We start from the raw sequence: 1,153,433 nt of genomic DNA on the forward strand, positions 1-1,153,433 counted from the left end.
AAGTGAGCCATATTGCTTGGGGGACATTGTGCTGGTTGTGTTGTATAGGTGACTTCCAAGTCAGCCATATTGCATGGGGGACATTGTGCTGGTGGCCATGTTCTATAGGTGACTGCCAAGTCAGGCATATTGCATTTGGGACATTGTGCTGGTTGTCTTGTATAGGTGACTTCCAAGTCAGCCATATTGCATGGTGGACATTGTGCTGGTTGCCATGTTGTATAGGTGACTTCCAAGTCAGCCATATTGCATGGGGGACATTGTGCTGGTTGCCATGTTGTATAGGTGACTTACAAGTCAGCCATATTGCATTGGGGACATTGTGCTGGTTGCCATGTCCTATAGGTGACTTCCAAGTCAGCCATATTGCATGGGGGAAATTGTGCTGGTTGTCATGTTGTATAGGTGACTTCCAAGTCAGCCATATTGCTTGGGGGACATTGTGCTGGTTGCCATGTTGTATAGGTGACTTCCAAGTCAGCCATATTGCATGGGGGACATTGTGCTGGTGGCCATGTTCTGTAGTTGACTTCCAAGTCAGCCATATTGCATGGGGGACATTGTGCTGGTTGTCTTGTATTGGTGACTTCCAAGTCAGCCATATTGCATGGGGGACATTGTGCTGGTTGTGTTGTATAGGTGACTTCCAAATCAGCCATATTGCATGGGGGACATTGTGCTGGTTGTATTGTATAGGTGACTTCCAAGTCAGCCATATTGCATGGGGGACATTGTGCTGGTTGTATTGTATAGGTGACTTCCAAGTCAGCCATATTGCATGGGGGACATTGTGCTGGTTGTATTGTATAGGTGACTTCCAAGTCAGCCATATTGCATGGGGGACATTGTGCTGGTGGCCATGTCCTATAGGTGACTTCCAAGTCAGCCATATTGCATGGGGGACATTGTGCTGGTTGTCTTGTATAGGTGACTTCCAAGTCAGCCATATTGCTTAGGGGACATTGTGCTGGTTGTATGTTGTATAGGTGACTTCCAAGTCAGCCATATTGCATGGGGGACATTGTGCTGGTGGCAATGTTCTATAGGTGACTTCCAAGTCAGCCATATTGCATTTGGGACATTGTGCTGGTTGTCTTGTATAGGTGACTTCCAAGTCAGCCATATTGCTTGGGGGACATTGTGCTGGTTGCCATGTCCTATAGGTGACTTCCAAGTCAGCCATATTGCATGGGGGACATTGTGCTGGTTGTCTTGTATAGGTGACTTCCAAGTAAGCCATATTGCATGGGGGACATTGTGCTGGTTGCCATGTTGTATAGGTGACTTACAAGTCAGCCATATTGCATGGGGGACATTGTGCTGGTTGTATTGTTTAGGTGACTTCCAAGTCAGCCATATTGCATGGGGGACATTGTGCTGGTTGTATTGTATAGGTGACTTCCAAGTCAGCCATATTGCATGCGGGACATTGTGCTGGTTGCCATGTCCTATAGGTGACTTCCAAGTCAGCCATATTGCATGGGGGACATTGTGCTGGTTGTCTTGTATAGGTGACTTCCAAGTCAGCCATATTGCTAGGGGGACATTGTGCTGGTTGCCATGTTCTATAGGTGACTTCCAAGTCAGCCATATTGCTTGGGGGACATTGTGCTGGTGGCCATGTTCTATTAGGTGACTTCCAAGTCAGCCATATTGCTTGGGGGACATTGTGCTGGTTGCCATGTTGTATAGGTGACTTCCATATTGCATGGGGGACATTGTGCTGGTGGCCATGTTCTATAGGTGACTTCCAAGTCAGCCATATTGCATGGGGGACATTGTGCTGGTGGCCATGTTCTATAGGTGACTTCCAAATCAGCCATATTGCTTGGGGGACATTGTGCTGGTTGTATTGTATAGGTGACTTCCAAGTCAGCCATATTGCATGGGGGACATTGTGCTGGTGGCCATGTTGTATAGGTGACTTCCAAGTGAGCCATATTGCTTGGGGGACATTGTGCTGGTTGTGTTGTATAGGTGACTTCCAAGTCAGCCATATTGCATGGGGGACATTGTGCTGGTGGCCATGTTCTATAGGTGACTGCCAAGTCAGGCATATTGCATTTGGGACATTGTGCTGGTTGTCTTGTATAGGTGACTTCCAAGTCAGCCATATTGCATCGGGGACATTGTGCTGGTTGCCATGTTGTATAGGTGACTTCCAAGTCAGCCATATTGCATGGGGGACATTGTGCTGGTTGCCATGTTGTATAGGTGACTTACAAGTCAGCCATATTGCATGGGGGACATTGTGCTGGTTGCCATGTCCTATAGGTGACTTCCAAGTCAGCCATATTGCATGGGGGAAATTGTGCTGGTTGTCATGTTGTATAGGTGACTTCCAAGTCAGCCATATTGCTTGGGGGACATTGTGCTGGTTGCCATGTTGTATAGGTGACTTCCAAGTCAGCCATATTGCATGGGGGACATTGTGCTGGTGGCCATGTTCTATAGTTGACTTCCAATTCAGCCATATTGCATGGGGGACATTGTGCTGGTTGTCTTGTATTGGTGACTTCCAAGTCAGCCATATTGCATGGGGGACATTGTGCTGGTTGTGTTGTATAGGTGACTTCCAAATCAGCCATATTGCATGGGGGACATTGTGCTGGTTGTATTGTATAGGTGACTTCCAAGTCAGCCATATTGCATGGGGGACATTGTGCTGGTGGCCATGTCCTATAGGTGACTTCCAAGTCAGCCATATTGCATGGTGGACATTGTGCTGGTTGTCTTGTATAGGTGACTTCCAAGTCAGCGATATTGCATGGGGGACATTGTGCTGGTGGCCATGTTCTATAGGTGACTTCCAAGTCAGCCATATTGCATTTGGGACATTGTGCTGGTTGTCTTGTATAGGTGACTTCCAAGTCAGCCATATTGCATGGGGGACATTGTGCTGGTTGCCATGTCCTATAGGTGACTTCCAAGTCAGCCATATTGCATGGGGGAAATTGTGCTGGTTGTCATGTTGTATAGGTGACTTCCAAGTCAGCCATATTGCTTGGGGGACATTGTGCTGGTTGCCATGTTGTATAGGTGACTTCCAAGTCAGCCATATTGCATGGGGGACATTGTGCTGGTGGCCATGTTCTATAGGTGACTTCCAAGTCAGCCATATTGCATGGGGGACATTGTGCTGGTTGTCTTGTATTGGTGACTTCCAAGTCAGCCATATTGCATGGGTGACATTGTGCTGGTTGTGTTGTATAGGTGACTTCCAAATCAGCCATATTGCATGGGGGACATTGTGCTGGTTGTATTTTATAGGTGACTTCCAAGTCAGCCATATTGCATGGGGGACATTGTGCTGGTGGCCATGTCCTATAGGTGACTTCCAAGTCAGCCATATTGCATGGGGGACATTGTGCTGGTTGTCTTGTATAGGTGACTTCCAAGTCAGCCATATTGCATGGGGGACATTGTGCTGGTGGCCATGTTCTATAGGTGACTTCCAAGTCAGCCATATTGCATTTGGGACATTGTGCTGGTTGTCTTGTATAGGTGATTTCCAAGTCAGCCATATTGCATGGGGGACATTGTGCTGGTTGTGTTTTATAGTGACTTCCAAATCAGCCATATTGCATGGGGGACATTGTGCTGGTTGTATTGTATAGGTGACTTCCAAGTCAGCCATATTGCATGGGGGACATTGTGCTGGTTGTATTGTATAGGTGACTTCCAAGTCAGCCATATTGCATGGGGGACATTGTGCTGGTGGCCATGTCCTATAGGTGACTTCCAAGTCAGCCATATTGCATGGGGGACATTGTGCTGGTTGTCTTGTATAGGTGACTTCCAAGTCAGCCATATTGCTTAGGGGACATTGTGCTGGTTGTATGTTGTATAGGTGACTTCCAAGTCAGCCATATTGCATGGGGGACATTGTGCTGGTGGCCATGTTCTATAGGTGAATTCCAAGTCAGCCATATTGCATTTGGGACATTGTGCTGGTTGTCTTGTATAGGTGACTTCCAAGTCAGCCATATTGCTTGGGGGACATTGTGCTGGTTGCCATGTCCTATAGGTGACTTCCAAGTCAGCCATATTGCATGGGGGACATTGTGCTGGTTGTCTTGTATAGGTGACTTCCAAGTCAGCCATATTGCATGGGGGACATTGTGCTGGTTGCCATGTTGTATAGGTGACTTCCAAGTCAGCCATATTGCATGGGGGACATTGTGCTGGTTGTATTGTATAAGTGACTTCCAAGTCAGCCATATTGCATGGGGGACATTGTGCTGGTTGTATTGTATAGGTGACTTCCAAGTCAGCCATATTGCATGGGGGACATTGTGCTGGTTGTATTGTATAGGTGACTTCCAAGTCAGCCATATTGCATGGGGGACATTGTGCTGGTTGTATTGTATAGGTGACTTCCAAGTCAGCCATATTGCATGCGGGACATTGTGCTGGTTGCCATGTCCTATAGGTGACTTCCAAGTCAGCCATATTGCATGGGGGACATTGTGCTGGTTGTCTTGTATAGGTGACTTCCAAGTCAGCCATATTGCTTGGGGGACATTGTGCTGGTTGCCATGTTCTATAGGTGACTTCCAAGTCAGCCATATTGCTTGGGGGACATTGTGCTGGTGGCCATGTTCTATTAGGTGACTTCCAAGTCAGCCATATTGCTTGGGGGACATTGTGCTGGTTGCCATGTTGTATAGGTGACTTCCATATTGCATGGGGGACATTGTGCTGGTGGCCATGTTCTATAGGTGACTTCCAAGTCAGCCATATTGCTTGGGGGACATTGTGCTGGTTGCCATGTTGTATAGGTGACTTCCATATTGCATGGGGGACATTGTGCTGGTGGCCATGTTCTATAGGTGACTTCCAAGTCAGCCATATTGCATGGGGGACATTGTGCTGGTGGCCATGTTGTATAGGTGACTTCCAAGTGAGCCATATTGCTTGGGGGACATTGTGCTGGTTGTGTTGTATAGGTGACTTCCAAGTCAGCCATATTGCATGGGGGACATTGTGCTGGTGGCCATGTTCTATAGGTGACTGCCAAGTCAGGCATATTGCATTTGGGACATTGTGCTGGTTGTCTTGTATAGGTGACTTCCAAGTCAGCCATATTGCATGGGGGACATTGTGCTGGTTGCCATGTTGTATAGGTGACTTCCAAGTCAGCCATATTGCATGGGGGACATTGTGCTGGTTGCCATGTTGTATAGGTGACTTACAAGTCAGCCATATTGCATGGGGGACATTGTGCTGGTTGCCATGTCCTATAGGTGACTTCCAAGTCAGCCATATTGCATGGGGGAAATTGTGCTGGTTGTCATGTTGTATAGGTGACTTCCAAGTCAGCCATATTGCTTGGGGGACATTGTGCTGGTTGCAATGTTGTATAGGTGACTTCCAAGTCAGCCATATTGCATGGGGGACATTGTGCTGGTGGCCATGTTCTATAGTTGACTTCCAAGTCAGCCATATTGCATGGGGGACATTGTGCTGGTTGTCTTGTATTGGTGACTTCCAAGTCAGCCATATTGCATGGGGGACATTGTGCTGGTTGTGTTGTATAGGTGACTTCCAAATCAGCCATATTGCATGGGGGACATTGTGCTGGTTGTATTGTATAGGTGACTTCCAAGTCAGCCATATTGCATGGGGGACATTGTGCTGGTGGCCATGTCCTATAGGTGACTTCCAAGTCAGCCATATTGCATGGTGGACATTGTGGTGGTTGTCTTGTATAGGTGACTTCCAAGTCAGCCATATTGCATGGGGGACATTGTGCTGGTGGCCATGTTCTATAGGTGACTTCCAAGTCAGCCATATTGCATTTGGGACATTGTGCTGGTTGTCTTGTATAGGTGACTTCCAAGTCAGCCATATTGCATGGGGGACATTGTGCTGGTTGCCATGTCCTATAGGTGACTTCCAAGTCAGCCATATTGCATGGGGGAAATTGTGCTGGTTGTCATGTTGTATAGGTGACTTCCAAGTCAGCCATATTGCTTGGGGGACATTGTGCTGGTTGCCATGTTGTATAGGTGACTTCCAAGTCAGCCATATTGCATGGGGGACATTGTGCTGGTGGCCATGTTCTATAGGTGACTTCCAAGTCAGCCATATTGCATGGGGGACATTGTGCTGGTTGTCTTGTATTGGTGACTTCCAAGTCAGCCATATTGCATGGGTGACATTGTGCTGGTTGTGTTGTATAGGTGACTTCCAAATCAGCCATATTGCATGGGGGACATTGTGCTGGTTGTATTGTATAGGTGACTTCCAAGTCAGCCATATTGCATGGGGGACATTGTGCTGGTGGCCATGTCCTATAGGTGACTTCCAAGTCAGCCATATTGCATGGGGGACATTGTGCTGGTTGTCTTGTATAGGTGACTTCCAAGTCAGCCATATTGCATGGGGGACATTGTGCTGGTGGCCATGTTCTATAGGTGACTTCCAAGTCAGCCATATTGCATTTGGGACATTGTGCTGGTTGTCTTGTATAGGTGATTTCCAAGTCAGCCATATTGCATGGGGGACATTGTGCTGGTTGTGTTTTATAGGTGACTTCCAAATCAGCCATATTGCATGGGGGACATTGTGCTGGTTGTATTGTATAGGTGACTTCCAAGTCAGCCATATTGCATGGGGGACATTGTGCTGGTTGTATTGTATAGGTGACTTCCAAGTCAGCCATATTGCATGGGGGACATTGTGCTGGTGGCCATGTCCTATAGGTGACTTCCAAGTCAGCCATATTGCATGGGGGACATTGTGCTGGTGGCCATGTTCTATAGGTGACTTCCAAATCAGCCATATTGCTTGGGGGACATTGTGCTGGTTGTATTGTATAGGTGACATCCAAGTCAGCCATATTGCATGGGGGACATTGTGCTGGTGGCCATGTTGTATAGGTGACTTCCAAGTGAGCCATATTGCTTGGGGGACATTGTGCTGGTTGTGTTGTATAGGTGACTTCCAAGTCAGCCATATTGCATGGGGGACATTGTGCTGGTGGCCATGTTCTATAGGTGACTGCCAAGTCAGGCATATTGCATTTGGGACATTGTGCTGGTTGTCTTGTATAGGTGACTTCCAAGTCAGCCATATTGCATGGGGGACATTGTGCTGGTTGCCATATTGTATAGGTGACTTCCAAGTCAGCCATATTGCATGGGGGACATTGTGCTGGTTGCCATGTTGTATAGGTGACTTACAAGTCAGCCATATTGCATGGGGGACATTGTGCTGGTTGCCATGTCCTATAGGTGACTTCCAAGTCAGCCATATTGCATGGGGGAAATTGTGCTGGTTGTCATGTTGTATAGGTGACTTCCAAGTCAGCCATATTGCTTGGGGGACATTGTGCTGGTTGCCATGTTGTATAGGTGACTTCCAAGTCAGCCATCTTGCATGGGGGACATTGTGCTGGTGGCCATATTCTATAGGTGACTTCCAAGTCAGCCATATTGCATGGGGGACATTGTGCTGGTTGTCTTGTATTGGTGACTTCCAAGTCAGCCATATTGCATGGGGGACATTGTGCTGGTTGTGTTGTATAGGTGACTTCCAAATCAGCCATATTGCATGGGGGACATTGTGCTGGTTGTATTGTATAGGTGACTTCCAAGTCAGCCATATTGCATGGGGGACATTGTGCTGGTGGCCATGTTCTATAGGTGACTTCCAAGTCAGCCATATTGCATGGTGGACATTGTGCTGGTTGTCTTGTATAGGTGACTTCCAAGTCAGCCATATTGCATATGGGACATTGTGCTGGTGGCCATGTTCTATAGGTGACTTCCAAGTCAGCCATATTGCATTTGGGACATTGTGCTGGTTGTCTTGTATAGGTGACTTCCAAGTCAGCCATATTGCATGGGGGACATTGTGCTGGTTGCCATGTCCTATAGGTGACTTCCAAGTCAGCCATATTGCATGGGGGAAATTGTGCTGGTTGTCATGTTGTATAGGTGACTTCCAAGTCAGCCATATTGCTTGGGGGACATTGTGCTGGTTGCCATGTTGTATAGGTGACTTCCAAGTCAGCCATATTGCATGGGGGACATTTTCCTGGTGGCCATGTTCTTTAGGTGACTTCCAAGTCAGCCATATTGCATGGGGGACATTGTGCTGGTTGTCTTGTATTGGTGACTTCCAAGTCAGCCATATTGCATGGGGGACATTGTGCTGGTTGTGTTGTATAGGTGACTTCCAAATCAGCCATATTGCATGGGGGACATTGTGCTGGTTGTATTGTATAGGTGACTTCCAAGTCAGCCATATTGCATGGGGGAAATTGTGCTGGTGGCCATGTCCTATAGGTGACTTCCAAGTCAGCCATATTGCATGGGGGACATTGTGCTGGTGGCCATGTTCTATAGGTGACTTCCAAGTCAGCCATATTGCATGGGGGACATTGTGCTGGTTGTGTTGTATAGGTGACTTCCAAATCAGCCATATTGCATGGGGGACATTGTGCTGGTTGCCATATTGTATAGGTGACTTCCAAGTCAGCCATATTGCATAGGGGACATTGTGCTGGTTGCCATGTTGTATAGGTGACTTACAAGTCAGCCATATTGCATGGGGGACATTGTGCTGGTTGCCATGTCCTATAGGTGACTTCCAAGTCAGCCATATTGCATGGGGGAAATTGTGCTGGTTGTCATGTTGTATAGGTGACTTCCAAGTCAGCCATATTGCTTGGGGGACATTGTGCTGGTTGCCATGTTATATAGGTGACTTCCAAGTCAGCCATATTGCATGGGGGACATTGTGCTGGTGGCCATATTCTATAGGTGACTTCCAAGTCAGCCATATTGCATGGGGGACATTGTGCTGGTTGTCTTGTATTGGTGACTTCCAAGTCAGCCATATTGCATGGGGGACATTGTGCTGGTTGTGTTGTATAGGTGACTTCCAAATCAGCCATATTGCATGGGGGACATTGTGCTGGTTGTATTGTATAGGTGACTTCCAAGTCAGCCATATTGCATGGGGGACATTGTGCTGGTGGCCATGTTCTATAGGTGACTTCCAAGTCAGCCATATTGCATGGTGGACATTGTGCTGGTTGTCTTGTATAGGTGACTTCCAAGTCAGCCATATTGCATGGGGGACATTGTGCTGGTGGCCATGTTCTATAGGTGACTTCCAAGTCAGCCATATTGCATTTGGGACATTGTGCTGGTTGTCTTGTATAGGTGACTTCCAAGTCAGCCATATTGCATGGGGGACATTGTGCTGGTTGCCATGTCCTATAGGTGACTTCCAAGTCAGCCATATTGCATGGGGGAAATTGTGCTGGTTGTCATGTTGTATAGGTGACTTCCAAGTCAGCCATATTGCTTGGGGGACATTGTGCTGGTTGCCATGTTGTATAGGTGACTTCCAAGTCAGCCATATTGCATGGGGGACATTTTCCTGGTGGCCATGTTCTTTAGGTGACTTCCAAGTCAGCCATATTGCATGGGGGACATTGTGCTGGTTGTCTTGTATTGGTGACTTCCAAGTCAGCCATATTGCATGGGGGACATTGTGCTGGTTGTGTTGTATAGGTGACTTCCAAATCAGCCATATTGCATGGGGGACATTGTGCTGGTTGTATTGTATAGGTGACTTCCAAGTCAGCCATATTGCATGGGGGAAATTGTGCTGGTGGCCATGTCCTATAGGTGACTTCCAAGTCAGCCATATTGCATGGGGGACATTGTGCTGGTGGCCATGTTCTATAGGTGACTGCCAAGTCAGGCATATTGCATTTGGGACATTGTGCTGGTTGTCTTGTATAGGTGACTTCCAAGTCAGCCATATTGCATGGGGGACATTGTGCTGGTTGCCATATTGTATAGGTGACTTCCAAGTCAGCCATATTGCATGGGGGACATTGTGCTGGTTGCCATGTTGTATAGGTGACTTACAAGTCAGCCATATTGCATGGGGGACATTGTGCTGGTTGCCATGTCCTATAGGTGACTTCCAAGTCAGCCATATTGCATGGGGGAAATTGTGCTGGTTGTCATGTTGTATAGGTGACTTCCAAGTCAGCCATATTGCTTGGGGGACATTGTGCTGGTTGCCATGTTGTATAGGTGACTTCCAAGTCAGCCATATTGCATGGGGGACATTGTGCTGGTGGCCATGTTCTATAGGTGACTTCCAAGTCAGCCATATTGCATGGGGGACATTGTGCTGGTTGTCTTGTATTGGTGACTTCCAAGTCAGCCATATTGCATGGGGGACATTGTGCTGGTTGTGTTGTATAGGTGACTTCCAAATCAGCCATATTGCATGGGGGACATTGTGCTGGTTGTATTGTATAGGTGACTTCCAAGTCAGCCATATTGCATGGGGGACATTGTGCTGGTGGCCATGTTCTATAGGTGACTTCCAAGTCAGCCATATTGCATGGTGGACATTGTGCTGGTTGTCTTGTATAGGTGACTTCCAAGTCAGCCATATTGCATGGGGGACATTGTGCTGGTGGCCATGTTCTATAGGTGACTTCCAAGTCAGCCATATTGCATTTGGGACATTGTGCTGGTTGTCTTGTATAGGTGACTTCCAAGTCAGCCATATTGCATGGGGGACATTGTGCTGGTTGCCATGTCCTATAGGTGACTTCCAAGTCAGCCATATTGCATGGAGGAAATTGTGCTGGTTGTCATGTTGTATAGGTGACTTCCAAGTCAGCCATATTGCTTGGGGGACATTGTGCTGGTTGCCATGTTGTATAGGTGACTTCCAAGTCAGCCATATTGCATGGGGGACATTGTGCTGGTGGCCATGTTCTTTAGGTGACTTCCAAGTCAGCCATATTGCATGGGGGACATTGTGCTGGTTGTCTTGTATTGGTGACTTCCAAGTCAGCCATATTGCATGGGAGACATTGTGCTGGTTGTGTTGTATAGGTGACTTCCAAATCAGCCATATTGCATGGGGGACATTGTGCTGGTTGTATTGTATAGGTGACTTCCAAGTCAGCCATATTGCATGGGGGACATTGTGCTGGTGGCCATGTCCTATAGGTGACTTCCAAGTCAGCCATATTGCATGGTGGACATTGTGCTGGTTGTCTTGTATAGGTGACTTCCAAGTCAGCCATATTGCATGGGGGACATTGTGCTGGTTGTCTTGTATAGGTGACTTCCAAGTCAGCCATATTGCTTGGGGGACATTGTGCTGGTTGTATGTTGTATAGGTGACTTCCAAGTCAGCCATTTTGCATGGGGGACATTGTGCTGGTGGCCATGTTCTATAGGTGACTTCCAAGTCAGCCATATTGCATTTGGGACATTGTGCTGGTTGTCTTGTATAGGTGACTTCCAAGTCAGCCATATTGCTTGGGGGACATTGTGCTGGTTGCCATGTCCTATAGGTGACATCCAAGTCAGCCATATTGCATGGGGGACATTGTGCTGGTTGTCTTGTATAGGTGACTTCCAAGTCAGGCATATTGCATGGGGGACATTGTGCTGGTTGCCATGTTGTATAGGTAACTTCCAAGTCAGCCATATTGCATGGGGGACATTGTGCTGGTTGCCATGTTGTATAGGTGACTTCCAAGTGAGCCATATTGCTTGGGGGACATTGTGCTGGTTGCCATGTTGTATAGGTGACTTCCAAGTCAGCCATATTGCATGGGGGACATTGTGCTGGTTGTCTTGTAAAGGTGACTTCCAAGTCAGCCGTGTTGCATGGGGGACATTGTGCTGGTTGCCAAGTTGTATAGGTTACTTCCAAGTCAGCCATATTGCATGGGGGACATTGTGCTGGTGGCCATGTTCTATAGGTGACTTCCAAGTCAGCCACATTGCATGGGGGACATTGTGCTTGTTTCTTGTATAGGTGACTTCCAAGTCAGCCATATTGCATGGGGGACATTGTGCTGGTTGCCATGTTGTATAGGTGACTTCCAAGTCAGCCATATTGCATGGGGGACATTGTGCTGGTTGCCATGTTGTATAGGTGACTTACAAGTCAGCCATATTGCATGGGGGACATTGTGCTGGTTGCCATGTCCTATAGGTGACTTCCAAGTCAGCCATATTGCATGGGGGAAATTGTGCTGGTTGTCATGTTGTATAGGTGACTTCCAAGTCAGCCATATTGCTTGGGGGACATTGTGGTGGTTGCCATGTTGTATAGGTGACTTCCAAGTCAGCCATATTGCATGGAGGACATTGTGCTGGTGGCCATGTTCTATAGGTGACTTCCAAGTCAGCCATATTGCATGGGGGACATTGTGCTGGTTGTCTTGTATTGGTGACTTCCAAGTCAGCCATATTGCATGGGGGACATTGTGCTGGTTGTGTTGTATAGGTGACTTCCAAATCAGCCATATTGCATGGGGGACATTGTGCTGGTTGTATTGTATAGGTGACTTCCAAGTCAGCCATATTGCATGGGGGACATTGTGCTGGTGGCCATGTTCTATAGGTGACTTCCAAGTCAGCCATATTGCATGGTGGACATTGTGCTGGTTGTCTTGTATAGGTGACTTCCAAGTCAGCCATATTGCATGGGGGACATTGTGCTGGTTGTCTTGTATAGGTGACTTCCAAGTCAGCCATATTGCTTGGGGGACATTGTGCTGGTTGTATGTTGTATAGGTGACTTCCAAGTCAGCCATTTTGCATGGGGGACATTGTGCTGGTGGCCATGTTCTATAGGTGACTTCCAAGTCAGCCATATTGCATTTGGGACATTGTGCTGGTTGTCTTGTATAGGTGACTTCCAAGTCAGCCATATTGCTTGGGGGACATTGTGCTGGTTGCCATGTCCTATAGGTGACATCCAAGTCAGCCATATTGCATGGGGGACATTGTGCTGGTTGTCTTGTATAGGTGACTTCCAAGTCAGGCATATTGCATGGGGGACATTGTGCTGGTTGCCATGTTGTATAGGTAACTTCCAAGTCAGCCATATTGCATGGGGGACATTGTGCTGGTTGCCATGTTGTATAGGTGACTTCCAAGTGAGCCATATTGCTTGGGGGACATTGTGCTGGTTGCCATGTTGTATAGGTGACTTCCAAGTCAGCCATATTGCATGGGGGACATTGTGCTGGTTGTCTTGTAAAGGTGACTTCCAAGTCAGCCGTGTTGCATGGGGGACATTGTGCTGGTTGCCAAGTTGTATAGGTTACTTCCAAGTCAGCCATATTGCATGGGGGACATTGTGCTGGTGGCCATGTTCTATAGGTGACTTCCAAGTCAGCCACATTGCATGGGGGACATTGTGCTTGTTTCTTGTATAGGTGACTTCCAAGTCAGCCATATTGCATGGGGGACATTGTGCTGGTTGCCATGTTGTATAGGTGACTTCCAAGTCAGCCATATTGCATGGCGGACATTGTGCTGGTTGCCATGTTGTATAGGTGACTTACAAGTCAGCCATATTGCATGGGGGACATTGTGCTGGTTGCCATGTCCTATAGGTGACTTCCAAGTCAGCCATATTGCATGGGGGACATTGTGCTGGTTGTCTTGTATTGGTGACTTCCAAGTCAGCCATATTGCATGGGGGACATTGTGCTGGTTGTGTTGTATAGGTGACTTCCAAATCAGCCATATTGCATGGGGGACATTGTGCTGGTTGTATTGTATAGGTGACTTCCAAGTCAGCCATATTGCATGGGGGACATTGTGCTGGTGGCCATGTTCTATAGGTGACTTCCAAGTCAGCCATATTGCATGGTGGACATTGTGCTGGTTGTCTTGTATAGGTGACTTCCAAGTCAGCCATATTGCATGGGGGACATTGTGCTGGTGGCCATGTTCTATAGGTGACTTCCAAGTCAGCCATATTGCATTTGGGACATTGTGCTGGTTGTCTTGTATAGGTGACTTCCAAGTCAGCCATATTGCATGGGGGACATTGTGCTGGTTGCCATGTCCTATAGGTGACTTCCAAGTCAGCCATATTGCATGGGGGAAATTGTGCTGGTTGTCATGTTGTATAGGTGACTTCCAAGTCAGCCATATTGCTTGGGGGACATTGTGCTGGTTGCCATGTTGTATAGGTGACTTCCAAGTCAGCCATATTGCATGGGGGACATTGTGCTGGTGGCCATGTTCTTTAGGTGACTTCCAAGTCAGCCATATTGCATGGGGGACATTGTGCTGGTTGTCTTGTATTGGTGACTTCCAAGTCAGCCATATTGCATGGGGGACATTGTGCTGGTTGTGTTGTATAGGTGACTTCCAAATCAGCCATATTGCATGGGGGACATTGTGCTGGTTGTATTGTATAGGTGACTTCCAAGTCAGCCATATTGCATGGGGGACATTGTGCTGGTGGCCATGTCCTATAGGTGACTTCCAAGTCAGCCATATTGCATGGTGGACATTGTGCTGGTTGTCTTGTATAGGTGACTTCCAAGTCAGCCATATTGCATGGGGGACATTGTGCTGGTTGTCTTGTATAGGTGACTTCCAAGTCAGCCATATTGCTTGGGGGACATTGTGCTGGTTGTATGTTGTATAGGTGACTTCCAAGTCAGCCATTTTGCATGGGGGACATTGTGCTGGTGGCCATGTTCTATAGGTGACTTCCAAGTCAGCCATATTGCATTTGGGACATTGTGCTGGTTGTCTTGTATAGGTGACTTCCAAGTCAGCCATATTGCTTGGGGGACATTGTGCTGGTTGCCATGTCCTATAGGTGACATCCAAGTCAGCCATATTGCATGGGGGACATTGTGCTGGTTGTCTTGTATAGGTGACTTCCAAGTCAGGCATATTGCATGGGGGACATTGTGCTGGTTGCCATGTTGTATAGGTAACTTCCAAGTCAGCCATATTGCATGGGGGACATTGTGCTGGTTGCCATGTTGTATAGGTGACTTCCAAGTGAGCCATATTGCTTGGGGGACATTGTGCTGGTTGCCATGTTGTATAGGTGACTTCCAAGTCAGCCATATTGCATGGGGGACATTGTGCTGGTTGTCTTGCAAAGGTGACTTCCAAGTCAGCCGTGTTGCATGGGGGACATTGTGCTGGTGACCATGTTCTATAGGTGACTTCCAAGTCAGCCATATTGCATGGGGGACATTGTGCTGGTTGCCAAGTTGTATAGGTTACTTCCAAGTCAGCCATATTGCATGGGGGACATTGTGCTGGTGGCCATGTTCTATAGGTGACTTCCAAGTCAGCCACATTGCATGGGGGACATTGTGCTTGTTTCTTGTATAGGTGACTTCCAAGTCAGCCATATTGCATGGGGGACATTGTGCTGGTTGCCATGTTGTATAGGTGACTTCCAAGTCAGCCATATTGCATGGGGGACATTGTGCTGGTTGCCATGTTGTATAGGTGACTTACAAGTCAGCCATATTGCATGGGGGACATTGTGCTGGTTGCCATGTCCTATAGGTGACTTCCAAGTCAGCCATATTGCATGGGGGAAATTGTGCTGGTTGTCATGTTGTATAGGTGACTTCCAAGTCAGCCATATTGCTTGGGGGACATTGTGGTGGTTGCCATGTTGTATAGGTGACTTCCAAGTCAGCCATATTGCATGGAGGACATTGTGCTGGTGGCCATGTTCTATAGGTGACTTCCAAGTCAGCCATATTGCATGGGGGACATTGTGCTGGTTGTCTTGTATTGGTGACTTCCAAGTCAGCCATATTGCATGGGGGACATTGTGCTGGTTGTGTTGTATAGGTGACTTCCAAATCAGCCATATTGCATGGGGGACATTGTGCTGGTTGTATTGTATAGGTGACTTCCAAGTCAGCCATATTGCATGGGGGACATTGTGCTGGTGGCCATGTTCTATAGGTGACTTCCAAGTCAGCCATATTGCATGGTGGACATTGTGCTGGTTGTCTTGTATAGGTGACTTCCAAGTCAGCCATATTGCATGGGGGACATTGTGCTGGTTGTCTTGTATAGGTGACTTCCAAGTCAGCCATATTGCTTGGGGGACATTGTGCTGGTTGTATGTTGTATAGGTGACTTCCAAGTCAGCCATTTTGCATGGGGGACATTGTGCTGGTGGCCATGTTCTATAGGTGACTTCCAAGTCAGCCATATTGCATTTGGGACATTGTGCTGGTTGTCTTGTATAGGTGACTTCCAAGTCAGCCATATTGCTTGGGGGACATTGTGCTGGTTGCCATGTCCTATAGGTGACATCCAAGTCAGCCATATTGCATGGGGGACATTGTGCTGGTTGTCTTGTATAGGTGACTTCCAAGTCAGGCATATTGCATGGGGGACATTGTGCTGGTTGCCATGTTGTATAGGTAACTTCCAAGTCAGCCATATTGCATGGGGGACATTGTGCTGGTTGCCATGTTGTATAGGTGACTTCCAAGTGAGCCATATTGCTTGGGGGACATTGTGCTGGTTGCCATGTTGTATAGGTGACTTCCAAGTCAGCCATATTGCATGGGGGACATTGTGCTGGTTGTCTTGTAAAGGTGACTTCCAAGTCAGCCGTGTTGCATGGGGGACATTGTGCTGGTTGCCAAGTTGTATAGGTTACTTCCAAGTCAGCCATATTGCATGGGGGACATTGTGCTGGTGGCCATGTTCTATAGGTGACTTCCAAGTCAGCCACATTGCATGGGGGACATTGTGCTTGTTTCTTGTATAGGTGACTTCCAAGTCAGCCATATTGCATGGGGGACATTGTGCTGGTTGCCATGTTGTATAGGTGACTTCCAAGTCAGCCATATTGCATGGCGGACATTGTGCTGGTTGCCATGTTGTATAGGTGACTTCCAAGTCAGCCATATTGCATGGGGGACATTGTGCTGGTTGTGTTGTATAGGTGACTTCCAAATCAGCCATATTGCATGGGGGACATTGTGCTGGTTGTATTGTATAGGTGACTTCCAAGTCAGCCATATTGCATGGGGGACATTGTGCTGGTGGCCATGTTCTATAGGTGACTTCCAAGTCAGCCATATTGCATGGTGGACATTGTGCTGGTTGTCTTGTATAGGTGACTTCCAAGTCAGCCATATTGCATGGGGGACATTGTGCTGGTTGTCTTGTATAGGTGACTTCCAAGTCAGCCATATTGCTTGGGGGACATTGTGCTGGTTGTATGTTGTATAGGTGACTTCCAAGTCAGCCATTTTGCATGGGGGACATTGTGCTGGTGGCCATGTTCTATAGGTGACTTCCAAGTCAGCCATATTGCATTTGGGACATTGTGCTGGTTGTCTTGTATAGGTGACTTCCAAGTCAGCCATATTGCTTGGGGGACATTGTGCTGGTTGCCATGTCCTATAGGTGACATCCAAGTCAGCCATATTGCATGGGGGACATTGTGCTGGTTGTCTTGTATAGGTGACTTCCAAGTCAGGCATATTGCATGGGGGACATTGTGCTGGTTGCCATGTTGTATAGGTAACTTCCAAGTCAGCCATATTGCATGGGGGACATTGTGCTGGTTGCCATGTTGTATAGGTGACTTCCAAGTGAGCCATATTGCTTGGGGGACATTGTGCTGGTTGCCATGTTGTATAGGTGACTTCCAAGTCAGCCATATTGCATGGGGGACATTGTGCTGGTTGTCTTGTAAAGGTGACTTCCAAGTCAGCCGTGTTGCATGGGGGACATTGTGCTGGTTGCCAAGTTGTATAGGTTACTTCCAAGTCAGCCATATTGCATGGGGGACATTGTGCTGGTGGCCATGTTCTATAGGTGACTTCCAAGTCAGCCACATTGCATGGGGGACATTGTGCTTGTTTCTTGTATAGGTGACTTCCAAGTCAGCCATATTGCATGGGGGACATTGTGCTGGTTGCCATGTTGTATAGGTGACTTCCAAGTCAGCCATATTGCATGGCGGACATTGTGCTGGTTGCCATGTTGTATAGGTGACTTACAAGTCAGCCATATTGCATGGGGGACATTGTGCTGGTTGCCATGTCCTATAGGTGACTTCCAAGTCAGCCATATTGCATGGGGGACATTGTGCTGGTTGTCTTGTATTGGTGACTTCCAAGTCAGCCATATTGCATGGGGGACATTGTGCTGGTTGTGTTGTATAGGTGACTTCCAAATCAGCCATATTGCATGGGGGACATTGTGCTGGTTGTATTGTATAGGTGACTTCCAAGTCAGCCATATTGCATGGGGGACATTGTGCTGGTGGCCATGTTCTATAGGTGACTTCCAAGTCAGCCATATTGCATGGTGGACATTGTGCTGGTTGTCTTGTATAGGTGACTTCCAAGTCAGCCATATTGCATGGGGGACATTGTGCTGGTGGCCATGTTCTATAGGTGACTTCCAAGTCAGCCATATTGCATTTGGGACATTGTGCTGGTTGTCTTGTATAGGTGACTTCCAAGTCAGCCATATTGCATGGGGGACATTGTGCTGGTTGCCATGTCCTATAGGTGACTTCCAAGTCAGCCATATTGCATGGGGGAAATTGTGCTGGTTGTCATGTTGTATAGGTGACTTCCAAGTCAGCCATATTGCTTGGGGGACATTGTGCTGGTTGCCATGTTGTATAGGTGACTTCCAAGTCAGCCATATTGCATGGGGGACATTGTGCTGGTGGCCATGTTCTTTAGGTGACTTCCAAGTCAGCCATATTGCATGGGGGACATTGTGCTGGTTGTCTTGTATTGGTGACTTCCAAGTCAGCCATATTGCATGGGGGACATTGTGCTGGTTGTGTTGTATAGGTGACTTCCAAATCAGCCATATTGCATGGGGGACATTGTGCTGGTTGTATTGTATAGGTGACTTCCAAGTCAGCCATATTGCATGGGGGACATTGTGCTGGTGGCCATGTCCTATAGGTGACTTCCAAGTCAGCCATATTGCATGGTGGACATTGTGCTGGTTGTCTTGTATAGGTGACTTCCAAGTCAGCCATATTGCATGGGGGACATTGTGCTGGTTGTCTTGTATAGGTGACTTCCAAGTCAGCCATATTGCTTGGGGGACATTGTGCTGGTTGTATGTTGTATAGGTGACTTCCAAGTCAGCCATTTTGCATGGGGGACATTGTGCTGGTGGCCATGTTCTATAGGTGACTTCCAAGTCAGCCATATTGCATTTGGGACATTGTGCTGGTTGTCTTGTATAGGTGACTTCCAAGTCAGCCATATTGCTTGGGGGACATTGTGCTGGTTGCCATGTCCTATAGGTGACATCCAAGTCAGCCATATTGCATGGGGGACATTGTGCTGGTTGTCTTGTATAGGTGACTTCCAAGTCAGGCATATTGCATGGGGGACATTGTGCTGGTTGCCATGTTGTATAGGTAACTTCCAAGTCAGCCATATTGCATGGGGGACATTGTGCTGGTTGCCATGTTGTATAGGTGACTTCCAAGTGAGCCATATTGCTTGGGGGACATTGTGCTGGTTGCCATGTTGTATAGGTGACTTCCAAGTCAGCCATATTGCATGGGGGACATTGTGCTGGTTGTCTTGTAAAGGTGACTTCCAAGTCAGCCGTGTTGCATGGGGGACATTGTGCTGGTGACCATGTTCTATAGGTGACTTCCAAGTCAGCCATATTGCATGGGGGACATTGTGCTGGTTGCCAAGTTGTATAGGTTACTTCCAAGTCAGCCATATTGCATGGGGGACATTGTGCTGGTGGCCATGTTCTATAGGTGACTTCCAAGTCAGCCACATTGCATGGGGGACATTGTGCTTGTTTCTTGTATAGGTGACTTCCAAGTCAGCCATATTGCATGGGGGACATTGTGCTGGTTGCCATGTTGTATAGGTGACTTCCAAGTCAGCCATATTGCATGGGGGACATTGTGCTGGTTGCCATGTTGTATAGGTGACTTCCAAGTCAGCCATATTGCATGGGGGACATTGTGCTGGTTGCCATGTTGTATAGGTGACTTCCAAGTCAGCCATATTGCATGGGGGACATTGTGCTGGTTGTGTTGTATAGGTGACTTCCAAGTCAGCCATATTGCATGGGGGACATTGTGCTGGTTGTGTTGTAGAGGTGACTTCCAAGTCAGCCATATTGCATGGGGGACATTGTGCTGGTTGTATTGTATAGGTGACTTCCAAGTCAGCCATATTGCATGGGGGACATTGTGCTGGTTGCCATGTCCTATAGGTGACTTCCAAGTCAGCCATATTGCATGGGGGACATTGTGCTGGTTGCCATGTTGTATAGGTGACTTCCAAGTGAGCCATATTGCTTGGGGGACATTGTGCTGGTTGTGTTGTATAGGTGACTTCCAAGTCAGCCATATTGCATGGGGGACATTGTGCTGGTTGCCATGGCCTATAGGTGACTTCCAAGTCAGCCATATTGCATGGGGGACATTGTGCTGGTTGCCATGTTGTATAGGTGACTTACAAGTCAGCCATATTGCATGGGGGACATTGTGCTGGTTGCCATGTCCTATAGGTGACTTCCAAGTCAGCCATGTTGCATGGGGGAAATTGTGCTGGTTGTCTTGTACAGGTGACTTTTAAGTCAGCCATATTGCTTGGGGGACATTGTGCTGGTTGCCATGTTCTATAGGTGACTTCCAAGTCAGCCATATTGCTTGTGGGACATTGTGCTGGTTGCCATGTTGTATAGGTGACTTCCAAGTCAGCCATATTGCTTGGGGGACATTGTGCTGGTTGCCATGTTGTATAGGTGACTTCCAAGTCAGCCATATTGCATGGGGGACATTGTGCTGGTGGCCATGTTCTATAGGTGACTTCCAAGTCAGCCATATTGCATGGGGGACATTGTGCTGGTTGTCTTGTATTGGTGACTTCCAAGTCAGCCATATTGCATGGGGGACATTGTGCTGGTTGTGTTGTATAGGTGACTTCCAAATCAGCCATATTGCATGGGGGACATTGTGCTGGTTGTATTGTATAGGTGACTTCCAAGTCAGCCATATTGCATGGGGGACATTGTGCTGGTGGCCATGTTCTATAGGTGACTTCCAAGTCAGCCATATTTCATTTGGGACATTGTGCTGGTTGTCTTGTATAGGTGACTTCCAAGTCAGCCATATTGCATGGGGGACATTGTGCTGGTTGTGTTTTATAGGTGACTTCCAAATCAGCCATATTGCATGGGGGACATTGTGCTGGTTGTATTGTATAGGTGACTTCCAAGTCAGCCATATTGCATGGGGGACATTGTGCTGGTTGTATTGTATAGGTGACTTCCAAGTCAGCCATATTGCATGGGGGACATTGTGCTAGTGGCCATGTCCTATAGGTGACTTCCAAGTCAGCCATATTGCATGGGGGACATTGTGCTGGTTGTCTTGTATAGGTGACTTCCAAGTCAGCCATATTGCTTGGGGAACATTGTGCTGGTTGTATGTTGTATAGGTGACTTCCAAGTCAGCCATATTGCATGGGGGACATTGTGCTGGTGGCCATGTTCTATAGGTGACTTCCAAGTCAGCCATATTGCATTTGGGACATTGTGCTGGTTGTCTTGTATAGGTGACTTCCAAGTCAGCCATATTGCTTGGGGGACATTGTGCTGTTTGCCATGTCCTATAGGTGACTTCCAAGTCAGCCATATTGCATGGGGGACATTGTGCTGGTTGTCTTGTATAGGTGACTTCCAAGTCAGCCATATTGCATCGGGGACATTGTGCTGGTTGCCATGTTGTATAGTTGACTTCCAAGTGAGCCATTTTGCTTGGGGGACATTGTGCTGGTTGCCATGTTGTATAGGTGACTTCCAAGTCAGCCATATTGCATGGGGGACATTGTGCTGGTTGTCTTGTATAGGTGACTTCCAAGTCAGCCGTGTTGCATAGGGGACATTGTGCTGGTGGCCATGTTCTATAGGTGACTTCCAAGTCAGCCATATTGCATGGGGGACATTGTGCTGGTTGCCATGTTGTATAGGTGACTTCCAAGTCAGCCATATTGCTTGGGGGGCATTGTGCTGGTTGCCATGTTGTATAGGTGACTTCCAAGTCAGCCATATTGCATGGGGGACATTGTGCTGGTGGCCATGTTCTATAGGTGACTTCCAAGTCAGCCACATTGCATGGGGGACATTGTGCTGGTTGCCATGTTGTATAGGTGACTTCCAAGTCAGCCATATTGCATGGGGGACATTGTGCTGGTCGCCATGTTGTATAGGTGACTTCCAAGTCAGCCATATTGCATGGGGGACATTGTGCTGGTTGTGTTGTATAGGTGACTTCCAAGTCAGCCATATTGCATGGGGGACATTGTGCTGGTTGTGTTGTATAGGTGACTTCCAAGTCAGCCATATTGCATGGGGGACATTGTGCTGGTTGTATTGTATAGGTGACTTCCAAGTCAGCCATATTGCATGGGGGACATTGTGCTGGTTGCCATGTTGTATAGGTGACTTCCAAGTCAGCCATATTGCATGGGGGACATTGTGCTGCTTGTCTTGTATAGGTGACTTCCAAGTCAGCCGTGTTGCATGGGGGACATTGTGCTGGTGGCCATGTTCTATAGGTGACTTCCAAGTCAGCCATATTGCATGGGGGACATTGTGCTGGTTTCCATGTTGTAGAGGTGACTTCCAAGTCAGCCATATTGCTTGGGGGACATTGTGCTGGTTGCCATGTTGTATAGGTGACTTCCAAGTCAGCCATATTGCATGGGGGACATTGTGCTGGTGGCCATGTTCTATAGGTGGCTTCCAAGTCAGCCACATTGCATGGGGGACATTGTGCTGGTTTCTTGTATAGGTGACTTCCAAGTCAGCCATATTGCATGGGGGACATTGTGCTGGTTGCCATGTTGTATAGGTGACTTCCAAGTCAGCCATATTGCATGGGGGACATTGTGCTGGTTGCCATGTTGTATAGGTGACTTCCAAGTCAGCCATATTGCATGGGGGACATTGTGCTGGTTGCCATGTTGTATAGGTGACTTCCAAGTCAGCCATATTGCATGGGGGACATTGTGCTGGTTGTGTTGTATAGGTGACTTCCAAGTCAGCCATATTGCATGGGGGACATTGTGCTGGTTGTGTTGTATAGGTGACTTCCAAGTCAGCCATATTGCATGGGGGACATTGTGCTGGTTGTATTGTATAGGTGACTTCCAAGTCAGCCATATTGCATGGGGGACATTGTGCTGGTTGCCATAACCTATAGGTGACTTCGAAGTCAGCCATATTGCATGGGGGACATTGTGCTGGTTGCCATGTTGTATAGGTGACTTCCAAGTGAGCCATATTGCTTGGGGGACATTGTGCTGGTTGTGTTGTATAGGTGACTTCCAAGTCAGCCATATTGCATGGGGGACATTGTGCTGGTTGCCATGGCCTATAGGTGACTTCCAAGTCAGCCATATTGCATGGGGGACATTGTGCTGGTTGCCATGTTGTATAGGTGACTTACAAGTCAGCCATATTGCATGGGGGACATTGTGCTGGTTGCCATGTCCTATAGGTGACTTCCAAGTCAGCCATATTGCATGGGGAAAATTGTGCTGGTTGTCTTGTATAGGTGACTTTTAAGTCAGCCATATTGCTTGGGGGACATTGTGCTGGTTGCCATGTTCTATAGGTGACTTCCAAGTCAGCCATATAGCTTGGGGGACATTGTGCTGGTTGCCATGTTGGATAGGTGACTTCCAAGTCAGCCATATTGCTTGGGGGACATTGTGCTGGTTGCCATGTTGTATAGGTGACTTCGAAGTCAGCCATATTGCATGGGGGACATTGTGCTGGTGGCCATGTTCTATAGGTGACTTCCAAGTCAGCCATATTGCATGGGGGACATTGTGCTGGTTGTCTTGTATTAGTGACTTCCAAGTCAGCCATATTGCAAGGGGGACATTGTGCTGGTTGTGTTGTATAGGTGACTTCCAAATCAGCCATATTGTATGGGGGACATTGTGCTGGTTGTATTGTATAGGTGACTTCCAAGTCAGCCATATTGCATGGGGGACATTGTGCTGGTGGCCATGTCCTATAGGTGACTTCCAAGTCAGCCATATTGCATGGGGGACATTGTGCTGGTTGTCTTGTATAGGTGACTTCCAAGTCAGCCATATTGCATGGGTGACATTGTGCTGGTTGTATTGTATAGGTGACTTCCAAGTCAGCCATATTGCATGGGGGACATTGTGCTGGTTGTATTGTATAGGTGACTTCCAAGTCAGCCATATTTCATGGGGGACATTGTGCTGGTTGTGTTGTATAGGTGACTTCCAAGTCAGCCATATTGCTTGGGGGACATTGTGCTGGTTGTATTGTATAGGTGACTTCCAAGTCAGCCATATTGCATGGGGGACATTGTGCTGGTTGTATTGTATAGGTGACTTCCAAGTCAGCCATATTGCATGGGGGACATTGTGCTGGTGGCCATGTCCTATAGGTGACTTCCAAGTCAGCCATATTGCATGGGGGACATTGTGCTGGTTGTCTTGTATAGGTGACTTCCAAGTCAGCCATATTGCTTGGGGGACATTGTGCTGGTTGTATTGTATAGGTGACTTCCAAGTCAGCCATATTGCATGGGGGACATTGTGCTGGTTGCCATGTTGTATTGGTGACTTCCAAGTCATTCATATTGCATGGGGGACATTGTGCTGGTGGCCATGTTCTATAGGTGACTTCCAAGTCAGCCATATTGCATTTGGGACATTGTGCTGGTTGTCTTGTATAGGTGACTTCCAAGTCAGCCATATTGCTTGGGGGACATTGTGCTGGTTGCCATGTCCTATAGGTGACTTCCAAGTCAGCCATATTGCATGGGGGACATTGTGCTGGTTGTCTTGTATAGGTGACTTCCAAGTCAGCCATATTGCATGGGGGACATTGTGCTGGTTGCCATGTTGTATAGGTGACTTCCAAGTCAGCCATATTGCATGGGGGACATTGTGCTGGTTGTCTTGTATAGGTGACTGCCAAGTCAGCCATATTGCATGGGGGACATTGTGCTGGTTGTATTGTATAGGTGACTTCCAAGTCAGCCATATTGCATGGGGGACATTGTGCTGGTTGCCATAACCTATAGGTGACTTCGAAGTCAGCCATATTGCATGGGGGACATTGTGCTGGTTGCCATGTTGTATAGGTGACTTCCAAGTGAGCCATATTGCTTGGGGGACATTGTGCTGGTTGTGAGGTATAGGTGACTTCCAAGTCAGCCATATTGCATGGGGGACATTGTGCTGGTTGCCATGGCCTATAGGTGACTTCCAAGTCAGCCATATTGCATGGGGGACATTGTGCTGGTTGCCATGTTGTATAGGTGACTTACAAGTCAGCCATATTGCATGGGGGACATTGTGCTGGTTGCCATGTCCTATAGGTGACTTCCAAGTCAGCCATATTGCATGGGGAAAATTGTGCTGGTTGTCTTGTATAGGTGACTTTTAAGTCAGCCATATTGCTTGGGGGACATTGTGCTGGTTGCCATGTTCTATAGGTGACTTCCAAGTCAGCCATATAGCTTATGGGACATTGTGCTGGTTGCCATGTTGGATAGGTGACTTCCAAGTCAGCCATATTGCTTGGGGGACATTGTGCTGGTTGCCATGTTGTATAGGTGACTTCCAAGTCAGCCATATTGCATGGGGGACATTGTGCTGGTGGCCATGTTCTATAGGTGACTTCCAAGTCAGCCATATTGCATGGGGGACATTGTGCTGGTTGTCTTGTATAGGTGACTTCCAAGTCAGCCATATTGCATGGGGGACATTGTGCTGGTTGTATTGTATAGGTGACTTCCAAGTCAGCCATATTGCATGGGGGACATTGTGCTGGTTGTATTGTATAGGTGACTTCCAAGTCAGCCATATTGCATGGGGGACATTGTGCTGGTTGTGTTGTATAGGTGACTTCCAAGTCAGCCATATTGCTTGGGGGACATTGTGCTTGTTGTATTGTATAGGTGACTTCCAAGTCAGCCATATTGCATGGGGGACATTGTGCTGGTTGTATTGTATAGGTGACTTCCAAGTCAGCCATATTGCATGGGGGACATTGTGCTGGTGGCCATGTCCTATAGGTGACTTCCAAGTCAGCCATATTGCATGGGGGACATTGTGCTGGTTGTCTTGTATAGGTGACTTCCAAGTCAGCCATATTGCTTGGGGGACATTGTGCTGGTTGTATTGTATAGGTGACTTCCAAGTCAGCCATATTGCATGTGGGACATTGTGCTGGTTGCCATGTTGTATTGGTGACTTCCAAGTCAGCCATATTGCATGGGGGACATTGTGCTGGTGGCCATGTTCTATAGGTGACTTCCAAGTCAGCCATATTGCATTTGGGACATTGTGCTGGTTGTCTTGTATAGGTGACTTCCAAGTCAGCCATATTGCTTGGGGGACATTGTGCTGGTTGCCATGTCCTATAGGTGACTTCCAAGTCAGCCATATTGCATGGGGGACATTGTGCTGGTTGTCTTGTATATGTGACTTCCAAGTCAGCCATATTGCATGGGGGACATTGTGCTGGTTGCCATGTTGTATAGGTGACTTCCAAGTCAGCCATATTGCATGTCGGACATTGTGCTGGTTGTCTTGTATAGGTGACTGCCTAGTCAGCCATATTGCATGGGGGACATTGTGCTGGTGGCCATGTTCTATAGGTGACTTCCAAGTCAGCCACATTGCATGGGGGACATTGTGCTGGTTTCTTGTATAGGTGACTTCCAAGTCAGCCATATTGCATGGGGGACATTGTGCTGGTTGCCATGTTGTATAGGTGACTTCCAAGCCAGCCATATTGCATGGGGGACATTGTGCTGGTTGCCATGTTGTATAGGTGACTTCCAAGTCAGCCATATTGCATGGGGGACATTGTGCTGGTTGCCATGTTGTATAGGTGACTTACAAGTGAGCCATATTGCATGGGGGACATTGTGCTGGTTGTGTTGTATAGGTGACTTCCAAGTCAGCCATATTGCATGGGGGACATTGTGCTGGTTGTATTGTATAGGTGACTTCCAAGTGAGCCATATTGCTTGGGGGACATTGTGCTGGTGGCCATGTTCTATAGGTGACTTCCAAGTCAGCCATATTGCATGGGGGACATTGTGCTGGTTGCCATGTCCTATAGGTGACTTCCAAGTCAGCCATATTGCATGGGGGACATTGTGCTGGTTGCCAGGTCCTATAGGTGACTTCCAAGTCAGCCATATTGCATGGGGGACATTGTGCTGGTTGCCATGTTGTATAGGTGACTTCCAAGTGAGCCATATTGCTTGGGAGACATGGTGCTGGTTGTGTTGTATAGGTGACTTCCAAGTCAGCCATATTGCATGGGGGACATTGTGCTGGTTGTCTTGTATAGGTGACTTCCAAGTCAGCCGTGTTGCATGGGGGACATTGTGCTGGTGGCCATGTTGTATAGGTGACTTCCAAGTCAGCCATATTGCATGGGGGACATTGTGCTGGTTGTATTGTATAGGTGACTTCCAAGTCAGCCATATTGCATGGGGGACATTGTGCTGGTTGTGTTGTATAGGTGACTTCCAAGTCAGCCATATTGCTTGGGGGACATTGTGCTGGTTGTATTGTATAGGTGACTTCCAAGTCAGCCATATTGCATGGGGGACATTGTGCTGGTTGTATTGTATAGGTGACTTTCAAGTCAGCCATATTGCATGGGGGACATTGTGCTGGTGGCCATGTCCTATAGGTGACTTCCAAGTCAGCCATATTGCATGGGGGACATTGTGCTGGTTGTCTTGTATAGGTGACTTCCAAGTCAGCCATATTGCTTGGGGGACATTGTGCTGGTTGTATTGTATAGGTGACTTCCAAGTCAGCCATATTGCATGGGGGACATTGTGCTGGTTGCCATGTTGTATTGGTGACTTCCAAGTCAGCCATATTGCATGGGGGACATTGTGCTGGTGGCCATGTTCTATAGGTGACTTCCAAGTCAGCCATATTGCATTTGGGACATTGTGCTGGTTGTCTTGTATAGGTGACTTCCAAGTCAGCCATATTGCTTGGGGGACATTGTGCTGGTTGCCATGTCCTATAGGTGACTTCCAAGTCAGCCATATTGCATGGGGGACATTGTGCTGGTTGTCTTGTATAGGTGACTTCCAAGTCAGCCATATTGCATGGGGGACATTGTGCTGGTTGCCATGTTGTATAGGTGACTTCCAAGTCAGCCATATTGCATGGGGGACATTGTGCTGGTTGTATTGTATAGGTGACTTCCAAGTCAGCCATATTGCATGGGGGACATTGTGCTGGTGGCCATGTCCTATAGGTGACTTCCAAGTCAGCCATATTGCATGGTGGACATTGTGCTGGTTGTCTTGTATAGGTGACTTCCAAGTCAGCCATATTGCATGGGGGACATTGTGCTGGTTGTATTGTATAGGTGACTTCCAAGTCAGCCATATTGCATTTGGGACATTGTGCTGGTTGTCTTGTATAGGTGACTTCCAAGTCAGCCATATTGCATGGGGGACATTGTGCTGGTTGTGTTTTATAGGTGACTTCCAAATCAGCCATATTGCATGGGGGACATTGTGCTGGTTGTATTGTATAGGTGACTTCCAAGTCAGCCATATTGCATGGGGGACATTGTGCTGGTTGTATTGTATAGGTGACTTCCAAGTCAGCCATATTGCATGGGGGACATTGTGCTGGTGGCCATGTCCTATAGGTGACTTCCAAGTCAGCCATATTGCATGGGGGACATTGTGCTGGTTGTCTTGTATAGGTGACTTCCAAGTCAGCCATATTGCTTGGGGGACATTGTGCTGGTTGTTTGTTGTATAGGTGACTTCCAAGTCAGCCATATTGCATGGGGGACATTGTGCTGGTGGCCATGTTCTATAGGTGACTTCCAAGTCAGCCACATTGCATTTGGGACATTGTGCTGGTTGTCTTGTATAGGTGACTTCCAAGTCAGCCATATTGCTTGGGGGACATTGTGCTGGTTGCCATGTCCTATAGGTGACTTCCAAGTCAGCCATATTGCATGGGGGACATTGTGCTGGTTGTCTTGTATAGGTGACTTCCAAGTCAGCCATATTGCATGGGGGACATTGTGCTGGTTGCCATGTTGTATAGGTGACTTCCAAGTGAGCCATTTTGCTTGGGGGACATTGTGCTGGTTGCCATGTTGTATAGGTGACTTCCAAGTCAGCCATATTGCATGGGGGACATTGTGCTGGTGGCCATGTTCTATAGGTGACTTCCAAGTCAGCCACATTGCATGGGGGACATTGTGCTGGTTGTGTTGTATAGGTGACTTCCAAGTCAGCCATATTGCATGGGGGACATTGTGCTGGTTGTATTGTAAAGGTGACTTCCAAGTCAGCCATATTGCATGGGGGACATTGTGCTGGTTGCCATGTTGTATAGGTGACTTCCAAGTCAGCCATATTGCATGGGGGACATTGTGCTGCTTGTCTTGTATAGGTGACTTCCAAGTCAGCCGTGTTGCATGGGGGACATTGTGCTGGTGGCCATGTTCTATAGGTGACTTCCAAGTCAGCCATATTGCATGGGGGACATTGTGCTGGTTTCCATGTTGTATAGGTGACTTCCAAGTCAGACATATTGCTTGGGGGACATTGTGCTGGTTGCCATGTTGTATAGGTGACTTCCAAGTCAGCCATATTGCATGGGGGACATTGTGCTGGTGGCCATGTTCTATAGGTGACTTCCAAGTCAGCCACATTGCATGGGGGACATTGTGCTGGTTTCTTGTATAGGTGACTTCCAAGTCAGCCATATTGCATGGGGGACATTGTGCTGGTTGCCATGTTGTATAGGTGACTTCCAAGTCAGCCATATTGCATGGGGGGCATTGTGCTGGTTGCCATGTTGTATAGGTGACTTCCAAGTCAGCCATATTGCATGGGGGACATTGTGCTGGTTGCCATGTTGTATAGGTGACTTCCAAGTCAGCCATATTGCATGGGGGACATTGTGCTGGTTGTGTTGTATAGGTGACTTCCAAGTCAGCCATATTGCATGGGGGACATTGTGCTGGTTGTGTTGTATAGGTGACTTCCAAGTCAGCCATAATGCATGGGGGACATTGTGCTGGTTGTATTGTATAGGTGACTTCCAAGTCAGCCATATTGCATGGGGGACATTGTGCTGGTTGCCATGTCCTATAGGTGACTTCCAAGTCAGCCATATTGCATGGGGGACATTGTGCTGGTTGCCATGTTGTATAGGTGACTTCCAAGTGAGCCATATTGCTTGGGGGACATTGTGCTGGTTTTGTTGTATAGGTGACTTCCAAGTCAGCCATATTGCATGGGGGACATTGTGCTGGTTGCCATGGCCTATAGGTGACTTCCAAGTCAGCCATATTGCATGGGGGACATTGTGCTGGTTGCCATGTTGTATAGGTGACTTACAAGTCAGCCATATTGCATGGGGGACATTGTGCTGGTTGCCATGTCCTATAGGTGACTTCCAAGTCAGCCATATTGCATGGGGAAAATTGTGCTGGTTGTCTTGTATAGGTGACTTTTAAGTCAGCCATATTGCTTGGGGGACATTGTGCTGGTTGCCATGTTCTATAGGTGACTTCCAAGTCAGCCATATAGCTTGGGGGACATTGTGCTGGTTGCCATGTTGTATAGGTGACTTCCAAGTCAGCCATATTGCTTGGGGGACATTGTGCTGGTTGCCATGTTGTATAGGTGACTTCCAAGTCAGCCATATTGCATGGGGGACATTGTGCTGGTGGCCATGTTCTATAGGTGACTTCCAAGTCAGCCATATTGCATGGGGGACATTGTGCTGGTTGTCTTGTATTAGTGACTTCCAAGTCAGCCATATTGCATGGGGGACATTGTGCTGGTTGTGTTGTATAGGTGACTTCCAAATCAGCCATATTGTATGGGGGACATTGTGCTGGTTGTATTGTATAGGTGACTTCCAAGTCAGCCATATTGCATGGGGGACATTGTGCTGGTTGTATTGTATAAGTGCCTTCCAAGTCAGCCATATTGCATAGGGGACATTGTGCTGGTGGCCATGTCCTATAGGTGACTTCCAATCAGCCATATTGCATGGGGGACATTGTGCTGGTTGCCATGTTGTATAGGTGACTTCCAAGTCAGCCATATTGCATGGGGGACATTGTGCTGGTTGTATTGTATAGGTGACTTCCAAGTCAGCCATATTGCATGGGGGACATTGTGCTGGTTGTATTGTATAGGTGACTTCCAAGTCAGCCATATTGCATGGGGGACATTGTGCTGGTTGTGTTGTATAGGTGACTTCCAAGTCAGCCATATTGCTTGGGGGACATTGTGCTGGTTGTATTGTATAGGTGACTTCCAAGTCAGCCATATTGCATGGGGGACATTGTGCTGGTTGTATTGTATAGGTGACTTCCAAGTCAGCCATATTGCATGGGGGACATTGTGCTGGTGGCCATGTCCTATAGGTGACTTCCAAGTCAGCCATATTGCATGGGGGACATTGTGCTGGTTGTCTTGTATAGGTGACTTCCAAGTCAGCCATATTGCTTGGGGGACATTGTGCTGGTTGTATTGTATAGGTGACTTCCAAGTCAGCCATATTGCATGGGGGACATTGTGCTGGTTGCCATGTTGTATTGGTGACTTCCAAGTCAGCCATATTGCATGGGGGACATTGTGCTGGTGGCCATGTTCTATAGGTGACTTCCAAATCAGCCATATTGCATTTGGGACATTGTGCTGGTTGTCTTGTATAGGTGACTTCCAAGTCAGCCATATTGCTTGGGGGACATTGTGCTGGTTGCCATGTCCTATAGGTGACTTCCAAGTCAGCCATATTGCATGGGGGACATTGTGCTGGTTGTCTTGTATAGGTGACTTCCAAGTCAGCCATATTGCATGGGGGACATTGTGCTGGTTGCCATGTTGTATAGGTGACTTCCAAGTCAGCCATATTGCATGGGGGACATTGTGCTGGTTGTCTTGTATAGGTGACTGCCAAGTCAGCCATATTGCATGGGGGACATTGTGCTGGTGGCCATGTTCTATAGGTGACTTCCAAGTCAGCCACATTGCATGGGGGACATTGGGCTGGTTTCTTGTATAGGTGACTTCCAAGTCAGCCATATTGCATGGGGGACATTGTGCTGGTTGCCATGTTGTATAGGTGACTTCCAAGCCAGCCATATTGCATGGGGGACATTGTGCTGGTTGCCATGTTGTATAGGTGACTTCCAAGTCAGCCATATTGCATGGGGGACATTGTGCTGGTTGCCATGTTGTATAGGTGACTTACAAGTGAGCCATATTGCATGGGGGACATTGTGCTGGTTGTGTTGTATAGGTGACTTCCAAGTCAGCCATATTGCATGGGGGACATTGTGCTGGTTGTATTGTATAGGTGACTTCCAAGTCAGCCATATTGCATGGGGGACATTGTGCTGGTTGTATTGTATAGGTGACTTCCAAGTGAGCCATATTGCTTGGGGGACATTGTGCTGGTGGCCATGTTCTATAGGTGACTTCCAAGTCAGCCATATTGCATGGGGGACATTGTGCTGGTTGCCATGTCCTATAGGTGACTTCCAAGTCAGCCATATTGCATGGGGGACATTGTGCTCGTTGCCAGGTCCTATAGGTGACTTCCAAGTCAGCCATATTGCATGGGGGACATTGTGCTGGTTGCCATGTTGTATAGGTGACTTCCAAGTGAGCCATATTGCTTGGGGGACATGGTGCTGGTTGTGTTGTATAGGTGACTTCCAAGTCAGCCATATTGCATGGGGGACATTGTGCTGGTTGTCTTGTATAGGTGACTTCCAAGTCAGCCGTGTTGCATGGGGGACATTGTGCTGGTGGCCATGTTGTATAGGTGACTTCCAAGTCAGCCATATTGCATGGGGGACATTGTGCTGGTTGTATTGTATAGGTGACTTCCAAGTCAGCCATATTGCATGGGGGACATTGTGCTGGTTGTGTTGTATAGGTGACTTCCAAGTCAGCCATATTGCTTGGGGGACATTGTGCTGGTTGTATTGTATAGGTGACTTCCAAGTCAGCCATATTGCATGGGGGACATTGTGCTGGTTGTATTGTATAGGTGACTTCCAAGTCAGCCATATTGCATGGGGGACATTGTGCTGGTGGCCATGTCCTATAGGTGACTTCCAAGTCAGCCATATTGCATGGGGGACATTGTGCTGGTTGTCTTGTATAGGTGACTTCCAAGTCAGCCATATTGCTTGGGGGACATTGTGCTGGTTGTATTGTATAGGTGACTTCCAAGTCAGCCATATTGCATGGGGGACATTGTGCTGGTTGCCATGTTGTATTGGTGACTTCCAAGTCAGCCATATTGCATGGGGGACATTGTGCTGGTGGCCATGTTCTATAGGTGACTTCCAAGTCAGCCATATTGCATTTGGGACATTGTGCTGGTTGTCTTGTATAGGTGACTTCCAAGTCAGCCATATTGCTTGGGGGACATTGTGCTGGTTGCCATGTCCTATAGGTGACTTCCAAGTCAGCCATATTGCATGGGGGACATTGTGCTGGTTGTCTTGTATAGGTGACTTCCAAGTCAGCCATATTGCATGGGGGACATTGTGCTGGTTGCCATGTTGTATAGGTGACTTCCAAGTCAGCCATATTGCATGGGGGACATTGTGCTGGTTGTCTTGTATAGGTGACTGCCAAGTCAGCCATATTGCATGGGGGACATTGTGCTGGTGGCCATGTTCTATAGGTGACTTCCAAGTCAGCCACATTGCATGGGGGACATTGTGCTGGTTTCTTGTATAGGTGACTTCCAAGTCAGCCATATTGCATGGGGGACATTGTGCTGGTTGCCATGTTCTATAGGTGACTTCCAAGTCAGCCACATTGCATGGGGGACATTGTGCTGGTTTCTTGTATAGGTGACTTCCAAGTCAGCCATATTGCATGGGGGACATTGTGCTGGTTGCCATGTTGTATAGGTGACTTCCAAGCCAGCCATATTGCATGGGGGACATTGTGCTGGTTGCCATGTTGTATAGGTGACTTCCAAGTCAGCCATATTGCATGGGGGACATTGTGCTGGTTGCCATGTTGTATAGGTGACTTACAAGTGAGCCATATTGCATGGGGGACATTGTGCTGGTTGTGTTGTATAGGTGACTTCCAAGTCAGCCATATTGCATGGGGGACATTGTGCTGGTTGTATTGTATAGGTGACTTCCAAGTCAGCCATATTGCATGGGGGACATTGTGCTGGTTGTATTGTATAGGTGACTTCCAAGTCAGCCATATTGCATGGGGGACATTGTGCTGGTTGCCATGTTGTATAGGTGACTTCCAAGCCAGCCATATTGCATGGGGGACATTGTGCTGGTTGCCATGTTGTATAGGTGACTTCCAAGTCAGCCATATTGCATGGGGGACATTGTGCTGGTTGCCATGTTGTATAGGTGACTTACAAGTGAGCCATATTGCATGGGGGACATTGTGCTGGTTGTGTTGTATAGGTGACTTCCAAGTCAGCCATATTGCATGGGGGACATTGTGCTGGTTGTATTGTATAGGTGACTTCCAAGTCAGCCATATTGCATGGGGGACATTGTGCTGGTTGTATTGTATAGGTGACTTCCAAGTGAGCCATATTGCTTGGGGGACATTGTGCTCTTGGCCATGTTCTATAGGTGACTTCCAAGTCAGCCATATTGCATGGGGGACATTGTGCTGGTTGCCATGTCCTATAGGTGACTTCCAAGTCAGCCATATTGCATGGGGGACATTGTGCTGTTTGCCAGGTCCTATAGGTGACTTCCAAGTCAGCCATATTGCATGGGGGACATTGTGCTGGTTGCCATGTTGTATAGGTGACTTCCAAGTGAGCCATATTGCTTGGGGGACATGGTGCTGGTTGTGTTGTATAGGTGACTTCCAAGTCAGCCATATTGCATGGGGGACATTGTGCTGGTTGTCTTGTATAGGTGACTTCCAAGTCAGCCGTGTTGCATGGGGGACATTGTGCTGGTGGCCATGTTGTATAGGTGACTTCCAAGTCAGCCATATTGCATGGGGGACATTGTGCTGGTTGCCATGTTGTATAGGTGACTTCCAAGTCAGCCATATTGCATGGGGGACATTGTGCTGGTTGTATTGTATAGGTGACTTCCAAGTCAGCCATATTGCATGGGGGACATTGTGCTGGCTGTGTTGTATAGGTGACTTCCAAGTCAGCCATATTGCTTGGGGGACATTGTGCTGGTTGTATTGTATAGGTGACTTCCAAGTCAGCCATATTGCATGGGGGACATTGTGCTGGTTGTATTGTATAGGTGACTTCCAAGTCAGCCATATTGCATGGGGGACATTGTGCTGGTGGCCATGTCCTATAGGTGACTTCCAAGTCAGCCATATTGCATGGGGGACATTGTGCTGGTTGTCTTGTATAGGTGACTTCCATGTCAGCCATATTGCTTGGGGGACATTGTGCTGGTTGTATTGTATAGGTGACTTCCAAGTCAGCCATATTGCATGGGGGACATTGTGCTGGTTGCCATGTTGTATTGGTGACTTCCAAGTCAGCCATATTGCATGGGGGACATTGTGCTGGTTGTCTTGTATAGGTGACTTCCAAGTCAGCCATATTGCATGGGGGACATTGTGCTGGTTGCCATGTTGTATAGGTGACTTCCAAGTCAGCCATATTGCATGGGGGACATTGTGCTGGTTGTCTTGTATAGGTGACTGCCAAGTCAGCCATATTGCATGGGGGACATTGTGCTGGTGGCCATGTTCTATAGGTGACTTCCAAGTCAGCCACATTGCATGGGGGACATTGGGCTGGTTTCTTGTATAGGTGACTTCCAAGTCAGCCATATTGCATGGGGGACATTGTGCTGGTTGCCATGTTGTATAGGTGACTTCCAAGCCAGCCATATTGCATGGGGGACATTGTGCTGGTTGCCATGTTGTATAGGTGACTTCCAAGTCAGCCATATTGCATGGGGGACATTGTGCTGGTTGCCATGTTGTATAGGTGACTTACAAGTGAGCCATATTGCATGGGGGACATTGTGCTGGTTGTGTTGTATAGGTGACTTCCAAGTCAGCCATATTGCATGGGGGACATTGTGCTGGTTGTATTGTATAGGTGACTTCCAAGTCAGCCATATTGCATGGGGGACATTGTGCTGGTTGTATTGTATAGGTGACTTCCAAGTGAGCCATATTGCTTGGGGGACATTGTGCTGGTGGCCATGTTCTATAGGTGACTTCCAAGTCAGCCATATTGCATGGGGGACATTGTGCTGGTTGCCATGTCCTATAGGTGACTTCCAAGTCAGCCATATTGCATGGGGGACATTGTGCTCGTTGCCAGGTCCTATAGGTGACTTCCAAGTCAGCCATATTGCATGGGGGACATTGTGCTGGTTGCCATGTTGTATAGGTGACTTCCAAGTGAGCCATATTGCTTGGGGGACATGGTGCTGGTTGTGTTGTATAGGTGACTTCCAAGTCAGCCATATTGCATGGGGGACATTGTGCTGGTTGTCTTGTATAGGTGACTTCCAAGTCAGCCGTGTTGCATGGGGGACATTGTGCTGGTGGCCATGTTGTATAGGTGACTTCCAAGTCAGCCATATTGCATGGGGGACATTGTGCTGGTTGTATTGTATAGGTGACTTCCAAGTCAGCCATATTGCATGGGGGACATTGTGCTGGTTGTGTTGTATAGGTGACTTCCAAGTCAGCCATATTGCTTGGGGGACATTGTGCTGGTTGTATTGTATAGGTGACTTCCAAGTCAGCCATATTGCATGGGGGACATTGTGCTGGTTGTATTGTATAGGTGACTTCCAAGTCAGCCATATTGCATGGGGGACATTGTGCTGGTGGCCATGTCCTATAGGTGACTTCCAAGTCAGCCATATTGCATGGGGGACATTGTGCTGGTTGTCTTGTATAGGTGACTTCCAAGTCAGCCATATTGCTTGGGGGACATTGTGCTGGTTGTATTGTATAGGTGACTTCCAAGTCAGCCATATTGCATGGGGGACATTGTGCTGGTTGCCATGTTGTATTGGTGACTTCCAAGTCAGCCATATTGCATGGGGGACATTGTGCTGGTGGCCATGTTCTATAGGTGACTTCCAAGTCAGCCATATTGCATTTGGGACATTGTGCTGGTTGTCTTGTATAGGTGACTTCCAAGTCAGCCATATTGCTTGGGGGACATTGTGCTGGTTGCCATGTCCTATAGGTGACTTCCAAGTCAGCCATATTGCATGGGGGACATTGTGCTGGTTGTCTTGTATAGGTGACTTCCAAGTCAGCCATATTGCATGGGGGACATTGTGCTGGTTGCCATGTTGTATAGGTGACTTCCAAGTCAGCCATATTGCATGGGGGACATTGTGCTGGTTGTCTTGTATAGGTGACTGCCAAGTCAGCCATATTGCATGGGGGACATTGTGCTGGTGGCCATGTTCTATAGGTGACTTCCAAGTCAGCCACATTGCATGGGGGACATTGTGCTGGTTTCTTGTATAGGTGACTTCCAAGTCAGCCATATTGCATGGGGGACATTGTGCTGGTTGCCATGTTCTATAGGTGACTTCCAAGTCAGCCACATTGCATGGGGGACATTGTGCTGGTTTCTTGTATAGGTGACTTCCAAGTCAGCCATATTGCATGGGGGACATTGTGCTGGTTGCCATGTTGTATAGGTGACTTCCAAGCCAGCCATATTGCATGGGGGACATTGTGCTGGTTGCCATGTTGTATAGGTGACTTCCAAGTCAGCCATATTGCATGGGGGACATTGTGCTGGTTGCCATGTTGTATAGGTGACTTACAAGTGAGCCATATTGCATGGGGGACATTGTGCTGGTTGTGTTGTATAGGTGACTTCCAAGTCAGCCATATTGCATGGGGGACATTGTGCTGGTTGTATTGTATAGGTGACTTCCAAGTCAGCCATATTGCATGGGGGACATTGTGCTGGTTGTATTGTATAGGTGACTTCCAAGTCAGCCATATTGCATGGGGGACATTGTGCTGGTTGCCATGTTGTATAGGTGACTTCCAAGCCAGCCATATTGCATGGGGGACATTGTGCTGGTTGCCATGTTGTATAGGTGACTTCCAAGTCAGCCATATTGCATGGGGGACATTGTGCTGGTTGCCATGTTGTATAGGTGACTTACAAGTGAGCCATATTGCATGGGGGACATTGTGCTGGTTGTGTTGTATAGGTGACTTCCAAGTCAGCCATATTGCATGGGGGACATTGTGCTGGTTGTATTGTATAGGTGACTTCCAAGTCAGCCATATTGCATGGGGGACATTGTGCTGGTTGTATTGTATAGGTGACTTCCAAGTGAGCCATATTGCTTGGGGGACATTGTGCTCTTGGCCATGTTCTATAGGTGACTTCCAAGTCAGCCATATTGCATGGGGGACATTGTGCTGGTTGCCATGTCCTATAGGTGACTTCCAAGTCAGCCATATTGCATGGGGGACATTGTGCTGTTTGCCAGGTCCTATAGGTGACTTCCAAGTCAGCCATATTGCATGGGGGACATTGTGCTGGTTGCCATGTTGTATAGGTGACTTCCAAGTGAGCCATATTGCTTGGGGGACATGGTGCTGGTTGTGTTGTATAGGTGACTTCCAAGTCAGCCATATTGCATGGGGGACATTGTGCTGGTTGTCTTGTATAGGTGACTTCCAAGTCAGCCGTGTTGCATGGGGGACATTGTGCTGGTGGCCATGTTGTATAGGTGACTTCCAAGTCAGCCATATTGCATGGGGGACATTGTGCTGGTTGCCATGTTGTATAGGTGACTTCCAAGTCAGCCATATTGCATGGGGGACATTGTGCTGGTTGTATTGTATAGGTGACTTCCAAGTCAGCCATATTGCATGGGGGACATTGTGCTGGCTGTGTTGTATAGGTGACTTCCAAGTCAGCCATATTGCTTGGGGGACATTGTGCTGGTTGTATTGTATAGGTGACTTCCAAGTCAGCCATATTGCATGGGGGACATTGTGCTGGTTGTATTGTATAGGTGACTTCCAAGTCAGCCATATTGCATGGGGGACATTGTGCTGGTTGCCATGTTGTATTGGTGACTTCCAAGTCAGCCATATTGCATGGGGGACATTGTGCTGGTGGCCATGTTCTATAGGTGACTTCCAAATCAGCCATATTGCATTTGGGACATTGTGCTGGTTGTCTTGTATAGGTGACTTCCAAGTCAGCCATATTGCTTGGGGGACATTGTGCTGGTTGCCATGTCCTATAGGTGACTTCCAAGTCAGCCATATTGCATGGGGGACATTGTGCTGGTTGTCTTGTATAGGTGACTTCCAAGTCAGCCATATTGCATGGGGGACATTGTGCTGGTTGCCATGTTGTATAGGTGACTTCCAAGTCAGCCATATTGCATGGGGGACATTGTGCTGGTTGTCTTGTATAGGTGACTGCCAAGTCAGCCATATTGCATGGGGGACATTGTGCTGGTGGCCATGTTCTATAGGTGACTTCCAAGTCAGCCACATTGCATGGGGGACATTGGGCTGGTTTCTTGTATAGGTGACTTCCAAGTCAGCCATATTGCATGGGGGACATTGTGCTGGTTGCCATGTTGTATAGGTGACTTCCAAGCCAGCCATATTGCATGGGGGACATTGTGCTGGTTGCCATGTTGTATAGGTGACTTCCAAGTCAGCCATATTGCATGGGGGACATTGTGCTGGTTGCCATGTTGTATAGGTGACTTACAAGTGAGCCATATTGCATGGGGGACATTGTGCTGGTTGTGTTGTATAGGTGACTTCCAAGTCAGCCATATTGCATGGGGGACATTGTGCTGGTTGTATTGTATAGGTGACTTCCAAGTCAGCCATATTGCATGGGGGACATTGTGCTGGTTGTATTGTATAGGTGACTTCCAAGTGAGCCATATTGCTTGGGGGACATTGTGCTGGTGGCCATGTTCTATAGGTGACTTCCAAGTCAGCCATATTGCATGGGGGACATTGTGCTGGTTGCCATGTCCTATAGGTGACTTCCAAGTCAGCCATATTGCATGGGGGACATTGTGCTCGTTGCCAGGTCCTATAGGTGACTTCCAAGTCAGCCATATTGCATGGGGGACATTGTGCTGGTTGCCATGTTGTATAGGTGACTTCCAAGTGAGCCATATTGCTTGGGGGACATGGTGCTGGTTGTGTTGTATAGGTGACTTCCAAGTCAGCCATATTGCATGGGGGACATTGTGCTGGTTGTCTTGTATAGGTGACTTCCAAGTCAGCCGTGTTGCATGGGGGACATTGTGCTGGTGGCCATGTTGTATAGGTGACTTCCAAGTCAGCCATATTGCATGGGGGACATTGTGCTGGTTGTATTGTATAGGTGACTTCCAAGTCAGCCATATTGCATGGGGGACATTGTGCTGGTTGTGTTGTATAGGTGACTTCCAAGTCAGCCATATTGCTTGGGGGACATTGTGCTGGTTGTATTGTATAGGTGACTTCCAAGTCAGCCATATTGCATGGGGGACATTGTGCTGGTTGTATTGTATAGGTGACTTCCAAGTCAGCCATATTGCATGGGGGACATTGTGCTGGTGGCCATGTCCTATAGGTGACTTCCAAGTCAGCCATATTGCATGGGGGACATTGTGCTGGTTGTCTTGTATAGGTGACTTCCAAGTCAGCCATATTGCTTGGGGGACATTGTGCTGGTTGTATTGTATAGGTGACTTCCAAGTCAGCCATATTGCATGGGGGACATTGTGCTGGTTGCCATGTTGTATTGGTGACTTCCAAGTCAGCCATATTGCATGGGGGACATTGTGCTGGTGGCCATGTTCTATAGGTGACTTCCAAGTCAGCCATATTGCATTTGGGACATTGTGCTGGTTGTCTTGTATAGGTGACTTCCAAGTCAGCCATATTGCTTGGGGGACATTGTGCTGGTTGCCATGTCCTATAGGTGACTTCCAAGTCAGCCATATTGCATGGGGGACATTGTGCTGGTTGTCTTGTATAGGTGACTTCCAAGTCAGCCATATTGCATGGGGGACATTGTGCTGGTTGCCATGTTGTATAGGTGACTTCCAAGTCAGCCATATTGCATGGGGGACATTGTGCTGGTTGTCTTGTATAGGTGACTGCCAAGTCAGCCATATTGCATGGGGGACATTGTGCTGGTGGCCATGTTCTATAGGTGACTTCCAAGTCAGCCACATTGCATGGGGGACATTGTGCTGGTTTCTTGTATAGGTGACTTCCAAGTCAGCCATATTGCATGGGGGACATTGTGCTGGTTGCCATGTTCTATAGGTGACTTCCAAGTCAGCCACATTGCATGGGGGACATTGTGCTGGTTTCTTGTATAGGTGACTTCCAAGTCAGCCATATTGCATGGGGGACATTGTGCTGGTTGCCATGTTGTATAGGTGACTTCCAAGCCAGCCATATTGCATGGGGGACATTGTGCTGGTTGCCATGTTGTATAGGTGACTTCCAAGTCAGCCATATTGCATGGGGGACATTGTGCTGGTTGCCATGTTGTATAGGTGACTTACAAGTGAGCCATATTGCATGGGGGACATTGTGCTGGTTGTGTTGTATAGGTGACTTCCAAGTCAGCCATATTGCATGGGGGACATTGTGCTGGTTGTATTGTATAGGTGACTTCCAAGTCAGCCATATTGCATGGGGGACATTGTGCTGGTTGTATTGTATAGGTGACTTCCAAGTCAGCCATATTGCATGGGGGACATTGTGCTGGTTGCCATGTTGTATAGGTGACTTCCAAGCCAGCCATATTGCATGGGGGACATTGTGCTGGTTGCCATGTTGTATAGGTGACTTCCAAGTCAGCCATATTGCATGGGGGACATTGTGCTGGTTGCCATGTTGTATAGGTGACTTACAAGTGAGCCATATTGCATGGGGGACATTGTGCTGGTTGTGTTGTATAGGTGACTTCCAAGTCAGCCATATTGCATGGGGGACATTGTGCTGGTTGTATTGTATAGGTGACTTCCAAGTCAGCCATATTGCATGGGGGACATTGTGCTGGTTGTATTGTATAGGTGACTTCCAAGTGAGCCATATTGCTTGGGGGACATTGTGCTCTTGGCCATGTTCTATAGGTGACTTCCAAGTCAGCCATATTGCATGGGGGACATTGTGCTGGTTGCCATGTCCTATAGGTGACTTCCAAGTCAGCCATATTGCATGGGGGACATTGTGCTGTTTGCCAGGTCCTATAGGTGACTTCCAAGTCAGCCATATTGCATGGGGGACATTGTGCTGGTTGCCATGTTGTATAGGTGACTTCCAAGTGAGCCATATTGCTTGGGGGACATGGTGCTGGTTGTGTTGTATAGGTGACTTCCAAGTCAGCCATATTGCATGGGGGACATTGTGCTGGTTGTCTTGTATAGGTGACTTCCAAGTCAGCCGTGTTGCATGGGGGACATTGTGCTGGTGGCCATGTTGTATAGGTGACTTCCAAGTCAGCCATATTGCATGGGGGACATTGTGCTGGTTGCCATGTTGTATAGGTGACTTCCAAGTCAGCCATATTGCATGGGGGACATTGTGCTGGTTGTATTGTATAGGTGACTTCCAAGTCAGCCATATTGCATGGGGGACATTGTGCTGGCTGTGTTGTATAGGTGACTTCCAAGTCAGCCATATTGCTTGGGGGACATTGTGCTGGTTGTATTGTATAGGTGACTTCCAAGTCAGCCATATTGCATGGGGGACATTGTGCTGGTTGTATTGTATAGGTGACTTCCAAGTCAGCCATATTGCATGGGGGACATTGTGCTGGTGGCCATGTCCTATAGGTGACTTCCAAGTCAGCCATATTGCATGGGGGACATTGTGCTGGTTGTCTTGTATAGGTGACTTCCATGTCAGCCATATTGCTTGGGGGACATTGTGCTGGTTGTATTGTATAGGTGACTTCCAAGTCAGCCATATTGCATGGGGGACATTGTGCTGGTTGCCATGTTGTATTGGTGACTTCCAAGTCAGCCATATTGCATGGGGGACATTGTGCTGGTTGTCTTGTATAGGTGACTTCCAAGTCAGCCATATTGCATGGGGGACATTGTGCTGGTTGCCATGTTGTATAGGTGACTTCCAAGTCAGCCATATTGCATGGGGGACATTGTGCTGGTTGTCTTGTATAGGTGACTGCCAAGTCAGCCATATTGCATGGGGGACATTGTGCTGGTGGCCATGTTCTATAGGTGACTTCCAAGTCAGCCACATTGCATGGGGGACATTGGGCTGGTTTCTTGTATAGGTGACTTCCAAGTCAGCCATATTGCATGGGGGACATTGTGCTGGTTGCCATGTTGTATAGGTGACTTCCAAGCCAGCCATATTGCATGGGGGACATTGTGCTGGTTGCCATGTTGTATAGGTGACTTCCAAGTCAGCCATATTGCATGGGGGACATTGTGCTGGTTGCCATGTTGTATAGGTGACTTACAAGTGAGCCATATTGCATGGGGGACATTGTGCTGGTTGTGTTGTATAGGTGACTTCCAAGTCAGCCATATTGCATGGGGGACATTGTGCTGGTTGTATTGTATAGGTGACTTCCAAGTCAGCCATATTGCATGGGGGACATTGTGCTGGTTGTATTGTATAGGTGACTTCCAAGTGAGCCATATTGCTTGGGGGACATTGTGCTGGTGGCCATGTTCTATAGGTGACTTCCAAGTCAGCCATATTGCATGGGGGACATTGTGCTGGTTGCCATGTCCTATAGGTGACTTCCAAGTCAGCCATATTGCATGGGGGACATTGTGCTCGTTGCCAGGTCCTATAGGTGACTTCCAAGTCAGCCATATTGCATGGGGGACATTGTGCTGGTTGCCATGTTGTATAGGTGACTTCCAAGTGAGCCATATTGCTTGGGGGACATGGTGCTGGTTGTGTTGTATAGGTGACTTCCAAGTCAGCCATATTGCATGGGGGACATTGTGCTGGTTGTCTTGTATAGGTGACTTCCAAGTCAGCCGTGTTGCATGGGGGACATTGTGCTGGTGGCCATGTTGTATAGGTGACTTCCAAGTCAGCCATATTGCATGGGGGACATTGTGCTGGTTGTATTGTATAGGTGACTTCCAAGTCAGCCATATTGCATGGGGGACATTGTGCTGGTTGTGTTGTATAGGTGACTTCCAAGTCAGCCATATTGCTTGGGGGACATTGTGCTGGTTGTATTGTATAGGTGACTTCCAAGTCAGCCATATTGCATGGGGGACATTGTGCTGGTTGTATTGTATAGGTGACTTCCAAGTCAGCCATATTGCATGGGGGACATTGTGCTGGTGGCCATGTCCTATAGGTGACTTCCAAGTCAGCCATATTGCATGGGGGACATTGTGCTGGTTGTCTTGTATAGGTGACTTCCAAGTCAGCCATATTGCTTGGGGGACATTGTGCTGGTTGTATTGTATAGGTGACTTCCAAGTCAGCCATATTGCATGGGGGACATTGTGCTGGTTGCCATGTTGTATTGGTGACTTCCAAGTCAGCCATATTGCATGGGGGACATTGTGCTGGTGGCCATGTTCTATAGGTGACTTCCAAGTCAGCCATATTGCATTTGGGACATTGTGCTGGTTGTCTTGTATAGGTGACTTCCAAGTCAGCCATATTGCTTGGGGGACATTGTGCTGGTTGCCATGTCCTATAGGTGACTTCCAAGTCAGCCATATTGCATGGGGGACATTGTGCTGGTTGTCTTGTATAGGTGACTTCCAAGTCAGCCATATTGCATGGGGGACATTGTGCTGGTTGCCATGTTGTATAGGTGACTTCCAAGTCAGCCATATTGCATGGGGGACATTGTGCTGGTTGTCTTGTATAGGTGACTGCCAAGTCAGCCATATTGCATGGGGGACATTGTGCTGGTGGCCATGTTCTATAGGTGACTTCCAAGTCAGCCACATTGCATGGGGGACATTGTGCTGGTTTCTTGTATAGGTGACTTCCAAGTCAGCCATATTGCATGGGGGACATTGTGCTGGTTGCCATGTTCTATAGGTGACTTCCAAGTCAGCCACATTGCATGGGGGACATTGTGCTGGTTTCTTGTATAGGTGACTTCCAAGTCAGCCATATTGCATGGGGGACATTGTGCTGGTTGCCATGTTGTATAGGTGACTTCCAAGCCAGCCATATTGCATGGGGGACATTGTGCTGGTTGCCATGTTGTATAGGTGACTTCCAAGTCAGCCATATTGCATGGGGGACATTGTGCTGGTTGCCATGTTGTATAGGTGACTTACAAGTGAGCCATATTGCATGGGGGACATTGTGCTGGTTGTGTTGTATAGGTGACTTCCAAGTCAGCCATATTGCATGGGGGACATTGTGCTGGTTGTATTGTATAGGTGACTTCCAAGTCAGCCATATTGCATGGGGGACATTGTGCTGGTTGTATTGTATAGGTGACTTCCAAGTCAGCCATATTGCATGGGGGACATTGTGCTGGTTGCCATGTTGTATAGGTGACTTCCAAGCCAGCCATATTGCATGGGGGACATTGTGCTGGTTGCCATGTTGTATAGGTGACTTCCAAGTCAGCCATATTGCATGGGGGACATTGTGCTGGTTGCCATGTTGTATAGGTGACTTACAAGTGAGCCATATTGCATGGGGGACATTGTGCTGGTTGTGTTGTATAGGTGACTTCCAAGTCAGCCATATTGCATGGGGGACATTGTGCTGGTTGTATTGTATAGGTGACTTCCAAGTCAGCCATATTGCATGGGGGACATTGTGCTGGTTGTATTGTATAGGTGACTTCCAAGTGAGCCATATTGCTTGGGGGACATTGTGCTCTTGGCCATGTTCTATAGGTGACTTCCAAGTCAGCCATATTGCATGGGGGACATTGTGCTGGTTGCCATGTCCTATAGGTGACTTCCAAGTCAGCCATATTGCATGGGGGACATTGTGCTGTTTGCCAGGTCCTATAGGTGACTTCCAAGTCAGCCATATTGCATGGGGGACATTGTGCTGGTTGCCATGTTGTATAGGTGACTTCCAAGTGAGCCATATTGCTTGGGGGACATGGTGCTGGTTGTGTTGTATAGGTGACTTCCAAGTCAGCCATATTGCATGGGGGACATTGTGCTGGTTGTCTTGTATAGGTGACTTCCAAGTCAGCCGTGTTGCATGGGGGACATTGTGCTGGTGGCCATGTTGTATAGGTGACTTCCAAGTCAGCCATATTGCATGGGGGACATTGTGCTGGTTGCCATGTTGTATAGGTGACTTCCAAGTCAGCCATATTGCATGGGGGACATTGTGCTGGTTGTATTGTATAGGTGACTTCCAAGTCAGCCATATTGCATGGGGGACATTGTGCTGGCTGTGTTGTATAGGTGACTTCCAAGTCAGCCATATTGCTTGGGGGACATTGTGCTGGTTGTATTGTATAGGTGACTTCCAAGTCAGCCATATTGCATGGGGGACATTGTGCTGGTTGTATTGTATAGGTGACTTCCAAGTCAGCCATATTGCATGGGGGACATTGTGCTGGTGGCCATGTCCTATAGGTGACTTCCAAGTCAGCCATATTGCATGGGGGACATTGTGCTGGTTGTCTTGTATAGGTGACTTCCATGTCAGCCATATTGCTTGGGGGACATTGTGCTGGTTGTATTGTATAGGTGACTTCCAAGTCAGCCATATTGCATGGGGGACATTGTGCTGGTTGCCATGTTGTATTGGTGACTTCCAAGTCAGCCATATTGCATGGGGGACATTGTGCTGGTGGCCATGTTCTATAGGTGACTTCCAAGTCAGCCATATTGCATTTGGGACATTGTGCTGGTTGTCTTGTATAGGTGACTTCCAAGTCAGCCATATTGCTTGGGGGACATTGTGCTGGTTGCCATGTCCTATAGGTGACTTCCAAGTCAGCCATATTGCATGGGGGACATTGTGCTGGTTGCCATGTTGTATAGGTGACTTCCAAGTCAGCCATATTGCATGGGGGACATTGTGCTGGTTGTCTTGTATAGGTGACTGCCAAGTCAGCCATATTGCATGGGGGACATTGTGCTGGTGGCCATGTTCTATAGGTGACTTCCAAGTCAGCCACATTGCATGGGGGACATTGTGCTGGTTTCTTGTATAGGTGACTTCCAAGTCAGCCATATTGCATGGGGGACATTGTGCTGGTTGCCATGTTCTATAGGTGACTTCCAAGTCAGCCACATTGCATGGGGGACATTGTGCTGGTTTCTTGTATAGGTGACTTCCAAGTCAGCCATATTGCATGGGGGACATTGTGCTGGTTGCCATGTTGTATAGGTGACTTCCAAGCCAGCCATATTGCATGGGGGACATTGTGCTGGTTGCCATGTTGCATAGGTGACTTCCAAGTCAGCCATATTGCATGGGGGACATTGTGCTGGTTGCCATGTTGTATAGGTGACTTACAAGTGAGCCATATTGCATGGGGGACATTGTGCTGGTTGTGTTGTATAGGTGACTTCCAAGTCAGCCATATTGCATGGGGGACATTGTGCTGGTTGTATTGTATAGGTGACTTCCAAGTCAGCCATATTGCATGGGGGACATTGTGCTGGTTGTATTGTATAGGTGACTTCCAAGTCAGCCATATTGCATGGGGGACATTGTGCTGGTTGCCATGTTGTATAGGTGACTTCCAAGCCAGCCATATTGCATGGGGGACATTGTGCTGGTTGCCATGTTGTATAGGTGACTTCCAAGTCAGCCATATTGCATGGGGGACATTGTGCTGGTTGCCATGTTGTATAGGTGACTTACAAGTGAGCCATATTGCATGGGGGACATTGTGCTGGTTGTGTTGTATAGGTGACTTCCAAGTCAGCCATATTGCATGGGGGACATTGTGCTGGTTGTATTGTATAGGTGACTTCCAAGTCAGCCATATTGCATGGGGGACATTGTGCTGGTTGTATTGTATAGGTGACTTCCAAGTGAGCCATATTGCTTGGGGGACATTGTGCTCTTGGCCATGTTCTATAGGTGACTTCCAAGTCAGCCATATTGCATGGGGGACATTGTGCTGGTTGCCATGTCCTATAGGTGACTTCCAAGTCAGCCATATTGCTTGGGGGACATTGTGCTGGTTGCCATGTCCTATAGGTGACTTCCAAGTCAGCCATATTGCATGGGGGACATTGTGCTGGTTGTCTTGTATAGGTGACTTCCAAGTCAGCCATATTGCATGTGGGACATTGTGCTGGTTGCCATGTTGTATAGGTGACTTCCAAGTCAGCCATATTGCATGGGGGACATTGTGCTGGTTGTCTTGTATAGGTGACTTCCATGTCAGCCATATTGCTTGGGGGACATTGTGCTGGTTGTATTGTATAGGTGACTTCCAAGTCAGCCATATTGCATGGGGGACATTGTGCTGGTTGCCATGTTGTATAGGTGACTTACAAGTGAGCCATATTGCATGGGGGACATTGTGCTGGTTGTGTTGTATAGGTGACTTCCAAGTCAGCCATATTGCATGGGGGACATTGTGCTGGTTGTATTGTATAGGTGACTTCCAAGTCAGCCATATTGCATGGGGGACATTGTGCTGGTTGTATTGTATAGGTGACTTCCAAGTCAGCCATATTGCATGGGGGACATTGTGCTGGTTGCCATGTTGTATAGGTGACTTCCAAGCCAGCCATATTGCATGGGGGACATTGTGCTGGTTGCCATGTTGTATAGGTGACTTCCAAGTCAGCCATATTGCATGGGGGACATTGTGCTGGTTGCCATGTTGTATAGGTGACTTACAAGTGAGCCATATTGCATGGGGGACATTGTGCTGGTTGTGTTGTATAGGTGACTTCCAAGTCAGCCATATTGCATGGGGGACATTGTGCTGGTTGTATTGTATAGGTGACTTCCAAGTCAGCCATATTGCATGGGGGACATTGTGCTGGTTGTATTGTATAGGTGACTTCCAAGTGAGCCATATTGCTTGGGGGACATTGTGCTCTTGGCCATGTTCTATAGGTGACTTCCAAGTCAGCCATATTGCTTGGGGGACATTGTGCTGGTTGCCATGTCCTATAGGTGACTTCCAAGTCAGCCATATTGCATGGGGGACATTGTGCTGGTTGTCTTGTATAGGTGACTTCCAAGTCAGCCATATTGCATGGGGGACATTGTGCTGGTTGCCATGTTGTATAGGTGACTTCCAAGTCAGCCATATTGCATGGGGGACATTGTGCTGGTTGTCTTGTATAGGTGACTGCCAAGTCAGCCATATTGCATGGGGGACATTGTGCTGGTGGCCATGTTCTATAGGTGACTTCCAAGTCAGCCACATTGCATGGGGGACATTGTGCTGGTTTCTTGTATAGGTGACTTCCAAGTCAGCCATATTGCATGGGGGACATTGTGCTGGTTGCCATGTTCTATAGGTGACTTCCAAGTCAGCCACATTGCATGGGGGACATTGTGCTGGTTTCTTGTATAGGTGACTTCCAAGTCAGCCATATTGCATGTGGGACATTGTGCTGGTTGCCATGTTGTATAGGTGACTTCCAAGCCAGCCATATTGCATGGGGGACATTGTGCTGGTTGCCATGTTGCATAGGTGACTTCCAAGTCAGCCATATTGCATGGGGGACATTGTGCTGGTTGCCATGTTGTATAGGTGACTTACAAGTGAGCCATATTGCATGGGGGACATTGTGCTGGTTGTGTTGTATAGGTGACTTCCAAGTGAGCCATATTGCATGGGGGACATTGTGCTGGTTGTATTGTATAGGTGACTTCCAAGTCAGCCATATTGCATGGGGGACATTGTGCTGGTTGTATTGTATAGGTGACTTCCAAGTCAGCCATATTGCATGGGGGACATTGTGCTGGTTGCCATGTTGTATAGGTTACTTCCAAGTCAGCCATATTGCATGGGGGACATTGTGCTGGTTGTCTTGTATAGGTGACTGCCAAGTCAGCCATATTGCATGGGGGACATTGTGCTGGTGGCCATGTTCTATAGGTGACTTCCAAGTCAGCCACATTGCATGGGGGACATTGTGCTGGTTTCTTGTATAGGTGACTTCCAAGTCAGCCATATTGCATGGGGGACATTGTGCTGGTTGCCATGTTCTATAGGTGACTTCCAAGTCAGCCACATTGCATGGGGGACATTGTGCTGGTTTCTTGTATAGGTGACTTCCAAGTCAGCCATATTGCATGGGGGACATTGTGCTGGTTGCCATGTTGTATAGGTGACTTCCAAGCCAGCCATATTGCATGGGGGACATTGTGCTGGTTGCCATGTTGCATAGGTGACTTCCAAGTCAGCCATATTGCATGGGGGACATTGTGCTGGTTGCCATGTTGTATAGGTGACTTACAAGTGAGCCATATTGCATGGGGTACATTGTGCTGGTTGTGTTGTATAGGTGACTTCCAAGTCAGCCATATTGCATGGGGGACATTGTGCTGGTTGTATTGTATAGGTGACTTCCAAGTCAGCCATATTGCATGGGGGACATTGTGCTGGTTGTATTGTATAGGTGACTTCCAAGTCAGCCATATTGCATGGGGGACATTGTGCTGGTTGCCATGTTGTATAGGTGACTTCCAAGCCAGCCATATTGCATGGGGGACATTGTGCTGGTTGCCATGTTGTATAGGTGAATTCCAAGTCAGCCATATTGCATGGGGGACATTGTGCTGGTTGCCATGTTGTATAGGTGACTTACAAGTGAGCCATATTGCATGGGGGACATTGTGCTGGTTGTGTTGTATAGGTGACTTCCAAGTCAGCCATATTGCATGGGGGACATTGTGCTGGTTGTATTGTATAGGTGACTTCCAAGTCAGCCATATTGCATGGGGGACATTGTGCTGGTTGTATTGTATAGGTGACTTCCAAGTGAGCCATATTGCTTGGGGGACATTGTGCTCTTGGCCATGTTCTATAGGTGACTTCCAAGTCAGCCATATTGCATGGGGGACATTGTGCTGGTTGCCATGTCCTATAGGTGACTTCCAAGTCAGCCATATTGCTTGGGGGACATTGTGCTGGTTGCCATGTCCTATAGGTGACTTCCAAGTCAGCCATATTGCATGGGGGACATTGTGCTGGTTGTCTTGTATAGGTGACTTCCAAGTCAGCCATATTGCATGTGGGACATTGTGCTGGTTGCCATGTTGTATAGGTGACTTCCAAGTCAGCCATATTGCATGGGGGACATTGTGCTGGTTGTCTTGTATAGGTGACTTCCATGTCAGCCATATTGCTTGGGGGACATTGTGCTGGTTGTATTGTATAGGTGACTTCCAAGTCAGCCATATTGCATGGGGGACATTGTGCTGGTTGCCATGTTGTATAGGTGACTTACAAGTGAGCCATATTGCATGGGGGACATTGTGCTGGTTGTGTTGTATAGGTGACTTCCAAGTCAGCCATATTGCATGGGGGACATTGTGCTGGTTGTATTGTATAGGTGACTTCCAAGTCAGCCATATTGCATGGGGGACATTGTGCTGGTTGTATTGTATAGGTGACTTCCAAGTCAACCATATTGCATGGGGGACATTGTGCTGGTTGCCATGTTGTATAGGTGACTTCCAAGCCAGCCATATTGCATGGGGGACATTGTGCTGGTTGCCATGTTGTATAGGTGACTTCCAAGTCAGCCATATTGCATGGGGGACATTGTGCTGGTTGCCATGTTGTATAGGTGACTTACAAGTGAGCCATATTGCATGGGGGACATTGTGCTGGTTGTGTTGTATAGGTGACTTCCAAGTCAGCCATATTGCATGGGGGACATTGTGCTGGTTGTATTGTATAGGTGACTTCCAAGTCAGCCATATTGCATGGGGGACATTGTGCTGGTTGTATTGTATAGGTGACTTCCAAGTGAGCCATATTGCTTGGGGGACATTGTGCTCTTGGCCATGTTCTATAGGTGACTTCCAAGTCAGCCATATTGCTTGGGGGACATTGTGCGGGTTGCCATGTCCTATAGGTGACTTCCAAGTCAGCCATATTGCATGGGGGACATTGTGCTGGTTGTCTTGTATAGGTGACTTCCAAGTCAGCCATATTGCATGGGGGACATTGTGCTGGTTGCCATGTTGTATAGGTGACTTCCAAGTCAGCCATATTGCATGGGGGACATTGTGCTGGTTGTCTTGTATAGGTGACTGCCAAGTCAGCCATATTGCATGGGGGACATTGTGCTGGTGGCCATGTTCTATAGGTGACTTCCAAGTCAGCCACATTGCATGGGGGACATTGTGCTGGTTTCTTGTATAGGTGACTTCCAAGTCAGCCATATTGCATGGGGGACATTGTGCTGGTTGCCATGTTCTATAGGTGACTTCCAAGTCAGCCACATTGCATGGGGGACATTGTGCTGGTTTCTTGTATAGGTGACTTCCAAGTCAGCCATATTGCATGTGGGACATTGTGCTGGTTGCCATGTTGTATAGGTGACTTCCAAGCCAGCCATATTGCATGGGGGACATTGTGCTGGTTGCCATGTTGCATAGGTGACTTCCAAGTCAGCCATATTGCATGGGGGACATTGTGCTGGTTGCCATGTTGTATAGGTGACTTACAAGTGAGCCATATTGCATGGGGGACATTGTGCTGGTTGTGTTGTATAGGTGACTTCCAAGTGAGCCATATTGCATGGGGGACATTGTGCTGGTTGTATTGTATAGGTGACTTCCAAGTCAGCCATATTGCATGGGGGACATTGTGCTGGTTGTATTGTATAGGTGACTTCCAAGTCAGCCATATTGCATGGGGGACATTGTGCTGGTTGCCATGTTGTATAGGTGACTTCCAAGTCAGCCATATTGCATGGGGGACATTGTGCTGGTTGTCTTGTATAGGTGACTGCCAAGTCAGCCATATTGCATGGGGGACATTGTGCTGGTGGCCATGTTCTATAGGTGACTTCCAAGTCAGCCACATTGCATGGGGGACATTGTGCTGGTTTCTTGTATAGGTGACTTCCAAGTCAGCCATATTGCATGGGGGACATTGTGCTGGTTGCCATGTTCTATAGGTGACTTCCAAGTCAGCCACATTGCATGGGGGACATTGTGCTGGTTTCTTGTATAGGTGACTTCCAAGTCAGCCATATTGCATGGGGGACATTGTGCTGGTTGCCATGTTGTATAGGTGACTTCCAAGCCAGCCATATTGCATGGGGGACATTGTGCTGGTTGCCATGTTGCATAGGTGACTTCCAAGTCAGCCATATTGCATGGGGGACATTGTGCTGGTTTCCATGTTGTATAGGTGACTTACAAGTGAGCCATATTGCATGGGGTACATTGTGCTGGTTGTGTTGTATAGGTGACTTCCAAGTCAGCCATATTGCATGGGGGACATTGTGCTGGTTGTATTGTATAGGTGACTTCCAAGTCAGCCATATTGCATGGGGGACATTGTGCTGGTTGTATTGTATAGGTGACTTCCAAGTCAGCCATATTGCATGGGGGACATTGTGCTGGTTGCCATGTTGTATAGGTGACTTCCAAGCCAGCCATATTGCATGGGGGACATTGTGCTGGTTGCCATTTTGTATAGGTGAATTCCAAGTCAGCCATATTGCATGGGGGACATTGTGCTGGTTGCCATGTTGTATAGGTGACTTACAAGTGAGCCATATTGCATGGGGGACATTGTGCTGGTTGTGTTGTATAGGTGACTTCCAAGTCAGCCATATTGCATGGGGGACATTGTGCTGGTTGTATTGTATAGGTGACTTCCAAGTCAGCCATATTGCATGGGGGACATTGTGCTGGTTGTATTGTATAGGTGACTTCCAAGTGAGCCATATTGCTTGGGGGACATTGTGCTCTTGGCCATGTTCTATAGGTGACTTCCAAGTCAGCCATATTGCATGGGGGACATTGTGCTGGTTGCCATGTCCTATAGGTGACTTCCAAGTCAGCCATATTGCATGGGGGACATTGTGCTGTTTGCCAGGTCCTATAGGTGACTTCCAAGTCAGCCATATTGCATGGGGGACATTGTGCTGGTTGCCATGTTGTATAGGTGACTTCCAAGTGAGCCATATTGCTTGGGGGACATGGTGCTGGTTGTGTTGTATAGGTGACTTCCAAGTCAGCCATATTGCATGGGGGACATTGTGCTGGTTGTCTTGTATAGGTGACTTCCAAGTCAGCCGTGTTGCATGGGGGACATTGTGCTGGTGGCCATGTTGTATAGGTGACTTCCAAGTCAGCCATATTGCATGGGGGACATTGTGCTGGTTGCCATGTTGTATAGGTGACTTCCAAGCCAGCCATATTGCATGGGGGACATTGTGCTGGTTGCCATGTTGTATAGGTGACGTACAAGTCAGCCATATTGCATGGGGGACATTGTGCTGGTTGCCATGTCCCATAGGTGACTTCCAAGTCAGCCACATTGCATGGGGGAAATTGTGCTGGTTGTCTTGTATAGGTGACTTTTAAGTCAGCCATGTTGCTTGGGGGACATTGTGCTGGTTGCCATGTTGTATAGGTGACTTCCAAGTCAGCCATATTGCTTGGGGGACATTGTGCTGGTTTCCATGTTGTATAGGTGACTTCCAAGTCAGCCATATTGCATGGGGGACATTGTGCTGGTGGCCATGTTCTATAGGTGACTTCCAAGTCAGCCATATTGCATGGGGGACATTGTGCTGGTTGTCTTGTATAGGTGACTTCCAAGTCAGCCATATTGCATGGGGGACATTGTGCTGGTTGTGTTGTATAGGTGACTTCCAAATCAGCCATATTGCATGGGGGACATTGTGCTGGTTGTATTGTATAGGTGACTTCCAAGTCAGCCATATTGCATGGGGGACATTGTGCTGGTTGTATTGTATAGGTGACTTCCAAGTCAGCCATTTTGCATGGGGGACATTGTGCTGGTGGCCATGTCCTATAGGTGACTTCCAAGTCAGCCATATTGCATGGGGGACATTGTGCTGGGTGTCTTGTATAGGTGACTTCCAAGTCAGCCATATTGCTTGGGGGACATTGTGCTGGTTGTATTGTATAGGTGACTTCCAAGTCAGCCATATTGCATGGGGGACATTGTGTTGGTTGCCATGTTGTATAGGTGACTTCCAAGTCAGCCATATTGCATGGGGGACATTGTGCTGGTGGCCATGTTCTATAGTTGACTTCCAAGTCAGCCATATTGCATTTGGGACATTGTGCTGGTTGTCTTGTATAGGTGACTTCCAAGTCAGCCATATTGCATGGGGGACATGGTGCTGGTTGCCATGTTGTATAGGTGACTTCCAAGTCAGCCATATTGCATGGGGGACATTGTGCTGGTTGTATTGTATAGGTGACTTCCAAGTCAGCCATATTGCATGGGGGACATTGTGCTGGTTGTATTGTATTGTTGACTTCCAAGTCAGCCATATTGCATGGGGGACATTGTGCTGGTGGCCATGTCCTATACGTGACTTCCAAGTCAACCATATTGCATGGAGGACATTGTGCTGGTTGTCTTGTATAGGTGACTTCCAAGTCAGCCATATTGCTTGGGGGACATTGTGCTGGTTGTATTGTATAGGTGACTTCCAAGTCAGCCATATTGCATGGGGGACATTGTGCTGGTTGCCATGTTGTATAGGTGACTTCCAACTCAGCCATATTGCATGGGGGACATTGTGCTGGTGGCCATGTTCTATAGGTGACTTCTAAGTCAGCCATATTGCATTTGGGACATTGTGCTGGTTGTCTTATATAGGTGACTTCCAAGTCAGCCATATTGCTTGGGGGACATTGTGCTGGTTGCCATGTCCTATAGGTGACTTCTGTGTCAGCCATATTGCATGGGGGACATTGAGCTGGTTGTCTTGTATAGGTGACTTCCAAGTCAGCCATATTGCATGGGGGACATTGTGCTGGTTGCCATGTTGTATAGGTGACTTCCAAGTCAGCCATATTGCATGGGGGACATTGTGCTGGTTGCCATGTTGTATAGGTGACTTCCAAGTGAGCCATGTTGCTTGGGGGACATTGTGCTGGTTGTGTTGTATAGGTGACTTCCAAGTCAGCCATTTTGCATGGGGGACATTGTGCTGGTTGTCTTGTATAGGTGACTTCCAAGTCAGCCGTGTTGCATGGGGGACATTGTGCTGGTGGCCATGTTCTATAGGTGACTTCCAAGTCAGCCATATTGCATGGGGGACACTGTGCTGTTTGCCATGTTGTATAGGTGACTTCCAAGTGAGCCATATTGCTTGGGGGACATTGTGCTGGTTGCCATGTTGTATAGGTGACTTCCAAGTCAGCCATATTGCATGGGGGACATTGTGCTGGTAGCCATGTTCTATAGGTGACTTCCAAGTCAGCCACATTGCATGGGGGACATTGTGCTGGTTTCTTGTATAGGTGAGTTCCAAGTCAGCCATATTGCATGGAGGACATTGTGCTGGTTGCCATGTTGTATAGGTGACTTTCAAGTCAGCCATATTGCATGGGGGACATTGTGCTGGTTGCCATGTTGTATAGGTGACTTCCAAGTCAGCCATATTGCATGGGGGACATTGTGCTGGTTGCCATGTTGTATAGGTGAATTCCAAGTGAGCCATATTGCATGGGGGACATTGTGCTGGTTGTGTTGTATAGGTGACTTCCAAGTCAGCCATATTGCATGGGGGACATTGTGCTGGTTGTGTTGTATAGGTGACTTCCAAGTCAGCCATATTGCATGGGGGACATTGTGCTGGTTGTATTGTATAGGTGACTTCCAAGTCAGCCATATTGCATGGGGGACATTGTGCTGGTTGTATTGTATAGGTGACTTCCAAGTCAGCCATATTGCATGGGGGACATTGTGCTGGTGGCCATGTTCTATAGGTGACTTCCAAGTCAGCCATATTGCATGGGGGACATTGTGCTGGTTGCCATGTCCTATAGGTGACTTCCAAGTCAGCCATATTGCATGGGGGACATTGTGCTGGTTGTCTTGTATAGGTGACTTCCAAGTCAGCCATATTGCTTCGGGGACATTGTGCTGGTTGCCATGTTCTATTAGGTGACTTCCAAGTCAGCCATATTGCTTAGGGGACATTGTGCTGGTGGCCATGTTCTATAGGTGACTTCCAAGTCAGCCATATTGCTTGGGGGACATTGTGCTGGTTGCCATGTTGTATAGGTGACTTCCAAGTCAGCCATATTGCATGGGGGACATTGTGCTGGTGGCCATGTTCTATAGGTGACTTCCAAGTCAGCCATATTGCATGGGGGACATTGTGCTGGTTGTCTTGTATAGGTGACTTCCAAGTCAGCCATATTGCATTGGGGACATTGTGCTGGTGGCCATGTTCTATAGGTGACTTCCAAGTCAGCCATATTGCTTGGGGGACATTGTGCTGGTTGTATTGTATAGGTGACTTCCATGTCAGCCATATTGCTTGGGGGACATTGTGCTGGTTGCCATGTTGTATAGGTGACTTCCAAGTCAGCCATATTGCATGGGGGACATTGTGCTGGTTGCCATGTCCTATAGGTGACTTCCAAGTCAGCCATATTGCATGGGGGAAATTGTGCTGGTTGTCTTTTATAGGTGACTTTTAAGTCAGCCATATTGCTTGGGGGACATTGTGCTGGTTGCCATGTTCTATAGGTGACTTCCAAGTCAGCCATATTGCTTGGGGGACATTGTGCTGGTTGCCATGTTGTATAGGTGACTTCCAAGTCAGCCATATTGCTTGGGGGACATTGTGCTGGTTGTCTTGTATAGGTGACTTCCAAGTCAGCCGTGTTGCATGGGGGACATTGTGCTGGTGGCCATGTTGTATAGGTGACTTCCAAGTCAGCCATATTGCATGGGGGACATTGTGCTGGTTGCCATGTTGTATAGGTGACTTCCAAGTCAGCCATATTGCATGGGGGACATTGTGCTGGTTGCCATGTTGTATAGGTGACTTACAAGTCAGCCATATTGCATGGGGGACATTGTGCTGGTTGCCATGTCCTATAGGTGACTTCCAAGTCAGCCACATTGCATGGGGGAAATTGTGCTGGTTGTCTTGTATAGGTGACTTTTAAGTCAGCCATATTGCTTGGGGGACATTGTGCTGGTTGCCATGTTGTATAGGTGACTTCCAAGTCAGCCATATTGCTTGGGGGACATTGTGCTGGTTGCCATGTTGTATAGGTGACTTCCAAGTCAGCCATATTGCATGGGGGACATTGTGCTGGTGGCCATGTTCTATAGGTGACTTCCAAGTCAGCCATATTGCATGCGGGACATTGTGCTGGTTGTCTTGTATAGGTGACTTCCAAGTCAGCCATATTGCATGGGGGACATTGTGCTGGTTGTGTTTTATAGGTGACTTCCAAATCAGCCATATTGCATGGGGGACATTGTGCTGGTTGTATTGTATAGGTGACTTCCAAGTCAGCCATATTGCATGGGGGACATTTTGCTGGTTGTATTGTATAGGTGACTTCCAAGTCAGCCATATTGCATGGGGGACATTGTGCTGGTGGCCATGTCCTATAGGTGACTTCCAAGTCAGCCATATTGCATGGGGGACATTGTGCTGGTTGTCTTGTATAGGTGACTTCCAAGTCAGCCATATTGCTTGGGGGACATTGTGCTGGTTGTATTGTATAGGTGACTTCCAAGTCAGCCATATTGCATGGGGGACATTGTGTTGGTTGCCATGTTGTATAGGTGACTTCCAAGTCAGCCATATTGCATGGGGGACATTGTGCTTGTTGTCTTGTATAGGTGACTTCCCAGTCAGCCATATTGCTTCGGGGACATTGTGCTGGTTGCCATGTTCTATTAGGTGACTTCCAAGTCAGCCATATTGCTTGGGGGACATTGTGCTGGTGGCCATGTTCTATAGGTGACTTCCAAGTCAGCCATATTGCTTGGGGGACATTGTGCTGGTTGCCATGTTGTATAGGTGACTTCCAAGTCAGCCATATTGCATGGGGGACATTGTGCTGGTGGCCATGTTCTATAGGTGACTTCCAAGTCAGCCATATTGCATGGGGGACATTGTGCTGGTTGTCTTGTATAGGTGACTTCCAAGTCAGCCATATTGCATGGGGGACATTGTGCTGGTGGCCATGTTCTATAGGTGACTTCCAAGTCAGCCATATTGCTTGGGGGACATTGTGCTGGTTGTATTGTATAGGTGACTTCCAAGTCAGCCATATTGCATGGGGGACATTGTGCTGGTTGCCATGTTGTATAGGTGACTTCCAAGTCAGCCATATTGCATGGGGGACATTGTGCTGGTTGCCATGTTGTATAGGTGACTTCCAAGTCAGCCATATTGCTTGGGGGACATTGTGCTGGTTGTCTTGTATAGGTGACTTCCAAGTCAGCCGTGTTGCATGGGGGACATTGTGCTGGTGGCCATGTTGTATAGCTGACTTCCAAGTCAGCCATATTGCATGGGGGACATTGTGCTGGTTGCCATGTTGTATAGGTGACTTCCAAGTCAGCCATATTGCATGGGGGACATTGTGCTGGTTGCCATGTTGTATAGGTGACTTACAAGTCAGCCATATTGCATGGGGGACATTGTGCTGGTTGCCATGTCCTATAGGTGACTTCCAAGTCAGCCACATTGCATGGGGGAAATTGTGCTGGTTGTCTTGTATAGGTGACTTTTAAGTCAGCCATATTGCTTGGGGGACATTGTGCTGGTTGCCATGTTGTATAGGTGACTTCCAAGTCAGCCATATTGCTTGGGGGACATTGTGCTGGTTGCCATGTTGTATAGGTGACTTCCAAGTCAGCCATATTGCATGGGGGACATTGTGCTGGTGGCCATGTTCTATAGGTGACTTCCAAGTCAGCCATATTGCATGCAGGACATTGTGCTGGTTGTCTTGTATAGGTGACTTCCAAGTCAGCCATATTGCATGGGGGACATTGTGCTGGTTGTGTTGTATAGGTGACTTCCAAATCAGCCATATTGCATGGGGGACATTGTGCTGGTTGTATTGTATAGGTGACTTCCAAGTCAGCCATATTGCATGGGGGACATTGTGCTGGTTGTATTGTATAGGTGACTTCCAAGTCAGCCATATTGCATGGGGGACATTGTGCTAATGGCCATGTCCTATAGGTGACTTCCAAGTCAGCCATATTGCATGGGGGACATTGTGCTGGTTGTCTTGTATAGGTGACTTCCAAGTCAGCCATATTGCTTGGGGGACATTGTGCTGGTTGTATTGTATAGGTGACTTCCAAGTCAGCCATATTGCATGGGGGACATTGTGTTGGTTGCCATGTTGTATAGGTGACTTCCAAGTCAGCCATATTGCATGGGGGACATTGTGCTGGTGGCCATGTTCTATAGGTGACTTCCAAGTCAGCCATATTGCATTTGGGACATTGTGCTGGTTGTCTTGTATAGGTGACTTCCAAGTCAGCCATATTGCATGGGGGACATTGTGCTGGTTGCCATGTTGTATAGGTGACTTCCAAGTCAGCCATATTGCATGGGGGACATTGTGCTGGTTGTATTGTATAGGTGACTTCCAAGTCAGCCATATTGCATGGGGGACATTGTGCTGGTTGTATTGTATAGGTGACTTCCAAGTCAGCCATATTGCATGGGGGACATTGTGCTGGTGGCCATGTCCTATAGGTGACTTCCAAGTCAACCATATTGCATGGGAGACATTGTGCTGGTTGTCTTGTATAGGTGACTTCCAAGTCAGCCATATTGCTTGGGGGACATTGTGCTGGTTGTATTGTATAGGTGACTTCCAAGTCAGCCATATTGCATGGGGGACATTGTGCTGGTTGCCATGTTGTATAGGTGACTTCCAATTCAGCCATATTGCATGGGGGACATTGTGCTGGTGGCCATGTTCTATAGGTGACTTCCAAGTCAGACATATTGCATGGGGGACATTGTGCTGGTTGCCATGTCCTATAGGTGACTTCCAAGTCAGCCACATTGCATGGGGGAAATTGTGCTGGTTGTCTTGTATAGGTGACTTCCAACTCAGCCATATTGCTTGGGGGACATTGTGCTGGTTGCCATGTCCTATAGGTGACTTCTGTGTCAGCCATATTGCATGGGGGACATTGAGCTGGTTGTCTTGTATAGGTGACTTCCAAGTCAGCCATATTGCATGGGGGACATTGTGCTGGTTGCCATGTTGTATAGGTGACTTCCAAGTCAGCCATATTGCATGGGGGACATTGTGCTGGTTGCCATGTTGTATAGGTGACTTCCAAGTGAGCCATATTGCTTGGGGGACATTGTGCTGGTTGTGTTGTATAGGTGACTTCCAAGTCAGCCATTTTGCATGGGGGACATTGTGCTGGTTGTCTTGTATAGGTGACTTCCAAGTCAGCCGTGTTGCATGGGGGACATTGTGCTGGTGGCCATGTTCTATAGGTGACTTCCAAGTCAGCCATATTGCATGGGGGACACTGTGCTGGTTGCCATGTTGTATAGGTGACTTCCAAGTGAGCCATATTGCTTGGGGGACATTGTGCTGGTTGCCATGTTGTATAGGTGACTTCCAAGTCAGCCATATTGCATGGGGGACATTGTGCTGGTAGCCATGTTCTATAGGTGACTTCCAAGTCAGCCACATTGCATGGGGGACATTGTGCTGGTTTCTTGTATAGGTGAGTTCCAAGTCAGCCATATTGCATGGAGGACATTGTGCTGGTTGCCATGTTGTATAGGTGACTTTCAAGTCAGCCATATTGCATGGGGGACATTGTGCTGGTTGCCATGTTGTATAGGTGACTTCCAAGTCAGCCATATTGCATGGGGGACATTGTGCTGGTTGCCATGTTGTATAGGTGAATTCCAAGTGAGCCATATTGCATGGGGGACATTGTGCTGGTTGTGTTGTATAGGTGACTTCCAAGTCAGCCATATTGCATGGGGGACATTGTGCTGGTTGTGTTGTATAGGTGACTTCCAAGTCAGCCATATTGCATGGGGGACATTGTGCTGGTTGTATTGTATAGGTGACTTCCAAGTCAGCCATATTGCATGGGGGACATTGTGCTGGTTGTATTGTATAGGTGACTTCCAAGTCAGCCATATTGCTTGGGGGACATTGTGCTGGTGGCCATGTTCTATAGGTGACTTCCAAGTCAGCCATATTGCATGGGGGACATTGTGCTGGTTGCCATGTCCTATAGGTGACTTCCAAGTCAGCCATATTGCATGGGGGACATTGTGCTGGTTGTCTTGTATAGGTGACTTCCAAGTCAGCCATATTGCTTCGGGGACATTGTGCTGGTTGCCATGTTCTATTAGGTGACTTCCAAGTCAGCCATATTGCTTAGGGGACATTGTGCTGGTGGCCATGTTCTATAGGTGACTTCCAAGTCAGCCATATTGCTTGGGGGACATTGTGCTGGTTGCCATGTTGTATAGGTGACTTCCAAGTCAGCCATATTGCATGGGGGACATTGTGCTGGTGGCCATGTTCTATAGGTGACTTCCAAGTCAGCCATATTGCATGGGGGACATTGTGCTGGTTGTCTTGTATAGGTGACTTCCAAGTCAGCCATATTGCATTGGGGACATTGTGCTGGTGGCCATGTTCTATAGGTGACTTCCAAGTCAGCCATATTGCTTGGGGGACATTGTGCTGGTTGTATTGTATAGGTGACTTCCATGTCAGCCATATTGCTTGGGGGACATTGTGCTGGTTGCCATGTTGTATAGGTGACTTCCAAGTCAGCCATATTGCATGGGGGACATTGTGCTGGTTGCCATGTCCTATAGGTGACTTCCAAGTCAGCCATATTGCATGGGGGAAATTGTGCTGGTTGTCTTTTATAGGTGACTTTTAAGTCAGCCATATTGCTTGGGGGACATTGTGCTGGTTGCCATGTTCTATAGGTGACTTCCAAGTCAGCCATATTGCTTGGGGGACATTGTGCTGGTTGCCATGTTGTATAGGTGACTTCCAAGTCAGCCATATTGCTTGGGGGACATTGTGCTGGTTGTCTTGTATAGGTGACTTCCAAGTCAGCCGTGTTGCATGGGGGACATTGTGCTGGTGGCCATGTTGTATAGGTGACTTCCAAGTCAGCCATATTGCATGGGGGACATTGTGCTGGTTGCCATGTTGTATAGGTGACTTCCAAGTCAGCCATATTGCATGGGGGACATTGTGCTGGTTGCCATGTTGTATAGGTGACTTACAAGTCAGCCATATTGCATGGGGGACATTGTGCTGGTTGCCATGTCCTATAGGTGACTTCCAAGTCAGCCACATTGCATGGGGGAAATTGTGCTGGTTGTCTTGTATAGGTGACTTTTAAGTCAGCCATATTGCTTGGGGGACATTGTGCTGGTTGCCATGTTGTATAGGTGACTTCCAAGTCAGCCATATTGCTTGGGGGACATTGTGCTGGTTGCCATGTTGTATAGGTGACTTCCAAGTCAGCCATATTGCATGGGGGACATTGTGCTGGTGGCCATGTTCTATAGGTGACTTCCAAGTCAGCCATATTGCTTGGGGGACATTGTGCTGGTTGCCATGTTGTATAGGTGACTTCCAAGTCAGCCATATTGCATGGGGGACATTGTGCTGGTGGCCATGTTCTATAGGTGACTTCCAAGTCAGCCATATTGCATGGGGGACATTGTGCTGGTTGTCTTGTATAGGTGACTTCCAAGTCAGCCATATTGCATTGGGGACATTGTGCTGGTGGCCATGTTCTATAGGTGACTTCCAAGTCAGCCATATTGCTTGGGGGACATTGTGCTGGTTGTATTGTATAGGTGACTTCCATGTCAGCCATATTGCTTGGGGGACATTGTGCTGGTTGCCATGTTGTATAGGTGACTTCCAAGTCAGCCATATTGCATGGGGGACATTGTGCTGGTTGCCATGTCCTATAGGTGACTTCCAAGTCAGCCATATTGCATGGGGGAAATTGTGCTGGTTGTCTTTTATAGGTGACTTTTAAGTCAGCCATATTGCTTTGGGGACATTGTGCTGGTTGCCATGTTCTATAGGTGACTTCCAAGTCAGCCATATTGCTTGGGGGACATTGTGATGGTTGCCATGTTGTATAGGTGACTTCCAAGTCAGCCATATTGCTTGGGGGACATTGTGCTGGTTGTCTTGTATAGGTGACTTCCAAGTCAGCCGTGTTGCATGGGGGACATTGTGCTGGTGGCCATGTTGTATAGGTGACTTCCAAGTCAGCCATATTGCATGGGGGACATTGTGCTGGTTGCCATGTTGTATAGGTGACTTCCAAGTCAGCCATATTGCATGGGGGACATTGTGCTGGTTGCCATGTTGTATAGGTGACTTACAAGTCAGCCATATTGCATGGGGGACATTGTGCTGGTTGCCATGTCCTATAGGTGACTTCCAAGTCAGCCACATTGCATGGGGGAAATTGTGCTGGTTGTCTTGTATAGGTGACTTTTAAGTCAGCCATATTGCTTGGGGGACATTGTGCTGGTTGCCATGTTGTATAGGTGACTTCCAAGTCAGCCATATTGCTTGGGGGACATTGTGCTGGTTGCCATGTTGTATAGGTGACTTCCAAGTCAGCCATATTGCATGGGGGACATTGTGCTGGTGGCCATGTTCTATAGGTGACTTCCAAGTCAGCCATATTGCATGCGGGACATTGTGCTGGTTGTCTTGTATAGGTGACTTCCAAGTCAGCCATATTGCATGGGGGACATTGTGCTGGTTGTGTTTTATAGGTGACTTCCAAATCAGCCATATTGCATGGGGGACATTGTGCTGGTTGTATTGTATAGGTGACTTCCAAGTCAGCCATATTGCATGGGGGACATTGTGCTGGTTGTATTGTATAGGTGACTTCCAAGTCAGCCATATTGCATGGGGGACATTGTGCTGGTGGCCATGTCCTATAGGTGACTTCCAAGTCAGCCATATTGCATGGGGGACATTGTGCTGGTTGTCTTGTATAGGTGACTTCCAAGTCAGCCATATTGCTTGGGGGACATTGTGCTGGTTGTATTGTATAGGTGACTTCCAAGTCAGCCATATTGCATGGGGGACATTGTGTTGGTTGCCATGTTGTATAGGTGACTTCCAAGTCAGCCATATTGCATGGGGGACATTGTGCTGGTTGTCTTGTATAGGTGACTTCCAAGTCAGCCATATTGCTTCGGGGACATTGTGCTGGTTGCCATGTTTTATTAGGTGACTTCCAAGTCAGCCATATTGCTTGGGGGACATTGTGCTGGTGGCCATGTTCTATAGGTGAATTCCAAGTCAGCCATATTGCTTGGGGGACATTGTGCTGGTTGCCATGTTGTATAGGTGACTTCCAAGTCAGCCATATTGCATGGGGGACATTGTGCTGGTGGCCATGTTCTATAGGTGACTTCCAAGTCAGCCATATTGCATGGGGGACATTGTGCTGGTTGTCTTGTATAGGTGACTTCCAAGTCAGCCATATTGCATGGGGGACATTGTGCTGGTGGCCATGTTCTATAGGTGACTTCCAAGTCAGCCATATTGCTTGGGGGACATTGTGCTGGTTGTATTGTATAGGTGACTTCCAAGTCAGCCATATTGCATGGGGGACATTGTGCTGGTTGCCATGTTGTATAGGTGACTTCCAAGTCAGCCATATTGCATGGGGGACATTGTGCTGGTTGCCATGTTGTATAGGTGACTTCCAAGTCAGCCATATTGCTTGGGAGACATTGTGCTGGTTGTCTTGTATAGGTGACTTCCAAGTCAGCCGTGTTGCATGGGGGACATTGTGCTGGTGGCCATGTTGTATAGCTGACTTCCAAGTCAGCCATATTGCATGGGGGACATTGTGCTGGTTGCCATGTTGTATAGGTGACTTCCAAGTCAGCCATATTGCATGGGGGACATTGTGCTGGTTGCCATGTTGTATAGGTGACTTACAAGTCAGCCATATTGCATGGGGGACATTGTGCTGGTTGCCATGTCCTATAGGTGACTTCCAAGTCAGCCACATTGCATGGGGGAAATTGTGCTGGTTGTCTTGTATAGGTGACTTTTAAGTCAGCCATATTGCTTGGGGGACATTGTGCTGGTTGCCATGTTGTATAGGTGACTTCCAAGTCAGCCATATTGCTTGGGGGACATTGTGCTGGTTGCCATGTTGTATAGGTGACTTCCAAGTCAGCCATATTGCATGGGGGACATTGTGCTGGTGGCCATGTTCTATAGGTGACTTCCAAGTCAGCCATATTGCATGCAGGACATTGTGCTGGTTGTCTTGTATAGGTGACTTCCAAGTCAGCCATATTGCATGGGGGACATTGTGCTGGTTGTGTTGTATAGGTGACTTCCAAATCAGCCATATTGCATGGGGGACATTGTGCTGGTTGTATTGTATAGGTGACTTCCAAGTCAGCCATATTGCATGGGGGACATTGTGCTGGTTGTATTGTATAGGTGACTTCCAAGTCAGCCATATTGCATTGGGGACATTGTGCTAATGGCCATGTCCTATAGGTGACTTCCAAGTCAGCCATATTGCATGGGGGACATTGTGCTGGTTGTCTTGTATAGGTGACTTCCAAGTCAGCCATATTGCTTGGGGGACATTGTGCTGGTTGTATTGTATAGGTGACTTCCAAGTCAGCCATATTGCATGGGGGACATTGTGTTGGTTGCCATGTTGTATAGGTGACTTCCAAGTCAGCCATATTGCATGGGGGACATTGTGCTGGTGGCCATGTTCTATAGGTGACTTCCAAGTCAGCCATATTGCATTTGGGACATTGTGCTGGTTGTCTTGTATAGGTGACTTCCAAGTCAGCCATATTGCATGGGGGACATTGTGCTGGTTGCCATGTTGTATAGGTGACTTCCAAGTCAGCCATATTGCATGGGGGACATTGTGCTGGTTGTATTGTATAGGTGACTTCCAAGTCAGCCATATTGCATGGGGGACATTGTGCTGGTTGTATTGTATAGGTGACTTCCAAGTCAGCCATATTGCATGGGGGACATTGTGCTGGTGGCCATGTCCTATAGGTGACTTCCAAGTCAACAATATTGCATGGGAGACATTGTGCTGGTTGTCTTGTATAGGTGACTTCCAAGTCAGCCATATTGCTTGGGGGACATTGTGCTGGTTGTATTGTATAGGTGACTTCCAAGTCAGCCATATTGCATGGGGGACATTGTGCTGGTTGCCATGTTGTATAGGTGACTTCCAAGTCAGCCATATTGCATCAGAATCAGAATCAGAATCAGAAAGGGTTTTATTCGCCATGTAAGTTCACACCGACACGGAATTTACTTTGGCAGGATGGTGCATACATTCAACATATAGGAATCTAAAATCTTAAATAAGTTTTAAACAAGTCTTACTATAATAAGGGTTAAAAGTCTAACACTAAGGGGCTGAAGTATATAAAATTAAATAAATATCGAATATAAAATAGCTTTAAGATATAATTTAAAAATACAAATAGGGAAACATAGTTAATATCAGCAACGTGTCGTTATGTAGATCAAATGTTAAAAACAGTGTTAGCCCTTGGCCTTGTTTAACAGGCCAGCAGCAGATGGGAAGAAACTGTTTTTATGGCGTGAAGTTTTGGTCCTGATGGACCGAAGCCTTCTGCCGGAGGGGAGTAGCTGAAACAGAGAGTGTCCAGGGTGGGAGAAATCGGCCATAATCTTCCTCGCTCGCCTCATAGACCTTGTCGTGTGCAGGTCCTCGAGGGTCGGTAGATTGCAGGCAATTACCTTCTCAGCAGTGTGGATGATACGCTGCAGTCTGCTCTTGTCCTTGGCAGTGGCAGCAGCGTACCAGACGGTTATGGAGGAGGTGAGGATGGATTCAATGATCGCTGTATAGAATTGCACCATCATTGTCTTTGGCAGGTTGAATTTCTTCAGCTGCCGTAGAAAGTACATCCTCTGTTGAGCTTTCTTGGTGAGGGAGCTGATGTTCACTTCCCACTTGAGGTCCCGGGAGAGAATAGTGCCCAGGAAGCGGAAGGACTCTACAATTTTTACTGGGGAGTCTAACAGGGTGATGGGGGTGAGTGGTGCTGTATTCTTCCTGAAGTCCACAACCATCTCAACTGTCTTTAGAGCATTTAGCTCTAAGTTGTTCTGGCTACACCAGGTCACCAGATTGTCAGCTTCCCACCTATAGTCAGACTCATCCCCACCAGAGATCAGCCCAATGAGGGTGGTGTCATCCGCAAACTTCAATAGTTTGACGGACAGATGATTGGAGGTGCAGCTGTTGGTATACAGGGAGAAGAGCAGAGGGGAAAGGACGCAGCCCTGAGGAGTTCCGGTGCTGATGGACCTGGAGCCAGAGACTTGTGTTCCCAGCTTAACGCACTGCTTCCTGTCAGACAGGAAGTCTGTGATCCATTTACAGGTGGTGTATGGCACGTTCAGCTGGAAGAGCTTGTCCTGAAGCAGGGCAGGGATGATGGTGTTGAAGGCAGAGCTGAAGTCCACAAACAGGATCCTGGCGTAGGATGCTGGGGCGTCCAGATGCTGTAGGGTGAAGTGGAGGGCCATGTTAACTGCATCGTCCACAGACCTGTTGGCTCTGTAGGCAAACTGAAGGGGGTCCAGGAGAGGGTCTGTGATGGCTTTGAGGTGTGCCAGGACCAGGCGCTCAAAAGACTTCATTACCACAGATGTAAGGGCGACCGGTCTGTAATCATTTAGTCCTGTTGGCCTTAGCTTTTTGGGCACAGGGATGATGGTGGAGGACTTGAGACAGGCTGGTACATGGCATGTCTCCAGGGAGGTGTTAAAGATGTTGGTGAACACCGGAGACAGCTGGTCAGCGCAGTGCCTGAGGGTGGCTGGAGAGACAGAGTCCGGCCCGGCTGCTTTGCGTGGATTCTGCCTCTTGAAAAGTCTATTAACTTCTCCCTCCTGAAAGGAGATAGTCGTCTCTGTAGTATTGGTGGGGGATGGGGCCTCTTGGGTTGGAAGGGGTGGTTCAGGACAGTCCAATTGTCTTTCAAATCTACAGTAGAACTCGTTCAGGTCGTTGGCTAGGCGGGAGTCGTTAGTGGTGTGGGGGGCTCTGGGTTTGTAGTTGGTGATCTGCCTGAGCCCTCTCCAGACAGAAGCAGCGTCGTTTGTAGAGAACTGGTGTTTTAGTCTCTCTGAGTACAGTCGTTTAGCCTCTCTCACCGCTTTGCTAAACCTGTTCTTCGACTCCTTGAATCTGTCTCTATCTCCACTCCTAAACGCTTCCTCCTTCTCCAACCTCAACCTTCTGAGCTTTGCTGAGAACCAGGGCTTATTGTTGTTAAAGTTCACCCTGGTACGTGTTGGGATACAGCAGTCCTCACAGAAGCTGATGTAGGACGTCACAGCCTCTGTGAGTTCATCTAGACTATTGGTAGCAGTCGTGAACATATCCCAGTCAGTACAGTCTAAGCACGCCCGCAAATCTTCCACAGCCTCACTGGTCCACTGTTTAGATGTCCTCACAGCAGGTTTACAGAGTTTTAGTTTCTGCCTGTATGCAGGAATCAGGTGGACCATGGCATGGTCAGAGTGTCCTAGTGCTGCTCGGGGGACGGCGTGGTAGGCTCTACTGACTGTAGTGTAACAGTGATCCAGAGTGTTCCCTTCTCTGGTTGGGCATTTAATGAATTGTATGTATTTGGGGAGTTCGTGGCTGAGATTACCTTTGTTAAAGTCGCCAAGTACGATAACCAACGAATCTGGATTTGCTCGCTCCACACTCAGAATCTGATCGGCGAGCATGCGTTGGGCCTCTTTAACCTGAGGACAAGGCGGCAAATAAACTCCGACCAAAATGAGCGACGCGAACTCGCGAGGCGAGTAAAACGGTTTACAGGTTATAAAAATTGATTCAAGGAGTGGAGAACAATGTTGCAGAATCACTGTGACATCTACACACCAGCCACTGTTAATGTAAAAACAAATACCACCGCCTTTCGTCTTGCCGGAGAGTGCTATGTCACGATCCGATCTTACAAGATGGAATCCTGCTAGTTGTAGCGAAGTGTCCGGAATCAAATCACACAGCCATGTTTCCGTGAAGCACAATGCAGAAGCTGAAAGAAAGTCTTTGTTTTTTACCATCAGTAGCTGAAGTTCATCCATTTTGTTGTACAGTGAACGTACGTTGGAGAGGAAAAAACTCGGAAGCACTGTTCGGATCCCGCGTCTGCGTAGCCGTACTAGAGCCCCCGACCGTTTACCCCTTGGGCGGCGTTTCGTTGCTTGAGCAAAGCCTAGCGCGGCATTGAATAGAATGCCTACTAATTCTGCCGCTGGAAGCAGAAAAGTAGGAATTAAATCCACAGGAGTTGTTTCCCTGATATTTAAAAGTTCGTCTCTTGTTAGAGAACTCCGAAAATCTTGGCAAAACACTGAATTGACAGACAAAACAAGACAAAACAGGGCGCACCGACCGGCTGAGGCTACCATCATCAGCGCCATCTTCGCACCAGCACGGGTGTGCTGAACAGCAGGACTCCCTCACCAGCACTGGTGTGTTGAACAGTAGGCCCCTCTCACCAGCATGGGAGTGGTGAACAGCAGGCCCCTCTCACCAACACGGGTGTGATGAACAGTAGGCCTCTCTCACCAGCATGGAAGTGAACAGCAGGCCCCTCTCACCAACACGGGGGTGATGAACAGCACGCCCCTCACACCAGCACGGGTGTGATGAATAGTAGGCCTCTCTCACCAGCACGGGTGTGATGAACAGCAGGCCCCTCTCACCAGCATGGGTGTGTTGAACAGCAGGCCCCTCTCACCAGCACGGGTGTGTTGAACAGCAGGCCCCTCTCACCAGCACGGGTGTGTTGAACAGCAGGCCCCTCTCACCAGCACGGGTGTGCTGAACAGTAGGCCCCTCTCACCAGCACGGGTCTGTTGAACAGCAGGCCCCTCTCACCAGCACGGGTGTGCTGAACAGTAGGCCCCTCAACACGGGTGTGCTGAACAGCAGGCCTCTCTCACCAACACGGGTGTGCTGAACAGTAGGCCCCTCAACAGCAGGCCCCTCTCACCAGCACGGGTGTGCTGAACAGCAGGCCCCTCAACACGGGTGTGCTGAACAGCAGGCCTCTCTCACCAGCACCGGTGTGCTGAACAGCAGGCCCCTCTCACCAACACGGATGTGATGAACAGCAGGCCCCTCTCACCAGCACGGGTGTGCTGAACAGCAGGCCCCTCAACACGTGTGAGCTGAACAGCAGGCCTCTCTCACCAGCACGGGTGTGCTGAACAGCAGGCCCCTCTCACCAGCACGGGTGTGCTGAAAAGCAGGCCCCTCTCACCAGCACGGGTGTGTTGAACAGCAGGCCTCTCTCACCAGCACGGGTGTGCTGAAAAGCAGGCCCCTCTCACCAGCACGGGTGTGTTGAACAGCAGGCCTCTCTCACCAGCAAGGGTGTGCTGAAAAGCAGGCCCCTCTCACCAACACGGGTGTGTTGAACAGCAGGCCTCTCTCACCAGCAAGGGTGTGCTGAACAGCAGGCCCCTCAACACGGGTGTACTGAACAGCAGGCCTCTCTCACCAGCACGGGTGTGATGAACAGCAGGCCCCAAAACAGCAGGCCTCTCTCACCAGCACGGGTGTGATGAACAGCAGGCCTCTCTCACCAGCACGAGTGTGTTGAACAGCAAGCCCCTCTCAAGACAAAACAAGACAAAACTGGACAAAACAGGGCGCACCAACCGGCCGAGGCTGCCATCATCGGCGCCATCATGGGGGACATTGTGCTGGTGGCCATGTTCTATAGGTGACTTCCAAGTCAGCCATATTGCATGGGGGACATTGTGCTGGTTGCCATGTCCTATAGGTGACTTCCAAGTCAGCCACATTGCATGGGGGAAATTGTGCTGGTTGTCTTGTATAGGTGACTTTTAAGTCAGCCATATTGCTTGGGGGACATTGTGCTGGTTGCCATGTTGTATAGGTGACTTCCAAGTCAGCCATATTGCTTGGGGGACATTGTGCTGGTTGCCATGTTGTATAGGTGACTTCCAAGTCAGCCATATTGCATGGGGGACATTGTGCTGGTGGCCATGTTCTATAGGTGACTTCCAAGTCAGCCATATTGCATGCAGGACATTGTGCTGGTTGTCTTGTATAGGTGACTTCCAAGTCAGCCATATTGCATGGGGGACATTGTGCTGGTTGTGTTGTATAGGTGACTTCCAAATCAGCCATATTGCATGGGGGACATTGTGCTGGTTGTATTGTATAGGTGACTTCCAAGTCAGCCATATTGCATGGGGGACATTGTGCTGGTTGTATTGTATAGGTGACTTCCAAGTCAGCCATATTGCATGGGGGACATTGTGCTAATGGCCATGTCCTATAGGTGACTTCCAAGTCAGCCATATTGCATGGGGGACATTGTGCTGGTTGTCTTGTATAGGTGACTTCCAAGTCAGCCATATTGCTTGGGGGACATTGTGCTGGTTGTATTGTATAGGTGACTTCCAAGTCAGCCATATTGCATGGGGGACATTGTGTTGGTTGCCATGTTGTATAGGTGACTTCCAAGTCAGCCATATTGCATGGGGGACATTGTGCTGGTGGCCATGTTCTATAGGTGACTTCCAAGTCAGCCATATTGCATTTGGGACATTGTGCTGGTTGTCTTGTATAGGTGACTTCCAAGTCAGCCGTGTTGCATGGGGGACATTGTGCTGGTGGCCATGTTCTATAGGTGACTTCCAAGTCAGCCATATTGCATGGGGGACACTGTGCTGGTTGCCATGTTGTATAGGTGACTTCCAAGTGAGCCATATTGCTTGGGGGACATTGTGCTGGTTGCCATGTTGTATAGGTGACTTCCAAGTCAGCCATATTGCATGGGGGACATTGTGCTGGTAGCCATGTTCTATAGGTGACTTCCAAGTCAGCCACATTGCATGGGGGACATTGTGCTGGTTTCTTGTATAGGTGAGTTCCAAGTCAGCCATATTGCATGGAGGACATTGTGCTGGTTGCCATGTTGTATAGGTGACTTTCAAGTCAGCCATATTGCATGGGGGACATTGTGCTGGTTGCCATGTTGTATAGGTGACTTCCAAGTCAGCCATATTGCATGGGGGACATTGTGCTGGTTGCCATGTTGTATAGGTGAATTCCAAGTGAGCCATATTGCATGGGGGACATTGTGCTGGTTGTGTTGTATAGGTGACTTCCAAGTCAGCCATATTGCATGGGGGACATTGTGCTGGTTGTGTTGTATAGGTGACTTCCAAGTCAGCCATATTGCATGGGGGACATTGTGCTGGTTGTATTGTATAGGTGACTTCCAAGTCAGCCATATTGCATGGGGGACATTGTGCTGGTTGTATTGTATAGGTGACTTCCAAGTCAGCCATATTGCTTGGGGGACATTGTGCTGGTGGCCATGTTCTATAGGTGACTTCCAAGTCAGCCATATTGCATGGGGGACATTGTGCTGGTTGCCATGTCCTATAGGTGACTTCCAAGTCAGCCATATTGCATGGGGGACATTGTGCTGGTTGTCTTGTATAGGTGACTTCCAAGTCAGCCATATTGCTTCGGGGACATTGTGCTGGTTGCCATGTTCTATTAGGTGACTTCCAAGTCAGCCATATTGCTTAGGGGACATTGTGCTGGTGGCCATGTTCTATAGGTGACTTCCAAGTCAGCCATATTGCTTGGGGGACATTGTGCTGGTTGCCATGTTGTATAGGTGACTTCCAAGTCAGCCATATTGCATGGGGGACATTGTGCTGGTGGCCATGTTCTATAGGTGACTTCCAAGTCAGCCATATTGCATGGGGGACATTGTGCTGGTTGTCTTGTATAGGTGACTTCCAAGTCAGCCATATTGCATTGGGGACATTGTGCTGGTGGCCATGTTCTATAGGTGACTTCCAAGTCAGCCATATTGCTTGGGGGACATTGTGCTGGTTGTATTGTATAGGTGACTTCCATGTCAGCCATATTGCTTGGGGGACATTGTGCTGGTTGCCATGTTGTATAGGTGACTTCCAAGTCAGCCATATTGCATGGGGGACATTGTGCTGGTTGCCATGTCCTATAGGTGACTTCCAAGTCAGCCATATTGCATGGGGGAAATTGTGCTGGTTGTCTTTTATAGGTGACTTTTAAGTCAGCCATATTGCTTGGGGGACATTGTGCTGGTTGCCATGTTCTATAGGTGACTTCCAAGTCAGCCATATTGCTTGGGGGACATTGTGCTGGTTGCCATGTTGTATAGGTGACTTCCAAGTCAGCCATATTGCTTGGGGGACATTGTGCTGGTTGTCTTGTATAGGTGACTTCCAAGTCAGCCGTGTTGCATGGGGGACATTGTGCTGGTGGCCATGTTGTATAGGTGACTTCCAAGTCAGCCATATTGCATGGGGGACATTGTGCTGGTTGCCATGTTGTATAGGTGACTTCCAAGTCAGCCATATTGCATGGGGGACATTGTGCTGGTTGCCATGTTGTATAGGTGACTTACAAGTCAGCCATATTGCATGGGGGACATTGTGCTGGTTGCCATGTCCTATAGGTGACTTCCAAGTCAGCCACATTGCATGGGGGAAATTGTGCTGGTTGTCTTGTATAGGTGACTTTTAAGTCAGCCATATTGCTTGGGGGACATTGTGCTGGTTGCCATGTTGTATAGGTGACTTCCAAGTCAGCCATATTGCTTGGGGGACATTGTGCTGGTTGCCATGTTGTATAGGTGACTTCCAAGTCAGCCATATTGCATGGGGGACATTGTGCTGGTGGCCATGTTCTATAGGTGACTTCCAAGTCAGCCATATTGCATGCGGGACATTGTGCTGGTTGTCTTGTATAGGTGACTTCCAAGTCAGCCATATTGCATGGGGGACATTGTGCTGGTTGTGTTTTATAGGTGACTTCCAAATCAGCCATATTGCATGGGGGACATTGTGCTGGTTGTATTGTATAGGTGACTTCCAAGTCAGCCATATTGCATGGGGGACATTGTGCTGGTTGTATTGTATAGGTGACTTCCAAGTCAGCCATATTGCATGGGGGACATTGTGCTGGTGGCCATGTTCTATAGGTGACTTACAAGTCAGCCATATTGCATTTGGGACATTGTGCTGGTTGTCTTGTATAGGTGACTTCCAAGTCAGCCATATTGCTTGGGGGACATTGTGCTGGTTGCCATGTCCTATAGGTGACTTCCAAGTCAGCCATATTGCATGGGGGACATTGTGCTGGTTGTCTTGTATAGGTGACTTCCAAGTCAGCCATATTGCATGGGGGACATTGTGCTGGTTGTATTGTATAGGTGACTTACAAGTCATCCATATTGCATGGGGGACATTGTGCTGGTTGCCATGTTGTATAGGTGACTTCCAAGTCAGCCATATTGCTTGGGGGACATTGTGCTGGTGGCCATGTTCTATAGGTGACTTCCAAGTCAGCTATATTGCATGGGGGACATTGTGCTGGTTGCCATGTCCTATAGGTGACTTCCAAGTCAGCCATATTGCATGGGGGACATTGTGCTGGTTGTCTTGTATAGGTGACTTCCAAGTCAGCCATATTGCTTGGGGGACATTGTGCTGGTTGCCATGTTCTATAGGTGACTTGCAAGTCAGCCATATTGCTTGGGGGACATTGTGCTGGTGGCCATGTTCTATAGGTGACTTCCAAGTCAGCCATATTGCTTGGGGGACATTGTGCTGGTTGCCATGTTGTATAGGTGACTTCCAAGTCAGCCATATTGCATGGGGGACATTGTGCTGGTGGCCATGTTCTATAGGTGACTTCCAAGTCAGCCATATTGCATGGGGGACATTGTGCTGGATGCCATGTTGTATAGGTGACTTCCAAGTCAGCCATATTGCATGGCGGACATTGTGCTGGTTGTATTGTATAGGTGACTTCCAAGTCAGCCATATTGCATGGGGGACATTGTGCTGGTTGCCATGTCCTATAGGTGACTTCCAAGTCAGCCATATTGCATGGGGGAAATTGTGCTGGTTGTCTTGTATAGGTGACTTCCAAGTCAGCAATATTGCTTGGGGGACATTGTGCTGGTTGCCATGTTCTATAGGTGACTTCCAAGTCAGCCATATTGCATGGGGGACATTGTGCTGGTGGCCATGTTCTATAGGTGACTTCCAAGTCAGCCATATTGCATGGGGGACATTGTGCTGGTTGCCATGTCCTATAGGTGACTTCCAAGTCAGCCATATTGCATGGGGGACATTGTGCTGGTTGTCTTGTATAGGTGAATTCCAAGTCAGCCATATTGCTTGGGGGACATTGTGCTGGTTGCCATGTTCTATAGGTGACTTCCAAGTCAGCCATATTGCTTGGGGGACATTGTGCTGGTGGCCATGTTCTATAGGTGACTTCCAAGTCAGCCATATTGCTTGGGGGACATTGTGCTGGTTGTATTGTATAGGTGACTTCCAAGTCAGCCATATTGCATGGGGGACATTGTGCTGGTGGCCATGTCCTATAGGTGACTTCCAAGTCAGCCATATTGCATGGGGGACATTGTGCTGGTTGTCTTGTATAGGTGACTTCCAAGTCAGCCATATTGCATGGGGGAAATTGTGCTGGTTGCCATGTTGTATAGGTGACTTCCAAGTCAGCCATATTGCATGGGGGACAATGTGCTGGTGGCCATGTTCTATAGGTGACTTCCAAGTCAGCCATATTGCATTTGGGACATTGTGCTGGTTGTCTTGTATAGGTGACTTCCAAGTCAGCCATATTGCATGGGGGACATTGTGCTGGTTGTGTTGTATAGGTGACTTCCAAATCAGCCATATTGCATGGGGGACATTGTGATGGTTGTATTGTATAGGTGACTTCCAAGTCAGCCATATTGCATGGGGGACATTGTGCTGGTTGTCTTGTATAGGTGACTTCCAAGTCAGCCATATTGCATGGGGGACATTGTGCTGGTTGTCTTGTATAGGTGACTTCCAAGTCAGCCATATTGCTTGGGGGACATTGTGCTGGTTGTATTGTATAGGTGACTTCCAAGTCAGCCATATTGCATGGGGGACATTGTGCTGGTTGCCATGTTGTATAGGTGACTTCCAAGTCAGCCATATTGCATTTGGGACATTGTGCTGGTTGTATTATATAGGTGACTTCCAAGTCAGCCATATTGCATGGGGGACATTGTGCTGGTTGTATTGTATAGGTGACTTCCAAGTCAGCCATATTGCATGGGGGACATTGTGCTGGTTGTATTGTATAGGTGACTTCCAAGTCATCCATATTGCATGGGGGACATTGTGCTGGTTGCCATGTTGTATAGGTGACTTCCAAGTCAGCCATATTGCATGGGGGACATTGTGCTGGTGGCCATGTTCTATAGGTGACTTCCAAGTCAGCCATATTGCATTTGGAACATTGTGCTGGTTGTCTTGTATAGGTGACTTCCAAGTCAGCCATATTGCTTGGGGGACATTGTGCTGGTTGCCATGTCCTATAGGTGACATCCAAGTCAGCCATATTGCATGGGGGACATTGTGCTGGTTGTCTTGTATAGGTGACTTCCAAGTCAGCCATATTGCATGGGGGACATTGTGCTGGTTGTATTGTATAGGTGACTTCCAAGTAATCCATATTGCATGGGGGACATTGTGCTGGTTGCCATGTTGTATAGGTGACTTCCAAGTCAGCCATATTGCATGGGGGACATTGTGCTGGTGGCCATGTTCTATAGGTGACTTCCAAGTCAGCCATATTGCATTTGGGACATTGTGCTGGTTGTCTTGTATAGGTGACTTCCAAGTCAGCCATATTGCTTGGGGGACAATGTGCTGGTTGTATTGTATAGGTGACTTCCAAGTCAGCCATATTGCTTGGGGGACATTGTGCTGGTGGCCATGTTCTATAGGTGACTTCCAAGTCAGCCATATTGCATGGGGGACATTGTGCTGGTTGTATGTTGTATAGGTGACTTCCAAGTCAGCCATATTGCATGGGGGACATTGTGCTGGTGGCAATGTTCTATAGGTGACTTCCAAGTCAGCCATATTGCATTTGGGACATTGTGCTGGTTGTCTTGTATAGGTGACTTCCAAGTCAGCCATATTGCTTGGGGGACATTGTGCTGGTTGCCATGTCCTATAGGTGACTTCCAAGTCAGCCATATTGCATGGGGGACATTGTGCTGGTTGTCTTGTATAGGTGACTTCCAAGTAAGCCATATTGCATGGGGGACATTGTGCTGGTTGCCATGTTGTATAGGTGACTTCCAAGTCAGCCATATTGCATGGGGGACATTGTGCTGGTTGTATTGTTTAGGTGACTTCCAAGTCAGCCATATTGCATGGGGGACATTGTGCTGGTTGTATTGTATAGGTGACTTCCAAGTAAGCCATATTGCATGCGGGACATTGTGCTGGTTGCCAAGTCCTATAGGTGACTTCCAAGTCAGCCATATTGCATGGGGGACATTGTGCTGGTTGTCTTGTATAGGTGACTTCCAAGTCAGCCATATTGCTAGGGGGACATTGTGCTGGTTGCCATGTTCTATAGGTGACTTCCAAGTCAGCCATATTGCTTGGGGGACATTGTGCTGGTGGCCATGTTCTATTAGGTGACTTCCAAGTCAGCCATATTGCTTGGGGGACATTGTGCTGGTTGCCATGTTGTATAGGTGACTTCCATATTGCATGGGGGACATTGTGCTGGTTGTCTTGTATAGGTGACTTCCAAGTCAGCCATATTGCATGGGGGACATTGTGCTGGTTGTCTTGTATAGGTGACTTCCAAGTCAGCCATATTGCTTGGGGGACATTGTGCTGGTTGTATTGTATAGGTGACTTCCAAGTCAGCCATATTGCATGGGGGACAGTGTGCTGGTTGCCATGTTGTATAGGTGACTTCCAAGTCAGCCATATTGCATTTGGGACATTGTGCTGGTTGTATTGTATAGGTGACTTCCAAGTCAGCCATATTGCATGGGGGACATTGTGCTGGTTGTATTGTATAGGTGACTTCCAAGTCAGCCATATTGCATGGGGGACATTGTGCTGGTTGTATTGTATAGGTGACTTCCAAGTCAGCCATATTGCATGGGGGACATTGTGCTGGTGGCCATGTTCTATAGGTGACTTACAAGTCAGCCATATTGCATTTGGGACATTGTGCTGGTTGTCTTGTATAGGTGACTTCCAAGTCAGCCATATTGCTTGGGGGACATTGTGCTGGTTGCCATGTCCTATAGGTGACTTCCAAGTCAGCCATATTGCATGGGGGACATTGTGCTGGTTGTCTTGTATAGGTGACTTCCAAGTCAGCCATATTGCATGGGGGACATTGTGCTGGTTGTATTGTATAGGTGACTTACAAGTCATCCATATTGCATGGGGGACATTGTGCTGGTTGCCATGTTGTATAGGTGACTTCCAAGTCAGCCATATTGCTTGGGGGACATTGTGCTGGTGGCCATGTTCTATAGGTGACTTCCAAGTCAGCTATATTGCATGGGGGACATTGTGCTGGTTGTCATGTCCTATAGGTGACTTCCAAGTCAGCCATATTGCATGGGGGACATTGTGCTGGTTGTCTTGTATAGGTGACTTCCAAGTCAGCCATATTGCTTGGGGGACATTGTGCTGGTTGCCATGTTCTATAGGTGACTTGCAAGTCAGCCATATTGCTTGGGGGACATTGTGCTGGTGGCCATGTTCTATAGGTGACTTCCAAGTCAGCCATATTGCTTGGGGGACATTGTGCTGGTTGCCATGTTGTATAGGTGACTTCCAAGTCAGCCATATTGCATGGGGGACATTGTGCTGGTGGCCATGTTCTATAGGTGACTTCCAAGTCAGCCATATTGCATGGGGGACATTGTGCTGGATGCCATGTTGTATAGGTGACTTCCAAGTCAGCCATATTGCATGGCGGACATTGTGCTGGTTGTATTGTATAGGTGACTTCCAAGTCAGCCATATTGCATGGGGGACATTGTGCTGGTTGCCATGTCCTATAGGTGACTTCCAAGTCAGCCATATTGCATGGGGGAAATTGTGCTGGTTGTCTTGTATAGGTGACTTCCAAGTCAGCAATATTGCTTGGGGGACATTGTGCTGGTTGCCATGTTCTATAGGTGACTTCCAAGTCAGCCATATTGCATGGGGGACATTGTGCTGGTGGCCATGTTCTATAGGTGACTTCCAAGTCAGCCATATTGCATGGGGGACATTGTGCTGGTTGCCATGTCCTATAGGTGACTTCCAAGTCAGCCATATTGCATGGGGGACATTGTGCTGGTTGTCTTGTATAGGTGAATTCCAAGTCAGCCATATTGCTTGGGGGACATTGTGCTGGTTGCCATGTTCTATAGGTGACTTCCAAGTCAGCCATATTGCTTGGGGGACATTGTGCTGGTGGCCATGTTCTATAGGTGACTTCCAAGTCAGCCATATTGCTTGGGGGACATTGTGCTGGTTGTATTGTATAGGTGACTTCCAAGTCAGCCATATTGCATGGGGGACATTGTGCTGGTGGCCATGTCCTATAGGTGACTTCCAAGTCAGCCATATTGCATGGGGGACATTGTGCTGGTTGTCTTGTATAGGTGACTTCCAAGTCAGCCATATTGCATGGGGGAAATTGTGCTGGTTGCCATGTTGTATAGGTGACTTCCAAGTCAGCCATATTGCATGGGGGACAATGTGCTGGTGGCCATGTTCTATAGGTGACTTCCAAGTCAGCCATATTGCATTTGGGACATTGTGCTGGTTGTCTTGTATAGGTGACTTCCAAGTCAGCCATATTGCATGGGGGACATTGTGCTGGTTGTGTTGTATAGGTGACTTCCAAATCAGCCATATTGCATGGGGGACATTGTGCTGGTTGTATTGTATAGGTGACTTCCAAGTCAGCCATATTGCATGGGGGACATTGTGCTGGTTGTCTTGTATAGGTGACTTCCAAGTCAGCCATATTGCATGGGGGACATTGTGCTGGTTGTCTTGTATAGGTGACTTCCAAGTCAGCCATATTGCTTGGGGGACATTGTGCTGGTTGTATTGTATAGGTGACTTCCAAGTCAGCCATATTGCATGGGGGACATTGTGCTGGTTGCCATGTTGTATAGGTGACTTCCAAGTCAGCCATATTGCATTTGGGACATTGTGCTGGTTGTATTGTATAGGTGACTTCCAAGTCAGCCATATTGCATGGGGGACATTGTGCTGGTTGTATTGTATAGGTGACTTCCAAGTCAGCCATATTGCATGGGGGACATTGTGCTGGTTGTATTGTATAGGTGACTTCCAAGTCATCCATATTGCATGGGGGACATTGTGCTGGTTGCCATGTTGTATAGGTGACTTCCAAGTCAGCCATATTGCATGGGGGACATTGTGCTGGTGGCCATGTTCTATAGGTGACTTCCAAGTCAGCCATATTGCATTTGGAACATTGTGCTGGTTGTCTTGTATAGGTGACTTCCAAGTCAGCCATATTGCTTGGGGGACATTGTGCTGGTTGCCATGTCCTATAGGTGACATCCAAGTCAGCCATATTGCATGGGGGACATTGTGCTGGTTGTCTTGTATAGGTGACTTCCAAGTCAGCCATATTGCATGGGGGACATTGTGCTGGTTGTATTGTATAGGTGACTTCCAAGTAATCCATATTGCATGGGGGACATTGTGCTGGTTGCCATGTTGTATAGGTGACTTCCAAGTCAGCCATATTGCATGGGGGACATTGTGCTGGTGGCCATGTTCTATAGGTGACTTCCAAGTCAGCCATATTGCATTTGGGACATTGTGCTGGTTGTCTTGTATAGGTGACTTCCAAGTCAGCCATATTGCTTGGGGGACATTGTGCTGGTTGTATTGTATAGGTGACTTCCAAGTCAGCCATATTGCTTGGGGGACATTGTGCTGGTGGCCATGTTCTATAGGTGACTTCCAAGTCAGCCATATTGCATGGGGGACATTGTGCTGGTTGCCATGTCCTATAGGTGACTTCCAAGTCAGCCATATTGCATGGGGGACATTGTGCTGGTTGTCTTGTATAGGTGACTTCCAAGTCAGCCATATTGCTTGGGGGACATTGTGCTGGTTGCCATGTTCTATAGGTGACTTCCAAGTCAGCCATATTGCTTGGGGGACATTGTGCTGGTGGCCATGTTCTATAGGTGACTTCCAAGTCAGCCATATTGCATGGGGGACATTGTGCTGGTGGCCATGTTCTATAGGTGACTTCCAAGTCAGCCATATTGCATGGGGGACATTGTGCTGGTTGTCTTGTATAGGTGACTTCCAAGTCAGCCATATTGCATGGGGGACATTGTGCTGGTTGTGTTGTATAGGTGACTTCCAAATCAGCCATATTGCATGGGGGACATTGTGCTGGTTGTATTGTATAGGTGACTTCCAAGTCAGCCATATTGCATGGGGGACATTGTGCTGGTTGTATTGTATAGGTGACTTCCAAGTCAGCCATATTGCATAGGGGACATTGTGCTGGTGGCCATGTCCTATAGGTGACTTCCAAGTCAGCCATATTGCATGGGGGACATTGTGCTGGTTGTCTTGTATAGGTGACTTCCAAGTCAGCCATATTGCTTGGGGGACATTGTGCTGGTTGTATTGTATAGGTGACTTCCAAGTCAGCCATATTGCATGGGGGACATTGTGCTGGTTGCCATGTTGTATAGGTGACTTCCAAGTCAGCCATATTGCATGGGGGACATTGTGCTGGTGGCCATGTTCTATAGGTGACTTCCAAGTCAGCCATATTGCATTTGGGACATTGTGCTGGTTGTCTTGTATAGGTGACTTCCAAGTCAGCCATATTGCATGGGGGACATTGTGCTGGTTGTGTTGTATAGGTGACTTCCAAATCAGCCATATTGCATGGGGGACATTGTGCTGGTTGTATTGTATAGGTGACTTCCAAGTCAGCCATATTGCATGGGGGACATTGTGCTGGTTGTCTTGTATAGGTGACTTCCAAGTCAGCCATATTGCTTGGGGGACATTGTGCTGGTTGTATTGTATAGGTGACTTCCAAGTCAGCAATATTGCATGGGGGACATTGTGCTGGTTGCCATGTTGTATAGGTGACTTCCAAGTCAGCCATATTGCATGGGGGACATTGTGCTGGTGGCCATGTTCTATAGGTGACTTCCAAGTCAGCCATATTGCATTTGGGACATTGTGCTGGTTGTATTGTATAGGTGACTTCCAAGTCAGCCATATTGCATGGGGGACATTGTGCTGGTTGTATTGTATAGGTGACTTCCAAGTGAGCCATATTGCTTGGGGGACATTGTGCTGGTGGCCATGTTCTATAGGTGACTTCCAAGTCAGCCATATTGCATGGGGGACATTGTGCTGGTTGCCATGTCCTATAGGTGACTTCCAAGTCAGCCATATTTCATGGGGGACATTGTGCTGGTTGTCTTGTATAGGTGACTTCCAAGTCAGCCATATTGCTTGGGGGACATTGTGCTGGTTGCCATGTTCTATAGGTGACTTCCAAGTCAGCCATATTGCTTGGGGGACATTGTGCTGGTGGCCATGTTCTATAGGTGACTTCCAAGTCAGCCATATTGCTTGGGGGACATTGTGCTGGTTGCCATGTTGTATAGGTGACTTCCAAGTCAGCCATTTTGCATGGGGGACATTGTGCTGGTGGCCATGTTGTATAGGTGACTTCCAAGTCAGCCATATTGCATGGGGGACATTGTGCTGGTTGTCTTGTATAGGTGACTTCCAAGTCAGCCATATTGCATGGGGGACATTGTGCTGGTTGCCATGTTGTATAGGTGACTTCCAAGTCAGCCATATTGCATGGGGGACATTGTGCTGGTTGTATTGTATAGGTGACTTCCAAGTCAGCCATATTGCATGGGGGACATTGTGCTGGTTGTCTTGTATAGGTGACTTCCAAGTCAGCCATATTGCTTGGGGGACATTGTGCTGGTTGTATTGTATAGGTGACTTCCAAGTCATCCATATTGCATGGGGGACATTGTGCTGGTTGCCATGTTGTATAGGTGACTTCCAAGTCAGCCATATTGCATGGGGGACATTGTGCTGGTGGCCATGTTCTATAGGTGACTTCCAAGTCAGCCATATTGCATTTGGAACATTGTGCTGGTTGTCTTGTATAGGTGACTTCCAAGTCAGCCATATTGCTTGGGGGACATTGTGCTGGTTGCCATGTCCTATAGGTGACATCCAAGTCAGCCATATTGCATGGGGGACATTGTGCTGGTTGTCTTGTATAGGTGACTTCCAAGTCAGCCATATTGCATGGGGGACATTGTGCTGGTTGTATTGTATAGGTGACTTCCAAGTAATCCATATTGCATGGGGGACATTGTGCTGGTTGCCATGTTGTATAGGTGACTTCCAAGTCAGCCATATTGCATGGGGGACATTGTGCTGGTGGCCATGTTCTATAGGTGACTTCCAAGTCAGCCATATTGCATTTGGGACATTGTGCTGGTTGTCTTGTATAGGTGACTTCCAAGTCAGCCATATTGCTTGGGGGACATTGTGCTGGTTGTATTGTATAGGTGACTTCCAAGTCAGCCATATTGCTTGGGGGACATTGTGCTGGTGGCCATGTTCTATAGGTGACTTCCAAGTCAGCCATATTGCATGGGGGACATTGTGCTGGTTGCCATGTCCTATAGGTGACTTCCAAGTCAGCCATATTGCATGGGGGACATTGTGCTGGTTGTCTTGTATAGGTGACTTCCAAGTCAGCCATATTGCTTGGGGGACATTGTGCTGGTTGCCATGTTCTATAGGTGACTTCCAAGTCAGCCATATTGCTTGGGGGACATTGTGCTGGTGGCCATGTTCTATAGGTGACTTCCAAGTCAGCCATATTGCATGGGGGACATTGTGCTGGTGGCCATGTTCTATAGGTGACTTCCAAGTCAGCCATATTGCATGGGGGACATTGTGCTGGTTGTCTTGTATAGGTGACTTCCAAGTCAGCCATATTGCATGGGGGACATTGTGCTGGTTGTGTTGTATAGGTGACTTCCAAATCAGCCATATTGCATGGGGGACATTGTGCTGGTTGTATTGTATAGGTGACTTCCAAGTCAGCCATATTGCATGGGGGACATTGTGCTGGTTGTATTGTATAGGTGACTTCCAAGTCAGCCATATTGCATAGGGGACATTGTGCTGGTGGCCATGTCCTATAGGTGACTTCCAAGTCAGCCATATTGCATGGGGGACATTGTGCTGGTTGTCTTGTATAGGTGACTTCCAAGTCAGCCATATTGCTTGGGGGACATTGTGCTGGTTGTATTGTATAGGTGACTTCCAAGTCAGCCATATTGCATGGGGGACATTGTGCAGGTTGCCATGTTGTATAGGTGACTTCCAAGTCAGCCATATTGCATGGGGGACATTGTGCTGGTGGCCATGTTCTATAGGTGACTTCCAAGTCAGCCATATTGCATTTGGGACATTGTGCTGGTTGTCTTGTATAGGTGACTTCCAAGTCAGCCATATTGCATGGGGGACATTGTGCTGGTTGTGTTGTATAGGTGACTTCCAAATCAGCCATATTGCATGGGGGACATTGTGCTGGTTGTATTGTATAGGTGACTTCCAAGTCAGCCATATTGCATGGGGGACATTGTGCTGGTTGTCTTGTATAGGTGACTTCCAAGTCAGCCATATTGCTTGGGGGACATTGTGCTGGTTGTATTGTATAGGTGACTTCCAAGTCAGCAATATTGCATGGGGGACATTGTGCTGGTTGCCATGTTGTATAGGTGACTTCCAAGTCAGCCATATTGCATGGGGGACATTGTGCTGGTGGCCATGTTCTATAGGTGACTTCCAAGTCAGCCATATTGCATTTGGGACATTGTGCTGGTTGTATTGTATAGGTGACTTCCAAGTCAGCCATATTGCATGGGGGACATTGTGCTGGTTGTATTGTATAGGTGACTTCCAAGTGAGCCATATTGCTTGGGGGACATTGTGCTGGTGGCCATGTTCTATAGGTGACTTCCAAGTCAGCCATATTGCATGGGGGACATTGTGCTGGTTGCCATGTCCTATAGGTGACTTCCAAGTCAGCCATATTTCATGGGGGACATTGTGCTGGTTGTCTTGTATAGGTGACTTCCAAGTCAGCCATATTGCTTGGGGGACATTGTGCTGGTTGCCATGTTCTATAGGTGACTTCCAAGTCAGCCATATTGCTTGGGGGACATTGTGCTGGTGGCCATGTTCTATAGGTGACTTCCAAGTCAGCCATATTGCTTGGGGGACATTGTGCTGGTTGCCATGTTGTATAGGTGACTTCCAAGTCAGCCATTTTGCATGGGGGACATTGTGCTGGTGGCCATGTTGTATAGGTGACTTCCAAGTCAGCCATATTGCATGGGGGACATTGTGCTGGTTGTCTTGTATAGGTGACTTCCAAGTCAGCCATATTGCATGGGGGACATTGTGCTGGTTGCCATGTTGTATAGGTGACTTCCAAGTCAGCCATATTGCATGGGGGACATTGTGCTGGTTGTATTGTATAGGTGACTTCCAAGTCAGCCATATTGCATGGGGGACATTGTGCTGGTTGTCTTGTATAGGTGACTTCCAAGTCAGCCATATTGCTTGGGGGACATTGTGCTGGTTGTATTGTATAGGTGACTTCCAAGTCAGCCATATTGCATGGGGGAAATTGTGCTGGTTGCCATGTTGTATAGGTGACTTCCAAGTCAGCCATATTGCATGGGGGACATTGTGCTGGTGGCCATGTTCTATAGGTGACTTCCAAGTCAGCCATATTGCATTTGGGACATTGTGCTGGTTGTCTTGTATAGGTGACTTCCAAGTCAGCCATATTGCATGGGGGACATTGTGCTGGTTGTGTTGTATAGGTGACTTCCAAGTCAGCCATATTGCATGGGGGACATTGTGCTGGTTGTATTGTATAGGTGACTTCCAAGTGAGCCATATTGCTTGGGGGACATTGTGCTGGTGGCCATGTTCTATAGGTGACTTCCAAGTCAGCCATATTGCATGGGGGACATTGTGCTGGTTGCCATGTCCTATAGGTGACTTCCAAGTCAGCCATATTTCATGGGGGACATTGTGCTGGTTGTCTTGTATAGGTGACTTCCAAGTCAGCCATATTGCTTGGGGGACATTGTGCTGGTTGCCATGTTCTATAGGTGACTTCCAAGTCAGCCATATTGCATGGGGGACATTGTGCTGGTTGTCTTGTATAGGTGACTTCCAAGTCAGCCATATTGCTTGGGGGACATTGTGCTGGTTGTATTGTATAGGTGACTTCCAAGTCAGCCATATTGCATGGGGGACATTGTGCAGGTTGCCATGTTGTATAGGTGACTTCCAAGTCAGCCATATTGCATGGGGGACATTGTGCTGGTGGCCATGTTCTATAGGTGACTTCCAAGTCAGCCATATTGCATTTGGGACATTGTGCTGGTTGTCTTGTATAGGTGACTTCCAAGTCAGCCATATTGCATGGGGGACATTGTGCTGGTTGTGTTGTATAGGTGACTTCCAAATCAGCCATATTGCATGGGGGACATTGTGCTGGTTGTATTGTATAGGTGACTTCCAAGTCAGCCATATTGCATGGGGGACATTGTGCTGGTTGTCTTGTATAGGTGACTTCCAAGTCAGCCATATTGCTTGGGGGACATTGTGCTGGTTGTATTGTATAGGTGACTTCCAAGTCAGCAATATTGCATGGGGGACATTGTGCTGGTTGCCATGTTGTATAGGTGACTTCCAAGTCAGCCATATTGCATGGGGGACATTGTGCTGGTGGCCATGTTCTATAGGTGACTTCCAAGTCAGCCATATTGCATTTGGGACATTGTGCTGGTTGTATTGTATAGGTGACTTCCAAGTCAGCCATATTGCATGGGGGACATTGTGCTGGTTGTATTGTATAGGTGACTTCCAAGTGAGCCATATTGCTTGGGGGACATTGTGCTGGTGGCCATGTTCTATAGGTGACTTCCAAGTCAGCCATATTGCATGGGGGACATTGTGCTGGTTGCCATGTCCTATAGGTGACTTCCAAGTCAGCCATATTTCATGGGGGACATTGTGCTGGTTGTCTTGTATAGGTGACTTCCAAGTCAGCCATATTGCTTGGGGGACATTGTGCTGGTTGCCATGTTCTATAGGTGACTTCCAAGTCAGCCATATTGCTTGGGGGACATTGTGCTGGTGGCCATGTTCTATAGGTGACTTCCAAGTCAGCCATATTGCTTGGGGGACATTGTGCTGGTTGCCATGTTGTATAGGTGACTTCCAAGTCAGCCATTTTGCATGGGGGACATTGTGCTGGTGGCCATGTTGTATAGGTGACTTCCAAGTCAGCCATATTGCATGGGGGACATTGTGCTGGTTGTCTTGTATAGGTGACTTCCAAGTCAGCCATATTGCATGGGGGACATTGTGCTGGTTGCCATGTTGTATAGGTGACTTCCAAGTCAGCCATATTGCATGGGGGACATTGTGCTGGTGGCCATGTTCTATAGGTGACTTCCAAGTCAGCCATATTGCATTTGGGACATTGTGCTGGTTGTCTTGTATAGGTGACTTCCAAGTCAGCCATATTGCTTGGGGGACATTGTGCTGGTTGTATTGTATAGGTGACTTCCAAGTCAGCCATATTGCTTGGGGGACATTGTGCTGGTGGCCATGTTCTATAGGTGACTTCCAAGTCAGCCATATTGCATGGGGGACATTGTGCTGGTTGCCATGTCCTATAGGTGACTTCCAAGTCAGCCATATTGCATGGGGGACATTGTGCTGGTTGTCTTGTATAGGTGACTTCCAAGTCAGCCATATTGCTTGGGGGACATTGTGCTGGTTGCCATGTTCTATAGGTGACTTCCAAGTCAGCCATATTGCTTGGGGGACATTGTGCTGGTGGCCATGTTCTATAGGTGACTTCCAAGTCAGCCATATTGCATGGGGGACATTGTGCTGGTGGCCATGTTCTATAGGTGACTTCCAAGTCAGCCATATTGCATGGGGGACATTGTGCTGGTTGTCTTGTATAGGTGACTTCCAAGTCAGCCATATTGCATGGGGGACATTGTGCTGGTTGTGTTGTATAGGTGACTTCCAAATCAGCCATATTGCATGGGGGACATTGTGCTGGTTGTATTGTATAGGTGACTTCCAAGTCAGCCATATTGCATGGGGGACATTGTGCTGGTTGTATTGTATAGGTGACTTCCAAGTCAGCCATATTGCATAGGGGACATTGTGCTGGTGGCCATGTCCTATAGGTGACTTCCAAGTCAGCCATATTGCATGGGGGACATTGTGCTGGTTGTCTTGTATAGGTGACTTCCAAGTCAGCCATATTGCTTGGGGGACATTGTGCTGGTTGTATTGTATAGGTGACTTCCAAGTCAGCCATATTGCATGGGGGACATTGTGCAGGTTGCCATGTTGTATAGGTGACTTCCAAGTCAGCCATATTGCATGGGGGACATTGTGCTGGTGGCCATGTTCTATAGGTGACTTCCAAGTCAGCCATATTGCATTTGGGACATTGTGCTGGTTGTCTTGTATAGGTGACTTCCAAGTCAGCCATATTGCATGGGGGACATTGTGCTGGTTGTGTTGTATAGGTGACTTCCAAATCAGCCATATTGCATGGGGGACATTGTGCTGGTTGTATTGTATAGGTGACTTCCAAGTCAGCCATATTGCATGGGGGACATTGTGCTGGTTGTCTTGTATAGGTGACTTCCAAGTCAGCCATATTGCTTGGGGGACATTGTGCTGGTTGTATTGTATAGGTGACTTCCAAGTCAGCAATATTGCATGGGGGACATTGTGCTGGTTGCCATGTTGTATAGGTGACTTCCAAGTCAGCCATATTGCATGGGGGACATTGTGCTGGTGGCCATGTTCTATAGGTGACTTCCAAGTCAGCCATATTGCATTTGGGACATTGTGCTGGTTGTATTGTATAGGTGACTTCCAAGTCAGCCATATTGCATGGGGGACATTGTGCTGGTTGTATTGTATAGGTGACTTCCAAGTGAGCCATATTGCTTGGGGGACATTGTGCTGGTGGCCATGTTCTATAGGTGACTTCCAAGTCAGCCATATTGCATGGGGGACATTGTGCTGGTTGCCATGTCCTATAGGTGACTTCCAAGTCAGCCATATTTCATGGGGGACATTGTGCTGGTTGTCTTGTATAGGTGACTTCCAAGTCAGCCATATTGCTTGGGGGACATTGTGCTGGTTGCCATGTTCTATAGGTGACTTCCAAGTCAGCCATATTGCTTGGGGGACATTGTGCTGGTGGCCATGTTCTATAGGTGACTTCCAAGTCAGCCATATTGCTTGGGGGACATTGTGCTGGTTGCCATGTTGTATAGGTGACTTCCAAGTCAGCCATTTTGCATGGGGGACATTGTGCTGGTGGCCATGTTGTATAGGTGACTTCCAAGTCAGCCATATTGCATGGGGGACATTGTGCTGGTTGTCTTGTATAGGTGACTTCCAAGTCAGCCATATTGCATGGGGGACATTGTGCTGGTTGCCATGTTGTATAGGTGACTTCCAAGTCAGCCATATTGCATGGGGGACATTGTGCTGGTTGTATTGTATAGGTGACTTCCAAGTCAGCCATATTGCATGGGGGACATTGTGCTGGTTGTCTTGTATAGGTGACTTCCAAGTCAGCCATATTGCTTGGGGGACATTGTGCTGGTTGTATTGTATAGGTGACTTCCAAGTCAGCCATATTGCATGGGGGAAATTGTGCTGGTTGCCATGTTGTATAGGTGACTTCCAAGTCAGCCATATTGCATGGGGGACATTGTGCTGGTGGCCATGTTCTATAGGTGACTTCCAAGTCAGCCATATTGCATTTGGGACATTGTGCTGGTTGTCTTGTATAGGTGACTTCCAAGTCAGCCATATTGCATGGGGGACATTGTGCTGGTTGTGTTGTATAGGTGACTTCCAAATCAGCCATATTGCATGGGGGACTTTGTGCTGGTTGTATTGTATAGGTGACTTCCAAGTCAGCCATATTGCATGGGGGACATTGTGCTGGTTGTCTTGTATAGGTAACTTCCAAGTCAGCCATATTGCTTGGGGGACATTGTGCTGGTTGTATTGTATAGGTGACTTCCAAGTCAGCCATATTGCATGGGGGACATTGTGCTGGTTGCCATGTTGTATAGGTGACTTCCAAGTCAGCCATATTGCATGGGGGACATTGTGCTGGTTGTGTTGTATAGGTGACTTCCAAATCAGCCATATTGCATGGGGGACATTGTGCTGGTTGTATTGTATAGGTGACTTCCATGTCAGCCATATTGCATGGGGGACATTGTGCTGGTTGCCATGTTCTATAGGTGACTTCCAAGTGAGCCATATTGCATGGGGGACATTGTGCTGGTGGCCATGTTCTATAGGTGACTTCCAAGTCAGCCACATTGCATGGGGGACATTGTGCTGGTTGTCTTGTATAGGTGACTTCCAAGTCAGCCATATTGCTTCGGGGACATTGTGCTGGTGGCCATGTTCTATAGGTGACTTCCAAGTCAGCCATATTGCTTGGGGGACATTGTGCTGGTTGCCATGTTGTATAGGTGACTTCCAAGTCAGCCAAATTGCATGGGGGACATTGTGCTGGTGGCCATGTTCTATAGGTGACTTCCAAGTCAGCCATATTGCATGGGGGACATTGTGCTGGTTGTCTTGTATAGGTGACTTCCAAGTCAGCCATATTGCATGGGGGACATTGTGCTGCTGGCCATGTTCTATAGGTGACTTCCAAGTCAGCCATATTGCTTGGGGGACATTGTGCTGGTTGTATTGTATAGGTGACTTCCAAGTCAGCCATATTGCATGCGGGACATTTTGCTGGTTGCCATGTCCTATAGGTGACTTCCAAGTCAGCCATATTGCATGGGGGACATTGTGCTGGTTGTCTTGTATAGGTGACTTCCAAGTCAGCCATATTGCATGGGGGACATTGTGCTGGTTGCCATGTTGTATAGGTGACTTCCAAGTCAGCAATATTGCATGGGGGACATTGTGCTGGTTGCCATGTTGTATAGGTGACTTCCAAGTCAGCCATATTGCATGGGGGACATTGTGCTGGTGGCCATGTTCTATAGGTGACTTCCAAGTCAGCCATATTGCATTTGGGACATTGTGCTGGTTGTATTGTATAGGTGACTTCCAAGTCAGCCATATTGCATGGGGGACATTGTGCTGGTTGTATTGTATAGGTGACTTCCAAGTGAGCCATATTGCTTGGGGGACATTGTGCTGGTGGCCATGTTCTATAGGTGACTTCCAAGTCAGCCATATTGCATGGGGGACATTGTGCTGGTTGCCATGTCCTATAGGTGACTTCCAAGTCAGCCATATTTCATGGGGGACATTGTGCTGGTTGTCTTGTATAGGTGACTTCCAAGTCAGCCATATTGCTTGGGGGACATTGTGCTGGTTGCCATGTTCTATAGGTGACTTCCAAGTCAGCCATATTGCTTGGGGGACATTGTGCTGGTGGCCATGTTCTATAGGTGACTTCCAAGTCAGCCATATTGCTTGGGGGACATTGTGCTGGTTGCCATGTTGTATAGGTGACTTCCAAGTCAGCCATTTTGCATGGGGGACATTGTGCTGGTGGCCATGTTGTATAGGTGACTTCCAAGTCAGCCATATTGCATGGGGGACATTGTGCTGGTTGTCTTGTATAGGTGACTTCCAAGTCAGCCATATTGCATGGGGGACATTGTGCTGGTTGCCATGTTGTATAGGTGACTTCCAAGTCAGCCATATTGCATGGGGGACATTGTGCTGGTTGTATTGTATAGGTGACTTCCAAGTCAGCCATATTGCATGGGGGACATTGTGCTGGTTGTCTTGTATAGGTGACTTCCAAGTCAGCCATATTGCTTGGGGGACATTGTGCTGGTTGTATTGTATAGGTGACTTCCAAGTCAGCCATATTGCATGGGGGAAATTGTGCTGGTTGCCATGTTGTATAGGTGACTTCCAAGTCAGCCATATTGCATGGGGGACATTGTGCTGGTGGCCATGTTCTATAGGTGACTTCCAAGTCAGCCATATTGCATTTGGGACATTGTGCTGGTTGTCTTGTATAGGTGACTTCCAAGTCAGCCATATTGCATGGGGGACATTGTGCTGGTTGTGTTGTATAGGTGACTTCCAAATCAGCCATATTGCATGGGGGACATTGTGCTGGTTGTATTGTATAGGTGACTTCCAAGTCAGCCATATTGCATGGGGGACATTGTGCTGGTTGTCTTGTATAGGTAACTTCCAAGTCAGCCATATTGCTTGGGGGACATTGTGCTGGTTGTATTGTATAGGTGACTTCCAAGTCAGCCATATTGCATGGGGGACATTGTGCTGGTTGCCATGTTGTATAGGTGACTTCCAAGTCAGCCAAATTGCATGGGGGACATTGTGCTGGTGGCCATGTTCTATAGGTGACTTCCAAGTCAGCCATATTGCATGGGGGACATTGTGCTGGTTGTCTTGTATAGGTGACTTCCAAGTCAGCCATATTGCATGGGGGACATTGTGCTGCTGGCCATGTTCTATAGGTGACTTCCAAGTCAGCCATATTGCTTGGGGGACATTGTGCTGGTTGTATTGTATAGGTGACTTCCAAGTCAGCCATATTGCATGCGGGACATTTTGCTGGTTGCCATGTCCTATAGGTGACTTCCAAGTCAGCCATATTGCATGGGGGACATTGTGCTGGTTGTCTTGTATAGGTGACTTCCAAGTCAGCCATATTGCATGGGGGACATTGTGCTGGTTGCCATGTTGTATAGGTGACTTCCAAGTCAGCAATATTGCATGGGGGACATTGTGCTGGTTGCCATGTTGTATAGGTGACTTCCAAGTCAGCCATATTGCATGGGGGACATTGTGCTGGTGGCCATGTTCTATAGGTGACTTCCAAGTCAGCCATATTGCATTTGGGACATTGTGCTGGTTGTATTGTATAGGTGACTTCCAAGTCAGCCATATTGCATGGGGGACATTGTGCTGGTTGTATTGTATAGGTGACTTCCAAGTGAGCCATATTGCTTGGGGGACATTGTGCTGGTGGCCATGTTCTATAGGTGACTTCCAAGTCAGCCATATTGCATGGGGGACATTGTGCTGGTTGCCATGTCCTATAGGTGACTTCCAAGTCAGCCATATTTCATGGGGGACATTGTGCTGGTTGTCTTGTATAGGTGACTTCCAAGTCAGCCATATTGCTTGGGGGACATTGTGCTGGTTGCCATGTTCTATAGGTGACTTCCAAGTCAGCCATATTGCTTGGGGGACATTGTGCTGGTGGCCATGTTCTATAGGTGACTTCCAAGTCAGCCATATTGCTTGGGGGACATTGTGCTGGTTGCCATGTTGTATAGGTGACTTCCAAGTCAGCCATTTTGCATGGGGGACATTGTGCTGGTGGCCATGTTGTATAGGTGACTTCCAAGTCAGCCATATTGCATGGGGGACATTGTGCTGGTTGTCTTGTATAGGTGACTTCCAAGTCAGCCATATTGCATGGGGGACATTGTGCTGGTTGCCATGTTGTATAGGTGACTTCCAAGTCAGCCATATTGCATGGGGGACATTGTGCTGGTTGTATTGTATAGGTGACTTCCAAGTCAGCCATATTGCATGGGGGACATTGTGCTGGTTGTCTTGTATAGGTGACTTCCAAGTCAGCCATATTGCTTGGGGGACATTGTGCTGGTTGTATTGTATAGGTGACTTCCAAGTCAGCCATATTGCATGGGGGAAATTGTGCTGGTTGCCATGTTGTATAGGTGACTTCCAAGTCAGCCATATTGCATGGGGGACATTGTGCTGGTGGCCATGTTCTATAGGTGACTTCCAAGTCAGCCATATTGCATTTGGGACATTGTGCTGGTTGTCTTGTATAGGTGACTTCCAAGTCAGCCATATTGCATGGGGGACATTGTGCTGGTTGTGTTGTATAGGTGACTTCCAAATCAGCCATATTGCATGGGGGACATTGTGCTGGTTGTATTGTATAGGTGACTTCCAAGTCAGCCATATTGCATGGGGGACATTGTGCTGGTTGTCTTGTATAGGTAACTTCCAAGTCAGCCATATTGCTTGGGGGACATTGTGCTGGTTGTATTGTATAGGTGACTTCCAAGTCAGCCATATTGCATGGGGGACATTGTGCTGGTTGCCATGTTGTATAGGTGACTTCCAAGTCAGCCATATTGCATGGGGGACATTGTGCTGGTTGTGTTGTATAGGTGACTTCCAAATCAGCCATATTGCATGGGGGACATTGTGCTGGTTGTATTGTATAGGTGACTTCCATGTCAGCCATATTGCATGGGGGACATTGTGCTGGTTGCCATGTTCTATAGGTGACTTCCAAGTGAGCCATATTGCATGGGGGACATTGTGCTGGTGGCCATGTTCTATAGGTGACTTCCAAGTCAGCCATATTGCATGGGGGACATTGTGCTGGTTGTCTTGTATAGGTGACTTCCAAGTCAGCCATATTGCTTCGGGGACATTGTGCTGGTGGCCATGTTCTATAGGTGACTTCCAAGTCAGCCATATTGCTTTGGGGACATTGTGCTGGTTGCCATGTTGTATAGGTGACTTCCAAGTCAGCCAAATTGCATGGGGGACATTGTGCTGGTGGCCATGTTCTATAGGTGACTTCCAAGTCAGCCATATTGCATGGGGGACATTGTGCTGGTTGTCTTGTATAGGTGACTTCCAAGTCAGCCATATTGCATGGGGGACATTGTGCTGCTGCCCATGTTATATAGGTGACTTCCAAGTCAGCCATATTGCTTGGTGGACATTGTGCTGGTTGTATTGTATAGGTGACTTCCAAGTCAGCCATATTGCATGCGGGACATTTTGCTGGTTGCCATGTCCTATAGGTGACTTCCAAGTCAGCCATATTGCATGGGGGACATTGTGCTGGTTGTCTTGTATAGGTGACTTCCAAGTCAGCCATATTGCTTGGGGGACATTGTGCTGGTTGCCATGTTCTATAGGTGACTTCCAAGTCAGCCATATTGCTTGGGGGACATTGTGCTGGTGGCCATGTTCTATAGGTGACTTCCAAGTCAGCCATATTGCTTGGGGGACATTGTGCTGGTTGCCATGTTGTATAGGTGACTTCCAAGTCAGCCATATTGCATGGGGGACATTGTGCTGGTGGCCATGTTCTATAGGTGACTTCCAAGTCAGCCATATTGCATGGGGGACATTGTGCTGGTGGCCATGTTCTATAGGTGACTTCCAAGTCAGCCATATTGCTTGGGGGACATTGTGCTGGTTGTATTGTATAGGTGACTTCCAAGTCAGCCATATTGCATGGGGGACATTGTGCTGGTTGCCATGTTGTATAGGTGACTTCCAAGTGAGCCATATTGCTTGGGGGACATTGTGCTGGTTGTGTTGTATAGGTGACTTCCAAGTCAGCCATATTGCATGGGGGACATTGTGCTAGTTGTCTTGTATAGGTGACTTCCAAGTCAGCCGTGTTGCATGGGGGACATTGTGCTGGTGGCCATGTTGTATAGGTGACTTTCAAGTCAGCCATATTGCATGGGGGACATTGTGCTGGTTGCCATGTTGTATAGGTGACTTCCAATTCAGCCATATTGCTTGGGGGACATTGTGCTGGTTGCCATTTTGTATAGGTGACTTCCAAGTCAGCCATATTGCATGGGGGACATTGTGCTGGTGGCCATGTTCTATAGGTGACTTCCAAGTCAGCCATATTGCATGGGGGACATTGTGCTGGTTGTCTTGTATTGGTGACTTCCAAGTCAGCCATATTGCATGGGGGACATTGTGCTGGTTGTGTTGTATAGGTGACTTCCAAATCAGCCATATTGCATGGGGGACATTGTGCTGGTTGTATTGTATAGGTGACTTCCAAGTCAGCCATATTGCATGGGGGACATTGTGCTGGTGGCCATGTCCTATAGGTGACTTCCAAGTCAGCCATATTGCATGGGGGACATTGTGCTGGTTGTCTTGTATAGGTGACTTCCAAGTCAGCCATATTGCATGGGGGACATTGTGCTGGTGGCCATGTTCTATAGGTGACTTCCAAGTCAGCCATATTGCATTTGGGACATTGTGCTGGTTGTCTTGTATAGGTGATTTCCAAGTCAGCCATATTGCATGGGGGACATTGTGCTGGTTGTGTTTTATAGGTGACTTCCAAATCAGCCATATTGCATGGGGGACATTGTGCTGGTTGTATTGTATAGGTGACTTCCAAGTCAGCCATATTTCATGGGGGACATTGTGCTGGTTGTATTGTATAGGTGACTTCCAAGTCAGCCATATTGCATGGGGGACATTGTGCTGGTGGCCATGTCCTATAGGTGACTTCCAAGTCAGCCATATTGCATGGGGGACATTGTGCTGGTTGTCTTGTATAGGTGACTTCCAAGTCAGCCATATTGCTTAGGGGACATTGTGCTGGTTGTATGTTGTATAGGTGACTTCCAAGTCAGCCATATTGCATGGGGGACATTGTGCTGGTGGCAATGTTCTATAGGTGACTTCCAAGTCAGCCATATTGCATTTGGGACATTGTGCTGGTTGTCTTGTATAGGTGACTTCCAAGTCAGCCATATTGCTTGGGGGACATTGTGCTGGTTGCCATGTCCTATAGGTGACTTCCAAGTCAGCCATATTGCATGGGGGACATTGTGCTGGTTGTATTGTATAGGTGACTTCCAAGTCAGCCATATTGCATGGGGGACATTGTGCTGGTTGTATTGTATAGGTGACTTCCAAGTCAGCCATATTGCATGGGGGACATTGTGCTGGTTGTATTGTATAGGTGACTTCCAAGTCAGCCATATTGCATGCGGGACATTGTGCTGGTTGCCATGTCCTATAGGTGACTTCCAAGTCAGCCATATTGCATGGGGGACATTGTGCTGGTTGTCTTGTATAGGTGACTTCCAAGTCAGCCATATTGCTTGGGGGACATTGTGCTGGTTGCCATGTTCTATAGGTGACTTCCAAGTCAGCCATATTGCTTGGGGGACATTGTGCTGGTGGCCATGTTCTATTAGGTGACTTCCAAGTCAGCCATATTGCTTGGGGGACATTGTGCTGGTTGCCATGTTGTATAGGTGACTTCCATATTGCATGGGGGACATTGTGCTGGTGGCCAAGTTCTATAGGTGACTTCCAAGTCAGCCATATTGCATGGGGGACATTGTGCTGGTGGCCATGTTCTATAGGTGACTTCCAAATCAGCCATATTGCTTGGGGGACATTGTGCTGGTTGTATTGTATAGGTGACTTCCAAGTCAGCCATATTGCATGGGGGACATTGTGCTGGTGGCCATGTTGTATAGGTGACTTCCAAGTGAGCCATATTGCTTGGGGGACATTGTGCTGGTTGTGTTGTATAGGTGACTTCCAAGTCAGCCATATTGCATGGGGGACATTGTGCTGGTGGCCATGTTCTATAGGTGACTGCCAAGTCAGGCATATTGCATTTGGGACATTGTGCTGGTTGTCTTGTATAGGTGACTTCCAAGTCAGCCATATTGCATGGTGGACATTGTGCTGGTTGCCATGTTGTATAGGTGACTTCCAAGTCAGCCATATTGCATGGGGGACATTGTGCTGGTTGCCATGTTGTATAGCTGACTTACAAGTCAGCCATATTGCATGGGGGACATTGTGCTGGTTGCCATGTCCTATAGGTGACTTCCAAGTCAGCCATATTGCATGGGGGAAATTGTGCTGGTTGTCATGTTGTATAGGTGACTTCCAAGTCAGCCATATTGCTTGGGGGACATTGTGCTGGTTGCCATGTTGTATAGGTGACTTCCAAGTCAGCCATATTGCATGGGGGACATTGTGCTGGTGGCCATGTTCTGTAGTTGACTTCCAAGTCAGCCATATTGCATGGGGGACATTGTGCTGGTTGTCTTGTATTGGTGACTTCCAAGTCAGCCATATTGCATGGGGGACATTGTGCTGGTTGTGTTGTATAGGTGACTTCCAAATCAGCCATATTGCATGGGGGACATTGTGCTGGTTGTATTGTATAGGTGACTTCCAAGTCAGCCATATTGCATGGGGGACATTGTGCTGGTTGTATTGTATAGGTGACTTCCAAGTCAGCCATATTGCATGGGGGACATTGTGCTGGTTGTATTGTATAGGTGACTTCCAAGTCAGCCATATTGCATGGGGGACATTGTGCTGGTGGCCATGTCCTATAGGTGACTTCCAAGTCAGCCATATTGCATGGGGGACATTGTGCTGGGTGTCTTGTATAGGTGACTTCCAAGTCAGCCATATTGCTTAGGGGACATTGTGCTGGTTGTATGTTGTATAGGTGACTTCCAAGTCAGCCATATTGCATGGGGGACATTGTGCTGGTGGCAATGTTCTATAGGTGACTTCCAAGTCAGCCATATTGCATTTGGGACATTGTGCTGGTTGTCTTGTATAGGTGACTTCCAAGTCAGCCATATTGCTTGGGGGACATTGTGCTGGTTGCCATGTCCTATAGGTGACTTCCAAGTCAGCCATATTGCATGGGGGACATTGTGCTGGTTGTCTTGTATAGGTGACTTCCAAGTAAGCCATATTGCATGGGGGACATTGTGCTGGTTGCCATGTTGTATAGGTGACTTCCAAGTCAGCCATATTGCATGGGGGACATTGTGCTGGTTGTATTGTTTAGGTGACTTCCAAGTCAGCCATATTGCATGGGGGACATTGTGCTGGTTGTATTGTATAGGTGACTTCCAAGTCAGCCATATTGCATGCGGGACATTGTGCTGGTTGCCATGTCCTATAGGTGACTTCCAAGTCAGCCATATTGCATGGGGGACATTGTGCTGGTTGTCTTGTATAGGTGACTTCCAAGTCAGCCATATTGCTAGGGGACATTGTGCTGGTTGCCATGTTCTATAGGTGACTTCCAAGTCAGCCATATTGCTTGGGGGACATTGTGCTGGTGGCCATGTTCTATTAGGTGACTTCCAAGTCAGCCATATTGCTTGGGGGACATTGTGCTGGTTGCCATGTTGTATAGGTGACTTCCATATTGCATGGGGGACATTGTGCTGGTGGCCATGTTCTATAGGTGACTTCCAAGTCAGCCATATTGCATGGGGGACATTGTGCTGGTGGCCATGTTCTATAGGTGACTTCCAAATCAGCCATATTGCTTGGGGGACATTGTGCTGGTTGTATTGTATAGGTGACTTCCAAGTCAGCCATATTGCATGGGGGACATTGTGCTGGTGGCCATGTTGTATAGGTGACTTCCAAGTGAGCCATATTGCTTGGGGGACATTGTGCTGGTTGTGTTGTATAGGTGACTTCCAAGTCAGCCATATTGCATGGGGGACATTGTGCTGGTGGCCATGTTCTATAGGTGACTGCCAAGTCAGGCATATTGCATTTGGGACATTGTGCTGGTTGTCTTGTATAGGTGACTTCCAAGTCAGCCATATTGCATGGGGGACATTGTGCTGGTTGCCATGTTGTATAGGTGACTTCCAAGTCAGCCATATTGCATGGGGGACATTGTGCTGGTTGCCATGTTGTATAGGTGACTTACAAGTCAGCCATATTGCATGGGGGACATTGTGCTGGTTGCCATGTCCTATAGGTGACTTCCAAGTCAGCCATATTGCATGGGGGAAATTGTGCTGGTTGTCATGTTGTATAGGTTACTTCCAAGTCAGCCATATTGCTTGGGGGACATTGTGCTGGTTGCCATGTTGTATAGGTGACTTCCAAGTCAGCCATATTGCATGGGGGACATTGTGCTGGTGGCCATGTTCTATAGTTGACTTCCAAGTCAGCCATATTGCATGGGGGACATTGTGCTGGTTGTCTTGTATTGGTGACTTCCAAGTCAGCCATATTGCATGGGGGACATTGTGCTGGTTGTGTTGTATAGGTGACTTCCAAATCAGCCATATTGCATGGGGGACATTGTGCTGGTTGTATTGTATAGGTGACTTCCAAGTCAGCCATATTGCATGGGGGACATTGTGCTGGTGGCCATGTCCTATAGGTGACTTCCAAGTCAGCCATATTGCATGGTGGACATTGTGCTGGTTGTCTTGTATAGGTGACTTCCAAGTCAGCCATATTGCATGGGGGACATTGTGCTGGTGGCCATGTTCTATAGGTGACTTCCAAGTCAGCCATATTGCATTTGGGACATTGTGATGGTTGTCTTGTATAGGTGACTTCCAAGTCAGCCATATTGCATGGGGGACATTGTGCTGGTTGCCATGTCCTATAGGTGACTTCCAAGTCAGCCATATTGCATGGGGGAAATTGTGCTGGTTGTCATGTTGTATAGGTGACTTCCAAGTCAGCCATATTGCTTGGGGGACATTGTGCTGGTTGCCATGTTGTATAGGTGACTTCCAAGTCAGCCATATTGCATGGGGGAAATTGTGCTGGTGGCCATGTTCTATAGGTGACTTCCAAGTCAGCCATATTGCATGGGGGACATTGTGCTGGTTGTCTTGTATTGGTGACTTCCATGTCAGCCATATTGCATGGGTGACATTGTGCTGGTTGTGTTGTATAGGTGACTTCCAAATCAGCCATATTGCATGGGGGACATTGTGCTGGTTGTATTGTATAGGTGACTTCCAAGTCAGCCATATTGCATGGGGGACATTGTGCTGGTGGCCATGTCCTATAGGTGACTTCCAAGTCAGCCATATTGCATGGGGGACATTGTGCTGGTTGTCTTGTATAGGTGACTTCCAAGTCAGCCATATTGCATGGGGGACATTGTGCTGGTGGCCATGTTCTATAGGTGACTTCCAAGTCAGCCATATTGCATTTGGGACATTGTGCTGGTTGTCTTGTATAGGTGATTTCCAAGTCAGCCATATTGCATGGGGGACATTGTGCTGGTTGTGTTTTATAGTGACTTCCAAATCAGCCATATTGCATGGGGGACATTGTGCTGGTTGTATTGTATAGGTGACTTCCAAGTCAGCCATATTGCATGGGGGACATTGTGCTGGTTGTATTGTATAGGTGACTTCCAAGTCAGCCATATTGCATGGGGGACATTGTGCTGGTGGCCATGTCCTATAGGTGACTTCCAAGTCAGCCATATTGCATGGGGGACATTGTGCTGGTTGTCTTGTATAGGTGACTTCCAAGTCAGCCATATTGCTTAGGGGACATTGTGCTGGTTGCATGTTGTATAGGTGACTTCCAAGTCAGCCATATTGCATGGGGGACATTGTGCTGGTGGCCATGTTCTATAGGTGACTTCCAAGTCAGCCATATTGCATTTGGGACATTGTGCTGGTTGTCTTGTATAGGTGACTTCCAAGTCAGCCATATTGCTTGGGGGACATTGTGCTGGTTGCCATGTCCTATAGGTGACTTCCAAGTCAGCCATATTGCATGGGGGACATTGTGCTGGTTGTCTTGTATAGGTGACTTCCAAGTCAGCCATATTGCATGGGGGACATTGTGCTGGTTGCCATGTTGTATAGGTGACTTCCAAGTCAGCCATATTGCATGGGGGACATTGTGCTGGTTGTATTGTATAGGTGACTTCCAAGTCAGCCATATTGCATGGGGGACATTGTGCTGGTTGTATTGTATAGGTGACTTCCAAGTCAGCCATATTGCATGGGGGACATTGTGCTGGTGGCCATGTTCTATAGTTGACTTCCAAGTCAGCCATATTGCATGGGGGACATTGTGCTGGTTGCCATGTTGTATAGGTGACTTCCAAGTCAGCCATATTGCATGGGGGACATTGTGCTGGTTGTATTGTATAGGTGACTTCCAAGTCAGCCATATTGCATGGGGGACATTGTGCTGGTTGTATTGTATAGGTGACTTCCAAGTCAGCCATATTGCATGCGGGACATTGTGCTGGTTGCCATGTCCTATAGGTGACTTCCAAGTCAGCCATATTGCTTGGGGGACATTGTGCTGGTTGCCATGTTCTATAGGTGACTTCCAAGTCAGCCATATTGCTTGGGGGACATTGTGCTGGTGGCCATGTTCTATTAGGTGACTTCCAAGTCAGCCATATTGCTTGGGGGACATTGTGCTGGTTGCCATGTTGTATAGGTGACTTCCATATTGCATGGGGGACATTGTGCTGGTGGCCATGTTCTATAGGTGACTTCCAAGTCAGCCATATTGCATGGGGGACATTGTGCTGGTGGCCATGTTCTATAGGTGACTTCCAAATCAGCCATATTGCTTGGGGGACATTGTGCTGGTTGTATTGTATAGGTGACTTCCAAGTCAGCCATATTGCATGGGGGACATTGTGCTGGTGGCCATGTTGTATAGGTGACTTCCAAGTGAGCCATATTGCTTGGGGGACATTGTGCTGGTTGTGTTGTATAGGTGACTTCCAAGTCAGCCATATTGCATGGGGGACATTGTGCTGGTGGCCATGTTCTATAGGTGACTGCCAAGTCAGGCATATTGCATTTGGGACATTGTGCTGGTTGTCTTGTATAGGTGACTTCCAAGTCAGCCATATTGCATGGGGGACATTGTGCTGGTTGCCATGTTGTATAGGTGACTTCCAAGTCAGCCATATTGCATGGGGGACATTGTGCTGGTTGCCATGTTGTATAGGTGACTTACAAGTCAGCCATATTGCATGGGGGACATTGTGCTGGTTGCCATGTCCTATAGGTGACTTCCAAGTCAGCCATATTGCATGGGGGAAATTGTGCTGGTTGTCATGTTGTATAGGTGACTTCCAAGTCAGCCATATTGCTTGGGGGACATTGTGCTGGTTGCAATGTTGTATAGGTGACTTCCAAGTCAGCCATATTGCATGGGGGACATTGTGCTGGTGGCCATGTTCTATAGTTGACTTCCAAGTCAGCCATATTGCATGGGGGACATTGTGCTGGTTGTCTTGTATTGGTGACTTCCAAGTCAGCCAAATTGCATGGGGGACATTGTGCTGGTTGTGTTGTATAGGTGACTTCCAAATCAGCCATATTGCATGGGGGACATTGTGCTGGTTGTATTGTATAGGTGACTTCCAAGTCAGCCATATTGCATGGGGGACATTGTGCTGGTGGCCATGTCCTATAGGTGACTTCCAAGTCAGCCATATTGCATGGTGGACATTGTGCTGGTTGTCTTGTATAGGTGACTTCCAAGTCAGCCATATTGCATGGGGGACATTGTGCTGGTGGCCATGTTCTATAGGTGACTTCCAAGTCAGCCATATTGCATTTGGGACATTGTGCTGGTTGTCTTGTATAGGTGACTTCCAAGTGAGCCATATTGCATGGGGGACATTGTGCTGGTTGCCATGTCCTATAGGTGACTTCCAAGTCAGCCATATTGCATGGGGGAAATTGTGCTGGTTGTCATGTTGTATAGGTGACTTCCAAGTCAGCCATATTGCTTGGGGGACATTGTGCTGGTTGCCATGTTGTATAGGTGACTTCCAAGTCAGCCATATTGCATGGGGGACATTGTGCTGGTGGCCATGTTCTATAGGTGACTTCCAAGTCAGCCATATTGCATGGGGGACATTGTGCTGGTTGTCTTGTATTGGTGACTTCCAAGTCAGCCATATTGCATGGGTGACATTGTGCTGGTTGTGTTGTATAGGTGACTTCCAAATCAGCCATATTGCATGGGGGACATTGTGCTGGTTGTATTGTATAGGTGACTTCCAAGTCAGCCATATTGCATGGGGGACATTGTGCTGGTGGCCATGTTGTATAGGTGACTTCCAAGTGAGCCATATTGCTTGGGGGACATTGTGCTGGTTGTGTTGTATAGGTGACTTCCAAGTCAGCCATATTGCATGGGGGACATTGTGCTGGTGGCCATGTTCTATAGGTGACTGCCAAGTCAGGCATATTGCATTTGGGACATTGTGCTGGTTGTCTTGTATAGGTGACTTCCAAGTCAGCCATATTGCATGGGGGACATTGCGCTGGTTGCCATGTTGTATAGGTGACTTCCAAGTCAGCCATATTGCATGGGGGACATTGTGCTGGTTGCCATGTTGTATAGGTGACTTACAAGTCAGCCATATTGCATGGGGGACATTGTGCTGGTTGCCATGTCCTATAGGTGACTTCCAAGTCAGCCATATTGCATGGGGGAAATTGTGCTGGTTGTCATGTTGTATAGGTGACTTCCAAGTCAGCCATATTGCTTGGGGGACATTGTGCTGGTTGCAATGTTGTATAGGTGACTTCCAAGTCAGCCATATTGCATGGGGGACATTGTGCTGGTGGCCATGTTCTATAGTTGACTTCCAAGTCAGCCATATTGCATGGGGGACATTGTGCTGGTTGTCTTGTATTGGTGACTTCCAAGTCAGCCAAATTGCATGGGGGACATTGTGCTGGTTGTGTTGTATAGGTGACTTCCAAATCAGCCATATTGCATGGGGGACATTGTGCTGGTTGTATTGTATAGGTGACTTCCAAGTCAGCCATATTGCATGGGGGACATTGTGCTGGTGGCCATGTCCTATAGGTGACTTCCAAGTCAGCCATATTGCATGGTGGACATTGTGCTGGTTGTCTTGTATAGGTGACTTCCAAGTCAGCCATATTGCATGGGGGACATTGTGCTGGTGGCCATGTTCTATAGGTGACTTCCAAGTCAGCCATATTGCATTTGGGACATTGTGCTGGTTGTCTTGTATAGGTGACTTCCAAGTCAGCCATATTGCATGGGGGACATTGTGCTGGTTGCCATGTCCTATAGGTGACTTCCAAGTCAGCCATATTGCATGGGGGAAATTGTGCTGGTTGTCATGTTGTATAGGTGACTTCCAAGTCAGCCATATTGCTTGGGGGACATTGTGCTGGTTGCCATGTTGTATAGGTGACTTCCAAGTCAGCCATATTGCATGGGGGACATTGTGCTGGTGGCCATGTTCTATAGGTGACTTCCAAGTCAGCCATATTGCATGGGGGACATTGTGCTGGTTGTCTTGTATTGGTGACTTCCAAGTCAGCCATATTGCATGGGTGACATTGTGCTGGTTGTGTTGTATAGGTGACTTCCAAATCAGCCATATTGCATGGGGGACATTGTGCTGGTTGTATTGTATAGGTGACTTCCAAGTCAGCCATATTGCATGGGGGACATTGTGCTGGTGGCCATGTCCTATAGGTGACTTCCAAGTCAGCCATATTGCATGGGGGACATTGTGCTGGTGGCCATGTTCTATAGGTGACTTCCAAGTCAGCCATATTGCATTTGGGACATTGTGCTGGTTGTCTTGTATAGGTGACTTCCAAGTCAGCCATATTGCATGGGGGACATTGTGCTGGTTGCCATGTCCTATAGGTGACTTCCAAGTCAGCCATATTGCATGGGGGAAATTGTGCTGGTTGTCATGTTGTATAGGTGACTTCCAAGTCAGCCATATTGCATGGGGGACATTCTGCTGGTGGCCATGTTCTATAGGTGACTTCCAAGTCAGGCATATTGCATTTGGGACATTGTGCTGGTTGTCTTGTATAGGTGATTTCCAAGTCAGCCATATTGCATGGGGGACATTGTGCTGGTTGTGTTTTATAGGTGACTTCCAAATCAGCCATATTGCATGGGGGACATTGTGCTGGTTGTATTGTATAGGTGACTTCCAAGTCAGCCATATTGCATGGGGGACATTGTGCTGGTTGTATTGTATAGGTGACTTCCAAGTCAGCCATATTGCATGGGGGACATTGTGCTGGTGGCCATGTCCTATAGGTGACTTACAAGTCAGCCATATTGCATGGGGGACATTGTGCTGGTTGTCTTGTATAGGTGACTTCCAAGTCAGCCATATTGCTTAGGGGACATTGTGCTGGTTGTATGTTGTATAGGTGACTTCCAAGTCAGCCATATTGCATGGGGGACATTGTGCTGGTGGCCATGTTCTATAGGTGACTTCCAAGTCAGCCATATTGCATTTGGGACATTGTGCTGGTTGTCTTGTATAGGTGACTTCCAAGTCAGCCATATTGCTTGGGGGACATTGTGCTGGTTGCCATGTCCTATAGGTGACTTCCAAGTCAGCCATATTGCATGGGGGACATTGTGCTGGTTGTCTTGTATAGGTGACTTCCAAGTCAGCCATATTGCATGGGGGACATTGTGCTGGTTGCCATGTTGTATAGGTGACTTCCAAGTCAGCCATATTACATGGGGGACATTGTGCTGGTTGTATTGTATAGGTGACTTCCAAGTCAGCCATATTGCAATGGGGACATTGTGCTGGTTGTATTGTATAGGTGACTTCCAAGTCAGCCATATTGCATGCGGGACATTGTGCTGGTTGCCATGTCCTATAGGTGACTTCCAAGTCAGCCATATTGCATGGGGGACATTGTGCTGGTTGTCTTGTATAGGTGACTTCCAAGTCAGCCATATTGCTTGGGGGACATTGTGCTGGTTGCCATGTTCTATAGGTGACTTCCAAGTCAGCCATATTGCTTGGGGGACATTGTGCTGGTGGCCATGTTCTCTAGGTGACTTCCAAGTCAGCCATATTGCTTGGGGGACATTGTGCTGGTTGCCATGTTGTATAGGTGACTTCCATATTGCATGGGGGACATTGTGCTGGTGGCCATGTTCTATAGGTGACTTCCAAGTCAGCCATATTGCATGGGGGACATTGTGCTGGTGGCCATGTTCTATAGGTGACTTCCAAATCAGCCATATTGCTTGGGGGACATTGTGCTGGTTGTATTGTATAGGTGACTTCCAAGTCAGCCATATTGCATGGGGGACATTGTGCTGGTGGCCATGTTGTATAGGTGACTTCCAAGTGAGCCATATTGCTTGGGGGACATTGTGCTGGTTGTGTTGTATAGGTGACTTCCAAGTCAGCCATATTGCATGGGGGACATTGTGCTGGTGGCCATGTTCTATAGGTGACTGCCAAGTCAGGCATATTGCATTTGGGACATTGTGCTGGTTGTCTTGTATAGGTGACTTCCAAGTCAGCCATATTGCATGGGGGACATTGTGCTGGTTGCCATATTGTATAGGTGACTTCCAAGTCAGCCATATTGCATGGGGGACATTGTGCTGGTTGCCATGTTGTATAGGTGACTTACAAGTCAGCCATATTGCATGGGGGACATTGTGCTGGTTGCCATGTCCTATAGGTGACTTCCAAGTCAGCCATATTGCATGGGGGAAATTGTGCTGGTTGTCATGTTGTATAGGTGACTTCCAAGTCAGCCATATTGCTTGGGGGACATTGTGCTGGTTGCCATGTTGTATAGGTGACTTCCAAGTCAGCCATATTGCATGGGGGACATTGTGCTGGTGGCCATGTTCTATAGGTGACTTCCAAGTCAGCCATATTGCATGGGGGACATTGTGCTGGTTGTCTTGTATTGGTGACTTCCATGTCAGCCATATTGCATGGGGGACATTGTGCTGGTTGTGTTGTATAGGTGACTTCCAAATCAGCCATATTGCATGGGGGACATTGTGCTGGTTGTATTGTATAGGTGACTTCCAAGTCAGCCATATTGCATGGGGGACATTGTGCTGGTGGCCATGTTCTATAGGTGACTTCCAAGTCAGCCATATTGCATGGTGGACATTGTGCTGGTTGTCTTGTATAGGTGACTTCCAAGTCAGCCATATTGCATGGGGGACATTGTGCTGGTGGCCATGTTCTATAGGTGACTTCCAAGTCAGCCATATTGCATTTGGGACATTGTGCTGGTTGTCTTGTATAGGTGACTTCCAAGTCAGCCATATTGCATGGGGGACATTGTGCTGGTTGCCATGTCCTATAGGTGACTTCCAAGTCAGCCATATTGCATGGGGGAAATTGTGCTGGTTGTCATGTTGTATAGGTGACTTCCAAGTCAGCCATATTGCTTGGGGGACATTGTGCTGGTTGCCATGTTGTATAGGTGACTTCCAAGTCAGCCATATTGCATGGGGGACATTGTGCTGGTGGCCATGTTCTTTAGGTGACTTCCAAGTCAGCCATATTGCATGGGGGACATTGTGCTGGTTGTCTTGTATTGGTGACTTCCAAGTCAGCCATATTGCATGGGGGACATTGTGCTGGTTGTGTTGTATAGGTGACTTCCAAATCAGCCATATTGCATGGGGGACATTGTGCTGGTTGTATTGTATAGGTGACTTCCAAGTCAGCCATATTGCATGGGGGAAATTGTGCTGGTGGCCATGTCCTATAGGTGACTTCCAAGTCAGCCATATTGCATGGGGGACATTGTGCTGGTGGCCATGTTCTATAGGTGACTGCCAAGTCAGGCATATTGCATTTGGGACATTGTGCTGGTTGTCTTGTATAGGTGACTTCCAAGTCAGCCATATTGCATGGGGGACATTGTGCTGGTTGCCATATTGTATAGGTGACTTCCAAGTCAGCCATATTGCATGGGGGACATTGTGCTGGTTGCCATGTTGTATAGGTGACTTCCAAATCAGCCATATTGCATGGGGGACATAGTGCTGGTTGTATTGTATAGGTGACTTCCAAGTCAGCCATATTGCATGGGGGACATTGTGCTGGTGGCCATGTTCTATAGGTGACTTCCAAGTCAGCCATATTGCATGGGGGACATTGTGCTGGTGGCCATGTTCTATAGGTGACTTCCAAGTCAGCCATATTGCATTTGGGACATTGTGCTGGTTGTCTTGTATAGGTGACTTCCAAGTCAGCCATATTGCATGGGGGACATTGTGCTGGTTGCCATGTCCTATAGGTGACTTCCAAGTCAGCCATATTGCATGGGGGAAATTGTGCTGGTTGTCATGTTGTATAGGTGACTTCCAAGTCAGCCATATTGCTTGGGGGACATTGTGCTGGTTGCCATGTTGTATAGGTGACTTCCAAGTCAGCCATATTGCATGGGGGACATTGTGCTGGTGGCCATGTTCTTTAGGTGACTTCCAAGTCAGCCATATTGCATGGGGGACATTGTGCTGGTTGTCTTGTATTGGTGACTTCCAAGTCAGCCATATTGCATGGGGGACATTGTGCTGGTTGTGTTGTATAGGTGACTTCCAAATCAGCCATATTGCATGGGGGACATTGTGCTGGTTGTATTGTATAGGTGACTTCCAAGTCAGCCATATTGCATGGGGGACATTGTGCTGGTTGCCATGTCCTATAGGTGACTTCCAAGTCAGCCATATTGCATGGTGGACATTGTGCTGGTTGTCTTGTATAGGTGACTTCCAAGTCAGCCATATTGCATGGGGGACATTGTGCTGGTTGTCTTGTATAGGTGACTTCCAAGTCAGCCATATTGCTTGGGGCTCTTTGTGCTGGTTGTATGTTGTATAGGTGACTTCCAAGTCAGCCATTTTGCATGGGGGATATTGTGCTGGTGGCCATGTTCTATAGGTGACTTCCAAATCAGCCATATTGCATTTGGGACATTGTGCTGGTTGTCTTGTATAGGTGACTTCCAAGTCAGCCATATTGCTTGGGGGACATTGTGCTGGTTGCCATGTCCTATAGGTGACATCCAAGTCAGCCATATTGCATGGGGGACATTGTGCTGGTTGTCTTGTATAGGTGACTTCCAAGTCAGGCATATTGCATGGGGGACATTGTGCTGGTTGCCATGTTGTATAGGTAACTTCCAAGTCAGCCATATTGCATGGGGGACATTGTGCTGGTTGCCATGTTGTATAGGTGACTTCCAAGTGAGCCATATTGCTTGGGGGACATTGTGCTGGTTGCCATGTTGTATAGGTGACTTCCAAGTCAGCCATATTGCATGGGGGACATTGTGCTGGTTGTATTGTATAGGTGACTTCCAAGTCAGCCATATTGCATGGGGGACATTGTGCTGGTTGCCATGTCCTATAGGTGACTTCCAAGTCAGCCATATTGCATGGGGGACATTGTGCTGGTTGCCATGTTGTATAGGTGACTTCCAAGTGAGCCATATTGCTTGGGGGACATTGTGCTGGTTGTGTTGTATAGGTGACTTCCAAGTCAGCCATATTGCATGGGGGACATTGTGCTGGTTGCCATGGCCTATAGGTGACTTCCAAGTCAGCCATATTGCATGGGGGACATTGTGCTGGTTGCCATGTTGTATAGGTGACTTACAAGTCAGCCATATTGCATGGGGGACATTGTGCTGGTTGCCATGTCCTATAGGTGACTTCCAAGTCAGCCATGTTGCATGGGGGAAATTGTGCTGGTTGTCTTGTACAGGTGACTTTTAAGTCAGCCATATTGCTTGGGGGACATTGTGCTGGTTGCCATGTTCTATAGGTGACTTCCAAGTCAGCCATATTGCTTGTGGGACATTGTGCTGGTTGCCATGTTGTATAGGTGACTTCCAAGTCAGCCATATTGCTTGGGGGACATTGTGCTGGTTGCCATGTTGTATAGGTGACATCCAAGTCAGCCATATTGCATGGGGGACATTGTGCTGGTGGCCATGTTCTATAGGTGACTTCCAAGTCAGCCATATTGCATGGGGGACATTGTGCTGGTTGTCTTGTATTGGTGACTTCCAAGTCAGCCATATTGCATGGGGGACATTGTGCTGGTTGTGTTGTATAGGTGACTTCCAAATCAGCCATATTGCATGGGGGACATTGTGCTGGTTGTATTGTATAGGTGACTTCCAAGTCAGCCATATTGCATGGGGGACATTGTGCTGGTGGCCATGTTCTATAGGTGACTTCCAAGTCAGCCATATTGCATTTGGGACATTGTGCTGGTTGTCTTGTATAGGTGACTTCCAAGTCAGCCATATTGCATGGGGGACATTGTGCTGGTTGTGTTTTATAGGTGACTTCCAAATCAGCCATATTGCATGGGGGACATTGTGCTGGTTGTATTGTATAGGTGACTTCCAAGTCAGCCATATTGCATGGGGGACATTGTGCTGGTTGTATTGTATAGGTGACTTCCAAGTCAGCCATATTGCATGGGGGACATTGTGCTGGTGGCCATGTCCTATAGGTGACTTCCAAGTCAGCCATATTGCATGGGGGACATTGTGCTGGTTGTCTTGTATAGGTGACTTCCAAGTCAGCCATATTGCTTGGGGAACATTGTGCTGGTTGTATGTTGTATAGGTGACTTCCAAGTCAGCCATATTGCATGGGGGACATTGTGCTGGTGGCCATGTTCTATAGGTGACTTCCAAGTCAGCCATATTGCATTTGGGACATTGTGCTGGTTGTCTTGTATAGGTGACTTCCAAGTCAGCCATATTGCTTGGGGGACATTGTGCTGGTTGCCATGTCCTATAGGTGACTTCCAAGTCAGCCATATTGCATGGGGGACATTGTGCTGGTTGTCTTGTATAGGTGACTTCCAAGTCAGCCATATTGCATCGGGGACATTGTGTTGGTTGCCATGTTGTATAGTTGACTTCCAAGTGAGCCATTTTGCTTGGGGGACATTGTGCTGGTTGCCATGTTGTATAGGTGACTTCCAAGTCAGCCATATTGCATGGGGGACATTGTGCTGGTTGTCTTGTATAGGTGACTTCCAAGTCAGCCGTGTTGCATAGGGGACATTGTGCTGGTGGCCATGTTCTATAGGTGACTTCCAAGTCAGCCATATTGCATGGGGGACATTGTGCTGGTTGCCATGTTGTATAGGTGACTTCCAAGTCAGCCATATTGCTTGGGGGGCATTGTGCTGGTTGCCATGTTGTATAGGTGACTTCCAAGTCAGCCATATTGCATGGGGGACATTGTGCTGGTGGCCATGTTCTATAGGTGACTTCCAAGTCAGCCACATTGCATGAGGGACATTGTGCTGGTTTCTTGTATAGGTGACTTCCAAGTCAGCCATATTGCATGGGGGACATTGTGCTGGTTGCCATGTTGTATAGGTGACTTCCAAGTCAGCCATATTGCATGGGGGACATTGTGCTGGTCGCCATGTTGTATAGGTGACTTCCAAGTCAGCCATATTGCATGGGGGACATTGTGCTGGTTGTGTTGTATAGGTGACTTCCAAGTCAGCCATATTGCATGGGGGACATTGTGCTGGTTGTCTTGTATAGGTGACTTCCAAGTCAGCCATATTGCTTGGGGGACTTTGTGCTGGTTGTATGTTGTATAGGTGACTTCCAAGTCAGCCATTTTGCATGGGGGACATTGTGCTGGTGGCCATGTTCTATAGGTGACTTCCAAGTCAGCCATATTGCATTTGGGACATTGTGCTGGTTGTCTTGTATAGGTGACTTCCAAGTCAGCCATATTGCTTGGGGGACATTGTGCTGGTTGCCATGTCCTATAGGTGACATCCAAGTCAGCCATATTGCATGGGGGACATTGTGCTGGTTGTCTTGTATAGGTGACTTCCAAGTCAGGCATATTGCATGGGGGACATTGTGCTGGTTGCCATGTTGTATAGGTAACTTCCAAGTCAGCCATATTGCATGGGGGACATTGTGCTGGTTGCCATGTTGTATAGGTGACTTCCAAGTGAGCCATATTGCTTGGGGGACATTGTGCTGGTTGCCATGTTGTATAGGTGACTTCCAAGTCAGCCATATTGCATGGGGGACATTGTGCTGGTTGTCTTGTAAAGGTGACTTCCAAGTCAGCCGTGTTGCATGGGGGACATTGTGCTGGTGGCCATGTTCTATAGGTGACTTCCAAGTCAGCCATATTGCATGGGGGACATTGTGCTGGTTGCCAAGTTGTATAGGTTACTTCCAAGTCAGCCATATTGCATGGGGGACATTGTGCTGGTGGCCATGTTCTATAGGTGACTTCCAAGTCAGCCACATTGCATGGGGGACATTGTGCTTGTTTCTTGTATAGGTGACTTCCAAGTCAGCCATATTGCATGGGGGACATTGTGCTGGTTGCCATGTTGTATAGGTGACTTCCAAGTCAGCCATATTGCATGGGGGACATTGTGCTGGTTGCCATGTTGTATAGGTGACTTCCAAGTCAGCCATATTGCATGGGGGACATTGTGCTGGTTGCCATGTTGTATAGGTGACTTCCAAGTCAGCCATATTGCATGGGGGACATTGTGCTGGTTGCCATGTTGTATAGGTGACTTCCAAGTCAGCCATATTGCATGGGGGACATTGTGCTGGTTGTGTTGTATAGGTGACTTCCAAGTCAGCCATATTGCATGGGGGACATTGTGCTGGTTGTGTTGTATAGGTGACTTCCAAGTCAGCCATATTGCATGGGGGACATTGTGCTGGTTGTATTGTATAGGTGACTTCCAAGTCAGCCATATTGCATGGGGGACATTGTGCTGGTTGCCATGTCCTATAGGTGACTTCCAAGTCAGCCATATTGCATGGGGGACATTGTGCTGGTTGCCATGTTGTATAGGTGACTTCCAAGTGAGCCATATTGCTTGGGGGACATTGTGCTGGTTGTGTTGTATAGGTGACTTCCAAGTCAGCCATATTGCATGGGGGACATTGTGCTGGTTGCCATGGCCTATAGGTGACTTCCAAGTCAGCCATATTGCATGGGGGACATTGTGCTGGTTGCCATGTTGTATAGGTGACTTACAAGTCAGCCATATTGTATGGGGGACATTGTGCTGGTTGCCATGTCCTATAGGTGACTTCCAAGTCAGCGATGTTGCATGGGGGAAATTGTGCTGGTTGTCTTGTACAGGTGACTTTTAAGTCAGCCATATTGCTTGGGGGACATTGTGCTGGTTGCCATGTTCTATAGGTGACTTCCAAGTCAGCCATATTGCTTGTGGGACATTGTGCTGGTTGCCATGTTGTATAGGTGACTTCCAAGTCAGCCATATTGCTTGGGGGACATTGTGCTGGTTGCCATGTTGTATAGGTGACTTCCAAGTCAGCCATATTGCATGGGGGACATTGTGCTGGTGGCCATGTTCTATAGGTGACTTCCAAGTCAGCCATATTGCATGGGGGACATTGTGCTGGTTGTCTTGTATTTGTGACTTCCAAGTCAGCCATATTGCATGGGGGACATTGTGCTGGTTGTGTTGTATAGGTGACTTCCAAATCAGCCATATTGCATGGGGGACATTGTGCTGGTTGTATTGTATAGGTGACTTCCAAGTCAGCCATATTGCATGGGGGACATTGTGCTGGTGGCCATGTTCTATAGGTGACTTCCAAGTCAGCCATATTGCATTTGGGACATTGTGCTGGTTGTCTTGTATAGGTGACTTCCAAGTCAGCCATATTGCATGGGGGACATTGTGCTGGTTGTGTTTTATAGGTGACTTCCAAATCAGCCATATTGCATGGGGGACATTGTGCTGGTTGTATTGTATAGGTGACTTCCAAGTCAGCCATATTGCATGGGGGACATTGTGCTGGTTGTATTGTATAGGTGACTTCCAAGTCAGCCATATTGCATGGGGGACATTGTGCTGGTGGCCATGTCCTATAGGTGACTTCCAAGTCAGCCATATTGCATGGGGGACATTGTGCTGGTTGTCTTGTATAGGTGACTTCCAAGTCAGCCATATTGCTTGGGGAACATTGTGCTGGTTGTATGTTGTATAGGTGACTTCCAAGTCAGCCATATTGCATGGGGGACATTGTGCTGGTGGCCATGTTCTATAGGTGACTTCCAAGTCAGCCATATTGCATTTGGGACATTGTGCTGGTTGTCTTGTATAAGTGACTTCCAAGTCAGCCATATTGCTTGGGGGACATTGTGCTGGTTGCCATGTCCTATAGGTGATTTCCAAGTCAGCCATATTGCATGGGGGACATTGTGCTGGTTGTCTTGTATAGGTGACTTCCAAGTCAGCCATATTGCATCGGGGACATTGTGCTGGTTGCCATGTTGTATAGTTGACTTCCAAGTGAGCCATTTTGCTTGGGGGACATTGTGCTGGTTGCCATGTTGTATAGGTGACTTCCAAGTCAGCCATATTGCATGGGGGACATTGTGCTGGTTGTCTTGTATAGGTGACTTCCAAGTCAGCCGTGTTGCATAGGGGACATTGTGCTGGTGGCCATGTTCTATAGGTGACTTCCAAGTCAGCCATATTGCATGGGGGACATTGTGCTGGTTGCCATGTTGTATAGGTGACTTCCAAGTCAGCCATATTGCTTGGGGGGCATTGTGCTGGTTGCCATGTTGTATAGGTGACTTCCAAGTCAGCCATATTGCATGGGGGACATTGTGCTGGTGGCCATGTTCTATAGGTGACTTCCAAGTCAGCCACATTGCATGAGGGACATTGTGCTGGTTTCTTGTATAGGTGACTTCCAAGTCAGCCATATTGCATGGGGGACATTGTGCTGGTTGCCATGTTGTATAGGTGACTTCCAAGTCAGCCATATTGCATGGGGGACATTGTGCTGGTCGCCATGTTGTATAGGTGACTTCCAAGTCAGCCATATTGCATGGGGGACATTGTGCTGGTTGTGTTGTATAGGTGACTTCCAAGTCAGCCATATTGCATGGGGGACATTGTGCTGGTTGTGTTGTATAGGTGACTTCCAAGTCAGCCATATTGCATGGGGGACATTGTGCTGGTTGTATTGTATAGGTGACTTCCAAGTCAGCCATATTGCATGGGGGAAATTGTGCTGGTTGCCATGTTGTATAGTTGACTTCCAAGTCAGCCATATTGCATGGGGGACATTGTGCTGGGGGCCATGTTCTATAGATGACTTCCAAGTCAGCCATATTGCATTTGGGACATTGTGCTGGTTGTCTTGTATAGGTGACTTCCAAGTCAGCCATATTGCATGGGGGACATTGTGCTGGTTGTGTTGTTTAGGTGACTTCCAAATCAGCCATATTGCATGGGGGACATTGTGCTGGTTGTATTGTATAGTTGACTTCCAAGTCAGCCATATTGCATGGGGGACATTGTGCTGGTTGTCTTGTATAGGTGACTTCCAAGTCAGCCATATTGCTTGGGGGACATTGTGCTGGTTGTATTGTATAGGTGACTTCCAAGTCAGCCATATTGCATGGGGGACATTGTGCTGGTTGCCATGTTGTATAGGTGACTTCCAAGTCAGCCATATTGCATGGGGGACATTGTGCTGGTGGCCATGTTCTATAGGTGACTTCCAAGTCAGCCATATTGCATTTGGGACATTGTGCTTGTTGTATTGTATAGGTGACTTCCAAGTCAGCCATATTGCAAGGGTTGACATTGTGCTGGTTGTATTGTATAGGTGACTTCCAAGTCAGCCATATTGCATGGGGTACATTGTGCTGGTTGTCATGTTGTATAGGTGACTTCCAAGTCAGCCATATTGCTTGGGGGACATTGTGCTGGTGGCCATGTTCTACAGGTGACTTCCAAGTCAGCCATATTGCATGGGGGACATTGTGCTGGTTGCCATGTCCTATAGGTGACTTCCAAGTCAGCCATATTGCATGGGGGACATTGTGCTGGTTGTCTTGTATAGGTGACTTCCAAGTCAGCCATATTGCTTGGGGGACATTGTGCTGGTTGCCATGTTCTATAGGTGACTTCCAAGTCAGCCATATTGCTTGGGGGACATTGTGCTGGTTGCATTGTATAGGTGACTTCCAAGTCAGCCATATTGCATGGGGGACATTGTGCTGGTTGCCATGTTGTATAGGTGACTTCCAAGTCAGCCATATTGCATGGGGGACATTGTGCTGGTGGCCATGTTCTATAGGTGACTTCCAAGTCAGCCATATTGCATGGGGGACATTGTGCTGGTTGCCATGTTGTATAGGTGACTTCCAAGTCAGCCATATTGCATGGGGGACATTGTGCTGGTTGTATTGTATAGGTGACTTCCAAGTCAGCCATATTGCATGGGGGACATTGTGCTGGTGGCCATGTCCTATAGGTGACTTCCAAGTCAGGCATATTGCATGGGGGACATTGTGCTGGTTGTCTTGTATAGGTGACTTCCAAGTCAGCCATATTGCTTGGGGGACATTGTGCTGGTTGTATTGTATAGATGACTTCCAAGTCAGCCATATTGCATGGGGGAAATTGTGCTGGTTGCCATGTTGTATAGTTGACTTCCAAGTCAGCCATATTGCATGGGGGACATTGTGCTGGGGGCCATGTTCTATAGATGACTTCCAAGTCAGCCATATTGCATTTGGGACATTGTGCTGGTTGTCTTGTATAGGTGACTTCCAAGTCAGCCATATTGCATGGGGGACATTGTGCTGGTTGTGTTGTTTAGGTGACTTCCAAATCAGCCATATTGCATGGGGGACATTGTGCTGGTTGTATTGTATAGTTGACTTCCAAGTCAGCCATATTGCATGGGGGACATTGTGCTGGTTGTCTTGTATAGGTGACTTCCAAGTCAGCCATATTGCTTGGGGGACATTGTGCTGGTTGTATTGTATAGGTGACTTCCAAGTCAGCCATATTGCATGGGGGACATTGTGCTGGTTGCCATGTTGTATAGGTGACTTCCAAGTCAGCCATATTGCATGGGGGACATTGTGCTGGTGGCCATGTTCTATAGGTGACTTCCAAGTCAGCCATATTGCATTTGGGACATTGTGCTTGTTGTATTGTATAGGTGACTTCCAAGTCAGCCATATTGCAAGGGTTGACATTGTGCTGGTTGTATTGTATAGGTGACTTCCAAGTCAGCCATATTGCATGGGGGACATTGTGCTGGTTGTCATGTTGTATAGGTGACTTCCAAGTCAGCCATATTGCTTGGGGGACATTGTGCTGGTGGCCATGTTCTACAGGTGACTTCCAAGTCAGCCATATTGCATGGGGGACATTGTGCTGGTTGCCATGTCCTATAGGTGACTTCCAAGTCAGCCATATTGCATGGGGGACATTGTGCTGGTTGTCTTGTATAGGTGACTTCCAAGTCAGCCATATTGCTTGGGGGACATTGTGCTGGTTGCCATGTTCTATAGGTGACTTCCAAGTCAGCCATATTGCTTGGGGGACATTGTGCTGGTTGCCATGTTGTATAGGTGACTTCCAAGTCAGCCATATTGCATGGGGAACATTGTGCTGGTGGCCATGTTCTATAGGTGACTTCCAAGTCAGCCATATTGCATGGGGGACATTGTGCTGGTTGCCATGTTGTATAGGTGACTTCCAAGTCAGCCATATTGCATGGGGGACATTGTGCTGGTTGTATTGTATAGGTGACTTCCAAGTCAGCCATATTGCATGGGGGACATTGTGCTGGTTGCCATGTCCTATAGGTGACTTCCAAGTCAGCCATATTGCATGGGGGAAAATGTGCTGGTTGTCTTGTATAGGTGACTTCCAAGTCAGCCATATTGCTTGGGGGACATTGTGCTGGTTGCCATGTTGTATAGGTGACTTCCAAGTCAGCCATATTGCATGGGGGATATTGTGCTGGTGGCCATGTTCTATAGGTGACTTCCAAGTCAGCCATATTGCATGGGGGACATTGTGCTGGTTGCCATGTTGTATAGGTGACTTCCAAGTCAGCCATATTGCATGGGGGACATTGTGCTGGTTGTATTGTATAGGTGACTTCCAAGTCAGCCATATTGCATGGGGGACATTGTGCTGGTTGCCATGTCCTATAGGTGACTTCCAAGTCAGCCATATTGCATGGGGGAAAATGTGCTGGTTGTCTTGTATAGGTGACTTCCAAGTCAGCCATATTGCTTGGGGGACATTGTGCTGGTTGCCATGTTCTATAGGTGACTTCCAAGTCAGCCATATTGCATGGGGGACATTGTGCTGGTGGCCATGTCCTATAGGTGACTTCCAAGTCAGCCATATTGCATGGGGGACATTGTGCTGGTTGTCTTGTATAGGTGACTTCCAAGTCAGCCATATTGATTGGGGGACATTGTGCTGGTTGTATTGTATAGGTGACTTCCAAGTCAGCCATATTGCATTGGGGACATTGTGCTGGTTGCCATGTTGTATAGGTGACTTCCAAGTCAGCCATATTGCATGGGGGACATTGTGCTGGTGGCCATGTTCTATAGGTGACTTCCAATTCAGCCATATTGCATTTGGGACATTGTGCTGGTTGTATTGTATAGGTGACTTCCAAGTCAGCCATATTGCATGGGGGACATTGTGCTGGTTGTATTGTATAGGTGACTTCCAAGTGAGCCATATTGCTTGGGGGACATTGTGCTGGTGGCCATGTTCTATAGGTCACTTTCAAGTCAGCCATATTGCATGGGGGACATTGTGCTGGTTGCCATGTCCTATAGGTGACTTCCAAGTCAGCCATATTGCATGGGGGACATTGTGCTGGTTGTCTTGTATAGGTGACTTCCAAGTCAGCCATATTGCTTGGGGGACATTGTGCTGGTTGCCATGTTCTATAGGTGACTTCCAAGTCAGCCATATTGCTTGGGGGACATTGTGCTGGTGGCCATGTTCTATAGGTGTCTTCCAAGTCAGCCATATTGCTTGGGGGACATTGTGCTGGTTGTATTGTATAGGTGACTTCCAAGTCAGCCATATTGCATGGGGGACATTGTGCTGGTTGTATTGTATAGGTGACTTCCAAGTCAGCCATATTGCATGGGGGACATTGTGCTGGTGGCCATGTCCTATAGGTGACTTCCAAGTCAGCCATATTGCATGGGGGACATTGTGCTGGTTGTCTTGTATAGGTGACTTCCAAGTCAGCCATATTGCTTGGGGGACATTGTGCTGGTTGTATTGTATAGATGATTTCCAAGTCAGCCATATTGCATGGGGGAAATTGTGCTGGTTGCCATGTTGTATAGTTGACTTCCAAGTCAGCCATATTGCATGGGGGACATTGTGCTGGTGGCCATGTTCTATAGATGACTTCCAAGTCAGCCATATTGCATTTGGGACATTGTGCTGGTTGTCTTGTATAGGTGACTTCCAAGTCAGCCATATTGCATGGGGGACATTGTGCTGGTTGTGTTGTTTAGGTGACTTCCAAATCAGCCATATTGCATGGGGGACATTGTGCTGGTTGTATTGTATAGTTGACTTCCAAGTCAGCCATATTGCATGGGGGACATTGTGCTGGTTGTCTTGTATAGGTGACTTCCAAGTCAGCCATATTGCTTGGGGGACATTGTGCTGGTTGTATTGTATAGGTAACTTCCAAGTCAGCCATATTGCATGGGGGACATTGTGCTGGTTGCCATGTTGTATAGGTGACTTCCAAGTCAGCCATATTGCATGGGGGACATTGTGCTGGTGGCCATGTTCTATAGGTGACTTCCAAGTCAGCCATATTGCATTTGGGACATTGTGCTGGTTGTATTGTATAGGTGACTTCCAAGTCAGCCATATTGCAAGGGTTGACATTGTGCTGGTTGTATTGTATAGGTGACTTCCAAGTCAGCCATATTGCATGGGGGACATTGTGCTGGTTGCCATGTTGTATAGGTGACTTCCAAGTCAGCCATATTGCTTGGGGGACATTGTGCTGGTGGCCATGTTCTATAGGTGACTTCCAAGTCAGCCATATTGCATGGGGGACATTGTGCTGGTTGCCATGTCCTATAGGTGACTTCCAAGTCAGCCATATTGCATGGGGGACATTGTGCTGGTTGTCTTGTATAGGTGACTTCCAAGTCAGCCATATTGCTTGGGGGACATTGTGCTGGTTGCCATGTTCTATAGGTGACTTCCAAGTCAGCCATATTGCTTGGGGGACATTGTGCTGGTTGCCATGTTGTATAGGTGACTTCCAAGTCAGCCATATTGCATGGGGAACATTGTGCTGGTGGCCATGTTCTATAGGTGACTTCCAAGTCAGCCATATTGCATGGGGGACATTGTGCTGGTTGCCATGTTGTATAGGTGACTTCCAAGTCAGCCATATTGCATGGGGGACATTGTGCTGGTTGTATTGTATAGGTGACTTCCAAGTCAGCCATATTGCATGGGGGACATTGTGCTGGTTGCCATGTCCTATAGGTGACTTCCAAGTCAGCCATATTGCATGGGGGAAAATGTGCTGGTTGTCTTGTATAGGTGACTTCCAAGTCAGCCATATTGCTTGGGGGACATTGTGCTGGTTGCCATGTTGTATAGGTGACTTCCAAGTCAGCCATATTGCATGGGGGATATTGTGCTGGTGGCCATGTTCTATAGGTGACTTCCAAGTCAGCCATATTGCATGGGGGACATTGTGCTGGTTGCCATGTTGTATAGGTGACTTCCAAGTCAGCCATATTGCATGGGGGACATTGTGCTGGTTGTATTGTATAGGTGACTTCCAAGTCAGCCATATTGCATGGGGGACATTGTGCTGGTTGCCATGTCCTATAGGTGACTTCCAAGTCAGCCATATTGCATGGGGGAAAATGTGCTGGTTGTCTTGTATAGGTGACTTCCAAGTCAGCCATATTGCTTGGGGGACATTGTGCTGGTTGCCATGTTCTATAGGTGACTTCCAAGTCAGCCATATTGCATGGGGGACATTGTGCTGGTGGCCATGTCCTATAGGTGACTTCCAAGTCAGCCATATTGCATGGGGGACATTGTGCTGGTTGTCTTGTATAGGTGACTTCCAAGTCAGCCATATTGATTGGGGGACATTGTGCTGGTTGTATTGTATAGGTGACTTCCAAGTCAGCCATATTGCATTGGGGACATTGTGCTGGTTGCCATGTTGTATAGGTGACTTCCAAGTCAGCCATATTGCATGGGGGACATTGTGCTGGTGGCCATGTTCTATAGGTGACTTCCAATTCAGCCATATTGCATTTGGGACATTGTGCTGGTTGTATTGTATAGGTGACTTCCAAGTCAGCCATATTGCATGGGGGACATTGTGCTGGTTGTATTGTATAGGTGACTTCCAAGTGAGCCATATTGCTTGGGGGACATTGTGCTGGTGGCCATGTTCTATAGGTCACTTTCAAGTCAGCCATATTGCATGGGGGACATTGTGCTGGTTGCCATGTCCTATAGGTGACTTCCAAGTCAGCCATATTGCATGGGGGACATTGTGCTGGTTGTCTTGTATAGGTGACTTCCAAGTCAGCCATATTGCTTGGGGGACATTGTGCTGGTTGCCATGTTCTATAGGTGACTTCCAAGTCAGCCATATTGCTTGGGGGACATTATGCTGGTGGCCATGTTCTATAGGTGTCTTCCAAGTCAGCCATATTGCTTGGGGGACATTGTGCTGGTTGTATTGTATAGGTGACTTCCAAGTCAGCCATATTGCATGGGGGACATTGTGCTGGTTGTATTGTATAGGTGACTTCCAAGTCAGCCATATTGCATGGGGGACATTGTGCTGGTGGCCATGTCCTATAGGTGACTTCCAAGTCAGCCATATTGCATGGGGGACATTGTGCTGGTTGTCTTGTATAGGTGACTTCCAAGTCAGCCATATTGCTTGGGGGACATTGTGCTGGTTGTATTGTATAGATGATTTCCAAGTCAGCCATATTGCATGGGGGAAATTGTGCTGGTTGCCATGTTGTATAGTTGACTTCCAAGTCAGCCATATTGCATGGGGGACATTGTGCTGGTGGCCATGTTCTATAGATGACTTCCAATTCAGCCATATTGCATTTGGGACATTGTGCTGGTTGTCTTGTATAGGTGACTTCCAAGTCAGCCATATTGCATGGGGGACATTGTGCTGGTTGTGTTGTTTAGGTGACTTCCAAATCAGCCATATTGCATGGGGGACATTGTGCTGGTTGTATTGTATAGTTGACTTCCAAGTCAGCCATATTGCATGGGGGACATTGTGCTGGTTGTCTTGTATAGGTGACTTCCAAGTCAGCCATATTGCTTGGGGGACATTGTGCTGGTTGTATTGTATAGGTAACTTCCAAGTCAGCCATATTGCATGGGGGACATTGTGCTGGTTGCCATGTTGTATAGGTGACTTCCAAGTCAGCCATATTGCATGGGGGACATTGTGCTGGTGGCCATGTTCTATAGGTGACTTCCAAGTCAGCCATATTGCATTTGGGACATTGTGCTGGTTGTATTGTATAGGTGACTTCCAAGTCAGCCATATTGCAAGGGTTGACATTGTGCTGGTTGTATTGTATAGGTGACTTCCAAGTCAGCCATATTGCATGGGGGACATTGTGCTGGTTGCCATGTTGTATAGGTGACTTCCAAGTCAGCCATATTGCTTGGGGGACATTGTGCTGGTGGCCATGTTCTATAGGTGACTTCCAAGTCAGCCATATTGCATGGGGGACATTGTGCTGGTTGCCATGTCCTATAGGTGACTTCCAAGTCAGCCATATTGCATGGGGGACATTGTGCTGGTTGTCTTGTATAGGTGACTTCCAAGTCAGCCATATTGCAAGGGTTGACATTGTGCTGGTTGTATTGTATAGGTGACTTCCAAGTCAGACATATTGCATGGGGGACATTGTGCTGGTTGCCATGTTGTATAGGTGACTTCCAAGTCAGCCATATTGCTTGGGGGACATTGTGCTGGTGGCCATGTTCTATAGGTGACTTCCAAGTCAGCCATATTGCATGGGGGACATTGTGCTGGTTGCCATGTCCTATAGGTGACTTCCAAGTCAGCCATATTGCATGGGGGACATTGTGCTGGTTGTCTTGTATAGGTGACTTCCAAGTCAGCCATATTGCTTGGGGGACATTGTGCTGGTTGCCATGTTCTATAGGTGACTTCCAAGTCAGCCATATTGCTTGGGGGACATTGTGCTGGTGGCCATGTTCTATAGGTGACTTCCAAGTCAGCCATATTGCTTGGGGGACATTGTGCTGGTTGCCATGTTGTATAGGTGACTTCCAAGTCAGCCATATTGCATGGGGGACATTGTGCTGGTGGCCATGTTCTATAGGTGACTTCCAAGTCAGCCATATTGCATGGGGGACATTGTGCTGGTTGTATTGTATAGGTGACTTCCAAGTCAGCCATATTGCATGGGGGACATTGTCCTGGTTGCCATGTCCTATAGGTGACTTCCAAGTCAGCCATATTGCATGGGGGAAAATGTGCTGGTTGTCTTGTATAGGTGACTTCCAAGTCAGCCATATTGCTTGGGGGACATTGTGCTGGTTGCCATGTTCTATAGGTGACTTCCAAGTCAGCCATATTGCATGGGGGACATTGTGCTGGTGGCCATGTTCTATAGGTGACTTCCAAGTCAGCCATATTGCATTTGGGACATTGTGCTGGTTGTATTGTATAGGTGACTTCCAAGTCAGCCATATTGTATGGGGGACATTGTGCTGGTTGTATTGTATAGGTGACTTCCAAGTGAGCCATATTGCTTAGGGAACATTGTGCTGGTGGCCATGTTCTATAGGTGACTTCCAAGTCAGCCATATTGCATGGGGGACATTGTGCTGGTTGCCATGTCCTATAGGTGACTTCCAAGTCAGCCATATTGCATGGGGGACATTGTGCTGGTTGTCTTGTATAGGTGACTTCCAAGTCAGCCATATTGCTTGGGGGACATTGTGCTGGTTGCCATGTTCTATAGGTGACTTCCAAGTCAGCCATATTGCATGGGGGACATTGTGCTGGTGGCCATGTCCTATAGGTGACTTCCAAGTCAGCCATATTGCATGGGGGACATTGTGCTGGTTGTCTTGTATAGGTGACTTCCAAGTCAGCCATATTGCTTGGGGGACATTGTGCTGGTTGTATTGTATAGGTGACTTCCAAGTCAGCCATATTGCATTGAGGATATTGTGCTGGTTGCCATGTTGTATAGGTGACTTCCAAGTCAGCCATATTGCATGGGGGACATTGTGCTGGTGGCCATGTTCTATAGGTGACTTCCAATTCAGCCATATTGCATTTTGGACATTGTGCTGGTTGTATTGTATAGGTGACTTCCAAGTCAGCCATATTGCATGGGGGACATTGTGCTGGTTGTATTGTATAGGTGACTTCCAAGTGAGCCATATTGCTTGGGGGACATTGTGCTGGTGGCCATGTTCTATAGGTCACTTCCAAGTCAGCCATATTGCATGGGGGACATTGTGCTGGTTGCCATGTCCTATAGGTGACTTCCAAGTCAGCCATATTGCATGGGGGACATTGTGCTGGTTGTCTTGTATAGGTGACTTCCAAGTCAGCCATATTGCTTGGGGGACATTGTGCTGGTTGCCATGTTCTATAGGTGACTTCCAAGTCAGCCATATTGCTTGGGGGACATTGTGCTGGTGGCCATGTTCTATAGGTGTCTTCCAAGTCAGCCATATTGCTTGGGGGACATTGTGCTGGTTGTATTGTATAGGTGACTTCCAAGTCAGCCATATTGCATGGGGGACATTGTGCTGGTTGTATTGTATAGGTGACTTCCAAGTCAGCCATATTGCATGGGGGACATTGTGCTGGTGGCCATGTCCTATAGGTGACATCCAAGTCAGCCATATTGCATGGGGGACATTGTGCTGGTTGTCTTGTATAGGTGACTTCCAAGTCAGCCATATTGCTTGGGGGACATTGTGCTGGTTGTATTGTATAGATGATTTCCAAGTCAGCCATATTGCATGGGGGAAATTGTGCTGGTTGCCATGTTGTATAGTTGACTTCCAAGTCAGCCATATTGCATGGGGGACATTGTGCTGGTGGCCATGTTCTATAGATGACTTCCAAGTCAGCCATATTGCATTTGGGACATTGTGCTGGTTGTCTTGTATAGGTGACTTCAAAGTCAGCCATATTGCATGGGGGACATTGTGCTGGTTGTGTTGTTTAGGTGACTTCCAAATCAGCCATATTGCATGGGGGACATTGTGCTGGTTGTATTGTATAGTTGACTTCCAAGTCAGCCATATTGCATGGGGGACATTGTGCTGGTTGTCTTGTATAGGTAACTTCCAAGGCAGCCATATTGCATGGGGGACATTGTGCTGGTTGCCATGTTGTATAGGTGACTTCCAAGTCAGCCATATTGCATGGGGGACATTGTGCTGGTGGCCATGTTCTATAGGTGACTTCCAAGTCAGCCATATTGCATTTGGGACATTGTGCTGGTTGTATTGTATAGGTGACTTCCAAGTCAGCCATATTGCAAGGGTTGACATTGTGCTGGTTGTATTGTATAGGTGACTTCCAAGTCAGCCATATTGCATGGGGGACATTGTGCTGGTTGCCATGTTGTATAGGTGACTTCCAAGTCAGCCATATTGCTTGGGGGACATTGTGCTGGTGGCCATGTTCTATAGGTGACTTCCAAGTCAGCCATATTGCATGGGGGACATTGTGCTGGTTGCCATGTCCTATAGGTGACTTCCAAGTCAGCCATATTGCATGGGGGACATTGTGCTGGTTGTCTTGTATAGGTGACTTCCAAGTCAGCCATATTGCTTGGGGGACATTGTGCTGGTTGCCATGTTCTATAGGTGACTTCCAAGTCAGCCATATTGCTTGGGGGACATTGTGCTGGTGGCCATGTTCTATAGGTGACTTCCAAGTCAGCCATATTGCTTGGGGGACATTGTGCTGGTTGCCATGTTGTATAGGTGACTTCCAAGTCAGCCATATTGCATGGGGGACATTGTGCTGGTGGCCATGTTCTATAGGTGACTTCCAAGTCAGCCATATTGCATGGGGGACATTGTGCTGGTTGTATTGTATAGGTGACTTCCAAGTCAGCCATATTGCATGGGGGACATTGTCCTGGTTGCCATGTCCTATAGGTGACTTCCAAGTCAGCCATATTGCATGGGGGAAAATGTGCTGGTTGTCTTGTATAGGTGACTTCCAAGTCAGCCATATTGCTTGGGGGACATTGTGCTGGTTGCCATGTTCTATAGGTGACTTCCAAGTCAGCCATATTGCATGGGGGACATTGTGCTGGTGGCCATGTTCTATAGGTGACTTCCAAGTCAGCCATATTGAATTTAGGACATTGTGCTGGTTGTATTGTATAGGTGACTTCCAAGTCAGCCATATTGTATGGGGGACATTGTGCTGGTTGTATTGTATAGGTGACTTCCAAGTGAGCCATATTGCTTAGGGAACATTGTGCTGGTGGCCATGTTCTATAGGTGACTTCCAAGTCAGCCATATTGCATGGGGGACATTGTGCTGGTTGCCATGTCCTATAGGTGACTTCCAAGTCAGCCATATTGCATGGGGGACATTGTGCTGGTTGTCTTGTATAGGTGACTTCCAAGTCAGCCATATTGCTTGGGGGACATTGTGCTGGTTGCCATGTTCTATAGGTGACTTCCAAGTCAGCCATATTGCATGGGGGACATTGTGCTGGTGGCCATGTTCTATAGGTGTCTTCCAAGTCAGCCATATTGCTTGGGGGACATTGTGCTGGTTGTATTGTATAGGTGACTTCCAAGTCAGCCATATTGCATGGGGGACATTGTGCTGGTTGTATTGTATAGGTGACTTCCAAGTCAGCCATATTGCATGGGGGACATTGTGCTGGTGGCCATGTCCTATAGGTGACATCCAAGTCAGCCATATTGCATGGGGGACATTGTGCTGGTTGTCTTGTATAGGTGACTTCCAAGTCAGCCATATTGCTTGGGGGACATTGTGCTGGTTGTATTGTATAGATGATTTCCAAGTCAGCCATATTGCATGGGGGAAATTGTGCTGGTTGCCATGTTGTATAGTTGACTTCCAAGTCAGCCATATTGCATGGGGGACATTGTGCTGGTGGCCATGTTCTATAGATGACTTCCAAGTCAGCCATATTGCATTTGGGACATTGTGCTGGTTGTCTTGTATAGGTGACTTCAAAGTCAGCCATATTGCATGGGGGACATTGTGCTGGTTGTGTTGTTTAGGTGACTTCCAAATCAGCCATATTGCATGGGGGACATTGTGCTGGTTGTATTGTATAGTTGACTTCCAAGTCAGCCATATTGCATGGGGGACATTGTGCTGGTTGTCTTGTATAGGTGACTTCCAAGTCAGCCATATTGCTTGGGGGACATTGTGCTGGTTGTATTGTATAGGTAACTTCCAAGGCAGCCATATTGCATGGGGGACATTGTGCTGGTTGCCATGTTGTATAGGTGACTTCCAAGTCAGCCATATTGCATGGGGGACATTGTGCTGGTGGCCATGTTCTATAGGTGACTTCCAAGTCAGCCATATTGCATTTGGGACATTGTGCTGGTTGTATTGTATAGGTGACTTCCAAGTCAGCCATATTGCAAGGGTTGACATTGTGCTGGTTGTATTGTATAGGTGACTTCCAAGTCAGCCATATTGCATGGGGGACATTGTGCTGGTTGCCATGTTGTATAGGTGACTTCCAAGTCAGCCATATTGCTTGGGGGACATTGTGCTGGTGGCCATGTTCTATAGGTGACTTCCAAGTCAGCCATATTGCATGGGGGACATTGTGCTGGTTGCCATGTCCTATAGGTGACTTCCAAGTCAGCCATATTGCATTTAGGACATTGTGCTGGTTGTATTGTATAGGTGACTTCCAAGTCAGCCATATTGTATGGGGGACATTGTGCTGGTTGTATTGTATAGGTGACTTCCAAGTGAGCCATATTGCTTAGGGAACATTGTGCTGGTGGCCATGTTCTATAGGTGACTTCCAAGTCAGCCATATTGCATGGGGGACATTGTGCTGGTTGCCATGTCCTATAGGTGACTTCCAAATCAGCCATATTGCATGGGGGACATTGTGCTGGTTGTCTTGTATAGGTGACTTCCAAGTCAGCCATATTGCTTGGGGGACATTGTGCTGGTTGCCATGTTCTATAGGTGACTTCCAAGTCAGCCATATTGCATGGGGGACATTGTGCTGGTGGCCATGTTCTATAGGTGTCTTCCAAGTCAGCCATATTGCTTGGGGGACATTGTGCTGGTTGTATTGTATAGGTGACTTCCAAGTCAGCCATATTGCATGGGGGACATTGTGCTGGTTGTATTGTATAGGTGACTTCCAAGTCAGCCATATTGCATGGGGGACATTGTGCTGGTGGCCATGTCCTATAGGTGACATCCAAGTCAGCCATATTGCATGGGGGACATTGTGCTGGTTGTCTTGTATAGGTGACTTCCAAGTCAGCCATATTGCTTGGGGGACATTGTGCTGGTTGTATTGTATAGATGATTTCCAAGTCAGCCATATTGCATGGGGGAAATTGTGCTGGTTGCCATGTTGTATAGTTGACTTCCAAGTCAGCCATATTGCATGGGGGACATTGTGCTGGTGGCCATGTTCTATAGATGACTTCCAAGTCAGCCATATTGCATTTGGGACATTGTGCTGGTTGTCTTGTATAGGTGACTTCAAAGTCAGCCATATTGCATGGGGGACATTGTGCTGGTTGTGTTGTTTAGGTGACTTCCAAATCAGCCATATTGCATGGGGGACATTGTGCTGGTTGTATTGTATAGTTGACTTCCAAGTCAGCCATATTGCATGGGGGACATTGTGCTGGTTGTCTTGTATAGGTGACTTCCAAGTCAGCCATATTGCTTGGGGGACATTGTGCTGGTTGTATTGTATAGGTAACTTCCAAGGCAGCCATATTGCATGGGGGACATTGTGCTGGTTGCCATGTTGTATAGGTGACTTCCAAGTCAGCCATATTGCATGGGGGACATTGTGCTGGTGGCCATGTTCTATAGGTGACTTCCAAGTCAGCCATATTGCATTTGGGACATTGTGCTGGTTGTATTGTATAGGTGACTTCCAAGTCAGCCATATTGCAAGGGTTGACATTGTGCTGGTTGTATTGTATAGGTGACTTCCAAGTCAGCCATATTGCATGGGGGACATTGTGCTGGTTGCCATGTTGTATAGGTGACTTCCAAGTCAGCCATATTGCTTGGGGGACATTGTGCTGGTGGCCATGTTCTATAGGTGACTTCCAAGTCAGCCATATTGCATGGGGGACATTGTGCTGGTTGCCATGTCCTATAGGTGACTTCCAAGTCAGCCATATTGCATGGGGGACATTGTGCTGGTTGTCTTGTATAGGTGACTTCCAAGTCAGCCATATTGCTTGGGGGACATTGTGCTGGTTGCCATGTTCTATAGGTGACTTCCAAGTCAGCCATATTGCTTGGGGGACATTGTGCTGGTGGCCATGTTCTATAGGTGACTTCCAAGTCAGCCATATTGCTTGGGGGACATTGTGCTGGTTGCCATGTTGTATAGGTGACTTCCAAGTCAGCCATATTGCATGGGGGACATTGTGCTGGTGGCCATGTTCTATAGGTGACTTCCAAGTCAGCCATATTGCATGGGGGACATTGTGCTGGTTGTATTGTATAGGTGACTTCCAAGTCAGCCATATTGCATGGGGGACATTGTCCTGGTTGCCATGTCCTATAGGTGACTTCCAAGTCAGCCATATTGCATGGGGGAAAATGTGCTGGTTGTCTTGTATAGGTGACTTCCAAGTCAGCCATATTGCTTGGGGGACATTGTGCTGGTTGCCATGTTCTATAGGTGACTTCCAAGTCAGCCATATTGCATGGGGGACATTGTGCTGGTGGCCATGTTCTATAGGTGACTTCCAAGTCAGCCATATTGCATTTAGGACATTGTGCTGGTTGTATTGTATAGGTGACTTCCAAGTCAGCCATATTGTATGGGGGACATTGTGCTGGTTGTATTGTATAGGTGACTTCCAAGTGAGCCATATTGCTTAGGGAACATTGTGCTGGTGGCCATGTTCTATAGGTGACTTCCAAGTCAGCCATATTGCATGGGGGACATTGTGCTGGTTGCCATGTCCTATAGGTGACTTCCAAGTCAGCCATATTGCATGGGGGACATTGTGCTGGTTGTCTTGTATAGGTGACTTCCAAGTCAGCCATATTGCTTGGGGGACATTGTGCTGGTTGCCATGTTCTATAGGTGACTTCCAAGTCAGCCATATTGCATGGGGGACATTGTGCTGGTGGCCATGTCCTATAGGTGACTTCCAAGTCAGCCATATTGCATGGGGGACATTGTGCTGGTTGTCTTGTATAGGTGACTTCCAAGTCAGCCATATTGCTTGGGGGACATTGTGCTGGTTGTATTGTATAGGTGACTTCCAATTCAGCCATATTGCATGGGGGACATTGTCCTGGTTGTATTGTATAGTTGACTTCCAAGTCAGCCATATTGCATGGGGGACATTGTGCTGGTTGTCTTGTATAGGTGACTTCCAAGTCAGCCATATTGCTTGGGGGACATTGTGCTGGTTGTATTGTATAGGTGACTTCCAAGTCAGCCATATTGCATGGGGGACATTGTGCTGGTTGCCATGTTGTATAGGTGACTTCCAAGTCAGCCATATTGCATGGGGGACATTGTGCTGGTGGCCATGTTCTATAGGTGACTTCCAAGTCAGCCATATTGCATTTGGGACATTGTGCTTGTTGTATTGTATAGGTGAATTCCAAGTCAGCCATATTGCAAGGGTTGACATTGTGCTGGTTGTATTGTATAGGTGACTTCCAAGTCAGCCATATTGCATGGGGGACATTGTGCTGGTTGTCTTGTATAGGTGACTTCCAAGTCAGCCATATTGCTTGGGGGACATTGTGCTGGTTGTATTGTATAGGTGACTTCCAAGTCAGCCATATTGCATGGGGGACATTGTGCTGGTTGCCATGTTGTATAGGTGACTTCCAAGTCAGCCATATTGCATGGGGGACATTGTGCTGGTGGCCATGTTCTATAGGTGACTTCCAAGTCAGCCATATTGCATTTGGGACATTGTGCTTGTTGTATTGTATAGCTGAATTCCAAGTCAGCCATATTGCAAGGGTTGACATTGTGCTGGTTGTATTGTATAGGTGACTTCCAAGTCAGCCATATTGCATGGGGGACATTGTGCTGGTTGTCATGTTGTATAGGTGACTTCCAAGTCAGCCATATTGCTTGGGGGACATTGTGCTGGTGGCCATGTTCTACAGGTGACTTCCAAGTCAGCCATATTGCATGGGGGACATTGTGCTGGTTGCCATGTCCTATAGGTGACTTCCAAGTCAGCCATATTGCATGGGGGACATTGTGCTGGTTGTCTTGTATAGGTGACTTCCAAGTCAGCCATATTGCTTGGGGGACATTGTGCTGGTTGCCATGTTCTATAAGTGACTTCCAAGTCAGCCATATTGCTTGGGGGACATTGTGCTGGTGGCCATGTTCTATAGGTGACTTCCAAGTCAGCCATATTGCTTGGGGGACATTGTGCTGGTTGCCATGTTGTATAGGTGACTTCCAAGTCAGCCATGTTGCATGGGGGACATTGTGCTGGTGACCATGTTCTATAGGTGACTTCCAAGTCAGCCATATTGCATGGGGGACATTGTGCTGGTTGCCATGTTGTATAGGTGACTTCCAAGTCAGCCATATTGCATGGGGGACATTGTGCTGGTTGTATTGTATAGGTGACTTCCAAGTCAGCCATATTGCATGGGGGACATTGTGCTGGTTGCCATGTCCTATAGGTGACTTCCAAGTCAGCCATATTGCATGGGGGAAAATGTGCTGGTTGTCTTGTATAGGTGACTTCCAACTCAGCCATATTGCTTGGGGGACATTGTGCTGGTTGCCATGTTCTATAGGTGACTTCCAAGTCAGCCATATTGCATGGGGGACATTGTGCTGGTGGCCATGTCCTATAGGTGACTTCCAAGTCAGCCATATTGCATGGGGGACATTGTGCTGGTTGTCTTGTATAGGTGACTTCCAAGTCAGCCATATTGATTGGGGGACATTGTGCTGGTTGTATTGTATAGGTGACTTCCAAGTCAGCCATATTGCATGGGGGAAATTGTGCAGGTTGCCATGTTGTATAGGTGACTTCCAAGTCAGCCATATTGCATGGGGGACATTGTGCTGGTTGCCATGTTCTATAGGTGACTTCCAAGTCAGCCATATTGCATTTGGGACATTGTGCTGGTTGTCTTGTATAGGTGACTTCCAAGTCAGCCATATTGCATGGGGGACATTGTGCTGGTTGTGTTGTATAGGTGACTTCCAAATCAGCCATATTGCATGGGGGACATTGTGCTCGTTGTATTGTATAGGTGACTTCCAAGTCAGCCATATTGCATGGGGGACATTGTGCTGGTTGTCTTGTATAGGTGACTTCCAAGTCAGCCATATTGCTTGGGGGACATTGTGCTGGTTGTATTGTATAGGTGACTTCCAAGTCAGCCATATTGCATTGGGGACATTGTGCTGGTTGCCATGTTGTATAGGTGACTTCCAAGTCAGCCATATTGCATGGGGGACATTGTGCTGGTGGCCATGTTCTATAGGTGACTTCCAATTCAGCCATATTGCATTTGGGACATTGTGCTGGTTGTATTGTATAGGTGACTTCCAAGTCAGCCATATTGCATGGGGGACATTGTGCTGGTTGTATTGTATAGGTGACTTCCAAGTGAGCCATATTGCTTGGGGGACATTGTGCTGGTGGCCATGTTCTATAGGTCACTTCCAAGTCAGCCATATTGCATGGGGGACATTGTGCTGGTTGCCATGTCCTATAGGTGACTTCCAAGTCAGCCATATTGCATGGGGGACATTGTGCTGGTTGTCTTGTATAGGTGACTTCCAAGTCAGCCATATTGCTTGGGGGACATTGTGCTGGTTGCCATGTTCTATAGGTGACTTCCAAGTCAGCCATATTGCTTGGGGGACATTGTGCTGGTGGCCATGTTCTATAGGTGACTTCCAAGTCAGCCATATTGCTTGGGGGACATTGTGCTGGTTGTATTGTATATGTGACTTCCAAGTCAGCCATATTGCATGGGGGACATTGTGCTGGTTGTATTGTATAGGTGACTTCCAAGTCAGCCATATTGCATGGGGGACATTGTGCTGGTGGCCATGTCCTATAGGTGACTTCCAAGTCAGCCATATTGCATGGGGGACATTGTGCTGGTTGTCTTGTATAGGTGACTTCCAAGTCAGCCATATTGCTTGGGGGACATTGTGCTGGTTGTATTGTATAGATGATTTCCAAGTCAGCCATATTGCATGGGGGAAATTGTGCTGGTTGCCATGTTGTATAGTTGACTTCCAAGTCAGCCATATTGCATGTGGGACATTGTGCTGGTGGCCATGTTCTATAGATGACTTCCAAGTCAGCCATATTGCATTTGAGACATTGTGCTGGTTGTCTTGTATAGGTGACTTCCAAGTCAGCCATATTGCATGGGGGACATTGTGCTGGTTGTGTTGTTTAGGTGACTTCCAAATCAGCCATATTGCATGGGGGACATTGTGCTGGTTGTATTGTATAGTTGACTTCCAAGTCAGCCATATTGCATGGGGGACATTGTGCTGGTTGTATTGTATAGGTGACTTCCAAGTCAGCCATATTGCATGGGGGACATTGTGCTGGTTGCCATGTCCTATTGGTGACTTCCAAGTCAGCCATATTGCATGGGGGAAAATGTGCTGGTTGTCTTGTATAGGTGACTTCCAAGTCAGCCATATTGCTTGGGGGACATTGTGCTGGTTGCCATGTTCTATAGGTGACTTCCAAGTCAGCCATATTGCATGGGGGACATTGTGCTGGTGGCCATGTCCTATAGGTGACTTCCAAGTCAGCCATATTGCATGGGGGACATTGTGCTGGTTGTCTTGTATAGGTGACTTCCAAGTCAGCCATATTGATTGGGGGACATTGTGCTGGTTGTATTGTATAGGTGACTTCCAAGTCAGCCATATTGCATGGGGGAAATTGTGCAGGTTGCCATGTTGTATAGGTGACTTCCAAGTCAGCCATATTGCATGGGGGACATTGTGCTGGTGGCCATGTTCTATAGGTGACTTCCAAGTCAGCCATCTTGCATTTGGGACATTGTGCTGGTTGTCTTGTATAGGTGACTTCCAAGTCAGCCATATTGCATGGGGGACATTGTGCTGGTTGTGTTGTATAGGTGACTTCCAAATCAGCCATATTGCATGGGGGACATTGTGCTCGTTGTATTGTATAGGTTACTTCCAAGTCAGCCATATTGCATGGGGGACATTGTGCTGGTTGTCTTGTATAGGTGACTTCCAAGTCAGCCATATTGCTTGGGGGACATTGTGCTGGTTGTATTGTATAGGTGACTTCCAAGTCAGCCATATTGCATTGGGGACATTGTGCTGGTTGCCATGTTGTATAGGTGACTTCCAAGTCAGCCATATTGCATGGGGGACATTGTGCTGGTGGCCATGTTCTATAGGTGACTTCCAATTCAGCCATATTGCATTTGGGACATTGTGCTGGTTGTATTGTATAGGTGACTTCCAAGTCAGCCATATTGCATGGGGGACATTGTGCTGGTTGTATTGTATAGGTGACTTCCAAGTGAGCCATATTGCTTGGGGGACATTGTGCTGGTGGCCATGTTCTATAGGTGACTTCCAAGTCAGCCATATTGCATGGGGGACATTGTGCTGGTTGTCTTGTATAGGTGACTTCCAAGTCAGCCATATTGCTTGGGGGACATTGTGCTGGTTGCCATGTTCTATAGGTGACTTCCAAATCAGCCATATTGCTTGGGGGACATTGTGCTGGTGGCCATGTTCTATAGGTGACTTCCAAGTCAGCCATATTGCTTGGGGGACATTGTGCTGGTTGTATTGTATATGTGACTTCCAAGTCAGCCATATTGCATGGGGGACATTGTGCTGGTTGTATTGTATAGGTGACTTCCAAGTCAGCCATATTGCATGGGGGACATTGTGCTGGTGGCCATGTCCTATAGGTGACTTCCAAGTCAGCCATATTGCATGGGGGACATTGTGCTGGTTGTCTTGTATAGGTGACTTCCAAGTCAGCCATATTGCTTGGGGGACATTGTGCTGGTTGTATTGTATAGATGATTTCCAAGTCAGCCATATTGCATGGGGGAAATTGTGCTGGTTGCCATGTTGTATAGTTGACTTCCAAGTCAGCCATATTGCATGGGGGACATTGTGCTGGTGGCCATGTTCTATAGATGACTTCCAAGTCAGCCATATTGCATTTGGGACATTGTGCTGGTTGTCTTGTATAGGTGACTTCCAAGTCAGCCATATTGCATGGGGGACATTGTGCTGGTTGTGTTGTTTAGGTGACTTCCAAATCAGCCATATTGCATGGGGGACATTGTGCTCGTTGTATTGTATAGGTTACTTCCAAGTCAGCCATATTGCATGGGGGACATTGTGCTGGTTGTCTTGTATAGGTGACTTCCAAGTCAGCCATATTGCTTGGGGGACATTGTGCTGGTTGTATTGTATAGGTGACTTCCAAGTCAGCCATATTGCATTGGGGACATTGTGCTGGTTGCCATGTTGTATAGGTGACTTCCAAGTCAGCCATATTGCATGGGGGACATTGTGCTGGTGGCCATGTTCTATAGGTGACTTCCAATTCAGCCATATTGCATTTGGGACATTGTGCTGGTTGTATTGTATAGGTGACTTCCAAGTCAGCCATATTGCATGGGGGACATTGTGCTGGTTGTATTGTATAGGTGACTTCCAAGTGAGCCATATTGCTTGGGGGACATTGTGCTGGTGGCCATGTTCTATAGGTGACTTCCAAGTCAGCCATATTGCATGGGGGACATTGTGCTGGTTGTCTTGTATAGGTGACTTCCAAGTCAGCCATATTGCTTGGGGGACATTGTGCTGGTTGCCATGTTCTATAGGTGACTTCCAAATCAGCCATATTGCTTGGGGGACATTGTGCTGGTGGCCATGTTCTATAGGTGACTTCCAAGTCAGCCATATTGCTTGGGGGACATTGTGCTGGTTGTATTGTATATGTGACTTCCAAGTCAGCCATATTGCATGGGGGACATTGTGCTGGTTGTATTGTATAGGTGACTTCCAAGTCAGCCATATTGCATGGGGGACATTGTGCTGGTGGCCATGTCCTATAGGTGACTTCCAAGTCAGCCATATTGCATGGGGACATTGTGCTGGTTGTCTTGTATAGGTGACTTCCAAGTCAGCCATATTGCTTGGGGGACATTGTGCTGGTTGTATTGTATAGATGATTTCCAAGTCAGCCATATTGCATGGGGGAAATTGTGCTGGTTGCCATGTTGTATAGTTGACTTCCAAGTCAGCCATATTGCATGGGGGACATTGTGCTGGTGGCCATGTTCTATAGATGACTTCCAAGTCAGCCATATTGCATTTGGGACATTGTGCTGGTTGTCTTGTATAGGTGACTTCCAAGTCAGCCATATTGCATGGGGGACATTGTGCTGGTTGTGTTGTTTAGGTGACTTCCAAATCAGCCATATTGCATGGGGGACATTGTGCTGGTTGTATTGTATAGTTGACTTCCAAGTCAGCCATATTGCATGGGGGACATTGTGCTGGTTGTCTTGTATAGGTGACTTCCAAGTCAGCCATATTGCTTGGGGGACATTGTGCTGGTTGTATTGTATAGGTGACTTCCAAGTCAGCCATATTGCATGGGGGACATTGTGCTGGTTGCCATGTTGTATAGGTGACTTCCAAGTCAGCCATATTGCATGGGGGACATTGTGCTGGTGGCCATGTTCTATAGGTGACTTCCAAGTCAGCCATATTGCATTTGGGACATTGTGCTGGTTGTATTGTATAGGTGACTTCCAAGTCAGCCATATTGGAAGGGTTGAAATTGTGCTGGTTGTATTGTATAGGTGACTTCCAAGTCAGCCTTATAGCATGGGGGACATTGTGCTGGTTGCCATGTTGTATAGGTGACTTCCAAGTCAGCCATATTGCTTGGGGGACATTGTGCTGGTGGCCATGTTCTATAGGTGACTTCCAAGTCAGCCATATTGCATGGGGGACATTGTGCTGGTTGCCATGTCCTATCGGTGACTTCCAAGTCAGCCATATTGCATGGGGGACATTGTGCTGGTTGTCTTGTATAGGTGACTTCCAAGTCAGCCATATTGCTTGGGGGACATTGTGCTGGTTGCCATGTTCTATAGGTGACTTCCAAGTCAGCCATATTGCTTGGGGGACATTGTGCTGGTGGCCATGTTCTATAGGTGACTTCCAAGTCAGCCATATTGCTTGGGGGACATTGTGCTGGTTGCCATGTTGTATAGGTGACTTCCAAGTCAGCCATATTGCATGGGGGACATTGTGCTGGTGGCCATGTTCTATAGGTGACTTCCAAGTCAGCCATATTGCATGGGGGACATTGTGCTGGTTGTATTGTATAGGTGACTTCCAAGTCAGCCATATTGCATGGGGGACATTGTCCTGGTTGCCATGTCCTATAGGTGACTTCCAAGTCAGCCATATTGCATGGGGGAAAATGTGCTGGTTGTCTTGTATAGGTGACTTCCAAGTCAGCCATATTGCTTGGGGGACATTGTGCTGGTTGCCATGTTCTATAGGTGACTTCCAAGTCAGCCATATTGCATGGGGGACATTGTGCTGGTGGCCATGTTCTATAGGTGACTTCCAAGTCAGCCATATTGCATTTGGGACATTGTGCTGGTTGTATTGTATAGGTGACTTCCAAGTCAGCCATATTGTATGGGGGACATTGTGCTGGTTGTATTGTATAGGTGACTTCCAAGTGAGCCATATTGCTTAGAGAACATTGTGCTGGTGGCCATGTTCTATAGGTGACTTCCAAGTCAGCCATATTGCATGGGGGACATTGTGCTGGTTGCCATGTCCTATAGGTGACTTCCAAGTCAGCCATATTGCATGGGGGACATTGTGCTGGTTGTCTTGTATAGGTGACTTCCAAGTCAGCCATATTGCTTGGGGGACATTGTGCTGGTTGCCATGTTCTATAGGTGACTTCCAAGTCAGCCATATTGCATGGGGGACATTGTGCTGGTGGCCATGTCCTATAGGTGACTTCCAAGTCAGCCATATTGCATGGGGGACATTGTGCTGGTTGTCTTGTATAGGTGACTTCCAAGTCAGCCATATTGTTTGGGGGACATTGTGCTGGTTGTATTGTATAGGTGACTTCCAATTCAGCCAGATTGCATGGGGGACATTGTGCTGGTTGCCATGTTGTATAGGTGACTTCCAAGTCAGCCATATTGCATGGGGGACATTGTGCTGGTGGCCATGTTCTATAGGTGACTTCCAAGTCAGCCATATTGCATTTGGGACATTGTGCTGGTTGTCTTGTATAGGTGACTTCCAAGTCAGCCATATTGCATGGGGGACATTGTGCTGGTGGCCATGTTCTATAGGTGACTTCCAAGTCAGCCATATTGCATGGGGGACATTGTGCTGGTTGTCTTGTATAGGTGACTTCCAAGTCAGCCATATTGCATGGGGGACATTGTGCTGGTTGTGTTGTATAGGTGACTTCCAAATCAGCCATATTGCATGGGGGACATTGTGCTGGTTGTATTGTATAGGTGACTTCCAAGTCAGCCATATTGCATGGGGGACATTGTGCTGGTTGTCTTGTATAGGTGACTTCCAAGTCAGCCATATTGCTTGGGGGACATTTTGCTGGTTGTATTGTATAGGTGACTTCCAAGTCAGCCATATTGCATGGGGGACATTGTGCTGGTTGCCATGTTCTATAGGTGACTTCCAAGTCAGCCATATTGCATGGGGGACATTGTGCTGGTGGCCATGTTCTATAGGTGACTTCCAAGTCAGCCATATTGCATTTGGGACATTGTGCTGGTTGTATTGTATAGGTGACTTCCAAGTCAGCCATATTGCATGGGGGACATTGTGCTGGTTGTATTGTATAGGTGACTTCCAAGTGAGCCATATTGCTTGGGGGACATTGTGCTGGTGGCCATGTTCTATAGGTGACTTCCAAGTCAGCCATATTGCATGGGGGACATTGTGCTGGTTGCCATGTCCTATAGGTGACTTCCAAGTCACCCATATTGCATGGGGGACATTGTGCTGGTTGTCTTGTATAGGTGACTTCCAAGTCAGCCATATTGCTTGGGGGACATTGTGCTGGTTGCCATGTTCTATAGGTGACTTCCAAGTCAGCCATATTGCTTGGGGGACATTGTGCTGGTGGCCATGTTCTATAGGTGACTTCCAAGTCAGCTATATTGCTTGGGGGACATTGTGCTGGTTGTATTGTATAGGTGACTTCCAAGTCAGCCATATTGCATGGGGGACATTGTGCTGGTTGTATTGTATAGGTGACTTCCAAGTCAGCCATATTGCATTGGGGACATTGTGCTGGTGGCCATGTCCTATAGGTGACTTCCAAGTCAGCCATATTGCATGGGGGACATTATGCTGGTTGTCTTGTATAGGTGACTTCCAAGTCAGCCATATTGCTTGGGGGACATTGTGCTGGTTGTATTGTATAGGTGACTTCCAAGTCAGCCATATTGCCTGGGGGAAATTTTGCTGGTTGCCATGTTGTATAGGTGACTTCCAAGTCAGCCATATTGCATGGGGGACATTGTGCTGGTGGCCATGTTCTATAGGTGACTTCCAAGTCAGCCATATTGCATTTGGGACATTGTGCTGGTTGTATTGTATAGGTGACTTCCAAGTCAGCCATATTGCATGGGGGACATTGTGCTGGTTGTGTTGTATAGGTGACTTCCAAATCAGCCATATTGCATGGGGGACATTGTGCTGGTTGTATTGTATAGGTGACTTCCAAGTCAGCCATATTGCATGGGGGACATTGTGCTGGTTGTCTTGTATAAGTGACTTCCAAGTCAGCCATATTGCTTGGGGGACATTGTGCTGGTTGTATTGTATAGGTGACTTCCAAGTCAGCCATATTGCATGGGGGACATTGTGCTGGTTGCCATGTTGCATAGGTGACTTCCAAGTCAGCCATATTGCATGGGGGATATTGTGCTGGTGGCCATGTTCTTTAGGTGACTTCCAAGTCAGCCATATTGCATTTGGGACATTGTGCTGGTTGTATTGTATAGGTGACTTCCAAGTCAGCCATATTGCATGGGGGACATTGTGCTGGTTGTATTGTATAGGTGACTTCCAAGTCAGCCATATTGCATGGGGGACATTGTGCTGGTTGCCATGTTGTATAGGTGACTTCCAAGTCAGCCATATTGCTTGGGGGACATTGTGCTGGTGGCCATGTTCTATAGGTGACTTCCAAGTCAGCCATATTGCATGGGGGACATTGTGCTGGTTGCCATGTCCTATAGGTGACTTCCAAGTCAGCCATATTGCATGGGGGACATTGTGCTGGTTGTCTTGTATAGGTGACTTCCAAGTCAGCCATATTGCTTGGGGGACATTGTGCTGGTTGCCATGTTCTATAGGTGACTTCCAAGTCAGCCATATTGCTTGGGGGACATTGTGCTGGTGGCCATGTTCTATAGGTGACTTCCAAGTCAGCCATATTGCATGGGGGACATTGTGCTGGTGGCCATGTTCTATAGGTGACTTCCAAGTCATCCATATTGCATTTGGGACATTGTGCTGGTTGTCTTGTATAGGTGACTTCCAAGTCAGCCATATTGCATGGGGGACATTGTGCTGGTTGTGTTGTATAGGTGACTTCCAAATCAGCCATATTGCATGGGGGACATTGTGCTGGTTGTATTGTATAGGTGACTTCCAAGTCAGCCATATTGCATGGGGGACATTGTGCTGGTTGTCTTGTATAGGTGACTTCCAAGTCAGCCATATTGCTTGGGGGACATTGTGCTGGTTGTATTGTATAGGTGACTTCCAAGTCAGCCATATTGCATGGGGGACATTGTGCTGGTTGCCATGTTGTATAGGTGACTTCCAAGTCAGCCATATTGCATGGGGGACATTGTGCTGGTGGCCATGTTCTAGAGGTGACTTCCAAGTCAGCCATATTGCATTTGGGACATTGTGCTGGTTGTATTGTATAGGTGACTTCCAAGTCAGCCATATTGCATGGGGGACATTGTGCTGGTTGTATTGTATAGGTGACTTCCAAGTGAGCCATATTGCTTGGGGGACATTGTGCTGGTGGCCATGTTCTATAGGTGACTTCCAAGTCAGCCATATTGCATGGGGGACATTGTGCTGGTTGCCATGTCCTATAGGTGACTTCCAAGTCAGCCATATTGCATGGGGGACATTGTGCTGGTTGTCTTGTATAGGTGACTTCCAAGTCAGCCATATTGCTTTGGGGACATTGTGCTGGTTGCCATGTTCTATAGGTGACTTCCAAGTCAGCCATATTGCTTGGGGGACATTGTGCTGGTGGCCATGTTCTATAGGTGACTTCCAAGTCAGCCATATTGCTTGGGGGACATTGTGCTGGTTGTATTGTATAGGTGACTTCCAAGTCAGCCATATTGCATGGGGGACATTGTGCTGGTTGTATTGTATAGGTGACTTCCAAGTCAGCCATATTGCATGGGGGACATTGTGCTGGTGGCCATGTCCTATAGGTGACTTCCAAGTCAGCCATATTGCATGGGGGACATTGTGCTGGTTGTCTTGTATAGGTGACTTCCAAGTCAGCCATATTGCTTGGGGGACATTGTGCTGGTTGTATTGTATAGGTGACTTCCAAGTCAGCCATATTGCCTGGGGGAAATTTTGCTGGTTGCCATGTTGTATAGGTGACTTCCAAGTCAGCCATATTGCATGGGGGACATTGTGCTGGTGGCCATGTTCTATAGGTGACTTCCAAGTCAGCCATATTGCATTTGGGACATTGTGCTGGTTGTCTTGTATAGGTGACTTCCAAGTCAGCCATATTGCATGGGGGACATTGTGCTGGTTGTGTTGTATAGGTGACTTCCAAATCAGCCATATTGCATGGGGGACATTGTGCTGGTTGTATTGTATAGTTGACTTCCAAGTCAGCGATATTGCATGGGGGACATTGTGCTGGTTGTCTTGTATAGGTGACTTCCAAGTCAGCCATATTGCTTGGGGGACATTGTGCTGGTTGTATTGTATAGGTGACTACCAAGTCAGCCATATTGCATGGGGGACATTGTGCTGGTTGCCATGTTGTATAGGTGACTTCCAAGTCAGCCATATTGCATGGGGGACATTGTGCTGGTGGCCATGTTCTATAGGTGACTTCCAAGTCAGCCATATTGCATTTGGGACATTGTGCTGGTTGTATTGTATAGGTGACTTCCAAGTCAGCCATATTGCATGGGAGACATTGTGCTGGTTGTATTGTATAGGTGACTTCCAAGTCAGCCATATTGCATGGGGGACATTGTGCTGGTTGCCATGTTGTATAGGTGACTTCCAAGTCAGCCATATTGCATGGGGGACATTGTGCTGGTTGCCATGTCCTATTGGTGACTTCCAAGTCAGCCATATTGCATGGGGGACATTGTGCTGGTTGCCATGTCCTATAGGTGACTTCCAAGTCAGCCATATTGCATGGGGGACATTGTGCTGGTGGCCATGTTCTATAGGTGACTTCCAAGTCAGCCATATTGCATGGGGGACATTGTGCTGGTTGCCATGTCCTATAGGTAACTTCCAAGTCAGCCATATTGCATGGGGGACATTGTGCTGGTTGTCTTGTATAGGTGACTTCCAAGTCAGCCATATTGCTTTGGGGACATTGTGCTGGTTGCCATGTTCTATAGGTGACTTCCAAGTCAGCCATATTGCTTGGGAGACATTGTGCTGGTGGCCATGTTCTATAGGTGACTTCCAAGTCAGCCATATTGCATGGGGGACATTGTGCTGGTGGCCATGTTCTATAGGTGACTTCCAAGTCATCCATATTGCATTTGGGACATTGTGCTGGTTGTCTTGTATAGGTGACTTCCAAGTCAGCCATATTGCATGGGGGACATTGTGCTGGTTGTGTTGTATAGGTGACTTCCAAATCAGCCATATTGCATGGGGGACATTGTGCTGGTTGTATTGTATAGGTGACTTCCAAGTCAGCCATATTGCATGGGGGACATTGTGCTGGTTGTCTTGTATAGGTGACTTCCAAGTCAGCCATATTGCTTGGGGGACATTGTGCTGGTTGTATTGTATAGTTGACTTCCAAGTCAGCCATATTGCATGGGGGACATTGTGCTGGTTGCCATGTTGTATAGGTGACTTCCAAGTCAGCCATATTGCATGGGGGACATTGTGCTGGTGGCCATGTTCTAGAGGTGACTTCCAAGTCAGCCATATTGCATTTGGGACATTGTGCTGGTTGCATTGTATAGGTGACTTCCAAGTCAGCCATATTGCATCGGGGACATTGTGCTGGTTGTATTGTATAGGTGACTTCCAAGTGAGCCATATTGCTTGGGGGACATTGTGCTGGTGGCCATGTTCTATAGGTGACTTCCAAGTCAGCCATATTGCATGGGGGACATTGTGCTGGTGGCCATGTCCTATAGGTGAATTCCAAGTCAGCCATATTGCATGGGGGACATTATGCTGGTTGTCTTGTATAGGTGACTTCCAAGTCAGCCATATTGCTTGGGGGACATTGTGCTGGTTGTATTGTATAGGTGACTTCCAAGTCAGCCATATTGCCTGGGGGAAATTTTGCTGGTTGCCATGTTGTATAGGTGACTTCCAAGTCAGCCATATTGCATGGGGGACATTGTGCTGGTGGCCATGTTCTATAGGTGACTTCCAAGTCAGCCATATTGCATTTGGGACATTGTGCTGGTTGTCTTGTATAGGTGACTTCCAAGTCAGCCATATTGCATGGGGGACATTGTGCTGGTGGCCATGTCCTATAGGTGACTTCCAAGTCAGCCATTTTGCATGGGGGACATTGTGCTGGTTGTCTTGTATAGGTGACTTCCAAGTCAGCCATATTGCTTGGGGGACATTGTGCTGGTTGTATTGTATAGGTGACTTCCAAGTCAGCCATATTGCATGGGGGAAATTGTGCTGGTTGCCATGTTGTATAGGTGACTTCCAAGTCAGCCATATTGCATGGGGGACATTGTGCTGGTGGCCATGTTCTATAGGTGACTTCCAAGTCAGCCATATTGCATTTGGGACATTGTGCTGGTTGTCTTGTATAGGTGACTTCCAAGTCAGCCATATTGCATGGGGGACATTGTGCTGGTTGTGTTGTATAGGTGACTTCCAAATCAGCCATATTGCATGGGGGACATTGTGCTGGTTGTATTGTATAGGTGACTTCCAAGTCAGCCATATTGCATGGGGGACATTGTGCTGGTTGCCATGTTGTATAGGTGACTTCCAAGTCAGCCATATTGCATGGGGGACATTGTGCTGGTGGCCATGTTCTATAGGTGACTTCCAATTCAGCCATATAGCATTTGGGACATTGTGCTGGTTGTATTGTATAGGTGACTTCCAAGTCAGCCATATTGCATGGGGGACATTGTGCTGGTTGTATTGTATAGGTGACTTCCAAGTGAGCCATATTGCTTGGGGGACATTGTGCTGGTGGCCATGTTCTATAGGTCACTTCCAAGTCAGCCATATTGCATGGGGGACATTGTGCTGGTTGCCATGTCCTATAGGTGACTTCCAAGTCAGCCATATTGCATGGGGGACATTGTGCTGGTTGTCTTGTATAGGTGATTTGCAAGTCAGCCATATTGCTTGGGGGACATTGTGCTGGTTGCCATGTTCTATAGGTGACTTCCAAGTCAGCCATATTGCTTGGGGGACATTGTGCTGGTTGCCATGTTCTATAGGTGACTTCCAAGTCAGCCATATTGCTTGGGGGACATTGTGCTGGTGGCCATGTTCTATAGGTGACTTCCAAGTCAGCCATATTGCATGGGGGACATTGTGCTGGTTGTATTGTATAGGTGACTTCCAAGTCAGCCATATTGCATGGGGGACATTGTGCTGGTGGCCATGTCCTATAGGTGACTTCCAAGTCAGCCATATTGCATGGGGGACATTGTGCTGGTTGTCTTCTATAGGTGACTTCCAAGTCAGCCATATTGCTTGGGGGACATTGAGCTGGTTGCCATGTTCTATAGGTGACTTCCAAGTCAGCCATATTGCTTGGGGGACATTGTGCTGGTGGCCATGTTCTATAGGTGACTTCCTAGTCAGCCATATTGCTTGGGGGACATTGTGCTGGTTGTATTGTATAGGTGACTTCCAAGTCAGCCATATTGCATGGGGGACATTGTGCTGGTTGTATTGTATAGGTGACTTCCAAGTCAGCCATATTGCATGGGGGACATTGTGCTGGTGGCCATGTCCTATAGGTGACTTCCAAGTCAGCCATATTGCATGGGGGACATTGTGCTGGTTGTCTTGTATAGGTGACTTCCAAGTCAGCCATATTGATTGGGGGACATTGTGCTGGTTTTATTGTATAGGTGACTTCCAAGTCAGCCATATTGCATGGGGGAAATTGTGCAGGTTGCCATGTTGTATAGGTGACTTCCAAGTCAGCCATATTGCATGGGGGACATTGTGCTGGTTGTCTTGTATAGGTGACTTGCAAGTCAGCCATATTGCTTGGGGGACATTGTGCTGGTTGCCATGTTCTATAGGTGACTTCCAAGTCAGCCATATTGCTTGGGGGACATTGTGCTGGTGGCCATGTTCTATAGGTGACTTCCAAGTCAGCCATATAGCTTGGGGGACATTGTGCTGGTTGTATTGTATAGGTGACTTCCAAGTCAGCCATATTGCATGGGGGACATTGTGCTGGTTGTATTGTATAGGTGACTTCCAAGTCAGCCATATTGCATGGGGGACATTGTGCTGGTGGCCATGTCCTATAGGTGACTTCCAAGTCAGCCATATTGCATGGGGGACATTGTGCTGGTTGTGTTGTATAGGTGACTTCCAAATCAGCCATATTGCATGGGGGACATTGTGCTCATTGTATTGTATAGGTGACTTCCAAGTCAGCCATATTGCATGGGGGACATTGTGCTGGTTGTCTTGTATAGGTGACTTCCAAGTCAGCCATATTGCTTGGGGGACATTGTGCTGGTTGTATTGTATAGGTGACTTCCAAGTCAGCCATATTGCATGGGGGACATTGTGCTGGTTGCCATGTTGTATAGGTGACTTCCAAGTCAGCCATATTGCATGGGGGACATTGTGCTGGTGGCCATGTTCTATAGGTGACTTCCAATTCAGCCATATTGCATTTGGGACATTGTGCTGGTTGTATTGTATAGGTGACTTCCAAGTCAGCCATATTGCATGGGGGACATTGTGCTGGTTGTATTGTATAGGTGACTTCCAAGTCAGCCATATTGCATGGGGGACATTGTGCTGGTTGCCATGTTGTATAGGTGACTTCCAAGTCAGCCATATTGCATGGGGGACATTGTGCTGGTGGCCATGTTCTATAGGTGACTTCCAATTCAGCCATATAGCATTTGGGACATTGTGCTGGTTGTATTGTATAGGTGACTTCCAAGTCAGCCATATTGCATGGGGGACATTGTGCTGGTTGTATTGTATAGGTGACTTCCAAGTGAGCCATATTGCTTGGGGGACATTGTGCTGGTGGCCATGTTCTATAGGTCACTTCCAAGTCAGCCATATTGCATGGGGGACATTGTGCTGGTTGCCATGTCCTATAGGTGACTTCCAAGTCAGCCATATTGCATGGGGGACATTGTGCTGGTTGTCTTGTATAGGTGATTTGCAAGTCAGCCATATTGCTTGGGGGACATTGTGCTGGTTGCCATGTTCTATAGGTGACTTCCAAGTCAGCCATATTGCTTGGGGGACATGGTGCTGGTGGCCATGTTCTATAGGTGACTTCCAAGTCAGCCATATTGCATGGGGGACATTGTGCTGGTTGTATTGTATTGGTGACTTCCAAGTCAGCCATATTGCATGGGGGACATTGTGCTGGTGGCCATGTCCTATAGGTGACTTCCAAGTCAGCCATATTGCATGGGGGACATTGTGCTGGTTGTCTTCTATAGGTGACTTCCAAGTCAGCCATATTGCTTGGGGGACATTGAGCTGGTTGCCATGTTCTATAGGTGACTTCCAAGTCAGCCATATTGCTTGGGGGACATTGTGCTGGTGGCCATGTTCTATAGGTGACTTCCTAGTCAGCCATATTGCTTGGGGGACATTGTGCTGGTTGTATTGTATAGGTGACTTCCAAGTCAGCCATATTGCATGGGGGACATTGTGCTGGTTGTATTGTATAGGTGACTTCCAAGTCAGCCATATTGCATGGGGGACATTGTGCTGGTGGCCATGTCCTAGAGGTGACTTCCAAGTCAGCCATATTGCATGGGGGACATTGTGCTGGTTGTCTTGTATAGGTGACTTCCAAGTCAGCCATATTGATTGGGGGACATTGTGCTGGTTTTATTGTATAGGTGACTTCCAAGTCAGCCATATTGCATGGGGGAAATTGTGCAGGTTGCCATGTTGTATAGGTGACTTCCAAGTCAGCCATATTGCATGGGGGACATTGTGCTGGTTGCCATGTTGTATAGGTGACTTCCAAGTCAGCCATATTGCATGGGGGACATTGTGCTGGTGGCCATGTTCTATAGGTGACTTCCAATTCAGCCATATAGCATTTGGGACATTGTGCTGGTTGTATTGTATAGGTGACTTCCAAGTCAGCCATATTGCATGGGGGACATTGTGCTGGTTGTATTGTATAGGTGACTTCCAAGTGAGCCATATTGCTTGGGGGACATTGTGCTGGTGGCCATGTTCTATAGGTCACTTCCAAGTCAGCCATATTGCATGGGGGACATTGTGCTGGTTGCCATGTCCTATAGGTGACTTCCAAGTCAGCCATATTGCATGGGGGACATTGTGCTGGTTGTCTTGTATAGGTGATTTGCAAGTCAGCCATATTGCTTGGGGGACATTGTGCTGGTAGCCATGTTCTATAGGTGACTTCCAAGTCAGCCATATTGCTTGGGGGACATTGTGCTGGTTGCCATGTTCTATAGGTGACTTCCAAGTCAGCCATATTGCTTGGGTGACATTGTGCTGGTGGCCATGTTCTATAGGTGACTTCCAAGTCAGCCATATTGCATGGGGGACATTGTGCTGGTTGTATTGTATAGGTGACTTCCAAGTCAGCCATATTGCATGGGGGACATTGTGCTGGTGGCCATGTCCTATAGGTGACTTCCAAGTCAGCCATATTGCATGGGGGACATTGTGCTGGTTGTCTTCTATAGGTGACTTCCAAGTCAGCCATATTGCTTGGGGGACATTGAGCTGGTTGCCATGTTCTATAGGTGACTTCCAAGTCAGCCATATTGCTTGGGGGACATTGTGCTGGTGGCCATGTTCTATAGGTGACTTCCTAGTCAGCCATATTGCTTGGAGGACATTGTGCTGGTTGTATTGTATAGGTGACTTCCAAGTCAGCCATATTGCATGGGGGACATTGTGCTGGTTGTATTGTATAGGTGACTTCCAAGTCAGCCATATTGCATGGGGGACATTGTGCTGGTGGCCATGTCCTATAGGTGACTTCCAAGTCAGCCATATTGCATGGGGGACATTGTGCTGGTTGTCTTGTATAGGTGACTTCCAAGTCAGCCATATTGATTGGGGGACATTGTGCTGGTTTTATTGTATAGGTGACTTCCAAGTCAGCCATATTGCATGGCGGAAATTGTGCAGGTTGCCATGTTGTATAGGTGACTTCCAAGTCAGCCATATTGCATGGGGGACATTGTGCTGGTTGTCTTGTATAGGTGACTTGCAAGTCAGCCATATTGCTTGGGGGACATTGTGCTGGTTGCCATGTTCTATAGGTGACTTCCAAGTCAGCCATATTGCTTGGGGGACATTGTGCTGGTGGCCATGTTCTATAGGTGACTTCCAAGTCAGCCATATTGCTTGGGGGACATTGTGCTGGTTGTATTGTATAGGTGACTTCCAAGTCAGCCATATTGCATGGGGGACATTGTGCTGGTTGTATTGTATAGGTGACTTCCAAGTCAGCCATATTGCATGGGGGACATTGTGCTGGTGGCCATGTCCTATAGGTGACTTCCAAGTCAGCCATATTGCATGGGGGACATTGTGCTGGTTGTGTTGTATAGGTGACTTCCAAATCAGCCATATTGCATGGGGGACATTGTGCTCATTGTATTGTATAGGTGACTTCCAAGTCAGCCATATTGCATGGGGGACATTGTGCTGGTTGTCTTGTATAGGTGACTTCCAAGTCAGCCATATTGCTTGGGGGACATTGTGCTGGTTGTATTGTATAGGTGACTTCCAAGTCAGCCATATTGCATGGGGGACATTGTGCTGGTTGCCATGTTGTATAGGTGACTTCCAAGTCAGCCATATTGCATGGGGGACATTGTGCTGGTGGCCATGTTCTATAGGTGACTTCCAATTCAGCCATATTGCATTTGGGACATTGTGCTGGTTGTATTGTATAGGTGACTTCCAAGTCAGCCATATTGCATGGGGGACATTGTGCTGGTTGTATTGTATAGGTGACTTCCAAGTGAGCCATATTGCTTGGGGGACATTGTGCTGGTGGCCATGTTCTATAGGTCACTTCCAAGTCAGCCATATTGCATGGGGGACATTGTGCTGGTTGCCATGTCCTATAGGTGACTTCCAAGTCAGCCATATTGCATGGGGGACATTGTGCTGGTTGTCTTGTATAGGTGACTTCCAAGTCAGCCATATTGCTTGGGGGACATTGTGCTGGTTGCCATGTTCTATAGGTGACTTCCAAGTCAGCCATATTGCTTGGGGGACATTGTGCTGGTGGCCATGTTCTATAGGTGACTTCCAAGTCAGCCATATTGCTTGGGGACATTGTGCTGGTTGTATTGTATAGGTGACTTCCAAGTCAGCCATATTGCATGGGGGACATTGTGCTGGTTGTATTGTATAGGTGACTTCCAAGTCAGCCATATTGCATGGGGGACATTGTGCTGGTGGCCATGTCCTATAGGTGACTTCCAAGTCAGCCATATTGCATGGGGGACATTGTGCTGGTTGTCTTGTATAGGTGACTTCCAAGTCAGCCATATTTCTTGGGGGACATTGTGCTGGTTGTATTGTATAGGTGACTTCCAAGTCAGCCATATTGCATGGGGGAAATTGTGCTGGTTGCCATGTTGTATAGTTGACTTCCAAGTCAGCCATATTGCATGGGGGACATTGTGCTGGTGGCCATGTTCTATAGATGACTTCCAAGTCAGCCATATTGCATTTGGGACATTGTGCTGGTTGTCTTGTATAGGTGACTTCCAAGTCAGCCATATTGCATGGGGGACATTGTGCTGGTTGTGTTGTTTAGGTGACTTCCAAATCAGCCATATTGCATGGGGGACATTGTGCTGGTTGTATTGTATAGTTGACTTCCAAGTCAGCCATATTGCATGGGGGACATTGTGCTGGTTGCCATGTTGTATAGGTGACTTCCAAGTCAGCCATATTGCATGGGGGACATTGTGCTGGTGGCCATGTTCTATAGGTGACTTCCAAGTCAGCCATATTGCATTTGGGACATTGTGCTGGTTGTATTGTATAGGTGACTTCCAAGTCAGCCATATTGCATGGGGGACATTGTGCTGGTTGTATTGTATTGGTGACTTCCAAGTCAGCCATATTGCATGGGGGAAATTGTGCTGGTTGCCATGTTGTATAGGTGACTTCCAAGTCAGCCATATTGCTTGGGGGACATTGTGCTGGTGGCCATGTTCTATATTTGACTTCCAAGTCAGCCATATTGCATGGGGGACATTGTGCTGGTTGCCATGTCCTATAGGTGACTTCCAAGTCAGCCATATTGCATGGGGGACATTGTGCTGGTTGTCTTGTATAGGTGACTTCCAAGTCAGCCATATTGCTTGGGGGACATTGTGCTGGTTGCCATGTTCTATAGGTGACTTCCAAGTCAGCCATATTGCTTGGGGGACATTGTGCTGGTGGCCATGTTCTATAGGTGACTTCCAAGTCAGCCATATTGCTTGGGGGACATTGTGCTGGTTGCCATGTTGTATAGGTGACTTCCAAGTCAGCCATATTGCATGGGGGACATTGTGCTGGTGGCCATGTTCTATAGGTGACTTCCAAGTCAGCCATATTGCATGGGGGACATTGTGCTGGTTGCCATGTTGTATAGGTGACTTCCAAGTCAGCCATATTGCATGGGGGACATTGTGCTGGTTGTATTGTATAGGTGACTTCCAAGTCAGCCATATTGCATGGGGGACATTGTGCTGGTTGCCATGTCCTATAGGTGACTTCCAAGTCAGCCATATTGCATGGGGGAAAATGTGCTGGTTGTCTTGTATAGGTGACTTCCAAGTCAGCCATATTGCTTGGGGGACATTGTGCTGGTTGCCATGTTCTATAGGTGACTTCCAAGTCAGCCATATTGCATTTGGGACATTGTGCTGGTTGTATTGTATAGGTGACTTCCAAGTCAGCCATATTGCATGGGGGACATTGTGCTGGTTGTATTGTATAGGTGACTTCCAAGTGAGCCATATTGCTTGGGGAACATTGTGCTGGTGGCCATGTTCTATAGGTGACTTCCAAGTCAGCCATATTGCATGGGGGACATTGTGCTGGTTGCCATGTCCTATAGGTGACTTCCAAGTCAGCCATATTGCATGGGGGACATTGTGCTGGTTGCCATGTTGTATAGGTGACTTCCAAGTCAGCCATATTGCATGGGGGACATTGTGCTGGTGGCCATGTTCTATAGGTGACTTCCAAGTCAGCCATATTGCATGGGGGACATTGTGCTGGTTGCCATGTTGTATAGGTGACTTCCAAGTCAGCCATATTGCATGGGGGACATTGTGCTGGTTGTATTGTATAGGTGACTTCCAAGTCAGCCATATTGCATGGGGGACATTGTGCTGGTTGCCATGTCCTATAGGTGACTTCCAAGAGAGCCATATTGCATGGGGGAAAATGTGCTGGTTGTCTTGTATAGGTGACTTCCAAGTCAGCCATATTGCTTGGGGGACATTGTGCTGGTTGCCATGTTCTATAGGTGACTTCCAAGTCAGCCATATTGCATGGGGGACATTGTGCTGGTGGCCATGTTCTATAGGTGACTTCCAAGTCAGCCATATTGCATTTGGGACATTGTGCTGGTTGTATTGTATAGGTGACTTCCAAGTCAGCCATATTGCATGGGGGACATTGTGCTGGTTGTATTGTATAGGTGACTTCCAAGTGAGCCATATTGCTTGGGGAACATTGTGCTGGTGGCCATGTTCTATAGGTGACTTCCAAGTCAGCCATATTGCATGGGGGACATTGTGCTGGTTGCCATGTCCTATAGGTGACTTCCAAGTCAGCCATATTGCATGGGGGACATTGTGCTGGTTGTCTTGTATAGGTGACTTCCAAGTCAGCCATATTGCTTGGGGGACATTGTGCTGGTTGCCATGTTCTATAGGTGACTTCCAAGTCAGCAATATTGCTTGGGGGACATTGTGCTGGTGGCCATGTTCTATAGGTGACTTCGAAGTCAGCCATATTGCTTGGGGGACATTGTGCTGGTTGTATTGTATAGGTGACTTCCAAGTCAGCCATATTGCATGGGGGACATTGTGCTGGTTGTATTGTATAGGTGACTTCCAAGTCAGCCATATTGCATGGGGGACATTGTGCTGGTGGCCATGTCCTATAGGTGACTTCCAAGTCAGCCATATTGCATGGGGGACATTGTGCTGGTTGTCTTGTATAGGTGACTTCCAAGTCAGCCATATTGCTTGGGGGACATTGTGCTGGTTGTATTGTATAGGTGACTTCCAAGTCAGCCATATTGCATGGGGGAAATTGTGCTGGTTGCCATGTTGTATAGATGACTTCCAAGTCAGCCATATTGCATGGGGGACATTGTGCTGGTGGCCATGTTCTATAGGTGACTTCCAAGTCAGCCATATTGCATTTGGGACATTGTGCTGATTGTCTTGTATAGGTGACTTCCAAGTCAGCCATATTGCATGGGGGACATTGTGCTGGTTGTGTTGTATAGGTGACTTCCAAATCAGCCATATTGCATGGGGGACATTGTGCTGGTTGTATTGTATAGGTGACTTCCAAGTCAGCCATATTGCATGGGGGACATTGTGCTGGTTGTCTTGTATAGGTGACTTCCAAGTCAGCCATATTGCTTGGGGGACATTGTGCTGGTTGTATTGTATAGGTGACTTCCAAGTCAGCCATATTGCATGGGGGACATTGTGCTGGTTGCAATGTTGTATAGGTGACTTCCAAGTCAGCCATATTGAATGGGGGACATTGTGCTGGTGGCCATGTTCTATAGGTGACTTCCAAGTCAGCCATATTGCATGGGGGACATTGTGCTGGTTGTCTTGTATAGGTGACTTCCAAGTCAGCCTTATTGCTTGGGGGACATTGTGCTGGTTGCCATGTTCTATAGGTGACTTCCAAGTCAGCAATATTGCTTGGGGGACATTGTGCTGGTGGCCATGTTCTATAGGTGACTTCCAAGTCAGCCATATTGCATGGGGGACATTGTGCTGGTTGTATTGTATAGGTGACTTCCAAGTCAGCCATATTGCATAGGGGACATTGTGCTGGTTGTCTTGTATAGGTGACTTCCAAGTCAGCCATATTGCTTGGGGGACATTGTGCTAGTTGCCATGTTCTATAGGTGACTTCCAAGTCAGCCATATTGCTTGGCGGACATTGTGCTGGTTGTATTGTATAGGTGACTTCCAAGTCAGCCATATTGCATGGGGGAAATTGTGCTGGTTGCCATGTTGTATAGGTGACTTCCAAGTCAGCCATATTGCATGGGGGACATTGTGCTGGTGGCCATGTTCTATAGGTGACTTCCAAGTCAGCCATATTGCATTTGGGACATTGTGCTGGTTGTATTGTATAGGTGACTTCCAAGTCAGCCATATTGCATGGGGGACATTGTGCTGGTTGTCTTGTATAGGTGACTTCCAAGTCAGCCATATTGCTTGGGGGACATTGTGCTGGTTGTATTGTATAGGTGACTTCCAAGTCAGCCATATTGCATGGGGGACATTGTGCTGGTTGCCATGTTGTATAGGTGACTTCCAAGTCAGCCATATTGAATGGGGGACATTGTGCTGGTGGCCATGTTCTATAGGTGACTTCCAAGTCAGCCATATTGCATTTGGGACATTGTGCTGGTTGTATTGTATAGGTGACTTCCAAGTCAGCCATATTGCATGGGGGACATTGTGCTGGTTGTATTGTATAGGTGACTTCCAAGTCAGCCATATTGCATAGGGGACATTGTGCTGGTTGTCTTGTATAGGTGACTTCCAAGTCAGCCATATTGCTTGGGGGACATTGTGCTGGTTGCCATGTTCTATAGGTGACTTCCAAGTCAGCCATATTGCTTGGGGGACATTGTGCTGGTGGCCATGTTCTATAGGTGACTTCCAAGTCAGCCATATTGCTTGGGGGACATTGTGCTGGTTGCCATGTTGTATAGGTGACTTCCAAGTCAGCCATATTGCATGGGGGACATTGTGCTGGTGGCCATGTTCTATAGGTGACTTCCAAGTCAGCCATATTGCATGGGGGACATTGTGCTGGTTGCCATGTTGTATAGGTGACTTCCAAGTCAGCCATATTGCATGGGGGACATTGTGCTGGTGGCCATGTTCTATAGGTGACTTCCAAGTCAGACATATTGCATGGGGGACATTGTGCTGGTTGCCATGTCCTATAGGTGACTTCCAAGTCAGCCATATTGCATGGGGGACATTGTGCTGGTTGTCTTGTATAGGTGACTTCCAAGTCAGCCATATTGCTTGGGGGACATTGTGCTGGTTGCCATGTTCTATAGGTGACTTCCAAGTCAGCCATATTGCTTGGGGGACATTGTGCTGGTGGCCATGTTCTATAGGTGACTTCCAAGTCAGCCATATTGCTTGGGGACATTGTGCTGGTTGTATTGTATAGGTGACTTCCAAGTCAGCCATATTGCATGGGGGACATTGTGCTGGTTGTATTGTATAGGTGACTTCCAAGTCAGCCATATTGCATGGGGGACATTGTGCTGGTGGCCATGTCCTATAGGTGACTTCCAAGTCAGCCATATTGCATGGGGGACATTGTGCTGGTTGTCTTGTATAGGTGACTTCCAAGTCAGCCATATTTCTTGGGGGACATTGTGCTGGTTGTATTGTATAGGTGACTTCCAAGTCAGCCATATTGCATTTGGGACATTGTGCTGGTTGTCTTGTATAGGTGACTTCCAAGTCAGCCATATTGCATGGGGGACATTGTGCTGGTTGTCTTGTTTAGGTGACTTCCAAATCAGCCATATTGCATGGGGGACATTGTGCTGGTTGTATTGTATAGTTGACTTCCAAGTCAGCCATATTGCATGGGGGACATTTTGCTGGTTGCCATGTTGTATAGGTGACTTCCAAGTCAGCCATATTGCATGGGGGACATTGTGCTGGTGGCCATGTTCTATAGGTGACTTCCAAGTCAGCCATATTGCATTTGGGACATTGTGCTGGTTGTATTGTATAGGTGACTTCCAAGTCAGCCATATTGCATGGGGGACATTGTGCTGGTTGTATTGTATTGGTGACTTCCAAGTCAGCCATATTGCATGGGGGAAATTGTGCTGGTTGCCATGTTGTATAGGTGACTTCCAAGTCAGCCATATTGCTTGGGGGACATTGTGCTGGTGGCCATGTTCTATATGTGACTTCCAAGTCAGCCATATTGCATGGGGGACATTGTGCTGGATGCCATGTCCTATAGGTGACTTCCAAGTCAGCCATATTGCATGGGGGACATTGTGCTGGTTGTCTTGTATAGGTGACTTCCAAGTCAGCCATATTGCTTGGGGGACATTGTGCTGGTTGCCATGTTCTATAGGTGACTTCCAAGTCAGCCATATTGCTTGGGGGACATTGTGCTGGTGGCCATGTTCTATAGGTGACTTCCAAGTCAGCCATATTGCTTGGGGGACATTGTGCTGGTTGCCATGTTCTATAGGTGACTTCCAAGTCAGCCATATTGCTTGGGGGACATTGTGCTGGTGGCCATGTTCTATAGGTGACTTCCAAGTCAGCCATATTGCTTGGGGACATTGTGCTGGTTGTATTGTATAGGTGACTTCCAAGTCAGCCATTTTGCATGGGGGACATTGTGCTGGTTGTATTGTATAGGTGACTTCCAAGTCAGCCATATTGCATGGGGGACATTGTGCTGGTGGCCATGTCCTATAGGTGACTTCCAAGTCAGCCATATTGCATGGGGGACATTGTGCTGGTTGTCTTGTATAGGTGACTTCCAAGTCAGCCATATTTCTTGGGGGACATTGTGCTGGTTGTATTGTATAGGTGACTTCCAAGTCAGCCATATTGCATGGGGGAAATTGTGCTGGTTGCCATGTTGTATAGTTGACTTCCAAGTCAGCCATATTGCATGGGGGACATTGTGCTGGTGGCCATGTTCTATAGATGACTTCCAAGTCAGCCATATTGCATTTGGGACATTGTGCTGGTTGTCTTGTATAGGTGACTTCCAAGTCAGCCATATTGCATGGGGGACATTGTGCTGGTTGTCTTGTTTAGGTGACTTCCAAATCAGCCATATTGCATGGGGGACATTGTGCTGGTTGTATTGTATAGTTGACTTCCAAGTCAGCCATATTGCATGGGGGACATTGTGCTGGTTGCCATGTTGTATAGGTGACTTCCAAGTCAGCCATATTGCATGGGGGACATTGTGCTGGTGGCCATGTTCTATAGGTGACTTCCAAGTCAGCCATATTGCATTTGGGACATTGTGCTGGTTGTATTGTATAGGTGACTTCCAAGTCAGCCATATTGCATGGGGGACATTGTGCTGGTTGTATTGTATTGGTGACTTCCAAGTCAGCCATATTGCATGGGGGACATTGTGCTGGTGGCCATGTCCTATAGGTGACTTCCAAGTCAGCCATATTGCATGGGGGACATTGTGCTGGTTGTCTTGTATAGGTGACTTCCAAGTCAGCCATATTTCTTGGGGGACATTGTGCTGGTTGTATTGTATAGGTGACTTCCAAGTCAGCCATATTGCATGGGGGAAATTGTGCTGGTTGCCATGTTGTATAGTTGACTTCCAAGTCAGCCATATTGCATGGGGGACATTGTGCTGGTGGCCATGTTCTATAGATGACTTCCAAGTCAGCCATATTGCATTTGGGACATTGTGCTGGTTGTCTTGTATAGGTGACTTCCAAGTCAGCCATATTGCATGGGGGACATTGTGCTGGTTGTCTTGTTTAGGTGACTTCCAAATCAGCCATATTGCATGGGGGACATTGTGCTGGTTGTATTGTATAGTTGACTTCCAAGTCAGCCATATTGCATGGGGGACATTGTGCTGGTTGCCATGTTGTATAGGTGACTTCCAAGTCAGCCATATTGCATGGGGGACATTGTGCTGGTGGCCATGTTCTATAGGTGACTTCCAAGTCAGCCATATTGCATTTGGGACATTGTGCTGGTTGTATTGTATAGGTGACTTCCAAGTCAGCCATATTGCATGGGGGACATTGTGCTGGTTGTATTGTATTGGTGACTTCCAAGTCAGCCATATTGCATGGGGGAAATTGTGCTGGTTGCCATGTTGTATAGGTGACTTCCAAGTCAGCCATATTGCTTGGGGAACATTGTGCTGGTGGCCATGTTCTATAGGTGACTTCCAAGTCAGCCATATTGCATGGGGGACATTGTGCTGGTTGCCATGTCCTATAGGTGACTTCCAAGTCAGCCATATTGCATGGGGGAAAATGTGCTGGTTGTCTTGTATAGGTGACTTCCAAGTCAGCCATATTGCTTGGGGGACATTGTGCTGGTTGCCATGTTCTATAGGTGACTTCCAAGTCAGCCATATTGCATGGGGGACATTGTGCTGGTGGCCATGTTCTATAGGTGACTTCCAAGTCAGCCATATTGCATTTGGGACATTGTGCTGGTTGTATTGTATAGGTGACTTCCAAGTCAGCCATATTGCATGGGGGACATTGTGCTGGTTGTATTGTATAGGTGACTTCCAAGTGAGCCATATTGCTTGGGGAACATTGTGCTGGTGGCCATGTTCTATAGGTGACTTCCAAGTCAGCCATATTGCATGGGGGACATTGTGCTGGTTGCCATGTCCTATAGGTGACTTCCAAGTCAGCCATATTGCATGGGGGACATTGTGCTGGTTGTCTTGTTTAGGTGACTTCCAAGTCAGCCATATTGCTTTGGGGACATTGTGCTGGTTGCCATGTTCTATAGGTGACTTCCAAGTCAGCAATATTGCTTGGGGGACATTGTGCTGGTGGCCATGTTCTATAGGTGACTTCCAAGTCAGCCATATTGCTTGGGGGACATTGTGCTGGTTGCCATGTTGTATAGGTGACTTCCAAGTCAGCCATATTGCATGGGGGACATTGTGCTGGTGGCCATGTTCTATAGGTGACTTCCAAGTCAGCCATATTGCATGGGGGACATTGTGCTGGTTGCCATGTTGTATAGGTGACTTCCAAGTCAGCCATATTGCATGGGGGACATTGTGCTGGTTGTATTGTATAGGTGACTTCCAAGTCAGCCATATTGCATGGGGGACATTGTGCTGGTTGCCATGTCCTATAGGTGACTTCCAAGTCAGCCATATTGCATGGGGGAAAATGTGCTGGTTGTCTTGTATAGGTGACTTCCAAGTCAGCCATATTGCTTGGGGGACATTGTGCTGGTTGCCATGTTCTATAGGTGACTTCCAAGTCAGCCATATTGCATGGGGGACATTGTGCTGGTGGCCATGTTCTATAGGTGACTTCCAAGTCAGCCATATTGCATTTGGGACATTGTGCTGGTTGTATTGTATAGGTGACTTCCAAGTCAGCCATATTGCATGGGGGACATTGTGCTGGTTGTATTGTATAGGTGACTTCCAAGTGAGCCATATTGCTTGGGGAACATTGTGCTGGTGGCCATGTTCTATAGGTGACTTCCAAGTCAGCCATATTGCATGGGGGACATTGTGCTGGTTGCCATGTCCTATAGGTGACTTCCAAGTCAGCCATATTGCATGGGGGAAAATGTGCTGGTTGTCTTGTATAGGTGACTTCCAAGTCAGCCATATTGCTTGGGGGACATTGTGCTGGTTGCCATGTTCTATAGGTGACTTCCAAGTCAGCCATATTGCATGGGGGACATTGTGCTGGTGGCCATGTTCTATAGGTGACTTCCAAGTCAGCCATATTGCATTTGGGACATTGTGCTGGTTGTATTGTATAGGTGACTTCCAAGTCAGCCATATTGCATGGGGGACATTGTGCTGGTTGTATTGTATAGGTGACTTCTAAGTGAGCCATATTGCTTGGGGAACATTGTGCTGGTGGCCATGTTCTATAGGTGACTTCCAAGTCAGCCATATTGCATGGGGGACATTGTGCTGGTTGCCATGTCCTATAGGTGACTTCCAAGTCAGCCATATTGCATGGGGGACATTGTGCTGGTTGTCTTGTTTAGGTGACTTCCAAGTCAGCCATATTGCTTTGGGGACATTGTGCTGGTTGCCATGTTCTATAGGTGACTTCCAAGTCAGCAATATTGCTTGGGGGACATTGTGCTGGTGGCCATGTTCTATAGGTGACTTCGAAGTCAGCCATATTGCTTGGGGGACATTGTGCTGGTTGTATTGTATAGGTGACTTCCAAGTCAGCCATATTGCATGGGGGACATTGTGCTGGTTGTATTGTATAGGTGACTTCCAAGTCAGCCATATTGCATGGGGGATATTGTGCTGGTGGCCATGTCCTATAGGTGACTTCCAAGTCAGCCATATTGCATGGGGGACATTGTGCTGGTTGTCTTGTATAGGTGACTTCCAAGTCAGCCATATTGCTTGGGGGACATTGTGCTGGTTGTATTGTATAGGTGACTTCCAAGTCAGCCATATTGCATGGGGGAAATTGTGCTGGTTGCCATGTTGTATAGATGACTTCCAAGTCAGCCATATTGCATGGGGGACATTGTGCTGGTGGCCATGTTCTATAGGTGACTTCCAAGTCAGCCATATTGCATTTGGGACATTGTGCTGATTGTCTTGTATAGGTGACTTCCAAGTCAGCCATATTGCATGGGGGACATTGTGCTGGTTGTGTTGTATAGGTGACTTCCAAATCAGCCATATTGCATGGGGGACATTGTGCTGGTTGTATTGTATAGGTGACTTCCAAGTCAGCCATATTGCATGGGGGACATTGTGCTGGTTGTCTTGTATAGGTGACTTCCAAGTCAGCCATATTGCTTGGGGGACATTGTGCTGGTTGTATTGTATAGGTGACTTCCAAGTCAGCCATATTGCATGGGGGACATTGTGCTGGTTGCCATGTTGTATAGGTGACTTCCAAGTCAGCCATATTGAATGGGGGACATTGTGCTGGTGGCCATGTTCTATAGGTGACTTCCAAGTCAGCCATATTGCATGGGGGACATTGTGCTGGTTGTCTTGTATAGGTGACTTCCAAGTCAGCCATATTGCTTGGGGGACATTGTGCTGGTTGCCATGTTCTATAGGTGACTTCCAAGTCAGCAATATTGCTTGGGGGACATTGTGCTGGTGGCCAAGTTCTATAGGTGACTTCGAAGTCAGCCATATTGCTTGGGGGACATTGTGCTGGTTGTATTGTATAGGTGACTTCCAAGTCAGCCATATTGCATGGGGGACATTGTGCTGGTTGTATTGTATAGGTGACTTCCAAGTCAGCCATATTGCATGGGGGACATTGTGCTGGTGGCCATGTCCTATAGGTGACTTCCAAGTCAGCCATATTGCATGGGGGACATTGTGCTGGTTGTCTTGTATAGGTGACTTCCAAGTCAGCCATATTGCTTGGGGGACATTGTGCTGGTTGTATTGTATAGGTGACTTCCAAGTCAGCCATATTGCATGGGGGAAATTGTGCTGGTTGCCATGTTGTATAGGTGACTTCCAAGTCAGCCATATTGCATGGGGGACATTGTGCTGGTGGCCATGTTCTATAGGTGACTTCCAAGTCAGCCATATTGCATTTGGGACATTGTGCTGATTGTCTTGTATAGGTGACTTCCAAGTCAGCCATATTGCATGGGGGACATTGTGCTGGTTGTGTTGTATAGGTGACTTCCAAATCAGCCATATTGCATGGGGGACATTGTGCTGGTTGTATTGTATAGGTGACTTCCAAGTCAGCCATATTGCATGGGGGACATTGTGCTGGTTGTCTTGTATAGGTGACTTCCAAGTCAGCCATATTGCTTGGGGGACATTGTGCTGGTTGTATTGTATAGGTGACTTCCAAGTCAGCCATATTGCATGGGGGACATTGTGCTGGTTGCCATGTTGTATAGGTGACTTCCAAGTCAGCCATATTGAATGGGGGACATTGTGCTGGTGGCCATGTTCTATAGGTGACTTCCAAGTCAGCCATATTGCATTTGGGACATTGTGCTGGTTGTATTGTATAGGTGACTTCCAAGTCAGCCATATTGCATGGGGGACATTGTGCTGGTTGTATTGTATAGGTGACTTCCAAGTCAGCCATATTGCATAGGGGACATTGTGCTGGTTGTCTTGTATAGGTGACTTCCAAGTCAGCCATATTGCTTGGGGGACATTGTGCTGGTTGCCATGTTCTATAGGTGACTTCCAAGTCAGCCATATTGCTTGGGGGACATTGTGCTGGTGGCCATGTTCTATAGGTGACTTCCAAGTCAGCCATATTGCTTGGGGGACATTGTGCTGGTTGCCATGTTGTATAGGTGACTTCCAAGTCAGCCATATTGCATGGGGGACATTGTGCTGGTGGCCATGTTTATAGGTGACTTCCAAGTCAGCCATATTGCATGGGGGACATTGTGCTGGTTGCCATGTTGTATAGGTGACTTCCAAGTCAGCCATATTGCATGGGGGACATTGTGCTGGTGGCCATGTTCTATAGGTGACTTCCAAGTCAGACATATTGCATGGGGGACATTGTGCTGGTTGTCTTGTATAGGTGACTTCCAAGTCAGCCATATTGCATGGGGGACATTGTGCTGGTTGTCTTGTATAGGTGACTTCCAAGTCAGCCATATTGCATGGGTGACATTGTGCTGGTTGTGTTGTATAGGTGACTTCCAAATCAGCCATATTGCATGGGGGACATTGTGCTGGTTGTATTGTATAGGTGACTTCCAAGTCAGCCATATTGCATGGGGGACATTGTGCTGGTTGTCTTGTATAGGTGACTTCCAAGTCAGCCATATTGCTTGGGGGACATTGTGCTGGTTGTATTGTATAGGTGACTTCCAAGTCAGCCATATTGCATGGGGGAAATTGTGCTGGTTGCCATGTTGTATAGGTGACTTCCAAGTCAGCCATATTGCATGGGGGACATTGTGCTGGTGGCCATGTTCTATAGGTGACTTCCAAGTCAGCCATATTGCATTTGGGACATTGTGCTGATTGTCTTGTATAGGTGACTTCCAAGTCAGCCATATTGCATGGGGGACATTGTGCTGGTTGTGTTGTATAGGTGACTTCCAAATCAGCCATATTGCATGGGGGACATTGTGCTGGTTGTATTGTATAGGTGACTTCCAAGTCAGCCATATTGCATGGGGGACATTGTGCTGGTTGTCTTGTATAGGTGACTTCCAAGTCAGCCATATTGCTTGGGGGACATTGTGCTGGTTGTATTGTATAGGTGACTTCCAAGTCAGCCATATTGCATGGGGGACATTGTGCTGGTTGCCATGTTGTATAGGTGACTTCCAAGTCAGCCATATTGAATGGGGGACATTGTGCTGGTGGCCATGTTCTATAGGTGACTTCCAAGTCAGCCATATTGCATTTGGGACATTGTGCTGGTTGTATTGTATAGGTGACTTCCAAGTCAGCCATATTGCATGGGGGACATTGTGCTGGTTGTATTGTATAGGTGACTTCCAATTCAGCCATATTGCATGGGGGAAATTGTGCTGGTTGTATTGCATAGGTGACTTCCAAGTCAGCCATATTGCATGGGGGACATTGTGCTGGTTGCCATTTTGTATAGGTGACTTCCAAGTCAGCCATATTGCATGGGGGACATTGTGCTGGTGGCCATGTTCTATAGGTGACTTCCAAGTCAGCCATATTGCATTTGGGACATTGTGCTGGTTGTCTTGTATAGGTGACTTCCAAGTCAGCCATATTGCTTGGGGGACATTGTGCTGGTTGCCATGTCCTATAGGTGACTTCCAAGTCAGCCATATTGCATGGGGGACATTGTGCTGGTTGTCTTGTATAGGTGACTTCCAAGTCAGCCATATTGCATGGGGGACATTGTGCTGGTTGCAATGTTGTATAGGTGACATCCAAGTCAGCCATATTGCATGGGGGACATTGTGCTGGTGGCCATGTTCTATAGGTGACTTCCAAGTCAGCCATATTGCATTTGGGACATTGTGCTGGTTGTCTTGTATAGGTGACTTCCAAATCAGCCATATTGCATGGGGGACATTGTGCTGGTTGTATTGTATAGGTGACTTCCAAGTCAGCCATATTGCATGGGGGACATTGTGCTGGTTGTCTTGTATAGGTGACTTCCAAGTCAGCCATATTGCTTGGGGGACATTGTGCTGGTTGTATTGTATAGGTGACTTCCAAGTCAGCCATATTGCATGGGGGACATTGTGCTGGTTGCCATGTTGTATAGGTGACTTCCAAGTCAGCCATATTGAATGGGGGACATTGTGCTGGTTGTATTGTATAGGTGACTTCCAAGTCAGCCATATTGCATGGGGGACATTGTGCTGGTTGTATTGTATAGGTGACTTCCAATTCAGCCATATTGCATGGGGGAAATTGTGCTGGTTGTATTGTATAGGTGACTTCCAAGTCAGCCATATTGCATGGGGGACATTGTGCTGGTTGCCATGTTGTATAGGTGACTTCCAAGTCAGCCATATTGCATAGGGGACATTGTGCTGGTGGCCATGTTCTATAGGTGAGTTCCAAGTCAGCCATATTGCATTTGGGACATTGTGCTGGTTGTCTTGTATAGGTGACTTCCAAGTCAGCCATATTGCTTGGGGGACATTGTGCTGGTTGCCATGTCCTATAGGTGACTTCCAAGTCAGCCATATTGCATGGGGGACATTGTGCTGGTTGTCTTGTATAGGTGACTTCCAAGTCAGCCATATTGCATGGGGGACATTGTGCTGGTTGCCATGTTGTATAGGTGACATCCAAGTCAGCCATATTGCATGGGGGACATTGTGCTGGTGGCCATGTTCTATAGGTGACTTCCAAGTCAGCCATATTGCATTTGGGACATTGTGCTGGTTGTCTTGTATAGGTGACTTCCAAGTCAGCCATATTGCATGGGGGACATTGTGCTGGTTGTGTTGTATAGGTGACTTCCAAATCAGCCATATTGCATGGGGACATTGTGCTGGTTGTATTGTATAGGTGACTTCCAAGTCAGCCATATTGCATGGGGGACATTGTGCTGGTTGTCTTGTATAGGTGACTTCCAAGTCAGCCATATTGCTTGGGGGACATTGTGCTGGTTGTATTGTATAGGTGACTTCCAAGTCAGCCATATTGCATGGGGGACATTGTGCTGGTTGCCATGTTGTATAGGTGACTTCCAAGTCAGCCATATTGCTTGGGGGACATTGTGCTGGTTGCCATGTCCTATAGGTGACTTCCAAGTCAGCCATATTGCATGGGGGACATTGTGCTGGTTGTCTTGTATAGGTGACTTCCAAGTCAGCCATATTGCATGGGGGACATTGTGCTGGTTGCCATGTTGTATAGGTGACATCCAAGTCAGCCATATTGCATGGGGGACATTGTGCTGGTGGCCATGTTCTATAGGTGACTTCCAAGTCAGCCATATTGCATTTGGGACATTGTGCTGGTTGTCTTGTATAGGTGACTTCCAAGTCAGCCATATTGCATGGGGGACATTGTGCTGGTTGTGTTGTATAGGTGACTTCCAAATCAGCCATATTGCATGGGGACATTGTGCTGGTTGTATTGTATAGGTGACTTCCAAGTCAGCCATATTGCATGGGGGACATTGTGCTGGTTGTCTTGTATAGGTGACTTCCAAGTCAGCCATATTGCTTGGGGGACATTGTGCTGGTTGTATTGTATAGGTGACTTCCAAGTCAGCCATATTGCATGGGGGACATTGTGCTGGTTGCCATGTTGTATAGGTGACTTCCAAGTCAGCCATATTGCATGGGGGACATTGTGCTGGTGGCCATGTTCTATAGGTGACTTCCAAGTCAGCCATATTGCATTTGGGACATTGTGCTGTTTGTATTGTATAGGTGACTTCCAAGTCAGCCATATTGCATGGGGGACATTGTGCTGGTTGTATTGTATAGGTGACTTCCAAGTGAGCCATATTGCTTGGGGGACATTGTGCTGGTGGCCATGTTCTATAGGTGACTTCCAAGTCAGCCATATTGCATGGGGGACATTTTGCTTGTTGCCATGTCCTATAGGTGACTTCCAAGTCAGCCATATTGCATAGGGGACATTGTGCTGGTTGTCTTGTATAGGTGACTTCCAAGTCAGCCATATTGCTTGGGGGACATTGTGCTGGTTGCCATGTTCTATAGGTGACTTCCAAGTCAGCCATATTGCTTGGGGGACATTGTGCTGGTGGCCATGTTCCATAGGTGACTTCCAAGTCAGCCATATTGCTTGGGGGACATTGTGCTGGTTGCCATGTTGTATAGGTGACTTCCAAGTCAGCCATATTGCATGGGGGACATTGTGCTGGTGGCCATGTTCTATAGGTGACTTCCAAGTCAGACATATTGCATGGGGGACATTGTGCTGGTTGTGTTGTATAAGTGACTTCCAAATCAGCCATATTGCATGGGGGACATTGTGCTGGTTGTGTTGTATAAGTGACTTCCAAATCAGCCATATTGCATGGGGGACATTGTGCTGGTTGTATTGTATAGGTGACTTCCAAGTCAGCCATATTGCATGGGGGACATTGTGCTGGTTGTATTGTATAGGTGACTTCCAAGTCAGCCATATTGCATGGGGGACATTGTGCTGGTGGCCATGTCCTATAGGTGACTTCCAAGTCAGCCATATTGCATGGGGGACATTGTGCTGGTTGTCTTGTATAGGTGACTTCCAAGTCAGCCATATTGCTTGGGGGACATTGTGCTGGTTGCATTGTATAGGTGACTTCCAAGTCAGCCATATTGCATGGGGGACATTGTGCTGGTTGCCATGTTGTATAGGTGACTTCCAAGTCAGCCATATTGCATGGGGGACATTGTGCTGGTGGCCATGTTCTATAGGTGACTTCCAAGTCAGCCATTATGCATTTGGGACATTGTGCTGGTTGTCTTGTATAGGTGACTTCCAAGTCAGCCATATTGCACGGGGGACATTGTGCTGGTTGTCTTGTATAGGTGACTTCCAAGTCAGCCATATTGCTTGGGGGACATTGTGCTGGTTGTATTGTATAGGTGACTTCCAAGTCAGCCATATTGCATGGGGGACATTGTGCTGGTTGCCATGTTGTATAGGTGACTTCCAAGTGAGCCATATTGCTTGGGGGACATTGTGCTGGTTGTGTTGTATAGGTGACTTCCAAGTCAGCCATATTGCATGGGGGACATTGTGCTGGTTGTCTTGTATAGGTGACTTCCAAGTCAGCCGTGTTGCATGGGGGACATTGTGCTGGTTGTATTGTATAGGTGACTTCCAAGTCAGCCATATTGCTTGGGGGACATTGTGCTGGTTGCCATGTTCTGTAGGTGACTTCCAAGTCAGCCATATTGCTTGGGGGACATTGTGCTGGTTGTCTTGTATAGGTGACTTCCAAGTCAGCCATATTGCTTGGGGGACATTGTGCTGGTTGCCATGTTGTATAGGTGACTTGCAAGTCAGCCATATTGCATGGGGGAAATTGTGCTGGTTGTCTTGTATAGGTGACTTCCAAGTCAGCCATATTGCCTGGGGGACATTGTGCTAGTTGCCATGTTCTATAGGTGACTTCCAAGTCAGCCATATTGCTTGGGGGACATTGTGCTGGTTGCCATGTCCTATAGGTGACTTCCAAGTCAGCCATATTGCATGGGGGACATTGTGCTGGTTGTCTTGTATAGGTGACTTCCACGTCAGCCATATTGCATGGGGGACATTGTGCTGGTGGCCATGTTGTATAGGTGACTTCCAAGTCAGCCATATTGCATGGGGGACATTGTGCTGGTTGCCATGTTGTATAGGTGACTTCCAAGTCAGCCATATTGCATGGGGGACATTGTGCTGGTTGCCATGTTGTATAGGTGACTTCCAAGTCAGCCATATTGCATGGGGGAAATTGTGCTGGTTGCCATGTTGTATAGGTGACTTCCAAGTCAGCCATATTGCTTGGGGGACATTGTGCTGGTTGCCATGTTGTATAGGTGACTTCCAAGTCAGCCATATTGCCTGGGGGACATTCTGCTGGTTGTATTGTATAGGTGACTTCCAAGTCAGCCATATTGCATGGGGGACATTGTGCTGGTTGCCATGTTGTATAGGTGACTTCCAAGTCAGCCATATTGCATGGGGGGCATTGTGCTGGTTGCCATGTTGTATAGGTGACTTCCAAGTGAGCCATATTGATTGGGGGACATTGTGCTGGTTGTGTTGTATAGGTGACTTCCAAGTCAGCCATATTGCATGGGGGACATTGTGCTGGTTGTCTTTTATAGGTGACTTCCAAGTCAGCCGTGTTGCATGGGGGATATTGTGCTGGTGGCCATGTTCTATAGGTGACTTCCAAGTCAGCCATATTGCATGGGGGACATTGTGCTGGTTGCCATGTTGTATAGGTGACTTCCAATTCAGCCATATTGCATGGGTGACATTGTGCTGGTGGCCATGTTGTATAGTTGACTTCCAAGTCAGCCATATTGCATGGGGACATTGTGCTGGTTGTCTTGTATAGGTGACTTCCAAGTCAGCCATATTGCATGGGGGACATTGTGCTGGTTGCCATGTTGTATAGGTGACTTCCAAGTCAGCCATATTGCATGGGGGACATTGTGCTGGTTGCCATGTTGTATAGGTGACTTCCAAGTCAGCCATATTGCATGGGGGACATTGTGCTGGTTGTGTTGTATAGGTGACTTCCAAGTCAGCCATATTGCATGGGGGACATTGTGCTGGTTGTATTGTATAGGTGAATTCCAAGTCAGCCATATTGCATGGGGGACATTGTGCTGGTTGTATTGTATAGGTGACTTCCAAGTGAGCCATATTGCTTGGGGGACATTGTGCTGGTGGCCATGTTGTATAGGTGACTTCCAAGTCAGCCATATTGCTTGGGGGACATTGTGCTGGTTGCCATGTTCTATAGGTGACTTCCAAGTCAGCCATATTGCATGGGGGACATTGTGCTGGTTGTGTTGTATAGGTGACTTCCAAGTCAGCCATATTGCATGGGGGACATTGTGCTGGTTGTGTTGTATAGGTGACTTCCAAGTCAGCCATATTGCATGGGGGACATTGTGCTGGTTGTATTGCATAGGTGACTTCCAAGTCAGCCATATTGCATGGGGGACATTGTGCTGGTTGCCATGTTGTATAGGTGACTTCCAAGTCAGCCATATTGCATGGGGGACATTGTGCTGGTGGCCATGTTCTATAGGTGACTTCCAAGTCAGCCATATTGCATGGGGGACATTGTGCTGGTTGTCTTGTATAGGTGACTTCCAAGTCAGCCATATTGCATGGGGGACATTGTGCTGGTTGTGTTGTATAGGTGACTTACAAATCAGCCATATTGCATGGGGGACATTGTGCTGGTTGTATTGTATAGGTGACTTCCAAGTCAGCCATATTGCATGGGGGACATTGTGCTGGTTGTCTTGTATAGGTGACTTCCAAGTCAGCCGTTAGGCATGGGGGACATTGTCCTGGTGGCCATGTTCTATAGGTGACTTCCAAGTCAACCATATTGCATGGGGGACATTGTGCTGGTTGCCATGTTGTATAGGTGACTTCCAAGTCAGCCATATTGCATGGGGACATTGTGCTGGTTGTCTTGTATAGGTGACTTCCAAGTCAGCCATATTGCATGGGGGACATTGTGCTGGTTGCCATGTTGTATAGGTGACTTCCAAGTCAGCCATATTGCATGGGGGACATTGTGCTGGTTGCCATGTTGTATAGGTGACTTCCAAGTCAGCCATATTGCATGGGGGACATTGTGCTGGTTGTGTTGTATAGGTGACTTCCAAGTCAGCCATATTGCATGGGGGACATTGTGCTGGTTGTGTTGTATAGGTGACTTCCAAGTCAGCCATATTGCATGGGGGACATTGTGCTGGTTGTGTTGTATAGGTGACTTCCAAGTCAGCCATATTGCATGGGGGACATTGTGCTGGTTGTATTGCATAGGTGACTTCCAAGTCAGCCATATTGCATGGGGGACATTGTGCTGGTTGCCATGTTGTATAGGTGACTTCCAAGTCAGCCATATTGCATTGGGGACATTGTGCTGGTGGCCATGTTCTATAGGTGACTTCCAAGTCAGCCATATTGCATTTGGGACATTGTGCTGGTTGTCTTGTATAGGTGACTTCCAAGTCAGCCATATTGCATGGGGGACATTGTGCTGGTTGTGTTGTATAGGTGACTTCCAAATCAGCCATATTGCATGGGGGACATTGTGCTGGTTGTATTGTATAGGTGACTTCCAAGTCAGCCATATTGCATGGGGGACATTGTGCTGGTTGTCTTGTATAGGTGACTTCCAAGTCAGCCATAATGCTTGGGGGACATTGTGCTGGTTGTCTTGTATAGGTGACTTCCAAGTCAGCCATATTGCATGGGGGACATTGTGCTGGTTGCCATGTTGTATAGGTGACTTCCAAGTCAGCCATATTGCATGGGGGACATTGTGCTGGTTGCCATGTTGTATAGGTGACTTCCAAGTGAGCCATATTGCTTGGGGGACATTGTGCTGGTTGTGTTGTATAGGTGACTTCCAAGTCAGCCATATTGCATGGGGGACATTGTGCTGGTTGTCTTGTATAGGTTACTTCCAAGTCAGCCGTGTTGCATGGGGGACATTGTGCTGGTGGCCATGTTCTATAGGTGACTTCCAAGTCAGCCATATTGCATGGGGGACATTGTGCTGGTTGCCATGTTGTATAGGTGACTTCCAAGTCAGCCATATTGCTTGGGGGACATTGTGCTGGTTGCCATGTTCTATAGGTGACTTCCAAGTGAGCCATATTGCTTGGGGGACATTGTGCTGGTTGCCATGTTGTATAGGTGACTTCCAAGTCAGCCATAATGCATGGGGGACATTGTGCTGGTGGCCATGTTCTATAGGTGACTTCCAAGTCAGCCACATTGCATGGGGGACATTGTGCTGGTTTCTTGGATAGGTGACTTCCAAGTCAGCCATATTGCATGGGGGACATTGTGCTGGTTGCCATGTTGTATAGGTGACTTCCAAGTCAGCCATATTGCATGGGGGACATTGTGCTGGTTGCCATGTTGTATAGGTGACTTCCAAGTCAGCCATATTGCATGGGGGACATTGTGCTAAATGCCATGTTGTATAGGTGACTTCCAAGTGAGCCATATTGCATGGGGGACATTGTGCTGGTTGTGTTGTATAGGTGACTTCCAAGTCAGCCATATTGCATGGGGGACATTGTGCTGGTTGTGTTGTATAGGTGACTTCCAAGTCAGCCATATTGCATGGGGGACATTGTGCTGGTTGTATTGTATAGGTGACTTCCAAGTCAGCCATATTGCATGGGGGACATTGTGCTGGTTGTATTGTATAGGTGACTTCCAAGTGAGCCATATTGCTTGGGGGACATTGTGCTGGTGGCCATGTTCTATAGGTGACTTCCAAGTCAGCCATATTGCATGGGGGACATTGTGCTGGTTGCCATGTCCTATAGGTGACTTCCAAGTCAGCCATATTGCATGGGGGACATTGTGCTGGTTGCCATGTTGTATAGGTGACTTCCAAGTGAGCCATATTGCTTGGGGGACATTGTGCTGGTTGTGTTGTATAGGTGACTTCCAAGTCAGCCATATTGCATGGGGGACATTGTGCTGGTTGTCTTGTATAGGTGACTTCCAAGTCAGCCGTGTTGCATGGGGGACATTGTGCTGGTTGTATTGTATAGGTGACTTCCAAGTTAGCCATATTGCATGGGGGACATTGTGCTGGTGGCCATGTTGTAAAGGTGACTTCCAAGTCAGCCATATTGCATGGGGGACATTGTGCTGGTTGCCATGTTGTATAGGTGACTTCCAAGTCAGCCATATTGCATGGGGGACATTGTACTGGTTGCCATGTTGTATAGGTGATTTCCAAGTCAGCCATATTGCATGGGGGAAATTGTGCTGGTTGTCTTGTATAGGTGACTTCCAAGTCAGCCATATTGCATGGGGGACATTGTGCTGGTTGTATTGTATAGGTGACATCCAAGTCAGCCATATTGCATGGGGGACATTGTGCTGGTTGTATTGTATAGGTGACTTCCAAGTGAGCCATATTGCTTGGGGGACATTGTGCTGGTGGCCATGTTGTATAGGTGACTTCCAAGTCAGCCATATTGCTTGGGGGACATTGTACTGGTTGCCATGTTCTATAGGTGACTTCCAAGTCAGCCATATTGCATGGGGGACATTGTGCTGGTTGTGTTGTATAGGTGACTTCCAAGTCAGCCATATTGCATGGGGGACATTGTGCTGGTTGTGTTGTATAGGTGACTTCCAAGTCAGCCATATTTCATGGGGGACATTGTGCTGGTTGTATTGCATAGGTGACTTCCAAGTCAGCCATATTGCATGGGGGACATTGTGCTGGTTGCCATGTTGTATAGGTGACTTCCAAGTCAGCCATATTGCATGGGGGACATTGTGCTGGTGGCCATGTTCTATAGGTGACTTCCAAGTCAGCCATATTGCATGGGGGACATTGTGCTGGTTGTCTTGTATAGGTGACTTCCAAGTCAGCCGTGTTGCATGGGGGACATTGTGCTGGTTGTATTGTATAGGTGACTTCCAAGTCAGCCATATTGCTTGGGGGACATTGTGCTGGTTGCCATGTTCTGTAGGTGACTTCCAAGTCAGCCATATTGCTTGGGGGACATTGTGCTGGTTGTCTTGTATAGGTGACTTCCAAGTCAGCCATATTGCTTGGGGGACATTGTGCTGGTTGCCATGTTGTATAGGTGACTTGCAAGTCAGCCATATTGCATGGGGGAAATTGTGCTGGTTGTCTTGTATAGGTGACTTCCAAGTCAGCCATATTGCCTGGGGGACATTGTGCTAGTTGCCATGTTCTATAGGTGACTTCCAAGTCAGCCATATTGCTTGGGGGACATTGTGCTGGTTGCCATGTCCTATAGGTGACTTCCAAGTCAGCCATATTGCATGGGGGACATTGTGCTGGTTGTCTTGTATAGGTGACTTCCACGTCAGCCATATTGCATGGGGGACATTGTGCTGGTGGCCATGTTGTATAGGTGACTTCCAAGTCAGCCATATTGCATGGGGGACATTGTGCTGGTTGCCATGTTGTATAGGTGACTTCCAAGTCAGCCATATTGCATGGGGGACATTGTGCTGGTTGCCATGTTGTATAGGTGACTTCCAAGTCAGCCATATTGCATGGGGGAAATTGTGCTGGTTGCCATGTTGTATAGGTGACTTCCAAGTCAGCCATATTGCTTGGGGGACATTGTGCTGGTTGCCATGTTGTATAGGTGACTTCCAAGTCAGCCATATTGCCTGGGGGACATTCTGCTGGTTGTATTGTATAGGTGACTTCCAAGTCAGCCATATTGCATGGGGGACATTGTGCTGGTTGCCATGTTGTATAGGTGACTTCCAAGTCAGCCATATTGCATGGGGGGCATTGTGCTGGTTGCCATGTTGTATAGGTGACTTCCAAGTGAGCCATATTGATTGGGGGACATTGTGCTGGTTGTGTTATATAGGTGACTTCCAAGTCAGCCATATTGCATGGGGGACATTGTGCTGGTTGTCTTTTATAGGTGACTTCCAAGTCAGCCGTGTTGCATGGGGGACATTGTGCTGGTGGCCATGTTCTATAGGTGACTTCCAAGTCAGCCATATTGCATGGGGGACATTGTGCTGGTTGCCATGTTGTATAGGTGACTTCCAATTCAGCCATATTGCATGGGTGACATTGTGCTGGTGGCCATGTTGTATAGTTGACTTCCAAGTCAGCCATATTGCATGGGGACATTGTGCTGGTTGTCTTGTATAGGTGACTTCCAAGTCAGCCATATTGCATGGGGGACATTGTGCTGGTTGCCATGTTGTATAGGTGACTTCCAAGTCAGCCATATTGCATGGGGGACATTGTGCTGGTTGCCATGTTGTATAGGTGACTTCCAAGTCAGCCATATTGCATGGGGGACATTGTGCTGGTTGTGTTGTATAGGTGACTTCCAAGTCAGCCATATTGCATGGGGGACATTGTGCTGGTTGTATTGTATAGGTGAATTCCAAGTCAGCCATATTGCATGGGGGACATTGTGCTGGTTGTATTGTATAGGTGACTTCCAAGTGAGCCATATTGCTTGGGGGACATTGTGCTGGTGGCCATGTTGTATAGGTGACTTCCAAGTCAGCCATATTGCTTGGGGGACATTGTGCTGGTTGCCATGTTCTATAGGTGACTTCCAAGTCAGCCATATTGCATGGGGGACATTGTGCTGGTTGTGTTGTATAGGTGACTTCCAAGTCAGCCATATTGCATGGGGGACATTGTGCTGGTTGTGTTGTATAGGTGACTTCCAAGTCAGCCATATTGCATGGGGGACATTGTGCTGGTTGTATTGCATAGGTGACTTCCAAGTCAGCCATATTGCATGGGGGACATTGTGCTGGTTGCCATGTTGTATAGGTGACTTCCAAGTCAGCCATATTGCATGGGGGACATTGTGCTGGTGGCCATGTTCTATAGGTGACTTCCAAGTCAGCCATATTGCATGGGGGACATTGTGCTGGTTGTCTTGTATAGGTGACTTCCAAGTCAGCCATATTGCATGGGGGACATTGTGCTGGTTGTGTTGTATAGGTGACTTACAAATCAGCCATATTGCATGGGGGACATTGTGCTGGTTGTATTGTATAGGTGACTTCCAAGTCAGCCATATTGCATGGGGGACATTGTGCTGGTTGTCTTGTATAGGTGACTTCCAAGTCAGCCGTTAGGCATGGGGGACATTGTCCTGGTGGCCATGTTCTATAGGTGACTTCCAAGTCAACCATATTGCATGGGGGACATTGTGCTGGTTGCCATGTTGTATAGGTGACTTCCAAGTCAGCCATATTGCATGGGGACATTGTGCTGGTTGTCTTGTATAGGTGACTTCCAAGTCAGCCATATTGCATGGGGGACATTGTGCTGGTTGCCATGTTGTATAGGTGACTTCCAAGTCAGCCATATTGCATGGGGGACATTGTGCTGGTTGCCATGTTGTATAGGTGACTTCCAAGTCAGCCATATTGCATGGGGGACATTGTGCTGGTTGTGTTGTATAGGTGACTTCCAAGTCAGCCATATTGCATGGGGGACATTGTGCTGGTTGTGTTGTATAGGTGACTTCCAAGTCAGCCATATTGCATGGGGGACATTGTGCTGGTTGTGTTGTATAGGTGACTTCCAAGTCAGCCATATTGCATGGGGGACATTGTGCTGGTTGTATTGCATAGGTGACTTCCAAGTCAGCCATATTGCATGGGGGACATTGTGCTGGTTGCCATGTTGTATAGGTGACTTCCAAGTCAGCCATATTGCATTGGGGACATTGTGCTGGTGGCCATGTTCTATAGGTGACTTCCAAGTCAGCCATATTGCATTTGGGACATTGTGCTGGTTGTCTTGTATAGGTGACTTCCAAGTCAGCCATATTGCATGGGGGACATTGTGCTGGTTGTGTTGTATAGGTGACTTCCAAATCAGCCATATTGCATGGGGGACATTGTGCTGGTTGTATTGTATAGGTGACTTCCAAGTCAGCCATATTGCATGGGGGACATTGTGCTGGTTGTCTTGTATAGGTGACTTCCAAGTCAGCCATAATGCTTGGGGGACATTGTGCTGGTTGTATTGTATAGGTGACTTCCAAGTCAGCCATATTGCATGGGGGACATTGTGCTGGTTGTCTTGTATAGGTGACTTCCAAGTCAGCCATATTGCTTGGGGGACATTGTGCTGGTTGCCATGTCCTATAGGTGACTTCCAAGTCAGCCATATTGCATGGGGGACATTGTGCTGGTTGTCTTGTATAGGTGACTTCCAAGTCAGCCATATTGCATGGGGGACATTGTGCTGGTTGCCATGTTGTATAGGTGACTTCCAAGTCAGCCATATTGCATGGGGGACATTGTGCTGGTTGCCATGTTGTATAGGTGACTTCCAAGTGAGCCATATTGCTTGGGGGACATTGTGCTGGTTGTGTTGTATAGGTGACTTCCAAGTCAGCCATATTGCATGGGGGACATTGTGCTGGTTGTCTTGTATAGGTTACTTCCAAGTCAGCCGTGTTGCATGGGGGACATTGTGCTGGTGGCCATGTTCTATAGGTGACTTCCAAGTCAGCCATATTGCATGGGGGACATTGTGCTGGTTGCCATGTTGTATAGGTGACTTCCAAGTCAGCCATATTGCTTGGGGGACATTGTGCTGGTTGCCATGTTCTATAGGTGACTTCCAAGTGAGCCATATTGCTTGGGGGACATTGTGCTGGTTGCCATGTTGTATAGGTGACTTCCAAGTCAGCCATAATGCATGGGGGACATTGTGCTGGTGGCCATGTTCTATAGGTGACTTCCAAGTCAGCCACATTACATGGGGGACATTGTGCTGGTTTCTTGGATAGGTGACTTCCAAGTCAGCCATATTGCATGGGGGACATTGTGCTGGTTGCCATGTTGTATAGGTGACTTCCAAGTCAGCCATATTGCATGGGGGACATTGTGCTGGTTGCCATGTTGTATAGGTGACTTCCAAGTCAGCCATATTGCATGGGGGACATTGTGCTAAATGCCATGTTGTATAGGTGACTTCCAAGTGAGCCATATTGCATGGGGGACATTGTGCTGGTTGTGTTGTATAGGTGACTTCCAAGTCAGCCATATTGCATGGGGGACATTGTGCTGGTTGTGTTGTATAGGTGACTTCCAAGTCAGCCATATTGCATGGGGGACATTGTGCTGGTTGTATTGTATAGGTGACTTCCAAGTCAGCCATATTGCATGGGGGACATTGTGCTGGTTGTATTGTATAGGTGACTTCCAAGTGAGCCATATTGCTTGGGGGACATTGTGCTGGTGGCCATGTTCTATAGGTGACTTCCAAGTCAGCCATATTGCATGGGGGACATTGTGCTGGTTGCCATGTCCTATAGGTGACTTCCAAGTCAGCCATATTGCATGGGGGACATTGTGCTGGTTGCCATGTTGTATAGGTGACTTCCAAGTGAGCCATATTGCTTGGGGGACATTGTGCTGGTTGTGTTGTATAGGTGACTTCCAAGTCAGCCATATTGCATGGGGGACATTGTGCTGGTTGTCTTGTATAGGTGACTTCCAAGTCAGCCGTGTTGCATGGGGGACATTGTGCTGGTTGTATTGTATAGGTGACTTCCAAGTTAGCCATATTGCATGGGGGACATTGTGCTGGTGGCCATGTTGTAAAGGTGACTTCCAAGTCAGCCATATTGCATGGGGGACATTGTGCTGGTTGCCATGTTGTATAGGTGACTTCCAAGTCAGCCATATTGCATGGGGGACATTGTACTGGTTGCCATGTTGTATAGGTGATTTCCAAGTCAGCCATATTGCATGGGGGAAATTGTGCTGGTTGTCTTGTATAGGTGACTTCCAAGTCAGCCATATTGCATGGGGGACATTGTGCTGGTTGTATTGTATAGGTGACATCCAAGTCAGCCATATTGCATGGGGGACATTGTGCTGGTTGTATTGTATAGGTGACTTCCAAGTGAGCCATATTGCTTGGGGGACATTGTGCTGGTGGCCATGTTGTATAGGTGACTTCCAAGTCAGCCATATTGCTTGGGGGACATTGTACTGGTTGCCATGTTCTATAGGTGACTTCCAAGTCAGCCATATTGCATGGGGGACATTGTGCTGGTTGTGTTGTATAGGTGACTTCCAAGTCAGCCATATTGCATGGGGGACATTGTGCTGGTTGTGTTGTATAGGTGACTTCCAAGTCAGCCATATTTCATGGGGGACATTGTGCTGGTTGTATTGCATAGGTGACTTCCAAGTCAGCCATATTGCATGGGGGACATTGTGCTGGTTGCCATGTTGTATAGGTGACTTCCAAGTCAGCCATATTGCATGGGGGACATTGTGCTGGTGGCCATGTTCTATAGGTGACTTCCAAGTCAGCCATATTGCATGGGGGACATTGTGCTGGTTGTCTTGTATAGGTGACTTTCAAGTCAGCCATATTGCATGGGGGACATTGTGCTGGTTGTGTTGTATAGATGACTTACAAATCAGCCATATTGCATGGGGGACATTGTGCTGGTTGTATTGTATAGGTGACTTCCAAGTCAGCCATATTGCATGGGGGACATTGTGCTGGTTGTCTTGTATAGGTGACTTCCAAGTCAGCCGTGTTGCATGGGGGACATTGTGCTGGTGGCCATGTTCTATAGGTGACTTCCAAGTCAGACATATTGCATGGGGGACATTGTGCTGGTTGCCATGTTGTATAGGTGACTTCCAAGTCAGCCATATTGCATGGGGGACATTGTGCTGGAGGCCATGTTCTATAGGTGACTTCCAAGTCAGCCATATTGCATGGGGGACATTGTGCTGGTTGCCATGTTGTATAGGTGACTTCCAAGTCAGCCATATTGCATGGGGGACATTGTGCTGGTTGTGTTGTATAGGTGACTTCCAAGTCAGCCATATTGCATGGGGGACATTGTGCTGGTTGTATTGTATAGGTGAGTTCCAAGTCAGCCATATTGCATGGGGGACATTGTGCTGGTTGTATTGTATAGGTGACTTCGAAGTGAGCCATATTGCTTGGGGGACATTGTGCTGGTGGCCATGTTGTATAGGTGACTTCCAAGTCAGCCATATTGCTTGGGGGACATTGTGCTGGTTGCAATGTTCTATAGGTGACTTCCAAGTCAGCCATATTGCATGGGGGACATTGTGCTGGTTGTGTTGTATAGGTGACTTCCAAGTCAGCCATATTGCATGGGGGACATTGTGCTGGTTGTGTTGTATAGGTGACTTCCAAGTCAGCCATATTGCATGGGGGACATTGTGCTGGTTGTATTGCATAGGTGACTTCCAAGTCAGCCATATTGCATGGGGGACATTGTGCTGGTTGCCATGTTGTATAGGTGACTTCCAAGTCAGCCATATTGCATTGGGGACATTGTGCTGGTGGCCATGTTCTATAGGTGACTTCCAAGTCAGCCATATTGCATTTGGGACATTGTGCTGGTTGTCTTGTATAGGTGACTTCCAAGTCAGCCATATTGCATGGGGGACATTGTGCTGGTTGTGTTGTATAGGTGACTTCCAAATCAGCCATATTGCATGGGGGACATTGTGCTGGTTGTATTGTATAGGTGACTTCCAAGTCAGCCATATTGCATGGGGGACATTGTGCTGGTTGTCTTGTATAGGTGACTTCCAAGTCAGCCATAATGCTTGGGGGACATTGTGCTGGTTGTATTGTATAGGTGACTTCCAAGTCAGCCATATTGCATGGGGGACATTGTGCTGGTTGCCATGTTGTATAGGTGACTTCCAAGTCAGCCATATTGCATGGGGGACATTGTGCTGGTGGCCATGTTCTATAGGTGACTTCCAAGTCAGCCATATTGCATTTGGGACATTGTGCTGGTTGTCTTGTATAGGTGACTTCCAAGTCAGCCATATTGCTTGGGGGACATTGTGCTGGTTGCCATGTCCTATAGGTGACTTCCAAGTCAGCCATATTGCATGGGGGACATTGTGCTGGTTGTCTTGTATAGGTGACTTCCAAGTCAGTTATATTGCATGGGGGACATTGTGCTGGTTGCCATGTTGTATAGGTGACTTCCAAGTCAGCCATATTGCATGGGGGACATTGTGCTGGTTGCCATGTTGTATAGGTGACTTCCAAGTGAGCCATATTGCTTGGGGGACATTGTGCTGGTTGTGTTGTATAGGTGACTTCCAAGTCAGCCATATTGCATGGGGGACATTGTGCTGGTTGTGTTGTATAGGTGACTTTCAAGTCAGCCATATTGCATGGGGGACATTGTGCTGGTGGCCATGTTCTATAGGTGACTTCCAAGTCAGCCATATTGCATGGGGGACATTGTGCTGGTTGTCTTGTATAGGTGACTTCCAAGTCAGCCATATTGCATGGGGGACATTGTGCTGGTGGCCATGTTCTATAGGTGACTTCCAAGTCAGCCATATTGCATGGGGGACATTGTGCTGGTTGTCTTGTATAGGTGACTTTCAAGTCAGCCATATTGCATGGGGGACATTGTGCTGGTTGTGTTGTATAGGTGACTTACAAATCAGCCATATTGCATGGGGGACATTGTGCTGGTTGTATTGTATAGGTGACTTCCAAGTCAGCCATATTGCATGGGGGACATTGTGCTGGTTGTCTTGTATAGGTGACTTCCAAGTCAGCCGTGTTGCATGGGGGACATTGTGCTGGTGGCCATGTTCTATAGGTGACTTCCAAGTCAGCCATATTGCATGGGGGACATTGTGCTGGTTGCCATGTTGTATAGGTGACTTCCAAGTCAGCCATATTGCATGGGGGACATTGTGCTGGAGGCCATGTTCTAAAGGTGACTTCCAAGTCAGCCATATTGCATGGGGACATTGTGCTGGTTGTCTTGTATAGGTGACTTCCAAGTCAGCCATATTGCATGGGGGACATTGTGCTGGTTGCCATGTTGTATAGGTGACTTCCAAGTCAGCCATATTGCATGGGGGACATTGTGCTGGTTGCCATGTTGTATAGGTGACTTCCAAGTCAGCCATATTGCATGGGGGACATTGTGCTAAATGCCATGTTGTATAGGTGACTTCCAAGTGAGCCATATTGCATGGGGGACATTGTGCTGGTTGTGTTGTATAGGTGACTTCCAAGTCAGCCATATTGCATGGGGGACATTGTGCTGGTTGTGTTGTATAGGTGACTTCCAAGTCAGCCATATTGCATGGGGGACATTGTGCTGGTTGTATTGTATAGGTGACTTCCAAGTCAGCCATATTGCATGGGGGACATTGTGCTGGTTGTATTGTATAGGTGACTTCCAAGTGAGCCATATTGCTTGGGGGACATTGTGCTGGTGGCCATGTTCTATAGGTGACTTCCAAGTCAGCCATATTGCATGGGGGACATTGTGCTGGTTGCCATGTCCTATAGGTGACTTCCAAGTCAGCCATATTGCATGGGGGACATTGTGCTGGTTGCCATGTTGTATAGGTGACTTCCAAGTGAGCCATATTGCTTGGGGGACATTGTGCTGGTTGTGTTGTATAGGTGACTTCCAAGTCAGCCATATTGCATGGGGGACATTGTGCTGGTTGTCTTGTATAGGTGACTTCCAAGTCAGCCGTGTTGCATGGGGGACATTGTGCTGGTTGTATTGTATAGGTGACTTCCAAGTTAGCCATATTGCATGGGGGACATTGTGCTGGTGGCCATGTTGTAAAGGTGACTTCCAAGTCAGCCATATTGCATGGGGGACATTGTGCTGGTTGCCATGTTGTATAGGTGACTTCCAAGTCAGCCATATTGCATGGGGGACATTGTACTGGTTGCCATGTTGTATAGGTGATTTCCAAGTCAGCCATATTGCATGGGGGAAATTGTGCTGGTTGTCTTGTATAGGTGACTTCCAAGTCAGCCATATTGCATGGGGGACATTGTGCTGGTTGTATTGTATAGGTGACATCCAAGTCAGCCATATTGCATGGGGGACATTGTGCTGGTTGTATTGTATAGGTGACTTCCAAGTGAGCCATATTGCTTGGGGGACATTGTGCTGGTGGCCATGTTGTATAGGTGACTTCCAAGTCAGCCATATTGCTTGGGGGACATTGTACTGGTTGCCATGTTCTATAGGTGACTTCCAAGTCAGCCATATTGCATGGGGGACATTGTGCTGGTTGTGTTGTATAGGTGACTTCCAAGTCAGCCATATTGCATGGGGGACATTGTGCTGGTTGTGTTGTATAGGTGACTTCCAAGTCAGCCATATTTCATGGGGGACATTGTGCTGGTTGTATTGCATAGGTGACTTCCAAGTCAGCCATATTGCATGGGGGACATTGTGCTGGTTGCCATGTTGTATAGGTGACTTCCAAGTCAGCCATATTGCATGGGGGACATTGTGCTGGTGGCCATGTTCTATAGGTGACTTCCAAGTCAGCCATATTGCATGGGGGACATTGTGCTGGTTGTCTTGTATAGGTGACTTTCAAGTCAGCCATATTGCATGGGGGACATTGTGCTGGTTGTGTTGTATAGATGACTTACAAATCAGCCATATTGCATGGGGGACATTGTGCTGGTTGTATTGTATAGGTGACTTCCAAGTCAGCCATATTGCATGGGGGACATTGTGCTGGTTGTCTTGTATAGGTGACTTCCAAGTCAGCCGTGTTGCATGGGGGACATTGTGCTGGTGGCCATGTTCTATAGGTGACTTCCAAGTCAGAGATATTGCATGGGGGACATTGTGCTGGTTGCCATGTTGTATAGGTGACTTCCAAGTCAGCCATATTGCATGGGGGACATTGTGCTGGAGGCCATGTTCTATAGGTGACTTCCAAGTCAGCCATATTGCATGGGGGACATTGTGCTGGTTGCCATGTTGTATAGGTGACTTCCAAGTCAGCCATATTGCATGGGGGACATTGTGCTGGTTGTGTTGTATAGGTGACTTCTAAGTCAGCCATATTGCATGGGGGACATTGTGCTGGTTGTATTGTATAGGTGAGTTCCAAGTCAGCCATATTGCATGGGGGACATTGTGCTGGTTGTATTGTATAGGTGACTTCGAAGTGAGCCATATTGCTTGGGGGACATTGTGCTGGTGGCCATGTTGTATAGGTGACTTCCAAGTCAGCCATATTGCTTGGGGGACATTGTGCTGGTTGCAATGTTCTATAGGTGACTTCCAAGTCAGCCATATTGCATGGGGGACATTGTGCTGGTTGTGTTGTATAGGTGACTTCCAAGTCAGCCATATTGCATGGGGGACATTGTGCTGGTTGTGTTGTATAGGTGACTTCCAAGTCAGCCATATTGCATGGGGGACATTGTGCTGGTTGTATTGCATAGGTGACTTCCAAGTCAGCCATATTGCATGGGGGACATTGTGCTGGTTGCCATGTTGTATAGGTGACTTCCAAGTCAGCCATATTGCATTGGGGACATTGTGCTGGTGGCCATGTTCTATAGGTGACTTCCAAGTCAGCCATATTGCATTTGGGACATTGTGCTGGTTGTCTTGTATAGGTGACTTCCAAGTCAGCCATATTGCATGGGGGACATTGTGCTGGTTGTGTTGTATAGGTGACTTCCAAATCAGCCATATTGCATGGGGGACATTGTGCTGGTTGTATTGTATAGGTGACTTCCAAGTCAGCCATATTGCATGGGGGACATTGTGCTGGTTGTCTTGTATAGGTGACTTCCAAGTCAGCCATAATGCTTGGGGGACATTGTGCTGGTTGTATTGTATAGGTGACTTCCAAGTCAGCCATATTGCATGGGGGACATTGTGCTGGTTGCCATGTTGTATAGGTGACTTCCAAGTCAGCCATATTGCATGGGGGACATTGTGCTGGTGGCCATGTTCTATAGGTGACTTCCAAGTCAGCCATATTGCATTTGGGACATTGTGCTGGTTGTCTTGTATAGGTGACTTCCAAGTCAGCCATATTGCTTGGGGGACATTGTGCTGGTTGCCATGTCCTATAGGTGACTTCCAAGTCAGCCATATTGCATGGGGGACATTGTGCTGGTTGTCTTGTATAGGTGACTTCCAAGTCAGTTATATTGCATGGGGGACATTGTGCTGGTTGCCATGTTGTATAGGTGACTTCCAAGTCAGCCATATTGCATGGGGGACATTGTGCTGGTTGCCATGTTGTATAGGTGACTTCCAAGTGAGCCATATTGCTTGGGGGACATTGTGCTGGTTGTGTTGTATAGGTGACTTCCAAGTCAGCCATATTGCATGGGGGACATTGTGCTGGTTGTGTTGTATAGGTGACTTTCAAGTCAGCCATATTGCATGGGGGACATTGTGCTGGTTGTATTGCATAGGTGACTTCCAAGTCAGCCATATTGCATGGGGGACATTGTGCTGGTTGCCATGTTGTATAGGTGACTTCCAAGTCAGCCATATTGCATGGGGGACATTGTGCTGGTGGCCATGTTCTATAGGTGACTTCCAAGTCAGCCATATTGCATGGGGGACATTGTGCTGGTTGTCTTGTATAGGTGACTTTCAAGTCAGCCATATTGCATGGGGGACATTGTGCTGGTTGTGTTGTATAGGTGACTTACAAATCAGCCATATTGCATGGGGGACATTGTGCTGGTTGTATTGTATAGGTGACTTCCAAGTCAGCCATATTGCATGGGGGACATTGTGCTGGTTGTCTTGTATAGGTGACTTCCAAGTCAGCCGTGTTGCATGGGGGACATTGTGCTGGTGGCCATGTTCTATAGGTGACTTCCAAGTCAGCCATATTGCATGGGGGACATTGTGCTGGTTGCCATGTTGTATAGGTGACTTCCAAGTCAGCCATATTGCATGGGGGACATTGTGCTGGAGGCCATGTTCTATAGGTGACTTCCAAGTCAGCCATATTGCATGGGGACATTGTGCTGGTTGTCTTGTATAGGTGACTTCCAAGTCAGCCATATTGCATGGGGGACATTGTGCTGGTTGCCATGTTGTATAGGTGACTTCCAAGTCAGCCATATTGCATGGGGGACATTGTGCTGGTTGCCATGTTGTATAGGTGACTTCCAAGTCAGCCATATTGCATGGGGGACATTGTGCTGGTTGTGTTGTATAGGTGACTTCCAAGTCAGCCATATTGCATGGGGGACATTGTGCTGGTTGTATTGTATAGGTGAGTTCCAAGTCAGCCATATTGCATGGGGGACATTGTGCTGGTTGTATTGTATAGGTGACTTCCAAGTGAGCCATATTGCTTGGGGAACATTGTGCTGGTGGCCATGTTGTATAGGTGACTTCCAAGTCAGCCATATTGCTTGGGGGACATTGTGCTGGTTGCCATGTTCTATAGGTGACGTCCAAGTCAGCCATATTGCATGGGGGACATTGTGCTGGTTGTGTTGTATAGGTGACTTCCAAGTCAGCCATATTGCATGGGGGACATTGTGCTGGTTGTGTTGTATAGGTGACTTCCAAGTCAGCCATATTGCATGGGGGACATTGTACTGGTTGCCATGTTGTATAGGTGACTTCCAAGTCAGCCATATTGCATGGGGGACATTGTGCAGGTTGCCATGTTGTATAGGTGACTTCCAAGTGAGCCATATTGCTTGGGGGACATTGTGCTGGTTGTGTTGTATAGGTGACTTCCAAGTCAGCCATATTGCATGGGGGACATTGTGCTGGTTGTCTTGTATAGGTGACTTCCAAGTCAGCCGTGTTGCATGGGGGACATTGTGCTGGTGGCCATGTTCTATAGGTGACTTCCAAGTCAGCCATATTGCATGGGGAACATTGTGCTGGTTGCCATGTTGTATAGGTGACTTCCAAGTCAGCCATATTGCATGGGGGACATTGTGCTGGTGGCCATGTTCTATAGGTGACTTCCAAGTCAACCATATTGCATTTGGGACATTGTGCTGGTTGTATTGTATAGGTGACTTCCAAGTGAGCCATATTGCTTGGGGGACATTGTGCTGGTGGCCATGTTCTATAGGTGACTTCCAAGTCAGCCATATTGCATGGGGGACATTGTGCTGGTTGCCATGTCCTATAGGTGACTTCCAATTCAGCCATATTGCATGGGGGACATTGTGCTGGTTGTCTTGTATAGGTGACTTCCAAGTCAGCCATATTGCATGGGGGACATTGTGCTGGTTGTCTTGTATAGGTGACTTCCAAGTCAGCCATATTGCTTGGGGGACATTGTGCTGGTTGCCATGTTCTATAGGTGACTTCCAAGTCAGCCATATTGCTTGGGGGACATTGTGCTGGTGGCCATGTTCTATAGGTGACTTCCAAGTCAGCCATATTGCTTGGGGGACATTGTGCTGGTTGCCATGTTGTATAGGTGACTTCCAAGTCAGCCATATTGCATGTGGGACATTCTGCTGGAGGCCATGTTCTATAGGTGACTTCCAAGTCAGCCATATTGCATGGGGGACATTGTGCTGGTGGCCATGTTCTATAGGTGACTTCCAAGTCAGCCATATTGCATGGGGGACATTGTGCTGGTTGCCATGTCCTATAGGTGACTTCCAAGTCAGCCATATTGCATGGGGGAAATTGTGCTGGTTGTCTTGTATAGGTGACTTCCAAGTCAGCCATATTGCTTGGGGAACATTGTGCTGGTTGCCATGTTCTATAGGTGACTTCCAAGTCAGCCATATTGCATGGGGGACATTGTGCTGGTGGCCATGTTCTATAGGTGACTTCCAAGTCAGCCATATTGCACGGGGGACATTGTGCTGGTTGTCTTGTATAGGTGACTTCCAAGTCAGCCATATTGCATGGGGGACATTGTGCTGGTGGCCAAGTTCTATAGGTGACTTCCAAGTCAGCCATATTGCTTGGGGGACATTGTGCTGGTTGTATTGTATAGGTGACTTCCAAGTCAGCCATATTTCATGGGGGACATTGTGCTGGTTGCCATGTTGTATAGGTGACTTCCAAGTGAGCCATATTGCTGGGGGACATTGTGCTGGTTGTGTTGTATAGGTGACTTCCAAGTCAGCCATATTGCATGGGGGACATTGTGCTGGTTGTCTTGTATAGGTGACTTCCAAGTCAGCCGTGTTGCATGGGGGACATTGTGCTGGTGGTCTTGTATAGGTGACTTCCAAGTCAGCCATATTGCTTGGGGGACATTGTGCTGGTTGCCATGTTCTGTAGGTGACTTCCAAGTCAGCCATATTGCTTGGGGGACATTGTGCTGGTGGCCATGTTCTATAGGTGACTTCCAAGTCAGCCATATTGCTTGGGGGACATTGTGCTGGTTGCCATGTTGTATAGGTGACTTGCAAGTCAGCCATATTGCATGGGGGACATTGTGCTGGTGGCCATGTTCTATAGGTGACTTCCAAGTCAGCCATATTGCATTTGGGACATTCTGCTAGTTGTCTTGTATAGGTGACTTCCAAGTCAGCCATATTGCTTGGGGGACATTGTGCTGGTGGCCAAGTTCTATAGGTGACTTCCAAGTCAGCCATATTGCTTGGGGGACATTGTGCTGGTTGTATTGTATAGGTGACTTCCAAGTCAGCCATATTGCATGGGGGACATTGTGCTGGTTGCCATGTTGTATAGGTGACTTCCAAGTGAGCCATATTGCTTGGGGGACATTGTGCTGGTTGTGTTGTATAGGTGACTTCCAAGTCAGCCATATTGCATGGGGGACATTGTGCTGGTTGTCTTGTATAGGTGACTTCCAAGTCAGCCGTGTTGCATGGGGGACATTGTGCTGGTGGTCTTGTATAGGTGACTTCCAAGTCAGCCATATTGCTTGGGGGACATTGTGCTGGTTGCCATGTTCTGTAGGTGACTTCCAAGTCAGCCATATTGCTTGGGGGACATTGTGCTGGTGGCCATGTTCTATAGGTGACTTCCAAGTCAGCCATATTGCTTGGGGGACATTGTGCTGGTTGCCATGTTGTATAGGTGACTTCCAAGTCAGCCATATTGCATGGGGGACATTGTGCTGGTGGCCATGTTCTATAGGTGACTTCCAAGTCAGCCATATTGCATTTGGGACATTGTGCTAGTTGTCTTGTATAGGTGACTTCCAAGTCAGCCATATTGCTTGGGGGACATTGTGCTGGTTGCCATGTCCTATAGGTGACTTCCAAGTCAGCCATATTGCATGGGGGACATTGTGCTGGTTGTCTTGTATAGGTGACTTCCACGTCAGCCATATTGCATGGGGGACATTGTGCTGGTGGCCATGTTGTATAGGTGACTTCCAAGTCAGCCATATTGCATGGGGGACATTGTGCTGGTTGCCATGTTGTATAGGTGACTTCCAAGTCAGCCATATTGCATGGGGGACATTGTGCTGGTTGCCATGTTGTATAGGTGACTTCCAAGTCAGCCATATTGCATGGGGGACATTGTGCTGGTTGCCATGTTGTATAGGTGACTTCCAAGTCAGCCATATTGCATGGGGGACATTGTGCTGGTTGCCATGTTGTATAGGTGACTTCCAAGTGAGCCATATTGCTTGGGGGACATTGTGCTGGTGGCCATGTTGTATAGGTGACTTCCAAGTCAGCCATATTGCTTGGGGGACATTGTGCTGGTTGCCATGTTCTATAGGTGACTTCCAAGTCAGCCATATTGCATGGGGGACATTGTGCTGGTTGTGTTGTATAGGTGACTTCCAAGTCAGCCATATTGCATGGGGGACATTGTGCTGGTTGTGTTGTATAGGTGACTTCCAAGTCAGCCATATTTCATGGGGGACATTGTGCTGGTTGTATTGCATAGGTGACTTCCAAGTCAGCCATATTGCATGGGGGACATTGTGCTGGTTGCCATGTTGTATAGGTGACTTCCAAGTCAGCCATATTGCATGGGGGACATTGTGCTGGTGGCCATGTTCTATAGGTGACTTCCAAGTCAGCCATATTGCATGGGGGACATTGTGCTGGTTGTCTTGTATAGGTGACTTTCAAGTCAGCCATATTGCATGGGGGACATTGTGCTGGTTGTGTTGTATAGGTGACTTACAAATCAGCCATATTGCATGGGGGACATTGTGCTGGTTGTATTGTATAGGTGACTTCCAAGTCAGCCATATTGCATGGGGGACATTGTGCTGGTTGTCTTGTATAGGTGACTTCCAAGTCAGCCGTGTTGCATGGGGGACATTGTGCTGGTGGCCATGTTCTATAGGTGACTTCCAAGTCAGCCATATTGCATGGGGGACATTGTGCTGGTTGCCATGTTGTATAGGTGACTTCCAAGTCAGCCATATTGCATGGGGGACATTGTGCTGGAGGCCATGTTCTATAGGTGACTTCCAAGTCAGCCATATTGCATGGGGACATTGTGCTGGTTGTCTTGTATAGGTGACTTCCAAGTCAGCCATATTGCATGGGGGACATTGTGCTGGTTGCCATGTTGTATAGGTGACTTCCAAGTCAGCCATATTGCATGGGGGAAATTGTGCTGGTTGTCTTGTATAGGTGACTTCCAAGTCAGCCATATTGCATGGGGGACATTGTGCTGGTTGCCATGTTGTATAGGTGACTTCCAAGTCAGCCATATTGCATGGGGGACATTGTGCTGGTTGCCATGTTGTATAGGTGACTTCCAAGTCAGCCATATTGCTTGGGGGACATTGTGCTGGTTGCCATGTTCTATAGGTGACTTCCAAGTCAGCCATATTGCATGGGGGACATTGTGCTGGGTGTGTTGTATAGGTGACTTCCAAGTCAGCCATATTGCATGGGGGACATTGTGCTGGTTGTGTTGTATAGGTGACTTCCAAGTCAGCCATATTTCATGGGGGACATTGTGCTGGTTGTATTGCATAGGTGACTTCCAAGTCAGCCATATTGCATGGGGGACATTGTGCTGGTTGCCATGTTGTATAGGTGACTTCCAAGTCAGCCATATTGCATGGGGGACATTGTGCTGGTGGCCATGTTCTATAGGTGACTTCCAAGTCAGCCATATTGCATGGGGGACATTGTGCTGGTTGTCTTGTATAGGTGACTTTCAAGTCAGCCATATTGCATGGGGGACATTGTGCTGGTTGTGTTGTATAGGTGACTTACAAATCAGCCATATTGCATGGGGGACATTGTGCTGGTTGTATTGTATAGGTGACTTCCAAGTCAGCCATATTGCATGGGGGACATTGTGCTGGTTGTCTTGTATAGGTGACTTCCAAGTCAGCCGTGTTGCATGGGGGACATTGTGCTGGTGGCCATGTTCTATAGGTGACTTCCAAGTCAGCCATATTGCATGGGGGACATTGTGCTGGTTGCCATGTTGTATAGGTGACTTCCAAGTCAGCCATATTGCATGGGGGACATTGTGCTGGAGGCCATGTTCTATAGGTGACTTCCAAGTCAGCCATATTGCATGGGGACATTGTGCTGGTTGTCTTGTATAGGTGACTTCCAAGTCAGCCATATTGCATGGGGGACATTGTGCTGGTTGCCATGTTGTATAGGTGACTTCCAAGTCAGCCATATTGCATGGGGGACATTGTGCTGGTTGCCATGTTGTATAGGTGACTTCCAAGTCAGCCATATTGCATGGGGGACATTGTGCTGGTTGTGTTGTATAGGTGACTTCCAAGTCAGCCATATTTCATGGGGGACATTGTGCTGGTTGTCTTGTATAGGTGACTTCCAAGTCAGCCGTGTTGCATGGGGGACATTGTGCTGGTGGCCATGTTCTATAGGTGACTTCCAAGTCAGCCATATTGCATGGGGGACATTGTGCTGGTTGCCATGTTGTATAGGTGACTTCCAAGTCAGCCATATTGCTTGGGGGACATTGTGCTGGTTGCCATGTTCTATAGGTGACTTCCAAGTGAGCCATATTGCTTGGGGGACATTGTGCTGGTTGCCATGTTGTATAGGTGACTTCCAAGTCAGCCATAATGCATGGGGGACATTGTGCTGGTGGCCATGTTCTATAGGTGACTTCCAAGTCAGCCACATTGCATGGGGGACATTGTGCTGGTTTCTTGGATAGGTGACTTCCAAGTCAGCCATATTGCATGGGGGACATTGTGCTGGTTGCCATGTTGTATAGGTGACTTCCAAGTCAGCCATATTGCATGGGGGACATTGTGCTGGTTGTATTGTATAGGTGACTTCCAAGTCAGCCATATTGCATGGGGGACATTGTGCTGGTTGTCTTGTATAGGTGACTTCCAAGTCAGCCGTGTTGCATGGGGGACATTGTGCTGGTGGCCATGTTCTATAGGTGACTTCCAAGTCAGCCATATTGCATGGGGGACATTGTGCTGGTTGCCATGTTGTATAGGTGACTTCCAAGTCAGCCATATTGCATGGGGGACATTGTGCTGGAGGCCATGTTCTATAGGTGACTTCCAAGTCAGCCATATTGCATGGGGACATTGTGCTGGTTGTCTTGTATAGGTGACTTCCAAGTCAGCCATATTGCATGGGGGACATTGTGCTGGTTGCCATGTTGTATAGGTGACTTCCAAGTCAGCCATATTGCATGGGGGACATTGTGCTGGTTGCCATGTTGTATAGGTGACTTCCAAGTCAGCCATATTGCATGGGGGACATTGTGCTGGTTGTGTTGTATAGGTGACTTCCAAGTCAGCCATATTTCATGGGGGACATTGTGCTGGTTGTCTTGTATAGGTGACTTCCAAGTCAGCCGTGTTGCATGGGGGACATTGTGCTGGTGGCCATGTTCTCTAGGTGACTTCCAAGTCAGCCATATTGCATGGGGGACATTGTGCTGGTTGCCATGTTGTATAGGTGACTTCCAAGTCAGCCATATTGCTTGGGGGACATTGTGCTGGTTGCCATGTTCTATAGGTGACTTCCAAGTGAGCCATATTGCTTGGGGGACATTGTGCTGGTTGCCATGTTGTATAGGTGACTTCCAAGTCAGCCATAATGCATGGGGGACATTGTGCTGGTGGCCATGTTCTATAGGTGACTTCCAAGTCAGCCACATTGCATGGGGGACATTGTGCTGGTTTCTTGGATAGGTGACTTCCAAGTCAGCCATATTGCATGGGGGACATTGTGCTGGTTGCCATGTTGTATAGGTGACTTCCAAGTCAGCCATATTGCATGGGGGACATTGTGCTGGTTGCCATGTTGTATAGGTGACTTCCAAGTCAGCCATATTGCATGGGGGACATTGTGCTAAATGCCATGTTGTATAGGTGACTTCCAAGTGAGCCATATTGCATGGGGGACATTGTGCTGGTTGTATTGTATAGGTGACTTCCAAGTCAGCCATATTGCATGGGGGACATTGTGCTGGTTGTATTGTATAGGTGACTTCCAAGTGAGCCATATTGCTTGGGGGACATTGTGCTGGTGGCCATGTTCTATAGGTGACTTCCAAGTCAGCCATATTGCATGGGGGACATTGTGCTGGTTGCCATGTCCTATAGGTGACTTCCAAGTCAGCCATATTGCATGGGGGACATTGTGCTGGTTGCCATGTTGTATAGGTGACTTCCAAGTGAGCCATATTGCTTGGGGGACATTGTGCTGGTTGTGTTGTATAGGTGACTTCCAAGTCAGCCATATTGCATGGGGGACATTGTGCTGGTTGTCTTGTATAGGTGACTTCCAAGTCAGCCGTGTTGCATGGGGGACATTGTGCTGGTTGTATTGTATAGGTGACTTCCAAGTTAGCCATATTGCATGGGGGACATTGTGCTGGTGGCCATGTTGTAAAGGTGACTTCCAAGTCAGCCATATTGCATGGGGGACATTGTGCTGGTTGCCATGTTGTATAGGTGACTTCCAAGTCAGCCATATTGCATGGGGGACATTGTACTGGTTGCCATGTTGTATAGGTGATTTCCAAGTCAGCCATATTGCATGGGGGAAATTGTGCTGGTTGTCTTGTATAGGTGACTTCCAAGTCAGCCATATTGCATGGGGGACATTGTGCTGGTTGTATTGTATAGGTGACTTCCAAGTCAGCCATATTGCATGGGGGACATTGTGCTGGTTGTATTGTATAGGTGACTTCCAAGTGAGCCATATTGCTTGGGGGACATTGTGCTGGTGGCCATGTTGTATAGGTGACTTCCAAGTCAGCCATATTGCTTGGGGGACATTGTGCTGGTTGCCATGTTCTATAGGTGACTTCCAAGTCAGCCATATTGCATGGGGGACATTGTGCTGGTTGTGTTGTATAGGTGACTTCCAAGTCAGCCATATTGCATGGGGGACATTGTGCTGGTTGTGTTGTATAGGTGACTTCCAAGTCAGCCATATTTCATGGGGGACATTGTGCTGGTTGTATTGCATAGGTGACTTCCAAGTCAGCCATATTGCATGGGGGACATTGTGCTGGTTGCCATGTTGTATAGGTGACTTCCAAGTCAGCCATATTGCATGGGGGACATTGTGCTGGTGGCCATGTTCTATAGGTGACTTCCAAGTCAGCCATATTGCATGGGGGACATTGTGCTGGTTGTCTTGTATAGGTGACTTTCAAGTCAGCCATATTGCATGGGGGACATTGTGCTGGTTGTGTTGTATAGGTGACTTACAAATCAGCCATATTGCATGGGGGACATTGTGCTGGTTGTATTGTATAGGTGACTTCCAAGTCAGCCATATTGCATGGGGGACATTGTGCTGGTTGTCTTGTATAGGTGACTTCCAAGTCAGCCGTGTTGCATGGGGGACATTGTGCTGGTGGCCATGTTCTATAGGTGACTTCCAAGTCAGCCATATTGCATGGGGGACATTGTGCTGGTTGCCATGTTGTATAGGTGACTTCCAAGTCAGCCATATTGCATGGGGGACATTGTGCTGGAGGCCATGTTCTATAGGTGACTTCCAAGTCAGCCATATTGCATGGGGACATTGTGCTGGTTGTCTTGTATAGGTGACTTCCAAGTCAGCCATATTGCATGGGGGACATTGTGCTGGTTGCCATGTTGTATAGGTGACTTCCAAGTCAGCCATATTGCATGGGGGACATTGTGCTGGTTGCCATGTTGTATAGGTGACTTCCAAGTCAGCCATATTGCATGGGGGACATTGTGCTGGTTGTGTTGTATAGGTGACTTCCAAGTCAGCCATATTGCTTGGGGGACATTGTGCTGGTTGCCATGTTCTATAGGTGACTTCCAAGTGAGCCATATTGCTTGGGGGACATTGTGCTGGTTGCCATGTTGTATAGGTGACTTCCAAGTCAGCCATAATGCATGGGGGACATTGTGCTGGTGGCCATGTTCTATAGGTGACTTCCAAGTCAGCCACATTGCATGGGGGACATTGTGCTGGTTTCTTGGATAGGTGACTTCCAAGTCAGCCATATTGCATGGGGGACATTGTGCTGGTTGCCATGTTGTATAGGTGACTTCCAAGTCAGCCATATTGCATGGGGGACATTGTGCTGGTTGTATTGTATAGGTGACTTCCAAGTCAGCCATATTGCATGGGGGACATTGTGCTGGTTGTCTTGTATAGGTGACTTCCAAGTCAGCCGTGTTGCATGGGGGACATTGTGCTGGTGGCCATGTTCTATAGGTGACTTCCAAGTCAGCCATATTGCATGGGGGACATTGTGCTGGTTGCCATGTTGTATAGGTGACTTCCAAGTCAGCCATATTGCATGGGGGACATTGTGCTGGAGGCCATGTTCTATAGGTGACTTCCAAGTCAGCCATATTGCATGGGGACATTGTGCTGGTTGTCTTGTATAGGTGACTTCCAAGTCAGCCATATTGCATGGGGGACATTGTGCTGGTTGCCATGTTGTATAGGTGACTTCCAAGTCAGCCATATTGCATGGGGGACATTGTGCTGGTTGCCATGTTGTATAGGTGACTTCCAAGTCAGCCATATTGCATGGGGGACATTGTGCTGGTTGTGTTGTATAGGTGACTTCCAAGTCAGCCATATTTCATGGGGGACATTGTGCTGGTTGTCTTGTATAGGTGACTTCCAAGTCAGCCGTGTTGCATGGGGGACATTGTGCTGGTGGCCATGTTCTCTAGGTGACTTCCAAGTCAGCCATATTGCATGGGGGACATTGTGCTGGTTGACATGTTGTATAGGTGACTTCCAAGTCAGCCATATTGCTTGGGGGACATTGTGCTGGTTGCCATGTTCTATAGGTGACTTCCAAGTGAGCCATATTGCTTGGGGGACATTGTGCTGGTTGCCATGTTGTATAGGTGACTTCCAAGTCAGCCATAATGCATGGGGGACATTGTGCTGGTGGCCATGTTCTATAGGTGACTTCCAAGTCAGCCACATTGCATGGGGGACATTGTGCTGGTTTCTTGGATAGGTGACTTCCAAGTCAGCCATATTGCATGGGGGACATTGTGCTGGTTGCCATGTTGTATAGGTGACTTCCAAGTCAGCCATATTGCATGGGGGACATTGTGCTGGTTGCCATGTTGTATAGGTGACTTCCAAGTCAGCCATATTGCATGGGGGACATTGTGCTAAATGCCATGTTGTATAGGTGACTTCCAAGTGAGCCATATTGCATGGGGGACATTGTGCTGGTTGTATTGTATAGGTGACTTCCAAGTCAGCCATATTGCATGGGGGACATTGTGCTGGTTGTATTGTATAGGTGACTTCCAAGTGAGCCATATTGCTTGGGGGACATTGTGCTGGTGGCCATGTTCTATAGGTGACTTCCAAGTCAGCCATATTGCATGGGGGACATTGTGCTGGTTGCCATGTCCTATAGGTGACTTCCAAGTCAGCCATATTGCATGGGGGACATTGTGCTGGTTGCCATGTTGTATAGGTGACTTCCAAGTGAGCCATATTGCTTGGGGGACATTGTGCTGGTTGTGTTGTATAGGTGACTTCCAAGTCAGCCATATTGCATGGGGGACATTGTGCTGGTTGTCTTGTATAGGTGACTTCCAAGTCAGCCGTGTTGCATGGGGGACATTGTGCTGGTTGTATTGTATAGGTGACTTCCAAGTTAGCCATATTGCATGGGGGACATTGTGCTGGTGGCCATGTTGTAAAGGTGACTTCCAAGTCAGCCATATTGCATGGGGGACATTGTGCTGGTTGCCATGTTGTATAGGTGACTTCCAAGTCAGCCATATTGCATGGGGGACATTGTACTGGTTGCCATGTTGTATAGGTGATTTCCAAGTCAGCCATATTGCATGGGGGAAATTGTGCTGGTTGTCTTGTATAGGTGACTTCCAAGTCAGCCATATTGCATGGGGGACATTGTGCTGGTTGTATTGTATAGGTGACTTCCAAGTCAGCCATATTGCATGGGGGACATTGTGCTGGTTGTATTGTATAGGTGACTTCCAAGTGAGCCATATTGCTTGGGGGACATTGTGCTGGTGGCCATGTTGTATAGGTGACTTCCAAGTCAGCCATATTGCTTGGGGGACATTGTGCTGGTTGCCATGTTCTATAGGTGACTTCCAAGTCAGCCATATTGCATGGGGGACATTGTGCTGGTTGTGTTGTATAGGTGACTTCCAAGTCAGCCATATTGCATGGGGGACATTGTGCTGGTTGTGTTGTATAGGTGACTTCCAAGTCAGCCATATTTCATGGGGGACATTGTGCTGGTTGTATTGCATAGGTGACTTCCAAGTCAGCCATATTGCATGGGGGACATTGTGCTGGTTGCCATGTTGTATAGGTGACTTCCAAGTCAGCCATATTGCATGGGGGACATTGTGCTGGTGGCCATGTTCTATAGGTGACTTCCAAGTCAGCCATATTGCATGGGGGACATTGTGCTGGTTGTCTTGTATAGGTGACTTTCAAGTCAGCCATATTGCATGGGGGACATTGTGCTGGTTGTGTTGTATAGGTGACTTACAAATCAGCCATATTGCATGGGGGACATTGTGCTGGTTGTATTGTATAGGTGACTTCCAAGTCAGCCATATTGCATGGGGGACATTGTGCTGGTTGTCTTGTATAGGTGACTTCCAAGTCAGCCGTGTTGCATGGGGGACATTGTGCTGGTGGCCATGTTCTATAGGTGACTTCCAAGTCAGCCATATTGCATGGGGGACATTGTGCTGGTTGCCATGTTGTATAGGTGACTTCCAAGTCAGCCATATTGCATGGGGGACATTGTGCTGGAGGCCATGTTCTATAGGTGACTTCCAAGTCAGCCATATTGCATGGGGACATTGTGCTGGTTGTCTTGTATAGGTGACTTCCAAGTCAGCCATATTGCATGGGGGACATTGTGCTGGTTGCCATGTTGTATAGGTGACTTCCAAGTCAGCCATATTGCATGGGGGACATTGTGCTGGTTGCCATGTTGTATAGGTGACTTCCAAGTCAGCCATATTGCATGGGGGACATTGTGCTGGTTGTGTTGTATAGGTGACTTCCAAGTCAGCCATATTGCATGGGGGACATTGTGCTGGTTGTATTGTATAGGTGAGTTCCAAGTCAGCCATATTGCATGGGGGACATTGTGCTGGTTGTATTGTATAGGTGACTTCCAAGTGAGCCATATTGCTTGGGGGACATTGTGCTGGTGGCCATGTTGTATAGGTGACTTCCAAGTCAGCCATATTGCTTGGGGGACATTGTGCTGGTTGCCATGTTCTATAGGTGACTTCCAAGTCAGCCATATTGCATGGGGGACATTGTGCTGGTTGTGTTGTATAGGTGACTTCCAAGTCAGCCATATTGCATGGGGGACATTGTGCTGGTTGTGTTGTATAGGTGACTTCCAAGTCAGCCATATTGCATGGGGGACATTGTGCTGGTTGTATTGCATAGGTGACTTCCAAGTCAGCCATATTGCATGGGGGACATTGTGCTGGTTGCCATGTTGTATAGGTGACTTCCAAGTCAGCCATATTGCATTGGGGACATTGTGCTGGTGGCCATGTTCTATAGGTGACTTCCAAGTCAGCCATATTGCATTTGGGACATTGTGCTGGTTGTCTTGTATAGGTGACTTCCAAGTCAGCCATATTGCATGGGGGACATTGTGCTGGTTGTGTTGTATAGGTGACTTCCAAATCAGCCATATTGCATGGGGGACATTGTGCTGGTTGTATTGTATAGGTGACTTCCAAGTCAGCCATATTGCATGGGGGACATTGTGCTGGTTGTCTTGTATAGGTGACTTCCAAGTCAGCCATAATGCTTGGGGGACATTGTGCTGGTTGTATTGTATAGGTGACTTCCAAGTCAGCCATATTGCATGGGGGACATTGTGCTGGTTGCCATGTTGTATAGGTGACTTCCAAGTCAGCCATATTGCATGGGGGACATTGTGCTGGTGACCATGTTCTATAGGTGACTTCCAAGTCAGCCATATTGCATTTGGGACATTGTGCTGGTTGTCTTGTATAGGTGACTTCGAAGTCAGCCATATTGCTTGGGGGACATTGTGCTGGTTGCCATGTCCTATAGGTGACTTCCAAGTCAGCCATATTGCATGGGGGACATTGTGCTGGTTGTCTTGTATAGGTGACTTCCAAGTCAGCCATATTGCATGGGGGACATTGTGCTGGTTGCCATGTTGTATAGGTGACTTCCAAGTCAGCCATATTGCATGGGGGACATTGTGCTGATTGCCATGTTGTATAGGTGACTTCCAAGTGAGCCATATTGCTTGGGGGACATTGTGCTGGTTGTGTTGTATAGGTGACTTCCAAGTCAGCCATATTGCATGGGGGACATTGTGCTGGTTGTGTTGTATAGGTGACTTCCAAGTCAGCCATATTGCATGGGGGACATTGTGCTGGTTGTATTGTATAGGTGACTTCCAAGTGAGCCATATTGCTTGGGGGACATTGTGCTGGTGGCCATGTTGTATAGGTGACTTCCAAGTCAGCCATATTGCTTGGGGGACATTGTGCTGGTTGCCATGTTCTATAGGTGACTTCCAAGTCAGCCATATTGCATGGGGACATTGTGCTGGTTGTCTTGTATAGGTGACTTCCAAGTCAGCCATATTGCATGGGGGACATTGTGCTGGTTGCCATGTTGTATAGGTGACTTCCAAGTCAGCCATATTGCATGGGGGACATTGTGCTGGTTGCCATGTTGTATAGGTGACTTCCAAGTCAGCCATATTGCATGGGGGACATTGTGCTGGTTGTGTTGTATAGGTGACTTCCAAGTCAGCCATATTGCATGGGGGACATTGTGCTGGTTGTATTGTATAGGTGAGTTCCAAGTCAGCCATATTGCATGGGGGACATTGTGCTGGTTGTATTGTATAGGTGACTTCCAAGTGAGCCATATTGCTTGGGGGACATTGTGCTGGTGGCCATGTTGTATAGGTGACTTCCAAGTCAGCCATATTGCTTGGGGGACATTGTGCTGGTTGCCATGTTCTATAGGTGACTTCCAAGTCAGCCATATTGCATGGGGGACATTGTGCTGGTTGTGTTGTATAGGTGACTTCCAAGTCAGCCATATTGCATGGGGGACATTGTGCTGGTTGTGTTGTATAGGTGACTTCCAAGTCAGCCATATTGCATGGGGGACATTGTGCTGGTTGTATTGCATAGGTGACTTCCAAGTCAGCCATATTGCATGGGGGACATTGTGCTGGTTGCCATGTTGTATAGGTGACTTCCAAGTCAGCCATATTGCATTGGGGACATTGTGCTGGTGGCCATGTTCTATAGGTGACTTCCAAGTCAGCCATATTGCATTTGGGACATTGTGCTGGTTGTCTTGTATAGGTGACTTCCAAGTCAGCCATATTGCATGGGGGACATTGTGCTGGTTGTGTTGTATAGGTGACTTCCAAATCAGCCATATTGCATGGGGGACATTGTGCTGGTTGTATTGTATAGGTGACTTCCAAGTCAGCCATATTGCATGGGGGACATTGTGCTGGTTGTCTTGTATAGGTGACTTCCAAGTCAGCCATAATGCTTGGGGGACATTGTGCTGGTTGTATTGTATAGGTGACTTCCAAGTCAGCCATATTGCATGGGGGACATTGTGCTGGTTGCCATGTTGTATAGGTGACTTCCAAGTCAGCCATATTGCATGGGGGACATTGTGCTGGTGACCATGTTCTATAGGTGACTTCCAAGTCAGCCATATTGCATTTGGGACATTGTGCTGGTTGTCTTGTATAGGTGACTTCGAAGTCAGCCATATTGCTTGGGGGACATTGTGCTGGTTGCCATGTCCTATAGGTGACTTCCAAGTCAGCCATATTGCATGGGGGACATTGTGCTGGTTGTCTTGTATAGGTGACTTCCAAGTCAGCCATATTGCATGGGGGACATTGTGCTGGTTGCCATGTTGTATAGGTGACTTCCAAGTCAGCCATATTGCATGGGGGACATTGTGCTGATTGCCATGTTGTATAGGTGACTTCCAAGTGAGCCATATTGCTTGGGGGACATTGTGCTGGTTGTGTTGTATAGGTGACTTCCAAGTCAGCCATATTGCATGGGGGACATTGTGCTGGTTGTGTTGTATAGGTGACTTCCAAGTCAGCCATATTGCATGGGGGACATTGTGCTGGTTGTATTGTATAGGTGACTTCCAAGTGAGCCATATTGCTTGGGGGACATTGTGCTGGTGGCCATGTTGTATAGGTGACTTCCAAGTCAGCCATATTGCTTGGGGGACATTGTGCTGGTTGCCATGTTCTATAGGTGACTTCCAAGTCAGCCATATTGCATGGGGGACATTGTGCTGGTTGTGTTGTATAGGTGACTTCCAAGTCAGCCATATTGCATGGGGGACATTGTGCTGGTTGTGTTGTATAGGTGACTTCCAAGTCAGCCATATTTCATGGGGGACATTGTGCTGGTTGTATTGCATAGGTGACTTCCAAGTCAGCCATATTGCATGGGGGACATTGTGCTGGTTGCCATGTTGTATAGGTGACTTCCAATTCAGCCATATTGCATGGGGGACATTGTGCTGGTGGCCATGTTCTATAGGTGACTTCCAAGTCAGCCATATTGCATGGGGGACATTGTGCTGGTTGTCTTGTATAGGTGACTTTCAAGTCAGCCATATTGCATGGGGGACATTGTGCTGGTTGCCATGTTGTATAGGTGACTTCCAAGTCAGGCATATTGCATGGGGGACATGGTGCTGGTTGCCATGTTGTATAGGTGACTTCCAAGTGAGCCATATTGCTTGGGGGACATTGTGCTGGTTGTGTTGTATAGGTGACTTCCAAGTCAGCCATATTGCATGGGGGACATTGTGCTGGTTGCCATGTTGTATAGGTGACTTCCAAGTCAGGCATATTGCATGGGGGACATGGTGCTGGTTGCCATGTTGTATAGGTGACTTCCAAGTGAGCCATATTGCTTGGGGGACATTGTGCTGGTTGTGTTGTATAGGTGACTTCCAAGTCAGCCATATTGCATGGGGGACATTGTGCTGGTTGTCTTGTATAGGTGACTTCCAAGTCAGCCATATTGCATGGGGGACATTGTGCTGGTTGTGTTGTATAGGTGACTTCCAAATCAGCCATATTGCATGAGGGACATTGTGCTGGTTGTATTGTATAGGTGACTTCCAAGTCAGCCATATTGCATGGGGGACATTGTGCTTGTTGTATTGTATAGGTGACTTCCAAGTCAGCCATATTGCATGGGGGACATTGTGCTGGTGGCCATGTCGTATAGGTGACTTCCAAGTCAGCCATATTGCATGGGGGACATTGTGCTGGTTGTCTTGTATAGGTGACTTCCAAGTCAGCCATATTGCTTGGGGGACGTTGTGCTGGTTGTATTGTATAGGTGACTTCCAAGTGAGCCATATTGCTTGGGGGACATTGTGCTGGTGGCCATGTTCTATAGGTGACTTCCAAGTCAGCCATATTGCATGGGGGACATTGTGCTGGTTGCATTGTCCTATAGGTGACTTCCAAGTCAGCCATATTGCATGGGGGACATTGTGCTGGTGGCCATGTTCTATAGGTGACTTCCAAGTCAGCCATATTGCATGGGGGACATTGTGCTGGTTGTCTTGTATAGGTGACTTCCAAGTCAGCCATATTGCATGGGGGACATTGTGCTGGTGGCCATGTTCTATAGGTGACTTCCAAGTCAGCCATATTGCTTGGGGGACATTGTGCTGGTTGTATTGTATAGGTGACTTCCAAGTCAGCCATATTGCATGGGGGACATTGTGCTGGTTGCCATGTTGTATAGGTGACTTCCAAGTCAGCCATATTGCATGGGGGACATTGTGCTGGTTGTCTTGTATAGGTGACTTCCAAGTCAGCCATATTGCATGGGGGACATTGTGCTGCTTGCCATGTTGTATAGGTGACTTCCAAGTCAGGCATATTGCATGGGGGACATTGTGCTGGTTGCCATGTTGTATAGGTGACTTCCAAGTGAGCCATATTGCTTGGGGGACATTGTGCTGGTTGTGTTGTATAGGTGTCTTCCAAGTCAGCCATATTGCATGGGGGACATTGTGCTGGTTGTCTTGTATAGGTGACTTCCAAGTCAGTCGTGTTGCATGGGGGACATTGTGCTGGTGGCCATGTTCTATAGGTGACTTCCAAGTCAACCATTTTGCATGGGGGACATTGTGCTGGTTGCCATGTTGTATAGGTGACTTCCAAGTGAGCCATATTTCTTGGGGGACATTGTGCTGGTTGCCATGTTGTATAGGTGACTTCCAAGTCAGCCATATTGCATGGGGGACATTGTGCTGGTGGCCATATTCTATAGGTGACTTCCAAGTCAGCCATATTGCTTGGAGGACATTGTGCTGGTTGTCTTGTATAGGTGACTTCCAAGTCAGCCATATTGCATGGGGGACATTGTGCTGGTTGTCTTGTATAGGTGACTTCCAAGTCAGCCATATTGCTTGGCGGACATTGTGCTGGTTGTCTTGTATAGGTGACTTCCAAGTCAGCCATATTACATGGGGGAAATTGTGCTGGTTGCCATGTTGTATAGGTGACTTCCAAGTCAGCCATATTGCATGGGGGACATTGTGCTGGTTGCCATTTTGTATAGGTGACTTTCAAGTGAGCCATATTGCATGGGGGACATTGTGCTGGTTGTGTTGTATAGGTGACTTCCAAGTCAGCCATATTGCATGGGGGACATTGTGCTGGTTGTGTTGTATAGGTGACTTCCAAGTTAGCCATATTGCATGGGGGACATTGTGCTGGTTGTATTGTATAGGTGACTTCCAAGTCAGCCATATTGCATGGGGGACATTGTGCTGGTTGTATTGTATAGGTGACTTCCAAGTGAGCCATATTGCATGGGGGACATTGTGCTGGTGGCCATGTTCTATAGGTGACTTCCAAGTCAGCCATATTGCATGGGGGACATTTGTGCTGGTTGTGTTGTTTAGGTGACTTCCAAGTCAGCCATATTGCATGGGGGACATTGTGCTGGTTGTGTTGTATAGGTGACTTCCAAGTCAGCCATATTGCATGGGGGACATTGTGCTGGTTGTATTGTATAGGTGACTTCCAAGTCAGCCATATTGCATGGGGGACATTGTGCTGGTTGTATTGTATAGGTGACTTCCAAGTCAGCCATATTGCATGGGGGACATTTTGCTGGTTGTCTTGTATAGGTGACTTCCAAGTCAGCCATATTGCTTGGGGGACATTGTGCTGGTTGCCATTTTCTATAGGTGACTTCCAATTCAGCCATATTGCATGGGGGACATTGTGCTGGTGGCCATGTTCTATAGGTGACTTCCAAGTCAGCCATATTGCATTTGGGACATTGTGCTGGTTGTATTGTATAGGTGACTTCCAAGTCAGCCATATTGCATGGGGGACATTGTGCTGGTTGTATTGTATAGGTGACTTCCAAGTGAGCCATATTGCTTGGGGGACATTGTGCTGGTGGCCATGTTCTATAGGTGACTTCCAAGTCAGCCATATTGCATGGGGGACATTGTGCTGGTTGCATTGTCCTATAGGTGACTTCCAAGTCAGCCATATTGCATGGGGGACATTGTGCTGGTGGCCATGTTCTATAGTTGACTTCCAAGTCAGCCATATTGCATGGGGGACATTGTGCTGGTTGTCTTGTATAGGTGACTTCCAAGTCAGCCATATTGCATGTGGGACATTGTGCTGGTGGCCATGTTCTATAGGTGACTTCCAAGTCAGCCATATTGCTTGGGGGACATTGTGCTGGTTGTATTGTATAGGTGACTTCCAAGTCAGCCATATTGCATGGGGGACATTGTGCTGGTTGCCATGTTGTATAGGTGACTTCCAAGTCAGGCATATTGCATGGGGGACATTGTGCTGGTTGCCATGTTGTATAGGTGACTTCCAAGTGAGCCATATTGCTTGGAGGACATTGTGCTGGTTGTGTTGTATAGGTGACTTCCAAGTCAGCCATATTGCATGGGGGACATTGTGCTGGTTGTCTTGTATAGGTGACTTCCAAGTCAGCCATATTGCATGGGGGACATTGTGCTGGTTGTGTTGTATAGGTGACTTCCAAATCAGCCATATTGCATGAGGGACATTGTGCTGGTTGTATTGTATAGGTGACTTCCAAGTCAGCCATATTGCATGGGGGACATTGTGCTTGTTGTATTGTATAGGTGACTTCCAAGTCAGCCATATTGCATGGGGGACATTGTGCTGGTGGCCATGTCGTATAGGTGACTTCCAAGTCAGCCATATTGCATGGGGGACATTGTGCTGGTTGTCTTGTATAGGTGACTTCCAAGTCAGCCATATTGCTTGGGGGACGTTGTGCTGGTTGTATTGTATAGGTGACTTCCAAGTGAGCCATATTGCTTGGGGGACATTGTGCTGGTGGCCATGTTCTATAGGTGACTTCCAAGTCAGCCATATTGCATGGGGGACATTGTGCTGGTTGCATTGTCCTATAGGTGACTTCCAAGTCAGCCATATTGCATGGGGGACATTGTGCTGGTGGCCATGTTCTATAGGTGACTTCCAAGTCAGCCATATTGCATGGGGGACATTGTGCTGGTTGTCTTGTATAGGTGACTTCCAAGTCAGCCATATTGCATGGGGGACATTGTGCTGGTGGCCATGTTCTATAGGTGACTTCCAAGTCAGCCATATTGCTTGGGGGACATTGTGCTGGTTGTATTGTATAGGTGACTTCCAAGTCAGCCATATTGCATGGGGGACATTGTGCTGGTTGCCATGTTGTATAGGTGACTTCCAAGTCAGCCATATTGCATGGGGGACATTGTGCTGGTTGTCTTGTATAGGTGACTTCCAAGTCAGCCATATTGCATGGGGGACATTGTGCTGCTTGCCATGTTGTATAGGTGACTTCCAAGTCAGGCATATTGCATGGGGGACATTGTGCTGGTTGCCATGTTGTATAGGTGACTTCCAAGTGAGCCATATTGCTTGGGGGACATTGTGCTGGTTGTGTTGTATAGGTGTCTTCCAAGTCAGCCATATTGCATGGGGGACATTGTGCTGGTTGTCTTGTATAGGTGACTTCCAAGTCAGTCGTGTTGCATGGGGGACATTGTGCTGGTGGCCATGTTCTATAGGTGACTTCCAAGTCAACCATATTGCATGGGGGACATTGTGCTGGTTGCCATGTTGTATAGGTGACTTCCAAGTGAGCCATATTGCTTGGGGGACATTGTGCTGGTTGCCATGTTGTATAGGTGACTTCCAAGTCAGCCATATTGCATGGGGGACATTGTGCTGGTGGCCATATTCTATAGGTGACTTCCAAGTCAGCCAAATTGCTTGGAGGACATTGTGCTGGTTGTCTTGTATAGGTGACTTCCAAGTCAGCCATATTGCATGGGGGACATTGTGCTGGTTGTCTTATATAGGTGACTTCCAAGTCAGCCATATTGCTTGGCGGACATTGTGCTGGTTGTCTTGTATAGGTGACTTCCAAGTCAGCCATATTACATGGGGGAAATTGTGCTGGTTGCCATGTTGTATAGGTGACTTCCAAGTCAGCCATATTGCATGGGGGACATTGTGCTGGTTGCCATTTTGTATAGGTGACTTTCAAGTGAGCCATATTGCATGGGGGACATTGTGCTGGTTGTGTTGTATAGGTGACTTCCAAGTCAGCCATATTGCATGGGGGACATTGTGCTGGTTGTGTTGTATAGGTGACTTCCAAGTTAGCCATATTGCATGGGGGACATTGTGCTGGTTGTATTGTATAGGTGACTTCCAAGTCAGCCATATTGCATGGGGGACATTGTGCTGGTTGTCTTGTATAGGTGACTTCCAAGTTAGCCATATTGCTTGGGGGACGTTGTGCTGGTTGTATTGTATAGGTGACTTCCAAGTGAGCCATATTGCTTGGGGGACATTGTGCTGGTGGCCATGTTCTATAGGTGACTTCCAAGTCAGCCATATTGCATGGGGGACATTGTGCTGGTTGCATTGTCCTATAGGTGACTTCCAAGTCAGCCATATTGCATGGGGGACATTGTGCTGGTGGCCATGTTCTATAGGTGACTTCCAAGTCAGCCATATTGCATGGGGGACATTGTGCTGGTTGTCTTGTATAGGTGACTTCCAAGTCAGCCATATTGCATGGGGGACATTGTGCTGGTGGCCATGTTCTATAGGTGACTTCCAAGTCAGCCATATTGCTTGGGGGACATTGTGCTGGTTGTATTGTATAGGTGACTTCCAAGTCAGCCATATTGCATGGGGGACATTGTGCTGGTTGCCATGTTGTATAGGTGACTTCCAAGTCAGCCATATTGCATGGGGGACATTGTGCTGGTTGTCTTGTATAGGTGACTTCCAAGTCAGCCATATTGCATGGGGGACATTGTGCTGCTTGCCATGTTGTATAGGTGACTTCCAAGTCAGGCATATTGCATGGGGGACATTGTGCTGGTTGCCATGTTGTATAGGTGACTTCCAAGTGAGCCATATTGCTTGGGGGACATTGTGCTGGTTGTGTTGTATAGGTGTCTTCCAAGTCAGCCATATTGCATGGGGGACATTGTGCTGGTTGTCTTGTATAGGTGACTTCCAAGTCAGTCGTGTTGCATGGGGGACATTGTGCTGGTGGCCATGTTCTATAGGTGACTTCCAAGTCAACCATATTGCATGGGGGACATTGTGCTGGTTGCCATGTTGTATAGGTGACTTCCAAGTGAGCCATATTGCTTGGGGGACATTGTGCTGGTTGCCATGTTGTATAGGTGACTTCCAAGTCAGCCATATTGCATGGGGGACATTGTGCTGGTGGCCATATTCTATAGGTGACTTCCAAGTCAGCCATATTGCTTGGAGGACATTGTGCTGGTTGTCTTGTATAGGTGACTTCCAAGTCAGCCATATTGCATGGGGGACATTGTGCTGGTTGTCTTGTATAGGTGACTTCCAAGTCAGCCATATTGCTTGGCGGACATTGTGCTGGTTGTCTTGTATAGGTGACTTCCAAGTCAGCCATATTACATGGGGGAAATTGTGCTGGTTGCCATGTTGTATAGGTGACTTCCAAGTCAGCCATATTGCATGGGGGACATTGTGCTGGTTGCCATTTTGTATAGGTGACTTTCAAGTGAGCCATATTGCATGGGGGACATTGTGCTGGTTGTGTTGTATAGGTGACTTCCAAGTCAGCCATATTGCATGGGGGACATTGTGCTGGTTGTGTTGTATAGGTGACTTCCAAGTTAGCCATATTGCATGGGGGACATTGTGCTGGTTGTATTGTATAGGTGACTTCCAAGTCAGCCATATTGCATGGGGGACATTGTGCTGGTTGTATTGTATAGGTGACTTCCAAGTGAGCCATATTGCATGGGGGACATTGTGCTGGTGGCCATGTTCTATAGGTGACTTCCAAGTCAGCCATATTGCATGGGGGACATTTGTGCTGGTTGTGTTGTTTAGGTGACTTCCAAGTCAGCCATATTGCATGGGGGACATTGTGCTGGTTGTGTTGTATAGGTGACTTCCAAGTCAGCCATATTGCATGGGGGACATTGTGCTGGTTGTATTGTATAGGTGACTTCCAAGTCAGCCATATTGCATGGGGGACATTGTGCTGGTTGTATTGTATAGGTGACTTCCAAGTCAGCCATATTGCATGGGGGACATTTAGCTGGTTGTCTTGTATAGGTGACTTCCAAGTCAGCCATATTGCTTGGGGGACATTGTGCTGGTTGCCATTTTCTATAGGTGACTTCCAATTCAGCCATATTGCATGGGGGACATTGTGCTGGATGTATTTTATAGGTGACTTCCAAGTCAGCCATATTGCATGGGGGACATTGTGCTGGTTGTATGTATAGGTGACTTCCAAGTCAGCCATATTGCATGGGGGACATTGTGCTGGTTGTCTTGTATAGGTGACTTCCAAGTCAGCCATATTGCTTGGGGGACATTGTGCTGGTTGCCATGTTCTATAGGTGACTTCCAAGTCAGCCATATTGCTTGGGGGACATTGTGCTGGTGGCCATGTTCTATAGGTGACTTCCAAGTCAGCCATATTGCTTGGGGGACATTGTGCTGGTTGCCATGTTGTATAGGTGACTTCCAAGTCAGCCATATTGCATGGGGGACATTGTGCTGGTGGCCATGTTCTATAGGTGACTTCCAAGTCAGCCATATTGCATGGGGGACATTGTGCTGGTTGTCTTGTATAGGTGACTTCCAAGTCAGCCATATTGCATGGGGGACATTGTGCTGGTGGCCATGTTCTATAGGTGACTTCCAAGTCAGCCATATTGCTTGGGGGACATTGCGCTGGTTGCCATGTTGTATAGGTGACTTCCAAGTGAGCCATATTGCTTGGGGGACATTGTGCTGGTTGTGTTGTATAGGTGACTTCCAAGTCAGCCATATTGCATGGGGGACATTGTGCTGGTCGTCTTGTATAGGTGACTTCCAAGTCAGCCGTGTTGCATCGGGGACATTGTGCTGGTTGCCATGTTCTATAGGTGACTTCCAAGTCAGCCATATTGCTTGGGGGACATTGTGCTGGTTGCCATGTTGTATAGGTGACTTCCAAGTCAGCCATATTGCTTGGAGGACATTGTGCTGGTTGCATGTTGTATAGGTGACTTCCAAGTCAGCCATATTGCATGGGGGACATTGTGCTGGTGGCCATGTTCTATAGGTGACTTCCAAGTCAGCCATATTGCATGGGGGACATTGTGCTGGTTGTCTTGTATAGGTGACTTCCAAGTCAGCCATATTGCATGGGGGAAATTGTGCTGGTTGTGTTGTATAGGTGACTTCCAAATCAGCCATATTGCATGGGGGACATTGTGCTGGTTGTATTGTATAGGTGACTTCCAAGTCAGCCATATTGCATGGGGGACATTGTGCTGGTGGCCATGTCCTATAGGTGACTTCCTAGTGAGCCATATTGCATGGGGGACATTGTGCTGGTTGTCTTGTATAGGTGACTTCCAAGTCAGCCATATTGCTTTCGGGACATTGTGCTGGTTGTATTGTATAGGTGACTTCCAAGTCAGCCATATTGCATGGGGGACATTGTGCTGGTTGCCATGTTGTATAGGTGACTTCCAAGTCAGCCATATTGCATGGGGGACATTGTGCTGGTGGCCATGTTCTATAGGTGACTTCCAAGTCAGCCATATTGCATGGGGGACATTGTGCTGGTTGTGTTGTATAGGTGACTTCCAAGTCAGCCATATTGCATGGGGGACATTGTGCTGGTTGTATTGTATAGGTGACTTCCAAGTCAGCCATATTGCATGGGGGACATTGTGCTGGTGGCCATGTTCTATAGGTGACTTCCAAGTCAGCCATATTGCATGGGGGACATTGTGCTGGTTGTCTTGTATAGGTGACTTCCAAGTCAGCCATATTGCATGGGGGACATTGTGCTGGTGGCCATGTTCTATAGGTGACTTCCAAGTCAGCCATATTGCTTGGGGGACATTGTGCTGGTTGCCATGTTGTATAGGTGACTTCCAAGTGAGCCATATTGCTTGGGGGACATTGTGCTGGTTGTGTTGTATAGGTGACTTCCAAGTCAGCCATATTGCATGGGGGACATTGTGCTGGTCGTCTTGTATAGGTGACTTCCAAGTCAGCCGTGTTGCATCAGGGACATTGTGCTGGTTGCCATGTTCTATAGGTGACTTCCAAGTCAGCCATATTGCTTGGGGGACATTGTGCTGGTTGCCATGTTGTATAGGTGACTTCCAAGTCAGCCATATTGCTTGGAGGACATTGTGCTGGTTGCATGTTGTATAGGTGACTTCCAAGTCAGCCATATTGCATGTGGGACATTGTGCTGGTGGCCATGTTCTATAGGTGACTTCCAAGTCAGCCATATTGCATGGGGGACATTGTGCTGGTTGTCTTGTATAGGTGACTTCCAAGTCAGCCATATTGCATGGGGGACATTGTGCTGGTTGTGTTGTATAGGTGACTTCCAAATCAGCCATATTGCATGGGGGACATTGTACTGGTTGTATTGTATAGGTGACTTCCAAGTCAGCCATATTGCATGGGGGACATTGTGCTGGTGGCCATGTCCTATAGGTGACTTCCAAGTGAGCCATATTGCATGGGGGACATTGTGCTGGTTGTCTTGTATAGGTGACTTCCAAGTCAGCCATATTGCTTTCGGGACATTGTGCTGGTTGTATTGTATAGGTGACTTCCAAGTCAGCCATATTGCATGGGGGACATTGTGCTGGTTGCCATGTTGTATAGGTGACTTCCAAGTCAGCCATATTGCATGGGGGACATTGTGCTGGTGGCCATGTTCTATAGGTGACTTCCAAGTCAGCCATATTGCATGTGGGACATTGTGCTGGTTGTGTTGTATAGGTGACTTCCAAGTCAGCCATATTGCATGGGGGACATTGTGCTGGTTGTATTGTATAGGTGACTTCCAAGTCAGCCATATTGCATGGGGGACATTGTGCTGGTTGTATTGTATAGGTAACTTCCAAGTCAGCCATATTGCATGGGGGACATTGTGCTGGTTGTCTTGTATAGGTGACATCCAAGTCAGCCATATTGCTTGGGGGACATTGTGCTGGTTGCCATTTTCTATAGGTGACTTCCAATTCAGCCATATTGCATGGGGGACATTGTGCTGGTTGTATTGTATAGGTGACTTCCAAGTCAGCCATATTGCATGGGGGACATTGTGCTGGTTGTATGTATAGGTGACTTCCAAGTCAGCCATATTGCATGGGGGACATTGTGCTGGTTGCCATGTCCTATAGGTGACTTCCAAGTCAGCCATATTGCTTGGGGGACATTGTGCTGGTTGTGTTGTATAGGTGACTTCCAAATCAGCCATATTGCATGGGGGACATTGTGCTGGTTGTATTGTATAGGTGACTTCCAAGTCAGCCATATTGCATGGGGGACATGGTGCTGGTGGCCATGTCCTATAGGTGACTTCCAAGTGAGCCATATTGCATGGGGGACATTGTGCTGGTTGTCTTGTATAGGTGACTTCCAAGTCAGCCATATTGCTTTCGGGACATTGTGCTGGTTGTTTTGTATAGGTGACTTCCAAGTCAGCCATATTGCATGGGGGACATTGTGCTGGTTGCCATGTTGTATAGGTGACTTCCAAGTCAGCCATATTGCATGGGGGACATTGTGCTGGTGGCCATGTTCTATAGGTGACTTCCAAGTCAGCCATATTGCATGGGGGACATTGTGCTGGTTGTGTTGTATAGGTGACTTCCAAGTCAGCCATATTGCATGGGGGACATTGTGCTGGTTGTATTGTATAGGTGACTTCCAAGTCAGCCATATTGCATGGGGGACATTGTGCTGGTTGTATTGTATAGGTGACTTCCAAGTCAGCCATATTGCATGGGGGACATTTTGCTGGTTGTCTTGTATAGGTGACTTCCAAGTCAGCCATATTGCTTGGTGGACATTGTGCTGGTTGCCATTTTCTATAGGTGACTTCCAATTCAGCCATATTGCATGGGGGACATTGTGCTGGTTGTATTGTATAGGTGACTTCCAAGTCAGCCATATTGCATGGGGGACATTGTGCTGGTTGTATGTATAGGTGACTTCCAAGTCAGCCATATTGCATGGGGGACATTGTGCTGGTTGCCATGTCCTATAGGTGACTTCCAAGTCAGCCATATTGCATGGGGGACATTGTGCTGGTTGTCTTGTATAGGTGACTTCCAAGTCAGCCATATTGCTTGGGGGACATTGTGCTGGTGGCCATGTTCTATAGGTGACTTCCAAGTCAGCCATATTGCATGGGGGACATTGTGCTGGTTGTATGTATAGGTGACTTCCAAGTCAGCCATATTGCATGGGGGACATTGTGCTGGTTGCCATGTCCTATAGGTGACTTCCAAGTCAGCCATATTGCATGGGGGACATTGTGCTGGTTGTCTTGTATAGGTGAATTCCAAGTCAGCCATATTGCTTGGGGGACATTGTGCTGGTTGTGTTGTATAGGTGACTTCCAAATCAGCCATATTGCATGGGGGACATTGTGCTGGTTGTATTGTATAGGTGACTTCCAAGTCAGCCATATTGCATGGGGGACATGGTGCTGGTGGCCATGTCCTATAGGTGACTTCCAAGTGAGCCATATTGCATGGGGGACATTGTGCTGGTTGTCTTGTATAGGTGACTTCCAAGTCAGCCATATTGCTTTCGGGACATTGTGCTGGTTGTTTTGTATAGGTGACTTCCAAGTCAGCCATATTGCATGGGGGACATTGTGCTGGTTGCCATGTTGTATAGGTGACTTCCAAGTCAGCCATATTGCATGGGGGACATTGTGCTGGTGGCCATGTTCTATAGGTGACTTCCAAGTCAGCCATATTGCATGGGGGACATTGTGCTGGTTGTGTTGTATAGGTGACTTCCAAGTCAGCCATATTGCATGGGGGACATTGTGCTGGTTGTATTGTATAGGTGACTTCCAAGTCAGCCATATTGCATGGGGGACATTGTGCTGGTTGTATTGTATAGGTGACTTCCAAGTCAGCCATATTGCATGGGGGACATTGTGCTGGTTGTCTTGTATAGGTGACTTCCAAGTCAGCCATATTGCTTGGTGGACATTGTGCTGGTTGCCATTTTCTATAGGTGACTTCCAATTCAGCCATATTGCATGGGGGACATTGTGCTGGTTGTATTGTATAGGTGACTTCCAAGTCAGCCATATTGCATGGGGGACATTGTGCTGGTTGTATGTATAGGTGACTTCCAAGTCAGCCATATTGCATGGGGGACATTGTGCTGGTTGCCATGTCCTATAGGTGACTTCCAAGTCAGCCATATTGCATGGGGGACATTGTGCTGGTTGTCTTGTATAGGTGACTTCCAAGTCAGCCATATTGCTTGGGGGACATTGTGCTGGTGGCCATGTTCTATAGGTGACTTCCAAGTCAGCCATATTGCTTGGGGGACATTGTGCTGGTTGCCATGTTGTAAAGGTGACTTCCAAGTCAGCCATATTGCATGGGGGACATTGTGCTGGTGGCCATGTTCTATAGGTGACATCCAAGTCAGCCATATTGCATGGGGGACATTGTGCTGGTTGTCTTGTATAGGTGACTTCCAAGTCAGCCATATTGCATGGGGGACATTGTGCTGGTGGCCATGTTCTATAGGTGACTTCCAAGTCAGCCATATTGCTTGGGGGACATTGTGCTGGTTGTATTGTATAGGTGACTTCCAAGTCAGCCATATTGCATGGGGGACATTGTGCTGGTTGCAATGTTGTATAGGTGACTTCCAAGTGAGCCATATTGCTTGGGGGACATTGTGCTGGTTGTGTTGTATAGGTGACTTCCAAGTCAGCCATATTGCATGGGGGACATTGTGCTGGTTGTCTTGTATAGGTGACTTCCAAGTCAGCCGTGTTGCATGGGGGACATTGTGCTGGTGGCCATGTTGTATAGGTGACTTCCAAGTCAGCCATATTGCTTGGGGGACATTGTGCTGGTGGCCATGTTCTATAGGTGACTTCCAAGTCAGCCATATTGCATGGGGGACATTGTGCTGGTTGCCATGTTGTATTGGTGACTTATAAGTCAGCCATATTGCATCGGGGACATTGTGCTGGTTGCCATGTCCTATAGGTGACTTCCAAGTCAGCCATATTGCATGGGGGAAATTGTGCTGGTTGTCTTGTATAGGTGACTTTTAAGTCAGCCATATTGCTTGGGGGACATTGTGCTGGTTGCCATGTTCTATAGGTGACTTCCAAGTCAGCCATATTGCTTGGGGGACATTGTGCTGGTTGCCATGTTGTATAGGTGACTTCCAAGTCAGCCATATTGCTTGGAGGACATTGTGCTGGTTGCCATGTTATATAGGTGACTTCCAAGTCAGCCATATTGCATGGGGGACATTGTGCTGGTGGCCATGTTCTATAGGTGACTTCCAAGTCAGCCATATTGCATGGGGGACATTGTGCTGGTTGTCTTGTATAGGTGACTTCCAAGTCAGCCATATTGCATGGGGGACATTGTGCTGGTTGTGTTGTATAGGTGACTTCCAAATCAGCCATATTGCATGGGGGACATTGTGCTGGTTGTATTGTATAGGTGACTTCCAAGTCAGCCATATTGCATGGGGGACATTGTGCTGGTGGCCATGTCCTATAGGTGACTTCCAAGTGAGCCATATTGCATGGGGGACATTGTGCTGGTTGTCTTGTATAGGTGACTTACAAGTCAGCCATATTGCTTTCGGGACATTGTGCTGGTTGTATTGTATAGGTGACTTCCAAGTCAGCCATATTGCATGGGGGACATTGTGCTGGTTGCCATGTTGTATAGGTGACTTCCAAGTCAGCCATATTGCATGGGGGACATTGTGCTGGTGGCAATGTTCTATAGGTGACTTCCAAGTCAGCCATATTGCATTTGGGACATTGTGCTGGTTGTCTTGTATAGGTGACTTCCAAGTCAGCCATATTGCATGGGAGACATTGTGCTGGTTGTGTTGTATAGGTGACTTCCAAGTCAGCCATATTGCATGGGGGACATTGTGCTGGTTGTATTGTATAGGTGACTTCCAAGTCAGTCATATTGCATGGGGGACATTGTGCTGGTTGTATTGTATAGGTGACTTCCAAGTCATCCATATTGCATGGGGGACATTGTGCTGGTGGCCATGTCCTATAGGTGACTTCCAAGTCAGCCATATTGCATGGGGGACATTGTCCTGGTTGTCTTGTATAGGTGACTTCCAAGTCAGCCATATTGCTTGGGGGACATTGTGCTGGTTGTATTGTATAGGTGACTTCCAAGTCAGCCATATTGCATGGGGGACATTGTGCTGGTTGCCATGTTGTATAGGTGACTTCCAAGTCAGCCATATTGCATGGGGGACATTGTGCTGGTGGCCATGTTCTATAGGTGACTTCCAAGTCAGCCATATTGCATTTGGGACATTGTGCTGGTTGTCTTGTATAGGTGACTTCCAAGTCAGCCATATTGATTGGGGGACATTGTGCTGGTTGCCATGTCCTATAGGTGACTTCCAAGTCAGCCATATTGCATGGGGAACATTGTGCTGGTTGTCTTGTATAGGTGACTTCCAAGTCATCCATATTGCATGGGGGACATTGTGCTGGTTGCCATGTTGTAGAGGTGACTTCCAAGTGAGCCATATTGCTTGGGGGACATTGTGCTGGTTGTGTTGCATAGGTGACTTACAAGTCAGCCATATTGCATGGGGGACATTGTGCTGGTTGTCTTGTATAGGTGACTTCCAAGTCAGCCGTGTTGCATGGGGGACATTGTGCTGGTGGCCATGTTCTATAGGTGACTTCCAAGTCAGCCATATTGCATGGGGAACATTGTGCTGGTTGCCATGTTGTATAGGTGACTTCCAAGTCAGCCATATTGCTTGGGGGACATTGTGCTGGTTGCCATGTCCTATAGGTGACTTCCAAGTCAGCCATATTGCATGGGGGACATTGTGCTGGTTGTGTTGTATAGGTGACTTCCAAATCAGCCATATTGCATGGGGGACATTGTGCTGGTTGTATTGTATAGGTGACTTCCAAGTCAGCCATATTGCATGGGGGACATTGTGCTGGTGGCCATGTCCTATAGGTGACTTCCAAGTGAGCCATATTGCATGGGGGACATTGTGCTGGTTGTCTTGTATAGGTTACTTCCAAGTCAGCCATATTGCTTGGGGGACTTTGTGCTGGTTGCCATGTTGTATAGGTGACTTCCAAGTCAGCCATATTGCATGGGGGACATTGTGCTGGTGGCCATGTTCTATAGGTGACTTCCAAGTCAGCCATATTGCATTTGGGACATTGTGCTGGTTGTCTTGTATAGGTGACTTCCAAGTCAGCCATATTGCATGGGGGACATTGTGCTGGTTGTGTTGTATAGGTGACTTCCAAATCAGCCATATTGCATGGGGGACATTGTGCTGGTTGTATTGTATAGGTGACTTCCAAGTCAGCCATATTGCATGGGGGATATTGTGCTGGTTGTATTGTATAGGTGACTTCCAAGTCAGCCATATTGCATGGGGGACATTGTGCTGGTGGCCATGTCCTATAGGTGACTTCCAAGTCAGCCATATTGCATGGGGGACATTGTGCTGGTTGTCTTGTATAGGTGACTTCCAAGTCAGCCATATTGCTTGGGGGACATTGTGCTGGTTGTATTGTATAGGTGACTTCCAAGTCAGCCATATTGCATGGGGGACATTGTGCTGGTTGCCATGTTGTATAGGTGACTTCCAAGTCAGCCATACTGCATGGGGGACATTGTGCTGGTGGCCATGTTCTATAGGTGACTTCCAAGTCAGCCATATTGCATTTGGGACATTGTGCTGGTTGTCTTGTATAGGTGACTTCCAAGTCAGCCATATTGCTTGGGGGACATTGTGCTGGTTGCCATGTCCTATAGGTGACTTCCAAGTCAGCCATATTGCATGGGGGACATTGTGCTGGTTGTCTTGTATAGGTGACTTCCAAGTCAGCCATATTGCATGGGGGACATTGTGCTGGTTGCCATGTTGAATAGGTGACTTCCAAGTCAGCCATATTGCATGGGGGACATTGTGCTGGTTGCCATGTGGTATAGGTGACTTCCAAGTGAGCCATATTGCTTGGGGGACATTGTGCTGGTTGTGTTGTAAAGGTGACTTCCAAGTCAGCCATATTGCATTGGGGACATTGCGCTGGTTGTCTTGTATAGGTGACTTCCAAGTCAGCCGTGTTGCATGGGGGACATTGTGCTGGTGGCCATGTTCTATAGGTGACTTCCAAGTCAGCCATATTGCATGAGGGACATTGTGCTGGTTGCCATGTTGTATAGGTGACTTCCAAGTCAGCCATATTGCTTGGGGGACATTGTGCTGGTTGCCATGTTCTATAGGTGACTTCCAAGTGAGCCATATTGCTTGGGGGACATTGTGCTGGTTGCCATGTTGTATAGGTGACTTCCAAGTCAGCCATATTGCATGGGGGACATTGTGCTGGTGGCCATGTTCTATAGGTGACTTCCAAGTCAGCCATATTGCATGGGGGACATTGTGCTGGTTGTCTTGTATAGGTGACTTCCAAGTCAGCCATCTTGCATGGGGGACATTGTGCTGGTTGCCATGTTGTATAGGTGACTTCCAAGTCAGCCATATTGCATGGGGGACATTGTGCTGGTTGTGTTGTATAGGTGACTTCCAAGTCAGCCACATTGCATGGGGGTCATTGTGCTGGTTGTATTGTATAGGTGACTTCCAAGTCAGCCATATTGCATGGGGGACATTGTGCTGGTTGTATTGTATAGGTGACTTCCAAGTGAGCCATATTGCTTGGGGGACATTGTGCTGGTGGCCATGTTCTATAGGTGACTTCCAAGTCAGCCATATTGCATGGGGGACATTTTGCTGGTTGCCATGTCCTATAGGTGACTTCCAAGTCAGCCATATTGCATGGGGGACATTGTGCTGGTGGCCATGTTGTAAAGGTGACTTCCAAGTCAGCCATATTGCATGGGGGACATTGTGCTGGTTGCCATGTTGTATAGGTGACTTCCAAGTCAGCCATATTGCATGGGGGACATTGTGCTGGTTGCCATGTTGTATAGGTGACTTACAAGTCAGCCATATTGCATGGGGACATTGTGCTGGTTGCCATGTCCTATAGGTGACTTCCAAGTCAGCCATATTGCATGGGGGAAATTGTGCTGGTTGTCTTGTATAGGTGACTTTTAAGTCAGCAATATTGCTTGGGGGACATTGTGCTGGTTGCCATGTTCTATAGGTGACTTGCAAGTCAGCCATATTGCTTGGGGGACATTGTGCTGGTTGCCGTGTTGTATAGGTGACTTCCAAGTCAGCCATATTGCTTGGGGGACATTGTGCTGGTTGCCATGTTGTATAGGTGACTTCCAAGTCAGCCATATTGCATGGGGGACATTGTGCTGGTGGCCATGTTCTATAGGTGACTTCCAAGTCAGCCATATTGCATGGGGGACATTGTGCTGGTTGTCTTGTATAGGTGACTTCCAAGTCAGCCATATTGCATGGGGGACATTGTGCTGGTTGTGTTGTATAGGTGACTTCCAAATCAGCCATATTGCATGCGGGACATCGTGCTGGTTGTATTGTATAGGTGACTTCCAAGTCAGCCATATTGCATGGGGGACATTGTGCTGGTTGTATTGTATAGGTGACTTCCAAGTCAGCCATATTGCATGGGGGACATTGTGCTGGTGACCATGTCATATAGGTGACTTCGAAGTCAGCCATATTGCATGGGGGAAATTGTGCTGGTTGTCTTGTATAGGTGACTTCCAAGTCAGCCATATTGCTTGGGGGACATTGTGCTGGTTGTATTGTATAGGTGACTTCCAAGTTAGCCATATTGCATGGGGGACATTGTGCTGGTTGCCATGTTGTATAGGTGACTTCCAAGTCAGCCATATTGCATGGGGGACATTGTGCTGGTGGCCATGTTCTATAGGTGACTTCCAAGTCAGCCATATTGCATTTGGGACATTGTGCTGGTTGTCTTGTATAGGTGACTTCCAAGTCAGCCATATTGCATGGGGGACATTGTGCTGGTTGTATTGTATAGGTGACTTCCAAGTCAGCCATATTGCATGGGGGACATTGTGCTGGTGGCCATGTCGTATAGGTGACTTCCAAGTCAGCCATATTGCATGGGGGACATTGTGCTGGTTGTCTTGTATAGGTGACTTCCAAGTCAGCCATATTGCATGGGGGACATTGTGCTGGTTGCCATGTTGTATAGGTGACTTCCAAGTCAGCCATATTTCATGGGGGACTTTGTGCTGGTGGCCATGTTCTATAGGTGACTTCCAAGTCAGCCATATTGCATTTGGGACATTGTGCTGGTTGTATTGTATAGGTGACTTCCAAGTCAGCCATATTGCATGGGGGACATTGTGCTGGTTGTATTGTATAGGTGACTTCCAAGTGAGCCATATTGCTTGGGGTACATTTAGCTGGTGGCCATGTTTTATCGGTGACTTCCAAGTCAGCCATATTGCATGGGGGACATTGTGCTGGTTGCCATGTCCTATTGGTGACTTCCAAGTCAGCCATATTGCATTGGGGACATTGTGCTGGTTGTCTTGTATAGGTGACTTCCAAGTCAGCCATATTGCTTGGGGGACATTGTGCTGGTTGCCATGTTCTATAGGTGACTTCCAAGTCAGCCATATTGCTTGGGGGACATTGTGCTGGTGGCCATGTTCTATAGGTGACTTCCAAGTCAGCCATATTGCTTGGGGGACATTGTGCTGGTTGCCATGTTGTATAGGTGACTTCCAAGTCAGCCATATTGCATGGGGGACATTGTGCTGGTGGCCATGTTCTATAGGTGACTTCCAAGTCAGCCATATTGCATGGGGGACATTGTGCTGGTTGTGTTGTATAGGTGACTTCCAAGTCAGCCATATTGCATGGGGGACATTGTGCTGGTTGTATTGTATAGGTGACTTCCAAGTCAGCCATATTGCATGGGGGACATTGTGCTGCTTGTATTGTATAGGTGACTTCCAAGTCAGCCATATTGCATTTGGGACATTGTGCTGGTTGTATTGTATAGGTGACTTCCAAGTCAGCCATATTGCATGGGGGACATTGTGCTGGTTGTATTGTATATTTGACTTCCAAGTGAGCCATATTGCTTGGGGGACATTTAGCTGGTGGCCATGTTTTATAGGTGACTTCCAAGTCAGCCATATTGCATGGGGGACATTGTGCTGGTTGCCATGTCCTATAGGTGACTTCCAAGTCAGCCATATTGCATTGGGGACATTGTGCTGGTTGTCTTGTATAGGTGACTTCCAAGTCAGCCATATTGCATGGGGGACATTGTGCTGGTGGCCATGTTCTATAGGTGACTTCCAAGTCAGCCATATTGCATGGGGGACATTGTGCTGGTTGTGTTGTATAGGTGACTTCCAAGTCAGCCATATTGCATGGGGGATATTGTGCTGGTTGTATTGTATAGGTGACTTCCAAGTCAGCCATATTGCATGGGGGACATTGTGCTGGTTGTATTGTATAGGTGACTTCCAAGTCAGCCATATTGCATGGGGCACATTGTGCTGGTTGTCTTGTATAGGTAACTTCCAAGTCAGCCATATTGCTTGGGGGACATTGTGCTGGTTGCCATTTTCTATAGGTGACTTCCAATTCAGCCATATTGCATGGGGGACATTGTGCTGGTTGTATTGTATAGGTGTCTTCCAAGTCAGCCATATTGCATGGGGGACATTGTGCTGGTTGTATGTATAGGTGACTTCCAAGTCAGCCATATTGCATGGGGGACATTGTGCTGGTTGCCATGTCCTATAGGTGACTTCCAAGTCAGCCATATTGCATGGGGGACATTGTGCTGGTTGTCTTGTATAGGTGACTTCCAAGTCAGCCATATTGCTTGGGGGACATTGTGCTGGTGGCCATGTTCTATAGGTGACTTCCAAGTCAGCCATATTGCTTGGGGGACATTGTGCTGGTTGCCATGTTGTATAGGTGACTTCCAAGTCAGCCATATTGCATGGGGGACATTGTGCTGGTGGCCATGTTCTATAGGTGACTTCCAAGTCAGCCATATTGCATGGGGGACATTGTGCTGGTTGTCTTGTATAGGTGACTTCCAAGTCAGCCATATTGCATGGGGGACATTGTGCTGGTGGCCATGTTCTATAGGTGACTTCCAAGTCAGCCATATTGCTTGGGGGACATTGTGCTGGTTGTATTGTATAGGTGACTTCCAAGTCAGCCATATTGCATGGGGGACATTGTGCTGGTTGCCATGTTGTATAGGTGACTTCCAAGTGAGCCATATTGCTTGGGGGACATTGTGCTGGTTGTGTTGTATAGGTGACTTCCAAGTCAGCCATATTGCATGGGGGACATTGTGCTGGTTGTCTTGTATAGGTGACTTCCAAGTCAGCCGTGTTGCATGGGGGACATTGTGCTGGTGGCCATGTTGTATAGGTGACTTCCAAGTCAGCCATATTGCTTGGGGGACATTGTGCTGGTGGCCATGTTCTATAGGTGACTTCCAAGTCAGCCATATTGCATGGGGGACATTGTGCTGGTTGCCATGTTGTATAGGTGACTTACAAGTCAGCCATATTGCATGGGGGACATTGTGCTGGTTGCCATGTCCTATAGGTGACTTCCAAGTCAGCCATATTGCATGGGGGAAATTGTGCTGGTTGTCTTGTATAGGTGACTTTTAAGTCAGCCATATTGCTTGGGGGACATTGTGCTGGTTGCCATGTTCTATAGGTGACTTCCAAGTCAGCCATATTGCTTGGGGGACATTGTGCTGGTTGCCATGTTGTATAGGTGACTTCCAAGTCAGCCATATTGCTTGCAGGACATTGTGCTGGTTGCCATGTTGTATAAGTGACTTCCAAGTCAGCCATATTGCATGGGGGACATTGTGCTGGTGGCCATGTTCTATAGGTGACTTCCAAGTCAGCCATATTGCATGGGGGACATTGTGCTGGTTGTCTTGTATAGGTGACTTCCAAGTCAGCCATATTGCATGGGGGACATTGTGCTGGTTGTGTTGTATAGGTGACTTCCCAATCAGCCATATTGCATGGGGGACATTGTGCTGGTTGTATTGTATAGGTGACTTCCAAGTCAGCCATATTGCATGGGGGACATTGTGCTGGTGGCCATGTCCTATAGGTGACTTCCAAGTGAGCCATATTGCATGGGGGACATTGTGCTGGTTGTCTTGTATAGGTGACTTCCAAGTCAGCCATATTGCTTTCGGGACATTGTGCTGGTTGTATTGTATAGGTGACTTCCAAGTCAGCCATATTGCATGGGGGACATTGTGCTGGTTGCCATGTTGTATAGGTGACTTCCAAGTCAACCATATTGCATGGGGGACATTGTGCTGGTGGCCACGTTCTATAGGTGACTTCCAAGTCAGCCATATTGCATTTGGGACATTGTGCTGGTTGTCTTGTATAGGTGACTTCCAAGTCAGCCATATTGCATGGGAGACATTGTGCTGGTTGTGTTGTATAGGTGACTTCCAAGTCAGCCATATTGCATGGGGGACATTGTGCTGGTTGTATTGTATAGGTGACTTCCAAGTCAGCCATATTGCATGGGGGACATTGTGCTGGTTGTATTGTATAGGTGACTTCCAAGTCAGCCATATTGCATGGGGGACATTGTGCTGGTGGCCATGTCCTATAGGTGACTTCCAAGTCAGCCATATTGCATGGGGGACATTGTGCTGGTTGTCTTGTATAGGTGACTTCCAAGTCAGCCATATTGCTTGGGGGACATTGTGCTGGTTGTATTGTATAGGTGACTTCCAAGTCAGCCATATTGCATGGGGGACATTGTGCTGGTTGCCATGTTGTATAGGTGACTTCCAAGTCAGCCATATTGCATGGGGGACATTGTGCTGGTGGCCATGTTCTATAGGTGACTTCCAAGTCAGCCATATTGCATTTGGGACATTGTGCTGGTTGTCTTGTATAGGTGACTTCCAAGTCAGCCATATTGCTTGGGGGACATTGTGCTGGTTGCCATGTCCTATAGGTGACTTCCAAGTCAGCCATATTGCATGGGGAACATTGTGCTGGTTGTCTTGTATAGGTGACTTCCAAGTCAGCCATATTGCATGGGGGACATTGTGCTGGTTGCCATGTTGTATAGGTGACTTCCAAGTCAGCCATATTGAATGGGGGACATTGTGCTGGTTGCCATGTTGTAGAGGTGACTTCCAAGTGAGCCATATTGCTTGGGGGACATTGTGCTGGTTGTGTTGTATAGGTGACTTACAAGTCAGCCATATTGCATGGGGGACATTGTGCTGGTTGTCTTGTATAGGTGACTTCCAAGTCAGCCGTGTTGCATGGGGGACATTGTGCTGGTGGCCATGTTCTATAGGTGACTTCCAAGTCAGCCATATTGCATGGGGGACATTGTGCTGGTTGCCATGTTGTATAGGTGACTTCCAAGTCAGCCATATTGCTTGGGGGACATTGTGCTGGTTGCCATGTCCTATAGGTGACTTCCAAGTCAGCCATATTGCATGGGGGACATTGTGCTGGTTGTGTTGTATAGGTGACTTCCAAATCAGCCATATTGCATGGGGGACATTGTGATGGTTGTATTGTATAGGTGACGTCCAAGTCAGCCATATTGCATGGGGGACATTGTGCTGGTTGTATTGTATAGGTGACTTCCAAGTCAGCCATATTGCATGGGGGACATTGTGCTGGTTGTCTTGTATAGGTGACTTCCAAGTCAGCCATATTGCTTGGGGGACATTGTGCTGGTTGCCATTTTCTATAGGTGACTTCCAATTCAGCCATATTGCATGGGGGACATTGTGCTGGTTGTATTGTATAGGTGACTTCCAAGTCAGCCATATTGCATGGGGGACATTGTGCTGGTTGTATGTATAGGTGACTTCCAAGTCAGCCATATTGCATGGGGGACATTGTGCTGGTTGCCATGTCCTATAGGTGACTTCCAAGTCAGCCATATTGCATGGGGGACATTGTGCTGGTTGTTTTGTATAGGTGACTTCCAAGTCAGCCATATTGCTTGGGGGACATTGTGCTGGTTGCCATGTTCTATAGGTGACTTCCAAGTCAGCCATATTGCTTGGGGGACATTGTGCTGGTGGCCATGTTCTATAGGTGACTTCCAAGTCAGCCATATTGCTTGGGGGACATTGTGCTGGTTGCCATGTTGTATAGGTGACTTCCAAGTCAACCATATTGCATGGGGGACATTGTGCTGGTGGCCATGTTCTATAGGTGACTTCCAAGTCAGCCATATTGCATGGGGGACATTGTGCTGGTTGTCTTGTATAGGTGACGTCCAAGTCAGCCATATTGCATGGGGGACATTGTGCTGGTGGCCATGTTCTATAGGTGACTTCCAAGTCAGCCATATTGCTTGGGGGACATTGTGCTGGTTGTATTGTATAGGTGACTTCCAAGTCAGCCATATTGCATGGGGGACATTGTGCTGGTTGCCATGTTGTATAGGTGACTTCCAAGTGAGCCATATTGCTTGGGGGACATTGTGCTGGTTGTGTTGTATAGGTGACTTCCAAGTCAGCCATATTGCATGGGGGAAATTGTGCTGGTTGTCTTGTATAGGTGACTTCCAAGTCAGCCGTGTTGCATGGGGGACATTGTGCTGGTGGCCATGTTGTATAGGTGACTTCCAAGTCAGCCATATTGCTTGGGGGACATTGTGCTGGTGGCCATGTTCTATAGGTGACTTCCAAGTCAGCCATATTGCATGGGGGACATTGTGCTGGTTGCCATGTTGTATAGGTGACTTACAAGTCAGCCATATTGCATGGGGGACATTGTGCTGTTTGCCATGTCCTATAGGTGACTTCCAAGTCAGCCATATTGCATGGGGGAAATTGTGCTGGTTGTCTTGTATAGGTGACTTTTAAGTCAGCCATATTGCTTGGGGGACATTGTGCTGGTTGCCATGTTCTATAGGTGACTTCCAAGTCAGCCATATTGCTTGGGGGACATTGTGCTGGTTGCCATGTTGTATAGGTGACTTCCAAGTCAGCCATATTGCTTGGAGGACATTGTGCTGGTTGCCATGTTGTATAGGTGACTTCCAAGTCAGCCATATTGCATGGGGGACATTGTGCTGGTGGCCATGTTCTATAGGTGACTTCCAAGTCAGCCATATTGCATGGGGGACATTGTGCTGGTTGTCTTGTATAGGTGACTTCCAAGTCAGCCATATTGCATGGGGGACATTGTGCTGGTTGTGTTGTATAGGTGACTTCCCAATCAGCCATATTGCATGGGGGACATTGTGCTGGTTGTATTGTATAGGTGACTTCCAAGTCAGCCATATTGCATGGGGGACATTGTGCTGGTGGCCATGTCCTATAGGTGACTTCCAAGTGAGCCATATTGCATGGGGGACATTGTGCTGGTTGTCTTGTATAGGTGACTTCCAAGTCAGCCATATTGCTTTCGGGACATTGTGCTGGTTGTATTGTATAGGTGACTTCCAAGTCAGCCATATTGCATGGGGGACATTGTGCTGGTTGCCATGTTGTATATTTGACTTCCAAGTCAGCCATATTGCATGGGGGACATTGTGCTGGTGGCCATGTTCTATAGGTGACTTCCAAGTCAGCCATATTGCATTTGCGACATTGTGCTGGTTGTCTTGTATAGGTGACTTCCAAGTCAGCCATATTGCATGGGAGACATTGTGCTGGATGTGTTGTATAGGTGACTTCCAAGTCAGCCATATTGCATGGGGGACATTGTGCTGGTTGTATTGTATAGGTGACTTCCAAGTCAGCCATATTGCATGGGGGACATTGTGCTGGTGGCCATGTCCTATAGGTGACTTCCAAGTCAGCCATATTGCATGGGGGACATTGTGCTGGTTGTCTTGTATAGGTGACTTCCAAGTCAGCCATATTGCTTGGGGGACATTGTGCTGGTTGTATTGTATAGGTGACTTCCAATGTCAGCCATATTGCATGGGGGACATTGTGCTGGTTGCCATGTTGTATAGGTGACTTCCAAGTCAGCCATATTGCATGGGGGACATTGTGCTGGTGGCCATGTTCTATAGGTGACTTCCAAGTCAGCCATATTGCATTTGGGACATTGTGCTGGTTGTCTTGTATAGGTGACTTCCAAGTCAGCCATATTGCTTGGGGGACATTGTGCTGGTTGCCATGTCCTATAGGTGACTTCCAAGTCAGCCATATTGCATGGGGAACATTGTGCTGGTTGTCTTGTATAGGTGACTTCCAAGTCAGCCATATTGCATGGGGGACATTGTGCTGGTTGCCATGTTGTATAGGTGACTTCCAAGTCAGCCATATTGCATGGGGGACATTGTGCTGGTTGCCATGTTGTAGAGGTGACTTCCAAGTGAGCCATATTGCTTGGGGGACATTGTGCTGGTTGTGTTGTATAGGTGACTTACAAGTCAGCCATATTGCATGGGGGACATTGTGCTGGTTGTTTTGTATAGGTGACTTCCAAGTCAGCCATATTGCTTGGGGGACATTGTGCTGGTTGCCATGTTCTATAGGTGACTTCCAAGTCAGCCATATTGCTTGGGGGACATTGTGCTGGTGGCCATGTTCTATAGGTGACTTCCAAGTCAGCCATATTGCTTGGGGGACATTGTGCTGGTTGCCATGTTGTATAGGTGACTTCCAAGTCAACCATATTGCATGGGGGACATTGTGCTGGTGGCCATGTTCTATAGGTGACTTCCAAGTCAGCCATATTGCATGGGGGACATTGTGCTGGTTGTCTTGTATAGGTGACGTCCAAGTCAGCCATATTGCATGGGGGACATTGTGCTGGTGGCCATGTTCTATAGGTGACTTCCAAGTCAGCCATATTGCTTGGGGGACATTGTGCTGGTTGTATTGTATAGGTGACTTCCAAGTCAGCCATATTGCATGGGGGACATTGTGCTGGTTGCCATGTTGTATAGGTGACTTCCAAGTGAGCCATATTGCTTGGGGGACATTGTGCTGGTTGTGTTGTATAGGTGACTTCCAAGTCAGCCATATTGCATGGGGGAAATTGTGCTGGTTGTCTTGTATAGGTGACTTCCAAGTCAGCCGTGTTGCATGGGGGACATTGTGCTGGTGGCCATGTTGTATAGGTGACTTCCAAGTCAGCCATATTGCTTGGGGGACATTGTGCTGGTGGCCATGTTCTATAGGTGACTTCCAAGTCAGCCATATTGCATGGGGGACATTGTGCTGGTTGCCATGTTGTATAGGTGACTTACAAGTCAGCCATATTGCATGGGGGACATTGTGCTGTTTGCCATGTCCTATAGGTGACTTCCAAGTCAGCCATATTGCATGGGGGAAATTGTGCTGGTTGTCTTGTATAGGTGACTTTTAAGTCAGCCATATTGCTTGGGGGACATTGTGCTGGTTGCCATGTTCTATAGGTGACTTCCAAGTCAGCCATATTGCTTGGGGGACATTGTGCTGGTTGCCATGTTGTATAGGTGACTTCCAAGTCAGCCATATTGCTTGGAGGACATTGTGCTGGTTGCCATGTTGTATAGGTGACTTCCAAGTCAGCCATATTGCATGGGGGACATTGTGCTGGTGGCCATGTTCTATAGGTGACTTCCAAGTCAGCCATATTGCATGGGGGACATTGTGCTGGTTGTCTTGTATAGGTGACTTCCAAGTCAGCCATATTGCATGGGGGACATTGTGCTGGTTGTGTTGTATAGGTGACTTCCCAATCAGCCATATTGCATGGGGGACATTGTGCTGGTTGTATTGTATAGGTGACTTCCAAGTCAGCCATATTGCATGGGGGACATTGTGCTGGTGGCCATGTCCTATAGGTGACTTCCAAGTGAGCCATATTGCATGGGGGACATTGTGCTGGTTGTCTTGTATAGGTGACTTCCAAGTCAGCCATATTGCTTTCGGGACATTGTGCTGGTTGTATTGTATAGGTGACTTCCAAGTCAGCCATATTGCATGGGGGACATTGTGCTGGTTGCCATGTTGTATATTTGACTTCCAAGTCAGCCATATTGCATGGGGGACATTGTGCTGGTGGCCATGTTCTATAGGTGACTTCCAAGTCAGCCATATTGCATGTGCGACATTGTGCTGGTTGTCTTGTATAGGTGACTTCCAAGTCAGCCATATTGCATGGGAGACATTGTGCTGGTTGTGTTGTATAGGTGACTTCCAAGTCAGCCATATTGCATGGGGGACATTGTGCTGGTTGTATTGTATAGGTGACTTCCAAGTCAGCCATATTGCATGGGGGACATTGTGCTGGTGGCCATGTCCTATAGGTGACTTCCAAGTCAGCCATATTGCATGGGGGACATTGTGCTGGTTGTCTTGTATAGGTGACTTCCAAGTCAGCCATATTGCTTGGGGGACATTGTGCTGGTTGTATTGTATAGGTGACTTCCAATGTCAGCCATATTGCATGGGGGACATTGTGCTGGTTGCCATGTTGTATAGGTGACTTCCAAGTCAGCCATATTGCATGGGGGACATTGTGCTGGTGGCCATGTTCTATAGGTGACTTCCAAGTCAGCCATATTGCATTTGGGACATTGTGCTGGTTGTCTTGTATAGGTGACTTCCAAGTCAGCCATATTGCTTGGGGGACATTGTGCTGGTTGCCATGTCCTATAGGTGACTTCCAAGTCAGCCATATTGCATGGGGAACATTGTGCTGGTTGTCTTGTATAGGTGACTTCCAAGTCAGCCATATTGCATGGGGGACATTGTGCTGGTTGCCATGTTGTATAGGTGACTTCCAAGTCAGCCATATTGCATGGGGGACATTGTGCTGGTTGCCATGTTGTAGAGGTGACTTCCAAGTGAGCCATATTGCTTGGGGGACATTGTGCTGGTTGTGTTGTATAGGTGACTTACAAGTCAGCCATATTGCATGGGGGACATTGTGCTGGTTGTCTTGTATAGGTGACTTCAAAGTCTGCCGTGTTGCATGGGGGACATTGTGCTGGTGGCCATGTTCTATAGGTGACTTCCAAGTCAGCCATATTGCATGGGGGACATTGTGCTGGTTGCCATGTTGTATAGGTGACTTCCAAGTCAGCCATATTGCTTGGGGGACATTGTGCTGGTTGCCATGTCCTATAGGTGACTTCCAAGTCAGCCATATTGCATGGGGGACATTGTGCTGGTTGTGTTGTATAGGTGACTTCCAAATCAGCCATATTGCATGGGGGGCATTGTGCTGGTTGTATTGTATAGGTGACTTCCAAGTCAGCCATATTGCATGGGGGACATTGTGCTGGTGGCCATGTCCTATAGGTGACTTCCAAGTGAGCCATATTGCATGGGGGACATTGTGCTGGTTGTCTTGTATAGGTGACTTCCAAGTCAGCCATATTGCTTGGGGGACTTTGTGCTGGTTGCCATGTTGTATAGGTGACTTCCAAGTCAGCCATATTGCATGGGGGACATTGTGCTGGTGGCCATGTTCTATAGGTGACTTTCAAGTCAGCCATATTGCATTTGGGACATTGTGCTGGTTGTCTTGTATAGGTGACTTCCAAGTCAGCCATATTGCATGGTGGACATTGTGCTGGTTGTGTTGTATAGGTGACTTCCAAATCAGCCGTATTGCATGGGGGACATTGTGCTGGTTGTATTGTATAGGTGACTTCCAAGTCAGCCATATTGCATGGGGGATATTGTGCTGGTTGTATTGTATAGGTGACTTCCAAGTCAGCCATATTGCATGGGGGACATTGTGCTGGTGGCCATGTCCTATAGGTGACTTCCAAGTCAGCCATATTGCATGGGGGACATTGTGCTGGTTGTCTTGTATAGGTGACTTCCAAGTCAGCCATATTGCTTGGGGGACATTGTGCTGGTTGTATTGTATAGGTGACTTCCAAGTCAGCCATATTGCATGGGGGACATTGTGCTGGTTGTCATGTTGTATAGGTGACTTCCAAGTCAGCCATATTGCATGGGGGACATTGTGCTGGTGGCCATGTTCTATAGGTGACTTCCAAGTCAGCCATATTGCATTTGGGACATTGTGCTGGTTGTCTTGTATAGGTGACTTCCAAGTCAGCCATATTGCTTGGGGGACATTGTGCTGGATGCCATGTCCTATAGGTGACTTCCAAGTCAGCCATATTGCATGGGGGACATTGTGCTGGTTGTCTTGTATAGGTGACTTCCAAGTCAGCCATATTGCATGGGGGACATTGTGCTGGTTGCCATGTTGTATAGGTGACTTCCAAGTCAGCCATATTGCATGGGGGACATTGTGCTGGTTTCCATGTGGTATAGGTGACTTCCAAGTGAGCCATATTGCTTGGGGGACATTGTGCTGGTTGTGTTGTAAAGGTGACTTCCAAGTCAGCCATATTGCATTGGGGACATTGCGCTGGTTGTTTTGTATAGGTGACTTCCAAGTCAGCCGTGTTGCATGGGGGACATTGTGCTGGTGGCCATGTTCTATAGGTGACTTCCAAGTCAGCCATATTGCATGAGGGACATTGTGCTGGTTGCCATGTTGTATAGGTGACTTCCAAGTCAGCCATATTGCTTGGGGGACATTGTGCTGGTTGCCATGTTCTATAGGTGACTTCCAAGTGAGCCATATTGCATGGGGGACATTGTGCTGGTTGTCTTGTATAGGTGACTTCCAAGTCAGCCATATTGCATTGGGGACATTGTGCTGGTTGCCATGTTGTATAGGTGACTTCCAAGTCAGCCATATTGCATGGGGGACATTGTGCTGGTTGTGTTGTATAGGTGACTTCCAAGTCAGCCATATTGCATGGGGGACATTGTGCTGGTTGTGTTGTATAGGTGACTTCCAAGTCAGCCATATTGCATGGGGGTCATTGTGCTGGTTGTATTGTATAGGTGACTTCCAAGTCAGCCATATTGCATGGGGGACATTGTGCTGGTTGTATTGTATAGGTGACTTCCAAGTGAGCCATATTGCTTGGGGGACATTGTGCTGGTGGCCATGTTCTATAGGTGACTTCCAAGTCAGCCATATTGCATGGGGGACATTGTGCTGGTTGCCATGTTGTATAGGTGACTTCCAAGTCAGCCATATTGCTTGGGGGACATTGTGCTGGTTGCCATGTCCTATAGGTGACTTCCAAGTCAGCCATATTGCATGGGGGACATTGTGCTGGTTGTGTTGTATAGGTGACTTCCAAATCAGCCATATTGCATGGGGGGCATTGTGCTGGTTGTATTGTATAGGTGACTTCCAAGTCAGCCATATTGCATGGGGGACATTGTGCTGGTGGCCATGTCCTATAGGTGACTTCCAAGTGAGCCATATTGCATGGGGGACATTGTGCTGGTTGTCTTGTATAGGTGACTTCCAAGTCAGCCATATTGCTTGGGGGACTTTGTGCTGGTTGCCATGTTGTATAGGTGACTTCCAAGTCAGCCATATTGCATGGGGGACATTGTGCTGGTGGCCATGTTATATAGGTGACTTCCAAGTCAGCCATATTGCATTTGGGACATTGTGCTGGTTGTCTTGTATAGGTGACTTCCAAGTCAGCCATATTGCATGGTGGACATTGTGCTGGTTGTGTTGTATAGGTGACTTCCAAATCAGCCGTATTGCATGGGGGACATTGTGCTGGTTGTATTGTATAGGTGACTTCCAAGTCAGCCATATTGCATGGGTGATATTGTGCTGGTTGTATTGTATAGGTGACTTCCAAGTCAGCCATATTGCATGGGGGACATTGTGCTGGTGGCCATGTCCTATAGGTGACTTCCAAGTCAGCCATATTGCATGGGGGACATTGTGCTGGTTGTCTTGTATAGGTGACTTCCAAGTCAGCCATATTGCTTGGGGGACATTGTGCTGGTTGTATTGTATAGGTGACTTCCAAGTCAGCCATATTGCATTGGGGACATTGTGCTGGTTGTCATGTTGTATAGGTGACTTCCAAGTCAGCCATATTGCATGGGGGACATTGTGCTGGTGGCCATGTTCTATAGGTGACTTCCAAGTCAGCCATATTGCATTTGGGACATTGTGCTGGTTGTCTTGTATAGGTGACTTCCAAGTCAGCCATATTGCTTGGGGGACATTGTGCTGGTTGCCATGTCCTATAGGTGACTTCCTAGTCAGCCATATTGCATGGGGGACATTGTGCTGGTTGTCTTGTATAGGTGACTTCCAAGTCAGCCATATTGCATGGGGGACATTGTGCTGGTTGCCATGTTGTATAGGTGACTTCCAAGTCAGCCATATTGCATGGGGGACATTGTGCTGGTTTCCATGTGGTATAGGTGACTTCCAAGTGAGCCATATTGCTTGGGGGAGATTGTGCTGGTTGTGTTGTAAAGGTGACTTCCAAGTCAGCCATATTGCATTGGGGACATTGCGTTGGTTGTTTTGTATAGGTGGCTTCCAAGTCAGCCGTGTTGCATGGGGGACATTGTGCTGGTGGCCATGTTCTATAGGTGACTTCCAAGTCAGCCATATTGCATGAGGGACATTGTGCTGGTTGCCATGTTGTATAGGTGACTTCCAAGTCAGCCATATTGCTTGGGGGACATTGTGCTGGTTGCCATGTTCTATAGGTGACTTCCAAGTGAGCCATATTGCTTGGGGGACATTCTGCTGGTTGCCATGTTGTATAGGTGACTTCCAAGTCAGCCATATTGCATGGGGGACATTGTGCTGGTGGCCATGTTCTATAGGTGACTTCCAAGTCAGCCATATTGCATGGGGGACATTGTGCTGGTTGTCTTGTATAGGTGACTTCCAAGTCAGCCATATTGCATTGGGGACATTGTGCTGGTTGCCATGTTGTATAGGTGACTTCCAAGTCAGCCATATTGCATGGGGGACATTGTGCTGGTTGTGTTGTATAGGTGACTTCCAAGTCAGCCATATTGCATGGGGGACATTGTGCTGGTTGTGTTGTATAGGTGACTTCCAAGTCAGCCATATTGCATGGGGGTCATTGTGCTGGTTGTATTGTATAGGTGACTTCCAAGTCAGCCATATTGCATGGGGGACATTGTGCTGGTTGTATTGTATAGGTGACTTCCAAGTGAGCCATATTGCTTGGGGGACATTGTGCTGGTGGCCATGTTCTATAGGTGACTTCCAAGTCAGCCATATTGCATGGGGGACATTTTGCTGGTTGCCATGTCCTATAGGTGACTTCCAAGTCAGCCATATTGCATGGGGGACATTGTGCTGGTGGACATGTTGTAAAGGTGACTTCCAAGTCAGCCATATTGCATGGGGGACATTGTGCTGGTTGCCATGTTGTATAGGTGACTTCCAAGTCAGACATATTGCATGGGGGACATTGTGCTGGTTGCCATGTTGTATAGGTGACTTACAAGTCAGCCATATTGCATGGGGGACATTGTGTTTTTTGCCATGTCCTATAGGTGACTTCCAAGTCGCCATATTGCATGGGGGAAATTGTGCTGGTTGTCTTGTATAGGTGACTTTTAAGTCAGCAATATTGCTTGGGGGACATTGTGCTGGTTGCCATGTTCTATAGGTGACTTGCAAGTCAGCCATATTGCTTGGGGGACATTGTGCTGGTTGCCATGTTGTATAGGTGACTTCCAAGTCAGCCATATTGCTTGGGGGACATTGTGCTGGTTGCCATGTTGTATAGGTGACTTCCAAGTCAGCCATATTGCATGGGGGACATTGTGCTGGTGGCCATGTTCTATAGGTGACTTCCAAGTCAGCCATATTGCATGGGGGACATTGTGCTGGTTGTCTTGTATAGGTGACTTCCAAGTCAGCCAAATTGCATGGGGGACATTGTGCTGGTTGTGTTGTATAGGTGACTTCCAAATCAGCCATATTGCATGGGGGACATTGTGCTGGTTGTATTGTATAGGTGACTTCCAAGTCAGCCATATTGCATGGGGGACATTGTGCTGGTTGTATTGTATAGGTGACTTCCAAGTCAGCCATATTGCATGGGGGACATTGTGCTGTTTGTATTGTATAGGTGACTTCCAAGTCAGCCATATTGCATGGGGGACATTGTGCTGGTGGCCATGTCCTATAGGTGACTTCCAAGTCAGCCATATTGCATGGGGGACATTGTGCTGGTTGTCATCTATAGGTGACTTCCAAGTCAGCCATATTGCTTGGGGGACAATGTGCTGGTTGTATTGTATAGGTGACTTCCAAGTCAGCCATATTGCATGGGGGACATTGTGCTGGTTGCCATGTTGTATAGCTAACTTCCAAGTCAGCCATATTGCATGGGGGACATTGTGCTGGTGGCCATGTTCTATAGGTGACTTCCAAGTCAGCCATATTGCATTTGGGACATTGTGCTGGTTGTCTTGTATAGGTGACTTCCAAGTCAGCCATATTGCATGGGGGACATTGTGCTGGTTGTATTGTATAGGTGACTTCCAAGTCAGCCATATTGCATGGGGGACATTGTGCTGGTTGCCATGTTGTATAGGTGACTTCCAAGTCAGCCATATTGCATGGGGGACATTGTGCTGGTGGCCATGTTCTATAGGTGACTTCCAAGTCAGCCATATTGCATGGGGGACATTGTGCTGGTTGTCTTGTATAGGTGACTTCCAAGTCAGCCATATTGCATGGGGGACATTGTGCTGGTTGTGTTGTATAGGTGACTTCCAAATCAGCCATATTGCATGGGGGACATTGTTCTGGTTGTATTGTATAGGTGACTTCCAAGTCAGGCATATTGCATGGGGGACATTGTGCTGGTTGTATTGTATAGGTGACTTCCAAGTCAGCCATATTGCATGGGGGACATTGTGCTGGTGGCCATGTCCTATAGGTGACTTCCAAGTCAGCCATATTGCATGGGGGACATTGTGCTGGTTGTCTTGTATAGGTGACTTCCAAGTCAGCCATATTGCTTGGGGGACATTGTGCTGGTTGTATTGTATAGGTGACTTCCAAGTCAGCCATATTGCATGGGGGACATTGTGCTGGTTGCCATGTTGTATAGGTGACTTCCAAGTCAGCCATATTGCATGGGGGACATTGTGCTGGTGGCCATGTTCTATAGGTGACTTCCAAGTCAGCCATATTGCATTTGGGACATTGTGCTGGTTGTCTTGTATAGGTGACTTCCAAGTCAGCCATATTGCATGGGGGACATTCTGCTGGTTGTCTTGTATAGGTGACTTCCAAGTCAGCCATATTGCTTGGGGGACATTGTGCTGGTTGTATTGTATAGGTGACTTCCAAGTCAGCCATATTGCATGGGGGACATTGTGCTGGTTGCCATGTTGTATAGGTGACTTCCAAGTCAGCCATATTGCATGGGGGACATTGTGCTGGTGGCCATGTTCTATAGGTGACTTCCAAGTCAGCCATATTGCATGAGGGACATTGTGCTGGTTGCCATGTTGTATAGGTGACTTCCAAATCAGCCATATTGCTTGGGGGACATTGTGCTGGTTGCCATGTTCTATAGGTGACTTCCAAGTGAGCCATATTGCTTGGGGGACATTGTGCTGGTTGCCATGTTGTATAGGTGACTTCCAAGTCAGCCATCTTGCATGGGGGACATTGTGCTGGTGGCCATGTTCTATAGGTGACTTCCAAGTCAGCCATATTGCATGGGGGACATTGTGCTGGTTGTCTTGTATAGGTGACTTCCAAGTCAGCCATATTGCATTGGGGACATTGTGCTGGTTGCCATGTTGTATAGGTGACATCCAAGTCAGCCATATTGCATGGGGGACATTGTGCTGGTTGTGTTGTATAGGTGACTTCCAAGTCAGCCATATTGCATGGGGGACATTGTGCTGGTTGTGTTGTATAGGTGACTTCCAAGTCAGCTATATTGCATGGGGGTCATTGTGCTGGTTGTATTGTATAGGTGACTTCCAAGTCAGCCATATTGCATGGGGGACATTGTGCTGGTTGTATTGTATAGGTGACTTCCAAGTGAGCCATATTGCTTGGGGGACATTGTGCTGGTGGCCATGTTCTATAGGTGACTTCCAAGTCAGCGATATTGCATGGGGGACATTTTGCTGGTTGCCATGTCCTATAGGTGACTTCCAAGTCAGCCATATTGCATGGGGGACATTGTGCTGGTGGACATGTTGTAAAGGTGACTTCCAAGTCAGCCATATTGCATGGGGGACATTGTGCTGGTTGCCATGTTGTATAGGTGACTTCCAAGTCAGACATATTGCATGGGGGACATTGTGCTGGTTGCCATGTTGTATAGGTGACTTACAAGTCAGCCATATTGCATGGGGGACATTGTGCTGGTTGCCATGTCCTATAGGTGACTTCCAAGTCAGCCATATTGCATGGGGGAAATTGTGCTGGTTGTCTTGTATAGGTGACTTTTAAGTCAGCAATATTGCTTGGGGGACATTGTGCTGGTTTCCATGTTCTATAGGTGACTTGCAAGTCAGCCATATTGCTTGGGGGACATTGTGCTGGTTGCCATGTTGTATAGGTGACTTCCAAGTCAGCCATATTGCTTGGGGGACATTGTGCTGGTTGCCATGTTGTATAGGTGACTTACAAGTCAGCCATATTGCATGGGGGACATTGTGCTGGTGGCCATGTTCTATAGGTGACTTCCAAGTCAGCCATATTGCATGGGGGACATTGTGCTGGTTGTCTTGTATAGGTGACTTCCAAGTCAGCCAAATTGCATGGGGGACATTGTGCTGGTTGTGTTGTATAGGTGACTTCCAAATCAGCCATATTGCATGGGGGACATTGTGCTGGTTGTATTGTATAGGTGACTTCCAAGTCAGCCATATTGCATGGGGGACATTGTGCTGTTTGTATTGTATAGGTGACTTCCAAGTCAGCCATATTGCATGGGGGACATTGTGCTGGTGGCCATGTCCTATAGGTGACTTCCAAGTCAGCCATATTGCATGGGGGACATTGTGCTGGTTGTCTTTTATAGGTGACTTCCAAGTCAGCCATATTGCTTGGGGGACATTGTGCTGGTTGTATTGTATAGGTGACTTCCAAGTCAGCCATATTGCATGGGGGACATTGTGCTGGTTGCCATGTTGTATAGGTGACTTCCAAGTCAGCCATATTGCATGGGGGACATTGTGCTGGTGGCCATGTTCTATAGGTGACTTCCAAGTCAGCCATATTGCATTTGGGACATTGTGCTGGTTGTCTTGTATAGGTGACTTCCAAGTCAGCCATATTGCATGGGGGACATTGTGCTGGTTGTATTGTATAGGTGACTTCCAAGTCAGCCATATTGCATGGGGGACATTGTGCTGGTTGCCATGTTGTATAGGTGACTTCCAAGTCAGCCATATTGCATGGTGGACATTGTGCTGGTGGCCATGTTCTATAGGTGACTTCCAAGTCAGCCATATTGCATGGGGGACATTGTGCTGGTTGTCTTGTATAGGTGACTTCCAAGTCAGCCATATTGCATGGGGGACATTGTGCTGGTTGTGTTGTATAGGTGACTTCCAAATAAGCCATATTGCATGGGGGACATTGTTCTGGTTGTATTGTATAGGTGACTTCCAAGTCAGGCATATTGCATGGGGGACATTGTGCTGGTTGTATTGTATAGGTGACTTCCAAGTCAGCCATATTGCATGGGGGACATTGTGCTGGTGGCCATGTCCTATAGATGACTTCCAAGTCAGCCATATTGCATGGGGGACATTGTGCTGGTTGTCTTGTATAGGTGACTTCCAAGTCAGCCATATTGCTTGGGGGACATTGTGCTGGTTGTATTGTATAGGTGACTTCCAAGTCAGCCATATTGCATGGGGGACATTGTGCTGGTTGCCATGTTGTATAGGTGACTTCCAAGTCAGCCATATTGCATGGGGGACATTGTGCTGGTGGCCATGTTCTATAGGTGACTTCCAAGTCAGCCATATTGCATTTGGGACATTGTGCTGGTTGTCTTGTATAGGTGACTTCCAAGTCAGCCATATTGCATGGGGGACATTCTGCTGGTTGTCTTGTATAGGTGACTTCCAAGTCAGCCATATTGCTTGGGGGACATTGTGCTGGTTGTATTGTATAGGTGACTTCCAAGTCAGCCATATTGCATGGGGGACATTGTGCTGGTTGCCATGTTGTATAGGTGACTTCCAAGTCAGCCATATTGCATGGGGGACATTGTGCTGGTGGCCATGTTCTATAGGTGACTTCCAAGTCAGCCATATTGCATTTGGGACATTGTGCTGGTTGTATTGTATAGGTGACTTCCAAGTCAGCCATATTGCATGGGGGACATTGTGCTGGTTGTATTGTATAGGTGACTTCCAAGTGAGCCATATTGCTTGGGGGACATTTAGCTGGTGGCCATGTTCTATAGGTGATTTCCAAGTCAGCCATATTGCATGGGGGACATTGTGCTGGTTGCCATGTCCTATAGGTGGCTTCCAAGTCAGCCATATTGCATGGGGGACATTGTGCTGGTTGTCTTGTATAGGTGACTTCCAAGTCAGCCATATTGCTTGGGGGACATTGTGCTGGTTGCCATGTTCTATAGGTGACTTCCAAGTCAGCCATATTGCTTGGGGGACATTGTGCTGGTGGCCATGTTCTATAGGTGACTTCCAAGTCAGCCATATTGCTTGGGGGACATTGTGCTGGTTGCCATGTTGTATAGGTGACTTCGAAGTCAGCCATATTGCATGGGGGACATTGTGCTGGTGGCCATGTTCTTTAGGTGACTTCCCAGTCAGCCATATTGCATGGGGGACATTGTGCTGGTGGCCATGTTCTATAGGTGACTTCCAAGTCAGCCATATTGCATGGGGGACATTGTGCTGGTTGTCTTGTATAGGTGACTTCCAAATCAGCCATATTGCATGGGGGACATTGTGCTGGTTGTATTGTATAGGTGACTTCCAAGTCAGCCATATTGCATGGGGGACATTGTGCTGGTTGTATTGTATAGGTGACTTCCAAGTCAGCCATATTGCATGGGGGACATTGTGCTGGTGGCCATGTCCTATAGGTGACTTCCAAGTCAGCCATATTGCTTGGGGGACATTGTGCTGGTTGTATTGTATAGGTGACTTCCAAGTCAGCCATATTGCATGGGGGACATTGTGCTGGTTGCCATGTTGTATAGGTGACTTCCAAGTCAGCCATATTGCATGGGGGACATTGTGCTGGTGGCCATGTTCTATAGGTGACTTCCAAGTCAGCCATATTGCATGGGGGACATTGTGCTGGTTGTCTTGTATAGGTGACTTCCAAATCAGCCATATTGCATGGGGGACATTGTGCTGGTTGTATTGTATAGGTGACTTCCAAGTCAGCCATATTGCATGGGGGACATTGTGCTGGTGGCCATGTTCTATAGGTGACTTCCAAGTCAGCCACATTGCATGGGGGACATTGTGCTGGTTTCTTGTATAGGTGACTTCCAAGTCAGCCATATTGCATGGGGGACATTGTGCTGGTTGCCATGTTGTATAGGTGACTTCCAAGTCAGCCATATTGCTTGGGGAACATTGTGCTGGTTGCCATGTCCTATAGGTGACTTTCAAGTCAGCCATATTGCATGGGGAACATTGTGCTGGTTGTGTTGTATAGGTGACTTCTAAATCAGCCATATTGCATGGGGGACATTGTGCTGGTTGTATTGTATAGGTGACTTCCAAGTCAGCCATATTGCATGGGGGACATTGTGCTGGTGGCCATGTCCTATAGGTGACTTCCAAGTGAGCCATATTGCATGGGGGACATTGTGCTGGTTGTCTTGTATAGGTGACTTCCAAGTCAGCCATATTGCTTGGGGGACTTTGTGCTGGTTGCCATGTTGTATAGGTGACTTCCAAGTCAGCCATATTGCATGGGGGACATTGTGCTGGTGGCCATGTTCTATAGGTGACTTCCAAGTCAGCCATATTGCATTTGGGACATTGTGCTGGTTGTCTTGTATAGGTGACTTCCAAGTCAGCCATATTGCATGGGGGACATTGTGCTGGTTGTGTTGTATAGGTGACTTCCAAATCAGCCATATTGCATGGGGGACATTGTGCTGGTTGTATTGTATAGGTGACTTCCAAGTCAGCCATATTGCATGGGGGATATTGTGCTGGTTGTATTGTATAGGTGACTTCCAAGTCAGCCATATTGCATGGGGGACATTGTGCTGGTGGCCATGTCCTATAGGTGACTTCCAAGTCAGCCATATTGCATGGGGGACATTGTGCTGGTTGTCTTGTATAGGTGACTTCCAAGTCAGCCATATTGCTTGGGGGACATTGTGCTGGTTGTATTGTAAAGGTGACTTCCAAGTCAACCATATTGCATGGGGGACATTGTGCTGGTTGCCATGTTGTATAGGTGACTTCCAAGTCAGCCATATTGCATGGGGGACATTGTGCTGGTGGCCATGTTCTATAGGTGACTTCCAAGTCAGCCATATTGCATTTGGGACATTGTGCTGGTTGTCTTGTATAGGTGACTTCCAAGTCAGCCATATTGCTTGGGGGACATTGTGCTGGTTGCCATGTCCTATAGGTGACTTCCAAGTCAGCCATATTGCATGGGGGACATTGTGCTGGTTGTCTTGTATAGGTGACTTCCAAGTCAGCCATATTGCATGGGGGACATTGTGCTGGTTGCCATGTTGTATAGGTGACTTCCAAGTCAGCCATATTGCATGGTGGACATTGTGCTGGTGGCCATGTTCTATAGGTGACTTCCAAGTCAGCCATATTGCATGGGGGACATTGTGCTGGTTGTCTTGTATAGGTGACTTCCAAGTCAGCCATATTGCATGGGGGACATTGTGCTGGTTGTCTTGTATAGGTGACTTCCAAGTCAGCCGTGTTGCATGGGGGACATTGTGCTGGTGGCCATGTTCTATAGGTGACTTCCAAGTCAGCCATATTGCATGAGGGACATTGTGCTGGTTGCCATGTTGTATAGGTGACTTCCAAGTCAGCCATATTGCTTGGGGGATATTGTGCTGGTTGCCATGTTCTATAGGTGACTTCCAAGTGAGCCATATTGCTTGGGGGACATTGTGCTGGTTGCCATGTTGTATAGGTGACTTCCAAGTCAGCCATATTGCATGGGGGACATTGTGCTGGTGGCCATGTTCTATCGGTGACTTCCAAGTCAGCCATATTGCATGGGGGACATTGTGCTGGTTGTCTTGTATAGGTGACTTCCAAGTCAGCCATATTGCATGGGGGACATTGTGCTGGTTGCCATGTTGTATTGGTGACTTCCAAGTCAGCCATATTGCATGGGGGACATTGTGCTGGTTGTGTTGTATAGGTGACTTTCAAGTCAGCCATATTGCATGGGGGACATTGTGCTGGTTGTATTGTATAGGTGACTTCCAAGTCAGCCATATTGCATGGGGGACATTGTGCTGGTTGTATTGTATAGGTGACTTCCAAGTGAGCCATATTGCTTGGGGGACATTGTGCTGGTGGCCATGTTCTATAGGTGACTTCCAAGTCAGCCATATTGCATGGGGGACATTTTGCTGGTTGCCATGTCCTATAGGTGACTTCCAAGTCAGCCATATTGCATGGGGGACATTGTGCTGGTGGCCATGTTGTAAAGGTGACTTCCAAGTCAGCCATATTGCATGGGGGACATTGTGCTGGTTGCCATGTTGTATAGGTGACTTCCAAGTCAGCCATATTGCATGGGGGACATTGTGCTGGTTGCCATGTTGTATAGGTGACTTACAAGTCAGCCATATTGCATGGGGGACATTGTGCTGGTTGCCATGTCCTATAGGTGACTTCCAAGTCAGCCATATTGCATGGGGGAAATTGTGCTGGTTGTCTTGTATAGGTGACTTTTAAGTCAGCAATATTGCTTGGGGGACATTGTGCTGGTTGCCATGTTCTATAGGTGACTTGCAAGTCAGCCATATTGCTTGGGGGACATTGTGCTGGTTGCCATGTTGTATAGGTGACTTCCAAGTCAGCCATATTGCTTGGGGGACATTGTGCTGGTTGCCATGTTGTATAGGTGACTTCCAAGTCAGCCATATTGCATGGGGGACATTGTGCTGGTGGCCATGTTCTATAGGTGACTTCCAAGTCAGCCATATTGCATGTGGGACATTGTGCTGGTTGTCTTGTATAGGTGACTTCCAAGTCAGCCATATTGCATGGGGGACATTGTGCTGGTTTTGTTGTATAGGTGACTTCCAAATCAGCCATATTGCATGGGGGACATTGTGCTGGTTGTATTGTATAGGTGACTTCCAAGTCAGCCATATTGCACGGGGGACATTGTGCTGGTTGTATTGTATAGGTGACTTCCAAGTCAGCCATATTGCATGGGGGACATTGTGCTGGTGGCCATGTCCTATAGGTGACTTCCAAGTCAGCCATATTGCATGGGGGACATTGTGCTGGTTGTCTTGTATAGGTGACTTCCAAGTCAGCCATATTGCTTGGGGGACATTGTGCTGGTTGTATTGTATAGGTGACTTCCAAGTCAGCCATATTGCATGGGGGACATTGTGCTGGTTGCCATGTTGTATAGGTGACTTCCAAGTCAGCCATATTGCATGGGGGACATTGTGCTGGTGGCCATGTTCTATAGGTGACTTCCAAGTCAGCCATATTGCATTTGGGACATTGTGCTGGTTGTCTTGTATAGGTGACTTCCAAGTCAGCCATATTGCATGGGGGACATTGTGCTGGTTGTATTGTATAGGTGACTTCCAAGTCAGCCATATTGCATGGGGGACATTGTGCTGGTGGCCATGTCGTATAGGTGACTTCCAAGTCAGCCATATTGCATGGGGGACATTGTGCTAGTTGTCTTGTATAGGTGACTTCCAAGTCAGCCATATTGCTTGGGTGACATTGTGCTGGTTGTATTGTATAGGTGACTTCCAAGTCAGCCATATTGCATGGGGGACATTGTGCTGGTTGCCATGTTGTATAGGTGACTTCCAAGTCAGCCATATTGCATGGGGGACATTGTGCTGGTGGCCATGTTCTATAGGTGACTTCCAAGTCAGCCATATTGCATTTGGGACATTGTGCTGGTTGTATTGTATAGGTGACTTCCAAGTCAGCCATATTGCATGGGGGACATTGTGCTGGTTGTATTGTATAGGTGACTTCCAAGTGAGCCATATTGCTTGGGGGACATTTAGCTGGTGGCCATGTTCTATATGTGACTTCCAAGTCAGCCATATTGCATGGGGGACATTGTGCTGGTTGCCATGTCCTATAGGTGACTTCCAAGTCAGCCATATTGCATGGGGGACATTGTGATGGTTGTCTTGTATAGGTGACTTCCAAGTCAGCCGTGTTGCATGGGGGACATTGTGCTGGTGGCCATGTTCTATAGGTGACTTCCAAGTCAGCCATATTGCATGAGGGACATTGTGCTGGTTGCCATGTTGTATAGGTGACTTCCAAGTCAGCCATATTGCTTGGGGGACATTGTGCTGGTTGCCATGTTCTATAGGTGACTTCCAAGTGAGCCATATTGCTTGGGGGACATTGTGCTGGTTGCCATGTTGTATAGGTGACTTCCAAGTCAGCCATATTGCATGGGGGACATTGTGCTGGTGGCCATGTTCTATAGGTGACTTCCAAGTCAGCCATATTGCATGGGGGACATTGTGCTGGTTGTCTTGTATAGGTGACTTCCAAGTCAGCCATATTGCATGGGGGACATTGTGCTGGTTGCCATGTTGTATTGGTGACTTCCAAGTCAGCCATATTGCATGGGGGACATTGTGCTGGTTGTGTTGTATAGGTGACTTCCAAGTCAGCCATATTGCATGGGGGACATTGTGCTGGTTGTATTGTATAGGTGACTTCCAAGTCAGCCATATTGCATGGGGGACATTGTGCTGGTTGTATTGTATAGGTGACTTCCAAGTGAGCCATATTGCTTGGGGGACATTGTGCTGGTGGCCATGTTCTATAGGTGACTTCCAAGTCAGCCATATTGCATGGGGGACATTTTGCTGGTTGCCATGTCCTATAGGTGACTTCCAAGTCAGCCATATTGCATGGGGGACATTGTGCTGGTGGCCATGTTGTAAAGGTGACTTCCAAGTCAGCCATATTGCATGGGGGACATTGTGCTGGTTGCCATGTTGTATAGGTGACTTCCAAGTCAGCCATATTGCATGGGGGACATTGTGCTGGTTGCCATGTTGTATAGGTGACTTACAAGTCAGCCATATTGCATGGGGGACATTGTGCTGGTTGCCATGTCCTATAGGTGACTTCCAAGTCAGCCATATTGCATGGGGGAAATTGTGCTGGTTGTCTTGTATAGGTGACTTTTAAGTCAGCAATATTGCTTGGGGGACATTGTGCTGGTTGCCATGTTCTATAGGTGACTTGCAAGTCAGCCATATTGCTTGGGGGACATTGTGCTGGTTGCCATGTTGTATAGGTGACTTCCAAGTCAGCCATATTGCTTGGGGGACATTGTGCTCGTTGCCATGTTGTATAGGTGACTTCCAAGTCAGCCATATTGCATGGGGGACATTGTGCTGGTGGCCATGTTCTATAGGTGACTTCCAAGTCAGCCATATTGCATGTGGAACATTGTGCTGGTTGTCTTGTATAGGTGACTTCCAAGTCAGCCATATTGCATGGGGGACATTGTGCTGGTTGTGTTGTATAGGTGACTTCCAAATCAGCCATATTGCATGGGGGACATTGTGCTGGTTGTATTGTATAGGTGACTTACAAGTCAGCCATATTGCACGGGGGACATTGTGCTGGTTGTATTGTATAGGTGACTTCCAAGTCAGCCATATTGCATGGGGGACATTGTGCTGGTGGCCATGTCCTATAGGTGACTTCCAAGTCAGCCATATTGCATGGGGGACATTGTGCTGGTTGTCTTGTATAGGTGACTTCCAAGTCAGCCATATTGCTTGGGGGACATTGTGCTGGTTGTATTGTATAGGTGACTTCCAAGTCAGCCATATTGCATGGGGGACATTGTGCTGGTTGCCATGTTGTATAGGTGACTTCCAAGTCAGCCATATTGCATGGGGGACATTGTGCTGGTGGCCATGTTCTATAGGTGACTTCCAAGTCAGCCATATTGCATTTGGGACATTGTGCTGGTTGTCTTGTATAGGTGACTTCCAAGTCAGCCATATTGCATGGGGGACATTGTGCTGGTTGTATTGTATAGGTGATTTCCAAGTCAGCCATATTGCATGGGGGACATTGTGCTGGTGGCCATGTCGTATAGATGACTTCCAAGTCAGCCATATTGCATGGGGGACATTGTGCTGGTTGTCTTGTATAGGTGACTTCCAAGTCAGCCATATTGCTTGGGGTACATTGTGCTGGTTGTATTGTATAGGTGACTTCCAAGTCAGCCATATTGCATGGGGGACATTGTGCTGGTTGCCATGTTGTATAGGTGACTTCCAAGTCAGCCATATTGCATGGGGGACATTGTGCTGGTGGCCATGTTCTATAGGTGACTTCCAAGTCAGCCATATTGCATTTGGGACATTGTGCTGGTTGTATTGTATAGGTGACTTCCAAGTCAGCCATATTGCATGGGGGACATTGTGCTGGTTGTATTGTATAGGTGACTTCCAAGTGAGCCATATTGCTTGGGGGACATTTAGCTGGTGGCCATGTTCTATATGTGACTTCCAAGTCAGCCATATTGCATGGGGGACATTGTGCTGGTTGCCATGTCCTATAGGTGACTTCCAAGTCAGCCATATTGCATGGGGGACATTGTGCTGGTTGTCTTGTATAGGTGACTTCCAAGTCAGCCATATTGCTTGGGGGACATTGTGCTGGTTGCCATGTCCTATAGGTGACTTCCAAGTCAGCCATATTGCATGGGGGAAATTGTGCTGGTTGTCTTGTATAGGTGACTTTTAAGTCAGCAATATTGCTTGGGGCACATTGTGCTTGTTTGCCATGTTCTATAGGTGACTTGCAAGTCAGCCATATTGCTTGGGGGACATTGTGCTGGTTGCCATGTTGTATAGGTGACTTCCAAGTCAGCCATATTGGATGGGGGACATTGTGCTGGTGGCCATGTTCTATAGGTGACTTCCAAGTCAGCCATATTGCATGGGGGACATTGTGCTGGTTGTCTTGTATAGGTGACTTCCAAGTCAGCCATATTGCATGGGGGACATTGTGCTGGTTGTGTTGTATAGGTGACTTCCAAATCAGCCATATTGCATGGGGGACATTGTGCTGTTTGTATTGTATAGGTGACTTCCAAGTCAGCCATATTGCATGGGGGACATTGTGCTGGTTGTATTGTATAGGTGACTTCCAAGTCAGCCATATTGCATGGGGGACATTGTGCTGGTGGCCATGTCCTATAGGTGACTTCCAAGTCAGCCATATTGCATGGGGGACATTGTGCTGTTTGTCTTGTATAGGTGAATTCCAAGTCAGCCATATTGCTTGGGGGACATTGTGCTGGTTGTATTGTATAGGTGACTTCCAAGTCAGCCATATTGCATGGGGGACATTGTGCTGGTTGCCATGTTGTATAGGTGACTTCCAAGTCAGCCATATTGCATGGGGGACATTGTGCTGGTGGCCATGTTCTATAGGTGACTTCCAAGTCAGCCATATTGCATTTGGGACATTGTGCTGGTTGTCTTGTATAGGTGACTTCCAAGTCAGCCATATTGCATGGGGGACATTGTGCTGGTTGTATTGTATAGGTGACTTCCAAGTCAGCCATATTGCATGGGGGACATTGTGCTGGTGGCCATGTCGTATAGGTGACTTCCAAGTCAGCCATATTGCATGGGGGGCATTGTGCTGGTTGTCTTGTATAGGTGACTTCCAAGTCAGCCATATTGCTTGGGGGACATTGTGCTGGTTGTATTGTATAGGTGACTTCCAAGTCAGCCATATTGCATGGGGGACATTGTGCTGGTTGCCATGTTGTATAGGTCACTTCCAAGTCAGCCATATTGCATGGGGGACATTGTGCTGGTGGCCATGTTCTATAGGTGACTTCCAAGTCAGCCATATTGCATTTGGGACATTGTGCTGGTTGTATTGTATAGGTGACTTCCAAGTCAGCCATATTGCATGGGGGACATTGTGCTGGTTGTATTGTATACGTGACTTCCAAGTGAGCCATATTGCTTGGGGGACATTTAGCTGGTGGCCATGTTCTATAGGTGACTTCCAAGTCAGCCATATTGCATGGGGGACATTGTGCTGGTTGCCATGTCCTATAGGTGACTTCCAAGTCAGCCATATTGCATGGGGGACATTGTGCTGGTTGTCTTGTATAGGTGACTTCCAAGTCAGCCATATTGCTTGGGGGACATTGTGCTGATTGCCATGTTCTATAGGTGACTTCCAAGTCAGCCATATTGCTTGGGGGACAATGTGCTGGTGGCCATGTTCTATAGGTGACTTCCAAGTCAGCCATATTGCTTGGGGGACATTGTGCTGGTGGCCATGTTCTATAGGTGACTTCCAAGTCAGCCATATTGCTTGGGGGACATTGTGCTGGTTGCCATGTTGTATAGGTGACTTCCAAGTCAGCCATATTGCATGGGGGACATTGTGCTGGTGGCCATGTTCTATAGGTGACTTCCAAGTCAGCCATATTGCATGGGGGACATTGTGCTGGTTGCCATGTTGTATAGGTGACTTCCAAGTCAGCCATATTGCATGGGGGACATTGTGCTGGTGGCCATGTTCTATAGGTGACTTCCAAGTCAGCCATATTGCATGGGGGACATTGTGCTGGTTGTGTTGTATAGGTGACTTCCAAATCAGCCATATTGCATGGGGGACATTGTGCTGGTTGTATTGTATAGGTGACTTCCAAGTCAGCCATATTGCATGGGGGACATTCTGCTGGTTGTATTGTATAGGTGATTTCCAAGTCAGACATATTGCATGGGGGACATTGTGCTGGTGGCCATGTCCTATAGGTGACTTCCAAGTCAGCCAAATTGCATGGGGGACATTGTGCTGGTTGTCTTGTATAGGTGACTTCCAAGTCAGCCATATTGCTTGGGGGACATTGTGCTGGTTGTATTGTATAGGTGACTTCCAAGTCAGCCATATTGCATGGGGGACATTGTGCTGGTTGCCATGTTGTATAGGTGACTTCCAAGTCAGCCATATTGCATGGGGGACATTGTGCTGGTGGCCATGTTCTATAGGTGACTTCCAAGTCAGCCACATTGCATGGGGGACATTGTGCTGGTTTCTTGTATAGGTGACTTCCAAGTCAGCCATATTGCATGGGAGACATTGTGCTGGTTGTATTGTATAGGTGACTTCCAAGTCAGCCATATTGCATGGGGGACATTGTGCTGGTTGTATTGTATAGGTGATTTCCAAGTCAGCCATATTGCATGGGGGACATTGTGCTGGTGGCCATGTCCTATAGGTGACTTCCAAGTCAGCCATATTGCATGGGGGACATTGTGCTGGTTGTCTTGTATAGGTGACTTCCAAGTCAGCCATATTGCTTGGGGGACATTGTGCTGGTTGTATTGTATAGGTGACTTCCAAGTCAGCCATATTGCATGGGGGACATTGTGCTGGTTGCCATGTTGTATAGGTCACTTCCAAGTCAGCCATATTGCATGGGGGACATTGTGCTGATGGCCATGTTCTATAGGTGACTTCCAAGTCAGCCATATTGCATTTGGGACATTGTGCTGGTTGTATTGTATAGGTGACTTCCAAGTCAGCCATATTGCATGGGGGACATTGTGCTGGTTGTATTGTATAGGTGACTTCCAAGTGAGCCATATTGCTTGGGGGACATTTAGCTGGTGGCCATGTTCTATAGGTGACTTCCAAGTCAGCCATATTGCATGGGGGACATTGTGCTGGTTGCCATGTCCTATAGGTGACTTCCAAGTCAGCCATATTGCATGGGGGACATTGTGCTGGTTGTCTTGTATAGGTGACTTCAAAGTCAGCCATATTGCTTGGGGGACATTGTGCTGGTTGCCATGTTCTATAGGTGACTTCCAAGTCAGCCATATTGCTTGGGGGACATTGTGCTGGTGGCCATGTTCTATAGGTGACTTCCAAGTCAGCCATATTGCTTGGGGGACATTGTGCTGGTGGCCATGTTCTATAGGTGACTTCCAAGTCAGCCATATTGCTTGGGGGACATTGTGCTGGTTGCCATGTTGTATAGGTGACTTCCAAGTCAGCCATATTGCATGGGGGACATTGTGCTGGTGGCCATGTTCTATAGGTGACTTCCAAGTCAGCCATATTGCATGGGGGACATTGTGCTGGTTGCCATGTTGTATAGGTGACTTCCAAGTCAGCCATATTGCATGGGGGACATTGTGCTGGTGGCCATGTTCTATAGGTGACTTCCAAGTCAGCCATATTGCATGGGGGACATTGTGCTGGTTGTGTTGTATAGGTGACTTCCAAATCAGCCATATTGCATGGGGGACATTGTGCTGGTTGTATTGTATAGGTGACTTCCAAGTCAGCCATATTGCATGGTTGACATTGTGCTGGTTGTATTGTATAGGTGATTTCTAAGTCAGCCATATTGCATGGGGGACATTGTGCTGGTGGCCATGTCCTATAGGTGACTTCCAAGTCAGCCATATTGCATGGGGGACATTGTGCTGGTTGTCTTGTATAGGTGACTTCCAAGTCAGCCATATTGCTTGGGGGACATTGTGCTGGTTGTATTGTATAGGTGACTTCCAAGTCAGCCATATTGCATGGGGGACATTGTGCTGGTTGCCATGTTGTATAGGTCACTTCCAAGTCAGCCATATTGCATGGGGGACATTGTGCTGATGGCCATGTTCTATAGGTGACTTCCAAGTCAGCCATATTGCATTTGGGACATTGTGCTGGTTGTATTGTATAGGTGACTTCCAAGTCAGCCATATTGCATGGGGGACATTGTGCTGGTTGTATTGTATAGGTGACTTCCAAGTGAGCCATATTGCTTGGGGGACATTTAGCTGGTGGCCATGTTCTATAGGTGACTTCCAAGTCAGCCATATTGCATGGGGGACATTGTGCTGGTTGCCATGTCCTATAGGTGACTTCCAAGTCAGCCATATTGCATGGGGGACATTGTGCTGGTTGTCTTGTATAGGTGACTTCAAAGTCAGCCATATTGCTTGGGGGACATTGTGCTGGTTGCCATGTTCTATAGGTGACTTCCAAGTCAGCCATATTGCTTGGGGGACATTGTGCTGGTGGCCATGTTCTATAGGTGACTTCCAAGTCAGCCATATTGCTTGGGGGACATTGTGCTGGTGGCCATGTTCTATAGGTGACTTCCAAGTCAGCCATATTGCTTGGGGGACATTGTGCTGGTTGCCATGTTGTATAGGTGACTTCCAAGTCAGCCATATTGCATGGGGGACATTGTGCTGGTGGCCATGTTCTATAGGTGACTTCCAAGTCAGCCATATTGCATGGGGGACATTGTGCTGGTTGCCATGTTGTATAGGTGACTTCCAAGTCAGCCATATTGCATGGGGGACATTGTGCTGGTGGCCATGTTCTATAGGTGACTTCCAAGTCAGCCATATTGCATGGGGGACATTGTGCTGGTTGTGTTGTATAGGTGACTTCCAAATCAGCCATATTGCATGGGGGACATTGTGCTGGTTGTATTGTATAGGTGACTTCCAAGTCAGCCATATTGCATGGTTGACATTGTGCTGGTTGTATTGTATAGGTGATTTCTAAGTCAGCCATATTGCATGGGGGACATTGTGCTGGTGGCCATGTCCTATAGGTGACTTCCAAGTCAGCCATATTGCATGGGGGACATTGTGCTGGTTGTCTTGTATAGGTGACTTCCAAGTCAGCCATATTGCTTGGGGGACATTGTGCTGGTTGTATTGTATAGGTGACTTCCAAGTCAGCCATATTGCATGGGGGACATTGTGCTGGTTGCCATGTTGTATAGGTGACTTCCAAGTCAGCCATATTGCATGGGGGACATTGTGCTGGTGGCCATGTTCTATAGGTGACTTCCAAGTCAGCCACATTGCATGGGGGACATTGTGCTGGTTTCTTGTATAGGTGACTTCCAAGTCAGCCATATTGCATGGGGGACATTGTGCTGGTTGTATTGTATAGGTGACTTCCAAGTCAGCCATATTGCATGGGGGACATTGTGCTGGTTGTATTGTATAGGTGATTTCCAAGTCAGCCATATTGCATGGGGGACATTGTGCTGGTGGCCATGTCCTATAGGTGACTTCCAAGTCAGCCATATTGCATGGGGGACATTGTGCTGGTTGTCTTGTATAGGTGACTTCCAAGTCAGCCATATTGCTTGGGGGACATTGTGCTGGTTGTATTGTATAGGTGACTTCCAAGTCAGCCATATTGCATGGGGGACATTGTGCTGGTGGCCATGTTCTATAGGTGACTTCCAAGTCAGCCATATTGCATGGGGGACATTGTGCTGGTTGCCATGTTGTATAGGTGACTTCCAAGTCAGCCATATTGCATGGGGGACATTGTGCTGGTGGCCATGTTCTATAGGTGACTTCCAAGTCAGCCATATTGCATGGGGGACATTGTGCTGGTTGTGTTGTATAGGTGACTTCCAAATCAGCCATATTGCATGGGGGACATTGTGCTGGTTGTATTGTATAGGTGACTTCCAAGTCAGCCATATTGCATGGGGGACATTGTGCTGGTTGTATTGTATAGGTGATTTCCAAGTCAGCCATATTGCATGGGGGACATTGTGCTGGTGGCCATGTCCTATAGGTGACTTCCAAGTCAGCCATATTGCATGGGGGACATTGTGCTGGTTGTCTTGTATAGGTGACTTCCAAGTCAGCCATATTGCTTGGGGGACATTGTGCTGGTTGTATTGTATAGGTGACTTCCAAGTCAGCCATATTGCATGGGGGACATTGTGCTGGTTGCCATGTTGTATAGGTGACTTCCAAGTCAGCCATATTGCATGGGGGACATTGTGCTGGTGGCCATGTTCTATAGGTGACTTCCAAGTCAGCCACATTGCATGGGGGACATTGTGCTGGTTTCTTGTATAGGTGACTTCCAAGTCAGCCATATTGCATGGGGGACATTGTGCTGGTTGCCATGTTGTATAGGTGACTTCCAAGTCTGCCATATTGCATGGGGGACATTGTGCTGGTTGCCATGTTGTATAGGTGACTTCCAAGTCAGCCATATTGCATGGGGGACATTGTGCTGGATGCCATGTTGTATAGGTGACTTCCAAGTGAGCCATACTGCATGGGGGACATTGTGCTGGTTGTGTTGTATAGGTGACTTCCAAGTCAGCCATATTGCATGGGGGACATTGTGCTGGTTGTATTGTATAGGTGACTTCCAAGTCAGCCATATTGCATGGGGGACATTGTGCTGGTTGTATTGTATAGGTGATTTCCAAGTCAGCCATATTGCATGGGGGACATTGTGCTGGTGGCCATGTCCTATAGGTGACTTCCAAGTCAGCCATATTGCATGGGGGACATTGTGCTGGTTGTCTTGTATAGGTGACTTCCAAGTCAGCCATATTGCTTGGGGGACATTGTGCTGGTTGTATTGTATAGGTGACTTCCAAGTCAGCCATATTGCATGGGGGACATTGTGCTGGTGGCCATGTTCTATAGGTGACTTCCAAGTCAGCCATATTGCATGGGGGACATTGTGCTGGTTGCCATGTTGTATAGGTGACTTCCAAGTCAGCCATATTGCATGGGGGACATTGTGCTGGTGGCCATGTTCTATAGGTGACTTCCAAGTCAGCCATATTGCATGCGGGACATTGTGCTGGTTGTGTTGTATAGGTGACTTCCAAATCAGCCATATTGCATGGGGGACATTGTGCTGGTTGTATTGTATAGGTGACTTCCAAGTCAGCCATATTGCATGGGGGACATTGTGCTGGTTGTATTGTATAGGTGATTTCCAAGTCAGCCATATTGCATGGGGGACATTGTGCTGGTGGCCATGTCCTATAGCTGACTTCCAAGTCAGCCATATTGCATGGGGGACATTGTGCTGGTTGTCTTGTATAGGTGACTTCCAAGTCAGCCATATTGCTTGGGGGACATTGTGCTGGTTGTATTGTATAGGTGACTTCCAAGTCAGCCATATTGCATGGGGGACATTGTGCTGGTTGCCATGTTGTATAGGTGACTTCCAAGTCAGCCATATTGCATGGGGGACATTGTGCTGGTGGCCATGTTCTATAGGTGACTTCCAAGTCAGCCACATTGCATGGGGGACATTGTGCTGGTTTCTTGTATAGGTGACTTCCAAGTCAGCCATATTGCATGGGGGACATTGTGCTGGTTGCCATGTTGTATAGGTGACTTCCAAGTCTGCCATATTGCATGGGGGACATTGTGCTGGTTGCCATGTTGTATAGGTGACTTCCAAGTCAGCCATATTGCATGGGGGACATTGTGCTGGATGCCATGTTGTATAGGTGACTTCCAAGTGAGCCATATTGCATGGGGGACATTGTGCTGGTTGTGTTGTATAGGTGACTTCCAAGTCAGCCATATTGCATGGGGGACATTGTGCTGGTTGTGTTGTATAGGTGACTTCCAAGTCAGCCATATTGCATGGGGGACATTGTGCTGGTTGTATTGTATAGGTGACTTCCAATTCAGCCATATTGCATGGGGGACATTGTGCTGGTTGTATTGTATAGGTGACTTCCAAGTGAGCCATATTGCTTGGGGGACATTGTGCTGGTGGCCATGTTCTATAGGTGACTTTCAAGTCAGCCATATTGCATGGGGGACATTGTGCTGGTTGCCATGTCCTATAGGTGACTTCCAAGTCAGCCATATTGCATGGGGGACATTGTGCTGGTTGCCATGTTGTATAGGTGACTTCCAAGTGAGCCATATTGCTTGGGGGACATTGTGCTGGTTGTGTTGTATAGGTGACTTCCAAGTCAGCCGTGTTGCATGGGGGACATTGTGCTGGTTGTATTGTATAGGTGACTTCCAAGTCAGCCATATTGCATGGGGGACATTGTGCTGGTTGCCATGTTGTATAGGTGACTTCTAAGTCAGCCATATTGCATGGGGGACATTGTGCTGGTGGCCATGTTCTATAGGTGACTTCCAAGTCAGCCATATTGCATTTGGGACATTGTGCTGGTTGTATTGTATAGGTGACTTCCAAGTCAGCCATATTGCATTGGGGACATTGTGCTGGTTGTATTGTATAGGTGACTTCCAAGTGAGCCATATTGCTTGGGGGACATTTAGCTGGTGGCCATGTTCTATAGGTGACTTCCAAGTCAGCCATATTGCATTTGGGACATTGTGCTGGTGGCCATGTTCTATAGGTGACTTCCAAGTCAGCCATATTGCATGGGGGACATTGTGCTGGTTGCCATGTTGTATAGGTGACTTCCAAGTCAGCCATATTGCATGGGGGACATTGTGCTGGTGGCCATGTTCTATCGGTGACTTCCAAGTCAGCCATATTGCATGGGGGACATTGTGCTGGTTGTGTTGTATAGGTGACTTCCAAATCAGCCATATTGCATGGGGGACATTGTGCTGGTTGTATTGTATAGGTGACTTCCAAGTCAGCCATATTGCATGGGGGACATTGTGCTGGTTGTATTGTATAGGTGACTTCCAAGTGAGCCATATTGCTTGGGGGACATTTAGCTGGTGGCCATGTTCTATAGGTGACTTCCAAGTCAGCCATATTGCATGGGGGACATTGTGCTGGTGGCCATGTTCTATAGGTGACTTCCAAGTCAGCCATATTGCATGGGGGACATTGTGCTGGTTGCCATGTTGTATAGGTGACTTCCAAGTCAGCCATATTGCATGGGGGACATTGTGCTGGTGGCCATGTTCTATAGGTGACTTCCAAGTCAGCCATATTGCATGGGGGACATTGTGCTGGTTGTGTTGTATAGGTGACTTCCAAATCAGCCATATTGCATGGGGGACATTTTGCTGGTTGTATTGTATAGGTGACTTCCAAGTCAGCCATATTGCATGTGGGACATTGTGCTGGTTGTATTGTATAGGTGACTTCCAAGTCAGCCATATTGCATGGGGGACATTGTGCTGGTGGCCATGTCCTATAGGTGACTTCCAAGTCAGCCATATTGCATGGGGGACATTGTGCTGGTTGTCTTGTATAGGTGACTTCCAAGTCAGCCATATTGCTTGGGGGACATTGTGCTGGTTGTATTGTATAGGTGACTTCCAAGTCAGCCATATTGCATGGGGGACATTGTGCTGGTTGCCATGTTGGATAGGTGACTTCCAAGTCAGCCATATTGCATGGGGGACATTGTGCTGGTGGCCATGTTCTATAGGTGACTTCCAAGTCAGCCACATTGCATGGGGGACATTGTGCTGGTTTCTTGTATAGGTGACTTCCAAGTCAGCCATATTGCATGGGGGACATTGTGCTGGTTGCCATGTTGTATAGGTGACTTCCAAGTCTGCCATATTGCATGGGGGACATTGTGCTGGTTGCCATGTTGTATAGGTGACTTCCAAGTCAGCCATATTGCATGGGGGACATTGTGCTGGATGCCATGTTGTATAGGTGACTTCAAAGTGAGCCATATTGCATGGGGGACATTGTGCTGGTTGTGTTGTATAGGTGACTTCCAAGTCAGCCATATTGCATGGGGGACATTGTGCTGGTTGTGTTGTATAGGTGACTTCCAAGTCAGCCATATTGCATGGGGGACATTGTGCTGGTTGTATTGTATAGGTGACTTCCAAGTCAGCCATATTGCATGGGGGACATTGTGCTGGTTGTATTGTATAGGCGACTTCCAAGTGAGCCATATTGCTTGGGAGACATTGTGCTGGTGGCCATGTTCTATAGGTGACTTTCAAGTCAGCCATATTGCATGGGGGACATTGTGCTGGTTGCCATGTCCTATAGGTGACTTCCAAGTCAGCCATATTGCATGGGGGACATTGTGCTGGTTGCCATGTTGTATAGGTGACTTCCAAGTGAGCCATATTGCTTGGGGGACATTGTGCTGGTTGTGTTGTATAGGTGACTTCCAAGTCAGCCGTGTTGCATGGGGGACATTGTGCTGGTTGTATTGTATAGGTGACTTCCAAGTCAGCCATATTGCATGGGGGACATTGTGCTGGTTGCCATGTTGTATAGGTGACTTCCAAGTCAGCCATATTGCATGGGGGACATTGTGCTGGTGGCCATGTTCTATAGGTGACTTCCAAGTCAGCCATATTGCATTTGGGACTTTGTGCTGGTTGTATTGTATAGGTGACTTCCAAGTCAGCCATATTGCATGGGGGACATTGTGCTGGTTGTATTGTATAGGTGACTTCCAAATGAGCCATATTGCTTGGGGGACATTTAGCTGGTGGCCATGTTCTATAGGTGACTTCCAAGTCAGCCATATTGCATGGGGGACATTGTGCTGGTTGCCATGTCCTATAGGTGACTTCCAAGTCAGCCATATTGCATGGGGGACATTGTGCTGGTTGTCTTGTATAGGTGACTTCCAAGTCAGCCATATTGCTTGGGGGACATTGTGCTGGTTGCCATGTTCTATAGGTGACTTCCAAGTCAGCCATATTGCTTGGGGGACATTGTGCTGGTTGCCATGTTGTATAGGTGACTTCCAAGTCAGCCATATTGCATGGGGGATATTGTGCTGGTGGCCATGTTCTATAGGTGACTTCCAAGTCAGCTATATTGCATGGGGGACATTGTGCTGGTTGCCATGTTGTATAGGTGACTTCCAAGTCAGCCATATTGCATGGGGGACATTGTGCTGGTGGCCATGTTCTATAGGTGACTTCCAAGTCAGCCATATTGCATGGGGGACATTGTGCTGGTTGTGTTGTATAGGTGACTTCCAAATCAGCCATATTGCATGGGGGACATTGTGCTGGTTGTATTGTATAGGTGACTTCCAAGTCAGCCATATTGCATGGGGGACATTGTGCTGGTTGTATTGTATAGGTGACTTCCAAGTCAGCCATATTGCATGGGGGACATTGTGCTGGTGGCCATGTCCTATAGGTGACTTCCAAGTCAGCCATATTGCATGGGGGACATTGTGCTGGTTGTCTTGTATAGGTGACTTCCAAGTCAGCCATATTGCTTGGGGGACATTGTGCTGGTTGTATTGTATAGGTGACTTCCAAGTCAGCCATATTGCATGGGGGACATTGTGCTGGTTGCCATGTTGTATAGGTGACTTCCAAGTCAGCCATATTGCATGGGGGACATTGTGCTGGTGGCCATGTTCTATAGGTGACTTCCAAGTCAGCCATATTGCATGGGGGACATTGTGCTGGTTGTCTTGTATAGGTGACTTCCAAGTCAGCCATATTGCATGGGGGACATTGTGCTGGTTGCCATGTTGTATAGGTGACTTCCAAGTCAGCCATATTGCATGGGGGACATTGTGCTGGTGGTGTTGTATAGGTGACTTCCAAGTGAGCCATATTGCTTGGGGGACATTGTGCTGGTGGCCATGTTCTATAGGTGACTTCCAAGTCAGCCATATTGCATGGGGGACATTTTGCTGGTTGCCATGTCCTATAGGTGACTTCCAAGTCAGCCATATTGCATGGGGGACATTGTGCTGGTGGCCATGTTGTAAAGGTGACTTCCAAGTCAGCCATATTGCATGGGGGACATTGTGCTGGTTGCCATGTTGTATAGGTGACTTCCAAGTCAGCCATATTGCATGGGGGACATTGTGCTGGTTGCCATGTTGTATAGGTGACTTACAAGTCAGCCATATTGCATGGGGGACATTGTGCTGGTTGCCATGTCCTATAGGTGACTTCCAAGTCAGCCATATTGCATTGGGGAAATTGTGCTGGTTGTCTTGTATAGGTGACTTTTAAGTCAACAATATTGCTTGGGGGACATTGTGCTGGTTGCCATGTTCTATAGGTGACTTGCAAGTCAGCCATATTGCTTGGGGGACATTGTGCTGGTTGCCATGTTGTATAGGTGACTTCCAAGTCAGCCATATTGCTTGGGGGACATTGTGCTGGTTGCCATGTTGTATAGGTGACTTCCAAGTCAGCCATATTGCATGGGGGACATTGTGCTGGTGGCCATGTTCTATAGGTGACTTCCAAGTCAGCCATATTGCATGGGGGACATTGTGCTGGTTGTCTTGTATAGGTGACTTCCAAGTCAGCCATATTGCATGGGGGACATTGTGCTGGTTGTGTTGTATAGGTGACTTCCAAATCAGCCATATTGCATGGGGGACATTGTGCTGGTTGTATTGTATAGGTGACTTCCAAGTCAGCAATATTGCATGGGGGACATTGTGCTGGTTGTATTGTATAGGTGACTTCCAAGTCAGCCATATTGCATGGGGGACATTGTGCTGGTGGCCATGTCCTATAGGTGACTTCCAAGTCAGCCATATTGCATGGGGGACATTGTGCTGGTTGTCTTGTATAGGTGACTTCCAAGTCAGCCATATTGCTTGGGGGACATTGTGCTGGTTGTATTGTATAGGTGACTTCCAAGTCAGCCATATTGCATGGGGGACATTGTGCTGGTTGCCATGTTGTATAGGTGACTTCCAAGTCAGCCATATTGCATGGGGGACATTGTGCAGGTGGCCATGTTCTATAGGTGACTTCCAAGTCAGCCATATTGCATTTGGGACATTGTGCTGGTTGTCTTGTATAGGTGACTTCCAAGTCAGCCATATTGCATGGGGGACATTGTGCTGGTTGTATTGTATAGGTGACTTCCAAGTCAGCCATATTGCATGGGGGACATTGTGCTGGTGGCCATGTCGTATAGGTGACTTCCAAGTCAGCCATATTGCATGGGGGACATTGTGCTGGTTGTCTTGTATAGGTGACTTCCAAGTCAGCCATATTGCTTGGGGGACATTGTGCTGGTTGTATTGTATAGGTGACTTCCAAGTCAGCCATATTGCATGGGGGACATTGTGCTGGTTGCCATGTTGTATAGGTGACTTCCAAGTCAGCCATATTGCATGGGGGACATTGTGCTGGTGGCCATGTTCTATAGGTGACTTCCAAGTCAGCCATATTGCATTTGGGACATTGTGCTGGTTGTATTGTATAGGTGACTTCCAAGTCAGCCATATTGCATGGGGGACATTGTGCTGGTTGTATTGTATAGGTGATTCCAAGTGAGCCATATTGCTTGGGGGACATTTAGCTGGTGGCCATGTTCTATAGGTGACTTCCAAGTCAGCCATATTGCATGGGGGACATTGTGCTGGTTGCCATGTCCTATAGGTGACTTCCAAGTCAGCCATATTGCATGGGGGACATTGTGCTGGTTGTCTTGTATAGGTGACTTCCAAGTCAGCCATATTGCTTGGGGGACATTGTGCTGGTTGCCATGTTCTATAGGTGACTTCCAAGTCAGCCATATTGCTTGGGGGACATTGTGCTGGTGGCCATGTTCTATAGGTGACTTCCAAGTCAGCCATATTGCATGGGGGACATTGTGCTGGTGGCCATGTTCTATAGGTGACTTCCAAGTCAGCCATATTGCATTTGGGACATTGTGCTGGTTGTCTTGTATAGGTGACTTCCAAGTCAGCCATATTGCTTGGGGGACATTGTGCTGGTTGCCATGTCCTATAGGTGACTTCCAAGTCAGCCATATTGCATGGGGGACATTGTGCTGGTGGCCATGTTCTATAGGTGACTTCCAAGTCAGCCATATTGCATGGGGGACATTGTGCTGGTTGTCTTGTATAGGTGACTTCCAAGTCAGCCATATTGCATGGGGGACATTGTGCTGGTGGCCATGTTCTATAGGTGACTTCCAAGTCAGCCATATTGCTTGGGGGACATTGTGCTGGTTGTATTGTAAAGGTGACTTCCAATTCAGCCATATTGCATGGGGGACATTGTGCTGGTTGCCATGTTGTATAGGTGACTTCCAAGTGTGCCATATTGCTTGGGGGACATTGTGCTGGTTGCCATGTTCTGTAGGTGACTTCCAAGTCAGCCATATTGCTTGGGGGACATTGTGCTGGTGGCCATGTTCTATAGGTGACTTCCAAGTCAGCCATATTGCTTGGGGGACATTGTGCTGGTTGCCATGTTGTATAGGTGACTTCCAAGTCAGCCATATTGCATGGGGGACATTGTGCTGGTGGCCATGTTCTATAGGTGACTTCCAAGTCAGCCATATTGCATTTGGGACATTGTGCTGGTTGTCTTGTATAGGTGACTTCCAAGTCAGCCATATTGCTTGGGGGACATTGTGCTGGTTGCCATGTCCTATAGGTGACTTCCAAGTCAGCCATATTGCATGGGGGACATTGTGCTGGTTGTCTTGTATAGGTGACTTCCACGTCAGCCATATTGCATGGGGGACATTGTGCTGGTGGCCATGTTGTATAGGTGACTTCCAAGTCAGCCATATTGCATGGGGGATATTGTGCTGGTTGCCATGTTGTATAGGTGACTTCCAAGTCAGCCATATTGCATGGGGGACATTGTGCTGGTTGCCATGTTGTATAGGTGACTTCCAAGTCAGCCATATTGCATGGGGGACATTGTGCTGGTTGCCATGTTGTATAGGTGACTTCCAAGTCAGCCATATTGCATGGGGGACATTGTGCTGGTTGTATTGTATAGGTGACTTCCAAGTGAGCCATATTGCTTGGGGGACATTGTGCGGGTGGCCATGTTCTATAGGTGACTTCCAAGTCAGCCATATTGCATGGGGGACATTGTGCTGGTTGCCATGTCCTATAGGTGACTTCCAAGTCAGCCATATTGCATGGGGGACATTGTGCTGGTTGTCTTGTATAGGTGACTTCCAAGTCAGCCATATTGCTTGGGGGACATTGTGCTGGTTGCCATGTTCTATAGGTGACTTCCAAGTCAGCCATATTGCTTGGGGGATATTGTGCTGGTGGCCATGTTCTATAGGTGACTTCCAAGTCAGCCATATTGCTTGGGGGACATTGTGCTGGTTGCCATGTTGTATAGGTGACTTCCAAGTCAGCCATATTGCATGGGGGACATTGTGCTGGTGGCCATGTTCTATAGGTGACTTCCAAGTCAGCCATATTGCATGGGGGACATTGTGCTGGTTGCCATGTTGTATAGGTGACTTCCAAGTCAGCCATATTGCATGGGGGACATTGTGCTGGTTGTATTGTATAGGTGACTTGCAAGTCAGCCATATTGCATGGGGGACATTGTGCTGGTTGCCATGTCCTATAGGTGACTTCCAAGTCAGCCATATTGCATGGGGGAAATTGTGCTGGTTGTCTTGTATAGGTGACTTCCAAGTCAGCCATATTGCTTGGCGGACATTGTGCTGGTTGCCATGTTCTATAGGTGACTTCCAAGTCAGCCATATTGCATGGGGGACATTGTGCTGGTGGCCATGTTCTATAGGTGACTTCCAAGTCAGCCATATTGCATGGGGGACATTGTGCTGGTTGTCTTGTATAGGTGACTTCCAAGTCAGCCATATTGCATGGGGGACATTGTGCTGGTGGCCATGTTCTATAGGTGACTTCCAAGTCAGCCATATTGCTTGGGGGACATTGTGCTGGTTGTATTGTAAAGGTGACTTCCAATTCAGCCATATTGCATGGGGGACATTGTGCTGGTTGCCATGTTGTATAGGTGACTTCCAAGTGTGCCATATTGCTTGGGGGACATTGTGCTGGTTGCCATGTTCTGTAGGTGACTTCCAAGTCAGCCATATTGCTTGGGGGACATTGTGCTGGTGGCCATGTTCTATAGGTGACTTCCAAGTCAGCCATATTGCTTGGGGGACATTGTGCTGGTTGCCATGTTGTATAGGTGACTTCCAAGTCAGCCATATTGCATGGGGGACATTGTGCTGGTGGCCATGTTCTATAGGTGACTTCCAAGTCAGCCATATTGCATTTGGGACATTGTGCTGGTTGTCTTGTATAGGTGACTTCCAAGTCAGCCATATTGCTTGGGGGACATTGTGCTGGTTGCCATGTCCTATAGGTGACTTCCAAGTCAGCCATATTGCATGGGGGACATTGTGCTGGTTGTCTTGTATAGGTGACTTCCACGTCAGCCATATTGCATGGGGGACATTGTGCTGGTGGCCATGTTGTATAGGTGACTTCCAAGTCAGCCATATTGCATGGGGGATATTGTGCTGGTTGCCATGTTGTATAGGTGACTTCCAAGTCAGCCATATTGCATGGGGGACATTGTGCTGGTTGCCATGTTGTATAGGTGACTTCCAAGTCAGCCATATTGCATGGGGGACATTGTGCTGGTTGCCATGTTGTATAGGTGACTTCCAAGTCAGCCATATTGCTTGGGGGACATTGTGCTGGTTGCCATGTTGTATAGGTGACTTCCAAGTCAGCCATATTGCCTGGGGGACATTGTGCTGGTTGTATTGTATAGGTGACTTCCAAGTCAGCCATATTGCATGGGGGACATTGTGCTGGTTGCCATGTTGTATAGGTGACTTCCAAGTCAGCCATATTGCATGGGGGACATTGTGCTGGTTGTCTTGTATAGGTGACTTCCAAGTCAGCCATATTGCATGGGGGACATTGTGCTGGTTGCCATGTTGTATAGGTGACTTCCAAGTCAGCCATATTGCATGGGGGACATTGTGCTGGTTGTATTGTATAGGTGACTTCCAAGTCAGCCATATTGCATGGGGGACATTGTGCTGGTTGCCATGTCCTATAGGTGACTTCCAAGTCAGCCATATTGCATGGGGGAAATTGTGCTGGTTGTCTTGTATAGGTGACTTCCAAGTCAGCCATATTGCTTGGGGGACATTGTGCTGGTTGCCATGTTCTATAGGTGACTTCCAAGTCAGCCATATTGCATGGGGGACATTGTGCTGGTGGCCATGTTCTATAGGTGACTTCCAAGTCAGCCATATTGCATGGGGGACATTGTGCTGGTTGTCTTGTATAGGTGACTTCCAAGTCAGCCATATTGCATGGGGGACATTGTGCTGGTGGCCATGTTCTATAGGTGACTTCCAAGTCAGCCATATTGCTTGGGGGACATTGTGCTGGTTGTATTGTATAGGTGACTTCCAATTCAGCCATATTGCATGGGGGACATTGTGCTGGTTGCCATGTTGTATAGGTGACTTCCAAGTCAGCCATATTGCATGGGGGACATTGTGCTGGTGGCCATGTTCTATAGGTGACTTCCAAGTCAGCCATATTGCATGGGGGACATTGTGCTGGTTGCCATGTTGTATAGGTGACTTCCAAGTCAGCCATATTGCATGGGGGACATTGTGCTGGTTGTATTGTATAGGTGACTTCCAAGTCAGCCATATTGCATAGGGGACATTGTGCTGGTTGCCATGTCCTATAGGTGACTTCCAAGTCAGCCATATTGCATGGGGGAAATTGTGCTGGTTGTCTTGTATAGGTGACTTCCAAGTCAGCCATATTGCTTGGGGGACATTGTGCTGGTGGCCATGTTCTATAGGTGACTTCCAAGTCAGCCATATTGCATGGGGGACATTGTGCTGGTTGTCTTGTATAGGTGACTTCCAAGTCAGCCATATTGCATGGGGGACATTGTGCTGGTGGCCATGTTCTATAGGTGCCTTCCAAGTCAGCCATATTGCTTGGGGGACATTGTGCTGGTTGTATTGTATAGGTGACTTCCAATTCAGCCATATTGCATGGGGGACATTGTGCTGGTTGCCATGTTGTATAGGTGACTTCCAAGTGTGCCATATTGCTTGGGGGACATTGTGCTGGTTGTGTTGTATAGGTGACTTCCAAGTCAGCCATATTGCATGGGGGACATTGTGCTGGTTGTCTTGTATAGGTGACTTCCAAGTCAGCCGTGTTGCATGGGGGACATTGTGCTGGTTGTCTTGTATAGGTGACTTCCAAGTCAGCCATATTGCTTGGGGGACATTGTGCTGGTTGCCATGTTCTGTAGGTGACTTCCAAGTCAGCCATATTGCATGGGGGACATTGTGCTGGTTGCCATGTTGTATAGGTGACTTCCAAGTCAGCCATATTGCATGGGGGACATTGTGCTGGTTGTCTTGTATAGGTGACTTCCAAGTCAGCCATATTGCATGGGGGACATTGTGCTGGTTGCCATGTTGTATAGGTGACTTCCAAGTCAGCCATATTGCATGGGGGACATTGTGCTGGTTGTATTGTATAGGTGACTTCCAAGTCAGCCATATTGCATGGGGGACATTGTGCTGGTTGCCATGTCCTATAGGTGACTTCCAAGTCAGCCATATTGCATGGGGGAAATTGTGCTGGTTGTCTTGTATAGGTGACTTCCAAGTCAGCCATATTGCTTGGGGGACATTGTGCTGGTTGCCATGTTCTATAGGTGACTTCCAAGTCAGCCATATTGCATGGGGGACATTGTGCTGGTGGCCATGTTCTATAGGTGACTTCCAAGTCAGCCATATTGCATGGGGGACATTGTGCTGGTTGTCTTGTATAGGTGACTTCCAAGTCAGCCATATTGCATGGGGGACATTGTGCTGGTGGCCATGTTCTATAGTTGACTTCCAAGTCAGCCATATTGCTTGGGGGACATTGTGCTGGTTGTATTGTATAGGTGACTTCCAATTCAGCCATATTGCATGGGGGACATTGTGCTGGTTGCCATGTTGTATAGGTGACTTCCAAGTCAGCCATATTGCATGGGGGACATTGTGCTGGTGGCCATGTTCTATAGGTGACTTCCAAGTCAGCCATATTGCATGGGGGACATTGTGCTGGTTGCCATGTTGTATAGGTGACTTCCAAGTCAGCCATATTGCATGGGGGACATTGTGCTGGTTGTATTGTATAGGTGACTTCCAAGTCAGCCATATTGCATAGGGGACATTGTGCTGGTTGCCATGTCCTATAGGTGACTTCCAAGTCAGCCATATTGCATGGGGGAAATTGTGCTGGTTGTCTTGTATAGGTGACTTCCAAGTCAGCCATATTGCTTGGGGGACATTGTGCTGGTTGCCATGTTCTATAGGTGACTTCCAAGTCAGCCATATTGCATGGGGGACATTGTGCTGGTGGCCATGTTCTATAGGTGACTTCCAAGTCAGCCATATTGCATGGGGGACATTGTGCTGGTTGTCTTGTATAGGTGACTTCCAAGTCAGCCATATTGCATGGGGGACATTGTGCTGGTGGCCATGTTCTATAGGTGCCTTCCAAGTCAGCCATATTGCTTGGGGGACATTGTGCTGGTTGTATTGTATAGGTGACTTCCAATTCAGCCATATTGCATGGGGGACATTGTGCTGGTTGCCATGTTGTATAGGTGACTTCCAAGTGTGCCATATTGCTTGGGGGACATTGTGCTGGTTGTGTTGTATAGGTGACTTCCAAGTCAGCCATATTGCATGGGGGACATTGTGCTGGTTGTCTTGTATAGGTGACTTCCAAGTCAGCCGTGTTGCATGGGGGACATTGTGCTGGTTGTCTTGTATAGGTGACTTCCAAGTCAGCCATATTGCTTGGGGGACATTGTGCTGGTTGCCATGTTCTGTAGGTGACTTCCAAGTCAGCCATATTGCTTGGGGGACATTGTGCTGGTGGCCATGTTCTATAGGTGACTTCCAAGTCAGCCATATTGCTTGGGGGACATTGTGCTGGTTGCCATGTTGTATAGGTGACTTCCAAGTCAGCCATATTGCATGGGGGACATTGTGCTGGTGGCCATGTTCTATAGGTGACTTTCAAGTCAGCCATATTGCATTTGGGACATTGTGCTGGTTGTCTTGTATAGGTGACTTCCAAGTCAGCCATATTGCTTGGGGGACATTGTGCTGGTTGCCATGTCCTATAGGTGACTTCCAAGTCAGCCATATTGCATGGGGGACATTGTGCTGGTTGTCTTGTATAGGTGACTTCCACGTCAGCCATATTGCATGGGGGACATTGTGCTGGTGGCCATGTTGTATAGGTGACTTCCAAGTCAGCCATATTGCATGGGGGATATTGTGCTGGTTGCCATGTTCTATAGGTGACTTCCAAGTCAGCCATATTGCTTGGGGGACATTGTGCTGGTTGCCATGTCCTATAGGTGACTTCCAAGTCAGCCATATTGCATGGGGGACATTGTGCTGGTTGTCTTGTATAGGTGACTTCCACGTCAGCCATATTGCATGGGGGACATTGTGCTGGTGGCCATGTTGTATAGGTGACTTCCAAGTCAGCCATATTGCATGGGGGATATTGTGCTGGTTGCCATGTTGTATAGGTGACTTCCAAGTCAGCCATATTGCATGGGGGACATTGTGCTGGTTGCCATGTTGTATAGGTGACTTCCAAGTCAGCCATATTGCATGGGGGACATTGTGCTGGTTGCCATGTTGTATAGGTGACTTCCAAGTCAGCCATATTGCTTGGGGGACATTGTGCTGGTTGCCATGTTGTATAGGTGACTTCCAAGTCAGCCATATTGCCTGGGGGACATTGTGCTGGTTGTATTGTAAAGGTGACTTCCAAGTCAGCCATATTGCATGGGGGACATTGTGCTGGTTGCCATGTTGTATAGGTGACTTCCAAGTCAGCCATATTGCATGGGGGACATTGTGCTTTTTGCCATGTTGTATAGGTGACTTCCAAGTGAGCCATATTGCTTGGGGGACATTGTGCTGGTTGTGTTGTATAGGTGACTTCCAAGTCAGCCATATTGCATGGGGGACATTGTGCTGGTTGTCTTGTATAGGTGACTTTCAAGTCAGCCGTGTTGCATGGGGGACATTGTGCTGGTGGCCATGTACTATAGGTGACTTTCAAGTCAGCCATATTGCATGGGGGACATTGTGCTGGTTGCCATGTTGTATAGGTGACTTCCAAGTGAGCCATATTGCTTGGGGGACATTGTGCTGGTTGCCATGTTGTATAGGTGACTTCCAAGTCAGCCATATTGCATGGGGACATTGTGCTGGTTGTGTTGTATAGGTGACTTCCAAGTCAGCCATATTGCATGGGGGACATTGTGCTGGTTGCCATGTTGTATAGGTGACTTTCAAGTCAGCCGTGTTGCATGGGGGACATTGTGCTGGTGGCCATGTACTATAGGTGACTTCCAAGTCAGCCATATTGCATGGGGGACATTGTGCTGGTTGCCATGTTGTATAGGTGACTTCCAAGTGAGCCATATTGCTTGGGGGACATTGTGCTGGTTGCCATGTTGTATAGGTGACTTCCAAGTCAGCCATATTGCATGGGGGACATTGTGCTTGTGGCCATGTTCTATAGGTGACTTCCAAGTCAGCCATATTGCATGGGGACATTGTGCTGGTTGTCTTGTATAGGCGACTTCCAAGTCAGCCATATTGCATGGGGGACATTGTGCCTGTTGCCATGTTGTATAGGTGACTTCCAAGTCAGCCATATTGCATGGGGGACATTGTGCTGGTTGTGTTGTATAGGTGACTTCCAAGTCAGCCATATTGCTTGGGGGACATTGTGCTGGTGGCCATGTTGTATAGGTGACTTCCAAGTCAGCCATATTGCTTGGGGGACATTGTGCTGGTTGCCATGTTCTATAGGTGACTTCCAAGTCAGCCATATTGCATGGGGGACATTGTGCTGGTTGTGTTGTATAGGTGAGTTCCAAGTCAGCCATATTGCATGGGGGACATTGTGCTGGTTGTGTTGTATAGGTGACTTCCAAGTCAGCCATATTGCATGGGGGACATTGTGCTGGTTGCCATGTTGTATAGGTGACTTCCAAGTGAGCCATATTGCTTGGGGGACATTGTGCTGGTTGCCATGTTGTATAGGTGACTTCCAAGTCAGCCATATTGCATGGGGGACATTGTGCTGGTGGCCATGTTCTATAGGTGACTTCCAAGTCAGCCATATTGCATGGGGACATTGTGCTGGTTGTCTTGTATAGGTGACTTCCAAGTCAGCCATATTGCATGGGGGACATTGTGCTGGTTGCCATGTTGTATAGGTGACTTCCAAGTCAGCCATATTGCATGGGGGACATTGTGCTGGTTGCCATGTTGTATAGGTGACTTCCAAGTCAGCCATATTGCATGGGGGACATTGTGCTGGTTGTGTTGTATAGGTGACTTCCAAGTCAGCCATATTGCTTGGGGGACATTGTGCTGGTGGCCATGTTGTATAGGTGACTTCCAAGTCAGCCATATTGCTTGGGGGACATTGTGCTGGTTGCCATGTTCTATAGGTGACTTCCAAGTCAGCCATATTGCATGGGGGACATTGTGCTGGTTGTGTTGTATAGGTGACTTCCAAGTCAGCCATATTGCATGGGGGACATTGTGCTGGTTGTGTTGTATAGGTGACTTCCAAGTCAGCCATATTGCATGGGGGACATTGTGCTGGTTGTATTGCATAGGTGACTTCCAAGTCAGCCATATTGCATGGGGGACATTGTGCTGGTTGCCATGTTGTATAGGTGACTTCCAAGTCAGCCATATTGCATGGGGGACATTGTGCTGGTTGCCATGTTGTATAGGTGACTTCCAAGTCAGCCATATTGCATGGGGGACATTGTGCTGGTGGCCATGTTCTATAGGTGACTTCCAAGTCAGCCATATTGCATGGGGGACATTGTGCTGGTTGCCATGTTGTATAGGTGACTTCCAAGTCAGCCATATTGCTTGGGGGACATTGTGCTGGTTGCCATGTTGTATAGGTGACTTCCAAGTCAGCCATATTGCCTGGGGGACATTGTGCTGGTTGCCATGTTGTATAGGTGACTTCCAAGTGAGCCATATTGCTTGGGGGACATTGTGCTGGTTGTGTTGTATAGGTGACTTCCAAGTCAGCCATATTGCATGGGGGACATTGTGCTGGTTGTCTTGTATAGGTGACTTTCAAGTCAGCCGTGTTGCATGGGGGACATTGTGCTGGTGGCCATGTACTATAGGTGACTTCCAAGTCAGCCATATTGCATGGGGGACATTGTGCTGGTTGCCATGTTGTATAGGTGACTTCCAAGTGAGCCATATTGCTTGGGGGACATTGTGCTGGTTGCCATGTTGTATAGGTGATTTCCAAGTCAGCCATATTGCATGGGGACATTGTGCTGGTTGTCTTGTATAGGTGACTTCCAAGTCAGCCATATTGCTTGGGGGACATTGTGCTGGTGGCCATGTTGTATAGGTGACTTCCAAGTCAGCCATATTGCTTGGGGGACATTGTGCTGGTTGCCATGTTCTATAGGTGACTTCCAAGTCAGCCATATTGCATGGGGACATTGTGCTGGTTGTCTTGTATAGGTGACTTCCAAGTCAGCCATATTGCATGGGGGACATTGTGCCTGTTGCCATGTTGTATAGGTGACTTCCAAGTCAGCCATATTGCATGGGGGACATTGTGCTGGTTGCCATGTTGTATAGGTGACTTCCAAGTCAGCCATATTGCATGGGGGACATTGTGCTGGTTGTGTTGTATAGGTGACTTCCAAGTCAGCCATATTGCTTGTGGGACATTGTGCTGGTGGCCATGTTGTATAGGTGACTTCCAAGTCAGCCATATTGCTTGGGGGACATTGTGCTGGTTGCCATGTTCTATAGGTGACTTCCAAGTCAGCCATATTGCATGGGGGACATTGTGCTGGTTGTGTTGTATAGGTGAGTTCCAAGTCAGCCATATTGCATGTGGGACATTGTGCTGGTTGTGTTGTATAGGTGACTTCCAAGTCAGCCATATTGCATGGGGGACATTGTGCTGGTTGCCATGTTGTATAGGTGACTTCCAAGTGAGCCATATTGCTTGGGGGACATTGTGCTGGTTGCCATGTTGTATAGGTGACTTCCAAGTCAGCCATATTGCATGGGGGACATTGTGCTGGTGGCCATGTTCTATAGGTGACTTCCAAGTCAGCCATATTGCATGGGGACATTGTGCTGGTTGTCTTGTATAGGTGACTTCCAAGTCAGCCATATTGCATGGGGGACATTGTGCTGGTTGCCATGTTGTATAGGTGACTTCCAAGTCAGCCATATTGCATGGGGGACATTGTGCTGGTTGCCATGTTGTATAGGTGACTTCCAAGTCAGCCATATTGCATGGGGGACATTGTGCTGGTTGTGTTGTATAGGTGACTTCCAAGTCAGCCATATTGCTTGGGGGACATTGTGCTGGTGGCCATGTTGTATAGGTGACTTCCAAGTCAGCCATATTGCTTGGGGGACATTGTGCTGGTTGCCATGTTCTATAGGTGACTTCCAAGTCAGCCATATTGCATGGGGGACATTGTGCTGGTTGTGTTGTATAGGTGACTTCCAAGTCAGCCATATTGCATGGGGGACATTGTGCTGGTTGTGTTGTATAGGTGACTTCCAAGTCAGCCATATTGCATGGGGGACATTGTGCTGGTTGTATTGCATAGGTGACTTCCAAGTCAGCCATATTGCATGGGGGACATTGTGCTGGTTGCCATGTTGTATAGGTGACTTCCAAGTCAGCCATATTGCATGGGGGACATTGTGCTGGTTGCCATGTTGTATAGGTGACTTCCAAGTCAGCCATATTGCATGGGGGACATTGTGCTGGTGGCCATGTTCTATAGGTGACTTCCAAGTCAGCCATATTGCATGGGGGACATTGTGCTGGTTGCCATGTTGTATAGGTGACTTCCAAGTCAGCCATATTGCTTGGGGGACATTGTGCTGGTTGCCATGTTGTATAGGTGACTTCCAAGTCAGCCATATTGCCTGGGGGACATTGTGCTGGTTGTATTGTATAGGTGACTTCCAAGTCAGCCATATTGCATGGGGGACATTGTGCTGGTTGCCATGTTGTATAGGTGACTTCCAAGTCAGCCATATTGCATGGGGGACATTGTGCTGGTTGCCATGTTGTATAGGTGACTTCCAAGTGAGCCATATTGCTTGGGGGACATTGTGCTGGTTGTGTTGTATAGGTGACTTCCAAGTCAGCCATATTGCATGGGGGACATTGTGCTGGTTGTCTTGTATAGGTGACTTTCAAGTCAGCCGTGTTGCATGGGGGACATTGTGCTGGTGGCCATGTACTATAGGTGACTTCCAAGTCAGCCATATTGCATGGGGGACATTGTGCTGGTTGCCATGTTGTATAGGTGACTTCCAAGTGAGCCATATTGCTTGGGGGACATTGTGCTGGTTGCCATGTTGTATAGGTGATTTCCAAGTCAGCCATATTGCATGGGGACATTGTGCTGGTTGTCTTGTATAGGTGACTTCCAAGTCAGCCATATTGCTTGGGGGACATTGTGCTGGTGGCCATGTTGTATAGGTGACTTCCAAGTCAGCCATATTGCTGGGGGGACATTGTGCTGGTTGCCATGTTCTATAGGTGACTTCCAAGTCAGCCATATTGCATGGGGGACATTGTGCTGGTTGTGTTGTATAGGTGACTTCCAAGTCAGCCATATTGCATGGGGGACATTGTGCTGGTTGTGTTGTATAGGTGACTTCCAAGTCAGCCATATTGCATGGGGGACATTGTGCTGGTTGTATTGCATAGGTGACTTCCAAGTCAGCCATATTGCATGGGGGACATTGTGCTGGTTGCCATGTTGTATAGGTGACTTCCAAGTCAGCCATATTGCATGGGGGACATTGTGCTGGTTGCCATGTTGTATAGGTGACTTCCAAGTCAGCCATATTGCATGGGGGACATTGTGCTGGTGGCCATGTTCTATAGGTGACTTCCAAGTCAGCCATATTGCATGGGGGACATTGTGCTGGTTGCCATGTTGTATAGGTGACTTCCAAGTCAGCCATATTGCTTGGGGGACATTGTGCTGGTTGCCATGTTGTATAGGTGACTTCCAAGTCAGCCATATTGCCTGGGGGACATTGTGCTGGTTGTATTGTATAGGTGACTTCCAAGTCAGCCATATTGCATGGGGGACATTGTGCTGGTTGCCATGTTGTATAGGTGACTTCCAAGTCAGCCATATTGCATGGGGGACATTGTGCTGGTTGCCATTTTGTATAGGTGACTTCCAAGTGAGCCATATTGCTTGGGGGACATTGTGCTGGTTGTGTTGTATAGGTGACTTCCAAGTCAGCCATATTGCATGGGGGACATTGTGCTGGTTGTCTTGTATAGGTGACTTTCAAGTCAGCCGTGTTGCATGGGGGACATTGTGCTGGTGGCCATGTACTATAGGTGACTTCCAAGTCAGCCATATTGCATGGGGGACATTGTGCTGGTTGCCATGTTGTATAGGTGACTTCCAAGTGAGCCATATTGCTTGGGGGACATTGTGCTGGTTGGCATGTTGTATAGGTGACTTCCAAGTCAGCCATATTGCATGGGGACATTGTGCTGGTTGTCTTGTATAGGTGACTTCCAAGTCAGCCATATTGCTTGGGGGACATTGTGCTGGTGGCCATGTTGTATAGGTGACTTCCAAGTCAACCATATTGCTTGGGGGACATTGTGCTGGTTGCCATGTTCTATAGGTGACTTCCAAGTCAGCCATATTGCATGGGGGACATTGTGCTGGTTGTGTTGTATAGGTGACTTCCAAGTCAGCCATATTGCATGGGGGACATTGTGCTGGTTGTGTTGTATAGGTGACTTCCAAGTCAGCCATATTGCATGGGGGACATTGTGCTGGTTGTATTGCATAGGTGACTTCCAAGTCAGCCATATTGCATGGGGGACATTGTGCTGGTTGCCATGTTGTATAGGTGACTTCCAAGTCAGCCATATTGCATGGGGGACATTGTGCTGGTTGCCATGTTGTATAGGTGACTTCCAAGTCAGCCATATTGCATGGGGGACATTGTGCTGGTGGCCATGTTCTATAGGTGACTTCCAAGTCAGCCATATTGCATGGGGGACATTGTGCTGGTTGCCATGTTGCATAGGTGACTTCCAAGTCAGCCATATTGCTTGGGGGACATTGTGCTGGTTGCCATGTTGTATAGGTGACTTCCAAGTCAGCCATATTGCCTGGGGGACATTGTGCTGGTTGTATTGTATAGGTGACTTCCAAGTCAGCCATATTGCATGGGGGACATTGTGTTGGTTGCCATGTTGTATAGGTGACTTCCAAGTCAGCCATATTGCATGGGGGACATTGTGCTGGTTGCCATGTTGTATAGGTGACTTCCAAGTGAGCCATATTGCTTGGGGGACATTGTGCTGGTTGTGTTGTATAGGTGACTTCCAAGTCAGCCATATTGCATGGGGGACATTGTGCTGGTTGTCTTGTATAGGTGACTTTCAAGTCAGCCGTGTTGCATGGGGGACATTGTGCTGGTGGCCATGTACTATAGGTGACTTCCAAGTCAGCCATATTGCATGGGGGACATTGTGCTGGTTGCCATGTTGTATAGGTGACTTCCAAGTGAGCCATATTGCTTGGGGGACATTGTGCTGGTTGCCATGTTGTATAGGTGACTTCCAAGTCAGCCATATTGCATGGGGACATTGTGCTGGTTGTCTTGTATAGGTGACTTCCAAGTCAGCCATATTGCTTGGGGGACATTGTGCTGGTGGCCATGTTGTATAGGTGACTTCCAAGTCAGCCATATTGCTTGGGGGACATTGTGCTGGTTGCCATGTTCTATAGGTGACTTCCAAGTCAGCCATTTTGCATGGGGGACATTGTGCTGGTTGTGTTGTATAGGTGAGTTCCAAGTCAGCCATATTGCATGGGGGACATTGTGCTGGTTGTGTTGTATAGGTGACTTCCAAGTCAGCCATATTGCATGGGGGACATTGTGCTGGTTGCCATGTTGTATAGGTGACTTCCAAGTGAGCCATATTGCTTGGGGGACATTGTGCTGGTTTGCCATGTTGTATAGGTGACTTCCAAGTCAGCCATATTGCATGGGGGACATTGTGCTGGTGGCCATGTTCTATAGGTGACTTCCAAGTCAGCCATATTGCATGGGGACATTGTGCTGGTTGTCTTGTATAGGTGACTTCCAAGTCAGCCATATTGCATGGGGGACATTGTGCTGGTTGCCATGTTGTATAGGTGACTTCCAAGTGAGCCATATTGCTTGGGGGACATTGTGCTGGTTGCCATGTTGTATAGGTGACTTCCAAGTCAGCCATATTGCATGGGGGACATTGTGCTGGTGGCCATGTTCTATAGGTGACTTCCAAGTCAGCCATATTGCATGGGGACATTGTGCTGGTTGTCTTGTATAGGTGACTTCCAAGTCAGCCATATTGCATGGGGGACATTGTGCTGGTTGCCATGTTGTATAGGTGACTTCCAAGTCAGCCATATTGCATGGGGGACATTGTGCTGGTTGCCATGTTGTATAGGTGACTTCCAAGTCAGCCATATTGCATGGGGGACATTGTGCTGGTTGTGTTGTATAGGTGACTTCCAAGTCAGCCATATTGCTTGGGGGACATTGTGCTGGTGGCCATGTTGTATAGGTGACTTCCAAGTCAGCCATATTGCTTGGGGGACATTGTGCTGGTTGCCATGTTCTATAGGTGACTTCCAAGTCAGCCATATTGCATGGGGGACATTGTGCTGGTTGTGTTGTATAGGTGAGTTCCAAGTCAGCCATATTGCATGGGGGACATTGTGCTGGTTGTGTTGTATAGGTGACTTCCAAGTCAGCCATATTGCATGGGGGACATTGTGCTGGTTGCCATGTTGTATAGGTGACTTCCAAGTGAGCCATATTGCTTGGGGGACATTGTGCTGGTTGCCATGTTGTATAGGTGACTTCCAAGTCAGCCATATTGCATGGGGGACATTGTGCTGGTGGCCATGTTCTATAGGTGACTTCCAAGTCAGCCATATTGCATGGGGACATTGTGCTGGTTGTCTTGTATAGGTGACTTCCAAGTCAGCCATATTGCATGGGGGACATTGTGCTGGTTGCCATGTTGTATAGGTGACTTCCAAGTCAGCCATATTGCATGGGGGACATTGTGCTGGTTGTGTTGTATAGGTGTCTTCCAAGTCAGCCATATTGCTTGGGGGACATTGTGCTGGTGGCCATGTCGTATAGGTGACTTCCAAGTCAGCCATATTGCTTGGGGGACATTGTGCTGGTTGCCATGTTCTATAGGTGACTTCCAAGTCAGCCATATTGCATGGGGGACATTGTGCTGGTTGTGTTGTATAGGTGACTTCCAAGTCAGCCATATTGCTTGAGGGACATTGTGCTGGTGGCCATGTTGTATACGTGACTTCCAAGTCAGCCATATTGCTTGGGGGACATTGTGCTGGTTGCCATGTTCTATAGGTGACTTCCAAGTCAGCCATATTGCATGGGGGACATTGTGCTGGTTGTGTTGTATAGGTGACTTCCAAGTCAGCCATATTGCATGGGGGACATTGTGCTGGTTGTGTTGTATAGGTGACTTCCAAGTCAGCCATATTGCATGGGGGACATTGTGCTGGTTGTATTGCATAGGTGACTTCCAAGTCAGCCATATTGCATGGGGGACATTGTGCTGGTTGCCATGTTGTATAGGTGACTTCCAAGTCAGCCATATTGCATGGGGGACATTGTGCTGGTTGTGTTGTATAGGTGACTTCCAAATCAGCCATATTGCATGGGGAACATTGTGCTGGTTGTATTGTATAGGTGACTTCCAAGTCAGCCATATTGCATGGGGGACATTGTGCTGGTTGTCTTGTATAGGTGACTTCCAAGTCAGCCATATTGCTTGGGGGACATTGTGCTGGTTGTATTGTATAGGTGACTTCCAAGTCAGCCATATTGCATGGGGGACATTGTGCTGGTTGCCATGTTGTATAGGTGACTTCCAAGTCAGCCATATTGCATGGGGGACATTGTGCTGGTGGCCATGTTCTATAGGTGACTTCCAAGTCAGCCATATTGCATGGGGGACATTGTGCTGGTTGCCATGTTGTATAGGTGACTTCCAAGTCAGCCATATTGCTTGGGGGACATTGTGCTGGTTGCCATGTTGTATAGGTGACTTCCAAGTCAGCCATATTGCCTGGGGGACATTGTGCTGGTTGTATTGTATAGGTGACTTCCAAGTCAGCCATATTGCATGGGGGACATTGTGCTGGTTGCCATGTTGTATAGGTGACTTCCAAGTCAGCCATATTGCATGGGGGACATTGTGCTGGTTGCCATGTTGTATAGGTGACTTCCAAGTGAGCCATATTGCTTGGGGGACATTGTGCTGGTTGTGTTGTATAGGTGACTTCCAAGTCAGCCATATTGCATGGGGGACATTGTGCTGGTTGTCTTGTATAGGTGACTTTCAAGTCAGCCGTGTTGCATGGGGGACATTGTGCTGGTGGCCATGTACTATAGGTGACTTCCAAGTCAGCCATATTGCATGGGGGACATTGTGCTGGTTGCGATGTTGTATAGGTGACTTCCAAGTGAGCCATATTGCTTGGGGGACATAGTGCTGGTTGCCATGTTGTATAGGTGACTTCCAAGTCAGCTATATTGCATGGGGGACATTGTGCTGGTGGCCATGTTCTATAGGTGACTTCCAAGTCAGCCATATTGCATGGGGACATTGTGCTGGTTGTCTTGTATAGGTGACTTCCAAGTCAGCCATATTGCATGGGGGACATTGTGCTGGTTGCCATGTTGTATAGGTGACTTCCAAGTCAGCCATATTGCATGGGGGACATTGTGCTGGTTGTGTTGTATAGGTGACTTCCAAGTCAGCCATATTGCATGGGGGACATTGTGCTGGTTGCCATGTTGTATAGGTGACTTCCAAGTGAGCCATATTGCTTGGGGGACATTGTGCTGGTTGCCATGTTCTATAGGTGACTTCCAAGTCAGCCATATTGCATGGGGGACATTGTGCTGGTGGCCATGTTCTATAGGTGACTTCCAAGTCAGCCATATTGCATGGGGACATTGTGCTGGTTGTCTTGTATAGGTGACTTCCAAGTCAGCCATATTGCATGGGGGACATTGTGCTGGTTGCCATGTTGTATAGGTGACTTCCAAGTCAGCCATATTGCATGGGGGACATTGTGCTGGTTGCCATGTTGTATAGGTGACTTCCAAGTCAGCCATATTGCATGGGGACATTGTGCTGGTTGTCTTGTATAGGTGACTTTCAAGTCAGCCGTGTTGCATGGGGGACATTGTGCTGGTGGCCATGTACTATAGGTGACTTCCAAGTCAGCCATATTGCATGGGGGACATTGTGCTGGTTGCCATGTTGTATAGGTGACTTCCAAGTGAGCCATATTGCTTGGGGGACATTGTGCTGGTTGCCATGTTGTATAGGTGACTTCCAAGTCAGCCATATTGCATGGGGACATTGTGCTGGTTGTCTTGTATAGGTGACTTCCAAGTCAGCCATATTGCTTGGGGGACATTGTGCTGGTGGCCATGTTGTATAGGTGACTTCCAAGTCAGCCATATTGCTTGGGGGACATTGTGCTGGTTGCCATGTTCTATAGGTGACTTCCAAGTCAGCCATATTGCATGGGGGACATTGTGCTGGTTGTGTTGTATAGGTGACTTCCAAGTCAGCCATATTGCATGGGGGACATTGTGCTGGTTGTGTTGTATAGGTGACTTCCAAGTCAGCCATATTGCATGGGGGACATTGTGCTGGTTGTATTGCATAGGTGACTTCCAAGTCAGCCATATTGCATGGGGGACATTGTGCTGGTTGCCATGTTGTATAGGTGACTTCCAAGTCAGCCATATTGCATGGGGGACATTGTGCTGGTTGCCATGTTGTATAGGTGACTTCCAAGTCAGCCATATTGCATGGGGGACATTGTGCTGGTGGCCATGTTCTATAGGTGACTTCCAAGTCAGCCATATTGCATGGGGGACATTGTGCTGGTTGCCATGTTGCATAGGTGACTTCCAAGTCAGCCATATTGCTTGGGGGACATTGTGCTGGTTGCCATGTTGTATAGGTGACTTCCAAGTCAGCCATATTGCCTGGGGGACATTGTGCTGGTTGTATTGTATAGGTGACTTCCAAGTCAGCCATATTGCATGGGGGACATTGTGCTGGTTGCCATGTTGTATAGGTGACTTCCAAGTCAGCCATATTGCATGGGGGACATTGTGCTGGTTGCCATGTTGTATAGGTGACTTCCAAGTGAGCCATATTGCTTGGGGGACATTGTGCTGGTTGTGTTGTATAGGTGACTTCCAAGTCAGCCATATTGCATGGGGGACATTGTGCTGGTTGTCTTGTATAGGTGACTTTCAAGTCAGCCGTGTTGCATGGGGGACATTGTGCTGGTGGCCATGTACTATAGGTGACTTCCAAGTCAGCCATATTGCATGGGGGACATTGTGCTGGTTGCCATGTTGTATAGGTGACTTCCAAGTGAGCCATATTGCTTGGGGGACATTGTGCTGGTTGCCATGTTGTATAGGTGACTTCCAAGTCAGCCATATTGCATGGGGACATTGTGCTGGTTGTCTTGTATAGGTGACTTCCAAGTCAGCCATATTGCTTGGGGGACATTGTGCTGGTGGCCATGTTGTATAGGTGACTTCCAAGTCAGCCATATTGCTTGGGGGACATTGTGCTGGTTGCCATGTTCTATAGGTGACTTCCAAGTCAGCCATATTGCATGGGGGACATTGTGCTGGTTGTGTTGTATAGGTGAGTTCCAAGTCAGCCATATTGCATGGGGGACATTGTGCTGGTTGTGTTGTATAGGTGACTTCCAAGTGAGCCATATTGCTTGGGGGACATTGTGCTGGTTTGCCATGTTGTATAGGTGACTTCCAAGTCAGCCATATTGCATGGGGGACATTGTGCTGGTGGCCATGTTCTATAGGTGACTTCCAAGTCAGCCATATTGCATGGGGACATTGTGCTGGTTGTCTTGTATAGGTGACTTCCAAGTCAGCCATATTGCATGGGGGACATTGTGCTGGTTGCCATGTTGTATAGGTGACTTCCAAGTGAGCCATATTGCTTGGGGGACATTGTGCTGGTTGCCATGTTGTATAGGTGACTTCCAAGTCAGCCATATTGCATGGGGGACATTGTGCTGGTGGCCATGTTCTATAGGTGACTTCCAAGTCAGCCATATTGCATGGGGACATTGTGCTGGTTGTCTTGTATAGGTGACTTCCAAGTCAGCCATATTGCATGGGGGACATTGTGCTGGTTGCCATGTTGTATAGGTGACTTCCAAGTCAGCCATATTGCATGGGGGACATTGTGCTGGTTGCCATGTTGTATAGGTGACTTCCAAGTCAGCCATATTGCATGGGGGACATTGTGCTGGTTGTGTTGTATAGGTGACTTCCAAGTCAGCCATATTGCTTGGGGGACATTGTGCTGGTGGCCATGTTGTATAGGTGACTTCCAAGTCAGCCATATTGCTTGGGGGACATTGTGCTGGTTGCCATGTTCTATAGGTGACTTCCAAGTCAGCCATATTGCATGGGGGACATTGTGCTGGTTGTTTTGTATAGGTGAGTTCCAAGTCAGCCATATTGCATGGGGGACATTGTGCTGGTTGTGTTGTATAGGTGACTTCCAAGTCAGCCATATTGCATGGGGGACATTGTGCTGGTTGCCATGTTGTATAGGTGACTTCCAAGTGAGCCATATTGCTTGGGGGACATTGTGCTGGTTGCCATGTTGTATAGGTGACTTCCAAGTCAGCCATATTGCATGGGGGACACTGTGCTGGTGGCCATGTTCTATAGGTGACTTCCAAGTCAGCCATATTGCATGGGGACTTTGTGCTGGTTGTCTTGTATAGGTGACTTCCAAGTCAGCCATATTGCATGGGGGACAATGTGCTGGTTGCCATGTTGTATAGGTGACTTCCAAGTCAGCCATATTGCATGGGGGACATTGTGCTGGTTGTGTTGTATAGGTGTCTTCCAAGTCAGCCATATTGCTTGGGGGACATTGTGCTGGTGGCCATGTTGTATAGGTGACTTCCAAGTCAGCCATATTGCTTGGGGGACATTGTGCTGGTTGCCATGTTCTATAGGTGACTTCCAAGTCAGCCATATTGCATGGGGGACATTGTGCTGGTTGTGTTGTATAGGTGACTTCCAAGTCAGCCATATTGCTTGAGGGACATTGTGCTGGTGGCCATGTTGTATAGGTGACTTCCAAGTCAGCCATATTGCTTGGGGGACATTGTGCTGGTTGCCATGTTCTATAGGTGACTTCCAAGTCAGCCATATTGCATGGGGGACATTGTGCTGGTTGTGTTGTATAGGTGACTTCTAAGTCAGCCATATTGCATGGGGGACATTGTGCTGGTTGTGTTGTATAGGTGACTTCCAAGTCAGCCATATTGCATGGGGGACATTGTGCTGGTTGTATTGCATAGGTGACTTCCAAGTCAGCCATATTGCATGGGGGACATTGTGCTGGTTGCCATGTTGTATAGGTGACTTCCAAGTCAGCCATATTGCATGGGGGACATTGTGCTGGTTGTGTTGTATAGGTGACTTCCAAATCAGCCATATTGCATGGGGAACATTGTGCTGGTTGTATTGTATAGGTGACTTCCAAGTCAGCCTTATTGCATGGGGGACATTGTGCTGGTTGTCTTGTATAGGTGACTTCCAAGTCAGCCATATTGCTTGGGGGACATTGTGCTGGTTGTATTGTATAGGTGACTTCCAAGTCAGCCATATTGCATGGGGGACATTGTGCTGGTTGCCATGTTGTATAGGTGACTTCCAAGTCAGCCATATTGCATGGGGGACATTGTGCTGGTGGCCATGTTCTATAGGTGACTTCCAAGTCAGCCATATTGCATGGGGGACATTGTGCTGGTTGCCATGTTGTATAGGTGACTTCCAAGTCAGCCATATTGCTTGGGGGACATTGTGCTGGTTGCCATGTTGTATAGGTGACTTCCAAGTCAGCCATATTGCCTGGGGGACATTGTGCTGGTTGTATTGTATAGGTGACTTCCAAGTCAGCCATATTGCATGGGGGACATTGTGCTGGTTGCCATGTTGTATAGGTGACTTCCAAGTCAGCCATATTGCATGGGGGACATTGTGCTGGTTGCCATGTTGTATAGGTGACTTCCAAGTGAGCCATATTGCTTGGGGGACATTGTGATGGTTGTGTTGTATAGGTGACTTCCAAGTCAGCCATATTGCATGGGGGACATTGTGCTGGTTGTCTTGTATAGGTGACTTTCAAGTCAGCCGTGTTGCATGGGGGACATTGTGCTGGTGGCCATGTACTATAGGTGACTTCCAAGTCAGCCATATTGCATGGGGGACATTGTGCTGGTTGCCATGTTGTATAGGTGACTTCCAAGTGAGCCATATTGCTTGGGGGACATTGTGCTGGTTGCCATGTTGTATAGGTGACTTCCAAGTCAGCCATATTGCATGGGGGACATTGTGCTGGTGGCCATGTTCTATAGGTGACTTCCAAGTCAGCCATATTGCATGGGGACATTGTGCTGGTTGTCTTGTATAGGTGACTTCCAAGTCAGCCATATTGCATGGGGGACATTGTGCTGGTTGCCATGTTGTATAGGTGACTTCCAAGTCAGCCATATTGCATGGGGGACATTGTGCTGTTTGCCATGTTGTATAGGTGACTTCCAAGTCAGCCATATTGCATGGGGGACATTGTGCTGGTTGCCATGTTGTATAGGTGACTTCCAAGTCAGCCATATTGCATGGGGGACATTGTGCTGGTTGTGTTGTATAGGTGACTTCCAAATCAGCCATATTGCATGGGGAACATTGTGCTGGTTGTATTGTATAGGTGACTTCCAAGTCAGCCTTATTGCATGGGGGACATTGTGCTGGTTGTCTTGTATAGGTGACTTCCAAGTCAGCCATATTGCTTGGGGGACATTGTGCTGGTTGTATTGTATAGGTGACTTCCAAGTCAGCCATATTGCATGGGGGACATTGTGCTGGTTGCCATGTTGTATAGGTGACTTCCAAGTCAGCCATATTGCATGGGGGACATTGTGCTGGTGGCCATGTTCTATAGGTGACTTCCAAGTCAGCCATATTGCATGGGGGACATTGTGCTGGTTGCCATGTTGTATAGGTGACTTCCAAGTCAGCCATATTGCTTGGGGGACATTGTGCTGGTTGCCATGTTGTATAGGTGACTTCCAAGTCAGCCATATTGCCTGGGGGACATTGTGCTGGTTGTATTGTATAGGTGACTTCCAAGTCAGCCATATTGCATGGGGGACATTGTGCTGGTTGCCATGTTGTATAGGTGACTTCCAAGTCAGCCATATTGCATGGGGGACATTGTGCTGGTTGCCATGTTGTATAGGTGACTTCCAAGTGAGCCATATTGCTTGGGGGACATTGTGATGGTTGTGTTGTATAGGTGACTTCCAAGTCAGCCATATTGCATGGGGGACATTGTGCTGGTTGTCTTGTATAGGTGACTTTCAAGTCAGCCGTGTTGCATGGGGGACATTGTGCTGGTGGCCATGTACTATAGGTGACTTCCAAGTCAGCCATATTGCATGGGGGACATTGTGCTGGTTGCCATGTTGTATAGGTGACTTCCAAGTGAGCCATATTGCTTGGGGGACATTGTGCTGGTTGCCATGTTGTATAGGTGACTTCCAAGTCAGCCATATTGCATGGGGGACATTGTGCTGGTGGCCATGTTCTATAGGTGACTTCCAAGTCAGCCATATTGCATGGGGACATTGTGCTGGTTGTCTTGTATAGGTGACTTCCAAGTCAGCCATATTGCATGGGGGACATTGTGCTGGTTGCCATGTTGTATAGGTGACTTCCAAGTCAGCCATATTGCATGGGGGACATTGTGCTGTTTGCCATGTTGTATAGGTGACTTCCAAGTCAGCCATATTGCATGGGGGACATTGTGCTGGTTGTGTTGTATAGGTGACTTCCAAGTCAGCCATATTGCTTGGGGGACATTGTGCTGGTGGCCATGTTGTATAGGTGACTTCCAAGTCAGCCATATTGCTTGGGGGACATTGTGCTGGTTGCCATGTTCTATAGGTGACTTCCAAGTCAGCCATATTGCATGGGGGACATTGTGCTGGTTGTGTTGTATAGGTGAGTTCCAAGTCAGCCATATTGCATGGGGGACATTGTGCTGGTTGTGTTGTATAGGTGACTTCCAAGTCAGCCATATTGCATGGGTGGACATTGTGCTGGTTGCCATGTTGTATAGGTGACTTCCAAGTGAGCCATATTGCTTGGGGGACATTGTGCTGGTTGCCATGTTGTATAGGTGACTTCCAAGTCAGCCATATTGCATGGGGGACATTGTGCTGGTGGCCATGTTCTATAGGTGACTTCCAAGTCAGCCATATTGCATGGGGACATTGTGCTGGTTGTCTTGTATAGGTGACTTCCAAGTCAGCCATATTGCATGGGGGACATTGTGCTGGTTGCCATGTTGTATAGGTGACTTCCAAGTCAGCCATATTGCATGGGGGACATTGTGCTGGTTGCCATGTTGTATAGGTGACTTCCAAGTCAGCCATATTGCATGGGGGACATTGTGCTGGTTGTGTTGTATAGGTGACTTCCAAGTCAGCCATATTGCTTGGGGGACATTGTGCTGGTGGCCATGTTGTATAGGTGACTTCCAAGTCAGCCATATTGCTTGGGGGACATTGTGCTGGTTGCCATGTTCTATAGGTGACTTCCAAGTCAGCCATATTGCATGGGGGACATTGTGCTGGTTGTGTTGTATAGGTGACTTCCAAGTCAGCCATATTGCATGGGGGACATTGTGCTGGTTGTGTTGTATAGGTGACTTCCAAGTCAGCCATATTGCATGGGGGATATTGTGCTGGTTGTATTGCATAGGTGACTTCCAAGTCGGCCATATTGCATGGGGGACATTGTGCTGGTTGCCATGTTGTATAGGTGACTTCCAAGTCAGCCATATTGCATGGGGGACATTGTGCTGGTTGTGTTGTATAGGTGACTTCCAAATCAGCCATATTGCATGGGGAACATTGTGCTGGTTGTATTGTATAGGTGACTTCGAAGTCAGCCATATTGCATGGGGGACATTGTGCTGGTGGCCATGTTCTATAGGTGACTTCCAAGTTAGCCATATTGCATGGGGACATTGTGCTGGTTGTCTTGTATAGGTGACTTCCAAGTCAGCCATATTGCATGGGGGACATTGTGCTGGTTGCCATGTTGTATAGGTGACTTCCAAGTCAGCCATATTGCATGGGGGACATTGTGCTGGTTGCCATGTTGTATAGGTGACTTCCAAGTCAGCCATATTGCATGGGGGACATTGTGCTGGTTGTGTTGTATAGGTGACTTCCAAGTCAGCCATATTGCTTGGGGGACATTGTGCTGGTGGCCATGTTGTATAGGTGACTTCCAAGTCAGCCATATTGCTTGGGGGACATTGTGCTGGTTGCCATGTTCTATAGGTGACTTCCAAGTCAGCCATATTGCATGGGGGACATTGTGCTGGTTGTGTTGTATAGGTGAGTTCCAAGTCAGCCATATTGCATGGGGGACATTGTGCTGGTTGTGTTGTATAGGTGACTTCCAAGTCAGCCATATTGCATGGGGGACATTGTGCTGGTTGCCATGTTGTATAGGTGACTTCCAAGTGAGCCATATTGCTTGGGGGACATTGTGCTGGTTGCCATGTTGTATAGGTGACTTCCAAGTCAGCCATATTGCATGGGGGACATTGTGCTGGTGGCCATGTTCTATAGGTGACTTCCAAGTCAGCCATATTGCATGGGGACATTGTGCTGGTTGTCTTGTATAGGTGACTTCCAAGTCAGCCATATTGCATGGGGGACATTGTGCTGGTTGCCATGTTGGATAGGTGACTTCCAAGTCAGCCATATTGCATGGGGGACATTGTGCTGGTTGCCATGTTGTATAGGTGACTTCCAAGTCAGCCATATTGCATGGGGGACATTGTGCTGGTTGTGTTGTATAGGTGACTTCCAAGTCAGCCATATTGCTTGGGGGACATTGTGCTGGTGGCCATGTTGTATAGGTGACTTCCAAGTCAGCCATATTGCTTGGGCGACATTGTGCTGGTTGCCATGTTCTATAGGTGACTTCCAAGTCAGCCATATTGCATGGGGGACATTGTGCTGGTTGTGTTGTATAGGTGACTTCCAAGTCAGCCATATTGCATGGGGGACATTGTGCTGGTTGTGTTGTATAGGTGACTTCCAAGTCAGCCATATTGCATGGGGGACATTGTGCTGGTTGTATTGCATAGGTGACTTCCAAGTCAGCCATATTGCATGGGGGACATTGTGCTGGTTGCCATGTTGTATAGGTGACTTCCAAGTCAGCCATATTGCATGGGGGACATTGTGCTGGTTGTGTTGTATAGGTTACTTCCAAATCAGCCATATTGCATGGGGAACATTGTGCTGGTTGTATTGTATAGGTGACTTCCAAGTCAGCCATATTGCATGGGGGACATTGTGCTGGTTGTCTTGTATAGGTGACTTCCAAGTCAGCCATATTGCTTGGGGGACATTGTGCTGGTTGTATTGTATAGGTGACTTCCAAGTCAGCCATATTGCATGGGGGACATTGTGCTGGTTGCCATGTTGTATAGGTGACTTCCAAGTCAGCCATATTGCATGGGAGACATTGTGCTGGTGGCCATGTTCTATAGGTGACTTCCAAGTCAGCCATATTGCATGGGGGACATTGTGCTGGTTGCCATGTTGTATAGGTGACTTCCAAGTCAGCCATATTGCTTGGGGGACATTGTGCTGGTTGCCATGTTGTATAGGTGACTTCCAAGTCAGCCATATTGCATGGGGGACATTGTGCTGGTTGTGTTGTATAGGTGACTTCCAAATCAGCCATATTGCATGGGGAACATTGTGCTGGTTGTATTGTATAGGTGACTTCGAAGTCAGCCATATTGCATGGGGGACATTGTGCTGGTGGCCATGTTCTATAGGTGACTTCCAAGTTAGCCATATTGCATGGGGACATTGTGCTGGTTGTCTTGTATAGGTGACTTCCAAGTCAGCCATATTGCATGGGGGACATTGTGCTGGTTGCCATGTTGTATAGGTGACTTCCAAGTCAGCCATATTGCATGGGGGACATTGTGCTGGTTGCCATGTTGTATAGGTGACTTCCAAGTCAGCCATATTGCATGGGGGACATTGTGCTGGTTGTGTTGTATAGGTGACTTCCAAGTCAGCCATATTGCTTGGGGGACATTGTGCTGGTGGCCATGTTGTATAGGTGACTTCCAAGTCAGCCATATTGCTTGGGGGACATTGTGCTGGTTGCCATGTTCTATAGGTGACTTCCAAGTCAGCCATATTGCATGGGGGACATTGTGCTGGTTGTGTTGTATAGGTGAGTTCCAAGTCAGCCATATTGCATGGGGGACATTGTGCTGGTTGTGTTGTATAGGTGACTTCCAAGTCAGCCATATTGCATGGGGGACATTGTGCTGGTTGCCATGTTGTATAGGTGACTTCCAAGTGAGCCATATTGCTTGGGGGACATTGTGCTGGTTGCCATGTTGTATAGGTGACTTCCAAGTCAGCCATATTGCATGGGGGACATTGTGCTGGTGGCCATGTTCTATAGGTGACTTCCAAGTCAGCCATATTGCATGGGGACATTGTGCTGGTTGTCTTGTATAGGTGACTTCCAAGTCAGCCATATTGCATGGGGGACATTGTGCTGGTTGCCATGTTGGATAGGTGACTTCCAAGTCAGCCATATTGCATGGGGGACATTGTGCTGGTTGCCATGTTGTATAGGTGACTTCCAAGTCAGCCATATTGCATGGGGGACATTGTGCTGGTTGTGTTGTATAGGTGACTTCCAAGTCAGCCATATTGCTTGGGGGACATTGTGCTGGTGGCCATGTTGTATAGGTGACTTCCAAGTCAGCCATATTGCTTGGGCGACATTGTGCTGGTTGCCATGTTCTATAGGTGACTTCCAAGTCAGCCATATTGCATGGGGGACATTGTGCTGGTTGTGTTGTATAGGTGACTTCCAAGTCAGCCATATTGCATGGGGGACATTGTGCTGGTTGTGTTGTATAGGTGACTTCCAAGTCAGCCATATTGCATGGGGGACATTGTGCTGGTTGTATTGCATAGGTGACTTCCAAGTCAGCCATATTGCATGGGGGACATTGTGCTGGTTGCCATGTTGTATAGGTGACTTCCAAGTCAGCCATATTGCATGGGGGACATTGTGCTGGTTGTGTTGTATAGGTTACTTCCAAATCAGCCATATTGCATGGGGAACATTGTGCTGGTTGTATTGTATAGGTGACTTCCAAGTCAGCCATATTGCATGGGGGACATTGTGCTGGTTGTCTTGTATAGGTGACTTCCAAGTCAGCCATATTGCTTGGGGGACATTGTGCTGGTTGTATTGTATAGGTGACTTCCAAGTCAGCCATATTGCATGGGGGACATTGTGCTGGTTGCCATGTTGTATAGGTGACTTCCAAGTCAGCCATATTGCATGGGAGACATTGTGCTGGTGGCCATGTTCTATAGGTGACTTCCAAGTCAGCCATATTGCATGGGGGACATTGTGCTGGTTGCCATGTTGTATAGGTGACTTCCAAGTCAGCCATATTGCTTGGGGGACATTGTGCTGGTTGCCATGTTGTATAGGTGACTTCCAAGTCAGCCATATTGCCTGGGGGACATTGTGCTGGTTGTATTGTATAGGTGACTTCCAAGTCAGCCATATTGCATGGGGGACATTGTGCTGGTTGCCATGTTGTATAGGTGACTTCCAAGTCAGCCATATTGCATGGGGGACATTGTGCTGGTTGCCATGTTGTATAGGTGACTTCCAAGTGAGCCATATTGCTTGGGGGACATTGTGCTGGTTGTGTTGTATAGGTGACTTCCAAGTCAGCCATATTGCATGGGGGACATTGTGCTGGTTGTCTTGTATAGGTGACTTTCAAGTCAGCCGTGTTGCATGGGGGACATTGTGCTGGTGGCCATGTACTATAGGTGACTTCCAAGTCAGCCATATTGCATGGGGGACATTGTGCTGGTTGCCATGTTGTATAGGTGACTTCCAAGTCAGCCATATTGCATGGGGGACATTGTGCTGGTTGTGTTGTATAGGTGACTTCCAAGTCAGCCATATTGCTTGGGGGACATTGTGCTGGTGGCCATGTTGTATAGGTGACTTCCAAGTCAGCCATATTGCTTGGGGGACATTGTGCTGGTTGCCATGTTCTATAGGTGACTTCCAAGTCAGCCATATTGCATGGGGGACATTGTGCTGGTTGTGTTGTATAGGTGACTTCCAAGTCAGCCATATTGCATGGGGGACATTGTGCTGGTTGTGTTGTATAGGTGACTTCCAAGTCAGCCATATTGCATGTGGGACATTGTGCTGGTTGTATTGCATAGGTGACTTCCAAGTCGGCCATATTGCATGGGGGACATTGTGCTGGTTGCCATGTTGTATAGGTGACTTCCAAGTCAGCCATATTGCATGGGGGACATTGTGCTGGTTGTGTTGTATAGGTGACTTCCAAATCAGCCATATTGCATGGGGAACATTGTGATGGTTGTATTGTATAGGTGACTTCCAAGTCAGCCATATTGCATGGGGGACATTGTGCTGGTGGCCATGTTCTATAGGTGACTTCCAAGTTAGCCATATTGCATGGGGACATTGTGCTGGTTGTCTTGTATAGGTGACTTCCAAGTCAGCCATATTGCATGGGGGACATTGTGCTGGTTGCCATGTTGTATAGGTGACTTCCAAGTCAGCCATATTGCATGGGGGACATTGTGCTGGTTGCCATGTTGTATAGGTGACTTCCAAGTCAGCCATATTGCATGGGGGACATTGTGCTGGTTGTGTTGTATAGGTGACTTCCAAGTCAGCCATATTGCTTGGGGGACATTGTGCTGGTGGCCATGTTGTATAGGTGACTTCCAAGTCAGCCATATTGCTTGGGGGACATTGTGCTGGTTGCCATGTTCTATAGGTGACTTCCAAGTCAGCCATATTGCATGGGGGACATTGTGCTGGTTGTGTTGTATAGGTGAGTTCCAAGTCAGCCATATTGCATGGGGGACATTGTGCTGGTTGTGTTGTATAGGTGACTTCCAAGTCAGCCATATTGCATGGGGGACATTGTGCTGGTTGCCATGTTGTATAGGTGACTTCCAAGTGAGCCATATTGCTTGGGGGACATTGTGCTGGTTGCCATGTTGTATAGGTGACTTCCAAGTCAGCCATATTGCATGGGGGACATTGTGCTGGTGGCCATGTTCTATAGGTGACTTCCAAGTCAGCCATATTGCATGGGGACATTGTGCTGGTTGTCTTGTATAGGTGACTTCCAAGTCAGCCATATTGCATGGGGGACATTGTGCTGGTTGCCATGTTGGATAGGTGACTTCCAAGTCAGCCATATTGCATGGGGGACATTGTGCTGGTTGCCATGTTGTATAGGTGACTTCCAAGTCAGCCATATTGCATGGGGGACATTGTGCTGGTTGTGTTGTATAGGTGACTTCCAAGTCAGCCATATTGCTTGGGGGACATTGTGCTGGTGGCCATGTTGTATAGGTGACTTCCAAGTCAGCCATATTGCTTGGGCGACATTGTGCTGGTTGCCATGTTCTATAGGTGACTTCCAAGTCAGCCATATTGCATGGGGGACATTGTGCTGGTTGTGTTGTATAGGTGACTTCCAAGTCAGCCATATTGCATGGGGGACATTGTGCTGGTTGTGTTGTATAGGTGACTTCCAAGTCAGCCATATTGCATGGGGGACATTGTGCTGGTTGTATTGCATAGGTGACTTCCAAGTCAGCCATATTGCATGGGGGACATTGTGCTGGTTGCCATGTTGTATAGGTGACTTCCAAGTCAGCCATATTGCATGGGGGACATTGTGCTGGTTGTGTTGTATAGGTTACTTCCAAATCAGCCATATTGCATGGGGAACATTGTGCTGGTTGTATTGTATAGGTGACTTCCAAGTCAGCCATATTGCATGGGGGACATTGTGCTGGTTGTCTTGTATAGGTGACTTCCAAGTCAGCCATATTGCTTGGGGGACATTGTGCTGGTTGTATTGTATAGGTGACTTCCAAGTCAGCCATATTGCATGGGGGACATTGTGCTGGTTGCCATGTTGTATAGGTGACTTCCAAGTCAGCCATATTGCATGGGAGACATTGTGCTGGTGGCCATGTTCTATAGGTGACTTCCAAGTCAGCCATATTGCATGGGGGACATTGTGCTGGTTGCCATGTTGTATAGGTGACTTCCAAGTCAGCCATATTGCTTGGGGGACATTGTGCTGGTTGCCATGTTGTATAGGTGACTTCCAAGTCAGCCATATTGCCTGGGGGACATTGTGCTGGTTGTATTGTATAGGTGACTTCCAAGTCAGCCATATTGCATGGGGGACATTGTGCTGGTTGCCATGTTGTATAGGTGACTTCCAAGTCAGCCATATTGCATGGGGGACATTGTGCTGGTTGCCATGTTGTATAGGTGACTTCCAAGTGAGCCATATTGCTTGGGGGACATTGTGCTGGTTGTGTTGTATAGGTGACTTCCAAGTCAGCCATATTGCATGGGGGACATTGTGCTGGTTGTCTTGTATAGGTGACTTTCAAGTCAGCCGTGTTGCATGGGGGACATTGTGCTGGTGGCCATGTACTATAGGTGACTTCCAAGTCAGCCATATTGCATGGGGGACATTGTGCTGGTTGCCATGTTGTATAGGTGACTTCCAAGTCAGCCATATTGCATGGGGGACATTGTGCTGGTTGTGTTGTATAGGTGACTTCCAAGTCAGCCATATTGCTTGGGGGACATTGTGCTGGTGGCCATGTTGTATAGGTGACTTCCAAGTCAGCCATATTGCTTGGGGGACATTGTGCTGGTTGCCATGTTCTATAGTTGACTTCCAAGTCAGCCATATTGCATGGGGGACATTGTGCTGGTTGTGTTGTATAGGTGACTTCCAAGTCAGCCATATTGCATGGGGGACATTGTGCTGGTTGTGTTGTATAGGTGACTTCCAAGTCAGCCATATTGCATGTGGGACATTGTGCTGGTTGTATTGCATAGGTGACTTCCAAGTCGGCCATATTGCATGGGGGACATTGTGCTGGTTGCCATGTTGTATAGGTGACTTCCAAGTCAGCCATATTGCATGGGGGACATTGTGCTGGTTGTGTTGTATAGGTGACTTCCAAATCAGCCATATTGCATGGGGAACATTGTGATGGTTGTATTGTATAGGTGACTTCCAAGTCAGCCATATTGCATGGGGGACATTGTGCTGGTGGCCATGTTCTATAGGTGACTTCCAAGTTAGCCATATTGCATGGGGACATTGTGCTGGTTGTCTTGTATAGGTGACTTCCAAGTCAGCCATATTGCATGGGGGACATTGTGCTGGTTGCCATGTTGTATAGGTGACTTCCAAGTCAGCCATATTGCATGGGGGACATTGTGCTGGTTGCCATGTTGTATAGGTGACTTCCAAGTCAGCCATATTGCATGGGGGACATTGTGCTGGTTGTGTTGTATAGGTGACTTCCAAGTCAGCCATATTGCTTGGGGGACATTGTGCTGGTGGCCATGTTGTATAGGTGACTTCCAAGTCAGCCATATTGCTTGGGGGACATTGTGCTGGTTGCCATGTTCTATAGGTGACTTCCAAGTCAGCCATATTGCATGGGGGACATTGTGCTGGTTGTGTTGTATAGGTGAGTTCCAAGTCAGCCATATTGCATGGGGGACATTGTGCTGGTTGTGTTGTATAGGTGACTTCCAAGTCAGCCATATTGCATGGGGGACATTGTGCTGGTTGCCATGTTGTATAGGTGACTTCCAAGTGAGCCATATTGCTTGGGGGACATTGTGCTGGTTGCCATGTTGTATAGGTGACTTCCAAGTCAGCCATATTGCATGGGGGACATTGTGCTGGTGGCCATGTTCTATAGGTGACTTCCAAGTCAGCCATATTGCATGGGGACATTGTGCTGGTTGTCTTGTATAGGTGACTTCCAAGTCAGCCATATTGCATGGGGGACATTGTGCTGGTTGCCATGTTGTATAGGTGACTTCCAAGTCAGCCATATTGCATGGGGGACATTGTGCTGGTTGCCATGTTGTATAGGTGACTTCCAAGTCAGCCATATTGCATGGGGGACATTGTGCTGGTTGTGTTGTATAGGTGACTTCCAAGTCAGCCATATTGCTTGGGGGACATTGTGCTGGTGGCCATGTTGTATAGGTGACTTCCAAGTCAGCCATATTGCTTGGGCGACATTGTGCTGGTTGCCATGTTCTATAGGTGACTTCCAAGTCAGCCATATTGCATGGGGACATTGTGCTGGTTGTGTTGTATAGGTGACTTCCAAGTCAGCCATATTGCATGGGGGACATTGTGCTGGTTGTGTTGTATAGGTGACTTCCAAGTCAGCCATATTGCATGGGGGACATTGTGCTGGTTGTATTGCATAGGTGACTTCCAAGTCAGCTATATTGCATGGGGGACATTGTGCTGGTTGCCATGTTGTATAGGTGACTTCCAAGTCAGCCATATTGCATGGGGGACATTGTGCTGGTTGTGTTGTATAGGTTACTTCCAAATCAGCCATATTGCATGGGGAACATTGTGCTGGTTGTATTGTATAGGTGACTTCCAAGTCAGCCATATTGCATGGGGGACATTGTGCTGATTGTCTTGTATAGGTGACTTCCAAGTCAGCCATATTGCTTGGGGGACATTGTGCTGGTTGTATTGTATAGGTGACTTCCAAGTCAGCCATATTGCATGGGAGACATTGTGCTGGTGGCCATGTTCTATAGGTGACTTCCAAGTCAGCCATATTGCATGGGGGACATTGTGCTGGTTGCCATGTTGTATAGGTGACTTCCAAGTCAGCCATATTGCTTGGGGGACATTGTGCTGGTTGCCATGTTGTATAGGTGACTTCCAAGTCAGCCATATTGCCTGGGGGACATTGTGCTGGTTGTATTGTATTGGTGACTTCCAAGTCAGCCATATTGCATGGGGGACATTGTGCTGGTTGCCATGTTGTATAGGTGACTTCCAAGTCAGCCATATTGCATGGGGGACATTGTGCTGGTTGCCATGTTGTATAGGTGACTTCCAAGTCAGCCATATTGCTTGGGGGACATTGTGCTGGTTGCCATGTTGTATAGGTGACTTCCAAGTCAGCCATATTGCCTGGGGGACATTGTGCTGGTTGTATTGTATAGGTGACTTCCAAGTCAGCCATATTGCATGGGGGACATTGTGCTGGTTGCCATGTTGTATAGGTGACTTTCAAGTCAGCCATATTGCATGGGGGACATTGTGCTGGTTGCCATGTTGTATAGGTGACTTCCAAGTGAGCCATATTGCTTGGGGGACATTGTGCTGGTTGTGTTGTATAGGTGACTTCCAAGTCAGCCATATTGCATGGGGGACATTGTGCTGGTTGTCTTGTATAGGTGACTTTCAAGTCAGCCGTGTTGCATGGGGGACATTGTGCTGGTGGCCATGTACTATAGGTGACTTCCAAGTCAGCCATATTGCATGGGGGACATTGTGCTGGTGGCCATGTTGTATAGGTGACTTCCAAGTGAGCCATATTGCTTGGGGGACATTGTGCTGGTTGCCATGTTGTATAGGTGACTTCCAAGTCAGCCATATTGCATGGGGGACATTGTGCTGGTGGCCATGTACTATAGGTGACTTCCAAGTCAGCCATATTGCATGGGGGACATTGTGCTGGTTGCCATGTTGTATAGGTGACTTCCAAGTCAGCCATATTGCATGGGGGACATTGTGCTGGTTGTGTTGTATAGGTGACTTCCAAGTCAGCCATATTGCTTGGGGGACATTGTGCTGGTGGCCATGTTGTATAGGTGACTTCCAAGTCAGCCATATTGCTTGGGGGACATTGTGCTGGTTGCCATGTTCTATAGGTGACTTCCAAGTCAGCCATATTGCATGGGGGACATTGTGCTGGTTGTGTTGTATAGGTGACTTCCAAGTCAGCCATATTGCATGGGGGACATTGTGCTGGTTGTGTTGTATAGGTGACTTCCAAGTCAGCCATATTGCATGGGGGACATTGTGCTGGTTGTATTGCATAGGTGACTTCCAAGTCGGCCATATTGCATGGGGGACATTGTGCTGGTTGCCATGTTGTATAGGTGACTTCCAAGTCAGCCATATTGCATGGGGGACATTGTGCTGGTTGTGTTGTATAGGTGACTTCCAAATCAGCCATATTGCATGGGGAACATTGTGCTGGTTGTATTGTATAGGTGACTTCCAAGTCAGCCATATTGCATGGGGGACATTGTGCTGGTGGCCATGTTCTATAGGTGACTTCCAAGTTAGCCATATTGCATGGGGACATTGTGCTGGTTGTCTTGTATAGGTAACTTCCAAGTCAGCCATATTGCATGGGGGACATTGTGCTGGTTGCCATGTTGTATAGGTGACTTCCAAGTCAGCCATATTGCTTGGGGGACATTGTGCTGGTTGCCATGTTGTATAGGTGACTTCCAACTCAGCCATATTGCATGGGGGACATTGTGCTGGTTGTGTTGTATAGGTGACTTCCAAGTCAGCCATATTGCTTGGGGGACATTGTGCTGGTGGCCATGTTGTATAGGTGACTTCCAAGTCAGCCATATTGCTTGGGGGACATTGTGCTGGTTGCCATGTTCTATAGGTGACTTCCAAGTCAGCCATATTGCATGGGGGACATTGTGCTGGTTGTGTTGTATAGGTGAGTTCCAAGTCATCCATATTGCATGGGGGACATTGTGCTGGTTGTGTTGTATAGGTGACTTCCAAGTCAGCCATATTGCATGGGGGACATTGTGCTGGTTGCCATGTTGTATAGGTGACTTCCAAGTGAGCCATATTGCTTGGGGGACATTGTGCTGGTTGCCATGTTGTATAGGTGACTTCCAAGTCAGCCATATCGCATGGGGGACATTGTGCTGGTGGCCATGTTCTATAGGTGACTTCCAAGTCAGCCATATTGCATGGGGACATTGTGCTGGTTGTCTTGTATAGGTGACTTCCAAGTCAGCCATATTGCATGGGGGACATTGTGCTGGTTGCCATGTTGTATAGGTGACTTCCAAGTCAGCCATATTGCATGGGGGACATTGTGCTGGTTGCCATGTTGTATAGGTGACTTCCAAGTCAGCCATATTGCATGGGGGACATTGTGCTGGTTGTGTTGTATAGGTGACTTCCAAGTCAGCCATATTGCTTGGGGGACATTGTGCTGGTGGCCATGTTGTATAGGTGACTTCCAAGTCAGCCATATTGCTTGGGCGACATTGTGCTGGTTGCCATGTTCTATAGGTGACTTCCAAGTCAGCCATATTGCATGGGGGACATTGTGCTGGTTGTGTTGTATAGGTGACTTCCAAGTCAGCCATATTGCATGGGGGACATTGTGCTGGTTGTGTTGTATAGGTGACTTCCAAGTCAGCCATATTGCATGGGGGACATTGTGCTGGTTGTATTGCATAGGTGACTTCCAAGTCAGCCATATTGCATGGGGGACATTGTGCTGGTTGCCATGTTGTATAGGTGACTTCCAAGTCAGCCATATTGCATGGGGGACATTGTGCTGGTTGTGTTGTATAGGTTACTTCCAAATCAGCCATATTGCATGGGGAACATTGTGCTGGTTGTATTGTATAGGTGACTTCCAAGTCAGCCATATTGCATGGGGGACATTGTGCTGGTTGTCTTGTATAGGTGACTTCCAAGTCAGCCATATTGCTTGGGGGACATTGTGCTGGTTGTATTGTATAGGTGACTTCCAAGTCAGCCATATTGCATGGGGGACATTGTGCTGGTTGCCATGTTGTATAGGTGACTTCCAAGTCAGCCATATTGCATGGGAGACATTGTGCTGGTGGCCATGTTCTATAGGTGACTTCCAAGTCAGCCATATTGCATGGGGGACATTGTGCTGGTTGCCATGTTGTATAGGTGACTTCCAAGTCAGCCATATTGCTTGGGGGACATTGTGCTGGTTGCCATGTTGTATAGGTGACTTCCAAGTCAGCCATATTGCCTGGGGGACATTGTGCTGGTTGTATTGTATAGGTGACTTCCAAGTCAGCCATATTGCATGGGGGACATTGTGCTGGTTGCCATGTTGTATAGGTGACTTCCAAGTCAGCCATATTGCATGGGGGACATTGTGCTGGTTGCCATGTTGTATAGGTGACTTCCAAGTGAGCCATATTGCTTGGGGGACATTGTGCTGGTTGTGTTGTATAGGTGACTTCCAAGTCAGCCATATTGCATGGGGGACATTGTGCTGGTTGTCTTGTATAGGTGACTTTCAAGTCAGCCGTGTTGCATGGGGGACATTGTGCTGGTGGCCATGTACTATAGGTGACTTCCAAGTCAGCCATATTGCATGGGGGACATTGTGCTGGTTGCCATGTTGTATAGGTGACTTCCAAGTGAGCCATATTGCTTGGGGGACATTGTGCTGGTTGCCATGTTGTATAGGTGACTTCCAAGTCAGCCATATTGCATGGGGGACATTGTGCTGGTGGCCATGTTCTATAGGTGACTTCCAAGTCAGCCATATTGCATGGGGACATTGTGCTGGTTGTTTTGTATAGGTGACTTCCAAGTCAGCCATATTGCATGGGGGACATTGTGCTGGTTGCCATGTTGTATAGGTGACTTCCAAGTCAGCCATATTGCATGGGGGACATTGTGCTGGTTGCCATGTTGTATAGGTGACTTCCAAGTCAGCCATATTGCATGGGGGACATTGTGCTGGTTGTGTTGTATAGGTGACTTCCAAGTCAGCCATATTGCTTGGGGGACATTGTGCTGGTGGCCATGTTGTATAGGTGACTTCCAAGTCAGCCATATTGCTTGGGGGACATTGTGCTGGTTGCCATGTTCTATAGGTGACTTCCAAGTCAGCCATATTGCATGGGGGACATTGTGCTGGTTGTGTTGTATAGGTGACTTCCAAGTCAGCCATATTGCATGGGGGACATTGTGCTGGTTGTATTGCATAGGTGACTTCCAAGTCAGCCATATTGCATGGGGGACATTGTGCTGGTTGCCATGTTGTATAGGTGACTTCCAAGTCAGCCATATTGCATGGGGGACATTGTGCTGGTTGTGTTGTATAGGTGACTTCCAAATCAGCCATATTGCATGGGGAACATTGTGCTGGTTGTATTGTATAGGTGACTTCCAAGTCAGCCATATTGCATGGGGGACATTGTGCTGGTTGTCTTGTATAGGTGACTTCCAAGTCAGCCATATCGCATGGGGGACATTGTGCTGGTGGCCATGTTCTATAGGTGACTTCCAAGTCAGCCATATTGCATGGGGACATTGTGCTGGTTGTCTTGTATAGGTGACTTCCAAGTCAGCCATATTGCATGGGGGACATTGTGCTGGTTGCCATGTTGTATAGGTGACTTCCAAGTCAGCCATATTGCATGGGGGACATTGTGCTGGTTGCCATGTTGTATAGGTGACTTCCAAGTCAGCCATATTGCATGGGGGACATTGTGCTGGTTGTGTTGTATAGGTGACTTCCAAGTCAGCCATATTGCTTGGGGGACATTGTGCTGGTGGCCATGTTGTATAGGTGACTTCCAAGTCAGCCATATTGCTTGGGCGACATTGTGCTGGTTGCCATGTTCTATAGGTGACTTCCAAGTCAGCCATATTGCATGGGGGACATTGTGCTGGTTGTGTTGTATAGGTGACTTCCAAGTCAGCCATATTGCATGGGGGACATTGTGCTGGTTGTGTTGTATAGGTGACTTCCAAGTCAGCCATATTGCATGGGGGACATTGTGCTGGTTGTATTGCATAGGTGACTTCCAAGTCAGCCATATTGCATGGGGGACATTGTGCTGGTTGCCATGTTGTATAGGTGACTTCCAAGTCAGCCATATTGCATGGGGGACATTGTGCTGGTTGTGTTGTATAGGTTACTTCCAAATCAGCCATATTGCATGGGGAACATTGTGCTGGTTGTATTGTATAGGTGACTTCCAAGTCAGCCATATTGCATGGGGGACATTGTGCTGGTTGTCTTGTATAGGTGACTTCCAAGTCAGCCATATTGCTTGGGGGACATTGTGCTGGTTGTATTGTATAGGTGACTTCCAAGTCAGCCATATTGCATGGGGGACATTGTGCTGGTTGCCATGTTGTATAGGTGACTTCCAAGTCAGCCATATTGCATGGGAGACATTGTGCTGGTGGCCATGTTCTATAGGTGACTTCCAAGTCAGCCATATTGCATGGGGGACATTGTGCTGGTTGCCATGTTGTATAGGTGACTTCCAAGTCAGCCATATTGCTTGGGGGACATTGTGCTGGTTGCCATGTTGTATAGGTGACTTCCAAGTCAGCCATATTGCCTGGGGGACATTGTGCTGGTTGTATTGTATAGGTGACTTCCAAGTCAGCCATATTGCATGGGGGACATTGTGCTGGTTGCCATGTTGTATAGGTGACTTCCAAGTCAGCCATATTGCATGGGGGACATTGTGCTGGTTGCCATGTTGTATAGGTGACTTCCAAGTGAGCCATATTGCTTGGGGGACATTGTGCTGGTTGTGTTGTATAGGTGACTTCCAAGTCAGCCATATTGCATGGGGGACATTGTGCTGGTTGTCTTGTATAGGTGACTTTCAAGTCAGCCGTGTTGCATGGGGGACATTGTGCTGGTGGCCATGTACTATAGGTGACTTCCAAGTCAGCCATATTGCATGGGGGACATTGTGCTGGTTGCCATGTTGTATAGGTGACTTCCAAGTGAGCCATATTGCTTGGGGGACATTGTGCTGGTTGCCATGTTGTATAGGTGACTTCCAAGTCAGCCATATTGCATGGGGGACATTGTGCTGGTGGCCATGTTCTATAGGTGACTTCCAAGTCAGCCATATTGCATGGGGACATTGTGCTGGTTGTTTTGTATAGGTGACTTCCAAGTCAGCCATATTGCATGGGGGACATTGTGCTGGTTGCCATGTTGTATAGGTGACTTCCAAGTCAGCCATATTGCATGGGGGACATTGTGCTGGTTGCCATGTTGTATAGGTGACTTCCAAGTCAGCCATATTGCATGGGGGACATTGTGCTGGTTGTGTTGTATAGGTGACTTCCAAGTCAGCCATATTGCTTGGGGGACATTGTGCTGGTGGCCATGTTGTATAGGTGACTTCCAAGTCAGCCATATTGCTTGGGGGACATTGTGCTGGTTGCCATGTTCTATAGGTGACTTCCAAGTCAGCCATATTGCATGGGGGACATTGTGCTGGTTGTGTTGTATAGGTGACTTCCAAGTCAGCCATATTGCATGGGGGACATTGTGCTGGTTGTATTGCATAGGTGACTTCCAAGTCAGCCATATTGCATGGGGGACATTGTGCTGGTTGCCATGTTGTATAGGTGACTTCCAAGTCAGCCATATTGCATGGGGGACATTGTGCTGGTTGTGTTGTATAGGTGACTTCCAAATCAGCCATATTGCATGGGGAACATTGTGCTGGTTGTATTGTATAGGTGACTTCCAAGTCAGCCATATTGCATGGGGGACATTGTGCTGGTTGTCTTGTATAGGTGACTTCCAAGTCAGCCATATTGCTTGGGGGACATTGTGCTGGTTGTATTGTATAGGTGACTTCCAAGTCAGCCATATTGCATGGGGGACATTGTGCTGGTTGCCATGTTGTATAGGTGACTTCCAAGTCAGCCATATTGCATGGGGGACATTGTGCTGGTGGCCATTTTCTATAGGTGACTTCCAAGTCAGCCATATTGCATTTGGGACATTGTGCTGGTTGTCTTATATAGGTGACTTCCAAGTCAGCCATATTGCTTGGGGGACATTGTGCTGGTTGTCTTGTATAGGTGACTTCCAAGTCAGCCATATTGCATGGGGGACATTGTGCTGGTTGCCATGTTGTATAGGTGACTTCCAAGTCAGCCATATTGCATGGGGGACATTGTGCTGGTTGCAATGTTGTATAGGTGACTTCCAAGTGAGACATATTGCTTGGGGGACATTGTGCTGGTTGTGTTGTATAGGTGACTTCCAAGTCAGCCATATTGCATGGGGGACATTGTGCTGGTTGTCTTGTATCGGTGACTTCCAAGTCAGCCGTGTTGCATGGGGGACATTGTGCTGGTGGCCATGTTCTATAGGTGACTTCCAAGTCAGCCATATTGCATGGGGGACATTGTGCTGGTTGCCATGTTGTATAGGTGACTTCCAAGTCAGCCATATTGCTTGGGGGACATTGTGCTGGTTGCCATGTTCTATAGGTGACTTCCAAGTCAGCCATATTGCATGGGGGACATTGTGCTGGTTGTGTTGTATAGGTGACTTCCAAGTCAGCCATATTGCATGGGGGACATTGTGCTGGTTGTGTTGTATAGGTGACTTCCAAGTCAGCCATATTGCATGGGGGACATTGTGCTGGTTGTATTGCATAGGTGACTTCCAAGTCAGCCAGATTGCATGGGGGACATTGTGCTGGTTGCCATGTTGTATAGGTGACTTCCAAGTCAGCCATATTGCATGGGGGACATTGTGCTGGTTGTGTTGTATAGGTGACTTCCAAATCAGCCATATTGCATGGGGAACATTGTGCTGGTTGTATTGTATAGGTGACTTCCAAGTCAGCCATATTGCATGGGGGACATTGTGCTGGTTGTCTTGTATAGGTGACTTCCAAGTCAGCCATATTGCTTGGGGGACATTGTGCTGGTTGTATTGTATAGGTGACTTCCAAGTCAGCCATATTGCATGGGGGACATTGTGCTGGTTGCCATGTTGTATAGGTGACTTCCAAGTCAGCCATATTGCATGGGGGACATTGTGCTGGTGGCCATGTTCTATAGGTGACTTCCAAGTCAGCCATATTGCATTTGGGACATTGTGCTGGTTGTCTTGTATAGGTGACTTCCAAGTCAGCCATATTGCTTGGGGGACATTGTGCTGGTTGCCATGTCCTATAGGTGACTTCCAAGTCAGCCATATTGCATGGGGGACATTGTGCTGGTTGTCTTGTATAGGTGACTTCCAAGTCAGCCATATTGCATGGGGGACATTGTGCTGGTTGCCATGTTGTATAGGTGACTTCCAAGTCAGCCATATTGCATGGGGGACATTGTGCTGTTTGCCATGTTGTATAGGTGACTTCCAAGTGAGCCATATTGCTTGGGGGACATTGTGCTGGTTGTGTTGTATAGGTGACTTCCAAGTCAGCCATATTGCATGGGGGACATTGTGCTGGTTGTATTGCATAGGTGACTTCCAAGTCAGCCAGATTGCATGGGGGACATTGTGCTGGTTGCCATGTTGTATAGGTGACTTCCAAGTCAGCCATATTGCATGGGGGACATTGTGCTGGTTGTGTTGTATAGGTGACTTCCAAATCAGCCATATTGCATGGGGAACATTGTGCTGGTTGCATTGTATAGGTGACTTCCAAGTCAGCCATATTGCATGGGGGACATTGTGCTGGTTGTCTTGTATAGGTGACTTCCAAGTCAGCCATATTGCTTGGGGGACATTGTGCTGGTTGTATTGTATAGGTGACTTCCAAGTCAGCCATATTGCATGGGGGACATTGTGCTGGTTGCCATGTTGTATAGGTGACTTCCAAGTCAGCCATATTGCATGGGGGACATTGTGCTGGTGGCCATGTTCTATAGGTGACTTCCAAGTCAGCCATATTGCATTTGGGACATTGTGCTGGTTGTCTTGTATAGGTGACTTCCAAGTCAGCCATATTGCTTGGGGGACATTGTGCTGGTTGCCATGTCCTATAGGTGACTTCCAAGTCAGCCATATTGCATGGGGGACATTGTGCTGGTTGTCTTGTATAGGTGACTTCCAAGTCAGCCATATTGCATGGGGGACATTGTGCTGGTTGCCATGTTGTATAGGTGACTTCCAAGTCAGCCATATTGCATGGGGGACATTGTGCTGTTTGCCATGTTGTATAGGTGACTTCCAAGTGAGCCATATTGCTTGGGGGACATTGTGCTGGTTGTGTTGTATAGGTGACTTCCAAGTCAGCCATATTGCATGGGGGACATTGTGCTGGTTGTCTTGTATAGGTGACTTCCAAGTCAGCCGTGTTGCATGGGGGACATTGTGCTGGTGGCCATGTTCTATAGGTGACTTCCAAGTCAGCCATATTGCATGGGGGACATTGTGCTGGTTGCCATGTTGTATAGGTGACTTCCAAGTCAGCCATATTGCTTGGGGGACATTGTGCTGGTTGCCATGTGCTATAGGTGACTTCCAAGTGAGCCATATTGCTTGGGTGACATTGTGCTGGTTGCCATGTTATATAGGTGACTTCCAAGTCAGCCATATTGCATGGGGAACATTGTGCTGGTGGCCATGTTCTATAGGTGACTTCCAAGTCAGCCACATTGCATGGGGGACATTGTGCTGGTTTCTTGTATAGGTGACTTCCAAGTCAACCATATTGCATTAGGGACATTGTGCTGGTTGCCATGTTGTATAGGTGACTTCCAAGTCAACCATATTGCATGGGGGACATTGTGCTGGTTGCCATGTTGTATAGGTGACTTCCAAGTCAGCCATATTGCATGGGGGACATTGTGCTGGTTGTGTTGTATAGGTGACTTCCAAGTGAGCCATATTGCATGGGGGACATTGTGCTGGTTGTGTTGTATAGGTGACTTCCAAGTCAACCATATTGCATGGGGGACATTGTGCTGGTTGTATTGTATAGGTGACTTCCAATTCAGCCATATTGCATGGGGGACATTGTGCTGGTTGTATTGTATAGGTGACTTCCAAGTGAGCCATATTGCTTGGGGGACATTGTGCTGGTGGCCATGTTCTATAGGTGACTTCCAAGCCAGACATATTGCATGGGGGACATTGTGCTGGTTGCCATGTCCTATAGGTGACTTCCAAGTCAGCCATATTGCATGGGGGACATTGTGCTGGTTGCCTTGTTGTATAGGTGACTTCCAAGTGAGCCATATTGCTTGGGGGACATTGTGCTGGTTGTGTTGTATAGGTGACTTCCAAGTCAGCCATATTGCATGGGGGACATTGTGCTGGTTGTCTTGTATAGGTGACTTCCAAGTCAGCCGTGTTGCATGGGGGACATTGTGCTGGTTGTATTGTATAGGTGACTTCCAAGTCAGCCATATTGCATGGGGGACATTGTGCTGGTGGCCATGTTGTAAAGGTGACTTCCAAGTCAGCCATATTGCATGGGGGACATTGTGCTCTTTGCCATGTTGTATAGGTGACTTCCAAGTCAGCCATATTGCATGGGGGACATTGTGCTGGTTGCCATGTTGTATAGGTGACTTACAAGTCAGCCATATTGCATGGGGGACATTGTGCTGGTTGCCATGTCCTATAGGTGACTTCCAAGTCAGCCATATTGCATGGGGGAAATTGTGCTGGTTGTCTTGTATAGGTGACTTTTAAGTCAGCCACATTGCTTGGGGGACATTGTGCTGGTTGCCATGTTCTATAGGTGACTTCCAAGTCAGCCATATTGCTTGGTAGACATTGCGCTGGTTGCCATGTTGTATAGGTGACTTCCAAGTCAGCCATATTGCTTGGGGGACATTGTGCTGGTTGCCATGTTGTATAGGTGACTTCCAAGTCAGCCATATTGCATGGGGGACATTGTGCTGGTGCCATGTTCTATAGGTGACTTCCAAGTCAGCCATATTGCATGGGGGACATTGTGCTGGTTGTCTTGTATAGGTGACTTCCAAGTCAGCCATATTGCATGGGGGACATTGTGCTGGTTGTGTTGTATAGGTGACTTCCAAATCAGCCATATTGCATGGGGGACATTGTGCTGGTTGTATTGTATAGGTGACTTCCAAGTCAGCCATATTGCATGGGGGACATTGTGCTGGTTGTATTGTATAGGTGACTTCCAAGTCAGCCATATTGCATGGGGGACATTGTGCTGGTGGCCATGTCCTATAGGTGACTTCCAAGTCAGCCATATTGCATGGGGGACATTGTGCTGGTTGTCTTGTATAGGTGACTTCCAAGTCAGCCATATTGCTTGGGGGACATTGTGCTGGTTGCCATGTCCTATAGGTGACTTCCAAGTCAGCCATATTGCATGGGGGACATTGTGCTGGTTGTCTTGTATAGGTGACTTCCAAGTCAGCCATATTGCATGGGGGACATTGTGCTGGTTGCCATGTTGTATAGGTGACTTCCAAGTCAGCCATATTGCATGGGGGACATTGTGCTGTTTGCCATGTTGTATAGGTGACTTCCAAGTGAGCCATATTGCTTGGGGGACATTGTGCTGGTTGTGTTGTATAGGTGACTTCCAAGTCAGCCATATTGCATGGGGGACATTGTGCTGGTTGTCTTGTATAGGTGACTTCCAAGTCAGCCGTGTTGCATGGGGGACATTGTGCTGGTGGCCATGTTCTATAGGTGACTTCCAAGTCAGCCATATTGCATGGGGGACATTGTGCTGGTTGCCATGTTGTATAGGTGACTTCCAAGTCAGCCAAATTGCTTGGGGGACATTGTGCTGGTTGCCATGTGCTATAGGTGACTTCCAAGTGAGCCATATTGCTTGGGTGACATTGTGCTGGTTGCCATGTTATATAGGTGACTTCCAAGTCAGCCATATTGCATGGGGAACATTGTGCTGGTGGCCATGTTCTATAGGTGACTTCCAAGTCAGCCACATTGCATGGGGGACATTGTGCTGGTTTCTTGTATAGGTGACTTCCAAGTCAACCATATTGCATTAGGGACATTGTGCTGGTTGCCATGTTGTATAGGTGACTTCCAAGTCAACCATATTGCATGGGGGACATTGTGCTGGTTGCCATGTTGTATAGGTGACTTCCAAGTCAGCCATATTGCATGGGGGACATTGTGCTGGATGCCATGTTGTATAGGTGACTTCCAAGTGAGCCATATTGCATGGGGGACATTGTGCTGGTTGTGTTGTATAGGTGACTTCCAAGTGAGCCATATTGCATGGGGGACATTGTGCTGGTTGTGTTGTATAGGTGACTTCCAAGTCAACCATATTGCATGGGGGACATTGTGCTGGTTGTATTGTATAGGTGACTTCCAATTCAGCCATATTGCATGGGGGACATTGTGCTGGTTGTATTGTATAGGTGACTTCCAAGTGAGCCATATTGCTTGTGGGACATTGTGCTGGTGGCCATGTTCTATAGGTGACTTCCAAGCCAGACATATTGCATGGGGGACATTGTGCTGGTTGCCATGTCCTATAGGTGACTTCCAAGTCAGCCATATTGCATGGGGGACATTGTGCTGGTTGCCTTGTTGTATAGGTGACTTCCAAGTGAGCCATATTGCTTGGGGGACATTGTGCTGGTTGTGTTGTATAGGTGACTTCCAAGTCAGCCATATTGCATGGGGGACATTGTGCTGGTTGTCTTGTATAGGTGACTTCCAAGTCAGCCGTGTTGCATGGGGGACATTGTGCTGGTTGTATTGTATAGGTGACTTCCAAGTCAGCCATATTGCATGGGGGACATTGTGCTGGTGGCCATGTTGTAAAGGTGACTTCCAAGTCAGCCATATTGCATGGGGGACATTGTGCTCTTTGCCATGTTGTATAGGTGACTTCCAAGTCAGCCATATTGCATGGGGGACATTGTGCTGGTTGCCATGTTGTATAGGTGACTTACAAGTCAGCCATATTGCATGGGGGACATTGTGCTGGTTGCCATGTCCTATAGGTGACTTCCAAGTCAGCCATATTGCATGGGGGAAATTGTGCTGGTTGTCTTGTATAGGTGACTTTTAAGTCAGCCACATTGCTTGGGGGACATTGTGCTGGTTGCCATGTTCTATAGGTGACTTCCAAGTCAGCCATATTGCTTGGTAGACATTGCGCTGGTTGCCATGTTGTATAGGTGACTTCCAAGTCAGCCATATTGCTTGGGGGACATTGTGCTGGTTGCCATGTTGTATAGGTGACTTCCAAGTCAGCCATATTGCATGGGGGACATTGTGCTGGTGCCATGTTCTATAGGTGACTTCCAAGTCAGCCACATTGCATGGGGGACATTGTGCTGGTTTCTTGTATAGGTGACTTCCAAGTCAACCATATTGCATTAGGGACATTGTGCTGGTTGCCATGTTGTATAGGTGACTTCCAAGTCAACCATATTGCATGGGGGACATTGTGCTGGTTGCCATGTTGTATAGGTGACTTCCAAGTCAGCCATATTGCATGGGGGACATTGTGCTGGTTGTCTTGTATAGGTGACTTCCAAGTCAGCCATATTGCTTGGGGGACATTGTGCTGGTTGTATTGTATAGGTGACTTCCAAGTCAGCCATATTGCATGGGGGACATTGTGCTGGTTGCCATGTTGTATAGGTGACTTCCAAGTCAGCCATATTGCATGGGGGACATTGTGCTGGTGGCCATATTCTATAGGTGACTTCCAAGTCAGCCATATTGCATTTGGGACATTGTGCTGGTTGTATTGTATAGGTGACTTCCAAGTCAGCCATATTGCATGGGGGACATTGTGCTGGTTGTATTGTATAGGTGACTTCCAAGTGAGCCATATTGCTTGGGGGACATTGTGCTGGTGGCCATGTTCTATAGGTGACTTCCAAGTCAGCCATATTGCATGGGGGACATTGTGCTGGTTGCCATGTCCTATAGGTGACTTCCAAGTCAGCCATATTGCATGGGGGACATTGTGCTGGTTGTCTTGTATAGGTGACTTCCAAGTCAGCCATATTGCTTGGGGGACATTGTGCTGGTTGCCATGTTCTATAGGTGACTTCCAAGTCAGCGATATTGCTTGGGGGACATTGTGCTGGTGTCCATGTTCTATAGGTGACTTCCAAGTCAGCCATATTGCTTGGGGGACATTGTGCTGGTTGTATTGTATAGGTGACTTCCAAGTCAGCCATATTGCATGGGGGACATTGTGCTGGTTGTATTGTATAGGTGACTTCCAAGTCAGCCATATTGCATGGGGGACATTGTGCTGGTGGCCATGTCCTATAGGTGACCTCCAAGTCAGCCATATTGCATGGGGGACATTATGCTGGTTGTCTTGTATAGGTGACTTCCAAGTCAGCCATATTGCTTTGGGGACATTGTGCTGGTTGTATTGTATAGGTGACTTCCAAGTCAGCCATATTGCATGGGGGACATTGTGCTGGTTGTATTGTATAGGTGACTTCCAAGTCAGCCATATTGCATGGGGGACATTGTGCTGGTGGCCATGTCCTATAGGTGACCTCCAAGTCAGCCATATTGCATGGGGGACATTATGCTGGTTGTCTTGTATAGGTGACTTCCAAGTCAGCCATATTGCTTGGGGGACATTGTGCTGGTTGTATTGTATAGGTGACTTCCAAGTCAGCCATATTGCCTGGGGGAAATTTTGCTGGTTGCCATGTTGTATAGGTGACTTCCAAGTCAGCCATATTGCATGGGGGACATTGTGCTGGTGGCCATGTTCTATAGGTGACTTCCAAGTCAGCCATATTGCATTTGGGACATTGTGCTGGTTGTCTTGTATAGGTGACTTCCAAGTCAGCCATATTGCATGGCGGACATTGTGCTGGTTGTGTTGTATAGGTGACTTCCAAATCAGCCATATTGCATGGGGGACATTGTGCTGGTTGTATTGTATAGGTGACTTCCAAGTCAGCCATATTGCATGGGGGACATTGTGCTGGTTGTCTTGTATAGGTGACTTCCAAGTCAGCCATATTGCTTGGGGGACATTGTGCTGGTTGTATTGTATAGGTGACTTCCAAGTCAGCCATATTGCATGGGGGACATTGTGCTGGTTGCCATGTTGTATAGGTGACTTCCAAGTCAGCCATATTGCATGGGGGATATTGTGCTGGTGGCCATGTTCTATAGGTGACTTCCAAGTCAGCCATATTGCATTTGGGACATTGTGCTGGTTGTATTGTATAGGTGACTTCCAAGTCAGCCATATTGCATGGGGGACATTGTGCTGGTTGTATTGTATAGGTGACTTCCAAGTCAGCCATATTGCATGGGGGACATTGTGCTGGTTGCCATGTTGTATAGGTGACTTCCAAGTCAGCCATATTGCTTGGGGGACATTGTGCTGGTGGCCATGTTCTATAGGTGACTTCCAAGTCAGCCATATTGCATGGGGGACATTGTGCTGGTTGCCATGTCCTATAGGTGACTTCCAAGTCAGCCATATTGCATGGGGGACATTGTGCTGGTTGTCTTGTATAGGTGACTTCCAAGTCAGCCATATTGCTTGGGGGACATTGTGCTGGTTGCCATGTTCTATAGGTGACTTCCAAGTCAGCCATATTGCTTGGGGGACATTGTGCTGGTGGCCATGTTCTATAGGTGACTTCCAAGTCAGCCATATTGCATGGGGGACATTGTGCTGGTGGCCATGTTCTATAGGTGACTTCCAAGTCATCCATATTGCATTTGGGACATTGTGCTGGTTGTCTTGAATAGGTGACTTCCAAGTCAGCCATATTGCATGGGGGACATTGTGCTGGTTGTCTTGTATAGGTGACTTCCAAGTCAGCCATATTGCTTGGGGGACATTGTGCTGGTTGCCATGTTCTATAGGTGACTTCCAAGTCAGCCATATTGCTTGGGGGACATTGTGCTGGTGGCCATGTTCTATAGGTGACTTCCAAGTCAGCCATATTGCATGGGGGACATTGTGCTGGTGGCCATGTTCTATAGGTGACTTCCAAGTCATCCATATTGCATTTGGGACATTGTGCTGGTTGTCTTGTATAGGTGACTTCCAAGTCAGCCATATTGCATGGGGGACATTGTGCTGGTTGTCTTGTATAGGTGACTTCCAAGTCAGCCATATTGCATGGCGGACATTGTGCTGGTTGTCTTGTATAGGTGACTTCCAAATCAGCCATATTGCATGGGGGACATTGTGCTGGTTGTATTGTATAGGTGACTTCCAAGTCAGCCATATTGCATGGGGGACATTGTGCTGGTTGTCTTGTATAGGTGACTTCCAAGTCAGCCATATTGCTTGGGGGACATTGTGCTGCTTGTATTGTATAGGTGACTTCCAAGTCAGCCATATTGCATGGGGGACATTGTGCTGGTTGCCATGTTGTATAGGTGACTTCCAAGTCAGCCATATTGCATGGGGGATATTGTGCTGGTGGCCATGTTCTATAGGTGACTTCCAAGTCAGCCATATTGCATTTGGGACATTGTGCTGGTTGTATTGTATAGGTGACTTCCAAGTCAGCCATATTGCATGGGGGACATTGTGCTGGTTGTATTGTATAGGTGACTTCCAAGTCAGCCATATTGCATGGGGGACATTGTGCTGGTTGCCATGTTGTATAGGTGACTTCCAAGTCAGCCATATTGCTTGGGGGACATTGTGCTGGTGGCCATGTTCTATAGGTGACTTCCAAGTCAGACATATTGCATGGGGGACATTGTGCTGGTTGCCATGTTGTATAGGTGACTTCCAAGTCAGCCATATTGCATGGGGGACATTGTGCTGGTGGCCATGTTCTATAGGTGACTTCCAAGTCAGCCAAATTGCATTTGGGACATTGTGCTGGTTGTCTTGTATAGGTGACTTCCAAGTCAGCCATATTGCTTGGGGGACATTGTGCTGGTGGCCATGTTCTATAGGTGACTTCCAAGTCAGCCATATTGCATGGGGGACATTGTGCTGGTGGCCATGTTCTATAGGTGACTTCCAAGTCATCCCTATTGCATTTGGGACATTGTGCTGGTTGTCTTGAATAGGTGACTTCCAAGTCAGCCATATTGCACGGGGGACATTGTGCTGGTTGTCTTGTATAGGTGACTTCCAAGTCAGCCATATTGCTTGGGGGACATTGTGCTGGTTGCCATGTTCTATAGGTGACTTCCAAGTCAGCCATATTGCTTGGGGGACATTGTGCTGGTGGCCATGTTCTATAGGTGACTTCCAAGTCAGCCATATTGCATGGGGGACATTGTGCTGGTGGCCATGTTCTATAGGTGACTTCCAAGTCATCCATATTGCATTTGGGACATTGTGCTGGTTGTCTTGTATAGGTGACTTCCAAGTCAGCCATATTGCATGGGGGACATTGTGCTGGTTGTGTTGTATAGGTGACTTCCAAATCAGCCATATTGCATGGGGGACATTGTGCTGGTTGTTTTGTATAGGTGACTTCCAAGTCAGCCATATTGCATGGGGGACATTGTGCTGGTTGTCTTGTATAGGTGACTTCCAAGTCAGCCATATTGCTTGGGGGACATTGTGCTGGTTGTATTGTATAGGTGACTTCCAAGTCAGCCATATTGCATGGGGGACATTGTGCTGGTTGTCTTGTATAGGTGACTTCCAAGTCAGCCATATTGCTTGGGGGACATTGTGCTGGTTGTATTGTATAGGTGACTTCCAAGTCAGCCATATTGCATGGGGGACATTGTGCTGGTTGCCATGTTGTATAGTTGACTTCCAAGTCAGCCATATTGCATGGGGGACATTGTGCTGGTGGCCATGTTCTAGAGGTGACTTCCAAGTCAGCCATATTGCATTTGGGACATTGTGCTGGTTGTATTGTATAGGTGACTTCCAAGTCAGCCATATTGCATGGGGGACATTGTGCTGGTTGTATTGTATAGGTGACTTCCAAGTGAGCCATATTGCTTGGGGGACATTGTGCTGGGGGCCATGTTCTATAGGTGACTTCCAAGTCAGCCATATTGCATGGGGGACATTGTGCTGGTTGCAATGTCCTATAGGTGACTTCCAAGTCAGCCATATTGCATGGGGGACATTGTGCTGGTTGTCTTGTATAGGTGACTTCCAAGTCAGCCATATTGCTTGGGGGACAATGTGCTGGTTGCCATGTTCTATAGGTGACTTCCAAGTCAGCCATATTGCTTGGGGGACATTGTGCTGGTGGCCATGTTCTATAGGTGACTTCCAAGTCAGCCATATTGCTTGGGGGACATTGTGCTGGTTGTATTGTATAGGTGACTTCCAAGTCAGCCATATTGCATGGGGGACATTGTGCTGGTTGTATTGTATAGGTGACTTCCAAGTCAGCCATATTGCATGGGGGACATTGTGCTGGTTGCCATGTTGTATAGGTGACTTCCAAGTCAGCCAAATTGCTTGGGGGACATTGTGCTGGTGGCCATGTTCTATAGGTGACTTCCAAGTCAGCCATATTGCATGGGGGACATTGTGCTGGTTGCCATGTCCTATAGGTGACTTCCAAGTCAGCCATATTGCATGGGGGACATTGTGCTGGTTGTCTTGTATAGGTGACTTCCAAGTCAGCCATATTGCTTGGGGGACATTGTGCTGGTTGCCATGTTCTATAGGTGACTTCCAAGTCAGCCATATTGCTTGGGGGACATTGTGCTGGTGGCCATGTTCTATAGGTGACTTCCAAGTCAGCCATATTGCATGGGGGACATTGTGCTGGTGGCCATGTTCTATAGGTGACTTCCAAGTCATCCATATTGCATTTGGGACATTGTGCTGGTTGTCTTGTATAGGTGACTTCCAAGTCAGCCATATTGCATGGGGGACATTGTGCTGGTTGTGTTGTATAGGTGACTTCCAAATCAGCCATATTGCATGGGGGACATTGTGCTGGTTGTATTGTATAGGTGACTTCCAAGTCAGCCATATTGCATGGGGGACATTGTGCTGGTTGTCTTGTATAGGTGACTTCCAAGTCAGCCATATTGCTTGGGGGACATTGTGCTGGTTGTATTGTATAGGTGACTTCCAAGTCAGCCATATTGCATGGGGGACATTGTGCTGGTTGCCATGTTGTATAGTTGACTTCCAAGTCAGCCATATTGCATGGGGACATTGTGCTGGTGGCCATGTTCTAGAGGTGACTTCCAAGTCAGCCATATTGCATTTGGGACATTGTGCTGGTTGTATTGTATAGGTGACTTCCAAGTCAGCCATATTGCATGGGGGACATTGTGCTGGTTGTATTGTATAGGTGACTTCCAAGTGAGCCATATTGCTTGGGGGACATTGTGCTGGGGGCCATGTTCTATAGGTGACTTCCAAGTCAGCCATATTGCATGGGGGACATTGTGCTGGTTGCCATGTCCTATAGGTGACTTCCAAGTCAGCCATATTGCATGGGGGACATTGTGCTGGTTGTCTTGTATAGGTGACTTCCAAGTCAGCCATATTGCTTGGGGGACATTGTGCTGGTTGCCATGTTCTATAGGTGACTTCCAAGTCAGCCATATTGCTTGGGGGACATTGTGCTGGTGGCCATGTTCTATAGGTGACTTCCAAGTCAGCCATATTGCTTGGGGGACATTGTGCTGGTTGTATTGTATAGGTGACTTCCAAGTCAGCCATATTGCATGGGGGACATTGTGCTGGTTGTATTGTATAGGTGACTTCCAAGTCAGCCATATTGCATGGGGGACATTGTGCTGGTGGCCATGTCCTATAGGTGACTTCCAAGTCAGCCATATTGCATGGGTGACATTGTGTTGGTTGTCTTATATAGGTGACTTCCAAGTCAGCCATATTGCTTGGGGGACATTGTGCTGGTTGTATTGTATAGGTGACTTCCAAGTCAGCCATATTGCCTGGGGGAAATTTAGCTGGTTGCCATGTTGTATAGGTGACTTCCAAGTCAGCCATATTGCATGGGGGACATTGTGCTGGTGGCCATGTTCTATAGGTGACTTCCAAGTCAGCCATATTGCATTTGGGACATTGTGCTGGTTGTCTTGTATAGGTGACTTCCAAGTCAGCCATATTGCATGGGGGACATTGTGCTGGTTGTGTTGTATAGGTGACTTCCAAATCAGCCATATTGCATGGGGGACATTGTGCTGGTTGTATTGTATAGGTGACTTCCAAGTCAGCCATATTGCATGGGGGACATTGTGCTGGTTGTCTTGTATAGGTGACTTCCAAGTCAGCCATATTGCTTGGGGGACATTGTGCTGGTTGTATTGTATAGGTGACTACCAAGTCAGCCGTATTGCATGGGGGACATTGTGCTGGTTGCCATGTTGTATAGGTGACTTCCAAGTCAGCCATATTGCATGGGGGACATTGTGCTGGTGGCCATGTTCTATAGGTGAATTCCAAGTCAGCCATATTGCATTTGGGACATTGTGCTGGTTGTATTGTATAGGTGACTTCCAAGTCAGCCATATTGCATGGGAGACATTGTGCTGGTTGTATTGTATAGGTGACTTCCAAGTCAGCCATATTGCATGGGGGACATTGTGCTGGTTGCCATGTTGTATAGGTGACTTCCAAGTCAGCCATATTGCATGGGGGACATTGTGCTGGTTGCAATGTCCTATAGGTGACTTCCAAGTCAGCCATATTGCATGGGGGACATTGTGCTGGTTGCCATGTCCTATAGGTGACTTCCAAGTCAGCCATATTGCATGGGGGACATTGTGCTGGTGGCCATGTTCTATAGGTGACTTCCAAGTCAGCCATATTGCATGGGGGACATTGTGCTGGTTGCCATGTCCTATAGGTGACTTCCAAGTCAGCCATATTGCATGGGGGACATTGTGCTGGTTGTCTTGTATAGGTGACTTCCAAGTCAGCCATATTGCTTGGGGGACATTGTGCTGGTTGCCATGTTCTATAGGTGACTTCCAAGTCAGCCATATTGCTTGGGGGACATTGTGCTGGTGGCCATGTTCTATAGGTGACTTCCAAGTCAGCCATATTGCATGGGGGACATTGTGCTGGTGGCCATGTTCTATAGGTGACTTCCAAGTCATCCATATTGCTTTTGGGACATTGTGCTGGTTGTCTTGTATAGGTGACTTCCAAGACAGCCATATTGCATGGGGGACATTGTGCTGGTTGTGTTGTATAGGTGACTTCCAAATCAGCCATATTGCATGGGGGACATTGTGCTGGTTGTATTGTATAGGTGACTTCCAAGTCAGCCATATTGCATGGGGGGCATTGTGCTGGTTGTCTTGTATAGGTGACTTCCAAGTCAGCCATATTGCTTGGGGGACATTGTGCTGGTTGTATTGTATAGGTGACTTCCAAGTCAGCCATATTGCATGGGGGACATTGTGCTGGTTGCCATGTTGTATAGGTGACTTCCAAGTCAGCCATATTGCATGGGGGACATTGTGCTGGTGGCCATGTTCTATAGGTGACTTCCAAGTCAGCCATATTGCATGGGGGACATTGTGCTGGTTGCCATGTCCTATAGGTGACTTCCAAGTCAGCCATATTGCATGGGGGACATTGTGCTGGTTGTCTTGTATAGGTGACTTCCAAGTCAGCCATATTGCTTGGGGGACATTGTGCTGGTTGCCATGTTCTATAGGTGACTTCCAAGTCAGCCATATTGCTTGGGGGACATTGTGCTGGTGGCCATGTTCTATAGGTGACTTCTTAGTCAGCCATATTGCTTGGGGGACATTGTGCTGGTTGTATTGTATAGGTGACTTCCAAGTCAGCCATATTGCATGGGGGACATTGTGCTGGTTGTATTGTATAGGTGACTTCCAAGTCAGCCATATTGCATGGGGGACATTGTGCTGGTGGCCATGTCCTATAGGTGACTTCCAAGTCAGCCATATTGCATGGGGGACATTGTGCTGGTTGTCTTGTATAGGTGACTTCCAAGTCAGCCATATTGCTTGGGGGAGATTGTGCTGGTTGTATTGTATAGGTGACTTCCAAGTCAGCCATATTGCATGGGGGAAAATGTGCTGGTTGCCATGTTGTATAGGTGACTTCCAAGTCAGCCATATTGCATGGGGGACATTGTGCTGGTTGCCATGTTCTATAGGTGACTTCCAAGTCAGCCATATTGCATTTGGGACATTGTGCTGGTTGTCTTGTATAGGTGACTTCCAAGTCAGCCATATTGCATGGGGGAAATTGTGCTTGTTTGCCATGTTGTATAGGTGACTTCCAAGTCAGCCATATTGCATGGGGGACATTGTGCTGGTGGCCATGTTCTATAGGTGACTTCCAAGTCAGCCATATTGCATTTGGGACATTGTGCTGGTTGTCTTGTATAGGTGACTTCCAAGTCAGCCATATTGCTTGGGGGACATTGTGCTGGTTGTATTGTATAGGTGACTTCCAAGTCAGCCATATTGCATGGGGGACATTGTGCTGGTTGCCATGTTGTATAGGTGACTTCCAAGTCAGCCATATTGCATGGGGGACATTGTGCTGGTGGCCATGTTCTATAGGGACTTCCAATTCAGCCATATTGCATTTGGGACATTGTGCTGGTTGTATTGTATAGGTGACTTCCAAGTCAGCCATATTGCATGGGGGACATTGTGCTGGTTGTATTGTATAGGTGACTTCCAAGTGAGCCATATTGCTTGGGGGACATTGTGCTGGTGGCCATGTTCTATAGGTCACTTCCAAGTCAGCCATATTGCATGGGGGACATTGTGCTGGTTGCCATGTCCTATAGGTGACTTCCAAGTCAGCCATATTGCATGGGGGACATTGTGCTGGTTGTCTTGTATAGGTGACTTCCAAGTCAGCCATATTGCTTGGGGGACATTGTGCTGGTTGCCATGTTCTATAGGTGACTTCCAAGTCAGCCATATTGCTTGGGGGACATTGTGCTGGTGGCCATGTTCTATAGGTGACTTCCAAGTCAGCCATATTGCTTGGGGGACATTGTGCTGGTTGTATTGTATAGGTGACTTCCAAGTCAGCCATATTGCATGGGGGACATTGTGCTGGTTGTATTGTATAGGTGACTTCCAAGTCAGCCATATTGCATGGGGGACATTGTGCTGGTGGCCATGTCCTATAGGTGACTTCCAAGTCAGCCATTTTGCATGGGGGACATTGTGCTGGTTGTCTTGTATAGGTGAATTCCAAGTCAGCCATATTGCTTGGGGGACATTGAGCTGGTTGCCAGGTTCTATAGGTGACTTCCAAGTCAGCCATATTGCTTGGGGGACATTGTGCTGGTGGCCATGTTCTATAGGTGACTTCCTAGTCAGCCATATTGCTTGGGGGACATTGTGCTGGTTGTATTGTATAGGTGACTTCCAAGTCAGCCATATTCCATGGGGGACATTGTGCTGGTTGTATTGTATAGGTGACTTCCAAGTCAGCCATATTGCATGGGGGACATTGTGCTGGTTGTATTGTATAGGTGACTTCCAAGTGAGCCATATTGCTTGGGGGACATTGTGCTCGTGGCCATGTTCTATAGGTCACTTCCAAGTCAGCCATATTGCATGGGGGACATTGTGCTGGTTGCCATGTCCTATAGGTGACTTCCAAGTCAGCCATATTGCATGGGGGACATTGTGCTGGTTGTCTTGTATAGGTGACTTCCAAGTCAGCCATATTGCTTGGGGGACATTGTGCTGGTTTCCATGTTCTATAGGTGACTTCCAAGTCAGCCATATTGCTTGGGGGACATTGTGCTGGTGGCCATGTTCTATAGGTGACTTCCAAGTCAGCCATATTGCTTGGGGGACATTGTGCTGGTTGTATTGTATAGGTGACTTCCAAGTCAGCCATATTGCATGGGGGACATTGTGCTGGTTGTATTGTATAGGTGACTTCCAAGTCAGCCATATTGCATGGGGGACATTGTGCTGGTGGCCATGTCCTATAGGTGACTTCCAAGTCAGCCATATTGCATTGGGGACATTGTGCTGGTTGTCTTGTATAGGTGACTTCCAAGTCAGCCATATTGCTTGGGGGACATTGAGCTGGTTGCCATGTTCTATAGGTGACTTCCAAGTCAGCCATATTGCTTGGGGGACATTGTGCTGGTGGCCATGTTCTATAGGTGACTTCCTAGTCAGCCATATTGCTTGGGGGACATTGTGCTGGTTGTATTGTATAGGTGACTTCCAAGTCAGCCATATTGCATGGGGGACATTGTGCTGGTTGTATTGTATAGGTGACTTCCAAGTCAGCCATATTGCATGGGGGACATTGTGCTGGTGGCCATGTCCTATAGGTGACTTCCAAGTCAGCCATATTGCATGGGGGACATTGTGCTGGTTGTCTTGTATAGGTGACTTCCAAGTCAGCCATATTGATTGGGGGACATTGTGCTGGTTGTATTGTATAGGTGACTTCCAAGTCAGCCATATTGCATGGGGGAAATTGTGCAGGTTGCCATGTTGTATAGGTGACTTCCAAGTCAGCCATATTGCATGGGGGACATTGTGCTGGTGGCCATGTTCTATAGGTGACTTCCAAGTCAGCCATATTGCATTTGGGACATTGTGCTGGTTGTCATGTATAGGTGACTTCCAAGTCAGCCATATTGCATGGGGGACATTGTGCTGGTTGTGTTGTATAGGTGACTTCCAAATCAGCCATATTGCATGGGGGACATTGTGCTGGTTGTATTGTATAGGTGACTTCCAAGTCAGCCATATTGCATGGGGGACATTGTGCTGGTTGCCATGTTGTATAGGTGACTTCCAAGTCAGCCATATTGCATGGGGGACATTGTGCTGGTGGCCATGTTCTATAGGTGACTTCCAATTCAGCCATATTGCATTTGGGACATTGTGCTGGTTGTATTGTATAGGTGACTTCCAAGTCAGCCATATTGCATGGGGGACATTGTGCTGGTTGTATTGTATAGGTGACTTCCAAGTCAGCCATATTGCATGGGGGACATTGTGCTGGTGGCCATGTCCTATATGTGACTTCCAAGTCAGCCATATTGCATGGGGGACATTGTGCTGGTTGTCTTGTATAGGTGACTTCCAAGTCAGCCATATTGCTTGGGGGACATTGTGCTGGTTGTATTGTATAGATGACTTCTAAGTCAGCCATATTGCATGGGGGAAATTGTGCTGGTTGCCATGTTGTATAGTTGACTTCCAAGTCAGCCATATTGCATGGGGGACATTGTGCTGGGGGCCATGTTCTATAGATGACTTCCAAGTCAGCCATATTGCATTTGGGACATTGTGCTGGTTGTCTTGTATAGGTGACTTCCAAGTCAGCCATATTGCATGGGGGACATTGTGCTGGTTGTATTGTATAGGTGACTTCCAAGTCAGCCATATTGCATGGGGGACATTGTGCTGGTTGTATTGTATAGGTGACTTCCAAGTGAGCCATATTGCTTGGGGGACATTGTGCTCGTGGCCATGTTCTATAGGTCACTTCTAAGTCAGCCATATTGCATGGGGGACATTGTGCTGGTTGCCATGTCCTATAGGTGACTTCCAAGTCAGCCATATTGCATGGGGGACATTGTGCTGGTTGTCTTGTATAGGTGACTTCCAAGTCAGCCATATTGCTTGGGGGACATTGTGCTGGTTTCCATGTTCTATAGGTGACTTCCAAGTCAGCCATATTGCTTGGGGGACATTGTGCTGGTGGCCATGTTCTATAGGTGACTTCCAAGTCAGCCATATTGCTTGGGGGACATTGTGCTGGTTGTATTGTATAGGTGACTTCCAAGTCAGCCATATTGCATGGGGGACATTGTGCTGGTTGTATTGTATAGGTGACTTCCAAGTCAGCCATATTGCATGGGGGACATTGTGCTGGTGGCCATGTCCTATAGGTGACTTCCAAGTCAGCCATATTGCATGGGGGACATTGTGCTGGTTGTCTTGTATAGGTGACTTCCAAGTCAGCCATATTGCTTGGGGGACATTGAGCTGGTTGCCATGTTCTATAGGTGACTTCCAAGTCAGCCATATTGCTTGGGGGACATTGTGCTGGTGGCCATGTTCTATAGGTGACTTCCTAGTCAGCCATATTGCTTGGGGGACATTGTGCTGGTTGTATTGTATAGGTGACTTCCAAGTCAGCCATATTGCATGGGGGACATTGTGCTGGTTGTATTGTATAGGTGACTTCCAAGTCAGCCATATTGCATGGGGGACATTGTGCTGGTGGCCATGTCCTATAGGTGACTTCCAAGTCAGCCATATTGCATGGGGGACATTGTGCTGGTTGTCTTGTATAGGTGACTTCCAAGTCAGCCATATTGATTGGGGGACATTGTGCTGGTTGTATTGTATAGGTGACTTCCAAGTCAGCCATATTGCATGGGGGAAATTGTGCAGGTTGCCATGTTGTATAGGTGACTTCCAAGTCAGCCATATTGCATGGGGGACATTGTGCTGGTGGCCATGTTCTATAGGTGACTTCCAAGTCAGCCATATTGCATGGGGGACATTGTGCTGGTTGTGTTGTATAGGTGACTTCCAAATCAGCCATATTGCATGGGGGACATTGTGCTGGTTGTATTGTATAGGTGACTTCCAAGTCAGCCATATTGCATGGGGGACATTGTGCTGGTTGCCATGTTGTATAGGTGACTTCCAAGTCAGCCATATTGCATGGGGGACATTGTGCTGGTGGCCATGTTCTATAGGTGACTTCCAATTCAGCCATATTGCATTTGGGACATTGTGCTGGTTGTATTGTATAGGTGACTTCCAAGTCAGCCATATTGCATGGGGGACATTGTGCTGGTTGTATTGTATAGGTGACTTCCAAGTCAGCCATATTGCATGGGGGACATTGTGCTGGTGGCCATGTCCTATATGTGACTTCCAAGTCAGCCATATTGCATTGGGGACATTGTGCTGGTTGTCTTGTATAGGTGACTTCCAAGTCAGCCATATTGCTTGGGGGACATTGTGCTGGTTGTATTGTATAGATGACTTCCAAGTCAGCCATATTGCATGGGGGAAATTGTGCTGGTTGCCATGTTGTATAGTTGACTTCCAAGTCAGCCATATTGCATGGGGGACATTGTGCTGGGGGCCATGTTCTATAGATGACTTCCAAGTCAGCCATATTGCATTTGGGACATTGTGCTGGTTGTCTTGTATAGGTGACTTCCAAGTCAGCCATATTGCATGGGGGACATTGTGCTGGTTGTGTTGTTTAGGTGACTTCCAAATCAGCCATATTGCATGGGGGACATTGTGCTGGTTGTATTGTATAGTTGACTTCCAAGTCAGCCATATTGCATGGGGGACATTGTGCTGGTTGTCTTGTATAGGTGACTTCCAAGTCAGCCATATTGCTTGGGGGACATTGTGCTGGTTGTATTGTATAGGTGACTTCCAAGTCAGCCATATTGCATGGGGGACATTGTGCTGGTTGCCATGTTGTATAGGTGACTTCCAAGTCAGCCATATTGCATGGGGGACATTGTGCTGGTGGCCATGTTCTATAGGTGACTTCCAAGTCAGCCATATTGCATTTGGGACATTGTGCTTGTTGTATTGTATAGGTGACTTCCAAGTCAGCCATATTGCAAGGGTTGACATTGTGCTGGTTGTATTGTATAGGTGACTTCCAAGTCAGCCATATTGCATGGGGGACATTGTGCTGGTTGTCATGTTGTATAGGTGACTTCCAAGTCAGCCATATTGCTTGGGGGACATTGTGCTGGTGGCCATGTTCTACAGGTGACTTCCAAGTCAGCCATATTGCATGGGGGACATTGTGCTGGTTGCCATGTCCTATAGGTGACTTCCAAGTCAGCCATATTGCATGGGGGACATTGTGCTGGTTGTCTTGTATAGGTGACTTCCAAGTCAGCCATATTGCTTGGGGGACATTGTGCTGGTTGCCATGTTCTATAGGTGACTTCCAAGTCAGCCATATTGCTTGGGGGACATTGTGCTGGTGGCCATGTTCTATAGGTGACTTCCAAGTCAGCCATATTGCTTGGGGGACATTGTGCTGGTTGCCATGTTGTATAGGTGACTTCCAAGTCAGCCATATTGCATGGGGGACATTGTGCTGGTGGCCATGTTCTATAGGTGACTTCCAAGTCAGCCATATTGCATGGGGGACATTGTGCTGGTTGCCATGTTGTATAGGTGACTTCCAATTCAGCCATATTGCATGGGGGACATTGTGCTGGTTGTATTGTATAGGTGACTTCCAAGTCAGCCATATTGCATGGGGGACATTGTGCTGGTTGCCATGTCCTATAGGTGACTTCCAAGTCAGCCATATTGCATGGGGGAAAATGTGCTGGTTGTCTTGTATAGGTGACTTCCAAGTCAGCCATATTGCTTGGGGGACATTGTGCTGGTTGCCATGTTGTATAGGTGACTTCCAAGTCAGCCATATTGCATGGGGGACATTGTGCTGGTGGCCATGTTCTATAGGTGACTTCCAAGTCAGCCATATTGCATGGGGGACATTGTGCTGGTTGCCATGTTGTATAGGTGACTTCCAAGTCAGCCATATTGCATGGGGGACATTGTGCTGGTTGTATTGTATAGGTGACTTCCAAGTCAGCCATATTGCATGGGGGACATTGTGCTGGTTGCCATGTCCTATAGGTGACTTCCAAGTCAGCCATATTGCATGGGGGAAAATGTGCTGGTTGTCTTGTATAGGTGACTTCCAAGTCAGCCATATTGCTTGGGGGACATTGTGCTGGTTGCCATGTTCTATAGGTGACTTCCAAGTCAGCCATATTGCATGGGGGACATTGTGCTGGTGGCCATGTCCTATAGGTGACTTCCAAGTCAGCCATATTGCATGGGGGACATTGTGCTGGTTGTCTTGTATAGGTGACTTCCAAGTCAGCCATATTGATTGGGGGACATTGTGCTGGTTGTATTGTATAGGTGACTTCCAAGTCAGCCATATTGCATTGGGGACATTGTGCTGGTTGCCATGTTGTATAGGTGACTTCCAAGTCAGCCATATTGCATGGGGGACATTGTGCTGGTGGCCATGTTCTATAGGTGACTTCCAATTCAGCCATATTGCATTTGGGACATTGTGCTGGTTGTATTGTATAGGTGACTTCCAAGTCAGCCATATTGCATGGGGGACATTGTGCTGGTTGTATTGTATAGGTGACTTCCAAGTGAGCCATATTGCTTGGGGGACATTGTGCTGGTGGCCATGTTCTATAGGTCACTTCCAAGTCAGCCATATTGCATGGGGGACATTGTGCTGGTTGCCATGTCCTATAGGTGACTTCCAAGTCAGCCATATTGCATGGGGGACATTGTGCTGGTTGTCTTGTATAGGTGACTTCCAAGTCAGCCATATTGCTTGGGGGACATTGTGCTGGTTGCCATGTTCTATAGGTGACTTCCAAGTCAGCCATATTGCTTGGGGGACATTGTGCTGGTGGCCATGTTCTATAGGTGTCTTCCAAGTCAGCCATATTGCTTGGGGGACATTGTGCTGGTTGTATTGTATAGGTGACTTCCAAGTCAGCCATATTGCATGGGGGACATTGTGCTGGTTGTATTGTATAGGTGACTTCCAAGTCAGCCATATTGCATGGGGGACATTGTGCTGGTGGCCATGTCCTATAGGTGACTTCCAAGTCAGCCATATTGCATGGGGGACATTGTGCTGGTTGTCTTGTATAGGTGACTTCCAAGTCAGCCATATTGCTTGGGGGACATTGTGCTGGTTGTATTGTATAGATGATTTCCAAGTCAGCCATATTGCATGGGGGAAATTGTGCTGGTTGCCATGTTGTATAGTTGACTTCCAAGTCAGCCATATTGCATGGGGGACATTGTGCTGGTGGCCATGTTCTATAGATGACTTCCAAGTCAGCCATATTGCATTTGGGACATTGTGCTGGTTGTCTTGTATAGGTGACTTCCAAGTCAGCCATATTGCATGGGGGACATTGTGCTGGTTGTGTTGTTTAGGTGACTTCCAAATCAGCCATATTGCATGGGGGACATTGTGCTGGTTGTATTGTATAGTTGACTTCCAAGTCAGCCATATTGCATGGGGGACATTGTGCTGGTTGTCTTGTATAGGTGACTTCCAAGTCAGCCATATTGCTTGGGGGACATTGTGCTGGTTGTATTGTATAGGTAACTTCCAAGTCAGCCATATTGCATGGGGGACATTGTGCTGGTTGCCATGTTGTATAGGTGACTTCCAAGTCAGCCATATTGCATGGGGGACATTGTGCTGGTGGCCATGTTCTATAGGTGACTTCCAAGTCAGCCATATTGCATTTGGGACATTGTGCTGGTTGTATTGTATAGGTGACTTCCAAGTCAGCCATATTGCAAGGGTTGACATTGTGCTGGTTGTATTGTATAGGTGACTTCCAAGTCAGCCATATTGCATGGGGGACATTGTGCTGGTTGCCATGTTGTATAGGTGACTTCCAAGTCAGCCATATTGCTTGGGGGACATTGTGCTGGTGGCCATGTTCTATAGGTGACTTCCAAGTCAGCCATATTGCATGGGGGACATTGTGCTGGTTGCCATGTCCTATAGGTGACTTCCAAGTCAGCCATATTGCATGGGGGACATTGTGCTGGTTGTCTTGTATAGGTGACTTCCAAGTCAGCCATATTGCAAGGGTTGACATTGTGCTGGTTGTATTGTATAGGTGACTTCCAAGTCAGCCATATTGCATGGGGGACATTGTGCTGGTTGCCATGTTGTATAGGTGACTTCCAAGTCAGCCATATTGCTTGGGGGACATTGTGCTGGTGGCCATGTTCTATAGGTGACTTCCAAGTCAGCCATATTGCATGGGGGACATTGTGCTGGTTGCCATGTCCTATAGGTGACTTCCAAGTCAGCCATATTGCATGGGGGACATTGTGCTGGTTGTCTTGTATAGGTGACTTCCAAGTCAGCCATATTGCTTGGGGGACATTGTGCTGGTTGCCATGTTCTATAGGTGACTTCCAAGTCAGCCATATTGCATGGGGGACATTGTGCTGGTTGCCATGTCCTATAGGTGACTTCCAAGTCAGCCATATTGCATGGGGGACATTGTGCTGGTTGTCTTGTATAGGTGACTTCCAAGTCAGCCATATTGCTTGGGGGACATTGTGCTGGTTGCCATGTTCTATAGGTGACTTCCAAGTCAGCCATATTGCTTGGGGGACATTGTGCTGGTGGCCATGTTCTATAGGTGACTTCCAAGTCAGCCATATTGCTTGGGGGACATTGTGCTGGTTGTATTGTATAGGTGACTTCCAAGTCAGCCATATTGCATGGGGGACATTGTGCTGGTTGTATTGTATAGGTGACTTCCAAGTCAGCCATATTGCATGGGGGACATTGTGCTGGTGGCCATGTCCTATAGGTGACTTCCAAGTCAGCCATATTGCATGGGTGACATTGTGTTGGTTGTCTTATATAGGTGACTTCCAAGTCAGCCATATTGCTTGGGGGACATTGTGCTGGTTGTATTGTATAGGTGACTTCCAAGTCAGCCATATTGCCTGGGGGAAATTTAGCTGGTTGCCATGTTGTATAGGTGACTTCCAAGTCAGCCATATTGCATGGGGGACATTGTGCTGGTGGCCATGTTCTATAGGTGACTTCCAAGTCAGCCATATTGCATTTGGGACATTGTGCTGGTTGTCTTGTATAGGTGACTTCCAAGTCAGCCATATTGCATGGCGGACATTGTGCTGGTTGTGTTGTATAGGTGACTTCCAAATCAGCCATATTGCATGGGGGACATTGTGCTGGTTGTATTGTATAGGTGACTTCCAAGTCAGCCATATTGCATGGGGGACATTGTGCTGGTTGTCTTGTATAGGTGACTTCCAAGTCAGCCATATTGCTTGGGGGACATTGTGCTGGTTGTATTGTATAGGTGACTACCAAGTCAGCCGTATTGCATGGGGGACATTGTGCTGGTTGCCATGTTGTATAGGTGACTTCCAAGTCAGCCATATTGCATGGGGGACATTGTGCTGGTGGCCATGTTCTATAGGTGAATTCCAAGTCAGCCATATTGCATTTGGGACATTGTGCTGGTTGTATTGTATAGGTGACTTCCAAGTCAGCCATATTGCATGGGAGACATTGTGCTGGTTGTATTGTATAGGTGACTTCCAAGTCAGCCATATTGCATGGGGGACATTGTGCTGGTTGCCATGTTGTATAGGTGACTTCCAAGTCAGCCATATTGCATGGGGGACATTGTGCTGGTTGCAATGTCCTATAGGTGACTTCCAAGTCAGCCATATTGCATGGGGGACATTGTGCTGGTTGCCATGTCCTATAGGTGACTTCCAAGTCAGCCATATTGCATGGGGGACATTGTGCTGGTGGCCATGTTCTATAGGTGACTTCCAAGTCAGCCATATTGCATGGGGGACATTGTGCTGGTTGCCATGTCCTATAGGTGACTTCCAAGTCAGCCATATTGCATGGGGGACATTGTGCTGGTTGTCTTGTATAGGTGACTTCCAAGTCAGCCATATTGCTTGGGGGACATTGTGCTGGTTGCCATGTTCTATAGGTGACTTCCAAGTCAGCCATATTGCTTGGGGGACATTGTGCTGGTGGCCATGTTCTATAGGTGACTTCCAAGTCAGCCATATTGCATGGGGGACATTGTGCTGGTGGCCATGTTCTATAGGTGACTTCCAAGTCATCCATATTGCTTTTGGGACATTGTGCTGGTTGTCTTGTATAGGTGACTTCCAAGACAGCCATATTGCATGGGGGACATTGTGCTGGTTGTGTTGTATAGGTGACTTCCAAATCAGCCATATTGCATGGGGGACATTGTGCTGGTTGTATTGTATAGGTGACTTCCAAGTCAGCCATATTGCATGGGGGGCATTGTGCTGGTTGTCTTGTATAGGTGACTTCCAAGTCAGCCATATTGCTTGGGGGACATTGTGCTGGTTGTATTGTATAGGTGACTTCCAAGTCAGCCATATTGCATGGGGGACATTGTGCTGGTTGCCATGTTGTATAGGTGACTTCCAAGTCAGCCATATTGCATGGGGGACATTGTGCTGGTGGCCATGTTCTATAGGTGACTTCCAAGTCAGCCATATTGCATGGGGGACATTGTGCTGGTTGCCATGTCCTATAGGTGACTTCCAAGTCAGCCATATTGCATGGGGGACATTGTGCTGGTTGTCTTGTATAGGTGACTTCCAAGTCAGCCATATTGCTTGGGGGACATTGTGCTGGTTGCCATGTTCTATAGGTGACTTCCAAGTCAGCCATATTGCTTGGGGGACATTGTGCTGGTGGCCATGTTCTATAGGTGACTTCTTAGTCAGCCATATTGCTTGGGGGACATTGTGCTGGTTGTATTGTATAGGTGACTTCCAAGTCAGCCATATTGCATGGGGGACATTGTGCTGGTTGTATTGTATAGGTGACTTCCAAGTCAGCCATATTGCATGGGGGACATTGTGCTGGTGGCCATGTCCTATAGGTGACTTCCAAGTCAGCCATATTGCATGGGGGACATTGTGCTGGTTGTCTTGTATAGGTGACTTCCAAGTCAGCCATATTGCTTGGGGGAGATTGTGCTGGTTGTATTGTATAGGTGACTTCCAAGTCAGCCATATTGCATGGGGGAAAATGTGCTGGTTGCCATGTTGTATAGGTGACTTCCAAGTCAGCCATATTGCATGGGGGACATTGTGCTGGTTGCCATGTTCTATAGGTGACTTCCAAGTCAGCCATATTGCATTTGGGACATTGTGCTGGTTGTCTTGTATAGGTGACTTCCAAGTCAGCCATATTGCATGGGGGAAATTGTGCTTGTTTGCCATGTTGTATAGGTGACTTCCAAGTCAGCCATATTGCATGGGGGACATTGTGCTGGTGGCCATGTTCTATAGGTGACTTCCAAGTCAGCCATATTGCATTTGGGACATTGTGCTGGTTGTTTTGTATAGGTGACTTCCAAGTCAGCCATATTGCTTGGGGGACATTGTGCTGGTTGTATTGTATAGGTGACTTCCAAGTCAGCCATATTGCATGGGGGACATTGTGCTGGTTGCCATGTTGTATAGGTGACTTCCAAGTCAGCCATATTGCATGGGGGACATTGTGCTGGTGGCCATGTTCTATAGGGACTTCCAATTCAGCCATATTGCATTTGGGACATTGTGCTGGTTGTATTGTATAGGTGACTTCCAAGTCAGCCATATTGCATGGGGGACATTGTGCTGGTTGTATTGTATAGGTGACTTCCAAGTGAGCCATATTGCTTGGGGGACATTGTGCTGGTGGCCATGTTCTATAGGTCACTTCCAAGTCAGCCATATTGCATGGGGGACATTGTGCTGGTTGCCATGTCCTATAGGTGACTTCCAAGTCAGCCATATTGCATGGGGGACATTGTGCTGGTTGTCTTGTATAGGTGACTTCCAAGTCAGCCATATTGCTTGGGGGACATTGTGCTGGTTGCCATGTTCTATAGGTGACTTCCAAGTCAGCCATATTGCTTGGGGGACATTGTGCTGGTGGCCATGTTCTATAGGTGACTTCCAAGTCAGCCATATTGCTTGGGGGACATTGTGCTGGTTGTATTGTATAGGTGACTTCCAAGTCAGCCATATTGCATGGGGGACATTGTGCTGGTTGTATTGTATAGGTGACTTCCAAGTCAGCCATATTGCATGGGGGACATTGTGCTGGTGGCCATGTCCTATAGGTGACTTCCAAGTCAGCCATTTTGCATGGGGGACATTGTGCTGGTTGTCTTGTATAGGTGAATTCCAAGTCAGCCATATTGCTTGGGGGACATTGAGCTGGTTGCCAGGTTCTATAGGTGACTTCCAAGTCAGCCATATTGCTTGGGGGACATTGTGCTGGTGGCCATGTTCTATAGGTGACTTCCTAGTCAGCCATATTGCTTGGGGGACATTGTGCTGGTTGTATTGTATAGGTGACTTCCAAGTCAGCCATATTCCATGGGGGACATTGTGCTGGTTGTATTGTATAGGTGACTTCCAAGTCAGCCATATTGCATGGGGGACATTGTGCTGGTTGTATTGTATAGGTGACTTCCAAGTGAGCCATATTGCTTGGGGGACATTGTGCTCGTGGCCATGTTCTATAGGTCACTTCCAAGTCAGCCATATTGCATGGGGGACATTGTGCTGGTTGCCATGTCCTATAGGTGACTTCCAAGTCAGCCATATTGCATGGGGGACATTGTGCTGGTTGTCTTGTATAGGTGACTTCCAAGTCAGCCATATTGCTTGGGGGACATTGTGCTGGTTTCCATGTTCTATAGGTGACTTCCAAGTCAGCCATATTGCTTGGGGGACATTGTGCTGGTGGCCATGTTCTATAGGTGACTTCCAAGTCAGCCATATTGCTTGGGGGACATTGTGCTGGTTGTATTGTATAGGTGACTTCCAAGTCAGCCATATTGCATGGGGGACATTGTGCTGGTTGTATTGTATAGGTGACTTCCAAGTCAGCCATATTGCATGGGGGACATTGTGCTGGTGGCCATGTCCTATAGGTGACTTCCAAGTCAGCCATATTGCATTGGGGACATTGTGCTGGTTGTCTTGTATAGGTGACTTCCAAGTCAGCCATATTGCTTGGGGGACATTGAGCTGGTTGCCATGTTCTATAGGTGACTTCCAAGTCAGCCATATTGCTTGGGGGACATTGTGCTGGTGGCCATGTTCTATAGGTGACTTCCTAGTCAGCCATATTGCTTGGGGGACATTGTGCTGGTTGTATTGTATAGGTGACTTCCAAGTCAGCCATATTGCATGGGGGACATTGTGCTGGTTGTATTGTATAGGTGACTTCCAAGTCAGCCATATTGCATGGGGGACATTGTGCTGGTGGCCATGTCCTATAGGTGACTTCCAAGTCAGCCATATTGCATGGGGGACATTGTGCTGGTTGTCTTGTATAGGTGACTTCCAAGTCAGCCATATTGATTGGGGGACATTGTGCTGGTTGTATTGTATAGGTGACTTCCAAGTCAGCCATATTGCATGGGGGAAATTGTGCAGGTTGCCATGTTGTATAGGTGACTTCCAAGTCAGCCATATTGCATGGGGGACATTGTGCTGGTGGCCATGTTCTATAGGTGACTTCCAAGTCAGCCATATTGCATTTGGGACATTGTGCTGGTTGTCATGTATAGGTGACTTCCAAGTCAGCCATATTGCATGGGGGACATTGTGCTGGTTGTGTTGTATAGGTGACTTCCAAATCAGCCATATTGCATGGGGGACATTGTGCTGGTTGTATTGTATAGGTGACTTCCAAGTCAGCCATATTGCATGGGGGACATTGTGCTGGTTGCCATGTTGTATAGGTGACTTCCAAGTCAGCCATATTGCATGGGGGACATTGTGCTGGTGGCCATGTTCTATAGGTGACTTCCAATTCAGCCATATTGCATTTGGGACATTGTGCTGGTTGTATTGTATAGGTGACTTCCAAGTCAGCCATATTGCATGGGGGACATTGTGCTGGTTGTATTGTATAGGTGACTTCCAAGTCAGCCATATTGCATGGGGGACATTGTGCTGGTGGCCATGTCCTATATGTGACTTCCAAGTCAGCCATATTGCATGGGGGACATTGTGCTGGTTGTCTTGTATAGGTGACTTCCAAGTCAGCCATATTGCTTGGGGGACATTGTGCTGGTTGTATTGTATAGATGACTTCTAAGTCAGCCATATTGCATGGGGGAAATTGTGCTGGTTGCCATGTTGTATAGTTGACTTCCAAGTCAGCCATATTGCATGGGGGACATTGTGCTGGGGGCCATGTTCTATAGATGACTTCCAAGTCAGCCATATTGCATTTGGGACATTGTGCTGGTTGTCTTGTATAGGTGACTTCCAAGTCAGCCATATTGCATGGGGGACATTGTGCTGGTTGTATTGTATAGGTGACTTCCAAGTCAGCCATATTGCATGGGGGACATTGTGCTGGTTGTATTGTATAGGTGACTTCCAAGTGAGCCATATTGCTTGGGGGACATTGTGCTCGTGGCCATGTTCTATAGGTCACTTCCAAGTCAGCCATATTGCATGGGGGACATTGTGCTGGTTGTATTGTATAGGTGACTTCCAAGTCAGCCATATTGCATGGGGGACATTGTGCTGGTGGCCATGTCCTATAGGTGACTTCCAAGTCAGCCATATTGCATGGGGGACATTGTGCTGGTTGTCTTGTATAGGTGACTTCCAAGTCAGCCATATTGCTTGGGGGACATTGAGCTGGTTGCCATGTTCTATAGGTGACTTCCAAGTCAGCCATATTGCTTGGGGGACATTGTGCTGGTGGCCATGTTCTATAGGTGACTTCCTAGTCAGCCATATTGCTTGGGGGACATTGTGCTGGTTGTATTGTATAGGTGACTTCCAAGTCAGCCATATTGCATGGGGGACATTGTGCTGGTTGTATTGTATAGGTGACTTCCAAGTCAGCCATATTGCATGGGGGACATTGTGCTGGTGGCCATGTCCTATAGGTGACTTCCAAGTCAGCCATATTGCATGGGGGACATTGTGCTGGTTGTCTTGTATAGGTTACTTCCAAGTCAGCCAGATTGATTGGGGGACATTTTGCTGGTTGTATTGTATAGGTGACTTCCAAGTCAGCCATATTGCATGGGGGAAATTGTGCAGGTTGCCATGTTGTATAGGTGACTTCCAAGTCAGCCATATTGCATGGGGGACATTGTGCTGGTGGCCATGTTCTATAGGTGACTTCCAAGTCAGCCATATTGCATGGGGGACATTGTGCTGGTTGTGTTGTATAGGTGACTTCCAAATCAGCCATATTGCATGGGGGACATTGTGCTGGTTGTATTGTATAGGTGACTTCCAAGTCAGCCATATTGCATGGGGGACATTGTGCTGGTTGCCATGTTGTATAGGTGACTTCCAAGTCAGCCATATTGCATGGGGGACATTGTGCTGGTGGCCATGTTCTATAGGTGACTTCCAATTCAGCCATATTGCATTTGGGACATTGTGCTGGTTGTATTGTATAGGTGACTTCCAAGTCAGCCATATTGCATGGGGGACATTGTGCTGGTTGTATTGTATAGGTGACTTCCAAGTCAGCCATATTGCATGGGGGACATTGTGCTGGTGGCCATGTCCTATATGTGACTTCCAAGTCAGCCATATTGCATTGGGGACATTGTGCTGGTTGTCTTGTATAGGTGACTTCCAAGTCAGCCATATTGCTTGGGGGACATTGTGCTGGTTGTATTGTATAGATGACTTCCAAGTCAGCCATATTGCATGGGGGAAATTGTGCTGGTTGCCATGTTGTATAGTTGACTTCCAAGTCAGCCATATTGCATGGGGGACATTGTGCTGGGGGCCATGTTCTATAGATGACTTCCAAGTCAGCCATATTGCATTTGGGACATTGTGCTGGTTGTCTTGTATAGGTGACTTCCAAGTCAGCCATATTGCATGGGGGACATTGTGCTGGTTGTGTTGTTTAGGTGACTTCCAAATCAGCCATATTGCATGGGGGACATTGTGCTGGTTGTATTGTATAGTTGACTTCCAAGTCAGCCATATTGCATGGGGGACATTGTGCTGGTTGTCTTGTATAGGTGACTTCCAAGTCAGCCATATTGCTTGGGGGACATTGTGCTGGTTGTATTGTATAGGTGACTTCCAAGTCAGCCATATTGCATGGGGGACATTGTGCTGGTTGCCATGTTGTATAGGTGACTTCCAAGTCAGCCATATTGCATGGGGGACATTGTGCTGGTGGCCATGTTCTATAGGTGACTTCCAAGTCAGCCATATTGCATTTGGGACATTGTGCTTGTTGTATTGTATAGGTGACTTCCAAGTCAGCCATATTGCAAGGGTTGACATTGTGCTGGTTGTATTGTATAGGTGACTTCCAAGTCAGCCATATTGCATGGGGGACATTGTGCTGGTTGTCATGTTGTATAGGTGACTTCCAAGTCAGCCATATTGCTTGGGGGACATTGTGCTGGTGGCCATGTTCTACAGGTGACTTCCAAGTCAGCCATATTGCATGGGGGACATTGTGCTGGTTGCCATGTCCTATAGGTGACTTCCAAGTCAGCCATATTGCATGGGGGACATTGTGCTGGTTGTCTTGTATAGGTGACTTCCAAGTCAGCCATATTGCTTGGGGGACATTGTGCTGGTTGCCATGTTCTATAGGTGACTTCCAAGTCAGCCATATTGCTTGGGGGACATTGTGCTGGTGGCCATGTTCTATAGGTGACTTCCAAGTCAGCCATATTGCTTGGGGGACATTGTGCTGGTTGCCATGTTGTATAGGTGACTTCCAAGTCAGCCATATTGCATGGGGGACATTGTGCTGGTGGCCATGTTCTATAGGTGACTTCCAAGTCAGCCATATTGCATGGGGGACATTGTGCTGGTTGCCATGTTGTATAGGTGACTTCCAAGTCAGCCATATTGCATGGGGGACATTGTGCTGGTTGTATTGTATAGGTGACTTCCAAGTCAGCCATATTGCATGGGGGACATTGTGCTGGTTGCCATGTCCTATAGGTGACTTCCAAGTCAGCCATATTGCATGGGGGAAAATGTGCTGGTTGTCTTGTATAGGTGACTTCCAAGTCAGCCATATTGCTTGGGGGACATTGTGCTGGTTGCCATGTTGTATAGGTGACTTCCAAGTCAGCCATATTGCATGGGGGACATTGTGCTGGTGGCCATGTTCTATAGGTGACTTCCAAGTCAGCCATATTGCATGGGGGACATTGTGCTGGTTGCCATGTTGTATAGGTGACTTCCAAGTCAGCCATATTGCATGGGGGACATTGTGCTGGTTGTATTGTATAGGTGACTTCCAAGTCAGCCATATTGCATGGGGGACATTGTGCTGGTTGCCATGTCCTATAGGTGACTTCCAAGTCAGCCATATTGCATGGGGGAAAATGTGCTGGTTGTCTTGTATAGGTGACTTCCAAGTCAGCCATATTGCTTGGGGGACATTGTGCTGGTTGCCATGTTCTATAGGTGACTTCCAAGTCAGCCATATTGCATGGGGGACATTGTGCTGGTGGCCATGTCCTATAGGTGACTTCCAAGTCAGCCATATTGCATGGGGGACATTGTGCTGGTTGTCTTGTATAGGTGACTTCCAAGTCAGCCATATTGATTGGGGGACATTGTGCTGGTTGTATTGTATAGGTGACTTCCAAGTCAGCCATATTGCATTGGGGACATTGTGCTGGTTGCCATGTTGTATAGGTGACTTCCAAGTCAGCCATATTGCATGGGGGACATTGTGCTGGTGGCCATGTTCTATAGGTGACTTCCAATTCAGCCATATTGCATTTGGGACATTGTGCTGGTTGTATTGTATAGGTGACTTCCAAGTCAGCCATATTGCATGGGGGACATTGTGCTGGTTGTATTGTATAGGTGACTTCCAAGTGAGCCATATTGCTTGGGGGACATTGTGCTGGTGGCCATGTTCTATAGGTCACTTCCAAGTCAGCCATATTGCATGGGGGACATTGTGCTGGTTGCCATGTCCTATAGGTGACTTCCAAGTCAGCCATATTGCATGGGGGACATTGTGCTGGTTGTCTTGTATAGGTGACTTCCAAGTCAGCCATATTGCTTGGGGGACATTGTGCTGGTTGCCATGTTCTATAGGTGACTTCCAAGTCAGCCATATTGCTTGGGGGACATTGTGCTGGTGGCCATGTTCTATAGGTGTCTTCCAAGTCAGCCATATTGCTTGGGGGACATTGTGCTGGTTGTATTGTATAGGTGACTTCCAAGTCAGCCATATTGCATGGGGGACATTGTGCTGGTTGTATTGTATAGGTGACTTCCAAGTCAGCCATATTGCATGAGGGACATTGTGCTGGTGGCCATGTCCTATAGGTGACTTCCAAGTCAGCCATATTGCATGGGGGACATTGTGCTGGTTGTCTTGTATAGGTGACTTCCAAGTCAGCCATATTGCTTGGGGGACATTGTGCTGGTTGTATTGTATAGATGATTTCCAATTCAGCCATATTGCATGGGGGAAATTGTGCTGGTTGCCATGTTGTATAGTTGACTTCCAAGTCAGCCATATTGCATGGGGGACATTGTGCTGGTGGCCATGTTCTATAGATGACTTCCAAGTCAGCCATATTGCATTTGGGACATTGTGCTGGTTGTCTTGTATAGGTGACTTCCAAGTCAGCCATATTGCATGGGGGACATTGTGCTGGTTGTGTTGTTTAGGTGACTTCCAAATCAGCCATATTGCATGGGGGACATTGTGCTGGTTGTATTGTATAGTTGACTTCCAAGTCAGCCATATTGCATGGGGGACATTGTGCTGGTTGTCTTGTATAGGTGACTTCCAAGTCAGCCATATTGCTTGGGGGACATTGTGCTGGTTGTATTGTATAGGTAACTTCCAAGTCAGCCATATTGCATGGGGGACATTGTGCTGGTTGCCATGTTGTATAGGTGACTTCCAAGTCAGCCATATTGCATGGGGGACATTGTGCTGGTGGCCATGTTCTATAGGTGACTTCCAAGTCAGCCATATTGCATTTGGGACATTGTGCTGGTTGTATTGTATAGGTGACTTCCAAGTCAGCCATATTGCAAGGGTTGACATTGTGCTGGTTGTATTGTATAGGTGACTTCCAAGTCAGCCATATTGCATGGGGGACATTGTGCTGGTTGCCATGTTGTATAGGTGACTTCCAAGTCAGCCATATTGCTTGGGGGACATTGTGCTGGTGGCCATGTTCTATAGGTGACTTCCAAGTCAGCCATATTACATGGGGGACATTGTGCTGGTTGCCATGTCCTATAGGTGACTTCCAAGTCAGCCATATTGCATGGGGGACATTGTGCTGGTTGTCTTGTATAGGTGACTTCCAAGTCAGCCATATTGCAAGGGTTGACATTGTGCTGGTTGTATTGTATAGGTGACTTCCAAGTCAGCCATATTGCATGGGGGACATTGTGCTGGTTGCCATGTTGTATAGGTGACTTCCAAGTCAGCCATATTGCTTGGGGGACATTGTGCTGGTGGCCATGTTCTATAGGTGACTTCCAAGTCAGCCATATTGCATGGGGGACATTGTGCTGGTTGCCATGTCCTATAGGTGACTTCCAAGTCAGCCATATTGCATGGGGGACATTGTGCTGGTTGTCTTGTATAGGTGACTTCCAAGTCAGCCATATTGCTTGGGGGACATTGTGCTGGTTGCCATGTTCTATAGGTGACTTCCAAGTCAGCCATATTGCTTGGGGGACATTGTGCTGGTGGCCATGTTCTATAGGTGACTTCCAAGTCAGCCATATTGCTTGGGGGACATTGTGCTGGTTGCCATGTTGTATAGGTGACTTCCAAGTCAGCCATATTGCATGGGGGACATTGTGCTGGTGGCCATGTTCTATAGGTGACTTCCAAGTCAGCCATATTGCATGGGGGACATTGTGCTGGTTGTATTGTATAGGTGACTTCCAAGTCAGCCATATTGCATGGGGGACATTGTCCTGGTTGCCATGTCCTATAGGTGACTTCCAAGTCAGCCATATTGCATGGGGGAAAATGTGCTGGTTGTCTTGTATAGGTGACTTCCAAGTCAGCCATATTGCTTGGGGGACATTGTGCTGGTTGCCATGTTCTATAGGTGACTTCCAAGTCAGCCATATTGCATGGGGGACATTGTGCTGGTGGCCATGTCTATAGGTGACTTCCAAGTCAGCCATATTGCATTTGGGACATTGTGCTGGTTGTATTGTATAGGTGACTTCCAAGTCAGCCATATTGTATGGGGGACATTGTGCTGGTTGTATTGTATAGGTGACTTCCAAGTGAGCCATATTGCTTAGGGAACATTGTGCTGGTGGCCATGTTCTATAGGTGACTTCCAAGTCAGCCATATTGCATGGGGGACATTGTGCTGGTTGCCATGTCCTATAGGTGACTTCCAAGTCAGCCATATTGCATGGGGGACATTGTGCTGGTTGTCTTGTATAGGTGACTTCCAAGTCAGCCATATTGCTTGGGGGACATTGTGCTGGTTGCCATGTTCTATAGGTGACTTCCAAGTCAGCCATATTGCATGGGGGACATTGTGCTGGTGGCCATGTCCTATAGGTGACTTCCAAGTCAGCCATATTGCATGGGGGACATTGTGCTGGTTGTCTTGTATAGGTGACTTCCAAGTCAGCCATATTGCTTGGGGGACATTGTGCTGGTTGTATTGTATAGGTGACTTCCAAGTCAGCCATATTGCATTGAGGATATTGTGCTGGTTGCCATGTTGTATAGGTGACTTCCAAGTCAGCCATATTGCATGGGGGACATTGTGCTGGTGGCCATGTTCTATAGGTGACTTCCAATTCAGCCATATTGCATTTGGGACATTGTGCTGGTTGTATTGTATAGGTGACTTCCAAGTCAGCCATATTGCATGGGGGACATTGTGCTGGTTGTATTGTATAGGTGACTTCCAAGTGAGCCATATTGCTTGGGGGACATTGTGCTGGTGGCCATGTTCTATAGGTCACTTCCAAGTCAGCCATATTGCATGGGGGACATTGTGCTGGTTGCCATGTCCTATAGGTGACTTCCAAGTCAGCCATATTGCATGGGGGACATTGTGCTGGTTGTCTTGTATAGGTGACTTCCAAGTCAGCCATATTGCTTGGGGGACATTGTGCTGGTTGCCATGTTCTATAGGTGACTTCCAAGTCAGCCATATTGCTTGGGGGACATTGTGCTGGTGGCCATGTTCTATAGGTGTCTTCCAAGTCAGCCATATTGCTTGGGGGACATTGTGCTGGTTGTATTGTATAGGTGACTTCCAAGTCAGCCATATTGCATGGGGGACATTGTGCTGGTTGTATTGTATAGGTGACTTCCAAGTCAGCCATATTGCATGGGGGACATTGTGCTGGTGGCCATGTCCTATAGGTGACATCCAAGTCAGCCATATTGCATGGGGGACATTGTGCTGGTTGTCTTGTATAGGTGACTTCCAAGTCAGCCATATTGCTTGGGGGACATTGTGCTGGTTGTATTGTATAGATGATTTCCAAGTCAGCCATATTGCATGGGGGAAATTGTGCTGGTTGCCATGTTGTATAGTTGACTTCCAAGTCAGCCATATTGCATGGGGGACATTGTGCTGGTGGCCATGTTCTATAGATGACTTCCAAGTCAGCCATATTGCATTTGGGACATTGTGCTGGTTGTCTTGTATAGGTGACTTCAAAGTCAGCCATATTGCATGGGGGACATTGTGCTGGTGGCCATGTTCTATAGGTGACTTCCAATTCAGCCATATTGCATTTGGGACATTGTGCTGGTTGTATTGTATAGGTGACTTCCAAGTCAGCCATATTGCATGGGGGACATTGTGCTGGTTGTATTGTATAGGTGACTTCCAAGTGAGCCATATTGCTTGGGGGACATTGTGCTGGTGGCCATGTTCTATAGGTCACTTCCAAGTCAGCCATATTGCATGGGGGACATTGTGCTGGTTGCCATGTCCTATAGGTGACTTCCAAGTCAGCCATATTGCATGGGGGACATTGTGCTGGTTGTCTTGTATAGGTGACTTCCAAGTCAGCCATATTGCTTGGGGGACATTGTGCTGGTTGCCATGTTCTATAGGTGACTTCCAAGTCAGCCATATTGCTTGGGGGACATTGTGCTGGTGGCCATGTTCTATAGGTGTCTTCCAAGTCAGCCATATTGCTTGGGGGACATTGTGCTGGTTGTATTGTATAGGTGACTTCCAAGTCAGCCATATTGCATGGGGGACATTGTGCTGGTTGTATTGTATAGGTGACTTCCAAGTCAGCCATATTGCATGGGGGACATTGTGCTGGTGGCCATGTCCTATAGGTGACATCCAAGTCAGCCATATTGCATGGGGGACATTGTGCTGGTTGTCTTGTATAGGTGACTTCCAAGTCAGCCATATTGCTTGGGGGACATTGTGCTGGTTGTATTGTATAGATGATTTCCAAGTCAGCCATATTGCATGGGGGAAATTGTGCTGGTTGCCATGTTGTATAGTTGACTTCCAAGTCAGCCATATTGCATGGGGGACATTGTGCTGGTGGCCATGTTCTATAGATGACTTCCAAGTCAGCCATATTGCATTTGGGACATTGTGCTGGTTGTCTTGTATAGGTGACTTCAAAGTCAGCCATATTGCATGGGGGACATTGTGCTGGTTGTGTTGTTTAGGTGACTTCCAAATCAGCCATATTGCATGGGGGACATTGTGCTGGTTGTATTGTATAGTTGACTTCCAAGTCAGCCATATTGCATGGGGGACATTGTGCTGGTTGTCTTGTATAGGTGACTTCCAAGTCAGCCATATTGCTTGGGGGACATTGTGCTGGTTGTATTGTATAGGTAACTTCCAAGGCAGCCATATTGCATGGGGGACATTGTGCTGGTTGCCATGTTGTATAGGTGACTTCCAAGTCAGCCATATTGCATGGGGGACATTGTGCTGGTGGCCATGTTCTATAGGTGACTTCCAAGTCAGCCATATTGCATTTGGGACATTGTGCTGGTTGTATTGTATAGGTGACTTCCAAGTCAGCCATATTGCAAGGGTTGACATTGTGCTGGTTGTATTGTATAGGTGACTTCCAAGTCAGCCATATTGCATGGGGGACATTGTGCTGGTTGCCATGTTGTATAGGTGACTTCCAAGTCAGCCATATTGCTTGGGGGACATTGTGCTGGTGGCCATGTTCTATAGGTGACTTCCAAGTCAGCCATATTGCATGGGGGACATTGTGCTGGTTGCCATGTCCTATAGGTGACTTCCAAGTCAGCCATATTGCATGGGGGACATTGTGCTGGTTGTCTTGTATAGGTGACTTCCAAGTCAGCCATATTGCTTGGGGGACATTGTGCTGGTTGCCATGTTCTATAGGTGACTTCCAAGTCAGCCATATTGCTTGGGGGACATTGTGCTGGTGGCCATGTTCTATAGGTGACTTCCAAGTCAGCCATATTGCTTGGGGGACATTGTGCTGGTTGCCATGTTGTATAGGTGACTTCCAAGTCAGCCATATTGCATGGGGGACATTGTGCTGGTGGCCATGTTCTATAGGTGACTTCCAAGTCAGCCATATTGCATGGGGGACATTGTGCTGGTTGTATTGTATAGGTGACTTCCAAGTCAGCCATATTGCATGGGGGACATTGTCCTGGTTGCCATGTCCTATAGGTGACTTCCAAGTCAGCCATATTGCATGGGGGAAAATGTGCTGGTTGTCTTGTATAGGTGACTTCCAAGTCAGCCATATTGCTTGGGGGACATTGTGCTGGTTGCCATGTTCTATAGGTGACTTCCAAGTCAGCCATATTGCATGGGGGACATTGTGCTGGTGGCCATGTTCTATAGGTGACTTCCAAGTCAGCCATATTGCATTTAGGACATTGTGCTGGTTGTATTGTATAGGTGACTTCCAAGTCAGCCATATTGTATGGGGGACATTGTGCTGGTTGTATTGTATAGGTGACTTCCAAGTGAGCCATATTGCTTAGGGAACATTGTGCTGGTGGCCATGTTCTATAGGTGACTTCCAAGTCAGCCATATTGCATGGGGGACATTGTGCTGGTTGCCATGTCCTATAGGTGACTTCCAAGTCAGCCATATTGCATGGGGGACATTGTGCTGGTTGTCTTGTATAGGTGACTTCCAAGTCAGCCATATTGCTTGGGGGACATTGTGCTGGTTGCCATGTTCTATAGGTGACTTCCAAGTCAGCCATATTGCATGGGGGACATTGTGCTGGTTGTCTTGTATAGGTGACTTCCAAGTCAGCCATATTGCTTGGGGGACATTGTGCTGGTTGTATTGTATAGGTGACTTCCAATTCAGCCATATTGCATGGGGGACATTGTCCTGGTTGTATTGTATAGTTGACTTCCAAGTCAGCCATATTGCATGGGGGACATTGTGCTGGTTGTCTTGTATAGGTGACTTCCAAGTCAGCCATATTGCTTGGGGGACATTGTGCTGGTTGTATTGTATAGGTGACTTCCAAGTCAGCCATATTGCATGGGGGACATTGTGCTGGTTGCCATGTTGTATAGGTGACTTCCAAGTCAGCCATATTGCATGGGGGACATTGTGCTGGTGGCCATGTTCTATAGGTGACTTCCAAGTCAGCCATATTGCATTTGGGACATTGTGCTTGTTGTATTGTATAGGTGAATTCCAAGTCAGCCATATTGCAAGGGTTGACATTGTGCCGGTTGTATTGTATAGGTGACTTCCAAGTCAGCCATATTGCATGGGGGACATTGTGCTGGTTGTCTTGTATAGGTGACTTCCAAGTCAGCCATATTGCTTGGGGGACATTGTGCTGGTTGTATTGTATAGGTGACTTCCAAGTCAGCCATATTGCATGGGGGACATTGTGCTGGTTGCCATGTTGTATAGGTGACTTCCAAGTCAGCCATATTGCATGGGGGACATTGTGCTGGTGGCCATGTTCTATAGGTGACTTCCAAGTCAGCCATATTGCATTTGGGACATTGTGCTTGTTGTATTGTATAGGTGAATTCCAAGTCAGCCATATTGCAAGGGTTGACATTGTGCTGGTTGTATTGTATAGGTGACTTCCAAGTCAGCCATATTGCATGGGGGACATTGTGCTGGTTGTCATGTTGTATAGGTGACTTCCAAGTCAGCCATATTGCTTGGGGGACATTGTGCTGGTGGCCATGTTCTACAGGTGACTTCCAAGTCAGCCATATTGCATGGTGGACATTGTGCTGGTTGCCATGTCCTATAGGTGACTTCCAAGTCAGCCATATTGCATGGGGGACATTGTGCTGGTTGTCTTGTATAGGTGACTTCCAAGTCAGCCATATTGCTTGGGGGACATTGTGCTGGTTGCCATGTTCTATAAGTGACTTCCAAGTCAGCCATATTGCTTGGGGGACATTGTGCTGGTGGCCATGTTCTATAGGTGACTTCCAAGTCAGCCATATTGCTTGGGGGACATTGTGCTGGTTGCCATGTTGTATAGGTGACTTCCAAGTCAGCCATGTTGCATGGGGGACATTGTGCTGGTGGCCATGTTCTATAGGTGACTTCCAAGTCAGCCATATTGCATGGGGGACATTGTGCTGGTTGCCAAGTCACCTATAGAACATGGCCACCAGCACAATGTCCCCCATGCAATATGGCTGACTTGGCAGTCACCTATACAAGACAACCAGCACAATGTCCCCCATTCAATATGGCTGACTTGGAAGTCACCTATACAACATGGCAACCAGCACAATGTCCCCCATGCAATATGGCTGACTTGGAAGTCACCTATACAAGACAACCAGCACAATGTCCCCCATGCAATATGGCTGACTTGGAAGTCACCTATAGGACATGGCAACCAGCACAATGTCCCCCAAGCAATATGGCTGACTTGGAAGTCACCTATACAAGACAACCAGCACAATGTCCTAAATGCAATATGGCTGACTTGGAAGTCACCTATAGAACATGGCCACCAGCACAATGTCCCCCATGCAATATGGCTGACTTGGAAGTCACCAATACAACATGGCAACCAGCACAATGTCCCCCATGCAATATGGCTGACTTGGAAGTCACCTATACAATACAACCAGCACAATGTCCCCCAAGCAATATGGCTGACTTGGAAGTCACCTATACAAGACAACCAGCACAATGTCCCCCATGCAATATGGCTGACTTGGAAGTCACCTATAGGACATGGCCACCAGCACAATGTCCCCCATGCAATATGGCTGACTTGGAAGTCACCTATACAATACAACCAGCACAATGTCCCCCATGCAATATGGCTGACTTGGAAGTCACCTATACAATACAACCAGCACAATGTCCCCCAAGCAATATGGCTGACTTGGAAGTCACCTATACAACACAACCAGCACAATGTCCCCCATGCAATATGGCTGACTTGGAAGTCACCTATACAATACAACCAGCACAATGTCCCCCATGCAATATGGCTGACTTGGAAGTCACCTATACAATACAACCAGCACAATGTCCCCCATGCAATATGGCTGACTTGGAAGTCACCTATAAAAGACAACCAGCACAATGTCCCCCATGCAATATGGCTGATTGGAAGTCACCTATAGGACATGGCCACCAGCACAATGTCCCCTATGCAATATGGCTGACTTGGAAGGCACTTATACAATACAACCAGCACAATGTCCCCCATGCAATATGGCTGACTTGGAAGTCACCTATACAATACAACCAGCACAATGTCCCCCATACAATATGGCTGATTTGGAAGTCACCTATACAACACAACCAGCACAATGTCCCCCATGCAATATGGCTGACTTGGAAGTCACTAATACAAGACAACCAGCACAATGTCCCCCATGCAATATGGCTGACTTGGAAGTCACCTATAGAACATGGCCACCAGCACAATGTCCCCCATGCAATATGGCTGACTTGGAAGTCACCTATACAACATGGCAACCAGCACAATGTCCCTCAAGCAATATGGCTGACTTGGAAGTCACCTATACAACATGGCAACCAGCACAATGTCCCCCAAGCTATATGGCTGACTTGGAAGTCACCTATAGAACATGGCAACCAGCACAATGTCCCCCAAGCAATATGGCTGACTTAAAAGTCACCTATACAAGACAACCAGCACAATTTTCCCCATGCAATATGGCTGACTTGGAAGTCACCTATACAATACAACCAGCACAATGTCCCCCATACAATATGGCTGATTTGGAAGTCACCTATACAACACAACCAGCACAATGTCCCCCATGCAATATGGCTGACTTGGAAGTCACTAATACAAGACAACCAGCACAATGTCCCCCATGCAATATGGCTGACTTGGAAGTCACCTATAGAACATGGCCACCAGCACAATGTCCCCCATGCAATATGGCTGACTTGGAAGTCACCTATACAACATGGCAACCAGCACAATGTCCCTCAAGCAATATGGCTGACTTGGAAGTCACCTATACAACATGGCAACCAGCACAATGTCCCCCAAGCTATATGGCTGACTTGGAAGTCACCTATAGAACATGGCAACCAGCACAATGTCCCCAAGCAATATGGCTGACTTAAAAGTCACCTATACAAGACAACCAGCACAATTTTCCCCATGCAATATGGCTGACTTTGAAGTCACCTATAGGACATGGCAACCAGCACAATGTCCCCCATGCAATATGGCTGACTTGTAAGTCACCTATACAACATGGCAACCAGCACAATGTCCCCCATGCAATATGGCTGACTTGGAAGTCACCTATAGGCCATGGCAACCAGCACAATGTCCCCCATGCAATATGGCTGACTTGGAAGTCACCTATACAACACAACCAGCACAATGTCCCCCAAGCAATATGGCTCACTTGGAAGTCACCTATACAACATGGCAACCAGCACAATGTCCCCCATGCAATATGGCTGACTTGGAAGTCACCTATAGGACATGGCAACCAGCACAATGTCCCCCATGCAATATGGCTGACTTGGAAGTCACCTATACAATACAACCAGCACAATGTCCCCCATGCATTATGGCTGACTTGGAAGTCACCTATACAACACAACCAGCACAATGTCCCCCATGCAATATGGCTGACTTGGAAGTCACCTATACAACACAACCAGCACAATGTCCCCCATGCAATATGGCTGACTTGGAAGTCACCTATACAACATGGCAACCAGCACAATGTCCCCCATGCAATATGGCTGACTTGGAAGTCACCTATACAACATGGCAACCAGCACAATGTCCCCCATGCAATATGGCTGACTTGGAAGTCACCTATACAACATGGCAACCAGCACAATGTCCCCCATGCAATATGGCTGACTTGGAAGTCACCTATACAAGAAACCAGCACAATGTCCCCCATGCAATGTGGCTGACTTGGAAGTCACCTATAGAACATGGCCACCAGCACAATGTCCCCCATGCAATATGGCTGACTTGGAAGTCACCTATACAACATGGCAACCAGCACAATGTCCCCCAAGCAATATGTCTGACTTGGAAGTCACCTATACAACATGGAAACCAGCACAATGTCCCCCATGCAATATGGCTGACTTGGAAGTCACCTATAGAACATGGCCACCAGCACAATGTCCCCCATGCAACACGGCTGACTTGGAAGTCACCTATACAAGACAAGCAGCACAATGTCCCCCATGCAATATGGCTGACTTGGAAGTCACCTATACAACATGGCAACCAGCACAATGTCCCCCATGCAATATGGCTGACTTGGAAGTCACCTTTACAATACAACCAGCACAATGTCCCCCATGCAATATGGCTGACTTGGAAGTCACCTATACAACACAACCAGCACAATGTCCCCCATGCAATGTGGCTGACTTGGAAGTCACCTATAGAACATGGCCACCAGCACAATGTCCCCCATGCAATATGGCTGACTTGGAAGTCACCTATACAACATGGCAACCAGCACAATGTCCCCCAAGCAAAATGGCTCACTTGGAAGTCACCTATACAACATGGCAACCAGCACAATGTCCCCCATGCAATATGGCTGACTTGGAAGTCACCTATACAAGACAACCAGCACAATGTCCCCCATGCAATATGGCTGACTTGGAAGTCACCTATAGGACATGGCAACCAGCACAATGTCCCCCAAGCAATATGGCTGACTTGGAAGTCACCTATACAAGACAACCAGCACAATGTCCCAAATGCAATGTGGCTGACTTGGAAGTCACCTATAGAACATGGCCACCAGCACAATGTCCCCCATGCAATATGGCTGACTTGGAAGTCACCTATACAACATACAACCAGCACAATGTCCCCCAAGCAATATGGCTGACTTGGAAGTCACCTATACAAGACAACCAGCACAATGTCCCCCATGCAATATGGCTGACTTGGAAGTCACCTATAGGACATGGCCACCAGCACAATGTCCCCCATGCAATATGGCTGACTTGGAAGTCACCTATACAATACAACCAGCACAATGTCCCCCATGCAATATGGCTGACTTGGAAGTCACCTATACAATACAACCAGCACAATGTCCCCCATGCAATATGGCTGATTTGGAAGTCACCTATAAAACACAACCAGCACAATGTCCCCCATGCAATATGGCTGACTTGGAAGTCACCTATACAAGAAACCAGCACAATGTCCCCCATGCAATGTGGCTGACTTGGAAGTCACCTATAGAACATGGCCACCAGCACAATGTCCCCCATGCAATATGGCTGACTTGGAAGTCACCTATACAACATGGCAACCAGCACAATGTCCCCCAAGCAATATGTCTGACTTGGAAGTCACCTATACAACATGGAAACCAGCACAATGTCCCCCATGCAATATGGCTGACTTGGAAGTCACCTATAGAACATGGCCACCAGCACAATGTCCCCCATGCAACACGGCTGACTTGGAAGTCACCTATACAAGACAAGCAGCACAATGTCCCCCATGCAATATGGCTGACTTGGAAGTCACCTATACAACATGGCAACCAGCACAATGTCCCCCATGCAATATGGCTGACTTGGAAGTCACCTTTACAATACAACCAGCACAATGTCCCCCATGCAATATGGCTGACTTGGAAGTCACCTATACAACACAACCAGCACAATGTCCCCCATGCAATGTGGCTGACTTGGAAGTCACCTATAGAACATGGCCACCAGCACAATGTCCCCCATGCAATATGGCTGACTTGGAAGTCACCTATACAACATGGCAACCAGCACAATGTCCCCCAAGCAAAATGGCTCACTTGGAAGTCACCTATACAACATGGCAACCAGCACAATGTCCCCCATGCAATATGGCTGACTTGGAAGTCACCTATACAAGACAACCAGCACAATGTCCCCCATGCAATATGGCTGACTTGGAAGTCACCTATAGGACATGGCAACCAGCACAATGTCCCCCAAGCAATATGGCTGACTTGGAAGTCACCTATACAAGACAACCAGCACAATGTCCCAAATGCAATGTGGCTGACTTGGAAGTCACCTATAGAACATGGCCACCAGCACAATGTCCCCCATGCAATATGGCTGACTTGGAAGTCACCTATACAACATACAACCAGCACAATGTCCCCCAAGCAATATGGCTGACTTGGAAGTCACCTATACAAGACAACCAGCACAATGTCCCCCATGCAATATGGCTGACTTGGAAGTCACCTATAGGACATGGCCACCAGCACAATGTCCCCCATGCAATATGGCTGACTTGGAAGTCACCTATACAATACAACCAGCACAATGTCCCCCATGCAATATGGCTGACTTGGAAGTCACCTATACAATACAACCAGCACAATGTCCCCCATGCAATATGGCTGATTTGGAAGTCACCTATAAAACACAACCAGCACAATGTCCCCCATGCAATATGGCTGACTTGGAAGTCACCTATACAAGACAACCAGCACAATGTCCCAAATGCAATATGGCTGACTTGGAAGTCACCTATAGAACATGGCCACCAGCACAATGTCCCCCATGCAATATGGCTGACTTGGAAGTCACCTATACAAGACAACCAGCACAATGTCCACCATGCAATATGGCTGACTTGGAAGTCACCTATAGGACATGGCCACCAGCACAATGTCCCCCATGCAATATGGCTGACTTGGAAGTCACCTATACAATACAACCGGCACAATGTCCCCCATGCAATATGGCTGACTTGGAAGTCACCTATACAACATGGCAACCAGCACAATGTCCCCCATGCAATATGGCTGACTTGGAAGTCACCTATACAAGACAACCAGCACAATGTCCCCCATGCAATATGGCTGACTTGGAAGTCACCTATAGGACATGGCAACCAGCACAATGTCCCCCAAGCAATATGGCTGACTTGGAAGTCACCTATACAAGACAACCAGCACAATGTCCCAAATGCAATATGGCTGACTTGGAAGTCACCTATAGAACATGGCCACCAGCACAATGTCCCCCATGCAATATGGCTGACTTGGAAGTCACCAATACAACATGGCAACCAGCACAATGTCCCCCATGCAATATGGCTGACTTGGAAGTCACCTTTACAATACAACCAGCACAATGTCCCCCATGCAATATGGCTGACTTGGAAGTCACCTATACAACACAACCAGCACAATGTCCCCCATGCAATGTGGCTGACTTGGAAGTCACCTATAGAACATGGCCACCAGCACAATGTCCCCCATGCAATATGGCTGACTTGGAAGTCACCTATACAACATGGCAACCAGCACAATGTCCCCCAAGCAAAATGGCTCACTTGGAAGTCACCTATACAACATGGCAACCAGCACAATGTCCCCCATGCAATATGGCTGACTTGGAAGTCACCTATACAAGACAACCAGCACAATGTCCCCGATGCAATATGGCTGACTTGGAAGTCACCTATAGGACATGGCAACCAGCACAATGTCCCCCAAGCAATATGGCTGACTTGGAAGTCACCTATACAAGACAACCAGCACAATGTCCCAAATGCAATGTGGCTGACTTGGAAGTCACCTATAGAACATGGCCACCAGCACAATGTCCCCCATGCAATATGGCTGACTTGGAAGTCACCTATACAACATACAACCAGCACAATGTCCCCCAAGCAATATGGCTGACTTGGAAGTCACCTATACAAGACAACCAGCACAATGTCCCCCATGCAATATGGCTGACTTGGAAGTCACCTATAGGACATGGCCACCAGCACAATGTCCCCCATGCAATATGGCTGACTTGGAAGTCACCTATACAATACAACCAGCACAATGTCCCCCATGCAATATGGCTGACTTGGAAGTCACCTATACAATACAACCAGCACAATGTCCCCCATGCAATATGGCTGATTTGGAAGTCACCTATAAAACACAACCAGCACAATGTCCCCCATGCAATATGGCTGACTTGGAAGTCACCTATACAAGACAACCAGCACAATGTCCCAAATGCAATATGGCTGACTTGGAAGTCACCTATAGAACATGGCCACCAGCACAATGTCCCCCATGCAATATGGCTGACTTGGAAGTCACCTATACAAGACAACCAGCACAATGTCCACCATGCAATATGGCTGACTTGGAAGTCACCTATAGGACATGGCCACCAGCACAATGTCCCCCATGCAATATGGCTGACTTGGAAGTCACCTATACAATACAACCGGCACAATGTCCCCCATGCAATATGGCTGACTTGGAAGTCACCTATACAACATGGCAACCAGCACAATGTCCCCCATGCAATATGGCTGACTTGGAAGTCACCTATACAAGACAACCAGCACAATGTCCCCCATGCAATATGGCTGACTTGGAAGTCACCTATAGGACATGGCAACCAGCACAATGTCCCCCAAGCAATATGGCTGACTTGGAAGTCACCTATACAAGACAACCAGCACAATGTCCCAAATGCAATATGGCTGACTTGGAAGTCACCTATAGAACATGGCCACCAGCACAATGTCCCCCATGCAATATGGCTGACTTGGAAGTCACCAATACAACATGGCAACCAGCACAATGTCCCCCATGCAATATGGCTGACTTGGAAGTCACCTATACAATACAACCAGCACAATGTCCCCCAAGCAATATGGCTGACTTGGAAGTCACCTATACAAGACAACCAGCACAATGTCCCCCATGCAATATGGCTGACTTGGAAGTCACCTATAGGACATGGCCACCAGCACAATGTCCCCCATGCAATATGGCTGACTTGAAAGTCCCCTATACAATACAACCAGCACAATGTCCCCCATGCAATATGGCTGACTTGGAAGTCACCTATACAATACAACCAGCACAATGTCCCCCAAGCAATATGGCTGACTTGGAAGTCACCTATACAACACAACCAGCACAATGTCCCCCATGCAATATGGCTGACTTGGAAGTCACCTATACAATACAACCAGCACAATGTCCCCCATGCAATATGGCTGACTTGGAAGTCACCTATACAACATGGCCACCAGCACAATGTCCCCCATGCAACACGGCTGACTTGGAAGTCACCTATACAAGACAACCAGCACAATGTCCCCCATGCAATATGGCTGACTTGGAAGTCACCTATACAATACAACCAGCACCATGTCTCCCAAGCAATATGGCTCACTTGGAAGTCACCTATACAACATGGCAACCAGCACAATGTCCCCCATGCAATATGGCTGACTTGGAAGTCACCTATAGGACCTGGCAACCAGCACAATGTCCCCCATGCAATATGGCTGACTTGGAAGTCACCTATAGGACATGGCAACCAGCACAATGTCCCCCATGCAATATGGGTGACTTCCAAGTCAGCCATATTGCGTGGGGGACATTGTGCTGGTTGTATTGTATAGGTGACTTCCAAGTCAGCCATATTGCATGGGGGACATTGTGCTGGTTGCCATGTCCTATAGGCGACTTCCAAGTCAGCCATATTGCATGGGGGAAATTGTGCTGGTTGTCTTGTATAGGTGACTTCCAAGTCAGCCATATTGCTTGGGGGACATTGTGCTGGTTGCCATGTTCTATAGGTGACTTCCAAGTCAGCCATATTGCATGGGGGACATTGTGCTGGTGGCCATGTTCTATAGGTGACTTCCAAGTCAGCCATATTGCATGGGGGACATTGTGCTGGTTGTCTTGTATAGGTGACTTCCAAGTCAGCCATATTGCATGGGGGACATTGTGCTGGTGGCCATGTTCTATAGGTGACTTCCAAGTCAGCCATATTGCTTGGGGGACATTGTGCTGGTTGTATTGTAAAGGTGACTTCCAATTCAGCCATATTGCATGGGGGACATTGTGCTGGTTGCCATGTCCTATAGGGGACTTCCAAGTCAGCCATATTGCATGGGGGAAATTGTGCTGGTTGTCTTGTATAGGTGACTTCCAAGTCAGCCATATTGCTTGGGGGACATTGTGCTGGTTGCCATGTTCTATAGGTGACTTCCAAGTCAGCCATATTGCATGGGGGACATTGTGCTGGTGGCCATGTTCTATAGGTGACTTCCAAGTCAGTCATATTGCATGGGGGACATTGTGCTGGTTGTCTTGTATAGGTGACTTCCAAGTCAGCCATATTGCATGGGGGACATTGTGCTGGTGGCCATGTTCTATAGGTGACTTCCAAGTCAGCCATATTGCTTGGGGGACATTGTGCTGGTTGTATTGTAAAGGTGACTTCCAATTCAGCCATATTGCATGGGGGACATTGTGCTGGTTGCCATGTTGTATAGGTGACTTCCAAGTGTGCCATATTGCTTGGGGGACATTGTGCTGGTTGCCATGTTCTGTAGGTGACTTCCAAGTCAGCCATATTGCTTGGGGGACATTGTGCTGGTGGCCATGTTCTATAGGTGACTTCCAAGTCAGCCATATTGCTTGGGGGACATTGTGCTGGTTGCCATGTTGTATAGGTGACTTCCAAGTCAGCCATATTGCATGGGGGACATTGTGCTGGTGGCCATGTTCTATAGGTGACTTCCAAGTCAGCCATATTGCATTTGGGACATTGTGCTGGTTGTCTTGTATAGGTGACTTCCAAGTCAGCCATATTGCTTGGGGGACATTGTGCTGGTTGCCATGTTCTATAGGTGACTTCCAAGTCAGCCATATTGCTTGGGGGACATTGTGCTGGTGGCCATGTTCTATAGGTGTCTTCCAAGTCAGCCATATTGCTTGGGGGACATTGTGCTGGTTGTATTGTATAGGTGACTTCCAAGTCAGCCATATTGCATGGGGGACATTGTGCTGGTTGTATTGTATAGGTGACTTCCAAGTCAGCCATATTGCATGGGGGACATTGTGCTGGTGGCCATGTCCTATAGGTGACATCCAAGTCAGCCATATTGCATGGGGGACATTGTGCTGGTTGTCTTGTATAGGTGACTTCCAAGTCAGCCATATTGCTTGGGGGACATTGTGCTGGTTGTATTGTATAGATGATTTCCAAGTCAGCCATATTGCATGGGGGAAATTGTGCTGGTTGCCATGTTGTATAGTTGACTTCCAAGTCAGCCATATTGCATGGGGGACATTGTGCTGGTGGCCATGTTCTATAGATGACTTCCAAGTCAGCCATATTGCATTTGGGACATTGTGCTGGTTGTCTTGTATAGGTGACTTCAAAGTCAGCCATATTGCATGGGGGACATTGTGCTGGTTGTGTTGTTTAGGTGACTTCCAAATCAGCCATATTGCATTGGGGGACATTGTGCTGGTTGTATTGTATAGTTGACTTCCAAGTCAGCCATATTGCATGGGGGACATTGTGCTGGTTGTCTTGTATAGGTGACTTCCAAGTCAGCCATATTGCTTGGGGGACATTGTGCTGGTTGTATTGTATAGGTAACTTCCAAGGCAGCCATATTGCATGGGGGACATTGTGCTGGTTGCCATGTTGTATAGGTGACTTCCAAGTCAGCCATATTGCATGGGGGACATTGTGCTGGTGGCCATGTTCTATAGGTGACTTCCAAGTCAGCCATATTGCATTTGGGACATTGTGCTGGTTGTATTGTATAGGTGACTTCCAAGTCAGCCATATTGCAAGGGTTGACATTGTGCTGGTTGTATTGTATAGGTGACTTCCAAGTCAGCCATATTGCATGGGGGACATTGTGCTGGTTGCCATGTTGTATAGGTGACTTCCAAGTCAGCCATATTGCTTGGGGGACATTGTGCTGGTGGCCATGTTCTATAGGTGACTTCCAAGTCAGCCATATTGCATGGGGGACATTGTGCTGGTTGCCATGTCCTATAGGTGACTTCCAAGTCAGCCATATTGCATGGGGGACATTGTGCTGGTTGTCTTGTATAGGTGACTTCCAAGTCAGCCATATTGCTTGGGGGACATTGTGCTGGTTGCCATGTTCTATAGGTGACTTCCAAGTCAGCCATATTGCTTGGGGGACATTGTGCTGGTGGCCATGTTCTATAGGTGACTTCCAAGTCAGCCATATTGCTTGGGGGACATTGTGCTGGTTGCCATGTTGTATAGGTGACTTCCAAGTCAGCCATATTGCATGGGGGACATTGTGCTGGTGGCCATGTTCTATAGGTGACTTCCAAGTCAGCCATATTGCATGGGGGACATTGTGCTGGTTGTATTGTATAGGTGACTTCCAAGTCAGCCATATTGCATGGGGGACATTGTCCTGGTTGCCATGTCCTATAGGTGACTTCCAAGTCAGCCATATTGCATGGGGGAAAATGTGCTGGTTGTCTTGTATAGGTGACTTCCAAGTCAGCCATATTGCTTGGGGGACATTGTGCTGGTTGCCATGTTCTATAGGTGACTTCCAAGTCAGCCATATTGCATGGGGGACATTGTGCTGGTGGCCATGTTCTATAGGTGACTTCCAAGTCAGCCATATTGCATTTAGGACATTGTGCTGGTTGTATTGTATAGGTGACTTCCAAGTCAGCCATATTGTATGGGGGACATTGTGCTGGTTGTATTGTATAGGTGACTTCCAAGTGAGCCATATTGCTTAGGGAACATTGTGCTGGTGGCCATGTTCTATAGGTGACTTCCAAGTCAGCCATATTGCATGGGGGACATTGTGCTGGTTGCCATGTCCTATAGGTGACTTCCAAGTCAGCCATATTGCATGGGGGACATTGTGCTGGTTGTCTTGTATAGGTGACTTCCAAGTCAGCCATATTGCTTGGGGGACATTGTGCTGGTTGCCATGTTCTATAGGTGACTTCCAAGTCAGCCATATTGCATGGGGGACATTGTGCTGGTTGTCTTGTATAGGTGACTTCCAAGTCAGCCATATTGCTTGGGGGACATTGTGCTGGTTGTATTGTATAGGTGACTTCCAATTCAGCCATATTGCATGGGGGACATTGTCCTGGTTGTATTGTATAGTTGACTTCCAAGTCAGCCATATTGCATGGGGGACATTGTGCTGGTTGTCTTGTATAGGTGACTTCCAAGTCAGCCATATTGCTTGGGGGACATTGTGCTGGTTGTATTGTATAGGTGACTTCCAAGTCAGCCATATTGCATGGGGGACATTGTGCTGGTTGCCATGTTGTATAGGTGACTTCCAAGTCAGCCATATTGCATGGGGGACATTGTGCTGGTGGCCATGTTCTATAGGTGACTTCCAAGTCAGCCATATTGCATTTGGGACATTGTGCTTGTTGTATTGTATAGGTGAATTCCAAGTCAGCCATATTGCAAGGGTTGACATTGTGCCGGTTGTATTGTATAGGTGACTTCCAAGTCAGCCATATTGCATGGGGGACATTGTGCTGGTTGTCTTGTATAGGTGACTTCCAAGTCAGCCATATTGCTTGGGGGACATTGTGCTGGTTGTATTGTATAGGTGACTTCCAAGTCAGCCATATTGCATGGGGGACATTGTGCTGGTTGCCATGTTGTATAGGTGACTTCCAAGTCAGCCATATTGCATGGGGGACATTGTGCTGGTGGCCATGTTCTATAGGTGACTTCCAAGTCAGCCATATTGCATTTGGGACATTGTGCTTGTTGTATTGTATAGGTGAATTCCAAGTCAGCCATATTGCAAGGGTTGACATTGTGCTGGTTGTATTGTATAGGTGACTTCCAAGTCAGCCATATTGCATGGGGGACATTGTGCTGGTTGTCATGTTGTATAGGTGACTTCCAAGTCAGCCATATTGCTTGGGGGACATTGTGCTGGTGGCCATGTTCTACAGGTGACTTCCAAGTCAGCCATATTGCATGGTGGACATTGTGCTGGTTGCCATGTCCTATAGGTGACTTCCAAGTCAGCCATATTGCATGGGGGACATTGTGCTGGTTGTCTTGTATAGGTGACTTCCAAGTCAGCCATATTGCTTGGGGGACATTGTGCTGGTTGCCATGTTCTATAAGTGACTTCCAAGTCAGCCATATTGCTTGGGGGACATTGTGCTGGTGGCCATGTTCTATAGGTGACTTCCAAGTCAGCCATATTGCTTGGGGGACATTGTGCTGGTTGCCATGTTGTATAGGTGACTTCCAAGTCAGCCATGTTGCATGGGGGACATTGTGCTGGTGGCCATGTTCTATAGGTGACTTCCAAGTCAGCCATATTGCATGGGGGACATTGTGCTGGTTGCCAAGTCACCTATAGAACATGGCCACCAGCACAATGTCCCCCATGCAATATGGCTGACTTGGCAGTCACCTATACAAGACAACCAGCACAATGTCCCCCATTCAATATGGCTGACTTGGAAGTCACCTATACAACATGGCAACCAGCACAATGTCCCCCATGCAATATGGCTGACTTGGAAGTCACCTATACAAGACAACCAGCACAATGTCCCCCATGCAATATGGCTGACTTGGAAGTCACCTATAGGACATGGCAACCAGCACAATGTCCCCCAAGCAATATGGCTGACTTGGAAGTCACCTATACAAGACAACCAGCACAATGTCCTAAATGCAATATGGCTGACTTGGAAGTCACCTATAGAACATGGCCACCAGCACAATGTCCCCCATGCAATATGGCTGACTTGGAAGTCACCAATACAACATGGCAACCAGCACAATGTCCCCCATGCAATATGGCTGACTTGGAAGTCACCTATACAATACAACCAGCACAATGTCCCCCAAGCAATATGGCTGACTTGGAAGTCACCTATACAAGACAACCAGCACAATGTCCCCCATGCAATATGGCTGACTTGGAAGTCACCTATAGGACATGGCCACCAGCACAATGTCCCCCATGCAATATGGCTGACTTGGAAGTCACCTATACAATACAACCAGCACAATGTCCCCCATGCAATATGGCTGACTTGGAAGTCACCTATACAATACAACCAGCACAATGTCCCCCAAGCAATATGGCTGACTTGGAAGTCACCTATACAACACAACCAGCACAATGTCCCCCATGCAATATGGCTGACTTGGAAGTCACCTATACAATACAACCAGCACAATGTCCCCCATGCAATATGGCTGACTTGGAAGTCACCTATACAATACAACCAGCACAATGTCCCCCATGCAATATGGCTGACTTGGAAGTCACCTATAAAAGACAACCAGCACAATGTCCCCCATGCAATATGGCTGATTGGAAGTCACCTATAGGACATGGCCACCAGCACAATGTCCCCTATGCAATATGGCTGACTTGGAAGGCACTTATACAATACAACCAGCACAATGTCCCCCATGCAATATGGCTGACTTGGAAGTCACCTATACAATACAACCAGCACAATGTCCCCCATACAATATGGCTGATTTGGAAGTCACCTATACAACACAACCAGCACAATGTCCCCCATGCAATATGGCTGACTTGGAAGTCACTAATACAAGACAACCAGCACAATGTCCCCCATGCAATATGGCTGACTTGGAAGTCACCTATAGAACATGGCCACCAGCACAATGTCCCCCATGCAATATGGCTGACTTGGAAGTCACCTATACAACATGGCAACCAGCACAATGTCCCTCAAGCAATATGGCTGACTTGGAAGTCACCTATACAACATGGCAACCAGCACAATGTCCCCCAAGCTATATGGCTGACTTGGAAGTCACCTATAGAACATGGCAACCAGCACAATGTCCCCCAAGCAATATGGCTGACTTAAAAGTCACCTATACAAGACAACCAGCACAATTTTCCCCATGCAATATGGCTGACTTGGAAGTCACCTATACAATACAACCAGCACAATGTCCCCCATACAATATGGCTGATTTGGAAGTCACCTATACAACACAACCAGCACAATGTCCCCCATGCAATATGGCTGACTTGGAAGTCACTAATACAAGACAACCAGCACAATGTCCCCCATGCAATATGGCTGACTTGGAAGTCACCTATAGAACATGGCCACCAGCACAATGTCCCCCATGCAATATGGCTGACTTGGAAGTCACCTATACAACATGGCAACCAGCACAATGTCCCTCAAGCAATATGGCTGACTTGGAAGTCACCTATACAACATGGCAACCAGCACAATGTCCCCCAAGCTATATGGCTGACTTGGAAGTCACCTATAGAACATGGCAACCAGCACAATGTCCCCAAGCAATATGGCTGACTTAAAAGTCACCTATACAAGACAACCAGCACAATTTTCCCCATGCAATATGGCTGACTTTGAAGTCACCTATAGGACATGGCAACCAGCACAATGTCCCCCATGCAATATGGCTGACTTGTAAGTCACCTATACAACATGGCAACCAGCACAATGTCCCCCATGCAATATGGCTGACTTGGAAGTCACCTATAGGCCATGGCAACCAGCACAATGTCCCCCATGCAATATGGCTGACTTGGAAGTCACCTATACAACACAACCAGCACAATGTCCCCCAAGCAATATGGCTCACTTGGAAGTCACCTATACAACATGGCAACCAGCACAATGTCCCCCATGCAATATGGCTGACTTGGAAGTCACCTATAGGACATGGCAACCAGCACAATGTCCCCCATGCAATATGGCTGACTTGGAAGTCACCTATACAATACAACCAGCACAATGTCCCCCATGCATTATGGCTGACTTGGAAGTCACCTATACAACACAACCAGCACAATGTCCCCCATGCAATATGGCTGACTTGGAAGTCACCTATACAACACAACCAGCACAATGTCCCCCATGCAATATGGCTGACTTGGAAGTCACCTATACAACATGGCAACCAGCACAATGTCCCCCATGCAATATGGCTGACTTGGAAGTCACCTATACAACATGGCAACCAGCACAATGTCCCCCATGCAATATGGCTGACTTGGAAGTCACCTATACAACATGGCAACCAGCACAATGTCCCCCATGCAATATGGCTGACTTGGAAGTCACCTATACAAGAAACCAGCACAATGTCCCCCATGCAATGTGGCTGACTTGGAAGTCACCTATAGAACATGGCCACCAGCACAATGTCCCCCATGCAATATGGCTGACTTGGAAGTCACCTATACAACATGGCAACCAGCACAATGTCCCCCAAGCAATATGTCTGACTTGGAAGTCACCTATACAACATGGAAACCAGCACAATGTCCCCCATGCAATATGGCTGACTTGGAAGTCACCTATAGAACATGGCCACCAGCACAATGTCCCCCATGCAACACGGCTGACTTGGAAGTCACCTATACAAGACAAGCAGCACAATGTCCCCCATGCAATATGGCTGACTTGGAAGTCACCTATACAACATGGCAACCAGCACAATGTCCCCCATGCAATATGGCTGACTTGGAAGTCACCTTTACAATACAACCAGCACAATGTCCCCCATGCAATATGGCTGACTTGGAAGTCACCTATACAACACAACCAGCACAATGTCCCCCATGCAATGTGGCTGACTTGGAAGTCACCTATAGAACATGGCCACCAGCACAATGTCCCCCATGCAATATGGCTGACTTGGAAGTCACCTATACAACATGGCAACCAGCACAATGTCCCCCAAGCAAAATGGCTCACTTGGAAGTCACCTATACAACATGGCAACCAGCACAATGTCCCCCATGCAATATGGCTGACTTGGAAGTCACCTATACAAGACAACCAGCACAATGTCCCCCATGCAATATGGCTGACTTGGAAGTCACCTATAGGACATGGCAACCAGCACAATGTCCCCCAAGCAATATGGCTGACTTGGAAGTCACCTATACAAGACAACCAGCACAATGTCCCAAATGCAATGTGGCTGACTTGGAAGTCACCTATAGAACATGGCCACCAGCACAATGTCCCCCATGCAATATGGCTGACTTGGAAGTCACCTATACAACATACAACCAGCACAATGTCCCCCAAGCAATATGGCTGACTTGGAAGTCACCTATACAAGACAACCAGCACAATGTCCCCCATGCAATATGGCTGACTTGGAAGTCACCTATAGGACATGGCCACCAGCACAATGTCCCCCATGCAATATGGCTGACTTGGAAGTCACCTATACAATACAACCAGCACAATGTCCCCCATGCAATATGGCTGACTTGGAAGTCACCTATACAATACAACCAGCACAATGTCCCCCATGCAATATGGCTGATTTGGAAGTCACCTATAAAACACAACCAGCACAATGTCCCCCATGCAATATGGCTGACTTGGAAGTCACCTATACAAGAAACCAGCACAATGTCCCCCATGCAATGTGGCTGACTTGGAAGTCACCTATAGAACATGGCCACCAGCACAATGTCCCCCATGCAATATGGCTGACTTGGAAGTCACCTATACAACATGGCAACCAGCACAATGTCCCCCAAGCAATATGTCTGACTTGGAAGTCACCTATACAACATGGAAACCAGCACAATGTCCCCCATGCAATATGGCTGACTTGGAAGTCACCTATAGAACATGGCCACCAGCACAATGTCCCCCATGCAACACGGCTGACTTGGAAGTCACCTATACAAGACAAGCAGCACAATGTCCCCCATGCAATATGGCTGACTTGGAAGTCACCTATACAACATGGCAACCAGCACAATGTCCCCCATGCAATATGGCTGACTTGGAAGTCACCTTTACAATACAACCAGCACAATGTCCCCCATGCAATATGGCTGACTTGGAAGTCACCTATACAACACAACCAGCACAATGTCCCCCATGCAATGTGGCTGACTTGGAAGTCACCTATAGAACATGGCCACCAGCACAATGTCCCCCATGCAATATGGCTGACTTGGAAGTCACCTATACAACATGGCAACCAGCACAATGTCCCCCAAGCAAAATGGCTCACTTGGAAGTCACCTATACAACATGGCAACCAGCACAATGTCCCCCATGCAATATGGCTGACTTGGAAGTCACCTATACAAGACAACCAGCACAATGTCCCCCATGCAATATGGCTGACTTGGAAGTCACCTATAGGACATGGCAACCAGCACAATGTCCCCCAAGCAATATGGCTGACTTGGAAGTCACCTATACAAGACAACCAGCACAATGTCCCAAATGCAATGTGGCTGACTTGGAAGTCACCTATAGAACATGGCCACCAGCACAATGTCCCCCATGCAATATGGCTGACTTGGAAGTCACCTATACAACATACAACCAGCACAATGTCCCCCAAGCAATATGGCTGACTTGGAAGTCACCTATACAAGACAACCAGCACAATGTCCCCCATGCAATATGGCTGACTTGGAAGTCACCTATAGGACATGGCCACCAGCACAATGTCCCCCATGCAATATGGCTGACTTGGAAGTCACCTATACAATACAACCAGCACAATGTCCCCCATGCAATATGGCTGACTTGGAAGTCACCTATACAATACAACCAGCACAATGTCCCCCATGCAATATGGCTGATTTGGAAGTCACCTATAAAACACAACCAGCACAATGTCCCCCATGCAATATGGCTGACTTGGAAGTCACCTATACAAGACAACCAGCACAATGTCCCAAATGCAATATGGCTGACTTGGAAGTCACCTATAGAACATGGCCACCAGCACAATGTCCCCCATGCAATATGGCTGACTTGGAAGTCACCTATACAAGACAACCAGCACAATGTCCACCATGCAATATGGCTGACTTGGAAGTCACCTATAGGACATGGCCACCAGCACAATGTCCCCCATGCAATATGGCTGACTTGGAAGTCACCTATACAATACAACCGGCACAATGTCCCCCATGCAATATGGCTGACTTGGAAGTCACCTATACAACATGGCAACCAGCACAATGTCCCCCATGCAATATGGCTGACTTGGAAGTCACCTATACAAGACAACCAGCACAATGTCCCCCATGCAATATGGCTGACTTGGAAGTCACCTATAGGACATGGCAACCAGCACAATGTCCCCCAAGCAATATGGCTGACTTGGAAGTCACCTATACAAGACAACCAGCACAATGTCCCAAATGCAATATGGCTGACTTGGAAGTCACCTATAGAACATGGCCACCAGCACAATGTCCCCCATGCAATATGGCTGACTTGGAAGTCACCAATACAACATGGCAACCAGCACAATGTCCCCCATGCAATATGGCTGACTTGGAAGTCACCTTTACAATACAACCAGCACAATGTCCCCCATGCAATATGGCTGACTTGGAAGTCACCTATACAACACAACCAGCACAATGTCCCCCATGCAATGTGGCTGACTTGGAAGTCACCTATAGAACATGGCCACCAGCACAATGTCCCCCATGCAATATGGCTGACTTGGAAGTCACCTATACAACATGGCAACCAGCACAATGTCCCCCAAGCAAAATGGCTCACTTGGAAGTCACCTATACAACATGGCAACCAGCACAATGTCCCCCATGCAATATGGCTGACTTGGAAGTCACCTATACAAGACAACCAGCACAATGTCCCCGATGCAATATGGCTGACTTGGAAGTCACCTATAGGACATGGCAACCAGCACAATGTCCCCCAAGCAATATGGCTGACTTGGAAGTCACCTATACAAGACAACCAGCACAATGTCCCAAATGCAATGTGGCTGACTTGGAAGTCACCTATAGAACATGGCCACCAGCACAATGTCCCCCATGCAATATGGCTGACTTGGAAGTCACCTATACAACATACAACCAGCACAATGTCCCCCAAGCAATATGGCTGACTTGGAAGTCACCTATACAAGACAACCAGCACAATGTCCCCCATGCAATATGGCTGACTTGGAAGTCACCTATAGGACATGGCCACCAGCACAATGTCCCCCATGCAATATGGCTGACTTGGAAGTCACCTATACAATACAACCAGCACAATGTCCCCCATGCAATATGGCTGACTTGGAAGTCACCTATACAATACAACCAGCACAATGTCCCCCATGCAATATGGCTGATTTGGAAGTCACCTATAAAACACAACCAGCACAATGTCCCCCATGCAATATGGCTGACTTGGAAGTCACCTATACAAGACAACCAGCACAATGTCCCAAATGCAATATGGCTGACTTGGAAGTCACCTATAGAACATGGCCACCAGCACAATGTCCCCCATGCAATATGGCTGACTTGGAAGTCACCTATACAAGACAACCAGCACAATGTCCACCATGCAATATGGCTGACTTGGAAGTCACCTATAGGACATGGCCACCAGCACAATGTCCCCCATGCAATATGGCTGACTTGGAAGTCACCTATACAATACAACCGGCACAATGTCCCCCATGCAATATGGCTGACTTGGAAGTCACCTATACAACATGGCAACCAGCACAATGTCCCCCATGCAATATGGCTGACTTGGAAGTCACCTATACAAGACAACCAGCACAATGTCCCCCATGCAATATGGCTGACTTGGAAGTCACCTATAGGACATGGCAACCAGCACAATGTCCCCCAAGCAATATGGCTGACTTGGAAGTCACCTATACAAGACAACCAGCACAATGTCCCAAATGCAATATGGCTGACTTGGAAGTCACCTATAGAACATGGCCACCAGCACAATGTCCCCCATGCAATATGGCTGACTTGGAAGTCACCAATACAACATGGCAACCAGCACAATGTCCCCCATGCAATATGGCTGACTTGGAAGTCACCTATACAATACAACCAGCACAATGTCCCCCAAGCAATATGGCTGACTTGGAAGTCACCTATACAAGACAACCAGCACAATGTCCCCCATGCAATATGGCTGACTTGGAAGTCACCTATAGGACATGGCCACCAGCACAATGTCCCCCATGCAATATGGCTGACTTGAAAGTCCCCTATACAATACAACCAGCACAATGTCCCCCATGCAATATGGCTGACTTGGAAGTCACCTATACAATACAACCAGCACAATGTCCCCCAAGCAATATGGCTGACTTGGAAGTCACCTATACAACACAACCAGCACAATGTCCCCCATGCAATATGGCTGACTTGGAAGTCACCTATACAATACAACCAGCACAATGTCCCCCATGCAATATGGCTGACTTGGAAGTCACCTATACAACATGGCCACCAGCACAATGTCCCCCATGCAACACGGCTGACTTGGAAGTCACCTATACAAGACAACCAGCACAATGTCCCCCATGCAATATGGCTGACTTGGAAGTCACCTATACAATACAACCAGCACCATGTCTCCCAAGCAATATGGCTCACTTGGAAGTCACCTATACAACATGGCAACCAGCACAATGTCCCCCATGCAATATGGCTGACTTGGAAGTCACCTATAGGACCTGGCAACCAGCACAATGTCCCCCATGCAATATGGCTGACTTGGAAGTCACCTATAGGACATGGCAACCAGCACAATGTCCCCCATGCAATATGGGTGACTTCCAAGTCAGCCATATTGCGTGGGGGACATTGTGCTGGTTGTATTGTATAGGTGACTTCCAAGTCAGCCATATTGCATGGGGGACATTGTGCTGGTTGCCATGTCCTATAGGCGACTTCCAAGTCAGCCATATTGCATGGGGGAAATTGTGCTGGTTGTCTTGTATAGGTGACTTCCAAGTCAGCCATATTGCTTGGGGGACATTGTGCTGGTTGCCATGTTCTATAGGTGACTTCCAAGTCAGCCATATTGCATGGGGGACATTGTGCTGGTGGCCATGTTCTATAGGTGACTTCCAAGTCAGCCATATTGCATGGGGGACATTGTGCTGGTTGTCTTGTATAGGTGACTTCCAAGTCAGCCATATTGCATGGGGGACATTGTGCTGGTGGCCATGTTCTATAGGTGACTTCCAAGTCAGCCATATTGCTTGGGGGACATTGTGCTGGTTGTATTGTAAAGGTGACTTCCAATTCAGCCATATTGCATGGGGGACATTGTGCTGGTTGCCATGTCCTATAGGGGACTTCCAAGTCAGCCATATTGCATGGGGGAAATTGTGCTGGTTGTCTTGTATAGGTGACTTCCAAGTCAGCCATATTGCTTGGGGGACATTGTGCTGGTTGCCATGTTCTATAGGTGACTTCCAAGTCAGCCATATTGCATGGGGGACATTGTGCTGGTGGCCATGTTCTATAGGTGACTTCCAAGTCAGTCATATTGCATGGGGGACATTGTGCTGGTTGTCTTGTATAGGTGACTTCCAAGTCAGCCATATTGCATGGGGGACATTGTGCTGGTGGCCATGTTCTATAGGTGACTTCCAAGTCAGCCATATTGCTTGGGGGACATTGTGCTGGTTGTATTGTAAAGGTGACTTCCAATTCAGCCATATTGCATGGGGGACATTGTGCTGGTTGCCATGTTGTATAGGTGACTTCCAAGTGTGCCATATTGCTTGGGGGACATTGTGCTGGTTGCCATGTTCTGTAGGTGACTTCCAAGTCAGCCATATTGCTTGGGGGACATTGTGCTGGTGGCCATGTTCTATAGGTGACTTCCAAGTCAGCCATATTGCTTGGGGGACATTGTGCTGGTTGCCATGTTGTATAGGTGACTTCCAAGTCAGCCATATTGCATGGGGGACATTGTGCTGGTGGCCATGTTCTATAGGTGACTTCCAAGTCAGCCATATTGCATTTGGGACATTGTGCTGGTTGTCTTGTATAGGTGACTTCCAAGTCAGCCATATTGCTTGGGGGACATTGTGCTGGTTGCCATGTCCTATAGGTGACTTCCAAGTCAGCCATATTGCTTGGGGGACATTGTGCTGGTGGCCATGTTCTATAGGTGACTTCCAAGTCAGCCATATTGCTTGGGGGACATTGTGCTGGTTGCCATGTTATATAGGTGACTTCCAAGTCAGCCATATTGCATGGGGGACATTGTGCTGGTGGCCATGTTCTATAGGTGACTTCCAAGTCAGCCATATTGCATGGGGGACATTGTGCTGGTTGCCATGTTGTATAGGTGACTTCCAAGTCAGCCATATTGCATGGGGGACATTGTGCTGGTTGCCATGTTCTATAGGTGACTTCCAAGTCAGTCATATTGCATTTGGGACATTGTGCTGGTTGTCTTGTATAGGTGACTTCCAAGTCAGCCATATTACATGGGGGACATTGTGCTGGTTGTGTTGTATAGGTGACTTACAAATCAGCCATATTGCATGGGGGACATTGTGCTGGTTGTATTGTATAGGTGACTTCCAAGTCAGCCATATTGCATGGGGGACATTGTGCTGGTTGTATTGTATAGGTGACTTCCAAGTGAGCCATATTGCTTGGGGGACATTGTGCTGGTGGCCATGTTCTATAGGTGACTTCCATGTCAGCCATATTGCATGGGGGACATTGTGCTGGTTGCCATGTCCTATAGGTGACTTCCAAGTCAGCCATATTGCATGGGGGACATTGTGCTGGTTTTCTTGTATAGGTGACTTCCAATTTAGCCATATTGCTTGGGGGACATTGTGCTGGTTGCCATGTTCTATAGGTGACTTCCAAGTCAGCCATATTGCTTGGGGGACATTGTGCTGGTGGCCATGTTCTATAGGTGACTTCCAAGTCAGCCATATTGCTTGGGGGACATTGTGCTGGTTGCCATGTTGTATAGGTGACTTCCAAGTCAGCCATATTGCATGGGGGACATTGTGCTGGTGGCCATGTTGTATAGGTGACTTCCAAGTCAGCCATATTGCATGGGGGACATTGTGCTGGTGGCCATGTTCTATAGGTGACTTCCAAGTCAGCCATATTGCATGGGGGACATTGTGCTGGTTGTCTTGTATAGGTGACTTCCAAGTCAGCCATATTGCATGGGGGACATTGTGCTGGTTGTGTTGTATAGGTGACTTCCAAGTCAGCCATATTGCATGGGGGACATTGTGCTGGTGGCCATGTTCTATAGGTGACTTCCAAGTCAGCCATATTGCATGGGGGACATTGTGCTGGTTGTCTTGTATAGGTGACTTCCAAGTCAGCCATATTGCATGGGGGACATTGTGCTGGTTGTGTTGTATAGGTGACTTCCAAATCAGCCATATTGCATGGGGGACATTGTTCTGGTTGTATTGTATAGGTGACTTCCAAGTCAGCCATATTGCATGGGGGACATTGTGCTGGTTGTATTGTATAGGTGACTTCCAAGTCAGCCATATTGCATGGGGGACATTGTGCTGGTTGTCTTGTATAGGTGACGTCCAAGTCAGCCATATTGCTTGGGGGACATTGTGCTGGTTGTATTGGTGACTTCCAAGTCAGCCATATTGCATAGGGGACATTGTGCTGGTTGCCATGTCCTATAGGTGACTTCCAAGTCAGCCATATTGCATGGGGGAAAATGTGCTGGTTGTCTTGTATAGGTGACTTCCAAGTCAGCCATATTGCTTGGGGGACATTGTGCTGGTTGCCATGTTCTATAGGTGACTTCCAAGTCAGCCATATTGCATGGGGGACATTGTGCTGGTGGCCATGTTCTATAGGTGACTTCCAAGTCAGCCATATTGCATTTGGGACATTGTGCTGGTTGTATTGTATAGGTGACTTCCAAGTCAGCCATATTGCATGGGGGACATTGTGCTGGTTGTATTGTATAGGTGACTTCCAAGTGAGCCATATTGCTTGGGGAACATTGTGCTGGTGGCCATGTTCTATAGGTGACTTCCAAGTCAGCCATATTGCATGGGGGACATTGTGCTGGTTGCCATGTCCTATAGGTGACTTCCAAGTCAGCCATATTGCATGGGGGAAAATGTGCTGATTGTCTTGTATAGGTGACTTCCAAGTCAGCCATATTGCTTGGGGGACATTGTGCTGGTTGCCATGTTCTATAGGTGACTTCCAAGTCAGCCATATTGCATGGGGGACATTGTGCTGGTGGCCATGTTCTATAGGTGACTTCCAAGTCAGCCATATTGCATTTGGGACATTGTGCTGGTTGTATTGTATAGGTGACTTCCAAGTCAGCCATATTGCATGGGGGACATTGTGCTGGTTGTATTGTATAGGTGACTTCCAAGTGAGCCATATTGCTTGGGGAACATTGTGCTGGTGGCCATGTTCTATAGGTGACTTCCAAGTCAGCCATATTGCATGGGGGACATTGTGCTGGTTGCCATGTCCTATAGGTGACTTCCAAGTCAGCCATATTGCATGGGGGACATTGTGCTGGTTGTCTTGTTTAGGTGACTTCCAAGTCAGCCATATTGCTTGGGGGACATTGTGCTGGTTGCCATGTTCTATAGGTGACTTCCAAGTCAGCAATATTGCTTGGGGGACATTGTGCTGGTGGCCATGTTCTATAGGTGACTTCGAAGTCAGCCATATTGCTTGGGGGACATTGTGCTGGTTGTATTGTATAGGTGACTTCCAAGTCAGCCATATTGCATGGGGGACATTGTGCTGGTTGTATTGTATAGGTGACTTCCAAGTCAGCCATATTGCATGGGGGATATTGTGCTGGTGGCCATGTCCTATAGGTGACTTCCAAGTCAGCCATATTGCATGGGGGACATTGTGCTGGTTGTCTTGTATAGGTGACTTCCAAGTCAGCCATATTGCTTGGGGGACATTGTGCTGGTTGTATTGTATAGGTGACTTCCAAGTCAGCCATATTGCATGGGGGAAATTGTGCTGGTTGCCATGTTGTATAGATGACTTCCAAGTCAGCCATATTGCATGGGGGACATTGTGCTGGTGGCCATGTTCTATAGGTGACTTCCAAGTCAGCCATATTGCATTTGGGACATTGTGCTGATTGTCTTGTATAGGTGACTTCCAAGTCAGCCATATTGCATGGGGGACATTGTGCTGGTTGTGTTGTATAGGTGACTTCCAAATCAGCCATATTGCATGGGGGACATTGTGCTGGTTGTATTGTATAGGTGACTTCCAAGTCAGCCATATTGCATGGGGGACATTGTGCTGGTTGTCTTGTATAGGTGACTTCCAAGTCAGCCATATTGCTTGGGGGACATTGTGCTGGTTGTATTGTATAGGTGACTTCCAAGTCAGCCATATTGCATGGGGGACATTGTGCTGGTTGCCATGTTGTATAGGTGACTTCCAAGTCAGCCATATTGAATGGGGGACATTGTGCTGGTGGCCATGTTCTATAGGTGACTTCCAAGTCAGCCATATTGCATGGGGGACATTGTGCTGGTTGTCTTGTATAGGTGACTTCCAAGTCAGCCATATTGCTTGGGGGACATTGTGCTGGTTGCCATGTTCTATAGGTGACTTCCAAGTCAGCAATATTGCTTGGGGGACATTGTGCTGGTGGCCATGTTCTATAGGTGACTTCGAAGTCAGCCATATTGCTTGGGGGACATTGTGCTGGTTGTATTGTATAGGTGACTTCCAAGTCAGCCATATTGCATGGGGGACATTGTGCTGGTTGTATTGTATAGGTGACTTCCAAGTCAGCCATATTGCATGGGGGACATTGTGCTGGTGGCCATGTCCTATAGGTGACTTCCAAGTCAGCCATATTGCATGGGGGACATTGTGCTGGTTGTCTTGTATAGGTGACTTCCAAGTCAGCCATATTGCTTGGGGGACATTGTGCTGGTTGTATTGTATAGGTGACTTCCAAGTCAGCCATATTGCATGGGGGAAATTGTGCTGGTTGCCATGTTGTATAGGTGACTTCCAAGTCAGCCATATTGCATGGGGGACATTGTGCTGGTGGCCATGTTCTATAGGTGACTTCCAAGTCAGCCATATTGCATTTGGGACATTGTGCTGATTGTCTTGTATAGGTGACTTCCAAGTCAGCCATATTGCATGGGGGACATTGTGCTGGTTGTGTTGTATAGGTGACTTCCAAATCAGCCATATTGCATGGGGGACATTGTGCTGGTTGTATTGTATAGGTGACTTCCAAGTCAGCCATATTGCATGGGGGACATTGTGCTGGTTGTCTTGTATAGGTGACTTCCAAGTCAGCCATATTGCTTGGGGGACATTGTGCTGGTTGTATTGTATAGGTGACTTCCAAGTCAGCCATATTGCATGGGGGACATTGTGCTGGTTGCCATGTTGTATAGGTGACTTCCAAGTCAGCCATATTGAATGGGGGACATTGTGCTGGTGGCCATGTTCTATAGGTGACTTCCAAGTCAGCCATATTGCATTTGGGACATTGTGCTGGTTGTATTGTATAGGTGACTTCCAAGTCAGCCATATTGCATGGGGGACATTGTGCTGGTTGTATTGTATAGGTGACTTCCAAGTCAGCCATATTGCATAGGGGACATTGTGCTGGTTGTCTTGTATAGGTGACTTCCAAGTCAGCCATATTGCTTGGGGGACATTGTGCTGGTTGCCATGTTCTATAGGTGACTTCCAAGTCAGCCATATTGCTTGGGGGACATTGTGCTGGTGGCCATGTTCTATAGGTGACTTCCAAGTCAGCCATATTGCTTGGGGGACATTGTGCTGGTTGCCATGTTGTATAGGTGACTTCCAAGTCAGCCATATTGCATGGGGGACATTGTGCTGGTGGCCATGTTTATAGGTGACTTCCAAGTCAGCCATATTGCATGGGGGACATTGTGCTGGTTGCCATGTTGTATAGGTGACTTCCAAGTCAGCCATATTGCATGGGGGACATTGTGCTGGTGGCCATGTTCTATAGGTGACTTCCAAGTCAGACATATTGCATGGGGGACATTGTGCTGGTTGTCTTGTATAGGTGACTTCCAAGTCAGCCATATTGCATGGGGGACATTGTGCTGGTTGTCTTGTATAGGTGACTTCCAAGTCAGCCATATTGCATGGGTGACATTGTGCTGGTTGTGTTGTATAGGTGACTTCCAAATCAGCCATATTGCATGGGGGACATTGTGCTGGTTGTATTGTATAGGTGACTTCCAAGTCAGCCATATTGCATGGGGGACATTGTGCTGGTTGTCTTGTATAGGTGACTTCCAAGTCAGCCATATTGCTTGGGGGACATTGTGCTGGTTGTATTGTATAGGTGACTTCCAAGTCAGCCATATTGCATGGGGGAAATTGTGCTGGTTGCCATGTTGTATAGGTGACTTCCAAGTCAGCCATATTGCATGGGGGACATTGTGCTGGTGGCCATGTTCTATAGGTGACTTCCAAGTCAGCCATATTGCATTTGGGACATTGTGCTGATTGTCTTGTATAGGTGACTTCCAAGTCAGCCATATTGCATGGGGGACATTGTGCTGGTTGTGTTGTATAGGTGACTTCCAAATCAGCCATATTGCATGGGGGACATTGTGCTGGTTGTATTGTATAGGTGACTTCCAAGTCAGCCATATTGCATGGGGGACATTGTGCTGGTTGTCTTGTATAGGTGACTTCCAAGTCAGCCATATTGCTTGGGGGACATTGTGCTGGTTGTATTGTATAGGTGACTTCCAAGTCAGCCATATTGCATGGGGGACATTGTGCTGGTTGCCATGTTGTATAGGTGACTTCCAAGTCAGCCATATTGAATGGGGGACATTGTGCTGGTGGCCATGTTCTATAGGTGACTTTCAAGTCAGCCATATTGCATTTGGGACATTGTGCTGGTTGTATTGTATAGGTGACTTCCAAGTCAGCCATATTGCATGGGGGACATTGTGCTGGTTGTATTGTATAGGTGACTTCCAATTCAGCCATATTGCATGGGGGACATTGTGCTGGTTGCCATTTTGTATAGGTGACTTCCAAGTCAGCCATATTGCATGGGGGACATTGTGCTGGTGGCCATGTTCTATAGGTGACTTCCAAGTCAGCCATATTGCATTTGGGACATTGTGCTGGTTGTCTTGTATAGGTGACTTCCAAGTCAGCCATATTGCTTGGGGGACATTGTGCTGGTTGCCATGTCCTATAGGTGACTTCCAAGTCAGCCATATTGCATGGGGGACATTGTGCTGGTTGTCTTGTATAGGTGACTTCCAAGTCAGCCATATTGCATGGGGGACATTGTGCTGGTTGCAATGTTGTATAGGTGACATCCAAGTCAGCCATATTGCATGGGGGACATTGTGCTGGTGGCCATGTTCTATAGGTGACTTCCAAGTCAGCCATATTGCATTTGGGACATTGTGCTGGTTGTCTTGTATAGGTGACTTCCAAATCAGCCATATTGCATGGGGGACATTGTGCTGGTTGTATTGTATAGGTGACTTTCAAGTCAGCCATATTGCATGGGGGACATTGTGCTGGTTGTCTTGTATAGGTGACTTCCAAGTCAGCCATATTGCTTGGGGGACATTGTGCTGGTTGTATTGTATAGGTGACTTCCAAGTCAGCCATATTGCATGGGGGACATTGTGCTGGTTGCCATGTTGTATAGGTGACTTCCAAGTCAGCCATATTGAATGGGGGACATTGTGCTGGTGGCCATGTTCTATAGGTGACTTCCAAGTCAGCCATATTGCATTTGGGACATTGTGCTGGTTGTATTGTATAGGTGACTTCCAAGTCAGCCATATTGCATGGGGGACATTGTGCTGGTTGTATTGTATAGGTGACTTCCAATTCAGCCATATTGCATGGGGGAAATTGTGCTGGTTGTATTGTATAGGTGACTTCCAAGTCAGCCATATTGCATGGGGGACATTGTGCTGGTTGCCATGTTGTATAGGTGACTTCCAAGTCAGCCATATTGCATAGGGGACATTGTGCTGGTGGCCATGTTCTATAGGTGAGTTCCAAGTCAATCATATTGCATTTGGGACATTGTGCTGGTTGTCTTGTATAGGTGACTTCCAAGTCAGCCATATTGCTTGGGGGACATTGTGCTGGTTGCCATGTCCTATAGGTGACTTCCAAGTCAGCCATATTGCATGGGGGACATTGTGCTGGTTGTCTTGTATAGGTGACTTCCAAGTCAGCCATATTGCATGGGGGACATTGTGCTGGTTGCCATGTTGTATAGGTGACATCCAAGTCAGCCATATTGCATGGGGGACATTGTGCTGGTGGCCATGTTCTATAGGTGACTTCCAAGTCAGCCATATTGCATTTGGGACATTGTGCTGGTTGTCTTGTATAGGTGACTTCCAAGTCAGCCATATTGCATGGGGGACATTGTGCTGGTTGTGTTGTATAGGTGACTTCCAAATCAGCCATATTGCATGGGGACATTGTGCTGGTTGTATTGTATAGGTGACTTCCAAGTCAGCCATATTGCATGGGGGACATTGTGCTGGTTGTCTTGTATAGGTGACTTCCAAGTCAGCCATATTGCTTGGGGGACATTGTGCTGGTTGTATTGTATAGGTGACTTCCAAGTCAGCCATATTGCATGGGGGACATTGTGCTGGTTGCCATGTTGTATAGGTGACTTCCAAGTCAGCCATATTGCATGGGGGACATTGTGCTGGTGGCCATGTTCTATAGGTGACTTCCAAGTCAGCCATATTGCATTTGGGACATTGTGCTGGTTGTATTGTATAGGTGACTTCCAAGTCAGCCATATTGCATGGGGGACATTGTGCTGGTTGTATTGTATAGGTGACTTCCAAGTGAGCCATATTGCTTGGGGGACATTGTGCTGGTGGCCATGTTCTATAGGTGACTTCCAAGTCAGCCATATTGCATGGGGGACATTTTGCTTGTTGCCATGTCCTATAGGTGACTTCCAAGTCAGCCATATTGCATAGGGGACATTGTGCTGGTTGTCTTGTATAGGTGACTTCCAAGTCAGCCATATTGCTTGGGGGACATTGTGCTGGCTGCCATGTTCTATAGGTGACTTCCAAGTCAGCCATATTGCTTGGGGGACATTGTGCTGGTGGCCATGTTCCATAGGTGACTTCCAAGTCAGCCATATTGCTTGGGGGACATTGTGCTGGTTGCCATGTTGTATAGGTGACTTCCAAGTCAGCCATATTGCATGGGGGACATTGTGCTGGTGGCCATGTTCTATAGGTGACTTCCAAGTCAGACATATTGCATGGGGGACATTGTGCTGGTTGTGTTGTATAAGTGACTTCCAAATCAGCCATATTGCATGGGGGACATTGTGCTGGTTGTGTTGTATAAGTGACTTACAAATCAGCCATATTGCATGGGGGACATTGTGCTGGTTGTATTGTATAGGTGACTTCCAAGTCAGCCATATTGCATGGGGGACATTGTGCTGGTTGTATTGTATAGGTGACTTCCAAGTCAGCCATATTGCATGGGGGACATTGTGCTGGTGGCCATGTCCTATAGGTGACTTCCAAGTCAGCCATATTGCATGGGGGACATTGTGCTGGTTGTCTTGTATAGGTGACTTCCAAGTCAGCCATATTGCTTGGGGGACATTGTGCTGGTTGTATTGTATAGGTGACTTCCAAGTCAGCCATATTGCATGGGGGACATTGTGCTGGTTGCCATGTTGTATAGGTGACTTCCAAGTCAGCCATATTGCATGGGGGACATTGTGCTGGTGGCCATGTTCTATAGGTGACTTCCAAGTCAGCCATTATGCATTTGGGACATTGTGCTGGTTGTCTTGTATAGGTGACTTCCAAGTCAGCCATATGGCATGGGGGACATTGTGCTGGTTGTGTTGTATAGGTGACTTCCAAATCAGCCATATTGCATGGGGGACATTGTGCTGGTTGTATTGTATAGGTGACTTCCAAGTCAGCCATATTGCATGGGGGACATTGTGCTGGTTGTCTTGTATAGGTGACTTCCAAGTCAGCCATATTGCTTGGGGGACATTGTGCTGGTTGTATTGTATAGGTGACTTCCAAGTCAGCCATATTGCATGGGGGACATTGTGCTGGTTGCCATGTTGTATAGGTGACTTCCAAGTCAGCCATATTGCATGGGGGACATTGTGCTGGTTGTATTGTATAGGTGACTTCCAAGTCAGCCATATTGCATGGGGGACATTGTGCTGGTTGCCATGTCCTATAGGTGACTTCCAAGTCAGCCATATTGCATGGGGGAAATTGTGCTGGTTGTCTTGTATAGGTGACTTCCAAGTCAGCCATATTGCTTGGGGGACATTGTGCTGGTTGCCATGTTCTATAGGTGACTTCCAAGTCAGCCATATTGCATGGGGGAAATTGTGCTGGTTGTCTTGTATAGGTGACTTCCAAGTCAGCCATATTGCTTGGGGGACATTGTGCTGGTTGCCATGTTCTATAGGTGACTTCCAAGTCAGCCATATTGCATGGGGGACATTGTGCTGGTGGCCATGTTCTATAGGTGACTTCCAAGTCAGCCATATTGCATGGGGGACATTGTGCTGGTTGTCTTGTATAGGTGACTTCCAAGTCAGCCATATTGCATGGGAGACATTGTGCTGGTGGCCATGTTCTATAGGTGACTTCCAAGTCAGCCATATTGCTTGGGGGACATTGTGCTGGTTGTATTGTATAGGTGACTTCCAAGTCAGCCATATTGCATGGGGGACATTGTGCTGGTTGCCATGTTGTATAGGTGACTTCCAAGTGAGCCATATTGCTTGGGGGACATTGTGCTGGTTGTGTTGTATAGGTGACTTCCAAGTCAGCCGTGTTGCATGGGGGAGATTGTGCTGGTTGTCTTGTATAGGTGACTTCCAAGTCAGCCATATTGCTTGGGGGACATTGTGCTGGTGGCCATGTTCTATAGGTGACTTCCAAGTCAGCCATATTGCTTGGGGGACATTGTGCCGGTTGCCATGTTGTATAGGTGACTTCCAAGTCAGCCATATTGCATGGGGGACATTGTGCTGGTGGCCATGTTCTATAGGTGACTTCCAAGTCAGCCATATTGCATTTGGGACATTGTGCTAGTTGTCTTGTATAGGTGACTTCCAAGTCAGCCATATTGCTTGGGGGACATTGTGCTGGTTGCCATGTCCTATAGGTGACTTCCAAGTCAGCCATATTGCATGGGGGACATTGTGCTGGTTGTCTTGTATAGGTGACTTCCACGTCAGCCATATTGCATGGGGGACATTGTGCTGGTGGCCATGTTGTATAGGTGACTTCCAAGTCAGCCATATTGCATGGGGGACATTGTGCTGGTTGCCATGTTGTATAGGTGACTTCCAAGTCAGCCATATTGCATGGGGGACATTGTGCTGGTTGCCATGTTGTATAGGTGACTTCCAAGTCAGCCATATTGCATGGGGGACATTGTGCTGGTTGCCATGTTGTATAGGTGACTTCCAAGTCAGCCATATTGCTTGGGGGACATTGTGCTGGTTGCCATGTTGTATAGGTGACTTCCAAGTCAGCCATATTGCCTGGGAGACATTGTGCTGGTTGTATTGTATAGGTGACTTCCAAGTCAGCCATATTGCATGGAGGACATTGTGCTGGTTGCCATGTTGTATAGGTGACTTCCAAGTCAGCCATATTGCATGGGGGACATTGTGCTGGTTGCCATGTTGTATAGGTGACTTCCAAGTGAGCCATATTTCTTGGGGGACATTGTGCTGGTTGTGTTGTATAGGTGACTTCCAAGTCAGCCATATTGCATGGGGGACATTGTGCTGGTTGTCTTGTATAGGTGACTTCCAAGTCAGCCGTGTTGCATGGGAGACATTGTGCTGGTGGCCATGTTCTATAGGTGACTTCCAAGTCAGCCATATTGCATGGGGAACATTGTGCTGGTTGCCATGTTGTATAGGTGACTTCCAAGTCAGCCATATTGCATGGGGGACATTGTGCTGGTGGCCATGTTCTATAGGTGACTTCCAAGTCAACCATATTGCATTTGGGACATTGTGCTGGTTGTATTGTATAGGTGACTTCCAAGTCACCCATATTGCATGCGGGACATTGTGCTGGTTGTATTGTATAGGTGACTTCCAAGTGAGCCATATTGCTTGGGGGACATTGTGCTGGTGGCCATGTTCTATAGGTGACTTCCAAGTCAGCCATATTGCATGGGGGACATTGTGCTGGTTGCCATGTCCTATAGGTGACTTCCAATTCAGCCATATTGCATGGGGGACATTGTGCTGGTTGTCTTGTATAGGTGACTTCCAAGTCAGCCATATTGCATGGGCGACATTGTGCTGGTTGTCTTGTATAGGTGACTTCCAAGTCAGCCATATTGCTTGGGGGACATTGTGCTGGTTGCCATGTTCTATAGGTGACTTCCAAGTCAGCCATATTGCTTGGGGGACATTGTGCTGGTGGCCATGTTCTATAGGTGACTTCCAAGTCAGCCATATTGCTTGGGGGACATTGTGCTGGTTGCCATGTTGTATAGGTGACTTCCAAGTCAGCCATATTGCATGTGGGACATTCTGCTGGTGGCCATGTTCTATAGGTGACTTCCAAGTCAGCCATATTGCATGGGGGACATTGTGCTGGTGGCCATGTTCTATAGGTGACTTTCAAGTCAGCCATATTGCATGGGGGACATTGTGCTGGTTGCCATGTCCTATAGGTGACTTCCAAGTCAGCCATATTGCATGGGGGACATTGTGCTGGTTGCCATGTTGTATAGGTGACTTCCAAGTCAGCCATATTGCTTGGGGGACATTGTGCTGGTTGCCATGTTGTATAGGTGACTTCCAAGTCAGCCATATTGCCTAGGAGACATTGTGCTGGTTGTATTGTATAGGTGACTTCCAAGTCAGCCATATTGCATGGGGGACATTGTGCTGGTTGCCATGTTGTATAGGTGACTTCCAAGTCAGCCATATTGCATGGGGGACATTGTGCTGGTTGCCATGTTGTATAGGTGACTTCCAAGTGAGCCATATTGCTTGGGGGACATTGTGCTGGTTGTGTTGTATAGGTGACTTCCAAGTCAGCCATATTGCATGGGGGACATTGTGCTGGTTGTCTTGTATAGGTGACTTCCAAGTCAGCCGTGTTGCATGGGGGACATTGTGCTGGTGGCCATGTTCTATAGGTGACTTCCAAGTCAGCCATATTGCATGGGGAACATTGTGCTGGTTGCCATGTTGTATAGGTGACTTCCAAGTCAGCCATATTGCATGGGGGACATTGTGCTGGTTGTATTGTATAGGTGACTTCCAAGTCACCCATATTGCATGCGGGACATTGTGCTGGTTGTATTGTATAGGTGACTTCCAAGTGAGCCATATTGCTTGGGGGACATTGTGCTGGTGGCCATGTTCTATAGGTGACTTCCAAGTCAGCCATATTGCATGGGGGACATTGTGCTGGTTGCCATGTCCTATAGGTGACTTCCAATTCAGCCATATTGCATGGGGGACATTGTGCTGGTTGTCTTGTATAGGTGACTTCCAAGTCAGCCATATTGCATGGGGGACATTGTGCTGGTTGTATTGTATAGGTGACTTCCAAGTCAGCCATATTGCTTGGGGGACATTGTGCTGGTTGCCATGTTCTATAGGTGACTTCCAAGTCAGCCATATTGCTTGGGGGACATTGTGCTGGTGGCCATGTCCTATAGGTGACTTCCAATTCAGCCATATTGCATGGGGGACATTGTGCTGGTTGTCTTGTATAGGTGACTTCCAAGTCAGCCATATTGCATGGGGGACATTGTGCTGGTTGTATTGTATAGGTGACTTCCAAGTCAGCCATATTGCTTGGGGGACATTGTGCTGGTTGCCATGTTCTATAGGTGACTTCCAAGTCAGCCATATTGCTTGGGGGACATTGTGCTGGTGGCCATGTTCTATAGGTGACTTCCAAGTCAGCCATATTGCTTGGGGGACATTGTGCTGGTTGCCATGTTGTATAGGTGACTTCCAAGTCAGCCATATTGCATGTGGGACATTCTGCTGGTGGCCATGTTCTATAGGTGACTTCCAAGTCAGCCATATTGCATGGGGGACATTGTGCTGGTGGCTATGTTCTATAGGTGACTTCCAAGTCAGCCATATTGCATGGGGGACATTGTGCTGGTTGCCATGTCCTATAGGTGACTTCCAAGTCAGCCATATTGCATGGGGGAAATTGTGCTGGTTGTCTTGTATAGGTGACTTCCAAGTCAGCCATATTGCTTGGGGAACATTGTGCTGGTTGCCATGTTCTATAGGTGACTTCCAAGTCAGCCATATTGCATGGGGGAAATTGTTCTGGTTGTCTTGTATAGGTGACTTCCAAGTCAGCCATATTGCTTGGGGGACATTGTGCTGGTTGCCATGTTCTAAAGGTGACTTCCAAGTCAGCCATATTGCATGGGGGACATTGTGCTGGTGGCCATGTTCTATAGGTGACTTCCAAGTCAGCCATATTGCATGGGGAACATTGTGCTGGTTGCCATGTTGTATAGGTGACTTCCAAGTCAGCCATATTGCATGGGGGACATTGTGCTGGTGGCCATGTTCTATAGGTGACTTCCAAGTCAACCATATTGCATTTGGGACATTGTGCTGGTTGTATTGTATAGGTGACTTCCAAGTCACCCATATTGCATGCGGGACATTGTGCTGGTTGTATTGTATAGGTGACTTCCAAGTGAGCCATATTGCTTGGGGGACATTGTGCTGGTGGCCATGTTCTATAGGTGACTTCCAAGTCAGCCATATTGCATGGGGGACATTGTGCTGGTTGCCATGTCCTATAGGTGACTTCCAATTCAGCCATATTGCATGGGGGACATTGTGCTGGTTGTCTTGTATAGGTGACTTCCAAGTCAGCCATATTGCATGGGCGACATTGTGCTGGTTGTCTTGTATAGGTGACTTCCAAGTCAGCCATATTGCTTGGGGGACATTGTGCTGGTTGCCATGTTCTATAGGTGACTTCCAAGTCAGCCATATTGCTTGGGGGACATTGTGCTGGTGGCCATGTTCTATAGGTGACTTCCAAGTCAGCCATATTGCTTGGGGGACATTGTGCTGGTTGCCATGTTGTATAGGTGACTTCCAAGTCAGCCATATTGCATGTGGGACATTCTGCTGGTGGCCATGTTCTATAGGTGACTTCCAAGTCAGCCATATTGCATGGGGGACATTGTGCTGGTGGCCATGTTCTATAGGTGACTTTCAAGTCAGCCATATTGCATGGGGGACATTGTGCTGGTTGCCATGTCCTATAGGTGAATTCCAAGTCAGCCATATTGCATGGGGGACATTGTGCTGGTTGCCATGTTGTATAGGTGACTTCCAAGTCAGCCATATTGCTTGGGGGACATTGTGCTGGTTGCCATGTTGTATAGGTGACTTCCAAGTCAGCCATATTGCCTGGGAGACATTGTGCTGGTTGTATTGTATAGGTGACTTCCAAGTCAGCCATATTGCATGGGGGACATTGTGCTGGTTGCCATGTTGTATAGGTGACTTCCAAGTCAGCCATATTGCATGGGGGACATTGTGCTGGTTGCCATGTTGTATAGGTGACTTCCAAGTGAGCCATATTGCTTGGGGGACATTGTGCTGGTTGTGTTGTATAGGTGACTTCCAAGTCAGCCATATTGCATGGGGGACATTGTGCTGGTTGTCTTGTATAGGTGACTTCCAAGTCAGCCGTGTTGCATGGGGGACATTGTGCTGGTGGCCATGTTCTATAGGTGACTTCCAAGTCAGCCATATTGCATGGGGAACATTGTGCTGGTTGCCATGTTGTATAGGTGACTTCCAAGTCAGCCATATTGCATGGGGGACATTGTGCTGGTGGCCATGTTCTATAGGTGACTTCCAAGTCAACCATATTGCATTTGGGACATTGTGCTGGTTGTATTGTATAGGTGACTTCCAAGTCACCCATATTGCATTCGGGACATTGTGCTGGTTGTATTGTATAGGTGACTTCCAAGTGAGCCATATTGCTTGGGGGACATTGTGCTGGTGGCCATGTTCTATAGGTGACTTCCAAGTCAGCCATATTGCATGGGGGACATTGTGCTGGTTGCCATGTCCTATAGGTGACTTCCAATTCAGCCATATTGCATGGGGGACATTGTGCTGGTTGTCTTGTATAGGTGACTTCCAAGTCAGCCATATTGCATGGGGGACATTGTGCTGGTTGTATTGTATAGGTGACTTCCAAGTCAGCCATATTGCTTGGGGGACATTGTGCTGGTTGCCATGTTCTATAGGTGACTTCCAAGTCAGCCATATTGCTTGGGGGACATTGTGCTGGTGGCCATGTTCTATAGGTGACTTCCAAGTCAGCCATATTGCTTGGGGGACATTGTGCTGGTTGCCATGTTGTATAGGTGACTTCCAAGTCAGCCATATTGCATGTGGGACATTCTGCTGGTGGCCATGTTCTATAGGTGACTTCCAAGTCAGCCATATTGCATGGGGGACATTGTGCTGGTGGCCATGTTCTATAGGTGACTTCCAAGTCAGCCATATTGCATGGGGGACATTGTGCTGGTTGCCATGTCCTATAGGTGACTTCCAAGTCAGCCATATTGCATGGGGGAAATTGTGCTGGTTGTCTTGTATAGGTGACTTCCAAGTCAGCCATATTGCTTGGGGAACATTGTGCTGGTTGCCATGTTCTATAGGTGACTTCCAAGTCAGCCATATTGCATGGGGGACATTGTGCTGGTGGCCATGTTCTATAGGTGACTTCCAAGTCAGCCATATTGCACGGGGGACATTGTGCTGGTTGTCTTGTATAGGTGACTTCCAAGTCAGCCATATTGCATGGGGGACATTGTGCTGGTGGCCAAGTTCTATAGGTGACTTCCAAGTCAGCCATATTGCTTGGGGGACATTGTGCTGGTTGTATTGTATAGGTGACTTCCAAGTCAGCCATATTGCATGGGGGACATTGTGCTGGTTGCCATGTTGTATAGGTGACTTCCAAGTGAGCCATATTGCTTGGGGGACATTGTGCTGGTTGTGTTGTATAGGTGACTTCCAAGTCAGCCATATTGCATGGGGGACATTGTGCTGGTTGTCTTGTATAGGTGACTTCCAAGTCAGCCGTGTTGCATGGGGGACATTGTGCTGGTGGTCTTGTATAGGTGACTTCCAAGTCAGCCATATTGCTTGGGGGACATTGTGCTGGTTGCCATGTTCTGTAGGTGACTTCCAAGTCAGCCATATTGCTTGGGGGACATTGTGCTGGTGGCCATGTTCTATAGGTGACTTCCAAGTCAGCCATATTGCTTGGGGGACATTGTGCTGGTTGCCATGTTGTATAGGTGACTTGCAAGTCAGCCATATTGCATGGGGAACATTGTGCTGGTGGCCATGTTCTATAGGTGACTTCCAAGTCAGCCATATTGCATTTGGGACATTGTGCTAGTTGTCTTGTATAGGTGACTTCCAAGTCAGCCATATTGCTTGGGGGACATTGTGCTGGTTGCCATATCCTATAGGTGACTTCCAAGTCAGCCATATTGCATGGGGGACATTGTGCTGGTTGTCTTGTATAGGTGACTTCCACGTCAGCCATATTGCATGGGAGACATTGTGCTGGTTGTATTGTATAGGTGACTTCCAAGTCAGCCATATTGCATGGGGGACATTGTGCTGGTTGCCATGTTGTATAGGTGACTTCCAAGTCAGCCATATTGCATGGGGGACATTGTGCTGGTTGCCATGTTGTATAGGTGACTTCCAAGTGAGCCATATTGCTTGGGGGACATTGTGCTGGTTGTGTTGTATAGGTGACTTCCAAGTCAGCCATATTGCATGGGGGACATTGTGCTGGTTGTCTTGTATAGGTGACTTCCAAGTCAGCCGTGTTGCATGGGGGACATTGTGCTGGTGGCCATGTTCTATAGGTGACTTCCAAGTCAGCCATATTGCATGGGGAACATTGTGCTGGTTACCATGTTGTATAGGTGACTTCCAAGTCAGCCATATTGCATGGGGGACATTGTGCTGGTGGCCATGTTCTATAGGTGACTTCCAAGTCAACCATATTGCATTTGGGACATTGTGCTGGTTGTATTGTATAGGTGACTTCCAAGTCACCCATATTGCATTCGGGACATTGTGCTGGTTGTATTGTATAGGTGACTTCCAAGTGAGCCATATTGCTTGGGGGACATTGTGCTGGTGGCCATGTTCTATAGGTGACTTCCAAGTCAGCCATATTGCATGGGGGACATTGTGCTGGTTGCCATGTCCTATAGGTGACTTCCAATTCAGCCATATTGCATGGGGGACATTGTGCTGGTTGTCTTGTATAGGTGACTTCCAAGTCAGCCATATTGCATGGGGGACATTGTGCTGGTTGTATTGTATAGGTGACTTCCAAGTCAGCCATATTGCTTGGGGGACATTGTGCTGGTTGCCATGTTCTATAGGTGACTTCCAAGTCAGCCATATTGCTTGGGGGACATTGTGCTGGTGGCCATGTTCTATAGGTGACTTCCAAGTCAGCCATATTGCTTGGGGGACATTGTGCTGGTTGCCATGTTGTATAGGTGACTTCCAAGTCAGCCATATTGCATGTGGGACATTCTGCTGGTGGCCATGTTCTATAGGTGACTTCCAAGTCAGCCATATTGCATGGGGGACATTGTGCTGGTGGCCATGTTCTATAGGTGACTTCCAAGTCAGCCATATTGCATGGGGGACATTGTGCTGGTTGCCATGTCCTATAGGTGACTTCCAAGTCAGCCATATTGCATGGGGGAAATTGTGCTGGTTGTCTTGTATAGGTGACTTCCAAGTCAGCCATATTGCTTGGGGAACATTGTGCTGGTTGCTATGTTCTATAGGTGACTTCCAAGTCAGCCATATTGCATGGGGGACATTGTGCTGGTGGCCATGTTCTATAGGTGACTTCCAAGTCAGCCATATTGCACGGGGGACATTGTGCTGGTTGTCTTGTATAGGTGACTTCCAAGTCAGCCATATTGCATGGGGGACATTGTGCTGGTGGCCAAGTTCTATAGGTGACTTCCAAGTCAGCCATATTGCTTGGGGGACATTGTGCTGGTTGTATTGTATAGGTGACTTCCAAGTCAGCCATATTGCATGGGGGACATTGTGCTGGTTGCCATGTTGTATAGGTGACTTCCAAGTGAGCCATATTGCTTGGGGGACATTGTGCTGGTTGTGTTGTATAGGTGACTTCCAAGTCAGCCATATTGCATGGGGGACATTGTGCTGGTTGTCTTGTATAGGTGACTTCCAAGTCAGCCGTGTTGCATGGGGGACATTGTGCTGGTGGTCTTGTATAGGTGACTTCCAAGTCAGCCATATTGCTTGGGGGACATTGTGCTGGTTGCCATGTTCTGTAGGTGACTTCCAAGTCAGCCATATTGCTTGGGGGACATTGTGCTGGTGGCCATGTTCTATAGGTGACTTCCAAGTCAGCCATATTGCTTGGGGGACATTGTGCTGGTTGCCATGTTGTATAGGTGACTTGCAAGTCAGCCATATTGCATGGGGAACATTGTGCTGGTGGCCATGTTCTATAGGTGACTTCCAAGTCAGCCATATTGCATTTGGGACATTGTGCTAGTTGTCTTGTATAGGTGACTTCCAAGTCAGCCATATTGCTTGGGGGACATTGTGCTGGTTGCCATATCCTATAGGTGACTTCCAAGTTAGCCATATTGCATGGGGGACATTGTGCTGGTTGTCTTGTATAGGTGACTTCCACGTCAGCCATATTGCATGGGGGACATTGTGCTGGTGGCCATGTTGTATAGGTGACTTCCAAGTCAGCCATATTGCATGGGGGACATTGTGCTGGTTGCCATGTTGTATAGGTGACTTCCAAGTCAGCCATATTGCATGGGGGACATTGTGCTGGTTGCCATGTTGTATAGGTGACTTCCAAGTCAGCCATATTGCATGGGGGACATTGTGCTGGTTGCCATGTTGTATAGGTGACTTCCAAGTCAGCCATATTGCTTGGGGGACATTGTGCTGGTTGCCATGTTGTATAGGTGACTTCCAAGTCAGCCATATTGCCTGGGGGACATTCTGCTGGTTGTATTGTATAGGTGACTTCCAAGTCAGCCATATTGCATGGGGGACATTGTGCTGGTTGCCATGTTGTATAGGTGACTTCCAAGTCAGCCATATTGCATGGGGGACATTGTGCTGGTTGCCATGTTGTATAGGTGACTTCCAAGTGAGCCATATTGATTGGGGGACATTGTGCTGGTTGTGTTGTATAGGTGACTTCCAAGTCAGCCATATTGCATGGGGGACATTGTGCTGGTTGTCTTGTATAGGTGACTTCCAAGTCAGCCGTGTTGCATGGGGGACATTGTGCTGGTTGCCATGTTGTATAGGTGACTTCCAATTCAGCCATATTGCATGGGTGACATTGTGCTGGTGGCCATGTTGTATAGGTGACTTCCAAGTCAGCCATATTGCATGGGGACATTGTGCTGGTTGTCTTGTATAGGTGACTTCCAATTCAGCCATATTGCATGGGTGACATTGTGCTGGTGGCCATGTTGTATAGGTGACTTCCAAGTCAGCCATATTGCATGGGGACATTGTGCTGGTTGTCTTGTATAGGTGACTTCCAAGTCAGCCATATTGCATGGGGGACATTGTGCTGGTTGCCATGTTGTATAGGTGACTTCCAAGTCAGCCATATTGCATGGGGGACATTGTGCTGGTTGCCATGTTGTATAGGTGACTTCCAAGTCAGCCATATTGCATGGGGGACATTGTGCTGGTTGTGTTGTATAGGTGACTTCCAAGTCAGCCATATTGCATGGGGGACATTGTGCTGGTTGTATTGTATAGGTGAATTCCAAGTCAGCCATATTGCATGGGGGACATTGTGCTGGTTGTATTGTATAGGTGACTTCCAAGTGAGCCATATTGCTTGGGGGACATTGTGCTGGTGGCCATGTTGTATAGGTGACTTCCAAGTCAGCCATATTGCTTGGGGGACATTGTGCTGGTTGCCATGTTCTATAGGTGACTTCCAAGTCAGCCATATTGCATGGGGGACATTGTGCTGGTTGTGTTGTATAGGTGACTTCCAAGGCAGCCATATTGCATGGGGGACATTGTGCTGGTTGTGTTGTATAGGTGACTTCCAAGTCAGCCATATTGCATGGGGGACATTGTGCTGGTTGTATTGCATAGGTGACTTCCAAGTCAGCCATATTGCATGGGGGACATTGTGCTGGTTGCCATGTTGTATAGGTGACTTCCAAGTCAGCCATATTGCATGGGGGACATTGTGCTGGTGGCCATGTTCTATAGGTGACTTCCAAGTCAGCCATATTGCATGGGGGACATTGTGCTGGTTGTCTTGTATAGGTGACTTCCAAGTCAGCCATATTGCATGGGGGACATTGTGCTGGTTGTGTTGTATAGGTGACTTACAAATCAGCCATATTGCATGGGGGACATTGTGCTGGTTGTATTGTATAGGTGACTTCCAAGTCAGCCATATTGCATGGGGGACATTGTGCTGGTTGTCTTGTATAGGTGACTTCCAAGTCAGCCGTTAGGCATGGGGGACATTGTCCTGGTGGCCATGTTCTATAGGTGACTTCCAAGTCAGCCATATTGCATGGGGGACATTGTGCTGGTTGCCATGTTGTATAGGTGACTTCCAAGTCAGCCATATTGCATGGGGGACATTGTGCTGGAGGCCATGTTCTATAGGTGACTTCCAAGTCAGCCATATTGCATGGGGACATTGTGCTGGTTGTCTTGTATAGGTGACTTCCAAGTCAGCCATATTGCATGGGGGACATTGTGCTGGTTGCCATGTTGTATAGGTGACTTCCAAGTCAGCCATATTGCATGGGGGACATTGTGCTGGTTGCCATGTTGTATAGGTGACTTCCAAGTCAGCCATATTGCATGGGGGACATTGTGCTGGTTGTGTTGTATAGGTGACTTCCAAGTCAGCCATATTGCATGGGGGACATTGTGCTGGTTGTGTTGTATAGGTGACTTCCAAGTCAGCCATATTGCATGGGGGACATTGTGCTGGTTGTATTGCATAGGTGACTTCCAAGTCAGCCATATTGCATGGGGGACATTGTGCTGGTTGCCATGTTGTATAGGTGACTTCCAAGTCAGCCATATTGCATTGGGGACATTGTGCTGGTGGCCATGTTCTATAGGTGACTTCCAAGTCAGCCATATTGCATTTGGGACATTGTGCTGGTTGTCTTGTATAGGTGACTTCCAAGTCAGCCATATTGCATGGGGGACATTGTGCTGGTTGTGTTGTATAGGTGACTTCCAAATCAGCCATATTGCATGGGGGACATTGTGCTGGTTGTATTGTATAGGTGACTTCCAAGTCAGCCATATTGCATGGGGGACATTGTGCTGGTTGTCTTGTATAGGTGACTTCCAAGTCAGCCATAATGCTTGGGGGACATTGTGCTGGTTGTATTGTATAGGTGACTTCCAAGTCAGCCATATTGCATGGGGGACATTGTGCTGGTTGTCTTGTATAGGTGACTTCCAAGTCAGCCATATTGCTTGGGGGACATTGTGCTGGTTGCCATGTCCTATAGGTGACTTCCAAGTCAGCCATATTGCATGGGGGACATTGTGCTGGTTGTCTTGTATAGGTGACTTCCAAGTCAGCCATATTGCATGGGGGACATTGTGCTGGTTGCCATGTTGTATAGGTGACTTCCAAGTCAGCCATATTGCATGGGGGACATTGTGCTGGTTGCCATGTTGTATAGGTGACTTCCAAGTGAGCCATATTGCTTGGGGGACATTGTGCTGGTTGTGTTGTATAGGTGACTTCCAAGTCAGCCATATTGCATGGGGGACATTGTGCTGGTTGTCTTGTATAGGTGACTTCCAAGTCAGCCGTGTTGCATGGGGGACATTGTGCTGGTTGTGTTGTATAGGTGACTTCCAAGTTAGCCATATTGCATGGGGAACATTGTGCTGGTTGTATTGTATAGGTGACTTCCAAGTCAGCCATATTGCATGGGGGACATTGTGCTGGTTGTATTGTATAGGTGACTTCCAAGTGAACCATATTGCATGGGGGACATTGTGCTGGTTGCCATGTTGTATAGGTGACTTCCAAGTCAGCCATATTGCATGGGGGCCATTGTGCTGGTGGCCATGTTCTATAGGTGACTTCCAAGTGAGCCATATTGCTTGGGGGACATTGTGCTGGTTGCCATGTTGTATAGGTGACTTCCAAGTCAGCCATATTGCATGGGGGCCATTGTGCTGGTGGCCATGTTCTATAGGTGACTTCCAAGTCAGCCATATTGCTTGGAGGACATTGTGCTGGTTGTCTTGTATAGGTGACTTCCAAGTCAGCCATATTGCATGGAGTACATTGTGCTGGTTGTCTTGTATAGGTGACTTCCAAGTCAGCCATATTGCTTGGCGGACATTGTGCTGGTTGTCTTGTATAGGTGACTTCCAAGTCAGCCATATTACATGGGGGAAATTGTGCTGGTTGCCATGTTGTATAGGTGACTTCCAAGTCAGCCATATTGCATGGGGGACATTGTGCTGGTTGCCATGTTGTATAGGTGACTTCCAAGTCAGCCATATTGCATGGGGGACATTGTGCTGGTTGCCATGTTGTATAGGTGACTTTCAAGTGAGCCATATTGCATGGGGGACATTGTGCTGGTTGTGTTGTATAGGTGACTTCCAAGTCAGCCATATTGCATGGGGGACATTGTGCTGGTTGTGTTGTATAGGTGACTTCCAAGTCAGCCATATTGCATGGGGGACATTGTGCTGGTTGTATTGTATAGGTGACTTCCAAGTCAGCCATATTGCATGGGGGACATTGTGCTGGTTGTATTGTATAGGTGACTTCCAAGTGAGCCATATTGCATGGGGGACATTGTGCTGGTGGCCATGTTCTATAGATGACTTCCAAGTCAGCCATATTGCATGGGGGACATTGTGCTGGTTGTGTTGTTTAGGTGACTTCCAAGTCAGCCATATTGCATGGGGGACATTGTGCTGGTTGTGTTGTATAGGTGACTTCCAAGTCAGCCATATTGCATGGGGGACATTGTGCTGGTTGTATTGTATAGGTGACTTCCAAGTCAGCCATATTGCATGGGGGACATTGTGCTGGTTGTATTGTATAGGTGACTTCCAAGTCAGCCATATTGCATGGGGGACATTGTGCTGGTTGTCTTGTATAGGTGACTTCCAAGTCAGCCATATTGCTTGGGGGACATTGTGCTGGTTGCCATTTTCTATAGGTGACTTCCAATTCAGCCATATTGCATGGGGGACATTGTGCTGGTTGTATTGTATAGGTGACTTCCAAGTCAGCCATATTGCATGGGGGACATTGTGCTGGTTGTATGTATAGGTGACTTCCAAGTCAGCCATATTGCATGGGGGACATTGTGCTGGTTGCCATGTCCTATAGGTGACTTCCAAGTCAGCCATATTGCATGGGGGACATTGTGCTGGTTGTCTTGTATAGGTGACTTCCAAGTCAGCCATATTGCTTTGGGGACATTGTGCTGGTTGCCATGTTCTATAGGTGACTTCCAAGTCAGCCATATTGCTTGGGGGACATTGTGCTGGTGGCCATGTTCTACAGGTGACTTCCAAGTCAGCCATATTGCTTGGGGGACATTGTGCTGGTTGCCATGTTGTATAGGTGACTTCCAAGTCAGCCATATTGCATGGGGGAAATTGTGCTGGTGGCCATGTTCTATAGGTGACTTCCAAGTCAGCCATATTGCATGGGGGACATTATGCTGTTTGTCTTGTATAGGTGACTTCCAAGTCAGCCATATTGCATGGGGGACATTGTGCTGGTGGCCATGTTCTATAGGTGACTTCCAAGTCAGCCATATTTCTTGGGGAACATTGTGCTGGTTGTATTGTATAGGTGACTTCCAAGTCAGCCATATTGCATGGGGGACATTGTGCTGGTTGCCATGTTGTATAGGTGACTTCCAAGTGAGCCATATTGCTTGGGGGACATTGTGCTGGTTGTGTTGTATAGGTGACTTCCAAGTCAGCCATATTGCATGGGGGACATTGTGCTGGTTGTCTTGTATAGGTGACTTCCAAGTCAGCCGTGTTGCATGGGGGACATTGTGCTGGTGGCCATGTTGTATAGGTAACTTCCAAGTCAGCCATATTGCTTGGGGGACATTGTGCTGGTGGCCATGTTCTATAGGTGACTTCCAAGTCAGCCATATTGCATGGGGGACATTGTGCTGGTTGCCATGTTGTATAGGTGACTTCCAAGTCAGCCATATTGCATGGGGGACATTGTGCTGGTGTCCATGTTCTATAGGTGACTTCCAAGTCAGCCATATTGCATTTGGGACATTGTGCTGGTTGTATTGTATAGGTGACTTCCAATTCAGCCATATTGCATGGGGGACATTGTGCTGGTTGTATTGTATAGGTGACTTCCAAGTGAGCCATATTGCTTGGGGGACATTGTGCTGGTGGCCATGTTCTATAGGTGACTTCCAAGTCAGCCATATTGCATGGGGGACATTGTGCTGGTTGCATTGTCCTATAGGTGACTTCCAAGTCAGCCATATTGCATGGGGGACATTGTGCTGGTTGTCTTGTATAGGTGACTTCCAAGTCAGCCGTGTTGCATGGGGGACATTGTGCTGGTGGCCATGTTGTATAGGTAACTTCCAAGTCAGCCATATTGCTTGGGGGACATTGTGCTGGTGGCCATGTTCTATAGGTGACTTCCAAGTCAGCCATATTGCATGGGGGACATTGTGCTGGTTGCCATGTTGTATAGGTGACTTCCAAGTCAGCCATATTGCATGGGGGACATTGTGCTGGTGGCCATGTTCTATAGGTGACTTCCAAGTCAGCCATATTGCATTTGGGACATTGTGCTGGTTGTATTGTATAGGTGACTTCCAATTCAGCCATATTGCATGGGGGACATTGTGCTGGTTGTATTGTATAGGTGACTTCCAAGTGAGCCATATTGCTTGGGGGACATTGTGCTGGTGGCCATGTTCTATAGGTGACTTCCAAGTCAGCCATATTGCATGGGGGACATTGTGCTGGTTGCATTGTCCTATAGGTGACTTCCAAGTCAGCCATATTGCATGGGGGACATTGTGCTGGTGGCCATGTTCTATAGTTGACTTCCAAGTCAGCCATATTGCATGGGGGACATTGTGCTGGTTGTCTTGTATAGGTGACTTCCAAGTCAGCCATATTGCATGTGGGACATTGTGCTGGTGGCCATGTTCTATAGGTGACTTCCAAGTCAGCCATATTGCTTGGGGGACATTGTGCTGGTTGTATTGCATAGGTGACTTCCAAGTCAGCCATATTGCATGGGGGACATTGTGCTGGTTGCCATGTTGTATAGGTGACTTCCAAGTCAGCCATATTGCATGGGGGACATTGTGCTGGTTGCCATGTTGTATAGGTGACTTCCAAGTGAGCCATATTGCTTGGGGGACATTGTGCTGGTTGTGTTGTATAGGTGACTTCCAAGTCAGCCATATTGCATGGGGGACATTGTGCTGGTTGTCTTGTATAGGTGACTTCCAAGTCAGCCATATTGCATGGGGGACATTGTGCTGGTTGTGTTGTATAGGTGACTTCCAAATCAGCCATATTGCATGGGGGACATTGTGCTGGTTGTATTGTATAGGTGACTTCCAAGTCAGCCATATTGCATGGGGGACATTGTGCTGGTTGTATTGTATAGGTGACTTCCAAGTCAGCCATATTGCATGGGGGACATTGTGCTGGTGGCCATGTCGTATAGGTGACTTCCAAGTCAGCCATATTGCATGGGGGACATTGTGCTGGTTGTCTTGTATAGGTGACTTCCAAGTCAGCCATATTGCTTGGGGGACGTTGTGCTGGTTGTATTGTATAGGTGACTTCCAAGTGAGCCATATTGCTTGGGGGACATTGTGCTGGTGGCCATGTTCTATAGGTGACTTCCAAGTCAGCCATATTGCATGGGGGACATTGTGCTGGTTGCATTGTCCTATAGGTGACTTCCAAGTCAGCCATATTGCATGGGGGACATTGTGCTGGTGGCCATGTTCTATAGGTGACTTCCAAGTCAGCCATATTGCATGGGGGACATTGTGCTGGTTGTCTTGTATAGGTGACTTCCAAGTCAGCCATATTGCATGGGGGACATTGTGCTGGTGGCCATGTTCTATAGGTGACTTCCAAGTCAGCCATATTGCTTGGGGGACATTGTGCTGGTTGTATTGTATAGGTGACTTCCAAGTCAGCCATATTTCATGGGGGACATTGTGCTGGTTGCCATGTTGTATAGGTGACTTCCAAGTCAGCCATATTGCATGGGGGACATTGTGCTGGTTGTCTTTTATAGGTGACTTCCAAGTCAGCCATATTGCATGGGGGACATTGTGCTGCTTGCCATGTTGTATAGGTGACTTCCAAGTCAGGCATATTGCATGGGGGACATTGTGCTGGTTGCCATGTTGTATAGGTGACTTCCAAGTGAGCCATATTGCTTGGGGGACATTGTGCTGGTTGTGTTGTATAGGTGTCTTCCAAGTCAGCCATATTGCTTGGGGGACATTGTGCTGGTTGTCTTGTATAGGTGACTTCCAAGTCAGTCGTGTTGCATGGGGGACATTGTGCTGGTGGCCATGTTCTATAGGTGACTTCCAAGTCAGCCATATTGCATGGGGGACATTGTGCTGGTTGCCATGTTGTATAGGTGACTTCCAAGTGAGCCATATTGCTTGGGGGAGATTGTGCTGGTTGCCATGTTGTATAGGTGACTTCCAAGTCAGCCATATTGCATGGGGGACATTGTGCTGGTGGCCATATTCTATAGGTGACTTCCAAGTCAGCCATATTGCTTGGAGGACATTCTGCTGGTTGTCTTGTATAGGTGACTTCCAAGTCAGCCATATTGCATGGGGGACATTGTGCTGGTTGTCTTGTATAGGTGACTTCCAAGTCAGCCATATTGCTTGGCGGACATTGTGCTGGTTGTCTTGTATAGGTGACTTCCAAGTCAGCCATATTACATGGGGGAAATTGTGCTGGTTGCCATGTTGTATAGGTGACTTCCAAGTCAGCCATATTGCATGGGGGACATTGTGCTGGTTGCCATTTTGTATAGGTGACTTTCAAGTGAGCCATATTGCATGGGGGACATTGTGCTGGTTGTGTTGTATAGGTGACTTCCAAGTCAGCCATATTGCATGGGGGACATTGTGCTGGTTGTCTTGTATAGGTGACTTCCAAGTCAGCCATATTGCATGGGGGACATTGTGCTGGTTGTGTTGTATAGGTGACTTCCAAATCAGCCATATTGCATGGGGGACATTGTGCTGGTTGTATTGTATAGGTGACTTCCAAGTCAGCCATATTGCATGGGGGACATTGTGCTGGTTGTATTGTATAGGTGACTTCCAAGTCAGCCATATTGCATGGGGGACATTGTGCTGGTGGCCATGTTCTATAGGTGACTTCCAAGTCAGCCATATTGCTTGGGGGACATTGTGCTGGTTGTATTGTATAGGTGACTTCCAAGTCAGCCATATTGCATGGGGGACATTGTGCTGGTTGCCATGTTGTATAAGTGACTTCCAAGTCAGCCATATTGCATGGGGGACATTGTGCTGGTTGCCATGTTGTATAGGTGACTTCCAAGTGAGCCATATTGCTTGGGGGACATTGTGCTGGTTGTGTTGTATAGGTGACTTCCAAGTCAGCCATATTGCATGGGGGACATTGTGCTGGTTGTCTTGTATAGGTGACTTCCAAGTCAGCCATATTGCATGGGGGACATTGTGCTGGTTGTGTTGTATAGGTGACTTCCAAATCAGCCATATTGCATGGGGGACATTGTGCTGGTTGTATTGTATAGGTGACTTCCAAGTCAGCCATATTGCATGGGGGACATTGTGCTGGTTGTATTGTATAGGTGACTTCCAAGTCAGCCATATTGCATGGGGGACATTGTGCTGGTTGTATTGTATAGGTGACTTCCAAGTCAGCCATATTGCATGGGGGACATTTTGCTGGTTGTCTTGTATAGGTGACTTCCAAGTCAGCCATATTGCTTGGGGGACATTGTGCTGGTTGCCATTTTCTATAGGTGACTTCCAATTCAGCCATATTGCATGGGGGACATTGTGCTGGATGTATTTTATAGGTGACTTCCAAGTCAGCCATATTGCATGGGGGACATTGTGCTGGTTGTATGTATAGGTGACTTCCAAGTCAGCCATATTGCATGGGGGACATTGTGCTGGTTGCCATGTCCTATAGGTGACTTCCAAGTCAGCCATATTGCTTGGGGGACATTGTGCTGGTTGTGTTGTATAGGTGTCTTCCAAGTCAGCCATATTGCTTGGGGGACATTGTGCTGGTTGTCTTGTATAGGTGACTTCCAAGTCAGTCGTGTTGCATGGGGGACATTGTGCTGGTGGCCATGTTCTATAGGTGACTTCCAAGTCAGCCATATTGCATGGGGGACATTGTGCTGGTTGCCATGTTGTATAGGTGACTTCCAAGTGAGCCATATTGCTTGGGGGACATTGTGCTGGTTGCCATGTTGTATAGGTGACTTCCAAGTCAGCCATATTGCATGGGGGACATTGTGCTGGTGGCCATATTCTATAGGTGACTTCCAAGTCAGCCATATTGCTTGGAGGACATTGTGCTGGTTGTCTTGTATAGGTGACTTCCAAGTCAGCCATATTGCATGGGGGACATTGTGCTGGTTGTCTTGTATAGGTGACTTCCAAGTCAGCCATATTGCTTGGCGGACATTGTGCTGGTTGTCTTGTATAGGTGACTTCCAAGTCAGCCATATTACATGGGGGAAATTGTGCTGGTTGCCATGTTGTATAGGTGACTTCCAAGTCAGCCATATTGCATGGGGGACATTGTGCTGGTTGCCATTTTGTATAGGTGACTTTCAAGTGAGCCATATTGCATGGGGGACATTGTGCTGGTTGTGTTGTATAGGTGACTTCCAAGTCAGCCATATTGCATGGGGGACATTGTGCTGGTTGTGTTGTATAGGTGACTTCCAAGTTAGCCATATTGCATGGGGGACATTGTGCTGGTTGTATTGTATAGGTGACTTCCAAGTCAGCCATATTGCATGGGGGACATTGTGCTGGTTGTATTGTATAGGTGACTTGCAAGTGAGCCATATTGCATGGGGGACATTGTGCTGGTGGCCATGTTCTATAGGTGACTTCCAAGTCAGCCATATTGCATGGGGGACATTTGTGCTGGTTGTGTTGTTTAGGTGACTTCCAAGTCAGCCATATTGCATGGGGGACATTGTGCTGGTTGTGTTGTATAGGTGACTTCCAAGTCAGCCATATTGCATGGGGGACATTGTGCTGGTTGTATTGTATAGGTGACTTCCAAGTCAGCCATATTGCATGGGGGACATTGTGCTGGTTGTATTGTATAGGTGACTTCCAAGTCAGCCATATTGCATGGGGGACATTTTGCTGGTTGTCTTGTATAGGTGACTTCCAAGTCAGCCATATTGCTTGGGGGACATTGTGCTGGTTGCCATTTTCTATAGGTGACTTCCAATTAGGCCATATTGCATGGGGGACATTGTGCTGGATGTATTTTATAGGTGACTTCCAAGTCAGCCATATTGCATGGGGGACATTGTGCTGGTTGTATGTATAGGTGACTTCCAAGTCAGCCATATTGCATGGGGGACATTGTGCTGGTTGCCATGTCCTATAGGTGACTTCCAAGTCAGCCATATTGCATGGGGGACATTGTGCTGGTTGTCATGTATAGGTGACTTCCAAGTCAGCCATATTGCATGGGGGACATTGTGCTGGTTGCCATGTTGTATAGGTGACTTTCAAGTCAGCCATATTGCATGGGGGACATTGTGCTGGTGGCCATGTTCTATAGGTGACTTCCAAGTCAGCCATATTGCATGGGGGACATTGTGCTGGTTGCATTGTCCTATAGGTGACTTCCAAGTCAGCCATATTGCATGGGGGACATTGTGCTGGTGGCCATGTTCTATAGGTGACTTCCAAGTCAGCCATATTGCATGGGGGACATTGTGCTGGTTGTCTTGTATAGGTGACTTCCAAGTCAGCCATATTGCATGGGGGACATTGTGCTGGTGGCCATGTTCTATAGGTGACTTCCAAGTCAGCCATATTGCTTGGGGGACATTGTGCTGGTTGTATTGTATAGGTGACTTCCAAGTCAGCCATATTGCATGGGGGACATTGTGCTGGTTGCCATGTTGTATAGGTGACTTCCAAGTCAGCCATATTGCATGGGGGACATTGTGCTGGTTGTCTTGTATAGGTGACTTCCAAGTCAGCCATATTGCATGGGGGACATTGTGCTGCTTGCCATGTTGTATAGGTGACTTCCAAGTCAGGCATATTGCATGGGGGACATTGTGCTGGTTGCCATGTTGTATAGGTGACTTCCAAGTGAGCCATATTGCTTGGGGGACATTGTGCTGGTTGTGTTGTATAGGTGTCTTCCAAGTCAGCCATATTGCTTGGGGGACATTGTGCTGGTTGTCTTGTATAGGTGACTTCCAAGTCAGTCGTGCTGCATGGGGGACATTGTGCTGGTGGCCATGTTCTATAGGTGACTTCCAAGTCAGCCATATTGCATGGGGGACATTGTGCTGGTTGCCATGTTGTATAGGTGACTTCCAAGTGAGCCATATTGCTTGGGGGACATTGTGCTGGTTGCCATGTTGTATAGGTGACTTCCAAGTCAGCCATATTGCATGGGGGACATTGTGCTGGTGGCCATATTCTATAGGTGACTTCCAAGTCAGCCATATTGCTTGGAGGACATTGTGCTGGTTGTCTTGTATAGGTGACTTCCAAGTCAGCCATATTGCATGGGGGACATTGTGCTGGTTGTCTTGTATAGGTGACTTCCAAGTCAGCCATATTGCTTGGCGGACATTGTGCTGGTTGTCTTGTATAGGTGACTTCCAAGTCAGCCATATTACATGGGGGAAATTGTGCTGGTTGCCATGTTGTATAGGTGACTTCCAAGTCAGCCATATTGCATGGGGGACATTGTGCTGGTTGCCATTTTGTATAGGTGACTTTCAAGTGAGCCATATTGCATGGGGGACATTGTGCTGGTTGTGTTGTATAGGTGACTTCCAAGTCAGCCATATTGCATGGGGGACATTGTGCTGGTTGTGTTGTATAGGTGACTTCCAAGTTAGCCATATTGCATGGGGGACATTGTGCTGGTTGTATTGTATAGGTGACTTCCAAGTCAGCCATATTGCATGGGGGACATTGTGCTGGTTGTATTGTATAGGTGACTTCCAAGTGAACCATATTGCATGGGGGACATTGTGCTGGTGGCCATGTTCTATAGGTGACTTCCAAGTCAGCCATATTGCATGGGGGACATTTGTGCTGGTTGTGTTGTTTAGGTGACTTCCAAGTCAGCCATATTGCATGGGGGACATTGTGCTGGTTGTGTTGTATAGGTGACTTCCAAGTCAGCCATATTGCATGGGGGACATTGTGCTGGTTGTATTGTATAGGTGACTTCCAAGTCAGCCATATTGCATGGGGGACATTGTGCTGGTTGTATTGTATAGGTGACTTCCAAGTCAGCCATATTGCATGGGGGACATTTTGCTGGTTGTCTTGTATAGGTGACTTCCAAGTCAGCCATATTGCTTGGGGGACATTGTGCTGGTTGCCATTTTCTATAGGTGACTTCCAATTCAGCCATATTGCATGGGGGACATTGTGCTGGATGTATTTTATAGGTGACTTCCAAGTCAGCCATATTGCATGGGGGACATTGTGCTGGTTGTATGTATAGGTGACTTCCAAGTCAGCCATATTGCATGGGGGACATTGTGCTGGTTGCCATGTCCTATAGGTGACTTCCAAGTCAGCCATATTGCTTGGGGGACATTGTGCTGGTTGTGTTGTATAGGTGTCTTCCAAGTCAGCCATATTGCTTGGGGGACATTGTGCTGGTTGTCTTGTATAGGTGACTTCCAAGTCAGTCGTGTTGCATGGGGGACATTGTGCTGGTGGCCATGTTCTATAGGTGACTTCCAAGTCAGCCATATTGCATGGGGGACATTGTGCTGGTTGCCATGTTGTATAGGTGACTTCCAAGTGAGCCATATTGCTTGGGGGACATTGTGCTGGTGGCCATGTTCTATAGGTGACTTCCAAGTCAGCCATATTGCATGGGGGACATTGTGCTGGTTGCATTGTCCTATAGGTGACTTCCAAGTCAGCCATATTGCATGGGGGACATTGTGCTGGTGGCCATGTTCTATAGTTGACTTCCAAGTCAGCCATATTGCATGGGGGACATTGTGCTGGTTGTCTTGTATAGGTGACTTCCAAGTCAGCCATATTGCATGTGGGACATTGTGCTGGTGGCCATGTTCTATAGGTGACTTCCAAGTCAGCCATATTGCTTGGGGGACATTGTGCTGGTTGTATTGTATAGGTGACTTCCAAGTCAGCCATATTGCATGGGGGACATTGTGCTGGTTGCCATGTTGTATAGGTGACTTCCAAGTCAGCCATATTGCATGGGGGACATTGTGCTGGTTGCCATGTTGTATAGGTGACTTCCAAGTGAGCCATATTGCTTGGGGGACATTGTGCTGGTTGTGTTGTATAGGTGACTTCCAAGTCAGCCATATTGCATGGGGGACATTGTGCTGGTTGTCTTGTATAGGTGACTTCCAAGTCAGCCATATTGCATGGGGGACATTGTGCTGGTTGTGTTGTATAGGTGACTTCCAAATCAGCCATATTGCATGGGGGACATTGTGCTGGTTGTATTGTATAGGTGACTTCCAAGTCAGCCATATTGCATGGGGGACATTGTGCTGGTTGTATTGTATAGGTGACTTCCAAGTCAGCCATATTGCATGGGGGACATTGTGCTGGTGGCCATGTCGTATAGGTGACTTCCAAGTCAGCCATATTGCATGGGGGACATTGTGCTGGTTGTCTTGTATAGGTGACTTCCAAGTCAGCCATATTGCTTGGGGGACGTTGTGCTGGTTGTATTGTATAGGTGACTTCCAAGTGAGCCATATTGCTTGGGGGACATTGTGCTGGTGGCCATGTTCTATAGGTGACTTCCAAGTCAGCCATATTGCATGGGGGACATTGTGCTGGTTGCTTTGTCCTATAGGTGACTTCCAAGTCAGCCATATTGCATGGGGGACATTGTGCTGGTGGCCATGTTCTATAGGTGACTTCCAAGTCAGCCATATTGCATGGGGGACATTGTGCTGGTTGTCTTGTATAGGTGACTTCCAAGTCAGCCATATTGCATGGGGGACATTGTGCTGGTGGCCATGTTCTATAGGTGACTTCCAAGTCAGCCATATTGCTTGGGGGACATTGTGCTGGTTGTATTGTATAGGTGACTTCCAAGTCAGCCATATTGCATGGGGGACATTGTGCTGGTTGCCATGTTGTATAGGTGACTTCCAAGTCAGCCATATTGCATGGGGGACATTGTGCTGGTTGTCTTGTATAGGTGACTTCCAAGTCAGCCATATTGCATGGGGGACATTGTGCTGCTTGCCATGTTGTATAGGTGACTTCCAAGTCAGGCATATTGCATGGGGGACATTGTGCTGGTTGCCATGTTGTATAGGTGACTTCCAAGTGAGCCATATTGCTTGGGGGACATTGTGCTGGTTGTGTTGTATAGGTGTCTTCCAAGTCAGCCATATTGCTTGGGGGACATTGTGCTGGTTGTCTTGTATAGGTGACTTCCAAGTCAGTCGTGTTGCATGGGGGACATTGTGCTGGTGGCCATGTTCTATAGGTGACTTCCAAGTCAGCCATATTGCATGGGGGACATTGTGCTGGTTGCCATGTTGTATAGGTGACTTCCAAGTGAGCCATATTGCTTGGGGGACATTGTGCTGGTTGCCATGTTGTATAGGTGACTTCCAAGTCAGCCATATTGCATGGGGGACATTGTGCTGGTGGCCATATTCTATAGGTGACTTCCAAGTCAGCCATATTGCTTGGAGGACATTGTGCTGGTTGTCTTGTATAGGTGACTTCCAAGTCAGCCATATTGCATGGGGGACATTGTGCTGGTTGTCTTGTATAGGTGACTTCCAAGTCAGCCATATTGCTTGGCGGACATTGTGCTGGTTGTCTTGTATAGGTGACTTCCAAGTCAGCCATATTACATGGGGGAAATTGTGCTGGTTGCCATGTTGTATAGGTGACTTCCAAGTCAGCCATATTGCATGGGGGACATTGTGCTGGTTGCCATTTTGTATAGGTGACTTTCAAGTGAGCCATATTGCATGGGGGACATTGTGCTGGTTGTGTTGTATAGGTGACTTCCAAGTCAGCCATATTGCATGGGGGACATTGTGCTGGTTGTGTTGTATAGGTGACTTCCAAGTTAGCCATATTGCATGGGGGACATTGTGCTGGTTGTATTGTATAGGTGACTTCCAAGTCAGCCATATTGCAGGGGGGACATTGTGCTGGTTGTATTGTATAGGTGACTTCCAAGTGAACCATATTGCATGGGGGACATTGTGCTGGTGGCCATGTTCTATAGGTGACTTCCAAGTCAGCCATATTGCATGGGGGACATTTGTGCTGGTTGTGTTGTTTAGGTGACTTCCAAGTCAGCCATATTGCATGGGGGACATTGTGCTGGTTGTGTTGTATAGGTGACTTCCAAGTCAGCCATATTGCATGGGGGACATTGTGCTGGTTGTATTGTATAGGTGACTTCCAAGTCAGCCATATTGCATGGGGGACATTGTGCTGGTTGTATTGTATAGGTGACTTCCAAGTCAGCCATATTGCATGGGGGACATTTTGCTGGTTGTCTTGTATAGGTGACTTCCAAGTCAGCCATATTGCTTGGGGGACATTGTGCTGGTTGCCATTTTCTATAGGTGACTTCCAAGTCAGCCATATTGCATGGGGGACATTGTGCTGGTTGTATGTATAGGTGACTTCCAAGTCAGCCATATTGCATGGGGGACATTGTGCTGGTTGCCATGTCCTATAGGTGACTTCCAAGTCAGCCATATTGCTTGGGGGACATTGTGCTGGTTGTGTTGTATAGGTGTCTTCCAAGTCAGCCATATTGCTTGGGGGACATTGTGCTGGTTGTCTTGTATAGGTGACTTCCAAGTCAGTCGTGTTGCATGGGGGACATTGTGCTGGTGGCCATGTTCTATAGGTGACTTCCAAGTCAGCCATATTGCATGGGGGACATTGTGCTGGTTGCCATGTTGTATAGGTGACTTCCAAGTGAGCCATATTGCTTGGGGGACATTGTGCTGGTTGCCATGTTGTATAGGTGACTTCCAAGTCAGCCATATTGCATGGGGGACATTGTGCTGGTGGCCATATTCTATAGGTGACTTCCAAGTCAGCCATATTGCTTGGAGGACATTGTGCTGGTTGTCTTGTATAGGTGACTTCCAAGTCAGCCATATTGCATGGGGGACATTGTGCTGGTTGTCTTGTATAGGTGACTTCCAAGTCAGCCATATTGCTTGGCGGACATTGTGCTGGTTGTCTTGTATAGGTGACTTCCAAGTCAGCCATATTACATGGGGGAAATTGTGCTGGTTGCCATGTTGTATAGGTGACTTCCAAGTCAGCCATATTGCATGGGGGACATTGTGCTGGTTGCCATTTTGTATAGGTGACTTTCAAGTGAGCCATATTGCATGGGGGACATTGTGCTGGTTGTGTTGTATAGGTGACTTCCAAGTCAGCCATATTGCATGGGGGACATTGTGCTGGTTGTGTTGTATAGGTGACTTCCAAGTTAGCCATATTGCATGGGGGACATTGTGCTGGTTGTATTGTATAGGTGACTTCCAAGTCAGCCATATTGCATGGGGGACATTGTGCTGGTTGTATTGTATAGGTGACTTGCAAGTGAGCCATATTGCATGGGGGACATTGTGCTGGTGGCCATGTTCTATAGGTGACTTCCAAGTCAGCCATATTGCATGGGGGACATTTGTGCTGGTTGTGTTGTTTAGGTGACTTCCAAGTCAGCCATATTGCATGGGGGACATTGTGCTGGTTGTGTTGTATAGGTGACTTCCAAGTCAGCCATATTGCATGGGGGACATTGTGCTGGTTGTATTGTATAGGTGACTTCCAAGTCAGCCATATTGCATGGGGGACATTGTGCTGGTTGTATTGTATAGGTGACTTCCAAGTCAGCCATATTGCATGGGGGACATTTTGCTGGTTGTCTTGTATAGGTGACTTCCAAGTCAGCCATATTGCTTGGGGGACATTGTGCTGGTTGCCATTTTCTATAGGTGACTTCCAATTAGGCCAAATTGCATGGGGGACATTGTGCTGGATGTATTTTATAGGTGACTTCCAAGTCAGCCATATTGCATGGGGGACATTGTGCTGGTTGTATGTATAGGTGACTTCCAAGTCAGCCATATTGCATGGGGGACATTGTGCTGGTTGCCATGTCCTATAGGTGACTTCCAAGTCAGCCATATTGCATGGGGGACATTGTGCTGGTTGTCTTGTATAGGTGACTTCCAAGTCAGCCATATTGCTTGGGGGACATTGTGCTGGTTGCCATGTTCTATAGGTGACTTCCAAGTCAGCCATATTGCTTGGGGGACATTGTGCTGGTGGCCATGTTCTATAGGTGACTTCCAAGTCAGCCATATTGCTTGGGGGACATTGTGCTGGTTGCCATGTTGTATAGGTGACTTCCAAGTCAGCCATATTGCATGGGGGACATTGTGCTGGTGGCCATGTTCTATAGGTGACTTCCAAGTCAGCCATATTGCTTGGGGGACATTGTGCTGGTGGCCATGTTCTATAGGTGACTTCCAAGTCAGCCATATTGCATGGGGGACATTGTGCTGGTTGCCATGTTGTATAGGTGACTTACAAGTCAGCCATATTGCATGGGGGACATTGTGCTGGTTGCCATGTCCTATAGGTGACTTCCAAGTCAGCCATATTGCATGGGGGAAATTGTGCTGGTTGTCTTGTATAGGTGACTTTTAAGTCAGCCATATTGCTTGGGGGACATTGTGCTGGTTGCCATGTTCTATAGGTGACTTCCAAGTCAGCCATATTGCTTGGGGGACATTGTGCTGGTTGCCATGTTGTATAGGTGACTTCCAAGTCAGCCATATTGCTTGGAGGACATTGTGCTGGTTGCCATGTTGTATAGGTGACTTCCAAGTCAGCCATATTGCATGGGGGACATTGTGCTGGTGGCCATGTTCTATAGGTGACTTCCAAGTCAGCCATATTGCATGGGGGACATTGTGCTGGTTGTCTTGTATAGGTGACTTCCAAGTCAGCCATATTGCATGGGGGACATTGTGCTGGTTGTGTTGTATAGGTGACTTCCAAATCAGCCATATTGCATGGGGGACATTGTGCTGGTTGTATTGTATAGGTGACTTCCAAGTCAGCCATATTGCATGGGGGACATTGTGCTGGTGGCCATGTCCTCTAGGTGATTTCCAAGTGAGCCATATTGCATGGGGGACATTGTGCTGGTTGTCTTGTATAGGTGACTTCCAAGTCAGCCATATTGCTTTCGGGACATTGTGCTGGTTGTATTGTATAGGTGACTTCCAAGTCAGCCATATTGCATGGGGGACATTGTGCTGGTTGCCATGTTGTATAGGTGACTTCCAAGTCAGCCATATTGCATGGGGGACATTGTGCTGGTGGCCATGTTCTATAGGTGACTTCCAAGTCAGCCATATTGCATGGGGGACATTGTGCTGGTTGTGTTGTATAGGTGACTTCCAAGTCAGCCATATTGCATGGGGGACATTGTGCTGGTTGTATTGTATAGGTGACTTCCAAGTCAGCCATATTGCATGGGGGACATTGTGCTGGTTGTATTGTATAGGTGACTTCCAAGTCAGCCATATTGCATGGGGGACATTGTGCTGGTTGTATTGTATAGGTAACTTCCAAGTCAGCCATATTGCATGGGGGACATTGTGCTGGTTGTCTTGTATAGGTGACTTCCAAGTCAGCCATATTGCATGGGGGACATTGTGCTGGTGGCCATATTCTATAGGTGACTTCCAAGTCAGCCATATTGCTTGGAGGACATTGTGCTGGTTGTCTTGTATAGGTGACTTCCAAGTCAGCCATATTGCATGGGGGACATTGTGCTGGTTGTCTTGTATAGGTGACTTCCAAGTCAGCCATATTGCTTGGCGGACATTGTGCTGGTTGTCTTGTATAGGTGACTTCCAAGTCAGCCATATTACATGGGGGAAATTGTGCTGGTTGCCATGTTGTATAGGTGACTTCCAAGTCAGCCATATTGCATGGGGGACATTGTGCTGGTTGCCATTTTGTATAGGTGACTTTCAAGTGAGCCATATTGCATGGGGGACATTGTGCTGGTTGTGTTGTATAGGTGACTTCCAAGTCAGCCATATTGCATGGGGGACATTGTGCTGGTTGTGTTGTATAGGTGACTTCCAAGTTAGCCATATTGCATGGGGGACATTGTGCTGGTTGTATTGTATAGGTGACTTCCAAGTCAGCCATATTGCATGGGGGACATTGTGCTGGTTGTATTGTATAGGTGACTTCCAAGTGAACCATATTGCATGGGGGACATTGTGCTGGTGGCCATGTTCTATAGGTGACTTCCAAGTCAGCCATATTGCATGGGGGACATTTGTGCTGGTTGTGTTGTTTAGGTGACTTCCAAGTCAGCCATATTGCATGGGGGACATTGTGCTGGTTGTGTTGTATAGGTGACTTCCAAGTCAGCCATATTGCATGGGGGACATTGTGCTGGTTGTATTGTATAGGTGACTTCCAAGTCAGCCATATTGCATGGGGGACATTGTGCTGGTTGTATTGTATAGGTGACTTCCAAGTCAGCCATATTGCATGGGGGACATTTTGCTGGTTGTCTTGTATAGGTGACTTCCAAGTCAGCCATATTGCTTGGGGGACATTGTGCTGGTTGCCATTTTCTATAGGTGACTTCCAATTCAGCCATATTGCATGGGGGACATTGTGCTGGATGTATTTTATAGGTGACTTCCAAGTCAGCCATATTGCATGGGGGACATTGTGCTGGTTGTATGTATAGGTGACTTCCAAGTCAGCCATATTGCATGGGGGACATTGTGCTGGTTGCCATGTCCTATAGGTGACTTCCAAGTCAGCCATATTGCTTGGGGGACATTGTGCTGGTTGTGTTGTATAGGTGTCTTCCAAGTCAGCCATATTGCTTGGGGGACATTGTGCTGGTTGTCTTGTATAGGTGACTTCCAAGTCAGTCGTGTTGCATGGGGGACATTGTGCTGGTGGCCATGTTCTATAGGTGACTTCCAAGTCAGCCATATTGCATGGGGGACATTGTGCTGGTTGCCATGTTGTATAGGTGACTTCCAAGTGAGCCATATTGCTTGGGGGACATTGTGCTGGTGGCCATGTTCTATAGGTGACTTCCAAGTCAGCCATATTGCATGGGGGACATTGTGCTGGTTGCATTGTCCTATAGGTGACTTCCAAGTCAGCCATATTGCATGGGGGACATTGTGCTGGTGGCCATGTTCTATAGTTGACTTCCAAGTCAGCCATATTGCATGGGGGACATTGTGCTGGTTGTCTTGTATAGGTGACTTCCAAGTCAGCCATATTGCATGTGGGACATTGTGCTGGTGGCCATGTTCTATAGGTGACTTCCAAGTCAGCCATATTGCTTGGGGGACATTGTGCTGGTTGTATTGTATAGGTGACTTCCAAGTCAGCCATATTGCATGGGGGACATTGTGCTGGTTGCCATGTTGTATAGGTGACTTCCAAGTCAGCCATATTGCATGGGGGACATTGTGCTGGTTGCCATGTTGTATAGGTGACTTCCAAGTGAGCCATATTGCTTGGGGGACATTGTGCTGGTTGTGTTGTATAGGTGACTTCCAAGTCAGCCATATTGCATGGGGGACATTGTGCTGGTTGTCTTGTATAGGTAACTTCCAAGTCAGCCATATTGCATGGGGGACATTGTGCTGGTTGTGTTGTATAGGTGACTTCCAAATCAGCCATATTGCATGGGGGACATTGTGCTGGTTGTATTGTATAGGTGACTTCCAAGTCAGCCATATTGCATGGGGGACATTGTGCTGGTTGTATTGTATAGGTGACTTCCAAGTCAGCCATATTGCATGGGGGACATTGTGCTGGTGGCCATGTCGTATAGGTGACTTCCAAGTCAGCCATATTGCATGGGGGACATTGTGCTGGTTGTCTTGTATAGGTGACTTCCAAGTCAGCCATATTGCTTGGGGGACGTTGTGCTGGTTGTATTGTATAGGTGACTTCCAAGTGAGCCATATTGCTTGGGGGACATTGTGCTGGTGGCCATGTTCTATAGGTGACTTCCAAGTCAGCCATATTGCATGGGGGACATTGTGCTGGTTGCTTTGTCCTATAGGTGACTTCCAAGTCAGCCATATTGCATGGGGGACATTGTGCTGGTGGCCATGTTCTATAGGTGACTTCCAAGTCAGCCATATTGCATGGGGGACATTGTGCTGGTTGTCTTGTATAGGTGACTTCCAAGTCAGCCATATTGCATGGGGGACATTGTGCTGGTGGCCATGTTCTATAGGTGACTTCCAAGTCAGCCATATTGCTTGGGGGACATTGTGCTGGTTGTATTGTATAGGTGACTTCCAAGTCAGCCATATTGCATGGGGGACATTGTGCTGGTTGCCATGTTGTATAGGTGACTTCCAAGTCAGCCATATTGCATGGGGGACATTGTGCTGGTTGTCTTGTATAGGTGACTTCCAAGTCAGCCATATTGCATGGGGGACATTGTGCTGCTTGCCATGTTGTATAGGTGACTTCCAAGTCAGGCATATTGCATGGGGGACATTGTGCTGGTTGCCATGTTGTATAGGTGACTTCCAAGTGAGCCATATTGCTTGGGGGACATTGTGCTGGTTGTGTTGTATAGGTGTCTTCCAAGTCAGCCATATTGCTTGGGGGACATTGTGCTGGATGTCTTGTATAGGGGACTTCCAAGTCAGTCGTGTTGCATGGGGGACATTGTGCTGGTGGCCATGTTCTATAGGTGACTTCCAAGTCAGCCATATTGCATGGGGGACATTGTGCTGGTTGCCATGTTGTATAGGTGACTTCCAAGTGAGCCATATTGCTTGGGGGACATTGTGCTGGTTGCCATGTTGTATAGGTGACTTCCAAGTCAGCCATATTGCATGGGGGACATTGTGCTGGTGGCCATATTCTATAGGTGACTTCCAAGTCAGCCATATTGCTTGGAGGACATTGTGCTGGTTGTCTTGTATAGGTGACTTCCAAGTCAGCCATATTGCATGGGGGACATTGTGCTGGTTGTCTTGTATAGGTGACTTCCAAGTCAGCCATATTGCTTGGCGGACATTGTGCTGGTTGTCTTGTATAGGTGACTTCCAAGTCAGCCATATTACATGGGGGAAATTGTGCTGGTTGCCATGTTGTATAGGTGACTTCCAAGTCAGCCATATTGCATGGGGGACATTGTGCTGGTTGCCATTTTGTATAGGTGACTTTCAAGTGAGCCATATTGCATGGGGGACATTGTGCTGGTTGTGTTGTATAGGTGACTTCCAAGTCAGCCATATTGCATGGGGGACATTGTGCTGGTTGTGTTGTATAGGTGACTTCCAAGTTAGCCATATTGCATGGGGGACATTGTGCTGGTTGTATTGTATAGGTGACTTCCAAGTCAGCCATATTGCAGGGGGGACATTGTGCTGGTTGTATTGTATAGGTGACTTCCAAGTGAACCATATTGCATGGGGGACATTGTGCTGGTGGCCATGTTCTATAGGTGACTTCCAAGTCAGCCATATTGCATGGGGGACATTTGTGCTGGTTGTGTTGTTTAGGTGACTTCCAAGTCAGCCATATTGCATGGGGGACATTGTGCTGGTTGTGTTGTATAGGTGACTTCCAAGTCAGCCATATTGCATGGGGGACATTGTGCTGGTTGTATTGTATAGGTGACTTCCAAGTCAGCCATATTGCATGGGGGACATTTTGCTGGTTGTCTTGTATAGGTGACTTCCAAGTCAGCCATATTGCTTGGGGGACATTGTGCTGGTTGCCATTTTCTATAGGTGACTTCCAAGTCAGCCATATTGCATGGGGGACATTGTGCTGGTTGTATGTATAGGTGACTTCCAAGTCAGCCATATTGCATGGGGGACATTGTGCTGGTTGCCATGTCCTATAGGTGACTTCCAAGTCAGCCATATTGCTTGGGGGACATTGTGCTGGTTGTGTTGTATAGGTGTCTTCCAAGTCAGCCATATTGCTTGGGGGACATTGTGCTGGTTGTCTTGTATAGGTGACTTCCAAGTCAGTCGTGTTGCATGGGGGACATTGTGCTGGTGGCCATGTTCTATAGGTGACTTCCAAGTCAGCCATATTGCATGGGGGACATTGTGCTGGTTGCCATGTTGTATTGGTGACTTCCAAGTGAGCCATATTGCTTGGGGGACATTGTGCTGGTTGCCATGTTGTATAGGTGACTTCCAAGTCAGCCATATTGCATGGGGGACATTGTGCTGGTGGCCATATTCTATAGGTGACTTCCAAGTCAGCCATATTGCTTGGAGGACATTGTGCTGGTTGTCTTGTATAGGTGACTTCCAAGTCAGCCATATTGCATGGGGGACATTGTGCTGGTTGTCTTGTATAGGTGACTTCCAAGTCAGCCATATTGATTGGCGGACATTGTGCTGGTTGTCTTGTATAGGTGACTTCCAAGTCAGCCATATTACATGGGGGAAATTGTGCTGGTTGCCATGTTGTATAGGTGACTTCCAAGTCAGCCATATTGCATGGGGGACATTGTGCTGGTTGCCATTTTGTATAGGTGACTTTCAAGTGAGCCATATTGCATGGGGGACATTGTGCTGGTTGTGTTGTATAGGTGACTTCCAAGTCAGCCATATTGCATGGGGGACATTGTGCTGGTTGTGTTGTATAGGTGACTTCCAAGTTAGCCATATTGCATGGGGGACATTGTGCTGGTTGTATTGTATAGGTGACTTCCAAGTCAGCCATATTGCATGGGGGACATTGTGCTGGTTGTATTGTATAGGTGACTTGCAAGTGAGCCATATTGCATGGGGGACATTGTGCTGGTGGCCATGTTCTATAGGTGACTTCCAAGTCAGCCATATTGCATGGGGGACATTTGTGCTGGTTGTGTTGTTTAGGTGACTTCCAAGTCAGCCATATTGCATGGGGGACATTGTGCTGGTTGTGTTGTATAGGTGACTTCCAAGTCAGCCATATTGCATGGGGGACATTGTGCTGGTTGTATTGTATAGGTGACTTCCAAGTCAGCCATATTGCATGGGGGACATTGTGCTGGTTGTATTGTATAGGTGACTTCCAAGTCAGCCATATTGCATGGGGGACATTTTGCTGGTTGTCTTGTATAGGTGACTTCCAAGTCAGCCATATTGCTTGGGGGACATTGTGCTGGTTGCCATTTTCTATAGGTGACTTCCAATTAGGCCAAATTGCATGGGGGACATTGTGCTGGATGTATTGTATAGGTGACTTCCAAGTCAGCCATATTGCAGGGGGGACATTGTGCTGGTTGTATTGTATAGGTGACTTCCAAGTGAACCATATTGCATGGGGGACATTGTGCTGGTGGCCATGTTCTATAGGTGACTTCCAAGTCAGCCATATTGCATGGGGGACATTTGTGCTGGTTGTGTTGTTTAGGTGACTTCCAAGTCAGCCATATTGCATGGGGGACATTGTGCTGGTTGTGTTGTATAGGTGACTTCCAAGTCAGCCATATTGCATGGGGGACATTGTGCTGGTTGTATTGTATAGGTGACTTCCAAGTCAGCCATATTGCATGGGGGACATTTTGCTGGTTGTCTTGTATAGGTGACTTCCAAGTCAGCCATATTGCTTGGGGGACATTGTGCTGGTTGCCATTTTCTATAGGTGACTTCCAAGTCAGCCATATTGCATGGGGGACATTGTGCTGGTTGTATGTATAGGTGACTTCCAAGTCAGCCATATTGCATGGGGGACATTGTGCTGGTTGCCATGTCCTATAGGTGACTTCCAAGTCAGCCATATTGCTTGGGGGACATTGTGCTGGTTGTGTTGTATAGGTGTCTTCCAAGTCAGCCATATTGCTTGGGGGACATTGTGCTGGTTGTCTTGTATAGGTGACTTCCAAGTCAGTCGTGTTGCATGGGGGACATTGTGCTGGTGGCCATGTTCTATAGGTGACTTCCAAGTCAGCCATATTGCATGGGGGACATTGTGCTGGTTGCCATGTTGTATAGGTGACTTCCAAGTGAGCCATATTGCTTGGGGGACATTGTGCTGGTTGCCATGTTGTATAGGTGACTTCCAAGTCAGCCATATTGCATGGGGGACATTGTGCTGGTGGCCATATTCTATAGGTGACTTCCAAGTCAGCCATATTGCTTGGAGGACATTGTGCTGGTTGTCTTGTATAGGTGACTTCCAAGTCAGCCATATTGCATGGGGGACATTGTGCTGGTTGTCTTGTATAGGTGACTTCCAAGTCAGCCATATTGCTTGGCGGACATTGTGCTGGTTGTCTTGTATAGGTGACTTCCAAGTCAGCCATATTACATGGGGGAAATTGTGCTGGTTGCCATGTTGTATAGGTGACTTCCAAGTCAGCCATATTGCATGGGGGACATTGTGCTGGTTGCCATTTTGTATAGGTGACTTTCAAGTGAGCCATATTGCATGGGGGACATTGTGCTGGTTGTGTTGTATAGGTGACTTCCAAGTCAGCCATATTGCATGGGGGACATTGTGCTGGTTGTGTTGTATAGGTGACTTCCAAGTTAGCCATATTGCATGGGGGACATTGTGCTGGTTGTATTGTATAGGTGACTTCCAAGTCAGCCATATTGCATGGGGGACATTGTGCTGGTTGTATTGTATAGGTGACTTGCAAGTGAGCCATATTGCATGGGGGACATTGTGCTGGTGGCCATGTTCTATAGGTGACTTCCAAGTCAGCCATATTGCATGGGGGACATTTGTGCTGGTTGTGTTGTTTAGGTGACTTCCAAGTCAGCCATATTGCATGGGGGACATTGTGCTGGTTGTGTTGTATAGGTGACTTCCAAGTCAGCCATATTGCATGGGGGACATTGTGCTGGTTGTATTGTATAGGTGACTTCCAAGTCAGCCATATTGCATGGGGGACATTGTGCTGGTTGTATTGTATAGGTGACTTCCAAGTCAGCCATATTGCATGGGGGACATTTTGCTGGTTGTCTTGTATAGGTGACTTCCAAGTCAGCCATATTGCTTGGGGGACATTGTGCTGGTTGCCATTTTCTATAGGTGACTTCCAATTAGGCCAAATTGCATGGGGGACATTGTGCTGGATGTATTTTATAGGTGACTTCCAAGTCAGCCATATTGCATGGGGGACATTGTGCTGGTTGTATGTATAGGTGACTTCCAAGTCAGCCATATTGCATGGGGGACATTGTGCTGGTTGCCATGTCCTATAGGTGACTTCCAAGTCAGCCATATTGCATGGGGGACATTGTGCTGGTTGTCTTGTATAGGTGACTTCCAAGTCAGCCATATTGCTTGGGGGACATTGTGCTGGTTGCCATGTTCTATAGGTGACTTCCAAGTCAGCCATATTGCTTGGGGGACATTGTGCTGGTGGCCATGTTCTATAGGTGACTTCCAAGTCAGCCATATTGCTTGGGGGACATTGTGCTGGTTGCCATGTTGTATAGGTGACTTCCAAGTCAGCCATATTGCATGGGGGACATTGTGCTGGTGGCCATGTTCTATAGGTGACTTCCAAGTCAGCCATATTGCTTGGGGGACATTGTGCTGGTGGCCATGTTCTATAGGTGACTTCCAAGTCAGCCATATTGCATGGGGGACATTGTGCTGGTTGCCATGTTGTATAGGTGACTTACAAGTCAGCCATATTGCATGGGGGACATTGTGCTGGTTGCCATGTCCTATAGGTGACTTCCAAGTCAGCCATATTGCATGGGGGAAATTGTGCTGGTTGTCTTGTATAGGTGACTTTTAAGTCAGCCATATTGCTTGGGGGACATTGTGCTGGTTGCCATGTTCTATAGGTGACTTCCAAGTCAGCCATATTGCTTGGGGGACATTGTGCTGGTTGCCATGTTGTATAGGTGACTTCCAAGTCAGCCATATTGCTTGGAGGACATTGTGCTGGTTGCCATGTTGTATAGGTGACTTCCAAGTCAGCCATATTGCATGGGGGACATTGTGCTGGTGGCCATGTTCTATAGGTGACTTCCAAGTCAGCCATATTGCATGGGGGACATTGTGCTGGTTGTCTTGTATAGGTGACTTCCAAGTCAGCCATATTGCATGGGGGACATTGTGCTGGTTGTGTTGTATAGGTGACTTCCAAATCAGCCATATTGCATGGGGGACATTGTGCTGGTTGTATTGTATAGGTGACTTCCAAGTCAGCCATATTGCATGGGGGACATTGTGCTGGTGGCCATGTCCTCTAGGTGATTTCCAAGTGAGCCATATTGCATGGGGGACATTGTGCTGGTTGTCTTGTATAGGTGACTTCCAAGTCAGCCATATTGCTTTCGGGACATTGTGCTGGTTGTATTGTATAGGTGACTTCCAAGTCAGCCATATTGCATGGGGGACATTGTGCTGGTTGCCATGTTGTATAGGTGACTTCCAAGTCAGCCATATTGCATGGGGGACATTGTGCTGGTGGCCATGTTCTATAGGTGACTTCCAAGTCAGCCATATTGCATGGGGGACATTGTGCTGGTTGTGTTGTATAGGTGACTTCCAAGTCAGCCATATTGCATGGGGGACATTGTGCTGGTTGTATTGTATAGGTGACTTCCAAGTCAGCCATATTGCATGGGGGACATTGTGCTGGTTGTATTGTATAGGTAACTTCCAAGTCAGCCATATTGCATGGGGGACATTGTGCTGGTTGTCTTGTATAGGTGACATCCAAGTCAGCCATATTGCTTGGGGGACATTGTGCTGGTTGCCATTTTCTATAGGTGACTTCCAATTCAGCCATATTGCATGGGGGACATTGTGCTGGTTGTATTGTATAGGTGACTTCCAAGTCAGCCATATTGCATGGGGGACATTGTGCTGGTTGTATGTATAGGTGACTTCCAAGTCAGCCATATTGCATGGGGGACATTGTGCTGGTTGCCATGTCCTATAGGTGACTTCCAAGTCAGCCATATTGCATGGGGGACATTGTGCTGGTTGTCTTGTATAGGTGAATTCCAAGTCAGCCATATTGCTTGGGGGACATTGTGCTGGTTGTGTTGTATAGGTGACTTCCAAATCAGCCATATTGCATGGGGGACATTGTGCTGGTTGTATTGTATAGGTGACTTCCAAGTCAGCCATATTGCATGGGGGACATTGTGCTGGTGGCCATGTCCTATAGGTGACTTCCAAGTGAGCCATATTGCATGGGGGACATTGTGCTGGTTGTCTTGTATAGGTGACTTCCAAGTCAGCCATATTGCTTTCGGGACATTGTGCTGGTTGTATTGTATAGGTGACTTCCAAGTCAGTCATATTGCATGGGGGACATTGTGCTGGTTGCCATGTTGTATAGGTGACTTCCAAGTCAGCCATATTGCATGGGGGACATTGTGCTGGTGGCCATGTTCTATAGGTGACTTCCAAGTCAGCCATATTGCATGGGGGACATTGTGCTGGTTGTTTTGTATAGGTGACTTCCAAGTCAGCCATATTGCATGGGGGACATTGTGCTGGTTGTATTGTATAGGTGACTTCCAAGTCAGCCATATTGCATGGGGGACATTGTGCTGGTTGTATTGTATAGGTGACTTCCAAGTCAGCCATATTGCATGGGGGACATTGTGCTGGTTGTCTTGTATAGGTGACTTCCAAGTCAGCCATATTGCTTGGTGGACATTGTGCTGGTTGCCATTTTCTATAGGTGACTTCCAATTCAGCCATATTGCATGGGGGACATTGTGCTGGTTGTATTGTATAGGTGACTTCCAAGTCAGCCATATTGCATGGGGGACATTGTGCTGGTTGTATGTATAGGTGACTTCCAAGTCAGCCATATTGCATGGGGGACATTGTGCTGGTTGCCATGTCCTATAGGTGACTTCCAAGTCAGCCATATTGCATGGGGGACATTGTGCTGGTTGTCTTGTATAGGTGACTTCCAAGTCAGCCATATTGCTTGGGGGACATTGTGCTGGTTGCCATGTTCTATAGGTGACTTCCAAGTCAGCCATATTGCTTGGGGGACATTGTGCTGGTGGCCATGTTCTATAGGTGACTTCCAAGTCAGCCATATTGCTTGGGGGACATTGTGCTGGTTGCCATGTTGTAAAGGTGACTTCCAAGTCAGCCATATTGCATGGGGGACATTGTGCTGGTGGCCATGTTCTATAGGTGACTTCCAAGTCAGCCATATTGCATGGGGGACATTGTTCTGGTTGTCTTGTATAGGTGACTTCCAAGTCAGCCATATTGCATGGGGGACATTTTGCTGGTGGCCATGTTCTATAGGTGACTTCCAAGTCAGCCATATTGCTTGGGGGGCATTGTGCTGGTTGTATTGTATAGGTGACTTCCAAGTCAGCCATATTGCATGGGGGACATTGTGCTGGTTGCAATGTTGTATAGGTGACTTCCAAGTGAGCCATATTGCTTGGGGGACATTGTGCTGGTTGTGTTGTATAGGTGACTTCCAAGTCAGCCATATTGCATGGGGGACATTGTGCTGGTTGTCTTGTATAGGTGACTTCCAAGTCAGCCGTGTTGCATGGGGGACATTGTGCTGGTGGCCATGTTGTATAGGTGACTTCCAAGTCAGCCATATTGCTTGGGGGACATTGTGCTGGTTGCCATGTTGTATAGGTGACTTCCAAGTCAGCCATATTGCATGGGGGACATTGTGCTGGTGGCCATATTCTATAGGTGACTTCCAAGTCAGCCATATTGCTTGGAGGACATTGTGCTGGTTGTCTTGTATAGGTGACTTCCAAGTCAGCCATATTGCATGGGGGACATTGTGCTGGTTGTCTTGTATAGGTGACTTCCAAGTCAGCCATATTGCTTGGCGGACATTGTGCTGGTTGTCTTGTATAGGTGACTTCCAAGTCAGCCATATTACATGGGGGAAATTGTGCTGGTTGCCATGTTGTATAGGTGACTTCCAAGTCAGCCATATTGCATGGGGGACATTGTGCTGGTTGCCATTTTGTATAGGTGACTTTCAAGTGAGCCATATTGCATGGGGGACATTGTGCTGGTTGTGTTGTATAGGTGACTTCCAAGTCAGCCATATTGCATGGGGGACATTGTGCTGGTTGTGTTGTATAGGTGACTTCCAAGTTAGCCATATTGCATGGGGGACATTGTGCTGGTTGTATTGTATAGGTGACTTCCAAGTCAGCCATATTGCATGGGGGACATTGTGCTGGTTGTATTGTATAGGTGACTTCCAAGTGAGCCATATTGCATGGGGGACATTGTGCTGGTGGCCATGTTCTATAGGTGACTTCCAAGTCAGCCATATTGCATGGGGGACATTTGTGCTGGTTGTGTTGTTTAGGTGACTTCCAAGTCAGCCATATTGCATGGGGGACATTGTGCTGGTTGTGTTGTATAGGTGACTTCCAAGTCAGCCATATTGCATGGGGGACATTGTGCTGGTTGTATTGTATAGGTGACTTCCAAGTCAGCCATATTGCATGGGGGACATTGTGCTGGTTGTATTGTATAGGTGACTTCCAAGTCAGCCATATTGCATGGGGGACATTTTGCTGGTTGTCTTGTATAGGTGACTTCCAAGTCAGCCATATTGCTTGGGGGACATTGTGCTGGTTGCCATTTTCTATAGGTGACTTCCAATTCAGCCATATTGCATGGGGGACATTGTGCTGGATGTATTTTATAGGTGACTTCCAAGTCAGCCATATTGCATGGGGGACATTGTGCTGGTTGTATGTATAGGTGACTTCCAAGTCAGCCATATTGCATGGGGGACATTGTGCTGGTTGCCATGTCCTATAGGTGACTTCCAAGTCAGCCATATTGCTTGGGGGACATTGTGCTGGTTGTGTTGTATAGGTGTCTTCCAAGTCAGCCATATTGCTTGGGGGACATTGTGCTGGTTGTCTTGTATAGGTGACTTCCAAGTCAGTCGTGTTGCATGGGGGACATTGTGCTGGTGGCCATGTTCTATAGGTGACTTCCAAGTCAGCCATATTGCATGGGGGACATTGTGCTGGTTGCCATGTTGTATAGGTGACTTCCAAGTGAGCCATATTGCTTGGGGGACATTGTGCTGGTTGCCATGTTGTATAGGTGACTTCCAAGTCAGCCATATTGCATGGGGGACATTGTGCTGGTGGCCATATTCTATAGGTGACTTCCAAGTCAGCCATATTGCTTGGAGGACATTGTGCTGGTTGTCTTGTATAGGTGACTTCCAAGTAAGCCATATTGCATGGGGGACATTGTGCTGGTTGTCTTGTATAGGTGACTTCCAAGTCAGCCATATTGCTTGGCGGACATTGTGCTGGTTGTCTTGTATAGGTGACTTCCAAGTCAGCCATATTACATGGGGGAAATTGTGCTGGTTGCCATGTTGTATAGGTGACTTCCAAGTCAGCCATATTGCATGGGGGACATTGTGCTGGTTGGCATTTTGTATAGGTGACTTTCAAGTGAGCCATATTGCATGGGGGACATTGTGCTGGTTGTGTTGTATAGGTGACTTCCAAGTCAGCCATATTGCATGGGGGACATTGTGCTGGTTGTGTTGTATAGGTGATTTCCAAGTTAGCCATATTGCATGGGGGACATTGTGCTGGTTGTATTGTATAGGTGACTTCCAAGTCAGCCATATTGCATGGGGGACATTGTGCTGGTTGTATTGTATAGGTGACTTCCAAGTGAGCCATATTGCATGGGGGACATTGTGCTGGTGGCCATGTTCTATAGGTGACTTCCAAGTCAGCCATATTGCATGGGGGACATTTGTGCTGGTTGTGTTGTTTAGGTGACTTCCAAGTCAGCCATATTGCATGGGGGACATTGTGCTGGTTGCCATGTTGTATAGGTGACTTCCAAGTCAGCCATATTGCATGGGGGACATTGTGCTGGTGGCCATGTTCTATAGGTGACTTCCAAGTCAGCCATATTGCATGGGGGACATTGTGCTGGTTGTCTTGTATAGGTGACTTCCAATTCAGCCATATTGCATGGGGGACATTGTGCTGGTGGCCATGTTGTATAGGTGACTTCCAAGTGAGCCATATTGCTTGGGGGACATTGTGCTGGTTGTGTTGTATAGGTGACTTCCAAGTCAGCCATATTGCATGGGGGACATTGTGCTGGTCGTCTTGTATAGGTGACTTCCAAGTCAGCCGTGTTGCATGGGGGACATTGTGCTGGTGGCCATGTTGTATAGGTGACTTCCAAGTCAGCCATATTGCTTGGGGGACATTGTGCTGGTGGCCATGTTCTATAGGTGACTTCCAAGTCAGCCATATTGCATGGGGGACATTGTGCTGGTTGCCATGTTGTATAGGTGACTTACAAGTCAGCCATATTGCATGGGGGACATTGTGCTGGTTGCCATGTCCTATAGGTGACTTCCAAGTCAGCCATATTGCATGGGGGAAATTGTGCTGGTTGTCTTGTATAGGTGACTTTTAAGTCAGCCATATTGCTTGGGGGACATTGTGCTGGTTGCCATGTTCTATAGGTGACTTCCAAGTCAGCCATATTGCTTGGGGGACATTGTGCTGGTTGCCATGTTGTATAGGTGACTTCCAAGTCAGCCATATTGCTTGGAGGACATTGTGCTGGTTGCCATGTTGTATAGGTGACTTCCAAGTCAGCCATATTGCATGGGGGACATTGTGCTGGTGGCCATGTTCTATAGGTGACTTCCAAGTCAGCCATATTGCATGGGGGACATTGTGCTGGTTGTCTTGTATAGGTGACTTCCAAGTCAGCCATATTGCATGGGGGACATTGTGCTGGTTGTGTTGTATAGGTGACTTCCAAATCAGCCATATTGCATGGGGGACATTGTGCTGGTTGTATTGTATAGGTGACTTCCAAGTCAGCCATATTGCATGGGGGACATTGTGCTGGTGGCCATGTCCTCTAGGTGATTTCCAAGTGAGCCATATTGCATGGGGGACATTGTGCTGGTTGTCTTGTATAGGTGACTTCCAAGTCAGCCATATTGCTTTCGGGACATTGTGCTGGTTGTATTGTATAGGTGACTTCCAAGTCAGCCATATTGCATGGGGGACATTGTGCTGGTTGCCATGTTGTATAGGTGACTTCCAAGTCAGCCATATTGCATGGGGGACATTGTGCTGGTGGCCATGTTCTATAGGTGACTTCCAAGTCAGCCATATTGCATGGGGGACATTGTGCTGGTTGTGTTGTATAGGTGACTTCCAAGTCAGCCATATTGCATGGGGGACATTGTGCTGGTTGTATTGTATAGGTGACTTCCAAGTCAGCCATATTGCATGGGGGACATTGTGCTGGTTGTATTGTATAGGTAACTTCCAAGTCAGCCATATTGCATGGGGGACATTGTGCTGGTTGTCTTGTATAGGTGACATCCAAGTCAGCCATATTGCTTGGGGGACATTGTGCTGGTTGCCATTTTCTATAGGTGACTTCCAATTCAGCCATATTGCATGGGGGACATTGTGCTGGTTGTATTGTATAGGTGACTTCCAAGTCAGCCATATTGCATGGGGGACATTGTGCTGGTTGTATGTATAGGTGACTTCCAAGTCAGCCATATTGCATGGGGGACATTGTGCTGGTTGCCATGTCCTATAGGTGACTTCCAAGTCAGCCATATTGCATGGGGGACATTGTGCTGGTTGTCTTGTATAGGTGAATTCCAAGTCAGCCATATTGCTTGGGGGACATTGTGCTGGTTGTGTTGTATAGGTGACTTCCAAATCAGCCATATTGCATGGGGGACATTGTGCTGGTTGTATTGTATAGGTGACTTCCAAGTCAGCCATATTGCATGGGGGACATTGTGCTGGTGGCCATGTCCTATAGGTGACTTCCAAGTGAGCCATATTGCATGGGGGACATTGTGCTGGTTGTCTTGTATAGGTGACTTCCAAGTCAGCCATATTGCTTTCGGGACATTGTGCTGGTTGTATTGTATAGGTGACTTCCAAGTCAGTCATATTGCATGGGGGACATTGTGCTGGTTGCCATGTTGTATAGGTGACTTCCAAGTCAGCCATATTGCATGGGGGACATTGTGCTGGTGGCCATGTTCTATAGGTGACTTCCAAGTCAGCCATATTGCATGGGGGACATTGTGCTGGTTGTTTTGTATAGGTGACTTCCAAGTCAGCCATATTGCATGGGGGACATTGTGCTGGTTGTATTGTATAGGTGACTTCCAAGTCAGCCATATTGCATGGGGGACATTGTGCTGGTTGTATTGTATAGGTGACTTCCAAGTCAGCCATATTGCATGGGGGACATTGTGCTGGTTGTCTTGTTTAGGTGACTTCCAAGTCAGCCATATTGCTTGGTGGACATTGTGCTGGTTGCCATTTTCTATAGGTGACTTCCAATTCAGCCATATTGCATGGGGGACATTGTGCTGGTTGTATTGTATAGGTGACTTCCAAGTCAGCCATATTGCATGGGGGACATTGTGCTGGTTGTATGTATAGGTGACTTCCAAGTCAGCCATATTGCATGGGGGACATTGTGCTGGTTGCCATGTCCTATAGGTGACTTCCAAGTCAGCCATATTGCATGGGGGACATTGTGCTGGTTGTCTTGTATAGGTGACTTCCAAGTCAGCCATATTGCTTGGGGGACATTGTGCTGGTTGCCATGTTCTATAGGTGACTTCCAAGTCAGCCATATTGCTTGGGGGACATTGTGCTGGTGGCCATGTTCTATAGGTGACTTCCAAGTCAGCCATATTGCTTGGGGGACATTGTGCTGGTTGCCATGTTGTAAAGGTGACTTCCAAGTCAGCCATATTGCATGGGGGACATTGTGCTGGTGGCCATGTTCTATAGGTGACTTCCAAGTCAGCCATATTGCATGGGGGACATTGTGCTGGTTGTCTTGTATAGGTGACTTCCAAGTCAGCCATATTGCATGGGGGACATTTTGCTGGTGGCCATGTTCTATAGGTGACTTCCAAGTCAGCCATATTGCTTGGGGGACATTGTGCTGGTTGTATTGTATAGGTGACTTCCAAGTCAGCCATATTGCATGGGGGACATTGTGCTGGTTGCAATGTTGTATAGGTGACTTCCAAGTGAGCCATATTGCTTGGGGGACATTGTGCTGGTTGTGTTGTATAGGTGACTTCCAAGTCAGCCATATTGCATGGGGGACATTGTGCTGGTTGTCTTGTATAGGTGACTTCCAAGTCAGCCGTGTTGCATGGGGGACATTGTGCTGGTGGCCATGTTGTATAGGTGACTTCCAAGTCAGCCATATTGCTTGGGGGACATTGTGCTGGTTGCCATGTTGTATAGGTGACTTCCAAGTCAGCCATATTGCATGGGGGACATTGTGCTGGTGGCCATATTCTATAGGTGACTTCCAAGTCAGCCATATTGCTTGGCGGACATTGTGCTGGTTGTCTTGTATAGGTGACTTCCAAGTCAGCCATATTGCATGGGGGACATTGTGCTGGTTGTCTTGTATAGGTGACTTCCAAGTCAGCCATATTGCTTGGCGGACATTGTGCTGGTTGTCTTGTATAGGTGACTTCCAAGTCAGCCATATTACATGGGGGAAATTGTGCTGGTTGCCATGTTGTATAGGTGACTTCCAAGTCAGCCATATTGTATGGGGGACATTGTGCTGGTTGCCATTTTGTATAGGTGACTTTCAAGTGAGCCATATTGCATGGGGGACATTGTGCTGGTTGTGTTGTATAGGTGACTTCCAAGTCAGCCATATTGCATGGGGGACATTGTGCTGGTTGTGTTGTATAGGTGACTTCCAAGTTAGCCATATTGCATGGGGGACATTGTGCTGGTTGTATTGTATAGGTGACTTCCAAGTCAGCCATATTGCATGGGGGACATTGTGCTGGTTGGTTGTATTGTATAGGTGACTTCCAAGTGAGCCATATTGCATGGGGGACATTGTGCTGGTGGCCATGTTCTATAGGTGACTTCCAAGTCAGCCATATTGCATGGGGGACATTTGTGCTGGTTGTGTTGTTTAGGTGACTTCCAAGTCAGCCATATTGCATGGGGGACATTGTGCTGGTTGTGTTGTATAGGTGACTTCCAAGTCAGCCATATTGCATGGGGGACATTGTGCTGGTTGTATTGTATAGGTGACTTCCAAGTCAGCCATATTGCATGGGGGACATTGTGCTGGTTGTATTGTATAGGTGACTTCCAAGTCAGCCATATTGCATGGGGGACATTTTGCTGGTTGTCTTGTATAGGTGACTTCCAAGTCAGCCATATTGCTTGAGGGACATTGTGCTGGTTGCCATTTTCTATAGGTGACTTCCAATTCAGCCATATTGCATGGGGGACATTGTGCTGGATGTATTTTATAGGTGACTTCCAAGTCAGCCATATTGCATGGGGGACATTGTGCTGGTTGTATGTATAGGTGACTTCCAAGTCAGCCATATTGCATGGGGGACATTGTGCTGGTTGCCATGTCCTATAGGTGACTTCCAAGTCAGCCATATTGCTTGGGGGACATTGTGCTGGTTGTGTTGTATAGGTGACTTCCAAGTGAGCCATATTGCTTGGGGGACATTGTGCTGGTTGCCATGTTGTATAGGTGACTTCCAAGTCAGCCATATTGCATGGGGGACATTGTGCTGGTGGCCATATTCTATAGGTGACTTCCAAGTCAGCCATATTGCTTGGAGGACATTGTGCTGGTTGTCTTGTATAGGTGACTTCCAAGTCAGCCATATTGCTTGGCGGACATTGTGCTGGTTGTCTTGTATAGGTGACTTCCAAGTCAGCCATATTACATGGGGGAAATTGTGCTGGTTGCCATGTTGTATAGGTGACTTCCAAGTCAGCCATATTGCATGGGGGAAATTGTGCTGGTTGCCATTTTGTATAGGTGACTTTCAAGTGAGCCATATTGCATGGGGGACATTGTGCTGGTTGTGTTGTATAGGTGACTTCCAAGTCAGCCATATTGCATGGGGGACATTGTGCTGGTTGTATTGTATAGGTGACTTCCAAGTTAGCCATATGGCATGGGGGACATTGTGCTGGTTGTATTGTATAGGTGACTTCCAAGTCAGCCATATTGCATGGGGGACATTGTGCTGGTTGTATTGTATAGGTGACTTCCAAGTGAGCCATATTGCATGGGGGACATTGTGCTGGTGGCCATGTTCTATAGGTGACTTCCAAGTCAGCCATATTGCATGGGGGACATTTGTGCTGGTTGTGTTGTTTAGGTGACTTCCAAGTCAGCCATATTGCATGGGGGACATTGTGCTGGTTGTGTTGTATAGGTGACTTCCAAGTCAGCCATATTGCATGGGGGACATTGTGCTGGTTGTATTGTATAGGTGACTTCCAAGTCAGCCATATTGCATGGGGGACATTGTGCTGGTTGTATTGTATAGGTGACTTCCAAGTCAGCCATATTGCATGGGGGACATTTTGCTGGTTGTCTTGTATAGGTGACTTCCAAGTCAGCCATATTGCTTGGGGGACATTGTGCTGGTTGCCATTTTCTATAGGTGACTTCCAATTCAGCCATATTGCATGGGGGACATTGTGCTGGATGTATTTTATAGGTGACTTCCAAGTCAGCCATATTGCATGGGGGACATTGTGCTGGTTGTATGTATAGGTGACTTCCAAGTCAGCCATATTGCATGGGGGACATTGTGCTGGTTGCCATGTCCTATAGGTGACTTCCAAGTCAGCCATATTGCATGGGGGACATTGTGCTGGTTGTCTTGTATAGGTGACTTCCAAGTCAGCCATATTGCTTGGGGGACATTGTGCTGGTTGCCATGTTCTATAGGTGACTTCCAAGTCAGCCATATTGCTTGGGGGACATTGTGCTGGTGGCCATGTTCTATAGGTGACTTCCAAGTCAGCCATATTGCTTGGGGGACATTGTGCTGGTTGCCATGTTGTATAGGTGACTTCCAAGTCAGCCATATTGCATGGGGGACATTGTGCTGGTGGCCATGTTCTATAGGTGACTTCCAAGTCAGCCATATTGCATGGGGGACATTGTGCTGGTTGTCTTGTATAGGTGACTTCCAATTCAGCCATATTGCATGGGGGACATTGTGCTGGTGGCCATGTTCTATAGGTGACTTCCAAGTCAGCCATATTGCTTGGGGGACATTGTGCTGGTTGTATTGTATAGGTGACTTCCAAGTCAGCCATATTGCATGGGGGACAATGTGCTGGTTGCCATGTTGTATAGGTGACTTCCAAGTGAGCCATATTGCTTGGGGGACATTGTGCTGGTTGTGTTGTATAGGTGACTTCCAAGTCAGCCATATTGCATGGGGGACATTGTGCTGGTCGTCTTGTATAGGTGACTTCCAAGTCAGCCGTGTTGCATGGGGGACATTGTGCTGGTGGCCATGTTGTATAGGTGACTTCCAAGTCAGCCATATTGCTTGGGGGACATTGTGCTGGTGGCCATGTTCTATAGGTGACTTCCAAGTCAGCCATATTGCATGGGGGACATTGTGCTGGTTGCCATGTTGTATAGGTGACTTACAAGTCAGCCATATTGCATGGGGGACATTGTGCTGGTTGCCATGTCCTATAGGTGACTTCCAAGTCAGCCATATTGCATGGGGGAAATTGTGCTGGTTGTCTTGTATAGGTGACTTTTAAGTCAGCCATATTGCTTGGGGGACATTGTGCTGGTTGCCATGTTCTATAGGTGACTTCCAAGTCAGCCATATTGCTTGGGGGACATTGTGCTGGTTGCCATGTTGTATAGGTGACTTCCAAGTCAGCCATATTGCTTGGAGGACATTGTGCTGGTTGCCATGTTGTATAGGTGACTTCCAAGTCAGCCATATTGCATGGGGGACATTGTGCTGGTTGTCTTGTATAGGTGACTTCCAAGTCAGCCATATTGCATGGGGGACATTGTGCTGGTTGTGTTGTATAGGTGACTTCCAAATCAGCCATATTGCATGGGGGACATTGTGCTGGTTGTATTGTATAGGTGACTTCCAAGTCAGCCATATTGCATGGGGGACATTGTGCTGGTGGCCATGTCCTATAGGTGATTTCCAAGTGAGCCATATTGCATGGGGGACATTGTGCTGGTTGTCTTGTATAGGTGACTTCCAAGTCAGCCATATTGCTTTCGGGACATTGTGCTGGTTGTATTGTATAGGTGACTTCCAAGTCAGCCATATTGCATGGGGGACATTGTGCTGGTTGCCATGTTGTATAGGTGACTTCCAAGTCAGCCATATTGCATGGGGAACATTGTGCTGGTGGCCATGTTCTATAGGTGACTTCCAAGTCAGCCATATTGCATGGGGGACATTGTGCTGGTTGTGTTGTATAGGTGACTTCCAAGTCAGCCATATTGCTTGGGGGACATTGTGCTGGTTGCCATTTTCTATAGGTGACTTCCAATTCAGCCATATTGCATGGGGGACATTGTGCTGGATGTATTTTATAGGTGACTTCCAAGTCAGCCATATTGCATGGGGGACATTGTGCTGGTTGTATGTATAGGTGACTTCCAAGTCAGCCATATTGCATGGGGGACATTGTGCTGGTTGCCATGTCCTATAGGTGACTTCCAAGTCAGCCATATTGCATGGGGGACATTGTGCTGGTTGTCTTGTATAGGTGACTTCCAAGTCAGCCATATTGCTTGGGGGACATTGTGCTGGTTGCCATGTTCTATAGGTGACTTCCAAGTCAGCCATATTGCTTGGGGGACATTGTGCTGGTGGCCATGTTCTATAGGTGACTTCCAAGTCAGCCATATTGCTTGGGGGACATTGTGCTGGTTGCCATGTTGTATAGGTGACTTCCAAGTCAGCCATATTGCATGGGGGACATTGTGCTGGTGGCCATGTTCTATAGGTGACTTCCAAGTCAGCCATATTGCATGGGGGACATTGTGCTGGTTGTCTTGTATAGGTGACTTCCAATTCAGCCATATTGCATGGGGGACATTGTGCTGGTGGCCATGTTCTATAGGTGACTTCCAAGTCAGCCATATTGCTTGGGGGACATTGTGCTGGTTGTATTGTATAGGTGACTTCCAAGTCAGCCATATTGCATGGGGGACATTGTGCTGGTTGCCATGTTGTATAGGTGACTTCCAAGTGAGCCATATTGCTTGGGGGACATTGTGCTGGTTGTGTTGTATAGGTGACTTCCAAGTCAGCCATATTGCATGGGGGACATTGTGCTGGTCGTCTTGTATAGGTGACTTCCAAGTCAGCCGTGTTGCATGGGGGACATTGTGCTGGTGGCCATGTTGTATAGGTGACTTCCAAGTCAGCCATATTGCTTGGGGGACATTGTGCTGGTGGCCATGTTCTATAGGTGACTTCCAAGTCAGCCATATTGCATGGGGGACATTGTGCTGGTTGCCATGTTGTATAGGTGACTTACAAGTCAGCCATATTGCATGGGGGACATTGTGCTGGTTGCCATGTCCTATAGGTGACTTCCAAGTCAGCCATATTGCATGGGGGAAATTGTGCTGGTTGTCTTGTATAGGTGACTTTTAAGTCAGCCATATTGCTTGGGGGACATTGTGCTGGTTGCCATGTTCTATAGGTGACTTCCAAGTCAGCCATATTGCTTGGGGGACATTGTGCTGGTTGCCATGTTGTATAGGTGACTTCCAAGTCAGCCATATTGCTTGGAGGACATTGTGCTGGTTGCCATGTTGTATAGGTGACTTCCAAGTCAGCCATATTGCATGGGGGACATTGTGCTGGTGGCCATGTTCTATAGGTGACTTCCAAGTCAGCCATATTGCATGGGGGACATTGTGCTGGTTGTCTTGTATAGGTGACTTCCAAGTCAGCCATATTGCATGGGGGACATTGTGCTGGTTGTGTTGTATAGGTGACTTCCAAATCAGCCATATTGCATGGGGGACATTGTGCTGGTTGTATTGTATAGGTGACTTCCAAGTCAGCCATATTGCATGGGGGACATTGTGCTGGTGGCCATGTCCTATAGGTGATTTCCAAGTGAGCCATATTGCATGGGGGACATTGTGCTGGTTGTCTTGTATAGGTGACTTCCAAGTCAGCCATATTGCTTTCGGGACATTGTGCTGGTTGTATTGTATAGGTGACTTCCAAGTCAGCCATATTGCATGGGGGACATTGTGCTGGTTGCCATGTTGTATAGGTGACTTCCAAGTCAGCCATATTGCATGGGGAACATTGTGCTGGTGGCCATGTTCTATAGGTGACTTCCAAGTCAGCCATATTGCATGGGGGACATTGTGCTGGTTGTGTTGTATAGGTGACTTCCAAGTCAGCCATATTGCATGGGGGACATTGTGCTGGTTGTATTGTATAGGTGACTTCCAAGTCAGCCATATTGCATGGGGGACATTGTGCTGGTTGTATTGTATAGGTAACTTCCAAGTCAGCCATATTGCATGGGGGACATTGTGCTGGTTGTCTTGTATAGGTGACATCCAAGTCAGCCATATTGCTTGGGGGACATTGTGCTGGTTGCCATTTTCTATAGGTGACTTCCAATTCAGCCATATTGCATGGGGGACATTGTGCTGGTTGTATTGTATAGGTGACTTCCAAGTCAGCCATATTGCATGGGGGACATTGTGCTGGTTGTATGTATAGGTGACTTCCAAGTCAGCCATATTGCATGGGGGACATTGTGCTGGTTGCCATGTCCTATAGGTGACTTCCAAGTCAGCCATATTGCATGGGGGACATTGTGCTGGTTGTCTTGTATAGGTGAATTCCAAGTCAGCCATATTGCTTGGGGGACATTGTGCTGGTTGTGTTGTATAGGTGACTTCCAAATCAGCCATATTGCATGGGGGACATTGTGCTGGTTGTATTGTATAGGTGACTTCCAAGTCAGCCATATTGCATGGGGGACATTGTGCTGGTGGCCATGTCCTATAGGTGACTTCCAAGTGAGCCATATTGCATGGGGGACATTGTGCTGGTTGTCTTGTATAGGTGACTTCCAAGTCAGCCATATTGCTTTCGGGACATTGTGCTGGTTGTATTGTATAGGTGACTTCCAAGTCAGCCATATTGCATGGGGGACATTGTGCTGGTTGCCATGTTGTATAGGTGACTTCCAAGTCAGCCATATTGCATGGGGGACATTGTGCTGGTGGCCATGTTCTATAGGTGACTTCCAAGTCAGCCATATTGCATGGGGGACATTGTGCTGGTTGTGTTGTATAGGTGACTTCCAAGTCAGCCATATTGCATGGGGGACATTGTGCTGGTTGTATTGTATAGGTGACTTCCAAGTCAGCCATATTGCATGGGGGACATTGTGCTGGTTGTATTGTATAGGTGACTTCCAAGTCAGCCATATTGCATGGGGGACATTGTGCTGGTTGTCTTGTATAGGTGACTTCCAAGTCAGCCATATTGCTTGGTGGACATTGTGCTGGTTGCCATTTTCTATAGGTGACTTCCAATTCAGCCATATTGCATGGGGGACATTGTGCTGGTTGTATTGTATAGGTGACTTCCAAGTCAGCCATATTGCATGGGGGACATTGTGCTGGTTGTATGTATAGGTGACTTCCAAGTCAGCCATATTGCATGGGGGACATTGTGCTGGTTGCCATGTTGTATAGGTGACATCCAAGTCAGCCATATTGCATGGGGGACATTGTGCTGGTGGCCATGTTCTATAGGTGACTTCCAAGTCAGCCATATTGCATGGGGGACATTGTGCTGGTTGTCTTGTATAGGTGACTTCCAAGTCAGCCATATTGCATGGGGGACATTGTGCTGGTTGTGTTGTATAGGTGACTTCCAAATCAGCCATATTGCATGGGGGACATTGTGCTGGTTGTATTGTATAGGTGACTTCCAAGTCAGCCATATTGCATGGGGGACATTGTGCTGGTGGCCATGTCCTATAGGTGATTTCCAAGTGAGCCATATTGCATGGGGGACATTGTGCTGGTTGTCTTGTATAGGTGACTTCCAAGTCAGCCATATTGCTTTCGGGACATTGTGCTGGTTGTATTGTATAGGTGACTTCCAAGTCAGCCATATTGCATGGGGGACATTGTGCTGGTTGCCATGTTGTATAGGTGACTTCCAAGTCAGCCATATTGCATGGGGAACATTGTGCTGGTGGCCATGTTCTATAGGTGACTTCCAAGTCAGCCATATTGCATGGGGGACATTGTGCTGGTTGTGTTGTATAGGTGACTTCCAAGTCAGCCATATTGCATGGGGGACATTGTGCTGGTTGTATTGTATAGGTGACTTCCAAGTCAGCCATATTGCATGGGGGACATTGTGCTGGTTGTATTGTATAGGTAACTTCCAAGTCAGCCATATTGCATGGGGGACATTGTGCTGGTTGTCTTGTATAGGTGACATCCAAGTCAGCCATATTACTTGGGGGACATTGTGCTGGTTGCCATTTTCTATAGGTGACTTCCAATTCAGCCATATTGCATGGGGGACATTGTGCTGGTTGTATTGTATAGGTGACTTCCAAGTCAGCCATATTGCATGGGGGACATTGTGCTGGTTGTATGTATAGGTGACTTCCAAGTCAGCCATATTGCATGGGGGACATTGTGCTGGTTGCCATGTCCTATAGGTGACTTCCAAGTCAGCCATATTGCATGGGGGACATTGTGCTGGTTGTCTTGTATAGGTGAATTCCAAGTCAGCCATATTGCTTGGGGGACATTGTGCTGGTTGTGTTGTATAGGTGACTTCCAAATCAGCCATATTGCATGGGGGACATTGTGCTGGTTGTATTGTATAGGTGACTTCCAAGTCAGCCATATTGCATGGGGGACATTGTGCTGGTGGCCATGTCCTATAGGTGACTTCCAAGTGAGCCATATTGCATGGGGGACATTGTGCTGGTTGTCTTGTATAGGTGACTTCCAAGTCAGCCATATTGCTTTCGGGACATTGTGCTGGTTGTATTGTATAGGTGACTTCCAAGTCAGCCATATTGCATGGGGGACATTGTGCTGGTTGCCATGTTGTATAGGTGACTTCCAAGTCAGCCATATTGCATGGGGGACATTGTGCTGGTGGCCATGTTCTATAGGTGACTTCCAAGTCAGCCATATTGCATGGGGGACATTGTGCTGGTTGTGTTGTATAGGTGACTTCCAAGTCAGCCATATTGCATGGGGGACATTGTGCTGGTTGTATTGTATAGGTGACTTCCAAGTCAGCCATATTGCATGGGGGACATTGTGCTGGTTGTATTGTATAGGTGACTTCCAAGTCAGCCATATTGCATGGGGGACATTGTGCTGGTTGCCATGTTGTATAGGTGACTTCCAAGTCAGCCATATTGCATGGGGGACATTGTGCTGGTGGCCATGTTCTATAGGTGACTTCCAAGTCAGCCATATTGCATGGGGGACATTGTGCTGGTTGTGTTGTATAGGTGACTTCCAAGTCAGCCATATTGCATGGGGGACATTGTGCTGGTTGTATTGTATAGGTGACTTCCAAGTCAGCCATATTGCATGGGGGACATTGTGCTGGTGGCCATGTCGTATAGGTGACTTCCAAGTCAGCCATATTGCATGGGGGACATTGTGCTGGTGGCCATGTGCTATAGGTGACTTCCAAGTCAGCCATATTGCATTTGGGACATTGTGCTGGTTGTATTGTATAGGTGACTTCCAAGTCAGCCATATTGCATGGGGGACATTGTGCTGGTTGTATTGTATAGGTGACTTCCAAGTGAGCCATATTGCTTGGGGGACATTGTGCTGGTGGCCATGTTCTATAGGTGACTTCCAAGTCAGCCATATTGCATGGGGGACATTGTGCTGGTTGCATTGTCCTATAGGTGACTTCCAAGTCAGCCATATTGCATGGGGGACATTGTGCTGGTGGCCATGTTGTATAGGTGACTTCCAAGTCAGCCATATTGCATGGGGGACATTGTGCTGGTGGCCATGTTCTATAGGTGACTTCCAAGTCAGCCATATTGCATTTGGGACATTGTGCTGGTTGTATTGTATAGGTGACTTCCAAGTCAGCCATATTGCAATGGGGACATTGTGCTGGTTGTATTGTATAGGTGACTTCCAAGTGAGCCATATTGCTTGGGGGACATTGTGCTGGTGGCCATGTTCTATAGGTGACTTCCAAGTCAGCCATATTGCATGGGGGACATTGTGCTGGTTGCATTGTCCTATAGGTGACTTCCAAGTCAGCCATATTGCATGGGGGACATTGTGCTGGTGGCCATGTTCTATAGGTGACTTCCAAGTCAGCCATATTGCATGGGGGACATTGTGCTGGTTGTCTTGTATAGGTGACTTCCAAGTCAGCCATATTGCATGGGGGACATTGTGCTGGTGGCCATGTTCTATAGGTGACTTCCAAGTCAGCCATATTGCTTGGGGGACAATGTGCTGGTTGTATTGTATAGGTGACTTCCAAGTCAGCCATATTGCATGGGGGACATTGTGCTGGTTGCCATGCTGTTTAGGTGACTTCCAAGTCAGCCATATTGCATGGGGGACATTGTGCTGGTTGTCTTGTATAGGTGACTTCCAAGTCAGCCATATTGCATGGGGGACATTGTGCTGGTTGCCATGTTGTATAGGTGACTTCCAAGTCAGGCATATTGCATGGGGGACATTGTGCTGGTTGCCATGTTGTATAGGTGACTTCCAAGTGAGCCATATTGCTTGGGGGACATTGTGCTGGTTGTGTTGTATAGGTGACTTCCAAGTCAGCCATATTGCATGGGGGACATTGTGCTGGTTGTCTTGTATAGGTGACTTCCAAGTCAGCCGTGTTGCATGGGGGACATTGTGCTGGTGGCCATGTTCTATAGGTGACTTCCAAGTCAGCCATATTGCATTTGGGACATTGTGCTGGTTGTCTTGTATAGGTGACTTCCAAGTCAGCCATATTGCATGGGGGACATTGTGCTGGTTGTGTTGTATAGGTGACTTCCAAATCAGCCATATTGCATGGGGGACATTGTGCTGGTTGTATTGTATAGGTGACTTCCAAGTCAGCCATATTGCATGGGGGACATTGTGCTGTTGGCCATGTCGTATAGGTGACTTCCAAGTCAGCCATATTGCATGGGGGACATTGTGCTGGTTGTCTTGTATAGGTGACTTCCAAGTCAGCCATATTGCTTGGGGGACATTGTGCTGGTTGTATTGTATAGGTGACTTCCAAGTCAGCCATATTGCATGGGGGACATTGTGCTGGTTGCCATGTTGTATAGGTGACTTCCAAGTCAGCCATATTGCATGGGGGACATTGTGCTGGTGGCCATGTTCTATAGGTGACTTCCAAGTCAGCCATATTGCATTTGGGACATTGTGCTGGTTGTATTGTATAGGTGACTTCCAAGTCAGCCATATTGCATGGGGGACATTGTGCTGGTTGTATTGTATAGGTGACTTCCAAGTCAGCCATATTGCATGGGGGACATTGTGCTGTTGGCCATGTCGTATAGGTGACTTCCAAGTCAGCCATATTGCATGGGGGACATTGTGCTGGTTGTCTTGTATAGGTGACTTCCAAGTCAGCCATATTGCTTGGGGGACATTGTGCTGGTTGTATTGTATAGGTGACTTCCAAGTCAGCCATATTGCATGGGGGACATTGTGCTGGTTGCCATGTTGTATAGGTGACTTCCAAGTCAGCCATATTGCATGGGGGACATTGTGCTGGTGGCCATGTTCTATAGGTGACTTCCAAGTCAGCCATATTGCATTTGGGACATTGTGCTGGTTGTATTGTATAGGTGACTTCCAAGTCAGCCATATTGCATGGGGGACATTGTGCTGGTTGTATTGTATAGGTGACTTCCAAGTGAGCCATATTGCTTGGGGGACATTGTGCTGGTGGCCATGTTCTATAGGTGACTTCCAAGTCAGCCATATTGCATGGGGGACATTGTGCTGGTTGCATTGTCCTATAGGTGACTTCCAAGTCAGCCATATTGCATGGGGGACATTGTGCTAGTGGCCATGTTCTATAGGTGACTTCCAAGTCAGCCATATTGCATGGGGGACATTGTGCTGGTTGTCTTGTATAGGTGACTTCCAAGTCAGCCATATTGCATGGGGGACATTGTGCTGGTGGCCATGTTCTATAGGTGACTTCCAAGTCAGCCATATTGCTTGGGGGACATTCTGCTGGTTGTATTGTATAGGTGACTTCCAAGTCAGCCATATTGCATGGGGGACATTGTGCTGGTTGCCATGCTGTATAGGTGACTTCCAAGTCAGCCATATTGCATGGGGGACATTGTGCTGGTTGTCTTGTATAGGTGACTTCCAAGTCAGCCATATTGCATGGGGGACATTGTGCTGGTTGCCATGTTGTATAGGTGACTTCCAAGTCAGGCATATTGCATGGGGGACATTGTGCTGGTTGCCATGTTGTATAGGTGACTTCCAAGTGAGCCATATTGCTTGGGGGACATTGTGCTGGTTGTGTTGTATAGGTGACTTCCAAGTCAGCCATATTGCATGGGGGACATTGTGCTGGTTGTCTTGTATAGGTGACTTCCAAGTCAGCCGTGTTGCATGGGGGACATTGTGCTGGTGGCCATGTTCTATAGGTGACTTCCAAGTCAGCCATATTGCATTTGGGACATTGTGCTGGTTGTCTTGTATAGGTGACTTCCAAGTCAGCCATATTGCATGGGGGACATTGTGCTGGTTGTGTTGTATAGGTGACTTCCAAATCAGCCATATTGCATGGGGGACATTGTGCTGGTTGTATTGTATAGGTGACTTCCAAGTCAGCCATATTGCATGGGGGACATTGTGCTGGTTGTATTGTATAGGTGACTTCCAAGTCAGCCATATTGCATGGGGGACATTGTGCTGGTGGCCATGTCGTATAGGTGACTTCCAAGTCAGCCATATTGCATGGGGGACATTGTGCTGGTTGTCTTGTATAGGTGACTTCCAAGTCAGCCATATTGCTTGGGGGACATTGTGCTGGTTGTATTGTATAGGTGACTTCCAAGTCAGCCATATTGCATGGGGGACATTGTTCTGGTTGCCATGTTGTATAGGTGACTTCCAAGTCAGCCATATTGCATGGGGGACATTGTGCTGGTGGCCATGTGCTATAGGTGACTTCCAAGTCAGCCATATTGCATTTTGGACATTGTGCTGGTTGTATTGTATAGGTGACTTCCAAGTCAGCCATATTGCATGGGGGACATTGTGCTGGTTGTATTGTATAGGTGACTTCCAAGTGAGCCATATTGCTTGGGGGACATTGTGCTGGTGGCCATGTTCTATAGGTGACTTCCAAGTCAGCCATATTGCATGGGGGACATTGTGCTGGTTGCATTGTCCTATAGGTGACTTCCAAGTCAGCCATATTGCATGGGGGACATTGTGCTGGTGGCCATGTTGTATAGGTGACTTCCAAGTCAGCCATATTGCATGGGGGACATTGTGCTGGTGGCCATGTTCTATAGGTGACTTCCAAGTCAGCCATATTGCATTTGGGACATTGTGCTGGTTGTATTGTATAGGTGACTTCCAAGTCAGCCATATTGCATGGGGGACATTGTGCTGGTTGTATTGTATAGGTGACTTCCAAGTGAGCCATATTGCTTGGGGGACATTGTGCTGGTGGCCATGTTCTATAGGTGACTTCCAAGTCAGCCATATTGCATGGGGGACATTGTGCTGGTTGCATTGTCCTATAGGTGACTTCCAAGTCAGCCATATTGCATGGGGGACATTGTGCTGGTGGCCATGTTCTATAGGTGACTTCCAAGTCAGCCATATTGCATGGGGGACATTGTGCTGGTTGTCTTGTATAGGTGACTTCCAAGTCAGCCATATTGCATGGGGGACATTGTGCTGGTGGCCATGTTCTCTAGGTGACTTCCAAGTCAGCCATATTGCTTGGGGGACAATGTGCTGGTTGTGTTGTATAGGTGACTTCCAAATCAGCCATATTGCATGGAGGACATTGTGCTGGTTGTATTGTATAGGTGACTTCCAAGTCAGCCATATTGCATGGGGGACATTGTGCTGGTTGTATTGTATAGGTGACTTCCAAGTCAGCCATATTGCATGGGGGACATTGTGCTGTTGGCCATGTCGTATAGGTGACTTCCAAGTCAGCCATATTGTATGGGGGACATTGTGCTGGTTGTCTTGTATAGGTGACTTCCAAGTCAGCCATATTGCTTGGGGGACATTGTGCTGGTTGTATTGTATAGGTGACTTCCAAGTCAGCCATATTGCATGGGGGACATTGTGCTGGTTGCCATGTTGTATAGGTGACTTCCAAGTCAGCCATATTGCATGGGGGACATTGTGCTGGTGGCCATGTTCTATAGGTGACTTCCAAGTCAGCCATATTGCATTTGGGACATTGTGCTGGTTGTATTGTATAGGTGACTTCCAAGTCAGCCATATTGCATGGGGGACATTGTGCTGGTTGTATTGTATAGGTGACTTCCAAGTGAGCCATATTGCTTGGGGGACATTGTGCTGGTGGCCATGTTCTATAGGTGACTTCCAAGTCAGCCATATTGCATGGGGGACATTGTGCTGGTTGCATTGTCCTATAGGTGACTTCCAAGTCAGCCATATTGCATGGGGGACATTGTGCTAGTGGCCATGTTCTATAGGTGACTTCCAAGTCAGCCATATTGCATGGGGGACATTGTGCTGGTTGTCTTGTATAGGTGACTTCCAAGTCAGCCATATTGCATGGGGGACATTGTGCTGGTGGCCATGTTCTATAGGTGACTTCCAAGTCAGCCATATTGCTTGGGGGACATTCTGCTGGTTGTATTGTATAGGTGACTTCCAAGTCAGCCATATTGCATGGGGGACATTGTGCTGGTTGCCATGCTGTATAGGTGACTTCCAAGTCAGCCATATTGCATGGGGGACATTGTGCTGGTTGTCTTGTATAGGTGACTTCCAAGTCAGCCATATTGCATGGGGGACATTGTGCTGGTTGCCATGTTGTATAGGTGACTTCCAAGTCAGGCATATTGCATGGGGGACATTGTGCTGGTTGCCATGTTGTATAGGTGACTTCCAAGTGAGCCATATTGCTTGGGGGACATTGTGCTGGTTGTGTTGTATAGGTGACTTCCAAGTCAGCCATATTGCATGGGGGACATTGTGCTGGTTGTCTTGTATAGGTGACTTCCAAGTCAGCCGTGTTGCATGGGGGACATTGTGCTGGTGGCCATGTTCTATAGGTGACTTCCAAGTCAGCCATATTGCATGGGGGACATTGTGCTGGTGGCCATGTCGTATAGGTGACTTCCAAGTCAGCCATATTGCATGGGGGACATTGTGCTGGTTGTATTGTATAGGTGACTTCCAAGTCAGCCATATTGCATGGGGGACATTGTGCTGGTTGTATTGTATAGGTGACTTCCAAGTCAGCCATATTGCATGGGGGACATTGTGCTGGTGGCCATGTCGTATAGGTGACTTCCAAGTCAGCCATATTGCATGGGGGACATTGTGCTGGTTGTCTTGTATAGGTGACTTCCAAGTCAGCCATATTGCTTGGGGGACATTGTGCTGGTTGTATTGTATAGGTGACTTCCAAGTCAGCCATATTGCATGGGGGACATTGTGCTGGTTGCCATGTTGTATAGGTGACTTCCAAGTCAGCCATATTGCATGGGGGACATTGTGCTGGTGGCCATGTGCTATAGGTGACTTCCAAGTCAGCCATATTGCATTTTGGACATTGTGCTGGTTGTATTGTATAGGTGACTTCCAAGTCAGCCATATTGCATGGGGGACATTGTGCTGGTTGTATTGTATAGGTGACTTCCAAGTGAGCCATATTGCTTGGGGGACATTGTGCTGGTGGCCATGTTCTATAGGTGACTTCCAAGTCAGCCATATTGCATGGGGGACATTGTGCTGGTTGCATTGTCCTATAGGTGACTTCCAAGTCAGCCATATTGCATGGGGGACATTGTGCTGGTGGCCATGTTGTATAGGTGACTTCCAAGTCAGCCATATTGCATGGGGGACATTGTGCTGGTGGCCATGTTCTATAGGTAACTTCCAAGTCAGCCATATTGCATTTGGGACATTGTGCTGGTTGTATTGTATAGGTGACTTCCAAGTCAGCCATATTGCATGGGGGACATTGTGCTGGTTGTATTGTATAGGTGACTTCCAAGTGAGCCATATTGCATGGGGGACATTGTGCTGTTGGCCATGTTGTATAGGTGACTTCCAAGTGAGCCATATTGCTTGGGGGACATTGTGCTGGTGGCCATGTTCTATAGGTGACTTCCAAGTCAGCCATATTGCATGGGGGACATTGTGCTGGTTGCATTGTCCTATAGGTGACTTCCAAGTCAGCCATATTGCATGGGGGACATTGTGCTGGTGGCCATGTTGTATAGGTGACTTCCAAGTCAGCCATATTGCATGGGGGACATTGTGCTGGTGGCCATGTTCTATAGGTGACTTCCAAGTCAGCCATATTGCATTTGGGACATTGTGCTGGTTGTATTGTATAGGTGACTTCCAAGTCAGCCATATTGCATGGGGGACATTGTGCTGGTTGTATTGTATAGGTGACTTCCAAGTGAGCCATATTGCATGGGGGACATTGTGCTGTTGGCCATGTCGTATAGGTGACTTCCAAGTCAGCCATATTGTATGGGGGACATTGTGCTGGTTGTCTTGTATAGGTGACTTCCAAGTCAGCCATATTGCTTGGGGGACATTGTGCTGGTTGTATTGTATAGGTGACTTCCAAGTCAGCCATATTGCATGGGGGACATTGTGCTGGTTGCCATGTTGTATAGGTGACTTCCAAGTCAGCCATATTGCATGGGGGACATTGTGCTGGTGGCCATGTTCTATAGGTGACTTCCAAGTCAGCCATATTGCATTTGGGACATTGTGCTGGTTGTATTGTATAGGTGACTTCCAAGTCAGCCATATTGCATGGGGGACATTGTGCTGGTTGTATTGTATAGGTGACTTCCAAGTGAGCCATATTGCTTGGGGGACATTGTGCTGGTGGCCATGTTCTATAGGTGACTTCCAAGTCAGCCATATTGCATGGGGGACATTGTGCTGGTTGCATTGTCCTATAGGTGACTTCCAAGTCAGCCATATTGCATGGGGGACATTGTGCTAGTGGCCATGTTCTATAGGTGACTTCCAAGTCAGCCATATTGCATGGGGGACATTGTGCTGGTTGTCTTGTATAGGTGACTTCCAAGTCAGCCATATTGCATGGGGGACATTGTGCTGGTGGCCATGTTCTATAGGTGACTTCCAAGTCAGCCATATTGCTTGGGGGACATTCTGCTGGTTGTATTGTATAGGTGACTTCCAAGTCAGCCATATTGCATGGGGGACATTGTGCTGGTTGCCATGCTGTATAGGTGACTTCCAAGTCAGCCATATTGCATGGGGGACATTGTGCTGGTTGTCTTGTATAGGTGACTTCCAAGTCAGCCATATTGCATGGGGGACATTGTGCTGGTTGCCATGTTGTATAGGTGACTTCCAAGTCAGGCATATTGCATGGGGGACATTGTGCTGGTTGCCATGTTGTATAGGTGACTTCCAAGTGAGCCATATTGCTTGGGGGACATTGTGCTGGTTGTGTTGTATAGGTGACTTCCAAGTCAGCCATATTGCATGGGGGACATTGTGCTGGTTGTCTTGTATAGGTGACTTCCAAGTCAGCCGTGTTGCATGGGGGACATTGTGCTGGTGGCCATGTTCTATAGGTGACTTCCAAGTCAGCCATATTGCATGGGGGACATTGTGCTGGTGGCCATGTCGTATAGGTGACTTCCAAGTCAGCCATATTGCATGGGGGACATTGTGCTGGTTGTATTGTATAGGTGACTTCCAAGTCAGCCATATTGCATGGGGGACATTGTGCTGGTTGTATTGTATAGGTGACTTCCAAGTCAGCCATATTGCATGGGGGACATTGTGCTGGTGGCCATGTCGTATAGGTGACTTCCAAGTCAGCCATATTGCATGGGGGACATTGTGCTGGTTGTCTTGTATAGGTGACTTCCAAGTCAGCCATATTGCTTGGGGGACATTGTGCTGGTTGTATTGTATAGGTGACTTCCAAGTCAGCCATATTGCATGGGGGACATTGTGCTGGTTGCCATGTTGTATAGGTGACTTCCAAGTCAGCCATATTGCATGGGGGACATTGTGCTAGTGGCCATGTGCTATAGGTGACTTCCAAGTCAGCCATATTGCATTTTGGACATTGTGCTGGTTGTATTGTATAGGTGACTTCCAAGTCAGCCATATTGCATGGGGGACATTGTGCTGGTTGTATTGTATAGGTGACTTCCAAGTGAGCCATATTGCTTGGGGGACATTGTGCTGGTGGCCATGTTCTATAGGTGACTTCCAAGTCAGCCATATTGCATGGGGGACATTGTGCTGGTTGCATTGTCCTATAGGTGACTTCCAAGTCAGCCATATTGCATGGGGGACATTGTGCTGGTGGCCATGTTGTATAGGTGACTTCCAAGTCAGCCATATTGCATGGGGGACATTGTGCTGGTGGCCATGTTCTATAGGTGACTTCCAAGTCAGCCATATTGCATTTGGGACATTGTGCTGGTTGTATTGTATAGGTGACTTCCAAGTCAGCCATATTGCATGGGGGACATTGTGCTGGTTGTATTGTATAGGTGACTTCCAAGTGAGCCATATTGCTTGGGGGACATTGTGCTGGTGGCCATGTTCAATAGGTGACTTCCAAGTCAGCCATATTGCATGGGGGACATTGTGCTGGTTGCATTGTCCTATAGGTGACTTCCAAGTCAGCCATATTGCATGGGGGACATTGTGCTGGTGGCCATGTTCTATAGGTGACTTCCAAGTCAGCCATATTGCATGGGGGACATTGTGCTGGTTGTCTTGTATAGGTGACTTCCAAGTCAGCCATATTGCATGGGGGACATTGTGCTGGTGGCCATGTTCTATAGGTGACTTCCAAGTCAGCCATATTGCTTGGGGGACAATGTGCTGGTTGTATTGTATAGGTGACTTCCAAGTCAGCCATATTGCATGGGGGACATTGTGCTGGTTGCCATGCTGTATAGGTGACTTCCAAGTCAGCCATATTGCATGGGGGACATTGTGCTGGTTGTCTTGTATAGGTGACTTCCAAGTCAGCCATATTGCATGGGGGACATTGTGCTGGTTGCCTTGTTGTATAGGTGACTTCCAAGTCAGGCATATTGCATGGGGGACATTGTGCTGGTTGCCATGTTGTATAGGTGACTTCCAAGTGAGCCATATTGCTTGGGGGACATTGTGCTGGTTGTGTTGTATAGGTGACTTCCAAGTCAGCCATATTGCATGGGGGACATTGTGCTGGTTGTCTTGTATAGGTGACTTCCAAGTCAGCCGTGTTGCATGGGGGACATTGTGCTGGTTGTGTTGTATAGGTGACTTCCAAATCAGCCATATTGCATGGGGGACATTGTGCTGGTTGTATTGTATAGGTGACTTCCAAGTCAGCCATATTGCATGGGGGACATTGTGCTGTTGGCCATGTCGTATAGGTGACTTCCAAGTCAGCCATATTGCATGGGGGACATTGTGCTGGTTGTCTTGTATAGGTGACTTCCAAGTCAGCCATATTGCTTGGGGGACATTGTGCTGGTTGTATTGTATAGGTGACTTCCAAGTCAGCCATATTGCATGGGGGACATTGTGCTGGTTGCCATGTTGTATAGGTGACTTCCAAGTCAGCCATATTGCATGGGGGACATTGTGCTGGTGGCCATGTTCTATAGGTGACTTCCAAGTGAGCCATATTGCTTGGGGGACATTGTGCTGGTGGCCATGTTCTATAGGTGACTTCCAAGTCAGCCATATTGCATGGGGGACATTGTGCTGGTTGCATTGTCCTATAGGTGACTTCCAAGTCAGCCATATTGCATGGGGGACATTGTGCTGGTGGCCATGTTCTATAGGTGACTTCCAAGTCAGCCATATTGCATGGGGGACATTGTGCTGGTTGTCTTGTATAGGTGACTTCCAAGTCAGCCATATTGCATGGGGGACATTGTGCTGGTGGCCATGTTCTATAGGTGACTTCCAAGTCAGCCATATTGCTTGGGGGACAATGTGCTGGTTGTATTGTATAGGTGACTTCCAAGTCAGCCATATTGCATGGGGGACATTGTGCTGGTTGCCATGCTGTATAGGTGACTTCCAAGTCAGCCATATTGCATGGGGGACATTGTGCTGGTTGTCTTGTATAGGTGACTTCCAAGTCAGCCATATTGCATGGGGGACATTGTGCTGGTTGCCATGTTGTATAGGTGACTTCCAAGTCAGGCATATTGCATGGGGGACATTGTGCTGGTTGCCATGTTGTATAGGTGACTTCCAAGTGAGCCATATTGCTTGGGGGACATTGTGCTGGTTGTGTTGTATAGGTGACTTCCAAGTCAGCCATATTGCATGGGGGACATTGTGCTGGTTGTCTTGTATAGGTGACTTCCAAGTCAGCCGTGTTGCATGGGGGACATTGTGCTGGTGGCCATGTTCTATAGGTGACTTCCAAGTCAGCCATATTGCATTTGGGACATTGTGCTGGTTGTCTTGTATAGGTGACTTCAAGTCAGCCATATTGCATGGGGGACATTGTGCTGGTTGTGTTGTATAGGTGACTTCCAAATCAGCCATATTGCATGGGGGACATTGTGCTGGTTGTATTGTATAGGTGACTTCCAAGTCAGCCATATTGCATGGGGGACATTGTGCTGTTGGCCATGTCGTATAGGTGACTTCCAAGTCAGCCATATTGCATGGGGGACATTGTGCTGGTTGTCTTGTATAGGTGACTTCCAAGTCAGCCATATTGCATGGGGGACATTGTGCTGGTTGCCATGTTGTATAGGTGACTTCCAAGTCAGCCATATTGCATGGGGGACATTGTGCTGGTGGCCATGTTCTATAGGTGACTTCCAAGTCAGCCATATTGCATTTGGGACATTGTGCTGGTTGTATTGTATAGGTGACTTCCAAGTCAGCCATATTGCATGGGGGACATTGTGCTGGTTGTATTGTATAGGTGACTTCCAAGTGAGCCATATTGCTTGGGGGACATTGTGCTGGTGGCCATGTTCTATAGGTGACTTCCAAGTCAGCCATATTGCATGGGGGACATTGTGCTGGTTGCATTGTCCTATAGGTGACTTCCAAGTCAGCCATATTGCATGGGGGACATTGTGCTGGTGGCCATGTTCTATAGGTGACTTCCAAGTCAGCCATATTGCATGGGGGACATTGTGCTGGTTGTCTTGTATAGGTGACTTCCAAGTCAGCCATATTGCATGGGGGACATTGTGCTGGTGGCCATGTTCTATAGGTGACTTCCAAGTCAGCCATATTGCTTGGGGGACATTGTGCTGGTTGTATTGTATAGGTGACTTCCAAGTCAGCCATATTGCATGGGGGACATTGTGCTGGTTGCCATGCTGTATAGGTGACTTCCAAGTCAGCCATATTGCATGGGGGACATTGTGCTGGTTGTCTTGTATAGGTGACTTCCAAGTCAGCCATATTGCATGGGGGACATTGTGCTGGTTGCCATGTTGTATAGGTGACTTCCAAGTCAGGCATATTGCATGGGGGACATTGTGCTGGTTGCCATGTTGTATAGGTGACTTCCAAGTGAGCCATATTGCTTGGGGGACATTGTGCTGGTTGTGTTGTATAGGTGACTTCCAAGTCAGCCATATTGCATGGGGGACATTGTGCTGGTTGTCTTGTATAGGTGACTTCCAAGTCAGCCGTGTTGCATGGGGGACATTGTGCTGGTGGCCATGTTCTATAGGTGACTTCCAAGTCAGCCATATTGCATTTGGGACATTGTGCTGGTTGTCTTGTATAGGTGACTTCCAAGTCAGCCATATTGCATGGGGGACATTGTGCTGGTTGTGTTGTATAGGTGACTTCCAAATCAGCCATATTGCATGGGGGACATTGTGCTGGTTGTATTGTATAGGTGACTTCCAAGTCAGCCATATTGCATGGGGGACATTGTGCTGGTTGTATTGTATAGGTGACTTCCAAGTCAGCCATATTGCATGGGGGACATTGTGCTGGTGGCCATGTCGTATAGGTGACTTCCAAGTCAGCCATATTGCATGGGGGACATTGTGCTGGTTGTGCATGGGGGACATTGTGCTGGTTGTATTGTATAGGTGACTTCCAAGTCAGCCATATTGCATGGGGGACATTGTGCTGGTTGCCATGTTGTATAGGTGACTTCCAAGTCAGCCATATTGCATGAGGGACATTGTGCTGGTGGCCATGTTCTATAGGTGACTTCCAAGTCAGCCATATTGCATTTGGGACATTGTGCTGGTTGTATTGTATAGGTGACTTCCAAGTCAGCCATATTGCATGGGGGACATTGTGCTGGTTGTATTGTATAGGTGACTTCCAAGTGAGCCATATTGCTTGGGGGACATTGTGCTGGTGGCCATGTTCTATAGGTGACTTCCAAGTCAGCCATATTGCATGGGGGACATTGTGCTGGTTGCCATGTCCTATAGGTGATTTCCAAGTCAGCCATATTGCAAGGGGGACATTGTGCTGGTTGTCTTGTATAGGTGACTTCCAAGTCAGCCATATTGCTTGGGGGACATTGTGCTGGTTGCCATGTTCTATAGGTGACTTCCAAGTCAGCCATATTGCTTGGTGGACATTGTGCTGGTGGCCATGTTCTATAGGTGACTTCCAAGTCAGCCATATTGCTTGGGGGACATTGTGCTGGTTGCCATGTTGTATAGGTGACTTCCAAGTCAGCCATATTGCATGGGGGACATTGTGCTGGTGGCCATGTTCTATAGGTGACTTCCAGGTCAGCCATATTGCATGGGGGACATTGTGCTGGTTGCCATGTTGTATAGGTGACTTCCAAGTCAGCCATATTGCATGGGGGACATTGTGCTGGTGGCCATGTTCTATAGGTGACTTCCAAGTCAGCCATATTGCATGGGGGACATTGTGCTGGTTGTCTTGTATAGGTGACTTCCAAGTCAGCCATATTGCTTGGGGGACATTGTGCTGGTTGTATTGTATAGGTGACTTCCAAGTCAGCCATATTGCATGGGGGACATTGTGCTGGTTGCCATGTTGTATAGGTGACTTCCAAGTCAGCCATATTGCATGGCGGACATTGTGCTGGTGGCCATGTTCTATAGGTGACTTCCAAGTCAGCCACATTGCATGGGGGACATTGTGCTGGTTTCTTGTATAGGTGACTTCTAAGTCAGCCATATTGCATGGGGGACATTGTGCTGGTTGCCATGTTGTATAGGTGACTTCCAAGTCAGCCATATTGCATGGAGGACATTGTTCTGGTTGCCATGTTGTATAGGTGACTTCCAAGTCAGCCATATTGCATGGGGGACATTGTGCTGGATGCCATGTTGTATAGGTGACTTCCAAGTGAGCCATATTGCATGGGGGACATTGTGCTGGTTGTGTTGTATAGGTGACTTCCAAGTCAGCCATATTGCATGAGGGACATTGTGCTGGTTGTGTTGTATAGGTGACTTCCAAGTCAGCCATATTGCATGGGGGACATTGTGCTGGTTGTATTGTATAGGTGACTTCCAAGTCATCCATATTGCATTGGGGACATTGTGCTGGTTGTATTGTATAGGTGACTTCCAAGTGAGCCATATTGTTTGGGGGACATTGTGCTGGTGGCCATGTTCTATAGGTGACTTCCAAGTCAGCCATATTGCATGGGGGACATTGTGCTGGTTGCCATGTCCTATAGGTGACTTCCAAGTCAGCCATATTGCATGGGGGACATTGTGCTGGTTGCCATGTTGTATAGGTGACTTCCAAGTGAGCCATATTGCTTGGGGGACATTGTGCTGGTTGTGTTGTATAGGTGACTTCCAAGTCAGCCATATTGCATGGGGGACATTGTGCTGGTTGTCTTGTATAGGTGACTTCCAAGTCAGCCGTGTTGCATGGGGGACATTGTGCTGGTTGTGTTGTATAGGTGACTTCCAAGTCAGCCATATTGCATGGGGGACATTGTGCTGGTGGCCATGTTGTAAAGGTGACTTCCAAGTCAGCCATATTGCATGGGGGACATTGTGCGGGTTGCCATGTTGTATAGGTGACTTCCAAGTCAGCCATATTGCATGGGGGACATTGTGCTGGTTGCCATGTTGTATAGGTGACTTCCAAGTCAGCCATATTGCATGGGGGACATTGTGCTGGTTGCCATGTTGTATAGGTGACTTCCAAGTCAGCCATATTGCATGGGGACATTGTGCTGGTTGCCATGTTGTATAGGTGACTTACAAGTCAGCCATATTGCATGGGGGAAATTGTGCTGGTTGTCTTGTATAGGTGACTTTTAAGTCAGCCATATTGCTTGGGGGACATTGTGCTGGTTGCCAGGTTCTAAAGGTGACTTCCAAGTCAGCCATATTGCATTGGGGACATTGTGCTGGTTGTCTTGTATAGGTGACTTCCAAGTCAGCCATATTGCTTGGGGGACATTGTGCTGGTTGTATTGTATAGGTGACTTCCAAGTCAGCCATATTGCATGGGGGACATTGTGCTGGTTGCCATGTTGTATAGGTGACTTCCAAGTCAGCCATATTGCATGGGGGACATTGTGCTGGTGGCCATGTTCTATAGGTGACTTCCAAGTCAGCCATATTGCATTTGGGACATTGTGCTGGTTGTCTTGTATAGGTGACTTCCAAGTCAGCCATATTGCATGGGGGACATTGTGCTGGTTGTGTTGTATAGGTGACTTACAAATCAGCCATATTGCATGGGGGACATTGTGCTGGTTGTATTGTATAGGTGACTTCCAAGTCAGCCATATTGCATGGGGGACATTGTGCTGGTTGTATTGTATAGGTGACTTCCAAGTGAGCCATATTGCTTGGGGGACATTGTGCTGGTGGCCATGTTCTCTAGGTGACTTCCATGTCAGCCATATTGCATGGGGGACATTGTGCTGGTTGCCATGTCCTATAGGTGACTTCCAAGTCAGCCATATTGCATGGGGGACATTGTGCTGGTTTTCTTGTATAGGTGACTTCCAATTTAGCCATATTGCTTGGGGGGCATTGTGCTGGTTGCCATGTTCTATAGGTGACTTCCAAGTCAGCCATATTGCTTGGGGGACATTGTGCTGGTGGCCATGTTCTATAGGTGACTTCCAAGTCAGCCATATTGCTTGGGGGACATTGTGCTGGTTGCCATGTTGTATAGGTGACTTCCAAGTCAGCCATATTGCATGGGGGACATTGTGCTGGTGGCCATGTTCTATAGGTGACTTCCAAGTAAGCCATATTGCATGGGGGACATTGTGCTGGTTGCCATGTTGTATAGGTGACTTCCAAGTCAGCCATATTGGATGGGGGACATTGTGCTGGTGGCCATGTTCTATAGGTGACTTCCAAGTCAGCCATATTGCATGGGGGACATTGTGCTGGTTGTCTTGTATAGGTGACTTCCAAGTCAGCCATATTGCATGGGGGACATTGTGCTGGTTGTGTTGTATAGGTGACTTCCAAGTCAGCCATATTGCATGGGGGACATTGTGCTGGTGGCCATGTTCTATAGGTGACTTCCAAGTCAGCCATATTGCATAGTGGACATTGTGCTGGTTGTCTTGTATAGGTGACTTCCAAGTCAGCCATATTGCATGGGGGACATTGTGCTGGTTGTGTTGTATAGGTGACTTCCAAATCAGCCATATTGCATGGGGGGCATTGTGCTGGTTGTATTGTATAGGTGACTTCAAGTCAGCCATATTGCATGGGGGACATTGTGCTGGTTGTATTGTATAGGTGACTTCCAAGTCAGCCATATTGCATGGGGGACATTGTGCTGGTGGCCATGTCCTATAGGTGACTTCCAAGTCAGCCATATTGCATGGGGGACATTGTGCTGGTTGTCTTGTATAGGTGACGTCCAAGTCAGCCATATTGCTTGGGGGACATTGTGCTGGTTGTATTGTATAGGTGACTTCCAAGTCAGCCATATTGCATGGGGGACATTGTGCTGGTTGCCATGTTGTATAGGTGACTTCCAAGTCAGCCATATTGCATGGGGGACATTGTGCTGGTGGCCATGTTCTATAGGTGACTTCCAAGTCAGCCATATTGCATTTGGGACATTGTGCTGGTTGTCTTGTATAGGTGACTTCCAAGTCAGCCATATTGCATGGGGGACATTGTGCTGGTTGTGTTGTATAGGTGACTTCCAAATCAGCCATATTGCATGGGGGACATTGTGCTGGTTGTATTGTATAGGTGACTTCCAAGTGAGCCATATTGCATGGGGGACATTGTGCTGGTTGTCTTGTATAGGTGACTTCCAAGTCAGCCATATTGCTTGGGGGACATTGTGCTGGTTGTATTGTATAGGTGACTTCCAAGTCAGCCCTATTGCATGGGGGACATTGTGCTGGTTGCCATGTTGTATAGGTGACTTCCAAGTCAGCCATATTGCATGGGGGACATTGTGCTGGTGGCTATGTTCTATAGGTGACTTCCAAGTCAGCCATATTGCATTTGGGACATTGTGCTGGTTGTATTGTATAGGTGACTTCCAAGTCAGCCATATTGCATGGGGGACATTGTGCTGGTTGTATTGTATAGGTGACTTCCAAGTGAGCCATATTGCTTGGGGGACATTGTGCGGGTGGCCATGTTCTATAGGTGACTTCCAAGTCAGCCATATTGCATGGGGGACATTGTGCTGGTTGCCATGTCCTATAGGTGACTTCCAAGTCAGCCATATTGCATGGGGGACATTGTGCTGGTTGTCTTGTATAGGTGACTTCCAAGTCAGCCATATTGCTTGGGGGACATTGTGCTGGTTGCCATGTTCTATAGGTGACTTCCAAGTCAGCCATATTGCTTGGGGGACATTGTGCTGGTGGCCATGTTCTATAGGTGACTTCCAAGTCAGCCATATTGCTTGGGGGACATTGTGCTGGTTGCCATGTTGTATAGGTGACTTCCAAGTCAGCCATATTGCATGGGGGACATTGTGCTGGTGGCCATGTTCTATAGGTGACTTCCAAGTCAGCCATATTGCATGGGGGACATTGTGCTGGTTGCCATGTTGTATAGGTGACTTCCAAGTCAGCCATATTGCATGGGGGACATTGTGCTGGTTGTATTGTATAGGTGACTTCCAAGTCAGCCATATTGCATGGGGGACATTGTGCTGGTTGCCATGTCCTATAGGTGACTTCCAAGTCAGCCATATTGCAAGGGGGACATTGTGCTGGTTGTCTTGTATAGGTGACTTCCAAGTCAGCCATATTGCATGGGGGACATTGTGCTGGTTGTGTTGTATAGGTGACTTCCAAATCAGCCATATTGCATGGGGGACATTGTGCTGGTTGTATTGTATAGGTGACTTCCAAGTGAGCCATATTGCATGGGGGACATTGTGCTGGTTGTCTTGTATAGCTGACTTCGAAGTCAGCCATATTGCTTGGGGGACATTGTGCTGGTTGTATTGTATAGGTGACTTCCAAGTCAGCCCTATTGCATGGGGGACATTGTGCTGGTTGCCATGTTGTATAGGTGACTTCCAAGTCAGCCATATTGCATGGGGGACATTGTGCTGGTGGCTATGTTCTATAGGTGACTTCCAAGTCAGCCATATTGCATTTGGGACATTGTGCTGGTTGTATTGTATAGGTGACTTCCAAGTCAGCCATATTGCATGGGGGACATTGTGCTGGTTGTATTGTATAGGTGACTTCCAAGTGAGCCATATTGCTTGGGGGACATTGTGCGGGTGGCCATGTTCTATAGGTGACTTCCAAGTCAGCCATATTGCATGGGGGACATTGTGCTGGTTGCCATGTCCTATAGGTGACTTCCAAGTCAGCCATATTGCATGGGGGACATTGTGCTGGTTGTCTTGTATAGGTGACTTCCAAGTCAGCCATATTGCTTGGGGGACATTGTGCTGGTTGCCATGTTCTATAGGTGACTTCCAAGTCAGCCATATTGCTTGGGGGACATTGTGCTGGTGGCCATGTTCTATAGGTGACTTCCAAGTCAGCCATATTGCTTGGGGGACATTGTGCTGGTTGCCATGTTGTATAGGTGACTTCCAAGTCAGCCATATTGCATGGGGGACATTGTGCTGGTGGCCATGTTCTATAGGTGACTTCCAAGTCAGCCATATTGCATGGGGGACATTGTGCTGGTTGCCATGTTGTATAGGTGACTTCCAAGTCAGCCATATTGCATGGGGGACATTGTGCTGGTTGTATTGTATAGGTGACTTCCAAGTCAGCCATATTGCATGGGGGACATTGTGCTGGTTGCCATGTCCTATAGGTGACTTCCAAGTCAGCCATATTGCAAGGGGGACATTGTGCTGGTTGTCTTGTATAGGTGACTTCCAAGTCAGCCATATTGCTTGGGGGACATTGTGCTGGTTGCCATGTTCTATAGGTGACTTCCAAGTCAGCCATATTACTTGGGGGACATTGTGCTGGTGGCCATGTTCTATAGGTGACTTCCAAGTCAGCCATATTGCTTGGGGGACATTGTGCTGGTTGCCATGTTGTATAGGTGACTTCCAAGTCAGCCATATTGCATGGGGGACATTGTGCTGGTGGCCATGTTCTATAGGTGACTTCCAAGTCAGCCATATTGCATGGGGAACATTGTGCTGGTTGCCATGTTGTATAGGTGACTTCCAAGTCAGCCATATTGCATGGGGGACATTGTGCTGGTGGCCATGTTCTATAGGTGACTTCCAAGTCAGCCATATTGCATTTTGGACATTGTGCTGGTTGTCTTGTATAGGTGACTTCCAAGTCAGCCATATTGCATGGGGGACATTGTTCTGGTTGTGTTGTATAGGTGACTTCCAAATCAGCCATATTGCATGGGGGACATTGTGCTGGTTGTATTGTATAGGTGACTTCCAAGTCAGCCATATTGCATGGGGGACATTGTGCTGGTTGTCTTGTATAGGTGACTTCCAAGTCAGCCATATTGCATGGGGGACATTGTGCTGGTTGTATTGTATAGGTGACTTCCAAGTCAGCCATATTGCATTGGGGACATTGTGCTGGTTGCCATGTTGTATAGGTGACTTCCAAGTCAGCCATATTGCATGGGGGACATTGTGCTGGTGGCCATGTTCTATAGGTGACTTCCAAGTCAGCCATATTGCATGGGGGACATTGTGCTGGTTGTATTGTATAGGTGACTTCCAAGTGAGCCATATTGCTTGGGGGACATTGTGCTGGTGGCCATGTTCTATAGGTGACTTCCAAGTCAGCCATATTGCATGGGGGACATTGTGCTGGTTGCCATGTCCTATAGGTGACTTCCAAGTCAGCCATATTGCAAGGGGGACATTGTGCTGGTTGTCTTGTATAGGTGACTTCCAAGTCAGCCATATTGCATGGGTGACATTGTGCTGGTTGCCATGTTGTATAGGTGACTTCCAAGTCAGCCATATTGCATGGGGGACATTGTGCTGGTGGCCATGTTCTATAGGTGACTTCCAAGTCAGCCATATTGCATGGGGGACATTGTGCTGGTTGTCTTGTATAGGTGACTTCCAAGTCAGCCATATTGCTTGGGGGACATTGTGCTGGTTGTATTGTATAGGTGACTTCCAAGTCAGCCATATTGCATGGGGGACATTGTGCTGGTTGCCATGTTGTATAGGTGACTTCCAAGTCAGCCATATTGCATGGGGGACATTGTGCTGGTGGCCATGTTCTATAGGTGACTTCCAAGTCAGCCACATTGCATGGGGGACATTGTGCTGGTTTCTTGTATAGGTGACTTCCAAGTCAGCCATATTGCATGGGGGACATTGTGCTGGTTGCCATGTTGTATAGGTGACTTCCAAGTCAGCCATATTGCATGGGGGACATTGTTCTGGTTGCCATGTTGTATAGGTGACTTCCAAGTCAGCCATATTGCATGGGGGACATTGTGCTGGATGCCATGTTGTATAGGTGACTTCCAAGTGAGCCATATTGCATGGGGGACATTGTGCTGGTTGTGTTGTATAGGTGACTTCCAAGTCAGCCATATTGCATGGGGGACATTGTGCTGGTTGTGTTGTATAGGTGACATCCAAGTCAGCCATATTGCATGGGGGACATTGTGCTGGTTGTATTGTATAGGTGACTTCCAAGTCAGCCATATTGCATGGGGGACATTGTGCTGGTTGTATTGTATAGGTGACTTCCAAGTGAGCCATATTGTTTGGGGGACATTGTGCTGGTGGCCATGTTCTATAGGTGACTTCCAAGTCAGCCATATTGCATGGGGGACATTGTGCTGGTTGCCATGTCCTATAGGTGACTTCCAAGTCAGCCATATTGCATGGGGGACATTGTGCTGGTTGCCATGTTGTATAGGTGACTTCCAAGTGAGCCATATTGCTTGGGGGACATTGTGCTGGTTGTGTTGTATAGGTGACTTCCAAGTCAGCCATATTGCATGGGGGACATTGTGCTGGTTGTCTTGTATAGGTGACTTCCAAGTCAGCCGTGTTGCATGGGGGACATTGTGCTGGTTGTGTTGTATAGGTGACTTCCAAGTCAGCCATATTGCATGGGGGACATTGTGCTGGTGGCCATGTTGTAAAGGTGACTTCCAAGTCAGCCATATTGCATGGGGGACATTGTGCTGGTTGCCATGTTGTATAGGTGACTTCCAAGTCAGCCATATTGCATGGGGGACATTGTGCTGGTTGCCATGTTGTATAGGTGACTTCCAAGTCAGCCATATTGCATGGGGGACATTGTGCTGGTTGCCATGTTGTATAGGTGACTTCCAAGTCAGCCATATTGCATGGGGGACATTGTGCTGGTTGCCATGTTGTATAGGTGACTTACAAGTCAGCCATATTGCATGGGGGAAATTGTGCTGGTTGTCTTGTATAGGTGACTTTTAAGTCAGCCATATTGCTTGGGGGACATTGTGCTGGTTGCCATGTTCTATAGGTGACTTCCAAGTCAGCCATATTGCTTGGGGGACATTGTGCTGGTTGCCATGTTGTACAGTTGACTTCCAAGTCAGCCATATTGCTTGGGGGACATTGTGCTGGTTGCCATGTTGTATTGGTGACTTCTAAGTCAGCCATATTGCATGGGGACATTGTGCTGGTGGCCATGTTCTATAGGTGACTTCCAAGTCAGCCATATTGCATGGGGGACATTGTGCTGGTTGTCTTGTATAGGTGACTTCCAAGTCAGCCATATTGCATGGGGGACATTGTGCTGGTTGTGTTGTATAGGTGACTTCCAAATCAGCCATATTGCATGGGGGACATTGTGCTGGTTGTATTGTATAGGTGACTTCCAAGTCAGCCATATTGCATGGGGGACATTGTGCTGGTTGTATTGTATAGGTGACTTCCAAGTCAGCCATATTGCATGGGGGACATTGTACTGGTGGCCATGTCCTATAGGTGACTTCCAAGTCAGCCATATTGCATGGGGGACATTGTGCTGGTTGTCTTGTATAGGTGACTTCCAAGTCAGCCATATTGCTTGGGGGACATTGTGCTGGTTGTATTGTATAGGTGACTTCCAAGTCAGCCATATTGCATGGGGGACATTGTGCTGGTTGCCATGTTGTATAGGTGACTTCCAAGTCAGCCATATTGCATGGGGGACATTGTGCTGGTGGCCATGTTCTATAGATGACTTCCAAGTCAGCCATATTGCATTTGGGACATTGTGCTGGTTGTCTTGTATAGGTGACTTCCAAGTCAGCCATATTGCATGGGGGACATTGTGCTGGTTGTGTTGTATAGGTGACTTACAAATCAGCCATATTGCATGGGGGACATTGTGCTGGTTGTATTGTATAGGTGACTTCCAAGTCAGCCATATTGCATGGGGGACATTGTGCTGGTTGTATTGTATAGGTGACTTCCAAGTGAGCCATATTGCTTGGGGGACATTGTGCTGGTGGCCATGTTCTATAGGTGACTTCCATGTCAGCCATATTGCATGGGGGACAATGTGCTGGTTGCCATGTCCTATAGGTGACTTCCAAGTCAGCCATATTGCATGGGGGACATTGTGCTGGTTTTCTTGTATAGGTGACTTCCAATTTAGCCATATTGCTTGGGGGACATTGTGCTGGTTGCCATGTTCTATAGGTGACTTCCAAGTCAGCCATATTGCTTGGGGGACATTGTGCTGGTGGCCATGTTCTATAGGTGACTTCCAAGTCAGCCATATTGCTTGGGGGACATTGTGCTGGTTGCCATGTTGTATAGGTGACTTCCAAGTCAGCCATATTGCATGGGGGACATTGTGCTGGTGGCCATGTTCTATAGGTGACTTCCAAGTCAGCCATATTGCATGGGGGACATTGTGCTGGTTGCCATGTTGTATAGGTGACTTCCAAGTCAGCCATATTGCATGGGGGACATTGTGCTGGTGGCCATGTTCTATAGGTGACTTCCAAGTCAGCCATATTGCATGGGGGACATTGTGCTGGTTGTCTTGTATAGGTGACTTCCAAGTCAGCCATATTGCATGGGGGACATTGTCCTGGTTGTGTTGTATAGGTGACTTCCAAGTCAGCCATATTGCATGGGGGACATTGTGCTGGTGGCCATGTTCTATAGGTGACTTCCAAGTCAGCCATATTGCATGGGGGACATTGTGCTGGTTGTCTTGTATAGGTGACTTCCAAGTCAGCCATATTGCATGGGGGACATTGTGCTGGTTGTGTTGTATAGGTGACTTCCAAATCAGCCATATTGCATGGGGGACATTGTGCTGGTTGTATTGTATAGGTGACTTCCAAGTCAGCCATATTGCATGGGGGACATTGTGCTGGTTGTCTTGTATAGGTGACTTCGAAGTCAGCCATATTGCTTGGGGGACATTGTGCTGGTTGTATTGTATAGGTGACTTCCAAGTCAGCCCTATTGCATGGGGGACATTGTGCTGGTTGCCATGTTGTATAGGTGACTTCCAAGTCAGCCATATTGCATGGGGGACATTGTGCTGGTGGCTATGTTCTATAGGTGACTTCCAAGTCAGCCATATTGCATTTGGGACATTGTGCTGGTTGTATTGTATAGGTGACTTCCAAGTCAGCCATATTGCATGGGGGACATTGTGCTGGTTGTATTGTATAGGTGACTTCCAAGTGAGCCATATTGCTTGGGGGACATTGTGCGGGTGGCCATGTTCTATAGGTGACTTCCAAGTCAGCCATATTGCATGGGGGACATTGTGTTGGTTGCCATGTCCTATAGGTGACTTCCAAGTCAGCCATATTGCATGGGGGACATTGTGCTGGTTGTCTTGTATAGGTGACTTCCAAGTCAGCCATATTGCTTGGGGGACATTGTGCTGGTTGCCATGTTCTATAGGTGACTTCCAAGTCAGCCATATTGCTTGGGGGACATTGTGCTGGTGGCCATGTTCTTTAGGTGACTTCCAAGTCAGCCATATTGCTTGGGGGACATTGTGCTGGTTGCCATGTTGTATAGGTGACTTCCAAGTCAGCCATATTGCATGGGGGACATTGTGCTGGTGGCCATGTTCTATAGGTGACTTCCAAGTCAGCCATATTGCATGGGGGACATTGTGCTGGTTGCCATGTTGTATAGGTGACTTCCAAGTCAGCCATATTGCATGGGGGACATTGTGCTGGTTGTATTGTATAGGTGACTTCCAAGTCAGCCATATTGCATGGGGGACATTGTGCTGGTTGCCATGTCCTATAGGTGACTTCCAAGTCAGCCATATTGCAAGGGGGACATTGTGCTGGTTGTCTTGTATAGGTGACTTCCAAGTCATCCATATTGCTTGGGGGACATTGTGCTGGTTGCCATGTTCTATAGGTGACTTCCAAGTCAGCCATATTACTTGGGGGACATTGTGCTGGTGGCCATGTTCTATAGGTGACTTCCAAGTCAGCCATATTGCTTGGGGGACATTGTGCTGGTTGCCATGTTGTATAGGTGACTTCCAAGTCAGCCATATTGCATGGGGGACATTGTGCTGGTGGCCATGTTCTATAGGTGACTTCCAAGTCAGCCATATTGCATGGGGAACATTGTGCTGGTTGCCATGTTGTATAGGTGACTTCCAAGTCAGCCATATTGCATGGGGGACATTGTGCTGGTGGCCATGTTCTATAGGTGACTTCCAAGTCTGCCATATTGCATTTTGGACATTGTGCTGGTTGTCTTGTATAGGTGACTTCCAAGTCAGCCATATTGCATGGGGGACATTGTTCTGGTTGTGTTGTATAGGTGACTTCCAAATCAGCCATATTGCATGGGGGACATTGTGCTGGTTGTATTGTATAGGTGACTTCCAAGTCAGCCATATTGCATGGGGGACATTGTGCTGGTTGTCTTGTATAGGTGACTTCCAAGTCAGCCATATTGCATGGGGGACATTGTGCTGGTTGTATTGTATAGGTGACTTCCAAGTCAGCCATATTGCATTGGGGACATTGTGCTGGTTGCCATGTTGTATAGGTGACTTCCAAGTCAGCCATATTGCATGGGGGACATTGTGCTGGTGGCCATGTTCTATAGGTGACTTCCAAGTCAGCCATATTGCATTTGGGACATTGTGCTGGTTGTATTGTATAGGTGACTTCTAAGTCAGCCATATTGCATGGGGGACATTGTGCTGGTTGTATTGTATAGGTGACTTCCAAGTGAGCCATATTGCTTGGGGGACATTGTGCTGGTGGCCATGTTCTATAGGTGACTTCCAAGTCAGCCATATTGCATGGGGGACATTGTGCTGGTTGCCATGTCCTATAGGTGACTTCCAAGTCAGCCATATTGCAAGGGGGACATTGTGCTGGTTGTCTTGTATAGGTGACTTCCAAGTCAGCCATATTGCATGGGTGACATTGTGCTGGTTGCCATGTTGTATAGGTGACTTCCAAGTCAGCCATATTGCATGGGCGACATTGTGCTGGTGGCCATGTTCTATAGGTGACTTCCAAGTCAGCCATATTGCATGGGGGACATTGTGCTGGTTGTCTTGTATAGGTGACTTCCAAGTCAGCCATATTGCTTGGGGGACATTGTGCTGGTTGTATTGTATAGGTGACTTCCAAGTCAGCCATATTGCATGGGGGACATTGTGCTGGTTGCCATGTTGTATAGGTGACTTCCAAGTCAGCCATATTGCATGGGGGACATTGTGCTGGTGGCCATGTTCTATAGGTGACTTCCAAGTCAGCCACATTGCATGGGGGACATTGTGCTGGTTTCTTGTATAGGTGACTTCCAAGTCAGCTATATTGCATGGGGGACATTGTGCTGGTTGCCATGTTGTATAGGTGACTTCCAAGTCAGCCATATTGCATGGGGGACATTGTTCTGGTTGCCATGTTGTATAGGTGACTTCCAAGTCAGCCATATTGCATGGGGGACATTGTGCTGGATGCCATGTTGTATAGGTGACTTCCAAGTGAGCCATATTGCATGGGGGACATTGTGCTGGTTGTGTTGTATAGGTGACTTCCAAGTCAGCCATATTGCATGGGGGACATTGTGCTGGTTGTGTTGTATAGGTGACATCCAAGTCAGCCATATTGCATGGGGGACATTGTGCTGGTTGTATTGTATAGGTGACTTCCAAGTCAGCCATATTGCATGGGGGACATTGTGCTGGTTGTATTGTATAGGTGACTTCCAAGTGAGCCATATTGTTTGGGGGACATTGTGCTGGTGGCCATGTTCTATAGGTGACTTCCAAGTCAGCCATATTGCATGGGGGACATTGTGCTGGTTGCCATGTCCTATAGGTGACTTCCAAGTCAGCCATATTGCATGGGGGACATTGTGCTGGTTGCCATGTTGTATAGGTGACTTCCAAGTGAGCCATATTGCTTGGGGGACATTGTGCTGGTTGTGTTGTATAGGTGACTTCCAAGTCAGCCATATTGCATGGGGGACATTGTGCTGGTTGTCTTGTATAGGTGACTTCCAAGTCAGCCGTGTTGCATGGGGGACATTGTGCTGGTTGTGTTGTATAGGTGACTTCCAAGTCAGCCATATTGCATGGGGGACATTGTGCTGGTGGCCATGTTGTAAAGGTGACTTCCAAGTCAGCCATATTGCATGGGGGACATTGTGCTGGTTGCCATGTTGTATAGGTGACTTCCAAGTCAGCCATATTGCATGGGGGACATTGTGCTGGTTGCCATGTTGTATAGGTGACTTCCAAGTCAGCCATATTGCATGGGGGACATTGTGCTGGTTGCCATGTTGTATAGGTGACTTCCAAGTCAGCCATATTGCATGGGGGACATTGTGCTGGTTGCCATGTTGTATAGGTGACTTACAAGTCAGCCATATTGCATGGGGGAAATTGTGCTGGTTGTCTTGTATAGGTGACTTTTAAGTCAGCCATATTGCTTGGGGGACATTGTGCTGGTTGCCATGTTCTATAGGTGACTTCCAAGTCAGCCATATTGCTTGGGGGACATTGTGCTGGTTGCCATGTTGTACAGTTGACTTCCAAGTCAGCCATATTGCTTGGGGGACATTGTGCTGGTTGCCATGTTGTATTGGTGACTTCTAAGTCAGCCATATTGCATGGGGACATTGTGCTGGTGGCCATGTTCTATAGGTGACTTCCAAGTCAGCCATATTGCATGGGGGACATTGTGCTGGTTGTCTTGTATAGGTGACTTCCAAGTCAGCCATATTGCATGGGGGACATTGTGCTGGTTGTGTTGTATAGGTGACTTCCAAATCAGCCATATTGCATGGGGGACATTGTGCTGGTTGTATTGTATAGGTGACTTCCAAGTCAGCCATATTGCATGGGGGACATTGTGCTGGTCGTATTGTATAGGTGACTTCCAAGTCAGCCATATTGCCTGGGGGACATTGTGCTGGTGGCCATGTTCTATAGATGAATTCCAAGTCAGCCATATTGCATTTGGGACATTGTGCTGGTTGTCTTGTATAGGTGACTTCCAAGTCAGCCATATTGCATGGGGGACATTGTGCTGGTTGTGTTGTATAGGTGACTTCCAAATCAGCCATATTGCATGGGGGACATTGTGCTGGTCGTATTGTATAGGTGACTTCCAAGTCAGCCATATTGCATGGGGGACATTGTACTGGTGGCCATGTCCTATAGGTGACTTCCAAGTCAGCCATATTGCATGGGGGACATTGTGCTGGTTGTCTTGTATAGGTGACTTCCAAGTCAGCCATATTGCTTGGGGGACATTGTGCTGGTTGTATTGTATAGGTGACTTCCAAGTCAGCCATATTGCATGGGGGACATTGTGCTGGTTGCCATGTTGTATAGGTGACTTCCAAGTCAGCCATATTGCATGGGGGACATTGTGCTGGTGGCCATGTTCTATAGGTGACTTCCAAGTCAGCCATATTGCATTTGGGACATTGTGCTGGTTGTCTTGTATAGGTGACTTCCAAGTCAGCCATATTGCATGGGGGACATTGTGCTGGTTGTGTTGTATAGGTGACTTACAAATCAGCCATATTGCATGGGGGACATTGTGCTGGTTGTATTGTATAGGTGACTTCCAAGTCAGCCATATTGCATGGGGGACATTGTGCTGGTTGTATTGTATAGGTGACTTCCAAGTGAGCCATATTGCTTGGGGGACATTGTGCTGGTGGCCATGTTCTATAGGTGACTTCCATGTCAGCCATATTGCATGGGGGACAATGTGCTGGTTGCCATGTCCTATAGGTGACTTCCAAGTCAGCCATATTGCATGGGGGACATTGTGCTGGTTTTCTTGTATAGGTGACTTCCAATTTAGCCATATTGCTTGGGGGACATTGTGCTGGTTGCCATGTTCTATAGGTGACTTCCAAGTCAGCCATATTGCTTGGGGGACATTGTGCTGGTGGCCATGTTCTATAGGTGACTTCCAAGTCAGCCATATTGCTTGGGGGACATTGTGCTGGTTGCCATGTTGTATAGGTGACTTCCAAGTCAGCCATATTGCATGGGGGACATTGTGCTGGTGGCCATGTTCTATAGGTGACTTCCAAGTCAGCCATATTGCATGGGGGACATTGTGCTGGTTGCCATGTTGTATAGGTGACTTCCAAGTCAGCCATATTGCATGGGGGACATTGTGCTGGTGGCCATGTTCTATAGGTGACTTCCAAGTCAGCCATATTGCATGGGGGACATTGTGCTGGTTGTCTTGTATAGGTGACTTCCAAGTCAGCCATATTGCATGGGGGACATTGTCCTGGTTGTGTTGTATAGGTGACTTCCAAGTCAGCCATATTGCATGGGGGACATTGTGCTGGTGGCCATGTTCTATAGGTGACTTCCAAGTCAGCCATATTGCATGGGGGACATTGTGCTGGTTGTCTTGTATAGGTGACTTCCAAGTCAGCCATATTGCATGGGGGACATTGTGCTGGTTGTGTTGTATAGGTGACTTCCAAATCAGCCATATTGCATGGGGGACATTGTGCTGGTTGTATTGTATAGGTGACTTCCAAGTCAGCCATATTGCATGGGGGACATTGTGCTGGTTGTATTGTATAGGTGACTTCCAAGTCAGCCATATTGCATGGGGGACATTGTGCTGGTGGCCATGTCCTATAGGTGACTTCCAAGTCAGCCATATTGCATGGCGGACATTGTGCTGCTTGTCTTGTATAGGTGACGTCCAAGTCAGCCATATTGCTTGGGGGACATTGTGCTGGTTGTATTGTATAGGTGACTTCCAAGTCAGCCATATTGCATGGGGGACATTGTGCTGGTTGCCATGTTGTATAGGTGACTTCCAAGTCAGCCATATTGCCTGGGGGACATTGTGCTGGTGGCCATGTTCTATAGGTGAATTCCAAGTCAGCCATATTGCATTTGGGACATTGTGCTGGTTGTCTTGTATAGGTGACTTCCAAGTCAGCCATATTGCATGGGGGACATTGTGCTGGTTGTGTTGTATAGGTGACTTCCAAATCAGCCATATTGCATGGGGGACATTGTGCTGGTCGTATTGTATAGGTGACTTCCAAGTCAGCCATATTGCATGGGGGACATTGTACTGGTGGCCATGTCCTATAGGTGACTTCCAAGTCAGCCATATTGCATGGGGGACATTGTGCTGGTTGTCTTGTATAGGTGACTTCCAAGTCAGCCATATTGCTTGGGGGACATTGTGCTGGTTGTATTGTATAGGTGACTTCCAAGTCAGCCATATTGCATGGGGGACATTGTGCTGGTTGCCATGTTGTATAGGTGACTTCCAAGTCAGCCATATTGCATGGGGGACATTGTGCTGGTGGCCATGTTCTATAGGTGACTTCCAAGTCAGCCATATTGCATTTGGGACATTGTGCTGGTTGTCTTGTATAGGTGACTTCCAAGTCAGCCATATTGCATGGGGGACATTGTGCTGGTTGTGTTGTATAGGTGACTTACAAATCAGCCATATTGCATGGGGGACATTGTGCTGGTTGTATTGTATAGGTGACTTCCAAGTCAGCCATATTGCATGGGGGACATTGTGCTGGTTGTATTGTATAGGTGACTTCCAAGTGAGCCATATTGCTTGGGGGACATTGTGCTGGTGGCCATGTTCTATAGGTGACTTCCATGTCAGCCATATTGCATGGGGGACAATGTGCTGGTTGCCATGTCCTATAGGTGACTTCCAAGTCAGCCATATTGCATGGGGGACATTGTGCTGGTTTTCTTGTATAGGTGACTTCCAATTTAGCCATATTGCTTGGGGGACATTGTGCTGGTTGCCATGTTCTATAGGTGACTTCCAAGTCAGCCATATTGCTTGGGGGACATTGTGCTGGTGGCCATGTTCTATAGGTGACTTCCAAGTCAGCCATATTGCTTGGGGGACATTGTGCTGGTTGCCATGTTGTATAGGTGACTTCCAAGTCAGCCATATTGCATGGGGGACATTGTGCTGGTGGCCATGTTCTATAGGTGACTTCCAAGTCAGCCATATTGCATGGGGGACATTGTGCTGGTTGCCATGTTGTATAGGTGACTTCCAAGTCAGCCATATTGCATGGGGGACATTGTGCTGGTGGCCATGTTCTATAGGTGACTTCCAAGTCAGCCATATTGCATGGGGGACATTGTGCTGGTTGTCTTGTATAGGTGACTTCCAAGTCAGCCATATTGCATGGGGGACATTGTCCTGGTTGTGTTGTATAGGTGACTTCCAAGTCAGCCATATTGCATGGGGGACATTGTGCTGGTGGCCATGTTCTATAGGTGACTTCCAAGTCAGCCATATTGCATGGGGGACATTGTGCTGGTTGTCTTGTATAGGTGACTTCCAAGTCAGCCATATTGCATGGGGGACATTGTGCTGGTTGTGTTGTATAGGTGACTTCCAAATCAGCCATATTGCATGGGGGACATTGTGCTGGTTGTATTGTATAGGTGACTTCCAAGTCAGCCATATTGCATGGGGGACATTCTGCTGGTTGTATTGTATAGGTGACTTCCAAGTCAGCCATATTGCATGGGGGACATTGTGCTGGTGGCCATGTCCTATAGGTGACTTCCAAGTCAGCCATATTGCATGGGGGACATTGTGCTGGTTGTCTTGTATAGGTGACGTCCAAGTCAGCCATATTGCTTGGGGGACATTGTGCTGGTTGTATTGTATAGGTGACTTCCAAGTCAGCCATATTGCATGGGGGACATTGTGCTGGTTGCCATGTTGTATAGGTGACTTCCAAGTCAGCCATATTGCCTGGGGGACATTGTGCTGGTGGCCATGTTCTATAGGTGAATTCCAAGTCAGCCATATTGCATTTGGGACATTGTGCTGGTTGTCTTGTATAGGTGACTTCCAAGTCAGCCATATTGCATGGGGGACATTGTGCTGGTTGTGTTGTATAGGTGACTTCCAAATCAGCCATATTGCATGGGGGACATTGTGCTGGTTGTATTGTATAGGTGACTTCCAAGTGAGCCATATTGCATGGGGGACATTGTGCTAGTTGTCTTGTATAGGTGACTTCCAAGTCAGCCATATTGCTTGGGGGACATTGTGCTGGTTGTATTGTATAGGTGACTTCCAAGTCAGCCATATTGCATGGGGGACATTGTGCTGGTTGCCATGTTGTATAGGTGACTTCCAAGTCAGCCATATTGCATGGGGGACATTGTGCTGGTGGCTATGTTCTATAGGTGACTTCCAAGTCAGCCATATTGCATTTGGGACATTGTGCTGGTTGTATTGTATAGGTGACTTCCAAGTCAGCCATATTGCATGGGGGACATTGTGCTGGTTGTATTGTATAGGTGACTTCCAAGTGAGCCATATTGCTTGGGAGACATTGTGCGGGTGGCCATGTTCTATAGGTGACTTCCAAGTCAGCCATATTGCATGGGGGACATTGTGCTGGTTGCCATGTCCTATAGGTGACTTCCAAGTCAGCCATATTGCATGGGGGACATTGTGCTGGTTGTCTTGTATAGGTGACTTCCAAGTCAGCCATATTGCTTGGGGGACATTGTGCTGGTTGCCATGTTCTATAGGTGACTTCCAAGTCAGCCATATTGCTTGGGGGACATTGTGCTGGTGGCCATGTTCTATAGGTGACTTCCAAGTCAGCCATATTGCTTGGGGGACATTGTGCTGGTTGCCATGTTATATAGGTGACTTCCAAGTCAGCCATATTGCATGGGGGACATTGTGCTGGTGGCCATGTTCTATAGGTGACTTCCAAGTCAGCCATATTGCATGGGGGACATTGTGCTGGTTGCCATGTTGTATAGGTGACTTCCAAGTCAGCCATATTGCATGGGGGACATTGTGCTGGTTGCCATGTTCTATAGGTGACTTCCAAGTCAGTCATATTGCATTTGGGACATTGTGCTGGTTGTCTTGTATAGGTGACTTCCAAGTCAGCCATATTACATGGGGGACATTGTGCTGGTTGTGTTGTATAGGTGACTTACAAATCAGCCATATTGCATGGGGGACATTGTGCTGGTTGTATTGTATAGGTGACTTCCAAGTCAGCCATATTGCATGGGGGACATTGTGCTGGTTGTATTGTATAGGTGACTTCCAAGTGAGCCATATTGCTTGGGGGACATTGTGCTGGTGGCCATGTTCTATAGGTGACTTCCATGTCAGCCATATTGCATGGGGGACATTGTGCTGGTTGCCATGTCCTATAGGTGACTTCCAAGTCAGCCATATTGCATGGGGGACATTGTGCTGGTTTTCTTGTATAGGTGACTTCCAATTTAGCCATATTGCTTGGGGGACATTGTGCTGGTTGCCATGTTCTATAGGTGACTTCCAAGTCAGCCATATTGCTTGGGGGACATTGTGCTGGTGGCCATGTTCTATAGGTGACTTCCAAGTCAGCCATATTGCTTGGGGGACATTGTGCTGGTTGCCATGTTGTATAGGTGACTTCCAAGTCAGCCATATTGCATGGGGGACATTGTGCTGGTGGCCATGTTCTATAGGTGACTTCCAAGTCAGCCATATTGCATGGGGGACATTGTGCTGGTTGCCATGTTGTATAGGTGACTTCCAAGTCAGCCATATTGCATGGGGGACATTGTGCTGGTGGCCATGTTCTAAAGGTGACTTCCAAGTCAGCCATATTGCATGGGGGACATTGTGCTGGTTGTCTTGTATAGGTGACTTCCAAGTCAGCCATATTGCATGGGGGACATTGTGCTGGTTGTGTTGTATAGGTGACTTCCAAGTCAGCCATATTGCATGGGGGACATTGTGCTGGTGGCCATGTTCTATAGGTGACTTCCAAGTCAGCCATATTGCATGGGGGACATTGTGCTGGTTGTCTTGTATAGGTGACTTCCAAGTCAGCCATATTGCATGGGGGACATTGTGCTGGTTGTGTTGTATAGGTGACTTCCAAATCAGCCATATTGCATGGGGGACATTGTTCTGGTTGTATTGTATAGGTGACTTCCAAGTCAGCCATATTGCATGGGGGACATTGTGCTGGTTGTATTGTATAGGTGACTTCCAAGTCAGCCATATTGCATGGGGGACATTGTGCTGGTGGCCATGTCCTATAGGTGACTTCCAAGTCAGCCATATTGCATGGGGGACATTGTGCTGGTTGTCTTGTATAGGTGACGTCCAAGTCAGCCATATTGCTTGGGGGACATTGTGCTGGTTGTATTGTATAGGTGACTTCCAAGTGAGCCATATTGCATGGGGGACATTGTGCTGGTTTTCTTGTATAGGTGACTTCCAATTTAGCCATATTGCTTGGGGGACATTGTGCTGGTTGCCATGTTCTATAGGTGACTTCCAAGTCAGCCATATTGCTTGGGGGACATTGTGCTGGTGGCCATGTTCTATAGGTGACTTCCAAGTCAGCCATATTGCTTGGGGGACATTGTGCTGGTTGCCATGTTGTATAGGTGACTTCCAAGTCAGCCATATTGCATGGGGGACATTGTGCTGGTGGCCATGTTCTATAGGTGACTTCCAAGTCAGCCATATTGCATGGGGGACATTGTGCTGGTTGCCATGTTGTATAGGTGACTTCCAAGTCAGCCATATTGCATGGGGGACATTGTGCTGGTGGCCATGTTCTAAAGGTGACTTCCAAGTCAGCCATATTGCATGGGGGACATTGTGCTGGTTGTCTTGTATAGGTGACTTCCAAGTCAGCCATATTGCATGGGGGACATTGTGCTGGTTGTGTTGTATAGGTGACTTCCAAGTCAGCCATATTGCATGGGGGACATTGTGCTGGTGGCCATGTTCTATAGGTGACTTCCAAGTCAGCCATATTGCATGGGGGACATTGTGCTGGTTGTCTTGTATAGGTGACTTCCAAGTCAGCCATATTGCATGGGGGACATTGTGCTGGTTGTGTTGTATAGGTGACTTCCAAATCAGCCATATTGCATGGGGGACATTGTTCTGGTTGTATTGTATAGGTGACTTCCAAGTCAGCCATATTGCATGGGGGACATTGTGCTGGTTGTATTGTATAGGTGACTTCCAAGTCAGCCATATTGCATGGGGGACATTGTGCTGGTGGCCATGTCCTATAGGTGACTTCCAAGTCAGCCATATTGCATGGGGGACATTGTGCTGGTTGTCTTGTATAGGTGACGTCCAAGTCAGCCATATTGCTTGGGGGACATTGTGCTGGTTGTATTGTATAGGTGACTTCCAAGTGAGCCATATTGCATGGGGGACATTGTGCTGGTTGTCTTGTATAGGTGACTTCCAAGTCAGCCATATTGCTTGGGGGACATTGTGCTGGTTGTATTGTATAGGTGACTTCCAAGTCAGCCATATTGCATGGGGGACATTGTGCTGGTTGTCATGTTGTATAGGTGACTTCCAAGTCAGCCATATTGCATGGGGGACATTGTGCTGGTGGCTATGTTCTATACGTGACTTCCAAGTCAGCCATATTGCATTTGGGACATTGTGCTGGTTGTATTGTATAGGTGACTTCCAAGTCAGCCATATTGCATGGGGGACATTGTGCTGGTTGTATTGTATAGGTGACTTCCAAGTGAGCCATATTGCTTGGGGGACATTGTGCGGGTGGCCATGTTCTATAGGTGACTTCCAAGTCAGCCATATTGCATGGGGGACATTGTGCTGGTTGCCATGTCCTATAGGTGACTTCCAAGTCAGCCATATTGCATGGGGGACATTGTGCTGGTTGTCTTGTATAGGTGACTTCCAAGTCAGCCATATTGCTTGGGGGACATTGTGCTGGTTGCCATGTTCTATAGGTGACTTCCAAGTCAGCCATATTGCTTGGGGGACATTGTGCTGGTGGCCATGTTCTATAGGTGACTTCCAAGTCAGCCATATTGCTTGGGGGACATTGTGCTGGTTGCCATGTTGTATAGGTGACTTCCAAGTCAGCCATATTGCATGGGGGACATTGTGCTGGTGGCCATGTTCTATAGGTGACTTCCAAGTCAGCCATATTGCATGGGGGACATTGTGCTGGTTGCCATGTTGTATAGGTGACTTCCAAGTCAGCCATATTGCATGGGGGACATTGTGCTGGTTGTATTGTATAGGTGACTTCCAAGTCAGCCATATTGCATGGGGGACATTGTGCTGGTTGCCATGTCCTATAGTCGACTTCCAAGTGAGCCATATTGCTTGGGGGACATTGTGCTGGTTGCCATGTTCTATAGGTGACTTCCAAGTCAGCCATATTGCATGGGGGACATTGTGCTGGTGGCCATGTTCTATAGGTGACTTCCAAGTCAGCCATATTGCATGGGGGACATTGTGCTGGTTGTCTTGTATAGGTGACTTCCAAGTCAGCCATATTGCATGGGGGACATTGTGCTGGTGGCCATGTTCTATAGGTGACTTCCAAGTCAGCCATATTGCTTGGGGGACATTGTGCTGGTTGTATTGTAAAGGTGACTTCCAATTCAGCCATATTGCATGGGGGACATTGTGCTGGTTGCCATGTCCTATAGGGGACTTCCAAGTCAGCCATATTGCATGGGGGAAATTGTGCTGGTTGTCTTGTATAGGTGACTTCCAAGTCAGCCATATTGCTTGGGGGACATTGTGCTGGTTGCCATGTTCTATAGGTGACTTCCAAGTCAGCCATATTGCATGGGGGACATTGTGCTGGTGGCCATGTTCTATAGGTGACTTCCAAGTCAGCCATATTGCATGGGGGACATTGTGCTGGTTGTCTTGTATAGGTGACTTCCAAGTCAGCCATATTGCATGGGGGACATTGTGCTGGTGGCCATGTTCTATAGGTGACTTCCAAGTCAGCCATATTGCTTGGGGGACATTGTGCTGGTTGTATTGTAAAGGTGACTTCCAATTCAGCCATATTGCATGGGGGACATTGTGCTGGTTGCCATGTTGTATAGGTGACTTCCAAGTGTGCCATATTGCTTGGGGGACATTGTGCTGGTTGCCATGTTCTGTAGGTGACTTCCAAGTCAGCCATATTGCTTGGGGGACATTGTGCTGGTGGCCATGTTCTATAGGTGACTTCCAAGTCAGCCATATTGCTTGGGGGACATTGTGCTGGTTGCCATGTTGTATAGGTGACTTCCAAGTCAGCCATATTGCATGGGGGACATTGTGCTGGTGGCCATGTTCTATAGGTGACTTCCAAGTCAGCCATATTGCATTTGGGACATTGTGCTGGTTGTCTTGTATAGGTGACTTCCAAGTCAGCCATATTGCTTGGGGGACATTGTGCTGGTTGCCATGTCCTATAGGTGACTTCCAAGTCAGCCATATTGCTTGGGGGACATTGTGCTGGTGGCCATGTTCTATAGGTGACTTCCAAGTCAGCCATATTGCTTGGGGGACATTGTGCTGGTTGCCATGTTATATAGGTGACTTCCAAGTCAGCCATATTGCATGGGGGACATTGTGCTGGTGGCCATGTTCTATAGGTGACTTCCAAGTCAGCCATATTGCATGGGGGACATTGTGCTGGTTGCCATGTTGTATAGGTGACTTCCAAGTCAGCCATATTGCATGGGGGACATTGTGCTGGTTGCCATGTTCTATAGGTGACTTCCAAGTCAGTCATATTGCATTTGGGACATTGTGCTGGTTGTCTTGTATAGGTGACTTCCAAGTCAGCCATATTACATGGGGGACATTGTGCTGGTTGTGTTGTATAGGTGACTTACAAATCAGCCATATTGCATGGGGGACATTGTGCTGGTTGTATTGTATAGGTGACTTCCAAGTCAGCCATATTGCATGGGGGACATTGTGCTGGTTGTATTGTATAGGTGACTTCCAAGTGAGCCATATTGCTTGGGGGACATTGTGCTGGTGGCCATGTTCTATAGGTGACTTCCATGTCAGCCATATTGCATGGGGGACATTGTGCTGGTTGCCATGTCCTATAGGTGACTTCCAAGTCAGCCATATTGCATGGGGGACATTGTGCTGGTTTTCTTGTATAGGTGACTTCCAATTTAGCCATATTGCTTGGGGGACATTGTGCTGGTTGCCATGTTCTATAGGTGACTTCCAAGTCAGCCATATTGCTTGGGGGACATTGTGCTGGTGGCCATGTTCTATAGGTGACTTCCAAGTCAGCCATATTGCTTGGGGGACATTGTGCTGGTTGCCATGTTGTATAGGTGACTTCCAAGTCAGCCATATTGCATGGGGGACATTGTGCTGGTGGCCATGTTCTATAGGTGACTTCCAAGTCAGCCATATTGCATGGGGGACATTGTGCTGGTTGCCATGTTGTATAGGTGACTTCCAAGTCAGCCATATTGCATGGGGGACATTGTGCTGGTGGCCATGTTCTATAGGTGACTTCCAAGTCAGCCATATTGCATGGGGGACATTGTGCTGGTTGTCTTGTATAGGTGACTTCCAAGTCAGCCATATTGCATGGGGGACATTGTGCTGGTTGTGTTGTATAGGTGACTTCCAAGTCAGCCATATTGCATGGGGGACATTGTGCTGGTGGCCATGTTCTATAGGTGACTTCCAAGTCAGCCATATTGCATGGGGGACATTGTGCTGGTTGTCTTGTATAGGTGACTTCCAAGTCAGCCATATTGCATGGGGGACATTGTGCTGGTTGTGTTGTATAGGTGACTTCCAAATCAGCCATATTGCATGGGGGACATTGTTCTGGTTGTATTGTATAGGTGACTTCCAAGTCAGCCATATTGCATGGGGGACATTGTGCTGGTTGTATTGTATAGGTGACTTCCAAGTCAGCCATATTGCATGGGGGACATTGTGCTGGTTGTCTTGTATAGGTGACGTCCAAGTCAGCCATATTGCTTGGGGGACATTGTGCTGGTTGTATTGTATAGGTGACTTCCAAGTGAGCCATATTGCATGGGGGACATTGTGCTGGTTGTCTTGTATAGGTGACTTCCAAGTCAGCCATATTGCTTGGGGGACATTGTGCTGGTTGTATTGTATAGGTGACTTCCAAGTCAGCCATATTGCATGGGGGACATTGTGCTGGTTGTCATGTTGTATAGGTGACTTCCAAGTCAGCCATATTGCATGGGGGACATTGTGCTGGTGGCTATGTTCTATACGTGACTTCCAAGTCAGCCATATTGCATTTGGGACATTGTGCTGGTTGTATTGTATAGGTGACTTCCAAGTCAGCCATATTGCATGGGGGACATTGTGCTGGTTGTATTGTATAGGTGACTTCCAAGTGAGCCATATTGCTTGGGGGACATTGTGCGGGTGGCCATGTTCTATAGGTGACTTCCAAGTCAGCCATATTGCATGGGGGACATTGTGCTGGTTGCCATGTCCTATAGGTGACTTCCAAGTCAGCCATATTGCATGGGGGACATTGTGCTGGTTGTCTTGTATAGGTGACTTCCAAGTCAGCCATATTGCTTTGGGGACATTGTGCTGGTTGCCATGTTCTATAGGTGACTTCCAAGTCAGCCATATTGCTTGGGGGACATTGTGCTGGTGGCCATGTTCTATAGGTGACTTCCAAGTCAGCCATATTGCTTGGGGGACATTGTGCTCGTTGCCATGTTGTATAGGTGACTTCCAAGTCAGCCATATTGCATGGGGGACATTGTGCTGGTGGCCATGTTCTATAGGTGACTTCCAAGTCAGCCATATTGCATGGGGGACATTGTGCTGGTTGCCATGTTGTATAGGTGACTTCCAAGTCAGCCATATTGCATGGGGGACATTGTGCTGGTTGTGTTGTATAGGTGACTTACAAATCAGCCATATTGCATGGGGGACATTGTGCTGGTTGTATTGTATAGGTGACTTCCAAGTCAGCCATATTGCATGGGGGACATTGTGCTGGTTGTATTGTATAGGTGACTTCCAAGTGAGCCATATTGCTTGGGGGACATTGTGCTGGTGGCCATGTTCTATAGGTGACTTCCATGTCAGCCATATTGCATGGGGGACATTGTGCTGGTTGCCATGTCCTATAGATGACTTCCAAGTCAGCCATATTGCATGGGGGACATTGTGCTGGTTTTCTTGTATAGGTGACTTCCAATTTAGCCATATTGCTTGGGGGACATTGTGCTGGTTGCCATGTTCTATAGGTGACTTCCAAGTCAGCCATATTGCTTGGGGGACATTGTGCTGGTGGCCATGTTCTATAGGTGACTTCCAAGTCAGCCATATTGCTTGGGGGACATTGTGCTGGTTGCCATGTTGTATAGGTGACTTCCAAGTCAGCCATATTGCATGGGGGACATTGTGCTGGTGGCCATGTTCTATAGGTGACTTCCAAGTCAGCCATATTGCATGGGGGACATTGTGCTGGTTGCCATGTTGTATAGGTGACTTCCAAGTCAGCCATATTGCATGGGGGACATTGTGCTGGTGGCCATGTTCTAAAGGTGACTTCCAAGTCAGCCATATTGCATGGGGGACATTGTGCTGGTTGTCTTGTATAGGTGACTTCCAAGTCAGCCATATTGCATGGGGGACATTGTGCTGGTTGTGTTGTATAGGTGACTTCCAAGTCAGCCATATTGCATGGGGGACATTGTGCTGGTGGCCATGTTCTATAGGTGACTTCCAAGTCAGCCATATTGCATGGGGGACATTGTGCTGGTTGTCTTGTATAGGTGACTTCCAAGTCAGCCATATTGCATGGGGGACATTGTGCTGGTTGTGTTGTATAGGTGACTTCCAAATCAGCCATATTGCATGGGGGACATTGTTCTGGTTGTATTGTATAGGTGACTTCCAAGTCAGCCATATTGCATGGGGGACATTGTGCTGGTTGTATTGTATAGGTGACTTCCAAGTCAGCCATATTGCATGGGGGACATTGTGCTGGTGGCCATGTCCTATAGGTGACTTCCAAGTCAGCCATATTGCATGGGGGACATTGTGCTGGTTGTCTTGTATAGGTGACGTCCAAGTCAGCCATATTGCTTGGGGGACATTGTGCTGGTTGTATTGTATAGGTGACTTCCAAGTGAGCCATATTGCATGGGGGACATTGTGCTGGTTGTGTTGTATAGGTGACTTCCAAGTCAGCCATATTGCTTGGGGGACATTGTGCTGGTTGTATTGTATAGGTGACTTCCAAGTCAGCCATATTGCATGGGGGACATTGTGCTGGTTGTCATGTTGTATAGGTGACTTCCAAGTCAGCCATATTGCATGGGGGACATTGTGCTGGTGGCTATGTTCTATACGTGACTTCCAAGTCAGCCATATTGCATTTGGGACATTGTGCTGGTTGTATTGTATAGGTGACTTCCAAGTCAGCCATATTGCATGGGGGACATTGTGCTGGTTGTATTGTATAGGTGACTTCCAAGTGAGCCATATTGCTTGGGGGACATTGTGCGGGTGGCCATGTTCTATAGGTGACTTCCAAGTCAGCCATATTGCATGGGGGACATTGTGCTGGTTGCCATGTCCTATAGGTGACTTCCAAGTCAGCCATATTGCATGGGGGACATTGTGCTGGTTGTCTTGTATAGGTGACTTCCAAGTCAGCCATATTGCTTGGGGGACATTGTGCTGGTTGCCATGTTCTATAGGTGACTTCCAAGTCAGCCATATTGCTTGGGGGACATTGTGCTGGTGGCCATGTTCTATAGGTGACTTCCAAGTCAGCCATATTGCTTGGGGGACATTGTGCTGGTTGCCATGTTGTATAGGTGACTTCCAAGTCAGCCATATTGCATGGGGGACATTGTGCTGGTGGCCATGTTCTATAGGTGACTTCCAAGTCAGCCATATTGCATGGGGGACATTGTGCTGGTTGCCATGTTGTATAGGTGACTTCCAAGTCAGCCATATTGCATGGGGGACATTGTGCTGGTTGTATTGTATAGGTGACTTCCAAGTCAGCCATATTGCATGGGGGACATTGTGCTGGTTGCCATGTCCTATAGTCGACTTCCAAGTGAGCCATATTGCTTGGGGGACATTGTGCTGGTTGCCATGTTCTATAGGTGACTTCCAAGTCAGCCATATTGCATGGGGGACATTGTGCTGGTGGCCATGTTCTATAGGTGACTTCCAAGTCAGCCATATTGCATGGGGGACATTGTGCTGGTTGTCTTGTATAGGTGACTTCCAAGTCAGCCATATTGCATGGGGGACATTGTGCTGGTGGCCATGTTCTATAGGTGACTTCCAAGTCAGCCATATTGCTTGGGGGACATTGTGCTGGTTGTATTGTAAAGGTGACTTCCAATTCAGCCATATTGCATGGGGGACATTGTGCTGGTTGCCATGTCCTATAGGGGACTTCCAAGTCAGCCATATTGCATGGGGGAAATTGTGCTGGTTGTCTTGTATAGGTGACTTCCAAGTCAGCCATATTGCTTGGGGGACATTGTGCTGGTTGCCATGTTCTATAGGTGACTTCCAAGTCAGCCATATTGCATGGGGGACATTGTGCTGGTGGCCATGTTCTATAGGTGACTTCCAAGTCAGCCATATTGCATGGGGGACATTGTGCTGGTTGTCTTGTATAGGTGACTTCCAAGTCAGCCATATTGCATGGGGGACATTGTGCTGGTGGCCATGTTCTATAGGTGACTTCCAAGTCAGCCATATTGCTTGGGGGACATTGTGCTGGTTGTATTGTAAAGGTGACTTCCAATTCAGCCATATTGCATGGGGGACATTGTGCTGGTTGCCATGTTGTATAGGTGACTTCCAAGTGTGCCATATTGCTTGGGGGACATTGTGCTGGTTGCCATGTTCTGTAGGTGACTTCCAAGTCAGCCATATTGCTTGGGGGACATTGTGCTGGTGGCCATGTTCTATAGGTGACTTCCAAGTCAGCCATATTGCTTGGGGGACATTGTGCTGGTTGCCATGTTGTATAGGTGACTTCCAAGTCAGCCATATTGCATGGGGGACATTGTGCTGGTGGCCATGTTCTATAGGTGACTTCCAAGTCAGCCATATTGCATTTGGGACATTGTGCTGGTTGTCTTGTATAGGTGACTTCCAAGTCAGCCATATTGCTTGGGGGACATTGTGCTGGTTGCCATGTCCTATAGGTGACTTCCAAGTCAGCCATATTGCTTGGGGGACATTGTGCTGGTGGCCATGTTCTATAGGTGACTTCCAAGTCAGCCATATTGCTTGGGGGACATTGTGCTGGTTGCCATGTTATATAGGTGACTTCCAAGTCAGCCATATTGCATGGGGGACATTGTGCTGGTGGCCATGTTCTATAGGTGACTTCCAAGTCAGCCATATTGCATGGGGGACATTGTGCTGGTTGCCATGTTGTATAGGTGACTTCCAAGTCAGCCATATTGCATGGGGGACATTGTGCTGGTTGCCATGTTCTATAGGTGACTTCCAAGTCAGTCATATTGCATTTGGGACATTGTGCTGGTTGTCTTGTATAGGTGACTTCCAAGTCAGCCATATTACATGGGGGACATTGTGCTGGTTGTGTTGTATAGGTGACTTACAAATCAGCCATATTGCATGGGGGACATTGTGCTGGTTGTATTGTATAGGTGACTTCCAAGTCAGCCATATTGCATGGGGGACATTGTGCTGGTTGTATTGTATAGGTGACTTCCAAGTGAGCCATATTGCTTGGGGGACATTGTGCTGGTGGCCATGTTCTATAGGTGACTTCCATGTCAGCCATATTGCATGGGGGACATTGTGCTGGTTGCCATGTCCTATAGGTGACTTCCAAGTCAGCCATATTGCATGGGGGACATTGTGCTGGTTTTCTTGTATAGGTGACTTCCAATTTAGCCATATTGCTTGGGGGACATTGTGCTGGTTGCCATGTTCTATAGGTGACTTCCAAGTCAGCCATATTGCTTGGGGGACATTGTGCTGGTGGCCATGTTCTATAGGTGACTTCCAAGTCAGCCATATTGCTTGGGGGACATTGTGCTGGTTGCCATGTTGTATAGGTGACTTCCAAGTCAGCCATATTGCATGGGGGACATTGTGCTGGTGGCCATGTTCTATAGGTGACTTCCAAGTCAGCCATATTGCATGGGGGACATTGTGCTGGTTGCCATGTTGTATAGGTGACTTCCAAGTCAGCCATATTGCATGGGGGACATTGTGCTGGTGGCCATGTTCTATAGGTGACTTCCAAGTCAGCCATATTGCATGGGGGACATTGTGCTGGTTGTCTTGTATAGGTGACTTCCAAGTCAGCCATATTGCATGGGGGACATTGTGCTGGTTGTGTTGTATAGGTGACTTCCAAGTCAGCCATATTGCATGGGGGACATTGTGCTGGTGGCCATGTTCTATAGGTGACTTCCAAGTCAGCCATATTGCATGGGGGACATTGTGCTGGTTGTCTTGTATAGGTGACTTCCAAGTCAGCCATATTGCATGGGGGACATTGTGCTGGTTGTGTTGTATAGGTGACTTCCAAATCAGCCATATTGCATGGGGGACATTGTTCTGGTTGTATTGTATAGGTGACTTCCAAGTCAGCCATATTGCATGGGGGACATTGTGCTGGTTGTATTGTATAGGTGACTTCCAAGTCAGCCATATTGCATGGGGGACATTGTGCTGGTTGTCTTGTATAGGTGACGTCCAAGTCAGCCATATTGCTTGGGGGACATTGTGCTGGTTGTATTGTATAGGTGACTTCCAAGTGAGCCATATTGCATGGGGGACATTGTGCTGGTTGTCTTGTATAGGTGACTTCCAAGTCAGCCATATTGCTTGGGGGACATTGTGCTGGTTGTATTGTATAGGTGACTTCCAAGTCAGCCATATTGCATGGGGGACATTGTGCTGGTTGTCATGTTGTATAGGTGACTTCCAAGTCAGCCATATTGCATGGGGGACATTGTGCTGGTGGCTATGTTCTATACGTGACTTCCAAGTCAGCCATATTGCATTTGGGACATTGTGCTGGTTGTATTGTATAGGTGACTTCCAAGTCAGCCATATTGCATGGGGGACATTGTGCTGGTTGTATTGTATAGGTGACTTCCAAGTGAGCCATATTGCTTGGGGGACATTGTGCGGGTGGCCATGTTCTATAGGTGACTTCCAAGTCAGCCATATTGCATGGGGGACATTGTGCTGGTTGCCATGTCCTATAGGTGACTTCCAAGTCAGCCATATTGCATGGGGGACATTGTGCTGGTTGTCTTGTATAGGTGACTTCCAAGTCAGCCATATTGCTTGGGGGACATTGTGCTGGTTGCCATGTTCTATAGGTGACTTCCAAGTCAGCCATATTGCTTGGGGGACATTGTGCTGGTGGCCATGTTCTATAGGTGACTTCCAAGTCAGCCATATTGCTTGGGGGACATTGTGCTGGTTGCCATGTTGTATAGGTGACTTCCAAGTCAGCCATATTGCATGGGGGACATTGTGCTGGTGGCCATGTTCTATAGGTGACTTCCAAGTCAGCCATATTGCATGGGGGACATTGTGCTGGTTGCCATGTTGTATAGGTGACTTCCAAGTCAGCCATATTGCATGGGGGACATTGTGCTGGTTGTATTGTATAGGTGACTTCCAAGTCAGCCATATTGCATGGGGGACATTGTGCTGGTTGCCATGTCCTATAGGTGACTTCCAAGTCAGCCATATTGCATGGGGGAAATTGTGCTGGTTGTCTTGTATAGGTGACTTCCAAGTCAGCCATATTGCTTGGGGGACATTGTGCTGGTTGCCATGTTCTATAGGTGACTTCCAAGTCAGCCATATTGCATGGGGGACATTGTGCTGGTGGCCATGTTCTATAGGTGACTTCCAAGTCAGCCATATTGCTTGGGGGACATTGTGCTGGTTGCCATGTTGTATAGGTGACTTCCAAGTCAGCCATATTGCTTGGGGGACATTGTGCTGGTTGCCATGTTCTGTAGGTGACTTCCAAGTCAGCCATATTGCTTGGGGGACATTGTGCTGGTGGCCATGTTCTATAGGTGACTTCCAAGTCAGCCATATTGCTTGGGGGACATTGTGCTGGTTGTATTGTAAAGGTGACTTCCAATTCAGCCATATTGCATGGGGGACATTGTGCTGGTTGCCATGTTGTATAGGTGACTTCCAAGTGTGCCATATTGCTTGGGGGACATTGTGCTGGTTGCCATGTTCTGTAGGTGACTTCCAAGTCAGCCATATTGCTTGGGGGACATTGTGCTGGTGGCCATGTTCTATAGGTGACTTCCAAGTCAGCCATATTGCTTGGGGGACATTGTGCTGGTTGCCATGTTGTATAGGTGACTTCCAAGTCAGCCATATTGCATGGGGGACATTGTGCTGGTGGCCATGTTCTATAGGTGACTTCCAAGTCAGCCATATTGCATTTGGGACATTGTGCTGGTTGTCTTGTATAGGTGACTTCCAAGTCAGCCATATTGCTTGGGGGACATTGTGCTGGTTGCCATGTCCTATAGGTGACTTCCAAGTCAGCCATATTGCTTGGGGGACATTGTGCTGGTGGCCATGTTCTATAGGTGACTTCCAAGTCAGCCATATTGCTTGGGGGACATTGTGCTGGTTGCCATGTTATATAGGTGACTTCCAAGTCAGCCATATTGCATGGGGGACATTGTGCTGGTGGCCATGTTCTATAGGTGACTTCCAAGTCAGCCATATTGCATGGGGGACATTGTGCTGGTTGCCATGTTGTATAGGTGACTTCCAAGTCAGCCATATTGCATGGGGGACATTGTGCTGGTTGCCATGTTCTATAGGTGACTTCCAAGTCAGTCATATTGCATTTGGGACATTGTGCTGGTTGTCTTGTATAGGTGACTTCCAAGTCAGCCATATTACATGGGGGACATTGTGCTGGTTGTGTTGTATAGGTGACTTACAAATCAGCCATATTGCATGGGGGACATTGTGCTGGTTGTATTGTATAGGTGACTTCCAAGTCAGCCATATTGCATGGGGGACATTGTGCTGGTTGTATTGTATAGGTGACTTCCAAGTGAGCCATATTGCTTGGGGGACATTGTGCTGGTGGCCATGTTCTATAGGTGACTTCCATGTCAGCCATATTGCATGGGGGACATTGTGCTGGTTGCCATGTCCTATAGGTGACTTCCAAGTCAGCCATATTGCATGGGGGACATTGTGCTGGTTTTCTTGTATAGGTGACTTCCAATTTAGCCATATTGCTTGGGGGACATTGTGCTGGTTGCCATGTTCTATAGGTGACTTCCAAGTCAGCCATATTGCTTGGGGGACATTGTGCTGGTGGCCATGTTCTATAGGTGACTTCCAAGTCAGCCATATTGCTTGGGGGACATTGTGCTGGTTGCCATGTTGTATAGGTGACTTCCAAGTCAGCCATATTGCATGGGGGACATTGTGCTGGTGGCCATGTTCTATAGGTGACTTCCAAGTCAGCCATATTGCATGGGGGACATTGTGCTGGTTGCCATGTTGTATAGGTGACTTCCAAGTCAGCCATATTGCATGGGGGACATTGTGCTGGTGGCCATGTTCTATAGGTGACTTCCAAGTCAGCCATATTGCATGGGGGACATTGTGCTGGTTGTCTTGTATAGGTGACTTCCAAGTCAGCCATATTGCATGGGGGACATTGTGCTGGTTGTGTTGTATAGGTGACTTCCAAGTCAGCCATATTGCATGGGGGACATTGTGCTGGTGGCCATGTTCTATAGGTGACTTCCAAGTCAGCCATATTGCATGGGGGACATTGTGCTGGTTGTCTTGTATAGGTGACTTCCAAGTCAGCCATATTGCATGGGGGACATTGTGCTGGTTGTGTTGTATAGGTGACTTCCAAATCAGCCATATTGCATGGGGGACATTGTTCTGGTTGTATTGTATAGGTGACTTCCAAGTCAGCCATATTGCATGGGGGACATTGTGCTGGTTGTATTGTATAGGTGACTTCCAAGTCAGCCATATTGCATGGGGGACATTGTGCTGGTTGTCTTGTATAGGTGACGTCCAAGTCAGCCATATTGCTTGGGGGACATTGTGCTGGTTGTATTGTATAGGTGACTTCCAAGTGAGCCATATTGCATGGGGGACATTGTGCTGGTTGTCTTGTATAGGTGACTTCCAAGTCAGCCATATTGCTTGGGGGACATTGTGCTGGTTGTATTGTATAGGTGACTTCCAAGTCAGCCATATTGCATGGGGGACATTGTGCTGGTTGTCATGTTGTATAGGTGACTTCCAAGTCAGCCATATTGCATGGGGGACATTGTGCTGGTGGCTATGTTCTATACGTGACTTCCAAGTCAGCCATATTGCATTTGGGACATTGTGCTGGTTGTATTGTATAGGTGACTTCCAAGTCAGCCATATTGCATGGGGGACATTGTGCTGGTTGTATTGTATAGGTGACTTCCAAGTGAGCCATATTGCTTGGGGGACATTGTGCGGGTGGCCATGTTCTATAGGTGACTTCCAAGTCAGCCATATTGCATGGGGGACATTGTGCTGGTTGCCATGTCCTATAGGTGACTTCCAAGTCAGCCATATTGCATGGGGGACATTGTGCTGGTTGTCTTGTATAGGTGACTTCCAAGTCAGCCATATTGCTTGGGGGACATTGTGCTGGTTGCCATGTTCTATAGGTGACTTCCAAGTCAGCCATATTGCTTGGGGGACATTGTGCTGGTGGCCATGTTCTATAGGTGACTTCCAAGTCAGCCATATTGCTTGGGGGACATTGTGCTGGTTGCCATGTTGTATAGGTGACTTCCAAGTCAGCCATATTGCATGGGGGACATTGTGCTGGTGGCCATGTTCTATAGGTGACTTCCAAGTCAGCCATATTGCATGGGGGACATTGTGCTGGTTGCCATGTTGTATAGGTGACTTCCAAGTCAGCCATATTGCATGGGGGACATTGTGCTGGTTGTATTGTATAGGTGACTTCCAAGTCAGCCATATTGCATGGGGGACATTGTGCTGGTTGCCATGTCCTATAGGTGACTTCCAAGTCAGCCATATTGCATGGGGGAAATTGTGCTGGTTGTCTTGTATAGGTGACTTCCAAGTCAGCCATATTGCTTGGGGGACATTGTGCTGGTTGCCATGTTCTATAGGTGACTTCCAAGTCAGCCATATTGCATGGGGGACATTGTGCTGGTGGCCATGTTCTATAGGTGACTTCCAAGTCAGCCATATTGCTTGGGGGACATTGTGCTGGTTGCCATGTTGTATAGGTGACTTCCAAGTCAGCCATATTGCTTGGGGGACATTGTGCTGGTTGCCATGTTCTGTAGGTGACTTCCAAGTCAGCCATATTGCTTGGGGGACATTGTGCTGGTGGCCATGTTCTATAGGTGACTTCCAAGTCAGCCATATTGCTTGGGGGACATTGTGCTGGTTGCCATGTTGTATAGGTGACTTCCAAGTCAGCCATATTGCATGGGGGACATTGTGCTGGTGGCCATGTTCTATAGGTGACTTCCAAGTCAGCCATATTGCATTTGGGACATTGTGCTGGTTGTCTTGTATAGGTGACTTCCAAGTCAGCCATATTGCTTGGGGGACATTGTGCTGGTTGCCATGTCCTATAGGTGACTTCCAAGTCAGCCATATTGCATGGGGGACATTGTGCTGGTTGTCTTGTATAGGTGACTTCCACGTCAGCCATATTGCATGGGGGACATTGTGCTGGTGGCCATGTTGTATAGGTGACTTCCAAGTCAGCCATATTGCATGGGGGATATTGTGCTGGTTGCCATGTTGTATAGGTGACTTCCAAGTCAGCCATATTGCATGGGGGACATTGTGCTGGTTGCCATGTTGTATAGGTGACTTCCAAGTCAGCCATATTGCATGGGGGACATTGTGCTGGTTGCCATGTTGTATAGGTGACTTCCAAGTCAGCCATATTGCATGGGGGACATTGTGCTGGTTGTATTGTATAGGTGACTTCCAAGTGAGCCATATTGCTTGGGGGACATTGTGCGGGTGGCCATGTTCTATAGGTGACTTCCAAGTCAGCCATATTGCATGGGGGACATTGTGCTGGTTGCCATGTCCTATAGGTGACTTCCAAGTCAGCCATATTGCATGGGGGACATTGTGCTGGTTGTCTTGTATAGGTGACTTCCAAGTCAGCCATATTGCTTGGGGGACATTGTGCTGGTTGCCATGTTCTATAGGTGACTTCCAAGTCAGCCATATTGCTTGGGGGACATTGTGCTGGTGGCCATGTTCTATAGGTGACTTCCAAGTCAGCCATATTGCTTGGGGGACATTGTGCTGGTTGCCATGTTGTATAGGTGACTTCCAAGTCAGCCATATTGCATGGGGGACATTGTGCTGGTGGCCATGTTCTATAGGTGACTTCCAAGTCAGCCATATTGCATGGGGGACATTGTGCTGGTTGCCATGTTGTATAGGTGACTTCCAAGTCAGCCATATTGCATGGGGGACATTGTGCTGGTTGTATTGTATAGGTGACTTGCAAGTCAGCCATATTGCATGGGGGACATTGTGCTGGTTGCCATGTCCTATAGGTGACTTCCAAGTCAGCCATATTGCATGGGGGAAATTGTGCTGGTTGTCTTGTATAGGTGACTTCCAAGTCAGCCATATTGCTTGGGGGACATTGTGCTGGTTGCCATGTTCTATAGGTGACTTCCAAGTCAGCCATATTGCATGGGGGACATTGTGCTGGTGGCCATGTTCTATAGGTGACTTCCAAGTCAGCCATATTGCATGGGGGACATTGTGCTGGTTGTCTTGTATAGGTGACTTCCAAGTCAGCCATATTGCATGGGGGACATTGTGCTGGTGGCCATGTTCTATAGGTGACTTCCAAGTCAGCCATATTGCTTGGGGGACATTGTGCTGGTTGTATTGTAAAGGTGACTTCCAATTCAGCCATATTGCATGGGGGACATTGTGCTGGTTGCCATGTTGTATAGGTGACTTCCAAGTGTGCCATATTGCTTGGGGGACATTGTGCTGGTTGCCATGTTCTGTAGGTGACTTCCAAGTCAGCCATATTGCTTGGGGGACATTGTGCTGGTGGCCATGTTCTATAGGTGACTTCCAAGTCAGCCATATTGCTTGGGGGACATTGTGCTGGTTGCCATGTTGTATAGGTGACTTCCAAGTCAGCCATATTGCATGGGGGACATTGTGCTGGTGGCCATGTTCTATAGGTGACTTCCAAGTCAGCCATATTGCATTTGGGACATTGTGCTGGTTGTCTTGTATAGGTGACTTCCAAGTCAGCCATATTGCTTGGGGGACATTGTGCTGGTTGCCATGTCCTATAGGTGACTTCCAAGTCAGCCATATTGCATGGGGGACATTGTGCTGGTGGCCATGTTCTATAGGTGACTTCCAAGTCAGCCATATTGCATGGGGGACATTGTGCTGGTTGTCTTGTATAGGTGACTTCCAAGTCAGCCATATTGCATGGGGGACATTGTGCTGGTGGCCATGTTCTATAGGTGACTTCCAAGTCAGCCATATTGCTTGGGGGACATTGTGCTGGTTGTATTGTAAAGGTGACTTCCAATTCAGCCATATTGCATGGGGGACATTGTGCTGGTTGCCATGTTGTATAGGTGACTTCCAAGTGTGCCATATTGCTTGGGGGACATTGTGCTGGTTGCCATGTTCTGTAGGTGACTTCCAAGTCAGCCATATTGCTTGGGGGACATTGTGCTGGTGGCCATGTTCTATAGGTGACTTCCAAGTCAGCCATATTGCTTGGGGGACATTGTGCTGGTTGCCATGTTGTATAGGTGACTTCCAAGTCAGCCATATTGCATGGGGGACATTGTGCTGGTGGCCATGTTCTATATGTGACTTCCAAGTCAGCCATATTGCATTTGGGACATTGTGCTGGTTGTCTTGTATAGGTGACTTCCAAGTCAGCCATATTGCTTGGGGGACATTGTGCTGGTTGCCATGTCCTATAGGTGACTTCCAAGTCAGCCATATTGCTTGGGGGACATTGTGCTGGTGGCCATGTTCTATAGGTGACTTCCAAGTCAGCCATATTGCTTGGGGGACATTGTGCTGGTTGCCATGTTATATAGGTGACTTCCAAGTCAGCCATATTGCATGGGGGACATTGTGCTGGTTGTCTTGTATAGGTGACTTCCAAGTCAGCCATATTGCATGGGGGACATTGTGCTGGTGGCCATGTTCTATAGGTGACTTCCAAGTCAGCCATATTGCTTGGGGGACATTGTGCTGGTTGTATTGTAAAGGTGACTTCCAATTCAGCCATATTGCATGGGGGACATTGTGCTGGTTGCCATGTTGTATAGGTGACTTCCAAGTGTGCCATATTGCTTGGGGGACATTGTGCTGGTTGCCATGTTCTGTAGGTGACTTCCAAGTCAGCCATATTGCTTGGGGGACATTGTGCTGGTGGCCATGTTCTATAGGTGACTTCCAAGTCAGCCATATTGCTTGGGGGACATTGTGCTGGTTGCCATGTTGTATAGGTGACTTCCAAGTCAGCCATATTGCATGGGGGACATTGTGCTGGTGGCCATGTTCTATAGGTGACTTCCAAGTCAGCCATATTGCATTTGGGACATTGTGCTGGTTGTCTTGTATAGGTGACTTCCAAGTCAGCCATATTGCTTGGGGGACATTGTGCTGGTTGCCATGTCCTATAGGTGACTTCCAAGTCAGCCATATTGCATGGGGGACATTGTGCTGGTTGTCTTGTATAGGTGACTTCCACGTCAGCCATATTGCATGGGGGACATTGTGCTGGTGGCCATGTTGTATAGGTGACTTCCAAGTCAGCCATATTGCATGGGGGATATTGTGCTGGTTGCCATGTTGTATAGGTGACTTCCAAGTCAGCCATATTGCATGGGGGACATTGTGCTGGTTGCCATGTTCTATAGGTGACTTCCAAGTCAGCCATATTGCATGGGGGACATTGTGCTGGTTGCCATGTTGTATAGGTGACTTCCAAGTCAGCCATATTGCATGGGGGACATTGTGCTGGTTGTATTGTATAGGTGACTTCCAAGTGAGCCATATTGCTTGGGGGACATTGTGCGGGTGGCCATGTTCTATAGGTGACTTCCAAGTCAGCCATATTGCATGGGGGACATTGTGCTGGTTGCCATGTCCTATAGGTGACTTCCAAGTCAGCCATATTGCATGGGGGACATTGTGCTGGTTGTCTTGTATAGGTGACTTCCAAGTCAGCCATATTGCTTGGGGGACATTGTGCTGGTTGCCATGTTCTATAGGTGACTTCCAAGTCAGCCATATTGCTTGGGGGACATTGTGCTGGTGGCCATGTTCTATAGGTGACTTCCAAGTCAGCCATATTGCTTGGGGGACATTGTGCTGGTTGCCATGTTGTATAGGTGACTTCCAAGTCAGCCATATTGCATGGGGGACATTGTGCTGGTGGCCATGTTCTATAGGTGACTTCCAAGTCAGCCATATTGCATGGGGGACATTGTGCTGGTTGCCATGTTGTATAGGTGACTTCCAAGTCAGCCATATTGCATGGGGGACATTGTGCTGGTTGTATTGTATAGGTGACTTGCAAGTCAGCCATATTGCATGGGGGACATTGTGCTGGTTGCCATGTCCTATAGGTGACTTCCAAGTCAGCCATATTGCATGGGGGAAATTGTGCTGGTTGTCTTGTATAGGTGACTTCCAAGTCAGCCATATTGCTTGGGGGACATTGTGCTGGTTGCCATGTTCTATAGGTGACTTCCAAGTCAGCCATATTGCATGGGGGACATTGTGCTGGTGGCCATGTTCTATAGGTGACTTCCAAGTCAGCCATATTGCATGGGGGACATTGTGCTGGTTGTCTTGTATAGGTGACTTCCAAGTCAGCCATATTGCATGGGGGACATTGTGCTGGTGGCCATGTTCTATAGGTGACTTCCAAGTCAGCCATATTGCTTGGGGGACATTGTGCTGGTTGTATTGTAAAGGTGACTTCCAATTCAGCCATATTGCATGGGGGACATTGTGCTGGTTGCCATGTTGTATAGGTGACTTCCAAGTGTGCCATATTGCTTGGGGGACATTGTGCTGGTTGCCATGTTCTGTAGGTGACTTCCAAGTCAGCCATATTGCTTGGGGGACATTGTGCTGGTGGCCATGTTCTATAGGTGACTTCCAAGTCAGCCATATTGCTTGGGGGACATTGTGCTGGTTGCCATGTTGTATAGGTGACTTCCAAGTCAGCCATATTGCATGGGGGACATTGTGCTGGTGGCCATGTTCTATAGGTGACTTCCAAGTCAGCCATATTGCATTTGGGACATTGTGCTGGTTGTCTTGTATAGGTGACTTCCAAGTCAGCCATATTGCTTGGGGGACATTGTGCTGGTTGCCATGTCCTATAGGTGACTTCCAAGTCAGCCATATTGCATGGGGGACATTGTGCTGGTTGTCTTGTATAGGTGACTTCCACGTCAGCCATATTGCATGGGGGACATTGTGCTGGTGGCCATGTTGTATAGGTGACTTCCAAGTCAGCCATATTGCATGGGGGATATTGTGCTGGTTGCCATGTTGTATAGGTGACTTCCAAGTCAGCCATATTGCATGGGGGACATTGTGCTGGTTGCCATGTTCTATAGGTGACTTCCAAGTCAGCCATATTGCATGGGGGACATTGTGCTGGTTGCCATGTTGTATAGGTGACTTCCAAGTCAGCCATATTGCATGGGGGACATTGTGCTGGTTGTATTGTATAGGTGACTTCCAAGTGAGCCATATTGCTTGGGGGACATTGTGCGGGTGGCCATGTTCTATAGGTGACTTCCAAGTCAGCCATATTGCATGGGGGACATTGTGCTGGTTGCCATGTCCTATAGGTGACTTCCAAGTCAGCCATATTGCATGGGGGACATTGTGCTGGTTGTCTTGTATAGGTGACTTCCAAGTCAGCCATATTGCTTGGGGGACATTGTGCTGGTTGCCATGTTCTATAGGTGACTTCCAAGTCAGCCATATTGCTTGGGGGACATTGTGCTGGTGGCCATGTTCTATAGGTGACTTCCAAGTCAGCCATATTGCTTGGGGGACATTGTGCTGGTTGCCATGTTGTATAGGTGACTTCCAAGTCAGCCATATTGCATGGGGGACATTGTGCTGGTGGCCATGTTCTATAGGTGACTTCCAAGTCAGCCATATTGCATGGGGGACATTGTGCTGGTTGCCATGTTGTATAGGTGACTTCCAAGTCAGCCATATTGCATGGGGGACATTGTGCTGGTTGTATTGTATAGGTGACTTGCAAGTCAGCCATATTGCATGGGGGACATTGTGCTGGTTGCCATGTCCTATAGGTGACTTCCAAGTCAGCCATATTGCATGGGGGAAATTGTGCTGGTTGTCTTGTATAGGTGACTTCCAAGTCAGCCATATTGCTTGGGGGACATTGTGCTGGTTGCCATGTTCTATAGGTGACTTCCAAGTCAGCCATATTGCATGGGGGACATTGTGCTGGTGGCCATGTTCTATAGGTGACTTCCAAGTCAGCCATATTGCATGGGGGACATTGTGCTGGTTGTCTTGTATAGGTGACTTCCAAGTCAGCCATATTGCATGGGGGACATTGTGCTGGTGGCCATGTTCTATAGGTGACTTCCAAGTCAGCCATATTGCTTGGGGGACATTGTGCTGGTTGTATTGTAAAGGTGACTTCCAATTCAGCCATATTGCATGGGGGACATTGTGCTGGTTGCCATGTTGTATAGGTGACTTCCAAGTGTGCCATATTGCTTGGGGGACATTGTGCTGGTTGCCATGTTCTGTAGGTGACTTCCAAGTCAGCCATATTGCTTGGGGGACATTGTGCTGGTGGCCATGTTCTATAGGTGACTTCCAAGTCAGCCATATTGCTTGGGGGACATTGTGCTGGTTGCCATGTTGTATAGGTGACTTCCAAGTCAGCCATATTGCATGGGGGACATTGTGCTGGTGGCCATGTTCTATAGGTGACTTCCAAGTCAGCCATATTGCATTTGGGACATTGTGCTGGTTGTCTTGTATAGGTGACTTCCAAGTCAGCCATATTGCTTGGGGGACATTGTGCTGGTTGCCATGTCCTATAGGTGACTTCCAAGTCAGCCATATTGCATGGGGGACATTGTGCTGGTGGCCATGTTCTATAGGTGACTTCCAAGTCAGCCATATTGCATGGGGGACATTGTGCTGGTTGTCTTGTATAGGTGACTTCCAAGTCAGCCATATTGCATGGGGGACATTGTGCTGGTGGCCATGTTCTATAGGTGACTTCCAAGTCAGCCATATTGCTTGGGGGACATTGTGCTGGTTGTATTGTAAAGGTGACTTCCAATTCAGCCATATTGCATGGGGGACATTGTGCTGGTTGCCATGTTGTATAGGTGACTTCCAAGTGTGCCATATTGCTTGGGGGACATTGTGCTGGTTGCCATGTTCTGTAGGTGACTTCCAAGTCAGCCATATTGCTTGGGGGACATTGTGCTGGTGGCCATGTTCTATAGGTGACTTCCAAGTCAGCCATATTGCATGGGGGACATTGTGCTGGTTGTCTTGTATAGGTGACGTCCAAGTCAGCCATATTGCTTGGGGGACATTGTGCTGGTTGTATTGTATAGGTGACTTCCAAGTGAGCCATATTGCATGGGGGACATTGTGCTGGTTGTCTTGTATAGGTGACTTCCAAGTCAGCCATATTGCTTGGGGGACATTGTGCTGGTTGTATTGTATAGGTGACTTCCAAGTCAGCCATATTGCATGGGGGACATTGTGCTGGTTGTCATGTTGTATAGGTGACTTCCAAGTCAGCCATATTGCATGGGGGACATTGTGCTGGTGGCTATGTTCTATACGTGACTTCCAAGTCAGCCATATTGCATTTGGGACATTGTGCTGGTTGTATTGTATAGGTGACTTCCAAGTCAGCCATATTGCATGGGGGACATTGTGCTGGTTGTATTGTATAGGTGACTTCCAAGTGAGCCATATTGCTTGGGGGACATTGTGCGGGTGGCCATGTTCTATAGGTGACTTCCAAGTCAGCCATATTGCATGGGGGACATTGTGCTGGTTGCCATGTCCTATAGGTGACTTCCAAGTCAGCCATATTGCATGGGGGACATTGTGCTGGTTGTCTTGTATAGGTGACTTCCAAGTCAGCCATATTGCTTCGGGGACATTGTGCTGGTTGCCATGTTCTATAGGTGACTTCCAAGTCAGCCATATTGCTTGGGGGACATTGTGCTGGTGGCCATGTTCTATAGGTGACTTCCAAGTCAGCCATATTGCTTGGGGGACATTGTGCTGGTTGCCATGTTGTATAGGTGACTTCCAAGTCAGCCATATTGCATGGGGGACATTGTGCTGGTGGCCATGTTCTATAGGTGACTTCCAAGTCAGCCATATTGCATGGGGGACATTGTGCTGGTTGCCATGTTGTATAGGTGACTTCCAAGTCAGCCATATTGCATGGGGGACATTGTGCTGGTTGTATTGTATAGGTGACTTCCAAGTCAGCCATATTGCATGGGGGACATTGTGCTGGTTGCCATGTCCTATAGGTGACTTCCAAGTCAGCCATATTGCATGGGGGAAATTGTGCTGGTTGTCTTGTATAGGTGACTTCCAAGTCAGCCATATTGCTTGGGGGACATTGTGCTGGTTGCCATGTTCTATAGGTGACTTCCAAGTCAGCCATATTGCATGGGGGACATTGTGCTGGTGGCCATGTTCTATAGGTGACTTCCAAGTCAGCCATATTGCTTGGGGGACATTGTGCTGGTTGCCATGTTGTATAGGTGACTTCCAAGTCAGCCATATTGCTTGGGGGACATTGTGCTGGTTGCCATGTTCTGTAGGTGACTTCCAAGTCAGCCATATTGCTTGGGGGACATTGTGCTGGTGGCCATGTTCTATAGGTGACTTCCAAGTCAGCCATATTGCTTGGGGGACATTGTGCTGGTTGCCATGTTGTATAGGTGACTTCCAAGTCAGCCATATTGCATGGGGGACATTGTGCTGGTGGCCATGTTCTATAGGTGACTTCCAAGTCAGCCATATTGCATTTGGGACATTGTGCTGGTTGTCTTGTATAGGTGACTTCCAAGTCAGCCATATTGCTTGGGGGACATTGTGCTGGTTGCCATGTCCTATAGGTGACTTCCAAGTCAGCCATATTGCATGGGGGACATTGTGCTGGTTGTCTTGTATAGGTGACTTCCACGTCAGCCATATTGCATGGGGGACATTGTGCTGGTGGCCATGTTGTATAGGTGACTTCCAAGTCAGCCATATTGCATGGGGGATATTGTGCTGGTTGCCATGTTGTATAGGTGACTTCCAAGTCAGCCATATTGCATGGGGGACATTGTGCTGGTTGCCATGTTGTATAGGTGACTTCCAAGTCAGCCATATTGCATGGGGGACATTGTGCTGGTTGCCATGTTGTATAGGTGACTTCCAAGTCAGCCATATTGCATGGGGGACATTGTGCTGGTTGTATTGTATAGGTGACTTCCAAGTGAGCCATATTGCTTGGGGGACATTGTGCGGGTGGCCATGTTCTATAGGTGACTTCCAAGTCAGCCATATTGCATGGGGGACATTGTGCTGGTTGCCATGTCCTATAGGTGACTTCCAAGTCAGCCATATTGCATGGGGGACATTGTGCTGGTTGTCTTGTATAGGTGACTTCCAAGTCAGCCATATTGCTTGGGGGACATTGTGCTGGTTGCCATGTTCTATAGGTGACTTCCAAGTCAGCCATATTGCTTGGGGGACATTGTGCTGGTGGCCATGTTCTATAGGTGACTTCCAAGTCAGCCATATTGCTTGGGGGACATTGTGCTGGTTGCCATGTTGTATAGGTGACTTCCAAGTCAGCCATATTGCATGGGGGACATTGTGCTGGTGGCCATGTTCTATAGGTGACTTCCAAGTCAGCCATATTGCATGGGGGACATTGTGCTGGTTGCCATGTTGTATAGGTGACTTCCAAGTCAGCCATATTGCATGGGGGACATTGTGCTGGTTGTATTGTATAGGTGACTTGCAAGTCAGCCATATTGCATGGGGGACATTGTGCTGGTTGCCATGTCCTATAGGTGACTTCCAAGTCAGCCATATTGCATGGGGGAAATTGTGCTGGTTGTCTTGTATAGGTGACTTCCAAGTCAGCCATATTGCTTGGGGGACATTGTGCTGGTTGCCATGTTCTATAGGTGACTTCCAAGTCAGCCATATTGCATGGGGGACATTGTGCTGGTGGCCATGTTCTATAGGTGACTTCCAAGTCAGCCATATTGCATGGGGGACATTGTGCTGGTTGTCTTGTATAGGTGACTTCCAAGTCAGCCATATTGCATGGGGGACATTGTGCTGGTGGCCATGTTCTATAGGTGACTTCCAAGTCAGCCATATTGCTTGGGGGACATTGTGCTGGTTGTATTGTAAAGGTGACTTCCAATTCAGCCATATTGCATGGGGGACATTGTGCTGGTTGCCATGTTGTATAGGTGACTTCCAAGTGTGCCATATTGCTTGGGGGACATTGTGCTGGTTGCCATGTTCTGTAGGTGACTTCCAAGTCAGCCATATTGCTTGGGGGACATTGTGCTGGTGGCCATGTTCTATAGGTGACTTCCAAGTCAGCCATATTGCTTGGGGGACATTGTGCTGGTTGCCATGTTGTATAGGTGACTTCCAAGTCAGCCATATTGCATGGGGGACATTGTGCTGGTGGCCATGTTCTATAGGTGACTTCCAAGTCAGCCATATTGCATTTGGGACATTGTGCTGGTTGTCTTGTATAGGTGACTTCCAAGTCAGCCATATTGCTTGGGGGACATTGTGCTGGTTGCCATGTCCTATAGGTGACTTCCAAGTCAGCCATATTGCATGGGGGACATTGTGCTGGTGGCCATGTTCTATAGGTGACTTCCAAGTCAGCCATATTGCATGGGGGACATTGTGCTGGTTGTCTTGTATAGGTGACTTCCAAGTCAGCCATATTGCATGGGGGACATTGTGCTGGTGGCCATGTTCTATAGGTGACTTCCAAGTCAGCCATATTGCTTGGGGGACATTGTGCTGGTTGTATTGTAAAGGTGACTTCCAATTCAGCCATATTGCATGGGGGACATTGTGCTGGTTGCCATGTTGTATAGGTGACTTCCAAGTGTGCCATATTGCTTGGGGGACATTGTGCTGGTTGCCATGTTCTGTAGGTGACTTCCAAGTCAGCCATATTGCTTGGGGGACATTGTGCTGGTGGCCATGTTCTATAGGTGACTTCCAAGTCAGCCATATTGCTTGGGGGACATTGTGCTGGTTGCCATGTTGTATAGGTGACTTCCAAGTCAGCCATATTGCATGGGGGACATTGTGCTGGTGGCCATGTTCTATATGTGACTTCCAAGTCAGCCATATTGCATTTGGGACATTGTGCTGGTTGTCTTGTATAGGTGACTTCCAAGTCAGCCATATTGCTTGGGGGACATTGTGCTGGTTGCCATGTCCTATAGGTGACTTCCAAGTCAGCCATATTGCTTGGGGGACATTGTGCTGGTGGCCATGTTCTATAGGTGACTTCCAAGTCAGCCATATTGCTTGGGGGACATTGTGCTGGTTGCCATGTTATATAGGTGACTTCCAAGTCAGCCATATTGCATGGGGGACATTGTGCTGGTTGTCTTGTATAGGTGACTTCCAAGTCAGCCATATTGCATGGGGGACATTGTGCTGGTGGCCATGTTCTATAGGTGACTTCCAAGTCAGCCATATTGCTTGGGGGACATTGTGCTGGTTGTATTGTAAAGGTGACTTCCAATTCAGCCATATTGCATGGGGGACATTGTGCTGGTTGCCATGTTGTATAGGTGACTTCCAAGTGTGCCATATTGCTTGGGGGACATTGTGCTGGTTGCCATGTTCTGTAGGTGACTTCCAAGTCAGCCATATTGCTTGGGGGACATTGTGCTGGTGGCCATGTTTGATAGGTGACTTCCAAGTCAGCCATATTGCTTGGGGGACATTGTGCTGGTTGCCATGTTGTATAGGTGACTTCCAAGTCAGCCATATTGCATGGGGGACATTGTGCTGGTGGCCATGTTCTATAGGTGACTTCCAAGTCAGCCATATTGCATTTGGGACATTGTGCTGGTTGTCTTGTATAGGTGACTTCCAAGTCAGCCATATTGCTTGGGGGACATTGTGCTGGTTGCCATGTCCTATAGGTGACTTCCAAGTCAGCCATATTGCATGGGGGACATTGTGCTGGTTGTCTTGTATAGGTGACTTCCACGTCAGCCATATTGCATGGGGGACATTGTGCTGGTGGCCATGTTGTATAGGTGACTTCCAAGTCAGCCATATTGCATGGGGGATATTGTGCTGGTTGCCATGTTGTATAGGTGACTTCCAAGTCAGCCATATTGCATGGGGGACATTGTGCTGGTTGCCATGTTGTATAGGTGACTTCCAAGTCAGCCATATTGCATGGGGGACATTGTGCTGGTTGCCATGTTGTATAGGTGACTTCCAAGTCAGCCATATTGCATGGGGGACATTGTGCTGGTTGTATTGTATAGGTGACTTCCAAGTGAGCCATATTGCTTGGGGGACATTGTGCGGGTGGCCATGTTCTATAGGTGACTTCCAAGTCAGCCATATTGCATGGGGGACATTGTGCTGGTTGCCATGTCCTATAGGTGACTTCCAAGTCAGCCATATTGCATGGGGGACATTGTGCTGGTTGTCTTGTATAGGTGACTTCCAAGTCAGCCATATTGCTTGGGGGACATTGTGCTGGTTGCCATGTTCTATAGGTGACTTCCAAGTCAGCCATATTGCTTGGGGGACATTGTGCTGGTGGCCATGTTCTATAGGTGACTTCCAAGTCAGCCATATTGCTTGGGGGACATTGTGCTGGTTGCCATGTTGTATAGGTGACTTCCAAGTCAGCCATATTGCATGGGGGACATTGTGCTGGTGGCCATGTTCTATAGGTGACTTCCAAGTCAGCCATATTGCATGGGGGACATTGTGCTGGTTGCCATGTTGTATAGGTGACTTCCAAGTCAGCCATATTGCATGGGGGACATTGTGCTGGTTGTATTGTATAGGTGACTTGCAAGTCAGCCATATTGCATGGGGGACATTGTGCTGGTTGCCATGTCCTATAGGTGACTTCCAAGTCAGCCATATTGCATGGGGGAAATTGTGCTGGTTGTCTTGTATAGGTGACTTCCAAGTCAGCCATATTGCTTGGGGGACATTGTGCTGGTTGCCATGTTCTATAGGTGACTTCCAAGTCAGCCATATTGCATGGGGGACATTGTGCTGGTGGCCATGTTCTATAGGTGACTTCCAAGTCAGCCATATTGCATGGGGGACATTGTGCTGGTTGTCTTGTATAGGTGACTTCCAAGTCAGCCATATTGCATGGGGGACATTGTGCTGGTGGCCATGTTCTATAGGTGACTTCCAAGTCAGCCATATTGCTTGGGGGACATTGTGCTGGTTGTATTGTAAAGGTGACTTCCAATTCAGCCATATTGCATGGGGGACATTGTGCTGGTTGCCATGTTGTATAGGTGACTTCCAAGTGTGCCATATTGCTTGGGGGACATTGTGCTGGTTGCCATGTTCTGTAGGTGACTTCCAAGTCAGCCATATTGCTTGGGGGACATTGTGCTGGTGGCCATGTTCTATAGGTGACTTCCAAGTCAGCCATATTGCTTGGGGGACATTGTGCTGGTTGCCATGTTGTATAGGTGACTTCCAAGTCAGCCATATTGCATGGGGGACATTGTGCTGGTGGCCATGTTCTATAGGTGACTTCCAAGTCAGCCATATTGCATTTGGGACATTGTGCTGGTTGTCTTGTATAGGTGACTTCCAAGTCAGCCATATTGCTTGGGGGACATTGTGCTGGTTGCCATGTCCTATAGGTGACTTCCAAGTCAGCCATATTGCATGGGGGACATTGTGCTGGTGGCCATGTTCTATAGGTGACTTCCAAGTCAGCCATATTGCATGGGGGACATTGTGCTGGTTGTCTTGTATAGGTGACTTCCAAGTCAGCCATATTGCATGGGGGACATTGTGCTGGTGGCCATGTTCTATAGGTGACTTCCAAGTCAGCCATATTGCTTGGGGGACATTGTGCTGGTTGTATTGTAAAGGTGACTTCCAATTCAGCCATATTGCATGGGGGACATTGTGCTGGTTGCCATGTTGTATAGGTGACTTCCAAGTGTGCCATATTGCTTGGGGGACATTGTGCTGGTTGCCATGTTCTGTAGGTGACTTCCAAGTCAGCCATATTGCTTGGGGGACATTGTGCTGGTGGCCATGTTCTATAGGTGACTTCCAAGTCAGCCATATTGCTTGGGGGACATTGTGCTGGTTGCCATGTTGTATAGGTGACTTCCAAGTCAGCCATATTGCATGGGGGACATTGTGCTGGTGGCCATGTTCTATAGGTGACTTCCAAGTCAGCCATATTGCATTTGGGACATTGTGCTGGTTGTCTTGTATAGGTGACTTCCAAGTCAGCCATATTGCTTGGGGGACATTGTGCTGGTTGCCATGTCCTATAGGTGACTTCCAAGTCAGCCATATTGCATGGGGGACATTGTGCTGGTTGTCTTGTATAGGTGACTTCCACGTCAGCCATATTGCATGGGGGACATTGTGCTGGTGGCCATGTTGTATAGGTGACTTCCAAGTCAGCCATATTGCATGGGGGATATTGTGCTGGTTGCCATGTTGTATAGGTGACTTCCAAGTCAGCCATATTGCATGGGGGACATTGTGCTGGTTGCCATGTTGTATAGGTGACTTCCAAGTCAGCCATATTGCATGGGGGACATTGTGCTGGTTGCCATGTTGTATAGGTGACTTCCAAGTCAGCCATATTGCATGGGGGACATTGTGCTGGTTGTATTGTATAGGTGACTTCCAAGTGAGCCATATTGCTTGGGGGACATTGTGCGGGTGGCCATGTTCTATAGGTGACTTCCAAGTCAGCCATATTGCATGGGGGACATTGTGCTGGTTGCCATGTCCTATAGGTGACTTCCAAGTCAGCCATATTGCATGGGGGACATTGTGCTGGTTGTCTTGTATAGGTGACTTCCAAGTCAGCCATATTGCTTGGGGGACATTGTGCTGGTTGCCATGTTCTATAGGTGACTTCCAAGTCAGCCATATTGCTTGGGGGACATTGTGCTGGTGGCCATGTTCTATAGGTGACTTCCAAGTCAGCCATATTGCTTGGGGGACATTGTGCTGGTTGCCATGTTGTATAGGTGACTTCCAAGTCAGCCATATTGCATGGGGGACATTGTGCTGGTGGCCATGTTCTATAGGTGACTTCCAAGTCAGCCATATTGCATGGGGGACATTGTGCTGGTTGCCATGTTGTATAGGTGACTTCCAAGTCAGCCATATTGCATGGGGGACATTGTGCTGGTTGTATTGTATAGGTGACTTGCAAGTCAGCCATATTGCATGGGGGACATTGTGCTGGTTGCCATGTCCTATAGGTGACTTCCAAGTCAGCCATATTGCATGGGGGAAATTGTGCTGGTTGTCTTGTATAGGTGACTTCCAAGTCAGCCATATTGCTTGGCGGACATTGTGCTGGTTGCCATGTTCTATAGGTGACTTCCAAGTCAGCCATATTGCATGGGGGACATTGTGCTGGTGGCCATGTTCTATAGGTGACTTCCAAGTCAGCCATATTGCATGGGGGACATTGTGCTGGTTGTCTTGTATAGGTGACTTCCAAGTCAGCCATATTGCATGGGGGACATTGTGCTGGTGGCCATGTTCTATAGGTGACTTCCAAGTCAGCCATATTGCTTGGGGGACATTGTGCTGGTTGTATTGTAAAGGTGACTTCCAATTCAGCCATATTGCATGGGGGACATTGTGCTGGTTGCCATGTTGTATAGGTGACTTCCAAGTGTGCCATATTGCTTGGGGGACATTGTGCTGGTTGCCATGTTCTGTAGGTGACTTCCAAGTCAGCCATATTGCTTGGGGGACATTGTGCTGGTGGCCATGTTCTATAGGTGACTTCCAAGTCAGCCATATTGCTTGGGGGACATTGTGCTGGTTGCCATGTTGTATAGGTGACTTCCAAGTCAGCCATATTGCATGGGGGACATTGTGCTGGTGGCCATGTTCTATAGGTGACTTCCAAGTCAGCCATATTGCATTTGGGACATTGTGCTGGTTGTCTTGTATAGGTGACTTCCAAGTCAGCCATATTGCTTGGGGGACATTGTGCTGGTTGCCATGTCCTATAGGTGACTTCCAAGTCAGCCATATTGCATGGGGGACATTGTGCTGGTTGTCTTGTATAGGTGACTTCCACGTCAGCCATATTGCATGGGGGACATTGTGCTGGTGGCCATGTTGTATAGGTGACTTCCAAGTCAGCCATATTGCATGGGGGATATTGTGCTGGTTGCCATGTTGTATAGGTGACTTCCAAGTCAGCCATATTGCATGGGGGACATTGTGCTGGTTGCCATGTTGTATAGGTGACTTCCAAGTCAGCCATATTGCATGGGGGACATTGTGCTGGTTGCCATGTTGTATAGGTGACTTCCAAGTCAGCCATATTGCTTGGGGGACATTGTGCTGGTTGCCATGTTGTATAGGTGACTTCCAAGTCAGCCATATTGCCTGGGGGACATTGTGCTGGTTGTATTGTATAGGTGACTTCCAAGTCAGCCATATTGCATGGGGGACATTGTGCTGGTTGCCATGTTGTATAGGTGACTTCCAAGTCAGCCATATTGCATGGGGGACATTGTGCTGGTTGTCTTGTATAGGTGACTTCCAAGTCAGCCATATTGCATGGGGGACATTGTGCTGGTTGCCATGTTGTATAGGTGACTTCCAAGTCAGCCATATTGCATGGGGGACATTGTGCTGGTTGTATTGTATAGGTGACTTCCAAGTCAGCCATATTGCATGGGGGACATTGTGCTGGTTGCCATGTCCTATAGGTGACTTCCAAGTCAGCCATATTGCATGGGGGAAATTGTGCTGGTTGTCTTGTATAGGTGACTTCCAAGTCAGCCATATTGCTTGGGGGACATTGTGCTGGTTGCCATGTTCTATAGGTGACTTCCAAGTCAGCCATATTGCATGGGGGACATTGTGCTGGTGGCCATGTTCTATAGGTGACTTCCAAGTCAGCCATATTGCATGGGGGACATTGTGCTGGTTGTCTTGTATAGGTGACTTCCAAGTCAGCCATATTGCATGGGGGACATTGTGCTGGTGGCCATGTTCTATAGGTGACTTCCAAGTCAGCCATATTGCTTGGGGGACATTGTGCTGGTTGTATTGTATAGGTGACTTCCAATTCAGCCATATTGCATGGGGGACATTGTGCTGGTTGCCATGTTGTATAGGTGACTTCCAAGTCAGCCATATTGCATGGGGGACATTGTGCTGGTGGCCATGTTCTATAGGTGACTTCCAAGTCAGCCATATTGCATGGGGGACATTGTGCTGGTTGCCATGTTGTATAGGTGACTTCCAAGTCAGCCATATTGCATGGGGGACATTGTGCTGGTTGTATTGTATAGGTGACTTCCAAGTCAGCCATATTGCATAGGGGACATTGTGCTGGTTGCCATGTCCTATAGGTGACTTCCAAGTCAGCCATATTGCATGGGGGAAATTGTGCTGGTTGTCTTGTATAGGTGACTTCCAAGTCAGCCATATTGCTTGGGGGACATTGTGCTGGTTGCCATGTTCTATAGGTGACTTCCAAGTCAGCCATATTGCATGGGGGACATTGTGCTGGTGGCCATGTTCTATAGGTGACTTCCAAGTCAGCCATATTGCATGGGGGACATTGTGCTGGTTGTCTTGTATAGGTGACTTCCAAGTCAGCCATATTGCATGGGGGACATTGTGCTGGTGGCCATGTTCTATAGGTGCCTTCCAAGTCAGCCATATTGCTTGGGGGACATTGTGCTGGTTGTATTGTATAGGTGACTTCCAATTCAGCCATATTGCATGGGGGACATTGTGCTGGTTGCCATGTTGTATAGGTGACTTCCAAGTGTGCCATATTGCTTGGGGGACATTGTGCTGGTTGTGTTGTATAGGTGACTTCCAAGTCAGCCATATTGCATGGGGGACATTGTGCTGGTTGTCTTGTATAGGTGACTTCCAAGTCAGCCGTGTTGCATGGGGGACATTGTGCTGGTTGTCTTGTATAGGTGACTTCCAAGTCAGCCATATTGCTTGGGGGACATTGTGCTGGTTGCCATGTTCTGTAGGTGACTTCCAAGTCAGCCATATTGCATGGGGGACATTGTGCTGGTTGCCATGTTGTATAGGTGACTTCCAAGTCAGCCATATTGCATGGGGGACATTGTGCTGGTTGTCTTGTATAGGTGACTTCCAAGTCAGCCATATTGCATGGGGGACATTGTGCTGGTTGCCATGTTGTATAGGTGACTTCCAAGTCAGCCATATTGCATGGGGGACATTGTGCTGGTTGTATTGTATAGGTGACTTCCAAGTCAGCCATATTGCATGGGGGACATTGTGCTGGTTGCCATGTCCTATAGGTGACTTCCAAGTCAGCCATATTGCATGGGGGACATTGTGCTGGTTGTATTGTATAGGTGACTTCCAAGTCAGCCATATTGCATGGGGGACATTGTGCTGGTTGTCTTGTATAGGTGACTTCCAAGTCAGCCATATTGCATGGGGGACATTGTGCTGGTTGTATTGTATAGGTGACTTCCAAGTCAGCCATATTGCATGGGGGACATTGTGCTGGTTGTCTTGTATAGGTGACTTCCAAGTCAGCCATATTGCATGGGGGACATTGTGCTGGTGGCCATGTTCTATAGGTGACTTCCAAGTCAGCCATATTGCTTGGGGGACATTGTGCTGGTTGTATTGTATAGGTGACTTCCAATTCAGCCATATTGCATGGGGGACATTGTGCTGGTTGCCATGTTGTATAGGTGACTTCCAAGTCAGCCATATTGCATGGGGGACATTGTGCTGGTGGCCATGTTCTATAGGTGACTTCCAAGTCAGCCATATTGCATGGGGGACATTGTGCTGGTTGCCATGTTGTATAGGTGACTTCCAAGTCAGCCATATTGCATGGGGGACATTGTGCTGGTTGTATTGTATAGGTGACTTCCAAGTCAGCCATATTGCATAGGGGACATTGTGCTGGTTGCCATGTCCTATAGGTGACTTCCAAGTCAGCCATATTGCATGGGGGAAATTGTGCTGGTTGTCTTGTATAGGTGACTTCCAAGTCAGCCATATTGCTTGGGGGACATTGTGCTGGTTGCCATGTTCTATAGGTGACTTCCAAGTCAGCCATATTGCATGGGGGACATTGTGCTGGTGGCCATGTTCTATAGGTGACTTCCAAGTCAGCCATATTGCATGGGGGACATTGTGCTGGTTGTCTTGTATAGGTGACTTCCAAGTCAGCCATATTGCATGGGGGACATTGTGCTGGTGGCCATGTTCTATAGGTGCCTTCCAAGTCAGCCATATTGCTTGGGGGACATTGTGCTGGTTGTATTGTATAGGTGACTTCCAATTCAGCCATATTGCATGGGGGACATTGTGCTGGTTGCCATGTTGTATAGGTGACTTCCAAGTGTGCCATATTGCTTGGGGGACATTGTGCTGGTTGTGTTGTATAGGTGACTTCCAAGTCAGCCATATTGCATGGGGGACATTGTGCTGGTTGTCTTGTATAGGTGACTTCCAAGTCAGCCGTGTTGCATGGGGGACATTGTGCTGGTTGTCTTGTATAGGTGACTTCCAAGTCAGCCATATTGCTTGGGGGACATTGTGCTGGTTGCCATGTTCTGTAGGTGACTTCCAAGTCAGCCATATTGCTTGGGGGACATTGTGCTGGTGGCCATGTTCTATAGGTGACTTCCAAGTCAGCCATATTGCTTGGGGGACATTGTGCTGGTTGCCATGTTGTATAGGTGACTTCCAAGTCAGCCATATTGCATGGGGGACATTGTGCTGGTGGCCATGTTCTATAGGTGACTTTCAAGTCAGCCATATTGCATTTGGGACATTGTGCTGGTTGTCTTGTATAGGTGACTTCCAAGTCAGCCATATTGCTTGGGGGACATTGTGCTGGTTGCCATGTCCTATAGGTGACTTCCAAGTCAGCCATATTGCATGGGGGACATTGTGCTGGTTGTCTTGTATAGGTGACTTCCACGTCAGCCATATTGCATGGGGGACATTGTGCTGGTGGCCATGTTGTATAGGTGACTTCCAAGTCAGCCATATTGCATGGGGGATATTGTGCTGGTTGCCATGTTCTATAGGTGACTTCCAAGTCAGCCATATTGCTTGGGGGACATTGTGCTGGTTGCCATGTCCTATAGGTGACTTCCAAGTCAGCCATATTGCATGGGGGACATTGTGCTGGTTGTCTTGTATAGGTGACTTCCACGTCAGCCATATTGCATGGGGGACATTGTGCTGGTGGCCATGTTGTATAGGTGACTTCCAAGTCAGCCATATTGCATGGGGGATATTGTGCTGGTTGCCATGTTGTATAGGTGACTTCCAAGTCAGCCATATTGCATGGGGGACATTGTGCTGGTTGCCATGTTGTATAGGTGACTTCCAAGTCAGCCATATTGCATGGGGGACATTGTGCTGGTTGCCATGTTGTATAGGTGACTTCCAAGTCAGCCATATTGCTTGGGGGACATTGTGCTGGTTGCCATGTTGTATAGGTGACTTCCAAGTCAGCCATATTGCCTGGGGGACATTGTGCTGGTTGTATTGTAAAGGTGACTTCCAAGTCAGCCATATTGCATGGGGGACATTGTGCTGGTTGCCATGTTGTATAGGTGACTTCCAAGTCAGCCATATTGCATGGGGGACATTGTGCTTTTTGCCATGTTGTATAGGTGACTTCCAAGTGAGCCATATTGCTTGGGGGACATTGTGCTGGTTGTGTTGTATAGGTGACTTCCAAGTCAGCCATATTGCATGGGGGACATTGTGCTGGTTGTCTTGTATAGGTGACTTTCAAGTCAGCCGTGTTGCATGGGGGACATTGTGCTGGTGGCCATGTACTATAGGTGACTTTCAAGTCAGCCATATTGCATGGGGGACATTGTGCTGGTTGCCATGTTGTATAGGTGACTTCCAAGTGAGCCATATTGCATGGGGGACATTGTGCTTGTGGCCATGTTCTATAGGTGACTTCCAAGTCAGCCATATTGCTTGGGGGACATTGTGCTGGTTGCCATGTTGTATAGGTGACTTCCAAGTCAGCCATATTGCATGGGGGACATTGTGCTTGTGGCCATGTTCTATAGGTGACTTCCAAGTCAGCCATATTGCATGGGGACATTGTGCTGGTTGTCTTGTATAGGTGACTTCCAAGTCAGCCATATTGCATGGGGGACATTGTGCCTGTTGCCATGTTGTATAGGTGACTTCCAAGTCAGCCATATTGCATGGGGGACATTGTGCTGGTTGCCATGTTGTATAGGTGACTTCCAAGTCAGCCATATTGCATGGGGGACATTGTGCTGGTTGTGTTGTATAGGTGACTTCCAAGTCAGCCATATTGCTTGGGGGACATTGTGCTGGTGGCCATGTTGTATAGGTGACTTCCAAGTCAGCCATATTGCATGGGGGACATTGTGCTGGTTGCCATGTTGTATAGGTGACTTCCAAGTGAGCCATATTGCTTGGGGGACATTGTGCTGGTTGCCATGTTGTATAGGTGACTTCCAAGTCAGCCATATTGCATGGGGGACATTGTGCTGGTGGCCATGTTCTATAGGTGACTTCCAAGTCAGCCATATTGCATGGGGACATTGTGCTGGTTGTCTTGTATAGGTGACTTCCAAGTCAGCCATATTGCATGGGGGACATTGTGCTGGTTGCCATGTTGTATAGGTGACTTCCAAGTCAGCCATATTGCATGGGGGACATTGTGCTGGTTGCCATGTTGTATAGGTGACTTCCAAGTCAGCCATATTGCATGGGGGACATTGTGCTGGTTGTGTTGTATAGGTGACTTCCAAGTCAGCCATATTGCTTGGGGGACATTGTGCTGGTGGCCATGTTGTATAGGTGACTTCCAAGTCAGCCATATTGCTTGGGGGACATTGTGCTGGTTGCCATGTTCTATAGGTGACTTCCAAGTCAGCCATATTGCATGGGGGACATTGTGCTGGTTGTGTTGTATAGGTGACTTCCAAGTCAGCCATATTGCATGGGGGACATTGTGCTGGTTGTGTTGTATAGGTGACTTCCAAGTCAGCCATATTGCATGGGGGACATTGTGCTGGTTGTATTGCATAGGTGACTTCCAAGTCAGCCATATTGCATGGGGGACATTGTGCTGGTTGCCATGTTGTATAGGTGACTTCCAAGTCAGCCATATTGCATGGGGGACATTGTGCTGGTTGCCATGTTGTATAGGTGACTTCCAAGTCAGCCATATTGCATGGGGGACATTGTGCTGGTGGCCATGTTCTATAGGTGACTTCCAAGTCAGCCATATTGCATGGGGGACATTGTGCTGGTTGCCATGTTGTATAGGTGACTTCCAAGTCAGCCATATTGCTTGGGGGACATTGTGCTGGTTGCCATGTTGTATAGGTGACTTCCAAGTCAGCCATATTGCCTGGGGGACATTGTGCTGGTTGTATTGTATAGGTGACTTCCAAGTCAGCCATATTGCATGGGGGACATTGTGCTGGTTGCCATGTTGTATAGGTGACTTCCAAGTCAGCCATATTGCATGGGGGACATTGTGCTGGTTGCCATGTTGTATAGGTGACTTCCAAGTGAGCCATATTGCTTGGGGGACATTGTGCTGGTTGTGTTGTATAGGTGACTTCCAAGTCAGCCATATTGCATGGGGGACATTGTGCTGGTTGTCTTGTATAGGTGACTTTCAAGTCAGCCGTGTTGCATGGGGGACATTGTGCTGGTGGCCATGTACTATAGGTGACTTCCAAGTCAGCCATATTGCATGGGGGACATTGTGCTGGTTGCCATGTTGTATAGGTGACTTCCAAGTGAGCCATATTGCTTGGGGGACATTGTGCTGGTTGCCATGTTGTATAGGTGATTTCCAAGTCAGCCATATTGCATGGGGACATTGTGCTGGTTGTCTTGTATAGGTGACTTCCAAGTCAGCCATATTGCTTGGGGGACATTGTGCTGGTGGCCATGTTGTATAGGTGACTTCCAAGTCAGCCATATTGCTTGGGGGACATTGTGCTGGTTGCCATGTTCTATAGGTGACTTCCAAGTCAGCCATATTGCATGGGGGACATTGTGCTGGTTGTGTTGTATAGGTGACTTCCAAGTCAGCCATATTGCATGGGGGACATTGTGCTGGTTGTGTTGTATAGGTGACTTCCAAGTCAGCCATATTGCATGGGGGACATTGTGCTGGTTGTATTGCATAGGTGACTTCCAAGTCAGCCATATTGCATGGGGGACATTGTGCTGGTTGCCATGTTGTATAGGTGACTTCCAAGTCAGCCATATTGCATGGGGGACATTGTGCTGGTTGCCATGTTGTATAGGTGACTTCCAAGTCAGCCATATTGCATGGGGGACATTGTGCTGGTGGCCATGTTCTATAGGTGACTTCCAAGTCAGCCATATTGCATGGGGGACATTGTGCTGGTTGCCATGTTGTATAGGTGACTTCCAAGTCAGCCATATTGCTTGGGGGACATTTTGCTGGTTGCCATGTTGTATAGGTGACTTCCAAGTCAGCCATATTGCCTGGGGGACATTGTGCTGGTTGTATTGTATAGGTGACTTCCAAGTCAGCCATATTGCATGGGGGACATTGTGCTGGTTGCCATGTTGTATAGGTGACTTCCAAGTCAGCCATATTGCATGGGGGACATTGTGCTGGTTGCCATTTTGTATAGGTGACTTCCAAGTGAGCCATATTGCTTGGGGGACATTGTGCTGGTTGTGTTGTATAAGTGACTTCCAAGTCAGCCATATTGCATGGGGGACATTGTGCTGGTTGTCTTGTATAGGTGACTTTCAAGTCAGCCGTGTTGCATGGGGGACATTGTGCTGGTGGCCATGTACTATAGGTGACTTCCAAGTCAGCCATATTGCATGGGGGACATTGTGCTGGTTGCCATGTTGTATAGGTGACTTCCAAGTGAGCCATATTGCTTGGGGGACATTGTGCTGGTTGGCATGTTGTATAGGTGACTTCCAAGTCAGCCATATTGCATGGGGACATTGTGCTGGTTGTCTTGTATAGGTGACTTCCAAGTCAGCCATATTGCTTGGGGGACATTGTGCTGGTGGCCATGTTGTATAGGTGACTTCCAAGTCAGCCATATTGCTTGGGGGACATTGTGCTGGTTGCCATGTTCTATAGGTGACTTCCAAGTCAGCCATATTGCATGGGGGACATTGTGCTGGTTGTGTTGTATAGGTGACTTCCAAGTCAGCCATATTGCATGGGGGACATTGTGCTGGTTGTGTTGTATAGGTGACTTCCAAGTCAGCCATATTGCATGGGGGACATTGTGCTGGTTGTATTGCATAGGTGACTTCCAAGTCAGCCATATTGCATGGGGGACATTGTGCTGGTTGCCATGTTGTATAGGTGACTTCCAAGTCAGCCATATTGCATGGGGGACATTGTGCTGGTTGCCATGTTGTATAGGTGACTTCCAAGTCAGCCATATTGCATGGGGGACATTGTGCTGGTGGCCATGTTCTATAGGTGACTTCCAAGTCAGCCATATTGCATGGGGGACATTGTGCTGGTTGCCATGTTGCATAGGTGACTTCCAAGTCAGCCATATTGCTTGGGGGACATTGTGCTGGTTGCCATGTTGTATAGGTGACTTCCAAGTCAGCCATATTGCCTGGGGGACATTGTGCTGGTTGTATTGTATAGGTGACTTCCAAGTCAGCCATATTGCATGGGGGACATTGTGTTGGTTGCCATGTTGTATAGGTGACTTCCAAGTCAGTCATATTGCATGGGGGACATTGTGCTGGTTGCCATGTTGTATAGGTGACTTCCAAGTGAGCCATATTGCTTGGGGGACATTGTGCTGGTTGTGTTGTATAGGTGACTTCCAAGACAGCCATATTGCATGGGGGACATTGTGCTGGTTGTCTTGTATAGGTGACTTTCAAGTCAGCCGTGTTGCATGGGGGACATTGTGCTGGTGGCCATGTACTATAGGTGACTTCCAAGTCAGCCATATTGCATGGGGGACATTGTGCTGGTTGCCATGTTGTATAGGTGACTTCCAAGTGAGCCATATTGCTTGGGGGACATTGTGCTGGTTGCCATGTTGTATAGGTGACTTCCAAGTCAGCCATATTGCATGGGGACATTGTGCTGGTTGTCTTGTATAGGTGACTTCCAAGTCAGCCATATTGCTTGGGGGACATTGTGCTGGTGGCCATGTTGTATAGGTGACTTCCAAGTCAGCCATATTGCTTGGGGGACATTGTGCTGGTTGCCATGTTCTATAGGTGACTTCCAAGTCAGCCATATTGCATGGGGGACATTGTGCTGGTTGTGTTGTATAGGTGAGTTCCAAGTCAGCCATATTGCATGGGGGACATTGTGCTGGTTGTGTTGTATAGGTGACTTCCAAGTCAGCCATATTGCATGGGGGACATTGTGCTGGTTGCCATGTTGTATAGGTGACTTCCAAGTGAGCCATATTGCTTGGGGGACATTGTGCTGGTTTGCCATGTTGTATAGGTGACTTCCAAGTCAGCCATATTGCATGGGGGACATTGTGCTGGTGGCCATGTTCTATAGGTGACTTCCAAGTCAGCCATATTGCATGGGGACATTGTGCTGGTTGTCTTGTATAGGTGACTTCCAAGTCAGCCATATTGCATGGGGGACATTGTGCTGGTTGCCATGTTGTATAGGTGACTTCCAAGTGAGCCATATTGCTTGGGGGACATTGTGCTGGTTGCCATGTTGTATAGGTGACTTCCAAGTCAGCCATATTGCATGGGGGACATTGTGCTGGTGGCCATGTTCTATAGGTGACTTCCAAGTCAGCCATATTGCATGGGGACATTGTGCTGGTTGTCTTGTATAGGTGACTTCCAAGTCAGCCATATTGCATGGGGGACATTGTGCTGGTTGCCATGTTGTATAGGTGACTTCCAAGTCAGCCATATTGCATGGGGGACATTGTGCTGGTTGCCATGTTGTATAGGTGACTTCCAAGTCAGCCATATTGCATGGGGGACATTGTGCTGGTTGTGTTGTATAGGTGACTTCCAAGTCAGCCATATTGCTTGGGGGACATTGTGCTGGTGGCCATGTTGTATAGGTGACTTCCAAGTCAGCCATATTGCTTGGGGGACATTGTGCTGGTTGCCATGTTCTATAGGTGACTTCCAAGTCAGCCATATTGCATGGGGGACATTGTGCTTGGTTGTGTTGTATAGGTGAGTTCCAAGTCAGCCATATTGCATGGGGGACATTGTGCTGGTTGTGTTGTATAGGTGACTTCCAAGTCAGCCATATTGCATGGGGGACATTGTGCTGGTTGCCATGTTGTATAGGTGACTTCCAAGTGAGCCATATTGCTTGGGGGACATTGTGCTGGTTGCCATGTTGTATAGGTGACTTCCAAGTCAGCCATATTGCATGGGGGACATTGTGCTGGTGGCCATGTTCTATAGGTGACTTCCAAGTCAGCCATATTGCATGGGGACATTGTGCTGGTTGTCTTGTATAGGTGACTTCCAAGTCAGCCATATTGCATGGGGGACATTGTGCTGGTTGCCATGTTGTATAGGTGACTTCCAAGTCAGCCATATTGCATGGGGGACATTGTGCTGGTTGTGTTGTATAGGTGTCTTCCAAGTCAGCCATATTGCTTGGGGGACATTGTGCTGGTGGCCATGTCGTATAGGTGACTTCCAAGTCAGCCATATTGCTTGGGGGACATTGTGCTGGTTGCCATGTTCTATAGGTGACTTCCAAGTCAGCCATATTGCATGGGGGACATTGTGCTGGTTGTGTTGTATAGGTGACTTCCAAGTCAGCCATATTGCTTGAGGGACATTGTGCTGGTGGCCATGTTGTATAGGTGACTTCCAAGTCAGCCATATTGCTTGGGGGACATTGTGCTGGTTGCCATGTTCTATAGGTGACTTCCAAGTCAGCCATATTGCATGGGGGACATTGTGCTGGTTGTGTTGTATAGGTGACTTCCAAGTCAGCCATATTGCATGGGGGACATTGTGCTGGTTGTGTTGTATAGGTGACTTCCAAGTCAGCCATATTGCATGGGGGACATTGTGCTGGTTGTATTGCATAGGTGACTTCCAAGTCAGCCATATTGCATGGGGGACATTGTGCTGGTTGCCATGTTGTATAGGTGACTTCCAAGTCAGCCATATTGCATGGGGGACATTGTGCTGGTTGTGTTGTATAGGTGACTTCCAAATCAGCCATATTGCATGGGGAACATTGTGCTGGTTGTATTGTATAGGTAACTTCCAAGTCAGCCATATTGCATGGGGGACATTGTGCTGGTTGTCTTGTATAGGTGACTTCCAAGTCAGCCATATTGCTTGGGGGACATTGTGCTGGTTGTATTGTATAGGTGACTTCCAAGTCAGCCATATTGCATGGGGGACATTGTGCTGGTTGCCATGTTGTATAGGTGACTTCCAAGTCAGCCATATTGCATGGGGGACATTGTGCTGGTGGCCATGTTCTATAGGTGACTTCCAAGTCAGCCATATTGCATGGGGGACATTGTGCTGGTTGCCATGTTGTATAGGTGACTTCCAAGTCAGCCATATTGCTTGGGGGACATTGTGCTGGTTGCCATGTTGTATAGGTGACTTCCAAGTCAGCCATATTGCCTGGGGGACATTGTGCTGGTTGTATTGTATAGGTGACTTCCAAGTCAGCCATATTGCATGGGGGACATTGTGCTGGTTGCCATGTTGTATAGGTGACTTCCAAGTCAGCCATATTGCATGGGGGACATTGTGCTGGTTGCCATGTTGTATAGGTGACTTCCAAGTGAGCCATATTGCTTGGGGGACATTGTGCTGGTTGTGTTGTATAGGTGACTTCCAAGTCAGCCATATTGCATGGGGGACATTGTGCTGGTTGTCTTGTATAGGTGACTTTCAAGTCAGCCGTGTTGCATGGGGGACATTGTGCTGGTGGCCATGTACTATAGGTGACTTCCAAGTCAGCCATATTGCATGGGGGACATTGTGCTGGTTGCGATGTTGTATAGGTGACTTCCAAGTGAGCCATATTGCTTGGGGGACATAGTGCTGGTTGCCATGTTGTATAGGTGACTTCCAAGTCAGCCATATTGCATGGGGGACATTGTGCTGGTGGCCATGTTCTATAGGTGACTTCCAAGTCAGCCATATTGCATGGGGACATTGTGCTGGTTGTCTTGTATAGGTGACTTCCAAGTCAGCCATATTGCATGGGGGACATTGTGCTGGTTGCCATGTTGTATAGGTGACTTCCAAGTCAGCCATATTGCATGGGGGACATTGTGCTGGTTGTGTTGTATAGGTGACTTCCAAGTCAGCCATATTGCATGGGGGACATTGTGCTGGTTGCCATGTTGTATAGGTGACTTCCAAGTGAGCCATATTGCTTGGGGGACATTGTGCTGGTTGCCATGTTCTATAGGTGACTTCCAAGTCAGCCATATTGCATGGGGGACATTGTGCTGGTGGCCATGTTCTATAGGTGACTTCCAAGTCAGCCATATTGCATGGGGACATTGTGCTGGTTGTCTTGTATAGGTGACTTCCAAGTCAGCCATATTGCATGGGGGACATTGTGCTGGTTGCCATGTTGTATAGGTGACTTCCAAGTCAGCCATATTGCATGGGGGACATTGTGCTGGTTGCCATGTTGTATAGGTGACTTCCAAGTCAGCCATATTGCATGGGGACATTGTGCTGGTTGTCTTGTATAGGTGACTTTCAAGTCAGCCGTGTTGCATGGGGGACATTGTGCTGGTGGCCATGTACTATAGGTGACTTCCAAGTCAGCCATATTGCATGGGGGACATTGTGCTGGTTGCCATGTTGTATAGGTGACTTCCAAGTGAGCCATATTGCTTGGGGGACATTGTGCTGGTTGCCATGTTGTATAGGTGACTTCCAAGTCAGCCATATTGCATGGGGACATTGTGCTGGTTGTCTTGTATAGGTGACTTCCAAGTCAGCCATATTGCTTGGGGGACATTGTGCTGGTGGCCATGTTGTATAGGTGACTTCCAAGTCAGCCATATTGCTTGGGGGACATTGTGCTGGTTGCCATGTTCTATAGGTGACTTCCAAGTCAGCCATATTGCATGGGGGACATTGTGCTGGTTGTGTTGTATAGGTGACTTCCAAGTCAGCCATATTGCATGGGGGACATTGTGCTGGTTGTGTTGTATAGGTGACTTCCAAGTCAGCCATATTGCATGGGGGACATTGTGCTGGTTGTATTGCATAGGTGACTTCCAAGTCAGCCATATTGCATGGGGGACATTGTGCTGGTTGCCATGTTGTATAGGTGACTTCCAAGTCAGCCATATTGCATGGGGGACATTGTGCTGGTTGCCATGTTGTATAGGTGACTTCCAAGTCAGCCATATTGCATGGGGGACATTGTGCTGGTGGCCATGTTCTATAGGTGACTTCCAAGTCAGCCATATTGCATGGGGGACATTGTGCTGGTTGCCATGTTGCATAGGTGACTTCCAAGTCAGCCATATTGCTTGGGGGACATTGTGCTGGTTGCCATGTTGTATAGGTGACTTCCAAGTCAGCCATATTGCCTGGGGGACATTGTGCTGGTTGTATTGTATAGGTGACTTCCAAGTCAGCCATATTGCATGGGGGACATTGTGCTGGTTGCCATGTTGTATAGGTGACTTCCAAGTCAGCCATATTGCATGGGGGACATTGTGCTGGTTGCCATGTTGTATAGGTGACTTCCAAGTGAGCCATATTGCTTGGGGGACATTGTGCTGGTTGTGTTGTATAGGTGACTTCCAAGTCAGCCATATTGCATGGGGGACATTGTGCTGGTTGTCTTGTATAGGTGACTTTCAAGTCAGCCGTGTTGCATGGGGGACATTGTGCTGGTGGCCATGTACTATAGGTGACTTCCAAGTCAGCCATATTGCATGGGGGACATTGTGCTGGTTGCCATGTTGTATAGGTGACTTCCAAGTGAGCCATATTGCTTGGGGGACATTGTGCTGGTTGCCATGTTGTATAGGTGACTTCCAAGTCAGCCATATTGCATGGGGACATTGTGCTGGTTGTCTTGTATAGGTGACTTCCAAGTCAGCCATATTGCTTGGGGGACATTGTGCTGGTGGCCATGTTGTATAGGTGACTTCCAAGTCAGCCATATTGCTTGGGGGACATTGTGCTGGTTGCCATGTTCTATAGGTGACTTCCAAGTCAGCCATATTGCATGGGGGACATTGTGCTGGTTGTGTTGTATAGGTGAGTTCCAAGTCAGCCATATTGCATGGGGGACATTGTGCTGGTTGTATTGCATAGGTGACTTCCAAGTCAGCCATATTGCATGGGGGACATTGTGCTGGTTGCCATGTTGTATAGGTGACTTCCAAGTCAGCCATATTGCATGGGGGACATTGTGCTGGTTGCCATGTTGTATAGGTGACTTCCAAGTCAGCCATATTGCATGGGGGACATTGTGCTGGTGGCCATGTTCTATAGGTGACTTCCAAGTCAGCCATATTGCATGGGGGACATTGTGCTGGTTGCCATGTTGCATAGGTGACTTCCAAGTCAGCCATATTGCTTGGGGGACATTGTGCTGGTTGCCATGTTGTATAGGTGACTTCCAAGTCAGCCATATTGCCTGGGGGACATTGTGCTGGTTGCCATGTTGTATAGGTGACTTCCAAGTCAGCCATATTGCATGGGGGACATTGTGCTGGTTGCCATGTTGTATAGGTGACTTCCAAGTCAGCCATATTGCATGGGGGACATTGTGCTGGTTGCCATGTATAGGTGACTTCCAAGTGAGCCATATTGCTTGGGGGACATTGTGCTGGTTGTGTTGTATAGGTGACTTCCAAGTCAGCCATATTGCATGGGGGACATTGTGCTGGTTGTCTTGTATAGGTGACTTTCAAGTCAGCCGTGTTGCATGGGGGACATTGTGCTGGTGGCCATGTACTATAGGTGACTTCCAAGTCAGCCATATTGCATGGGGGACATTGTGCTGGTTGCCATGTTGTATAGGTGACTTCCAAGTGAGCCATATTGCTTGGGGGACATTGTGCTGGTTGCCATGTTGTATAGGTGACTTCCAAGTCAGCCATATTGCATGGGGACATTGTGCTGGTTGTCTTGTATAGGTGACTTCCAAGTCAGCCATATTGCTTGGGGGACATTGTGCTGGTGGCCATGTTGTATAGGTGACTTCCAAGTCAGCCATATTGCTTGGGGGACATTGTGCTGGTTGCCATGTTCTATAGGTGACTTCCAAGTCAGCCATATTGCATGGGGGACATTGTGCTGGTTGTGTTGTATAGGTGAGTTCCAAGTCAGCCATATTGCATGGGGGACATTGTGCTGGTTGTGTTGTATAGGTGACTTCCAAGTCAGCCATATTGCATGGGGGACATTGTGCTGGTTGCCATGTTGTATAGGTGACTTCCAAGTGAGCCATATTGCTTGGGGGACATTGTGCTGGTTTGCCATGTTGTATAGGTGACTTCCAAGTCAGCCATATTGCATGGGGGACATTGTGCTGGTGGCCATGTTCTATAGGTGACTTCCAAGTCAGCCATATTGCATGGGGACATTGTGCTGGTTGTCTTGTATAGGTGACTTCCAAGTCAGCCATATTGCATGGGGGACATTGTGCTGGTTGCCATGTTGTATAGGTGACTTCCAAGTGAGCCATATTGCTTGGGGGACATTGTGCTGGTTGCCATGTTGTATAGGTGACTTCCAAGTCAGCCATATTGCATGGGGGACATTGTGCTGGTGGCCATGTTCTATAGGTGACTTCCAAGTCAGCCATATTGCATGGGGACATTGTGCTGGTTGTCTTGTATAGGTGACTTCCAAGTCAGCCATATTGCATGGGGGACATTGTGCTGGTTGCCATGTTGTATAGGTGACTTCCAAGTCAGCCATATTGCATGGGGGACATTGTGCTGGTTGCCATGTTGTATAGGTGACTTCCAAGTCAGCCATATTGCATGGGGGACATTGTGCTGGTTGTGTTGTATAGGTGACTTCCAAGTCAGCCATATTGCTTGGGGGACATTGTGCTGGTGGCCATGTTGTATAGGTGACTTCCAAGTCAGCCATATTGCTTGGGGGACATTGTGCTGGTTGCCATGTTCTATAGGTGACTTCCAAGTCAGCCATATTGCATGGGGGACATTGTGCTGGTTGTGTTGTATAGGTGAGTTCCAAGTCAGCCATATTGCATGGGGGACATTGTGCTGGTTGTGTTGTATAGGTGACTTCCAAGTCAGCCATATTGCATGGGGGACATTGTGCTGGTTGCCATGTTGTATAGGTGACTTCCAAGTGAGCCATATTGCTTGGGGGACATTGTGCTGGTTGCCATGTTGTATAGGTGACTTCCAAGTCAGCCATATTGCATGGGGGACACTGTGCTGGTGGCCATGTTCTATAGGTGACTTCCAAGTCAGCCATATTGCATGGGGACTTTGTGCTGGTTGTCTTGTATAGGTGACTTCCAAGTCAGCCATATTGCATGGGGGACATTGTGCTGGTTGCCATGTTGTATAGGTGACTTCCAAGTCAGCCATATTGCATGGGGGACATTGTGCTGGTTGTGTTGTATAGGTGTCTTCCAAGTCAGCCATATTGCTTGGGGGACATTGTGCTGGTGGCCATGTTGTATAGGTGACTTCCAAGTCAGCCAGATTGCTTGGGGGACATTGTGCTGGTTGCCATGTTCTATAGGTGACTTCCAAGTCAGCCATATTGCATGGGGGACATTGTGCTGGTTGTGTTGTATAGGTGACTTCCAAGTCAGCCATATTGCTTGAGGGACATTGTGCTGGTGGCCATGTTGTATAGGTGACTTCCAAGTCAGCCATATTGCTTGGGGGACATTGTGCTGGTTGCCATGTTCTATAGGTGACTTCCAAGTCAGCCATATTGCATGGGGGACATTGTGCTGGTTGTGTTGTATAGGTGACTTCTAAGTCAGCCATATTGCATGGGGGACATTGTGCTGGTTGTGTTGTATAGGTGACTTCCAAGTCAGCCATATTGCATGGGGGACATTGTGCTGGTTGTATTGCATAGGTGACTTCCAAGTCAGCCATATTGCATGGGGGACATTGTGCTGGTTGCCATGTTGTATAGGTGACTTCCAAGTCAGCCATATTGCATGGGGGACATTGTGCTGGTTGTGTTGTATAGGTGACTTCCAAATCAGCCATATTGCATGGGGAACATTGTGCTGGTTGTATTGTATAGGTGACTTCCAAGTCAGCCTTATTGCATGGGGGACATTGTGCTGGTTGTCTTGTATAGGTGACTTCCAAGTCAGCCATATTGCTTGGGGGACATTGTGCTGGTTGTATTGTATAGGTGACTTCCAAGTCAGCCATATTGCATGGGGGACATTGTGCTGGTTGCCATGTTGTATAGGTGACTTCCAAGTCAGCCATATTGCATGGGGGACATTGTGCTGGTGGCCATGTTCTATAGGTGACTTCCAAGTCAGCCATATTGCATGGGGGACATTGTGCTGGTTGCCATGTTGTATAGGTGACTTCCAAGTCAGCCATATTGCTTGGGGGACATTGTGCTGGTTGCCATGTTGTATAGGTGACTTCCAAGTCAGCCATATTGCCTGGGGGACATTGTGCTGGTTGTATTGTATAGGTGACTTCCAAGTCAGCCATATTGCATGGGGGACATTGTGCTGGTTGCCATGTTGTATAGGTGACTTCCAAGTCAGCCATATTGCATGGGGGACATTGTGCTGGTTGCCATGTTGTATAGGTGACTTCCAAGTGAGCCATATTGCTTGGGGGACATTGTGCTGGTTGTGTTGTATAGGTGACTTCCAGTCAGCCATATTGCATGGGGGACATTGTGCTGGTTGTCTTGTATAGGTGACTTTCAAGTCAGCCGTGTTGCATGGGGGACATTGTGCTGGTGGCCATGTACTATAGGTGACTTCCAAGTCAGCCATATTGCATGGGGGACATTGTGCTGGTTGCCATGTTGTATAGGTGACTTCCAAGTGAGCCAAATTGCTTGGGGGACATTGTGCTGGTTGCCATGTTGTATAGGTGACTTCCAAGTCAGCCATATTGCATGGGGGACATTGTGCTGGTGGCCATGTTCTATAGGTGACTTCCAAGTCAGCCATATTGCATGGGGACATTGTGCTGGTTGTCTTGTATAGGTGACTTCCAAGTCAGCCATATTGCATGGGGGACATTGTGCTGGTTGCCATGTTGTATAGGTGACTTCCAAGTCAGCCATATTGCATGGGGGACATTGTGCTGTTTGCCATGTTGTATAGGTGACTTCCAAGTCAGCCATATTGCATGGGGGACATTGTGCTGGTTGTGTTGTATAGGTGACTTCCAAGTCAGCCATATTGCTTGGGGGACATTGTGCTGGTGGCCATGTTGTATAGGTGACTTCCAAGTCAGCCATATTGCTTGGGGGACATTGTGCTGGTTGCCATGTTCTATAGGTGACTTCCAAGTCAGCCATATTGCATGGGGGACATTGTGCTGGTTGTGTTGTATAGGTGAGTTCCAAGTCAGCCATATTGCATGGGGGACATTGTGCTGGTTGTGTTGTATAGGTGACTTCCAAGTCAGCCATATTGCATGGGTGGACATTGTGCTGGTTGCCATGTTGTATAGGTGACTTCCAAGTGAGCCATATTGCTTGGGGGACATTGTGCTGGTTGCCATGTTGTATAGGTGACTTCCAAGTCAGCCATATTGCATGGGGGACATTGTGCTGGTGGCCATGTTCTATAGGTGACTTCCAAGTCAGCCATATTGCATGGGGACATTGTGCTGGTTGTCTTGTATAGGTGACTTCCAAGTCAGCCATATTGCATGGGGGACATTGTGCTGGTTGCCATGTTGTATAGGTGACTTCCAAGTCAGCCATATTGCATGGGGGACATTGTGCTGGTTGCCATGTTGTATAGGTGACTTCCAAGTCAGCCATATTGCATGGGGGACATTGTGCTGGTTGTGTTGTATAGGTGACTTCCAAGTCAGCCATATTGCTTGGGGGACATTGTGCTGGTGGCCATGTTGTATAGGTGACTTCCAAGTCAGCCATATTGCTTGGGGGACATTGTGCTGGTTGCCATGTTCTATAGGTGACTTCCAAGTCAGCCATATTGCATGGGGGACATTGTGCTGGTTGTGTTGTATAGGTGACTTCCAAGTCAGCCATATTGCATGGGGGACATTGTGCTGGTTGTGTTGTATAGGTGACTTCCAAGTCAGCCATATTGCATGGGGGATATTGTGCTGGTTGTATTGCATAGGTGACTTCCAAGTCGGCCATATTGCATGGGGGACATTGTGCTGGTTGCCATGTTGTATAGGTGACTTCCAAGTCAGCCATATTGCATGGGGGACATTGTGCTGGTTGTGTTGTATAGGTGACTTCCAAATCAGCCATATTGCATGGGGAACATTGTGCTGGTTGTATTGTATAGGTGACTTCCAAGTCAGCCATATTGCATGGGGGACATTGTGCTGGTGGCCATGTTCTATAGGTGACTTCCAAGTTAGCCATATTGCATGGGGACATTGTGCTGGTTGTCTTGTATAGGTGACTTCCAAGTCAGCCATATTGCATGGGGGACATTGTGCTGGTTGCCATGTTGTATAGGTGACTTCCAAGTCAGCCATATTGCATGGGGGACATTGTGCTGGTTGCCATGTTGTATAGGTGACTTCCAAGTCAGCCATATTGCATGGGGGACATTGTGCTGGTTGTGTTGTATAGGTGACTTCCAAGTCAGCCATATTGCTTGGGGGACATTGTGCTGGTGGCCATGTTGTATAGGTGACTTCCAAGTCAGCCATATTGCTTGGGGGACATTGTGCTGGTTGCCATGTTCTATAGGTGACTTCCAAGTCAGCCATATTGCATGGGGGACATTGTGCTGGTTGTGTTGTATAGGTGAGTTCCAAGTCAGCCATATTGCATGGGGGACATTGTGCTGGTTGTGTTGTATAGGTGACTTCCAAGTCAGCCATATTGCATGGGGGACATTGTGCTGGTTGCCATGTTGTATAGGTGACTTCCAAGTGAGCCATATTGCTTGGGGGACATTGTGCTGGATGCCATGTTGTATAGGTGACTTCCAAGTCAGCCATATTGCATGGGGGACATTGTGCTGGTGGCCATGTTCTATAGGTGACTTCCAAGTCAGCCATATTGCATGGGGACATTGTGCTGGTTGTCTTGTATAGGTGACTTCCAAGTCAGCCATATTGCATGGGGGACATTGTGCTGGTTGCCATGTTGTATAGGTGACTTCCAAGTCAGCCATATTGCATGGGGGACATTGTGCTGGTTGCCATGTTGTATAGGTGACTTCCAAGTCAGCCATATTGCATGGGGGACATTGTGCTGGTTGTGTTGTATAGGTGACTTCCAAGTCAGCCATATTGCTTGGGGGACATTGTGCTGGTGGCCATGTTGTATAGGTGACTTCCAAGTCAGCCATATTGCTTGGGCGACATTGTGCTGGTTGCCATGTTCTATAGGTGACTTCCAAGTCAGCCATATTGCATGGGGGACATTGTGCTGGTTGTGTTGTATAGGTGACTTCCAAGTCAGCCATATTGCATGGGGGACATTGTGCTGGTTGTGTTGTATAGGTGACTTCCAAGTCAGCCATATTGCATGGGGGACATTGTGCTGGTTGTATTGCATAGGTGACTTCCAAGTCAGCCATATTGCATGGGGGACATTGTGCTGGTTGCCATGTTGTATAGGTGACTTCCAAGTCAGCCATATTGCATGGGGGACATTGTGCTGGTTGTGTTGTATAGGTTACTTCCAAATCAGCCATATTGCATGGGGAACATTGTGCTGGTTGTATTGTATAGGTGACTTCCAAGTCAGCCATATTGCATGGGGGACATTGTGCTGGTTGTCTTGTATAGGTGACTTCCAAGTCAGCCATATTGCTTGGGGGACATTGTGCTGGTTGTATTGTATAGGTGACTTCCAAGTCAGCCATATTGCATGGGGGACATTGTGCTGGTTGCCATGTTGTATAGGTGACTTCCAAGTCAGCCATATTGCATGGGAGACATTGTGCTGGTGGCCATGTTCTATAGGTGACTTCCAAGTCAGCCATATTGCATGGGGGACATTGTGCTGGTTGCCATGTTGTATAGGTGACTTCCAAGTCAGCCATATTGCTTGGGGGACATTGTGCTGGTTGCCATGTTGTATAGGTGACTTCCAAGTCAGCCATATTGCCTGCGGGACATTGTGCTGGTTGTATTGTATAGGTGACTTCCAAGTCAGCCATATTGCATGGGGGACATTGTGCTGGTTGCCATGTTGTATAGGTGACTTCCAAGTCAGCCATATTGCATGGGGGACATTGTGCTGGTTGCCATGTTGTATAGGTGACTTCCAAGTGAGCCATATTGCTTGGGGGACATTGTGCTGGTTGTGTTGTATAGGTGACTTCCAAGTCAGCCATATTGCATGGGGGACATTGTGCTGGTTGTCTTGTATAGGTGACTTTCAAGTCAGCCGTGTTGCATGGGGGACATTGTGCTGGTGGCCATGTACTATAGGTGACTTCCAAGTCAGCCATATTGCATGGGGGACATTGTGCTGGTTGCCATGTTGTATAGGTGACTTCCAAGTCAGCCATATTGCATGGGGGACATTGTGCTGGTTGTGTTGTATAGGTGACTTCCAAGTCAGCCATATTGCTTGGGGGACATTGTGCTGGTGGCCATGTTGTATAGGTGACTTCCAAGTCAGCCATATTGCTTGGGGGACATTGTGCTGGTTGCCATGTTCTATAGGTGACTTCCAAGTCAGCCATATTGCATGGGGGACATTGTGCTGGTTGTGTTGTATAGGTGACTTCCAAGTCAGCCATATTGCATGGGGGACATTGTGCTGGTTGTGTTGTATAGGTGACTTCCAAGTCAGCCATATTGCATGTGGGACATTGTGCTGGTTGTATTGCATAGGTGACTTCCAAGTCGGCCATATTGCATGGGGGACATTGTGCTGGTTGCCATGTTGTATAGGTGACTTCCAAGTCAGCCATATTGCATGGGGGACATTGTGCTGGTTGTGTTGTATAGGTGACTTCCAAATCAGCCATATTGCATGGGGAACATTGTGATGGTTGTATTGTATAGGTGACTTCCAAGTCAGCCATATTGCATGGGGGACATTGTGCTGGTGGCCATGTTCTATAGGTGACTTCCAAGTTAGCCATATTGCATGGGGACATTGTGCTGGTTGTCTTGTATAGGTGACTTCCAAGTCAGCCATATTGCATGGGGGACATTGTGCTGGTTGCCATGTTGTATAGGTGACTTCCAAGTCAGCCATATTGCATGGGGGACATTGTGCTGGTTGCCATGTTGTATAGGTGACTTCCAAGTCAGCCATATTGCATGGGGGACATTGTGCTGGTTGTGTTGTATAGGTGACTTCCAAGTCAGCCATATTGCTTGGGGGACATTGTGCTGGTGGCCATGTTGTATAGGTGACTTCCAAGTCAGCCATATTGCTTGGGGGACATTGTGCTGGTTGCCATGTTCTATAGGTGACTTCCAAGTCACCCATATTGCATGGGGGACATTGTGCTGGTTGTGTTGTATAGGTGAGTTCCAAGTCAGCCATATTGCATGGGGGACATTGTGCTGGTTGTGTTGTATAGGTGACTTCCAAGTCAGCCATATTGCATGGGGGACATTGTGCTGGTTGCCATGTTGTATAGGTGACTTCCAAGTGAGCCATATTGCTTGGGGGACATTGTGCTGGTTGCCATGTTGTATAGGTGACTTCCAAGTCAGCCATATTGCATGGGGGACATTGTGCTGGTGGCCATGTTCTATAGGTGACTTCCAAGTCAGCCATATTGCATGGGGACATTGTGCTGGTTGTCTTGTATAGGTGACTTCCAAGTCAGCCATATTGCATGGGGGACATTGTGCTGGTTGCCATGTTGTATAGGTGACTTCCAAGTCAGCCATATTGCATGGGGGACATTGTGCTGGTTGCCATGTTGTATAGGTGACTTCCAAGTCAGCCATATTGCATGGGGGACATTGTGCTGGTTGTGTTGTATAGGTGACTTCCAAGTCAGCCATATTGCTTGGGGGACATTGTGCTGGTGGCCATGTTGTATAGGTGACTTCCAAGTCAGCCATATTGCTTGGGCGACATTGTGCTGGTTGCCATGTTCTATAGGTGACTTCCAAGTCAGCCATATTGCATGGGGGACATTGTGCTGGTTGTGTTGTATAGGTGACTTCCAAGTCAGCCATATTGCATGGGGGACATTGTGCTGGTTGCCATGTTGTATAGGTGACTTCCAAGTCAGCCATATTGCATGGGAGACATTGTGCTGGTGGCCATGTTCTATAGGTGACTTCCAAGTCAGCCATATTGCATGGGGGACATTGTGCTGGTTGCCATGTTGTATAGGTGACTTCCAAGTCAGCCATATTGCTTGGGGGACATTGTGCTGGTTGCCATGTTGTATAGGTGACTTCCAAGTCAGCCATATTGCCTGGGGGACATTGTGCTGGTTGTATTGTATAGGTGACTTCCAAGTCAGCCATATTGCATGGGGGACATTGTGCTGGTTGCCATGTTGTATAGGTGACTTCCAAGTCAGCCATATTGCATGGGGGACATTGTGCTGGTTGCCATGTTGTATAGGTGACTTCCAAGTGAGCCATATTGCTTGGGGGACATTGTGCTGGTTGTGTTGTATAGGTGACTTCCAAGTCAGCCATATTGCATGGGGGACATTGTGCTGGTTGTCTTGTATAGGTGACTTTCAAGTCAGCCGTGTTGCATGGGGGACATTGTGCTGGTGGCCATGTACTATAGGTGACTTCCAAGTCAGCCATATTGCATGGGGGACATTGTGCTGGTTGCCATGTTGTATAGGTGACTTCCAAGTCAGCCATATTGCATGGGGGACATTGTGCTGGTTGTGTTGTATAGGTGACTTCCAAGTCAGCCATATTGCTTGGGGGACATTGTGCTGGTGGCCATGTTGTATAGGTGACTTCCAAGTCAGCCATATTGCTTGGGGGACATTGTGCTGGTTGCCATGTTCTATAGGTGACTTCCAAGTCAGCCATATTGCATGGGGGACATTGTGCTGGTTGTGTTGTATAGGTGACTTCCAAGTCAGCCATATTGCATGGGGGACATTGTGCTGGTTGTGTTGTATAGGTGACTTCCAAGTCAGCCATATTGCATGTGGGACATTGTGCTGGTTGTATTGCATAGGTGACTTCCAAGTCGGCCATATTGCATGGGGGACATTGTGCTGGTTGCCATGTTGTATAGGTGACTTCCAAGTCAGCCATATTGCATGGGGGACATTGTGCTGGTTGTGTTGTATAGGTGACTTCCAAATCAGCCATATTGCATGGGGAACATTGTGATGGTTGTATTGTATAGGTGACTTCCAAGTCAGCCATATTGCATGGGGGACATTGTGCTGGTGGCCATGTTCTATAGGTGACTTCCAAGTTAGCCATATTGCATGGGGACATTGTGCTGGTTGTCTTGTATAGGTGACTTCCAAGTCAGCCATATTGCATGGGGGACATTGTGCTGGTTGCCATGTTGTATAGGTGACTTCCAAGTCAGCCATATTGCATGGGGGACATTGTGCTGGTTGCCATGTTGTATAGGTGACTTCCAAGTCAGCCATATTGCATGGGGGACATTGTGCTGGTTGTGTTGTATAGGTGACTTCCAAGTCAGCCATATTGCTTGGGGGACATTGTGCTGGTGGCCATGTTGTATAGGTGACTTCCAAGTCAGCCATATTGCTTGGGGGACATTGTGCTGGTTGCCATGTTCTATAGGTGACTTCCAAGTCAGCCATATTGCATGGGGGACATTGTGCTGGTTGTGTTGTATAGGTGAGTTCCAAGTCAGCCATATTGCATGGGGGACATTGTGCTGGTTGTGTTGTATAGGTGACTTCCAAGTCAGCCATATTGCATGGGGGACATTGTGCTGGTTGCCATGTTGTATAGGTGACTTCCAAGTGAGCCATATTGCTTGGGGGACATTGTGCTGGTTGCCATGTTGTATAGGTGACTTCCAAGTCAGCCATATTGCATGGGGGACATTGTGCTGGTGGCCATGTTCTATAGGTGACTTCCAAGTCAGCCATATTGCATGGGGACATTGTGCTGGTTGTCTTGTATAGGTGACTTCCAAGTCAGCCATATTGCATGGGGGACATTGTGCTGGTTGCCATGTTGTATAGGTGACTTCCAAGTCAGCCATATTGCATGGGGGACATTGTGCTGGTTGCCATGTTGTATAGGTGACTTCCAAGTCAGCCATATTGCATGGGGGACATTGTGCTGGTTGTGTTGTATAGGTGACTTCCAAGTCAGCCATATTGCTTGGGGGACATTGTGCTGGTGGCCATGTTGTATAGGTGACTTCCAAGTCAGCCATATTGCTTGGGCGACATTGTGCTGGTTGCCATGTTCTATAGGTGACTTCCAAGTCAGCCATATTGCATGGGGGACATTGTGCTGGTTGTGTTGTATAGGTGACTTCCAAGTCAGCCATATTGCATGGGGGACATTGTGCTGGTTGTGTTGTATAGGTGACTTCCAAGTCAGCCATATTGCATGGGGGACATTGTGCTGGTTGTATTGCATAGGTGACTTCCAAGTCAGCTATATTGCATGGGGGACATTGTGCTGGTTGCCATGTTGTATAGGTGACTTCCAAGTCAGCCATATTGCATGGGGGACATTGTGCTGGTTGTGTTGTATAGGTTACTTCCAAATCAGCCATATTGCATGGGGAACATTGTGCTGGTTGTATTGTATAGGTGACTTCCAAGTCAGCCATATTGCATGGGGGACATTGTGCTGGTTGTCTTGTATAGGTGACTTCCAAGTCAGCCATATTGCTTGGGGGACATTGTGCTGGTTGTATTGTATAGGTGACTTCCAAGTCAGCCATATTGCATGGGAGACATTGTGCTGGTGGCCATGTTCTATAGGTGACTTCCAAGTCAGCCATATTGCATGGGGGACATTGTGCTGGTTGCCATGTTGTATAGGTGACTTCCAAGTCAGCCATATTGCTTGGGGTGACTTCCAAGTCAGCCATATTGCCTGGGGGACATTGTGCTGGTTGTATTGTATAGGTGACTTCCAAGTCAGCCATATTGCATGGGGGACATTGTGCTGGTTGCCATGTTGTATAGGTGACTTCCAAGTCAGCCATATTGCATGGGGGACATTGTGCTGGTTGCCATGTTGTATAGGTGACTTCCAAGTCAGCCATATTGCTTGGGGGACATTGTGCTGGTTGCCATGTTGTATAGGTGACTTCCAAGTCAGCCATATTGCCTGGGGGACATTGTGCTGGTTGTATTGTATAGGTGACTTCCAAGTCAGCCATATTGCATGGGGGACATGGTGCTGGTTGCCATGTTGTATACGTGACTTCCAAGTCAGCCATATTGCATGGGGGACATTGTGCTGGTTGCCATGTTGTATAGGTGACTTCCAAGTGAGCCATATTGCTTGGGGGACATTGTGCTGGTTGTGTTGTATAGGTGACTTCCAAGTCAGCCATATTGCATGGGGGACATTGTGCTGGTTGTCTTGTATAGGTGACTTTCAAGTCAGCCGTGTTGCATGGGGGACATTGTGCTGGTGGCCATGTACTATAGGTGACTTCCAAGTCAGCCATATTGCATGGGGGACATTGTGCTGGTGGCCATGTTGTATAGGTGACTTCCAAGTGAGCCATATTGCTTGGGGGACATTGTGCTGGTTGCCATGTTGTATAGGTGACTTCCAAGTCAGCCATATTGCATGGGGGACATTGTGCTGGTGGCCATGTACTATAGGTGACTTCCAAGTCAGCCATATTGCATGGGGGACATTGTGCTGGTTGCCATGTTGTATAGGTGACTTCCAAGTCAGCCATATTGCATGGGGGACATTGTGCTGGTTGTGTTGTATAGGTGACTTCCAAGTCAGCCATATTGCTTGGGGGACATTGTGCTGGTGGCCATGTTGTATAGGTGACTTCCAAGTCAGCCATATTGCTTGGGGGACATTGTGCTGGTTGCCATGTTCTATAGGTGACTTCCAAGTCAGCCATATTGCATGGGGGACATTGTGCTGGTTGTGTTGTATAGGTGACTTCCAAGTCAGCCATATTGCATGGGGGACATTGTGCTGGTTGTGTTGTATAGGTGACTTCCAAGTCAGCCATATTGCATGGGGGACATTGTGCTGGTTGTATTGCATAGGTGACTTCCAAGTCGGCCATATTGCATGGGGGACATTGTGCTGGTTGCCATGTTGTATAGGTGACTTCCAAGTCAGCCATATTGCATGGGGGACATTGTGCTGGTTGTGTTGTATAGGTGACTTCCAAATCAGCCATATTGCATGGGGAACATTGTGCTGGTTGTATTGTATAGGTGACTTCCAAGTCAGCCATATTGCATGGGGGACATTGTGCTGGTGGCCATGTTCTATAGGTGACTTCCAAGTTAGCCATATTGCATGGGGACATTGTGCTGGTTGTCTTGTATAGGTGACTTCCAAGTCAGCCATATTGCATGGGGGACATTGTGCTGGTTGCCATGTTGTATAGGTGACTTCCAAGTCAGCCATATTGCATGGGGGACATTGTGCTGGTTGCCATGTTGTATAGGTGACTTCCAAGTCAGCCATATTGCATGGGGGACATTGTGCTGGTTGTGTTGTATAGGTGACTTCCAAGTCAGCCATATTGCTTGGGGGACATTGTGCTGGTGGCCATGTTGTATAGGTGACTTCCAAGTCAGCCATATTGCTTGGGGGACATTGTGCTGGTTGCCATGTTCTATAGGTGACTTCCAAGTCAGCCATATTGCATGGGGGACATTGTGCTGGTTGTGTTGTATAGGTGAGTTCCAAGTCAGCCATATTGCATGGGGGACATTGTGCTGGTTGTGTTGTATAGGTGACTTCCAAGTCAGCCATATTGCATGGGGGACATTGTGCTGGTTGCCATGTTGTATAGGTGACTTCCAAGTGAGCCATATTGCTTGGGGGACATTGTGCTGGTTGCCATGTTGTATAGGTGACTTCCAAGTCAGCCATATCGCATGGGGGACATTGTGCTGGTGGCCATGTTCTATAGGTGACTTCCAAGTCAGCCATATTGCATGGGGACATTGTGCTGGTTGTCTTGTATAGGTGACTTCCAAGTCAGCCATATTGCATGGGGGACATTGTGCTGGTTGCCATGTTGTATAGGTGACTTCCAAGTCAGCCATATTGCATGGGGGACATTGTGCTGGTTGCCATGTTGTATAGGTGACTTCCAAGTCAGCCATATTGCATGGGGGACATTGTGCTGGTTGTGTTGTATAGGTGACTTCCAAGTCAGCCATATTGCTTGGGGGACATTGTGCTGGTGGCCATGTTGTATAGGTGACTTCCAAGTCAGCCATATTGCTTGGGCGACATTGTGCTGGTTGCCATGTTCTATAGGTGACTTCCAAGTCAGCCATATTGCATGGGGGACATTGTGCTGGTTGTGTTGTATAGGTGACTTCCAAGTCAGCCATATTGCATGGGGGACATTGTGCTGGTTGTGTTGTATAGGTGACTTCCAAGTCAGCCATATTGCATGGGGGACATTGTGCTGGTTGTATTGCATAGGTGACTTCCAAGTCAGCCATATTGCATGGGGGACATTGTGCTGGTTGCCATGTTGTATAGGTGACTTCCAAGTCAGCCATATTGCATGGGGGACATTGTGCTGGTTGTGTTGTATAGGTTACTTCCAAATCAGCCATATTGCATGGGGAACATTGTGCTGGTTGTATTGTATAGGTGACTTCCAAGTCAGCCATATTGCATGGGGGACATTGTGCTGGTTGTCTTGTATAGGTGACTTCCAAGTCAGCCATATTGCTTGGGGGACATTGTGCTGGTTGTATTGTATAGGTGACTTCCAAGTCAGCCATATTGCATGGGGGACATTGTGCTGGTTGCCATGTTGTATAGGTGACTTCCAAGTCAGCCATATTGCATGGGAGACATTGTGCTGGTGGCCATGTTCTATAGGTGACTTCCAAGTCAGCCATATTGCATGGGGGACATTGTGCTGGTTGCCATGTTGTATAGGTGACTTCCAAGTCAGCCATATTGCTTGGGGGACATTGTGCTGGTTGCCATGTTGTATAGGTGACTTCCAAGTCAGCCATATTGCCTGGGGGACATTGTGCTGGTTGTATTGTATAGGTGACTTCCAAGTCAGCCATATTGCATGGGGGACATTGTGCTGGTTGCCATGTTGTATAGGTGACTTCCAAGTCAGCCATATTGCATGGGGGACATTGTGCTGGTTGCCATGTTGTATAGGTGACTTCCAAGTGAGCCATATTGCTTGGGGGACATTGTGCTGGTTGTGTTGTATAGGTGACTTCCAAGTCAGCCATATTGCATGGGGGACATTGTGCTGGTTGTCTTGTATAGGTGACTTTCAAGTCAGCCGTGTTGCATGGGGGACATTGTGCTGGTGGCCATGTACTATAGGTGACTTCCAAGTCAGCCATATTGCATGGGGGACATTGTGCTGGTTGCCATGTTGTATAGGTGACTTCCAAGTGAGCCATATTGCTTGGGGGACATTGTGCTGGTTGCCATGTTGTATAGGTGACTTCAAAGTCAGCCATATTGCATGGGGGACATTGTGCTGGTGGCCATGTTCTATAGGTGACTTCCAAGTCAGCCATATTGCATGGGGACATTGTGCTGGTTGTTTTGTATAGGTGACTTCCAAGTCAGCCATATTGCATGGGGGACATTGTGCTGGTTGCCATGTTGTATAGGTGACTTCCAAGTCAGCCATATTGCATGGGGGACATTGTGCTGGTTGCCATGTTATATAGGTGACTTCCAAGTCAGCCATATTGCATGGGGGACATTGTGCTGGTTGTGTTGTATAGGTGACTTCCAAGTCAGCCATATTGCTTGGGGGACATTGTGCTGGTGGCCATGTTGTATAGGTGACTTCCAAGTCAGCCATATTGCTTGGGGGACATTGTGCTGGTTGCCATGTTCTATAGGTGACTTCCAAGTCAGCCATATTGCATGGGGGACATTGTGCTGGTTGTGTTGTATAGGTGAGTTCCAAGTCAGCCATATTGCATGGGGGACATTGTGCTGGTTGTGTTGTATAGGTGACTTCCAAGTCAGCCATATTGCATGGGGGACATTGTGCTGGTTGTATTGCATAGGTGACTTCCAAGTCAGCCATATTGCATGGGGGACATTGTGCTGGTTGCCATGTTGTATAGGTGACTTCCAAGTCAGCCATATTGCATGGGGGACATTGTGCTGGTTGTGTTGTATAGGTGACTTCCAAATCAGCCATATTGCATGGGGAACATTGTGCTGGTTGTATTGTATAGGTGACTTCCAAGTCAGCCATATTGCATGGGGGACATTGTGCTGGTTGTCTTGTATAGGTGACTTCCAAGTCAGCCATATTGCTTGGGGGACATTGTGCTGGTTGTATTGTATAGGTGACTTCCAAGTCAGCCATATTGCATGGGGGACATTGTGCTGGTTGCCATGTTGTATAGGTGACTTCCAAGTCAGCCATATTGCATGGGGGACATTGTGCTGGTGGCCATTTTCTATAGGTGACTTCCAAGTCAGCCATATTGCATTTGGGACATTGTGCTGGTTGTCTTATATAGGTGACTTCCAAGTCAGCCATATTGCTTGGGGGACATTGTGCTGGTTGCCATGTCCTATAGGTGACTTCCAAGTCAGCCATATTGCATGGGGGACATTGTGCTGGTTGTCTTGTATAGGTGACTTCCAAGTCAGCCATATTGCATGGGGGACATTGTGCTGGTTGCCATGTTGTATAGGTGACTTCCAAGTCAGCCATATTGCATGGGGGACATTGTGCTGGTTGCAATGTTGTATAGGTGACTTCCAAGTGAGACATATTGCTTGGGGGACATTGTGCTGGTTGTGTTGTATAGGTGACTTCCAAGTCAGCCATATTGCATGGGGGACATTGTGCTGGTTGTCTTGTATCGGTGACTTCCAAGTCAGCCGTGTTGCATGGGGGACATTGTGCTGGTGGCCATGTTCTATAGGTGACTTCCAAGTCAGCCATATTGCATGGGGGACATTGTGCTGGTTGCCATGTTGTATAGGTGACTTCCAAGTCAGCCATATTGCTTGGGGGACATTGTGCTGGTTGCCATGTTCTATAGGTGACTTCCAAGTCAGCCATATTGCATGGGGGACATTGTGCTGGTTGTGTTGTATAGGTGACTTCCAAGTCAGCCATATTGCATGGGGGACATTGTGCTGGTTGTGTTGTATAGGTGACTTCCAAGTCAGCCATATTGCATGGGGGACATTGTGCTGGTTGTATTGCATAGGTGACTTCCAAGTCAGCCAGATTGCATGGGGGACATTGTGCTGGTTGCCATGTTGTATAGGTGACTTCCAAGTCAGCCATATTGCATGGGGGACATTGTGCTGGTTGTGTTGTATAGGTGACTTCCAAATCAGCCATATTGCATGGGGAACATTGTGCTGGTTGTATTGTATAGGTGACTTCCAAGTCAGCCATATTGCATGGGGGACATTGTGCTGGTTGTCTTGTATAGGTGACTTCCAAGTCAGCCATATTGCTTGGGGGACATTGTGCTGGTTGTATTGTATAGGTGACTTCCAAGTCAGCCATATTGCATGGGGGACATTGTGCTGGTTGCCATGTTGTATAGGTGACTTCCAAGTCAGCCATATTGCATGGGGGACATTGTGCTGGTGGCCATGTTCTATAGGTGACTTCCAAGTCAGCCATATTGCATTTGGGACATTGTGCTGGTTGTCTTGTATAGGTGACTTCCAAGTCAGCCATATTGCTTGGGGGACATTGTGCTGGTTGCCATGTCCTATAGGTGACTTCCAAGTCAGCCATATTGCATGGGGGACATTGTGCTGGTTGTCTTGTATAGGTGACTTCCAAGTCAGCCATATTGCATGGGGGACATTGTGCTGGTTGCCATGTTGTATAGGTGACTTCCAAGTCAGCCATATTGCATGGGGGACATTGTGCTGTTTGCCATGTTGTATAGGTGACTTCCAAGTGAGCCATATTGCTTGGGGGACATTGTGCTGGTTGTGTTGTATAGGTGACTTCCAAGTCAGCCATATTGCATGGGGGACATTGTGCTGGTTGTCTTGTATAGGTGACTTCCAAGTCAGCCGTGTTGCATGGGGGACATTGTGCTGGTGGCCATGTTCTATAGGTGACTTCCAAGTCAGCCATATTGCATGGGGGACATTGTGCTGGTTGCCATGTTGTATAGGTGACTTCCAAGTCAGCCATATTGCTTGGGGGACATTGTGCTGGTTGCCATGTGCTATAGGTGACTTCCAAGTGAGCCATATTGCTTGGGTGACATTGTGCTGGTTGCCATGTTATATAGGTGACTTCCAAGTCAGCCATATTGCATGGGGAACATTGTGCTGGTGGCCATGTTCTATAGGTGACTTCCAAGTCAGCCACATTGCATGGGGGACATTGTGCTGGTTTCTTGTATAGGTGACTTCCAAGTCAACCATATTGCATTAGGGACATTGTGCTGGTTGCCATGTTGTATAGGTGACTTCCAAGTCAACCATATTGCATGGGGCACATTGTGCTGGTTGCCATGTTGTATAGGTGACTTCCAAGTCAGCCATATTGCATGGGGGACATTGTGCTGGTTGTGTTGTATAGGTGACTTCCAAGTGAGCCATATTGCATGGGGGACATTGTGCTGGTTGTGTTGTATAGGTGACTTCCAAGTCAACCATATTGCATGGGGGACATTGTGCTGGTTGTATTGTATAGGTGACTTCCAATTCAGCCATATTGCATGGGGGACATTGTGCTGGTTGTATTGTATAGGTGACTTCCAAGTGAGCCATATTGCTTGGGGGACATTGTGCTGGTGGCCATGTTCTATAGGTGACTTCCAAGCCAGACATATTGCATGGGGGACATTGTGCTGGTTGCCATGTCCTATAGGTGACTTCCAAGTCAGCCATATTGCATGGGGGACATTGTGCTGGTTGCCTTGTTGTATAGGTGACTTCCAAGTGAGCCATATTGCTTGGGGGACATTGTGCTGGTTGTGTTGTATAGGTGACTTCCAAGTCAGCCATATTGCATGGGGGACATTGTGCTGGTTGTCTTGTATAGGTGACTTCCAAGTCAGCCGTGTTGCATGGGGGACATTGTGCTGGTTGTATTGTATAGGTGACTTCCAAGTCAGCCATATTGCATGGGGGACATTGTGCTGGTGGCCATGTTGTAAAGGTGACTTCCAAGTCAGCCATATTGCATGGGGGACATTGTGCTGGTTGCCATGTTGTATAGGTGACTTCCAAGTCAGCCATATTGCATGGGGGACATTGTGCTGGTTGCCATGTTGTATAGGTGACTTACAAGTCAGCCATATTGCATGGGGGACATTGTGCTGGTTGCCATGTCCTATAGGTGACTTCCAAGTCAGCCATATTGCATGGGGGAAATTGTGCTGGTTGTCTTGTATAGGTGACTTTTAAGTCAGCCACATTGCTTGGGGGACATTGTGCTGGTTGCCATGTTCTATAGGTGACTTCCAAGTCAGCCATATTGCTTGGTAGACATTGCGCTGGTTGCCATGTTGTATAGGTGACTTCCAAGTCAGCCATATTGCTTGGGGGACATTGTGCTGGTTGCCATGTTGTATAGGTGACTTCCAAGTCAGCCATATTGCATGGGGGACATTGTGCTGGTGCCATGTTCTATAGGTGACTTCCAAGTCAGCCATATTGCATGGGGGACATTGTGCTGGTTGTCTTGTATAGGTGACTTCCAAGTCAGCCATATTGCATGGGGGACATTGTGCTGGTTGTGTTGTATAGGTGACTTCCAAATCAGCCATATTGCATGGGGGACATTGTGCTGGTTGTATTGTATAGGTGACTTCCAAGTCAGCCATATTGCATGGGGGACATTGTGCTGGTTGTATTGTATAGGTGACTTCCAAGTCAGCCATATTGCATGGGGGACATTGTGCTGGTGGCCATGTCCTATAGGTGACTTCCAAGTCAGCCATATTGCATGGGGGACATTGTGCTGGTTGTCTTGTATAGGTGACTTCCAAGTCAGCCATATTGCTTGGGGGACATTGTGCTGGTTGCCATGTCCTATAGGTGACTTCCAAGTCAGCCATATTGCATGGGGGACATTGTGCTGGTTGTCTTGTATAGGTGACTTCCAAGTCAGCCATATTGCATGGGGGACATTGTGCTGGTTGCCATGTTGTATAGGTGACTTCCAAGTCAGCCATATTGCATGGGGGACATTGTGCTGTTTGCCATGTTGTATAGGTGACTTCCAAGTGAGCCATATTGCTTGGGGGACATTGTGCTGGTTGTGTTGTATAGGTGACTTCCAAGTCAGCCATATTGCATGGGGGACATTGTGCTGGTTGTCTTGTATAGGTGACTTCCAAGTCAGCCGTGTTGCATGGGGGACATTGTGCTGGTGGCCATGTTCTATAGGTGACTTCCAAGTCAGCCATATTGCATGGGGGACATTGTGCTGGTTGCCATGTTGTATAGGTGACTTCCAAGTCAGCCATATTGCTTGGGGGACATTGTGCTGGTTGCCATGTGCTATAGGTGACTTCCAAGTGAGCCATATTGCTTGGGTGACATTGTGCTGGTTGCCATGTTATATAGGTGACTTCCAAGTCAGCCATATTGCATGGGGAACATTGTGCTGGTGGCCATGTTCTATAGGTGACTTCCAAGTCAGCCACATTGCATGGGGGACATTGTGCTGGTTTCTTGTATAGGTGACTTCCAAGTCAACCATATTGCATTAGGGACATTGTGCTGGTTGCCATGTTGTATAGGTGACTTCCAAGTCAACCATATTGCATGGGGGACATTGTGCTGGTTGCCATGTTGTATAGGTGACTTCCAAGTCAGCCATATTGCATGGGGGACATTGTGCTGGATGCCATGTTGTATAGGTGACTTCCAAGTGAGCCATATTGCATGGGGGACATTGTGCTGGTTGTGTTGTATAGGTGACTTCCAAGTGAGCCATATTGCATGGGGGACATTGTGCTGGTTGTGTTGTATAGGTGACTTCCAAGTCAACCATATTGCATGGGGGACATTGTGCTGGTTGTATTGTATAGGTGACTTCCAATTCAGCCATATTGCATGGGGGACATTGTGCTGGTTGTATTGTATAGGTGACTTCCAAGTGAGCCATATTGCTTGTGGGACATTGTGCTGGTGGCCATGTTCTATAGGTGACTTCCAAGCCAGACATATTGCATGGGGGACATTGTGCTGGTTGCCATGTCCTATAGGTGACTTCCAAGTCAGCCATATTGCATGGGGGACATTGTGCTGGTTGCCTTGTTGTATAGGTGACTTCCAAGTGAGCCATATTGCTTGGGGGACATTGTGCTGGTTGTGTTGTATAGGTGACTTCCAAGTCAGCCATATTGCATGGGGGACATTGTGCTGGTTGTCTTGTATAGGTGACTTCCAAGTCAGCCGTGTTGCATGGGGGACATTGTGCTGGTTGTATTGTATAGGTGACTTCCAAGTCAGCCATATTGCATGGGGGACATTGTGCTGGTGGCCATGTTGTAAAGGTGACTTCCAAGTCAGCCATATTGCATGGGGGACATTGTGCTCTTTGCCATGTTGTATAGGTGACTTCCAAGTCAGCCATATTGCATGGGGGACATTGTGCTGGTTGCCATGTTGTATAGGTGACTTACAAGTCAGCCATATTGCATGGGGGACATTGTGCTGGTTGCCATGTCCTATAGGTGACTTCCAAGTCAGCCATATTGCATGGGGGAAATTGTGCTGGTTGTCTTGTATAGGTGACTTTTAAGTCAGCCACATTGCTTGGGGGACATTGTGCTGGTTGCCATGTTCTATAGGTGACTTCCAAGTCAGCCATATTGCTTGGTAGACATTGCGCTGGTTGCCATGTTGTATAGGTGACTTCCAAGTCAGCCATATTGCTTGGGGGACATTGTGCTGGTTGCCATGTTGTATAGGTGACTTCCAAGTCAGCCATATTGCATGGGGGACATTGTGCTGGTGCCATGTTCTATAGGTGACTTCCAAGTCAGCCACATTGCATGGGGGACATTGTGCTGGTTTCTTGTATAGGTGACTTCCAAGTCAACCATATTGCATGGGGGACATTGTGCTGGTTGCCATGTTGTATAGGTGACTTCCAAGTCAGCCATATTGCATGGGGGACATTGTGCTGGATGCCATGTTGTATAGGTGACTTCCAAGTGAGCCATATTGCATGGGGGACATTGTGCTGGTTGTGTTGTATAGGTGACTTCCAAGTGAGCCATATTGCATGGGGGACATTGTGCTGGTTGTGTTGTATAGGTGACTTCCAAGTCAACCATATTGCATGGGGGACATTGTGCTGGTTGTATTGTATAGGTGACTTCCAATTCAGCCATATTGCATGGGGGACATTGTGCTGGTTGTATTGTATAGGTGACTTCCAAGTGAGCCATATTGCTTGTGGGACATTGTGCTGGTGGCCATGTTCTATAGGTGACTTCCAAGCCAGACATATTGCATGGGGGACATTGTGCTGGTTGCCATGTCCTATAGGTGACTTCCAAGTCAGCCATATTGCATGGGGGACATTGTGCTGGTTGCCTTGTTGTATAGGTGACTTCCAAGTGAGCCATATTGCTTGGGGGACATTGTGCTGGTTGTGTTGTATAGGTGACTTCCAAGTCAGCCATATTGCATGGGGGACATTGTGCTGGTTGTCTTGTATAGGTGACTTCCAAGTCAGCCGTGTTGCATGGGGGACATTGTGCTGGTTGTATTGTATAGGTGACTTCCAAGTCAGCCATATTGCATGGGGGACATTGTGCTGGTGGCCATGTTGTAAAGGTGACTTCCAAGTCAGCCATATTGCATGGGGGACATTGTGCTCTTTGCCATGTTGTATAGGTGACTTCCAAGTCAGCCATATTGCATGGGGGACATTGTGCTGGTTGCCATGTTGTATAGGTGACTTACAAGTCAGCCATATTGCATGGGGGACATTGTGCTGGTTGCCATGTCCTATAGGTGACTTCCAAGTCAGCCATATTGCATGGGGGAAATTGTGCTGGTTGTCTTGTATAGGTGACTTTTAAGTCAGCCACATTGCTTGGGGGACATTGTGCTGGTTGCCATGTTCTATAGGTGACTTCCAAGTCAGCCATATTGCTTGGTAGACATTGCGCTGGTTGCCATGTTGTATAGGTGACTTCCAAGTCAGCCATATTGCTTGGGGGACATTGTGCTGGTTGCCATGTTGTATAGGTGACTTCCAAGTCAGCCATATTGCATGGGGGACATTGTGCTGGTGCCATGTTCTATAGGTGACTTCCAAGTCAGCCATATTGCATGGGGGACATTGTGCTGGTTGTCTTGTATAGGTGACTTCCAAGTCAGCCATATTGCATGGGGGACATTGTGCTGGTTGTGTTGTATAGGTGACTTCCAAATCAGCCATATTGCATGGGGGACATTGTGCTGGTTGTATTGTATAGGTGACTTCCAAGTCAGCCATATTGCATGGGGGACATTGTGCTGGTGGCCATGTCCTATAGGTGACTTCCAAGTCAGCCATATTGCATGGGGGACATTGTGCTGGTTGTCTTGTATAGGTGACTTCCAAGTCAGCCATATTGCTTGGGGGACATTGTGCTGGTTGCCATGTCCTATAGGTGACTTCCAAGTCAGCCATATTGCATGGGGGACATTGTGCTGGTTGTCTTGTATAGGTGACTTCCAAGTCAGCCATATTGCATGGGGGACATTGTGCTGGTTGCCATGTTGTATAGGTGACTTCCAAGTCAGCCATATTGCATGGGGGACATTGTGCTGGTTGCCTTGTTGTATAGGTGACTTCCAAGTGAGCCATATTGCTTGGGGGACATTGTGCTGGTTGTGTTGTATAGGTGACTTCCAAGTCAGCCATATTGCATGGGGGACATTGTGCTGGTTGTCTTGTATAGGTGACTTCCAAGTCAGCCGTGTTGCATGGGGGACATTGTGCTGGTTGTATTGTATAGGTGACTTCCAAGTCAGCCATATTGCATGGGGGACATTGTGCTGGTGGCCATGTTGTAAAGGTGACTTCCAAGTCAGCCATATTGCATGGGGGACATTGTGCTCTTTGCCATGTTGTATAGGTGACTTCCAAGTCAGCCATATTGCATGGGGGACATTGTGCTGGTTGCCATGTTGTATAGGTGACTTACAAGTCAGCCATATTGCATGGGGGACATTGTGCTGGTTGCCATGTCCTATAGGTGACTTCCAAGTCAGCCATATTGCATGGGGGAAATTGTGCTGGTTGTCTTGTATAGGTGACTTTTAAGTCAGCCACATTGCTTGGGGGACATTGTGCTGGTTGCCATGTTGTATAGGTGACTTCCAAGTCAGCCATATTGCTTGGTAGACATTGCGCTGGTTGCCATGTTGTATAGGTGACTTCCAAGTCAGCCATATTGCTTGGGGGACATTGTGCTGGTTGCCATGTTGTATAGGTGACTTCCAAGTCAGCCATATTGCATGGGGGACATTGTGCTGGTGCCATGTTCTATAGGTGACTTCCAAGTCAGCCATATTGCATGGGGGACATTGTGCTGGTTGTCTTGTATAGGTGACTTCCAAGTCAGCCATATTGCATGGGGGACATTGTGCTGGTTGTGTTGTATAGGTGACTTCCAAATCAGCCATATTGCATGGGGGACATTGTGCTGGTTGTATTGTATAGGTGACTTCCAAGTCAGCCATATTGCATGGGGGACATTGTGCTGGTTGTATTGTATAGGTGACTTCCAAGTCAGCCATATTGCATGGGGGACATTGTGCTGGTGGCCATGTCCTATAGGTGACTTCCAAGTCAGCCATATTGCATGGGGGACATTGTGCTGGTTGTCTTGTATAGGTGACTTCCAAGTCAGCCATATTGCTTGGGGGACATTGTGCTGGTTGCCATGTCCTATAGGTGACTTCCAAGTCAGCCATATTGCATGGGGGACATTGTGCTGGTTGTCTTGTATAGGTGACTTCCAAGTCAGCCATATTGCATGGGGGACATTGTGCTGGTTGCCATGTTGTATAGGTGACTTCCAAGTCAGCCATATTGCATGGGGGACATTGTGCTGGTTGCCATGTTGTATAGGTGACTTCCAAGTGAGCCATATTGCTTGGGGGACATTGTGCTGGTTGTGTTGTATAGGTGACTTCCAAGTCAGCCATATTGCATGGGGGACATTGTGCTGGTTGTCTTGTATAGTTGACTTCCAAGTCAGCCGTGTTGCATGGGGGACATTGTGCTGGTGGCCATGTTCTATAGGTGACTTCCAAGTCAGCCATATTGCATGGGGGACATTGTGCTGGTTGCCATGTTGTATAGGTGACTTCCAAGTCAGCCATATTGCTTGGGGGACATTGTGCTGGTTGCCATGTTCTATAGGTGACTTCCAAGTCAGCCATATTGCATGGGGGACATTGTGCTGGTTGTGTTGTATAGGTGACTTCCAAGTCAGCCATATTGCATGGGGGACATTGTGCTGGTTGTGTTGTATAGGTGACTTCCAAGTCAGCCATATTGCATGGGGGACATTGTGCTGGTTGTATTGCATAGGTGACTTCCAAGTCAGCCATATTGCATGGGGGACATTGTGCTGGTTGCCATGTTGTATAGGTGACTTCCAAGTCAGCCATATTGCATGGGGGACATTGTGCTGGTTGTGTTGTATAGGTGACTTCCAAATCAGCCATATTGCATGGGGAACATTGTGCTGGTTGTATTGTATAGGTGACTTCCAAGTCAGCCATATTGCATGGGGGACATTGTGCTGGTTGTCTTGTATAGGTGACTTCCAAGTCAGCCATATTGCTTGGGGGACATTGTGCTGGTTGTATTGTATAGGTGACTTCCAAGTCAGCCATATTGCATGGGGGACATTGTGCTGGTGGCCATGTTCTATAGGTGACTTCCAAGTCAGCCATATTGCATTTGGGACATTGTGCTGGTTGTCTTGTATAGGTGACTTCCAAGTCAGCCATATTGCTTGGGGGACATTGTGCTGGTTGCCATGTCCTATAGGTGACTTCCAAGTCAGCCATATTGCATTGGGGACATTGTGCTGGTTGTCTTGTATAGGTGACTTCCAAGTCAGCCATATTGCATGGGGGACATTGTGCTGGTTGCCATGTTGTATAGGTGACTTCCAAGTCAGCCATATTGCATGGGGGACATTGTGCTGGTTGCCATGTTGTATAGGTGACTTCCAAGTGAGCCATATTGCTTGGGGGACATTGTGCTGGTTGTGTTGTATAGGTGACTTTCAAGTCAGCCATATTGCATGGGGGACATTGTGCTGGTTGTCTTGTATAGGTGACTTCCAAGTCAGCCGTGTTGCATGGGGGACATTGTGCTGGTGGCCATGTTCTATAGGTGACTTCCAAGTCAGCCATATTGCATGGGGGACATTGTGCTGGTTGCCATGTTGTATAGGTGACTTCCAAGTCAGCCATATTGCTTGGGGGACATTGTGCTGGTTGCCATGTGCTATAGGTGACGTCCAAGTGAGCCATATTGCTTGGGGGACATTGTGCTGGTTGCCATGTTCTATAGGTGACTTCCAAGTCAGCCATATTGCTTGGTAGACATTGCGCTGGTTGCCATGTTCTATAGGTGACTTCCAAGTCAGCCACATTGCATGGGGGACATTGTGCTGGTTTCTTGTATAGGTGACTTCCAAGTCAACCATATTGCATTAGGGACATTGTGCTGGTTGCCATGTTCTATAGGTGACTTCCAAGTCAGCCATATTGCATGGGGGACATTGTGCTGGTTGTCTTGTATAGGTGACTTCCAAGTCAGCCATATTGCATGGGGGACATTGTGCTGGTTGTGTTGTATAGGTGACTTCCAAATCAGCCATATTGCATGGGGGACATTGTGCTGGTTGTATTGTATAGGTGACTTCCAAGTCAGCCATATTGCATGGGGGACATTGTGCTGGTTGTATTGTATAGGTGACTTCCAAGTCAGCCATATTGCATGGGGGACATTGTGCTGGTGGCCATGTCCTATAGGTGACTTCCAAGTCAGCCATATTGCATGGGGGACATTGTGCTGGTTGTCTTGTATAGGTGACTTCCAAGTCAGCCATATTGCTTGGGGGACATTGTGCTGGTTGCCATGTCCTATAGGTGACTTCCAAGTCAGCCATATTGCATGGGGGACATTGTGCTGGTTGTCTTGTATAGGTGACTTCCAAGTCAGCCATATTGCATGGGGGACATTGTGCTGGTTGCCATGTTGTATAGGTGACTTCCAAGTCAGCCATATTGCATGGGGGACATTGTGCTGGTTGCCTTGTTGTATAGGTGACTTCCAAGTGAGCCATATTGCTTGGGGGACATTGTGCTGGTTGTGTTGTATAGGTGACTTCCAAGTCAGCCATATTGCATGGGGGACATTGTGCTGGTTGTCTTGTATAGGTGACTTCCAAGTCAGCCGTGTTGCATGGGGGACATTGTGCTGGTTGTATTGTATAGGTGACTTCCAAGTCAGCCATATTGCATGGGGGACATTGTGCTGGTGGCCATGTTGTAAAGGTGACTTCCAAGTCAGCCATATTGCATGGGGGACATTGTGCTCTTTGCCATGTTGTATAGGTGACTTCCAAGTCAGCCATATTGCATGGGGGACATTGTGCTCTTTGCCATGTTGTATAGGTGACTTCCAAGTCAGCCATATTGCATGGGGGACATTGTGCTGGTTGCCATGTTGTATAGGTGACTTACAAGTCAGCCATATTGCATGGGGGACATTGTGCTGGTTGCCATGTCCTATAGGTGACTTCCAAGTCAGCCATATTGCATGGGGGAAATTGTGCTGGTTGTCTTGTATAGGTGACTTTTAAGTCAGCCACATTGCTTGGGGGACATTGTGCTGGTTGCCATGTTGTATAGGTGACTTCCAAGTCAGCCATATTGCTTGGTAGACATTGCGCTGGTTGCCATGTTGTATAGGTGACTTCCAAGTCAGCCATATTGCTTGGGGGACATTGTGCTGGTTGCCATGTTGTATAGGTGACTTCCAAGTCAGCCATATTGCATGGGGGACATTGTGCTGGTGCCATGTTCTATAGGTGACTTCCAAGTCAGCCATATTGCATGGGGGACATTGTGCTGGTTGTCTTGTATAGGTGACTTCCAAGTCAGCCATATTGCATGGGGGACATTGTGCTGGTTGTGTTGTATAGGTGACTTCCAAATCAGCCATATTGCATGGGGGACATTGTGCTGGTTGTATTGTATAGGTGACTTCCAAGTCAGCCATATTGCATGGGGGACATTGTGCTGGTTGTATTGTATAGGTGACTTCCAAGTCAGCCATATTGCATGGGGGACATTGTGCTGGTGGCCATGTCCTATAGGTGACTTCCAAGTCAGCCATATTGCATGGGGGACATTGTGCTGGTTGTCTTGTATAGGTGACTTCCAAGTCAGCCATATTGCTTGGGGGACATTGTGCTGGTTGCCATGTCCTATAGGTGACTTCCAAGTCAGCCATATTGCATGGGGGACATTGTGCTGGTTGTCTTGTATAGGTGACTTCCAAGTCAGCCATATTGCATGGGGGACATTGTGCTGGTTGCCATGTTGTATAGGTGACTTCCAAGTCAGCCATATTGCATGGGGGACATTGTGCTGGTTGCCATGTTGTATAGGTGACTTCCAAGTGAGCCATATTGCTTGGGGGACATTGTGCTGGTTGTGTTGTATAGGTGACTTCCAAGTCAGCCATATTGCATGGGGGACATTGTGCTGGTTGTCTTGTATAGTTGACTTCCAAGTCAGCCGTGTTGCATGGGGGACATTGTGCTGGTGGCCATGTTCTATAGGTGACTTCCAAGTCAGCCATATTGCATGGGGGACATTGTGCTGGTTGCCATGTTGTATAGGTGACTTCCAAGTCAGCCATATTGCTTGGGGGACATTGTGCTGGTTGCCATGTTCTATAGGTGACTTCCAAGTCAGCCATATTGCATGGGGGACATTGTGCTGGTTGTGTTGTATAGGTGACTTCCAAGTCAGCCATATTGCATGGGGGACATTGTGCTCGTTGTGTTGTATAGGTGACTTCCAAGTCAGCCATATTGCATGGGGGACATTGTGCTGGTTGTATTGCATAGGTGACTTCCAAGTCAGCCATATTGCATGGGGGACATTGTGCTGGTTGCCATGTTGTATAGGTGACTTCCAAGTCAGCCATATTGCATGGGGGACATTGTGCTGGTTGTGTTGTATAGGTGACTTCCAAATCAGCCATATTGCATGGGGAACATTGTGCTGGTTGTATTGTATAGGTGACTTCCAAGTCAGCCATATTGCATGGGGGACATTGTGCTGGTTGTCTTGTATAGGTGACTTCCAAGTCAGCCATATTGCTTGGGGGACATTGTGCTGGTTGTATTGTATAGGTGACTTCCAAGTCAGCCATATTGCATGGGGGACATTGTGCTGGTGGCCATGTTCTATAGGTGACTTCCAAGTCAGCCATATTGCATTTGGGACATTGTGCTGGTTGTCTTGTATAGGTGACTTCCAAGTCAGCCATATTGCTTGGGGGACATTGTGCTGGTTGCCATGTCCTATAGGTGACTTCCAAGTCAGCCATATTGCATTGGGGACATTGTGCTGGTTGTCTTGTATAGGTGACTTCCAAGTCAGCCATATTGCATGGGGGACATTGTGCTGGTTGCCATGTTGTATAGGTGACTTCCAAGTCAGCCATATTGCATGGGGGACATTGTGCTGGTTGCCATGTTGTATAGGTGACTTCCAAGTGAGCCATATTGCTTGGGGGACATTGTGCTGGTTGTGTTGTATAGGTGACTTTCAAGTCAGCCATATTGCATGGGGGACATTGTGCTGGTTGTCTTGTATAGGTGACTTCCAAGTCAGCCGTGTTGCATGGGGGACATTGTGCTGGTGGCCATGTTCTATAGGTGACTTCCAAGTCAGCCATATTGCATGGGGGACATTGTGCTGGTTGCCATGTTGTATAGGTGACTTCCAAGTCAGCCATATTGCTTGGGGGACATTGTGCTGGTTGCCATGTGCTATAGGTGACGTCCAAGTGAGCCATATTGCTTGGGGGACATTGTGCTGGTTGCCATGTTATATAGGTGACTTCCAAGTCAGCCATATTGCATGGGGAACATTGTGCTGGTGGCCATGTTCTATAGGTGACTTCCAAGTCAGCCACATTGCATGGGGGACATTGTGCTGGTTTCTTGTATAGGTGACTTCCAAGTCAACCATATTGCATTAGGGACATTGTGCTGGTTGCCATGTTGTATAGGTGACTTCCAAGTCAACCATATTGCATGGGGGACATTGTGCTGGTTGCCATGTTGTATAGGTGACTTCCAAGTCAGCCATATTGCATGGGGGACATTGTGCTGGATGCCATGTTGTATAGGTGACTTCCAAGTGAGCCATATTGCATGGGGGACATTGTGCTGGTTGTGTTGTATAGGTGACTTCCAAGTGAGCCATATTGCATGGGGGACATTGTGCTGGTTGTGTTGTATAGGTGACTTCCAAGTCAGCCATATTGCATGGGGGACATTGTGCTGGTTGTATTGTATAGGTGACTTCCAATTCAGCCATATTGCATGGGGGACATTGTGCTGGTTGTATTGTATAGGTGACTTCCAAGTGAGCCATATTGCTTGGGGGACATTGTGCTGGTGGCCATGTTCTATAGGTGACTTCCAAGCCAGCCATATTGCATGGTGGACATTGTGCTGGTTGCCATGTCCTATAGGTGACTTCCAAGTCAGCCATATTGCATGGGGGACATTGTGCTGGTTGCCTTGTTGTATAGGTGACTTCCAAGTGAGCCATATTGCTTGGGGGACATTGTGCTGGTTGTGTTGTATAGGTGACTTCCAAGTCAGCCATATTGCATGGGGGACATTGTGCTGGTTGTCTTGTATAGGTGACTTCCAAGTCAGCCGTGTTGCATGGGGGACATTGTGCTGGTTGTATTGTATAGGTGACTTCCAAGTCAGCCATATTGCATGGGGGACATTGTGCTGGTGGCCATGTTGTAAAGGTGACTTCCAAGTCAGCCATATTGCATGGGGGACATTGTGCTCTTTGCCATGTTGTATAGGTGACTTCCAAGTCAGCCATATTGCATGGGGGACATTGTGCTGGTTGCCATGTTGTATAGGTGACTTACAAGTCAGCCATATTGCATGGGGGACATTGTGCTGGTTGCCATGTCCTATAGGTGACTTCCAAGTCAGCCATATTGCATGGGGGAAATTGTGCTGGTTGTCTTGTATAGGTGACTTTTAAGTCAGCCACATTGCCCTGGGGGACATTGTGCTGGTTGCCATGTTCTATAGGTGACTTCCAAGTCAGCCATATTGCTTGGTAGACATTGCGCTGGTTGCCATGTTGTATAGGTGACTTCCAAGTCAGCCATATTGCTTGGGGGACATTGTGCTGGTTGCCATGTTGTATAGGTGACTTCCAAGTCAGCCATATTGCATGGGGGATATTGTGCTGGTGCCATGTTCTATAGGTGACATCCAAGTCAGCCATATTGCATGGGGGACATTGTGCTGGTTGTCTTGTATAGGTGACTTCCAAGTCAGCCATATTGCATGGGGGACATTGTGCTGGTTGTGTTGTATAGGTGACTTCCAAATCAGCCATATTGCATGGCGGACATTGTGCTGGTTGTATTGTATAGGTGACTTCCAAGTCAGCCATATTGCATGGGGGACATTGTGCTGGTTGTATTGTATAGGTGACTTCCAAGTCAGCCATATTGCATGGGGGACATTGTGCTGGTGGCCATGTCCTATAGGTGACTTCCAAGTCAGCCAAATTGCATGGGGGACATTGTGCTGGTTGTCTTGTATAGGTGACTTCCAAGTCAGCCATATTGCTTGGGGGACATTGTGCTGGTTGTATTGTATAGGTGACTTCCAAGTCAGCCATATTGCATGGGGGACATTGTGCCGGTTGCCATGTTGTATAGGTGACTTCCAAGTCAGCCATATTGCATGGGGGACATTGTGCTGGTGGCCATGTTCTATAGGTGACTTCCAAGTCAGCCATATTGCATTTGGGACATTGTGCTGGTTGTCTTGTATAGGTGACGTCCAAGTCAGCCATATTGCATGGGGGACATTGTGCTGGTTGTGTTGTATAGGTGACTTCCAAATCAGCCATATTGCATGGGGGACATTGTGCTGGTTGTATTGTATAGGTGACTTCCAAGTCAGCCATATTGCATGGGGGACATTGTGCTGGTTGTCTTGTATAGGTGACTTCCAAGTCAGCCATATTGGATGGGGGACATTGTGCTGGTTGTATTGTATAGGTGACTTCCAAGTCAGCCATATTGCATGGGGGACATTGTGCTGGTTGCCATGTTGTATAGGTGACTTCCAAGTCAGCCATATTGCATGGGGGACATTGTGCTGGTGGCCATTTTCTATAGGTGACTTCCAAGTCAGCCATATTGCATTTGGGACATTGTGCTGGTTGTATTGTATAGGTGACTTCCAAGTCAGCCATACTGCATGGGGGACATTGTGCTGGTTGTATTGTATAGGTGACTTCCAAGTGAGCCATTTTGCTTGGGGGACATTGTGCTGGTGGCCATGTTCTATAGGTGACTTCCAAGTCAGCCATATTGCATGGGGGACATTGTGCTGGTTGCCATGTCCTATAGGTGACTTCCAAGTCGGCCATATTGCAAGGGGGACATTGTGCTGGTTGTCTTGTATAGGTGACTTCCAAGTCAGCCATATTGCTTGGGGGACATTGTGCTGGTTGCCATGTTCTATAGGTGACTTCCAAGTCAGCCATATTGCTTGGTGGACATTGTGCTGGTGGCCATGTTCTATAGGTGACTTCCAAGTCAGCCATATTGCTTGAGGGACATTGTGCTGGTTGCCAGGTTGTATAGGTGACTTTCAAGTCAGCCATATTGCATGGGGGACATTGTGCTGGTGGCCATGTTCTATAGGTGACTTCCAAGTCAGCCATATTGCATGGGGGACATTGTGCTGGTTGCCATGTTGTATAGGTGACTTCCAAGTCAGCCATATTGCATGGGGGACATTGTGCTGGTGGCCATGTTCTATAGGTGACTTCCATGTCAGCCATATTGCATGGGGGACATTGTGCTGGTTGTCTTGTATAGGTGACTTCCAAGTCAGCCAAATTGCTTGGGGGACATTGTGCTGGTTGTATTGTATAGGTGACTTCCAAGTCAGCCATATTGCATGGGGGACATTGTGCTGGTTGCCATGTTGTATAGGTGACTTCCAAGTCAGCCATATTGCATGGGGGACATTGTGCTGGTGGCCATGTTCTATAGGTGACTTCCAAGTCAGCCACATTGCATGGGGGACATTGTGCTGGTTTCTTGTATAGGTGACTTCCAAGTCAGCCATATTGCATGGGGGACATTGTGCTGGTTGCCATGTTGTATAGATGACTTCAAAGTCAGCCATATTGCATGGGGGACATTGTGCTGGTTGCCATGTTGTATAGGTGACTTCCAAGTCAGCCATATTGCATGGAGGACATTGTGCTGGATGCCATGTTGTATAGGTGACTTCCAAGTGAGCCATATTGCATGGGGGACATTGTGCTGGTTGTGTTGTATAGGTGACTTCCAAGTCAGCCATATTGCATGGGGGACATTGTGCTGGTTGTGTTGTATAGGTGACTTCCAAGTCAGCCATATTGCATGGGGGACATTGTGCTGGTTGTATTGTATAGGTGACTTCCAAGTCAGCCATATTGCATGGGGGACATTGTGCTGGTTGTATTGTATAGGTGACTTCCAAGTGAGCCATATTGTTTGGGGGACATTTTGCTGGTGGCCATGTTCTATAGGTGACTTCCAAGTCAGCCATATTGCATGGGGGACATTGTGCTGGTTGCCATGTCCTATAGGTGACTTCCAAGTCAGCCATATTGCTTGGGGGACATTGTGCTGGTTGCCATGTTGTATAGGTGACTTCCAAGTCAGCCATATTGCATGGGGGACATTGTGCTGGTTGTCTTGTATAGGTGACTTCCAAGTGAGCCATATTGCATGGGGGACATTGTGCTGGTTGCCATGTTCTATAGGTGACTTCCAAGTCAGCCATATTGCATGGGGGACATTGTGCTGGTTGTCTTGTATAGGTGACTTCCAAGTCAGCCATATTGCATGGGGGACATTGTGCTGGTTGTATTGTATAGGTGACTTCCAAGTCAGCCATATTGCATGGGGGACATTGTGCTGGTTGTGTTTTATAGGTGACTTCCAAGTCAGCCATATTGCATGGGGGCCATTGTGCTGGTTGTATTGTATAGGTGACTTCCAAGTCAGCCATATTGCATGGGGGACATTGTGCTGGTTGTATTGTATAGGTGACTTCCAAGTGAGCCATATTGTTTGGGGGACATTGTGCTGGTGGCCATGTTCTATACGTGACTTCCAAGTCAGCCATATTGCATGGGGGACATTGTGCTGGTTGCCATGTTCTATAGGTGATTTCTAAGTCAGCCATATTGCTTGGGGGACATTGTGCTGGTTGCCATGTTGTATAGGTGACTTCCAAGTCAGCCATATTGCATGAGGGACATTGTGCTGGTGGCCATGTTCTATAGGTGACTTCCAAGTCAGCCATATTGCATGGGGGACATTGTGCTGGTTGTGTTGTATAGGTGACTTCCAAATCAGCCATATTGCATGGGGGACATTGTGCTGGTTGTATTGTATAGGTGACTTCCAAGTCAGCCATATTGCATGGGGGACATTGTGCTGGTTGTATTGTATAGGTGACTTCCAAGTCAGCCATATTGCATGGGGGACATTGTGCTGGTGGCCATGTCCTATAGGTGACTTCCAAGTCAGCCATATTGCATGGGGGACATTGTGCTGGTTGTCTTGTATAGGTGACTTCCAAGTCAGCCATATTGCTTGGGGGACATTGTGCTGGTTGTATTGTATAGGTGACTTCCAAGTCAGCCATATTGCATGGGGGACATTGTGCTGGTTGCCATGTTGTATAGGTGACTTCCAAGTCAGCCATATTGCATGGGGGACATTGTGCTGGTGGCCATGTTCTATAGGTGACTTCCAAGTCAGCCATATTGCATTTGGGACATTGTGCTGGTTGTCTTGTATAGGTGATTTCCAAGTCAGCCATATTGCATGGGGGACATTGTGCTGGTTGTGTTGTATAGGTGACTTCCAAATCAGCCATATTGCATGTGGGACATTGTGCTGGTTGTATTGTATAGGTGACTTCCAAGTCAGCCATATTGCATGGGGGACATTGTGCTGGTTGTCTTGTATAGGTGACTTCCAAGTCAGCCATATTGGATGGGGGACATTGTGCTGGTTGTATTGTATAGGTGACTTCTAAGTCAGCCATATTGCATGGGGGACATTGTGCTGGTTGCCATGTTGTATAGGTGACTTCCAAGTCAGCCATATTGCATGGGGGACATTGTGCTGGTGGCCATGTTCTATAGGTGACTTCCAAGTCAGCCATATTGCATTTGGGACATTGTGCTGGTTGTATTGTATAGGTGACTTCCAAGTCAGCCATATTGCATGGGGGACATTGTGCTGGTTGTATTGTATAGGTGACTTCCAAGTGAGCCATGTTGCTTGGGGGACATTGTGCTGGTGGCCATGTTCTATAGGTGACTTCCAAGTCAGCCATATTGCATGGGGGACATTGTGCTGGTTGCCATGTCCTATAGGTGACTTCCAAGTCGGCCATATTGCAAGGGGGACATTGTGCTGGTTGTCTTGTATAGGTGACTTCCAAGTCAGCCATATTGCTTGGGGGACATTGTGCTGGTTGCCATGTTCTATAGGTGACTTCCAAGTCAGCCATATTGCTTGGTTGACATTGTGCTGGTGGCCATGTTCTATAGGTGACTTCCAAGTCAGCCATATTGCTTGGGGGACATTGTGCTGGTTGCCATGTTGTAAAGGTGACTTTCAAGTCAGCCATATTGCATGGGGGACATTGTGCTGGTGGCCATGTTCTATAGGTGACTTCCAAGTCAGCCATATTGCATGGGGGACATTGTGCTGGTTGCCATGTTGTATAGGTGACTTCCAAGTCAGCCATATTGCATGGGGGACATTGTGCTGGTGGCCATGTTCTATAGGTGACTTCCAAGTCAGCCATATTGCATGGGGGACATTGTGCTGGTTGTCTTGTATAGGTGACTTCCAAGTCAGCCATATTGCTTGGGGGACATTGTGCTGGTTGTATTGTATAGGTGACTTCCAAGTCAGCCATATTGCATGGGGAACATTGTGCTGGTTGCCATGTTGTATAGGTGACTTCCAAGTCAGCCATATTGCATGGGGGACATTGTGCTGGTGGCCATGTTCTATAGGTGACTTCCAAGTCAGCCACATTGCATGGGGGACATTGTGCTGGTTTCTTGTATAGGTGACTTCCAAGTCAGCCATATTGCATGGGGGACATTGTGCTGGTTGCCATGTTGTATAGGTGACTTCCAAGTCAGCCATATTGCATGGGGGATATTGTGCTGGTTGCCATGTTGTATAGGTGACTTCCAAGTCAGCCATATTGCATGGGTGACATTGTGCTGGATGCCATGTTGTATAGGTGACTTCCAAGTGAGCCATATTGCATGGGGGACATTGTGCTGGTTGTGTTGTATAGGTGACTTCCAAGTCAGCCATATTGCATGGGGGACATTGTGCTGGTTGTGTTGTATAGGTGACTTCCAAGTCAGCCATATTGCATGGGGGACATTGTGCTGGTTGTATTGTATAGGTGACTTCCAAGTCAGCCATATTGCATGGGCGACATTGTGCTGGTTGTATTGTATAGGTGACTTCCAAGTGAGCCATATTGTTTGGGGGACATTGTGCTGGTGGCCATGTTCTATAGGTGACTTCCAAGTCAGCCATATTGCATGGGGGACATTGTGCTGGTTGCGATGTCCTATAGGTGACTTCCAAGTCAGCCATATTGCATGGGGGACATTGTGCTGGTTGCCATGTTGTATAGGTGACTTCCAAGTGAGCCATATTGCTTGGGGGACATTGTGCTGGTTGTGTTGTATAGGTGACTTCCAAGTCAGCCATATTGCATGGGGGACATTGTGCTGGTTGTCTTGTATAGGTGACTTCCAAGTCAGCCGTGTTGCATGGGGGACATTGTGCTGGTTGTGTTGTATAGGTGACTTCCAAGTCAGCCATATTGCATGGGGGACATTGTGCTGGCGGCCATGTTGTAAAGGTGACTTCCAAGTCAGCCATATTGCATGGGGGACATTGTGCTGGTTGCCATGTTGTATAGGTGACTTCCAAGTCAGCCACATTGCATGGGGGACATTGTGCTGGTTGCCATGTTGTATAGGTGACTTACAAGTCAGCCATATTGCATGGGGGACATTGTGCTGCTTGCCATGTCCTATAGGTGACTTCCAAGTCAGCCATATTGCATGGGGGAAATTGTGCTGGTTGTCTTGTATAGGTGACTTTTAAGTCAGCCATATTGCTTGGGGGACATTGTGCTGGTTGCCATGTTCTATAGGTGACTTCCAAGTCAGCCAAATTGCTTGGGGGACATTGTGCTGGTTGCCATGTTGTATAGGTGACTTCCAAGTCAGCCATATTGCTTGGGGGACATTGTGCTGTTTGCCATGTTGTATTGGTGACTTCCAAGTCAGCCATATTGCATGGGGGACATTGTGCTGGTGGCCATGTTCTATAGGTGACTTCCAAGTCAGCCATATTGCATGGGGGACATTGTGCTGGTTGCCATGTTGTATAGGTGACTTCCAAGTCAGCCATATTGCATGGGGGACATTGTGCTGGTGGCCTTGTTCTATAGGTGACTTCGAAGTCAGCCATATTGCATGGGGGACATTGTGCTGGTTGTCTTGTATAGGTGACTTCCAAGTCAGCCATATTGCTTGGGGGACATTGTGCTGGTTGTATTGTATAGGTGACTTCCAAGTCAGCCATATTGCATGGGGAACATTGTGCTGGTTGCCATGTTGTATAGGTGACTTCCAAGTCAGCCATATTGCATGGGGGACATTGTGCTGGTGGCCATGTTCTATAGGTGACTTCCAAGTCAGCCACATTGCATGGGGGACATTGTGCTGGTTTCTTGTATAGGTGACTTCCAAGTCAGCCATATTGCATGGGGGACATTGTGCTGGTTGCCATGTTGTATAGGTGACTTCCAAGTCAGCCATATTGCATGGGGGACATTGTGCTGGTTGCCATGTTGTATAGGTGACTTCCAAGTCAGCCATATTGCATGGGTGACATTGTGCTGGATGCCATGTTGTATAGGTGACTTCCAAGTGAGCCATATTGCATGGGGGACATTGTGCTGGTTGTGTTGTATAGGTGACTTCCAAGTCAGCCATATTGCATGGGGGACATTGTGCTGGTTGTGTTGTATAGGTGACTTCCAAGTCAGCCATATTGCATGGGGGACATTGTGCTGGTTGTATTGTATAGGTGACTTCCAAGTCAGCCATATTGCATGGGGGACATTGTGCTGGTTGTATTGTATAGGTGACTTCCTAGTGAGCCATATTGTTTGGGGGACATTGTGCTGGTGGCCATGTTCTATAGGTGACTTCCAAGTCAGCCATATTGCATGGGGGACATTGTGCTTTTTGCCATGTCCTATAGGTGACTTCCAAGTCAGCCATATTGCATGGGGGACATTGTGCTGGTTGCCATGTTGTATAGGTGACTTCCAAGTGAGCCATATTGCTTGGGGGACATTGTGCTGGTTGTGTTGTATAGGTGACTTCCAAGTCAGCCATATTGCATGGGGGACATTGTGCTGGTTGCCAAGTTGTATAGGTGACTTACAAGTCAGCCATATTGCATGGGGGACATTGTGCTGCTTGCCATGTCCTATAGGTGACTTCCAAGTCAGCCATATTGCATGGGGGAAATTGTGCTGGTTGTCTTGTATAGGTGACTTTTAAGTCAGCCATATTGCTTGGGGGACATTGTGCTGGTTGCCATGTTGTATAGGTGACTTCCAAGTCAGCCATATTGCTTGGGGGACATTGTGCTGGTTGCCATGTTGTATTGGTGACTTCCAAGTCAGCCATATTGCATGGGGGACATTGTGCTGGTGGCCATGTTCTATAGGTGACTTCCAAGTCAGCCATATTGCATGGGGGACATTGTGCTGGTTGTCTTGTATAGGTGACTTCCAAGTCAGCCATATTGCATGGGGGACATTGTGCTGGTTGTGTTGTATAGGTGACTTCCAAATCAGCCATATTGCATGGGGGACATTGTGCTGGTTGTATTGTATAGGTGACTTCCAAGTCAGCCATATTGCATGCGGGACATTGTGCTGGTTGTATTGTATAGGTGACTTCCAAGTCAGCCATATTGCATGGGGGACATTGTACTGGTGGCCATGTCCTATAGGTGACTTCCAAGTCAGCCATATTGCATGGGGGACATTGTGCTGGTTGTCTTGTATAGGTGACTTCCAAGTCAGCCATATTGCTTGGGGGACATTGTGCTGGTTGTATTGTATAGGTGACTTCCAAGTCAGCCATATTGCATGGGGGACATTGTGCTGGTTGACATGTTGTATAGGTGACTTCCAAGTCAGCCATATTGCATGGGGGACATTGTGCTGGTGGCCATGTTCTATAGGTGACTTCCAAGTCAGCCATATTGCATTTGGGACATTGTGCTGGTTGTCTTGTATAGGTGACTTCCAAGTCAGCCATATTGCATGGGGGACATTGTGCTGGTTGTGTTGTATAGGTGACTTCCAAATCAGCCATATTGGATGGGGGACATTGTGCTGGTTGTATTGTATAGGTGACTTCCAAGTCAGCCATATTGCATGGGGGACATTGTGCTGGTTGTATTGTATAGGTGACTTCCAAGTGAGCCATATTGCTTGGGGGACATTGTGCTGGTGGCCATGTTCTATAGGTGAATTCCAAGTCAGCCATATTGCATGGGGGACATTGTGCTGGTTGCCATGTCCTATAGGTGACTACCAAGTCAGCCATATTGCATGGGGGACATTGTGCTGGTTTTCTTGTATAGGTGACTTCCAATTTAGCCATATTGCTTGGGGGACATTGTGCTGGTTGCCATGTTCTATAGGTGACTTCCAAGTCAGCCATATTGCTTGGGGGACATTGTGCTGGTGGCCATGTTCTATAGGTGACTTCCAAGTCAGCCATATTGCTTGGGGGACATTGTGCTGGTTGCCATGTTGTATAGGTGACTTCCAAGTCAGCCATATTGCATGAGGGACATTGTGCTGGTGGCCATGTTCTATAGGTGACTTCCAAGTCAGTCATATTGCATGGGGGACATTGTGCTGGTTGCCATGTTGTATAGGTGACTTCCAAGTCAGCCATATTGCATGGGGGACATTGTGCTGGTGGCCATGTTCTATGGGTGACTTCCAAGTCAGCCATATTGCATGGGGGACATTGTGCTGGTTGTCTTGTATAGGTGCCTTCCAAGTCAGCCATATTGCATGGGGGACATTGTGCTGGTTGTATTGTATAGGTGACTTCCAAGTCAGCCATATTGCATGGGGGACATTGTGCTGGTTGCCATGTTGTATAGGTGACTTCCAAGTCAGCCATATTGCATGGGGGACATTGTGCTGGTGGCCATGTTCTATAGGTGACTTCCAAGTCAGCCATATTGCATGGGGGACATTGTGCTGGTTGTCTTGTATAGGTGACTTCCAAGTCAGCCATATTGCATGGGGGACATTGTGCTGGTGGCCATGTCCTATAGGTGACTTCCAAGTCAGCCATATTGCATGGGGGACATTGTGCTGGTTGTCTTGTATAGGTGACTTCCAAGTCAGCCATATTGCTTGGGGGACATTGTGCTGGTTGTATTGTATAGGTGACTTCCAAGTCAGCCATATTGCATGGGGGACATTGTGCTGGTTGCCATGTTGTATAGGTGACTTCCAAGTCAGCCATATTGCATGGGGGACATTGTGCTGGTGGCCATGTTCTATAGGTGACTTCCAAGTCAGCCATATTGCATTTGGGACATTGTGCTGGTTGTCTTGTATAGGTGACTTCCAAGTCAGCCATATTGCATGGGGACATTGTGCTGGTTGTGTTGTATAGGTGACTTCCAAATCAGCCATATTGCATGGGGGACATTGTGCTGGTTGTATTGTATAGGTGACTTCCAAGTCAGCCATATTGCATGGGGGACATTGTGCTGGTTGTCTTGTATAGGTGACTTCCAAGTCAGCCATATTGCTTGGGGGACATTGTGCTGGTTGTATTGTATAGGTGACTTCCAAAACAGCCATATTGCATGGGGGACATTGTGCTGGTTGCCATGTTGTATAGGTGACTTCCAAGTCAGCCATATTGCATGGGGGACATTGTGCTGGTGGCCATGTTCTATAGGTGACTTCCAAGTCAGCCATATTGCATTTGGGACATTGTGCTGGTTGTATTGTATAGGTGACTTCCAAGTCAGCCATATTGCATGGGGGACATTGTGCTGGTTGTATTGTATAGGTGACTTCCAAGTGAGCCATATTGCTTGGGGGACATTGTGCGGGTGGCCATGTTCTATAGGTGACTTCCAAGTCAGCCATATTGCATGGGGGACATTGTGCTGGTTGCCATGTCCTATAGGTGACTTCCAAGTCAGCCATATTGCATGGGGGACATTATGCTGGTTGTCTTGTATAGGTGACTTCCAAGTCAGCCATATTGCTTGGGGACATTGTGCTGGTTGCCATGTTCTATAGGTGACTTCCAAGTCAGCCATATTGCTTGGGGGACATTGTGCTGGTGGCCATGTTCTCTAGGTGACTTCCAAGTCAGCCATATTGCTTGGGGGACATTGTGCTGGTTGCCATTTTGTATAGGTGACTTCCAAGTCAGCCATATTGCATGGGGGACATTGTGCTGGTGGCCATGTTCTATAGGTGACTTCCAAGTCAGCCATATTGCATTGGGGACATTGTGCTGGTTGCCATGTTGTTTAGGTGACTTCCAAGTCAGCCATATTGCATGGGGGACATTGTGCTGGTTGTTTTGTATAGGTGACTTCCAAGTCAGCCATATTGCATGGGGGACATTGTGCTGGTTGCCATGTCCTATAGGTGACTTCCAAGTCAGCCATATTGCATGGGGGAAATTGTGCTGGTTGTCTTGTATAGGTGACTTCCAAGTCAGCCATATTGCTTGGGGGACATTGTGCTGGTTGCCATGTTCTAAAGGTGACTTCCAAGTCAGCCATATTGCATGGGGGACATTGTGCTGGTGGCCATGTTCTATAGGTGACTTCCAAGTCAGCCATATTGCATGGGGGACATTGTGCTGGTTGTCTTGTATAGGTGACTTCCAAGTCAGCCATATTGCATGGGGGACATTGTGCTGGTGGCCATGTTCTATAGGTGACTTCCAAGTCAGCCATATTGCTTGGGGGACATTGTGCTGGTTGTATTGTATAGGTGACTTCCAATTCAGCCATATTGCATGGGGGACATTGTGCTGGTTGCCATGTTGTATAGGTGACTTCCAAGTGAGCCATATTGCTTGGGGGACATTGTGCTGGTTGTGTTGTATAGGTGACTTCCAAGTCAGCCATATTGCATTTGGGACATTGTGCTGGTTGTCTTGTATAGGTGACTTCCAAGTCAGCCATATTGCATGGGGGACATTGTGCTGGTTGTGTTGTATAGGTGACTTCCAAATCAGCCATATTGCATGGGGGACATTGTGCTGGTTGTATTGTATAGGTGACTTCCAAGTCAGCCATATTGCATGGGGGACATTGTGCTGGTTGTCTTGTATAGGTGACTTCCAAGTCAGCCATATTGCTTGGGGGACATTGTGCTGGTTGTATTGTATAGGTGACTTCCAAGACAGCCATATTGCATGGGGGACATTGTGCTGGTTGTATTGTATAGGTGACTTCCAAGTGAGCCATATTGCTTGGGGGACATTGTGCGGGTGGCCATGTTCTATAGGTGACTTCCAAGTCAGCCATATTGCATGGGGGACATTGTGCTGGTTGCCATGTCCTATAGGTGACTTCCAAGTCAGCCATATTGCATGGGGGACATTATGCTGGTTGTCTTGTATAGGTGACTTCCAAGTCAGCCATATTGCTTGGGGGACATTGTGCTGGTTGCCATGTTCTATAGGTGACTTCCAAGTCAGCCATATTGCTTGGGGGACATTGTGCTGGTGGCCATGTTCTATAGGTGACTTCCAAGTCAGCCATATTGCTTGGGGGACATTGTGCTGGTTGCCATGTTGTATAGGTGACTTCCAAGTCAGCCATATTGCATGGGGGACATTGTGCTGGTGGCCATGTTCTATAGGTGACTTCCAAGTCAGCCATATTGCATTGGGGACATTGTGCTGGTTGCCATGTTGTATAGGTGACTTCCAAGTCAGCCATATTGCATGGGGGACATTGTGCTGGTTGTATTGTATAGGTGACTTCCAAGTCAGCCATATTGCATGGGGGACATTGTGCTGGTTGCCATGTCCTATAGGTGACTTCCAAGTCAGCCATATTGCATGGGGGAAATTGTGCTGGTTGTCTTGTATAGGTGACTTCCAAGTCAGCCATATTGCATGGGGGACATTGTGCTGGTGGCCATGTTCTATAGGTAACTTCCAAGTCAGCCATATTGCATGGGGGACATTGTGATGGTTGTCTTGTATAGGTGACTTCCAAGTCAGCCATATTGCATGGGGGACATTGTGCTGGTGGCCATGTTCTATAGGTGACTTCCAAGTCAGCCATATTGCTTGGGGGACATTGTGCTGGTTGTATTGTATAGGTGACTTCCAATTCAGCCATATTGCATGGGGGACATTGTGCTGGTTGCCATGTTGTATAGGTGACTTCCAAGTGAGCCATATTGCTTGGGGGACATTGTGCTGGTTGTGTTGTATAGGTGACTTCCAAGTCAGCCATATTGCATGGGGGACATTGTGCTGGTTGTCTTGTATAGGTGACTTCCAAGTCAGCCGTTTTGCATGGGGGACATTGTGCTGGTTGTCTTGTATAGGTGACTTCCAAGTCAGCCATATTGCTTGGGGGACATTGTGCTGGTTGCCATGTTCTGTAGGTGACTTCCAAGTCAGCCATATTGCTTGGGGGACATTGTGCTGGTGGCCATGTTCTATAGGTGACTTCCAAGTCAGCCATATTGCTTGGGGGACATTGTGCTGGTTGCCATGTTGTATAGGTGACTTCCAAGTAAGCCATATTGCATGGGGGACATTGTGCTGGTGGCCATGTTCTATAGGTGACTTCCAAGTCAGCCATATTGCATTTGGGACATTGTGCTGGTTGTCTTGTATAGGTGACTTCCAAGTCAGCCATATTGCTTGGGGGACATTGTGCTGGTTGCCATGTCCTATAGGTGACTTCCAAGTCAGCCATATTGCATGGGGGACATTGTGCTGGTTGTCTTGTATAGGTGACTTCCACGTCAGCCATATTGCATGGGGGACATTGTGCTGGTGGCCATGTTGTATAGGTGACTTCCAAGTCAGCCATATTGCATGGGGGACATTGTGCTGGTTGCCATGTTGTATAGGTGACTTCCAAGTCAGCCATATTGCATGGGGGACATTGTGCTGGTTGCCATGTTGTATAGGTGACTTCCAAGTCAGCCATATTGCTTGGGGGACATTGTGCTGGTTGCCATGTTGTATAGGTGACTTCCAAGTCAGCCATATTGCCTGGGGGACATTGTGCTGGTTGTATTGTATAGGTGACTTCCAAGTCAGCCATATTGCATGGGGGACATTGTGCTGGTTGCCATGTTGTATAGGTGACTTCCAAGTCAGCCATATTGCATGGGGGACATTGTGCTGGTTGCCATGTTGTATAGGTGACTTCCAAGTGAGCCATATAGCTTGGGGGACATTGTGCTGGTTGTGTTGTATAGGTGACTTCCAAGTCAGCCATATTGCATGGGGGACATTGTGCTGGTTGTCTTGTATAGGTGACTTTCAAGTCAGCCGTGTTGCATGGGGGACATTGTACTGGTGGCCATGTACTATAGGTGACTTCCAAGTCAGCCATATTGCATGGGGGACATTGTGCTGGTTGCCATGTTGTATAGGTGACTTCCAAGTGAGCCATATTGCTTGTGGGACATTGTGCTGGTTGCCATGTTGTATAGGTGACTTCCAAGTCAGCCATATTGCATGGGGGACATTGTGCTGGTGGCCATGTTCTATAGGTGACTTCCAAGTCAGCCATATTGCATGGGGACATTGTGCTGGTTGTCTTGTATAGGTGACTTCCAAGTCAGCCATATTGCATGGGGGACATTGTGCTGGTTGCCATGTTGTATAGGTGACTTCCAAGTCAGCCATATTGCATGGGGGACATTGTGCTGGTTGCCATGTTGTATAGGTGACTTCCAAGTCAGCCATATTGCATGGGGGACATTGTGCTGGTTGTGTTGTATAGGTGACTTCCAAGTCAGCCATATTGCTTGGGGGACATTGTGCTGGTGGCCATGTTCTATAGGTGACTTCCAAGTCAGCCATATTGCATGGGGGACATTGTGCTGGTGGCCATGTTCTATAGGTGACTTCCAAGTCAGCCATATTGCATTTGGGACATTGTGCTGGTTGTCTTGTATAGGTGACTTCCAAGTCAGCCATATTGCTTGGGGGACATTGTGCTGGTTGCCATGTCCTATAGGTGACTTCCAAGTCAGCCATATTAAATGGGGGACATTGTGCTGGTTGTCTTGTATAGGTGACTTCCACGTCAGCCATATTGCATGGGGGACATTGTGCTGGTGGCCATGTTGTATAGGTGACTTCCAAGTCAGCCATATTGCATGGGGGACATTGTGCTGGTTGCCATGTTGTATAGGTGACTTCCAAGTCAGCCATATTGCATGGGGGACATTGTGCTGGTTGCCATGTTGTATAGGTGACTTCCAAGTCAGCCATATTGCATGGGGGACATTGTGCTGGTTGCCATGTTGTATAGGTGACTTCCAAGTCAGCCATATTGCTTGGGGGACATTGTGCTGGTTACCATGTTGTATAGGTGACTTCCAAGTCAGCCATATTGCCTGGGGGACATTGTGCTGGTTGTATTGTATAGGTGACTTCCAAGTCAGCCATATTGCATGGGGGACATTGTGCTGGTTGCCATGTTGTATAGGTGACTTCCAAGTCAGCCATATTGCATGGGGGACATTGTGCTGGTTGCCATGTTGTATAGGTGACTTCCAAGTGAGCCATATTGCTTGGGGGACATTGTGCTGGTTGTGTTGTATAGGTGACTTCCAAGTCAGCCATATTGCATGGGGGACATTGTGCTGGTTGTCTTGTATAGGTGACTTTCAAGTCAGCCGTGTTGCATGGGGGACATTGTACTGGTGGCCATGTACTATAGGTGACTTCCAAGTCAGCCATATTGCATGGGGGAAATTGTGCTGGTTGCCATGTTGTATAGGTGACTTCCAAGTGAGCCATATTGCTTGGGGGACATTGTGCTGGTTGCCATGTTGTATAGGTGACTTCCAAGTCAGCCATATTGCATGGGGGACATTGTGCTGGTGGCCATGTTCTATAGGTGACTTCCAAGTCAGCCATATTGCATGGGGACATTGTGCTGGTTGTCTTGTATAGGTGACTTCCAAGTCAGCCATATTGCATGGGGGACATTGTGCTGGTTGCCATGTTGTATAGGTGACTTCCAAGTCAGCCATATTGCATGGGGGACATTGTGCTGGTTGCCATGTTGTATAGGTGACTTCCAAGTCAGCCATATTGCATGGGGGACATTGTGCTGGTTGTGTTGTATAGGTGACTTCCAAGTCAGCCATATTGCTTGGGGGACATTGTGCTGGTGGCCATGTTGTATAGGTGACTTCCAAGTCAGCCATATTGCTTGGGGGACATTGTGCTGGTTGCCATGTCCTATAGGTGACTTCCAAGTCAGCCATATTGCATGGGGGACATTATGCTGGTTGTCTTGTATAGGTGACTTCCAAGTCAGCCATATTGCTTGGGGGACATTGTGCTGGTTGCCATGTTCTATAGGTGACTTCCAAGTCAGCCATATTGCTTGGGGGACATTGTGCTGGTGGCCATGTTCTATAGGTGACTTCCAAGTCAGCCATATTGCTTGGGGGACATTGTGCTGGTTGCCATGTTGTATAGGTGACTTCCAAGTCAGCCATATTGCATGGGGGACATTGTGCTGGTGGCCATGTTCTATAGGTGACTTCCAAGTCAGCCATATTGCATTGGGGACATTGTGCTGGTTGCCATGTTGTATAGGTGACTTCCAAGTCAGCCATATTGCATGGGGGACATTGTGCTGGTTGTATTGTATAGGTGACTTCCAAGTCAGCCATATTGCATGGGGGACATTGTGCTGGTTGCCATGTCCTATAGGTGACTTCCAAGTCAGCCATATTGCATGGGGGAAATTGTGCTGGTTGTCTTGTATAGGTGACTTCCAAGTCAGCCATATTGCATGGGGGACATTGTGCTGGTGGCCATGTTCTATAGGTAACTTCCAAGTCAGCCATATTGCATGGGGGACATTGTGATGGTTGTCTTGTATAGGTGACTTCCAAGTCAGCCATATTGCATGGGGGACATTGTGCTGGTGGCCATGTTCTATAGGTGACTTCCAAGTCAGCCATATTGCTTGGGGGACATTGTGCTGGTTGCCATGTTGTATAGGTGACTTCCAAGTCAGCCATATTGCATGGGGGACATTGTGCTGGTTGTCTTGTATAGGTGACTTCCAAGTCAGCCGTTTTGCATGGGGGACATTGTGCTGGTTGTCTTGTATAGGTGACTTCCAAGTCAGCCATATTGCTTGGGGGACATTGTGCTGGTTGCCATGTTCTGTAGGTGACTTCCAAGTCAGCCATATTGCTTGGGGGACATTGTGCTGGTGGCCATGTTCTATAGGTGACTTCCAAGTCAGCCATATTGCTTGGGGGACATTGTGCTGGTTGCCATGTTGTATAGGTGACTTCCAAGTAAGCCATATTGCATGGGGGACATTGTGCTGGTGGCCATGTTCTATAGGTGACTTCCAAGTCAGCCATATTGCATTTGGGACATTGTGCTGGTTGTCTTGTATAGGTGACTTCCAAGTCAGCCATATTGCTTGGGGGACATTGTGCTGGTTGCCATGTCCTATAGGTGACTTCCAAGTCAGCCATATTGCATGGGGGACATTGTGCTGGTTGTCTTGTATAGGTGACTTCCACGTCAGCCATATTGCATGGGGGACATTGTGCTGGTGGCCATGTTGTATAGGTGACTTCCAAGTCAGCCATATTGCATGGGGGACATTGTGCTGGTTGCCATGTTGTATAGGTGACTTCCAAGTCAGCCATATTGCATGGGGGACATTGTGCTGGTTGCCATGTTGTATAGGTGACTTCCAAGTCAGCCATATTGCTTGGGGGACATTGTGCTGGTTGCCATGTTGTATAGGTGACTTCCAAGTCAGCCATATTGCCTGGGGGACATTGTGCTGGTTGTATTGTATAGGTGACTTCCAAGTCAGCCATATTGCATGGGGGACATTGTGCTGGTTGCCATGTTGTATAGGTGACTTCCAAGTCAGCCATATTGCATGGGGGACATTGTGCTGGTTGCCATGTTGTATAGGTGACTTCCAAGTGAGCCATATAGCTTGGGGGACATTGTGCTGGTTGTGTTGTATAGGTGACTTCCAAGTCAGCCATATTGCATGGGGGACATTGTGCTGGTTGTCTTGTATAGGTGACTTTCAAGTCAGCCGTGTTGCATGGGGGACATTGTACTGGTGGCCATGTACTATAGGTGACTTCCAAGTCAGCCATATTGCATGGGGGACATTGTGCTGGTTGCCATGTTGTATAGGTGACTTCCAAGTGAGCCATATTGCTTGTGGGACATTGTGCTGGTTGCCATGTTGTATAGGTGACTTCCAAGTCAGCCATATTGCATGGGGGACATTGTGCTGGTGGCCATGTTCTATAGGTGACTTCCAAGTCAGCCATATTGCATGGGGACATTGTGCTGGTTGTCTTGTATAGGTGACTTCCAAGTCAGCCATATTGCATGGGGGACATTGTGCTGGTTGCCATGTTGTATAGGTGACTTCCAAGTCAGCCATATTGCATGGGGGACATTGTGCTGGTTGCCATGTTGTATAGGTGACTTCCAAGTCAGCCATATTGCATGGGGGACATTGTGCTGGTTGTGTTGTATAGGTGACTTCCAAGTCAGCCATATTGCTTGGGGGACATTGTGCTGGTGGCCATGTTCTATAGGTGACTTCCAAGTCAGCCATATTGCATGGGGGACATTGTGCTGGTTGCCATGTTGTATAGGTGACTTCCAAGTCAGCCATATTGCATGGGGGACATTGTGCTGGTTGCCATGTTGTATAGGTGACTTCCAAGTCAGCCATATTGCATGGGGGACATTGTGCTGGTTGTGTTGTATAGGTGACTTCCAAGTCAGCCATATTGCTTGGGGGACATTGTGCTGGTGGCCATGTTCTATAGGTGACTTCCAAGTCAGCCATATTGCATGGGGGACATTGTGCTGGTGGTCATGTTCTATAGGTGACTTCCAAGTCAGCCATATTGCATGGGGGACATTGTGCTGGTTGTCTTGTATAGGTGACTTTCAAGTCAGCCGTGTTGCATGGGGGACATTGTACTGGTGGCCATGTACTATAGGTGACTTCCAAGTCAGCCATATTGCATGGGGGACATTGTGCTGGTTGCCATGTTGTATAGGTGACTTCCAAGTGAGCCATATTGCTTGTGGGACATTGTGCTGGTTGCCATGTTGTATAGGTGACTTCCAAGTCAGCCATATTGCATGGGGGACATTGTGCTGGTGGCCATGTTCTATAGGTGACTTCCAAGTCAGCCATATTGCATGGGGACATTGTGCTGGTTGTCTTGTATAGGTGACTTCCAAGTCAGCCATATTGCATGGGGGACATTGTGCTGGTTGCCATGTTGTATAGGTGACTTCCAAGTCAGCCATATTGCATGGGGGACATTGTGCTGGTTGCCATGTTGTATAGGTGACTTCCAAGTCAGCCATATTGCATGGGGGACATTGTGCTGGTTGTGTTGTATAGGTGACTTCCAAGTCAGCCATATTGCTTGGGGGACATTGTGCTGGTGGCCATGTTCTATAGGTGACTTCCAAGTCAGCCATATTGCATGGGGGACATTGTGCTGGTGGCCATGTTCTATAGGTGACTTCCAAGTCAGCCATATTGCATTTGGGACATTGTGCTGGTTGTCTTGTATAGGTGACTTCCAAGTCAGCCATATTGCTTGGGGGACATTGTGCTGGTTGCCATGTCCTATAGGTGACTTCCAAGTCAGCCATATTGCATGGGGGACATTGTGCTGGTTGTCTTGTATAGGTGACTTCCACGTCAGCCATATTGCATGGGGGACATTGTGCTGGTGGCCATGTTGTATAGGTGACTTCCAAGTCAGCCATATTGCATGGGGGACATTGTGCTGGTTGCCATGTTGTATAGGTGACTTCCAAGTCAGCCATATTGCATGGGGGACATTGTGCTGGTTGCCATGTTGTATAGGTGACTTCCAAGTCAGCCATATTGCATGGGGGACATTGTGCTGGTTGCCATGTTGTATAGGTGACTTCCAAGTCAGCCATATTGCTTGGGGGACATTGTGCTGGTTACCATGTTGTATAGGTGACTTCCAAGTCAGCCATATTGCCTGGGGGACATTGTGCTGGTTGTATTGTATAGGTGACTTCCAAGTCAGCCATATTGCATGGGGGACATTGTGCTGGTTGCCATGTTGTATAGGTGACTTCCAAGTCAGCCATATTGCATGGGGGACATTGTGCTGGTTGCCATGTTGTATAGGTGACTTCCAAGTGAGCCATATTGCTTGGGGGACATTGTGCTGGTTGTGTTGTATAGGTGACTTCCAAGTCAGCCATATTGCATGGGGGACATTGTGCTGGTTGTATTGTATAGGTGACTTTCAAGTCAGCCGTGTTGCATGGGGGACATTGCACTGGTGGCCATGTACTATAGGTGACTTCCAAGTCAGCCATATTGCATGGGGGAAATTGTGCTGGTTGCCATGTTGTATAGGTGACTTCCAAGTGAGCCATATTGCTTGGGGGACATTGTGCTGGTTGCCATGTTGTATAGGTGACTTCCAAGTCAGCCATATTGCATGGGGGACATTGTGCTGGTGGCCATGTTCTATAGGTGACTTCCAAGTCAGCCATATTGCATGGGGACATTGTGCTGGTTGTCTTGTATAGGTGACTTCCAAGTCAGCCATATTGCATGGGGGACATTGTGCTGGTTGCCATGTTGTATAGGTGACTTCCAAGTCAGCCATATTGCATGGGGGACATTGTGCTGGTTGCCATGTTGTATAGGTGACTTCCAAGTCAGCCATATTGCATGGGGGACATTGTGCTGGTTGTGTTGTATAGGTGACTTCCAAGTCAGCCATATTGCTTGGGGGACATTGTGCTGGTGGCCATGTTGTATAGGTGACTTCCAAGTCAGCCATATTGCTTGGGGGACATTGTGCTGGTTGCCATGTTCTATAGGTGACTTCCAAGTCAGCCATATTGCATGGGGGACATTGTGCTGGTTGTGTTGTATAGGTGACTTCCAAGTCAGCCATATTGCATGGGGGACATTGTGCTGGTTGCCATGTTGTATAGGTGACTTCCAAGTCAGCCATATTGCATGGGGGACATTGTGCTGGTTGCCATGTTGTATAGGTGACTTCCAAGTGAGCCATATTGCTTGGGGGACATTGTGCTGGTTGTGTTGTATAGGTGACTTCCAAGTCAGCCATATTGCATGGGGGACATTGTGCTGGTTGTCTTGTATAGGTGACTTTCAAGTCAGCCGTGTTGCATGGGGGACATTGTACTGGTGGCCATGTACTATAGGTGACTTCCAAGTCAGCCATATTGCATGGGGGAAATTGTGCTGGTTGCCATGTTGTATAGGTGACTTCCAAGTGAGCCATATTGCTTGGGGGACATTGTGCTGGTTGCCCTGTTGTATAGGTGACTTCCAAGTCAGCCATATTGCATGGGGGACATTGTGCTGGTGGCCATGTTCTATAGGTGACTTCCAAGTCAGCCATATTGCATGGGGACATTGTGCTGGTTGTCTTGTATAGGTGACTTCCAAGTCAGCCATATTGCATGGGGGACATTGTGCTGGTTGCCATGTTGTATAGGTGACTTCCAAGTCAGCCATATTGCATGGGGGACATTGTGCTTGTTGCCATGTTGTATAGGTGACTTCCAAGTCAGCCATATTGCATGGGGGACATTGTGCTGGTTGTGTTGTATAGGTGACTTCCAAGTCAGCCATATTGCTTGGGGGACATTGTGCTGGTGGCCATGTTGTATAGGTGACTTCCAAGTCAGCCATATTGCTTGGGGGACATTGTGCTGGTTGCCATGTTCTACAGGTGACTTCCAAGTCAGCCATATTGCATGGGGGACATTGTGCTGGTTGTGTTGTATAGGTGACTTCCAAGTCAGCCATATTGCATGGGGGACATTGTGCTGGTTGTGTTGTATAGGTGACTTCCAAGTCAGCCATATTGCATGGGGGACATTGTGCTGGTTGTATTGCATAGGTGACTTCCAAGTCAGCCATATTGCATAGGGGACATTGTGCTGGTTGCCATGTTGTATAGGTGACTTCCAAGTCAGCCATATTGCATGGGGGACATTGTGCTGGTGGCCATGTTCTATAGGTGACTTCCAAGTCAGCCATATTGCATTTGGGACATTGTGCTGGTTGTCTTGTATAGGTGACTTCCAAGTCAGCCATATTGCATGGGGGACATTGTGCTGGTTGTGTTGTATAGGTGACTTCCAAATCAGCCATATTGCATGGGGGACATTGTGCTGGTTGTCTTGTATAGGTGACTTCCAAGTCAGCCATATTGCATGGGGGACATTGTGCTGGTTGTGTTGTATAGGTGACTTCCAAATCAGCCATATTGCATGGGGGACATTGTGCTGGTTGTATTGTATAGGTGACTTCCAAGTCAGCCATATTGCATGGGGGACATTGTGCTGGTTGTCTTGTATAGGTGACTTCCAAGTCAGCCATATTGCTTGGGGGACATTGTGCTGGTTGTATTGTATAGGTGACTTCCAAGTCAGCCATATTGCATGGGGGACATTGTGCTGGTTGCCATGTTGTATAGGTGACTTCCAAGTCAGCCATATTGCATGGGGGACATTGTGCTGGTGGCCATGTTCTATAGGTGACTTCCAAGTCAGCCATATTGCATTTGGGACATTGTGCTGGTTGTCTTGTATAGGTGACTTCCAAGTCAGCCATATTGCTTGGGGGACATTGTGCTGGTTGCCATGTTGTATAGGTGACTTCCAAGTGAGCCATATTGCTTGGGGGACATTGTGCTGGTTGTGTTGTATAGGTGACTTCCAAGTCAGCCATATTGCATTTGGGACATTGTGCTGGTTGTCTTGTATAGGTGACTTCCAAGTCAGCCATATTGCATGGGGGACATTGTGCTGGTTGTGTTGTATAGGTGACTTCCAAATCAGCCATATTGCATGGTGGACATTGTGCTGTTTGTATTGTATAGGTGACTTCCAAGTCAGCCATATTGCATGGGGGACATTGTGCTGGTTGTCTTGTATAGGTGACTTCCAAGTCAGCCATATTGCTTGGGGGACATTGTGCTGGTTGTATTGTATAGGTGACTTCCAAGACAGCCATATTGCATGGGGGACATTGTGCTGGTTGCCATGTTGTATAGGTGACTTCCAAGTCAGCCATATTGCATGGGGGACATTGTGCTGGTGGCCATGTTCTATAGGTGACTTCCAAGTCAGCCATATTGCATTTGGGACATTGTGCTGGTTGTATTGTATAGGTGACTTCCAAGTCAGCCATATTGCATGGGGGACATTGTGCTGGTTGTATTGTATAGGTGACTTCCAAGTGAGCCATATTGCTTGGGGGACATTGTGCGGGTGGCCATGTTCTATAGGTGACTTCCAAGTCAGCCATATTGCATGGGGGACATTGTGCTGGTTGCCATGTCCTATAGGTGACTTCCAAGTCAGCCATATTGCATGGGGGACATTATGCTGGTTGTCTTGTATAGGTGACTTCCAAGTCAGCCATATTGCATGGGGGACATTGTGCTGGTTGTATTGTATAGGTGACTTCCAAGTCAGCCATATTGCATGGGGGACATTGTGCTTGTTGCCATGTCCTATAGGTGACTTCCAAGTCAGCCATATTGCATGGGGGAAATTGTGCTGGTTGTCTTGTATAGGTGACTTCCAAGTCAGCCATATTGCTTGGGGGACATTGTGCTGGTTGCCATGTTCTATAGGTGACTTCCAAGTCAGCCATATTGCATGGGGGACATTGTGCTGGTGGCCATGTTCTATAGGTGACTTCCAAGTCAGCCATATTGCATGGGGGACATTGTGCTGGTGGCCATGTTCTATAGGTGACTTCCAAGTCAGCCATATTGCTTGGGGGACATTGTGCTGGTTGTATTGTATAGGTGACTTCCAATTCAGCCATATTGCATGGGGGACATTGTGCTGGTTGCCATGCTGTATAGGTGACTTCCAAGTGAGCCATATTGCTTGGGGGACAATGTGCTGGTTGTGTTGTATAGGTGACTTCCAAGTCAGCCATATTGCATGGGGGACATTGTGCTGGTTTTCTTGTATAGGTGACTTCCAAGTCAGCCGTTTTGCATGGGGGACATTGTGCTGGTTGTCTTGTATAGGTGACTTCCAAGTCAGCCATATTGCTTGGGGGACATTGTGCTGGTTGCCATGTTCTGTAGGTGACTTCCAAGTCAGCCATATTGCTTGGGGGACATTGTGCTGGTGGCCATGTTCTATAGGTGACTTCCAAGTCAGCCATATTGCTTGCGGGACATTGTGCTGGTTGCCATGTTGTATAGGTGACTTCCAAGTAAGCCATATTGCATGGGGGACATTGTGCTGGTGGCCATGTTCTATAGGTGACTTCCAAGTCAGCCATATTGCATTTGGGACATTGTGCTGGTTGTCTTGTATAGGTGACTTCCAAGTCAGCCATATTGCTTGGGGGACATTGTGCTGGTTGCCATGTCCTATAGGTGACTTCCAAGTCAGCCATATTGCATGGGGGACATTGTGCTGGTTGTCTTGTATAGGTGACTTCCACGTCAGCCATATTGCTTGGGGGACATTGTGCTGGTGGCCATGTTCTATAGGTGACTTCCAAGTCAGCCATATTGCTTAGGGGACATTGTGCTGGTTGCCATGTTGTTTAGGTGACTTCCAAGTAAGCCATATTGCATTTGGGACATTGTGCTGGTTGTCTTGTATAGGTGACTTCCAAGTCAGCCATATTGCTTGGGGGACATTGTGCTGGTTGCCATGTCCTATAGGTGACTTCCAAGTCAGCCATATTGCATGGGGGACATTGTGCTGGTTGTCTTGTATAGGTGACTTCCACGTCAGCCATATTGCATGGGGGACATTGTGCTGGTGGCCATGTTGTATAGGTGACTTCCAAGTCAGCCATATTGCATGGGGGACATTGTGCTGGTTGCCATGTTGTATAGGTGACTTCCAAGTCAGCCATATTGCATGGGGGACATTGTGCTGGTTGCCATGTTGTATAGGTGACTTCCAAGTCAGCCATATTGCATGGGGGACATTGTGCTGGTTGCCATGTTGTATAGGTGACTTCCAAGTCAGCCATATTGCTTGGGGGACATTGTGCTGGTGGCCATGTTGTATAGGTGACTTCCAATTCAGCCATATTGCATGGGGGACATTGTGCTGGTTGCCATGTTGTATAGGTGACTTCCAAGTCAGCCATATTGCATGGGGGACATTGTGCTGGTTGTATTGTATAGGTGACTTCCAAGTCAGCCATATTGCTTGGGGGACATTGTGCTGGTTGCCATGTTGTATAGGTGACTTCCAAGTCAGCCATATTGCCTGGGGGACATTGTGCTGGTTGTATTGTATAGGTGACTTCCAAGTCAGCCATATTGCATGGGGGACATTGTGCTGGTTGCCATGTTGTATAGGTGACTTCCAAGTCAGCCATATTGCATGGGGGACATTGTGCTGGTTGCCATGTTGTATAGGTGACTTCCAAGTGAGCCATATTGCTTGGGGGACATTGTGCTGGTTGTGTTGTATAGGTGACTTCCAAGTCAGCCATATTGCATGGGGGACATTGTGCTGGTTGTCTTGTATAGGTGACTTTCAAGTCAGCCGTGTTGCATGGGGGACATTGTACTGGTGGCCATGTACTATAGGTGACTTCCAAGTCAGCCATATTGCATGGGGGACATTGTGCTGGTTGCCATGTTGTATAGGTGACTTCCAAGTCAGCCATATTGCATGGGGACATTGTGCTGGTTGTCTTGTATAGGTGACTTCCAAGTCAGCCATATTGCATGGGGGACATTGTGCCTGTTGTGTTGTATAGGTGACTTCCAAATCAGCCATATTGCATGGGGGACATTGTGCTGGTTGTCTTGTATAGGTGACTTCCAAGTCAGCCATATTGCATGGGGGACATTGTGCTGGTTGTGTTGTATAGGTGACTTCCAAATCAGCCATATTGCATGGGGGACATTGTGCTGGTTGTATTGTATAGGTGACTTCCAAGTCAGCCATATTGCATGGGGGACATTGTGCTGGTTGTCTTGTATAGGTGACTTCCAAGTCAGCCATATTGCTTGGGGGACATTGTGCTGGTTGTATTGTATAGGTGACTTCCAAGTCAGCCATATTGCATGGGGGACATTGTGCTGGTTGCCATGTTGTATAGGTGACTTCCAAGTCAGCCATATTGCATGGGGGACATTGTGCTGGTGGCCATGTTCTATAGGTGACTTCCAAGTCAGCCATATTGCATTTGGGACATTGTGCTGGTTGTCTTGTATAGGTGACTTCCAAGTCAGCCATATTGCTTGGGGGACATTGTGCTGGTTGCCATGTTGTATAGGTGACTTCCAAGTGAGCCATATTGCTTGGGGGACATTGTGCTGGTTGTGTTGTATAGTTGACTTCCAAGTCAGCCATATTGCATTTGGGACATTGTGCTGGTTGTCTTGTATAGGTGACTTCCAAGTCAGCCATATTGCATGGGGGACATTGTGCTGGTTGTGTTGTATAGGTGACTTCCAAATCAGCCATATTGCATGGTGGACATTGTGCTGTTTGTATTGTATAGGTGACTTCCAAGTCAGCCATATTGCATGGGGGACATTGTGCTGGTTGTCTTGTATAGGTGACTTCCAAGTCAGCCATATTGCTTGGGGGACATTGTGCTGGTTGTATTGTATAGGTGACTTCCAAGACAGCCATATTGCATGGGGGACATTGTGCTGGTTGCCATGTTGTATAGGTGACTTCCAAGTCAGCCATATTGCATGGGGGACATTGTGCTGGTGGCCATGTTCTATAGGTGACTTCCAAGTCAGCCATATTGCATTTGGGACATTGTGCTGGTTGTATTGTATAGGTGACTTCCAAGTCAGCCATATTGCATGGGGGACATTGTGCTGGTTGTATTGTATAGGTGACTTCCAAGTGAGCCATATTGCTTGGGGGACATTGTGCGGGTGGCCATGTTCTATAGGTGACTTCCAAGTCAGCCATATTGCATGGGGGACATTGTGCTGGTTGCCATGTCCTATAGGTTTACTTCCAAGTCAGCCATATTGCATGGGGGACATTATGCTGGTTGTCTTGTATAGGTGACTTCCAAGTCAGCCATATTGCATGGGGGACATTGTGCTGGTTGTATTGTATAGGTGACTTCCAAGTCAGCCATATTGCATGGGGGACATTGTGCTTGTTGCCATGTCCTATAGGTGACTTCCAAGTCAGCCATATTGCATGGGGGAAATTGTGCTGGTTGTCTTGTATAGGTGACTTCCAAGTCAGCCATATTGCTTGGGGGACATTGTGCTGGTTGCCATGTTCTATAGGTGACTTCCAAGTCAGCCATATTGCATGGGGGACATTGTGCTGGTGGCCATGTTCTATAGGTGACTTCCAAGTCAGCCATATTGCATGGGGGACATTGTGCTGGTTGTCTTGTATAGGTGACTTCCAAGTCAGCCATATTGCATGGGGGACATTGTGCTGGTGGCCATGTTCTATAGGTGACTTCCAAGTCAGCCATATTGCTTGGGGGACATTGTGCTGGTTGTATTGTATAGGTGACTTCCAATTCAGCCATATTGCATGGGGGACATTGTGCTGGTTGCCATGTTGTATAGGTGACTTCCAAGTGAGCCATATTGCTTGGGGGACAATGTGCTGGTTGTGTTGTATAGGTGACTTCCAAGTCAGCCATATTGCATGGGGGACATTGTGCTGGTTTTCTTGTATAGGTGACTTCTAAGTCAGCCGTTTTGCATGGGGGACATTGTGCTGGTTGTCTTGTATAGTTGACTTCCAAGTCAGCCATATTGCTTGGGGGACATTGTGCTGGTTGTATTGTATAGGTGACTTCCAAGTGAGCCATATTGCTTGGGGGACATTGTGCGGGTGGCCATGTTCTATAGGTGACTTCCAAGTCAGCCATATTGCATGGGGGACATTGTGCTGGTTGCCATGTCCTATAGGTGACTTCCAAGTCAGCCATATTGCATGGGGGACATTATGCTGGTTGTCTTGTATAGGTGACTTCCAAGTCAGCCATATTGCATGGGGGACATTGTGCTGGTTGTATTGTATAGGTGACTTCCAAGTCAGCCATATTGCATGGGGGACATTGTGCTTGTTGCCATGTCCTATAGGTGACTTCCAAGTCAGCCATATTGCATGGGGGAAATTGTGCTGGTTGTCTTGTATAGGTGACTTCCAAGTCAGCCATATTGCTTGGGGGACATTGTGCTGGTTGCCATGTTCTATAGGTGACTTCCAAGTCAGCCATATTGCATGGGGGACATTGTGCTGGTGGCCATGTTCTATAGGTGACTTCCAAGTCAGCCATATTGCATGGGGGACATTGTGCTGGTTGTCTTGTATAGGTGACTTCCAAGTCAGCCATATTGCATGGGGGACATTGTGCTGGTGGCCATGTTCTATAGGTGACTTCCAAGTCAGCCATATTGCTTGGGGGACATTGTGCTGGTTGTATTGTATAGGTGACTTCCAATTCAGCCATATTGCATGGGGGACATTGTGCTGGTTGCCATGTTGTATAGGTGACTTCCAAGTGAGCCATATTGCTTGGGGGACAATGTGCTGGTTGTGTTGTATAGGTGACTTCCAAGTCAGCCATATTGCATGGGGGACATTGTGCTGGTTTTCTTGTATAGGTGACTTCCAAGTCAGCCGTTTTGCATGGGGGACATTGTGCTGGTTGTCTTGTATAGGTGACTTCCAAGTCAGCCATATTGCTTGGGGGACATTGTGCTGGTTGCCATGTTCTGTAGGTGACTTCCAAGTCAGCCATATTGCTTGGGGGACATTGTGCTGGTGGCCATGTTCTATAGGTGACTTCCAAGTCAGCCATATTGCTTGGGGGACATTGTGCTGGTTGCCATGTTGTATAGGTGACTTCCAAGTAAGCCATATTGCATGGGGGACATTGTGCTGGTGGCCATGTTCTATAGGTGACTTCCAAGTCAGCCATATTGCATTTGGGACATTGTGCTGGTTGTCTTGTATAGGTGACTTCCAAGTCAGCCATATTGCTTGGGGGACATTGTGCTGGTTGCCATGTCCTATAGGTGACTTCCAAGTCAGCCATATTGCATGGGGGACATTGTGCTGGTTGTCTTGTATAGGTGACTTCCACGTCAGCCATATTGCTTGGGGGACATTGTGCTGGTGGCCATGTTCTATAGGTGACTTCCAAGTCAGCCATATTGCTTAGGGGATATTGTGCTGGTTGCCATGTTGTTTAGGTGACTTCCAAGTAAGCCATATTGCATGGGGGACATTGTGCTGGTGGCCATGTTCTATAGGTGACTTCCAAGTCAGCCATATTGCATTTGGGACATTGTGCTGGTTGTCTTGTATAGGTGACTTCCAAGTCAGCCATATTGCTTGGGGGACATTGTGCTGGTTGCCATGTCCTATAGTTGACTTCCAAGTCAGCCATATTGCATGGGGGACATTGTGCTGGTTGTCTTGTATAGGTGACTTCCACGTCAGCCATATTGCATGGGGGACATTGTGCTGGTGGCCATGTTGTATAGGTGACTTCCAAGTCAGCCATATTGCATGGGGGACATTGTGCTGGTTGCCATGTTGTATAGGTGACTTCCAAGTCAGCCATATTGCATGGGGGACATTGTGCTGGTTGCCATGTTGTATAGGTGACTTCCAAGTCAGCCATATTGCATGGGGGACATTGTGCTGGTTGCCATGTTGTATAGGTGACTTCCAAGTCAGCCATATTGCTTGGGGGACATTGTGCTGGTTGCCATGTTGTATAGGTGACTTCCAAGTCAGCCATATTGCCTGGGGGACATTGTGCTGGTTGTATTGTATAGGTGACTTCCAAGTCAGCCATATTGCATGGGGGACATTGTGCTGGTTGCCATGTTGTATAGGTGACTTCCAAGTCAGCCATATTGCATGGGGGACATTGTGCTGGTTGTGTTGTATAGGTGACTTCCAAGTCAGCCATATTGCATGGGGGACATTGTGCTGGTTGTCTTGTATAGGTGACTTTCAAGTCAGCCGTGTTGCATGGGGGACATTGTACTGGTGGCCATGTACTATAGGTGACTTCCAAGTCAGCCATATTGCATGGGGGACATTGTGCTGGTTGCCATGTTGTATAGGTGACTTCCAAGTCAGCCATATTGCATGGGGACATTGTGCTGGTTGTCTTGTATAGGTGACTTCCAAGTCAGCCATATTGCATGGGGGACATTGTGCTGGTTGCCATGTTGTATAGGTGACTTCCAAGTCAGCCATATTGCATGGGGGACATTGTGCTGGTTGCCATGTTGTATAGGTGACTTCCAAGTCAGCCATATTGCATGGGGGACATTGTGCTGGTTGTGTTGTATAGGTGACTTCCAAGTCAGCCATATTGTTTGGGGGACATTGTGCTGGTGGCCATGTTGTATAGGTGACTTCCAAGTCAGCCATATTGCTTGGGGGACATTGTGCTGGTTGCCATGTTCTATAGGTGACTTCCAAGTCAGCCATATTGCATGGGGGACATTGTGCTGGTTGTGTTGTATAGGTGACTTCCAAGTCAGCCATATTGCATGGGGGACATTGTGCTGGTTGCCATGTTGTATAGGTGACTTCCAAGTCAGCCATATTGCATGGGGGACATTGTGCTGGTTGCCATGTTGTATAGGTGACTTCCAAGTGAGCCATATTGCTTGGGGGACATTGTGCTGGTTGTGTTGTATAGGTGACTTCCAAGTCAGCCATATTGCATGGGGGACATTGTGCTGGTTGTCTTGTATAGGTGACTTTCAAGTCAGCCGTGTTGCATGGGGGACATTGTACTGGTGGCCATGTACTATAGGTGACTTCCAAGTCAGCCATATTGCATGGGGGAAATTGTGCTGGTTGCCATGTTGTATAGGTGACTTCCAAGTGAGCCATATTGCTTGGGGGACATTGTGCTGGTTGCCATGTTGTATAGGTGACTTCCAAGTCAGCCATATTGCATGGGGGACATTGTGCTGGTGGCCATGTTCTATAGGTGACTTCCAAGTCAGCCATATTGCATGGGGACATTGTGCTGGTTGTCTTGTATAGGTGACTTCCAAGTCAGCCATATTGCATGGGGGACATTGTGCTGGTTGCCATGTTGTATAGGTGACTTCCAAGTCAGCCATATTGCATGGGGGACATTGTGCTGGTTGCCATGTTGTATAGGTGACTTCCAAGTCAGCCATATTGCATGGGGGACATTGTGCTGGTTGTGTTGTATAGGTGACTTCCAAGTCAGCCATATTGCTTGGGGGACATTGTGCTGGTGGCCATGTTGTATAGGTGACTTCCAAGTCAGCCATATTGCTTGGGGGACATTGTGCTGGTTGCGATGTTCTATAGGTGACTTCCAAGTCAGCCATATTGCATGGGGGACATTGTGCTGGTTGTGTTGTATAGGTGACTTCCAAGTCAGCCATATTGCATGGGGGACATTGTGCTGGTTGTGTTGTATAGGTGACTTCCAAGTCAGCCATATTGCATGGGGGACATTGTGCTGGTTTTATTGCATAGGTGACTTCCAAGTCAGCCATATTGCATAGGGGACATTGTGCTGGTTGCCATGTTGTATAGGTGACTTCCAAGTCAGCCATATTGCATGGGGGACATTGTGCTGGTGGCCATGTTCTATAGGTGACTTCCAAGTCAGCCATATTGCATTTGGGACATTGTGCTGGTTGTCTTGTATAGGTGACTTCCAAGTCAGCCATATTGCATGGGGGACATTGTGCTGGTTGTGTTGTATAGGTGACTTCCAAATCAGCCATATTGCATGGGGGACATTGTGCTGGTTGTCTTGTATAGGTGACTTCCAAGTCAGCCATATTGCATGGGGGACATTGTGCTGGTTGTGTTGTATAGGTGACTTCCAAATCAGCCATATTGCATGGGGGACATTGTGCTGGTTGTATTGTATAGGTGACTTCCAAGTCAGCCATATTGCATGGGGGACATTGTGCTGGTTGTCTTGTATAGGTGACTTCCAAGTCAGCCATATTGCTTGGGGGACATTGTGCTGGTTGTATTGTATAGGTGACTTCCAAGTCAGCCATATTGCATGGGGGACATTGTGCTGGTTGCCATGTTGTATAGGTGACTTCCAAGTCAGCCATATTGCTTGGGGGACATTGTGCTGGTTGCGATGTTCTATAGGTGACTTCCAAGTCAGCCATATTGCATGGGGGACATTGTGCTGGTTGTGTTGTATAGGTGACTTCCAAGTCAGCCATATTGCATGGGGGACATTGTGCTGGTTGTGTTGTATAGGTGACTTCCAAGTCAGCCATATTGCATGGGGGACATTGTGCTGGTTTTATTGCATAGGTGACTTCCAAGTCAGCCATATTGCATAGGGGACATTGTGCTGGTTGCCATGTTGTATAGGTGACTTCCAAGTCAGCCATATTGCATGGGGGACATTGTGCTGGTGGCCATGTTCTATAGGTGACTTCCAAGTCAGCCATATTGCATTTGGGACATTGTGCTGGTTGTCTTGTATAGGTGACTTCCAAGTCAGCCATATTGCATGGGGGACATTGTGCTGGTTGTGTTGTATAGGTGACTTCCAAATCAGCCATATTGCATGGGGGACATTGTGCTGGTTGTCTTGTATAGGTGACTTCCAAGTCAGCCATATTGCATGGGGGACATTGTGCTGGTTGTGTTGTATAGGTGACTTCCAAATCAGCCATATTGCATGGGGGACATTGTGCTGGTTGTATTGTATAGGTGACTTCCAAGTCAGCCATATTGCATGGGGGACATTGTGCTGGTTGTCTTGTATAGGTGACTTCCAAGTCAGCCATATTGCTTGGGGGACATTGTGCTGGTTGTATTGTATAGGTGACTTCCAAGTCAGCCATATTGCATGGGGGACATTGTGCTGGTTGCCATGTTGTATAGGTGACTTCCAAGTCAGCCATATTGCATGGGGGACATTGTGCTGGTGGCCATGTTCTACAGGTGACTTCCAAGTCAGCCATATTGCATTTGGGACATTGTGCTGGTTGTCTTGTATAGGTGACTTCCAAGTCAGCCATATTGCTTGGGGGACATTGTGCTGGTTGCCATGTTGTATAGGTGACTTCCAAGTGAGCCATATTGCTTGGGGGACATTGTGCTGGTTGTGTTGTATAGGTGACTTCCAAGTCAGCCATATTGCATTTGGGACATTGTGCTGGTTGTCTTGTATAGGTGACTTCCAAGTCAGCCATATTGCATGGGGGACATTGTGCTGGTTGTGTTGTATAGGTGACTTCCAAATCAGCCATATTGCATGGTGGACATTGTGCTGTTTGTATTGTATAGGTGACTTCCAAGTCAGCCATATTGCATTGGGGACATTGTGCTGGTTGTCTTGTATAGGTGACTTCCAAGTCAGCCATATTGCTTGGGGGACATTGTGCTGGTTGTATTGTATAGGTGACTTCCAAGACAGCCATATTGCATGGGGGACATTGTGCTGGTTGCCATGTTGTATAGGTGACTTCCAAGTCAGCCATATTGCATGGGGGACATTGTGCTGGTGGCCATGTTCTATAGGTGACTTCCAAGTCAGCCATATTGCATTTGGGACATTGTGCTGGTTGTATTGTATAGGTGACTTCCAAGTCAGCCATATTGCATGGGGGACATTGTGCTGGTTGTATTGTATAGGTGACTTCCAAGTGAGCCATATTGCTTGGGGGACATTGTGCGGGTGGCCATGTTCTATAGGTGACTTCCAAGTCAGCCATATTGCATGGGGGACATTGTGCTGGTTGCCATGTCCTATAGGTGACTTCCAAGTCAGCCATATTGCATGGGGGACATTATGCTGGTTGTCTTGTATAGGTGACTTCCAAGTCAGCCATATTGCATGGGGGACATTGTGCTGGTTGTATTGTATAGGTGACTTCCAAGTCAGCCATATTGCATGGGGGACATTGTGCTTGTTGCCATGTCCTATAGGTGACTTCCAAGTCAGCCATATTGCATGGGGGAAATTGTGCTGGTTGTCTTGTATAGGTGACTTCCAAGTCAGCCATATTGCTTGGGGGACATTGTGCTGGTTGCCATGTTCTATAGGTGACTTCCAAGTCAGCCATATTGCATGGGGGACATTGTGCTGGTGGCCATGTTCTATAGGTGACTTCCAAGTCAGCCATATTGCATGGGGGACATTGTGCTGGTTGTCTTGTATAGGTGACTTCCAAGTCAGCCATATTGCATGGGGGACATTGTGCTGGTGGCCATGTTCTATAGGTGACTTCCATGTCAGCCATATTGCTTGGGGGACATTGTGCTGGTTGTATTGTATAGGTGACTTCCAATTCAGCCATATTGCATGGGGGACATTGTGCTGGTTGCCATGTTGTATAGGTGACTTCCAAGTGAGCCATATTGCTTGGGGGACAATGTGCTGGTTGTGTTGTATAGGTGACTTCCAAGTCAGCCATATTGCATGGGGGACATTGTGCTGGTTTTCTTGTATAGGTGACTTCCAAGTCAGCCGTTTTGCATGGGGGACATTGTGCTGGTTGTCTTGTATAGGTGACTTCTAAGTCAGCCATATTGCTTGGGGGACATTGTGCCGGTTGCCATGTTCTGTAGGTGACTTCCAAGTCAGCCATATTGCTTGGGGGACATTGTGCTGGTGGCCATGTTCTATAGGTGACTTCCAAGTCAGCCATATTGCTTGGGGGACATTGTGCTGGTTGCCATGTTGTATAGGTGACTTCCAAGTAAGCCATATTGCATGGGGGACATTGTGCTGGTGGCCATGTTCTATAGGTGACTTCCAAGTCAGCCATATTGCATTTGGGACATTGTGCTGGTTGTCTTGTATAGGTGACTTCCAAGTCAGTCATATTGCTTGGGGGACATTGTGCTGGTTGCCATGTCCTATAGGTGACTTCCAAGTCAGCCATATTGCATGGGGGACATTGTGCTGGTTGTCTTGTATAGGTGACTTCCACGTCAGCCATATTGCTTGGGGGACATTGTGCTGGTGGCCATGTTCTATAGGTGACTTCCAAGTCAGCCATATTGCATTTGGGACATTGTGCTGGTTGTCTTGTATAGGTGACTTCCAAGTCAGTCATATTGCTTGGGGGACATTGTGCTGGTTGCCATGTCCTATAGGTGACTTCCAAGTCAGCCATATTGCATGGGGGACATTGTGCTGGTTGTCTTGTATAGGTGACTTCCACGTCAGCCATATTGCTTGGGGGACATTGTGCTGGTGGCCATGTTCTATAGGTGACTTCCAAGTCAGCCATATTGCTTAGGGGACATTGTGCTGGTTGCCATGTTGTTTAGGTGACTTCCAAGTCAGCCATATTGCATGGGGGACATTGTGCTGGTTGTCTTGTATAGGTGACTTCCACGTCAGCCATATTGCATGGGGGACATTGTGCTGGTGGCCATGTTGTATAGGTGACTTCCAAGTCAGCCATATTGCATGGGGGACATTGTGCTGGTTGCCATGTTGTATAGGTGACTTCCAAGTCAGCCATATTGCATGGGGGACATTGTGCTGGTTGCCATGTTGTATAGGTGACTTCCAAGTCAGCCATATTGCATGGGGGACATTGTGCTGGTTACCATGTTGTATAGGTGACTTCCAAGTCAGCCATATTGCTTGGGGGACATTGTGCTGGTTGCCATGTTGTATAGGTGACTTCCAAGTCAGCCATATTGCCTGGGGGACATTGTGCTGGTTGTATTGTATAGGTGACTTCCAAGTCAGCCATATTGCATGGGGGACATTGTGCTGGTTGCCATGTTGTATAGGTGACTTCCAAGTCAGCCATATTGCATGGGGGACATTGTGCTGGTTGCCATGTTGTATAGGTGACTTCCAAGTGAGCCATATTGCTTGGGGGACATTGTGCTGGTTGTGTTGTATAGGTGACTTCCAAGTCAGCCATATTGCATGGGGGACATTGTGCTGGTTGTCTTGTATAGGTGACTTTCAAGTCAGCCGTGTTGCATGGGGGACATTGTACTGGTGGCCATGTACTATAGGTGACTTCCAAGTCAGCCATATTGCATGGGGGACATTGTGCTGGTTGCCATGTTGTATAGGTGACTTCCAAGTCAGCCATATTGCATGGGGGACATTGTGCTGGTTGTGTTGTATAGGTGACTTCCAAGTCAGCCATATTGCTTGGGGGACATTGTGCTGGTGGCCATGTTGTATAGGTGACTTCCAAGTCAGCCATATTGCTTGGGGGACATTGTGCTGGTTGCCATGTTCTATAGGTGACTTCCAAGTCAGCCATATTGCATGGGGGACATTGTGCTGGTTGTGTTGTATAGGTGACTTCCAAGTCAGCCATATTGCATGGGGGACATTGTGCTGGTTGTGTTGTATAGGTGACTTCCAAGTCAGCCATATTGCATGGGGGACATTGTGCTGGTTGTATTGCATAGGTGACTTCCAAGTCAGCCATATTGCATGGGGGACATTGTGCTGGTTGCCATGTTGTATAGGTGACTTCCAAGTCAGCCATATTGCATGGGGGACATTGTGCTGGTGGCCATGTTCTATAGGTGACTTCCAAGTCAGCCATATTGCATTTGGGACATTGTGCTGGTTGTCTTGTATAGGTGACTTCCAAGTCAGCCATATTGCTTGGGGGACATTGTGCTGGTTGCCATGTCCTATAGGTGACTTCTAAGTCAGCCATATTGCATGGGGGACATTGTGCTGGTTGTCTTGTATAGGTGACTTCCAAGTCAGCCATATTGCATGGGGGCCATTGTGCTGGTTGCCATGTTGTATAGGTGACTTCCAAGTCAGCCATATTGCATGGGGGACATTATGCTGGTTGTCTTGTATAGGTGACTTCCAAGTCAGCCATATTGCATGGGGGACATTGTGCTGGTTGTATTGTATAGGTGACTTCCAAGTCAGCCATATTGCATGGGGGACATTGTGCTTGTTGCCATGTCCTATAGGTGACTTCCAAGTCAGCCATATTGCATGGGGGAAATTGTGCTGGTTGTCTTGTATAGGTGACTTCCAAGTCAGCCATATTGCTTGGGGGACATTGTGCTGGTTGCCATGTTCTATAGGTGACTTCCAAGTCAGCCATATTGCATGGGGGACATTGTGCTGGTGGCCATGTTCTATAGGTGACTTCCAAGTCAGCCATATTGCATGGGGGACATTGTGCTGGTTGTCTTGTATAGGTGACTTCCAAGTCAGCCATATTGCATGGGGGACATTGTGCTGGTGGCCATGTTCTATAGGTGACTTCCAAGTCAGCCATATTGCTTGGGGGACATTGTGCTGGTTGTATTGTATAGGTGACTTCCAATTCAGCCATATTGCATGGGGGACATTGTGCTGGTTGCCATGTTGTATAGGTGACTTCCAAGTGAGCCATATTGCTTGGGGGACAATGTGCTGGTTGTGTTGTATAGGTGACTTCCAAGTCAGCCATATTGCATGGGGGACATTGTGCTGGTTTTCTTGTATAGGTGACTTCCAAGTCAGCCGTTTTGCATGGGGGACATTGTGCTGGTTGTCTTGTATAGGTGACTTCCAAGTCAGCCATATTGCTTGGGGGACATTGTGCTGGTTGCCATGTTCTGTAGGTGACTTCCAAGTCAGCCATATTGCTTGGGGGACATTGTGCTGGTGGCCATGTTCTATAGGTGACTTCCAAGTCAGCCATATTGCTTGGGGGACATTGTGCTGGTTGCCATGTTGTATAGGTGACTTCCAAGTAAGCCATATTGCATGGGGGACATTGTGCTGGTGGCCATGTTCTATAGGTGACTTCCAAGTCAGCCATATTGCATTTGGGACATTGTGCTGGTTGTCTTGTATAGGTGACTTCCAAGTCAGCCATATTGCTTGGGGGACATTGTGCTGGTTGCCATGTCCTATAGGTGACTTCCAAGTCAGCCATATTGCATGGGGGACATTGTGCTGGTTGTCTTGTATAGGTGACTTCCACGTCAGCCATATTGCTTGGGGGACATTGTGCTGGTGGCCATGTTCTATAGGTGACTTCCAAGTCAGCCATATTGCTTAGGGGACATTGTGCTGGTTGCCATGTTGTTTAGGTGACTTCCAAGTAAGCCATATTGCATGGGGGACATTGTGCTGGTGGCCATGTTCTATAGGTGACTTCCAAGTCAGCCATATTGCATTTGGGACATTGTGCTGGTTGTCTTGTATAGGTGACTTCCAAGTCAGCCATATTGCTTGGGGGACATTGTGCTGGTTGCCATGTCCTATAGGTGACTTCCAAGTCAGCCATATTGCATGGGGGACATTGTGCTGGTTGTCTTGTATAGGTGACTTCCACGTCAGCCATATTGCATGGGGGACATTGTGCTGGTGGCCATGTTGTATAGGTGACTTCCAAGTCAGCCATATTGCATGGGGGACATTGTGCTGGTTGCCATGTTGTATAGGTGACTTCCAAGTCAGCCATATTGCATGGGGTCATTGTGCTGGTTGCAATGTTGTATAGGTGACTTCCAAGTCAGCCATATTGCATGGGGGACATTGTGCTGGTTGCCATGTTGTATAGGTGACTTCCAAGTCAGCCATATTGCTTGGGGGACATTGTGCTGGTTGCCATGTTGTATAGGTGACTTCCAAGTCAGCCATATTGCCTGGGGGACATTGTGCTGGTTGTATTGTATAGGTGACTTCCAAGTCAGCCATATTGCATGGGGGACATTGTGCTGGTTGCCATGTTGTATAGGTGACTTCCAAGTCAGCCATATTGCATGGGGGACATTGTGCTGGTTGCCATGTTGTATAGGTGACTTCCAAGTGAGCCATATTGCTTGGGGGACATTGTGCTGGTTGTGTTGTATAGGTGACTTCCAAGTCAGCCATATTGCATGGGGGACATTGTGCTGGTTGTCTTGTATAGGTGACTTTCAAGTCAGCCGTGTTGCATGGGGGACATTGTACTGGTGGCCATGTACTATAGGTGACTTCCAAGTCAGCCATATTGCATGGGGGACATTGTGCTGGTTGCCATGTTGTATAGGTGACTTCCAAGTCAGCCATATTGCATGGGGGACATTGTGCTGGTTGTGTTGTATAGGTGACTTCCAAGTCAGCCATATTGCTTGGGGGACATTGTGCTGGTGGCCATGTTGTATAGGTGACTTCCAAGTCAGCCATATTGCTTGGGAGACATTGTGCTGGTTGCCATGTTCTATAGGTGACTTCCAAGTCAGCCATATTGCATGGGGGACATTGTGCTGGTTGTGTTGTATAGGTGACTTCCAAGTCAGCCATATTGCATGGGGGACATTGTGCTGGTTGTGTTGTATAGGTGACTTCCAAGTCAGCCATATTGCATGGGGGACATTGTGCTGGTTGTATTGCATAGGTGACTTCCAAGTCAGCCATATTGCATGGGGGACATTGTGCTGGTTGCCATGTTGTATAGGTGACTTCCAAGTCAGCCATATTGCATGGGGGACATTGTGCTGGTTGTATTGCATAGGTGACTTCCAAGTCAGCCATATTGCATGGGGGACATTGTGCTGGTTGCCATGTTGTATAGGTGACTTCCAAGTCAGCCATATTGCATGGGGGACATTGTGCTGGTGGCCATGTTCTATAGGTGACTTCCAAGTCAGCCATATTGCATTTGGGACATTGTGCTGGTTGTCTTGTATAGGTGACTTCCAAGTCAGCCATATTGCTTGGGAGACATTGTGCTGGTTGCCATGTCCTATAGGTGACTTCTAAGTCAGCCATATTGCATGGGGGACATTGTGCTGGTTGTCTTGTATAGGTGACTTCCAAGTCAGCCATATTGCATGGGGGCCATTGTGCTGGTTGCCATGTTGTAGAGGTGACTTCCAAGTCAGCCATATTGCATGGGGGACATTGTGCTGGTTGCCATGTTGTATAGGTGACTTCCAAGTGAGCCATATTGCTTGGGGGACATTGTGCTGGTTGTGTTGTATAGGTGACTTCCAAGTCAGCCATATTGCATGGGGGACATTGTGCTGGTTGTCTTGTATAGGTGACTTCCAAGTCAGCCGTGTTGCATGGGGGACATTGTGCTGGTGGCCATGTTCTATAGGTGACTTCCAAGTCAGCCATATTGCATGGGGGACATTGTGCTGGTTTGCCATGTTGTATAGGTGACTTCCAAGTCAGCCATATTGCTTGGGGGACATTGTGCTGGTTGCCATGTTCTATAGGTGACTTCCAAGTGAGCCATATTGCTTGGGGGACATTGTGCTGGTTGCCATGTTGTATAGGTGACTTCCAAGTCAGCCATATTGCATGGTGGACATTGTGCTGTTGGCCATGTTCTATGGGTGACTTCCAAGTCAGCCACATTGCATGGGGGACATTGTGCTGGTTTCTTGTATAGGTGACTTCCAAGTCAACCATATTGCATTAGGGACATTGTGCTGGTTGCCCTGTTGTATAGGTGACTTCCAAGTCAACCATATTGCATGGGGGACATTGTGCTGGTTGCCATGTTGTATAGGTGACTTCCAAGTCAGCCATATTGCATGGGGGACATTGTGCTGGATGCCATGTTGTATAGGTGACTTCCAAGTGAGCCATATTGCATGGGGGACATTGTGCTGGTTGTGTTGTATAGTTGACTTCCAAGTCAGCCATATTGCATGGGGGACATTGTGCTGGTTGTGTTGTATAGGTGACTTCCAAGTCAGCCATATTGCATGGGGGACATTGTGCTGGTTGTATTGTATAGGTGACTTCCAAGTCAGCCATATTGCATGGGGGACATTGTGCTGGTTGTATTGTATAGGTGACTTCCAAGTGAGCCATATTGCTTGGGGGACATTGTGCTGGTGGCCATGTTCTATAGGTGACTTCCAAGTCAGCCATATTGCATGGGGGACATTGTGCTGGTTGCCATGTCCTATAGGTGACTTCCAAGTCAGCCATATTGCATGGGGGACATTGCGCTGGTTGCCATGTTGTATAGGTGACTTCCAAGTGAGCCATATTGCTTGGGGGACATTGTGCTGGTTGTGTTGTATAGTTGACTTCCAAGTCAGCCATATTGCATGGGGGACATTGTGCTGGTTGTCTTGTATAGGTGACTTCCAAGTCAGCCGTGTTGCATGGGGGACATTGTGCTGGTGGCCATGTTCTATAGGTGACTTCCAAGTCAGCCATATTGCATGGGGGACATTGTGCTGGTTTGCCATGTTGTATAGGTGACTTCCAAGTCAGCCATATTGCTTGGGGGACATTGTGCTGGTTGCCATGTTCTATAGGTGACTTCCAAGTGAGCCATTTTGCTTGGGGGACATTGTGCTGGTTGCCATGTTGTATAGGTGACTTCCAATTCAGCCATATTGCATGGTGGACATTGTGCTGGTGGCCATGTTCTATGGGTGACTTCCAAGTCAGCCACATTGCATGGGGGACATTGTGCTGGTTTCTTGTATAGGTGACTTCCAAGTCAACCATATTGCATTAGGGACATTGTGGTGGTTGCCCTGTTGTATAGGTGACTTCCAAGTCAACCATATTGCATGGGGGACATTGTGCTGGTTGCCATGTTGTATAGGTGACTTCCAAGTCAGCCATATTGCATGGGGGACATTGTGCTGGATGCCATGTTGTATAGGTGACTTCCAAGTGAGCCATATTGCATGGGGGACATTGTGCTGGTTGTGTTGTATAGTTGACTTCCAAGTCAGCCATATTGCATGGGGGACATTGTGCTGGTTGTGTTGTATAGGTGACTTCCAAGTCAGCCATATTGCTTGGGGGACATTGTGCTGGTTGCCATGTTGTATAGGTGACTTCCAAGTAAGCCATATTGCATGGGGGACATTGTGCTGGTGGCCATGTTCTATAGGTGACTTCCAAGTCAGCCATATTGCATTTGGGACATTGTGCTGGTTGTCTTGTATAGGTGACTTCCAAGTCAGCCATATTGCTTGGGGGACATTGTGCTGGTTGCCATGTCCTATAGGTGACTTCCAAGTCAGCCATATTGCATGGGGGACATTGTGCTGGTTGTCTTGTATAGGTGACTTCCACGTCAGCCATATTGCTTGGGGGGCATTGTGCTGGTGGCCATGTTCTATAGGTGACTTCCAAGTCAGCCATATTGCTTAGGGGACATTGTGCTGGTTGCCATGTTGTTTAGGTGACTTCCAAGTAAGCCATATTGCATGGGGGACATTGTGCTGGTGGCCATGTTCTATAGGTGACTTCCAAGTCAGCCATATTGCATTTGGGACATTGTGCTGGTTGTCTTGTATAGGTGACTTCCAAGTCAGCCATATTGCTTGGGGGACATTGTGCTGGTTGCCATGTCCTATAGGTGACTTCCAAGTCAGCCATATTGCATGGGGGACATTGTGCTGGTTGTCTTGTATAGGTGACTTCCACGTCAGCCATATTGCATGGGGGACATTGTGCTGGTGGCCATGTTGTATAGGTGACTTCCAAGTCAGCCATATTGCATGGGGGACATTGTGCTGGTTGCCATGTTGTATAGGTGACTTCCAAGTCAGCCATATTGCCTGGGGGACATTGTGCTGGTTGTATTGTATAGGTGACTTCCAAGTCAGCCATATTGCATGGGGGACATTGTGCTGGTTGCCATGTTGTATAGGTGACTTCCAAGTCAGCCATATTGCATGGTGGCCATTGTGCTGGTTGCCATGTTGTATAGGTGACTTCCAAGTGAGCCATATTGCTTGGGGGACATTGTGCTGGTTGTGTTGTATAGGTGACTTCCAAGTCAGCCATATTGCATGGGGGACATTGTGCTGGTTGTCTTGTATAGGTGACTTTCAAGTCAGCCGTGTTGCATGGGGGACATTGTACTGGTGGCCATGTACTATAGGTGACTTCCAAGTCAGCCATATTGCATGGGGGACATTGTGCTGGTTGCCATGTTGTATAGGTGACTTCCAAGTCAGCCATATTGCATGGGGGACATTGTGCTGGTTGTGTTGTATAGGTGACTTCCAAGTCAGCCATATTGCTTGGGGGACATTGTGCTGGTGGCCATGTTGTATAGGTGACTTCCAAGTCAGCCATATTGCTTGGGGGACATTGTGCTGGTTGCCATGTTCTATAGGTGACTTCCAAGTCAGCCATATTGCATGGGGGACATTGTGCTGGTTGTGTTGTATAGGTGACTTCCAAGTCAGCCATATTGCATGGGGGACATTGTGCTGGTTGTATTGCATAGGTGACTTCCAAGTCAGCCATATTGCATGGGGGACATTGTGCTGGTTGCCATGTTGTATAGGTGACTTCCAAGTCAGCCATATTGCATGGGGGACATTGTGCTGGTGGCCATGTTCTATAGGTGACTTCCAAGTCAGCCATATTGCATTTGGGACATTGTGCTGGTTGTCTTGTATAGGTGACTTCCAAGTCAGCCATATTGCTTGGGAGACATTGTGCTGGTTGCCATGTCCTATAGGTGACTTCTAAGTCAGCCATATTGCATGGGGGACATTGTGCTGGTTGTCTTGTATAGGTGACTTCCAAGTCAGCCATATTGCATGGGGGCCATTGTGCTGGTTGCCATGTTGTAGAGGTGACTTCCAAGTCAGCCATATTGCATGGGGGACATTGTGCTGGTTGCCATGTTGTATAGGTGACTTCCAAGTGAGCCATATTGCTTGGGGGACATTGTGCTGGTTGTGTTGTATAGGTGACTTCCAAGTCAGCCATATTGCATGGGGGACATTGTGCTGGTTGTCTTGTATAGGTGACTTCCAAGTCAGCCGTGTTGCATGGGGGACATTGTGCTGGTGGCCATGTTCTATAGGTGACTTCCAAGTCAGCCATATTGCATGGGGGACATTGTGCTGGTTTGCCATGTTGTATAGGTGACTTCCAAGTCAGCCATATTGCTTGGGGGACATTGTGCTGGTTGCCATGTTCTATAGGTGACTTCCAAGTGAGCCATATTGCTTGGGGGACATTGTGCTGGTTGCCATGTTGTATAGGTGACTTCCAAGTCAGCCATATTGCATGGTGGACATTGTGCTGTTGGCCATGTTCTATGGGTGACTTCCAAGTCAGCCACATTGCATGGGGGACATTGTGCTGGTTTCTTGTATAGGTGACTTCCAAGTCAACCATATTGCATTAGGGACATTGTGCTGGTTGCCCTGTTGTATAGGTGACTTCCAAGTCAACCATATTGCATGGGGGACATTGTGCTGGTTGCCATGTTGTATAGGTGACTTCCAAGTCAGCCATATTGCATGGGGGACATTGTGCTGGATGCCATGTTGTATAGGTGACTTCCAAGTGAGCCATATTGCATGGGGGACATTGTGCTGGTTGTGTTGTATAGTTGACTTCCAAGTCAGCCATATTGCATGGGGGACATTGTGCTGGTTGTGTTGTATAGGTGACTTCCAAGTCAGCCATATTGCATGGGGGACATTGTGCTGGTTGTATTGTATAGGTGACTTCCAAGTCAGCCATATTGCATGGGGGACATTGTGCTGGTTGTATTGTATAGGTGACTTCCAAGTGAGCCATATTGCTTGGGGGACATTGTGCTGGTGGCCATGTTCTATAGGTGACTTCCAAGTCAGCCATATTGCATGGGGGACATTGTGCTGGTTGCCATGTCCTATAGGTGACTTCCAAGTCAGCCATATTGCATGGGGGACATTGCGCTGGTTGCCATGTTGTATAGGTGACTTCCAAGTGAGCCATATTGCTTGGGGGACATTGTGCTGGTTGTGTTGTATAGTTGACTTCCAAGTCAGCCATATTGCATGGGGGACATTGTGCTGGTTGTCTTGTATAGGTGACTTCCAAGTCAGCCGTGTTGCATGGGGGACATTGTGCTGGTGGCCATGTTCTATAGGTGACTTCCAAGTCAGCCATATTGCATGGGGGACATTGTGCTGGTTTGCCATGTTGTATAGGTGACTTCCAAGTCAGCCATATTGCTTGGGGGACATTGTGCTGGTTGCCATGTTCTATAGGTGACTTCCAAGTGAGCCATTTTGCTTGGGGGACATTGTGCTGGTTGCCATGTTGTATAGGTGACTTCCAATTCAGCCATATTGCATGGTGGACATTGTGCTGGTGGCCATGTTCTATGGGTGACTTCCAAGTCAGCCACATTGCATGGGGGACATTGTGCTGGTTTCTTGTATAGGTGACTTCCAAGTCAACCATATTGCATTAGGGACATTGTGGTGGTTGCCCTGTTGTATAGGTGACTTCCAAGTCAACCATATTGCATGGGGGACATTGTGCTGGTTGCCATGTTGTATAGGTGACTTCCAAGTCAGCCATATTGCATGGGGGACATTGTGCTGGATGCCATGTTGTATAGGTGACTTCCAAGTGAGCCATATTGCATGGGGGACATTGTGCTGGTTGTGTTGTATAGTTGACTTCCAAGTCAGCCATATTGCATGGGGGACATTGTGCTGGTTGTGTTGTATAGGTGACTTCCAAGTCAGCCATATTGCTTGGGGGACATTGTGCTGGTTGCCATGTTGTATAGGTGACTTCCAAGTAAGCCATATTGCATGGGGGACATTGTGCTGGTGGCCATGTTCTATAGGTGACTTCCAAGTCAGCCATATTGCATTTGGGACATTGTGCTGGTTGTCTTGTATAGGTGACTTCCAAGTCAGCCATATTGCTTGGGGGACATTGTGCTGGTTGCCATGTCCTATAGGTGACTTCCAAGTCAGCCATATTGCATGGGGGACATTGTGCTGGTTGTCTTGTATAGGTGACTTCCACGTCAGCCATATTGCTTGGGGGGCATTGTGCTGGTGGCCATGTTCTATAGGTGACTTCCAAGTCAGCCATATTGCTTAGGGGACATTGTGCTGGTTGCCATGTTGTTTAGGTGACTTCCAAGTAAGCCATATTGCATGGGGGACATTGTGCTGGTGGCCATGTTCTATAGGTGACTTCCAAGTCAGCCATATTGCATTTGGGACATTGTGCTGGTTGTCTTGTATAGGTGACTTCCAAGTCAGCCATATTGCTTGGGGGACATTGTGCTGGTTGCCATGTCCTATAGGTGACTTCCAAGTCAGCCATATTGCATGGGGGACATTGTGCTGGTTGTCTTGTATAGGTGACTTCCACGTCAGCCATATTGCATGGGGGACATTGTGCTGGTGGCCATGTTGTATAGGTGACTTCCAAGTCAGCCATATTGCATGGGGGACATTGTGCTGGTTGCCATGTTGTATAGGTGACTTCCAAGTCAGCCATATTGCCTGGGGGACATTGTGCTGGTTGTATTGTATAGGTGACTTCCAAGTCAGCCATATTGCATGGGGGACATTGTGCTGGTTGCCATGTTGTATAGGTGACTTCCAAGTCAGCCATATTGCATGGTGGCCATTGTGCTGGTTGCCATGTTGTATAGGTGACTTCCAAGTGAGCCATATTGCTTGGGGGACATTGTGCTGGTTGTGTTGTATAGGTGACTTCCAAGTCAGCCATATTGCATGGGGGACATTGTGCTGGTTGTCTTGTATAGGTGACTTTCAAGTCAGCCGTGTTGCATGGGGGACATTGTACTGGTGGCCATGTACTATAGGTGACTTCCAAGTCAGCCATATTGCATGGGGGACATTGTGCTGGTTGCCATGTTGTATAGGTGACTTCCAAGTCAGCCATATTGCATGGGGGACATTGTGCTGGTTGTGTTGTATAGGTGACTTCCAAGTCAGCCATATTGCTTGGGGGACATTGTGCTGGTGGCCATGTTGTATAGGTGACTTCCAAGTCAGCCATATTGCTTGGGGGACATTGTGCTGGTTGCCATGTTCTATAGGTGACTTCCAAGTCAGCCATATTGCATGGGGGACATTGTGCTGGTTGTGTTGTATAGGTGACTTCCAAGTCAGCCATATTGCATGGGGGACATTGTGCTGGTTGTGTTGTATAGGTGACTTCCAAGTCAGCCATATTGCATGGGGGACATTGTGCTGGTTGTATTGCATAGGTGACTTCCAAGTCAGCCATATTGCATGGGGGACATTGTGCTGGTTGCCATGTTGTATAGGTGACTTCCAAGTCAGCCATATTGCATGGGGGACATTGTGCTGGTGGCCATGTTCTATAGGTGACTTCCAAGTCAGCCATATTGCATTTGGGACATTGTGCTGGTTGTCTTGTATAGGTGACTTCCAAGTCAGCCATATTGCTTGGGGGACATTGTGCTGGTTGCCATGTCCTATAGGTGACTTCTAAGTCAGCCATATTGCATGGGGGACATTGTGCTGGTTGTCTTGTATAGGTGACTTCCAAGTCAGCCATATTGCATGGGGGCCATTGTGCTGGTTGCCATGTTGTATAGGTGACTTCCAAGTCAGCCATATTGCATGGGGGACATTGTGCTGGTTGCCATGTTGTATAGGTGACTTCCAAGTGAGCCATATTGCTTGGGGGACATTGTGCTGGTTGTGTTGTATAGGTGACTTCCAAGTCAGCCATATTGCATGGGGGACATTGTGCTGGTTGTCTTGTATAGGTGACTTCCAAGTCAGCCGTGTTGCATGGGGGACATTGTGCTGGTGGCCATGTTCTATAGGTGACTTCCAAGTCAGCCATATTGCATGGGGGACATTGTGCTGGTTTGCCATGTTGTATAGGTGACTTCCAAGTCAGCCATATTGCTTGGGGGACATTGTGCTGGTTGCCATGTTCTATAGGTGACTTCCAAGTGAGCCATATTGCTTGGGGGACATTGTGCTGGTTGCCATGTTGTATAGGTGACTTCCAAGTCAGCCATATTGCATGGTGGACATTGTGCTGGTGGCCATGTTCTATGGGTGACTTCCAAGTCAGCCACATTGCATGGGGGACATTGTGCTGGTTTCTTGTATAGGTGACTTCCAAGTCAACCATATTGCATTAGGGACATTGTTCTGGTTGCCCTGTTGTATAGGTGACTTCCAAGTCAACCATATTGCATGGGGGACATTGTGCTGGTTGTGTTGTATAGGTGACTTCCAAGTCAGCCATATTGCATGGGGGACATTGTGCTGGTTGTATTGTATAGGTGACTTCCAAGTCAGCCATATTGCATGGGGGACATTGTGCTGGTTGTATTGTATAGGTGACTTCCAAGTGAGCCATATTGCTTGGGGGACATTGTGCTGGTGGCCATGTTCTATAGGTGACTTCCAAGTCAGCCATATTGCATGGGGGACATTGTGCTGGTTGCCATGTCCTATAGGTGACTTCCAAGTCAGCCATATTGCATGGGGGACATTGCGCTGGTTGCCATGTTGTATAGGTGACTTCCAAGTGAGCCATAATGCTTGGGGGACATTGTGCTGGTTGTGTTGTATAGTTGACTTCCAAGTCAGCCATATTGCATGGGGGACATTGTGCTGGTTGTCTTGTATAGGTGACTTCCAAGTCAGCCGTGTTGCATGGGGGACATTGTGCTGGTGGCCATGTTCTATAGGTGACTTCCAAGTCAGCCATATTGCATGGGGGACATTGTGCTGGTTTGCCATGTTGTATAGGTGACTTCCAAGTCAGCCATATTGCTTGGGGGACATTGTGCTGGTTGCCATGTTCTATAGGTGACTTCCAAGTGAGCCATATTGCTTGGGGGACATTGTGCTGGTTGCCATGTTGTATAGGTGACTTCCAATTCAGCCATATTGCATGGTGGACATTGTGCTGGTGGCCATGTTCTATGGGTGACTTCCAAGTCAGCCACATTGCATGGGGGACTTTGTGCTGGTTTCTTGTATAGGTGACTTCCAAGTCAACCATATTGCATTAGGGACATTGTGCTGGTTGCCCTGTTGTATAGGTGACTTCCAAGTCAACCATATTGCATGGGGGACATTGTGCTGGTTGCCATGTTGTATAGGTGACTTCCAAGTCAGCCATATTGCATGGGGGACATTGTGCTGGATGCCATGTTGTATAGGTGACTTCCAAGTGAGCCATATTGCATGGGGGACATTGTGCTGGTTGTGTTGTATAGTTGACTTCCAAGTCAGCCATATTGCATGGGGGACATTGTGCTGGTTGTGTTGTATAGGTGACTTCCAAGTCAGCCATATTGCATGGGGGACATTGTGCTGGTTGTATTGTATAGGTGACTTCCAAGTCAGCCATATTGCATGGGGGACATTGTGCTGGTTGTATTGTATAGGTGACTTCCAAGTGAGCCATATTGCTTGGGGGACATTGTGCTGGTGGCCATGTTCTATAGGTGACTTCCAAGTCAGCCATATTGCATGGGGGACATTGTGCTGGTTGCCATTTCCTATAGGTGACTTCCAAGTCAGCCATATTGCATGGGGGACATTGTGCTGGTTGCCATGTTGTATAGGTGACTTCCAAGTGAGCCATATTGCTTGGGGGACATTGTGCTGGTTGTGTTGTATAGGTGACTTCCAAGTCAGCCATATTGCATGGGGGACATTGTGCTGGTTGTCTTGTATAGGTGACTTCCAAGTCAGCCGTGTTGCATGGGGGACATTGTGCTGGTTGTATTGTATAGGTGACTTCCAAGTCAGCCATATTGCATGGGGGACATTGTGCTGGTGGCCATGTTGTAAAGGTGACTTCCAAGTCAGCCATATTGCATGGGGGACATTGTGCTGGTTGCCATGTTGTATAGGTGACTTCCAAGTCAGCCATATTGCATGGGGGACATTGTGCTGGTTGCCATGTTGTATAGGTGACTTACAAGTCAGCCATATTGCATGGGGGACATTGTGCTGGTTGCCATGTTGTATAGGTGACTTCCAAGTGAGCCATATTGCTTGGGTGACATTGTGCTGGTTGTGTTGTATAGGTGACTTCCAAGTCAGCCATATTGCATGGGGGACATTGTGCTGGTTGTCTTGTATAGGTGACTTTCAAGTCAGCCGTGTTGCATGGGGGACATTGTACTGGTGGCCATGTACTATAGGTGACTTCCAAGTCAGCCATATTGCATGGGGGACATTGTGCAGGTTGCCATGTTGTATAGGTGACTTCCAAGTGAGCCATATTGCTTGGGGGACATTGTGCTGGTTGCCATGTTGTATAGGTGACTTCCAAGTGAGCCATATTGCTTGGGGGATATTGTGCTGGTTGCCATGTTGTATAGGTGACTTCCAAGTCTGCCATATTGCATGGGGGACATTGTGCTGGTGGCCATGTTCTATAGGTGACTTCCAAGTCAGCCATATTGCATGGGGACATTGTGCTGGTTGTCTTGTATAGGTGACTTCCAAGTCAGCCATATTGCATGGGGGACATTGTGCTGGTTGCCATGTTGTATAGGTGACTTCCAAGTCAGCCATATTGCATGGGGGACATTGTGCTGGTTGCCATGTTGTATAGGTGACTTCCAAGTCAGCCATATTGCATGGGGGACATTGTGCTGGTTGTGTTGTATAGGTGACTTCCAAGTCAGCCATATTGCTTGGGGGACATTGTGCTGGTGGCCATGTTGTATAGGTGACTTCCAAGTCAGCCATATTGCTTGGGGGACATTGTGCTGGTTGCCATGTTCTATAGGTGACTTCCAAGTCAGCCATATTGCATGGGGGACATTGTGCTGGTTGTGTTGTATAGGTGACTTCCAAGTCAGCCATATTGCATGGGGGACATTGTGCTGGTTGTGTTGTATAGGTGACTTCCAAGTCAGCCATATTGCATGGGGGACATTGTGCTGGTTGTATTGCATAGGTGACTTCCAAGTCAGCCATATTGCATGGGGGACATTGTGCTGGTTGCCATGTTGTATAGGTGACTTCCAAGTCAGCAATATTGCATGGGGGACATTGTCCTGGTGGCCATGTTCTATAGGTGACTTCCGAGTCAGCCATATTGCATTTGGGACATTGTGTTGGTTGTCTTGTATAGGTGACTTCCAAGTCAGCCATATTGCATGGGGGACATTGTGCTGGTTGTGTTGTATAGGTGACTTCCAAATCAGCCATATTGCATGGGGGACATTGTGCTGGTTGTATTGTATAGGTGACTTCCAAGTCAGCCATATTGCATGGGGGACATTGTGCTGGTTGTCTTGTATAGGTGACTTCCAAGTCAGCCATATTGCTTGGGGGACATTGTGCTGGTTGTATTGTATAGGTGACTTCCAAGTCAGCCATATTGCATGGGGGACATTGTGCTGGTTGCCATTTTGTATAGGTGACTTCCAAGTCAGCCATATTGCATGGGGGACATTGTGCTGGTGGCCATGTTCTATAGGTGACTTCCAAGTCAGCCATATTGCATTTGGGACATTGTGCTGGTTGTCTTGTATAGGTGACTTCCAAGTCAGCCATATTGAATGGGGGACATTGTGCTGGTTGCCATGTCCTATAGGTGACTTCTAAGTCAGCCATATTGCATGGGGGACATTGTGCTGGTTGTCTTGTATTGGTGACTTCCAAGTCAGCCATATTGCATGGGGGCCATTGTGCTGGTTGCCATGTTGTATAGGTGACTTCCAAGTCAGCCATATTGCATGGGGGACATTGTGCTGTTTGCCATGTTGTATAGGTGACTTCCAAGTGAGCCATATTGCTTGGGGGACATTGTGCTGGTTGTGTTGTATAGGTGACTTCCAAGTCAGCCATATTGCATGGGGGACATTGTGCTGGTTGTCTTGTATAGGTGACTTCCAAGTCAGCCGTGTTGCATGGGGGACATTGTGCTGGTGGCCATGTTCTATAGGTGACTTCCAAGTCAGCCATATTGCATGGGGGAAATTGTGCTGGTTTGCCATGTTGTATAGGTGACTTCCAAGTCAGCCATATTGCTTGTGGGACATTCTGCTGGTTGCCATGTTCTATAGGTGACTTCCAAGTGAGCCATATTGCTTGGGGGACATTGTGCTGGTTGCCATGTTGTATAGGTGACTTCCAAGTCAGCCATATTGCATGGTGGACATTGTGCTGGTGGCCATGTTCTATGGGTGACTTCCAAGTCAGCCACATTGCATGGGGGACATTGTGCTGGTTTCTTGTATAGGTGACTTCCAAGTCAACCATATTGCATTAGGGACATTGTGCTGGTTGCCCTGTTGTATAGGTGACTTCCAAGTCAACCATATTGCATGGGGGACATTGTGCTGGTTGCCATGTTGTATAGGTGACTTCCAAGTCAGCCATATTGCATGGGGGACATTGTGCTGGATGCCATGTTGTATAGGTGACTTCCAAGTGAGCCATATTGCATGGGGGACATTGTGCTGGTTGTGTTGTATAGGTGACTTCCAAGTCAGCCATATTGCATGGGGGACATTGTGCTGGTTGTGTTGTATAGGTGACTTCCAAGTCAGCCATATTGCATGGGGGACATTGTGCTGGTTGTATTGTATAGGTGACTTCCAAGTCAGCCATATTGCATGGGGGACATTGTGCTGGTTGTATTGTATAAGTGACTTCCAAGTGAGCCATATTGCTTGGGGGACATTGTGCTGGTGGCCATGTTCTATAGGTGACTTCCAAGTCAGCCATATTGCATGGGGGACATTGTGCTGGTTGCCATGTCCTATAGGTGACTTCCAAGTCAGCCATATTGCATGGGGGACATTGTGCTGGTTGCCATGTTGTATAGGTGACTTCCAAGTGAGCCATATTGCTTGGGGGACATTGTGCTGGTTGTGTTGTATAGGTGACTTCCAAGTCAGCCATATTGCATGGGGGACATTGTGCTGGTTGTCTTGTATAGGTGACTTCCAAGTCAGCCATATTGCATGGGGGACATTGTGCTGGTGGCCATGTTGTAAAGGTGACTTCCAAGTCAGCCATATTGCATGGGGGACATTGTGCTGGTTGCCATGTTGTATAGGTGACTTCCAAGTCAGCCATATTGCATGGGGGACATTGTGCTGGTTGCCATGTTGTATAGGTGACTTACAAGTCAGCCATATTGCATGGGGGACATTGTGCTGGTTGCCATGTTGTATAGGTGACTTCCAAGTGAGCCATATTGCTTGGGGGACATTGTGCTGGTTGTGTTGTATAGGTGACTTCCAAGTCAGCCATATTGCATGGGGGACATTGTGCTGGTTGTCTTGTATAGGTGACTTCCAAGTCTGCCGTGTTGCATGGGGGACATTGTGCTGGTTGTATTGTATAGGTGACTTCCAAGTCAGCCATATTGCATGGGGGACATTGTGCTGGTGGCCATGTTGTAAAGGTGACTTCCAAGTCAGCCATATTGCATGGGGGACATTGTGCTGGTTGCCATGTTGTATAGGTGACTTCCAAGTCAGCCATATTGCATGGGGGACATTGTGCTGGTTGCCATGTTGTATAGGTGACTTACAAGTCAGCCATATTGCATGGGGGACATTGTGCTGGTTGCCATGTCCTATAGGTGACTTCCAAGTCAGCCACATTGCTTGGGGGACATTGTGCTGGTTGCCATGTTCTATAGGTGACTTCCAAGTCAGCCATATTGCTTGGTAGACATTGCGCTGGTTGCCATGTTGTATAGGTGACTTCCAAGTCAGCCATATTGCTTGGGGGACATTGTGCTGGTTGCCATGTTGTATAGGTGAATTCCAAGTCAGCCATATTGCATGGGGACATTGTGCTAATGGCCATGTTCTATAGGTGACTTCCAAGTCAGCCATATTGCATGGGGGACATTGTGCTGGTTGTCTTGTATAGGTGACTTCCAAGTCAGCCATATTGCATGGGGGACATTGTGCTGGTTGTGTTGTATAGGTGACTTCCAAATCAGCCATATTGCATGGGGGACATTGTGCTGGTTGTATTGTATAGGTGACTTCCAAGTCAGCCATATTGCATGGGGGACATTGTGCTGGTTGTATTGTATAGGTGACTTCCAAGTCAGCCATATTGCATGGGGGACATTGTGCTGGTGGCCATGTCCTATAGGTGACTTCCAAGTCAGCCATATTGCATGGGGGACATTGTGCTGGTTGTCTTGTATAGGTGACTTCCAAGTCAGCCATATTGCTTGGGGGACATTGTGCTGGTTGTTTTGTATAGGTGACTTCCAAGTCAGCCATATTGCATGGGGGACATTGTGCTGGTTGCCATGTTGTATAGGTGACTTCCAAGTCAGCCATATTGCATGGGGGACATTGTGCTGGTGGCCATGTTCTATAGGTGACTTCCAAGTCAGCCATATTGCATTTGGGACATTGTGCTGGTTGTCTTGTATAGGTGACTTCCAAGTCAGCCATATTGCATGGGGGAAATTGTTCTGGTTGTGTTGTATAGGTGACTTCCAAATCAGCCATATTGCATGGGGGACATTGTGCTGGTTGTATTGTATAGGTGACTTCCAAGTCAGCCATATTGCATGGGGGACATTGTGCTGGTTGTCTTGTATAGGTGACTTCCAAGTCAGCCATATTGCTTGGGGGACATTGTGCTGGTTGTATTGTATAGGTGACTTCCAAGTCAGCCATATTGCATGGGGGACATTGTGCTGGTGGCCATGTTGTAAAGGTGACTTCCAAGTCAGCCATATTGCATGGGGGACATTGTGCTGGTTGCCATGTTGTATAGGTGACTTCCAAGTCAGCCATATTGCATGGGGGACATTGTGCTGGTTGCCATGTTGTATAGGTGACTTACAAGTCAGCCATATTGCATGGGGGACATTGTGCTGGTTGCCATGTCCTATAGGTGACTTCCAAGTCAGCCATATTGCATGGGGGAAATTGTGCTGGTTGTCTTGTATAGGTGAATTTTAAGTCAGCCACATTGCTTGGGGGACATTGTGCTGGTTGCCATGTTCTATAGGTGACTTCCAAGTCAGCCATATTGCATGGGGGACATTGTGCTGGTTGCCATGTTGTATAGGTGACTTCCAAGTCAGCCAAATTGCATGGGGGACATTGTGCTGGTTGCCATGTTGTATAGGTGACTTCCAAGTCAGCCATATTGCATGGGGGACATTGTGCTGGTTGTGTTGTATAGGTGACTTCCAAGTCAGCCATATTGCATGGGGGACATTGTGCTGGTTGTATTGTATAGGTGACTTCCAAGTCAGCCATATTGCATGGGGGACATTGTGCTGGTTGTATTGTATAGGTGACTTCCAAGTCAGCCATATTGCATGGGGGACATTGTGCTGGTTGCCATGTCCTATAGGTGACTTCCAAGTCAGCCATATTGCATGGGGGGCATTGTGCTGGTTGTCTTGTATAGGTGACGTCCAAGTCAGCCATATTGCTTGGGGGACATTGTGCTGGTTGCCATGTTCTATAGGTGACTTCCAAGTCAGCCATATTGCTTGGGGACATTGTGCTGGTTGTGTTGTATAGGTGACTTCCAAGTCAGCCATATTGCATGGGGGACATTGTGCTGGTTGTCTTGTATAGGTGACTTCCAATTCAGCCATATTGCATGGGGGACATTGTGCTGGTGGCCATGTTCTATAGGTGACTTCCAAGTCAGCCATATTGCTTGGGGGACATTGTGCTGGTTGTATTGTATAGGTGACTTCCAAGTCAGCCATATTGCATGGGGGACATTGTGCTTGTTGTGTTGTATAGGTGACTTCCAAGTCGCCATATTGCATGGGGGACATTGTGCTGGTTGTATTGTATAGGTGACTTCCAAGTCAGCCATATTGCATGGGGGACATTGTGCTGGTTGTATTGTATAGGTGACTTCCAAGTCAGCCATATTGCATGGGGGTCATTGTGCTGGTTGCCATGTTCTATAGGTGACTTCCAAGTCAGCCATATTGCATGGGGGACATTGTGCTGGTGGCCATGTTCTATAGGTGACTTCCAAGTCAGCCATATTGCATGGGGGACATTGTGCTGGTTGTCTTGTATAGGTGACTTCCAAGTCAGCCATATTCCATGGGGGACATTGTGCTGGTGGCCATGTTCTATAGGTGACTTCCAAGTGAGCCATATTGCTTGGGGGACATTGTGCTGGTTGTGTTGTATACGTGACTTCCAAGTCAGACATATATTGCATGGGGGACATTGTGCTGGTTGTCTTGTATAGGTGACTTCCAAGTCAGCCGTGTTGCATGGGGGACATTGTGCTGGTGGCCATGTTCTATTGGTGACTTCCAAGTCAGCCATATTGCATGGGGGACATTGTGCTGGTGGCCATGTTCTATAGGTGACTTCCAAGTCAGCCGTTTTGCATGGGGGACATTGTGCTGGTTGCCATGTTCTATAGGTGACTTCCAGGTCAGCCATATTGCTTGGGGGACATTGTGCTGGTTGCCATGTTGTATAGGTGACTTCCAATTCAGCCATATTGCATGGGGGACATTGTGCTGGTGGCCATGTTCTATAGGTGACTTCCAAGTCAGCCATATTGCTTGGGGGACATTGTGCTGGTTGTATTGTATAGGTGACTTCCAAGTCAGCCATATTGCATGGGGGACATTGTGCTGGTTGTGTTGTATAGGTGACTTCCAAGTCAGCCATATTGCATGGGGGACATTGTGCTGGTTGTATTGTATAGGTGACTTCCAAGTCAGCCATATTGCATGGGGGACATTGTGCTGGTTGTATTGTATAGGTGACTTCCATGTCAGCCATATTGCATGGGGGTCATTGTGCTGGTTGCCATGTTCTATAGGTGACTTCCAAGTCAGCCATATTGCATGGGGGACATTGTGCTGGTGGCCATGTTCTATAGGTGACTTCCAAGTCAGCCATATTGCATGGGGGACATTGTGCTGGTTGTATTGTATAGGTGACTTCCAAGTCAGCCATATTGCATGGGGGACATTGTGCTGGTTGTATTGTATAGGTGACTTCCAAGTCAGCCATATTGCATGGGGGTCATTGTGCTGGTGGCCATGTTCTATAGGTGACTTCCAAGTGAGCCATATTGCTTGGGGGACATTGTGCTGGTTGTGTTGTATACGTGACTTCCAAGTCAGACATATATTGCATGGGGGACATTGTGCTGGTTGTCTTGTATAGGTGACTTCCAAGTCAGCCGTGTTGCATGGGGGACATTGTGCTGGTGGCCATGTTCTATAGGTGACTTCCAAGTCAACCATATTGCATGGGGGACATTGTGCTGGTGGCCATGTTCTCTAGGTGACTTCCAAGTCAGCCGTTTTGCATGGGGGACATTGTGCTGGTTGCCATGTTCTATAGGTGACTTCCAGGTCAGCCATATTGCTTGGGGGACATTGTGCTGGTTGCCATGTTGTATAGGTGACTTCCAATTCAGCCATATTGAATGGGGGACATTGTGCTGGTGGCCATGTTCTATAGGTGACTTCCAAGTCAGCCATATTGCTTGGGGGACATTGTGCTGGTTGTATTGTATAGGTGACTTCCAAGTCAGCCATATTGCATGGGGGACATTGTGCTGGTTGTGTTGTATAGGTGACTTCCAAGTCAGCCATATTGCATGGGGGACATTGTGCTGGTTGTATTGTATAGGTGACTTCCAAGTCAGCCATATTGCATGGGGGACATTGTGCTGGTTGTATTGTATAGGTGACTTCCAAGTCAGCCATATTGCATGGGGGTCATTGTGCTGGTTGCCATGTTCTATAGGTGACTTCCAAGTCAGCCATATTGCATGGGGGACATTGTGCTGGTGGCCATGTTCTATAGGTGACTTCCAAGTCAGCCATATTGCATGGGGGACATTGTGCTGGTTGTGTTGTATAGGTGACTTCCAAGTCAGCCATATTGCATGGGGGACATTGTGCTGGTTGTATTGTATAGGTGACTTCCAAGTCAGCCATATTGCAAGGGGGACATTGTGCTGGTTGTATTGTATAGGTGACTTCCAAGTCAGCCATATTGCATGGGGGTCATTGTGCTGGTTGCCATGTTCTATAGGTGACTTCCAAGTCAGCCATATTGCATGGGGGACATTGTGCTGGTGGCCATGTTCTATAGGTGACTTCCAAGTCAGCCATATTGCATGGGGGACATTGTGCTGGTTGTCTTGTATAGGTGACTTCCAAGTCAGCCATATTCCATGGGGGACATTGTGCTAGTGGCCATGTTCTATAGGTGACTTCCAAGTGAGCCATATTGCTTGGGGGACATTTTGCTGGTTGTGTTGTATACGTGACTTCCAAGTCAGACATATTGCATGGGGGACATTGTGCTGGTTGTCTTGTATAGGTGACTTCCAAGTCAGCCGTGTTGCATGGGGGACATTGTGCTGGTGGCCATGTTCTATAGGTGACATCCAAGTCAGCCATATTGCATGGGGTACATTGTGCTGGTTGCCATGTTGTATAGGTGACTTCCAAGTCAGCCATATTGCATGGGGGACATTGTACTGGTTGTCTTGTATAGGTGACTTCCAAGTCAGCCGTGTTGCATTGGGGACATTGTGCTGGTGGCCATGTTCTATAGGTGACTTCCAAGTCAGCCAAATTGCATGGGGGACATTGTGCTGGTTGCCATGTTGTATAGGTGACTTCCAAGTCAGCCATATTGCATGGGGGACATTGTGCTGGTTGTGTTGTATAGGTGACTTCCAAGTCAGCCATATTGCATGGGGGACATTGTGCTGGTTGTATTGTATAAGTGACTTCCAAGTCAGCCATATTGCATGGGGGACATTGTGCTGGTTGTATTGTATAGGTGACTTCCAAGTCAGCCATATTGCATGGGGGACATTGTGCTGGTTGCCATGTCCTATAAGTGACTTCCAAGTCAGCCATATTGCATGGGGGACATTGTGCTGGTTGTCTTGTATAGGTGACGTCCAAGTCAGCCATATTGCTTGGGGGACATTGTGCTGGTTGCCATGTTCTATAGGTGACTTCCAAGTCAGCCATATTGCTTGGGGACATTGTGCTGGTTGTGTTGTATAGGTGACGTCCAAGTCAGCCATATTGCATGGGGGACATTGTGCTGGTTGTCTTGTATAGGTGACTTCCAATTCAGCCATATTGCATGGGGGACATTGTGCTGGTGGCCATGTTCTATAGGTGACTTCCAAGTCAGCCATATTGCTTGGGGGACATTGTGCTGGTTGTATTGTATAGGTGACTTCCAAGTCAGCCATATTGCATGGGGGACATTGTGCTGGTTGTGTTGTATAGGTGACTTCCAAGTCGCCATATTGCATGGGGGACATTGTGCTGGTTGTATTGTATAGGTGACTTCCAAGTCAGCCATATTGCATGGGGGACATTGTGCTGGTTGTATTGTATAGGTGACTTCCAAGTCAGCCATATTGCATGGGGGTCATTGTGCTGGTTGCCATGTTCTATAGGTGACTTCCAAGTCAGCCATATTGCATGGGGGACATTGTGCTGGTGGCCATGTTCTATAGGTGACTTCCAAGTCAGCCATATTGCATGGGGGACATTGTGCTGGTTGTCTTGTATAGGTGACTTCCAAGTCAGCCATATTCCATGGGGGACATTGTGCTGGTGGCCATGTTCTATAGGTGACTTCCAAGTGAGCCATATTGCTTGGGGGACATTGTGCTGGTTGTGTTGTATACGTGACTTCCAAGTCAGACATATATTGCATGGGGGACATTGTGCTGGTTGTCTTGTATAGGTGACTTCCAAGTCAGCCGTGTTGCATGGGGGACATTGTGCTGGTGGCCATGTTCTATAGGTGACTTCCAAGTCAGCCATATTGCATGGGGGACATTGTGCTGGTGGCCATGTTCTATAGGTGACTTCCAAGTCAGCCGTTTTGCATGGGGGACATTGTGCTGGTTGCCATGTTCTATAGGTGACTTCCAGGTCAGCCATATTGCTTGGGGGACATTGTGCTGGTTGCCATGTTGTATAGGTGACTTCCAATTCAGCCATATTGCATGGGGGACATTGTGCTGGTGGCCATGTTCTATAGGTGACTTCCAAGTCAGCCATATTGCTTGGGGGACATTGTGCTGGTTGTATTGTATAGGTGACTTCCAAGTCAGCCATATTGCATGGGGGACATTGTGCTGGTTGTGTTGTATAGGTGACTTCCAAGTCAGCCATATTGCATGGGGGACATTGTGCTGGTTGTATTGTATAGGTGACTTCCAAGTCAGCCATATTGCATGGGGGACATTGTGCTGGTTGTATTGTATAGGTGACTTCCAAGTCAGCCATATTGCATGGGGGTCATTGTGCTGGTTGCCATGTTCTATAGGTGACTTCCAAGTCAGCCATATTGCATGGGGGACATTGTGCTGGTGGCCATGTTCTATAGGTGACTTCCAAGTCAGCCATATTGCATGGGGGACATTGTGCTGGTTGTGTTGTATAGGTGACTTCCAAGTCAGCCATATTGCATGGGGGACATTGTGCTGGTTGTATTGTATAGGTGACTTCCAAGTCAGCCATATTGCATGGGGGACATTGTGCTGGTTGTATTGTATAGGTGACTTCCAAGTCAGCCATATTGCATGGGGGTCATTGTGCTGGTTGCCATGTTCTATAGGTGACTTCCAAGTCAGCCATATTGCATGGGGGACATTGTGCTGGTGGCCATGTTCTATAGGTGACTTCCAAGTCAGCCATATTGCATGGGGGACATTGTGCTGGTTGTCTTGTATAGGTGACTTCCAAGTCAGCCATATTCCATGGGGGACATTGTGCTGGTGGCCATGTTCTATAGGTGACTTCCAAGTGAGCCATATTGCTTGGGGGACATTGTGCTGGTTGTGTTGTATACGTGACTTCCAAGTCAGACATATTGCATGGGGGACATTGTGCTGGTTGTCTTGTATAGGTGACTTCCAAGTCAGCCGTGTTGCATGGGGGACATTGTGCTGGTGGCCATGTTCTATAGGTGACTTCCAAGTCAGCCATATTGCATGGGGGACATTGTGCTGGTTGCCATGTTGTATAGGTGACTTCCAAGTCAGCCATATTGCATGGGGGACATTGTGCTGGTTGCCATGTTGTATAGGTGACTTCCAAGTCAGCCATATTGCATGGGGGACATAGTGCTGGTTGTGTTGTATAGGTGACTTCCAAGTCAGCCATATTGCATGGGGGACATTGTGCTGGTTGTATTGTATAGGTGACTTCCAAGTCAGCCATATTGCATGGGGGACATTGTGCTGGTTGTATTGTATAGGTGACTTCCAAGTCAGCCATATTGCATGGGGGACATTGTGCTGGTTGTATTGTATAGGTGACTTCCAAGTCAGCCATATTGCATGGGGGACATTGTGCTGGTTGCCATGTCCTATAGGTGACTTCCAAGTCAGCCATATTGCATGGGGGACATTGTGCTGGTTGTCTTGTATAGGTGACTTCCAAGTCAGCCATATTGCTTGGGGGACATTGTGCTGGTTGCCATGTTCTATAGGTGACTTCTAAGTCAGCCATATTGCATTGGGGACATTGTGTTGGTTGTGTTGTATAGGTGACTTCCAAGTCAGCCATATTGCATGGGGGACATTGTGCTGGTGGCCATGTTCTATAGGTGACTTCCAAGTCAGCCATATTGCATGGGGGACATTGTGCTGGTTGTCTTGTATAGGTGACTTCCAAGTCAGCCGTGTTGCATGGGGGACATTGTGCTGGTGGCCATGTTCTATAGGTGACTTCCAAGTCAGCCATATTGCATGGGGGACATTGTGCTGGTTGCCATGTTGTATAGGTGACTTCCAAGTCAGCCATATTGCATGGGGGACATTGTGCTGGTTGCCATGTTGTATAGGTGACTTCCAAGTCAGCCATATTGCATGGGGGACATAGTGCTGGTTGTGTTGTATAGGTGACTTCCAAGTCAGCCATATTGCATGGGGGACATTGTGCTGGTTGTATTGTATAGGTGACTTCCAAGTCAGCCATATTGCATGGGGGACATTGTGCTGGTTGTATTGTATAGGTGACTTCCAAGTCAGCCATATTGCATGGGGGACATTGTGCTGGTTGTATTGTATAGGTGACTTCCAAGTCAGCCATATTGCATGGGGGACATTGTGCTGGTTGCCATGTCCTATAGGTGACTTCCAAGTCAGCCATATTGCATGGGGGACATTGTGCTGGTTGTCTTGTATAGGTGACTTCCAAGTCAGCCATATTGCTTGGGGGACATTGTGCTGGTTGCCATGTTCTATAGGTGACTTCTAAGTCAGCCATATTGCATTGGGGACATTGTGTTGGTTGTGTTGTATAGGTGACTTCCAAGTCAGCCATATTGCATGGGGGACATTGTGCTGGTGGCCATGTTCTATAGGTGACTTCCAAGTCAGCCATATTGCATGGGGGACATTGTGCTGGTGGCCATGTTCTATAGGTGACTTCCAAGTCAGCCATATTGCATGGGGGACATTGTACTGGTTGTCTTGTATAGGTGACTTCCAAGTCAGCCGTGTTGCATTGGGGACATTGTGCTGGTGGCCATGTTCTATAGGTGACTTCCAAGTCAGCCATATTGCATGGGGGACCTTGTGCTGGTTGCCATGTTGTATAGGTGACTTCCAAGGCAGCCATATTGCATGGGGGACATTGTGCTGGTTGCCATGTTGTATAGGTGACTTCCAAGTCAGCCATATTGCATGGGGGACATTATGCTGGTTGTGTTGTATTGGTGACTTTCAAGTCAGCCATATTGCATGGGGGACATTGTGCTGGTTGCCATGTCCTATAGGTGACTTCCAAGTCAGCCATATTGCATGGGGGACATTGTGCTGGTTGTCTTGTATAGGTGACGTCCAAGTCAGCCATATTGCTTGGGGGACATTGTGCTGGTTGCCATGTTCTATAGGTGACTTCCAAGTCAGCCATTTTGCTTGGGGGACATTGTGCTGGTTGTGTTGTATAGGTGACTTCCAAGTCAGCCATATTGCATGGGGGACATTGTGCTGGTTGTCTTGTATAGGTGACTTCCAATTCAGCCATATTGCATGGGGGACATTGTGCTGGTGGCCATGTTCTATAGGTGACTTCCAAGTCAGCCATATTGCTTGGGGGACATTGTGCTGGTTGTATTGTATAGGTGACTTCCAAGTCAGCCATATTGCATGGGGGACATTGTGCTGGTTGTGTTGTATAGGTGACTTCCAAGTCAGCCATATTGCATGGGGGACATTGTGCTGGTTGTATTGTATAGGTGACTTCCAACTCAGCCATATTGCATGGGGGACATTGTGCTGGTTGTGTTGTATAGGTGACTTCCAAGTCAGCCATATTGCATGGGGGACATTGTGCTGGTTGTGTTGTATAGGTGACTTCCAAGTCAGCCATATTGCATGGGGGACATTGTGCTGGTGGCCATGTTCTATAGGTGACTTCCAAGTCAGCCATATTGCATGGGGGACATTGTGCTGGTGGCCATGTTATATAGGTGACTTCCAAGTCAGCCATATTGCATGGGGGACATTGTGCTGGTTGTCTTGTATAGGTGACTTCCAAGTCAGCCATATTGCATGGGGGACATTGTGCTGGTGGCCATGTTCTATAGGTGACTTCCAAGTCAGCCATATTGCTTGGGGGACATTGTGCTGGTTGCCATGTTGTATAGGTGACTTCCAAGTCAGCCATATTGCATGGGGGACATTGTGCTGGTTGCCGTATAGGTGACTTCCAAGTCAGCCATATTGCATGGGGGACATTGTGCTGGTTGTGTTGTTTAGGTGATTTCCAAGTCAGCCATATTGCATGGGGGACATTGTGCTGGTTGTGTTGTATAGGTGACTTCCAAGTCAGCCATATTGCATGGGGGACATTGTGCTGGTTGTATTGTATAGGTGACTTCCAAGTCAGCCATATTGCATGGGGGACATTGTGCTGGTTGCCATGTCCTATAGGTGACTTCCAAGTCAGCCATATTGCATGGGGGACATTGTGCTGGTTGTCTTGTATAGGTGACGTCCAAGTCAGCCATATTGCTTGGGGGACATTGTGCTGGTTGCCATGTTCTATAGGTGACTTCCAAGTCAGCCATATTGCTTGGGGGACATTGTGCTGGTTGTGTTGTATAGGTGACTTCCAAGTCAGCCATATTGCTTGGGGGACATTGTGCTGGTTGTGTTGTATAGGTGACTTCCAAGTCAGCCGTGTTGCATGGGGGACATTGTGCTGGTGGCCATGTTCTATAGGTGACATCCAAGTCAGCCATATTGCATGGGGGACATTGTGCTGGTTGCCATGTTGTATAGGTGACTTCCAATTCAGACATATTGCATGGGGGACATTGTACTGGTTGTCTTGTATAGGTGACTTCCAAGTCAGCCGTGTTGCATTGGGGACATTGTGCTGGTGGCCATGTTCTATAGGTGACTTCCAAGTCAGCCATATTGCATGGGGGACATTGTGCTGGTTGCCATGTTGTATAGGTGACTTCCAAGTCAGCCATATTGCATGGGGGACATTGTGCTGGTTGCCATGTTGTATAGGTGACTTCCAAGTCAGCCATATTGCATGGGGGACATTGTGCTGGTGGCCATGTTCTATAGGTGACTTCCAAGTCAGCCATATTGCTTGGGTGACATTGTGCTGGTTGTATTGTATAGGTGACTTCCAAGTCAGCCATATTGCATGGGGGACATTGTGCTGGTTGTGTTGTATAGGTGACTTCCAAGTCAGCCATATTGCTTGGGGGACATTGTGCTGGTTGCCATGTTCTATAGGTGACTTCCAAGTCAGCCATATTGCTTGGGGGACATTGTGCTGGTTGTGTTTTATAGGTGACTTCCAAGTCAGCCATATTGCATGGGGGACATTGTGCTGGTTGTATTGTATAGGTGACTTCCAAATCAGCCATATTGCATGGGGGACATTGTGCTGGTTGTATTGTATAGGTGACTTCCAAGTCAGCCATATTGCATGGGGGACATTGTGCTGGTTGCCATGTCCTATAGGTGACTTCCAAGTCAGCCATATTGCATGGGGGACATTGTGCTGGTTGTCTTGTATAGGTGACTTCCAAGTCAGCCATATTGCTTGGGGGACATTGTGCTGGTTACCATGTTCTATAGGTGACTTCCAAGTCAGCCATATTGCATGGGGGACATTGTGCTGGTTGTGTTGTATAGGTGACTTCCAAGTCAGCCATATTGCATGGGGGACATTGTGCTGGTTGTGTTGTATAGGTGACTTCCAAGTCAGCCATATTGCATGGGGGACATTGTGCTGGTGGCCATGTTCTATAGGTGACTTCCAAGTCAGCCATATTGCATGGGGGACATTGTGCTGGTGGCCATGTTCTATAGGTGACTTCCAAGTCAGCCATATTGCATGGGGGACATTGTGCTGGTTGTCTTGTATAGGTGACTTCCAAGTCAGCCATATTGCATGGGGGACATTGTGCTGGTGGCCATGTTCTATAGGTGACTTCCAAGTCAGCCATATTGCTTGGGGGACATTGTGCTGGTTGCCATGTTGTATAGGTGACTTCCAAGTCAGCCATATTGCATGGGGGACATTGTGCTGGTTGCCATGTTGTATAGGTGACTTCCAAGTCAGCCATATTGCATGGGGGACATTGTGCTGGTTGTGTTGTTTAGGTGATTTCCAAGTCAGCCATATTGCATGGGGGACATTGTGCTGGTTGTGTTGTATAGGTGACTTCCAAGTCAGCCATATTGCATGGGGGACATTGTGCTGGTTGTATTGTATAGGTGACTTCCAAGTCAGCCATATTGCATGGGGGACATTGTGCTTGTTGCCATGTCCTATAGGTGACTTCCAAGTCAGCCATATTGCATGGGGGACATTGTGCTGGTTGTCTTGTATAGGTGACGTCCAAGTCAGCCATATTGCTTGGGGGACATTGTGCTGGTTGCCATGTTCTATAGGTGACTTCCAAGTCAGCCATATTGCTTGGGGGACATTGTGCTGGTTGTGTTGTATAGGTGACTTCCAAGTCAGCCATATTGCATGGGGGACATTGTGCTGGTTGTCTTGTATAGGTGACTTCCAATTCAGCCATATTGCATGGGGGACATTGTGCTGGTTGTATTGTATAGGTGACTTCCAAGTCAGCCATATTGCATGGGGGACATTGTGCTGGTTGTGTTGTATAGGTGACTTCCAAGTCAGCCATATTGCATGGGGGACATTGTGCTGGTTGTATTGTATAGGTGACTTCCAAGTCAGCCATATTGCATGGGGGACATTGTGCTGGTTGTATTGTATAGGTGACTTCCAAGTCAGCCGTGTTGCATGGGGGACATTGTGCTGGTGGCCATGTTCTATAGGAGACATCCAAGTCAGCCATATTGCATGGGGGACATTGTGCTGGTTGCCATGTTGTATAGGTGACTTCCAAGTCAGACATATTGCATGGGGGACATTGTACTGGTTGTCTTGTATAGGTGACTTCCAAGTCAGCCGTGTTGCATTGGGGACATTGTGCTGGTGGCCATGTTCTATAGGTGACTTCCAAGTCAGCCATATTGCATGGGGGACATTGTGCTGGTTTCCATGTTGTATAGGTGACTTCCAAGTCAGCCATATTGCATGGGGGACATTGTGCTGGTTGCCATGTTGTATAGGTGACTTCCAAGTCAGCCATATTGCATGGGGGACATTGTGCTGGTGGCCATGTTCTATAGGTGACTTCCAAGTCAGCCATATTGCTTGGGTGACATTGTGCTGGTTGTATTGTATAGGTGACTTCCAAGTCAGCCATATTGCATGGGGGACATTGTGCTGGTTGTGTTGTATAGGTGACTTCCAAGTCAGCCATATTGCATGGGGGACATTGTGCTGGTTGTATTGTATAGGTGACTTCCAAGACAGCCATATTGCATGGGGGACATTGTGCTGGTTGTATTGTATAGGTGACTTCCAAGTCAGCCGTGTTGCATGGGGGACATTGTGCTGGTGGCCATGTTCTATAGGTGACATCCAAGTCAGCCATATTGCATGGGGGACATTGTGCTGGTTGCCATGTTGTATAGGTGACTTCCAAGTCAGCCATATTGCATGGGGGACATTGTACTGGTTGTCTTGTATAGGTGACTTCCAAGTCAGCCGTGTTGCATTGGGGACATTGTGCTGGTGGCCATGTTCTATAGGTGACTTCCAAGTCAGCCATATTGCATGGGGGACATTGTGCTGGTTGCCATGTTGTATAGGTGACTTCCAAGTCAGCCATATTGCATGGGGGACATTGTGCTGGTTGCCATGTTGTATAGGTGACTTCCAAGTCAGCCATATTGCCTGGGGGACATTGTGCTGGTTGTGTTGTATAGTTGACTTCCAAGTCAGCCATATTGCATGGGGGACATTGTGCTGGTTGTATTGTATAGGTGACTTCCAAGTCAGCCATATTGCATGGGGGACATTGTGCTGGTTGTATTGTATAGGTGACTTCCAAGTCAGCCATATTGCATGGGGGACATTGTGCTGGTTGCCATGTCCTATAGGTGACTTCCAAGTCAGCCATATTGCATGGGGGACATTGTGCTGGTTGTCTTGTATAGGTGACGTCCAAGTCAGCCATATTGCTTGGGGGACATTGTGCTGGTTGCCATGTTCTATAGGTGACTTCCAAGTCTTCCATATTGCTTGGGGGACATTGTGCTGGTTGTGTTTTATAGGTGACTTCCAAGTCAGCCATATTGCATGGGGGACATTGTGCTGGTTGCATTGTATAGGTGACTTCCAAGTCAGCCATATTGCATGGGGGACATTGTGCTGGTTGTATTGTATAGGTGACTTCCAAGTCAGCCATATTGCATGGGGGACATTGTGCTGGTTGCCATGTCCTATAGGTGACTTCCAAGTCAGCCATATTGCATGGGGGACATTGTGCTGGTTGTCTTGTATAGGTGACTTCCAAGTCAGCCATATTGCTTGGGGGACATTGTGCTGGTTGCCATGTTCTATAGGTGACTTCCAAGTCAGCCATATTGCATGGGGGACATTGTGCTGGTTGTGTTGTATAGGTGACTTCCAAGTCAGCCATATTGCATGGGGGACATTGTGCTGGTGGCCATGTTCTATAGGTGACTTCCAAGTCAGCCATATTGCATGGGGGACATTGTGCTGGTGGCCATGTTCTATAGGTGACTTCCAAGTCAGCCATATTGCATGGGGGACATTGTGCTGGTTGTCTTGTATAGGTGACTTCCAAGTCAGCCATATTGCATAGGGGACATTGTGCTGGTGGCCATGTTCTATAGGTGACATCCAAGTCAGCCATATTGCATGGGAGACATTGTGCTGGTTGCCATGTTGTATAGGTGACTTCCAAGTCAGCCATATTGCATGGGGGACATTGTACTGGTTGTCTTGTATAGGTGACTTCCAAGTCAGCCGTGTTGCATTGGGGACATTGTGCTGGTGGCCATGTTCTATAGGTGACTTCCAAGTCAGCCATATTGCATGGGGGACATTGTGCTGGTTGCCATGTTGTATAGGTGACTTCCAAATCAGCCATATTGCATGGGGGACATTGTGCTGGTGGCCATGTTCTATAGGTCACTTCCAAGTCAGCCATATTGCTTGGGTGACATTGTGCTGGTTGTATTGTATAGGTGACTTCCAAGTCAGCCATATTGCATGGGGGACATTGTGCTGGTTGTATTGTATAGGTGACTTCCAAGTCAGCCATATTGCATGGGGGACATTGTGCTGGTTGTATTGTATAGGTGACTTCCAAGTCAGCCATATTGCATGGGGGACATTGTGCTGGTTGTATTGTATAGGTGACTTCCAAGTCAGCCGTGTTGCATGGGGGACATTGTGCTGGTGGCCATGTTCTATAGGTGACATCCAAGTCAGCCATATTGCATGGGGGACATTGTGCTGGTTGCCATGTTGTATAGGTGACTTCCAAGTCAGCCATATTGCATGGGGGACATTGTACTGGTTGTCTTGTATAGGTGACTTCCAAGTCAGCCGTGTTGCATTGGGGACATTGTGCTGGTGGCCATGTTCTATAGGTGACTTCCAAGTCAGCCATATTGCATGGGGGACATTGTGCTGGTTGCCATGTTGTATAGGTGACTTCCAAGTCAGCCATATTGCATGGGGGACATTGTGCTGGTTGCCATGTTGTATAGGTGACTTCCAAGTCAGCCATATTGCATGGGGGACATTGTGCTGGTTGTGTTGTATAGGTGACTTCCAAGTCAGCCATATTGCATGGGGGACATTGTGCTGGTTGTATTGTATAGGTGACTTCCAAGTCAGCCATATTGCATGGGGGACATTGTGCTGGTTGTATTGTATAGGTGACTTCCAAGTCAGCCATATTGCATGGGGGACATTGTGCTGGTTGCCATGTCCTATAGGTGACTTCCAAGTCAGCCATATTGCATGGGGGACATTGTGCTGGTTGTCTTGTATAGGTGACGTCCAAGTCAGCCATATTGCTTGGGGGACATTGTGCTGGTTGCCATGTTCTATAGGTGACTTCCAAGTCAGCCATATTGCTTGGGGGACATTGTGCTGGTTGTGTTTTATAGGTGACTTCCAAGTCAGCCATATTGCATGGGGGACATTGTGCTGGTTGTATTGTATAGGTGACTTCCAAGTCAGCCATATTGCATGGGGGACATTGTGCTGGTTGTATTGTATAGGTGACTTCCAAGTCAGCCATATTGCATGGGGGACATTGTGCTGGTTGCCATGTCCTATAGGTGACTTCCAAGTCAGCCATATTGCATGGGGGACATTGTGCTGGTTGTCTTGTATAGGTGACTTCCAAGTCAGCCATATTGCATGGGGGACATTGTGCTGGTTGTCTTGTATAGGTGACTTCCAAGTCAGCCATATTGCATGGGGGACATTGTGCTGGTTGTATTGTATAGGTGACTTCCAAGTCAGCCATATTGCATGGGGGACATTGTGCTGGTTGTATTGTATAGGTGACTTCCAAGTCAGCCATATTGCATGGGGGACATTGTGCTGGTTGCCATGTCCTATAGGTGACTTCCAAGTCAGCCATATTGCATGGGGGACATTGTGCTGGTTGTGTTGTATAGGTGACTTCCAAGTCAGCCATATTGCATGGGGGACATTGTGCTGGTTGTATTGTATAGGTGACTTCCAAGTCAGCCATATTGCATGGGGGACATTGTGCTGGTTGTATTGTATAGGTGACTTCCAAGTCAGCCGTGTTGCATGGGGGACATTGTGCTGGTGGCCATGTTCTATAGGAGACATCCAAGTCAGCCATATTGCATGGGGGACATTGTGCTGGTTGCCATGTTGTATAGGTGACTTCCAAGTCAGACATATTGCATGGGGGACATTGTACTGGTTGTCTTGTATAGGTGACTTCCAAGTCAGCCGTGTTGCATTGGGGACATTGTGCTGGTGGCCATGTTCTATAGGTGACTTCCAAGTCAGCCATATTGCATGGGGGACATTGTGCTGGTTTCCATGTTGTATAGGTGACTTCCAAGTCAGCCATATTGCATGGGGGACATTGTGCTGGTTGCCATGTTGTATAGGTGACTTCCAAGTCAGCCATATTGCATGGGGGACATTGTGCTGGTGGCCATGTTCTATAGGTGACTTCCAAGTCAGCCATATTGCTTGGGTGACATTGTGCTGGTTGTATTGTATAGGTGACTTCCAAGTCAGCCATATTGCATGGGGGACATTGTGCTGGTTGTGTTGTATAGGTGACTTCCAAGTCAGCCATATTGCATGGGGGACATTGTGCTGGTTGTATTGTATAGGTGACTTCCAAGACAGCCATATTGCATGGGGGACATTGTGCTGGTTGTATTGTATAGGTGACTTCCAAGTCAGCCGTGTTGCATGGGGGACATTGTGCTGGTGGCCATGTTCTATAGGTGACATCCAAGTCAGCCATATTGCATGGGGGACATTGTGCTGGTTGCCATGTTGTATAGGTGACTTCCAAGTCAGCCATATTGCATGGGGGACATTGTACTGGTTGTCTTGTATAGGTGACTTCCAAGTCAGCCGTGTTGCATTGGGGACATTGTGCTGGTGGCCATGTTCTATAGGTGACTTCCAAGTCAGCCATATTGCATGGGGGACATTGTGCTGGTTGCCATGTTGTATAGGTGACTTCCAAGTCAGCCATATTGCATGGGGGACATTGTGCTGGTTGCCATGTTGTATAGGTGACTTCCAAGTCAGCCATATTGCATGGGGGACATTGTGCTGGTTGTGTTGTATAGTTGACTTCCAAGTCAGCCATATTGCATGGGGGACATTGTGCTGGTTGTATTGTATAGGTGACTTCCAAGTCAGCCATATTGCATGGGGGACATTGTGCTGGTTGTATTGTATAGGTGACTTCCAAGTCAGCCATATTGCATGGGGGACATTGTGCTGGTTGCCATGTCCTATAGGTGACTTCCAAGTCAGCCATATTGCATGGGGGACATTGTGCTGGTTGTCTTGTATAGGTGACGTCCAAGTCAGCCATATTGCTTGGGGGACATTGTGCTGGTTGCCATGTTCTATAGGTGACTTCCAAGTCTTCCATATTGCTTGGGGGACATTGTGCTGGTTGTGTTTTATAGGTGACTTCCAAGTCAGCCATATTGCATGGGGGACATTGTGCTGGTTGCATTGTATAGGTGACTTCCAAGTCAGCCATATTGCATGGGGGACATTGTGCTGGTTGTATTGTATAGGTGACTTCCAAGTCAGCCATATTGCATGGGGGACATTGTGCTGGTTGCCATGTCCTATAGGTGACTTCCAAGTCAGCCATATTGCATGGGGGACATTGTGCTGGTTGTCTTGTATAGGTGACTTCCAAGTCAGCCATATTGCTTGGGGGACATTGTGCTGGTTGCCATGTTCTATAGGTGACTTCCAAATCAGCCATATTGCATGGGGGACATTGTGCTGGTTGTGTTGTATAGGTGACTTCCAAGTCAGCCATTTTGCATGGGGGACATTGTGCTGGTGGCCATGTTCTATAGGTGACTTCCAAGTCAGCCATATTGCATGGGGGACATTGTGCTGGTGGCCATGTTCTATAGGTGACTTCCAAGTCAGCCATATTGCATGGGGGACATTGTGCTGGTTGTCTTGTATAGGTGACTTCCAAGTCAGCCATATTGCATAGGGGACATTGTGCTGGTGGCCATGTTCTATAGGTGACATCCAAGTCAGCCATATTGCATGGGAGACATTGTGCTGGTTGCCATGTTGTATAGGTGACTTCCAAGTCAGCCATATTGCATGGGGGACATTGTACTGGTTGTCTTGTATAGGTGACTTCCAAGTCAGCCGTGTTGCATTGGGGACATTGTGCTGGTGGCCATGTTCTATAGGTGACTTCCAAGTCAGCCATATTGCATGGGGGACATTGTGCTGGTTGCCATGTTGTATAGGTGACTTCCAAATCAGCCATATTGCATGGGGGACATTGTGCTGGTGGCCATGTTCTATAGGTCACTTCCAAGTCAGCCATATTGCTTGGGTGACATTGTGCTGGTTGTATTGTATAGGTGACTTCCAAGTCAGCCATATTGCATGGGGGACATTGTGCTGGTTGTGTTGTATAGGTGACTTCCAAGTCAGCCATATTGCATGGGGGACATTGTGCTGGTTGTATTGTATAGGTGACTTCCAAGTCAGCCATATTGCATGGGGGACATTGTGCTGGTTGTATTGTATAGGTGACTTCCAAGTCAGCCGTGTTGCATGGGGGACATTGTGCTGGTGGCCATGTTCTATAGGTGACATCCAAGTCAGCCATATTGCATGGGGGACATTGTGCTGGTTGCCATGTTGTATAGGTGACTTCCAAGTCAGCCATATTGCATGGGGGACATTGTACTGGTTGTCTTGTATAGGTGACTTCCAAGTCAGCCGTGTTGCATTGGGGACATTGTGCTGGTGGCCATGTTCTATAGGTGACTTCCAAGTCAGCCATATTGCATGGGGGACATTGTGCTGGTTGCCATGTTGTATAGGTGACTTCCAAGTCAGCCATATTGCATGGGGGACATTGTGCTGGTTGCCATGTTGTATAGGTGACTTCCAAGTCAGCCATATTGCATGGGGGACATTGTGCTGGTTGTGTTGTATAGGTGACTTCCAAGTCAGCCATATTGCATGGGGGACATTGTGCTGGTTGTATTGTATAGGTGACTTCCAAGTCAGCCATATTGCATGGGGGACATTGTGCTGGTTGTATTGTATAGGTGACTTCCAAGTCAGCCATATTGCATGGGGGACATTGTGCTGGTTGCCATGTCCTATAGGTGACTTCCAAGTCAGCCATATTGCATGGGGGACATTGTGCTGGTTGTCTTGTATAGGTGACGTCCAAGTCAGCCATATTGCTTGGGGGACATTGTGCTGGTTGCCATGTTCTATAGGTGACTTCCAAGTCAGCCATATTGCTTGGGGGACATTGTGCTGGTTGTGTTTTATAGGTGACTTCCAAGTCAGCCATATTGCATGGGGGACATTGTGCTGGTTGTATTGTATAGGTGACTTCCAAGTCAGCCATATTGCATGGGGGACATTGTGCTGGTTGTATTGTATAGGTGACTTCCAAGTCAGCCATATTGCATGGGGGACATTGTGCTGGTTGCCATGTCCTATAGGTGACTTCCAAGTCAGCCATATTGCATGGGGGACATTGTGCTGGTTGTCTTGTATAGGTGACTTCCAAGTCAGCCATATTGCATGGGGGACATTGTGCTGGTTGTCTTGTATAGGTGACTTCCAAGTCAGCCATATTGCATGGGGGACATTGTGCTGGTTGTATTGTATAGGTGACTTCCAAGTCAGCCATATTGCATGGGGGACATTGTGCTGGTTGTATTGTATAGGTGACTTCCAAGTCAGCCATATTGCATGGGGGACATTGTGCTGGTTGCCATGTCCTATAGGTGACTTCCAAGTCAGCCATATTGCATGGGGGACATTGTGCTGGTTGTCTTGTATAGGTGACTTCCAAGTCAGCCATATTGCTTGGGGGACATTGTGCTGGTTGCCATGTTCTATAGGTGACTTCCAAGTCAGCCATATTGCATGGGGGACATTGTGCTGGTTGTGTTGTATAGGTGACTTCCAAGTCAGCCATATTGCATGGGGGACATTGTGCTTGTGGCCATGTTCTATAGGTGACTTCCAAGTCAGCCATATTGCATGGGGGACATTGTGCTGGTGGCCATGTTCTATAGGTGACTTCCAAGTCAGCCATATTGCATGGGGGACATTTTGCTGGTTGTCTTGTATAGGTGACTTCCAAGTCAGCCATATTGCATGGGGGACATTGTGCTGGTGGCCATGTTCTATAGGTGACTTCCAAGTCAGCCATATTGCTTGGGGGACATTGTGCTGGTTGCCATGTTGTATAGGTGACTTCCAAGTCAGCCATATTGCATGGGGGACATTGTGCTGGTTGCCATGTTGTATAGGTGACTTCCAAGTCAGCCATATTGCATGGGGGACATTGTGCTGGTTGTGTTGTATAGGTGACTTCCAAGTCAGCCATATTGCATGGGGGACATTGTGCTGGTTGTGTTGTATAGGTGACTTCCAAGTCAGCCATATTGCATAGGGGACATTGTGCTGGTTGTATTGTATAGGTGACTTCCAAGTCAGCCATATTGCATGGGGGACATTGTGCTGGTTGCCATGTCCTATAGGTGACTTCCAAGTCAGCCATATTGCATGGGGGACATTGTGCTGGTTGTCTTGTATAGGTGACGTCCAAGTCAGCCATATTGCTTGGGGGACATTGTGCTGGTTGCCGTGTTCTATAGGTGACTTCCAAGTCAGCCATATTGCTTGGGGGACATTGTGCTGGTGGCCATGTTCTATAGGTGACTTCCAAGTCAGCCATATTGCTTGGGGGACATTGTGCTGGTTGTATTGTATAGGTGGTTCCAAGTCAGCCATATTGCATGGGGGACATTGTGCTGGTTGTGTTGTATAGGTGACTTCCAAGTCAGCCATATTGCATGGGGGACATTGTGCTGGTTGTATTGTATAGGTGACTTCCAAGTCAGCCATATTGCATGGGGGACATTGTGCTGGTTGTATTGTATAGGTGACTTCCAAGTCAGCCGTGTTGCATGGGGGACATTGTGCTGGTGGCCTTGTTCTATAGGTGACATCCAAGTCAGCCATATTGCATGGGGGACATTGTGCTGGTTGCCATGTTGTATAGGTGACTTCCAAGTCAGCCATATTGCATGGGGGACATTGTACTGGTTGTCTTGTATAGGTGACTTCCAAGTCAGCCGTGTTGCATTGGGGACATTGTGCTGGTGGCCATGTTCTATAGGTGACTTCCAAGTCAGCCATATTGCATGGGGGACATTGTGCTGGTTGCCATGTTGTATAGGTGACTTCCAAGTCAGCCATATTGCATGGGGGACATTGTGCTGGTTGCCATGTTGTATAGGTGACTTCCAAGTCAACCATATTGCATGGGGGACATTGTGCTGGTTGTGTTGTATAGGTGACTTCCAAGTCAACCATATTGCATGAGGGACATTGTGCTGGTTGTATTGTATAGGTGACTTCCAAGTCAGCCATATTGCATGGGGGACATTGTACTGGTTGTATTGTATAGGTGACTTCCAAGTCAGCCATATTGCATGGGGGACATTGTGCTGGTTGCCATGTCCTATATGTGACTTCCAAGTCAGCCATATTGCATGGGGGACATTGTGCTGGTTGTCTTGTATAGGTGACGTCCAAGTCAGCCATATTGCTTGGGGGACATTGTGCTGGTTGCCATGTTCTATAGGTGACTTCCAAGTCAGCCATATTGCTTGGGGGACATTGTGCTGGTTGTGTTGTATAGGTGACTTCCAAGTCAGCCATATTGCATGGGGGACATTGTGCTGGTTGTATTGTATAGGTGACTTCCAAGTCAGCCATATTGCATGGGGGACATTGTGCTGGTTGTATTGTATAGGTGACTTCCAAGTCAGCCATATTGCATGGGGGACATTGTGCTGGTTGCCATGTCCTATAGGTGACTTCCAAGTCAGCCATATTGCATGGGGGACATTGTGCTGGTTGTCTTGTATAGGTGACTTCCAAGTCAGCCATATTGCTTGGGGGACATTGTGCTGGTTGACATGTTCTATAGGTGACTTCCAAGTCAGCCATATTGCATGGGGGACATTGTGCTGGTTGTGTTGTATAGGTGACTTCCAAGTCAGCCATATTGCATGGGGGACATTGTGCTGGTGGCCATGTTCTATAGGTGACTTCCAAGTCAGCCATATTGCATGGGGGACATTGTGCTGGTGGCCATGTTCTATAGGTGACTTCCAAGTCAGCCATATTGCATGGGGGACATTGTGCTGGTTGTCTTGTATAGGTGACTTCCAAGTCAGCCATATTGCATGGGGGACATTGTGCTGGTGGCCATGTTCTATAGGTGACTTCCAAGTCAGCCATATTGCTTGGGGGACATTGTGCTGGTTGCCATGTTGTATAGGTGACTTCCAAGTCAGCCATATTGCATGGGGGACATTGTGCTGGTTGCCATGTTGTATAGGTGACTTCCAAGTCAGCCATATTGCATGGGGGACATTGTGCTGGTTGTGTTGTATAGGTGACTTCCAAGTCAGCCATATTGCATGGGGGACATTGTGCTGGTTGTGTTGTATAGGTGACTTCCAAGTCAGCCATATTGCATAGGGGACATTGTGCTGGTTGTATTGTATAGGTGACTTCCAAGTCAGCCATATTGCATGGGGGACATTGTGCTGGTTGCCATGTCCTATAGGTGACTTCCAAGTCAGCCATATTGCATGGGAGACATTGTGCTGGTTGTCTTGTATTGGTGACGTCCAAGTCAGCCATATTGCTTGGGGGACATTGTGCTGGTTGCCATGTTCTATAGGTGACTTCCAAGTCAGCCATATTGCTTGGGGGACATTGTGCTGGTTGTGTTGTATAGGTGACTTCCAAGTCAGCCATATTGCATGGGGGACATTGTGCTGGTTGTCTTGTATAGGTGACTTCCAATTCAGCCATATTGCATGGGGGACATTGTGCTGGTGGCCATGTTCTATAGGTGACTTCCAAGTCAGCCATATTGCTTGGGGGACATTGTGCTGGTTGTATTGTATAGGTGACTTCCAAGTCAGCCATATTGCATGGGGGACATTGTGCTGGTTGTGTTGTATAGGTGACTTCCAAGTCAGCCATATTGCATGGGGGACATTGTGCTGGTTGTATTGTATAGGTGACTTCCAAGTCAGCCATATTGCATGGGGGACATTGTGCTGGTTGTATTGTATAGGTGACTTCCAAGTCAGCCGTGTTGCATGGGGGACATTGTGCTGGTGGCCATGTTCTATAGGTGACATCCAAGTCAGCCATATTGCATGGGGGACATTATGCTGGTTGCCATGTTGTATAGGTGACTTCCAAGTCAGCCATATTGCATGGGGGACATTGTGCTGGTTGCCATGTTGTATAGGTGACTTCCAAGTCAGCCATATTGCATGGGGGACATTGTGCTGGTGGCCATGTTCTATAGGTGACTTCCAAGTCAGCCATATTGCTTGGGTGACATTGTGCTGGTTGTATTGTATAGGTGACTTCCAAGTCAGCCATATTGCATGGGGGACATTGTGCTGGTTGTGTTGTATAGGTGACTTCCAAGTCAGCCATATTGCATGGGGGACATTGTGCAGGTTGTATTGTATAGGTGACTTCCAAGTCAGCCATATTGCATGGGGGACATTGTGCTGGTTGTATTGTATAGGTGACTTCCAAGTCAGCCGTGTTGCATGGGGGACATTGTGCTGGTGGCCATGTTCTATAGGTGACATCCAAGTCAGCCATATTGCATGGGGGACATTGTGCTGGTTGCCATGTTGTATAGGTGACTTCCAAGTCAGCCATATTGCATGGGGGACATTGTACTGGTTGTCTTGTATAGGTGACTTCCAAGTCAGCCGTGTTGCATTGGGGACATTGTGCTGGTGGCCATGTTCTATAGGTGACTTCCAAGTCAGCCATATTGCATGGGGGACATTGTGCTGGTTGCCATGTTGTATAGGTGACTTCCAAGTCAGCCATATTGCATGGGGGACATTGTGCTGGTTGCCATGTTGTATAGGTGACTTCCAAGTCAGCCATATTGCATGGGGGACATTGTGCTGGTTGTGTTGTATAGGTGACTTCCAAGTCAGCCATATTGCATGGGGGACATTGTGCTGGTTGTATTGTATAGGTGACTTCCAAGTCAGCCATATTGCATGGGGGACATTGTGCTGGTTGTATTGTATAGGTGACTTCCAAGTCAGCCATATTGCATGGGGGACATTGTGCTGGTTGCCATGTCCTATAGGTGACTTCCAAGTCAGCCATATTGCATGGGGGACATTGTGCTGGTTGTCTTGTATAGGTGACGTCCAAGTCAGCCATATTGCTTGGGGGAGATTGTGCTGGTTGCCATGTTCTATAGGTGACTTCCAAGTCAGCCATATTGCTTGGGGGACATTGTGCTGGTTGTGTTTTATAGGTGACTTCCAAGTCAGCCATATTGCATGGGGGACATTGTGCTGGTTGTATTGTATAGGTGACTTCCAAGTCAGCCATATTGCATGGGGGACATTGTGCTGGTTGTATTGTATAGGTGACTTCCAAGTCATCCATATTGCATGGGGGACATTGTGCTGGTTGCCATGTCCTATAGGTGACTTCCAAGTCAGCCATATTGCATGGGGGACATTGTGCTGGTGGCCATGTTCTATAGGTGACTTCCAAGTCAGCCATATTGCATGGGGGACATTGTGCTGGTTGTCTTGTATAGGTGACTTCCAAGTCAGCCATATTGCATGGGGGACATTGTGCTGGTGGCCATGTTCTATAGGTGACTTCCAAGTCAGCCATATTGCTTGGGGGACATTGTGCTGGTTGCCATGTTGTATAGGTGACTTCCAAGTCAGCCATATTGCATGGGGGACATTGTGCTGGTTGCCATGTTGTATAGGTGACTTCCAAGTCAGCCATATTGCATGGGGGACATTGTGCTGGTTGTGTTGTATAGGTGACTTCCAAGTCAGCCATATTGCATGGGGGACATTGTGCTGGTTGTGTTGTATAGGTGACTTCCAAGTCAGCCATATTGCATAGGGGACATTGTGCTGGTTGTATTGTATAGGTGACTTCCAAGTCAGCCATATTGCATGGGGGACATTGTGCTGGTTGCCATGTCCTATAGGTGACTTCCAAGTCAGCCATATTGCATGGGAGACATTGTGCTGGTTGTCTTGTATTGGTGACGTCCAAGTCAGCCATATTGCTTGGGGGACATTGTGCTGGTTGCCATGTTCTATAGGTGACTTCCAAGTCAGCCATATTGCTTGGGGGACATTGTGCTGGTTGTGTTGTATAGGTGACTTCCAAGTCAGCCATATTGCATGGGGGACATTGTGCTGGTTGTCTTGTATAGGTGACTTCCAATTCAGCCATATTGCATGGGGGACATTGTGCTGGTGGCCATGTTCTATAGGTGACTTCCAAGTCAGCCATATTGCTTGGGGGACATTGTGCTGGTTGTATTGTATAGGTGACTTCCAAGTCAGCCATATTGCATGGGGGACATTGTGCTGGTTGTGTTGTATAGGTGACTTCCAAGTCAGCCATATTGCATGGGGGACATTGTGCTGGTTGTATTGTATAGGTGACTTCCAAGTCAGCCATATTGCATGGGGGACATTGTGCTGGTTGTATTGTATAGGTGACTTCCAAGTCAGCCGTGTTGCATGGGGGACATTGTGCTGGTGGCCATGTTCTATAGGTGACATCCAAGTCAGCCATATTGCATGGGGGACATTATGCTGGTTGCCATGTTGTATAGGTGACTTCCAAGTCAGCCATATTGCATGGGGGACATTGTGCTGGTTGCCATGTTGTATAGGTGACTTCCAAGTCAGCCATATTGCATGGGGGACATTGTGCTGGTGGCCATGTTCTATAGGTGACTTCCAAGTCAGCCATATTGCTTGGGTGACATTGTGCTGGTTGTATTGTATAGGTGACTTCCAAGTCAGCCATATTGCATGGGGGACATTGTGCTGGTTGTGTTGTATAGGTGACTTCCAAGTCAGCCATATTGCATGGGGGACATTGTGCAGGTTGTATTGTATAGGTGACTTCCAAGTCAGCCATATTGCATGGGGGACATTGTGCTGGTTGTATTGTATAGGTGACTTCCAAGTCAGCCGTGTTGCATGGGGGACATTGTGCTGGTGGCCATGTTCTATAGGTGACATCCAAGTCAGCCATATTGCATGGGGGACATTGTGCTGGTTGCCATGTTGTATAGGTGACTTCCAAGTCAGCCATATTGCATGGGGGACATTGTACTGGTTGTCTTGTATAGGTGACTTCCAAGTCAGCCGTGTTGCATTGGGGACATTGTGCTGGTGGCCATGTTCTATAGGTGACTTCCAAGTCAGCCATATTGCATGGGGGACATTGTGCTGGTTGCCATGTTGTATAGGTGACTTCCAAGTCAGCCATATTGCATGGGGGACATTGTGCTGGTTGCCATGTTGTATAGGTGACTTCCAAGTCAGCCATATTGCATGGGGGACATTGTGCTGGTTGTGTTGTATAGGTGACTTCCAAGTCAGCCATATTGCATGGGGGACATTGTGCTGGTTGTATTGTATAGGTGACTTCCAAGTCAGCCATATTGCATGGGGGACATTGTGCTGGTTGTATTGTATAGGTGACTTCCAAGTCAGCCATATTGCATGGGGGACATTGTGCTGGTTGCCATGTCCTATAGGTGACTTCCAAGTCAGCCATATTGCATGGGGGACATTGTGCTGGTTGTCTTGTATAGGTGACGTCCAAGTCAGCCATATTGCTTGGGGGAGATTGTGCTGGTTGCCATGTTCTATAGGTGACTTCCAAGTCAGCCATATTGCTTGGGGGACATTGTGCTGGTTGTGTTTTATAGGTGACTTCCAAGTCAGCCATATTGCATGGGGGACATTGTGCTGGTTGTATTGTATAGGTGACTTCCAAGTCAGCCATATTGCATGGGGGACATTGTGCTGGTTGTATTGTATAGGTGACTTCCAAGTCAGCCATATTGCATGGGGGACATTGTGCTGGTTGCCATGTCCTATAGGTGACTTCCAAGTCAGCCATATTGCATGGGGGACATTGTGCTGGTTGTCTTGTATAGGTGAATTCCAAGTCAGCCATATTGCTTGGGGGACATTGTGCTGGTTGTGTTGTATAGGTGACTTCCAAGTCAGCCATATTGCATGGGGGACATTGTGCTGGTGGCCATGTTCTATAGGTGACTTCCAAGTCAGCCATATTGCATGGGGGACATTGTGCTGGTGGCCATGTTCTATAGGTGACTTCCAAGTCAGCCATATTGCATGGGGGACATTGTGCTGGTTGTGTTGTATAGGTGACTTCCAAGTCAGCCATATTGCATGGGGGACATTGTGCTGGTGGCCATGTTCTATAGGTGACTTCCAAGTCAGCCATATTGCATGGGGGACATTGTGCTGGTGGCCATGTTCTATAGGTGACTTCCAAATCAGCCATATTGCATGGGGGACATTGTGCTGGTTGTCTTGTATAGGTGACTTCCAAGTCAGCCATATTGCATGGGGGACATTGTGCTGGTGGCCATGTTCTATAGATGACTTCCAAGTCAGCCATATTGCATGGGGGACATTGTGCTGGTTGCCATGTTGTATAGGTGACTTCCAAGTCAGCCATATTGCATGGGGGACATTGTGCTGGTTGTGTTGTATAGGTGACTTCCAAGTCAGCCATATTGCATGGGGGACATTGTGCTGGTTGTGTTGTATAGGTGACTTCCAAGTCAGCCATATTGCATAGGGGACATTGTGCTGGTTGTATTGTATAGGTGACTTCCAAGTCAGCCATATTGCATGGGGGACATTGTGCTGGTTGCCATGTCCTATAGGTGACTTCCAAGTCAGCCATATTGCATGGGGGACATTGTGCTGGTTGTCTTGTATAGGTGACGTCCAAGTCAGCCATATTGCTTGGGGGACATTGTGCTGGTTGCCATGTTCTATAGGTGACTTCCAAGTCAGCCATATTGCTTGGGGGACATTGTGCTGGTTGTGTTGTATAGGTGACTTCCAAGTCAGCCATATTGCATGGGGGACATTGTGCTGGTTGTCTTGTATAGGTGACTTCCAATTCAGCCATATTGCATGGGGGACATTGTGCTGGTGGCCATGTTCTATAGGTGACTTCCAAGTCAGCCATATTGCATGGGGGACATTGTGCTGGTTGTGTTGTATAGGTGACTTCCAAGTCAGCCATATTGCATGGGGGACATTGTGGTGGTTGTATTGTATAGGTGACTTCCAAGTCAGCCATATTGCATGGGGGACATTGTGCTGGTTGTATTGTATAGGTGACTTCCAAGTCAGCCGTGTTGCATGGGGGACATTGTGCTGGTGGCCTTGTTCTATAGGTGACATCCAAGTCAGCCATATTGCATGGGGGACATTGTGCTGGTTGCCATGTTGTATAGGTGACTTCCAAGTCAGCCATATTGCATGGGGGACATTGTACTGGTTGTCTTGTATAGGTGACTTCCAAGTCAGCCGTGTTGCATTGGGGACATTGTGCTGGTGGCCATGTTCTATAGGTGACTTCCAAGTCAGCCATATTGCATGGGGGACATTGTGCTGGTTGCCATGTTGTATAGGTGACTTCCAAGTCAGCCATATTGCATGGGGTACATTGTGCTGGTTGTGTTGTATAGGTGACTTCCAAGTCAGCCATATTGCATGGGGGACATTGTGCTGGTTGTATTGTATAGGTGACTTCCAAGTCAGCCATATTGCATGGGGGACATTGTACTGGTTGTATTGTATAGGTGACTTCCAAGTCAGCCATATTGCATGGGGGACATTGTGCTGGTTGCCATGTCCTATATGTGACTTCCAAGTCAGCCATATTGCATGGGGGACATTGTGCTGGTTGTCTTGTATAGGTGACGTCCAAGTCAGCCATATTGCTTGGGGGACATTGTGCTGGTTGCCATGTTCTATAGGTGACTTCCAAGTCAGCCATATTGCTTGGGGGACATTGTGCTGGTTGTGTTGTATAGGTGACTTCCAAGTCAGCCATTTTGCATGGGGGACATTGTGCTGGTTGTATTGTATAGGTGACTTCCAAGTCAGCCATATTGCATGGGGGACATTGTGCTGGTTGTATTGTATAGGTGACTTCCAAGTCAGCCATATTGCATGGGGGACATTGTGCTGGTTGCCATGTCCTATAGGTGACTTCCAAGTCAGCCATATTGCATGGGGGACATTGTGCTGGTTGTCTTGTATAGGTGACTTCCAAGTCAGCCATATTGCTTGGGGGACATTGTGCTGGTTGCCATGTTCTATAGGTGACTTCCAAGTCAGCCATATTGCATGGGGGACATTGTGCTGGTTGTGTTGTATAGGTGACTTCCAAGTCAGCCATATTGCATGGGGGACATTGTGCTGGTGGCCATGTTCTATAGGTGACTTCCAAGTCAGCCATATTGCATGGGGGACATTGTGCTGGTGGCCATGTTCTATAGGTGACTTCCAAGTCAGCCATATTGCTTGGGGGACATTGTGCTGGTTGTATTGTATAGGTGACTTCCAAGTCAGCCATATTGCATGGGGGACATTGTGCTGGTTGTGTTGTATAGGTGACTTCCAAGTCAGCCATATTGCATGGGGGACATTGTGCTGGTTGTATTGTATAGGTGACTTCCAAGTCAGCCATATTGCATGGGGGACATTGTGCTGGTTGTATTGTATAGGTGACTTCCAAGTCAGCCGTGTTGCATGGGGGACATTGTGCTGGTGGCCATGTTCTATAGGTGACATCCAAGTCAGCCATATTGCATGGGGGACATTATGCTGGTTGCCATGTTGTATAGGTGACTTCCAAGTCAGCCATATTGCATGGGGGACATTGTGCTGGTTGCCATGTTGTATAGGTGACTTCCAAGTCAGCCATATTGCATGGGGGACATTGTGCTGGTGGCCATGTTCTATAGGTGACTTCCAAGTCAGCCATATTGCTTGGGTGACATTGTGCTGGTTGTATTGTATAGGTGACTTCCAAGTCAGCCATATTGCATGGGGGACATTGTGCTGGTTGTGTTGTATAGGTGACTTCCAAGTCAGCCATATTGCATGGGGGACATTGTGCAGGTTGTATTGTATAGGTGACTTCCAAGTCAGCCATATTGCATGGGGGACATTGTGCTGGTTGTATTGTATAGGTGACTTCCAAGTCAGCCGTGTTGCATGGGGGACATTGTGCTGGTGGCCATGTTCTACAGGTGACATCCAAGTCAGCCATATTGCATGGGGGACATTGTGCTGGTTGCCATGTTGTATAGGTGACTTCCAAGTCAGCCATATTGCATGGGGGACATTGTACTGGTTGTCTTGTATAGGTGACTTCCAAGTCAGCCGTGTTGCATTGGGGACATTGTGCTGGTGGCCATGTTCTATAGGTGACTTCCAAGTCAGCCATATTGCATGGGGGATATTGTGCTGGTTGCCATGTTGTATAGGTGACTTCCAAGTCAGCCATATTGCATGGGGGACATTGTGCTGGTTGCCATGTTGTATAGGTGACTTCCAAGTCAGCCATATTGCATGGGGGACATTGTGCTGGTTGTGTTGTATAGGTGACTTCCAAGTCAGCCATATTGCATGGGGGACATTGTGCTGGTTGTATTGTATAGGTGACTTCCAAGTCAGCCATATTGCATGGGGGACATTGTGCTGGTTGTATTGTATAGGTGACTTCCAAGTCAGCCATATTGCATGGGGGACATTGTGCTGGTTGCCATGTCCTATAGGTGACTTCCAAGTCAGCCATATTGCATGGGGGACATTGTGCTGGTTGTCTTGTATAGGTGACGTCCAAGTCAGCCATATTGCTTGGGGGACATTGTGCTGGTTGCCATGTTCTATAGGTGACTTCCAAGTCAGCCATATTGCTTGGGGGACATTGTGCTGGTTGTGTTTTATAGGTGACTTCCAAGTCAGCCATATTGCATGGGGGACATTGTGCTGGTTGTATTGTATAGGTGACTTCCAAGTCAGCCATATTGCATGGGGGACATTGTGCTGGTTGTATTGTATAGGTGACTTCCAAGTCAGCCATATTGCATGGGGGACATTGTGCTGGTTGCCATGTCCTATAGGTGACTTCCAAGTCAGCCATATTGCATGGGGGACATTGTGCTGGTTGTCTTGTATAGGTGAATTCCAAGTCAGCCATATTGCTTGGGGGACATTGTGCTGGTTGTGTTGTATAGGTGACTTCCAAGTCAGCCATATTGCATGGGGGACATTGTGCTGGTGGCCATGTTCTATAGGTGACTTCCAAGTCAGCCATATTGCATGGGGGACATTGTGCTGGTGGCCATGTTCTATAGGTGACTTCCAAGTCAGCCATATTGCATGGGGGACATTGTGCTGGTTGTGTTGTATAGGTGACTTCCAAGTCAGCCATATTGCATGGGGGACATTGTGCTGGTGGCCATGTTCTATAGGTGACTTCCAAGTCAGCCATATTGCATGGGGGACATTGTGCTGGTGGCCATGTTCTATAGGTGACTTCCAAGTCAGCCATATTGCATGGGGGACATTGTGCTGGTTGTCTTGTATAGGTGACTTCCAAGTCAGCCATATTGCATGGGGGACATTGTGCTGGTGGCCATGTTCTATAGATGACTTCCAAGTCAGCCATATTGCTTGGGGGACATTGTGCTGGTTGCCATGTTGTATAGGTGACTTCCAAGTCAGCCATATTGCATGGGGGACATTGTGCTGGTTGCCATGTTGTATAGGTGACTTCCAAGTCAGCCATATTGCATGGGGGACATTGTGCTGGTTGTGTTGTATAGGTGACTTCCAAGTCAGCCATATTGCATGGGGGACATTGTGCTGGTTGTGTTGTATAGGTGACTTCCAAGTCAGCCATATTGCATAGGGGACATTGTGCTGGTTGCCATGTCCTATAGGTGACTTCCAAGTCAGCCATATTGCATGGGGGACATTGTGCTGGTTGTCTTGTATAGGTGACGTCCAAGTCAGCCATATTGCTTGGGGGACATTGTGCTGGTTGCCATGTTCTATAGGTGACTTCCAAGTCAGCCATATTGCTTGGGGGACATTGTGCTGGTTGTGTTGTATAGGTGACTTCCAAGTCAGCCATATTGCATGGGGGACATTGTGCTGGTTGTCTTGTATAGGTGACTTCCAATTCAGCCATATTGCATGGGGGACATTGTGCTGGTGGCCATGTTCTATAGGTGACTTCCAAGTCAGCCATATTGCATGGGGGACATTGTGCTGGTTGTGTTGTATAGGTGACTTCCAAGTCAGCCATATTGCATGGGGGACATTGTGGTGGTTGTATTGTATAGGTGACTTCCAAGTCAGCCATATTGCATGGGGGACATTGTGCTGGTTGTATTGTATAGGTGACTTCCAAGTCAGCCGTGTTGCATGGGGGACATTGTGCTGGTGGCCTTGTTCTATAGGTGACATCCAAGTCAGCCATATTGCATGGGGGACATTGTGCTGGTTGCCATGTTGTATAGGTGACTTCCAAGTCAGCCATATTGCATGGGGGACATTGTACTGGTTGTCTTGTATAGGTGACTTCCAAGTCAGCCGTGTTGCATTGGGGACATTGTGCTGGTGGCCATGTTCTATAGGTGACTTCCAAGTCAGCCATATTGCATGGGGGACATTGTGCTGGTTGCCATGTTGTATAGGTGACTTCCAAGTCAGCCATATTGCATGGGGGACATTGTGCTGGTTGCCATGTTGTATAGGTGACTTCCAAGTCAGCCATATTGCATGGGGTACATTGTGCTGGTTGTGTTGTATAGGTGACTTCCAAGTCAGCCATATTGCATGGGGGACATTGTGCTGGTTGTATTGTATAGGTGACTTCCAAGTCAGCCATATTGCATGGGGGACATTGTACTGGTTGTATTGTATAGGTGACTTCCAAGTCAGCCATATTGCATGGGGGACATTGTGCTGGTTGCCATGTCCTATATGTGACTTCCAAGTCAGCCATATTGCATGGGGGACATTGTGCTGGTTGTCTTGTATAGGTGACGTCCAAGTCAGCCATATTGCTTGGGGGACATTGTGCTGGTTGCCATGTTCTATAGGTGACTTCCAAGTCAGCCATATTGCTTGGGGGACATTGTGCTGGTTGTGTTGTATAGGTGACTTCCAAGTCAGCCATTTTGCATGGGGGACATTGTGCTGGTTGTATTGTATAGGTGACTTCCAAGTCAGCCATATTGCATGGGGGACATTGTGCTGGTTGTATTGTATAGGTGACTTCCAAGTCAGCCATATTGCATGGGGGACATTGTGCTGGTTGCCATGTCCTATAGGTGACTTCCAAGTCAGCCATATTGCATGGGGGACATTGTGCTGGTTGTCTTGTATAGGTGACTTCCAAGTCAGCCATATTGCTTGGGGGACATTGTGCTGGTTGCCATGTTCTATAGGTGACTTCCAAGTCAGCCATATTGCATGGGGAACATTGTGCTGGTTGTGTTGTATAGGTGACTTCCAAGTCAGCCATATTGCATGGGGGACATTGTGCTGGTGGCCATGTTCTATAGGTGACTTCCAAGTCAGCCATATTGCATGGGGGACATTGTGCTGGTGGCCATGTTCTATAGGTGACTTCCAAGTCAGCCATATTGCATGGGGGACATTGTGCTGGTTGTCTTGTATAGGTGACTTCCAAGTCAGCCATATTGCATGGGGGACATTGTGCTGGTGGCCATGTTCTATAGGTGACTTCCAAGTCAGCCATATTGCTTGGGGGACATTGTGCTGGTTGCCATGTTGTATAGGTGACTTCCAAGTCAGCCATATTGCATGGGGGACATTGTGCTGGTTGCCATGTTGTATAGGTGACTTCCAAGTCAGCCATATTGCATGGGGGACATTGTGCTGATTGTGTTGTATAGGTGACTTCCAAGTCAGCCATATTGCATGGGGGACATTGTGCTGGTTGTGTTGTATAGGTGACTTCCAAGTCAGCCATATTGCATAGGGGACATTGTGCTGGTTGTATTGTATAGGTGACTTCCATGTCAGCCATATTGCATGGGGGACATTGTGCTGGTTGCCATGTCCTATAGGTGACTTCCAAGTCAGCCATATTGCATGGAAGACATTGTGCTGGTTGTCTTGTATTGGTGACGTCCAAGTCAGCCATATTGCTTGGGGGACATTGTGCTGGTTGCCATGTTCTATAGGTGACTTCCAAGTCAGCCATATTGCTTGGGGGACATTGTGCTGGTTGTGTTGTATAGGTGACTTCCAAGTCAGCCATATTGCATGGGGGACATTGTGCTGGTTGTCTTGTATAGGTGACTTCCAATTCAGCCATATTGCATGGGGGACATTGTGCTGGTGGCCATGTTCTATAGGTGACTTCCAAGTCAGCCATATTGCATGGGGGACATTGTACTGGTTGTCTTGTATAGGTGACTTCCAAGTCAGCCGTGTTGCATTGGGGACATTGTGCTGGTGGCCATGTTCTATAGGTGACTTCCAAGTCAGCCATATTGCATGGGGGACATTGTGCTGGTTGCCATGTTGTATAGGTGACTTCCAAGTCAGCCATATTGCATGGGGGACATTGTGCTGGTTGCCATGTTGTATAGGTGACTTCCAAGTCAGCCATATTGCATGGGGTACATTGTGCTGGTTGTGTTGTATAGGTGACTTCCAAGTCAGCCATATTGCATGGGGGACATTGTGCTGGTTGTATTGTATAGGTGACTTCCAAGTCAGCCATATTGCATGGGGGACATTGTACTGGTTGTATTGTATAGGTGACTTCCAAGTCAGCCATATTGCATGGGGGACATTGTGCTGGTTGCCATGTCCTATATGTGACTTCCAAGTCAGCCATATTGCATGGGGGACATTGTGCTGGTTGTCTTGTATAGGTGACGTCCAAGTCAGCCATATTGCTTGGGGGACATTGTGCTGGTTGCCATGTTCTATAGGTGACTTCCAAGTCAGCCATATTGCTTGGGGGACATTGTGCTGGTTGTGTTGTATAGGTGACTTCCAAGTCAGCCATTTTGCATGGGGGACATTGTGCTGGTTGTATTGTATAGGTGACTTCCAAGTCAGCCATATTGCATGGGGGACATTGTGCTGGTTGTATTGTATAGGTGACTTCCAAGTCAGCCATATTGCATGGGGGACATTGTGCTGGTTGCCATGTCCTATAGGTGACTTCCAAGTCAGCCATATTGCATGGGGGACATTGTGCTGGTTGTCTTGTATAGGTGACTTCCAAGTCAGCCATATTGCTTGGGGGACATTGTGCTGGTTGCCATGTTCTATAGGTGACTTCCAAGTCAGCCATATTGCATGGGGAACATTGTGCTGGTTGTGTTGTATAGGTGACTTCCAAGTCAGCCATATTGCATGGGGGACATTGTGCTGGTGGCCATGTTCTATAGGTGACTTCCAAGTCAGCCATATTGCATGGGGGACATTGTGCTGGTGGCCATGTTCTATAGGTGACTTCCAAGTCAGCCATATTGCATGGGGGACATTGTGCTGGTTGTCTTGTATAGGTGACTTCCAAGTCAGCCATATTGCATGGGGGACATTGTGCTGGTGGCCATGTTCTATAGGTGACTTCCAAGTCAGCCATATTGCTTGGGGGACATTGTGCTGGTTGCCATGTTGTATAGGTGACTTCCAAGTCAGCCATATTGCATGGGGGACATTGTGCTGGTTGCCATGTTGTATAGGTGACTTCCAAGTCAGCCATATTGCATGGGGGACATTGTGCTGATTGTGTTGTATAGGTGACTTCCAAGTCAGCCATATTGCATGGGGGACATTGTGCTGGTTGTGTTGTATAGGTGACTTCCAAGTCAGCCATATTGCATAGGGGACATTGTGCTGGTTGTATTGTATAGGTGACTTCCATGTCAGCCATATTGCATGGGGGACATTGTGCTGGTTGCCATGTCCTATAGGTGACTTCCAAGTCAGCCATATTGCATGGAAGACATTGTGCTGGTTGTCTTGTATTGGTGACGTCCAAGTCAGCCATATTGCTTGGGGGACATTGTGCTGGTTGCCATGTTCTATAGGTGACTTCCAAGTCAGCCATATTGCTTGGGGGACATTGTGCTGGTTGTGTTGTATAGGTGACTTCCAAGTCAGCCATATTGCATGGGGGACATTGTGCTGGTTGTCTTGTATAGGTGACTTCCAATTCAGCCATATTGCATGGGGGACATTGTGCTGGTGGCCATGTTCTATAGGTGACTTCCAAGTCAGCCATATTGCTTGGGGGACATTGTGCTGGTTGTATTGTATAGGTGACTTCCAAGTCAGCCATATTGCATGGGGGACATTGTGCTGGTTGTGTTGTATAGGTGACTTCCAAGTCAGCCATATTGCATGGGGGACATTGTGCTGGTTGTATTGTATAGGTGACTTCCAAGTTAACCATATTGCATGGGGGACATTGTGCTGGTTGTATTGTATAGGTGACTTCCAAGTCAGCCGTGTTGCATGGGGGACATTGTGCTGGTGGCCATGTTCTATAGGTGACATCCAAGTCTGCCATATTGCATGGGGGACATTGTGCTGGTTGCCATGTTGTATAGGTGACTTCCAAGTCAGCCATATTGCATGGGGGACATTGTACTGGTTGTCTTGTATAGGTGACTTCCAAGTCAGCCGTGTTGCATTGGGGACATTGTGCTGGTGGCCATGTTCTATAGGTGACTTCCAAGTCAGCCATATTGCATGGGGGACATTGTGCTGGTTGCCATGTTGTATAGGTGACTTCCAAGTCAGCCATATTGCATGGGGGACATTGTACTGGTTGTCTTGTATAGGTGACTTCCAAGTCAGCCGTGTTGCATTGGGGACATTGTGCTGGTGGCCATGTTCTATAGGTGACTTCCAAGTCAGCCATATTGCATGGGGGACATTGTGCTGGTTGCCATGTTGTATAGGTGACTTCCAAGTCAGCCATATTGCATGGGGGACATTGTGCTGGTTGCCATGTTGTATAGGTGACTTCCAAGTCAGCCATATTGCATGCGGGACATTGTGCTGGTTGTGTTGTATAGGTGACTTCCAAGTCAGCCATATTGCATGTGGGACATTGTGCTGGTTGTGTTGTATAGGTGACTTCCAAGTCAGCCATATTGCATAGGGGACATTGTGCTGGTTGTATTGTATAGGTGACTTCCAAGTCAGCCATATTGCATGGGGGACATTGTGCTGGTTGCCATGTCCTATAGGTGACTTCCAAGTCAGCCATATTGCATGGGGGACATTGTGCTGGTTGTCTTGTATAGGTGACGTCCAATTCAGCCATATTGCTTGGGGGACATTGTGCTGGTTGCCATGTTCTATAGGTGACTTCCAAGTAAGCCATATTGCTTGGGGGACATTGTGCTGGTTGTGTTGTATAGGTGACTTCCAAGTCAGCCATATTGCATGGGGGACATTGTGCTGGTTGTCTTGTATAGGTGACTTCCAATTCAGCCATATTGCATGGGGGACATTGTGCTGGTGGCCATGTTCTATAGGTGACTTCCAAGTCAGCCATATTGCTTGGGGGACATTGTGCTGGGTGTATTGTATAGGTGACTTCCAAGTCAGCCATATTGCATGGGGGACATTGTGCTGGTTGTGTTGTATAGGTGACTTCCAAGTCAGCCATATTGCATGGGGGACATTGTGCTGGTTGTATTGTATAGGTGACTTCCAAGTCAGCCATATTGCATGGGGGACATTGTGCTGGTTGTATTGTATAGGTGACTTCCAAGTCAGCCGTGTTGCATGGGGGACATTGTGCTGGTGGCCTTGTTCTATAGGTGACATCCAAGTCAGCCATATTGCATGGGGGACATTGTGCTGGTTGCCATGTTGTATAGGTGACTTCCAAGTCAGCCATATTGCATGGGGGACATTGTACTGGTTGTCTTGTATAGGTGACTTCCAAGTCAGCCGTGTTGCATTGGGGACATTGTGCTGGTGGCCATGTTCTATAGGTGACTTCCAAGTCAGCCATATTGCATGGGGGACATTGTGCTGGTTGCCATGTTGTATAGGTGACTTCCAAGTCAGCCATATTGCATGGGGGACATTGTGCTGGTTGTGTTGTATAGGTGACTTCCAAGTCAGCCATATTGCATGGGGGACATTGTGCTGGTTGTATTGTATAGGTGACTTCCAAGTCAGCCATATTGCATGGGGGACATTGTACTGGTTGTATTGTATAGGTGACTTCCAAGTCAGCCATATTGCATGGGGGACATTGTGCTGGTTGTATTGTATAGGTGACTTCCAAGTCAGCCATATTGCATGGGGGACATTGTGCTGGTTGTATTGTATAGGTGACTTCCAAGTCAGCCGTGTTGCATGGGGGACATTGTGCTGGTGGCCTTGTTCTATAGGTGACATCCAAGTCAGCCATATTGCATGGGGGACATTGTGCTGGTTGCCATGTTGTATAGGTGACTTCCAAGTCAGCCATATTGCATGGGGGACATTGTACTGGTTGTCTTGTATAGGTGACTTCCAAGTCAGCCGTGTTGCATTGGGGACATTGTGCTGGTGGCCATGTTCTATAGGTGACTTCTAAGTCAGCCATATTGCATGGGGGACATTGTGCTGGTTGCCATGTTGTATAGGTGACTTCCAAGTCAGCCATATTGCATGGGGGACATTGTGCTGGTTGTGTTGTATAGGTGACTTCCAAGTCAACCATATTGCATGGGGGACATTGTGCTGGTTGTATTGTATAGGTGACTTCCAAGTCAGCCATATTGCATGGGGGACATTGTGCTGGTTGCCATGTTGTATAGGTGACTTCCAAGTCAGCCATATTGCATGGGGGACATTGTGCTGGTTGTGTTGTATAGGTGACTTCCAAGTCAACCATATTGCATGGGGGACATTGTGCTGGTTGTATTGTATAGGTGACTTCCAAGTCAGCCATATTGCATGGGGGACATTGTGCTGGTTGTATTGTATAGGTGACTTCCAAGTCAGCCATATTGCATGGGGGACATTGTGCTGGTTGTATTGTATAGGTGACTTCCAAGTCAGCCGTGTTGCATGGGGGACATTGTGCTGGTGGCCTTGTTCTATAGGTGACATCCAAGTCAGCCATATTGCATGGGGGACATTGTGCTGGTTGCCATGTTGTATAGGTGACTTCCAAGTCAGCCATATTGCATGGGGGACATTGTACTGGTTGTCTTGTATAGGTGACTTCCAAGTCAGCCGTGTTGCATTGGGGACATTGTGCTGGTGGCCATGTTCTATAGGTGACTTCTAAGTCAGCCATATTGCATGGGGGACATTGTGCTGGTTGCCATGTTGTATAGGTGACTTCCAAGTCAGCCATATTGCATGGGGGACATTGTGCTGGTTGTGTTGTATAGGTGACTTCCAAGTCAACCATATTGCATGGGGGACATTGTGCTGGTTGTATTGTATAGGTGACTTCCAAGTCAGCCATATTGCATGGGGGACATTGTGCTGGTTGCCATGTTGTATAGGTGACTTCCAAGTCAGCCATATTGCATGGGGGACATTGTGCTGGTTGTGTTGTATAGGTGACTTCCAAGTCAACCATATTGCATGGGGGACATTGTGCTGGTTGTATTGTATAGGTGACTTCCAAGTCAGCCATATTGCATGGGGGACATTGTACTGGTTGTCTTGTATAGGTGACGTCCAAGTCAGCCATATTGCTTGGGGGACATTGTGCTGGTTGCCATGTTCTATAGGTGACTTCCAAGTCAGCCATATTGCTTGGGGGACATTGTGCTGGTTGTGTTGTATAGGTGACTTCCAAGTCAGCCATATTGCATGGGGGACATTGTGCTGGTTGTATTGTATAGGTGACTTCCAAGTCAGCCATATTGCATGGGGGACATTGTGCTGGTTGTATTGTATAGGTGACTTCCAAGTCAGCCATATTGCATGGGGGACATTGTGCTGGTTGCCATGTCCTATAGGTGACTTCCAAGTCAGCCATATTGCATGGGGGACATTGTGCTGGTTGTCTTGTATAGGTGACTTCCAAGTCAGCCATATTGCTTGGGGGACATTGTGCTGGTTGACATGTTCTATAGGTGACTTCCAAGTCAGCCATATTGCATGGGGGACATTGTGCTGGTTGTGTTGTATAGGTGACTTCCAAGTCAGCCATATTGCATGGGGGACATTGTGCTGGTGGCCATGTTCTATAGGTGACTTCCAAGTCAGCCATATTGCATGGGGGACATTGTGCTGGTTGTCTTGTATAGGTGACTTCCAAGTCAGCCATATTGCATGGGGGACATTGTGCTGGTGGCCATGTTCTATAGGTGACTTCCAAGTCAGCCATATTGCTTGGGGGACATTGTGCTGGTTGCCATGTTGTATAGGTGACTTCCAAGTCAGCCATATTGCATGGGGGACATTGTGCTGGTTGCCATGTTGTATAGGTGACTTCCAAGTCAGCCATATTGCATGGGGGACATTGTGCTGGTTGCCATGTTGTATAGGTGACTTCCAAGTCAGCCATATTGCATGCGGGACATTGTGCTGGTTGTGTTGTATAGGTGACTTCCAAGTCAGCCATATTGCATGTGGGACATTGTGCTGGTTGTGTTGTATAGGTGACTTCCAAGTCAGCCATATTGCATAGGGGACATTGTGCTGGTTGTATTGTATAGGTGACTTCCAAGTCAGCCATATTGCATGGGGGACATTGTGCTGGTTGCCATGTCCTATAGGTGACTTCCAAGTCAGCCATATTGCATGGGGGACATTGTGCTGGTTGTCTTGTATAGGTGACGTCCAATTCAGCCATATTGCTTGGGGGACATTGTGCTGGTTGCCATGTTCTATAGGTGACTTCCAAGTAAGCCATATTGCTTGGGGGACATTGTGCTGGTTGTGTTGTATAGGTGACTTCCAAGTCAGCCATATTGCATGGGGGACATTGTGCTGGTTGTCTTGTATAGGTGACTTCCAATTCAGCCATATTGCATGGGGGACATTGTGCTGGTGGCCATGTTCTATAGGTGACTTCCAAGTCAGCCATATTGCTTGGGGGACATTGTGCTGGGTGTATTGTATAGGTGACTTCCAAGTCAGCCATATTGCATGGGGGACATTGTGCTGGTTGTGTTGTATAGGTGACTTCCAAGTCAGCCATATTGCATGGGGGACATTGTGCTGGTTGTATTGTATAGGTGACTTCCAAGTCAGCCATATTGCATGGGGGACATTGTGCTGGTTGTATTGTATAGGTGACTTCCAAGTCAGCCGTGTTGCATGGGGGACATTGTGCTGGTGGCCTTGTTCTATAGGTGACATCCAAGTCAGCCATATTGCATGGGGGACATTGTGCTGGTTGCCATGTTGTATAGGTGACTTCCAAGTCAGCCATATTGCATGGGGGACATTGTACTGGTTGTCTTGTATAGGTGACTTCCAAGTCAGCCGTGTTGCATTGGGGACATTGTGCTGGTGGCCATGTTCTATAGGTGACTTCCAAGTCAGCCATATTGCATGGGGGACATTGTGCTGGTTGCCATGTTGTATAGGTGACTTCCAAGTCAGCCATATTGCATGGGGGACATTGTGCTGGTTGTGTTGTATAGGTGACTTCCAAGTCAGCCATATTGCATGGGGGACATTGTGCTGGTTGTATTGTATAGGTGACTTCCAAGTCAGCCATATTGCATGGGGGACATTGTACTGGTTGTATTGTATAGGTGACTTCCAAGTCAGCCATATTGCATGGGGGACATTGTGCTGGTTGTATTGTATAGGTGACTTCCAAGTCAGCCATATTGCATGGGGGACATTGTGCTGGTTGTATTGTATAGGTGACTTCCAAGTCAGCCGTGTTGCATGGGGGACATTGTGCTGGTGGCCTTGTTCTATAGGTGACATCCAAGTCAGCCATATTGCATGGGGGACATTGTGCTGGTTGCCATGTTGTATAGGTGACTTCCAAGTCAGCCATATTGCATGGGGGACATTGTACTGGTTGTCTTGTATAGGTGACTTCCAAGTCAGCCGTGTTGCATTGGGGACATTGTGCTGGTGGCCATGTTCTATAGGTGACTTCTAAGTCAGCCATATTGCATGGGGGACATTGTGCTGGTTGCCATGTTGTATAGGTGACTTCCAAGTCAGCCATATTGCATGGGGGACATTGTGCTGGTTGTGTTGTATAGGTGACTTCCAAGTCAACCATATTGCATGGGGGACATTGTGCTGGTTGTATTGTATAGGTGACTTCCAAGTCAGCCATATTGCATGGGGGACATTGTGCTGGTTGCCATGTTGTATAGGTGACTTCCAAGTCAGCCATATTGCATGGGGGACATTGTGCTGGTTGTGTTGTATAGGTGACTTCCAAGTCAACCATATTGCATGGGGGACATTGTGCTGGTTGTATTGTATAGGTGACTTCCAAGTCAGCCATATTGCATGGGGGACATTGTACTGGTTGTCTTGTATAGGTGACGTCCAAGTCAGCCATATTGCTTGGGGGACATTGTGCTGGTTGCCATGTTGTATAGGTGACTTCCAAGTCAGCCATATTGCATGCGGGACATTGTGCTGGTTGTGTTGTATAGGTGACTTCCAAGTCAGCCATATTGCATGTGGGACATTGTGCTGGTTGTGTTGTATAGGTGACTTCCAAGTCAGCCATATTGCATAGGGGACATTGTGCTGGTTGTATTGTATAGGTGACTTCCAAGTCAGCCATATTGCATGGGGGACATTGTGCTGGTTGCCATGTCCTATAGGTGACTTCCAAGTCAGCCATATTGCATGGGGGACATTGTGCTGGTTGTCTTGTATAGGTGACGTCCAATTCAGCCATATTGCTTGGGGGACATTGTGCTGGTTGCCATGTTCTATAGGTGACTTCCAAGTAAGCCATATTGCTTGGGGGACATTGTGCTGGTTGTGTTGTATAGGTGACTTCCAAGTCAGCCATATTGCATGGGGGACATTGTGCTGGTTGTCTTGTATAGGTGACTTCCAATTCAGCCATATTGCATGGGGGACATTGTGCTGGTGGCCATGTTCTATAGGTGACTTCCAAGTCAGCCATATTGCTTGGGGGACATTGTGCTGGGTGTATTGTATAGGTGACTTCCAAGTCAGCCATATTGCATGGGGGACATTGTGCTGGTTGTGTTGTATAGGTGACTTCCAAGTCAGCCATATTGCATGGGGGACATTGTGCTGGTTGTATTGTATAGGTGACTTCCAAGTCAGCCATATTGCATGGGGGACATTGTGCTGGTTGTATTGTATAGGTGACTTCCAAGTCAGCCGTGTTGCATGGGGGACATTGTGCTGGTGGCCTTGTTCTATAGGTGACATCCAAGTCAGCCATATTGCATGGGGGACATTGTGCTGGTTGCCATGTTGTATAGGTGACTTCCAAGTCAGCCATATTGCATGGGGGACATTGTACTGGTTGTCTTGTATAGGTGACTTCCAAGTCAGCCGTGTTGCATTGGGGACATTGTGCTGGTGGCCATGTTCTATAGGTGACTTCCAAGTCAGCCATATTGCATGGGGGACATTGTGCTGGTTGCCATGTTGTATAGGTGACTTCCAAGTCAGCCATATTGCATGGGGGACATTGTGCTGGTTGTGTTGTATAGGTGACTTCCAAGTCAGCCATATTGCATGGGGGACATTGTGCTGGTTGTATTGTATAGGTGACTTCCAAGTCAGCCATATTGCATGGGGGACATTGTACTGGTTGTATTGTATAGGTGACTTCCAAGTCAGCCATATTGCATGGGGGACATTGTGCTGGTTGTATTGTATAGGTGACTTCCAAGTCAGCCATATTGCATGGGGGACATTGTGCTGGTTGTATTGTATAGGTGACTTCCAAGTCAGCCGTGTTGCATGGGGGACATTGTGCTGGTGGCCTTGTTCTATAGGTGACATCCAAGTCAGCCATATTGCATGGGGGACATTGTGCTGGTTGCCATGTTGTATAGGTGACTTCCAAGTCAGCCATATTGCATGGGGGACATTGTACTGGTTGTCTTGTATAGGTGACTTCCAAGTCAGCCGTGTTGCATTGGGGACATTGTGCTGGTGGCCATGTTCTATAGGTGACTTCTAAGTCAGCCATATTGCATGGGGGACATTGTGCTGGTTGCCATGTTGTATAGGTGACTTCCAAGTCAGCCATATTGCATGGGGGACATTGTGCTGGTTGTGTTGTATAGGTGACTTCCAAGTCAACCATATTGCATGGGGGACATTGTGCTGGTTGTATTGTATAGGTGACTTCCAAGTCAGCCATATTGCATGGGGGACATTGTGCTGGTTGCCATGTTGTATAGGTGACTTCCAAGTCAGCCATATTGCATGGGGGACATTGTGCTGGTTGTGTTGTATAGGTGACTTCCAAGTCAACCATATTGCATGGGGGACATTGTGCTGGTTGTATTGTATAGGTGACTTCCAAGTCAGCCATATTGCATGGGGGACATTGTACTGGTTGTCTTGTATAGGTGACTTCCAATTCAGCCATATTGCATGGGGGACATTGTGCTGGTGGCCATGTTCTATAGGTGACTTCCAAGTCAGCCATATTGCTTGGGGGACATTGTGCTGGGTGTATTGTATAGGTGACTTCCAAGTCAGCCATATTGCATGGGGGACATTGTGCTGGTTGTGTTGTATAGGTGACTTCCAAGTCAGCCATATTGCATGGGGGACATTGTGCTGGTTGTATTGTATAGGTGACTTCCAAGTCAGCCATATTGCATGGGGGACATTGTGCTGGTTGTATTGTATAGGTGACTTCCAAGTCAGCCGTGTTGCATGGGGGACATTGTGCTGGTGGCCTTGTTCTATAGGTGACATCCAAGTCAGCCATATTGCATGGGGGACATTGTGCTGGTTGCCATGTTGTATAGGTGACTTCCAAGTCAGCCATATTGCATGGGGGACATTGTACTGGTTGTCTTGTATAGGTGACTTCCAAGTCAGCCGTGTTGCATTGGGGACATTGTGCTGGTGGCCATGTTCTATAGGTGACTTCTAAGTCAGCCATATTGCATGGGGGACATTGTGCTGGTTGCCATGTTGTATAGGTGACTTCCAAGTCAGCCATATTGCATGGGGGACATTGTGCTGGTTGTGTTGTATAGGTGACTTCCAAGTCAACCATATTGCATGGGGGACATTGTGCTGGTTGTATTGTATAGGTGACTTCCAAGTCAGCCATATTGCATGGGGGACATTGTGCTGGTTGCCATGTTGTATAGGTGACTTCCAAGTCAGCCATATTGCATGGGGGACATTGTGCTGGTTGTGTTGTATAGGTGACTTCCAAGTCAACCATATTGCATGGGGGACATTGTGCTGGTTGTATTGTATAGGTGACTTCCAAGTCAGCCATATTGCATGGGGGACATTGTACTGGTTGTCTTGTATAGGTGACTTCCAATTCAGCCATATTGCATGGGGGACATTGTGCTGGTGGCCATGTTCTATAGGTGACTTCCAAGTCAGCCATATTGCTTGGGGGACATTGTGCTGGGTGTATTGTATAGGTGACTTCCAAGTCAGCCATATTGCATGGGGGACATTGTGCTGGTTGTGTTGTATAGGTGACTTCCAAGTCAGCCATATTGCATGGGGGACATTGTGCTGGTTGTATTGTATAGGTGACTTCCAAGTCAGCCATATTGCATGGGGGACATTGTGCTGGTTGTATTGTATAGGTGACTTCCAAGTCAGCCGTGTTGCATGGGGGACATTGTGCTGGTGGCCTTGTTCTATAGGTGACATCCAAGTCAGCCATATTGCATGGGGGACATTGTGCTGGTTGCCATGTTGTATAGGTGACTTCCAAGTCAGCCATATTGCATGGGGGACATTGTACTGGTTGTCTTGTATAGGTGACTTCCAAGTCAGCCGTGTTGCATTGGGGACATTGTGCTGGTGGCCATGTTCTATAGGTGACTTCCAAGTCAGCCATATTGCATGGGGGACATTGTGCTGGTTGCCATGTTGTATAGGTGACTTCCAAGTCAGCCATATTGCATGGGGGACATTGTGCTGGTTGTGTTGTATAGGTGACTTCCAAGTCAGCCATATTGCATGGGGGACATTGTGCTGGTTGTATTGTATAGGTGACTTCCAAGTCAGCCATATTGCATGGGGGACATTGTACTGGTTGTATTGTATAGGTGACTTCCAAGTCAGCCATATTGCATGGGGGACATTGTGCTGGTTGTATTGTATAGGTGACTTCCAAGTCAGCCATATTGCATGGGGGACATTGTGCTGGTTGTATTGTATAGGTGACTTCCAAGTCAGCCGTGTTGCATGGGGGACATTGTGCTGGTGGCCTTGTTCTATAGGTGACATCCAAGTCAGCCATATTGCATGGGGGACATTGTGCTGGTTGCCATGTTGTATAGGTGACTTCCAAGTCAGCCATATTGCATGGGGGACATTGTACTGGTTGTCTTGTATAGGTGACTTCCAAGTCAGCCGTGTTGCATTGGGGACATTGTGCTGGTGGCCATGTTCTATAGGTGACTTCTAAGTCAGCCATATTGCATGGGGGACATTGTGCTGGTTGCCATGTTGTATAGGTGACTTCCAAGTCAGCCATATTGCATGGGGGACATTGTGCTGGTTGTGTTGTATAGGTGACTTCCAAGTCAACCATATTGCATGGGGGACATTGTGCTGGTTGTATTGTATAGGTGACTTCCAAGTCAGCCATATTGCATGGGGGACATTGTGCTGGTTGCCATGTTGTATAGGTGACTTCCAAGTCAGCCATATTGCATGGGGGACATTGTGCTGGTTGTGTTGTATAGGTGACTTCCAAGTCAACCATATTGCATGGGGGACATTGTGCTGGTTGTATTGTATAGGTGACTTCCAAGTCAGCCATATTGCATGGGGGACATTGTACTGGTTGTCTTGTATAGGTGACGTCCAAGTCAGCCATATTGCTTGGGGGACATTGTGCTGGTTGCCATGTTCTATAGGTGACTTCCAAGTCAGCCATATTGCTTGGGGGACATTGTGCTGGTTGTGTTGTATAGGTGACTTCCAAGTCAGCCATATTGCATGGGGGACATTGTGCTGGTTGTATTGTATAGGTGACTTCCAAGTCAGCCATATTGCATGGGGGACATTGTGCTGGTTGTATTGTATAGGTGACTTCCAAGTCAGCCATATTGCATGGGGGACATTGTGCTGGTTGCCATGTCCTATAGGTGACTTCCAAGTCAGCCATATTGCATGGGGGACATTGTGCTGGTTGTCTTGTATAGGTGACTTCCAAGTCAGCCATATTGCTTGGGGGACATTGTGCTGGTTGACATGTTCTATAGGTGACTTCCAAGTCAGCCATATTGCATGGGGGACATTGTGCTGGTTGTGTTGTATAGGTGACTTCCAAGTCAGCCATATTGCATGGGGGACATTGTGCTGGTGGCCATGTTCTATAGGTGACTTCCAAGTCAGCCATATTGCATGGGGGACATTGTGCTGGTTGTCTTGTATAGGTGACTTCCAAGTCAGCCATATTGCATGGGGGACATTGTGCTGGTGGCCATGTTCTATAGGTGACTTCCAAGTCAGCCATATTGCTTGGGGGACATTGTGCTGGTTGCCATGTTGTATAGGTGACTTCCAAGTCAGCCATATTGCATGGGGGACATTGTGCTGGTTGCCATGTTGTATAGGTGACTTCCAAGTCAGCCATATTGCATGGGGGACATTGTGCTGGTTGTGTTGTATAGGTGACTTCCAAGTCAGCCATATTGCATGGGGGACATTGTGCTGGTTGTGTTGTATAGGTGACTTCCAAGTCAGCCATATTGCATAGGGGACATTGTGCTGGTTGTATTGTATAGGTGACTTCCAAGTCAGCCATATTGCATGGGGGACATTGTGCTGGTTGCCATGTCCTATAGGTGACTTCCAAGTCAGCCATATTGCATGGGAGACATTGTGCTGGTTGTCTTGTATTGGTGACGTCCAAGTCAGCCATATTGCTTGGGGGACATTGTGCTGGTTGCCATGTTCTATAGGTGACTTCCAAGTCAGCCATATTGCTTGGGGGACATTGTGCTGGTTGTGTTGTATAGGTGACTTCCAAGTCAGCCATATTGCATGGGGGACATTGTGCTGGTTGTCTTGTATAGGTGACTTCCAATTCAGCCATATTGCATGGGGGACATTGTGCTGGTGGCCATGTTCTATAGGTGACTTCCAAGTCAGCCATATTGCTTGGGGGACATTGTGCTGGTTGTATTGTATAGGTGACTTCCAAGTCAGCCATATTGCATGGGGGACATTGTGCTGGTTGTGTTGTATAGGTGACTTCCAAGTCAGCCATATTGCATGGGGGACATTGTGCTGGTTGTATTGTATAGGTGACTTCCAAGTCAGCCATATTGCATGGGGGACATTGTGCTGGTTGTATTGTATAGGTGACTTCCAAGTCAGCCGTGTTGCATGGGGGACATTGTGCTGGTGGCCATGTTCTATAGGTGACATCCAAGTCAGCCATATTGCATGGGGGACATTGTGCTGGTTGCCATGTTGTATAGGTGACTTCCAAGTCAGCCATATTGCATGGGGGACATTGTGCTGGTTGCCATGTTGTATAGGTGACTTCCAAGTCAGCCATATTGCATGGGGGACATTGTGCTGGTGGCCATGTTCTATAGGTGACTTCCAAGTCAGCCATATTGCTTGGGTGACATTGTGCTGGTTGTATTGTATAGGTGACTTCCAAGTCAGCCATATTGCATGGGGGACATTGTGCTGGTTGTGTTGTATAGGTGACTTCCAAGTCAGCCATATTGCATGGGGGACATTGTGCAGGTTGTATTGTATAGGTGACTTCCAAGTCAGCCATATTGCATGGGGGACATTGTGCTGGTTGTATTGTATAGGTGACTTCCAAGTCAGCCGTGTTGCATGGGGGACATTGTGCTGGTGGCCATGTTCTATAGGTGACATCCAAGTCAGCCATATTGCATGGGGGACATTGTGCTGGTTGCCATGTTGTATAGGTGACTTCCAAGTCAGCCATATTGCATGGGGGACATTGTACTGGTTGTCTTGTATAGGTGACTTCCAAGTCAGCCGTGTTGCATTGGGGACATTGTGCTGGTGGCCATGTTCTATAGGTGACTTCCAAGTCAGCCATATTGCATGGGGGACATTGTGCTGGTTGCCATGTTGTATAGGTGACTTCCAAGTCAGCCATATTGCATGGGGGACATTGTGCTGGTTGCCATGTTGTATAGGTGACTTCCAAGTCAGCCATATTGCATGGGGGACATTGTGCTGGTTGTATTGTATAGGTGACTTCCAAGTCAGCCATATTGCATGGGGGACATTGTGCTGGTTGTATTGTATAGGTGACTTCCAAGTCAGCCATATTGCATGGGGGACATTGTGCTGGTTGCCATGTCCTATAGGTGACTTCCAAGTCAGCCATATTGCATGGGGGACATTGTGCTGGTTGTCTTGTATAGGTGACGTCCAAGTCAGCCATATTGCTTGGGGGACATTGTGCTGGTTGCCATGTTCTATAGGTGACTTCCAAGTCAGCCATATTGCTTGGGGGACATTGTGCTGGTTGTGTTTTATAGGTGACTTCCAAGTCAGCCATATTGCATGGGGGACATTGTGCTGGTTGTATTGTATAGGTGACTTCCAAGTCAGCCATATTGCATGGGGGACATTGTGCTGGTTGTATTGTATAGGTGACTTCCAAGTCAGCCATATTGCATGGGGGACATTGTGCTGGTTGCCATGTCCTATAGGTGACTTCCAAGTCAGCCATATTGCATGGGGGACATTGTGCTGGTTGTCTTGTATAGGTGACTTCCAAGTCAGCCATATTGCTTGGGGGACATTGTGCTGGTTGTGTTGTATAGGTGACTTCCAAGTCAGCCATATTGCATGGGGGACATTGTGCTGGTGGCCATGTTCTATAGGTGACTTCCAAGTCAGCCATATTGCATGGGGGACATTGTGCTGGTGGCCATGTTCTATAGGTGACTTCCAAGTCAGCCATATTGCATGGGGGACATTGTGCTGGTTGTGTTGTATAGGTGACTTCCAAGTCAGCCATATTGCATGGGGGACATTGTGCTGGTGGCCATGTTCTATAGGTGACTTCCAAGTCAGCCATATTGCATGGGGGACATTGTGCTGGTGGCCATGTTCTATAGGTGACTTCCAAGTCAGCCATATTGCATGGGGGACATTGTGCTGGTTGTCTTGTATAGGTGACTTCCATGTCAGCCATATTGCATGGGGGACATTGTGCTGGTGGCCATGTTCTATAGATGACTTCCAAGTCAGCCATATTGCTTGGGGGACATTGTGCTGGTTGCCATGTTGTATAGGTGACTTCCAAGTCAGCCATATTGCATGGGGGACATTGTGCTGGTTGCCATGTTGTATAGGTGACTTCCAAGTCAGCCATATTGCATGGGGGACATTGTGCTGGTTGTGTTGTATAGGTGACTTCCAAGTCAGCCATATTGCATGGGGGACATTGTGCTGGTTGTGTTGTATAGGTGACTTCCAAGTCAGCCATATTGCATAGGGGACATTGTGCTGGTTGTATTGTATAGGTGACTTCCAAGTCAGCCATATTGCATGGGGGACATTGTGCTGGTTGCCATGTCCTATAGGTGACTTCCAAGTCAGCCATATTGCATGGGGGACATTGTGCTGGTTGTCTTGTATAGGTGACGTCCAAGTCAGCCATATTGCTTGGGGGACATTGTGCTGGTTGCCATGTTCTATAGGTGACTTCCAAGTCAGCCATATTGCTTGGGGGACATTGTGCTGGTTGTGTTGTATAGGTGACTTCCAAGTCAGCCATATTGCATGGGGGACATTGTGCTGGTTGTCTTGTATAGGTGACTTCCAATTCAGCCATATTGCATGGGGGACATTGTGCTGGTGGCCATGTTCTATAGGTGACTTCCAAGTCAGCCATATTGCATGGGGGACATTGTGCTGGTTGTGTTGTATAGGTGACTTCCAAGTCAGCCATATTGCATGGGGGACATTGTGGTGGTTGTATTGTATAGGTGACTTCCAAGTCAGCCATATTGCATGGGGGACATTGTGCTGGTTGTATTGTATAGGTGACTTCCAAGTCAGCCGTGTTGCATGGGGGACATTGTGCTGGTGGCCTTGTTCTATAGGTGACATCCAAGTCAGCCATATTGCATGGGGGACATTGTGCTGGTTGCCATGTTGTATAGGTGACTTCCAAGTCAGCCATATTGCATGGGGGACATTGTACTGGTTGTCTTGTATAGGTGACTTCCAAGTCAGCCGTGTTGCATTGGGGACATTGTGCTGGTGGCCATGTTCTATAGGTGACTTCCAAGTCAGCCATATTGCATGGGGGACATTGTGCTGGTTGCCATGTTGTATAGGTGACTTCCAAGTCAGCCATATTGCATGGGGGACATTGTGCTGGTTGCCATGTTGTATAGGTGACTTCCAAGTCAGCCATATTGCATGGGGTACATTGTGCTGGTTGTGTTGTATAGGTGACTTCCAAGTCAGCCATATTGCATGGGGGACATTGTGCTGGTTGTATTGTATAGGTGACTTCCAAGTCAGCCATATTGCATGGGGGACATTGTACTGGTTGTATTGTATAGGTGACTTCCAAGTCAGCCATATTGCATGGGGGACATTGTGCTGGTTGCCATGTCCTATATGTGACTTCCAAGTCAGCCATATTGCATGGGGGACATTGTGCTGGTTGTCTTGTATAGGTGACGTCCAAGTCAGCCATATTGCTTGGGGGACATTGTGCTGGTTGCCATGTTCTATAGGTGACTTCCAAGTCAGCCATATTGCTTGGGGGACATTGTGCTGGTTGTGTTGTATAGGTGACTTCCAAGTCAGCCATTTTGCATGGGGGACATTGTGCTGGTTGTATTGTATAGGTGACTTCCAAGTCAGCCATATTGCATGGGGGACATTGTGCTGGTTGTATTGTATAGGTGACTTCCAAGTCAGCCATATTGCATGGGGGACATTGTGCTGGTTGCCATGTCCTATAGGTGACTTCCAAGTCAGCCATATTGCATGGGGGACATTGTGCTGGTTGTCTTGTATAGGTGACTTCCAAGTCAGCCATATTGCTTGGGGGACATTGTGCTGGTTGCCATGTTCTATAGGTGACTTCCAAGTCAGCCATATTGCATGGGGGACATTGTGCTGGTTGTGTTGTATAGGTGACTTCCAAGTCAGCCATATTGCATGGGGGACATTGTGCTGGTGGCCATGTTCTATAGGTGACTTCCAAGTCAGCCATATTGCATGGGGGACATTGTGCTGGTGGCCATGTTCTATAGGTGACTTCCAAGTCAGCCATATTGCATGGGGGACATTGTGCTGGTTGTCTTGTATAGGTGACTTCCAAGTCAGCCATATTGCATGGGGGACATTGTGCTGGTGGCCATGTTCTATAGGTGACTTCCAAGTCAGCCATATTGCTTGGGGGACATTGTGCTGGTTGCCATGTTGTATAGGTGACTTCCAAGTCAGCCATATTGCATGGGGGACATTGTGCTGGTTGCCATGTTGTATAGGTGACTTCCAAGTCAGCCATATTGCATGGGGGACATTGTGCTGGTTGTGTTGTATAGGTGACTTCCAAGTCAACCATATTGCATGGGGGACATTGTGCTGGTTGTATTGTATAGGTGACTTCCAAGTCAGCCATATTGCATGGGGGACATTGTACTGGTTGTCTTGTATAGGTGACGTCCAAGTCAGCCATATTGCTTGGGGGACATTGTGCTGGTTGCCATGTTCTATAGGTGACTTCCAAGTCAGCCATATTGCTTGGGGGACATTGTGCTGGTTGTGTTGTATAGGTGACTTCCAAGTCAGCCATATTGCATGGGGGACATTGTGCTGGTTGTATTGTATAGGTGACTTCCAAGTCAGCCATATTGCATGGGGGACATTGTGCTGGTTGTATTGTATAGGTGACTTCCAAGTCAGCCATATTGCATGGGGGACATTGTGCTGGTTGCCATGTCCTATAGGTGACTTCCAAGTCAGCCATATTGCATGGGGGACATTGTGCTGGTTGTCTTGTATAGGTGACTTCCAAGTCAGCCATATTGCTTGGGGGACATTGTGCTGGTTGACATGTTCTATAGGTGACTTCCAAGTCAGCCATATTGCATGGGGGACATTGTGCTGGTTGTGTTGTATAGGTGACTTCCAAGTCAGCCATATTGCATGGGGGACATTGTGCTGGTGGCCATGTTCTATAGGTGACTTCCAAGTCAGCCATATTGCATGGGGGACATTGTGCTGGTTGTCTTGTATAGGTGACTTCCAAGTCAGCCATATTGCATGGGGGACATTGTGCTGGTGGCCATGTTCTATAGGTGACTTCCAAGTCAGCCATATTGCTTGGGGGACATTGTGCTGGTTGCCATGTTGTATAGGTGACTTCCAAGTCAGCCATATTGCATGGGGGACATTGTGCTGGTTGCCATGTTGTATAGGTGACTTCCAAGTCAGCCATATTGCATGGGGGACATTGTGCTGGTTGTGTTGTATAGGTGACTTCCAAGTCAGCCATATTGCATGGGGGACATTGTGCTGGTTGTGTTGTATAGGTGACTTCCAAGTCAGCCATATTGCATAGGGGACATTGTGCTGGTTGTATTGTATAGGTGACTTCCAAGTCAGCCATATTGCATGGGGGACATTGTGCTGGTTGCCATGTCCTATAGGTGACTTCCAAGTCAGCCATATTGCATGGGAGACATTGTGCTGGTTGTCTTGTATTGGTGACGTCCAAGTCAGCCATATTGCTTGGGGGACATTGTGCTGGTTGCCATGTTCTATAGGTGACTTCCAAGTCAGCCATATTGCTTGGGGGACATTGTGCTGGTTGTGTTGTATAGGTGACTTCCAAGTCAGCCATATTGCATGGGGGACATTGTGCTGGTTGTCTTGTATAGGTGACTTCCAATTCAGCCATATTGCATGGGGGACATTGTGCTGGTGGCCATGTTCTATAGGTGACTTCCAAGTCAGCCATATTGCTTGGGGGACATTGTGCTGGTTGTATTGTATAGGTGACTTCCAAGTCAGCCATATTGCATGGGGGACATTGTGCTGGTTGTGTTGTATAGGTGACTTCCAAGTCAGCCATATTGCATGGGGGACATTGTGCTGGTTGTATTGTATAGGTGACTTCCAAGTCAGCCATATTGCATGGGGGACATTGTGCTGGTTGTATTGTATAGGTGACTTCCAAGTCAGCCGTGTTGCATGGGGGACATTGTGCTGGTGGCCATGTTCTATAGGTGACATCCAAGTCAGCCATATTGCATGGGGGACATTGTGCTGGTTGCCATGTTGTATAGGTGACTTCCAAGTCAGCCATATTGCATGGGGGACATTGTGCTGGTTGCCATGTTGTATAGGTGACTTCCAAGTCAGCCATATTGCATGGGGGACATTGTGCTGGTGGCCATGTTCTATAGGTGACTTCCAAGTCAGCCATATTGCTTGGGTGACATTGTGCTGGTTGTATTGTATAGGTGACTTCCAAGTCAGCCATATTGCATGGGGGACATTGTGCTGGTTGTGTTGTATAGGTGACTTCCAAGTCAGCCATATTGCATGGGGGACATTGTGCAGGTTGTATTGTATAGGTGACTTCCAAGTCAGCCATATTGCATGGGGGACATTGTGCTGGTTGTATTGTATAGGTGACTTCCAAGTCAGCCGTGTTGCATGGGGGACATTGTGCTGGTGGCCATGTTCTATAGGTGACATCCAAGTCAGCCATATTGCATGGGGGACATTGTGCTGGTTGCCATGTTGTATAGGTGACTTCCAAGTCAGCCATATTGCATGGGGGACATTGTACTGGTTGTCTTGTATAGGTGACTTCCAAGTCAGCCGTGTTGCATTGGGGACATTGTGCTGGTGGCCATGTTCTATAGGTGACTTCCAAGTCAGCCATATTGCATGGGGGACATTGTGCTGGTTGCCATGTTGTATAGGTGACTTCCAAGTCAGCCATATTGCATGGGGGACATTGTGCTGGTTGCCATGTTGTATAGGTGACTTCCAAGTCAGCCATATTGCATGGGGGACATTGTGCTGGTTGTATTGTATAGGTGACTTCCAAGTCAGCCATATTGCATGGGGGACATTGTGCTGGTTGTATTGTATAGGTGACTTCCAAGTCAGCCATATTGCATGGGGGACATTGTGCTGGTTGCCATGTTGTATAGGTGACTTCCAAGTCAGCCATATTGCATGGGGGACATTGTGCTGGTTGTGTTGTATAGGTGACTTCCAAGTCAACCATATTGCATGGGGGACATTGTGCTGGTTGTATTGTATAGGTGACTTCCAAGTCAGCCATATTGCATGGGGGACATTGTACTGGTTGTCTTGTATAGGTGACGTCCAAGTCAGCCATATTGCTTGGGGGACATTGTGCTGGTTGCCATGTTCTATAGGTGACTTCCAAGTCAGCCATATTGCTTGGGGGACATTGTGCTGGTTGTGTTGTATAGGTGACTTCCAAGTCAGCCATATTGCATGGGGGACATTGTGCTGGTTGTATTGTATAGGTGACTTCCAAGTCAGCCATATTGCATGGGGGACATTGTGCTGGTTGTATTGTATAGGTGACTTCCAAGTCAGCCATATTGCATGGGGGACATTGTGCTGGTTGCCATGTCCTATAGGTGACTTCCAAGTCAGCCATATTGCATGGGGGACATTGTGCTGGTTGTCTTGTATAGGTGACTTCCAAGTCAGCCATATTGCTTGGGGGACATTGTGCTGGTTGACATGTTCTATAGGTGACTTCCAAGTCAGCCATATTGCATGGGGGACATTGTGCTGGTTGTGTTGTATAGGTGACTTCCAAGTCAGCCATATTGCATGGGGGACATTGTGCTGGTGGCCATGTTCTATAGGTGACTTCCAAGTCAGCCATATTGCATGGGGGACATTGTGCTGGTTGTCTTGTATAGGTGACTTCCAAGTCAGCCATATTGCATGGGGGACATTGTGCTGGTGGCCATGTTCTATAGGTGACTTCCAAGTCAGCCATATTGCTTGGGGGACATTGTGCTGGTTGCCATGTTGTATAGGTGACTTCCAAGTCAGCCATATTGCATGGGGGACATTGTGCTGGTTGCCATGTTGTATAGGTGACTTCCAAGTCAGCCATATTGCATGGGGGACATTGTGCTGGTTGTGTTGTATAGGTGACTTCCAAGTCAGCCATATTGCATGGGGGACATTGTGCTGGTTGTGTTGTATAGGTGACTTCCAAGTCAGCCATATTGCATAGGGGACATTGTGCTGGTTGTATTGTATAGGTGACTTCCAAGTCAGCCATATTGCATGGGGGACATTGTGCTGGTTGCCATGTCCTATAGGTGACTTCCAAGTCAGCCATATTGCATGGGAGACATTGTGCTGGTTGTCTTGTATTGGTGACGTCCAAGTCAGCCATATTGCTTGGGGGACATTGTGCTGGTTGCCATGTTCTATAGGTGACTTCCAAGTCAGCCATATTGCTTGGGGGACATTGTGCTGGTTGTGTTGTATAGGTGACTTCCAAGTCAGCCATATTGCATGGGGGACATTGTGCTGGTTGTCTTGTATAGGTGACTTCCAATTCAGCCATATTGCATGGGGGACATTGTGCTGGTGGCCATGTTCTATAGGTGACTTCCAAGTCAGCCATATTGCTTGGGGGACATTGTGCTGGTTGTATTGTATAGGTGACTTCCAAGTCAGCCATATTGCATGGGGGACATTGTGCTGGTTGTGTTGTATAGGTGACTTCCAAGTCAGCCATATTGCATGGGGGACATTGTGCTGGTTGTATTGTATAGGTGACTTCCAAGTCAGCCATATTGCATGGGGGACATTGTGCTGGTTGTATTGTATAGGTGACTTCCAAGTCAGCCGTGTTGCATGGGGGACATTGTGCTGGTGGCCATGTTCTATAGGTGACATCCAAGTCAGCCATATTGCATGGGGGACATTGTGCTGGTTGCCATGTTGTATAGGTGACTTCCAAGTCAGCCATATTGCATGGGGGACATTGTGCTGGTTGCCATGTTGTATAGGTGACTTCCAAGTCAGCCATATTGCATGGGGGACATTGTGCTGGTGGCCATGTTCTATAGGTGACTTCCAAGTCAGCCATATTGCTTGGGTGACATTGTGCTGGTTGTATTGTATAGGTGACTTCCAAGTCAGCCATATTGCATGGGGGACATTGTGCTGGTTGTGTTGTATAGGTGACTTCCAAGTCAGCCATATTGCATGGGGGACATTGTGCAGGTTGTATTGTATAGGTGACTTCCAAGTCAGCCATATTGCATGGGGGACATTGTGCTGGTTGTATTGTATAGGTGACTTCCAAGTCAGCCGTGTTGCATGGGGGACATTGTGCTGGTGGCCATGTTCTATAGGTGACATCCAAGTCAGCCATATTGCATGGGGGACATTGTGCTGGTTGCCATGTTGTATAGGTGACTTCCAAGTCAGCCATATTGCATGGGGGACATTGTACTGGTTGTCTTGTATAGGTGACTTCCAAGTCAGCCGTGTTGCATTGGGGACATTGTGCTGGTGGCCATGTTCTATAGGTGACTTCCAAGTCAGCCATATTGCATGGGGGACATTGTGCTGGTTGCCATGTTGTATAGGTGACTTCCAAGTCAGCCATATTGCATGGGGGACATTGTGCTGGTTGCCATGTTGTATAGGTGACTTCCAAGTCAGCCATATTGCATGGGGGACATTGTGCTGGTTGTATTGTATAGGTGACTTCCAAGTCAGCCATATTGCATGGGGGACATTGTGCTGGTTGTATTGTATAGGTGACTTCCAAGTCAGCCATATTGCATGGGGGACATTGTGCTGGTTGCCATGTCCTATAGGTGACTTCCAAGTCAGCCATATTGCATGGGGGACATTGTGCTGGTTGTCTTGTATAGGTGACGTCCAAGTCAGCCATATTGCTTGGGGGACATTGTGCTGGTTGCCATGTTCTATAGGTGACTTCCAAGTCAGCCATATTGCTTGGGGGACATTGTGCTGGTTGTGTTTTATAGGTGACTTCCAAGTCAGCCATATTGCATGGGGGACATTGTGCTGGTTGTATTGTATAGGTGACTTCCAAGTCAGCCATATTGCATGGGGGACATTGTGCTGGTTGCCATGTTGTATAGGTGACTTCCAAGTCAGCCATATTGCATGGGGGACATTGTGCTGGTTGTGTTGTATAGGTGACTTCCAAGTCAGCCATATTGCATGGGGGACATTGTGCTGGTTGTGTTGTATAGGTGACTTCCAAGTCAGCCATATTGCATAGGGGACATTGTGCTGGTTGTATTGTATAGGTGACTTCCAAGTCAGCCATATTGCATGGGGGACATTGTGCTGGTTGCCATGTCCTATAGGTGACTTCCAAGTCAGCCATATTGCATGGGGGACATTGTGCTGGTTGTCTTGTATAGGTGACGTCCAAGTCAGCCATATTGCTTGGGGGACATTGTGCTGGTTGCCATGTTCTATAGGTGACTTCCAAGTCAGCCATATTGCTTGGGGGACATTGTGCTGGTTGTGTTGTATAGGTGACTTCCAAGTCAGCCATATTGCATGGGGGACATTGTGCTGGTTGTCTTGTATAGGTGACTTCCAATTCAGCCATATTGCATGGGGGACATTGTGCTGGTGGCCATGTTCTATAGGTGACTTCCAAGTCAGCCATATTGCATGGGGGACATTGTGCTGGTTGTGTTGTATAGGTGACTTCCAAGTCAGCCATATTGCATGGGGGACATTGTGGTGGTTGTATTGTATAGGTGACTTCCAAGTCAGCCATATTGCATGGGGGACATTGTGCTGGTTGTATTGTATAGGTGACTTCCAAGTCAGCCGTGTTGCATGGGGGACATTGTGCTGGTGGCCTTGTTCTATAGGTGACATCCAAGTCAGCCATATTGCATGGGGGACATTGTGCTGGTTGCCATGTTGTATAGGTGACTTCCAAGTCAGCCATATTGCATGGGGGACATTGTACTGGTTGTCTTGTATAGGTGACTTCCAAGTCAGCCGTGTTGCATTGGGGACATTGTGCTGGTGGCCATGTTCTATAGGTGACTTCCAAGTCAGCCATATTGCATGGGGGACATTGTGCTGGTTGCCATGTTGTATAGGTGACTTCCAAGTCAGCCATATTGCATGGGGGACATTGTGCTGGTTGCCATGTTGTATAGGTGACTTCCAAGTCAGCCATATTGCATGGGGTACATTGTGCTGGTTGTGTTGTATAGGTGACTTCCAAGTCAGCCATATTGCATGGGGGACATTGTGCTGGTTGTATTGTATAGGTGACTTCCAAGTCAGCCATATTGCATGGGGGACATTGTACTGGTTGTATTGTATAGGTGACTTCCAAGTCAGCCATATTGCATGGGGGACATTGTGCTGGTTGCCATGTCCTATATGTGACTTCCAAGTCAGCCATATTGCATGGGGGACATTGTGCTGGTTGTCTTGTATAGGTGACGTCCAAGTCAGCCATATTGCTTGGGGGACATTGTGCTGGTTGCCATGTTCTATAGGTGACTTCCAAGTCAGCCATATTGCTTGGGGGACATTGTGCTGGTTGTGTTGTATAGGTGACTTCCAAGTCAGCCATTTTGCATGGGGGACATTGTGCTGGTTGTATTGTATAGGTGACTTCCAAGTCAGCCATATTGCATGGGGGACATTGTGCTGGTTGTATTGTATAGGTGACTTCCAAGTCAGCCATATTGCATGGGGGACATTGTGCTGGTTGCCATGTCCTATAGGTGACTTCCAAGTCAGCCATATTGCATGGGGGACATTGTGCTGGTTGTCTTGTATAGGTGACTTCCAAGTCAGCCATATTGCTTGGGGGACATTGTGCTGGTTGCCATGTTCTATAGGTGACTTCCAAGTCAGCCATATTGCATGGGGGACATTGTGCTGGTTGTGTTGTATAGGTGACTTCCAAGTCAGCCATATTGCATGGGGGACATTGTGCTGGTGGCCATGTTCTATAGGTGACTTCCAAGTCAGCCATATTGCATGGGGGACATTGTGCTGGTGGCCATGTTCTATAGGTGACTTCCAAGTCAGCCATATTGCATGGGGGACATTGTGCTGGTTGTCTTGTATAGGTGACTTCCAAGTCAGCCATATTGCATGGGGGACATTGTGCTGGTGGCCATGTTCTATAGGTGACTTCCAAGTCAGCCATATTGCTTGGGGGACATTGTGCTGGTTGCCATGTTGTATAGGTGACTTCCAAGTCAGCCATATTGCATGGGGGACATTGTGCTGGTTGCCATGTTGTATAGGTGACTTCCAAGTCAGCCATATTGCATGGGGGACATTGTGCTGATTGTGTTGTATAGGTGACTTCCAAGTCAGCCATATTGCATGGGGGACATTGTGCTGGTTGTGTTGTATAGGTGACTTCCAAGTCAGCCATATTGCATAGGGGACATTGTGCTGGTTGTATTGTATAGGTGACTTCCAAGTCAGCCATATTGCATGGGGGACATTGTGCTGGTTGCCATGTCCTATAGGTGACTTCCAAGTCAGCCATATTGCATGGAAGACATTGTGCTGGTTGTCTTGTATTGGTGACGTCCAAGTCAGCCATATTGCTTGGGGGACATTGTGCTGGTTGCCATGTTCTATAGGTGACTTCCAAGTCAGCCATATTGCTTGGGGGACATTGTGCTGGTTGTGTTGTATAGGTGACTTCCAAGTCAGCCATATTGCATGGGGGACATTGTGCTGGTTGCCATGTTGTATAGGTGACTTCCAATTCAGCCATATTGCATGGGGGACATTGTGCTGGTGGCCATGTTCTATAGGTGACTTCCAAGTCAGCCATATTGCTTGGGGGACATTGTGCTGGTTGTATTGTATAGGTGACTTCCAAGTCAGCCATATTGCATGGGGGACATTGTGCTGGTTGTGTTGTATAGGTGACTTCCAAGTCAGCCATATTGCATGGGGGACATTGTGCTGGTTGTATTGTATAGGTGACTTCCAAGTTAACCATATTGCATGGGGGACATTGTGCTGGTTGTATTGTATAGGTGACTTCCAAGTCAGCCGTGTTGCATGGGGGACATTGTGCTGGTGGCCATGTTCTATAGGTGACATCCAAGTCTGCCATATTGCATGGGGGACATTGTGCTGGTTGCCATGTTGTATAGGTGACTTCCAAGTCAGCCATATTGCATGGGGGACATTGTACTGGTTGTCTTGTATAGGTGACTTCCAAGTCAGCCGTGTTGCATTGGGGACATTGTGCTGGTGGCCATGTTCTATAGGTGACTTCCAAGTCAGCCATATTGCATGGGGGACATTGTGCTGGTTGCCATGTTGTATAGGTGACTTCCAAGTCAGCCATATTGCATGGGGGACATTGTACTGGTTGTCTTGTATAGGTGACTTCCAAGTCAGCCGTGTTGCATTGGGGACATTGTGCTGGTGGCCATGTTCTATAGGTGACTTCCAAGTCAGCCATATTGCATGGGGGACATTGTGCTGGTTGCCATGTTGTATAGGTGACTTCCAAGTCAGCCATATTGCATGGGGGACATTGTGCTGGTTGCCATGTTGTATAGGTGACTTCCAAGTCAGCCATATTGCATGCGGGACATTGTGCTGGTTGTGTTGTATAGGTGACTTCCAAGTCAGCCATATTGCATGGGGGACATTGTGCTGGTTGTGTTGTATAGGTGACTTCCAAGTCAGCCATATTGCATAGGGGACATTGTGCTGGTTGTATTGTATAGGTGACTTCCAAGTCAGCCATATTGCATGGGGGACATTGTGCTGGTTGCCATGTCCTATAGGTGACTTCCAAGTCAGCCATATTGCATGGAGGACATTGTGCTGGTTGTCTTGTATAGGTGACGTCCAATTCAGCCATATTGCTTGGGGGACATTGTGCTGGTTGCCATGTTCTATAGGTGACTTCCAAGTCAGCCATATTGCTTGGGGGACATTGTGCTGGTTGTGTTGTATAGGTGACTTCCAAGTCAGCCATATTGCATGGGGGACATTGTGCTGGTTGTCTTGTATAGGTGACTTCCAATTCAGCCATATTGCATGGGGGACATTGTGCTGGTGGCCATGTTCTATAGGTGACTTCCAAGTCAGCCATATTGCTTGGGGGACATTGTGCTGGTTGTATTGTATAGGTGACTTCCAAGTCAGCCATATTGCATGGGGGACATTGTGCTGGTTGTGTTGTATAGGTGACTTCCAAGTCAGCCATATTGCATGGGGGACATTGTGCTGGTTGTATTGTATAGGTGACTTCCAAGTCAGCCATATTGCATGGGGGACATTGTGCTGGTTGTATTGTATAGGTGACTTCCAAGTCAGCCGTGTTGCGTGGGGGACATTGTGCTGGTGGCCTTGTTCTATAGGTGACATCCAAGTCAGCCATATTGCATGGGGGACATTGTGCTGGTTGCCATGTTGTATAGGTGACTTCCAAGTCAGCCATATTGCATGGGGGACATTGTACTGGTTGTCTTGTATAGGTGACTTCCAAGTCAGCCGTGTTGCATTGGGGACATTGTGCTGGTGGCCATGTTCTATAGGTGACTTCCAAGTCAGCCATATTGCATGGGGGACATTGTGCTGGTTGCCATGTTGTATAGGTGACTTCCAAGTCAGCCATATTGCATGGGGGACATTGTGCTGGTTGCCATGTTGTATAGGTGACTTCCAAGTCAGCCATATTGCATGGGGGACATTGTGCTGGTTGTGTTGTATAGGTGACTTCCAAGTCAGCCATATTGCATGGGGGACATTGTGCTGGTTGTATTGTATAGGTGACTTCCAAGTCAGCCATATTGCATGGGGGACATTGTACTGGTTGTATTGTATAGGTGACTTCCAAGTCAGCCATATTGCATGGGGGACATTGTGCTGGTTGCCATGTCCTATATGTGACTTCCAAGTCAGCCATATTGCATGGGGGACATTGTGCTGGTTGTCTTGTATAGGTGACGTCCAAGTCAGCCATATTGCTTGGGGGACATTGTGCTGGTTGCCATGTTCTATAGGTGACTTCCAAGTCAGCCATATTGCTTGGGGGACATTGTGCTGGTTGTGTTGTATAGGTGACTTCCAAGTCAGCCATTTTGCATGGGGGACATTGTGCTGGTTGTATTGTATAGGTGACTTCCAAGTCAGCCATATTGCATGGGGGACATTGTGCTGGTTGTATTGTATAGGTGACTTCCAAGTCAGCCATATTGCATGGGGGACATTGTGCTGGTTGCCATGTCCTATAGGTGACTTCCAAGTCAGCCATATTGCATGGGGGACATTGTGCTGGTTGTCTTGTATAGGTGACTTCCAAGTCAGCCATATTGCTTGGGGGACATTGTGCTGGTTGCCATGTTCTATAGATGACTTCCAAGTCAGCCATATTGCATGGGGGACATTGTGCTGGTTGTGTTGTATAGGTGACTTCCAAGTCAGCCATATTGCATGGGGGACATTGTGATGGTGGCCATGTTCTATAGGTGACTTCCAAGTCAGCCATATTGCATGGGGGACATTGTGCTGGTGGCCATGTTCTATAGGTGACTTCCAAGTCAGCCATATTGCATGGGGGACATTGTGCTGGTTGTCTTGTATAGGTGACTTCCAAGTCAGCCATATTGCATGGGGGACATTGTGCTGGTGGCCATGTTCTATAGGTGACTTCCAAGTCAGCCATATTGCTTGGGGGACATTGTGCTGGTTGCAATGTTGTATAGGTGACTTCCAAGTCAGCCATATTGCATGGGGGACATTGTGCTGGTTGCCATGTTGTATAGGTGACTTCCAAGTCAGCCATATTGCATGGGGGACATTGTGCTGGTTGTGTTGTATAGGTGACTTCCAAGTCAGCCATATTGCATGGGGGACATTGTGCTGGTTGTGTTGTATAGGTGACTTCCAAGTCAGCCATATTGCATAGGGGACATTGTGCTGGTTGTATTGTATAGGTGACTTCCAAGTCAGCCATATTGCATGGGGGACATTGTGCTGGTTGCCATGTCCTATAGGTGACTTCCAAGTCAGCCATATTGCATGGGAGACATTGTGCTGGTTGTCTTGTATTGGTGACGTCCAAGTCAGCCATATTGCTTGGGGGACATTGTGCTGGTTGCCATGTTCTATAGGTGACTTCCAAGTCAGCCATATTGCTTGGGGGACATTGTGCTGGTTGTGTTGTATAGGTGACTTCCAAGTCAGCCATATTGCTTGGGGGACATTGTGCTGGTTGTCTTGTATAGGTGACTTCCAATTCAGCCATATTGCATGGGGGACATTGTGCTGGTGGCCATGTTCTATAGGTGACTTCCAAGTCAGCCATATTGCTTGGGGGACATTGTGCTGGTTGTATTGTATAGGTGACTTCCAAGTCAGCCATATTGCATGGGGGACATTGTGCTGGTTGTGTTGTATAGGTGACTTCCAAGTCAGCCGTGTTGCATGGGGGACATTGTGCTGGTGGCCATGTTCTATAGGTGACATCCAAGTCAGCCATATTGCATGGGGGACATTGTGCTGGTTGCCATGTTGCATAGGTGACTTCCAAGTCAGCCATATTGCATGGGGGACATTGTACTGGTTGTCTTGTATAGGTGACTTCCAAGTCAGCCGTGTTGCATTGGGGACATTGTGCTGGTGGCCATGTTCTATAGGTGACTTCCAAGTCAGCCATATTGCATGGGGGACATTGTGCTGGTTGCCATGTTGTATAGGTGACTTCCAAGTCAGCCATATTGCTTGGGGGACATTGTGCTGGTTGTGTTGTATAGGTGACTTCCAAGTCAGCCATTTTGCATGGGGGACATTGTGCTGGTTGTATTGTATAGGTGACTTCCAAGTCAGCCATATTGCATGGGGGACATTGTGCTGGTTGTATTGTATAGGTGACTTCCAAGTCAGCCATATTGCATGGGGGACATTGTGCTGGTTGCCATGTCCTATAGGTGACTTCCAAGTCAGCCATATTGCATGGGGGACATTGTGCTGGTTGTCTTGTATAGGTGACTTCCAAGTCAGCCATATTGCTTGGGGGACATTGTGCTGGTTGCCATGTTCTATAGGTGACTTCCAAGTCAGCCATATTGCATGGGGGACATTGTGCTGGTTGTGTTGTATAGGTGACTTCCAAGTCAGCCATATTGCATGGGGGACATTGTGCTGGTGGCCATGTTCTATAGGTGACTTCCAAGTCAGCCATATTGCATGGGGGACATTGTGCTGGTGGCCATGTTCTATAGGTGACTTCCAAGTCAGCCATATTGCATGGGGGACATTGTGCTGGTTGTCTTGTATAGGTGACTTCCAAGTCAGCCATATTGCATGGGGGACATTGTGCTGGTGGCCATGTTCTATAGGTGACTTCCAAGTCAGCCATATTGCTTGGGGGACATTGTGCTGGTTGCCATGTTGTATAGGTGACTTCCAAGTCAGCCATATTGCATGGGGGACATTGTGCTGGTTGCCATGTTGTATAGGTGACTTACAAGTCAGCCATATTGCATGGGGGACATTGTGCTGATTGTGTTGTATAGGTGACTTCCAAGTCAGCCATATTGCATGGGGGACATTGTGCTGGTTGTGTTGTATAGGTGACTTCCAAGTCAGCCATATTGCATCATGGACATTGTGCTGGTTGTATTGTATAGGTGACTTCCAAGTCAGCCATATTGCATGGGGGACATTGTGCTGGTTGCCATGTCCTATAGGTGACTTCCAAGTCAGCCATATTGCATGGGAGACATTGTGCTGGTTGTCTTGTATTGGTGACGTCCAAGTCAGCCATATTGCTTGGGGGACATTGTGCTGGTTGCCATGTTCTATAGGTGACTTCCAAGTCAGCCATATTGCTTGGGGGACATTGTGCTGGTTGTGTTGTATAGGTGACTTCCAAGTCAGCCATATTGCATGGGGGACATTGTGCTGGTTGTCTTGTATAGTTGACTTCCAATTCAGCCATATTGCATGGGGGACATTGTGCTGGTGGCCATGTTCTATAGGTGACTTCCAAGTCAGCCATATTGCTTGGGGGACATTGTGCTGGTTGTATTGTATAGGTGACTTCCAAGTCAGCCATATTGCATGGGGGACATTGTGCTGGTTGTGTTGTATAGGTGACTTCCAAGTCAGCCATATTGCATGGGGGACATTGTGCTGGTTGTATTGTATAGGTGACTTCCAAGTTAACCATATTGCATGGGGGACATTGTGCTGGTTGTATTGTATAGGTGACTTCCAAGTCAGCCGTGTTGCATGGGGGACATTGTGCTGGTGGCCATGTTCTATAGGTGACATCCAAGTCAGCCATATTGCATGGGGGACATTGTGCTGGTTGCCATGTTGTATAGGTGACTTCCAAGTCAGCCATATTGCATGGGGGACATTGTACTGGTTGTCTTGTATAGGTGACTTCCAAGTCAGCCGTGTTGCATTGGGGACATTGTGCTGGTGGCCATGTTCTATAGGTGACTTCCAAGTCAGCCATATTGCATGGGGGACATTGTGCTGGTTGCCATGTTGTATAGGTGACTTCCAAGTCAGCCATATTGCATGGGGGACATTGTACTGGTTGTCTTGTATAGGTGACTTCCAAGTCAGCCGTGTTGCATTGGGGACATTGTGCTGGTGGCCATGTTCTATAGGTGACTTCCAAGTCAGCCATATTGCATGGGGGACATTGTGCTGGTTGCCATGTTGTATAGGTGACTTCCAAGTCAGCCATATTGCATGGGGGACATTGTGCTGGTTGCCATGTTGTATAGGTGACTTCCAAGTCAGCCATATTGCATGCGGGACATTGTGCTGGTTGTGTTGTATAGGTGACTTCCAAGTCAGCCATATTGCATGGGGGACATTGTGCTGGTTGTGTTGTATAGGTGACTTCCAAGTCAGCCATATTGCATAGGGGACATTGTGCTGGTTGTATTGTATAGGTGACTTCCAAGTCAGCCATATTGCATGGGGGACATTGTGCTGGTTGCCATGTCCTATAGGTGACTTCCAAGTCAGCCATATTGCATGGGGGACATTGTGCTGGTTGTCTTGTATAGGTGACGTCCAATTCAGCCATATTGCTTGGGGGACATTGTGCTGGTTGCCATGTTCTATAGGTGACTTCCAAGTCAGCCATATTGCTTGGGGGACATTGTGCTGGTTGTGTTGTATAGGTGACTTCCAAGTCAGCCATATTGCATGGGGGACATTGTGCTGGTTGTCTTGTATAGGTGACTTCCAATTCAGCCATATTGCATGGGGGACATTGTGCTGGTGGCCATGTTCTATAGGTGACTTCCAAGTCAGCCATATTGCTTGGGGGACATTGTGCTGGTTGTATTGTATAGGTGACTTCCAAGTCAGCCATATTGCATGGGGGACATTGTGCTGGTTGTGTTGTATAGGTGACTTCCAAGTCAGCCATATTGCATGGGGGACATTGTGCTGGTTGTATTGTATAGGTGACTTCCAAGTCAGCCATATTGCATGGGGGACATTGTGCTGGTTGTATTGTATAGGTGACTTCCAAGTCAGCCGTGTTGCATGGGGGACATTGTGCTGGTGGCCTTGTTCTATAGGTGACATCCAAGTCAGCCATATTGCATGGGGGACATTGTGCTGGTTGCCATGTTGTATAGGTGACTTCCAAGTCAGCCATATTGCATGGGGGACATTGTACTGGTTGTCTTGTATAGGTGACTTCCAAGTCAGCCGTGTTGCATTGGGGACATTGTGCTGGTGGCCATGTTCTATAGGTGACTTCCAAGTCAGCCATATTGCATGGGGGACATTGTGTTGGTTGCCATGTTGTATAGGTGACTTCCAAGTCAGCCATATTGCATGGGGGACATTGTGCTGGTTGCCATGTTGTATAGGTGACTTCCAAGTCAGCCATATTGCATGGGGGACATTGTGCTGGTTGTGTTGTATAGGTGACTTCCAAGTCAGCCATATTGCATGGGGGACATTGTGCTGGTTGTATTGTATAGGTGACTTCCAAGTCAGCCATATTGCATGGGGGACATTGTACTGGTTGTATTGTATAGGTGACTTCCAAGTCAGCCATATTGCATGGGGGACATTGTGCTGGTTGCCATGTCCTATATGTGACTTCCAAGTCAGCCATATTGCATGGGGGACATTGTGCTGGTTGTCTTGTATAGGTGACGTCCAAGTCAGCCATATTGCTTGGGGGACATTGTGCTGGTTGCCATGTTCTATAGGTGACTTCCAAGTCAGCCATATTGCTTGGGGGACATTGTGCTGGTTGTGTTGTATAGGTGACTTCCAAGTCAGCCATTTTGCATGGGGGACATTGTGCTGGTTGTATTGTATAGGTGACTTCCAAGTCAGCCATATTGCATGGGGGACATTGTGCTGGTTGTATTGTATAGGTGACTTCCAAGTCAGCCATATTGCATGGGGGACATTGTGCTGGTTGCCACGTCCTATAGGTGACTTCCAAGTCAGCCATATTGCATGGGGGACATTGTGCTGGTTGTCTTGTATAGGTGACTTCCAAGTCAGCCATATTGCTTGGGGGACATTGTGCTGGTTGCCATGTTCTATAGGTGACTTCCAAGTCAGCCATATTGCATGGGGGACATTGTGCTGGTTGTGTTGTATAGGTGACTTCCAAGTCAGCCATATTGCATGGGGGACATTGTGATGGTGGCCATGTTCTATAGGTGACTTCCAAGTCAGCCATATTGCATGGGGGACATTGTGCTGGTGGCCATGTTCTATAGGGACTTCCAAGTCAGCCATATTGCATGGGGGACATTGTGCTGGTTGTCTTGTATAGGTGACTTCCAAGTCAGCCATATTGCATGGGGGACATTGTGCTGGTGGCCATGTTCTATAGGTGACTTCCAAGTCAGCCATATTGCTTGGGGGACATTGTGCTGGTTGCCATGTTGTATAGGTGACTTCCAAGTCAGCCATATTGCATGGGGGACATTGTGCTGGTTGCCATGTTGTATAGGTGACTTCCAAGTCAGCCATATTGCATGGGGGACATTGTGCTGGTTGTGTTGTATAGGTGACTTCCAAGTCAGCCATATTGCATGGGGGACATTGTGCTGGTTGTGTTGTATAGGTGACTTCCAAGTCAGCCATATTGCATAGGGGACATTGTGCTGGTTGTATTGTATAGGTGACTTCCAAGTCAGCCATATTGCATGGGGGACATTGTGCTGGTTGCCATGTCCTATAGGTGACTTCCAAGTCAGCCATATTGCATGGGAGACATTGTGCTGGTTGTCTTGTATTGGTGACGTCCAAGTCAGCCATATTGCTTGGGGGACATTGTGCTGGTTGCCATGTTCTATAGGTGACTTCCAAGTCAGCCATATTGCTTGGGGGACATTGTGCTGGTTGTGTTGTATAGGTGACTTCCAAGTCAGCCATATTGCATGGGGGACATTGTGCTGGTTGTCTTGTATAGGTGACTTCCAATTCAGCCATATTGCATGGGGGACATTGTGCTGGTGGCCATGTTCTATAGGTGACTTCCAAGTCAGCCATATTGCTTGGGGGACATTGTGCTGGTTGTATTGTATAGGTGACTTCCAAGTCAGCCATATTGCATGGGGGACATTGTGCTGGTTGTGTTGTATAGGTGACTTCCAAGTCAGCCGTGTTGCATGGGGGACATTGTGCTGGTGGCCATGTTCTATAGGTGACATCCAAGTCAGCCATATTGCATGGGGGACATTGTGCTGGTTGCCATGTTGCATAGGTGACTTCCAAGTCAGCCATATTGCATGGGGGACATTGTACTGGTTGTCTTGTATAGGTGACTTCCAAGTCAGCCGTGTTGCATTTTGGACATTGTGCTGGTGGCCATGTTCTATAGGTGACTTCCAAGTCAGCCATATTGCATGGGGGACATTGTGCTGGTTGCCATGTTGCATAGGTGACTTCCAAGTCAGCCATATTGCATGGGGGACATTGTACTGGTTGTCTTGTATAGGTGACTTCCAAGTCAGCCGTGTTGCATTGGGGACATTGTGCTGGTGGCCATGTTCTATAGGTGACTTCCAAGTCAGCCATATTGCATGGGGGACATTGTGCTGGTTGCCATGTTGTATAGGTGACTTCCAAGTCAGCCATATTGCATGGGGGACATTGTGCTGGTTGCCATGTTGTATAGGTGACTTCCAAGTCAGCCATATTGCATGCGGGACATTGTGCTGGTTGTGTTGTATAGGTGACTTCCAAGTCAGCCATATTGCATGGGGGACATTGTGCTGGTTGTATTGTATAGGTGACTTCCAAGTCAGCCATATTGCATGGGGGACATTGTGCTGGTTGTATTGTATAGGTGACTTCCAAGTCAGCCATATTGCATGGGGGACATTGTGCTGGTTGCCATGTCCTATAGGTGACTTCCAAGTCAGCCATATTGCATGGGGGACATTGTGCTGGTTGTCTTGTATAGGTGACGTCCAAGTCAGCCATATTGCTTGGGGGACATTGTGCTGGTTGCCATGTTCTATAGGTGACTTCCAAGTCAGCCATATTGCTTGGGGGACATTGTGCTGGTTGTGTTGTATAGGTGACTTCCAAGTCAGCCAAATTGCATGGGGGACATTGTGCTGGTTGTATTGTATAGGTGACTTCCAAGTCAGCCATATTGCATGGGGGACATTGTGCTGGTTGTATTGTATAGGTGACTTCCAAGTCAGCCATATTGCATGGGGGACATTGTGCTGGTTGCCATGTCCTATAGGTGACTTCCAAGTCAGCCATATTGCATGGGGGACATTGTGCTGGTTGTCTTGTATAGGTGACTTCCAAGTCAGCCATATTGCTTGGGGGACATTGTGCTGGTTGCCATGTTCTATAGGTGACTTCCAAGTCAGCCATATTGCATGGAGGACATTGTGCTGGTTGTGTTGTATAGGTGACTTCCAAGTCAGCCATATTGCATGGGGGACATTGTGCTGGTGGCCATGTTTTATAGGTGACTTCCAAGTCAGCCATATTGCATGGGGGACATTGTGCTGGTGGCCATGTTCTATAGGTGACTTCCAATTCAGCCATATTGCATGGGGGACATTGTGCTGGTTGTCTTGTATAGGTGACTTCCAAGTCAGCCATATTGCATGGGGGACATTGTGCTGGTGGCCATGTTCTATAGGTGACTTCCAAGTCAGCCATATTGCATGGGGGACATTGTGCTGGTTGCCATGTTGTATAGGTGACTTCCAAGTCAGCCATATTGCATGGGGGACATTGTGCTGGTTGTGTTGTATAGGTGACTTCCAAGTCAGCCATATTGCATGGGGGACATTGTGCTGGTTGTGTTGTATAGGTGACTTCCAAGTCAGCCATACTGCTTGGGGGACATTGTGCTGGTTGCCATGTCCTATAGGTGACTTCCAAGTCAGCCATATTGCATGGGGGACATTGTGCTGGTTGTCTTGTATGGTGACTTCCAAGTCAGCCATATTGCATGGGGGACATTGTGCTGGTTGCCATGTTGTAAAGGTCACTTCAAGTCAGCCATATTGCATGGGGGACATTGTGCTGGTTGTATTGTATAGGTGACTTCCAAGTCAGCCATATTGCATGGGGGACATTGTGCTGGTTGCCATGTCCTATAGGTGACTTCCAAGTCAGCCATATTGCATGGGGGACATTGTGCTGGTTGCCATGTTGTATAGGTGACTTCCAAGTCAGCCATATTGCTTGGGGGACATTGTGCTTGTTGCCATGTTCTATAGGTGACTTCCAAGTCAGCCATATTGCTTGGGGGACATTGTGCTGGTTGTGTTGTATAGGTGACTTCCAAGTCAGCCATATTGCATGGGGGACATTGTGCTGGTTGTCTTGTATAGGTGACTTCCAATTCAGCCATATTGCATGGGGGACATTGTGCTGGTGGCCATGTTCTATAGGTGACTTTCAAGTCAGCCATATTGCTTGGGGGACATTTTGCTGGTTGTATTGTATAGGTGACTTCCAAGTCAGCCATATTGCATGGGGGACATTGTGCTGGTTGTGTTGTATAGGTGACTTCCAAGTCAGCCATATTGCATGGGGGACATTGTGCTGGTTGTATTGTATAGGTGACTTCCAAGTCAGCCATATTGCATGGGGGACATTGTGCTGGTTGTATTGTATAGGTGACTTCCAAGTCAGCCGTGTTGCATGGGGGACATTCTGCTGGTGGCCATGTTCTATAGGTGACATCCAAGTCAGCCATATTGCATGGGGGACATTGTGCTGGTTGCCATGTTGTATAGGTGACTTCCAAGTCAGCCATATTGCATGGGGGACATTGTGCTGGTTGTATTGTATAGGTGACTTCCAAGTCAGCCATATTGCATGGGGGACATTGTGCTGGTTGTATTGCATAGGTGACTTCCAAGTCAGCCATATTGCATGGGGGACATTGTGCTGGTTGCCATGTCCTATAGGTGACTTCCAAGTCAGCCATATTGCATGGGGGACATTGTGCTGGTTGTCTTGTATAGGTGACTTCCAAGTCAGCCATATTGCTTGGGGGACATTGTGCTGGTTGCCATGTTCTATAGGTGACTTCCAAGTCAGCCATATTGCATGGGGGACATTGTGCTGGTTGTGTTGTATAGGTGACTTCCAAGTCAGCCATATTGCATGGGGGACATTGTGCTGGTGGCCATGTTCTATAAGTGACTTCCAAGTCAGCCATATTGCATGGGGGACATTGTGCTGGTGGCCATGTTCTATAGGTGACTTCCAAGTCAGCCATATTGCATGGGGGACATTGTGCTGGTTGTCTTGTATAGGTGACTTCCAAGTCAGCCATATTGCATGGGGGACATTGTGCTGGTGGCCATGTTCTATAGATGACTTCCAAGTCAGCCATATTGCTTGGGGGACATTGTGCTGGTTGCCATGTTGTATAGGTGACTTCCAAGTCAGCCATATTGCATGGGGGACATTGTGCTGGTTGCCATGTTGTATAGGTGACTTCCAAGTCAGCCATATTGAATGGGGAACATTGTGCTGGTTGTGTTGTATAGGTGACTTCCAAGTCAGCCATATTGCATGGGGGACATTGTGCTGGTTGTGTTGTATAGGTGACTTCCAAGTCAGCCATATTGCATAGGGGACATTGTGCTGGTTGTATTGTATAGGTGACTTCCAAGTCAGCCATATTGCATGGGGGACATTGTGCTGGTTGCCATGTCCTATAGGTGACTTCCAAGTCAGCCATATTGCATGGGGGACATTGTGCTGGTTGTCTTGTATAGGTGACGTCCAAGTCAGCCATATTGCTTGGGGGACATTGTGCTGGTTGCCATGTTCTGTAGGTGACTTCCAAGTCAGCCATATTGCTTGGGGGACATTGTGCTGGTTGTGTTGTATAGGTGACTTCCAAGTCAGCCATATTGCATGGGGGACATTGTGCTGGTTGTCTTGTATAGGTGACTTCCAATTCAGCCATATTGCATGGGGGACATTGTGCTGGTGGCCATGTTCTATAGGTGACTTCCAAGTCAGCCATATTGCTTGGGGGACATTGTGCTGGTTGTATTGTATAGGTGACTTCCAAGTCAGCCATATTGCATGGGGGACATTGTGCTGGTTGTGTTGTATAGGTGACTTCCAAGTCAGCCATATTGCATGGGGGACATTGTACTGGTTGTATTGTATAGGTGACTTCCAAGTCAGCCATATTGCATGGGGGACATTGTGCTGGTTGTATTGTATAGGTGACTTCCAAGTCAGCCGTGTTGCATGGGGGACATTGTGCTGGTGGCCTTGTTCTATAGGTGACATCCAAGTCAGCCATATTGCATGGGGGACATTGTGCTGGTTGCCATGTTGTATAGGTGACTTCCAAGTCAGCCATATTGCATGGGGGACATTGTACTGGTTGTCTTGTATAGGTGACTTCCAAGTCAGCCGTGTTGCATTGGGGACATTGTGCTGGTGGCCATGTTCTATAGGTGACTTCCAAGTCAACCATATTGCATGGGGGACATTGTGCTGGTTGCCATGTTGTATAGGTGACTTCCAAGTCAGCCATATTGCATGGGGGACATTGTGCTGGTTGCCATGTTGTATAGGTGACTTCCAAGTCAGCCATATTGCATGGGGTACATTGTGCTGGTTGTGTTGTATAGGTGACTTCCAAGTCAGCCATATTGCATGGGGGACATTGTGCTGGTTGTATTGTATAGGTGACTTCCAAGTCAGCCATATTGCATGGGGGACATTGTACTGGTTGTATTGTATAGGTGACTTCCAAGTCAGCCATATTGCATGGGGGACATTGTGCTGGTTGCCATGTCCTATATGTGACTTCCAAGTCAGCCATATTGCATGGGGGACATTGTGCTGATTGTCTTGTATAGGTGACGTCCAAGTCAGCCATATTGCTTGGGGGACATTGTGCTGGTTGCCATGTTCTATAGGTGACTTCCAAGTCAGCCATATTGCTTGGGGGACATTGTGCTGGTTGTGTTGTATAGGTGACTTCCAAGTCAGCCATTTTGCATGGGGGACATTGTGCTGGTTGTATTGTATAGGTGACTTCCAAGTCAGCCATATTGCATGGGGGACATTGTGCTGGTTGTATTGTATAGGTGACTTCCAAGTCAGCCATATTGCATGGGGGACATTGTGCTGGTTGCCATGTCCTATAGGTGACTTCCAAGTCAGCCATATTGCATGGGGGACATTGTGCTGGTTGTCTTGTATAGGTGACTTCCAAGTCAGCCATATTGCTTGGGGGACATTGTGCTGGTTGCCATGTTCTATAGGTGACTTCCAAGTCAGGCATATTGCATGGGGGACATTGTGCTGGTTGTGTTGTATAGGTGACTTCCAAGTCAGCCATATTGCATGGGGGACATTGTGCTGGTGGCCATGTTCTATAGGTGACTTCCAAGTCAGCCATATTGCATGGGGGACATTGTGCTGGTGGCCATGTTCTATAGGTGACTTCCAAGTCAGCCATATTGCATGGGGGACATTGTGCTGGTTGTCTTGTATAGGTGACTTCCAAGTCAGCCATATTGCATGGGGGACATTGTGCTGGTGGCCATGTTCTATAGGTGACTTCCAAGTCAGCCATATTGCTTGGGGGACATTGTGCTGGTTGCCATGTTGTATAGGTGACTTCCAAGTCAGCCATATTGCATGGGGGACATTGTGCTGGTTGCCATGTTGTATAGGTGACTTCCAAGTCAGCCATATTGCATGGGGGACATTGTGCTGGTTGTGTTGTATAGGTGACTTCCAAGTCAGCCATATTGCATGGGGGACATTGTGCTGGTTGTGTTGTATAGGTGACTTCCAAGTCAGCCATATTGCATAGGGGACATTGTGCTGGTTGTATTGTATAGGTGACTTCCAAGTCAGCCATATTGCATGGGGGACATTGTGCTGGTTGCCATGTCCTATAGGTGACTTCCAAGTCAGCCATATTGCATGGGAGACATTGTGCTGGTTGTCTTGTATTGGTGACGTCCAAGTCAGCCATATTGCTTGGGGGACATTGTGCTGGTTGCCATGTTCTATAGGTGACTTCCAAGTCAGCCATATTGATTGGGGGACATTGTGCTGGTTGTGTTGTATAGGTGACTTCCAAGTCAGCCATATTGCATGGGGGACATTGTGCTGGTTGTCTTGTATAGGTGACTTCCAATTCAGCCATATTGCATGGGGGACATTGTGCTGGTGGCCATGTTCTATAGGTGACTTCCAAGTCAGCCATATTGCTTGGGGGACATTGTGCTGGTTGTATTGTATAGGTGACTTCCAAGTCAGGCATATTGCATGGGGGACATTGTGCTGGTTGTGTTGTATAGGTGACTTCCAAGTCAGCCATATTGCATGGGGGACATTGTGCTTGTTGTATTGTATAGGTGACTTCCAAGTTAACCATATTGCATGGGGGACATTGTGCTGGTTGTATTGTATAGGTGACTTCCAAGTCAGCCGTGTTGCATGGGGGACATTGTGCTGGTGGCCATGTTCTATAGGTGACATCCAAGTCAGCCATATTGCATGGGGGACATTGTGCTGGTTGCCATGTTGTATAGGTGACTTCCAAGTCAGCCATATTGCATGGGGGACATTGTACTGGTTGTCTTGTATAGGTGACTTCCAAGTCAGCCGTGTTGCATTGGGGACATTGTGCTGGTGGCCATGTTCTATAGGTGACTTCCAAGTCAGCCATATTGCATGGGGGACATTGTGCTGGTTGCCATGTTGTATAGGTGACTTCCAAGTCAGCCATATTGCATGGGGGACATTGTACTGGTTGTCTTGTATAGGTGACTTCCAAGTCAGCCGTGTTGCATTGGGGACATTGTGCTGGTGGCCATGTTCTATAGGTGACTTCCAAGTCAGCCATATTGCATGGGGGACATTGTGCTGGTTGCCATGTTGTATAGGTGACTTCCAAGTCAGCCATATTGCATGGGGGACATTGTGCTGGTTGCCATGTTGTATAGGTGACTTCCAAGTCAGCCATATTGCATGCGGGACATTGTGCTGGTTGTGTTGTATAGGTGACTTCCAAGTCAGCCATATTGCATGGGGGACATTGTGCTGGTTGTGTTGTATAGGTGACTTCCAAGTCAGCCATATTGCATAGGGGACATTGTGCTGGTTGTATTGTATAGGTGACTTCCAAGTCAGCCATATTGCATGGGGGACATTGTACTGGTTGCCATGTCCTATAGGTGACTTCCAAGTCAGCCATATTGCATGGGGGACATTGTGCTGGTTGCCATGTCCTATATGTGACTTCCAAGTCAGCCATATTGCATGGGGGACATTGTGCTGATTGTCTTGTATAGGTGACGTCCAAGTCAGCCATATTGCTTGGGGGACATTGTGCTGGTTGCCATGTTCTATAGGTGACTTCCAAGTCAGCCATATTGCTTGGGGGACATTGTGCTGGTTGTGTTGTATAGGTGACTTCCAAGTCAGCCATTTTGCATGGGGGACATTGTGCTGGTTGTATTGTATAGGTGACTTCCAAGTCAGCCATATTGCATGGGGGACATTGTGCTGGTTGTATTGTATAGGTGACTTCCAAGTCAGCCATATTGCATGGGGGACATTGTGCTGGTTGCCATGTCCTATAGGTGACTTCCAAGTCAGCCATATTGCATGGGGGACATTGTGCTGGTTGTCTTGTATAGGTGACTTCCAAGTCAGCCATATTGCTTGGGGGACATTGTGCTGGTTGCCATGTTCTATAGGTGACTTCCAAGTCAGGCATATTGCATGGGGGACATTGTGCTGGTTGTGTTGTATAGGTGACTTCCAAGTCAGCCATATTGCATGGGGGACATTGTGCTGGTGGCCATGTTCTATAGGTGACTTCCAAGTCAGCCATATTGCATGGGGGACATTGTGCTGGTGGCCATGTTCTATAGGTGACTTCCAAGTCAGCCATATTGCATGGGGGACATTGTGCTGGTTGTCTTGTATAGGTGACTTCCAAGTCAGCCATATTGCATGGGGGACATTGTGCTGGTGGCCATGTTCTATAGGTGACTTCCAAGTCAGCCATATTGCTTGGGGGACATTGTGCTGGTTGCCATGTTGTATAGGTGACTTCCAAGTCAGCCATATTGCATGGGGGACATTGTGCTGGTTGCCATGTTGTATAGGTGACTTCCAAGTCAGCCATATTGCATGGGGGACATTGTGCTGGTTGTGTTGTATAGGTGACTTCCAAGTCAGCCATATTGCATGGGGGACATTGTGCTGGTTGTGTTGTATAGGTGACTTCCAAGTCAGCCATATTGCATAGGGGACATTGTGCTGGTTGTATTGTATAGGTGACTTCCAAGTCAGCCATATTGCATGGGGGACATTGTGCTGGTTGCCATGTCCTATAGGTGACTTCCAAGTCAGCCATATTGCATGGGAGACATTGTGCTGGTTGTCTTGTATTGGTGACGTCCAAGTCAGCCATATTGCTTGGGGGACATTGTGCTGGTTGCCATGTTCTATAGGTGACTTCCAAGTCAGCCATATTGATTGGGGGACATTGTGCTGGTTGTGTTGTATAGGTGACTTCCAAGTCAGCCATATTGCATGGGGGACATTGTGCTGGTTGTCTTGTATAGGTGACTTCCAATTCAGCCATATTGCATGGGGGACATTGTGCTGGTGGCCATGTTCTATAGGTGACTTCCAAGTCAGCCATATTGCTTGGGGGACATTGTGCTGGTTGTATTGTATAGGTGACTTCCAAGTCAGGCATATTGCATGGGGGACATTGTGCTGGTTGTGTTGTATAGGTGACTTCCAAGTCAGCCATATTGCATGGGGGACATTGTGCTTGTTGTATTGTATAGGTGACTTCCAAGTTAACCATATTGCATGGGGGACATTGTGCTGGTTGTATTGTATAGGTGACTTCCAAGTCAGCCGTGTTGCATGGGGGACATTGTGCTGGTGGCCATGTTCTATAGGTGACATCCAAGTCAGCCATATTGCATGGGGGACATTGTGCTGGTTGCCATGTTGTATAGGTGACTTCCAAGTCAGCCATATTGCATGGGGGACATTGTACTGGTTGTCTTGTATAGGTGACTTCCAAGTCAGCCGTGTTGCATTGGGGACATTGTGCTGGTGGCCATGTTCTATAGGTGACTTCCAAGTCAGCCATATTGCATGGGGGACATTGTGCTGGTTGCCATGTTGTATAGGTGACTTCCAAGTCAGCCATATTGCATGGGGGACATTGTACTGGTTGTCTTGTATAGGTGACTTCCAAGTCAGCCGTGTTGCATTGGGGACATTGTGCTGGTGGCCATGTTCTATAGGTGACTTCCAAGTCAGCCATATTGCATGGGGGACATTGTGCTGGTTGCCATGTTGTATAGGTGACTTCCAAGTCAGCCATATTGCATGGGGGACATTGTGCTGGTTGCCATGTTGTATAGGTGACTTCCAAGTCAGCCATATTGCATGCGGGACATTGTGCTGGTTGTGTTGTATAGGTGACTTCCAAGTCAGCCATATTGCATGGGGGACATTGTGCTGGTTGTGTTGTATAGGTGACTTCCAAGTCAGCCATATTGCATAGGGGACATTGTGCTGGTTGTATTGTATAGGTGACTTCCAAGTCAGCCATATTGCATGGGGGACATTGTGCTGGTTGCCATGTCCTATAGGTGACTTCCAAGTCAGCCATATTGCATGGGGGACATTGTGCTGGTTGTCTTGTATAGGTGACGTCCAATTCAGCCATATTGCTTGGGGGACATTGTGCTGGTTGCCATGTTCTATAGGTGACTTCCAAGTCAGCCATATTGCTTGGGGGACATTGTGCTGGTTGTGTTGTATAGGTGACTTCCAAGTCAGCCATATTGCATGGGGGACATTGTGCTGGTTGTCTTGTATAGGTGACTTCCAATTCAGCCATATTGCATGGGGGACATTGTGCTGGTGGCCATGTTCTATAGGTGACTTCCAAGTCAGCCATATTGCTTGGGGGACATTGTGCTGGTTGTATTGTATAGGTGACTTCCAAGTCAGCCATATTGCATGGGGGACATTGTGCTGGTTGTGTTGTATAGGTGACTTCCAAGTCAGCCATATTGCATGGGGGACATTGTGCTGGTTGTATTGTATAGGTGACTTCCAAGTCAGCCATATTGCATGGGGGACATTGTGCTGGTTGTATTGTATAGGTGACTTCCAAGTCAGCCGTGTTGCATGGGGGACATTGTGCTGGTGGCCTTGTTCTATAGGTGACATCCAAGTCAGCCATATTGCATGGGGGACATTGTGCTGGTTGCCATGTTGTATAGGTGACTTCCAAGTCAGCCATATTGCATGGGGGACATTGTACTGGTTGTCTTGTATAGGTGACTTCCAAGTCAGCCGTGTTGCATTGGGGACATTGTGCTGGTGGCCATGTTCTATAGGTGACTTCCAAGTCAGCCATATTGCATGGGGGACATTGTGCTGGTTGCCATGTTGTATAGGTGACTTCCAAGTCAGCCATATTGCATGGGGGACATTGTGCTGGTTGCCATGTTGTATAGGTGACTTCCAAGTCAGCCATATTGCATGGGGGACATTGTGCTGGTTGTGTTGTATAGGTGACTTCCAAGTCAGCCATATTGCATGGGGGACATTGTGCTGGTTGTATTGTATAGGTGACTTCCAAGTCAGCCATATTGCATGGGGGACATTGTACTGGTTGTATTGTATAGGTGACTTCCAAGTCAGCCATATTGCATGGGGGACATTGTGCTGGTTGCCATGTCCTATAGGTGACTTCCAAGTCAGCCATATTGCATGGGGGACATTGTGCTGGTTGTCTTGTATAGGTGACGTCCAATTCAGCCATATTGCTTGGGGGACATTGTGCTGGTTGCCATGTTCTATAGGTGACTTCCAAGTCAGCCATATTGCTTGGGGGACATTGTGCTGGTTGTGTTGTATAGGTGACTTCCAAGTCAGCCATATTGCATGGGGGACATTGTGCTGGTTGTCTTGTATAGGTGACTTCCAATTCAGCCATATTGCATGGGGGACATTGTGCTGGTGGCCATGTTCTATAGGTGACTTCCAAGTCAGCCATATTGCTTGGGGGACATTGTGCTGGTTGTATTGTATAGGTGACTTCCAAGTCAGCCATATTGCATGGGGGACATTGTGCTGGTTGTGTTGTATAGGTGACTTCCAAGTCAGCCATATTGCATGGGGGACATTGTGCTGGTTGTATTGTATAGGTGACTTCCAAGTCAGCCATATTGCATGGGGGACATTGTGCTGGTTGTATTGTATAGGTGACTTCCAAGTCAGCCGTGTTGCATGGGGGACATTGTGCTGGTGGCCTTGTTCTATAGGTGACATCCAAGTCAGCCATATTGCATGGGGGACATTGTGCTGGTTGCCATGTTGTATAGGTGACTTCCAAGTCAGCCATATTGCATGGGGGACATTGTACTGGTTGTCTTGTATAGGTGACTTCCAAGTCAGCCGTGTTGCATTGGGGACATTGTGCTGGTGGCCATGTTCTATAGGTGACTTCCAAGTCAGCCATATTGCATGGGGGACATTGTGCTGGTTGCCATGTTGTATAGGTGACTTCCAAGTCAGCCATATTGCATGGGGGACATTGTGCTGGTTGCCATGTTGTATAGGTGACTTCCAAGTCAGCCATATTGCATGGGGGACATTGTGCTGGTTGTGTTGTATAGGTGACTTCCAAGTCAGCCATATTGCATGGGGGACATTGTGCTGGTTGTATTGTATAGGTGACTTCCAAGTCAGCCATATTGCATGGGGGACATTGTACTGGTTGTATTGTATAGGTGACTTCCAAGTCAGCCATATTGCATGGGGGACATTGTGCTGGTTGCCATGTCCTATATGTGACTTCCAAGTCAGCCATATTGCATGGGGGACATTGTGCTGGTTGTCTTGTATAGGTGACGTCCAAGTCAGCCATATTGCTTGGGGGACATTGTGCTGGTTGCCATGTTCTATAGGTGACTTCCAAGTCAGCCATATTGCTTGGGGGACATTGTGCTGGTTGTGTTGTATAGGTGACTTCCAAGTCAGCCATTTTGCATGGGGGACATTGTGTTGGTTGTATTGTATAGGTGACTTCCAAGTCAGCCATATTGCATGGGGGACATTGTGCTGGTTGTATTGTATAGGTGACTTCCAAGTCAGCCATATTGCATGGGGGACATTGTGCTGGTTGCCATGTCCTATAGGTGACTTCCAAGTCAGCCATATTGCATGGGGGACATTGTGCTGGTTGTCTTGTATAGGTGACTTCCAAGTCAGCCATATTGCTTGGGGGACATTGTGCTGGTTGCCATGTTCTATAGGTGACTTCCAAGTCAGCCATATTGCATGGGGGACATTGTGCTGGTTGTGTTGTATAGGTGACTTCCAAGTCAGCCATATTGCATGGGGGACATTGTGATGGTGGCCATGTTCTATAGGTGACTTCCAAGTCAGCCATATTGCATGGGGGACATTGTGCTGGTGGCCATGTTCTATAGGTGACTTCCAAGTCAGCCATATTGCATGGGGGACATTGTGCTGGTTGTCTTGTATAGGTGACTTCCAAGTCAGCCATATTGCATGGGGGACATTGTGCTGGTGGCCATGTTCTATAGGTGACTTCCAAGTCAGCCATATTGCTTGGGGGACATTGTGCTGGTTGCCATGTTGTATAGGTGACTTCCAAGTCAGCCATATTGCATGGGGGACATTGTGCTGGTTGCCATGTTGTATAGGTGACTTCCAAGTCAGCCATATTGCATGGGGGACATTGTTCTGGTTGTGTTGTATAGGTGACTTCCAAGTCAGCCATATTGCATGGGGGACATTGTGCTGGTTGTGTTGTATAGGTGACTTCCAAGTCAGCCATATTGCATAGGGGACATTGTGCTGGTTGTATTGTATAGGTGACTTCCAAGTCAGCCATATTGCATGGGGGACATTGTGCTGGTTGCCATGTCCTATAGGTGACTTCCAAGTCAGCCATATTGCATGGGAGACATTGTGCTGGTTGTCTTGTATTGGTGACGTCCAAGTCAGCCATATTGCTTGGGGGACATTGTGCTGGTTGCCATGTTCTATAGGTGACTTCCAAGTCAGCCATATTGCTTGGGGGACATTGTGCTGGTTGTGTTGTATAGGTGACTTCCAAGTCAGCCATATTGCATGGGGGACATTGTGCTGGTTGTCTTGTATAGGTGACTTCCAATTCAGCCATATTGCATGGGGGACATTGTGCTGGTGGCCATGTTCTATAGGTGACTTCCAAGTCAGCCATATTGCTTGGGGGACATTGTGCTGGTTGTATTGTATAGGTGACTTCCAAGTCAGCCATATTGCATGGGGGACATTGTGCTGGTTGTGTTGTATAGGTGACTTCCAAGTCAGCCATATTGCATGGGGGACATTGTGCTGGTTGTATTGTATAGGTGACTTCCAAGTTAACCATATTGCATGGGGGACATTGTGCTGGTTGTATTGTATAGGTGACTTCCAAGTCAGCCGTGTTGCATGGGGGACATTGTGCTGGTGGCCATGTTCTATAGGTGACATCCAAGTCAGCCATATTGCATGGGGGACATTGTGCTGGTTGCCATGTTGCATAGGTGACTTCCAAGTCAGCCATATTGCATGGGGGACATTGTACTGGTTGTCTTGTATAGGTGACTTCCAAGTCAGCCGTGTTGCATTGGGGACATTGTGCTGGTGGCCATGTTCTATAGGTGACTTCCAAGTCAGCCATATTGCATGGGGGACATTGTGCTGGTTGCCATGTTGTATAGGTGACTTCCAAGTCAGCCATATTGCATGGGGGACATTGTACTGGTTGTCTTGTATAGGTGACTTCCAAGTCAGCCGTGTTGCATTGGGGACATTGTGCTGGTGGCCATGTTCTATAGGTGACTTCCAAGTCAGCCATATTGCATGGGGGACATTGTGCTGGTTGCCATGTTGTATAGGTGACTTCCAAGTCAGCCATATTGCATGGGGGACATTGTGCTGGTTGCCATGTTGTATAGGTGACTTCCAAGTCAGCCATATTGCATGCGGGACATTGTGCTGGTTGTGTTGTATAGGTGACTTCCAAGTCAGCCATATTGCATGAGGGACATTGTGCTGGTTGTATTGTATAGGTGACTTCCAAGTCAGCCATATTGCATGGGGGACATTGTGCTGGTTGTATTGTATAGGTGACTTCCAAGTCAGCCATATTGCATGGGGGACATTGTGCTGGTTGCCATGTCCTATAGGTGACTTCCAAGTCAGCCATATTGCATGGGGGACATTGTGCTGGTTGTCTTGTATAGGTGACGTCCAAGTCAGCCATATTGCTTGGGGGACATTGTGCTGGTTGCCATGTTCTATAGGTGACTTCCAAGTCAGCCATATTGCTTGGGGGACATTGTGCTGGTTGTGTTGTATAGGTGACTTCCAAGTCAGCCATATTGCATGGGGGACATTGTGCTGGTTGTATTGTATAGGTGACTTCCAAGTCAGCCATATTGCATGGGGGACATTGTGCTGGTTGTATTGTATAGGTGACTTCCAAGTCAGCCATATTGCATGGGGGACATTGTGCTGGTTGCCATGTCCTATAGGTGACTTCCAAGTCAGCCATATTGCATGGGGGACATTGTGCTGGTTGTCTTGTATAGGTGACTTCCAAGTCAGCCATATTGCTTGGGGAACATTGTGCTGGTTGCCATGTTCTATAGGTGACTTCCAAGTCAGCCATATTGCATGGAGGACATTGTGCTGGTTGTGTTGTATAGGTGTCTTCCAAGTCAGCCATATTGCATGGGGGACATTGTGCTGGTGGCCATGTTTTATAGGTGACTTCCAAGTCAGCCATATTGCATGGGGGACATTGTGCTGGTGGCCATGTTCTATAGGTGACTTCCAAGTCAGCCATATTGCATGGGGGACATTGTGCTGGTTGTCTTGTATAGGTGACTTCCAAGTCAGCCATATTGCATGGGGGACATTGTGCTGGTGGCCATGTTCTATAGGTGACTTCCAAGTCAGCCATATTGCTTGGGGGACATTGTGCTGGTTGCCATGTTGTATAGGTGACTTCCAAGTCAGCCATATTGCATGGGGGACATTGTGCTGGTTGCCATGTTGTATAGGTGACTTCCAAGTCAGCCATATTGCATGGGGGACATTGTGCTGGTTGTGTTGTATAGGTGACTTCCAAGTCAGCCATATTGCATGGGGGACATTGTGCTGGTTGTGTTGTATAGGTGACTTCCAAGACAGCCATATTGCATGGGGGACATTGTGCTGGTTGTATTGTATAGGTGACTTCCAAGTCAGCCATATTGCATGGGGGACATTATGCTGGTTGCCATGTCCTATAGGTGACTTCCAAGTCAGCCATATTGCATGGGGGACATTGTGCTGGTTGCCATATTGTATAGGTGACTTCCAAGTCAGCCATATTGCTTGGGGGACATTGTGCTGGTTGCCATGTTCTATAGGTGACTTCCAAGTCAGCCATATTGCTTGGGGGACATTGTGCTGGTTGTGTTGTATAGGTGACTTCCAAGTCAGCCATATTGCATGGGGGACATTGTGCTGGTTGTCTTGTATAGGTGACTTCCAATTCAGCCATATTGCATGGGGGACATTGTGCTGGTTGCCATGTTCTATAGGTGACTTTCAAGTCAGCCATATTGCTTGGGGGACATTGTGCTGGTTGTATTGTATAGGTGACTTCCAAGTCAGCCATATTGCATGGGGGACATTGTGCTGGTTGTGTTGTATAGGTGACTTCCAAGTCAGCCATATTGCATGGGGGACATTGTGCTGGTTGTATTGTATAGGTGACTTCCAAGTCAGCCATATTGCATAGGGGACATTGTGCTGGTTGTATTGTATAGGTGACTTCCAAGTCAGCCATATTGCATGGGGGACATTGTGCTGGTTGCCATGTCCTATAGGTGACTTCCAAGTCAGCCATATTGCATGGGAGACATTGTGCTGGTTGTCTTGTATTGGTGACGTCCAAGTCAGCCATATTGCTTGGGGGACATTGTGCTGGTTGCCATGTTCTATAGGTGACTTCCAAGGCAGCCATATTGCTTGGGGGACATTGTGCTGGTTGTGTTGTATAGGTGACTTCCAAGTCAGCCATATTGCATGGGGGACATTGTGCTGGTTGTCTTGTATAGGTGACTTCCAATTCAGCCATATTGCATGGGGGACATTGTGCTGGTGGCCATGTTCTATAGGTGACTTCCAAGTCAGCCATATTGCTTGGGGGACATTGTGCTGGTTGTATTGTATAGGTGACTTCCAAGTCAGCCATATTGCATGGGGGACATTGTGCTGGTTGTGTTGTATAGGTGACTTCCAAGTCAGCCATATTGCATGGGGGACATTGTGCTGGTTGTATTGTATAGGTGACTTCCAAGTTAACCATATTGCATGGGGGACATTGTGCTGGTTGTATTGTATAGGTGACTTCCAAGTCAGCCGTGTTGCATGGGGGACAATGTGCTGGTGGCCATGTTCTATAGGTGACATCCAAGTCAGCCATATTGCATGGGGGACATTGTGCTGGTTGCCATGTTGCATAGGTGACTTCCAAGTCAGCCATATTGCATGGGGGACATTGTACTGGTTGTCTTGTATAGGTGACTTCCAAGTCAGCCGTGTTGCATTGGGGACATTGTGCTGGTGGCCATGTTCTATAGGTGACTTCCAAGTCAGCCATATTGCATGGGGGACATTGTGCTGGTTGCCATGTCCTATAGGTGACTTCCAAGTCAGCCATATTGCATGGGGGACATTGTACTGGTTGTCTTGTATAGGTGACTTCCAAGTCAGCCGTGTTGCATTGGGGACATTGTGCTGGTGGCCATGTTCTATAGGTGACTTCCAAGTCAGCCATATTGCATGGGGGACATTGTGCTGGTTGCCATGTTGTATAGGTGACTTCCAAGTCAGCCATATTGCATGCGGGACATTGTGCTGGTTGTGTTGTATAGGTGACTTCCAAGTCAGCCATATTGCATGAGGGACATTGTGCTGGTTGTATTGTATAGGTGACTTCCAAGTCAGCCATATTGCATGGGGGACATTGTGCTGGTTGTATTGTATAGGTGACTTCCAAGTCAGCCATATTGCATGGGGGACATTGTGCTGGTTGCCATGTCCTATAGGTGACTTCCAAGTCAGCCATATTGCATGGGGGACATTGTGCTGGTTGTCTTGTATAGGTGACGTCCAAGTCAGCCATATTGCTTGGGGGACATTGTGCTGGTTGCCATGTTCTATAGGTGACTTCAAAGTCAGCCATATTGCTTGGGGGACATTGTGCTGGTTGTGTTGTATAGGTGACTTCCAAGTCAGCCATATTGCATGGGGGACATTGTGCTGGTTGTATTGTATAGGTGACTTCCAAGTCAGCCATATTGCATGGGGGACATTGTGCTGGTTGTATTGTATAGGTGACTTCCAAGTCAGCCATATTGCATGGGGGACATTGTGCTGGTTGCCATGTCCTATAGGTGACTTCCAAGTCAGCCATATTGCATGGGGGACATTGTGCTGGTTGTCTTGTATAGGTGACTTCCAAGTCAGCCATATTGCTTGGGGGACATTGTGCTGGTTGCCATGTTCTATAGGTGACTTCCAAGTCAGCCATATTGCATGGAGGACATTGTGCTGGTTGTGTTGTATAGGTGTCTTCCAAGTCAGCCATATTGCATGGGGGACATTGTGCTTGTGGCCATGTTTTATAGGTGACTTCCAAGTCAGCCATATTGCATGGGGGACATTGTGCTGGTGGCCATGTTCTATAGGTGACTTCCAAGTCAGCCATATTGCATGGGGGACATTGTGCTGGTTGTCTTGTATAGGTGACTTCCAAGTCAGCCATATTGCATGGGGGACATTGTGCTGGTGGCCATGTTCTATAGGTGAATTCCAAGTCAGCCATATTGCTTGGGGGACATTGTGCTGGTTGCCATGTTGTATAGGTGACTTCCAAGTCAGCCATATTGCATGGGGGACATTGTGCTGGTTGCCATGTTGTATAGGTGACTTCCAAGTCAGCCATATTGCATGGGGGACATTGTGCTGGTTGTGTTGTATAGGTGACTTCCAAGTCAGCCATATTGCATGAGGGACATTGTGCTGGTTGTGTTGTATAGGTGACTTCCAAGACAGCCATATTGCAGATGGGACATTGTGCTGGTTGTATTGTATAGGTGACTTCCAAGTCAGCCATATTGCATGGGGGACATTGTGCTGGTTGCCATGTCCTATAGGTGACTTCCAAGTCAGCCATATTGCATGGGGGACATTGTGCTGGTTGCCATGTTGTATAGGTGACTTCCAAGTCAGCCATATTGCTTGGGGGACATTGTGCTGGTTGCCATGTTCTATAGGTGACTTCCAAGTCAGCCATATTGCTTGGGGGACATTGTGCTGGTTGTGTTGTATAGGTGACTTCCAAGTCAGCCATATTGCATGGGGGACATTGTGCTGGTTGTCTTGTATAGGTGACTTCCAATTCAGCCATATTGCATGGGGGACATTGTGCTGGTGGCCATGTTCTATAGGTGACTTTCAAGTCAGCCATATTGCTTGGGGGACATTGTGCTGGTTGTATTGTATAGGTGACTTCCAAGTCAGCCATATTGCATGGGGGACATTGTGCTGGTTGTGTTGTATAGGTGACTTCCAAGTCAGCCATATTGCATGGGGGACATTGTGCTGGTTGTCATGTTCTATAGGTGACTTCAAAGTCAGCCATATTGCTTGGGGGACATTGTGCTGGTTGTGTTGTATAGGTGACTTCCAAGTCAGCCATATTGCATGGGGGACATTGTGCTGGTTGTATTGTATAGGTGACTTCCAAGTCAGCCATATTGCATGGGGGACATTGTGCTGGTTGTATTGTATAGGTGACTTCCAAGTCAGCCATATTGCATGGGGGACATTGTGCTGGTTGCCATGTCCTATAGGTGACTTCCAAGTCAGCCATATTGCATGGGGGACATTGTGCTGGTTGTCTTGTATAGGTGACTTCCAAGTCAGCCATATTGCTTGGGGGACATTGTGCTGGTTGCCATGTTCTATAGGTGACTTCCAAGTCAGCCATATTGCATGGAGGACATTGTGCTGGTTGTGTTGTATAGGTGTCTTCCAAGTCAGCCATATTGCATGGGGGACATTGTGCTTGTGGCCATGTTTTATAGGTGACTTCCAAGTCAGCCATATTGCATGGGGGACATTGTGCTGGTGGCCATGTTCTATAGGTGACTTCCAAGTCAGCCATATTGCATGGGGGACATTGTGCTGGTTGTCTTGTATAGGTGACTTCCAAGTCAGCCATATTGCATGGGGGACATTGTGCTGGTGGCCATGTTCTATAGGTGAATTCCAAGTCAGCCATATTGCTTGGGGGACATTGTGCTGGTTGCCATGTTGTATAGGTGACTTCCAAGTCAGCCATATTGCATGGGGGACATTGTGCTGGTTGCCATGTTGTATAGGTGACTTCCAAGTCAGCCATATTGCATGGGGGACATTGTGCTGGTTGTGTTGTATAGGTGACTTCCAAGTCAGCCATATTGCATGAGGGACATTGTGCTGGTTGTGTTGTATAGGTGACTTCCAAGACAGCCATATTGCAGATGGGACATTGTGCTGGTTGTATTGTATAGGTGACTTCCAAGTCAGCCATATTGCATGGGGGACATTGTGCTGGTTGCCATGTCCTATAGGTGACTTCCAAGTCAGCCATATTGCATGGGGGACATTGTGCTGGTTGCCATGTTGTATAGGTGACTTCCAAGTCAGCCATATTGCTTGGGGGACATTGTGCTGGTTGCCATGTTCTATAGGTGACTTCCAAGTCAGCCATATTGCTTGGGGGACATTGTGCTGGTTGTGTTGTATAGGTGACTTCCAAGTCAGCCATATTGCATGGGGGACATTGTGCTGGTTGTCTTGTATAGGTGACTTCCAATTCAGCCATATTGCATGGGGGACATTGTGCTGGTGGCCATGTTCTATAGGTGACTTTCAAGTCAGCCATATTGCTTGGGGGACATTGTGCTGGTTGTATTGTATAGGTGACTTCCAAGTCAGCCATATTGCATGGGGGACATTGTGCTGGTTGTGTTGTATAGGTGACTTCCAAGTCAGCCATATTGCATGGGGGACATTGTGCTGGTTGTATTGTATAGGTGACTTCCAAGTCAGCCATATTGCATGGGGGACATTGTGCTGGTTGTATTGTATAGGTGACTTCCAAGTCAGCCGTGTTGCATGGGGGACATTCTGCTGGTGGCCATGTTCTATAGGTGACATCCAAGTCAGCCATATTGCATGGGGGACATTGTGCTGGTTGCCATGTTGTATAGGTGACTTCCAAGTCAGCCATATTGCATGGGGGACATTGTACTGGTTGTCTTGTATAGGTGACTTCCAAGTCAGCCGTGTTGCATTGGGGACATTGTGCTGGTGGCCATGTTCTATAGGTGACTTCCAAGTCAGCCATATTGCATGGGGGACATTGTGCTGGTTGCCATGTTGTATAGGTGACTTCCAAGTCAGCCATATTGCATGGGGGACATTGTGCTGGTTGCCATGTTGTATAGGTGACTTCCAAGTCAGCCATATTGCATGGGGGACATTGTGCTGGTTGTGTTGTATAGGTGACTTCCAAGTCAGCCATATTGCATGGGGGACATTGTGCTGGTTGTATTGTATAGGTGACTTCCAAGTCAGCCATATTGCATGGGGGACATTGTGCTGGTTGTATTGTATATGTGACTTCCAAGTCAGCCGTGTTGCATGGGGGACATTCTGCTGGTGGCCATGTTCTATAGGTGACATCTAAGTCAGCCATATTGCATGGGGGACATTGTGCTGGTTGCCATGTTGTATAGGTGACTTCCAAGTCAGCCATATTGCATGGGGGACATTGTACTGGTTGTCTTGTATAGGTTACTTCCAAGTCAGCCGTGTTGCATTGGGGACATTGTGCTGGTGGCCATGTTCTATAGGTGACTTCCAAGTCAGCCATATTGCATGGGGGACATTGTGCTGGTTGCCATGTTGTATAGGTGACTTCCAAGTCAGCCATATTGCATGGGGGACATTGTGCTGGTTGCCATGTTGTATAGGTGACTTCCAAGTCAGCCATATTGCATGGGGGACATTGTGCTGGTTGTGTTGTATAGGTGACTTCCAAGTCAGCCATATTGCATGGGGGACATTGTGCTGGTTGTATTGTATAGGTGACTTCCAAGTCAGCCATATTGCATGGGGGACATTGTGCTGGTTGTATTGTATAGGTGACTTCCAAGTCAGCCATATTGCATGGGGGACACTGTGCTGGTTGCCATGTCCTATAGGTGACTTCCAAGTCAGCCATATTGCATGGGGGACATTGTGCTGGTTGTCTTGTATAGGTGACGTCCAAGACAGCCATATTGCTTGGGGGACATTGTGCTGGTTGCCATGTTCTATAGGTGACATCCAAGTCAGCCATATTGCTTGGGGACATTGTGCTGGTTGTGTTGTATAGGTGACTTCCAAGTCAGCCATATTGCATGGGGGACATTGTGCTGGTTGTCTTGTATAGGTGACTTCCAATTCAGCCATATTGCATGGGGGACATTGTGCTGGTGGCCATGTTCTATAGGTGACTTCCAAGTCAGCCATATTGCATGGGGGACATTGTGCTGGTTGTGTTGTATAGGTGACTTCCAAGTCAGCCATATTGCATGGGGAACATTGTGCTGGTTGTATTGTATAGGTGACTTCCAAGTCAGCCATATTGCATGGGGGACATTGTGCTGGTTGTATTGTATAGGTGACTTCCAAGTCAGCCATATTGCATGGGGGTCATTGTGCTGGTTGCCATGTTCTATAGGTGACTTCCAAGTCAGCCATATTGCATGGGGGACATTGTGCTGGTGGCCATGTTCTATAGGTGACTTCCAAGTCAGCCATATTGCATGGGGGACATTGTGCTGGTTGTCTTGTATAGGTGACTTCCAAGTCAGCCATATTCCATGGGGGACATTGTGCTGGTGGCCATGTTCTATAGGTGACTTCCAAGTGAGCCATATTGCTTGGGGGACATTGTGCTGGTTGTGTTGTATACGTGACTTCCAAGTCAGACATATATTGCATGGGGGACATTGTGCTGGTTGTCTTGTATAGGTGACTTCCAAGTCAGCTGTGTTGCATGGGGGACATTGTGCTGGTGGCCATGTTCTATAGGTGACTTCCAAGTCAGCCATATTGCATGGGGGACATTGTGCTGGTGGCCATGTTCTATAGGTGACTTCCAAGTCAGCCGTTTTGCATGGGGGACATTGTGCTGGTTGCCATGTTCTATAGGTGACTTCCAGGTCAGCCATATTGCTTGGGGGACATTGTGCTGGTTGCCATGTTGTATAGGTGACTTCCAATTCAGCCATATTGCATGGGGGACATTGTGCTGGTGGCCATGTTCTATAGGTGACTTCCAAGTCAGCCATATTGCTTGGGGGACATTGTGCTGGTTGTATTGTATAGGTGACTTCCAAGTCAGCCATATTGCATGGGGGACATTGTGCTGGTTGTGTTGTATAGGTGACTTCCAAGTCAGCCATATTGCATGGGGGACATTGTGCTGGTTGTATTGTATAGGTGACTTCCAAGTCAGCCATATTGCATGGGGGACATTGTGCTGGTTGTATTGTATAGGTGACTTCCAAGTCAGCCATATTGCATGGGGGTCATTGTGCTGGTTGCCATGTTCTATAGGTGACTTCCAAGTCAGACATATTGCATGGGGGACATTGTACTGGTGGCCATGTTTTATAGGTGACTTCCAAGTCAGCCATATTGCATGGGGGATATTGTGCTGGTTGTGTTGTATAGGTGACTTCCAAGTCAGCCATATTGCATGGGGGACATTGTGCTGGTTGTATTGTATAGGTGACTTCCAAGTCAGCCATATTGCAAGGGGGACATTGTGCTGGTTGTATTGTATAGGTGACTTCCAAGTCAGCCATATTGCATGGGGGTCATTGTGCTGGTTGCCATGTTCTATAGGTGACTTCCAAGTCAGCCATATTGCATGGGGGACATTGTGCTGGTGGCCATGTTCTATAGGTGACTTCCAAGTCAGCCATATTGCATGGGGGACATTGTGCTGGTTGTCTTGTATAGGTGACTTCCAAGTCAGCCATATTCCATGGGGGACATTGTGCTGGTGGCCATGTTCTATAGGTGACTTCCAAGTGAGCCATATTGCTTGGGGGACATTGTGCTGGTTGTGTTGTATACGTGACTTCCAAGTCAGACATATTGCATGGGGGACATTGTGCTGGTTGTCTTGTATAGGTGACTTCCAAGTCAGCCGTGTTGCATGGGGGACATTGTGCTGGTGGCCATGTTCTATAGGTGACATCCAAGTCAGCCATATTGCATGGGGGACATTGTGCTGGTTGCCATGTTGTATAGGTGACTTCCAAGTCAGCCATATTGCATGGGGGACATTGTACTGGTTGTCTTGTATAGGTGACTTCCAAGTCAGCCGTGTTGCATTGGTGACATTGTGCTGGTGGCCATGTTCTATAGGTGACTTCCAAGTCAGCCATATTGCATGGGGGACATTGTGCTGGTTGCCATGTTGTATAGGTGACTTCCAAGTCAGCCAAATTGCATGGGGGACATTGTGCTGGTTGCCATGTTGTATAGGTGACTTCCAAGTCAGCCATATTGCATGGGGGACATTGTGCTGGTTGTGTTGTATAGGTGACTTCCAAGTCAGCCATATTGCATGGGGGACATTGTGCTGGTTGTATTGTATAGGTGACTTCCAAGTCAGCCATATTGCATGGGGGACATTGTGCTGGTTGTATTGTATAGGTGACTTCCAAGTCAGCCATATTGCATGGGGGACATTGTGCTGGTTGCCATGTCCTATAGGTGACTTCCAAGTCAGCCATATTGCATGGGGGGCATTGTGCTGGTTGTCTTGTATAGGTGACGTCCAAGTCAGCCATATTGCTTGGGGGACATTGTGCTGGTTGCCATGTTCTATAGGTGACTTCCAAGTCAGCCATATTGCTTGGGGACATTGTGCTGGTTGTGTTGTATAGGTGACTTCCAAGTCAGCCATATTGCATGGGGGACATTGTGCTGGTTGTCTTGTATAGGTGACTTCCAATTCAGCCATATTGCATGGGGGACATTGTGCTGGTGGCCATGTTCTATAGGTGACTTCCAAGTCAGCCATATTGCTTGGGGGACATTGTGCTGGTTGTATTGTATAGGTGACTTCCAAGTCAGCCATATTGCATGGGGGACATTGTGCTTGTTGTGTTGTATAGGTGACTTCCAAGTCGCCATATTGCATGGGGGACATTGTGCTGGTTGTATTGTATAGGTGACTTCCAAGTCAGCCATATTGCATGGGGGACATTGTGCTGGTTGTATTGTATAGGTGACTTCCAAGTCAGCCATATTGCATGGGGGTCATTGTGCTGGTTGCCATGTTCTATAGGTGACTTCCAAGTCAGCCATATTGCATGGGGGACATTGTGCTGGTGGCCATGTTCTATAGGTGACTTCCAAGTCAGCCATATTGCATGGGGGACATTGTGCTGGTTGTCTTGTATAGGTGACTTCCAAGTCAGCCATATTCCATGGGGGACATTGTGCTGGTGGCCATGTTCTATAGGTGACTTCCAAGTGAGCCATATTGCTTGGGGGACATTGTGCTGGTTGTGTTGTATACGTGACTTCCAAGTCAGACATATATTGCATGGGGGACATTGTGCTGGTTGTCTTGTATAGGTGACTTCCAAGTCAGCCGTGTTGCATGGGGGACATTGTGCTGGTGGCCATGTTCTATAGGTGACTTCCAAGTCAGCCATATTGCATGGGGGACATTGTGCTGGTGGCCATGTTCTATAGGTGACTTCCAAGTCAGCCGTTTTGCATGGGGGACATTGTGCTGGTTGCCATGTTCTATAGGTGACTTCCAGGTCAGCCATATTGCTTGGGGGACATTGTGCTGGTTGCCATGTTGTATAGGTGACTTCCAATTCAGCCATATTGCATGGGGGACATTGTGCTGGTGGCCATGTTCTATAGGTGACTTCCAAGTCAGCCATATTGCTTGGGGGACATTGTGCTGGTTGTATTGTATAGGTGACTTCCAAGTCAGCCATATTGCATGGGGGACATTGTGCTGGTTGTGTTGTATAGGTGACTTCCAAGTCAGCCATATTGCATGGGGGACATTGTGCTGGTTGTATTGTATAGGTGACTTCCAAGTCAGCCATATTGCATGGGGGACATTGTGCTGGTTGTATTGTATAGGTGACTTCCATGTCAGCCATATTGCATGGGGGTCATTGTGCTGGTTGCCATGTTCTATAGGTGACTTCCAAGTCAGCCATATTGCATGGGGGACATTGTGCTGGTGGCCATGTTCTATAGGTGACTTCCAAGTCAGCCATATTGCATGGGGGACATTGTGCTGGTTGTATTGTATAGGTGACTTCCAAGTCAGCCATATTGCATGGGGGACATTGTGCTGGTTGTATTGTATAGGTGACTTCCAAGTCAGCCATATTGCATGGGGGTCATTGTGCTGGTGGCCATGTTCTATAGGTGACTTCCAAGTGAGCCATATTGCTTGGGGGACATTGTGCTGGTTGTGTTGTATACGTGACTTCCAAGTCAGACATATATTGCATGGCGACATTGTGCTGGTTGTCTTGTATAGGTGACTTCCAAGTCAGCCGTGTTGCATGGGGGACATTGTGCTGGTGGCCATGTTCTATAGGTGACTTCCAAGTCAGCCATATTGCATGGGGGACATTGTGCTGGTGGCCATGTTCTCTAGGTGACTTCCAAGTCAGCCGTTTTGCATGGGGGACATTGTGCTGGTTGCCATGTTCTATAGGTGACTTCCAGGTCAGCCATATTGCTTGGGGGACATTGTGCTGGTTGCCATGTTGTATAGGTGACTTCCAATTCAGCCATATTGAATGGGGGACATTGTGCTGGTGGCCATGTTCTATAGGTGACTTCCAAGTCAGCCATATTGCTTGGGGGACATTGTGCTGGTTGTATTGTATAGGTGACTTCCAAGTCAGCCATATTGCATGGGGGACATTGTGCTGGTTGTGTTGTATAGGTGACTTCCAAGTCAGCCATATTGCATGGGGGACATTGTGCTGGTTGTATTGTATAGGTGACTTCCAAGTCAGCCATATTGCATGGGGGACATTGTGCTGGTTGTATTGTATAGGTGACTTCCAAGTCAGCCATATTGCATGGGGGTCATTGTGCTGGTTGCCATGTTCTATAGGTGACTTCCAAGTCAGCCATATTGCATGGGGGACATTGTGCTGGTGGCCATGTTCTATAGGTGACTTCCAAGTCAGCCATATTGCATGGGGGACATTGTGCTGGTTGTGTTGTATAGGTGACTTCCAAGTCAGCCATATTGCATGGGGGACATTGTGCTGGTTGTATTGTATAGGTGACTTCCAAGTCAGCCATATTGCAAGGGGGACATTGTGCTGGTTGTATTGTATAGGTGACTTCCAAGTCAGCCATATTGCATGGGGGTCATTGTGCTGGTTGCCATGTTCTATAGGTGACTTCCAAGTCAGCCATATTGCATGGGGGACATTGTGCTGGTGGCCATGTTCTATAGGTGACTTCCAAGTCAGCCATATTGCATGGGGGACATTGTGCTGGTTGTCTTGTATAGGTGACTTCCAAGTCAGCCATATTCCATGGGGGACATTGTGCTGGTGGCCATGTTCTATAGGTGACTTCCAAGTGAGCCATATTGCTTGGGGGACATTTTGCTGGTTGTGTTGTATACGTGACTTCCAAGTCAGACATATTGCATGGGGGACATTGTGCTGGTTGTCTTGTATAGGTGACTTCCAAGTCAGCCGTGTTGCATGGGGGACATTGTGCTGGTGGCCATGTTCTATAGGTGACATCCAAGTCAGCCATATTGCATGGGGGACATTGTGCTGGTTGCCATGTTGTATAGGTGACTTCCAAGTCAGCCATATTGCATGGGGGACATTGTACTGGTTGTCTTGTATAGGTGACTTCCAAGTCAGCCGTGTTGCATTGGGGACATTGTGCTGGTGGCCATGTTCTATAGGTGACTTCCAAGTCAGCCAAATTGCATGGGGGACATTGTGCTGGTTGCCATGTTGTATAGGTGACTTCCAAGTCAGCCATATTGCATGGGGGACATTGTGCTGGTTGTGTTGTATAGGTGACTTCCAAGTCAGCCATATTGCATGGGGGACATTGTGCTGGTTGTATTGTATAGGTGACTTCCAAGTCAGCCATATTGCATGGGGGACATTGTGCTGGTTGTATTGTATAGGTGACTTCCAAGTCAGCCATATTGCATGGGGGACATTGTGCTGGTTGCAATGTCCTATAGGTGACTTCCAAGTCAGCCATATTGCATGGGGGACATTGTGCTCGTTGTCTTGTATAGGTGACCTCCAAGTCAGCCATATTGCTTGGGGGACATTGTGCTGGTTGCCATGTTCTATAGGTGACTTCCAAGTCAGCCATATTGCTTGGGGACATTGTGCTGGTTGTGTTGTATAGGTGACTTCCAAGTCAGCCATATTGCATGGGGGACATTGTGCTGGTTGTCTTGTATAGGTGACTTCCAATTCAGCCATATTGCATGGGGGACATTGTGCTGGTGGCCATGTTCTATAGGTGACTTCCAAGTCAGCCATATTGCTTGGGGGACATTGTGCTGGTTGTATTGTATAGGTGACTTCCAAGTCAGCCATATTGCATGGGGGACATTGTGCTGGTTGTGTTGTATAGGTGACTTCCAAGTCGCCATATTGCATGGGGGACATTGTGCTGGTTGTATTGTATAGGTGACTTCCAAGTCAGCCATATTGCATGGGGGACATTGTGCTGGTTGTATTGTATAGGTGACTTCCAAGTCAGCCATATTGCATGGGGGTCATTGTGCTGGTTGCCATGTTCTATAGGTGACTTCCAAGTCAGCCATATTGCATGGGGGACATTGTGCTGGTGGCCATGTTCTATAGGTGACTTCCAAGTCAGCCATATTGCATGGGGGACATTGTGCTGGTTGTCTTGTATAGGTGACTTCCAAGTCAGCCATATTCCATGGGGGACATTGTGCTGGTGGCCATGTTCTATAGGTGACTTCCAAGTGAGCCATATTGCTTGGGGGACATTGTGCTGGTTGTGTTGTATACGTGACTTCCAAGTCAGACATATATTGCATGGGGGACATTGTGCTGGTTGTCTTGTATAGGTGACTTCCAAGTCAGCCGTGTTGCATGGGGGACATTGTGCTGGTGGCCATGTTCTATAGGTGACTTCCAAGTCAGCCATATTGCATGGGGGACATTGTGCTGGTGGCCATGTTCTATAGGTGACTTCCAAGTCAGCCGTTTTGCATGGGGGACATTGTGCTGGTTGCCATGTTCTATAGGTGACTTCCAGGTCAGCCATATTGCTTGTGGGACATTGTGCTGGTTGCCATGTTGTATAGGTGACTTCCAATTCAGCCATATTGCATGGGGGACATTGTGCTGGTGGCCATGTTCTATAGGTGACTTCCAAGTCAGCCATATTGCTTGGGGGACATTGTGCTGGTTGTATTGTATAGGTGACTTCCAAGTCAGCCATATTGCATGGGGGACATTGTGCTGGTTGTGTTGTATAGGTGACTTCCAAGTCAGCCATATTGCATGGGGGACATTGTGCTGGTTGTATTGTATAGGTGACTTCCAAGTCAGCCATATTGCATGGGGGACATTGTGCTGGTTGTATTGTATAGGTGACTTCCAAGTCAGCCATATTGCATGGGGGTCATTGTGCTGGTTGCCATGTTCTATAGGTGACTTCCAAGTCAGCCATATTGCATGGGGGACATTGTGCTGGTGGCCATGTTCTATAGGTGACTTCCAAGTCAGCCATATTGCATGGGGGACATTGTGCTGGTTGTGTTGTATAGGTGACTTCCAAGTCAGCCATATTGCATGGGGGACATTGTGCTGGTTGTATTGTATAGGTGACTTCCAAGTCAGCCATATTGCATGGGGGACATTGTGCTGGTTGTATTGTATAGGTGACTTCCAAGTCAGCCATATTGCATGGGGGTCATTGTGCTGGTTGCCATGTTCTATAGGTGACTTCCAAGTCAGCCATATTGCATGGGGGACATTGTGCTGGTGGCCATGTTCTCTAGGTGACTTCCAAGTCAGCCATATTGCATGGGGGACATTGTGCTGGTTGTCTTGTATAGGTGACTTCCAAGTCAGCCATATTCCATGGGGGACATTGTGCTGGTGGCCATGTTCTATAGGTGACTTCCAAGTGAGCCATATTGCTTGGGGGACATTGTGCTGGTTGTATTGTATAGGTGACTTCCAAGTCAGCCATATTGCATGGGGGACATTGTGCTGGTGGCCATGTTCTATAGGTGACTTCCAAGTCAGCCATATTGCTTGGGGGACATTGTGCTGGTTGCCATGTTGTATAGGTGACTTCCAAGTCAGACATATTGCATGGGGGACATTGTGCTGGTGTCAATGTTCTATAGGTGACTTCCAAGTCAGCCATATTGCATTTGGGACATTGAGCTGGTTGTCTTGTATAGGTGACTTCCAAGTCAGCCATATTGCTTGGGGGACATTGTGCTGGTTGCCATGTCCTATAGGTGACTTCCAAGTCAGCCATATTGCATGGGGGACATTGTGCTGGTGGCCATGTTCTATAGGTGACTTCCAAGTCAGCCATATTGCTTGGGGGACATTGTGCTGGTTGCCATGTTGTATAGGTGACTTCCAAGTCAGCCATATTGCATGGGGGACATTGTGCTGGTTTTGTTGTATAGGTGACTTCCAAGTCAGCCATATTGCATGGGGGACATTGTGCTGGTGGCCATGTTCTATAGGTGACTTCCAAGTCAGCCATATTGCTTTGGGGACATTGTGCTGGTTGTATTGTATAGGTGACTTCCAAGTCAGCCATATTGCATGGGGGACATTGTGCTGGTGGCCATGTTCTATAGGTGACTTCCAAGTCAGCCATATTGCTTGGGGGACATTGTGCTGGTTGCCATGTTGTATAGGTGACTTCCAAGTCAGACATATTGCATGGGGGACATTGTGCTGGTGTCAATGTTCTATAGGTGACTTCCAAGTCAGCCATATTGCATTTGGGACATTGAGCTGGTTGTCTTGTATAGGTGACTTCCAAGTCAGCCATATTGCTTGGGGGACATTGTGCTGGTTGCCATGTCCTATAGGTGACTTCCAAGTCAGCCATATTGCATGGGGGACATTGTGCTGGTGGCCATGTTCTATAGGTGACTTCCAAGTCAGCCATATTGCTTGGGGGACATTGTGCTGGTTGCCATGTTGTATAGGTGACTTCCAAGTCAGCCATATTGCATGGGGGACATTGTGCTGGTTGCCATGTTGTATAGGTGACTTCCAAGTCAGCCATATTGCATGGGGGACATTGTGCTGGTTGTGTTGTATAGGTGACTTCCAATTCAGCCATATTGCATGGGGGACATTGTGCTGGTTGTGTTGTATAGGTGACTTCCAAGTCAGCCATATTGCATGGGGGACATTGTGCTGGTTGTCTTGTATAGGTGACTTCCAAGTCAGCCATATTGCATGGGGGACATTGTGCTGGTTGTCATGTACTATAGGTGACTTCCAAGTCAGCCATATTGCATGGGGGACATTGTGCTGGTTGTCTTGTATAGGTGACGTCCAAGTCAGCCATATTGCTTGGGGGACATTGTGCTGGTTGCCATGTTCTCTAGGTGACTTCCAAGTCAGCCATATTGCTTGGGGGACATTGTGCTGGTTGTGTTGTATAGGTGACTTCCAAGTCAGCCATATTGCATGGGGGACATTGTGCTGGTTGTCTTGTATAGGTGACTTCCAATTCAGCCATATTGCATGGGGGACATTGTGCTGGTGGCCATGTTCTATAGGTGACTTCCAAGTCAGCCATATTGCTTGGGGGACATTGTGCTGGTTGTATTGTATAGGTGACTTCCAAGTCAGCCATATTGCATGGGGGACATTGTGCTGGTTGTATTGTATAGGTGACTTCCAAGTCAGCCATATTGCATGGGGGACATTGTCCTGGTTGTCTTGTATAGGTGACTTCCAAGTCAGCCGTGTTGCATTGGGGACATTGTGCTGGTGGCCATGTTCTATAGGTGACTTCCAAGTCAGCCATATTGCATGGGGGACATTGTGCTGGTTGCCATGTTGTATAGGTGACTTCCAAGTCAGCCATATTGCATGGGGGACATTGTGCTGGTTGCCATGTTGTATAGGTGACTTCCAAGTCAGCCATATTGCATGGGGGACATTGTGCTGGTTGTGTTGTATAGGTGACTTCCAAGTCAGCCATATTGCATGGGGGACATTGTGCTGGTTGTATTGTATAGGTGACTTCCAAGTCAGCCATATTGCATGGGGGACATTGTGCTGGTTGTATTGTATAGGTGACTTCCAAGTCAGCCATATTGCATGGGGGACATTGTGCTGGTTGCCATGTCCTATAGGTGACTTCCAAGTCAGCCATATTGCATGGGGGACATTGTGCTGGTTGTCTTGTATAGGTGACGTCCAAGTCAGCCATATTGCTTGGGGGACATTGTGCTGGTTGCCATGTTCTATAGGTGACTTCCAAGTCAGCCATATTGCTTGGGGGACATTGTGCTGGTTGCCATGTAATATAGGTGACTTCCAAGTCAGCCATATTGCATGGGGGACATTGTGCTGGTGGCCATGTTCTATAGGTGACTTCCAAGTCAGCCATATTGCATGGGGGACATTGTGCTGGTTGTCTTGTATAGGTGACTTCCAAGTCAGCCATTTTCCATGGGGGACATTGTGCTGGTGGCCATGTTCTATAGGTGACTTCCAAGTGAGCCATATTGCTTGGGGGACATTGTGCTGGTTGTGTTGTATACGTGACTTCCAAGTCAGACATATTGCATGGGGGACATTGTGCTGGTTGTATTGTATAGGTGACTTCCAAGTCAGCCGTGTTGCATGGGGGACATTGTGTTGGTGGCCATGTTCTATAGGTGACTTCCAAGTCAGCCATATTGCATGGGGGACATTGTGCTGGTGGCCATGTTCTATAGGTGACTTCCAAGTCAGCCGTTTTGCATGGGGGACATTGTGCTGGTTGCCATGTTCTATAGGTGACTTCCAAGTCAGCCATATTGCATGGGGGACATTGTGCTGGTTGTCTTGTATAGGGGACTTCCAAGTCAGCCATATTGCATGGGGGACATTGTGCTGGTGGCCATGTTCTATAGGTGACTTCCAAGTCAGCCATATTGCTTGGGGGACATTGTGCTGGTTGTATTGTATAGGTGACTTCCAAGTCAGCCATATTGCATGGGGGACATTGTGCTGGTGGCCATGTTCTATAGGTAACTTCCAAGTCAGCCATATTGCTTGGGGGACATTGTGCTGGTTGCCATGTTGTATAGGTGACTTCCAAGTCAGCCTTATTGCATGGGGGACATTGTGCTGGTGGCAATGTTCTATAGGTGACTTCCAAGTCAGCCATATTGCATTTGGGACATCAAGCTGGTTGTCTTGTATAGGTGACTTCCAAGTCAGCCATATTGCTTGGGGGACATTGTGCTGGTTTCCATGTCCTATAGGTGACTTCCAAGTCAGCCATATTGCATGGGGGACATTGTGCTGGTTGTCTTGTATAGGTGACTTTTAATAAGCAAGCAATATTGCTTGGGGGACATTGTGCTGGTTGTATTGTATAGGTGACTTCGAAGTCAGCCATATTGCATGGGGGACATTGTGCTGGTTGCCATGTTGTATAGGTGACTTCCAAGTCAGCCATATTGCATGGGGGACATTGTGCCGGTTGCCATGTTGTATAGGTGACTTCCAAGTCAGCCATATTGCATGGGGGACATTGTGCTGGTTGCCATGTTGTATAGGTGACTTCCAAGTCAGCCATATTGCATGGGGGACATTGTGCTTATTGCCATGTTGTATAGGTGACTTCCAAGTCAGCCATATTGCATGGGGGACATTGTGCTGGTTGCCATGTTGTATAGGTGACTTCCAAGTCAGCCATATTGCATGGGGGACATTGTGCTGGTTGTGTTGTTTAGGTGACTTCCAAGTCAGCCATATTGCATGGGGGACATTGTGCTGGTTGTGTTGTTTAGGTGACTTCCAAGTCAGCCATATTGCATGGGGGACATTGTGCTGGTTGTATTGTATAGGTGACTTGCAAGTCAGCATATTGCATGGGGGACATTGTGCTGGTTGTATTGTATAGGTGACTTCCAAGTCAGCCATATTGCATGGGGGACATTGTGCTGGTTGTCTTGTATAGGTGACTTCCAAGTCAGCCATATTGCATGGGGGACATTGTGCTTTTTGTGTTGTATAGGTGACTTCCAAGTCAGCCATATTGCATGGGGGACATTGTGCTGGTTGTATTGTATAGGTGACTTCCAAGTCAGCCATATTGCATGGGGGACATTGTGCTGGTTGCCATGTCCTATAGGTGACTTCCAAGTCGGCCATATTGCATGGGGGACATTGTGCTGGTTGTCTTGTATAGGTGACTTCCAAGTCAGCCATATTGCTTAGGGGACATTGTGCTGGTTGCCATGTTCTATAGGTGACTTCCAAGTCAGCCATATTGCTTGGGGGACATTGTGCTGGTGGCCATGTTCTATAGGTGACTTCCAAGTCAGCCATATTGCATGGGGGACATTGTGCTGGTTGCCATGTTGTATAGGTGACTTCCAAGTCAGCCATATTGCATGGGGGACATTGTGCTGGTGGCTATGTTTTATAGGTCACTTCCAAGTCAGCCATATTGCATGGGGGACATTGTGCTGGTTGTCTTATATAGGTGACTTCCAAGTCAGCCATATTGCATGGGGGACATTGTGCTGGTGGCCATGTTCTATAGGTGACTTCCAAGTCAGCCATATTGCTTGGGGGACATTGTGCTGGTTGTATTGTATAGATGACTTCCAAGTCAGCCATATTGCATGGGGGACATTGTGCTGGTTGCCATGTTGTATAGGTGACTTCCAAGTCAGCCATATTGCATGGGGGACATTGTGCTGGTTGCCATGTTGTATAGGTGACTTCCAAGTCAGCCATATTGCATGGGGGACATTGTGCTGGTTGCCATGTTGTATAGGTGACTTCCAAGTCAGCCATATTGCATGGGGGACATTGTGCTGGTTGCCATGTTTTATAGGTGACTTCCAAGTCAGCCATATTGCATGGGGGACATTGTGCTGGTTGCCATGTTGTATAGGTGACTTCCAAGTCAGCCATATTGCATGGGGGACATTGTGCTGGTTGTGTTGTTTAGGTGACTTCCAAGTCAGCCATATTGCATGGGGGACATTGTGCTGGTTGTCTTGTATAGGTGACTTCCAAGTCAGCCATATTCCATGGGGGACATTGTGCTGGTGGCCATGTTCTATAGGTGACTTCCAAGTGAGCCATATTGCTTGGGGGACATTGTGCTGGTTGTGTTGTATACGTGACTTCCAAGTCAGCCATATTGCATGGGGGACATTGTGCTGGTGGCCATGTTCTATAGGTGACTTCCAAGTCAGCCATATTGCATGGGGGACATTGTGCTGGTGGCCATGTTCTATAGGTGACTTCCAAGTCAGCCATATTGCATGGGGGACATTGTGGTGGTTGTCTTGTATAGGTGACTTCCAAGTCAGCCATATTCCATGGGGGACATTGTGCTGGTGGCCATGTTCTATAGGTGACTTCCAAGTGAGCCATATTGCTTGGGGGACATTGTGCTGGTTGTGTTGTATACGTGACTTCCAAGTCAGCCATATTGCATGGGGGACATTGTGCTGGTTGTCTTGTATAGGTGACTTCCAAGTCAGCCGTGTTGCATGGGGGACATTGTGCTGGTGGCCATGTTCTATAGGTGACTTCCAAGTCAGCCATATTGCATGGGGGACATTGTGCTGGTGGCCATGTTCTATAGGTGACTTCCAAGTCAGCCGTGTTGCATGGGGGACATTGTGCTGGTTGCCATGTTCTATAGGTGACTTCCAAGTCAGCCATATTGCTTGGGGGACATTGTGCTGGTTGCCATGTTCTATAGGTGACTTCCAAGTCAGCCATATTGCATGGGGGACATTGTGCTGGTTGCCATGTTGTATAGGTGACTTCCAAGTCAGCCATATTGCATGGGGGACATTGTGCTGGTTGCCATGTTGTATAGGTGACTTCCAAGTCAGCCATATTGCTTGTGGGACATTGTGCTGGTTGCCATGTTGTATAGGTGACTTCCAAGTCAGCCATATTGCATGGGGGACATTGTGCTGGTTGCCATGTTGTATAGGTGACTTCCAAGTGAGCCATATTGCATGGGGGACATTGTGCTGGTTGTGTTGTATAGGTGACTTCCAAGTCAGCCATATTGCATGGGGGACATTGTGCTGGTGGCCATGTTCTATAGGTGACTTCCAAGTGAGCCATATTGCTTGGGGGACATTGTGCTGGTTGTGTTGTATACGTGACTTCCAAGTCAGCCATATTGCATGGGGGACATTGTGCTGGTTGTCTTGTATAGGTGACTTCCAAGTCAGCCGTGTTGCATGGGGGACATTGTGCTGGTGGCCATGTTCTATAGGTGACTTCCAAGTCAGCCATATTGCATGGGGGACATTGTGCTGGTGGCCATGTTCTATAGGTGACTTCCAATCAGCCATATTGCATGGGGGACATTGTGCTGGTTGTCTTGTATAGGTGACTTCCAAGTCAGCCATATTCCATGGGGGACATTGTGCTGGTGGCCATGTTCTATAGGTGACTTCCAAGTGAGCCATATTGCTTGGGGGACATTGTGCTGGTTGTGTTGTATACGTGACTTCCAAGTCAGCCATATTGCATGGGGGACATTGTGCTGGTTGTCTTGTATAGGTGACTTCCAAGTCAGCCGTGTTGCATGGGGGACATTGTGCTGGTGGCCATGTTCTATAGGTGACTTCCAAGTCAGCCATATTGCATGGGGGACATTGTGCTGGTGGCCATGTTCTATAGGTGACTTCCAAGTCAGCCGTGTTGCATGGGGGACATTGTGCTGGTTGCCATGTTCTATAGGTGACTTCCAAGTCAGCCATATTGCTTGGGGGACATTGTGCTGGTTGCCATGTTCTATAGGTGACTTCCAAGTCAGCCATATTGCATGGGGGACATTGTGCTGGTTGCCATGTTGTATAGGTGACTTCCAAGTCAGCCATATTGCATGGGGGACATTGTGCTGGTTGCCATGTTGTATAGGTGACTTCCAAGTCAGCCATATTGCTTGTGGGACATTGTGCTGGTTGCCATGTTGTATAGGTGACTTCCAAGTCAGCCATATTGCATGGGGGACATTGTGCTGGTTGCCATGTTGTATAGGTGACTTCCAAGTCAGCCATATTGCATGGGGGACATTGTGCTGGTTGCCATGTTGTATAGGTGACTTCCAAGTCAGCCATATTGCATGGGGGACATTGTGCTGGTTGCCATGTTGTATAGGTGACTTCCAAGTCAGCCATATTGCATGGGGGACATTGTGCTGGTTGTGTTGTTTAGGTGACTTCCAAGTCAGCCATATTGCATGGGGGACATTGTGCTGGTTGTGTTGTTTAGGTGACTTCCAAGTCAGCCATATTGCATGGGGGACATTGTGCTGGTTGTATTGTATAGGTGACTTCCAAGTCAGCCATATTGCATGGGGGACATTGTGCTGGTTGTATTGTATAGGTGACTTCCAAGTCAGCCATATTGCATGGGGGACATTGTGCTGGTTGTCTTGTACAGGTGACTTCCAAGTCAGCCATATTGCATGGGGGACATTGTGCTTTTTGTGTTGTATAGGTGACTTCCAAGTCAGCCATATTGCATGGGGGACATTGTGCTGGTTGTCTTGTATAGGTGACTTCCAAGTCAGCCATATTGCATGGGGGACATTGTGCTGGTTACCATGTCCTATAGGTGACTTCCAAGTCGGCCATATTGCATGGGGGACATTGTGCTGGTTGTCTTGTATAGGTGACTTCCAAGTCAGCCATATTTCTTAGGGGACATTGTGCTGGTTGCCATGTTCTATAGGTGACTTCCAAGTCAGCCATATTGCTTGGGGGACATTGTGCTGGTGGCCATGTTCTATAGGTGACTTCCAAGTCAGCCATATTGCTTGGGGGACATTGTGCTGGTTGCCATGCTGTATAGGTGACTTCCAAGTCAGCCATATTGCATGGGGGACATTGTGCTGGTGGCTATGTTTTATAGGTCACTTCCAAGTCAGCCATATTGCATGGGGGACATTGTGCTGGTTGTCTTATATAGGTGACTTCCAAGTCAGCCATATTGCATGGGGGACATTGTGCTGGTGGCCATGTTCTATAGGTGACTTCCAAGTCAGCCATATTGCTTGGGGGACATTGTGCTGGTTGTATTGTATAGATGACTTCCAAGTCAGCCATATTGCATGGGGGACATTGTGCTGGTTGCCATGTTGTATAGGTGACTTCGAAGTCAGCCATATTGCATGGGGGACATTGTGCTGGTTGCCATGTTGTATAGGTGACTTCCAAGTCAGCCATATTGCATGGGGGACATTGTGCTGGTTGCCATGTTGTATAGGTGACTTCCAAGTCAGCCATATTGCATGGGGGACATTGTGCTGGTTGCCATGTTTTATAGGTGACTTCCAAGTCAGCCATATTGCATGGGGGACATTGTGCTGGTTGCCATGTTGTATAGGTGACTTCCAAGTCAGCCATATTGCATGGGGGACATTGTGCTGGTTGTGTTGTTTAGGTGACTTCCAAGTCAGCCATATTGCATGGGGGACATTGTGCTTTTTGTGTTGTATAGGTGACTTCCAAGTCAGCCATATTGCATGGGGGACATTGTGCTGGTTGTATTGTATAGGTGACTTCCAAGTCAGCCATATTGCATGGGGGACATTGTGCTGGTTGTCTTGTATAGGTGACTTCCAAGTCAGCCATATTGCATGGGGGACATTGTGCTGGTTGCCATGTCCTATAGGTGACTTCCAAGTCGGCCATATTGCATGGGGGACATTGTGCTGGTTGTCTTGTATAGGTGACTTCCAAGTCAGCCATATTTCTTAGGGGACATTGTGCTGGTTGCCATGTTCTATAGGTGACTTCCAAGTCAGCCATATTGCTTGGGGGACATTGTGCTGGTGGCCATGTTCTATAGGTGACTTCCAAGTCAGCCATATTGCTTGGGGGACATTGTGCTGGTGGCCATGTTCTATAGGTGACTTCCAAGTGAGCCATATTGCTTGGGGGACATTGTGCTGGTGGCCATGTTCTATAGGTGACTTCCAAGTCAGCCATATTGCATGGGGGACATTGTGCTGGTGGCTATGTTTTATAGGTCACTTCCAAGTCAGCCATATTGCATGGGGGACATTGTGCTGGTTGCCATGTTGTATAGGTGACTTCCAAGTCAGCCATATTGCATGGGGGACATTGTGCTGGTTGCCATGTTGTATAGGTGACTTCCAAGTCAGCCATATTGCATGGGGGACATTGTGCTGGTTGCCATGTTGTATAGGTGACTTCCAAGTCAGCCATATTGCATGGGGGACATTGTGCTGGTTGCCATGTTGTATAGGTGACTTCCAAGTCAGCCATATTGCATGGGGGACATTGTGCTGGTTGCCATGTTGTATAGGTGACTTCCAAGTCAGCCATATTGCATGGGGGACATTGTGCTGGTTGCCATGTTTTATAGGTGACTTCCAAGTCAGCCATATTGCATGGGGGACATTGTGCTGGTTGCCATGTTGTATAGGTGACTTCCAAGTCAGCCATATTGCATGGGGGACATTGTGCTGGTTGTGTTGTTTAGGTGACTTCCAAGTCAGCCATATTGCATGGGGGACATTGTGCTTTTTGTGTTGTATAGGTGACTTCCAAGTCAGCCATATTGCATGGGGGACATTGTGCTGGTTGTATTGTATAGGTGACTTCCAAGTCAGCCATATTGCATGGGGGACATTGTGCTGGTTGTCTTGTATAGGTGACTTCCAAGTCAGCCATATTGCATGGGGGACATTGTGCTGGTTGCCATGTCCTATAGGTGACTTCCAAGTCGGCCATATTGCATGGGGGACATTGTGCTGGTTGTCTTGTATAGGTGACTTCCAAGTCAGCCATATTTCTTAGGGGACATTGTGCTGGTTGCCATGTTCTATAGGTGACTTCCAAGTCAGCCATATTGCTTGGGGGACATTGTGCTGGTGGCCATGTTCTATAGGTGACTTCCAAGTCAGCCATATTGCTTGGGGGACATTGTGCTGGTGGCCATGTTCTATAGGTGACTTCCAAGTGAGCCATATTGCTTGGGGGACATTGTGCTGGTTGTGTTGTATACGTGACTTCCAAGTCAGCCATATTGCATGGGGGACATTGTGCCGGTTGTCTTATATAGGTGACTTCCAAGTCAGCCATATTGCATGGGGGACATTGTGCTGGTGGCCATGTTCTATAGGTGACTTCCAAGTCAGCCATATTGCTTGGGGGACATTGTGCTGGTTGTATTGTATAGATGACTTCCAAGTCAGCCATATTGCATGGGGGACATTGTGCTGGTTGCCATGTTGTATAGGTGACTTCCAAGTCAGCCATATTGCATGGGGGACATTGTGCTGGTTGCCATGTTGTATAGGTGACTTCCAAGTCAGCCATATTGCATGGGGGACATTGTGCTGGTTGCCATGTTGTATAGGTGACTTCCAAGTCAGCCATATTGCATGGGGGACATTGTGCTGGTTGCCATGTTTTATAGGTGACTTCCAAGTCAGCCATATTGCATGGGGGACATTGTGCTGGTTGCCATGTTGTATAGGTGACTTCCAAGTCAGCCATATTGCATGGGGGACATTGTGCTGGTTGCCATGTTGTATAGGTGACTTCCAAGTGAGCCATATTGCATGGGGGACATTGTGCTGGTTGTGTTGTATAGGTGACTTCCAAGTCAGCCATATTCCATGGGGGACATTGTGCTGGTGGCCATGTTCTATAGGTGACTTCCAAGTGAGCCATATTGCTTGGGGGACATTGTGCTGGTTGTGTTGTATACGTGACTTCCAAGTCAGCCATATTGCATGGGGGACATTGTGCTGGTTGTCTTGTATAGGTGACTTCCAAGTCAGCCGTGTTGCATGGGGGACATTGTGCTGGTGGCCATGTTCTATAGGTGACTTCCAAGTCAGCCATATTGCATGGGGGACATTGTGCTGGTGGCCATGTTCAATAGGTGACTTCCAAGTCAGCCATATTGCATGGGGGACATTGTGCTGGTGGCCATGTTCTATAGGTGACTTCCAAGTCAGCCATATTGCTTGGGGGACATTGTGCTGGTGGCCATGTTCTATAGGTGACTTCCAAGTGAGCCATATTGCTTGGGGGACATTGTGCTGGTTGTGTTGTATACGTGACTTCCAAGTCAGCCATATTGCATGGGGGACATTGTGCCGGTTGTCTTATATAGGTGACTTCCAAGTCAGCCATATTGCATGGGGGACATTGTGCTGGTGGCCATGTTCTATAGGTGACTTCCAAGTCAGCCATATTGCTTGGGGGACATTGTGCTGGTTGTATTGTATAGATGACTTCCAAGTCAGCCATATTGCATGGGGGACATTGTGCTGGTTGCCATGTTGTATAGGTGACTTCCAAGTCAGCCATATTGCATGGGGGACATTGTGCTGGTTGCCATGTTGTATAGGTGACTTCCAAGTCAGCCATATTGCATGGGGGACATTGTGCTGGTTGCCATGTTGTATAGGTGACTTCCAAGTCAGCCATATTGCATGGGGGACATTGTGCTGGTTGCCATGTTTTATAGGTGACTTCCAAGTCAGCCATATTGCATGGGGGACATTGTGCTGGTTGCCATGTTGTATAGGTGACTTCCAAGTCAGCCATATTGCATGGGGGACATTGTGCTGGTTGCCATGTTGTATAGGTGACTTCCAAGTGAGCCATATTGCATGGGGGACATTGTGCTGGTTGTGTTGTATAGGTGACTTCCAAGTCAGCCATATTCCATGGGGGACATTGTGCTGGTGGCCATGTTCTATAGGTGACTTCCAAGTGAGCCATATTGCTTGGGGGACATTGTGCTGGTTGTGTTGTATACGTGACTTCCAAGTCAGCCATATTGCATGGGGGACATTGTGCTGGTTGTCTTGTATAGGTGACTTCCAAGTCAGCCGTGTTGCATGGGGGACATTGTGCTGGTGGCCATGTTCTATAGGTGACTTCCAAGTCAGCCATATTGCATGGGGGACATTGTGCTGGTGGCCATGTTCAATAGGTGACTTCCAAGTCAGCCATATTGCATGGGGGACATTGTGCTGGTTGTCTTGTATAGGTGACTTCCAAGTCAGCCATATTCCATGGGGGACATTGTGCTGGTGGCCATGTTCTATAGGTGACTTCCAAGTGAGCCATATTGCTTGGGGGACATTGTGCTGGTTGTGTTGTATACGTGACTTCCAAGTCAGCCATATTGCATGGGGGACATTGTGCTGGTTGTCTTGTATAGGTGACTTCCAAGTCAGCCGTGTTGCATGGGGGACATTGTGCTGGTTGCCATGTTCTATAGGTGACTTCCAAGTCAGCCATATTGCTTGGGGGACATTGTGCTGGTTGCCATGTTGTATAGGTGACTTCCAAGTGAGCCATATTGCATGGGGGACATTGTGCTGGTTGCCATGTTGTATAGGTGACTTCCAAGTCAGCCAAATTGCATGGGGGACATTGTGCTGGTTGCCATGTTGTATAGGTGACTTCCAAGTGAGCCATATTGCATGGGGGACATTGTGCTGGTTGCCATGTTGTATAGGTGACTTCCAAGTGAGTCATATTGCTTGGGGGACATTGTGCTGGTTGTGTTGTATAGGTGACTTCCAAGTCAGCCATATTACATGGGGGACATTGTGCTGGTTGTGTTGTATAGGTGACTTCCAAGTCAGCCATATTACATGGGGGACATTGTGCTGGTTGTGTTGTATAGGTGACTTCCAAGTCAGCCATATTGCTTCGGGGACATTGTGCTGGTTGCCATGTTCTATAGGTGACTTCCAAGTCAGCCATATTGCATGGGGGACATTGTGCTGGTGGCCATGTTCTATAGGTGACTTCCAAGTCAGCCATATTGCATGGGGGACATTGTGCTGGTTGTCTTGTATAGGTGACTTCAAAGTCAGCCATATTGCATGGGGGACATTGTGCTGGTGGCCATGTTCTATAGGTGACTTCCAAGTCAGCCATATTGCTTGGGGGACATTGTGCTGGTTGTATTGTATAGGTGACTTCCAAGTCAGCCATATTGCATGGGGGACATTGTGCTGGTTGCCATGTTGTATAGGTGACTTCCAAGTCAGCCATATTGCATTGGGGACATTGTGCTGGTGGCCATGTTCTATAGGTGACTTCCAAGTGAGCCATATTGCATGGGGGACATTGTGCTGGTTGCCATATTGTATAGGTGACTTCCAAGTCAGCCATATTGCATGGGGGACATTGTGCTGGTTGCCATGTTGTATAGGTGACTTCCAAGTCAGCCATATTGCATGGGGGACATTGTGCTGGTTGTATTGTATAGGTGACTTCCAAGTCAGCCATATTGCATGGGGGACATTGTGCTGGTTGCCATGTCCTATAGGTGACTTCCAAGTCAGCCATATTGCATGGGGGAAATTGTGCTGGTTGTCTTGTATAGGTGACTTCCAAGTCAGCCATATTGCTTGGGAGACATTGTGCTGGTTGCCATGTTCTATAGGTGACTTCCAAGTCAGCCATATTGCATGGGGGACATTGTGCTGGTGGCCATGTTCTATAGGTGACTTCCAAGTCAGCCATATTGCATGGTGGACATTGTGCTGGTTGTCTTGTATAGGTGACTTCCAAGTCAGCCATATTGCATGGGGGACATTGTGCTTGTGGCCATGTTCTATAGGTGACTTCCAAGTCAGCCATATTGCTTGGGGGACATTGTGCTGGTTGTATTGTATAGGTGACTTCCAAGTCAGCCATATTGCATGGGGGACATTGTGCTGGTTGCCATGTTGTATAGGTGACTTCCAAGTGAGCCATATTGCATGGGGGACATTGCGCTGGTTGTGTTGTATAGGTGACTTCCAAGTCAGCCATATTGCATGGGGGACATTGTGCTGGTTGTCTTGTATAGGTGACTTCCAAGTCAGCCGTGTTGCATGGGGGACATTGTGCTGGTTGTCTTGTATAGGTGACTTCCAAGTCAGCCATATTACTTGGGGGACATTGTTCTGGTTGCCATGTTGTATAGGTGACTTCCAAGTCAGCCAAATTGCATGGGGGACATTGTGCTGGTGGCCATGTTCTATAGGTGACTTCCAAGTCAGCCATATTGCATTTGGGACATTGTGCTGGTTGTCTTGTATAGGTGACTTCCAAGTCAGCCATATTGCTTGGGGGACATTGTGCTGGTTGCCATGTCCTATAGGTGACTTCCATGTCAGCCATATTGCATGGGGGACATTGTGCTGGTTGTCTTGTATAGGTGACTTCCAAGTCAGCCATATTGCATGGGGGGCATTGTGCTGGTTGCCATGTTGTATAGGTGACTTCCAAGTCAGCCATATTGCATGGGGGACATTGTGCTGGTTGCCATGTTGTATAGGTGACTTCCAAGTGAGCCATATTGCTTGGGGGACATTGTGCTGGTTGCCATGTTGTATAGGTGAATTCCAAGTCAGCCATATTGCATGGGGGACATTGTGCTGTTTGCCATGTTGTAGAGGTGACTTCCAAGTCAGCCATATTGCATGGGGGACATTGTGCTGGTTGCCATGTTGTATAGGTGACTTCCAAGTCAGCCATATTGCATGGGGGACATTGCGCTGGTTGCCATGTTGTATAGGTGACTTCCAAGTGAGCCATATTGCTTGGGGGACATTGTGCTGGTTGTGTTGTATAGGTGACTTCCAAGTCAGCCATATTGCATGGGGGACATTGTGCTGGTTGTCTTGTATAGGTGACTTCCAAGTCAGCCGTGTTGCATGGGGGACATTGTGCTGGTGGCCATGTTCTATAGGTAACTTCCAAATCAGCCATATTGCATGGGGGACATTGTGCTGGTTGCCATGTTGTATAGGTGACTTCCAAGTGAGCCATATTGCTTGGGGGACATTGTGCTGGTTGCCATGTTGTATAGGTGACTTCCAAGTCAGCCATATTGCATGGGGGACATTGTGCTGGTGGCCATGTTCTATAGGTGACTTCCAAGTCAGCCATATTGCATGGGGACATTGTGCTGGTTGTCTTGTATAGGTGACTTCCAAGTCAGCCATATTGCATGGGGGACATTGTGCTGGTTGCCATGTTGTATAGGTGACTTCCAAGTCAGCCATATTGCATGGGGGGCATTGTGCTGGTTGCCATGATGTATAGGTGACTTCCAAGTCACCCATATTGCATGGGGGACATTGTGCTGGTTGTGTTGTATAGGTGACTTCCAAGTCAGCCATATTGCATGGGGGACATTGTGCTGGTTGTGTTGTTTAGGTGACTTCCAAGTCAGCCATATTGCATGGGGGACATTGTGCTGGTTGCCATGTTGTATAGGTGACTTCCAAGTCAGCCATATTGCATGGGGGGCATTGTGCTGGTTGCCATGATGTATAGGTGACTTCCAAGTCACCCAAATTGCATGGGGGACATTGTGCTGGTTGCCATGTTGTATAGGTGACTTCCAAGTGAGCCATATTGCATGGGGGACATTGTGCTGGTTGTGTTGTATAGGTGACTTCCAAGTCAGCCATATTGCATGGGGGACATTGTGCTGGTTGTGTTGTTTAGGTGACTTCCAAGTCAGCCATATTGCATGGGGGATATTGTGCTGGTTGTGTTGTATTGGTGACTTCCAAGTCAGCCATATTGCATGGGGGACATTGTGCTGGTTGTATTGTATAGGTGACTTCCAAGTCAGCCATATTGCATGGGGGACATTGTGCTGGTTGCCATGTCCTATAGGTGACTCCCAAGTCAGCCATATTGCATGGGAGACATTGTGCTGGTTGTCTTGTATAGGTGACTTCCAAGTCAGCCATATTGCTTGGGGGACATTGTGCTGGTTGCCATGTTCTATAGGTGACTTCCAAGTCAGCCATATTGCTTGGGGGACATTGTGCTGGTTGCCATGTTGTATAGGTGACTTCCAAGCCAGCCATATTGCATGGGGGACATTGTGCTGGTGGCCATGTTCTATAGGTGACTTCCAAGTCAGCCATATTGCATGGGGGCCATTGTGCTGGTTGTCTTGTATAGGTGACTTCCAAGTCAGCCATACTGCTTGGGGGACATTGTGCTGGTTGCCATGTCCTATAGGTGACTTCCAAGTCAGCCATATTGCATGGGGGACATTGTGCTGGTTGTCTTGTATAGGTGACTTCCAAGTCAGCCATATTGCATGGGGGACATTGTGCTGGTTGCCATGTTGTAAAGGTGACTTCCAAGTCAGCCATATTGCATGGGGGACATTGTGCTGGTTGCCATGTTGTATAGGTGACTTCCAAGTGAGCCATATTGCTTGGGGGACATTGTGCTGGTTGCCATGTTGTATAGGTGACTTCCAAGTCAGCCATATTGCATGGGGGACATTGTGCTGGTTGCCATGTTGTATAGGTGACTTCCAAGTCAGCCATATTGCATGGGGGACATTGTGCTGGTTGCCATGTTGTATAGGTGACTTCCAAGTCAGCCATATTGCATGGGGGACATTGTGCTGGTTGCCATGTTGTATAGGTGACTTCCAAGTGAGCCATATTGCATGGGGGACATTGTGCTGGTTGCCATGTTGTATAGGTGACTTCCAAGTCAGCCATATTGCATGGGGGACATTGTGCTGGTTGCCATGTTGTATAGGTGACTTCCAAGTCAGCCATATTGCATGGGGGACATTGTGCTGGTTGCCATGTTGTATAGGTGACTTCCAAGTGAGCCATATTGCTTGGGGGACATTGTGCTGGTTGTGTTGTATAGGTGACTTCCAAGTCAGCCATATTGCATGGGGGACATTGTGCTGGTTGTCTTGTATAGGTGACTTCCAAGTCAGCCGTGTTGCATGGGGGACATTGTGCTGGTGGCCATGTTCTATAGGTGACTTCCAAGTCAGCCATATTGCATGGGGGACATTGTGCTGGTTGCCATGTTGTATAGGTGACTTCCAAGTCAGCCATATTGCATGGGGGACATTGTGCTGGTTGTCTTGTATAGGTGACTTCCAAGTCAGCCGTGTTGCATGGGGGACATTGTGCTGGTGGCCATGTTCTATAGGTGACTTCCAAGTCAGCCATATTGCATGGGGGACATTGTGCTGGTTGCCATGTTGTATAGGTGACTTCCAAGTGAGCCATATTGCTTGGGGGACATTGTGCTGGTTGCCATGTTGTATAGGTGACTTCCAAGTCAGCCATATTGCATGGGGGACATTGTGCTGGTGGCCATGTTCTATAGGTGACTTCCAAGTCAGCCATATTGCATGGGGACATTGTGCTGGTTGGCTTGTATAGGTGACTTCAAAGTCAGCCATATTGCATGGGGGACATTGTGCTGGTTGCCATGTTGTATAGGTGACTTCCAAGTCAGCCATATTGCATGGGGGACATTGTGCTGGTTGCCATGTTGTATAGGTGACTTCCAAGTCAGCCATATTGCATGGGGGACATTGTGCTGGTTGCCATGTTGTATAGGTGACTTCCAAGTGAGCCATATTGCATGGGGGACATTGTGCTGGTGGCCATGTTCTATAGGTGACTTCCAAGTCAGCCATATTGCATGGGGGCCATTGTGCTGGTTGTCTTGTATAGGTGACTTCCAAGTCAGCCATACTGCTTGGGGGACATTGTGCTGGTTGCCATGTCCTATAGGTGACTTCCAAGTCAGCCATATTGCATGGGGGACATTGTGCTGGTTGTCTTGTATAGGTGACTTCCAAGTCAGCCATATTGCATGGGGGACATTGTGCTGGTTGCCATGTTGTAAAGGTGACTTCCAAGTCAGCCATATTGCATGGGGGACATTGTGCTGGTTGCCATGTTGTATAGGTGACTTCCAAGTGAGCCATATTGCTTGGGGGACATTGTGCTGGTTGCCATGTTGTATAGGTGACTTCCAAGTCAGCCATATTGCATGGGGGACATTGTGCTGGTTGCCATGTTGTATAGGTGACTTCCAAGTCAGCCATATTGCATGGGGGACATTGTGCTGGTTGCCATGTTGTATAGGTGACTTCCAAGTCAGCCATATTGCATGGGGGACATTGTGCTGGTTGCCATGTTTTATAGGTGACTTCCAAGTCAGCCATATTGCATGGGGGACATTGTGCTGGTTGCCATGTTGTATAGGTGACTTCCAAGTCAGCCATATTGCATGGGGGACATTGTGCTGGTTGTGTTGTTTAGGTGACTTCCAAGTCAGCCATATTGCATGGGGGACATTGTGCTTTTTGTGTTGTATAGGTGACTTCCAAGTCAGCCATATTGCATGGGGGACATTGTGCTGGTTGTATTGTATAGGTGACTTCCAAGTCAGCCATATTGCATGGGGGACATTGTGCTGGTTGTCTTGTATAGGTGACTTCCAAGTCAGCCATATTGCATGGGGGACATTGTGCTGGTTGCCATGTCCTATAGGTGACTTCCAAGTCGGCCATATTGCATGGGGGACATTGTGCTGGTTGTCTTGTATAGGTGACTTCCAAGTCAGCCATATTTCTTAGGGGACATTGTGCTGGTTGCCATGTTCTATAGGTGACTTCCAAGTCAGCCATATTGCTTGGGGGACATTGTGCTGGTGGCCATGTTCTATAGGTGACTTCCAAGTCAGCCATATTGCTTGGGGGACATTGTGCTGGTGGCCATGTTCTATAGGTGACTTCCAAGTGAGCCATATTGCTTGGGGGACATTGTGCTGGTGGCCATGTTCTATAGGTGACTTCCAAGTCAGCCATATTGCATGGGGGACATTGTGCTGGTGGCTATGTTTTATAGGTCACTTCCAAGTCAGCCATATTGCATGGGGGACATTGTGCTGGTTGCCATGTTGTATAGGTGACTTCCAAGTCAGCCATATTGCATGGGGGACATTGTGCTGGTTGCCATGTTGTATAGGTGACTTCCAAGTCAGCCATATTGCATGGGGGACATTGTGCTGGTTGCCATGTTGTATAGGTGACTTCCAAGTCAGCCATATTGCATGGGGGACATTGTGCTGGTTGCCATGTTGTATAGGTGACTTCCAAGTCAGCCATATTGCATGGGGGACATTGTGCTGGTTGCCATGTTGTATAGGTGACTTCCAAGTCAGCCATATTGCATGGGGGACATTGTGCTGGTTGCCATGTTTTATAGGTGACTTCCAAGTCAGCCATATTGCATGGGGGACATTGTGCTGGTTGCCATGTTGTATAGGTGACTTCCAAGTCAGCCATATTGCATGGGGGACATTGTGCTGGTTGTGTTGTTTAGGTGACTTCCAAGTCAGCCATATTGCATGGGGGACATTGTGCTTTTTGTGTTGTATAGGTGACTTCCAAGTCAGCCATATTGCATGGGGGACATTGTGCTGGTTGTATTGTATAGGTGACTTCCAAGTCAGCCATATTGCATGGGGGACATTGTGCTGGTTGTCTTGTATAGGTGACTTCCAAGTCAGCCATATTGCATGGGGGACATTGTGCTGGTTGCCATGTCCTATAGGTGACTTCCAAGTCGGCCATATTGCATGGGGGACATTGTGCTGGTTGTCTTGTATAGGTGACTTCCAAGTCAGCCATATTTCTTAGGGGACATTGTGCTGGTTGCCATGTTCTATAGGTGACTTCCAAGTCAGCCATATTGCTTGGGGGACATTGTGCTGGTGGCCATGTTCTATAGGTGACTTCCAAGTCAGCCATATTGCTTGGGGGACATTGTGCTGGTGGCCATGTTCTATAGGTGACTTCCAAGTGAGCCATATTGCTTGGGGGACATTGTGCTGGTTGTGTTGTATACGTGACTTCCAAGTCAGCCATATTGCATGGGGGACATTGTGCCGGTTGTCTTATATAGGTGACTTCCAAGTCAGCCATATTGCATGGGGGACATTGTGCTGGTGGCCATGTTCTATAGGTGACTTCCAAGTCAGCCATATTGCTTGGGGGACATTGTGCTGGTTGTATTGTATAGATGACTTCCAAGTCAGCCATATTGCATGGGGGACATTGTGCTGGTTGCCATGTTGTATAGGTGACTTCCAAGTCAGCCATATTGCATGGGGGACATTGTGCTGGTTGCCATGTTGTATAGGTGACTTCCAAGTCAGCCATATTGCATGGGGGACATTGTGCTGGTTGCCATGTTGTATAGGTGACTTCCAAGTCAGCCATATTGCATGGGGGACATTGTGCTGGTTGCCATGTTTTATAGGTGACTTCCAAGTCAGCCATATTGCATGGGGGACATTGTGTTGGTTGCCATGTTGTATAGGTGACTTCCAAGTCAGCCATATTGCATGGGGGACATTGTGCTGGTTGCCATGTTGTATAGGTGACTTCCAAGTGAGCCATATTGCATGGGGGACATTGTGCTGGTTGTGTTGTATAGGTGACTTCCAAGTCAGCCATATTCCATGGGGGACATTGTGCTGGTGGCCATGTTCTATAGGTGACTTCCAAGTGAGCCATATTGCTTGGGGGACATTGTGCTGGTTGTGTTGTATACGTGACTTCCAAGTCAGCCATATTGCATGGGGGACATTGTGCTGGTTGTCTTGTATAGGTGACTTCCAAGTCAGCCGTGTTGCATGGGGGACATTGTGCTGGTGGCCATGTTCTATAGGTGACTTCCAAGTCAGCCATATTGCATGGGGGACATTGTGCTGGTGGCCATGTTCAATAGGTGACTTCCAAGTCAGCCATATTGCATGGGGGACATTGTGCTGGTGGCCATGTTCTATAGGTGACTTCCAAGTCAGCCATATTGCTTGGGGGACATTGTGCTGGTGGCCATGTTCTATAGGTGACTTCCAAGTGAGCCATATTGCTTGGGGGACATTGTGCTGGTTGTGTTGTATACGTGACTTCCAAGTCAGCCATATTGCATGGGGGACATTGTGCCGGTTGTCTTATATAGGTGACTTCCAAGTCAGCCATATTGCATGGGGGACATTGTGCTGGTGGCCATGTTCTATAGGTGACTTCCAAGTCAGCCATATTGCTTGGGGGACATTGTGCTGGTTGTATTGTATAGATGACTTCCAAGTCAGCCATATTGCATGGGGGACATTGTGCTGGTTGCCATGTTGTATAGGTGACTTCCAAGTCAGCCATATTGCATGGGGGACATTGTGCTGGTTGCCATGTTGTATAGGTGACTTCCAAGTCAGCCATATTGCATGGGGGACATTGTGCTGGTTGCCATGTTGTATAGGTGACTTCCAAGTCAGCCATATTGCATGGGGGACATTGTGCTGGTTGCCATGTTTTATAGGTGACTTCCAAGTCAGCCATATTGCATGGGGGACATTGTGCTGGTTGCCATGTTGTATAGGTGACTTCCAAGTCAGCCATATTGCATGGGGGACATTGTGCTGGTTGCCATGTTGTATAGGTGACTTCCAAGTGAGCCATATTGCATGGGGGACATTGTGCTGGTTGTGTTGTATAGGTGACTTCCAAGTCAGCCATATTCCATGGGGGACATTGTGCTGGTGGCCATGTTCTATAGGTGACTTCCAAGTGAGCCATATTGCTTGGGGGACATTGTGCTGGTTGTGTTGTATACGTGACTTCCAAGTCAGCCATATTGCATGGGGGACATTGTGCTGGTTGTCTTGTATAGGTGACTTCCAAGTCAGCCGTGTTGCATGGGGGACATTGTGCTGGTGGCCATGTTCTATAGGTGACTTCCAAGTCAGCCATATTGCATGGGGGACATTGTGCTGGTGGCCATGTTCAATAGGTGACTTCCAAGTCAGCCATATTGCATGGGGGACATTGTGCTGGTTGTCTTGTATAGGTGACTTCCAAGTCAGCCATATTCCATGGGGGACATTGTGCTGGTGGCCATGTTCTATAGGTGACTTCCAAGTGAGCCATATTGCTTGGGGGACATTGTGCTGGTTGTGTTGTATACGTGACTTCCAAGTCAGCCATATTGCATGGGGGACATTGTGCTGGTTGTCTTGTATAGGTGACTTCCAAGTCAGCCGTGTTGCATGGGGGACATTGTGCTGGTTGCCATGTTCTATAGGTGACTTCCAAGTCAGCCATATTGCTTGGGGGACATTGTGCTGGTTGCCATGTTGTATAGGTGACTTCCAAGTGAGCCATATTGCATGGGGGACATTGTGCTGGTTGCCATGTTGTATAGGTGACTTCCAAGTCAGCCAAATTGCATGGGGGACATTGTGCTGGTTGCCATGTTGTATAGGTGACTTCCAAGTGAGCCATATTGCATGGGGGACATTGTGCTGGTTGCCATGTTGTATAGGTGACTTCCAAGTGAGTCATATTGCTTGGGGGACATTGTGCTGGTTGTGTTGTATAGGTGACTTCCAAGTCAGCCATATTACATGGGGGACATTGTGCTGGTTGTGTTGTATAGGTGACTTCCAAGTCAGCCATATTACATGGGGGACATTGTGCTGGTTGTGTTGTATAGGTGACTTCCAAGTCAGCCATATTGCTTCGGGGACATTGTGCTGGTTGCCATGTTCTATAGGTGACTTCCAAGTCAGCCATATTGCATGGGGGACATTGTGCTGGTGGCCATGTTCTATAGGTGACTTCCAAGTCAGCCATATTGCATGGGGGACATTGTGCTGGTTGTCTTGTATAGGTGACTTCAAAGTCAGCCATATTGCATGGGGGACATTGTGCTGGTGGCCATGTTCTATAGGTGACTTCCAAGTCAGCCATATTGCTTGGGGGACATTGTGCTGGTTGTATTGTATAGGTGACTTCCAAGTCAGCCATATTGCATGGGGGACATTGTGCTGGTTGCCATGTTGTATAGGTGACTTCCAAGTCAGCCATATTGCATTGGGGACATTGTGCTGGTGGCCATGTTCTATAGGTGACTTCCAAGTGAGCCATATTGCATGGGGGACATTGTGCTGGTTGCCATATTGTATAGGTGACTTCCAAGTCAGCCATATTGCATGGGGGACATTGTGCTGGTTGCCATGTTGTATAGGTGACTTCCAAGTCAGCCATATTGCATGGGGGACATTGTGCTGGTTGTATTGTATAGGTGACTTCCAAGTCAGCCATATTGCATGGGGGACATTGTGCTGGTTGCCATGTCCTATAGGTGACTTCCAAGTCAGCCATATTGCATGGGGGAAATTGTGCTGGTTGTCTTGTATAGGTGACTTCCAAGTCAGCCATATTGCTTGGGAGACATTGTGCTGGTTGCCATGTTCTATAGGTGACTTCCAAGTCAGCCATATTGCATGGGGGACATTGTGCTGGTGGCCATGTTCTATAGGTGACTTCCAAGTCAGCCATATTGCATGGTGGACATTGTGCTGGTTGTCTTGTATAGGTGACTTCCAAGTCAGCCATATTGCATGGGGGACATTGTGCTTGTGGCCATGTTCTATAGGTGACTTCCAAGTCAGCCATATTGCTTGGGGGACATTGTGCTGGTTGTATTGTATAGGTGACTTCCAAGTCAGCCATATTGCATGGGGGACATTGTGCTGGTTGCCATGTTGTATAGGTGACTTCCAAGTGAGCCATATTGCATGGGGGACATTGCGCTGGTTGTGTTGTATAGGTGACTTCCAAGTCAGCCATATTGCATGGGGGACATTGTGCTGGTTGTCTTGTATAGGTGACTTCCAAGTCAGCCGTGTTGCATGGGGGACATTGTGCTGGTTGTCTTGTATAGGTGACTTCCAAGTCAGCCATATTACTTGGGGGACATTGTTCTGGTTGCCATGTTGTATAGGTGACTTCCAAGTCAGCCAAATTGCATGGGGGACATTGTGCTGGTGGCCATGTTCTATAGGTGACTTCCAAGTCAGCCATATTGCATTTGGGACATTGTGCTGGTTGTCTTGTATAGGTGACTTCCAAGTCAGCCATATTGCTTGGGGGACATTGTGCTGGTTGCCATGTCCTATAGGTGACTTCCATGTCAGCCATATTGCATGGGGGACATTGTGCTGGTTGTCTTGTATAGGTGACTTCCAAGTCAGCCATATTGCATGGGGGGCATTGTGCTGGTTGCCATGTTGTATAGGTGACTTCCAAGTCAGCCATATTGCATGGGGGACATTGTGCTGGTTGCCATGTTGTATAGGTGACTTCCAAGTGAGCCATATTGCTTGGGGGACATTGTGCTGGTTGCCATGTTGTATAGGTGAATTCCAAGTCAGCCATATTGCATGGGGACATTGTGCTGTTTGCCATGTTGTAGAGGTGACTTCCAAGTCAGCCATATTGCATGGGGGACATTGTGCTGGTTGCCATGTTGTATAGGTGACTTCCAAGTCAGCCATATTGCATGGGGGACATTGCGCTGGTTGCCATGTTGTATAGGTGACTTCCAAGTGAGCCATATTGCTTGGGGGACATTGTGCTGGTTGTGTTGTATAGGTGACTTCCAAGTCAGCCATATTGCATGGGGGACATTGTGCTGGTTGTCTTGTATAGGTGACTTCCAAGTCAGCCGTGTTGCATGGGGGACATTGTGCTGGTGGCCATGTTCTATAGGTGACTTCCAAGTCAGCCATATTGCATGGGGGACATTGTGCTGGTTGCCATGTTGTATAGGTGACTTCCAAGTGAGCCATATTGCTTGGGGGACATTGTGCTGGTTGCCATGTTGTATAGGTGACTTCCAAGTCAGCCATATTGCATGGGGGACATTGTGCTGGTGGCCATGTTCTATAGGTGACTTCCAAGTCAGCCATATTGCATGGGGACATTGTGCTGGTTGTCTTGTATAGGTGACTTCCAAGTCAGCCATATTGCATGGGGGACATTGTGCTGGTTGCCATGTTGTATAGGTGACTTCCAAGTCAGCCATATTGCATGGGGGGCATTGTGCTGGTTGCCATGATGTATAGGTGACTTCCAAGTCACCCATATTGCATGGGGGACATTGTGCTGGTTGTGTTGTATAGGTGACTTCCAAGTCAGCCATATTGCATGGGGGACATTGTGCTGGTTGTGTTGTTTAGGTGACTTCCAAGTCAGCCATATTGCATGGGGGACATTGTGCTGGTTGCCATGTTGTATAGGTGACTTCCAAGTCAGCCATATTGCATGGGGGGCATTGTGCTGGTTGCCATGATGTATAGGTGACTTCCAAGTCACCCATATTGCATGGGGGACATTGTGCTGGTTGCCATGTTGTATAGGTGACTTCCAAGTGAGCCATATTGCATGGGGGACATTGTGCTGGTTGTGTTGTATAGGTGACTTCCAAGTCAGCCATATTGCATGGGGGACATTGTGCTGGTTGTGTTGTTTAGGTGACTTCCAAGTCAGCCATATTGCATGGGGGATATTGTGCTGGTTGTGTTGTATTGGTGACTTCCAAGTCAGCCATATTGCATGGGGGACATTGTGCTGGTTGTATTGTATAGGTGACTTCCAAGTCAGCCATATTGCATGGGGGACATTGTGCTGGTTGCCATGTCCTATAGGTGACTCCCAAGTCAGCCATATTGCATGGGAGACATTGTGCTGGTTGTCTTGTATAGGTGACTTCCAAGTCAGCCATATTGCTTGGGGGACATTGTGCTGGTTGCCATGTTCTATAGGTGACTTCCAAGTCAGCCATATTGCTTGGGGGACATTGTGCTGGTTGCCATGTTGTATAGGTGACTTCCAAGCCAGCCATATTGCATGGGGGACATTGTGCTGGTGGCCATGTTCTATAGGTGACTTCCAAGTCAGCCATATTGCATGGGGGCCATTGTGCTGGTTGTCTTGTATAGGTGACTTCCAAGTCAGCCATACTGCTTGGGGGACATTGTGCTGGTTGCCATGTCCTATAGGTGACTTCCAAGTCAGCCATATTGCATGGGGGACATTGTGCTGGTTGTCTTGTATAGGTGACTTCCAAGTCAGCCATATTGCATGGGGGACATTGTGCTGGTTGCCATGTTGTAAAGGTGACTTCCAAGTCAGCCATATTGCATGGGGGACATTGTGCTGGTTGCCATGTTGTATAGGTGACTTCCAAGTGAGCCATATTGCTTGGGGGACATTGTGCTGGTTGCCATGTTGTATAGGTGACTTCCAAGTCAGCCATATTGCATGGGGGACATTGTGCTGGTTGCCATGTTGTATAGGTGACTTCCAAGTCAGCCATATTGCATGGGGGACATTGTGCTGGTTGCCATGTTGTATAGGTGACTTCCAAGTCAGCCATATTGCATGGGGGACATTGTGCTGGTTGCCATGTTGTATAGGTGACTTCCAAGTGAGCCATATTGCATGGGGGACATTGTGCTGGTTGCCATGTTGTATAGGTGACTTCCAAGTCAGCCATATTGCATGGGGGACATTGTGCTGGTTGCCATGTTGTATAGGTGACTTCCAAGTCAGCCATATTGCATGGGGGACATTGTGCTGGTTGCCATGTTGTATAGGTGACTTCCAAGTGAGCCATATTGCTTGGGGGACATTGTGCTGGTTGTGTTGTATAGGTGACTTCCAAGTCAGCCATATTGCATGGGGGACATTGTGCTGGTTGTCTTGTATAGGTGACTTCCAAGTCAGCCGTGTTGCATGGGGGACATTGTGCTGGTGGCCATGTTCTATAGGTGACTTCCAAGTCAGCCATATTGCATGGGGGACATTGTGCTGGTTGCCATGTTGTATAGGTGACTTCCAAGTCAGCCATATTGCATGGGGGACATTGTGCTGGTTGTCTTGTATAGGTGACTTCCAAGTCAGCCGTGTTGCATGGGGGACATTGTGCTGGTGGCCATGTTCTATAGGTGACTTCCAAGTCAGCCATATTGCATGGGGGACATTGTGCTGGTTGCCATGTTGTATAGGTGACTTCCAAGTGAGCCATATTGCTTGGGGGACATTGTGCTGGTTGCCATGTTGTATAGGTGACTTCCAAGTCAGCCATATTGCATGGGGGACATTGTGCTGGTGGCCATGTTCTATAGGTGACTTCCAAGTCAGCCATATTGCATGGGGACATTGTGCTGGTTGGCTTGTATAGGTGACTTCAAAGTCAGCCATATTGCATGGGGGACATTGTGCTGGTTGCCATGTTGTATAGGTGACTTCCAAGTCAGCCATATTGCATGGGGGACATTGTGCTGGTTGCCATGTTGTATAGGTGACTTCCAAGTCAGCCATATTGCATGGGGGACATTGTGCTGGTTGCCATGTTGTATAGGTGACTTCCAAGTGAGCCATATTGCATGGGGGACATTGTGCTGGTGGCCATGTTCTATAGGTGACTTCCAAGTCAGCCATATTGCATGGGGGCCATTGTGCTGGTTGTCTTGTATAGGTGACTTCCAAGTCAGCCATACTGCTTGGGGGACATTGTGCTGGTTGCCATGTCCTATAGGTGACTTCCAAGTCAGCCATATTGCATGGGGGACATTGTGCTGGTTGTCTTGTATAGGTGACTTCCAAGTCAGCCATATTGCATGGGGGACATTGTGCTGGTTGCCATGTTGTAAAGGTGACTTCCAAGTCAGCCATATTGCATGGGGGACATTGTGCTGGTTGCCATGTTGTATAGGTGACTTCCAAGTGAGCCATATTGCTTGGGGGACATTGTGCTGGTTGCCATGTTGTATAGGTGACTTCCAAGTCAGCCATATTGCATGGGGGACATTGTGCTGGTTGCCATGTTGTATAGGTGACTTCCAAGTCAGCCATATTGCATGGGGGACATTGTGCTGGTTGCCATGTTGTATAGGTGACTTCCAAGTCAGCCATATTGCATGGGGGACATTGTGCTGGTTGCCATGTTGTATAGGTGACTTCCAAGTGAGCCATATTGCATGGGGGACATTGTGCTGGTTGCCATGTTGTATAGGTGACTTCCAAGTCAGCCATATTGCATGGGGGACATTGTGCTGGTTGCCATGTTGTATAGGTGACTTCCAAGTCAGCCATATTGCATGGGGGACATTGTGCTGGTTGCCATGTTGTATAGGTGACTTCCAAGTGAGCCATATTGCTTGGGGGACATTGTGCTGGTTGTGTTGTATAGGTGACTTCCAAGTCAGCCATATTGCATGGGGGACATTGTGCTGGTTGTCTTGTATAGGTGACTTCCAAGTCAGCCGTGTTGCATGGGGGACATTGTGCTGGTGGCCATGTTCTATAGGTGACTTCCAAGTCAGCCATATTGCATGGGGGACATTGTGCTGGTTGCCATGTTGTATAGGTGACTTCCAAGTCAGCCATATTGCATGGGGGACATTGTGCTGGTTGTCTTGTATAGGTGACTTCCAAGTCAGCCGTGTTGCATGGGGGACATTGTGCTGGTGGCCATGTTCTATAGGTGACTTCCAAGTCAGCCATATTGCATGGGGGACATTGTGCTGGTTGCCATGTTGTATAGGTGACTTCCAAGTGAGCCATATTGCTTGGGGGACATTGTGCTGGTTGCCATGTTGTATAGGTGACTTCCAAGTCAGCCATATTGCATGGGGGACATTGTGCTGGTGGCCATGTTCTATAGGTGACTTCCAAGTCAGCCATATTGCATGGGGACATTGTGCTGGTTGGCTTGTATAGGTGACTTCAAAGTCAGCCATATTGCATGGGGGACATTGTGCTGGTTGCCATGTTGTATAGGTGACTTCCAAGTCAGCCATATTGCATGGGGGACATTGTGCTGGTTGCCATGTTGTATAGGTGACTTCCAAGTCAGCCATATTGCATGGGGGACATTGTGCTGGTTGCCATGTTGTATAGGTGACTTCCAAGTGAGCCATATTGCATGGGGGACATTGTGCTGGTTGTGTTGTATAGGTGACTTCCAAGTCAGCCATATTGCATGGGGGACATTGTGCTGGTGTGTTGTTTAGGTGACTTCCAAGTCAGCCATATTGCATGGGGGACATTGTGCTGGTTGTGTTGTATTGGTGACTTCCAAGTCAGCCATATTGCATGGGGGACATTGTGCTGGTTGTATTGTATAGGTGACTTCCAAGTCAGCCATATTGCATGGGGGACATTGTGCTGGTTGCCATGTCCTATAGGAGACTTCCAAGTCAGCCATATTGCATGGGAGACATTGTGCTGGTTGTCTTGTATAGGTGACTTCCAAGTCAGCCATATTGCTTGGGGGACATTGTGCTGGTTGCCATGTTCTATAGGTGACTTCCAAGTCAGCCATATTGCTTGGGGGACATTGTGCTGGTTGCCATGTTGTATAGGTGACTTCCAAGTCAGCCATATTGCATGGGGGACATTGTGCTGGTGGCCATGTTCTATAGGTGACTTCCAAGTCAGCCATATTGCATGGGGGACATTGTGCTGATTGTCTTGTATAGGTGACTTCCAAGTCAGCCATATTGCTTGGGGGACATTGTGCTGGTTGCCATGTTGTATAGGTGACTTCCAAGTGAGCCATATTGCTTGGGGGACATTGTGCTGGTTGCCATGTTGTATAGGTGACTTCCAAGTCAGCCATATTGCATGGGGGACATTGTGCTGGTGGCCATGTCCTATAGGTGACTTCCAAGTCAGCCATATTGCATGGGGGACATTGTGCTGGTTGCCATGTTGTATAGGTGACTTCCAAGTGAGCCATATTGCTTGGGGGACATTGTGCTGGTTGCCATGTTGTATAGATGACTTCCAAGTCAGCCATATTGCATGGGGGACATTGTGCTGGTTGCCATGTTGTATAGGTGACTTCCAAGTGAGCCATATTGCATGGGAGACATTGTGCTGGTTGCCATGTTGTATAGGTGACTTCCAAGTCAGCCATATTGCATGGGGGACATTGTGCTGGTTGCCATGTTGTATAGGTGACTTCCAAGTGAGCCATATTGCATGGGGGACATTGTGCTGGTTGTCTTGTATAGGTGACTTCCAAGTCAGCCATACTGCTTGGGGGACATTGTGCTGGTTGCCATGTCCTATAGGTGACTTCCAAGTCAGCCATATTGCATGGGGGACATTGTGCTGGTTGTCTTGTATGGTGACTTCCAAGTCAGCCATATTGCATGGGGGACATTGTGCTGGTTGCCATGTTGTAAAGGTCACTTCCAAGTCAGCCATATTGCATGGGGGACATTGTGCTGGTTGCCATGTTGTATAGGTGACTTCCAAGTGAGCCATATTGCTTGGGGGACATTGTGCTGGTTGCCATGTTGTATAGGTGACTTACAAGTCAGCCATATTGCATGGGGGACATTGTGCTGGTTGCCATGTTGTATAGGTGACTTCCAAGTCAGCCATATTGCAACGGGAAACATTGTGCTGGTTGCCATGTTGTATAGGTGACTTCCAAGTCAGCCATATTGCATGGGGGACATTGTGCTGGTTGCCATGTTGTATAGGTGACTTCCAAGTGAGCCATATTGCATGGGGGACATTGTGCTGGTTGCCATGTTGTATAGGTGACTTCCAAGTCAGCCATATTGCATGGGGGACATTGTGCTGGTTGCCATGTTGTATAGGTGACTTCCAAGTCAGCCATATTGCATGGGGGACATTGTGCTGGTTGCCATGTTGTATAGGTGACTTCCAAGTGAGCCATATTGCTTGGGGGACATTGTGCTGGTTGTGTTGTATAGGTGACTTCCAAGTCAGCCATATTGCATGGGGGACATTGTGCTGGTTGTCTTGTATAGGTGACTTCCAAGTCAGCCGTGTTGCATGGGGGACATTGTGCTGGTGGCCATGTTATATAGGTGACTTCCAAGTCAGCCATATTGCATGGGGGACATTGTGATGGTTGCCATGTTGTATAGGTGACTTCCAAGTCAGCCATATTGCTTGGGGGACATTGTGCTGGTTGCCATGTTGTATAGGTGACTTCCAAGTCAGCCATATTGCATGGGGGACATTGTGCTGGTGGCCATGTTCTATAGGTGACTTCCAAGTGAGCCATATTGCATGGGGGACATTGTGCTGGTTGGCTTGTATAGGTGACTTCCAAGTCAGCCATATTGCATGGGGGACATTGTGCTGGTTGCCATGTTGTATAGGTGACTTCCAAGTCAGCCATATTGCATGGGGGACATTGTGCTGGTTGCCATGTTGTATAGGTGACTTCCAAGTCAGCCATATTGCATGGGGGACATTGTGCTGGTTGCCATGTTGTATAGGTGACTTCCAAGTGAGCCATATTGCATGGGGGACATTGTGCTGGTTGTGTTGTATAGGTGACTTCCAAGTCAGCCATATTGCATGGGGGACATTGTGCTGGTGTATTGTTTAGGTGACTTCCAAGTCAGCCATATTGCATGGGGGACATTGTGCTGGTTGTGTTGTATTGGTGACTTCCAAGTCAGCCATATTGCATGGGGGACATTGTGCTGGTTGTATTGTATAGGTGACTTCCAAGTCAGCCATATTGCATGGGGGACATTGTGCTGGTTGCCATGTTGTATAGGTGACTTCCAAGTGAGTCATATTGCTTGGGGGACATTGTGCTGGTTGCCATGTTGTATAGATGACTTCCAAGTCAGCCATATTGCATGGGGGACATTGTGCTGGTTGCCATGTTGTATAGGTGACTTCTAAGTGAGCCATATTGCATGGGAGACATTGTGCTGGTTGCCATGTTGTATAGGTGACTTCCAAGTCAGCCATATTGCATGGGGGACATTGTGCTGGTTGCCATGTTGTATAGGTGACTTCCAAGTGAGCCATATTGCATGGGGGACATTGTGCTGGTTGTCTTGTATAGGTGACTTCCAAGTCAGCCATACTGCTTGGGGGACATTGTGCTGGTTGCCATGTCCTATAGGTGACTTCCAAGTCAACCATATTGCATGGGGGACATTGTGCTGGTTGTCTTGTATAGGTGACTTCCAAGTCAGCCATATTGCATGGGGGACATTGTGCTGGTTGCCATGTTGTAAAGGTGACTTCCAAGTCAGCCATATTGCATGGGGGACATTGTGCTGGTTGCCATGTTGTATAGGTGACTTCCAAGTGAGCCATATTGCTTGGGGGACATTGTGCTGGTTGCCATGTTGTATAGGTGACTTCCAAGTCAGCCATATTGCATGGGGGACATTGTGCTGGTTGCCATGTTGTATAGGTGACTTCCAAGTCAGCCATATTGCAACGGGAAACATTGTGCTGGTTGCCATGTTGTATAGGTGACTTCCAAGTCAGCCATATTGCATGGGGGACATTGTGCTGGGTGCCATGTTGTATAGGTGACTTCCAAGTGAGCCATATTGCATGGGGGACATTGTGCTGGTTGCCATGTTGTATAGGTGACTTCCAAGTCAGCCATATTGCATGGGGGACATTGTGCTGGTTGCCATGTTGTATAGGTGACTTCCAAGTCAGCCATATTGCATGGGGGACATTGTGCTGGTTGCCATGTTGTATAGGTGACTTCCAAGTGAGCCATATTGCTTGGGGGACATTGTGCTGGTTGTGTTGTATAGGTGACTTCCAAGTCAGCCATATTGCATGGGGGACATTGTGCTGGTTGTCTTGTATAGGTGACTTCCAAGTCAGCCGTGTTGCATGGGGGACATTGTGCTGGTGGCCATGTTCTATAGGTGACTTCCAAGTCAGCCATATTGCATGGGGGACATTGTGCTGGTTGCCATGTTGTATAGGTGACTTCCAAGTCAGCCATATTGCTTGGGGGACATTGTGCTGGTTGCCATGTTGTATAGGTGACTTCCAAGTCAGCCATATTGCATGGGGGACATTGTGCTGGTGGCCATGTTCTATAGGTGACTTCCAAGTCAGCCATATTGCATGGGGACATTGTGCTGGTTGGCTTGTATAGGTGACTTCCAAGTCAGCCATATTGCATGGGGGACATTGTGCTGGTTGCCATGTTGTATAGGTGACTTCCAAGTCAGCCATATTGCATGGGGGACATTGTGCTGGTTGCCATGTTGTATAGGTGACTTCCAAGTCAGCCATATTGCATGGGGGACATTGTGCTGGTTGCCATGTTGTATAGGTGACTTCCAAGTGAGCCATATTGCATGGGGGACATTGTGCTGGTTGTGTTGTATAGGTGACTTCCAAGTCAGCCATATTGCATGGGGGACATTGTGCTGGTGTATTGTTTAGGTGACTTCCAAGTCAGCCATATTGCATGGGGGACATTGTGCTGGTTGTGTTGTATTGGTGACTTCCAAGTCAGCCATATTGCATGGGGGACATTGTGCTGGTTGTATTGTATAGGTGACTTCCAAGTCAGCCATATCGCATGGGGGACATTGTGCTGGTTGCCATGTCCTATAGGAAACTTCCAAGTCAGCCATATTGCATGGGAGACATTGTGCTGGTTGTCTTGTATAGGTGACTTCCAAGTCAGCCATATTGCTTGGGCGACATTGTGCTGGTTGCCATGTTGTATAGGTGACTTCCAAGTCAGCCATATTGCATGGGGGACATTGTGCTGGTGGCCATGTTCTATAGGTGACTTCCAAGTCAGCCATATTGCATGGGGGACATTGTGCTGGTTGTCTTGTATAGGTGACTTCCAAGTCAGCCATATTGCTTGGGGGACATTGTGCTGGTTGCCATGTTGTATAGGTGACTTCCAAGTGAGCCATATTGCTTGGGGGACATTGTGCTGGTTGCCATGTTGTATAGGTGACTTCCAAGTCAGCCATATTGCATGGGGGACATTGTGCTGGTGGCCATGTCCTATAGGTGACTTCCAAGTCAGCCATATTGCATGGGGGACATTGTGCTGGTTGCCATGTTGTATAGGTGACTTCCAAATGAGCCATATTGCTTGGGGGACATTGTGCTGGTTGCCATGTTGTATAGATGACTTCCAAGTCAGCCATATTGCATGGGGGACATTGTACTGGTTGCCATGTTGTATAGGTGACTTCCAAGTGAGCCATATTGCATGGGGGACATTGTGCTGGTGGCCATGTTCTATAGGTGACTTCCAACTCAGCCATATTGCATGGGGGACATTGTGCTGGTTGTCTTGTATAGGTGACTTCCAAGTCAGCCATATTGCATGGGGGACATTGTGCTGGTGGCCATGTTCTATAGGTGACTTCCAAGTCAGCCATATTGCTTGGGGGACATTGTGCTGGTTGCCATGTCCTATAGGTGACTTCCAAGTCAGCCATATTGCATGGGGGACATTGTGCTGGTTGTCTTGTATAGGTGACTTCCAAGTCAGCCATATTGCATGGGGGACATTGTGCTGGTTGCCATGTTGTATAGGTGACTTCCAAGTCAGCCATATTGCATGGGGGACATTGTGCTGGTTGCCATGTTGTATAGGTGACTTCCAAGTCAGCCATATTGCATGGGGGACATTGTGCTGGTTGTCTTGTATAGGTGACTTCCATGTCAGCCATATTGCATGGGGGACATTGTGCTGGTTGCCATGTTGTATAGGTGACTTCCAAGTGAGCCGTATTGCTTGGGGGACATTGTGCTGGTTGCCATGTTGTATAGGTGACTTCCAAGTCAGCCATATTGCATGGGGGACATTGTGCTGTTTGCCATGTTGTAGAGGTGACTTCCAAGTCAGCCATATTGCATGGGGGACATTGTGCTGGTTGCCATGTTGTATAGGTGACTTCCAAGTCAGCCATATTGCATGGGGGACATTGTGCTGGTTGCCATGTTGCATAGGTGACTTCCAAGTGAGCCATATTGCTTGGGGGACATTGTGCTTGTTGTGTTGTATAGGTGACTTCCAAGTCAGCCATATTGCATGGGGGACATTGTGCTGGTTGCCATGTTGTATAGGTGACTTCCAAGTGAGCCATTTTGCATGGGGGACATTGTGCTGGTTGTGTTGTATAGGTGACTTCCAAGTCAGCCATATTGCATGGGGGACATTGTGCTGGTTGCCATGTTGTATAGGTGACTTCCAAGTCAGCCATATTGCATGGGGGACATTGTGCTGGTTGTATTGTATAGGTGACTTCCAAGTCAGCCATATTGCATGGGGGACATTGTGCTGGTTGCCATGTCCTATAGGTGACTTCCATGTCAGCCATATTGCATGGGAGACATTGTGCTGGTTGTCTTGTATAGGTGACTTCCAAGTCAGCCATATTGCTTGGGGGACATTGTGCTGGTTGCCATGTTCTATAGTTGACTTCCAAGTCAGCCATATTGCTTGGGGACATTGTGCTGGTTGCCATGTTGTATAGGTGACTTCCAAGTCAGCCATATTGCATGGGGGACATTGTGCTGGTGGCCATGTTCTATAGGTGACTTCCAAGTCAGCCATATTGCATGTGGGACATTGTGCTGGTTGTCTTGTATAGGTGACTTCCAAGTCAGCCATATTGCATGGGGGACATTGTGCTGGTGGCCATGTTCTATAGGTGACTTCCAAGTCAGCCATATTGCTTCGGGGACATTGTGCTGGTTGTATTGTATAGGTGACTTCCAAGTGAGCCATATTGCATGGGGGACATTGTGCTGGTTGCCATGTTGTATAGGTGACTTCCAAGTCAGCCATATTGCTTGGGGGACATTGTGCTGGTTGTTTTGTATAGGTGACTTCCAAGTCAGCCATATTGCATGGGGGACATTGTGCTGGTTGTGTTGTATAGGTGACTTCCAAGTCAGCCATAGTGTATGGGGGACATTGTGCTGGTTGCCATATTGTATAGGTGACTTCCAAGTCAGCCATATTGCATGGGGGACATTGTGCTGGTTGCCATGTTGTATAGGTGACTTCCAAGTCAGCCATATTGCATATGGGACATTGTGCTGGTTGTGTTGTATAGGTGACTTCCAAGTCAGCCATAGTGCATGGGGGACATTGTGCTGGTTGCCATATTGTATAGGTGACTTCCAAGTCAGCCATACTGCATGGGGGACATTGTGCTGGTTGCCATGTTGTATAGGTGACTTCCAAGTCAGCCATATTGCATGGGGGACATTGTGCTGGTTGTATTGTATAGGTGACTTCCAAGTCAGCCATATTGCATGGGGGACATTGTGCTGGTTGCCATGTCCTATAGGTGACTTCCAAGTCAGCCATATTGCATGGGGGAAATTGTGCTGGTTGTCTTGTATAGGTGACTTCCAAGTCAGCCATATTGCTTGGGGGACATTGTGCTGGTGGCCATGTTCTATAGGTGACTTCCAAGTCAGCCATATTGCATGGGGGACATTGTGCTGGTTGCCATGTTGTATAGGTGACTTCCAAGTCAGCCATATTGCATGGGGGACATTGTGCTGGTTGCCATGTTGTAAAGGTGACTTCCAAGTCAGCCATATTGCATTTGGGACATTGTGCTGGTTGTCTTGTATAGGTGACTTCCAAGTCAGCCATATTGCTTGGTTTACATTGTGCTGGTTGCCCTGTCCTATAGGTGACTTCCAAGTCAGCCATATTGCATGGGGGACCTTGTGCTGGTTGTCTTGTATAGGTGACTTCCAAGTCAGCCATATTGCATGGGGGACATTGTGCTGGTTGCCATGTTGTATAGGTGACATCCAAGTCAGCCATATTGCATGGGGGACATTGTGCTGGTTGCCATGTTGTATAGGTGAGTTCCAAGTGAGCCATATTGCTTGGGGGACATTGTGCTGGTTGCCATGTTGTATAGGTGACATCCAAGTCGGCCATATTGCATGGGGGACATTGTGCTGGTTGCCATGTTCTATAGGTGACTTCCAAGTGAGCCATATTGCTTGGGGGACATTGTGCTGGTTGTGTTATATAGGTGACTTCCAAGTCAGCCATATTGCATGGGGGACATTGTGCTGGTTGTCTTGTATAGGTGACTTCCAAGTCAGGGGTGTTGCATGGGAGACATTGTGCTGGTGGCCATGTTCTATAGGTGACTTCAGCCATATTGCATGGGGGACATTGTGCTGGTTGCCATGTTGTATAGGTGACTTCACAAGTGAGCCATATTGCTTGGGGGACATTGTGCTGGTTGCCATGTTGTATAGGTGACTTCCAAGTCAGCCATATTGCTTGGGGGACATTGTGCTGGTTGTATTGTATAGGTGACTTCCAAGTCAGCCATATTGCATGGGGGACATTGTGCTGGTTGCCATGTCCTATAGGTGACTTCCAAGTCAGCCATATTGCATGGGGGACATTGTGCTGGTTGTCTTGTATAGGTGACTTCCAAGTCAGCCATATTGCATGGGGGACATTGTGCTGGTTGCCATGTTGTATAGGTGATTTCCAAGTCAGCCATATTGCTTGGGTGACATTGTGCTGGTTGCCATGTTGTATAGGTGACTTCCAAGTAAGCCATATTGCATGGAGGACATTGTGCTGGTGGCCATGTTCTATAGGTGACTTCCAAGTCAGCCATATTGCATGGGGGACATTGTGCTGGTTGTCTTGTATAGGTGACTTCCAAGTCAGCCATATTGCATTGGGGACATTGTGCTGGTTGTATTGTATAGGTGACTTCCAAGTCAGCCATATTGCATGGGGGACATTGTGCTGGTTGCCATGTCCTATAGGTGACTTCCAAGTCAGCCATATTGCATGGGGGACATTGTGCTGGTTGCCATGTTGTATAGGTGACTTACAAGTCAGCCATATTGCATGGGGGACATTGTGCTGGTTGCCATGTTGTATAGGTGACTTCCAAGTCAGCCATATTGCATGGGGGACATTGTGCTGGTGGCCATGTTCTATAGGTGACTTCCAAGTCAGCCATATTGCATGGGGGACATTGTGCTGGTTGTCTTGTATAGGTGACTTCCAAGTCAGCCATATTGCATGGGGACATTGTGCTGGTGGCCATGTTCTATAGGTGACTTCCAAGTCAGCCGTGTTGCATGGGGGACATTGTGCTGGTTGCCATGTTCTATAGGTGACTTCCAAGTCAGCCATATTGCATGGGGGACATTGTGCTGGTTGTCTTGTATAGGTGACTTCCAAGTCAGCCGTGTTGCATGGGGGACATTGTGCTGGTTGTCTTGTATAGGTGACTTCCAAGTCAGCCATATTGCTTGGGGGACATTGTGCTGGTTGCCATGTTCTGTAGGTGACTTCCAAGTCAGCCATATTGCTTGGGGGACATTGTGCTGGTGGCCATGTTCTATAGGTGACTTCCAAGTCAGCCATATTGCTTGGGGGACATTGTGCTGGTTGCCATGTTGTATAGGTGACGTCCAAGTCAGCCATATTGCATGGGGGACATTGTGCTGGTGGCCATGTTCTATAGGTGACTTCCAAGTCAGCCATATTGCATTTGAGACATTGTGCTGGTTGTCTTGTATAGGTGACTTCCAAGTCAGCCATATTGCTTGGGGGACATTGTGCTGGTTGCCATGTCCTATAGGTGACTTCCAAGTCAGCCATATTGCATGGGGGACATTGTGCTGGTTGTCTTGTATAGGTGACTTCCAAGTCAGCCATATTGCATGGGGGACATTGTGCTGGTGGCCATGTTGTATAGGTGACTTCCAAGTCAGCCATATTGCATGGGGGACATTGTGCTGGTTGCCTTGTTGTATAGGTGACTTCCAAGTGAGCCATATTGCATTGGGGACATTGTACTGGTTGCCATGTTGTATAGGTGACTTCCAAGTCAGCCATATTGCTTGGGGGACATTGTGCTGGTTGCCATGTTGTATAGGTGACTTCCAAGTCAGCCATATTGCATGGGGGACATTGTGCTGGTGGCCATGTTGTATAGGTGACTTCCAAGTCAGCCATATTGCATGGGGGACATTGTGCTGGTTGCCATGTTGTATAGGTGACTTCCAAGTGAGCCATATTGCATTGGGGACATTGTACTGGTTGCCATGTTGTACAGGTGACTTCCAAGTCAGCCATATTGCTTGGGGGACATTGTGCTGGTTGCCATGTTGTATAGGTGACTTCCAAGTCAGCCATATTGCCTGGGGGACATTGTGCTGGTTGTATTGTGTAGGTGACTTCCAAGTCAGCCATATTGCATGGGGGACATTGTGCTGGTTGTCTTGTATAGGTGACTTCCAAGTCAGCCGTGTTGCATGGGGGACATTGTGCTGGTTGTCTTGTATAGGTGACTTCCAAGTCAGCCATATTGCTTGGGGGACATTGTGCTGGTTGCCATGTCCTATAGGTGACTTCCAAGTCAGCCATATTGCATGGGGGACATTGTGCTGGTTGTCTTGTATAGGTGACTTCCAAGTCAGCCATATTGCATGGGGGACATTGTGCTGGTGGCCATGTTGTATAGGTGACTTCCAAGTCAGCCATATTGCATGGGGGACATTGTGCTGGTTGCCATGTTGTATAGGTGACTTCCAAGTGAGCCATATTGCATGGGGGACATTGTACTGGTTGCCATGTTGTATAGGTGACTTCCAAGTCAGCCATATTGCTTGGGGGACATTGTGCTGGTTGCCATGTTGTATAGGTGACTTCCAAGTCAGCCATATTGCCTGGGGGACATTGTGCTGGTTGTATTGTATAGGTGACTTCCAAGTCAGCCATATTGCATGGGGGACATTGTGCTGGTTGTCTTGTATAGGTGACTTCCAAGTCAGCCGTGTTGCATGGGGGACATTGTGCTGGTTGTCTTGTATAGGTGACTTCCAAGTCAGCCATATTGCTTGGGGGACATTGTGCTAGTTGCCATGTTCTGTAGGTGACTTCCAAGTCAGCCATATTGCTTGGGGGACATTGTGCTGGTGGCCATGTTCTATAGGTGACTTCCAAGTCAGCCATATTGCTTGGGGGACATTGTGCTGGTTGCCATGTTGTATAGGTGACTTCCAAGTCAGCCATATTGCATGTGGGACATTGTGCTGGTGGCCATGTTCTATAGGTGACTTCCAAGTCAGCCATATTGCATTTGGGACATTGTGCTGGTTGTCTTGTATAGGTGACTTCCAAGTCAGCCATATTGCTTGGGGGACATTGTACTGGTTGCCATGTCCTATAGGTGACTTCCAAGTCAGCCATATTGCATGGGGGACATTGTGCTGGTTGTCTTGTATAGGTGACTTCCAAGTCAGCCATATTGCATGGGGGACATTGTGCTGGTGGTCATGTTGTATAGGTGACTTCCAAGTCAGCCATATTGCATGGGGGACATTGTGCTGGTTGCCATGTTGTATAGGTGACTTCCAAGTGAGCCATATTGCATGGGGGACATTGTGCTGGTTGCCATGTTGTATAGGTGACTTCCAAGTCAGCCATATTGCTTGGGGGACATTGTGCTGGTTGCCATGTTGTATAGGTGACTTCCAAGTCAGCCATATTGCCTGGGGGACATTATGCTGGTTGTATTGTATAGGTGACTTCCAAGTCAGCCATATTGCATGGGGGACATTGTGCTGGTTGCCATGTTGTATAGGTGACTTCCAAGTCAGCCATATTGCATGGGGGACATTGTGCTGGTTGCCATGTTGTATAGGTGACTTCCAAGTGAGCCATATTGCTTGGGGGACATTGTGCTGGTTGTGTTGTATAGGTGACTTCCAAGTCAGCCATATTGCATGGGGGACATTGTGCTGGTTGTCTTGTATAGGTGACTTCCAAGTCAGCCGTGTTGCATGGGGGACATTGTGCTGGTGGCCATGTTCTATAGGTGACTTCCAAGTCAGCCATATTGCATGGGGGACATTGTGCTGGTTGCCATGTTGTATAGGTGACTTCCAAGTGAGCCATATTGCTTGGGGGACATTGTGCTGGTTGCCATGTTGTATAGGTGACTTCCAAGTCAGCCATATTGCATGGGGGACATTGTGCTGGTGGCCATGTTCTATAGGTGACTTCCAAGTCAGCCATATTGCATGGGGACATTGAGCTGGTTGTCTTGTATAGGTGACTTCCAAGTCAGCCATATTGCATGGGGGACATTGTGCTGGTTGCCATGTTGTATATTTGACTTCCAAGTCAGCCATATTGCATGGGGGACATTGTGCTGGTTGCCATGTTGTATAGGTGACTTCCAAGTCAGCCATATTGCATGGGGGACATTGTGCTGGTTGCCATGTTGTATATTTGACTTCCAAGTCAGCCATATTGCATGGGGGACATTGTGCTGGTTATATTGTATAGGTGACTTCAAGTCAGCCATATTTCATGGGGGACATTGTGCTGGTTGTATTGTATAGGTGACTTCCAAGTGAGCCATATTGCTTGGGGGACATTGTGCTGGTGGCCATGTTGTATAGGTGACTTCCAAGTCAGCCATATTGCTTGGGGGACATTGTGCTGGTTGCCATGTTCTATAGGTGACTTCCAAGTCAGCCATATTGCATGGGGGACATTATGCTGGTTGTGTTGTATAGGTGACTTCCAAGTGAGCCATATTGCATGGGGGACATTGTGCTGGTTGTGTTGTATAGGTGACTTCCAAGTCAGCCATATTGCATGGGGGACATTGTGCTGGTTGTATTGCATAGGTGACTTCCAAGTCAGCCATATTGCATGGGGGACATTGTGCTGGTTGCCATGTCCTATAGGTGACTTCCAAGTCAGCCGTGTTGCATGGGGGACATTGTGCTGGTTGTCTTGTATAGGTGACTTCCAAGTCAGCCATATTGCTTGGGGGACATTGTGCTGGTTGCCATGTTCTGTAGGTGACTTCCAAGTCAGCCATATTGCTTGGGGGACATTGTGCTGGTGGCCATGTTCTATAGGTGACTTCCAAGTCAGCCATATTGCTTGGGGGACATTGTGCTGGTTGCCATGTTGTATAGGTGACTTCCAAGTCAGCCATATGGCATGGGGGACATTGTGCTGGTGGCCATGTCCTATAGGTGACTTCCAAGTCAGCCATATTGCATGGGGGACGTTGTGCTGGTTGTCTTGTATAGGTGACTTCCAAGTCAGCCATATTGCATGGGGGACATTGTGCTGGTTGTGTTGTATAGGTGACTTCCAAGTCAGCCATATTGCATGGGGGACATTGTGCTGGTTGTATTGCATAGGTGACTTCCAAGTCAGCCATGTTGCATGGGGGACATTGTGCTGGTTGCCATGTTGTATAGGTGACTTCCAAGTGAGCCATATTGCATGGGGGACATTGTGCTGGTGGCCATGTTCTATAGGTGACTTCCAAGTCAGCCATATTGCTTGGGGGACATTGTGCTGGTTGCCATGTTGTATAGGTGACTTCCAAGTCAGCCATATTGCATGTGGGACATTGTGCTGGTGGCCATGTTCTATAGGTGACTTCCAAGTCAGCCATATTGCTTGGGGGACATTGTGCTGGTTGCCATGTTGTATAGGTGACTTCCAAGTCAGCCATATTGCATGTGGGACATTGTGCTGGTGGCCATGTTCTATAGGTGACTTCCAAGTCAGCCATATTGCATTTGGGACATTGTGCTGGTTGTCTTGTATAGGTGACTTCCAAGTCAGCCATATTGCTTGGGGGACATTGTACTGGTTGCCATGTCCTATAGGTGACTTCCAAGTCAGCCATATTGCATGGGGGACATTGTGCTGGTTGTCTTGTATAGGTGACTTCCAAGTCAGCCATATTGCATGGGGGACATTGTGCTGGTGGTCATGTTGTATAGGTGACTTCCAAGTCAGCCATATTGCATGGGGGACATTGTGCTGGTTGCCATGTTGTATAGGTGACTTCCAAGTGAGCCATATTGCATGGGGGACATTGTGCTGGTTGCCATGTTGTATAGGTGACTTCCAAGTCAGCCATATTGCTTGGGGGACATTGTGCTGGTTGCCATGTTGTATAGGTGACTTCCAAGTCAGCCATATTGCCTGGGGGACATTATGCTGGTTGTATTGTATAGGTGACTTCCAAGTCAGCCATATTGCATGGGGGACATTGTGCTGGTTGCCATGTTGTATAGGTGACTTCCAAGTCAGCCATATTGCATGGGGGACATTGTGCTGGTTGCCATGTTGTATAGGTGACTTCCAAGTGAGCCATATTGCTTGGGGGACATTGTGCTGGTTGTGTTGTATAGGTGACTTCCAAGTCAGCCATATTGCATGGGGGACATTGTGCTGGTTGTCTTGTATAGGTGACTTCCAAGTCAGCCGTGTTGCATGGGGGACATTGTGCTGGTGGCCATGTTCTATAGGTGACTTCCAAGTCAGCCATATTGCATGGGGGACATTGTGCTGGTTGCCATGTTGTATAGGTGACTTCCAAGTGAGCCATATTGCTTGGGGGACATTGTGCTGGTTGCCATGTTGTATAGGTGACTTCCAAGTCAGCCATATTGCATGGGGGACATTGTGCTGGTGGCCATGTTCTATAGGTGACTTCCAAGTCAGCCATATTGCATGGGGACATTGAGCTGGTTGTCTTGTATAGGTGACTTCCAAGTCAGCCATATTGCATGGGGGACATTGTGCTGGTTGCCATGTTGTATATTTGACTTCCAAGTCAGCCATATTGCATGGGGGACATTGTGCTGGTTGCCATGTTGTATAGGTGACTTCCAAGTCAGCCATATTGCATGGGGGACATTGTGCTGGTTGCCATGTTGTATATTTGACTTCCAAGTCAGCCATATTGCATGGGGGACATTGTGCTGGTTATATTGTATAGGTGACTTCCAAGTCAGCCATATTTCATGGGGGACATTGTGCTGGTTGTATTGTATAGGTGACTTCCAAGTGAGCCATATTGCTTGGGGGACATTGTGCTGGTGGCCATGTTGTATAGGTGACTTCCAAGTCAGCCATATTGCTTGGGGGACATTGTGCTGGTTGCCATGTTCTATAGGTGACTTCCAAGTCAGCCATATTGCATGGGGGACATTGTGCTGGTTGTGTTGTATAGGTGACTTCCAAGTCAGCCATATTGCATGGGGGACATTGTGCTGGTTGTATTGCATAGGTGACTTCCAAGTCAGCCATATTGCATGGGGGACATTGTGCTGGTTGCCATGTCCTATAGGTGACTTCCAAGTCAGCCGTGTTGCATGGGGGACATTGTGCTGGTTGTCTTGTATAGGTGACTTCCAAGTCAGCCATATTGCTTGGGGGACATTGTGCTGGTTGCCATGTTCTGTAGGTGACTTCCAAGTCAGCCATATTGCTTGGGGGACATTGTGCTGGTGGCCATGTTCTATAGGTGACTTCCAAGTCAGCCATATTGCTTGGGGGACATTGTGCTGGTTGCCATGTTGTATAGGTGACTTCCAAGTCAGCCATATGGCATGGGGGACATTGTGCTGGTGGCCATGTCCTATAGGTGACTTCCAAGTCAGCCATATTGCATGGGGGACGTTGTGCTGGTTGTCTTGTATAGGTGACTTCCAAGTCAGCCATATTGCATGGGGGACATTGTGCTGGTTGTGTTGTATAGGTGACTTCCAAGTCAGCCATATTGCATGGGGGACATTGTGCTGGTTGTATTGCATAGGTGACTTCCAAGTCAGCCATGTTGCATGGGGGACATTGTGCTGGTTGCCATGTTGTATAGGTGACTTCCAAGTGAGCCATATTGCATGGGGGACATTGTGCTGGTTGCCATGTTGTATAGGTGACTTCCAAGTTAGCCATATTGCTTGGGGGACATTGTGCTGGTTGCCATGTTGTATAGGTGACTTCCAAGTCAGCCATATTGCCTGGGGGACATTGTGCTGGTTGTATTGTATAGGTGACTTCCAAGTCAGCCATATTGCATGGGGGACATTGTGCTGGTTGCCATGTTGTATAGGTGACTTCCAAGTCAGCCATATTGCATGGGGGACATTGTGCTGGTTGCCATGTTGTATAGGTGACTTCCAAGTGAGCCATATTGCTTGGGGGACATTGTGCTGGTTGTGTTGTATAGGTGACTTCCAAGTCAGCCATATTGCATGGGGGACATTGTGCTGGTTGTCTTGTATAGGTGACTTCCAAGTCAGCCGTGTTGCATGGGGGACATTGTGCTGGTGGCCATGTTCTATAGGTGACTTCCAAGTCAGCCATATTGCATGGGGGACATTGTGCTGGTTGCCATGTTGTATAGGTGACTTCCAAGTGAGCCATATTGCTTGGGGGACATTGTGCTGGTTGCCATGTTGTATAGGTGACTTCCAAGTCAGCCATATTGCATGGGGGACATTGTGCTGGTGGCCATGTTCTATAGGTGACTTCCAAGTCAGCCATATTGCATGGGGACATTGAGCTGATTGTCTTGTATAGGTGACTTCCAAGTCAGCCATATTGCATGGGGGACATTGTGCTGGTTGCCATGTTGTATATTTGACTTCCAAGTCAGCCATATTGCATGGGGGACATTGTGCTGGTTGCCATGTTGTATAGGTGACTTCCAAGTCAGCCATATTGCATGGGGGACATTGTGCTGGTTGCCATGTTGTATATTTGACTTCCAAGTCAGCCATATTGCATGGGGGACATTGTGCTGGTTATATTGTATAGGTGACTTCCAAGTCAGCCATATTTCATGGGGGACATTGTGCTGGTTGTATTGTATAGGTGACTTCCAAGTGAGCCATATTGCTTGGGGGACATTGTGCTGGTGGCCATGTTGCATAGGTGACTTCCAAGTCAGCCATATTGCTTGGGGGACATTGTGCTGGTTGCCATGTTCTATAGGTGACTTCCAAGTCAGCCATATTGCATGGGGGACATTGTGCTGGTTGTGTTGTATAGGTGACTTCCAAGTCAGCCATATTGCATGGGGGACATTGTGCTGGTTGTGTTGTATAGGTGACTTCCAAGTCAGCCATATTGCATGGGGGACATTGTGCTGGTTATATTGCATAGGTGACTTCCAAGTCAGCCATATTGTATGGGGGACATTGTGCTGGTTGCCATGTCCTATAGGTGACTTCCAAGTCAGCCGTGTTGCATGGGGGACATTGTGCTGGTTGTCTTGTATAGGTGACTTCCAAGTCAGCCATATTGCTTGGGGGACATTGTGCTGGTTGCCATGTTCTGTAGGTGACTTCCAAGTCAGCCATATTGCTTGGGGGACATTGTGCTGGTGGCCATGTTCTATAGGTGACTTCCAAGTCAGCCATATTGCTTGGGGGACATTGTGCTGGTTGCCATGTTGTATAGGTGACTTCCAAGTCAGCCATATGGCATGGGGGACATTGTGCTGGTGGCCATGTCCTATAGGTGACTTCCAAGTCAGCCATATTGCATGGGGGACATTGTGCTGGTTGTCTTGTATAGGTGACTTCCAAGTCAGCTATATTGCATGGGGGACATTGTGCTGGTGGCCATGTTGTATAGGCGACTTCCAAGTCAGCCATATTGCATGGGGGACATTGTGCTGGTTGCCATGTTGTATAGGTGACTTCCAAGTGAGCCATATTGCATGGGGGACATTGTGCTGGTTGCCATGTTGTATAGGTGACTTCCAAGTCAACCATATTGCTTGGGGGACATTGTGCTGGTTGCCATGTTGTATAGGTGACTTCCAAGTCAGCCATATTGCCTGGGGGACATTGTGCTGGTTGTATTGTATAGGTGACTTCCAAGTCAGCCATATTGCATGGAGGACATTGTGCTGGTTGCCATGTTGTATAGGTGACTTCCAAGTGAGCCATATTGCTTGGGGGACATTGTGATGGTTGTGTTCTATAGGTGACTTCCAAGTCAGCCATATTGCATGGGGGACATTGTGCTGGTTGTCTTGTATAGGTGACTTCCAAGTCAGCCGTGTTGCATGGGGGACATTGTGCTGGTGGCCATGTTCTATAGGTGACTTCCAAGTCAGCCATATTGCATGGGGGACATTGTGCTGGTTGTCTTGTATAGGTGACTTCCACGTCAGCCATATTGCATGGGGGACATTGTGCTGGTGGCCATGTTCTATAGGTGACTTCCAAGTCAGCCATATTGCTTGGGGGACATTGTGCTGGTTGTATTGTATAGGTGACTTCCAAGTCAGCCATATTGCATGGGGGACATTGTGCTGGTTGCCATGTTGTATAGGTGACTTCCAAGTGAGCCATATTGCATGGGGGACATTGTGCTGGTTGCCATGTTGTACAGGTGACTTCCAAGTGAGCCATATTGCTTGGGGGACATTTTGCTGGTTGTATTGTATAGGTGACTTCCAAGTCAGCCATATTGCATGGGGGACATTGTGCTGGTTGTATTGTATAGGTGACTTCCAAGTCAGCCGTGTTGCATTGGGGACATTGTGCTGGTGGCCATGTTCTATAGGTGACTTCCAAGTCATCCATATTGCATGGGGGACATTGTGCTGGTTGCCATGTTGTATAGGTGACTTCCAAGTCAGCCATATTGCATGGGGGACATTGTACTGGTTGTCTTGTATAGGTGACTTCCAAGTCAGCCGTGTTGCATTGGGGACATTGTGCTGGTGGCCATGTTCTATAGGTGACTTCCAAGTCATCCATATTGCATGGGGGACATTGTGCTGGTTGCCATGTTGTATAGGTGACTTCCAAGTCAGCCATATTGCATGGGGGACATTGTGCTGGTTGCCATGTTGTATAGGTGACTTCCAAGTCAGCCATATTGCATGGGGGACATTGTGCTGGTTGTGTTGTATAGGTGACTTCCAAGTCAGCCATATTGCATGGGGGACATTGTGCTGGTTGTATTGTATAGGTGACTTCCAAGTCAGCCATATTGCATGGGGGACGTTGTGCTGGTTGTATTGTATAGGTGACTTCCAAGTCAGCCATATTGCATGGGGGACATTGTGCTGGTTGCCATGTCCTATAGGTGACCTCCAAGTCAGCCATATTGCATGGGGGACATTGTGCTGGTTGTCTTGTATAGGTGACGTCCAAGTCAGCCATATTGCTTGGGGGACATTGTGCTGGTTGCCATGTTCTATAGGTGACTTCCAAGTCAGCCATATTGCTTGGGGGACATTGTGCTGGTTGTGTTGTATAGGTGACTTCCAAGTCAGCCATATTGCATGGGGGACATTGTGCTGGTTGTCTTGTATAGGTGACTTCCAATTCAGCCATATTGCATGGGGGACATTGTGCTGGTGGCCATGTTCTATTGGTGACTTCCAAGTCAGCCATATTGCTTGGGGGACATTGTGCTGGTTGTATTGTATAGGTGACTTCCAAGTCAGCCATATTGCATGGGGGACATTGTGCTGGTTGTATTGTATAGGTGACGTCCAAGTCAGCCATATTGCATGGGGGACATTGTGCTGGTTGTATTGTATAGGTGACTTCCAAGTCAGCCATATTGCATGGGGTCATTGTTCTGGTTGCCATGTTCTATAGGTGACTTCCAAGTCAGCCATATTGCATGGGGGACATTGTGCTGGTGGCCATGTTCTATAGGTGACTTCCAAGTCAGCCATATTGCATGGGGGACATTGTGCTGGTTGTCTTGTATAGGTGACTTCCAAGTCAGCCATATTGCATGGGGGACATTGTGCTGGTTGTCTTGTATAGGTGACTTCCAAATCAGCCATATTGCATGGGGGACATTGTACTGGTTGCCATGTTCTATAGGTGACTTCCAAGTCAGCCATATTGCATGGGGGATATTGTGCTGGTTGCCATGTTGTATAGGTGACTTCCAAGTCAGCCATATTGCTTGGGGGACATTGTGCTGGTTGCCATGTTGTATAGGTGACTTCCAAGTCAGCCATATTGCCTGGGGGACATTGTGCTGGTTGTATTGTATAGGTGACTTCCAAGTCAGCCATATTGCATGGGGGACATTGTGCTGGTTGCCATGTTGTATAGGTGAATTCCAAGTGAGCCATATTGCTTGGGGGACATTGTGCTGGTTGTGTTCTATAGGTGACTTCCAAGTCAGCCATATTGCATGGGGGACATTGTGCTGGTTGTCTTGTATAGGTGACTTCCAAGTCAGCCATATTGCATGGGGGACATTGTGCTGGTGGCCATGTTCTATAGGTGACTTCCAAGTCAGCCATATTGCTTGGGGGACATTGTGCTGGTTGTATTGTATAGGTGACTTCCAAGTCAGCCATATTGCATGGGGGACATTGTGCTGGTTGCCATTTTGTATAGGTGACTTCCAAGTGAGCCATATTGCATGGGGGACATTGTGCTGGTTGCCATGTTGTATAGGTGACTTCCAAGTCAGCCATATTGCATGGGGGACATTGTACTGGTAGTCTTGTATAGGTGACTTCCAAGTCAGCCGTGTTGCATTGGGGACATTGTGCTGGTGGCCATGTTCTATAGGTGACTTCCAAGTCATCCATATTGCATGGGGGACATTGTGCTGGTTGCCATGTTGTATAGGTGACTTCCAAGTCAGCCATATTGCATGGGGGACATTGTGCTGGTTGCCATGTTGTATAGGTAACTTCCAAGTCAGCCATATTGCATGGGGGACATTGTGCTGGTTGTGTTGTATAGGTGACTTCCAAGTCAGCCATATTGCATGGGGGACATTGTGCTGGTTGTATTGTATAGGTGACTTCCAAGTCAGCCATATTGCATGGGGGACGTTGTGCTGGTTGTATTGTATAGGTGACTTCCAAGTCAGCCATATTGCATGGGGGACATTGTGCTGGTTGCCATGTCCTATAGGTGACCTCCAAGTCAGCCATATTGCATGGGGGACATTGTGCTGGTTGTCTTGTATAGGTGACGTCCAAGTCAGCCATATTGCTTGGGGGACATTGTGCTGGTTGCCATGTTCTATAGGTGACTTCCAAGTCAGCCATATTGCTTGGGGGACATTGTGCTGGTTGTGTTGTATAGGTGACTTCCAAGTCAGCCATATTGCATGGGGGACATTGTGCTGGTTGTCTTGTATAGGTGACTTCCAATTCAGCCATATTGCATGGGGGACATTGTGCTGGTGGCCATGTTCTATTGGTGACTTCCAAGTCAGCCATATTGCTTGGGGGACATTGTGCTGGTTGTATTGTATAGGTGACTTCCAAGTCAGCCATATTGCATGGGGGACATTGTGCTAGTTGTATTGTATAGGTGACGTCCAAGTCAGCCATATTGCATGGGGGACATTGTGCTGGTTGTATTGTATAGGTGACTTCCAAGTCAGCCATATTGCATGGGGTCATTGTGCTGGTTGCCATGTTCTATAGGTGACTTCCAAGTCAGCCATATTGCATGGGGGACATTGTGCTGGTGGCCATGTTCTATAGGTGACTTCCAAGTCAGCCATATTGCATGGGGGACATTGTGCTGGTTGTCTTGTATAGGTGACTTCCAAGTCAGCCATATTGCATGGGGGACATTGTGCTGGTTGTCTTGTATAGGTGACTTCCAAATCAGCCATATTGCATGGGGGACATTGTACTGGTTGCCATGTCTATAGGTGACTTCCAAGTCAGCCATATTGCATGGGGGACATTGTGCTGGTGGCCATGTTCTATAGGTGACTTCCAAGTCAGCCATATTGCTTGGGGGACATTGTGCTGGTTGCCATGTTGTATAGGTGACTTTCAAGTCAGCCATATTGCATGGGGGGCATTGTGCTGGTGGCCATGTTGTATAGGTGACTTCCAAGTGAGCCATATTGCATGGGGGACATTGTGCTGGTTGTCTTGTATAGGTGACTTCCAAGTCAGCCATATTGCATGGGGGACATTGTGCTGGTTGTCTTGTATAGGTGACTTCCAAATCAGCCATATTGCATGGGGGACATTGTACTGGTTGCCATGTTCTATAGGTGACTTCCAAGTCAGCCATATTGCATGGGGGACATTGTGCTGGTTGCCATGTTGTATAGGTGACTTCCAAGTCAGCCATATTGCATGGGGGACATTGTGCTGGTTGCCATGTTGTATAGGTGACTTCCAAGTCAGCCATATTGCATGGGGGACATTGTGCTGGTTGCCATGTTGTATAGGTGACTTCCAAGTGAGGCATATTGCATGGGGGACATTGTGCTGGTTGTGTTGTATAGGTGACTTCCAAGTCAGCCATATTGCATGGGGGACATTGTGCTGGTTGCCATGTTGCATAGGTGACTTCCAAGTCAGCCATATTGCATGGGGGACATTGTGCTGGTGGCCACCAGCACAATGTCCCCCATGCAACACGGCTGACTTGGAAGTCACCTATACAAGACAACCAGCACAATGTCCCCCATGCAATATGGCTGACTTGGAAGTCACCTATACAACACAACCAGCACAATGTCCCCCAAGCAATATGGCTCACTTGGAAGTCACCTATACAACATGGCAACCAGCACAATGTCCCCCATGCAATATGGCTGACTTGGAAGTCACCTATACAACATGGCAACCAGCACAATGTCCCCCATGCAATATGGCTGACTTGGAAGTCACCTATACAAGACAACCAGCACAATGTCCCCCATGCAATATGGCTGACTTGGAAGTCACCTATAGGACATGGCAACCAGCACAATGTCCCCCAAGCAATATGGCTGACTTGGAAGTCACCTATACAAGACAACCAGCACAATGTCCCAAATGCAATATGGCTGACTTGGAAGTCACCTATAGAACATGGCCACCAGCACAATGTCCCCCATGCAATATGGCTGACTTGGAAGTCACCTATACAACATGGCAACCAGCACAATGTCCCCCATGCAATATGGCTGACTTGGAAGTCACCTATACAATGCAACCAGCACAATGTCCCCCAAGCAATATGGCTGACTTGGAAGTCACCTATACAAGACAACCAGCACAATGTCCCCCATGCAATATGGCTGACTTGGAAGTCACCTATAGGACATGGCCACCAGCACAATGTCCCCCATGCAATATGGCTGACTTGGAAGTCACCTATACAATACAACCAGCACAATGTCCCCCATGCAATATGGCTGACTTGGAAGTCACCTATACAATACAACCAGCACAATGTCCCCCATGCAATATGGGTGATTTGGAAGTCACCTATACAACACAACCAGCACAATGTCCCCCATGCAATATGGCTGACTTGGAAGTCACCTATACAAGACAACCAGCACAATGTCCCAAATGCAATATGGCTGACTTGGAAGTCACCTATAGAACATGGCCACCAGCACAATGTCCCCCATGCAATATGGCTGACTTGGAAGTCACCTATACAACATGGCAACCAGCACAATGTCCCCCATGCAATATGGCTGACTTGGAAGTCACCTATGCAATACAACCAGCACAATGTCCCCCATGCAATATGGCTGACTTGGAAGTCACCTATACAACACAACCAGCACAATGTCCCCCATGCAATATGGCTGACTTGGAAGTCACCTATACAACACAACCAGCACAATGTCCCCCATGCAATATGGCTGACTTGGAAGTCACCTATAGAACATGGCAACCAGCACAATGTCCCCCAAGCAATATGGCTGACTTGGAAGTCACCTATACAACATGGCCACCAGCACAATGTCCCCCAAGCAATATGGCTCACTGGGAAGTCACCTATACAATACAACCAGCACAATGTCCCCCATGCAATATGGCTGACTTGGAAGTCACCTATACAATACAACCAGCACAATGTCCCCCATGCAATATGGCTGACTTGGAAGTCACCTATACAACACAACCAGCACAATGTCCCCCATGCAATATGGCTGACTTGGAAGTCACCTATACAACATGGCAACCAGCACAATGTCCCCCATGCAATATGGCTGACTTGGAAGTCACCTATACAACATGGCAACCAGCACAATGTCCCCCATGCAATATGGCTGACTTGGAAGTCACCTATACAAGACAACCAGCACAATGTCCCCATGCAATATGGCTGACTTGGAAGTCACCTATAGAACATGGCCACCAGCACAATGTCCCCCATGCAATATGGCTGACTTGGAAGTCACCTATACAACATGGCAACCAGCACAATGTCCCCCATGCAATATGGCTGACTTGGAAGTCACCTATAGAACATGGCCACCAGCACAATGTCCCCCATGCAACACGGCTGACTTGGAAGTCACCTATACAAGACAACCAGCACAATGTCCCCCATGCAATATGGCTGACTTGGAAGTCACCTATACAACACAACCAGCACAATGTCCCCCAAGCAATATGGCTCACTTGGAAGTCACCTATACAACATGGCAACCAGCACAATGTCCCCCATGCAATATGGCTGACTTGGAAGTCACCTATACAAGACAACCAGCACAATGTCCCCCATGCAATATGGCTGACTTGGAAGTCACCTATAGGACATGGCAACCAGCACAATGTCCCCCAAGCAATATGGCTGACTAGGACGTCACCTATACAAGACAACCAGCACAATGTCCCAAATGCAATATGGCTGACTTGGAAGTCACCTATAGAACATGGCCACCAGCACAATGTCCCCCATGCAATATGGCTGACTTGGAAGTCACCTATACAACATGGCAACCAGCACAATTTCCCCCATGCAATATGGCTGACTTGGAAGTCACCTATACAACATGGCAACCAGCACAATGTCCCCCATGCAATATGGCTGACTTGGAAGTCACCTATACAAGACAACCAGCACAATGTCCCCATGCAATATGGCTGACTTGGAAGTCACCTATAGAACATGGCCACCAGCACAATGTCCCCCATGCAATATGGCTGACTTGGAAGTCACCTATACAACATGGCAACCAGCACAATGTCCCCCATGCAATATGGCTGACTTGGAAGTCACCTATAGAACATGGCCACCAGCACAATGTCCCCCATGCAACACGGCTGACTTGGAAGTCACCTATACAAGACAACCAGCACAATGTCCCCCATGCAATATGGCTGACTTGGAAGTCACCTATACAACACAACCAGCACAATGTCCCCCAAGCAATATGGCTCACTTGGAAGTCACCTATACAACATGGCAACCAGCACAATGTCCCCCATGCAATATGGCTGACTTGGAAGTCATCTATACAAGACAACCAGCACAATGTCCCCCATGCAATATGGCTGACTTGGAAGTCACCTCTAGGACATGGCAACCAGCACAATGTCCCCCAAGCAATATGGCTGACTTGGACGTCACCTATACAAGACAACCAGCACAATGTCCCAAATGCAATATGGCTGACTTGGAAGTCACCTATAGGACATGGCCACCAGCACAATGTCCCCCATGCAATATGGCTGACTTGGAAGTCACCTATACAATACAACCAGCACAATGTCCCCCATGCAATATGGCTGACTTGGAAGTCACCTATACAAGACAACCAGCACAATGTCCCCATGCAATATGGCTGACTTGGAAGTCACCTATAGAACATGGCCACCAGCACAATGTCCCCCATGCAATATGGCTGACTTGGAAGTCACCTCTACAACATGGCAACCAGCACAATGTCCCCCATGCAATATGGCTGACTTGGAAGTCACCTATAGAACATGGCCACCAGCACAATGTCCTCCATGCAACACGGCTGACTTGGAAGTCACCTATACAACACAACCAGCACAATGTCCCCCATGCAATATGGCTGACTTGGAAGTCACCTATACAACACAACCAGCACAATGTCCCCCAAGCAATATGGCTCACTTGGAAGTCACCTATACAACATGGCAACCAGCACAATGTCCCCCATGCAATATGGCTGACTTGGAAGTCACCTATACAAGACAACCAGCACAATGTCCCCCATGCAATATGGCTGACTTGGAAGTCACCTATAGGACATGGCAACCAGTACAATGTCCCCCAAGCAATATGGCTGACTTGGAAGTCACCTATAAAAGACAACCAGCACAATGTCCCAAATGCAATATGGCTGACTTGGAAGTCACCTATAGAACATGGCCACCAGCACAATGTCCCCCATGCAATATGGCTGACTTGGAAGTCACCAATACAACATGGCAACCAGCACAATGTCCCCCATGCAATATGGCTGACTTGGAAGTCACCTATACAATACAACCAGCACAATGTCCCCCAAGCAATATGGCTGACTTGGAAGTCACCTATACAAGACAACCAGCACAATGTCCCCCATGCAATATGGCTGACTTGGAAGTCACCTATAGGACATGGCCACCAGCACAATGTCCCCCATGCAATTATGGCTGACTTGGAAGTCACCTATACAATACAACCAGCACAATGTCCCCCATGCAATATGGCTGACTTGGAAGTCACCTATACAATACAACCAGCACAATGTCCCCCATGCAATATGGCTGATTTGGAAGTCACCTATACAACACAACCAGCACAATGTCCCCCATGCAATATGGCTGATTGGAAGTCACCTATACAAGACAACCAGCACAATGTCCCCCATGCAATATGGCTGACTTGGAAGTCACCTATACAAGACAACCAGCACAATGTCCCCATGCAATATGGCTGACTTGGAAGTCACCTATAGAACATGGCCACCAGCACAATGTCCCCCATGCAATATGGCTGACTTGGAAGTCACCTCTACAACATGGCAACCAGCACAATGTCCCCCATGCAATATGGCTGACTTGGAAGTCACCTATAGAACATGGCCACCAGCACAATGTCCCCCATGCAACACGGCTGACTTGGAAGTCACCTATACAACATGGCAACCAGCACAATGTCCCCCATGCAATATGGCTGACTTGGAAGTCACCTATACAAGACAACCAGCACAATGTCCCCATGCAATATGGCTGACTTGGAAGTCACCTATAGAACATGGCCACCAGCACAATGTCCCCCATGCAATATGGCTGACTTGGAAGTCACCTATACAACATGGCAACCAGCACAATGTCCCCCATGCAATATGGCTGACTTGGAAGTCACCTATAGAACATGGCCACCAGCACAATGTCCCCCATGCAACACGGCTGACTTGGAAGTCACCTATACAAGACAACCAGCACAATGTCCCCCATGCAATATGGCTGACTTGGAAGTCACCTATACAACACAACCAGCACAATGTCCCCCAAGCAATATGGCTCACTTGGAAGTCACCTATACAACATGGCAACCAGCACAATGTCCCCCATGCAATATGGCTGACTTGGAAGTCACCTATACAAGACAACCAGCACAATGTCCCCCATGCAATATGGCTGACTTGGAAGTCACCTATAGGACATGGCAACCAGCACAATGTCCCCCAAGCAATATGGCTGACTAGGACGTCACCTATACAAGACAACCAGCACAATGTCCCAAATGCAATATGGCTGACTTGGAAGTCACCTATAGAACATGGCCACCAGCACAATGTCCCCCATGCAATATGGCTGACTTGGAAGTCACCTATACAACATGGCAACCAGCACAATTTCCCCCATGCAATATGGCTGACTTGGAAGTCACCTATACAACATGGCAACCAGCACAATGTCCCCCATGCAATATGGCTGACTTGGAAGTCACCTATACAAGACAACCAGCACAATGTCCCCATGCAATATGGCTGACTTGGAAGTCACCTATAGAACATGGCCACCAGCACAATGTCCCCCATGCAATATGGCTGACTTGGAAGTCACCTATACAACATGGCAACCAGCACAATGTCCCCCATGCAATATGGCTGACTTGGAAGTCACCTATAGAACATGGCCACCAGCACAATGTCCCCCATGCAACACGGCTGACTTGGAAGTCACCTATACAAGACAACCAGCACAATGTCCCCCATGCAATATGGCTGACTTGGAAGTCACCTATACAACACAACCAGCACAATGTCCCCCAAGCAATATGGCTCACTTGGAAGTCACCTATACAACATGGCAACCAGCACAATGTCCCCCATGCAATATGGCTGACTTGGAAGTCATCTATACAAGACAACCAGCACAATGTCCCCCATGCAATATGGCTGACTTGGAAGTCACCTCTAGGACATGGCAACCAGCACAATGTCCCCCAAGCAATATGGCTGACTTGGACGTCACCTATACAAGACAACCAGCACAATGTCCCAAATGCAATATGGCTGACTTGGAAGTCACCTATAGGACATGGCCACCAGCACAATGTCCCCCATGCAATATGGCTGACTTGGAAGTCACCTATACAATACAACCAGCACAATGTCCCCCATGCAATATGGCTGACTTGGAAGTCACCTATACAAGACAACCAGCACAATGTCCCCATGCAATATGGCTGACTTGGAAGTCACCTATAGAACATGGCCACCAGCACAATGTCCCCCATGCAATATGGCTGACTTGGAAGTCACCTCTACAACATGGCAACCAGCACAATGTCCCCCATGCAATATGGCTGACTTGGAAGTCACCTATAGAACATGGCCACCAGCACAATGTCCTCCATGCAACACGGCTGACTTGGAAGTCACCTATACAACACAACCAGCACAATGTCCCCCATGCAATATGGCTGACTTGGAAGTCACCTATACAACACAACCAGCACAATGTCCCCCAAGCAATATGGCTCACTTGGAAGTCACCTATACAACATGGCAACCAGCACAATGTCCCCCATGCAATATGGCTGACTTGGAAGTCACCTATACAAGACAACCAGCACAATGTCCCCCATGCAATATGGCTGACTTGGAAGTCACCTATAGGACATGGCAACCAGTACAATGTCCCCCAAGCAATATGGCTGACTTGGAAGTCACCTATAAAAGACAACCAGCACAATGTCCCAAATGCAATATGGCTGACTTGGAAGTCACCTATAGAACATGGCCACCAGCACAATGTCCCCCATGCAATATGGCTGACTTGGAAGTCACCAATACAACATGGCAACCAGCACAATGTCCCCCATGCAATATGGCTGACTTGGAAGTCACCTATACAATACAACCAGCACAATGTCCCCCAAGCAATATGGCTGACTTGGAAGTCACCTATACAAGACAACCAGCACAATGTCCCCCATGCAATATGGCTGACTTGGAAGTCACCTATAGGACATGGCCACCAGCACAATGTCCCCCATGCAATTATGGCTGACTTGGAAGTCACCTATACAATACAACCAGCACAATGTCCCCCATGCAATATGGCTGACTTGGAAGTCACCTATACAATACAACCAGCACAATGTCCCCCATGCAATATGGCTGATTTGGAAGTCACCTATACAACACAACCAGCACAATGTCCCCCATGCAATATGGCTGATTGGAAGTCACCTATACAAGACAACCAGCACAATGTCCCCCATGCAATATGGCTGACTTGGAAGTCACCTATACAAGACAACCAGCACAATGTCCCCATGCAATATGGCTGACTTGGAAGTCACCTATAGAACATGGCCACCAGCACAATGTCCCCCATGCAATATGGCTGACTTGGAAGTCACCTCTACAACATGGCAACCAGCACAATGTCCCCCATGCAATATGGCTGACTTGGAAGTCACCTATAGAACATGGCCACCAGCACAATGTCCCCCATGCAACACGGCTGACTTGGAAGTCACCTATACAAGACAACCAGCACAATGTCCCCCATGCAATATGGCTGACTTGGAAGTCACCTATACAACACAACCAGCACAATGTCCCCCAAGCAATATGGCTCACTTGGAAGTCACCTATACAACATGGCAACCAGCACAATGTCCCCCATGCAATATGGCTGACTTGGAAGTCACCTATACAAGACAACCAGCACAATGTCCCCCATGCAATATGGCTGACTTGGAAGTCACCTATAGGACATGGCAAACAGCACAATGTCCCCCAAGCAATATGGCTGACTTGGAAGTCACCTATACAAGACAACCAGCACAATGTCCCAAATGCAATATGGCTGACTTGGAAGTCACCTATAGAACATGGCCACCAGCACAATGTCCCCCATGCAATATGGCTGACTTGGAAGTCACCTATACAACATGGCAACCAGCACAATGTCCCCCATGCAATATGGCTGACTTGGAAGTCACCTATACAATACAACCAGCACAATGTCCCCCAAGCAATATGGCTGACTTGGAAGTCACCTATACAAGACAACCAGCACAATGTCCCCCATGCAATATGGCTGACTTGGAAGTCACCTATAGGACATGGCCACCAGCACAATGTCCCCCATGCAATATGGCTGACTTGGAAGTCACCTATACAATACAACCAGCACAATGTCCCAAATGCAATATGGCTGACTTGGAAGTCACCTATAGAACATGGCCACCAGCACAATGTCCCCCATGCAATATGGCTGACTTGGAAGTCACCTATACAACATGGCAACCAGCACAATGTCCCCCATGCAATATGGCTGACTTGGAAGTCACCTATGCAATACAACCAGCACAATGTCCCCCATGCAATATGGCTGACTTGGAAGTCACCTATACAACATGGCAACCAGCACAATGTCCCCCATGCAATATGGCTGACTTGGAAGTCACCTATAGAACATGGCCACCAGCACAATGTCCCCCATGCAACACGGCTGACTTGGAAGTCACCTATACAAGACAACCAGCACAATGTCCCCCATGCAATATGGCTGACTTGGAAGTCACCTATACAACACAACCAGCACAATGTCCCCCAAGCAATATGGCTCACTTGGAAGTCACCTATACAACATGGCAACCAGCACAATGTCCCCCATGCAATATGGCTGACTTGGAAGTCACCTATACAAGACAACCAGCACAATGTCCCCCATGCAATATGGCTGACTTGGAAGTCACCTATAGGACATGGCAACCAGCACAATGTCCCCCAAGCAATATGGCTGACTAGGACGTCACCTATACAAGACAACCAGCACAATGTCCCAAATGCAATATGGCTGACTTGGAAGTCACCTATAGAACATGGCCACCAGCACAATGTCCCCCATGCAATATGGCTGACTTGGAAGTCACCTATACAACATGGCAACCAGCACAATGTCCCCCATGCAATATGGCTGACTTGGAAGTCACCTATACAACATGGCAACCAGCACAATGTCCCCCATGCAATATGGCTGACTTGGAAGTCACCTATACAAGACAACCAGCACAATGTCCCCATGCAATATGGCTGACTTGGAAGTCACCTATAGAACATGGCCACCAGCACAATGTCCCCCATGCAATATGGCTGACTTGGAAGTCACCTATACAACATGGCAACCAGCACAATGTCCCCCATGCAATATGGCTGACTTGGAAGTCACCTATAGAACATGGCCACCAGCACAATGTCCCCCATGCAACACGGCTGACTTGGAAGTCACCTATACAAGACAACGAGCACAATGTCCCCCATGCAATATGGCTGACTTGGAAGTCACCTATACAACACAACCAGCACAATGTCCCCCAAGCAATATGGCTCACTTGGAAGTCACCTATACAACATGGCAACCAGCACAATGTCCCCCATGCAATATGGCTGACTTGGAAGTCACCTATACAAGACAACCAGCACAATGTCCCCCATGCAATATGGCTGACTTGGAAGTCACCTATAGGACATGGCAACCAGCACAATGTCCCCCAAGCAATATGGCTGACTAGGACGTCACCTATACAAGACAACCAGCACAATGTCCCAAATGCAATATGGCTGACTTGGAAGTCACCTATAGAACATGGCCACCAGCACAATGTCCCCCATGCAATATGGCTGACTTGGAAGTCACCTATACAACATGGCAACCAGCACAATGTCCCCCATGCAATATGGCTGACTTGGAAGTCACCTATACAACATGGCAACCAGCACAATGTCCCCCATGCAATATGGCTGACTTGGAAGTCACCTATACAAGACAACCAGCACAATGTCCCCATGCAATATGGCTGACTTGGAAGTCACCTATAGAACATGGCCACCAGCACAATGTCCCCCATGCAATATGGCTGACTTGGAAGTCACCTATACAACATGGCAACCAGCACAATGTCCCCCATGCAATATGGCTGACTTGGAAGTCACCTATAGAACATGGCCACCAGCACAATGTCCCCCATGCAACACGGCTGACTTGGAAGTCACCTATACAAGACAACCAGCAGAATGTCCCCCATGCAATATGGCTGACTTGGAAGTCACCTATACAACACAACCAGCACAATGTCCCCCAAGCAATATGGCTCACTTGGAAGTCACCTATACAACATGGCAACCAGCACAATGTCCCCCATGCAATATGGCTGACTTGGAAGTCATCTATACAAGACAACCAGCACAATGTCCCCCATGCAATATGGCTGACTTGGAAGTCACCTATAGGACATGGCAACCAGCACAATGTCCCCCAAGCAATATGGCTGACTTGGACGTCACCTATACAAGACAACCAGCACAATGTCCCAAATGCAATATGGCTGACTTGGAAGTCACCTATAGGACATGGCCACCAGCACAATGTCCCCCATGCAATATGGCTGACTTGGAAGTCACCTATACAATACAACCAGCACAATGTCCCCCATGCAATATGGCTGACTTGGAAGTCACCTATACAAGACAACCAGCACAATGTCCCCATGCAATATGGCTGACTTGGAAGTCACCTATAGAACATGGCCACCAGCACAATGTCCCCCATGCAATATGGCTGACTTGGAAGTCACCTCTACAACATGGCAACCAGCACAATGTCCCCCATGCAATATGGCTGACTTGGAAGTCACCTATAGAACATGGCCACCAGCACAATGTCCTCCATGCAACACGGCTGACTTGGAAGTCACCTATACAACACAACCAGCACAATGTCCCCCATGCAATATGGCTGACTTGGAAGTCACCTATACAACACAACCAGCACAATGTCCCCCAAGCAATATGGCTCACTTGGAAGTCACCTATACAACATGGCAACCAGCACAATGTCCCCCATGCAATATGGCTGACTTGGAAGTCACCTATACAAGACAACCAGCACAATGTCCCCCATGCAATATGGCTGACTTGGAAGTCACCTATAGGACATGGCAACCAGTACAATGTCCCCCAAGCAATATGGCTGACTTGGAAGTCACCTATAAAAGACAACCAGCACAATGTCCCAAATGCAATATGGCTGACTTGGAAGTCACCTATAGAACATGGCCACCAGCACAATGTCCCCCATGCAATATGGCTGACTTGGAAGTCACCAATACAACATGGCAACCAGCACAATGTCCCCCATGCAATATGGCTGACTTGGAAGTCACCTATACAATACAACCAGCACAATGTCCCCCAAGCAATATGGCTGACTTGGAAGTCACCTATACAAGACAACCAGCACAATGTCCCCCATGCAATATGGCTGACTTGGAAGTCACCTATAGGACATGGCCACCAGCACAATGTCCCCCATGCAATATGGCTGACTTGGAAGTCACCTATACAATACAACCAGCACAATGTCCCCCATGCAATATGGCTGACTTGGAAGTCACCTATACAATACAACCAGCACAATGTCCCCCATGCAATATGGCTGATTTGGAAGTCACCTATACAACACAACCAGCACAATGTCCCCCATGCAATATGGCTGATTGGAAGTCACCTATACAAGACAACCAGCACAATGTCCCCCATGCAATATGGCTGACTTGGAAGTCACCTATACAAGACAACCAGCACAATGTCCCCATGCAATATGGCTGACTTGGAAGTCACCTATAGAACATGGCCACCAGCACAATGTCCCCCATGCAATATGGCTGACTTGGAAGTCACCTCTACAACATGGCAACCAGCACAATGTCCCCCATGCAATATGGCTGACTTGGAAGTCACCTATAGAACATGGCCACCAGCACAATGTCCCCCATGCAACACGGCTGACTTGGAAGTCACCTATACAAGACAACCAGCACAATGTCCCCCATGCAATATGGCTGACTTGGAAGTCACCTATACAACACAACCAGCACAATGTCCCCCAAGCAATATGGCTCACTTGGAAGTCACCTATACAACATGGCAACCAGCACAATGCCCCCCATGCAATATGGCTGACTTGGAAGTCACCTATACAAGACAACCAGCACAATGTCCCCCATGCAATATGGCTGACTTGGAAGTCACCTATAGGACATGGCAACCAGCACAATGTCCCCCAAGCAATATGGCTGACTTGGAAGTCACCTATACAAGACAACCAGCCCAATGTCCCAAATGCAATATGGCTGACTTGGAAGTCACCTATAGAACATGGCCACCAGCACAATGTCCCCCATGCAATATGGCTGACTTGGAAGTCACCTATACAACATGGCAACCAGCACAATGTCCCCCATGCAATATGGCTGACTTGGAAGTCACCTATACAATACAACCAGCACAATGTCCCCCAAGCAATATGGCTGACTTGGAAGTCACCTATACAAGACAACCAGCACAATGTCCCCCATGCAATATGGCTGACTTGGAAGTCACCTATAGGACATGGCCACCAGCACAATGTCCCCCATGCAATATGGCTGACTTGGAAGTCACCTATACAATACAACCAGCACAATGTCCCAAATGCAATATGGCTGACTTGGAAGTCACCTATAGAACATGGCCACCAGCACAATGTCCCCCATGCAATATGGCTGACTTGGAAGTCACCTATACAACATGGCAACCAGCACAATGTCCCCCATGCAATATGGCTGACTTGGAAGTCACCTATACAACACAACCAGCACAATGTCCCCCATGCAATATGGCTGACTTGGAAGTCACCTATACAACACAACCAGCACAATGTCCCCCATGCAATATGGCTGACTTGGAAGTCACCTATAGAACATGGCAACCAGCACAATGTCCCCCAAGCAATATGGCTGACTTGGAAGTCACCTATACAACATGGCCACCAGCACAATGTCCCCCAAGCAATATGGCTCACTTGGAAGTCACCTATACAATACAACCAGCACAATGTCCCCCATGCAATATGGCTGACTTGGAAGTCACCTATACAACATGGCAACCAGCACAATGTCCCCCATGCAATATGGCTGACTTGGAAGTCACCTATAAAAGACAACCAGCACAATGTCCCAAATGCAATATGGCTGACTTGGAAGTCACCTATAGAACATGGCCACCAGCACAATGTCCCCCATGCAATATGGCTGACTTGGAAGTCACCAATACAACATGGCAACCAGCACAATGTCCCCCATGCAATATGGCTGACTTGGAAGTCACCTATACAATACAACCAGCACAATGTCCCCCAAGCAATATGGCTGACTTGGAAGTCACCTATACAAGACAACCAGCACAATGTCCCCCATGCAATATGGCTGACTTGGAAGTCACCTATAGGACATGGCCACCAGCACAATGTCCCCCATGCAATATGGCTGACTTGGAAGTCACCTATACAATACAACCAGCACAATGTCCCCCATGCAATATGGCTGACTTGGAAGTCACCTATACAATACAACCAGCACAATGTCCCCCATGCAATATGGCTGATTTGGAAGTCACCTATACAACACAACCAGCACAATGTCCCCCATGCAATATGGCTGATTGGAAGTCACCTATACAAGACAACCAGCACAATGTCCCCCATGCAATATGGCTGACTTGGAAGTCACCTATACAAGACAACCAGCACAATGTCCCCATGCAATATGGCTGACTTGGAAGTCACCTATAGAACATGGCCACCAGCACAATGTCCCCCATGCAATATGGCTGACTTGGAAGTCACCTCTACAACATGGCAACCAGCACAATGTCCCCCATGCAATATGGCTGACTTGGAAGTCACCTATAGAACATGGCCACCAGCACAATGTCCCCCATGCAACACGGCTGACTTGGAAGTCACCTATACAAGACAACCAGCACAATGTCCCCCATGCAATATGGCTGACTTGGAAGTCACCTATACAACACAACCAGCACAATGTCCCCCAAGCAATATGGCTCACTTGGAAGTCACCTATACAACATGGCAACCAGCACAATGTCCCCCATGCAATATGGCTGACTTGGAAGTCACCTATACAAGACAACCAGCACAATGTCCCCCATGCAATATGGCTGACTTGGAAGTCACCTATAGGACATGGCAACCAGCACAATGTCCCCCAAGAAATATGGCTGACTTGGAAGTCACCTATACAAGACAACCAGCCCAATGTCCCAAATGCAATATGGCTGACTTGGAAGTCACCTATAGAACATGGCCACCAGCACAATGTCCCCCATGCAATATGGCTGACTTGGAAGTCACCTATACAACGTGGCAACCAGCACAATGTCCCCCATGCAATATGGCTGACTTGGAAGTCACCTATACAATACAACCAGCACAATGTCCCCCAAGCAATATGGCTGACTTGGAAGTCACCTATACAAGACAACCAGCACAATGTCCCCCATGCAATATGGCTGACTTGGAAGTCACCTATAGGACATGGCCACCAGCACAATGTCCCCCATGCAATATGGCTGACTTGGAAGTCACCTATACAATACAACCAGCACAATGTCCCAAATGCAATATGGCTGACTTGGAAGTCACCTATAGAACATGGCCACCAGCACAATGTCCCCCATGCAATATGGCTGACTTGGAAGTCACCTATACAACATGGCAACCAGCACAATGTCCCCCATGCAATATGGCTGACTTGGAAGTCACCTATACAACACAACCAGCACAATGTCCCCCATGCAATATGGCTGACTTGGAAGTCACCTATACAACACAACCAGCACAATGTCCCCCATGCAATATGGCTGACTTGGAAGTCACCTATAGAACATGGCAACCAGCACAATGTCCCCCAAGCAATATGGCTGACTTGGAAGTCACCTATACAACATGGCCACCAGCACAATGTCCCCCAAGCAATATGGCTCACTTGGAAGTCACCTATACAATACAACCAGCACAATGTCCCCCATGCAATATGGCTGACTTGGAAGTCACCTATACAATACAACCAGCACAATGTCCCCCATGCAATATGGCTGACTTGGAAGTCACCTATACAACACAACCAGCACAATGTCCCCCATGCAATATGGCTGACTTGGAAGTCACCTATACAACATGGCAACCAGCACAATGTCCCCCATGCAATATGGCTGACTTGGAAGTCACCTATACAACATGGCAACCAGCACAATGTCCCCCATGCAATATGGCTGACTTGGAAGTCACCTATACAAGACAACCAGCACAATGTCCCCATGCAATATGGCTGACTTGGAAGTCACCTATAGAACATGGCCACCAGCACAATGTCCCCCATGCAATATGGCTGACTTGGAAGTCACCTATACAACATGGCAACCAGCACAATGTCCCCCATGCAATATGGCTGACTTGGAAGTCACCTATAGAACATGGCCACCAGCACAATGTCCCCCATGCAACACGGCTGACTTGGAAGTCACCTATACAAGACAACCAGCACAATGTCCCCCATGCAATATGGCTGACTTGGAAGTCACCTATACAACACAACCAGCACAATGTCCCCCAAGCAATATGGCTCACTTGGAAGTCACCTATACAACATGGCAACCAGCACAATGTCCCCCATGCAATATGGCTGACTTGGAAGTCACCTATACAAGACAACCAGCACAATGTCCCCCATGCAATATGGCTGACTTGGAAGTCACCTATAGGACATGGCAACCAGCACAATGTCCCCCAAGCAATATGGCTGACTAGGACGTCACCTATACAAGACAACCAGCACAATGTCCCAAATGCAATATGGCTGACTTGGAAGTCACCTATAGAACATGGCCACCAGCACAATGTCCCCCATGCAAGATGGCTGACTTGGAAGTCACCTATACAACATGGCAACCAGCACAATGTCCCCCATGCAATATGGCTGACTTGGAAGTCACCTATACAACATGGCAACCAGCACAATGTCCCCCATGCAATATGGCTGACTTGGAAGTCACCTATACAAGACAACCAGCACAATGTCCCCATGCAATATGGCTGACTTGGAAGTCACCTATAGAACATGGCCACCAGCACAATGTCCCCCATGCAATATGGCTGACTTGGAAGTCACCTATACAACATGGCAACCAGCACAATGTCCCCCATGCAATATGGCTGACTTGGAAGTCACCTATAGAACATGGCCACCAGCACAATGTCCCCCATGCAACACGGCTGACTTGGAAGTCACCTATACAAGACAACCAGCACAATGTCCCCCATGCAATATGGCTGACTTGGAAGTCACCTATACAACACAACCAGCACAATGTCCCCCAAGCAATATGGCTCACTTGGAAGTCACCTATACAACATGGCAACCAGCACAATGTCCCCCATGCAATATGGCTGACTTGGAAGTCACCTATACAAGACAACCAGCACAATGTCCCCCATGCAATATGGCTGACTTGGAAGTCACCTATAGGACATGGCAACCAGCACAATGTCCCCCAAGCAATATGGCTGACTTGGACGTCACCTATACAAGACAACCAGCACAATGTCCCAAATGCAATATTGCTGACTTGGAAGTCACCTATAGGACATGGCCACCAGCACAATGTCCCCCATGCAATATGGCTGACTTGGAAGTCACCTATACAATACAACCAGCACAATGTCCCCCATGCAATATGGCTGACTTGGAAGTCACCTTTACAAGACAACCAGCACAATGTCCCCATGCAATATGGCTGACTTGGAAGTCACCTATAGAACATGGCCACCAGCACAATGTCCCCCATGCAATATGGCTGACTTGGAAGTCACCTCTACAACATGGCAACCAGCACAATGTCCCCCATGCAATATGGCTGACTTGGAAGTCACCTATAGAACATGGCCACCAGCACAATGTCCTCCATGCAACACGGCTGACTTGGAAGTCACCTATACAACACAACCAGCACAAAGTCCCCCATGCAATATGGCTGACTTGGAAGTCACCTATACAACACAACCAGCACAATGTCCCCCAAGCAATATGGCTCACTTGGAAGTCACCTATACAACATGGCAACCAGCACAATGTCCCCCATGCAATATGGCTGACTTGGAAGTCACCTATACAAGACAACCAGCACAATGTCCCCCATGCAATATGGCTGACTTGGAAGTCACCTATAGGACATGGCAACCAGTACAATGTCCCCCAAGCAATATGGCTGACTTGGAAGTCACCTATAAAAGACAACCAGCACAATGTCCCAAATGCAATATGGCTGACTTGGAAGTCACCTATATAACATGGCCACCAGCACAATGTCCCCCATGCAATATGGCTGACTTGGAAGTCACCAATACAACATGGCAACCAGCACAATGTCCCCCATGCAATATGGCTGACTTGGAAGTCACCTATACAATACAACCAGCACAATGTCCCCCAAGCAATATGGCTGACTTGGAAGTCACCTATACAAGACAACCAGCACAATGTCCCCCATGCAATATGGCTGACTTGGAAGTCACCTATAGGACATGGCCACCAGCACAATGTCCCCCATGCAATATGGCTGACTTGGAAGTCACCTATACAATACAACCAGCACAATGTCCCCCATGCAATATGGCTGACTTGGAAGTCACCTATACAATACAACCAGCACAATGTCCCCCATGCAATATGGCTGATTTGGAAGTCACCTATTCAACACAACCAGCACAATGTCCCCCATGCAATATGGCTGATTGGAAGTCACCTATACAAGACAACCAGCACAATGTCCCCCATGCAATATGGCTGACTTGGAAGTCACCTATACAAGACAACCAGCACAATGTCCCCATGCAATATGGCTGACTTGGAAGTCACCTATAGAACATGGCCACCAGCACAATGTCCCCCATGCAATATGGCTGACTTGGAAGTCACCTCTACAACATGGCAACCAGCACAATGTCCCCCATGCAATATGGCTGACTTGGAAGTCACCTATAGAACATGGCCACCAGCACAATGTCCCCCATGCAACACGGCTGACTTGGAAGTCACCTATACAAGACAACCAGCACAATGTCCCCCATGCAATATGGCTGACTTGGAAGTCACCTATACAACACAACCAGCACAATGTCCCCCAAGCAATATGGCTCACTTGGAAGTCACCTATACAACATGGCAACCAGCACAATGTCCCCCATGCAATATGGCTGACTTGGAAGTCACCTATACAAGACAACCAGCACAATGTCCCCCATGCAATATGGCTGACTTGGAAGTCACCTATAGGACATGGCAACCAGCACAATGTCCCCCAAGCAATATGGCTGACTTGGAAGTCACCTATACAAGACAACCAGCACAATGTCCCAAATGCAATATGGCTGACTTGGAAGTCACCTATAGAACATGGCCACCAGCACAATGTCCCCCATGCAATATGGCTGACTTGGAAGTCACCTATACAACATGGCAACCAGCACAATGTCCCCCATGCAATATGGCTGACTTGGAAGTCACCTATACAATACAACCAGCACAATGTCCCCCAAGCAATATGGCTGACTTGGAAGTCACCTATAGGACATGGCAACCAGTACAATGTCCCCCAAGCAATATGGCTGACTTGGAAGTCACCTATAAAAGACAACCAGCACAATGTCCCAAATGCAATATGGCTGACTTGGAAGTCACCTATAGAACATGGCCACCAGCACAATGTCCCCCATGCAATATGGCTGACTTGGAAGTCACCAATACAACATGGCAACCAGCACAATGTCCCCCATGCAATATGGCTGACTTGGAAGTCACCTATACAATACAACCAGCACAATGTCCCCCAAGCAATATGGCTGACTTGGAAGTCACCTATACAAGACAACCAGCACAATGTCCCCCATGCAATATGGCTGACTTGGAAGTCACCTATAGGACATGGCCACCAGCACAATGTCCCCCATGCAATATGGCTGACTTGGAAGTCACCTATACAATACAACCAGCACAATGTCCCCCATGCAATATGGCTGACTTGGAAGTCACCTATACAATACAACCAGCACAATGTCCCCCATGCAATATGGCTGATTTGGAAGTCACCTATACAACACAACCAGCACAATGTCCCCCATGCCATATGGCTGATTGGAAGTCACCTATACAAGACAACCAGCACAATGTCCCCATGCAATATGGCTGACTTGGAAGTCACCTATAGAACATGGCCACCAGCACAATGTCCCCCATGCAATATGGCTGACTTGGAAGTCACCTCTACAACATGGCAACCAGCACAATGTCCCCCATGCAATATGGCTGACTTGGAAGTCACCTATAGAACATGGCCACCAGCACAATGTCCCCCATGCAACACGGCTGACTTGGAAGTCACCTATACAAGACAACCAGCACAATGTCCCCCATGCAATATGGCTGACTTGGAAGTCACCTATACAACACAACCAGCACAATGTCCCCCAAGCAATATGGCTCACTTGGAAGTCACCTATACAACATGGCAACCAGCACAATGTCCCCCATGCAATATGGCTGACTTGGAAGTCACCTATACAAGACAACCAGCACAATGTCCCCCATGCAATATGGCTGACTTGGAAGTCACCTATAGGACATGGCAACCAGCACAATGTCCCCCAAGCAATATGGCTGACTTGGAAGTCACCTATACAAGACAACCAGCACAATGTCCCAAATGCAATATGGCTGACTTGGAAGTCACCTATAGAACATGGCCACCAGCACAATGTCCCCCATGCAATATGGCTGACTTGGAAGTCACCTATACAACATGGCAACCAGCACAATGTCCCCCATGCAATATGGCTGACTTGGAAGTCACCTATACAATACAACCAGCACAATGTCCCCCAAGCAATATGGCTGACTTGGAAGTCACCTCTACAACATGGCAACCAGCACAATGTCCCCCATGCAATATGGCTGACTTGGAAGTCACCTATAGAACATGGCCACCAGCACAATGTCCCCCATGCAACACGGCTGACTTGGAAGTCACCTATACAAGACAACCAGCACAATGTCCCCCATGCAATATGGCTGACTTGGAAGTCACCTATACAACACAACCAGCACAATGTCCCCCAAGCAATATGGCTCACTTGGAAGTCACCTATACAACATGGCAACCAGCACAATGTCCCCCATGCAATATGGCTGACTTGGAAGTCACCTATACAAGACAACCAGCACAATGTCCCCCATGCAATATGGCTGACTTGGAAGTCACCTATAGGACATGGCAACCAGCACAATGTCCCCCAAGCAATATGGCTGACTTGGAAGTCACCTATACAAGACAACCAGCACAATGTCCCAAATGCAATATGGCTGACTTGGAAATCACCTATAGAACATGGCCACCAGCACAATGTCCCCCATGCAATATGGCTGACTTGGAAGTCACCTATACAACATGGCAACCAGCACAATGTCCCCCATGCAATATGGCTGACTTGGAAGTCACCTATACAATACAACCAGCACAATGTCCCCCAAGCAATATGGCTGACTTGGAAGTCACCTATACAAGACAACCAGCACAATGTCCCCCATGCAATATGGCTGACTTGGAAGTCACCTATAGGACATGGCCACCAGCACAATGTCCCCCATGCAATATGGCTGACTTGGAAGTCACCTATACAATACAACCAGCACAATGTCCCCCATGCAATATGGCTGACTTGGAAGTCACCTATACAATACAACCAGCACAATGTCCCCCATGCAATATGGCTGATTTGGAAGTCACCTATACAACACAACCAGCACAATGTCCCCCATGCAATATGGCTGACTTGGAAGTCACCTATACAAGACAACCAACACAATGTCCCAAATGCAATATGGCTGACTTGGAAGTCACCTATAGAACATGGCCACCAGCACAATGTCCCCAATGCAATATGGCTGACTTGGAAGTCACCTATACAACATGGCAACCAGCACAATGTCCCCCATGTAATATGGCTGACTTGGAAGTCACCTATGCATTACAACCAGCACAATGTCCCCCATGCAATATGGCTGACTTGGAAGTCACCTACACAACACAACCAGCACAATGTCCCCCATGCAATATGGCTGACTTGGAAGTCACCTATACAACACAACCAGCACAATGTCCCCCATGCAATATGGTTGACTTGGAAGTCACCTATAGAACATGGCAACCAGCACAATGTCCCCCAAGCAATATTGCTGACTTGGAAGTCACCTATGCAACATGGCCACCAGCACAATGTCCCCCAAGCAATATGGCTCACTTGGAAGTCACCTATACAATACAACCAGCACAATGTCCCCCATGCAATATGGCTGACTTGGAAGTCACCTATACAATACAACCAGCACAATGTCCCCCATGCAATATGGCTGACTTGGAAGTCACCTATACAACACAACCAGCACAATGTCCCCCATGCAATATGGCTGACTTGGAAGTCACCTATACAACATGGCAACTAGCACAATGTCCCCGATGCAATATGGCTGACTTGGAAGTCACCTATACAACATGGCAACCAGCACAATGTCCCCCATGCAATATGGCTGACTTGGAAGTCACCTATACAAGACAACCAGCACAATGTCCCCATGTAATATGGCTGACTTGGAAGTCACCTATAGAACATGGCCACCAGCACAATGTCCCCCATGCAATATGGCTGACTTGGAAGTCACCTATACAACATGGCAACCAGCACAATGTCCCCCAAGCAATATCGCTCACTTGGAAGTCACCTATACAACATGGCAACCAGCACAATGTCCCCCATGCAATGTGGCTGACTTGGAAGTCACCTATAGAACATGGCCACCAGCACAATGTCCCCCATGCAACACGGCTGACTTGGAAGTCACCTATACAAGACAACCAGCACAATGTCCCCCAAGCAATATGGCTCACTTGGAAGTCACCTATACAACATGGCAACCAGCACAATGTCCCCCATGCAATATGGCTGTCTTGGAAGTCACCTATACAACATGGCAACCAGCACAATGTCCCCCAGGCAATATGGCTGACTTGGAAGTCACCTATACAACATGGCAACCAGCACAATGTCCCCCAAGCAATATGGCTGACTTGGAAGTCAACTATACAACATGGCAACCAGCACAATGTCCCCCATGCAATATGGCTGACTTGGAAGTCACTTATACAACATGGCAACCAGCACAATGTCCCCCATGCAATATGGCTGACTTGGAAGTCACCTATACAACATGGCAACCAGCACAATGTCCCCCATGCAATATGGCTGACATGGAAGTGACCTATACAACATGGCCACCAGCACAATGTCCCCCATGCAATATGGCTGACTTGGAAGTCACCTATACAAGACAACCAGCACAATGTCCCCCATGCAATATGGCTGACTTGGAAGCCACCTATAGGACATGGCAACCAGCACAATGTCCCCCAAGCAATATGGCTGACTTGGAAGTCACCTATACAAGACAACCAGCACAATGTGCCAAATGCAATATGGCTGACTTGGAAGTCACCTATAGAACATGGCCACCAGCGCAATGTCCCCCATGCAATATGGCTGACTTGGAAGTCACCTATACAACATGGCAACCAGCACAATGTCACCCAAGCAATATGGCTGACTTGGAAGTCAACTATAGAACATGGCCACCAGCACAATGTCCCCCAAGCAATATGGCTGACTTGGAAGTCACCTACAGAACATGGCAACCAGCACAATGTCCCCCAAGCAATATGGCTGACTTGGAAATCACCTATACAAGACTACCAGCACAATGTCCCCCAAGCAATATGGCTGACTTGGAAGTCACCTACAGAACATGGCAACCAGCACAATGTCCCCCATGCAACACGGCTGACTTGGAAGTCACCTATACAAGACAACCAGCACAATGTCCCCCATGCAATATGGCTGACTTGGAAGTCACCTATACAACACAACCAGCACAATGTCCCCCAAGCAATATGGCTCACTTGGAAGTCACCTATACAACATGGCAACCAGCACAATGTCCCCCATGCAATATGGCTGACTTGGAAGTCACCTATACAATACAACCAGCACAATGTCCCCCAAGCAATATGGCTGACTTGGAAGTCACCTATAGAACATGGCCACCAGCACAATGTCCCCCATGAAATATGGCTGACTTGGAAGTCACCTATACAAGACAACCAGCACAATGTCCCCCATGCAATATGGCTGACTTGGAAGTCACCTATAGAACATGGCCACCAGCACAATGTCCCCCATGCAATATGGCTGACTTGGAAGTCACCTATAGAACATGGCAACCAGCACAATGTCCCAAAGCAATATGGCTGACTTGGAAGTCACCTATACAAGACAACCAGCACAATTTCCCCCATGCAATATGGCTGACTTGGAAGTCACCTATAGGACATGGCAACCAGCACAATGTCCCCCATGCAATATGGCTGACTTGGAAGTCACCTATACAACATGGCAACCAGCACAATGTCCCCCATGCAATATGGCTGACTTGGAAGTCACCTATACAACACAACCAGCACAATGTCCCCCATGCAATATGGCTGACTTGGAAGTCACCTATACAACATGGCAACCAGCACAATGTCCCCCATGCAATATGGCTGACTTGGAAGTGACCTATACAACATGGCCACCAGCACAATGTCCCCCATGCAATATGGCTGACTTGGAAGTCACCTATACAAGACAACCAGCACAATGTCCCCCATGCAATATGGCTGACTTGGAAGCCACCTATAGGACAAGGCAACCAGCACAATGTCCCCCAAGCAATATGGCTGACTTGGAAGTCACCTATACAAGACAACCAGCACAATGTGCCAAATGCAATATGGCTGACTTGGAAGTCACCTATAGAACATGGCCACCAGCGCAATGTCCCCCATGCAATATGGCTGACTTGGAAGTCACCTATACAACATGGCAACCAGCACAATGTCACCCAAGCAATATGGCTGACTTGGAAGTCAACTATAGAACATGGCCACCAGCACAATGTCCCCCAAGCAATATGGCTGACTTGGAAGTCACCTACAGAACATGGCAACCAGCACAATGTCCCCCAAGCAATATGGCTGACTTGGAAATCACCTATACAAGACAACCAGCACAATGTCCCCCATGCAACACGGCTGACTTTGAAGTCACCTATACAAGACAACCAGCACAATGTCCCCCATGCAATATGGCTGACTTGGAAGTCACCTATACAACACAACCAGCACAATGTCCCCCAAGCAATATGGCTCACTTGGAAGTCACCTATACAACATGGCAACCAGCACAATGTCCCCCATGCAATATGGCTGACTTGGAAGTCACCTATACAATACAACCAGCACAATGTCCCCCAAGCAATATGGCTGACTTGGAAGTCACCTATAGAACATGGCCACCAGCACAATGTCCCCCATGCAATATGGCTGACTTGGAAGTCACCTATACAAGACAACCAGCACAATGTCCCCCATGCAATATGGCTGACTTGGAAGTCACCTATACAACATGGCAACCAGCACAATGTCCCCCATGCAATATGGCTGACTTGGAAGTGACCTATACAACATGGCCACCAGCACAATGTCCCCCATGCAATATGGCTGACTTGGAAGTCACCTATACAAGACAACCAGCACAATGTCCCCCATGCAATATGGCTGACTTGGAAGCCACCTATAGGACATGGCAACCAGCACAATGTCCCCCAAGCAATATGGCTGACTTGGAAGTCACCTATACAAGACAACCAGCACAATGTGCCAAATGCAATATGGCTGACTTGGAAGTCACCTATAGAACATGGCCACCAGCGCAATGTCCCCCATGCAATATGGCTGACTTGGAAGTCACCTATACAACATGGCAACCAGCACAATGTCACCCAAGCAATATGGCTGACTTGGAAGTCAACTATAGAACATGGCCACCAGCACAATGTCCCCCAAGCAATATGGCTGACTTGGAAGTCACCTACAGAACATGGCAACCAGCACAATGTCCCCCAAGCAATATGGCTGACTTGGAAATCACCTATACAAGACTACCAGCACAATGTCCCCCAAGCAATATGGCTGACTTGGAAGTCACCTACAGAACATGGCAACCAGCACAATGTCCCCCATGCAACACGGCTGACTTGGAAGTCACCTATACAAGACAACCAGCACAATGTCCTCCATGCAATATGGCTGACTTGGAAGTCACCTATACAACACAACCAGCACAATGTCCCCCAAGCAATATGGCTCACTTGGAAGTCACCTATACAACATGGCAACCAGCACAATGTCCCCCATGCAATATGGCTGACTTGGAAGTCACCTATACAATACAACCAGCACAATGTCCCCCAAGCAATATGGCTGACTTGGAAGTCACCTATAGAACATGGCCACCAGCACAATGTCCCCCATGAAATATGGCTGACTTGGAAGTCACCTATACAAGACAACCAGCACAATGTCCCCCATGCAATATGGCTGACTTGGAAGTCACCTATAGAACATGGCCACCAGCACAATGTCCCCCATGCAATATGGCTGACTTGGAAGTCACCTATAGAACATGGCAACCAGCACAATGTCCCAAAGCAATATGGCTGACTTGGAAGTCACCTATACAAGACAACCAGCACAATTTCCCCCATGCAATATGGCTGACTTGGAAGTCACCTATAGGACATGGCAACCAGCACAATGTCCCCCATGCAATATGGCTGACTTGGAAGTCACCTATACAACATGGCAACCAGCACAATGTCCCCCATGCAATATGGCTGACTTGGAAGTCACCTATACAACACAACCAGCACAATGTCCCCCATGCAATATGGCTGACTTGGAAGTCACCTATACAACATGGCAACCAGCACAATGTCCCCCATGCAATATGGCTGACTTGGAAGTGACCTATACAACATGGCCACCAGCACAATGTCCCCCATGCAATATGGCTGACTTGGAAGTCACCTATACAAGACAACCAGCACAATGTCCCCCATGCAATATGGCTGACTTGGAAGCCACCTATAGGACAAGGCAACCAGCACAATGTCCCCCAAGCAATATGGCTGACTTGGAAGTCACCTATACAAGACAACCAGCACAATGTGCCAAATGCAATATGGCTGACTTGGAAGTCACCTATAGAACATGGCCACCAGCGCAATGTCCCCCATGCAATATGGCTGACTTGGAAGTCACCTATACAACATGGCAACCAGCACAATGTCACCCAAGCAATATGGCTGACTTGGAAGTCAACTATAGAACATGGCCACCAGCACAATGTCCCCCAAGCAATATGGCTGACTTGGAAGTCACCTACAGAACATGGCAACCAGCACAATGTCCCCCAAGCAATATGGCTGACTTGGAAATCACCTATACAAGACAACCAGCACAATGTCCCCCATGCAACACGGCTGACTTTGAAGTCACCTATACAAGACAACCAGCACAATGTCCCCCATGCAATATGGCTGACTTGGAAGTCACCTATACAACACAACCAGCACAATGTCCCCCAAGCAATATGGCTCACTTGGAAGTCACCTATACAACATGGCAACCAGCACAATGTCCCCCATGCAATATGGCTGACTTGGAAGTCACCTATACAATACAACCAGCACAATGTCCCCCAAGCAATATGGCTGACTTGGAAGTCACCTATAGAACATGGCCACCAGCACAATGTCCCCCATGCAATATGGCTGACTTGGAAGTCACCTATACAAGACAACCAGCACAATGTCCCCCATGCAATATGGCTGACTTGGAAGTCACCTATAGAACATGGCCACCAGCACAATGTCCCCCATGCAATATGGCTGACTTGGAAGTCACCTATAGAATATGGCAACCAGCACAATGTCCCAAAGCAATATGGCTGACTTGGAAGTCACCTATACAAGACAACCAGCACAATTTCCCCCATGCAATATGGCTGACTTGGAAGTCACCTATAGGACATGGCAACCAGCACAATGTCCCCCATGCAATATGGCTGACTTGGAAGTCACCTATACAACATGGCAACCAGCACAATGTCCCCCATGTAATATGGCTGACTTGGAAGTCACCTATGCATTACAACCAGCACAATGTCCCCCATGCAATATGGCTGACTTGGAAGTCACCTATAGGACATGGCAACCAGCACAATGTCCCCCATGCAATATGGCTGACTTGGAAGTCACCTATACAACATGGCAACCAGCACAATGTCCCCCAAGCAATATGGCTGACTTGGAAGTCACCTACAGAACATGGCAACCAGCACAATGTCCCCCAAGCAATATGGCTGACTTGGAAATCACCTATACAAGACAACCAGCACAATGTCCCCCATGCAACACGGCTGACTTGGAAGTCACCTATACAAGACAACCAGCACAATGTCCCCCATGCAATATGGCTGACTTGGAAGTCACCTATACAACACAACCAGCACAATGTCCCCCAAGCAATATGGCTCACTTGGAAGTCACCTATACAACATGGCAACCAGCACAATGTCCCCCATGCAATATGGCTGACTTGGAAGTCACCTATACAATACAACCAGCACAATGTCCCCCAAGCAATATGGCTGACTTGGAAGTCACCTATAGAACATGGCCACCAGCACAATGTCCCCCATGCAATATGGCTGACTTGGAAGTCACCTATACAAGACAACCAGCACAATGTCCCCCATGCAATATGGCTGACTTGGAAGTCACCTATAGAACATGGCCACCAGCACAATGTCCCCCATGCAATATGGCTGACTTGGAAGTCACCTATAGAATATGGCAACCAGCACAATGTCCCAAAGCAATATGGCTGACTTGGAAGTCACCTATACAAGACAACCAGCACAATTTCCCCCATGCAATATGGCTGACTTGGAAGTCACCTATAGGACATGGCAACCAGCACAATGTCCCCCATGCAATATGGCTGACTTGGAAGTCACCTATACAACATGGCAACCAGCACAATGTCCCCCATGTAATATGGCTGACTTGGAAGTCACCTATGCATTACAACCAGCACAATGTCCCCCATGCAATATGGCTGACTTGGAAGTCACCTATACAACACAACCAGCACAATGTCCCCCATGCAATATGCCTGACTTGGAAGTCACCTATAGAACATGGCAACCAGCACAATGTCCCCCAAGCAATATTGCTGACTTGGAAGTCACCTATGCAACATGGCCACCAGCACAATGTCCCCCAAGCAATATGGCTCACTTGGAAGTCACCTATACAATACAACCAGCACAATGTCCCCCATGCAATATGGCTGACTTGGAAGCCACCTATAGGACATGGCAACCAGCACAATGTCCCCCAAGCAATATGGCTGACTTGGAAGTCACCTATACAAGACAACCAGCACAATGTGCCAAATGCAATATGGCTGACTTGGAAGTCACCTATAGAACATGGCCACCAGCACAATGTCCCCCATGCAATATGGCTGACTTGGAAGTCACCTATACAACATGGCAACCAGCACAATGTCACCCAAGCATTATGGCTGACTTTGAAGTCAACTATAGAACATGGCCACCAGCACAATGTCCCCCAAGCAATATGGCTGACTTGGAAGTCACCTACAGAACATGGCAACCAGCACAATGTCCCCCAAGCAATATGGCTGACTTGGAAATCACCTATACAAGACAACCAGCACAATGTCCCCCATGCAACACGGCTGACTTGGAAGTCACCTATACAAGACAACCAGCACAATGTCCCCCATGCAATATGGCTGACTTGGAAGTCACCTATACAACACAACCAGCACAATGTCCCCCAAGCAATATGGCTCACTTGGAAGTCACCTATACAACATGGCAACCAGCACAATGTCCCCCATGCAATATGGCTGACTTGGAAGTCACCTATACAATACAACCAGCACAATGTCCCCCAAGCAATATGGCTGACTTGGAAGTCACCTATAGAACATGGCCACCAGCACAATGTCCCCCATGCAATATGGCTGACTTGGAAGTCACCTATACAAGACAACCAGCACAATGTCCCCCATGCAATATGGCTGACTTGGAAGTCACCTATAGAACATGGCCACCAGCACAATGTCCCCCATGCAATATGGCTGACTTGGAAGTCACCTATAGAACATGGCAACCAGCACAATGTCCCAAAGCAATATGGCTGACTTGGAAGTCACCTATACAAGACAACCAGCACAATTTCCCCCATGCAATATGGCTGACTTGGAAGTCACCTATAGGACATGGCAACCAGCACAATGTCCCCCATGCAATATGGCTGACTTGGAAGTCACCTCTACAACATGGCAACCAGCACAATGTCCCCCATGTAATATGGCTGACTTGGAAGTCACCTATGCATTACAACCAGCACAATGTCCCCCATGCAATATGGCTGACTTGGAAGTCACCTATACAACACAACCAGCACAATGTCCCCCATGCAATATGGCTGACTTGGAAGTCACCTATACAACACAACCAGCACAATGTCCCCCATGCAATATGCCTGACTTGGAAGTCACCTATAGAACATGGCAACCAGCACAATGTCCCCCAAGCAATATTGCTGACTTGGAAGTCACCTATGCAACATGGCCACCAGCACAATGTCCCCCAAGCAATATGGCTCACTTGGAAGTCACCTATACAATACAACCAGCACAATGTCCCCCATGCAATATGGCTGACTTGGAAGTCACCTATACAATACAACCAGCACAATGTCCCCCATGCAATATGGCTGACTTGGAAGTCACCTATACAACACAACCAGCACAATGTCCCCCATGCAATATGGCTGACTTAGAAGTCACCTATACAACATGGCAACCAGCACAACGTCCCCCATGCAATATGGCTGACTTGGAAGTCACCTATACAACATGGCAACCAGCACAATGTCCCCCATGCAATATGGCTGACTTGGAAGTCACCTATACAAGACAACCAGCACAATGTCCCCATGTAATATGGCTGACTTGGAAGTCACCTATAGAACATGGCCACCAGCACAATGTCCCCCATGCAATATGGCTGACTTGGAAGTCACCTATACAACATGGCAACCAGCACAATGTCCCCCAAGCAATATGGCTGACTTGGAAGTCACCTATAGAACATGGCCACCAGCACAATGTCCCCCATGCAATATGGCTGACTTGGAAGTCAACTATACAACATGGCAACCAGCACAATGTCACCCAAGCAATATGACTGACTTGGAAGTCAACTATAGAACATGGCCACCAGCACAATGTCCCCCAAGCAATATGGCTGACTTGGAAGTCACCTACAGAACATGGCAACCAGCACAATGTCCCCCAAGCAATATGGCTGACTTGGAAATCACCTATACAAGACAACCAGCACAATGTCCCCCATGCAACACGGCTGACTTGGAAGTCACCTATACAAGACAACCAGCACAATGTCCCCCATGCAATATGGCTGACTTGGAAGTCACCTATACAACACAACCAGCACAATGTCCCCCAAGCAATATGGCTCACTTGGAAGTCACCTATACAACATGGCAACCAGCACAATGTCCCCCATGCAATATGGCTGACTTGGAAGTCACCTATACAATACAACCAGCACAATGTCCCCCAAGCAATATGGCTGACTTGGAAGTCACCTATAGAACATGGCCACCAGCACAATGTCCCCCATGCAATATGGCTGACTTGGAAGTCACCTATACAAGACAACCAGCACAATGTCCCCCATGCAATATGGCTGACTTGGAAGTCACCTATAGAACATGGCCACCAGCACAATGTCCCCCATGCAATATGGCTGACTTGGAAGTCACCTATAGAACATGGCAACCAGCACAATGTCCCAAAGCAATATGGCTGACTTGGAAGTCACCTATACAAGACAACCAGCACAATTTCCCCCATGCAATATGGCTGACTTGGAAGTCACCTATAGGACATGGCAACCAGCACAATGTCCCCCATGCAATATGGCTGACTTGGAAGTCACCTATACAACATGGCAACCAGCACAATGTCCCCCATGTAATATGGCTGACTTGGAAGTCACCTATGCATTACAACCAGCACAATGTCCCCCATGCAATATGGCTGACTTGGAAGTCACCTATACAACACAACCAGCACAATGTCCCCCATGCAATATGGCTGACTTGGAAGTCACCTATACAACACAACCAGCACAATGTCCCCCATGCAATATGCCTGACTTGGAAGTCACCTATAGAACATGGCAACCAGCACAATGTCCCCCAAGCAATATTGCTGACTTGGAAGTCACCTATGCAACATGGCCACCAGCACAATGTCCCCCAAGCAATATGGCTCACTTGGAAGTCACCTATACAATACAACCAGCACAATGTCCCCCATGCAATATGGCTGACTTGGAAGTCACCTATACAATACAACCAGCACAATGTCCCCCATGCAATATGGCTGACTTGGAAGTCACCTATACAACACAACCAGCACAATGTCCCCCATGCAATATGGCTGACTTGGAAGTCACCTATACAACATGGCAACCAGCACAACGTCCCCCATGCAATATGGCTGACTTGGAAGTCACCTATACAACATGGCAACCAGCACAATGTCCCCCATGCAATATGGCTGACTTGGAAGTCACCTATACAAGACAACCAGCACAATGTCCCCATGTAATATGGCTGACTTGGAAGTCACCTATAGAACATGGCCACTAGCACAATGTCCCCCATGCAATATGGCTGACTTGGAAGTCACCTATACAACATGGCAACCAGCACAATGTCCCCCAAGCAATATGGCTGACTTGGAAGTCAGCTATAGAACATGGCCACCAGCACAATGTCCCCCATGCAATATGGCTGACTTGGAAGTCAACTATACAACATGGCAACCAGCACAATGTCACCCAAGCAATATGGCTGACTTGGAAGTCAACTATAGAACATGGCCACCAGCACAATGTCCCCCAAGCAATATGGCTGACTTGGAAGTCACCTACAGAACATGGCAACCAGCACAATGTCCCCCATGCAACACGGCTGACTTGGAAGTCACCTATACAAGACAACCAGCACAATGTCCCCCATGCAATATGGCTGACTTGGAAGTCACCTATACAACACAACCAGCACAATGTCCCCCAAGCAATATGGCTCACTTGGAAGTCACCTATACAACATGGCAACCAGCACAATGTCCCCCATGCAATATGGCTGACTTGGAAGTCACCTATACAATACAACCAGCACAATGTCCCCCAAGCAATATGGCTGACTTGGAAGTCACCTATAGAACATGGCCACCAGCACAATGTCCCCCATGCAATATGGCTGACTTGGAAGTCACCTATACAAGACAACCAGCACAATGTCCCCCATGCAATATGGCTGACTTGGAAGTCACCTATAGAACATGGCCACCAGCACAATGTCCCCCATGCAATATGACTGACTTGGAAGTCACCTATAGAACATGGCAACCAGCACAATGTCCCAAAGCAATATGGCTGACTTGGAAGTCACCTATACAAGACAACCAGCACAATTTCCCCCATGCAATATGGCTGACTTGGAAGTCACCTATAGGACATGGCAACCAGCACAATGTCCCCCATGCAATATGGCTGACTTGGAAGTCACCTATACAACATGGCAACCAGCACAATGTCCCCCATGTAATATGGCTGACTTGGAAGTCACCTTTGCATTACAACCAGCACAATGTCCCCCATGCAATATGGCTGACTTGGAAGTCACCTATACAACACAACCAGCACAATGTCCCCCATGCAATATGGCTGACTTGGAAGTCACCTATACAACACAACCAGCACAATGTCCCCCATGCAATATGCCTGACTTGGAAGTCACCTATAGAACATGGCAACCAGCACAATGTCCCCCAAGCAATATTGCTGACTTGGAAGTCACCTATGCAACATGGCCACCAGCACAATGTCCCCCAAGCAATATGGCTCACTTGGAAGTCACCTATACAATACAACCAGCACAATGTCCCCCATGCAATATGGCTGACTTGGAAGTCACCTATACAATACAACCAGCACAATGTCCCCCATGCAATATGGCTGACTTGGAAGTCACCTATACAACACAACCAGCACAATGTCCCCCATGCAATATGGCTGACTTGGAAGTCACCTATACAACATGGCAACCAGCACAACGTCCCCCATGCAATATGGCTGACTTGGAAGTCACCTATACAACATGGCAACCAGCACAATGTCCCCCATGAAATATGGCTGACTTGGAAGTCACCTATACAAGACAACCAGCACAATGTCCCCATGTAATATGGCTGACTTGGAAGTCACCTATAGAACATGGCCACCAGCACAATGTCCCCCATGCAATATGGCTGACTTGGAAGTCACCTATACAACATGGCAACCAGCACAATGTCCCCCAAGCAATATGGCTCACTTGGAAGTCACCTATACAACATGGCAACCAGCACAATGTCCCCCATGCAATGTGGCTGACTTGGAAGTCACCTATAGAACATGGCCACCAGCACAATGTCCCCCATGCAACACGGCTGACTTGGAAGTCACCTATACAAGACAACCAGCACAATGTCCCCCATGCAATATGGCTGACTTGGAAGTCACCTATACAACACAACCAGCACAATGTCCCCCAAGCAATATGGCTCACTTGGAAGTCACCTATACAACATGGCAACCAGCACAATGTCCCCCATGCAATATGGCTGACTTGGAAGTCACCTTTACAACATGGCAACCAGCACAATGTCCCCCAGGCAATATGGCTGACTTGGAAGTCACCTATACAACATGGCAACCAGCACAATGTCCCCCAAGCAATATGGCTGACTTGGAAGTCACCTATACAACATGGCAACCAGCACAATGTCCCCCATGCAATATGGCTGACTTGGAAGTCACCTATACAACATGGCAACCAGCACAATGTCCCCCATGCAATATGGCTGACTTGGAAGTCACCTATACAACATGGCAACCAGCACAATGTCCCCCATGCAATATGGCTGACTTGGAAGTGACCTATACAAGACAACCAGCACAATGTCCCCCATGCAATATGGCTGACTTGAAAGCCACCTATAGGACATGGCAACCAGCACAATGTCCCCCAAGCAATATGGCTGACTTGGAAGTCACCTATACAAGACAACCAGCACAATGTGCCAAATGCAATATGGCTGACTTGGAAGTCACCTATAGAACATGGCCACCAGCACAATGTCCCCCATGCAATATGGCTGACTTGGAAGTCACCTATACAACATGGCAACCAGCACAATGTCACCCAAGCAATATGGCTGACTTGGAAGTCAACTATAGAACATGGCCACCAGCACAATGTCCCCCAAGCAATATGGCTGACTTGAAAGTCACCTACAGAACATGGCAACCAGCACAATGTCCCCCAAGCAATATGGCTGACTTGGAAGTCACCTATACAAGACAACCAGCACAATGTCCCCCATGCAACACGGCTGACTTGGAAGTCACCTATACAACATGGCAACCAGCACAATGTCCCCCATGCAATATGGCTGACTTGGAAGTCACCTTTACAACATGGCAACCAGCACAATGTCCCCCAGGCAATATGGCTGACTTGGAAGTCACCTATACAACATGGCAACCAGCACAATGTCCCCCAAGCAATATGGCTGACTTGGAAGTCACCTATACAACATGGCAACCAGCACAATGTCCCCCATGCAATATGGCTGACTTGGAAGTCACCTATACAACATGGCAACCAGCCACAATGTCCCCCATGCAATATGGCTGACTTGGAAGTCACCTATACAACATGGCAACCAGCACAATGTCCCCCATGCAATATGGCTGACTTGGAAGTCACCTATACAAGACAACCAGCACAATGTCCCCCATGCAATATGGCTGACTTGAAAGCCACCTATAGGACATGGCAACCAGCACAATGTCCCCCAAGCAATATGGCTGACTTGGAAGTCACCTATACAAGACAACCAGCACAATGTGCCAAATGCAATATGGCTGACTTGGAAGTCACCTATAGAACATGGCCACCAGCACAATGTCCCCCATGCAATATGGCTGACTTGGAAGTCACCTATACAACATGGCAACCAGCACAATGTCACCCAAGCAATATGGCTGACTTGGAAGTCAACTATAGAACATGGCCACCAGCACAATGTCCCCCAAGCAATATGGCTGACTTGAAAGTCACCTACAGAACATGGCAACCAGCACAATGTCCCCCAAGCAATATGGCTGACTTGGAAGTCACCTATACAAGACAACCAGCACAATGTCCCCCATGCAACACGGCTGACTTGGAAGTCACCTATACAAGACAACCAGCACAATGTCCCCCATGCAATATGGCTGACTTGGAAGTCACCTATACAACACAACCAGCACAATGTCCCCCAAGCAATATGGCTGACTTGGAAGTCACCTATAGAACATGGCCACCAGCACAATGTCCCCCATGCAATATGGCTGACTTGGAAGTCACCTATACAAGACAACCAGCACAATGTCCCCCATGCAATATGGCTGACTTGGAAGTCACCTATAGAACATGGCCACCAGCACAATGTCCCCCATGCAATATGGCTGACTTGGAAGTCACCTATAGAACATGGCAACCAGCACAATGTCCCAAAGCAATATGGCTGACTTGGAAGTCACCTATACAAGACAACCAGCACAATTTCCCCCATGCAATATGGCTGACTTGGAAGTCACCTATAGGACATGGCAACCAGCACAATGTCCCCCATGCAATATGGCTGACTTGGAAGTCACCTATACAATACAACCAGCACAATGTCCCCCATGCAATATGGCTGACTTGGAAGTCACCTATACAACATGGCAACCAGCACAATGTCCCCCATGCAATATGGCTGACTTGGAAGTCACCTATAGAACATGTCCACCAGCACAATGTCCCCCATGCAATATGGCTGACTTGGAAGTCACCTATAAAACATGGCAACCAGCACAATGTCCTCCAAGCAATATGGCTGACTTGGAAGTCACCTATAGAACATGGCCACCAGCACAATGTCCCCCAAGCAATATGGCTGACTTGGAAGTCACCTATAGAACATGGCAACCAGCACAATGTCCCCCAAGCAATATGGCTGACTTGGAAGTCACCTATACAAGACAACCAGCACAATGTCCCCCATGCAATATGGCTGACTTGGAAGTCACCTATAGGACATGGCAACCAGCACAATGTCCCCCATGCAATATGGCTGACTTGGAAGTCACCTATAGAACATGGCCACCAGCACAATGTCCCCCAAGCAATATGGCTCACTTGGAAGTCACCTATACAATACAACCAGCACAATGTCCCCCATGCAATATGGCTGACTTGGAAGTCACCTATACAATACAACCAGCACAATGTCCCAAAGCAATATGGCTGACTTGGAAGTCACCTATACAAGACAACCAGCACAATTTCCCCCATGCAATATGGCTGACTTGGAAGTCACCTATAGGACATGGCAACCAGCACAATGTCCCCCATGCAATATGGCTGACTTGGAAGTCACCTCTACAACATGGCAACCAGCACAATGTCCCCCATGTAATATGGCTGACTTGGAAGTCACCTATGCATTACAACCAGCACAATGTCCCCCATGCAATATGGCTGACTTGGAAGTCACCTATACAACACAACCAGCACAATGTCCCCCATGCAATATGGCTGACTTGGAAGTCACCTATACAACACAACCAGCACAATGTCCCCCATGCAATATGCCTGACTTGGAAGTCACCTATAGAACATGGCAACCAGCACAATGTCCCCCAAGCAATATTGCTGACTTGGAAGTCACCTATGCAACATGGCCACCAGCACAATGTCCCCCAAGCAATATGGCTCACTTGGAAGTCACCTATACAATACAACCAGCACAATGTCCCCCATGCAATATGGCTGACTTGGAAGTCACCTATACAATACAACCAGCACAATGTCCCCCATGCAATATGGCTGACTTGGAAGTCACCTATACAACACAACCAGCACAATGTCCCCCATGCAATATGGCTGACTTGGAAGTCACCTTTACAACATGGCAACCAGCACAATGTCCCCCAGGCAATATGGCTGACTTGGAAGTCACCTATACAACATGGCAACCAGCACAATGTCCCCCAAGCAATATGGCTGACTTGGAAGTCACCTATACAACATGGCAACCAGCACAATGTCCCCCATGCAATATGGCTGACTTGGAAGTCACCTATACAACATGGCAACCAGCCACAATGTCCCCCATGCAATATGGCTGACTTGGAAGTCACCTATACAACATGGCAACCAGCACAATGTCCCCCATGCAATATGGCTGACTTGGAAGTCACCTATACAAGACAACCAGCACAATGTCCCCCATGCAATATGGCTGACTTGAAAGCCACCTATAGGACATGGCAACCAGCACAATGTCCCCCAAGCAATATGGCTGACTTGGAAGTCACCTATACAAGACAACCAGCACAATGTGCCAAATGCAATATGGCTGACTTGGAAGTCACCTATAGAACATGGCCACCAGCACAATGTCCCCCATGCAATATGGCTGACTTGGAAGTCACCTATACAACATGGCAACCAGCACAATGTCACCCAAGCAATATGGCTGACTTGGAAGTCAACTATAGAACATGGCCACCAGCACAATGTCCCCCAAGCAATATGGCTGACTTGAAAGTCACCTACAGAACATGGCAACCAGCACAATGTCCCCCAAGCAATATGGCTGACTTGGAAGTCACCTATACAAGACAACCAGCACAATGTCCCCCATGCAACACGGCTGACTTGGAAGTCACCTATACAAGACAACCAGCACAATGTCCCCCATGCAATATGGCTGACTTGGAAGTCACCTATACAACACAACCAGCACAATGTCCCCCAAGCAATATGGCTGACTTGGAAGTCACCTATAGAACATGGCCACCAGCACAATGTCCCCCATGCAATATGGCTGACTTGGAAGTCACCTATACAAGACAACCAGCACAATGTCCCCCATGCAATATGGCTGACTTGGAAGTCACCTATAGAACATGGCCACCAGCACAATGTCCCCCATGCAATATGGCTGACTTGGAAGTCACCTATAGAACATGGCAACCAGCACAATGTCCCAAAGCAATATGGCTGACTTGGAAGTCACCTATACAAGACAACCAGCACAATTTCCCCCATGCAATATGGCTGACTTGGAAGTCACCTATAGGACATGGCAACCAGCACAATGTCCCCCATGCAATATGGCTGACTTGGAAGTCACCTATACAATACAACCAGCACAATGTCCCCCATGCAATATGGCTGACTTGGAAGTCACCTATACAACATGGCAACCAGCACAATGTCCCCCATGCAATATGGCTGACTTGGAAGTCACCTATAGAACATGTCCACCAGCACAATGTCCCCCATGCAATATGGCTGACTTGGAAGTCACCTATAAAACATGGCAACCAGCACAATGTCCTCCAAGCAATATGGCTGACTTGGAAGTCACCTATAGAACATGGCCACCAGCACAATGTCCCCCAAGCAATATGGCTGACTTGGAAGTCACCTATAGAACATGGCAACCAGCACAATGTCCCCCAAGCAATATGGCTGACTTGGAAGTCACCTATACAAGACAACCAGCACAATGTCCCCCATGCAATATGGCTGACTTGGAAGTCACCTATAGGACATGGCAACCAGCACAATGTCCCCCATGCAATATGGCTGACTTGGAAGTCACCTATAGAACATGGCCACCAGCACAATGTCCCCCAAGCAATATGGCTCACTTGGAAGTCACCTATACAATACAACCAGCACAATGTCCCCCATGCAATATGGCTGACTTGGAAGTCACCTATACAATACAACCAGCACAATGTCCCAAAGCAATATGGCTGACTTGGAAGTCACCTATACAAGACAACCAGCACAATTTCCCCCATGCAATATGGCTGACTTGGAAGTCACCTATAGGACATGGCAACCAGCACAATGTCCCCCATGCAATATGGCTGACTTGGAAGTCACCTCTACAACATGGCAACCAGCACAATGTCCCCCATGTAATATGGCTGACTTGGAAGTCACCTATGCATTACAACCAGCACAATGTCCCCCATGCAATATGGCTGACTTGGAAGTCACCTATACAACACAACCAGCACAATGTCCCCCATGCAATATGGCTGACTTGGAAGTCACCTATACAACACAACCAGCACAATGTCCCCCATGCAATATGCCTGACTTGGAAGTCACCTATAGAACATGGCAACCAGCACAATGTCCCCCAAGCAATATTGCTGACTTGGAAGTCACCTATGCAACATGGCCACCAGCACAATGTCCCCCAAGCAATATGGCTCACTTGGAAGTCACCTATACAATACAACCAGCACAATGTCCCCCATGCAATATGGCTGACTTGGAAGTCACCTATACAATACAACCAGCACAATGTCCCCCATGCAATATGGCTGACTTGGAAGTCACCTATACAACACAACCAGCACAATGTCCCCCATGCAATATGGCTGACTTGGAAGTCACCTATACAACATGGCAACCAGCACAACGTCCCCCATGCAATATGGCTGACTTGGAAGTCACCTATACAACATGGCAACCAGCACAATGTCCCCCATGCAATATGGCTGACTTGGAAGTCACCTATACAAGACAACCAGCACAATGTCCCCATGTAATATGGCTGACTTGGAAGTCACCTATAGAACATGGCCACCAGCACAATGTCCCCCATGCAATATGGCTGACTTGGAAGTCACCTATACAACATGGCAACCAGCACAATGTCCCCCAAGCAATATGGCTGACTTGGAAGTCACCTATAGAACATGGCCACCAGCACAATGTCCCCCATGCAATATGGCTGACTTGGAAGTCAACTATACAACATGGCAACCAGCACAATGTCACCCAAGCAATATGACTGACTTGGAAGTCAACTATAGAACATGGCCACCAGCACAATGTCCCCCAAGCAATATGGCTGACTTGGAAGTCACCTACAGAACATGGCAACCAGCACAATGTCCCCCAAGCAATATGGCTGACTTGGAAATCACCTATACAAGACAACCAGCACAATGTCCCCCATGCAACACGGCTGACTTGGAAGTCACCTATACAAGACAACCAGCACAATGTCCCCCATGCAATATGGCTGACTTGGAAGTCACCTATACAACACAACCAGCACAATGTCCCCCAAGCAATATGGCTCACTTGGAAGTCACCTATACAACATGGCAACCAGCACAATGTCCCCCATGCAATATGGCTGACTTGGAAGTCACCTATACAATACAACCAGCACAATGTCCCCCAAGCAATATGGCTGACTTGGAAGTCACCTATAGAACATGGCCACCAGCACAATGTCCCCCATGCAATATGGCTGACTTGGAAGTCACCTATACAAGACAACCAGCACAATGTCCCCCATGCAATATGGCTGACTTGGAAGTCACCTATAGAACATGGCCACCAGCACAATGTCCCCCATGCAATATGGCTGACTTGGAAGTCACCTATAGAACATGTCAACCAGCACAATGTCCCAAAGCAATATGGCTGACTTGGAAGTCACCTATACAAGACAACCAGCACAATTTCCCCCATGCAATATGGCTGACTTGGAAGTCACCTATAGGACATGGCAACCAGCACAATGTCCCCCATGCAATATGGCTGACTTGGAAGTCACCTATACAACATGGCAACCAGCACAATGTCCCCCATGTAATATGGCTGACTTGGAAGTCACCTATGCATTACAACCAGCACAATGTCCCCCATGCAATATGGCTGACTTGGAAGTCACCTATACAACACAACCAGCACAATGTCCCCCATGCAATATGGCTGACTTGGAAGTCACCTATACAACACAACCAGCACAATGTCCCCCATGCAATATGCCTGACTTGGAAGTCACCTATAGAACATGGCAACCAGCACAATGTCCCCCAAGCAATATTGCTGACTTGGAAGTCACCTATGCAACATGGCCACCAGCACAATGTCCCCCAAGCAATATGGCTCACTTGGAAGTCACCTATACAATACAACCAGCACAATGTCCCCCATGCAATATGGCTGACTTGGAAGTCACCTATACAATACAACCAGCACAATGTCCCCCATGCAATATGGCTGACTTGGAAGTCACCTATACAACACAACCAGCACAATGTCCCCCATGCAATATGGCTGACTTGGAAGTCACCTATACAACATGGCAACCAGCACAACGTCCCCCATGCAATATGGCTGACTTGGAAGTCACCTATACAACATGGCAACCAGCACAATGTCCCCCATGCAATATGGCTGACTTGGAAGTCACCTATACAAGACAACCAGCACAATGTCCCCATGTAATATGGCTGACTTGGAAGTCACCTATAGAACATGGCCACTAGCACAATGTCCCCCATGCAATATGGCTGACTTGGAAGTCACCTATACAACATGGCAACCAGCACAATGTCCCCCAAGCAATATGGCTGACTTGGAAGTCAGCTATAGAACATGGCCACCAGCACAATGTCCCCCATGCAATATGGCTGACTTGGAAGTCAACTATACAACATGGCAACCAGCACAATGTCACCCAAGCAATATGGCTGACTTGGAAGTCAACTATAGAACATGGCCACCAGCACAATGTCCCCCAAGCAATATGGCTGACTTGGAAGTCACCTACAGAACATGGCAACCAGCACAATGTCCCCCATGCAACACGGCTGACTTGGAAGTCACCTATACAAGACAACCAGCACAATGTCCCCCATGCAATATGGCTGACTTGGAAGTCACCTATACAACACAACCAGCACAATGTCCCCCAAGCAATATGGCTCACTTGGAAGTCACCTATACAACATGGCAACCAGCACAATGTCCCCCATGCAATATGGCTGACTTGGAAGTCACCTATACAATACAACCAGCACAATGTCCCCCAAGCAATATGGCTGACTTGGAAGTCACCTATAGAACATGGCCACCAGCACAATGTCCCCCATGCAATATGGCTGACTTGGAAGTCACCTATACAAGACAACCAGCACAATGTCCCCCATGCAATATGGCTGACTTGGAAGTCACCTATAGAACATGGCCACCAGCACAATGTCCCCCATGCAATATGACTGACTTGGAAGTCACCTATAGAACATGGCAACCAGCACAATGTCCCAAAGCAATATGGCTGACTTGGAAGTCACCTATACAAGACAACCAGCACAATTTCCCCCATGCAATATGGCTGACTTGGAAGTCACCTATAGGACATGGCAACCAGCACAATGTCCCCCATGCAATATGGCTGACTTGGAAGTCACCTATACAACATGGCAACCAGCACAATGTCCCCCATGTAATATGGCTGACTTGGAAGTCACCTATGCATTACAACCAGCACAATGTCCCCCATGCAATATGGCTGACTTGGAAGTCACCTATACAACACAACCAGCACAATGTCCCCCATGCAATATGGCTGACTTGGAAGTCACCTATACAACACAACCAGCACAATGTCCCCCATGCAATATGCCTGACTTGGAAGTCACCTATAGAACATGGCAACCAGCACAATGTCCCCCAAGCAATATTGCTGACTTGGAAGTCACCTATGCAACATGGCCACCAGCACAATGTCCCCCAAGCAATATGGCTCACTTGGAAGTCACCTATACAATACAACCAGCACAATGTCCCCCATGCAATATGGCTGACTTGGAAGTCACCTATACAATACAACCAGCACAATGTCCCCCATGCAATATGGCTGACTTGGAAGTCACCTATACAACACAACCAGCACAATGTCCCCCATGCAATATGGCTGACTTGGAAGTCACCTATACAACATGGCAACCAGCACAACGTCCCCCATGCAATATGGCTGACTTGGAAGTCACCTATACAACATGGCAACCAGCACAATGTCCCCCATGAAATATGGCTGACTTGGAAGTCACCTATACAAGACAACCAGCACAATGTCCCCATGTAATATGGCTGACTTGGAAGTCACCTATAGAACATGGCCACCAGCACAATGTCCCCCATGCAATATGGCTGACTTGGAAGTCACCTATACAACATGGCAACCAGCACAATGTCCCCCAAGCAATATGGCTCACTTGGAAGTCACCTATACAACATGGCAACCAGCACAATGTCCCCCATGCAATGTGGCTGACTTGGAAGTCACCTATAGAACATGGCCACCAGCACAATGTCCCCCATGCAACACGGCTGACTTGGAAGTCACCTATACAAGACAACCAGCACAATGTCCCCCATGCAATATGGCTGACTTGGAAGTCACCTATACAACACAACCAGCACAATGTCCCCCAAGCAATATGGCTCACTTGGAAGTCACCTATACAACATGGCAACCAGCACAATGTCCCCCATGCAATATGGCTGACTTGGAAGTCACCTTTACAACATGGCAACCAGCACAATGTCCCCCAGGCAATATGGCTGACTTGGAAGTCACCTATACAACATGGCAACCAGCACAATGTCCCCCAAGCAATATGGCTGACTTGGAAGTCACCTATACAACATGGCAACCAGCACAATGTCCCCCATGCAATATGGCTGACTTGGAAGTCACCTATACAACATGGCAACCAGCACAATGTCCCCCATGCAATATGGCTGACTTGGAAGTCACCTATACAACATGGCAACCAGCACAATGTCCCCCATGCAATATGGCTGACTTGGAAGTGACCTATACAAGACAACCAGCACAATGTCCCCCATGCAATATGGCTGACTTGAAAGCCACCTATAGGACATGGCAACCAGCACAATGTCCCCCAAGCAATATGGCTGACTTGGAAGTCACCTATACAAGACAACCAGCACAATGTGCCAAATGCAATATGGCTGACTTGGAAGTCACCTATAGAACATGGCCACCAGCACAATGTCCCCCATGCAATATGGCTGACTTGGAAGTCACCTATACAACATGGCAACCAGCACAATGTCACCCAAGCAATATGGCTGACTTGGAAGTCAACTATAGAACATGGCCACCAGCACAATGTCCCCCAAGCAATATGGCTGACTTGAAAGTCACCTACAGAACATGGCAACCAGCACAATGTCCCCCAAGCAATATGGCTGACTTGGAAGTCACCTATACAAGACAACCAGCACAATGTCCCCCATGCAACACGGCTGACTTGGAAGTCACCTATACAACATGGCAACCAGCACAATGTCCCCCATGCAATATGGCTGACTTGGAAGTCACCTTTACAACATGGCAACCAGCACAATGTCCCCCAGGCAATATGGCTGACTTGGAAGTCACCTATACAACATGGCAACCAGCACAATGTCCCCCAAGCAATATGGCTGACTTGGAAGTCACCTATACAACATGGCAACCAGCACAATGTCCCCCATGCAATATGGCTGACTTGGAAGTCACCTATACAACATGGCAACCAGCACAATGTCCCCCATGCAATATGGCTGACTTGGAAGTCACCTATACAACATGGCAACCAGCACAATGTCCCCCATGCAATATGGCTGACTTGGAAGTCACCTATACAAGACAACCAGCACAATGTCCCCCATGCAATATGGCTGACTTGAAAGCCACCTATAGGACATGGCAACCAGCACAATGTCCCCCAAGCAATATGGCTGACTTGGAAGTCACCTATACAAGACAACCAGCACAATGTGCCAAATGCAATATGGCTGACTTGGAAGTCACCTATAGAACATGGCCACCAGCACAATGTCCCCCATGCAATATGGCTGACTTGGAAGTCACCTATACAACATGGCAACCAGCACAATGTCACCCAAGCAATATGGCTGACTTGGAAGTCAACTATAGAACATGGCCACCAGCACAATGTCCCCCAAGCAATATGGCTGACTTGAAAGTCACCTACAGAACATGGCAACCAGCACAATGTCCCCCAAGCAATATGGCTGACTTGGAAGTCACCTATACAAGACAACCAGCACAATGTCCCCCATGCAACACGGCTGACTTGGAAGTCACCTATACAAGACAACCAGCACAATGTCCCCCATGCAATATGGCTGACTTGGAAGTCACCTATACAACACAACCAGCACAATGTCCCCCAAGCAATATGGCTGACTTGGAAGTCACCTATAGAACATGGCCACCAGCACAATGTCCCCCATGCAATATGGCTGACTTGGAAGTCACCTATACAAGACAACCAGCACAATGTCCCCCATGCAATATGGCTGACTTGGAAGTCACCTATAGAACATGGCCACCAGCACAATGTCCCCCATGCAATATGGCTGACTTGGAAGTCACCTATAGAACATGGCAACCAGCACAATGTCCCAAAGCAATATGGCTGACTTGGAAGTCACCTATACAAGACAACCAGCACAATTTCCCCCATGCAATATGGCTGACTTGGAAGTCACCTATAGGACATGGCAACCAGCACAATGTCCCCCATGCAATATGGCTGACTTGGAAGTCACCTATACAATACAACCAGCACAATGTCCCCCATGCAATATGGCTGACTTGGAAGTCACCTATACAACATGGCAACCAGCACAATGTCCCCCATGCAATATGGCTGACTTGGAAGTCACCTATAGAACATGTCCACCAGCACAATGTCCCCCATGCAATATGGCTGACTTGGAAGTCACCTATAAAACATGGCAACCAGCACAATGTCCTCCAAGCAATATGGCTGACTTGGAAGTCACCTATAGAACATGGCCACCAGCACAATGTCCCCCAAGCAATATGGCTGACTTGGAAGTCACCTATAGAACATGGCAACCAGCACAATGTCCCCCAAGCAATATGGCTGACTTGGAAGTCACCTATACAAGACAACCAGCACAATGTCCCCCATGCAATATGGCTGACTTGGAAGTCACCTATAGGACATGGCAACCAGCACAATGTCCCCCATGCAATATGGCTGACTTGGAAGTCACCTATAGAACATGGCCACCAGCACAATGTCCCCCAAGCAATATGGCTCACTTGGAAGTCACCTATACAATACAACCAGCACAATGTCCCCCATGCAATATGGCTGACTTGGAAGTCACCTATACAATACAACCAGCACAATGTCCCAAATGCAATATGGCTGACTTGGAAGTCACCTATAGAACATGGCCACCAGCACAATGTCCCCCATGCAATATGGCTGACTTGGAAGTCACCTATAAAACATGGCAACCAGCACAATGTCCTCCAAGCAATATGGCTGACTTGGAAGTCACCTATAGAACATGGCCACCAGCACAATGTCCCCCAAGCAATATGGCTGACTTGGAAGTCACCTATAGAACATGGCAACCAGCACAATGTCCCCCAAGCAATATGGCTGACTTGGAAGTCACCTATACAAGACAACCAGCACAATGTCCCCCATGCAATATGGCTGACTTGGAAGTCACTTATAGGACATGGCAACCAGCACAATGTCCCCCATGCAATATGGCTGACTTGGAAGTCACCTATAGAACATGGCCACCAGCACAATGTCCCCCAAGCAATATGGCTCACTTGGAAGTCACCTATACAATACAACCAGCACAATGTCCCCCATGCAATATGGCTGACTTGGAAGTCACCTATACAATACAACCAGCACAATGTCCCAAATGCAATATGGCTGACTTGGAAGTCACCTATAGAACATGGCCACCAGCACAATGTCCCCCATGCAATATGGCTGACTTGGAAGTCACCTATACTACATGGCAACCAGCACAATGTCCCCCATGCAATATGGCTGACTTGGAAGTCACCTATACAATACAACCAGCACAATGTCCCCCAAGCAATATGGCTGACTTGGAAGTCACCTATACAATACAACCAGCACAATGTCCCCCATGCAATATGGCTGATTTGGAAGTCACCTATACAATACAACCAGCACAATGTCCCCCATGCAATATGGCTGATTTGGAAGTCACCTATACAACACAACCAGCACAATGTCCCCCAGGCAATATGGCTGACTTGGAAGTCACCTATACAACATGGCAACCAGCACAATGTCCCCCAAGCAATATGGCTGACTTGGAAGTCACCTATACAACATGGCAACCAGCACAATGTCCCCCATGCAATATGGCTGACTTGGAAGTCACCTATACAACATGGCAACCAGCACAATGTCCCCCATGCAATATGGCTGACTTGGAAGTCACCTATACAACATGGCAACCAGCACAATGTCCCCATGCAATATGGCTGACTTGGAAGTGACCTATACAACATGGCCACCAGCACAATGTCCCCCATGCAATATGGCTGACTTGGAAGTCACCTATACAAGACAACCAGCACAATGTCCCCCATGCAATATGGCTGACTTGAAAGCCACCTATAGGACATGGCAACCAGCACAATGTCCCCCAAGCAATATGGCTGACTTGGAAGTCACCTATACAAGACAACCAGCACAATGTGCCAAATGCAATATGGCTGACTTGGAAGTCACCTATAGAACATGGCCACCAGCACAATGTCCCCAATGCAATATGGCTGACTTGGAAGTCACCTATACAACATGGCAACCAGCACAATGTCACCCAAGCAATATGGCTGACTTGGAAGTCAACTATAGAACATGGCCACCAGCACAATGTCCCCCAAGCAATATGGCTGACTTGGAAGTAACCTACAGAACATGGCAACCAGCACAATGTCCCCCAAGCAATATGGCTGACTTGGAAGTCACCTATACAAGACAACCAGCACAATGTCCCCCATGCAACACGGCTGACTTGGAAGTCACCTATACAAGACAACCAGCACAATGTCCCCCATGCAATATGGCTGACTTGGAAGTCACCTATACAACACAACCAGCACAATGTACCCCATGCAACACGGCTGACTTGGAAGTCACCTATACAAGACAACCAGCACAATGTCCCCCAAGCAATATGGCTGACTTGGAAGTCACCTATACAACATGGCCACCAGCACAATGTCCCCCAAGCAATATGGCTCACTTGGAAGTCATCTATACAATACAACCAGCACAATGTCCCCCATGCAATATGGCTGACTTGGAAGTCACCTATAGAACATGGCCACCAGCACAATGTCCCCCAAGCAATATGGCTGACTTGGAAGTCACCTATAGAACATGGCAACCAGCAGAATGTCCCCCAAGCAATATGGCTGACTTGGAAGTCACCTATAGAACATGGCAACCAGCACAATGTCCCCCAAGCAATATGGCTGACTTGGAAGTCACCTATAGAACATGGCCACCAGCACAATGTCCCCCAAGCAATATGGCTGACTTGGAAGTCACCTATAGAACATGGCAACCAGCACAATGTCCCCCAAGCAATATGGCTGACTTGGAAGTCACCTATACAAGACAACCAGCACAATGTCCCCCATGCAATATGGCTGACTTGGAAGTCACCTATAGGACATGGCAACCAGCACAATGTCCCCCATGCAATATGGCTGACTTGGAAGTCACCTATAGAACATGGCCACCAGCACAATGTCCCCCAAGCAATATGGCTCACTTGGAAGTCACCTATACAATACAACCAGCACAATGTCCCCCATGCAATATGGCTGACTTGGAAGTCACCTATACAATACAACCAGCACAACGTCCCAAATGCAATATGGCTGACTTGGAAGTCACCTATAGAACATGGCCACCAGCACAATGTCCCCCATGCAATATGGCTGACTTGGAAGTCACCTATACAACATGGCAACCAGCACAATGTCCCCCATGCAATATGGCTGACTTGGAAGTCACCTATACAATACAACCAGCACAATGTCCCCCAAGCAATATGGCTGACTTGGAAGTCACCTATACAATACAACCAGCACAATGTCCCCCATGCAATATGGCTGATTTGGAAGTCACCTATACAATACAACCAGCACAATGTCCCCCATGCAATATGGCTGATTTGGAAGTCACCTATACAACACAACCAGCACAATGTCCCCCAGGCAATATGGCTGACTTGGAAGTCACCTATACAACATGGCAACCAGCACAATGTCCCCCAAGCAATATGGCTGACTTGGAAGTCACCTATACAACATGGCAACCAGCACAATGTCCCCCATGCAATATGGCTGACTTGGAAGTCACCTATACAACATGGCAACCAGCACAATGTCCCCCATGCAATATGGCTGACTTGGAAGTCACCTATACAACATGGCAACCAGCACAATGTCCCCCATGCAATATGGCTGACTTGGAAGTGACCTATACAACATGGCCACCAGCACAATGTCCCCCATGCAATATGGCTGACTTGGAAGTCACCTATACAAGACAACCAGCACAATGTCCCCCATGCAATATGGCTGACTTGAAAGCCACCTATAGGACATGGCAACCACCACAATGTCCCCCAAGCAATATGGCTGACTTGGAAGTCACCTATACAAGACAACCAGCACAATGTGCCAAATGCAATATGGCTGACTTGGAAGTCACCTATAGAACATGGCCACCAGCACAATGTCCCCCATGCAATATGGCTGACTTGGAAGTCACCTATACAACATGGCAACCAGCACAATGTCACCCAAGCAATATGGCTGACTTGGAAGTCAACTATAGAACATGGCCACCAGCACAATGTCCCCCAAGCAATATGGCTGACTTGGAAGTCACCTACAGAACATGGCAACCAGCACAATGTCCCCCAAGCAATATGGCTGACTTGGAAGTCACCTATACAAGACAACCAGCACAATGTCCCCCATGCAACACGGCTGACTTGGAAGTCACCTATACAAGACAACCAGCACAATGTCCCCCATGCAATATGGCTGACTTGGAAGTCACCTATACAACACAACCAGCACAATGTCCCCCAAGCAATATGGCTCACTTGGAAGTCACCTATACAACATGGCAACCAGCACAATGTCCCCCATGCAATATGGCTGACTTGGAAGTCACCTATACAATACAACCAGCACAATGTCCCCCAAGCAATATGGCTGACTTGGAAGTCACCTATAGAACATGGCCACCAGCACAATGTCCCCCATGCAATATGGCTGACTTGGAAGTCACCTATACAAGACAACCAGCACAATGTCCCCCATGCAATATGGCTGACTTGGAAGTCACCTATAGAACATGGCCACCAGCACAATGTCCCCCATGCAATATGGCTGACTTGGAAGTCACCTATAGAACATGGCAACCAGCACAATGTCCCAAAGCAATATGGCTGACTTGGAAGTCACCTATACAAGACAACCAGCACAATTTCCCCCATGCAATATGGCTGACTTGGAAGTCACCTATAGGACATGGCAACCAGCACAATGTCCCCCATGCAATATGGCTGACTTGGAAGTCACCTATACAATACAACCAGCACAATGTCCCCCATGCAATATGGCTGACTTGGAAGTCACCTATACAACATGGCAACCAGCACAATGTCCCCCATGCAATATGGCTGACTTGGAAGTCACCTATAGAACATGTCCACCAGCACAATGTCCCCCATGCAATATGGCTGACTTGGAAGTCACCTATAAAACATGGCAACCAGCACAATGTCCCCCAAGCAATATGGCTGACTTGGAAGTCACCTATAGAACATGGCCACCAGCACAATGTCCCCCAAGCAATATGGCTGACTTGAAAGTCACCTATAGAACATGGCAACCAGCACAATGTCCCCCAAGCAATATGGCTGACTTGGAAGTCACCTATACAAGACAACCAGCACAATGTCCCCCATGCAATATGGCTGACTTGGAAGTCACCTATAGGACATGGCAACCAGCACAATGTCCCCCATGCAATATGGCTGACTTGGAAGTCACCTATAGAACATGGCCACCAGCACAATGTCCCCCAAGCAATATGGCTCACTTGGAAGTCACCTATACAATACAACCAGCACAATGTCCCCCATGCAATATGGCTGACTTGGAAGTCACCTATACAATACAACCAGCACAATGTCCCAAATGCAATATGGCTGACTTGGAAGTCACCTATAGAACATGGCCACCAGCACAATGTCCCCCATGCAATATGGCTGAATTGGAAGTCACCTATACAACATGGCAACCAGCACAATGTCCCCCATGCAATATGGCTGACTTGGAAGTCACCTATACAAGACAACCAGCACAATGTGCCAAATGCAATATGGCTGACTTGGAAGTCACCTATAGAACATGGCCACCAGCACAATGTCCCCCATGCAATATGGCTGACTTGGAAGTCACCTATACAACATGGCAACCAGCACAATGTCACCCAAGCAATATGGCTGACTTGGAAGTCACCTATACAAGACAACCAGCACAATGTGCCAAATGCAATATGGCTGACTTGGAAGTCACCTACAGAACATGGCAACCAGCACAATGTCCCCCAAGCAATATGGCTGACTTGGAAGTCACCTATACAAGACAACCAGCACAATGTCCCCCATGCAACACGGCTGACTTGGAAGTCACCTATACAAGACAACCAGCACAATGTCCCCCATGCAATATGGCTGACTTGGAAGTCACCTATACAACACAACCAGCACAATGTCCCCCAAGCAATATGGCTCACTTGGAAGTCACCTATACAACATGGCAACCAGCACAATGTCCCCCATGCAATATGGCTGACTTGGAAGTCACCTATACAATACAACCAGCACAATGTCCCCCAAGCAATATGGCTGACTTGGAAGTCACCTATAGAACATGGCCACCAGCACAATGTCCCCCATGCAATATGGCTGACTTGGAAGTCACCTATACAAGACAACCAGCACAATGTCCCCCATGCAATATGGCTGACTTGGAAGTCACCTATAGAACATGGCCACCAGCACAATGTCCCCCATGCAATATGGCTGACTTGGAAGTCACCTATAGAACATGGCAACCAGCACAATGTCCCAAAGCAATATGGCTGACTTGGAAGTCACCTATACAAGACAACCAGCACAATTTCCCCCATGCAATATGGCTGACTTGGAAGTCACCTATAGGACATGGCAACCAGCACAATGTCCCCCATGCAATATGGCTGACTTGGAAGTCACCTATACAATACAACCAGCACAATGTCCCCCATGCAATATGGCTGACTTGGAAGTCACCTATACAACATGGCAACCAGCACAATGTCCCCCATGCAATATGGCTGACTTGGAAGTCACCTATAAAACATGGCAACCAGCACAATGTCCCCCAAGCAATATGGCTGACTTGGAAGTCACCTATAGAACATGGCCACCAGCACAATGTCCCCCAAGCAATATGGCTGACTTGGAAGTCACCTATAGAACATGGCAACCAGCACAATGTCCCCCAAGCAATATGGCTGACTTGGAAGTCACCTATACAAGACAACCAGCACAATGTCCCCCATGCAATATGGCTGACTTGGAAGTCACCTATAGAACATGGCCACCAGCACAATGTCCCCCAAGCAATATGGCTCACTTGGAAGTCACCTATACAACATGGCAACCAGCACAATATCCCCCATGCAATATGGCTGACTTGGAAGTCACCTATACAATACAACCAGCACAATGTCCCCCAAGCAATATGGCTGACTTGGAAGTCACCTATACAATACAACCAGCACAATGTCCCCCATGCAATATGGCTGACTTGGAAGTCACCTATAGAACATGGCCACCAGCACAATGTCCCCCAAGCAATATGGCTGACTTGGAAGTCACCTATAGAACATGGCAACCAGCACAATGTCCCCCAAGCAATATGGCTGACTTGGAAGTCACCTATACAAGACAACCAGCACAATGTCCCCCATGCAATATGGCTGACTTGGAAGTCACCTATAGAACATGGCCACCAGCACAATGTCCCCCAAGCAATATGGCTCACTTGGAAGTCACCTATACAACATGGCAACCAGCACAATATCCCCCATGCAATATGGCTGACTTGGAAGTCACCTATACAATACAACCAGCACAATGTCCCCCAAGCAATATGGCTGACTTGGAAGTCACCTATACAATACAACCAGCACAATGTCCCAAATGCAATATGGCTGACTTGGAAGTCACCTATAGAACATGGCCACCAGCACAATGTCCCCCATGCAATATGGCTGACTTGGAAGTCACCTATACAACATGGCAACCAGCACAATATCCCCCATGCAATATGGCTGACTTGGAAGTCACCTATACAATACAACCAGCACAATGTCCCCCAAGCAATATGGCTGACTTGGAAGTCACCTATACAATACAACCAGCACAATGTCCCCCATGCAATATGGCTGATTTGGAAGTCACCTATACAATACAACCAGCACAATGTCCCCCATGCAATATGGCTGATTTGGAAGTCACCTATACAACACAACCAGCACAATGTCCCCCAGGCAATATGGCTGACTTGGAAGTCACCTATACAACATGGCAACCAGCACAATGTCCCCTAAGCAATATGGCTGACTTGGAAGTCACCTATACAACATGGCAACCAGCACAATGTCCCCCATGCAATATGGCTGACTTGGAAGTCACCTATACAACATGGCAACCAGCACAATGTCCCCCATGCAATATGGCTGACTTGGAAGTCACCTATACAACATGGCAACCAGCACAATGTCCCCCATGCAATATGGCTGACTTGGAAGTGACCTATACAACATGGCCACCAGCACAATGTCCCCCATGCAATATGGCTGACTTGGAAGTCACCTATACAAGACAACCAGCACAATGTCCCCCATGCAATATGGCTGACTTGAAAGCCACCTATAGGACATGGCAACCAGCACAATGTCCCCCAAGCAATATGGCTGACTTGGAAGTCACCTATACAAGACAACCAGCACAATGTGCCAAATGCAATATGGCTGACTTGGAAGTCACCTATAGAACATGGCCACCAGCACAATGTCCCCCATGCAATATGGCTGACTTGGAAGTCACCTATACAACATGGCAACCAGCACAATGTCACCCAAGCAATATGGCTGACTTGGAAGTCAACTATAGAACATGGCCACCAGCACAATGTCCCCCAAGCAATATGGCTGACTTGGAAGTCACCTAAAGAACATGGCAACCAGCACAATGTCCCCCAAGCAATATGGCTGACTTGGAAGTCACCTATACAAGACAACCAGCACAATGTCCCCCATGCAACACGGCTGACTTGGAAGTCACCTATACAAGACAACCAGCACAATGTCCCCCATGCAATATGGCTGACTTGGAAGTCACCTATACAACACAACCAGCACAATGTCCCCCAAGCAATATGGCTCACTTGGAAGTCACCTATACAACATGGCAACCAGCACAATGTCCCCCATGCAATATGGCTGACTTGGAAGTCACCTATACAATACAACCAGCACAATGTCCCCCAAGCAATATGGCTGACTTGGAAGTCACCTATAGAACATGGCCACCAGCACAATGTCCCCCATGCAATATGGCTGACTTGGAAGTCACCTATACAAGACAACCAGCACAATGTCCCCCATGCAATATGGCTGACTTGGAAGTCACCTATAGAACATGGCCACCAGCACAATGTCCCCCATGCAATATGGCTGACTTGGAAGTCACCTATAGAACATGGCAACCAGCACAATGTCCCAAAGCAATCTGGCTGACTTGGAAGTCACCTATACAAGACAACCAGCACAATTTCCCCCATGCAATATGGCTGACTTGGAAGTCACCTATAGGACATGGCAACCAGCACAATGTCCCCCATGCAATATGGCTGACTTGGAAGTCACCTATACAATACAACCAGCACAATGTCCCCCATGCAATATGGCTGACTTGGAAGTCACCTATACAACATGGCAACCAGCACAATGTCCCCCATGCAATATGGCTGACTTGGAAGTCACCTATAGAACATGTCCACCAGCACAATGTCCCCCATGCAATATGGCTGACTTGGAAGTCACCTATAAAACATGGCAACCAGCACAATGTCCCCCAAGCAATATGGCTGACTTGGAAGTCACCTATAGAACATGGCCACCAGCACAATGTCCCCCATGCAATATGGCTCACTTGGAAGTCACCTATACAACATGGCAACCAGCACAATGTCCCCCATGCAATATGGCTGACTTGGAAGTCACCTATACAATACAACCAGCACAATGTCCCCCAAGCAATATGGCTGACTTGGAAGTCACCTATACAAGACAACCAGCACAATGTCCCCCATGCAATATGGCTGACTTGGAAGTCACCTATAGGACATGGCCACCAGCACAATGTCCCCCATGCAATATGGCTGACTTGGAAGTCACCTATACAAGACAACCAGCACAATGTCCCCCATGCAATATGGCTGACTTGGAAGTCACCTATAGAACATGGCCACCAGCACAATGTCCCCCATGCAATATGGCTGACTTGGAAGTCACCTATACAACATGGCAACCAGCACAATGTCCCCCATGCAATATGGCTGACTTGGAAGTCACCTATACAATACAACCAGCACAATGTCCCCCATGCAATATGGCTGACTTGGAAGGCACCTATACAAGACAACCAGCACAATGTCCCCCATGCAATATGGCTGACTTGGAAGTCACCCATAGAACATGGCCACCAGCACAATGTCCCCCATGCAATATGGCTGACTTGGAAGTCACCTATACAACATGGCAACCAGCACAATGTCCCCCATGCAATATGACTGACTTGGAAGTCACCTATAGAACATGGCCACCAGCACAATGTCCCCCATGCAATATGGCTGACTTGGAAGTCACCTATACAAGACAACCAGCACAATGTCCCCAATGCAATATGGCTGACTTGGAAGTCACCTATAGAACATGGCCACCAGCACAATGTCCCCCTTGCAATATGGCTGACTTGGAAGTCACCTATAGAACATGGCAACCAGCACAATGTCCCAAAGCAATCTGGCTGACTTGGAAGTCACCTATACAAGACAACCAGCACAATTTCCCCCATGCAATATGGCTGACTTGGAAGTCACCTATAGGACATGGCAACCAGCACAATGTCCCCCATGCAATATGGCTGACTTGGAAGTCACCTATACAATACAACCAGCACAATGTCCCCCATGCAATATGGCTGACTTGGAAGTCACCTATAGAACATGGCAACCAGCACAATGTCCCAAAGCAATCTGGCTGACTTGGAAGTCACCTATACAAGACAACCAGCACAATTTCCCCCATGCAATATGGCTGACTTGGAAGTCACCTATAGGACATGGCAACCAGCACAATGTCCCCCATGCAATATGGCTGACTTGGAAGTCACCTATACAATACAACCAGCACAATGTCCCCCATGCAATATGGCTGACTTGGAAGTCACCTATAGAACATGTCCACCAGCACAATGTCCCCCATGCAATATGGTTGACTTGGAAGTCACCTATAAAACATGGCAACCAGCACAATGTCCCCCAAGCAATATGGCTGACTTGGAAGTCACCTATAGAACATGGCCACCAGCACAATGTCCCCCAAGCAATATGGCTGACTTGGAAGTCACCTATAGAACATGGCAACCAGCACAATGTCCCCCAAGCAATATGGCTGACTTGGAAGTCACCTATACAAGACAACCAGCACAATGTCCCCCAAGCAATATGGCTGACTTGGAAGTCACCTATAGAACATGGCCACCAGCACAATGTCCCCCATGCAATATGGCTGACTTGGAAGTCACCTATACAATACAACCAGCACAATGTCCCCCATGCAATATGGCTGATTTGGAAGTCACCTATACAATACAACCAGCACAATGTCCCCCATGCAATATGGCTGATTTGGAAGTCACCTATACAACACAACCAGCACAATGTCCCCCAGGCAATATGGCTGACTTGGAAGTCACCTATACAACATGGCAACCAGCACAATGTCCCCCAAGCAATATGGCTGACTTGGAAGTCACCTATACAACATGGCAACCAGCACAATGTCCCCCATGCAATATGGCTGACTTGGAAGTCACCTATACAACATGGCAACCAGCACAATGTCCCCCATGCAATATGGCTGACTTGGAAGTCACCTATACAACATGGCAACCAGCACAATGTCCCCCATGCAATATGGCTGACTTGGAAGTGACCTATACAACATGGCCACCAGCACAATGTCCCCCATGCAATATGGCTGACTTGGAAGTCACCTATACAAGACAACCAGCACAATGTCCCCCATGCAATATGGCTGACTTGAAAGCCACCTATAGGACATGGCAACCAGCACAATGTCCCCCAAGCAATATGGCTGACTTGGAAGTCACCTATACAAGACAACCAGCACAATGTGCCAAATGCAATATGGCTGACTTGGAAGTCACCTATAGAACATGGCCACCAGCACAATGTCCCCCATGCAATATGGCTGACTTGGAAGTCACCTATACAACATGGCAACCAGCACAATGTCACCCAAGCAATATGGCTGACTTGGAAGTCAACTATAGAACATGGCCACCAGCACAATGTCCCCCAAGCAATATGGCTGACTTGGAAGTCACCTAAAGAACATGGCAACCAGCACAATGTCCCCCAAGCAATATGGCTGACTTGGAAGTCACCTATACAAGACAACCAGCACAATGTCCCCCATGCAACACGGCTGACTTGGAAGTCACCTATACAAGACAACCAGCACAATGTCCCCCATGCAATATGGCTGACTTGGAAGTCACCTATACAACACAACCAGCACAATGTCCCCCAAGCAATATGGCTCACTTGGAAGTCACCTATACAACATGGCAACCAGCACAATGTCCCCCATGCAATATGGCTGACTTGGAAGTCACCTATACAATACAACCAGCACAATGTCCCCCAAGCAATATGGCTGACTTGGAAGTCACCTATAGAACATGGCCACCAGCACAATGTCCCCCATGCAATATGGCTGACTTGGAAGTCACCTATACAAGACAACCAGCACAATGTCCCCCATGCAATATGGCTGACTTGGAAGTCACCTATAGAACATGGCCACCAGCACAATGTCCCCCATGCAATATGGCTGACTTGGAAGTCACCTATAGAACATGGCAACCAGCACAATGTCCCAAAGCAATCTGGCTGACTTGGAAGTCACCTATACAAGACAACCAGCACAATTTCCCCCATGCAATATGGCTGACTTGGAAGTCACCTATAGGACATGGCAACCAGCACAATGTCCCCCATGCAATATGGCTGACTTGGAAGTCACCTATACAATACAACCAGCACAATGTCCCCCATGCAATATGGCTGACTTGGAAGTCACCTATACAACATGGCAACCAGCACAATGTCCCCCATGCAATATGGCTGACTTGGAAGTCACCTATAGAACATGTCCACCAGCACAATGTCCCCCATGCAATATGGCTGACTTGGAAGTCACCTATAAAACATGGCAACCAGCACAATGTCCCCCAAGCAATATGGCTGACTTGGAAGTCACCTATAGAACATGGCCACCAGCACAATGTCCCCCATGCAATATGGCTCACTTGGAAGTCACCTATACAACATGGCAACCAGCACAATGTCCCCCATGCAATATGGCTGACTTGGAAGTCACCTATACAATACAACCAGCACAATGTCCCCCAAGCAATATGGCTGACTTGGAAGTCACCTATAGAACATGGCCACCAGCACAATGTCCCCCATGCAATATGGCTGACTTGGAAGTCACCTATACAAGACAACCAGCACAATGTCCCCAATGCAATATGGCTGACTTGGAAGTCACCTATAGAACATGGCCACCAGCACAATGTCCCCCTTGCAATATGGCTGACTTGGAAGTCACCTATAGAACATGGCAACCAGCACAATGTCCCAAAGCAATCTGGCTGACTTGGAAGTCACCTATACAAGACAACCAGCACAATTTCCCCCATGCAATATGGCTGACTTGGAAGTCACCTATAGGACATGGCAACCAGCACAATGTCCCCCATGCAATATGGCTGACTTGGAAGTCACCTATACAATACAACCAGCACAATGTCCCCCATGCAATATGGCTGACTTGGAAGTCACCTATAGAACATGGCAACCAGCACAATGTCCCAAAGCAATCTGGCTGACTTGGAAGTCACCTATACAAGACAACCAGCACAATTTCCCCCATGCAATATGGCTGACTTGGAAGTCACCTATAGGACATGGCAACCAGAACAATGTCCCCCATGCAATATGGCTGACTTGGAAGTCACCTATACAATACAACCAGCACAATGTCCCCCATGCAATATGGCTGACTTGGAAGTCACCTATAGAACATGTCCACCAGCACAATGTCCCCCATGCAATATGGCTGACTTGGAAGTCACCTATAAAACATGGCAACCAGCACAATGTCCCCCAAGCAATATGGCTGACTTGGAAGTCACCTATAGAACATGGCCACCAGCACAATGTCCCCCAAGCAATATGGCTGACTTGGAAATCACCTATAGAACATGGCAACCAGCACAATGTCCCCCAAGCAATATGGCTGACTTGGAAGTCACCTATACAAGACAACCAGCACAATGTCCCCCAAGCAATATGGCTGACTTGGAAGTCACCTATAGAACATGGCCACCAGCACAATGTCCCCCATGCAATATGGCTGACTTGGAAGTCACCTATACAAGACAACCAGCACAATGTCCCCAATGCAATATGGCTGACTTGGAAGTCACCTATAGAACATGGCCACCAGCACAATGTCCCCCTTGCAATATGGCTGACTTGGAAGTCACCTATAGAACATGGCAACCAGCACAATGTCCCAAAGCAATCTGGCTGACTTGGAAGTCACCTATACAAGACAACCAGCACAATTTCCCCCATGCAATATGGCTGACTTGGAAGTCACCTATAGGACATGGCAACCAGCACAATGTCCCCCATGCAATATGGCTGACTTGGAAGTCACCTATACAATACAACCAGCACAATGTCCCCCATGCAATATGGCTGACTTGGAAGTCACCTATAGAACATGGCAACCAGCACAATGTCCCAAAGCAATCTGGCTGACTTGGAAGTCACCTATACAAGACAACCAGCACAATTTCCCCCATGCAATATGGCTGACTTGGAAGTCACCTATAGGACATGGCAACCAGCACAATGTCCCCCATGCAATATGGCTGACTTGGAAGTCACCTATACAATACAACCAGCACAATGTCCCCCATGCAATATGGCTGACTTGGAAGTCACCTATAGAACATGTCCACCAGCACAATGTCCCCCATGCAATATGGCTGACTTGGAAGTCACCTATAAAACATGGCAACCAGCACAATGTCCCCCAAGCAATATGGCTGACTTGGAAGTCACCTATAGAACATGGCCACCAGCACAATGTCCCCCAAGCAATATGGCTGACTTGGAAGTCACCTATAGAACATGGCAACCAGCACAATGTCCCCCAAGCAATATGGCTGACTTGGAAGTCACCTATACAAGACAACCAGCACAATGTCCCCCATGCAATATGGCTGACTTGGAAGTCACCTATAGGACATGGCAACCAGCACAATGTCCCCCATGCAATATGGCTGACTTGGAAGTCACCTATAGAACATGGCCACCAGCACAATGTCCCCCAAGCAATATGGCTCACTTGGAAGTCACCTATACAATACAACCAGCACAATGTCCCCCATGCAATATGGCTGACTTGGAAGTCACCTATACAATACAACCAGCACAATGTCCCAAATGCAATATGGCTGACTTGGAAGTCACCTATAGAACATGGCCACCAGCACAATGTCCCCCATGCAATATGGCTGACTTGGAAGTCATCTATACAACATGGCAACCAGCACAATGTCCCCCATGCAATATGGCTGACTTGGAAGTCACCTATACAATACAACCAGCACAATGTCCCCCAAGCAATATGGCTGACTTGGAAGTCACCTATACAATACAACCAGCACAATGTCCCCCATGCAATATGGCTGATTTGGAAGTCACCTATACAATACAACCAGCACAATGTCCCCCATGCAATATGGCTGATTTGGAAGTCACCTATACAACACAACCAACACAATGTCCCCCATGCAATATGGCTGACTTGGAAGTCACCTATACAAGACAACCAGCACAATGTCCCAAATGCAATATGGCTGACTTGGAAGTCACCTATAGAACATGGCCACCAGCACAATGTCCCCCATGCAATATGGCTGACTTGGAAGTCACCTATACAACATGGCAACCAGCACAATGTCCTCCATGCAATATGGCTGACTTGGAAGTCACCTATACAATACAACCAGCACAATGTCCCCCAAGCAATATGGCTGACTTGGAAGTCACCTATACAAGACAACCAGCACAATGTCCCCCATGCAATATGGCTGACTTGGAAGTCACCTATAGGACATGGCCACCAGCACAATGTCCCCCATGCAATATGGCTGACTTGGAAGTCACCTATACAATACAACCAGCACAATGTCCCACATGCAATATGGCTGACTTGGAAGTCACCTATACAATACAACCCGCACAATGTCCCCCAAGCAATATGGCTGACTTGGAAGTCACCTATAGAACATGGTCACCAGCACAATGTCCCCCAAGCAATATGGCTGACTTGGAAGTCACCTATAGAACATGGCAACCAGCACAATGTCACCCAAGCAATATGGCTGACTTGGAAGTCACCTATAGAACATGGCCACCAGCACAATGTCCCCCATGCAATATGGCTGACTTGGAAGTCACCTATACAACATGGCAACCAGCACAATGTCCCCCATGCAATATGGCTGACTTGGAAGTCACCTATACAATACAACCAGCACAATGTCCCCCAAGCAATATGGCTGACTTGGAAGTCACCTATACAATACAACCAGCACAATGTCCCCCATGCAATATGGCTGATTTGGAAGTCACCTATACAATACAACCAGCACAATGTCCCCCATGCAATATGGCTGATTTGGAAGTCACCTATACAACACAACCAGCACAATGTCCCCCATGCAATATGGCTGACTTGGAAGTCACCTATACAAGACAACCAGCACAATGTCCCAAATGCAATATGGCTGACTTGGAAGTCACCTATAGGACATGGCCACCAGCACAATGTCCCCCATGCAATATGGCTGACTTGGAAGTCACCTATACAATACAACCAGCACAATGTCCCCCATGCAATATGGCTGACTTGGAAGTCACCTATACAATACAACCAGCACAATGTCCCCCAAGCAATATGGCTGACTTGGATGTCACCTATAGAACATGGTCACCAGCACAATGTCCCCCAAGCAATATGGCTGACTTGGAAGTCACCTATAGAACATGGCAACCAGCACAATGTCCCCCATGCAATATGGCTGACTTGGAAGTCACCTATACAAGACAACCAGCACAATGTCCCCCATGCAATATGGCTGACTTGGAAGTCACCTATAGGACATGGCAACCAGCACAATGTCCCCATGCAATATGGCTGACTTGGAAGTCACCTATAGAACATGGCCACCAGCACAATGTCCCCCAAGCAATATGGCTCACTTGGAAGTCACCTATACAATACAACCAGCACAATGTCCCCCATGTAATATGGCTGACTTGGAAGTCACCTATACAATACAACCAGCACAATGTCCCAAATGCAATATGGCTGACTTGGAAGTCACCTATAGAACATGGCCACCAGCACAATGTCCCCCATGCAATATGGCTGACTTGGACGTCACCTATACAACATGGCAACCAGCACAATGTCCCCCATGCAATATGGCTGACTTGGAAGTCACCTATACAATACAACCAGCACAATGTCCCCCAAGCAATATGGCTGACTTGGAAGTCACCTATACAAGACAACCAGCACAATGTCCCCCATGCAATATGGCTGACTTGGAAGTCACCTATAGGACATGGCCACCAGCACAATGTCCCCCATGCAATATGGCTGACTTGGAAGTCACCTATGCAATACAACCAGCACAATGTCCCCCATGCAATATGGCTGATTTGGAAGTCACCTATACAACACAACCAGCACAATGTCCCCCATGCAATATGGCTGACTTGGAAGTCACCTATAGAACATGGCAACCAGCACAATGTCCCCCAAGCAATATGGCTGACTTGGAAGTCACCTATACAACATGGCCACCAGCACAATGTCCCCCAAGCAATATGGCTCACTTGGAATTCACCTATACAATACAACCAGCACAATGTCCCCCATGTAATATGGCTGACTTGGAAGTCACCTATAGAACATGGCCACCAGCACAATGTCCCCCATGCAATATGGCTGACTTGGAAGTCACCTATACAAGACAACCAGCACAATGTCCCCCATGCAATATGGCTGACTTGGAAGTCACCTATAGAACATGGCCACCAGCACAATGTCCCCCATGCAATATGGCTGACTTGGAAGTCACCTATAGAACATGGCAACCAGCACAATGTCCCAAAGCAATCTGGCTGACTTGGAAGTCACCTATACAAGACAACCAGCACAATTTCACCCATGCAATATGGCTGACTTGGAAGTCACCTATAGGACATGGCAACCAGCACAATGTCCCCCATGCAATATGGCTGACTTGGAAGTCACCTATACAATACAACCAGCACAATGTCCCCCATGCAATATGGCTGACTTGGAAGTCACCTATACAACATGGCAACCAGCACAATGTCCCCCATGCAATATGGCTGACTTGGAAGTCACCTATAGAACATGTCCACCAGCACAATGTCCCCCATGCAATATGGCTGACTTGGAAGTCACCTATAAAACATGGCAACCAGCACAATGTCCCCCAAGCAATATGGCTGACTTGGAAGTCACCTATAGAACATGGCCACCAGCACAATGTCCCCCATGCAATATGGCTCACTTGGAAGTCACCTATACAAAATGGCAACCAGCACAATGTCCCCCATGCAATATGGCTGACTTGGAAGTCACCTATACAATACAACCAGCACAATGTCCCCCAAGCAATATGGCTGACTTGGAAGTCACCTATAGAACATGGCCACCAGCACAATGTCCCCCATGCAATATGGCTGACTTGGAAGTCACCTATACAAGACAACCAGCACAATGTCCCCAATGCAATATGGCTGACTTGGAAGTCACCTATAGAACATGGCCACCAGCACAATGTCCCCCATGCAATATGGCTGACTTGGAAGTCACCTATAGAACATGGCAACCAGCACAATGTCCCAAAGCAATCTGGCTGACTTGGAAGTCACCTATACAAGACAACCAGCACAATTTCCCCCATGCAATATGGCTGACTTGGAAGTCACCTATAGGACATGGCAACCAGCACAATGTCCCCCATGCAATATGGCTGACTTGGAAGTCACCTATACAATACAACCAGCACAATGTCCCCCATGCAATATGGCTGACTTGGAAGTCACCTATAGAACATGGCAACCAGCACAATGTCCCAAAGCAATCTGTCTGACTTGGAAGTCACCTATACAAGACAACCAGCACAATTTCCCCCATGCAATATGGCTGACTTGGAAGTCACCTATAGGACATGGCAACCAGCACATTGTCCCCCATGCAATATGGCTGACTTGGAAGTCACCTATACAATACAACCAGCACAATGTCCCCCATGCAATATGGCTGACTTGGAAGTCACCTATAGAACATGTCCACCAGCACAATGTCCCCCATGCAATATGGCTGACTTGGAAGTCACCTATAAAACATGGCAACCAGCACAATGTCCCCCAAGCAATATGGCTGACTTGGAAGTCACCTATAGAACATGGCCACCAGCACAATGTCCCCCAAGCAATATGGCTGACTTGGAAGTCACCTATAGAACATGGCAACCAGCACAATGTCCCCCAAGCAATATGGCTGACTTGGAAGTCACCTATACAAGACAACCAGCACAATGTCCCCCATGCAATATGGCTGACTTGGAAGTCACCTATAGGACATGGCAACCAGCACAATGTCCCCCATGCAATATGGCTGACTTGGAAGTCACCTATAGAACATGGCCACCAGCACAATGTCCCCCAAGCAATATGGCTCACTTGGAAGTCACCTATACAATACAACCAGCACAATGTCCCCCATGCAATATGGCTGACTTGGAAGTCACCTATACAATACAACCAGCACAATGTCCCAAATGCAATATGGCTGACTTGGAAGTCACCTATAGAACATGGCCACCAGCACAATGTCCCCCATGCAATATGGCTGACTTGGAAGTCACCTATACAACATGGCAACCAGCACAATGTCCCCCATGCAATATGGCTGACTTGGAAGTCACCTATACAATACAACCAGCACAATGTCCCCCAAGCAATATGGCTGACTTGGAAGTCACCTATACAATACAACCAGCACAATGTCCCCCATGCAATATGGCTGATTTGGAAGTCACCTATACAATACAACCAGCACAATGTCCCCCATGCAATATGGCTGATTTGGAAGTCACCTATACAACACAACCAACACAATGTCCCCCATGCAATATGGCTGACTTGGAAGTCACCTATACAAGACAACCAGCACAATGTCCCAAATGCAATATGGCTGACTTGGAAGTCACCTATAGAACATGGCCACCAGCACAATGTCCCCCATGCAATATGGCTGACTTGGAAGTCACCTATACAACATGGCAACCAGCACAATGTCCTCCATGCAATATGGCTGACTTGGAAGTCACCTATACAATACAACCAGCACAATGTCCCCCAAGCAATATGGCTGACTTGGAAGTCACCTATACAAGACAACCAGCACAATGTCCCCCATGCAATATGGCTGACTTGGAAGTCACCTATAGGACATGGCCACCAGCACAATGTCCCCCATGCAATATGGCTGACTTGGAAGTCACCTATACAATACAACCAGCACAATGTCCCACATGCAATATGGCTGACTTGGAAGTCACCTATACAATACAACCCGCACAATGTCCCCCAAGCAATATGGCTGACTTGGAAGTCACCTATAGAACATGGTCACCAGCACAATGTCCCCCAAGCAATATGGCTGACTTGGAAGTCACCTATAGAACATGGCAACCAGCACAATGTCCCCCAAGCAATATGGCTGACTTGGAAGTCACCTATAGAACATGGCCACCAGCACAATGTCCCCCATGCAATATGGCTGACTTGGAAGTCACCTATACAACATGGCAACCAGCACAATGTCCCCCATGCAATATGGCTGACTTGGAAGTCACCTATACAATACAACCAGCACAATGTCCCCCAAGCAATATGGCTGACTTGGAAGTCACCTATACAATACAACCAGCACAATGTCCCCCATGCAATATGGCTGATTTGGAAGTCACCTATACAATACAACCAGCACAATGTCCCCCATGCAATATGGCTGACTTGGAAGTCACCTATAGAACATGTCCACCAGCACAATGTCCCCCATGCAATATGGCTGACTTGGAAGTCACCTATAAAACATGGCAACCAGCACAATGTCCCCCAAGCAATATGGCTGACTTGGAAGTCACCTATAGAACATGGCCACCAGCACAATGTCCCCCAAGCAATATGGCTGACTTGGAAGTCACCTATAGAACATGGCAACCAGCACAATGTCCCCCAAGCAATATGGCTGACTTGGAAGTCACCTATACAAGACAACCAGCACAATGTCCCCCAAGCAATATGGCTGACTTGGAAGTCACCTATAGAACATGGCCACCAGCACAATGTCCCCCATGCAATATGGCTGACTTGGAAGTCACCTATACAAGACAACCAGCACAATGTCCCCAATGCAATATGGCTGACTTGGAAGTCACCTATAGAACATGGCCACCAGCACAATGTCCCCCTTGCAATATGGCTGACTTGGAAGTCCATGTTGTATAGGTGACTTCCAAGTCAGCCATATTGCATGGGGGACATTGTGCTGGTGGCCATGTTCTATAGGTGACTTCCAAGTCAGCCATATTGCATTTGGGACATTGTGCTGGTTGTATTGTATAGGTGACTTCCAAGTCAGCCATATTGCATGGGGGACATTGTGCTGGTTGTATTGTATAGGTGACTTCCAAGTGAGCCATGTTGCTTGGGGGACATTGTGCTGGTGGCCATGTTCTATAGGTGACTTCCAAGTCAGCCATATTGCATGGGGGACATTGTGCTGGTTGCCATGTCCTATAGGTGACTTCCAAGTCGGCCATATTGCAAGGGGGACATTGTGCTGGTTGTCTTGTATAGGTGACTTCCAAGTCAGCCATATTGCTTGGGGGACATTGTGCTGGTTGCCATGTTCTATAGGTGACTTCCAAGTCAGCCATATTGCTTGGTTGACATTGTGTTGGTGGCCATGTTCTATAGGTGACTTCCAAGTCAGCCATATTGCTTGGGGGACATTGTGCTGGTTGCCATGTTGTAAAGGTGACTTTCAAGTCAGCCATATTGCATGGGGGACATTGTGCTGGTGGCCATGTTCTATAGGTGACTTCCAAGTCAGCCATATTGCATGGGGGACATTGTGCTGGTTGCCATGTTGTATAGGTGACTTCCAAGTCAGCCATATTGCATGGGGGACATTGTGCTGGTGGCCATGTTCTATAGGTGACTTCCAAGTCAGCCATATTGCATGGGGGACATTGTGCTGGTTGTCTTGTATAGGTGACTTCCAAGTCAGCCATATTGCTTGGGGGACATTGTGCTGGTTGTATTGTATAGGTGACTTCCAAGTCAGCCATATTGCATGGGGAACATTGTGCTGGTTGCCATGTTGTATAGGTGACTTCCAAGTCAGCCATATTGCATGGGGGACATTGTGCTGGTGGCCATGTTCTATAGGTGACTTCCAAGTCAGCCACATTGCATGGGGGACATTGTGCTGGTTTCTTGTATAGGTGACTTCCAAGTCAGCCATATTGCATGGGGGACATTGTGCTGGTTGCCATGTTGTATAGGTGACTTCCAAGTCAGCCATATTGCATGGGGGATATTGTGCTGGTTGCCATGTTGTATAGGTGACTTCCAAGTCAGCCATATTGCATGGGTGACATTGTGCTGGATGCCATGTTGTATAGGTGACTTCCAAGTGAGCCATATTGCATGGGGGACATTGTGCTGGTTGTGTTGTATAGGTGACTTCCAAGTCAGCCATATTGCATGGGGGACATTGTGCTGGTTGTGTTGTATAGGTGACTTCCAAGTCAGCCATATTGCATGGGGGACATTGTGCTGGTTGTATTGTATAGGTGACTTCCAAGTCAGCCATATTGCATGGGCGACATTGTGCTGGTTGTATTGTATAGGTGACTTCCAAGTGAGCCATATTGTTTGGGGGACATTGTGCTGGTGGCCATGTTCTATAGGTGACTTCCAAGTCAGCCATATTGCATGGGGGACATTGTGCTGGTTGCCATGTCCTATAGGTGACTTCCAAGTCAGCCATATTGCATGGGGGACATTGTGCTGGTTGCCATGTTGTATAGGTGACTTCCAAGTGAGCCATATTGCTTGGGGGACATTGTGCTGGTTGTGTTGTATAGGTGACTTCCAAGTCAGCCATATTGCATGGGGGACATTGTGCTGGTTGTCTTGTATAGGTGACTTCCAAGTCAGCCGTGTTGCATGGGGGACATTGTGCTGGTTGTGTTGTATAGGTGACTTCCAAGTCAGCCATATTGCATGGGGGACATTGTGCTGGCGGCCATGTTGTAAAGGTGACTTCCAAGTCAGCCATATTGCATGGGGGACATTGTGCTGGTTGCCATGTTGTATAGGTGACTTCCAAGTCAGCCACATTGCATGGGGGACATTGTGCTGGTTGCCATGTTGTATAGGTGACTTACAAGTCAGCCATATTGCATGGGGGACATTGTGCTGCTTGCCATGTCCTATAGGTGACTTCCAAGTCAGCCATATTGCATGGGGGAAATTGTGCTGGTTGTCTTGTATAGGTGACTTTTAAGTCAGCCATATTGCTTGGGGGACATTGTGCTGGTTGCCATGTTCTATAGGTGACTTCCAAGTCAGCCAAATTGCTTGGGGGACATTGTGCTGGTTGCCATGTTGTATAGGTGACTTCCAAGTCAGCCATATTGCTTGGGGGACATTGTGCTGTTTGCCATGTTGTATTGGTGACTTCCAAGTCAGCCATATTGCATGGGGGACATTGTGCTGGTGGCCATGTTCTATAGGTGACTTCCAAGTCAGCCATATTGCATGGGGGACATTGTGCTGGTTGCCATGTTGTATAGGTGACTTCCAAGTCAGCCATATTGCATGGGGGACATTGTGCTGGTGGCCTTGTTCTATAGGTGACTTCGAAGTCAGCCATATTGCATGGGGGAAATTGTGCTGGTTGTCTTGTATAGGTGACTTCCAAGTCAGCCATATTGCTTGGGGGACATTGTGCTGGTTGTATTGTATAGGTGACTTCCAAGTCAGCCATATTGCATGGGGAACATTGTGCTGGTTGCCATGTTGTATAGGTGACTTCCAAGTCAGCCATATTGCATGGGGGACATTGTGCTGGTGGCCATGTTCTATAGGTGACTTCCAAGTCAGCCACATTGCATGGGGGACATTGTGCTGGTTTCTTGTATAGGTGACTTCCAAGTCAGCCATATTGCATGGGGGACATTGTGCTGGTTGCCATGTTGTATAGGTGACTTCCAAGTCAGCCATATTGCATGGGGGACATTGTGCTGGTTGCCATGTTGTATAGGTGACTTCCAAGTCAGCCATATTGCATGGGTGACATTGTGCTGGATGCCATGTTGTATAGGTGACTTCCAAGTGAGCCATATTGCATGGGGGACATTGTGCTGGTTGTGTTGTATAGGTGACTTCCAAGTCAGCCATATTGCATGGGGGACATTATGCTGGTTGTGTTGTATAGGTGACTTCCAAGTCAGCCATATTGCATGGGGGACATTGTGCTGGTTGTATTGTATAGGTGACTTCCAAGTCAGCCATATTGCATGGGGGACATTGTGCTGGTTGTATTGTATAGGTGACTTCCAAGTGAGCCATATTGTTTGGGGGACATTGTGCTGGTGGCCATGTTCTATAGGTGACTTCCAAGTCAGCCATATTGCATGGGGGACATTGTGCTTTTTGCCATGTCCTATAGGTGACTTCCAAGTCAGCCATATTGCATGGGGGACATTGTGCTGGTTGCCATGTTGTATAGGTGACTTCCAAGTGAGCCATATTGCTTGGGGGACATTGTGCTGGTTGTGTTGTATAGGTGACTTCCAAGTCAGCCATATTGCATGGGGGACATTGTGCTGGTTGCCAAGTTGTATAGGTGACTTACAAGTCAGCCATATTGCATGGGGGACATTGTGCTGCTTGCCATGTCCTATAGGTGACTTCCAAGTCAGCCATATTGCATGGGGGAAATTGTGCTGGTTGTCTTGTATAGGTGACTTTTAAGTCAGCCATATTGCTTGGGGGACATTGTGCTGGTTGCCATGTTCTATAGGTGACTTCCAAGTCAGCCAAATTGCTTGGGGGACATTGTGCTGGTTGCCATGTTGTATAGGTGACTTCCAAGTCAGCCATATTGCTTGGGGGACATTGTGCTGGTTGCCATGTTGTATTGGTGACTTCCAAGTCAGCCATATTGCATGGGGGACATTGTGCTGGTGGCCATGTTCTATAGGTGACTTCCAAGTCAGCCATATTGCATGGGGGACATTGTGCTGGTTGTCTTGTATAGGTGACTTCCAAGTCAGCCATATTGCATGGGGGACATTGTGCTGGTTGTGTTGTATAGGTGACTTCCAAATCAGCCATATTGCATGGGGGACATTGTGCTGGTTGTATTGTATAGGTGACTTCCAAGTCAGCCATATTGCATGCGGGACATTGTGCTGGTTGTATTGTATAGGTGACTTCCAAGTCAGCCATATTGCATGGGGGACATTGTACTGGTGGCCATGTCCTATAGGTGACTTCCAAGTCAGCCATATTGCATGGGGGACATTGTGCTGGTTGTCTTGTATAGGTGACTTCCAAGTCAGCCATATTGCTTGGGGGACATTGTGCTGGTTGTATTGTATAGGTGACTTCCAAGTCAGCCATATTGCATGGGGGACATTGTGCTGGTTGACATGTTGTATAGGTGACTTCCAAGTCAGCCATATTGCATGGGGGACATTGTGCTGGTGGCCATGTTCTATAGGTGACTTCCAAGTCAGCCATATTGCATTTGGGACATTGTGCTGGTTGTCTTGTATAGGTGACTTCCAAGTCAGCCATATTGCATGGGGGACATTGTGCTGGTTGTGTTGTATAGGTGACTTCCAAATCAGCCATATTGGATGGGGGACATTGTGCTGGTTGTATTGTATAGGTGACTTCCAAGTCAGCCATATTGCATGGGGGACATTGTGCTGGTTGTATTGTATAGGTGACTTCCAAGTGAGCCATATTGCTTGGGGGACATTGTGCTGGTGGCCATGTTCTATAGGTGAATTCCAAGTCAGCCATATTGCATGGGGGACATTGTGCTGGTTGCCATGTCCTATAGGTGACTACCAAGTCAGCCATATTGCATGGGGGACATTGTGCTGGTTTTCTTGTATAGGTGACTTCCAATTTAGCCATATTGCTTGGGGGACATTGTGCTGGTTGCCATGTTCTATAGGTGACTTCCAAGTCAGCCATATTGCTTGGGGGACATTGTGCTGGTGGCCATGTTCTATAGGTGACTTCCAAGTCAGCCATATTGCTTGGGGGACATTGTGCTGGTTGCCATGTTGTATAGGTGACTTCCAAGTCAGCCATATTGCATGAGGGACATTGTGCTGGTGGCCATGTTCTATAGGTGACTTCCAAGTCAGTCATATTGCATGGGGGACATTGTGCTGGTTGCCATGTTGTATAGGTGACTTCCAAGTCAGCCATATTGCATGGGGGACATTGTGCTGGTGGCCATGTTCTATGGGTGACTTCCAAGTCAGCCATATTGCATGGGGGACATTGTGCTGGTTGTCTTGTATAGGTGCCTTCCAAGTCAGCCATATTGCATGGGGGACATTGTGCTGGTTGTATTGTATAGGTGACTTCCAAGTCAGCCATATTGCATGGGGGACATTGTGCTGGTTGCCATGTTGTATAGGTGACTTCCAAGTCAGCCATATTGCATGGGGGACATTGTGCTGGTGGCCATGTTCTATAGGTGACTTCCAAGTCAGCCATATTGCATGGGGGACATTGTGCTGGTTGTCTTGTATAGGTGACTTCCAAGTCAGCCATATTGCATGGGGGACATTGTGCTGGTGGCCATGTCCTATAGGTGACTTCCAAGTCAGCCATATTGCATGGGGGACATTGTGCTGGTTGTCTTGTATAGGTGACTTCCAAGTCAGCCATATTGCTTGGGGGACATTGTGCTGGTTGTATTGTATAGGTGACTTCCAAGTCAGCCATATTGCATGGGGGACATTGTGCTGGTTGCCATGTTGTATAGGTGACTTCCAAGTCAGCCATATTGCATGGGGGACATTGTGCTGGTGGCCATGTTCTATAGGTGACTTCCAAGTCAGCCATATTGCATTTGGGACATTGTGCTGGTTGTCTTGTATAGGTGACTTCCAAGTCAGCCATATTGCATGGGGACATTGTGCTGGTTGTGTTGTATAGGTGACTTCCAAATCAGCCATATTGCATGGGGGACATTGTGCTGGTTGTATTGTATAGGTGACTTCCAAGTCAGCCATATTGCATGGGGGACATTGTGCTGGTTGTCTTGTATAGGTGACTTCCAAGTCAGCCATATTGCTTGGGGGACATTGTGCTGGTTGTATTGTATAGGTGACTTCCAAGACAGCCATATTGCATGGGGGACATTGTGCTGGTTGCCATGTTGTATAGGTGACTTCCAAGTCAGCCATATTGCATGGGGGACATTGTGCTGGTGGCCATGTTCTATAGGTGACTTCCAAGTCAGCCATATTGCATTTGGGACATTGTGCTGGTTGTATTGTATAGGTGACTTCCAAGTCAGCCATATTGCATGGGGGACATTGTGCTGGTTGTATTGTATAGGTGACTTCCAAGTGAGCCATATTGCTTGGGGGACATTGTGCGGGTGGCCATGTTCTATAGGTGACTTCCAAGTCAGCCATATTGCATGGGGGACATTGTGCTGGTTGCCATGTCCTATAGGTGACTTCCAAGTCAGCCATATTGCATGGGGGACATTATGCTGGTTGTCTTGTATAGGTGACTTCCAAGTCAGCCATATTGCTTGGGGACATTGTGCTGGTTGCCATGTTCTATAGGTGACTTCCAAGTCAGCCATATTGCTTGGGGGACATTGTGCTGGTGGCCATGTTCTCTAGGTGACTTCCAAGTCAGCCATATTGCTTGGGGGACATTGTGCTGGTTGCCATGTTGTATAGGTGACTTCCAAGTCAGCCATATTGCATGGGGGACATTGTGCTGGTGGCCATGTTCTATAGGTGACTTCCAAGTCAGCCATATTGCATTGGGGACATTGTGCTGGTTGCCATGTTGTATAGGTGACTTCCAAGTCAGCCATATTGCATGGGGGACATTGTGCTGGTTGTTTTGTATAGGTGACTTCCAAGTCAGCCATATTGCATGGGGGACATTGTGCTGGTTGCCATGTCCTATAGGTGACTTCCAAGTCAGCCATATTGCATGGGGGAAATTGTGCTGGTTGTCTTGTATAGGTGACTTCCAAGTCAGCCATATTGCTTGGGGGACATTGTGCTGGTTGCCATGTTCTAAAGGTGACTTCCAAGTCAGCCATATTGCATGGGGGACATTGTGCTGGTGGCCATGTTCTATAGGTGACTTCCAAGTCAGCCATATTGCATGGGGGACATTGTGCTGGTTGTCTTGTATAGGTGACTTCCAAGTCAGCCATATTGCATGGGGGACATTGTGCTGGTGGCCATGTTCTATAGGTGACTTCCAAGTCAGCCATATTGCTTGGGGGACATTGTGCTGGTTGTATTGTATAGGTGACTTCCAATTCAGCCATATTGCATGGGGGACATTGTGCTGGTTGCCATGTTGTATAGGTGACTTCCAAGTGAGCCATATTGCTTGGGGGACATTGTGCTGGTTGTGTTGTATAGGTGACTTCCAAGTCAGCCATATTGCATTTGGGACATTGTGCTGGTTGTCTTGTATAGGTGACTTCCAAGTCAGCCATATTGCATGGGGGACATTGTGCTGGTTGTGTTGTATAGGTGACTTCCAAATCAGCCATATTGCATGGGGGACATTGTGCTGGTTGTATTGTATAGGTGACTTCCAAGTCAGCCATATTGCATGGGGGACATTGTGCTGGTTGTCTTGTATAGGTGACTTCCAAGTCAGCCATATTGCTTGGGGGACATTGTGCTGGTTGTATTGTATAGGTGACTTCCAAGACAGCCATATTGCATGGGGGACATTGTGCTGGTTGTATTGTATAGGTGACTTCCAAGTGAGCCATATTGCTTGGGGGACATTGTGCGGGTGGCCATGTTCTATAGGTGACTTCCAAGTCAGCCATATTGCATGGGGGACATTGTGCTGGTTGCCATGTCCTATAGGTGACTTCCAAGTCAGCCATATTGCATGGGGGACATTATGCTGGTTGTCTTGTATAGGTGACTTCCAAGTCAGCCATATTGCTTGGGGGACATTGTGCTGGTTGCCATGTTCTATAGGTGACTTCCAAGTCAGCCATATTGCTTGGGGGACATTGTGCTGGTGGCCATATTCTATAGGTGACTTCCAAGTCAGCCATATTGCTTGGGGGACATTGTGCTGGTTGCCATGTTGTATAGGTGACTTCCAAGTCAGCCATATTGCATGGGGGACATTGTGCTGGTGGCCATGTTCTATAGGTGACTTCCAAGTCAGCCATATTGCATTGGGGACATTGTGCTGGTTGCCATGTTGTATAGGTGACTTCCAAGTCAGCCATATTGCATGGGGGACATTGTGCTGGTTGTATTGTATAGGTGACTTCCAAGTCAGCCATATTGCATGGGGGACATTGTGCTGGTTGCCATGTCCTATAGGTGACTTCCAAGTCAGCCATATTGCATGGGGGAAATTGTGCTGGTTGTCTTGTATAGGTGACTTCCAAGTCAGCCATATTGCATGGGGGACATTGTGCTGGTGGCCATGTTCTATAGGTAACTTCCAAGTCAGCCATATTGCATGGGGGACATTGTGATGGTTGTCTTGTATAGGTGACTTCCAAGTCAGCCATATTGCATGGGGGACATTGTGCTGGTGGCCATGTTCTATAGGTGACTTCCAAGTCAGCCATATTGCTTGGGGGACATTGTGCTGGTTGTATTGTATAGGTGACTTCCAATTCAGCCATATTGCATGGGGGACATTGTGCTGGTTGCCATGTTGTATAGGTGACTTCCAAGTGAGCCATATTGCTTGGGGGACATTGTGCTGGTTGTGTTGTATAGGTGACTTCCAAGTCAGCCATATTGCATGGGGGACATTGTGCTGGTTGTCTTGTATAGGTGACTTCCAAGTCAGCCGTTTTGCATGGGGGACATTGTGCTGGTTGTCTTGTATAGGTGACTTCCAAGTCAGCCATATTGCTTGGGGGACATTGTGCTGGTTGCCATGTTCTGTAGGTGACTTCCAAGTCAGCCATATTGCTTGGGGGACATTGTGCTGGTGGCCATGTTCTATAGGTGACTTCCAAGTCAGCCATATTGCTTGTGGGACATTGTGCTGGTTGCCATGTTGTATAGGTGACTTCCAAGTAAGCCATATTGCATGGGGGACATTGTGCTGGTGGCCATGTTCTATAGGTGACTTCCAAGTCAGCCATATTGCATTTGGGACATTGTGCTGGTTGTCTTGTATAGGTGACTTCCAAGTCAGCCATATTGCTTGGGGGACATTGTGCTGGTTGCCATGTCCTATAGGTGACTTCCAAGTCAGCCATATTGCATGGGGGACATTGTGCTGGTTGTCTTGTATAGGTGACTTCCACGTCAGCCATATTGCATGGGGGACATTGTGCTGGTGGCCATGTTGTATAGGTGACTTCCAAGTCAGCCATATTGCATGGGGGACATTGTGCTGGTTGCCATGTTGTATAGGTGACTTCCAAGTCAGCCATATTGCATGGGGGACATTGTGCTGGTTGCCATGTTGTATAGGTGACTTCCAAGTCAGCCATATTGCTTGGGGGACATTGTGCTGGTTGCCATGTTGTATAGGTGACTTCCAAGTCAGCCATATTGCCTGGGGGACATTGTGCTGGTTGTATTGTATAGGTGACTTCCAAGTCAGCCATATTGCATGGGGGACATTGTGCTGGTTGCCATGTTGTATAGGTGACTTCCAAGTCAGCCATATTGCATGGGGGACATTGTGCTGGTTGCCATGTTGTATAGGTGACTTCCAAGTGAGCCATATAGCTTGGGGGACATTGTGCTGGTTGTGTTGTATAGGTGACTTCCAAGTCAGCCATATTGCATGGGGGACATTGTGCTGGTTGTCTTGTATAGGTGACTTTCAAGTCAGCCGTGTTGCATGGGGGACATTGTACTGGTGGCCATGTACTATAGGTGACTTCCAAGTCAGCCATATTGCATGGGGGACATTGTGCTGGTTGCCATGTTGTATAGGTGACTTCCAAGTGAGCCATATTGCTTGTGGGACATTGTGCTGGTTGCCATGTTGTATAGGTGACTTCCAAGTCAGCCATATTGCATGGGGGACATTGTGCTGGTGGCCATGTTCTATAGGTGACTTCCAAGTCAGCCATATTGCATGGGGACATTGTGCTGGTTGTCTTGTATAGGTGACTTCCAAGTCAGCCATATTGCATGGGGGACATTGTGCTGGTTGCCATGTTGTATAGGTGACTTCCAAGTCAGCCATATTGCATGGGGGACATTGTGCTGGTTGCCATGTTGTATAGGTGACTTCCAAGTCAGCCATATTGCATGGGGGACATTGTGCTGGTTGTGTTGTATAGGTGACTTCCAAGTCAGCCATATTGCTTGGGGGACATTGTGCTGGTGGCCATGTTCTATAGGTGACTTCCAAGTCAGCCATATTGCATGGGGGACATTGTGCTGGTGGCCATGTTCTATAGGTGACTTCCAAGTCAGCCATATTGCATTTGGGACATTGTGCTGGTTGTCTTGTATAGGTGACTTCCAAGTCAGCCATATTGCTTGGGGGACATTGTGCTGGTTGCCATGTCCTATAGGTGACTTCCAAGTCAGCCATATTGCATGGGGGACATTGTGCTGGTTGTCTTGTATAGGTGACTTCCACGTCAGCCATATTGCATGGGGGACATTGTGCTGGTGGCCATGTTGTATAGGTGACTTCCAAGTCAGCCATATTGCATGGGGGACATTGTGCTGGTTGCCATGTTGTATAGGTGACTTCCAAGTCAGCCATATTGCATGGGGGACATTGTGCTGGTTGCCATGTTGTATAGGTGACTTCCAAGTCAGCCATATTGCATGGGGGACATTGTGCTGGTTGCCATGTTGTATAGGTGACTTCCAAGTCAGCCATATTGCTTGGGGGACATTGTGCTGGTTACCATGTTGTATAGGTGACTTCCAAGTCAGCCATATTGCCTGGGGGACATTGTGCTGGTTGTATTGTATAGGTGACTTCCAAGTCAGCCATATTGCATGGGGGACATTGTGCTGGTTGCCATGTTGTATAGGTGACTTCCAAGTCAGCCATATTGCATGGGGGACATTGTGCTGGTTGCCATGTTGTATAGGTGACTTCCAAGTGAGCCATATTGCTTGGGGGACATTGTGCTGGTTGTGTTGTATAGGTGACTTCCAAGTCAGCCATATTGCATGGGGGACATTGTGCTGGTTGTCTTGTATAGGTGACTTTCAAGTCAGCCGTGTTGCATGGGGGACATTGTACTGGTGGCCATGTACTATAGGTGACTTCCAAGTCAGCCATATTGCATGGGGGAAATTGTGCTGGTTGCCATGTTGTATAGGTGACTTCCAAGTGAGCCATATTGCTTGGGGGACATTGTGCTGGTTGCCATGTTGTATAGGTGACTTCCAAGTCAGCCATATTGCATGGGGGACATTGTGCTGGTGGCCATGTTCTATAGGTGACTTCCAAGTCAGCCATATTGCATGGGGACATTGTGCTGGTTGTCTTGTATAGGTGACTTCCAAGTCAGCCATATTGCATGGGGGACATTGTGCTGGTTGCCATGTTGTATAGGTGACTTCCAAGTCAGCCATATTGCATGGGGGACATTGTGCTGGTTGCCATGTTGTATAGGTGACTTCCAAGTCAGCCATATTGCATGGGGGACATTGTGCTGGTTGTGTTGTATAGGTGACTTCCAAGTCAGCCATATTGCTTGGGGGACATTGTGCTGGTGGCCATGTTGTATAGGTGACTTCCAAGTCAGCCATATTGCTTGGGGGACATTGTGCTGGTTGCCATGTTCTATAGGTGACTTCCAAGTCAGCCATATTGCATGGGGGACATTGTGCTGGTTGTGTTGTATAGGTGACTTCCAAGTCAGCCATATTGCATGGGGGACATTGTGCTGGTTGCCATGTTGTATAGGTGACTTCCAAGTCAGCCATATTGCATGGGGGACATTGTGCTTGTTGCCATGTTGTATAGGTGACTTCCAAGTGAGCCATATTGCTTGGGGGACATTGTGCTGGTTGTGTTGTATAGGTGACTTCCAAGTCAGCCATATTGCATGGGGGACATTGTGCTGGTTGTCTTGTATAGGTGACTTTCAAGTCAGCCGTGTTGCATGGGGGACATTGTACTGGTGGCCATGTACTATAGGTGACTTCCAAGTCAGCCATATTGCATGGGGGAAATTGTGCTGGTTGCCATGTTGTATAGGTGACTTCCAAGTGAGCCATATTGCTTGGGGGACATTGTGCTGGTTGCCCTGTTGTATAGGTGACTTCCAAGTCAGCCATATTGCATGGGGGACATTGTGCTGGTGGCCATGTTCTATAGGTGACTTCCAAGTCAGCCATATTGCATGGGGACATTGTGCTGGTTGTCTTGTATAGGTGACTTCCAAGTCAGCCATATTGCATGGGGGACATTGTGCTGGTTGCCATGTTGTATAGGTGACTTCCAAGTCAGCCATATTGCATGGGGGACATTGTGCTGGTTGCCATGTTGTATAGGTGACTTCCAAGTCAGCCATATTGCATGGGGGACATTGTGCTGGTTGTGTTGTATAGGTGACTTCCAAGTCAGCCATATTGCTTGGGGGACATTGTGCTGGTGGCCATGTTGTATAGGTGACTTCCAAGTCAGCCATATTGCTTGGGGGACATTGTGCTGGTTGCCATGTTCTATAGGTGACTTCCAAGTCAGCCATATTGCATGGGGGACATTGTGCTGGTTGTGTTGTATAGGTGACTTCCAAGTCAGCCATATTGCATGGGGGACATTGTGCTGGTTGTGTTGTATAGGTGACTTCCAAGTCAGCCATATTGCATGGGGGACATTGTGCTGGTTGTATTGCATAGGTGACTTCCAAGTCAGCCATATTGCATAGGGGACATTGTGCTGGTTGCCATGTTGTATAGGTGACTTCCAAGTCAGCCATATTGCATGGGGGACATTGTGCTGGTGGCCATGTTCTATAGGTGACTTCCAAGTCAGCCATATTGCATTTGGGACATTGTGCTGGTTGTCTTGTATAGGTGACTTCCAAGTCAGCCATATTGCATGGGGGACATTGTGCTGGTTGTGTTGTATAGGTGACTTCCAAATCAGCCATATTGCATGGGGGACATTGTGCTGGTTGTCTTGTATAGGTGACTTCCAAGTCAGCCATATTGCATGGGGGACATTGTGCTGGTTGTGTTGTATAGGTGACTTCCAAATCAGCCATATTGCATGGGGGACATTGTGCTGGTTGTATTGTATAGGTGACTTCCAAGTCAGCCATATTGCATGGGGGACATTGTGCTGGTTGTCTTGTATAGGTGACTTCCAAGTCAGCCATATTGCTTGGGGGACATTGTGCTGGTTGTATTGTATAGGTGACTTCCAAGTCAGCCATATTGCATGGGGGACATTGTGCTGGTTGCCATGTTGTATAGGTGACTTCCAAGTCAGCCATATTGCATGGGGGACATTGTGCTGGTGGCCATGTTCTATAGGTGACTTCCAAGTCAGCCATATTGCATTTGGGACATTGTGCTGGTTGTCTTGTATAGGTGACTTCCAAGTCAGCCATATTGCTTGGGGGACATTGTGCTGGTTGCCATGTTGTATAGGTGACTTCCAAGTGAGCCATATTGCTTGGGGGACATTGTGCTGGTTGTGTTGTATAGGTGACTTCCAAGTCAGCCATATTGCATTTGGGACATTGTGCTGGTTGTCTTGTATAGGTGACTTCCAAGTCAGCCATATTGCATGGGGGACATTGTGCTGGTTGTGTTGTATAGGTGACTTCCAAATCAGCCATATTGCATGGTGGACATTGTGCTGTTTGTATTGTATAGGTGACTTCCAAGTCAGCCATATTGCATGGGGGACATTGTGCTGGTTGTCTTGTATAGGTGACTTCCAAGTCAGCCATATTGCTTGGGGGACATTGTGCTGGTTGTATTGTATAGGTGACTTCCAAGACAGCCATATTGCATGGGGGACATTGTGCTGGTTGCCATGTTGTATAGGTGACTTCCAAGTCAGCCATATTGCATGGGGGACATTGTGCTGGTGGCCATGTTCTATAGGTGACTTCCAAGTCAGCCATATTGCATTTGGGACATTGTGCTGGTTGTATTGTATAGGTGACTTCCAAGTCAGCCATATTGCATGGGGGACATTGTGCTGGTTGTATTGTATAGGTGACTTCCAAGTGAGCCATATTGCTTGGGGGACATTGTGCGGGTGGCCATGTTCTATAGGTGACTTCCAAGTCAGCCATATTGCATGGGGGACATTGTGCTGGTTGCCATGTCCTATAGGTGACTTCCAAGTCAGCCATATTGCATGGGGGACATTATGCTGGTTGTCTTGTATAGGTGACTTCCAAGTCAGCCATATTGCATGGGGGACATTGTGCTGGTTGTATTGTATAGGTGACTTCCAAGTCAGCCATATTGCATGGGGGACATTGTGCTTGTTGCCATGTCCTATAGGTGACTTCCAAGTCAGCCATATTGCATGGGGGAAATTGTGCTGGTTGTCTTGTATAGGTGACTTCCAAGTCAGCCATATTGCTTGGGGGACATTGTGCTGGTTGCCATGTTCTATAGGTGACTTCCAAGTCAGCCATATTGCATGGGGGACATTGTGCTGGTGGCCATGTTCTATAGGTGACTTCCAAGTCAGCCATATTGCATGGGGGACATTGTGCTGGTTGTCTTGTATAGGTGACTTCCAAGTCAGCCATATTGCATGGGGGACATTGTGCTGGTGGCCATGTTCTATAGGTGACTTCCAAGTCAGCCATATTGCTTGGGGGACATTGTGCTGGTTGTATTGTATAGGTGACTTCCAATTCAGCCATATTGCATGGGGGACATTGTGCTGGTTGCCATGCTGTATAGGTGACTTCCAAGTGAGCCATATTGCTTGGGGGACAATGTGCTGGTTGTGTTGTATAGGTGACTTCCAAGTCAGCCATATTGCATGGGGGACATTGTGCTGGTTTTCTTGTATAGGTGACTTCCAAGTCAGCCGTTTTGCATGGGGGACATTGTGCTGGTTGTCTTGTATAGGTGACTTCCAAGTCAGCCATATTGCTTGGGGGACATTGTGCTGGTTGCCATGTTCTGTAGGTGACTTCCAAGTCAGCCATATTGCTTGGGGGACATTGTGCTGGTGGCCATGTTCTATAGGTGACTTCCAAGTCAGCCATATTGCTTGCGGGACATTGTGCTGGTTGCCATGTTGTATAGGTGACTTCCAAGTAAGCCATATTGCATGGGGGACATTGTGCTGGTGGCCATGTTCTATAGGTGACTTCCAAGTCAGCCATATTGCATTTGGGACATTGTGCTGGTTGTCTTGTATAGGTGACTTCCAAGTCAGCCATATTGCTTGGGGGACATTGTGCTGGTTGCCATGTCCTATAGGTGACTTCCAAGTCAGCCATATTGCATGGGGGACATTGTGCTGGTTGTCTTGTATAGGTGACTTCCACGTCAGCCATATTGCTTGGGGGACATTGTGCTGGTGGCCATGTTCTATAGGTGACTTCCAAGTCAGCCATATTGCTTAGGGGACATTGTGCTGGTTGCCATGTTGTTTAGGTGACTTCCAAGTAAGCCATATTGCATTTGGGACATTGTGCTGGTTGTCTTGTATAGGTGACTTCCAAGTCAGCCATATTGCTTGGGGGACATTGTGCTGGTTGCCATGTCCTATAGGTGACTTCCAAGTCAGCCATATTGCATGGGGGACATTGTGCTGGTTGTCTTGTATAGGTGACTTCCACGTCAGCCATATTGCATGGGGGACATTGTGCTGGTGGCCATGTTGTATAGGTGACTTCCAAGTCAGCCATATTGCATGGGGGACATTGTGCTGGTTGCCATGTTGTATAGGTGACTTCCAAGTCAGCCATATTGCATGGGGGACATTGTGCTGGTTGCCATGTTGTATAGGTGACTTCCAAGTCAGCCATATTGCATGGGGGACATTGTGCTGGTTGCCATGTTGTATAGGTGACTTCCAAGTCAGCCATATTGCTTGGGGGACATTGTGCTGGTGGCCATGTTGTATAGGTGACTTCCAAGTCAGCCATATTGCATGGGGGACATTGTGCTGGTTGCCATGTTGTATAGGTGACTTCCAAGTCAGCCATATTGCATGGGGGACATTGTGCTGGTTGTATTGTATAGGTGACTTCCAAGTCAGCCATATTGCTTGGGGGACATTGTGCTGGTTGCCATGTTGTATAGGTGACTTCCAAGTCAGCCATATTGCCTGGGGGACATTGTGCTGGTTGTATTGTATAGGTGACTTCCAAGTCAGCCATATTGCATGGGGGACATTGTGCTGGTTGCCATGTTGTATAGGTGACTTCCAAGTCAGCCATATTGCATGGGGGACATTGTGCTGGTTGCCATGTTGTATAGGTGACTTCCAAGTGAGCCATATTGCTTGGGGGACATTGTGCTGGTTGTGTTGTATAGGTGACTTCCAAGTCAGCCATATTGCATGGGGGACATTGTGCTGGTTGTCTTGTATAGGTGACTTTCAAGTCAGCCGTGTTGCATGGGGGACATTGTACTGGTGGCCATGTACTATAGGTGACTTCCAAGTCAGCCATATTGCATGGGGGACATTGTGCTGGTTGTCATGTTGTATAGGTGACTTCCAAGTCAGCCATATTGCATGGGGACATTGTGCTGGTTGTCTTGTATAGGTGACTTCCAAGTCAGCCATATTGCATGGGGGACATTGTGCTGGTTGTGTTGTATAGGTGACTTCCAAATCAGCCATATTGCATGGGGGACATTGTGCTGGTTGTCTTGTATAGGTGACTTCCAAGTCAGCCATATTGCATGGGGGACATTGTGCTGGTTGTGTTGTATAGGTGACTTCCAAATCAGCCATATTGCATGGGGGACATTGTGCTGGTTGTATTGTATAGGTGACTTCCAAGTCAGCCATATTGCATGGGGGACATTGTGCTGGTTGTCTTGTATAGGTGACTTCCAAGTCAGCCATATTGCTTGGGGGACATTGTGCTGGTTGTATTGTATAGGTGAATTCCAAGTCAGCCATATTGCATGGGGGACATTGTGCTGGTTGCCATGTTGTATAGGTGACTTCCAAGTCAGCCATATTGCATGGGGGACATTGTGCTGGTGGCCATGTTCTATAGGTGACTTCCAAGTCAGCCATATTGCATTTGGGACATTGTGCTGGTTGTCTTGTATAGGTGACTTCCAAGTCAGCCATATTGCTTGGGGGACATTGTGCTGGTTGCCATGTTGTATAGGTGACTTCCAAGTGAGCCATATTGCTTGGGGGACATTGTGCTGGTTGTGTTGTATAGTTGACTTCCAAGTCAGCCATATTGCATTTGGGACATTGTGCTGGTTGTCTTGTATAGGTGACTTCCAAGTCAGCCATATTGCATGGGGGACATTGTGCTGGTTGTGTTGTATAGGTGACTTCCAAATCAGCCATATTGCATGGTGGACATTGTGCTGTTTGTATTGTATAGGTGACTTCCAAGTCAGCCATATTGCATGGGGGACATTGTGCTGGTTGTCTTGTATAGGTGACTTCCAAGTCAGCCATATTGCTTGGGGGACATTGTGCTGGTTGTATTGTATAGGTGACTTCCAAGACAGCCATATTGCATGGGGGACATTGTGCTGGTTGCCATGTTGTATAGGTGACTTCCAAGTCAGCCATATTGCATGGGGGACATTGTGCTGGTGGCCATGTTCTATAGGTGACTTCCAAGTCAGCCATATTGCATTTGGGACATTGTGCTGGTTGTATTGTATAGGTGACTTCCAAGTCAGCCATATTGCATGGGGGACATTGTGCTGGTTGTATTGTATAGGTGACTTCCAAGTGAGCCATATTGCTTGGGGGACATTGTGCGGGTGGCCATGTTCTATAGGTGACTTCCAAGTCAGCCATATTGCATGGGGGACATTGTGCTGGTTGCCATGTCCTATAGGTTTACTTCCAAGTCAGCCATATTGCATGGGGGACATTATGCTGGTTGTCTTGTATAGGTGACTTCCAAGTCAGCCATATTGCATGGGGGACATTGTGCTGGTTGTATTGTATAGGTGACTTCCAAGTCAGCCATATTGCATGGGGGACATTGTGCTTGTTGCCATGTCCTATAGGTGACTTCCAAGTCAGCCATATTGCATGGGGGAAATTGTGCTGGTTGTCTTGTATAGGTGACTTCCAAGTCAGCCATATTGCTTGGGGGACATTGTGCTGGTTGCCATGTTCTATAGGTGACTTCCAAGTCAGCCATATTGCATGGGGGACATTGTGCTGGTGGCCATGTTCTATAGGTGACTTCCAAGTCAGCCATATTGCATGGGGGACATTGTGCTGGTTGTCTTGTATAGGTGACTTCCAAGTCAGCCATATTGCATGGGGGACATTGTGCTGGTGGCCATGTTCTATAGGTGACTTCCAAGTCAGCCATATTGCTTGGGGGACATTGTGCTGGTTGTATTGTATAGGTGACTTCCAATTCAGCCATATTGCATGGGGGACATTGTGCTGGTTGCCATGTTGTATAGGTGACTTCCAAGTGAGCCATATTGCTTGGGGGACAATGTGCTGGTTGTGTTGTATAGGTGACTTCCAAGTCAGCCATATTGCATGGGGGACATTGTGCTGGTTTTCTTGTATAGGTGACTTCCAAGTCAGCCGTTTTGCATGGGGGACATTGTGCTGGTTGTCTTGTATAGGTGACTTCCAAGTCAGCCATATTGCTTGGGGGACATTGTGCTGGTTGTATTGTATAGGTGACTTCCAAGTGAGCCATATTGCTTGGGGGACATTGTGCGGGTGGCCATGTTCTATAGGTGACTTCCAAGTCAGCCATATTGCATGGGGGACATTGTGCTGGTTGCCATGTCCTATAGGTGACTTCCAAGTCAGCCATATTGCATGGGGGACATTATGCTGTTTGTCTTGTATAGGTGACTTCCAAGTCAGCCATATTGCATGGGGGACATTGTGCTGGTTGTATTGTATAGGTGACTTCCAAGTCAGCCATATTGCATGGGGGACATTGTGCTTGTTGCCATGTCCTATAGGTGACTTCCAAGTCAGCCATATTGCATGGGGGAAATTGTGCTGGTTGTCTTGTATAGGTGACTTCCAAGTCAGCCATATTGCTTGGGGGACATTGTGCTGGTTGCCATGTTCTATAGGTGACTTCCAAGTCAGCCATATTGCATGGGGGACATTGTGCTGGTGGCCATGTTCTATAGGTGACTTCCAAGTCAGCCATATTGCATGGGGGACATTGTGCTGGTTGTCTTGTATAGGTGACTTCCAAGTCAGCCATATTGCATGGGGGACATTGTGCTGGTGGCCATGTTCTATAGGTGACTTCCAAGTCAGCCATATTGCTTGGGGGACATTGTGCTGGTTGTATTGTATAGGTGACTTCCAATTCAGCCATATTGCATGGGGGACATTGTGCTGGTTGCCATGTTGTATAGGTGACTTCCAAGTCAGCCATATTGCTTGGGGGACATTGTGCTGGTGGCCATGTTCTATAGGTGACTTCCAAGTCAGCCATATTGCTTGGGGGACATTGTGCTGGTTGCCATGTTGTATAGGTGACTTCCAAGTAAGCCATATTGCATGGGGGACATTGTGCTGGTGGCCATGTTCTATAGGTGACTTCCAAGTCAGCCATATTGCATTTGGGACATTGTGCTGGTTGTCTTGTATAGGTGACTTCCAAGTCAGCCATATTGCTTGGGGGACATTGTGCTGGTTGCCATGTCCTATAGGTGACTTCCAAGTCAGCCATATTGCATGGGGGACATTGTGCTGGTTGTCTTGTATAGGTGACTTCCACGTCAGCCATATTGCTTGGGGGACATTGTGCTGGTGGCCATGTTCTATAGGTGACTTCCAAGTCAGCCATATTGCTTAGGGGATATTGTGCTGGTTGCCATGTTGTTTAGGTGACTTCCAAGTAAGCCATATTGCATGGGGGACATTGTGCTGGTGGCCATGTTCTATAGGTGACTTCCAAGTCAGCCATATTGCATTTGGGACATTGTGCTGGTTGTCTTGTATAGGTGACTTCCAAGTCAGCCATATTGCTTGGGGGACATTGTGCTGGTTGCCATGTCCTATAGGTGACTTCCAAGTCAGCCATATTGCATGGGGGACATTGTGCTGGTTGTCTTGTATAGGTGACTTCCACGTCAGCCATATTGCATGGGGGACATTGTGCTGGTGGCCATGTTGTATAGGTGACTTCCAAGTCAGCCATATTGCATGGGGGACATTGTGCTGGTTGCCATGTTGTATAGGTGACTTCCAAGTCAGCCATATTGCATGGGGGACATTGTGCTGGTTGCCATGTTGTATAGGTGACTTCCAAGTCAGCCATATTGCATGGGGGACATTGTGCTGGTTGCCATGTTGTATAGGTGACTTCCAAGTCAGCCATATTGCTTGGGGGACATTGTGCTGGTTGCCATGTTGTATAGGTGACTTCCAAGTCAGCCATATTGCCTGGGGGACATTGTGCTGGTTGTATTGTATAGGTGACTTCCAAGTCAGCCATATTGCATGGGGGACATTGTGCTGGTTGCCATGTTGTATAGGTGACTTCCAAGTCAGCCATATTGCATGGGGGACATTGTGCTGGTTGTGTTGTATAGGTGACTTCCAAGTCAGCCATATTGCATGGGGGACATTGTGCTGGTTGTCTTGTATAGGTGACTTTCAAGTCAGCCGTGTTGCATGGGGGACATTGTACTGGTGGCCATGTACTATAGGTGACTTCCAAGTCAGCCATATTGCATGGGGGACATTGTGCTGGTTGCCATGTTGTATAGGTGACTTCCAAGTCAGCCATATTGCATGGGGACATTGTGCTGGTTGTCTTGTATAGGTGACTTCCAAGTCAGCCATATTGCATGGGGGACATTGTGCTGGTTGCCATGTTGTATAGGTGACTTCCAAGTCAGCCATATTGCATGGGGGACATTGTGCTGGTTGCCATGTTGTATAGGTGACTTCCAAGTCAGCCATATTGCATGGGGGACATTGTGCTGGTTGTGTTGTATAGGTGACTTCCAAGTCAGCCATATTGTTTGGGGGACATTGTGCTGGTGGCCATGTTGTATAGGTGACTTCCAAGTCAGCCATATTGCTTGGGGGACATTGTGCTGGTTGCCATGTTCTATAGGTGACTTCCAAGTCAGCCATATTGCATGGGGGACATTGTGCTGGTTGTGTTGTATAGGTGACTTCCAAGTCAGCCATATTGCATGGGGGACATTGTGCTGGTTGCCATGTTGTATAGGTGACTTCCAAGTCAGCCATATTGCATGGGGGACATTGTGCTGGTTGCCATGTTGTATAGGTGACTTCCAAGTGAGCCATATTGCTTGGGGGACATTGTGCTGGTTGTGTTGTATAGGTGACTTCCAAGTCAGCCATATTGCATGGGGGACATTGTGCTGGTTGTCTTGTATAGGTGACTTTCAAGTCAGCCGTGTTGCATGGGGGACATTGTACTGGTGGCCATGTACTATAGGTGACTTCCAAGTCAGCCATATTGCATGGGGGAAATTGTGCTGGTTGCCATGTTGTATAGGTGACTTCCAAGTGAGCCATATTGCTTGGGGGACATTGTGCTGGTTGCCATTATGTATAGGTGACTTCCAAGTCAGCCATATTGCATGGGGGACATTGTGCTGGTGGCCATGTTCTATAGGTGACTTCCAAGTCAGCCATATTGCATGGGGACATTGTGCTGGTTGTCTTGTATAGGTGACTTCCAAGTCAGCCATATTGCATGGGGGACATTGTGCTGGTTGCCATGTTGTATAGGTGACTTCCAAGTCAGCCATATTGCATGGGGGACATTGTGCTGGTTGCCATGTTGTATAGGTGACTTCCAAGTCAGCCATATTGCATGGGGGACATTGTGCTGGTTGTGTTGTATAGGTGACTTCCAAGTCAGCCATATTGCTTGGGGGACATTGTGCTGGTGGCCATGTTGTATAGGTGACTTCCAAGTCAGCCATATTGCTTGGGGGACATTGTGCTGGTTGCGATGTTCTATAGGTGACTTCCAAGTCAGCCATATTGCATGGGGGACATTGTGCTGGTTGTGTTGTATAGGTGACTTCCAAGTCAGCCATATTGCATGGGGGACATTGTGCTGGTTGTGTTGTATAGGTGACTTCCAAGTCAGCCATATTGCATGGGGGACATTGTGCTGGTTTTATTGCATAGGTGACTTCCAAGTCAGCCATATTGCATAGGGGACATTGTGCTGGTTGCCATGTTGTATAGGTGACTTCCAAGTCAGCCATATTGCATGGGGGACATTGTGCTGGTGGCCATGTTCTATAGGTGACTTCCAAGTCAGCCATATTGCATTTGGGACATTGTGCTGGTTGTCTTGTATAGGTGACTTCCAAGTCAGCCATATTGCATGGGGGACATTGTGCTGGTTGTGTTGTATAGGTGACTTCCAAATCAGCCATATTGCATGGGGGACATTGTGCTGGTTGTCTTGTATAGGTGACTTCCAAGTCAGCCATATTGCATGGGGGACATTGTGCTGGTTGTGTTGTATAGGTGACTTCCAAATCAGCCATATTGCATGGGGGACATTGTGCTGGTTGTATTGTATAGGTGACTTCCAAGTCAGCCATATTGCATGGGGGACATTGTGCTGGTTGTCTTGTATAGGTGACTTCCAAGTCAGCCATATTGCTTGGGGGACATTGTGCTGGTTGTATTGTATAGGTGACTTCCAAGTCAGCCATATTGCATGGGGGACATTGTGCTGGTTGCCATGTTGTATAGGTGACTTCCAAGTCAGCCATATTGCTTGGGGGACATTGTGCTGGTTGCGATGTTCTATAGGTGACTTCCAAGTCAGCCATATTGCATGGGGGACATTGTGCTGGTTGTGTTGTATAGGTGACTTCCAAGTCAGCCATATTGCATGGGGGACATTGTGCTGGTTGTGTTGTATAGGTGACTTCCAAGTCAGCCATATTGCATGGGGGACATTGTGCTGGTTTTATTGCATAGGTGACTTCCAAGTCAGCCATATTGCATAGGGGACATTGTGCTGGTTGCCATGTTGTATAGGTGACTTCCAAGTCAGCCATATTGCATGGGGGACATTGTGCTGGTGGCCATGTTCTATAGGTGACTTCCAAGTCAGCCATATTGCATTTGGGACATTGTGCTGGTTGTCTTGTATAGGTGACTTCCAAGTCAGCCATATTGCATGGGGGACATTGTGCTGGTTGTGTTGTATAGGTGACTTCCAAATCAGCCATATTGCATGGGGGACATTGTGCTGGTTGTCTTGTATAGGTGACTTCCAAGTCAGCCATATTGCATGGGGGACATTGTGCTGGTTGTGTTGTATAGGTGACTTCCAAATCAGCCATATTGCATGGGGGACATTGTGCTGGTTGTATTGTATAGGTGACTTCCAAGTCAGCCATATTGCATGGGGGACATTGTGCTGGTTGTCTTGTATAGGTGACTTCCAAGTCAGCCATATTGCTTGGGGGACATTGTGCTGGTTGTATTGTATAGGTGACTTCCAAGTCAGCCATATTGCATGGGGTACATTGTGCTGGTTGCCATGTTGTATAGGTGACTTCCAAGTCAGCCATATTGCATGGGGGACATTGTGCTGGTGGCCATGTTCTATAGGTGACTTCCAAGTCAGCCATATTGCATTTGGGACATTGTGCTGGTTGTCTTGTATAGGTGACTTCCAAGTCAGCCATATTGCTTGGGGGACATTGTGCTGGTTGCCATGTTGTATAGGTGACTTCCAAGTGAGCCATATTGCTTGGGGGACATTGTGCTGGTTGTGTTGTATAGGTGACTTCCAAGTCAGCCATATTGCATTTGGGACATTGTGCTGGTTGTCTTGTATAGGTGACTTCCAAGTCAGCCATATTGCATGGGGGACATTGTGCTGGTTGTGTTGTATAGGTGACTTCCAAATCAGCCATATTGCATGGTGGACATTGTGCTGTTTGTATTGTATAGGTGACTTCCAAGTCAGCCATATTGCATGGGGGACATTGTGCTGGTTGTCTTGTATAGGTGACTTCCAAGTCAGCCATATTGCTTGGGGGACATTGTGCTGGTTGTATTGTATAGGTGACTTCCAAGACAGCCATATTGCATGGGGGACATTGTGCTGGTTGCCATGTTGTATAGGTGACTTCCAAGTCAGCCATATTGCATGGGGGACATTGTGCTGGTGGCCATGTTCTATAGGTGACTTCCAAGTCAGCCATATTGCATTTGGGACATTGTGCTGGTTGTATTGTATAGGTGACTTCCAAGTCAGCCATATTGCATGGGGGACATTGTGCTGGTTGTATTGTATAGGTGACTTCCAAGTGAGCCATATTGCTTGGGGGACATTGTGCGGGTGGCCATGTTCTATAGGTGACTTCCAAGTCAGCCATATTGCATGGGGGACATTGTGCTGGTTGCCATGTCCTATAGGTGACTTCCAAGTCAGCCATATTGCATGGGGGACATTATGCTGGTTGTCTTGTATAGGTGACTTCCAAGTCAGCCATATTGCATGGGGGACATTGTGCTGGTTGTATTGTATAGGTGACTTCCAAGTCAGCCATATTGCATGGGGGACATTGTGCTTGTTGCCATGTCCTATAGGTGACTTCCAAGTCAGCCATATTGCATGGGGGAAATTGTGCTGGTTGTCTTGTATAGGTGACTTCCAAGTCAGCCATATTGCTTGGGGGACATTGTGCTGGTTGCCATGTTCTATAGGTGACTTCCAAGTCAGCCATATTGCATGGGGGACATTGTGCTGGTGGCCATGTTCTATAGGTGACTTCCAAGTCAGCCATATTGCATGGGGGACATTGTGCTGGTTGTCTTGTATAGGTGACTTCCAAGTCAGCCATATTGCATGGGGGACATTGTGCTGGTGGCCATGTTCTATAGGTGACTTCCATGTCAGCCATATTGCTTGGGGGACATTGTGCTGGTTGTATTGTATAGGTGACTTCCAATTCAGCCATATTGCATGGGGGACATTGTGCTGGTTGCCATGTTGTATAGGTGACTTCCAAGTGAGCCATATTGCTTGGGGGACAATGTGCTGGTTGTGTTGTATAGGTGACTTCCAAGTCAGCCATATTGCATGGGGGACATTGTGCTGGTTTTCTTGTATAGGTGACTTCCAAGTCAGCCGTTTTGCATGGGGGACATTGTGCTGGTTGTCTTGTATAGGTGACTTCTAAGTCAGCCATATTGCTTGGGGGACATTGTGCCGGTTGCCATGTTCTGTAGGTGACTTCCAAGTCAGCCATATTGCTTGGGGGACATTGTGCTGGTGGCCATGTTCTATAGGTGACTTCCAAGTCAGCCATATTGCTTGGGGGACATTGTGCTGGTTGCCATGTTGTATAGGTGACTTCCAAGTAAGCCATATTGCATGGGGGACATTGTGCTGGTGGCCATGTTCTATAGGTGACTTCCAAGTCAGCCATATTGCATTTGGGACATTGTGCTGGTTGTCTTGTATAGGTGACTTCCAAGTCAGCCATATTGCTTGGGGGACATTGTGCTGGTTGCCATGTCCTATAGGTGACTTCCAAGTCAGCCATATTGCATGGGGGACATTGTGCTGGTTGTCTTGTATAGGTGACTTCCACGTCAGCCATATTGCTTGGGGGACATTGTGCTGGTGGCCATGTTCTATAGGTGACTTCCAAGTCAGCCATATTGCTTAGGGGACATTGTGCTGGTTGCCATGTTGTTTAGGTGACTTCCAAGTAAGCCATATTGCATGGGGGACATTGTGCTGGTGGCCATGTTCTATAGGTGACTTCCAAGTCAGCCATATTGCATTTGGGACATTGTGCTGGTTGTCTTGTATAGGTGACTTCCAAGTCAGCCATATTGCTTGGGGGACATTGTGCTGGTTGCCATGTCCTATAGGTGACTTCCAAGTCAGCCATATTGCATGGGGGACATTGTGCTGGTTGTCTTGTATAGGTGACTTCCACGTCAGCCATATTGCATGGGGGACATTGTGCTGGTGGCCATGTTGTATAGGTGACTTCCAAGTCAGCCATATTGCATGGGGGACATTGTGCTGGTTGCCATGTTGTATAGGTGACTTCCAAGTCAGCCATATTGCATGGGGGACATTGTGCTGGTTGCCATGTTGTATAGGTGACTTCCAAGTCAGCCATATTGCATGGGGGACATTGTGCTGGTTGCCATGTTGTATAGGTGACTTCCAAGTCAGCCATATTGCTTGGGGGACATTGTGCTGGTTGCCATGTTGTATAGGTGACTTCCAAGTCAGCCATATTGCCTGGGGGACATTGTGCTGGTTGTATTGTATAGGTGACTTCCAAGTCAGCCATATTGCATGGGGGACATTGTGCTGGTTGCCATGTTGTATAGGTGACTTCCAAGTCAGCCATATTGCATGGGGGACATTGTGCTGGTTGCCATGTTGTATAGGTGACTTCCAAGTGAGCCATATTGCTTGGGGGACATTGTGCTGGTTGTGTTGTATAGGTGACTTCCAAGTCAGCCATATTGCATGGGGGACATTGTGCTGGTTGTCTTGTATAGGTGACTTTCAAGTCAGCCGTGTTGCATGGGGGACATTGTACTGGTGGCCATGTACTATAGGTGACTTCCAAGTCAGCCATATTGCATGGGGGACATTGTGCTGGTTGCCATGTTGTATAGGTGACTTCCAAGTCAGCCATATTGCATGGGGGACATTGTGCTGGTTGTGTTGTATAGGTGACTTCCAAGTCAGCCATATTGCTTGGGGGACATTGTGCTGGTGGCCATGTTGTATAGGTGACTTCCAAGTCAGCCATATTGCTTGGGGGACATTGTGCTGGTTGCCATGTTCTATAGGTGACTTCCAAGTCAGCCATATTGCATGGGGGACATTGTGCTGGTTGTGTTGTATAGGTGACTTCCAAGTCAGCCATATTGCATGGGGGACATTGTGCTGGTTGTGTTGTATAGGTGACTTCCAAGTCAGCCATATTGCATGGGGGACATTGTGCTGGTTGTATTGCATAGGTGACTTCCAAGTCAGCCATATTGCATGGGGGACATTGTGCTGGTTGCCATGTTGTATAGGTGACTTCCAAGTCAGCCATATTGCATGGGGGACATTGTGCTGGTGGCCATGTTCTATAGGTGACTTCCAAGTCAGCCATATTGCATTTGGGACATTGTGCTGGTTGTCTTGTATAGGTGACTTCCAAGTCAGCCATATTGCTTGGGGGACATTGTGCTGGTTGCCATGTCCTATAGGTGACTTCTAAGTCAGCCATATTGCATGGGGGACATTGTGCTGGTTGTCTTGTATAGGTGACTTCCAAGTCAGCCATATTGCATGGGGGCCATTGTGCTGGTTGCCATGTTGTATAGGTGACTTCCAAGTCAGCCATATTGCATGGGGGACATTATGCTGGTTGTCTTGTATAGGTGACTTCCAAGTCAGCCATATTGCATGGGGGACATTGTGCTGGTTGTATTGTATAGGTGACTTCCAAGTCAGCCATATTGCATGGGGGACATTGTGCTTGTTGCCATGTCCTATAGGTGACTTCCAAGTCAGCCATATTGCATGGGGGAAATTGTGCTGGTTGTCTTGTATAGGTGACTTCCAAGTCAGCCATATTGCTTGGGGGACATTGTGCTGGTTGCCATGTTCTATAGGTGACTTCCAAGTCAGCCATATTGCATGGGGGACATTGTGCTGGTGGCCATGTTCTATAGGTGACTTCCAAGTCAGCCATATTGCATGGGGGACATTGTGCTGGTTGTCTTGTATAGGTGACTTCCAAGTCAGCCATATTGCATGGGGGACATTGTGCTGGTGGCCATGTTCTATAGGTGACTTCCAAGTCAGCCATATTGCTTGGGGGACATTGTGCTGGTTGTATTGTATAGGTGACTTCCAATTCAGCCATATTGCATGGGGGACATTGTGCTGGTTGCCATGTTGTATAGGTGACTTCCAAGTGAGCCATATTGCTTGGGGGACAATGTGCTGGTTGTGTTGTATAGGTGACTTCCAAGTCAGCCATATTGCATGGGGGACATTGTGCTGGTTTTCTTGTATAGGTGACTTCCAAGTCAGCCGTTTTGCATGGGGGACATTGTGCTGGTTGTCTTGTATAGGTGACTTCCAAGTCAGCCATATTGCTTGGGGGACATTGTGCTGGTTGCCATGTTCTGTAGGTGACTTCCAAGTCAGCCATATTGCTTGGGGGACATTGTGCTGGTGGCCATGTTCTATAGGTGACTTCCAAGTCAGCCATATTGCTTGGGGGACATTGTGCTGGTTGCCATGTTGTATAGGTGACTTCCAAGTAAGCCATATTGCATGGGGGACATTGTGCTGGTGGCCATGTTCTATAGGTGACTTCCAAGTCAGCCATATTGCATTTGGGACATTGTGCTGGTTGTCTTGTATAGGTGACTTCCAAGTCAGCCATATTGCTTGGGGGACATTGTGCTGGTTGCCATGTCCTATAGGTGACTTCCAAGTCAGCCATATTGCATGGGGGACATTGTGCTGGTTGTCTTGTATAGGTGACTTCCACGTCAGCCATATTGCTTGGGGGACATTGTGCTGGTGGCCATGTTCTATAGGTGACTTCCAAGTCAGCCATATTGCTTAGGGGACATTGTGCTGGTTGCCATGTTGTTTAGGTGACTTCCAAGTAAGCCATATTGCATGGGGGACATTGTGCTGGTGGCCATGTTCTATAGGTGACTTCCAAGTCAGCCATATTGCATTTGGGACATTGTGCTGGTTGTCTTGTATAGGTGACTTCCAAGTCAGCCATATTGCTTGGGGGACATTGTGCTGGTTGCCATGTCCTATAGGTGACTTCCAAGTCAGCCATATTGCATGGGGGACATTGTGCTGGTTGTCTTGTATAGGTGACTTCCACGTCAGCCATATTGCATGGGGGACATTGTGCTGGTGGCCATGTTGTATAGGTGACTTCCAAGTCAGCCATATTGCATGGGGGACATTGTGCTGGTTGCCATGTTGTATAGGTGACTTCCAAGTCAGCCATATTGCATGGGGGACATTGTGCTGGTTGCCATGTTGTATAGGTGACTTCCAAGTCAGCCATATTGCATGGGGGACATTGTGCTGGTTGCCATGTTGTATAGGTGACTTCCAAGTCAGCCATATTGCTTGGGGGACATTGTGCTGGTTGCCATGTTGTATAGGTGACTTCCAAGTCAGCCATATTGCCTGGGGGACATTGTGCTGGTTGTATTGTATAGGTGACTTCCAAGTCAGCCATATTGCATGGGGGACATTGTGCTGGTTGCCATGTTGTATAGGTGACTTCCAAGTCAGCCATATTGCATGGGGGACATTGTGCTGGTTGCCATGTTGTATAGGTGACTTCCAAGTGAGCCATATTGCTTGGGGGACATTGTGCTGGTTGTGTTGTATAGGTGACTTCCAAGTCAGCCATATTGCATGGGGGACATTGTGCTGGTTGTCTTGTATAGGTGACTTTCAAGTCAGCCGTGTTGCATGGGGGACATTGTACTGGTGGCCATGTACTATAGGTGACTTCCAAGTCAGCCATATTGCATGGGGGACATTGTGCTGGTTGCCATGTTGTATAGGTGACTTCCAAGTCAGCCATATTGCATGGGGGACATTGTGCTGGTTGTGTTGTATAGGTGACTTCCAAGTCAGCCATATTGCTTGGGGGACATTGTGCTGGTGGCCATGTTGTATAGGTGACTTCCAAGTCAGCCATATTGCTTGGGGGACATTGTGCTGGTTGCCATGTTCTATAGGTGACTTCCAAGTCAGCCATATTGCATGGGGGACATTGTGCTGGTTGTGTTGTATAGGTGACTTCCAAGTCAGCCATATTGCATGGGGGACATTGTGCTGGTTGTGTTGTATAGGTGACTTCCAAGTCAGCCATATTGCATGGGGGACATTGTGCTGGTTGTATTGCATAGGTGACTTCCAAGTCAGCCATATTGCATGGGGGACATTGTGCTGGTTGCCATGTTGTATAGGTGACTTCCAAGTCAGCCATATTGCATGGGGGACATTGTGCTGGTGGCCATGTTCTATAGGTGACTTCCAAGTCAGCCATATTGCATTTGGGACATTGTGCTGGTTGTCTTGTATAGGTGACTTCCAAGTCAGCCATATTGCTTGGGAGACATTGTGCTGGTTGCCATGTCCTATAGGTGACTTCTAAGTCAGCCATATTGCATGGGGGACATTGTGCTGGTTGTCTTGTATAGGTGACTTCCAAGTCAGCCATATTGCATGGGGGCCATTGTGCTGGTTGCCATGTTGTATAGGTGACTTCCAAGTCAGCCATATTGCATGGGGGACATTGTGCTGGTTGCCATGTTGTATAGGTGACTTCCAAGTGAGCCATATTGCTTGGGGGACATTGTGCTGGTTGTGTTGTATAGGTGACTTCCAAGTCAGCCATATTGCATGGGGGACATTGTGCTGGTTGTCTTGTATAGGTGACTTCCAAGTCAGCCGTGTTGCATGGGGGACATTGTGCTGGTGGTCATGTTCTATAGGTGACTTCCAAGTCAGCCATATTGCATGGGGGACATTGTGCTGGTTTGCCATGTTGTATAGGTGACTTCCAAGTCAGCCATATTGCTTGGGGGACATTGTGCTGGTTGCCATGTTCTATAGGTGACTTCCAAGTGAGCCATATTGCTTGGGGGACATTGTGCTGGTTGCCATGTTGTATAGGTGACTTCCAAGTCAGCCATATTGCATGGTGGACATTGTGCTGTTGGCCATGTTCTATGGGTGACTTCCAAGTCAGCCACATTGCATGGGGGACATTGTGCTGGTTTCTTGTATAGGTGACTTCCAAGTCAACCATATTGCATTAGGGACATTGTGCTGGTTGCCCTGTTGTATAGGTGACTTCCAAGTCAACCATATTGCATGGGGGACATTGTGCTGGTTGCCATGTTGTATAGGTGACTTCCAAGTCAGCCATATTGCTTGGGGGACATTGTGCTGGTTGCCATGTCCTATAGGTGACTTCCAAGTCAGCCATATTGCATGGGGGACATTGTGCTGGTTGTCTTGTATAGGTGACTTCCACGTCAGCCATATTGCATGGGGGACATTGTGCTGGTGGCCATGTTGTATAGGTGACATCCAAGTCAGCCATATTGCATGGGGGACATTGTGCTGGTTGCCATGTTGTATAGGTGACTTCCAAGTCAGCCATATTGCATGGGGGACATTGTGCTGGTTGCCATGTTGTATAGGTGACTTCCAAGTCAGCCATATTGCATGGGGGACATTGTGCTGGTTGCCATGTTGTATAGGTGACTTCCAAGTCAGCCATATTGCTTGGGGGACATTGTGCTGGTTGCCATGTTGTATAGGTGACTTCCAAGTCAGCCATATTGCCTGGGGGACATTGTGCTGGTTGTATTGTATAGGTGACTTCCAAGTCAGCCATATTGCATGGGGGACATTGTGCTGGTTGCCATGTTGTATAGGTGACTTCCAAGTCAGCCATATTGCATGGGGGACATTGTGCTGGTTGCCATGTTGTATAGGTGACTTCCAAGTGAGCCATATTGCTTGGGGGACATTGTGCTGGTTGTGTTGTATAGGTGACTTCCAAGTCAGCCATATTGCATGGGGGACATTGTGCTGGTTGTCTTGTATAGGTGACTTTCAAGTCAGCCGTGTTGCATGGGGGACATTGTACTGGTGGCCATGTACTATAGGTGACTTCCAAGTCAGCCATATTGCATGGGGGACATTGTGCTGGTTGCCATGTTGTATAGGTGACTTCCAAGTCAGCCATATTGCATGGGGGACATTGTGCTGGTTGTGTTGTATAGGTGACTTCCAAGTCAGCCATATTGCTTGGGGGACATTGTGCTGGTGGCCATGTTGTATAGGTGACTTCCAAGTCAGCCATATTGCTTGGGGGACATTGTGCTGGTTGCCATGTTCTATAGGTGACTTCCAAGTCAGCCATATTGCATGGGGGACATTGTGCTGGTTGTGTTGTATAGGTGACTTCCAAGTCAGCCATATTGCATGGGGGACATTGTGCTGGTTGTGTTGTATAGGTGACTTCCAAGTCAGCCATATTGCATGGGGGACATTGTGCTGGTTGTATTGCATAGGTGACTTCCAAGTCAGCCATATTGCATGGGGGACATTGTGCTGGTTGCCATGTTGTATAGGTGACTTCCAAGTCAGCCATATTGCATGGGGGACATTGTGCTGGTGGCCATGTTCTATAGGTGACTTCCAAGTCAGCCATATTGCATTTGGGACATTGTGCTGGTTGTCTTGTATAGGTGACTTCCAAGTCAGCCATATTGCTTGGGAGACATTGTGCTGGTTGCCATGTCCTATAGGTGACTTCTAAGTCAGCCATATTGCATGGGGGACATTGTGCTGGTTGTCTTGTATAGGTGACTTCCAAGTCAGCCATATTGCATGGGGGCCATTGTGCTGGTTGCCATGTTGTATAGGTGACTTCCAAGTCAGCCATATTGCATGGGGGACATTGTGCTGGTTGCCATGTTGTATAGGTGACTTCCAAGTGAGCCATATTGCTTGGGGGACATTGTGCTGGTTGTGTTGTATAGGTGACTTCCAAGTCAGCCATATTGCATGGGGGACATTGTGCTGGTTGTCTTGTATAGGTGACTTCCAAGTCAGCCGTGTTGCATGGGGGACATTGTGCTGGTGGCCATGTTCTATAGGTGACTTCCAAGTCAGCCATATTGCATGGGGGACATTGTGCTGGTTTGCCATGTTGTATAGGTGACTTCCAAGTCAGCCATATTGCTTGGGGGACATTGTGCTGGTTGCCATGTTCTATAGGTGACTTCCAAGTGAGCCATATTGCTTGGGGGACATTGTGCTGGTTGCCATGTTGTATAGGTGACTTCCAAGTCAGCCATATTGCATGGTGGACATTGTGCTGTTGGCCATGTTCTATGGGTGACTTCCAAGTCAGCCACATTGCATGGGGGACATTGTGCTGGTTTCTTGTATAGGTGACTTCCAAGTCAACCATATTGCATTAGGGACATTGTGCTGGTTGCCCTGTTGTATAGGTGACTTCCAAGTCAACCATATTGCATGGGGGACATTGTGCTGGTTGCCATGTTGTATAGGTGACTTCCAAGTCAGCCATATTGCATGGGGGACATTGTGCTGGATGCCATGTTGTATAGGTGACTTCCAAGTGAGCCATATTGCATGGGGGACATTGTGCTGGTTGTGTTGTATAGTTGACTTCCAAGTCAGCCATATTGCATGGGGGACATTGTGCTGGTTGTGTTGTATAGGTGACTTCCAAGTCAGCCATATTGCATGGGGGACATTGTGCTGGTTGTATTGTATAGGTGACTTCCAAGTCAGCCATATTGCATGGGGGACATTGTGCTGGTTGTATTGTATAGGTGACTTCCAAGTGAGCCATATTGCTTGGGGGACATTGTGCTGGTGGCCATGTTCTATAGGTGACTTCCAAGTCAGCCATATTGCATGGGGGACATTGTGCTGGTTGCCATGTCCTATAGGTGACTTCCAAGTCAGCCATATTGCATGGGGGACATTGCGCTGGTTGCCATGTTGTATAGGTGACTTCCAAGTGAGCCATATTGCTTGGGGGACATTGTGCTGGTTGTGTTGTATAGTTGACTTCCAAGTCAGCCATATTGCATGGGGGACATTGTGCTGGTTGTCTTGTATAGGTGACTTCCAAGTCAGCCGTGTTGCATGGGGGACATTGTGCTGGTGGCCATGTTCTATAGGTGACTTCCAAGTCAGCCATATTGCATGGGGGACATTGTGCTGGTTTGCCATGTTGTATAGGTGACTTCCAAGTCAGCCATATTGCTTGGGGGACATTGTGCTGGTTGCCATGTTCTATAGGTGACTTCCAAGTGAGCCATTTTGCTTGGGGGACATTGTGCTGGTTGCCATGTTGTATAGGTGACTTCCAATTCAGCCATATTGCATGGTGGACATTGTGCTGGTGGCCATGTTCTATGGGTGACTTCCAAGTCAGCCACATTGCATGGGGGACATTGTGCTGGTTTCTTGTATAGGTGACTTCCAAGTCAACCATATTGCATTAGGGACATTGTGCTGGTTGCCCTGTTGTATAGGTGACTTCCAAGTCAACCATATTGCATGGGGGACATTGTGCTGGTTGCCATGTTGTATAGGTGACTTCCAAGTCAGCCATATTGCATGGGGGACATTGTGCTGGATGCCATGTTGTATAGGTGACTTCCAAGTGAGCCATATTGCATGGGGGACATTGTGCTGGTTGTGTTGTATAGTTGACTTCCAAGTCAGCCATATTGCATGGGGGACATTGTGCTGGTTGTGTTGTATAGGTGACTTCCAAGTCAGCCATATTGCTTGGGGGACATTGTGCTGGTTGCCATGTTGTATAGGTGACTTCCAAGTAAGCCATATTGCATGGGGGACATTGTGCTGGTGGCCATGTTCTATAGGTGACTTCCAAGTCAGCCATATTGCATTTGGGACATTGTGCTGGTTGTCTTGTATAGGTGACTTCCAAGTCAGCCATATTGCTTGGGGGACATTGTGCTGGTTGCCATGTCCTATAGGTGACTTCCAAGTCAGCCATATTGCATGGGGGACATTGTGCTGGTTGTCTTGTATAGGTGACTTCCAAATCAGCCATATTGCTTGGGGGGCATTGTGCTGGTGGCCATGTTCTATAGGTGACTTCCAAGTCAGCCATATTGCTTAGGGGACATTGTGCTGGTTGCCATGTTGTTTAGGTGACTTCCAAGTAAGCCATATTGCATGGGGGACATTGTGCTGGTGGCCATGTTCTATAGGTGACTTCCAAGTCAGCCATATTGCATTTGGGACATTGTGCTGGTTGTCTTGTATAGGTGACTTCCAAGTCAGCCATATTGCTTGGGGGACATTGTGCTGGTTGCCATGTCCTATAGGTGACTTCCAAGTCAGCCATATTGCATGGGGGACATTGTGCTGGTTGTCTTGTATAGGTGACTTCCACGTCAGCCATATTGCATGGGGGACATTGTGCTGGTGGCCATGTTGTATAGGTGACTTCCAAGTCAGCCATATTGCATGGGGGACATTGTGCTGGTTGCCATGTTGTATAGGTGACTTCCAAGTCAGCCATATTGCCTGGGGGACATTGTGCTGGTTGTATTGTATAGGTGACTTCCAAGTCAGCCATATTGCATGGGGGACATTGTGCTGGTTGCCATGTTGTATAGGTGACTTCCAAGTCAGCCATATTGCATGGTGGCCATTGTGCTGGTTGCCATGTTGTATAGGTGACTTCCAAGTGAGCCATATTGCTTGGGGGACATTGTGCTGGTTGTGTTGTATAGGTGACTTCCAAGTCAGCCATATTGCATGGGGGACATTGTGCTGGTTGTCTTGTATAGGTGACTTTCAAGTCAGCCGTGTTGCATGGGGGACATTGTACTGGTGGCCATGTACTATAGGTGACTTCCAAGTCAGCCATATTGCATGGGGGACATTGTGCTGGTTGCCATGTTGTATAGGTGACTTCCAAGTCAGCCATATTGCATGGGGGACATTGTGCTGGTTGTGTTGTATAGGTGACTTCCAAGTCAGCCATATTGCTTGGGGGACATTGTGCTGGTGGCCATGTTGTATAGGTGACTTCCAAGTCAGCCATATTGCTTGGGGGACATTGTGCTGGTTGCCATGTTCTATAGGTGACTTCCAAGTCAGCCATATTGCATGGGGGACATTGTGCTGGTTGTGTTGTATAGGTGACTTCCAAGTCAGCCATATTGCATGGGGGACATTGTGCTGGTTGTGTTGTATAGGTGACTTCCAAGTCAGCCATATTGCATGGGGGACATTGTGCTGGTTGTATTGCATAGGTGACTTCCAAGTCAGCCATATTGCATGGGGGACATTGTGCTGGTTGCCATGTTGTATAGGTGACTTCCAAGTCAGCCATATTGCATGGGGGACATTGTGCTGGTGGCCATGTTCTATAGGTGACTTCCAAGTCAGCCATATTGCATTTGGGACATTGTGCTGGTTGTCTTGTATAGGTGACTTCCAAGTCAGCCATATTGCTTGGGGGACATTGTGCTGGTTGCCATGTCCTATAGGTGACTTCTAAGTCAGCCATATTGCATGGGGGACATTGTGCTGGTTGTCTTGTATAGGTGACTTCCAAGTCAGCCATATTGCATGGGGGCCATTGTGCTGGTTGCCATGTTGTATAGGTGACTTCCAAGTCAGCCATATTGCATGGGGGACATTGTGCTGGTTGCCATGTTGTATAGGTGACTTCCAAGTGAGCCATATTGCTTGGGGGACATTGTGCTGGTTGTGTTGTATAGGTGACTTCCAAGTCAGCCATATTGCATGGGGGACATTGTGCTGGTTGTCTTGTATAGGTGACTTCCAAGTCAGCCGTGTTGCATGGGGGACATTGTGCTGGTGGCCATGTTCTATAGGTGACTTCCAAGTCAGCCATATTGCATGGGGGACATTGTGCTGGTTTGCCATGTTGTATAGGTGACTTCCAAGTCAGCCATATTGCTTGGGGGACATTGTGCTGGTTGCCATGTTCTATAGGTGACTTCCAAGTGAGCCATATTGCTTGGGGGACATTGTGCTGGTTGCCATGTTGTATAGGTGACTTCCAAGTCAGCCATATTGCATGGTGGACATTGTGCTGGTGGCCATGTTCTATGGGTGACTTCCAAGTCAGCCACATTGCATGGGGGACATTGTGCTGGTTTCTTGTATAGGTGACTTCCAAGTCAACCATATTGCATTAGGGACATTGTTCTGGTTGCCCTGTTGTATAGGTGACTTCCAAGTCAACCATATTGCATGGGGGACATTGTGCTGGTTGTGTTGTATAGGTGACTTCCAAGTCAGCCATATTGCATGGGGGACATTGTGCTGGTTGTATTGTATAGGTGACTTCCAAGTCAGCCATATTGCATGGGGGACATTGTGCTGGTTGTATTGTATAGGTGACTTCCAAGTGAGCCATATTGCTTGGGGGACATTGTGCTGGTGGCCATGTTCTATAGGTGACTTCCAAGTCAGCCATATTGCATGGGGGACATTGTGCTGGTTGCCATGTCCTATAGGTGACTTCCAAGTCAGCCATATTGCATGGGGGACATTGCGCTGGTTGCCATGTTGTATAGGTGACTTCCAAGTGAGCCATAATGCTTGGGGGACATTGTGCTGGTTGTGTTGTATAGTTGACTTCCAAGTCAGCCATATTGCATGGGGGACATTGTGCTGGTTGTCTTGTATAGGTGACTTCCAAGTCAGCCGTGTTGCATGGGGGACATTGTGCTGGTGGCCATGTTCTATAGGTGACTTCCAAGTCAGCCATATTGCATGGGGGACATTGTGCTGGTTTGCCATGTTGTATAGGTGACTTCCAAGTCAGCCATATTGCTTGGGGGACATTGTGCTGGTTGCCATGTTCTATAGGTGACTTCCAAGTGAGCCATATTGCTTGGGGGACATTGTGCTGGTTGCCATGTTGTATTAGTGACTTCCAATTCAGCCATATTGCATGGTGGACATTGTGCTGGTGGCCATGTTCTATGGGTGACTTCCAAGTCAGCCACATTGCATGGGGGACTTTGTGCTGGTTTCTTGTATAGGTGACTTCCAAGTCAACCATATTGCATTAGGGACATTGTGCTGGTTGCCCTGTTGTATAGGTGACTTCCAAGTCAACCATATTGCATGGGGGACATTGTGCTGGTTGCCATGTTGTATAGGTGACTTCCAAGTCAGCCATATTGCATGGGGGACATTGTGCTGGATGCCATGTTGTATAGGTGACTTCCAAGTGAGCCATATTGCATGGGGGACATTGTGCTGGTTGTGTTGTATAGTTGACTTCCAAGTCAGCCATATTGCATGGGGGACATTGTGCTGGTTGTGTTGTATAGGTGACTTCCAAGTCAGCCATATTGCATGGGGGACATTGTGCTGGTTGTATTGTATAGGTGACTTCCAAGTCAGCCATATTGCATGGGGGACATTGTGCTGGTTGTATTGTATAGGTGACTTCCAAGTGAGCCATATTGCTTGGGGGACATTGTGCTGGTGGCCATGTTCTATAGGTGACTTCCAAGTCAGCCATATTGCATGGGGGACATTGTGCTGGTTGCCATTTCCTATAGGTGACTTCCAAGTCAGCCATATTGCATGGGGGACATTGTGCTGGTTGCCATGTTGTATAGGTGACTTCCAAGTGAGCCATATTGCTTGGGGGACATTGTGCTGGTTGTGTTGTATAGGTGACTTCCAAGTCAGCCATATTGCATGGGGGACATTGTGCTGGTTGTCTTGTATAGGTGACTTCCAAGTCAGCCGTGTTGCATGGGGGACATTGTGCTGGTTGTATTGTATAGGTGACTTCCAAGTCAGCCATATTGCATGGGGGACATTGTGCTGGTGGCCATGTTGTAAAGGTGACTTCCAAGTCAGCCATATTGCATGGGGGACATTGTGCTGGTTGCCATGTTGTATAGGTGACTTCCAAGTCAGCCATATTGCATGGGGGACATTGTGCAGGTTGCCATGTTGTATAGGTGACTTCCAAGTGAGCCATATTGCTTGGGGGACATTGTGCTGGTTGCCATGTTGTATAGGTGACTTCCAAGTGAGCCATATTGCTTGGGGGATATTGTGCTGGTTGCCATGTTGTATAGGTGACTTCCAAGTCTGCCATATTGCATGGGGGACATTGTGCTGGTGGCCATGTTCTATAGGTGACTTCCAAGTCAGCCATATTGCATGGGGACATTGTGCTGGTTGTCTTGTATAGGTGACTTCCAAGTCAGCCATATTGCATGGGGGACATTGTGCTGGTTGCCATGTTGTATAGGTGACTTCCAAGTCAGCCATATTGCATGGGGGACATTGTGCTGGTTGCCATGTTGTATAGGTGACTTCCAAGTCAGCCATATTGCATGGGGGACATTGTGCTGGTTGTGTTGTATAGGTGACTTCCAAGTCAGCCATATTGCTTGGGGGACATTGTGCTGGTGGCCATGTTGTATAGGTGACTTCCAAGTCAGCCATATTGCTTGGGGGACATTGTGCTGGTTGCCATGTTCTATAGGTGACTTCCAAGTCAGCCATATTGCATGGGGGACATTGTGCTGGTTGTGTTGTATAGGTGACTTCCAAGTCAGCCATATTGCATGGGGGACATTGTGCTGGTTGTGTTGTATAGGTGACTTCCAAGTCAGCCATATTGCATGGGGGACATTGTGCTGGTTGTATTGCATAGGTGACTTCCAAGTCAGCCATATTGCATGGGGGACATTGTGCTGGTTGCCATGTTGTATAGGTGACTTCCAAGTCAGCAATATTGCATGGGGGACATTGTCCTGGTGGCCATGTTCTATAGGTGACTTCCGAGTCAGCCATATTGCATTTGGGACATTGTGTTGGTTGTCTTGTATAGGTGACTTCCAAGTCAGCCATATTGCATGGGGGACATTGTGCTGGTTGTGTTGTATAGGTGACTTCCAAATCAGCCATATTGCATGGGGGACATTGTGCTGGTTGTATTGTATAGGTGACTTCCAAGTCAGCCATATTGCATGGGGGACATTGTGCTGGTTGTCTTGTATAGGTGACTTCCAAGTCAGCCATATTGCTTGGGGGACATTGTGCTGGTTGTATTGTATAGGTGACTTCCAAGTCAGCCATATTGCATGGGGGACATTGTGCTGGTTGCCATTTTGTATAGGTGACTTCCAAGTCAGCCATATTGCATGGGGGACATTGTGCTGGTGGCCATGTTCTATAGGTGACTTCCAAGTCAGCCATATTGCATTTGGGACATTGTGCTGGTTGTCTTGTATAGGTGACTTCCAAGTCAGCCATATTGAATGGGGGACATTGTGCTGGTTGCCATGTCCTATAGGTGACTTCTAAGTCAGCCATATTGCATGGGGGACATTGTGCTGGTTGTCTTGTATTGGTGACTTCCAAGTCAGCCATATTGCATGGGGGCCATTGTGCTGGTTGCCATGTTGTATAGGTGACTTCCAAGTCAGCCATATTGCATGGGGGACATTGTGCTGTTTGCCATGTTGTATAGGTGACTTCCAAGTGAGCCATATTGCTTGGGGGACATTGTGCTGGTTGTGTTGTATAGGTGACTTCCAAGTCAGCCATATTGCATGGGGGACATTGTGCTGGTTGTCTTGTATAGGTGACTTCCAAGTCAGCCGTGTTGCATGGGGGACATTGTGCTGGTGGCCATGTTCTATAGGTGACTTCCAAGTCAGCCATATTGCATGGGGGAAATTGTGCTGGTTTGCCATGTTGTATAGGTGACTTCCAAGTCAGCCATATTGCTTGTGGGACATTCTGCTGGTTGCCATGTTCTATAGGTGACTTCCAAGTGAGCCATATTGCTTGGGGGACATTGTGCTGGTTGCCATGTTGTATAGGTGACTTCCAAGTCAGCCATATTGCATGGTGGACATTGTGCTGGTGGCCATGTTCTATGGGTGACTTCCAAGTCAGCCACATTGCATGGGGGACATTGTGCTGGTTTCTTGTATAGGTGACTTCCAAGTCAACCATATTGCATTAGGGACATTGTGCTGGTTGCCCTGTTGTATAGGTGACTTCCAAGTCAACCATATTGCATGGGGGACATTGTGCTGGTTGCCATGTTGTATAGGTGACTTCCAAGTCAGCCATATTGCATGGGGGACATTGTGCTGGATGCCATGTTGTATAGGTGACTTCCAAGTGAGCCATATTGCATGGGGGACATTGTGCTGGTTGTGTTGTATAGGTGACTTCCAAGTCAGCCATATTGCATGGGGGACATTGTGCTGGTTGTGTTGTATAGGTGACTTCCAAGTCAGCCATATTGCATGGGGGACATTGTGCTGGTTGTATTGTATAGGTGACTTCCAAGTCAGCCATATTGCATGGGGGACATTGTGCTGGTTGTATTGTATAAGTGACTTCCAAGTGAGCCATATTGCTTGGGGGACATTGTGCTGGTGGCCATGTTCTATAGGTGACTTCCAAGTCAGCCATATTGCATGGGGGACATTGTGCTGGTTGCCATGTCCTATAGGTGACTTCCAAGTCAGCCATATTGCATGGGGGACATTGTGCTGGTTGCCATGTTGTATAGGTGACTTCCAAGTGAGCCATATTGCTTGGGGGACATTGTGCTGGTTGTGTTGTATAGGTGACTTCCAAGTCAGCCATATTGCATGGGGGACATTGTGCTGGTTGTCTTGTATAGGTGACTTCCAAGTCAGCCATATTGCATGGGGGACATTGTGCTGGTGGCCATGTTGTAAAGGTGACTTCCAAGTCAGCCATATTGCATGGGGGACATTGTGCTGGTTGCCATGTTGTATAGGTGACTTCCAAGTCAGCCATATTGCATGGGGGACATTGTGCTGGTTGCCATGTTGTATAGGTGACTTACAAGTCAGCCATATTGCATGGGGGACATTGTGCTGGTTGCCATGTTGTATAGGTGACTTCCAAGTGAGCCATATTGCTTGGGGGACATTGTGCTGGTTGTGTTGTATAGGTGACTTCCAAGTCAGCCATATTGCATGGGGGACATTGTGCTGGTTGTCTTGTATAGGTGACTTCCAAGTCAGCCGTGTTGCATGGGGGACATTGTGCTGGTTGTATTGTATAGGTGACTTCCAAGTCAGCCATATTGCATGGGGGACATTGTGCTGGTGGCCATGTTGTAAAGGTGACTTCCAAGTCAGCCATATTGCATGGGGGACATTGTGCTGGTTGCCATGTTGTATAGGTGACTTCCAAGTCAGCCATATTGCATGGCGGACATTGTGCTGGTTGCCATGTTGTATAGGTGACTTACAAGTCAGCCATATTGCATGGGGGACATTGTGCTGGTTGCCATGTCCTATAGGTGACTTCCAAGTCAGCCACATTGCTTGGGGGACATTGTGCTGGTTGCCATGTTCTATAGGTGACTTCCAAGTCAGCCATATTGCTTGGTAGACATTGCGCTGGTTGCCATGTTGTATAGGTGACTTCCAAGTCAGCCATATTGCTTGGGGGACATTGTGCTGGTTGCCATGTTGTATAGGTGAATTCCAAGTCAGCCATATTGCATGGGGACATTGTGCTAATGGCCATGTTCTATAGGTGACTTCCAAGTCAGCCATATTGCATGGGGGACATTGTGCTGGTTGTCTTGTATAGGTGACTTCCAAGTCAGCCATATTGCATGGGGGACATTGTGCTGGTTGTGTTGTATAGGTGACTTCCAAATCAGCCATATTGCATGGGGGACATTGTGCTGGTTGTATTGTATAGGTGACTTCCAAGTCAGCCATATTGCATGGGGGACATTGTGCTGGTTGTATTGTATAGGTGACTTCCAAGTCAGCCATATTGCATGGGGGACATTGTGCTGGTGGCCATGTCCTATAGGTGACTTCCAAGTCAGCCATATTGCATGGGGGACATTGTGCTGGTTGTCTTGTATAGGTGACTTCCAAGTCAGCCATATTGCTTGGGGGACATTGTGCTGGTTGTTTTGTATAGGTGACTTCCAAGTCAGCCATATTGCATGGGGGACATTGTGCTGGTTGCCATGTTGTATAGGTGACTTCCAAGTCAGCCATATTGCATGGGGGACATTGTGCTGGTGGCCATGTTCTATAGGTGACTTCCAAGTCAGCCATATTGCATTTGGGACATTGTGCTGGTTGTCTTGTATAGGTGACTTCCAAGTCAGCCATATTGCATGGGGGAAATTGTTCTGGTTGTGTTGTATAGGTGACTTCCAAATCAGCCATATTGCATGGGGGACATTGTGCTGGTTGTATTGTATAGGTGACTTCCAAGTCAGCCATATTGCATGGGGGACATTGTGCTGGTTGTCTTGTATAGGTGACTTCCAAGTCAGCCATATTGCTTGGGGGACATTGTGCTGGTTGTATTGTATAGGTGACTTCCAAGTCAGCCATATTGCATGGGGGACATTGTGCTGGTGGCCATGTTGTAAAGGTGACTTCCAAGTCAGCCATATTGCATGGGGGACATTGTGCTGGTTGCCATGTTGTATAGGTGACTTCCAAGTCAGCCATATTGCATGGGGGACATTGTGCTGGTTGCCATGTTGTATAGGTGACTTACAAGTCAGCCATATTGCATGGGGGACATTGTGCTGGTTGCCATGTCCTATAGGTGACTTCCAAGTCAGCCATATTGCATGGGGGAAATTGTGCTGGTTGTCTTGTATAGGTGAATTTTAAGTCAGCCACATTGCTTGGGGGACATTGTGCTGGTTGCCATGTTCTATAGGTGACTTCCAAGTCAGCCATGTTGCTTGGTAGACATTGCGCTGGTTGCCATGTTGTATAGGTGACTTCCAAGTCAGCCATATTGCTTGGGGGACATTGTGCTGGTTGCCATGTTGTATAGGTGACTTCCAAGTCAGCCATATTGCATGGGGGACATTGTGCTGGTGGCCATGTTCTATAGGTGACTTCCAAGTCAGCCATATTGCATGGGGGACATTGTGCTGGTTGCCATGTTGTATAGGTGACTTCCAAGTCAGCCAAATTGCATGGGGGACATTGTGCTGGTTGCCATGTTGTATAGGTGACTTCCAAGTCAGCCATATTGCATGGGGGACATTGTGCTGGTTGTGTTGTATAGGTGACTTCCAAGTCAGCCATATTGCATGGGGGACATTGTGCTGGTTGTATTGTATAGGTGACTTCCAAGTCAGCCATATTGCATGGGGGACATTGTGCTGGTTGTATTGTATAGGTGACTTCCAAGTCAGCCATATTGCATGGGGGACATTGTGCTGGTTGCCATGTCCTATAGGTGACTTCCAAGTCAGCCATATTGCATGGGGGGCATTGTGCTGGTTGTCTTGTATAGGTGACGTCCAAGTCAGCCATATTGCTTGGGGGACATTGTGCTGGTTGCCATGTTCTATAGGTGACTTCCAAGTCAGCCATATTGCTTGGGGACATTGTGCTGGTTGTGTTGTATAGGTGACTTCCAAGTCAGCCATATTGCATGGGGGACATTGTGCTGGTTGTCTTGTATAGGTGACTTCCAATTCAGCCATATTGCATGGGGGACATTGTGCTGGTGGCCATGTTCTATAGGTGACTTCCAAGTCAGCCATATTGCTTGGGGGACATTGTGCTGGTTGTATTGTATAGGTGACTTCCAAGTCAGCCATATTGCATGGGGGACATTGTGCTTGTTGTGTTGTATAGGTGACCTCCAAGTCGCCATATTGCATGGGGGACATTGTGCTGGTTGTATTGTATAGGTGACTTCCAAGTCAGCCATATTGCATGGGGGACATTGTGCTGGTTGTATTGTATAAGTGACTTCCAAGTCAGCCATATTGCATGGGGGTCATTGTGCTGGTTGCCATGTTCTATAGGTGACTTCCAAGTCAGCCATATTGCATGGGGGACATTGTGCTGGTGGCCATGTTCTATAGGTGACTTCCAAGTCAGCCATATTGCATGGGGGACATTGTGCTGGTTGTCTTGTATAGGTGACTTCCAAGTCAGCCATATTCCATGGGGGACATTGTGCTGGTGGCCATGTTCTATAGGTGACTTCCAAGTCAGCCGTGTTGCATGGGGGACATTGTGCTGGTGGCCATGTTCTATTGGTGACTTCCAAGTCAGACATATATTGCATGGGGGACATTGTGCTGGTTGTCTTGTATAGGTGACTTCCAAGTCAGCCGTGTTGCATGGGGGACATTGTGCTGGTGGCCATGTTCTATTGGTGACTTCCAAGTCAGCCATATTGCATGGGGGACATTGTGCTGGTGGCCATGTTCTATAGGTGACTTCCAAGTCAGCCGTTTTGCATGGGGGACATTGTGCTGGTTGCCATGTTCTATAGGTGACTTCCAGGTCAGCCATATTGCTTGGGGGACATTGTGCTGGTTGCCATGTTGTATAGGTGACTTCCAATTCAGCCATATTGCATGGGGGACATTGTGCTGGTGGCCATGTTCTATAGGTGACTTCCAAGTCAGCCATATTGCTTGGGGGACATTGTGCTGGTTGTATTGTATAGGTGACTTCCAAGTCAGCCATATTGCATGGGGGACATTGTGCTGGTTGTGTTGTATAGGTGACTTCCAAGTCAGCCATATTGCATGGGGGACATTGTGCTGGTTGTATTGTATAGGTGACTTCCAAGTCAGCCATATTGCATGGGGGACATTGTGCTGGTTGTATTGTATAGGTGACTTCCATGTCAGCCATATTGCATGGGGGTCATTGTGCTGGTTGCCATGTTCTATAGGTGACTTCCAAGTCAGCCATATTGCATGGGGGACATTGTGCTGGTGGCCATGTTCTATAGGTGACTTCCAAGTCAGCCATATTGCATGGGGGACATTGTGCTGTTTGCCATGTTGTATAGGTGACTTCCAAGTGAGCCATATTGCTTGGGGGACATTGTGCTGGTTGTGTTGTATAGGTGACTTCCAAGTCAGCCATATTGCATGGGGGACATTGTGCTGGTTGTCTTGTATAGGTGACTTCCAAGTCAGCCGTGTTGCATGGGGGACATTGTGCTGGTGGCCATGTTCTATAGGTGACTTCCAAGTCAGCCATATTGCATGGGGGAAATTGTGCTGGTTTGCCATGTTGTATAGGTGACTTCCAAGTCAGCCATATTGCTTGTGGGACATTCTGCTGGTTGCCATGTTCTATAGGTGACTTCCAAGTGAGCCATATTGCTTGGGGGACATTGTGCTGGTTGCCATGTTGTATAGGTGACTTCCAAGTCAGCCATATTGCATGGTGGACATTGTGCTGGTGGCCATGTTCTATGGGTGACTTCCAAGTCAGCCACATTGCATGGGGGACATTGTGCTGGTTTCTTGTATAGGTGACTTCCAAGTCAACCATATTGCATTGGGGACATTGTGCTGGTTGCCCTGTTGTATAGGTGACTTCCAAGTCAACCATATTGCATGGGGGACATTGTGCTGGTTGCCATGTTGTATAGGTGACTTCCAAGTCAGCCATATTGCATGGGGGACATTGTGCTGGATGCCATGTTGTATAGGTGACTTCCAAGTGAGCCATATTGCATGGGGGACATTGTGCTGGTTGTGTTGTATAGGTGACTTCCAAGTCAGCCATATTGCATGGGGGACATTGTGCTGGTTGTGTTGTATAGGTGACTTCCAAGTCAGCCATATTGCATGGGGGACATTGTGCTGGTGGCCATGTTCTATAGGTGACTTCCAAGTCAGCCATATTGCATGGGGGACATTGTGCTGGTTGTCTTGTATAGGTGACTTCCAAGTCAGCCATATTCCATGGGGGACATTGTGCTGGTGGCCATGTTCTATAGGTGACTTCCAAGTCAGCCGTGTTGCATGGGGGACATTGTGCTGGTGGCCATGTTCTATTGGTGACTTCCAAGTCAGACATATATTGCATGGGGGACATTGTGCTGGTTGTCTTGTATAGGTGACTTCCAAGTCAGCCGTGTTGCATGGGGGACATTGTGCTGGTGGCCATGTTCTATTGGTGACTTCCAAGTCAGCCATATTGCATGGGGGACATTGTGCTGGTGGCCATGTTCTATAGGTGACTTCCAAGTCAGCCGTTTTGCATGGGGGACATTGTGCTGGTTGCCATGTTCTATAGGTGACTTCCAGGTCAGCCATATTGCTTGGGGGACATTGTGCTGGTTGCCATGTTGTATAGGTGACTTCCAATTCAGCCATATTGCATGGGGGACATTGTGCTGGTGGCCATGTTCTATAGGTGACTTCCAAGTCAGCCATATTGCTTGGGGGACATTGTGCTGGTTGTATTGTATAGGTGACTTCCAAGTCAGCCATATTGCATGGGGGACATTGTGCTGGTTGTGTTGTATAGGTGACTTCCAAGTCAGCCATATTGCATGGGGGACATTGTGCTGGTTGTATTGTATAGGTGACTTCCAAGTCAGCCATATTGCATGGGGGACATTGTGCTGGTTGTATTGTATAGGTGACTTCCATGTCAGCCATATTGCATGGGGGTCATTGTGCTGGTTGCCATGTTCTATAGGTGACTTCCAAGTCAGCCATATTGCATGGGGGACATTGTGCTGGTGGCCATGTTCTATAGGTGACTTCCAAGTCAGCCATATTGCATGGGGGACATTGTGCTGTTTGCCATGTTGTATAGGTGACTTCCAAGTGAGCCATATTGCTTGGGGGACATTGTGCTGGTTGTGTTGTATAGGTGACTTCCAAGTCAGCCATATTGCATGGGGGACATTGTGCTGGTTGTCTTGTATAGGTGACTTCCAAGTCAGCCGTGTTGCATGGGGGACATTGTGCTGGTGGCCATGTTCTATAGGTGACTTCCAAGTCAGCCATATTGCATGGGGGAAATTGTGCTGGTTTGCCATGTTGTATAGGTGACTTCCAAGTCAGCCATATTGCTTGTGGGACATTCTGCTGGTTGCCATGTTCTATAGGTGACTTCCAAGTGAGCCATATTGCTTGGGGGACATTGTGCTGGTTGCCATGTTGTATAGGTGACTTCCAAGTCAGCCATATTGCATGGTGGACATTGTGCTGGTGGCCATGTTCTATGGGTGACTTCCAAGTCAGCCACATTGCATGGGGGACATTGTGCTGGTTTCTTGTATAGGTGACTTCCAAGTCAACCATATTGCATTGGGGACATTGTGCTGGTTGCCCTGTTGTATAGGTGACTTCCAAGTCAACCATATTGCATGGGGGACATTGTGCTGGTTGCCATGTTGTATAGGTGACTTCCAAGTCAGCCATATTGCATGGGGGACATTGTGCTGGATGCCATGTTGTATAGGTGACTTCCAAGTGAGCCATATTGCATGGGGGACATTGTGCTGGTTGTGTTGTATAGGTGACTTCCAAGTCAGCCATATTGCATGGGGGACATTGTGCTGGTTGTGTTGTATAGGTGACTTCCAAGTCAGCCATATTGCATGGGGGACATTGTGCTGGTTGTATTGTATAGGTGACTTCCAAGTCAGCCATATTGCATGGGGGACATTGTGCTGGTTGTATTGTATAAGTGACTTCCAAGTGAGCCATATTGCTTGGGGGACATTGTGCTGGTGGCCATGTTCTATAGGTGACTTCCAAGTCAGCCATATTGCATGGGGGACATTGTGCTGGTTGCCATGTCCTATAGGTGACTTCCAAGTCAGCCATATTGCATGGGGGACATTGTGCTGGTTGCCATGTTGTATAGGTGACTTCCAAGTGAGCCATATTGCTTGGGGGACATTGTGCTGGTTGTGTTGTATAGGTGACTTCCAAGTCAGCCATATTGCATGGGGGACATTGTGCTGGTTGTCTTGTATAGGTGACTTCCAAGTCAGCCATATTGCATGGGGGACATTGTGCTGGTGGCCATGTTGTAAAGGTGACTTCCAAGTCAGCCATATTGCATGGGGGACATTGTGCTGGTTGCCATGTTGTATAGGTGACTTCCAAGTCAGCCATATTGCATGGGGGACATTGTGCTGGTTGCCATGTTGTATAGGTGACTTACAAGTCAGCCATATTGCATGGGGGACATTGTGCTGGTTGCCATGTTGTATAGGTGACTTCCAAGTGAGCCATATTGCTTGGGGGACATTGTGCTGGTTGTGTTGTATAGGTGACTTCCAAGTCAGCCATATTGCATGGGGGACATTGTGCTGGTTGTCTTGTATAGGTGACTTCCAAGTCAGCCGTGTTGCATGGGGGACATTGTGCTGGTTGTATTGTATAGGTGACTTCCAAGTCAGCCATATTGCATGGGGGACATTGTGCTGGTGGCCATGTTGTAAAGGTGACTTCCAAGTCAGCCATATTGCATGGGGGACATTGTGCTGGTTGCCATGTTGTATAGGTGACTTCCAAGTCAGCCATATTGCATGGGGGACATTGTGCTGGTTGCCATGTTGTATAGGTGACTTACAAGTCAGCCATATTGCATGGGGGACATTGTGCTGGTTGCCATGTCCTATAGGTGACTTCCAAGTCAGCCACATTGCTTGGGGGACATTGTGCTGGTTGCCATGTTCTATAGGTGACTTCCAAGTCAGCCATATTGCTTGGTAGACATTGCGCTGGTTGCCATGTTGTATAGGTGACTTCCAAGTCAGCCATATTGCTTGGGGGACATTGTGCTGGTTGCCATGTTGTATAGGTGAATTCCAAGTCAGCCATATTGCATGGGGACATTGTGCTAATGGCCATGTTCTATAGGTGACTTCCAAGTCAGCCATATTGCATGGGGGACATTGTGCTGGTTGTCTTGTATAGGTGACTTCCAAGTCAGCCATATTGCATGGGGGACATTGTGCTGGTTGTGTTGTATAGGTGACTTCCAAATCAGCCATATTGCATGGGGGACATTGTGCTGGTTGTATTGTATAGGTGACTTCCAAGTCAGCCATATTGCATGGGGGACATTGTGCTGGTTGTATTGTATAGGTGACTTCCAAGTCAGCCATATTGCATGGGGGACATTGTGCTGGTGGCCATGTCCTATAGGTGACTTCCAAGTCAGCCATATTGCATGGGGGACATTGTGCTGGTTGTCTTGTATAGGTGACTTCCAAGTCAGCCATATTGCTTGGGGGACATTGTGCTGGTTGTTTTGTATAGGTGACTTCCAAGTCAGCCATATTGCATGGGGGACATTGTGCTGGTTGCCATGTTGTATAGGTGACTTCCAAGTCAGCCATATTGCATGGGGGACATTGTGCTGGTGGCCATGTTCTATAGGTGACTTCCAAGTCAGCCATATTGCATTTGGGACATTGTGCTGGTTGTCTTGTATAGGTGACTTCCAAGTCAGCCATATTGCATGGGGGAAATTGTTCTGGTTGTGTTGTATAGGTGACTTCCAAATCAGCCATATTGCATGGGGGACATTGTGCTGGTTGTATTGTATAGGTGACTTCCAAGTCAGCCATATTGCATGGGGGACATTGTGCTGGTTGTCTTGTATAGGTGACTTCCAAGTCAGCCATATTGCTTGGGGGACATTGTGCTGGTTGTATTGTATAGGTGACTTCCAAGTCAGCCATATTGCATGGGGGACATTGTGCTGGTGGCCATGTTGTAAAGGTGACTTCCAAGTCAGCCATATTGCATGGGGGACATTGTGCTGGTTGCCATGTTGTATAGGTGACTTCCAAGTCAGCCATATTGCATGGGGGACATTGTGCTGGTTGCCATGTTGTATAGGTGACTTACAAGTCAGCCATATTGCATGGGGGACATTGTGCTGGTTGCCATGTCCTATAGGTGACTTCCAAGTCAGCCATATTGCATGGGGGAAATTGTGCTGGTTGTCTTGTATAGGTGGATTTTAAGTCAGCCACATTGCTTGGGGGACATTGTGCTGGTTGCCATGTTCTATAGGTGACTTCCAAGTCAGCCATGTTGCTTGGTAGACATTGCGCTGGTTGCCATGTTGTATAGGTGACTTCCAAGTCAGCCATATTGCTTGGGGGACATTGTGCTGGTTGCCATGTTGTATAGGTGACTTCCAAGTCAGCCATATTGCATGGGGGACATTGTGCTGGTGGCCATGTTCTATAGGTGACTTCCAAGTCAGCCATATTGCATGGGGGACATTGTGCTGGTTGCCATGTTGTATAGGTGACTTCCAAGTCAGCCAAATTGCATGGGGGACATTGTGCTGGTTGCCATGTTGTATAGGTGACTTCCAAGTCAGCCATATTGCATGGGGGACATTGTGCTGGTTGTGTTGTATAGGTGACTTCCAAGTCAGCCATATTGCATGGGGGACATTGTGCTGGTTGTATTGTATAGGTGACTTCCAAGTCAGCCATATTGCATGGGGGACATTGTGCTGGTTGTATTGTATAGGTGACTTCCAAGTCAGCCATATTGCATGGGGGACATTGTGCTGGTTGCCATGTCCTATAGGTGACTTCCAAGTCAGCCATATTGCATGGGGGGCATTGTGCTGGTTGTCTTGTATAGGTGACGTCCAAGTCAGCCATATTGCTTGGGGGACATTGTGCTGGTTGCCATGTTCTATAGGTGACTTCCAAGTCAGCCAAATTGCTTGGGGACATTGTGCTGGTTGTGTTGTATAGGTGACTTCCAAGTCAGCCATATTGCATGGGGGACATTGTGCTGGTTGTCTTGTATAGGTGACTTCCAATTCAGCCATATTGCATGGGGGACATTGTGCTGGTGGCCATGTTCTATAGGTGACTTCCAAGTCAGCCATATTGCTTGGGGGACATTGTGCTGGTTGTATTGTATAGGTGACTTCCAAGTCAGCCATATTGCATGGGGGACATTGTGCTTGTTGTGTTGTATAGGTGACTTCCAAGTCGCCATATTGCATGGGGGACATTGTGCTGGTTGTATTGTATAGGTGACTTCCAAGTCAGCCATATTGCATGGGGGACATTGTGCTGGTTGTATTGTATAGGTGACTTCCAAGTCAGCCATATTGCATGGGGGTCATTGTGCTGGTTGCCATGTTCTATAGGTGACTTCCAAGTCAGCCATATTGCATGGGGGACATTGTGCTGGTGGCCATGTTCTATAGGTGACTTCCAAGTCAGCCATATTGCATGGGGGACATTGTGCTGGTTGTCTTGTATAGGTGACTTCCAAGTCAGCCATATTCCATGGGGGACATTGTGCTGGTGGCCATGTTCTATAGGTGACTTCCAAGTCAGCCGTGTTGCATGGGGGACATTGTGCTGGTGGCCATGTTCTATTGGTGACTTCCAAGTCAGACATATATTGCATGGGGGACATTGTGCTGGTTGTCTTGTATAGGTGACTTCCAAGTCAGCCGTGTTGCATGGGGGACATTGTGCTGGTGGCCATGTTCTATTGGTGACTTCCAAGTCAGCCATATTGCATGTGGGACATTGTGCTGGTGGCCATGTTCTATAGGTGACTTCCAAGTCAGCCGTTTTGCATGGGGGACATTGTGCTGGTTGCCATGTTCTATAGGTGACTTCCAGGTCAGCCATATTGCTTGGGGGACATTGTGCTGGTTGCCATGTTGTATAGGTGACTTCCAATTCAGCCATATTGCATGGGGGACATTGTGCTGGTGGCCATGTTCTATAGGTGACTTCCAAGTCAGCCATATTGCTTGGGGGACATTGTGCTGGTTGTATTGTATAGGTGACTTCCAAGTCAGCCATATTGCATGGGGGACATTGTGCTGGTTGTGTTGTATAGGTGACTTCCAAGTCAGCCATATTGCATGGGGGACATTGTGCTGGTTGTATTGTATAGGTGACTTCCAAGTCAGCCATATTGCATGGGGGACATTGTGCTGGTTGTATTGTATAGGTGACTTCCATGTCAGCCATATTGCATGGGGGTCATTGTGCTGGTTGCCATGTTCTATAGGTGACTTCCAAGTCAGCCATATTGCATGGGGGACATTGTGCTGGTGGCCATGTTCTATAGGTGACTTCCAAGTCAGCCATATTGCATGGGGGACATTGTGCTGGTTGTATTGTATAGGTGACTTCCAAGTCAGCCATATTGCATGGGGGACATTGTGCTGGTTGTATTGTATAGGTGACTTCCAAGTCAGCCATATTGCATGGGGGTCATTGTGCTGGTGGCCATGTTCTATAGGTGACTTCCAAGTGAGCCATATTGCTTGGGGGACATTGTGCTGGTTGTGTTGTATACGTGACTTCCAAGTCAGACATATATTGCATGGGGGACATTGTGCTGGTTGTCTTGTATAGGTGACTTCCAAGTCAGCCGTGTTGCATGGGGGACATTGTGCTGGTGGCCATGTTCTATAGGTGACTTCCAAGTCAGCCATATTGCATGGGGGACATTGTGCTGGTGGCCATGTTCTCTAGGTGACTTCCAAGTCAGCCGTTTTGCATGGGGGACATTGTGCTGGTTGCCATGTTCTATAGGTGACTTCCAGATCAGCCATATTGCTTGGGGGACATTGTGCTGGTTGCCATGTTGTATAGGTGACTTCCAATTCAGCCATATTGAATGGGGGACATTGTGCTGGTGGCCATGTTCTATAGGTGACTTCCAAGTCAGCCATATTGCTTGGGGGACATTGTGCTGGTTGTATTGTATAGGTGACTTCCAAGTCAGCCATATTGCATGGGGGACATTGTGCTGGTTGTGTTGTATAGGTGACTTCCAAGTCAGCCATATTGCATGGGGGACATTGTGCTGGTTGTATTGTATAGGTGACTTCCAAGTCAGCCATATTGCATGGGGGACATTGTGCTGGTTGTATTGTATAGGTGACTTCCAAGTCAGCCATATTGCATGGGGGTCATTGTGCTGGTTGCCATGTTCTATAGGTGACTTCCAAGTCAGCCATATTGCATGGGGGACATTGTGCTGGTGGCCATGTTCTATAGGTGACTTCCAAGTCAGCCATATTGCATGGGGGACATTGTGCTGGTTGTGTTGTATAGGTGACTTCCAAGTCAGCCATATTGCATGGGGGACATTGTGCTGGTTGTATTGTATAGGTGACTTCCAAGTCAGCCATATTGCAAGGGGGACATTGTGCTGGTTGTATTGTATAGGTGACTTCCAAGTCAGCCATATTGCATGGGGGTCATTGTGCTGGTTGCCATGTTCTATAGGTGACTTCCAAGTCAGCCATATTGCATGGGGGACATTGTGCTGGTGGCCATGTTCTATAGGTGACTTCCAAGTCAGCCATATTGCATGGGGGACATTGTGCTGGTTGTCTTGTATAGGTGACTTCCAAGTCAGCCATATTCCATGGGGGACATTGTGCTAGTGGCCATGTTCTATAGGTGACTTCCAAGTGAGCCATATTGCTTGGGGGACATTTTGCTGGTTGTGTTGTATACGTGACTTCCAAGTCAGACATATTGCATGGGGGACATTGTGCTGGTTGTCTTGTATAGGTGACTTCCAAGTCAGCCGTGTTGCATGGGGGACATTGTGCTGGTGGCCATGTTCTATAGGTGACATCCAAGTCAGCCATATTGCATGGGGTACATTGTGCTGGTTGCCATGTTGTATAGGTGACTTCCAAGTCAGCCATATTGCATGGGGGACATTGTACTGGTTGTCTTGTATAGGTGACTTCCAAGTCAGCCGTGTTGCATTGGGGACATTGTGCTGGTGGCCATGTTCTATAGGTGACTTCCAAGTCAGCCAAATTGCATGGGGGACATTGTGCTGGTTGCCATGTTGTATAGGTGACTTCCAAGTCAGCCATATTGCATGGGGGACATTGTGCTGGTTGTGTTGTATAGGTGACTTCCAAGTCAGCCATATTGCATGGGGGACATTGTGCTGGTTGTATTGTATAAGTGACTTCCAAGTCAGCCATATTGCATGGGGGACATTGTGCTGGTTGTATTGTATAGGTGACTTCCAAGTCAGCCATATTGCATGGGGGACATTGTGCTGGTTGCCATGTCCTATAGGTGACTTCCAAGTCAGCCATATTGCATGGGGGACATTGTGCTGGTTGTCTTGTATAGGTGACGTCCAAGTCAGCCATATTGCTTGGGGGACATTGTGCTGGTTGCCATGTTCTATAGGTGACTTCCAAGTCAGCCATATTGCTTGGGGACATTGTGCTGGTTGTGTTGTATAGGTGACGTCCAAGTCAGCCATATTGCATGGGGGACATTGTGCTGGTTGTCTTGTATAGGTGACTTCCAATTCAGCCATATTGCATGGGGGACATTGTGCTGGTGGCCATGTTCTATAGGTGACTTCCAAGTCAGCCATATTGCTTGGGGGACATTGTGCTGGTTGTATTGTATAGGTGACTTCCAAGTCAGCCATATTGCATGGGGGACATTGTGCTGGTTGTGTTGTATAGGTGACTTCCAAGTCGCCATATTGCATGGGGGACATTGTGCTGGTTGTATTGTATAGGTGACTTCCAAGTCAGCCATATTGCATGGGGGACATTGTGCTGGTTGTATTGTATAGGTGACTTCCAAGTCAGCCATATTGCATGGGGGTCATTGTGCTGGTTGCCATGTTCTATAGGTGACTTCCAAGTCAGCCATATTGCATGGGGGACATTGTGCTGGTGGCCATGTTCTATAGGTGACTTCCAAGTCAGCCATATTGCATGGGGGACATTGTGCTGGTTGTCTTGTATAGGTGACTTCCAAGTCAGCCATATTCCATGGGGGACATTGTGCTAGTGGCCATGTTCTATAGGTGACTTCCAAGTGAGCCATATTGCTTGGGGGACATTGTGCTGGTTGTGTTGTATACGTGACTTCCAAGTCAGACATATATTGCATGGGGGACATTGTGCTGGTTGTCTTGTATAGGTGACTTCCAAGTCAGCCGTGTTGCATGGGGGACATTGTGCTGGTGGCCATGTTCTATAGGTGACTTCCAAGTCAGCCATATTGCATGGGGGACATTGTGCTGGTGGCCATGTTCTATAGGTGACTTCCAAGTCAGCCGTTTTGCATGGGGGACATTGTGCTGGTTGCCATGTTCTATAGGTGACTTCCAGGTCAGCCATATTGCTTGGGGGACATTGTGCTGGTTGCCATGTTGTATAGGTGACTTCCAATTCAGCCATATTGCATGGGGGACATTGTGCTGGTGGCCATGTTCTATAGGTGACTTCCAAGTCAGCCATATTGCTTGGGGGACATTGTGCTGGTTGTATTGTATAGGTGACTTCCAAGTCAGCCATATTGCATGGGGGACATTGTGCTGGTTGTGTTGTATAGGTGACTTCCAAGTCAGCCATATTGCATGGGGGACATTGTGCTGGTTGTATTGTATAGGTGACTTCCAAGTCAGCCATATTGCATGGGGGACATTGTGCTGGTTGTATTGTATAGGTGACTTCCAAGTCAGCCATATTGCATGGGGGTCATTGTGCTGGTTGCTATGTTCTATAGGTGACTTCCAAGTCAGCCATATTGCATGGGGGACATTGTGCTGGTGGCCATGTTCTATAGGTGACTTCCAAGTCAGCCATATTGCATGGGGGACATTGTGCTGGTTGTGTTGTATAGGTGACTTCCAAGTCAGCCATATTGCATGGGGGACATTGTGCTGGTTGTATTGTATAGGTGACTTCCAAGTCAGCCATATTGCATGGGGGACATTGTGCTGGTTGTATTGTATAGGTGACTTCCAAGTCAGCCATATTGCATGGGGGTCATTGTGCTGGTTGCCATGTTCTATAGGTGACTTCCAAGTCAGCCATATTGCATGGGGGACATTGTGCTGGTGGCCATGTTCTATAGGTGACTTCCAAGTCAGCCATATTGCATGGGGGACATTGTGCTGGTTGTCTTGTATAGGTGACTTCCAAGTCAGCCATATTCCATGGGGGACATTGTGCTGGTGGCCATGTTCTATAGGTGACTTCCAAGTGAGCCATATTGCTTGGGGGACATTGTGCTGGTTGTGTTGTATACGTGACTTCCAAGTCAGACATATTGCATGGGGGACATTGTGCTGGTTGTCTTGTATAGGTGACTTCCAAGTCAGCCGTGTTGCATGGGGGACATTGTGCTGGTGGCCATGTTCTATAGGTGACTTCCAAGTCAGCCATATTGCATGGGGGACATTGTGCTGGTTGCCATGTTGTATAGGTGACTTCCAAGTCAGCCATATTGCATGGGGGACATTGTGCTGGTTGCCATGTTGTATAGGTGACTTCCAAGTCAGCCATATTGCATGGGGGACATAGTGCTGGTTGTGTTGTATAGGTGACTTCCAAGTCAGCCATATTGCATGGGGGACATTGTGCTGGTTGTATTGTATAGGTGACTTCCAAGTCAGCCATATTGCATGGGGGACATTGTGCTGGTTGTATTGTATAGGTGACTTCCAAGTCAGCCATATTGCATGGGGGACATTGTGCTGGTTGTATTGTATAGGTGACTTCCAAGTCAGCCATATTGCATGGGGGACATTGTGCTGGTTGCCATGTCCTATAGGTGACTTCCAAGTCAGCCATATTGCATGGGGGACATTGTGCTGGTTGTCTTGTATAGGTGACTTCCAAGTCAGCCATATTGCTTGGGGGACATTGTGCTGGTTGCCATGTTCTATAGGTGACTTCTAAGTCAGCCATATTGCATTGGGGACATTGTGTTGGTTGTGTTGTATAGGTGACTTCCAAGTCAGCCATATTGCATGGGGGACATTGTGCTGGTGGCCATGTTCTATAGGTGACTTCCAAGTCAGCCATATTGCATGGGGGACATTGTGCTGGTGGCCATGTTCTATAGGTGACTTCCAAGTCAGCCATATTGCATGGGGGACATTGTACTGGTTGTCTTGTATAGGTGACTTCCAAGTCAGCCGTGTTGCATTGGGGACATTGTGCTGGTGGCCATGTTCTCTAGGTGACTTCCAAGTCAGCCATATTGCATGGGGGACCTTGTGCTGGTTGCCATGTTGTATAGGTGACTTCCAAGGCAGCCATATTGCATGGGGGACATTGTGCTGGTTGCCATGTTGTATAGGTGACTTCCAAGTCAGCCATATTGCATGGGGGACATTATGCTGGTTGTGTTGTATTGGTGACTTTCAAGTCAGCCATATTGCATGGGGGACATTGTGCTGGTTGCCATGTCCTATAGGTGACTTCCAAGTCAGCCATATTGCATGGGGGACATTGTGCTGGTTGTCTTGTATAGGTGACGTCCAAGTCAGCCATATTGCTTGGGGGACATTGTGCTGGTTGCCATGTTCTATAGGTGACTTCCAAGTCAGCCATTTTGCTTGGGGGACATTGTGCTGGTTGTGTTGTATAGGTGACTTCCAAGTCAGCCATATTGCATGGGGGACATTGTGCTGGTTGTCTTGTATAGGTGACTTCCAATTCAGCCATATTGCATGGGGGACATTGTGCTGGTGGCCATGTTCTATAGGTGACTTCCAAGTCAGCCATATTGCTTGGGGGACATTGTGCTGGTTGTATTGTATAGGTGACTTCCAAGTCAGCCATATTGCATGGGGGACATTGTGCTGGTTGTGTTGTATAGGTGACTTCCAAGTCAGCCATATTGCATGGGGGACATTGTGCTGGTTGTATTGTATAGGTGACTTCCAAGTCAGCCATATTGCATGGGGGACATTGTGCTGGTTGTGTTGTATAGGTGACTTCCAAGTCAGCCATATTGCATGGGGGACATTGTGCTGGTTGTGTTGTATAGGTGACTTCCAAGTCAGCCATATTGCATGGGGGACATTGTGCTGGTGGCCATGTTCTATAGGTGACTTCCAAGTCAGCCATATTGCATGGGGGACATTGTGCTGGTGGCCATGTTCTATAGGTGACTTCCAAGTCAGCCATATTGCATGGGGGACATTGTGCTGGTTGTCTTGTATAGGTGACTTCCAAGTCAGCCATATTGCATGGGGGACATTGTGCTGGTGGCCATGTTCTATAGGTGACTTCCAAGTCAGCCATATTGCTTGGGGGACATTGTGCTGGTTGCCATGTTGTATAGGTGACTTCCAAGTCAGCCATATTGCATGGGGGACATTGTGCTGGTTGCCGTATAGGTGACTTCCAAGTCAGCCATATTGCATGGGGGACATTGTGCTGGTTGTGTTGTTTAGGTGATTTCCAAGTCAGCCATATTGCATGGGGGACATTGTGCTGGTTGTGTTGTATAGGTGACTTCCAAGTCAGCCATATTGCATGGGGGACATTGTGCTGGTTGTATTGTATAGGTGACTTCCAAGTCAGCCATATTGCATGGGGGACATTGTGCTGGTTGCCATGTCCTATAGGTGACTTCCAAGTCAGCCATATTGCATGGGGGACATTGTGCTGGTTGTCTTGTATAGGTGACGTCCAAGTCAGCCATATTGCTTGGGGGACATTGTGCTGGTTGCCATGTTCTATAGGTGACTTCCAAGTCAGCCATATTGCTTGGGGGACATTGTGCTGGTTGTGTTGTATAGGTGACTTCCAAGTCAGCCATATTGCATGGGGGACATTGTGCTGGTTGTCTTGTATAGGTGACTTCCAATTCAGCCATATTGCATGGGGGACATTGTGCTGGTTGTATTGTATAGGTGACTTCCAAGTCAGCCATATTGCATGGGGGACATTGTGCTGGTTGTGTTGTATAGGTGACTTCCAAGTCAGCCATATTGCATGGGGGACATTGTGCTGGTTGTATTGTATAGGTGACTTCCAAGTCAGCCATATTGCATGGGGGACATTGTGCTGGTTGTATTGTATAGGTGACTTCCAAGTCAGCCGTGTTGCATGGGGGACATTGTGCTGGTGGCCATGTTCTATAGGTGACATCCAAGTCAGCCATATTGCATGGGGGACATTGTGCTGGTTGCCATGTTGTATAGGTGACTTCCAATTCAGACATATTGCATGGGGGACATTGTACTGGTTGTCTTGTATAGGTGACTTCCAAGTCAGCCGTGTTGCATTGGGGACATTGTGCTGGTGGCCATGTTCTATAGGTGACTTCCAAGTCAGCCATATTGCATGGGGGACATTGTGCTGGTTGCCATGTTGTATAGGTGACTTCCAAGTCAGCCATATTGCATGGGGGACATTGTGCTGGTTGCCATGTTGTATAGGTGACTTCCAAGTCAGCCATATTGCATGGGGGACATTGTGCTGGTGGCCATGTTCTATAGGTGACTTCCAAGTCAGCCATATTGCTTGGGTGACATTGTGCTGGTTGTATTGTATAGGTGACTTCCAAGTCAGCCATATTGCATGGGGGACATTGTGCTGGTTGTGTTGTATAGGTGACTTCCAAGTCAGCCATATTGCTTGGGGGACATTGTGCTGGTTGCCATGTTCTATAGGTGACTTCCAAGTCAGCCATATTGCTTGGGGGACATTGTGCTGGTTGTGTTTTATAGGTGACTTCCAAGTCAGCCATATTGCATGGGGGACATTGTGCTGGTTGTATTGTATAGGTGACTTCCAAGTCAGCCATATTGCATGGGGGACATTGTGCTGGTTGTATTGTATAGGTGACTTCCAAGTCAGCCATATTGCATGGGGGACATTGTGCTGGTTGCCATGTCCTATAGGTGACTTCCAAGTCAGCCATATTGCATGGGGGACATTGTGCTGGTTGTCTTGTATAGGTGACTTCCAAGTCAGCCATATTGCTTGGGGGACATTGTGCTGGTTACCATGTTCTATAGGTGACTTCCAAGTCAGCCATATTGCATGGGGGACATTGTGCTGGTTGTGTTGTATAGGTGACTTCCAAGTCAGCCATATTGCATGGGGGACATTGTGCTGGTTGTGTTGTATAGGTGACTTCCAAGTCAGCCATATTGCATGGGGGACATTGTGCTGGTGGCCATGTTCTATAGGTGACTTCCAAGTCAGCCATATTGCATGGGGGACATTGTGCTGGTGGCCATGTTCTATAGGTGACTTCCAAGTCAGCCATATTGCATGGGGGACATTGTGCTGGTTGTCTTGTATAGGTGACTTCCAAGTCAGCCATATTGCATGGGGGACATTGTGCTGGTGGCCATGTTCTATAGGTGACTTCCAAGTCAGCCATATTGCTTGGGGGACATTGTGCTGGTTGCCATGTCCTATAGGTGACTTCCAAGTCAGCCATATTGCATGGGGGACATTGTGCTGGTTGTCTTGTATAGGTGACGTCCAAGTCAGCCATATTGCTTGGGGGACATTGTGCTGGTTGCCATGTTCTATAGGTGACTTCCAAGTCAGCCATTTTGCTTGGGGGACATTGTGCTGGTTGTGTTGTATAGGTGACTTCCAAGTCAGCCATATTGCATGGGGGACATTGTGCTGGTTGTCTTGTATAGGTGACTTCCAATTCAGCCATATTGCATGGGGGACATTGTGCTGGTGGCCATGTTCTATAGGTGACTTCCAAGTCAGCCATATTGCTTGGGGGACATTGTGCTGGTTGTATTGTATAGGTGACTTCCAAGTCAGCCATATTGCATGGGGGACATTGTGCTGGTTGTGTTGTATAGGTGACTTCCAAGTCAGCCATATTGCATGGGGGACATTGTGCTGGTTGTATTGTATAGGTGACTTCCAAGTCAGCCATATTGCATGGGGGACATTGTGCTGGTTGTGTTGTATAGGTGACTTCCAAGTCAGCCATATTGCATGGGGGACATTGTGCTGGTTGTGTTGTATAGGTGACTTCCAAGTCAGCCATATTGCATGGGGGACATTGTGCTGGTGGCCATGTTCTATAGGTGACTTCCAAGTCAGCCATATTGCATGGGGGACATTGTGCTGGTGGCCATGTTCTATAGGTGACTTCCAAGTCAGCCATATTGCATGGGGGACATTGTGCTGGTTGTCTTGTATAGGTGACTTCCAAGTCAGCCATATTGCATGGGGGACATTGTGCTGGTGGCCATGTTCTATAGGTGACTTCCAAGTCAGCCATATTGCTTGGGGGACATTGTGCTGGTTGCCATGTTGTATAGGTGACTTCCAAGTCAGCCATATTGCATGGGGGACATTGTGCTGGTTGCCGTATAGGTGACTTCCAAGTCAGCCATATTGCATGGGGGACATTGTGCTGGTTGTGTTGTTTAGGTGATTTCCAAGTCAGCCATATTGCATGGGGGACATTGTGCTGGTTGTGTTGTATAGGTGACTTCCAAGTCAGCCATATTGCATGGGGGACATTGTGCTGGTTGTATTGTATAGGTGACTTCCAAGTCAGCCATATTGCATGGGGGACATTGTGCTGGTTGCCATGTCCTATAGGTGACTTCCAAGTCAGCCATATTGCATGGGGGACATTGTGCTGGTTGTCTTGTATAGGTGACGTCCAAGTCAGCCATATTGCTTGGGGGACATTGTGCTGGTTGCCATGTTCTATAGGTGACTTCCAAGTCAGCCATATTGCTTGGGGGACATTGTGCTGGTTGTGTTGTATAGGTGACTTCCAAGTCAGCCATATTGCATGGGGGACATTGTGCTGGTTGTCTTGTATAGGTGACTTCCAATTCAGCCATATTGCATGGGGGACATTGTGCTGGTTGTATTGTATAGGTGACTTCCAAGTCAGCCATATTGCATGGGGGACATTGTGCTGGTTGTGTTGTATAGGTGACTTCCAAGTCAGCCATATTGCATGGGGGACATTGTGCTGGTTGTATTGTATAGGTGACTTCCAAGTCAGCCATATTGCATGGGGGACATTGTGCTGGTTGTATTGTATAGGTGACTTCCAAGTCAGCCGTGTTGCATGGGGGACATTGTGCTGGTGGCCATGTTCTATAGGTGACATCCAAGTCAGCCATATTGCATGGGGGACATTGTGCTGGTTGCCATGTTGTATAGGTGACTTCCAATTCAGACATATTGCATGGGGGACATTGTACTGGTTGTCTTGTATAGGTGACTTCCAAGTCAGCCGTGTTGCATTGGGGACATTGTGCTGGTGGCCATGTTCTATAGGTGACTTCCAAGTCAGCCATATTGCATGGGGGACATTGTGCTGGTTGCCATGTTGTATAGGTGACTTCCAAGTCAGCCATATTGCATGGGGGACATTGTGCTGGTTGCCATGTTGTATAGGTGACTTCCAAGTCAGCCATATTGCATGGGGGACATTGTGCTGGTGGCCATGTTCTATAGGTGACTTCCAAGTCAGCCATATTGCTTGGGTGACATTGTGCTGGTTGTATTGTATAGGTGACTTCCAAGTCAGCCATATTGCATGGGGGACATTGTGCTGGTTGTGTTGTATAGGTGACTTCCAAGTCAGCCATATTGCTTGGGGGACATTGTGCTGGTTGCCATGTTCTATAGGTGACTTCCAAGTCAGCCATATTGCTTGGGGGACATTGTGCTGGTTGTGTTTTATAGGTGACTTCCAAGTCAGCCATATTGCATGGGGGACATTGTGCTGGTTGTATTGTATAGGTGACTTCCAAGTCAGCCATATTGCATGGGGGACATTGTGCTGGTTGTATTGTATAGGTGACTTCCAAGTCAGCCATATTGCATGGGGGACATTGTGCTGGTTGCCATGTCCTATAGGTGACTTCCAAGTCAGCCATATTGCATGGGGGACATTGTGCTGGTTGTCTTGTATAGGTGACTTCCAAGTCAGCCATATTGCTTGGGGGACATTGTGCTGGTTACCATGTTCTATAGGTGACTTCCAAGTCAGCCATATTGCATGGGGGACATTGTGCTGGTTGTGTTGTATAGGTGACTTCCAAGTCAGCCATATTGCATGGGGGACATTGTGCTGGTTGTGTTGTATAGGTGACTTCCAAGTCAGCCATATTGCATGGGGGACATTGTGCTGGTGGCCATGTTCTATAGGTGACTTCCAAGTCAGCCATATTGCATGGGGGACATTGTGCTGGTGGCCATGTTCTATAGGTGACTTCCAAGTCAGCCATATTGCATGGGGGACATTGTGCTGGTTGTCTTGTATAGGTGACTTCCAAGTCAGCCATATTGCATGGGGGACATTGTGCTGGTGGCCATGTTCTATAGGTGACTTCCAAGTCAGCCATATTGCTTGGGGGACATTGTGCTGGTTGCCATGTTGTATAGGTGACTTCCAAGTCAGCCATATTGCATGGGGGACATTGTGCTGGTTGCCATGTTGTATAGGTGACTTCCAAGTCAGCCATATTGCATGGGGGACATTGTGCTGGTTGTGTTGTTTAGGTGATTTCCAAGTCAGCCATATTGCATGGGGGACATTGTGCTGGTTGTGTTGTATAGGTGACTTCCAAGTCAGCCATATTGCATGGGGGACATTGTGCTGGTTGTATTGTATAGGTGACTTCCAAGTCAGCCATATTGCATGGGGGACATTGTGCTTGTTGCCATGTCCTATAGGTGACTTCCAAGTCAGCCATATTGCATGGGGGACATTGTGCTGGTTGTCTTGTATAGGTGACGTCCAAGTCAGCCATATTGCTTGGGGGACATTGTGCTGGTTGCCATGTTCTATAGGTGACTTCCAAGTCAGCCATATTGCTTGGGGGACATTGTGCTGGTTGTGTTGTATAGGTGACTTCCAAGTCAGCCATATTGCATGGGGGACATTGTGCTGGTTGTCTTGTATAGGTGACTTCCAATTCAGCCATATTGCATGGGGGACATTGTGCTGGTTGTATTGTATAGGTGACTTCCAAGTCAGCCATATTGCATGGGGGACATTGTGCTGGTTGTCTTGTATAGGTGACTTCCAATTCAGCCATATTGCATGGGGGACATTGTGCTGGTTGTATTGTATAGGTGACTTCCAAGTCAGCCATATTGCATGGGGGACATTGTGCTGGTTGTGTTGTATAGGTGACTTCCAAGTCAGCCATATTGCATGGGGGACATTGTGCTGGTTGTATTGTATAGGTGACTTCCAAGTCAGCCATATTGCATGGGGGACATTGTGCTGGTTGTATTGTATAGGTGACTTCCAAGTCAGCCGTGTTGCATGGGGGACATTGTGCTGGTGGCCATGTTCTATAGGAGACATCCAAGTCAGCCATATTGCATGGGGGACATTGTGCTGGTTGCCATGTTGTATAGGTGACTTCCAAGTCAGACATATTGCATGGGGGACATTGTACTGGTTGTCTTGTATAGGTGACTTCCAAGTCAGCCGTGTTGCATTGGGGACATTGTGCTGGTGGCCATGTTCTATAGGTGACTTCCAAGTCAGCCATATTGCATGGGGGACATTGTGCTGGTTTCCATGTTGTATAGGTGACTTCCAAGTCAGCCATATTGCATGGGGGACATTGTGCTGGTTGCCATGTTGTATAGGTGACTTCCAAGTCAGCCATATTGCATGGGGGACATTGTGCTGGTGGCCATGTTCTATAGGTGACTTCCAAGTCAGCCATATTGCTTGGGTGACATTGTGCTGGTTGTATTGTATAGGTGACTTCCAAGTCAGCCATATTGCATGGGGGACATTGTGCTGGTTGTGTTGTATAGGTGACTTCCAAGTCAGCCATATTGCATGGGGGACATTGTGCTGGTTGTATTGTATAGGTGACTTCCAAGACAGCCATATTGCATGGGGGACATTGTGCTGGTTGTATTGTATAGGTGACTTCCAAGTCAGCCGTGTTGCATGGGGGACATTGTGCTGGTGGCCATGTTCTATAGGTGACATCCAAGTCAGCCATATTGCATGGGGGACATTGTGCTGGTTGCCATGTTGTATAGGTGACTTCCAAGTCAGCCATATTGCATGGGGGACATTGTACTGGTTGTCTTGTATAGGTGACTTCCAAGTCAGCCGTGTTGCATTGGGGACATTGTGCTGGTGGCCATGTTCTATAGGTGACTTCCAAGTCAGCCATATTGCATGGGGGACATTGTGCTGGTTGCCATGTTGTATAGGTGACTTCCAAGTCAGCCATATTGCATGGGGGACATTGTGCTGGTTGCCATGTTGTATAGGTGACTTCCAAGTCAGCCATATTGCATGGGGGACATTGTGCTGGTTGTGTTGTATAGTTGACTTCCAAGTCAGCCATATTGCATGGGGGACATTGTGCTGGTTGTATTGTATAGGTGACTTCCAAGTCAGCCATATTGCATGGGGGACATTGTGCTGGTTGTATTGTATAGGTGACTTCCAAGTCAGCCATATTGCATGGGGGACATTGTGCTGGTTGCCATGTCCTATAGGTGACTTCCAAGTCAGCCATATTGCATGGGGGACATTGTGCTGGTTGTCTTGTATAGGTGACGTCCAAGTCAGCCATATTGCTTGGGGGACATTGTGCTGGTTGCCATGTTCTATAGGTGACTTCCAAGTCTTCCATATTGCTTGGGGGACATTGTGCTGGTTGTGTTTTATAGGTGACTTCCAAGTCAGCCATATTGCATGGGGGACATTGTGCTGGTTGCATTGTATAGGTGACTTCCAAGTCAGCCATATTGCATGGGGGACATTGTGCTGGTTGTATTGTATAGGTGACTTCCAAGTCAGCCATATTGCATGGGGGACATTGTGCTGGTTGCCATGTCCTATAGGTGACTTCCAAGTCAGCCATATTGCATGGGGGACATTGTGCTGGTTGTCTTGTATAGGTGACTTCCAAGTCAGCCATATTGCTTGGGGGACATTGTGCTGGTTGCCATGTTCTATAGGTGACTTCCAAGTCAGCCATATTGCATGGGGGACATTGTGCTGGTTGTGTTGTATAGGTGACTTCCAAGTCAGCCATATTGCATGGGGGACATTGTGCTGGTGGCCATGTTCTATAGGTGACTTCCAAGTCAGCCATATTGCATGGGGGACATTGTGCTGGTGGCCATGTTCTATAGGTGACTTCCAAGTCAGCCATATTGTATGGGGGACATTGTGCTGGTTGTCTTGTATAGGTGACTTCCAAGTCAGCCATATTGCATAGGGGACATTGTGCTGGTGGCCATGTTCTATAGGTGACATCCAAGTCAGCCATATTGCATGGGAGACATTGTGCTGGTTGCCATGTTGTATAGGTGACTTCCAAGTCAGCCATATTGCATGGGGGACATTGTACTGGTTGTCTTGTATAGGTGACTTCCAAGTCAGCCGTGTTGCATTGGGGACATTGTGCTGGTGGCCATGTTCTATAGGTGACTTCCAAGTCAGCCATATTGCATGGGGGACATTGTGCTGGTTGCCATGTTGTATAGGTGACTTCCAAATCAGCCATATTGCATGGGGGACATTGTGCTGGTGGCCATGTTCTATAGGTCACTTCCAAGTCAGCCATATTGCTTGGGTGACATTGTGCTGGTTGTATTGTATAGGTGACTTCCAAGTCAGCCATATTGCATGGGGGACATTGTGCTGGTTGTGTTGTATAGGTGACTTCCAAGTCAGCCATATTGCATGGGGGACATTGTGCTGGTTGTATTGTATAGGTGACTTCCAAGTCAGCCATATTGCATGGGGGACATTGTGCTGGTTGTATTGTATAGGTGACTTCCAAGTCAGCCGTGTTGCATGGGGGACATTGTGCTGGTGGCCATGTTCTATAGGTGACATCCAAGTCAGCCATATTGCATGGGGGACATTGTGCTGGTTGCCATGTTGTATAGGTGACTTCCAAGTCAGCCATATTGCATGGGGGACATTGTACTGGTTGTCTTGTATAGGTGACTTCCAAGTCAGCCGTGTTGCATTGGGGACATTGTGCTGGTGGCCATGTTCTATAGGTGACTTCCAAGTCAGCCATATTGCATGGGGGACATTGTGCTGGTTGCCATGTTGTATAGGTGACTTCCAAGTCAGCCATATTGCATGGGGGACATTGTGCTGGTTGCCATGTTGTATAGGTGACTTCCAAGTCAGCCATATTGCATGGGGGACATTGTGCTGGTTGTGTTGTATAGGTGACTTCCAAGTCAGCCATATTGCATGGGGGACATTGTGCTGGTTGTATTGTATAGGTGACTTCCAAGTCAGCCATATTGCATGGGGGACATTGTGCTGGTTGTATTGTATAGGTGACTTCCAAGTCAGCCATATTGCATGGGGGACATTGTGCTGGTTGCCATGTCCTATAGGTGACTTCCAAGTCAGCCATATTGCATGGGGGACATTGTGCTGGTTGTCTTGTATAGGTGACGTCCAAGTCAGCCATATTGCTTGGGGGACATTGTGCTGGTTGCCATGTTCTATAGGTGACTTCCAAGTCAGCCATATTGCTTGGGGGACATTGTGCTGGTTGTGTTTTATAGGTGACTTCCAAGTCAGCCATATTGCATGGGGGACATTGTGCTGGTTGTATTGTATAGGTGACTTCCAAGTCAGCCATATTGCATGGGGGACATTGTGCTGGTTGTATTGTATAGGTGACTTCCAAGTCAGCCATATTGCATGGGGGACATTGTGCTGGTTGCCATGTCCTATAGGTGACTTCCAATTCAGCCATATTGCATGGGGGACATTGTGCTGGTTGTCTTGTATAGGTGACTTCCAAGTCTGCCATATTGCTTGGGGGACATTGTGCTGGTTGCCATGTTCTATAGGTGACTTCCAAGTCAGCCATATTGCATGGGGGACATTGTGCTGGTTGTGTTGTATAGGTGACTTCCAAGTCAGCCATATTGCATGGGGGACATTGTGCTTGTGGCCATGTTCTATAGGTGACTTCCAAGTCAGCCATATTGCATGGGGGACATTGTGCTGGTGGCCATGTTCTATAGGTGACTTCCAAGTCAGCCATATTGCATGGGGGACATTGTGCTGGTTGTCTTGTATAGGTGACTTCCAAGTCAGCCATATTGCATGGGGGACATTGTGCTGGTGGCCATGTTCTATAGGTGACTTCCAAGTCAGCCATATTGCTTGGGGGACATTGTGCTGGTTGCCATGTTGTATAGGTGACTTCCAAGTCAGCCATATTGCATGGGGGACATTGTGCTGGTTGCCATGTTGTATAGGTGACTTCCAAGTCAGCCATATTGCATGGGGGACATTGTGCTGGTTGTGTTGTATAGGTGACTTCCAAGTCAGCCATATTGCATGGGGGACATTGTGCTGGTTGTGTTGTATAGGTGACTTCCAAGTCAGCCATATTGCATAGGGGACATTGTGCTGGTTGTATTGTATAGGTGACTTCCAAGTCAGCCATATTGCATGGGGGACATTGTGCTGGTTGCCATGTCCTATAGGTGACTTCCAAGTCAGCCATATTGCATGGGGGACATTGTGCTGGTTGTCTTGTATAGGTGACGTCCAAGTCAGCCATATTGCTTGGGGGACATTGTGCTGGTTGCCGTGTTCTATAGGTGACTTCCAAGTCAGCCATATTGCTTGGGGGACATTGTGCTGGTTGTATTGTATAGGTGGTTCCAAGTCAGCCATATTGCATGGGGGACATTGTGCTGGTTGTGTTGTATAGGTGACTTCCAAGTCAGCCATATTGCATGGGGGACATTGTGCTGGTTGTCTTGTATAGGTGACGTCCAAGTCAGCCATATTGCTTGGGGGACATTGTGCTGGTGGCCATCTTCTATAGGTGACTTCCAAGTCAGCCATATTCCTTGGGGGACATTGTGCTGGTTGTATTGTATAGGTGGTTCCAAGTCAGCCATATTGCATGGGGGACATTGTGCTGGTTGTGTTGTATAGGTGACTTCCAAGTCAGCCATATTGCATGGGGGACATTGTGCTGGTTGTATTGTATAGGTGACTTCCAAGTCAGCCATATTGCATGGGGGACATTGTGCTGGTTGTATTGTATAGGTGACTTCCAAGTCAGCCGTGTTGCATGGGGGACATTGTGCTGGTGGCCTTGTTCTATAGGTGACATCCAAGTCAGCCATATTGCATGGGGGACATTGTGCTGGTTGCCATGTTGTATAGGTGACTTCCAAGTCAGCCATATTGCATGGGGGACATTGTACTGGTTGTCTTGTATAGGTGACTTCCAAGTCAGCCGTGTTGCATTGGGGACATTGTGCTGGTGGCCATGTTCTATAGGTGACTTCCAAGTCAGCCATATTGCATGGGGGACATTGTGCTGGTTGCCATGTTGTATAGGTGACTTCCAAGTCAGCCATATTGCATGGGGGACATTGTGCTGGTTGCCATGTTGTATAGGTGACTTCCAAGTCAACCATATTGCATGGGGGACATTGTGCAGGTTGTGTTGTATAGGTGACTTCCAAGTCAACCATATTGCATGAGGGACATTGTGCTGGTTGTATTGTATAGGTGACTTCCAAGTCAGCCATATTGCATGGGGGACATTGTACTGGTTGTATTGTATAGGTGACTTCCAAGTCAGCCATATTGCATGGGGGACATTGTGCTGGTTGCCATGTCCTATATGTGACTTCCAAGTCAGCCATATTGCATGGGGGACATTGTGCTGGTTGTCTTGTATAGGTGACGTCCAAGTCAGCCATATTGCTTGGGGGACATTGTGCTGGTTGCCATGTTCTATAGGTGACTTCCAAGTCAGCCATATTGCTTGGGGGACATTGTGCTGGTTGTGTTGTATAGGTGACTTCCAAGTCAGCCATATTGCATGGGGGACATTGTGCTGGTTGTATTGTATAGGTGACTTCCAAGTCAGCCATATTGCATGGGGGACATTGTGCTGGTTGTATTGTATAGGTGACTTCCAAGTCAGCCATATTGCATGGGGGACATTGTGCTGGTTGCCATGTCCTATAGGTGACTTCCAAGTCAGCCATATTGCATGGGGGACATTGTGCTGGTTGTCTTGTATAGGTGACTTCCAAGTCAGCCATATTGCTTGGGGGACATTGTGCTGGTTGACATGTTCTATAGGTGACTTCCAAGTCAGCCATATTGCATGGGGGACATTGTGCTGGTTGTGTTGTATAGGTGACTTCCAAGTCAGCCATATTGCATGGGGGACATTGTGCTGGTGGCCATGTTCTATAGGTGACTTCCAAGTCAGCCATATTGCTAGGGGGACATTGTGCTGGTGGCCATGTTCTATAGGTGACTTCCAAGTCAGCCATATTGCATGGGGGACATTGTGCTGGTTGTCTTGTATAGGTGACTTCCAAGTCAGCCATATTGCATGGGGGACATTGTGCTGGTGGCCATGTTCTATAGGTGACTTCCAAGTCAGCCATATTGCTTGGGGGACATTGTGCTGGTTGCCATGTTGTATAGGTGACTTCCAAGTCAGCCATATTGCATGGGGGACATTGTGCTGGTTGCCATGTTGTATAGGTGACTTCCAAGTCAGCCATATTGCATGGGGGACATTGTGCTGGTTGTGTTGTATAGGTGACTTCCAAGTCAGCCATATTGCATGGGGGACATTGTGCTGGTTGTGTTGTATAGGTGACTTCCAAGTCAGCCATATTGCATAGGGGACATTGTGCTGGTTGTATTGTATAGGTGACTTCCAAGTCAGCCATATTGCATGGGGGACATTGTGCTGGTTGCCATGTCCTATAGGTGACTTCCAAGTCAGCCATATTGCATGGGAGACATTGTGCTGGTTGTCTTGTATTGGTGACGTCCAAGTCAGCCATATTGCTTGGGGGACATTGTGCTGGTTGCCATGTTCTATAGGTGACTTCCAAGTCAGCCATATTGCTTGGGGGACATTGTGCTGGTTGTGTTGTATAGGTGACTTCCAAGTCAGCCATATTGCATGGGGGACATTGTGCTGGTTGTCTTGTATAGGTGACTTCCAATTCAGCCATATTGCATGGGGGACATTGTGCTGGTGGCCATGTTCTATAGGTGACTTCCAAGTCAGCCATATTGCTTGGGGGACATTGTGCTGGTTGTATTGTATAGGTGACTTCCAAGTCAGCCATATTGCATGGGGGACATTGTGCTGGTTGTGTTGTATAGGTGACTTCCAAGTCAGCCATATTGCATGGGGGACATTGTGCTGGTTGTATTGTATAGGTGACTTCCAAGTCAGCCATATTGCATGGGGGACATTGTGCTGGTTGTATTGTATAGGTGACTTCCAAGTCAGCCGTGTTGCATGGGGGACATTGTGCTGGTGGCCATGTTCTATAGGTGACATCCAAGTCAGCCATATTGCATGGGGGACATTATGCTGGTTGCCATGTTGTATAGGTGACTTCCAAGTCAGCCATATTGCATGGGGGACATTGTGCTGGTTGCCATGTTGTATAGGTGACTTCCAAGTCAGCCATATTGCATGGGGGACATTGTGCTGGTGGCCATGTTCTATAGGTGACTTCCAAGTCAGCCATATTGCTTGGGTGACATTGTGCTGGTTGTATTGTATAGGTGACTTCCAAGTCAGCCATATTGCATGGGGGACATTGTGCTGGTTGTGTTGTATAGGTGACTTCCAAGTCAGCCATATTGCATGGGGGACATTGTGCAGGTTGTATTGTATAGGTGACTTCCAAGTCAGCCATATTGCATGGGGGACATTGTGCTGGTTGTATTGTATAGGTGACTTCCAAGTCAGCCGTGTTGCATGGGGGACATTGTGCTGGTGGCCATGTTCTATAGGTGACATCCAAATCAGCCATATTGCATGGGGGACATTGTGCTGGTTGCCATGTTGTATAGGTGACTTCCAAGTCAGCCATATTGCATGGGGGACATTGTACTGGTTGTCTTGTATAGGTGACTTCCAAGTCAGCCGTGTTGCATTGGGGACATTGTGCTGGTGGCCATGTTCTATAGGTGACTTCCAAGTCAGCCATATTGCATGGGGGACATTGTGCTGGTTGCCATGTTGTATAGGTGACTTCCAAGTCAGCCATATTGCATGGGGGACATTGTGCTGGTTGCCATGTTGTATAGGTGACTTCCAAGTCAGCCATATTGCATGGGGGACATTGTGCTGGTTGTGTTGTATAGGTGACTTCCAAGTCAGCCATATTGCATGGGGGACATTGTGCTGGTTGTATTGTATAGGTGACTTCCAAGTCAGCCATATTGCATGGGGGACATTGTGCTGGTTGTATTGTATAGGTGACTTCCAAGTCAGCCATATTGCATGGGGGACATTGTGCTGGTTGCCATGTCCTATAGGTGACTTCCAAGTCAGCCATATTGCATGGGGGACATTGTGCTGGTTGTCTTGTATAGGTGACGTCCAAGTCAGCCATATTGCTTGGGGGAGATTGTGCTGGTTGCCATGTTCTATAGGTGACTTCCAAGTCAGCCATATTGCTTGGGGGACATTGTGCTGGTTGTGTTTTATAGGTGACTTCCAAGTCAGCCATATTGCATGGGGGACATTGTGCTGGTTGTATTGTATAGGTGACTTCCAAGTCAGCCATATTGCATGGGGGACATTGTGCTGGTTGTATTGTATAGGTGACTTCCAAGTCAGCCATATTGCATGGGGGACATTGTGCTGGTTGCCATGTCCTATAGGTGACTTCCAAGTCAGCCATATTGCATGGGGGACATTGTGCTGGTTGTCTTGTATAGGTGAATTCCAAGTCAGCCATATTGCTTGGGGGACATTGTGCTGGTTGTGTTGTATAGGTGACTTCCAAGTCAGCCATATTGCATGGGGGACATTGTGCTGGTGGCCATGTTCTATAGGTGACTTCCAAGTCAGCCATATTGCATGGGGGACATTGTGCTGGTGGCCATGTTCTATAGGTGACTTCCAAGTCAGCCATATTGCATGGGGGACATTGTGCTGGTTGTGTTGTATAGGTGACTTCCAAGTCAGCCATATTGCATGGGGGACATTGTGCTGGTGGCCATGTTCTATAGGTGACTTCCAAGTCAGCCATATTGCATGGGGGACATTGTGCTGGTGGCCATGTTCTATAGGTGACTTCCAAGTCAGCCATATTGCATGGGGGACATTGTGCTGGTTGTCTTGTATAGGTGACTTCCAAGTCAGCCATATTGCATGGGGGACATTGTGCTGGTGGCCATGTTCTATAGATGACTTCCAAGTCAGCCATATTGCATGGGGGACATTGTGCTGGTTGCCATGTTGTATAGGTGACTTCCAAGTCAGCCATATTGCATGGGGGACATTGTGCTGGTTGTGTTGTATAGGTGACTTCCAAGTCAGCCATATTGCATGGGGGACATTGTGCTGGTTGTGTTGTATAGGTGACTTCCAAGTCAGCCATATTGCATAGGGGACATTGTGCTGGTTGTATTGTATAGGTGACTTCCAAGTCAGCCATATTGCATGGGGGACATTGTGCTGGTTGCCATGTCCTATAGGTGACTTCCAAGTCAGCCATATTGCATGGGGGACATTGTGCTGGTTGTCTTGTATAGGTGACGTCCAAGTCAGCCATATTGCTTGGGGGACATTGTGCTGGTTGCCATGTTCTATAGGTGACTTCCAAGTCAGCCATATTGCTTGGGGGACATTGTGCTGGTTGTGTTGTATAGGTGACTTCCAAGTCAGCCATATTGCATGGGGGACATTGTGCTGGTTGTCTTGTATAGGTGACTTCCAATTCAGCCATATTGCATGGGGGACATTGTGCTGGTGGCCATGTTCTATAGGTGACTTCCAAGTCAGCCATATTGCATGGGGGACATTGTGCTGGTTGTGTTGTATAGGTGACTTCCAAGTCAGCCATATTGCATGGGGGACATTGTGCTGGTTGTGTTGTATAGGTGACTTCCAAGTCAGCCATATTGCATGGGGGACATTGTGCTGGTTGTGTTGTATAGGTGACTTCCAAGTCAGCCATATTGCATAGGGGACATTGTGCTGGTTGTATTGTATAGGTGACTTCCAAGTCAGCCATATTGCATGGGGGACATTGTGCTGGTTGCCATGTCCTATAGGTGACTTCCAAGTCAGCCATATTGCATGGGGGACATTGTGCTGGTTGTCTTGTATAGGTGACGTCCAAGTCAGCCATATTGCTTGGGGGACATTGTGCTGGTTGCCATGTTCTATAGGTGACTTCCAAGTCAGCCATATTGCTTGGGGGACATTGTGCTGGTTGTGTTGTATAGGTGACTTCCAAGTCAGCCATATTGCATGGGGGACATTGTGCTGGTTGTCTTGTATAGGTGACTTCCAATTCAGCCATATTGCATGGGGGACATTGTGCTGGTGGCCATGTTCTATAGGTGACTTCCAAGTCAGCCATATTGCATGGGGGACATTGTGCTGGTTGTGTTGTATAGGTGACTTCCAAGTCAGCCATATTGCATGGGGGACATTGTGGTGGTTGTATTGTATAGGTGACTTCCAAGTCAGCCATATTGCATGGGGGACATTGTGCTGGTTGTATTGTATAGGTGACTTCCAAGTCAGCCGTGTTGCATGGGGGACATTGTGCTGGTGGCCTTGTTCTATAGGTGACATCCAAGTCAGCCATATTGCATGGGGGACATTGTGCTGGTTGCCATGTTGTATAGGTGACTTCCAAGTCAGCCATATTGCATGGGGGACATTGTACTGGTTGTCTTGTATAGGTGACTTCCAAGTCAGCCGTGTTGCATTGGGGACATTGTGCTGGTGGCCATGTTCTATAGGTGACTTCCAAGTCAGCCATATTGCATGGGGGACATTGTGCTGGTTGCCATGTTGTATAGGTGACTTCCAAGTCAGCCATATTGCATGGGGGACATTGTGCTGGTTGCCATGTTGTATAGGTGACTTCCAAGTCAGCCATATTGCATGGGGTACATTGTGCTGGTTGTGTTGTATAGGTGACTTCCAAGTCAGCCATATTGCATGGGGGACATTGTGCTGGTTGTATTGTATAGGTGACTTCCAAGTCAGCCATATTGCATGGGGGACATTGTACTGGTTGTATTGTATAGGTGACTTCCAAGTCAGCCATATTGCATGGGGGACATTGTGCTGGTTGCCATGTCCTATATGTGACTTCCAAGTCAGCCATATTGCATGGGGGACATTGTGCTGGTTGTCTTGTATAGGTGACGTCCAAGTCAGCCATATTGCTTGGGGGACATTGTGCTGGTTGCCATGTTCTATAGGTGACTTCCAAGTCAGCCATATTGCTTGGGGGACATTGTGCTGGTTGTGTTGTATAGGTGACTTCCAAGTCAGCCATTTTGCATGGGGGACATTGTGCTGGTTGTATTGTATAGGTGACTTCCAAGTCAGCCATATTGCATGGGGGACATTGTGCTGGTTGTATTGTATAGGTGACTTCCAAGTCAGCCATATTGCATGGGGGACATTGTGCTGGTTGCCATGTCCTATAGGTGACTTCCAAGTCAGCCATATTGCATGGGGGACATTGTGCTGGTTGTCTTGTATAGGTGACTTCCAAGTCAGCCATATTGCTTGGGGGACATTGTGCTGGTTGCCATGTTCTATAGGTGACTTCCAAGTCAGCCATATTGCATGGGGGACATTGTGCTGGTTGTGTTGTATAGGTGACTTCCAAGTCAGCCATATTGCATGGGGGACATTGTGCTGGTGGCCATGTTCTATAGGTGACTTCCAAGTCAGCCATATTGCATGGGGGACATTGTGCTGGTGGCCATGTTCTATAGGTGACTTCCAAGTCAGCCATATTGCTTGGGGGACATTGTGCTGGTTGTATTGTATAGGTGACTTCCAAGTCAGCCATATTGCATGGGGGACATTGTGCTGGTTGTGTTGTATAGGTGACTTCCAAGTCAGCCATATTGCATGGGGGACATTGTGCTGGTTGTATTGTATAGGTGACTTCCAAGTCAGCCATATTGCATGGGGGACATTGTGCTGGTTGTATTGTATAGGTGACTTCCAAGTCAGCCATGTTGCATGGGGGACATTGTGCTGGTGGCCATGTTCTATAGGTGACATCCAAGTCAGCCATATTGCATGGGGGACATTATGCTGGTTGCCATGTTGTATAGGTGACTTCCAAGTCAGCCATATTGCATGGGGGACATTGTGCTGGTTGCCATGTTGTATAGGTGACTTCCAAGTCAGCCATATTGCATGGGGGACATTGTGCTGGTGGCCATGTTCTATAGGTGACTTCCAAGTCAGCCATATTGCTTGGGTGACATTGTGCTGGTTGTATTGTATAGGTGACTTCCAAGTCAGCCATATTGCATGGGGGACATTGTGCTGGTTGTGTTGTATAGGTGACTTCCAAGTCAGCCATATTGCATGGGGGACATTGTGCAGGTTGTATTGTATAGGTGACTTCCAAGTCAGCCATATTGCATGGGGGACATTGTGCTGGTTGTATTGTATAGGTGACTTCCAAGTCAGCCGTGTTGCATGGGGGACATTGTGCTGGTGGCCATGTTCTACAGGTGACATCCAAGTCAGCCATATTGCATGGGGGACATTGTGCTGGTTGCCATGTTGTATAGGTGACTTCCAAGTCAGCCATATTGCATGGGGGACATTGTACTGGTTGTCTTGTATAGGTGACTTCCAAGTCAGCCGTGTTGCATTGGGGACATTGTGCTGGTGGCCATGTTCTATAGGTGACTTCCAAGTCAGCCATATTGCATGGGGGACATTGTGCTGGTTGCCATGTTGTATAGGTGACTTCCAAGTCAGCCATATTGCATGGGGGACATTGTGCTGGTTGCCATGTTGTATAGGTGACTTCCAAGTCAGCCATATTGCATGGGGGACATTGTGCTGGTTGTGTTGTATAGGTGACTTCCAAGTCAGCCATATTGCATGAGGGACATTGTGCTGGTTGTATTGTATAGGTGACTTCCAAGTCAGCCATATTGCATGGGGGACATTGTGCTGGTTGTATTGTATAGGTGACTTCCAAGTCAGCCATATTGCATGGGGGACATTGTGCTGGTTGCCATGTCCTATAGGTGACTTCCAAGTCAGCCATATTGCATGGGGGACATTGTGCTGGTTGTCTTGTATAGGTGACGTCCAAGTCAGCCATATTGCTTGGGGGACATTGTGCTGGTTGCCATGTTCTATAGGTGACTTCCAAGTCAGCCATATTGCTTGGGGGACATTGTGCTGGTTGTGTTTTATAGGTGACTTCCAAGTCAGCCATATTGCATGGGGGACATTGTGCTGGTTGTATTGTATAGGTGACTTCCAAGTCAGCCATATTGCATGGGGGACATTGTGCTGGTTGTATTGTATAGGTGACTTCCAAGTCAGCCATATTGCATGGGGGACATTGTGCTGGTTGCCATGTCCTATAGGTGACTTCCAAGTCAGCCATATTGCATGGGGGACATTGTGCTGGTTGTCTTGTATAGGTGAATTCCAAGTCAGCCATATTGCTTGGGGGACATTGTGCTGGTTGTGTTGTATAGGTGACTTCCAAGTCAGCCATATTGCATGGGGGACATTGTGCTGGTGGCCATGTTCTATAGGTGACTTCCAAGTCAGCCATATTGCATGGGGGACATTGTGCTGGTGGCCATGTTCTATAGGTGACTTCCAAGTCAGCCATATTGCATGGGGGACATTGTGCTGGTTGTGTTGTATAGGTGACTTCCAAGTCAGCCATATTGCATGGGGGACATTGTGCTGGTGGCCATGTTCTATAGGTGACTTCCAAGTCAGCCATATTGCATGGGGGACATTGTGCTGGTGGCCATGTTCTATAGGTGACTTCCAAGTCAGCCATATTGCATGGGGGACATTGTGCTGGTTGTCTTGTATTGGTGACTTCCAAGTCAGCCATATTGCATGGGGGACATTGTGCTGGTGGCCATGTTCTATAGATGACTTCCAAGTCAGCCATATTGCTTGGGGGACATTATGCTGGTTGCCATGTTGTATAGGTGACTTCCAAGTCAGCCATATTGCATGGGGGACATTGTGCTGGTTGCCATGTTGTATAGGTGACTTCCAAGTCAGCCATATTGCATGGGGGACATTGTGCTGGTTGTGTTGTATAGGTGACTTCCAAGTCAGCCATATTGCATGGGGGACATTGTGCTGGTTGTGTTGTATAGGTGACTTCCAAGTCAGCCATATTGCATAGGGGACATTGTGCTGGTTGCCATGTCCTATAGGTGACTTCCAAGTCAGCCATATTGCATGGGGGACATTGTGCTGGTTGTCTTGTATAGGTGACGTCCAAGTCAGCCATATTGCTTGGGGGACATTGTGCTGGTTGCCATGTTCTATAGGTGACTTCCAAGTCAGCCATATTGCTTGGGGGACATTGTGCTGGTTGTGTTGTATAGGTGACTTCCAAGTCAGCCATATTGCATGGGGGACATTGTGCTGGTTGTCTTGTATAGGTGACTTCCAATTCAGCCATATTGCATGGGGGACATTGTGCTGGTGGCCATGTTCTATAGGTGACTTCCAAGTCAGCCATATTGCATGGGGGACATTGTGCTGGTTGTGTTGTATAGGTGACTTCCAAGTCAGCCATATTGCATGGGGGACATTGTGGTGGTTGTATTGTATAGGTGACTTCCAAGTCAGCCATATTGCATGGGGGACATTGTGCTGGTTGTATTGTATAGGTGACTTCCAAGTCAGCCGTGTTGCATGGGGGACATTGTGCTGGTGGCCTTGTTCTATAGGTGACATCCAAGTCAGCCATATTGCATGGGGGACATTGTGCTGGTTGCCATGTTGTATAGGTGACTTCCAAGTCAGCCATATTGCATGGGGGACATTGTACTGGTTGTCTTGTATAGGTGACTTCCAAGTCAGCCGTGTTGCATTGGGGACATTGTGCTGGTGGCCATGTTCTATAGGTGACTTCCAAGTCAGCCATATTGCATGGGGGACATTGTGCTGGTTGCCATGTTGTATAGGTGACTTCCAAGTCAGCCATATTGCATGGGGGACATTGTGCTGGTTGCCATGTTGTATAGGTGACTTCCAAGTCAGCCATATTGCATGGGGTACATTGTGCTGGTTGTGTTGTATAGGTGACTTCCAAGTCAGCCATATTGCATGGGGGACATTGTGCTGGTTGTATTGTATAGGTGACTTCCAAGTCAGCCATATTGCATGGGGGACATTGTACTGGTTGTATTGTATAGGTGACTTCCAAGTCAGCCATATTGCATGGGGGACATTGTGCTGGTTGCCATGTCCTATATGTGACTTCCAAGTCAGCCATATTGCATGGGGGACATTGTGCTGGTTGTCTTGTATAGGTGACGTCCAAGTCAGCCATATTGCTTGGGGGACATTGTGCTGGTTGCCATGTTCTATAGGTGACTTCCAAGTCAGCCATATTGCTTGGGGGACATTGTGCTGGTTGTGTTGTATAGGTGACTTCCAAGTCAGCCATTTTGCATGGGGGACATTGTGCTGGTTGTATTGTATAGGTGACTTCCAAGTCAGCCATATTGCATGGGGGACATTGTGCTGGTTGTATTGTATAGGTGACTTCCAAGTCAGCCATATTGCATGGGGGACATTGTGCTGGTTGCCATGTCCTATAGGTGACTTCCAAGTCAGCCATATTGCATGGGGGACATTGTGCTGGTTGTCTTGTATAGGTGACTTCCAAGTCAGCCATATTGCTTGGGGGACATTGTGCTGGTTGCCATGTTCTATAGGTGACTTCCAAGTCAGCCATATTGCATGGGGAACATTGTGCTGGTTGTGTTGTATAGGTGACTTCCAAGTCAGCCATATTGCATGGGGGACATTGTGCTGGTGGCCATGTTCTATAGGTGACTTCCAAGTCAGCCATATTGCATGGGGGACATTGTGCTGGTGGCCATGTTCTATAGGTGACTTCCAAGTCAGCCATATTGCATGGGGGACATTGTGCTGGTTGTCTTGTATAGGTGACTTCCAAGTCAGCCATATTGCATGGGGGACATTGTGCTGGTGGCCATGTTCTATAGGTGACTTCCAAGTCAGCCATATTGCTTGGGGGACATTGTGCTGGTTGCCATGTTGTATAGGTGACTTCCAAGTCAGCCATATTGCATGGGGGACATTGTGCTGGTTGCCATGTTGTATAGGTGACTTCCAAGTCAGCCATATTGCATGGGGGACATTGTGCTGATTGTGTTGTATAGGTGACTTCCAAGTCAGCCATATTGCATGGGGGACATTGTGCTGGTTGTGTTGTATAGGTGACTTCCAAGTCAGCCATATTGCATAGGGGACATTGTGCTGGTTGTATTGTATAGGTGACTTCCATGTCAGCCATATTGCATGGGGGACATTGTGCTGGTTGCCATGTCCTATAGGTGACTTCCAAGTCAGCCATATTGCATGGAAGACATTGTGCTGGTTGTCTTGTATTGGTGACGTCCAAGTCAGCCATATTGCTTGGGGGACATTGTGCTGGTTGCCATGTTCTATAGGTGACTTCCAAGTCAGCCATATTGCTTGGGGGACATTGTGCTGGTTGTGTTGTATAGGTGACTTCCAAGTCAGCCATATTGCATGGGGGACATTGTGCTGGTTGTCTTGTATAGGTGACTTCCAATTCAGCCATATTGCATGGGGGACATTGTGCTGGTGGCCATGTTCTATAGGTGACTTCCAAGTCAGCCATATTGCTTGGGGGACATTGTGCTGGTTGTATTGTATAGGTGACTTCCAAGTCAGCCATATTGCATGGGGGACATTGTGCTGGTTGTGTTGTATAGGTGACTTCCAAGTCAGCCATATTGCATGGGGGACATTGTGCTGGTTGTATTGTATAGGTGACTTCCAAGTTAACCATATTGCATGGGGGACATTGTGCTGGTTGTATTGTATAGGTGACTTCCAAGTCAGCCGTGTTGCATGGGGGACATTGTGCTGGTGGCCATGTTCTATAGGTGACATCCAAGTCTGCCATATTGCATGGGGGACATTGTGCTGGTTGCCATGTTGTATAGGTGACTTCCAAGTCAGCCATATTGCATGGGGGACATTGTACTGGTTGTCTTGTATAGGTGACTTCCAAGTCAGCCGTGTTGCATTGGGGACATTGTGCTGGTGGCCATGTTCTATAGGTGACTTCCAAGTCAGCCATATTGCATGGGGGACATTGTGCTGGTTGCCATGTTGTATAGGTGACTTCCAAGTCAGCCATATTGCATGGGGGACATTGTACTGGTTGTCTTGTATAGGTGACTTCCAAGTCAGCCGTGTTGCATTGGGGACATTGTGCTGGTGGCCATGTTCTATAGGTGACTTCCAAGTCAGCCATATTGCATGGGGGACATTGTGCTGGTTGCCATGTTGTATAGGTGACTTCCAAGTCAGCCATATTGCATGGGGGACATTGTGCTGGTTGCCATGTTGTATAGGTGACTTCCAAGTCAGCCATATTGCATGCGGGACATTGTGCTGGTTGTGTTGTATAGGTGACTTCCAAGTCAGCCATATTGCATGTGGGACATTGTGCTGGTTGTGTTGTATAGGTGACTTCCAAGTCAGCCATATTGCATAGGGGACATTGTGCTGGTTGTATTGTATAGGTGACTTCCAAGTCAGCCATATTGCATGGGGGACATTGTGCTGGTTGCCATGTCCTATAGGTGACTTCCAAGTCAGCCATATTGCATGGGGGACATTGTGCTGGTTGTCTTGTATAGGTGACGTCCAATTCAGCCATATTGCTTGGGGGACATTGTGCTGGTTGCCATGTTCTATAGGTGACTTCCAAGTAAGCCATATTGCTTGGGGGACATTGTGCTGGTTGTGTTGTATAGGTGACTTCCAAGTCAGCCATATTGCATGGGGGACATTGTGCTGGTTGTCTTGTATAGGTGACTTCCAATTCAGCCATATTGCATGGGGGACATTGTGCTGGTGGCCATGTTCTATAGGTGACTTCCAAGTCAGCCATATTGCTTGGGGGACATTGTGCTGGTTGTATTGTATAGGTGACTTCCAAGTCAGCCATATTGCATGGGGGACATTGTGCTGGTTGTGTTGTATAGGTGACTTCCAAGTCAGCCATATTGCATGGGGGACATTGTGCTGGTTGTATTGTATAGGTGACTTCCAAGTTAACCATATTGCATGGGGGACATTGTGCTGGTTGTATTGTATAGGTGACTTCCAAGTCAGCCGTGTTGCATGGGGGACATTGTGCTGGTGGCCATGTTCTATAGGTGACATCCAAGTCTGCCATATTGCATGGGGGACATTGTGCTGGTTGCCATGTTGTATAGGTGACTTCCAAGTCAGCCATATTGCATGGGGGACATTGTACTGGTTGTCTTGTATAGGTGACTTCCAAGTCAGCCGTGTTGCATTGGGGACATTGTGCTGGTGGCCATGTTCTATAGGTGACTTCCAAGTCAGCCATATTGCATGGGGGACATTGTGCTGGTTGCCATGTTGTATAGGTGACTTCCAAGTCAGCCATATTGCATGGGGGACATTGTACTGGTTGTCTTGTATAGGTGACTTCCAAGTCAGCCGTGTTGCATTGGGGACATTGTGCTGGTGGCCATGTTCTATAGGTGACTTCCAAGTCAGCCATATTGCATGGGGGACATTGTGCTGGTTGCCATGTTGTATAGGTGACTTCCAAGTCAGCCATATTGCATGGGGGACATTGTGCTGGTTGCCATGTTGTATAGGTGACTTCCAAGTCAGCCATATTGCATGCGGGACATTGTGCTGGTTGTGTTGTATAGGTGACTTCCAAGTCAGCCATATTGCATGTGGGACATTGTGCTGGTTGTGTTGTATAGGTGACTTCCAAGTCAGCCATATTGCATAGGGGACATTGTGCTGGTTGTATTGTATAGGTGACTTCCAAGTCAGCCATATTGCATGGGGGACATTGTGCTGGTTGCCATGTCCTATAGGTGACTTCCAAGTCAGCCATATTGCATGGGGGACATTGTGCTGGTTGTCTTGTATAGGTGACGTCCAATTCAGCCATATTGCTTGGGGGACATTGTGCTGGTTGCCATGTTCTATAGGTGACTTCCAAGTAAGCCATATTGCTTGGGGGACATTGTGCTGGTTGTGTTGTATAGGTGACTTCCAAGTCAGCCATATTGCATGGGGGACATTGTGCTGGTTGTCTTGTATAGGTGACTTCCAATTCAGCCACATTGCATGGGGGACATTGTGCTGGTGGCCATGTTCTATAGGTGACTTCCAAGTCAGCCATATTGCTTGGGGGACATTGTGCTGGTTGTATTGTATAGGTGACTTCCAAGTCAGCCATATTGCATGGGGGACATTGTGCTGGTTGTGTTGTATAGGTGACTTCCAAGTCAGCCATATTGCATGGGGGACATTGTGCTGGTTGTATTGTATAGGTGACTTCCAAGTCAGCCATATTGCATGGGGGACATTGTGCTGGTTGTATTGTATAGGTGACTTCCAAGTCAGCCGTGTTGCATGGGGGACATTGTGCTGGTGGCCTTGTTCTATAGGTGACATCCAAGTCAGCCATATTGCATGGGGGACATTGTGCTGGTTGCCATGTTGTATAGGTGACTTCCAAGTCAGCCATATTGCATGGGGGACATTGTACTGGTTGTCTTGTATAGGTGACTTCCAAGTCAGCCGTGTTGCATTGGGGACATTGTGCTGGTGGCCATGTTCTATAGGTGACTTCCAAGTCAGCCATATTGCATGGGGGACATTGTGCTGGTTGCCATGTTGTATAGGTGACTTCCAAGTCAGCCATATTGCATGGGGGACATTGTGCTGGTTGCCATGTTGTATAGGTGACTTCCAAGTCAGCCATATTGCATGGGGGACATTGTGCTGGTTGTGTTGTATAGGTGACTTCCAAGTCAGCCATATTGCATGGGGGACATTGTGCTGGTTGTATTGTATAGGTGACTTCCAAGTCAGCCATATTGCATGGGGGACATTGTACTGGTTGTATTGTATAGGTGACTTCCAAGTCAGCCATATTGCATGGGGGACATTGTGCTGGTTGTATTGTATAGGTGACTTCCAAGTCAGCCATATTGCATGGGGGACATTGTGCTGGTTGTATTGTATAGGTGACTTCCAAGTCAGCCGTGTTGCATGGGGGACATTGTGCTGGTGGCCTTGTTCTATAGGTGACATCCAAGTCAGCCATATTGCATGGGGGACATTGTGCTGGTTGCCATGTTGTATAGGTGACTTCCAAGTCAGCCATATTGCATGGGGGACATTGTACTGGTTGTCTTGTATAGGTGACTTCCAAGTCAGCCGTGTTGCATTGGGGACATTGTGCTGGTGGCCATGTTCTATAGGTGACTTCCAAGTCAGCCATATTGCATGGGGGACATTGTGCTGGTTGCCATGTTGTATAGGTGACTTCCAAGTCAGCCATATTGCATGGGGGACATTGTGCTGGTTGCCATGTTGTATAGGTGACTTCCAAGTCAGCCATATTGCATGGGGGACATTGTGCTGGTTGTGTTGTATAGGTGACTTCCAAGTCAACCATATTGCATGGGGGACATTGTGCTGGTTGTATTGTATAGGTGACTTCCAAGTCAGCCATATTGCATGGGGGACATTGTACTGGTTGTATTGTATAGGTGACTTCCAAGTCAGCCATATTGCATGGGGGACATTGTGCTGGTTGCCATGTCCTATATGTGACTTCCAAGTCAGCCATATTGCATGGGGGACATTGTGCTGGTTGTCTTGTATAGGTGACGTCCAAGTCAGCCATATTGCTTGGGGGACATTGTGCTGGTTGCCATGTTCTATAGGTGACTTCCAAGTCAGCCATATTGCTTGGGGGACATTGTGCTGGTTGTGTTGTATAGGTGACTTCCAAGTCAGCCATATTGCATGGGGGACATTGTGCTGGTTGTATTGTATAGGTGACTTCCAAGTCAGCCATATTGCATGGGGGACATTGTGCTGGTTGTATTGTATAGGTGACTTCCAAGTCAGCCATATTGCATGGGGGACATTGTGCTGGTTGCCATGTCCTATAGGTGACTTCCAAGTCAGCCATATTGCATGGGGGACATTGTGCTGGTTGTCTTGTATAGGTGACTTCCAAGTCAGCCATATTGCTTGGGGGACATTGTGCTGGTTGACATGTTCTATAGGTGACTTCCAAGTCAGCCATATTGCATGGGGGACATTGTGCTGGTTGTGTTGTATAGGTGACTTCCAAGTCAGCCATATTGCATGGGGGACATTGTGCTGGTGGCCATGTTCTATAGGTGACTTCCAAGTCAGCCATATTGCATGGGGGACATTGTGCTGGTTGTCTTGTATAGGTGACTTCCAAGTCAGCCATATTGCATGGGGGACATTGTGCTGGTGGCCATGTTCTATAGGTGACTTCCAAGTCAGCCATATTGCTTGGGGGACATTGTGCTGGTTGCCATGTTGTATAGGTGACTTCCAAGTCAGCCATATTGCATGGGGGACATTGTGCTGGTTGCCATGTTGTATAGGTGACTTCCAAGTCAGCCATATTGCATGGGGGACATTGTGCTGGTTGTGTTGTATAGGTGACTTCCAAGTCAGCCATATTGCATGGGGGACATTGTGCTGGTTGTGTTGTATAGGTGACTTCCAAGTCAGCCATATTGCATAGGGGACATTGTGCTGGTTGTATTGTATAGGTGACTTCCAAGTCAGCCATATTGCATGGGGGACATTGTGCTGGTTGCCATGTCCTATAGGTGACTTCCAAGTCAGCCATATTGCATGGGAGACATTGTGCTGGTTGTCTTGTATTGGTGACGTCCAAGTCAGCCATATTGCTTGGGGGACATTGTGCTGGTTGCCATGTTCTATAGGTGACTTCCAAGTCAGCCATATTGCTTGGGGGACATTGTGCTGGTTGTGTTGTATAGGTGACTTCCAAGTCAGCCATATTGCATGGGGGACATTGTGCTGGTTGTCTTGTATAGGTGACTTCCAATTCAGCCATATTGCATGGGGGACATTGTGCTGGTGGCCATGTTCTATAGGTGACTTCCAAGTCAGCCATATTGCTTGGGGGACATTGTGCTGGTTGTATTGTATAGGTGACTTCCAAGTCAGCCATATTGCATGGGGGACATTGTGCTGGTTGTGTTGTATAGGTGACTTCCAAGTCAGCCATATTGCATGGGGGACATTGTGCTGGTTGTATTGTATAGGTGACTTCCAAGTCAGCCATATTGCATGGGGGACATTGTGCTGGTTGTATTGTATAGGTGACTTCCAAGTCAGCCGTGTTGCATGGGGGACATTGTGCTGGTGGCCATGTTCTATAGGTGACATCCAAGTCAGCCATATTGCATGGGGGACATTGTGCTGGTTGCCATGTTGTATAGGTGACTTCCAAGTCAGCCATATTGCATGGGGGACATTGTGCTGGTTGCCATGTTGTATAGGTGACTTCCAAGTCAGCCATATTGCATGGGGGACATTGTGCTGGTGGCCATGTTCTATAGGTGACTTCCAAGTCAGCCATATTGCTTGGGTGACATTGTGCTGGTTGTATTGTATAGGTGACTTCCAAGTCAGCCATATTGCATGGGGGACATTGTGCTGGTTGTGTTGTATAGGTGACTTCCAAGTCAGCCATATTGCATGGGGGACATTGTGCAGGTTGTATTGTATAGGTGACTTCCAAGTCAGCCATATTGCATGGGGGACATTGTGCTGGTTGTATTGTATAGGTGACTTCCAAGTCAGCCGTGTTGCATGGGGGACATTGTGCTGGTGGCCATGTTCTATAGGTGACATCCAAGTCAGCCATATTGCATGGGGGACATTGTGCTGGTTGCCATGTTGTATAGGTGACTTCCAAGTCAGCCATATTGCATGGGGGACATTGTACTGGTTGTCTTGTATAGGTGACTTCCAAGTCAGCCGTGTTGCATTGGGGACATTGTGCTGGTGGCCATGTTCTATAGGTGACTTCCAAGTCAGCCATATTGCATGGGGGACATTGTGCTGGTTGCCATGTTGTATAGGTGACTTCCAAGTCAGCCATATTGCATGGGGGACATTGTGCTGGTTGCCATGTTGTATAGGTGACTTCCAAGTCAGCCATATTGCATGGGGGACATTGTGCTGGTTGTGTTGTATAGGTGACTTCCAAGTCAGCCATATTGCATGGGGGACATTGTGCTGGTTGTATTGTATAGGTGACTTCCAAGTCAGCCATATTGCATGGGGGACATTGTGCTGGTTGTATTGTATAGGTGACTTCCAAGTCAGCCATATTGCATGGGGGACATTGTGCTGGTTGCCATGTCCTATAGGTGACTTCCAAGTCAGCCATATTGCATGGGGGACATTGTGCTGGTTGTCTTGTATAGGTGACGTCCAAGTCAGCCATATTGCTTGGGGGACATTGTGCTGGTTGCCATGTTCTATAGGTGACTTCCAAGTCAGCCATATTGCTTGGGGGACATTGTGCTGGTTGTGTTTTATAGGTGACTTCCAAGTCAGCCATATTGCATGGGGGACATTGTGCTGGTTGTATTGTATAGGTGACTTCCAAGTCAGCCATATTGCATGGGGGACATTGTGCTGGTTGTATTGTATAGGTGACTTCCAAGTCAGCCATATTGCATGGGGGACATTGTGCTGGTTGCCATGTCCTATAGGTGACTTCCAAGTCAGCCATATTGCATGGGGGACATTGTGCTGGTTGTCTTGTATAGGTGACTTCCAAGTCAGCCATATTGCTTGGGGGACATTGTGCTGGTTGTGTTGTATAGGTGACTTCCAAGTCAGCCATATTGCATGGGGGACATTGTGCTGGTGGCCATGTTCTATAGGTGACTTCCAAGTCAGCCATATTGCATGGGGGACATTGTGCTGGTGGCCATGTTCTATAGGTGACTTCCAAGTCAGCCATATTGCATGGGCGACATTGTGCTGGTTGTGTTGTATAGGTGACTTCCAAGTCAGCCATATTGCATGGGGGACATTGTGCTGGTGGCCATGTTCTATAGGTGACTTCCAAGTCAGCCATATTGCATGGGGGACATTGTGCTGGTGGCCATGTTCTATAGGTGACTTCCAAGTCAGCCATATTGCATGGGGGACATTGTGCTGGTTGTCTTGTATAGGTGACTTCCATGTCAGCCATATTGCATGGGGGACATTGTGCTGGTGGCCATGTTCTATAGATGACTTCCAAGTCAGCCATATTGCTTGGGGGACATTGTGCTGGTTGCCATGTTGTATAGGTGACTTCCAAGTCAGCCATATTGCATGGGGGACATTGTGCTGGTTGCCATGTTGTATAGGTGACTTCCAAGTCAGCCATATTGCATGGGGGACATTGTGCTGGTTGTGTTGTATAGGTGACTTCCAAGTCAGCCATATTGCATGGGGGACATTGTGCTGGTTGTGTTGTATAGGTGACTTCCAAGTCAGCCATATTGCATAGGGGACATTGTGCTGGTTGTATTGTATAGGTGACTTCCAAGTCAGCCATATTGCATGGGGGACATTGTGCTGGTTGCCATGTCCTATAGGTGACTTCCAAGTCAGCCATATTGCATGGGGGACATTGTGCTGGTTGTCTTGTATAGGTGACGTCCAAGTCAGCCATATTGCTTGGGGGACATTGTGCTGGTTGCCATGTTCTATAGGTGACTTCCAAGTCAGCCATATTGCTTGGGGGACATTGTGCTGGTTGTGTTGTATAGGTGACTTCCAAGTCAGCCATATTGCATGGGGGACATTGTGCTGGTTGTCTTGTATAGGTGACTTCCAATTCAGCCATATTGCATGGGGGACATTGTGCTGGTGGCCATGTTCTATAGGTGACTTCCAAGTCAGCCATATTGCATGGGGGACATTGTGCTGGTTGTGTTGTATAGGTGACTTCCAAGTCAGCCATATTGCATGGGGGACATTGTGGTGGTTGTATTGTATAGGTGACTTCCAAGTCAGCCATATTGCATGGGGGACATTGTGCTGGTTGTATTGTATAGGTGACTTCCAAGTCAGCCGTGTTGCATGGGGGACATTGTGCTGGTGGCCTTGTTCTATAGGTGACATCCAAGTCAGCCATATTGCATGGGGGACATTGTGCTGGTTGCCATGTTGTATAGGTGACTTCCAAGTCAGCCATATTGCATGGGGGACATTGTACTGGTTGTCTTGTATAGGTGACTTCCAAGTCAGCCGTGTTGCATTGGGGACATTGTGCTGGTGGCCATGTTCTATAGGGGACTTCCAAGTCAGCCATATTGCATGGGGGACATTGTGCTGGTTGCCATGTTGTATAGGTGACTTCCAAGTCAGCCATATTGCATGGGGGACATTGTGCTGGTTGCCATGTTGTATAGGTGACTTCCAAGTCAGCCATATTGCATGGGGTACATTGTGCTGGTTGTGTTGTATAGGTGACTTCCAAGTCAGCCATATTGCATGGGGGACATTGTGCTGGTTGTATTGTATAGGTGACTTCCAAGTCAGCCATATTGCATGGGGGACATTGTACTGGTTGTATTGTATAGGTGACTTCCAAGTCAGCCATATTGCATGGGGGACATTGTGCTGGTTGCCATGTCCTATATGTGACTTCCAAGTCAGCCATATTGCATGGGGGACATTGTGCTGGTTGTCTTGTATAGGTGACGTCCAAGTCAGCCATATTGCTTGGGGGACATTGTGCTGGTTGCCATGTTCTATAGGTGACTTCCAAGTCAGCCATATTGCTTGGGGGACATTGTGCTGGTTGTGTTGTATAGGTGACTTCCAAGTCAGCCATTTTGCATGGGGGACATTGTGCTGGTTGTATTGTATAGGTGACTTCCAAGTCAGCCATATTGCATGGGGGACATTGTGCTGGTTGTATTGTATAGGTGACTTCCAAGTCAGCCATATTGCATGGGGGACATTGTGCTGGTTGCCATGTCCTATAGGTGACTTCCAAGTCAGCCATATTGCATGGGGGACATTGTGCTGGTTGTCTTGTATAGGTGACTTCCAAGTCAGCCATATTGCTTGGGGGACATTGTGCTGGTTGCCATGTTCTATAGGTGACTTCCAAGTCAGCCATATTGCATGGGGGACATTGTGCTGGTTGCCATGTTGTATAGGTGACTTCCAAGTCAGCCATATTGCATGGGGGACATTGTACTGGTTGTCTTGTATAGGTGACTTCCAAGTCAGCCGTGTTGCATTGGGGACATTGTGCTGGTGGCCATGTTCTATAGGTGACTTCCAAGTCAGCCATATTGCATGGGGGACATTGTGCTGGTTGCCATGTTGTATAGGTGACTTCCAAGTCAGCCATATTGCATGGGGGACATTGTGCTGGTTGCCATGTTGTATAGGTGACTTCCAAGTCAGCCATATTGCATGCGGGACATTGTGCTGGTTGTGTTGTATAGGTGACTTCCAAGTCAGCCATATTGCATGTGGGACATTGTGCTGGTTGTGTTGTATAGGTGACTTCCAAGTCAGCCATATTGCATAGGGGACATTGTGCTGGTTGTATTGTATAGGTGACTTCCAAGTCAGCCATATTGCATGGGGGACATTGTGCTGGTTGCCATGTCCTATAGGTGACTTCCAAGTCAGCCATATTGCATGGGGGACATTGTGCTGGTTGTCTTGTATAGGTGACGTCCAATTCAGCCATATTGCTTGGGGGACATTGTGCTGGTTGCCATGTTCTATAGGTGACTTCCAAGTAAGCCATATTGCTTGGGGGACATTGTGCTGGTTGTGTTGTATAGGTGACTTCCAAGTCAGCCATATTGCATGGGGGACATTGTGCTGGTTGTCTTGTATAGGTGACTTCCAATTCAGCCATATTGCATGGGGGACATTGTGCTGGTGGCCATGTTCTATAGGTGACTTCCAAGTCAGCCATATTGCTTGGGGGACATTGTGCTGGTTGTATTGTATAGGTGACTTCCAAGTCAGCCATATTGCATGGGGGACATTGTGCTGGTTGTGTTGTATAGGTGACTTCCAAGTCAGCCATATTGCATGGGGGACATTGTGCTGGTTGTATTGTATAGGTGACTTCCAAGTCAGCCATATTGCATGGGGGACATTGTGCTGGTTGTATTGTATAGGTGACTTCCAAGTCAGCCGTGTTGCATGGGGGACATTGTGCTGGTGGCCTTGTTCTATAGGTGACATCCAAGTCAGCCATATTGCATGGGGGACATTGTGCTGGTTGCCATGTTGTATAGGTGACTTCCAAGTCAGCCATATTGCATGGGGGACATTGTACTGGTTGTCTTGTATAGGTGACTTCCAAGTCAGCCGTGTTGCATTGGGGACATTGTGCTGGTGGCCATGTTCTATAGGTGACTTCCAAGTCAGCCATATTGCATGGGGGACATTGTGCTGGTTGCCATGTTGTATAGGTGACTTCCAAGTCAGCCATATTGCATGGGGGACATTGTGCTGGTTGCCATGTTGTATAGGTGACTTCCAAGTCAGCCATATTGCATGGGGGACATTGTGCTGGTTGTGTTGTATAGGTGACTTCCAAGTCAGCCATATTGCATGGGGGACATTGTGCTGGTTGTATTGTATAGGTGACTTCCAAGTCAGCCATATTGCATGGGGGACATTGTACTGGTTGTATTGTATAGGTGACTTCCAAGTCAGCCATATTGCATGGGGGACATTGTGCTGGTTGTATTGTATAGGTGACTTCCAAGTCAGCCATATTGCATGGGGGACATTGTGCTGGTTGTATTGTATAGGTGACTTCCAAGTCAGCCGTGTTGCATGGGGGACATTGTGCTGGTGGCCTTGTTCTATAGGTGACATCCAAGTCAGCCATATTGCATGGGGGACATTGTGCTGGTTGCCATGTTGTATAGGTGACTTCCAAGTCAGCCATATTGCATGGGGGACATTGTACTGGTTGTCTTGTATAGGTGACTTCCAAGTCAGCCGTGTTGCATTGGGGACATTGTGCTGGTGGCCATGTTCTATAGGTGACTTCCAAGTCAGCCATATTGCATGGGGGACATTGTGCTGGTTGCCATGTTGTATAGGTGACTTCCAAGTCAGCCATATTGCATGGGGGACATTGTGCTGGTTGCCATGTTGTATAGGTGACTTCCAAGTCAGCCATATTGCATGGGGGACATTGTGCTGGTTGTGTTGTATAGGTGACTTCCAAGTCAACCATATTGCATGGGGGACATTGTGCTGGTTGTATTGTATAGGTGACTTCCAAGTCAGCCATATTGCATGGGGGACATTGTACTGGTTGTATTGTATAGGTGACTTCCAAGTCAGCCATATTGCATGGGGGACATTGTGCTGGTTGCCATGTCCTATATGTGACTTCCAAGTCAGCCATATTGCATGGGGGACATTGTGCTGGTTGTCTTGTATAGGTGACGTCCAAGTCAGCCATATTGCTTGGGGGACATTGTGCTGGTTGCCATGTTCTATAGGTGACTTCCAAGTCAGCCATATTGCTTGGGGGACATTGTGCTGGTTGTGTTGTATAGGTGACTTCCAAGTCAGCCATATTGCATGGGGGACATTGTGCTGGTTGTATTGTATAGGTGACTTCCAAGTCAGCCATATTGCATGGGGCACATTGTGCTGGTTGTATTGTATAGGTGACTTCCAAGTCAGCCATATTGCATGGGGGACATTGTGCTGGTTGCCATGTCCTATAGGTGACTTCCAAGTCAGCCATATTGCATGGGGGACATTGTGCTGGTTGTCTTGTATAGGTGACTTCCAAGTCAGCCATATTGCTTGGGGGACATTGTGCTGGTTGACATGTTCTATAGGTGACTTCCAAGTCAGCCATATTGCATGGGGGACATTGTGCTGGTTGTGTTGTATAGGTGACTTCCAAGTCAGCCATATTGCATGGGGGACATTGTGCTGGTGGCCATGTTCTATAGGTGACTTCCAAGTCAGCCATATTGCATGGGGGACATTGTGCTGGTTGTCTTGTATAGGTGACTTCCAAGTCAGCCATATTGCATGGGGGACATTGTGCTGGTGGCCATGTTCTATAGGTGACTTCCAAGTCAGCCATATTGCTTGGGGGACATTGTGCTGGTTGCCATGTTGTATAGGTGACTTCCAAGTCAGCCATATTGCATGGGGGACATTGTGCTGGTTGCCATGTTGTATAGGTGACTTCCAAGTCAGCCATATTGCATGGGGGACATTGTGCTGGTTGTGTTGTATAGGTGACTTCCAAGTCAGCCATATTGCATGGGGGACATTGTGCTGGTTGTGTTGTATAGGTGACTTCCAAGTCAGCCATATTGCATAGGGGACATTGTGCTGGTTGTATTGTATAGGTGACTTCCAAGTCAGCCATATTGCATGGGGGACATTGTGCTGGTTGCCATGTCCTATAGGTGACTTCCAAGTCAGCCATATTGCATGGGAGACATTGTGCTGGTTGTCTTGTATTGGTGACGTCCAAGTCAGCCATATTGCTTGGGGGACATTGTGCTGGTTGCCATGTTCTATAGGTGACTTCCAAGTCAGCCATATTGCTTGGGGGACATTGTGCTGGTTGTGTTGTATAGGTGACTTCCAAGTCAGCCATATTGCATGGGGGACATTGTGCTGGTTGTCTTGTATAGGTGACTTCCAATTCAGCCATATTGCATGGGGGACATTGTGCTGGTGGCCATGTTCTATAGGTGACTTCCAAGTCAGCCATATTGCTTGGGGGACATTGTGCTGGTTGTATTGTATAGGTGACTTCCAAGTCAGCCATATTGCATGGGGGACATTGTGCTGGTTGTGTTGTATAGGTGACTTCCAAGTCAGCCATATTGCATGGGGGACATTGTGCTGGTTGTATTGTATAGGTGACTTCCAAGTCAGCCATATTGCATGGGGGACATTGTGCTGGTTGTATTGTATAGGTGACTTCCAAGTCAGCCGTGTTGCATGGGGGACATTGTGCTGGTGGCCATGTTCTATAGGTGACATCCAAGTCAGCCATATTGCATGGGGGACATTGTGCTGGTTGCCATGTTGTATAGGTGACTTCCAAGTCAGCCATATTGCATGGGGGACATTGTGCTGGTTGCCATGTTGTATAGGTGACTTCCAAGTCAGCCATATTGCATGGGGGACATTGTGCTGGTGGCCATGTTCTATAGGTGACTTCCAAGTCAGCCATATTGCTTGGGTGACATTGTGCTGGTTGTATTGTATAGGTGACTTCCAAGTCAGCCATATTGCATGGGGGACATTGTGCTGGTTGTGTTGTATAGGTGACTTCCAAGTCAGCCATATTGCATGGGGGACATTGTGCAGGTTGTATTGTATAGGTGACTTCCAAGTCAGCCATATTGCATGGGGGACATTGTGCTGGTTGTATTGTATAGGTGACTTCCAAGTCAGCCGTGTTGCATGGGGGACATTGTGCTGGTGGCCATGTTCTATAGGTGACATCCAAGTCAGCCATATTGCATGGGGGACATTGTGCTGGTTGCCATGTTGTATAGGTGACTTCCAAGTCAGCCATATTGCATGGGGGACATTGTACTGGTTGTCTTGTATAGGTGACTTCCAAGTCAGCCGTGTTGCATTGGGGACATTGTGCTGGTGGCCATGTTCTATAGGTGACTTCCAAGTCAGCCATATTGCATGGGGGACATTGTGCTGGTTGCCATGTTGTATAGGTGACTTCCAAGTCAGCCATATTGCATGGGGGACATTGTGCTGGTTGCCATGTTGTATAGGTGACTTCCAAGTCAGCCATATTGCATGGGGGACATTGTGCTGGTTGTGTTGTATAGGTGACTTCCAAGTCAGCCATATTGCATGGGGGACATTGTGCTGGTTGTATTGTATAGGTGACTTCCAAGTCAGCCATATTGCATGGGGGACATTGTGCTGGTTGTATTGTATAGGTGACTTCCAAGTCAGCCATATTGCATGGGGGACATTGTGCTGGTTGCCATGTCCTATAGGTGACTTCCAAGTCAGCCATATTGCATGGGGGACATTGTGCTGGTTGTCTTGTATAGGTGACGTCCAAGTCAGCCATATTGCTTGGGGGACATTGTGCTGGTTGCCATGTTCTATAGGTGACTTCCAAGTCAGCCATATTGCTTGGGGGACATTGTGCTGGTTGTGTTTTATAGGTGACTTCCAAGTCAGCCATATTGCATGGGGGACATTGTGCTGGTTGTATTGTATAGGTGACTTCCAAGTCAGCCATATTGCATGGGGGACATTGTGCTGGTTGTATTGTATAGGTGACTTCCAAGTCAGCCATATTGCATGGGGGACATTGTGCTGGTTGCCATGTCCTATAGGTGACTTCCAAGTCAGCCATATTGCATGGGGGACATTGTGCTGGTTGTCTTGTATAGGTGACTTCCAAGTCAGCCATATTGCTTGGGGGACATTGTGCTGGTTGTGTTGTATAGGTGACTTCCAAGTCAGCCATATTGCATGGGGGACATTGTGCTGGTGGCCATGTTCTATAGGTGACTTCCAAGTCAGCCATATTGCATGGGGGACATTGTGCTGGTGGCCATGTTCTATAGGTGACTTCCAAGTCAGCCATATTGCATGGGCGACATTGTGCTGGTTGTGTTGTATAGGTGACTTCCAAGTCAGCCATATTGCATGGGGGACATTGTGCTGGTGGCCATGTTCTATAGGTGACTTCCAAGTCAGCCATATTGCATGGGGGACATTGTGCTGGTGGCCATGTTCTATAGGTGACTTCCAAGTCAGCCATATTGCATGGGGGACATTGTGCTGGTTGTCTTGTATAGGTGACTTCCATGTCAGCCATATTGCATGGGGGACATTGTGCTGGTGGCCATGTTCTATAGATGACTTCCAAGTCAGCCATATTGCTTGGGGGACATTGTGCTGGTTGCCATGTTGTATAGGTGACTTCCAAGTCAGCCATATTGCATGGGGGACATTGTGCTGGTTGCCATGTTGTATAGGTGACTTCCAAGTCAGCCATATTGCATGGGGGACATTGTGCTGGTTGTGTTGTATAGGTGACTTCCAAGTCAGCCATATTGCATGGGGGACATTGTGCTGGTTGTGTTGTATAGGTGACTTCCAAGTCAGCCATATTGCATAGGGGACATTGTGCTGGTTGTATTGTATAGGTGACTTCCAAGTCAGCCATATTGCATGGGGGACATTGTGCTGGTTGCCATGTCCTATAGGTGACTTCCAAGTCAGCCATATTGCATGGGGGACATTGTGCTGGTTGTCTTGTATAGGTGACGTCCAAGTCAGCCATATTGCTTGGGGGACATTGTGCTGGTTGCCATGTTCTATAGGTGACTTCCAAGTCAGCCATATTGCTTGGGGGACATTGTGCTGGTTGTGTTGTATAGGTGACTTCCAAGTCAGCCATATTGCATGGGGGACATTGTGCTGGTTGTCTTGTATAGGTGACTTCCAATTCAGCCATATTGCATGGGGGACATTGTGCTGGTGGCCATGTTCTATAGGTGACTTCCAAGTCAGCCATATTGCATGGGGGACATTGTGCTGGTTGTGTTGTATAGGTGACTTCCAAGTCAGCCATATTGCATGGGGGACATTGTGGTGGTTGTATTGTATAGGTGACTTCCAAGTCAGCCATATTGCATGGGGGACATTGTGCTGGTTGTATTGTATAGGTGACTTCCAAGTCAGCCGTGTTGCATGGGGGACATTGTGCTGGTGGCCTTGTTCTATAGGTGACATCCAAGTCAGCCATATTGCATGGGGGACATTGTGCTGGTTGCCATGTTGTATAGGTGACTTCCAAGTCAGCCATATTGCATGGGGGACATTGTACTGGTTGTCTTGTATAGGTGACTTCCAAGTCAGCCGTGTTGCATTGGGGACATTGTGCTGGTGGCCATGTTCTATAGGTGACTTCCAAGTCAGCCATATTGCATGGGGGACATTGTGCTGGTTGCCATGTTGTATAGGTGACTTCCAAGTCAGCCATATTGCATGGGGGACATTGTGCTGGTTGCCATGTTGTATAGGTGACTTCCAAGTCAGCCATATTGCATGGGGTACATTGTGCTGGTTGTGTTGTATAGGTGACTTCCAAGTCAGCCATATTGCATGGGGGACATTGTGCTGGTTGTATTGTATAGGTGACTTCCAAGTCAGCCATATTGCATGGGGGACATTGTACTGGTTGTATTGTATAGGTGACTTCCAAGTCAGCCATATTGCATGGGGGACATTGTGCTGGTTGCCATGTCCTATATGTGACTTCCAAGTCAGCCATATTGCATGGGGGACATTGTGCTGGTTGTCTTGTATAGGTGACGTCCAAGTCAGCCATATTGCTTGGGGGACATTGTGCTGGTTGCCATGTTCTATAGGTGACTTCCAAGTCAGCCATATTGCTTGGGGGACATTGTGCTGGTTGTGTTGTATAGGTGACTTCCAAGTCAGCCATTTTGCATGGGGGACATTGTGCTGGTTGTATTGTATAGGTGACTTCCAAGTCAGCCATATTGCATGGGGGACATTGTGCTGGTTGTATTGTATAGGTGACTTCCAAGTCAGCCATATTGCATGGGGGACATTGTGCTGGTTGCCATGTCCTATAGGTGACTTCCAAGTCAGCCATATTGCATGGGGGACATTGTGCTGGTTGTCTTGTATAGGTGACTTCCAAGTCAGCCATATTGCTTGGGGGACATTGTGCTGGTTGCCATGTTCTATAGGTGACTTCCAAGTCAGCCATATTGCATGGGGGACATTGTGCTGGTTGTGTTGTATAGGTGACTTCCAAGTCAGCCATATTGCATGGGGGACATTGTGCTGGTGGCCATGTTCTATAGGTGACTTCCAAGTCAGCCATATTGCATGGGGGACATTGTGCTGGTGGCCATGTTCTATAGGTGACTTCCAAGTCAGCCATATTGCATGGGGGACATTGTGCTGGTTGTCTTGTATAGGTGACTTCCAAGTCAGCCATATTGCATGGGGGACATTGTGCTGGTGGCCATGTTCTATAGGTGACTTCCAAGTCAGCCATATTGCTTGGGGGACATTGTGCTGGTTGCCATGTTGTATAGGTGACTTCCAAGTCAGCCATATTGCATGGGGGACATTGTGCTGGTTGCCATGTTGTATAGGTGACTTCCAAGTCAGCCATATTGCATGGGGGACATTGTGCTGATTGTGTTGTATAGGTGACTTCCAAGTCAGCCATATTGCATGGGGGACATTGTGCTGGTTGTGTTGTATAGGTGACTTCCAAGTCAGCCATATTGCATAGGGGACATTGTGCTGGTTGTATTGTATAGGTGACTTCCAAGTCAGCCATATTGCATGGGGGACATTGTGCTGGTTGCCATGTCCTATAGGTGACTTCCAAGTCAGCCATATTGCATGGAAGACATTGTGCTGGTTGTCTTGTATTGGTGACGTCCAAGTCAGCCATATTGCTTGGGGGACATTGTGCTGGTTGCCATGTTCTATAGGTGACTTCCAAGTCAGCCATATTGCTTGGGGGACATTGTGCTGGTTGTGTTGTATAGGTGACTTCCAAGTCAGCCATATTGCATGGGGGACATTATGCTGGTTGCCATGTTGTATAGGTGACTTCCAATTCAGCCATATTGCATGGGGGACATTGTGCTGGTGGCCATGTTCTATAGGTGACTTCCAAGTCAGCCATATTGCTTGGGGGACATTGTGCTGGTTGTATTGTATAGGTGACTTCCAAGTCAGCCATATTGCATGGGGGACATTGTGCTGGTTGTGTTGTATAGGTGACTTCCAAGTCAGCCATATTGCATGGGGGACATTGTGCTGGTTGTATTGTATAGGTGACTTCCAAGTTAACCATATTGCATGGGGGACATTGTGCTGGTTGTATTGTATAGGTGACTTCCAAGTCAGCCGTGTTGCATGGGGGACATTGTGCTGGTGGCCATGTTCTATAGGTGACATCCAAGTCTGCCATATTGCATGGGGGACATTGTGCTGGTTGCCATGTTGTATAGGTGACTTCCAAGTCAGCCATATTGCATGGGGGACATTGTACTGGTTGTCTTGTATAGGTGACTTCCAAGTCAGCCGTGTTGCATTGGGGACATTGTGCTGGTGGCCATGTTCTATAGGTGACTTCCAAGTCAGCCATATTGCATGGGGGACATTGTGCTGGTTGCCATGTTGTATAGGTGACTTCCAAGTCAGCCATATTGCATGGGGGACATTGTACTGGTTGTCTTGTATAGGTGACTTCCAAGTCAGCCGTGTTGCATTGGGGACATTGTGCTGGTGGCCATGTTCTATAGGTGACTTCCAAGTCAGCCATATTGCATGGGGGACATTGTGCTGGTTGCCATGTTGTATAGGTGACTTCCAAGTCAGCCATATTGCATGGGGGACATTGTACTGGTTGTCTTGTATAGGTGACTTCCAAGTCAGCCGTGTTGCATTGGGGACATTGTGCTGGTGGCCATGTTCTATAGGTGACTTCCAAGTCAGCCATATTGCATGGGGGACATTGTGCTGGTTGCCATGTTGTATAGGTGACTTCCAAGTCAGCCATATTGCATGGGGGACATTGTGCTGGTTGCCATGTTGTATAGGTGACTTCCAAGTCAGCCATATTGCATGCGGGACATTGTGCTGGTTGTGTTGTATAGGTGACTTCCAAGTCAGCCATATTGCATGGGGGACATTGTGCTGGTTGTGTTGTATAGGTGACTTCCAAGTCAGCCATATTGCATAGGGGACATTGTGCTGGTTGTATTGTATAGGTGACTTCCAAGTCAGCCATATTGCATGGGGGACATTGTGCTGGTTGCCATGTCCTATAGGTGACTTCCAAGTCAGCCATATTGCTTGGGGGACATTGTGCTGGTTGCCATGTTCTATAGGTGACTTCCAAGTCAGCCATATTGCTTGGGGGACATTGTGCTGGTTGTGTTGTATAGGTGACTTCCAAGTCAGCCATATTGCATGGGGGACATTGTGCTGGTTGTCTTGTATAGGTGACTTCCAATTCAGCCATATTGCATGGGGGACATTGTGCTGGTGGCCATGTTCTATAGGTGACTTCCAAGTCAGCCATATTGCTTGGGGGACATTGTGCTGGTTGTATTGTATAGGTGACTTCCAAGTCAGCCATATTGCATGGGGGACATTGTGCTGGTTGTGTTGTATAGGTGACTTCCAAGTCAGCCATATTGCATGGGGGACATTGTGCTGGTTGTATTGTATAGGTGACTTCCAAGTCAGCCATATTGCATGGGGGACATTGTGCTGGTTGTATTGTATAGGTGACTTCCAAGTCAGCCGTGTTGCATGGGGGACATTGTGCTGGTGGCCTTGTTCTATAGGTGACATCCAAGTCAGCCATATTGCATGGGGGACATTGTGCTGGTTGCCATGTTGTATAGGTGACTTCCAAGTCAGCCATATTGCATGGGGGACATTGTACTGGTTGTCTTGTATAGGTGACTTCCAAGTCAGCCGTGTTGCATTGGGGACATTGTGCTGGTGGCCATATTCTATAGGTGACTTCCAAGTCAGCCATATTGCATGGGGGACATTGTGCTGGTTGCCATGTTGTATAGGTGACTTCCAAGTCAGCCATATTGCATGGGGGACATTGTGCTGGTTGCCATGTTGTATAGGTGACTTCCAAGTCAGCCATATTGCATGGGGGACATTGTGCTGGTTGTGTTGTATAGGTGACTTCCAAGTCAGCCATATTGCATGGGGGACATTGTGCTGGTTGTATTGTATAGGTGACTTCCAAGTCAGCCATATTGCATGGGGGACATTGTACTGGTTGTATTGTATAGGTGACTTCCAAGTCAGCCATATTGCATGGGGGACATTGTGCTGGTTGCCATGTCCTATATGTGACTTCCAAGTCAGCCATATTGCATGGGGGACATTGTGCTGGTTGTCTTGTATAGGTGACGTCCAAGTCAGCCATATTGCTTGGGGGACATTGTGCTGGTTGCCATGTTCTATAGGTGACTTCCAAGTCAGCCATATTGCTTGGGGGACATTGTGCTGTTTGTGTTGTATAGGTGACTTCCAAGTCAGCCATTTTGCATGGGGGACATTGTGCTGGTTGTATTGTATAGGTGACTTCCAAGTCAGCCATATTGCATGGGGGACATTGTGCTGGTTGTATTGTATAGGTGACTTCCAAGTCAGCCATATTGCATGGGGGACATTGTGCTGGTTGCCATGTCCTATAGGTGACTTCCAAGTCAGCCATATTGCATGGGGGACATTGTGCTGGTTGTCTTGTATAGGTGACTTCCAAGTCAGCCATATTGCTTGGGGGACATTGTGCTGGTTGCCATGTTCTATAGGTGACTTCCAAGTCAGCCATATTGCATGGGGGACATTGTGCTGGTTGTGTTGTATAGGTGACTTCCAAGTCAGCCATATTGCATGGGGGACATTGTGATGGTGGCCATGTTCTATAGGTGACTTCCAAGTCAGCCATATTGCATGGGGGACATTGTGCTGGTGGCCATGTTCTATAGGTGACTTCCAAGTCAGCCATATTGCATGGGGGACATTGTGCTGGTTGTCTTGTATAGGTGACTTCCAAGTCAGCCATATTGCATGGGGGACATTGTGCTGGTGGCCATGTTCTATAGGTGACTTCCAAGTCAGCCATATTGCTTGGGGGACATTGTGCTGGTTGCAATGTTGTATAGGTGACTTCCAAGTCAGCCATATTGCATGGGGGACATTGTGCTGGTTGCCATGTTGTATAGGTGACTTCCAAGTCAGCCATATTGCATGGGGGACATTGTGCTGGTTGTGTTGTATAGGTGACTTCCAAGTCAGCCATATTGCATGGGGGACATTGTGCTGGTTGTGTTGTATAGGTGACTTCCAAGTCAGCCATATTGCATAGGGGACATTGTGCTGGTTGTATTGTATAGGTGACTTCCAAGTCAGCCATATTGCATGGGGGACATTGTGCTGGTTGCCATGTCCTATAGGTGACTTCCAAGTCAGCCATATTGCATGGGAGACATTGTGCTGGTTGTCTTGTATTGGTGACGTCCAAGTCAGCCATATTGCTTGGGGGACATTGTGCTGGTTGCCATGTTCTATAGGTGACTTCCAAGTCAGCCATATTGCTTGGGGGACATTGTGCTGGTTGTGTTGTATAGGTGACTTCCAAGTCAGCCATATTGCTTGGGGGACATTGTGCTGGTTGTCTTGTATAGGTGACTTCCAATTCAGCCATATTGCATGGGGGACATTGTGCTGGTGGCCATGTTCTATAGGTGACTTCCAAGTCAGCCATATTGCTTGGGGGACATTGTGCTGGTTGTATTGTATAGGTGACTTCCAAGTCAGCCATATTGCATGGGGGACATTGTGCTGGTTGTGTTGTATAGGTGACTTCCAAGTCAGCCGTGTTGCATGGGGGACATTGTGCTGGTGGCCATGTTCTATAGGTGACATCCAAGTCAGCCATATTGCATGGGGGACATTGTGCTGGTTGCCATGTTGCATAGGTGACTTCCAAGTCAGCCATATTGCATGGGGGACATTGTACTGGTTGTCTTGTATAGGTGACTTCCAAGTCAGCCGTGTTGCATTGGGGACATTGTGCTGGTGGCCATGTTCTATAGGTGACTTCCAAGTCAGCCATATTGCATGGGGGACATTGTGCTGGTTGCCATGTTGTATAGGTGACTTCCAAGTCAGCCATATTGCTTGGGGGACATTGTGCTGGTTGTGTTGTATAGGTGACTTCCAAGTCAGCCATTTTGCATGGGGGACATTGTGCTGGTTGTATTGTATAGGTGACTTCCAAGTCAGCCATATTGCATGGGGGACATTGTGCTGGTTGTATTGTATAGGTGACTTCCAAGTCAGCCATATTGCATGGGGGACATTGTGCTGGTTGCCATGTCCTATAGGTGACTTCCAAGTCAGCCATATTGCATGGGGGACATTGTGCTGGTTGTCTTGTATAGGTGACTTCCAAGTCAGCCATATTGCTTGGGGGACATTGTGCTGGTTGCCATGTTCTATAGGTGACTTCCAAGTCAGCCATATTGCATGGGGGACATTGTGCTGGTTGTGTTGTATAGGTGACTTCCAAGTCAGCCATATTGCATGGGGGACATTGTGCTGGTGGCCATGTTCTATAGGTGACTTCCAAGTCAGCCATATTGCATGGGGGACATTGTGCTGGTGGCCATGTTCTATAGGTGACTTCCAAGTCAGCCATATTGCATGGGGGACATTGTGCTGGTTGTCTTGTATAGGTGACTTCCAAGTCAGCCATATTGCATGGGGGACATTGTGCTGGTGGCCATGTTCTATAGGTGACTTCCAAGTCAGCCATATTGCTTGGGGGACATTGTGCTGGTTGCCATGTTGTATAGGTGACTTCCAAGTCAGCCATATTGCATGGGGGACATTGTGCTGATTGTGTTGTATAGGTGACTTCCAAGTCAGCCATATTGCATGGGGGACATTGTGCTGGTTGTGTTGTATAGGTGACTTCCAAGTCAGCCATTTTGCATGGGGGACATTGTGCTGGTTGTATTGTATAGGTGACTTCCAAGTCAGCCATATTGCATGGGGGACATTGTGCTGGTTGTATTGTATAGGTGACTTCCAAGTCAGCCATATTGCATGGGGGACATTGTGCTGGTTGCCATGTCCTATAGGTGACTTCCAAGTCAGCCATATTGCATGGGGGACATTGTGCTGGTTGTCTTGTATAGGTGACTTCCAAGTCAGCCATATTGCTTGGGGGACATTGTGCTGGTTGCCATGTTCTATAGGTGACTTCCAAGTCAGCCATATTGCATGGGGGACATTGTGCTGGTTGTGTTGTATAGGTGACTTCCAAGTCAGCCATATTGCATGGGGGACATTGTGCTGGTGGCCATGTTCTATAGGTGACTTCCAAGTCAGCCATATTGCATGGGGGACATTGTGCTGGTGGCCATGTTCTATAGGTGACTTCCAAGTCAGCCATATTGCATGGGGGACATTGTGCTGGTTGTCTTGTATAGGTGACTTCCAAGTCAGCCATATTGCATGGGGGACATTGTGCTGGTGGCCATGTTCTATAGGTGACTTCCAAGTCAGCCATATTGCTTGGGGGACATTGTGCTGGTTGCCATGTTGTATAGGTGACTTCCAAGTCAGCCATATTGCATGGGGGACATTGTGCTGATTGTGTTGTATAGGTGACTTCCAAGTCAGCCATATTGCATGGGGGACATTGTGCTGGTTGTGTTGTATAGGTGACTTCCAAGTCAGCCATATTGCATAGGGGACATTGTGCTGGTTGTATTGTATAGGTGACTTCCAAGTCAGCCATATTGCATGGGGGACATTGTGCTGGTTGCCATGTCCTATAGGTGACTTCCAAGTCAGCCATATTGCATGGGAGACATTGTGCTGGTTGTCTTGTATTGGTGACGTCCAAGTCAGCCATATTGCTTGGGGGACATTGTGCTGGTTGCCATGTTCTATAGGTGACTTCCAAGTCAGCCATATTGCTTGGGGGACATTGTGCTGGTTGTGTTGTATAGGTGACTTCCAAGTCAGCCATATTGCATGGGGGACATTGTGCTGGTTGTCTTGTATAGTTGACTTCCAATTCAGCCATATTGCATGGGGGACATTGTGCTGGTGGCCATGTTCTATAGGTGACTTCCAAGTCAGCCATATTGCTTGGGGGACATTGTGCTGGTTGTATTGTATAGGTGACTTCCAAGTCAGCCATATTGCATGGGGGACATTGTGCTGGTTGTGTTGTATAGGTGACTTCCAAGTCAGCCATATTGCATGGGGGACATTGTGCTGGTTGTATTGTATAGGTGACTTCCAAGTTAACCATATTGCATGGGGGACATTGTGCTGGTTGTATTGTATAGGTGACTTCCAAGTCAGCCGTGTTGCATGGGGGACATTGTGCTGGTGGCCATGTTCTATAGGTGACATCCAAGTCAGCCATATTGCATGGGGGACATTGTGCTGGTTGCCATGTTGTATAGGTGACTTCCAAGTCAGCCATATTGCATGGGGGACATTGTACTGGTTGTCTTGTATAGGTGACTTCCAAGTCAGCCGTGTTGCATTGGGGACATTGTGCTGGTGGCCATGTTCTATAGGTGACTTCCAAGTCAGCCATATTGCATGGGGGACATTGTGCTGGTTGCCATGTTGTATAGGTGACTTCCAAGTCAGCCATATTGCATGGGGGACATTGTACTGGTTGTCTTGTATAGGTGACTTCCAAGTCAGCCGTGTTGCATTGGGGACATTGTGCTGGTGGCCATGTTCTATAGGTGACTTCCAAGTCAGCCATATTGCATGGGGGACATTGTGCTGGTTGCCATGTTGTATAGGTGACTTCCAAGTCAGCCATATTGCATGGGGGACATTGTGCTGGTTGCCATGTTGTATAGGTGACTTCCAAGTCAGCCATATTGCATGCGGGACATTGTGCTGGTTGTGTTGTATAGGTGACTTCCAAGTCAGCCATATTGCATGGGGGACATTGTGCTGGTTGTGTTGTATAGGTGACTTCCAAGTCAGCCATATTGCATAGGGGACATTGTGCTGGTTGTATTGTATAGGTGACTTCCAAGTCAGCCATATTGCATGGGGGACATTGTGCTGGTTGCCATGTCCTATAGGTGACTTCCAAGTCAGCCATATTGCATGGGGGACATTGTGCTGGTTGTCTTGTATAGGTGACGTCCAATTCAGCCATATTGCTTGGGGGACATTGTGCTGGTTGCCATGTTCTATAGGTGACTTCCAAGTCAGCCATATTGCTTGGGGGACATTGTGCTGGTTGTGTTGTATAGGTGACTTCCAAGTCAGCCATATTGCATGGGGGACATTGTGCTGGTTGTCTTGTATAGGTGACTTCCAATTCAGCCATATTGCATGGGGGACATTGTGCTGGTGGCCATGTTCTATAGGTGACTTCCAAGTCAGCCATATTGCTTGGGGGACATTGTGCTGGTTGTATTGTATAGGTGACTTCCAAGTCAGCCATATTGCATGGGGGACATTGTGCTGGTTGTGTTGTATAGGTGACTTCCAAGTCAGCCATATTGCATGGGGGACATTGTGCTGGTTGCCATGTCCTATAGGTGACTTCCAAGTCAGCCATATTGCTTGGGGGACATTGTGCTGGTTGCCATGTTCTATAGGTGACTTCCAAGTCAGCCATATTGCTTGGGGGACATTGTGCTGGTTGTGTTGTATAGGTGACTTCCAAGTCAGCCATATTGCATGGGGGACATTGTGCTGGTTGTCTTGTATAGGTGACTTCCAATTCAGCCATATTGCATGGGGGACATTGTGCTGGTGGCCATGTTCTATAGGTGACTTCCAAGTCAGCCATATTGCTTGGGGGACATTGTGCTGGTTGTATTGTATAGGTGACTTCCAAGTCAGCCATATTGCATGGGGGACATTGTGCTGGTTGTGTTGTATAGGTGACTTCCAAGTCAGCCATATTGCATGGGGGACATTGTGCTGGTTGTATTGTATAGGTGACTTCCAAGTCAGCCATATTGCATGGGGGACATTGTGCTGGTTGTATTGTATAGGTGACTTCCAAGTCAGCCGTGTTGCATGGGGGACATTGTGCTGGTGGCCTTGTTCTATAGGTGACATCCAAGTCAGCCATATTGCATGGGGGACATTGTGCTGGTTGCCATGTTGTATAGGTGACTTCCAAGTCAGCCATATTGCATGGGGGACATTGTACTGGTTGTCTTGTATAGGTGACTTCCAAGTCAGCCGTGTTGCATTGGGGACATTGTGCTGGTGGCCATATTCTATAGGTGACTTCCAAGTCAGCCATATTGCATGGGGGACATTGTGCTGGTTGCCATGTTGTATAGGTGACTTCCAAGTCAGCCATATTGCATGGGGGACATTGTGCTGGTTGCCATGTTGTATAGGTGACTTCCAAGTCAGCCATATTGCATGGGGGACATTGTGCTGGTTGTGTTGTATAGGTGACTTCCAAGTCAGCCATATTGCATGGGGGACATTGTGCTGGTTGTATTGTATAGGTGACTTCCAAGTCAGCCATATTGCATGGGGGACATTGTACTGGTTGTATTGTATAGGTGACTTCCAAGTCAGCCATATTGCATGGGGGACATTGTGCTGGTTGCCATGTCCTATATGTGACTTCCAAGTCAGCCATATTGCATGGGGGACATTGTGCTGGTTGTCTTGTATAGGTGACGTCCAAGTCAGCCATATTGCTTGGGGGACATTGTGCTGGTTGCCATGTTCTATAGGTGACTTCCAAGTCAGCCATATTGCTTGGGGGACATTGTGCTGTTTGTGTTGTATAGGTGACTTCCAAGTCAGCCATTTTGCATGGGGGACATTGTGCTGGTTGTATTGTATAGGTGACTTCCAAGTCAGCCATATTGCATGGGGGACATTGTGCTGGTTGTATTGTATAGGTGACTTCCAAGTCAGCCATATTGCATGGGGGACATTGTGCTGGTTGCCATGTCCTATAGGTGACTTCCAAGTCAGCCATATTGCATGGGGGACATTGTGCTGGTTGTCTTGTATAGGTGACTTCCAAGTCAGCCATATTGCTTGGGGGACATTGTGCTGGTTGCCATGTTCTATAGGTGACTTCCAAGTCAGCCATATTGCATGGGGGACATTGTGCTGGTTGTGTTGTATAGGTGACTTCCAAGTCAGCCATATTGCATGGGGGACATTGTGATGGTGGCCATGTTCTATAGGTGACTTCCAAGTCAGCCATATTGCATGGGGGACATTGTGCTGGTGGCCATGTTCTATAGGTGACTTCCAAGTCAGCCATATTGCATGGGGGACATTGTGCTGGTTGTCTTGTATAGGTGACTTCCAAGTCAGCCATATTGCATGGGGGACATTGTGCTGGTGGCCATGTTCTATAGGTGACTTCCAAGTCAGCCATATTGCTTGGGGGACATTGTGCTGGTTGCAATGTTGTATAGGTGACTTCCAAGTCAGCCATATTGCATGGGGGACATTGTGCTGGTTGCCATGTTGTATAGGTGACTTCCAAGTCAGCCATATTGCATGGGGGACATTGTGCTGGTTGTGTTGTATAGGTGACTTCCAAGTCAGCCATATTGCATGGGGGACATTGTGCTGGTTGTGTTGTATAGGTGACTTCCAAGTCAGCCATATTGCATAGGGGACATTGTGCTGGTTGTATTGTATAGGTGACTTCCAAGTCAGCCATATTGCATGGGGGACATTGTGCTGGTTGCCATGTCCTATAGGTGACTTCCAAGTCAGCCATATTGCATGGGAGACATTGTGCTGGTTGTCTTGTATTGGTGACGTCCAAGTCAGCCATATTGCTTGGGGGACATTGTGCTGGTTGCCATGTTCTATAGGTGACTTCCAAGTCAGCCATATTGCTTGGGGGACATTGTGCTGGTTGTGTTGTATAGGTGACTTCCAAGTCAGCCATATTGCTTGGGGGACATTGTGCTGGTTGTCTTGTATAGGTGACTTCCAATTCAGCCATATTGCATGGGGGACATTGTGCTGGTGGCCATGTTCTATAGGTGACTTCCAAGTCAGCCATATTGCTTGGGGGACATTGTGCTGGTTGTATTGTATAGGTGACTTCCAAGTCAGCCATATTGCATGGGGGACATTGTGCTGGTTGTGTTGTATAGGTGACTTCCAAGTCAGCCGTGTTGCATGGGGGACATTGTGCTGGTGGCCATGTTCTATAGGTGACATCCAAGTCAGCCATATTGCATGGGGGACATTGTGCTGGTTGCCATGTTGCATAGGTGACTTCCAATTCAGCCATATTGCATGGGGGACATTGTACTGGTTGTCTTGTATAGGTGACTTCCAAGTCAGCCGTGTTGCATTGGGGACATTGTGCTGGTGGCCATGTTCTATAGGTGACTTCCAAGTCAGCCATATTGCATGGGGGACATTGTGCTGGTTGCCATGTTGTATAGGTGACTTCCAAGTCAGCCATATTGCTTGGGGGACATTGTGCTGGTTGTGTTGTATAGGTGACTTCCAAGTCAGCCATTTTGCATGGGGGACATTGTGCTGGTTGTATTGTATAGGTGACTTCCAAGTCAGCCATATTGCATGGGGGACATTGTGCTGGTTGTATTGTATAGGTGACTTCCAAGTCAGCCATATTGCATGGGGGACATTGTGCTGGTTGCCATGTCCTATAGGTGACTTCCAAGTCAGCCATATTGCATGGGGGACATTGTGCTGGTTGTCTTGTATAGGTGACTTCCAAGTCAGCCATATTGCTTGGGGGACATTGTGCTGGTTGCCATGTTCTATAGGTGACTTCCAAGTCAGCCATATTGCATGGGGGACATTGTGCTGGTTGTGTTGTATAGGTGACATCCAAGTCAGCCATATTGCATGGGGGACATTGTGCTGGTGGCCATGTTCTATAGGTGACTTCCAAGTCAGCCATATTGCATGGGGGACATTGTGCTGGTGGCCATGTTCTATAGGTGACTTCCAAGTCAGCCATATTGCATGGGGGACATTGTGCTGGTTGTCTTGTATAGGTGACTTCCAAGTCAGCCATATTGCATGGGGGACATTGTGCTGGTGGCCATGTTCTATAGGTGACTTCCAAGTCAGCCATATTGCTTGGGGGACATTGTGCTGGTTGCCATGTTGTATAGGTGACTTCCAAGTCAGCCATATTGCATGGGGGACATTGTGCTGATTGTGTTGTATAGGTGACTTCCAAGTCAGCCATATTGCATGGGGGACATTGTGCTGGTTGTGTTGTATAGGTGACTTCCAAGTCAGCCATTTTGCATGGGGGACATTGTGCTGGTTGTATTGTATAGGTGACTTCCAAGTCAGCCATATTGCATGGGGGACATTGTGCTGGTTGTATTGTATAGGTGACTTCCAAGTCAGCCATATTGCATGGGGGACATTGTGCTGGTTGCCATGTCCTATAGGTGACTTCCAAGTCAGCCATATTGCATGGGGGACATTGTGCTGGTTGTCTTGTATAGGTGACTTCCAAGTCAGCCATATTGCTTGGGGGACATTGTGCTGGTTGCCATGTTCTATAGGTGACTTCCAAGTCAGCCATATTGCATGGGGGACATTGTGCTGGTTGTGTTGTATAGGTGACTTCCAAGTCAGCCATATTGCATGGGGGACATTGTGCTGGTGGCCATGTTCTATAGGTGACTTCCAAGTCAGCCATATTGCATGGGGGACATTGTGCTGGTGGCCATGTTCTATAGGTGACTTCCAAGTCAGCCATATTGCATGGGGGACATTGTGCTGGTTGTCTTGTATAGGTGACTTCCAAGTCAGCCATATTGCATGGGGGACATTGTGCTGGTGGCCATGTTCTATAGGTGACTTCCAAGTCAGCCATATTGCTTGGGGGACATTGTGCTGGTTGCCATGTTGTATAGGTGACTTCCAAGTCAGCCATATTGCATGGGGGACATTGTGCTGATTGTGTTGTATAGGTGACTTCCAAGTCAGCCATATTGCATGGGGGACATTGTGCTGGTTGTGTTGTATAGGTGACTTCCAAGTCAGCCATATTGCATAGGGGACATTGTGCTGGTTGTATTGTATAGGTGACTTCCAAGTCAGCCATATTGCATGGGGGACATTGTGCTGGTTGCCATGTCCTATAGGTGACTTCCAAGTCAGCCATATTGCATGGGAGACATTGTGCTGGTTGTCTTGTATTGGTGACGTCCAAGTCAGCCATATTGCTTGGGGGACATTGTGCTGGTTGCCATGTTCTATAGGTGACTTCCAAGTCAGCCATATTGCTTGGGGGACATTGTGCTGGTTGTGTTGTATAGGTGACTTCCAAGTCAGCCATATTGCATGGGGGACATTGTGCTGGTTGTCTTGTATAGTTGACTTCCAATTCAGCCATATTGCATGGGGGACATTGTGCTGGTGGCCATGTTCTATAGGTGACTTCCAAGTCAGCCATATTGCTTGGGGGACATTGTGCTGGTTGTATTGTATAGGTGACTTCCAAGTCAGCCATATTGCATGGGGGACATTGTGCTGGTTGTGTTGTATAGGTGACTTCCAAGTCAGCCATATTGCATGGGGGACATTGTGCTGGTTGTATTGTATAGGTGACTTCCAAGTTAACCATATTGCATGGGGGACATTGTGCTGGTTGTATTGTATAGGTGACTTCCAAGTCAGCCGTGTTGCATGGGGGACATTGTGCTGGTGGCCATGTTCTATAGGTGACATCCAAGTCAGCCATATTGCATGGGGGACATTGTGCTGGTTGCCATGTTGTATAGGTGACTTCCAAGTCAGCCATATTGCATGGGGGACATTGTACTGGTTGTCTTGTATAGGTGACTTCCAAGTCAGCCGTGTTGCATTGGGGACATTGTGCTGGTGGCCATGTTCTATAGGTGACTTCCAAGTCAGCCATATTGCATGGGGGACATTGTGCTGGTTGCCATGTTGTATAGGTGACTTCCAAGTCAGCCATATTGCATGGGGGACATTGTACTGGTTGTCTTGTATAGGTGACTTCCAAGTCAGCCGTGTTGCATTGGGGACATTGTGCTGGTGGCCATGTTCTATAGGTGACTTCCAAGTCAGCCATATTGCATGGGGGACATTGTGCTGGTTGCCATGTTGTATAGGTGACTTCCAAGTCAGCCATATTGCATGGGGGACATTGTGCTGGTTGCCATGTTGTATAGGTGACTTCCAAGTCAGCCATATTGCATGCGGGACATTGTGCTGGTTGTGTTGTATAGGTGACTTCCAAGTCAGCCATATTGCATGGGGGACATTGTGCTGGTTGTGTTGTATAGGTGACTTCCAAGTCAGCCATATTGCATAGGGGACATTGTGCTGGTTGTATTGTATAGGTGACTTCCAAGTCAGCCATATTGCATGGGGGACATTGTGCTGGTTGCCATGTCCTATAGGTGACTTCCAAGTCAGCCATATTGCATGGGGGACATTGTGCTGGTTGTCTTGTATAGGTGACGTCCAATTCAGCCATATTGCTTGGGGGACATTGTGCTGGTTGCCATGTTCTATAGGTGACTTCCAAGTCAGCCATATTGCTTGGGGGACATTGTGCTGGTTGTGTTGTATAGGTGACTTCCAAGTCAGCCATATTGCATGGGGGACATTGTGCTGGTTGTCTTGTATAGGTGACTTCCAATTCAGCCATATTGCATGGGGGACATTGTGCTTATGGCCATGTTCTATAGGTGACTTCCAAGTCAGCCATATTGCTTGGGGGACATTGTGCTGGTTGTATTGTATAGGTGACTTCCAAGTCAGCCATATTGCATGGGGGACATTGTGCTGGTTGTGTTGTATAGGTGACTTCCAAGTCAGCCATATTGCATGGGGGACATTGTGCTGGTTGTATTGTATAGGTGACTTCCAAGTCAGCCATATTGCATGGGGGACATTGTGCTGGTTGTATTGTATAGGTGACTTCCAAGTCAGCCGTGTTGCATGGGGGACATTGTGCTGGTGGCCTTGTTCTATAGGTGACATCCAAGTCAGCCATATTGCATGGGGGACATTGTGCTGGTTGCCATGTTGTATAGGTGACTTCCAAGTCAGCCATATTGCATGGGGGACATTGTACTGGTTGTCTTGTATAGGTGACTTCCAAGTCAGCCGTGTTGCATTGGGGACATTGTGCTGGTGGCCATGTTCTATAGGTGACTTCCAAGTCAGCCATATTGCATGGGGGACATTGTGTTGGTTGCCATGTTGTATAGGTGACTTCCAAGTCAGCCATATTGCATGGGGGACATTGTGCTGGTTGCCATGTTGTATAGGTGACTTCCAAGTCAGCCATATTGCATGGGGGACATTGTGCTGGTTGTGTTGTATAGGTGACTTCCAAGTCAGCCATATTGCATGGGGGACATTGTGCTGGTTGTATTGTATAGGTGACTTCCAAGTCAGCCATATTGCATGGGGGACATTGTACTGGTTGTATTGTATAGGTGACTTCCAAGTCAGCCATATTGCATGGGGGACATTGTGCTGGTTGCCATGTCCTATATGTGACTTCCAAGTCAGCCATATTGCATGGGGGACATTGTGCTGGTTGTCTTGTATAGGTGACGTCCAAGTCAGCCATATTGCTTGGGGGACATTGTGCTGGTTGCCATGTTCTATAGGTGACTTCCAAGTCAGCCATATTGCTTGGGGGACATTGTGCTGGTTGTGTTGTATAGGTGACTTCCAAGTCAGCCATTTTGCATGGGGGACATTGTGCTGGTTGTATTGTATAGGTGACTTCCAAGTCAGCCATATTGCATGGGGGACATTGTGCTGGTTGTATTGTATAGGTGACTTCCAAGTCAGCCATATTGCATGGGGGACATTGTGCTGGTTGCCACGTCCTATAGGTGACTTCCAAGTCAGCCATATTGCATGGGGGACATTGTGCTGGTTGTCTTGTATAGGTGACTTCCAAGTCAGCCATATTGCTTGGGGGACATTGTGCTGGTTGCCATGTTCTATAGGTGACTTCCAAGTCAGCCATATTGCATGGGGGACATTGTGCTGGTTGTGTTGTATAGGTGACTTCCAAGTCAGCCATATTGCATGGGGGACATTGTGATGGTGGCCATGTTCTATAGGTGACTTCCAAGTCAGCCATATTGCATGGGGGACATTGTGCTGGTGGCCATGTTCTATACGTGACTTCCAAGTCAGCCATATTGCATGGGGGACATTGTGCTGGTTGTCTTGTATAGGTGACTTCCAAGTCAGCCATATTGCATGGGGGACATTGTGCTGGTGGCCATGTTCTATAGGTGACTTCCAAGTCAGCCATATTGCTTGGGGGACATTGTGCTGGTTGCCATGTTGTATAGGTGACTTCCAAGTCAGCCATATTGCATGGGGGACATTGTGCTGGTTGCCATGTTGTATAGGTGACTTCCAAGTCAGCCATATTGCATGGGGGACATTGTGCTGGTTGTGTTGTATAGGTGACTTCCAAGTCAGCCATATTGCATGGGGGACATTGTGCTGGTTGTGTTGTATAGGTGACTTCCAAGTCAGCCATATTGCATAGGGGACATTGTGCTGGTTGTATTGTATAGGTGACTTCCAAGTCAGCCATATTGCATGGGGGACATTGTGCTGGTTGCCATGTCCTATAGGTGACTTCCAAGTCAGCCATATTGCATGGGAGACATTGTGCTGGTTGTCTTGTATTGGTGACGTCCAAGTCAGCCATATTGCTTGGGGGACATTGTGCTGGTTGCCATGTTCTATAGGTGACTTCCAAGTCAGCCATATTGCTTGGGGGACATTGTGCTGGTTGTGTTGTATAGGTGACTTCCAAGTCAGCCATATTGCATGGGGGACATTGTGCTGGTTGTCTTGTATAGGTGACTTCCAATTCAGCCATATTGCATGGGGGACATTGTGCTGGTGGCCATGTTCTATAGGTGACTTCCAAGTCAGCCATATTGCTTGGGGGACATTGTGCTGGTTGTATTGTATAGGTGACTTCCAAGTCAGCCATATTGCATGGGGGACATTGTGCTGGTTGTGTTGTATAGGTGACTTCCAAGTCAGCCGTGTTGCATGGGGGACATTGTGCTGGTGGCCATGTTCTATAGGTGACATCCAAGTCAGCCATATTGCATGGGGGACATTGTGCTGGTTGCCATGTTGCATAGGTGACTTCCAAGTCAGCCATATTGCATGGGGGACATTGTACTGGTTGTCTTGTATAGGTGACTTCCAAGTCAGCCGTGTTGCATTTTGGACATTGTGCTGGTGGCCATGTTCTATAGGTGACTTCCAAGTCAGCCATATTGCATGGGGGACATTGTGCTGGTTGCCATGTTGTATAGGTGACTTCCAAGTCAGCCATATTGCATGGGGGACATTGTACTGGTTGTCTTGTATAGGTGACTTCCAAGTCAGCCGTGTTGCATTGGGGACATTGTGCTGGTGGCCATGTTCTATAGGTGACTTCCAAGTCAGCCATATTGCATGGGGGACATTGTGCTGGTTGCCATGTTGTATAGGTGACTTCCAAGTCAGCCATATTGCATGGGGGACATTGTGCTGGTTGCCATGTTGTATAGGTGACTTCCAAGTCAGCCATATTGCATGCGGGACATTGTGCTGGTTGTGTTGTATAGGTGACTTCCAAGTCAGCCATATTGCATGGGGGACATTGTGCTGGTTGTATTGTATAGGTGACTTCCAAGTCAGCCATATTGCATGGGGGACATTGTGCTGGTTGTATTGTATAGGTGACTTCCAAGTCAGCCATATTGCATGGGGGACATTGTGCTGGTTGCCATGTCCTATAGGTGACTTCCAAGTCAGCCATATTGCATGGGGGACATTGTGCTGGTTGTCTTGTATAGGTGACGTCCAAGTCAGCCATATTGCTTGGGGGACATTGTGCTGGTTGCCATGTTCTATAGGTGACTTCCAAGTCAGCCATATTGCTTGGGGGACATTGTGCTGGTTGTGTTGTATAGGTGACTTCCAAGTCAGCCATATTGCATGGGGGACATTGTGCTGGTTGTATTGTATAGGTGACTTCCAAGTCAGCCATATTGCATGGGGGACATTGTGCTGGTTGTATTGTATAGGTGACTTCCAAGTCAGCCATATTGCATGGGGGACATTGTGCTGGTTGCCATGTCCTATAGGTGACTTCCAAGTCAGCCATATTGCATGGGGGACATTGTGCTGGTTGTCTTGTATAGGTGACTTCCAAGTCAGCCATATTGCTTGGGGGACATTGTGCTGGTTGCCATGTTCTATAGGTGACTTCCAAGTCAGCCATATTGCATGGAGGACATTGTGCTGGTTGTGTTGTATAGGTGACTTCCAAGTCAGCCATATTGCATGGGGGACATTGTGCTGGTGGCCATGTTTTATAGGTGACTTCCAAGTCAGCCATATTGCATGGGGGACATTGTGCTGGTGGCCATGTTCTATAGGTGACTTCCAATTCAGCCATATTGCATGGGGGACATTGTGCTGGTTGTCTTGTATAGGTGACTTCCAAGTCAGCCATATTGCATGGGGGACATTGTGCTGGTGGCCATGTTCTATAGGTGACTTCCAAGTCAGCCATATTGCTTGGGGGACATTGTGCTGGTTGCCATGTTGTATAGGTGACTTCCAAGTCAGCCATATTGCATGGGGGACATTGTGCTGGTTGCCATGTTGTATAGGTGACTTCCAAGTCAGCCATATTGCATGGGGGACATTGTGCTGGTTGTGTTGTATAGGTGACTTCCAAGTCAGCCATATTGCATGGGGGACATTGTGCTGGTTGTGTTGTATAGGTGACTTCCAAGTCAGCCATATTGCATGGGGGACATTGTGCTGGTTGTATTGTATAGGTGACTTCCAAGTCAGCCATATTGCATGGGGGACATTGTGCTGGTTGCCATGTCCTATAGGTGACTTCCAAGTCAGCCATATTGCATGGGGGACATTGTGCTGGTTGCCATGTTGTATAGGTGACTTCCAAGTCAGCCATATTGCTTGGGGGACATTGTGCTTGTTGCCATGTTCTATAGGTGACTTCCAAGTCAGCCATATTGCTTGGGGGACATTGTGCTGGTTGTGTTGTATAGGTGACTTCCAAGTCAGCCATATTGCATGGGGGACATTGTGCTGGTTGTCTTGTATAGGTGACTTCCAATTCAGCCATATTGCATGGGGGACATTGTGCTGGTGGCCATGTTCTATAGGTGACTTTCAAGTCAGCCATATTGCTTGGGGGACATTGTGCTGGTTGTATTGTATAGGTGACTTCCAAGTCAGCCATATTGCATGGGGGACATTGTGCTGGTTGTGTTGTATAGGTGACTTCCAAGTCAGCCATATTGCATGGGGGACATTGTGCTGGTTGTATTGTATAGGTGACTTCCAAGTCAGCCATATTGCATGGGGGACATTGTGCTGGTTGTATTGTATAGGTGACTTCCAAGTCAGCCGTGTTGCATGGGGGACATTCTGCTGGTGGCCATGTTCTATAGGTGACATCCAAGTCAGCCATATTGCATGGGGGACATTGTGCTGGTTGCCATGTTGTATAGGTGACTTCCAAGTCAGCCATATTGCATGGGGGACATTGTGCTGGTTGTATTGTATAGGTGACTTCCAAGTCAGCCATATTGCATGGGGGACATTGTGCTGGTTGTATTGCATAGGTGACTTCCAAGTCAGCCATATTGCATGGGGGACATTGTGCTGGTTGCCATGTCCTATAGGTGACTTCCAAGTCAGCCATATTGCATGGGGGACATTGTGCTGGTTGTCTTGTATAGGTGACTTCCAAGTCAGCCATATTGCTTGGGGGACATTGTGCTGGTTGCCATGTTCTATAGGTGACTTCCAAGTCAGCCATATTGCATGGGGGACATTGTGCTGGTTGTGTTGTATAGGTGACTTCCAAGTCAGCCATATTGCATGGGGGACATTGTGCTGGTGGCCATGTTCTATAAGTGACTTCCAAGTCAGCCATATTGCATGGGGGACATTGTGCTGGTGGCCATGTTCTATAGGTGACTTCCAAGTCAGCCATATTGCATGGGGGACATTGTGCTGGTTGTCTTGTATAGGTGACTTCCAAGTCAGCCATATTGCATGGGGGACATTGTGCTGGTGGCCATGTTCTATAGATGACTTCCAAGTCAGCCATATTGCTTGGGGGACATTGTTCTGGTTGCCATGTTGTATAGGTGACTTCCAAGTCAGCCATATTGCATGGGGGACATTGTGCTGGTTGCCATGTTGTATAGGTGACTTCCAAGTCAGCCATATTGCATGGGGGACATTGTGCTGGTTGTGTTGTATAGGTGACTTCCAAGTCAGCCATATTGCATGGGGGACATTGTGCTGGTTGTGTTGTATAGGTGACTTCCAAGTCAGCCATATTGCATAGGGGACATTGTGCTGGTTGTATTGTATAGGTGACTTCCAAGTCAGCCATATTGCATGGGGGACATTGTGCTGGTTGCCATGTCCTATAGGTGACTTCCAAGTCAGCCATATTGCATGGGGGACATTGTGCTGGTTGTCTTGTATAGGTGACGTCCAAGTCAGCCATATTGCTTGGGGGACATTGTGCTGGTTGCCATGTTCTGTAGGTGACTTCCAAGTCAGCCATATTGCTTGGGGGACATTGTGCTGGTTGTGTTGTATAGGTGACTTCCAAGTCAGCCATATTGCATGAGGGACATTGTGCTGGTTGTCTTGTATAGGTGACTTCCAATTCAGCCATATTGCATGGGGGACATTGTGCTGGTGGCCATGTTCTATAGGTGACTTCCAAGTCAGCCATATTGCTTGGGGGACATTGTGCTGGTTGTATTGTAAAGGTGACTTCCAAGTCAGCCATATTGCATGGGGGACATTGTGCTGGTTGTGTTGTATAGGTGACTTCCAAGTCAGCCATATTGCATGGGGGACATTGTACTGGTTGTATTGTATAGGTGACTTCCAAGTCAGCCATATTGCATGGGGGACATTGTGCTGGTTGTATTGTATAGGTGACTTCCAAGTCAGCCGTGTTGCATGGGGGACATTGTGCTGGTGGCCTTGTTCTATAGGTGACATCCAAGTCAGCCATATTGCATGGGGGACATTGTGCTGGTTGCCATGTTGTATAGGTGACTTCCAAGTCAGCCATATTGCATGGGGGACATTGTACTGGTTGTCTTGTATAGGTGACTTCCAAGTCAGCCGTGTTGCATTGGGGACATTGTGCTGGTGGCCATGTTCTATAGGTGACTTCCAAGTCAACCATATTGCATGGGGGACATTGTGCTGGTTGCCATGTTGTATAGGTGACTTCCAAGTCAGCCATATTGCATGGGGGACATTGTGCTGGTTGCCATGTTGTATAGGTGACTTCCAAGTCAGCCATATTGCATGGGGTACATTGTGCTGGTTGCCATGTCCTATATGTGACTTCCAAGTCAGCCATATTGCATGGGGGACATTGTGCTGATTGTCTTGTATAGGTGACGTCCAAGTCAGCCATATTGCTTGGGGGACATTGTGCTGGTTGCCATGTTCTATAGGTGACTTCCAAGTCAGCCATATTGCTTGGGGGACATTGTGCTGGTTGTGTTGTATAGGTGACTTCCAAGTCAGCCATTTTGCATGGGGGACATTGTGCTGGTTGTATTGTATAGGTGACTTCCAAGTCAGCCATATTGCATGGGGGACATTGTGCTGGTTGTATTGTATAGGTGACTTCCAAGTCAGCCATATTGCATGGGGGACATTGTGCTGGTTGCCATGTCCTATAGGTGACTTCCAAGTCAGCCATATTGCATGGGGGACATTGTGCTGGTTGTCTTGTATAGGTGACTTCCAAGTCAGCCATATTGCTTGGGGGACATTGTGCTGGTTGCCATGTTCTATAGGTGACTTCCAAGTCAGGCATATTGCATGGGGGACATTGTGCTGGTTGTGTTGTATAGGTGACTTCCAAGTCAGCCATATTGCATGGGGGACATTGTGCTGGTGGCCATGTTCTATAGGTGACTTCCAAGTCAGCCATATTGCATGGGGGACATTGTGCTGGTGGCCATGTTCTATAGGTGACTTCCAAGTCAGCCATATTGCATGGGGGACATTGTGCTGGTTGTCTTGTATAGGTGACTTCCAAGTCAGCCATATTGCATGGGGGACATTGTGCTGGTGGCCATGTTCTATAGGTGACTTCCAAGTCAGCCATATTGCTTGGGGGACATTGTGCTGGTTGCCATGTTGTATAGGTGACTTCCAAGTCAGCCATATTGCATGGGGGACATTGTGCTGGTTGCCATGTTGTATAGGTGACTTCCAAGTCAGCCATATTGCATGGGGGACATTGTGCTGGTTGTGTTGTATAGGTGACTTCCAAGTCAGCCATATTGCATGGGGGACATTGTGCTGGTTGTGTTGTATAGGTGACTTCCAAGTCAGCCATATTGCATAGGGGACATTGTGCTGGTTGTATTGTATAGGTGACTTCCAAGTCAGCCATATTGCATGGGGGACATTGTGCTGGTTGCCATGTCCTATAGGTGACTTCCAAGTCAGCCATATTGCATGGGAGACATTGTGCTGGTTGTCTTGTATTGGTGACGTCCAAGTCAGCCATATTGCTTGGGGGACATTGTGCTGGTTGCCATGTTCTATAGGTGACTTCCAAGTCAGCCATATTGATTGGGGGACATTGTGCTGGTTGTGTTGTATAGGTGACTTCCAAGTCAGCCATATTGCATGGGGGACATTGTGCTGGTTGTCTTGTATAGGTGACTTCCAATTCAGCCATATTGCATGGGGGACATTGTGCTGGTGGCCATGTTCTATAGGTGACTTCCAAGTCAGCCATATTGCTTGGGGGACATTGTGCTGGTTGTATTGTATAGGTGACTTCCAAGTCAGGCATATTGCATGGGGGACATTGTGCTGGTTGTGTTGTATAGGTGACTTCCAAGTCAGCCATATTGCATGGGGGACATTGTGCTTGTTGTATTGTATAGGTGACTTCCAAGTTAACCATATTGCATGGGGGACATTGTGCTGGTTGTATTGTATAGGTGACTTCCAAGTCAGCCGTGTAGCATGGGGGACATTGTGCTGGTGGCCATGTTCTATAGGTGACATCCAAGTCAGCCATATTGCATGGGGGACATTGTGCTGGTTGCCATGTTGTATAGGTGACTTCCAAGTCAGCCATATTGCATGGGGGACATTGTACTGGTTGTCTTGTATAGGTGACTTCCAAGTCAGCCGTGTTGCATTGGGGACATTGTGCTGGTGGCCATGTTCTATAGGTGACTTCCAAGTCAGCCATATTGCATGGGGGACATTGTGCTGGTTGCCATGTTGTATAGGTGACTTCCAAGTCAGCCATATTGCATGGGGGACATTGTACTGGTTGTCTTGTATAGGTGACTTCCAAGTCAGCCGTGTTGCATTGGGGACATTGTGCTGGTGGCCATGTTCTATAGGTGACTTCCAAGTCAGCCATATTGCATGGGGGACATTGTGCTGGTTGCCATGTTGTATAGGTGACTTCCAAGTCAGCCATATTGCATGGGGGACATTGTGCTGGTTGCCATGTTGTATAGGTGACTTCCAAGTCAGCCATATTGCATGCGGGACATTGTGCTGGTTGTGTTGTATAGGTGACTTCCAAGTCAGCCATATTGCATGGGGGACATTGTGCTGGTTGTGTTGTATAGGTGACTTCCAAGTCAGCCATATTGCATAGAGGACATTGTGCTGGTTGTATTGTATAGGTGACTTCCAAGTCAGCCATATTGCATGGGGGACATTGTGCTGGTTGCCATGTCCTATAGGTGACTTCCAAGTCAGCCATATTGCATGGGGGACATTGTGCTGGTTGTCTTGTATAGGTGACGTCCAATTCAGCCATATTGCTTGGGGGACATTGTGCTGGTTGCCATGTTCTATAGGTGACTTCCAAGTCAGCCATATTGCTTGGGGGACATTGTGCTGGTTGTGTTGTATAGGTGACTTCCAAGTCAGCCATATTGCATGGGGGACATTGTGCTGGTTGTCTTGTATAGGTGACTTCCAATTCAGCCATATTGCATGGGGGACATTGTGCTGGTGGCCATGTTCTATAGGTGACTTCCAAGTCAGCCATATTGCTTGGGGGACATTGTGCTGGTTGTATTGTATAGGTGACTTCCAAGTCAGCCATATTGCATGGGGGACATTGTGCTGGTTGTGTTGTATAGGTGACTTCCAAGTCAGCCATATTGCATGGGGGACATTGTGCTGGTTGTATTGTATAGGTGACTTCCAAGTCAGCCATATTGCATGGGGGACATTGTGCTGGTTGTATTGTATAGGTGACTTCCAAGTCAGCCGTGTTGCATGGGGGACATTGTGCTGGTGGCCTTGTTCTATAGGTGACATCCAAGTCAGCCATATTGCATGGGGGACATTGTGCTGGTTGCCATGTTGTATAGGTGACTTCCAAGTCAGCCATATTGCATGGGGGACATTGTACTGGTTGTCTTGTATAGGTGACTTCCAAGTCAGCCGTGTTGCATTGGGGACATTGTGCTGGTGGCCATGTTCTATAGGTGACTTCCAAGTCAGCCATATTGCATGGGGGACATTGTGCTGGTTGCCATGTTGTATAGGTGACTTCCAAGTCAGCCATATTGCATGGGGGACATTGTGCTGGTTGTGTTGTATAGGTGACTTCCAAGTCAGCCATATTGCATGGGGGACATTGTGCTGGTTGTATTGTATAGGTGACTTCCAAGTCAGCCATATTGCATGGGGGACATTGTACTGGTTGTATTGTATAGGTGACTTCCAAGTCAGCCATATTGCATGGGGGACATTGTGCTGGTTGCCATGTCCTATAGGTGACTTCCAAGTCAGCCATATTGCATGGGGGACATTGTGCTGGTTGTCTTGTATAGGTGACGTCCAATTCAGCCATATTGCTTGGGGGACATTGTGCTGGTTGCCATGTTCTATAGGTGACTTCCAAGTCAGCCATATTGCTTGGGGGACATTGTGCTGGTTGTGTTGTATAGGTGACTTCCAAGTCAGCCATATTGCATGGGGGACATTGTGCTGGTTGTCTTGTATAGGTGACTTCCAATTCAGCCATATTGCATGGGGGACATTGTGCTGGTGGCCATGTTCTATAGGTGACTTCCAAGTCAGCCATATTGCTTGGGGGACATTGTGCTGGTTGTATTGTATAGGTGACTTCCAAGTCAGCCATATTGCATGGGGGACATTGTGCTGGTTGTGTTGTATAGGTGACTTCCAAGTCAGCCATATTGCATGGGGGACATTGTACTGGTTGTCTTGTATAGGTGACTTCCAAGTCAGCCGTGTTGCATTGGGGACATTGTGCTGGTGGCCATGTTCTATAGGTGACTTCCAAGTCAGCCATATTGCATGGGGGACATTGTGCTGGTTGCCATGTTGTATAGGTGACTTCCAAGTCAGCCATATTGCATGGGGGACATTGTGCTGGTTGCCATGTTGTATAGGTGACTTCCAAGTCAGCCATATTGCATGCGGGACATTGTGCTGGTTGTGTTGTATAGGTGACTTCCAAGTCAGCCATATTGCATGGGGGACATTGTGCTGGTTGTGTTGTATAGGTGACTTCCAAGTCAGCCATATTGCATAGAGGACATTGTGCTGGTTGTATTGTATAGGTGACTTCCAAGTCAGCCATATTGCATGGGGGACATTGTGCTGGTTGCCATGTCCTATAGGTGACTTCCAAGTCAGCCATATTGCATGGGGGACATTGTGCTGGTTGTCTTGTATAGGTGACGTCCAATTCAGCCATATTGCTTGGGGGACATTGTGCTGGTTGCCATGTTCTATAGGTGACTTCCAAGTCAGCCATATTGCTTGGGGGACATTGTGCTGGTTGTGTTGTATAGGTGACTTCCAAGTCAGCCATATTGCATGGGGGACATTGTGCTGGTTGTCTTGTATAGGTGACTTCCAATTCAGCCATATTGCATGGGGGACATTGTGCTGGTGGCCATGTTCTATAGGTGACTTCCAAGTCAGCCATATTGCTTGGGGGACATTGTGCTGGTTGTATTGTATAGGTGACTTCCAAGTCAGCCATATTGCTTGGGGGACATTGTGCTGGTTGTGTTGTATAGGTGACTTCCAAGTCAGCCATATTGCATGGGGGACATTGTGCTGGTTGTATTGTATAGGTGACTTCCAAGTCAGCCATATTGCATGGGGGACATTGTGCTGGTTGTATTGTATAGGTGACTTCCAAGTCAGCCATATTGCATGGGGGACATTGTGCTGGTTGCCATGTCCTATAGGTGACTTCCAAGTCAGCCATATTGCATGGGGGACATTGTGCTGGTTGTCTTGTATAGGTGACTTCCAAGTCAGCCATATTGCTTGGGGGACATTGTGCTGGTTGCCATGTTCTATAGGTGACTTCCAAGTCAGCCATATTGCATGGAGGACATTGTGCTGGTTGTGTTGTATAGGTGACTTCCAAGTCAGCCATATTGCATGGGGGACATTGTGCTGGTGGCCATGTTTTATAGGTGACTTCCAAGTCAGCCATATTGCATGGGGGACATTGTGCTGGTGGCCATGTTCTATAGGTGACTTCCAATTCAGCCATATTGCATGGGGGACATTGTGCTGGTTGTCTTGTATAGGTGACTTCCAAGTCAGCCATATTGCATGGGGGACATTGTGCTGGTGGCCATGTTCTATAGGTGACTTCCAAGTCAGCCATATTGCTTGGGGGACATTGTGCTGGTTGCCATGTTGTATAGGTGACTTCCAAGTCAGCCATATTGCATGGGGGACATTGTGCTGGTTGCCATGTTGTATAGGTGACTTCCAAGTCAGCCATATTGCATGGGGGACATTGTGCTGGTTGTGTTGTATAGGTGACTTCCAAGTCAGCCATATTGCATGGGGGACATTGTGCTGGTTGTGTTGTATAGGTGACTTCCAAGTCAGCCATATTGCATGGGGGACATTGTGCTGGTTGTATTGTATAGGTGACTTCCAAGTCAGCCATATTGCATGGGGGACATTGTGCTGGTTGCCATGTCCTATAGGTGACTTCCAAGTCAGCCATATTGCATGGGGGACATTGTGCTGGTTGCCATGTTGTATAGGTGACTTCCAAGTCAGCCATATTGCTTGGGGGACATTGTGCTTGTTGCCATGTTCTATAGGTGACTTCCAAGTCAGCCATATTGCTTGGGGGACATTGTGCTGGTTGTGTTGTATAGGTGACTTCCAAGTCAGCCATATTGCATGGGGGACATTGTGCTGGTTGTCTTGTATAGGTGACTTCCAATTCAGCCATATTGCATGGGGGACATTGTGCTGGTGGCCATGTTCTATAGGTGACTTTCAAGTCAGCCATATTGCTTGGGGGACATTGTGCTGGTTGTATTGTATAGGTGACTTCCAAGTCAGCCATATTGCATGGGGGACATTGTGCTGGTTGTGTTGTATAGGTGACTTCCAAGTCAGCCATATTGCATGGGGGACATTGTGCTGGTTGTATTGTATAGGTGACTTCCAAGTCAGCCATATTGCATGGGGGACATTGTGCTGGTTGTATTGTATAGGTGACTTCCAAGTCAGCCGTGTTGCATGGGGGACATTCTGCTGGTGGCCATGTTCTATAGGTGACATCCAAGTCAGCCATATTGCATGGGGGACATTGTGCTGGTTGCCATGTTGTATAGGTGACTTCCAAGTCAGCCATATTGCATGGGGGACATTGTGCTGGTTGTATTGTATAGGTGACTTCCAAGTCAGCCATATTGCATGGGGGACATTGTGCTGGTTGTATTGCATAGGTGACTTCCAAGTCAGCCATATTGCATGGGGGACATTGTGCTGGTTGCCATGTCCTATAGGTGACTTCCAAGTCAGCCATATTGCATGGGGGACATTGTGCTGGTTGTCTTGTATAGGTGACTTCCAAGTCAGCCATATTGCTTGGGGGACATTGTGCTGGTTGCCATGTTCTATAGGTGACTTCCAAGTCAGCCATATTGCATGGGGGACATTGTGCTGGTTGTGTTGTATAGGTGACTTCCAAGTCAGCCATATTGCATGGGGGACATTGTGCTGGTGGCCATGTTCTATAAGTGACTTCCAAGTCAGCCATATTGCATGGGGGACATTGTGCTGGTGGCCATGTTCTATAGGTGACTTCCAAGTCAGCCATATTGCATGGGGGACATTGTGCTGGTTGTCTTGTATAGGTGACTTCCAAGTCAGCCATATTGCATGGGGGACATTGTGCTGGTGGCCATGTTCTATAGATGACTTCCAAGTCAGCCATATTGCTTGGGGGACATTGTTCTGGTTGCCATGTTGTATAGGTGACTTCCAAGTCAGCCATATTGCATGGGGGACATTGTGCTGGTTGCCATGTTGTATAGGTGACTTCCAAGTCAGCCATATTGCATGGGGGACATTGTGCTGGTTGTGTTGTATAGGTGACTTCCAAGTCAGCCATATTGCATGGGGGACATTGTGCTGGTTGTGTTGTATAGGTGACTTCCAAGTCAGCCATATTGCATAGGGGACATTGTGCTGGTTGTATTGTATAGGTGACTTCCAAGTCAGCCATATTGCATGGGGGACATTGTGCTGGTTGCCATGTCCTATAGGTGACTTCCAAGTCAGCCATATTGCATGGGGGACATTGTGCTGGTTGTCTTGTATAGGTGACGTCCAAGTCAGCCATATTGCTTGGGGGACATTGTGCTGGTTGCCATGTTCTGTAGGTGACTTCCAAGTCAGCCATATTGCTTGGGGGACATTGTGCTGGTTGTGTTGTATAGGTGACTTCCAAGTCAGCCATATTGCATGAGGGACATTGTGCTGGTTGTCTTGTATAGGTGACTTCCAATTCAGCCATATTGCATGGGGGACATTGTGCTGGTGGCCATGTTCTATAGGTGACTTCCAAGTCAGCCATATTGCTTGGGGGACATTGTGCTGGTTGTATTGTAAAGGTGACTTCCAAGTCAGCCATATTGCATGGGGGACATTGTGCTGGTTGTGTTGTATAGGTGACTTCCAAGTCAGCCATATTGCATGGGGGACATTGTACTGGTTGTATTGTATAGGTGACTTCCAAGTCAGCCATATTGCATGGGGGACATTGTGCTGGTTGTATTGTATAGGTGACTTCCAAGTCAGCCGTGTTGCATGGGGGACATTGTGCTGGTGGCCTTGTTCTATAGGTGACATCCAAGTCAGCCATATTGCATGGGGGACATTGTGCTGGTTGCCATGTTGTATAGGTGACTTCCAAGTCAGCCATATTGCATGGGGGACATTGTACTGGTTGTCTTGTATAGGTGACTTCCAAGTCAGCCGTGTTGCATTGGGGACATTGTGCTGGTGGCCATGTTCTATAGGTGACTTCCAAGTCAACCATATTGCATGGGGGACATTGTGCTGGTTGCCATGTTGTATAGGTGACTTCCAAGTCAGCCATATTGCATGGGGGACATTGTGCTGGTTGCCATGTTGTATAGGTGACTTCCAAGTCAGCCATATTGCATGGGGTACATTGTGCTGGTTGCCATGTCCTATATGTGACTTCCAAGTCAGCCATATTGCATGGGGGACATTGTGCTGATTGTCTTGTATAGGTGACGTCCAAGTCAGCCATATTGCTTGGGGGACATTGTGCTGGTTGCCATGTTCTATAGGTGACTTCCAAGTCAGCCATATTGCTTGGGGGACATTGTGCTGGTTGTGTTGTATAGGTGACTTCCAAGTCAGCCATTTTGCATGGGGGACATTGTGCTGGTTGTATTGTATAGGTGACTTCCAAGTCAGCCATATTGCATGGGGGACATTGTGCTGGTTGTATTGTATAGGTGACTTCCAAGTCAGCCATATTGCATGGGGGACATTGTGCTGGTTGCCATGTCCTATAGGTGACTTCCAAGTCAGCCATATTGCATGGGGGACATTGTGCTGGTTGTCTTGTATAGGTGACTTCCAAGTCAGCCATATTGCTTGGGGGACATTGTGCTGGTTGCCATGTTCTATAGGTGACTTCCAAGTCAGGCATATTGCATGGGGGACATTGTGCTGGTTGTGTTGTATAGGTGACTTCCAAGTCAGCCATATTGCATGGGGGACATTGTGCTGGTGGCCATGTTCTATAGGTGACTTCCAAGTCAGCCATATTGCATGGGGGACATTGTGCTGGTGGCCATGTTCTATAGGTGACTTCCAAGTCAGCCATATTGCATGGGGGACATTGTGCTGGTTGTCTTGTATAGGTGACTTCCAAGTCAGCCATATTGCATGGGGGACATTGTGCTGGTGGCCATGTTCTATAGGTGACTTCCAAGTCAGCCATATTGCTTGGGGGACATTGTGCTGGTTGCCATGTTGTATAGGTGACTTCCAAGTCAGCCATATTGCATGGGGGACATTGTGCTGGTTGCCATGTTGTATAGGTGACTTCCAAGTCAGCCATATTGCATGGGGGACATTGTGCTGGTTGTGTTGTATAGGTGACTTCCAAGTCAGCCATATTGCATGGGGGACATTGTGCTGGTTGTGTTGTATAGGTGACTTCCAAGTCAGCCATATTGCATAGGGGACATTGTGCTGGTTGTATTGTATAGGTGACTTCCAAGTCAGCCATATTGCATGGGGGACATTGTGCTGGTTGCCATGTCCTATAGGTGACTTCCAAGTCAGCCATATTGCATGGGAGACATTGTGCTGGTTGTCTTGTATTGGTGACGTCCAAGTCAGCCATATTGCTTGGGGGACATTGTGCTGGTTGCCATGTTCTATAGGTGACTTCCAAGTCAGCCATATTGATTGGGGGACATTGTGCTGGTTGTGTTGTATAGGTGACTTCCAAGTCAGCCATATTGCATGGGGGACATTGTGCTGGTTGTCTTGTATAGGTGACTTCCAATTCAGCCATATTGCATGGGGGACATTGTGCTGGTGGCCATGTTCTATAGGTGACTTCCAAGTCAGCCATATTGCTTGGGGGACATTGTGCTGGTTGTATTGTATAGGTGACTTCCAAGTCAGGCATATTGCATGGGGGACATTGTGCTGGTTGTGTTGTATAGGTGACTTCCAAGTCAGCCATATTGCATGGGGGACATTGTGCTTGTTGTATTGTATAGGTGACTTCCAAGTTAACCATATTGCATGGGGGACATTGTGCTGGTTGTATTGTATAGGTGACTTCCAAGTCAGCCGTGTAGCATGGGGGACATTGTGCTGGTGGCCATGTTCTATAGGTGACATCCAAGTCAGCCATATTGCATGGGGGACATTGTGCTGGTTGCCATGTTGTATAGGTGACTTCCAAGTCAGCCATATTGCATGGGGGACATTGTACTGGTTGTCTTGTATAGGTGACTTCCAAGTCAGCCGTGTTGCATTGGGGACATTGTGCTGGTGGCCATGTTCTATAGGTGACTTCCAAGTCAGCCATATTGCATGGGGGACATTGTGCTGGTTGCCATGTTGTATAGGTGACTTCCAAGTCAGCCATATTGCATGGGGGACATTGTACTGGTTGTCTTGTATAGGTGACTTCCAAGTCAGCCGTGTTGCATTGGGGACATTGTGCTGGTGGCCATGTTCTATAGGTGACTTCCAAGTCAGCCATATTGCATGGGGGACATTGTGCTGGTTGCCATGTTGTATAGGTGACTTCCAAGTCAGCCATATTGCATGGGGGACATTGTGCTGGTTGCCATGTTGTATAGGTGACTTCCAAGTCAGCCATATTGCATGCGGGACATTGTGCTGGTTGTGTTGTATAGGTGACTTCCAAGTCAGCCATATTGCATGGGGGACATTGTGCTGGTTGTGTTGTATAGGTGACTTCCAAGTCAGCCATATTGCATAGAGGACATTGTGCTGGTTGTATTGTATAGGTGACTTCCAAGTCAGCCATATTGCATGGGGGACATTGTGCTGGTTGCCATGTCCTATAGGTGACTTCCAAGTCAGCCATATTGCATGGGGGACATTGTGCTGGTTGTCTTGTATAGGTGACGTCCAATTCAGCCATATTGCTTGGGGGACATTGTGCTGGTTGCCATGTTCTATAGGTGACTTCCAAGTCAGCCATATTGCTTGGGGGACATTGTGCTGGTTGTGTTGTATAGGTGACTTCCAAGTCAGCCATATTGCATGGGGGACATTGTGCTGGTTGTCTTGTATAGGTGACTTCCAATTCAGCCATATTGCATGGGGGACATTGTGCTGGTGGCCATGTTCTATAGGTGACTTCCAAGTCAGCCATATTGCTTGGGGGACATTGTGCTGGTTGTATTGTATAGGTGACTTCCAAGTCAGCCATATTGCATGGGGGACATTGTGCTGGTTGTGTTGTATAGGTGACTTCCAAGTCAGCCATATTGCATGGGGGACATTGTGCTGGTTGTATTGTATAGGTGACTTCCAAGTCAGCCATATTGCATGGGGGACATTGTGCTGGTTGTATTGTATAGGTGACTTCCAAGTCAGCCGTGTTGCATGGGGGACATTGTGCTGGTGGCCTTGTTCTATAGGTGACATCCAAGTCAGCCATATTGCATGGGGGACATTGTGCTGGTTGCCATGTTGTATAGGTGACTTCCAAGTCAGCCATATTGCATGGGGGACATTGTACTGGTTGTCTTGTATAGGTGACTTCCAAGTCAGCCGTGTTGCATTGGGGACATTGTGCTGGTGGCCATGTTCTATAGGTGACTTCCAAGTCAGCCATATTGCATGGGGGACATTGTGCTGGTTGCCATGTTGTATAGGTGACTTCCAAGTCAGCCATATTGCATGGGGGACATTGTGCTGGTTGTGTTGTATAGGTGACTTCCAAGTCAGCCATATTGCATGGGGGACATTGTGCTGGTTGTATTGTATAGGTGACTTCCAAGTCAGCCATATTGCATGGGGGACATTGTACTGGTTGTATTGTATAGGTGACTTCCAAGTCAGCCATATTGCATGGGGGACATTGTGCTGGTTGCCATGTCCTATAGGTGACTTCCAAGTCAGCCATATTGCATGGGGGACATTGTGCTGGTTGTCTTGTATAGGTGACGTCCAATTCAGCCATATTGCTTGGGGGACATTGTGCTGGTTGCCATGTTCTATAGGTGACTTCCAAGTCAGCCATATTGCTTGGGGGACATTGTGCTGGTTGTGTTGTATAGGTGACTTCCAAGTCAGCCATATTGCATGGGGGACATTGTGCTGGTTGTCTTGTATAGGTGACTTCCAATTCAGCCATATTGCATGGGGGACATTGTGCTGGTGGCCATGTTCTATAGGTGACTTCCAAGTCAGCCATATTGCTTGGGGGACATTGTGCTGGTTGTATTGTATAGGTGACTTCCAAGTCAGCCATATTGCATGGGGGACATTGTGCTGGTTGTGTTGTATAGGTGACTTCCAAGTCAGCCATATTGCATGGGGGACATTGTACTGGTTGTCTTGTATAGGTGACTTCCAAGTCAGCCGTGTTGCATTGGGGACATTGTGCTGGTGGCCATGTTCTATAGGTGACTTCCAAGTCAGCCATATTGCATGGGGGACATTGTGCTGGTTGCCATGTTGTATAGGTGACTTCCAAGTCAGCCATATTGCATGGGGGACATTGTGCTGGTTGCCATGTTGTATAGGTGACTTCCAAGTCAGCCATATTGCATGCGGGACATTGTGCTGGTTGTGTTGTATAGGTGACTTCCAAGTCAGCCATATTGCATGGGGGACATTGTGCTGGTTGTGTTGTATAGGTGACTTCCAAGTCAGCCATATTGCATAGAGGACATTGTGCTGGTTGTATTGTATAGGTGACTTCCAAGTCAGCCATATTGCATGGGGGACATTGTGCTGGTTGCCATGTCCTATAGGTGACTTCCAAGTCAGCCATATTGCATGGGGGACATTGTGCTGGTTGTCTTGTATAGGTGACGTCCAATTCAGCCATATTGCTTGGGGGACATTGTGCTGGTTGCCATGTTCTATAGGTGACTTCCAAGTCAGCCATATTGCTTGGGGGACATTGTGCTGGTTGTGTTGTATAGGTGACTTCCAAGTCAGCCATATTGCATGGGGGACATTGTGCTGGTTGTCTTGTATAGGTGACTTCCAATTCAGCCATATTGCATGGGGGACATTGTGCTGGTGGCCATGTTCTATAGGTGACTTCCAAGTCAGCCATATTGCTTGGGGGACATTGTGCTGGTTGTATTGTATAGGTGACTTCCAAGTCAGCCATATTGCATGGGGGACATTGTGCTGGTTGTGTTGTATAGGTGACTTCCAAGTCAGCCATATTGCATGGGGGACATTGTGCTGGTTGTATTGTATAGGTGACTTCCAAGTCAGCCATATTGCATGGGGGACATTGTGCTGGTTGTATTGTATAGGTGACTTCCAAGTCAGCCGTGTTGCATGGGGGACATTGTGCTGGTGGCCTTGTTCTATAGGTGACATCCAAGTCAGCCATATTGCATGGGGGACATTGTGCTGGTTGCCATGTTGTATAGGTGACTTCCAAGTCAGCCATATTGCATGGGGGACATTGTACTGGTTGTCTTGTATAGGTGACTTCCAAGTCAGCCGTGTTGCATTGGGGACATTGTGCTGGTGGCCATGTTCTATAGGTGACTTCCAAGTCAGCCATATTGCATGGGGGACATTGTGCTGGTTGCCATGTTGTATAGGTGACTTCCAAGTCAGCCATATTGCATGGGGGACATTGTGCTGGTTGTGTTGTATAGGTGACTTCCAAGTCAGCCATATTGCATGGGGGACATTGTGCTGGTTGTATTGTATAGGTGACTTCCAAGTCAGCCATATTGCATGGGGGACATTGTACTGGTTGTATTGTATAGGTGACTTCCAAGTCAGCCATATTGCATGGGGGACATTGTGCTGGTTGCCATGTCCTATAGGTGACTTCCAAGTCAGCCATATTGCATGGGGGACATTGTGCTGGTTGTCTTGTATAGGTGACGTCCAATTCAGCCATATTGCTTGGGGGACATTGTGCTGGTTGCCATGTTCTATAGGTGACTTCCAAGTCAGCCATATTGCTTGGGGGACATTGTGCTGGTTGTGTTGTATAGGTGACTTCCAAGTCAGCCATATTGCATGGGGGACATTGTGCTGGTTGTCTTGTATAGGTGACTTCCAATTCAGCCATATTGCATGGGGGACATTGTGCTGGTGGCCATGTTCTATAGGTGACTTCCAAGTCAGCCATATTGCTTGGGGGACATTGTGCTGGTTGTATTGTATAGGTGACTTCCAAGTCAGCCATATTGCATGGGGGACATTGTGCTGGTTGTGTTGTATAGGTGACTTCCAAGTCAGCCATATTGCATGGGGGACATTGTGCTGGTTGTATTGTATAGGTGACTTCCAAGTCAGCCATATTGCATGGGGGACATTGTGCTGGTTGTATTGTATAGGTGACTTCCAAGTCAGCCGTGTTGCATGGGGGACATTGTGCTGGTGGCCTTGTTCTATAGGTGACATCCAAGTCAGCCATATTGCATGGGGGACATTGTGCTGGTTGCCATGTTGTATAGGTGACTTCCAAGTCAGCCATATTGCATGGGGGACATTGTACTGGTTGTCTTGTATAGGTGACTTCCAAGTCAGCCGTGTTGCATTGGGGACATTGTGCTGGTGGCCATGTTCTATAGGTGACTTCCAAGTCAGCCATATTGCATGGGGGACATTGTGCTGGTTGCCATGTTGTATAGGTGACTTCCAAGTCAGCCATATTGCATGGGGGACATTGTGCTGGTTGCCATGTTGTATAGGTGACTTCCAAGTCAGCCATATTGCATGGGGGACATTGTGCTGGTTGTGTTGTATAGGTGACTTCCAAGTCAGCCATATTGCATGGGGGACATTGTGCTGGTTGTATTGTATAGGTGACTTCCAAGTCAGCCATATTGCATGGGGGACATTGTACTGGTTGTATTGTATAGGTGACTTCCAAGTCAGCCATATTGCATGGGGGACATTGTGCTGGTTGCCATGTCCTATATGTGACTTCCAAGTCAGCCATATTGCATGGGGGACATTGTGCTGGTTGTCTTGTATAGGTGACGTCCATGTCAGCCATATTGCTTGGGGGACATTGTGCTGGTTGCCATGTTCTATAGGTGACTTCCAAGTCAGCCATATTGCTTGGGGGACATTGTGCTGGTTGTGTTGTATAGGTGACTTCCAAGTCAGCCATTTTGCATGGGGGACATTGTGTTGGTTGTATTGTATAGGTGACTTCCAAGTCAGCCATATTGCATGGGGGACATTGTGCTGGTTGTATTGTATAGGTGACTTCCAAGTCAGCCATATTGCATGGGGGACATTGTGCTGGTTGCCATGTCCTATAGGTGACTTCCAAGTCAGCCATATTGCATGGGGGACATTGTGCTGGTTGTCTTGTATAGGTGACTTCCAAGTCAGCCATATTGCTTGGGGGACATTGTGCTGGTTGCCATGTTCTATAGGTGACTTCCAAGTCAGCCATATTGCATGGGGGACATTGTGCTGGTTGTGTTGTATAGGTGACTTCCAAGTCAGCCATATTGCATGGGGGACATTGTGATGGTGGCCATGTTCTATAGGTGACTTCCAAGTCAGCCATATTGCATGGGGGACATTGTGCTGGTGGCCATGTTCTATAGGTGACTTCCAAGTCAGCCATATTGCATGGGGGACATTGTGCTGGTTGTCTTGTATAGGTGACTTCCAAGTCAGCCATATTGCATGGGGGACATTGTGCTGGTGGCCATGTTCTATAGGTGACTTCCAAGTCAGCCATATTGCTTGGGGGACATTGTGCTGGTTGCCATGTTGTATAGGTGACTTCCAAGTCAGCCATATTGCATGGGGGACATTGTGCTGGTTGCCATGTTGTATAGGTGACTTCCAAGTCAGCCATATTGCATGGGGGACATTGTTCTGGTTGTGTTGTATAGGTGACTTCCAAGTCAGCCATATTGCATGGGGGACATTGTGCTGGTTGTGTTGTATAGGTGACTTCCAAGTCAGCCATATTGCATAGGGGACATTGTGCTGGTTGTATTGTATAGGTGACTTCCAAGTCAGCCATATTGCATGGGGGACATTGTGCTGGTTGCCATGTCCTATAGGTGACTTCCAAGTCAGCCATATTGCATGGGAGACATTGTGCTGGTTGTCTTGTATTGGTGACGTCCAAGTCAGCCATATTGCTTGGGGGACATTGTGCTGGTTGCCATGTTCTATAGGTGACTTCCAAGTCAGCCATATTGCTTGGGGGACATTGTGCTGGTTGTGTTGTATAGGTGACTTCCAAGTCAGCCATATTGCATGGGGGACATTGTGCTGGTTGTCTTGTATAGGTGACTTCCAATTCAGCCATATTGCATGGGGGACATTGTGCTGGTGGCCATGTTCTATAGGTGACTTCCAAGTCAGCCATATTGCTTGGGGGACATTGTGCTGGTTGTATTGTATAGGTGACTTCCAAGTCAGCCATATTGCATGGGGGACATTGTGCTGGTTGTGTTGTATAGGTGACTTCCAAGTCAGCCATATTGCATGGGGGACATTGTGCTGGTTGTATTGTATAGGTGACTTCCAAGTTAACCATATTGCATGGGGGACATTGTGCTGGTTGTATTGTATAGGTGACTTCCAAGTCAGCCGTGTTGCATGGGGGACATTGTGCTGGTGGCCATGTTCTATAGGTGACATCCAAGTCAGCCATATTGCATGGGGGACATTGTGCTGGTTGCCATGTTGCATAGGTGACTTCCAAGTCAGCCATATTGCATGGGGGACATTGTACTGGTTGTCTTGTATAGGTGACTTCCAAGTCAGCCGTGTTGCATTGGGGACATTGTGCTGGTGGCCATGTTCTATAGGTGACTTCCAAGTCAGCCATATTGCATGGGGGACATTGTGCTGGTTGCCATGTTGTATAGGTGACTTCCAAGTCAGCCATATTGCATGGGGGACATTGTACTGGTTGTCTTGTATAGGTGACTTCCAAGTCAGCCGTGTTGCATTGGGGACATTGTGCTGGTGGCCATGTTCTATAGGTGACTTCCAAGTCAGCCATATTGCATGGGGGACATTGTGCTGGTTGCCATGTTGTATAGGTGACTTCCAAGTCAGCCATATTGCATGGGGGACATTGTGCTGGTTGCCATGTTGTATAGGTGACTTCCAAGTCAGCCATATTGCATGCGGGACATTGTGCTGGTTGTGTTGTATAGGTGACTTCCAAGTCAGCCATATTGCATGAGGGACATTGTGCTGGTTGTATTGTATAGGTGACTTCCAAGTCAGCCATATTGCATGGGGGACATTGTGCTGGTTGTATTGTATAGGTGACTTCCAAGTCAGCCATATTGCATGGGGGACATTGTGCTGGTTGCCATGTCCTATAGGTGACTTCCAAGTCAGCCATATTGCATGGGGGACATTGTGCTGGTTGTCTTGTATAGGTGACGTCCAAGTCAGCCATATTGCTTGGGGGACATTGTGCTGGTTGCCATGTTCTATAGGTGACTTCCAAGTCAGCCATATTGCTTGGGGGACATTGTGCTGGTTGTGTTGTATAGGTGACTTCCAAGTCAGCCATATTGCATGGGGGACATTGTGCTGGTTGTATTGTATAGGTGACTTCCAAGTCAGCCATATTGCATGGGGGACATTGTGCTGGTTGTATTGTATAGGTGACTTCCAAGTCAGCCATATTGCATGGGGGACATTGTGCTGGTTGCCATGTCCTATAGGTGACTTCCAAGTCAGCCATATTGCATGGGGGACATTGTGCTGGTTGTCTTGTATAGGTGACTTCCAAGTCAGCCATATTGCTTGGGGAACATTGTGCTGGTTGCCATGTTCTATAGGTGACTTCCAAGTCAGCCATATTGCATGGAGGACATTGTGCTGGTTGTGTTGTATAGGTGTCTTCCAAGTCAGCCATATTGCATGGGGGACATTGTGCTGGTGGCCATGTTTTATAGGTGACTTCCAAGTCAGCCATATTGCATGGGGGACATTGTGCTGGTGGCCATGTTCTATAGGTGACTTCCAAGTCAGCCATATTGCTTGGGGGACATTGTGCTGGTTGCCATGTTGTATAGGTGACTTCCAAGTCAGCCATATTGCATGGGGGACATTGTGCTGGTTGCCATGTTGTATAGGTGACTTCCAAGTCAGCCATATTGCATGGGGGACATTGTGCTGGTTGTGTTGTATAGGTGACTTCCAAGTCAGCCATATTGCATGGGGGACATTGTGCTGGTTGTGTTGTATAGGTGACTTCCAAGACAGCCATATTGCATGGGGGACATTGTGCTGGTTGTATTGTATAGGTGACTTCCAAGTCAGCCATATTGCATGGGGGACATTGTGCTGGTTGCCATGTCCTATAGGTGACTTCCAAGTCAGCCATATTGCATGGGGGACATTGTGCTGGTTGCCATATTGTATAGGTGACTTCCAAGTCAGCCATATTGCTTGGGGGACATTGTGCTGGTTGCCATGTTCTATAGGTGACTTCCAAGTCAGCCATATTGCTTGGGGGACATTGTGCTGGTTGTGTTGTATAGGTGACTTCCAAGTCAGCCATATTGCATGGGGGACATTGTGCTGGTTGTCTTGTATAGGTGACTTCCAATTCAGCCATATTGCATGGGGGACATTGTGCTGGTGGCCATGTTCTATAGGTGACTTTCAAGTCAGCCATATTGCTTGGGGGACATTGTGCTGGTTGTATTGTATAGGTGACTTCCAAGTCAGCCATATTGCATGGGGGACATTGTGCTGGTTGTGTTGTATAGGTGACTTCCAAGTCAGCCATATTGCATGGGGGACATTGTGCTGGTTGTATTGTATAGGTGACTTCCAAGTCAGCCATATTGCATAGGGGACATTGTGCTGGTTGTATTGTATAGGTGACTTCCAAGTCAGCCATATTGCATGGGGGACATTGTGCTGGTTGCCATGTCCTATAGGTGACTTCCAAGTCAGCCATATTGCATGGGAGACATTGTGCTGGTTGTCTTGTATTGGTGACGTCCAAGTCAGCCATATTGCTTGGGGGACATTGTGCTGGTTGCCATGTTCTATAGGTGACTTCCAAGGCAGCCATATTGCTTGGGGGACATTGTGCTGGTTGTGTTGTATAGGTGACTTCCAAGTCAGCCATATTGCATGGGGGACATTGTGCTGGTTGTCTTGTATAGGTGACTTCCAATTCAGCCATATTGCATGGGGGACATTGTGCTGGTGGCCATGTTCTATAGGTGACTTCCAAGTCAGCCATATTGCTTGGGGGACATTGTGCTGGTTGTATTGTATAGGTGACTTCCAAGTCAGCCATATTGCATGGGGGACATTGTGCTGGTTGTGTTGTATAGGTGACTTCCAAGTCAGCCATATTGCATGGGGGACATTGTGCTGGTTGTATTGTATAGGTGACTTCCAAGTTAACCATATTGCATGGGGGACATTGTGCTGGTTGTATTGTATAGGTGACTTCCAAGTCAGCCGTGTTGCATGGGGGACATTGTGCTGGTGGCCATGTTCTATAGGTGACATCCAAGTCAGCCATATTGCATGGGGGACATTGTGCTGGTTGCCATGTTGCATAGGTGACTTCCAAGTCAGCCATATTGCATGGGGGACATTGTACTGGTTGTCTTGTATAGGTGACTTCCAAGTCAGCCATATTGCATGGGGGACATTGTGCTGGTTGCCATGTCCTATAGGTGACTTCCAAGTCAGCCATATTGCATGGGGGACATTGTGCTGGTTGCCATGTCCTATAGGTGACTTCCAAGTCAGCCATATTGCATGGGGGACATTGTGCTGGTTGTCTTGTATAGGTGACTTCCAAGTCAGCCATATTGCTTGGGGAACATTGTGCTGGTTGCCATGTTCTATAGGTGACTTCCAAGTCAGCCATATTGCATGGAGGACATTGTGCTGGTTGTGTTGTATAGGTGTCTTCCAAGTCAGCCATATTGCATGGGGGACATTGTGCTGGTGGCCATGTTTTATAGGTGACTTCCAAGTCAGCCATATTGCATGGGGGACATTGTGCTGGTGGCCATGTTCTATAGGTGACTTCCAAGTCAGCCATATTGCTTGGGGGACATTGTGCTGGTTGCCATGTTGTATAGGTGACTTCCAAGTCAGCCATATTGCATGGGGGACATTGTGCTGGTTGCCATGTTGTATAGGTGACTTCCAAGTCAGCCATATTGCATGGGGGACATTGTGCTGGTTGTGTTGTATAGGTGACTTCCAAGTCAGCCATATTGCATGGGGGACATTGTGCTGGTTGTGTTGTATAGGTGACTTCCAAGACAGCCATATTGCATGGGGGACATTGTGCTGGTTGTATTGTATAGGTGACTTCCAAGTCAGCCATATTGCATGGGGGACATTGTGCTGGTTGCCATGTCCTATAGGTGACTTCCAAGTCAGCCATATTGCATGGGGGACATTGTGCTGGTTGCCATATTGTATAGGTGACTTCCAAGTCAGCCATATTGCTTGGGGGACATTGTGCTGGTTGCCATGTTCTATAGGTGACTTCCAAGTCAGCCATATTGCTTGGGGGACATTGTGCTGGTTGTGTTGTATAGGTGACTTCCAAGTCAGCCATATTGCATGGGGGACATTGTGCTGGTTGTCTTGTATAGGTGACTTCCAATTCAGCCATATTGCATGGGGGACATTGTGCTGGTGGCCATGTTCTATAGGTGACTTTCAAGTCAGCCATATTGCTTGGGGGACATTGTGCTGGTTGTATTGTATAGGTGACTTCCAAGTCAGCCATATTGCATGGGGGACATTGTGCTGGTTGTGTTGTATAGGTGACTTCCAAGTCAGCCATATTGCATGGGGGACATTGTGCTGGTTGTATTGTATAGGTGACTTCCAAGTCAGCCATATTGCATAGGGGACATTGTGCTGGTTGTATTGTATAGGTGACTTCCAAGTCAGCCATATTGCATGGGGGACATTGTGCTGGTTGCCATGTCCTATAGGTGACTTCCAAGTCAGCCATATTGCATGGGAGACATTGTGCTGGTTGTCTTGTATTGGTGACGTCCAAGTCAGCCATATTGCTTGGGGGACATTGTGCTGGTTGCCATGTTCTATAGGTGACTTCCAAGGCAGCCATATTGCTTGGGGGACATTGTGCTGGTTGTGTTGTATAGGTGACTTCCAAGTCAGCCATATTGCATGGGGGACATTGTGCTGGTTGTCTTGTATAGGTGACTTCCAATTCAGCCATATTGCATGGGGGACATTGTGCTGGTGGCCATGTTCTATAGGTGACTTCCAAGTCAGCCATATTGCTTGGGGGACATTGTGCTGGTTGTATTGTATAGGTGACTTCCAAGTCAGCCATATTGCATGGGGGACATTGTGCTGGTTGTGTTGTATAGGTGACTTCCAAGTCAGCCATATTGCATGGGGGACATTGTGCTGGTTGTATTGTATAGGTGACTTCCAAGTTAACCATATTGCATGGGGGACATTGTGCTGGTTGTATTGTATAGGTGACTTCCAAGTCAGCCGTGTTGCATGGGGGACATTGTGCTGGTGGCCATGTTCTATAGGTGACATCCAAGTCAGCCATATTGCATGGGGGACATTGTGCTGGTTGCCATGTTGCATAGGTGACTTCCAAGTCAGCCATATTGCATGGGGGACATTGTACTGGTTGTCTTGTATAGGTGACTTCCAAGTCAGCCGTGTTGCATTGGGGACATTGTGCTGGTGGCCATGTTCTATAGGTGACTTCCAAGTCAGCCATATTGCATGGGGGACATTGTGCTGGTTGCCATGTTGTATAGGTGACTTCCAAGTCAGCCATATTGCATGGGGGACATTGTACTGGTTGTCTTGTATAGGTGACTTCCAAGTCAGCCGTGTTGCATTGGGGACATTGTGCTGGTGGCCATGTTCTATAGGTGACTTCCAAGTCAGCCATATTGCATGGGGGACATTGTGCTGGTTGCCATGTTGTATAGGTGACTTCCAAGTCAGCCATATTGCATGGGGGACATTGTGCTGGTTGCCATGTTGTATAGGTGACTTCCAAGTCAGCCATATTGCATGCGGGACATTGTGCTGGTTGTGTTGTATAGGTGACTTCCAAGTCAGCCATATTGCATGAGGGACATTGTGCTGGTTGTATTGTATAGGTGACTTCCAAGTCAGCCATATTGCATGGGGGACATTGTGCTGGTTGTATTGTATAGGTGACTTCCAAGTCAGCCATATTGCATGGGGGACATTGTGCTGGTTGCCATGTCCTATAGGTGACTTCCAAGTCAGCCATATTGCATGGGGGACATTGTGCTGGTTGTCTTGTATAGGTGACGTCCAAGTCAGCCATATTGCTTGGGGGACATTGTGCTGGTTGCCATGTTCTATAGGTGACTTCCAAGTCAGCCATATTGCTTGGGGGACATTGTGCTGGTTGTGTTGTATAGGTGACTTCCAAGTCAGCCATATTGCATGGGGGACATTGTGCTGGTTGTATTGTATAGGTGACTTCCAAGTCAGCCATATTGCATGGGGGACATTGTGCTGGTTGTATTGTATAGGTGACTTCCAAGTCAGCCATATTGCATGGGGGACATTGTGCTGGTTGCCATGTCCTATAGGTGACTTCCAAGTCAGCCATATTGCATGGGGGACATTGTGCTGGTTGTCTTGTATAGGTGACTTCCAAGTCAGCCATATTGCTTGGGGAACATTGTGCTGGTTGCCATGTTCTATAGGTGACTTCCAAGTCAGCCATATTGCATGGAGGACATTGTGCTGGTTGTGTTGTATAGGTGTCTTCCAAGTCAGCCATATTGCATGGGGGACATTGTGCTGGTGGCCATGTTTTATAGGTGACTTCCAAGTCAGCCATATTGCATGGGGGACATTGTGCTGGTGGCCATGTTCTATAGGTGACTTCCAAGTCAGCCATATTGCTTGGGGGACATTGTGCTGGTTGCCATGTTGTATAGGTGACTTCCAAGTCAGCCATATTGCATGGGGGACATTGTGCTGGTTGCCATGTTGTATAGGTGACTTCCAAGTCAGCCATATTGCATGGGGGACATTGTGCTGGTTGTGTTGTATAGGTGACTTCCAAGTCAGCCATATTGCATGGGGGACATTGTGCTGGTTGTGTTGTATAGGTGACTTCCAAGACAGCCATATTGCATGGGGGACATTGTGCTGGTTGTATTGTATAGGTGACTTCCAAGTCAGCCATATTGCATGGGGGACATTGTGCTGGTTGCTATGTCCTATAGGTGACTTCCAAGTCAGCCATATTGCATGGGGGACATTGTGCTGGTTGCCATATTGTATAGGTGACTTCCAAGTCAGCCATATTGCTTGGGGGACATTGTGCTGGTTGCCATGTCCTATAGGTGACTTCCAAGTCAGCCATATTGCATGGGGGACATTGTGCTGGTTGCCATATTGTATAGGTGACTTCCAAGTCAGCCATATTGCTTGGGGGACATTGTGCTGGTTGTGTTGTATAGGTGACTTCCAAGTCAGCCATATTGCATGGGGGACATTGTGCTGGTTGTCTTGTATAGGTGACTTCCAATTCAGCCATATTGCATGGGGGACATTGTGCTGGTGGCCATGTTCTATAGGTGACTTTCAAGTCAGCCATATTGCTTGGGGGACATTGTGCTGGTTGTATTGTATAGGTGACTTCCAAGTCAGCCATATTGCATGGGGGACATTGTGCTGGTTGTGTTGTATAGGTGACTTCCAAGTCAGCCATATTGCATGGGGGACATTGTGCTGGTTGTATTGTATAGGTGACTTCCAAGTCAGCCATATTGCATAGGGGACATTGTGCTGGTTGTATTGTATAGGTGACTTCCAAGTCAGCCATATTGCATGGGGGACATTGTGCTGGTTGCCATGTCCTATAGGTGACTTCCAAGTCAGCCATATTGCATGGGAGACATTGTGCTGGTTGTCTTGTATTGGTGACGTCCAAGTCAGCCATATTGCTTGGGGGACATTGTGCTGGTTGCCATGTTCTATAGGTGACTTCCAAGGCAGCCATATTGCTTGGGGGACATTGTGCTGGTTGTGTTGTATAGGTGACTTCCAAGTCAGCCATATTGCATGGGGGACATTGTGCTGGTTGTCTTGTATAGGTGACTTCCAATTCAGCCATATTGCATGGGGGACATTGTGCTGGTGGCCATGTTCTATAGGTGACTTCCAAGTCAGCCATATTGCTTGGGGGACATTGTGCTGGTTGTATTGTATAGGTGACTTCCAAGTCAGCCATATTGCATGGGGGACATTGTGCTGGTTGTGTTGTATAGGTGACTTCCAAGTCAGCCATATTGCATGGGGGACATTGTGCTGGTTGTATTGTATAGGTGACTTCCAAGTTAACCATATTGCATGGGGGACATTGTGCTGGTTGTATTGTATAGGTGACTTCCAAGTCAGCCGTGTTGCATGGGGGACATTGTGCTGGTGGCCATGTTCTATAGGTGACATCCAAGTCAGCCATATTGCATGGGGGACATTGTGCTGGTTGCCATGTTGCATAGGTGACTTCCAAGTCAGCCATATTGCATGGGGGACATTGTACTGGTTGTCTTGTATAGGTGACTTCCAAGTCAGCCGTGTTGCATTGGGGACATTGTGCTGGTGGCCATGTTCTATAGGTGACTTCCAAGTCAGCCATATTGCATGGGGGACATTGTGCTGGTTGCCATGTTGTATAGGTGACTTCCAAGTCAGCCATATTGCATGGGGGACATTGTACTGGTTGTCTTGTATAGGTGACTTCCAAGTCAGCCGTGTTGCATTGGGGACATTGTGCTGGTGGCCATGTTCTATAGGTGACTTCCAAGTCAGCCATATTGCATGGGGGACATTGTGCTGGTTGCCATGTTGTATAGGTGACTTCCAAGTCAGCCATATTGCATGGGGGACATTGTGCTGGTTGCCATGTTGTATAGGTGACTTCCAAGTCAGCCATATTGCATGCGGGACATTGTGCTGGTTGTGTTGTATAGGTGACTTCCAAGTCAGCCATATTGCATGAGGGACATTGTGCTGGTTGTATTGTATAGGTGACTTCCAAGTCAGCCATATTGCATGGGGGACATTGTGCTGGTTGTATTGTATAGGTGACTTCCAAGTCAGCCATATTGCATGGGGGACATTGTGCTGGTTGCCATGTCCTATAGGTGACTTCCAAGTCAGCCATATTGCATGGGGGACATTGTGCTGGTTGTCTTGTATAGGTGACGTCCAAGTCAGCCATATTGCTTGGGGGACATTGTGCTGGTTGTGTTGTATAGGTGACTTCCAAGTCAGCCATATTGCATGGGGGACATTGTGCTGGTTGTATTGTATAGGTGACTTCCAAGTCAGCCATATTGCATGGGGGACATTGTGCTGGTTGTATTGTATAGGTGACTTCCAAGTCAGCCATATTGCATGGGGGACATTGTGCTGGTTGCCATGTCCTATAGGTGACTTCCAAGTCAGCCATATTGCATGGGGGACATTGTGCTGGTTGTCTTGTATAGGTGACTTCCAAGTCAGCCATATTGCTTGGGGGACATTGTGCTGGTTGCCATGTTCTATAGGTGACTTCCAAGTCAGCCATATTGCATGGAGGACATTGTGCTGGTTGTGTTGTATAGGTGTCTTCCAAGTCAGCCATATTGCATGGGGGACATTGTGCTTGTGGCCATGTTTTATAGGTGACTTCCAAGTCAGCCATATTGCATGGGGGACATTGTGCTGGTGGCCATGTTCTATAGGTGACTTCCAAGTCAGCCATATTGCATGGGGGACATTGTGCTGGTTGTCTTGTATAGGTGACTTCCAAGTCAGCCATATTGCATGGGGGACATTGTGCTGGTGGCCATGTTCTATAGGTGAATTCCAAGTCAGCCATATTGCTTGGGGGACATTGTGCTGGTTGTGTTGAGCCAGTATTCGGCCTGATGTTGTATAGGTGACTTCCAAGTCAGCCATATGCATGGGGGACATTGTGCTGGTTGTGGTTGTATAGGTGACTTCCAAGTCAGCCATATTGCATGAGGGACATTGTGCTGGGTTGTGTTGTATAGGTGACTTCCAAGACAGCCATATTGCAGATGGGACATTGTGCTGTTGTATTGTATAACATATTGCAGATGGGACATTGTGCTGGTTGTATTGTATAGGTGACTTCCAAGTCAGCCATATTGCATGGGGGACATTGTGCTGGTTGCCATGTCCTATAGGTGACTTCCAAGTCAGCCATATTGCATGGGGGACATTGTGCTGGTTGCCATGTTGTATAGGTGACTTCCAAGTCAGCCATATTGCTTGGGGGACATTGTGCTGGTTGCCATGTTCTATAGGTGACTTCCAAGTCAGCCATATTGCTTGGGGGACATTGTGCTGGTTGTGTTGTATAGGTGACTTCCAAGTCAGCCATATTGCATGGGGGACATTGTGCTGGTTGTCTTGTATAGGTGACTTCCAATTCAGCCATATTGCATGGGGGACTTTGTGCTGGTGGCCATGTTCTATAGGTGACTTTCAAGTCAGCCATATTGCTTGGGGGACATTGTGCTGGTTGTATTGTATAGGTGACTTCCAAGTCAGCCATATTGCATGGGGGACATTGTGCTGGTTGTGTTGTATAGGTGACTTCCAAGTCAGCCATATTGCATGGGGGACATTGTGCTGGTTGTATTGTATAGGTGACTTCCAAGTCAGCCATATTGCATGGGGGACATTGTGCTGGTTGTATTGTATAGGTGACTTCCAAGTCAGCCGTGTTGCATGGGGGACATTCTGCTGGTGGCCATGTTCTATAGGTGACATCCAAGTCAGCCATATTGCATGGGGGACATTGTGCTGGTTGCCATGTTGTATAGGTGACTTCCAAGTCAGCCATATTGCATGGGGGACATTGTACTGGTTGTCTTGTATAGGTGACTTCCAAGTCAGCCGTGTTGCATTGGGGACATTGTGCTGGTGGCCATGTTCTATAGGTGACTTCCAAGTCAGCCATATTGCATGGGGGACATTGTGCTGGTTGCCATGTTGTATAGGTGACTTCCAAGTCAGCCATATTGCATGGGGGACATTGTGCTGGTTGCCATGTTGTATAGGTGACTTCCAAGTCAGCCATATTGCATGGGGGACATTGTGCTGGTTGTGTTGTATAGGTGACTTCCAAGTCAGCCATATTGCATGGGGGACATTGTGCTGGTTGTATTGTATAGGTGACTTCCAAGTCAGCCATATTGCATGGGGGACATTGTGCTGGTTGTATTGTATATGTGACTTCCAAGTCAGCCGTGTTGCATGGGGGACATTCTGCTGGTGGCCATGTTCTATAGGTGACATCCAAGTCAGCCATATTGCATGGGGGACATTGTGCTGGTTGCCATGTTGTATAGGTGACTTCCAAGTCAGCCATATTGCATGGGGGACATTGTACTGGTTGTCTTGTATAGGTGACTTCCAAGTCAGCCGTGTTGCATTGGGGACATTGTGCTGGTGGCCATGTTCTATAGGTGACTTCCAAGTCAGCCATATTGCATGGGGGACATTGTGCTGGTTGCCATGTTGTATAGGTGACTTCCAAGTCAGCCATATTGCATGGGGGACATTGTGCTGGTTGCCATGTTGTATAGGTGACTTCCAAGTCAGCCATATTGCATGGGGGACATTGTGCTGGTTGTGTTGTATAGGTGACTTCCAAGTCAGCCATATTGCATGGGGGACATTGTGCTGGTTGTATTGTATAGGTGACTTCCAAGTCAGCCATATTGCATGGGGGACATTGTGCTGGTTGTATTGTATAGGTGACTTCCAAGTCAGCCATATTGCATGGGGGACACTGTGCTGGTTGCCATGTCCTATAGGTGACTTCCAAGTCAGCCATATTGCATGGGGGACATTGTGCTGGTTGTCTTGTATAGGTGACGTCCAAGTCAGCCATATTGCTTGGGGGACATTGTGCTGGTTGCCATGTTCTATAGGTGACTTCCAAGTCAGCCATATTGCTTGGGGACATTGTGCTGGTTGTGTTGTATAGGTGACTTCCAAGTCAGCCATATTGCATGGGGGACATTGTGCTGGTTGTCTTGTATAGGTGACTTCCAATTCAGCCATATTGCATGGGGGACATTGTGCTGGTGGCCATGTTCTATAGGTGACTTCCAAGTCAGCCATATTGCATGGGGGACATTGTGCTGGTTGTGTTGTATAGGTGACTTCCAAGTCAGCCATATTGCATGGGGAACATTGTGCTGGTTGTATTGTATAGGTGACTTCCAAGTCAGCCATATTGCATGGGGGACATTGTGCTGGTTGTATTGTATAGGTGACTTCCAAGTCAGCCATATTGCATGGGGGTCATTGTGCTGGTTGCCATGTTCTATAGGTGACTTCCAAGTCAGCCATATTGCATGGGGTACATTGTGCTGGTGGCCATGTTCTATAGGTGACTTCCAAGTCAGCCATATTGCATGGGGGACATTGTGCTGGTTGTCTTGTATAGGTGACTTCCAAGTCAGCCATATTCCATGGGGGACATTGTGCTGGTGGCCATGTTCTATAGGTGACTTCCAAGTGAGCCATATTGCTTGGGGGACATTGTGCTGGTTGTGTTGTATACGTGACTTCCAAGTCAGACATATATTGCATGGGGGACATTGTGCTGGTTGTCTTGTATAGGTGACTTCCAAGTCAGCCATATTGCATGGGGGACATTGTGCTGGTTGCCATGTCCTATAGGTGACTTCCAAGTCAGCCATATTGCATGGGGGACATTGTGCTGGTTGCCATGTTGTATAGGTGACTTCCAAGTCAGCCATATTGCTTGGGGGACATTGTGCTGGTTGCCATGTTCTATAGGTGACTTCCAAGTCAGCCATATTGCTTGGGGGACATTGTGCTGGTTGTGTTGTATAGGTGACTTCCAAGTCAGCCATATTGCATGGGGGACATTGTGCTGGTTGTCTTGTATAGGTGACTTCCAATTCAGCCATATTGCATGGGGGACTTTGTGCTGGTGGCCATGTTCTATAGGTGACTTTCAAGTCAGCCATATTGCTTGGGGGACATTGTGCTGGTTGTATTGTATAGGTGACTTCCAAGTCAGCCATATTGCATGGGGGACATTGTGCTGGTTGTGTTGTATAGGTGACTTCCAAGTCAGCCATATTGCATGGGGGACATTGTGCTGGTTGTATTGTATAGGTGACTTCCAAGTCAGCCATATTGCATGGGGGACATTGTGCTGGTTGTATTGTATAGGTGACTTCCAAGTCAGCCGTGTTGCATGGGGGACATTCTGCTGGTGGCCATGTTCTATAGGTGACATCCAAGTCAGCCATATTGCATGGGGGACATTGTGCTGGTTGCCATGTTGTATAGGTGACTTCCAAGTCAGCCATATTGCATGGGGGACATTGTACTGGTTGTCTTGTATAGGTGACTTCCAAGTCAGCCGTGTTGCATTGGGGACATTGTGCTGGTGGCCATGTTCTATAGGTGACTTCCAAGTCAGCCATATTGCATGGGGGACATTGTGCTGGTTGCCATGTTGTATAGGTGACTTCCAAGTCAGCCATATTGCATGGGGGACATTGTGCTGGTTGCCATGTTGTATAGGTGACTTCCAAGTCAGCCATATTGCATGGGGGACATTGTGCTGGTTGTGTTGTATAGGTGACTTCCAAGTCAGCCATATTGCATGGGGGACATTGTGCTGGTTGTATTGTATAGGTGACTTCCAAGTCAGCCATATTGCATGGGGGACATTGTGCTGGTTGTATTGTATATGTGACTTCCAAGTCAGCCGTGTTGCATGGGGGACATTCTGCTGGTGGCCATGTTCTATAGGTGACATCCAAGTCAGCCATATTGCATGGGGGACATTGTGCTGGTTGCCATGTTGTATAGGTGACTTCCAAGTCAGCCATATTGCATGGGGGACATTGTACTGGTTGTCTTGTATAGGTGACTTCCAAGTCAGCCGTGTTGCATTGGGGACATTGTGCTGGTGGCCATGTTCTATAGGTGACTTCCAAGTCAGCCATATTGCATGGGGGACATTGTGCTGGTTGCCATGTTGTATAGGTGACTTCCAAGTCAGCCATATTGCATGGGGGACATTGTGCTGGTTGCCATGTTGTATAGGTGACTTCCAAGTCAGCCATATTGCATGGGGGACATTGTGCTGGTTGTGTTGTATAGGTGACTTCCAAGTCAGCCATATTGCATGGGGGACATTGTGCTGGTTGTATTGTATAGGTGACTTCCAAGTCAGCCATATTGCATGGGGGACATTGTGCTGGTTGTATTGTATAGGTGACTTCCAAGTCAGCCATATTGCATGGGGGACACTGTGCTGGTTGCCATGTCCTATAGGTGACTTCCAAGTCAGCCATATTGCATGGGGGACATTGTGCTGGTTGTCTTGTATAGGTGACGTCCAAGTCAGCCATATTGCTTGGGGGACATTGTGCTGGTTGCCATGTTCTATAGGTGACTTCCAAGTCAGCCATATTGCTTGGGGACATTGTGCTGGTTGTGTTGTATAGGTGACTTCCAAGTCAGCCATATTGCATGGGGGACATTGTGCTGGTTGTCTTGTATAGGTGACTTCCAATTCAGCCATATTGCATGGGGGACATTGTGCTGGTGGCCATGTTCTATAGGTGACTTCCAAGTCAGCCATATTGCATGGGGGACATTGTGCTGGTTGTGTTGTATAGGTGACTTCCAAGTCAGCCATATTGCATGGGGAACATTGTGCTGGTTGTATTGTATAGGTGACTTCCAAGTCAGCCATATTGCATGGGGGACATTGTGCTGGTTGTATTGTATAGGTGACTTCCAAGTCAGCCATATTGCATGGGGGTCATTGTGCTGGTTGCCATGTTCTATAGGTGACTTCCAAGTCAGCCATATTGCATGGGGTACATTGTGCTGGTGGCCATGTTCTATAGGTGACTTCCAAGTCAGCCATATTGCATGGGGGACATTGTGCTGGTTGTCTTGTATAGGTGACTTCCAAGTCAGCCATATTCCATGGGGGACATTGTGCTGGTGGCCATGTTCTATAGGTGACTTCCAAGTGAGCCATATTGCTTGGGGGACATTGTGCTGGTTGTGTTGTATACGTGACTTCCAAGTCAGACATATATTGCATGGGGGACATTGTGCTGGTTGTCTTGTATAGGTGACTTCCAAGTCAGCTGTGTTGCATGGGGGACATTGTGCTGGTGGCCATGTTCTATAGGTGACTTCCAAGTCAGCCATATTGCATGGGGGACATTGTGCTGGTGGCCATGTTCTATAGGTGACTTCCAAGTCAGCCGTTTTGCATGGGGGACATTGTGCTGGTTGCCATGTTCTATAGGTGACTTCCAGGTCAGCCATATTGCTTGGGGGACATTGTGCTGGTTGCCATGTTGTATAGGTGACTTCCAATTCAGCCATATTGCATGGGGGACATTGTGCTGGTGGCCATGTTCTATAGGTGACTTCCAAGTCAGCCATATTGCTTGGGGGACATTGTGCTGGTTGTATTGTATAGGTGACTTCCAAGTCAGCCATATTGCATGGGGGACATTGTGCTGGTTGTGTTGTATAGGTGACTTCCAAGTCAGCCATATTGCATGGGGGACATTGTGCTGGTTGTATTGTATAGGTGACTTCCAAGTCAGCCATATTGCATGGGGGACATTGTGCTGGTTGTATTGTATAGGTGACTTCCAAGTCAGCCATATTGCATGGGGGTCATTGTGCTGGTTGCCATGTTCTATAGGTGACTTCCAAGTCAGACATATTGCATGGGGGACATTGTGCTGGTGGCCATGTTTTATAGGTGACTTCCAAGTCAGCCATATTGCATGGGGGACATTGTGCTGGTTGTGTTGTATAGGTGACTTCCAAGTCAGCCATATTGCATGGGGGACATTGTGCTGGTTGTATTGTATAGGTGACTTCCAAGTCAGCCATATTGCAAGGGGGACATTGTGCTGGTTGTATTGTATAGGTGACTTCCAAGTCAGCCATATTGCATGGGGGTCATTGTGCTGGTTGCCATGTTCTATAGGTGACTTCCAAGTCAGCCATATTGCATGGGGGACATTGTGCTGGTGGCCATGTTCTATAGGTGACTTCCAAGTCAGCCATATTGCATGGGGGACATTGTGCTGGTTGTCTTGTATAGGTGACTTCCAAGTCAGCCATATTCCATGGGGGACATTGTGCTGGTGGCCATGTTCTATAGGTGACTTCCAAGTGAGCCATATTGCTTGGGGGACATTGTGCTGGTTGTGTTGTATACGTGACTTCCAAGTCAGACATATTGCATGGGGGACATTGTGCTGGTTGTCTTGTATAGGTGACTTCCAAGTCAGCCGTGTTGCATGGGGGACATTGTGCTGGTGGCCATGTTCTATAGGTGACATCCAAGTCAGCCATATTGCATGGGGGACATTGTGCTGGTTGCCATGTTGTATAGGTGACTTCCAAGTCAGCCATATTGCATGGGGGACATTGTACTGGTTGTCTTGTATAGGTGACTTCCAAGTCAGCCGTGTTGCATTGGTGACATTGTGCTGGTGGCCATGTTCTATAGGTGACTTCCAAGTCAGCCATATTGCATGGGGGACATTGTGCTGGTTGCCATGTTGTATAGGTGACTTCCAAGTCAGCCAAATTGCATGGGGGACATTGTGCTGGTTGCCATGTTGTATAGGTGACTTCCAAGTCAGCCATATTGCATGGGGGACATTGTGCTGGTTGTGTTGTATAGGTGACTTCCAAGTCAGCCATATTGCATGGGGGACATTGTGCTGGTTGTATTGTATAGGTGACTTCCAAGTCAGCCATATTGCATGGGGGACATTGTGCTGGTTGTATTGTATAGGTGACTTCCAAGTCAGCCATATTGCATGGGGGACATTGTGCTGGTTGCCATGTCCTATAGGTGACTTCCAAGTCAGCCATATTGCATGGGGGGCATTGTGCTGGTTGTCTTGTATAGGTGACGTCCAAGTCAGCCATATTGCTTGGGGGACATTGTGCTGGTTGCCATGTTCTATAGGTGACTTCCAAGTCAGCCATATTGCTTGGGGACATTGTGCTGGTTGTGTTGTATAGGTGACTTCCAAGTCAGCCATATTGCATGGGGGACATTGTGCTGGTTGTCTTGTATAGGTGACTTCCAATTCAGCCATATTGCATGGGGGACATTGTGCTGGTGGCCATGTTCTATAGGTGACTTCCAAGTCAGCCATATTGCTTGGGGGACATTGTGCTGGTTGTATTGTATAGGTGACTTCCAAGTCAGCCATATTGCATGGGGGACATTGTGCTTGTTGTGTTGTATAGGTGACTTCCAAGTCGCCATATTGCATGGGGGACATTGTGCTGGTTGTATTGTATAGGTGACTTCCAAGTCAGCCATATTGCATGGGGGACATTGTGCTGGTTGTATTGTATAGGTGACTTCCAAGTCAGCCATATTGCATGGGGGTCATTGTGCTGGTTGCCATGTTCTATAGGTGACTTCCAAGTCAGCCATATTGCATGGGGGACATTGTGCTGGTGGCCATGTTCTATAGGTGACTTCCAAGTCAGCCATATGCATGGGGGACATTGTGCTGGTTGTCTTGTATAGGTGACTTCCAAGTCAGCCATATTCCATGGGGGACATTGTGCTGGTGGCCATGTTCTATAGGTGACTTCCAAGTGAGCCATATTGCTTGGGGGACATTGTGCTGGTTGTGTTGTATACGTGACTTCCAAGTCAGACATATATTGCATGGGGGACATTGTGCTGGTTGTCTTGTATAGGTGACTTCCAAGTCAGCCGTGTTGCATGGGGGACATTGTGCTGGTGGCCATGTTCTATAGGTGACTTCCAAGTCAGCCATATTGCATGGGGGACATTGTGCTGGTGGCCATGTTCTATAGGTGACTTCCAAGTCAGCCGTTTTGCATGGGGGACATTGTGCTGGTTGCCATGTTCTATAGGTGACTTCCAGGTCAGCCATATTGCTTGGGGGACATTGTGCTGGTTGCCATGTTGTATAGGTGACTTCCAATTCAGCCATATTGCATGGGGGACATTGTGCTGGTGGCCATGTTCTATAGGTGACTTCCAAGTCAGCCATATTGCTTGGGGGACATTGTGCTGGTTGTATTGTATAGGTGACTTCCAAGTCAGCCATATTGCATGGGGGACATTGTGCTGGTTGTGTTGTATAGGTGACTTCCAAGTCAGCCATATTGCATGGGGGACATTGTGCTGGTTGTATTGTATAGGTGACTTCCAAGTCAGCCATATTGCATGGGGGACATTGTGCTGGTTGTATTGTATAGGTGACTTCCATGTCAGCCATATTGCATGGGGGTCATTGTGCTGGTTGCCATGTTCTATAGGTGACTTCCAAGTCAGCCATATTGCATGGGGGACATTGTGCTGGTGGCCATGTTCTATAGGTGACTTCCAAGTCAGCCATATTGCATGGGGGACATTGTGCTGGTTGTATTGTATAGGTGACTTCCAAGTCAGCCATATTGCATGGGGGACATTGTGCTGGTTGTATTGTATAGGTGACTTCCAAGTCAGCCATATTGCATGGGGGTCATTGTGCTGGTGGCCATGTTCTATAGGTGACTTCCAAGTGAGCCATATTGCTTGGGGGACATTGTGCTGGTTGTGTTGTATACGTGACTTCCAAGTCAGACATATATTGCATGGCGACATTGTGCTGGTTGTCTTGTATAGGTGACTTCCAAGTCAGCCGTGTTGCATGGGGGACATTGTGCTGGTGGCCATGTTCTATAGGTGACTTCCAAGTCAGCCATATTGCATGGGGGACATTGTGCTGGTGGCCATGTTCTCTAGGTGACTTCCAAGTCAGCCGTTTTGCATGGGGGACATTGTGCTGGTTGCCATGTTCTATAGGTGACTTCCAGGTCAGCCATATTGCTTGGGGGACATTGTGCTGGTTGCCATGTTGTATAGGTGACTTCCAATTAAGCCATATTGAATGGGGGACATTGTGCTGGTGGCCATGTTCTATAGGTGACTTCCAAGTCAGCCATATTGCTTGGGGGACATTGTGCTGGTTGTATTGTATAGGTGACTTCCAAGTCAGCCATATTGCATGGGGGACATTGTGCTGGTTGTGTTGTATAGGTGACTTCCAAGTCAGCCATATTGCATGGGGGACATTGTGCTGGTTGTATTGTATAGGTGACTTCCAAGTTAACCATATTGCATGGGGGACATTGTGCTGGTTGTATTGTATAGGTGACTTCCAAGTCAGCCGTGTTGCATGGGGGACATTGTGCTGGTGGCCATGTTCTATAGGTGACATCCAAGTCAGCCATATTGCATGGGGGACATTGTGCTGGTTGCCATGTTGCATAGGTGACTTCCAAGTCAGCCATATTGCATGGGGGACATTGTACTGGTTGTCTTGTATAGGTGACTTCCAAGTCAGCCGTGTTGCATTGGGGACATTGTGCTGGTGGCCATGTTCTATAGGTGACTTCCAAGTCAGCCATATTGCATGGGGGACATTGTGCTGGTTGCCATGTTGTATAGGTGACTTCCAAGTCAGCCATATTGCATGGGGGACATTGTACTGGTTGTCTTGTATAGGTGACTTCCAAGTCAGCCGTGTTGCATTGGGGACATTGTGCTGGTGGCCATGTTCTATAGGTGACTTCCAAGTCAGCCATATTGCATGGGGGACATTGTGCTGGTTGCCATGTTGTATAGGTGACTTCCAAGTCAGCCATATTGCATGGGGGACATTGTGCTGGTTGCCATGTTGTATAGGTGACTTCCAAGTCAGCCATATTGCATGCGGGACATTGTGCTGGTTGTGTTGTATAGGTGACTTCCAAGTCAGCCATATTGCATGAGGGACATTGTGCTGGTTGTATTGTATAGGTGACTTCCAAGTCAGCCATATTGCATGGGGGACATTGTGCTGGTTGTATTGTATAGGTGACTTCCAAGTCAGCCATATTGCATGGGGGACATTGTGCTGGTTGCCATGTCCTATAGGTGACTTCCAAGTCAGCCATATTGCATGGGGGACATTGTGCTGGTTGTCTTGTATAGGTGACGTCCAAGTCAGCCATATTGCTTGGGGGACATTGTGCTGGTTGCCATGTTCTATAGGTGACTTCCAAGTCAGCCATATTGCTTGGGGGACATTGTGCTGGTTGTGTTGTATAGGTGACTTCCAAGTCAGCCATATTGCATGGGGGACATTGTGCTGGTTGTATTGTATAGGTGACTTCCAAGTCAGCCATATTGCATGGGGGACATTGTGCTGGTTGTATTGTATAGGTGACTTCCAAGTCAGCCATATTGCATGGGGGACATTGTGCTGGTTGCCATGTCCTATAGGTGACTTCCAAGTCAGCCATATTGCATGGGGGACATTGTGCTGGTTGTCTTGTATAGGTGACTTCCAAGTCAGCCATATTGCTTGGGGAACATTGTGCTGGTTGCCATGTTCTATAGGTGACTTCCAAGTCAGCCATATTGCATGGAGGACATTGTGCTGGTTGTGTTGTATAGGTGTCTTCCAAGTCAGCCATATTGCATGGGGGACATTGTGCTGGTGGCCATGTTTTATAGGTGACTTCCAAGTCAGCCATATTGCATGGGGGACATTGTGCTGGTGGCCATGTTCTATAGGTGACTTCCAAGTCAGCCATATTGCTTGGGGGACATTGTGCTGGTTGCCATGTTGTATAGGTGACTTCCAAGTCAGCCATATTGCATGGGGGACATTGTGCTGGTTGCCATGTTGTATAGGTGACTTCCAAGTCAGCCATATTGCATGGGGGACATTGTGCTGGTTGTGTTGTATAGGTGACTTCCAAGTCAGCCATATTGCATGGGGGACATTGTGCTGGTTGTGTTGTATAGGTGACTTCCAAGACAGCCATATTGCATGGGGGACATTGTGCTGGTTGTATTGTATAGGTGACTTCCAAGTCAGCCATATTGCATGGGGGACATTGTGCTGGTTGCCATGTCCTATAGGTGACTTCCAAGTCAGCCATATTGCATGGGGGACATTGTGCTGGTTGCCATATTGTATAGGTGACTTCCAAGTCAGCCATATTGCTTGGGGGACATTGTGCTGGTTGCCATGTTCTATAGGTGACTTCCAAGTCAGCCATATTGCTTGGGGGACATTGTGCTGGTTGTGTTGTATAGGTGACTTCCAAGTCAGCCATATTGCATGGGGGACATTGTGCTGGTTGTCTTGTATAGGTGACTTCCAATTCAGCCATATTGCATGGGGGACATTGTGCTGGTGGCCATGTTCTATAGGTGACTTTAAAGTCAGCCATATTGCTTGGGGGACATTGTGCTGGTTGTATTGTATAGGTGACTTCCAAGTCAGCCATATTGCATGGGGGACATTGTGCTGGTTGTGTTGTATAGGTGACTTCCAAGTCAGCCATATTGCATGGGGGACATTGTGCTGGTTGTATTGTATAGGTGACTTCCAAGTCAGCCATATTGCATAGGGGACATTGTGCTGGTTGTATTGTATAGGTGACTTCCAAGTCAGCCATATTGCATGGGGGACATTGTGCTGGTTGCCATGTCCTATAGGTGACTTCCAAGTCAGCCATATTGCATGGGAGACATTGTGCTGGTTGTCTTGTATTGGTGACGTCCAAGTCAGCCATATTGCTTGGGGGACATTGTGCTGGTTGCCATGTTCTATAGGTGACTTCCAAGGCAGCCATATTGCTTGGGGGACATTGTGCTGGTTGTGTTGTATAGGTGACTTCCAAGTCAGCCATATTGCATGGGGGACATTGTGCTGGTTGTCTTGTATAGGTGACTTCCAATTCAGCCATATTGCATGGGGGACATTGTGCTGGTGGCCATGTTCTATAGGTGACTTCCAAGTCAGCCATATTGCTTGGGGGACATTGTGCTGGTTGTATTGTATAGGTGACTTCCAAGTCAGCCATATTGCATGGGGGACATTGTGCTGGTTGTGTTGTATAGGTGACTTCCAAGTCAGCCATATTGCATGGGGGACATTGTGCTGGTTGTATTGTATAGGTGACTTCCAAGTTAACCATATTGCATGGGGGACATTGTGCTGGTTGTATTGTATAGGTGACTTCCAAGTCAGCCGTGTTGCATGGGGGACATTGTGCTGGTGGCCATGTTCTATAGGTGACATCCAAGTCAGCCATATTGCATGGGGGACATTGTGCTGGTTGCCATGTTGCATAGGTGACTTCCAAGTCAGCCATATTGCATGGGGGACATTGTACTGGTTGTCTTGTATAGGTGACTTCCAAGTCAGCCGTGTTGCATTGGGGACATTGTGCTGGTGGCCATGTTCTATAGGTGACTTCCAAATCAGCCATATTGCATGGGGGACATTGTGCTGGTTGCCATGTTGTATAGGTGACTTCCAAGTCAGCCATATTGCATGGGGGACATTGTACTGGTTGTCTTGTATAGGTGACTTCCAAGTCAGCCGTGTTGCATTGGGGACATTGTGCTGGTGGCCATGTTCTATAGGTGACTTCCAAGTCAGCCATATTGCATGGGGGACATTGTGCTGGTTGCCATGTTGTATAGGTGACTTCCAAGTCAGCCATATTGCATGGGGGACATTGTGCTGGTTGCCATGTTGTATAGGTGACTTCCAAGTCAGCCATATTGCATGCGGGACATTGTGCTGGTTGTGTTGTATAGGTGACTTCCAAGTCAGCCATATTGCATGAGGGACATTGTGCTGGTTGTATTGTATAGGTGACTTCCAAGTCAGCCATATTGCATGGGGGACATTGTGCTGGTTGTATTGTATAGGTGACTTCCAAGTCAGCCATATTGCATGGGGGACATTGTGCTGGTTGCCATGTCCTATAGGTGACTTCCAAGTCAGCCATATTGCATGGGGGACATTGTGCTGGTTGTCTTGTATAGGTGACGTCCAAGTCAGCCATATTGCTTGGGGGACATTGTGCTGGTTGCCATGTTCTATAGGTGACTTCCAAGTCAGCCATATTGCTTGGGGGACATTGTGCTGGTTGTGTTGTATAGGTGACTTCCAAGTCAGCCATATTGCATGGGGGACATTGTGCTGGTTGTATTGTATAGGTGACTTCCAAGTCAGCCATATTGCATGGGGGACATTGTGCTGGTTGTATTGTATAGGTGACTTCCAAGTCAGCCATATTGCATGGGGGACATTGTGCTGGTTGCCATGTCCTATAGGTGACTTCCAAGTCAGCCATATTGCATGGGGGACATTGTGCTGGTTGTCTTGTATAGGTGACTTCCAAGTCAGCCATATTGCTTGGGGAACATTGTGCTGGTTGCCATGTTCTATAGGTGACTTCCAAGTCAGCCATATTGCATGGAGGACATTGTGCTGGTTGTGTTGTATAGGTGTCTTCCAAGTCAGCCATATTGCATGGGGGACATTGTGCTGGTGGCCATGTTTTATAGGTGACTTCCAAGTCAGCCATATTGCATGGGGGACATTGTGCTGGTGGCCATGTTCTATAGGTGACTTCCAAGTCAGCCATATTGCTTGGGGGACATTGTGCTGGTTGCCATGTTGTATAGGTGACTTCCAAGTCAGCCATATTGCATGGGGGACATTGTGCTGGTTGCCATGTTGTATAGGTGACTTCCAAGTCAGCCATATTGCATGGGGGACATTGTGCTGGTTGTGTTGTATAGGTGACTTCCAAGTCAGCCATATTGCATGGGGGACATTGTGCTGGTTGTGTTGTATAGGTGACTTCCAAGACAGCCATATTGCATGGGGGACATTGTGCTGGTTGTATTGTATAGGTGACTTCCAAGTCAGCCATATTGCATGGGGGACATTGTGCTGGTTGCCATGTCCTATAGGTGACTTCCAAGTCAGCCATATTGCATGGGGGACATTGTGCTGGTTGCCATATTGTATAGGTGACTTCCAAGTCAGCCATATTGCTTGGGGGACATTGTGCTGGTTGCCATGTTCTATAGGTGACTTCCAAGTCAGCCATATTGCTTGGGGGACATTGTGCTGGTTGTGTTGTATAGGTGACTTCCAAGTCAGCCATATTGCATGGGGGACATTGTGCTGGTTGTCTTGTATAGGTGACTTCCAATTCAGCCATATTGCATGGGGGACATTGTGCTGGTGGCCATGTTCTATAGGTGACTTTCAAGTCAGCCATATTGCTTGGGGGACATTGTGCTGGTTGTATTGTATAGGTGACTTCCAAGTCAGCCATATTGCATGGGGGACATTGTGCTGGTTGTGTTGTATAGGTGACTTCCAAGTCAGCCATATTGCATGGGGGACATTGTGCTGGTTGTATTGTATAGGTGACTTCCAAGTCAGCCATATTGCATAGGGGACATTGTGCTGGTTGTATTGTATAGGTGACTTCCAAGTCAGCCATATTGCATGGGGGACATTGTGCTGGTTGCCATGTCCTATAGGTGACTTCCAAGTCAGCCATATTGCATGGGAGACATTGTGCTGGTTGTCTTGTATTGGTGACGTCCAAGTCAGCCATATTGCTTGGGGGACATTGTGCTGGTTGCCATGTTCTATAGGTGACTTCCAAGGCAGCCATATTGCTTGGGGGACATTGTGCTGGTTGTGTTGTATAGGTGACTTCCAAGTCAGCCATATTGCATGGGGGACATTGTGCTGGTTGTCTTGTATAGGTGACTTCCAATTCAGCCATATTGCATGGGGGACATTGTGCTGGTGGCCATGTTCTATAGGTGACTTCCAAGTCAGCCATATTGCTTGGGGGACATTGTGCTGGTTGTATTGTATAGGTGACTTCCAAGTCAGCCATATTGCATGGGGGACATTGTGCTGGTTGTGTTGTATAGGTGACTTCCAAGTCAGCCATATTGCATGGGGGACATTGTGCTGGTTGTATTGTATAGGTGACTTCCAAGTTAACCATATTGCATGGGGGACATTGTGCTGGTTGTATTGTATAGGTGACTTCCAAGTCAGCCGTGTTGCATGGGGGACATTGTGCTGGTGGCCATGTTCTATAGGTGACATCCAAGTCAGCCATATTGCATGGGGGACATTGTGCTGGTTGCCATGTTGCATAGGTGACTTCCAAGTCAGCCATATTGCATGGGGGACATTGTACTGGTTGTCTTGTATAGGTGACTTCCAAGTCAGCCGTGTTGCATTGGGGACATTGTGCTGGTGGCCATGTTCTATAGGTGACTTCCAAGTCAGCCATATTGCATGGGGGACATTGTGCTGGTTGCCATGTTGTATAGGTGACTTCCAAGTCAGCCATATTGCATGGGGGACATTGTACTGGTTGTCTTGTATAGGTGACTTCCAAGTCAGCCGTGTTGCATTGGGGACATTGTGCTGGTGGCCATGTTCTATAGGTGACTTCCAAGTCAGCCATATTGCATGGGGGACATTGTGCTGGTTGCCATGTTGTATAGGTGACTTCCAAGTCAGCCATATTGCATGGGGGACATTGTGCTGGTTGCCATGTTGTATAGGTGACTTCCAAGTCAGCCATATTGCATGCGGGACATTGTGCTGGTTGTGTTGTATAGGTGACTTCCAAGTCAGCCATATTGCATGAGGGACATTGTGCTGGTTGTATTGTATAGGTGACTTCCAAGTCAGCCATATTGCATGGGGGACATTGTGCTGGTTGTATTGTATAGGTGACTTCCAAGTCAGCCATATTGCATGGGGGACATTGTGCTGGTTGCCATGTCCTATAGGTGACTTCCAAGTCAGCCATATTGCATGGGGGACATTGTGCTGGTTGTCTTGTATAGGTGACGTCCAAGTCAGCCATATTGCTTGGGGGACATTGTGCTGGTTGCCATGTTCTATAGGTGACTTCAAAGTCAGCCATATTGCTTGGGGGACATTGTGCTGGTTGTGTTGTATAGGTGACTTCCAAGTCAGCCATATTGCATGGGGGACATTGTGCTGGTTGTATTGTATAGGTGACTTCCAAGTCAGCCATATTGCATGGGGGACATTGTGCTGGTTGTATTGTATAGGTGACTTCCAAGTCAGCCATATTGCATGGGGGACATTGTGCTGGTTGCCATGTCCTATAGGTGACTTCCAAGTCAGCCATATTGCATGGGGGACATTGTGCTGGTTGTCTTGTATAGGTGACTTCCAAGTCAGCCATATTGCTTGGGGGACATTGTGCTGGTTGCCATGTTCTATAGGTGACTTCCAAGTCAGCCATATTGCATGGAGGACATTGTGCTGGTTGTGTTGTATAGGTGTCTTCCAAGTCAGCCATATTGCATGGGGGACATTGTGCTTGTGGCCATGTTTTATAGGTGACTTCCAAGTCAGCCATATTGCATGGGGGACATTGTGCTGGTGGCCATGTTCTATAGGTGACTTCCAAGTCAGCCATATTGCATGGGGGACATTGTGCTGGTTGTCTTGTATAGGTGACTTCCAAGTCAGCCATATTGCATGGGGGACATTGTGCTGGTGGCCATGTTCTATAGGTGAATTCCAAGTCAGCCATATTGCTTGGGGGACATTGTGCTGGTTGCCATGTTGTATAGGTGACTTCCAAGTCAGCCATATTGCATGGGGGACATTGTGCTGGTTGCCATGTTGTATAGGTGACTTCCAAGTCAGCCATATTGCATGGGGGACATTGTGCTGGTTGTGTTGTATAGGTGACTTCCAAGTCAGCCATATTGCATGAGGGACATTGTGCTGGTTGTGTTGTATAGGTGACTTCCAAGACAGCCATATTGCAGATGGGACATTGTGCTGGTTGTATTGTATAGGTGACTTCCAAGTCAGCCATATTGCATGGGGGACATTGTGCTGGTTGCCATGTCCTATAGGTGACTTCCAAGTCAGCCATATTGCATGGGGGACATTGTGCTAGTTGCCATGTTGTATAGGTGACTTCCAAGTCAGCCATATTGCTTGGGGGACATTGTGCTGGTTGCCATGTTCTATAGGTGACTTCCAAGTCAGCCATATTGCTTGGGGGACATTGTGCTGGTTGTGTTGTATAGGTGACTTCCAAGTCAGCCATATTGCATGGGGGACATTGTGCTGGTTGTCTTGTATAGGTGACTTCCAATTCAGCCATATTGCATGGGGGACTTTGTGCTGGTGGCCATGTTCTATAGGTGACTTTCAAGTCAGCCATATTGCTTGGGGGACATTGTGCTGGTTGTATTGTATAGGTGACTTCCAAGTCAGCCATATTGCATGGGGGACATTGTGCTGGTTGTGTTGTATAGGTGACTTCCAAGTCAGCCATATTGCATGGGGGACATTGTGCTGGTTGTATTGTATAGGTGACTTCCAAGTCAGCCATATTGCATGGGGGACATTGTGCTGGTTGTATTGTATAGGTGACTTCCAAGTCAGCCGTGTTGCATGGGGGACATTCTGCTGGTGGCCATGTTCTATAGGTGACATCCAAGTCAGCCATATTGCATGGGGGACATTGTGCTGGTTGCCATGTTGTATAGGTGACTTCCAAGTCAGCCATATTGCATGGGGGACATTGTACTGGTTGTCTTGTATAGGTGACTTCCAAGTCAGCCGTGTTGCATTGGGGACATTGTGCTGGTGGCCATGTTCTATAGGTGACTTCCAAGTCAGCCATATTGCATGGGGGACATTGTGCTGGTTGCCATGTTGTATAGGTGACTTCCAAGTCAGCCATATTGCATGGGGGACATTGTGCTGGTTGCCATGTTGTATAGGTGACTTCCAAGTCAGCCATATTGCATGGGGGACATTGTGCTGGTTGTGTTGTATAGGTGACTTCCAAGTCAGCCATATTGCATGGGGGACATTGTGCTGGTTGTATTGTATAGGTGACTTCCAAGTCAGCCATATTGCATGGGGGACATTGTGCTGGTTGTATTGTATATGTGACTTCCAAGTCAGCCGTGTTGCATGGGGGACATTCTGCTGGTGGCCATGTTCTATAGGTGACATCCAAGTCAGCCATATTGCATGGGGGACATTGTGCTGGTTGCCATGTTGTATAGGTGACTTCCAAGTCAGCCATATTGCATGGGGGACATTGTACTGGTTGTCTTGTATAGGTGACTTCCAAGTCAGCCGTGTTGCATTGGGGACATTGTGCTGGTGGCCATGTTCTATAGGTGACTTCCAAGTCAGCCATATTGCATGGGGGACATTGTGCTGGTTGCCATGTTGTATAGGTGACTTCCAAGTCAGCCATATTGCATGGGGGACATTGTGCTGGTTGCCATGTTGTATAGGTGACTTCCAAGTCAGCCATATTGCATGGGGGACATTGTGCTGGTTGTGTTGTATAGGTGACTTCCAAGTCAGCCATATTGCATGGGGGACATTGTGCTGGTTGTATTGTATAGGTGACTTCCAAGTCAGCCATATTGCATGGGGGACATTGTGCTGGTTGTATTGTATAGGTGACTTCCAAGTCAGCCATATTGCATGGGGGACACTGTGCTGGTTGCCATGTCCTATAGGTGACTTCCAAGTCAGCCATATTGCATGGGGGACATTGTGCTGGTTGTCTTGTATAGGTGACGTCCAAGTCAGCCATATTGCTTGGGGGACATTGTGCTGGTTGCCATGTTCTATAGGTGACTTCCAAGTCAGCCATATTGCTTGGGGACATTGTGCTGGTTGTGTTGTATAGGTGACTTCCAAGTCAGCCATATTGCATGGGGGACATTGTGCTGGTTGTCTTGTATAGGTGACTTCCAATTCAGCCATATTGCATGGGGGACATTGTGCTGGTGGCCATGTTCTATAGGTGACTTCCAAGTCAGCCATATTGCATGGGGGACATTGTGCTGGTTGTGTTGTATAGGTGACTTCCAAGTCAGCCATATTGCATGGGGAACATTGTGCTGGTTGTATTGTATAGGTGACTTCCAAGTCAGCCATATTGCATGGGGGACATTGTGCTGGTTGTATTGTATAGGTGACTTCCAAGTCAGCCATATTGCATGGGGGTCATTGTGCTGGTTGCCATGTTCTATAGGTGACTTCCAAGTCAGCCATATTGCATGGGGTACATTGTGCTGGTGGCCATGTTCTATAGGTGACTTCCAAGTCAGCCATATTGCATGGGGGACATTGTGCTGGTTGTCTTGTATAGGTGACTTCCAAGTCAGCCATATTCCATGGGGGACATTGTGCTGGTGGCCATGTTCTATAGGTGACTTCCAAGTGAGCCATATTGCTTGGGGGACATTGTGCTGGTTGTGTTGTATACGTGACTTCCAAGTCAGACATATATTGCATGGGGGACATTGTGCTGGTTGTCTTGTATAGGTGACTTCCAAGTCAGCTGTGTTGCATGGGGGACATTGTGCTGGTGGCCATGTTCTATAGGTGACTTCCAAGTCAGCCATATTGCATGGGGGACATTGTGCTGGTGGCCATGTTCTATAGGTGACTTCCAAGTCAGCCGTTTTGCATGGGGGACATTGTGCTGGTTGCCATGTTCTATAGGTGACTTCCAGGTCAGCCATATTGCTTGGGGGACATTGTGCTGGTTGCCATGTTGTATAGGTGACTTCCAATTCAGCCATATTGCATGGGGGACATTGTGCTGGTGGCCATGTTCTATAGGTGACTTCCAAGTCAGCCATATTGCTTGGGGGACATTGTGCTGGTTGTATTGTATAGGTGACTTCCAAGTCAGCCATATTGCATGGGGGACATTGTGCTGGTTGTGTTGTATAGGTGACTTCCAAGTCAGCCATATTGCATGGGGGACATTGTGCTGGTTGTATTGTATAGGTGACTTCCAAGTCAGCCATATTGCATGGGGGACATTGTGCTGGTTGTATTGTATAGGTGACTTCCAAGTCAGCCATATTGCATGGGGGTCATTGTGCTGGTTGCCATGTTCTATAGGTGACTTCCAAGTCAGACATATTGCATGGGGGACATTGTGCTGGTGGCCATGTTTTATAGGTGACTTCCAAGTCAGCCATATTGCATGGGGGACATTGTGCTGGTTGTGTTGTATAGGTGACTTCCAAGTCAGCCATATTGCATGGGGGACATTGTGCTGGTTGTATTGTATAGGTGACTTCCAAGTCAGCCATATTGCAAGGGGGACATTGTGCTGGTTGTATTGTATAGGTGACTTCCAAGTCAGCCATATTGCATGGGGGTCATTGTGCTGGTTGCCATGTTCTATAGGTGACTTCCAAGTCAGCCATATTGCATGGGGGACATTGTGCTGGTGGCCATGTTCTATAGGTGACTTCCAAGTCAGCCATATTGCATGGGGGACATTGTGCTGGTTGTCTTGTATAGGTGACTTCCAAGTCAGCCATATTCCATGGGGGACATTGTGCTGGTGGCCATGTTCTATAGGTGACTTCCAAGTGAGCCATATTGCTTGGGGGACATTGTGCTGGTTGTGTTGTATACGTGACTTCCAAGTCAGACATATTGCATGGGGGACATTGTGCTGGTTGTCTTGTAAAGGTGACTTCCAAGTCAGCCGTGTTGCATGGGGGACATTGTGCTGGTGGCCATGTTCTATAGGTGACATCCAAGTCAGCCATATTGCATGGGGGACATTGTGCTGGTTGCCATGTTGTATAGGTGACTTCCAAGTCAGCCATATTGCATGGGGGACATTGTACTGGTTGTCTTGTATAGGTGACTTCCAAGTCAGCCGTGTTGCATTGGTGACATTGTGCTGGTGGCCATGTTCTATAGGTGACTTCCAAGTCAGCCATATTGCATGGGGGACATTGTGCTGGTTGCCATGTTGTATAGGTGACTTCCAAGTCAGCCAAATTGCATGGGGGACATTGTGCTGGTTGCCATGTTGTATAGGTGACTTCCAAGTCAGCCATATTGCATGGGGGACATTGTGCTGGTTGTGTTGTATAGGTGACTTCCAAGTCAGCCATATTGCATGGGGGACATTGTGCTGGTTGTATTGTATAGGTGACTTCCAAGTCAGCCATATTGCATGGGGGACATTGTGCTGGTTGTATTGTATAGGTGACTTCCAAGTCAGCCATATTGCATGGGGGACATTGTGCTGGTTGCCATGTCCTATAGGTGACTTCCAAGTCAGCCATATTGCATGGGGGGCATTGTGCTGGTTGTCTTGTATAGGTGACGTCCAAGTCAGCCATATTGCTTGGGGGACATTGTGCTGGTTGCCATGTTCTATAGGTGACTTCCAAGTCAGCCATATTGCTTGGGGACATTGTGCTGGTTGTGTTGTATAGGTGACTTCCAAGTCAGCCATATTGCATGGGGGACATTGTGCTGGTTGTCTTGTATAGGTGACTTCCAATTCAGCCATATTGCATGGGGGACATTGTGCTGGTGGCCATGTTCTATAGGTGACTTCCAAGTCAGCCATATTGCTTGGGGGACATTGTGCTGGTTGTATTGTATAGGTGACTTCCAAGTCAGCCATATTGCATGGGGGACATTGTGCTTGTTGTGTTGTATAGGTGACTTCCAAGTCGCCATATTGCATGGGGGACATTGTGCTGGTTGTATTGTATAGGTGACTTCCAAGTCAGCCATATTGCATGGGGGACATTGTGCTGGTTGTATTGTATAGGTGACTTCCAAGTCAGCCATATTGCATGGGGGTCATTGTGCTGGTTGCCATGTTCTATAGGTGACTTCCAAGTCAGCCATATTGCATGGGGGACATTGTGCTGGTGGCCATGTTCTATAGGTGACTTCCAAGTCAGCCATATTGCATGGGGGACATTGTGCTGGTTGTCTTGTATAGGTGACTTCCAAGTCAGCCATATTCCATGGGGGACATTGTGCTGGTGGCCATGTTCTATAGGTGACTTCCAAGTGAGCCATATTGCTTGGGGGACATTGTGCTGGTTGTGTTGTATACGTGACTTCCAAGTCAGACATATATTGCATGGGGGACATTGTGCTGGTTGTCTTGTATAGGTGACTTCCAAGTCAGCCGTGTTGCATGGGGGACATTGTGCTGGTGGCCATGTTCTATAGGTGACTTCCAAGTCAGCCATATTGCATGGGGGACATTGTGCTGGTGGCCATGTTCTATAGGTGACTTCCAAGTCAGCCGTTTTGCATGGGGGACATTGTGCTGGTTGCCATGTTCTATAGGTGACTTCCAGGTCAGCCATATTGCTTGGGGGACATTGTGCTGGTTGCCATGTTGTATAGGTGACTTCCAATTCAGCCATATTGCATGGGGGACATTGTGCTGGTGGCCATGTTCTATAGGTGACTTCCAAGTCAGCCATATTGCTTGGGGGACATTGTGCTGGTTGTATTGTATAGGTGACTTCCAAGTCAGCCATATTGCATGGGGGACATTGTGCTGGTTGTGTTGTATAGGTGACTTCCAAGTCAGCCATATTGCATGGGGGACATTGTGCTGGTTGTATTGTATAGGTGACTTCCAAGTCAGCCATATTGCATGGGGGACATTGTGCTGGTTGTATTGTATAGGTGACTTCCATGTCAGCCATATTGCATGGGGGTCATTGTGCTGGTTGCCATGTTCTATAGGTGACTTCCAAGTCAGCCATATTGCATGGGGGACATTGTGCTGGTGGCCATGTTCTATAGGTGACTTCCAAGTCAGCCATATTGCATGGGGGACATTGTGCTGGTTGTATTGTATAGGTGACTTCCAAGTCAGCCATATTGCATGGGGGTCATTGTGCTGGTGGCCATGTTCTATAGGTGACTTCCAAGTGAGCCATATTGCTTGGGGGACATTGTGCTGGTTGTGTTGTATACGTGACTTCCAAGTCAGACATATATTGCATGGCGACATTGTGCTGGTTGTCTTGTATAGGTGACTTCCAAGTCAGCCGTGTTGCATGGGGGACATTGTGCTGGTGGCCATGTTCTATAGGTGACTTCCAAGTCAGCCATATTGCATGGGGGACATTGTGCTGGTGGCCATGTTCTCTAGGTGACTTCCAAGTCAGCCGTTTTGCATGGGGGACATTGTGCTGGTTGCCATGTTCTATAGGTGACTTCCAGGTCAGCCATATTGCTTGGGGGACATTGTGCTGGTTGCCATGTTGTATAGGTGACTTCCAATTCAGCCATATTGAATGGGGGACATTGTGCTGGTGGCCATGTTCTATAGGTGACTTCCAAGTCAGCCATATTGCTTGGGGGACATTGTGCTGGTTGTATTGTATAGGTGACTTCCAAGTCAGCCATATTGCATGGGGGACATTGTGCTGGTTGTGTTGTATAGGTGACTTCCAAGTCAGCCATATTGCATGGGGGACATTGTGCTGGTTGTATTGTATAGGTGACTTCCAAGTCAGCCATATTGCATGGGGGACATTGTGCTGGTTGTATTGTATAGGTGACTTCCAAGTCAGCCATATTGCATGGGGGTCATTGTGCTGGTTGCCATGTTCTATAGGTGACTTCCAAGTCAGCCATATTGCATGGGGGACATTGTGCTGGTGGCCATGTTCTATAGGTGACTTCCAAGTCAGCCATATTGCATGGGGGACATTGTGCTGGTTGTGTTGTATAGGTGACTTCCAAGTCAGCCATATTGCATGGGGGACATTGTGCTGGTTGTATTGTATAGGTGACTTCCAAGTCAGCCATATTGCAAGGGGGACATTGTGCTGGTTGTATTGTATAGGTGACTTCCAAGTCAGCCATATTGCATGGGGGTCATTGTGCTGGTTGCCATGTTCTATAGGTGACTTCCAAGTCAGCCATATTGCATGGGGGACATTGTGCTGGTGGCCATGTTCTATAGGTGACTTCCAAGTCAGCCATATTGCATGGGGGACATTGTGCTGGTTGTCTTGTATAGGTGACTTCCAAGTCAGCCATATTCCATGGGGGACATTGTGCTGGTGGCCATGTTCTATAGGTGACTTCCAAGTGAGCCATATTGCTTGGGGGACATTTTGCTGGTTGTGTTGTATACGTGACTTCCAAGTCAGACATATTGCATGGGGGACATTGTGCTGGTTGTCTTGTATAGGTGACTTCCAAGTCAGCCGTGTTGCATGGGGGACATTGTGCTGGTGGCCATGTTCTATAGGTGACATCCAAGTCAGCCATATTGCATGGGGGACATTGTGCTGGTTGCCATGTTGTATAGGTGACTTCCAAGTCAGCCATATTGCATGGGGGACATTGTACTGGTTGTCTTGTATAGGTGACTTCCAAGTCAGCCGTGTTGCATTGGGGACATTGTGCTGGTGGCCATGTTCTATAGGTGACTTCCAAGTCAGCCAAATTGCATGGGGGACATTGTGCTGGTTGCCATGTTGTATAGGTGACTTCCAAGTCAGCCATATTGCATGGGGGACATTGTGCTGGTTGTGTTGTATAGGTGACTTCCAAGTCAGCCATATTGCATGGGGGACATTGTGCTGGTTGTATTGTATAGGTGACTTCCAAGTCAGCCATATTGCATGGGGGACATTGTGCTGGTTGTATTGTATAGGTGACTTCCAAGTCAGCCATATTGCATGGGGGACATTGTGCTGGTTGCCATGTCCTATAGGTGACTTCCAAGTCAGCCATATTGCATGGGGGACATTGTGCTGGTTGTCTTGTATAGGTGACGTCCAAGTCAGCCATATTGCTTGGGGGACATTGTGCTGGTTGCCATGTTCTATAGGTGACTTCCAAGTCAGCCATATTGCTTGGGGACATTGTGCTGGTTGTGTTGTATAGGTGACTTCCAAGTCAGCCATATTGCATGGGGGACATTGTGCTGGTTGTCTTGTATAGGTGACTTCCAATTCAGCCATATTGCATGGGGGACATTGTGCTGGTGGCCATGTTCTATAGGTGACTTCCAAGTCAGCCATATTGCTTGGGGGACATTGTGCTGGTTGTATTGTATAGGTGACTTCCAAGTCAGCCATATTGCATGGGGGACATTGTGCTGGTTGTGTTGTATAGGTGACTTCCAAGTCGCCATATTGCATGGGGGACATTGTGCTGGTTGTATTGTATAGGTGACTTCCAAGTCAGCCATATTGCATGGGGGACATTGTGCTGGTTGTATTGTATAGGTGACTTCCAAGTCAGCCATATTGCATGGGGGTCATTGTGCTGGTTGCCATGTTCTATAGGTGACTTCCAAGTCAGCCATATTGCATGGGGGACATTGTGCTGGTGGCCATGTTCTATAGGTGACTTCCAAGTCAGCCATATTGCATGGGGGACATTGTGCTGGTTGTCTTGTATAGGTGACTTCCAAGTCAGCCATATTCCATGGGGGACATTGTGCTGGTGGCCATGTTCTATAGGTGACTTCCAAGTGAGCCATATTGCTTGGGGGACATTGTGCTGGTTGTGTTGTATACGTGACTTCCAAGTCAGACATATATTGCATGGGGGACATTGTGCTGGTTGTCTTGTATAGGTGACTTCCAAGTCAGCCGTGTTGCATGGGGGACATTGTGCTGGTGGCCATGTTCTATAGGTGACTTCCAAGTCAGCCATATTGCATGGGGGACATTGTGCTGGTGGCCATGTTCTATAGGTGACTTCCAAGTCAGCCGTTTTGCATGGGGGACATTGTGCTGGTTGCCATGTTCTATAGGTGACTTCCAGGTCAGCCATATTGCTTGTGGGACATTGTGCTGGTTGCCATGTTGTATAGGTGACTTCCAATTCAGCCATATTGCATGGGGGACATTGTGCTGGTGGCCATGTTCTATAGGTGACTTCCAAGTCAGCCATATTGCTTGGGGGACATTGTGCTGGTTGTATTGTATAGGTGACTTCCAAGTCAGCCATATTGCATGGGGGACATTGTGCTGGTTGTGTTGTATAGGTGACTTCCAAGTCAGCCATATTGCATGGGGGACATTGTGCTGGTTGTATTGTATAGGTGACTTCCAAGTCAGCCATATTGCATGGGGGACATTGTGCTGGTTGTATTGTATAGGTGACTTCCAAGTCAGCCATATTGCATGGGGGTCATTGTGCTGGTTGCCATGTTCTATAGGTGACTTCCAAGTCAGCCATATTGCATGGGGGACATTGTGCTGGTGGCCATGTTCTATAGGTGACTTCCAAGTCAGCCATATTGCATGGGGGACATTGTGCTGGTTGTGTTGTATAGGTGACTTCCAAGTCAGCCATATTGCATGGGGGACATTGTGCTGGTTGTATTGTATAGGTGACTTCCAAGTCAGCCATATTGCATGGGGGACATTGTGCTGGTTGTATTGTATAGGTGACTTCCAAGTCAGCCATATTGCATGGGGGTCATTGTGCTGGTTGCCATGTTCTATAGGTGACTTCCAAGTCAGCCATATTGCATGGGGGACATTGTGCTGGTGGCCATGTTCTCTAGGTGACTTCCAAGTCAGCCATATTGCATGGGGGACATTGTGCTGGTTGTCTTGTATAGGTGACTTCCAAGTCAGCCATATTCCATGGGGGACATTGTGCTGGTGGCCATGTTCTATAGGTGACTTCCAAGTGAGCCATATTGCTTGGGGGACATTGTGCTGGTTGTGTTGTATACGTGACTTCCAAGTCAGACATATTGCATGTGGGACATTGTGCTGGTTGTCTTGTATAGGTGACTTCCAAGTCAGCCGTGTTGCATGGGGGACATTGTGCTGGTGGCCATGTTCTATAGGTGACTTCCAAGTCAGCCATATTGCATGGGGGACATTGTGCTGGTGGCCATGTTCTATAGGTGACTTCCAAGTCAGCCGTTTTGCATGGGGGACATTGTGCTGGTTGCCATGTTCTATAGGTGACTTCCAGGTCAGCCATATTGCTTGGGGGACATTGTGCTGGTTGCCATGTTGTATAGGTGACTTCCAAGTCAGCCATATTGCATGGGGGACATTGTGCTGGTTGTCTTGTATAGGGGACTTCCAAGTCAGCCATATTGCATGGGGGACATTGTGCTGGTGGCCATGTTCTATAGGTGACTTCCAAGTCAGCCATATTGCTTTGGGGACATTGTGCTGGTTGTATTGTATAGGTGACTTCCAAGTCAGCCATATTGCATGGGGGACATTGTGCTGGTGGCCATGTTCTATAGGTGACTTCCAAGTCAGCCATATTGCTTGGGGGACATTGTGCTGGTTGCCATGTTGTATAGGTGACTTCCAAGTCAGACATATTGCATGGGGGACATTGTGCTGGTGTCAATGTTCTATAGGTGACTTCCAAGTCAGCCATATTGCATTTGGGACATTGAGCTGGTTGTCTTGTATAGGTGACTTCCAAGTCAGCCATATTGCTTGGGGGACATTGTGCTGGTTGCCATGTCCTATAGGTGACTTCCAAGTCAGCCATATTGCATGGGGGACATTGTGCTGGTGGCCATGTTCTATAGGTGACTTCCAAGTCAGCCATATTGCTTGGGGGACATTGTGCTGGTTGCCATGTTGTATAGGTGACTTCCAAGTCAGCCATATTGCATGGGGGACATTGTGCTGGTTTTGTTGTATAGGTGACTTCCAAGTCAGCCATATTGCATGGGGGACATTGTGCTGGTGGCCATGTTCTATAGGTGACTTCCAAGTCAGCCATATTGCTTTGGGGACATTGTGATGGTTGTATTGTATAGGTGACTTCCAAGTCAGCCATATTGCATGGGGGACATTGTGCTGGTGGCCATGTTCTATAGGTGACTTCCAAGTCAGCCATATTGCTTGGGGGACATTGTGCTGGTTGCCATGTTGTATAGGTGACTTCCAAGTCAGACATATTGCATGGGGGACATTGTGCTGGTGTCAATGTTCTATAGGTGACTTCCAAGTCAGCCATATTGCATTTGGGACATTGAGCTGGTTGTCTTGTATAGGTGACTTCCAAGTCAGCCATATTGCTTGGGGGACATTGTGCTGGTTGCCATGTCCTATAGGTGACTTCCAAGTCAGCCATATTGCATGGGGGACATTGTGCTGGTGGCCATGTTCTATAGGTGACTTCCAAGTCAGCCATATTGCTTGGGGGACATTGTGCTGGTTGCCATGTTGTATAGGTGACTTCCAAGTCAGCCATATTGCATGGGGGACATTGTGCTGGTTGCCATGTTGTATAGGTGACTTCCAAGTCAGCCATATTGCATGGGGGACATTGTGCTGGTTGTGTTGTATAGGTGACTTCCAATTCAGCCATATTGCATGGGGGACATTGTGCTGGTTGTGTTGTATAGGTGACTTCCAAGTCAGCCATATTGCATGGGGGACATTGTGCTGGTTGTCTTGTATAGGTGACTTCCAAGTCAGCCATATTGCATGGGGGACATTGTGCTGGTTGTCATGTACTATAGGTGACTTCCAAGTCAGCCATATTGCATGGGGGACATTGTGCTGGTTGTCTTGTATAGGTGACGTCCAAGTCAGCCATATTGCTTGGGGGACATTGTGCTGGTTGCCATGTTCTCTAGGTGACTTCCAAGTCAGCCATATTGCTTGGGGGACATTGTGCTGGTTGTGTTGTATAGGTGACTTCCAAGTCAGCCATATTGCATGGGGGACATTGTGCTGGTTGTCTTGTATAGGTGACTTCCAATTCAGCCATATTGCATGGGGGACATTGTGCTGGTGGCCATGTTCTATAGGTGACTTCCAAGTCAGCCATATTGCTTGGGGGACATTGTGCTGGTTGTATTGTATAGGTGACTTCCAAGTCAGCCATATTGCATGGGGGACATTGTGCTGGTTGTATTGTATAGGTGACTTCCAAGTCAGCCATATTGCATGGGGGACATTGTCCTGGTTGTCTTGTATAGGTGACTTCCAAGTCAGCCGTGTTGCATTGGGGACATTGTGCTGGTGGCCATGTTCTATAGGTGACTTCCAAGTCAGCCATATTGCATGGGGGACATTGTGCTGGTTGCCATGTTGTATAGGTGACTTCCAAGTCAGCCATATTGCTTGGGGGACATTGTGCTGGTTGCCATGTTCTATAGGTGACTTCCAAGTCAGCCATATTGCTTGGGGGACATTGTGCTGGTTGCCATGTAATATAGGTGACTTCCAAGTCAGCCATATTGCATGGGGGACATTGTGCTGGTGGCCATGTTCTATAGGTGACTTCCAAGTCAGCCATATTGCATGGGGGACATTGTGCTGGTTGTGTTGTATAGGTGACTTCCAAGTCGCCATATTGCATGGGGGACATTGTGCTGGTTGTATTGTATAGGTGACTTCCAAGTCAGCCATATTGCATGGGGGACATTGTGCTGGTTGTATTGTATAGGTGACTTCCAAGTCAGCCATATTGCATGGGGGTCATTGTGCTGGTTGCCATGTTCTATAGGTGACTTCCAAGTCAGCCATATTGCATGGGGGACATTGTGCTGGTGGCCATGTTCTATAGGTGACTTCCAAGTCAGCCATATTGCATGGGGGACATTGTGCTGGTTGTCTTGTATAGGTGACTTCCAAGTCAGCCATATTCCATGGGGGACATTGTGCTGGTGGCCATGTTCTATAGGTGACTTCCAAGTGAGCCATATTGCTTGGGGGACATTGTGCTGGTTGTGTTGTATACGTGACTTCCAAGTCAGACATATATTGCATGGGGGACATTGTGCTGGTTGTCTTGTATAGGTGACTTCCAAGTCAGCCGTGTTGCATGGGGGACATTGTGCTGGTGGCCATGTTCTATAGGTGACTTCCAAGTCAGCCATATTGCATGGGGGACATTGTGCTGGTGGCCATGTTCTATAGGTGACTTCCAAGTCAGCCGTTTTGCATGGGGGACATTGTGCTGGTTGCCATGTTCTATAGGTGACTTCCAGGTCAGCCATATTGCTTGTGGGACATTGTGCTGGTTGCCATGTTGTATAGGTGACTTCCAATTCAGCCATATTGCATGGGGGACATTGTGCTGGTGGCCATGTTCTATAGGTGACTTCCAAGTCAGCCATATTGCTTGGGGGACATTGTGCTGGTTGTATTGTATAGGTGACTTCCAAGTCAGCCATATTGCATGGGGGACATTGTGCTGGTTGTGTTGTATAGGTGACTTCCAAGTCAGCCATATTGCATGGGGGACATTGTGCTGGTTGTATTGTATAGGTGACTTCCAAGTCAGCCATATTGCATGGGGGACATTGTGCTGGTTGTATTGTATAGGTGACTTCCAAGTCAGCCATATTGCATGGGGGTCATTGTGCTGGTTGCCATGTTCTATAGGTGACTTCCAAGTCAGCCATATTGCATGGGGGACATTGTGCTGGTGGCCATGTTCTATAGGTGACTTCCAAGTCAGCCATATTGCATGGGGGACATTGTGCTGGTTGTGTTGTATAGGTGACTTCCAAGTCAGCCATATTGCATGGGGGACATTGTGCTGGTTGTATTGTATAGGTGACTTCCAAGTCAGCCATATTGCATGGGGGACATTGTGCTGGTTGTATTGTATAGGTGACTTCCAAGTCAGCCATATTGCATGGGGGTCATTGTGCTGGTTGCCATGTTCTATAGGTGACTTCCAAGTCAGCCATATTGCATGGGGGACATTGTGCTGGTGGCCATGTTCTCTAGGTGACTTCCAAGTCAGCCATATTGCATGGGGGACATTGTGCTGGTTGTCTTGTATAGGTGACTTCCAAGTCAGCCATATTCCATGGGGGACATTGTGCTGGTGGCCATGTTCTATAGGTGACTTCCAAGTGAGCCATATTGCTTGGGGGACATTGTGCTGGTTGTGTTGTATACGTGACTTCCAAGTCAGACATATTGCATGGGGGACATTGTGCTGGTTGTCTTGTATAGGTGACTTCCAAGTCAGCCGTGTTGCATGGGGGACATTGTGCTGGTGGCCATGTTCTATAGGTGACTTCCAAGTCAGCCATATTGCATGGGGGACATTGTGCTGGTGGCCATGTTCTATAGGTGACTTCCAAGTCAGCCGTTTTGCATGGGGGACATTGTGCTGGTTGCCATGTTCTATAGGTGACTTCCAGGTCAGCCATATTGCTTGGGGGACATTGTGCTGGTTGCCATGTTGTATAGGTGACTTCCAAGTCAGCCATATTGCATGGGGGACATTGTGCTGGTTGTCTTGTATAGGGGACTTCCAAGTCAGCCATATTGCATGGGGGACATTGTGCTGGTGGCCATGTTCTATAGGTGACTTCCAAGTCAGCCATATTGCTTTGGGGACATTGTGCTGGTTGTATTGTATAGGTGACTTCCAAGTCAGCCATATTGCATGGGGGACATTGTGCTGGTGGCCATGTTCTATAGGTGACTTCCAAGTCAGCCATATTGCTTGGGGGACATTGTGCTGGTTGCCATGTTGTATAGGTGACTTCCAAGTCAGACATATTGCATGGGGGACATTGTGCTGGTGTCAATGTTCTATAGGTGACTTCCAAGTCAGCCATATTGCATTTGGGACATTGAGCTGGTTGTCTTGTATAGGTGACTTCCAAGTCAGCCATATTGCTTGGGGGACATTGTGCTGGTTGCCATGTCCTATAGGTGACTTCCAAGTCAGCCATATTGCATGGGGGACATTGTGCTGGTGGCCATGTTCTATAGGTGACTTCCAAGTCAGCCATATTGCTTGGGGGACATTGTGCTGGTTGCCATGTTGTATAGGTGACTTCCAAGTCAGCCATATTGCATGGGGGACATTGTGCTGGTTTTGTTGTATAGGTGACTTCCAAGTCAGCCATATTGCATGGGGGACATTGTGCTGGTGGCCATGTTCTATAGGTGACTTCCAAGTCAGCCATATTGCTTTGGGGACATTGTGCTGGTTGTATTGTATAGGTGACTTCCAAGTCAGCCATATTGCATGGGGGACATTGTGCTGGTGGCCATGTTCTATAGGTGACTTCCAAGTCAGCCATATTGCTTGGGGGACATTGTGCTGGTTGCCATGTTGTATAGGTGACTTCCAAGTCAGACATATTGCATGGGGGACATTGTGCTGGTGTCAATGTTCTATAGGTGACTTCCAAGTCAGCCATATTGCATTTGGGACATTGAGCTGGTTGTCTTGTATAGGTGACTTCCAAGTCAGCCATATTGCTTGGGGGACATTGTGCTGGTTGCCATGTCCTATAGGTGACTTCCAAGTCAGCCATATTGCATGGGGGACATTGTGCTGGTGGCCATGTTCTATAGGTGACTTCCAAGTCAGCCATATTGCTTGGGGGACATTGTGCTGGTTGCCATGTTGTATAGGTGACTTCCAAGTCAGCCATATTGCATGGGGGACATTGTGCTGGTTGCCATGTTGTATAGGTGACTTCCAAGTCAGCCATATTGCATGGGGGACATTGTGCTGGTTGTGTTGTATAGGTGACTTCCAATTCAGCCATATTGCATGGGGGACATTGTGCTGGTTGTGTTGTATAGGTGACTTCCAAGTCAGCCATATTGCATGGGGGACATTGTGCTGGTTGTCTTGTATAGGTGACTTCCAAGTCAGCCATATTGCATGGGGGACATTGTGCTGGTTGTCATGTACTATAGGTGACTTCCAAGTCAGCCATATTGCATGGGGGACATTGTGCTGGTTGTCTTGTATAGGTGACGTCCAAGTCAGCCATATTGCTTGGGGGACATTGTGCTGGTTGCCATGTTCTCTAGGTGACTTCCAAGTCAGCCATATTGCTTGGGGGACATTGTGCTGGTTGTGTTGTATAGGTGACTTCCAAGTCAGCCATATTGCATGGGGGACATTGTGCTGGTTGTCTTGTATAGGTGACTTCCAATTCAGCCATATTGCATGGGGGACATTGTGCTGGTGGCCATGTTCTATAGGTGACTTCCAAGTCAGCCATATTGCTTGGGGGACATTGTGCTGGTTGTATTGTATAGGTGACTTCCAAGTCAGCCATATTGCATGGGGGACATTGTGCTGGTTGTATTGTATAGGTGACTTCCAAGTCAGCCATATTGCATGGGGGACATTGTCCTGGTTGTCTTGTATAGGTGACTTCCAAGTCAGCCGTGTTGCATTGGGGACATTGTGCTGGTGGCCATGTTCTATAGGTGACTTCCAAGTCAGCCATATTGCATGGGGGACATTGTGCTGGTTGCCATGTTGTATAGGTGACTTCCAAGTCAGCCATATTGCATGGGGGACATTGTGCTGGTTGCCATGTTGTATAGGTGACTTCCAAGTCAGCCATATTGCATGGGGGACATTGTGCTGGTTGTGTTGTATAGGTGACTTCCAAGTCAGCCATATTGCATGGGGGACATTGTGCTGGTTGTATTGTATAGGTGACTTCCAAGTCAGCCATATTGCATGGGGGACATTGTGCTGGTTGTATTGTATAGGTGACTTCCAAGTCAGCCATATTGCATGGGGGACATTGTGCTGGTTGCCATGTCCTATAGGTGACTTCCAAGTCAGCCATATTGCATGGGGGACATTGTGCTGGTTGTCTTGTATAGGTGACGTCCAAGTCAGCCATATTGCTTGGGGGACATTGTGCTGGTTGCCATGTTCTATAGGTGACTTCCAAGTCAGCCATATTGCTTGGGGGACATTGTGCTGGTTGCCATGTAATATAGGTGACTTCCAAGTCAGCCATATTGCATGGGGGACATTGTGCTGGTGGCCATGTTCTATAGGTGACTTCCAAGTCAGCCATATTGCATGGGGGACATTGTGCTGGTTGTCTTGTATAGGTGACTTCCAAGTCAGCCATTTTCCATGGGGGACATTGTGCTGGTGGCCATGTTCTATAGGTGACTTCCAAGTGAGCCATATTGCTTGGGGGACATTGTGCTGGTTGTGTTGTATACGTGACTTCCAAGTCAGACATATTGCATGGGGGACATTGTGCTGGTTGTATTGTATAGGTGACTTCCAAGTCAGCCGTGTTGCATGGGGGACATTGTGTTGGTGGCCATGTTCTATAGGTGACTTCCAAGTCAGCCATATTGCATGGGGGACATTGTGCTGGTGGCCATGTTCTATAGGTGACTTCCAAGTCAGCCGTTTTGCATGGGGGACATTGTGCTGGTTGCCATGTTCTATAGGTGACTTCCAAGTCAGCCATATTGCATGGGGGACATTGTGCTGGTTGTCTTGTATAGGGGACTTCCAAGTCAGCCATATTGCATGGGGGACATTGTGCTGGTGGCCATGTTCTATAGGTGACTTCCAAGTCAGCCATATTGCTTGGGGGACATTGTGCTGGTTGTATTGTATAGGTGACTTCCAAGTCAGCCATATTGCATGGGGGACATTGTGCTGGTGGCCATGTTCTATAGGTAACTTCCAAGTCAGCCATATTGCTTGGGGGACATTGTGCTGGTTGCCATGTTGTATAGGTGACTTCCAAGTCAGCCTTATTGCATGGGGGACATTGTGCTGGTGGCAATGTTCTATAGGTGACTTCCAAGTCAGCCATATTGCATTTGGGACATCAAGCTGGTTGTCTTGTATAGGTGACTTCCAAGTCAGCCATATTGCTTGGGGGACATTGTGCTGGTTTCCATGTCCTATAGGTGACTTCCAAGTCAGCCATATTGCATGGGGGACATTGTGCTGGTTGTCTTGTATTGGTGACTTTTAATAAGCAAGCAATATTGCTTGGGGGACATTGTGCTGGTTGTATTGTATAGGTGACTTCGAAGTCAGCCATATTGCATGGGGGACATTGTGCTGGTTGCCATGTTGTATAGGTGACTTCCAAGTCAGCCATATTGCATGGGGGACATTGTGCCGGTTGCCATGTTGTATAGGTGACTTCCAAGTCAGCCATATTGCATGGGGGACATTGTGCTGGTTGCCATGTTGTATAGGTGACTTCCAAGTCAGCCATATTGCATGGGGGACATTGTGCTTATTGCCATGTTGTATAGGTGACTTCCAAGTCAGCCATATTGCATGGGGGACATTGTGCTGGTTGCCATGTTGTATAGGTGACTTCCAAGTCAGCCATATTGCATGGGGGACATTGTGCTGGTTGTGTTGTTTAGGTGACTTCCAAGTCAGCCATATTGCATGGGGGACATTGTGCTGGTTGTGTTGTTTAGGTGACTTCCAAGTCAGCCATAATGCATGGGGGACATTGTGCTGGTTGTATTGTATAGGTGACTTCCAAGTCAGCATATTGCATGGGGGACATTGTGCTGGTTGTATTGTATAGGTGACTTCCAAGTCAGCCATATTGCATGGGGGACATTGTGCTTTTTGTGTTGTATAGGTGACTTCCAAGTCAGCCATATTGCATGGGGGACATTGTGCTGGTTGTATTGTATAGGTGACTTCCAAGTCAGCCATATTGCATGGGGGACATTGTGCTGGTTGTCTTGTATAGGTGACTTCCAAGTCAGCCATATTGCATGGGGGACATTGTGCTGGTTGCCATGTCCTATAGGTGACTTCCAAGTCGGCCATATTGCATGGGGGACATTGTGCTGGTTGTCTTGTATAGGTGACTTCCAAGTCAGCCATATTGCTTAGGGGACATTGTGCTGGTTGCCATGTTCTATAGGTGACTTCCAAGTCAGCCATATTGCTTGGGGGACATTGTGCTGGTGGCCATGTTCTATAGGTGACTTCCAAGTCAGCCATATTGCATGGGGGACATTGTGCTGGTTGCCATGTTGTATAGGTGACTTCCAAGTCAGCCATATTGCATGGGGGACATTGTGCTGGTGGCTATGTTTTATAGGTCACTTCCAAGTCAGCCATATTGCATGGGGGACATTGTGCTGGTTGTCTTATATAGGTGACTTCCAAGTCAGCCATATTGCATGGGGGACATTGTGCTGGTGGCCATGTTCTATAGGTGACTTCCAAGTCAGCCATATTGCTTGGGGGACATTGTGCTGGTTGTATTGTATAGATGACTTCCAAGTCAGCCATATTGCATGGGGGACATTGTGCTGGTTGCCATGTTGTATAGGTGACTTCCAAGTCAGCCATATTGCATGGGGGACATTGTGCTGGTTGCCATGTTGTATAGGTGACTTCCAAGTCAGCCATATTGCATGGGGGACATTGTGCTGGTTGCCATGTTGTATAGGTGACTTCCAAGTCAGCCATATTGCATGGGGGACATTGTGCTGGTTGCCATGTTTTATAGGTGACTTCCAAGTCAGCCATATTGCATGGGGGACATTGTGCTGGTTGCCATGTTGTATAGGTGACTTCCAAGTCAGCCATATTGCATGGGGGACATTGTGCTGGTTGTGTTGTTTAGGTGACTTCCAAGTCAGCCATATTGCATGGGGGACATTGTGCTGGTTGTCTTGTATAGGTGACTTCCAAGTCAGCCATATTCCATGGGGGACATTGTGCTGGTGGCCATGTTCTATAGGTGACTTCCAAGTGAGCCATATTGCTTGGGGGACATTGTGCTGGTTGTGTTGTATACGTGACTTCCAAGTCAGCCATATTGCATGGGGGACATTGTGCTGGTGGCCATGTTCTATAGGTGACTTCCAAGTCAGCCATATTGCATGGGGGACATTGTGCTGGTGGCCATGTTCTATAGGTGACTTCCAAGTCAGCCATATTGCATGGGGGACATTGTGGTGGTTGTCTTGTATAGGTGACTTCCAAGTCAGCCATATTCCATGGGGGACATTGTGCTGGTGGCCATGTTCTATAGGTGACTTCCAAGTGAGCCATATTGCTTGGGGGACATTGTGCTGGTTGTGTTGTATACGTGACTTCCAAGTCAGCCATATTGCATGGGGGACATTGTGCTGGTTGTCTTGTATAGGTGACTTCCAAGTCAGCCGTGTTGCATGGGGGACATTGTGCTGGTGGCCATGTTCTATAGGTGACTTCCAAGTCAGCCATATTGCATGGGGGACATTGTGCTGGTGGCCATGTTCTATAGGTGACTTCCAAGTCAGCCGTGTTGCATGGGGGACATTGTGCTGGTTGCCATGTTCTATAGGTGACTTCCAAGTCAGCCATATTGCTTGGGGGACATTGTGCTGGTTGCCATGTTCTATAGGTGACTTCCAAGTCAGCCATATTGCATGGGGGACATTGTGCTGGTTGCCATGTTGTATAGGTGACTTCCAAGTCAGCCATATTGCATGGGGGACATTGTGCTGGTTGCCATGTTGTATAGGTGACTTCCAAGTCAGCCATATTGCTTGTGGGACATTGTGCTGGTTGCCATGTTGTATAGGTGACTTCCAAGTCAGCCATATTGCATGGGGGACATTGTGCTGGTTGCCATGTTGTATAGGTGACTTCCAAGTGAGCCATATTGCATGGGGGACATTGTGCTGGTTGTGTTGTATAGGTGACTTCCAAGTCAGCCATATTGCATGGGGGACATTGTGCTGGTGGCCATGTTCTATAGGTGACTTCCAAGTGAGCCATATTGCTTGGGGGACATTGTGCTGGTTGTGTTGTATACGTGACTTCCAAGTCAGCCATATTGCATGGGGGACATTGTGCTGGTTGTCTTGTATAGGTGACTTCCAAGTCAGCCGTGTTGCATGGGGGACATTGTGCTGGTGGCCATGTTCTATAGGTGACTTCCAAGTCAGCCATATTGCATGGGGGACATTGTGCTGGTGGCCATGTTCTATAGGTGACTTCCAATCAGCCATATTGCATGGGGGACATTGTGCTGGTTGTCTTGTATAGGTGACTTCCAAGTCAGCCATATTCCATGGGGGACATTGTGCTGGTGGCCATGTTCTATAGGTGACTTCCAAGTGAGCCATATTGCTTGGGGGACATTGTGCTGGTTGTGTTGTATACGTGACTTCCAAGTCAGCCATATTGCATGGGGGACATTGTGCTGGTTGTCTTGTATAGGTGACTTCCAAGTCAGCCGTGTTGCATGGGGGACATTGTGCTGGTGGCCATGTTCTATAGGTGACTTCCAAGTCAGCCATATTGCATGGGGGACATTGTGCTGGTGGCCATGTTCTATAGGTGACTTCCAAGTCAGCCGTGTTGCATGGGGGACATTGTGCTGGTTGCCATGTTCTATAGGTGACTTCCAAGTCAGCCATATTGCTTGGGGGACATTGTGCTGGTTGCCATGTTCTATAGGTGACTTCCAAGTCAGCCATATTGCATGGGGGACATTGTGCTGGTTGCCATGTTGTATAGGTGACTTCCAAGTCAGCCATATTGCATGGGGGACATTGTGCTGGTTGCCATGTTGTATAGGTGACTTCCAAGTCAGCCATATTGCTTGTGGGACATTGTGCTGGTTGCCATGTTGTATAGGTGACTTCCAAGTCAGCCATATTGCATGGGGGACATTGTGCTGGTTGCCATGTTGTATAGGTGACTTCCAAGTCAGCCATATTGCATGGGGGACATTGTGCTGGTTGCCATGTTGTATAGGTGACTTCCAAGTCAGCCATATTGCATGGGGGACATTGTGCTGGTTGCCATGTTGTATAGGTGACTTCCAAGTCAGCCATATTGCATGGGGGACATTGTGCTGGTTGTGTTGTTTAGGTGACTTCCAAGTCAGCCATATTGCATGGGGGACATTGTGCTGGTTGTGTTGTTTAGGTGACTTCCAAGTCAGCCATATTGCATGGGGGACATTGTGCTGGTTGTATTGTATAGGTGACTTCCAAGTCAGCCATATTGCATGGGGGACATTGTGCTGGTTGTATTGTATAGGTGACTTCCAAGTCAGCCATATTGCATGGGGGACATTGTGCTGGTTGTCTTGTACAGGTGACTTCCAAGTCAGCCATATTGCATGGGGGACATTGTGCTTTTTGTGTTGTATAGGTGACTTCCAAGTCAGCCATATTGCATGGGGGACATTGTGCTGGTTGTCTTGTATAGGTGACTTCCAAGTCAGCCATATTGCATGGGGGACATTGTGCTGGTTACCATGTCCTATAGGTGACTTCCAAGTCAGCCATATTGCATGGGGGACATTGTGCTGGTTGTCTTGTATAGGTGACTTCCAAGTCAGCCATATTTCTTAGGGGACATTGTGCTGGTTGCCATGTTCTATAGGTGACTTCCAAGTCAGCCATATTGCTTGGGGGACATTGTGCTGGTGGCCATGTTCTATAGGTGACTTCCAAGTCAGCCATATTGCTTGGGGGACATTGTGCTGGTTGCCATGCTGTATAGGTGACTTCCAAGTCAGCCATATTGCATGGGGGACATTGTGCTGGTGGCTATGTTTTATAGGTCACTTCCAAGTCAGCCATATTGCATGGGGGACATTGTGCTGGTTGTCTTATATAGGTGACTTCCAAGTCAGCCATATTGCATGGGGGACATTGTGCTGGTGGCCATGTTCTATAGGTGACTTCCAAGTCAGCCATATTGCTTGGGGGACATTGTGCTGGTTGTATTGTATAGATGACTTCCAAGTCAGCCATATTGCATGGGGGACATTGTGCTGGTTGCCATGTTGTATAGGTGACTTCGAAGTCAGCCATATTGCATGGGGGACATTGTGCTGGTTGCCATGTTGTATAGGTGACTTCCAAGTCAGCCATATTGCATGGGGGACATTGTGCTGGTTGCCATGTTGTATAGGTGACTTCCAAGTCAGCCATATTGCATGGGGGACATTGTGCTGGTTGCCATGTTTTATAGGTGACTTCCAAGTCAGCCATATTGCATGGGGGACATTGTGCTGGTTGCCATGTTGTATAGGTGACTTCCAAGTCAGCCATATTGCATGGGGGACATTGTGCTGGTTGTGTTGTTTAGGTGACTTCCAAGTCAGCCATATTGCATGGGGGACATTGTGCTTTTTGTGTTGTATAGGTGACTTCCAAGTCAGCCATATTGCATGGGGGACATTGTGCTGGTTGTATTGTATAGGTGACTTCCAAGTCAGCCATATTGCATGGGGGACATTGTGCTGGTTGTCTTGTATAGGTGACTTCCAAGTCAGCCATATTGCATGGGGGACATTGTGCTGGTTGCCATGTCCTATAGGTGACTTCCAAGTCGGCCATATTGCATGGGGGACATTGTGCTGGTTGTCTTGTATAGGTGACTTCCAAGTCAGCCATATTTCTTAGGGGACATTGTGCTGGTTGCCATGTTCTATAGGTGACTTCCAAGTCAGCCATATTGCTTGGGGGACATTGTGCTGGTGGCCATGTTCTATAGGTGACTTCCAAGTCAGCCATATTGCTTGGGGGACATTGTGCTGGTGGCCATGTTCTATAGGTGACTTCCAAGTGAGCCATATTGCTTGGGGGACATTGTGCTGGTGGCCATGTTCTATAGGTGACTTCCAAGTCAGCCATATTGCATGGGGGACATTGTGCTGGTGGCTATGTTTTATAGGTCACTTCCAAGTCAGCCATATTGCATGGGGGACATTGTGCTGGTTGCCATGTTGTATAGGTGACTTCCAAGTCAGCCATATTGCATGGGGGACATTGTGCTGGTTGCCATGTTGTATAGGTGACTTCCAAGTCAGCCATATTGCATGGGGGACATTGTGCTGGTTGCCATGTTGTATAGGTGACTTCCAAGTCAGCCATATTGCATGGGGGACATTGTGCTGGTTGCCATGTTGTATAGGTGACTTCCAAGTCAGCCATATTGCATGGGGGACATTGTGCTGGTTGCCATGTTGTATAGGTGACTTCCAAGTCAGCCATATTGCATGGGGGACATTGTGCTGGTTGCCATGTTTTATAGGTGACTTCCAAGTCAGCCATATTGCATGGGGGACATTGTGCTGGTTGCCATGTTGTATAGGTGACTTCCAAGTCAGCCATATTGCATGGGGGACATTGTGCTGGTTGTGTTGTTTAGGTGACTTCCAAGTCAGCCATATTGCATGGGGGACATTGTGCTTTTTGTGTTGTATAGGTGACTTCCAAGTCAGCCATATTGCATGGGGGACATTGTGCTGGTTGTATTGTATAGGTGACTTCCAAGTCAGCCATATTGCATGGGGGACATTGTGCTGGTTGTCTTGTATAGGTGACTTCCAAGTCAGCCATATTGCATGGGGGACATTGTGCTGGTTGCCATGTCCTATAGGTGACTTCCAAGTCGGCCATATTGCATGGGGGACATTGTGCTGGTTGTCTTGTATAGGTGACTTCCAAGTCAGCCATATTTCTTAGGGGACATTGTGCTGGTTGCCATGTTCTATAGGTGACTTCCAAGTCAGCCATATTGCTTGGGGGACATTGTGCTGGTGGCCATGTTCTATAGGTGACTTCCAAGTCAGCCATATTGCTTGGGGGACATTGTGCTGGTGGCCATGTTCTATAGGTGACTTCCAAGTGAGCCATATTGCTTGGGGGACATTGTGCTGGTTGTGTTGTATACGTGACTTCCAAGTCAGCCATATTGCATGGGGGACATTGTGCCGGTTGTCTTATATAGGTGACTTCCAAGTCAGCCATATTGCATGGGGGACATTGTGCTGGTGGCCATGTTCTATAGGTGACTTCCAAGTCAGCCATATTGCTTGGGGGACATTGTGCTGGTTGTATTGTATAGATGACTTCCAAGTCAGCCATATTGCATGGGGGACATTGTGCTGGTTGCCATGTTGTATAGGTGACTTCCAAGTCAGCCATATTGCATGGGGGACATTGTGCTGGTTGCCATGTTGTATAGGTGACTTCCAAGTCAGCCATATTGCATGGGGGACATTGTGCTGGTTGCCATGTTGTATAGGTGACTTCCAAGTCAGCCATATTGCATGGGGGACATTGTGCTGGTTGCCATGTTTTATAGGTGACTTCCAAGTCAGCCATATTGCATGGGGGACATTGTGCTGGTTGTGTTGTTTAGGTGACTTCCAAGTCAGCCATATTGCATGGGGGACATTGTGCTTTTTGTGTTGTATAGGTGACTTCCAAGTCAGCCATATTGCATGGGGGACATTGTGCTGGTTGTATTGTATAGGTGACTTCCAAGTCAGCCATATTGCATGGGGGACATTGTGCTGGTTGTCTTGTATAGGTGACTTCCAAGTCAGCCATATTGCATGGGGGACATTGTGCTGGTTGCCATGTCCTATAGGTGACTTCCAAGTCGGCCATATTGCATGGGGGACATTGTGCTGGTTGTCTTGTATAGGTGACTTCCAAGTCAGCCATATTTCTTAGGGGACATTGTGCTGGTTGCCATGTTCTATAGGTGACTTCCAAGTCAGCCATATTGCTTGGGGGACATTGTGCTGGTGGCCATGTTCTATAGGTGACTTCCAAGTCAGCCATATTGCTTGGGGGACATTGTGCTGGTGGCCATGTTCTATAGGTGACTTCCAAGTGAGCCATATTGCTTGGGGGACATTGTGCTGGTGGCCATGTTCTATAGGTGACTTCCAAGTCAGCCATATTGCATGGGGGACATTGTGCTGGTGGCTATGTTTTATAGGTCACTTCCAAGTCAGCCATATTGCATGGGGGACATTGTGCTGGTTGCCATGTTGTATAGGTGACTTCCAAGTCAGCCATATTGCATGGGGGACATTGTGCTGGTTGCCATGTTGTATAGGTGACTTCCAAGTCAGCCATATTGCATGGGGGACATTGTGCTGGTTGCCATGTTGTATAGGTGACTTCCAAGTCAGCCATATTGCATGGGGGACATTGTGCTGGTTGCCATGTTGTATAGGTGACTTCCAAGTCAGCCATATTGCATGGGGGACATTGTGCTGGTTGCCATGTTGTATAGGTGACTTCCAAGTCAGCCATATTGCATGGGGGACATTGTGCTGGTTGCCATGTTTTATAGGTGACTTCCAAGTCAGCCATATTGCATGGGGGACATTGTGCTGGTTGCCATGTTGTATAGGTGACTTCCAAGTCAGCCATATTGCATGGGGGACATTGTGCTGGTTGTGTTGTTTAGGTGACTTCCAAGTCAGCCATATTGCATGGGGGACATTGTGCTTTTTGTGTTGTATAGGTGACTTCCAAGTCAGCCATATTGCATGGGGGACATTGTGCTGGTTGTATTGTATAGGTGACTTCCAAGTCAGCCATATTGCATGGGGGACATTGTGCTGGTTGTCTTGTATAGGTGACTTCCAAGTCAGCCATATTGCATGGGGGACATTGTGCTGGTTGCCATGTCCTATAGGTGACTTCCAAGTCGGCCATATTGCATGGGGGACATTGTGCTGGTTGTCTTGTATAGGTGACTTCCAAGTCAGCCATATTTCTTAGGGGACATTGTGCTGGTTGCCATGTTCTATAGGTGACTTCCAAGTCAGCCATATTGCTTGGGGGACATTGTGCTGGTGGCCATGTTCTATAGGTGACTTCCAAGTCAGCCATATTGCTTGGGGGACATTGTGCTGGTGGCCATGTTCTATAGGTGACTTCCAAGTGAGCCATATTGCTTGGGGGACATTGTGCTGGTTGTGTTGTATACGTGACTTCCAAGTCAGCCATATTGCATGGGGGACATTGTGCCGGTTGTCTTATATAGGTGACTTCCAAGTCAGCCATATTGCATGGGGGACATTGTGCTGGTGGCCATGTTCTATAGGTGACTTCCAAGTCAGCCATATTGCTTGGGGGACATTGTGCTGGTTGTATTGTATAGATGACTTCCAAGTCAGCCATATTGCATGGGGGACATTGTGCTGGTTGCCATGTTGTATAGGTGACTTCCAAGTCAGCCATATTGCATGGGGGACATTGTGCTGGTTGCCATGTTGTATAGGTGACTTCCAAGTCAGCCATATTGCATGGGGGACATTGTGCTGGTTGCCATGTTGTATAGGTGACTTCCAAGTCAGCCATATTGCATGGGGGACATTGTGCTGGTTGCCATGTTTTATAGGTGACTTCCAAGTCAGCCATATTGCATGGGGGACATTGTGCTGGTTGCCATGTTGTATAGGTGACTTCCAAGTCAGCCATATTGCATGGGGGACATTGTGCTGGTTGCCATGTTGTATAGGTGACTTCCAAGTGAGCCATATTGCATGGGGGACATTGTGCTGGTTGTGTTGTATAGGTGACTTCCAAGTCAGCCATATTCCATGGGGGACATTGTGCTGGTGGCCATGTTCTATAGGTGACTTCCAAGTGAGCCATATTGCTTGGGGGACATTGTGCTGGTTGTGTTGTATACGTGACTTCCAAGTCAGCCATATTGCATGGGGGACATTGTGCTGGTTGTCTTGTATAGGTGACTTCCAAGTCAGCCGTGTTGCATGGGGGACATTGTGCTGGTGGCCATGTTCTATAGGTGACTTCCAAGTCAGCCATATTGCATGGGGGACATTGTGCTGGTGGCCATGTTCAATAGGTGACTTCCAAGTCAGCCATATTGCATGGGGGACATTGTGCTGGTTGTCTTGTATAGGTGACTTCCAAGTCAGCCATATTCCATGGGGGACATTGTGCTGGTGGCCATGTTCTATAGGTGACTTCCAAGTGAGCCATATTGCTTGGGGGACATTGTGCTGGTTGTGTTGTATACGTGACTTCCAAGTCAGCCATATTGCATGGGGGACATTGTGCTGGTTGTCTTGTATAGGTGACTTCCAAGTCAGCCGTGTTGCATGGGGGACATTGTGCTGGTGGCCATGTTCTATAGGTGACTTCCAAGTCAGCCATATTGCATGGGGGACATTGTGCTGGTGGCCATGTTCTATAGGTGACTTCCAAGTCAGCCGTGTTGCATGGGGGACATTGTGCTGGTTGCCATGTTCTATAGGTGACTTCCAAGTCAGCCATATTGCTTGGGGGACATTGTGCTGGTTGCCATGTTGTATAGGTGACTTCCAAGTGAGCCATATTGCATGGGGGACATTGTGCTGGTTGCCATGTTGTATAGGTGACTTCCAAGTCAGCCAAATTGCATGGGGGACATTGTGCTGGTTGCCATGTTGTATAGGTGACTTCCAAGTGAGCCATATTGCATGGGGGACATTGTGCTGGTTGCCATGTTGTATAGGTGACTTCCAAGTGAGTCATATTGCTTGGGGGACATTGTGCTGGTTGTGTTGTATAGGTGACTTCCAAGTCAGCCATATTACATGGGGGACATTGTGCTGGTTGTGTTGTATAGGTGACTTCCAAGTCAGCCATATTACATGGGGGACATTGTGCTGGTTGTGTTGTATAGGTGACTTCCAAGTCAGCCATATTGCTTGGGGGACATTGTGCTGGTTGCCATGTTCTATAGGTGACTTCCAAGTCAGCCATATTGCATGGGGGACATTGTGCTGGTGGCCATGTTCTATAGGTGACTTCCAAGTCAGCCATATTGCATGGGGGACATTGTGCTGGTTGTCTTGTATAGGTGACTTCAAAGTCAGCCATATTGCATGGGGGACATTGTGCTGGTGGCCATGTTCTATAGGTGACTTCCAAGTCAGCCATATTGCTTGGGGGACATTGTGCTGGTTGTATTGTATAGGTGACTTCCAAGTCAGCCATATTGCATGGGGGACATTGTGCTGGTTGCCATGTTGTATAGGTGACTTCCAAGTCAGCCATATTGCATTGGGGACATTGTGCTGGTGGCCATGTTCTATAGGTGACTTCCAAGTGAGCCATATTGCATGGGGGACATTGTGCTGGTTGCCATATTGTATAGGTGACTTCCAAGTCAGCCATATTGCATGGGGGACATTGTGCTGGTTGCCATGTTGTATAGGTGACTTCCAAGTCAGCCATATTGCATGGGGGACATTGTGCTGGTTGTATTGTATAGGTGACTTCCAAGTCAGCCATATTGCATGGGGGACATTGTGCTGGTTGCCATGTCCTATAGGTGACTTCCAAGTCAGCCATATTGCATGGGGGAAATTGTGCTGGTTGTCTTGTATAGGTGACTTCCAAGTCAGCCATATTGCTTGGGAGACATTGTGCTGGTTGCCATGTTCTATAGGTGACTTCCAAGTCAGCCATATTGCATGGGGGACATTGTGCTGGTGGCCATGTTCTATAGGTGACTTCCAAGTCAGCCATATTGCATGGTGGACATTGTGCTGGTTGTCTTGTATAGGTGACTTCCAAGTCAGCCATATTGCATGGGGGACATTGTGCTTGTGGCCATGTTCTATAGGTGACTTCCAAGTCAGCCATATTGCTTGGGGGACATTGTGCTGGTTGTATTGTATAGGTGACTTCCAAGTCAGCCATATTGCATGGGGGACATTGTGCTGGTTGCCATGTTGTATAGGTGACTTCCAAGTGAGCCATATTGCATGGGGGACATTGCGCTGGTTGTGTTGTATAGGTGACTTCCAAGTCAGCCATATTGCATGGGGGACATTGTGCTGGTTGTCTTGTATAGGTGACTTCCAAGTCAGCCGTGTTGCATGGGGGACATTGTGCTGGTTGTCTTGTATAGGTGACTTCCAAGTCAGCCATATTACTTGGGGGACATTGTTCTGGTTGCCATGTTGTATAGGTGACTTCCAAGTCAGCCAAATTGCATGGGGGACATTGTGCTGGTGGCCATGTTCTATAGGTGACTTCCAAGTCAGCCATATTGCATTTGGGACATTGTGCTGGTTGTCTTGTATAGGTGACTTCCAAGTCAGCCATATTGCTTGGGGGACATTGTGCTGGTTGCCATGTCCTATAGGTGACTTCCATGTCAGCCATATTGCATGGGGGACATTGTGCTGGTTGTCTTGTATAGGTGACTTCCAAGTCAGCCATATTGCATGGGGGGCATTGTGCTGGTTGCCATGTTGTATAGGTGACTTCCAAGTCAGCCATATTGCATGGGGGACATTGTGCTGGTTGCCATGTTGTATAGGTGACTTCCAAGTGAGCCATATTGCTTGGGGGACATTGTGCTGGTTGCCATGTTGTATAGGTGAATTCCAAGTCAGCCATATTGCATGGGGGACATTGTGCTGTTTGCCATGTTGTAGAGGTGACTTCCAAGTCAGCCATATTGCATGGGGGACATTGTGCTGGTTGCCATGTTGTATAGGTGACTTCCAAGTCAGCCATATTGCATGGGGGACATTGCGCTGGTTGCCATGTTGTATAGGTGACTTCCAAGTGAGCCATATTGCTTGGGGGACATTGTGCTGGTTGTGTTGTATAGGTGACTTCCAAGTCAGCCATATTGCATGGGGGACATTGTGCTGGTTGTCTTGTATAGGTGACTTCCAAGTCAGCCGTGTTGCATGGGGGACATTGTGCTGGTGGCCATGTTCTATAGGTGACTTCCAAGTCAGCCATATTGCATGGGGGACATTGTGCTGGTTGCCATGTTGTATAGGTGACTTCCAAGTGAGCCATATTGCTTGGGGGACATTGTGCTGGTTGCCATGTTGTATAGGTGACTTCCAAGTCAGCCATATTGCATGGGGGACATTGTGCTGGTGGCCATGTTCTATAGGTGACTTCCAAGTCAGCCATATTGCATGGGGACATTGTGCTGGTTGTCTTGTATAGGTGACTTCCAAGTCAGCCATATTGCATGGGGGACATTGTGCTGGTTGCCATGTTGTATAGGTGACTTCCAAGTCAGCCATATTGCATGGGGGGCATTGTGCTGGTTGCCATGATGTATAGGTGACTTCCAAGTCACCCATATTGCATGGGGGACATTGTGCTGGTTGCCATGTTGTATAGGTGACTTCCAAGTGAGCCATATTGCATGGGGGACATTGTGCTGGTTGTGTTGTATAGGTGACTTCCAAGTCAGCCATATTGCATGGGGGACATTGTGCTGGTTGTGTTGTTTAGGTGACTTCCAAGTCAGCCATATTGCATGGGGGACATTGTGCTGGTTGCCATGTTGTATAGGTGACTTCCAAGTCAGCCATATTGCATGGGGGGCATTGTGCTGGTTGCCATGATGTATAGGTGACTTCCAAGTCACCCATATTGCATGGGGGACATTGTGCTGGTTGCCATGTTGTATAGGTGACTTCCAAGTGAGCCATATTGCATGGGGGACATTGTGCTGGTTGTGTTGTATAGGTGACTTCCAAGTCAGCCATATTGCATGGGGGACATTGTGCTGGTTGTGTTGTTTAGGTGACTTCCAAGTCAGCCATATTGCATGGGGGATATTGTGCTGGTTGTGTTGTATTGGTGACTTCCAAGTCAGCCATATTGCATGGGGGACATTGTGCTGGTTGTATTGTGTAGGTGACTTCCAAGTCAGCCATATTGCATGGGGGACATTGTGCTGGTTGTCATGTCCTATAGGTGACTCCCAAGTCAGCCATATTGCATGGGAGACATTGTGCTGGTTGTCTTGTATAGGTGACTTCCAAGTCAGCCATATTGCTTGGGGGACATTGTGCTGGTTGCCATGTTCTATAGGTGACTTCCAAGTCAGCCATATTGCTTGGGGGACATTGTGCTGGTTGCCATGTTGTATAGGTGACTTCCAAGCCAGCCATATTGCATGGGGGACATTGTGCTGGTGGCCATGTTCTATAGGTGACTTCCAAGTCAGCCATATTGCATGGGGGCCATTGTGCTGGTTGTCTTGTATAGGTGACTTCCAAGTCAGCCATACTGCTTGGGGGACATTGTGCTGGTTGCCATGTCCTATAGGTGACTTCCAAGTCAGCCATATTGCATGGGGGACATTGTGCTGGTTGTCTTGTATAGGTGACTTCCAAGTCAGCCATATTGCATGGGGGACATTGTGCTGGTTGCCATGTTGTAAAGGTGACTTCCAAGTCAGCCATATTGCATGGGGGACATTGTGCTGGTTACCATGTTGTATAGGTGACTTCCAAGTGAGCCATATTGCTTGGGGGACATTGTGCTGGTTGCCATGTTGTATAGGTGACTTCCAAGTCAGCCATATTGCATGGGGGACATTGTGCTGGTTGCCATGTTGTATAGGTGACTTCCAAGTCAGCCATATTGCATGGGGGACATTGTGCTGGTTGCCATGTTGTATAGGTGACTTCCAAGTCAGCCATATTGCATGGGGGACATTGTGCTGGTTGCCATGTTGTATAGGTGACTTCCAAGTGAGCCATATTGCATGGGGGACATTGTGCTGGTTGCCATGTTGTATAGGTGACTTCCAAGTCAGCCATATTGCATGGGGGACATTGTGCTGGTTGCCATGTTGTATAGGTGACTTCCAAGTCAGCCATATTGCATGGGGGACATTGTGCTGGTTGCCATGTTGTATAGGTGACTTCCAAGTGAGCCATATTGCTTGGGGGACATTGTGCTGGTTGTGTTGTATAGGTGACTTCCAAGTCAGCCATATTGCATGGGGGACATTGTGCTGGTTGTCTTGTATAGGTGACTTCCAAGTCAGCCGTGTTGCATGGGGGACATTGTGCTGGTGGCCATGTTCTATAGGTGACTTCCAAGTCAGCCATATTGCATGGGGGACATTGTGCTGGTTGCCATGTTGTATAGGTGACTTCCAAGTCAGCCATATTGCATGGGGGACATTGTGCTGGTTGTCTTGTATAGGTGACTTCCAAGTCAGCCGTGTTGCATGGGGGACATTGTGCTGGTGGCCATGTTCTATAGGTGACTTCCAAGTCAGCCATATTGCATGGGGGACATTGTGCTGGTTGCCATGTTGTATAGGTGACTTCCAAGTGAGCCATATTGCTTGGGGGACATTGTGCTGGTTGCCATGTTGTATAGGTGACTTCCAAGTCAGCCATATTGCATGGGGGACATTGTGCTGGTGGCCATGTTCTATAGGTGACTTCCAAGTCAGCCATATTGCATGGGGACATTGTGCTGGTTGGCTTGTATAGGTGACTTCAAAGTCAGCCATATTGCATGGGGGACATTGTGCTGGTTGCCATGTTGTATAGGTGACTTCCAAGTCAGCCATATTGCATGGGGGACATTGTGCTGGTTGCCATGTTGTATAGGTGACTTCCAAGTCAGCCATATTGCATGGGGGACATTGTGCTGGTTGCCATGTTGTATAGGTGACTTCCAAGTGAGCCATATTGCATGGGGGACATTGTGCTGGTGGCCATGTTCTATAGGTGACTTCCAAGTCAGCCATATTGCATGGGGGCCATTGTGCTGGTTGTCTTGTATAGGTGACTTCCAAGTCAGCCATACTGCTTGGGGGACATTGTGCTGGTTGCCATGTCCTATAGGTGACTTCCAAGTCAGCCATATTGCATGGGGGACATTGTGCTGGTTGTCTTGTATAGGTGACTTCCAAGTCAGCCATATTGCATGGGGGACATTGTGCTGGTTGCCATGTTGTAAAGGTGACTTCCAAGTCAGCCATATTGCATGGGGGACATTGTGCTGGTTGCCATGTTGTATAGGTGAATTCCAAGTGAGCCATATTGCTTGGGGGACATTGTGCTGGTTGCCATGTTGTATAGGTGACTTCCAAGTCAGCCATATTGCATGGGGGACATTGTGCTGGTTGCCATGTTGTATAGGTGACTTCCAAGTCAGCCATATTGCATGGGGGACATTGTGCTGGTTGCCATGTTGTATAGGTGACTTCCAAGTCAGCCATATTGCATGGGGGACATTGTGCTGGTTGCCATGTTGTATAGGTGACTTCCAAGTGAGCCATATTGCATGGGGGACATTGTGCTGGTTGCCATGTTGTATAGGTGACTTCCAAGTCAGCCATATTGCATGGGGGACATTGTGCTGGTTGCCATGTTGTATAGGTGACTTCCAAGTCAGCCATATTGCATGGGGGACATTGTGCTGGTTGCCATGTTGTATAGGTGACTTCCAAGTGAGCCATATTGCTTGGGGGACATTGTGCTGGTTGTGTTGTATAGGTGACTTCCAAGTCAGCCATATTGCATGGGGGACATTGTGCTGGTTGTCTTGTATAGGTGACTTCCAAGTCAGCCGTGTTGCATGGGGGACATTGTGCTGGTGGCCATGTTCTATAGGTGACTTCCAAGTCAGCCATATTGCATGGGGGACATTGTGCTGGTTGCCATGTTGTATAGGTGACTTCCAAGTCAGCCATATTGCATGGGGGACATTGTGCTGGTTGTCTTGTATAGGTGACTTCCAAGTCAGCCGTGTTGCATGGGGGACATTGTGCTGGTGGCCATGTTCTATAGGTGACTTCCAAGTCAGCCATATTGCATGGGGGACATTGTGCTGGTTGCCATGTTGTATAGGTGACTTCCAAGTGAGCCATATTGCTTGGGGGACATTGTGCTGGTTGCCATGTTGTATAGGTGACTTCCAAGTCAGCCATATTGCATGGGGGACATTGTGCTGGTGGCCATGTTCTATAGGTGACTTCCAAGTCAGCCATATTGCATGGGGACATTGTGCTGGTTGGCTTGTATAGGTGACTTCAAAGTCAGCCATATTGCATGGGGGACATTGTGCTGGTTGCCATGTTGTATAGGTGACTTCCAAGTCAGCCATATTGCATGGGGGACATTGTGCTGGTTGCCATGTTGTATAGGTGACTTCCAAGTCAGCCATATTGCATGGGGGACATTGTGCTGGTTGCCATGTTGTATAGGTGACTTCCAAGTGAGCCATATTGCATGGGGGACATTGTGCTGGTTGTGTTGTATAGGTGACTTCCAAGTCAGCCATATTGCATGGGGGACATTGTGCTGGTGTGTTGTTTAGGTGACTTCCAAGTCAGCCATATTGCATGGGGGACATTGTGCTGGTTGTGTTGTATTGGTGACTTCCAAGTCAGCCATATTGCATGGGGGACATTGTGCTGGTTGTATTGTATAGGTGACTTCCAAGTCAGCCATATTGCATGGGGGACATTGTGCTGGTTGCCATGTCCTATAGGAGACTTCCAAGTCAGCCATATTGCATGGGAGACATTGTGCTGGTTGTCTTGTATAGGTGACTTCCAAGTCAGCCATATTGCTTGGGGGACATTGTGCTGGTTGCCATGTTCTATAGGTGACTTCCAAGTCAGCCATATTGCTTGGGGGACATTGTGCTGGTTGCCATGTTGTATAGGTGACTTCCAAGTCAGCCATATTGCATGGGGGACATTGTGCTGGTGGCCATGTTCTATAGGTGACTTCCAAGTCAGCCATATTGCATGGGGGACATTGTGCTGGTTGTCTTGTATAGGTGACTTCCAAGTCAGCCATATTGCTTGGGGGACATTGTGCTGGTTGCCATGTTGTATAGGTGACTTCCAAGTGAGCCATATTGCTTGGGGGACATTGTGCTGGTTGCCATGTTGTATAGGTGACTTCCAAGTCAGCCATATTGCATGGGGGACATTGTGCTGGTGGCCATGTCCTATAGGTGACTTCCAAGTCAGCCATATTGCATGGGGGACATTGTGCTGGTTGCCATGTTGTATAGGTGACTTCCAAGTGAGCCATATTGCTTGGGGGACATTGTGCTGGTTGCCATGTTGTATAGATGACTTCCAAGTCAGCCATATTGCATGGGGGACATTGTGCTGGTTGCCATGTTGTATAGGTGACTTCCAAGTGAGCCATATTGCATGGGAGACATTGTGCTGGTTGCCATGTTGTATAGGTGACTTCCAAGTCAGCCATATTGCATGGGGGACATTGTGCTGGTTGCCATGTTGTATAGGTGACTTCCAAGTGAGCCATATTGCATGGGGGACATTGTGCTGGTTGTCTTGTATAGGTGACTTCCAAGTCAGCCATACTGCTTGGGGGACATTGTGCTGGTTGCCATGTCCTATAGGTGACTTCCAAGTCAGCCATATTGCATGGGGGACATTGTGCTGGTTGTCTTGTATGGTGACTTCCAAGTCAGCCATATTGCATGGGGGACATTGTGCTGGTTGCCATGTTGTAAAGGTCACTTCCAAGTCAGCCATATTGCATGGGGGACATTGTGCTGGTTGCCATGTTGTATAGGTGACTTCCAAGTGAGCCATATTGCTTGGGGGACATTGTGCTGGTTGCCATGTTGTATAGGTGACTTCCAAGTCAGCCATATTGCATGGGGGACATTGTGCTGGTTGCCATGTTGTATAGGTGACTTCCAAGTCAGCCATATTGCAACGGGAAACATTGTGCTGGTTGCCATGTTGTATAGGTGACTTCCAAGTCAGCCATATTGCATGGGGGACATTGTGCTGGTTGCCATGTTGTATAGGTGACTTCCAAGTGAGCCATATTGCATGGGGGACATTGTGCTGGTTGCCATGTTGTATAGGTGACTTCCAAGTCAGCCATATTGCATGGGGGACATTGTGCTGGTTGCCATGTTGTATAGGTGACTTCCAAGTCAGCCATATTGCATGGGGGACATGTGCTGGTTGCCATGTTGTATAGGTGACTTCCAAGTGAGCCATATTGCTTGGGGGACATTGTGCTGGTTGTGTTGTATAGGTGACTTCCAAGTCAGCCATATTGCATGGGGGACATTGTGCTGGTTGTCTTGTATAGGTGACTTCCAAGTCAGCCGTGTTGCATGGGGGACATTGTGCTGGTGGCCATGTTCTATAGGTGACTTCCAAGTCAGCCATATTGCATGGGGGACATTGTGCTGGTTGCCATGTTGTATAGGTGACTTCCAAGTCAGCCATATTGCTTGGGGGACATTGTGCTGGTTGCCATGTTGTATAGGTGACTTCCAAGTCAGCCATATTGCATGGGGGACATTGCGCTGGTTGCCATGTTGTATAGGTGACTTCCAAGTGAGCCATATTGCTTGGGGGACATTGTGCTGGTTGTGTTGTATAGGTGACTTCCAAGTCAGCCATATTGCATGGGGGACATTGTGCTGGTTGTCTTGTATAGGTGACTTCCAAGTCAGCCGTGTTGCATGGGGGACATTGTGCTGGTGGCCATGTTCTATAGGTGACTTCCAAGTCAGCCATATTGCATGGGGGACATTGTGCTGGTTGCCATGTTGTATAGGTGACTTCCAAGTGAGCCATATTGCTTGGGGGACATTGTGCTGGTTGCCATGTTGTATAGGTGACTTCCAAGTCAGCCATATTGCATGGGGGACATTGTGCTGGTGGCCATGTTCTATAGGTGACTTCCAAGTCAGCCATATTGCATGGGGACATTGTGCTGGTTGTCTTGTATAGGTGACTTCCAAGTCAGCCATATTGCATGGGGGACATTGTGCTGGTTGCCATGTTGTATAGGTGACTTCCAAGTCAGCCATATTGCATGGGGGGCATTGTGCTGGTTGCCATGATGTATAGGTGACTTCCAAGTCACCCATATTGCATGGGGGACATTGTGCTGGTTGCCATGTTGTATAGGTGACTTCCAAGTGAGCCATATTGCATGGGGGACATTGTGCTGGTTGTGTTGTATAGGTGACTTCCAAGTCAGCCATATTGCATGGGGGACATTGTGCTGGTTGTGTTGTTTAGGTGACTTCCAAGTCAGCCATATTGCATGGGGGACATTGTGCTGGTTGCCATGTTGTATAGGTGACTTCCAAGTCAGCCATATTGCATGGGGGGCATTGTGCTGGTTGCCATGATGTATAGGTGACTTCCAAGTCACCCATATTGCATGGGGGACATTGTGCTGGTTGCCATGTTGTATAGGTGACTTCCAAGTGAGCCATATTGCATGGGGGACATTGTGCTGGTTGTGTTGTATAGGTGACTTCCAAGTCAGCCATATTGCATGGGGGACATTGTGCTGGTTGTGTTGTTTAGGTGACTTCCAAGTCAGCCATATTGCATGGGGGATATTGTGCTGGTTGTGTTGTATTGGTGACTTCCAAGTCAGCCATATTGCATGGGGGACATTGTGCTGGTTGTATTGTGTAGGTGACTTCCAAGTCAGCCATATTGCATGGGGGACATTGTGCTGGTTGTCATGTCCTATAGGTGACTCCCAAGTCAGCCATATTGCATGGGAGACATTGTGCTGGTTGTCTTGTATAGGTGACTTCCAAGTCAGCCATATTGCTTGGGGGACATTGTGCTGGTTGCCATGTTCTATAGGTGACTTCCAAGTCAGCCATATTGCTTGGGGGACATTGTGCTGGTTGCCATGTTGTATAGGTGACTTCCAAGCCAGCCATATTGCATGGGGGACATTGTGCTGGTGGCCATGTTCTATAGGTGACTTCCAAGTCAGCCATATTGCATGGGGGCCATTGTGCTGGTTGTCTTGTATAGGTGACTTCCAAGTCAGCCATACTGCTTGGGGGACATTGTGCTGGTTGCCATGTCCTATAGGTGACTTCCAAGTCAGCCATATTGCATGGGGGACATTGTGCTGGTTGTCTTGTATAGGTGACTTCCAAGTCAGCCATATTGCATGGGGGACATTGTGCTGGTTGCCATGTTGTAAAGGTGACTTCCAAGTCAGCCATATTGCATGGGGGACATTGTGCTGGTTACCATGTTGTATAGGTGACTTCCAAGTGAGCCATATTGCTTGGGGGACATTGTGCTGGTTGCCATGTTGTATAGGTGACTTCCAAGTCAGCCATATTGCATGGGGGACATTGTGCTGGTTGCCATGTTGTATAGGTGACTTCCAAGTCAGCCATATTGCATGGGGGACATTGTGCTGGTTGCCATGTTGTATAGGTGACTTCCAAGTCAGCCATATTGCATGGGGGACATTGTGCTGGTTGCCATGTTGTATAGGTGACTTCCAAGTGAGCCATATTGCATGGGGGACATTGTGCTGGTTGCCATGTTGTATAGGTGACTTCCAAGTCAGCCATATTGCATGGGGGACATTGTGCTGGTTGCCATGTTGTATAGGTGACTTCCAAGTCAGCCATATTGCATGGGGGACATTGTGCTGGTTGCCATGTTGTATAGGTGACTTCCAAGTGAGCCATATTGCTTGGGGGACATTGTGCTGGTTGTGTTGTATAGGTGACTTCCAAGTCAGCCATATTGCATGGGGGACATTGTGCTGGTTGTCTTGTATAGGTGACTTCCAAGTCAGCCGTGTTGCATGGGGGACATTGTGCTGGTGGCCATGTTCTATAGGTGACTTCCAAGTCAGCCATATTGCATGGGGGACATTGTGCTGGTTGCCATGTTGTATAGGTGACTTCCAAGTCAGCCATATTGCATGGGGGACATTGTGCTGGTTGTCTTGTATAGGTGACTTCCAAGTCAGCCGTGTTGCATGGGGGACATTGTGCTGGTGGCCATGTTCTATAGGTGACTTCCAAGTCAGCCATATTGCATGGGGGACATTGTGCTGGTTGCCATGTTGTATAGGTGACTTCCAAGTGAGCCATATTGCTTGGGGGACATTGTGCTGGTTGCCATGTTGTATAGGTGACTTCCAAGTCAGCCATATTGCATGGGGGACATTGTGCTGGTGGCCATGTTCTATAGGTGACTTCCAAGTCAGCCATATTGCATGGGGACATTGTGCTGGTTGGCTTGTATAGGTGACTTCAAAGTCAGCCATATTGCATGGGGGACATTGTGCTGGTTGCCATGTTGTATAGGTGACTTCCAAGTCAGCCATATTGCATGGGGGACATTGTGCTGGTTGCCATGTTGTATAGGTGACTTCCAAGTCAGCCATATTGCATGGGGGACATTGTGCTGGTTGCCATGTTGTATAGGTGACTTCCAAGTGAGCCATATTGCATGGGGGACATTGTGCTGGTGGCCATGTTCTATAGGTGACTTCCAAGTCAGCCATATTGCATGGGGGCCATTGTGCTGGTTGTCTTGTATAGGTGACTTCCAAGTCAGCCATACTGCTTGGGGGACATTGTGCTGGTTGCCATGTCCTATAGGTGACTTCCAAGTCAGCCATATTGCATGGGGGACATTGTGCTGGTTGTCTTGTATAGGTGACTTCCAAGTCAGCCATATTGCATGGGGGACATTGTGCTGGTTGCCATGTTGTAAAGGTGACTTCCAAGTCAGCCATATTGCATGGGGGACATTGTGCTGGTTGCCATGTTGTATAGGTGACTTCCAAGTGAGCCATATTGCTTGGGGGACATTGTGCTGGTTGCCATGTTGTATAGGTGACTTCCAAGTCAGCCATATTGCATGGGGGACATTGTGCTGGTTGCCATGTTGTATAGGTGACTTCCAAGTCAGCCATATTGCATGGGGGACATTGTGCTGGTTGCCATGTTGTATAGGTGACTTCCAAGTCAGCCATATTGCATGGGGGACATTGTGCTGGTTGCCATGTTGTATAGGTGACTTCCAAGTGAGCCATATTGCATGGGGGACATTGTGCTGGTTGCCATGTTGTATAGGTGACTTCCAAGTCAGCCATATTGCATGGGGGACATTGTGCTGGTTGCCATGTTGTATAGGTGACTTCCAAGTCAGCCATATTGCATGGGGGACATTGTGCTGGTTGCCATGTTGTATAGGTGACTTCCAAGTGAGCCATATTGCTTGGGGGACATTGTGCTGGTTGTGTTGTATAGGTGACTTCCAAGTCAGCCATATTGCATGGGGGACATTGTGCTGGTTGTCTTGTATAGGTGACTTCCAAGTCAGCCGTGTTGCATGGGGGACATTGTGCTGGTGGCCATGTTCTATAGGTGACTTCCAAGTCAGCCATATTGCATGGGGGACATTGTGCTGGTTGCCATGTTGTATAGGTGACTTCCAAGTCAGCCATATTGCATGGGGGACATTGTGCTGGTTGTCTTGTATAGGTGACTTCCAAGTCAGCCGTGTTGCATGGGGGACATTGTGCTGGTGGCCATGTTCTATAGGTGACTTCCAAGTCAGCCATATTGCATGGGGGACATTGTGCTGGTTGCCATGTTGTATAGGTGACTTCCAAGTGAGCCATATTGCTTGGGGGACATTGTGCTGGTTGCCATGTTGTATAGGTGACTTCCAAGTCAGCCATATTGCATGGGGGACATTGTGCTGGTGGCCATGTTCTATAGGTGACTTCCAAGTCAGCCATATTGCATGGGGACATTGTGCTGGTTGGCTTGTATAGGTGACTTCAAAGTCAGCCATATTGCATGGGGGACATTGTGCTGGTTGCCATGTTGTATAGGTGACTTCCAAGTCAGCCATATTGCATGGGGGACATTGTGCTGGTTGCCATGTTGTATAGGTGACTTCCAAGTCAGCCATATTGCATGGGGGACATTGTGCTGGTTGCCATGTTGTATAGGTGACTTCCAAGTGAGCCATATTGCATGGGGGACATTGTGCTGGTTGTGTTGTATAGGTGACTTCCAAGTCAGCCATATTGCATGGGGGACATTGTGCTGGTGTGTTGTTTAGGTGACTTCCAAGTCAGCCATATTGCATGGGGGACATTGTGCTGGTTGTGTTGTATTGGTGACTTCCAAGTCAGCCATATTGCATGGGGGACATTGTGCTGGTTGTATTGTATAGGTGACTTCCAAGTCAGCCATATTGCATGGGGGACATTGTGCTGGTTGCCATGTCCTATAGGAGACTTCCAAGTCAGCCATATTGCATGGGAGACATTGTGCTGGTTGTCTTGTATAGGTGACTTCCAAGTCAGCCATATTGCTTGGGGGACATTGTGCTGGTTGCCATGTTCTATAGGTGACTTCCAAGTCAGCCATATTGCTTGGGGGACATTGTGCTGGTTGCCATGTTGTATAGGTGACTTCCAAGTCAGCCATATTGCATGGGGGACATTGTGCTGGTGGCCATGTTCTATAGGTGACTTCCAAGTCAGCCATATTGCATGGGGGACATTGTGCTGGTTGTCTTGTATAGGTGACTTCCAAGTCAGCCATATTGCTTGGGGGACATTGTGCTGGTTGCCATGTTGTATAGGTGACTTCCAAGTGAGCCATATTGCTTGGGGGACATTGTGCTGGTTGCCATGTTGTATAGGTGACTTCCAAGTCAGCCATATTGCATGGGGGACATTGTGCTGGTGGCCATGTCCTATAGGTGACTTCCAAGTCAGCCATATTGCATGGGGGACATTGTGCTGGTTGCCATGTTGTATAGGTGACTTCCAAGTGAGCCATATTGCTTGGGGGACATTGTGCTGGTTGCCATGTTGTATAGATGACTTCCAAGTCAGCCATATTGCATGGGGGACATTGTGCTGGTTGCCATGTTGTATAGGTGACTTCCAAGTGAGCCATATTGCATGGGAGACATTGTGCTGGTTGCCATGTTGTATAGGTGACTTCCAAGTCAGCCATATTGCATGGGGGACATTGTGCTGGTTGCCATGTTGTATAGGTGACTTCCAAGTGAGCCATATTGCATGGGGGACATTGTGCTGGTTGTCTTGTATAGGTGACTTCCAAGTCAGCCATACTGCTTGGGGGACATTGTGCTGGTTGCCATGTCCTATAGGTGACTTCCAAGTCAGCCATATTGCATGGGGGACATTGTGCTGGTTGTCTTGTATGGTGACTTCCAAGTCAGCCATATTGCATGGGGGACATTGTGCTGGTTGCCATGTTGTAAAGGTCACTTCCAAGTCAGCCATATTGCATGGGGGACATTGTGCTGGTTGCCATGTTGTATAGGTGACTTCCAAGTGAGCCATATTGCTTGGGGGACATTGTGCTGGTTGCCATGTTGTATAGGTGACTTCCAAGTCAGCCATATTGCATGGGGGACATTGTGCTGGTTGCCATGTTGTATAGGTGACTTCCAAGTCAGCCATATTGCAACGGGAAACATTGTGCTGGTTGCCATGTTGTATAGGTGACTTCCAAGTCAGCCATATTGCATGGGGGACATTGTGCTGGTTGCCATGTTGTATAGGTGACTTCCAAGTGAGCCATATTGCATGGGGGACATTGTGCTGGTTGCCATGTTGTATAGGTGACTTCCAAGTCAGCCATATTGCATGGGGGACATTGTGCTGGTTGCCATGTTGTATAGGTGACTTCCAAGTCAGCCATATTGCATGGGGGACATGTGCTGGTTGCCATGTTGTATAGGTGACTTCCAAGTGAGCCATATTGCTTGGGGGACATTGTGCTGGTTGTGTTGTATAGGTGACTTCCAAGTCAGCCATATTGCATGGGGGACATTGTGCTGGTTGTCTTGTATAGGTGACTTCCAAGTCAGCCGTGTTGCATGGGGGACATTGTGCTGGTGGCCATGTTCTATAGGTGACTTCCAAGTCAGCCATATTGCATGGGGGACATTGTGCTGGTTGCCATGTTGTATAGGTGACTTCCAAGTCAGCCATATTGCTTGGGGGACATTGTGCTGGTTGCCATGTTGTATAGGTGACTTCCAAGTCAGCCATATTGCATGGGGGACATTGTGCTGGTGGCCATGTTCTATAGGTGACTTCCAAGTGAGCCATATTGCATGGGGGACATTGTGCTGGTTGGCTTGTATAGGTGACTTCCAAGTCAGCCATATTGCATGGGGGACATTGTGCTGGTTGCCATGTTGTATAGGTGACTTCCAAGTCAGCCATATTGCATGGGGGACATTGTGCTGGTTGCCATGTTGTATAGGTGACTTCCAAGTCAGCCATATTGCATGGGGGACATTGTGCTGGTTGCCATGTTGTATAGGTGACTTCCAAGTGAGCCATATTGCATGGGGGACATTGTGCTGGTTGTGTTGTATAGGTGACTTCCAAGTCAGCCATATTGCATGGGGGACATTGTGCTGGTGTATTGTTTAGGTGACTTCCAAGTCAGCCATATTGCATGGGGGACATTGTGCTGGTTGTGTTGTATTGGTGACTTCCAAGTCAGCCATATTGCATGGGGGACATTGTGCAGGTTGTATTGTATAGGTGACTTCCAAGTCAGCCATATTGCATGGGGGACATTGTGCTGGTTGCCATGTTGTATAGGTGACTTCCAAGTGAGTCATATTGCTTGGGGGACATTGTGCTGGTTGCCATGTTGTATAGATGACTTCCAAGTCAGCCATATTGCATGGGGGACATTGTGCTGGTTGCCATGTTGTATAGGTGACTTCCAAGTGAGCCATATTGCATGGGAGACATTGTGCTGGTTGCCATGTTGTATAGGTGACTTCCAAGTCAGCCATATTGCATGGGGGACATTGTGCTGGTTGCCATGTTGTATAGGTGACTTCCAAGTGAGCCATATTGCATGGGGGACATTGTGCTGGTTGTCTTGTATAGGTGACTTCCAAGTCAGCCATACTGCTTGGGGGACATTGTGCTGGTTGCCATGTCCTATAGGTGACTTCCAAGTCAACCATATTGCATGGGGGACATTGTGCTGGTTGTCTTGTATAGGTGACTTCCAAGTCAGCCATATTGCATGGGGGACATTGTGCTGGTTGCCATGTTGTAAAGGTGACTTCCAAGTCAGCCATATTGCATGGGGGACATTGTGCTGGTTGCCATGTTGTATAGGTGACTTCCAAGTGAGCCATATTGCTTGGGGGACATTGTGCTGGTTGCCATGTTGTATAGGTGACTTCCAAGTCAGCCATATTGCATGGGGGACATTGTGCTGGTTGCCATGTTGTATAGGTGACTTCCAAGTCAGCCATATTGCAACGGGAAACATTGTGCTGGTTGCCATGTTGTATAGGTGACTTCCAAGTCAGCCATATTGCATGGGGGACATTGTGCTGGTTGCCATGTTGTATAGGTGACTTCCAAGTGAGCCATATTGCATGGGGGACATTGTGCTGGTTGCCATGTTGTATAGGTGACTTCCAAGTCAGCCATATTGCATGGGGGACATTGTGCTGGTTGCCATGTTGTATAGGTGACTTCCAAGTCAGCCATATTGCATGGGGGACATTGTGCTGGTTGCCATGTTGTATAGGTGACTTCCAAGTGAGCCATATTGCTTGGGGGACATTGTGCTGGTTGTGTTGTATAGGTGACTTCCAAGTCAGCCATATTGCATGGGGGACATTGTGCTGGTTGTCTTGTATAGGTGACTTCCAAGTCAGCCGTGTTGCATGGGGGACATTGTGCTGGTGGCCATGTTCTATAGGTGACTTCCAAGTCAGCCATATTGCATGGGGGACATTGTGCTGGTTGCCATGTTGTATAGGTGACTTCCAAGTCAGCCATATTGCTTGGGGGACATTGTGCTGGTTGCCATGTTGTATAGGTGACTTCCAAGTCAGCCATATTGCATGGGGGACATTGTGCTGGTGGCCATGTTCTATAGGTGACTTCCAAGTCAGCCATATTGCATGGGGACATTGTGCTGGTTGGCTTGTATAGGTGACTTCCAAGTCAGCCATATTGCATGGGGGACATTGTGCTGGTTGCCATGTTGTATAGGTGACTTCCAAGTCAGCCATATTGCATGGGGGACATTGTGCTGGTTGCCATGTTGTATAGGTGACTTCCAAGTCAGCCATATTGCATGGGGGACATTGTGCTGGTTGCCATGTTGTATAGGTGACTTCCAAGTGAGCCATATTGCATGGGGGACATTGTGCTGGTTGTGTTGTATAGGTGACTTCCAAGTCAGCCATATTGCATGGGGGACATTGTGCTGGTGTATTGTTTAGGTGACTTCCAAGTCAGCCATATTGCATGGGGGACATTGTGCTGGTTGTGTTGTATTGGTGACTTCCAAGTCAGCCATATTGCATGGGGGACATTGTGCTGGTTGTATTGTATAGGTGACTTCCAAGTCAGCCATATTGCATGGGGGACATTGTGCTGGTTGCCATGTCCTATAGGAAACTTCCAAGTCAGCCATATTGCATGGGAGACATTGTGCTGGTTGTCTTGTATAGGTGACTTCCAAGTCAGCCATATTGCTTGGGCGACATTGTGCTGGTTGCCATGTTGTATAGGTGACTTCCAAGTCAGCCATATTGCATGGGGGACATTGTGCTGGTGGCCATGTTCTATAGGTGACTTCCAAGTCAGCCATATTGCATGGGGGACATTGTGCTGGTTGTCTTGTATAGGTGACTTCCAAGTCAGCCATATTGCATGGGAGACATTGTGCTGGTTGTCTTGTATAGGTGACTTCCAAGTCAGCCATATTGCTTGGGCGACATTGTGCTGGTTGCCATGTTGTATAGGTGACTTCCAAGTCAGCCATATTGCATGGGGGACATTGTGCTGGTGGCCATGTTCTATAGGTGACTTCCAAGTCAGCCATATTGCATGGGGGACATTGTGCTGGTTGTCTTGTATAGGTGACTTCCAAGTCAGCCATATTGCTTGGGGGACATTGTGCTGGTTGCCATGTTGTATAGGTGACTTCCAAGTGAGCCATATTGCTTGGGGGACATTGTGCTGGTTGCCATGTTGTATAGGTGACTTCCAAGTCAGCCATATTGCATGGGGGACATTGTGCTGGTGGCCATGTCCTATAGGTGACTTCCAAGTCAGCCATATTGCATGGGGGACATTGTGCTGGTTGCCATGTTGTATAGGTGACTTCCAAATGAGCCATATTGCTTGGGGGACATTGTGCTGGTTGCCATGTTGTATAGATGACTTCCAAGTCAGCCATATTGCATGGGGGACATTGTGCTGGTTGCCATGTTGTATAGGTGACTTCCAAGTGAGCCATATTGCATGGGGGACATTGTGCTGGTGGCCATGTTCTATAGGTGACTTCCAACTCAGCCATATTGCATGGGGGACATTGTGCTGGTTGTCTTGTATAGGTGACTTCCAAGTCAGCCATATTGCATGGGGGACATTGTGCTGGTGGCCATGTTCTATAGGTGACTTCCAAGTCAGCCATATTGCTTGGGGGACATTGTGCTGGTTGCCATGTCCTATAGGTGACTTCCAAGTCAGCCATATTGCATGGGGGACATTGTGCTGGTTGTCTTGTATAGGTGACTTCCAAGTCAGCCATATTGCATGGGGGACATTGTGCTGGTTGCCATGTTGTATAGGTGACTTCCAAGTCAGCCATATTGCATGGGGGACATTGTGCTGGTTGCCATGTTGTATAGGTGACTTCCAAGTCAGCCATATTGCATGGATGGGGGACATTGTGCTGGTTGCCATATTGTATAGGTGACTTCCAAGTCAGCCATACTGCATGGGGGACATTGTGCTGGTTGCCATGTTGTATAGGTGACTTCCAAGTCAGCCATATTGCATGGGGGACATTGTGCTGGTTGTATTGTATAGGTGACTTCCAAGTCAGCCATATTGCATGGGGGACATTGTGCTGGTTGCCATGTCCTATAGGTGACTTCCAAGTCAGCCATATTGCATGGGGGAAATTGTGCTGGTTGTCTTGTATAGGTGACTTCCAAGTCAGCCATATTGCTTGGGGGACATTGTGCTGGTGGCCATGTTCTATAGGTGACTTCCAAGTCAGCCATATTGCATGGGGGACATTGTGCTGGTTGCCATGTTGTATAGGTGACTTCCAAGTCAGCCATATTGCATGGGGGACATTGTGCTGGTTGCCATGTTGTAAAGGTGACTTCCAAGTCAGCCATATTGCATTTGGGACATTGTGCTGGTTGTCTTGTATAGGTGACTTCCAAGTCAGCCATATTGCTTGGTTTACATTGTGCTGGTTGCCCTGTCCTATAGGTGACTTCCAAGTCAGCCATATTGCATGGGGGACCTTGTGCTGGTTGTCTTGTATAGGTGACTTCCAAGTCAGCCATATTGCATGGGGGACATTGTGCTGGTTGCCATGTTGTATAGGTGACATCCAAGTCAGCCATATTGCATGGGGGACATTGTGCTGGTTGCCATGTTGTATAGGTGAGTTCCAAGTGAGCCATATTGCTTGGGGGACATTGTGCTGGTTGCCATGTTGTATAGGTGACATCCAAGTCGGCCATATTGCATGGGGGACATTGTGCTGGTTGCCATGTTCTATAGGTGACTTCCAAGTGAGCCATATTGCTTGGGGGACATTGTGCTGGTTGTGTTATATAGGTGACTTCCAAGTCAGCCATATTGCATGGGGGACATTGTGCTGGTTGTCTTGTATAGGTGACTTCCAAGTCAGGGGTGTTGCATGGGAGACATTGTGCTGGTGGCCATGTTCTATAGGTGACTTCAGCCATATTGCATGGGGGACATTGTGCTGGTTGCCATGTTGTATAGGTGACTTCACAAGTGAGCCATATTGCTTGGGGGACATTGTGCTGGTTGCCATGTTGTATAGGTGACTTCCAAGTCAGCCATATTGCTTGGGGGACATTGTGCTGGTTGTATTGTATAGGTGACTTCCAAGTCAGCCATATTGCATGGGGGACATTGTGCTGGTTGCCATGTCCTATAGGTGACTTCCAAGTCAGCCATATTGCATGGGGGACATTGTGCTGGTTGTCTTGTATAGGTGACTTCCAAGTCAGCCATATTGCATGGGGGACATTGTGCTGGTGGCCATGTTCTATAGGTGACTTCCAAGTCAGCCATATTGCTTGGGGGACATTGTGCTGGTTGCCATGTTGTATAGGTGACTTCCAAGTCAGCCATATTGCATGGGGGACATTGTGCTGGTTGCCATGTTGTATAGGTGACTTCCAAGTGAGTCATATTGCTTGGGGGACATTGTGCTGGTTGCCATGTTGTATAGATGACTTCCAAGTCAGCCATATTGCATGGGGGACATTGTGCTGGTTGCCATGTTGTATAGGTGACTTCCAAGTGAGCCATATTGCATGGGAGACATTGTGCTGGTTGCCATGTTGTATAGGTGACTTCCAAGTCAGCCATATTGCATGGGGGACATTGTGCTGGTTGCCATGTTGTATAGGTGACTTCCAAGTGAGCCATATTGCATGGGGGACATTGTGCTGGTTGTCTTGTATAGGTGACTTCCAAGTCAGCCATACTGCTTGGGGGACATTGTGCTGGTTGCCATGTCCTATAGGTGACTTCCAAGTCAACCATATTGCATGGGGGACATTGTGCTGGTTGTCTTGTATAGGTGACTTCCAAGTCAGCCATATTGCATGGGGGACATTGTGCTGGTTGCCATGTTGTAAAGGTGACTTCCAAGTCAGCCATATTGCATGGGGGACATTGTGCTGGTTGTCATGTTGTATAGGTGACTTCCAAGTGAGCCATATTGCTTGGGGGACATTGTGCTGGTTGCCATGTTGTATAGGTGACTTCCAAGTCAGCCATATTGCATGGGGGACATTGTGCTGGTTGCCATGTTGTATAGGTGACTTCCAAGTCAGCCATATTGCAACGGGAAACATTGTGCTGGTTGCCATGTTGTATAGGTGACTTCCAAGTCAGCCATATTGCATGGGGGACATTGTGCTGGTTGCCATGTTGTATAGGTGACTTCCAAGTGAGCCATATTGCATGGGGGACATTGTGCTGGTTGCCATGTTGTATAGGTGACTTCCAAGTCAGCCATATTGCATGGGGGACATTGTGCTGGTTGCCATGTTGTATAGGTGACTTCCAAGTCAGCCATATTGCATGGGGGACATTGTGCTGGTTGCCATGTTGTATAGGTGACTTCCAAGTGAGCCATATTGCTTGGGGGACATTGTGCTGGTTGTGTTGTATAGGTGACTTCCAAGTCAGCCATATTGCATGGGGGACATTGTGCTGGTTGCCATGTTGTATAGGTGACTTCCAAGTCAGCCATATTGCATGGGGGACATTGTGCTGGTGGCCATGTTCTATAGGTGACTTCCAAGTCAGCCATATTGCATGGGGACATTGTGCTGGTTGGCTTGTATAGGTGACTTCCAAGTCAGCCATATTGCATGGGGGACATTGTGCTGGTTGCCATGTTGTATAGGTGACTTCCAAGTCAGCCATATTGCATGGGGGACATTGTGCTGGTTGCCATGTTGTATAGGTGACTTCCAAGTCAGCCATATTGCATGGGGGACATTGTGCTGGTTGCCATGTTGTATAGGTGACTTCCAAGTGAGCCATATTGCATGGGGGACATTGTGCTGGTTGTGTTGTATAGGTGACTTCCAAGTCAGCCATATTGCATGGGGGACATTGTGCTGGTGTATTGTTTAGGTGACTTCCAAGTCAGCCATATTGCATGGGGGACATTGTGCTGGTTGTGTTGTATTGGTGACTTCCAAGTCAGCCATATTGCATGGGGGACATTGTGCTGGTTGTATTGTATAGGTGACTTCCAAGTCAGCCATATTGCATGGGGGACATTGTGCTGGTTGCCATGTCCTATAGGAAACTTCCAAGTCAGCCATATTGCATGGGAGACATTGTGCTGGTTGTCTTGTATAGGTGACTTCCAAGTCAGCCATATTGCTTGGGCGACATTGTGCTGGTTGCCATGTTGTATAGGTGACTTCCAAGTCAGCCATATTGCATGGGGGACATTGTGCTGGTGGCCATGTTCTATAGGTGACTTCCAAGTCAGCCATATTGCATGGGGGACATTGTGCTGGTTGTCTTGTATAGGTGACTTCCAAGTCAGCCATATTGCTTGGGGGACATTGTGCTGGTTGCCATGTTGTATAGGTGACTTCCAAGTGAGCCATATTGCTTGGGGGACATTGTGCTGGTTGCCATGTTGTATAGGTGACTTCCAAGTCAGCCATATTGCATGGGGGACATTGTGCTGGTGGCCATGTCCTATAGGTGACTTCCAAGTCAGCCATATTGCATGGGGGACATTGTGCTGGTTGCCATGTTGTATAGGTGACTTCCAAATGAGCCATATTGCTTGGGGGACATTGTGCTGGTTGCCATGTTGTATAGATGACTTCCAAGTCAGCCATATTGCATGGGGGACATTGTGCTGGTTGCCATGTTGTATAGGTGACTTCCAAGTGAGCCATATTGCATGGGGGACATTGTGCTGGTGGCCATGTTCTATAGGTGACTTCCAACTCAGCCATATTGCATGGGGGACATTGTGCTGGTTGTCTTGTATAGGTGACTTCCAAGTCAGCCATATTGCATGGGGGACATTGTGCTGGTGGCCATGTTCTATAGGTGACTTCCAAGTCAGCCATATTGCTTGGGGGACATTGTGCTGGTTGCCATGTCCTATAGGTGACTTCCAAGTCAGCCATATTGCATGGGGGACATTGTGCTGGTTGTCTTGTATAGGTGACTTCCAAGTCAGCCATATTGCATGGGGGACATTGTGCTGGTTGCCATGTTGTATAGGTGACTTCCAAGTCAGCCATATTGCATGGGGGACATTGTGCTGGTTGCCATGTTGTATAGGTGACTTCCAAGTCAGCCATATTGCATGGATGGGGGACATTGTGCTGGTTGCCATATTGTATAGGTGACTTCCAAGTCAGCCATACTGCATGGGGGACATTGTGCTGGTTGCCATGTTGTATAGGTGACTTCCAAGTCAGCCATATTGCATGGGGGACATTGTGCTGGTTGTATTGTATAGGTGACTTCCAAGTCAGCCATATTGCATGGGGGACATTGTGCTGGTTGCCATGTCCTATAGGTGACTTCCAAGTCAGCCATATTGCATGGGGGAAATTGTGCTGGTTGTCTTGTATAGGTGACTTCCAAGTCAGCCATATTGCTTGGGGGACATTGTGCTGGTGGCCATGTTCTATAGGTGACTTCCAAGTCAGCCATATTGCATGGGGGACATTGTGCTGGTTGCCATGTTGTATAGGTGACTTCCAAGTCAGCCATATTGCATGGGGGACATTGTGCTGGTTGCCATGTTGTAAAGGTGACTTCCAAGTCAGCCATATTGCATTTGGGACATTGTGCTGGTTGTCTTGTATAGGTGACTTCCAAGTCAGCCATATTGCTTGGTTTACATTGTGCTGGTTGCCCTGTCCTATAGGTGACTTCCAAGTCAGCCATATTGCATGGGGGACCTTGTGCTGGTTGTCTTGTATAGGTGACTTCCAAGTCAGCCATATTGCATGGGGGACATTGTGCTGGTTGCCATGTTGTATAGGTGACATCCAAGTCAGCCATATTGCATGGGGGACATTGTGCTGGTTGCCATGTTGTATAGGTGAGTTCCAAGTGAGCCATATTGCTTGGGGGACATTGTGCTGGTTGCCATGTTGTATAGGTGACATCCAAGTCGGCCATATTGCATGGGGGACATTGTGCTGGTTGCCATGTTCTATAGGTGACTTCCAAGTGAGCCATATTGCTTGGGGGACATTGTGCTGGTTGTGTTATATAGGTGACTTCCAAGTCAGCCATATTGCATGGGGGACATTGTGCTGGTTGTCTTGTATAGGTGACTTCCAAGTCAGGGGTGTTGCATGGGAGACATTGTGCTGGTGGCCATGTTCTATAGGTGACTTCAGCCATATTGCATGGGGGACATTGTGCTGGTTGCCATGTTGTATAGGTGACTTCACAAGTGAGCCATATTGCTTGGGGGACATTGTGCTGGTTGCCATGTTGTATAGGTGACTTCCAAGTCAGCCATATTGCTTGGGGGACATTGTGCTGGTTGTATTGTATAGGTGACTTCCAAGTCAGCCATATTGCATGGGGGACATTGTGCTGGTTGCCATGTCCTATAGGTGACTTCCAAGTCAGCCATATTGCATGGGGGACATTGTGCTGGTTGTCTTGTATAGGTGACTTCCAAGTCAGCCATATTGCATGGGGGACATTGTGCTGGTGGCCATGTTCTATAGGTGACTTCCAAGTCAGCCATATTGCTTGGGGGACATTGTGCTGGTTGTATTGTATAGGTGACTTCCAAGTCAGCCATATTGCATGGGGGACATTGTGCTGGTTGCCATATTGTATAGGTGACTTCCAAGTCAGCCATATTGCATGGGGGACATTGTGCTGGTTTCCATGTTGTATAGGTGATTTCCAAGTCAGCCATATTGCTTGGGTGACATTGTGCTGGTTGCCATGTTGTATAGGTGACTTCCAAGTAAGCCATATTGCATGGAGGACATTGTGCTGGTGGCCATGTTCTATAGGTGACTTCCAAGTCAGCCATATTGCATGGGGGACATTGTGCTGGTTGTCTTGTATAGGTGACTTCCAAGTCAGCCATATTGCATTGGGGACATTGTGCTGGTTGTATTGTATAGGTGACTTCCAAGTCAGCCATATTGCATGGGGGACATTGTGCTGGTTGCCATGTCCTATAGGTGACTTCCAAGTCAGCCATATTGCATGGGGGACATTGTGCTGGTTGCCATGTTGTATAGGTGACTTACAAGTCAGCCATATTGCATGGGGGACATTGTGCTGGTTGCCATGTTGTATAGGTGACTTCCAAGTCAGCCATATTGCATGGGGGACATTGTGCTGGTGGCCATGTTCTATAGGTGACTTCCAAGTCAGCCATATTGCATGGGGGACATTGTGCTGGTTGTCTTGTATAGGTGACTTCCAAGTCAGCCATATTGCATGGGGACATTGTGCTGGTGGCCATGTTCTATAGGTGACTTCCAAGTCAGCCGTGTTGCATGGGGGACATTGTGCTGGTTGCCATGTTCTATAGGTGACTTCCAAGTCAGCCATATTGCATGGGGGACATTGTGCTGGTTGTCTTGTATAGGTGACTTCCAAGTCAGCCGTGTTGCATGGGGGACATTGTGCTGGTTGTCTTGTATAGGTGACTTCCAAGTCAGCCATATTGCTTGGGGGACATTGTGCTGGTTGCCATGTTCTGTAGGTGACTTCCAAGTCAGCCATATTGCTTGGGGGACATTGTGCTGGTGGCCATGTTCTATAGGTGACTTCCAAGTCAGCCATATTGCTTGGGGGACATTGTGCTGGTTGCCATGTTGTATAGGTGACGTCCAAGTCAGCCATATTGCATGGGGGACATTGTGCTGGTGGCCATGTTCTATAGGTGACTTCCAAGTCAGCCATATTGCATTTGAGACATTGTGCTGGTTGTCTTGTATAGGTGACTTCCAAGTCAGCCATATTGCTTGGGGGACATTGTGCTGGTTGCCATGTCCTATAGGTGACTTCCAAGTCAGCCATATTGCATGGGGGACATTGTGCTGGTTGTCTTGTATAGGTGACTTCCAAGTCAGCCATATTGCATGGGGGACATTGTGCTGGTGGCCATGTTGTATAGGTGACTTCCAAGTCAGCCATATTGCATGGGGGACATTGTGCTGGTTGCCTTGTTGTATAGGTGACTTCCAAGTGAGCCATATTGCATTGGGGACATTGTACTGGTTGCCATGTTGTATAGGTGACTTCCAAGTCAGCCATATTGCTTGGGGGACATTGTGCTGGTTGCCATGTTGTATAGGTGACTTCCAAGTCAGCCATATTGCATGGGGGACATTGTGCTGGTGGCCATGTTGTATAGGTGACTTCCAAGTCAGCCATATTGCATGGGGGACATTGTGCTGGTTGCCATGTTGTATAGGTGACTTCCAAGTGAGCCATATTGCATTGGGGACATTGTGCTGGTTGCCATGTTGTATAGGTGACTTCCAAGTCAGCCATATTGCCTGGGGGACATTGTGCTGGTTGTATTGTGTAGGTGACTTCCAAGTCAGCCATATTGCATGGGGGACATTGTGCTGGTTGTCTTGTATAGGTGACTTCCAAGTCAGCCGTGTTGCATGGGGGACATTGTGCTGGTTGTCTTGTATAGGTGACTTCCAAGTCAGCCATATTGCTTGGGGGACATTGTGCTGGTTGCCATGTCCTATAGGTGACTTCCAAGTCAGCCATATTGCATGGGGGACATTGTGCTGGTTGTCTTGTATAGGTGACTTCCAAGTCAGCCATATTGCATGGGGGACATTGTGCTGGTGGCCATGTTGTATAGGTGACTTCCAAGTCAGCCATATTGCATGGGGGACATTGTGCTGGTTGCCATGTTGTATAGGTGACTTCCAAGTGAGCCATATTGCATGGGGGACATTGTACTGGTTGCCATGTTGTATAGGTGACTTCCAAGTCAGCCATATTGCTTGGGGGACATTGTGCTGGTTGCCATGTTGTATAGGTGACTTCCAAGTCAGCCATATTGCCTGGGGGACATTGTGCTGGTTGTATTGTATAGGTGACTTCCAAGTCAGCCATATTGCATGGGGGACATTGTGCTGGTTGTCTTGTATAGGTGACTTCCAAGTCAGCCGTGTTGCATGGGGGACATTGTGCTGGTTGTCTTGTATAGGTGACTTCCAAGTCAGCCATATTGCTTGGGGGACATTGTGCTAGTTGCCATGTTCTGTAGGTGACTTCCAAGTCAGCCATATTGCTTGGGGGACATTGTGCTGGTGGCCATGTTCTATAGGTGACTTCCAAGTCAGCCATATTGCTTGGGGGACATTGTGCTGGTTGCCATGTTGTATAGGTGACTTCCAAGTCAGCCATATTGCATGTGGGACATTGTGCTGGTGGCCATGTTCTATAGGTGACTTCCAAGTCAGCCATATTGCATTTGGGACATTGTGCTGGTTGTCTTGTATAGGTGACTTCCAAGTCAGCCATATTGCTTGGGGGACATTGTACTGGTTGCCATGTCCTATAGGTGACTTCCAAGTCAGCCATATTGCATGGGGGACATTGTGCTGGTTGTCTTGTATAGGTGACTTCCAAGTCAGCCATATTGCATGGGGGACATTGTGCTGGTGGTCATGTTGTATAGGTGACTTCCAAGTCAGCCATATTGCATGGGGGACATTGTGCTGGTTGCCATGTTGTATAGGTGACTTCCAAGTGAGCCATATTGCATGGGGGACATTGTGCTGGTTGCCATGTTGTATAGGTGACTTCCAAGTCAGCCATATTGCTTGGGGGACATTGTGCTGGTTGCCATGTTGTATAGGTGACTTCCAAGTCAGCCATATTGCCTGGGGGACATTATGCTGGTTGTATTGTATAGGTGACTTCCAAGTCAGCCATATTGCATGGGGGACATTGTGCTGGTTGCCATGTTGTATAGGTGACTTCCAAGTCAGCCATATTGCATGGGGGACATTGTGCTGGTTGCCATGTTGTATAGGTGACTTCCAAGTGAGCCATATTGCTTGGGGGACATTGTGCTGGTTGTGTTGTATAGGTGACTTCCAAGTCAGCCATATTGCATGGGGGACATTGTGCTGGTTGTCTTGTATAGGTGACTTCCAAGTCAGCCGTGTTGCATGGGGGACATTGTGCTGGTGGCCATGTTCTATAGGTGACTTCCAAGTCAGCCATATTGCATGGGGGACATTGTGCTGGTTGCCATGTTGTATAGGTGACTTCCAAGTGAGCCATATTGCTTGGGGGACATTGTGCTGGTTGCCATGTTGTATAGGTGACTTCCAAGTCAGCCATATTGCATGGGGGACATTGTGCTGGTGGCCATGTTCTATAGGTGACTTCCAAGTCAGCCATATTGCATGGGGACATTGAGCTGGTTGTCTTGTATAGGTGACTTCCAAGTCAGCCATATTGCATGGGGGACATTGTGCTGGTTGCCATGTTGTATATTTGACTTCCAAGTCAGCCATATTGCATGGGGGACATTGTGCTGGTTGCCATGTTGTATAGGTGACTTCCAAGTCAGCCATATTGCATGGGGGACATTGTGCTGGTTGCCATGTTGTATATTTGACTTCCAAGTCAGCCATATTGCATGGGGGACATTGTGCTGGTTATATTGTATAGGTGACTTCCAAGTCAGCCATATTTCATGGGGGACATTGTGCTGGTTGTATTGTATAGGTGACTTCCAAGTGAGCCATATTGCTTGGGGGACATTGTGCTGGTGGCCATGTTGTATAGGTGACTTCCAAGTCAGCCATATTGCTTGGGGGACATTGTGCTGGTTGCCATGTTCTATAGGTGACTTCCAAGTCAGCCATATTGCATGGGGGACATTATGCTGGTTGTGTTGTATAGGTGACTTCCAAGTGAGCCATATTGCATGGGGGACATTGTGCTGGTTGTGTTGTATAGGTGACTTCCAAGTCAGCCATATTGCATGGGGGACATTGTGCTGGTTGTATTGCATAGGTGACTTCCAAGTCAGCCATATTGCATGGGGGACATTGTGCTGGTTGCCATGTCCTATAGGTGACTTCCAAGTCAGCCGTGTTGCATGGGGGACATTGTGCTGGTTGTCTTGTATAGGTGACTTCCAAGTCAGCCATATTGCTTGGGGGACATTGTGCTGGTTGCCATGTTCTGTAGGTGACTTCCAAGTCAGCCATATTGCTTGGGGGACATTGTGCTGGTGGCCATGTTCTATAGGTGACTTCCAAGTCAGCCATATTGCTTGGGGGACATTGTGCTGGTTGCCATGTTGTATAGGTGACTTCCAAGTCAGCCATATGGCATGGGGGACATTGTGCTGGTGGCCATGTCCTATAGGTGACTTCCAAGTCAGCCATATTGCATGGGGGACGTTGTGCTGGTTGTCTTGTATAGGTGACTTCCAAGTCAGCCATATTGCATGGGGGACATTGTGCTGGTTGTGTTGTATAGGTGACTTCCAAGTCAGCCATATTGCATGGGGGACATTGTGCTGGTTGTATTGCATAGGTGACTTCCAAGTCAGCCATGTTGCATGGGGGACATTGTGCTGGTTGCCATGTTGTATAGGTGACTTCCAAGTGAGCCATATTGCATGGGGGACATTGTGCTGGTGGCCATGTTCTATAGGTGACTTCCAAGTCAGCCATATTGCTTGGGGGACATTGTGCTGGTTGCCATGTTGTATAGGTGACTTCCAAGTCAGCCATATTGCATGTGGGACATTGTGCTGGTGGCCATGTTCTATAGGTGACTTCCAAGTCAGCCATATTGCTTGGGGGACATTGTGCTGGTTGCCATGTTGTATAGGTGACTTCCAAGTCAGCCATATTGCATGTGGGACATTGTGCTGGTGGCCATGTTCTATAGGTGACTTCCAAGTCAGCCATATTGCATTTGGGACATTGTGCTGGTTGTCTTGTATAGGTGACTTCCAAGTCAGCCATATTGCTTGGGGGACATTGTACTGGTTGCCATGTCCTATAGGTGACTTCCAAGTCAGCCATATTGCATGGGGGACATTGTGCTGGTTGTCTTGTATAGGTGACTTCCAAGTCAGCCATATTGCATGGGGGACATTGTGCTGGTGGTCATGTTGTATAGGTGACTTCCAAGTCAGCCATATTGCATGGGGGACATTGTGCTGGTTGCCATGTTGTATAGGTGACTTCCAAGTGAGCCATATTGCATGGGGGACATTGTGCTGGTTGCCATGTTGTATAGGTGACTTCCAAGTCAGCCATATTGCTTGGGGGACATTGTGCTGGTTGCCATGTTGTATAGGTGACTTCCAAGTCAGCCATATTGCCTGGGGGACATTATGCTGGTTGTATTGTATAGGTGACTTCCAAGTCAGCCATATTGCATGGGGGACATTGTGCTGGTTGCCATGTTGTATAGGTGACTTCCAAGTCAGCCATATTGCATGGGGGACATTGTGCTGGTTGCCATGTTGTATAGGTGACTTCCAAGTGAGCCATATTGCTTGGGGGACATTGTGCTGGTTGTGTTGTATAGGTGACTTCCAAGTCAGCCATATTGCATGGGGGACATTGTGCTGGTTGTCTTGTATAGGTGACTTCCAAGTCAGCCGTGTTGCATGGGGGACATTGTGCTGGTGGCCATGTTCTATAGGTGACTTCCAAGTCAGCCATATTGCATGGGGGACATTGTGCTGGTTGCCATGTTGTATAGGTGACTTCCAAGTGAGCCATATTGCTTGGGGGACATTGTGCTGGTTGCCATGTTGTATAGGTGACTTCCAAGTCAGCCATATTGCATGGGGGACATTGTGCTGGTGGCCATGTTCTATAGGTGACTTCCAAGTCAGCCATATTGCATGGGGACATTGAGCTGGTTGTCTTGTATAGGTGACTTCCAAGTCAGCCATATTGCATGGGGGACATTGTGCTGGTTGCCATGTTGTATATTTGACTTCCAAGTCAGCCATATTGCATGGGGGACATTGTGCTGGTTGCCATGTTGTATAGGTGACTTCCAAGTCAGCCATATTGCATGGGGGACATTGTGCTGGTTGCCATGTTGTATATTTGACTTCCAAGTCAGCCATATTGCATGGGGGACATTGTGCTGGTTATATTGTATAGGTGACTTCCAAGTCAGCCATATTTCATGGGGGACATTGTGCTGGTTGTATTGTATAGGTGACTTCCAAGTGAGCCATATTGCTTGGGGGACATTGTGCTGGTGGCCATGTTGTATAGGTGACTTCCAAGTCAGCCATATTGCTTGGGGGACATTGTGCTGGTTGCCATGTTCTATAGGTGACTTCCAAGTCAGCCATATTGCATGGGGGACATTATGCTGGTTGTGTTGTATAGGTGACTTCCAAGTGAGCCATATTGCATGGGGGACATTGTGCTGGTTGTGTTGTATAGGTGACTTCCAAGTCAGCCATATTGCATGGGGGACATTGTGCTGGTTGTATTGCATAGGTGACTTCCAAGTCAGCCATATTGCATGGGGGACATTGTGCTGGTTGCCATGTCCTATAGGTGACTTCCAAGTCAGCCGTGTTGCATGGGGGACATTGTGCTGGTTGTCTTGTATAGGTGACTTCCAAGTCAGCCATATTGTTTGGGGGACATTGTGCTGGTTGCCATGTTCTGTAGGTGACTTCCAAGTCAGCCATATTGCTTGGGGGACATTGTGCTGGTGGCCATGTTCTATAGGTGACTTCCAAGTCAGCCATATTGCTTGGGGGACATTGTGCTGGTTGCCATGTTGTATAGGTGACTTCCAAGTCAGCCATATGGCATGGGGGACATTGTGCTGGTGGCCATGTCCTATAGGTGACTTCCAAGTCAGCCATATTGCATGGGGGACGTTGTGCTGGTTGTCTTGTATAGGTGACTTCCAAGTCAGCCATATTGCATGGGGGACATTGTGCTGGTTGTGTTGTATAGGTGACTTCCAAGTCAGCCATATTGCATGGGGGACATTGTGCTGGTTGTATTGCATAGGTGACTTCCAAGTCAGCCATGTTGCATGGGGGACATTGTGCTGGTTGCCATGTTGTATAGGTGACTTCCAAGTGAGCCATATTGCATGGGGGACATTGTGCTGGTTGCCATGTTGTATAGGTGACTTCCAAGTTAGCCATATTGCTTGGGGGACATTGTGCTGGTTGCCATGTTGTATAGGTGACTTCCAAGTCAGCCATATTGCCTGGGGGACATTGTGCTGGTTGTATTGTATAGGTGACTTCCAAGTCAGCCATATTGCATGGGGGACATTGTGCTGGTTGCCATGTTGTATAGGTGACTTCCAAGTCAGCCATATTGCATGGGGGACATTGTGCTGGTTGCCATGTTGTATAGGTGACTTCCAAGTGAGCCATATTGCTTGGGGGACATTGTGCTGGTTGTGTTGCATAGGTGACTTCCAAGTCAGCCATATTGCATGGGGGACATTGTGCTGGTTGTCTTGTATAGGTGACTTCCAAGTCAGCCGTGTTGCATGGGGGACATTGTGCTGGTGGCCATGTTCTATAGGTGACTTCCAAGTCAGCCATATTGCATGGGGGACATTGTGCTGGTTGCCATGTTGTATAGGTGACTTCCAAGTGAGCCATATTGCTTGGGGGACATTGTGCTGGTTGCCATGTTGTATAGGTGACTTCCAAGTCAGCCATATTGCATGGGGGACATTGTGCTGGTGGCCATGTTCTATAGGTGACTTCCAAGTCAGCCATATTGCATGGGGACATTGAGCTGATTGTCTTGTATAGGTGACTTCCAAGTCAGCCATATTGCATGGGGGACATTGTGCTGGTTGCCATGTTGTATATTTGACTTCCAAGTCAGCCATATTGCATGGGGGACATTGTGCTGGTTGCCATGTTGTATAGGTGACTTCCAAGTCAGCCATATTGCATGGGGGACATTGTGCTGGTTGCCATGTTGTATATTTGACTTCCAAGTCAGCCATATTGCATGGGGGACATTGTGCTGGTTATATTGTATAGGTGACTTCCAAGTCAGCCATATTTCATGGGGGACATTGTGCTGGTTGTATTGTATAGGTGACTTCCAAGTGAGCCATATTGCTTGGGGGACATTGTGCTGGTGGCCATGTTGTATAGGTGACTTCCAAGTCAGCCATATTGCTTGGGGGACATTGTGCTGGTTGCCATGTTCTATAGGTGACTTCCAAGTCAGCCATATTGCATGGGGGACATTGTGCTGGTTGTGTTGTATAGGTGACTTCCAAGTCAGCCATATTGCATGGGGGACATTGTGCTGGTTGTGTTGTATAGGTGACTTCCAAGTCAGCCATATTGCATGGGGGACATTGTGCTGGTTATATTGCATAGGTGACTTCCAAGTCAGCCATATTGTATGGGGGACATTGTGCTGGTTGCCATGTCCTATAGGTGACTTCCAAGTCAGCCGTGTTGCATGGGGGACATTGTGCTGGTTGTCTTGTATAGGTGACTTCCAAGTCAGCCATATTGCTTGGGGGACATTGTGCTGGTTGCCATGTTCTGTAGGTGACTTCCAAGTCAGCCATATTGCTTGGGGGACATTGTGCTGGTGGCCATGTTCTATAGGTGACTTCCAAGTCAGCCATATTGCTTGGGGGACATTGTGCTGGTTGCCATGTTGTATAGGTGACTTCCAAGTCAGCCATATGGCATGGGGGACATTGTGCTGGTGGCCATGTCCTATAGGTGACTTCCAAGTCAGCCATATTGCATGGGGGACATTGTGCTGGTTGTCTTGTATAGGTGACTTCCAAGTCAGCTATATTGCATGGGGGACATTGTGCTGGTGGCCATGTTGTATAGGCGACTTCCAAGTCAGCCATATTGCATGGGGGACATTGTGCTGGTTGCCATGTTGTATAGGTGACTTCCAAGTGAGCCATATTGCATGGGGGACATTGTGCTGGTTGCCATGTTGTATAGGTGACTTCCAAGTCAACCATATTGCTTGGGGGACATTGTGCTGGTTGCCATGTTGTATAGGTGACTTCCAAGTCAGCCATATTGCCTGGGGGACATTGTGCTGGTTGTATTGTATAGGTGACTTCCAAGTCAGCCATATTGCATGGAGGACATTGTGCTGGTTGCCATGTTGTATAGGTGACTTCCAAGTGAGCCATATTGCTTGGGGGACATTGTGATGGTTGTGTTCTATAGGTGACTTCCAAGTCAGCCATATTGCATGGGGGACATTGTGCTGGTTGTCTTGTATAGGTGACTTCCAAGTCAGCCGTGTTGCATGGGGGACATTGTGCTGGTGGCCATGTTCTATAGGTGACTTCCAAGTCAGCCATATTGCATGGGGGACATTGTGCTGGTTGTCTTGTATAGGTGACTTCCAAGTCAGCCATATTGCATGGGGGACATTGTGCTGGTTGCCATGTTGTATAGGTGACTTCCAAGTGAGCCATATTGCATGGGGGACATTGTGCTGGTTGCCATGTTGTACAGGTGACTTCCAAGTGAGCCATATTGCTTGGGGGACATTTTGCTGGTTGTATTGTATAGGTGACTTCCAAGTCAGCCATATTGCATGGGGGACATTGTGCTGGTTGTATTGTATAGGTGACTTCCAAGTCAGCCGTGTTGCATTGGGGACATTGTGCTGGTGGCCATGTTCTATAGGTGACTTCCAAGTCATCCATATTGCATGGGGGACATTGTGCTGGTTGCCATGTTGTATAGGTGACTTCCAAGTCAGCCATATTGCATGGGGGACATTGTACTGGTTGTCTTGTATAGGTGACTTCCAAGTCAGCCGTGTTGCATTGGGGACATTGTGCTGGTGGCCATGTTCTATAGGTGACTTCCAAGTCATCCATATTGCATGGGGGACATTGTGCTGGTTGCCATGTTGTATAGGTGACTTCCAAGTCAGCCATATTGCATGGGGGACATTGTGCTGGTTGCCATGTTGTATAGGTGACTTCCAAGTCAGCCATATTGCATGGGGGACATTGTGCTGGTTGTGTTGTATAGGTGACTTCCAAGTCAGCCATATTGCATGGGGGACATTGTGCTGGTTGTATTGTATAGGTGACTTCCAAGTCAGCCATATTGCATGGGGGACGTTGTGCTGGTTGTATTGTATAGGTGACTTCCAAGTCAGCCATATTGCATGGGGGACATTGTGCTGGTTGCCATGTCCTATAGGTGACCTCCAAGTCAGCCATATTGCATGGGGGACATTGTGCTGGTTGTCTTGTATAGGGGACGTCCAAGTCAGCCATATTGCTTGGGGGACATTGTGCTGGTTGCCATGTTCTATAGGTGACTTCCAAGTCAGCCATATTGCTTGGGGGACATTGTGCTGGTTGTGTTGTATAGGTGACTTCCAAGTCAGACATATTGCATGGGGGACATTGTGCTGGTTGTCTTGTATAGGTGACTTCCAATTCAGCCATATTGCATGGGGGACATTGTGCTGGTGGCCATGTTCTATTGGTGACTTCCAAGTCAGCCATATTGCTTGGGGGACATTGTGCTGGTTGTATTGTATAGGTGACTTCCAAGTCAGCCATATTGCATGGGGGACATTGTGCTGGTTGTATTGTATAGGTGACGTCCAAGTCAGCCATATTGCATGGGGGACATTGTGCTGGTTGTATTGTATAGGTGACTTCCAAGTCAGCCATATTGCATGGGGTCATTGTTCTGGTTGCCATGTTCTATAGGTGACTTCCAAGTCAGCCATATTGCATGGGGGACATTGTGCTGGTGGCCATGTTCTATAGGTGACTTCCAAGTCAGCCATATTGCATGGGGGACATTGTGCTGGTTGTCTTGTATAGGTGACTTCCAAGTCAGCCATATTGCATGGGGGACATTGTGCTGGTTGTCTTGTATAGGTGACTTCCAAATCAGCCATATTGCATGGGGGACATTGTACTGGTTGCCATGTTCTATAGGTGACTTCCAAGTCAGCCATATTGCATGGGGGATATTGTGCTGGTTGCCATGTTGTATAGGTGACTTCCAAGTCAGCCATATTGCTTGGGGGACATTGTGCTGGTTGCCATGTTGTATAGGTGACTTCCAAGTCAGCCATATTGCCTGGGGGACATTGTGCTGGTTGTATTGTATAGGTGACTTCCAAGTCAGCCATATTGCATGGGGGACATTGTGCTGGTTGCCATGTTGTATAGGTGAATTCCAAGTGAGCCATATTGCTTGGGGGACATTGTGCTGGTTGTGTTCTATAGGTGACTTCCAAGTCAGCCATATTGCATGGGGGACATTGTGCTGGTTGTCTTGTATAGGTGACTTCCAAGTCAGCCGTGTTGCATGGGGGACATTGTGCTGGTGGCCATGTTCTATAGGTGACTTCCAAGTCAGCCATATTGCATGGGGGACATTGTGCTGGTTGTCTTGTATAGGTGACTTCCAAGTCAGCCATATTGCATGGGGGACATTGTGCTGGTGGCCATGTTCTATAGGTGACTTCCAAGTCAGCCATATTGCTTGGGGGACATTGTGCTGGTTGTATTGTATAGGTGACTTCCAAGTCAGCCATATTGCATGGGGGACATTGTGCTGGTTGCCATTTTGTATAGGTGACTTCCAAGTGAGCCATATTGCATGGGGGACATTGTGCTGGTTGCCATGTTGTATAGGTGACTTCCAAGTCAGCCATATTGCATGGGGGACATTGTACTGGTTGTCTTGTATAGGTGACTTCCAAGTCAGCCGTGTTGCATTGGGGACATTGTGCTGGTGGCCATGTTCTATAGGTGACTTCCAAGTCATCCATATTGCATGGGGGACATTGTGCTGGTTGCCATGTTGTATAGGTGACTTCCAAGTCAGCCATATTGCATGGGGGACATTGTGCTGGTTGCCATGTTGTATAGGTAACTTCCAAGTCAGCCATATTGCATGGGGGACATTGTGCTGGTTGTGTTGTATAGGTGACTTCCAAGTCAGCCATATTGCATGGGGGACATTGTGCTGGTTGTATTGTATAGGTGACTTCCAAGTCAGCCATATTGCATGGGGGACGTTGTGCTGGTTGTATTGTATAGGTGACTTCCAAGTCAGCCATATTGCATGGGGGACATTGTGCTGGTTGCCATGTCCTATAGGTGACCTCCAAGTCAGCCATATTGCATGGGGGACATTGTGCTGGTTGTCTTGTATAGGTGACGTCCAAGTCAGCCATATTGCTTGGGGGACATTGTGCTGGTTGCCATGTTCTATAGGTGACTTCCAAGTCAGCCATATTGCTTGGGGGACATTGTGCTGGTTGTGTTGTATAGGTGACTTCCAATTCAGCCATATTGCATGGGGGACATTGTGCTGGTTGTCTTGTATAGGTGACTTCCAATTCAGCCATATTGCATGGGGGACATTGTGCTGGTGGCCATGTTCTATTGGTGACTTCCAAGTCAGCCATATTGCTTGGGGGACATTGTGCTGGTTGTATTGTATAGGTGACTTCCAAGTCAGCCATATTGCATGGGGGACATTGTGCTAGTTGTATTGTATAGGTGACGTCCAAGTCAGCCATATTGCATGGGGGACATTGTGCTGGTTGTATTGTATAGGTGACTTCCAAGTCAGCCATATTGCATGGGGTCATTGTGCTGGTTGCCATGTTCTATAGGTGACTTCCAAGTCAGCCATATTGCATGGGGGACATTGTGCTGGTGGCCATGTTCTATAGGTGACTTCCAAGTCAGCCATATTGCATGGGGGACATTGTGCTGGTTGTCTTGTATAGGTGACTTCCAAGTCAGCCATATTGCATGGGGGACATTGTGCTGGTTGTCTTGTATAGGTGACTTCCAAATCAGCCATATTGCATGGGGGACATTGTACTGGTTGCCATGTCTATAGGTGACTTCCAAGTCAGCCATATTGCATGGGGGACATTGTGCTGGTGGCCATGTTCTATAGGTGACTTCCAAGTCAGCCATATTGCTTGGGGGACATTGTGCTGGTTGCCATGTTGTATAGGTGACTTTCAAGTCAGCCATATTGCATGGGGGGCATTGTGCTGGTGGCCATGTTGTATAGGTGACTTCCAAGTGAGCCATATTGCATGGGGGACATTGTGCTGGTTGTCTTGTATAGGTGACTTCCAAGTCAGCCATATTGCATGGGGGACATTGTGCTGGTTGTCTTGTATAGGTGACTTCCAAATCAGCCATATTGCATGGGGGACATTGTACTGGTTGCCATGTTCTATAGGTGACTTCCAAGTCAGCCATATTGCATGGGGGACATTGTGCTGGTTGCCATGTTGTATAGGTGACTTCCAAGTCAGCCATATTGCATGGGGGACATTGTGCTGGTTGCCATGTTGTATAGGTGACTTCCAAGTCAGCCATATTGCATGGGGGACATTGTGCTGGTTGCCATGTTGTATAGGTGACTTCCAAGTGAGGCATATTGCATGGGGGACATTGTGCTGGTTGTGTTGTATAGGTGACTTCCAAGTCAGCCATATTGCATGGGGGACATTGTGCTGGTTGCCATGTTGCATAGGTGACTTCCAAGTCAGCCATATTGCATGGGGGACATTGTGCTGGTGGCCATGTTCTATAGGTGACTTCCAAGTCAGCCATATTGCATGGGGGACATTGTGCTGGTTGTGTTGTTTAGGTGACTTCCAAGTCAGCCATATTGCATGGGGGACATTGTGCTGGTTGTGTTGTATAGGTGACTTCCAAGTCAGCCATTTTGCATGGGGGACATTGTGCTGGTTGTATTGTATAGGTGACTTCCAAGTCAGCCATATTGCATGGGGGACATTGTGCTGGTTGTATTGTATAGGCAACTTCCAAGTCAGCCATATTGCTTGGGGGACATTGTCCTGGTGGCCATGTTCTATAGGTGACTTCCAAGTCAGCCATATTGCTTGGGGGACATTGTGCTGGTTGCCATGTTGTATAGGTGACTTCCAAGTCAGCCATATTGCATGGGGGACATTGTGCTGGTGGCCATGTTCTATAGGTGACTTCCAAGTCAGCCATATTGCATGGGGGACATTGTGCTGGTTGTATTGTATAGGTGACTTCCAAGTCAGCCATATTGCATGGGGGACATTGTGCTGGTGGCCACCAGCACAATGTCCCCCATGCAACAATTCAGCCATATTGCATGGGGGACATTGTGCTGGTGGCCACCAGCACAATGTCCCCCATGCAACACGGCTGACTTGGAAGTCACCTATACAAGACAACCAGCACAATGTCCCCCATGCAATATGGCTGACTTGGAAGTCACCTATACAACACAACCAGCACAATGTCCCCCAAGCAATATGGCTCACTTGGAAGTCACCTATACAACATGGCAACCAGCACAATGTCCCCCATGCAATATGGCTGACTTGGAAGTCACCTATACAACATGGCAACCAGCACAATGTCCCCCATGCAATATGGCTGACTTGGAAGTCACCTATACAAGACAACCAGCACAATGTCCCCCATGCAATATGGCTGACTTGGAAGTCACCTATAGGACATGGCAACCAGCACAATGTCCCCCAAGCAATATGGCTGACTTGGAAGTCACCTATACAAGACAACCAGCACAATGTCCCAAATGCAATATGGCTGACTTGGAAGTCACCTATAGAACATGGCCACCAGCACAATGTCCCCCATGCAATATGGCTGACTTGGAAGTCACCTATACAACATGGCAACCAGCACAATGTCCCCCATGCAATATGGCTGACTTGGAAGTCACCTATACAATGCAACCAGCACAATGTCCCCCAAGCAATATGGCTGACTTGGAAGTCACCTATACAAGACAACCAGCACAATGTCCCCCATGCAATATGGCTGACTTGGAAGTCACCTATACAATACAACCAGCACAATGTCCCCCATGCAATATGGCTGACTTGGAAGTCACCTATACAATACAACCAGCACAATGTCCCCCATGCAATATGGGTGATTTGGAAGTCACCTATACAACACAACCAGCACAATGTCCCCCATGCAATATGGCTGACTTGGAAGTCACCTATACAAGACAACCAGCACAATGTCCCAAATGCAATATGGCTGACTTGGAAGTCACCTATAGAACATGGCCACCAGCACAATGTCCCCCATGCAATATGGCTGACTTGGAAGTCACCTATACAACATGGCAACCAGCACAATGTCCCCCATGCAATATGGCTGACTTGGAAGTCACCTATGCAATACAACCAGCACAATGTCCCCCATGCAATATGGCTGACTTGGAAGTCACCTATACAACACAACCAGCACAATGTCCCCCATGCAATATGGCTGACTTGGAAGTCACCTATACAACACAACCAGCACAATGTCCCCCATGCAATATGGCTGACTTGGAAGTCACCTATAGAACATGGCAACCAGCACAATGTCCCCCAAGCAATATGGCTGACTTGGAAGTCACCTATACAACATGGCCACCAGCACAATGTCCCCCGAGCAATATGGCTCACTTGGAAGTCACCTATACAATACAACCAGCACAATGTCCCCCATGCAATATGGCTGACTTGGAAGTCACCTATACAATACAACCAGCACAATGTCCCCCATGCAATATGGCTGACTTGGAAGTCACCTATACAACACAACCAGCACAATGTCCCCCATGCAATATGGCTGACTTGGAAGTCACCTATACAACATGGCAACCAGCACAATGTCCCCCATGCAATATGGCTGACTTGGAAGTCACCTATACAACATGGCAACCAGCACAATGTCCCCCATGCAATATGGCTGACTTGGAAGTCACCTATACAAGACAACCAGCACAATGTCCCCATGCAATATGGCTGACTTGGAAGTCACCTATAGAACATGGCCACCAGCACAATGTCCCCCATGCAATATGGCTGACTTGGAAGTCACCTATACAACATGGCAACCAGCACAATGTCCCCCATGCAATATGGCTGACTTGGAAGTCACCTATAGAACATGGCCACCAGCACAATGTCCCCCATGCAACACGGCTGACTTGGAAGTCACCTATACAAGACAACCAGCACAATGTCCCCCATGCAATATGGCTGACTTGGAAGTCACCTATACAACACAACCAGCACAATGTCCCCCAAGCAATATGGCTCACTTGGAAGTCACCTATACAACATGGCAACCAGCACAATGTCCCCCATGCAATATGGCTGACTTGGAAGTCACCTATACAAGACAACCAGCACAATGTCCCCCATGCAATATGGCTGACTTGGAAGTCACCTATAGGACATGGCAACCAGCACAATGTCCCCCAAGCAATATGGCTGACTAGGACGTCACCTATACAAGACAACCAGCACAATGTCCCAAATGCAATATGGCTGACTTGGAAGTCACCTATAGAACATGGCCACCAGCACAATGTCCCCCATGCAATATGGCTGACTTGGAAGTCACCTATACAACATGGCAACCAGCACAATTTCCCCCATGCAATATGGCTGACTTGGAAGTCACCTATACAACATGGCAACCAGCACAATGTCCCCCATGCAATATGGCTGACTTGGAAGTCACCTATACAAGACAACCAGCACAATGTCCCCATGCAATATGGCTGACTTGGAAGTCACCTATAGAACATGGCCACCAGCACAATGTCCCCCATGCAATATGGCTGACTTGGAAGTCACCTATACAACATGGCAACCAGCACAATGTCCCCCATGCAATATGGCTGACTTGGAAGTCACCTATAGAACATGGCCACCAGCACAATGTCCCCCATGCAACACGGCTGACTTGGAAGTCACCTATACAAGACAACCAGCACAATGTCCCCCATGCAATATGGCTGACTTGGAAGTCACCTATACAACACAACCAGCACAATGTCCCCCAAGCAATATGGCTCACTTGGAAGTCACCTATACAACATGGCAACCAGCACAATGTCCCCCATGCAATATGGCTGACTTGGAAGTCATCTATACAAGACAACCAGCACAATGTCCCCCATGCAATATGGCTGACTTGGAAGTCACCTATAGGACATGGCAACCAGCACAATGTCCCCCAAGCAATATGGCTGACTTGGACGTCACCTATACAAGACAACCAGCACAATGTCCCAAATGCAATATGGCTGACTTGGAAGTCACCTATAGGACATGGCCACCAGCACAATGTCCCCCATGCAATATGGCTGACTTGGAAGTCACCTATACAATACAACCAGCACAATGTCCCCCATGCAATATGGCTGACTTGGAAGTCACCTATACAAGACAACCAGCACAATGTCCCCATGCAATATGGCTGACTTGGAAGTCACCTATAGAACATGGCCACCAGCACAATGTCCCCCATGCAATATGGCTGACTTGGAAGTCACCTCTACAACATGGCAACCAGCACAATGTCCCCCATGCAATATGGCTGACTTGGAAGTCACCTATAGAACATGGCCACCAGCACAATGTCCTCCATGCAACACGGCTGACTTGGAAGTCACCTATACAACACAACCAGCACAATGTCCCCCATGCAATATGGCTGACTTGGAAGTCACCTATACAACACAACCAGCACAATGTCCCCCAAGCAATATGGCTCACTTGGAAGTCACCTATACAACATGGCAACCAGCACAATGTCCCCCATGCAATATGGCTGACTTGGAAGTCACCTATACAAGACAACCAGCACAATGTCCCCCATGCAATATGGCTGACTTGGAAGTCACCTATAGGACATGGCAACCAGTACAATGTCCCCCAAGCAATATGGCTGACTTGGAAGTCACCTATAAAAGACAACCAGCACAATGTCCCAAATGCAATATGGCTGACTTGGAAGTCACCTATAGAACATGGCCACCAGCACAATGTCCCCCATGCAATATGGCTGACTTGGAAGTCACCAATACAACATGGCAACCAGCACAATGTCCCCCATGCAATATGGCTGACTTGGAAGTCACCTATACAATACAACCAGCACAATGTCCCCCAAGCAATATGGCTGACTTGGAAGTCACCTATACAAGACAACCAGCACAATGTCCCCCATGCAATATGGCTGACTTGGAAGTCACCTATAGGACATGGCCACCAGCACAATGTCCCCCATGCAATATGGCTGACTTGGAAGTCACCTATACAATACAACCAGCACAATGTCCCCCATGCAATATGGCTGACTTGGAAGTCACCTATACAATACAACCAGCACAATGTCCCCCATGCAATATGGCTGATTTGGAAGTCACCTATACAACACAACCAGCACAATGTCCCCCATGCAATATGGCTGATTGGAAGTCACCTATACAAGACAACCAGCACAATGTCCCCCATGCAATATGGCTGACTTGGAAGTCACCTATACAAGACAACCAGCACAATGTCCCCATGCAATATGGCTGACTTGGAAGTCACCTATAGAACATGGCCACCAGCACAATGTCCCCCATGCAATATGGCTGACTTGGAAGTCACCTCTACAACATGGCAACCAGCACAATGTCCCCCATGCAATATGGCTGACTTGGAAGTCACCTATAGAACATGGCCACCAGCACAATGTCCCCCATGCAACACGGCTGACTTGGAAGTCACCTATACAAGACAACCAGCACAATGTCCCCCATGCAATATGGCTGACTTGGAAGTCACCTATACAACACAACCAGCACAATGTCCCCCAAGCAATATGGCTCACTTGGAAGTCACCTATACAACATGGCAACCAGCACAATGTCCCCCATGCAATATGGCTGACTTGGAAGTCACCTATACAAGACAACCAGCACAATGTCCCCCATGCAATATGGCTGACTTGGAAGTCACCTATAGGACATGGCAAACAGCACAATGTCCCCCAAGCAATATGGCTGACTTGGAAGTCACCTATACAAGACAACCAGCACAATGTCCCAAATGCAATATGGCTGACTTGGAAGTCACCTATAGAACATGGCCACCAGCACAATGTCCCCCATGCAATATGGCTGACTTGGAAGTCACCTATACAACATGGCAACCAGCACAATGTCCCCCATGCAATATGGCTGACTTGGAAGTCACCTATACAATACAACCAGCACAATGTCCCCCAAGCAATATGGCTGACTTGGAAGTCACCTATACAAGACAACCAGCACAATGTCCCCCATGCAATATGGCTGACTTGGAAGTCACCTATAGGACATGGCCACCAGCACAATGTCCCCCATGCAATATGGCTGACTTGGAAGTCACCTATACAATACAACCAGCACAATGTCCCAAATGCAATATGGCTGACTTGGAAGTCACCTATAGAACATGGCCACCAGCACAATGTCCCCCATGCAATATGGCTGACTTGGAAGTCACCTATACAACATGGCAACCAGCACAATGTCCCCCATGCAATATGGCTGACTTGGAAGTCACCTATGCAATACAACCAGCACAATGTCCCCCATGCAATATGGCTGACTTGGAAGTCACCTATACAACATGGCAACCAGCACAATGTCCCCCATGCAATATGGCTGACTTGGAAGTCACCTATAGAACATGGCCACCAGCACAATGTCCCCCATGCAACACGGCTGACTTGGAAGTCACCTATACAAGACAACCAGCACAATGTCCCCCATGCAATATGGCTGACTTGGAAGTCACCTATACAACACAACCAGCACAATGTCCCCCAAGCAATATGGCTCACTTGGAAGTCACCTATACAACATGGCAACCAGCACAATGTCCCCCATGCAATATGGCTGACTTGGAAGTCACCTATACAAGACAACCAGCACAATGTCCCCCATGCAATATGGCTGACTTGGAAGTCACCTATAGGACATGGCAACCAGCACAATGTCCCCCAAGCAATATGGCTGACTAGGACGTCACCTATACAAGACAACCAGCACAATGTCCCAAATGCAATATGGCTGACTTGGAAGTCACCTATAGAACATGGCCACCAGCACAATGTCCCCCATGCAATATGGCTGACTTGGAAGTCACCTATACAACATGGCAACCAGCACAATGTCCCCCATGCAATATGGCTGACTTGGAAGTCACCTATACAACATGGCAACCAGCACAATGTCCCCCATGCAATATGGCTGACTTGGAAGTCACCTATACAAGACAACCAGCACAATGTCCCCATGCAATATGGCTGACTTGGAAGTCACCTATAGAACATGGCCACCAGCACAATGTCCCCCATGCAATATGGCTGACTTGGAAGTCACCTATACAACATGGCAACCAGCACAATGTCCCCCATGCAATATGGCTGACTTGGAAGTCACCTATAGAACATGGCCACCAGCACAATGTCCCCCATGCAACACGGCTGACTTGGAAGTCACCTATACAAGACAACGAGCACAATGTCCCCCATGCAATATGGCTGACTTGGAAGTCACCTATACAACACAACCAGCACAATGTCCCCCAAGCAATATGGCTCACTTGGAAGTCACCTATACAACATGGCAACCAGCACAATGTCCCCCATGCAATATGGCTGACTTGGAAGTCACCTATACAAGACAACCAGCACAATGTCCCCCATGCAATATGGCTGACTTGGAAGTCACCTATAGGACATGGCAACCAGCACAATGTCCCCCAAGCAATATGGCTGACTAGGACGTCACCTATACAAGACAACCAGCACAATGTCCCAAATGCAATATGGCTGACTTGGAAGTCACCTATAGAACATGGCCACCTGCACAATGTCCCCCATGCAATATGGCTGACTTGGAAGTCACCTATACAACATGGCAACCAGCACAATGTCCCCCATGCAATATGGCTGACTTGGAAGTCACCTATACAACATGGCAACCAGCACAATGTCCCCCATGCAATATGGCTGACTTGGAAGTCACCTATACAAGACAACCAGCACAATGTCCCCATGCAATATGGCTGACTTGGAAGTCACCTATAGAACATGGCCACCAGCACAATGTCCCCCATGCAATATGGCTGACTTGGAAGTCACCTATACAACATGGCAACCAGCACAATGTCCCCCATGCAATATGGCTGACTTGGAAGTCACCTATAGAACATGGCCACCAGCACAATGTCCCCCATGCAACACGGCTGACTTGGAAGTCACCTATACAAGACAACCAGCAGAATGTCCCCCATGCAATATGGCTGACTTGGAAGTCACCTATACAACACAACCAGCACAATGTCCCCCAAGCAATATGGCTCACTTGGAAGTCACCTATACAACATGGCAACCAGCACAATGTCCCCCATGCAATATGGCTGACTTGGAAGTCATCTATACAAGACAACCAGCACAATGTCCCCCATGCAATATGGCTGACTTGGAAGTCACCTATAGGACATGGCAACCAGCACAATGTCCCCCAAGCAATATGGCTGACTTGGACGTCACCTATACAAGACAACCAGCACAATGTCCCAAATGCAATATGGCTGACTTGGAAGTCACCTATAGGACATGGCCACCAGCACAATGTCCCCCATGCAATATGGCTGACTTGGAAGTCACCTATACAATACAACCAGCACAATGTCCCCCATGCAATATGGCTGACTTGGAAGTCACCTATACAAGACAACCAGCACAATGTCCCCATGCAATATGGCTGACTTGGAAGTCACCTATAGAACATGGCCACCAGCACAATGTCCCCCATGCAATATGGCTGACTTGGAAGTCACCTCTACAACATGGCAACCAGCACAATGTCCCCCATGCAATATGGCTGACTTGGAAGTCACCTATAGAACATGGCCACCAGCACAATGTCCTCCATGCAACACGGCTGACTTGGAAGTCACCTATACAACACAACCAGCACAATGTCCCCCATGCAATATGGCTGACTTGGAAGTCACCTATACAACACAACCAGCACAATGTCCCCCAAGCAATATGGCTCACTTGGAAGTCACCTATACAACATGGCAACCAGCACAATGTCCCCCATGCAATATGGCTGACTTGGAAGTCACCTATACAAGACAACCAGCACAATGTCCCCCATGCAATATGGCTGACTTGGAAGTCACCTATAGGACATGGCAACCAGTACAATGTCCCCCAAGCAATATGGCTGACTTGGAAGTCACCTATAAAAGACAACCAGCACAATGTCCCAAATGCAATATGGCTGACTTGGAAGTCACCTATAGAACATGGCCACCAGCACAATGTCCCCCATGCAATATGGCTGACTTGGAAGTCACCAATACAACATGGCAACCAGCACAATGTCCCCCATGCAATATGGCTGACTTGGAAGTCACCTATACAATACAACCAGCACAATGTCCCCCAAGCAATATGGCTGACTTGGAAGTCACCTATACAAGACAACCAGCACAATGTCCCCCATGCAATATGGCTGACTTGGAAGTCACCTATAGGACATGGCCACCAGCACAATGTCCCCCATGCAATATGGCTGACTTGGAAGTCACCTATACAATACAACCAGCACAATGTCCCCCATGCAATATGGCTGACTTGGAAGTCACCTATACAATACAACCAGCACAATGTCCCCCATGCAATATGGCTGATTTGGAAGTCACCTATACAACACAACCAGCACAATGTCCCCCATGCAATATGGCTGATTGGAAGTCACCTATACAAGACAACCAGCACAATGTCCCCCATGCAATATGGCTGACTTGGAAGTCACCTATACAAGACAACCAGCACAATGTCCCCATGCAATATGGCTGACTTGGAAGTCACCTATAGAACATGGCCACCAGCACAATGTCCCCCATGCAATATGGCTGACTTGGAAGTCACCTCTACAACATGGCAACCAGCACAATGTCCCCCATGCAATATGGCTGACTTGGAAGTCACCTATAGAACATGGCCACCAGCACAATGTCCCCCATGCAACACGGCTGACTTGGAAGTCACCTATACAAGACAACCAGCACAATGTCCCCCATGCAATATGGCTGACTTGGAAGTCACCTATACAACACAACCAGCACAATGTCCCCCAAGCAATATGGCTCACTTGGAAGTCACCTATACAACATGGCAACCAGCACAATGTCCCCCATGCAATATGGCTGACTTGGAAGTCACCTATACAAGACAACCAGCACAATGTCCCCCATGCAATATGGCTGACTTGGAAGTCACCTATAGGACATGGCAACCAGCACAATGTCCCCCAAGCAATATGGCTGACTTGGAAGTCACCTATACAAGACAACCAGCCCAATGTCCCAAATGCAATATGGCTGACTTGGAAGTCACCTATAGAACATGGCCACCAGCACAATGTCCCCCATGCAATATGGCTGACTTGGAAGTCACCTATACAACATGGCAACCAGCACAATGTCCCCCATGCAATATGGCTGACTTGGAAGTCACCTATACAATACAACCAGCACAATGTCCCCCAAGCAATATGGCTGACTTGGAAGTCACCTATACAAGACAACCAGCACAATGTCCCCCATGCAATATGGCTGACTTGGAAGTCACCTATAGGACATGGCCACCAGCACAATGTCCCCCATGCAATATGGCTGACTTGGAAGTCACCTATACAATACAACCAGCACAATGTCCCAAATGCAATATGGCTGACTTGGAAGTCACCTATAGAACATGGCCACCAGCACAATGTCCCCCATGCAATATGGCTGACTTGGAAGTCACCTATACAACATGGCAACCAGCACAATGTCCCCCATGCAATATGGCTGACTTGGAAGTCACCTATGCAATACAACCAGCACAATGTCCCCCATGCAATATGGCTGACTTGGAAGTCACCTATACAACATGGCAACCAGCACAATGTCCCCCATGCAATATGGCTGACTTGGAAGTCACCTATAGAACATGGCCACCAGCACAATGTCCCCCATGCAACACGGCTGACTTGGAAGTCACCTATACAAGACAACCAGCACAATGTCCCCCATGCAATATGGCTGACTTGGAAGTCACCTATACAACACAACCAGCACAATGTCCCCCAAGCAATATGGCTCACTTGGAAGTCACCTATACAACATGGCAACCAGCACAATGTCCCCCATGCAATATGGCTGACTTGGAAGTCACCTATACAAGACAACCAGCACAATGTCCCCCATGCAATATGGCTGACTTGGAAGTCACCTATAGGACATGGCAACCAGCACAATGTCCCCCAAGCAATATGGCTGACTAGGACGTCACCTATACAAGACAACCAGCACAATGTCCCAAATGCAATATGGCTGACTTGGAAGTCACCTATAGAACATGGCCACCAGCACAATGTCCCCCATGCAATATGGCTGACTTGGAAGTCACCTATACAACATGGCAACCAGCACAATGTCCCCCATGCAATATGGCTGACTTGGAAGTCACCTATACAACATGGCAACCAGCACAATGTCCCCCATGCAATATGGCTGACTTGGAAGTCACCTATACAAGACAACCAGCACAATGTCCCCATGCAATATGGCTGACTTGGAAGTCACCTATAGAACATGGCCACCAGCACAATGTCCCCCATGCAATATGGCTGACTTGGAAGTCACCTATACAACATGGCAACCAGCACAATGTCCCCCATGCAATATGGCTGACTTGGAAGTCACCTATAGAACATGGCCACCAGCACAATGTCCCCCATGCAACACGGCTGACTTGGAAGTCACCTATACAAGACAACGAGCACAATGTCCCCCATGCAATATGGCTGACTTGGAAGTCACCTATACAACACAACCAGCACAATGTCCCCCAAGCAATATGGCTCACTTGGAAGTCACCTATACAACATGGCAACCAGCACAATGTCCCCCATGCAATATGGCTGACTTGGAAGTCACCTATACAAGACAACCAGCACAATGTCCCCCATGCAATATGGCTGACTTGGAAGTCACCTATAGGACATGGCAACCAGCACAATGTCCCCCAAGCAATATGGCTGACTAGGACGTCACCTATACAAGACAACCAGCACAATGTCCCAAATGCAATATGGCTGACTTGGAAGTCACCTATAGAACATGGCCACCTGCACAATGTCCCCCATGCAATATGGCTGACTTGGAAGTCACCTATACAACATGGCAACCAGCACAATGTCCCCCATGCAATATGGCTGACTTGGAAGTCACCTATACAACATGGCAACCAGCACAATGTCCCCCATGCAATATGGCTGACTTGGAAGTCACCTATACAAGACAACCAGCACAATGTCCCCATGCAATATGGCTGACTTGGAAGTCACCTATAGAACATGGCCACCAGCACAATGTCCCCCATGCAATATGGCTGACTTGGAAGTCACCTATACAACATGGCAACCAGCACAATGTCCCCCATGCAATATGGCTGACTTGGAAGTCACCTATAGAACATGGCCACCAGCACAATGTCCCCCATGCAACACGGCTGACTTGGAAGTCACCTATACAAGACAACCAGCAGAATGTCCCCCATGCAATATGGCTGACTTGGAAGTCACCTATACAACACAACCAGCACAATGTCCCCCAAGCAATATGGCTCACTTGGAAGTCACCTATACAACATGGCAACCAGCACAATGTCCCCCATGCAATATGGCTGACTTGGAAGTCATCTATACAAGACAACCAGCACAATGTCCCCCATGCAATATGGCTGACTTGGAAGTCACCTATAGGACATGGCAACCAGCACAATGTCCCCCAAGCAATATGGCTGACTTGGACGTCACCTATACAAGACAACCAGCACAATGTCCCAAATGCAATATGGCTGACTTGGAAGTCACCTATAGGACATGGCAACCAGCACAATGTCCCCCATGCAATATGGCTGACTTGGAAGTCACCTATACAAGACAACCAGCACAATGTCCCCATGTAATATGGCTGACTTGGAAGTCACCTATAGAACATGGCCACCAGCACAATGTCCCCCATGCAATATGGCTGACTTGGAAGTCACCTATACAACATGGCAACCAGCACAATGTCCCCCAAGCAATATCGCTCACTTGGAAGTCACCTATACAACATGGCAACCAGCACAATGTCCCCCATGCAATGTGGCTGACTTGGAAGTCACCTATAGAACATGGCCACCAGCACAATGTCCCCCATGCAACACGGCTGACTTGGAAGTCACCTATACAAGACAACCAGCACAATGTCCCCCAAGCAATATGGCTCACTTGGAAGTCACCTATACAACATGGCAACCAGCACAATGTCCCCCATGCAATATGGCTGTCTTGGAAGTCACCTATACAACATGGCAACCAGCACAATGTCCCCCAGGAAATATGGCTGACTTGGAAGTCACCTATACAACATGGCAACCAGCACAATGTCCCCCAAGCAATATGGCTGACTTGGAAGTCAACTATACAACATGGCAACCAGCACAATGTCCCCCATGCAATATGGCTGACTTGGAAGTCACTTATACAACATGGCAACCAGCACAATGTCCCCCATGCAATATGGCTGACTTGGAAGTCACCTATACAACATGGCAACCAGCACAATGTCCCCCATGCAATATGGCTGACTTGGAAGTGACCTATACAACATGGCCACCAGCACAATGTCCCCCATGCAATATGGCTGACTTGGAAGTCACCTATACAAGACAACCAGCACAATGTCCCCCATGCAATATGGCTGACTTGGAAGCCACCTATAGGACATGGCAACCAGCACAATGTCCCCCAAGCAATATGGCTGACTTGGAAGTCACCTATACAAGACAACCAGCACAATGTGCCAAATGCAATATGGCTGACTTGGAAGTCACCTATAGAACATGGCCACCAGCGCAATGTCCCCCATGCAATATGGCTGACTTGGAAGTCACCTATACAACATGGCAACCAGCACAATGTCACCCAAGCAATATGGCTGACTTGGAAGTCAACTATAGAACATGGCCACCAGCACAATGTCCCCCAAGCAATATGGCTGACTTGGAAGTCACCTACAGAACATGGCAACCAGCACAATGTCCCCCAAGCAATATGGCTGACTTGGAAATCACCTATACAAGACTACCAGCACAATGTCCCCCAAGCAATATGGCTGACTTGGAAGTCACCTACAGAACATGGCAACCAGCACAATGTCCCCCATGCAACACGGCTGACTTGGAAGTCACCTATACAAGACAACCAGCACAATGTCCCCCATGCAATATGGCTGACTTGGAAGTCACCTATACAACACAACCAGCACAATGTCCCCCAAGCAATATGGCTCACTTGGAAGTCACCTATACAACATGGCAACCAGCACAATGTCCCCCATGCAATATGGCTGACTTGGAAGTCACCTATACAATACAACCAGCACAATGTCCCCCAAGCAATATGGCTGACTTGGAAGTCACCTATAGAACATGGCCACCAGCACAATGTCCCCCATGAAATATGGCTGACTTGGAAGTCACCTATACAAGACAACCAGCACAATGTCCCCCATGCAATATGGCTGACTTGGAAGTCACCTATAGAACATGGCCACCAGCACAATGTCCCCCATGCAATATGGCTGACTTGGAAGTCACCTATAGAACATGGCAACCAGCACAATGTCCCAAAGCAATATGGCTGACTTGGAAGTCACCTATACAAGACAACCAGCACAATTTCCCCCATGCAATATGGCTGACTTGGAAGTCACCTATAGGACATGGCAACCAGCACAATGTCCCCCATGCAATATGGCTGACTTGGAAGTCACCTATACAACATGGCAACCAGGACAATGTCCCCCATGCAATATGGCTGACTTGGAAGTCACCTATACAACACAACCAGCACAATGTCCCCCATGCAATATGGCTGACTTGGAAGTCACCTATACAACATGGCAACCAGCACAATGTCCCCCATGCAATATGGCTGACTTGGAAGTGACCTATACAACATGGCCACCAGCACAATGTCCCCCATGCAATATGGCTGACTTGGAAGTCACCTATACAAGACAACCAGCACAATGTCCCCCATGCAATATGGCTGACTTGGAAGCCACCTATAGGACAAGGCAACCAGCACAATGTCCCCCAAGCAATATGGCTGACTTGGAAGTCACCTATACAAGACAACCAGCACAATGTGCCAAATGCAATATGGCTGACTTGGAAGTCACCTATAGAACATGGCCACCAGCGCAATGTCCCCCATGCAATATGGCTGACTTGGAAGTCACCTATACAACATGGCAACCAGCACAATGTCACCCAAGCAATATGGCTGACTTGGAAGTCAACTATAGAACATGGCCACCAGCACAATGTCCCCCAAGCAATATGGCTGACTTGGAAGTCACCTACAGAACATGGCAACCAGCACAATGTCCCCCAAGCAATATGGCTGACTTGGAAATCACCTATACAAGACAACCAGCACAATGTCCCCCATGCAACACGGCTGACTTTGAAGTCACCTATACAAGACAACCAGCACAATGTCCCCCATGCAATATGGCTGACTTGGAAGTCACCTATACAACACAACCAGCACAATGTCCCCCAAGCAATATGGCTCACTTGGAAGTCACCTATACAACATGGCAACCAGCACAATGTCCCCCATGCAATATGGCTGACTTGGAAGTCACCTATACAATACAACCAGCACAATGTCCCCCAAGCAATATGGCTGACTTGGAAGTCACCTATAGAACATGGCCACCAGCACAATGTCCCCCATGCAATATGGCTGACTTGGAAGTCACCTATACAAGACAACCAGCACAATGTCCCCCATGCAATATGGCTGACTTGGAAGTCACCTATAGAACATGGCCACCAGCACAATGTCCCCCATGCAATATGGCTGACTTGGAAGTCACCTATAGAATATGGCAACCAGCACAATGTCCCAAAGCAATATGGCTGACTTGGAAGTCACCTATACAAGACAACCAGCACAATTTCCCCCATGCAATATGGCTGACTTGGAAGTCACCTATAGGACATGGCAACCAGCACAATGTCCCCCATGCAATATGGCTGACTTGGAAGTCACCTATACAACATGGCAACCAGCACAATGTCCCCCATGTAATATGGCTGACTTGGAAGTCACCTATGCATTACAACCAGCACAATGTCCCCCATGCAATATGGCTGACTTGGAAGTCACCTATAGGACATGGCAACCAGCACAATGTCCCCCATGCAATATGGCTGACTTGGAAGTCACCTATACAACATGGCAACCAGCACAATGTCCCCCAAGCAATATGGCTGACTTGGAAGTCACCTACAGAACATGGCAACCAGCACAATGTCCCCCAAGCAATATGGCTGACTTGGAAATCACCTATACAAGACAACCAGCACAATGTCCCCCATGCAACACGGCTGACTTGGCAGTCACCTATACAAGACAACCAGCACAATGTCCCCCATGCAATATGGCTGACTTGGAAGTCACCTATACAACACAACCAGCACAATGTCCCCCAAGCAATATGGCTCACTTGGAAGTCACCTATACAACATGGCAACCAGCACAATGTCCCCCATGCAATATGGCTGACTTGGAAGTCACCTATACAATACAACCAGCACAATGTCCCCCAAGCAATATGGCTGACTTGGAAGTCACCTATAGAACATGGCCACCAGCACAATGTCCCCCATGCAATATGGCTGACTTGGAAGTCACCTATACAAGACAACCAGCACAATGTCCCCCATGCAATATGGCTGACTTGGAAGTCACCTATAGAACATGGCCACCAGCACAATGTCCCCCATGCAATATGGCTGACTTGGAAGTCACCTATAGAATATGGCAACCAGCACAATGTCCCAAAGCAATATGGCTGACTTGGAAGTCACCTATACAAGACAACCAGCACAATTTCCCCCATGCAATATGGCTGACTTGGAAGTCACCTATAGGACATGGCAACCAGCACAATGTCCCCCATGCAATATGGCTGACTTGGAAGTCACCTATACAACATGGCAACCAGCACAATGTCCCCCATGTAATATGGCTGACTTGGAAGTCACCTATGCATTACAACCAGCACAATGTCCCCCATGCAATATGGCTGACTTGGAAGTCACCTATACAACACAACCAGCACAATGTCCCCCATGCAATATGCCTGACTTGGAAGTCACCTATAGAACATGGCAACCAGCACAATGTCCCCCAAGCAATATTGCTGACTTGGAAGTCACCTATGCAACATGGCCACCAGCACAATGTCCCCCAAGCAATATGGCTCACTTGGAAGTCACCTATACAATACAACCAGCACAATGTCCCCCATGCAATATGGCTGACTTGGAAGCCACCTATAGGACATGGCAACCAGCACAATGTCCCCCAAGCAATATGGCTGACTTGGAAGTCACCTATACAAGACAACCAGCACAATGTGCCAAATGCAATATGGCTGACTTGGAAGTCACCTATAGAACATGGCCACCAGCACAATGTCCCCCATGCAATATGGCTGACTTGGAAGTCACCTATACAACATGGCAACCAGCACAATGTCACCCAAGCAATATGGCTGACTTGGAAGTCAACTATAGAACATGGCCACCAGCACAATGTCCCCCAAGCAATATGGCTGACTTGGAAGTCACCTACAGAACATGGCAACCAGCACAATGTCCCCCAAGCAATATGGCTGACTTGGAAATCACCTATACAAGACAACCAGCACAATGTCCCCCATGCAACACGGCTGACTTGGAAGTCACCTATACAAGACAACCAGCACAATGTCCCCCATGCAATATGGCTGACTTGGAAGTCACCTATACAACACAACCAGCACAATGTCCCCCAAGCAATATGGCTCACTTGGAAGTCACCTATACAACATGGCAACCAGCACAATGTCCCCCATGCAATATGGCTGACTTGGAAGTCACCTATACAATACAACCAGCACAATGTCCCCCAAGCAATATGGCTGACTTGGAAGTCACCTATAGAACATGGCCACCAGCACAATGTCCCCCATGCAATATGGCTGACTTGGAAGTCACCTATACAAGACAACCAGCACAATGTCCCCCATGCAATATGGCTGACTTGGAAGTCACCTATAGAACATGGCCACCAGCACAATGTCCCCCATGCAATATGGCTGACTTGGAAGTCACCTATAGAACATGGCAACCAGCACAATGTCCCAAAGCAATATGGCTGACTTGGAAGTCACCTATACAAGACAACCAGCACAATTTCCCCCATGCAATATGGCTGACTTGGAAGTCACCTATAGGACATGGCAACCAGCACAATGTCCCCCATGCAATATGGCTGACTTGGAAGTCACCTATACAACATGGCAACCAGCACAATGTCCCCCATGTAATATGGCTGACTTGGAAGTCACCTATGCATTACAACCAGCACAATGTCCCCCATGCAATATGGCTGACTTGGAAGTCACCTATACAACACAACCAGCACAATGTCCCCCATGCAATATGGCTGACTTGGAAGTCACCTATACAACACAACCAGCACAATGTCCCCCATGCAATATGCCTGACTTGGAAGTCACCTATAGAACATGGCAACCAGCACAATGTCCCCCAAGCAATATTGCTGACTTGGAAGTCACCTATGCAACATGGCCACCAGCACAATGTCCCCCAAGCAATATGGCTCACTTGGAAGTCACCTATACAATACAACCAGCACAATGTCCCCCATGCAATATGGCTGACTTGGAAGTCACCTATACAATACAACCAGCACAATGTCCCCCATGCAATATGGCTGACTTGGAAGTCACCTATACAACACAACCAGCACAATGTCCCCCATGCAATATGGCTGACTTGGAAGTCACCTATACAACATGGCAACCAGCACAACGTCCCCCATGCAATATGGCTGACTTGGAAGTCACCTATACAACATGGCAACCAGCACAATGTCCCCCATGCAATATGGCTGACTTGGAAGTCACCTATACAAGACAACCAGCACAATGTCCCCATGTAATATGGCTGACTTGGAAGTCACCTATAGAACATGGCCACCAGCACAATGTCCCCCATGCAATATGGCTGACTTGGAAGTCACCTATACAACATGGCAACCAGCACAATGTCCCCCAAGCAATATGGCTGACTTGGAAGTCACCTATAGAACATGGCCACCAGCACAATGTCCCCCATGCAATATGGCTGACTTGGAAGTCAACTATACAACATGGCAACCAGCACAATGTCACCCAAGCAATATGACTGACTTGGAAGTCAACTATAGAACATGGCCACCAGCACAATGTCCCCCAAGCAATATGGCTGACTTGGAAGTCACCTACAGAACATGGCAACCAGCACAATGTCCCCCAAGCAATATGGCTGACTTGGAAATCACCTATACAAGACAACCAGCACAATGTCCCCCATGCAACACGGCTGACTTGGAAGTCACCTATACAAGACAACCAGCACAATGTCCCCCATGCAATATGGCTGACTTGGAAGTCACCTATACAACACAACCAGCACAATGTCCCCCAAGCAATATGGCTCACTTGGAAGTCACCTATACAACATGGCAACCAGCACAATGTCCCCCATGCAATATGGCTGACTTGGAAGTCACCTATACAATACAACCAGCACAATGTCCCCCAAGCAATATGGCTGACTTGGAAGTCACCTATAGAACATGGCCACCAGCACAATGTCCCCCATGCAATATGGCTGACTTGGAAGTCACCTATACAAGACAACCAGCACAATGTCCCCCATGCAATATGGCTGACTTGGAAGTCACCTATAGAACATGGCCACCAGCACAATGTCCCCCATGCAATATGGCTGACTTGGAAGTCACCTATAGAACATGGCAACCAGCACAATGTCCCAAAGCAATATGGCTGACTTGGAAGTCACCTATACAAGACAACCAGCACAATTTCCCCCATGCAATATGGCTGACTTGGAAGTCACCTATAGGACATGGCAACCAGCACAATGTCCCCCATGCAATATGGCTGACTTGGAAGTCACCTATACAACATGGCAACCAGCACAATGTCCCCCATGTAATATGGCTGACTTGGAAGTCACCTATGCATTACAACCAGCACAATGTCCCCCATGCAATATGGCTGACTTGGAAGTCACCTATACAACACAACCAGCACAATGTCCCCCATGCAATATGGCTGACTTGGAAGTCACCTATACAACACAACCAGCACAATGTCCCCCATGCAATATGCCTGACTTGGAAGTCACCTGTAGAACATGGCAACCAGCACAATGTCCCCCAAGCAATATTGCTGACTTGGAAGTCACCTATGCAACATGGCCACCAGCACAATGTCCCCCAAGCAATATGGCTCACTTGGAAGTCACCTATACAATACAACCAGCACAATGTCCCCCATGCAATATGGCTGACTTGGAAGTCACCTATACAATACAACCAGCACAATGTCCCCCATGCAATATGGCTGACTTGGAAGTCACCTATACAACACAACCAGCACAATGTCCCCCATGCAATATGGCTGACTTGGAAGTCACCTATACAAGACAACCAGCACAATGTCCCCCATGCAATATGGCTGACTTGGAAGTCACCTATAGGACATGGCAACCAGTACAATGTCCCCCAAGCAATATGGCTGACTTGGAAGTCACCTATAAAAGACAACCAGCACAATGTCCCAAATGCAATATGGCTGACTTGGAAGTCACCTATAGAACATGGCCACCAGCACAATGTCCCCCATGCAATATGGCTGACTTGGAAGTCACCAATACAACATGGCAACCAGCACAATGTCCCCCATGCAATATGGCTGACTTGGAAGTCACCTATACAATACAACCAGCACAATGTCCCCCAAGCAATATGGCTGACTTGGAAGTCACCTATACAAGACAACCAGCACAATGTCCCCCATGCAATATGGCTGACTTGGAAGTCACCTATAGGACATGGCCACCAGCACAATGTCCCCCATGCAATATGGCTGACTTGGAAGTCACCTATACAATACAACCAGCACAATGTCCCCCATGCAATATGGCTGACTTGGAAGTCACCTATACAATACAACCAGCACAATGTCCCCCATGCAATATGGCTGATTTGGAAGTCACCTATTCAACACAACCAGCACAATGTCCCCCATGCAATATGGCTGATTGGAAGTCACCTATACAAGACAACCAGCACAATGTCCCCCATGCAATATGGCTGACTTGGAAGTCACCTATACAAGACAACCAGCACAATGTCCCCATGCAATATGGCTGACTTGGAAGTCACCTATAGAACATGGCCACCAGCACAATGTCCCCCATGCAATATGGCTGACTTGGAAGTCACCTCTACAACATGGCAACCAGCACAATGTCCCCCATGCAATATGGCTGACTTGGAAGTCACCTATAGAACATGGCCACCAGCACAATGTCCCCCATGCAACACGGCTGACTTGGAAGTCACCTATACAAGACAACCAGCACAATGTCCCCCATGCAATATGGCTGACTTGGAAGTCACCTATACAACACAACCAGCACAATGTCCCCCAAGCAATATGGCTCACTTGGAAGTCACCTATACAACATGGCAACCAGCACAATGTCCCCCATGCAATATGGCTGACTTGGAAGTCACCTATACAAGACAACCAGCACAATGTCCCCCATGCAATATGGCTGACTTGGAAGTCACCTATAGGACATGGCAACCAGCACAATGTCCCCCAAGCAATATGGCTGACTTGGAAGTCACCTATACAAGACAACCAGCACAATGTCCCAAATGCAATATGGCTGACTTGGAAGTCACCTATAGAACATGGCCACCAGCACAATGTCCCCCATGCAATATGGCTGACTTGGAAGTCACCTATACAACATGGCAACCAGCACAATGTCCCCCATGCAATATGGCTGACTTGGAAGTCACCTATACAATACAACCAGCACAATGTCCCCCAAGCAATATGGCTGACTTGGAAGTCACCTATAGGACATGGCAACCAGTACAATGTCCCCCAAGCAATATGGCTGACTTGGAAGTCACCTATAAAAGACAACCAGCACAATGTCCCAAATGCAATATGGCTGACTTGGAAGTCACCTATAGAACATGGCCACCAGCACAATGTCCCCCATGCAATATGGCTGACTTGGAAGTCACCAATACAACATGGCAACCAGCACAATGTCCCCCATGCAATATGGCTGACTTGGAAGTCACCTATACAATACAACCAGCACAATGTCCCCCAAGCAATATGGCTGACTTGGAAGTCACCTATACAAGACAACCAGCACAATGTCCCCCATGCAATATGGCTGACTTGGAAGTCACCTATAGGACATGGCCACCAGCACAATGTCCCCCATGCAATATGGCTGACTTGGAAGTCACCTATACAATACAACCAGCACAATGTCCCCCATGCAATATGGCTGACTTGGAAGTCACCTATACAATACAACCAGCACAATGTCCCCCATGCAATATGGCTGATTTGGAAGTCACCTATACAACACAACCAGCACAATGTCCCCCATGCAATATGGCTGATTGGAAGTCACCTATACAAGACAACCAGCACAATGTCCCCCATGCAATATGGCTGACTTGGAAGTCACCTATACAAGACAACCAGCACAATGTCCCCATGCAATATGGCTGACTTGGAAGTCACCTATAGAACATGGCCACCAGCACAATGTCCCCCATGCAATATGGCTGACTTGGAAGTCACCTCTACAACATGGCAACCAGCACAATGTCCCCCATGCAATATGGCTGACTTGGAAGTCACCTATAGAACATGGCCACCAGCACAATGTCCCCCATGCAACACGGCTGACTTGGAAGTCACCTATACAAGACAACCAGCACAATGTCCCCCATGCAATATGGCTGACTTGGAAGTCACCTATACAACACAACCAGCACAATGTCCCCCAAGCAATATGGCTCACTTGGAAGTCATCTATACAACATGGCAACCAGCACAATGTCCCCCATGCAATATGGCTGACTTGGAAGTCACCTATACAAGACAACCAGCACAATGTCCCCCATGCAATATGGCTGACTTGGAAGTCACCTATAGGACATGGCAACCAGCACAATGTCCCCCAAGCAATATGGCTGACTTGGAAGTCACCTATACAAGACAACCAGCACAATGTCCCAAATGCAATATGGCTGACTTGGAAGTCACCTATAGAACATGGCCACCAGCACAATGTCCCCCATGCAATATGGCTGACTTGGAAGTCACCTATACAACATGGCAACCAGCACAATGTCCCCCATGCAATATGGCTGACTTGGAAGTCACCTATACAATACAACCAGCACAATGTCCCCCAAGCAATATGGCTGACTTGGAAGTCACCTATACAAGACAACCAGCACAATGTCCCCCATGCAATATGGCTGACTTGGAAGTCACCTATAGGACATGGCCACCAGCACAATGTCCCCCATGCAATATGGCTGACTTGGAAGTCACCTATACAATACAACCAGCACAATGTCCCCCATGCAATATGGCTGACTTGGAAGTCACCTCTACAACATGGCAACCAGCACAATGTCCCCCATGCAATATGGCTGACTTGGAAGTCACCTATAGAACATGGCCACCAGCACAATGTCCCCCATGCAACACGGCTGACTTGGAAGTCACCTATACAAGACAACCAGCACAATGTCCCCCATGCAATATGGCTGACTTGGAAGTCACCTATACAACACAACCAGCACAATGTCCCCCAAGCAATATGGCTCACTTGGAAGTCACCTATACAACATGGCAACCAGCACAATGTCCCCCATGCAATATTGCTGACTTGGAAGTCACCTATACAAGACAACCAGCACAATGTCCCCCATGCAATATGGCTGACTTGGAAGTCACCTATAGGACATGGCAACCAGCACAATGTCCCCCAAGCAATATGGCTGACTTGGAAGTCACCTATACAAGACAACCAGCACAATGTCCCAAATGCAATATGGCTGACTTGGAAATCACCTATAGAACATGGCCACCAGCACAATGTCCCCCATGCAATATGGCTGACTTGGAAGTCACCTATACAACATGGCAACCAGCACAATGTCCCCCATGCAATATGGCTGACTTGGAAGTCACCTATACAATACAACCAGCACAATGTCCCCCAAGCAATATGGCTGACTTGGAAGTCACCTATACAAGACAACCAGCACAATGTCCCCCATGCAATATGGCTGACTTGGAAGTCACCTATAGGACATGGCCACCAGCACAATGTCCCCCATGCAATATGGCTGACTTGGAAGTCACCTATACAATACAACCAGCACAATGTCCCCCATGCAATATGGCTGACTTGGAAGTCACCTATACAATACAACCAGCACAATGTCCCCCATGCAATATGGCTGATTTGGAAGTCACCTATACAACACAACCAGCACAATGTCCCCCATGCAATATGGCTGACTTGGAAGTCACCTATACAAGACAACCAGCACAATGTCCCAAATGCAATATGGCTGACTTGGAAGTCACCTATAGAACATGGCCACCAGCACAATGTCCCCAATGCAATATGGCTGACTTGGAAGTCACCTATACAACATGGCAACCAGCACAATGTCCCCCATGTAATATGGCTGACTTGGAAGTCACCTATGCATTACAACCAGCACAATGTCCCCCATGCAATATGGCTGACTTGGAAGTCACCTACACAACACAACCAGCACAATGTCCCCCATGCAATATGGCTGACTTGGAAGTCACCTATACAACACAACCAGCACAATGTCCCCCATGCAATATGGTTGACTTGGAAGTCACCTATAGAACATGGCAACCAGCACAATGTCCCCCAAGCAATATTGCTGACTTGGAAGTCACCTATGCAACATGGCCACCAGCACAATGTCCCCCAAGCAATATGGCTCACTTGGAAGTCACCTATACAATACAACCAGCACAATGTCCCCCATGCAATATGGCTGACTTGGAAGTCACCTATACAATACAACCAGCACAATGTCCCCCATGCAATATGGCTGACTTGGAAGTCACCTATACAACACAACCAGCACAATGTCCCCCATGCAATATGGCTGACTTGGAAGTCACCTATACAACATGGCAACTAGCACAATGTCCCCGATGCAATATGGCTGACTTGGAAGTCACCTATACAACATGGCAACCAGCACAATGTCCCCCATGCAATATGGCTGACTTGGAAGTCACCTATACAAGACAACCAGCACAATGTCCCCATGTAATATGGCTGACTTGGAAGTCACCTATAGAACATGGCCACCAGCACAATGTCCCCCATGCAATATGGCTGACTTGGAAGTCACCTATACAACATGGCAACCAGCACAATGTCCCCCAAGCAATATCGCTCACTTGGAAGTCACCTATACAACATGGCAACCAGCACAATGTCCCCCATGCAATGTGGCTGACTTGGAAGTCACCTATAGAACATGGCCACCAGCACAATGTCCCCCATGCAACACGGCTGACTTGGAAGTCACCTATACAAGACAACCAGCACAATGTCCCCCAAGCAATATGGCTCACTTGGAAGTCACCTATACAACATGGCAACCAGCACAATGTCCCCCATGCAATATGGCTGTCTTGGAAGTCACCTATACAACATGGCAACCAGCACAATGTCCCCCAGGAAATATGGCTGACTTGGAAGTCACCTATACAACATGGCAACCAGCACAATGTCCCCCAAGCAATATGGCTGACTTGGAAGTCAACTATACAACATGGCAACCAGCACAATGTCCCCCATGCAATATGGCTGACTTGGAAGTCACTTATACAACATGGCAACCAGCACAATGTCCCCCATGCAATATGGCTGACTTGGAAGTCACCTATACAACATGGCAACCAGCACAATGTCCCCCATGCAATATGGCTGACTTGGAAGTGACCTATACAACATGGCCACCAGCACAATGTCCCCCATGCAATATGGCTGACTTGGAAGTCACCTATACAAGACAACCAGCACAATGTCCCCCATGCAATATGGCTGACTTGGAAGCCACCTATAGGACATGGCAACCAGCACAATGTCCCCCAAGCAATATGGCTGACTTGGAAGTCACCTATACAAGACAACCAGCACAATGTGCCAAATGCAATATGGCTGACTTGGAAGTCACCTATAGAACATGGCCACCAGCGCAATGTCCCCCATGCAATATGGCTGACTTGGAAGTCACCTATACAACATGGCAACCAGCACAATGTCACCCAAGCAATATGGCTGACTTGGAAGTCAACTATAGAACATGGCCACCAGCACAATGTCCCCCAAGCAATATGGCTGACTTGGAAGTCACCTACAGAACATGGCAACCAGCACAATGTCCCCCAAGCAATATGGCTGACTTGGAAATCACCTATACAAGACTACCAGCACAATGTCCCCCAAGCAATATGGCTGACTTGGAAGTCACCTACAGAACATGGCAACCAGCACAATGTCCCCCATGCAACACGGCTGACTTGGAAGTCACCTATACAAGACAACCAGCACAATGTCCCGCATGCAATATGGCTGACTTGGAAGTCACCTATACAACACAACCAGCACAATGTCCCCCAAGCAATATGGCTCACTTGGAAGTCACCTATACAACATGGCAACCAGCACAATGTCCCCCATGCAATATGGCTGACTTGGAAGTCACCTATACAATACAACCAGCACAATGTCCCCCAAGCAATATGGCTGACTTGGAAGTCACCTATAGAACATGGCCACCAGCACAATGTCCCCCATGAAATATGGCTGACTTGGAAGTCACCTATACAAGACAACCAGCACAATGTCCCCCATGCAATATGGCTGACTTGGAAGTCACCTATAGAACATGGCCACCAGCACAATGTCCCCCATGCAATATGGCTGACTTGGAAGTCACCTATAGAACATGGCAACCAGCACAATATCCCAAAGCAATATGGCTGACTTGGAAGTCACCTATACAAGACAACCAGCACAATTTCCCCCATGCAATATGGCTGACTTGGAAGTCACCTATAGGACATGGCAACCAGCACAATGTCCCCCATGCAATATGGCTGACTTGGAAGTCACCTATACAACATGGCAACCAGCACAATGTCCCCCATGCAATATGGCTGACTTGGAAGTCACCTATACAACACAACCAGCACAATGTCCCCCATGCAATATGGCTGACTTGGAAGTCACCTATACAACATGGCAACCAGCACAATGTCCCCCATGCAATATGGCTGACTTGGAAGTGACCTATACAACATGGCCACCAGCACAATGTCCCCCATGCAATATGGCTGACTTGGAAGTCACCTATACAAGACAACCAGCACAATGTCCCCCATGCAATATGGCTGACTTGGAAGCCACCTATAGGACAAGGCAACCAGCACAATGTCCCCCAAGCAATATGGCTGACTTGGAAGTCACCTATACAAGACAACCAGCACAATGTGCCAAATGCAATATGGCTGACTTGGAAGTCACCTATAGAACATGGCCACCAGCGCAATGTCCCCCATGCAATATGGCTGACTTGGAAGTCACCTATACAACATGGCAACCAGCACAATGTCACCCAAGCAATATGGCTGACTTGGAAGTCAACTATAGAACATGGCCACCAGCACAATGTCCCCCAAGCAATATGGCTGACTTGGAAGTCACCTACAGAACATGGCAACCAGCACAATGTCCCCCAAGCAATATGGCTGACTTGGAAATCACCTATACAAGACAACCAGCACAATGTCCCCCATGCAACACGGCTGACTTTGAAGTCACCTATACAAGACAACCAGCACAATGTCCCCCATGCAATATGGCTGACTTGGAAGTCACCTATACAACACAACCAGCACAATGTCCCCCAAGCAATATGGCTCACTTGGAAGTCACCTATACAACATGGCAACCAGCACAATGTCCCCCATGCAATATGGCTGACTTGGAAGTCACCTATACAATACAACCAGCACAATGTCCCCCAAGCAATATGGCTGACTTGGAAGTCACCTATAGAACATGGCCACCAGCACAATGTCCCCCATGCAATATGGCTGACTTGGAAGTCACCTATACAAGACAACCAGCACAATGTCCCCCATGCAATATGGCTGACTTGGAAGTCACCTATAGAACATGGCCACCAGCACAATGTCCCCCATGCAATATGGCTGACTTGGAAGTCACCTATAGAATATGGCAACCAGCACAATGTCCCAAAGCAATATGGCTGACTTGGAAGTCACCTATACAAGACAACCAGCACAATTTCCCCCATGCAATATGGCTGACTTGGAAGTCACCTATAGGACATGGCAACCAGCACAATGTCCCCCATGCAATATGGCTGACTTGGAAGTCACCTATACAACATGGCAACCAGCACAATGTCCCCCATGTAATATGGCTGACTTGGAAGTCACCTATGCATTACAACCAGCACAATGTCCCCCATGCAATATGGCTGACTTGGAAGTCACCTATAGGACATGGCAACCAGCACAATGTCCCCCATGCAATATGGCTGACTTGGAAGTCACCTATACAACATGGCAACCAGCACAATGTCCCCCAAGCAATATGGCTGACTTGGAAGTCACCTACAGAACATGGCAACCAGCACAATGTCCCCCAAGCAATATGGCTGACTTGGAAATCACCTATACAAGACAACCAGCACAATGTCCCCCATGCAACACGGCTGACTTGGCAGTCACCTATACAAGACAACCAGCACAATGTCCCCCATGCAATATGGCTGACTTGGAAGTCACCTATACAACACAACCAGCACAATGTCCCCCAAGCAATATGGCTCACTTGGAAGTCACCTATACAACATGGCAACCAGCACAATGTCCCCCATGCAATATGGCTGACTTGGAAGTCACCTATACAATACAACCAGCACAATGTCCCCCAAGCAATATGGCTGACTTGGAAGTCACCTATAGAACATGGCCACCAGCACAATGTCCCCCATGCAATATGGCTGACTTGGAAGTCACCTATACAAGACAACCAGCACAATGTCCCCCATGCAATATGGCTGACTTGGAAGTCACCTATAGAACATGGCCACCAGCACAATGTCCCCCATGCAATATGGCTGACTTGGAAGTCACCTATAGAATATGGCAACCAGCACAATGTCCCAAAGCAATATGGCTGACTTGGAAGTCACCTATACAAGACAACCAGCACAATTTCCCCCATGCAATATGGCTGACTTGGAAGTCACCTATAGGACATGGCAACCAGCACAATGTCCCCCATGCAATATGGCTGACTTGGAAGTCACCTATACAACATGGCAACCAGCACAATGTCCCCCATGTAATATGGCTGACTTGGAAGTCACCTATGCATTACAACCAGCACAATGTCCCCCATGCAATATGGCTGACTTGGAAGTCACCTATACAACACAACCAGCACAATGTCCCCCATGCAATATGCCTGACTTGGAAGTCACCTATAGAACATGGCAACCAGCACAATGTCCCCCAAGCAATATTGCTGACTTGGAAGTCACCTATGCAACATGGCCACCAGCACAATGTCCCCCAAGCAATATGGCTCACTTGGAAGTCACCTATACAATACAACCAGCACAATGTCCCCCATGCAATATGGCTGACTTGGAAGCCACCTATAGGACATGGCAACCAGCACAATGTCCCCCAAGCAATATGGCTGACTTGGAAGTCACCTATACAAGACAACCAGCACAATGTGCCAAATGCAATATGGCTGACTTGGAAGTCACCTATAGAACATGGCCACCAGCACAATGTCCCCCATGCAATATGGCTGACTTGGAAGTCACCTATACAACATGGCAACCAGCACAATGTCACCCAAGCAATATGGCTGACTTGGAAGTCAACTATAGAACATGGCCACCAGCACAATGTCCCCCAAGCAATATGGCTGACTTGGAAGTCACCTACAGAACATGGCAACCAGCACAATGTCCCCCAAGCAATATGGCTGACTTGGAAATCACCTATACAAGACAACCAGCACAATGTCCCCCATGCAACACGGCTGACTTGGAAGTCACCTATACAAGACAACCAGCACAATGTCCCCCATGCAATATGGCTGACTTGGAAGTCACCTATACAACACAACCAGCACAATGTCCCCCAAGCAATATGGCTCACTTGGAAGTCACCTATACAACATGGCAACCAGCACAATGTCCCCCATGCAATATGGCTGACTTGGAAGTCACCTATACAATACAACCAGCACAATGTCCCCCAAGCAATATGGCTGACTTGGAAGTCACCTATAGAACATGGCCACCAGCACAATGTCCCCCATGCAATATGGCTGACTTGGAAGTCACCTATACAAGACAACCAGCACAATGTCCCCCATGCAATATGGCTGACTTGGAAGTCACCTATAGAACATGGCCACCAGCACAATGTCCCCCATGCAATATGGCTGACTTGGAAGTCACCTATAGAACATGGCAACCAGCACAATGTCCCAAAGCAATATGGCTGACTTGGAAGTCACCTATACAAGACAACCAGCACAATTTCCCCCATGCAATATGGCTGACTTGGAAGTCACCTATAGGACATGGCAACCAGCACAATGTCCCCCATGCAATATGGCTGACTTGGAAGTCACCTATACAACATGGCAACCAGCACAATGTCCCCCATGTAATATGGCTGACTTGGAAGTCACCTATGCATTACAACCAGCACAATGTCCCCCATGCAATATGGCTGACTTGGAAGTCACCTATACAACACAACCAGCACAATGTCCCCCATGCAATATGGCTGACTTGGAAGTCACCTATACAACACAACCAGCACAATGTCCCCCATGCAATATGCCTGACTTGGAAGTCACCTATAGAACATGGCAACCAGCACAATGTCCCCCAAGCAATATTGCTGACTTGGAAGTCACCTATGCAACATGGCCACCAGCACAATGTCCCCCAAGCAATATGGCTCACTTGGAAGTCACCTATACAATACAACCAGCACAATGTCCCCCATGCAATATGGCTGACTTGGAAGTCACCTATACAATACAACCAGCACAATGTCCCCCATGCAATATGGCTGACTTGGAAGTCACCTATACAACACAACCAGCACAATGTCCCCCATGCAATATGGCTGACTTGGAAGTCACCTATACAACATGGCAACCAGCACAACGTCCCCCATGCAATATGGCTGACTTGGAAGTCACCTATACAACATGGCAACCAGCACAATGTCCCCCATGCAATATGGCTGACTTGGAAGTCACCTATACAAGACAACCAGCACAATGTCCCCATGTAATATGGCTGACTTGGAAGTCACCTATAGAACATGGCCACCAGCACAATGTCCCCCATGCAATATGGCTGACTTGGAAGTCACCTATACAACATGGCAACCAGCACAATGTCCCCCAAGCAATATGGCTGACTTGGAAGTCACCTATAGAACATGGCCACCAGCACAATGTCCCCCATGCAATATGGCTGACTTGGAAGTCAACTATACAACATGGCAACCAGCACAATGTCACCCAAGCAATATGACTGACTTGGAAGTCAACTATAGAACATGGCCACCAGCACAATGTCCCCCAAGCAATATGGCTGACTTGGAAGTCACCTACAGAACATGGCAACCAGCACAATGTCCCCCAAGCAATATGGCTGACTTGGAAATCACCTATACAAGACAACCAGCACAATGTCCCCCATGCAACACGGCTGACTTGGAAGTCACCTATACAAGACAACCAGCACAATGTCCCCCATGCAATATGGCTGACTTGGAAGTCACCTATACAACACAACCAGCACAATGTCCCCCAAGCAATATGGCTCACTTGGAAGTCACCTATACAACATGGCAACCAGCACAATGTCCCCCATGCAATATGGCTGACTTGGAAGTCACCTATACAATACAACCAGCACAATGTCCCCCAAGCAATATGGCTGACTTGGAAGTCACCTATAGAACATGGCCACCAGCACAATGTCCCCCATGCAATATGGCTGACTTGGAAGTCACCTATACAAGACAACCAGCACAATGTCCCCCATGCAATATGGCTGACTTGGAAGTCACCTATAGAACATGGCCACCAGCACAATGTCCCCCATGCAATATGGCTGACTTGGAAGTCACCTATAGAACATGGCAACCAGCACAATGTCCCAAAGCAATATGGCTGACTTGGAAGTCACCTATACAAGACAACCAGCACAATTTCCCCCATGCAATATGGCTGACTTGGAAGTCACCTATAGGACATGGCAACCAGCACAATGTCCCCCATGCAATATGGCTGACTTGGAAGTCACCTATACAACATGGCAACCAGCACAATGTCCCCCATGTAATATGGCTGACTTGGAAGTCACCTATGCATTACAACCAGCACAATGTCCCCCATGCAATATGGCTGACTTGGAAGTCACCTATACAACACAACCAGCACAATGTCCCCCATGCAATATGGCTGACTTGGAAGTCACCTATACAACACAACCAGCACAATGTCCCCCATGCAATATGCCTGACTTGGAAGTCACCTATAGAACATGGCAACCAGCACAATGTCCCCCAAGCAATATTGCTGACTTGGAAGTCACCTATGCAACATGGCCACCAGCACAATGTCCCCCAAGCAATATGGCTCACTTGGAAGTCACCTATACAATACAACCAGCACAATGTCCCCCATGCAATATGGCTGACTTGGAAGTCACCTATACAATACAACCAGCACAATGTCCCCCATGCAATATGGCTGACTTGGAAGTCACCTATACAACACAACCAGCACAATGTCCCCCATGCAATATGGCTGACTTGGAAGTCACCTATACAACATGGCAACCAGCACAACGTCCCCCATGCAATATGGCTGACTTGGAAGTCACCTATACAACATGGCAACCAGCACAATGTCCCCCATGCAATATGGCTGACTTGGAAGTCACCTATACAAGACAACCAGCACAATGTCCCCATGTAATATGGCTGACTTGGAAGTCACCTATAGACCATGGCCACTAGCACAATGTCCCCCATGCAATATGGCTGACTTGGAAGTCACCTATACAACATGGCAACCAGCACAATGTCCCCCAAGCAATATGGCTGACTTGGAAGTCAGCTATAGAACATGGCCACCAGCACAATGTCCCCCATGCAATATGGCTGACTTGGAAGTCAACTATACAACATGGCAACCAGCACAATGTCACCCAAGCAATATGGCTGACTTGGAAGTCAACTATAGAACATGGCCACCAGCACAATGTCCCCCAAGCAATATGGCTGACTTGGAAGTCACCTACAGAACATGGCAACCAGCACAATGTCCCCCATGCAACACGGCTGACTTGGAAGTCACCTATACAAGACAACCAGCACAATGTCCCCCATGCAATATGGCTGACTTGGAAGTCACCTATACAACACAACCAGCACAATGTCCCCCAAGCAATATGGCTCACTTGGAAGTCACCTATACAACATGGCAACCAGCACAATGTCCCCCATGCAATATGGCTGACTTGGAAGTCACCTATACAATACAACCAGCACAATGTCCCCCAAGCAATATGGCTGACTTGGAAGTCACCTATAGAACATGGCCACCAGCACAATGTCCCCCATGCAATATGGCTGACTTGGAAGTCACCTATACAAGACAACCAGCACAATGTCCCCCATGCAATATGGCTGACTTGGAAGTCACCTATAGAACATGGCCACCAGCACAATGTCCCCCATGCAATATGGCTGACTTGGAAGTCACCTATAGAACATGGCAACCAGCACAATGTCCCAAAGCAATATGGCTGACTTGGAAGTCACCTATACAAGACAACCAGCACAATTTCCCCCATGCAATATGGCTGACTTGGAAGTCACCTATAGGACATGGCAACCAGCACAATGTCCCCCATGCAATATGGCTGACTTGGAAGTCACCTATACAACATGGCAACCAGCACAATGTCCCCCATGTAATATGGCTGACTTGGAAGTCACCTATGCATTACAACCAGCACAATGTCCCCCATGCAATATGGCTGACTTGGAAGTCACCTATACAACACAACCAGCACAATGTCCCCCATGCAATATGGCTGACTTGGAAGTCACCTATACAACACAACCAGCACAATGTCCCCCATGCAATATGCCTGACTTGGAAGTCACCTATAGAACATGGCAACCAGCACAATGTCCCCCAAGCAATATTGCTGACTTGGAAGTCACCTATGCAACATGGCCACCAGCACAATGTCCCCCAAGCAATATGGCTCACTTGGAAGTCACCTATACAATACAACCAGCACAATGTCCCCCATGCAATATGGCTGACTTGGAAGTCACCTATACAATACAACCAGCACAATGTCCCCCATGCAATATGGCTGACTTGGAAGTCACCTATACAACACAACCAGCACAATGTCCCCCATGCAATATGGCTGACTTGGAAGTCACCTATACAACATGGCAACCAGCACAACGTCCCCCATGCAATATGGCTGACTTGGAAGTCACCTATACAACATGGCAACCAGCACAATGTCCCCCATGAAATATGGCTGACTTGGAAGTCACCTATACAAGACAACCAGCACAATGTCCCCATGTAATATGGCTGACTTGGAAGTCACCTATAGAACATGGCCACCAGCACAATGTCCCCCATGCAATATGGCTGACTTGGAAGTCACCTATACAACATGGCAACCAGCACAATGTCCCCCAAGCAATATGGCTCACTTGGAAGTCACCTATACAACATGGCAACCAGCACAATGTCCCCCATGCAATGTGGCTGACTTGGAAGTCACCTATAGAACATGGCCACCAGCACAATGTCCCCCATGCAACACGGCTGACTTGGAAGTCACCTATACAAGACAACCAGCACAATGTCCCCCATGCAATATGGCTGACTTGGAAGTCACCTATACAACACAACCAGCACAATGTCCCCCAAGCAATATGGCTCACTTGGAAGTCACCTATACAACATGGCAACCAGCACAATGTCCCCCATGCAATATGGCTGACTTGGAAGTCACCTTTACAACATGGCAACCAGCACAATGTCCCCCAGGCAATATGGCTGACTTGGAAGTCACCTATACAACATGGCAACCAGCACAATGTCCCCCAAGCAATATGGCTGACTTGGAAGTCACCTATACAACATGGCAACCAGCACAATGTCCCCCATGCAATATGGCTGACTTGGAAGTCACCTATACAACATGGCAACCAGCACAATGTCCCCCATGCAATATGGCTGACTTGGAAGTCACCTATACAACATGGCAACCAGCACAATGTCCCCCATGCAATATGGCTGACTTGGAAGTGACCTATACAAGACAACCAGCACAATGTCCCCCATGCAATATGGCTGACTTGAAAGCCACCTATAGGACATGGCAACCAGCACAATGTCCCCCAAGCAATATGGCTGACTTGGAAGTCACCTATACAAGACAACCAGCACAATGTGCCAAATGCAATATGGCTGACTTGGAAGTCACCTATAGAACATGGCCACCAGCACAATGTCCCCCATGCAATATGGCTGACTTGGAAGTCACCTATACAACATGGCAACCAGCACAATGTCACCCAAGCAATATGGCTGACTTGGAAGTCAACTATAGAACATGGCCACCAGCACAATGTCCCCCAAGCAATATGGCTGACTTGAAAGTCACCTACAGAACATGGCAACCAGCACAATGTCCCCCAAGCAATATGGCTGACTTGGAAGTCACCTATACAAGACAACCAGCACAATGTCCCCCATGCAACACGGCTGACTTGGAAGTCACCTATACAACATGGCAACCAGCACAATGTCCCCCATGCAATATGGCTGACTTGGAAGTCACCTTTACAACATGGCAACCAGCACAATGTCCCCCAGGCAATATGGCTGACTTGGAAGTCACCTATACAACATGGCAACCAGCACAATGTCCCCCAAGCAATATGGCTGACTTGGAAGTCACCTATACAACATGGCAACCAGCACAATGTCCCCCATGCAATATGGCTGACTTGGAAGTCACCTATACAACATGGCAACCAGCACAATGTCCCCCATGCAATATGGCTGACTTGGAAGTCACCTATACAACATGGCAACCAGCACAATGTCCCCCATGCAATATGGCTGACTTGGAAGTCACCTATACAAGACAACCAGCACAATGTCCCCCATGCAATATGGCTGACTTGAAAGCCACCTATAGGACATGGCAACCAGCACAATGTCCCCCAAGCAATATGGCTGACTTGGAAGTCACCTATACAAGACAACCAGCACAATGTGCCAAATGCAATATGGCTGACTTGGAAGTCACCTATAGAACATGGCCACCAGCACAATGTCCCCCATGCAATATGGCTGACTTGGAAGTCACCTATACAACATGGCAACCAGCACAATGTCACCCAAGCAATATGGCTGACTTGGAAGTCAACTATAGAACATGGCCACCAGCACAATGTCCCCCAAGCAATATGGCTGACTTGAAAGTCACCTACAGAACATGGCAACCAGCACAATGTCCCCCAAGCAATATGGCTGACTTGGAAGTCACCTATACAAGACAACCAGCACAATGTCCCCCATGCAACACGGCTGACTTGGAAGTCACCTATACAAGACAACCAGCACAATGTCCCCCATGCAATATGGCTGACTTGGAAGTCACCTATACAACACAACCAGCACAATGTCCCCCAAGCAATATGGCTGACTTGGAAGTCACCTATAGAACATGGCCACCAGCACAATGTCCCCCATGCAATATGGCTGACTTGGAAGTCACCTATACAAGACAACCAGCACAATGTCCCCCATGCAATATGGCTGACTTGGAAGTCACCTATAGAACATGGCCACCAGCACAATGTCCCCCATGCAATATGGCTGACTTGGAAGTCACCTATAGAACATGGCAACCAGCACAATGTCCCAAAGCAATATGGCTGACTTGGAAGTCACCTATACAAGACAACCAGCACAATTTCCCCCATGCAATATGGCTGACTTGGAAGTCACCTATAGGACATGGCAACCAGCACAATGTCCCCCATGCAATATGGCTGACTTGGAAGTCACCTATACAATACAACCAGCACAATGTCCCCCATGCAATATGGCTGACTTGGAAGTCACCTATACAACATGGCAACCAGCACAATGTCCCCCATGCAATATGGCTGACTTGGAAGTCACCTATAGAACATGTCCACCAGCACAATGTCCCCCATGCAATATGGCTGACTTGGAAGTCACCTATAAAACATGGCAACAAGCACAATGTCCTCCAAGCAATATGGCTGACTTGGAAGTCACCTATAGAACATGGCCACCAGCACAATGTCCCCCAAGCAATATGGCTGACTTGGAAGTCACCTATAGAACATGGCAACCAGCACAATGTCCCCCAAGCAATATGGCTGACTTGGAAGTCACCTATACAAGACAACCAGCACAATGTCCCCCATGCAATATGGCTGACTTGGAAGTCACCTATAGGACATGGCAACCAGCACAATGTCCCCCATGCAATATGGCTGACTTGGAAGTCACCTATAGAACATGGCCACCAGCACAATGTCCCCCAAGCAATATGGCTCACTTGGAAGTCACCTATACAATACAACCAGCACAATGTCCCCCATGCAATATGGCTGACTTGGAAGTCACCTATACAATACAACCAGCACAATGTCCCAAATGCAATATGGCTGACTTGGAAGTCACCTATAGAACATGGCCACCAGCACAATGTCCCCCATGCAATATGGCTGACTTGGAAGTCACCTATAAAACATGGCAACCAGCACAATGTCCTCCAAGCAATATGGCTGACTTGGAAGTCACCTATAGAACATGGCCACCAGCACAATGTCCCCCAAGCAATATGGCTGACTTGGAAGTCACCTATAGAACATGGCAACCAGCACAATGTCCCCCAAGCAATATGGCTGACTTGGAAGTCACCTATACAAGACAACCAGCACAATGTCCCCCATGCAATATGGCTGACTTGGAAGTCACTTATAGGACATGGCAACCAGCACAATGTCCCCCATGCAATATGGCTGACTTGGAAGTCACCTATAGAACATGGCCACCAGCACAATGTCCCCCAAGCAATATGGCTCACTTGGAAGTCACCTATACAATACAACCAGCACAATGTCCCCCATGCAATATGGCTGACTTGGAAGTCACCTATACAATACAACCAGCACAATGTCCCAAATGCAATATGGCTGACTTGGAAGTCACCTATAGAACATGGCCACCAGCACAATGTCCCCCATGCAATATGGCTGACTTGGAAGTCACCTATACTACATGGCAACCAGCACAATGTCCCCCATGCAATATGGCTGACTTGGAAGTCACCTATACAATACAACCAGCACAATGTCCCCCAAGCAATATGGCTGACTTGGAAGTCACCTATACAATACAACCAGCACAATGTCCCCCATGCAATATGGCTGATTTGGAAGTCACCTATACAATACAACCAGCACAATGTCCCCCATGCAATATGGCTGATTTGGAAGTCACCTATACAACACAACCAGCACAATGTCCCCCAGGCAATATGGCTGACTTGGAAGTCACCTATACAACATGGCAACCAGCACAATGTCCCCCAAGCAATATGGCTGACTTGGAAGTCACCTATACAACATGGCAACCAGCACAATGTCCCCCATGCAATATGGCTGACTTGGAAGTCACCTATACAACATGGCAACCAGCACAATGTCCCCCATGCAATATGGCTGACTTGGAAGTCACCTATACAACATGGCAACCAGCACAATGTCCCCCATGCAATATGGCTGACTTGGAAGTGACCTATACAACATGGCCACCAGCACAATGTCCCCCATGCAATATGGCTGACTTGGAAGTCACCTATACAAGACAACCAGCACAATGTCCCCCATGCAATATGGCTGACTTGAAAGCCACCTATAGGACATGGCAACCAGCACAATGTCCCCCAAGCAATATGGCTGACTTGGAAGTCACCTATACAAGACAACCAGCACAATGTGCCAAATGCAATATGGCTGACTTGGAAGTCACCTATAGAACATGGCCACCAGCACAATGTCCCCCATGCAATATGGCTGACTTGGAAGTCACCTATACAACATGGCAACCAGCACAATGTCACCCAAGCAATATGGCTGACTTGGAAGTCAACTATAGAACATGGCCACCAGCACAATGTCCCCCAAGCAATATGGCTGACTTGGAAGTAACCTACAGAACATGGCAACCAGCACAATGTCCCCCAAGCAATATGGCTGACTTGGAAGTCACCTATACAAGACAACCAGCACAATGTCCCCCATGCAACACGGCTGACTTGGAAGTCACCTATACAAGACAACCAGCACAATGTCCCCCATGCAATATGGCTGACTTGGAAGTCACCTATACAACACAACCAGCACAATGTACCCCATGCAACACGGCTGACTTGGAAGTCACCTATACAAGACAACCAGCACAATGTCCCCCAAGCAATATGGCTGACTTGGAAGTCACCTATACAACATGGCCACCAGCACAATGTCCCCCAAGCAATATGGCTCACTTGGAAGTCATCTATACAATACAACCAGCACAATGTCCCCCATGCAATATGGCTGACTTGGAAGTCACCTATAGAACATGGCCACCAGCACAATGTCCCCCAAGCAATATGGCTGACTTGGAAGTCACCTATAGAACATGGCAACCAGCAGAATGTCCCCCAAGCAATATGGCTGACTTGGAAGTCACCTATAGAACATGGCAACCAGCACAATGTCCCCCAAGCAATATGGCTGACTTGGAAGTCACCTATAGAACATGGCCACCAGCACAATGTCCCCCAAGCAATATGGCTGACTTGGAAGTCACCTATAGAACATGGCAACCAGCACAATGTCCCCCAAGCAATATGGCTGACTTGGAAGTCACCTATACAAGACAACCAGCACAATGTCCCCCATGCAATATGGCTGACTTGGAAGTCACCTATAGGACATGGCAACCAGCACAATGTCCCCCATGCAATATGGCTGACTTGGAAGTCACCTATAGAACATGGCCACCAGCACAATGTCCCCCAAGCAATATGGCTCACTTGGAAGTCAGCTATACAATACAACCAGCACAATGTCCCCCATGCAATATGGCTGACTTGGAAGTCACCTATACAATACAACCAGCACAACGTCCCAAATGCAATATGGCTGACTTGGAAGTCACCTATAGAACATGGCCACCAGCACAATGTCCCCCATGCAATATGGCTGACTTGGAAGTCACCTATACAACATGGCAACCAGCACAATGTCCCCCATGCAATATGGCTGACTTGGAAGTCACCTATACAATACAACCAGCACAATGTCCCCCAAGCAATATGGCTGACTTGGAAGTCACCTATACAATACAACCAGCACAATGTCCCCCATGCAATATGGCTGATTTGGAAGTCACCTATACAATACAACCAGCACAATGTCCCCCATGCAATATGGCTGATTTGGAAGTCACCTATACAACACAACCAGCACAATGTCCCCCAGGCAATATGGCTGACTTGGAAGTCACCTATACAACATGGCAACCAGCACAATGTCCCCCAAGCAATATGGCTGACTTGGAAGTCACCTATACAACATGGCAACCAGCACAATGTCCCCCATGCAATATGGCTGACTTGGAAGTCACCTATACAACATGGCAACCAGCACAATGTCCCCCATGCAATATGGCTGACTTGGAAGTCACCTATACAACATGGCAACCAGCACAATGTCCCCCATGCAATATGGCTGACTTGGAAGTCACCTATACAACATGGCCACCAGCACAATGTCCCCCATGCAATATGGCTGACTTGGAAGTCACCTATACAAGACAACCAGCACAATGTCCCCCATGCAATATGGCTGACTTGGAAGTCACCTATATGACATGGCAACCAGCACAATGTCCCCCAAGCAATATGGCTGACTTGGAAGTCACCTATACAAGACAACCAGCACAATGTGTCAAATGCAATATGGCTGACTTGGAAGTCACCTATAGAACATGGCCACCAGCACAATGTCCCCCATGCAATATGGCTGACTTGGAAGTCACCTATACAACATGGCAACCAGCACAATGTCACCCAAGCAATATGGCTGACTTGGAAGTCACCTATAGAACATGGCCACCAGCACAATGTCCCCCAAGCAATATGGCTGACTTGGAAGTCACCTACAGAACATGGCAACCAGCACAATGTCCCCCAAGCAATATGGCTGACTTGGAAGTCACCTATACAAGACAACCAGCACAATGTCCCCCATGCAACACGGCTGACTTGGAAGTCACCTATACAAGACAACCAGCACAATGTCCCCCATGCAATATGGCTGACTTGGAAGTCACCTATACAACACAACCAGCACAATGTCCCCCAAGCAATATGGCTCACTTGGAAGTCACCTATACAACATGGCAACCAGCACAATGTCCCCCATGCAATATGGCTGACTTGGAAGTCACCTCTACAATACAACCAGCACAATGTCCCCCTAGCAATATGGCTGACTTGGAAGTCACCTATAGAACATGGCCACCAGCACAATGTCCCCCATGCAATATGGCTGACTTGGAAGTCACCTATACAAGACAACCAGCACAATGTCCCCAATGCAATATGGCTGACTTGGAAGTCACCTATAGAACATGGCCACCAGCACAATGTCCCCCATGCAATATGGCTGACTTGGAAGTCACCTATAGAACATGGCAACCAGCACAATGTCCCCCAAGCAATATGGCTGACTTGGAAGTCACCTATACAAGACAACCAGCACAATTTCCCCCATGCAATATGGCTGACTTGGAAGTCACCTATACAACATGGCAACCAGCACAATGTCCCCCAAGCAATATGGCTCACTTGGAAGTCACCTATACAACATGGCAACAAGCACAATGTCCCCCATGCAATATGGCTGACTTGGAAGTCACCTATAGAACATGGCCACCAGCACAATGTCCCCCATGCAACACGGCTGACTTGGAAGTCACCTATACAAGACAACCAGCACAATGTCCCCCATGCAATATGGCTGACTTGGAAGTCACCTATACAACACAACCAGCACAATGTCCCCCAAGCAATATGGCTCACTTGGAAGTCAACTATACAACATGGCAACCAGCACAATGTCCCCCAGGCAATATGGCTGACTTGGAAGTCACCTATACAACATGGCAACCAGCACAATGTCCCCCAAGCAATATGGCTGACTTGGAAGTCACCTATACAACATGGCAACCAGCACAATGTCCCCCATGCAATATGGCTGACTTGGAAGTCACCTATACAAGACAACCAGCACAATGTCCCCCATGCAATATGGCTGACTTGGAAGTCACCTATAGGACATGGCAACCAGCACAATGTCCCCCAAGCAATATGGCTGACTTGGAAGTCACCTATACAAGACAACCAGCACAATGTGCCAAATGCAATATGGCTGACATGGAAGTCACCTATAGAACATGGCCACCAGCACAATGTCCCCCATGCAATATGGCTGACTTGGAAGTCACCTATACAACATGGCAACCAGCACAATGTCACCCAAGCAATATGGCTGACTTGGAAGTCACCTATAGAACATGGTCACCAGCACAATGTCCCCCAAGCAATATGGCTGACTTGAAAGTCACCTACAGAACATGGCAACCAGCACAATGTCCCCCAAGCAATATGGCTGACTTGGAAGTCACCTATACAAGACAACCAGCACAATGTCCCCCATGCAACACGGCTGACTTGGAAGTCACCTATACAAGACAACCAGCACAATGTCCCCCATGCAATATGGCTGACTTGGAAGTCACCTATACAACACAACCAGCACAATGTCCCCCAAGCAATATGGCTCACTTGGAAGTCACCTATACAACATGGCAACCAGCACAATGTCCCCCATGCAATATGGCTGACTTGGAAGTCACCTCTACAATACAACCAGCACAATGTCCCCCAAGCAATATGGCTGACTTGGAAGTCACCTATAGAACATGGCCACCAGCACAATGTCCCCCATGCAATATGGCTGACTTGGAAGTCACCTATACAAGACAACCAGCACAATGTCCCCCATGCAATATGGCTGACTTGGAAGTCACCTATAGAACATGGCCACCAGCACAATGTCCCCCAAGCAATATGGCTGACTTGGAAGTCACCTATACAAGACAACCAGCACAATTTCCCCCATGCAATATGGCTAACTTGGAAGTCACCTATAGGACATGGCAACCAGCACAATGTCCCCCATGCAATATGGCTGACTTGGAAGTCACCTATACAATACAACCAGCACAATGTCCCACATGCAATATGGCTGACTTGGAAGTCACCTATACAACATGGCAACCAACACAATGTCCCCCATGCAATATGGCTGACTTGGAAGTCACCTATAGAACATGTCCACCAGCACAATGTCCCCCATGCAATATGGCTGACTTGGAAGTCACCTATACAACATGGCAACCAGCACAATGTCCCCCAAGCAATATGGCTGACTTGGAAGTCACCTATAGAACATGGCCACCAGCACAGTGTCCCCAAGCAATATGGCTGACTTGGAAGTCACCTATACAAGACAACCAGCACAATGTCCCCCATGCAATATGGCTGACTTGGAAGTCACCTATAGGACATTGCAACCAGCACAATGTCCCCCATGCAATATGGCGGACTTGGAAGTCACCTATAGGACATGGCAACCAGCACAATGTCCCCCAAGCAATATGGCTCACTTGGAAGTCACCTATACAATACAACCAGCACAATGTCCCCCATGCAATATGGCTGACTTGGAAGTCACCTACAGAACATGGCAACCAGCACAATGTCCCCCAAGCAATATGGCTGACTTGGAAGTCACCTATACAAGACAACCAGCACAATGTCCCCCATGCAACACGGCTGACTTGGAAGTCACCTATACAAGACAACCAGCACAATGTCCCCCAAGCAATATGGCTGACTTGGAAGTCACCTATAGAACATGGCCACCAGCACAATGTCCCCAAGCAATATGGCTGACTTGGAAGTCACCTATAGAACATGGCCACCAGCACAATGTCCCCCAAGCAATATGGCTGACTTGGAAGTCACCTCTACAATACAACCAGCACAATGTCCCACATGCAATATGGCTGACTTGGAAGTCACCTATACAACATGGCAACCAGCACAATGTCCCCCATGCAATATGGCTGACTTGGAAGTCACCTATACAACATGGCAACCAGCACAATGTCCCCCATGCAATATGGCTGACTTGGAAGTCACCTATACAACATGGCCACCAGCACAATGTCCCCCATGCAATATGGCTGACTTGGAAGTCACCTATACAAGACAACCAGCACAATGTCCCCCATGCAATATGGCTGACTTGGAAGTCACCTATATGACATGGCAACCAGCACAATGTCCCCCAAGCAATATGGCTGACTTGGAAGTCACCTATACAAGACAACCAGCACAATGTGTCAAATGCAATATGGCTGACTTGGAAGTCACCTATAGAACATGGCCACCAGCACAATGTCCCCCATGCAATATGGCTGACTTGGAAGTCACCTATACAACATGGCAACCAGCACAATGTCACCCAAGCAATATGGCTGACTTGGAAGTCACCTATAGAACATGGCCACCAGCACAATGTCCCCCAAGCAATATGGCTGACTTGGAAGTCACCTACAGAACATGGCAACCAGCACAATGTCCCCCAAGCAATATGGCTGACTTGGAAGTCACCTATACAAGACAACCAGCACAATGTCCCCCATGCAACACGGCTGACTTGGAAGTCACCTATACAAGACAACCAGCACAATGTCCCCCATGCAATATGGCTGACTTGGAAGTCACCTATACAACACAACCAGCACAATGTCCCCCAAGCAATATGGCTCACTTGGAAGTCACCTATACAACATGGCAACCAGCACAATGTCCCCCATGCAATATGGCTGACTTGGAAGTCACCTCTACAATACAACCAGCACAATGTCCCCCTAGCAATATGGCTGACTTGGAAGTCACCTATAGAACATGGCCACCAGCACAATGTCCCCCATGCAATATGGCTGACTTGGAAGTCACCTATACAAGACAACCAGCACAATGTCCCCAATGCAATATGGCTGACTTGGAAGTCACCTATAGAACATGGCCACCAGCACAATGTCCCCCATGCAATATGGCTGACTTGGAAGTCACCTATAGAACAGGGCAACCAGCACAATGTCCCCCAAGCAATATGGCTGACTTGGAAGTCACCTATACAAGACAACCAGCACAATTTCCCCCATGCAATATGGCTGACTTGGAAGTCACCTATACAACATGGCAACCAGCACAATGTCCCCCAAGCAATATGGCTCACTTGGAAGTCACCTATACAACATGGCAACAAGCACAATGTCCCCCATGCAATATGGCTGACTTGGAAGTCACCTATAGAACATGGCCACCAGCACAATGTCCCCCATGCAACACGGCTGACTTGGAAGTCACCTATACAAGACAACCAGCACAATGTCCCCCATGCAATATGGCTGACTTGGAAGTCACCTATACAACACAACCAGCACAATGTCCCCCAAGCAATATGGCTCACTTGGAAGTCAACTATACAACATGGCAACCAGCACAATGTCCCCCAGGCAATATGGCTGACTTGGAAGTCACCTATACAACATGGCAACCAGCACAATGTCCCCCAAGCAATATGGCTGACTTGGAAGTCACCTATACAACATGGCAACCAGCACAATGTCCCCCATGCAATATGGCTGACTTGGAAGTCACCTATACAAGACAACCAGCACAATGTCCCCCATGCAATATGGCTGACTTGGAAGTCACCTATAGGACATGGCAACCAGCACAATGTCCCCCAAGCAATATGGCTGACTTGGAAGTCACCTATACAAGACAACCAGCACAATGTGCCAAATGCAATATGGCTGACATGGAAGTCACCTATAGAACATGGCCACCAGCACAATGTCCCCCATGCAATATGGCTGACTTGGAAGTCACCTATACAACATGGCAACCAGCACAATGTCACCCAAGCAATATGGCTGACTTGGAAGTCACCTATAGAACATGGTCACCAGCACAATGTCCCCCAAGCAATATGGCTGACTTGAAAGTCACCTACAGAACATGGCAACCAGCACAATGTCCCCCAAGCAATATGGCTGACTTGGAAGTCACCTATACAAGACAACCAGCACAATGTCCCCCATGCAACACGGCTGACTTGGAAGTCACCTATACAAGACAACCAGCACAATGTCCCCCATGCAATATGGCTGACTTGGAAGTCACCTATACAACACAACCAGCACAATGTCCCCCAAGCAATATGGCTCACTTGGAAGTCACCTATACAACATGGCAACCAGCACAATGTCCCCCATGCAATATGGCTGACTTGGAAGTCACCTCTACAATACAACCAGCACAATGTCCCCCAAGCAATATGGCTGACTTGGAAGTCACCTATAGAACATGGCCACCAGCACAATGTCCCCCATGCAATATGGCTGACTTGGAAGTCACCTATACAAGACAACCAGCACAATGTCCCCCATGCAATATGGCTGACTTGGAAGTCACCTATAGAACATGGCCACCAGCACAATGTCCCCCAAGCAATATGGCTGACTTGGAAGTCACCTATACAAGACAACCAGCACAATTTCCCCCATGCAATATGGCTAACTTGGAAGTCACCTATAGGACATGGCAACCAGCACAATGTCCCCCATGCAATATGGCTGACTTGGAAGTCACCTATACAATACAACCAGCACAATGTCCCACATGCAATATGGCTGACTTGGAAGTCACCTATACAACATGGCAACCAACACAATGTCCCCCATGCAATATGGCTGACTTGGAAGTCACCTATAGAACATGTCCACCAGCACAATGTCCCCCATGCAATATGGCTGACTTGGAAGTCACCTATACAACATGGCAACCAGCACAATGTCCCCCAAGCAATATGGCTGACTTGGAAGTCACCTATAGAACATGGCCACCAGCACAATGTCCCCAAGCAATATGGCTGACTTGGAAGTCACCTATACAAGACAACCAGCACAATGTCCCCCATGCAATATGGCTGACTTGGAAGTCACCTATAGGACATTGCAACCAGCACAATGTCCCCCATGCAATATGGCGGACTTGGAAGTCACCTATAGGACATGGCAACCAGCACAATGTCCCCCAAGCAATATGGCTCACTTGGAAGTCACCTATACAATACAACCAGCACAATGTCCCCCATGCAATATGGCTGACTTGGAAGTCACCTACAGAACATGGCAACCAGCACAATGTCCCCCAAGCAATATGGCTGACTTGGAAGTCACCTATACAAGACAACCAGCACAATGTCCCCCATGCAACACGGCTGACTTGGAAGTCACCTATACAAGACAACCAGCACAATGTCCCCCAAGCAATATGGCTGACTTGGAAGTCACCTATAGAACATGGCCACCAGCACAATGTCCCCAAGCAATATGGCTGACTTGGAAGTCACCTATAGAACATGGCCACCAGCACAATGTCCCCCAAGCAATATGGCTGACTTGGAAGTCACCTCTACAATACAACCAGCACAATGTCCCACATGCAATATGGCTGACTTGGAAGTCACCTATACAACATGGCAACCAGCACAATGTCCCCCAGGCAATATGGCTGACTTGGAAGTCACCTATACAACATGGCAACCAGCACAATGTCCCCCAAGCAATATGGCTGACTTGGAAGTCACCTATACAACATGGCAACCAGCACAATGTCCCCCATGCAATATGGCTGACTTGGAAGTCACCTATACAACATGGCCACCAGCACAATGTCCCCAAGCAATATGGCTGACTTGGAAGTCACCTATAGAACATGGCCACCAGCACAATGTCCCCCAAGCAATATGGCTGACTTGGAAGTCACCTCTACAATACAACCAGCACAATGTCCCACATGCAATATGGCTGACTTGGAAGTCACCTATACAACATGGCAACCAGCACAATGTCCCCCAGGCAATATGGCTGACTTGGAAGTCACCTATACAACATGGCAACCAGCACAATGTCCCCCAAGCAATATGGCTGACTTGGAAGTCACCTATACAACATGGCAACCAGCACAATGTCCCCCATGCAATATGGCTGACTTGGAAGTCACCTATACAACATGGCAACCAGCACAATGTCCCCCATGCAATATGGCTGACTTGGAAGTCACCTATACAACATGGCAACCAGCACAATGTCCCCCATGCAATATGGCTGACTTGGAAGTCACCTATACAACATGGCCACCAGCACAATGTCCCCCATGCAATATGGCTGACTTGGAAGTCACCTATACAAGACAACCAGCACAATGTCCCCCATGCAATATGGCTGACTTGGAAGTCACCTATATGACATGGCAACCAGCACAATGTCCCCCAAGCAATATGGCTGACTTGGAAGTCACCTATACAAGACAACCAGCACAATGTGTCAAATGCAATATGGCTGACTTGGAAGTCACCTATAGAACATGGCCACCAGCACAATGTCCCCCATGCAATATGGCTGACTTGGAAGTCACCTATACAACATGGCAACCAGCACAATGTCACCCAAGCAATATGGCTGACTTGGAAGTCACCTATAGAACATGGCCACCAGCACAATGTCCCCCAAGCAATATGGCTGACTTGGAAGTCACCTACAGAACATGGCAACCAGCACAATGTCCCCCAAGCAATATGGCTGACTTGGAAGTCACCTATACAAGACAACCAGCACAATGTCCCCCATGCAACACGGCTGACTTGGAAGTCACCTATACAAGACAACCAGCACAATGTCCCCCATGCAATATGGCTGACTTGGAAGTCACCTATACAACACAACCAGCACAATGTCCCCCAAGCAATATGGCTCACTTGGAAGTCACCTATACAACATGGCAACCAGCACAATGTCCCCCATGCAATATGGCTGACTTGGAAGTCACCTCTACAATACAACCAGCACAATGTCCCCCTAGCAATATGGCTGACTTGGAAGTCACCTATAGAACATGGCCACCAGCACAATGTCCCCCATGCAATATGGCTGACTTGGAAGTCACCTATACAAGACAACCAGCACAATGTCCCCAATGCAATATGGCTGACTTGGAAGTCACCTATAGAACATGGCCACCAGCACAATGTCCCCCATGCAATATGGCTGACTTGGAAGTCACCTATAGAACATGGCAACCAGCACAATGTCCCCCAAGCAATATGGCTGACTTGGAAGTCACCTATACAAGACAACCAGCACAATTTCCCCCATGCAATATGGCTGACTTGGAAGTCACCTATACAACATGGCAACCAGCACAATGTCCCCCAAGCAATATGGCTCACTTGGAAGTCACCTATACAACATGGCAACAAGCACAATGTCCCCCATGCAATATGGCTGACTTGGAAGTCACCTATAGAACATGGCCACCAGCACAATGTCCCCCATGCAACACGGCTGACTTGGAAGTCACCTATACAAGACAACCAGCACAATGTCCCCCATGCAATATGGCTGACTTGGAAGTCACCTATACAACACAACCAGCACAATGTCCCCCAAGCAATATGGCTCACTTGGAAGTCAACTATACAACATGGCAACCAGCACAATGTCCCCCAGGCAATATGGCTGACTTGGAAGTCACCTATACAACATGGCAACCAGCACAATGTCCCCCAAGCAATATGGCTGACTTGGAAGTCACCTATACAACATGGCAACCAGCACAATGTCCCCCATGCAATATGGCTGACTTGGAAGTCACCTATACAAGACAACCAGCACAATGTCCCCCATGCAATATGGCTGACTTGGAAGTCACCTATAGGACATGGCAACCAGCACAATGTCCCCCAAGCAATATGGCTGACTTGGAAGTCACCTATACAAGACAACCAGCACAATGTGCCAAATGCAATATGGCTGACATGGAAGTCACCTATAGAACATGGCCACCAGCACAATGTCCCCCATGCAATATGGCTGACTTGGAAGTCACCTATACAACATGGCAACCAGCACAATGTCACCCAAGCAATATGGCTGACTTGGAAGTCACCTATAGAACATGGTCACCAGCACAATGTCCCCCAAGCAATATGGCTGACTTGAAAGTCACCTACAGAACATGGCAACCAGCACAATGTCCCCCAAGCAATATGGCTGACTTGGAAGTCACCTATACAAGACAACCAGCACAATGTCCCCCATGCAACACGGCTGACTTGGAAGTCACCTATACAAGACAACCAGCACAATGTCCCCCATGCAATATGGCTGACTTGGAAGTCACCTATACAACACAACCAGCACAATGTCCCCCAAGCAATATGGCTCACTTGGAAGTCACCTATACAACATGGCAACCAGCACAATGTCCCCCATGCAATATGGCTGACTTGGAAGTCACCTCTACAATACAACCAGCACAATGTCCCCCAAGCAATATGGCTGACTTGGAAGTCACCTATAGAACATGGCCACCAGCACAATGTCCCCCATGCAATATGGCTGACTTGGAAGTCACCTATACAAGACAACCAGCACAATGTCCCCCATGCAATATGGCTGACTTGGAAGTCACCTATAGAACATGGCCACCAGCACAATGTCCCCCAAGCAATATGGCTGACTTGGAAGTCACCTATACAAGACAACCAGCACAATTTCCCCCATGCAATATGGCTAACTTGGAAGTCACCTATAGGACATGGCAACCAGCACAATGTCCCCCATGCAATATGGCTGACTTGGAAGTCACCTATACAATACAACCAGCACAATGTCCCACATGCAATATGGCTGACTTGGAAGTCACCTATACAACATGGCAACCAACACAATGTCCCCCATGCAATATGGCTGACTTGGAAGTCACCTATAGAACATGTCCACCAGCACAATGTCCCCCATGCAATATGGCTGACTTGGAAGTCACCTATACAACATGGCAACCAGCACAATGTCCCCCAAGCAATATGGCTGACTTGGAAGTCACCTATAGAACATGGCCACCAGCACAATGTCCCCAAGCAATATGGCTGACTTGGAAGTCACCTATACAAGACAACCAGCACAATGTCCCCCATGCAATATGGCTGACTTGGAAGTCACCTATAGGACATTGCAACCAGCACAATGTCCCCCATGCAATATGGCGGACTTGGAAGTCACCTATAGGACATGGCAACCAGCACAATGTCCCCCAAGCAATATGGCTCACTTGGAAGTCACCTATACAATACAACCAGCACAATGTCCCCCATGCAATATGGCTGACTTGGAAGTCACCTACAGAACATGGCAACCAGCACAATGTCCCCCAAGCAATATGGCTGACTTGGAAGTCACCTATACAAGACAACCAGCACAATGTCCCCCATGCAACACGGCTGACTTGGAAGTCACCTATACAAGACAACCAGCACAATGTCCCCCATGCAATATGGCTGACTTGGAAGTCACCTATACAACACAACCAGCACAATGTCCCCCAAGCAATATGGCTCACTTGGAAGTCACCTATACAACATGGCAACCAGCACAATGTCCCCCATGCAATATGGCTGACTTGGAAGTCACCTCTACAATACAACCAGCACAATGTCCCCCTAGCAATATGGCTGACTTGGAAGTCACCTATAGAACATGGCCACCAGCACAATGTCCCCCATGCAATATGGCTGACTTGGAAGTCACCTATACAAGACAACCAGCACAATGTCCCCAATGCAATATGGCTGACTTGGAAGTCACCTATAGAACATGGCCACCAGCACAATGTCCCCCATGCAATATGGCTGACTTGGAAGTCACCTATAGAACATGGCAACCAGCACAATGTCCCCCAAGCAATATGGCTGACTTGGAAGTCACCTATACAAGACAACCAGCACAATTTCCCCCATGCAATATGGCTGACTTGGAAGTCACCTATACAACATGGCAACCAGCACAATGTCCCCCAAGCAATATGGCTCACTTGGAAGTCACCTATACAACATGGCAACAAGCACAATGTCCCCCATGCAATATGGCTGACTTGGAAGTCACCTATAGAACATGGCCACCAGCACAATGTCCCCCATGCAACACGGCTGACTTGGAAGTCACCTATACAAGACAACCAGCACAATGTCCCCCATGCAATATGGCTGACTTGGAAGTCACCTATACAACACAACCAGCACAATGTCCCCCAAGCAATATGGCTCACTTGGAAGTCAACTATACAACATGGCAACCAGCACAATGTCCCCCAGGCAATATGGCTGACTTGGAAGTCACCTATACAACATGGCAACCAGCACAATGTCCCCCAAGCAATATGGCTGACTTGGAAGTCACCTATACAACATGGCAACCAGCACAATGTCCCCCATGCAATATGGCTGACTTGGAAGTCACCTATACAAGACAACCAGCACAATGTCCCCCATGCAATATGGCTGACTTGGAAGTCACCTATAGGACATGGCAACCAGCACAATGTCCCCCAAGCAATATGGCTGACTTGGAAGTCACCTATACAAGACAACCAGCACAATGTGCCAAATGCAATATGGCTGACATGGAAGTCACCTATAGAACATGGCCACCAGCACAATGTCCCCCATGCAATATGGCTGACTTGGAAGTCACCTATACAACATGGCAACCAGCACAATGTCACCCAAGCAATATGGCTGACTTGGAAGTCACCTATAGAACATGGTCACCAGCACAATGTCCCCCAAGCAATATGGCTGACTTGAAAGTCACCTACAGAACATGGCAACCAGCACAATGTCCCCCAAGCAATATGGCTGACTTGGAAGTCACCTATACAAGACAACCAGCACAATGTCCCCCATGCAACACGGCTGACTTGGAAGTCACCTATACAAGACAACCAGCACAATGTCCCCCATGCAATATGGCTGACTTGGAAGTCACCTATACAACACAACCAGCACAATGTCCCCCAAGCAATATGGCTCACTTGGAAGTCACCTATACAACATGGCAACCAGCACAATGTCCCCCATGCAATATGGCTGACTTGGAAGTCACCTCTACAATACAACCAGCACAATGTCCCCCAAGCAATATGGCTGACTTGGAAGTCACCTATAGAACATGGCCACCAGCACAATGTCCCCCATGCAATATGGCTGACTTGGAAGTCACCTATACAAGACAACCAGCACAATGTCCCCCATGCAATATGGCTGACTTGGAAGTCACCTATAGAACATGGCCACCAGCACAATGTCCCCCAAGCAATATGGCTGACTTGGAAGTCACCTATACAAGACAACCAGCACAATTTCCCCCATGCAATATGGCTAACTTGGAAGTCACCTATAGGACATGGCAACCAGCACAATGTCCCCCATGCAATATGGCTGACTTGGAAGTCACCTATACAATACAACCAGCACAATGTCCCACATGCAATATGGCTGACTTGGAAGTCACCTATACAACATGGCAACCAACACAATGTCCCCCATGCAATATGGCTGACTTGGAAGTCACCTATAGAACATGTCCACCAGCACAATGTCCCCCATGCAATATGGCTGACTTGGAAGTCACCTATACAACATGGCAACCAGCACAATGTCCCCCAAGCAATATGGCTGACTTGGAAGTCACCTATAGAACATGGCCACCAGCACAATGTCCCCAAGCAATATGGCTGACTTGGAAGTCACCTATACAAGACAACCAGCACAATGTCCCCCATGCAATATGGCTGACTTGGAAGTCACCTATAGGACATTGCAACCAGCACAATGTCCCCCATGCAATATGGCGGACTTGGAAGTCACCTATAGGACATGGCAACCAGCACAATGTCCCCCAAGCAATATGGCTCACTTGGAAGTCACCTATACAATACAACCAGCACAATGTCCCCCATGCAATATGGCTGACTTGGAAGTCACCTATACAATACAACCAGCACAATGTCCCAAATGCAATATGGCTGACTTGGAAGTCACCTATAGAACATGGCCACCAGCACAATGTCCCCCAAGCAATATGGCTGACTTGGAAGTCACCTATACAATACAACCAGCACAATGTTCCCCAAGCAATATGGCTGACTTGGAAGTCACCTATACAAGACAACCAGCACAATGTCCCCCATGCAATATGGCTGACTTGGAAGTCACCTATACAATACAACCAGCACAATGTCCCCCATGCAATATGGCTGATTTGGAAGTCACCTATACAACACAACCAGCACAATGTCCCCCATGCAATATGGCTGACTTGGAAGTCACCTATACAAAACAACCAGCACAATGTCCCAAATGCAATATGGCTGACTTGGAAGTCACCTATAGAACATGGCCACCAGCACAATGTCCCCCATGCAATATGGCTGACTTGGAAGTCACCTATACAACATGGCAACCAGCACAATGTCCTCCATGCAATATGGCTGACTTGGAAGTCACCTATACAATACAACCAGCACAATGTCCCCCAAGCAATATGGCTGACTTGGAAGTCACCTATACAAGACAACCACCACAATGTCCCCCATGCAATATCGCTGACTTGGAAGTCACCTATAGGACATGGCCACCAGCACAATGTCCCCCATGCAATATGGCTGACTTGGAAGTCACCTATACAATACAACCAGCACAATGTCCCCCATGCAATATGGCTGACTTGGAAGTCACCTATACAATACAACCAGCACAATGTCCCCCAAGCAATATGGCTGACTTGGAAGTCACCTATAGAACATGGCCACCAGCACAATGTCCCCCAAGCAATATGGCTGACTTGGAAGTCACCTATAGAACATGGCAACCAGCACAATGTCCCCCAAGCAATATGGCTGACTTGGAAGTCACCTATACAAGACAACCAGCACAATGTCCCCCATGCAATATGGCTGACTTGGAAGTCACCTATAGGACATGGCAACCAGCACAATGTCCGCCATGCAATATGGCTGACTTGGAAGTCACCTATAGAACATGGCCACCAGCACAATGTCCCCCAAGCAATATGGCTCACTTGGAAGTCACCTATACAATACAACCAGCACAATGTCCCCCATGCAATATGGCTGACTTGGAAGTCACCTATACAATACAACCAGCACAATGTCCCAAATGCAATATGGCTGACTTGGAAGTCATCTATAGAACATGGCCACCAGCACAATGTCCCCCATGCAATATGGCTGACTTGGAAGTCACCTATACAACATGGCAACCAGCACAATGTCCCCCATGCAATATGGCTGACTTGGAAGTCACCTATACAATACAACCAGCACAATGTCCCCCAAGCAATATGGCTGACTTGGAAGTCACCTATACAATACAACCAGCACAATGTCCCCCAAGCAATATGGCTGACTTGGAAGTCACCTATACAAGACAACCAGCACAATGTCCCCCATGCAACACGGCTGACTTGGAAGTCACCTATACAAGACAACCAGCACAATGTCCCCCATGCAATATGGCTGACTTGGAAGTCACCTATACAACACAACCAGCACAATGTCCCCCAAGCAATATGGCTCACTTGGAAGTCACCTATACAACATGGCAACCAGCACAATGTCCCCCATGCAATATGGCTGACTTGGAAGTCACCTCTACAATACAACCAGCACAATGTCCCCCAAGCAATATGGCTGACTTGGAAGTCACCTATAGAACATGGCCACCAGCACAATGTCCCCCATGCAATATGGCTGACTTGGAAGTCACCTATACAAGACAACCAGCACAATGTCCCCCATGCAATATGGCTGACTTGGAAGTCACCTATAGAACATGGCCACCAGCACAATGTCCCCCAAGCAATATGGCTGACTTGGAAGTCACCTATACAAGACAACCAGCACAATTTCCCCCATGCAATATGGCTAACTTGGAAGTCACCTATAGGACATGGCAACCAGCACAATGTCCCCCATGCAATATGGCTGACTTGGAAGTCACCTATACAATACAACCAGCACAATGTCCCACATGCAATATGGCTGACTTGGAAGTCACCTATACAACATGGCAACCAACACAATGTCCCCCATGCAATATGGCTGACTTGGAAGTCACCTATAGAACATGTCCACCAGCACAATGTCCCCCATGCAATATGGCTGACTTGGAAGTCACCTATACAACATGGCAACCAGCACAATGTCCCCCAAGCAATATGGCTGACTTGGAAGTCACCTATAGAACATGGCCACCAGCACAATGTCCCCCAAGCAATATGGCTGACTTGGAAGTCACCTATACAAGACAACCAGCACAATGTCCCCCATGCAATATGGCTGACTTGGAAGTCACCTATAGGACATGGCAACCAGCACAATGTCCCCCAAGCAATATGGCTCACTTGGAAGTCACCTATACAATACAACCAGCACAATGTCCCCCATGCAATATGGCTGACTTGGAAGTCACCTATACAATACAACCAGCACAATGTCCCAAATGCAATATGGCTGACTTGGAAGTCACCTATAGAACATGGCCACCAGCACAATGTCCCCCAAGCAATATGGCTGACTTGGAAATCACCTATACAATACAACCAGCACAATGTTCCCCAAGCAATATGGCTGACTTGGAAGTCACCTATACAAGACAACCAGCACAATGTCCCCCATGCAATATGGCTGACTTGGAAGTCACCTATACAATACAACCAGCACAATGTCCACCATGCAATATGGCTGATTTGGAAGTCACCTATACAACACAACCAGCACAATGTCCCCCATGCAATATGGCTGACTTGGAAGTCACCTATACAAAACAACCAGCACAATGTCCCAAATGCAATATGGCTGACTTGGAAGTCACCTATAGAACATGGCCACCAGCACAATGTCCCCCATGCAATATGGCTGACTTGGAAGTCACCTATACAACATGGCAACCAGCACAATGTCCTCCATGCAATATGGCTGACTTGGAAGTCACCTATACAATACAACCAGCACAATGTCCCCCAAGCAATATGGCTGACTTGGAAGTCACCTATACAAGACAACCAGCACAATGTCCCCCATGCAATATCGCTGACTTGGAAGTCACCTATAGGACATGGCCACCAGCACAATGTCCCCCATGCAATATGGCTGACTTGGAAGTCACCTATACAATACAACCAGCACAATGTCCCCCATGCAATATGGCTGACTTGGAAGTCACCTATACAATACAACCAGCACAATGTCCCCCAAGCAATATGGCTGACTTGGAAGTCACCTATAGAACATGGCCACCAGCACAATGTCCCCCAAGCAATATGGCTGACTTGGAAGTCACCTATAGAACATGGCAACCAGCACAATGTCCCCCAAGCAATATGGCTGACTTGGAAGTCACCTATACAAGACAACCAGCACAATGTCCCCCATGCAATATGGCTGACTTGGAAGTCACCTATAGGACATGGCAACCAGCACAATGTCCGCCATGCAATATGGCTGACTTGGAAGTCACCTATAGAACATGGCCACCAGCACAATGTCCCCCAAGCAATATGGCTCACTTGGAAGTCACCTATACAATACAACCAGCACAATGTCCCATATGCAATATGGCTGACTTGGAAGTCACCTATACAATACAACCAGCACAATGTCCCAAATGCAATATGGCTGACTTGGAAGTCATCTATAGAACATGGCCACCAGCACAATGTCCCCCATGCAATATGGCTGACTTGGAAGTCACCTATACAACATGGCAACCAGCACAATGTCCCCCATGCAATATGGCTGACTTGGAAGTCACCTATACAATACAACCAGCACAATGTCCCCAAGCAATATGGCTGACTTGGAAGTCACCTATACAAGACAACCAGCACAATGTCCCCCATGCAATATGGCTGACTTGGAAGTCACCTATACAATACAACCAGCACAATGTCCCCCATGCAATATGGCTGATTTGGAAGTCACCTATACAACACAACCTGCACAATGTCCCCCATGCAATATGGCTGACTTGGAAGTCACCTATACAAGACAACCAGCACAATGTCCCAAATGCAATATGGCTGACTTGGAAGTCACCTATAGAACATGCCACCAGCACAATGTCCCCCATGCAATATGGCTGACTTGGAAGTCACCTATACAACATGGCAACCAGCACAATGTCCCCCATGCAATATGGATGACTTGGAAGTCACCTATACAAGACAACCAGCACAATGTCCCCCATGCAATATGGCTGACTTGGAAGTCACCTATAGGACATGGCCACCAGCACAATGTCCCCCATGCAATATGGCTGACTTGGAAGTCACCTATACAATACAACCAGCACAATGTCCCCCATGCAATATGGCTGACTTGGAAGTCACCTATACAATACAACCAGCACAATGTCCCCCAAGCAATATGGCTGATTTGGAAGTCACCTATACAACACAACCAGCACAATGTCCCCCATGCAATATGGCTGACTTGGAAGTCACCTATACAAGACAACCAGCACAATGTCCCCCATGCAATATGGCTGACTTGGAAGTCACCTATAGAACATGGCCACCAGCACAATGTCCCCCATGCAATATGGCTGACTTGGAAGTCACCTATACAACATGGCAACCAGCACAATGTCCCCCAAGCAATATGGCTGACTTGGAAGTCACCTATACAACATGGCAACCAGCACAATGTCCCCCAAGCAATATGGCTGACTTGGAAGTCACCTATAGAACATGGCAACCAGCACAATGTCCCCCAAGCAATATGGCTGACTTAAAAGTCACCTATACAAGACAACCAGCACAATTTCCCCCATGCAATATGGCTGACTTGGAAGTCACCTATAGGACATGGCAACCAGCACAATGTCCCCCATGCAATATGGCTGACTTGTAAGTCACCTATACAACATGGCAACCAGCACAATGTCCCCCATGCAATATGGCTGACTCGGAAGTCACCTATACAACATGGCAACCAGCACAATGTCCCCCATGCAATATGGCTGACTTGGAAGTCACCTTTACAACATGGCCACCAGCACAATGTCCCCCATGCAATATGGCTGACTTGGAAGTCACCTATAAAATACAACCAGCACAATGTCCCCCATGCAACACGGCTGACTTGGAAGTCACCTATACAAGACAACCAGCACAATGTCCCCCATGCAATATGGCTGACTTGGAAGTCACCTATACAACACAACCAGCACAATGTCCCCCAAGCAATATGGCTCACTTGGAAGTCACCTATACAACATGGCAACCATCACAATGTCCCCCATGCAATATGGCTGACTTGGAAGTCACCTATAGGACATGGCAACCAGCACAATGTCCCCCATGCAATATGGCTGACTTGGAAGTCACCTATAGAACATGGCCACCAGCACAATGTCCCCCAAGCAATATGGCTCACTTGGAAGTCACCTATACAATACAACCAGCACAATGTCCCCCATGCAATATGGCTGACTTGGAAGTCACGTATACAATACAACCAGCACAATGTCCCCCATGCAATATGGCTGACTTGGAAGTCACCTATACAGCACAACCAGCACAATGTCCCCCATGCAATATGGCTGACTTGGAAGTCACCTATACAACACAACCAGCACAATGTCCCCCATGCAATATGGCTCACTTGGAAGTCACCTATACAACATGGCATCCAGCACAATGTCCCCCATGCAATATGGCTGACTTGGAAGTCACCTATACAACATGGCAACCAGCACAATGTCCCCCATGCAATATGGCTGACTTGGAAGTCACCTATACAACATGGCAACCAGCACAATGTCCCCCATGCAATATGGCTGACTTGGAAGTCACCTATACAAGAAACCAGCACAATGTCCCCCATGCAATGTGGCTGACTTGGAAGTCACCTATAGAACATGGCCACCAGCACAATGTCCCCCATGCAATATGGCTGACTTGGAAGTCACCTATACAACATGGCAACCAGCACAATGTCCCCCAAGCAATATGGCTCACTTGGAAGTCACCTATAGAACATGGCAACCAGCACAATGTCCCCCAAGCAATATGGCTGACTTGGAAGTCACCTATACAACATGGCAACCAGCACAATGTCCCCCATGCAATATGGCTGACTTTTGAAGTCACCTATATAACATGGCCACCAGCACAATGTCCGCCATGCAACACGGCTGACTTGGAAGTCACCTATACAAGACAACCAGCACAATGTCCCCCATGCAATATGGCTGACTTGGAAGTCACCTATACAACACAACCAGCACAATGTCCCCCAAGCAATATGGCTCACTTGGAAGACACCTATACAACATGGCAACCAGCACAATGTCCCCCATGCAATATGGCTGACTTGGAAGTCACCTATACAACATGGCAACCAGCACAATGTCCCCCATGCAATATGGCTGACTTGGAAGTCACCTATACAAGACAACCAGCACAATGTCCCCCATGCAATATGGCTGACTTGGAAGTCACCTATACAATACAACCAGCACAATGTCCCCCATGCAATATGGCTGACTTGGAAGTCACCTATACAACACAACCAGCACAATGTCCCCCATGCAATATGGCTGACTTGGAAGTCACCTATACAACACAACCAGCACAATGTCCCCCATGCAATATGGCTCACTTGGAAGTCACCTATACAACATGGCATCCAGCACAATGTCCCCCATGCAATATGGCTGACTTGGAAGTCACCTATACAACATGGCAACCAGCACAATGTCCCCCATGCAATATGGCTGACTTGGAAGTCACCTATACAACATGGCAACCAGCACAATGTCCCCCATGCAATATGGCTGACTTGGAAGTCACCTATACAAGAAACCAGCACAATGTCCCCCATGCAATGTGGCTGACTTGGAAGTCACCTATAGAACATGGCCACCAGCACAATGTCCCCCATGCAATATGGCTGACTTGGAAGTCACCTATACAACATGGCAACCAGCACAATGTCCCCCAAGCAATATGGCTCACTTGGAAGTCACCTATAGAACATGGCAACCAGCACAATGTCCCCCAAGCAATATGGCTGACTTGGAAGTCACCTATACAACATGGCAACCAGCACAATGTCCCCCATGCAATATGGCTGACTTGGAAGTCACCTATAGAACATGGCCACCAGCACAATGTCCCCCATGCAACACGGCTGACTTGGAAGTCACCTATACAAGACAACCAGCACAATGTCCCCCATGCAATATGGCTGACTTGGAAGTCACCTATACAACACAACCAGCACAATGTCCCCCAAGCAATATGGCTCACTTGGAAGTCACCTATACAACATGGCAACCAGCACAATGTCCCCCATGCAATATGGCTGACTTGGAAGTCACCTATACAACATGGCAACCAGCACAATGTCCCCCATGCAATATGGCTGACTTGGAAGTCACCTATACAAGACAACCAGCACAATGTCCCCCATGCAATATGGCTGACTTGGAAGTCACCTATAGGACATGGCAACCAGCACAATGTCCCCCAAGCAATATGGCTGACTTGGAAGTCACCTATACAAGACAACCAGCACAATGTCCCAAATGCAATATGGCTGACTTGGAAGTCACCTATAGGACATGGCAACCAGCACAATTTCCCCCATGCAATATGGCTGACTTGGAAGTCACCTATAGAACATGGCCACCAGCACAATGTCCCCCATGCAATATGGCTGACTTGGAAGTCACCTATACAACATGGCAACCAGCACAATGTCCCCCATGCAATATGGCTGACTTGGAAGTCACCTATACAATACAACCAGCACAATGTCCCCCATGCAATATGGCTGACTTGGAAGTCACCTATACAAGACAACCAGCACAATGTCCCAAATGCAATATGGCTGACTTGGAAGTCACCTATAGAACATGGCCACCAGCACAATGTCCCCCATGCAATATGGCTGACTTGGAAGTCACCTATACAACATGGCAACCAGCACAATGTCCCCCATGCAATATGGCTGACTTGGAAGTCACCTATGCTATACAACCAGCACAATGTCCCCCATGCAATATGGCTGACTTGGAAGTCACCTATACAACACAACCAGCACAATGTCCCCCATGCAATATGGCTGACTTGGAAGTCACCTATACAACACAACCAGCACAATGTCCCCCATGCAATATGGCTGACTTGGAAGTCACCTATAGAACATGGCTACCAGCACAATGCCCCCCAAGCAATATGGCTGACTTGGAAGTCACCTATACAACATGGCCACCAGCACAATGTCCCCCAAGCAATATGGCTCACTTGGAAGTCACCTATACAATACAACCAGCACAATGTCCCCCATGCAATATGGCTGACTTGGAAGTCACCTATACAATACAACCAGCACAATGTCCCTCATGCAATATGGCTGACTTGGAAGTCACCTATACAACACAACCAGCACAATGTCCCCCATGCAATATGGCTGACTTGGAAGTCACCTATACAACATGGCAACCAGCACAATGTCCCCCATGCAATATGGCTGACTTGGAAGTCACCTATACAACATGACAACCAGCACAATGTCCCCCATGCAATATGGCTGACTTGGAAGTCACCTATACAAGACAAACAGCACAATGTCCCCATGCAATATGGCTGACTTGGAAGTCACTATATAACATGGCCACCAGCACAATGTCCCCCATGCAATATGGCTGACTTGGAAGTCACCTATACAACATGGCAACCAGCACAATGTCCCCCATGCAACACGGCTGACTTGGAAGTCACCTATACAAGACAACCAGCACAATGTCCCCCAAGCAATATGGCTCACTTGGAAGTCACCTATAGAACATGGCAACCAGCACAATGTCCCCCAAGCAATATGGCTGACTTGGAAGTCACCTATACAACATGGCAACCAGCACAATGTCCCCCATGCAATATGGCTGACTTGGAAGTCACCTATAGAACATGGCCACCAGCACAATGTCCCCCATGCAACACGGCTGACTTGGAAGTCACCTATACAAGACAACCAGCACAATGTCCCCCATGCAATATGGCTGACTTGGAAGTCACCTATACAACACAACCAGCACAATGTCCCCCAAGCAATATGGCTCACTTGGAAGTCACCTATACAACATGGCAACCAGCACAATGTCCCCCATGCAATATGGCTGACTTGGAAGTCACCTATACAACATGGCAACCAGCACAATGTCCCCCATGCAATATGGCTGACTTGGAAGTCACCTATACAAGACAACCAGCACAATGTCCCCCATGCAATATGGCTGACTTGGAAGTCACCTATAGGACATGGCAACCAGCACAATGTCCCCCAAGCAATATGGCTGACTTGGAAGTCACCTATACAAGACAACCAGCACAATGTCCCAAATGCAATATGGCTGACTTGGAAGTCACCTATACAATACAACCAGCACAATGTCCCTCATGCAATATGGCTGACTTGGAAGTCACCTATACAACACAACCAGCACAATGTCCCCCATGCAATATGGCTGACTTGGAAGTCACCTATACAACATGGCAACCAGCACAATGTCCCCCATGCAATATGGCTGACTTGGAAGTCACCTATACAACATGACAACCAGCACAATGTCCCCCATGCAATATGGCTGACTTGGAAGTCACCTATACAAGACAAACAGCACAATGTCCCCATGCAATATGGCTGACTTGGAAGTCACTATATAACATGGCCACCAGCACAATGTCCCCCATGCAATATGGCTGACTTGGAAGTCACCTATACAACATGGCAACCAGCACAATGTCCCCCATGCAACACGGCTGACTTGGAAGTCACCTATACAAGACAACCAGCACAATGTCCCCCAAGCAATATGGCTCACTTGGAAGTCACCTATAGAACATGGCAACCAGCACAATGTCCCCCAAGCAATATGGCTGACTTGGAAGTCACCTATACAACATGGCAACCAGCACAATGTCCCCCATGCAATATGGCTGACTTGGAAGTCACCTATAGAACATGGCCACCAGCACAATGTCCCCCATGCAACACGGCTGACTTGGAAGTCACCTATACAAGACAACCAGCACAATGTCCCCCATGCAATATGGCTGACTTGGAAGTCACCTATACAACACAACCAGCACAATGTCCCCCAAGCAATATGGCTCACTTGGAAGTCACCTATACAACATGGCAACCAGCACAATGTCCCCCATGCAATATGGCTGACTTGGAAGTCACCTATACAACATGGCAACCAGCACAATGTCCCCCATGCAATATGGCTGACTTGGAAGTCACCTATACAAGACAACCAGCACAATGTCCCCCATGCAATATGGCTGACTTGGAAGTCACCTATAGGACATGGCAACCAGCACAATGTCCCCCAAGCAATATGGCTGACTTGGAAGTCACCTATACAAGACAACCAGCACAATGTCCCAAATGCAATATGGCTGACTTGGAAGTCACCTATAGAACATGGCCACCAGCACAATGTCCCCCATGCAATATGGCTGACTTGGAAGTCACCTATACAACATGGCAACCAGCACAATGTCCCCCATGCAATATGGCTGACTTGGAAGTCACCTATACAATACAACCAGCACAATGTCCCCCATGCAATAGGGCTGACTTGGAAGTCACCTATACAAGACAACCAGCACAATGTCCCAAATGCAATATGGCTGACTTGGAAGTCACCTATAGAACATGGCCACCAGCACAATGTCCCCCATGCAATATGGCTGACTTGGAAGTCACCTATACAACATGGCAACCAGCACAATGTCCCCCATGCAATATGGCTGACTTGGAAGTCACCTATGCTATACAACCAGCACAATGTCCCCCATGCAATATGGCTGACTTGGAAGTCACCTATACAACACAACCAGCACAATGTCCCCCATGCAATATGGCTGACTTGGAAGTCACCTATACAACACAACCAGCACAATGTCCCCCATGCAATATGGCTGACTTGGAAGTCACCTATAGAACATGGCTACCAGCACAATGTCCCCCAAGCAATATGGCTGACTTGGAAGTCACCTATACAACATGGCCACCAGCACAATGTCCCCCAAGCAATATGGCTCACTTGGAAGTCACCTATACAATACAACCAGCACAATGTCCCCCATGCAATATGGCTGACTTGGAAGTCACCTATACAATACAACCAGCACAATGTCCCTCATGCAATATGGCTGACTTGGAAGTCACCTATACAACACAACCAGCACAATGTCCCCCATGCAATATGGCTGACTTGGAAGTCACCTATACAACATGGCAACCAGCACAATGTCCCCCATGCAATATGGCTGACTTGGAAGTCACCTATACAACATGACAACCAGCACAATGTCCCCCATGCAATATGGCTGACTTGGAAGTCACCTATACAAGACAAACAGCACAATGTCCCCATGCAATATGGCTGACTTGGAAGTCACTATATAACATGGCCACCAGCACAATGTCCCCCATGCAATATGGCTGACTTGGAAGTCACCTATACAACATGGCAACCAGCACAATGTCCCCCAAGCAATATGGCTCACTTGGAAGTCACCTATACAACATGGCAACCAGCACAATGTCCCCCATGCAATATGGCTGACTTGGAAGTCACCTATAGAACATGGCCACCAGCACAATGTCCCCCATGCAACACGGCTGACCTGGAAGTCACCTATACAAGACAACCAGCACAATGTCCCCCATGCAATATGGCTGACTTGGAAGTCACCTATACAACACAACCAGCACAATGTCCACCAAGCAATATGGCTCACTTGGAAGTCACCTATACCACATGGCAACCAGCACAATGTCCCCCATGCAATATGGCTGACTTGGAAGTCACCTATACAACATGGCAACCAGCACAAAGTCCCCCATGCAATATGGCTGACTTGGAAGTCACCTATACAATACAACCAGCACAATGTCCCCCAGGCAATATGGCTGACTTGGAAGTCACCTATACAACATGGCAACCAGCACAATGTCCCCCAAGAAATATGGCTGACTTGGAAGTCACCTATACAACATGGCAACCAGCACAATGTCCCCCATGCAATATGGTTGACTTGGAAGTCACCTATACAACATGGCAACCAGCACAATGTCCCCCATGCAAGATGGCTGACTTGGAAGTCACCTATACAACATGGCAACCAGCACAATGTCCCCCATGCAATATGGCTGACTTGGAAGTCACCTATACAACATGGCAACCAGCACAATGTCCCCCATGCAATATGGCTGACTTGGAAGTCACCTATACAACATGGCAACCAGCACAATGTCCCCCAAGCAATATGGCTGACTTGGAAGTCACCTATACAAGACAACCAGCACAATGTCCCAAATGCAATATGGCTGACTTGGAAGTCACCTATAGAACATGGCCACCAGCACAATGTCCCCCATGCAATATGGCTGACTTGGAAGTCACCTATACAACATGGCAACCAGCACAATGTCCCCCAAGCAATATGGCTGACTTGGAAGTCACCTATAGAACATGGCCACCAGCACAATGTCCCCCAAGCAATATGGCTGACTTGGAAGTCACCTACAGAACATGGCAACCAGCACAATGTCCCCCAAGCAATATGGCTGACTTGGAAGTCACCTATACAAGACAACCAGCACAATGTCCCCCATGCAACACGGCTGACTTGGAAGTCACCTATACAAGACAACCAGCACAATGTCCCCCATGCAGTATGGCTGACTTGGAAGTCACCTATAGAACATGGCCACCAGCACAATGTCCCCCAAGCAATATGGCTCACTTGGAAGTCACCTATACAATACAACCAGCACAATGTCCCCCATGCAATATGGCTGACTTGGAAGTCACGTATACAATACAACCAGCACAATGTCCCCCATGCAATATGGCTGACTTGGAAGTCACCTATACAACACAACCAGCACAATGTCCCCCATGCAATATGGCTGACTTGGAAGTCACCTATACAACACAACCAGCACAATGTCCCCCATGCAATATGGCTCACTTGGAAGTCACCTATACAACATGGCATCCAGCACAATGTCCCCCATGCAATATGGCTGACTTGGAAGTCACCTATACAACATGGCAACCAGCACAATGTCCCCCATGCAATATGGCTGACTTGGAAGTCACCTATACAACATGGCAACCAGCACAATGTCCCCCATGCAATATGGCTGACTTGGAAGTCACCTATACAAGAAACCAGCACAATGTCCCCCATGCAATGTGGCTGACTTGGAAGTCACCTATAGAACATGGCCACCAGCACAATGTCCCCCATGCAATATGGCTGACTTGGAAGTCACCTATACATCATGTCAACCAGCACAATGTCCCCCAAGCAATATGGCTCACTTGGAAGTCACCTATAGAACATGGCAACCAGCACAATGTCCCCCAAGCAATATGGCTGACTTGGAAGTCACCTATACAACATGGCAACCAGCACAATGTCCCCCATGCAATATGGCTGACTTTTGAAGTCACCTATAGAACATGGCCACCAGCACAATGTCCCCCATGCAACACGGCTGACTTGGAAGTCACCTATACAAGACAACCAGCACAATGTCCCCCATGCAATATGGCTGACTTGGAAGTCACCTATACAACACAACCAGCACAATGTCCCCCAAGCAATATGGCTCACTTGGAAGACACCTATACAACATGGCAACCAGCACAATGTCCGCCATGCAATATGGCTGACTTGGAAGTCACCTATACAACATGGCAACCAGCACAATGTCCCCCATGCAATATGGCTGACTTGGAAGTCACCTATACAAGACAACCAGCACAATGTCCCCCATGCAATATGGCTGACTTGGAAGTCACCTAAACAATACAACCAGCACAATGTCCCCCATGCAATATGGCTGACTTGGAAGTCACCTATACAACAGAACCAGCACAATGTCCCCCATGCAATATGGCTGACTTGGAAGTCACCTATACAACACAACCAGCACAATGTCCCCCATGCAATATGGCTCACTTGGAAGTCACCTATACAACATGGCATCCAGCACAATGTCCCCCATGCAATATGGCTGACTTGGAAGTCACCTAAACAACATGGCAACCAGCACAATGTCCCCCATGCAGTATGGCTGACTTGGAAGTCACCTATAGAACATGGCCACCAGCACAATGTCCCCCAAGCAATATGGCTCACTTGGAAGTCACCTATACAATACAACCAGCACAATGTCCCCCATGCAATATGGCTGACTTGGAAGTCACGTATACAATACAACCAGCACAATGTCCCCCATGCAATATGGCTGACTTGGAAGTCACCTATACAACACAACCAGCACAATGTCCCCCATGCAATATGGCTGACTTGGAAGTCACCTATACAACACAACCAGCACAATGTCCCCCATGCAATATGGCTCACTTGGAAGTCACCTATACAACATGGCATCCAGCACAATGTCCCCCATGCAATATGGCTGACTTGGAAGTCACCTATACAACATGGCAACCAGCACAATGTCCCCCATGCAATATGGCTGACTTGGAAGTCACCTATACAACATGGCAACCAGCACAATGTCCCCCATGCAATATGGCTGACTTGGAAGTCACCTATACAAGAAACCAGCACAATGTCCCCCATGCAATGTGGCAGACTTGGAAGTCACCTATAGAACATGGCCACCAGCACAATGTCCCCCATGCAATATGGCTGACTTGGAAGTCACCTATACAACATGGCAACCAGCACAATGTCCCCCAAGCAATATGGCTCACTTGGAAGTCACCTATAGAACATGGCAACCAGCACAATGTCCCCCAAGCAATATGGCTGACTTGGAAGTCACCTATACAACATGGCAACCAGCACAATGTCCCCCATGCAATATGGCTGACTTTTGAAGTCACCTATAGAACATGGCCACCAGCACAATGTCCCCCATGCAACACGGCTGACTTGGAAGTCACCTATACAAGACAACCAGCACAATGTCCCCCATGCAATATGGCTGACTTGGAAGTCACCTATACAACACAACCAGCACAATGTCCCCCAAGCAATATGGCTCACTTGGAAGACACCTATACAACATGGCAACCAGCACAATGTCCCCCATGCAATATGGCTGACTTGGAAGTCACCTATACAACATGGCAACCAGCACAATGTCCCCCATGCAATATGGCTGACTTGGAAGTCACCTATACAAGACAACCAGCACAATGTCCCCCATGCAATATGGCTGACTTGGAAGTCACCTATACAATACAACCAGCACAATGTCCCCCATGCAATATGGCTGACTTGGAAGTCACCTATACAACACAACCAGCACAATGTCCCCCATGCAATATGGCTGACTTGGAAGTCACCTATACAACACAACCAGCACAATGTCCCCCATGCAATATGGCTCACTTGGAAGTCACCTATACAACATGGCATCCAGCACAATGTCCCCCATGCAATATGGCTGACTTGGAAGTCACCTATACAACATGGCAACCAGCACAATGTCCCCCATGCAATATGGCTGACTTGGAAGTCACCTATACAACATGGCAACCAGCACAATGTCCCCCATGCAATATGGCTGACTTGGAAGTCACCTATACAAGAAACCAGCACAATGTCCCCCATGCAATGTGGCTGACTTGGAAGTCACCTATAGAACATGGCCACCAGCACAATGTCCCCCATGCAATATGGCTGACTTGGAAGTCACCTATACAACATGGCAACCAGCACAATGTCCCCCAAGCAATATGGCTCACTTGGAAGTCACCTATAGAACATGGCAACCAGCACAATGTCCCCCAAGCAATATGGCTGACTTGGAAGTCACCTATACAACATGGCAACCAGCACAATGTCCCCCATGCAATATGGCTGACTTGGAAGTCACCTATAGAACATGGCCACCAGCACAATGTCCCCATGCAACACGGATGACTTGGAAGTCACCTATACAAGACAACCAGCACAATGTCCCCCATGCAATATGGCTGACTTGGAAGTCACCTATACAACACAACCAGCACAATGTCCCCCAAGCAATATGGCTCACTTGGAAGTCACCTATACAACATGGCAACCAGCACAATGTCCCCCATGCAATATGGCTGACTTGGAAGTCACCTATACAACATGGCAACCAGCACAATGTCCCCCATGCAATATGGCTGACTTGGAAGTCACCTATACAAGACAACCAGCACAATGTCCCCCATGCAATATGGCTGACTTGGAAGTCACCTATAGGACATGGCAACCAGCACAATGTCCCCCAAGCAATATGGCTGACTTGGAAGTCACCTATACAAGACAACCAGCACAATGTCCCAAATGCAATATGGCTGACTTGGAAGTCACCTATAGAACATGGCCACCAGCACAATGTCCCCCATGCAATATGGCTGACTTGGAAGTCACCTATACAACATGGCAACCAGCACAATGTCCCCCATGCAATATGGCTGACTTGGAAGTCACCTATACAATACAACCAGCACAATGTCCCCCATGCAATATGGCTGACTTGGAAGTCACCTATACAATACAACCAGCACAATGTCCCCCATGCAATATGGCTGATTTGGAAGTCACCTATACAACACAACCAGCACAATGTCCCCCATGCAATATGGCTGACTTGGAAGTCACCTATACAAGACAACCAGCACAATGTCCCAAATGCAATATGGCTGACTTGGAAGTCACCTATAGAACATGGCCACCAGCACAATGTCCCCCATGCAATATGGCTGACTTGGAAGTCACCTATACAACATGGCAACCAGCACAATGTCCCCCATGCAATATGGCTGACTTGGAAGTCACCTATGCTATACAACCAGCACAATGTCCCCCATGCAATATGGCTGACTTGGAAGTCACCTATACAACACAACCAGCACAATGTCCCCCATGCAATATGGCTGACTTGGAAGTCACCTATACAACACAACCAGCACAATGTCCCCCATGCAATATGGCTGACTTGGAAGTCACCTATAGAACATGGCTACCAGCACAATGTCCCCCAAGCAATATGGCTGACTTGGAAGTCACCTATACAACATGGCCACCAGCACAATGTCCCCCAAGCAATATGGCTCACTTGGAAGTCACCTATACAATACAACCAGCACAATGTCCCCCATGCAATATGGCTGACTTGGAAGTCACCTATACAATACAACCAGCACAATGTCCCTCATGCAATATGGCTGACTTGGAAGTCACCTATACAACACAACCAGCACAATGTCCCCCATGCAATATGGCTGACTTGGAAGTCACCTATACAACATGGCAACCAGCACAATGTCCCCCATGCAATATGGATGACTTGGAAGTCACCTATACAAGAAACCAGCACAATGTCCCCCATGCAATGTGGCTGACTTGGAAGTCACCTATAGAACATGGCCACCAGCACAATGTCCCCCATGCAATATGGCTGACTTGGAAGTCACCTATACAACATGGCAACCAGCACAATGTCCCCCAAGCAATATGGCTCACTTGGAAGTCACCTATAGAACATGGCAACCAGCACAATGTCCCCCAAGCAATATGGCTGACTTGGAAGTCACCTATACAACATGGCAACCAGCACAATGTCCCCCATGCAATATGGCTGACTTGGAAGTCACCTATAGAACATGGCCACCAGCACAATGTCCCCATGCAACACGGCTGACTTTGAAGTCACCTATACAAGACAACCAGCACAATGTCCCCCATGCAATATGGCTGACTTGGAAGTCACCTATACAACACAACCAGCACAATGTCCCCCAAGCAATATGGCTCACTTGGAAGTCACCTATACAACATGGCAACCAGCACAATGTCCCCCATGCAATATGGCTGACTTGGAAGTCACCTATACAACATGGCAACCAGCACAATGTCCCCCATGCAATATGGCTGACTTGGAAGTCACCTATACAAGACAACCAGCACAATGTCCCCCATGCAATATGGCTGACTTGGAAGTCACCTATAGGACATGGCAACCAGCACAATGTCCCCCAAGCAATATGGCTGACTTGGAAGTCACCTATACAAGACAACCAGCACAATGTCCCAAATGCAATATGGCTGACTTGGAAGTCACCTATAGAACATGGCCACCAGCACAATGTCCCCCATGCAATATGGCTGACTTGGAAGTCACCTATACAACATGGCAACCAGCACAATGTCCCTCATGCAATATGGCTGACTTGGAAGTCACCTATACAATACAACCAGCACAATGTCCCCCATGCAATATGGCTGACTTGGAAGTCACCTATACAATACAACCAGCACAATGTCCCCCATGCAATATGGCTGATTTGGAAGTCACCTATACAACACAACCAGCACAATGTCCCCCATGCAATATGGCTGACTTGGAAGTCACCTATACAAGACAACCAGCACAATGTCCCAAATGCAATATGGCTGACTTGGAAGTCACCTATAGAACATGGCCACCAGCACAATGTCCCCCATGCAATATGGCTGACTTGGAAGTCACCTATACAACATGGCAACCAGCACAATGTCCCCCATGCAATATGGCTGACTTGGAAGTCACCTATGCTATACAACCAGCACAATGTCCCCCATGCAATATGGCTGACTTGGAAGTCACAACCAGCACAATGTCCCCCATGCAATATGGCTGACTTGGAAGTCACCTATAGAACATGGCTACCAGCACAATGTCCCCCAAGCAATATGGCTGACTTGGAAGTCACCTATACAACATGGCCACCAGCACAATGTCCCCCAAGCAATATGGCTCACTTGGAAGTCACCTATACAATACAACCAGCACAATGTCCCCCATGCAATATGGCTGACTTGGAAGTCACCTATACAATACAACCAGCACAATGTCCCTCATGCAATATGGCTGACTTGGAAGTCACCTATACAACACAACCAGCACAATGTCTCCCATGCAATATGGCTGACTTGGAAGTCACCTATACAACATGGCAACCAGCACAATGTCCCCCATGCAATATGGCTGACTTGGAAGTCACCTATACAACATGACAACCAGCACAATGTCCCCCATGCAATATGGCTGACTTGGAAGTCACCTATACAAGACAAACAGCACAATGTCCCCATGCAATATGGCTGACTTGGAAGTCACTATATAACATGGCCACCAGCACAATGTCCCCCATGCAATATGGCTGACTTGGAAGTCACCTATACAACATGGCAACCAGCACAATGTCCCCCAAGCAATATGGCTCACTTGGAAGTCACCTATACAACATGGCAACCAGCACAATGTCCCCCATGCAATATGGCTGACTTGGAAGTCACCTATAGAACATGGCCACCAGCACAATGTCCCCCATGCAACACGGCTGACTTGGAAGTCACCTATACAAGACAACCAGCACAATGTCCCCCATGCAATATGGCTGACTTGGAAGTCACCTATACAACACAACCAGCACAATGTCCCCCAAGCAATATGGCTCACTTGGAAGTCACCTATACCACATGGCAACCAGCACAAATGTCCCCCATGCAATATGGCTGACTTGGAAGTCACCTATACAACATGGCAACCAGCACAAAGTCCCCCATGCAATATGGCTGACTTGGAAGTCACCTATACAATACAACCAGCACAATGTCCCCCAGGCAATATGGCTGACTTGGAAGTCACCTATACAACATGGCAACCAGCACAATGTCCCCCAAGCAATATGGCTGACTTGGAAGTCACCTATACAACATGGCAACCAGCACAATGTCCCCCATGCAATATGGTTGACTTGGAAGTCACCTATACAACATGGCAACCAGCACAATGTCCCCCATGCAAGATGGCTGACTTGGAAGTCACCTATACAACATGGCAACCAGCACAATGTCCCCCATGCAATATGGCTGACTTGGAAGTCACCTATACAACATGGCCACCAGCACAATGTCCCCCATGCAATATGGCTGACTTGGAAGTCACCTATAGAACATGGCCACCAGCACAATGTCCCCCAAGCAATATGGCTGACTTGGAAGTCACCTACAGAACATGGCAACCAGCACAATGTCCCCCAAGCAATATGGCTGACTTGGAAGTCACCTATACAAGACAACCAGCACAATGTCCCCCATGCAACACGGCTGACTTGGAAGTCACCTATACAAGACAACCAGCACAATGTCCCCCATGCAGTATGGCTGACTTGGAATTCACCTATACAACATGGCAACCAGCACAATGTCCCCAATGCAATATGGCTGACTTGGAAGTCACCTATACAACATGGCAACCAGCACAATGTCCCCCATGCAATATGGCTGACTTGGAAGTCACCTATACAAGAAACCAGCACAATGTCCCCCATGCAATGTGGCTGACTTGGAAGTCACCTATAGAACATGGCCACCAGCACAATGTCCCCCATGCAATATGGCTGACTTGGAAGTCACCTATACAACATGGCAACCAGCACAATGTCCCCATGCAATATGGCTGACTTGGAAGTCACCTATACAAGACAACCAGCACAATGTCCCCCATGCAATATGGCTGACTTGGAAGTCACCTATAGGACATGGCAACCAGCACAATGTCCCCCAAGCAATATGGCTGACTTGGAAGTCACCTATACAAGACAACCAGCACAATGTCCCAAATGCAATATGGCTGACTTGGAAGTCACCTATAGAACATGGCCACCAGCACAATGTCCCCCATGCAATATGGCTGACTTGGAAGTCACCTATACAACATGGCAACCAGCACAATGTCCCCCATGCAATATGGCTGACTTGGAAGTCACCTATACAATACAACCAGAACAATGTCCCCCATGCAATATGGCTGACTTGGAAGTCACCTATACAATACAACCAGCACAATGTCCCCCATGCAATATGGCTGATTTGGAAGTCACCTATACAACACAACCAGCACAATGTCCCCCATGCAATATGGCTGACTTGGAAGTCACCTATACAAGACAACCAGCACAATGTCCCAAATGCAATATGGCTGACTTGGAAGTCACCTATAGAACATGGCCACCAGCACAATGTCCCCCATGCAATATGGCTGACTTGGAAGTCACCTATACAACATGGCAACCAGCACAATGTCCCCCATGCAATATGGCTGACTTGGAAGTCACCTATGCTATACAACCAGCACAATGTCCCCCATGCAATATGGCTGACTTGGAAGTCACCTATACAACACAACCAGCACAATGTCCCCCATGCAATATGGCTGACTTGGAAGTCACCTATAGAACATGGCTACCAGCACAATGTCCCCCAAGCAATATGGCTGACTTGGAAGTCACCTATACAACATGGCCACCAGCACAATGTCCCCCAAGCAATATGGCTCACTTGGAAGTCACCTATACAATACAACCAGCACAATGTCCCCCATGCAATATGGCTGACTTGGAAGTCACCTATACAATACAACCAGCACAATGTCCCTCATGCAATATGGCTGACTTGGAAGTCACCTATAGGACATGGCAACCAGCACAATGTCCCCCAAGCAATATGGCTGACTTGGAAGTCACCTATACAAGACAACCAGCACAATGTCCCAAATGCAATATGGCTGACTTGGAAGTCACCTATAGAACATGGCCACCAGCACAATGTCCCCCATGCAATATGGCTGACTTGGAAGTCACCTATACAACATGGCAACCAGCACAATGTCCCCCAAGCAATATGGCTGACTTGGAAGTCACCTATAGAACATGGCCACCAGCACAATGTCCCCCAAGCAATATGGCTGACTTGGAAGTCACCTACAGAACATGGCAACCAGCACAATGTCCCCCAAGCAATATGGCTGACTTGGAAGTCACCTATACAAGACAACCAGCACAATGTCCCCCATGCAACACGGCTGACTTGGAAGTCACCTATACAAGACAACCAGCACAATGTCCCCCATGCAATATGGCTGACTTGGAAGTCACCTATACAACACAACCAGCACAATGTCCCCCAAGCAATATGGCTCACTTGGAATTCACCTATACAACATGGCAACCAGCACAATGTCCCCAATGCAATATGGCTGACTTGGAAGTCACCTATACAACATGGCAACCAGCACAATGTCCCCCAGGCAATATGGCTGACTTGGAAGTCACCTATACAAGAAACCAGCACAATGTCCCCCATGCAATGTGGCTAACTTGGAAGTCACCTATAGAACATGGCCACCAGCACAATGTCCCCCATGCAATATGGCTGACTTGGAAGTCACCTATACAACATGGCAACCAGCACAATGTCCCCCAAGCAATATGGCTCACTTGGAAGTCACCTATAGAACATGGCAACCAGCACAATGTCCCCCAAGCAATATGGCTGACTTGGAAGTCACCTATACAACATGGCAACCAGCACAATGTCCCCCATGCAATATGGCTGACTTGGAAGTCACCTATACAACACAACCAGCACAATGTCCCCCAAGCAATATGGCTCACTTGGAAGTCACCTATATAACATGGCAACCAGCACAATGTCCCCCATGCAATATGGCTGACTTGGAAGTCACCTATACAACATGGCAACCAGCACAATGTCCCCCATGCAATATGGCTGACTTGGAAGTCACCTATACAAGACAACCAGCACAATGTCCCCCATGCAATATGGCTGACTTGGAAGTCACCTATAGGACATGGCAACCAGCACAATGTCCCCCAAGCAATATGGCTGACTTGGAAGTCACCTATACAAGACAACCAGCACAATGTCCCAAATGCAATATGGCTGACTTGGAAGTCACCTATAGAACATGGCCACCAGCACAATGTCTCCCATGCAAGATGGCTGACTTGGAAGTCACCTATACAACATGGCAACCAGCACAATGTCCCCCATGCAATATGGCTGACTTGGAAGTCACCTATACAATACAACCAGCACAATGTCCCCCATGCAATATGGCTGACTTGGAAGTCACCTATACAATACAACCAGCACAATGTCCCCCATGCAATATGGCTGATTTGGAAGTCACCTATACAACACAACCAGCACAATGTCCCCCATGCAATATGGCTGACTTGGAAGTCACCTATAGAACATGGCCACCAGCACAATGTCCCCCATGCAATATGGCAGACTTGGAAGTCACCTATACAACATGGCAACCAGCACAATGTCCCCCATGCAATATGGCTGACTTGGAAGTCACCTATGCTATACAACCAGCACAATGTCCCCCATGCAATATGGCTGACTTGGAAGTCACCTATACAACACAACCAGCACAATGTCCCCCATGCAATATGGCTGACTTGGAAGTCACTTATAGAACATGGCTACCAGCACAATGTCCCCCAAGCAATATGGCTGACTTGGAAGTCACCTATACAACATGGCCACCAGCACAATGTCCCCCAAGCAATATGGCTCACTTGGAAGTCACCTATACAATACAACCAGCACAATGTCCCTCATGCAATATGGCTGACTTGGAAGTCACCTATACAATACAACCAGCACAATGTCCCTCATGCAAAATGGCTGACTTGGAAGTCAGCTATACAACACAACCAGCACAATGTCCCCCAAGCAATATGGCTCACTTGGAAGTCACCTATACAACATGGCAACCAGCACAATGTCCCCCATGCAATATGGCTGACTTGGAAGTCACCTATAGAACATGGCCACCAGCACAATGTCCCCCATGCAACACGGCTGACTTGGAAGTCACCTATACAAGACAACCAGCACAATGTCCCCCATGCAATATGGCTGACTTGGAAGTCACCTATACAAGACAACCAGCACAATGTCCCCCATGCAATATGGCTGACTTGGAAGTCACCTATACAACATGGCAACCAGCACAATGTCCCCCATGCAATATGGCTCACTTGGAAGTCACCTATACAACATGGCAACCAGCACAATGTCCCCCATGCAAGATGGCTGACTTGGAAGTCACCTATACAACATGGCAACCAGCACAATGTCCCCCATGCAATATGGCTGACTTGGAAGTCACCTATACAACATGGCCACCAGCACAATGTCCCCCATGCAATATGGCTGACTTGGAAGTCACCTATAGGACATGGCAACCAGCACAATGTCCCCCAAGCAATATGGCTGACTTGGAAGTCACCTATACAAGACAACCAGCACAATGTCCCAAATGCAATATGGCTGACTTGGAAGTCACCTATAGAACATGGCCACCAGCACAATGTCCCCCATGCAATATGGCTGACTTGGAAGTCACCTATACAACATGGTAACCAGCACAATGTCCCCCAAGCAATATGGCTGACTTGGAAGTCACCTATAGAACATGGCCACCAGCACAATGTCCCCCAAGCAATATGGCTGACTTGGAAGTCACCTACAGAACATGGCAACCAGCACAATGTCCCCCAAGCAATATGGCTGACTTGGAAGTCACCTATACAAGACAACCAGCACAATGTCCCCCATGCAACACGGCTGACTTGGAAGTCACCTATACAAGACAACCAGCACAATGTCCCCCATGCAATATGGCTGACTTGGAAGTCACCTTATACAACACAACCAGCACAATGTCCCCCAAGCAATATGGCTCACTTGGAATTCACCTATACAACATGGCAACCAGCACAATGTCCCCCATGCAATATGGCTGACTTGGAAGTCACCTATACAATACAACCAGCACAATGTCCCCCAAGCAATATGGCTGACTTGGAAGTCACCTATAGAACATGGCCACCAGCACAATGTCCCCCATGCAATATGGCTGACTTGGAAGTCACCTATAGAACATGGCCACCAGCACAATGTCCCCCATGCAATATGCTGACTTGGAAGTCACCTATAGAACATGGCAACCAGCACAATGTCCCCCAAGCAATATGGCTGACTTGGAAGTCACCTATACAAGACAACCAGCACAATTTCCCCCATGCAATATGGCTGACTTGGAAGTCACCTATAGGACATGGCAACCAGCACAATGTCCCCCATGCAATATGGCTGACTTGGAAGTCACCTATACAATACAACCAGCACAATGTCCCCCATGCAATATGGCTGACTTGGAAGTCACCTATACAACATGGCAACCAGCACAATGTCCCCCATGCAATATGGCTGACTTGGAAGTCACCTATAGAACATGGCCACCAGCACAATGTCCCCCATGCAATATGGCTGACTTGGAAGTCACCTATACAACATGGCAACCAGCACAATGTCCCCCAAGCAATATGGCTGACTTGGAAGTCACCTATACAATACAACCAGCACAATGTCCCTCATGCAAAATGGCTGACTTGGAAGTCAGCTATACAACACAACCAGCACAATGTCCCCCAAGCAATATGGCTCACTTGGAAGTCACCTATACAACATGGCAACCAGCACAATGTCCCCCATGCAATATGGCTGACTTGGAAGTCACCTATAGAACATGGCCACCAGCACAATGTCCCCCATGCAACACGGCTGACTTGGAAGTCACCTATACAAGACAACCAGCACAATGTCCCCCATGCAATATGGCTGACTTGGAAGTCACCTATACAAGACAACCAGCACAATGTCCCCCATGCAATATGGCTGACTTGGAAGTCACCTATACAACATGGCAACCAGCACAATGTCCCCCATGCAATATGGCTCACTTGGAAGTCACCTATACAACATGGCAACCAGCACAATGTCCCCCATGCAAGATGGCTGACTTGGAAGTCACCTATACAACATGGCAACCAGCACAATGTCCCCCATGCAATATGGCTGACTTGGAAGTCACCTATACAACATGGCCACCAGCACAATGTCCCCCATGCAATATGGCTGACTTGGAAGTCACCTATAGGACATGGCAACCAGCACAATGTCCCCCAAGCAATATGGCTGACTTGGAAGTCACCTATACAAGACAACCAGCACAATGTCCCAAATGCAATATGGCTGACTTGGAAGTCACCTATAGAACATGGCCACCAGCACAATGTCCCCCATGCAATATGGCTGACTTGGAAGTCACCTATACAACATGGTAACCAGCACAATGTCCCCCAAGCAATATGGCTGACTTGGAAGTCACCTATAGAACATGGCCACCAGCACAATGTCCCCCAAGCAATATGGCTGACTTGGAAGTCACCTACAGAACATGGCAACCAGCACAATGTCCCCCAAGCAATATGGCTGACTTGGAAGTCACCTATACAAGACAACCAGCACAATGTCCCCCATGCAACACGGCTGACTTGGAAGTCACCTATACAAGACAACCAGCACAATGTCCCCCATGCAATATGGCTGACTTGGAAGTCACCTTATACAACACAACCAGCACAATGTCCCCCAAGCAATATGGCTCACTTGGAATTCACCTATACAACATGGCAACCAGCACAATGTCCCCCATGCAATATGGCTGACTTGGAAGTCACCTATACAATACAACCAGCACAATGTCCCCCAAGCAATATGGCTGACTTGGAAGTCACCTATAGAACATGGCCACCAGCACAATGTCCCCCATGCAATATGGCTGACTTGGAAGTCACCTATAGAACATGGCCACCAGCACAATGTCCCCCATGCAATATGCTGACTTGGAAGTCACCTATAGAACATGGCAACCAGCACAATGTCCCCCAAGCAATATGGCTGACTTGGAAGTCACCTATACAAGACAACCAGCACAATTTCCCCCATGCAATATGGCTGACTTGGAAGTCACCTATAGGACATGGCAACCAGCACAATGTCCCCCATGCAATATGGCTGACTTGGAAGTCACCTATACAATACAACCAGCACAATGTCCCCCATGCAATATGGCTGACTTGGAAGTCACCTATACAACATGGCAACCAGCACAATGTCCCCCATGCAATATGGCTGACTTGGAAGTCACCTATAGAACATGGCCACCAGCACAATGTCCCCCATGCAATATGGCTGACTTGGAAGTCACCTATACAACATGGCAACCAGCACAATGTCCCCCAAGCAATATGGCTGACTTGGAAGTCACCTATAGAACATGGCCACCAGCACAATGTCCCCCAAGCAATATGGCTGACTTGGAAGTCACCTATAGAACATGGCAACCAGCACAATGTCCCCCAAGCAATATGGCTGACTTGGAAGTCACCTATACAAGACAACCAGCACAATGTCCCCCATGCAATATGGCTGACTTGGAAGTCACCTATAGGACATGGCAACCAGCACAATGTCCCCCATGCAATATGGCTGACTTGGAAGTCACCTATAGAACATGGCCACCAGCACAATGTCCCCCAAGCAATATGGCTCACTTGGAAGACACCTATACAATACAACCAGCACAATGTCCCCCATGCAATATGGCTGACTTGGAAGTCACCTAAACAATACAACCAGCACAATGTCTCAAATGCAATATGGCTGACTTGTAAGTCACCTATAGAACATGGCCACCAGCACAATGTCCCCCATGCAATATGGCTGACTTGAAAGTCACCTATACAACATGGCAACCAGCACAATGTCCCCCATGCAATATGGCTGACTTGGAAGTCACCTATACAATATAACCAGCACAATGTCCCCCAAGCAATATGGCTGACTTAGAAGTCACCTATACAAGACAACCAGCACAATGTCCCCCATGCAATATGGCTGACTTGGAAGTCACCTATACAATACAACCAGCACAATGTCCCCCATGCAATATGGCTGATTTGGAAGTCACCTATACAACACAACCAGCACAATGTCACCCATGCAATATGGCTGACTTGGAAATCACCTATACAAGACAACCAGCACAATGTCACAAATGCAATATGGCTGACTTGGAAGTCACCTATAGAACATGGCCACCAGCACAATGTCCCCCATGCAATATGGCTGACTTGGAAGTCACCTATACAACATGGCAACCAGCACAATGTCCCCCATGCAATATGGCTGACTTGGAAGTCACCTATACAATACAACCAGCACAATGTCCCCCAAGCAATATGGCTGACTTGGAAGTCACCTATACAAGACAACCAGCACAATGTCCCCCATGCAATATGGCTGACTTGAAAGTCACCTATAGGACATGGCCACCAGCACAATGTCCCCCATGCAATATGGATGACTTGGAAGTCACCTATACAATACAACCAGCACAATGTCCCTCATGCAATATGGCTGACTTGGAAGTCACCTATACAATACAACCAGCACAATGTCCCCCATGCAATATGGCTGATTTGGAAGTCACCTATACAACATGGCAACCAGCACAATGTCCCGCATGCAATATGGCTGACTTGGAAGTCACCTATACAACATGGCAACCAGCACAATGTCCCCCAAGCAATATGGCTGACTTGGAAGTCACCTATAGAACATGGCCACCAGCACAATGTCCCCCAAGCAATATGGCTGACTTGGAAGTCACCTATAGAACATGGCAACCAGCACAATGTCCCCCAAGCAATATGGCTGACTTGGAAGTCAACTATACAAGACAACAAGCACAATGTCCCCCATGCAATATGGCTGACTTGGAAGTCACCTATAGGACATGGCAACCAGCACAATGTCCCCCATGCAATATGGCTGACTTGGAAGTCACCTATACAACATGGCCACCAGCACAATGTCCCCCAAGCAATATGGCTCACTTGGAAGTCACCTATACAATACAACCAGCACAATGTCCCCCATGCAATATGGCTGACTTGGAAGTCACCTATACAATACAACCAGCACAATGTCCCAAATGCAATATGGCTGACTTGGAAGTCACCTATAGAACATGGCCACCAGCACAATGTCCCCCATGCAATATGGCTGACTTGGAAGTCACCTATACAACATGGCAAACAGCACAATGTCCCCCATGCAATATGGCTGACTTGGAAGTCACCTATACAATATAACCAGCACAATGTCCCCCAAGCAATATGGCTGACTTGGAAGTCACCTATACAAGACAACCAGCACAATGTCCCCCATGCAATATGGCTGACTTGGAAGTCACCTATACAATACAACCAGCACAATGTCCCCCATGCAATATGGCTGATTTGGAAGTCACCTATACAACACAACCAGCACAATGTCCCCCATGCAATATGGCTGACTTGGAAATCACCTATACAAGACAACCAGCACAATGTCCCAAATGCAATATGGCTGACTTGGAAGTCACCTATAGAACATGGCCACCAGCACAATGTCCCCCATGCAATATGGCTGACTTGGAAGTCACCTATACAACATGGCAACCAGCACAATGTCCCCCATGCAATATGGCTGACTTGGAAGTCACCTATACAATACAACCAGCACAATGTCCCCCAAGCAATATGGCTGACTTGGAAGTCACCTATACAAGACAACCAGCACAATGTCCCCCATGCAATATGGCTGACTTGGAAGTCACCTATAGGACATGGCCACCAGCACAATGTCCCCCATGCAATATGGCTGACTTGGAAGTCACCTATACAATACAACCAGCACAATGTCCCCCATGCAATATGGCTGACTTGGAAGTCACCTATACAATACAACCAGCACAATGTCCCCCATGCAATATGGCTGATTTGGAAGTCACCTATACAACACAACCAGCACAATGTCCCCCATGCAATATGGCTGACTTGGAAGTCACCTATACAAGACAACCAGCACAATGTCCCCCATGCAATATGGCTGACTTGGAAGTCACCTATAGAACATGGCCACCAGCACAATGTCCCCCAAGCAATATGGCTGACTTGGAAGTCACCTATACAAGACAACCAGCACAATGTCCCCCATGCAATATGGCTGACTTGGAAGTCACCTATACAAGACAACCAGCACAATGTCCCCCATGCAATATGGCTGACTTGGAAGTCACCTATAGAACATGGCCACCAGCACAATGTCCCAAATGCAATATGGCTGACTTGGAAGTCACCTATAGAACATGGCCACCAGCACAATGTCCCCCATGCAATATGGCTGACTTGGAAGTCACCTATACAACATGGCAACCAGCACAATGTCCCCCATGCAATATGGCTGACTTGGAAGTCACCTATACAATACAACCAGCACAATGTCCCCCAAGCAATATGGCTGACTTGGAAGTCACCTATACAAGACAACCAGCACAATGTCCCCCATGCAATATGGCTGACTTGGAAGTCACCTATAGGACATGGCCACCAGCACAATGTCCCCCATGCAATATGGATGACTTGGAAGTCACCTATACAATACAACCAGCACAATGTCCCTCATGCAATATGGCTGACTTGGAAGTCACCTATACAATACAACCAGCACAATGTCCCCCATGCAATATGGCTGATTTGGAAGTCACCTATACAACATGGCAACCAGCACAATGTCCCCCATGCAATATGGCTGACTTGGAAGTCACCTATAGAACATGGCCACCAGCACAGTGTCCCGCATGCAATATGGCTGACTTGGAAGTCACCTATACAACATGGCAACCAGCACAATGTCCCCCAAGCAATATGGCTGACTTGGAAGTCACCTATAGAACATGGCCACCAGCACAATGTCCCCCAAGCAATATGGCTGACTTGGAAGTCACCTATAGAACATGGCAACCAGCACAATGTCCCCCAAGCAATATGGCTCACTTGGAAGTCACCTATATAACATGGCAACCAGCACAATGTCCCCCATGCAATATGGCTGACTTGGAAGTCACCTATACAACATGGCAACCAGCACAATGTCCCCCATGCAATATGGCTGACTTGGAAGTCACCTATACAAGACAACCAGCACAATGTCCCCCATGCAATATGGCTGACTTGGAAGTCACCTATAGGACATGGCAACCAGCACAATGTCCCCCAAGCAATATGGCTGACTTGGAAGTCACCTATACAAGACAACCAGCACAATGTCCCAAATGCAATATGGCTGACTTGGAAGTCACCTATAGAACATGGCCACCAGCACAATGTCTCCCATGCAAGATGGCTGACTTGGAAGTCACCTATACAACATGGCAACCAGCACAATGTCCCCCATGCAATATGGCTGACTTGGAAGTCACCTATACAATACAACCAGCACAATGTCCCCCATGCAATATGGCTGACTTGGAAGTCACCTATACAATACAACCAGCACAATGTCCCCCATGCGATATGGCTGATTTGGAAGTCACCTATACAACACAACCAGCACAATGTCCCCCATGCAATATGGCTGACTTGGAAGTCACCTATAGAACATGGCCACCAGCACAATGTCCCCCATGCAATATGGCAGACTTGGAAGTCACCTATACAACATGGCAACCAGCACAATGTCCCCCATGCAATATGGCTGACTTGGAAGTCACCTATGCTATACAACCAGCACAATGTCCCCCATGCAATATGGCTGACTTGGAAGTCACCTATACAACACAACCAGCACAATGTCCCCCATGCAATATGGCTGACTTGGAAGTCACTTATAGAACATGGCTACCAGCACAATGTCCCCCAAGCAATATGGCTGACTTGGAAGTCACCTATACAACATGGCCACCAGCACAATGTCCCCCAAGCAATATGGCTCACTTGGAAGTCACCTATACAATACAACCAGCACAATGTCCCTCATGCAATATGGCTGACTTGGAAGTCACCTATACAATACAACCAGCACAATGTCCCTCATGCAAAATGGCTGACTTGGAAGTCAGCTATACAACACAACCAGCACAATGTCCCCCAAGCAATATGGCTCACTTGGAAGTCACCTATACAACATGGCAACCAGCACAATGTCCCCCATGCAATATGGCTGACTTGGAAGTCACCTATAGAACATGGCCACCAGCACAATGTCCCCCATGCAACACGGCTGACTTGGAAGTCACCTATACAAGACAACCAGCACAATGTCCCCCATGCAATATGGCTGACTTGGAAGTCACCTATACAACACAACCAACACAATGTCCCCCAAGCAATATGGCTCACTTGGAAGTCACCTATACAACATGGCAACCAGCACAATGTCCCCCATGCAATATGGCTGACTTGGAAGTCACCTATACAACATGGCAACCAGCACAATGTCCCCCTTGCAATATGGCTGACTTGGAAGTCACCTATACAATACAACCAGCACAATGTCCCCCAGGCAATATGGCTGACTTGGAAGTCACCTATACAACATGGCAACCAGCACAATGTCCCCCAAGCAATATGGCTGACTTGGAAGTCACCTATACAACATGGCAACCAGCACATTGTCCCCCATGCAATATGGCTCACTTGGAAGTCACCTATACAACATGGCAACCAGCACAATGTCCCCCATGCAAGATGGCTGACTTGGAAGTCACCTATACAACATGGCAACCAGCACAATGTCCCCCATGCAATATGGCTGACTTGGAAGTCACCTATACAACATGGCCACCAGCACAATGTCCCCCATGCAATATGACTGACTTGGAAGTCACCTATAGGACATGGCAACCAGCACAATGTCCCCCAAGCAATATGGCTGACTTGGAAGTCACCTATACAAGACAACCAGCACAATGTCCCAAATGCAATATGGCTGACTTGGAAGTCACCTATAGAACATGGCCACCAGCACAATGTCCCCCATGCAATATGGCTGACTTGGAAGTCACCTATACAACATGGTAACCAGCACAATGTCCCCCAAGCAATATGGCTGACTTGGAAGTCACCTATAGAACATGGCCACCAGCACAATGTCCCCCAAGCAATATGGCTGACTTGGAAGTCACCTACAGAACATGGCAACCAGCACAATGTCCCCCAAGCAATATGGCTGACTTGGAAGTCACCTATACAAGACAACCAGCACAATGTCCCCCATGCAACACGGCTGACTTGGAAGTCACCTATACAAGACAACCAGCACAATGTCCCCCATGCAATATGGCTGACTTGGAAGTCACCTTATACAACACAACCAGCACAATGTCCCCCAAGCAATATGGCTCACTTGGAATTCACCTATACAACATGGCAACCAGCACAATGTCCCCCATGCAATATGGCTGACTTGGAAGTCACCTATACAATACAACCAGCACAATGTCCCCCAAGCAATATGGCTGACTTGGAAGTCACCTATAGAACATGGCCACCAGCACAATGTCCCCCATGCAATATGGCTGACTTGGAAGTCACCTATAGAACATGGCCACCAGCACAATGTCCCCCATGCAATATGCTGACTTGGAAGTCACCTATAGAACATGGCAACCAGCACAATGTCCCCCAAGCAATATGGCTGACTTGGAAGTCACCTATACAAGACAACCAGCACAATTTCCCCCATGCAATATGGCTGACTTGGAAGTCACCTATAGGACATGGCAACCAGCACAATGTCCCCCATGCAATATGGCTGACTTGGAAGTCACCTATACAATACAACCAGCACAATGTCCCCCATGCAATATGGCTGACTTGGAAGTCACCTATACAACATGGCAACCAGCACAATGTCCCCCATGCAATATGGCTGACTTGGAAGTCACCTATAGAACATGGCCACCAGCACAATGTCCCCCATGCAATATGGCTGACTTGGAAGTCACCTATACAACATGGCAACCTGCACAATGTCCCCCAAGCAATATGGCTGACTTGGAAGTCACCTATAGAACATGGCCACCAGCACAATGTCCCCCAAGCAATATGGCTGACTTGGAAGTCACCTATAGAACATGGCAACCAGCACAATGTCCCCCAAGCAATATGGCTGACTTGGAAGTCACCTATACAAGACAACCAGCACAATGTCCCCCATGCAATATGGCTGACTTGGAAGTCACCTATAGGACATGGCAACCAGCACAATGTCCCCCATGCAATATGGCTGACTTGGAAGTCACCTATAGAACATGGCCACCAGCACAATGTCCCCCAAGCAATATGGCTCACTTGGAAGACACCTATACAATACAACCAGCACAATGTCCCCCATGCAATATGACTGACTTGGAAGTCACCTAAACAATACAACCAGCACAATGTCTCAAATGCAATATGGCTGACTTGTAAGTCACCTATAGAACATGGCCACCAGCACAATGTCCCCCATGCAATATGGCTGACTTGAAAGTCACCTATACAACATGGCAACCAGCACAATGTCCCCCATGCAATATGGCTGACTTGGAAGTCACCTATACAATATAACCAGCACAATGTCCCCCAAGCAATATGGCTGACTTAGAAGTCACCTATACAAGACAACCAGCACAATGTCCCCCATGCAATATGGCTGACTTGGAAGTCACCTATACAATACAACCAGCACAATGTCCCCCATGCAATATGGCTGATTTGGAAGTCACCTATACAACACAACCAGCACAATGTCACCCATGCAATATGGCTGACTTGGAAATCACCTATACAAGACAACCAGCACAATGTCACAAATGCAATATGGCTGACTTGGAAGTCACCTATAGAACATGGCCACCAGCACAATGTCCCCCATGCAATATGGCTGACTTGGAAGTCACCTATACAACATGGCAACCAGCACAATGTCCCCCATGCAATATGGCTGACTTGGAAGTCACCTATACAATACAACCAGCACAATGTCCCCCAAGCAATATGGCTGACTTGGAAGTCACCTATACAAGACAACCAGCACAATGTCCCCCATGCAATATGGATGACTTGGAAGTCACCTATACAATACAACCAGCACAATGTCCCTCATGCAATATGGCTGACTTGGAAGTCACCTATACAATACAACCAGCACAATGTCCCCCATGCAATATGGCTGATTTGGAAGTCACCTATACAACATGGCAACCAGCACAATGTCCCGCATGCAATATGGCTGACTTGGAAGTCACCTATACAACATGGCAACCAGCACAATGTCCCCCAAGCAATATGGCTGACTTGGAAGTCACTTATAGAACATGGCCACCAGCACAATGTCCCCCAAGCAATATGGCTGACTTGGAAGTCACCTATAGAACATGGCAACCAGCACAATGTCCCCCAAGCAATATGGCTGACTTGGAAGTCAACTATACAAGACAACCAGCACAATGTCCCCCATGCAATATGGCTGACTTGGAAGTCACCTATAGGACATGGCAACCAGCACAATGTCCCCCATGCAATATGGCTGACTTGGAAGTCACCTATAGAACATGGCCACCAGCACAATGTCCCCCAAGCAATATGGCTCACTTGGAAGTCACCTATACAATACAACCAGCACAATGTCCCCCATGCAATATGGCTGACTTGGAAGTCACCTATACAATACAACCAGCACAATGTCCCAAATGCAATATGGCTGACTTGGAAGTCACCTATAGGACATGGCCACCAGCACAATGTCCCCCATGCAATATGGCTGACTTGGAAGTCACCTATACAATACAACCAGCACAATGTCCCCCATGCAATATGGCTGACTTGGAAGTCACCTATACAATACAACCAGCACAATGTCCCCCATGCAATATGGCTGATTTGGAAGTCACCTATACAACACAACCAGCACAATGTCCCCCATGCAATATGGCTGACTTGGAAGTCACCTATACAAGACAACCAGCACAATGTCCCCCATGCAATATGGCTGACTTGGAAGTCACCTATAGGACATGGCCACCAGCACAATGTCCCCCATGCAATATGGATGACTTGGAAGTCACCTATACAATACAACCAGCACAATGTCCCTCATGCAATATGGCTGACTTGGAAGTCACCTATACAATACAACCAGCACAATGTCCCCCATGCAATATTGCTGATTTGGAAGTCACCTATACAACATGGCAACCAGCACAATGTCCCCCATGCAATATGGCTGACTTGGAAGTCACCTATAGAACATGGCCACCAGCACAGTGTCCCGCATGCAATATGGCTGACTTGGAAGTCACCTATACAACATGGCAACCAGCACAATGTCCCCCAAGCAATATGGCTGACTTGGAAGTCACCTATAGAACATGGCCACCAGCACAATGTCCCCCAAGCAATATGGCTGACTTGGAAGTCACCTATAGAACATGGCAACCAGCACAATGTCCCCCAAGCAATATGGCTCACTTGGAAGTCACCTATATAACATGGCAACCAGCACAATGTCCCCCATGCAATATGGCTGACTTGGAAGTCACCTATACAACATGGCAACCAGCACAATGTCCCCCATGCAATATGGCTGACTTGGAAGTCACCTATACAAGACAACCAGCACAATGTCCCCCATGCAATATGGCTGACTTGGAAGTCACCTATAGGACATGGCAACCAGCACAATGTCCCCCAAGCAATATGGCTGACTTGGAAGTCACCTATACAAGACAACCAGCACAATGTCCCAAATGCAATATGGCTGACTTGGAAGTCACCTATAGAACATGGCCACCAGCACAATGTCTCCCATGCAAGATGGCTGACTTGGAAGTCACCTATACAACATGGCAACCAGCACAATGTCCCCCATGCAATATGGCTGACTTGGAAGTCACCTATACAATACAACCAGCACAATGTCCCCCATGCAATATGGCTGACTTGGAAGTCACCTATACAATACAACCAGCACAATGTCCCCCATGCAATATGGCTGATTTGGAAGTCACCTATACAACACAACCAGCACAATGTCCCCCATGCAATATGGCTGACTTGGAAGTCACCTATAGAACATGGCCACCAGCACAATGTCCCGCATGCAATATGGCAGACTTGGAAGTCACCTATACAACATGGCAACCAGCACAATGTCCCCCATGCAATATGGCTGACTTGGAAGTCACCTATGCTATACAACCAGCACAATGTCCCCCATGCAATATGGCTGACTTGGAAGTCACCTATACAACACAACCAGCACAATGTCCCCCATGCAATATGGCTGACTTGGAAGTCACTTATAGAACATGGCTACCAGCACAATGTCCCCCAAGCAATATGGCTGACTTGGAAGTCACCTATACAACATGGCCACCAGCACAATGTCCCCCAAGCAATATGGCTCACTTGGAAGTCACCTATACAATACAACCAGCACAATGTCCCTCATGCAAAATGGCTGACTTGGAAGTCAGCTATACAACACAACCAGCACAATGTCCCCCATGCAATATGGCTGACTTGGAAGTCACCTATAGAACATGGCCACCAGCACAATGTCCCCCATGCAACACGGCTGACTTGGAAGTCACCTATACAAGACAACCAGCACAATGTCCCCCATGCAATATGGCTGACTTGGAAGTCACCTATACAACACAACCAACACAATGTCCCCCAAGCAATATGGCTCACTTGGAAGTCACCTATACAACATGGCAACCAGCACAATGTCCCCCATGCAATATGGCTGACTTGGAAGTCACCTATACAACATGGCAACCAGCACAATGTCCCCCTTGCAATATGGCTGACTTGGAAGTCACCTATACAATACAACCAGCACAATGTCCCCCAGGCAATATGGCTGACTTGGAAGTCACCTATACAACATGGCAACCAGCACAATGTCCCCCAAGCAATATGGCTGACTTGGAAGTCACCTATACAACATGGCAACCAGCACAATGTCCCCCATGCAATATGGCTCACTTGGAAGTCACCTATACAACATGGCAACCAGCACAATGTCCCCCATGCAAGATGGCTGACTTGGAAGTCACCTATACAACATGGCAACCAGCACAATGTCCCCCATGCAATATGGCTGACTTGGAAGTCACCTATACAACATGGCCACCAGCACAATGTCCCCCATGCAATATGGCTGACTTGGAAGTCACCTATAGGACATGGCAACCAGCACAATGTCCCCCAAGCAATATGGCTGACTTGGAAGTCACCTATACAAGACAACCAGCACAATGTCCCAAATGCAATATGGCTGACTTGGAAGTCACCTATAGAACATGGCCACCAGCACAATGTCCCCCATGCAATATGGCTGACTTGGAAGTCACCTATACAACATGGTAACCAGCACAATGTCCCCCAAGCAATATGGCTGACTTGGAAGTCACCTATAGAACATGGCCACCAGCACAATGTCCCCCAAGCAATATGGCTGACTTGGAAGTCACCTACAGAACATGGCAACCAGCACAATGTCCCCCAAGCAATATGGCTGACTTGGAAGTCACCTATACAAGACAACCAGCACAATGTCCCCCATGCAACACGGCTGACTTGGAAGTCACCTATACAAGACAACCAGCACAATGTCCCCCATGCAATATGGCTGACTTGGAAGTCACCTTATACAACACAACCAGCACAATGTCCCCCAAGCAATATGGCTCACTTGGAATTCACCTATACAACATGGCAACCAGCACAATGTCCCCCATGCAATATGGCTGACTTGGAAGTCACCTATACAATACAACCAGCACAATGTCCCCCAAGCAATATGGCTGACTTGGAAGTCACCTATAGAACATGGCCACCAGCACAATGTCCCCCATGCAATATGGCTGACTTGGAAGTCACCTATAGAACATGGCCACCAGCACAATGTCCCCCATGCAATATGCTGACTTGGAAGTCACCTATAGAACATGGCAACCAGCACAATGTCCCCCAAGCAATATGGCTGACTTGGAAGTCACCTATACAAGACAACCAGCACAATTTCCCCCATGCAATATGGCTGACTTGGAAGTCACCTATAGGACATGGCAACCAGCACAATGTCCCCCATGCAATATGGCTGACTTGGAAGTCACCTATACAATACAACCAGCACAATGTCCCCCATGCAATATGGCTGACTTGGAAGTCACCTATACAACATGGCAACCAGCACAATGTCCCTCATGCAATATGGCTGACTTGGAAGTCACCTATAGAACATGGCCACCAGCACAATGTCCCCCATGCAATATGGCTGACTTGGAAGTCACCTATACAACATGGCAACCAGCACAATGTCCCCCAAGCAATATGGCTGACTTGGAAGTCACCTATAGAACATGGCCACCAGCACAATGTCCCCCAAGCAATATGGCTGACTTGGAAGTCACCTATAGAACATGGCAACCAGCACAATGTCCCCCAAGCAATATGGCTGACTTGGAAGTCACCTATACAAGACAACCAGCACAATGTCCCCCATGCAATATGGCTGACTTGGAAGTCACCTATAGGACATGGCAACCAGCACAATGTCCCCCATGCAATATGGCTGACTTGGAAGTCACCTATAGAACATGGCCACCAGCACAATGTCCCCCAAGCAATATGGCTCACTTGGAAGACACCTATACAATACAACCAGCACAATGTCCCCCATGCAATATGGCTGACTTGGAAGTCACCTAAACAATACAACCAGCACAATGTCTCAAATGCAATATGGCTGACTTGTAAGTCACCTATAGAACATGGCCACCAGCACAATGTCCCCCATGCAATATGGCTGACTTGAAAGTCACCTATACAACATGGCAACCAGCACAATGTCCCCCATGCAATATGGCTGACTTGGAAGTCACCTATACAATATAACCAGCACAATGTCCCCCAAGCAATATGGCTGACTTAGAAGTCACCTATACAAGACAACCAGCACAATGTCCCCCATGCAATATGGCTGACTTGGAAGTCACCTATACAATACAACCAGCACAATGTCCCCCATGCAATATGGCTGATTTGGAAGTCACCTATACAACACAACCAGCACAATGTCACCCATGCAATATGGCTGACTTGGAAATCACCTATACAAGACAACCAGCACAATGTCACAAATGCAATATGGCTGACTTGGAAGTCACCTATAGAACATGGCCACCAGCACAATGTCCCCCATGCAATATGGCTGACTTGGAAGTCACCTATACAACATGGCAACCAGCACAATGTCCCCCATGCAATATGGCTGACTTGGAAGTCACCTATACAATACAACCAGCACAATGTCCCCCAAGCAATATGGCTGACTTGGAAGTCACCTATACAAGACAACCAGCACAATGTCCCCCATGCAATATGGCTGACTTGAAAGTCACCTATAGGACATGGCCACCAGCACAATGTCCCCCATGCAATATGGATGACTTGGAAGTCACCTATACAATACAACCAGCACAATGTCCCTCATGCAATATGGCTGACTTGGAAGTCACCTATACAATACAACCAGCACAATGTCCCCCATGCAATATGGCTGATTTGGAAGTCACCTATACAACATGGCAACCAGCACAATGTCCCGCATGCAATATGGCTGACTTGGAAGTCACCTATACAACATGGCAACCAGCACAATGTCCCCCAAGCAATATGGCTGACTTGGAAGTCACCTATAGAACATGGCCACCAGCACAATGTCCCCCAAGCAATATGGCTGACTTGGAAGTCACCTATAGAACATGGCAACCAGCACAATGTCCCCCAAGCAATATGGCTGACTTGGAAGTCAACTATACAAGACAACAAGCACAATGTCCCCCATGCAATATGGCTGACTTGGAAGTCACCTATAGGACATGGCAACCAGCACAATGTCCCCCATGCAATAAGGCTGACTTGGAAGTCACCTATAGAACATGGCCACCAGCACAATGTCCCCCAAGCAATATGGCTCACTTGGAAGTCACCTATACAATACAACCAGCACAATGTCCCCCATGCAATATGGCTGACTTGGAAGTCACCTATACAATACAACCAGCACAATGTCCCAAATGCAATATGGCTGACTTGGAAGTCACCTATAGAACATGGCCACCAGCACAATGTCCCCCATGCAATATGGCTGACTTGGAAGTCACCTATACAACATGGCAAACAGCACAATGTCCCCCATGCAATATGGCTGACTTGGAAGTCACCTATACAATATAACCAGCACAATGTCCCCCAAGCAATATGGCTGACTTGGAAGTCACCTATACAAGACAACCAGCACAATGTCCCCCATGCAATATGGCTGACTTGGAAGTCACCTATACAATACAACCAGCACAATGTCCCCCATGCAATATGGCTGATTTGGAAGTCACCTATACAATACAACCAGCACAATGTCCCCCATGCAATATGGCTGACTTGGAAATCACCTATACAAGACAACCAGCACAATGTCCCAAATGCAATATGGCTGACTTGGAAGTCACCTATAGAACATGGCCACCAGCACAATGTCCCCCATGCAATATGGCTGACTTGGAAGTCACCTATACAACATGGCAACCAGCACAATGTCCCCCATGCAATATGGCTGACTTGGAAGTCACCTATACAATACAACCAGCACAATGTCCCCCAAGCAATATGGCTGACTTGGAAGTCACCTATACAAGACAACCAGCACAATGTCCCCCATGCAATATGGCTGACTTGGAAGTCACCTATAGGACATGGCCACCAGCACAATGTCCCCCATGCAATATGGCTGACTTGGAAGTCACCTATACAATACAACCAGCACAATGTCCCCCATGCAATATGGCTGACTTGGAAGTCACCTATACAATACAACCAGCACAATGTCCCCCATGCAATATGGCTGATTTGGAAGTCACCTATACAACACAACCAGCACAATGTCCCCCATGCAATATGGCTGACTTGGAAGTCACCTATACAAGACAACCAGCACAATGTCCCCCATGCAATATGGCTGACTTGGAAGTCACCTATAGAACATGGCCACCAGCACAATGTCCCCCAAGCAATATGGCTGACTTGGAAGTCACCTATACAAGACAACCAGCACAATGTCCCCCATGCAATATGGCTGACTTGGAAGTCACCTATACAAGACAACCAGCACAATGTCCCCCATGCAATATGGCTGACTTGGAAGTCACCTATAGAACATGGCCACCAGCACAATGTCCCAAATGCAATATGGCTGACTTGGAAGTCACCTATAGAACATGGCCACCAGCACAATGTCCCCCATGCAATATGGCTGACTTGGAAGTCACCTATACAACATGGCAACCAGCACAATGTCCCCCATGCAATATGGCTGACTTGGAAGTCACCTATACAATACAACCAGCACAATGTCCCCCAAGCAATATGGCTGACTTGGAAGTCACCTATACAAGACAACCAGCACAATGTCCCCCATGCAATATGGCTGACTTGGAAGTCACCTATAGGACATGGCCACCAGCACAATGTCCCCCATGCAATATGGATGACTTGGAAGTCACCTATACAATACAACCAGCACAATGTCCCTCATGCAATATGGCTGACTTGGAAGTCACCTATACAATACAACCAGCACAATGTCCCCCATGCAATATGGCTGATTTGGAAGTCACCTATACAACATGGCAACCAGCACAATGTCCCCCATGCAATATGGCTGACTTGGAAGTCACCTATAGAACATGGCCACCAGCACAGTGTCCCGCATGCAATATGGCTGACTTGGAAGTCACCTATACAACATGGCAACCAGCACAATGTCCCCCAAGCAATATGGCTGACTTGGAAGTCACCTATAGAACATGGCCACCAGCACAATGTCCCCCAAGCAATATGGCTGACTTGGAAGTCACCTATAGAACATGGCAACCAGCACAATGTCCCCCAAGCAATATGGCTCACTTGGAAGTCACCTATATAACATGGCAACCAGCACAATGTCCCCCATGCAATATGGCTGACTTGGAAGTCACCTATACAACATGGCAACCAGCACAATGTCCCCCATGCAATATGGCTGACTTGGAAGTCACCTATACAAGACAACCAGCACAATGTCCCCCATGCAATATGGCTGACTTGGAAGTCACCTATAGGACATGGCAACCAGCACAATGTCCCCCAAGCAATATGGCTGACTTGGAAGTCACCTATACAAGACAACCAGCACAATGTCCCAAATGCAATATGGCTGACTTGGAAGTCACCTATAGAACATGGCCACCAGCACAATGTCTCCCATGCAAGATGGCTGACTTGGAAGTCACCTATACAACATGGCAACCAGCACAATGTCCCCCATGCAATATGGCTGACTTGGAAGTCACCTATACAATACAACCAGCACAATGTCCCCCATGCAATATGGCTGACTTGGAAGTCACCTATACAATACAACCAGCACAATGTCCCCCATGCGATATGGCTGATTTGGAAGTCACCTATACAACACAACCAGCACAATGTCCCCCATGCAATATGGCTGACTTGGAAGTCACCTATAGAACATGGCCACCAGCACAATGTCCCCCATGCAATATGGCAGACTTGGAAGTCACCTATACAACATGGCAACCAGCACAATGTCCCCCATGCAATATGGCTGACTTGGAAGTCACCTATGCTATACAACCAGCACAATGTCCCCCATGCAATATGGCTGACTTGCAAGTCACCTATACAACACAACCAGCACAATGTCCCCCATGCAATATGGCTGACTTGGAAGTCACTTATAGAACATGGCTACCAGCACAATGTCCCCCAAGCAATATGGCTGACTTGGAAGTCACCTATAGAACATGGCCACCAGCACAATGTCCCCCATGCAATATGGCAGACTTGGAAGTCACCTATACAACATGGCAACCAGCACAATGTCCCCCATGCAATATGGCTGACTTGGAAGTCACCTATACAATACAACCAGCACAATGTCCCCCATGCAATATGGCTGACTTGGAAGTCACCTATACAATACAACCAGCACAATGTCCCCCATGCGATATGGCTGATTTGGAAGTCACCTATACAACACAACCAGCACAATGTCCCCCATGCAATATGGCTGACTTGGAAGTCACCTATAGAACATGGCCACCAGCACAATGTCCCCCATGCAATATGGCAGACTTGGAAGTCACCTATACAACATGGCAACCAGCACAATGTCCCCCATGCAATATGGCTGACTTGGAAGTCACCTATACAATACAACCAGCACAATGTCCCCCATGCAATATGGCTGACTTGGAAGTCACCTATACAATACAACCAGCACAATGTCCCCCATGCAATATGGCTGATTTGGAAGTCACCTATACAACACAACCAGCACAATGTCCCCCATGCAATATGGCTGACTTGGAAGTCACCTATACAAGACAACCAGCACAATGTCCCCCATGCAATATGGCTGATTTGGAAGTCACCTATACAACACAACCAGCACAATGTCCCCCATGCAATATGGCTGACTTGGAAGTCACCTATACAAGACAATCAGCACAATGTCCCCCATGCAATATGGCTGACTTGGAAGTCACCTATAGAACATGGCCACCAGCACAATGTCCCCCAAGCAATATGGCTGACTTGGAAGTCACCTATACAAGACAACCAGCACAATGTCCCCCATGCAATATGGCTGACTTGGAAGTCACCTATACAAGACAACCAGCACAATGTCCCCCATGCAATATGGCTGACTTGGAAGTCACCTATAGAACATGGCCACCAGCACAATGTCCCAAATGCAATATGGCTGACTTGGAAGTCACCTATAGAACATGGCCACCAGCACAATGTCCCCCATGCAATATGGCTGACTTGGAAGTCACCTATACAACATGGCAACCAGCACAATGTCCCCCATGCAATATGGCTGACTTGGAAGTCACCTATACAATACAACCAGCACAATGTCCCCCAAGCAATATGGCTGACTTGGAAGTCACCTATACAAGACAACCAGCACAATGTCCCCCATGCAATATGGCTGACTTGGAAGTCACCTATAGGACATGGCCACCAGCACAATGTCCCCCATGCAATATGGATGACTTGGAAGTCACCTATACAATACAACCAGCACAATGTCCCTCATGCAATATGGCTGACTTGGAAGTCACCTATACAATACAACCAGCACAATGTCCCCCATGCAATATGGCTGATTTGGAAGTCACCTATACAACATGGCAACCAGCACAATGTCCCCCATGCAATATGGCTGACTTGGAAGTCACCTATAGAACATGGCCACCAGCACAGTGTCCCGCATGCAATATGGCTGACTTGGAAGTCACCTATACAACATGGCAACCAGCACAATGTCCCCCAAGCAATATGGCTGACTTGGAAGTCACCTATAGAACATGGCCACCAGCACAATGTCCCCCAAGCAATATGGCTGACTTGGAAGTCACCTATAGAACATGGCAACCAGCACAATGTCCCCCAAGCAATATGGCTCACTTGGAAGTCACCTATATAACATGGCAACCAGCACAATGTCCCCCATGCAATATGGCTGACTTGGAAGTCACCTATACAACATGGCAACCAGCACAATGTCCCCCATGCAATATGGCTGACTTGGAAGTCACCTATACAAGACAACCAGCACAATGTCCCCCATGCAATATGGCTGACTTGGAAGTCACCTATAGGACATGGCAACCAGCACAATGTCCCCCAAGCAATATGGCTGACTTGGAAGTCACCTATACAAGACAACCAGCACAATGTCCCAAATGCAATATGGCTGACTTGGAAGTCACCTATAGAACATGGCCACCAGCACAATGTCTCCCATGCAAGATGGCTGACTTGGAAGTCACCTATACAACATGGCAACCAGCACAATGTCCCCCATGCAATATGGCTGACTTGGAAGTCACCTATACAATACAACCAGCACAATGTCCCCCATGCAATATGGCTGACTTGGAAGTCACCTATACAATACAACCAGCACAATGTCCCCCATGCGATATGGCTGATTTGGAAGTCACCTATACAACACAACCAGCACAATGTCCCCCATGCAATATGGCTGACTTGGAAGTCACCTATAGAACATGGCCACCAGCACAATGTCCCCCATGCAATATGGCAGACTTGGAAGTCACCTATACAACATGGCAACCAGCACAATGTCCCCCATGCAATATGGCTGACTTGGAAGTCACCTATGCTATACAACCAGCACAATGTCCCCCATGCAATATGGCTGACTTGCAAGTCACCTATACAACACAACCAGCACAATGTCCCCCATGCAATATGGCTGACTTGGAAGTCACTTATAGAACATGGCTACCAGCACAATGTCCCCCAAGCAATATGGCTGACTTGGAAGTCACCTATAGAACATGGCCACCAGCACAATGTCCCCCATGCAATATGGCAGACTTGGAAGTCACCTATACAACATGGCAACCAGCACAATGTCCCCCATGCAATATGGCTGACTTGGAAGTCACCTATACAATACAACCAGCACAATGTCCCCCATGCAATATGGCTGACTTGGAAGTCACCTATACAATACAACCAGCACAATGTCCCCCATGCGATATGGCTGATTTGGAAGTCACCTATACAACACAACCAGCACAATGTCCCCCATGCAATATGGCTGACTTGGAAGTCACCTATAGAACATGGCCACCAGCACAATGTCCCCCATGCAATATGGCAGACTTGGAAGTCACCTATACAACATGGCAACCAGCACAATGTCCCCCATGCAATATGGCTGACTTGGAAGTCACCTATACAATACAACCAGCACAATGTCCCCCATGCAATATGGCTGACTTGGAAGTCACCTATACAATACAAGCAGCACAATGTCCCCCATGCAATATGGCTGATTTGGAAGTCACCTATACAACACAACCAGCACAATGTCCCCCATGCAATATGGCTGACTTGGAAGTCACCTATACAAGACAACCAGCACAATGTCCCCCATGCAATATGGCTGACTTGGAAGTCACCTATAGAACATGGCCACCAGCACAATGTCCCCCAAGCAATATGGCTGACTTGGAAGTCACCTATACAAGACAACCAGCACAATGTCCCCCATGCAATATGGCTGACTTGGAAGTCACCTATACAAGACAACCAGCACAATGTCCCCCATGCAATATGGCTGACTTGGAAGTCACCTATAGAACATGGCCACCAGCACAATGTCCCAAATGCAATATGGCTGACTTGGAAGTCACCTATAGAACATGGCCACCAGCACAATGTCCCCCATGCAATATGGCTGACTTGGAAGTCACCTATACAACATGGCAACCAGCACAATGTCCCCCATGCAATATGGCTGACTTGGAAGTCACCTATACAATACAACCAGCACAATGTCCCCCAAGCAATATGGCTGACTTGGAAGTCACCTATACAAGACAACCAGCACAATGTCCCCCATGCAATATGGCTGACTTGGAAGTCACCTATAGGACATGGCCACCAGCACAATGTCCCCCATGCAATATGGATGACTTGGAAGTCACCTATACAATACAACCAGCACAATGTCCCTCATGCAATATGGCTGACTTGGAAGTCACCTATACAATACAACCAGCACAATGTCCCCCATGCAATATGGCTGATTTGGAAGTCACCTATACAACATGGCCACCAGCACAATGTCCCCCATGCAATATGGCAGACTTGGAAGTCACCTATACAACATGGCAACCAGCACAATGTCCCCCATGCAATATGGCTGACTTGGAAGTCACCTATGCTATACAACCAGCACAATGTCCCCCATGCAATATGGCTGACTTGGAAGTCACCTATACAACACAACCAGCACAATGTCCCCCATGCAATATGGCTGACTTGGAAGTCACTTATAGAACATGGCTACCAGCACAATGTCCCCCAAGCAATATGGCTGACTTGGAAGTCACCTATACAACATGGCCACCAGCACAATGTCCCCCAAGCAATATGGCTCACTTGGAAGTCACCTATACAATACAACCAGCACAATGTCCCTCATGCAATATGGCTGACTTGGAAGTCACCTATACAATACAACCAGCACAATGTCCCTCATGCAAAATGGCTGACTTGGAAGTCAGCTATACAACACAACCAGCACAATGTCCCCCAAGCAATATGGCTCACTTGGAAGTCACCTATACAACATGGCAACCAGCACAATGTCCCCCATGCAATATGGCTGACTTGGAAGTCACCTATAGAACATGGCCACCAGCACAATGTCCCCCATGCAACACGGCTGACTTGGAAGTCACCTATACAAGACAACCAGCACAATGTCCCCCATGCAATATGGCTGACTTGGAAGTCACCTATACAACACAACCAACACAATGTCCCCCAAGCAATATGGCTCACTTGGAAGTCACCTATACAACATGGCAACCAGCACAATGTCCCCCATGCAATATGGCTGACTTGGAAGTCACCTATACAACATGGCAACCAGCACAATGTCCCCCTTGCAATATGGCTGACTTGGAAGTCACCTATACAATACAACCAGCACAATGTCCCCCAGGCAATATGGCTGACTTGGAAGTCACCTATACAACATGGCAACCAGCACAATGTCCCCCAAGCAATATGGCTGACTTGGAAGTCACCTATACAACATGGCAACCAGCACAATGTCCCCCATGCAATATGGCTCACTTGGAAGTCACCTATACAACATGGCAACCAGCACAATGTCCCCCATGCAAGATGGCTGACTTGGAAGTCACCTATACAACATGGCAACCAGCACAATGTCCCCCATGCAATATGGCTGACTTGGAAGTCACCTATACAACATGGCCACCAGCACAATGTCCCCCATGCAATATGGCTGACTTGGAAGTCACCTATAGGACATGGCAACCAGCACAATGTCCCCCAAGCAATATGGCTGACTTGGAAGTCACCTATACAAGACAACCAGCACAATGTCCCAAATGCAATATGGCTGACTTGGAAGTCACCTATAGAACATGGCCACCAGCACAATGTCCCCCATGCAATATGGCTGACTTGGAAGTCACCTATACAACATGGTAACCAACACAATGTCCCCCAAGCAATATGGCTGACTTGGAAGTCACCTATAGAACATGGCCACCAGCACAATGTCCCCCAAGCAATATGGCTGACTTGGAAGTCACCTACAGAACATGGCAACCAGCACAATGTCCCCCAAGCAATATGGCTGACTTGGAAGTCACCTATACAAGACAACCAGCACAATGTCCCCCATGCAACACGGCTGACTTGGAAGTCACCTATACAAGACAACCAGCACAATGTCCCCCATGCAATATGGCTGACTTGGAAGTCACCTTATACAACACAACCAGCACAATGTCCCCCAAGCAATATGGCTCACTTGGAATTCACCTATACAACATGGCAACCAGCACAATGTCCCCCATGCAATATGGCTGACTTGGAAGTCACCTATACAATACAACCAGCACAATGTCCCCCAAGCAATATGGCTGACTTGGAAGTCACCTATAGAACATGGCCACCAGCACAATGTCCCCCATGCAATATGGCTGACTTGGAAGTCACCTATAGAACATGGCCACCAGCACAATGTCCCCCATGCAATATGCTGACTTGGAAGTCACCTATAGAACATGGCAACCAGCACAATGTCCCCCAAGCAATATGGCTGACTTGGAAGTCACCTATACAAGACAACCAGCACAATTTCCCCCATGCAATATGGCTGACTTGGAAGTCACCTATAGGACATGGCAACCAGCACAATGTCCCCCATGCAATATGGCTGACTTGGAAGTCACCTATACAATACAACCAGCACAATGTCCCCCATGCAATATGGCTGACTTGGAAGTCACCTATACAACATGGCAACCAGCACAATGTCCCCCATGCAATATGGCTGACTTGGAAGTCACCTATAGAACATGGCCACCAGCACAATGTCCCCCATGCAATATGGCTGACTTGGAAGTCACCTATACAACATGGCAACCTGCACAATGTCCCCCAAGCAATATGGCTGACTTGGAAGTCACCTATAGAACATGGCCACCAGCACAATGTCCCCCAAGCAATATGGCTGACTTGGAAGTCACCTATAGAACATGGCAACCAGCACAATGTCCCCCAAGCAATATGGCTGACTTGGAAGTCACCTATACAAGACAACCAGCACAATGTCCCCCATGCAATATGGCTGACTTGGAAGTCACCTATAGGACATGGCAACCAGCACAATGTCCCCCATGCAATATGGCTGACTTGGAAGTCACCTATAGAACATGGCCACCAGCACAATGTCCCCCAAGCAATATGGCTCACTTGGAAGACACCTATACAATACAACCAGCACAATGTCCCCCATGCAATATGGCTGACTTGGAAGTCACCTAAACAATACAACCAGCACAATGTCTCAAATGCAATATGGCTGACTTGTAAGTCACCTATAGAACATGGCCACCAGCACAATGTCCCCCATGCAATATGGCTGACTTGAAAGTCACCTATACAACATGGCAACCAGCACAATGTCCCCCATGCAATATGGCTGACTTGGAAGTCACCTATACAATATAACCAGCACAATGTCCCCCAAGCAATATGGCTGACTTAGAAGTCACCTATACAAGACAACCAGCACAATGTCCCCCATGCAATATGGCTGACTTGGAAGTCACCTATACAATACAACCAGCACAATGTCCCCCATGCAATATGGCTGATTTGGAAGTCACCTATACAACACAACCAGCACAATGTCACCCATGCAATATGGCTGACTTGGAAATCACCTATACAAGACAACCAGCACAATGTCACAAATGCAATATGGCTGACTTGGAAGTCACCTATAGAACATGGCCACCAGCACAATGTCCCCCATGCAATATGGCTGACTTGGAAGTCACCTATACAACATGGCAACCAGCACAATGTCCCCCATGCAATATGGCTGACTTGGAAGTCACCTATACAATACAACCAGCACAATGTCCCCCAAGCAATATGGCTGACTTGGAAGTCACCTATACAAGACAACCAGCACAATGTCCCCCATGCAATATGGATGACTTGGAAGTCACCTATACAATACAACCAGCACAATGTCCCTCATGCAATATGGCTGACTTGGAAGTCACCTATACAATACAACCAGCACAATGTCCCCCATGCAATATGGCTGATTTGGAAGTCACCTATACAACATGGCAACCAGCACAATGTCCCGCATGCAATATGGCTGACTTGGAAGTCACCTATACAACATGGCAACCAGCACAATGTCCCCCAAGCAATATGGCTGACTTGGAAGTCACCTATAGAACATGGCCACCAGCACAATGTCCCCCAAGCAATATGGCTGACTTGGAAGTCACCTATAGAACATGGCAACCAGCACAATGTCCCCCAAGCAATATGGCTGACTTGGAAGTCAACTATACAAGACAACCAGCACAATGTCCCCCATGCAATATGGCTGACTTGGAAGTCACCTATAGGACATGGCAACCAGCACAATGTCCCCCATGCAATATGGCTGACTTGGAAGTCACCTATAGAACATGGCCACCAGCACAATGTCCCCCAAGCAATATGGCTCACTTGGAAGTCACCTGTACAATACAACCAGCACAATGTCCCCCATGCAATATGGCTGACTTGGAAGTCACCTATACAATACAACCAGCACAATGTCCCAAATGCAATATGGCTGACTTGGAAGTCACCTATAGGACATGGCCACCAGCACAATGTCCCCCATGCAATATGGCTGACTTGGAAGTCACCTATACAATACAACCAGCACAATGTCCCCCATGCAATATGGCTGACTTGGAAGTCACCTATACAATACAACCAGCACAATGTCCCCCATGCAATATGGCTGATTTGGAAGTCACCTATACAACACAACCAGCACAATGTCCCCCATGCAATATGGCTGACTTGGAAGTCACCTATACAAGACAACCAGCACAATGTCCCCCATGCAATATGGCTGACTTGGAAGTCACCTATAGAACATGGCCACCAGCACAATGTCCCCCAAGCAATATGGCTGACTTGGAAGTCACCTATACAAGACAACCAGCACAATGTCCCCCATGCAATATGGCTGACTTGGAAGTCACCTATACAAGACAACCAGCACAATGTCCCCCATGCAATATGGCTGACTTGGAAGTCACCTATAGAACATGGCCACCAGCACAATGTCCCAAATGCAATATGGCTGACTTGGAAGTCACCTATAGAACATGGCCACCAGCACAATGTCCCCCATGCAATATGGCTGACTTGGAAGTCACCTATACAACATGGCAACCAGCACAATGTCCCCCATGCAATATGGCTGACTTGGAAGTCACCTATACAATACAACCAGCACAATGTCCCCCAAGCAATATGGCTGACTTGGAAGTCACCTATACAAGACAACCAGCACAATGTCCCCAATGCAATATGGCTGACTTGGAAGTCACCTATAGGACATGGCCACCAGCACAATGTCCCCCATGCAATATGGATGACTTGGAAGTCACCTATACAATACAACCAGCACAATGTCCCTCATGCAATATGGCTGACTTGGAAGTCACCTATACAATACAACCAGCACAATGTCCCCCATGCAATATGGCTGATTTGGAAGTCACCTATACAACATGGCAACCAGCACAATGTCCCCCATGCAATATGGCTGACTTGGAAGTCACCTATAGAACATGGCCACCAGCACAGTGTCCCGCATGCAATATTGCTGACTTGGAAGTCACCTATACAACATGGCAACCAGCACAATGTCCCCCAAGCAATATGGCTGACTTGGAAGTCACCTATAGAACATGGCCACCAGCACAATGTCCCCCAAGCAATATGGCTGACTTGGAAGTCACCTATAGAACATGGCAACCAGCACAATGTCCCCCAAGCAATATGGCTCACTTGGAAGTCACCTATATAACATGGCAACCAGCACAATGTCCCCCATGCAATATGGCTGACTTGGAAGTCACCTATACAACATGGCAACCAGCACAATGTCCCCCATGCAATATGGCTGACTTGGAAGTCACCTATACAAGACAACCAGCACAATGTCCCCCATGCAATATGGCTGACTTGGAAGTCACCTATAGGACATGGCAACCAGCACAATGTCCCCCAAGCAATATGGCTGACTTGGAAGTCACCTATACAAGACAACCAGCACAATGTCCCAAATGCAATATGGCTGACTTGGAAGTCACCTATAGAACATGGCCACCAGCACAATGTCTCCCATGCAAGATGGCTGACTTGGAAGTCACCTATACAACATGGCAACCAGCACAATGTCCCCCATGCAATATGGCTGACTTGGAAGTCACCTATACAATACAACCAGCACAATGTCCCCCATGCAATATGGCTGACTTGGAAGTCACCTATACAATACAACCAGCACAATGTCCCCCATGCAATATGGCTGATTTGGAAGTCACCTATACAACACAACCAGCACAATGTCCCCCATGCAATATGGCTGACTTGGAAGTCACCTATAGAACATGGCCACCAGCACAATGTCCCCCATGCAATATGGCAGACTTGGAAGTCACCTATACAACATGGCAACCAGCACAATGTCCCCCATGCAATATGGCTGACTTGGAAGTCACCTATGCTATACAACCAGCACAATGTCCCCCATGCAATATGGCTGACTTGGAAGTCACCTATACAACACAACCAGCACAATGTCCCCCATGCAATATGGCTGACTTGGAAGTCACTTATAGAACATGGCTACCAGCACAATGTCCCCCAAGCAATATGGCTGACTTGGAAGTCACCTATACAACATGGCCACCAGCACAATGTCCCCCAAGCAATATGGCTCACTTGGAAGTCACCTATACAATACAACCAGCACAATGTCCCTCATGCAATATGGCTGACTTGGAAGTCACCTATACAATACAACCAGCACAATGTCCCTCATGCAAAATGGCTGACTTGGAAGTCAGCTATACAACACAACCAGCACAATGTCCCCCAAGCAATATGGCTCACTTGGAAGTCACCTATACAACATGGCAACCAGCACAATGTCCCCCATGCAATATGGCTGACTTGGAAGTCACCTATAGAACATGGCCACCAGCACAATGTCCCCCATGCAACACGGCTGACTTGGAAGTCACCTATACAAGACAACCAGCACAATGTCCCCCATGCAATATGGCTGACTTGGAAGTCACCTATACAACACAACCAACACAATGTCCCCCAAGCAATATGGCTCACTTGGAAGTCACCTATACAACATGGCAACCAGCACAATGTCCCCCATGCAATATGGCTGACTTGGAAGTCACCTATACAACATGGCAACCAGCACAATGTCCCCCTTGCAATATGGCTGACTTGGAAGTCACCTATACAATACAACCAGCACAATGTCCCCCAGGCAATATGGCTGACTTGGAAGTCACCTATACAACATGGCAACCAGCACAATGTCCCCCAAGCAATATGGCTGACTTGGAAGTCACCTATACAACATGGCAACCAGCACAATGTCCCCCATGCAATATGGCTCACTTGGAAGTCACCTATACAACATGGCAACCAGCACAATGTCCCCCATGCAAGATGGCTGACTTGGAAGTCACCTATACAACATGGCAACCAGCACAATGTCCCCCATGCAATATGGCTGACTTGGAAGTCACCTATACAACATGGCCACCAGCACAATGTCCCCCATGCAATATGGCTGACTTGGAAGTCACCTATAGGACATGGCAACCAGCACAATGTCCCCCAAGCAATATGGCTGACTTGGAAGTCACCTATACAAGACAACCAGCACAATGTCCCAAATGCAATATGGCTGACTTGGAAGTCACCTATAGAACATGGCCACCAGCACAATGTCCCCCATGCAATATGGCTGACTTGGAAGTCACCTATACAACATGGTAACCAGCACAATGTCCCCCAAGCAATATGGCTGACTTGGAAGTCACCTATAGAACATGGCCACCAGCACAATGTCCCCCAAGCAATATGGCTGACTTGGAAGTCACCTACAGAACATGGCAACCAGCACAATGTCCCCCAAGCAATATGGCTGACTTGGAAGTCACCTATACAAGACAACCAGCACAATGTCCCCCATGCAACACGGCTGACTTGGAAGTCACCTATACAAGACAACCAGCACAATGTCCCCCATGCAATATGGCTGACTTGGAAGTCACCTTATACAACACAACCAGCACAATGTCCCCCAAGCAATATGGCTCACTTGGAATTCACCTATACAACATGGCAACCAGCACAATGTCCCCCATGCAATATGGCTGACTTGGAAGTCACCTATACATTACAACCAGCACAATGTCCCCCAAGCAATATGGCTGACTTGGAAGTCACCTATAGAACATGGCCACCAGCACAATGTCCCCCATGCAATATGGCTGACTTGGAAGTCACCTATAGAACATGGCCACCAGCACAATGTCCCCCATGCAATATGCTGACTTGGAAGTCACCTATAGAACATGGCAACCAGCACAATGTCCCCCAAGCAATATGGCTGACTTGGAAGTCACCTATACAAGACAACCAGCACAATTTCCCCCATGCAATATGGCTGACTTGGAAGTCACCTATAGGACATGGCAACCAGCACAATGTCCCCCATGCAATATGGCTGACTTGGAAGTCACCTATACAATACAACCAGCACAATGTCCCCCATGCAATATGGCTGACTTGGAAGTCACCTATACAACATGGCAACCAGCACAATGTCCCCCATGCAATATGGCTGACTTGGAAGTCACCTATAGAACATGGCCACCAGCACAATGTCCCCCATGCAATATGGCTGACTTGGAAGTCACCTATACAACATGGCAACCTGCACAATGTCCCCCAAGCAATATGGCTGACTTGGAAGTCACCTATAGAACATGGCCACCAGCACAATGTCCCCCAAGCAATATGGCTGACTTGGAAGTCACCTATAGAACATGGCAACCAGCACAATGTCCCCCAAGCAATATGGCTGACTTGGAAGTCACCTATACAAGACAACCAGCACAATTTCCCCCATGCAATATGGCTGACTTGGAAGTCACCTATAGGACATGGCAACCAGCACAATGTCCCCCATGCAATATGGCTGACTTGGAAGTCACCTATACAATACAACCAGCACAATGTCCCCCATGCAATATGGCTGACTTGGAAGTCACCTATACAACATGGCAACCAGCACAATGTCCCCCATGCAATATGGCTGACTTGGAAGTCACCTATAGAACATGGCCACCAGCACAATGTCCCCCATGCAATATGGCTGACTTGGAAGTCACCTATACAACATGGCAACCTGCACAATGTCCCCCAAGCAATATGGCTGACTTGGAAGTCACCTATAGAACATGGCCACCAGCACAATGTCCCCCAAGCAATATGGCTGACTTGGAAGTCACCTATAGAACATGGCAACCAGCACAATGTCCCCCAAGCAATATGGCTGACTTGGAAGTCACCTATACAAGACAACCAGCACAATGTCCCCCATGCAATATGGCTGACTTGGAAGTCACCTATAGGACAAGGCAACCAGCACAATGTCCCCCATGCAATATGGCTGACTTGGAAGTCACCTATAGAACATGGCCACCAGCACAATGTCCCCCAAGCAATATGGCTCACTTGGAAGACACCTATACAATACAACCAGCACAATGTCCCCCATGCAATATGGCTGACTTGGAAGTCACCTAAACAATACAACCAGCACAATGTCTCAAATGCAATATGGCTGACTTGTAAGTCACCTATAGAACATGGCCACCAGCACAATGTCCCCCATGCAATATGGCTGACTTGAAAGTCACCTATACAACATGGCAACCAGCACAATGTCCCCCATGCAATATGGCTGACTTGGAAGTCACCTATACAATATAACCAGCACAATGTCCCCCAAGCAATATGGCTGACTTAGAAGTCACCTATACAAGACAACCAGCACAATGTCCCCCATGCAATATGGCTGACTTGGAAGTCACCTATACAATACAACCAGCACAATGTCCCCCATGCAATATGGCTGATTTGGAAGTCACCTATACAACACAACCAGCACAATGTCACCCATGCAATATGGCTGACTTGGAAATCACCTATACAAGACAACCAGCACAATGTCACAAATGCAATATGGCTGACTTGGAAGTCACCTATAGAACATGGCCACCAGCACAATGTCCCCCATGCAATATGGCTGACTTGGAAGTCACCTATACAACATGGCAACCAGCACAATGTCCCCCATGCAATATGGCTGACTTGGAAGTCACCTATACAATACAACCAGCACAATGTCCCCAAAGCAATATGGCTGACTTGGAAGTCACCTATACAAGACAACCAGCACAATGTCCCCCATGCAATATGGCTGACTTGAAAGTCACCTATAGGACATGGCCACCAGCACAATGTCCCCCATGCAATATGGATGACTTGGAAGTCACCTATACAATACAACCAGCACAATGTCCCTCATGCAATATGGCTGACTTGGAAGTCACCTATACAATACAACCAGCACAATGTCCCCCATGCAATATGGCTGATTTGGAAGTCACCTATACAACATGGCAACCAGCACAATGTCCCGCATGCAATATGGCTGACTTGGAAGTCACCTATACAACATGGCAACCAGCACAATGTCCCCCAAGCAATATGGCTGACTTGGAAGTCACCTATAGAACATGGCCAACAGCACAATGTCCCCCAAGCAATATGGCTGACTTGGAAGTCACCTATAGAACATGGCAACCAGCACAATGTCCCCCAAGCAATATGGCTGACTTGGAAGTCAACTATACAAGACAACCAGCACAATGTCCCCCATGCAATATGGCTGACTTGGAAGTCACCTATAGGACATGGCAACCAGCACAATGTCCCCCATGCAATATGGCTGACTTGGAAGTCACCTATAGAACATGGCCACCAGCACAATGTCCCCCAAGCAATATGGCTCACTTGGAAGTCACCTATACAATACAACCAGCACAATGTCCCCCATGCAATATGGCTGACTTGGAAGTCACCTATACAATACAACCAGCACAATGTCCCAAATGCAATATGGCTGACTTGGAAGTCACCTATAGGACATGGCCACCAGCACAATGTCCCCCATGCAATATGGCTGACTTGGAAGTCACCTATACAATACAACCAGCACAATGTCCCCCATGCAATATGGCTGACTTGGAAGTCACCTATACAATATAACCAGCACAATGTCCCCCAAGCAATATGGCTGACTTGGAAGTCACCTATACAAGACAACCAGCACAATGTCCCCCATGCAATATGGCTGACTTGGAAGTCACCTATACAATACAACCAGCACAATGTCCCCCATGCAATATGGCTGATTTGGAAGTCACCTATACAACACAACCAGCACAATGTCCCCCATGCAATATGGCTGACTTGGAAATCACCTATACAAGACAACCAGCACAATGTCCCAAATGCAATATGGCTGACTTGGAAGTCACCTATAGAACATGGCCACCAGCACAATGTCCCCCATGCAATATGGCTGACTTGGAAGTCACCTATACAACATGGCAACCAGCACAATGTCCCCCATGCAATATGGCTGACTTGGAAGTCACCTATACAATACAACCAGCACAATGTCCCCCAAGCAATATGGCTGACTTGGAAGTCACCTATACAAGACAACCAGCACAATGTCCCCCATGCAATATGGCTGACTTGGAAGTCACCTATAGGACATGGCCACCAGCACAATGTCCCCCATGCAATATGGCTGACTTGGAAGTCACCTATACAATACAACCAGCACAATGTCCCCCATGCAATATGGCTGACTTGGAAGTCACCTATACAATACAACCAGCACAATGTCCCCCATGCAATATGGCTGATTTGGAAGTCACCTATACAACACAACCAGCACAATGTCCCCCATGCAATATGGCTGACTTGGAAGTCACCTATACAAGACAACCAGCACAATGTCCCCCATGCAATATGGCTGACTTGGAAGTCACCTATAGAACATGGCCACCAGCACAATGTCCCCCAAGCAATATGGCTGACTTGGAAGTCACCTATACAAGACAACCAGCACAATGTCCCCCATGCAATATGGCTGACTTGGAAGTCACCTATACAAGACAACCAGCACAATGTCCCCCATGCAATATGGCTGACTTGGAAGTCACCTATAGAACATGGCCACCAGCACAATGTCCCAAATGCAATATGGCTGACTTGGAAGTCACCTATAGAACATGGCCACCAGCACAATGTCCCCCATGCAATATGGCTGACTTGGAAGTCACCTATACAACATGGCAACCAGCACAATGTCCCCCATGCAATATGGCTGACTTGGAAGTCACCTATACAATACAACCAGCACAATGTCCCCCAAGCAATATGGCTGACTTGGAAGTCACCTATACAAGACAACCAGCACAATGTCCCCCATGCAATATGGCTGACTTGGAAGTCACCTATACAACACAACCAGCACAATGTCCCCCATGCAATATGGCTGACTTGGAAGTCACCTATACAAGACAACCAGCACAATGTCCCCCATGCAATATGGCTGACTTGGAAGTCACCTATAGAACATGGCCACCAGCACAATGTCCCCCAAGCAATATGGCTGACTTGGAAGTCACCTATACAAGACAACCAGCACAATGTCCCCCATGCAATATGGCTGACTTGGAAGTCACCTATACAAGACAACCAGCACAATGTCCCCCATGCAATATGGCTGACTTGGAAGTCACCTATAGAACATGGCCACCAGCACAATGTCCCAAATGCAATATGGCTGACTTGGAAGTCACCTATAGAACATGGCCACCAGCACAATGTCCCCCATGCAATATGGCTGACTTGGAAGTCACCTATACAACATGGCAACCAGCACAATGTCCCCCATGCAATATGGCTGACTTGGAAGTCACCTATACAATACAACCAGCACAATGTCCCCCAAGCAATATGGCTGACTTGGAAGTCACCTATACAAGACAACCAGCACAATGTCCCCCATGCAATATGGCTGACTTGGAAGTCACCTATAGGACATGGCCACCAGCACAATGTCCCCCATGCAATATGGATGACTTGGAAGTCACCTATACAATACAACCAGCACAATGTCCCTCATGCAATATGGCTGACTTGGAAGTCACCTATACAATACAACCAGCACAATGTCCCCCATGCAATATGGCTGATTTGGAAGTCACCTATACAACATGGCAACCAGCACAATGTCCCCCATGCAATATGGCTGACTTGGAAGTCACCTATAGAACATGGCCACCAGCACAGTGTCCCGCATGCAATATGGCTGACTTGGAAGTCACCTATACAACATGGCAACCAGCACAATGTCCCCCAAGCAATATGGCTGACTTGGAAGTCACCTATAGAACATGGCCACCAGCACAATGTCCCCCAAGCAATATGGCTGACTTGGAAGTCACCTATAGAACATGGCAACCAGCACAATGTCCCCCAAGCAATATGGCTGACTTGGAAGTCAACTATACAAGACAACCAGCACAATGTCCCCCATGCAATATGGCTGACTTGGAAGTCACCTATAGGACATGGCAACCAGCACAATGTCCCCCATGCAATATGGCTGACTTGGAAGTCACCTATAGAACATGGCCACCAGCACAATGTCCCCCAAGCAATATGGCTCACTTGGAAGTCACCTATACAATACAACCAGCACAATGTCCCCCATGCAATATGGATGACTTGGAAGTCACCTATACAATACAACCAGCACAATGTCCCAAATGCAATATGGCTGACTTGGAAGTCACCTATAGAACATGGCCACCAGCACAATGTCCCCCATGCAATATGGCTGACTTGGAAGTCACCTATACAACATGGCAACCAGCACAATGTCCCCCATGCAATATGGCTGACTTGGAAGTCACCTATACAATATAACCAGCACAATGTCCCCCAAGCAATATGGCTGACTTGGAAGTCACCTATACAAGACAACCAGCACAATGTCCCCCATGCAATATGGCTGACTTGGAAGTCACCTATACAATACAACCAGCACAATGTCCCCCATGCAATATGGCTGATTTGGAAGTCACCTATACAACACAACCAGCACAATGTCCCCCATGCAATATGGCTGACTTGGAAATCACCTATACAAGACAACCAGCACAATGTCCCAAATGCAATATGGCTGACTTGGAAGTCACCTATAGAACATGGCCACCAGCACAATGTCCCCCATGCAATATGGCTGAATTGGAAGTCACCTATACAACATGGCAACCAGCACAATGTCCCCCATGCAATATGGCTTACTTGGAAGTCACCTATACAATACAACCAGCACAATGTCCCCCAAGCAATATGGCTGACTTGGAAGTCACCTATACAAGACAACCAGCACAATGTCCCCCATGCAATATGGCTGACTTGGAAGTCACCTATAGGACATGGCCACCAGAACAATGTCCCCCATGCAATATGGCTGACTTGGAAGTCACCTATACAATACAACCAGCACAATGTCCCCCATGCAATATGGCTGACTTGGAAGTCACCTATACAATACAACCAGCACAATGTCCCCCATGCAATATGGCTGATTTGGAAGTCACCTATACAACACAACCAGCACAATGTCCCCCATGCAATATGGCTGACTTGGAAGTCACCTATACAAGACAACCAGCACAATGTCCCCCATGCAATATGGCTGACTTGGAAGTCACCTATAGAACATGGCCACCAGCACAATGTCCCCCATGCAATATGGCTGACTTGGAAGTCACCTATACAACATGGCAACCAGCACAATGTCCCCCATGCAATATGGCTGACTTGGAAGTCACCTATACAATACAACCAGCACAATGTCCCCCAAGCAATATGGCTGACTTGGAAGTCACCTATACAAGACAACCAGCACAATGTCCCCCATGCAATATGGCTGACTTGGAAGTCACCTATAGGACATGGCCACCAGCACAATGTCCCCCATGCAATATGGCTGACTTGGAAGTCACCTATACAATACAACCAGCACAATGTCCCCCATGCAATATGGCTGACTTGGAAGTCACCTATACAATACAACCAGCACAATGTCCCCCATGCAATATGGCTGATTTGGAAGTCACCTATACAACACAACCAGCACAATGTCCCCCATGCAATATGGCTGACTTGGAAGTCACCTATACAAGACAACCAGCACAATGTCCCCCATGCAATATGGCTGACTTGGAAGTCACCTATAGAACATGGCCACCAGCACAATGTCCCCCAAGCAATATGGCTGACTTGGAAGTCACCTATACAAGACAACCAGCACAATGTCCCCCATGCAATATGGCTGACTTGGAAGTCACCTATACAAGACAACCAGCACAATGTCCCCCATGCAATATGGCTGACTTGGAAGTCACCTATAGAACATGGCCACCAGCACAATGTCCCAAATGCAATATGGCTGACTTGGAAGTCACCTATAGAACATGGCCACCAGCACAATGTCCCCCATGCAATATGGCTGACTTGGAAGTCACCTATACAACATGGCAACCAGCACAATGTCCCCCATGCAATATGGCTGACTTGGAAGTCACCTATACAATACAACCAGCACAATGTCCCCCAAGCAATATGGCTGACTTGGAAGTCACCTATACAAGACAACCAGCACAATGTCCCCCATGCAATATGGCTGACTTGGAAGTCACCTATAGGACATGGCCACCAGCACAATGTCCCCCATGCAATATGGATGACTTGGAAGTCACCTATACAATACAACCAGCACAATGTCCCTCATGCAATATGGCTGACTTGGAAGTCACCTATACAATACAACCAGCACAATGTCCCCCATGCAATATGGCTGATTTGGAAGTCACCTATACAACATGGCAACCAGCACAATGTCCCCCATGCAATATGGCTGACTTGGAAGTCACCTATAGAACATGGCCACCAGCACAGTGTCCCGCATGCAATATGGCTGACTTGGAAGTCACCTATACAACATGGCAACCAGCACAATGTCCCCCAAGCAATATGGCTGACTTGGAAGTCACCTATAGAACATGGCCACCAGCACAATGTCCCCCAAGCAATATGGCTGACTTGGAAGTCACCTATAGAACATGGCAACCAGCACAATGTCCCCCAAGCAATATGGCTGACTTGGAAGTCAACTATACAAGACAACCAGCACAATGTCCCCCATGCAATATGGCTGACTTGGAAGTCACCTATAGGACATGGCAACCAGCACAATGTCCCCCATGCAATATGGCTGACTTGGAAGTCACCTATAGAACATGGCCACCAGCACAATGTCCCCCAAGCAATATGGCTCACTTGGAAGTCACCTATACAATACAACCAGCACAATGTCCCCCATGCAATATGGATGACTTGGAAGTCACCTATACAATACAACCAGCACAATGTCCCAAATGCAATATGGCTGACTTGGAAGTCACCTATAGAACATGGCCACCAGCACAATGTCCCCCATGCAATATGGCTGACTTGGAAGTCACCTATACAACATGGCAACCAGCACAATGTCCCCCATGCAATATGGCTGACTTGGAAGTCACCTATACAATATAACCAGCACAATGTCCCCCAAGCAATATGGCTGACTTGGAAGTCACCTATACAAGACAACCAGCACAATGTCCCCCATGCAATATGGCTGACTTGGAAGTCACCTATACAATACAACCAGCACAATGTCCCCCATGCAATATGGCTGATTTGGAAGTCACCTATACAACACAACCAGCACAATGTCCCCCATGCAATATGGCTGACTTGGAAATCACCTATACAAGACAACCAGCACAATGTCCCAAATGCAATATGGCTGACTTGGAAGTCACCTATAGAACATGGCCACCAGCACAATGTCCCCCATGCAATATGGCTGAATTGGAAGTCACCTATACAACATGGCAACCAGCACAATGTCCCCCATGCAATATGGCTTACTTGGAAGTCACCTATACAATACAACCAGCACAATGTCCCCCAAGCAATATGGCTGACTTGGAAGTCACCTATACAAGACAACCAGCACAATGTCCCCCATGCAATATGGCTGACTTGGAAGTCACCTATAGGACATGGCCACCAGAACAATGTCCCCCATGCAATATGGCTGACTTGGAAGTCACCTATACAATACAACCAGCACAATGTCCCCCATGCAATATGGCTGACTTGGAAGTCACCTATACAATACAACCAGCACAATGTCCCCCATGCAATATGGCTGATTTGGAAGTCACCTATACAACACAACCAGCACAATGTCCCCCATGCAATATGGCTGACTTGGAAGTCACCTATACAAGACAACCAGCACAATGTCCCCCATGCAATATGGCTGACTTGGAAGTCACCTATAGAACATGGCCACCAGCACAATGTCCCCCATGCAATATGGCTGACTTGGAAGTCACCTATACAACATGGCAACCAGCACAATGTCCCCCAAGCAATATGGCTGACTTGGAAGTCACCTATACAAGACAACCAGCACAA

The sequence above is a fragment of the Petromyzon marinus genome, unplaced genomic scaffold (assembly GCF_048934315.1).
Source record: "Petromyzon marinus isolate PM22_M1 ecotype Great Lakes invasive population unplaced genomic scaffold, UKy_Petmar_22M1.pri1.0 PM_G_Scaffold_7, whole genome shotgun sequence".
NCBI lineage: Eukaryota > Metazoa > Chordata > Hyperoartia > Petromyzontiformes > Petromyzontidae > Petromyzon > Petromyzon marinus.